The 1,153,433-nt window shown below is 38.3% G+C and overlaps 2 protein-coding genes, 1 long non-coding RNA gene and 1 pseudogene across 12 annotated transcripts; 2 read left to right on the plus strand and 2 right to left on the minus strand.

The window, feature by feature from the left end:
• Nucleotides 1-13,230: 13,230 nt before the first annotated feature.
• Nucleotides 13,231-16,468, minus strand: LOC121132985. The gene is made up of 2 exons (XR_005869699.1): nt 15,835-16,468; nt 13,231-13,829 (listed from the first exon to the last, which is right to left on the minus strand). It is a non-coding gene; the product is annotated as an uncharacterized LOC121132985 (long non-coding RNA).
• Nucleotides 16,469-16,608: 140 nt separating this feature from the next.
• Znf800 (zinc finger protein 800) lies at nt 16,609-67,603 on the plus strand. 5 transcript variants are annotated; one of them, XM_040728516.1, is made up of 6 exons: nt 16,609-16,745; nt 17,745-17,863; nt 22,695-22,790; nt 32,952-33,095; nt 35,839-37,528; nt 62,741-67,603. In XM_040728516.1, exons 2-6 carry the CDS (start codon nt 17,803-17,805, stop codon nt 62,898-62,900), a joined length of 2,151 nt encoding a protein of 716 aa, XP_040584450.1. In that variant the 5' UTR covers nt 16,609-16,745; nt 17,745-17,802; the 3' UTR covers nt 62,901-67,603. The 5 variants fall into 5 exon arrangements, with proteins under 5 accessions (XP_040584450.1, XP_040584454.1, XP_040584451.1 ...); XM_040728520.1 differs by lacking the exon at nt 62,741-67,603 and adding an exon at nt 38,762-40,479; XM_040728517.1 differs by lacking the exon at nt 16,609-16,745 and adding an exon at nt 16,994-17,122.
• Nucleotides 67,604-94,609: 27,006 nt separating this feature from the next.
• Nucleotides 94,610-960,110, plus strand: Grm8 (glutamate metabotropic receptor 8). Of its 6 annotated transcripts, none has more exons than XM_040728578.1 (11): nt 94,610-95,429; nt 165,580-166,390; nt 323,492-323,708; nt 528,170-528,305; nt 529,129-529,283; nt 530,277-530,414; nt 651,738-651,938; nt 811,628-811,764; nt 873,456-874,391; nt 950,277-950,523; nt 959,547-960,110. In XM_040728578.1, the coding sequence occupies exons 2-11, from the start codon at nt 165,881-165,883 to the stop codon at nt 959,594-959,596; spliced, it is 2,727 nt and encodes a 908-aa protein (XP_040584512.1). In that variant the 5' UTR covers nt 94,610-95,429; nt 165,580-165,880; the 3' UTR covers nt 959,597-960,110. The 6 variants fall into 6 exon arrangements, with proteins under 6 accessions (XP_040584512.1, XP_040584510.1, XP_040584509.1 ...); XM_040728576.1 differs by lacking the exon at nt 94,610-95,429 and adding an exon at nt 155,935-156,351 and having other exon boundaries at nt 950,277-950,578; XM_040728575.1 differs by lacking the exon at nt 94,610-95,429 and adding an exon at nt 155,937-156,351.
• A 180,746-nt stretch (nt 960,111-1,140,856) lies between these two features.
• Nucleotides 1,140,857-1,146,193, minus strand: LOC101844936 (annotated as a pseudogene).
• Nucleotides 1,146,194-1,153,433: the final 7,240 nt, after the last annotated feature.

Genomic DNA, 1,153,433 nt, shown 5'->3' on the forward strand with positions numbered 1-1,153,433 from the left:
CATGCAGCCTACCTTTAAGAGCAGTTTGCTTCTCCAGTGAAATTCCCTTGGAGGAAACTAAATTTTCATTTCTAAGTGGTCATCAACTGGATATAGCTTCTGGGTTAGAAATAGGGGTATGTGCCCTCTTCTCCTTTCATCCTGTGTAGACCTGTGCAGGCCGGTGCATGCTGCCTCTGTCTGTGAGCTCATAAATGCATTGTTCCTGTTGACTTAGAGGTTCTAGTTTCCTTGGTGTCCTCCATCTCCTCTGGCTCTTACACTGTTTCCAACTCTTCCTTGAGCCCTGAGGGAAAGGATTTGATGATGACATCCATGTTAGGGCTGAGTGTTCCAAGGTCTCGGTCTCTCTCTGTCTCTGTCTGTCTGTCTGTCTGTCTGTCTGTCTGTCTGTCTGTCTGTCTGTCTCTCTCTCTCTCTCTCTCTCTCTCTTTCTGTCTATAGGTCTCTGTGTTTGTTCCTATCTACTTGGGGAAGTTTCTCTGGTCATGGCTGCTAAAGGCAGTGCAGAATGTTATTAGGGCTCATTTTGTGACTGTCTCTTTAGCAGAACAGTAGTATTTGGGTTTCCCCTAGATCCCTGACTAACCTTATATCAGATTCCTGGTCACCCAAGCAGTGATGGGTATGGGTTCTGCCTCATGGAGCGGGTCTTAAATCCAATCAGATTTTGGTTGGTTACTCCCACAAGCTTTGTGTCTTCATTGCTGTAGCATATCGTATAGGCAGGACACTATTTTAGATCAAGAGATTTGTAACTGATTGGTGTTTATGTTTCCCTTCTGCAAGTGTGCAGAGTTCCTGTACCAAAGACACTAGAATGTAAGGTGAAGGCTTTATGTAGGTATCAGATTAACTTCTCCATGTTCAATGAGTTGTACATATATGTGTTCAACAATAGGGCTTGGCAATTAGTTTGTGGAGAGTAACCTACAGGCTTGACATCATCCTGGGTTGTTTGGAGGATCCCATGGTACCCATTTGGTGAACAATTTAATTAGATATAACACAATCCCAGTTCTGGAAGCTTCATTTGCTGACAAGAGATGGCCAGTTGAGGCTCTGTCACTCCCACTATTTGCCTCATATATGTATATATTTTGGGCAGTTTCTACTATATTAGGTTACCATACTATCCCAGAATGGCCTTTAATTTTACTTGTCTCTCCATAAGTCTCTCTCTTCCTTCCCACTCCTCAGCTGATCCTCCCATTCCAGTCCCTTCCCCATCCATCCAGAAAAACCTATTATTCTATTTATATTATTTATTCTATTTATCTGTTCCCTAGTTCCTTACTCTATACACAACCTTTGTGGTTTTACATATTGTAGCTTGGTTATCATTAGCAGCTAATATCCACACATAAGTGAATACATAACATATTTTTCCTTCTGGGTCTGAGTTACCTCACTCAGGATGATTTTTTTTAAGTTCTATTAGTTTACTAAAAATTTCATTATTTCATTTTTTAACATCTGAGTAATTTTGCACTGCACACACGTGTCAATTTTTTATTCATTCATCTGTTATGGAACATCTATGTTGTTTTTAATTTCTGGCTATTAGAACAGTGACGAACACAGTTGAACAAGTACATCTGTGGTAGGATGAAGTGCCTTTGGGTATATGACCAACAGTGGTATAGCTGAATCTTTAGGTAGGTCTATTTCTATACAAGTTTGAATGAGTGTTTCACATATTCTACATCCTTGCCAGCATGAGCTGTCATTTGTTTTGTTGATCTTATCCATTGTGATGAGTGTAAGATGAAATCTCAGAGTAGCTTTGATTTGTATTTCCTCAATGGCTAAGGAATTTGAACACTTCTTTAAGTGTTTCTCAGCCACTTGCGTTTCCTCTTCTGAGAATTCCCTGTTTAGATCTATGCCCTTTTAAAATTATTTATTTTCTTAATATGCATTTTTAGTTCTTTATATATTTTGGACATTAGTCCTCTAATGCATGTGCAGTTAGTAAAGAATCTTTTCCCATTCTATAGGTTGCTGCTTTGTCTGATTGATGGTGTCATTTGCCATGCAGAAGTTTTTCAGTTTAATGAAGCCTAATTTATTAATTGTTGATTTAGTGCCTATGCTATCAGTGTTCTGTTCAGAATGTCCTGTCCTGCGCCAGTGAGATCAGAGCTATTCCCCTCTTTCTCTTCTATCAGGTTCACTGTATTGGGCCTTAAATTAAGGTCTTTGGTCTTTGAACCATTTGGAGCTGAGTTTTTTTCAACCTGTTTTTAAAATTTAAATTCGAAACAAGCTTACTTCACATGTCAATCCCAGCTCCCTCTCACTCCCTTCCTCCCCTGCCCCCCCCCCCCGTCTACCCCAACCCCCTACCCAATCCCAACTCCACTCTCCAGGGAGGGTGAGGCCCTTTATGGGGGATCTCCAAAGTCTGTCATATAATCCTGGGGCAGGGGCTAGGCCTTCCCTCATGCGGCCAGGCTGAGAGAGCATCCCTCCATGTGATACCGGCTCCCAAAGTCCATTTGGATGCCAGGGATAAATACTGATCCCCAAAGAATGCGGAGGCCTCCTCACTGACACCCACGTTCAGGGGGTCTGGGTCAGTCCCATGTTGGCCTCTCAGCTATCAGTCTGGGGTCCATGAGCTCCCCCTTGTTCAGGTCAGCTGTTTCTGTGGATTTCACCAGCCCGATCTTGACCCCTTTGCTCATTGCTCTCCTTCTCTGCAACTGGTTTCCAGGAGTTCAATTCAGTGTTTAGCTGTGGGTGTCTGCCTGTTTCCATCAGCCACTGGATGGAGGCTCTAGGATGGCATATAAGGTAGTCATCAGTCACATTATTGGAGAAGGGTATTCAAGGTAGCCTCTTTACTATTGCTTAGATTGCCAGTTAGTGACATACTTGTAGATTTCTGGAAATCTCACTAGTGCCATATCTCTCCTCAGACCTATAGTGGCTCCCTCTATTATGTAATCTCTCATCCTGCTCTTCTCTTTTCTTCCCCTGAATCAATCTTCCTGCTCTCTCATGTCCTCCTCCCGCTCCTCTTTGACCCTTCTCTTTCTCCCAGCTCCCTCTCACCTCCCCCCACCCATGTTCCCATTCCCCTTAGGAGATCCTGTCCCATTCCCCTTCTCTGGGGTACCATGCTTATCTCTCTTAAGGTCCTCCCTGTTTCCCAGACTTTCTGGTGGTGGGATTGTATGCTGGAACTCCCCTATTTCATGTCTAAAATCAATATATGAGTGAGTACACACCATGTTTGTCTTTTTTGTGACTGGGTTACCTCACTTAAGGATGGTTTCTTCTAGTGTTGTTCATTTGCCTGCAAATTTCAGGATTCCATTGTTTTTTTTTTCTGCTGAATAGTACTCCATTGTGTAAATGTACCACATTTTCTCTATCCACTCTTCGGTTGAGGGGCATCTGTTTCATGTCTAAAATCCGCATATGAGTAAGTACATACTGTGTTTGTCTTTTTGTGACTGGGTTACCTCACTCAGGATGGTTTCTTCTAGTACTATCCATTTGCCTGTAAATTTTAGGATTCCATTGTTTTTCCCATTGAGTATTACTCCACTGTGTAGATGTACCACATTTTCTCTATCCACTCTTCAGATGAGGGGGATCGAGGTTGCTTCCAGGTTCTGGCTATTACAAATAATGCTGCTATGAACGTAGTGGAACAGACGTCCTTGTTGTATGAATGGGCATCTTTTGGATATATGCCTAAGAGTGGAGTTGCTGGGTCTTGTGGTAGATTGATTCCCATTTTTCTGAGGAATCTCCATACTGATTTCCAAAGTGGCTGTAAAAGTTGGCACTCCACCAGCAGTGGAGGAGTGTTCCCCTTTCACCACATCCTCTCCAGCATAAATTGTCATTGGTGTTTTTGATTTTAGCCATTCTGACAGGAGTCAGATGGTATCTCAGAGTCATTTTGATTCGCATTTCCCTGATGGCTAAGGATGTTGAACACTTTCTTTAGTGTCTCTCAGCTATTTTAGACTCCTCTATTGAGAATTCTCTATTTAGTTATGTACCCCACTTTTTAATTGGATCATTTGGTGTTTTGGAGACTTGCTTCTTGAGTTCTTTAAAAATTTTGGAGATCAGCCCTCTGTCAGATGTGGGGTTAGTGAATATCTTTTTCCATTCTGTGGGCTGTCTTTTGGTCTTGTTGACTGTGTCCTTTGCCTTACAGAAGCTTCTCAGTTTCAGGAGATCCCATTTAGAAATTGTCATCTCAGTGTCTTTGCTACTGGTGTTATATTCAGAAAATGGTCTCCTGTACCAATTCGTTCACAGGTACCTCCCACTTTCCCTTCTAAGAGGTTCAGTGTGGCTGGGTTGATGTTAAGGTCTTTGATCCATTTGGACTTAAGTTTTGTGCATGCCTATATCCAGTTATGCCAGCACCATTTGTTGAAGATGCTATCATTTTTCCATCGTATAATTTTAGCTTCTTTCTCAAAAATCAAATGTTTGTAGGAGTGTGGGTTTATCTCAGGATTGTCAATTCCATTCCATTGGTCTACCTGTCTATTTTTGTGCCAATCCCAAGCTGTTTTCAGGGTTATAGCTCTATAATAGAGCTTGAAGTCAGGGATGGTGATGCCTCAGGAAGTTCCTTTATGGTACAGGGTTGTTTTGGCTATCCTGGGTCTTTTGTTTTTCCATATAAAGTTCATTATTGTTCTTCCAAGGCCTGTGAAGTGTTGTGCTGTATTTTGATGGGGATTGCGTTGAATTTGTACATTTCTTTTGGCAAGATTGCTAATTTTACTATGTTGATCCCACCTATCCAAGAGCATGGGAGGTCTTTCCATTTTATGGTATCTTCTGCTATACAGGTCTTTCACTTGTTTGGTTAGCATTATCCCCAGATATTTTAGGTTGTTTAGGCTATTGTAAAGGGTGATGTTTCTCTGATTTCTATCTCAGCTCATTTATCATCTGTATATAATAGGGCTACTGATTTTTTGAGTTAATCTTGTATTGTGCCACTTTGCTCAAGGTGTTTATCAGCTGTAGGAGTTCGCTGGTAGTTTTTTTGGGTCACCTATGTAAAGTATCATATCACCTCAAATAGTCAAAGTTTGATTTCTTCCTTTCCAATTTGTATCCCCTTGATGTCCTTTTGTTGTCTTATTGCTGTAGCTAGAGCAATATTGAAGAGATATGGAGATAGTGGAAAGCCTTGTTTTGTTCCTGATTTTAGAGGAAATGTGTTGAGTTTCTCTCCATTTTGTTTGATGTTGGCTGTTACTTTGCTGTATATTGCTTTTGTTATGTTTATGAATGTTCCTGTTATCCCTGATCTCTCTAGGACCTTTATCATGAAGGGGTGCTGGATTTTGTCAAAGGCTTTTTCAGCATCAAGTGAGATGATCATGTGTTTTTTCTTTTTCAGTTTGTTTATATGGTGGATTACATTGGTAGATTTTCGTATGTTGAACCATCCCTGCATCTCTGGGATGAAGCCTACTTGATCATGGTGGATGATTTTTTTCTGATTTGTTCTTGGATTCGATTTGCTAGTATTTTATTGAGTATTTTTGTATCCATGTTCATGAGGGATATTGTTCTGTAGTTCTCTTTCTTAGTTGTGTCTTTGTGTGGCTTGGGTATCAAGATAATTGTAGCCTCATAAAAAGAGTTTGGCAATGAACCTCCTGCTTCTATTGTGTGGAACACTTTGAGGAACATTGAAATTAGCTCTTCCTTGAATTTCTGGTAGAATTTTGCACTGAAGTCATCTGGGTCTGGGTTTTTTTTTTTTTGGTTGGGCGACTTTTGATGACTGTTTCTATTTCATTAACGGTTATAGGTCTGTTTAGATTGCTCATCTGTTCTTGATTTAATTTTGGTAAGTGATATCTATCCAGAAAATTGTCCATTTCCTTTAAATTTTCAAATTTTGTGGAGTACAGGTTTTCAAAATATGACCTGAAGATTTTCTGGATTTCCTCAGTGTCCATTGTTATGTCCCCCTGATTTTGTTAATTTGCATGTTCTCTCTCTCTGCCTTTTTATTAGTTTGGATAAAGGTTTGCATATCTTGTTGATTTTCTTAAAGAATCAACTCTTTGTTACATTGATTCTTTGTATTTTTTCTTTGTTTCAACTTTATTGATTTCAGCCCTCAATTTGATTATTTCTTGGTGTCTACTCCTCCTGGGTGAGTATGCTTCCTTTTATTCTAGAGCTTTCAGTTGTGCTGTTAATTCTCTAGTGTGACTATTTTTCAGTTTCTTTATATGAGCACTTAGTGTTATAAACTTTCCTCTTAGCATTGCCTTCACAAGTTTGGATATGTTTTGTCTTCATTTTCATTGGATTCTAGGAAGTCTTTAATTTCTTTATTTATTTCTTCCTTGACCCAGGAATGGTGCGATTGCACGTTGTTCATTTTGCATGAGTTTGTAGACTTTTTGCAATTTGTGTTGTTGAATTCAAACTTTAAATCATGGTGGTCTGATAAGATACAGGGGTTATTCCAAATTTTTTGTACCTGTTAAGGTTTGCTATGTTGCCAAGTATTTGGTTGATTTTAGTGAAGGTCCCATGTGTCACTGAGAAGAATGTATATTCTTTTGTGTTTGGATGGAATGTTCTATAGATGGCTGTTAAACCCAATTGGGTCATAACTTTTTTTTTTGTTTTTTTCGAGACAGGGTTTCTCTGTGGCTTTGGAGGCTGTCCTGGAACTCGCTTGGGTCATAACTTTTGTTAGTTCCTTTGTTTCTTTGTTAAGTTTCTATCTGGTATTCCTATCTAGTGGTGAGAGTGGGGTGTTGAAGTCTCCCACTATAACTGTGTGAGATATTATGTGTGATTTGAGTTTTCAGTAATGTTTCTTTTACAAATGTGGGTGCCTTTGTATTTGGGGCATAGATGTTTAGAATTGAGACTTCTTCCTGATTTTTTTTTCCTGTGATGAATATGAAATGACCTTCTTCATCTCTTTTGATTGATTTTAATTTGAAGTCTAATTTGTTCGATACTAGGATAGCTACACCAGCTTGTTTCTTGGGAACCTTTATTGGAAAATCTTATCCCAACCTTTTACTCTGAGGTAATGTCTGTCTTTGAAGTTGAGGTGTGTTTCATGTATGCAGCAGAAGTATGGAATCTGTCTTCATATCCATTCTGTTAGCCTGTATCTTTTTATAGGCAAATTAAGACCATTAATATTGATGGAGATTAAGGACCATTGAGTGTTAATTCTTGTTTGTTTTTTATTTGTTGGTGGTGTTATTGTTTGTGGATTTACCAGCTGTTTCTTTTGGCTTTCCATAAGGTTAGCTTATCTATTGCCTGTTTTTGTGACCGTAGTTACCTTCCTTAGGTTGAAGTTTTCCTTCCAGTACTTTCTGTGGGGCTGGATTAGTGGATATTTATTGTTTGAATCTGGTTTTGTCGTGGAATATCTTGTTTTCTCCATTCATAGTGATTGAAAGCTTTGCTGGGTATAGACGTCTGGGCTGGCATCCATGGTCTTTTAGACCTTCTGGCTTTCAGAGTTTCCATGGAGAAGTCAGGTGTGATTCTTATAGATTTGCCTTTATATGTTATTCGGCCCTTTTCCTTTGCTGCTCTTAATATTCTTTATTCTGTATTTTTGGAGTTTTGACTATTATGTGATGAGGGGACTTTCATGGTCTATTTGGCATTCTGTAGGCTTCTTGTACTTTCATTGACATGTCTTTCTTCATATTGGGAATGTTTTCTTCTATTATTTTGTTGAATATGTTTTGTGCACTTTTGAGTTGGGTTTCTTCACCTTTTTCTATCCCTATTATTCTTAGGTTTAACTTTTTCATGGTGTCCCATATTTCCTGAATATTTTGTGTTATGCATTTTTTGGACTTAAATTTTCTTTGGTCGATGAATCTATTTTTCCTAGTGTATCTTCAACGCCTGAATTTCTCTCCTACAACTCTTGTATTCTGTTGGTTATACTTGCATATGTAGTTCCTGATCATTTACCTGTCTTTTCTAATTCCAGCATGCCCTCAGACTGCATTTATTATTTATTTATTTATTTATTTTCCCTATTTCAGGTTTCAAACCTTGCACTGTTTGAATTGTTTCTTGCAATTTTTGGTTTGTCTTTTCGTCCATTTCTTTAAAGGATTTTCTCATTTCCTCTTTTAGGATCTCTTTCATCTTCATGGAGTTGTTTTTAAGGTGGTTTCCTTTTGCTTCATCTGTGTTGCGATGTAGAGTCCCTAGACTCTGGTGGCATCATATTGGTTTTTCTGTTGTTTTATGTGTCATATTGTCCTCTTCCCATCCCTTCTGTCAGTGGGTGCAGTTGGGGTCTCTTCCTCTCCTTGTGGGTATGGGTCCAAGGTTCTCTTCTAGGGTGTTAAAGCAGGTCTAATACTCTAATGGGTCTCATGGTGGGTTCAGGCAGGGTTGAGGCATTCCCTCCCCTGGAGTTGCACAGCAATGTCAGGGGACTTGAGGTTGCTTGGTCCACTGGGGGCTAGTCAAGCTGCCTGCAGTCCCCAGGCCAGGAGATCCCAGCTTCATTTTTTTCATCTATGCTTTAAAGTCATTTGCCTCTTTTGCCAGATTTTTCTAAGATATTTCTTCTCTGGAGGCTATTGTACATGGGATTGTTTCTCTGATTTCTTCCTTGGTATGTTCATTGTTTGTATATAGAATGTCTACTGATTTTTGTTTGCTATTTTTATACTTTGCTGGATGTGTGTATCAACTGTAGGAGTTTTCTGGTAGAGTCTTTAATGTATAGAATAATATCAGCAAATAAAAATGTTTGACCTCTTTCTTTCCTATTTGTATTGCCTTTATCTCTCCTTTCATTTGGCTTATTGCTTTAGCTAAAACTTCAAACGCTATATTGAACTGGAGTGGAGAGACTAAGCATCTCTGTCTTGTTCTTGATTTTAGTGGAAATTCTTTTTCTCCATTTAGCATGATGTTAGCTGTATATTGCTTTTATTATGTTGTCTTTCCTATTTCTCTAAATTCTCTAGAATTCTTATCATGAAAGAATGCAGGATTTTGTTTTAGGCTTTTTCTCTATCTAATAAGATAATCATGTGGTTTGTGTCCTTCATCTGTGTTAAACTAAAATCAATTTTATGTGATGAATTACATTTATTGTTTACGTATTTTGAACCCTGCATCTCTGTGATGAAGCTGAGTTGTGGTAGATGCTATTTTTTATGTATTTTATTGAGAATTTGTTACTATGATCATTAAAGATAATTGGTTTATAATTATTTTTGGGGGGAGTCTTTTCTGGTGTGTTTCTATTAGGAAAATACTTCATGAAGAGAATTTGGAGTTGTTTCTTCCTTTGTTATTGTATGGAATAATTGCTGTATTATTGGTGTGTATTTATCTATGACAATCTGGTAGAACTCTGTGCTGACTCCATCTAGCCTAGGTCTTTCTTTTTAGTTGAGAGATTTGAGAATACTACTTCCATCTTGTTAATTGAATTTTTTATTTAATTAGTTACTTAATCTTTATTTAATTTTGGTAGGTTATATAAATCTATAACCTATCCACTTCTTTTAGATTTTCTAGTTTAGTAGAATATAGGTTTTTAAGTATATCCTTATGAATATTGGTATTTCCTCATTGTTTGTTGTAATTTGTCCCTTTCAGGTAAGATCTCCATAGCACAGCTGTGGGAGAAATGGTTTGTAATCTCTCCTTTTTCTAATGTAATTATTTTGGATCTTTTCTTTCTTTTGATTAATTTGGCTAAAGTTTGGTCAACTTCCTTAATTTTATCAAAGACACAATGTGTTCCATTAATTCTTTTGTATTGTTTTTTAAAATTTCAATAATTTCAGCCCAATATATTATATTTTTCCATCTATAGTTTTTGCTTCTTTTTATTTTAACAAGGCCTCCAAGTGAATCAGTATTAATTTGAGATCTTTCAACTTTTTTGATGTAGGTAGTTGGTTCTATAGAGTTTTCTCTTAGGACTACCTTCATTGTAATCTCACAATTTAGTATAGTGCAATTTCATTTTCATTCGATTTTAGGAACTTAAAAATCTTTTCCTATTGACACATATCTCACTGAATGCAGAGAGTTTGAACTGATGCTTAACTAGAGGCTTTACCTCTCCTGAGTAGTGTTCATGATACTGGAAGTACTTTGCATACTACTGGAGGAGACAGGTAACCATCGACCAAGGTACAAATCTGATGATCTACATCGATGACCTACCTGCAAGACATGCTGTTGCAATAATGACACAAATGGGTGTGGGAGCAACCAACCACTCTCTGGAATTAAGACCCACTTCATGAGATGGACCTCATGTGTGAGATGAACTGAAGCCTGACGCTGTGTGGCCTAGAACCTGAGACTGGACAGCACATGGGCTTAGGGGAAAACCAAATACTGTTCTTCTAAAGGAACATAGTGATAAAGTGCCATTTTGCTATATCCACATATCAGAGCCTCACTTGGCCACCCTTACAAAGTTTCCTCTTGCAGTAGATGGAAGCACAGACACCCACAACTGAATAAAATGCAGAGTAAGGGACTTTGGAATGCTCAGTTCTGAATGGGAGGTTTTCATCAATCTTCTCCCCTCAGGGCTCAGGGAGCTATACAGAAGAGGAGGCAGAATGATTATAAGAGCTGGAGGGGATAGATAATTCCAGGAAATGGTGTCTTCCAGACACAACAGGAAAGAAGCACATATGAACTCACAGAGTCTGTGGCAGCACGTATAGTGTCTTCACAGGTTCTAGCCAGATGAGGTCCCAGCTCTGAGATGGGGAAGGGGACATGGACCACCACCCATAACCAAGAAGTTCTCTTCAACTGACATCTGATGAAAAAATCTAGTTTTCTCCACTGGAGACTCACTGGGTGTACTGCCCACAATGAAGGGTAGACCCATGTTCAGCAGTAGTGGCCAACACAAAATGAATTCAATGCTGTTCTTCTAATAATTTTCATCTCATATTGCTTTTGTGGGCATTTCTTGTATGTTGCTTATATATTATAGTTTCCAATTTTTTATGGGTTTTGTGTGTGCATCTGTCTGCATGTCTATGTGTTTTTTTCTTTTCTTTTGTTGTTTTATTTTTGAGAGAGAGAGGAGGAAGAAAGGGAGTGGAGTTGTATGGATGTGTAGGTGGAATGATGTGGGAAGAGTTTGTGAGGGGAAACTGTGATCAAATACATATTATCTGAATTTTTTTTCGGTTAAGAGTTAGTTGACCCAGTTTTCATTCAGTAGACTATTGTTTCATTTCCATAAGTTTGGGTGCTTTCTATTGCTGTTGGGATCAGATAGGATGCAAGTTATTTCAACTTTCCTATGTTTGTTGAGACTTGTTTTGTATCCTAATACTTTGTCCATTTTGAGGAAGTTCTGTAGGTTGCTGAAAATAACATGTATTCTTTAGCATTTGTGTGAAATATTCTGCTGATGCCTGTTAGATCCACTTGATTTATGTCATTTTACTTCAACATTTCTTAATTTTCTCTCAGATGACATATCTATGGGTTGTTGAAATCACTTTGCTATAATCTATGATTTTTTTTTGGTTTTTCAAGACAGGGTTTCTCTGTATTGTTTTGGAGTCTATCCTGGTACTAGCTCTATAGACCAGGCTGACCTCGAACTCACCGAGATCTTCCTGCCTCTGCCTTCCGAGTGCTGGCATTAAAGGTGTGCGCCACCAACACCCGGCCTAATCTATGATTTTTAGATCTAATATTTCTTTTATAAAACTAGTTACTTGTGTTTGGCTCATCTGTGTTTTTAATTTTAATATCCTCTTGTTTTCCTTTAATCAGTATGAAGTGACCCTCCTTATTTGTTCTGAGTAGTTTTGGCTTGAATCTATACTGTCAGATATTATAGAGAAGCTATACATGCTTATTTTTTAGTTCCATTTGCCCCCTTTACTTTACCTTAAAGTGGTGTCTATCATTAACAGTGAGATGTGTTCCTTGGGAGCAAAATCACCATTTACCATATTCTCTACGAGTTCCTTGAACATATTTATAATTGAAATCATTGTGAGTCATCTAATTTGCTTTGCTTAGGGACATTACTATGGTAGTATTATTTTTTAAAGAGCATATATAATGTCTTAGTTATTCATATTGTGTTTTGTGATAAGACTTAGGTTTCTAGAGTTAGGTCACTCACTGACTGGTAGTGTTTCTTGGTTTATCTGTCCTTGGTTGAGTTGCTATTTTTCACATTATGACAGCTTGTCTGGTTATGAGTGTTGGGGGTTCAGTCTTGGGACCACTGTATGTTGATGTGAAAACAGGGTATCAGAAGTGGTCCTTGCTCAGCTAGGGCTAGGTGCACCTTGTGAACACAGAGCAAACCTTCTGTAGGGGTAGATTTTTGTTGCAGATCTTCAGAAGTCTGTAGAAGCTCACAATGTTTTATAGGTGGTCCTTAGGTGTTAGGGGCTAAAGTCCAAAAGTGGGAGTGAGTAGTATTACCTGAGGGAGGTATGCAGGGGTGGATTTGCAGCAGAGGTGGGGGGTGACCTAAGGGTGCTCAGAATCAGTGTTCCTCAGGTGGCAGATCAGGATCACAGTGGCGTGAGAGTCATTACCCGGAGGATGCGCATTTAGTCTTCTATTAACTATTTAAGTTATCATAGAAAATAATGTTTTCAACATGGCATTTTCATAAAGATGCACTATTAAACTCTATCCTTGTTCATCCCTATTGCCTACCCCGTTCTCTTTCCCTCTTCTGCTAACACCTGTTGAGGATGTGGGAAACAGGAACCCTTACACATTGCTATGGGAATGTAGCATAGTATGCTGGGCTTTTGACCTGTTTTGACTAAAAGTACCTGGTGGATGTGATGTTACGTAACTCCTGAGGTCCTATAGCTCTCACCAGACTGGCTTGGCATGCTACTACTGCATGAGGAAGTCCAAGCTACTCATTTTGAAGAGGAAAGGCTACACTGAGGGGATCCCAGTCGTCAGCAAGCATCCTGAGCAGCAGCAACTTGGTGACTCAGACAAGGCTAACCCAAATTACTGATCTACAAACTGAGAGCATACACAATGGCTTGATGCTCTGGTGGTGGCTTGGTATGCGATAATTACGTTTGTGAATGTGCCTTAGTCTCTAACACTGCGGATAAGACAGAGTGACTTTAAACCATAAAACAGATTTGGGTTCCTCAATAGGCTGTAATTTTGGACTTTTAAGAAGGAATGCCAGTTTGAGCCAGTGAGATTCTGTCTCAAAAATTAAGGCTGTAATAATTTATTAGCCAGACCAGTCATCACTGTGAACCAATATCTGAAATAGCCAGTAGGGGGCCATGGTTATGTTTTCAGGGGCCCCAGTTTCTACTTCTTGGCTTTGTTGGTTCTGGGATCCAAAGTGAAGCAGAACATCACAGTAGCAAAACCACGTGGCAGGCAGGCAGGGCAAACAGAGAAAGTGACCTGAAGCCAGATAGAACCTTCACTGTCACCTCCCCAGTGCTTTTCCTTCAGACAGGCCTTGTACTGACCAGTTTTTTTTTTTTTGTTTTTTTTTTTTTTTGTGACGAGGTCTCATGTACCTCAGGCTGGCATCAGCTTGCTATGTAGATAAGAATGGCCTTGTACTCCTCCTGGGATCACTATGGCCACTGTATAGATAGTTTCTTGACACATTGTACCTTTCAAAATTGGCAGGATCTGTTGGTTCATCCTTCACACACCATGTGATTGACCCCACACAGTTACGATATGGTGAGTCAACTCAGCATTAGTGGCTAAATTCATGAGTTCCCATGTCAAATTGTTTCAGATGTCGGCTCAACTGCCCGTCAGCTGCAGTTTTTTTTTTTAAACATTCACTACAGAATGGAAGAAGAGGGAATTAAAAGGGTTAGTACTTGAAAACATGTTAAGGGGTAAATGCATCTTAGATATTAGACTGCCAATATAGTAACGAACTACCTAGGTCTGGAAAGCAGCCATTACTGGTCACTTAGGATTTTTAGGTCTCTGTTTTCTCAGGTATAAATTAAGGTTTACTAGGAAATTCCTATGGTTTATTTTCATCTTTAAAATTCTATGACCTAGTGTTTAGTATCTGTTTTACTAACTAAAGTCTGAACTTTTCAGATTTTTTAAGAAATTTACTCTTAGCAATTCTGAGGACCTTCTAGTAATGTTATTTGTAACACTGCTCTTCCAGTCGACATTAAAAATTTAAAACCATTTATACATGTATGAGTGTTTTGCTTGCACGCATGTATGTATGTATGTATGTATGTATGTATGTATGTATGTATGTGCATCACATTTTCTGTGCCACTGCAGTCAGAAGAATGGGGCTGATCCTCTGGAACTGGAGCTACAGTTGTGCGTCACTGGGTGGGTGCTGGGAACTGAATCTAGGTCCTCTACAAGAGCAACCAGTACTCTTTATTACTGAGCCATCTCTCCAGCCTGCATAAAACAAGCTGTAAAACTAACACCTGGCAAGCAAACACTGGAATTCCCACTGAAATACATAATAAAGACTTTCCTGGCTTATAAAATGCAGAATTTATTTTTAAACATGGGATAAGTACACTTATTGCATAAAATCAAGAAAAAATATCATTTGAAACAAAATAGTTTACTTCAAATTTTGCCACTCAACTTTCTCCAACGTTGAGAGTCTTTCAGTGTTTTCATTGTAGTTTTGAGTTGTGTGTATATCTTTGTGCTTTACTTTATTTATATCACTTTACACAATTATAGCCATTTAAAAGAGTGGAATCTTAACTATTTACAGAACACTGGAAGATGAATTATAGCTTCCCTATTGCCTACTCTTATTAAAGTGTTACATGCTTCATTCAGACAAAAGCATCTATAATTACAGCATCCATTACATTTCAAAACTTATTTTGGTTTAAGCATGTTCCATACAACTAATAGCATCCGGACAATTTTTGTGCATCTATGGATATACGGTCCATGCTGTATATCTTCAATTGCTCTTGGGTCTCTTACTGAACTTGGACCTCATCCGTTTGCTGATGCCAGCTAGCCGGTAAGCCCGGGGATTCTTCTGCATTGGTCTCCTTTGCACAGGATTGCATTGGTATTTTTTCTTTTTCCCATATTTTTTTATTGATTCTTAGACTTTCATATCACGCACTCCAATCCCACTCATTTCCCAGCCCTTCCAGATCTGCCCTCCACCCTTGTAGTTATTTTGTCTAACATGGGTTCTGGGACCAAATTCAGGTTTTCTTGCTTGCTTGCAAGCACTTTACTGACAATATCTTCCCAAGCCCCAAATATGATTTTTAGCGGTTGCAGAATACCATCACATAGAAGGAGCACTTTATAGTATATTGACCTATAATCTCCATTTGTTTCTTGACAATGGGACAGAAAACAAGACCATAGGATATACTATGAAGCAGCAGATCACTTTTCTATCCCATTCGGTTCCAAGAGGACAGGGTCAATGAAGCATTCCATTAACAGCCCTGCTATTTACAAACTTCGTTTACAAACTTTGTTTGGGATTTTCAAAATCGATTTTGCTTATTTTCTTCTCAAACACAGAGCTGAGTGTGGTGGCCAGCCTGTAACCCCAGCTTTGATAAGGGCAGAGCACAGGGGAACCCTGAGATGAAAGTCAACCTGGACTAGTCAGTGAGTTGCAGGCCAGCCGGAGCTACTTGGCAAGACCATCTCAAAAAACAAAATACCAAACACCTTGAGCCAACCTTCCTAAACTTTACTGTTTCGGAAGTTCGAAAACAGTAAGCCAGATAAATGTGTTTTTCATCAATGTTAAGATAAATAAGGGCAAATTGGCACTCTAAAATATCTTGACCAAGAGCTGACACATACTTGAAGTTAGCAAGGGCAAGAATTCCAATCTCAGAGTTGGGAAGAAGGTGGGGACTGCAGCTACTCGCCATGGGAAGCAGCCCGAGGTCTGCAGATTTGACAGAAGATGGTCATCTTCGATCTTTGGGGATTTTCCAAGCAGGAGGCTGGGGCCAAAGAAGGAAAGTGCGTGCTTGCCATGTGATCCAACTTCACTTTTAGGTTTGCACTATCAGAGCGCAGCAGGAGTCCCGATCCTCAAGCCTCTTGCATCCCAAGTTCCAGAAGGCACAAGTGCATAAATGCTGCCTAGCCAACACCTGCCAGCCTTTGCGGATCGAGTCCACTTGGGGCTCACACTCCCTTCTTCTCCGTCGTCTTCCCAACCCGTGGCAGGTTCGGGTCGGCCGAAGCGCAGCGTGAGCAACAGTTTGGAGCCGGAGCGAGCCTGCGGCGCGTGCCCGGAGGACGTGCCAGCGGCTCTCACACCTCGGGACGCACGCCTCCTCGGCCCGGGGCCCCGCAGCCGCCGACCGCCGGCCGCCGGGAGGACGCAGGGGCGCGCGCCGGCGAGGCCCTCCGTGCACCTCGTCGCCCTCGGCGCCGCCAGCCCCGCGCAGTCGCCCCCCGAGGCCGGCCCCGCGCGTCGCCTCCCCACCGGGGCTGCCCGCCCGGCGCATGCGCGCCGCGCTGCCGGGCGTGCCGGCCACCCTCCCCCCACTCACTCCGTGAGCTTGTCACTTCCTGCCCTCGCCCCATCTCCGTCCGGGGTCAGTCAGTCGCTCCCTGTCGCAGCCGGAGACTTCTCTGCTTCCCCCTTCCTACCCTCTCCACGGCGGTCTCTCGGGCTGTCCGGGGAGGGGGCGGCCGAGAGAGAAAGCGACTGACTTCCATAAAGTTTCCCGAAGCATCTGCTACCCGAAAGGCCCCAGGTGGGGGACCCGGCGCAGCTCCCCGCCCCTCTCCAAAGCCCGGGGGACCGTTGCAGGTGGAGCGGCGCTGAGGGGAGCCGGGCTCGGCGCGGCCGGCCGTTGCCCTGGAGAGGAGAGGGGCGCCTCCTTCCCGGCCGCTCCGGTTCCAGCTCCTTCGGCTGCTGCGCCGGGCGGTTCCTCCTGTCAACCGCCTGCGCCCGCGCGCCGCCAGCTCGCCGGCCCGGAGCGCCCGAGGGCCGCCTTGAGCCGCCACCGCGGCCCGAGGACGTGGTGAAGCCGTGGCGCTTCCGCGTCCGCGCCGCCAGCCGGGGGACTCTTTGGGAGCGCGCCGGGCCTCAGCCGTCTCGGCTTCGCGCGGTGCGCCCGGGCTGCGCCAGGTGGGGCCCTCCGCCGCGTCCGTGCGCCCGGCCGGTGCCGCGGCCCGCTCGCCTCCCGGCTCGCCCGCTCGCTTGCTCGCCCGCCTCCCCGCCCGCCCGCTCGCTCCGGGAGTTGAGTAAGTTGGGCGCACTTGGCGGCGCGTACCCGACCTACTCCAGGGAGACCACCCCGGGCGCACGTGCGTGGCGGGAGGGCGCGGGCTTCTCCTCGGCCGCACAGGGCTCCCCCTCCCTCTCCCCGTCGCTCCCTGCGCCCCCCGCTCTCCGCGCGCCAGTCCGCCCGCCCGCCAGCCCCGGACGGCGAGGCCGCAGCCGCCTGCGCAGCCCGCCAGGCCTCGGCCGTGCGCTGCGTTGCGCTGCGCTGAGCTGCGCGCCGGACGCTGCGTTTCCGGGTAAGGGCGATGAACCTGTGCGGGGAACTGGGTGCGAGGCTGCAGGCCCGGCGGGAGGGCGAGCGGGCTGGCGGGCGGGAGGGCGTCCGTTTCTTTGCCCGGCGGCGGAAGGTGCGGGCCTTGGCGTGGGAGAGCAGAGAGCGCACGGTGGGGATGGTCTGTGGAGATTGCAGCTGCAGCCTCCCCGGGGAAGTTCGGGGACAGTGACGGGTTTGTGCTTCTGTTCACAGCCGAGCCTCAATGAAGAGCTTCTCCCAGTGAAAAGGAAATAGGTCGCACCCATTAAAAATGCCTTTGAGGGACAAATACTGTCAGACTGACCACCACCATCACGGATGCTGCGAACCAGGTAAGTCCTTTCCTTGCCCAGGGTCTCTGCTCTCCTCCCTCAGAACCACTGGGCCTTCAGTGTTGTCTCTGAGAAGTCTTCCCTAACTAACAGTGCGTCTGTTTCCACAGCGGCCTTCTAAGAGCCTGGACAAACCCGAGATCTCTCTAGCTTGATCCCCTAGAGAAAGTGCTGCAAGTGTCACCGTCAATCATTTCCACAAGATCAGTCAGCTTCTTTCCCTTTTTGCAAGGCTTTCGGTTAGTGGTTTACTCCACGCTCTGAGTGTTTCAAACGGAAGGAAAAGGCAAAGATAGATTCGTGGTGGAATACTAGAGTCCATCCTCATGAGAGTTGTTTATCACTGAAATAAGTTTCTCGTGCTGTATTTCTTTAAACCATAGGATAATGTTTACCCCCCCCAACCCACCCCCAAACCCTCAAAAGTTTAGTTTGGGTCAAGTTTAAAAACATCTTAACTGTTTTGGATAGAGTTTATTGTATTGCAGATTATTTAGAATACTTAAGTATACCTAAGGTATTTAAGTTGAAATGATTCAGCTACATTTATGATATTAAAGCTTTTGACTCTCATGAAAAATATCAGTGAATTCTAATTGGATAGACATTGTATTGATGGTTCTTAGAACTTTGACCTTAAAAGGGACATCATGGAAAACGTACAGTTGTTACAAATAAAGGCCATTCTACTCTAGTTCAAAGACAAGTGTTTATCACTTTTTATTTGAAAGTTACCAGGGATGGTATTTTTTCTACTTTGGCTTTTTTTTATTAAAAAATTTTATTTTTAAATTTAAATTCAAATTAGAAACAAGGTTTCTTCACTTGTCAATCTCAAGTCCCTCTCCCTTTCCCTCCCCTCCTCCCACGCCCTCCCAACACCCACCCAATAGCCCCTCCTTTGCCCAGGGAGGGTGAGTTCTTCCATGGGGGTGTCCATAGTCTGTCATTTCATCCAGGACAGGGCCTAGACCCTTCCCCAAGAGTCCAGGGTAAGACTGTATCTCTCATTGTGGGATGGGCACCCAAAGTCCATTTGTATGCCAGGGATAAATACTGGTCAACTACCAAAGGCCCCATAGATTGCCTAGGCCTCCTCACTGACACCCCCGTTAAGGGGGTCTTGATCAGCCCCATGCTGGATTCCCAGGCATCAGCCTGGGAGTCAAGAGTTAACCCTTGTCAGGTCAGCTGTTTCTGGGGGTTAAACCACTTTGGCTTGTTTTTAATTGAAATATTTTAATTACACTGATGTATTTAAATTTTTATCATACCAGTTTATTTTAAGTGTTTTGTTTTGAGAAGGGAAAGTGGTAGTAGTAAAGGGGAAGAAACTTTTTTTAAGAAAACATTGATGAGCATGACAGTACCCATTTGGTTCCAGCCTCATTTCTCTTGTATTTTGTTGGGTCATTAATATCCTAATAGAACAGGTGCCTCTAGGATGGGACCTCGTGTTTTAAATTCAGCTCCAGACCCGTCTAACTTCAGTGCTTCTCTGTGCTGCATGTCTTGTGTATCTGAGGTGAAGATGTAATATGGCACTGAATAGCGTTTACTAGTTCGCACATTCATTTCTTTAACAAGTCATTATTGAGCATCCCTTAGGTGCCAGGTGTTACCCAAGGCAATGAGATATAAATGGTGAAAAAGACAGTGCTTTATTCATATAACTTTTGAATGGGAAGAGATAGATTGAAACAAATAAACAAGGTAACGTTTGAACATGATTTACAGTACACGCTGGTAATTAAGTATTTAAAGGACTTAATGCCTTTAAAAATGCTTTCTGGAATTTAATTTTTTAGTGTGGATTGTATTTTTTCCAATTAACAAATCAGCAAGTATTATTAATTAAAAATTAAAAGTTACTGCTTATTAATATTTGCTTCCTTAGGTAGAACTAAATACTTTGGAATGTTTATTTCAATGGAAAGCTAGACATTTGCTGACTTTTAGCTTAGTTCATTGTCGTTGTTATTTCAGGGAAGGTGTGTGCTGAGTGAGGACATTTCCAGGTCTGAAAGAAGTATGGTGTGATAGTTATAAGATGTCCTCAGATGGCGAGATGGGGATGTGATGCTGGAGAAATTCTTTAATGGGCTTTCATGAGTCCTCTGTCTTCACTTTGATTATGAACAGAGGGTGAGACCTCAGATGAGAATGTTCCTGAAGAGACCATTATTTTTTGATGAAATGAGTCAGTTTACAGTGAGAGGTGGCATTAGAAGTTTATCAGTATTATGTACGTTCTTGTTTTAGCAATTCTTTTTTAGATAGAAGTTTTCAGAAGTTAAACGTACAATGGTGTAAGGAATCTGATGTAACCATCTTGCAGTTAATCATTTGTCAGTAAGTGAAAACCTCTTTTCCATTATCTTTTCACCTTCCCCAACATTTCCCTTTCTGCTCCCCAACTACTCTCCCAACTTCTATTTGTGATAAGAAATTCCTAGATATCATAATTAGAAAGATCTTTAAGGAACTTGTTTTAAGACATGTGAGAACTACATAAATAGATATGTGCTCTTTGAACAGCATAAAGTAAAATGTTCTGAGGGCTTGAGTGCTTTTTGTTGGGGGAGATAATTTTTTTTTAATGTTTGTAACCTGGATCTGTCTGATCTTGCAACAGATGACAGGATATGTAAGAAGATTTTAGAAAATTACATATATGTGTGTTTATGTGTGTGTATATATATATATTTTTTTTTGCAAATAAATTTTAATTGAAAAAGTATATTTTAATAGTGGGAGCTACACAGGTATGTCTACTAAGTAATGCATCCATGCAGAGCCAAGACAACAGGTTTTATTGTCTTAGGGTGTATCTGTTCTAGTGGAAGTGTTCTGAGGTTGGAAGTGGTGTGTTACAGAAAGTTTTCTGGAGTGTGAGGAACTCTGACAAAGTCTGTTTCTCTCTAGAGTTCTCTTACCATTTTGGTTATTTTTCTTATTTCTATTCTCTAATTTTCTGCTTCTAGCTCCTTATAAAACCAGACCTTGGTTGTCTACTGTTGGTAGATTTCTACTCTCTTTGTAGCTAATTATGCTTTATACTTATCAAATGCTATCATACACAAGTACTGGAAAGTGATCCCTCTAACTCAACACTAACAGACTGCTAATGAACCTCTGCTGATTCTCTTAAAGGTTGGTTTGACTTAAATTTGTGAAAAGATGTTTTTGGTGCAAGAAAAGCAGTTGTGTGCACATGATATTGCTGATGCTGCTGGAATGTTTACTGAGCACTTGTTATATATCCCAGGCTGTCTTTTGATTAGTTTCATCATATCTTATTAATAATTGCAAAGTTCCATTTTTGGTAATTTTGTTAGTTCCATGTTAGAGAAGAGGAAAAGAGATCTGAGCATTTAGTTGTCTTAGTTATACCTCAAGAAATCGCCATACAATTGACACTCAGGGAGTGTGCATCTGGATTCTTAAATTCTTTATTATTGCCAGTGTTCTCAAACTGAGTTAGTTGTCTGTGTGTATTTTTATTACTTAAGTGTTTGTTAAGATTTTACGTGATGATATGGTCCTGCGATGAGGTTCCTCTTAGTTGAGTATTTGAAGTATGAAGGGGAGTCTGAGGCTCCATTGGTATGCACAGCTCTGCTTCGGCTACTCTGTATCAAAAATGGAATTGCTCTCCAGATCTAAGATGCAAAGCAGTAGAAGCACATGCAGTGGAAGGGAACATGCTGCCTCAACCCCCAAACTGAGAGAGTGGTCCCTGGGTGACAGTGGCCTTAGTTGGGTAGGACCTTATGTTCTTGAAAAAAAATTAAATGGCCAGTTTTCCTTCACTACAGCCTTTCTGTCTATTTGACAGCTGATAGAATCACAGGTGTCCTGTTCAGCTACCTTGTGCTTCATCTGAGAATTTTGCGAAGGGGAGGGGGCAATAATGACTAGATGTGAAAGTGAAGTTTTTATTTTTAAAATGGAGAAGTTATTTTTACTTTACTTGTAAAATGCCTAACTTCTGTGCTCTGAAATAATAGACACGTGAGGCATGTGAACGGCACCCTCGAGATCACCTACCCTGACAGAACCGTTGCTAAATTCTGTCGGTACCCTTCCTAGATAACTTTCTATCTATGCAATACCCATGTCAACTAAATTTATGTATTTCTCTATCTGCGTAAATATGCATTGATGTGAATAGGCCACAGTCTATACCCTGTTTTTATTATTTAACCATACTGACACCCTTCCTGGTCAGTACAGTGTAGCTGGCTGGTGCTTTTCAGCTGTTATGTGATTATTTCATAGCTTTTAGTTTGGTTCCTATGAAGAGATTTTGGAATTGGAAGTTTCTCTCAGTTGAATACAGTGCTATAGAGTACTTCAATGAAAGTCTCGTATGTCTATAATTGTGGACTTGTCTAATTTTTTCTTAGGCAGTTGGTTTGAGTTTTGTTCTCATGATTGTCCAGGATGCTTGATCAGGTGATTTTTAAGGCTTTTGGAAGAGCTTACTAGGTATGGCTAGGCTACCATAACCTTACGGGTTTTTGTTAAATATAGTTCTTCTTTAAGAAGACTAAAAAGGCAAACAGTGTATACTGAATGATTTCAAAGCAGTAAGCATTTGCTGTTAGAACTAATGACTAACCTTGATTGAGTCTTTAATATTGAGAATGATTGAGGTTTTCTCTCCATTGGTTCATTTGTCTTACGAAGATGATGGTGAATTTTACATATATGATTATATGGAGGTATTCTCATTATTAACATAATTGTGGCAGACTATTGTTTGATTGAATAGTAAGTAATTTAAATAACCCTTTTTTGTGGGTTGGGGTGTTTGTTTCCCATATAGTTTATACCCTGGAGCCTGGAGATCCTCCTCTGTTACAGCAACCACTACAGACATCCAAATCTGGTATTCAGCAAATAATTGAGTGCTTTCGATCAGGTATGAACATTTTAGTTATATTTTTCAAATATCACACAGTAATTAAAAACTGCCCAGAAGGCCTATGTATTGGTTTTCTTTATAGTATACTTTGATTTGTCATATTTTTACGACAAATGAATAAACATTGACCTTGTCTGGAAATTCTTTTTCAGCACTGCCTACTAAATATTAATTAAAAATTTTTACTATGGTTTAGAGGAATTTGGTATAGTTTAAGATAAAATGCTATTACTTCTTAAGGCAATCAATTATTCTGATTCTTTATAAACTTGGATGTAAATTATATTAAGATATATGAGGATATCGTTCTATATTAATTTCTTGTCATTTCTGTTTTGGGGGCTCACCTCCTGCCAGACTTTGGAGTTTTCACTATCTTCACTAGAGCACAGGATAGAAAAAAAAGAAATGTTCTAGCCCTGGTATCTTCAGAGACATTTATTAAGCTTTTGTTTCTCTTTCCTTTAAATTTTATTTTATGTGTATGACTGGACTACTTGTATGTCTGTGTACTACATGCATGCCTGGTACCCACAGAAGCCAAAAGATGGTATTGGATTCCTTGAAGTGTAGTTATAAAGAGCTGAGAGCTGCCTTGTGGGTGCTTGAGAATTGAACCTGGGATCTCTGGAAGAGCATTCTATCTAAGTGCTCTTTGCCTCTGAGCCACCTGTCCAAACCGAGGCTTCCGTTTCTGGTAGATTATTATAGGAATTGGCTATGTTATGCTTGTGCAGTCACAGTTCAGTGCTTTAAAATAGGTGAAGCAATTGAGAAGTGAGGGCTCCTATGTTATCAGTGAGATCATAGATTCCTATGATTCTTGCAACTCTCTTATGTATTTTTCATGCATTTATGTTCTGACATCACTGTTCAGTCAGACATCAATAAACAGATGAATACAATGAATTGGCACCTAACTCGTGGACAGTAGGATCTCATCATTATTTAAAATAAAAGATAATATAATAAATTTTTTGAAGTACAGGGGAGGGACTGGAGAGTTGGTTCAGTGACTAAGAGTGCTTATTATTCTTGCAGAAGACCCAAAATCAGTTTTCTGCATCCATATAATATGGCAGCTTATATCTGCCTATAACTTGAGTTCCAGGGGACCCAATATCCTCTTCTCATGTCCGGAGGTGAATGCATGCATGTGATATGTATATATTTAAACACACAATCACACTCAGGCACACACAAATGAAATACATTAATAAAATGTTTTTAAAGAAAAAAGTATAGAGGACAAAGTAAACATTTGCTTTACTTCACGATTCAAAGAAGTAGGTTATCCTTAGATTAATTTTTTTCTCTGATCTCCACGAGTCATTTTGTAGACTTAGATATGGCGTTTATGTCTTGTCTTTACCACAGTGTTTCAGTGTCTGTCATATGTCTATCTTTATGCTAGATGCCTACCTGATTTTGGATATTTCTTGTTTTACTTTTGATACCCATTTTTGATTAACAGGATAATCTGTAATCAAAGTTACTTATGATGCATATAAACTTTCATTAGTTAGGAGTGGTTTATATTTCTTGTGTAAGAGGATAATAGTTCATTTCTGTTTGCTTTAGCAACTTTAAAACAGATAAACATTATTTTTTGTTCTTTGTAATGAAAATGAGAATAATAGTTTTTCCCTTTTAGTAGTATAACTTGAGTTTTAAAGAAAATTCATAATTTAGAGTTAAGGTTATTTCTTATTGTCTTAGTTTATTACAGTATTATTTTATTAAGTTATTTATTACTTCATAAATGATTTATTTTATAAAATGCTTTTCAGAGGTTATGTATATAAAGTTTGTGTGTGTGTGTGTTGTTGTTGTTTTTTTTAATTTTGGGAGGTGTTCTATTGCTGTAAAGAGACACCATGACCGTGGCAACTCTTACAAAAGAAATACTTTATCAGGACTTGCTTACAGTTTCAGAAGCTCAGAAGTTCAGTTCATTATATTATGGCAGGGAGCATTGAGCCATTGAGGAGAGAGGTGGGGGGAGAAGACTGACTGGGATGGGCATTTGAAACCTCAACTCCTACCCCTATTGACAGTTTTTTTTTTTTTTCAACAAGGTCATACCTTTTCCAACAAGATTACACCTCCTAATCCTTCTAATCCTTTCAGATAGTACCATTCCCTGGTGACTAAGTATCCAAGTATATGAGCCTATAGGGGCTGTTCTCATTCAATTCACTACAGAAGAAAACCATTTAAAGATGAAGTAGTGTTTTCTTACTGCACTGTAGTCTTTGATTCTCTGTGTTTGCCAGTTCTTCACTATGTAAGCTAAAGGATGGTGTCATTCCATAGCTTTTTGTTTATCTTTTGAAATGTGTTTGTTGTAGTTAGGGATTTTATTGCCTTGATAAAACACAATGACCAAAAGCAACTTGGTCAGGAAAGTGTTTATTTCATCTTGTGCTTTAACGTTGAAAGAAGTCAGGGTGGGGACCTGGGGACAGGAGCTGATGCAGAGGACATGGAGGAGTGCTGCTTACTGGCTTGCTCCTCATGGCTTACTCTTTCTTCTAGCACCCAGGACCACCTGCCCAAGGATGGTGCCATCCACAATAGGCTGGGCCCTTTCACATCAGGCATCAATCAGGAAAATGCCCCACAGACAGGCTTATAGACCGTCTAGTAGGGCATTTTTTTTTCAGTTGAGGGTCTCTTTTCCCAAATGACTCTAACTTGATAAAAAAAGTTGATAAAAAACTAGCAAGAAGTGTTTCCTTTAAAAAAATTTCCCTAACACATTAGCCTTGGGTTATTTTTTACTATAGAAAATTCTGAAAATACTATAATTTAAATTAAGAGGTGATTTAGAAATGTTCAGAGTTATGCAGAGAAATTAATTTTGAATTAAAAGAATTAATTCATTATTGTGTTCCATAAAACAGAAATTTTTATTTCCTCAAGACAATAATCTCTTGCATATTTAGCTAATCCGAAGCCTCCTGAAGTAGCTCTCTGTAGTACAAAGGTGTTTCGGCTTAAGGTAAACCTTAGGAGAATGGGCCATGTGACTTAGGCATCTAATGTCCATTCTATCCTGAGACTCAGTTCCTCCCTGACCCAGTCTTCTCTAAGTACACCCTCAGTGACTCATCTCTTCCCAGCCTCTTTCCACTGTATCTAGGTCACACACTTTGCATTGAAAACACTATCTTGGTAGTGCTGTATATCTGGTAGGTACTTGTCAGTACAACTGTGAAGTCCATGAGGCTGCTTAGTAAGCGACAAGCTAAGTCAGGCTGAATAGTAGTGCTGTAGGATCTGTCTTCTTCAAACTCAGATACTTGTCTTCAACTACTCTGCCATCTTTGAGTTTCTCACTTTCTTCCTCCTCCACTGGGCTGTCTGTGAGCTGATACTAATTCCTGCCCAAGCTGGAAACTCATGAAGGTCTCTGTGGCTGGAGAAGATGTTGACTCATTTTCACCATGTGCTTCATTGGCTGCTGGGCAATTTTAACCCATTCTTGTTGTCTTAGGTTTCAGTGTTTGTGTTTGCTTTGCACTATTTTCTTGGCTTTAAATTAAAAATTCTTTCTGACCTCTGCTACCTTATTTATTTGTAAACAATTTAAGTAGATTTTAGGGGGTAGCGAGAAATGATATTGTGGATAAAACAAGTTTATAAGGCAAAAAGTAAGCTTTCCTTTACCCGTTTGCACAAGTGACGCTGCTGCACAGTTGTGTGCTCTTCCTTCTGCCCATGAATAAACATATTCTTGGTTCCCTCCCAGGAGAAATGGTAGCAGACATACATTCTTGTGTAGCTTTGCTCTGTGGATAGATTTGGTTGTTGAAATTACTGTAGAGTTAGATGTGGCTATAGATTTTCTACTCTGAACCATGATGGATGGATGACTCGAAACCTGCTGTTGTTTCAAATGTCCTGTGCGTTCCTGGAGCTTTTTCATGCCTGAGTAAATAAATAGTTGTAGGATCACACCTGTGATGTGATATCCTCAGGCTTCCCTTTTTCTTGACACATTTGGTTGGTCTTCCTCTCTCCCTTCCTTCAAAACACAATTGTGAAGAAAAATACGCAATCCCTTTAGATATTTACTGAACATCTCTTAGACATTTATTACATTGATTTAGTTGAGATTAATATTCTTTGTTAGTCTCTTAGTCATCTTACAGAAGCAAATAAGGTATAGAATGCCCTAAAGTTAGGAACAGGAAAATGGGGGAAGGTGTCCAGCATTCAAAACTAGTTTTTAATATGAAATTGACATGTTAAAATGTAAATATATTAAATTATAAAAATATATAAAATTATAGAGTAAAGTTTCTGTACATATAGAATATACTATACTACTATATGTAAGGAACTTCATGCCCCTATCCCCCAGGAAAGAATAAGTTGTTAATTTCTGGTATGCTAGTGAAAAATAAGTATTTTGTGTAATGGTTCTTGTTGTGACTGTCTTCCTAGATTTTTTCATCTCAAAGTTACTTTTTTATGATTGAAGTAACTTTAATTGAAGTTCATGTAAGCCATGACTGAATTTTCTTTAATTACTGTGTGTGTGTGTGTGTGTGTGTGTGTGTGTGTGTGTGTGTGTGTGTGTATGTGTATACCTGTATACATGAATGCAGTATTTGAGGAGGCCAGAAGAGGACATCAGGTCCCCTGGAGCTGGAGTTATAGGCAGTTGTAAGCCGTCTGACATGGATTCTGGGAGCTGAAAGCAGTCATTTGGAAGAGCAGCAAGGGTTCTCAATCCTGAAACTGTCTCCAGCCTCTGATGGAATTTTTCTGATTGTTAGCAATTATAGGAAATTTAAATGGGACTGGGTATCTTTTGGGATTATTATTTTTAGCATTCATCTTCCAATTGTGGCTTCTAGGATCATGTCCCTGAGAAAGCAGGTAGCCATACTAGTGAGTCTGAAGTTCTTAGTGCCACCGAACCACATTCTTACATATTTCCACTGAGTTGAGTAATATTGTATGGGGTATTTTATTAAATACTCCATTAAGTGTTTGTTAGGATTAAGTGAAAGATTCATCAAGTAATTTTACCCTACTTATAAATTTATGCTATATTGTATGTGCCAACATTCCATTATCAAAACTCTTACCCTTTGGTGGAGATGAGGGGTGATGATCTGTGAAGCAGTTAGCAGGGACTTCTAAGGCAATTCTTGAAAAAAGGAATAGTTTGGAGAAAATCAGCATGGCTGTGTTTCTCAGGATTCAGAGTGTAGACAGACTTTATGTTGCTATCTAAATGACCACCTATGTCTCAGGTAAGGAGGGCTTTGTATGACAGAGGTTGTGTCTGTTGTGACAAAGCCCTCAGATAAATGGTAGCTGATTTTGAACAACTCCATTCTCCTTTTCTGATGGGAAACATATGACATCTTAAATGGTGGCTGAAATTAGAGGAAATCTTTTAATATCTGTTTATGCATCCAGATACATGTTACTTTTCTCATTTATAGAATGTTTTGTATATGAAATTACAAGTCAACTACACATAGATTAAAAGCAATGCTATTTGTAAATATATAGAAAGTTGTTAATAAAAGTCATTCAGGTATTGTCCTGAGGACAGGAATACAGTGGGGAGCATCAAAGATAACTTTTCTCTTCGGTATCTCAGCATCATAGTTACGTAGGACCGTAACTAAGTACAGGGTAGTGGGGGAAGCTGGTAGATGGTGATGGGCACTGAGAGTATGGGTGGTAGAGTCTTATTAGGAGGGTCAGAGAAGGTAAACTGGCAGAGGTGACCTCTTACTGTCAGACTAGGGAAGGGGATGCTATAGTAGGACTAACATGGGTGATGCCATACAAAAGGACAGAGGAGCAAGAGAACACCTGCATTTCTGACCCAGAGGAAATTGGTGTGCCTGAGTCAGCAGTAACTGGTGTGTGTGTGTGTGTGTGTGTGTGTGTGTGTGTGTGTGTGTGTGTGTGTTTGCAGTTTAAGGAAAGTGTTTATAACTGATAGGTTAGAAGAGACACTCTTTTGATGCCTATTGGAAATAAGAAATATGTTCACTACTGAATAAAACTGTAACCAAGATTAAGAAATTCCTGTCTTTTTTTTCTATGATGGAACAATCCTGGTAAACAAAGTGGTTACCTAATTTAAGGATACAGTCTTTTACTTTGATACTTCCCATTTTTATTAATTATAATCATGTTTATATAAGGTTGGTAATGCTTTAAACATGCTATTTGCTTATTTAAATTTAAGATTGAATTTAAAAAGTCTTAATTTTTTATTATTTTTAATTATGCCTATATGTGTGTGGAGATATACATGTGTGTGTAGGTACCTGCATGGACGAAAGATGTTTGATCCTTCTGGAACTGGAGTTGTAGGCAGTTGTGAGCTGGCAGATGATGGTGCTGAGACCCAAGCTTGGGTTGTCTATAGGGTCACAGCATTCTTTTAGCTACTAAGCCACATTTCTAACCCCACTTAGTTGCATTTCTTAGTTAAATAGATTGCTTTGTCTTTCTTCAATATTTTTTCCTTCAGTGTTTGACTATTTTTTAAAAAAGATTTATTTATTTTTATGTGTGCAAGTGTTTTGTTTGCATGCATGTTTGTATACCGCTTGCATGCCTGGTACCCATAAAAGCCATGGAGGTTGTTGGATCCCCTGGAACTGGATTTATGAATGGTTGTGTGTGGGAACCGAACCCAGGTCTTCTGGAAGTGCAGTAGGTGGTTTTAACTGCAGAGCCACATCTGGAGCCCCAGCTCAGACTGGCCTTGCTCATGACCCTCTTGCCTCTGCCTCTGTGGTGTATCCTGCTGCTAGTGTATTCGCCACAATAGTTCTGTTGACTGTTTTTAAAGGCAGGATTCAATCTCTATTTTGGGTATAGTAGATATATATATATTATATATATACATACATATATATACACATATATATATATATATTTAATTTAAATTTAAATTAGAAACAAGGTTGCTTCACATGTCAATTCCTGGTCCCTCTCCGTTTCCTTCCCCTCCTCCCGTGCCCTCCCACCAACCTCCCCATTATCTCCTCATTTCCCCAGGGAGGCTGAGGCCCTCCATGGGGGTGTCCATAGTCTGTCATTTCATCCAGGGCAGGCCTAGACCCTCCCCCAAGAGTTCAGGGTGAGAGTGCATCTCTCATTGTTGGATGGGAGTCCAAAGTCCATTTGTATACCTGGGATAAATACTGATCTACTACCCAAGGCCCCATAGATTACCTAGGCCTCCTCACTGATACCCACATTCAGGGGATCTTGATCAGTCCCATGCTGGATTCCCAGCCATCAGTCTGGAATTCAAGAGCTAAACCTTGTCAGGTCAGTTGTTTCTGGGGGTTAAACCAGCCCAGTCTTAATATAGTAGATCTTTTAATTTAGAATCAGTATGTAAAATTTTTATTTTTTTCTTCCCACTATTCCTATATGCAGCTACATTTTGTGAAACTAAATGTGAATCTGTTATAGAGGCTTAATCCAAGTATGTATTTTTTTATAATTTATATATTTTTTAAATTTCATTTTACATTCCAGCCTCAGTTCTCCCTTCCACCCCTCCTTCCACCCTTCCCTTATCTCCCCATCCATTCCTGCTCACAGGTAAGGACTCCCATAAGGAGTCAGCTAAGTGTGGCACATTAAGTTGGGGGCAGGACCAAGCCTCTCTCCCATGCATTAAGGCTGAGCGTGACACCCACCATAGGGAATGGTCTCCAACAAACTAGCTCTTTTAACCCAAGTATTTCTTTTTTTTCCATGTGTTTTTTCCCATTTCCTTTTTTTTTAAATTTAGAAACAATCATTTTACATATCCCCCCCCACGTTTCCTCTCCCTCCCATCCTTCCATGCCCCCTATGAAACCCCAACCCACCCCCCACCCAATCCCCAAGGATGGTGAGGCCTTCTATGGGGGATCAGAAAAGTCTGTTACAACATTTGGGGGAGGACCTACACCCTCCTCCATGTATCTGGGCTGAAATAGTCTCCCTCCATAAGGAGTGGGCTCCCAAAGTCCATTTGTGCACTAGGGATAAATACTGGTTCCACTGTTAGAGGTCCCATAGCCTGTTCAGGCCTCCTAACTGGCACCCACCTTCAGAGGGTTTGCTAACCCAAGTCTTTCAATTCTTGGTCTACCTCACATAGTTTGTTAATCATATTGGGGCTAGCTATGAATCAAATACAGTTGTCTATCATGACATTCTTTTATAATGTGAAATGACTAGTTTTAGTTTCTTTTGCTCTATGATGCAAGGTGGATAAACCAAAAATGCAAATATTATATAGCTCTTTAGGATGACTAGATAGTATCATATTTGTTATCTCTAAATGCTTAGTAATATTCTAATAACCAGTTAAAGAATATTTTGCAATAGACTTTTGAGGGATGACCTGTTTTTAAAATGATGGTAAAATACACTCTTGAAAGTTAAATGTAAATAAAAATAGATTGCTAAAGATTGGGTTAGAAACATTGAACCTTTATAACCCTTACAGATTTTTTCTTTTTATTTATTCTTCTGTCATACATCTTGACTGTAGTCTCCTTTTTCTCCCCTCCTCCCATTTCCCCCCTTCCACCTCCCCTCTCCTCCAGATCCACTGCTCCTCTGTTTCCCTTCAGTAAAAAGCAGGCTTCCCAGTGATATCAACTGAATACAATATAACAAAATGCAGTAAAACTAGGTGCCAAAACCCTCACATCAAGACTTGATGAGGCACCGCAGGCAGAGGAAAAGGGTCCCAAGCAAAAGAGTCAGAAACACCCTACTCCCATTTGTTAGAAATCCCACAAACACCCACAACTAAACAATCACAGCATGTATACAGAGGACCTATCAAAGACCCACGCAGACTCCACGACTGTGGCTTCAGTCACTGTGAGCCCCTATGAGCCCTGCTTAGTTGATTGTATAGGCTGTGCTCTCCTGGTGTCCTCCACTCCTTGGGTTCCTATAATCCTTCCTCCTCCTTTTCCAAGGGGTTCTCCCAGCTCTGCCTAATGTTAGACCCTACAATGTTAGTTTCCCTGTGTTCAGATAGTTTATATTCATCAGTAGTACCAGAGTAACATACACAGTCAAATATGTTTTAGATGACAGGACATTCAGTACTTAAGCTTTCCTACAGGTATTATTCTGATTCCTTGTCAATGAAGGTAACAAAATGAAGGTATTTATATTAATTAGTAAGTTACTATAGCAAAGACCTATAGGAAGTAACAACAAAAAGTCTTGTTTGTGCTTCAGCCCTTGTGGATGCTATAAAGATTTTATGATTTTTGCCAATTATTGTATGTCTTTTGATCTTCCACCATAATGTTTAGATTCCCTGGATCACTAGCATTACTCTGTTGTTAGAAATGAACACCTTGTGATTATAGGTATGCTAGGTTTGTTTTTGGCTACTTTGAGGATTTGTAATCAATGGATAAAACAGATATTGGACTATAGTAATTATATTGATAAGTAATTGGAGTTAGGATAATAGTTCTCATGGATAAAGGCTTGAGATATATAAATTGATAGTGCTATCAAGAAGCCTGAAAAAATTCAAAATTCTCTCAGTAGGGAAAGAGATTCTCTGTTTTATCATGAAATAACAACTCCACATTGGCCCAGAGCTTGAATTAATATAAACTGAAGTTTAAAAGGATGACTATAAATAATCCTGTGGTACGAATTTGGACCTTTAATGAATTGGGAAATGTGTTCAGAACCAAAATCAAAACCTTATTTTTCACTTCCAGATTTAGAAAGGAGCTGGCAGAACCAGCAGAAAATTCGCAGGAGTGATGGGAAACAGCTCCTCACTCTATTCTAGACCTACCTACCCACAGAGTCTCTAGGCTCATGTACATCTTTATTCTCAACGTACTTGCTTGTATCAGATGTCAAAATCTGCCACGCTATGTCCAGTGAATTGATCAGCTACTAAAGTGGAAAAAGGACGTGATTTTTGGCTGTCTAAATTGCCAAATAATATAGTATTTGCTTAGAACTTATTTTATCACTTAGTTAATAAATATTCTGTGATAGAAATTGCCATTGTGTGTATTTTGATTTCAAAGTAACTGTTTTCAGACTATCAACAGTTAATGCCTTTTTTAATAGTGCAGGTCAGAGTTAACTTTTATTTATTTCTTTTCCCTCCAGGAACCAAACAACTTAAACATATTTTATTAAAAGATGTGGACACTATTTTTGAATGTAAATTATGCCGTAGTCTATTTAGAGGATTACCAAATTTAATTACCCATAAGAAATTTTACTGCCCACCAAGTCTCCAAATGGACGACAGTAAGTTTTATTCATATATTCAGTTATACATTTTAGAGTTAAGTAATTAAGTAATTTTTACTGCTTCTATGTATTTTGCATTAAAGTATTAATATCTAGCTATAGATAATTCAGTAATGAAAAATAAAATGAAACACTCGACATTGTTATATCCAGTTTCTTGGATAGTACTTTGTATCAATGTTTTCCACTTGGATTTTCCTAAAATATGAGTTTAAATCTGAGTATATTTATTTGTATTGAAATATTGAGGATTGCTTTTTAATGTTTATGTGGTTCATATAGTTTAGTTAGCATTTGAAAGTTACAATATTAATGCTGTCTTTAAGGGAGCAATTTCATGATATATTTCTTTTAATTTAACAACTTGTTGGTAAATATGATTGATCACTTAAATGAGAATATGTCCAATGAATGGCAAAGAATAAGGAGATACTTGATAATTTGGGAATGACAGAGAGCATTAAAAATACTTACTAATTTTCTAATGTTTTATGCATCTTAATTTGAAGATCAGATTTGATATTGATGGAAATGATTTAGATGTCAAATAATCAGTATTGGAATGTATCTAGACTAACAGGATTAGTCTTTAGGGAACCAAATGTCTGAACTAAATGTACTTTTCCTGTATGAATAAATAAGTAATATGTATACTGACATTATTTTCTGCTTTAAAGAATTAATGTAAATTCTTTAAAACATATTAATATTAGGTAACTCCATTATTTCTTGTTCAGGATTTAAACTTTGTGGACTTAAAAAATGAGATGCTTATTTTATTAGCTTGCTACCATAGATACTTTGTGGATCTTTGCATTTTTCAGCTCACCTTTTATAAGTTAGGGGGATATAATGCAAAACCTCAATAGCAAACTATTTCTTTAAGTATTATCAAACTGTGTTAATTATATTATGGGATATAGATAAAATAAATATTTCATATTTGTCTAGAAATTTTTACATGAAGAATATGGTTATATTTTATGGATTATGATTATATTTTATGGAACTTATTTGTAAGATAATTCTTCATGGTGTTTTATCCATCCTTGGGTCCTAGGTTATGGGAACTTTAGGTTGGTTTTACCAGTTTAAAACTTTGAGACTAAAAACAAAAAATTTTTTTGGCTTTCTTGGAACTTTCTCTGTAGACCAGGCTGGCCACAAACCCAGAGATCTACCTGCTTCTGCCTCCTAAGTTCTGTAATTAAAGAATGGGCCACCACTGCCTGGCCATTTTTATTGCTTAAGACAGTCCATGTGCTTGTATTTGAGCTTATTGAACTTTTTATTATTTAGCTATAAATTAAAAGGTAGTATAGAGGAATCAGTTTAAAATCTAACATTTTAATTAAAGTAGTATTTTATTTCTTGGTGTTCTTCATTATATTTAGGTTGTAGAGGTAATTTACATAGTGCAAATGATAAATGGATTTGCCAGATTATTGTGCATTCTTCTTGACAATACTTTCATGAAAGTATTACCACACTGCTTTACTATTAATAAAACAAGGAAGGGTTGAGGAGATGGTTTTTGTCACACAAGCTTGAGGATCAGAGTTTGTGACTCTAGAACCTACATACATACAAGGTGGACATGGTGGCCTGCCTGTGACTCCAGCATCAGAAAGTGGAAACAGGGAAATCCCTAAAGCCAGCAGACTAGCAAGACACATTAGGGAGTTGTAGATTGAGAGGCTGCCTCAGTGATGAAGGGTGATTCGCAGTATCAGCTTGGGGTCTCCATATGCATACATATACCCATCTACTCACAAGCACCCACATATGTAAGCATACTTACATCCTAGCACACCCATGAAAAATGAGGAAAAAGTAAAAGAGGACTAGAAGGACAGTTATGAGGTTTAATATTGTATTGTAACTAGATTTTAGAATTGTATGTGGAAACATAAATGATGCCAGCCAGCCTGGTTGCAGCAGACCATTTGGTTGCCTATATAGGGGGTTGCTATTGTACAAGTAAGTAAACTAATGCTAATTTTAGGCTAATAGTTTTTAACTAGTTGTTTCAGTTAAATTTTGTCATGTTGAGAAAATTGCATTAAGACTGGGTTTTTATACCTCATGCCATTTATTTTGGCTTGCAAACATTGTTTTATTTCTGTGAGATGTTCAACTGTCCCAGTAGAATTAAGCGATACTGTTTATTAGACTTACATTAACTAGAATACTACTATTTTTTTTTTTTGCTTGGTTGTACGAGACAGGGTTTCTCTGTATTATTTTGGAGGCTGTCGGTCCAGCCTAGCCTCGAACACACAGAGATCCGCCTGCCTCTGCCTCCCGAGTGCTGGGATTAAAGGCGTGCGCCACCACCGCCCGGCTACTGTATTGTTTAAAAATTTATTTATATATAGTAGCATCCTTCCTGATGTTTTATCCATCCTGGGTTGTAAGAACTTGAGTTGACTTTGGTACTCTAAAATTTTCAGACTAAAAATAAGTAATAGTACTTTTACTCTTTAGTACTATCCATGTGTTTATGTATTTTATAATATGGGAACTTAGAAGAAGGAGCTCTTCAGATTTTACCTTTCTCACCTAATGATAAATTAAAGTTTTAATTTATTTAATAACTAGGTTCTTATTCATAAAATGCTGAAAAGTAGATAATGCTATAAAAAGAAACATGTACTTCATTATATGTTTTAAAATATTAAGGAAGTTGGAACAGGCTAATTATTTCAGATTAAAAACAATTGTTTCTTTTCCTTAACAGACCTTCCTGATGTAAATGATAAGCAAAGCCAAGCCATAAGTGATCTCCTAGAAGCCATATACCCAAGAGTAGACAAGAGAGAGTATATTATTAAGCTAGAGCCCATAGAAACCAATCAGAACGCAGTGTTTCAGTATATTTCAAGGACTGATAACCCTGCTGAGGTCACAGAGTCAAGCAGTACGCCTGAACAAACTGAAGTGCAAATACAGGAGACAAGCGCAGAACAGCCAAAAGCAGCCCCGGACACAGACACAGATGTGGAAGTCGTGGGGCCGCCTCCTGTAGAGACTGTGGTAGATGAAGCCGCACCCCCCACCGAGGAGCAACCTCGGGAACCACCCGTTGATTTGGAGACGTCTGATAGCTCTGACCTTGGTCACCAGTTGATATGTTGTCTCTGTAGAAAAGAATTCAATTCTAGACGAGGTGTCCGTCGTCACATTCGAAAAGTACACAAGAAAAAGATGGAAGAACTAAAAAAGTACATTGAAACACAAAAGACTCCAAACCAGACTTCGAAAGGACGCAGTAAGAGTGTTGTAGTTTCATTAAGTAGGAGTTGTCCAGTTTGCTGTAAATCATTTGCTACAAAAGCGAATGTAAGGAGGCATTTTGATGAAGTTCATAGAGGACTGAGGAGGGATTCAATTACTCCTGATAAAGCAACAAAGCCCGGGCAGCCTTTGTTCCTGGATCCCGCTTCTCCTAAAAAATCCTTTAAGACTCGAAAACAAAAGTCTTCAAAGGCTGAATACAATTTAACTGCATGCAAATGCCTCCTTTGCAAGAGGAAATATAGTTCACAAATAATGCTTAAGAGACATATGCAAATTGTCCACAAGATAACTCTTTCTGGAGCAAACTCTAAACGAGAGAAAGGCCCAAATAATACTGCCAGCAGTTCAGAAATAAAAGTTAAAGTTGAACCCGCAGATTCTGTAGAATCTTCACCCCCTTCTACTACCCATTCTCCACAGAATGAATTGAAGGGAACAAATCATTCAAATGAGAAAAAGAGCACACCGGCAACACAGAAAAATAAAGTTAAACAAGACTCTGAAAGCCCTAAATCAGCTAGTCCTTCGGCTGCAGGTGGCCAACAAAAAGCCAGGAAACCAAAACTTTCAGCTGGCTTTGACTTTAAGCAACTTTACTGTAAACTCTGTAAACGCCAGTTTACTTCCAAGCAGAACTTGACTAAACACATTGAGTTGCACACAGATGGGAATAACATTTATGTTAAATTCTACAAATGTCCTCTCTGCACTTATGAAACTCGTCGGAAACGTGATGTGATAAGGCACATAACTGTGGTTCATAAAAAGTCATCTCGCTACCTTGGGAAAATCACAGCCAGTTTAGAGATCAGAGCTATAAAAAAGCCCATTGATTTTGTTCTAAACAAAGTGACAAAAAGAGGCCCTTCAAGGGATGAAGCAAAACATAACGACTCAAACCCTGATGGCACTTCCAATTCTCCTAATAAAAAGTATGAAGTAGCTGACGTCGGCATTGAAGTGAAAGTCACAAAAAACTTCTCTCTTCACAGATGCAATAAGTGTGGAAAGGCATTTGCTAAAAAGACTTACCTAGAACATCATAAGAAAACTCACAAGGCAAATGCTACCAATTCACCTGAAGGAAACAAAACCAAAGGCCGAAGTACAAGATCTAAGGCTCTTGTCTGGTGAGGAACAGTTAGAGTTTTGTTCCCCCTCTCCCCCTCATCGAACCAAAAAACCAAAATCATTTGGCCATAATTTGTAGCTGGTTCCATTTTAACATACATTTTCTTTCATAAATCGTATAGCAGTAAGAACTGCAAGAGGGATGGTTATTGTTTTTACGTTTTGGTGACCTTTATTCCAGTAGCTTGGCAACAAAAGTTAATTTCAGAACTTGCCTTCCACAGGACAATGCAATGTAGTTGTAGGTGGGATGACACAGGCTCAGTGCTTTTGTTTTAATATTGTAAAATTCATTCATTTATTTTGGTCTATGTTTACATGGAAATCTCATATTTAACTAACTTGCACAGGTTAAATTTGATTCAGTCTACTAATTTTATTTAGTCTACTAATCCTAATGCATTGTAGGAAATGAATTTATGAAGGAGATATTTGTAGGAAAAACATTTTAAGTTACTGTGATTATTGTAAAAATTTGTAGGTTAAATAAAGTTAGCATATAGGAAAAGAAAACTCCCGGATGGAATTTAGAAGAATTAACATTTTTTATTTACTTTTAGTGCATTGCTTCCAGAGGAAGGGGAAAAGTTAGTAAACAAAAGTTTGAATTTTTCCCTTCCCTTTGGGAGTATCTTAGTGAGTTTTTAGGTTTGATCTATAGGGGAAAGATTTTTTTAGGTACACATACTTTTGTTTCCCTTTGTGTTTAATAAACTTACAAGAGATCATTTCAATGTAGTTAGTATTATTCAGTAGTGATCTATGTGTGTGTGTGTGTGTGAGAGAGAGAGAGACAGAGACAGAGACAGAGACAGAGACAGAGACAGAGAGACAGATAGGTAGATAGATAGATTGTGGCCAAAAGGAAAGCAAAGTCCTTTTTGGAAGGAAGAATATTCTACTTTTTAAAATGCATAAATAAGGAGGCGATTCCTAATGCTTGTTTTCATAAGTCTATATGTTTTTTAAAGTTTTCTGGCCGCACCTTTGCCCCTTGCAATTAGACATTTAATGTACTTAGTATTAAAGAAGCTTGGGATACAGGCTCTAAAGCAAAGGTCTTAGTTTGAGTGTTTAGTATGTTAATGTGGTTTGATTGTCACATTGTTTTTACTTGTGTGGAAGACTTGGGGTGAAACCATTCTTTAGAAGTCATTTACTGTTGTGTAATTTTAAGGCCAAGGTTTTATTGGTAAACTCAAAAGTGTTCATTTATTCCCATTTCTCCTCAGATAACTTCAAGTGATGTACGAAAAGGTTTGGAGTTCATTTTTGTGGAAAGACTTTAAGTTGTTAGAACCACTAAACGTCTTCACATGGTACTATGAGGAAAAAAAAAAGAACGTTTTCATAAATTTTCAACTGTAACTGCTGATTTCTGACTAAAACAGTAACCATCTAACCAGTTTCTAAGGCAATGCCCATTCCAGCACTTTTGAGTAGCTGTGATATTATATAGTGTCTTCATAGACCTTGTACATATGGTCTACAGTTTCTACAAAAATGTTGGGAATTTTGCTTTCCAAATAATTTGTTGATTAAAATGATCAACAACCTGAAGAAAATAATAGTTTTTAATTGATAGAACTTTGTATTCTTAGTGGTTTAAGTTTATTTCACTTTACATGCAAAATTTTATCTAGATTGTATTAGTAAATATGATTTTTGTAGAAAGTATGTCAGGATTAAAAGACATTACTATCAATATATTTAGTAGCCTACTGAATATTTATAATTATTTTGCATTCATTTCTATTTGAGTTTTCTTTAGCACTTAAATGTTTGAAAGTTTTATTCTAAAATATTTACTACAAAGAAAGTTCCAGTTCATTTTATGCATAGACCATTATTACATTTATCATTTGTAAACATCAGAAGTTTTTATGAAGATTAAACATTCCCCTATTTTTCTTTAAATTTTATATAAAGCACTTTAATGATAGATGCGATCTTATTTCTCAGTTCCTATTTTTTTAAAGAACACACATTTACTAATGTTTATATGAAGGTAATAAATAGTTTACTAATATCTTATAGATGCAGACAATCCATATGCAACCACTTATGTTTCTAGCTTATTTCTTTAAATGTTGCTGAAAAAGGAAGATAGGGGTGTCCATCCTAATTTTTTTCTCCCAAGAAAAAATTTTAAATAACCACCTTAGATAATATTTGATTCCTACTGTAAAATTGAAAATAATGAATTCTTGTCCATCTTTTGTAATCACGATTTTAGGAAAAAATGAAATACATCTATCTTTATGAAATTTTGGGCAGGTTTTTGTGTATCAATATTTTGTACTTTTAGGGAATATTTTATTTTTTAGTAACTTGTGTCAAATTATTTTAAAAGGTACTTACTGCAGGAAATATACCATGTTTTTATGTAGGTTCACAGCTGTACTTAGAATGGACCCTGTCCATCTGTATACTTTTTGTATAAATTTTTAAATGTCGAGATCTAGAAGGTCATAATAAAATGCTTCTATAGTTAGAAATACATTCACCTTCTCAGTGCTTTGCACTACAATATACTGTGAAAGGAAATTAGAAAGACTGTAATTGTTGCTGGAAATGTTCTATATTGAATGTACATGTTTTTGTTGGAAAAATGTACTATATGTGATGAAAATAAACCAGACTAAAATTTATTTCAGCTAAATGTGCTTCAACACAGGTACATTGGTTGAAACTTAATGTTTTATTATCACATTTACTCAGTGACTATGAGAAGCTACACTTGAATTTTATCCCAATAGTTTTAAGAAGTAATGATTTCTCTTTAATTTAAAAACGTAACTTTTCCACAGATGGAAAATTTGTACTTAAAGGTCTAACTTTAATGACTAATAGCATAATATATTTAGGGACCAAATGTGTAGTAGGTGGCATTTAATTTATAAACCATCTTCATTAGTTGCACATTATTAAACCTGTATTTTTGACATTTGCAAGGTGTTATTTTTTTTGTGCATTCCTACACACAATACATTCTCTGTTGACCTTTTCCAGTCTGCTTTACTTGCTAATTGTTGTAGAAAAGAAAGAAAAAGTAGCTTTAAGTTGGAGGAGGGAAGGTAATACTCGAAGTTCTTTACTGCCCTCACAGGGCTATGTTCAGTGTGTTTCCCCTTAATAATTCTTGTGCCACAGAACAGGACCTTGTGAGAACAAAATGCATGTGTCTTCCAAAGACTTCTTCTAGGCCACTGTGGTGAAAGCAGTGCTGTGCCAGAACTTGCCTAAAGCAGAAGCACCTCGGTGAGGGCATCGTGTTACAGACTGGGACCAGTTTAGATAAATAAGGGCATTTGAAAGCATTTGTTTTTCCTGTTCCGTTCTGACCTGTGTTTCTAACTTTTGGATTTATTGTGCCCAAAGCTTTTCTGCACATAGTTTATAGGAACAAATGTTCATATGACTTTCTGTTAGTGTACTGGGAAGTGAGTTAGTTGCCATCCAAAACTGGTCATATATATTTAGACCTGTCTCTGGTTATAAAATTATATCCACTTAAACTGTTATTTGATCAAGAGTTTTTTCTAAGCCAGGTATGATGGTGCATGTCTGTAACCCAGCAATCAGGAAGCAGAGATGGGAATTTTAAATGGCTGCTTTAGAATACTTGATTCCTATTGTAAAATTGAAAATAATGAATTTGGTCCATCTTTTGTGATCAAGATTTTAGGAAAAAAGAAATATGTCTCTCTTTATGAAATTTTAAAAGAATTTTTCTCAAGAGTTTATATTCCTCCCAAAAGACACCTCTTCCTTAGGGTGGGCAAGAACAGAAATAGTAACAGATACAGTTTATACTTGAACTTGTTTGGATTGGATAGTGCGGGTAAGAACTGAATGAGGTCTGCCTGACAATAGGCAAGTGTTCATCAGACACCTGATAGTGAATACACAGGTGGACTTGTTTCATTTCTAAGAAGAACCCCCTGGAAAAACAAATTGTCTATTAATTTTTAACAGTTTTGTTTGTATGAACTGAGATTTTGCACAGGCTGCTTTACTGGTGAAAAGTACTTTTACATTTTTAAATTGATTTGTAGGCAATAGCTTTGAAACTATGGATGCAGCAGTGGAGAGCTGTGTGGTTTGCTGTGACTGCATGTTGTGAGAACAAGGAGTTATCCTATAGGCATATGGCAGATATGTATGGAAACAGGCATAGTATCATTTCCTGTGTGGCATGGCAAAAGATCTTCAAATAGCATGACTGCTGAAAGCGACATAGAAATAAATGTCTCTATGATTTGGATATTAGGTTCCTAGGTTTCCTGCAGTGGCCCACAGGAATATTTTAGATCCTTATTTTGGGGTTGTAGAAGCTATTTCTCTAATGGAATCTGTAGTCTATGAAGATTATGATCTAACCGTGGTTCCGAGAGTTGATCCAAAGCCAGACTGTCGGATACATAGTATGTTGGCTCTGCTCTTAGGCAAAGGCCCTGTGCTCTGTGCTTTTCTTTATACTCTGGTTTTATGAGCTAAATATCTAAGGATAGGCAGTCTTAGAAGCTGCCAACTGATTGGTTATCAAGGCAGTAGGCACATGGTAAAATGCACAGTAAAAATGTTTCCTTAAACTTACTGACCAGTATTTTCCCTTCCTAAATCACCCATCCCTCTCTCTAATTTGCATCTTTATCTCTTTCTTCTGAGCTTCTAGCTTCTGGCTTGCCTTTTCTCTTCTGTTTGATTAAAAGAGACCATTAGTCCCAGACAGCTAAACCATGTGGGGCGGTAAGAATAAGAGCATGCAGTTCATTTTCTTCTGCATCTTCAGGGTTTCACACTGAATTGGGAGGAGGAGTATTTTCAGGCTTCTTCGCCTATTTTTGATACCACACTTTCAGAAGCAAAGGAAAACTTAAAAAGTAGGTGCATCTAGTTAGGAAAAAAGCCCGAAGACAGAGTTTTTGGTATTTGTGTCTATTCTGCAGCTAATTGATTTGATTGTTTATTTTGGGGGTCAGGGAACTGATGGTATGTAAGTTCCTACACATTCTTGGGTTTTGCCTTGTAGCTCGTGGGGGCCTCACAGTCACAATCCTTCTACCTTAGCCTCCCCAGTGCTGGGGGTTCAGGCATAGTGTTCCCATGTCTGGTTCTGGCTCTCTTTTTATTATTTCAGTATTGGTGAGGTTTGCTTTAGAAAATACTGCCTTTAAGAAGAGTAGTATTGCAAATGAAGACAAGTCTTAGTGATAGCTAATGATATGTATGGAGTACTTGTATACGATGTACTCTGCTAACACTTTCCTTGTGATTGTCTCTAAACCCTGCTGATAGACCAAAAAGTAAGACCAGTTTCTTCATCGTTCCCATTTTACAGAAAGAAAACTGAAGCTTGGAAAAGTTTAATAACATGTTTATTCCACATAGCTACTAGGAAACAATGTATACACCCTTAGTGGGCACAGTCTTAACATTTGCACATTTTATCAAATGCAAAGTGATTCACTACATAGTTGACTTATTCGCAGCTTATAGCAATGAGCTGGAGCTAGACTAGTTGGTAAACTTTTGGATCCACAAATTATTTACTTGTGACCTTTGCAAATCTACTCTAATCTTCTCTGTCTTAGTTATTTCACCTGTAAAATAGGACTGGTGTATTAATGGGTTTTTCAGAAGAGAAGATGAAAACTACATGCAAAATTCTGAGAACAGTGCCTGGCATGTTACCAAAAATGTTAGGTGTTATTTCTGGAAAAGACTTGAATGGCACAATCAGTTGGGAACTTTATCATTACTACTAAATTAAGTTTTGATGGAAACTTGTGCATTGGAAGAGAACTTTGTTATGCACAAAATCTGTTGTTTTTGTACTTAATAATCAGATGTTAGTAGCTTATCTTTCTTACAGTTTTTTTTCCCGTTTATCTTGAAAAGATACCAGGGAATCTCAAAAAAGTATGTTCATTGAAAATGAAGCTTTGTTTTTATGGCCTTCACCCATAACCATCCATCAGTTTCAAAAATCTCATTGGCATCTGTTCTGTCACACAAATATTTTTGGTCATGTGCAAAATACTCACTTGGAGCAAATATTAAGTAAATAACATTGCTGGGTTTTAAAAAATAAAACAAGCCTTATAGATATGTAGTGCTGTTTGAAAGAAGTCATTCCCTTAGGGAAAGAGTAGATTTTTCAGGGGCACACTATCTGAGTTGTGAATGTCTGGTGAATGTGTTATGAAGAGATAAAGAAGCAAGTCCACCGAGTGGCAGTCATTAATGGCAGCCCTCCCATTTTCAGCCAGGTCCTGCTGTTAAAATTACCTGCTGAAAGAGTTTCCTCACAAGCTTGACCATTCTTGATCTTGTTTTTGACCTTGGAGTTTTAGTTGTTCAAATTTGCAACCCTGTGTACCCAGGGTAAATCTTTGATCTTAAACTAAAGAAATGTGACTGCTTTTGTTATTTTTGTAGTGGTGCTGAGAATTGAGTCCAGGGCCTTACTAAAGTTACATGGGTGCTCTGCCACTGGACTGCCTTTTTAGCCCTTTGCTTTTTGAGATAGTCTCACCATGTACTGAAACTTGCTGTGTAGTTCATGATGGGTTCAAGATTATCCCCCTCAGCCTCCTTCCTGAGTGCTGAGATTACAGGCTCTTGCCCTTCATGATGATGCTGGTACTACCAAATTCTGGTACACAAAACTTGTGTCTAGTATCTGAGGCATATTTCTGGCAAATGAAATAATGTTTAAGTGATAGATTGATATGGTTAAATTAGCTGCCTCTCAAAAACAAAAGCCCTTTTCTGGGTGCCTTCTGCCTTAGTGCCCCATATAGTCTGGCACTGCCTTCAGATCATCTAATAATGTTTTATGCAGATGAGGTATTGTGATGTAAGAATGAACTTTAAGTGCAGGTAGTTTTCATTATAATTTGGGGCTTTGATATCTTCTGTCTGGGAATGTACTGAAAATAAATTAGCCATGAGAAATGGAACTGTGTTGTTTAGTTCAGACATTCTCAGCTCTGCAAATGTTTTTAAGAAATAGTTGAGATTCTTGTCCACTAGTAAGGCGCCTTAGCAGCCCTGTACTCAAAGTATGTGCTAGTCGTGACTGCTGCTTTGCTTTTGGATGGTAATAAGGAAGGAAGGAATACCTCTAAGAGAAGAAGAAATGAAGCACTAGGCATAATGTGGACAGGTAATTGGATTGCAGGGTGAGGTGGTGGTGGTTAGGGGAAGGAGTGTCCTCTAATTCTTTAAGTAGAGGTAGTTAGGGAAATCGTTTCTGTTTGAGAGTTGTTTTCATAGTTTTTGCTTATTAGATATATTGAATTCCATGATGTACTGCCCAGTGGACTTGTGCAGGCATCAAGTTGAGACTGTCTGAGCATTACCCTTTGTGTGGACAGGGTTCAGGGGGTAAGGTAGGCCAGTGGGTCTCACTTTTCCAGAAGGTATCTTCATATTTTCCGTTTCTCACTTCAGTGCTTGACTACCTTCACTAATCAACATTTATTCAATATGTTTCTAAGAAAACCAGTTCACTACCACAAAATCTTAACACCCGCATTGACGTGTTAAGATTTAAAAGCAAGGAGCTTTTAAAGGAGATAGTTTTGTTTCTTGTAATTTCTCTGGAGTTCTTGTTAATACTGAAGTATAGAATTTATAAAGAAGAATTTTTAATTTTTTGTGTGTGCACCTGTGTGTCTGCTGGTGTGTGTGTGTGTGTGTGTGTGTGTGTGTGTGTGTGTGTGTGTGTACATATACAGGCAAGAGGTTGACATCGTTATCTTCCATTGTTTCTTCCCACTTTTATGTTTTGAGACAGTCTCTCACTGAATCTGGCTCTCATTGCTTGGTTTGACTGAAGTAGGCTTAGGGGAATTCCATCTGTTTTCCTATAAATGCCTCCCGCTCCCCTGCAGTAGAATTGCCATGCCTAACTTTTTATGGTGCTGAGGATCTGAACTCAGGTCCTATGCTTGCACAGTAGGCACTTTACCTATCTCCTCAGCCCCAAACTGTTAATTTTTAAGGGTTAGCATTTTTTGAGCTTCTCTCTAGACGAGGTAACTAGTGATCAGTAACATAGTATCTAAACCACAGATGCTGCAAAATAGATGTGGGCTTGGATCACCAGCTACCACCCAGTTTGTCTAGTATCTAAAAGCTCTTGTGTGATTGCACTCATTTAAAAGGCTGTCAGGACCTTTCATTCCTCTTCTGGTTGCAAGCACATAATTTTGTTTGGCTTGTATCTGGTAAAGGAAGGAGGTTTTTCTGAAAGTTATGTGGGGAACGTAAGGGAGAAGAAAGTGGCGAGACCTTGTGGAAATCCAGTCAAATTGGCTTCACTAGGTTTCCATTTGGTAGGTGATACGAAAGCTGGGGGCAAATCGATGCAATTATAGTGATTGGGTGTTGCTGTCTTGGCAGCAAGCAGTGTAGCCCTTCTAAGAGTCACTTAAAAAGGATATCTCATTCTGTGTCTTCTTAGTATAGTTGTAGCTGCCCCATTATTTCTGCCTCCTGTCTTTTCTGAACCTTTTAGCTGCTTTCCTTCTTCATGTAGGTTGCCAGGCTCTCAAGAGAAAGTGATTGGTTGAGTTAGGTATATTTGAGCAAATTTCTCTGTCATGTTAGGTTTCTTCATAAGTTGCTGGCTAGTGTATAGTGTAGTGGTCTTTGGACATTTTTTTGTTTTTTTTGCTGCTGGTCCTGCCATGTGATCATTTTGGGAAAGTCGGCAGCATAAAACATGGTCCTGAGCCCAACAGAAGGAATTTTTTTTGATGAGAATATTTAAAGGATAATGCTAGAATATAATAAGGTCTGGAATATACATGAAAACTTTAGTTTAAAGGCAGCCCATGTCCTTGAATGTTACATTAATAGCCTTTTCCTAAGAAACTATGGGAGCTATTATCAACGCTTGCAGTTCCTACTAATGGGTCTGATGCATTTCCATCTTTGGCTTTGTAGAGTCATAGAAATCCTGATAGTTTAACGGAAAAAGAGCCCTTGTGTTTCCTATAGCAGCACTTAGGTCATTCTGTAACAAGTTGTTACTATTTGCCAGACACTTTGTTACACTGTACAGTTTGACCTGGCAGTTTGGTTAGCCCTAAATATTTAAGGCATTGTTCTTGCTTTTCTGTTTGTGCTTTTGGAATTTGACTTACTATGATAGCTGCTTTATATTCTGTTAGTCATTTTTTCCACAAAAGATAGTATAATAGTGTCCGTGATGTACCTGGCACTATTCTGCTCTTTTGGCGAAGAGAATAATGTCATTGTTAAAGCATGAACTTTGCAAACTCAGGTACAAGTGTTGGCTCATTTATTTAAAGTTTTGTTCTTTGGGCAAGCTACTTATTAACCTCAGTTTTTTGTCTATAAAACAATAATAATAGAGACTATCGTCTACTTAGGTTTGTTGTGGGAATTTTAAAAATGATACAGTATATATAAAGAGTTCACATATATTGCATTTGATACACTTTGCTTCCTTGATTAGTCAGAAATAATTGTGACTCTTGTAGTGATCACTGAAACTGCTGTCAAGTTACTGCTGAAATACTTTCTAGCACCTAGCTCCTGTGGTTATCTTTCTTGGCCATTTGTCGTTCGTTGCATTTTGAGGGGGTATTACTCTTGACTGTTGAGTGAAAAGTCAGATGTAACATCAGTGATAAAGCCAAGATACATAGCAGTTCATTAAGTTAGAGCAAACCATTGTTTTCTGGACTGGGGTGTGGTGGAATGCTGGAGTTTGATGCTGTTTTTGCAGAACTACTTGATAGTTTGCTTCTTGACTGTTAGCATCCTATTCAACAATATGTTGTTCTAAGTCATGAACTCAGGGACGCCTTCCCTCATTCCATCCCTTTGTCCCTCCTTTCCTTTCCCTATCCCTCCCTTTCTCCACTAGACATTCCATTTCTTTTTTCTTGGTACACATTATGTGGGTGTATGAACATATTTACAGACAAGTGTTGCCTTGTCTTTGTGTGACCAGTGCTTTGTGCTATATACATGGTACATGACAGGTGGTAAGAGGTGGTTAAAGGAAGGGAAGAAAAGAACTGTACGTCATTAATTTCTGGTTTACCAGTAGTCTACAGTCCACTGGCTTTACTTCATCATCTAATTCATATAGCCTCAACCATGAGTTGCTATTCAGGTCTGCTATTGTGGCTTCTGCCTACATTCTTTGTCTGACTCTCCCAGTTTATGTCATTGCTATTAAGTAATGGTTACAAGTTCAAACTTAGAGAAGTGCTATATTGACTGCTGATCTGTAATCAATTACTATTTTGACTGCTAATCTATAATTAATTGCATACTGTATGAGTATGCTTTTGATAATTTTTTGATAATTAAGATTTACCTTTATTTTATACCTGTTGAATTTTATTAAATACAACCCCCCTTTGCAATAAGTCAAACTTATTGTCCTTTCACACTCATTCCTCCTTATGTATTAATGGTTAGTAGTTTATGTGTTAATAGTTTTCTTATTTGCCCTTCCAGTTACCTGGCTAATCAGAATCCTGAAAAGAACTTTGACATTTTCGCCTTGCACTTTTGCTGTCCTTACTCCTACTGTCTCTCCCATTAGTAGCTTAGTGTAGATTGCGTTTCTTACATTCTCTTTTGTAATAGTCTTTTAACCAACCTTTTTTTCTTACCTCTCCTTTGTGCTGTTGCCAGAGCTGATTTCCTAAAACACAGGTTGTGCTGTTTGTCCATTGCTTGACTAATACACATCCTTTAAGTATCACCTTCAGTGTTGCTTCTCAATAAAATGTTTCTCCTTGTAGTTCAGTATCCTCCTCTTTTGCTTGTGTCACCTAATCAAGTTCGTAGCCGTGCTTATATTGTGAATTGATTTCTTTAATGTGTGCCTTTCCACTGAAAAGGTTTATGTAAGGTAGATGTTACTTCCATGTTTAGCACAGTAGGTGGGACAGCGGTGGCTAAACGCTGTAGCAAAAGTGAATGGGTGAGAACATAAGGTGAGAATGCTATGGGACCCTAAGCTCCTTACACTCTCATAGACCCTGGTTGTGTGCTCACCTTTTGATATAATCATGGCCTTCTTCCTTTTGTTTTACACTTATTCCCCCCAGAGATGGGAGTCAGTACTTACATTGCCCCACACTACAATGCAGTGATGGAAATGTCATCTTTTCCTAACCATAGATAGCATCATGATTCAGTTAAGGCAGTTTAGAGTTACTCTTGTCTCATTCAGGTAATTCGCATTTCTGAGGAAACTCAGACAGGTAGCAGGTTATTAGATACTCTTCCTGTGCATTTTCTCCAGAAATCTTTTTGGGATAGATGGCTTTGAAGGCGGAGCTTGGAATGATTGTCTGTGTAGTAAGTCTGTACACTTTGAGATCAGAGAATTCAGGGTTTGGGAAAGACCCTTCTACTTCTATTGCATGGAATACTTTGAGAAGAATTGGTATAAGCTGTTCTTTGAATTTTTGGTAGAATTCTGCACTGAGGCCATCTGGACCTGGACTTTTTTTGGTTGGGAGACTTTTGATGACTGCTTCTATTTCCATAGGTCTATTTACATTGCTTATCTTTTATTGATTTAATTTTGGCAGGTGATAGCTATCCATTAAATTGTACATTTCTTTTAAATTTTCGAATTTTGTGGAGTACAGGTTTTCAAAGTATGACCCAATGATTCTCTGGATTTCCTCAGAGTCTGTTGTTATGTCCCCCTTTTCATTTCTGATTTTGTTAATTTGCATGTTCACTCTCTGCTGTTTGGTAAGTTTGGACAAAGGTTTGTCTATCTTGTTGATTTTCTCAAAGAACCAACTCTTCGTTGCGTTGATTCTTGGTATTGTTTTCCTAGTTTCTACTTTATTGATTTCAGCCCTCAATTTGATTATTTCCTGGCGTCCACTCCTCCTGGGGGAGTTTGCTTCTTTGTGTTCTAGAGCTTTCAGCTGTGCTGTTAATTCTCTAATATAACTGTTCTCCAGTTTCTTCATGTGGGCACTTAGTGCTATGAACTTCCCCCGTAGCACTGCTTTCAAAGTGTCTCATAGGTTTGGGTATGTTGTGTCTTCTGAGATTACTGCAGTGCTTCGTAATTACCTCCATAATTATGCTGAAAAGGCCATTTAAAGGGCTGTATCCATTTCTGTGTCTTAGGTGCCCAGTACAGCATCTGCTACACATATTGTAGTGTATACAATACGTAGTATTTGTGCAGGAAATGGGCCTTAGATGGAGACTGTCAGTTTAGTGATCTCTAAAACTGCTCCAGAAATATCCCATGACCATTTCTTTGTTATTGAGAGAAGCATTCCTAATTTGTATCTTTATTTATAACTTAATTTAGATTCTAAACACATTTGCATACTTGGATTATATGGCTCCAGTGACAGTCTGTAAAATTGTTTTTTCATATTTTGGTTGAGTAGTATGACTAATATTTCTCTCTTGGATAATTATTACCATGTTGTTAAAAAATTCCACAAATTTGTGCTAGTGGTACCTCGTGATGTAATATATATATATCAACAAAGAGTCAGTGTGAATGGATCCTTTTAGAGGAGTGATTCTCAACCTTCCTAATCCTATAACCTTTTAATACAATTCCTCACATTATGCTGATCCCCACCCATAAAATTATTTTTATTGCTGCTTCATAACTAATTTGCTACTGTTGTGCATCATAATGTAGTATCTGTGATTTCCAATAGTCTTAGGTGACCCCTGTATAGGGTCTCTTGGTATCAAAGGGGTCACAACCCACAGGTTGAGAACAGTTGCTTTAGAGACAGGCATCCTTTCGGTTGACCTCAGCTTTTCTGTAGAGGGGGGTTATTCATCTCATGTAACAGAGTTTTTGAAAAGACACACGTCACCATTTACCATATCTTACACTATAGAATGCCTGCAATACTGTGAATGTATATCGTACTTTCAAAGTACAAGAAAGGTTTGATATTTAAAGGAATTCTATAAAGCCAGTTTCTTGGGGTATGTTAGTGGGTGGTTAGTTAATCAGGATATGACCTGGATTGCTTATGAAAAGCTGAAACTAGAAACAACAGGTACCTGGGCTTTCTACTTGTCTATATACTGTAGTTTCTGGTGGTGGAGCTCATGCTATGCACAAGTTATGTCAGTCTCAAATGCTTGAGACTAGAAGTATCTCAGATTTGGGATGCTGTTCGATTTTGGCATATTAGACAATAGGATACCTTAAGAATGGGTTCTAACATCAAAAGTGAAGTTCATTTGGGTTTTAGAGACAGCGTACATAGAATCTGAAGATATTAAAAATTATTATTTTAATGTGGTTGCATTTTGATTGTGATCCATCATATGAAGTCAGGTTGGAATTTTCAACTTGTTTTGTCATTGGCACTTAAAAAGTTTCTGACTTTGGATTTTGGATCAATATGCCTGTTGTGTGTTGTAAAAATGTAGCCAGGTGGTGGTAGCGCATGTCTTTAATCCCAGCACTCATTGAGGCAGAGACAGAGTTCCAGGACAGCCAGAGCTATATAGAGAAACCCTGTCTCAAAAAACAAAAACAAAACAAAAAATATTGTAAACTTCCTGTAATTAATCATAGGCCCAAATCCTTTCAGTTTCCTGTCATCAGCTCCAGGGAAATTGGGTTCTTTTAAATTCCTTTTTTTTGTTTGTTTCTTTGTTTTGTTTTTTGTAACTGGGTTTCTTTGTGTAGCCTGGCTGTCCTGAGACTCACTCTGTAGACCAGACTGACTTGAACTCAGAGAGATTCACCTGCCTCTGCCCTGAAGTGAGTACTGAGGTTAGAGGTGTGTGCCACTACCGTCTGTCTGGGTTCTTTTAAATTCTTATCAGCAAAGGTAATTTAGTTATTTAAAGACTATAAAACTATGTCTACCTTTATACTGGACACATCAAAAGAACCCGGAAGCAAAACAGAAAACTAGTTTTGTTTGTGGGCTGTGATAGATGACAAGAATTTTACCACTGTGACTGCAGTGTCGTGGGGTTTGCAGGGTGGTGCAGAAAGGTGTTTACCAGCTACTGATGCACAGGCATGTAGTCAAACAGGTGTGTGTTAGGTCTCATTAACCCAGATTCCTAGCTGAGGCACACTTTGGATCATGCTACCGAAAGAGGTTATTACTTGTCAGACAAGTTGTGTCTGAAGTTTGGAATTATTTCCCATTTGGAGGTTAAAATTTTGTTAAAACTTTAATGAGTAGAAGATGAGAGAAAATTTAAAATATCAACAGTGAAGTTAGTATTATAGTAATACATGAATTACATTTCTTTAGACAGGATCTTGTTATATAGCTTAGACTGGTATGAAACACACTATGCAGTTTAGGCAGGACTTGAACTCAAATCCTCCTGCCTCATCTTTCACTTGCTGGTATATGTCACCGTCAGCTATCAAAAGGCAAAGACTTTCACAGAATATGTATTCTACAGCTTTTGCTGTTTTGTATCGTTCCTTCTGTAGACATCTTGAGCTCAGCTTTCGGTGTGGTAGACTCGGATGCTAGGGATACGGAGGTTTGCTATTGCTCCTTTCAGGTATTGTAAGAAAGGAGTGCACTGTGAGGACACAAAGGTGTAATCTTATGACATGCTGGGGTTGAGAAAGTCACTTTCAGTTCCTAAATTCATCCTTGAGGTTTGAAAGAGGTAGGCACAAAAAGTTTGATTAAGAGACTAGAAACTATATTTAGATTAAGTGAAGGAATATGAGACTAGACAATGGCCAAGTTAAGATGCTATAGACCAGTAAGTACTTTGAATTACATTTTCAAGATTAGGAGTAGCTATTTAAATTGGGTCTTCTATAGCGCTGTGGAGACAAACGTGGGGTGAAAAGATGTATGTGGTGGGAAAATTAATTATGAACCAGTTTCATGTAAGTGGCAGAAATTTAGGTAATGGCAATGAGACGAGAGAGAAGACTTTCAACACAGTTTCAGGAGTGGAATTATGTGGACAAGGGAGATAAGAAACGAACCCTGACGATTCAGGCATTCTGGTTGGGCAGCATTCTCCAAGGTAGGGAATTCTGGAGGAGGAGAATGAATTAACTTTTGGTGTGTTGAGTTTGAGGTTCTTCTCCAGAACATTCAGGTTAGTGGTCAGGAGAGACTGCCCAGGGGCAGATATTTAGGACCCATTAGTGTTGATGTAGATGTGGAAGCCACAAAGTCCGGAAGACATTACCATATAGAATAATAAGAGTCAATGTATCTGCTACCTCTTGCATTCTTTTGATTTATTTGGTAACTAGGATAACCTGTAGCTTCTATGTTTCTATTTCAGTGGTTCATTTGAGAGATAGTGTCTGACAAGAGTTGGTTATCTCTGTGTCTACCTTGCCATATATAACCGTGTATTTGATATTACCTTAGAAGTGGTACATAAATTGTAGTAGCACGAGGAATGTGAGCTAATTATTCAGAGGGCTTTTGAGGTAAATCTCAGGTACTTACTTTGAAAGACAACCCCTTTAAAGAGAAATATTTTACTTTTAAAGTAAAACAATATGTTAGTGTTCTTGGAATGATTAACTAATTAGTATCTGTAGCCAGAGTATAAGAAGAAAAGATGATATTAAAGGACGACAAGTGATTGAAATATGCTACTCTTGATTTTCAGAACTGCATGCTTTGGGCTTGTGAATTCTTCGATGTTAGAATGTAGGTCATGCATTGTTATATACCTTCCTCTGGGATTCACTGTTCTTTCCTTCTCTCACCTTTCTGAAGGAAGAGCCCAGCAATGAGATTTGCCTTGATCTTGAATCTGAACTCGAATCTGAACTGGATCTGAACAGTACAACAGTTCAGATGGGTGTTCTTGTCCCGATACATGAAGGAGCTTGTTTACTCTAGACCGAGGTCTTCAGGAAGGTACAATGAATAGCTTCTCAGAAGCCAGCAACTCATTGTCATGAACTCTACATTTAATACAGGAAGTGTAAGCCCACATACCTTTTGAGCTATCCACTTTTGGGGACTGACTTGAAAAATCTGATTTTAAAGGAAAAAATTCTCAGAAGACTATATGTTTGTGAAGTTTCAGTAGAGTAAGTTTTATGGATGAGTTGTGACTAAGACTTAAGCTCAACAATAGAATACTAACAGACACGAATTAAAACAAGACAGTAAAACTCCATGATCTATAGAAAATGGGGCTGGAGGTTCCAGTTTTATGTTCTAATGACTTGAACATATCTTTGTTTCTTTTATGTTTTAACTTTGAGTTAATCACTAAGATCACAAAGGCCTGATATCCCCATAATACAACACAAAGCAGACTGCTGTATCACTGAACTGTATTATAACTACATCTTTTATTATAGTTTTAAACATTTAATTTTGTGAACATTGTTCCTTTCCCTCCAAATAGGATTGCCTATATCAACCCATACTCCATCAAAGCACTAGGATATGATTATAAATGTAATAGTACTCTTAGGTGTTTAAAGTATAACAACAAAAACAACAAAACAAAGCCATAGAGTCTAGTTTAGAGTATATTTTCTGACTTGGAGTCCTCACTTGTTTCATGGCATTTTTATATGTGTTGTTCTTTCTTGCCTATATACCAACATTCTAAACAGAAATTTTGTTTGGAAGTTTTTGGAAATTTCTTGCAAGGTTTATCAGTGCAATCAATAGTAGCACACCCACTCTTTGTCCCTCTAACAGTAAGCACCACCAGTGTGTATGGTGTATTTTGTCTATACTTGTTTATACATTGTTTCTTTCTTTACTTTTTTAAGATCAGTACATTACAAAGATAGAAGGGTTTGTTGTTGTTGTTTTATTTTAATTTAGATGACTTTCTTTTTTTATGTAGTAAAACCTAGAGTTTATTTCATTCAGCAGGCCCAGTGCATAATTTTAATGGAAAACTGGCACCTCTTCATTTCCTGGTTTTGTGCTTTGGGTGGAGCTGATTTCTGAGTATGATGGTTACGACAGGAAATAATATGAGGTACCTGCAAGAAAACACTGGGAAAGGTTGCCAAACATTTTGTGTAAGTACATGCCCAGGGTTCTGCCCTACTACAGACTTGGATCTAAGTGCATGCTGATCTTGTAGTTGAGCCTACTCAGTTTCTTTAAATAAGGTCATTTATTTGTATTTATGTGTATGTGCTTATATGTACAGATACATGTATGCACCTGCAGAGGCTGGATGATGGGTGTTGAATTGCCTTGAGCTGGGATTACAGGTGGTTGTTAACTGCTCAATGTGTGCAGCACTGGGACTCTTAAGAGCAGCAAGTGCTCTTAGCCACTGAGCCATTTCTTCAGCCCCTAGTCAGTCAGGTGTGATATATTACTAGCATGCCATAGTTCTCTAAAGAAAATTAAAAAAATAATTTTGAACATTCTTAATGAACTTACTACTTAGAAGCAAACCATGACAACTGAATCATCATAACTACTGCTTACATCACCACCATCATATTAGAAGAGATTCCTGTCTCCACTTTGTCCATGGGGTCACCATCCTTTGCTGATCATGCAGATTTCAAAGCATGCCTTCTGCAACTCTGTTCCTGATGGTTCTAGCCTGCAGAGACTTCTTCCTCCACTGAACTTCCAGCGTCTGCTTTTCTGTTTTCACTTTTACTCTTTGTGATATTTCATTCATATTCATTTTGTTGTGCTTGTGAATCAGATCTAGCCCTTGGAGAGCAAGATTATCCATCAGTTTAAAGCATTGGCTATAAATGAATGAACCACGGGGCCTGACCCCATTTTCCTTGCCTTGCAAGGAAGCTGCTGTGCTTTGGTCTCTTTATAGTGCCTTCTTCATATTCTGTTACTCCTAGTACTAGCTTTATACTTCTACGCCTCCTGTTTTAGAAGATTGTAAATGGTTTTAGGAGATGCTTGGGGTTTGAAAATAAAAGGATGAGTTTCCATATTTTCCTATTTCAGGATCTATTTTTTTAACTATCATAAATACCTCTTTGTGTGTCCATCTAATATTTGTTCATTTTTTGGAATGTGTGTTGGAGGCAATTAGTGTGGATGTGGACTTTTACCTGGTACAGAATAGAAACACTGTCAAGTTTGCAAACCTGAATTCATCCAGACTCTTGATTATTCTGATGTTTCTACAGCCTTCATGGAAACTTCAGGCAGAAATGTAAATAATTACATGATGTAAGCTGCTGCAGAGTAAGGCTTATGATTTTCTTTTGCCAACTAGCATCTCATGTACACCTGTTGAGCCATTATTCTGTTGAAATAAATGTAGATAGAGATATAGAGTCTTACTGCAACCTCATTTTCAGATGGGGAAAATTGGTTGCCCAGGTCTTATGTAGCTACTAAAGAACAGAAAGAAGCTGTCTTGTAAGGGTTGTTTTGTTAGGTAATGACAAGTATATCTGAGAAAGCACATTGCAGAAAGGGTGCCGTGGAAGAGAAGTCTTCCCTCTGCCACATCCATGCTCTTGTTTTCCTTCCCCAGAGGCAGGTGGTTATACCAGTGTTGTGGGCTTTTAAGAGCTGTTTTATGCCTATGCAACCATACACATGTATACAATATCCTAATGCAAGTGGCACCATAACATTCAGATTTGGCATCTTTTTTTAAAAGGCATTTTCAAAAGTATATTTGAAATGGTAGAATCCAGGTATTTTTATTTTTTAGCTGTGAACTTTGCACTTATATACCTCTTAGGGAACTGGATTTTGCTAACCCAAGTGAATATATTTTAAAATAATGACTCATTTCCAGGGTATCATATCGAATCATCTTCTGTTTAATATAATGTACTGTTCATATATTTTAGAGAGAAGAAGTATATCTGTCAGAAAGAAGTCGTGGTTATTGATTTATAATGAATCATGCTAAGTTAAAATTATATTTAGAGAAATTTATATATCAGCTATTACTGCTCATTACCAAAAACAAATCAGAATATTTACTTTTCTGTTTAAAAAAGGGGGGAAATGGCAGAAAGCTGGGCATATAGCTTAGTGGTAGAGCTCTTGCTTAGTGTAAGTGAAGCTCTTGGTTCAGTCCCTAGTACAAAGCAAAATAACAGCAAAGACCTAAGAAAGAAATAGTAGGAATTTTTTGGGAAATTTGTTTTTAGACTTATATAAAAGTCTGTATGGTACCAGGCGGAGATGGCGCACGCCTTTAATCCCAGCACTCGGGAGGCAGAGACAGGTGGATCTTTGTGAGTTCGAGGCTGGGCTGGACTGACAGCCTCCAAAACAATACAGAGAAACCCTGTCTCGTAAAACTAAAAAAAAAAAAAAAAAGTCTGTATGGTAATGTGCAAATAGTCAGTCTTAGGACCAGTTTGCGTGTGTGGATGGTATAGATATGTATTTGTGTGGAGATGTTCATGTGGATGTAGGCATATGGATGTAGGCATGTGGATGTAGGCATGTGGATGTAGGCATGTGGATGTAGGCATGTGGATGTAGGCATATGAACGTGTGGATGTGGAGGTTGGAGGTTGATCCTGGCTGTTTTTCCAAATTGCTTTGCACTTTTTTTTTTCCCGGATGGCTTTTCCCTGAATGAACTCCCTGGAGTTCATCATTGACTGAGCTGGCTGGCTGCTGAGCTCCAGGGATCGTTCTGTTTCCAACCTTCCATGGGTGGTATTCTAGATGCCCTGACTTTTACATAGGTGCTAGATATCCATATTCAGTCTCTAAGAACCACCTGTTCCTAGATCATCTAAAGAATTGCAGTTATGAAACCAGCCTCTCAAATACTGGTGTGTGAATATCACAGTGCCAGTTTTTAATTTACACCAGAAAGTATAAGGTGCAGTGGCATCTAATATTCATAGTCAGTACATTTTCCTTCAGTAGGCAAATTTGGGAAAGCAAATTATAATCAGTTCCTTTTTAAAATTTTCCTTTATTGAAAACATTTTTCCATACAATGTATCCTGATTATGGTTTCTCCTCCTTCTGTTCCTGCCAGTTCTTCCCCAACCCCTCTCCCATCCAGATCTGTTTCTCACTGGAAAATAAATAGGCTTATAAGGGATAATAATCAAACAAGATAAAATAAAAACAAACACATTGGAATAGGCCAGAAGAAATAGAAGGAAAAGAGATCCAAAAAAGGCACAAGAAATAGATTCAGACACAGAGACCCAGTATTTGCATACTCATTCCCATAAAAACATAAATCTGGAAGCCATAAACATATGTGCAGAAGACCTGTAGAGTAAAAAAGGAGAAAAAAATAAAAATAAAAAGATAAATTAGAAAAGAATTTGTTGACTGTTAGCTGTCTACTGCTGGGTATGCAGCCTACCCTTAAGAGTGCTTTGTTTCCTCGGTACACCTGGGTATCAGTTGGAGATAGCCTCTGGGTTATGGATGGGGGTGTGTGCTCACTGCTCCTTTTAGCTCTAGGACCTCATCTGGTGGAGTCCAAACCGTGCACACCCTGTGCATGTTGCCTCAGTCTCTGGAACTCATGTTGATTCAGAGGGCCTTGTTTCCTTGGTGTGCTCCATCTCTTCTGGCTCTTACACTGTTTTCAACTCTTCTGCAGGGTCCCCTGAGTCTGAGGGGAGGGATTTGATAGCGACACCTCATTTATGGCTGAGGGCTCCAAGGTCTCTCATTCTTTGCACAGTGTCTGGCTGTGAGTCTCTGCATTTGCTCCCATCTGCTGCAGGAGGAAGCATCTCTGATGATGACCGAGCAAGGCACTGATCTATGAGTACAGCAGAATGTCATTAGGAGTCATTTTATGACTACAGGTTTTTGCTTTGTTTTATTTTAGTACAGAAGCATTTAATTTCACCCTGGGTCCCTGGGCTGTCTAGTCTCAGGGTCTTAGTCACACAAGCAGTGTTGGGTATGGGTTCCTTACATCACATCAGGGGTTGGCTGGCCACTCCCGTAAGCTTTGTGCCACCGCCACACTTAGCACATCTTGCAGGATACTACTGTAGATGGAAAGGCTTGAGGCTGGGTACTTGGGTGCCTTCCTTTGATCAGTTTTCTCAGTACGTGAGGGTTGGGGCAAATAGGGCAGACTAAGTTTCCCAGCTTGTGCAAGGGGGAGCAGGGGTTCCACTTGAACAATTCTGAATAGTTTTCAATCTTCCAATTCTTCCTTTTCATTTCCTTCCTCAATTTGTCTTTAATGTGGGCTCTCTGAACTAATTAGGGTAATATCACTTCACTCTGAGTTATTTTACAACTTTTTTGTATTTAAGATATTTATTACTTTTGAATTTTAGTTTCTTGTACCCAAATACTATGTTCCCCATGTTTCTTCCATCTATGATATTAATTTGTTGGGATGTGATCTTAATATTACTGCTTGGCTTCATAGTATATATGAGTTTGTGTTTTATTTGAGTGAATGGTGGTTGTGACTTCTTCCGTCTAACCATGTCATTTGCATTGTAAACTCTGATTCATTTCTCTCTTACATAGTAGATAATTATTTTTAAAATGGAGGCAGTGTTGGGAGTTGGCCATAGTGTTGGGAGGTAATGACTGGAAATCTAGGAGTAGAGATAGAATGTTGATTAATTCAGCAGGCAACAATGACATTGCTGATCTGGCAATCACTCTATAGGCAAATCAAAATTTTCTGTGTGGATGTGAATACAGAAAGATGATTCAGACGAGTCACCCTCATAACAATAAATGCTGTCAATGTTCGTCTACACCCATCTGGAGGATGGAATTGGTTTTTGTTTTTTGTTTGGTTTTTGAGAAGCAAGATAGAATGGAAATGGTAGAGAAATCACTATAGACTGCCCTAGTGGTTGTGAAAATATAGATTATTGTGCTAATGGTCTCAGAGCAAGAATTAAGGAACAGCCAGAGACCATAAGAGGAACAGATCATTTCAGACTATAGTGATCAGAAAACTGGCAGGAGAGAGAAAATGAGAACTTAAATAGTAGGAGGAGACTCCCCATCCCTTTAAAGAGTTAAGTGACAAGAAGAGCACACAGGTGGGAAACTTTTTTAAAGGGAATAAGAACAAAAATATTTTGGCTCAAATTTTCTAAAATAATGGTCGGTAAGAGAGAACTGATGTATGTTTTTCAGATACCTTGGAAAAGCAGGCAGCAGTGCCGGTTTTCTTTAGCATGTAATGGGATGAAACTTGATGCCTCTCAGTGCACGCATTTTGTTTCCATGTCTGTTTTCGTATCAGCAAATAAGTTCATTTCAGAAAGCTGGACGACTGTCAGTATCCTCTAGGTGCGTTTAAGTAAATAATCCAGTGGAAGGGAAAAAGGCATAGACTAAGAAGGGTCGGTTAGATGCTGCACCTGCAATGCCAGGCACCGTGGCTTCTGGTTTGTGAGCACTAAGAACTGGAACATACGAATGTACCTCATTCCTTAGCGTGTCAGCAGCAGCCACTGTCTTTCCAGGAGGTCTTGCCAAGAAACAGGAACAGGATGTATTTTCTCTGTACTACACAGAGATTTTCTGACTTAGCTGGGCACTTACTTGAACTTGATGGGAGAGGATATAATGTGTGTTGGTTCTAACATGAGTCTGGGGGAATTTGGTTGTCCCATTATACGGGCTAACTTAACCTTGCAAGACACTATAAAATTCTGTGTTTGAGCTTTACATACCTTGGTGAGTCAAGGTTTTTAGTACTTGTTCCCCGGGGAATGGCTCAGTTGATACAAAGATGAAGGACATTTTGCTGTGATACAGGCCAGATCACAGATTTAACTAGTAAATCAAATCTCATCAAGACTTACTACTGAGCAGTTAAAACCTTTTAAATTACAGGACCCCCCACCACTACCACCCAGGAAGCATCAATTTTCCACTCTTATGAAAGTAGCAGTGTGAGGGAAGCAGCTGCTTGTTCTCACGTTTGTATTCAGGAAGTCAGTTTCTATCATTCTTTTTTTTTTTTTTTTTTTTTTTTTTTTGGGGGTTTTCGAGGCAGGGTTTCTCAGTATTGTTTTGGAGCCTGTCCTGGAACTCACTCGGTAGACTAGGCTGGTCTCGAACTCACAGAGATCCGCCTGCCTCTGCCTCCCTTGTGCTGGGATTAAAGGCGTGCGCCACCAACACCCGGCTAGGAAGTCAGTTTCTAAGAGCGGTTGTGTGCAGGCTTCTGGAAGATGACATTTTTAGGCAGAGCCTTGGACTGGTCTTTGGCTCTCCTGAAAGGTTAACAGCTATTGATTCATCTAGTGTGGAGACAGTGGTATGCTTTTATGAATCTGACAGGAAATGAAATGGTTCATCTGAAGAATATGAGAAGAAAACCTGGCAGATCTGCAGAGCAGTTTAGGGATTCACGTTAGCCTTGGGGTCTGACTATCCTAATAATGGGAAACTAATTTTCTAGATAATCCTTATCAGAAATAGAAACTTGACTATCTATCTGTCTGTCCACCTACCTATTATCTACCTATTTATTTGCTGTTATTGTTTGAGCAAAGCCCCTAAGACATAATACACATTCCAAAATGATAAATTGAAATCAGGGCCAGTGAGATAGCTCAGTGGAGAAAGATGCTTGCTACCAAGCCTGACAACCTGACTTCAAACTTTGGAACCCAATGGTGGTGGCAGAGAGCCAGCTCCCACAAGTTGCTATTGGACCTCCACATGCCCTGGAATACATATACAAAATAAATAATTTTTAAAAATTAAGAACAACTAATTTGAAATCATTTGGCAATTGTTAGATTTTTAAGAGCTAATGCATTCTTTAAAAAAAAGGCTCTTACAGCTTTCATTTTGTTCAGGAAGTTAACTCAAATGTTTGGCTTTTTAGCTTTGTTCTTTTTGTAAGTTTTATTTCTGCTATTGATATTATATATATGTGTATATATATATCTGCTATGTGATTATATATATATATATACTCCTAAAGCTGTGTCTTTGGGCATGATAATTCTATCCAAACCCTTCAGAGTGTAGGAAATTTGGAGGTGGTGTGGTTAATTATGGAGCAGATGCCCTTAAACACCTAACCTTTGATGAGCTTATCACCGAATAAAATCCATCTGACAACCCTGAAGTTGTTTTAACTTAAAATAATTTTGAAGTTTATGTTACAATGGATTTTTCTACTTATTAACAAAGTGCTGGCACACATCCCTTTTGTAGATCCCTGGGATAATTTAGCTGAACAGATTCCCTCAATGACCAATAGTTAGTTAATAGTTCATGTAATATTTTACTTTTCTTTAGGTTGAATGCTTTCAGATACAGGGAACATTACTGAAACTGAAACACTGGTATTACCTAAAATGTTTGTTCCAAAAGCATGGTAGGTTTTTCTGTTTTTGGCATACCATGTTCCGAAGTCTAAGGAAATTACAAGTTGAAATTAACTCATCAAAAGCACAGAAAACTTTTTTTCCTCAAGTAGAAATGACTAGAATGAAATATGGTATAAGTTTGGGAAAGACAGTGGTTTTGATTAACTGTTGAACGTTTAAGGGATAAACTACTCTAATACTGTGACTGACACAGAGCTTAGAGTGAAGATAAGTGATCTCAGTGAACCCATTTTTTAAAATCTCTTTATGCCTATCGCTTTGCTACCCTGTATAACTTCATAAATTCATAAGCAGAATAAAATTTAAAAACCATTAAGTTTTTATTTTAACAGTGAAATATACTTAGTGTATAATTTTGGAAGTCATAAATAAAATGAAAATAAAAACTATCTGCAGCCTACTACCTGATGCTAACAGCATATTGTTTTCTCAATCATTTTATAAATTTGTGTTGCCTGAATACACAAGTGTATACGATCACACTCTACAAATTGCGATTAAATTGATTTTTTCATTGACTACTTTCCCGTACTGTTAGGTAATATCTGACAGTATTATTTTATTAGCAAGTTAGTTCGCATTATAAGATTGTAATACTTTATTGTCAGATATGAACAATTTCCAATTTTCTATTTCCCCATTTTCTATTACGGATATTGCACAGAACACACTTTGAAATTTTGTTTGCATTCATAGCTTTTCTTTAAGGAAACATTTTTTGTAAAGAGTTTGTGGGTCAAGCTCAGGCGGGGTTTGCTGACTGCAGCCACCCTGCCCGTCGCGGGGTGCCCGGCTCCTGCACGCAGCTTTACCTGGTGGGTGCGGGGACGCGGCGCCTCAGCCCCGGGCTGCGCGGTTCCCGCTCGTTGCTAACCGGCGTGTCTTTGTCTTTCCTCCTTGGGGTCCGCCGCGCCCGTGGGGGCCGAAGCCTGGCGAAGCCGTCGCCCCGCAGCGCCGCCATCTTGCGTCCGCCCTCGGGCGCCGTCACCACGCGCCAGGCCGCCTCCAGCTGCCGCGCCAAGCTCCGCGGCGCCGCCAGGGAGCGCCAGCACCCGGCGCGCGCCCTGGGCAAGTCCGCCGCCCCGTGACGCCGCCGCGCGCTCCCGCGGCCGCGCGCCCCGCCGTCCCCCGGCCGTCCCGGGTCGTCTCTGCAGACGCCGCGTCCTGGGCCGCCTGGGCGTCGTCGTCGCCGGCCCGAGCTCCTCCGCCGGCCCCTGCTGCCGCCGCCTGCCCTGCCCCTCGGGACGCCCGGCCACCCCACTCTCTGCTACGTGCCACGCGTTTCTTCAGGTCGCCTGCAAAACTCCGGCTTCTTTGAAAAGCTCTCCGCACACAATTCCTTTTTCCGTATCTCTTGTAACGACTCCCTGTTCCCATGCAGATGCTTTTCATTATCAGTTCTTCGACGCCAACTCCGTTTTCTTCACCTTAAAGCCTCAGCAAGCTCCACTTCCCACTCCCATCTGCCCGAAGATTCCTGTTGTCTAAATTCTTGAGTTGTATCATGCACAACCGTAACTGAGCTCGAACTTTAGGCTTTCTCCTCCCTGTGACTAATTACCCTTTCTTTCTTTGGAATCAATGCTTGTTTCCAAGGACCTAGCTCGTCATCTTTAGAAGCTGCATCCTCTCTAGAGTATTGTCCCATGGTGATCACAGGAACGCGCCTCTCAAAGCTGCTCCGGGAAGGCTTGTTGGCTGAGTCCCCCAGCCCCCCTTGTTCTTCCAGGGACTCCGTCCCTGGGCTTACTTTACTTCGAGGCCGTGCTTCTCCTGGGCTGTTCCCAGTGACTGGTCACAGCCAAGGTAGCCGTGATGTTCATGTGACATACATGATCCCTCAATGAGCTATTTTTGGGTGGGAGCCCCTCAACACTTGGCTGAAACGTTCTTAGGACTGCTGGCTTCAGTCTGTGGCCCCTCTTGCTCTTGCCTTTCATAGGTGAGTCAGACCAGCCTATGGCACGAAGGTTCTTTTCTCTCCCCTTGTGTCCCCTCACCACATCTGCTGCACAGTGACTTTTGTCTTGGTGTCTGCTGCTAGGACCTGACACTCCAGACATTCCATTCTTTGATAACCATTTTCCTATCTTGAGTTCTTTGTTAAGTGATCTCATTTTTCTACTGTTGAGCCGGCTATGTCTTGGAACTATTTCCTTGACTAGCCCAGATTCTGTAGTCCATTATAATCATGCCTTGAAAAGCAATGCTCTCAGCACTCTCAAACCTCAGTTTCTCCCAAGTTATTTTCCTAGCAAAAAGTAATCCAACCCTGGCTGTATGTACCTCCTGTCTTGCACTGACCTGACTGGAACAACTGACCATTTCCATTAAGAAAATCACAAAACCCAACCGACCTGTTCTACTTTCAACACATTATTGCAAATCTTAAATCGGTGTTTTTCCTATGGTTGTCTCAGACCCCCACATCTAGACCTACTGTTTCTATCCTTAGAGTGTCCCTTTGGTTTCTTATTTCTCTGAGAAACAAGAGTTGTACACAGACCTCCTCATCTTCCAGCAGGAAGTGCATGGAAGTGATGTTCCATTTTGTGACTGTGAAGAAAGCTTGAAGGCCAGCCCCTTCTCTCGGCTGTGGGTCTTGTTCTCTTACCTTTTGAATAACTTTAGGTCCTCCTCTTTTTCTCTTCTGCTACCATCATTCCCCTCCTCCTAACCAGTTGTTCAACTATGGCACTGCATTTCAGCCAGTTTTCTAGTCAGAAACCCAGCGGTCACCTCTGTTTCTCTTATGACTAGTTCCTTACAAAGCAGACCATCTAATCAATCAGTTTGATTACTCAAATATGCTTTTTTTTTTTTTTTTTTTTTTTACTTTTGGAGAAAGGGTCTCTATATAGTTCTGGTTGCCTGGGAACTCACTGTGTAGATCAGGTTAGCTTTGAATTTGTAGTGATCTCCCTGCTTCTGTCTCCTGAGGTCTGGAATTAGAGGTGTGCGCAAACACGCCCGACTCGAATCTGTCTTTAATCCGCCTCCTTCCAGATTCAATGCTAGTCTCTCAGTCACCGCTCTTGGCCTACGTTAGTACAGTATTGATAACCTGGTGGGAGCTGCCTTTCTCATCCATTAAATCAAGTAAGTTATTGGCTATAGAATAAAAATGAAGCTCCTTTCCATGGCTCGAAAAGTCTTGCACCATCCGACCCATTTTATTTCTCCAACATCTCCTGTTCTCTTCTCTTACTGTTTACTATTTTTGTGGCCATGCTAGTTCCACCAGCAGGCCAAGCAAGATCTTTCCCATACCTCAGGGCTGGGCTCAGTAAAGGCTCCTGTTTCTAAGAGGCCCTTCAGGGCCGCCCTCTCCTCCATCGCAGAGCGCCCTCTAGAGGGCTGCAAAGGTTGGAGAGAGGCCTGCATGGAGCATCCCACTGCAAGTAGTCATGGCCTCCCAGTCATTTCCTGTCCCCATTCTGTGTCTGTGATCTTATTTATTTGTTTATCCTGTTTCATTTCCTTCTCCCCACACCAGAATGTATGAAGGAAGAGACTGTGTGTGGATGTCTGGATTATTCAACACTGCATTCTCTGCCCATAGCAATTTGGTGCATATTAGATGCACAACAAATGTCTGTTGAAGGGATAAATGGATATATATGCTAATTTTTCTGTTGTGGATTCGCTTTCTATTGACTTAGTAAGAGGTATTTATATATTAAAACCACTCATCATTTGTTTATTCTGTTCGTTGCAGACATTCTGCCCCTTTTCCAGTATGTGCCATTTAAATTCTTGATGTCGGATATATAGAAGAAGCACTGTGTTTTTCATAACAATAAATTTCTCTTATGCACTCCGCATTTGGTGATATGTTTAAAAATATCTTCTCCGTGTCAGTGTTACATGTATATTTGTTTCCTTTTATTTTCATTGTTTAGATTTAAATATTTTTCTCTAAATGGAATTTATTTTTGCTATAGGTATGATTAAGGGCCTAAATATTTATTTAGTTATCACATCATCACTTACTGAAAATTCTTTTTTACTGTTTTGAATAGTTCACGTTTATAATATAGTAAGTTCTTATCCCTAGAGTGGTTTCTGGAGTTGTCACTTGTTTGTGTCCCTGAAGTCTGTTTACTGCTGCCATGGTTTCAATTGCTTTACTCTGTGTTTACCATGAAGTAATTAATACTCCTACTTTTAAAAGATATTTTTGGGTTTTGGCCATGTTTTTTTTTTCATTTATTCTCCTCAATTAAGCTTTAGTCATATTTTGGTAAAGTCCAGAAGAAAGTCTACTGTCATTTTGTTTAGGATTGCTTTAAGATTGTGGGTTATTTGAGAAAGATTGTAAAGTTTACACTCTGAAGTCTCCTGTTGAGGAACTTGTCATGTGTGCAGGTTGCTGAAGAATCTCATATGTCTTTCAGCACTTTTGTTAATGTGCTGTAAACTTATTTGTTATATTTCAGCTGTTTTACATTTTGTTGCTATTTGACTGTGATCATTTCCCCCCTATTTTTAAGAGCTTCTATGGAAGCTATTCCTTGTAGGGTCAATTGATTTGTATTTGATAACTTTTCAGACCTCTCACTAATCCGTACTGATTCTCTTCTACATAGCTGATCATTTTAAGCATAATTAATGACAATTTTGTGTTTCTTTTGCTATGCTTATACCTCATCGAATAAGTGATGGTAATAGATTTGCTCTTATCCTGACTTTTTAAGGAATGCCATCAGTATTTTACCAGATTTTAATGTTAACTACTGGACTAAAATGCAGGCCTTTAGCCAAAGGAAATGATCTTCTGGTTCAAATATACCAAACTTTTTCTGGACGTTCTTGTTGAACTATATTAAACATTCTCAGCAACTAGAGGTTATCGTATGGTTTTATTTTGTGGCCTATTACCACAGTACACCATTATTAAAGAATTTCTTGATGCTGAGCTATTTCTGCATAAGATAAAATCTTTAATCACGGTGAACTTTCCCGCATTTGGAGTATAACAATGCTAAATTCAACTCCCTACATTCTAATTGGGGTTATTACATTTATATTCATGAAAAAGATTAGATTGCAATCTTATATTTTTATAGTCTTCTTTCTTAGCTTCAGAAGGGGAATTTCTGGACTGCTTTAGGTATAAATTAGTAGTAGTGTAGGAGCTGTCTATTCCTTGATGTCTTGGAGGAACCCCCTCATAGCACTGTTTATAAGATAAAAGAGAATTCTCTGAAAATTTTTGAAAACTTCTATGGTTTTGTCCTATACAGGCAGCCATACTTCTTGAATAGCAACTTTAAAATTATATTTTTAAAAGAAAATCATGCATTTTCATAGAATTAAAAATATGTTAGATTTCTGCATATATTTATCTTATAATTAAAAGTATTTTTCTCTGTATCTGTGGCTGTAGTGTTTTTCTTATTTCCTAACATTTTAGTCTTCACCTGTATTTTTTCTTTTATTAGACTTGCCAGTCTTTTTAAGGAACCAACATTTAAATATTTTATAATTCTAGTTTTTGTGTTTATATCAATATAATTATTTATCTCTAATTTCTTTCTTATTTTCATAAGAAAGTTTAGTTGTTTTGTGAATGTTTCTTTGTAACTGATGACTTAGCTGATTTTTAATTTCTTATTTAATAATAGGACATAAGACTATAAACTTACCTCTGGGCACAGCTTTATTATATAGCTTCTTACTGTTATAGTAACTGTCTCTATTTCATTTTTAACTGGTGTAATTTACAATAGTGTTCTGAGTTTTTTCCCTGTTAATTCTGCTTTCCTTAATAAAACTAAGTTTATTAGTATTTATGTTGCTATTTTAATAAAGAGCCATTTTTTTGTTAAGAAGTGAGCTTTAACTGTGAAATGATTTTATCTGAAGCAGCACCATAGAGATCTCCTTTGGAAGATGCCGCCAGCAGTGCTGCCCAGTGTCAACTCTAATTACAGACGGCAGAGCGTAGAGGCATCGCTACTGCTAGTAACTTACAGAAACAGCAATTCCTTCACTGTCCTAGTTGCTCATGTAGAAGTCAAGAAAGATCTAGAAAATGTTTATGGTATCAGGAAACATCAAGTAATATGAAATTTAAAACATAATTAGCAAATTTCCATTCAAATTTATGAAGTCAGGAAGGATTGCATATTTTTCATATGGATGTAGTCTCAAATTTTCTCTTTAGAAAAGCTTTCTTTTAGATTTAGAAAAAGTAGTTTTAAAATGTTTATTTTTCAAATTATATTTCATGTACACAAAGTAAATAAAAACTGTCCATAATGCCATTATCTACTGAAAAGCACTGCTAAAATTTTATTTCTTTCTAAGACACTTTAGTGCACATCTTGTCTCTTTCGCTGAGACAGAGCTAGGTTCAGAGTCTTCTGCAGCAGCTTCTGTTTATCCCCATTACGTTTCCTGTTTCCTTAAGGAAGTGGGGATGGTGGGGAGCAGTCATCTCAGTAGCAGTAGAGGAGGGAGGGGCTCACTGCTCTGGATGCTGTCTATCTGTCTGTCTGCCAGGTGTGCTCCTGTGCCGTCTGTCTGTCCGTCCGTCCGTCCCTCAGGTGTGCTCCTGTGCCGTCTGTCTGTCTGTCTGTCTGTCTGTCTGTCTGTCTGTCCCTCAGGTGTGCTCCTGTGCCGTCTGTCTGTCTGTCTGTCCCTCAGGTGTGCTCCTGTGCTGTCTGTCTGTCTGTCTGTCCCTCAGGTGTGCTCCTGTGCTGTCTGTCTGTCTGTCTGTCCCTCAGGTGTGCTCCTGTGCCATCTGTCTGTCTGTCTGTCCCTCAGGTGTGCTCCTGTGCCATCTGTCTGTCTGTCTGTCCCTCAGGTGTGCTCCTGTGCCGTCTGTCTGTCTGTCCCTCAGGTGTGCTCTTGTGCTGTCTGTCTGTCTGTCCCTCAGGTGTGCTCCTGTGCCATCTGTCTGTCTGTCTGTCTGTTCTTCAGGTGTGCTCCTGTGCCATCTCTTCTTGTAGAGTGGTCCTTGAAGATTCTTCCTTTTGCTCCTTTTTTAAAAATTTCTCTGCTACTTAAACTTATCAGAAGCACTTTCTGTTCTATTCCAGAACTCTCTCACGGAAAACAGTGATTTTGTTTGATTTCATTGATAATATTCTCAGAAGTCTAGGCCCAATGGACATATAGGTATGCACACATACCATCTAGAGTTGGAAATTTTCTACTTACATGCAGACTGGAGTGTCACAGTAGAAGTTCTGCAATACAAGAGGAAAGTTTGTTTTAAAATATGTATTTCAAACTTTTCCTTATGCAGCACTTTCTTTTAATATGACTTGCTAGTAGTTTTAAATTTTTATTTTTATCTGTGAGTATGAGTGTGTGTCTGTGTGTCATGTGTGTCTGTGAGTGTGTCATTTGTGTGTCTGTGTCGGTGTGAGTGTGTCATATGTGTGTCTGTGTGAGTATATGTGTGTCTGTGTGTCATGTGTGTCTGTGAGTGTGTCGTGTGTGTGTGTGTCGGTGTGAGTGTGTCATGTGTGTCTGTGTGAGTATATGTGTGTCTGTGTGTCATGTGTGTCTGTGAGTGTGTCATTTGTGTGTCTGTGTGAGTGTGTGTCAATGTGTCATGTGTCTGTATGTGTGTGTCTGTGTGTGTCGTGTGTCTGTGCGAGTGTGTCAGAGTGTGTCATGTGTGTGAGTGTGTCATGTGTCTGTGAGTATGTCATGTGTGTGTGTGTCATGTGTGTGTCTGTGTGTGCATGTCATGTGTGTGTCTGTGAGTGTGTCGTGTGTGTGTGTGTCATGTGTGTGTCTGTGTGAGTGTGTTGTGTGTGTGTCATGTGTGTGCGTGTCATGTGTGTGTCTGTCTGTGTGAGTGTCATGTGTGTGTGTGAGTGTCATGTGTGTGTCTGTGTGAGTGTGTCGTGTGTGAGTGTGTCATGTGTGTGTGCGTGTCATGTGTGTGTCTGTGTGAGTGTTATGTGTGTGTCATGTGTGTGTCTGTGTGAGTGTTGTGTGTGTGTCATGTGTGTGTCTGTGAGTGTGTGTCTGTGTGAGTGTCATGTGTGTGTCTGTGTGAGTGTGTCATGTGTGTGTCATGTGTGTGAGTGTGTCATGTGTGTGTGAGTGTCATGTGTGTGTGAGTGTGTCGTGTGTGTCTGTGTGAGTGTCATGTGTGTGTGTCTGTGTGAGTGTGTCCTGTGTGTGTCATGTGTGTGTGTGTCGTGTCGTGTGTGTCTGTGTGAGTGTGTGTCTGTGTGAGTATGTGCGTGTCATGTGTGTGACTGTGAGTGTGTCTGTGTGAGTGTCATGTGTGTGTGCGCGTGTCATGTGTGTGTCTGAGTATGTGTCTGTGTGAGTATCATGTGTGTGTGCGTGTCATGTGTGTGAGTGTGTCGTGTGTGTGAGTGTCATGTGTGTGTGTCATGTGTGTGTGAGTGTGTCGTGTGTGTGTCTATGTGAGTGTCTGTGTGAGTGTCATGTGTGTGTGTGAGTGTCATGTGTGTGTGAGTGTCATGTGTGTGTGAGTGTGTCGTGTGTGTAGCTGCCTGCAAAGGCTGGAAGAGGGGGGAGTACAGGTGACTGAGCGGCCTGTTGGGAGCTGAGCTTAGGTCCTCTGGAAGAGCAGAAGCACTTTTAAGCTGCTGACCCACTGTCTCTCTCGTCCCATTTGTAGTGTTTGTGGAGTTTTGAAAAAGCACGGTTTGCTTTATCAGCTAAGTGGATTTTAAGGTAGTTAACTCTAGGTGATTTAAAATATATGTAGAAAAAGTACACAGTAGGTGCCTTCTGTGCACCAAGGAGTTACTTCCTGGATTGCCTCCAGACTACGACAAGGGAGGGAGGTCCCCACGTTGGACCCCATGCTTATAGGGCTGTATTCAGGCCCTTTGGTGACATGACAGTGTGGAGACACTGTTGGTTGGAGGAATTTGTCCACCTGGAACCTGAGCTCTCTTTAGACTACATTTTGTACTCCTGACACCCAGGGAAGTCTTGCCCAACAGCACCACCATCCACTGTGTCCTGATGAACTCACCAGCCCAAAGCAGGGCTGAAGAGAGCTATCCATTGGGATTGAAGAGGCATCTCAGTGGTTAAGAGCATTGGCTGTCATCCAGAGGAGCTTGGTTCATTCTGGGCACCTGCATTGTCTTAGAATTAACTCAGGTCTTCTGGTTTCTGCAGGCACTAGATCCCAGGCATACATGTGGTGCACAGATGTATATGTACACACACACACACACACACACATACACACACACACACACACACACACACACACGAGCTATCTGCTGAGCTTGGCCACCTTTTGATTTTGCAGGTTGGAGCCTTGTTTTGCCTCTCAAGGAGAGGGAATATGCATATGAAGCCATGAGTTGGGGACCAGGCCACTGTGTTCCACCATAAGACTCTGAGAAGTCCAAGAATTCTAAGTTTAAGTGTGGCTTCCTAGTAAATAGATCTAGACGTTTTTTTTTTTACTTTTGAGACAGGGTCTCTCTACATAGTCCTGGCTGTCCTGGCTTGCTATATAAACCAGGCTTGCTTTGAATTCACATAGATCTGCCTGCCTCTGCTGGGTGGGATTAAAGGAGTACACCACCACACCTGGCTGTTAGGACATGTTTTATGTATTCATACGGTATTTATGCTTGTGTATCTGTAGTGTATGCATGTGTATGGGTGCAGCTGCCCATGCAGGTGTGTTTGGAAGCCAGGGGTTGTGATAAAGATGTCTTCCTTAATATCTTTTCTTACGTACTTGTGTGTTGTGTGTGTGTGTGTGTGTGTAAATAACTCATTTGAAAATGTCATGCATGATAAAGTGTCTTGATCATACCCATCTCATACTCTACCGTTGGTTGGTTTGTAACGTGAAAGGATTTGGACATGTGGCATATAAGTCTGCACTTTACTCTAGCGCCAGACTCTGTAGATGTTTGCAGTGAGGTTGATGTTTGAAGCCTAGAAGCAAACTGCACTTGAAGAATACTAGGAAGTCGGGAAGTTTCAGAGGAAGATGGCCATAGAGTGTTACTTGAGAGAGAATCCTGTGTATCACGACACTGCCTGAGGGGAGGGGAAGCTTGGAGTGACGCTCGTGAGCCTTTGGTCTTGGGCTAGCACATAAACTGGACAATAAGTACCGCAATGAATTGGACATCAGAGGCCCTTACTCCCAATTATTGGACCTCAGAAGCTTCCAGAATTTTTCTGTATTCTAATAGGCTTCTCATAACATGACTGGTTTTGGTTTTGCTTCTAATCCAGTAAGTAGAAAGTTCAGAATTAGGCTTTGTTTAGAAAATTAAGCTAATAATTCACCTCTTATACCTGTGTAAGGCAGTATAAGGCCTTAAGCAACAAAATTGTGAAGCATCCAAAATGATACAAAAAGGAGTGCATGATGCTTTGGAAAAGTAAGAGGGAGGGACCTCTCTGTGTCTACATGTTCAGGGAGTGTTCCAGAATATTAATGTGTGTGTATGCACACAGTTTAAATGAAGTTATACCACCTGGTGTGATAACATTCTCTCAGAGCCTCAGACTGTCTAATGAAAACCTTAGCACTAACCCCTTTAAGTTGTTGGTCATACTGCCAAACAATATAGACTATTGTCATTACCCCTGGTTGCCTCCCGGAACTTGAAGGTAAGACCTGATTGCTGAAGACAATGTATACTCCAGACATAGGAGGTGGAGGAATTGAGCCGGGACTGACCTGATGCTTCCTCCCTGAAGAGCAGCTCTCACAGCATCTGAAGGGGCTTTGCAAGCTTCCTAGGGAGAGAAGCAGTCAATAGTCTTACCCATGTGTAAAGCCTAAGAACCACAACAATGACCAGAAGGGCAAGATACTCCCAAGGGTACAATAGTGGCACTTGTATCTTGGGATTTACCAACAGTTGTTTAAGGCTAGATCAATAGGAGAGAATTCATTCTTGATACTGTAAGTCTGTCCAACTGCCTGTGTCTGGTGAACTCGTGAATCCTGGAGGAGACTGTAGTACTGCCATGTTCCTAAATCAGTATAATTTGTAATTGCATTCTAAATGTTCATCCTTATACCCACAGATAGGTGTGTCTCTCACTTCTCATCAAAGAAACGTCTCTTTTTTGCAGCAGATGGGACATCATTACAGAAAAACACAACTGGTCAAAATGCAGAGAACAATTGATCATGGGGTGCCAAACCCCAGTTGATAAATCTACAATAAAACCCCTACAACGAAGGCCCAGGGAACATTGTAGAAGAGGGCGTGGAAGATTGTAAGATTCAGGGGACGAGGACATCTCCTGCAAGATATATATGACAGGGTAGCTGCACTTAAGAATTCTCAGTAAGTGTCTAAATCTCAAGAAGCCTAAATAAGACCTGCAAAATGACAACACCAAGTACTTGCCAACATGGATAGAGAAAATCTCACAAGGTCCTGCCTCTAGATGAAGACTAAAGGTAATTAATAGTTACAGAGAAGGAAGAATCAGTCTTCTCCAGGAATAAGATCCCTAATAGGTTATCCAATCCCAAGTGTTCAGCCCTAAACACATATACATTAGACTCAGTAGTTTGTATTTTTATGTGCATGTATACATATATATTTCTAAACCAATAACACACACACACAGCAATTAAAGAAGTCATAAACTTGAAAGGGAGTTGGGGCCGTTGAGGGGGAAGAGAGGAAGTGATGTAAATATAGGTACTTACATTATGAAATTCTCAAAAATTTAAATAAATATGACAAAAGTATCCTTTATTTGAAAGAGAAAATGAACAGAATTGCCAGAGGCAGAGTTCTAGAAGGAAAAATGGAAAAGCATTACAAACATCAGAGGGGAGCTCACAAGGATGTTGGAAGAGGAAGATAACAGGATGGGCATCTGTGTGGCCAGGGGCTGAGAGCAAACTGGAGTGTGGCTGGATAAGACAGGGAGGAATGCAAGAGCTGTAAGAGTCCTAAGCTTTTCAGGAAAGCAACCAGACATCATCATCAGCTTCTGTGGGCTCGTGGCCTCATGGATACAAAAACACCGTAGGAAAATAATACCCCCCCCCAACCTAGAGAAATCAGAGGCAAGTTCTACTGTAAGGATATGTTCGGCTGTCTGCAACATAGAAAGAGAATGCCAGCATTGCTGAGTGACCCACAGAGGGGTTTTCAAGGACTGGTGTGTTTGAGTTTTGACTGCCAGTTGAATGGGATTTACTGTAGATGAAAGGGTGAGACTAAGGGAAAGGGACAGGCAGGGCAGAGTCTGGGCGCAGAAATAACTCAGAAGGGATGGAGTGTCAGGTGTAAGTCTAGTAAATAACTTGGTTATTTTATTTTTAGTGATCGTAGATCTTACAAGACTTTAGGAAAAGACAATTCTAAAACAATGTGGAGCTGGGCGGTGGTGGCACATGCCTTTAATCCCAGCACTCGGGAGGCAGAGGCAGGCGGATCTCTGTGAGTTCGAGGCCGGGCTGGACCGACAGCCTCCAAAACAATACAGAGAAACCCTGTCTTGAAAAAACAAATAAACAAAAAACAAAAACAAACAAAAAAACAATGTGGAGGCATGGGATGACATTGGAAAGTTTATTGCCACACGTGGGTGAGGGTTGGAATCACAGAAAGAGAATTGATGTTGATGCCTCAAGGGAAGGTGGACTCAAAGGATGTTTTGGTAATGAAGGAACCAATAGGCTTTCCCAAGATCTTTGTTCCTCTCGTGACCTTTGGCCTCTAATGATCAATTAATTAATAACTGGAAGACTGTAAGAGACAGACATCTGGTGAACCTGTGAGCTTATTCTTGTTGATGCTAAAGTATCAATGACTAGTGATGGCCTGATTTTTTTTCCCTCAGAGGACTTTTAATTTAAAGAGTATAGGATGAGCAGCGAATGTACTGAAAGGTGGAGTTTCTGATGCTTTGGATCTTGACAGGGAGGTATCCAGATTAGGTGAGTGATATCAGGAAGAGGTGTGCTTACCTTTTAACAATGGTTCTCAACTGGAAGCATGCATGTTTAGCAGTGTCTAGAGATCGTTTGGGATGAATGCCACGATGGAGTAGGAGCTGGGTGGGTTGAAGGTGAGGGGCTGTTGAGCATCCTATGCCATCACAACAGTTCCACACAGAGAAGGCCCATCTAGTCCAATGCCCCAATGGCATAAGGTTGGGAAGGTCTGCCTCAAATCATGTGGTGTCTTTTCTAAGAAGCCTTGCTTGATCTCTAAGAGTTACATAGTGTGATCATAACTTGAGGTATGAAACCATAAACTAATTTCTGTGGAGGTTTGTTCCTTCCTGGTTATTGTATGAATACTTGGACAGAACAAACTGCAAGGTGTAAAATATTATGCAAAGGCCACTCTTTCCACCTCCTCTTCCACGGGGTTCCCCGAGCCCTGAGGGGAGAGATTTGATGGAGACATCCCATTTAGGGCTGAGTGTTCCAAGGTCCCTCAGTCATTCTCTGCAGTGTCTGGCTGTGAGTCTCTGCATTTGCTCCCATCTGCTGCAGGAGGAAGCTTCTCTGACAATGGCTGAGCAAGGCACTGATCTATGAGTACAGTAGAATGCCATTAGGAGTCAGAAATGTTCTTAGAATGGAAGATTACACCGGATAGTCATGGTGGACCCAGTGTAATAGTAAGTGTACTTGTAAGTGAACGAGGGGCCAGGAGAATCGGAACAGGAGACATGACAACAGAATGGGAGGTTCAAGGCTGCGGTCTTTGGTGCTAACAGCCTGTGGAAACAGGGAAATAAGGAAGCCTCTGGAGAGACTCCCAGAGGAACAAGCCCACTCACACCTTGAGTTTTTCCTAATGGAACTTCAGATTTTCTGATTGTACTATAGGAATTCGTGTTGTTTTGAGTCACCAGCTTTGTGGTAATTAGTTATAGCAACAGTAGGAAACAAATGCAAACGAAAGTCAGCCCCAAATACTGCAACCCCAGAATTGAAGCCCCAAACAATCACAGTTAGTCTGGGTGGTCTCTGTAAAGGCATGAAGTCAGACCCCAGTTTTATTCAGCATGGCGCTTACTTCCTCGTTAGCACAGCCCTTCTCTAAGCAGCTTCATTGCTTGTAAGTGAGTGGAAAATTTAAAGCTCAGACTTTAATTGTCAGTGCCTAATGACCAGTTTACTAATTTTGAGCTGAGTTACAAAGATTCCTCAGATTAGAAACCTAAAATTTGCAGTTTACTTTGATGCCATTCCTGAACCTCAATTGTTTCAAACCAAAAGGAATGAACAGTTTCACACCTATGATGGTCTCCTAATTTTTCTCTGTAGAAATTACGTTTTAGGCTAATGATATGATGAATGCTCCATGCAGGTTTTTTGTTGTATTATTAGCAGGGGTCCAAAGATAATATATTCACATCCAAGTTTGAGATGAAACAACACTGAAACTTTGGTAGTGTTTTACATATCTGCTTTTCCTGGGTCTATGATTATTTTCACTGCTATGAGAAAGCAGATATGATGATCTAATACTGATCGTCTGAACACACTTTGGCTATTACCTATGAATATGATACTTGCTCTAAATATCTGTATCCATAGAGACAGGCTTTGAAAAAAATAGCCATGAGAACAAGTCATAAAAGTTCCCAGTGCTCAGAAATGTTCCATTACATACTACACAATGTAGCTGTTTGATGACTGTTTGAAAGAATGACAGTGCATTCGATTCAATACAATGTCAGAAATTATTTCTCTTGATAAATTGTCCAGGAAACATCTAGAAGTAATTGGATGAACATCCTCTTGAATGCCACTGTCTCCTGTAGTTGCCCACATCAGCACTATAGCATAGGCATAAAAATCAAAGAACCTGATAAGGAACTGGACTATATGACCTGAAAAAAACCATTATAAAATAATTGCTTTTTTTCTGACTGAAACAAGTGCTTTAGAATTCTAACCTAACCATAACTCTAACCCTAACCCAGTTCATCCCTAGTAGCCTTCAAGCCTGCTACTGTCTGTATAGCCACCTAACACCGGTATAAAGCCTCAGGAGACGGTGTATATAGCAAGTGGCTAAGACCAGGGACTTTGAAGGAGTCAGTCAAGGACATGTGGTCCCACAGACTCTACAGCCTCAATGAAGTTACTACCTAAGTCTCAGTAGCTTCATTTGTAAAATAATATTAACAAATCAGTTCCTAGTCAAGGCATTGTGTGTTTAGCATAGTATCTAGTATCTAATAAGTACCTGGTGAATGTTGTCATTAGCTTCAAAGATAGAAGGAAATCTTGTTTTTTTCTTTCACAATTCTAGGAGAGGAAAGGAGATAGGGAATTATGTGACTGAGTTTTAGCAGTCAAGTTGGGTACAGCTATAAAAACTAGAATCATAGTGGATGGAGGGTTTTCTTAGTAGTTAAGAGTAACAAATTACTTCTTGCTGTAGAGTTAATCTTACTGTGATGAAATATCATGACCAAAACAACTCGGGAGGACTTAATTCTGCTTACAGATTCAGATAACAATTCATCACCGAGGGATGTCAGGACATGAACTGCAGAAGTGCAGTGACCTGGAGGCAGAAATTGATGCAAAGGCCATGGAGGGGTGCTATTTGTTGGCTTGCTCCTCATGGTTTGCTCCTCATGGCTTGCTCAGCCTGCTTCCTTATAGCCTTAAGGACCACCAGCCCAGGGATGGCACCGTACACGATGGGCTGGGTTCTCCCCCATCAATCACTATTAAGAAAATGCCCTACAGGCCTGCCTATAGTTTGATGTTATGAAGGCATTTTTCTCTCAGTTGAGGCTCCTTCCACTCTGATGGCTGTATCTTTTTTCAAGACGACATAAAACTATCCAACACACTGCGCTTCCAGAGGATTTTGATCATTCAGTTACCAGCACTCACGTCAGGTGGTCACAACTGCCTGTGACTCCAACTCTGTGGGCACTTTCACACACACACACACACACACACACACACACACACACACACACACACACACGAGCATAAATAAAAATACAGTTAAAACCCCCTTAAACTAGAAATACTAAATGTTGATGAGCTTATAGCATAATCAGAAGTGTTTACATTTATTGTCCATGGGAGTATAGAGTCGTTAAGAATTATAATTTGAAAACTTTTTTTTGTGGGGGCTGGAATAATGTAAGGCTAGTAAGATAGGAGCCAGCCACCAGGCAGGTCTGGCGTGAGCCCTGCTTAAGGCAGCCTTTGCTGTGCTGGAGAAGAAACCCCAGGTGGCACTGTTATGTCAGTGAACCAGCCCTAGGCTGTGAACTCCAGTAGCACAGCACAAAGCTAATGCCCGCAGGAGTGACACAGAAGCTAGAACTTCAGAGGTGGCCCTTGGTATCACAGCGTCGCGCAGCAAGGCATCTGCGCTGAAACCTATTGGCACAAGGACTTTGCGACTGGCCATGGCATGACTCTGACTTCAGTGGGCCTTGAGTGTCTGACACTGTTGCCGAGCTCACACATACCTCCCATCAGCACTAACGACTGTTGCGTGCTCTCAAGGACCTTCTGGGACCTCCAGCAGTGGCGTCCTTCAGGCCTGCCACACACAGCTAAAGGACCTCGTAGGGAATGCAGATCGAGCTTGGAGAAGATTCCTCATTGTAACCCTGCAGCAGTCTCTGCCTGGTCAATCATTCCTGTTTGGCAGGATATCTGCTCACATGCGTTATAAGGCACGTTTTGGTAGATCAACTGTGCATCTTCAAAAGGCAAATCTTGTGTGGATATCCTAATTGCCCAGTGCCTTACAGCCCACTGGCTGTGCTCTCTGCGAAAGTATAGTTGGGATTTTGAAATTTTTTTGTGTGTTCTCAGGAGATGTACATTTAATACATCTATTAAATCTCATTTTTCACAATGCACTCTTGAGTGTTACATAAAGCATCACTTACATTATACATACCTCAAAGATAATCCACATACATTATACATACCTCAAAGGTAACCCCGTGCTGCTCATGCCATGTTATGAAAGAGATCAATGATGTAAGAAGACACATATTAGCAGTTACAATAGCAAGTGTCCTGTGAATATTTACAATACCAAACAACCAATCAATGAAAATATTTACAAGTTTGATTATATACGTTTTCTGCAAAACTGTAGGAAGTATGTTTTTCTATCACTCTTAAAAAATAACATATGAATTAGACAATCTGAATATTTCACATAGATAATAGAAGATCAGATGAAAATTGGAGCATAACTCTTATCTTAACTTCGAAATCAGGGTAGAAAAGCAAAACTTAGAGTTTCCATGTGGGTAGACCACCTCATCAGTCACAGATTCACCTGAGCACTCCCTACTATGAAATGGTAAAGCAAGGGATCCATGATTGTCAGTTTTAAAAGTAGGCAAAAAAAAAGCTATTATTTGCATCTTCAAATACCTCTCTGGGTTTATGTGAACCTGTTTCTAAAATTCCTTCTCAGGAGGAAACATTAGCAACATCTTCTACTTCTCCTAAGGAGGTAAACCATTTACTGAGGAAAGGTTCTGCCCAAGTTAACTGTAGGGATCAAATGAGTTTATTGACCTTTCTTACAGAGCAGAGTTTAGCATTGTGGATGATTCTTCCCACCAGCCTGGTCCCACAGCCCCAAATGAACACATAGATGCTATAATAATTATGAAACTGTTGACTGATGACTAGGACTTCTTATTGGATAGCCCTGTCTTAATTATTAGGGATTTTGAAAAATTTTAGAAGTTCCTCATAAAATTAAATATAAATTATCTCCAAGTAAAATTTTAGGTTTTACTTCCAGGTAATTACATAACAGAAATCAAGGCATTTGTCTACTTTAAGACTTAAACAGGTATATTCACATCAGCTTTACCCATGATAGGTAACTAGTGGAAACAACCAGGTATTATTCAAGAGGAGAATGGTCAGTTGTGGTATGTACATATAGTGGAATGTATTCATACATAAAATATACATATTATATATTAACATATACTACTTAAAATAAAAAGGAATCGAATTTAGGAATAGTACCCACAAAACATGAATCAATCTCAAAACACTACATGGAATAAAACCAACCTTACATAAAAATATGTAGTAATGCATGACTCTATTTCAGCAGAATTTTAGATAGGCAAAAATTGATGTATCACGAAAAACCCAGAACAGCAATTTCCTCTCATATGGGGGAAGTAGGAACATAAAAGGAACTCTATGAAATGAGGATAATGTTTCATAACTTGTTAGGGGTTTGAGTTAGACAGGGGTATACATTTGACAACGTATAATGAATGTCTTTGTTTTCCCCTTCACTGTAGATGGAGTTATTATCAAAAAGAGAAATGAGCTAGAAATAAATATTGAACTCTACTTGATGATATGTACACTAATGGTGTGCTCAGAAGTGACATGTACTGATGTCTGAAACTTACTCTGAAAGGCATTAAAAATAAGATCAATAAATCAAGTACAGTGGCTGATTACATGTCTGTATACCTAGCACTTGAGAGGAAGAAGCAGGAAGATTTCTACACATTTCAGGCTAGACTACTCTACATAATGAGTTCTAGACCAACCAGGGCTGCATAATGAGACCATGTCTCAAAAAGAGCAATACCATCATTAGCATCATCATCATTAACAATAACAACAAATAAGATGAATAGAGCATGGTTGTAAAATCAGTATGTCAGTTTAAATACAACAAAATGTTAGGTTATATGGCAGCAGAATTTGAAAAATAGAGGACTTGGGGAGATGGTTCAGTCAGTAAAGGGCCCATAGAGTAAGCATAAGGATATGGATTTGTATCTCTAGTCACCATGCAGTAGCCATTCATGAGGGTGTGTGTCTGTCATCCCAGAGCTGAGAGACTGGCACCTGTAGATACCTAAAGCTCATTGGCCAGATAGCCTTGCCAAATCTATGAGCTCAAAATTCAGCAAGAGATACTTTATCAATAAATGAAGTGCAGACAAAGAAAAAAGGAAGACACTTAATGTTGACTTTGGGCCTCACATGCACGAGCATGTGTGTGCACATGGGCGTGTGCAGACACACACAGCCTAGCACACAAACTCATATGCACACACAAGATGGATAAAAGAATGAACATGTTATGTAAACTGTAAACAATTGCCAAACGAGGAATGAGAGAATCATGAAGAATTCAGTGTATACTGCACTATTTCCCAACTTTTCTGTATAGTTTAAAAGTTCTGTAATGCAATGTTGGAGAATATCATATTGGGCACTTGTATTGCACGTATGTAGGAACCTATTGCTGAAACCTAGTTAATGGGGAAGTCCTGTGTATATGTCAATAGAGCACTGTTGGCCAATAGGGAAGCAAGATAGGTGGGACTAGGAGTCTAGGAGGATTCTGGGAAATGTAGTACCATTGCCATTTGATTCCTGGGAAGAGGGGACACATGTCTGAGTTCTCGGAAAGATAAGTCCTTATAAAAATTTATATTGTTGATTATGGGTCATAATTAAGTCAGAGCTAGCCAATGAGAAACAATAACAAATGGCCAACAGCTTCATAATTAATATAGTGTCTTGTGTGTCGTTTGGGGGTTCTGATAACTCGGCAGGGCCCAGGCTGCTGGTGGGGAAAACTACATGTTACACCTAGTCCTCTGTTTTTCTTCTTCCCATGTATTATATTTCAGTTTTGAGTTTTGATTGTGGTGTTTGTATTCTGGACACTCAACGTGCTTACTTTGCAGCACTTTCAAGTTCTGGATGTCTTCAGTCTCAGCTTGACTGGTCCTTGGGCCGTTAATCCCTACCCTCAGTGGGCCTTAGCCATGATAACTCAATTGGCCTTGGTTTAAATTGCAATTTTTCAGCCTTGTGAAGGCATACAATCTAAATTTGAAGTTTGATCTATCTCTGAGCTAGCAGTATGTGTTGTAATGTGCTCTGGTGGTCCCAGGCAGTGACAGCAAGCTGCTGTGTCCTGTGATTTGCAAAGATAAACATCGGTTCCTCTGCAATGTCCTGTGTGGCTAAGTCCAGATGTTCAGTGGGGGTAGGTAGGCAAGAGTACCTTTTCAACCTAGGCTGTTTTTGGTTTACTACAGGTTACTAGGATACAGCTCCATCACAAGTAGAGAAGCATTGTATCTATCTCTTAAGTTTCTTTAAGGGATAAAGAAAACTGTGGGAAGACCTCAGACATGTCCTGGCCCATGTTGAGAAAGCACCCCCATGTTAACTGCTGCCACCATCATCACTCTTGTTATTTTGTTATGCCATATCCATTGCTGTCCCTCTTGCACTAGGATAAGCTGCAAAGCCATCATGAGTATATTTAGCAGCAAGAGTCCCCCAAGGGTTTCATGTTTCTCTCTCTCGGAAGGACCTTTATATTACTCTTTTTCGATTTAAATAAAGTTAACTTAGATATATTTCTCTATGACTTAGAATTGTTAGATGCATTAGCAGCTACTGTAAGGGGGGTGTGTGCTTTACTTTTTAAACCACATTGATTCTTTTTCAGAAAGGATATCATATTAAAAGTAAGGATCCATATTAATTCCACATACACCTCATAATCTTTCATCTTCTAAAGGCAACAATCTTCATATTCTTCTGTGAATCATAAGGGCTAAACTGAAAAATCAATTCTTCCTGAGGAAGGAGAAAAGGACTGTTATTAAGAAGTAAAGAATAGTCTAAGGATAGTGTGAGCAGAAGATCAATGGAGCCATTGGAGATGCCATTAGTTGCCTACTAAAACTAAACCATCACCCCAGGCTGTGGATGATAAACGTGTCTATCTCCATCTGAACCAATCTGTGCAAATATAGGCACAATCTCATGAGCCTCTGGTCCCACGACCTTAGCCTTTTACTATTCTCTTGAAGCCCACAGCAAACCACTAAGAATATTAATCAAGCTAGATAAATGCATCGTACTTAAAGCATAATTTTAGCATAAGATAGTGAGTATTTTAAGCTACCCAAAAGTCTATACTAATTAGAATCATTCAATTAGACGTTTTAAAAGCCATAAAAACACAACTTTCATTCCAAATATTCACTTATAATATAATAATGGTCAATTTATAGAATGCTTGGGCTTGAGAAACTTAAGTTGAAATATGATAGCAATAGTATTTGATCAGAAGTCACTAAAATATGTAAACATTGTGTTGAAGCAGCTTGCCAGTGCGTCAAGGAACTCATAGAAATGCAGGTACAAAGGGCTGAGGTCTACAGAGGAACACATATGAGACCGTGCCTCCTGCCCTGATATAAAAGCTGAGAACTCCTAGGCCGGTCCTAAGGTCTCCTTGGGTGGGCATTCACGTTTCTTGGCTGGGAGTGTGGCTGTGTTTTAACTTGAGCAATGGTTAGACCTAAGGATCTCTCCAGTACACCATGCTGTACCCGGCTAGACACAGAGGAAACATGGAAGTGGGTGGACAGCAATGGTAGGAAAAGGCGACAGCTCCAGCTGAATTGATGCACCCTGAATGAACCTCCATTCCACACTCCAGCAGTTGAGAACAGTCACTGATAAAGCTGCTATTCATACACTTGCGGTCAATTCCTCTTCCTGTAGGTGAAAGTCATCTGTCATAAGCTGGGGTGGGGCATGAAAACAAAGTTTGTGTTCCTCATTTCCATGGTTTACCCAGGCACTCAAATGATGATGGCTATATTTTGAAAGGGACCCCCTCATAGAAGAAAGTGTACAACATCCCTGACAAATAGTTGGAGGAGGCATTTCCTTTCGATAATGTCTCACAATGTGGCCTTGTCTGCCTGGAACGCAATTTGTAGAGCAGGCTGGCCTTGGATTCAAGGAAATCTGCCTGCATCTGCCTTTCGCATACTGCTGTTAAAGATGCACACCACCAGCGCCCAGCTCAGAGAAAGCATTCTTAAGGTAGCCAAAGGTCTCACTGACTAGCAGATTAGTCAGACTACTTGGAATCCCAGTGTCTTTACTGACTTCCAATGCTCAGTTGACTTCAATGCCTTCGGGGGTTGGGGGGAGATAGAGTGTCTTAGGGTTTCTTTTGCTGTGAAGAGACACCATGACTATGGCAACTCTAATAAAGGACAACATTTAATTATGGTGGCAGCTTACAGTTTTAGAGGTTCAGTCCATTATCATTGCAGGTAGACTTGGTGGTGGAGCTGAGAGTCCTGACATCATCATAGGCAGGCAGCAGGAAATCAAGTGACTGTCACACCGAGGGAACCTTGAGAAAAGAGACCTCAAAGCCTTCCCCCACAGTGACACTCTTCTTCCAACAAAACCACAATGGCTCCAATAAGGCCCCCCCTCCTAATAGTGCCACTCCCTTTGGGGGACCATTTTCTTTCAAACAACTACATAGAAATAGCAAGAATTGAGATTTTGACCTATTTCTGACCTAGCTCTGCTGTGAGGGTCATTTACTGGCTTCCAAGCTATTGTATTCTATTATTCTGGAGAGAATGTGAAGGCAGCCTCTCTACAGATGCCCATAATGGCAACTAAGACACAGTTACCTCTTTCCCTAGATCTTAAACCTACTGAAGCGCTTCAGCTCCTCTCTCTCTCTCTCTCTCTCTCTCTCTCTCTCTCTCTCTCTCTCTCTCTCTCTCTCTCTCTGTCTGTCTGTCTGTCTGTCTACCCATGGGAACAGTCAGGAAGCAGTGTGTGTCCCCCAGGGCCTAATACACAATAATGTATTACATCTAAGAGGGCACTCACTGATTTTTATTGTCATGGTGTCCTTGTATGCTGTAGCTCACCAGAGCCTATTCAAAGTGGGATAGATTTGCACAAAGACTGGAGAAGTGCCGTAATGATCTCCCAAAGTCCACATTTTCTTTAAGTTCATCAAGTCCTACAGTACGAGCATTGTCTTATCAGAAACAGCTCTGTAAGGATGAATATGTCCGGAAGAAACAGGCTGTCTTTACTCACAGGAATGAGTAGTGTGAGGTTCGTGGGGGAATAGGCATCAACAGAAATAGACAGGGCTTATTCCAGTGTTCACAACTCAGGAAGTCACACATTAAGAATACCGAAAGGACTGCACAGGCAGCAGGCTACTTGAGACCTTTGATTTCCTTCTTCCCTCTTAAAACCACTGCCTACTCTTCCTTAGAAAGAAGGACAATGTGGCATAATAGCCTTTTTCTACCACATCCTTGCTGAAGGACCAGTGAGGGCTTCAAAGTTGCCTCACTGTTGGTTCCGGTTCGTGGGAAGTTTGTTCTGCTTCCTTTCCCTCCTTTTGTTCTGTCTCCCCTACCTCTCCACCAACTCACACAGTTAAACTGCATGCACTGGCCATGCCACCTCCACACCAGCCTGGGGGCCTCATTATTACCTATAATTCCAGAGAACTATAGGAAATCCTGCTGTGCTACAGCCAAGGTCTGCTGTGTGTCCATAACAGTCTTTCTAAAAAGATGAAGACTGAAAAGCAAAATAGCAGAAAGCCTACAATATTTTAAGTATGATTTCCACAAGTTTCATTTCTGTTAATCTATTGAAATAAACCACTAAAGTAAAATGCCTTATCACACACACACACACACACACACACACACACACACACACACACACGCAGTAGTTAGCTCAACATTAACCTTTCCTTGCATGTAGGAATGCCAATTGTATAATAAATCTTTTCACATCTTATATAGTGCTAACATCTCAGTTTTTGTAAAGAACCAAGATGTTCACTATTCTGAGACTGCTTTGAAAGCTCTCATCCCAGAATAGAGAAGTGGCCAGGCCACACAGGGGGCTCAGAACTAATTGGGACCATGGCTCTACTACCACTTGGGTTCTTTCGAAGGTTGTTTTGCTTTTATTCAAGACTATAGGAGGGAGATAAAAAAGTGGGATTTGTGAGGGTGAAAAATCTTCCTACTGACCTGTCTGACATGGAGAGGATTTCCAAGTCTATTATCTGGAGATAACTAAGAAACATTGAACTGCGATGAGAGAACAGATACTTCAAGGAGAATCTTGTAAGGGAATGTGGCTTTAAAATATTCTGAAGAAGTATGCTTTGTCTTTTGACCATTCAGAGGTCTCTTGCATTCATTCCATAACTAACTTCTGGATTTTGGAGAAATGGGGAAAACTATGTTTATTCCATATTACCAGAAGCAAAATTTTTAAAATTTAAAAAGAAAAGTAGGATATTCTTAATGTATTAATTGCCCATTAATTAAGCCATGTGCCAGAAATCAAAGAATCCTATTTGATGATAGGAAGGCCAGCGCAGCTTTGCAAAAACCAGTGGGACACCCTAATAAACCATTTCATTAACAAAATACTAGGTGCTTATATTGCCTCCTGCTTGATTTAAATACCCAACATATGGCTGTAGCCAGTCTTGAACACACTGATGGTAACAAATTTTTAACATTGTTATTCATGCACTTTCTTTCCTATAACAGAAGGAAAGAGCTACTGCTCTTGGAGTATATATGTACAGACCTGGAGCAGAGCAGAGTCCCACACATACCGATCTCAATTCTTCACAGTGCACCACACCTGGCTTTACTGAAGCCTCAAGGTACACCTGCCATTGTCAGGAAACAAGAACTTAAAAAGCACCCATTGCCCTTGACCTCCATGTCATTCTACATGGATGCAGATTTATGGAATCTATAGGTCCTGAATTTGCAACCTTCTGGCCATAAATACCATCTATTCCCTTATTTCTTTATGTCTCTGTCTCATTCTCTCTCTTCCCCAAGAAAAGCCTCTCTGAGAACCTGTAAAGAATTTTGAAGGTTTAATTTGAAATATCAGAACTGTGTCCTGCTGTTTCCTCCTCTGTACTAACAAGTAAGCAGCTTGTTATGTTGGTTTGTCAGAATTTACCTCAGATTCTACCTGCATAATTGAAGAAATTCATCCAGTGAACAAGTCTCAAGATTACAAGTTCCTCAAGTCATGTACTTCATTCTATTGCAATGGGACCTATCTAGTGTCTAGAAGGTGTTACAGGATAGAACGGATGAGAAGTGAACAGTGGCCCTTGCCTCTTACAGGGTCATAGTCTGGTAGGCAGGAGAGATGTGCAACTACTAGAAGAATTCCAATTTGAAGAAAACTTCAGTCGCATGCCATACTATAGGTAAAAATTCCAATCCAAAGTTATGTATGGTTCACTGTAAAAAGATGTTTCCAAAGACTTCTGACTTATTCAAGATGCTGTATATATCAGAACTAAAAAACTATAAGGACACTTGGAAGTCATGTACTTACTAAGATGTGGAACTCAAGGTCCAATGATTTTATTTTACAAGAAAGATATTTTCTCTGCAACTGTCACATGTAAAACAAGCGCAGTTGTGTGCTCTGCAGTGCTACTCAATGGACCACTTGGGAGCAACTAGCTTAGTTTAACTTAGGTTAGGATTTTGCTGGGTGCTAGGCAATTACTAAAGACAATTGATATCTATAGATTTCTTGTATGGAATTATTTGGATAAAATATCACCTATTTATAAAATGAAAATAGTGAGGGAATATTTGATATTAGGTAATATTTTTTACATTTAAATGGTAGAGACATTGTAGTAATGTTATAAATAGTTATGAACATATGCCACGAGGATATAGATTATTCTAAAAATAACACAATAGGGATGGGATGATGAAAAAGGTGATCCACAAGTTGTTGGCTCATTTTTGAAAACAGCATATGCCCACCTCTCTGGTCATAGGATGAAATATATTAGGGGAGTGATGGTTAAGGAAGACTCTTAGCTTGGTTGCCCCTTTGCCCTTTGCCCTCTGCTTGAGGTGAGTGTGGGCTCTGTTCAGGCCCTGACTCTTGCCACTACTCCCTCCTTGGATCTTCCTGGGCCTGCCCCTTGAGTTGAGTGGACCCGCCCTCACAGGAAGGACCACCCTGATTCTGGCCACAACTCACTCGTGGCCATCATCTGCCCTCTGCCCTCTGCCTTCCACACCCCACCCTCCATTTGAGTCTTGACCCCCCTATGCCCTCTGCTTGAGGAGAGGCCTGACCATTCAGAGTTGCAGACACTGAAGTCTTGGCTCACGTATGCCACCGGGAGACTAGAGGAGAGGGAGAGACCCCACCTACACCCACTTGAAGAAGGGATGGGAAGAATACAGTATAAGAACACTCTCAACAACAGAAAGACCAATATGACACCAACAGAGTCTAGGGACTCCACACCAGCAAGACATGGATATCCCAGCGCAGATGAAGCAGAAGACAAGGATCTTAAAAACTATTTTATGAAGATGACAGAGACCCTTTCAAAAAGAAATGAGAAAGTCCTTTAAAGAAGTAGAAGAAAAAACAAACAAAAATACATGAAATGGAGGAAAAGACAAACTAAAAAATTCAAGAAATAAACAAATCCCTTAAACAATCTAAAGAAAGCCAAGGAAAAACAGCCAAACAAGTGAAGGAAACAATTAAAACAGTTCAATGTTTGAAAGCTGAAATTAAAAACAATAAAAAACACAGAATGAGGGGATGCTAGAAATAGAAAAGCTGGGTAAACAATAAGGAACAACATGTAAGTATAACCAATAGAATACAAGAGATGGAGGAGAGAATCTCAGGTGTTGAAGACTCACTAGAGGATATACAAAGAAAATCCCAAGTAAACAAATCCCCAACACAAAATATCCAGGAAATATGGGACACCGTGAAAAGGCTAAACCTAAGAATAATAGGTATAGAAGAAGGTGAAGAAATACAGCTCAAAGATACAGAAAACATATTCAACAAAATCATAGAAGAAAACTTTCCTAACATAAAAGAAGGATATGTCTAAGAAAGTACAAGAAGCTTACAGAACACCAAATAGAGTGGACCACAAAAATAAGTCTCCTCTCCACATAATAATCACTTACATAACAAAGAAAAAAATATTACGAGCAGCAAAAGAAAAAGGCCAAGTAACATATAAAGGCAGACCTATCTGAATTACAACCAACTTCTCAATGGAAACTTTGAAAGCCAGAAGGTCCTGGATAGATGTTCTACAAATGCTAAGGGAACATGGATGCCAGCTCAGACTACTGTACCCAGCAAAGCTTTCAATCACTATAGGTGGGAAAAACAAGATATTCCATGACAAAACCAGATTCAAACAATACATATCCACAAATCTAGCCCTACAAAAAGTACTGGAAGGAAAACTCCAACCCAACGAAGATAACTATACTCACAAAACCATGGGCAATAGATAATCCCACCTTACCAAACACCAAAAGAAAAGAGGGGGGAATTCACACACAATAACATCACCAACAAATCCAAAACAAACAAGAATCAACAATCAATGGTCATTAATGTCCCTCAATGTCAATGGCTTTAACTTGCCTATAAAAAGACACAGGCTAACAGAATGGATACAAAGACAGAATCCATCCTTCTGCTGAATACAAGAAACACATCTCAATGTCAAAGTCAGACGTTACCTCAGAGTAAAGAAAAGATTTTCCAATTAAATAGACCCAAGAAACAAGCTGGTATAGCAATCCTATTATCTAGTAAATTAGAATTCAAACTAAAATCAATCAAAAGAGATGAAGAAGGGCATTTCATATTCATCACAGGAAAAGTCCATCAAGATGTAGTCTCAATTCTGAACATCTATGCCAAAAATTTGAAGGCACCCACATTCGTAAAAGAAACATTACTAAGGCTCAAATCACATATTAAAATCCACACACTTGTAGTGGGAGACTTCAAAACCCCACTCTCACCACTAGACAGGACCACCAGACAGAAACTTAACAAAGAAACAAAGGAACTAACAGAACTTATGGCCCAATTGGTAATAACAGACATCTATAGAACATTCCATCCAAACAAAAAAGAATATACCTTCTCAGCGCCACATGGTACCTTCTCTAAATTTAACCACATACTAGGCAACATAGCAAACCTCAACAGATACAAAAAATTGGAATAACTCCCTGTATTCTATTGGATCACCATGGTTTAAAGTTAGAATTCAACAACAACACAAATTACAGAAACCCAACAACTCATGGAAATTGAGCAATGCTCAATTGCACCATTCCTGGGTCAAGAAAGAAATGAAAAAAGAAATTAAAGACTTCCTATAATTCAACGAGAATGTAGACACAACATACCCAAACTTATGGGACACTTTGAAAGCAGTGCTAAGAGGAAAGTTCATAGCACTAAGTGCTCACATGAAGAAACTGGAGAATAGTCATGTTAGAGAATTAACAGCAAAACTGAAAGCTATATTACAAAAAGAAGCAAAGTCACCCTGAAGGAGTAGACACCAGGAAATAAACAAATAGAGAGCTGATATCAGTAAAGTAGAAACCAGGAAAACAATACAAAGAATCAATGAAACTAAAAGTTGGTTCTTTGAGAAAATCAACAAGATAGACAAACCTTTATACAAACTAACCAAAAGGCAGAGAGAGAGTGTGCTAATTAACAAAATCAGAAATGAAAAGGGAGACATAACAATGGACACTAAAGAAATCCAGAGAATGATCGGGTCATACTTTGAAAACCTGAAAATCTAAAGGAAATGAACAATTTTCTGGCTAGATATCACTTACCAAAATTAAATCAAGAACAGACAAGCAATTTAAATATACTTATAACCCCTAATGAAATAGAAGCGGTAATCAAAAGTCTCCCAACCATAAAAAGCTCAGGGTCAGTTGGTGTCAGTGCAGAATTCTACCAGAAATTCAACGAATAGCTAATACCAATACTCTTCAAATTGTTCCACAAAATAGAAGCAGAAGGGACATTGCCAAACTCTTTTTACGAAGCTACAATTATCTTGGTACCCAAGTCACACAAAGACACAACTAAGAAAGCACTTCAGACCAATATCGCTCATGAACATCGATGCAAAAATACTAAAAAAAATTCTGACAAACCGAATCCAAGAACAAATCAGAAATATCATCCACCACGATCAAGTAGGCTTCATCCCAGGGATGCAGGGATGGTTCAACATATGAAAATCCATCAATGTAATCCACCATATAAACAAACTGAAAAAGAAAAAACACATGATCATCTCACTTGATGCTGAAAAAGCCTTTGACAAAATCCAACAGCACTTCCTGATAAAGGTCTTGGAGAGATCAGCAATAACAGGAACATACCTGAACATAATAAAAGCAACATACAGCAAACCAACAGCCAACATCAAACTAAATGGAGAGAAACTCAATGCAATTCTTCTAAAATCAGGAGCAAGACAAGGCTGTCCACTCTCTCCATATCTCTTCAATACTGTACTTGAAATTCTACCTAGAACAATAAGACAACAAAAGGAGATCAAGGGGATGCAAAATGGAAAGGAAGAAGTCAAACTTTCACTATTTGCAGATGAGATGATAGTTTACATAAGTGACCCGAAAACCTCTACATGGGAACACCTACAGCTTTATTAAACACCTTTAGCAAAGGTATCCAGATTAATGCAAAAAAATCAGTAGTCCTACTATATACAGACAATAAACAGGCTGAGAAACAACTCAGAAACATCATTCTTTACAATTGCCACAAACAACATAAAATATCTTGAGGTAACGTTAACCAAACAAGTGAAAGACCTGTATAGTAAGAACTTTGAGTCTTAAGAAATTAAAGAAGATGCCAGAAAATAGATAAATCTGCCATGTTCTTGGATAGGTAGGATCAACATAGTAAACATGGCAATCTTGTCAAAAACAATCTACAGATTCAATGCCATCCCCATCAAAATCCCAGTACAATTCTTCACAGACCTTGAATGAACAATACTTCACTTTATGTGGAAAAACAAAAACCCAGGATAGCCAAAACAACCCTGTACAATAAAACAATTTATGGAGGCATTCAATCCTTGACTTCAAGCTCTATTTTAGGGCCATAGTCCTGAAAACACTTGGTGTTGGCACAAAAGTAGACAGGTAGACCAATGGAATCAATTGAAAACCCTGACATTAAGCTACACACCTATGAACACCTGATTTTTGACAAAGAAGCTAAAGTTATACAATGGAAAAATGTCTTCAACAAATGATGCTGGAATAACTGGATGCTGGCATGTAGAAAATTGCATATAGATCTAGGTCTATCACCATGCCTAAAACTTAAGTCCAAATGGATCAAAGACCTCAACATAAATCCAGCCACACTGAACTTCTTAGAAAGGAAAGTGGGAGGTACCCTTGAATGAATTGGTACAGCAGACTCCTTCCTGAACCTAACACCAGTAGCACAGACACTGAGATTAACAATTAATAAATGGGACCTCCTAAAACTGAGACGCTTCTGTAAGGCAAAGAACACAGTCAACAAGACAAAAAGGCAGCCTAAAGAATGGGAAAAGATATTCACTAATTCCACATCTGACAGAAGGCTGATTTCCAAAATATACATTGAACTCAAGAAGCTAGCCACCTGAACATCAAACAATTCAATTACAAAGTGGGGTACAGAACTAAGTAGAGAATTTTCAATAGAGGAATTTAAAATACACTTAAGAAAGTGCTCAACATCCTTAGCCATCAGGAAAATGCAACTCAAAATAACTCTGAGACACCATTTTACACCAGCCAGAATGGCTAAAATAAAAAACACCAATGACAGTCTATGTTGGGAAGATGTAGAGATAGAGGAACACTCCTCCACTGCTGGTGGGAGTGCAAACTTGTATGACCACTTTAGAAATCAGTATGGCGGTTTCTCAGGAAAATGGGAATCAGTATACCTCAAGATCCAGCAATTCCTCTCTTGGTCATATACCCAAAGAATGCACATTCATACAACAAGGACATACATTCATAACAGCGTTGTTTGTAATAGCCAGAACGTGGAAGCAACCTAGATGCCCCTAAACCGAAGAATGGATGGAGAAAATGTGGTACATTTACGCAGTGGACTCAGTGAGGAAAAGACAAACAAACAAAAAACAATGAAATCTTGAAATTCACAGGCAAATGTATGAAAAGACAAGCAGCGTATGTACTCACTCATATGTGGATATTAGACATAGAGCAAAGGATTACCAGCCTACAATCCACACCACCAGAGAAACTAGGAAACAAGGAGGAACCAAGAGAATAATGCATGATCCCCGGAAGAAGAGGAGGGGGAGAAGAACTCCTGAGCAAATTGGGAGCATGGGGTTTGGGGGGGTAGGGAGAGGAGGGAGGTGGGAAGGGGAGAAGGGAAAAAGGAGGAGGGAGGAGAACTGGAGGACTAAGACAGGGGAGGAATAGGGGAGGGCAAGAAAGGAGATGTCATGATAGAGGGAGCCAGTATAGGTTTGGAGAGAAGTCTGGCACAGGGCAAATGTTAGGGGATCCACAGGGATGACCCCCAACTAAGAATCTAGGCAGTGGTGGAGAGGCTGCCTTTAATGCTCTTCCACTATAATGAGATTTGGAGGGAGAGATCACGTACCTGAAGCACTGACCATGCCCAACGGGATTCCGACCAATGTTTGGAGACCATAGAGCGCTGACCCAGTTTTCAGCTTCTTGTGTAACCTACTTCTCTTTATTTGAATAAATATCCAACTACCTTTTCCCCTTGGTGTGACTCATTTCCATTCACATAGATTGATGACTACCTTGGTTGCCACTCCTAGAGCCTTCATCCAATAGCTGATTGAAGCAGAAACAGGCACCCACAGCTAAACACTGAGCGATACTCCTGGAATCCAGTTGCAGAGAGTGAGGATGGATGACCAAAGGAGCCAAGACTGCGTTGGAGAAACCCACAGAAACAGTTGACCTGACATAGTGAGAGCACAGAGACCCTAGTCGTCAAGCTGGGTTAGCCAGCATTGGACGATCCAAGCCCTCTGAATGTGGGTGCCAGCTAGGAGGCTAGGGTAGTTTATGGGACCACTAACAGTGGAGCCATTGTTTATCTCCAGAGCACAAATGGACTTTGGGAGCCTATTCCCTATGGAGGGGTACTATTGCAGCCAGATAGAGGAAGGAGAGCCTGTCCCTCCCACCCAATGATGTGATGGACTTTGGTGGTCCCCCATTGAGGGCCTCACTATCCCTGGGGAGTGGGTGGGCGGTGGGCTGGGGGTTTGGTGGGGAGTATGGGAGGATGGGAATCCAAGGGAAGGGGGGATTGATATGTAAATAAGTGTGCTTCTAAAATAAAAAAAACAGAAAGAGCTCTTAGCTTGAGTTGCTAGGGATCAAGATTACATATAATAAAGGATTTTCTAGAATAGTGGAATCAGCATGATGGGAATATTTCAAGTTCCTAAGAAGGGACACCTTAAGAGGAAGTCAGTGAGCCGGGCGTTGGTGGCGCACGCCTTTAATCCCAGCACTTGGGAGGCAGAGGCAGGCGGATCTCTGTGAGTTCGAGGCCAGCCTGGTCTACAAGAACTAGTTCCAGGACAGCCTCCAAAGCCACAGAGAAACCCTGTCTCGAAAAACCAAAAAAAAAAAAAAAAAAAAAAAAAAAGGAAGTCAGTGATTTTGTCAACTTGACACAGCTAGAGTCATCAGAGAGGAAAGAGCCTCGGTTGAGGAAATGCCTCCTTGAGATCCAGATGTAAGGCATTTTCTCAATTAGTAATTAATTCGGGAGGGCCCAGCCCATGCTAGGTGGTGCCATCCCTGGCTGCTGGTCCTGGGTTCTATAAGAAGGTGAGCTGAGCAAACCAGGGGAAGCAAGTCAGTAAGTAGCACCCTTCCATGGCTTCTGCATCAGCTCCTGCCTCCAGGGTGTGCTGAAGTATAAGCTCAGTCAGTTCTTTCCTTCCCAAATTGCTTTTTGGTTATTGCTTGTGTTTTCATTGAAGCAATAGAAACCCTAACTAAGACAGAAATTGGTACCAGGAGTGGGTTATTGCTGTGACAGATCTGACCATGTTTTGGGGAGGATTGTGGAAGGACTTTGGAACTTTGGGCTAGAAAAGTCATTGAGTGCTGAAACCCCATTGGGATATTCTGGGGGAACTTGGAAGATAAGAATATTGAGAGGTGTGCAGAGGATGGAGGCCTGGCTTTCAAAGTTTCAGAGGGAAGTTAAAAGACTCTATCAGTATCATTTTTTTAAGTTTTGAATTAAGATTTTGTGGTTCTGGTTAGCTGGGGCTGAAGAATCAGCTGTCATTAACAAGATTCCAGAACTACTGAAGTGAAATCTTCACATTACTGGGACAATTGATGTTGATCAGCTGGAGCTATGAAATTAGTGGGGATTAAGAAGAAACCAGCATTGCTGGTGAAATCTTCTGGGAAGTATATCCTGAGAGCACAGGTGGCCAAGGTTCTACTGCGTGCTGGCAGCTGGACTTGGTAATGTATAAGAGTCATCCAGGTGGTACTCGTTTTAGGCATGAATGGGGTTATGGAAAGCTGCCGAGGCTTGGCACTGTGAGAGGCTGGGAGAGGTCATTGCTGAAGGCGTAGCCTCTGGCACTTGAAGGCCAAGGACTGAAGGGGTCATACAAAGAAGTTGAAGCTTGGCACCATGAAGAGAGTCTATGAGAGATTATTGGTGAAAGTGCTGCTCAGTTGCAGCAAGGGACCCCAGCGTTTTAGAGATGCCAGTACTGTGGGCAGACCACCAAGAACAGCAGCAGCAGTGAAATGGAGCCAGCTGGTGCTTAGACGACAAGCTGTGTGCACTTCAGAGGTCAGAGCTGGAGAAGTGACTCGATCCCTTTGGAGGAGTCCAGAAGACCGTGAGTAGAACCCAGATATTGAATGGCTGGAATTTTGTTTTGCTTTGCTTTGCTTTGATTTGATTGTGACTGTGCCCTGAGTTTTTCCTCTTGGAAGTATTTTACTGGAGCCCACAGTTGAGAGACTTGAATTTTAAAAGACTTTGGATTTTTAAGGAGATTAGTTATTCTATTTTATTTTTGAGACAGGGTTTCTCTTTGTAGATTTGGAGCCTGTCCTAACACTTGCTCTGTAAACCAGGCTGGCCTTGAACTCACAGAGATCCACCTGCCTCTGCCTCCCGAGTATTGGGATTAAAGGCATGTGCCATCACTGCCCGGCTGAGATTGGTTATTTTGAAGGAACTGAAATTTTAATCTGTTTGAATTTATAAAGACTGTGGAACTTTTAAAGTTATTTAAGATCTTGGGGCTGACTAAGAAATGAAGTGTTGTTGCTTAATAATGATGTATTTGTCTGTCCAAGGGGTCAGTTGTACTGGCTGGTTTTATGTGTCAACTTGACACAGGTTAGAGCCATCAGAGGGAAAAGGGGCCTCAGCCTGGAAAATGCCTCCTTGAGATCCAGCTGTAAGGCATTTTCTCATTTATTGAACAATGGGGGCAGACCCAGCCCATGGTGGTTGGTGCCATCTCTGGACTGGTGGTCTTGGGTTCTATAAGAAAGCAGGCTGAGCAAGCCAGTAAGCAGCATCCCTCCATGGCCTCTGTATCAGCTCCTGCCTCCAGCATCCTGCCCTGTTGAAGTTCCTGTCCTAATTTCCTTCAGTGAATGGCAATACTGAAGTGTAAGTACAATAGATCCTTTCCTCCCCAGCTTGCTTTTTGGTCATGATGTTTTGTCACAGAAATAGAAACTCTGACAAGGACAGATATCAGGAGCATTTATGATAGTGACGTGCTGCCCAAAGAGGGGCTATTATCACAAACATTTAATGAGGAAGGGACATTGGACTGACCAACAGTGGCAACAATTCATGTCCCCTCCATATTTTCTTCATTTAGTAAATGTATACAAAGCAAGCTTAAATTTAGAATTGTTTTGAAAGTAAAATTAAATATCTTTATTATTGCAAAAAGCATGATTATGAAAACTGGCATTTTCTAAGATACTATGAGAAAAGGAGGTATTTAAGGACTATAACTATGGAGGTGAATGTACAGTTGTGAAAACTGATAATTTTCTAATTTTCAATGAGAAAATGTATATTTAGGTATTAAAATTAATTCTGAATTTTCTATGATATAACAATAACTATACTTTAAAACTTTTCATTTAAACACAACTATACATTTATTAAAAAGTTTAAAAGATGAAGTCCTTCCAGGTTCTCAACAGTTTATACTTTACCCCTAAGTAATACAATGATTAAAATTAGGAAATTGATATTAAGCTAATCTTATTAAATCATATGATTTCATCAACCCTTCCGCTAATACCTTTCTGGTTTGAGTCTAACCCTGGCTTCCAAATTCTATTTTAATAACATGTCCTGGAAACTTTTAACCTAGGCTAGCTCTTTGTATTTTACTCTTGGTTTCATTGACTTTGGCATGTTTGAAGAGTATTGATCAATTATCATAAAGAACAGTACTTGGTTTGTACTCTGATCTTTTCTCATAGTTCAATTCAGGTTATATAGCATTTTTGGCATGAATACCACAAAATGAAAATCCATGCATCATAGTGACAGGCACATGGTTAAATTCATTCCATTATTGTTGGTGTTAACCTCAGCTATTTGCAAAGGTGATTTCTGATAGTTACTCTTTTCTCTCTCATCATTATTATGCATCTTGTAGAGAGATACTTGGGGACTTTGACATAGAATAGGATTTCTATTGTTTCTATATGGTCTCTCATCAAGCATTCATTTATAATTTGAGACTTTAGCAGAGATTCTTGTCTAAAATGTATTTTGTGCCATTTGCCAAATGAGTCTGTATTCTCATCATTCCTTCACCCCATATATTTATATTTGGAGATCTACTGTAAGGAAGGTTCATTTGTTTAGTTATAAGTCCTGGTTTTTATTTTAGCCCTTGGTTTATGATTCATCCCTTTCCTTTTTTCCTTGTTATTATTTACATTATCTTAGCTATGACCACTGGGAATCCCTCCAAGTTGGCGTCTATGCCCTGTTTATGCATTTGAAGTTGTTTCTCTTTGAAACAAGGACAAACTAAAAGTGTGGGGTGACACCCTGGAGAGATACAGATCTTGGGACTTTTGTAGGCTCATTCCTCCCTTCTGTTGAAGGCTTGGAAATGAGGTTCTCTATGGAGTAGTAGGCTATCCCAGTGACCAAGCTGGGAAGTCTCCCTAACCCCCTTTAATAAGGCCATCTCATATACATGTAAGTCACTGTTGTATCCTTGGGGTCTTGATCTTCCTTGGTCTCTTTCAATGTATTGGCTATGTGGAGTTGCCTTGGCATTTTCTTTACTGTCTGAAAGAGAGAAGGAAGAAGGGGCTCTTCACCCATGCTGTTTCCTGCTTTGCTCACCCTGAAAAACAGCAACAACCTTATTTTGTACATTTTGTAGTATCCTTGACCTGTTTTAACAATATGTGTTGTATCCCATCTTTGTGGGGCCAGTCTGTATTAACCCATGTCCATGCCTAAGAGGGAGAGTGTGGATTAAGAAATGGCAGGTAAAGATGCTGAGGAGAGAGAAACACAGAAAGAATCAGGAGGGTAATCCAGTGAATACTGAACACCCCAAGTTTATTCTTCAACATTCTTAAATATCCCAAACAAAAAGGTGAATGTAGCAAAAGACTTCTTTATCATGTACAAGGAACAAACAGACCTTCTTCCTTTATCCTTCAAACATTTGGTAACTATGCTTTAGACTAAATCTCTGGTTATCTAGCCTTGAGGGTTAAAAGTAACCACACTTTAGACAAAGTCGCTTGTTATTTAGATAAGACATCCAGGACCAAGACCAAACATCCTACAGTAGCCATGCCTTAAACCTTTAGGTCTTATGACTTTAACCTTGGAAGAGTAAGGATAGTTTTAAACTCTCTGACCTTAAGCCTAGATGAAGCAGTCTTCTCTCTGGGCTCTGACAAATATGTCACTTCATGCCACTCTATCAGTTATGTTTTATTAATGTAATCATTTTAATTGATCTATAATTAAATTAATATGTAAGTGAGCTGTGCACAGTTTAGCAATGGCATACATAACATTTCATATAGATTACAGTATTTCTACATTTTAATTGCATAAAAATAAACTACTACAACAGTGCTACAAAACTGAGAACTGCATGAAAATGAAAGCAAGGCAATCCAGTTATAACATATTATAAAAATTAACCACTTCAAATTGAATTTTTAGGGTACTTGACCTAGACATTACCTCAAGCATGGCTTATTAAGAAGAAAACATTAATATAAGCCAGATTTTAGACAAAATATTTTGTTCAGTTTAATTAATTTTTATTTATTGTTTCTATTAATAGCACTTTGTGTTTCACAAATCAAGGCCATTTTGATGTACACTGTTGTAGAATATTATTTTAACATGTGTTACATTTGTTTATGCTGTGGGACATTTGTTTAATGATCCAAAGATGTGTTGCGTTTGTTTAAATTTGTGAAACTGTGTTACTTTGTCTAAAACATCTGATTGGTCTAATAAAGAGCTGAATGACTAACGGCAAGGCTGGAGAAAGGATAGGCAGGGCTGTCAGGCAGAGAGAATAAATAGAAGAAGAAAAAGAGAGAAAAAAAGTGAGATAAGGAGGAGGACTCCGGGGCCAGCCACCCAACTATACAGCTAGCCACAGAGTAGGAAGTAAAGAAGGATTTACAGAAATAGAGAAAGATTAAAGCCCAGAGTCAAAAGGTAGATGGGATAATTTAAGTTAAGAAGAGCTGGATAGAAACAAAGCCAAGCTAAGGTTGGGTATTTATAAGTAAGAATAAGACTCTGTGTTAGATTTATTTGGGAGCTGGGTGGCGGGCCTCCATAGAGCCAAAGAATAAATTATTAAAAAAAAAAAACCAACACTACATAGTCATCTCTAGACTATTGTGGAGTACAGTGTAAGACACTGTCTCACAAAACAAAGGGAAATTCATTCATATTAAGGGTGACTTGCTTTTTCAAGGCCTTAATGGTGGTGTTGTATATTGCAAAGGTGTTCTGTGATGGAGGGGGCTTCCAGGCACTAGGCATTTTAGAGGGACTAGAGTTTTTTTTTTCTTTTTCTTTTTAATGAAATGAGGCAAATGGATATTCTGAAAGGGAAAGAAAAAGCCATAATTCAAGAAGGTAAATAAAACAAAATCATATTTGGTTTCGAATTGAGGGCTGAAAAGTAGGGAGTGCAGCATTTCAACAGCTGTGCAGGGTAGGCAGCGCTATAAACCTGTGGGTCAAGACTTGAGTCTTGGGAACCAGGCAGTCCTGGGCTTAGTTGCTGTTTTAGTTTCCCTTCCAGTTGTTTTGACAAAAGCAGCTTGATAAAAGCAACTTACAGGAGAAAAGGTTGATTCAGCTCATCAATATGGGGGAGTCAAGGTGTCAGAAACTTGAACCGGCCACTCAATTTCTATAAAGGGAAAGCCTTCCCGCCAGCCTGGTTCCAGAGCCGCATCAGTCCCAAATAAACACACAGGAGGTTATATTAATTATGAAACTGTTGGCCTTGCTTGTTTCTTACTGGCTAGCTCTGACTTAAGTATTTATCCCATAATCGCTAATCTAAGTATTTCTCTTACCGGAGAGGTTTCCGGGCTTCCTACCCCATGGCGTTACATCCTGACTCCCTGTGTTTCACCTCCCCAGAGTCCTTCTTGACTCCTAGTCCCACCTATCTTGCTTCCCTATTGGCCAACAGTGCTTTATTGACATATACACAGGGCTTCCCCCCATAAAAGTTCACTGTCAAAAGAGGCAATGAGAGCAAGCATTCTTGTGCTCAGCTCACCTTCCATGTGGTTCAGAATGCCTGGACTAAGGGAACAGTGCCTTCCACAGTGGGCAGGTCTTCCCATCTCAACCAACAAAATCCTGCGTAGGTATACCCACAGGCCAACCTAGTCTATACTAGTCTTCACTGAGTCTCCCTTCAAAGGTGTCAAAACTTCAGAACTAACCACCACAGTCCTGGTGCCTCCAATGAAGAGCTGCATGATCTCAGTCTTTCTGAGGCTCACATAAAAAGTGGTTATTTTTGAATGCCGAATTTGGATAATCCTCATAAATAGCTTAATACACTGAGCAAACCATAACAAACCCTCTATTAAGTGTGAGCCATTATCATTATCTGAGAACAAACAACTGGACAGTGATTTAATTATACATTTAGCATCAGTCTGAGACTGTTAGAATGAAGGTAATGCCGATGAAAATGATCAATACGTTGTGGTTTTACAGAAACACAGAACTGGCTCCATTTACATACCTAAATGAATTTGAGATTTTAAAAGCTCCCTGCCTGGGGCATTCTTAAGGATCATGCCTCTCATATATCATAATTAACTTTGCTGTAACCACTGAGCTGAAGTTGTGGATTTATCTGAAATGCTGACATTTAAAACACGTGCTTGGAGCCGATCAGCAGGTGAAAGGTCTTTGTATTGAGGTAGATCAGAATTGAGAAATTGGTGTTACCGTTTCTTACATGAAGTTTGACTACCTCAAGCGCAAACGAATGTGGGTCGATTTTGAATGGCTGGTGGTATTAAATAGCTGTTTCTTAAAAAGGCTTTTGAAGACTTTAAGCTGTAAAGTTGGAGTTGTGGAGCCAAACATGCTTTTGGGGACTCTGTGAGTAATGTCTTTGCAGAGCGGGAGCCATAACTCACCGGCTCTTGCTTTAATGGCCTGGATGAGTCGATATATCTCTGAGTATGCTTAGAGGATAGACTTGCACCAGAAAATCTGGTTCAGGAATCAAAAGCTTAAAAATACTAACAGAAAATCCACTGTTTAAATAAAATTATCCAACTAGGTGTCTGCTTCCACAGTGTTGATGCCATTACGTTCAGAACAGGACAAAGCTCTTGTGGAAATAGATTTACTGTTACCTTTAACTTCCCAACAACAACATCAGCAGTTTTGCTCTCATGGTAGTAACAGTGGTTGAGTTCTGGTGGTAGCAGTTGTTTTTATGTTGTTGCAAATGGCTGTGTCATGGCTATTTTAGGGCATTTTTTGTGGTTTTCTGTGAGTTGTATCAAGTTAAGTGGGAGATTGCTTTGGCTGGTGTTTAGCTTCTGTTACAAATTCTTAAATTATTGAAGTATGGGACAGGTGTAGCTGGCCTAGTCACTTTGCTTTTCTCATTACAAATGATCAGAGGAGCGGTTTTATGGAGACTGGCTGCTTCCTGAGATCACAGCATCTTGCTTCATGGGATCCTATACCATGGAAGGCAGAATAAAGTCATTGGGGGTATTTTAGTTGGATTTGATTGTCTAATGTAAAAATAAAACATTTGTTGCCCATTGAAAGGGAGAAACAGGTTTTCATTTAATCAACATTATATTGAAAAGAAAAAATGAGGGAAAAACTAATTTACTAACTGGCTTTGAGGGCAGGTACTACTGCGATTCTAGGAGAAGTGGCCCTATCCCCAGCCTTATTGCAGATCAGAAGCAATAATGTTGTGACACTCATCACAGCATTTATTAAACTTTGAATGTAGTTCTATGTGCTTTACATATTTATTCCATTTTGTTTTCAACTACTTTCTGAGATTTAGTTTTTGTTGTAGGAATAAGTGAGACACAAGGAATTCAAGTGTCCAAATCAAAGTGCCACATGCAGTAAGTGACAGAACCAGTGACTACAACCATAATGTCTAACTGGAGTCTTTGTTGAGAGACCAAGCATTGAATGAGAATGAGCAAGAGTCCAGACTGGCTTAGAGCAGTGGTTCTCAACCTTCCTAATGCTATGAAGCTTTAACACAGTTCCTCACGTTATGATGACCCCAAGCATAAATTCATTTTTGTTGTTAGTACATAGCGGCAAATTTGCTACTGCTATGAATCATAATGTAAATGTCTGTGTTTCCCGATTGTCTTAGGCAACCCCTGTGAGAGAGTTGTTCATCCCCCACAAAAGGGGTCATGACCCACAAGTTGAGAACTGCTGATCTGAAGGTTTCCTAGAGCAAAGCTATTTCACTTTGTGGGTGGGATGTGAGAAGATGATAAACTCTGTGAATATATTGCAGCAGTAGCAGTGAGGAGTGGGCAATAGAGAGCATGGCTAGGTGTGGCTAGTCTAAGTCTCCTGTGTGTCAGAAGAAAGCCCACGTGAATCTTCAATGTCCCTGAGAGGATTGCAGGTTTGACTGATTAGTTTTTACAGGGTTAACACTGATGCATACACTGAGCAGGTGTCGTCTTAGACTATGTTCTGTTTGTTGTAACTGATTACCAAGACTAGGTATCTGTAAGGAATAGAGATTTAACTCATGGTACTAGAGGCCAGCAAGTCTAGGGACATGAGGCTGGCTACAGGTGAGGACTTTCCTGTTATACTGCAGCACAATGAAGAGTATCACGTGGTGAGACAGAGTGTGTGTGCTCTTTGGGTCTCCCCTCTTCTTAGAAAGTCATCAACAGAAGCATGGAGCTCCTCCCTGACTGTTTTATACCATTCCCAAAGACCCCTCAAAATACTGTCTATATAGGACTTTAGGGATTAAGTTTCTAATACATGAATTCTGGAGTTCTCACCCAACCCTTGCAGCAATGGACACTGTGGAGATAGAAGCAGATGACTAATGACAAGCAGGTGGACATGCCCTCACCGGATGTAAATAGAGGCTGCCTCACTCTCCACACTGTGAGGTGTGTAAACTTACAGCATTTTGACATCATCTGAAGAGAATGAAGAGAAAACATGAAACTCTGACTTTGTCTAACTTGTCCTTGACATGATTAAAGAAGCATAATTTAAAAATGGTTTATTTCTTTTCTGAGGGCTTAGAGACTTTTGTGGAAGAGGAGACAGAAAGACTGTCAGAGCCAGAGGGGGTGGATGATTCCAAGGAAACAGTGTCTTCTGGATAGAGTGAAACTGATGCACATGGGAACCCACACGAACCACGGCAGCATGCACAGATCTGCACATGCTCATGTCAGACAGGGTCCCAGTGCTGACACAGGGATTGGACCTAGGCTCCCACCACTAACCAAGAAGCTATTTTCAAATGACATTTACTTGCAAAGGAAAAATTAGTTTTGTTACAGTGGAGTCTCACTGGGTATATTAACTACATTTAAGGATAGGCTCCTTGACCAGCAGTAGATAATCAATGCAAAATTAACTCAATGGTATTTTTGTAGACTTTTTGTTTTATATTGCTTTGTTTTCTTGTCTTCCTGGTCTTTTGCTTGTATATTATGGTTTATGATTTTGTGTTTTTATGGTTGCATGTTGGGTTTCTTGTACTGTCTTCCTTTTTTAATGCATTTTTTTCTGTGCCTATTTGTTTTCTAAAGAGATAAAGATAAAAGGGCATATAGTTGTGGTGTTGGATTCCCCCAAAAGTAGAGTTACAAGAAGGTAGTGGTAACCAAACCTGGGTCCGCAGCACCCATTGCTGCAAGGTTTGGGTGTGAATCCTAGAATTCATGTATTAGAAACTTAATTCCTGAAGTCATATGTTTACAGTATCTTGATGAACATTTTGAATTAGTATTATACAAAATCATCAGGGGAGAGCTCCCATGATATTACTGGTGGCATTATAAGAAGAATCCAAAGAGCACACACTTTCCCACCATTTGATACACACCACATGGGTTCTGGGAACCAAATCTGGGTCCTCTGAAAGAACAGAAAGTGTTCTTAGCTGCTGAGCCATTTCTCCAGTCCAAGAACCACTAGCTTAAGATCATTAAAATTGGAGAGAACAACTTTCCTGCTGCAGAGAGCACTAAGACTTGAGGTAGAACTCAAGTTCGGGTATGAGAAAAGTCAAGGTTGAATTTTAAGACCTTGATTATTGACTTGAAATAACAGTATCTAACACATCAGCTACAAAACCAATATAAATTGAGTTCAAGAAGTCATCATAGGAACTTTCTTTTTCTTTTTGAGGCAGGGTTTCTCTACTGCTTTGGAGGTTGTCCTGAAACTTGCTCTTTAGACCAGGCTGTCCTTGAACTCACAGAAATCCGCCTGCCTCTGCCTCCCGAGTGCTGGGATTAAAGGCATGTGCCACCAACGCCCAGCTGGGAACTTTCTATTTTATTTTCAAATAGAAAGCTCTGAGTGTTGGACCCAGGGAGAGGAGATGGATGTTCACTCTCTCTTTCCTTGCATTTTTAGTGCAGACACAGCTCCTTGAAAGCAATTCCCATTCAATTGCATTTACTTTTCCATTGGCCGGAAGCAATTAGGAGAAATGAAGGAAATTTTGGTACTGAGGCTATATTGGTTACTAATGCTGAATTATTCCAGGATTAAGAACACTGTTGTCCATATTGTGGCAGTAAAAGTACTTTGTACCCCATCTATGGACAAGGTTAGTGTATCAGTTTATGGACCTTGCATTCCCCAGAGGCCTCAGTTTATAGGCCTTGCATTCCCCAGAGTATCTTCTAAGTCTGTGGTTTGTTCTCAAGTGCTCTATTTTGCATTTGAATCCCTGAGAGAGCTGGAAAATCAAATGAATAAACACACACAGGCAAAGAAGTACCTGGTTAATTATGCATCACAGGAACTAGAGATGCTCAATTGCTTCTTCCCCCTGTTTCTCTCATGAAGTTTCCACAAAATTTTGTTAAACACTTTATGATGTAAAAAAGTCTTGTATGTCATACACAACCAGATACAATATATCCTAATAATATCTTTTAGCCTTACAAAGAAGTTTAAATGGCCAAAGTGGGCAACAGAGGACAACCTGATTATCGTCACTATAGTCATTATAGTCACTATAGTTCTTGAGAATCAAGACTTCAAAGAAGTCCACATGGGGCTTACCATGTTGGTTCTTAATTTTATTCCTGGCAAATGTGCAGGTTTTTCCATAAAAATTCTTTGAGCTGTGTCTATATGTATGATCTTTTGGTAAGTGATTGCTGGCTGGAGCCAGGGAAGGCTCCAGTTCTGACTCAATGCTTCAACTGCTTTCTATTGCTAAAGCAAAGATAAAACTGACACCACAGGCACCCATCGCAGAGAAGGCAAAAACCTCAAAATGGAGACTGGTCTCATTTTCATATTTTGGCCAAGGAGAGACTTTACCACCTAATGGAACTCAGGAGCATGTTTAGGATGGGAAATGGTGGTTCGCAGACCTCTAACACGTATCTCACAGTTTTCAACATCTCTTCATCTCAGCACACAGAGCCGCAGGACTCAATAGCTGCTGGTCTTTAGCATGACAGTGTAACCTTAACATCTGAGCTCTTCTGGCTTTCATCTCAGAGTTACCATATGGAGCCAGTACCTGGAGCAGTTGCAAAGCCTGCTGCAAATAAAAAGTGCTATGTCTAAATGAAGCATAATACCCAGACACATGCATTTTTTAGTGTAGAGATATGGGTGTCTGTTCAGCCCTTTATTTGCAGGAAGTGAGTTTGCTGGCTGAACTAAAGCTGTCTATAGTTTTTTAGATGACAGCTGTGAGATACTTAGAAACATATGCTGCTTCACATTTTGTCTGCTTGACACCACCAGATTGAAGATTTAAAAATGAGTTTCAAAGAATTTCTATGGCATTGCATATTCTAAACCTTTCTCATAGAAGACACAGTTATTAGCAGTCTTCTATTATGCCAATGGGTGACATGTCTGCTGTGGGAATTCCTATCCAAAGAACAGTATGTCTATCAGGCAACCAGAGTTTCTGTGGACATGAGGACTCTGTTCTACAACAGAGGCCGTTACACTTGGCCTATACAAATAGCATACATTTGAACATTGTTGGTTTGGAAGAACATAGCTTATGTTCTTCTGTGCCATTATATAATCACAGTGCTATTATCCATTATGCTTCCTAAGAATCGGGGGGCACACTTTGTTTGCATTCTGGAATGCTAGTGTATGCATGCATGTTATGGCTGCACAGAAAATCTTAAAGGGCAGGCTACCATTGATCAAGAGCAGAGCCAATCAGTTATTTGTCTCATTTGCATTTTCATCTTTCCCTCGGGTACATGTTAATGCCACTATGAAGATACATTTTGCTTCCCTGATGCATCCAACATGGCTTCAAGGAAAGACCTGACTGGGACACATACAGGAATGCTGGTAACTGGGTGAACTGGGCTCTTGGATACAGAAACTACAGCATCCCAAAAGCTTAGCATGTTTATCATAGAGAGTCGACAGGGAACTGGAATTATTGCATATAGATAAACACGGAGGAAGGCTTAACTAATCTTGGTAGGAGCCGTTTCAGTAGGAGAGTAGTCTTTGAAAACTAGGGTGGACATTTTCTGCACATGCTATCAACATCCACACACGGACTAGAAGGGAAGGCCTTGCCATTTCTCTCCAGGACTGAGGCTGTGCCTATGTCAAAAATACACATTCACTTAGGACTTTTTGAACTTAGGGCTTCTGCTGCTCCCCACATTTCCCTACTTTGAATTTGAGTAGGAAGAAGCTAGTCACCAAAATACCAAATAATCCAATTGAAAAGTGGGGTACAGAAGTAAATAGAGAATTCTTAGTAGAGGAATCTAAAATGGCTGATAGACACTTAAGAAAGTGCTCAACATCCTTAGCCATCAGAAATCAAACAACTCTGAGATACCATCTTACTCCTTTCAGAATGGCTAAAATCAAAAACATCAATGATAGTTTGTGCTGGAGAGGATGCGGAGAAAGGGGAACACTCCTTCATTGCTGGTAGATGTGCAAACTTGTACAGTCACTTTGGAAATCAGTACGGCCGTTTCTCAGGAAAATAAGAATCAGTCTACCTCAAGATCCAGCAATTCCACTCATAGGCATATACCCAAAAGATACACATTTGTACAACAAGGAAATCTGTTCAACTATGTTTATAGCAGCATTATTTGTAAGGGACAGAACCTGGAAACAGCCTGAAGAATGGAAAAAGAATATGTGGTACATTTACACAATGGAGTATTACTCAGCAGAAAAAAAACAATGGAATCTTGAAATTTGCAGGCAAATGGATTACCAGACTACAACCCACACCCCAGAGAAACTAGGAAACAAGGAGGACCCTAAGAGAGACATACATGGTACCCCAGAGAAGGGGAAAGGGACAAGAGCTCATAAACAAATTGGGAGCATGGGGGAAGGGAGGTAGGAAAAAGAGGAGGGGAGAAGAGGGGAGGAATAGGACATGAGGGATCAGGAAGATTGAGTCTGGGGGGATGAATAGAGGAGAGCCAGAAAAGAGATATCTTAATAGAGGGAGCCATGATAGGTTTAAAGAGAAATCTGGCACTAGGGAAATGTCCATAAGGATGACCCTGACGAAGAATCTAAGCAATAGTGGAGAGTCTACCTTAAAGGCCCTTCCCTGATAGATAATGAGATTGATGACTACCTTAAATGTCATCCTAGAGCCTTCATCCAGTAGCTGATGGAAGCAGAAGCAGACATCCACAGCTAAGCACTGAGCCAAACTCTTAGAATTCAGTTGCAGAGAGGGAGGAGTGATGAGCAAAGGGATCAAGACCATGCTGGGGAAACCCACAGAAACAGCTGACCTGAGCAAGTGGGAGCTCAAGGATCCTAGTCTGACACCTGGGAAACCAGCATAGGGTTGAACCAGGTCTCCTGAACATGGGAATCAGTTGGGAGGACTGGGTAGTCTATGGGGCCTCTGGCAGTGGAACCAGTATTTACCCCTAATAAACGAATGGACTTTGGGAGCCCATTCCCCATGGAGGGATACTCTATCAGCCTAGATACATGGGGGAGGGCCTAGACCCTGCCCCAAATGATGTGTCAGACTTTGATGATCCTTCATGGAAGGCCTCACCCTCCTTAGGGAGTGGATGGGGGATGGGATGGGGGATTTGGAAGAATGGGAGGGAGAGGGAACTGGGATTGATATGTAAAATAAGATTGTATCTAATTTAAATAAAAAAGGAAAAACCGCATCATTATCATAGTTCACAAGTATAAGGTTTTGGGTATGTATTACATGGAGCATTCCTGACAGCAGGGCTCTCGGGAGACAAATGCACCTCTGGTAGGCCCAGGATATTCTTGCTAGGTTATCTTATTCTGATGTCTACATCCTTGACCTTAGGCAGAGGTTACTAATCAATTAGTCATGATGATACCAATGCAGCATGGAATAGAATGAGTGAAGACGCAAGGGTCAAATAACTGAAGTGTCAAAGTGGTCGTCATGACCACATGTGAGGAATGGGCAAGCCTCTGTCAACTGGATGCCGAGATAAGGAGAAGGCTTGAAGATAGAGTAAGGGTGGTCCAATTAAAGAAAAAGACATGAATCGTGTTTTAAAATGTGGCCAGTGGAGCAAAAGGGAAATGAAAAGACAGAAAAGGAATGGCAGGTAGAGACGAATTGAAAGGCAGAATAAGAGAAGGGCTTTCCTGGGCCAAGCACAGAAGTCTGCTATAAAGTATGGAGTGCGATCAACCCAGCACCTGCTCTTGTAAAAAGAATGAGGAAAACAAATGGATGCTGGGTCTGGCCAGTGCCTCTGTGGAGATGACTGTTCCCCATAAATGGGACTTTACCATTCTAGAGTCTCCTGGGTGGGTGAGCAGTAACCTCTCTTTTTCCTATTTAGCTATTTGTCTGTATATATATATATATATATATATATATATATATACACATATATATAATTTTATATTCAAATTTAAATTAGAAACAAGGTTGCTTCACATGTTAATCCCAGGTCCCTCTCCATTTCCCTCCCCTCCTCTTGTGCCCTCCCACCAAACCCCCCCCAATATTCCCTCATTTCCCCAGGGAGGGTGAGGCCCTCCATGGGGGTGTCCATAGTCTGTCATTTCATCCAGGGCAGGGCCTAGACCCTCCCCCAAGAGTTCAGAGTGAGAGTGCATTTCTCATTGTTGGATAGGCACCAAAGTCCATTTGTATACCCGGGATAAATACTGATCTACTACCCAAGGCTCAATAGATTACCCAGGCCTCCTCACTGATACCCACATTCAGGGGGTCTTGATCAGTCCCATGCTGGCATCAGTCTGGGATTCAAGAGCTAACCCTTGTCAGGTCAGCTGTTTCTGGGGGTTAAACCAGCCCAGTCTTAATGCCTTTGGTCATCAGTTCTCCCTCTCTGTTACTAGCTTTCTTGAGTTCAGCTCAATGCTGTTGGACTCTGCCTCTTCTTCCATCAGCCACTGAATGAAGGTTCTGTTTCCCAGACTCTCTGGCCATGGGATTGTAGGCTGGCACTCCCCAGATCTATGTCTAAAATCCATAAATGAGAGAGTACATGCCATGTTTCTCTTTTTGTGACTGGGTTACCTCGATCAGGATGGTTTCTTCTAGTGCCATCCATTTGCCTGCAAATCTCAGGATTCCATTGTTTTTTTCTGCTGAATAGTACTCCATGTGTAAATGTATCACATTTTCTCTATCCACTCTTTTTTTCTTTTAATTTTAATTTTGAATAGCTTGTTTTACATGTCAATCCCAGTTCCCTCTCCCTCCCCCTCCTCCCACACCCCTCCACCATCCCCCACATCCTCCCACCCTATTGACATTTCCTTCTGCATAGGGGATATCTAGAGTCTGTCATTTCACTCAGGGTAGGGTCCAGGCACTTCCCTAAGAGTCCAGGCAGAGAGAGCAACCCTCTTTGTGTTATGGACAGACGATGCCTGTTAGTATTCGAGGGATAAACACTGATCCACTGCTCAGGACCCCATAGGTAGCCCAGGTCTCCTTATTGACTCTCACATTCAGGGGGGGTCTGGATTGGTCCCATGCTGGCCTCCCAGCTGTTGGTCTGGGGTCCAAGAGCTCTCCCCTGTTCAGATCAGCTGTCTCTGCTGGTTTTGCCAGCCCATTCTTTGCCAATTTGCTCTTCGCTCCTCTCTTTCTGTCACTAGGTTCCTTGGGTTCTGTTCAGTATTTAACTGTGGGTGTTTGCCTCTGCTTCCATCAGTCACTGGATGAAGGCTCCAGGATGGTTATAGACATCAAGTTCACTATCAGGAATGGGCATTCGAGGTGGTCTCTCCACTATTGCTTAGCTTGCCAATTGGTGTCATCCATTTCAAACTCTAGAGGTCACAATGGTGCCTGATCTGTCTTCTAACCTATGATTCCCTCTTCCCCCCCAGTCAACCTTCCTGTTCCTCCACGTCCTACTCTCTCTTCCACTTCTCCCCCTCTCTATTTCACAGGTCACCCTCCCCCCACCCCTTGCTGTGTTCCCCTTCTGTTCAGAGGATCTTGCCTCATTTCTCTTCTCTTGGGTACCATGCATATCTTTCAGGTTCTTTCCTGTTTCCCAGACTCTCTGTCAGTGGAAGTGCAGACTGGCACTCTCTTGATCCATGTCTAAAATCCATATATGAGTGAGTACATACCATGTTTGTCTTTTTGCGACTGGGTTACCTCACTCAGGATGGTTTCTTACAGTGCTATCCATTTACCTGCGAATTTCAAGATTCCATTGTTTTTTTCTGCTGAGTAATACTCCATTGTATAAATGTACCACATTTTCTCTATCCACTGTTCAGTTGAGGGGCATCTAGGTTGCTTCCAGGTTCTGGCTATTACAAATAATGCTGCTATGAACATAGTGTAGCAGATGCCCTTGTTGTATGAATTTGCCTCCTTTGGATATATGCCTAAGAGTGGAATTGCTGGGTCTTATGGTAGATTGATTCCCATTTTCCTGAGGAATCTCCATACTGCTTTCCAAAGTGGCTGTACGAGTTGGCACTCCTACCAGCAGTGGAGGAGTGTTCCCCTCTCTCCACATCCTCTCCAGCATAAATTGTTTTCGGTGTTTTTGATTTTAGCCATTCTGACAGGAGTGAGATGGGATCTCAGAATTGTTTTGATTTGCATTTCCCTACTGGCTAATGATGTTGAGTACTTTAAGTGTCTCTCAGCCATTTTACACTCCTCTATTAAAAATTCTCTATTTAGTTCTGCAGCCCATTTTTTAATTGGATCATTTGGTGTTTTGGAAACTTGCTTCTTGAGTTCTTTTTAAATTTTGGAGATCAGCCTTCTGTCAGATGTGGGATTAGTGAGTATCTTTTCCCATTCTGTGGGCTGCCTTTTTGTCTTGCTGACTGTGTCCTTTGCCTTACAGAAGCTTCTCAATTTCAGGAGGTCCCATTTATTAATTGTTGATTTCACTGTCTGTGCTACTGGTGTTATGTTCAGGAAGCTGTCTCGTTCAAGGGTACCACCCACTTTCTCTTCTAAAATGTTCAGTGTGGCTGGATTTATGTTGAGGTCTTTGATCCATTTGGACTTAAGTTTTGTGCATGGCGATAGACATGGATTGATCCGCATTCTTCTACATGCCAGCCTCCAGTTATGCCAGCACCATTTGTTGAAGATGCTTTCTTTTTTTCCATTGTATATTTTTAGCTTCTTTGTCAAAGATCAGATGTTCATACATGTGTGGGTTAATATCAGGGTTTTCAATTCGATTCTATTGGTCTACTTGTCTATTTTTGTGCCAATACCAAACTGTTTTCAGGACTATAGCTCTATAATAGAGCTTGAAGTCAGGGATGGTGATGTCTCCAGACATTGCCTTGTTGAACAGGGTTGTTTTGGCTGTCCTGGGTCTTTTGTTTTTCCATACAAAATTGATTATTGTTCTTTCAAGGTCTGTGAAGAATTGTGCTGGTATTTTAATGGGGATTGCATTGAATCTATAGATTGCTTTTGTCAGGATTGCCATTTTTACTACATTGATCCTACCTATCCAAGAGCATGGGAGATCTTTCCATTTTCTGAAGGCTTCTTTAATTTCTTTCTTTAAAGATTCAAAGTTTTGCGATACAGGTCTTTCACTTGTTTGGTTAGCATTACCCCAAGGTATTTTATGTTGTTTGTGGTAATTGTAAAGGGTAACCTCTCTTACAGAGTCTTCTAAAACAAGGTGTCCAGAAACACTCACTTTTATCCACTAAATGCTTGAAATTTAACATCAACTGAAGCATTAGGACTGCTCTCCTAGGGGCAGTTCTGTGAGAGAGCCAAATGGACACGCAGAATTTACAATGTCTGTCTAATCAGACTAATCATTCTATTATTTCGAGGTTTTACATGGTGCCCTTTATGGAACCACCTTAGACTTGGGAATAGAGGTGTAGACCAATTAAAAGGCTGGCAAGACAGCTCAGTGGGCAAAGGTGCTTGCTTCTATCCTGGCAGAGCTCAATTCTTGGGATCCACACAGTGAAAGGAGAGAACTGACTCCCACAAGTTGTCTTCTAACCTCCACATGTATGCTATGACACATGTGTATACCTCATGCACAAATAAATGCAAATTTAAGAAAATAAAATACATGCATATAAAAATCAAGAAAACAAAACCACCGGTAAAAGGATTCAAAATGGTAGATGGAGGGCTGCTAATCCACACCATATGTCCATGTAACTGTTGTGGTTTGAATGAAAATGATCCCCAAAGGGAGGGGCACTACTAAGAGTGTGTGGTCTTGTTGAAGAAAGTGTGTCTCTATAGATACGGGCTTTGAGGTCTCATGCATGCTCAAATGATGCCCAGTGAGACAGATTACTTCCTGTTAACTGTAAGCCAAGATGTAGAACTCTCAGCTCTTTCTCCAGCACCATGTCTGCCTGCAGGCTGCCATGTCCCACCATGATGATAATGGACTAAACCTCTGAAACTGTAAGCCACCTGATTAAATGCTTTCCTTTACAAGAGTCATGGTGTCTCTTCACAGCAGTGGGAACTAAGGCAGCAACCGAAAGATAGAATCCATGCTTAATTTTGGCAGGATATGGAATCGCTTCATTTCAGATCTTCCAAGATTCTTGGAAAGTCAATTTGATCCACCTTCAACTCTTTCTCTTTTTCTGTTTTCCTATGATTCCTTAGAATAGTTTGCATTTTACTCAGGACTGGGTCAGAATCTGGAGCTAGATAAGATAGAGGTTTTCCCTACCCCTTAATTAAGCCTGCTTTTTCATTTTCTCCCACTTTTTATAAACATTTATGAAATCCATGTAGATGGTACACGGACAATATTATCATTACTTACTGTCTTAGTTAGTGTTCTATTGCAGTGAAGAGACAATATGTCCATGGCAACTATTATAAAAGAAAGAATTCAACTGGGGATTTTAGTTTTAGAGGTTTAGCGTGTTATCATCTCAGTGGGGAGCCTGGTAACATACAGGCAGACATGGTGCTGGAGAAGCAGCTTAAGAGTTTTACATCCAGATCTGAAGGCAGCAGAAGGAGAGAACTGATGGACTTGGGTTGGGCTTTTGAAACCACAAAGTCTATCTCCAGTGACATGCTTCCTGCAACAAAGCCACACCTAATCTTTTCAAGTGATGCTACTCCCCGATAACCAAGCTTCAAATATATAAGCTCAGGGGAATCATTCCTATTCAGACTACTGCACTTACTGTGCCTTAGGCGGGATGCAGCAGGATGGATTCAACCTGCTTCTTGGGACACAATTTTAAATTGTGAAGTGTAGATTTCAGAAATCTCTTATCTAGCATTTTCAGACTAGTTGAATGTGGGCAAATGAAATGACAGACCAAACCATGAATGGGGGAGGCTATTATGGTGCCTTGCCCAGGGCTGTCTTTCTTTGGAGAATTAAACAAAGGTATGCTATATGTAACTAAGAGTGCTTGTTTTAAAATCCTTTCTGGGTGTTAGATGAGTCTGACTTTGTGCCCATTCTCTGTTATGAGTTCCTAGTGCTTTACTGGCCATATTTATTCTGTAATGTTTAATACATTGTTATTATAAGTGTTGTTTTCCTGCTGTTAACAAATGTTCCAGTTTTTTAAAAATTGTTCAAATTTTAATTGTCCTCTTTTTCTTAAAAGTAAAATGGCTCAGATTCTGTAGAAATGTATAGCTGGCAAAGCACATTCTAATACAAAGTCTCATTTCATCTCTACATGAGCCCTGTGTGATGATGAAGAGCAGGGCCATGGAGGCCCAGGGTCAGGCAATCAGGGGTGGGGTGGGGTGGGGTAGAGCAGGATTACTGACTTTTAAATCTCATTTCATGGTTCTTCAGTGTATCTTAAACTCAGTGAACTTGAGCAAGGCGACTGTAAGTGCTTAGCACTTCAAGTCTCCAGAAGCTGTCACACCTGCACACTGCCACTGTTTCAGCTACTGCACAGGGCTTTGCCTTTTAGCCTCTGTTTTCTACCTGTCTCTCCCTCTAATTCTTACTCAGATGGACAGTTTTTTCCCCCATGGTGATTTTCATTAGTATGTAGTAACTGAACAAAAAAAATGGTTTTGTTGTGACATTTACATACCCGTACATCACATACTTTGATCATGCTCATCTTTGTTATCTTCTCTTGTTTCCCTTTCCTCCTCCCCTGGGTTTCCTTTTTTCCTAAGTAATTTTCCCACTTTCATGTATTCTTTTTTATTTTACTTGATTATTGAACTAGGTTATCCCTTGACAATTTAATACACATGTATAATGTATCTAATCACTCCCCCCATCTTTCTTACTCCCTCTGACATCATTCTTGACAGATACTTGCTTATTTTCACGTATTTTTTAAATCTATGATCCACTGAGTTTAATTAGCGTTACTTGCATGCATGAGTGTGGGGCTATTTACTGGAGCACAGGCAACGTACCAGTGGTTACTATCCTGAGGAAAAAGGAGCCCCTCTTCCTCAGAAGTTGTTAACTGCCAAGATGCTCAGCTAAGGGTAGGGCCTCATGAGCCCCTCCACCTTCCCTTCTGGAATGCAGACAGGCTTGGTTTTGTGTAGGTCTTGGGTAGGTCGGTACAACTGTTATGAGTGCAATGGCCTTGTTGTTTCCAGAAGACAGAATTGCACAACACTCTTTCCTATTCTCCACCTCTAATGCTATCTCTGCCCCCTTTTCTATATGTTCCCTGGGCCTTGTGATGGTGTGTTTATCTGTGTTTGTGTGTGTGTGTGTGTGTGTGTGTGTTATATAATGTCCCACACAGAGCTGAGCACTCAGTAGTCAGTGCTTTGAGAAGTTAGGAGTTTGTAAACCAACTGCAGCCCATTTTAAAAAGCAGCTTCTCTGTTCTTATTTTTAATTTAGATTATGTATACAAGGGAAAACATGTAATATTTGTCTTTTTGAGCCTGGCTTTTTTGCTTAACATGATCTTAATTTTCCAAGATTAAAATTTTTTGAGTTATTTGGCTGTAAACATTCATTCTATTTAAATGTTGGCTATGATATTTTAGCAAGCAGAGTGAATACTTGGGAATTCTTTCAAAAGAGAAAAATTTACCCTAGAAGTTGTTTTCATTTAAAGTAAATGTTTTAATATATTAGAATAAATAACCTATGTAATGCTCTATATGGTGATTTTTCTGAAGTGTTTCTTTTGATCTTGATCTTGCAGCTTGCTTTTCCTATCCTTTTACGGATCACACATTTTCCAAGATCTTTTTTGAAATCACATTTTCATATTAGTTATCTCTTAATTTCCATAATGGCAGTGCTTGTTTGCACTCTCACCAACACTGAAGACCTTTGAAAAAGCCATATGCAAACCTATTCTTGTAGAAGCTTCCTAAAACACAAGCTTATGTAAGAAGTATTGAAGCAGAGTGACTCGTGACTCTTTATGGAAGGATAATGCCTCAACCAGATGCATTGGCTGTCAAACAAAAAGTGTCAAATGTGGATTATCTCACTTTGAATTGTTGGCCAGTGGGGTCCCATGACTCTCAAGCAACACTACTGCTCATGGTTACCTCTCAGGGCTTGATGTTAAGACTCCATTGCTGAAGACACTGCATGTTTGACAGAGAAATCAAGGTGATGCCGATCCTGAAATTCATCCCTTCTAGCCAGCCTTCACAATGCCAGGAGGGGCTACACAAGCTACTAGGGGAGAAAAATTGCAAATAGTTTTACCCAGCTGTGCTGTGAACCCTGCAAGCCACAACAGTCATCCTGACAAGGCATGCTCATTGGTACATTAGTGGCACAAATGGTTTGGGGGTAATCAACCACTCTCTGATTGGATTTCAGGGCTGATCCACAAGCTGGAAGTCATGCTTTGACACAGTTATCTGCGCCTACTTCTGGCTAGGTTATAGTCCTTAGGGAAAAACTAATTACCAGTATTTGGCTAAATGGATATCATATTAAATTGCCTTCTAAATGTGTATATTTCTTTTACTCATAGAATAGCTCAGCTCTCAGCCTCTATCAGAGAAACTTTCTGCAATAGATGATGAATAAAACAGAAACTTATAGCTGGGTTACCTGAAGAAGATAAGCCTGGGGAGTACTCAGCTCTAGATAGGATGTCACAACTCCTCACCCAAGGCCCAGAGATCTTCATGGAAGAGAAAATCAGAAGTAGAGGACTACTGTGAGCAGTCTTTTCTGGGGAGGACAGGGACATTGTGTATATGAACTCACAGTGAGATTGCTTACACAAGACCTTTACAATATTTAGCCATCTGAAATTCTAGCACAGATGGGGATGGATACATGAAATCTTAACCCTAGCTGAGAGGTGTTTCCCTTGTCTTGCAGTCTGCCGTTCCTATCTTTTTTGGGATTACATATTTTCCAAGATCTTTTTTTTTCAAAGCACATTTTTATATTAGTTGCCTCTCAATTTCCATAGTGGCTATGCCAGTTTGTACTCTCACCAGCACCAAAGACATTTGAAAAAAAAGCTGTTGGCTTCTGGAGGAGGGAGAATCAGTTGACTTTGAATGTGGCCCTTGATATGCTGCCCATGTACCCGTGAATGGCCCTATGCCCATGTGTACAAAGTGGGCTCAGCAGGTTTTTAAAAGAGTTCATGACATTTGGAGTGAAAAGTGATGTGGGATATAGGAGAAATTGGGGGATAGAAAGTGTGAGTGGATTTAACCGAAACATTATATTCAGTTATAAAACTCAATTTTTTAAAAAAGCAAATTTGTGGGTTTTCTCCAGTGTACATTGGCTGTAATAATCACATCTAGTTTGTAGGTTTCTATTATTGTTATGAATATTAGAGCAGCTTCAATCAATGAGTTTTACTGTGTGGTAAAGGTGCACACCTTTAATCCCAGTACTTGGGAGGCAGAGGCAGGTGGATTCTGTGAGTTCAAGGCCAGCTTGGTCTATAGAGAGAGTTCCAGGACAGCCAGGGCTACACACAGAGAAACTCTCTCTTGAAAAATCGACAACCATAAATAAATAAATAAATAAATAAATAAATAAATAAATAAATGAGTGAATAAATAAATAAGGAGCTTAAAATTGTCAGAATAATACCTAAAAATGATGCTCAATCATACTTAGCAACTGTTATTTTTCTTATATGATGGGAGCATTTTAATTATATATGTCACTGCAAAGCAACCATGTAGAGATACAGAAATTTCATTATTTGAACCCCAGTCCAAGACTAATAGTCTATGTTAAATATTAAAATAATTTTGGAGTATAGCTCCTCAGAAATGATATGGATTAAGGAAATAGAACATGTAATTGCTGTCAACAATTGCAAGAATATTAGTGAGACTATTTTAGTGAGGCAAAAATCAGCTCATTCCATTATATTATGGCACAGCACAGTGCAGCAGTTTTTAAATCTTCAAGCTTGCTATCAGTGTGATCTTAGATAAGCTATTTGTTTTTTTATTTTAAAAATTTAAACCCATTTTGAGAATTTCACACATGAGTACTATATTTACAACGTTTCCACCTCTTCTCCCCCACTTACAATTTCCCCTGTGTACCCCCTCAAAATAATGACCTATTCTGTAATTATTATTATGACATATGTGTATACACAGGTACATATATGTGTAGATAAATACAACCTACTGAGTCCTTTTAGTGTTGATCCTGTGCATATGTATTTAGGGTTGATTCTTGGGATTAGATCACCTATCAGGGGCTTTTCCCTGGGAAAGACTGACTCTCCATCTCTTAGTAACCATTGATTACCTATGGCTCTTCAACTAAGACCTTGGGAGATTTATTCCTTCTGTGTTGACAAGCTAGCTAGTGTTGCCATTGTGCAGGTCCTGCCTAGGTGATGGTGTTGTTGAGATGCCATGTACTCAGAGCTCTCAAAGCATCAATTTCTTCTTAAATGGAGATATTAATAGTGTGGACAGCCAAAGTTTGGAAAATGTTAAAATGAGATGTCCTGGCACAAAGTTTTTATTATTAAAAACTATTAACTTAGGCCCAGAACCCAGACAATGACTGGCCCTTCTCTAGCTCAAAAAGCCCTTGATAATTCACGTATCAGTCACATAGAAAACTCTGGAAACCCTTTGAATTACTTTTCTCATGATTAAAAAGTATTAATGTCTTTTCTTTCTGAGTTTCCAGTCCCTATTCCTTCTGGGTGACTCTGCTTTGGAGAATCACTTTCTGTTTGTATGTTTCTTCCAGCCAAGAAAACGCCACTCTCTGTAGTTTTATGAAAATTCCAGCAGTGTACATACACACATATATGTACATATACACATGTTTAAATGTGTTTCTAATATTTTCTTAAGTATTTATTAGCACATTGTTGCCAAAGGTAATTTATTTATCTTATAAAAGAAATATTCCTAAGTAGCCTTCTATTAAGTTTATTTCTTTTTTCCTTGTATAATAATTTCCCATTTCAATTGCAAGTTCTTTTACTTAAATGTGAAATTTGTGAGTCAAATATGGCTAATTCCCTAAAATGTAAAATTATCTTTAATTCATTACTCTGCAGTTTTATTCATTTCTGTAACAGACCCCATGATGAGAAAGTATTGACTTGAAGTCAGTCACTTCAGATTCTTACTTCTAAGACACAAGGCTGGTCTTAACCTGTTCTATGGCTCACACTACTTAAGCATGTGTGAGCCGCAAAGCAGTTTGGTAAGTACTGAAAGTCTAGGATGAAAGAAGCAGGAAGAGATCTGACTGGATACACATTCATCTGTCATCCCGGAGGGGAGAGGAGAAAGGACAGTTACTGGGGAAGAAGGTGGGATTATGGCTTTGTGATGCTGAATGGGCAAAGAATAAAGCAATGTTAGCACCAGAGCAGCATAATTCCATACATCATACAAGACACTGAGATTTTTTAAAAAGCCATGTAAATAGTTCCAAAAAAACTATTGCAGTTTGAATGAGAAAAGACCCCCATAGATCCATGTATTTGATCATTTGGACACCAGCTGGCTGCACTGTTTATAGTGTCTGTGGAACTTCTGGTAGGTAGAGCCTTGCAGAGGGAAATACATTCCTGGGGGCTGGATTTGTCTGCCCCTACTTGCTGTCTTCCTCCTGTTTATATTCTGCCCATGCAACGTGACAAGTTGACCTCACATTCCCACTGTCATGCCATCTCCTCCATGATGAGCTATATCCTCTCTGGAACTATAAGCCCAAATTAACCCTTTTCTCCTTTTGCATGGTATTTCATAATAGCAACAGGACAGGAAACCAAGACATACTCTTGAAGGATGAACATGGTTAATTGGTTGTAAGAAGACCTATGTGCTTACAAATTACTTTCATGTTCATGAGTCTTTAATATATCCCAGACCATAGAAAGGTTATTTGCTCATGTACTCTTCTATAGATTTTACATTTGCTTATAGAATAAATATTTCTATGACAAAATGAATTGCAGTTTTTTCTTTGGTTTTTTGAGACAGGGTTTCTCTGTAGTTTTGGAGGCTGTCCTGGAACTCACTCTGTAGAACAGGCTGGCCTTAAACTCACAGAAATCAGCCTGCCTCTGCTTCCCAAGTGCTGGGATTAAAGGTGTGCACCACCACCACCTGACCATCAAATATTTTTATAGACAAAGTATTTGTTAAAAATTATAGATGCTGTCAATTTGAAGGATCTCAAATAAATGTAAATGTTCTTTGACTTTTTAATCTTGTAAGTGCAAGTATCGTAGGCTTTAGAAATAGACAAAACACAAAGCAAAGGCACAAGAGTCTTATTCTGCTTCACAAATATAATGCATCCCTGGAGGATAAGCAAGAAACTGATAGCAGTTCCTTCTGGAAGAAGACAAAGGTAAGGAGGTTTTTTTCTTCATGTATGTAGATTTTAGAATCATCATTTGATTTTTAGCCTTTTTAATATTAGCAAGCATAATCTATGTGTCTTGATCTTCCTTCCAAGATTTTCTTTCCCATTTTATATCACACTTACACCCTCCTATCCCCAGTAATTCTCTTTTTGCATTCAAGTCATATGTCAGTGGTTTTATGAGCTATATCCCCATTCACACCCACATCTATACTCATGTATAAACATTAGAACATTAAACATGTCTTGCCAGTGAACTTGTAGTAGTGGCCACACCTTTTGGGCGTGGTTTCAGGTGCAGACGTGACCTGTAAGGTAGAGGAGGAAGGGGTGCTTGCTCTTTTGGGTTGTGGAGAGAATCGGGAGAGCAGAGACTACCTCTTCTGGAGCAGGAGGACCTTGCAGTTATTTACTCTTATCTGTGTAAGTCTTTCCTTAATAAACACTTATTTATCATTTATCTTAGGTCTGGTGAACTCATTTAAACCCCTGCCTTCAGTATTAGACTTTCTGAGTCTGCTCTTTCTTACTTGGTATAATTTCTAGTTTAATCATTTTCCTGAAATTTTCATTGTTTTAGAGCTGAATAAAATTGCATTGCATACAGGTATATGTTTGTTTTCCTTATCTACTAATTCATTGATGAGTATCTAGCCTGATTCCATTTCCTTGATATTGTGAAAGAGCAGCAACCAACACGATGTGAAAGGGTCTCTGTGGTAGGATATAAACCTCATCAGATCAGGATGTGGCGTATCTGGGTCATATCGTAGTTCTAGTTTTAGTTTTCAAAGAAGTTTCCATGTGTATTTCTATAGAGGCTTATTGAACTTACCTTCCTACTAGCACTGAATGAGTATTCTTTCCCTGTAAAGTGAAGCTTTTTCTTTGAGAGAAGCCTTCCCACCAGCTTGGTTCCAGAGCCGCATCAGTCCCAAATAAACACACAGGAGGCTATATTAATTATGAAGCTGTTGGCCTTGCTTGTTTCTTACTGGCTAGCTCTGACTTAAGTAATTACCCCATAATTGTTAATCTAAGTATGTCTCTTACCGGAGAATAGTTCCGGGCTCCTACCCCATGGCGTTACATCTCGAACTCCTGTGTTTCTCCTTCCCAGAGTCCTCCTGGACTCCTAGTCCCTCCTATCTAGGTTTCCTATTGGCTCAACAGTACTTTATTGACAAATGCACAGGACTTCCCCCAACATTTCCCTACATCTTTGCCAGCATTATTTCCTTTTATGATACCCATTCTTACTTGGGTGAAATGTAAATCTCAAAGTAGGTTTAATTTTTAGTGTGTGTGTTTTGTGGCCTTTGTGTTTGGCTTTGTGAAGAAGCATCATTTATCTGTAACTATTTGTTAGGAGTTCATCGTATGTTAGTTACTCTTTAGGAATTAGGTTCATCAGAGAAGGCTTTTCTGTGGAGGAAATAGACATTCCAGGCAGCAGGAGAAAATGCAGAAGTCTGGAGATGGGGGAGGGGGGATGGGCCATCTGAGTGACTACTGTATGGGTGGTCCAGGTATGTTGCACATTCCCTGGACTCTCATCCACAGTTGTACTGCTCCACATCCCTTCAGGATGACAGGATCAGCGTCTCACTGAGTTTCCAGAGAGCTACTGACCTATGAACTCATATTTGCATTCCATTCTCCACATTTTTAGGATTTGTAGCTCTCTACAGATGAGGGAAAGTGTGTACTAAGTCTCCCCTCAGAGATAAGCCAAGGCTTCCTTCTGCAATAATTAGAATGCTGGAAAAGAAAGTGAAGCAACGAGAGTTGCTTGTTTGGGATCACTTGCATGGTTGCTGCTTTTCTAAAGGAAGAGGCATATGCCAGTATCTTGAAAATTTAGGGAATTAACATGACTGAGGGCAATAAAAGTAGCTAGCAAAATAATACTAGAAACAGTGAGTTTTCTTGCTCCTCTATATTCCTCTATTAATTTGGAGGTTGCTATAAAAGGGATAATTTAAGATTTTTTTCATTTATGTGGCAGCCCATCACTTATAAGGCACTGTGCTAAATGCTTTGTCTTAATTCCTTTTATTCCATTCAACATCTTTATTGCGATTTCCATGTCTGATAATGAAACTGAATCACAGGAATCTAGATAACTTCTCCTGTTTGCAAAACCGTGCATGAATAGAGCTGAGTTTCATGTCCAGGCAGGAGCACGTAAGGTCTGTGTTCTCATCAACCAAATCAGCAAAGGGATATGTTTAATTTCCCATATTTTTCATCTCAGAGGGCATTAGTTCACTTCATGTACTGATGTCAGCACCTTTGGATAAATAATTTCACAACAGGGATGTATCTGTGTTTTGGTTACATGGCATTAGGAACGAGATAAAGGAGGAAGCTTATTAGCTTGTATGTTCAATAAGAAGATTTGACTAGGCTTAATTCAATTTTCCAGATGAATAGAAAAAGAAATTAATACAAGGTAATATTTTATTGCACTTGACTCTTATTAGATAAACATGTTAATATCTTAGCTAAACATGGTAAGTAGTTATTTTTCTCATTTTTGAATTTTAAAGTTTAGTAGTTAAAGGATCAAATAGGCAGAAGTGAACAGCAGAGGGTGGGAAACTCAAAGCCCATATTCTACAGCATGGAATTTGCCCATTCTATAGGACAAACTTTACTTTACCGCATCATTACATTTTTATTCAGACAATATTACCAAGTGCCAGAGACTGTAAAGAAAAACTAACTTTCAATAAAGATACCAGGAATGCAGTAAAATGTGAGGAGTAAGTGTCTTTGCTGTTAGGATCCCTGAAATGTACCACAAAGATCTGGTAGTAAAATGTCTTTAAAGCACGTTGTACTCTGTGGTAAGGTTCCTGTGCAAAAATAAATGTGAAACAATGTTCTTTTGCCCTTGCCAGCTGCTTCCCAAACAACTAGGGGTGATGCCATGCCTCCTGAATGCTGGCCCCTTTCCTTCATGCACAAGATCTAACATTGTTTCATTTCTCATTTAACTGCATGAATTGAGAGAATACATAATTAATAACCTCTTTCATTAGAATGACAAGCGTCCTGCGCGATTCTCAACTGGCATTGAGGTTTAATTCTTGCACAACGTTTCTTGCTCAGACCCTGCTCCATATTCTAGCAGAGTGGTCTAAGAGATCCGTGTAGGGTGGCAGCTGCATCAATGTATTAGCTTGAGTGTATGTGTGCATGCTGTGTACATACTCTGTACTTGTACTTGCATGTACATACTTAGACACATTCACACAATCATGCATACCAAACACACAAAAAGACACACTCAAGTCCTCAACACACCCACACACACACTCATTTTCTCTCACACAGACACAGACAGACAGACACGACACACACACACACACACACACACACACTCCACAATATCAAAATAACAGGAATCAACAAACCTTGTTCACCGATTTCTTTCAATACCAGTGACATCAATTCTGTGTCAATAAAAAGACACAGGCCAACAGAATAGATGTAAGAACAGGATCCACCTTCTTCCTGCATTCAAGAAGCACCTTAACATCAAGGACATACATCACCTTGGTATGAAAGCATGGGAAAGGTAATCCAAACAAATGAACCTAAGAAGCAAGCTTCACAGCAATTTTAATATCTGTCAAAATAAACTATACCAAAATTAAATCAAAAGAGATAGATAGGGAAGGACACTACATACTCATCAAAGGAAAAATCCACTAAGAGGACATTACAATTCTTAACATCTATGCACCAAACACAAGGGCACTCACTTTTGTAAAAGAAACACCACTTCAGCTTATATCACATATTGACCTTCACACACTGATAGTGGGAGACTCCAGTACTCCACTCTTACCAATGGACAGGTAATCCAGACAAAAACTAAACAAAGAAATGCTGGGGCTAACAGACTTATGAACCAAATGGACCTAACATTTCACCCAAACACAAAAGAATAAACATTTTTCTCTGCACCTCATGAAACTCTCTTACAAACTCACCACATACTCATACAAAATAGGTCTCAAAAGATACAAGAAAATTGAAGTAGCAACCTGTACTTTATCTCGCTACCGAGCATTAAAGCTTGATATCAATAACAACAGAAATCTTACAAACTCAAAGAAGCTGAAGTTATCACTGACTGAAAAATGTGTCAAGACAGAAATAAGAAAGAAATGAAAAACATTCTAGAATTGAATGAAAATGTATACAAAGCATACCCAAACTTATGGAACACAATGAAGGCAAATTCATAGCACTAAGTGCCTATATGAAAAATTGGAGAGATTTCATACTAGAAATTTAGCAGCATACCTGGAAACTTTAGAACAAAAAGAAGACATCACACTTAAAAGGAGTAGAAAACAAGAAATAATCAAAATCAGGAATGAAATCAATAAAGATTGACAAACCCTTATCCAAATTAACTAAAATGCAGAGAGAGAAAGAGAGAGAGAGAGAGAGAGAGAGAGAGAGAGATACAGAGAGAGATACAGAGAGAGATACAGAGAGGAGAGACAGAGAGACAGGGGGACAGAGAGACAGAGAGAGAGGACACAAATTAACAAAATTAGAAAATAAAAAGGAGGCATAATAACAGACGCTGAGGAAATTAAGAGAATCTTTTAAGGACGTACTTTAAAAACTTGTACTCCACCAAATTGGAAAAAAATCTAAAAGAAATGGATATCTCAATACATGCTACTTAACCAAAGTTAATTCAAGATCAGATAAACTATTTCAGTAGACCTATAACTTCTAGTGAAATAGAAGCAGTCGTTAAAAGTCTCCCAACAAAAGACAGCTCAGGGCCAGATGGCTTTAGTAGAGAATTCAACCAGATATCCAAAGAAGGGTTAATACCAATACTCCTCAAATTATTCCACAAAACAAAAACAAAGAACAGTTACCCTGATACCCAAACCACATAAAGACTCAAAAATGAAAGAGAATTACAGACCAATTTCCATTATAAACATAGATGAAAAATTCTCAATAGCATACTTGCAAACCAAATCTAAAAATATACAAAAATGATTATCCACCATGATCACGTAGGCTTCATTTCAGAAAGGCAGGGATGGTTCAGGATATGAAAATCAATAAATGTAATACATCATATAAACCAAATGAAAGAAGGAAAACCCACATAATCATCTTATTAGATGCAGTAAAGGCCTTTGACAAAATCCAACACTGCTTTAAAATGAAAGTCCTGAAGAGGTTAGTGAGACAAGGGACATACCGTAGCATAACGAAGACAGTTTATAGGAAGCCCATAGCCAACATCAACTCAAATTGAAAGAAATTCAAGGCAATTCTGCTAAAGTCAGGAACTAGAGCAATAAGACAACTGAGGGAGATCAAGGGGATACACACTGGAAAGGAAGAAGTCCAAGTATCTTTATTTGCAGATGATAAATGCTTTCAATAAAGTAGTTGGATACAAAATTCACTCACAAAAATTAGTAACCCTTTGGCCAGGTGGTGGTGGTGCATGCCTTTAATTCCAGCACTTGGGAAGCAATGGCAGGTGAATCTCTGTGAGTTATGGGCAATCCTGGTCTACAAACCAAGTTCAAGGACAGCTAGGACTGCTACACATAGAAACTCTGTCTTGGAAAACCAAACCCCCTCCAAAAAATTAGTAACCCTTTTATGTAGTAGTGATAAACAGACTGAGAAAGAAATCAGGGAAATAACACCCTTCACAATACCCTCAAATAATATAAATATCTTAGGTTAGCTGTAAACAAGTGAGTAAAAGACTTGTGTTACTAAAAATTTCAAGTGTTTGAAGGGAGAAATTGAAGATGATATCAGAAGACAGAAAGATCTTCCATCCTCATGGATTCATAGGATTAATATAATAAAAGTTGGTCATTCTACAAAAAGCAATCTACTGATTCAGTGCAATTTTCACCTTAATTCTAACACAATTTTTCACAGATCTTGAAAGGTCAATTTTCAGCTTCGTATGGAAACACACACACACACACACACACACACACACACACACACACACACAACCCCCGAACCCCCAAAACTGAAGCTAGCTAATATAATCCAGAATAATAAAAGGAAATCTGAATAGTATTCCTTATTTCAAGTTGTAGCACAGAGTTATAGCATTTAGAACAGCAGCATAATGTTGGCACACAAACAGACATGCTGATCAATGGGATCAAATTAAAGACCTAGACATTATGGACACTTCAGTTTTTGATAAAGATGTCAGAAATATACCCTGGAAATAAGGCAAAGTCTTCAACAAATGGTGCTGGTCAAAGTGCACAATTGCAAGTAGAAGAATTCAAATGGGTCCATACTTAGCACTCTGCACAAAACTGATCTCCAAGTGATTAAAGACCTCAGCATAAAACTAGATACACTGAACCTAATAGAAGATAAAGTAGGGGTACAGTCTTGAACTCATTGGCTCAGGAAAAGACTTTCTGAAAAGAAGACTGTTAGCGCAGGCTCTAAGATCAACAATTAATAAATTGGACCTCATGAAACCAAAAAGCTTCTGCATGACAAAAACACCATTACTCTCGACAAAGTGACAGCCTACAGAGTGAGAAAAGACTTTCACCAACTATACATCTGATGGAGGCCTAATATACAAAAAACACAGATAACACAACTCAAAAAAACGATATCAAGAAAACAATCCAATTTGAAAATAGGGTACATATCTACACCAAGAATTTTCAAAAGATGAAACTCAACTGGCCTAGACATACTTAAATGTTCAACATCCTTAAACTTCAGGGACATGCAAATCAAAACAATTTTGAGATATTTTTCACCTGTCAGAATAACTAAAATCATTAATAGAAGTGACAGTTCATGCTGGTGAGGATGTGGAGTAAGAAGAATACTCATCCATTGTTGGTGGATGGCGATTGTACTGCCACTATGGAAATCAGTTTAGCACTTCCTTAGGAAGGTGGAAATCCATCTAAGTAAAGATCTAGCTATACCACCCTTGGGCATATACCCAAACACTTCACCCTATTACAGAGGCATTTGCTCAACTGTATTCATTTCCAGAAACTGAAAAAAACCCAGATGACTCTCAACAGAGGAATGAATAAGGAAAATGTAGTATATTTACACAGTGGAATATTACTCAGTTGTTAAAAAGTATGACACAATGAACTTCACAGGTAAATGGACTGAACTGGAAAGAAGTCATGCTGAGTGATGTATTCAGACTCAGAAAGACAAATGTGGTATATATTTCCTTATTTGTGCATCTCAGCTGTTAAGTAAATTATAACTAAGTTACAGTCCATAAAACCCTAGAGTTCAGGTGTAGACTAAGGGCATGAGTAGGCAAATAATTCTCCTTAGGAACTGGAAATAGAATAGTTATGGATGGGAATCTGGAATGGGAGAATCAAGTGGAGAAGGGGAGGAGACAAAGGCATGAGGGAGGGAATATGGGGAGAGACAGTTAAAATCAAAGGCCATTTGAGGGGTAGTATGGAAAACTAACACAGTAGAAACTTCATAAAATATATACATATATGAAAGTTATATAAAGTTGACAAATAATGGGAAAGACAGAGGCCTAAATGGCCATCATTTGTCACCAAATGAAGCTTCCATCCAGTCCCAGGATATGGTACATCTAATTTAGTTGTTAGACAAAGGGATCCCAAGGGAATCCCCAAACAACCCAAGCTGTCGTGAAGACTCCAGGTTGCTCTTGACAAACTGATGGCAAGGTCTCATTGCTGAAGACACTGCCTACACAACTCGTTGAACATGGAGAAGTTGAGCTGGTGCCTACAGAGAGCTTTCACCCCTGTGTTCTAGTGTCTTTGGTACAGGACGGTACTCGGCATGCTAGCAAAAGAGATTTAAACACAAAGCCAGCCGCAATCCCTTTGATCTACAGTGCTGTCCTGCCTGCGTGATAGGCTAGGGCAATGGTGCCACAAGGCTTGTGGGAGTAAACATCCACTATCTGATTTGACTTAAGTCCCACTCCATAAGATGGAACTGACACTGCTTGGATGACTGAGAGCCTGAGACTAGATAGCCCAGGGACCCAGGGTAAAACCAAATGATAGTTTTCTAAGAAATCCAGCAATGAAATGACCTCCAATGACATTCTATTCTGCTGTATTCATAGATCATGCCTTGCTCAGCAACCATCAGAGAAGCGTCCTCATTGAGCAGATGGGAACACATACAGAGACTCACAGCCAGATGTTATGGAAAGAGTAAGAGACCTTGGAACACTCAGTCCTAAATGTGATATCTCTAACAAGTCCCTCCCTTCAGGGCTTAGGGAACCTGTTAAAGACAAAGCTGAAAGGGTGTAAGCACCATAGGGGATTGAGGAGAGCAAGAAAACAAGGCCCTCTAAATCAATCTGATCAAAGGTCATATGAGCTCACAGAGACTGGAGCCGCATGCATAGGGCCTGCATGTGTGTGTGCCAGGTCCCCTGTGTATCTATTATAGCTTCCAGTTTAGTGTTTTATGCATTTCTGAACGTGATAACTAGTGGATCTCTGATTCTTATGTCTTCCCTTGGGCTCTTTCCTTCTGTTTGTCTTGTCTGGTTCTAATGTGTTAGTTTTTGTTCTATATCATTTATATTAGATTAGATTATTATGTCTTATAATCCTGTTTGTTTTCTAATTAGAGACAGAAAGGGTGTGAATTCAAATGGGAGAGGCAATAGAGAGGAACTGGGAAGGGTAGAGACAGGAGAAACTATAGTCAGAATATATTATGTGAGAAAAAGAAATTTATTTCCCAATAAAAAGGAAAAAGAAACTAAAATATATTTTACTGGGAAAATGAGAAAGTAAAATGTACCACTTTTACACATGGGCGTGTGTGTGTGTGTGTGTGTGTGTGTGTGTGTGTGTGTGTGTATACAATGCTCCTAGGGAGCAGAAGGGAGAGATAGCTAGAGCAAAATTTAGAAGGAGATAATGTCAAAACAAGCAATATCTTCAAAGACAATGAAGTAGATATTCAATGGTTTTATGAAAAAAATGACTTTCAGGACATACTGTATTTTGTGCTTGTGTATTTATAAAGACAGAGTCGAGTTTTATTTTTCATTACTATGTTCCTCAAGCATCATATCCTATCTGCAGTGTGTCCTGGTGCATATCTAATCATAGATTAGCAAACTCTAATCCCTTTCCTATCCTATGTACTATTCTATTTACCACCATTGACTAGGAATAGCACCTCCTGGAAGAAAAGAGGCAGCAAATGACTAAATGAAACAAATTGAATACACTTACAAGTCACAAATTACAATTCTTTATTGTTGCAAAGAGCAGCCTTGGGCAATTGTTTCTGGATTCTCAAATTCTTTCAAGGAGTTATTATCTGTTTTGATTTGTCCCCCCTTTTCTTTCTTTCCCTTTACTCATTTCAATATTTAGTTTTCTTCTTTTATTGAAGGTATTCTTTTCTCATGTCGTGTGTCCTGATTATAGTTTCCCCTTGCTCTACTCCCCTCAGTTACTCCCTACCTCTCCTCCTATCCCCTCCCCTCCAGAACACTCCATGTCTGCCTATTATTAGATAAGAACAGGCTTCTAAGAGATAACAACAAACATGACACAATAAAGTAAAATAAGATGAAGCAAATCTTTCATATTGAAGTTGGACACTGCAACCCAACAGGAGGAAAAGAACCCCGAGAGCAGAGCCAGAGACCCATTCATTCTCACAGTCAGGAGTCCCATAAAAAGACTAAGCTAGAAGCTATAATATATCCACAGAAAGCCTGGTACAGACCTGTGTAGGCCCGGTGCTTGCTGCCTTAGTATCTGTAAACTCATATACAACCTGCTTAGTTGATTCAAAGGACCTTGTTCTCCTGGAGTCCTCCATTCCCTGTGGCTCTTACAGTCTTTCTGCTTCCTTTTCCCAAGGACTTCCTGAGCTTTAAGGGCAGGAATTTGATGGAGACCTCCAATTTCCACACTCTCTTTGCATAATGCCTCGCGGTGGGTCTCTGCATCTGTTCCTGTCTGCTGCCGAGGAGCCTCTGTGATGATGACTGGATAAGGCACTGAACTATGTGTAAAGCAGAATATCATTAGGGATCGTTTCATTGATCTTTTTTATAGACCAGTAGTATTTGTTTTTACTCTAGCTCTCTGGGCTATCTAATCTTTGGTTCCTGGTTTCCCAGCAGGGTTGGGTATGGGTTCCTTCTCACGGAGCGGGACTTGGATCAAATCAGACATTAGCGGTTACTCCCACAGGTTCTGTGCCACAATGCTCTAGCGTATTTTTCAGGGAGGGCAGATTGTAGGTCAAAGGTTTGGTGGTTGGAGTCCACATGTCTATTTTGGTACCCTACTGAGTGCCTTCCCATGCCAACGAAACTAGAACATAGGGATGAGGGCTCCATGTAGGCACTGACTTGGTTTCCCCCTGTTAAGTAAGTTGTATGTGTGTTGTCGTTGGCAATGTCAGTTTGTGGAGAATAGCCTTTTGTCTTAGTAACAGCCTTGTTTGTTTAGTGATTTCCATGGTACCCTGTGGCTATCAACTCAGTTAAATGCACCGTAGTCCCATCACTGGAAGCCTTGCCTGACTACAAGAGATGGCTACTTGAGGCTCCGTATGTCCCTTTACTAGGAGTCCTCGTTAGGCTCCTATTCATAGAATCCAGAAGTTTCCACTGCACTGGGTTTTGACACCACCCCTAAATGCCTCCCCCCATTTCTAGCCATCTTTCCCTGTACTTTTCCCCTTTACCTTATCCCTTCCTTTCTATCCCCTCTCACCCCCAATCTGCTCACAAAATGTATTCTATTTCTCCCTCCCCGGGAGATCCTAGGAGGAGTCCCTCCTAGACTCCTCTTCTTTGTCTAACCTCCCTGGGTCTATGGATAGCTAACAGTTAATATCTACTTATAAGTAAATATATACTATAATTGTCCTCCTGGTTCTAGGTTACCTCAGGATGATTTCCTTTCCAGTTCCATCATTTTACCTGAAAATTTCATGATGTTATTATTTTCAACAACTGAGTAATACTACATTGTGTAAACGTACCACATTTTCTTTATCTTTTCTTCTGTTGAGCGATATCTAGGTTGTTTCTAGTTTCTGGTGATTATGAATAAGACCACAACGAACATGGTTGAGTAAGTGTCCTGTGGTAGGATGGAGCATCCTTTGGGTATATGCCCAAGAGTGGTATAGTTACTTTTGGAGGTAGATCGATTCTCAAGTTTCTGACGAACTACCATATTGATTTCCAAAGTGGCTGTACAAGTTTGCACTCCTACCAGCAATGGAGGAGTATTCCCCTTGCTCCACATCCTTGCCAGCAGGTGACACTGATCTTAGCTATTTGAGATGTTCAGATCTGTACACAAATTTTAATTAGATTATTTGGTTTTTGATATCTAGTTTCTTGAGTTCTTTATGTATTTTGGATATTCATCTTCCATTGAAAGTATAGTTGATAAAAATCTTTTCCCATTCTGTGGCCTGCCACTTTGTGATTGTCCTTTATCTTACATAAGCTTTTCAGTTTCATGAGGTCCCATTTATTAATTGTTGATCTTAGTGCCTGAGCTATGGAAGTTCTGTCATTCAAAGAGTTGACTCTTGTGCCAATGTGTTCAAGGTTATGCTTTTCTCTTAGGCTTGGTGTATCTGGTTTTATGTTTGTCTTTGATGCACTTGCCCTTGACATTTTGGAGAGTGATAAATATGGATCTATTTGCATTCTTCTACATGTTGACATCCAGTTTGCCCAGCACCATTTGTTGAAGATGCTGTCTTTTCTCCAGTGTGTATTTCTGGCTTCTTTATTAAGAATGAGGTGTTCATATGTGTAGGGATTTATGTCTGGGACATCCATTTCATTCTATGATTAACATGTCTGTTTTTATGCCAATACCATGATTTTTAAATTACCACTAGCTCTGTAGTACAGCTTAAAATTAGTAGCAATGGGACACCCTGTAGTTCTTTTAGTATTCAGGATTGTTTTAGCTATTCTGAATTTTTTTCTATATGAAGTTGAGAATTGACCTTGCAAGTTCTGTGAAGAATTATGTTGGAATTTTGATGGCAATTTCAGTGAATCTGTAGATTGCTTTTGGTATGATGACTATCTTTACTATGTTAATTTTACTGATGAATATGGGAGATCTTTCCTTCTTCTGATATCTTCATTAATTTCTTTCTTCAAACACTTGAAGTATTCATCATTCAAGTCTTCTACTTGGTTGGTTAGAGTTAACCCAAGATATTTTATATTATTTGAGGCTATTGTAAAAGGTGTTATTTCCCTGATTTCTTTCTCAGTCTGTTTGTCACTAGTATATAGAAGGAATACTGATTTGTGTGTGTGTGTGTGTGTGTGTGTGTGTGTGTGTGTGAATCTTGTATCCAGCCACTTACTTGAAACTGTTTATCATGTGTTACTTATGTATACTACTATATCATCTGCAAATAAGGATACTTTAACTTCTTCTTTTTCAATTTATATCTCCTTTATCTCCTTCAATTGTTTTATTGATCTAATTAAAGTTCAAGTACTATATTGAATAGAGAGGGGAAGAGTGGAAAATATTATTTTGTTCTTGACTTTAACAGAATTGCTTTTATTTTCTCTCAATTTAATTTGATGTTAGCTATGAACTTCCTGTAAGCTGTCTTTATTATGTCAAGGTATGTTTTTTGTCTCCCTAATCTCTCTATGACTTTTATCATGTTGTTTTGTCTTTCCGTTTGTTTATATGGTAGATTACTTTGACTGATTTCATGTATTGAACTACCCTTGTCTTTCTGGGATGAAGACTACTTGATGATGGTGAATGATCTTTCTTGATGTATTCCTGAATTTGTCTTCAAGTATAAGGGAAGTTGGTCTATAATTTTGTTTCTTTGTTGAGTCTTTATGTGGCTTGGGTATCAGGCTAACTGTGGTTTCATAAAATGAATTTGGCATTGTTTCTTCTGTTTCTATTTTGTGGAATAATATGAGGAGTATTGATATTAAATCTTCTTTGAAAGTCTGGAAGAATTCTGTACTAAAACCATCTGACCTTGGGTTGTTTGGTTGAGAGATTTTTAATGACTTCTTATATCTCACCAGGAGGTTATAGGTATATTTAAATTGTTTATCTGATCTTAGTCTAACTTTGGTAAGTGGTATGTATTGAGAAAATTATCCATTTCTTTTAGATTTTTCCAATTTGGTAAAGGTTATGATCCTCTGGATTTCTTCTGTATCTGTTGTTACATTCCCCTTCAGTTCATGATTTTGTTGCTTTAGATATTCTCTCTGCTTTTTTGTTTGTTTGGATAAGGGTTTGTCTATCTTGTTGATTTTCTCAAAGAATAAACTCTTTGCTTTATTGATCCTTTGTACTGTTTTCTTTGATTCTTTTTTATTGATTTCAGTTCTCAATTTGATCATTTATTGCCATTTACTCCTCTTGGGTATGATTACTTCTTTTTGCTCTAGAGCTTTCAGCTGTGCTGTTAAGTTGCTCATGTCATGATAAAGTCTGGGGGGATCTTTGGTGAATTTCATGGTGCATGAGGTTGACAAACATGGGGGACAAAATGTCAGGCAGACCGAGCTTAAGTGAGAAGTTTTATTAGAAAGAGGAAGGGGAAAGGAAAGAGAAAAGAGGTAGACACAGAGACATAGAGGACAGAAGAGAAGAGGGAGACAGGAAAAGTTCTGTCTGCCCCAGGGGAAGAGCAGAAAGAGAGAGGGAGAGAGAGCTTAAGTGGTGGGGGTCTTTCTTTTAAAGTGGTCCTTTGTACCTGAATGCAGAGTATACAACCCTGGAACCCTGTGATAACCCAGGTACTGCCTGCGTGCATTCTGACAGGTGACAGAGGCAGACCAGCATGATGTCTGAATCCTTACAAGTATGCTATCTTCCTAATTTTTTATGTAGGCACCTAAAAATTCTCCAGTTCTTTATAAATATGCTATGAACTTTCATTGTGTTCCATAAGTTTGGTTATGCAGTTTGTTCATTTTCATGGAATTCTAGAAGGTCTTTAATTTTTTCTAGACCCATTTTTCACTCTATAGTGAGTTGCTTCATTTCTATGAGTTTGTAAGCTTTCTGATGTTTCTCTTATTGTTTATATCCAGCTTTAATCAGTGGTGGTCTGATAGAATGTAGCAAGTTATTTTAATGTTTGTATCTGTTAAGATTTATTTTGTGTTTGAGTGCATGGTCTATTTTGAAGAAACTTCAATGAAGTTCAGAAAAAAAGGTATATGCTTTTGTGTTTGGGTGAAATGTTCTGTAAACATATGTTATATTCTTTTGGTTTATAACATCTATTAGCTCCAGTATTTCTCTGTTTAGTTTTTCTTTGAATAGCCTGTCTATTGGTGAGAGTAGGGTCTTGAAGTCTCCCATGATCAGTGTGTGAGGGTCAATATATGATTTAATCTGTAACAGTGTTTCTTTTTTAAAAAGTGGGTGCCTTTTTGGGGAACATAAATGTTAATAACTAAAATGTCATGTTGGTGGATTTTTCCTTTTATGAGCTTGTGTATCCTTCCCTATTTCTTTTAATTATCTCGAAGTCTATTTGTTAGATATAAAATGGCTACACTAGCTTGCTTCTTATGTTCATTTGCTTGAAATATCTTTTTCCAAACATTTACCCTGAGATAATATTTATCCTTGACATCGAGGTATGTTTTTTGAATGCAACAACAGGATGGATCCTGTTTCCACATCCATTCTGTAAGTCTGTGTGTTTTTATTGGGTAATTGAGACCACTGATATTGAGAGATATCAATGACTAATGATTGTCAAATCCTGTTATTTTTGTCATTGTTGTTATTGGTGGTGGTGGTGTGGATGGGTGCTTTCCTTATTTTTATTTTGCTGGTGTGAAATTATTTATTCCTTTTGTTTTCATGTGTGTGTAGTTAAACTCCTTGGGTTGGAGTTTTTGTTCTAGAACTTTCTGTGGGGGCTGGATCTGTAGCTAGATATTGTTTAAATTTGATTTTACCATGGAATATTTTATTTTTTCCATCTATGGTGATTGAAAGTTTTGCTGGGTATAGTAGTCTAGGCTAACATCTGTGATCTCTTAGAGTCTGCAGCATCCTTTCAGTATTTAGCTACACATACACCTATATTAAAAATGCCATTTAAATGTGAAGATGTGAAAACAGATAGTGATTATCTTCATGTGAAATTTTCACTAAGCTCCAAAATTATATCTAAAGGAGGAACCCCTGAAGGAAATATTTTTTAAAAGTAGACAGAGCATAATTGAGTAATTCAAGTATTGAAACAATTTCAAATTGTTTTATGTTCTTCCCCAAAACATATCCAAGTGTTCATGTATGCATATGTATGTGCATGTGTGTATGTGTTGTGTTTCTAGGGAGCTGGAGTGAGGGTTGGTCGAAATGAAACCAAGAAGGAGAGAATATCATCATAAGAGAAGTTATTAAATTGACCATCTGTATCTGATATGGTCAATCTTTAGAAAATCCCAGAGCTCTCAGTTTAAAGCATGAAAGAAAATAGTTGTTTTCAAAGACTTTAAAACATCTGAATCTTGCAAGTAGTGACTGAAAGGCATTCATGTTTCTGTACTTTTGAGTTATGTTTGTAGGAGTGCAAGAAGATCATGCATGTTTTCTATGCCACCTGGGTAAAAAAGATGCTATGAAGGAAGTTGGGGGAGAAGTATCAAGGGCTGTGGATTAACAATTGTTAATGACAGCAGCTCTCACAGAATTTGTTATCATGGCTGAAGCTGAACGTGGAGCCAGGAGACCTTGAGACACAAATCACTGCATCTGCAATCATGCAAAACTGTCAGAATTTCATCACTGTAGTCACATAATGAACTCATGCTAGGAGGAAAGCATCTCCTAGATGTGGACCTTAGAAGTTGGACCTCTTAAGAAAGATCCAAAATAAACCTCTTTTCATGAAACTTTAAAAAATCGTATTAATCGCTTTATATCTGTGGAATAACCAGTCTATTGTTTAGTGTTTAGCTTGCTTTTCTTAAATTGCAAGCTCCATTGGGATAGGAATATTTGTTTCTCTCACTAATGTGAGCCACTGAATACTAATGCCATTACAATATCTTTTGAATGCATGGTCGGTACATTGAAAAAAAAAAACTCACCCCAGAAATGATCTTTCATCATTTGAAAACTACTAAGCACCATGATTGCTATTTTCTAAGCACGAAAACTGGGGCTTAATGAGATTAGATATCTTTTTCAGTTAAAAGGAGTCACTAAGAATGAGTGACACGGCATATTCTGGTCTTTCTGTTTCTAGAGTCTGTGTGCTCTCCTCAGCACTAGCCTCCCACCCCCTGGGACAGAATTATGGTTCATAAAACACAGAATGAATCACAGCATGTTGGAAGTAAGCCACACAAATCAAGGGAGCTTATAGGCTTTGTGATTCCAGGCTTGAGCATGAACTGCCATTTAGTCTTGAGGTTTTAGAGGGGGACTTAAGGACCAGCTAGAAGGTGTTATAATGACTTTAATGCTTATCCCTCCAAAAATTTGTGTTGAAATTCTAAACCCCTGAGTTGATAATTATTAGCAACTATATTTTTGGGAGGTGGTTTCGTCACTAGGATGGAATACTTAAGAATGGGTTAGCTGGGCGTTGGTGGCGTATGCCTTTAATCCCAGCACTCAGGAGGCAGAGGCAGGCAGATCTCTGTGAATTCAAGACCAGCCTGGTCTACCAAGGAAGTTCCAGGACAAGCTCCAAAACAATACAGAGAAACCCTGTCTCGAAAAAACAAAAAAACAAAACAAACAAACAAACAAAAAATAACAAAAAGAAAAAGAAAAAAAAAGAATGGGTTTTGTAGAGTTTGAAAAGGCAGGAACTCTTCATGAGTAGACAATGCAGATCCTAGAAGCAGTAAGTTATTAAAAGAAACCCAAATGCTAAGTAAACATGGAGCACCTCTTTAGGAGTCTTTAGTCAGAGAAGCTTAGAGGCACCCAAAAACAATAGAAGCTCTTGTAATTCTTCTTGGCTACACACTAGAACAATTGGTGAGATCCTAATGGGGGATGTCCTTTTGTATATGTTTCTCTTATTGGTTGTTGAATAAAACATGGTTGGGCCAATGGCCAATAAGGCAGTAAGATAGGTGGGACTAGGAGAGGAAGAGAAGTCTAGAAAAGGTAGGCAAGAGAGCCCACCTGAACAGTTGTGACATAGCAGGCAAAAAGTTGCAGGTCTGGCATTCTCTGGTTATCCAAGACCATGTGGAAAAACATAGAATAGTAGTTATGGGTTAATAATTAAGACAGAACTAACCAATAGAAGCCCTAGTCACTGACCAACAGTTTCATAATTAATATAAGTCTTGTGTGTTTATTTGGGGCTCTCAAGAGTGGCGGGACAAAGGACCTTTCATAATAAGATCTTCATGGTGTAACACCACACAAGCTGAAACTGGTCTAGAGGATTCCTCCCTGCTTGCTGGTTCTTATGATTCTGGATGATTCTATGCAGGTTGCTGTGTGATGAAGGCACTCGTAGTCCAGCCCAGCTGTGAACTCTACAAAGTGTAATACAAACACTCCAGGAAAGAAGTGTTCATTGGTGTAGTTAGAGGCATTGCTGTTATGGGAGTAAACAACCACTCTATAATTGAATTTGAGGTTTATCATAAAAAATCTCTTAAATATCTATGTATATATTCACAAAGACTCTCCCCTGAGACTCAGAAAATATTGTGGAAGAGGAGATGGAAAGAATGAAAGCACCAGTGCATGGGGAGGGGGGCTGCAAAAGAAACATTGTTAAGTAGGACACAGCCATGGCTACCATGAAACTGGGGACACACACACAGACACACACATACATACAGACACACACACACAGACACATACACGGAGACACATACAGACACACAGACAGAGACACACACAGACACATACACAGACACACACACAGAGACAAAGACACACAGACACACACACAGACGCACACGCAGAGACACACACAAACACACACACAGACACACACGCACAGACACACACACACAAAGACACACACAAACACACACACAGACACACACACAGACACACACGCACAGACACACACACACAAAGACACACAGACACACACACAGGCACATACACAGACACATACAGACACACACACAGGCACATACACAGACACACACACACACACACACACACACACAGACACACATACAGACACACACACACACACATACACACACAGAATGTATTCTGATGCTTTGCTTCCGCATCTTTTCACATTTCCTTTATATCCCTACATGTCATGCTATTTTGCTTGTATTCTGACAAACAAAGCTTGCCTGGAGATCAGAGAAGCAGAGCAGCAAGCCATTAGAGTTCTTACCTCTATGAAATCTCAGACCAAAAAGGCAGAGATTCTGTCTCCAGAATTATTATCACTTCCTCTCTCCTGTCTATACAGACTTCCAGACCTCTATGGTTAACTAGTGGATATCTCTGCCCTCTGATCTCATTGGCAAGCTTTATTTGTCAGAATACAAACAAAATATCACAACACCTACAAGCCTATACATTTCTTTCTTCTACTAGTTTAGTAAGGACAGTTGTTTCTTTTCCCTTATGAAAAGGCTGATTTTCCTGCCACAATGTGAGGCTCCAGCTAGAAGGCACTATCTATAAGCTAGAAAGGCCTTATCAGATATTCTATCTTTGGTTACCTTTGATATGAATTTCATTGCCTTCGCACCCATAGAAGATAAATTTCTATCATTTATAAGTGATACATTTTGTTATAACAGCTTGAAATGACTAGGAAATGATTCCAGAGAGATGAGCTACACGTTATGGAATCTGCACATAAAGTAAACTAATCTAGAGGAAATGGGAGAAGAATTACATAGATATGGATGGTTAGAATGTATTAATAGAAAGAGGAAAATAATTGATTGTAAGTAATGTAATACTCAGCTTGATTTTTATTTTTGGGTCCTTGTTCATCCAACATCTCTTAAGATACATCTCTCAGACTTGCATGTGTTTAGATGGTTCCTAAGCAGTATATTAAAAATTAATATCTGCTCAACTGCAGAGATGTCCAGTAAGTAAGTTTGGGAACCTCAAAATCTATGTTTTTCAACAAGCTTTTCAGTGATGGTTTTGTCAAGGAGGTGACCCAGAGATGACAGCCTGAAACCTGGCCCCAAGGCTTATAAATGTAAAAAAAAAAAAAAAAAAAGTAACTTCAGGGATGTATCAAACCTCTGAAATGTTGAATATTTAAATTTTATTCCTTTCTCTAAAAATGTGAAGAATTATGTCATATTAAGACATTTAAATTGGCTTAACAGCTCTCTCTCTAGGGAGCCTTTGCCATTTGGCTGGTTAGTGATTGGAACTTACTGACGGGTAGAGATGGAAATATGCAGTCCTTGGGTGCAACATGCCTTCTGGAAATATTTCTTGAATCAAAATGCAAATGAAAGCTAATAATTATTCTCCCAACATCACCAAGCTTATGCGTTAATGTCTTAAGCATCCATATTGCTAAGCCACTCTCCCAAGCCCTGTTTGTGGATAGTCTAGCGAGGTGAAAGCACTAGAGAAAAGCTTTTTAACAGAAAATACCCTTCATCCTGAATTCTCTTGGTTACCAGCATGTGGTGGAGAGATATATCTCAACAAAGATGTGATTAAGGGGTGGTCTAATCATCTACTTTTCTAATATGAATATCACTTTCTTTTGTTTCTAACAGGCAAATAAAAGCCTTACTGTGCACACACTCCAGTTGCGGGTAAGGGTTTGGCTGGCCGCCTTTTTCAAGGGCAGTCTCATACATTGCAGTTTGGGACTGGTAACTCTAGTTTTTAAAGTCATGAGATTGAACTTGCTATTTTATGAAGCGTAACCTGTCTTGGGGTTGATTATATAAAGATGAGTTCATAGGAGGCTTTGCTGACAAACTAGAAGCCCAGGGTACCCAGTTGCTATGATAAGTTTTCCCCCCTGGGATGGTCTGACAGGATTGCTGGGAATATCACCAAGGATGTGCAGACAGAGGAATGAGGAGATAAGGGGTCACGAGGACAGTACTTAGCTTGAGGTAATATTGCTTTCTGGGTTATTTTTTTCTCCAATTTAGGATTTTGTTTTTTAATATGACGTGATTATCTATTTGCAAAGAACTCTCTATTTACTTCTGAACTGGAGTTTCATGTATTTATTTAGATGAACCTGTTGTTTTTTCCATTTTTCATCAACTACCACAAGCTTTTATTATAATATCACTTCATAATTTCATTTTTATTGAGAAACTATATTATTATTATTTACATCCTGAGTGCAGTTTCCCCTTCCTCCTCTCTTCCAAGCCCTTTCTCCACCTCCTCTCTGTACCCCCATCTGAAACCCTCCTGGGTTTCTCCTCAGAAAATGGTAGGTCTGTCATGGATATAAACCAAATGTAGCATATCAAGTTGCAGTACGACTAAAGACCTCCCCATGTATTAAGGCTGGGCAAGGCAACCCAGTATGAGGGAAAAGGTCACAAAAGCTGGCAGAAAAGTCAGAGACAGCCCCTGCTCCCACTGTTAGGAGTCCCACAAGAAGACGAAGCTACACAATTGTAACATATATGCTTAGTCATTCCCATGCAGGCTCCCTGATTTTTGGTTCAGTCTCTGTGAGCCACTATGAGCCTACGTTAGTTGATTCTGTGGGTTTTCTTGTGGTGTCCTTGACTACCTCTGGCTCATACCATCCTTTCTCCCACTCTTTTTCAGGGTTCCTTAAACTCTGTCTAATGTTTGGCTGTGGGTCTGCATCTCTTTCCATAAGTTGCTGGACGAAGCCTTTCTGATGACAATTGGGCTAGGCACCAATATATGAGTATAGCAAATACCATTAGGAAATAATTTTATATTGTTACAATTTTTATAGTTATTTTCTGATCCTCAGTTTTATTAGCAAACTATCTGAATCAACTGTAGTAAGAAAGGTAACAGCTAGTTTCACTAAAGACTTAATCTTGAGGATGACCTTGAGGACCAGAGTGGTTTATGACATATCCAACCAAGTCCACTTAGTTTGTTAGTGGCAGAAATCCTAAGTCCTTCTGCCTCCTAAGTATGGTCTCTTTCCTTTGGCTTATATTGTCTTCCACTCCTATGGAAATTGGAAGCAAGGAGAACAGTTTTTGTGGTAGAACTAATCATCTAGGTTCCCTTAGAAGAGAATCTATGGTTACAGTCTTCTTCATGCATTCTAAGGAGGCCATGTGGGTTCCTTCAGATCTCCAGTCATCTCATTGCTGTTACAGAGGGTGTGATGGAACGTGCTTGTTTCCTACAGAACCCAATCTAATTGCTGCATTTTGAGGGACTTGTGTAAGAATTGCCTAAAGTTTTTATTATCCTTATTTTCTTGAAAGTTTCAAGTATCAGAATTTGGATCTTGTATATTCCTTACTGAGTTAAAGCCTTGTTTTACACAGGCATAGAATTTCAGAGTTTAATAGCTTTTCAATAAAATAGGAACTATTATATTTCTTTTATTTAATGAGTTAAGAAAGCCTGTTTGATGGTTTTGTGCAGCCCTGTAATTGTAATTTCTCAAAAGTTCATTTTCTGCATTTATTAGTACATAAATATGTACATTCTCAATAAATACAAAATGAATGAAAATATTTTTACCTTTAAAAGATATAATAATTGTCTTGTTTACCAAGACTGAAATGTCTGTATTTGTATCACTCACAAGTCCTTTGATGGCATTGGATGAAGAGAACAAGGCTGTTATAGAAGAGAAGCCGGAATCCTAGGCACTGGCTGATGTCTGGATGCTTTACAAAGCTTGAGAACAGGGTAGAACAGCAGTTGCCAGATGTTTCCCTACTGGTATGTTTCAAAATACCTGATAATTTCTGTAAAGAGAAAAATCTTTATTATTACAAATAGAAAACAAATATTTGCCAACATTTTATTCTGTTCACTATGAATAAGGGACCAATGATATGTTGCAGCTGAGTCAGAGAACTCTTCAGGCATCAGACATTTGTAGGTGGCACTAAAATATGATGGAAATATTGAATGCCAAAGTGGTTAACAACTAACAGAGTCATAAACCATAACCTCTGGTTATCTTTTCTACCAAAAGAAAGTTTACAAGTTAACATCTGTCCCTAAAAACTTATTAACTGGCCAGACAATAAAAAGCCAAATCTAACACAGTGCTATAAGTGTTCTTGACAATCTCTCCATCTTGTTTTAGCATTTCCTCCTCCCAAATCCTGAGAATACCTTCATGCAGCAGTATGTTCAGCATCCCTTCCCTCCCTCCCTCCCTCCCTCCCTCCCTCCCTCCCTCCCTATCTCCCTTTCTCCCTTTCTCTTTTTTTGGAGAGGATATTTTGAGTAGAAAAAAGAGTACAAGGGCACTCGAATATTTAGGATGTTTCCTCTTAAGCAGTTGAGTGAAGAAACTCAATGACAGGTGTATTAGCTAGTTCTTTATTATCGGAAGAGAAATATCCAAGGTATTTCACGGAGCGAAGATGTATTTGGTTCACAGTTTTGTAAGTTGACTTTCTTGCTTTGGATTGCAATGAGGAGATACAGAATGGCAGCAGTATGTAGTAGAACAAAGGTGCTCATTTCAAAGCTTGGGAACAAAGAGAGAAAATGGAATAGGTTCCCACAGCACACTTCAAGGGTATACCTGATGACTTAATGAGTTAAAGACTCTGTTAGTTTTCACATTCTTAAAGACTGCACTCCAGTAGCTTTGCCCAGTGTACTAAGCATTAATGGTGGACCACTGAGGTCCAAACTACAGCACAGGAATTTCAGTCACTTAAAGAATGTATTTGCTGCAGAATTATTGCTTTTATTTTTGGTTTGTGCTCTGGAGGACAGAGGATTCATTGGTTGTTTAAAGAAAGAGAGAAAGAATAGAAGAAGAAATGGACATCATAGAACTTCTACCATGATCTACCCTAGACAATGGAGTCCTGTTGAGAAGCCGGAATAGGGCAGGCAGAGAAAACGAGCTCTACAAATGCAGAGGGCTCCACAGACTGGCTATTAATAGACACTGTCTCAGCCTGTTACAGACCTTGCACAGTAAACTACTTGGAACCCACCCCCATGAATCCAGGTGCCTTAGCCTTAGATGAGGGCAAAGTCTAAGGAATGGCATTTCCTTGTCTATACAATTTGCATGGGTATGGATGCTTCCAGTATTTTATAATTTAGTATGATCCAATTTAGTTGTCTGAGCTGTCTTCATTAAAGAAGAAATGCTCTGCATGTTTTAAGAACAAAGAGTTTCCATTATTATCCTAGTGTTAAAATGTTCACAGTTTCCTTTCTCAGTGATAAGGTGGCCGGAGACCTAGATGAGATTAACTTGGTATGGGAAGCTTGACAATGTTTGCCACTTTGTCAGCATAGCAGAGAATTAATCCTGCTCTCACTGAGAAGTACAGGACCCATCCTTTCTTATTAATGTATCTTGAAAATAAGATTAAATGTATAAATTTACAGCTAGGACAATGCCATGCTCAGGCATTGGTGATGCATATGTGCTTTGGGAAACAAATAAGTTTCAGTGTTCACGTTCTTATCTGTCTCCTTCTTAGTGCTTCTGGTTAAGACTTTTGGTCAGGTAAATTAAAAAACTCATTAAACTTCAAAGCATGATTTAGTAGAGAGAGTATTATTGCTATAATTTGTAAAGTACATTACATAGATCACTCTATGAACACAGATAAAGTACCTATAATGCTACTACAACAACTTATACTATACCTAATAATATAACACACACAAGCACACACACACACACACACACACACATACACACAGAGTGTGTGAGTATGTTGTGTCTGTACAAGAAAGAAAGAGAGAGGGAGAGAAACATGCATGCACACACACACACACACACACACACACACACAGATTGATTAAGGTGGGGTATACTTTTGTTTCTCATCTGCTTAGTTCCAGAAGTATTTTGGAGCTAGGCTATTTTTCTTGGACATGGTAATGTTTTCATATACATAATGAGATCATATGAGGATGGGACCCAGCTCTAACTTTATATGCTATTTCAAATAATTTTGTGCATGAAACAAAGTGTCATGGTATGGAATTTCTACTTGAGGCATTATGCTTCACTCAAAGTTTCAGATTTTGGAGAATTTGTCATTTCAGATTTCAGGGTAGTGGATTCTCTACCTGAATATTCATTTGAGTTGTTTTCTAATGTAACTGGAAAAAAAGTCCAGTATACCCATGGTTAATGCCAAGTTTAATAACTGCCCCCTCCTAAGAGTTCGTTAGCAGCAGGCCTGAGAGTTCTCTGGACATATGTCCCTCATAAGGTCAGTCTTTTACTTACATCATTTTTTCAAGTTACTGGGGGACATTGGACAAGCAATTTTCTTGCTCTGGGCATCAGTTTCCATTATGATGGATATAAGGGTATGGATAAGATTATATCAATAGCCTTGTCTAGTTTGACGATTCTAGATATAACCAAAATTTGAATTGTGAAAAAAATCTGTGTTTTTGTGACTTTAATTCTGTTCTTGGTTCTGTGGCAACTTTCTGGAACTTCTCCCTGTCTTGTCTCATTTTCTCGCTTCCCTCTTTGTCTTATCCTCTGTCTTTCTTCAGAGCCCAGGTAGGAGTGCCAGTTCTCTTCAGTGGAAGAAAGATACAAATTTCTCCCCCTGGATGCTTTGAACTTTTTATAGAAGAAAATCTCAGAGCTTATTGGCTTAATTTTTGCTTCAGAGCTGCATGTGAGAGAATGTGTTTGTCTCAAAGCAATTCTTTAGAGGAAGCTGGTCTTTCCAGACGGAAAATGTCTCGCTAGCCAGTCTCATTGTAGCCTCTGAAGAGAGGATAGCATTGTCTGTTTATTATGCAGTTTACAAGGTCCCTGTCTGATTTAGGCTTGAGCAGAATGACGTATATAAATGTCTTTGTGGCAGGGCACTGGGTTTGCCAGCAGTGATTCTGATGTTGACAACGCTCTGGTCTTGTCTGGCGGTAGCAAGGGTGAAGTCCCTCCTTGACTATAGCAGCCAGGCAGGGGCTGATCCAGTGACACCCAGGTGTCTCTGGGATTTTCCCTAGTCAATGCATTGCTGTCACACTGCTTTCATTAAACTGCGGCAGTGACAGGATTACACCTCAAAGTGCAGCAGCTGGAGGCCCTGCACACGCTGCTAAAATAGTCTCAGAATTGAAGTGAAAGGTTTAGCTTTAGGTAGGCCTTTAAAAAATGTAGGCTCCCTCCTCTCAGTCTGAGATTAAACGGTTGAGTAGACCTTTTTGCTACATGCTGACTGTAAAGTTCTCTGTTGTCATTTGTCACAATGTGGTAGTATGTTTGCAACAGAAAATTCTCTCTTCCTAACTGACTTGGCATTTATTATAAGAAGTCTTCCATCATCCAGTTAACTAATTTTAAAGTTAACTCAGATTTGATAGTTGATTCTGCTTTCCACTTGGAAACCTTGAGGCTTATCTTGGGAAGCAACCCAAGGAGACCTTACTGATAAGGATTCTGTTGCAGCTTGACAGCTAACTATTCTACAGAAGGGCTCAGCTCACGTTAGAATTCAGTGAGTTTTCAATCCTTTGTTTTTCACGGAGGGCAAATGAATTGACATTCCACACACTACAAATAATATAATGAAGCTAAAACAAGTATCCATCTATCTAGGTTATTCTCTTCAAATAGGGAACAAGACACTATTCTGAAAGTAAAACACATAAAAAATCCTCTTTTTTTTTTTTTAAATAATGGTCACTTAAGGAGAGAGGGCCAGAATGGATGTACAAAAAAGCTGAAAGGAAGAAATATGGGAAGATAAAGTTAGGGGACTAAGGTAAGGAAGCCGAGTAGAGAATTGAGCCAGAACAAGATACAGAGAGCGAATTTGCATGGACCAATCTGAACCCTCCTCAGTTCCCTGCTTCCCCCACCCCCGAGAGAGTCCTCAGAAAAGGTTTCTTCTCTGTCTCTCTTCCAAGTCCTCTCAGTTTTCATAAACCGTTATCTGGACTTAGGTCTTCCCTAGCTTCTGTGCTGTGTAGCTCCCCGTCGACCGCTTCTGGGTCTCCTGCCCTGTGCTTTCAGTGTTTCCATAGCTACTGCACATCGTATTTCAACACTACCTATAGCCCCCAGGGTTCCCTGCAGCACCCTGTGACCCTACAGCTTCCATGTTGGCCCCCATCTTCACCCCCCCAAAGCAAACTTATATATATATAAAAAGAACGACACCCAGAACTTGCCTGGGTTTTCTGGGAATTCTGGTTTCTTCTCCTGAGAGAAGACAGAGATCTTTGACCTTCTCACTCCCGATTTTAGGCAATAAAGCACAGTAGGGAAGCAGGCTCACCACCCTTGCCCCACAGGGTGGTGGTGGTGGTGGGTCACAACTACCTGTGACTTCCTCTCCTCTGACTGAAACCCTCTAAGCAGCTGTTTCATGGAAAGTGTATACACCATCTACAAAGCATTTTCATTAACAAAGAGCCAGCTACTCTGCAAAGGTACTCCACACAGCAACCTCAGGTGGCAGCAGACTTCTGGTGTAGGCCCCACAATCCCTGTATTCCTGTATCCACCTCCTAAGTAATCTCCTTTTTCCCTTTAGTGTGGGCTGGCCATAGAGTGTCGCTTTGAATGAACAGAACATGACAAATATGATGTGATGCCACTTCTGATATAAGGTTACAAAGGGCTGTGACTGCCATCTTCCCGACAGTCATTATTTTCTTTCTTGCTTACTAATTTGATGAAACCTGATGTGTTGCAAGCTGCCTTATTGGGAGGCTCATGTAGCAAGGAGCTAGCGGTGACTACCAGACAACAACCAGCAAGGATTCCAGAAACGTCAAGGCATAAAAACTGTTAAAGCCATTTGTTTGGAGGCAATTTGCTACACAGCAGTAGGTAATATGAGATGAACTCTTCTTTAACAGGCACGCTCTCTCTGATTCTGAATATAAAAATGAGCTCATGATTTGATTGTCTTTAGTTGCAGTGTACGACTAGAAATTCATGTTTTAGTAAGATTCGTTTGAATTCTTTTGGAAGGATTATTTCTTTTCTCCCCATCCTCTCTGAACCAGCTTTGTCTTTTCCCACAGCCTCTCCAAACTCCCAACATACCCCAATCTGACCTACATGATTTAACGGCGGGTTGTTAATTTTCCTGCATTATTGCACATCTGTCAGGGAGAATTGGAATGCCTATGCTGTAGTGCCTATGGCTTCATTTGGGTCCCTGAGCCAAACAGTAATCACAAGTCATTTGATTATTAACATTGGAAAGATTCAAATAGCTTAAGTGGACTTCCCATTGACTTCTTGAACATTTGTATACTTTATTTGGCATCAATACCTAGCCAGCTGATAGACAATGACAAAAAGTCCAATTATTCTGACATTGGAAGTCTCACTTCTGAATTTCACAATTATCACAAAAAGTTTTTGTTATAAGCTTAAACTTTCTGGGAATGCAGATTGTTTTCTAGATAATATGAACTATAACTCCCACTTACGTCCTCTTTGCCACCATCCTAAGTGGTTTGTAACTAAAATCTCAGAGATTCATGTTTGAAATCCAATGAATAATTTAAAAATAATATGAAGTTTAAATAAACTTTAAAGTCAAAGAGCTGAAATGGAAGTCGCATGGAGGCTGGAGTTACATGCAATGGTTTGTACAAAGCGATTTAAAAACATGGTGTGTGCTAAGCTTTCTTTAGTGCCACCTACTAGCCCTAGTGGGGATGACGATTTGTCTGGCTGATGGTGGCAGTGCCAGTGGTGTTGTTGATAGTGGTTGTGTGGTGGATGTGGTAGAAGTCATAGTAATGATGCTGTCTATTTGATTCTTTTCACCACCAACAGTCAAGTAATTTCTGATTATCTATTATATGCTCAGGGACCCAAAAGTAGCCACAACCATTAGACCAAAGGACAGTCTAGTTCAGCATGACAGACATAAGACAAGAGACAAAAGGAAGGAAAATAATCAAATAACATCTGAATTCTGTGGATCACATTTGTTACAGGAATTGGAGAGGCGTCTGAGGAGATGATAATACAAATTGGTCTGCTCAGAAGGGATCTAGAAGGAATAACATGCTCCAGATTTCTCAGATGTTACAAGAAACATACTTTTGGATGTCTGGAGGAAGCCAGATGAAAGCTGAAAGGCAATTCTTCTCTTTGTTACAAAGACATCCCTGAAGCCAGTGATTCAGGCAAGAGGCAAACACCATATTGTTGCACAGAGCTGTGTTATCCCTTATGTCTTCTCCTAGGTTAGGCCAGGCCAGTGGGAAGGACCATACTGAGGGAGGACCAGAAGGTGGCCCTGTGCCTTTAAGTACATAAGCATTTGCTGAGGAAGGACATGTAACCAGCATGTCACGGGACCACACATTACCATGCTCACTTTATTAGTATGAATACTGCTTGGTGGTGTCACTATTTCATTGACTTACCACAAGTTTCTTACTTTCTTAAGAATGTGCAGTCAGTGTGGATATTTCTGGTGGGTAGGCAGCATTCTTCAGCATGGAGACACAGAACCCAGGACCCCATCACCTTCAGTTGATATGTTAACTTTGTCACTATAACAGATATTCAAAGCTTTTTAATTACTGGAATTTGTTATTTGACAGTTTCGTACCTGTGTATAATGCATTCTGGTCGCTCTGAACCTCTTATCTCCCTTTCTTTCCCGCCTACATCCCCCTACTCACCAGTCTCTTTCCCACATATATGTCTTTTTTGCTTCTTTGTGTCCCTCTGGGTTTGACTAGTGTCTTCTGTGCAATCTTAGTATTGGAGCTTTCCATTGGAGTCTGAGGTATATCATTCAATACATAGCTGAGGACAGTGGCTTCTGCTTTGCAGAGTCCATCAATAGCCTACAGATCAGCAGGGAAAGGTAGGGGGTCATAAGCCACTCTTGTAGATGAAAGTTCTTGTCCTACCCAGCCCTGAAGCCTATAGTCCCAAATAAACACACAGAGGCTTATGTTAATTATAAACTGTTTGGTCAATGACTAAGGCTTCTTATAGGCTAGCTCTCTCTTAATTATTAGCCCATTTCTATTAATTTGTGTATTTCCATGTGGTCTTGGCTTACCAGTGATTCCTGGACCTCTTTTTTTTTTCCTCAGCAGCTACATGGTGTCTCCTCCTAGCTTACTCTCTGAGTTCCTTCTCCTAGCTTTCTCCTAATCTGGTAGCCCAACCTATACTTCCTACCTGGCTACATCCTGCCTCTCCTTTGGCTGAAACAGTTTTATTGATCAACCAATAAGAGAAAGATATAATCACAGCTTACAGAAGGACATCCCCCATCACCCTCTCTCATCCATAACAGATTGTTGAGAGACTCTGTCTCGCATAGGCCCTGCACAAGTAATTGCAGTCGCTGTGAGTTTGTAATTACATCACTTATGCTGTATCTAGCGGATGGGCGTTTGCTGCCTTTCTTACTACTTTTTGATTACCATTTGGTTACCTTTTGGTTACCATTCTTCTGGTCATCGTCTTTCTACCTTCCTCTATATTTTTTAATTCCCTTGTTATCAGTGTTTGCTAAAGCACTGAAAGAATGGTATAGATGATGTGCTTAAGGCTAAACCCTCATCTGTTACTTATTCACAGCATCTTGGGGCAGACATGAGTCTCTCTACATTTAGCATTTCTCATTGAAGATAGAAGTTTCTCCCTGTGGGTTGAGAGAAGTCTTTATGTAAAGTTGTAAACGTAGAAATTAGAAGGCACATCGATTTCATGTCTATTTGGTGAAACATCAATAGTAATTTCCCTCAAAGGGACTATGACCTTCCAAGACATGGATTTTTGACCAGGCTTAGAGAACAAGGTATGAGATCAAATCCAATCAGGGAGCAGTTGGTTGACCCTGTAACAGTCATGCCACTATTATACAAGTGGGCCTATCTTGCAAGCATGTTAGAGTTCATTGAGTTCATTTCTGGGTAAGACCACTGATGCCTCTCTTCCCTTGCAGCCTGCACAATACCTCCTAACACTTTGAAAGCTAGCCAGTGGAGAGTTCAGTGCCAGATGGGTTCCTCTATATCTTGAAACTATGTTGTTCATAAATAGGGTGTCTTCGTCTAATTTTAGTGGGAAACCAAGCAGAAAGGCAAGAGTCTGTGTTGTTTTAGAGGCTTCTGAGATCTCCCTGACAAGTAACCCCTATGGAGATGCCACATGCCTGGCACTGGGGTTCTTGCTTAGGGCCTTGCTGCCTTTAGGAACAGAATTATCTAGCCAGACTGGGAATCCTCTTTCAAACTTTTTAATATTTTTAGATTAGGTTAGAAGATAATAGGTTCCCATGTGGTATTTTCCCCCTTTTCTGCACCCCTCTTCTTCCCCATTCCCATCACTCTCTCTATGTTTAGCCCCAGTACTCAGCCTTTATACTTCCATTTTACCTATGTTTACTGACAGCCAGTCCTTAAAACTCCTACCCCTGCTTGCCCCTCTCTAGTTACATGGCTTCTAAGGTACTATAAGTTAAACACACAGAAGAATTGAAACTATGATCTACGTATGAGAGAGGACATTGGTATCTCGGTTTCCAAAATCAGACTAATGTTTTGTAGTTTTATCCATTTTCTTGCAAATTTCATTTTTCTTCATTGCTAATAAAATTTTATTGGGTGTATGTACCACATTTTCATTATTCATTCGTCAATTGTTGAACGTCTAGGCTGATTCCATTTCCTAGCTGTTGTGAATAGAGCAGCGATTAACATGGATGTGCACTTATCTCTGCAGTAGTGTGTAGAGCTCTTTGTGTATCTGTCCAGGAATGGTATAGCTGGGTCATATCATAGTTTTATTTCTAGCCTTAAAATACTTACATTTATTTATTTGTGTGTGTGTGTGTGTGTGTGTGTGTGTGTGTGTGTGTGCTTGCACATGCACGGTGGTGTCTGCAGAGGCCTGAAGAGGACATTGGATCCCTTAGAGCTGGAGTTATAGGTGGCTTTGAGCTTCCCAACAAAGGTGTTAAGAACTGAACTTGAGAAGGAAGTGCTCTTAACCACTGAGCCATCTTTCTAGCACCTATTTTCAGTTTTTTTTTTGAGAACCCTCCAGATTGATTTTCAAAGTGGTTTCACTAGTGGACACTCCACCAACAATGTAAAATACCCACAAGCCTAGGGCCACACCAGAATTTGTGGCCATGAACAGGAATGGGTAGTCTGGACAGCCGTTCTTGGGACACCCAGTTCCTGAGACCTGTCTCCTTGGGCAATGCACTGACTGCTGACTGTATGCAGGAGAATGATTTCTCAAATGCCCTGGATTTCAAATTTTAATGAGCATCATCAGACTCACCGTGTATTTGAAAAACTTGCAGATTCCCAAGACTTATATGAGCAAATTTCATTCAGACAACTTTACAGCGTAGCCCATGAACCTGTGTTTTAAACTGCAATCCCAGTACCCTGAAGGCAAGTGGGTAGTTGGATCACTCATGAAGAGACAGCACCTTGATAACAGTGTGTTTTATGAAGTTTGTCTGAGACAACTGTACGGATTGGTCAGTACTTAAATACCACCACTGACTTCCAACACATGTTCCCTCCCCTACAAAGAGTTTACCTGACCTTTGGCGTCTACTTTGCCACACGTGAAACACACTGAGTACTGGAGAATTAGCGTCATCCTAATCAATAACTCATAAGCGCCGGGCAGTGGATCCCCTACTTCCTTCAGGTGCCCATTGAAGCAGCTCTGGTGTATACGTTTTACACTGGTTTGAGGAATTCTCCACCGGGAGAAGACCGAGAACAAGTTCCGGGTGCCTCCAGTGGGTCCTGGCTTCATACCTGTCTCCCTCTCGATTCGCTTCTCTTCCCGACAACTGGGAGGGATCTCCTCCTCCCCCTCGATGAACTGTCTGCCCTGAAATCTATGTCTTAGGTTGTGTTTCTGGGAACAAATGAGGATGGCAGAGATGCACATCTACTTCACTGCAGGCTCCTCTGGGAATTTTCCATGTGGTTTTGTGGGGCGGTTGGAGTGAGAATGGGCTCATATGTTTGGTTCCTAGCTGAGGGAACTACTTTGGGAAGGAGTAGGAGGCGTGACTTGCCGGAGGAGGTGTGTCACTTGAGGTGGGTTTTGAGGTCTCACAAGTCCATACCAGGCCCAGTCTCTCTCTACCTCCAACTCGTGGATAAGAATGTAAGCGCTTTTCCAGTTCTGTGCCTGTCTGTCTGTCTGTCTGTCTGTCTGTCTGTCTGTCTGTCTGTCTGTCGCCATGCTTCCTGGTGGTAGCCGTGATGACCACGGACTAACCCTCCGAAACTGTAGGCAAGCCATGGGCTAAATGCTTTCTTTTATAAGTTTTTTAGCCGTGGTGTCTCTTGATACTCCACTCTGCCGGTATGCACTAACAGTGGGAGCGAGGAGCACGTTGCTCTCATGAACCTCATTGGCTCTGTGTGATTGACAGTCTACCATGTCTGATCTTGATTCCAGCAGCCAGAGCTTTAATAAACTGAGCAACACCCTCATGATACACTCACTGACACTTTCAGAAGTCTAATAGAGAATGCACTGTCATGGTTTCCAAAATCTGGGTGGCAATTCCTCTTGGGTAAGTGGCCCTCCTGATTTAATGACTTCCCCAAACCAGAAACTGCAGCACAAATCTCCACATGTGGACTACATCTCACAGCTTGCGCTAAATGGCCCCCAAACATATGGTATTGTTTTTTGCATTTTCCAACACATGGACAGTTTCTCACATTTTAAATCAACTGAAAATGAGAAGATTATATTCAAATCTTCTTGGAGGATTAACTACCAGGAAATGTGTTTGATTTGCATAAATATTTGTGGTGGATAGATGATGAGGTCAGACACTTTGTAAAGACACATTTCATACTGAAGGAAATGGGATTCCAAGAAGACTCAAGGTGGCTGCTTCTGGAACCACGGGCTTGTTGGGGCTGGACTGCCTGAGCTTCAGTCATAGTCTCTTTGTAGCAAAGGCAAAGCAGAGGGTGGGATGGGTCTAGGTATGAGGTGTCTTTCCCAACAGACAGCCTGTCTCCTTTTGTGATATTACTCTGTGTGGATTACAGTCTATGTCTGAGCCCAAGCCAGTTGTTCAGGGGCTTCATGGAAAAACTTATATGTAGAAAGGTCCTATTCCTTATTGACCAGATTTCATGTGGGGTTTGAGGAAGGATGATTGCATACTGTGTGTCAGGGAAAGGATGTTGCAGGGTGGAGTACCAAGCATACCGGCCCTAAGAGAGATCAGGTCCACTTATTTCTCAGAGGGCTGCACCAGAAAGGGCAGCCGCATGCCTGGAAGACAGTAGTTCTCTGCAGGTGATGATCAATGGAAAAAGGAGGAAAGCAGCTCATTAGCTGCCTCTCTCCCTAGCAGCTCACTGGGCCTTGTCAAACTTCCACAGCCACAGCCAGCTGTGTTGTCCTCATTATGGAAATGCCCACTAGAGCAGTGCCCTCTTGGCTAACACTAGGCATTAACACTGCGGGGAGTCTGGGTCACAGACCCTGAAGACCAGAATGTGGCCAGCAGCTCTGTTTCTCAGAGTATTTTCAGCTTTGACCTGTCTTCGGGTTCCTTTATCTTGTACATAAATGTGCTAAGACATGCAGCAAAGAGCCTAGGGAGGTGCTTACTCAAATCCACACACTTCCTGGGATAGCTCTGCTCAGACAGCACCCATCTAGGTGACCTCAGACACCAGATGGGTGACATGTGTGAGCTGGGCAGCCTGCATAGAAAGAAGACTGCCACAATTGTCTCCCTACCTCCAGAGGGAGGAGGGAGCAATTCAAGTTCCTAAGGAAACTCCTCAACTCCACAAAGGAGTTGCAATCTTTGAGCCTACTCAGTTCCATTTCTGCATTGTTTCCGATTTCTCTTCACCTTAAAAGCATGTGCTTATCCCTCCAAATTCTCCTCCTCCCCTCCAGTTACCTGTGGCCACGAAAGAATGATTTTACAACTAAGGAGTTGAAAACCCTCATCGGGGATGTAATTATCTATGGGGGTTTTCAACTCCGACTTCCAGGGCTAGCACTTTCCAAGCATAGCTATAAATCCAGATTGCTTTCTTCCTCTGTAGAGTGGGATCAATAATTTTGATCATTTTAGAGTTGATTAGAAAGTTAAAGAAGCCTGAACAGGGTAAAGTTCATAACCTGTACACTGGAACTCAGGCAGGCGACCTGTGATGAGGCCTAAAAGGTTCACGATGCTTATGAAGTTGAAAAATCTCTGGAGCGTACTGGGTCTGCCCTCCTCCCTCCCCTCTCTTCTCTTCTCATTGATTATACCCCCTCCCCCCAGCTCCCAACTCCCTCAGTACACCTCTCTCCTGGGCTCTGGTCTTGGGCTGCAGTTGCGCGCTGCCACCTCTAGATGGAACTTTCTCACCAAGCCAAAGCCAGGCAGGCCCGAGCACCCCCGGTGCAGGGTGGTGCAGCGAGGGGGTTCCCGCCTTGTCTCCGAGGGGCCGGCAGCCAGTAGAAGTACCTGGGCGCAAGTCAGCAAGAAGGGTCAAGGGGCTGTGCATTCGGAACCCAGTGGGTTCCGGCCGCCGAATGGGAGGGAATCCTGAGGTTTCCCGGTGAGCCAGCTCCTCATGAGTTTCATGTCTTGATCTGGGTTCCTCTAATCCTCTCCACAAAACGACAGCCGTCTTGGCTGCCTGGTCTCGTACAGTGCCCGCAGCGGGACTGTGCTGTGTCTCTTCTCCAACTTCTGGGGCGCGATAGAAGGTGTCCCCTGGCACCCTCCGGTGCCCGAGCCACAGGGCAGCATCGAAGGCCAAACAGCCGCTAGCGGGAGGCAAACTTTGCTTGCAAGTGTGTGGCTTGCGGGTGCTACTTTGAACATCACTGAAAAGAAAGCAAGTGCCAGGACACTTGTCATCTGTCAACCTCCTCGGAGCTATGCTCATTGGGAGGGAAGGGGTCCCGGCTTCTCCAGAGCCATTCCGTTCCCCTTGCTTCAGGTCGGCGTCTAGCGGCGCTTTCCCCGCGTGGGTCCCGGGCTCACTGAGCCGCAGTCGCTGCTCTGGTACCTCTCCCAGCCACCCCCTTCGCTCCCTATCTTGGAAACCTCCCTTCTTTCTCCGGGGCGGGGCAGGTGGGGATGATATTTAAACAACAACTAAAGCCAGAACTCTTCTTATATCTGGTCCCCGAGTTGATTCGGACTTGAGCTCTGGAAGGGGGTCCTGCCACTGGGGTGTCCCCGTCCCTACCCACGCCCGGGGCTTCTGCCCCCAGGGATCCTCCTCCCTCTTCCCGGGGTGACTGCTTGGCGCGAAGCGATTGGCGATCCCGGGCGCGATCCCGGGCGCGGATCCACGCGCCGCGTGGGGTGAATGGCCGCGGGAGGAGGATCGGGAGGCGCAGGGCGCAGACCAATAGCGGCCGCCGGTGGGAGTATTTGTTATTCACATGGAAGAGACTAGCCGGTGGCTCGGCCAGCTCACCAACCTCAGCCCCGAGATCAGCCACAAGTGCGGCCGGCCGTGGTGCTCGCCTAGCGCGGTGGCAGCGGAGGCGCTGACATGGAGCTGCGAGCCCCCCGCGGGCTTCCTCACCTCGCCCTCTGCGGGGAGCAGGGTAAGACTCCCCGCTGAGCAGCAGCCACAGAAGAGGACAGCAAGTGCTGAAGCTTAGAAAAACAGCCCCCCTACCTTTCAACTCTCCCCCCCAACCCCGAGCTGGCTGCAAAAGTACTATCCTCCCTCCCCCCCCCGCGCCGCCGATTTTATTGCCGTTTTCATTTCCTCCCCCCAAACCGTGCAGCTGAGAGCCAGGTGTATGCTTTCTTCTCAGATTACTTTAATGATCTGCTGTTTCTGGTCACAAGTAGATGGCTTTGCACACCGGAGTCTGGGAAAGAACTGGCGGGCGGAGAAACGCGGATGGGGAGAGAGGGAGAGTGGGCACCAGGGGGCGAGGGGCTGGCCGGGCATTGGAGCTTGATTGGGTGTCTGTTGATTTTACGTTGCAAATAACAAGGCGGCCACCCCTCTTGTCTTTCCGTGATTACATTCCAGTGAAGAGGTGCGGAATAGAGGGAGCTTAGCTTGGAATTCCCAAGTCTTGGAGATGTGATTCCCCTAAAAGTTTAGACGGTGAATGGGAGATTGAAGGGTAACAGGAGTGGACAGGCACTCCTAGGATGCCCTAAGCCGGCGCGCGGCAGCAGGGTTTTAAATCGCTCTGCCTGGGATTGCTTGGCCTGAGTGACCTCCTGGACCTGCCCTGGTGGAATCTGGACTTGCCCGGCCGAGATGCCCAGGTACAGTGGTTATGCGAATCTAAAGCGAGGGATTTCCGAAGTTAGAGGCTTCCGGGATGAGTTGGGGTAACCCCCGCCTTCCTGAGCTCCGGCTAGATGGATATCTAAACAAGGATCTGGGGAAGAGTTGGGGGTGGGGATGTCGCAGGAAAAGCCTGATAGTTTAGGGGGTCCTCGAGACTCGCATCCCCTGTGCAGCGCTCACACTCTGCCTTGAGTTTGTGATCCCCGAGTTAGCTCCGCGAGGTTGGGATTTCCTTGCCTCCCTCCCCCCAGCTCTGGAGAAAAACGCTGGAGTTCTGAGTGCTGTTGGGGGTGGGGGCAATCTAGATTCAAGGATCTAGAGTTTCCGAAGCCAAGGCAGACGCTCCCTGCAGCTTCTCCGCGGCACCCACGGTCAGAGTGGCCCCTGTGTCAGGAGGACCAGAAAGGGGTGTGGGCGTCTGTAGCCAGCAGGTGTGGTGGGGGCGGAGGCGCTCTCGGACGGGTGCGCTCAGGAGACTGGAGCCTAGGGCGTGCGGGGGTGTAGGTGGCGAGGACTGGGGCGGTGCCGGGGTGCCTGGGAAAAGCTAGAGTAACCAGGTCCTTCCCGCGGCCCTACACTCGACTCTGCTTTGAGCTTATACGGTCTAAGGAACTGGGAGGGAAAAGGGAGATGTGGCGGGGAGGAGGGGGACCCCGGGTGGGGTGAGCGGCTACTGCCTGAGATTTAGAGGGAGACCTCTCAGCCACGAGGCTGGAGTGAGCCCGTTTACTCAAAGGGCTTAGAGGAACCTTGAGGTTCATATAGTTGGTGAAAAATAAAACAGAATCATATCCCCACCAGCACCCCGCCCCCCCATCCGTCTGACAAGCTTCTTTGGTGCAAATGACATGCAGAGGCGCGTGCGAGTCACCCATTGCGCAAGAAGGCACCTCGGAGCTTCCCTGAGGAATTGCTTCTTTCCTAAATTGGGGAGCCTACTTTAAAGGATGTTTGTGTGCCCAGGATAGTGGTGGTGGTGTGTGAATAGGAGAGGACCAGGCCCCCTTCCGCCCCCCCAAGGAGTTCCACCCCTGGAGGGAATACCTTATTTGTCAATTGGGGGTGATCTTTTACCATAGACCGGACAGTGTAGGAATCTCGTGTACACCCGAGAATACACTAGGATCTTGGTCATTCATCCCACCACTGGAAGAACTGAAGACAGGGTTTGCGGTGGAGGTATTTGCAAGAAAAATTACTATCAGGATAAATGCATTCCGACGATAGCTTGTGTTTTGCTTGAAAGAAAAATGAAAAGAGAGAAAGAGCCACCAGCAGGTAGATCTTGGATAAACAGCTTATTGCACTTGACTGTAATTTCCATTTTCCGTTATGAAACTGTTTGTCAATAATTGCAAATGGCTACAGGAACCGCTCGAGTTTATCTTGGTCACTTGCTTGTGAATAGTATCTTGAAAGATCTCGATAGGAGACAATCAGCTGTATGAAATGCACTCTCCCAATCTTGCAAATATATGGCTTGATAATTCTGAAAAGAGCCCAATTCACCAGGGAAATGGTTTTCTAATACAATTTTCCTATCTCAGAGTCAACTACAGGTTGTACTACACCCGAGATAAAGAGAATTTAGGAGGGGAAGCTTTCTAGGAGACATTTTCTCAGAAGGAAGATGCTGAGCACACAGCTGCAAACTGTCTTGTAGGCTCAATTCATTCTATTTGGTTTGTGCTGGCTAGCTTTGCGTGCTCCCACCTCCCCCATGCAAGCTATGGCTGATTGAACAGTTCTAACCATTCGGATCCATAAGGAAGATGGAAAAGGATGAGCCCAGCTGAGCTAAACTGGAGGAGTGCAGAAGAAAGTTAGGGGTCTGGAGTGATGTGCTCTTTTCAGACTTGACTGGGCAGGTTGAAGCTGCTTCCGGGCTTGTTTAATTGGTGTTTATGCAGCAAACAGCCCAGCTGACATTCATGTTGGCAGTATCAAGCACCAATCTTTGTGTAAGAATGTTCCATTGTCTTTAGGGCATGGCGCACTGAATACTGCACGTGCATGCTTGTGCAATGTTGTTTTTCCTTCTAAGTTTCTGCCCCACTGTCTTCTCCCAGTGGGGAACATCAAGGGGACCCTGCTCTACTCTGTGTCACTGCTCTGTCTCAGTATCTTAGAGGATGCTACATAGATATATTTTTTGCTTGGATCCTCAGCAAAACTCTGACCACATCTCAGTGCCTGTTGAATAGGTTGGCTTTCAAAGGTCCAGGAAATTGTTTCTGTTTTCAGGACAGAACCTTGGGTGTTATCAGACTCTCATACTGGGTTTGCCTAGTAGGAGTGGTCATTCCATGTTGTTCTAGGAGGGATTGTGAGCCTGGTAGTCAGCTGTATCTTATCTTTACTTCCATTTCAGGGAAGCTTTTCTTTACTGTTAGAGATTAAGGTTTCAGTTCCTTCCTTTCTTCCTTCCTTTTTACCTTCTCCTCCCTCCCTCCCTTCTTCCCTCCCTCCTGCCTTCTCTTTCCCCCCTTCACTTCCATGTATGTTTTCTTTGATTTAAAGTTCTTGGTGCTTTGGCAAGTTGAAGCAGACTCATCCACTGACTGGCAGGGTCTTGAGCATAGTTTTATCTCACCTGGGTCCCATCACTGCTGGGATGATTTGAGGGGCACTATAGAAAGAGGGTGGCCAATACAGCTCCTTTCTCTATTTGGTTGTACCCCCCCCCCCGTCTACTAATGGTGGTAAGATATTATGACTTTTCCTAGGAACCATTTTAAAAACACAGATGTTCCAGCTGGAGGGAGATCATCAGGTCTTGACACCAGGGGTATTAACCCGTAGTGCTAAAAGTGCTCTACTTTGCTCACTACTTATACGTTTTCCTGTTTTCACGACAGAAGAATGTCTTGTATTTTAAGAATGACCCATAGGGCTCTTTGAATATCTGTGGCCTTCAGGTCAGACACTGTAGTTCCAAGAACTTCCCGTCATGCCTTCCAGTTTTCCTTTGAGCTCTCCCTTTTGGTACAGACTTTCTAAAGTTGATTCTTGGCTACATGCCTGTTGCTAAGGTCTGAGCTTCTATGCTGGTCATGGTAAAGTGTTTTCCTCAGATCTAAGCATGACGTGCAAGTAAAATATTTTTGTTCTGGGACTGGTTATTAAGCCAATACTATCCCCGTGCATTTTTATATCACTTGGCAGTTTAACAAGTCCTTTAATGTACATTATGACATTTGATGTCACACCCAGCAGGAAGGCAGAAATCAGTTAACACTTTAAGAAAAAAAACAGGTTAATTAAATTACCCAAAGACTAGACTCAGACTCCCCTAGGACCCCAGGTATCCTACTAACACCTTACACAGTCACATCAGAGTCTCATTCCCAGAGGCTTTGAGGTTGGGAACAGAATGTAAGGACAATTACAGTCCTGCATGTGAACTCTCACCTGAGACTTCAGACAAGAGTCACAAAACCTGTCTCAGGTTCTCATGTCCACGTGGGGCTGTGATGCCAACCTTATAGGTGGATTTTAGGAGAAAATGAGACCATGTGTGTGAGGTGCCACTGTCAGTATTCAGTAAGCTGGCTTCACCCTCTTCTAATCTGACACATACTATAAATGTGGTCTGTTTATGCTATGACTTTTATTTACTGTTGTCAGGGAAGGACTCCAGTCTGTCCCCCACTAAGGAAGCACACAGGCAGCAGTCTAGGACATAGACAAAATGTGACATATTTCCAAACAATCTAGACAGCTGCAAGTATGGGAAATGCCTGGGTTTGCAGTCATAGGAGCTGATGGTGATGCTTCCCCTGGATAGCTCTTTGTGTTAAAGAGATGAATTCGTTTAAATCCGATTTTTTTAAATGCATGGGGTTTAGGTATTAAAAGAAACGTGTGGTGAATTCCTTTGTTATGCAAATAATCAGAGTCTAATTTATCTGTTTAGTAGTTAAGAATCTTCTAGATCTGCTCTGCTCTGCTTGTATAAAGGAACATTTAGAACCTTCTCTCACCGACTGGGGGTGGTGTGGGGGTTACTTGCTTGCAAGCAGAACCAGTTATTGTGCTCAGCTGACAAAGCCTTGGTCTCCTGTTTGAGTAACTCCCATAGTCTCTCATTATTGAGTAACATAGTCTTAGAAGAGGAAGCTGGAAGGCACCTTAGAGCTGGTAGGGTCACAGCACCATTCCACAGATTAGCAAGTAGAAGCACACTGAGATGAAGTGCCCTGTTCAGTGTTCCCAGCTAGTGACTGACTGTCAGACAGAAGTCTAATTCCAGGCCTCTGTTGCCAGGGGAGGACTCACTTTGTCCCCACTAAGGGTCTACATAGGCAGCAGTCTGGGACATAGACAAAATATGATGTATTTCCAAGCAATCTAGAGAGCTGGGAAATGCCCTTTGGTGTTAAAGAGCTGAACAGATACAGTGCTTCCCCAGGATAGCCCTTTGTGTTAGAGAGCCAGACAGATATAGGATGGGAATGCTGCTTTTTGTGAGAAAAGCGTTTTATTTCTTGGCTAATGATATGTTTTGCACAAGAATCTTACTCTGTCAGTGCTACACATTGGAGGAAGGCATGAGGGGTGGTCCTTAGGGCTGGTTGTCTTGTTCCACATTTGACGTTTGAAAGTCTGAATATTTTCCAGCTCTTTGAGGGCTTCAGAAATATCCCTCTGGAAATGTCCCACAATTGTCCTTTTCTAATTTGCACATTACTGTTTCTTGAACTAACCTCTGGGAAATACATATAATCACAGAAGACTTCCATGGGGTGGTGGAGCCCTCAGGCTCACTGAACTGCCATGGCCAGTCTCTGCACTACTGGGGCTGTCTCAAAGGACAGGGCCCACCTTAGGGATCTGGTGATTTTCAGGTGTTGCTGTTTACTAATCTGGGTTTAGGACTGAACTTGTTCTATCTGTGCTTTTTTTCACCCTTCGCCTAAACAGAGTTAATGAAAAGCAGCATTTGAAAATCCTTTGAGATGCAGTTATGTGCTTGGAGACTTTCATACAGGGAGCACATAGAGAAAATAAAACGTGAGCCCATGGCACAGGCCTGTAATTCAGCCAGGTCTGTAGGACAGTCAGTAACGGTGGTATAGAGCTTAGAAGGGACAGAGAAGGGTGAGATGGAAGCCTGCACAGCTAAGCTTCCTGAGTGGTAGCCACCACCTCGTGACCCAGCAGCAGTGACAGCAGCTTGCTGTCTTCAGAATTTCCAGAGAGCAGGACTCTCACCTTCTTGAAATGTCTATCAGAGCAGGGAAGGTTTCAACCAAGCCCAGAGCATGGTCAGTTTGGGAGGAGAGCTATTTTACTTCAGATCAAACACAGCACAGGAAGAAAAGCTGTTTGGAGCTGTAGCTCAGAAAGGCCATTATTTCTTTGAAAATATTGATTCCAACAATGAATTTGGATTAAAGTCCAGAAGAATTCTAAGAGAGCTGGATTAAGCAATATAAGATTATATTGCCACGAAACATAAAGTTTGTAGTTATTTAGTTTTCCATGGACTTTCACATGTTATCTTTGCTTAGAGTTTAAAAGGGAAACTGAACCTTCCAGGTCTGCTATTTTTATGGTAGTGTATCAGGCTCTGAAACAACTGTAATATTTAAATAATTTATACATAGGTCACGTATTACTTTTCAAGTGATGAACGGAATTCAGAGTTCAGTAAACACTTCACCAACTGGGCGAATAGTCAGAGTTGCTCTGTTTTCGGTAGAAAAAGAATGACAGACCAGATTGATGCCTGCTTACTGAGCTTGTACCCTGGGCCAGATACAGTTTTGTAGTATGGACCTGTTAGCAAGTTCTGTCTCCCCTTACAGATAAGAAAACTGAGGACTAGAGAGCTTGTATGCAACTAATTCCATGCTGCAGAGGAGGAGGCTCCAGGAAACATCCATCCAACAAGTTGTCCACTAAGCGATTGCCCAAGGGAATCCCCCATCTGCCTCCCACCCCCCATGCCCATGCTCCAGAAGATCACAGATGGGGTGGATACTGGGTTGGCCCAACACATAGTCCTGGTTCTGGGCTTGGCTGGCTGCTCACCAGGGTGAGCTCTCCAGCATTGCCCTGGCTAGTTCAACCCTCGCAGTGATTGATGAGCAAGGGACAGGATCAATTCTCCTGCTTTCACATCCTCAGGGTGGGCTCTCCCACACCTACACCTTCAGGGCCAGCTCTCCTGTGTTGTCCAGGCAAGGTGTAGGGGCCACACTCACTCCCGAGTGGGGCAGCTGATGAGGGGCAGGGACAGCTCTCCCACTCTTATGACCTTAGGGCCAGCTCTTCCACCTCCTGAGTCCTTGATGGGCTGTAGCGGGGCGATGATCTCTCTCTTACCCATTCTGCCACGTGGCAGATGAGTAATTGGGGCAGCTCTCCCATGCTCACAACAAAGGGATTGGGTCACCCACACCTCCGCCAACAGGGTCGGCTCTATTGTGCTGTCAGGCAAGGTGCAGGGTCCATTTTCCCTAGTGTTGCAGCTGATAAGGGGAGAGTTAGCTCCCTTGGCCACCACAGGTGGCAGGGTGGGGAACATCTTTCCCTTGCTCTCACCACCACATGGCAGATGAGGGGGCTGTGGCCAGCTAGTCCACTCTCATAACCTCAGGGCTATCTTACTGGAACCTCGGCCAACAGGGTCAGCTCTACTGCCGAGGCAAGGAGCAGGGCCTGCTTTCCTGAGTGTTGCAGCTGACTGCGGGGGCAGGTGTAGGGCAGGGTCATTGAAATTTCTTCTTCATTTACCCAATTTATTCTAGGTTCAGCCGGTGTGGACTTGGTCTCAAGCTCTTAGTTTTATCACATTTTATCACGCTGTAACTAGTCTTCCTTGTGAGACTGTAAAACACAGTCCTAACTGTACTCACCGGGAATTAATCGCAAGCCCAGTTTCACCCAGAAACTCAGGTGGGCTTCCTCAGTGTTTCCTTTTGCGGAATGCTTGGGTTCAGGCTGTTGTGGACTCTGCGAGGGAAACAGTTGCCAGGTGAAGTGAGTGGGGGAGATAATCGGAAAAAGGACTACATATCTGGGGCAGTGCAGAGGGAATCAAGGTACAGCACGTGGCAGGAGGCAAGGGACATTTTGTGCAGGCAGCCTGGAGACATCTTAGCAGAAGGGCCAGCACTTGGCTGGGGCTCTCAGTGCACACTCAGGAAGTCAGCACAGTAGTTGGCTAAGAGCCTCTCTTCAAACCTGGAAATGAAAAACAGTGCAACTATCTCTGAAGGCACTTGGGCATATGTTCAGTTGTCCTCCAGGGAAGCACCGTCCCTTTTTAATTTTTTTTCCAGGACAAAGAAGATGGAAAGAGAATTTTATGAACTGGAACTTGAACAAGTGAATGGGAAACGCAAGCAGATGTGGGTTGGCTGGGGTGGAGGGAAACGGTCCAGATTTCAGATTCAAGTGTAAATAGGTTAGAAATGAACATTGGATTAAGCATCCTGCAAGAGTATACTGTTGCTGCTCATTCTCGTCATTACACGTACATTTCAAATCTCCCTTTCCTTTTGCTAAGTCTGTTCTCATTTCCAGTTAAACTTTCAATGGTTCTGTAAGGATCTTGTGGAATCCTTTAAGCACAAAGGCCCCAGAATAAGGTTTCCCTTGGTTTGCCCATAGATGCTTTCACTCTAGGTTACTTCTAGTCTTGTTGAAATGACTGCTTTCCCCCCACCGAGTCAGACAAAATTAAGAAGCTTCCCAATTGATCTCTGATGTGTTTCCTAGTGATGCTCGCATCAAGGCATGTTTACTTCAGAACTGCAAGCATGCCCACTGCTTCCACCCTGACAAATTAATTGGGAACTCTGACAATGGCAACAGGAAGATCTTCACATGTAACCCTCCCTATGTGTTTGATTTTCAAGTCTTTGTTTTATTACCAGAGGACAATAGGATTGTTGATATGAGGTAGAGGATGTACTATGCTAAATGTCTCTTCAAGCTACAAGATATTTTCAGACTTTCTTGTAGCTTGTCCCTCCTTTCCTCTCTTTTCTCCTTCTTCCTCCCTCCTTCCCTTTCTGTGATTGAATAGTCACTGTTTCCCACTGGGGAATCTGGGCTACTGAAAAAAAAAAGTCATTAACAGATGACTGGCTTGTTGAACAAGTCACAGAAAATAACCTTTCATTATCTTCTGGACAAGATTTAAATGCGACATTTATATAGCTGTAAAAGGTAAGGGAGGTTTGACAAGACATAATGCCATCAATCACAGGAATTTTACCTTTCTGGAAATAAGACTTATTGAACTAAAATGATAAATAAAAATATGTTCTGGTTTGAAAGAAGTGATCTGGCTGCTGAGGCTTTTCTGTTTCTCTTGCTCTAAACATGTCATCAATCTCCCTGCTTAGATGCAGTGCAGCCAGGTGTTCAGAATCACAGGGGACCGGAAAGAGTTAGTTCTTTGTGGATAGGGGAAATAAAAAAGTTGGAACCGATGGGGCTTAAGTATATAAAAAAATACAGCCTTACTGAATTGAATCCCCCCTTTTCTTCCTCTTCTTCCCAGGAACGATTCTGCTACAGGGCTGAATTCAAGAACATGAATTGTTGACCTCATGCCAACATCAGGACCTCAGATGTCATTCTAATTTATTTGAAAACTGGCTTTATGTGGAAATAAACTTGAACCAAGTGTCTGTTGGAAGTTCACTGTGAAGTCCGGACCAAGAAAACCTGCTGAACTTCCCAGAGCCTTCCCCCATGGGCCCTGATGGTAGACTCCAAAAGGTGCAGCCCCAGGTGGTCCCCCTTCTTCTGTGGCAAGAGTAAACTTCGGGTCACAGATTGCAATACCACCTGTGGAGAAAATGGTATGCGAGGGAAAGCGAGCAGCCTCTTGCCCTTGTTTCTTTCTCTTGACTGCCAAGTTCTATTGGATCCTCACAATGATGCAAAGAACTCACAGCCAGGAGTATGCCCATTCCATCCGGGTGGATGGGGACATCATTCTGGGGGGTCTTTTCCCTGTTCATGCAAAGGGAGAGAGAGGGGTACCTTGTGGGGAGCTAAAGAAGGAAAAGGGGATCCACAGACTAGAGGCCATGCTTTATGCAATCGACCAGATTAACAAGGACCCTGATCTCCTCTCCAATATCACTCTGGGTGTCCGGATCCTTGACACATGCTCCAGGGACACCTATGCTTTGGAGCAGTCGCTAACTTTTGTGCAGGCATTGATAGAGAAAGATGCGTCTGATGTGAAGTGTGCTAATGGAGATCCACCCATATTTACTAAGCCCGACAAGATTTCTGGTGTCATAGGTGCTGCAGCAAGCTCCGTGTCCATCATGGTGGCTAACATTTTAAGACTTTTTAAGGTAGGTAAAGACATTGCCTTTTCACCCGGTGTGAAGAATCAGGAATCTTTATGATTCCAAATGTGGGCTTAAAGACGAAAGGGGAGATGAAGATGCCAATAGACACTGTGTCACTGGGTTCCTCAAATGGGGCATTCTGTGCTACGTGCCTACCCATATCACTTCAGTTCCTTTTGTTATGGTTAAATGGATTAATCCTGACCGTGTTTTCCCAAAGAGAATGTTGGTAAGCTCTGTGAAGTGTTTGGTCCTTGCTGTCTGGGGCTAACCTCCCCAGGGAGGCTCACTTTAAGTCAAAGCAAGAATCTTTAGAGAATCATAAGCCCTTAGTGTATTTATCATACAGAACACTCCCTCTCTACTTGAGGTATGTGTGAGATAATTTACTTGGTATAACTTCTTCAAGGTGGGATGCTCTGTTATGACAAAAACTCCTATGTGAAGAAACAGTATTTATTACTAATGTGTAGATGGCAGCGACATTCTAGGAGATGAGATGGCCATAAAGTTGTCAGGCTTATTATAACTTGAATAGAGCAGAACCTCATTAATTCAGAATACTCTGATGCAGACTGGAAATAATTACATATAATTCTTATTGAGTTAATAGTTCAAATTTGGTAGGAAGCAATCAAGACATTTTGATTTGGGTTTGATGATCTATTATCTATATACTTTCTTTATAATATTGACTAAAATTGCCAATATAAAATAATATATGTGAAAACACTTTGCAGGTACAAAGCACCATAAAAATAAAGTCATTGTAACTCACCATTTTATTAACTTTCTCATTTTATTTATTAATATCTTTATGTAGTCTTTTGAAATAGACACGATTTTAAAATTGGAAATAGTTTTCACTCTGATTTCTTACTCATTGGGATTTGACTTTTCCAACTGAACCTGAATTAATGAGGCTTTATTTTATATATAAAAAACTATTCCTATGCATATCAGATTTAAAGTTGGACTGATGACAGATAGAGTGACAAAAATGAACAAAGTAATGGAAAACTTCACAAAAATGGATGAAAGGGATTGAATCAAAGGCTTTCTCTTGGGCAGATATCTTGGGGGCCAGTTTAGTTTGGTCTGTGTTTCATATTGTAATCCTCTCTGTAACATTCCCAAAGAGGCTGCCCAACCTCTGTGTGAATCTCCTTTATTCAAAATGAGAATGTGAAGAGGTTAGTTTAATGGCTGTTTTCAGATGGATGATGTTGCCTCAAAGGAGGAGGCTGCTCTCTATGTCTCACAGAAGCTGTGTCTAAGGCATTCTAAAGGGGGAATCAAAAGGCCTTGGGGAGCATGGGAGACACTTTAGCAAGACATTAGAAGAGTTGCCTGCCAGTGAAAGGTCTTGAAATGAGAACTGGCAGCCAGAGGTCTCTCATTCTGCATCCCTGGGAGCCTTGAAGAGAAGCCAGGCAGTTGTAAGTAGGGACCCTAGGGATGGCTACCTCCTTGCCCAGAGGTGAGACAGAGTGAGGACTCCCACCTACTGGATCTAGGGTTCTTCTCAGGACTTCTGATCTGTGCCTCATGGTGTTTCCTGCTCTTGGCTAGGGTCCAGACCAGCTATTTCCACAGCGCATCTCCTCTCTCCCATTCAGCCTCCCTCCTCACTTGTTCTTGACAAATCTACCATTAGAGATGAGGGAAACCTTCATGATGATTTTCTCCTTTTGGGGATCTTCCTTGTATATATTAATTACTGTTCTAGCCACCCCATAGTTATCTTTTTTACATTGCTTTTTCTGTGGTCTGGTTACCACCCCAAAACACAAGAATTTGAAGAGTGAAAGAGATAAGGTACTAACCGGAGATATCCAAAGCTTATTTATGTTACTTTTTGGTCATAGAATGAACTCACCTATAAGACAATGATAATATTTCTATATTAGATTGTTGGGTTTCTTTAGTGAGAAAATGCAGGTGACATGTACCTTTAGTACCTGGATTTGCCCTTTGTTTCCTAGGCTGCTGAAGGAAATTTCAAGCCATTTGAAGACAAGAGGAGAGCTTTTGTTTTGTAAAATTGGGTCTAGCTTGTCTCAGCTTGGTTCTTCCCTCATTAGGCAACTCTTTTGCTATTTCTGGGTACTTGTAGAGGGAGTCTATCTGATGGAGTGAACTATATTTGGTCCTTTGAACACAGTCAATGTTCCAGGCCAACTCCAGAGAGACACTGGCCTGCATACCTAGGGGGTCCCTGGCTACCCCTTGAAGGAACATGTAGTGGGGAGCTCACTTTTAGCCAGAAGAGGGCAGTGACTGTGATAAATGACATTACTACCATCAGCACACTGGCATAGAGAAACATTTAACTTATGTCTTAACCATGTTACTAGATTTGAGAAACTCATCTCATTCAAAAGTCAGTCAGCAAAGTGTAGCTCCTCCCATTTTCCAGCTGAACCTGAAGCACAAGAATGCCAACCAGATAATCTCACCTTATCATGGTCTTGCCTCCATTTACTTGCATGATTTATGTGCAACCTTCAGCTTGAACTTCAACTGTGATTGTAATTAGCAGATGATGGTGGCTGTTCATGGGAAACAAAATGGCTCTCTTTAATGTGGATGACTTCTGTTTATACCCATATGCTAGGGCTGACTTGAAATATTACAATGGTTATCAAAGGAATGTTTGACAAATTATTACATTAGAGATTGAGATATAGTTTCATTTTGAAAAATATTAATTTTCCTAATGCAATGCCATGATGAGATGAATGATGAATGAAAGTAAGTTTTAGGCATGAACCTTAGGACTGTTCAAAGTCCCTGAAGGAAGCATATGACCCATAGAATCCAAAAGGAAATCCAAGCATCAAACTTATCTCCTCTTGGTTCTTGAGGGAGACAGTGCTGTTGCATCTTTGTTTCTCTTATCAAAACTCTTAGGCAAATGAGAAAAAACAGCCCCTTCACTTAGAGGAAGCTAGACAGGGAGTTGGAGCAGTGACTTCCTGGAAACAGGGAATGCCTGTGCATCACTGAAACTCCCCCAGAGGAGTGGTCCTCAGTCTGAGGGCAGGTAAGTATAGCTTAGGCCGCTTTCCTCCTTGTCTCCAAGGAAGCTTTTCACACTGTAGGACCTGAGAATGAACATAATTTCTTGCTCTCCTCCGGGGACTGTTTTCACCAAGAGGAATGGATGTGATTTAACATCCCGTAGAAATGTTGGAGTAGAGCTGGACTTGAAAGCCACAGAATCAGGTTTTAATGTTTTGAACTTTATAGAAGCAGAAGCATTACTATGCACTCACACACACACACACACACACACACACATACACACGTGTGCATGCACACACACACACACACACACACACTGATATCAGGCACAGTGGTTGTCTAGGTGATCTCTATAGCAAGTTAATAGCTTCAGGTAACGGTACTATCAATTGGGATAATGTGTAATTGTGAAATAGCAGAGTTCCTTTGATTTCAAAGGTAAAAATGAAGTGTCTGAGATTCTGAACTTTAGAAAACTCAGTGAAATCAGGGGATTAAAAAGAGTATCAAAATCAGGTGTCTTTTGGAAACTTTGACTGATATGCCCAGAGATACAATTTGTTTATAAAGAGCTCAAACAGTTCTTTCTCTTGAATGTTCCCCATCTTCCTCTTTGAATGAGAGGAAATCAGTTTCTCAAAACACTAAACATTTGCCTTACTTCCAGTAAAGACTGAGTTTTCTAGGTTAAAGGTGACACATTGGCACTGGAGTAACTCACATCAATGTCCACAAAGACACATGGGTTATAAGAGGACAGTGTCCGGTGCAATTTCTCTCTCCTGTTTGGCTGGTTAATTTTACGTGGATTGTTAATTTTCCATTCTTGAAGAATAGGCTTTAGACAGCCTGTGGTGTGTCCTCCAAAAGCAATCAGATGAAATGTCAGGAGAAATCATTTGTGTGAGAGCTAGATGAGCTTTCTCCATGTGGATTTGTGCTTTTTAATCATGTAGTTATAAATGACTAACAATGATCTTTATGTTAAGTCAATGAAATACAGAGAATTCTCTCATTCTCCTGCAAGTTTTGTCTACTTCACAGTGTTTATGAAGACATATTTTTCTCCAAAAGACTCAATTGTACCAACTGCTAAAGCCATGTGTTTTGTAAGTTATTTATTGCCACAATGAGTTTTATTAACTGTTAGACAATGAAAGGCAAATCTGTCATGTTTGGGCTCATCTGGTTAGGATGGATGGGTAAGTGAGCATACTGAATAAACTCTGCAACAGGTAACATTTCATGTAAATCCTGTTTGATAACAAATAGACAATGGGAAGTGGAAAGTGAGACACCTTCATACAGTCGTTTAGTTTTAAGCATCTTTGTAAAAAGAGCACCCCCTCTTTTGACTCGGCAGGTGGGCACTCTCTTACAAAGGCACTAGCAATGGTTTCAGATGAGAAAGAGCACTTCAGATGTGCAGCGGGAGATATCTATAACACAGCTATATCACTGTTAATGTCCCTCCCCCAGCCCTCTGAGAGCTATCATTCCCTGAACCCTAGGACAAAGGCCTACCTCTGCTAAGCAAAATCATCCTGCTTTGCTTGGCGAGGTTATCAGAGAGGCAGCCATCACATCCCCTTCTTGGCATCCATCCTACGCTATTGTACTTGCTTGCCTGTCTTTGCCCTCCACTAGACAAGTACCAAGTGGGCAGGTTCCATTTCTTTGTTATTGGCTATTTCATTTCTAGCCCCTAGTCTTACCCTGTCTGGGAACCTAATAAACATGTGAATAGATGAATGAATGAATGAATGGAAGAATCAACCATATCTTCTACTCACTTATCTCGATACCAAATACTGGAAATAATATTTAGTTAGACAGGAAAACAAAATCAAATTTTACTTTCTGTGTACACCTCCAGGAGAGGAGACAGACGGAGCAAGGGGAGAAAGAGAGAAAGAAAGCAGTGAGTGTATTTTGGGTGTTCCTATTTTCACGTACTCCCTCACACTCCTGTGCATTTGCATCTCCTTCAGGTAGACCCCTAAAATTGAAAATTAAACAAGCACCATACGCGAGTGCATTCTCATTTGGGAAGATTTGAGCGACAAATAATAGTCTGAAATGGGAAGAGTCCACTCCCCAGCACATCTATTAATAAAATGACACATGCAGACATTATTTTATTTATAGATATGCCTTATGACTTTCTTTTCTACTTAATATATGCAGGAGAGACTTGTATGTTGGTTAATGCAGGTCTGCCTCAGTAATTCTCAATTCTGTAAGTCAAGAATTACCTGGATAGATGGATGCTCAGATTCTTACCGGTACCAAAGAAACTGGGCAAAGCTCTATCTACCTTCATATCTCTTGGAATATTTCCAGGTGATTCCGTGTTGGTCTAGGATTGGGAACTTTCAAGATTCCTCTTTCATTTTTAGTGGCTGGTGTGTTTTAATTATGGGTAGACCATAATTTACTTTTACAAATCCCTAATAGGGAAGTAATCAGAGATTGTTCCTTTTGATTTAAATTTAAAAAACTGTCGTAACAATGCCAAGACCTCACCCAAACACTGTTAGCCCTAGTGGGAACTCAATTCTTGTGTCATAGAACCCTTTCTTGGACCAACACAGAGGCTGCCTTATGAATAGTCAAGCCCATCTCCCCATCAGGCTGTCTCACACAATTCAGGCCTGTAGCATAGACCAAGGCTTTTCTCAACATGCAGTAATTTAGAACCAGTGTCCTAGTCTTGCACCCAGGCTATGAAAGGAACATCATGTTTCCTGTTTTGTGGAGTAGATTTTTAAGCTTGGTGAATTTAAATCTTTCTCACTTTCCTTGTCTGAATCCTCCAAGAGCCTGAAATCCTACAGCGAATACTGAAGACACCTTAAGAGCTTACTAGGTGATTAATGCCTATCTTTTGGGCTCTTTGAGCAATGAGGATGCTTTAAAAGTAGCCAAAAGGCTTTCTAATAGACTGGCTTATGATTAGATAAAATACTCCTTTTTGTTGTTGTTGTTTACGAAGTGGCCTGTAAACCTTTCTGGAAAAAGTTAGAGTGGAGGTAAATAAATAAATAAATCTGCATAAGGAAAGTGCTTTCCTATTCATTTTTCCCTAAAGATAGCAATTAAAATATAAAATAAAATAAACGTTTATTTTACAACCTTTATTTATTTATTTTTAGCCACTTTTGGGTTTACAGAAAAGCTAAAGATTGCAGTGAGTTTATTTGGCTTTCAGCTCAGGTATCTTTGATAGATTTTGTTTTTATTTTATTTATTTTTTTATTAACAACCAAAGGCTACCTCTTCCTAAGGAGGCTTAAACCCTGGAGGCTGTCTGTGGCTATGGTTCAGTGGCTCACAAACTCAGCTTGCATCAAAATCACCCTGGGGCCTTGTTGAAGTTCAGATTGCTGAGCCCACCTTTGGAGTTTCTGATTCAGTAGGTACAGGAAGGGTCTGAAAACTGGCATTTCGAAAGGTTCCCAAGTGTTGCTGACGTTGCTGTTTCGCAGCCCATGCTCTGAGAACCAATGCTCCACATAAATTGCTTGCTGGCTGACTTAGCAAGTGAAAGGGTGCAAAACGGGAATGAGATTTAACCATGTTCTGACTGACAGCCGCCTCTTGTCTTTTGACTTGGACCTGGTTAAGTCTTCTGTTGCTACAGGTCGCATCACAGCACCTGCTGGAGGAATCTCATTTTTAATTGTGTGCTCCTTCGGGAGTAGTGTTACTTACTAAATAATGCATAGCTCAGAAGTCACAATCAGTGTCATGGTCACTTAAACAGGATCTTAAAAGCAGGGCCATCCAGATTGCCATGTTTTACTAATGAGACCTAGAGAAAACTGATTTTTCAAAACTCAGACTGTAAGATACACATTAACTGAGAATTGAGAACAGTAAAAAGAGGCTATGATTTGTCTCAGCTACCAGCAATTTGTCTTCAGAAACCATGACAGCTACCTCCTGATTTCCATTATGCAATGGGATTCCAAATGACACTCTACAGCAGTCTTAATCAATAGAGGGTCACCAGAAGCTCTACTTCTCCCACGCGGGGGAAAGGGCCTATTTATCCACTTAATTGATATAACACATAAACCGGCAAAAGAAGGAAACATCTCTGTCTCCCTCTTGATGCAAGCATTCTTAAAAATATAAGGGCGTGTAACAAACCCTTAGTCAGATGAAGGGATCTGGGCACAGCTTTGTCCACAGACTCCTTGATCTGTTTCCAGACTGAGGCCAGCCTCTGCAGTTTTCCTGCGTGAGATCCAGAAAACCAGTAGGCATGTGTATTCAGTGATGGCCATTTGTGTCCGCAAGTCTCTTCAAGGTTCCTGGTAAGCTCTGGCAGGGTGATTTTCCTCATATACTAGCTTATTAGCTGGTCAAAGTCTTAGTGAAGCCATATTTATTTCTACACATCTCCTGCCACTCAAGGCTCTTTGGGTGGTGTGCATGGTAACATTCTTACACTTGCAGCTCCCTCCTGTTTCTCCTTATCTAGATTAAGAGGAAAATCCAGTTTTGATTAATGTTTGCATAATTTCTTACCTTTTAAGTCCCAATGTTTATACTATGACAATTCCATTTATTAGCATCCTCAGAATGTTTGTGCTTACGTTGCTTATGGAATAAATGCCACATCCTGCTTATGCTGTTTTTTAATATTCTAACTTATAGATATGATCATTCTTATAATAAGATGTCTATTGAAATGGTAGATTATTGTAATGATTCTTCTAGTGATGCTCATATTCTTTTGAATAAAACAGATAAATATGAATTTTGTGAAACAGGTGAGGCTCTATAGTCAGACTTGCTGACTTCAAAATCTGACATAACATTTATTAGTTCTGTGATCATAAGGCAGAGGATTAATCTCTCTACATAAAGTTTGTGTATGTAGAGAAAGTTGACAGGAACTCTACTTCTTCAGGAGGTTTTGAATGAACGCTAACAGGACATACTGCAGAGACCTAAGGGAAAGTCTGATTTCCAGTGAGCACTGTAAATATTTGTTGTGATGATGTCAAAAAGGAAATTATCTACCACTCTTAGACATTTTGAGTTGTACCTCTCATCCAGTTTCTCAACAATTTGTACTAACCCTATATTGTGAGAATGGTAGACTAACGTAAAATCATTGGTCAAGAAATAGAACAAAGCAGAATTTTGGTCAACTGAATTTTGGGATATGGTATGGCTATCCTGTGGTCAAGCTTTTCATTGGGACCTCATCGGGACCTATATCCAGCCAGGTGAGTTAAGAAAGTAGCAAATTGAACTCTATGTGGTAGGTCTTAAGAATCACTTTATTTAAAAAAAAATTAGCAAGCTAGGGAATGGCTAGGTGACCCAAAGATAAGCTTGGCTAAATTTTAACAGCGTTTATGTACATGTACAAAATGTCTTCTTAGGACTGAGTTTAAAAAATAAAAATGATAGCATTTTGGCTGACCTAGACCTTCTTAGAACCTCAGGATTTCCGGTGGAATTGTGGGTGAGGATGAGCAGCTGACTAACTCTTGGAATGAGTACTAGAAGTAAGCTCATTTTGGATGTGAAGTACTCTTTTTAATTTTAATTTTATTTTTTTTCTGTTTGGTACAGTGACCCAAAGATTCAAATAGTAGGCTCATGCTGGACCATGATTGCTATTCTTTGTCAAGGGAAAAACTCTTTTCTCCTAGAGATGCTTCTCTAGAGATACTCATTCTTGCCACCGGGTACAAGTATCATACATGACAGCACTTGCTCTAGAAGTCATATTCCTCCCAAGACAATCAGAAGAAGACTGAAACTGAGTATATTAAATTTTGATTCATACTGTCACTATCTTCTTCTATTTAAATGGGAATAACTAAGTTAAACATTTATTATGTTCTACTAAGTTGTCATTTGGTGAAATATGGATAATTTAGTCCATTCATAGAGAAAGAGAATGTGTTTATTCATTGCAGACTTACCTGGACTGATTGTAATGGGCCTGTAAGACAGAATGAATGCTGTGATAGGAATGGTCAGATAATGGTAAACAGTTCTTGGTGTAAGTGATAAAGTTCCACTCCACAAGTAGAAGTAGAATAGTGTGGATAGACGTGAGCATTTTATCCATTCATTGTCCTTCTTTTTCTTAATGGGCAAAACAGTCAATCAGTGTGCCAATCAGGATTCATTCAGAAGCATACATCCTACAGATGCATGCATCATGTTTGACATCGATTCAGACAGCATGAAGGGAGTACACCAACCTAAGCTATCCTGCTACTTAAAATCCTGCTGAGGAGACCTCACTAACATGTAAAGTAACAATGACGCGCATGAGATGACATAATAAAAACTACATCACTGGGCAACATACTGGGGTTCAGAAGAAAGTTCAACTTCATCTGAGGAAGCCAAAGTTATTAGGCAAACTGTTTTAGTTAGCTTGGTCTGCTCAATAGAATGACACAAACCTAGTCATCTTAAATGCCTCCCCCCACTTAATGACCCTTTGTTGTCTGAGAAGTTTTTATGTAACCACAGGAATATATGTACATAAAGTAGGTATACACATCAATCATCTACTGTTAATATTCATAAAGTAATTTATTTTAAAATAATTCTTTCACATTTTATAGAATATGAAAGCAAATGCAAATATGTAAATAGTAGGGAGGTGGTTGTGTTGCTTATTTCAACATAAATATTTAAGTCTTAGGCGAATATTTAATACTGAAGGATACAGTGTATCTTCAGTGTTTTCGGAGTTGATCAGTATTTTGTAGCTGTTGATGATGAGCAATATGATTCCCAGAAATATTTGCTACAAAACATACAGAGGTATGTTTACAGTTACTTCAGAAATTGTTGGAAAATATGTCCTAATCCCAAACCAAAATTCATTTAATATTTTTTTTAAAGTTAAACTCAAGTCAGCTACTGAAATAATAGTTGGGTATGTATGTGTTCAGTGTATGCATGTGTAGATGCATGTGTAGTTGCGTGTGTGTGTGTGTGTGTGTGTGTGTGTGTGTGTGTGTGTGTGTGTGCATGCAGGGGAGGCCAGAGATCAATGCTGCACATCTTTCTTTCTTGTTCTCTACCTTAATGTTTGATATGGGGCCTTTTATTCAACATCAAACTGGACGTTGGACCTCTGGGATTCTCTTGTCTCCACCCCTGGCAGCTGTCATTGCTGGCATTGCTGACATGTGTTTCCACACCCAACACTTTAAAATTTGCTAAGAAAACTTCTTACACAATAAAATTTTGGTCATATTCCTTCCCCTTCCACAACTCCTCCCAGTGGTCCCACTTCCTTACCCAAGTTCATGCTCTCGCTCTTAAAAAACAAAATAAAACCAACACAAAACCAAAACAAATACAAAAAAACAGACACCTCCCAAAATGAATCAGAAAACAACAAAAACCATGGAGTCTGTTTTGTGTTGGCCAAGTATTCCTGAACATGTGGCCTGATTAGGGATGTGGTTTGTATATTCAGGGCCACTCCATTTACCAACAGCTACCAACTGCAAACAACTTCTCGCTTAGGGGTGGGATTTTATACCCACTTCCCCTTTTTCACGCTGTGTATCCAATTGTTTATGTGGGTGCTGGGATATGAACTGAGTTCTTCATGTTTGCATTATAAGCACTCTTGTGTTAGACCCACCTCTTCAGTCTCTCAGGCAGCAATTGAAACAAACAAAAAAACAAACACCTAAAGACCAAACCCCACAAACATCCTAACACAATGAATATAATCAAAAGTGTGTTAATTTGGTACTTAATGCTCAAGAAAGACAGCAGGGAAATAGTAAAAGCCCATTTTTTCATAATTTACAAGAGCGGGTAAGTATACATATGGTAAAAATACCGCAGTTTATACCATATGGTCGTCTAGAATCTGACCTGAGGTGTTTGAGGCTGAATGGTGGCAATAGATCCGATAGCATGTGCAGTACTGAGTACACATGTGTGTTCACAACCCAGTTTTCAATGAAAGCTGCAATGGAACAAGGAGTGCTTCCAGGAATACCTTGGGCTTTATTATGTTTGATTTTGAACTCGTTTTTGATCCCTGCATGTTTAGAAACCTCTGAACTGTTGCCGTATTTTTCACCCCCCCACACATTCAGTTATATGGTCCCACGTAGGGTTTCGACCCATGGTTTAAGCAGCTATGCCAGCCGGGCAGTGGTGGAGCACACCTTTAATCCCAGCACTCAGGAGGCAGAGGCAGGCAGATATCTGTGAGTTCGAGGCCAGGCTGGACCGACAGCCTCCAAAACAATACAGAGAAACCCTGTCTCATAAAACCAATAAATAAATAAATAAATAAATAAAAAAGAAGCTATGCCATAGAGTTGATAGTATATACGGTGCTTATTTCTTAGAGTGGGATGTTTGAGACCAGAGTACCTCACGTGAGGTTCTTGGTGACTTGTTGAAGTTCCTTGCTGATTTATAGATTATTGCCTTCTCATTTTGTTTTACCTGGAGGGCAAGAATAAGTGCAGGAGAGGCGGGGGGAGGGGAGAGGAGACCAAACAACAATAAAAATCCCTCAAATCAAAACCCTCACCCCTCTTTCTTTAAAAATAGGATGCTTTATTAATTCTACAAGAATTTCATAATTACTTTGATTGTATTCACTTCATATACCCCAGACCCTCCCAGACCCCCTCCCATTTACCCTTACACTTGCCCCCACCCCCTCAAAGACACTGTCTTACATCAGATGCCATGGTCCTTTGGCTTTTGCAATCTTTGTCCCCATCTGTGACCTAACACTTCTAAAGGCCTCGCCTTCTGCTCATATTACACTGAGGGTTAGAATTTCCAGCTGTGAATTTGGGAGCACACAATTTTCAATTCATAGCGCAAGGTTTTGTACAGTGGTGTGAAACTGGGTTGGGCTTAGAGGCGTAAGCCGGAGTGTTTGGAGTGTATAAACCTGAGATACCCATAAACCTTTGGCCTGATGTCAGCTCATGCAGTCCCAAAAAGAAGCAGAAGGAAATGGAAATGTCTTTTCTTCTTCAGGCCATCTCTTTGCTGCGACAAGGCTTCAAAGCTTACTTTAAGAGTCTCCTAGGAAGATTAGTGATGAAGCAGTTGGGAGTATTATACCCTTTGCTTCCACTGAGCATGGAACTGGGAATTCCAGTTAAAATCCAAGCCAGTGGGCATGTGGCATAGAAAGGCCAGAATGCAGCACCTTGGGGGGCGTGAACTGCTGTTGGGTTTAAGGGAGGAGCTACCAAACCCAGGAGACCTGCTGGCCTTTATTCTATGGAAATCTATATAATGTAAAATCAAAGCTTTGTCTTTTTTCATTTACCCTTTGACTACCATTTGTATTAATCACAGATACACAGATAAGATTCAAAGAGAAACTAATGACACTGACTGAAGTCAGTGACTTGACTTTACTCCTGCCTGTTTCAGAGGAGAGCCAGCCCTGCAGGGCTGCTCTTCCTGCCTCCTCCCCTCCCCCACTTGAGACTCATCACAGCTACACTCTCTCATTTAATCAGGTGGCCATAGATCTTGGTAAGGGAAAGTTTGTGGGAATAGGCAATGTTTTGATCGGGAAGCATTTAAAGTGTTTGGAAATAGGATCTGAACCGAACATGGCATAAATGATTATTTCTCTTGTTAGTGTTGCCGGTTTTTCCTGGTAATTTCCACCCTCCTAACCTATTGAAATGGGAAGTATTTTGTTGTCTTAGAAACCACAGGATGAAATTTTAAATTCTTGGAGTTTTCCCCTTTTGCCTGAGGAAAGAAGATACTGTAAATTCAAGTTTTAAACAAGTTTGCATTCCTTTATTTCATTGATATTCATGCAGCTGAAGCATCTAGCGAGTTTGGCTGGTGTATAAATTAATATTTACAGGTAAAACCTTGCTGAAAATAAAATAGATTAAGTGGAGAATATTTTTCCCATAGCTTCCTTCTCCAAAGAAAATGAAATAACCCTGCACCATTTCTCCGTTGAATGCCCCATCTGTCAGCTGTACACAGATCTGAGCCCGCACCATCTCAGGAGTGTTTGGGGCCTGGGGCTTCATGGGAAGCAGGGTGGTGGTGTGTATGAGTTAGCGCCTACTGGGAGAACTGGGAGCTAGGGATTTAGACTTACCTTGAAATTTTTCTCTGATTATAGAGTTCCAAATTGAAAACCTGTATCATTGGATTCTAATTACAATTACATCCAGCCTCTGCTGATCAATATTATACATAGCATACAATAATTTTTAAAAAAGATATTAATCAAGGATTCTAAAATACATGCTATAGGAACAATGAACAAATATTATTTTAGCATATTTAAAATTTTCATGATGCTTAAATTAAGCATTAATATTTTTAGTTCACTAAAATAGTATGAGTCTAAGTTTGCACATAAAATTAAATATAAGGCCTATAAATAGTAAGTACAATGTGCACAATGGGATTTGAATACTGTGTCCAGTGACATATGGATATTTTAAAGATGTTTTAAGAAGCTTGACACATAATAGAGATTGTTTTCCAAGTACTTAGAGTCATAAAATCTTGTCACTGTAATGTTAGAAGACACATTAAAAGTCTTCCTCTGTAATCTGACACACAAATCAAAATATATTCTGTGGGACCAGGCATGGCAGCACATTCCTGTAAGGCCAGCATGTAAAAGGCAGAACAACCCAACAAAACAGTCAATAGTAGGAAAACCTCACAGCTAGTCCATGAAGACCCTCCACAGGGGTAGATTTGTGTCTCTTGGGTCAAGTGTAACTCCACCCAAGCCTGTCTTCTGATGACCTGTCCATCATGGAGCAGCCCTTCTGAGGACCCCTCTGGTTCCTGAGCCCTGAGTTCTCCAGCATCTCTGCTGCCACCTTATCTGCTTCTTAGATCAGCAGCACAAGTGCTAACATTTATTGACAGCTTCCTAGATGACAGTTTAGATGCTAAAAACTTGATATACATAATCTTGTTTGCTTCTCACACAGCTGTCAGGGAACACATCGCTTTTGGATGAGGGAAAGATGTTTGTCTAAGGTCACTCAGAAGGCATATGGTCACTCCATATAAAACCTGGCTCTGATGGACCCATACATCTTAAGCTGTTGCTCTGTATCACCTTTCTGTGGTATATTTTCAGATTCCTGATGGTTTCCTTTATTTAACTATACTCCTGCTGTTACTTTAATCTAATTCTGAGTTAAATCCATTTTCCTTGCCATTTTCTAAAAGCTTGCCTTCGAGTAGAGAAGTTAAACCCTTCAGATGGGAGGTGTTGACTTTGCAAGTGTTACATTCTCAGTAGAATGTTTACGTGGGCTGCTCAGCATATGCACAGAGGACAGTGGCCTCCACACAAGGATGGGAATTTATTGCTCATGACCCTGTGTGCCTGCCTGCCTTCCTGCTAAGTTGGTCCTATGGCTCTCCATCAATGTTGGGAAGCTTGTATTTCTTTAGCAACACTAATGGGGAGCTTTCCATTGTCCCAGGTGTTTTCTGAGGACATTGGATGGGAAGAGTTTGTATTATTGCAGATGGCCAGAGCAGTTTATGCAGCAGGAAGTATTCCACGGAAGGGCTAATCCATCCAGGATTCTTTTCTGAAGTTGGTAGCAGGACGTGGTGAAATTACTTGGGCTTCAGGAAAACAGGGAAAACATCAAAATAAATACATGTGTTTGCGCCTACTCCTTTCCCAAACTAAGCCATTCCCTGGGATTGCATTTCCTGAACATATGGCGTCAAGTTCTAGATCAAATGGAGAGATGGTAAAATGAGACTCTTCATGTGACGGTTCTTCCATTTGCTTCTTATTTCAGTGGAGTCTGGACTCAAGTAGCTGGGTTCCTCCTATGCTGGGACAGGGAATGTATGACATTCACAGTGTGTGAAATACAAATCATTTATATTCACATTTGTGAGGAGAGGCCAGAATTCAGTCCTCATTCTTGTGCCTTGGCAGAAGAGGAGAATTGGGTTCTTTCTTTTCTGCCTTTGTTTGGGGAGTAGACTTGGCTAGCAGCCCCACCTGTCTGTGTTACCCCAGCCCAAGAGCTCCCACTCGGTGCTGCTGCATGACCCACTGTTATTCCCTGCCCCATCCCTCCTCTCTTAACCCATCTTGATCCTCCATTCCAAGGCTTCTTAAAACCACAATATGTTTGGTTATGCCTTTACTCTGAAAACACTTTTGATCTTTTTAAGAGTTCCATTAGATAAAAACACCTTTTTATACCTTTTGTTTCCATGGTAATGGGTTCCAGGGTGGCTGTAGAAAACCACTAGCTTCATGTGCCCGTGGAAAGGCAGCAGTTATGGATTAATACGGTAAACACCTAAGTACCTGGACAAGGAGCACGAGGCTGAGAGGAAGCACTTAGAAGACCTGTGAAGTGTTGATGCTGTCCATGTGAACACGCGTGTGTGCTCCCCTCTCTCTCTCTCTGCATGTGTGTGTATGCATTTAAGAAAAACTGCACCCAGTGAAATTTGGAAACAGAGACCTACATCGCAGGCAAATAGCTTGTGAACTTTAGTATGAACTGTAGTGTTCACTTAGTCAGCTCAAGGCAGAAAGAGCAAAATTAACTTGAGACGTTAGCTTCAAGTTTAATAATACATAAGAAACCATGGGAGTTTGTACAGCCTTCTTTCATTTTTACAAGCAGCATCCCCGTTTCTAAGAATTTAAATGCAGAAGGTGAAGCTTTCTTTAGCAGTTTGTCTTTTGCCAGAAGAAAGACTATTTCCCTAAACCCAGGGATGTCTTTCTGGTAGTGTCTGTAAACGAATCCTTTAAAAGTCTTGGGGCACAGATCAGAGTATAGCAGGGGATTCTGTTAAGATAGAATAAAATAAATACAAAACAGAGCTTTCCTAGGAAATCCAGAACGACCTTGCAAGGCATTTTAGAGAAGGGAAAGACATATTCAGACATCCTCCTTCCCCTTTATCTTGTCATCCCTGACTTTGTCCCCTGCCGACATGTTCTTTATCATGGATCAGGGCAAGGTGGAGGAGTGGAGGGGGTGAAAATCAGACAGGAGAGAAAAGGATGGGAGGTTGGAAGGAAGAGGCAGGAGTATGCTAACTTGATTGTGCTTATTTGGAAAGAGGCAATGAATCAAAACCCAGATTTTAATATTTTAAATTGCCAGTGCCATTATTAATAGTATTAAGATGATTTTATGTTGAAATGGCTAAAGTTACTTTCAGAATAGAGAATGACATTGGAAGTCTAAGTATCCTTCCCCAAGACTGCTTTTTATTTAAATTGTTTTACACTTATTTACCCTCCCCCCATGTGCGTTCGTGTATGTAGGAGCACGTGGGGGCCAAAGGACCACTTGTAGGAGATTCTCTCATTTCACCTTGTGGGTTCTGGGGATTGAACTCAAGAGGTCCGGCTTGGCAGCAAGCACCTTTATCTGTTGAGCCATCTCTCTGGCCCTGCCTTTCCTTTCTATGCCTTAAGTGTAAAAATGATCAACAACTGTAATGCAATGTTTTCAAAAGTGTTCTTTCTAGGAGACACAAAGTTGAGGGGCCAGAAACACAAGGCCAGCACACTCTATAAATTGATTTATTGCAAGACTTGGGGAAATCCCACCTGCCCAGAAAGATTCAGTAGTACTGCTCCTAATAAAATTAAAAGGAAGGCCGTTCATTTCAGTACTCATTTTCATCCTCATATTCTCTGGTTTTAAAGTACCTGATAGAATACATTTTCTCTCTGCTTGCTGAAATTGAACATGACACTGGAGCACAGGGTACACTGCTTCAAATAGTTGATTCTTCTTGCTCCATCTAGATCTTTATGGAAATCTCTGCAGCTCTGTTTCCTCACCAGTACTGGTACACACCAAGAAGGATTTTGGGCTTTTGTAACCAGGATGTAAACAAAGCCCCTCCCTGCTGAGAGAGCATCCTCCAAGAAGAAGATTAACTAAGACTCAAGTTATGGCAAAGAGTCCTTTGGGTGTAATGGCAGGTCAGTCGATAACCTTTGAAAAGTGCTCTTTGGGGACATCAATACAAACCTTTACACCCAAACCAGAACTCAGGGGCAGAGACTGCTGGGGTCTTCCCCTGTGGCACCCCAGTTAACCCCTCAGAGCAGCAGAGGGACTGCCCTTTCTGGAGAAGTAGGTCCAGTTTGCAGTAGAGTGGCCCTGAAGGAAATAGAGATGCCTCTACCTCCCTTCATTATCTCTCTCATCCTCTGCTTGTTTTTGTCTAGGTGATTTGAGCTTTTTATGGAATCCATTTTGAGTTACCTATAATGTTTTCAAGTGTATTCCTTTATATAGCTTTTTACACACATATAAATAATTTATCATGGTCTACCAGTGGTGCCATTTTGTTAGTTCCAACCAAGTTTAGAAACTTAACTCTTGCCATCTGTTCTCTTTTGCAATATACTTGGTCTAAATATTTCCTTTGTGTACTCTGAGAAGCATGTGAGGTGGTGCTATGCTTTTTGTTTTAATCATTAACTAAATTTAGAAAACTCAAGAAAAACAAATTCTGTCACATTTACCCATATTTTACTCCTTTTTTCCTCCCTCCTCCCTTCTCCTCTCTCCACCCCTCATTCCTGGTATCTTTACTTTATTTTCTTTTCCTTTTTTCTCAGAGAACGTTTTTAACCACTCTTTTAGGAGGATGTCTGTTAATGACAATTTGCCTTCATTCTCCTTCACTTGCAGATGGCATCCTTGAGGAATATTTTCTCTGGATATAGGTCTGATTGACAGTTGACAGGTCTATCCTGTCAGTATTTGAAAAACATTGCACCAATTCCTTTGAGCATCCTTGACTCCTTTTGAGAAATACATTGCTGTGGGATTTTTTGTTTGTTTTTATTTTTGCTCCCTGTAAGCAATGAGCTGTTTCTCTCTGACTTGTTTCTTCATCGTCACTGTGCCCATATTGTGTCATGATGTAAAGTTCTTTCAGCTTGTCTGTTAGGGTTTATTCTGATTCTCTTCTCTACTTTTTGCCAGCTTTGGGAAGTTTTTAGCCATTATCCCTTTTCTTTTTCTAAATTCATTTTTTAAATTTCATTTTACATTCCAACCAAAGTTCTTTCTCTCACCCCTCCTCCTTCCTCCTTCTTCCCCTATCCCACTCCCCATCCACTTCTCCCAATAGGTAAGGGCTCCCATGGGGAGTCAACAAAGTCTGGCACATTAAGTTGGGGCAAGACCAAACCACTCCCTCATCATTAAGGTTGAACATGGCATCCTGTCATAAGCAATAGGCTCCAACAAGCTAACTCATGCACCAGAGATAGATCGTGGTCCCACTGCCAGGGGTCCCTCTGATAGTCCAAGTTTCACAACTGTCTCCCACATACACAGGGCCTAGTTTGGTCCCTTGGAGGCTCCACAGTTGTTGGTTCAGATTTCAAGAGTTTCCACGAGCTTGGTTCAATTGTCTCTGTAGATTTTTCCATCATGATCTTGACCTCCCTTGCTCATGTATTCCCTACTCCCTCTCTTCGACTGGATTCCTGGAGCTCGGTTTGGTGCTTGGTTGTGGATCTCCGCATCTGGTTCCATCAGTTACTGAATGAAGACTCTATGATGATAGTTGGGGTACTCACCAATCTGGTTACAAGGGAAGGCCATTTTGGGCACCCTTTCCAATATGACTATGGGTCTTAGCTGGGGTCATCTAATGATTCCTAGGAGATTCCCTGGCACCAGGTTTCTCCCTAACCCTGTAATGGCCTCCTTTATCAAGGTATCTCTTTCCTTGCTTTCTGTCCCTCCCTCCAACGTCCCTTTCCATCATATTCTCATCCTCCATCCCTTCCCCTTTATATCTTTAGCTACTTCAGCTGAACATTTATTTTTCTGGTCCTCATAGAAGTCAGCTGACTTAAATTTTAGTTCTTTTGTCCCACAGGTCTTTGAAGTGCTGTTAATTTTTCCCTAGTGTGATTAATCATTATCGTTTAGCTTAGGATTTTTTTTATTATATCTTGGCAGTCATGGACTTTTCCCACTGCTTTACTCATTTTTTTTTGTGGAGTCCATCTAGTGAGTCCCAAAATTTTGACTTGGTTCTTCTATATTCATTTTTTTTGTTTTGCTGACTTCCTATTGCTTTGCTAGGTGTATGAAGACATCCTTCTCCCCACCAAGACTGTTGGCTGTTAATCTTTGAAACTGATAATGCTCTTATTGTGAGGTACAGAAGGGTCTTATGACCTCCATGTGACTTCGACTGATGTCACCTGGACTGAGGACTACCTCCCCACTGCAGAGTAAAGAGTCCTTACTCTCCCCTATACCCTGACGCCACCTAAGTGAAGCATTGTTCCAAGCAGAAGTAAAAGTCCGGTCTCCCCACTTAGCCCTCTCTGAAAGAATATTGTGGTGGGGGTGTTGTTCACCTGTGTACAGTCTAGGCTACCCACTGTGCCCTGTGTGCGTGTGCATGCGTGCATAAGTGTGTGCGTGTTAAGTGACTGCAGTTCTTCTGTGGTGTTTGGCTCCAGTAGAGGGGTTTATTATCCAAATGTTTCCGATCTAAAAGGGTCATTTTCCAGCTCTTTTGATAAACTAAGAAGGCTTCTTTGCTTCTGTGTTTTTGATGTATGCCTGTTGGCATTTTCAGGTTGCTGGATTCTTTAGGATGAATGAGGACCTATGTGGGGGTCTTGTTAAAGTTTCTCTTGCTGTGTTAAAACACCATGGCCAAAAAGAATTTGGGGAGAAAAGGATTTATTTCAGCTTACCATTCTCAGGTCACATTGTCACTGTCAAGAAAGGAACTTAAAGCAGGAATCAGGATCAGGAACTGAAGCAGAGATTCATAGAGGAATGCTGCTTACTGGTTCGATCAACATGCTTCCTTATACTATCCAGGACTAATGGTTCAGAGGTGGCACCACCCCCAGTGGTTTGGGCCCTCCCACATCAATCATTAATCAGAAAAATGCCCCTGTAGACTTCCCTACAGGCAATCTGATAGATACATTTTCTCAGTTAAGGTTTCTTTTCCTAGATAACTCTAACATGTGTCAAACTGACAAAAAAGTAGCCAGAATAATGGGAAAACAGCAACAGCAATAACACTTAGAAGGAATATGGAGAAACAAGAAAACCCAAGGACTTTAGTACTCTATCATTCCCTGGGTCCAGAGGTCGTTGACCTGCTTAACTTACCTGTCCACCTCTCAGCTTCAATGTTTGATATAGTGTCCAGCCGTTAATTGGAGCCATGAGATTGACAGGGAAGAGTGCACCTCTTCTAACATCCCGTCAAAGCCTTTTTGCATTTTTGATGCTATCCATATTTCTCCCCCTTTCAGTGTCAGAGGATTTGATGTGCTTTCAAGAACACTCAATTACTCTTAGGAATCTTAGTTTGGAATATAACTAGCTGTAGTGTAGAACCATTTCTCACACTAGACCAGTAGCAACGATGAAATGGTACATTTGCATGCTTTGTTGTTAGACAATCTTGGGTTCAAGTCCTATTTTTACTGTGTATTTGTTATTTAATCTTGATCAAGGCATTCGGCTGTCTATTCCTTTCTTTTCCCAGGTGATGTGTCAGGAATGGCATACTTCTTGTGCTTGGCACATATTATGTTCCATAAAAATATGGTTTCTATAATGCAGATTGTCAATTTCCCAGACACTTTGTTAAGAATCTGATCTCTACTAGGAGAGAAAACAGTCCAGCTGTTTTCTAGGATGCTGTTTTATGCGAACAAGATCATTAGACAGCAATCCAATGAACCTACTCCCCATTCTATATTCTGCATCCAGAGAGGAGCACCTGTTAGAACATGGTGCAAGAACAGTTATTTCTCTGAGCAAGGATGATACATTAGTTTGATGGAGCCCACAGATTTATTTAAATGGTTTCATAGTATAAGAATCCAGTTAAAGGATGCTTGAGGATGTTTCTTTGTTTCCCCAGAAAGAGAGAAAAAGTGAATATTTTAGAGAATATTCTGGTACTGGTAAACTCAGCTTGATCAATTTCAGACTTCAAAATACCTTTGAGGTCCTCCCTGCAGATCAGATGAGAGTGGAAGGGTCAAGAAACAGGACATCAGTACTTTTGAGGAAGATTAGAGTTCTAAGTTGGAAGGGAGATGAGGTTATTCTTGACTGGACTTCTAGATGCATAGTAATAGAGGTCATTTGGTCATTCTGGGCTTGAGCCAATGTGTCAGCTTGAAATACCCATAGAGAACCTGTCAGGTCAAGACCCCTAGAAGCAAAGCTGAGGAGAGGGGAACCAATATAAGTTATTTGTTAAAGAGCATTCTCAGGAGAAGGGATGTGGTCTCAGGCAAAATCTAGCCTCACTCAGCATGATCCTGGTGGGATGCCCTGGAGTATTAATCACATTAGCGCCTACCCTGCATTGAGTAGGCAATTTGTATCTTTGCATCCTGAGCTACAGACAGCCTAGTATTAAGTGAGGGAATCTTCCTAGGTGCCCCTGGGCAATGAGACTCTGTAATTCAATGGAAATTCTCTGGATAAGTTGTAAAAGTAGCCATAAGGCTCAGCTTCTACAAGCTTCATTGTGATCAAGTGAAAACAAGTGGTTTATGTAACAGGAGACCTGGCTTGTAGTCATCAATTGCTGTGTGACCTTGAGTAAGTCTTTGAGCCTCTGGTTTAGGGGAGTAAAGGATTACCATAGCTAGATGCTTAAAGCCTGTTTGACTCACTGAGCTTGGTTGATTGAAAGTATTTGATTTAGTAAGACTTGGTGATTGAGGGATACTCAGAGAGTTCACATCCAAACTGAGTCTTGGAAGTGGATTCTACAAAGAACTAAGTCTTCCTGTCCCTTTTCTGTGTGTTATGGTGGAACTCTGCTCTGCTTAGGCATTTGATAAAATATTTTCAGTATCTGAGCTTCAGTTTCTGTATTCTGTTACTTTCCCCCTTTATTTTCATTTCATCCATCTAAAAGAGATCCATCCGTTCTTTTTACAAATTAATGACATTACTAGTAATATTTTGTAATCATTCTTTGGTTTATTAGTGCAGTTTATTCCTTATTGGGATTGAGCATATTTTCCATGTTTTTGTATATGTCCTTGTGTTGAGACTCGAGTTCTAGGGAATAGTGTGAGCAGGTGAGGCTCAGTAGATGGATTAATAGCAATGTCAGTCCTGGGACACTCTGAGGACATTGCCCATATCAAGGGTAGGAGTTACTAATGGTAATATGTCACTGTTATCCAACACAAGTGGTTGGTGGTACACCATTACTCTTGTTAAAACAGTGGCAGATTCACTGCTGGTATCTTAGACTCATTTGATGTTTCATGAGTGCAGAAGTCAATATTAATCAAACTAGACTCCTGGAGAGATTCTCCCATTCATGCAAGGCTTTGGCTAGTAGGGCCATCACCATTCTGGTACTTCAGCTCCTCCTGTGTGTACCCTTTTAGGCCAAATCAGGCTTTGTAGTAGACTATGGGAAAAATGTTGAGCAGGCTTTTTTTCTCTAGGCGTGGTTACCTTTCGTCAGAAGCCAAGTATTTCTTGCTTGAAAAACAGATGTTCCTAAGGAGTTTTCATCTTGATTAATTCATTATCAAAATTGCTGAGTTCTTATAAGACCCTTTGCTGTAAGTTTTTACAGGCTTTAGAATATTTGAAAGGGAAAATGCTCCAGACTGGTAGAGCCAATGGGAAGTCCTGTCAAGCAGGGAGCTGCTTTTCTGGGTGTCTCTTGCTTAAGTTTGTCTGGATCCTGCTGAGTTTGGGTTTTGCTCACCGTGTTGACTTTTCAAAAAGAAAGCTACCTAGAGTGGTTGGCTGATCTGTGGTCTGCTAGGACTTAGAGTTTATATACCTGTCGCTCATTCCCACGTCAGCCTGGTCCCCACACCCCTTCTCTGTCTCCTAGGTGGATTTTTTTTTTTTGGATGAAATGCTTGTTTGTACTAAAGGATTTCAGAAAGGCTAGGGTGGTGATGCCAGGTTTTTTTTTCTGGCTCTCCTCTCCCATCCCCCACACCCTTGAATTGTCTATGGTTGTAAATAATGACTTGTTTAAAATTTTATGTTCAACTCTAAAAGTAGTTTTATTAGGAGAGAGAAAATTAGTAATTTTAGTGCATCCTTAAGATTTAGTAGAAATCTGACTTTATAGAGTAATTTCTTGTCAGAAAGGCAAAAAGTTCTTTGCTGTGTCTCTGTTTCAATCTTGAAGTCTCAGCTGACATTCTTAGGATGTGGCTGCCTTCCTCGGCAGACGTGTCATCTGGACAGATCTCGCCATTTGCTGCTAATGATGATTGATGTTAGTTCAAAAAGTTCTTCTGTATCAAGAGGGCACTTGGGAAGCTGGCTGTAAAGAGCGCTTCCCAGCGTGGGGAAGCATTTGTTATCACTCTTGCTTTGATGCAGCAACACATTGCGGTTCTTGGCATAATGAGAGGCAGGCTTCAGGAGTTACTGCGGCACCCAATCGTACCTGCCAAACTATAAAGACAAACTATATCGAGGATTAAAGGATGGAATCCCTTTGTGTCTCGGAGTAGCAGAACTGAAAGGTTCATAATGACAGACAGGACCATTAGGAGGCATGAAAGGAAAAGCACAAGCCAGGCTGAAAATGTTCTGGGCTAGAAAGGAGTTGATGCCCTTTGAACATTTAAGTTCAAATAACGTGCCATCCTTTATCTCCAAAGACAACGGCTGACCTGGTGGGTGTGGAACACGTGCTGTGGAGTTGTTTTCCAGCAGAGAAGGTGGCCTTTCTGCAGCTCCATCTTGTGCTAGCCAGATTTCTTACATGGGACCAGTGACAGGCATGGAAGTGCCTGGAGGAGGGGAGGTGAGAGGTGATGGCTAGCACATGATGAGCACTTTACACTGACTAAGTCTCTTCTTCAGCACCTTGCCTGAGTCACCTCCATTATTCTTCACGCATAACCCTATTGGGTACGGATGTGTCTAATTCGCACCTAACAAACGGGGCCACTGAGACCTGGGGAGGCAAAAGAACATTGCTAAGGCTGTACAGATAGTGAATGGTGCAGTGGTGTTTGACTTCACTGAGTTTGGCACCTAGGCCCAAGTTCTGACATATGAAAGTACTCTGTCCTGTTTCAGTGACAACTGGAAACATCTGGGAGACAGAGGAACATGAACTGGACTCCTGGCTTCTCACAGTGGACTTCTGTGCGAACTTGGCGAAGTTCCTTTAAACAGTTGAGGAAAGAATGGAGGGAGGCCATTGCTACCTTCAGTGTTTTGTTTAACATTTTGCTTTTGCCCCAGGTCAGAGCAAAGCTAAAGGCTGACGTTTCTCCCCTCGAGGAGTCAGAAGAAGGAATTAATTGGGTAATGTTAGTGTTAGTAAGGCAGGTTTCTGGACCCTACTCAAGAGGGCTTCTCATTTCATTACTCTGGGGAGTAGTAGTTGGGAACCCGAGTTTTAAACAAGGGCTTTAAGTGATACGGAATGAGTGGTCATCCCACTCCACACTGAGGAGCCCTGCAATGTGGGAATCACAGACCTAAGGCAGGTGTCCCTGCTCTGGTCCACCCTGGCAAGGCCAGTTCTTCAACAGGTGTCATAAACAGGCTGTACAAACAACCCGGTTTAAAACTATTTTGTAACTGACTTACTTATTTTGTCATAACTGAATGATGGCGTGGAGCACAGCAACCTGTAGATTCTTTTTCATAATCACTAACAAATACAAGCCAGTAAAACATGTAGTTACTGTAAGCAGCCAGTGAAACTCAGGGTTATCAGTGTCAAGGGGATTGATTCCTTAAGGGGCTTCAGGTTTGGCAGGACTTTTAAATATCTGCTTTGAGTCCTGATTTTATAGAGGCTGAGTCTGAGGGCCAAAGGATTGACAGGATCTGCTGAAATGTGACACACTCAGTCCATGTTTGGACCTATGGCTGCCTCTGGACAAGGGGCCCAACCCATCTGGGAAGCTCCACATTCTTCCAGTTCAGGCCGATAGCATAAGGAAGAAGAGACCACACATCTGCTGGGGATCCACAAACTCATTTTCCGTGTGAAAACCTTGTCCCACCATGACCATATTACAAGTGCAGCCCCCATCAGGACCTTTTGCATGAACATGCTTGGTCACAATGGAGTTCATTTTTTTCCCCTCTGGCCATGAAAGGACCTAGTGGTACTCTCTTCTCTCTCTCTCTCTCTCTCTCTCTCTCTCTCTCTCTCTCTCTCTCTCTCTCTCTCTCTCTCTCTGTCTCTGTCTCTCTGTCTCTCTCTGTCTCTGTCTCTCTCTCTCTTTTAAGATGCAGTCAGGGGATACATGCAGAGCTCTTCTGTCTTATGCTCACAGATAGTACCGACTATTAATTTGCATACAGGAACATAGCACTTGTGGGTATGGCAAGGGCATCTGGAGAACACAGAGAAATGTAACCACCATAAATCAGAAAATGCATAAATGAGTAAGTGATTTCGATACTGATATGGACACTGAAGAAAGTAAAACATGGATGATGTCATAAATGATATGGTTGGCGGAAGTCATTTTGACCAAGTTGTCATGCAAGGGCTCCTCCTCTCAAATCGTCTTATGTAAGCTGAGACCCAAGTGGTAAAACGTGGAATCTGTGTAAGTAGCCGAGAAAAGAGAATTCTAGATACAGGGCAAAGCATATGCAAAAGAGCTTAAATGAGCATTAACAGAAAGAGGAGGATGGAGAGAGCAGAGAGATGTGGTGAAAAGACACGCCTATTGTAAGCCAAGGAGGGGTTTGCCTGCAGTGTAGACAAGGTGGTAGGGAACTCTTATGGAAACTTGAGCAGGGAAATGGCATGGTATAATTCACCTCTTACAGATCAGTGTTATTCACTGAGCCAGGATTTGTCTCAGATGCTCAACACATGCTCCAGGCAATCTCTACTTGTCAGTCAATTTGCATTTCTTGAAGAAAACATTTTAAAGACTCTTGCTACTGTTTTAGGCTTTGCATTTTGTCCCTGATAAAGAATAAGTGCTTGGTTATTCTGTCTAGAGCCAAATGGTTTCTGCATTATTGTTCCTTTGGAACAAAAGAGGGACAATCTTCTTTCTGTTGAGTGACTTTTTGGCAAGTGATGCATGCTAGTATATTATGAAAGAGGGTTAGTTGACATCCAGGTAAGTTGGCTCCTAATTTTTTTGGAGGGAGTGTTGTTCTTGAAAGTTAGCAATATTTCAGCTAATAGGTGACAGAGTATACAGGTGGAGCAACATTGTCTTAGCAACTTTTAAGAAGCAGGCAGATCCTGGCAAGTGTCTGCCTCTGGCACACTGACAAATTGCATACCAAGACCCTCTCTCTCTCTTTTTTTTTGGACCAAAAGCACATACATTTTTATTAATATACAAACATACACTGTTTAATACTATACATTTTCTAAATGCTCTTTGCTTTCCACTATCATAATACCTTTCATCAAATCAATTTAATTTTCTGTACTAAATTATACATAAAAATACAAGATAGATCTACACTATTATTGTAAATGATCTGAAAATGACCAGTGTTTTGATCCATCTAATTTGCAATCTATCTTTACTTAGGATATTATAAAGAAGAGCTATTTGTGCCTCCTGTTGCCAAGACCCTCTCTTTCAGAGAGGTGTTGATATGTTAGACATTATACAGAAAGCAACCTTTTAAATGCCTAAATGAACTTAAAAATTACAAATTAAATTCATAGGTACTAAAAATGGACAGAGAGTTGACATCAGGGAGATAAGCAAGCAACTAAGCTATGGGTTGTTTTGTAGGATGAGGGTGTGTGTCGTTCATAGAAACCCGGAGCCCCAGATTTTAAATGTTATACAGTAGCAGATAGGTAAGTGTGTTGGGGTGAGAAAACAAGGCGTTGGATACTACAAGGTTGGTAGAGTTGATAAGGAGCATCAAAACCAAGATGCCTTGAAGATGTGTGTTCTTCATGAAAAAAAAAATGTGTTCCTAGTGAAAAAAATCAATCTAGCAAAGAAAGTTGTTATGAAAATTGCCTGTCTCAGCCTTTGCTGGGAGTTGGGAATAAAAAGAAAAAGAGACTCACTTAAGAGTTCAGACCTCATGAGGGTTTAGGGCTTACATTTACATTCTCTGTGTATGCCATCCAGGAACTCTCAAGGCATCAATTCATTAAGTTGACTCTGGTGCAAGAAGACTAAGCAGGGCTGGCAGATTCAGAAGCAAATTCTCTCTAGAGGCACCGTACAAAGCTGGGGCTCTTCAGGAGTTTCACAGATTATAACCAGCCCTGTGTGAGCTCATGACAAACTGCTACCTGTTGAATGTGATCAGCAAGCATCAGTGGAAACAGGGAGCAGTAGAACTAGGCTACAGAACTCTAGTGTGAGAATGATCATGTGTCAGGATAGAAATGAAGTACCCTTCAAGAGGGCACTAAAATCAAAGGTGGAGTTGAAAGCATGAGAAAGAAACAAAAACAATTTAAAATGACTAGGCAGGGTTTGAAAACAGAACCAGAATAAAATTACAAAAATAGGGACTATTATATTTGAAATTAAAAAAATGAAAGAAGAAAAATGGGTTTTAACCTTCAAATATTTGGAAAAATAACTGACAGGAATTTGGGCATACAATGCCTTCAAAAGTGATATGCACAGAAAAGCATAAACTAATAAATATGCTATGATGTATTCCCAAAAGTTAATGTGTCAGAGAACCAGTGCCCAATTTAAAAGTAGAAAATTGAAGCATATCTGGAGCTTTCTTCCTGTTCCTTTCTAAGTAATATTCCTCCAAGATTAACTACTAATTTGAATGCTAATACCATGTTTGTTTTACCTGTTTAAAAACATCTTATGAATGAATTTATTTATATAGTATATACTCTTTTATTCATGACACTTGGCTCTCAATACTAAACAATAAATAAAATAATTCATATTTTAAGAATAAATGTAGTTTTCTTATTTAAAGTAGTATTCTATTATATGAACACACAATGATTTAGTCAATTCTACAGCCTAGGAGCACTGGGTAGTTACTTATATGGTGTTTTCAGTTGTCTATTTTCACTCATTAGGCTTTTTCCTGGGGATGAGATTTCTGGTTGTAGAGTAGGCATATGTTTATTTGATACTAGTAGAAAATACATTAAAAACTCCAAAAATTTTCCAACTCAGTTGAAATTTTCATGGGAACTCACATTAAAATGTGAAAATAGCCAAGCATGGAGGCATAAGCCTTTAATCCTAGCACTTGTAAGGCAGAGGCAGGCAGATCCCTGTGAGTTCAAGGCTGGCCAGTGAGAATCTCAACCAACAAACAAGTAAACAAACAAACAGCCCTGAATGTCAAGACAAACATAAAAAGCAGATGGGATGGATAGATGGACAATAGAGTCTCAGTGAAGAAAGCATCAGTGAACTTGGTAAGTACGAGAAGGAGGTAGAACACACCCCACAAAGACAGCAGAATGAACAGTGCTGAATTTAGGAACAGAGTCACATGCTAAGACTCAACTGCTTGAAGAAGACCTAGTAGAACTGAAGAGATCTCAAATTTATCCAATTCAACATTACCTAACAGAAGTATAAGTGAATCATGCATGTGATTTAAAAATTCCAGTATTTAGATTTTCATTTAATTCTATATATTCAACATATATAATAATCTTTAGATAGTTTGCACTCTGAAGACATGCTTTCATCCATACTAACTCATTAAATTCTAGGATTTATGCTTACTATGCATTTAATTCTAGACATGCTGTATTTTAAGAGCTCAATAGCCATGTGTGACTAGTGGCTATCAGATTAATACAGGGCTAACCAGGGAAGCTCTATGAAGGTAGAGAAATGGAGACCATTATGTAGTGGGAGAAATGAGCCAGTTGCAATAGAGGGCTATGTCATGGAGATGGAAGGAATGTATGTGAGTGAATTGCCATTGTGGCAGTGTTTAGCTTTGGGTTTACCACTCATTCATATCCTCTCTACACTTGTTATATCCTTCGAGGTCCAGTGCATGGTAAAATACAGCTGTTGAGTAGTTCAGAGCAGCAGTAAATGATAGCTGAGTACAAGAAGAGAAATATATCATATCTTCTGAATTACAGAGGGACTTGGGAACTTAAAATTTAATTATCCCCATGGAAATTTGACCAGAAGCCTAAAGTGACCATTTCTGACATTTACATCAAAGTTCACCGTGTGCATTAATACAAGCAGGCAGATTGGAAGTGGTTTTCATTTCTCTGGCTGTAATAATATGAAAACTTGACAATGAATACAAGTAGGTCATTACTTTGGTTTTCACGTCTCAGTTAAAAGATAGTGCCATATCCTAGTGTGCTCACACAATACAAAAGGTATATTATTGGGCTCTGGATCAGCTGCCATAGAAACTTGACCTGAATAACCTCAGGCTTCCTGGAAAATTCTGAGTAAAATACGTGACTATAGGCAGTTGGCTTGGTTTTGTAACAGCTTCAGAAGCAGTGAAGCAAGGCACTTGAGTCTCTGTCTAGCGTCTGCTGTTTGAAAGGTAGTAATAAAACTGAAAATGTATTTTTGTCCTTAGAAAAACCTCCAAATGCTGTATTTATTCCTGCAAAGATAACCCTTTTTAAACGTCTTTTCTGTCTTTCTACAAGTCGGCATGTGATTACTATACAAAAGAGTCTGTTACAGAAGCGTGTGATCTTGGTGAGGGGCTTTCTCCTCTTTTCCTCAGACCTAAGAGTGGACCTAACTCAAATGTGTGCCACTATTATGTCTGATTACGGGGTCAACTGTGAAAATATTAGTTTAGTCCAGCTAGCATTAATCCAGTGCTACAACATTCCAGTCTTGATGCAATAACAAAATACTTTTGAATACTGAGTGACTTAGAAACAACAGAACCTCATTTCTCAAAGTTCTGGAGGTGGGGGTGTCTAAGATCAAGTCATCAGCACATTTTACATTGGGACAGACTTTATTTTGATGGTAAAGAGGGATGACTTGATGTCTCAAGCTGTTATAAAGTGGATTTAAACCCACACAAGTGTCTTACATCCTAATAAATCACCTTGGGGGCTAAGTTCCAACATACTTGTTTTAGATTTGGTTTTTATTTTTAGTTATGTTTATATATGTGTGTCTGAGTGTGCATTAGTGCACATGATTACAGTGCCTAAAGAAGCCAGAAGAGGGTGTCATATCTATGGAGCTGGAGTTACAGGCAATTGTGAGCCACTAGATGTGGGTACTAGGACAAAACTTGGTCCTCTTTAACAGTTCATAATCTTAAGCTTTGAACCATCTCTTCAACACTTCTGCACATTCCAAAGAGACTCTAACATTTATATCATGCAAATGTTCTGGAATGTTCTATCATAACAACTCTCAATACATTTTAAGATGGCTTTTATAAGTTTTGGAAACAGTCTCAGATAAATGTTACCTATGCTCAGTTGACATCTTACAAAACATGTGATAGCATATCCATCTGACCTTGTGCCTTTTATTTGAGCTCCTTGTCTGTGAAACCAAGAGGAACTTCTTACAGCCAATGTTCATATGCCCTGGTGTCTTGAGACTGTGTGTACCATTGGTGGTGGGAGATTGTTCAGTGGAAGGAGTAGTAGGTAGGAGTTGGGGGCCTGATTATGTAACCTGGTGCAAACTCACTCATCACTTTACATGTGGGTGCCTTTGCTTTACAGAGTCATCATGAGTGTTAGGATTGGATCGAATTGTGGGGGTTGCCTATTCTCACCTCACATCAAAATAACTAGAACTCTCTAAAACACTTGTGTCAAATTTTGGTCTAAATGAACCCTCACAACACTACATGTTCCATTGCTTAACATTTTACAGTTAGAGAACTCTCCTTGGCATTAGAATGGTCAGCTTTGTGGATCTAGGAAGACAGCTCGGTGGTTAAGAACACTGGCTGCTCTTCCAGATGACCAGGGTTCAAATCCCCGCGCCCACATGGTAACTGGCAGGTGTCTGTAATTACAGTTCCAGAGAACCCTCCACCCTTTGTGGCCTCTGTGAGAAATGTGTGCATGTGGTATACGGATATACATGCAGCTAAAGCATCCATACACACAAAATAAAATAATAATAAAAGTACAAAAAGTGTGGTCTGTTTTGCATTGGACCAATACCTTTTAGCATGTGTTCAATTTATATTAGGTTTGTGAACTAAAATACCACAAGTGAACCATTTAAAAAAAAACAAATAAAAGAGCAAAAGGACAGTATGGAAATTTCTACTGCTATGCTTTCTAGCATGGATCTGCACAGATATATTCTTTACTAAATACCCAAATTATTGCTTTTATTTTGTCACCCATGCAAATAGAGGATATAATCATATTTGTGGTATTACTTTACAATCCAGGCACTAACCTCTAGATTGTGTTGAAAGGAGGGAAGAGAATTCTGCCTCTAGGCTGAATATGAACACACACACATACACTCTCTCTGTCTCTGTCTCTGTCTCTGTCTATCTCTCTCTCTCACATGCATGCATATACCCATGCAAGCTGGTTTTATGCTTACCTTTAGAATTTATTATTAAAACTCTTCGTGTGGTTAGAAATTCTCCAACTTCCACTAAAGGCTTGCTTGGCAGCAGCTAGAACCTTCTAATTTCCTGTAGTGGTGAGTGTTGGAAAAACTGTGTTGTGGGGATGCCACTGTATAATGGACCATCCTAGAACTACAGTGTGCCTTGATTTGTTCTGTGGCCATATGGCATTTGCTTGTTCATTTATTCAGATACTATTTCCTGAGAGTTATGGTTATTTCTCATCACTGCCTTGATTCAGGAAGCTATAAACATTCTCTCGAACCCCATGTGTCATTGTCAGAGGGTCTTAAATGAAGATGGTGCTGTTTCACCTGGCTGTGGAGGTCAAGGGCACCTGCGGCTACATCTCTAGAATTTCCTCTGAGCTGTGTTAGTATCTCCATACCAGTTTTCGTCTCTCTGCAAGCCTATGTGGAGAATGTTGAGATCCTCTGGGTTTATCCTTTGCCTGATACTCTGCATTCTCTGGGCTATGGCTGAAGATCAGGATGTGGATGTGGGCGGGCACAAAGGAAGGCGAAATCTCAGCCACCAGTCAGGCAGAGGCTGCTGAATTTGCAGGGGTGTGAGTGCCCCTTGCTCACCTCACTGTTCTCCCATTGGACAGCAAACAGCTGAAGTCTTGGCTGAGCTTCTTCTTGGACAGTGGATTCTTGGCTTTGTCAAAGATGGCAGGGAGTTAATGAGCTTCCTTTCTGATTTAGCACTTGGGTGATTTCTTTCCAACAGCTGCTGTGTCCCCTTGCTCCTCATCAAATGAGGTTTCTAGGTGAATTTACTTCCTCAAAAATTTCAGGATGCAAGCTGAAGGCACAGTGTTCATTTCTTGGTGCTAAATCTTGTTGAGGTAGAAAGAGAAGAAACCTAAGCTATATTTAACCAAACATGGTGAGTCCCTCGGCTCACAATTGGGCTGCCCTTGGTTTCCCACAGCAGCAGGGCATCAGCAAATGAAATGTCTATTTTAGGAATTTATATTCCCCAGATATTGAACTAAACCATGCCATTCAGCATTCCAGAATAAAACTTTTGTGGAAAATGGAAGTGGGGGCCACATGTACCAAAAGAACCACCAGGGATTCGTTGGGGGTGGGGATTGACAGGCAAACAACTGGGTTTCTTGCAAACTGGAAAACTCAACACTACTGATGTGCTGAAATGACCAAAAACTAATGACTGTTGGGATCCCAGGATTGGGAGCTGGGTGTCACAGCACATCAGGTGAGCAATCAAGTGCACTGCCAATACCTTGGTGATCTAGGAGATCTGAGGTGAACAAGCTGGGTGATACTCAGGGAAGCTTTGGTACAATTTCCTCACAAGTCTGCCAATCCAAGGGAGCTGGAGTTCCCTGAGATGCTACTGCAGGATCTGGCTCTGCACTCCCCCGACCCACACACAGATCTTAGCTCTTGACTTCTTATCCAAGTCACTCAATATGCTTTATTGCCTGTGAAGCAGCAGTTGTAATATCTACCCGTGCTTTTCATGGTGGTTGCAGCTCCTTACTGGCTGTATGTCGGTATTGTATTCTATAGTCTGGATGAGAACTTGGATAATGACTAATGCACAGGGAACGTTTGTTGAATAAAAGTGAGTGTTTCTTAGTGCTTTGAAAAACATCTCATTTTCAATGAATCATCTCCCTTATTTGCTGGCTAATACATAGCTTGCTGTACCATTAAGACAGAAGTCTTTGGAGCTAGGGTTCTGAAAAATAACGATCAAATGCATGGATAATACATGTAAATATTTTCTCTTAGGAACGTAATAGAAATTTTACAAAAATTAGGAATTTGTTTCCCATTACCTGTTTCATCATTTTTCAAATATAAGTCACTATGCAGTTACTCATGTTTCTTTCCAGGTCTGCCCCTCCCATGTTTCCTCAACAGTTGGCTGTAACTTCTCCACTTTGTAGGAAATCTTAGTTACTGCTTACTAATTGCTTTCTCTCCTTTATCACCACATGTATTCATGTTTATGGGCATACAACCAATGTCCATTTCATCCCCTGGTTAGCTTCCAAATCTGCTTTGTGTACCTTTCCCCACTATTATTGGCTTAGTTCAGCTACTGTCGACTCTTGTCTGCCTTAATACCAGAGTGCCCTGACTGAGAATTAAAGGAAGGGCTTCTAAGAATGTCTGAGGTAACCGATGATTGAACCTCCTGCTGGCAAGCTCTCTGGTGCCCATGCACATAGGACTTATGAATGATTTAAGCAGCTTGGATTTCCATGGGCTTGCAGAATGTTGGAGGTGCTTGCTACAGAATTATGCATGAGCAGACTGCTGCTGAGGCTAGTTGGATGTGCATTTGAAGTGCACAGAACTTTAGGTTGTTCTGAAGTTTTCTGCTGTCATGGAGGGGGGCATGTTAATTCTGAGGAAATAAAAGTCGTCATTGCAGAAGAAGTAGCCCCACAGCAACCCAACACAGAAAGATGAGAAGACTTTTATACAAACATAATGTATTTAATCCAGATTTCTCCAGCAAAGTATGCATGGATAATTATAGTGCAAGGAAAGCCATACAAGGTTGTGGAATCAATAACTCAGAATTTAGAGACTGGTCATTGCTGTGTTGATTGCAAAACATCAAGATAAACGGATGAAGAGAATTAAATCAGTACTCCTCAAATTGGTATTACCACATTTGGGAAAACGTACTGATGGCTTGTACCAGGATGGGTATGGAAGCTGACTTGGCAAGGATCATAAAGGATGCTGGTGAAATGGAATGACTGAATCTCACCCACAAGGCCCGATTCTCAGTGTAGGAGGATGGTGAGGAAAGTGCTCAGATGTAGTGGCTGGATGGAGAATGCATTTGTCAGAAAATAGAATTGTGTGGTTCAAAATCTGGCTCTGATGCTGGTGCTTTTGGTGCCAATGGTTTTCAGTTTTCTCATCTGTCTCTAGCCCCAGGGCCTCCTAAGGGAGTCCAAGGTGGACCATGGCTTTTAGAACATTGGATTCATCAGTCCCATGGAGATGAGGTTGCATGAGATAATTTCCATGATTACTCCTGTTTCTGAAAGAAAAAGAAGGGATCTGGTTTTGTGTGTATATGCTCAAAGAGAGGGGGAAGAGTAAAGAATAAAGGGAAATGTGTGGAATCTAGTTGAAGAGAGAGAATGAAGTTGGGCCTACATGAGACTGTGGGATTCAGATGGCCAAATGTGATTTTGGCAAGTGGATGAGTCTACAGTTTTCTCATTTTGCCACAGAGCTCCCAGATGAGGTGTGACACATCGCACGCTCACAGTGAGTGTAGCAGAGTACAGATGACAGCATCACAAGTCAGTGGCTTCATGGGAGCTTGGGAGGTGCGGCAGCGAGTATGTCTTTTCTCTGACTCATGCAGAGGTGATGGGTAAGATTGTCCCAGTGTCAGCGTGGAGCATTGTGACTGTTGATTTTGTGTTTATTGGATAAAGCACCTGCTAGTATTCTCAAATGGGGAGAGCTTAAGAAAGTCTGGGCCCTGGTCATCCAAGCAGTAGTAGGAAGATGATTGGATTTGTATCCATGGGCTGGTGACATCTGGAGTACTTGGAATTGTATATAGTCCCTTGCCATGATTATGCTATATTTAATAGTATTCACACATGGTGAGACAAAAAACTACTTAGCACTGATTTGCAAGTGAATCACAGAATTTTTAGCCCAGGAAGAAACTTTAGGAATCATGTACTTCAACCCCCACAGTTTAGAAATTAGAATCAGAGAGCAAAGGATGGGAAGTGACTAAGCCCTGGGGTGTCAGGCATGTTAGAAGTAGAATTAAGACTGTATCTAGATCTCTAGGGCTCTAGATTTGGTCAATTTAAGACTGAAAAGAGGAAGGAGTTTTTTTTTAAATATCAAATACAGCTTGGCTTCAATCAAATTAGAGATTTAAAAAATCATATTGTCCCCATAGTTTTATATCAAATCCCCCAGCGACTCACTAAATAATGGTGTCTATTTAGAGAGAAGGATGTAAAACTTCGCTGTGCGATTGGATTAGGTTTCAGCACAAATTGTGTCTTTGGTCACCGCATCTTGGCTTTCTGTCCGGGGTGGATTTCTATTAGGTTTCATGGCAGGCTTGCTGCCCAGGCCTCATATGCACTGCTTTCTCACGTCCCAGAGCCTTGCTCTTCTCTTTCTCCCCCCTTAGGCATCCTTCCCAGGAACCATCCCCAGACTCTCTCCTCTTCTACGTGCAGCTAAAGGACTGCTCAGTGCCCCCACTCCCCAGGTCCCTGTCTGTTTCAGTGGCTGTCAACACAAGTTGTCCCCCGGAGAGCATTGCCATCATCACCCCTGGGGTGCTAGTACGTGGGGGCCAGGGATGGTGCGAAAAAGACTGTACTCCATACACAGCTCCCTGAGACTAAAGCTCGGCTAGTTAAATGTGTCAACAGCACTGAGATGGAGAAACTTCTAACCTATTCCCTTAGCTTTGCTTTTCCTCTAGGCTTCACTGAAGGCTTATTTGTTTACATACTTTCTGGTCTATTTCCTTCCATTCTTTCCTCTCCCCCCCCAGTGAAGGCTCAGTGAGTCCAGGAAATTTGTTTTGTTCATCGTTGCATAAGCTTCCGGAACAGTACTTTGCTAGGGACTCCATAAATATGGATGCAACTGGTTGAATGAACGGCTCCATCACCAGTGCTAGGAAAACAACTTGCGGGGTCAGCTGCACAGATGGTGCATCATTTCATAGAGGGGAAAACCACAGGTAGGCCCAGGCAACACAGAACACACAGATTTGTTTGTCAGTCCTGGTGCTGGTCAGTGTCACTACAATTTTTTTTTCCAGAAGCTTACTGAAGACAGGTGGCTACTGCTTGTCTGATCAGAGCAATCCTGTAGCTCCACTGACTGTGGTCATCTCTGCTCCTATTGAACAGGCATGGAAATGAAGCCATTTGTGCAGAAGCTACAATTGGCAAAGAGTAACAACTTATTGATTCTGCCTGTCCAGAAAGGCCATGTTTCTTCTCCATGTCTTTTCATTGCTTGTCTGTGTTGAACTGAGAGCACAAATTCTACTCAAATGTATTAAGAGCTTTCTAATGTAAGCTATCAGTTGTGAAGAACGAAAAGAATGATTTGAAGCACCAGAAAAGGCCTGAGTTTCCAGCTGGTTTATTTTTACCTTGTTTTATATCGAATAAAAAAGAAAAGAAAGAGCAGCCATGCACCAATGTCAAGTTGGAGATTGCCTCTGCACCACTTTCTCAATAGAACAGAATGATATATTAATAAGGGCACCTCAGTAGCAAATGCGATTAGAAGCTTTGTGGAAATAACGACAGAAAAGTACCTTAATAGCTTTAAAATCCACAGATGGCAAATCAAGGAAAAGACGCGTTTATCACCCTCTGAACACTCTGTAAAATGCACAGCACAGGGCTAAGACACTTTTAATGGCAACTCCTTCACTTCTAGAGACCTCAGTAGGATCGTTCTCTCTCTGATATTCAGCTTTTCCAGTGCCTGTGGCAGTCTGGGGAAGCCACTCTTCTGACCACACAGCGTTGGTTAAATGCAGCTGGGCAGCCATTGCTTTGCCTGAAGCAGCTGCAGGGATAAACCAAGGAGACACCCATGTATAATCATGCATCTGAGATGGGTATGCCATGCGCTGTGTTTCATTAAGTACCGCACAAACAGTTTGCTATAGAACAATGTACGGTATTAACAGCTGCTTTCAAGTGTTTGAGTTCTTTCTCTCTCTAGTTTTATTGCATGTAGTGTACATTAGCAACATGACTCAGAGGACACGTTTCTGCAACATCACAAAAACATGAGTCAATGAATTCCATGCTCATCTAGAACTCAGTACATTTTGACTACAACTCTTAGATTCAGCCCACTTTATGTATCAAACACATTTCAACCTTATCTACCTTTATTTGCATGATATGTATTTGAATATTTTGTAAAAGTAAAACCATAGAAATTTTAAAATCAGGATAGACTGTCTATCTAGTTATGAAATCCCTTATGTTTCTCTCTCTCCCTCTTCTACCTATCTTACTCTCATTTTCATCTTCCTTAAAATAATTATGTTGGGCTTGGCTATTCAAAAACCCCAATCCAATCACCTTTAAAAAGGTTTTTGTTGGGGCAGGAGAGATGGGGGAGTGGTTAAGAGCAGGTATTGATCTTACAGAGGACCTGAGTTTGGTTTCCAGTACCCATATAGGGTGGGTGACTTACAACTACCTGAAACTCCATGTGCAGGAGATCCTATGCTTTTAGCATCCATGGGCACTGCATTCACACACACACACACACAGAGGGAGAGAGAGAGAGAGAGACAGACAGACAGACAGAAAGACAGAGACTTGAAAAGAACTTTGAAAAATGTTTGCAATTAAATACAGCAATTTGTTCATACATTTGTTATTGGTGATCAATGCATAAAATAGCTTAATTTGTTTTTTATGTCAGGAATCTCTATGGTATGGATTAAGCTATGATCTTCTGAAACCTAAGCCATGATGAAAACCTGATATGTAGCATAGACCTTTAAGATAGTTTTAATTCTGTCTTCTAATTGATAACTAGTAGAGGCTCAAGAGCTTTGACTTCATTGAGTCAAAATGATGAATTTATGCTGAAGCTGAGGGTTCATCATTAAATAAAAATATCCAAAGATGAGATTGGCTGATTAAGTTCTCCTTGGGGCTAGGATGAAACAGCATATTTGAGAAGTTCATAATCTTGTAAATGGACCAGTGTATAGTTTTCTTTTGTGGAACTAGGTTTTGGAGTTATGTAGACTGGAGTTTAAATTCTGTCTCATCCATTTACAAAGTCTTGACTAAATGATTAAATTTTTCTAGATGAGTCTGATATCCTTATGCTTTAGAAGGCAATGTGTGTGCATGTGTGTGTGTTTCTTGTCTAAAATAAACAAATGAGGCCAATGAGATGACCTAGTGGGTAAAGATGCTTCCTGGCAAGTTTGATGACCTCAATTTGATGCTTGGGATCCACATGGTGAAAGGAGAGAACTGTCACACACAAGAATACACATAATACATTATCTCTCTCCTCCTCCTCCTCATATATATATATATATATAATATACATGCACACATGTATACATAAAATGCAAGTACATATATAATACATGCACACACACATATATATGTATATATATACATACATACATACATACACTCATACACGATTCTCTAAAACAAACAAACAGGAAATTAGCTTCTCAGAGTCTATGTGGGTAAATAGAGATTAGTAGCAATTATCTTGTAGGATTATTGTAGGAACTAGAAATATACAAAAAAGTATCTAACTATATGGAATCCAAATTGGCAAATAAGCAAAACAATGTGCTAAAATCTGGAAAGTAAGTTCGGGTTCTGTGGCAATGTTTATAACATTTGTAAGACAAAATGTGTGGTACTGAGTATGACATACACACACAAGTGAATGCATACACATGCCTTCTATTCTGGAGTCTGTTCAGGGACTCAAGAAAGTGTCTTTGTCCTGTCCTGGGGACAGCAGCCAGGTCGATTCACTCTCTGAGGACCAAGAAACCAGGAGTCTGCTGAGAATGCTAGTCTACTCCTGCCCCCACTCAGGGCAGAGGTGAGCTCCAGTCCCCCTTGGTACTGACTTCCTTCCTCTTACCCTCTCTGCAATATCCTGGCCTGGGGACTGCAGACAGGTTGACTCCCCCCACCCCCAGGTTATCCAAGCAACCTCCAGTCTGCTGATAACTATGTGCTAATCCAGGTCCCAACCCACTGGGAGAAGGAGTGCCTCAGAACCACCTGCCCCCACCATGAGACCCATCAGAGTATTGGAGCTGCTTGTACACACTTGAAGAGAACTTTGGACCTGTACCCAACAGGAAAGGAAGAGACCCCGCCTGTACCTACTGGAAGAAGGGATTGGAAGACAACAATAAAAGAACACATTCAACAACAGAAAAACCAATAGGATGCCACCAGAGTCTAAGGAATATACACCAGCAAGACCTGAACATCCCAGCACAGATGAAGCAGAAGAGAACAACCTTAAAAACAACTTCATAAAGATGATAGAGACCATAAAAGAGGAAATGAGAAAATCCTTTAAATAAATGGAAGAAAAGACAAACCAAAAATTGCAAGAAACAATTCAAAGACTGCAAGGTTCGAAAGTTGAAATAGAAACAATAAAAAACACAGTCAGAAAGAATACTGGAATTAGAAAAGGTGAGTATATGATCAGGAACTACATATGTAAACATAACCAACAGAAGAAGAGAGAATCTCAGGAGTTGAAGATTCAAGAGGTAGAATAGATACACTGACCAAAGAAAATCTTAAGTCCAACAAATCCCTCACACAAAATATCTAGGAAATATGGAACATAGTGAAAAGGCCAGCTCTAAGAATAATAGAGATAGAAGAAGGTGAAAAAGCCCAACTCAAAGGTGCAGAAAACATTCAACAAAATCATAGAAGAAAATTTCTCTAACCTAAAGAAAGACATGCCAAATGAAAGTACAAGAAGCCTACAGAACACCAAATAGGGTGGACCAAAAAAGGAAATCTCCTTGCCACACAATAGTAAAAACACCGAACATACAGAATAAAGAAAGAATATTAACAGCAGCAAAGGAAAAAGGCCAAGTAACATATAAAGGCAAACTTATCAGAATCACACTTGACTTCTCCATGGAGACTCTGGAAGCTAGAAGGTCCTGGATAGATATTCTACAAACACTAAGAGACCATGGATGCCACCCCAGCTTTCAATCACTATAGATGGAGAAAACCAGATATTCCACAACAAAACCAGATTTAAACAATACATATCCACTAATCCAGCCCTACAGAAAGTACTGAAAGGAAAACTTCAACATAAGGAAGGTAAGTACGCTCACAAAAACATAGGCAATAGATAATCCAACCTTGCCAACCACCACCACCACCAAATAAAAAACAAACAAGAATTAGCAATCTATGATCCTTAATCTCCCTCAGTATCAGTGGTCTTAATTTGCCTATAAAAAGACACAGGCTAACAGAATGGATATGAAGACAGAATCCATCTTTCTGCTGCATACGAGAAACACATCTCAACTTCAAAGACAGTCATTCACTCAGAGTAAAGGGTTGGGATAAGATTTTCCAATCAAATGGGCCCAAGAAATAAGCTGGTGTAGCTATTCCAGTATGGAACAAATTAGACTTCAAACGAAATTCAATCAATAGAGATGAACAAGGTCATTTTATATTCATCACAGGAAAAATCCATCAGGAAGAAGTCTCAATTCTGAACATCTATGTCCCAAATACAAAAGTATCCACATTAGTAAAAGAAACATTACTAAAACTCAAATCACACATAAGATCTCACACAGTTATAGTGGGAGACTTCAACACCCCACTCTCACCACTATTCAGGACCACCAGATAGAGACTTAACAAAGAAACAGAGGACCTAATAGAAGTTACGATTGGGTTTAACAGACATCTATAGAACATTCCATCCAAACACCAAAGACTATATACCTTCTTCTCCGTGCCACATGGGACCTTCTCTAAAATTGACCACATACTTGGAAACATAGAAAACCTCAGCAGGTACAAAAAAATTGGAATAACCCCCTGTATCTTATTAGACCACTATGCTTTAAAGTTAGAATTCAACAACACTAATTGCAGAAACCCTGCAAATTCACAGAAACTGAATAATGTGCAATTGTACCATTCCTGTGTCAAGGAAGAAATAAAGAAAGAAATTAAAGACTTCCTAGAATTCAATGAAAATGAAGACACAGCATACCTAAATTCATGGGGCACTTTGAAAGCAGTACTAAGAGGAAAGTTCATAGCACTAAGTGTGCATATGAAGAAATTGGAGAATAGTCACACTAGAGAATTAACAACACAACTGAAAACTCTATAACAGAAGAAGCAAGCTCACCCCAGAGGAGTTGGCATCAGGAAACATTCAAATTGAGGGCTGAAATCAATAAAGTCAAAACAAAGAAAACAATACAAAGAATCAATGTTAACAAAAAGTTGATTCTTTGAGAAAATCAACAAGATAGACAAACCTTTATCCAAACTAACCAAAAGGCAGAGAGAGAAAGAGAGAGAGAGAGAGAGAGAGAGAGAGAGAGAGAGAGAGAGAGAGAGAGAGAGAGAGAGAGAGAGAGAGAGAGAGAGAACATGCAGATTAACAAAATCAGGAATGAAAAGGGGATACAACAAAGGACACTGAGGGAATCCAGAGAATCTTCAGGTCCTAATTTGAAAAACTTTACTTCCCAAAATTGGAAAATTTAAAGGAAATGGTCAATTTTCTGGATAGGTGTCACTTAACCAAAATTAAATCAAGAACAGACAAGCAATCTAAACAGACCTATTCCTCCTAATGAAATAGAAGCAGTCATCAAAAGTCTCCCAACCAAAAAAAGCCCAGGCCCAGGTTACTTCAGTGCAGAATTCTACCAGAAATTCAAAGAAGAGGTAATTCCAATACTCCTCAAAGTATTCCACATAATAGAAGCAGAAGGTTCGTTACCAAACTCTTTTTTTTAAAGACATTTTTAATATAAATTAGAAACAAGGTTGCTTCACATGTCAATCCCAGCTCCCTCCTCCCCTCTTCCCAGGCCCCCCAACCTAGGGCCTGTTTCCCATGCCAAACTCTTTTTTTAAATTTAAGTTTTTACATGTTACTCTCAGTTTCCTCTCCCTCCCCTCCTCCCCTGGCTCCCAATCCTCCCAACCCCCGACCCCACTCCATCCCCCCTCTGCTCCCCAGGGAGGGTAAGGGCTTACATGAGGGATTTTCAGAGTCTATCATATCATTCCAGGCAGGGCCTAGGTGTTAGAGAAGAGGCCTTGGCAATCTGTGAGACTTTGGAGAGTAGATCAGTATTTATTCCTGGCATACAAATAGACTCTGGGAGCCCTTTCCACATGGAGGGATATTTTCTCAGCCTGGACACATGTAAACTCTTTTTTACAGGGCTACAATTACCTTGGTAACCAACCACGCAAGGACACAACTAAGAAAGAGAACTATAGACTAATATCTCTCATGAACACTGATGCAAAAATACTCAATAAAATACTGGCAAATCAGATCCAAGAACACATCAGAAAAATCATCCACTATGATCAAGTAGGCTTTATCCCAGGGATGCAGGGCTGGTTCAACATACAAAAATCTATCAATGTAATCCACCTTATAAATAAACTGCAAAAGAAAAACCACATGATCATCTCACTTGATGCTGAAAAAGCCTTTGACAAAATCCAACACCTTTTCATGATAAAGGTCTTGGAGAGATCAGCAATAACAGGAACATACCTGAACATACTAAAAGCAATATATAGTAAACCAACAGCCAACATCAAACTAAATGGAGAGAAACTCAGTGTGATTCCTCTAAAATCAGGAACAAGACAAGGCTGTCCACTCTCTCCATATCTCTTCAATATTGTACTTAAAGCTCTCCACTCTCTCCATATCTCTTCAATATTGTACTTAAAGCTCTAGCTAGAGCAATAAGACAACAAAAGGAGATCAAGGGGATTCAAAGTGGAAAGGAAGAAGTCAAACTATCATTATTTTCAGATGATATAATAGTTTACATAAGTGACTCAGTAAACACTGCACAGGGACTCCTACAACTGATAAACACCTTCAGCAAAGTGGCAGGATACAAGATTAACTAAAAAAAATCAGTAGCTGTACTATATACAGATGATAAATGGGATGAGAAGGAAATCAGAGAAACATCACCCTTTACAATAGCCACAAACAACATAAAATATCTTGGCATTATGCCAACTAAGCAAGTGAAAGACCTTTATAGCAAGAACTTTGAGTCTTTAAAGAAAGAAATTAAAGAAGATACTAAAAAATGGAAAGACCTCCTATGCTCTTGGATAGGTAGGATCAACATTAAAAATGGCAATTTTGCCACAAGCATTCTACAGATTCAATGCAATCCCCATCAAAATACCAACACAATTCTTCAGAGACCTTGAAAGAACAATAATCAACTTTTTATGGAAAAACAAAAGTCCCAGGATAGCCAAAACAGCTCTGTATAATAAAGGAACCTTTGGAGTCATCACCATCCCTGACTACAAGCTCTATTATAGAGCTATAGTCCTGAAAACAGCTTGGTATTAGCACACAAATATACAGATAGATCAATGGAATCGAATTGAAAACCCTGAAATTAACCTGAAATTAACCTACAAACACTTGATTTTAGACAAAGAAGCTAAAATTATACAACGGAAAAAAGAAAACATCTTCAACAAACGGTGCTGGCATAACTGGCTTCTGACATGTACAAGACTGCAGAATGATCCAAGTCTATCTCAATGCATAAAACTTAAGTTCAAATGATCAAAGATGTCAACATGAATCCAGTCACACTGAACCTCTTAGAAGGGAAAGTGGGAGGTACCCTTGAACCAATTAGTACAGGAGACCACTTCCTGAACATAACATCAGCAGCACAGACAGTGAGATGATATGACAGACTTTGGAGATCCCCCGTGAAGTGTGTCACCCTCTCTGGAGAGTGGAGTGGGGATTGGGTGGGTGTTGGGGGACTGGTGGGGGGTGGGGTAGGAGGGGAGGAAGAGGGAGCTAGGTTTGACATGTGAAGCAAGGTCAATGTCAATGTCTTTCCTCATCCACACTACTCTTTCTGTTTTTTTTTTTCAGACAGAATCTCTTGTTGAACCTGAAGTCATAGATTCAGCTAGTCTGTCTGTCTGGTCATGAGCTTCAGAAATCTGGTTGTTTCTGCATTGCCACCCCAACCCCCTAGTTGTAGGGTTACAAGAGCATGTGACTACCTGTGGCTTTTACATGGTTCTGGGGATCTTATTCCAGGTCCCTATGCTTTTGTGGCAAGTACATTACTTATTTTCTAGTGTCATCTCTGTATTCCATCATGTTTCTATAAGAAAAGATGCAGGTGGTTTTATGTGGTGAATAAAGCCCCGTGAATCAGAGCACAGATAAGAGTGATATACACAAGAGTCAGGGAAAGCTGGAGATTGTCTGCAAACTCTAGAAGCTGCAATAAGCAAAGAAAGATCCTCCCCAAGATTATTCATAATAAAAAAACAAAAATGATAATCTTGCCGATCTTTGAGGCTAGGAACAGAACCTCCAAAACTCAGAGAGAAAATATTTGTTGCTTTGAGTCCCTCAGATTTGTGGCATTTTGTTGCAGGAGTGTTCACCCTACACAAGATCATTGACTGAAGATGGTTTGGCATTTTTAAACTTTGTGATGGTACAAAATTATACCCATACAACCGTCTTGGATTTCCCTTTCAGTGTGGTGGTGTCCCATAAGGTCCATTAGGTAGCCAGCAGGTTGCTATACAATACATGTTGTGTTAGATGGTTTTGTCCACATGTAGGCTAATGCGTGTTCCATCTAGGTAGGCCTAGGCCAAGCTATAATGCTTAGTAATTTCAGTGTATTAAATGCATCTCTTTCTTCCTTCCTTTCTTTCTTTCTTTCTTTCTTTCTTTCTTTCTTTCTTTCTTTCTTTCTTTCTTTCTTTCTTTCTTTTTCTTTCTTTCTTTCTGTTTTATTTGTATGGGTGTTTTACCCATGCACCGTGTGTATGCTTCATGCTTGCAGAGTTCAGAATAAGGTATCAGATCCTGCAGAACTGGAGTTGTAGACAATTGTGAGCCATCATGTGGGTGCTGGGAATTTCAACCCTAGTCCACTGCAAGAGTAACAAATGTTCTTACCTGCTGAGCTGTCTCTCTAGTCCACATATTAAATACATTTTTGATTTACAGTATTTTCAACTTATAAGGTTGTAACTCAAAATAAGTTAAGGAGCAACAACACCTGCTATCCTTTTATTGAAAGAGAAGCAGGAGAAATGACATAATTAGGTTTTAATTAAAATAAAAAATGTATTAAAAGTGATTTGCATGTTTTAAAATGATGCAAGAATGTCGGTTTAACTTGCAAACAAAGCTTATTATTGAGGCATAAGCAGTCTACTGAAATCCTGATGTAAGTGGAAGTCAAGTCTGCAATTACTCATATATAAAAGAAGCTGGAATTAGCTCAGAGTTGGTTCCCCATCTTCCAGTTGGCCAGTCCCATCCACTGGATCATCAAGTAGAGAAGAAAGGAAGTGGTTGTTTTGTGCATGTGTGTGCACATGCATGCGTTAACTTGGTAGAGATTTGTAATGGATGTGAAAAAGAGCGAAAGTCATGTTGGATGTCTTGATGTCTTATCAGGTTTCCATTGCTGTGAAAAAACACCATGACAAAAAGCAACCTGGGTGGGGGGAGCTTTTATTTCATCTTCTACTTCCAGGTAATGATCCATCAATGAGGGAAGTCAGGGCAGGCACTGATACAGAGCACATAGAGGGGTGCTGCTCACTGGCTTTCTCCTCATGACTTGCTCAGTGTTCTCTGTTATAGCACTCAGGAACACCAGCCCAGGGGTGTGACCACCCACAGTGGACTGACCCCTCCCACGTGTCAATCATTAAGAAAATGCTCTATGCACTTACTTATAGCCTGGTCCCATGGAAGCCTTTCCTTAATTGAGGTTTCCTCCTCTCAGATGACTGTAGCTTGTGTCAAGTTGACAAGAACACTGGCTAGCACAACCATGATCACATCACTATTTTACCTAACAAACAGTTTTAGGCTATTGCGTAAACTGCAGAAGGCAGGAAAATGGAGCAAATTTGGCAGCACTTGTATTAGTTCTTGCAGGGAGTTTGCTTTCTTTTTGGTACCTTGGCCTGAAAACCACGTGCAGACCTTCCCTCACGCCTCTGGCAGCCATTCTTTGCTCCAACATGAAGCTTAATAAAGATGGATGACAACAGGAATGAATCGCTATTTCCTTAGAAACCACACACTGAGAACATCTCAGTTGCTGTTCAGTTTTAACTTGTGTAGATCAAAGAAATGCAGAGTTTTAGGAGATTTCATCTTCTCACCTCTCCCCAAGATCCGACTCACAGCTCTGTAGCTGTTCCATGTTTGGTTCTGTTCTTCGGGGAAAGTGCATGCATGAGAGCAGTTGACATGTGACTTAAAGTATTCCTGGTTATTGGACACACATGCACACCTGAGAGCGAGACAAGTTAAATATTCCAAAGAGCGCTAGAACAATTAACTGAATTTTGGGTTTTCCTTTAAAAGATCTTTCTGCCTAAAATAGGCCCTGCCATCGTCGTCGTGTTCCTCTGGTTAATTAGGATCTTGTGCAGTGCTTGGGTTGGGGAAAAACAGGCCTGGTTTGAGCATTTCTAAAGGAGGCACCGTTTGCACCATTTCAAACAACAGACTGTATGGATTCAGACAGGGCTGCTGAGAGGTGAAGGGAAGAGAAACCTGTCCTCATATGCCCCTGTTCTCACACTAAACCATAACTGGTACTTGGAATGGAGTGTGGTGTCATCTGAAAGGGGACTTGGCACGCAGACAAGCAGAACCCAATCAACCGCACATATCTCCACAAAGACCTGAAACGGCCTTGCTTTTTACTTTATCCAGACATGTGTGTCTGCAAGAAAGAAAATTCTAACTAGTTCAGTGTCTTAAATATATCTTGTCTTTCCATGTACGCTTGTGTTCTGACTGACTCCTTTAATCTGTTGTATAACTTCTTGTTTTATTTGAAAACAATTTAAATTCCTTTTTACTAAGCATTTCTGAGCTGAGTTAAAATCTGTTGTAGAATATGCAATGAAACATATCCTATGTTGTTAGTACTGGACAATATAAGCCAGTGATCAGGTCCTAGATAAACATAATAGACCCAAACAAACAAACAAACAAACAAACAAACAAACAAAAACAACACAAACCAAGCAATGTAGACAAAAGCGTCACATAGTATTATAATGAGGGCAATAACAATAGGCATTTTCTAGGGGCTGTAACTCACTAGAATGCTACATAAGTTAACACACTTGGCCTTTCCAGTATTTATCTGGGGACAAGCATCACGACTGCTATCAGTTAAACTGCTATTCCAGTTGGTTCAGTAACATGTGCCTAAGGCTATTGAGTATTGTGACATAAGGATTTTTGTCTGGCTTCTGCACATCATGAGAACATGATCTGTGCCTGTAATACTATAAATATTGGTTAGAATTAAGCAGTTGGTATTCAAAAATCAAGGGAAACCTCAGCAGGCCTGCATAAATAATAAACTCTCCTTCAGTTAGTTCCTATCTAGAAGGCATAAGACAGAGCAGTGTGCCATGATTTGGAATTTGGATTTTGAGTACTTTCTGATAAAGAAATAGCAGTCTCCATACACTAGTGCCTAAAGGAAGTCAGTTTATAAAGTATAAGTTCTGACCACATTTTGTGCCCTGAATCTTTAATACAGATGCAACTGAAGTTAGAACAGTAGAGAACAGTGCTGTTTCCTACTTGCCTATGACAAAGTCACATTCAGTTTCTCTAAGTGTTAGATGTTTGTATACTTTCTTATTCCCAATAAATGAGCAGTTTCAAAGAATTTTCTGGCATACACTTCAGCTTGGGTCCCTATTTTCACCCTTTGTTCTGAGGGATGTTTCCCCTTTGTATCAGCCCCCTTTTCTTTCTCTAACAGACATGTTTCTTTTTTCTTCATAGAAAGAGATGATATTCTTTTTTTTTGTTTAGTGATGCCAAAACACACAAAAAATAAAAATGTCCATATCAATCAATGACTTTCGAGTTATTGTTGTGTCACTCTTTATAGGAAGATACAAATAAATGTCAACTTAACCCAGGCTGGAAATGCCAAGCTTCAGCAACTAATACAGTTATTGAAGTTAGTTACAAGTGTACATGTGAGGGTTCACTTACAGGAACATCTTTGACTCAAACGCAGATGCATCACTAAAAAGCTCAACCTACCATGGGTGATAACACATGGAATCTGAAATTCCAAAGTTCCCTGTATAACTTGCAGACTGCTTGACTGGAGGGAATGTCTCTCCCTGGCACTTTACTGCTTCTATATTGGGTGGAATCTCTGTGAATCTGGTTAGTTTTAGAAACTTCCAGAAATTTGTGAGTTGTTTATTTCTTGAGTCTTATGAACCTTCTTCTACCTTCCAGGTGGGAGAGTTTCAGTTAAGATGATGTTGCTAAACAACAGGTGTGAAGTACAATACCTTAAAGTAACTCCCCACCTTTTCATGGTTAATCAGTAACTTGTATGAGATGAAAAGTATCTAGAGTGAAAGACCAGGCTTTGACGTTTATTTGTTTGTTTGTTTTTTGTTTGTTTAATAACACCTTATCTATATAGGTTGCTAAGATTTTGTGAAAATATCTTCTTCAAATGCTGTGGTAGTTTGAATGAGAATGTGTCTATAGGCTCATGCAACACTTGTTTCCCAGTTGGTGAAGCTGCTTGGGGAGGTAGTGTACCCTTGCTTAAGGAAAGACACCACTGCAGGAGTCTTTGAGAACTCACAGGTCTACACCACTTCTAATTCATTTTCTCATTGCTTGGTGCTTGTGATGGAAGATGAGACTCCTAGCTTTCTGCTAGAGCCCTCTGCTGCCATGCTGACCCCATCGTCTGGTCTCTCCCTCTGGGACGCCATCTCCCACCAATTGCCTTTGTCTTGGTATTTTATCACAGTTACAGAAAAGTCACTAATGCAGAAGTAGTTTATAAGTAGACATAGAAAATTAGGTAATTTTGCATGTGAGTTAAATTGTGACTTTGAAATAGGGAGATTAGCCTGGGTTATCCTATATGACAAATCTACTCAAGTCCTTAAAAGCAGAGAATTTCTCCTGACTGTGGTATAAGATTGAAAATTGAAGGCAGTAGAAGGAATGGAATGTTGTTGGCTTTAAAAATTGGAGAAGGAGGCCTGTAGTCCCAGAATGTGGCTGGCTTGCAGAAGTCAGCAAAGGTGAGAAGATGATTTTTATTGTAGAGCTCCCAGAAAAGAACACAGCTCTGTCACACACTGATTTGAATACTATGAGAATCACTTTGATTTCTTAGCTCAGTGATTTTTTTTTATTCTACTAAATTTTGGTCATCTGTTATGACAAGACTGGACAACTAATAGGTATGCTGAAAAAGAATACTATTGTAAGGTTGTTTTTGTAGCCTCTATATTAAGGTTTGAAAATTTAAACATCCCCAGTGAGCTAATGTATTGAGCGCATCATCCACTTGTTGTGATGGATACTTCAGGAAGTGTAGCATATTTGGAGGAAGAAGGTCATTAAGAGTGTATATTGGACCGGGCGGTGGTGGCGCACACCTTTAATCCCAGCACTCAGGAGGCAGAGGCAGGCGGATCTCTGTGAGTTCGAGGCTGGGCTGGACCGACAACCAAAAAAAAAAAGAGTATATATTGGAAAGATATGCTCTGTCCAAGGTCCTGTCATGTCTGTTTCAATAAGCTTAGGGTTTAGCTATGTTACAGCGATAGAAAAGTGACTAGCACTCTGCTCAACACAAATATGGCACTAACTATGTATATTAAGAAGTCTCCCACCATTTACAATTAACTTTGACAATGAAGCATGTAAAACCCTGTTCTTGCTCTTGCGCCCGAAGACTTAATAGAAAGCTGGCATTTTGTTTCTCTTTAAAATTAGTAAAAAAGCTTTTTATGTGTATGTTTGTTTTGCTTGAATGCATGCATATATCTACATGTGCCAGAAGAGAGCTTTGGATACCCTGGACCTGGAGTTAGAGGGCTGGAACAGAACCCAGGTCTTCTGCAAGAGCGACACATGCTTTTAACCACTGATCCATCTTTCTAGCCTCTCACAATTTGTCTCTTAAATCCTCCACAGAGTTAAAAACATAAACTTCATGTTACTTATGGACTATTAATAGTACAATCTGATAGCTTCCTGACAAGGAGATAACATACCACCAATCTGAATGAAGTAAAATATAATTAAAAATTAGTCATCAATTTAACCCATTTATGAATGAACACAGGATTAGTCTTTCTTTAAAAATTTATCGGCTCTCTTTTCCCTTTGATTTTGCTAGTTGAGAAGTTACATTTTCTCCCATTTAAGCAGGGCATTGATGATTTTCTGGTTTTGGGGGTGGTTGCTATGGACTCGAGTCACCACATTCATTTCTTTTACCTTTTTGTTGATCCTTTGAGTATATCACATCATGCATCCAAGTCCCACTCACCTCAACATCCTCTTGCTTCTGACCTCTGCCCTTGGAACAACCCCCCAAACAAAACAAAATTTAAAAGTAAGACCCAACCCCCAAAATAAATAAAACAACACCCCTCACCCAAAAAACAGAAATTTCAGTGTAGTGTAGCCTGTGAGTCACTCAGTATACCCTTTAGTCCATGCATCTTTACCTGTAAGTGCTCATTGCAATGAGTCATTAGTCCATACATCTTTACTTGGTCTGGTTTCAAGCCTCTGGCTCCTGCTACACTGTTGATACTGGGTCCCCATTGGAACTAATCTTGGATATCCTGTTGTTGCCTTTCATTATGGAGATCCTGCAGCTTTGGATCTGCAGGTCTGGTCCCTTCACATGCTCCAGCAGTTTATAAATAGGGTGGATGTTGGGATGGGCTAACTCATAGCCCTGGTTCTGGGCTTGGGTGGTGGCTGGGTTAGTCAGCTTGCCCGCTTTCCCTCATTGTTCCCACCCCAGAGAGCTCTCCAGCACTGCGAGCTCACCCAGTGCAGCAGGCAGCAAGGAGAGGGGCCAGTTCTCCTGCTCTCATGCCCACACTCATACCACCAGCGCCAGCTCTACCCGAGCCACCACACCCATCTAAAAGGCAATCTGTCTTTGTGTGTCAGGCACCTTGGTTACTATATAATTTGGGGTGTTGGTTTTAAGACTCATGCTTCCAGGAGCACTACGTGCTTTCTTTGTAGGGTTTGTCGTTGGGCAGTGAAGGCTTAAGCCAATACTGGGAAATGAGACATGGTAGGTTTATTTTGGAGAGTCATTCAGTTAAACATGCTCATAAGATGCCCTTGATGACCATTGAGACTGTTGGCGTGACTCACTGTTACATGGAGCTTGATCCCACATGTCAGAGTGCGCTTTCCCTCAAAGTAACTACACATGGTAGCACTGCTAAGGGTTCTTGTTTATTCTCTTTTCCAGGCAGAAATAATTTACTGAAACTTGCCACAGTTATTTTAGCTCTTAACATTTTTTTGTCATTGTAACATGTAGAGAAAAATGCTGTTTATAAGAGTTTGAAATGCAAAATAAGTATAATGTGAATTACAGAATTGATCTTAGGGAGAATTGTGTCTTTGTCAACATAATAACAGCCTATTATTGCTAAGAACGATCTCTCTCATTTATTCCTAGCTTTGTTAATTAATTGCTTTATTCAGGAAGAACTCAAAAGTGTCTAAAACACTGTAGAGGTTTCAAGGAAATAGAAAACAGTATTTTAAAAATGGAAAGGGTAAATATATTTATTTTATCACATTTCAATAAGTGAGAAAAAAGCTAGGAAAGATTTAGTCCCATTTAACCTTTCAATGTTGTGACATGGCATTGTTATCTGCAATGCTCATGCTTGAAAACTGTGATAAAGTTACAAAAAATTGGAAAAAAAGCCGTTGAAATGTTTTAAGTTTGTGATTTTGTCTTGGGCCACATTCATAACTCATTTTGAGTGTATGCATCCTAGCATATGTTGTACATTTTTTACTCAGTAGAAGGTAAAATTCTTCTTGTGGAATGAAGTCTCAGGCAAGATAAATGAAAGGACAGATGACTAAAATTACTGATGAGAAATCTTATGCTTATGGGACTACAATCTGGAGAAAAGCATAGGGAGGTAAAGAGCAGGGTGGGCAGAGTCAGAAAGGAAAGGTTTTTTTGTTGTCATGGGGAAATACTTGAATTGGAGTGTAAACAAATAATGATGAACAAGGGAAAGGATGGCTGAGAGATGCAGGGAAGGATGAAGGCTTATGGGGGTTCTCTGCAGCAGGATCTCCACCCAATTCTAGTAAAAAGAAGATGTGTTGAAATATTGGAAGTCAAAATTGAGCTTTACTTCGTATGTTCCATTCACTCCTTCAAATGGAATCTAATGTGGGTAAGGGGGAGGGTACAAATGCCTGTTACCTGGAAGCCCTTGAAAATTATGCTTTAGCTTATACTCATTATGTCCTATAACATATTTTAAAATGGTTTTCATTATATAAGTGTGACTCAGGAACAATTTATGCTGATTTCAAAGGATGTCTTGCCAAAATAAGTCTCATTACTTGGTATTCACATTTTGCAACCCCTATATAATTAGTCTATCAGGAAATCTAGTCAAATGAGGGAGTTAGGATCACTTTTTATGGATTAACTATCAAGAGTTTTGTTGACATGGGACAATTTTACAAGAGTTATGTTCTTAATTTAAAAAATAAAATGAATTTTATGGTTAAATGAAAAAACTCAGAATCAACAGTGTGCCTAACGTTTTCACAGTGCTATAGGAGGAGCAAATTAAACCCAGCAATAAATAAAGTCAGAGGGTAAATAATAGAGCAGAATGGATGTTTAGAAGATAACTAACTCAGGTCCACCATAAGAACAGTACTGATGATGACAGTAGATTTTATTGATATCTCTATATTAGTTCACTCAACTCACATCATTCCATGAACATCATTCACAGATGAATAAACCAAACCTTAGATTAATACTCAACTTCATATAACAATTCATTGTCAGAGGTGCTGTTTGAACCTGGATTTGTTAGACTCCAACTTTAAAGGTCACAGTTTTTGTTAGTCTTTATTGACATATAAGTGTGGACAACAAAGAAAAGAAAAGCTAAGTTAATGGAAACATAGGAGCTATTCCTTACAGAGCTGGGGTGGAAGCTATGCTTTTGAGTCAAAGCCATTAGAGGAATGCAGTATCTGCGGATCCAGTAGTAAAGCCAGTTTTACTCCCTCCTTGGGTGTCCTCTGTCACCAGAGCTTATAGCTGCTTGTCTAGATAGAATCCCCTGTGGCTTGTTCATTATTTAATAATTATTTGTATTATGTTTGGGATTAAATATTAAAGTTCTTGAGATCTTAAGTTGGAATATGCACACATGTGCATCCGTGTGTGTGTGTGTGTGTGTGTGTGTGTGTGTTTCCCAATGCTTGTAGAAATGAGGAAAATGTTTCTTGAAAGCAGATATTGAAGAACAGACTCATATGGGCTGGATTTTAAATTTTTGGGACTTTCAAGCTTACAAGGCAGCTTCCTGAACTATGATAGACTTTTCTCTCATTTTTTTTTCTTTGAAAGTTTCAAGACTTTAATATCTGAGAAAGTGATTCGGAGGATGTGTTGTATAACTGCTGTTCTTGGCCCAAAGTATTAACAATTGCTCAAGAGAAGCTACTACCTCATTCTTCATGCCCCAGGAACACCTGGAGCCTCTTGAAACGCCCCAGGAGTGTTGCTTTAAATTAGAATTGGGAATTAATCCATCTCACATTCACTTTGAAGTTTTGTGCTGTGGAGTTGACCCACACAGGGATCTACTCTGATAAGGAAAGTAGGTTTTGACTGAATTGGGTCTTCCAAAAGAATAATATAGAAATTTCCACACCATAGCCTGAAATATCTGCCTGGGCCAATGATGTGAACTCTTCTACCAATGAATAGTACTTTGATTACAAGTTGAAGGGAGTTCTGACTTTATATTATCACTCATGGTTGAGGGTCATATGATGTTATTGGATTCTATTTAAGAAGAAAAAATTTAAAATAACAGTACAAAAATTACACAAAGAATAAAAATAAATTTATCTTTTCTATTACTCTAAGTAATGCTCTATGCTTAGTGTTTTGTGTCATAATTGTGTGTTCTAACATGATTTTAACCTCACAAATTGACTTAATAGGGAAACAGAACACTGATTTAAGGCATATGAATGACAGAGAAAATGAATAATGTGATCTATGAAGATAGCATAGACTTTGTCTTGGAATACTGCAGGAGGGTAAGAAGGGGAGAAATGGATGACCCTTTCAAAATGGAAACGGTGTAAGCATGGAGAGTCTTGAAGGTGATAAGCATGAGGTCTGTTTGGAGAGATGGAGAGCAATCTGGCCAGGTGGGATGAGAGTGTGGAATGTCCCTAGGAGAAATAGGGTAAACCAGCAGTATGGGTTGGTTGTACTCCAGCCTGGTGCCTCTCCTCCAGCATAGAATTTGGGGACCTTTCAAAAGCGATGAGCCACTTTGTTTCAATATGGCAGAATGAAAAGATGTCAGGTCACTTCACTTCATGTTCTCGTTCAGGACTCAGCCTTCATCCTCAGCAGTTCCAGAGGCTGCTGTGCAATCTGCTGTATGAAATGCTCCCTGGCTGAGAGACAAATATTGTTCATGTCTCTCACGCATCCTTTCCATTGTAAGCCCTGATGGACTCCCTGAGACTCATGATAAAGCAAGACCTAATGGGAGGAAGCAAAGAAGCCATAAATTAGTGTTTATTAGCTCACACAGCCTTCTCTGGAACAGTCTGGAATTCGAGACCACAATCTGAAATATTGCCCAGAAACAAATTTTTAGAGTTCAGCTCCCTAGAGAGAAGCCATTTCTTCTACCTACACCCCTGTGTTTGGAGTTAGAATAAAGAAAAACTTCAAGTGGGATAAAATTTAAACAAAACCTTGGCATCTGTGATACACTTTGATGTACACATTGACAGCATAAAGCATATATTTCTCTTTTATGCATTAGTTCTATTTACTTCCTCCAAGTTTTTATTTGAAAAAGGAACCTCACATGTATTTTTTACCCACGTAGTGTTTCCTAATCAGAATGTGTCGCAGACATTTCTCTGTTGGGTATATTTAGGATAGGGCAAGACCTTAATATCAATAACAATTTTTAAACACCATTTAAAAAGAAAGAGGTTGATCATTTTCATCAACACCCATTAGCGGTGTGTACATGCAAAATCATGGAATTTAACTAATGTGACATAAGTTAACAGAGCATGGATCATGAAGTATGGACAATGGTGTCCCTAAATCAATTAATGTGGCAAGAACTCCAAATAAACAACAGATTTGACCTCATCAGCATAATACACCAGAAAAAAGGAGGGCTGTCAGATATTATTCATAGTATATTCTTCATCAAATGGTGGTGGAGAATGTCTGCCAGAATTAAGTACAGTCATTTATGAGAGATTTGTCCTCTAGGTAGCTAATGCTGAGAAAACTATTTATATTAACAGGTAAAATAGGCTGGCAGTACACAAGCAATTATCTAAATTTTATGGATGTGGCTCCGTCCATAAATCTGGGTAATGATGACATATCTTTTATGAGACTACATTAGCTCATGGCCTACCATAGTCATATTAAACCAATGGAACAGCTACGTAAAGATTAAGGCATCAGAATGACAACTGACAATCACAAGCCCATAGATAGGCAAGAAGGTCCTGGCCTCAGCAACAGCAGCAACAGTAACAGCAGCATTGACAGCAGCAGCAAAAGAAACAACAACAACGACAACAACAGACAACTTTCCAATTAAATGTAAATAAATATAATTTGAATACCATTCTCTTCTATTCAGTATATCCCCAGAACTGTCAAAGTTAAGGGATGTGAAACTAAAGTTCTCTGCCTTTTCATGGATAAAAACAATGCAGGTAGTTAAGCTCTCAGATGCACTGAACCCAGAAAAGGAGCTTCTGATGTCATTTCACTTCAACATCAGCTGCTTCTGATATTGCTCAGTGACTGACTCTTGGCCCTGATGTGACTGAGTTGGTATTTCCAAAATATAAGCTTACCTAGTCGAATCATGTGAGAAACGTAGGCATTGGTATGTAACTCCATGTTGCTTTTGTCAAAAACAGTTAAATGGAAGTAGTCATTAACTATGAAACACTAAAAGAAATTTAATTTTTTCATAATATTTGTCTTATCATATAAGATATTTTACTTCTCCAGTTTTCTAAAAGGTACTAAAATTGGTTGTCATCGTGGATTTGCAAAAATGTTCAACCTCTTATTACCTTGGGAAACTATTTATTGCACTAGGCAACTTGACTGAAGTACTCCAAGAGAAGAGAGATGTCAATTCATACTTAGTACCAATGCTGTTTAGCTCAAGGTAATGCTTATGTAGTTATAATAAAAATAAGACCTGGTGCTCAAAGACATTGTCTGAGCAAGATGGTATTCATTAGAAAGATAAGGGTCCTCTTTCAATTTAGCCAACAAATTTAGCATTGCACTTATGTATATTTTCCATGTTGGCAATTAAAATCACGGTGGTTTTATGTCCTTACTATTTATTTTATGTTTTTCAGATAGGGTTCCTTGATGAGGTCTATCTGTACTGTCCTTTCTTTCACTTGAAATCTACTTACTCCAGTCTTCCAAATGCTATTTTTACAGAGGTTCACACCATGCCTGGCTTTACGGTGTTTTATTTTTATGGACACATTTTTTCATAGAATACATCATTGACCTCAATTGTACACCCTTCTCTTGGTCATTTAGCTTTACTATCCATTTCCCCTGAGGGTAGGGCAAAATTCTTGTCCTCAGGTTTGGTCATTTGGCTCACTTTGGGTGATAGAATACTGTAGATGGGACAGGATGGCAGATTTGCACTTATGCCTCAAGAGCCCTTGTGTATGTCTAGTGTCAGGATCTCCTTTCGTTGCCATGGCAATGTATCAGGGCAGTCTGTTGCAGAGATGGAGACACATGGAACAGACATGAGTCACTTTAGATGCCCTAGCCAAAGCCAGATGATATCAGCTAACAGCTATCTTACTGTAGGCCTGTGAGCAAGTTTTCCCAAGATGAGTAGAGCCATTGAACCAACTCCAAGCTGACACAGACATGAAATATACTTATTACTGAGTGTTACTGGGCTTTATTTCTGGCTGTTTGTTATGCTGTGCTATGATGAGAGTAGCTAGCTGATACACTACTTCTGTTGCTATACCATCAGAACCTAACATATTTGGACCTAGCATTTCCGGTATTGAGAATGGGTTGCAATAAATGGGGGAGCTCTTTTTCAGAAATTCTAGTTGTATAAGTTCAAAATAGACTGATTGGCTCTTGGGCTCCCACAACATTGTTTAGCCTGTAAAGGCTCAAGTGGGTCACGAACCAGAGAGAGATGCAGTCTAACTTTGACGTCCTTACACCTACAACTACTAATTTTTGCTTCCCCTCCCATTTCTTGCTTTTATTTTTCCTTTTCCTTTGTTGTTCAGCATACATTAACTCAATATTTATTTGGTGCCTTCTCTGTCCATCACTGTGGGGCTCCACAGAATAAGGGGTGGCTGGCAAAATGAACTTTTTTGAGTTAATCAATAAATTACTATTTAGGTCAACCACTAGTCTGGGCACATTTGCTGAAATGTGTGTGACTCCTGAGAGAGAGAAGTGGGAAGAAAAGAGACCTGCAATGCTGGGAGAGTCAGACAATTTCCGCAGATGCTCTATCAAATTGAATACACTGCGGCCCATCCCCCTCCAGCCCGTTCTATATAAAGCCTCTTCTCTCTCTGCACTGGAGATGAATCATTGCATTTGAGATAAGGCACTGGAGAATTACTGCTGTTTACAGAGAGCACCTACAGCAGTAGGGTTAAGAATACCCTACAGTTAAAACCCAGACACATTTGCAATGATGAGTGATGGAAAATAGTTTGAACCACCTTATGTCTGTAGGTCTTCCTAAGCCACCGAATTCACTCCTCTTCGTAGTGGGGGAAGACATGCTACATGGAAGGAGAATGCTGAGGGGAGTTGTTTGACCCACATCCAAGTTCTGATAAAGACACTTTCAAAGCTTCTAACTATTACGGCAGTTTTGGATTTACAATATAATATAAAAGTCTGGGTGATTGAAACCAGGAGGCAGTAAAAGTCCCTTTCAGTACTTCTGAGGCTTAGTGTTTGTAACACCTTTTAATACAAGATAAAAGTCACGGGGATGGGAGTGTGGAAACTTGACTAGAGGATATTTGCTCTCAGCTCAGCCTGTATGGATCGGCAGGGGAGGTTCTGCAAGGTCAAGGTGAGTGAGTGTCTTCACACAGGTCTGGATTGTATGGATCCGATGAGTTCAAAATGAGTTCCTTGATTTATTAGCAAGTTGTGCTTACTATCTGATAAACACTAGTCTTGGCTGTAGGTGTCCTTCATAGATGAGCCGGGGAGCTGAAATGTGACACCAGGTCGAGTTAGAATAAAAATGTCAGATGTGGAGTTACATCCAGTGTAGTGGTCTTCACAGGTATAAAATTGTAAAGCCCAGTCTTCAAGTAATTCATTAAAGGTGCTTCTCCAAGATGTTCATTGTTTTCCTAGTGCTTGAGATAGAGAGGATTTGGCAGAGGTGATCGAATGGATGTCTGACACCAGTAGAGGAAATGTGGGAGGATCTTGGAGCTGAAGCAGCCCATGGCATCTTAGCCAAGCTAAGATTTTCCTTTGCAGCATTCTATGAAGACCTTTTAATATGTTGTCACTAATATTTAAGAGGTATTTTCACTTAGAACTCCTCACTCTTGGCTTACCACTCCTTTAATTGTCTAAGTTGGTCCATGTTGGTGGCATCAGTTTTCTCATTTGTGAAGAGGAGTCCTCAGAAGTGCCTGTCACGGGGTTGGTGCAACGGTGCAGTAAGCTTTGTTTAAATCTTCACAAAGAAGTGTTCGGATGTGCCAACTGCTGTTGTGTTGTCCCATGTAGCTTCAGCTGTCAACTTGACATAGCACAAAATCATCTAATCACAGGTCAGACAGACCTGTGGCTATGTCTGTGATGAATTATCTTGATTGTTGATTGACGTGGGAAGACCCAGACCACTGGGAGCAGTGCTGTATTAGTAAGGTAGACCAGGGTACAAGACAGCTGGCCAAGCAGGAGCCAGTGAGCAAGCTAGTGAGTAGCATTCTTCCACGGTTTCTGCTTGAGTCCCTGCCCTCAGTGATGGACTGTGAACTAGAAGTATACACGGAAATAGACCCTTTCTTCCCCTAAGCTGTTTTTGGTCACGGTGTTTATCATAGAAATAGAAAGCAAATTAGAACACGTCTGCCAAGGGCAGGGCTGTGTTCTGCATTCTGGAGTCTGGTCCTGCGCTCTTCCCTGGCAGCTTCCAGCAAGTATGGCTGGACATGAGAAGAATGGCAGATGTCGAGGGGCAGACTCCGCAAAGATTATTACACGAGATCGGGAGAATTCCACAGAGGCACGATAAAATCAAAGCTAAAAGAAGCCTTTAATATCACTTAGTGCCCTTCTGTTATCACTTTTACAGATGGAAAACCAGTCCTGAGTGTGTTCGCGTTAAATCTGAGCCATTTGAACAGTGAACAGGAGCGCGGTATGAGAATATTGCACTGGGGAAAAGTGAGTGTGGGCGGCAAGATGAAAGGGACGAAGGGGTGAGGCCAGGAGCCCTGTGACACAGAGCTGTAACAGGACGGACTGTGAGGGAGGGAAGTGGTCAACTTTGACCCGGAAGAAAGGCCAGGAGTTCACGGCTTGGAGACGATGTGAGAACACCAGAGGAAGGCGCCCAGCAAAGGAGCTTGTGCCTGCTCCCATCTGCTACATGGTGTTTGGGGCTCTTCTGGCTGTGTGGAAGCTCCCAACCATATGTTCTGACCTCAGGAGTTGCAGGTTCACTTTGATTACGTACACATACATACATAATAGTTTCTATATGAAAATACATGCTAAAAACTCACCGTCACTTGCTTTGTCATGGACGCTTAAAAAAATCGTCTCTCAGAAATAGTTTAGTGCTGGTGATGGAAAGAAAAAGATGAGTGAGTTTGTGTGTGTATGTGTGTATACATATATGTGTATGTTGTGTGTGCTTGTATTTGTGTGTGTGTGTGTGTGAGAGAGAGAGACAGACAGACAGACAGAGAGAGAGGCGGAGAGAGAAAGAGAGAAACATCTCATGCTACACAGTGTTTAGGCTATTCTGTCTTGGATGTATTGATGTTATATGATGTTCTTTCAAATAGTTTCTGCTTCTCCCTCTAACACTTGTACAGTAACTGCATTTGATAGAAGACATGAATTAAGGTTTGTGTATTCTGAAGTTGGAGGTCAGGCAGTGGTCTAGAGACAGGAATAAAAAGAACTCAAAGCTCCCCAATTGATATTACCAGTTGAAGAGACAGATTTATTGAGGGGAAAAGGACCTCTCCGGATTGTGTCACTCTGGAGGTCTCTTGGTTGTCTTCAGGTGGAAAGCCTCAGTGGACATTGCTCCAACCATGAGAACTGTAGATGTTCCTGTTTCTAATAGCGCTTGCTTCATGCTGCTCCAAGTTTGGCCTCTATTCTCAGTTCCTCCATGTGCAGCATAGTCTCTTGAAGATTATATGCTACATATAAGGAAGAGAACAAAGGGGAAGGCCTAGACATCTCTTAGGCCTCAGATAAAGCATATACGACAGTTGATGGAAGATCTAGTTCATTACAGCCATCCTCTCCCGCAGACTGTGTAGGGCACGGAAGGTGCTTTTGCCATGGTGTTGATGACTAGACTCACAGTTGAGAAAGGGGGACATAGAAGGCCTATATGACAACCTCTACTCCCAAGCCCTCAAGAAATAACATCCTAGACAGAAAGCAGTTGAAGAGAACTGTGTGATAAGGATGCTGAGGTGCAGCTCTTTGCAGTTGATGAATTACGGCTGGAGTGTGGTTGGGGAAGGACTCAGTTTTCTTTAAGGGGCTGGTCACAGGGAGTTTGAACATGCTTCAGTGAATCACTTATGGACAATACAAATTGAACTTGTTTTTTTCTTTCCTTCTTTCTTTCTGTTCTGGGGGGAGGAGTCACAAGGGTGGGGGTAGACCCTGGAGGCCTGAGAAGTAAGGGTGATTGGGTTTCATGATATGAAATTCCCAAATACTCAATAAAATATTATAAAAAAAACCTGCCAGATTCATATGATTTTTCTCTTTCTGTGGATGCATCTTATACTGGCATCAGTCAGTTAAAGACAGCAAGAGCTGCGGAGAAACACAGATTATTCCAGAGCTGTGAGCAGGGTCCATGGAAGCCAGCAAGAGATAGTGTAAACATGGGGGAGATACTGCTCTAGCTGATGGTACATGGGAGGGGCAGATGGTTGTCTTCCAGGAGCTCTGGCCTTTAGAGGTGAACTTGGCCACTGTGTATCCACAGGCAACAGGGAAGGAGCTAAGGAATATTCACTGTTGCCTCTGTCTCCCACACCTTTAATCTCTCACGGTTTAGTTTCCACTGAAGCTAGAGTGAAGGGTTCACTTAATGAGGGTCCCAAAGGTCAGGCCTGGAGGCCCCTGGTGGGGAAGGTGAAGCACTGCTTTTAGAAGAGTTAACAGAGAGCATCCAGAACAATACCTGCTTTATTTCTTGGCTTGACCCTTCATATGTGGCCCTGTCTAATGAAGACAGATCATTTCTTTTCCTCCCCAATATGGGCATATTTAATCACAAATCGTAATGACTTATAGCTGATTGTTGCTTCTCTGTGCCGATTGTTGTCTTATGCATGGTTTATAAATTTTTTTTGTCTCCCTCTGCCCATCTCCTGCCTCATTTGCCTGGAAAAACCTTTTTGTTTTCTCTTTTAATAGCCTCTTTATCATAATGCAATATTGTGTGTGTGTGTGTGTGTGATTTTCTTTGCCTTCTTTGCCCCTTTATGGCTCAAATCAGTGCACAATATTAATTAAGCCTCAAAACAGGAAGTCTGGATTCCCTCCTCTTGGGTCTCAGGAATTCAGAAAATCCATGAGCAATGTTGCCACCTGGATGGATGAGTTTGACTGAGTCCAAAGCATGAGTGTTCATCCCTTTACTTAGGTCAGGGAGTAGAATGGGGAAGGAAAGCTGTTTTAATAAGGTCCAGCTTATTATTACTTTTTATGGAATTTAATGAACTGTTATCTTGATGTTGAACCTAAAGATTAATTGTCAAACCCAGGCCACAAGGCCATTTTCATAGAGATTTATAATTTTGCATTTAGATCTCTGGTCCATTTGAGTTAATTTTGTTAAACATGTGAAGACTATGTCTATCTTATTTTTCTTTTATTTTAAATAAACAAAAAATGCAGTGCAATATTTACAAAAGCTTATGTTTCTCCACTCAACCACCTTTTTTGCTTTGTCAAAACCAGTTAATTATGTTTGTAAACTCTCCACACTATCTGTGGATTACTAGGTCTGTCCTTTGCCAGTAACACTGTCTTGATCACTTTGGCTTTAAGTGAAGGGTTGGAATTGGCTAATATGGGTCCTGTATGATGGATGTTCCTCAGTAGTACACTGATTATTCTAGGTCTTTTGCTTTTCCATATATGCGTAAGCATACCTGTACCCATAAAACAGATTGCAGGACTTTTGATTAATATTGACTAAAACCTACAAACCAACCTGGGGAAATGGATATTTTTTTATTTAAATTAGCAACAAGCTTGCTTCACATGCCAATCCCAGCTCCCTCTCCCTCTCCTCCCCGGCCCCCACAAAGTCCACCTAATCCCTACTCCATTCCCCAGGGAGGGTGAGGACCTCCATGGGGGATATCCAGAGTCTGTCAGGTTCAGGGCAGGACCTAGGTCCATCCCCAAGAGTCCAGGCTGAGAGAGCATCCTTCATTGTGGGAGGGGCACCCGAAGTCCATTTGTATGCCAGGGATAAATACTAATCTGCTGCCCAAGGCCCCATAGATTGTCCTTGCCAACTTGCTGACAACCGCATTCAGGGTGTCTAGATCAGTCCCATGCTGGCCTCCCAGCCATCAACTGGGGGGCCAAGAGCTCCCCCTTATGCATGGTACCCTAGAGTAGGAGAATGAGCCAAGATCTCCTGAGCAGATTGGGAGCATGGGGGGAGGAGAGAGGGAGCTGGGAAAAAGAGAGGGTGAGGAGAGGAGGGGAGAGGATGACATGGGGGGAGCAGGAAGACTAAGTCGGGGGAGGAATAGAGGAGAGCAGGATGAGAGATACCATAATAGAGGGAGCCATTATAGGTTTGAGGAGAGATCTGGCACTAGTGAGATTTCCAGAGATATACAAGGATGACACCAACTGGTAAACTAAGCAATAGTGGAGAGACTACCTTAAATGCCCCTTCCTGATAATGAGTTAGATGGCTATATGCCATCCTAGAACCTTCAAACAATGACTGATGGAAGTAGACGCAGACACCCACAGCTAAACATTGAACTGAACTCCTGGAACCCAGTGACAGAGAGGGGATGAGCAAAGGGATCAAGACCAGGCTGGTGAAACCCACAGAAAATGGATATTTTAATAGATAGTCTCTTTACTTACTATGAACACAGCATGTCTCTGCATTTCCTTTGTTCTCTCATAATCGAGTTTGTAGTTTCTTCTGATAGCTCTCGTACTCATTGTGTCAGATTTATACTGAAGCATTTCATTTTTTATGTGATAACTCAAATTTGTTATTTAATTTTAGATTCTAATTGTCTTCCATAGATGAACTTTGCATCTTTGTGTCATGATTCTGCTGTAGTCATATAGCATCCCCATGTTCTTTGAAATTTTTCTACATAGAGCATCATGTGTGAACAAACGTTTTTACTTCCCCTCTCCCAATCTGTATGCTATTTTTTCTTTTTTTTATAATTGTATTCATTTGTAAAATAGGACTGTAGTTTATGCAGAAGATATTCTTGGTTTGTTCACTATTTAGGAAAAAAATGACCAGGTTCTCATCATAAAATATATGTTTAACTTGATTAAAAAAGATATTCTTTATCAACTTGGATAGGTTTTTCTGTCTTCCTATTTGAATTAGAGTTTTTAAAATGTGATAGTGTTGGATTTTACCAGGTGAATTGTTTTTCTTTATTATTTTTGTTTGTGACTTGTGTGCTTGTGTATGGGTATTTGCACACATGTGCATGTACTTGTGTATATGTGCACCTGGAGGTCCAAAGTTGACATTCAGTGTCTTCCTTGACTGTCTTCTACCCTACCTACATATCGAGGAAGCTGGCCTGTTTGTTCTGGGGTTCCAGTTTTCTTCAGTACCTATGCTGGTGGGATTAAAGGCAGGTTGCCATGCCAACCTGGCATTTCTGTGAGTACTGGGGATCTGAACTCTGGACCTTCCTGTTGAGCCATCTCCTCAATCCCAGATACCCTTTCTGCACGAATTAATGTAATTCTATTTTCTTCTTCTGATTCCTGTGTAACAGATCACATTAATTGATTAAATATTAGAGCAAGGTTGTGTAGCTAGAAGAAATTCTATCTAATTGTTACTATGGTCCGAATAGTAGTAGTCCCTGCTGAATAATTTTCAGTCTTTATATGAATTTTGTTTTTCAAAAAAACTGATTCATTTCTTATTACTTACCAGATTTGTGGGCAGAGTTGCTGACAGTCCTTATCTTTTCAGTGTGCACATGAGTGATAGCCATGACCTTTTATCTCTGGTGTTGGTCACTTGGGTCTTCTGTTTTCTTGGCTAGTCTGGCTAGAAGTTGTATTATTGATATTCTCAAAGAATCAGCTTCTGATTTCATTGACTTTCTGTGCCTTATCCCCAATTTCAAATTCATTGCTTTGTATTCTGATTTTTCTTCTTTTACTTTAGAGTTTTACCCTTTTTTATTTAAATTAGAAACAAGCTTGTTTTACATGTCAATCCCCCTCCCTTCCCTCCTCCCTATCCCCCTACCAACCCCCTATCTCATTTCCTTTCTGCTCCCCAGGGAGGACTAGGCCTTCCATGGGGGAATCTTCAAAGTCTGTCATATCATTTGGAGCAAGGCCTAGGCCCTCCTCTGTGTGTCTGGCCTGAGAGAGTATCCCTCTATGTGGAATGGACTCCCAAAGTCCATTAGTACACTAGGGATAAATACTGATTCACTACTAGAGGCCCCATAGATTTCCCAGGCCTCCTAACTGACACCCACATTCAGGGGGCCTGGTTCAGTCCTGCACTGATTTTAAGGCTGTCAGTATGGGGACCATGTTCAGGTCAGCTCTTACTGTGGGTTTCCCCAGCCTGGTCTTGACCTCTTTGCTCATCACTCCTCCCTCTCTGCAACTGAACTCCAAGAGTTCAGCTCAGTGTTTAGGTGTCTGCCTCTGCTTCCATCAGCTACTGGACGAAGGCTCTAGGATGACAATTAATGTAGTCATCAATTTCATTATAGGGGAAGGGAATTTAAGGCAGTGTCTCCACTATTGCTTAGATTGTTGGTTGGTGTCATCCTTGTAGATCTCTGGATATTTCCCTAGTGCCAGATCTCTCTTTAAACCTATAATGGCTCCCTCTATTATGGTATCTCTTTCCTTGCTCTCCTCTATTCTTCCCCTGACTCAATCTTTAGAGTTTAAATTATCCTTTTCCCTCTAACTTCCCTTGGCACAATTTAAACTACGTATTTAAACTTCCTCTCTTACATTTTACTTCTTTTTTCATGACATAAATTATCCTCTAGACCTGGTTTATTTACCCCTACCTTTTAATAAGTTGAATCTTTATTTCCATTTAGTTAAAAATGCATTTAATTTCCTTTGAGACTTCCACTTCAAGCCCTGTGTTACTTAGAACTGTATTTATTTGATCTCTAAGTAATTCTGAACATTCCAAATCTGTTCCTGTTATTGATCTCTAACTCTACTGTGATCATATGCATATTATTTAGGTTTTAATTTTGTTAAAATTTTTCTTTTAAGGTATAGAATATGGCTTATCATGGAGAATAGTCCATGTGAACTTAAGAAGGCATGTGTAAGAATAATTATGTACTTTTGGCTCATAGACCCTTTTATCATTGTATAAGAACTCTATCCCTGTTCACCCTTATTTTTCTGAAGTCTGACTTGTCTGAATCTGGCATGGCTTATCCAGGTTTCTTCAGTTTGAATTAAAATGACTTATACATTATCTACATTCCTTTGCTTTGAACTTACTTGTGTTCTATATTTAAGGTAGATTTCTTGTAGGAATAATGGGCCTTGTTTTTAGTACACTGAAAAAACCTTATCTTTACTATATGTATTTCATACTGAAAGTGGTTATGAATGTAGTTGACATACATGTACTGTTTGTGACTATGTTTTGATAACTGTACTTAATTCTTTTCCCTGCATTCCAGTATTTTCTGTCTTCCATGCTTTTCTCAGTCTGTGTGTATGTATGTGTGCACGTGTGCATAAGCATATACATGTGTGCACGCCTATGTGAGTGCATGCATATGGGTATGTGTGCATGCATAATGAATGTGTGTACATGCATATGAATGTTTATGCACATGTGTGCATGCATGCAGATGTGTGTGCATGCATATATGAATGTGTGTGCATGCATATGAATGATTGTGCATATGCACATGAATGTGTGTGCATGTGTGTATGTATGTGTGCATGCATGTGAATGTTTGCATGCATGCATACAGATGTGTGGGCATGCGTATGAATATGTGTGTGTACATATGCATGTATGTTCTTGTGTGTGAGTGTGGTAGCTCACATGTCACAGCACCCAGACAACCGTGAGTGTGGGTTCTGACCTTGTACCTTGTTTGGGACAAGATCTTTTGTTCACCACTGTATGCTAGGCTAGATAGCCTACGTACTCTGGGGATTCTCCTGTCTCTGTCCCCACTTCATAACAGGAGTTCTGGGATTGGACATATGCTACCATGCCCAACTTCACATATTTTCTGGGTATCTGAAGTCACCTCCTCACTTTTATGACACAAGCACTTTATCCATTAAGCTTTCTTTCCAGCCCTTCTCTGATTTTTGTTCGTGTGTGTGTGTGTGTGTGTGTGTGTATTTGTGGAGGCCAGAGGTTGATATCAGATGTCATCCTTAATTTCTCTGTTGTACTTTTTAAATAATGTCTAACTGAACCTGGACTTCACCAATTTGGCTAGATTAGCTGGCCAGCAAGCCCCAGGGACACTTTTGTCTTTGTCTCACTAGGGCTATAGGCACATAATGTTGTGTTTAAATTTTTGTGTGATACTGAGAATCTAAACACATGCTGGCAAGGCAAGCATTTTACCTACTGAACCATCTCCTCAGATCCCATTTGTGACTCTTTTCTCTTGCATTTCCTTTCTTATCTCATTAACATGTTTTACAGTGGTACCCAGAGTCTGTAATATGCATTTTAAAATATCTATATTCACTTTCTAATAACACCATCTTATGTGCATATCAGGTTCTTATAAAACTACTATTTTATTATTTTTTATTTAGTGTGTCAGATAATGGGCTTCATTATGACATTTTCATATGTGTGTATCATTTGTTCATATTCTCCTATTATTTCTTGCCTCCTTCTTCTGCCTGCTAGTCTCATTTTCCCCCTCAAATACTCCCCTTTCCAGTTTCCTGTTATCCATATGGTATGCTTGTAGACCCACATATAATTTATGTGTTCTGCATATGAAATCAAACGTGGTATTAGTCTTTCCTCTTTGATAACAACACTATCAATTCTTCTTGCCTATCTCTTAGTATATTACTACAACTCATTTCACTTACCCACATGCTGCGATTGGGTGATGGGTGGCTCACTGGGTAGGCTTCTCACTTGCCATATACTATAACTCTACACATTGTTCTTACTTCAAACAAATACTATTTAAAAGTTTATTTTATTTCTTCCTATTGCTTTTCACTTAAATATGATTTATTTTTAAAATCTTGTGTGTGTGGGGGGGCGTGTGTGCATGTGCGCTCCTGCCCCAACCGGCGGGACATTCAACATGGTCTGCAGAACACCTAGGAGAAAGATGGGGGCAGGAGATACGAAGAAGGACGACAAGTCAGGATTCTGATCAAGTCGACAGCCTTAATTCTTTCCAAGGTATATTTAAGGGGCTTGGAGGAGGAATCGAGGAGGGGCAGCTTCAAGGAAGCTGTCAGGGCAAAATGTCAGGGATAGAAACCTCCTGTGTTGCTTGGTAACCTGACTGTAGATCCTTACTTTATCTATCTCAATCCTTCCCTATTGTCCAAGCCTATCTCCTGACTGACTTGGGGCTTTCTGTTGAGCTAATCTTTAACTGACAATTAAGCTTCAGGCCTGTTTCTGGAATTTGGCAGAGGTAGCAGGGTGGTCTGTAGTCAAGTACTCTCTATGAGGATGGAGTCACGTCTTCTCTATGAGTATGTGATGCAGCCACAGCTGGCTGATGGCCGGAGACCCCGACGTGCTCCTATGAGTTCAGGTGCCATGGAGGCACCTGAGCCCATGGAGTTGGAGTTACAGGTGTTTGTAAGCTGCTTGATGTGGGTGATGGGAACAAGCAGGTCTTCTGCAAGAGCAGTGTGTGCTCTTAACTGAGGTGCTACATCTGTAGCACAGCTTTTAATTTCCTATGTTCATCTCAGTCTCTGATATGTGACTTTTCCCTTCACTTTGAAGAACCTTTATTGTTGTTTTGAATAGAGTCCATGATGTAAACTTAGAAGTCTCTTGCTTCAGCCTCTCAAGTGATGGGATCACACATAAGTGCCATCACTCTTGGCTTGAAAACTTCTGTAGTGAAGATAACCAAATACATTAACTTTTTTCTTTAGTAAGAAAATAATTTTTTTAATTTTAAGGGATTTTTTTAAAAAAATTGGCAATTCTAGTTATTTTTGCCCTTTCATACTTTTGATATTTCATTCTATCCTTCTTGCTTATGTGGTTTTTAACAAGATGTCTGCCATCTTTGTGCTGTCTTAAAGATATCACCAAACCAGTGTTTAGATGGGAGGACTTTGTGAGTGAGGTAGTCAAGATCATTTTAAATGCATTCCATGCTGAATAGGGAATTAATTGTCTTATACTGGCTGCCAGGGTGGAAGCTGTCACATAAAAAAAAGAAGTAAAGAAAAAAGAAAAGAGAAAGGGAGATCTGTTACACTCAGCACAAAGCTGCCTGTGTGCCCACAGCTGATTGTTCAAAAGGAAAAGGTGTAATCTAAGCATTTAGATGTGGGCTTGAAGAGTACGGGGTGACAAAATTACCGGCTCAGATCTGTGAGCACTGGCAAAATACTTGGTGTTAGAAAACATCAGAGGAAACTTTTAAGCAGCTTTCTCTTAAGAAATAGTCATTCTTTTATTTGTTCAGTTCTAGCCTTCAGTCCAACCTTCAGTGGGAAGTGTGGGTAAAACTTGGCATTCGCCTTGATGCATTTCATCCGTCTTTTGGTAACGTTTTCCTCTTGGAGAAGAGTTTAAAAAATAAGAAGTTAAAAGATTTCCTTTGTGATAAAGACATTTTATTGAAAAAGTCTAGGGGGGAATGAATGTAATAATCATAAAAAATGAATTCAAGGACCAGGATGTCTAATTGGGCTGTCAGGAGACATCCTTTGGTCTGGTCTCCAGGGAGGGAATCAGCAGGAAGAGCAGGACCTCGGAAGACATGTTTCCCTTTCCTCCAAAAGCAACTGAGGAAGTCTGATGTGGGTTTTGGATCTAGTTCAAACTTGGAGCCACTAAGCCTCTCCCCAGGGGTCCCTTAGCCTCATCATGCAGGTATCAGACACATTTCCTAGGATGGCATTTCCTTTTATTATTTTTTCCCAATAATCCCTTCCAAGCACTGGCATGGAAATGAGAAAACGGGAAGGAAACACTGCAGGACATCATGTTATCTTGTGGATGAGTTTGGTGTCTATCAACATTATAGTCAATTGTGGCTTAGAATATCTAGGAATGATGAATATCTAAATATTGAGTCTGTGTGTGTGTGTGTGTGTGTGTGTGTGTGTGTGTGTTTGCATGTTTGGGTCCTATTCCAGCTGAATTGCCAGTTGGCTGAATGATGAATATCTAAATATTGAGTCTGTGTGTGTGTGTGTGTGTGTGTGTGTGTGTGTGTGTGTGTGTTGTTTGCATGTTTGGGTCCTATTCCAGCTGAATTGCCAGTTGGCTGGTTACTTACCAGCTACAGAGATGAATTAGCTCACACCAAAAGGTAATTTTCACAGTTAAAAACATTCCGGTGTAATGTATCAGCGTAATGTATAGTCTTAGAGAAAATTCTTGAGGATATTCAAGACAAAACAATTGATCTCAAGTGTTACAATTTCAGCCTTCAGCAGTACCTGTAAACCCCAGCCTGAGGAACTTCTACATGCAGGACTTCTAGGGTGGTTACTTCACTTTACAACAGATACTCTTTCAGCAGTCATAACCATTCCTCTGTTTAAAATCCCGCAACGGTTCCATTTTGCCCCTAATAAAAGACAAAGCCTTTAAAGGGCTCAATGAGATGGTGACTCCTGGGCCTCCCGACCTCTCTGCTCTCCTCTACCTCCACTTTCTCATCAATTCTGCCTCCCTGCAAGGTTTTCCTGGGAGCAATCCTGGTCTGCCTCCTCACCCAGGCTTTGTACTGTTTTCTCTGCCAAGAATGCTTTTATTTCTGGAATGTCTACAAGGCTAATTCTTACCTTTTGCAAGTTTTGCTCAAAAATCATCTTCCTCAGGACCCATAACCACCCTATTTAAAGCTTCAACCGCCTGGCACTCCTTTACCACACCAGATTGATTGTTTTCCCCACAGCAGTTATTGCATTCGAACACGCTATGCAATCTAGTTGTTTATCATGTTTAGTAGCTGTTGTCTGTCTTTTTTTCCTCACTATAATGGAAGCTCCAGAGGGCATGAAACGTCCTGTAGTCAGCTGCCTAGTACGTGACTACGGCTTAGTATAATGTTGCCTACTTCAGTTATTTGCTGGCTGGATCAGTAGTGAAGGCAGAAATGCTGGTCATGGCTGTCCTTTATTTGTTCCATCCCTGTCAAGAAGGTGTTTGTAACTGCCCTAGAATCATGCATACTAGGCCAGCTCATAACTTTGATGCAAACTTGTATTAGACTTGAGATGCAGACAGTTAGGAAGTCAGAAAGAGCCCAAGGAAACTCCAGAAAGCCAGTGTTGTGTGCGGCACATTTACACTCTGAGGACATGATTATTGTTAACGTTCCCTACTAGGTGACAAGGCTATTTTCAAAATGATTTCCTGTGAAATAAATGTATGGCAACAGCAGCCATAAAAAAGGCATGATGTGGAAACATTTTATTGAACTTCACACACACACACAGTAGAAGTAAAAAAAATTATAGGTAAAAACATATTACACAATTTTAAAAATTCTCCTATAATTTACAGTATGGTGAATGTAGGAACCTCTAAGATTTGAGTGGGGTCATGGAGCACTCCTTTAATCCAAGGACTTGGGATGCAGAGGCAGGTGGATCTCTGAGTTTGAGGCTACCCTGGTCTACAGAGCAATTTTCAGGACATCCAAGGCTATATAGAGAAACTCTTGTCTTTTTAAATTATAGATTCCTAATTGTCAAAAACAACAACAAGAGGACCTTCTTTAATGTTGAAGAGGAGGGGAGAGGAAGACATGAGGGACAAGGAAGATTGAATAGAGAAAAGAAAAGAGGAGAGCAAGAAAAGAGATACCTTAATAGAGGGAGCCATTATAGGTTTAAAGAAAGATCTGGCACTAGGGAAATCTTCTGAGATATACAAGGATGACCCCAATTAAGATTCTAAGCAATAGTGAAGAGGCTTTCCTAAATGCCCTTCCCCTGTAATGAGATTGATGACTACCTTATATGCCATCCTAAAGCCTTCATCCAGTAGCTGATGGAAACAGTAGAAGACACCCACAGATAAACACTGAACTGAATTCCTGGAATCCAGTAGTAGAGAGGGAGGAGGGATGAGCAAAGAGGTGAGGACCAGGCTGATGAAACCCACAGAAACAGCTGACCTGAACAAGGTGGAGCTCATGGACCCCAGACTGACAGCTTAGAAACCAGCATAGGACAGAACCAGGCCCCTGGAATGTGGGTGTCAGTTAGGGGACGTGGGCAGTCTATGAGGTCTCTGGTAGTGGAACAGTATTTATTTCTAGTGTACGAATGGACACTGGGAGCCTATTCCCCATAGAGGGATACCCTCTCAGCCTAGGCACACACACTGGGGAAGGGCCTATGCCCTGCTCCGAATGATGTGACAGACTTTGATGATTCCCCATGGAAGGCCTCACTCTTTCTATAGAGCAGAAGAAGGATGAGATGGGAGTCAGTGGGGGGCATGGGAAGATGGGAGGGAGAGGGAACTAGGATTGATATATAAAATAAGATTGTTTCTAATTTAAATAAAAGTATAAAAATAAAAATAGGACCTTCTTTTTCTTACCACATAAGAAGGAATTAAGAGCATCTTTATTAATATTTCTTCTGTTTTTCTATCCTATGCATTGTTATGCTGACACTGTCTATAGTATTAGGTCAATACTTCAATATTGTTAATGTAAATTTTTGAAGAAAGAGAAAAACCTTTGTTTATTGGTCCATAATAATAATGAATGACATTGCAGTTTGAGATCAGCTAAGCAGCAATTCTAGAATTTAAAATAGAAGGACCACAATTAAAACATGTTATCTAAATCCAGAAAAAGAGTTCATTTGCAAATTAAAAATTGCACTTACTAATAGGAAAACTGCGTCTTGCGTTCTATACTTGGGATGATTAATTTTCATTGTCACCTGTCTGTGAGAGTGTTCCCAGAGAGGCCTAGGTGAGAAGAAAGACCTTCCTTGAACGTAAGCAGCACTGTCCCATGAGAAGGCATCCTGGACCAAGCAAAAAGGATAACGTGGGCAGGGCATCAGCATGTGTCTCCCTCTGCTCCCTGACTGTGCACTCAGTGTGACCAGATGCCTCATGCTATTATTGACACAGCTGCAACTGCCAGACCATGCTTCCCAGCCATAATGGACTGCACCCTTAAACTTTAAGTCAAGATAAATCCTTATTTTAAGTTTCTTTTGTAAAAGCAATGAAAAAATAACTATACAATATTCTGTCTTATTATCTTATATTTTTAAACACAAATAAACACTTCAGTGGTTATGAGAAATGACATGAAATAATGAGACAGCTAAAAGTTGTTGCTGGCAATTAACATCTTAGCACTGGTTATTCTTAATCTTTCATGGGTTTTTGATCCAAGCAAAGTATAATTAAAATTTTAGGTACACATAACTTTATAGCGCTTCTTAGAAATGCAAGTATAGAACAGTCATAGAAAATTCTAAAACAAAACACCAGTCTTGTTATGGATTAGAACATCTTATCTTTCCATATCTGATTTTGAATTATGTGATAACTGAAAAGTATAACACAAAGAAACACACATACCAACAAGGCATTTAATTGAATATACTGCAAGGATATGGAATAAGACAAGATTTTTTTTCAGTCTGGAATGTGTAAACTCACTTATGGAGTGTGTGGGTCTGGGCCCATGTATGTATGAACTCAACTGTGTTGCTGGGACTTGTGTGAATTGATGTGTTGCCTCAGGATGAGCAGCAAAATGGATGCTAATTTACATGTCTAGTATTAGACCCAGCTGCCACCCAGCAGTAGTAGTATCACTTATCACTATGCAGAGTTGTTGGTGCGCGGTGACAGTAATAAGCAGTCTGGTTTTTAGTTAGCTTAACTATTAAAAATATTATTCTTAAAATAGAATGCTTAATGATGCTTTAAATTCTTTTCAGAAAGGGTATCTTTTGGCCTCCATTCTAGCCAGACTGTATTTTGGCAGGTCACTGGAAATAGCAGACTCTTTCTAAGCCTTTAGTCCTTAGATTCATTAAAAATTAATTGTTTTTGATTGGTATATTTTTCTACATATTTTTGAGGTACAGTTTGGCTTTCTGATTCATACATGTGTTGGGTAGTGATCAACTAGAGTAATTAGAAGATCCATCACCTGAAGCCTTTGTCCTTTGCTTATCATGAGTATATTCAAATTTCTCCCCATTAGCTGTTTTGCAGTATGTAATGCCAGTCCTCACATGATAAAGGATATTTTTAAGTTAATGATTGACTTTCTTAGTGAAGAAACTTTCAGTGTTGTTCAACTCCGGCTCAGCGCTTATAATTTTTAATCCGAACACAATAGGAGGGAGAAAAATATCCTCCCTTTGATCTGAATAAAGCATTGTCTGGAAGATTAAAATAAGTTTCACCAAAGGCCACCAGAAGGTGAAACAACAGTAGCTTAAACATGCTATCTAAATTGAAAAATAAAAATCCTTAAAAATTAAAACTAGGACAATTCATGGCTTTTCTTTTTTAATGAGGCAAATCTCACTAAAAGGATGTAAGAGAGTGAATGGCTTGAGATCCTGGATGCCTGCACTTTCCGTGATGTATTGCTGCAGACACTGGACATTGATTTTGTCATTTAGAAATGAGCAGCATTTTCCCATTGGTTCTTTTATCTGGAAGCTTCTGTGGTTCCATGCTGCCTTTCATAGTGCCTACGATATCAAATCCCGGCTAGTCAGTCTCCCAGTGGTGCCTCCATCCTGGCTCCAGCATGGGACACATAGCAAATGGGAACCTCACCAGTGTCACGTGGCCCTTATTCATCAACATGTTAGGAATCAATTTTATTTATCTCAGTTGTTGAGATCCTGAATAAGAATTTATGAGGTCTTTTTTTTTTTTTTTTTTTTTTTTTTTTTTTGGTTTTACGAGACAGGGTTTCTCTGTATTGTTTTGGAGGCTGTCGGTCCAGCCTAGCCTCGAACTCACGGAGATCCACCTGCCTCTGCCTCCCGAGTGCTGGGATTAAAGGCGTGCGCCACCACCGCCCGGCTTGAATTTATGAGGTCTTAGTCAAATTTCTGAGGTGTTAATGACAGTTTAATTTCTAGACCTTTTCCAGCTTCTAATCTTGAATGAGTGCCTCTGAGCTGTATGAAAAAGAAGGCAAAGAAACACACACATTCCCCCTGAGTGTAGCCAGGTACAGTGTCTCATGTCTATCATGCTAGCACTTGAGAGGCTCGGGCAGGAAGATTGCCATCAGTAGACCTGCTGGGCTACACAGATAGATCGTGCCTTAACCAAAACCAGCATGCAAACAAATAAATGAGTGAATGAATAACAAAAACCAACAAATAAGACATAACCAGAGCAAAGGAGTAGGACTCAAAGAGGAAGGTTCATCTGGCTGAGACATCAGTCGCATGTTTTCAGGGTTAAGCTATCATTGCTAGACAGCTAGGAATGTGCATGCCTGTGTTTTAAATGCCTCCCCTGAAGCCATCTACACAGGACTCATCAGAGGAACAATTTTATTAGGAGAATGTTTTATTTTTTTCTTGGTGGAAATAAGCATTGTATTTATATTTCTGAATCTCTTGGCACTTTCTAGCATAAATCCTTATTTGATTACTTTTTTTATTCTAAATTTGTCAGAGAAATGATGGCAAGGCTCTCATCGCTTCCTCTCTCCCATGTTCCATTCCTCTGTTCCCCCACTCCCATCCACATTGCCTCATTTCTCACCTGCCTCTCCTTCCAAACACACACCTCCCCCAGGACTGGCCGCAGCTTTTGGAATCTCCTCTCACCCTGGCTATGCACAGAAGTAAAGAGAGAGGCAAGGAGGACAGAAGATTGTAAGGACAGTCACTCTACTACAAAAGGGAAACAGGTGAACAGTAGCCTAAGAGCAGTTTGCAAATGTAATTCTGACACCGGGTGACTTCTTAGCAAACAGAGGTGAGGGAGAAATTAAAAGGCTGCGTCTGTGAAATGGCAGAAGAACCCATTTATAGTGTGAAAAAGTTCTGAAGACGGAGCGCTTCCTCTCAGCAACTAGGTCAACATTTTAAAAGGTGAAGAAGCATAGCTTCAGCCAGACAGTGAAGGTTTTAATTTAACTGCCTATTGTCATGGCTACTAAGGTGGAAAACATATGGTTCCCAAATATTTGAAAGCTTTTCATAGCTAGGAATTTTCTTAGGCAGTAAAACCTGCTACTGGTTTTAAAACTAACTTCAATATATTCCTAGTCATCAAAGTGTCACCTACTTAGGGAAACTATCGAAAACCATTTTTTAAAAAATTGCTTTTATCATTTTTACTTTGTTTTAGCTTCTTTGTAGCATTAGTGTGACTCAAATATATCTATTTCTATATCTATATAAATGTATGCCTGTATCTGCTGTTATATTTACATATGTGTATTGAATATCTGCCTCTCCTGCTAGAGAAGGGATAGATATTTTTATTTACTGTTGCAGCTTCAAGACTTAGCAAAATCCACACACACGTTGAAAGCACAATGAATACTTGCTAAGTAAATGAAAACAATAATAGAAGTAACACTGATTGAATGCTTAGTATTGGGCAATCTTAAATAGTCTCAGTACTCACATGAATTTCAATAAACAATATAGTTATTAACCTTATTTCAAGGTGATAAACCTGAAGCCTTAAGGATTCAATAACATCTTAAAGTCACACAGTAGTTGGTGAAGCTCAGATATTAGCTGATTTTTAGAGTTCATTTTGGGGCGTGATGTTTAAGACACAGTTTAAATAAGAGGTAAAACAAGCAGAGTTCTGAGATGCAGAAGCTTTGGCGTGGGGATGAGAGGACCAGATAGGCTTCGTGACAGGATGAGGAAAGCTCACCCAGGAGAGCTGTAGGGCAAGTCTCCAGAATGTTTTACAAAGAGGAATGGTGGTCATAACGAGATTGGAGAGTGTGTAAGGCCAGTTGGAGACTGAAAGTGAATGAATTAAGATTTCAAAGAATGAAAACCTATATAGATCTTTCTTGAGTCAGATTGACTTGTTCTCCTCCTCACTAGGGTGAATTATAAAATTTTAGTCTAGTCAACCACAGATTCATTATTTATAGCCTTGCATTTAAAAGTATACTTTAGAAGCAAAACACCTTAATTGAACATATTTAAAGGGCATGTAGTGATATTTCTATACATGCAGGTAATGTGGAAGGATTCGATTGTGGAAGTTGGGATATTTATTATCTCAAACATCTATCACATCTTTGTATTAAAACACTTTGTTGTGTTTAAAATTCTGTGTAGCTATTTTGAAATATGTGAACAATTTGTGTTAGCATGCGTTAGTGATCGTCATGTACTCTGCTGTGGGACCTAAGACATTAATCTTGCTGTCTAATAGTACCTTTGTAAACTCTTGACATTTAGGTTAGGGCTACTTCAAGACAAAATATAGAGTACAGATATTTTTCACTCATTGTTCTTCTATTCTGGAATAAGTCCAGCTTCCCAATGAAAGTCACTAGTACCCCAGAGGAGGTGCTTAAGAAGAGTCCCCCTACCCAAATAAATCTCCTTATGTGGGCATGAGAGATGGCTCAGCAGGTAAAGTACTTGGCTTGCAAGTGTGAGGACCAGGGAGTTTAGATGCCCAGACTCTACCTATAGGCTGGATAGGTGAGGTGGCCTGGCTTTGATCCCTCCTTATAGCAGGCAGAGACAGGGAAGCCCTTGAGCAAGATAGACAATGAGACTAGCTGAAACAGCAAGATCTGGGTTCAAAGGCAGAGTCTGCCTCAGTAAACAAAGTGAGTAGTGGCAGATGAGACAGCAGATGTGAACGCTTTGGATCTCTGCACACAAATGCATGAACATGCATCTGAACACAGACAAGTGAACATGCATGCAAACGCTACACATATGTATGTTAAACAATCTCTAGGGAGTGGAGATGTGGTTCAGTGACTGAGATCATATATTGCTCGTACAGAGAGAGGGTGGCTCACAACTTCAGGGGCTCCATTGTGTACCTCTGAACTTCATGGGCACCTGAAATCACATGTGTGCACATGTGCAAATAACACAATTAAAAATGAAATAAATCACCTGTATTCACATGTGTGCACATGTGCAAATAATACAAGTAAAAATGAAATAAATCTTTATGAAAATTATATATAAACAATTTAAAATTGTGCAAAAGTAGAATATTGCAAAGATTCTATACTCACTTATTGATCTCTTCATTTTATAATTACCAGTTCATAGTCAAACATTTCATCTAAATAACATTTAATCCCTAAATATTTTAGGTTGTATCTCTAGAAGATCAATACCAGTAGAAAAATGACTAGTGGTAATTCTAAGAACATTACTACTGGAGGGTATATCCTTCTAGAGTTAAAGCTGTATTCTACTTGATTTCTCCTTTTCATTCATTCAGGAACCCCAGCATATTGGATGATGCTGTCCACATTCTGGATGAATCTTCCCTCTTCAGTTTAATTTCAATGTAAACACCATCAACAGGCAGAGAGAGATATGTATCCTAGATAATCCTACCCTAGTTTAATTGACTGTGAATACTATCATAGAATCAAAGGTTTAGCCCAAGAGGAAGCCCTTCTTATTTCTAACTAAGCTTGAAGCTGTTGTAGTTACTAAAATTCATGGAGCTCTGTAGTTTCTGTAACATGGCTGTGGGCAAGAAGCCACCATCACTGCCAACCCCACAGGAATAGAGCAAATGCTATAAGAATGATGGCTGTTGTGTCCTGCCTTCCCATGCCTGGCACCACCTTAGCATCGGATTGGACTCAGAAAGAAGTCAAAGGGAAGGTCAGGGTGCTGTGTTCACAGCTGCCAGTCTCTGAGTAGTAAGATGAGGGAGGGTGCAGAGTTGATTCAGGGTGGCAACTCATTCCCACCTCGCTTCATGCAGGTCCTTCCATCTCCTCCTCCTCTTCCTCCTCCTCCTCCTCCTCTTCCTCTTTCTTTTTCATTATGGATTCCTTTTGAAGCATGTTCTTACTCACAGTACCTGAAGCCTTTCACTATTACTTCGAGGGGCACACATTCTCCATGTAACAGAAGAAAATTAATTACTCTCTCAATGGTCTTGAGCTGGTGGAGTTAGGTATTTTCTCCCTTCCAGTGGTATTACTTTTTCTTTGTGCTACAAGAAGAGCTGTATTTTGATATACTAGCTCCCAACACTGACAAACCAAGGTGTACGGAAGCTCCACTAACTGCCTTTCGAAGATGCTTTGCTTTGCTGTGTTCCAATTAGGTTTAAGATATTTAGATGAGGAAATGTAGTTCTGGTTCATTTAAGATAAGCCTCCAGTAAGAGGCAGTTTGGAAGCCGGCAGGGGTTATAAAATTCAGAGTCTAGTTAAATAAATCCTTTAACTATTAAGTCTGTAGTGAGATGAGGAGGAAGAGCCAGAAGACTGCCTAGTCTAGCAAGAAGGGAGAACAGGTGTTGTTTACAGTTTCTTACCCATCACAGAGACTTGACTAGATGAAGGAAAAGAGAAAGACCCATGGTCTTGCTGCCCGTGTCTTAGGAGAAAAAGAAAAGAGTCATATCAGATCAAGGAGTGGGGAAATCCATGAGTGGAGGTGTTGGTGAGCGAGGGCAGATACTGGGGAGGAAGACTCACTGTTACTGGAACTCTCTGCTTGAAGCTGAAGAAAGGGTCAGAACAGCCCAGTATCCCCTAGAATTTCTGAAGAACAGACTCCACCACAGCTTCCACTTCTTATGAACCAGAAGGCCAGATTATTGCAATTTTGGAAGAAAACCATACATAGGCAGCCATAGCCTTTTTAGAACATAGAAGGAGATTACCTGATACTTACAACCAAGAGATGTTAACACTTCTTACAAATATAACGAAGAGAGTTAAGGAATCTGTCAGGGATAGCACATATAATGGTTGTTGACAAGATTTAACATCTTGATCTAGAAACAATCCAAAATATGAAATGATCCAAAATCTCAAACCTTGAATGCCAATATAACAGAATAAGTGGAAAATTAGTATCCCTGACCTCATGTGATAATATGTAGTCAATACACATACAATCAAAAATATTGTGTAAAATCACCTTCAAGTTGTATGGATAAGGCATATATGAAACATAAAACAACATGTAACATGAAAAATAAAAGACCCAGAGACTGATTCAAGCTTCAAGCTGAAGATCAAAAAACAAAAGCAGCCAGCCACTAGCTCTTAACCTCTAGCTCAGACATGAAAGGCAATCCTGGCTCCACCAAACCTCAGACTGCTGTCTCTCCTCAGTGTGGCTGGAGGATTCTGAGACTCAATGTATTACTGTCCTCAATGTGGCTGGAGAATAAATGCCAGCTCTGAGACGCTGTTCCTGTCTTAAATATCTCTCATGAGTCCTTGGGTTAAAGGCATGTGATCCCTAGTGCTAAGATCATCTTTGTGTGAGCTGTTTGTCTTTAGAATCGGCTCAATTTTGTGTAGTCAGTGTGGCCTTGAACTAACAGAGATCCATCTACCTCTTAATCCTGAGTCCTGGGATTAAGGTGTGTGCCTGGCTTCTATGGCTTGTGACTGACTTTGCTTTCTGAATCCTTAGGCAAGCTTTAATAAATCAAAAATACTATATCATCACACAATTTCATGTTGGCCTTGATTATCATTCCCCAGATATCTCATTCTGTATGTGCACCTTCAAATATCTGAAAACATTTGATATCTACACAAGAATGGTACCAACATTTTGGATAAGGGATGCTCAACATCACTTGAGGTTTTTTTTTCTCTGACATCCCCATGGTCAGAAGATCCTACAACTCATCTGTTTAGATGGTACAGAGTTATGGTTCACAAGGAAACAGTCTTTTCTTTTACAGTGATATATACAATAGTGATACATTGAAGGGTCACAACTACCACTTGTTACTCACATGTGGGAGGTGAAAAATTAATCTTCTAGAGATACATAGTAGCATAGCAGTTACTACAGGTTGAGATGGGTGGCAAAATGGGACAGAGGACTATTGGGATGGAGTATTAAAGATTAAACAGATTAAGTTCTAGTATTCCATAGGGACACTATAGTCAATAATATTCACTGTATATTTTAAAATATATATGAGGAAAGATTTTTTGAATGTTTCAAACACTAAGAAATAATAAATGTTTGAAATGATGGACATGCTAATTACACTGGTTTGATCATTGCCCATAATATACAGGGATTCCAGTTCTTTATATCCCATGATTATGTACAATTACTATGTTTCAATTATGAATAAAAATGAAATTAGCTATCAAAAAGATAATGGTGCATTGTTTAATCAAGTGATCCTTATGTGTGTTGATATAGAATGAGCAGTGAAAGACAGGGAATCTTTCTACTGGTACAATGTTGCTTACTACAATCTTGTTGATTCATCTCTCATAGAGATTATTAAATTATTAATGGACTTTTCATTTCAAAAACAGTACTCAAGAAAAGAATTGTGTTTTCTTTCAGTTAAAGTGGATCTTGTTTGGAAAAATATCTGTCTGCTTTGTTTGTCCAGGACTAACACACACACACACACACACACACACACACACACACACACACACACACACACGCATGCTCAAGGAGGGGGAGTCAGAGAGAGAGAAAATGAGAGTAGTTAGATCAGCATTAACCTTTGCTTACATATAGGAATGCCAATTGTATAATGAATCTTTAAACTTTTAACACATTTTCCATGGAGTGTTAACATCTAATTATTTTGTGAAGAACCAAAGTGGTGTTCATTGTCACACACACACGCTTCCTACAAATAGGGACACATGAAGAAAACGTGTTTTGTAACCCAATTCTCACTTTAGGCATCTTCAGTTGCTTCCCTGGTTCCCTGGTCACAGTTGATGGAGAACTGGTTTTGAGGAATTGTCTTGCTCAATGTGGAGCAAGACAGATTCTTCTCCCCAGCTGATCAAATTTATAGACCTCTATGTCCCAGGCAGGGGGTTTCTTTCTTTGCCTTTCTTGCTTTCTCTTAATATTGGTATTTCCTTCCTTTTCTATTTCCTTTTATTTTCCCCTCATTGGTTCAAGAACCAAACACTTATTTAATGAAGACAAGAAACTTACATGGTTTGTTATATCCTTCTGCTTTAGGTTCAAGAGTACTAATAATCAGAGTAGTCATATTTATTTCTTTCAATAAATTAAATTATTTTTATAAAACATTATTTACTATAATGACTATTGAAACAAATAAGAAAAATATAAGGATCAAAGGAAAGAAATGATCTCCAATTCCATTGAGATAACAAATAACTACTTTACTTTTTCTTAACAAACATCTTCCATTTCAACTTTGAAACTGCTTATATTGTCATAGAAAAGACAACTCCATTAATACCTCACTTACATACTTAGGAAAAGTTTCACTGTTTGATCTACTATTCTGTTTACTTTGAACACAGACAGGAGGGGTAAGAGGGCTCAGCTGAGGTGGGCACAATGGTTAGTCTGGACATGTCTCTGAGAAAGAAGCTACCACATGCTCATCCAATGATGGGGTGTAGCTACTCTTCTATGAAGGCTTCACACAGGCTGCCAAATACCCCTTCCCCAATCCATCTTGTGGCTTAGAGGCACCACTCTCACCAGAGAATGGTTTTATCTCCTCAACAGTCTTTCTATAACTCCCTAGGGGAGAAAAAAAGTGACTAACACACTAAGTTGCCTCTCTCTATATTTATTTATTGATGTGAGGGCTTAGGATTTTGTAGCTCTCTGGGGTAACTTGTGAGGGTTGTGCGGGAATATGTGGGCAAGCCTGTGTGATGGTCAGCACAGCTCTGTTGTAGTCTAGTCTTTTTCTTGCTCTAGGCATTATTTCCTGAAATGGTGGTCTTAGACTGTGGCTTTGGGTGATGATTTTAGTTACTTTTTCATTGCTATTCACAAATTTTTGTTTAAACTTTTAAACCAGTTTTTCTTTATTTCATTATGTTTAGTTAGAAGAAGAGGAGTGTGTAGGGAAAAGGAGAGGCAGCAGGAGAGGGTCCGGGGGAGGAAGGATACTGTCATTTTATCCTGGAAATCATGTTGGCAGATTTGCATGCTAAACTTGGTTGAATGTAGAATTCTCACTAGACAATTGCAGGTCTTCCTGCATGGACAAGCTCTGTGTGTCTGAGGATAAACACTGTTGGTTGAGGTTTTGTCTAGTAGGACGCATGTCTTCTTTCCTTTGCTATGCAGAATTAGTTATCTAAGTGTTTTCTTGAAAGAGATGCACATTAATAGTTTTTAAAGTACCATTTCCTGCTTTTCTCATGTTTAGGCAATGCTTTTGATAAACCTCTCCATTAAGTGCCTTTACATTCACTGACATATTTATTCTTTAGCTGAGTTTCGATTTCTAATGCTGGAAGTAAAGGCAATTTTCAAAATTATCTTTTATTTGTGAAAATAATAAAAAAGTAGGCTTTAGTCTTTTGAGTATGCTTTATTGCACTTTATATCTGAACTTCCGTGGGAAATCCAGCATTTCATTATTTTCTTTAAGTTTTAGAATGTCTTAACCTAATAAAAAGACATGTTTTCAGCTGTGGTCTATTTGCATTTACACAACATTAACTCTCATGGAAAACAGTATAGTACTCAGTGGTTCCCGGCACACGTACTGATTTTTAAAGAAGCCTGGAATCTGATTTACTGAATGAAGAATATATTAAAGAGATACACTTGATTTTACTTCATCACAGTTGCTTCTAGGATCACTTTTCCATCTTATCTGTTTTCTTCTCCTGTAGATTTAGGTGCATTCATTCTGTCTTGTTTGACAATTATACTCAATTCACATGATCAACTTTGCAGTGCTATACATCTTAAGTTACTAGTGGGTTTCTCTAAGAGCTTTCCCTGCATGTCTTTGTTCCCATGCTATGTGTGACAATTAATTAGGTCATCTTTAAAAATAGAAGCTAATGGCTAAACTCAGCATATGCTTAGACTGTTTCCTGTCTATTAATTTTCTGTTTTCACAAGTACTTTAGGCTTGCATCTAATTATCAAACAATGACTAAAAGGCTTAACACAGATAAGTAATTTTAGATGAGAAAGACCTGTTTGCAGATCATATCTGCTATTATTAGCTCACAAAAATAACCTGAAGAATTTCCAAGAGAATCAAAGGCAAAGCCTTCATCGTCCTACATGCAGGAAAGTAAGCATCAGCATTATTTTATCAAATGGAGAGCATACTCTTGGGCATGCTTGGGCACCTGGATAACTTGCTTGGAGAGCTTTCTAACTTTTGGACTAGTTAGGTGAGAGTTTGTTAGGAGGCGAAGACAGAGTGGGAACAGTTAGTTATTTATTGCCCCATCCTACAGATACAGGACAGTGAAAGGGTCAGGAGAGCACACTCAGTTTCTTTTTCTTTTGGATCAGTGTTGTTATGGTTGGGTTGTCTGTCACAAGTTGGAACCCAATACCCAATGTGACTGTATTAAGAAGTGAGACTTTTGGGAGAATGATTAAGGCATGAGGGTAGCCATCAGGAATTGAATTAATAATGTTATAAATGAGACTCAAGCAAGTTGTCCCTTTTCATCATGGAAGGTCATAGCATCTGGGTACAATCATTGCAGCAGGACAAGAGCTCTGAGTCAATGCTGCCTCCGCTGTTTTGAAGGATTCTCTAAGAGCAGTGACAGCTAAGATGTGTGCAATGCTTTATTTCCAGTTAAGGGTCTGGACAATCACTGGATTCCTAAGTTCATGCTGGCGCCACTAACAAGACAGTGTCCTCTGTTTAAACCAGGAATGATAAATTGTGACAAAGTTTCATGGTGAGGCAGTTCCGGGTGTGGTCCCCATCTGTAACATGTCAGCAAAGGTGCACACCAGTGAAATGGACTGGCAGCATGTCCTCAATACCAGTTTCAGGTCTGATACATCTGACCAAATTTGGGTCCATTTGTCTAAACTCTTTAGTTGCTATGACAATTCTTTTTTCCCTTGTATATTTCAATCCATGCCAATAAAATTCCTATTTTCAGCTTCCAATAATATGTCATCCTGCTGTTTGCTTCTTTTAATTAGGCACTGAGAGTCAAGCAAATGCCTCTTCATCCAGAGCACATCGCCATCATTGTTGGTCAGACAACCCTATGTTAATATTCTTTTTCTTTCATCTTTTCTGATCATGATTCTAACTCCTTCTCCTTAACATTCACTCTGGTGTCTTTGATGTGTTGTTTTAAATATGTGTGTATGCATCCTCATGAAGTCTGTGCTAATTTTTCTATGTGAATGTATCTTTAATTTACATCAATAGTATTGTGTCACAAATTGTGCTTTCTTCCCTACTTGTATTCCTTAAATCTGTCTAAGTAGCTGGATGCGTCGTAAATGCTTGTTTGGGCCACAGTAAATGACAGCATCCTTTTACTCCCTCATGCTGCAAGCTTCTTATAGGTTGGCTGTGGCTTTTCCAAACTTACAAGTTACTAAACCTACCATTACCATGAATCTTGTTGTGGAACATATTAATAAAGGAAAATGTGTGTTATTATATTACAGCTTTGTTTATACTTACATTCTAGTAACTATATTTCAATATAAACTTTTCTATTTATAATCCTATGCTCTGTTGCTCTGGTGTGTGTGTGTGTGTGTGTGTGTGTGTGTGTGTGTGTGTGTGTGTGTGTGTGTGTGTATGTGAACTGTTTTGAGACAGGGTTTTTTATGTAGACCAAGATGGCCCCAAACTTACAATCCTCTGGCTTACTGCCTAAGAGCTGAGGTTAATGCATCAACCGGATTTTGTTTTATTTTTTTACATTCTATTTATTATGTGCATATATGTGTACATTAACATGTATATGAATGCATCCATTTACATATATGTCTCTCTCTCTCTCTGCATATGCATGTGTATGGCACATGTTTGTAGGTTCATACAGAGGGCAGAAGAGGACACTGAATCCCAAGGCAGTGAAGTTACAGGCAACTGTGAGCTGACTAATGGGACTGGGAACTGGATTCAGGTCCTCTCTGGAGGAGCAGCAATGGTTCTTAGCCTCTATGCCATCTCTATAGCCCATCATTTGACTTTTAATCCTTTGTATCTGTGTAAATACTAAAATGGTATTTTAGATGAGTTCACAGGATTCACCAGACTTCCAAAGTGGGCCATTGCCCCAAGAAGAACCTTGGTTACAATTGTTCTTAACAATATTTACCATTAATTTATATATATGTATATATATCTTACCTGCTTTATCTTTCTCTCCTTCTTTTTCCTGTGTCTCCTCCTCTCATTTTCTTTTCTCCTTTCATTATATTTTCTTTCTCTTCTCACCCTCCCCTCATTTTTCTCCTTCTAAAAGTCCTTTTATCCATGACAATTTATCTCTCTTTAGTTCTTAGAAATGTCCTGTAATTGTTCCTCTCACTGTAGTCTTCTTTTTCTTCATTGATTCCCTTGTCAAAAGGACATGGACACATAAACACTACCCATTTTTTTAACTCTTATGCTTTACCTCTCTCTCAGTGTTTTATGGGAGCATGCCTGCATTTGAGTTTCCGTTGACTACATTTTTCTTCAGCTGTCCACACCTTGTTTGTCATTCTGTCTGTGGATTAGCTCCAACTGTTTTCTCATGTCTGGAGTTTCTGTTAGTTCTTAAGAACTACTTCTTCTTTCTTTAAGGGCTGATTTCCTATCCTCTCTCTCTCTCTCTCTCTGATGACATTTTGCCCATTTTTACTAGTGTACTTTTATTTTACATTAGTTCTTATTTATTGGGTATAGGCTTTCAATGTATTGTATCCCACAATGTCAAGTCCCTGCTATCTTGAATCTGACTGCAACTCTGTTGTTTAGGATATCAGTCATATAGAGAGCATGGCCAAGTCAGTGTTAACCTGTGCCACTATGGTATAAGAGGAGGGTGAAGATGTTCTCCAGGATACAGAGTTCACTGCCCTGAGAGCAAGACTAAGCTTTATACTTACTGCCTATTTTACTATAAATTACTTGTGAACAAAACTCTCTTCATCCCTACTTCATACCATTCTGTTTCTACTTGTCTCTTCTTGGCTGCTAGATTTTGAGCTTGTGCTTTGGATGAGGCTGGGAGCTGGAAAAAACCATATAGGGCAGGACAGTCAGGATAAACCTTTCTTATATAGGTCCTGCTTCAGCTCTAAGCCATTACCTCCATTATAGAGGCACACTTATGGTACCAGTCTACTAAGGGCTAAGAGGGCAAGTGGATTCCACAGAGAGAGAAGAGCTCAACTCAAGAACACACCCAGTCCAGATGCCCTTGTATGACTGACTCCTCATGCCTTCACTCTGAGCCCATTTTCCTCCCGTACTTGATCACTAGTCATCCCTTTCTGCTTAGTGTTTCTGCACAGTCCAAATGTAGGTTTTCAGAGCCACATACTTCCCCCTTCCTTATGGCTTCTTGAGAGTTGGACTAAAGAAGAATTTTGAGTTTTTTCCCAGTAGAAGAGCTACCTTTTGAGTGCATACATAATAATCATTATATCTGAACAAATATTTTATCAATCACTTGCATATATGGGCTGATATAAGATTTTGTCAATGGGAGAGGGAAAGGATATCAGTCAATGGTTTCTTTATCTCTCAGAAATCCCTCTTAGGAAAACCCTATACATACAAGCAGCCTTTGTTAGAGTTAAGCTCACTTTATAACACTGGGCACCTGAGCCAGGGAATACCAGTCAGTGAGGAGGGTCTCAGTGCCCAGTTTTTTGCCATTGTTCTTTGTGCTGAGACAGGAGTTCAGTGTTCTGTTTTCCATGGTATCATAGGAAGAGAGTCTTTGATTTTTTTCTTTCAAGTGTACAGAATCAGAATTAAGTTGAAATGAACCTAAGAAGGTAAAGCTAGTTTCATTCTCTCCTTTTTCTTAAATAATGCCAATAAGGGATTTCAGGTTGCTTGCATGCACACGTTAGTTAATTGATTGATTGAGACAATCTCATGAAACCCAGTCAAGTCTTGAGCTTGCTATGAAGTCAATGATTTTCTTGTCCTAGTACCTTTACTTCTCAAGTGCTAGGATTAGAGTTGTGTGTGCCACCACAACTATTTTTGGATATGATGCTGGGCATTGTACCTGGGGATTTGTGCATGCTAAGCAAGCATTGTATCAACGGAACTATATTCCTAGCCCTCTTTACACTTTAAAAATATATATTAAGTGCAGTTTTGAGGTCTTCACTCAGAAAAACTTGTGAATAACACTGTTTTGACTCAAACTTGCTAGTTTCAGCTAAGCTCTTTTTGCTTCCCCCTTTTATTTCCACAATGGTTCCAAAGTGCTGGTCATTATCAAACATCTATTTCAGTCTGACTGGTATACATAATGTAGAAAAGTATTCTGGTCACATATGTCCACCCCCTTGACCTTCTTCATTTACCCTTCCAATTATGTCATCAGTTCAGAAGATGTTTCATTTTAAATGGTTGACAACAGGTGACACAGGACGTATTGAAGGAAGAAGGGGATTTGGTGTCAAGAAAATACATTTCCCCAGACAAAGGGAGCGGTGACATTTAGAGGACAGAGAAGCATCAGACGTACCACACTGAAGGGAACACACCTTGCTTCTGCCACCACTATTTGAAGGAAGCAGGAGGTGCTTTCATGGTAACTGTGGAGTGGGGTTCCCTGCTGACAAGGCAAATTACTCTAATTTGTACTCAATGGCATTCCGGAACCAGCATTCTAGATTATAGCCAAGTCTTTCTTGTTGGATCAAGTTGGTATCAAGCCTCTGAGTAAGAGTCCCATGTTTGACTCCTGCTGTGGAAAGTAACACACTCATTTATTTTTCCTAAAGCTATCACCCTTTTCAGGCCTCAAATTCCAATACTTTCACCTTTGGTGGATCATAGTCTCATTTCCATATCCAGCCAGGCATTTTGTAATATTTTACAGTCATGGAAATAATATGAATGCTAAATGCATCTAGACCGTTTCATTTAACTGATAGGACAAATAATCAGGACTCATTTAAATTATTTTCTTTCAGGGGTTTTATTCAAATTCAAGTAGTGCATACATAGTGTGTACCCTAACAATAATTTTAAAAAAGTATTTGGCCCATGATAGAAAAAATACAAAATAGTAAAATGGACTGATCCCCAAGAGTCATTTTTTTGCAAGGTTGAGAAAATTCAATTTCATAAACATACCTTGAATATTTAGGTATGGATACTGGTTGTTCTGAAGTCACAAGGAGGCAGGCTTGAAATACACTTGTCTTCTTTTATGTCTAAAGATGCATTAAGTACACAATAGGGGCGGCCTCCCTTGCTTGGAAGGGTAGGCTCAAGCTCTACAGAAATGGAGCCACCTCAGGAGATGTGTGCACATGGAGCTGGGGGGTGTTTATAATTGGTGAGATGAGCAGAGAAAGGCCTCATAGTAAGAGGGAAAGTCCCCCACAGCGCTCAGAATTAAAGGCAATGCATAGTGTTCTAAACTAGGATGGGATTTGTAATAGCTGTAGCATAAGGTGTTAGCATGGAAGAGGAAAACGAAGCTGGAGGAGAGGCAGGAGGGAGACAACAGCTGGGTTCTGAGGAAACCTAGTTGCAGCTGTCCTGTGTCATATGCAGAGCTGGGGCCTCAGGGTTTCCTTTGAGTATATGTTGGACACCATTCTTATTCATTTTGCAACTTAAAGCTTCTAACTTACCTTTAGCATCTGCATATGCTCAGACAATTCAGGAGTTTGCTATTTTTAAATGAGTTCCTGACACTCCCGTTTCCCATTGACTTACTGTATCGCTAAGCCTCTCTTTCAGATCACCACTCATCCCTGACAGTTTCCTCTGTTGATTCTTTCTACCATTTCATAGAGAAGATAGAAGACACATGGCCCAAACTACCTCAGCATCTGCCAAACACTACTCCAGCCTACAGCCAAACTCACCAGGTGTCCATCCTATGAGTGCCTGGTTGTTGTTTGGATTTATTCTTCTCGCCCATCCTCATAGTTTCTCTACTATGAGTTTTTGCTTGCTTGTATCCTTAGAGTATAAGTTCCTTTCTTCTTCATATTTCTGGCTTCCAGAGATGACTGCATGATCAGTGTTTTTTCCTAGCACTTGGGTTAGCTGTAACTTCTTGCCTGCAGAAGTGCCTCTAATAGCCGTGAAATACATCTTTCCTATGGACTATAAATAAAATGAGCCTCACACTTCATTAATGAATCCTTCCTCTTCACATCCCAAGTGAGCCAGATGCTAAAGATACAGTATTTCACAGCAGGTTGTGTGACCTTTTATGTAATATACCCTGTAAGTGGGTTATGGTCTTGTGATTAATGTAGCCTGATGTTCACATTGAGAAAATGGGAGGGTGCTAACTAGCTTAAGAAACCCAAGAGCTTCAAGGATGCATGCAAATCAGATTGACTAATTATTTTATTCTACAAATGGGATGTTTGTGATTTAATTTTGACTGACAAATGGTTCCAAACTGTGGAGACCATAAGCAGCACACATGGTTAATGTTAACTTCTATGACACATGTCTGAAAAACACATTTATTCATGACTTTCCTTTTTGGCAGATTTCCTTGGAGATCTTTGACTTGTTTTCTCCAAATGTCATCTGATGTGCTTCCAATTTAAACGAAGGATTTCTCCCTTAAAAATATCTGGAGTCATCGATGAAAAGGGCTCAAAGTAAATCTGTAAAGGAAACAACCACCCATGGGTACGTTAGGATAGATTTCCCCAGGATCAGTAATTGATTACCCTGGAGTTTGATTCTTAGGATGGAATGAGGTGAGACCGTAGTTAATTGGCATATTCATGGAATCTACAGTGTAGGCCACATGTGTTTCCAGACAGGATGAAGTTATGAATGGGTAGAGTATTCCCTTCACTCATCATATTTAGATTTGTAGACTAAACTTTGTCCAGATCCTTCGTGTCATTTACTTTCTCTGTTCTGTTTTATCACTTTCACCTGTCATCTCTCACCATCATCCTCTGCTATGTTTTGGATCTCTATACTGTACCCAGGGACGTTATTGGAATTGTTGCTTACCCAGAGGCCGGGCCCTGCAAAGTGTGTATTACTTTACAATTACTTCATTTCCTATTCAGCAAGTGATAAAACCAGCATGGCAACTCCTCTGCTAACATCTGCTCTGTCCTCATTGGTCCCCTCCCCCAGTCCTGCCAGTTGTCCCTATACCATCACTTTTCTGTAAGGTGAGAGGAAGTGGAGATAGCAGTTTCCTGTTCTCAAGCTTAAAATTAAACATGAAAATTCAACCATTAGCAAGCGAGAAAATGTAAGCATAATTTTAAATTGGCCTAGGTATGTACATGCTGTATTAAAATAGTCTCTGAGCTGCAAAATTAAAGAGAAACATATGAAACAGAATATATACTATAGCTTATACTTAATACATTCAAGAGGAGGAAAGTATAACATCTGGCTTTCTGAAAAGGAATGGTACATACCATCTCTTCTTTAGACTTTAATATGCAGACTAAATGGAAGCATCTGTTTTTTCTCTTTGTTTCCCTGACATTGTGTCACGCTGAAAAGCCTTTGCTCTCTAATTCTCTGCAAACACACAGGCTCAATATTTGATGAGTCTCAATGCACATTTTCTTAAAAGGCCAATAGAGAGCCATAAACTGAGAGACATACGGTCTATGCAGTGATGATGAGAGGGATGGTGGGGGTACGCAATGGACCAGCCCCCAGAAGATCACCTGATGTATTTACTACTGGAAATCTTCATGCTCCCCTCAGTCTGATGTGACTTTCACAACTTCCCATAGCTAGGTTTGGGGGTCATTTTCTTTTATAATGCAAACAGATAACTGAAAGAAGAGAAATCCTCAGATAGGAAACGGAGGTTCTGGGCAGACCCGTGGAAGAGGTAAGTAAGGAACTCTCTTGTAGGTGGGAGGTTTATGGAGGTGGTTTTTCTACATACTCAGGGGAAAAGCAGAGTCCTCGGGTGGCTGAGTTTATCAAAGATGAGATTTCCTCTGGGAAGGCTGAGGTTGGAGCAGGACATGAGGTAGCATATCCCCCAGGACTGAAGTGGAGCCTGCAGGCCAGGTTGGAGAATGTGGAGCTTCAGAGCTTTCCCAAGGAGACCTAACCTCCGACAATGTCCTTGTGCTCCAGTGAGCCAGGTGGCTGTGCGCTTTGCCATGCAAGCATATGCTACTCCCCAAGGAAGGAAAAACACTTCATTTTTGCTAACCCTTGATGTTAATTCTAATGTATAGCACATACCAACTGGGCAAATCACAATGTTAAGACAGCATTTTTCAGCTCTAGCCTTCTTAAACTCATAGCAAGGGCAATCTTGATTTTGAAACTGTGTTTGCCTATGTCAGACACAGATATGTAATAGCACCCTGAGAGTATGAACCCTGGACTTTGTGAAAGATCTGGGAATGGCTGAGTCCACAATGTGACGAGACAGACATGCACAGTCCCAGATCAGCAGAACATGGCATAAAAGAGGGCTGAGATGGGTTCAGATCATGGCATAACTTTCAGTGGCATGGTTTGCTATGAGCTTCCGTATTGTTCTTCTATTTTCAGTTACTTAATGTCTGTTATTGCCATAGCATGAACAACACAGGTAGCATATCCAGCCCTACCTCAGCATCACCTGGTGTGAGAGAGCCTAGAGGGCTGTGACTCGTGTTCTGATTTCCTATTCAGATGGCAGCCATCCCGTCACTATTGGTTTCTGGTCCATCTCGGTCGGACAGCCCTTGTCCTATACTTTTTCTTCTCACGTCTGAGGACAGTCCCAATTTTAGGGACCGTTTTAGGCTACTGCAATGTGTCCTTAGTCCAGGACCAGAACTTTAGCTTTTTCTTTTCTTTTTCCTTCTGGTAAATAGGTTGTTTTTTTATTTCTTCTAAGCCTTCTATGTTGTCTCCACTCCTTTTCTTGTTCACTGAGAGAATTTTCATGTATTCCTTTAAAGAGATTTTATTGTTTGTATTTAAAGTGTGCGACATAGACACATAGTATAAGAGTTACTGTGGTGAAGCAAATTAGTGTTTTCACTGTCACAAAGTTACCGTGTCTTGTGGTAAGAGCTCCTTAAATGTACTCATTACCTCCAAGCCACGAGTCTTCCTCTATTTTGTCTCAGGCTTATGCACCAGGTTGAAATCATGAGTCTTTCCAAGCTATCCTTATGGAAATGGTGTCGTTCCCAGGAAGTTTGCTGCAAGAGGCCACAGAGCCACAAGCCTGCTCTGGACTGTCTTGAGGGAAATAGTATCACCCTTGCACTCTGTGTTAGGATTCCTCTCAAGGACCTGCATGTCTGTTCTTTATCATTCCAGAATATAAAATGTAACTGAGAGGCTTGCTATCCTTTGAGACCCATCTACTGCAATTAAAGCATAATTAAATAAGAGCAGATCGAGCAATGGATCAATAACTTTTTAAGCTAAAGATAAGGCTTACTAAGTAAGCAGGATGACTGATGCTCAGAAACATTTTCGTATTTTTTCATTTCTTTTTAAAAGACTTTTTAAAAAATTTTATGTGTGTGTTCCTGAATACCACATGTATGTGGATGCCCTCAGAGCCCAGAAGAGGGCGTCGGGTCCCCTGGATCTGTAGTTACAGGCAGTGTGATCTTACACATGTGGGTGCTGGGAATTGACCCCAGGCTCTCTAGAAGAGCAGCAAGTGCTCTCAACTGCTGAGTCTCTCCAGTTTCTGGATAATTTTCTTGATGCTCCTGTGGCCTGCTCCGAATACCTTCTCCCAGTTCTGGCAAGACCCAGATCAGCTCTTGGTACCAGATTTTTTGCTAAATAGTTTACTCTGTGTAGGGAGAGGTCTCACAGACCTGTTTCACTCACCATGCCCAAATGTGGGAGAAACCAGGGATAAAAGAGAGGACAGGATGGGACCCCACTCTCTTGGATTCCAGTTCAAGATTCAGAGACCATAGAGCTCTGACCCCGGTTCTCAGCTTCTCCTGTAAGTGACTTCTCCCTCTCAAATAAAGTATCTAGACATACTTCCCCAACATCAGTAATGTGGCTCATATTTCATCGTCAACTCTGCATCAGAGTCCAAGAGAATGGAGTGAATGGAGAGGCCAATGTCCCCTTTTACCAAGAGACTTCTGTTTTTTATTTTTACTTTCTAAAGGAGGGTTTCCATGTAAGATATGGAGGACCATTTATATTTGAATGTCTGACAGACATCGAGCAGACTTTTAGTATAAATGTGTTCTGTTCAACATGGGGGAAATGAAAACACTTTTTTTTTTGTTTTGCTAAATCTGGCAACCCTCAGAGCACAGCTTGTTCTGCTTTCTTGACACCACAGCAACTGTTAATATCTTAGACATCATTTTTCATCCTTTCATAGCACTTGTCTTCAAATATTGAGTAGAAATATTTACTTTAAGAAATAAAGTGGATTATGCTTAATTTTATTTTGAAATATTAATAATTCCTCTTGACAAGATCCAGCACCCCTGCTGTGTTGCAAGGCTAGAGACAGGTGTTCCCAAGATTTGGTGACATGAAAATGGGGTACCTAAGCTTGGTAAACTATTTGTGCAGATCTAATGACAAAGCACTTGCCTTTAATTGTAGTGCCAAATCTGTACAAATTTTAGTGCTGTGGTTTTGTACAAGAACACACAAATGCCTGAAACATGAATATCATGCAGCTACACTATTGTTTGCATGCTATATGAAGATAAAAATGTTCATAACATTGAGAAATGGATCTTGTAACACTTATTTATAGACATGACATCATAACCAGGAAAGTACATGAAGGGGAAATGTTTCTGAGCATGGGTAGTTTGAGGTCACTGTTTTTGCAAGGAGGAATATTTAACTAGAATCCAATTTAGCAATAATTTCCATCAGGCCATTTACAGTTGGGAAAATTAATGAAAATGTCATCTGTTTAATTACTGTTTGTTACCCTTAATTAAAATGTTAATTGAGTACATTTGTGTATACAACATACTTAATGTGTTTACTTTTTGACAAAGGAAGTGACAGTGCAGTTTGCCTTCTGTAGACAACTGTTCAGTTGTTCACTTCAATATTTTGGAGAAAAGATGAATATATTTAGGGGTTTTAAGATCAGGGTTGGAAAAGTCATTTTCCTGCTAGGGCTGAAGGTAGCAGATATGAAGAAAATCAGGTCTTTAATCAGCAAAGAGCAAATCTACCAGAAGTGTGCATTTTAGATTTGTATTTGCATATGAGAAAAAAAGGACAAAAATTAATCAGCTGTAAAATGTCCATTTAGGATGACATTTGTAAGTAAAGAAATTGATTATGGAGAGATGTGCTTTAAACACAGGCTGGCTACTCAGAGAAACGACTGGAGGGTAATGAGAACCTTTGTGCTCTTTATAGCAATGTGATTTTGACCTTTTCATTTGACCAACATTTGACATAGTTGTTTAAAACAACATGGAGACCTATGCTTCAAAAGTGGTCTAAATTCTTTTATGACAATGGCCATGATTTCTCTTTCCACACAGACTGATCCATGTTCAGTAAGTAAGTGTATGCTGGTTTTATTCAGAAAGGCAAAAATATACCACATATCAGCATAAAAACAAAAAGGTTCCTTTAGAAATAATTTATGAGGTGTAATGCTTTCCAAAAACAGCACCAGCCAGGCTCCAGCTTCCACTGTGCAAGAACCACCAGCAAGCCCAGCAGCTGAGGAACATGTAGAGAGATTATGGAATACACACACTTCTCCACCGTTCTAGAGCTTCAAGCTTAAAGCTTTCTTCTCTCACGGAAATCACTCTTGTTTTTCTTATTGATACAGTCCCAGACTAAAGATTGTTAGAAGATGCACTAGTGCATGCGAGGAGGCAATGATCATGAGAATAATAAAGTAACTTTTCTTATAAGATCTCATTTAGTCGTCAGGTGAGCCTGTGGGTAAATACTAGCATTATTCCCACTGTACAGATGAGGAAGCTGAGACAGTTTTTGCCAGGCTACATAGCTAGTAAGCAGTGGGGCTAGAAGTCAAGACAAGATATTCTGGACTCAGAGTCTATCCTGTTTTTCTCCCACTCTCTCTGTGGCTATTGAAAAGATGCACCTCAAGGCAAAAAAAAAAAAAGTGTTGAGCAGTCACATCTCAACCTCTGAGGCAACTGTAGAAGGTGTTTGTGTGAACACATCAGCTTTAAACTTAACGACTTGCTTATCGTCTTTTAATGACCATTAACATATTAAAGGAAGATTAAGAACAGGCAGGGAGAACATATGCTTGCAAAACAAGTTTTTTTTAAGAATAGTTGATCGTTGTCTCATTCGTCATAAGCCTGCCTTTAATGGGAAATGCATTTGTGGAGCTAAGTGGCCATCTTAGTTCTGCCACTTGCTTGCTGGATGATCATAAGCAACTTATTTAAGCCTGATAAACTTTTTCTGTCTTCTTTTATAAAGTAAAGATGATATTTTGTCCCTCATAGGGTTGTCCGTCTTAAGGACACAGGAAAATGTTAAATACAACCTGAGGAGTGCAGCCTCAGGTCACACTGCTAATTTTTCTTCTAATTTTTACCCTAAGACTGGTCTCCTGGGGATAAGCATCCCTTCCGTAGACTACACAGGAGGGATGGCTAAGACAGCTTGGTATCCAGCCACAACCATCTGCTTGCTGGTATGCACAACTGCATTCCCAGCCAAACACCTTCAGATGACTTGACTGTGGCCACTTTGCTGGCTGGTCTCAAAGAGACTTCTCTGTTCAGTAGTTTTCCAAACCCTTTCCTTCTCTTGACCATCCCCACTAACTTTCTAACACAGTTGGTACCTTCTGTTCAGGTTGCCTTGCCACTGGGATGGTCTTCTGTGTTCATACTTCCTATGTAGGTGACCTACCTCCATAGGTAATACAGGAAACTGAGAGAATTGGTGTTTTTGCTTTATGTTTAATCTCATGCTTGTATATTACAGTAGAGATTACAGTCTTGATAACTACTGTAACAACAATGCTGGGCACATCCTGGGGGCTTTACTACATATGAGCTATAAGCAGTACACATTATATAAGCAAATCTTTATGCTGAAAATTATCAAGTTGGATATTAGTTAGTGCCAGTTGGCTTATCTCTGAAGAAATTTAGGGACAATAAATGTGGTTATGTACTTTAACTTGCCTAAGAGAATAGTTGATCACAATTTAGATGGTTTGCCTATAACTACCAGTGGGTATTTATTTTAAATTACATTAGAAGTATTCACTAAGAGCTGTTCCACTTTGCAAATTTCTATTCCAGCAGCCTTACCATCTATCGGTATTGTAGAAAACAGATCATTAGAGAGGAAGATGCAGGAGAGCATGGCTTCAAGAAGTTTATTCTTGAAGATGGGTTTAGAAAAGGAGAGGGGAGAATGACTTCGACTGTTTTACCACATCACCTCTGCCCAGGGTTTTCTTTAATGAGAGGGCAATTATTGGTAAAAATCACCTCACAATGGGTGTTGGAGAGAATATATGGGCATTGTTTTTAAACTGTTAAATTCTAGGAAGTATATTTTACATTGTTATGTATACTGTATTAGGCATTATAAGTTTTTGGATTTTGATCTATTGTCACATGATGTATCAAAGTGTCTAAAGACCCGGACATGTGATAGGTATTGAGTATACTTGTTTGTATCTATGTATACACATATGTGTGTGTGTGTTGTGTATCTAATCTATATGGAAAAGTTTCATCATACATTCTTTAACTTACAATACATGCTGAATTTTTTGTTCCATTCCATAAAAAAAAAAAGATTACAGTTAAGGCTTGCTACATTAATTTTAGTATGCTCACTCGGGGATAGAACCTTAACCAGAATGACTTCAAGTTCTTCAAATTGTGATCTGCATTTTAAAAAGTGCTTCTTGTTTCTGGAAACATTTGGCTTTATGTGTAAAGTGGTTTGTGTTATGGGACTTCGGTGCTTAGTTCAGCTTTGGTGTTGCCCAGTCCATGCTACACTTTGGTACCCACAGTACTTTAGTCATGCTGGTGAGGTAAGTCAATTTATATGGGGTATTTGTTAAACTAAATGAAAGTTCTAAACACACAAGCTGTACTTTAATGTTTGCTTTCTTTTGTGGATCCCAAGTGCAATAATTGTTTGTTGGATAGTGCTTGATTCTAACCAGGTGTAGTATGGTGCTGTCTTCCAAGCATAACAGCACCATCTTCATCAGAACAGCTTTGACTACGTTCAAAAGAACCTCAAGATTAGGCCTGTTAACTCTTGATGTTTCTTGATAGAGTAGAAGGCATGGGGAGGGTCATTTGACTTTCACCTGCTCTCAATCACTCCATTTTCTGCTGTACAGATAGCTGAATATAGTTCTATCCCAATTGCACATGGCTTTGTAACCTTGGGAGGTACTAGGGTGTGTGTGTGTGTGTGTGTGTGTGTGTGTGTGTGTGTGTGTGTGTGTGTGTGTATAGCTCCTAGAATGTTAGCTGAAGAAGGAGCTCCACCTATGCAGTTGTAGGAGAGTCATAATCTGTGTAGGGTGAGATTTTCTGAAGGTTTCTTGGCACTAGAGTCACCCACACTCCTCTAAGTAACTCTTCATCTGTTGTGTGTAAGTAAGCTGAGTAAGATCATTGTCTTACCATGTCTCATGTGGGTGGGGTCAGGTTTGATGGTAGTGCTCTGTAAGCTAGGTGTACACATTTGTATATGTTTTCCTGAGACAAGAATTCCTGAAACACCATGGTCTATGCTGGGCTATAATGGTGTAGATACTGCTCTCCATCGAAGGCAGAGGATTAAAAAAGAGTATGCCGTGTTAAACCACTTTCTGTAATGAAGTTTTTAGTCATAGAGATGCTAATATGAAAATTAACTACAGTGAATCTTGAGACCCAGTCTTTCTGTTTCTAATTTCCATCTGAGTTATCTGTACTTAAGTTTTATATTAAGTATAGCTTGGAAGAAAAAAGAGGATGAAGTAGAGAAATTGATGCAATAAAGCCCTTTGGTAGGTGTGAGAATTGCAATACTCAGTCATTGACTGAGAAAATACTTGGGAGTAGAAAGAATGATGGAGTCAATATTACATCCACTGTGCAGGGGACTGGAGACCCTGTTCCTGTTCACTTTCTAATCTTCATCCCTACTTGGACCATATAACTGAAAAGATGACAATGTTCACTGATAATATTTGAGTAAAACAACTAGAAGAGCACATTCAATATTAAGTATAGTGTCCAGGGTAGATCTAAGGGTGACAGCTTACTTAAGATTACATAGGAGGAGACCTGGAAACCCTGTAAATTGTAGGTGTGAGATAGGTGACTAGGAGGAGGCATAGTTACAGAGGGAAGCTGGCTGGTGTATGCTAGCAGCCTGTATGCTGGTGAAAAGTCAGGTGATAGCACCCACCTAATATAGCCATTGGCATCATACAGATGTAATGGGGTCTAATGAGCATGTGTCATGGAAACTCAGTGAAAGCCAACTCTGAAGCAGGTGTTTAGCCTTCCAAGGGTCATAACAACAGTGGTCATTCAATTCCATCAGCATGTAGACAGTCACACATTGTGAATTAGTATTCACAATGAAATTCAGAGTCCTGGTCCTGGAGGACCATGATATCATGAGACCAATTACAAAAATGTGGGGATAAGAAATAAATTATCATCAGTGGGTGACAAGTGTAGACTTTGTCTCCACTTCAGTGCTCACACCTGTTTTTCAAACCCAGGTCACAAGGATATGATTTAATAACAAATAGCAGGAATAACTTGACTGTAGGTGTCAGGATATGCAACTAGAAAGGACCAGATCAACCACAGGGAAAAGATGGTTTATGGAGTGTGTCTAAAGATGGATAGAGTTTGGAACCTCAGGTGCTCACAGGGGGAAGCAAAGAGATGGGAAACTATTTGGAGGCTGACAGTGAGAGACTCCATACCTTCATCAAGATCATTACGTGTCTTAATACTAGACTATAGAAGGCAGGATCCTTGAAGTCAGAGTACATTGTAATTGGATCTTACATAAATATAAAAATAATTTCTGTGTAGTATAGAAGTATTAAATTTTTGTTTTCTTTCTGATTATTGCTTTTGTGGCTATGTTATTCAATGTAGCAGCACACAGATATTACTATAGTATTTCAAGTCACACCAACTCCTAAGTTTGCCCAGAGGATTTGATATATCCAGGCTACACTTTGACATCTTTTTCCTATGGAAGGAAGGTCAAATGATCCTTAATAGAAATTCAAAGTGTTCAAGATTCTGAGTAGCTTGGAATCTAAACTGTAATGTCCTGGTCCATAGGACAGGCTTCTAGATAACTCATAAATCAAGACATTGGGAGAGAACATTACTTTTACCACTGTTCACCTAATTTGGGTGAGTGATCCAGAAGTCAGCTCAGTGAAATAATTAAAATTTGTGGGCCCAGAGGTCAGCTACTGAAGTCAGAGCCCATTTATTATCATGTAAGACTTTGGACATGTGCCTTAATATCATAGTGCCCCCTCTTCTTCTTTTTTCAAACTGCTGTGAGAATTACACAATACAAGTTGATCATCTGAAAGAATACTAGTGTCAATACTGTCATAACAAATATTGATTGCTTTAGTTGTTGTCACTGCTATTGTTAATCATATTTGAGTCATCCATACTATCCTCCAGGTTTTCTTGTTAAACACTAATGGAGATGATTTCTGAGTTTCAGAGAAGGGAGGTGTGCTGGCTAGTTTAAGGTCAACTTGACACAAACTAGAGCCAACTGAGAGGAGGGAGCCTCCGCTGAGAAAATGCCTCTGTAAAATAAGACTGTAGGCAAGGCTGAGGGCATTTTCTTAATTAGTGGTTTATGGGTAGGGCCCAGACCATTGTGAGTGGTGTCATGCCTGGGCTGGCGGTCCTGTGTTCTATAAGAAAGCAGGCTGAGCAAGTCATGGGTAGCAAGCCAGTAAGGAGAACCCCTCCATTGCCTCTGCATCAGCTCCTACCTCTATGTTCCTGCCCTGCTTGACTTCCTGTCTTGATTTCCTTCAATGATGAATAGTAACGAGGGAGCATAAACCAAATAAACCCTTTCCTCCCCAAGTTGCTTTTGTCATGGTGTTTCATCACAACAACTGTAGTCCTGTCTAAGACAGAAGAGTGCTAGTTACTCCTCAGTGTCTTTCGTCTTAAAGAAAATTTTTCTTGCCTTGGTGTATGACTGCCGAAAATAAAAATTTTAGAATCTATATTTGATGTCCATCAAATTCCAAGAGGAAAGTGCTTTATTCACTCAAACATTATTATAAAACATAAATGAGTTATTCCAGTGCTGGGTCTAAATGCTGGCATTTAAATTCTGACCCTAGAGTCAGTCAGATGTCTGTGGGGCCTTCCTCATATTTGTGAAAATGAAAAGATGTGAAGAGAATCTGCCTGTTTGGACTGTATACTAAATGTTTGGAGAGGTGTTTCTTGTGTGAGGGCAACATGAGTTCTGGAGAATACCCAAGACTTCAAGACCTGAGGGTATATAAAATCTATGCAGGTTGCTAACTGATTTGACTCCTAATAGATATGTGCAAGAAATAGTCTGGCCCCTGGGTATACCAGCCAAATTATATAAAAGTCAGAAAATCAACATAAAGTAAGAGAAGATATTTCAGAAAGAGAATGGAATGAGTAGGAAAAACATCAGACAATTATTTGTTTGGGAAAAGGTAGATAGAAGGAAGGGTTTTGTCACCTGTGTTTGGAAAGCATCATAAAAAGCTAAAATTGAGGATTTCATGATCATATCTGTGCATCTTGTTTGCGTCACACTTCAGGGAGGGAAGAGGTTCCTGAAGGCACTGGGTAGGCAGGTTGAATGTTCCTTTTACAAAAGTGTTTTGAATTTTAGGTTTCAGGTTATTTTTTAGATTTTTAAATACTTGCATTTATGCAATGATCAGGACCCAGTGTTAACTATAAAATTCATTTATGTTTCATAAATACCTGACTCTATAACCTGTAGGCTAATTGACACAACACTTGCAGTATTCCTGTATTCTGACTGGCACTTAAGGTATGAAGTCAAGTGTGGAACTTTTTACTAGTGCCATTTAGTGCTCAGAATATTATATTTTGAGCGTTTGGGAATTAGGAGTTCTGGATTAAAGATTTTTCAGCCTGAACTCTGGCTTGGCTTTGTTTTGGTGCAGGTGGAAGAAACCTGATTGTGTGAAGCAGTGTTGTTGGCCTCTTGGTGAGACTGAAAATTAGGGTCTCTATTTTCAAAAAGAAACAAGTTTGAATACAAAGCACAAATTCTAACTTGAAGCATCTCCATGGATTTTTAACCTGGAAAAAATGTTTTTTTTTCTTTTGTTGCCTTTCCTTTTAAACAAGACTTATAAATGGAGAAGATTGCCCAAAGGCAAAACACAATTTTTTTTTCATTTTTTTTAAATCCAGAAAATGATTGCATTTTGCATCAAAAAAAAAGCAACTCACCTGCTATTCAGGGCCTACAGTTCTGTCATTTACAAAAATCTTAAAACAAGTTAAATTTTGCAAAGGGGTCTAGACAAACTCAACCATGATTAAACAACGTGGGAGTTATAAACTTTAAGTAGAAAAACAACAGCTGACTGCCATAGCTAAGCAAGTTTCTGCCCACATATAGTTAAAGTGGTAGGAGAAAACTTAATAGCTTGTGAAATATCTTGGAGCTATGACCCAAGTATAAATAAGAGGTCTACCACATACACAGGATTTCTCTGTAGTATAGTAGCATTGCATCTAATATTATCAAAATGTTATAGAAGCAAAAATCAAAGTTTAGATTATCCAGCTTTATCCAAATAGTTATTTTATTAGTGACTTTACTTTTTATTTGAAAAATTTTATCCTGTGTGTGTGTGTGTGTGTGATATGCATGTGTGCATGCATGTTCATGTGTGTGAGAGTTCACATATCCCATGGTTCTTGTGTGTGCAGGTCACTGGACAACCTATGGTTTTTTGTCTTCATATCCAACTTTGTTTGTGTCAGAGCCTCTTTGTTGTTTTCAGCTACTACTTATACCAGGACACAAACTTGGATTGAGTCATATGATCTTCATATCATAACTTTGTGACATTTACTCTCTAACCTAAGCCTTTTAAACACCATTAGGATAGTGTGCAATTATTCTATTTCCAAGAAGATGTGGAAACCTCTCCAATCTGAAAATGGCTTTAGAAATTGCTATATATGGTAGAGATCTTTCCCAGGAATAGAATATTTTGGAAAATCAGCTATATCTTATGAGAGTATTAATCTGAGCCACACTTGTGTACATTACTCTGGGAGAAAGGCTCTTGAATGCCTGATACTTCTCAACAGTTTGCCAACCCACCCTGTTAAATGAACTGTGCTCTTAGTGAAACAGTGAATTGAGTCTTAAAACACACCCAAGAGTTTGACATATTTTTCTAAACTGACTCAGGTAGGAATAGTGGAAAGATTTGAATCAAATAATATTTCCACTCAGTGGAAAGAGGGGTGTCTCAGGTTTACCACAATCTATGTTTAAAATAGCTTCACATTTTATGCTACAAGAGTTCTGCTGGTTCATGCTTTATAACACACAATTGAATGGTACTATTATGGATGTCAGCTTCCTTCCTGGAGGTAGAATGAATATAACGTAATCCATTCTGCCATAAGATGAGATGAGCTATAAGAAGTGATGCTTCTGGCTTTTAGAGGTAAATCATATCTGTGGAATGAATTAAAGGTTGGGCTGTTTGCAGTGTATTGAATTTGCTTGTTTCATATGGCATTCATTGAATTCAAATTTGATGAAAGCTATTCATATTAAATTGGATAACCTATATTACACATATTATAAAACTTCTTAGAAAATTATATGGCATTTGTGGATTTTTTTGTCCTTTAATAACCAAACCATTTTAAAATTAGGTACCCTTACTTAACCATCTATTAGCAGAAGTCTTTGATAATTTATGACTTTTATTGAATTCATTCAGAATTCAGTGGTCTTGTCTGATTTTATTTTAGTGACTTGACATTGAAGAAGCTAAAACTAGAGAATAATTTTAGTCTTTCGATAGAGTTTGATGAACTTTCAAAGAATGTCTACAATGTAATCATCACTGTGCAAAATGTAGTTGGTATGAAAGAGAAGAAAATTCTCAGCTCTTTAGAAAGCATTCTTACCTGTTCTGATGATGACAGGTAAGATCTGTCTCAGGTACTTCCCATGTGATTTTCTGGAGAAGGACATTCTCTTTGGGTTGAGCCAGAAGGATCAAATAATCTATCTTATCATACTTTCGAGAATTACATTTCTTTCTTCCCTCTTTCAAGGAAGGGTGGTGGGGAGGGGTCGCTTAGAATTAATGAAGACTTTTTATTATGAATAGTTAGAATTGTAGCATCATTATTTTCAAATATTTGTAACTACAAAGAATATCTAATAGTATTTCTTGGAACGTCTTCAATTAGAAGTTTCTGTGGGCTTGTCTGAATGAATAACTAAAACATAAATTGTAATTAGCTTTACATAATGTGCACATTTATTGATATGGAAATGGGTAGTCTTAGGTTTGTCAGAATTGCTGTTTTCCTCATTTGGATAGGTTCAGTATGGCTTTACTTTTTTTGAATATGCTTTCATCTTGCTAGTTTACTGAGTCAAATTCTCTTTGAAAATCGACAGTAAAGGAGGGCCATGGTGGTATGTGCCTTTAACTGCAACATTTGGAGGTAAAGGCAGATGGATCTCTATGAATTTTGGTCCAGTCTGTTTTACAAAGTAGTTTCAGGCCAGTCACAGTTACGTAGTAAGACCCTGCCTGTCTCAAAAATAAAACAAAACAGAAACAACAAAAAAAAAACAAGCAAAAAGGCAAAAGTAAGCAAACAAACAAAAAAAGCAAAAAATAAAAAAAGAGAATGATAAATAACACAAATCAAAGCTCAACTAAAAAATATCTAATTCCAAATTAGGGAGGTCCATGCGGTAATTTTTAAGAATACAACACAATTATACCAGAGCTATATTAAGTATAAAAATCCTGTCAAAGGCTCTCTGGGATCTCCTGGCTTGGGGACTGCAGACATGTCAACTTGCCTGTACTCACCAGGAAAGGAAGCGATACAACCTGTATCCACTGGAAGAAGGGATGGGAAGAAGACAATATAAGAACACATTCAACAACAGAAAAACCAATATGGTGCAACCAGAGTCTAGGGACTGTATACTAGCAAGACCTGAACATCCCAGCACAGATGAAGCAGAAGAGAACAACCTTAAAAACAACTTCATGAAGATGATAGAAACCCTGAAGGAGGACATAAGAAAATCCTTTAAAGAAATGGAAGAAGAGACAAACCAAAATTGCAAGAAAAATTCAAACAGTGCAAGGTTTGAAAGCTGAAATAGAGACAATAAAAAAAAACATAGTCTGAAGGAATGCTGGAATAAGAAAAGAAGAGTAAACAATCAGGAACTACAGATGCAAGCATAGCAAATAGAATACAAGAGATGGAAGAGAAAATCTCAGGCGTTTAAGATTCACTAGGAGAAATAGAGTCATCAAACAAAGAAAATCGTAAGTCCAACAAATCCCTCACAAAATATCCAGGAACTATGGGACACCGTGAAAAGGCCAAATCTAAGAATAATAGAAATAGAAGAAGGAAAGAAACCCAACTCAAAGGTGCAGAAAATATTAAACAAAATAATAGAAGAAAACTTTCCCAACCTAAAGAAAAACATGCCAATGAAAGTACAAGAAGCCTACAAGACACCAAATAGAGCAGATCACAAAGAAGTCCCCTTGCCACATAATAAGCAAAACCCCAAACATACAGAATAAAGAAAGAATATTAAGAGCAGCAAAGGAAAAAGTCCAAGTAACATATAGGATCAAACCTATCAGAATCACACCTGACTTCTTCATGGAAACTCTGAAAGCCTGAAGGTCCTGGATAGATACTCTACAAACACTAAGAGGCCATGGATGCCAGCACCGACTACTATACCCAGCAAAGATTTCAATCACTGTAGATGAAGAAAACAGGATAGTCCATGACAAAACAAGATATTCTATGACAAAAACCATATTTAAACAATACATATCCACTAATCCAGCCCTACAGAAAGTGCAGGAAGGAAAACTTCAACATAAGGAAGGTAAGTACATTCACAAAAACATAGGCAATAGATAATTCAATTTTACCAAAAGAAAAAGTGTGGTAAATCCATAAACAATAACACCAACAACAAATAAAAAACAAGCAAGAATTAACTCTCAATGGTCCTTAATCTCCTTCAATATTAATCATCTTAATTTGCCTATAAAAAACACAGGCTAACAGGATGGATAAGAAGAAAGAATCCATTCTTCTGTTGCAAAAGAAACACACCTCAACTTCAAAGACAGATGTTACCTCAGAGTAAAGGGTTGGGATAAGATTTTCCAATCAAATAGACCCAAGAAACAAGCTGGTGTAACTATCCTAGTATCGAACAAACTAGATTTCAAACTAAAATCAATCAAAAGTGATGAAGAAGGTAATTTCATATTCATCACAGGAAAAAATCCATCAGGAAGAAGTCTCAATTCTGAACATCTATGCCCCCAATACAAAGGCACCAACGTTCCTAAGAGAAACATTACTAAAACTTAAATCACACAGAAGACCTCATACAGTTACAGCGGGAGACTTCAACACCCCACTTTCACCACCAGCCAGGAATTTAACAAAGAAACAAAGGAACTAAGAGAAGTTATGACCCAATTAGGCTTAACAGACATCTGTAGAACATTCCATCCAAACACAAAAGAATATACCTTCTTCTGTGTGCCAAATGGGACCTTCTCTAAAATCGACCACATATTTGGCAACACAGCAAACCTCAACAGGTACAAAAAATTAGAATAACCCTCTGTATCTTATCAGACCACATGCTTTAAAGTTAGAATTCAACAACACAAATTGCAGAATCCCTACAAACTCATGGAAATTGAACAATGCACAGTTGCACCATTCCTGGGTCAAGGAAGAAATAAAGAAAGAAAGTAAAACTTTCCTAGAATTCAATGAAAAAGAAGACACAACATACCCAGACTTATGGGACACTTTGAAAGCAGTACGAAGAGGAAAGTTTATAGCTCTAGTTGCTCATATGAAGAAACTGGGGAATAGTCACACTAGGGCACACCCGAAAGCTCTAGAACAAGAAGAAGCAAACTCACACCAAAAGAGTAGATGCCAATTAAATAATCAATTTGAGGGCTGAAATCAATAAAGTAGAAACAAAAAAAACAATATAAAGAATCAATGTCATGAAGAGTTGGTTCTACAAAAAATCAAAAAGATATACAGAACTTTATCCAAACTAACCAAAAGGCAGAGAGAGAACATGCAAATTAATAAAATCAGGAAAGAAAATGGGGACGTAACAAAGGCTGCTGAGGAAATCCAGAGACTCTTCAGATCATATTTTTAACTCCACAAAATTTAAAGGAAATGGACAATTTTCTGGATAGGTATCACTTACCAAAGTTAAATGAAAAACAGAAGCAATTTAAAAAGACCTATATCCCCAAATGAAATAGGAGCAGTCATTAAAAGTCTCCCAACCCCCCCCCAAAAAGCCCAAGGCCAGACGGCTTCAGTGAAGAATTCTACCAGAAATTCAATGAAGAGCTAATTTCAATACTCCTCAAAGTGTTCCACACAAACACATTGCCAAACTCATTTTACAAGATTACATCATAGGATCGAAGACAGATCAGGCACCAGAGTGACCTCGAGTGATCTAAAGGTATAACATCAATTGGCAAGCTAAGCAATAGTGGAAGGACCACCTCGAATGCCCATTCCTGATAATGAACTTGATGTCTATAACTATCCGGGAGCCTTCATCCTGGGACTGATGGAAGCAGAGGCAAACACACAACTAAGCACTGAACTGAACCCAAGGAACCCAGTGACAGAGAGAGAGGAATGATGAGCAAATTGGCAAAGAATGGGCTGGCAAAACCAGCAGAGACAGCTGATCTGAACAGGGGAGTGCTCTTGGACCCCAGACCGACAGTGGGGAGGCCAGAATGGGACTGATCTGGACCCCCCAAATGTGAGTGTCAGTGAGAAGGCCTGGACAACCTATGGGGCTCTGAGCTGTGGATCAGTGTCTATCCCTGGTATACAATCTGTCTTCATGTGCCTATAGCACAAAGAGAGATGCTCTCTCAGCCTGGACTCTTAGGGGAGTGCCTTGACCCTACCAAGAGTAAAATGATAGACTCTAGACATCCCCTATGTGGAAGGATTTGGCAATAGGGTGGGAGGGAGGGTGGAAGGGGAGTGCGGGAGGAGGGGAGGGAGAGGGAACTGGGATTGACATGTAAAACAAGCTATTTAAAATAAAAAAAAAGATTACAATTACCCTGGCACCCAAGCCACATAAAGACACAACTAAGAAAGAGAACTACAGACCAATATCCCTCATGAACATTGATGCAAAAATACTCAATAAAATACTAGCAAATCAAATCCAGGAGCACATCAGAAAAATCATCCACCATTATCAAGTAGGCTTCATCCCAGGGATGCAGAGATGGTTCAACATATGAAAATCTTTTTTTGTTATAAAGGAAAATATTTAACTGAGATGGCAACTTAGAGTTCAGAGTTTCAGTCCACTATCATCATAGTGGGACATGGCAGCATCAACATATGAAAATCTATCAATGTAATACACCATATAGACCAACTGCAAAAGAAAAACCACATGATCATCTCACTTGATGCTGAAAAGGCCTTTGGCAGAATCCAGCACCCCTTCATGATAAAGATCCTGGAGAGATCAGGGATAACAGGAACTTACCTGAACATAATAAAAGCAATATACAGTAAACCAACAGCCAACATCAAACCAAATGGAGAGAAACTTAACGCAATTCCTCTAAAATCAGGAACAAGACAAAGCTCTCCACTGTCTCCATATATCTTCAATATTGTACTTGAAGTTCTAGGTAGAGCAATAAGACAACAAAAGGAGATCAAGGGGATACAAATTGGAAAGGAAGAAGTCAAACTTTCACTATTTGCAATTGATATGATAGTTTAAGTGACCCGAAAAACTCTACCAGGGAACTCCTACAGCTGATAAACACTTCAGCAAAGTGGCAGGATACAAGATTACCTCAAAAAATCAGTAGCCATATTATATACAGTAGATTAATGGGCTGAGAAAGAAATCAGAGAAACATCACCCTTTACAATAGCCACAAACAACATAAAATATCTTGGGATAACACTAATCAAACAAGTGAAAGACCTGTATAGTAAGGACTTTGAGTCATTACAGAAAGAAATTAAAGAAGATACCAGAAAATGGAAAGATCTCCCATGCTCTTGGATAGGTAAGCTCAACATAGTAAAAATGCCAATTTTGCTAAAAAGCAATCTACAGATTCAATGCAATCCCCATTAAAATCCCAGCACAATTCTTCACAGACCTTGAAAGAACAATAATCGACTTTATATGGAAAAACAAATGACTCAGGATAGCCAAAACAACCCTGTACAATAAAGGAACTTCCAGAGGCATCACCATCCCTGACTTCAAGCTCTATTGTGGAGCTATAGTCTTGACAACAGCTTGGTATTAGAACAAAAATAGACAGGTAGACCAGTGGAATTATATTGAAAACCCTGATATTAACCCACACACCTACGAACATTTGATTTTTGACAAAGAATCTAAAAACCTACAATGAAAAGAAGAAAGCATCTTCAACAAATTGTGCTGGTATAACTGGATGCTGGCATGTAGAAGACTGCAGATAAATCCATGTCTATCACCATGCACAAAATTTAAGTCCAAATGTATTAAAGACCTCAGCATAAATCCAACCATACTGAACCTCTTAGAAGAGAAAATGGGAGGTACCCTTGAACTAATTGGTACAGGAGACCACTTCTTGAACATAACACCAGTAGCACAGACACTAAGATGGACAATTAATAAATGGGACTTCCTCAAACTGAGAAGTTTCTGTAAGGGGCCAAGGACACAGTCAACAAGATAAAAAGGCAGTCCACAGAATGGGAAAAGATATTCACTAACCCCATATCTGACAGAGGGCTGATTTCCAAAATTTACAAAGAACTCAATAAGCAAGATTTCAAGACACCAAAGGATCCAATTAAAAAAATGGGGTATAGAACTAAATAGAGAATTCTCAATAGAAGAGTCTAAAATGGCTTGAGAAACACTTAAGAAAGTGCTCAACATCCTTAGCCATTAGGGAAATGCAAATCAAAACAACTTTGCGATACCATCTCACTCCTTTATGAATGGCTAAAATTAAAAACACCAATCACAGTTTATGCTGCAGAGCATGTGGAGAAAGGGGAACACTCCTCCACTGCTGGTGGGAGCGCCAACTTGTACAGTCATTTTGGAAATCAGTTTGGAGTTTCCTCAGGAAAATGGGACTCAGTTTACCACAAGACCCAGCAATTCCACTCTTGGGCACATACCCAAACGTTGCACATTCATACCAGGACATCTGTTCAACTATGTTCATAGCAGCATTATTTGTAATACCCAGAACCTGGAAGTAACCTAGATGTTCCTCAACTGTAGAATGGATACAGAAAATATGGTATATTTACACAATGGAGTACTATTCAGTGGAAATAAAAACAATGGAATCTTGAAATTTGCAGGTAAATGGATGGCACTAGAAGAAACCATCCTCAGTGAGGTAACCCAGTCACAAAAAGACAAATATGGTATGTACTCACTCATATATAGATTTTAGAGATGAAGCAGGGGAGTTCCAGCCTACAATCCCACCACCAGAGAGTCTGGGAAATAGGGGGACCCTAAGAAAGATATTCATGGTACCCCAGAGAAGGGGAATGGAACAGGATCTCCTGAGTGAACGGGGAGCATGGGGGGAGGGAGAGAGAAAATTGAGGGGCAGAAGAAAAGGGGAGAGTAGGACATGGGGGACCAGGCAGGTTCAGCTGGGGGAGTAATAGGGGAGAGCAGGATGAGAGATGCTGTAACAGAGGGAGTCATTATAGGTTTGAGGAGACATCTGGCACTAGTGAGATTTCCAGAGATCTACAAAGATGACACCAACAGGCAGTCTAAGCAATAGTGGAGAGGCTACCTTAAATGCCCATCCCAGATAATGAGATTTACAACTACCTTGTATGCCATCCTAGAGCCTTCATCCAGTTGCTGATGGAAGCAGAGGCAGACACCCACAGCTAAACACTGAGCTGAACTCCTGGAATCCAGTTGTAGAGAGGGAGGAGGGATGAGCAAAGGGGTGAAGACCAGGCTGATGAAACCCACAGAAACTGCTGACATGAACAAGGGGGGAGCTCATGGATCCCTGACAGATGACTGAGAGGCCAGCATGGAACTGATTCAGACCCCCCTGAACATGGGTGTCCATGGGGAGAACTCGGCAATCTTGGAGCATTGGGTACTAGATTAGTTGTTTATTCCTGGCACCCGAATTGACTTTGGGAGCCCATTGCATATGGAGGGACACTTTCTCAACCTTAACACATGGAGGAGGGCCTAGGCCCTGCCCCAGATAATACAACAGACTTTGGGGATACCCCTCAAAGAACCTCACCCTCCCTGGAGAGTAGAGTGGGAATTGGGTGGCTTGTTAGGGGGGTTGGTTGGGAGTGGGGTTGGAGGGGAGTAAGAGGGGGCTGGGATTGACATGGGAAGCAAGCTCGTTTCTAATTTAAATAAAACAATGAAAAAATTTGTACCTTTTCTGGTATTTTAATGAGCTCATTTCTCAATTTTCTTTCTCTATGAAGTGCTCATATCTTTTTTAAGTGCATAATTTTGATCTTTTGAAATTCTGTCCATTAAATGAATTTGATTAATTAATAAAAATAAACAAACAAAACCCTGTCAAAGTTTCATCACAGTAAACCACCATTGGGCATGCATCTGTGTATTTTTTAAAAATTAGGGTGGATTAAGGCTTACAAAACATTAGCCTGTTAGGTCTTTATGACAATCAGTCTGTCTTTTACAACTCAAAGGAAGCTTCCTGAAATCTGGGCAGAGTCTCCACGTAGCTGAAGTGTTTTATATGTTCACCAGTGATATTTTATCTATATTTATAGTTAAAGGCTAAATGCTTTTCTTATATGTAAGACTTTTCTATTAAGCAACAGATCAGGATTTTCTCTGATCTTTAAAAAGGTTTTACGTTATTACCGTAGAAAGATGGATAGGATTGAATTTTAGTGTAAGTCTACTTTTGTCTTACAGGAGTTTTGATTTCCTGCAGTTCACAAAGCATCTTAGTCATGTTTGCCTTTGGTGACAAAATGCTTTAGTTCATGCTAGGAAGAATCCCACTTGGCTCTCACACTTTCTTCATTGTATCATAACAGATTTGAGGGGTAAATGAGGCTCGGTGGAATTTATGAATGTGACTTAACACGTAGAGGTGATATTTAAGGGGGTGAGATCATAGCAAGGATGTAACTGTTTTAAATTGATCTGTGAAGTGCTGGGGAACGTAAGCCATTGCAGCATTGTAGGTATTTTCTCACCTTTGTGTCATTCTTATTCTTCCCTCAAAGAAGAAAACTTTCTAACCTTGCATAAATATATTCACCAACAAGTTCTTGATTTGCTCATGCTAATAGTTTTGCTTTATGGTAACAAAACTATAAATGTCTTAGCTGACGTTTAATCAGCATTTTCACATACCTGCCCCTCTGTTGAATTTATTACTTGAATTACTTTGTTGCACCTTCATCCTTCATCCTACTCTGCGGCTTGAAAAGCTGAGCGATAACCCTGTGAGGTAGACAGAGATAATATCCAAGCCTTGCCAAGTGTGTGAGGCATAAGTTAGAATTTGCCAGATGCCGAGTTCATGTGCCTCATAACTGTAGCCACCTCAATTACGTTCATTGTCTTGGAAGTTTGCCTGCCTTAGCTTGCTAGAACTTTTTCAGCCAGCCCTATGTCTTACTACATTTCCTGGTACAGATTGAAAATGACTTTCTTTGAAGCATTAGAAGATAATCCAAAGTTTTTAACAACTTTGTTGTTCACCAGCACACACATTCACGAGGATAAGGAAACAAGAAACATAAAAAAGAAATGGCCAAATTTTCTTGTTCTTGTCCACTTACCCCACCCTACCTTTTGGCAAAAATTATGAAATTCATTCTTTTTCAAATTGCAATTGCTCCAACAAGTGCTTTCCCTAAGGAACATAGGTCTGCAGATACGATGTGCTGTGTCCCACTTTTCCCAGTGAGTATGCAGTACACCCCTCTTGTCACCACAGTCTTCTAGAGGACATAGTTGTGTCTTGCACTCACAATCTTCTGCTAGTTGCAAAAATTCCTTCCTGCCTTTCTCAAGTGAAATGCTGCCTCTTCAGAATCCTTCTCTGATGCCACACCTATGGAAAGACTCTTCACTGGTATCTCTGAAGTACACATTTCTTATTGCCAGCATCATGCTCCTACTGTTGTTGGTTTGTCCTCTCTACCACCCACCAGCTCCTGAGCTTTCTGAATCATGACTGTCTTACCCAGTGCCTAGCAGTGGCCAGATACCATGCAGGTGCTCAGCTGACACTTGACAAGTGAATGGAAGGAAGTGTGACTAGGAGAGTTTTTATGAAGGAGAGAAAATAGTTGCAAGGCACAAGATGTGGCAAAAACATCTTTTAAATAAACAGATGAGCAGAGCTAATGTGATGAGTAGCAGCCAGAGGCAGATAAAGAGATTTTCCTTGAGTTCATGAATCCCAATCTTGAGTACCACTTTGAAACTAAGTAAGGTCCTCCCAGCTTCATCCTCAGGAAAATAGCTGGACTGGCAGCCACATATATTACTATGTGAAGACCCAGATCCAAACTCCAGACCTCAGCTTTGCTGTAAGCCAGGCAAACAGCTTACACCCTGCCAGAGATAATGAAGACTGGTCAGTGGTGCATAATGGCTTCTTCATTGTCTCATTTGTTCTTTTCAAGACTCCAGAATTCAAAATAAATGACATGCTGTAATGTACTGTTCTTTATTTTGAAAAATGTGATTATTAGAGTTAAAGATTAAGTTCACACTCTTGAGCTTACTCTTTTGCATTGAGGGAGAAAGATACAATTAAACACAAATAACTGTTTCCTGGAAACAAAGGATCAAGGGAAGAAATGTTAAGTTACAAGAAGAGACTGGTCAGAAAGACTAGACCTGCAACAAATCTCCTTCCGCTGCAAACTCATGGAAGGGGTCAGTCAATCCTGTCTTTCAAGCCTGGATTGGAGAAACACAGAAATGAGAATGATAGAAAATTACTTGCCCACAATATGCAAGTGATTTATTATTTCGAGGAAATTGGTACCTGAGGTAATGAGCTACCTTAAACTATTGCCCTTATAAGCAGGTGAGACCTAAGAAAGGATACCTGCCATTTTCTATCTCTAGATTATTGCCTTATATGTGTGGCTGCTTAAAATGGGAATGAAGTGTACACAGTAAAAACAACCAAGAAAGCAAAACAATGATTGAAGCTTTATCTTAAAAATCAAATAGTTAAGAAACCTTTTCTATAGTTACTCTGGTCAAACTGCCCCAATGCTGATATGTCTGTGGCTTTGCATATATTTCTGGAAGGTCTCTGATGCTGATTTCACTGAGTTTATACAATCTTGAACCCTTCCTCCCCACCCCACACCCAAAGACAACCAGTTTCATTTTGCAACTGACTTTCATTGCCCTGTTGGCTGTTGTAAGTAATCAACAACAGGTTGATTACAAAGATTTTGACTGGAACAAAGCTGATGTTTGGGAAGGGACTAATTTTCAGAGGTCAGTGAATTTGTGAATATTTTGCTATGACAATTTGCTTCTTCATGCAGCCCCTTTACCAAGGGGAGTTGACTGAAACATGCTCAAACAATTACAAAATCTTGTAATTCTGCTTCCAAACAAAAGCCTTCTTCATCAGTGCCGCAGATCCTCCTCCTACAGAGAAATGATTGGGAGACTGGGAACTTCTAAATTATCTTGATTGACTACCACAGTGGTTCAAATACGGAAAATTATTGTTTGATCTATGCATAAGTTTGCTAGAGCAGACTAAACTCACACAAACACCACCTCTTACAACTCCATCAGAGGGGAAATGACTACATTTACAATGTGTCTGCCAAGGACAGCCTTCCAGATGGGCTCGCAGCAGTTTAGTTTCCTATGCCCTGGGAATAAAATCCTTCACTATGTGCAATTTAGACATATTGAGAAGGTTAGTTTTCTTGCAAGCTACTCCATGCTTTGTCTTGATGAAATTTTAGTCCTTTAATGCAAGTGTTTGGGAATTTGTTTCTTGATAATTATGAATGTTTAAGTTGCAAGAGTATTTATATTTTTTGAAGTTTAAGAAGCAATGCTTAAAATACATTACAGAACAAGGAGTTTGTTTTTCATATCCAAGTTCACTTTCTGAAAGATACAGAATCCTTGCTTTGATGTGGGGAAAGTGTTTCAAAGGAAACAAATATCTTTTCAGAAATTCAAGCTATTAGCTAATAGCCACAGCAGGAAGTAGTAAAGAGAAGTGTTAAGTCGTTTATTCCTCCACTGAGGAGATAATAGCTTTTTTTTGCTTATACCTTTGATTCTATAGATTTATTGAAAATGTCAGGATGTGAAAATGTTGACCTAACTGGGTTCCTGCAATGAAATCCATGATGCATGAAAGTCTGACACACTTACAGGCCTTCACACTCATTATTTATTTTTAAGAAGAAGTGATTTCAATTTTCCAGTGAAGAAGATAGTCTTTTGAAGTCAGAGGGCTAGTATTGATAAGACTATTATTCATGGCCTTAATTTGTATGTGGATTTTTCTCCTGTCAATTTTCTCCCTGTGTGCTAAGATATTAGCTATTGCTCATTGTTTTGCTGGGTCCTCTGTGGTGTGAGCTGCTATGCTTATTGGGAAAGAACAAATTCTGAATATCAATGAGTGTGGTAGGAAAAACTTCCTGCTTCTTCCAAGAGAAGCTATACAGTATCAGTATGGTAAAAAAGACATGGCTATTATAATGTGACCCATTCTGGCCTAAGTCTGTTTAATTTTTCATTATGAGCTATATATCATCAATGGATTTGCTTAACTTGCCAAGTCTAATTTTTTCTTATCCATAGAAGGCAGATATTGATGCAGACAGAGATTGAAGTGCTTTGTAAGAGTTACCTGAAATGGTAGTTATTGCTACTGCTTGACCAAACTGAAAGGAATATTTAAGATACACACAAGAGTGAGGGACATATCCCGTGTCCGGTGAAAACCTGCACAGGTATTGTAAATAAAAGGGCTCTACTTAAAAGTGGGACTCACTTTCACTGACTTCAGGCAGGAAGATTTTCATATCTGGATGGTTATTAGGATCCTGGGAGGCAGCATCATACAGCTAGACTGAAATCCCCAAGTATAGGGTTGTAGATGAACATAGGGAATCCATATCTTACATAGTTTTCATGGTTTCTTCTCATCGGTCATCCTTGGGAACTGCTTCTTATGACTGAGACCCAGATCTTTGGGAGCCATTGAGTTGGTACATTCACATCATTCTCAGGACTTCCTTATGTATTTTTTAATATTGTTTATTGTGAACAGTAATAATAAAATGCCTTAATTGAAAACTCAATTCAAAATTCATATTAGCTCTACCTAAATTGTATCAATGTTTTCTTCTTGTGGTTGGCTTGATTGAATCAGTGCCTGAGCAAGGAAGGCCCACAGATTGCATTTGGTTGACATGTCCGTTCATATTGTGTTTTTGTACCATTGATTCCTTAATGACACTGTGCCATTTACACTGCAGAGAGTTCCACATTTGGTTTTGATTGCCCTCTCATAGTGTCAATTAGCGTGGTACTTTATTCTTGTGCTTTATGTAAACCAGTAATTCAATATAGATGAATGACTACATTCAGGTTCAATTAATTAATTTTAGGTTGTTGCACTTTTAGTGAGCTCCCATTCATTGTGTTGATTATTTCTTATAATGAAAAGTTTTCTGTCTAAGGAAGTAGAGACTCTAAATTGGCTCTGGTGCCTTTGGACACAATCTAATGTCCTGGATAACCAGTTTTCTTCCTTTCCAATACAACAAGATATCCCAGATTCATCTTGTTTATATTTAGAAGAAGTGGAAAGAGCCTTGCTTTAGTGGGGCATGGTATTTTGATATTATAAATCAAGTACCAGGTGAGTTCTTTGTGTTTGTGTGTCATGACAGATAGCTTTTCTCAGAAGGTATGTGTAGACACTAACACAAGGTAAGCCGTCTTTGCTGGGCACACTGCAAATTTAATTGCAGGTGATAAGGAAATAAATTTCAAACCGACCAGGAAACTTGATTCCTGCTGGCTAGCTTTCATTGTGCTGGAGGGTGCTCTGCAGACTCTTGGGGAGGAAAAGACATCAGTGGTCTTATGTAGTCCTGGACAACGCCTGCTTCAATGCCAATCTGCCAAGAAAGATGTACCCATGGGTGCACTAGAGCTAGGGTTGATACAGGATAACTAATTGTATTGTGATTGGATTTGAGGCTAATGTCACAGGAAGGAATTTTATGCCAGGTACTGGAATCCTGGTCAAAAACCCATATTAAGGGAGGCTATATAGCCTAGCTCATATTATTCTAATTTTACTAAGTGATCATGTTGTTCAATTGCTATATGGATATTGTATTTAAATCCATAGACCTAGGCAGATTTCGGTCTTGGTCAGGCAACTTTTATTAGTCACTTATTTTGCACTAAACAGCAGTCAATGGAGAGAAGTATGATGAGTAAAAGTGCTAAGAATAGGACACCGAGTGTTTAGTCCTGAACAGGACATCAACCTTCAATCTCTACCAAGGCTCAGGGAACATCTTTGAAGAGGAGGCGGAATGAATGAAAGAGCTGAAGAATGTAGGAGTGCTATGAAGTGCAGTCTTCTGGATATGACATAATGATTGCAGTGGGGAACTCACAGTGGCTGTGGTTACCAGTACAAGACCCATGCAAGATCAAACCAGCTGAAACCTTAAGTGGGAAGATGATCTACAGAGCCCATCTCAAAAGATATTGGTGATGTATAGTATGATACCCAAGCACTAAATCTAGTTGCTAATTGAACTTTATTAAAAAAACAGACATGAAGTTGTAAGGGGGCCACATTGGGAAGGAAATAGGAGAGTTGGAGGACATAAATGGTGATGCATGTATGAAATTCTCAACAATAAAAAGTTTAAAAGCCTAAATAGCATCAAAGTTACCACATAAAAAGTTAGCTTGAGGTTGTGCATCTAAGATCCATGGGAAGACAATTGGATGAAACTGGGTAAATGAATGAGGAGCTCAGTGGGATGATCTGGGCTGGTGATTAAAGAGCCACATCGTGAGAGGTTGTCCTGCATGGTTGAAAGAAGCCATGTACGGTGTTTCTGATGTGTACCTCCATTCCTTAACACCTTTATGCACCTCAGCTTTCTCATCACATTTTCTGTCTGGGGTGATGTGAATAATGAACACTCGTGCACCCAGGAACTACTTCAAGACCCTCAGCAGCGCCATCTCATTCCTCGGCAATCGTGCATTCATCTGTCAGGGTGAATGTGTGTCAAGTTTAGTCTCTGAATACCTGTGTGTTGTAAAACCCTTTTCTGTTCCATGGCAGATGTAGACCACAACAAAGGAACAAACGTTTATGTGTTAAATCATGAAAATTCTGGGATTAGTTGTTCTTATCCTGTGACACGTCTCAAAAACCCCATTCAGCTGTGTGGGAAGCTGAGGCAAAAAGATCAAGATCTGCCTGGGCATTCCTGTCTTTCCCATAGAGGATGTGCTCTTTAAAGTGTCTTGTTCACAGACAAAAGTCAAGCCAGGGTTAGAGACAATGAGAAAATATGAGTTTTGCCTTCATAGAAATGTCTACAGTTACTGGAGGAATTCTATGAAGAACATTTTTGCGTTCAGTATTTGATTATCCCAAAATACCAAAAATGTTGAATATTTGATTTTTTAAAGTTTTGATTATTAATGTTCAGAGCAATGAATTCATTGGTAGTTCACACAACTTCTAATGTTGACAAAAGAATACTTACTGTAAGTCAGCACATTATTACACTTTTAATTTGCTAGTCTTTGCTATGAACATTGTTCCATCCCAGGTAATGAATCCATCTCTTTGGAGTTTAAAAAAGGGATTACATTGACTTGGTCCTTGCTGATAAAATGACATTCACAGTTTATAGGCTTGTTTGTTCTATTCTGAGTCCCGTGTCCCTCTGGACTCATTTTAAAAGCAAAATGTCAGTGATTAAAGAAGACACTTGCTCTTAGAGAAGGTCATTGTTGACACTTTATTTTATCAGCATCATGGGCCCACTTGGATCTTTGTTGTAGGTTATATTAATTCTTTTGTTCATGCTTGTTGAACCTTTCAATAGTAGGTACAGGGGATATGCTGATGAATCTGATAGACGGGGGTTGTTCTTGTGAAGCTTAAGTCTACCAGAAGACATAGATACTAAACAAACAATGATATAACTCTAATGGAAATGAGTACTATGGAAACATCCAAGAGTGCTGTGATAGCCTGTGTCAGGGGCTATGACTTGCAGGGGAGTGGGGCAGGGAAACTTTTTCTGATGAAGTGATGTTCAAACAGAAACTTGAAGGATGAACAAAGACTTAGGTGATGTGGCTGTTTGAGCAGGGAATAAGGCAAGCAGGAAGACAAAGAACAAAGTAAGTGATAGTCACTTTGAGGCCTTAACAAAGGCCACTGTGGAAGGCATGTGAGACCAAGAAGACTACTGAAGGGGAGAGGCATGTAGGGAGAAGGCCACCCCAGACTTTCTTGCTGATGATAACGATGACTAGGAGTTCCGAGAGATGTCAGAATCTTTTATACATGTGTCTGGTGTATGAGGAATGCACTGGAGGGAAGCAAGAGTCCCTGCAGAGATGTCAAAGGAGATGGAGTGAGAGACAATGGGATTCAGGACAGGAGATGAGAGTATGGCAAGGTTTGGAGATATTTTGAAGGGAGACACAACACAGCAATTGCATGTATACGAATGTTGAGGGATATAAAAATGAGTTGGCATGGTCTCAAATAACTTGAAGGATTTGATTTTGAAGGTACAGACTGGGGGGAGGGAATGAGAGGTGTTGATTCTTGTGTGTGTTACAGTGAAAGAAGAAAAGGCTGTCAATTTGAGAATGAGGGGCCAGAGGAGATGTGTAAGTAGTCATGGGAGGGGTTGGAGACAGGATATTTGGGAAGGGCAGGAGGGAGGAAAATGATATAATCCTATTAAAATTTATTAAAAATAAAACCCAAAGAGATAAAAATTAACTTTATTCAAGATTCTCTCTTACTTGCTCCACGTATGTGTGCCTCTGTGTGTATGTGTGTATGTGTGTGTGTGTATCTTTATCAAATGGAATGCTTTTGTTGTTAGTTGTTGCTTGAAGACCCAATCGAAATCTATAAATAATCTTTGTGTCTCTAGACTTTAACTTTGTATAAATTTGTGAAAAATTTCTTTTACCTTCTTGTGTATGTAAAGTTTACCATTTATTTTGGTTTACTCTTTATTCACTTTGAACTATATTTTTATGAATTGTGTGATAGTCAAAGTACATGGTTTGCCTCATATGAATATTTAATTATTCTAAAACTATTATTGAGGTAACTATTCTTTCCTTTAAAAAAGTGAACTACAAAACAATTATGTTTATTTTCTCTTTCATAGCTTATTTGTCTTTTATCTGCATTCCTGACTTTTCCATTAGCTAATATTCCTATTTACCATTCTATTTTCTGTATGATATACATGTACATATTTGCTTACAAATATACATGAATACAATTTAGGCAAGGACACACATATGAGGAAGAACCTGTGGTTTTTCTTTTCTTTTCTTTTTGGAGACAGCCTTGACTGTCCTGGGACTTGTTTTATAGACCAGACTGGGCTCAAACTCACAGAGATTCTCCTGCCTCTGCCTCCTGGGTGCTTCGATTAAAGGTGTATACCTAGCTAGTGATTTTTATTTTATAGAGTGGGTGGCCTTGCTTAATATTACACATAATAAGCATTTCCATGGGGTGCAAATATCTCTGTGGTAGGATATGTTTGTCTGAGTGTATGCCCAGGAATGAAATAGCTGTGTCATATGATAGTTACATTTTTAACTTTTGAGGAGCTTCCAAGCTAATTTCCATACAGACAGTGTTAATTTGCACTCCCACCAGCAGTGAGTATGAGTTCCCCCTCCTCTACATCCTTTCCAACATTTGCTGTTAGATTTCATTTTTTAAAATTAAATTTGTTTATTTTACATCCTGAGTGAAGTTTCCCCTCTCCTGTCTGCCATTCACCCTCTCTCCTCAATCCATTCTTCCTGTTTCTGTTCTGAAAAAAGTAGTCTTGCCATGGGTATCAACAAAACATTGCATATCAGGTTGCAGTAAGACTAAGTACCCACCTTTGCATTAAGTCTCCTTGGTTGTTGGTTTAGACTCATCTGACTGCAGTGAGGTGCTTTCTCAAAGTACTTTTAACTCAGATTTCCCTGATGACTAGAGATTTTAATGCCTTAGAAACAGTTATTGGCCATTTGCATTTATTTTTAAAACTGTCTATTTAGTTCATTAGATTGTTAATTGACAGTTCTATTTTCTTGGTGTTCAATTTCAGCGGTGCTTTGTAAATTCTAGATATTCACCACTTGTCATACAGCTGACATGATCTTTTTCCATTCTGTGATTTACTTGTGTGCTCTGCTGATAGTTTCTTTTGCTTTATGGGAACCTTTAATTTTAGTGTAATCCCATCTGTTGATACTTATGGCTAGTTCCTCTGCTATGGAAGTTCCGTTCAGAAAGTTCTTTCCTACTCCAGTATCTTGAAGAATATTTTCTATGTTTTGGACTAGAAGTTTCAGTGCCTCAGGTTTTAAATTAATGTCTTTGATCTATTTTGAATGGTGTTTTGTGTAAGGTAAAAGATAGGAACCTAATTTGACTTTTTTTCTGCAAGGGGACATTCAGTTTTGCCAGAACCATTTGTTGAATAGGCTTTCATTTCCTCAAATATATGCTTTTTGCTTCATCTGTAAAAGTTTAAGTGGACTTAGCTTTGCTGGTTTATTTTCAGGTCCTCTCCGGTTTATGTCAGTACCAGATTGTCTTTAACACTATATCTCTTCAGTATAAGAAATAGGGAAAATACTCATTCAATATAGCTTAAGCAATTTCAGTGCCAAGGAATATTCTCAGCCAAAGATAAGAGAGGCTTTTATAATGAAAATTCTGAGATATTGAAAAAGCATATAGGAGAAGATACAAGAGGAAAGAATGATCTTGAATGTTTTTGGGCTGGGAGAATTAAAACTGTGAAAGGAATCAACTACTAAAATTAATCTACATATTTAAAGTAACACAAATAAACATTTGGTTATCATATTTCACATTTGTATAAAAGAACTAGAATTCATATAGACTCACAAAAGACCATATGTAGCCAAAGCAATCCTAAAGAATAAGAACACAACTAGGGGAGTCATAATACTTGACCTCAAATTGTATGACAGAGCTATAGTGACAGCCTACTATTTTTCCTTCTGCCTTGTCTCAGCACATTTTTTAGCCTATTCTTTCTGGACTGTGTATTTCATTCATTTCTATTTATAGAATAATGACAATACTTCAATTTCCTGATTTTCACCTCACTGTAGGGTTTCTAGTGAGTGTTAAAATAAGATAATGAGTTATTCAAGTTTCTTCTTAGTTTTCAAAATTATTTTAGCTATTGTTAATTTGTTGTATTTGCATCTAAACATGAAGTTCAGGATGCTAACTTCTTTTTTCACTTAATATATGTTTTTCTTTAAATTAGAGACATGAATGCTTCACATGTCAATCCCAGCTCCCTCTCCCACCTCTCCTTCCCTGTCCCTCCACCACCCGCCCCAGTCCCCCACCCCAGCCCCACATCATTCCCCAGGGAGGGTGAGGCCCTCCTTGAGGGGACTCCAAAGTCTGTCATTTCATGCAGGACAGGACCTAGGCCCTTCCCCATGTGTCCAGGCTGAGAGAGCATCCCTCTACTTGGAATGGGCTCCCAAAGATCATTCATACACCATGGTAAACACTGATCTACTATCCAAGGCTCCAGTGATTTCTGTGGCCTCCTCACTGGCACTACATTCATGGCACTACATTCTGGATCAGTCCCCTGTTGGCCTCTTAGCCATCAGTCTGGGATTCAAGAGCTCCCCCTTATCTGGTCAGCTGTCTTTGTGGGTTTCACCAGCATGGTCTTGACCCCTTTGCTCATTACTCCTCCATCTCTGTCACTAGGTTTCAGGAGTTCAGTTCAGTGTTTAGCTGTGGGTATCTCTCTGCTTCCATCAGTCCTTGGATGAAGGTTCTAGGATGGCATATAAGGTTGTCATCAACCCTATCATCAAGGAGGGGCTATTAGTGTAGTCTCTCCACTATTGTTGAGTTTGCCAGTTGGTGTTATCCTTGTAGATCTCTGGAAATCTCACTAGTGTCAGCTCTCTCCTCAAGCCTATAATGACTCCATCTATTATATCTCTCATCCTGCACTCCTATATTCTTACCTCGACTCAACCTTCCTGCTCCTCCATGCATTCTTCTTCCCTCCTCTTATCCCCCTCTCCTTTTCCTGGTTCCCTCTCCCCTCCCCCGATGTTCCCAATCTGCTCAGGAGATCTTGTCTCATTCCACTTCTCTGCTGTATCATGCATCTCTCTTGGTAACCTCCCTGTTTCCTAGACTCACTGGCATTGGGATTGTAGTCTGACAATCCCCTGATCCATACCTAAAATCCACATATGAATGAGTACATACCATGTTTGCCTTTTTGTGTCTGGGTTATTTCACTCAGGATGGTTTCCTCTAGTGCCTTCCATTTGCCTGCAAATTTCAAGATTGCATTGTTTTTTCCCAATGAGTAGTACTCCATTGTGTAAATGTACCACATTTTCTCTATCCACTCTTCAGTTGTGGGGCATCTAGGTTGTTTCCAGGATCTAGCTATTACATGTAATGCTACTATGAACACAATGGAACAGACATTCTTGTTGTGTGAATGGGTATCTTTTGGGTATATGCCTAAGAGTGGAATTGCTGGGTCTTGTGGTAGACTGAGTCCCATTTTCCTGAGGAATCTCCATACTGATTTCCAAAGTGTCTTCACGAGTTGGCACTCCCATCAGCAATGGAGGAGTGTTCCCTTTTCTCCACATCCTCTCCAGCAAAAACTATCATTGGTGTTTTTGATTTTAGCCATTTTGACAGGAGTAAGATGATATCTCAGAGTTGCTTTGATTTGCATTTTCCTACTGGCTAATGATGTTGAGCACTTTCTTAAGTGTCTCTCAGCCATTTTACACTCCTCTATTGGGAATTCTCTATTTAGTTCAGTCCCCTACTTTTTAATTGGATCCTTTGGTGTTTTGGAGACTTGCTTCTTGAGTTCTTTGTAAATTTTGGACATCAGCCCTCTGTCAGATGTGGGGTTAGTGAATATCTTTTCCCAATCTGTGGGGTGCCTTTTTGTCTTGCTGACTGTGTCCTTTGCCTTACAGAAGCTTCTTAGTTTCAGGAGCTCCCATTTATTAATTGTTGATCTCAGTGTTTGTGCTACTGGTGTTATGTTCAGGAAGCAGTCTCCTGTACCAATTCGTTCAAGGGTACTTCCCACTTTCTCTTCTAACAGGTTCAGTGTGGCTGGATTTATGTTGAGGTCTTTGATCCATTTGGACTTAAGTTTTGTGCATGGCGATAGACATGGATCTATCTGCAGTCTTCTACATGCCAATATCCAGTTATGCCAGCACCATTTGTTAAAGATGCCATCTCTTTTCCATTGTATAATTTTAGCTTCTTTGTTGAAAATCAGGTGTGTGTTCATAGGTTTGTGGATTAATCTCAGGGTTTTCAATTTGATTCCATTGGTCTGCCTGTCTATTTTTGTGCCAATACCAAGCTGTTTTCAGGACTATAGCTCTGTAATAGAGCTTGAAGTCAGGGATGGAGATGTCTCTACATGCTGCTTTATTGAGCAGGGTTGTCTTGGCTGTCCCATGTTTTTAGTTTTTCCATATAAAGTTGAGAATTTTTCTTTCAAGTTCTGTGAAGAATTGTGCTGGGATTTTGATGTGGATTGCATTGATTCTGTAGATTGCTTTTGGCAGGATTGCCATTTTTACTACATTGATCCTACTTATCCAAGAGAGTGGGAGATCTTTCCATTTCCTGGTGTCTTCTTTAATTTCTTTCTTTAAAGACTCAAAGTTCTTTCGATACAGGTCTTTCAACTTGTTTGGTTAGCGTTACCCCCAAGTATTTTATGTTGTTTGTGGCAATTGTAAAGGGTGATATTTCACTGATTTATTTCTCAACCTTTTTATTGTCTGTATATAGTAGAGCTACTGATTTTCTTGAGTTGATCTTGTAGCTTGGCACATTGCTGAAGGTGTTTATCAGCTGTAAGTGTTCGCTGGTAGAGTTTTTTGCGTCACTTAAGTAAACTATCACATCATCTGCAAATAGTGAAAGTTTTACCTCTTCCTTTCCAATTTGTGTCCTCTTGATCTCCTTTTATTGTCTTATTTTTCTAGCTAGAGCTTCCAGTACAATATTGAAGTGATATGGGGAGAGGGGACACCCTTGCCTTGTTCCTGATCTTAAAGGAATTGCCTTGAGTTTCTGTCCATTCAGTTTGATGTTGGCTGTTGGTTTGTTGTATATAGCTTTTATTATGTTTAGGTATATTCCTGTTATCCTGGATCTCTCCAAGACCTTTATCATGAAGAGATGTTGGATTTTTATCAAAGGCTTTTTTAGCATCTAGTGAGATGATCATGTGATTTTTGTTTCTCAGTTTGTTTATATGGTGGATTACATTGATGGATTTTCATATGTTGAACCATCCCTGCATCCCTGGGATGAAACCTACTTGATCATGGTGGATGATTTTTCTGATGTGTTCTTGGATTAGATTTGCCAGTATTTTATTGAGTATTTTTGCATCAATGTTCATGAGGGATATTGGTCTGAAGTTCTCTTTCTTAGTTGTGTCTTTGTGTGGCTTGGGTATCAATATTATTTAAACCTTGTAAAAAGAGTTTGGTAAAGACCCTTCTGCTTCCATTTCATGGAATAATTTGAGGAGAATTGGTATAAGCTGTTCTTTGAACTTCTGGTAAAATTCTGCACTAAAGCCTTCTGGCCCTGGGCTTATTTTTGGTTGGGAGATTTTGATGACTGCTTCTATTTCCTTAGGTGTTATAGGACTATTTAAATTGCTTATCTGTTCTTAATTTAATTTTGGCAAGTGATATTTATCCATAAAATTGTCCATTTCCTTTAAATTTTCAAATTTTATGGAGTACAGCTTTTCAAAATATGACCTCTTGATTTCCTCACTGTCCGTTGTTAAGTCTCCCTTTTCATTTCTGATTTTGTTAATATGCATGTTAACATTCTGCTGTTTGGTAAGTTTGGATAAAGGTTTGTCTATCTTGTTGATTTTCTCAAAAAACCAACTCTTTGTTACATTGATTCTTTGTATCATTTTCCTAGTTTCTACTTTATTGATTTCAGCCCTCATTTTAAGTATTTCTTGGCATCTGCTCCTCTGAGTGAGTTTGCTTCCTTTTGTTCTAAAGCTTTTAGGTGTGCTGTTAATTCTCTCGTATGAGTATCCTTCATGTGCTTCATGTGGGCACTTAGTGCTATGAACTTTCCTCTTAGCACTGCTTTCAAAGTGTCCCATAAGTTTGGGTATGTTGTGTCTTCATTCTCATCGAATTCTAGGAAGTCTTCAATTTTATTTTTTATTTGACCCAGAAGTGGTGCAATTGTGTATTATTCAATTTCCATGCGCTTGCAGGGTTTCTGCGATTTGTGTAAATGTTGAATTCTAACTTTAAGGCATGATGATCTGAGAAGTTACGTGGAGTTATTCCAATTTTTGTACCTGTTGTGGTTTGCTATGTTGCCAAGTATGTGGTTCATTTTTGAGAAGGTTCCATGTGGCGCTGAGAAGAATGTGTTTGTGTTTGGATGGAGTTTTCTATAGATGTCTGTTAAACCCAATTAGGTTGTAACTTCTATTAGGTCCTTTAAATCCTTGTTAAGTTTCTGTCTTGTGGTCCTGTCTAGTGGTGAGAGTGGGGTGTTGAAGTCTCCCACGACAAGTGTGTGAAGTCTTATATGTGCTTTGAGTTTTAGTAATGTTTCATTTACGAATGTGGATGGCTTTGTATTTGGGGCATAGATGTTCAGAACTGAGACTTCATCTTGGTTGATTTCTCCTGTGATGAGTATGAAGTGACCTCCTTTATCTCTTTTTATTGATTTTAGTTTAAAGCCTAATGTGTTAGATATTAGGATTGTTATCCCTGCTTGTTTCTTGGGTCCATTTGATTGTAAATCTTTACCCAACCATTAACTCTGAAATAATGTCTGTCGTTGAAGCTCAGGTGTGTTTCTTGTATGCAGCAGAAGGATGGAAATCTGTCTTTGAATCCTTTCTGTTAACCTATGTCTTTTTATGGTCGAGTTAAGACAATTAATATTGAGGGAAATTAATGACCATTGATAGCTCATTCTTGTTTGTTTTGGAATGGTTTTTGTTGTTGGAATTGTATGTGGATTTCTACCACTTTTTTCTTTTGCTTGTCGGTAAAGCAGGGTTATCTATTGCCAACTTCCTTGGGTTGGAATTTTCCTTACAGAATTTTCTGTAGGGCTGGGTTAGTGGATATGCATTGTTTAAATCTGGTTTTGTCAAAAAATATCTTGTTATCTCCATCTATATTGATTGAAAGCTTTGCTTGGTATAGCAGTCTTGGCTGGCATCCGTGTACTCTTTTTTTTTGTTTTTTTTCTTTTATCATTTTTTATTTTAATTTTAAATAGCTTGTTTTACATGTCAATCCCAGTTCCCTCTCCCTCCCCTCCTCCTGCACTCCCCTCCCCTCCCCCTCCTACCCTATTACCACATAGGGGATATCTAGAGTCTGCCATTTCACTCTGGGTAGGGTCCAGGCACTCCCCTAAGAGTCCAGGCTGAGAGAGCATCCCTCTTTGTGCTATGGGCACACGATGACTGTTTGTATTCCAGGGATAGACACTGATCCACAGCTCAGGGCCCCATAGGTTGCCCAGGCCTTCTCGCTGACACTCACATTTGGGGAGTCCAGATCAGTCCCATGCTGGCCTCCCCACTGTCAGTCTGGGGTCCAAGAGCTCTCCCCTGTTCAGATCAGCTGTCTCTGCTGGTTTTGCCAGCCCATTCTTTGCCAATTTGCTCATCACTCCTCTCTCTCTGTCACTGGGTTCCTTGGGTTCAGTTCAGTGCTTAATTGTGTGTTTGCCTCTGCTTCCATTAATCACTGGATGAAGGCTTCTGGATGGTTACAGACATCAAGTTCATTATCAGGAATGGGCATTCGAGGTGGTCTCTCCACTGTTGCTTAGCTTGCCAATTGGTGTTATCCCTTTAGATCACTCAAGGTCACTCTGGTGCCTGATCTGTCTTCTAACCTATGATTCCCTCTTCCCCCTATTCTACCCCCACCCACTCAACTTCCTGTTCCCCCATGACCTACTCTCTCTTCCTCTTTTCCCCCTCTCTTTTACGAGACAGGGTTTCTCTGTATTGTTTTGGAGGCTGTTGGTCCAGCCCAGCCTCAAACTTACAGAGATCGGCCTGCCTCTGCCTCCCGAGTGCTGGGATTAAAGGCATGTGCCACCACTGCCCAGCCATTGGTAGAATATCTATTTAGGACCTTCTGGCTTTCATAATTTCCATGGAGAAGTCAGGTGTAATTCTGACAGGTTTGCCTTTATATGTAATTTGGCCTTTTCCCTTGCTGTTCTTAATATTATTTCTTTATTTTTTATGTTTGGGGTTTTGATTATTATGTGTCGAGGGGATTTTTTGGGGAGTCCACTCTATTTGGTGTTCTGTAAGCTTCTTGCACCTTCATTGGCATGTCTTTCTTCAGGTTGGGAAAGTTTTCTTCTATTATTTTGTTGAATATGTTTTCTGGCCCTTTGAGGTGGGTTTTTTCACCTGCTTCTATACCTATTATTCTTAAGTTTGGTCTTTTCACGGTGTCCCATATTTCCTGGATATTTTGTGTTAGGGATTTGTTGGACTTAAATGTTTCTTTGGTTGATGAATCTAATTCTTCTAGTGTATCTTCACCACCTGAGATTCTCTCTTCCATCTCTTGTATTCTGTTGGTTATGCTTGCATCTGTAGTACCTGACCATTTCCCCAGCTTTTCTATTTCCAGCATTCCTTCAGACTGTGTTTTTTTATTGTTTCTATTTCATATCTCAGCCCTTGCACTTTTTGAATTGTTTCTTGCAATTTTGGTTTTATCTTTTGTTCCATTTCTTGCATGTTTTGATTGTTTTTATTGCCATCTCTTTAAGGGATTTTCTCATATCCTCTTTGAGGGCCTCTATCATTTCCATGAAGTTGTTTTTTATGTCATTCTCTTCTAGTTCATTCATGTTGGGGTATTCCAGTCTTGTTGGAGTAGGGTCTCTGGATTCTGGTAGTGTCATATTGGGTTTTCTATTGCTCCTTGTGGTTTTATATTGTCTTCTTTCCATCCGTTCTTGCAGTAGGTTCCAGAGGGTGCCTCTTGCTCTCCTGATGAGTGTGGGACCAGAGTTCCCTTCTGGTGGGTGTAGGCAAGTCCAGTGTTCTGGTAGCTCTCTACTTCCTGGTCTTGTTGGTGGAGAAATGGACTAGGATGCTGGGGTGCTTTGGATCCCACTAGGATGGATGGGAGCCCCAGTGTTATACCCCAGGCACAGGAGTGTGGCCTGGAGACAGGCCCTGATAGTCTTAGTCACAAGGGTGGAACAGGAGACTAGGATGCTGGGGTGAGTTTGCTCCTGCTTCTTTGATGGAAGCCACCATGGCAGTCCCTAAGCACTGGCAGCTGGTCTAGTCCTAGTTCCATGGGTGGAGCAGGATACTACAGTACCTTGGCTCCTGCTGCCTCTGCTGTGATGGAAGCCTCAGTGGCAGAGTCCAGGCCCAGGCAGGCAGTCTGGAAATGGGCCCTGGTTTACCTGGATCCGTAGGTGGGGCAGGAGACCAGGGAGTGTTCGCTCCTGCCACTGGGATGGAAGATGCAGCAGTAGACCCCAAGCACAGGCAGCCAGTCTAATCCTAGTTCCATGGGTGGAGAAAGAAACTATGGTACCTTGGTTCCTGCCGCCTTTGCTGGGATGGAAGCCTCAGTGGTAGATCAAGAAGCTAACTTCTGTAGAAAAGGTTGCTGGAATTTTGGTGGGATCACATTGAACCACTAGATGAATTTGGGGGTAATTGATACCACAACAAATTTGAGTTTTCTGATTAATGAATATTTTGCATCTCATTAACTTATATGTACATTTAATTATCTGAACCATGTTTTGTAGCTTTTAGTGTACATTTGCTTTAGTTACTGTTCTATTGCTGTGAAGAGACAGCATGGCCAAGGCAACTATTACAAAAGAAAGCATTTAATTGAGGGCTTCCTTAAAGTTTCAGAGAATTAGTCCATGACCATCAAGGTGGCAGGCAGCCAGGCATGGTTCTTGAGAATAGAAAAGAGCTTTACAACCTAATGCACAACAAAAGGCAGAGATGAGAGAAACACTGGGCCTGGTGTGGGCTTTTGAAATCTCAATCTTATCCTCAGTGACACACCTCCAATAAGGCCATGACTAATCTTTCTAATCCTTCTCAAACAATTCTACTTTCTGATGACTAAGCATTCACATTTATGATATGGACCCATGGAGGCCATTCTTACACAAACCACCACAACATGTTTTGCATGTATTTTGGCTAAGTCTACCTGTTATTGATGATATTAGCATTGGTGATTTTTAAGGATATTATTGAAATGATTAGTATGTTCATAGTATGTAGGAAATAAATTTGTTTTTTTATAATAAACTTATCCTGAAATTTAAGTTTACCTGTTTGTTTTAGTAGATCCATTGTAAATTCTTTAGGATTTTAATGTAGATAATTGTGCCATTCACAAGCTTTCTTTTTAAATCTTTGTGCCATTCAGTTATCAGTTTTTCTATGTGTCCTCCATCCATTCATTTACATGCCTATCATTCTACTTGTTTGTATATTTATTGTGTGCTTGCTCTAATTACACTGGTTAGGCACTCTAGCACATTGATGAGCAGAAGCAATGAGACTGATATCCTTGTCTTATACAGACTCTTAACAGAAAAGCTTTGGGCTATTTAGCACCTGGCATGATCTTGGATGTATTTGTTTTTAAATTTATTTTTCAGTTTAAATTTAGATAAGAAACAAGGTTGCTACACAAGTCAGTTCAAGGTCCCTCTCCCTTTCCCTCCCCTCTTCCCGTGCCCTCCCCCCACCCCACCCCCATTATCCCCTCATTTCCCCAGGGAGGGTGAGGCCCTCCATGGGGTGTCCATAGTCTGTCATTTCATCCAGGGCAGGGCCTAGACCCTTCCCCAAGAGTTCAGGGTGAGAGTGCACCTCACATTGTTGGATGGGAGTCCAAAGTCCATGTGTATACTTGGGATGAGTACTGATCTACTGCCCAAGGCTCAATAGATTACCTAGGCCTCCTCACTGACACCCCCATTCAGGGGGTCTTCATCAGTCCCATGCTGGATTCCCAGGCTGATGCCTGGGATTCAAGAGTTAACCTTTGTCAGGTCAGCTGTTTCTGGGGGTTAAACCAGCCCAGTCTTAATCCCTTTGGTCATCAGTCCTCCCTCTCTGTTACTGGCTTTCTTGAGTTCAGTTCAGTACTTAACCGAGGGAGTCTGCCTCTTCTTCGATCAGCCACTGAATGAAGTTTCTGTTTCCCAGACTCTCTGGCCATGGGATTGTAGGCTGGCACTCCCCAGATCTAAATCTAACATCCATATATGAGAGAGTACATGCCATGTTTCTCTTTTTGTGACTGGGTTACCTCACTCAGGATGGTTTCTTCTAGTGTCATCTATTTGCCTGCAAATCTCAGGATGCCATTGTTTTTTTCTGCTGAATAGTACTCCATTGTGTAAATGTACCACATTTTCTCTATCCACTCTTCGGTTGAGGGACATCAAGGTTGCTTCCAAGTTCTGGCTATTACAAATAATGCTGCTATGAACATAGTGGAACAGACATCTTTGTTGTATGAATGGGCATCTTTTGGATATATGCATAAGAGTGGAGTTGCTGGGTCTTGTGGTGGGTTTATTCCCATTTTTCTGAGGAATCTCCATACTGATTTCCAAAGTGGCTGAACCAGTTGGCACTCCCACCAGCAATGGAGGAGTGTTCCCCTTTCACTACATCCTCTCCAGCATAAATTGTCCTTGGTGTTTTTGATTTTAGCCATTCTGACAGGAGTAAGATGGTATCTCAGAGTTGCTTTGATTTGCATTTCCCAGATGGCTAAGGATGTTGAGCACTTTCTCAAGTGCCTCTCAGCCATTTTAGACTCCTCTATTGAAAATTGTCTATTTAGTTCTGCAGCCCACTTTTTGGTGTTTTGGAGACTTGCTTCTTGAGTTCTTTGTAAGTTTTGGAGATTAACCCTCTGTCAGATGTGGGATTAGTGAATATTTTTTCCCATTCTGTCGGTTGCCTTTTTGTCTTGCTGATTGTGTCCTTTGCCTTACAGAAGCTTCTCAGTTTCAGGAGGTCCCATTTATTAATTGTTGATCTCACTGTCTGTGCTAGTGGTGTTATATTCAGGAAGCTGACTCCTGTACCAATTCGTTCAAGGGTACCACCCACTTTCTCTTCTAAGAGGTTCAGTGTGGCTGGATTTATGTTGAAGTCTTTGATCCATTTGGACTTAAGTTTTGTGCATGGCGATGGACATGGATCTATCGGCATTCTTCTACACGCCAGCCTCCAGTTATGCCAGCACCATTTGTTGAAGATGCTTTCTTTATTCCATTGTATATTTTTAGCTTCTTTGTCAAAGATCAGATGTTCATACATGTGTGGGTTAATATCCGGGTTTTCAATTTGATTCCATTGGTCTGCCTGTCTATTTTTGTGCCAATACCAAGCTGTTTTCAGGACTATAGCTCTGTAATAGTGCTTGAGGTCAGGGATGGTGATGCCTCTGGACGTTGCCTTGTTGATCAGGGTTGTTTTGGCTATCCTGAGTCTTTTGTTTTTCCATACAAAATTGATTATTGTTCTTTAAAGTTCTGTGAAGAATTGAGCTGGGCTTTAAATGGGGATTGCATTGAATCTGTGGATTGCTTTTGGCAGGATTGCCATTTTTACTACATTGATCCTACCTATCCAAGAGCATGGGAGATCTTTCCATTTTCTGAGGGCTTCTTTAATTTCTTTCTTTAAAGATTCAATGTTCTTGCAATACAGGTCTTTCACTTGTTTGGTTAGCGTTACCCCAAGGTATTTTATGTTGTTTGTGGCAATTGTAAAGGGTGATGTTTCTTTGATTTCTTTCTCAGCCCTTTCATCATCTGTATATAGTAGGGCTACTGATTTTCTTGAGTTGATCTTGTTGCCTGCCACTTTGCTGAAGGTGTTTATCAGCTATAAGAATTCCCTGGTAGAGTTCTTTGGGTCATTGATGTAAACTATCATATCATCTGCAAACAGTGAAAGTTTGACCTCTTCCTTTCCAATTTGTATCCCCTTGATCCCCCTTTGTTGTCATATGGCAATGGCTAGAACTTCAAGTACCATGTTGAAAAGGTATGGAGAGAGTGGACAGCCTTGTTTTGTTCCTGATTTTAGAGGAATTGTGTTGAGGAAAACAATACAAAGAATCAATGCAACGAAGAGTTGGTTCTTTGAGAAAATAAACAAGATAGACAAACCTTTGTCCAAACTTACCAAACAGCAGAGAGTGAACATGCAAATTAACAAAATCAGAAATGAAAAGGGAGACATAACAACAGACTCTGAGGAAATCCAGAGAATCATCAGGTCATACTTTGAAAACCTGTACTCCACAAAATTCGAAAATTTAAAGGAATTGGATGACTTCCTGGATAGGTATCACTTGCCAAAACTAAATCAAGAACAGATACGCAACTTAAATAGACCTATAACCCCTATGGAAATAGAAGCAGTCATCAAAAGTCTCCCAGCCAAAAAAAGTCCATGTCCAGATGGCCTCAGTGCAGAATTCTACCAGAAATTCAAAGAACAGCTCATACCAATTCTTCTCAAAGTATTCCACACAATAGAAGCAGAAGGGTCTTTGCCAAACTCTTTCTATGAGGCTTCAATAACCTTGATCCCCAAGCCACACAAAGACACAACTAAGAAAGAGAACTTCAGACCAATATCCCTCATGAACATTGATGCAAAAATACTCAATAAAATACTGGCAAATCGGATCCAAGAACAAATCAAAACAATCATTCACCACGATCAAGTAGGTTTCATCCCAGGGATGCAGGGAAGGTTCAACATACGAAAATCCATCAATGTAATCCACCATATAAACAAGGTGAAAAACAAAAATCACATGATCATCTCACTAGATGCTGAAAAAGCCTTTGACAAAATCCAACACCCCTTCATGATAAAGGTCTCAGAGAGATCTGGATAACAGGGACATACTTAAACATAATAAAAGCTATATACAGTAAACCAACAGCCAACATCAAACTAATTGGATATATTTTTTAATGAGTATTGTTTACTATGTTGAGGAAATTTTTATATGGTCTTACTATGGCAGTAATGTATTTACTTAATCACTAAATATATCTTTTCAAGAAAACTAAAATGATTATACAGTTTTATATGAGTTTTGTTATGTGGTGAATGGATAGCATTCTTATAATTGATCTTGGACTTTGATCCTTGTTACGAGCATTTTGTCCCTCCAGCCTGATCTCACAGCCATGTAAGTCCCAAATGAACACACAGTCACTGTATTAGTTATAAAGCCATGGGCTGTTGGCTGTGGTTTCTTATTGGCTAGGTCTGATTTAATTATTTTTTTTAATTTTTAATTTTTATTTTTTCCATATATTTTTATTTAACTTTTTACACATGTCACTTTCAGTTCCCTCTCACTCCCCTCCTCCTCCACCCAATCCTCTCAACCAATCACCCCCAATCCAATCCCCTCTGCTCCCCAGGGAGGGCATGGGCCTCCATGGGGGATTTTCAGGGTCTGTCACATCATTCTGGGAAGGGCTCAGGTTCTTCCTCACGTGTCCAGGCTGAGAGAGCATCCCTCCACGTGGCATGCATTCCCAGAGTCCTTCTGTATGCTAGGAATAAATACTGCTCCACTCTCCCAGTTCCCACAGATTGCCAAGTCCTCCTCTCTGTCATTCATGTTCGGTGAGAGGGTGTCTGGATCAGTCCCATGCTGGCCCCTCAGTCATCAGTATGGGGTCCATGTGTTCTCCCTTGTTTAGGTCAGCTGCCTCTGTGGGTTTGCCAGCCTGATCTTGATTCCTTTGGTCATCATCCTTCTTTGCAACTGGGTTCAAGGAGTTCAAGTTGGTTCACAGCTGTGGGTGTTTGCCTCTGCCTCCATCATCCATTGGATGAGAGTTCTAGGATGGTGTATAGGTAGTCATCATTCTCATTATCATGGGAGGGCATTTAAGGTAGCCTTAATGCCAGTTGGTGTCATTCTTGTAGATCTGTGAAGATCTCACTAGTGCCAGATCTCTCCTCTAGTTTATACTGGCTCCCTCTTTTCTGGTATCTCCCATCCTTTTCTCCTCTATTCTTACCCTGGCTCAACCTTCTTGCTCTCCCATGTCCTCCTCTCCCCTCCTCTTTCTCTCTCTCTTTCTCCCATCTCCTTTTATCCTCCCTTTCTCCCCTCCCCAATCCAATTAGGAGATCACATTCCCTAACCCTTATCCGGGTCACCATGCACCCCAGACTCTCTGCCGGTGGGGTTGTAGGCTGGCAATGCCCTGCTCCATGTCTAAAATCCATATATGAGTGAGTACATAGCATGCTTCTCTTTTTGTGACTGGGTTACCTCACTCAGGATGGTTTCTTCCAGTGCCATCCATTTACCTGTAAATTTCAAGATTCCATTTTTTTTTCTGCTGAGTAGTACTCCATTGTGTAAATGTACCACATTTTCTCTATCCAATCTTCATTTGAGGGGCATCTAGGTTCTTTCCATGTTCTGGCAATTACAAATAATGCTGCTATTAACATAGTTGAGCAAATGTCCTTATTGTATGAGGGTACATCTTTTGGGTATATGACTAAGAGTAGAATTGCTGGGTCTTATGTTAGACTGATTTCCATTTTTCTGAGGAATCTCCATACTGATCTCCAAAGTGGCTGCACTAGTTGGCATTCCCACCAGCAGTGTAGGATTGTTCCCCTTTTTCCACATCGTCTCCAGCATAAACTGTCATTAGTGTTTTTGATTTTAGCCTTTCAGACAGGAGTGAGATGGTATCTCAGAGTTGTTTTGATTTGCATTTCCCTAATGGCTAAAGATGTTGAGCACTTTCTCAAGTGTCTCTTGGCCATTTTGGACTCCTCTATTGAGAATTCTCCATATAGTTCTGTACTCCATTTTTAGTTGTATCCTTTGGTGTTCTGGAGTCTTGCTTCTTGAGTTCTTTGTAAATTTTGGAGATCAGCCCTCTGTCAGATGTGGGGTATGTGAATATCTTTTCCCATTCTGTGGACCGTCGTTTTGTCTTGTTGACTGTGTCCTTGGTCTTGCAGAAGCTCCTCAGTTTCAGGAGCTCCCATTTATTAGTTGTCAATCTCAGAGTCTATCCTGGGTCTTTTGTTTTTCCATATAAAGTTAAGGATTATTCTTTCAAGGTCAGTGAAAATTTGTGCTGGTATTTTGATAGGGATTGCATTGAATCTGTTGATTGCTTTTGGTAAGATTGCCATTTTTACTATATTGATCCTACCTATCCAAGAGCATGGAAGATCTTTCCATTTTCTGGTATCTTCTTTAATTTCTTTCTGTAATGACTCAAAGTTCTTGTTTACAAGTCTTTCACTTGCTTGGTTAGAGTTACCCCAATATATTTTATGATGTTTTTGGCTATTGTAAAGGGTGATGTTTCTCTGATTTATTTCTCATCCCCTGTATTGGCTATATACAGTAGGGCTACTGATTTTTTGAGTTAATTTTGTATCCTACCACTTTGCTGAAGGTGTTTATCAGCTGTAGGAGTTTCCTGGTAGAATTCTTTGGGTCGCTTATGTAGACTATCATATCGTCTGCAAATAGTGAAAGTTTGACTTCTTCCTTTCAATTAGTATCCCCTTGATCTCCTTTTGTTGTCTTATTGCTCTAGCTAGAACTTCAGGTACAATATTAAAGACATATGGAGAGAGTGGACATCCTTGTCTTTTTCCTGATTTTAGAGGAATTGCCTTTAGTTTCTCTCCATTTAGCTTGATACTGGCTGTTGGTTTGCTGTGTATAGCTTTTATTATGTTTAGGTATGTACCTGTTTTCCCTCCAAGACCTTTATCATGAAGGGGTGTTGGAACCTGCCAAAGGCTTTTTCATCACCTAGTGAGATGATCATGTGGTTTTTCTTTTTCAGTTTGTTTATATGTTGGGTTACATTGGTGGGTTTTTGTATGTTGAACCATCCCTGCATCCCGGGGATGAAGCCTACTTGATCATGGCGGATGATTTTTCCGATGTGTTCTTGGATCCAATTTGCCAGTATTTTATTGAGTATTTTTGCATCAATGTTCATGAGGGAGATTGGTCTGTAATTCCCTATCTTGGTTGTGTCTTTGTGTGGTTTGGCTGCTAATGTAATTGTAGCCTCGTAAAAAGAATTTGGCAGTGATCCTTCTGCTTCTCTTGTGTGGAACAATTTAATTATTAACTCATTTCTATCAATTGAAATATTTCCATGTGGTCTTGGCTTACTGGGAATGCCAGATCCACAACTCCTTTGCCTGCTACATCACATCAGAGAAGAGAATAGAGCAATTTCCTATTTGTCCTCACTTATACACAGATTCTGCGTAGCTACATCACTTCCTGCTTGACTGTACAGACCTCCAGACCTCTATGGTTAGCTAGTCGCAGTTTCTGCCCAGGTATGTTACTTCCTGGAATCACATGACAACTCCTCTCTGCCTAAACTTCCCCAGAATCCTCCTTGTCTCCTAGTCCTATCTGTTATCCTGCCCGGCCAATCAGTGTTTTATTCATTAACCAATAAAACAAACATATGCACAGAAGAACATTCCCTACCAGTTCATTTTCCTTTTGTGTTTTTCTGAATATTCTTGTTAATATTAAGGGGGAGGAATGCTGTTCTGTTCTCATTTATCCCCCCATGGACAGTAGCACAGTGTTTGCATCAGTTTGACTCATTTTACATTTTAAAATAATATTGTAAAATCCAACTGGAGGTTGATTATCCACTTAGTGCTCAGATTTGAATTTCATTCTCAGATACTAGGCAGAGAGAGATGAAACAGAAGTGACAAAGGAAAGAACGTTGAGAGATATAGGAAGAAGCCAAGGGAATGTGCTGTAGAAGTCAGGGAATTTAATCTCAAGCTTTTAATGTTGCCAGGTCAGGTGAAATGAAATTTGAAAATTGGCCATTGCATTTTGGGACATGATAAGGTTTGGTGACCTTGCCCAGAGCAGTTTAAGTAGATATTGAAACAGATGCCATCTTTAATGTGATGGAATAAATGAGAAACAAGAGAGTGAAGAAAGTACATTTTGATAATTTATTTAAAAAATTGGCTGCAAAGGAGAGATGAAGCTAGTTTGAGAGCTGGAACTGGCAAGGGTTTGAATACTGGTTTCTTATTCTTTGAAACAAGTTTCTTTTTAAGTGAGGTGATGAATGGATTTGTAGATACCCCGGTGGAAGACCCGGTTTAGAGGAAGAGGTTAATGAGTTGAGAAAGGAGACAATAATCAACAGCACCCAGCTTAGAAGGTCGGCTGTGTATGCAGTTCAGAGTCCAAGTTGGGACCTGACATCAGACACTCAAAGTGACATTTCTTCTCACAACTGAAGCAAGGAAAAGAGAAAATGTGCCCAGGAAGTTAGGTTTGCAAGTATAATGGTGGGACATTGAGAGTAGCATTTAACTGACACTTGTTTCTTCTGGAAAAATGTTTGAAAAACAGTTGGCCTACATTAAAAAAAGATCAGAAGTTTTCAGACTATTTGTTCGTATTTAACTTGAAGCTACCTACCACATTAGTCAGGTAGGATTGCTTAAGCTCAGCTACATTGGACTGTAACCTGGCCAGTTGGTTGTGAAGGGACTCAATAGTCGTGCAGGGAGGTTGGTGATCACTTTGGCACAAGGCTACTCTCATCTAGCAAGGCTTCAGACAAGTAATTCCTAAACTTGTGGCCCTGAAGCAAGGCTGGAGGCCTAGGGTGGTGATGGGGAGCAGTGGTTCCTTCTACTGCCCAGTTTCCTGCCAATGGGATTGGGAAGCATTGGCCTTCTCCCCATTTCTGGTCAACTTCTGACTCATTTACATTGCTTTCTCTGGTTTCAGAGTTTTTCTAATCGCCTGTGTTTAGCTTTTCACTCTTCTTGGTCCCTCACCTGGAGTCTTTACATTGCTTTCTGTTGTCATGCCTGGAAATCAAACCCAACGTCATGCCCAGGCCAGTAAATGCTCTACCACTGAGTGACCTTCACCCCAGTCCTTATATGCTTATTGAAAATGATTTTACCAAATCTTTCAGTTTTCCAGTTTCCTCAAGTATTTTTCCTCCTGAAGTTTTAAAGCCACTTCAAATTCCGCTAATGGTCTTACTCTTTATTTACAAAAGGAAATCCCCCCCCACAAAAACCCAATTAAAAAAACTGCATTTAGAATTGTCAACCTTAACTTAAAAGCAGACTAGACTATTATTGCCTTTGCGTGTTTGTGTGGTGACTGGGGTATATGTAGTGGAGTGTGCTCACCACAGTGTGTGTGGAGGTTAGAGACCGGCTCCAGGCATTGGTCTTCCTACCACATTTGAGGCAGAATTTCTTTTATTTACTCCTGTACACTAGGATAGCTGTTTTGTGAGCTTCCAGCAAGCCTTTTGTCTCTGGTTTCCATTTCCGTAGGAGTGTTCTAGAATTATCAAGACCTGTGTTACTGTTTCAGCTTAAATGGGTTCTGGGGGTCAAAACTCAGAGTATTGGGTTGGCACAACAAGCACTTTACCCTTTGAACTGTCTCCCTAGCCCTAGGTTAGCCTCTTAAATACTATCTTGAGCTGCTTTTATTTTTCCCAATTTTATTCCTTAGAATTAAAAAAAAAGACTTCCAAAGCACTCATGTTGTCAGGGGCAGGGGTTACTATTGATTCTAATTATTCCATAACTTAAAATTTGAGACTGGAATGGTTTCAGGATATAAATGCCCAAAATGTTTTTTTTTTTGCTTAATTTTGGTTTTCTTTACACAATGATATTTACATATAGTCTCTGGCAAAGCATTATGAAGATATTTACATATTTAGATTATTTAGAGAATTAGAGAGAATTGGAAAGACAATAAATGTCTTCATATATCTAAGTTATAGTCTATGAAAGTGGAGTTAGTTTCTCATAAAAGAGAAAAGTGTATTTTTCATTTACACACCAAAATTATGGGGTGCTTTTGAGAAGCAGTTTTGCTAGGTAAATCCTGGATGTTAAAATCAGGAACCCTATGTTGTTTTTCTCCCATTAGCAGGCAAAATCAACAATATATATACATATATATACATATATATATATATATACCTACTGTAGATGACATACAAAATCAACAATATATATACATACAGTAGGTGTAGATGACATACAAAGCCTTTCTAAAATCTTCTAATGTATCATGGTATATCCAAGAATATTAGCTCTGCCCCTCTCAGGGGAACATAAGGAATTGATTTGAAAGTGCTATGAGCTCTTTTTCATATCAAATGACTGACATTGAGCCACCCTGAGGAGAGTATCAAGAAATAGGTGATCCTACTTTGGGAGCCCAGTGTTTAGTAGTCAAGGTGTAGGAGTATTTACTACAGAGATGCAGCTTTGGTGGTCTGTTAAAATGAGTGGGATGCCATGCTGTCTGTGGGCTTCTTTGGTGAGGTTTCCGGGTTTTAGGCATGTTGATGGGGTTGACTGAAGCACCCTATCATTTCCTGGTCTGTGATGCAGCACAGTCCCATTTCTAACTCCTCCTCCTCAACTCTGAGGTTCAGATTTATGGCCTCTTTAGGTTTCTGGATAAACCTGCATATCCTATAGGTACATTGACTTGACTCCTTGTTAGGGAGGGCCCAGAAAAAGGGACATCTTTTATGGCTCATCTAAAGCAGCAAGAGCCAGGCAGAAATGAATAGCTCATTCTTACTGATGACAAGGTGTATTGCAACATGTTGCTGGCACTCAATCACTTGGGCTTTGTCAAATTTTTATTTTTCAAAAACTCATCTGATATTTTCAAATAAGTATGACATATATTTAAAACCCTCTTACTGTCTAAACACTTTGTATGATATTCACTAGTTTATAGATTTGCCATGAGACTAAAAATAATCTCAGTGGTGGCATCTGATTTAAAAGTTGAACATGATGGTCTTAAAAATATAATTTTTGAAACATGATATTTCTATAAGAAATTTCTAGTTATCAGGACATGCTTACCTTAGGGAAAGTGATAAAGTTGAGTAGCGGGGATTTTTTTCTTTTATATTCTTATAATGACTCCAGTTAGATTGACCAAAATAATCCTTGCAATGAATGCATTTAAACTCCTTTGAGCACGATATGTATAATTATTTTTAAAGAAAACAGGGGTCTTGAGTGCACTTTCAGGTTATTATTATTATTATTATTATTATTATTATTATTATTATTATATAGCAGTGGCTTTTTAACTTGCTGGTGCCTTAGAGGAACCACCTGGAGACCTCATGAAAGTGCAAATTTTCATTCACTGGGTCTGGGGTGGGGCCTGAGGTTCTCCATTTGTAACCAGCTCCCAGATGATGCTGGTCCTGATGCCGTTAACACTGAGTTAGCTACAGTGGAAATGAAGTCAATTCTACACTACCGCTTTCTTCAAATTAGAAAACTGACCTTATGTGATGTAACTATATCTGTTATACCAAAACATGAGTTTAATTTTTATGGGGTTATTATTTCCGGTGGCTAGCTCCAAGTCATGCTGTGAACGGCAGAGGGGAAAACATTCAGCACAGATGCATAGTTGGAAATTGTCACATATTTCAAAGTAAGACAAGTGGCACACCCGTGAATGTGGAAATCAATGACTTGGTCCCCAGTGCTTCAGTTGACTACTGTTTCACATGGGGACAGGTGTGACATGTTTTGGATGTGTGACATGTTCTGAGACTTTTGTTAGACATTCAAGATACGCTGTCGTGTGAGTAGGACATGGGACTGAAATTCAGTTAGAGATTTAGACTGGGTATAACAGAGTGTGTGTGAAGTGGAAAGAGAAGCATGACATTGTGTGAAAGGAGAACAACCAGCCAAGGAGTCAGACTTAAGAGGAAATTTGGAAAGTGAGTTCCTACACAAGAAAGTCGGAGAGTGGTGGTGTAGCGAATGGTTAGCGGACACTTGCCGAACTGAAAACCAAAATCAAACATAGAGAACAGACTGAGTTTCTCATGATCACTGAACTGCTGAAGAGCTCTCGCTGAGTGCCTGCATCATTTGTTTTACAAAGGCAGTCCATATTCTTCTCTGTTTGTTTCTGTCAAAAGCTGCCCATGTTTCTTGTAACGCTCTTCTGTCTTCTATCTTTTCCTGTTTTGGTTTTGGTTTTTGCCTGTGTTCCCTATATCTCTCGTGTGTTTGGCCATGCTTTATGGCCTTCATATATCACACGAAGTATTGTCAGCACGAGGGTTTAAAACAGTTTTCTTATTTGAGAATAACGACCGAGTGTTTGAACAGTACAAATTTGACATGTTGATCTGGATAATTGCTACCCCATCTGCCCAACCTATCTTTAGTCATTTTACTAGTACCCTTCTTGCACAGGAAGATTCTCTGCCACATGAGGAACTGTAGCTACTTCAATGGATGAATATTAGCATATGCCTTTCATTCTGGTGCTGTCTTAATACTTTTCTCATCACTGGCAAAACATCCGACAAATCATTTCAGGGAGGAAAAGATTATTTTGGTTTGCAATTTCAGGAGAAACAGTCTGTCGTGTGACAGAGGCATGGTGTGGCAGGGGCAGGGCCGTACAGTGGCAGGGGCCTGCAGTGTCTGGGCCAAGCTGCAGCAGTGGCATGTATTGGCAGAGACACATGCTGGAAGAGGCATGCAGTGGTAAATGCATACAATGGCATGCAGTGGTAAATGCATACAGTGGCAGCCTTTTCTCATTACCACAGGACAAGAAGCAGAGAGTGCCAGATTCACCCCTGCTAATGTGTCTTCCAGCTAGACCCCACATCCTGAAGTTGCCAGTCTCCCAAAAGAGTCCCACCATCTGGGCAGCAAGTGCTCCAAAGATGGACCTGTGTCATTCATTTCAGAGTCAACCACAGTGGTTTATGATGTGGAAGCTGCAGATAAGCCATGGCCTATGCTGTTGAGGCAGCTGTGTAAGCAGAACAGAGAAGTCTGGGTGCTTCCTCAGGATCTTAAGCACTCAGAGAATACAGAATACAGTCTTTATTCTGGGAGCGAGGAATTATTGGAGAGTCGATTGTTTCCAGGAATGACTCTTGAGCCATTTTGCCTAGGTTTAAATGCTACTTTGTAATTTGCAAATTAGTCTTAGAAAATTATTTCTTCATATCTCATTTTTTCATGCACAATTGTGAATTGAGCATTTAGCATAGTTCATTCTCCAAATGTTATTAAATGAATGTTGGCAACAACAGCATATATCCATGTGCTTACATACACAGGCACCATAGACATTTCATTGGTTAGGTATAATAGAACACATGAAGGAGGCTTATAAAGAGCAGTAAGCCAGGCTTCTCACAGAAGAGACTTAGATGTGCATAGAGGGCAAATAAGTTCACTTTGGGGACATTAATGCACTGCTCTTTAGGTACTATTGATATTTGTCAGGAGAACAGGAGCACTCTACAGCATGTAGTAGAATAATGGAATCTGGGTCATTTGAGTTCTTTTATCTTCTTTCCCTCTCATGCCATGATTGCCATTTATGAAACCCACTATTCATTCTTTGGAGATGGAGCTAAGATTTTTTTCCTTATGTAAACGGAGCTCTAATTAAGACCTTTAACCCCATGAGGTCCTCCTAACAGCCACGTTCACCAACTTGGATATCATTAAAGAAATCAAAATTCCCTCTGGCATTAGGTGTTTAGAATCAGGACCTAAATGACAGCTAGAAGACGGATAATGATTTGAAGACTGGGATATTGGTGAATGTGGAAAATCACTGAAAATCATAGAGGCTGTCAATCAGGAAACTGATTTACATAGACAAATGTCCTTATCACCATTTCCCTTGTACTTGCAGGATTCCAATCATGGATTATTGAATGGCAAAATGCCAGTCTAAATGGAATATTTGCCAGCTTAAGGTTTATTGACTTCAATTTGTTGGTTATAATTACTAAGTTTTTATGTTTAAGTGTTCTAGTGCTGACATGCTTGGGGGGAAAAATTGAACCACAGTGGTGATTGCACAGCAAGGAAATCAGCAGCAGAAGAAAATTAAATGCTAGGTGATCGTTTGAAGTCAGCAGTGATGGGAGTGAGTGGGTGGGTGAGTTAAAATTTTAAGTGATTTAGCAAATGATGCTAAGAAAGTGCTACAACATCATTTTGGATCTTCTATTATAACAAATTGTAATTGATCATCTTTTGGTCTCATGTAAGAAAAGCCACTTTACAGAAACATTTTCACTGCCCTAAGCAACTCATACCACCCAAAATTCCCCTACCTTTTGTTGAAAAGACTATCCTGAAATAGATTTCATTTTTACATCCCAAGTTGCTTGAAAACTTTGTCAAGAGGTATCAAAGAAGTGCCTTTTACTCCAGAATGCACTGGAATCAGCAGTAATAGTTAGAAATAATGAAATCAGGAATGACATTTTCTGTGTCTCCCTGGGATGGTAGGTCATGGTGTGAAGTTTTCAGAGGAGGACAGATCCATTTATTTCCCTTTCTGTCTTCTGAGCAAATGTATATTATCTTGTTAAAAAAGATGACAGATTATCTTCCTGGGTTAGTTTTAACCTGTTTCTCATGTATATTAAAATTCTACTCCAAGCTTCCCCTGCCTGAGGAGAATGAAGATGGAGCTTCCTTAAGTTTCTCTAAGGAAGCAAATATTAGAATTTGTAAGTAGCAAAAGTACACGTTTCTTTCAGGCGGTGGTGGGCTACAGTCTTGTCTTAGAGGTTTTCTCTTTTATGATTAGTTTCAATTGTATCTTTTCATTGACTCTTACTGCCTTTCTCATCCATTCATTCATTCCTTACCCATACCCTAGAACTTAGAGTTATGTACTTATTCCTACTGATAATTTCATACTTACTCTCTTAGTAGCTATGAGATAAGAATCCAAATTAGGTATAGTTCTTGAAAATATATTAGTAGGGTAATTATAGTTCACATTCCTGTATTATTTATTTCATAGTCCTAGAAGAGCAAAATTTGTAATGTTTTCCTGCAAGAAATAATGATGTTCAAGGTGATGGATATGCCAATTATCAGGACTTTACTATCATGTAATGTACATACTTATATAATGTGTATAAAACCACACTATAGCCATAAATAAGAAGCAGGGAGTTTGGTGACTTTGTAAAATATGATTTAGCCTCAGGCACGTTTTCTAAAATTAAGTAACTGTCATTTGACCGGCCCTTCTCTTTACTTCTACAATTTGGGTATTTACGCATTTGAAAGATAGCTGAATATGAAGCCAACCTGATGGGGTATGGTATATGCTCCCTTTTCTCCTCTTTGTCTCATGTATTAGCCTAATGCCACTTCATCAAGGAAATGCACCTTGTATCCAGATCAGGGGACTCTTAACAACACTCATTATGACTGAGTACTTAGTTGGGTTGTTGTTTTCATAATGCTTGTCTTTGGAGATGGAAGAACCATGTCCATGTGCTCCTTCAGATGACAGGACTGCTTGTTTCTTACAGCCTCATCTCTAAGGCTTGTCTCAGTGCCTGACATCTAGTGTGAGCAGATTTGTTGGATAAATCATTAAAACACCAAGAGTAGCCATTCAGAAGGCATGAAATTTACTTTAACCACTGATCAAAAGAAGGGCTTGGCTGGCTGCTATGGGCAAGGAAGTTTCTTTTTCAGTGGTGTCAATGAGTGCAGACTCATAACTGAGAATGAGAGACACTGAAGACTGCCATGATAACCTCTTCTCGCAACCCCTGCCCCAAAGAGTCCAGACAGGAAGCTATTTGAAGAGAATACTCAAAAACTGTGATAAAGATGTAGAAGTGTAACTCTACACAGTTGATGGTTTCTGGTGGGGGTAGGGTGGAGGTAGGAAAGGACTGAGTTTCTTTCAAGGGGTGGGCCACTGCGAGTTTAACCATGCTCCAATTAGAATACGGGCAACACAAATTAGACTTATTTTTTGAGGGGAGGCAAGGGAGGGCACATGGTTTGGAGGGTGGACTTGGGAGGAATGAGAAGTGAGTGTGATCGAGGTGTAAATCCCCACATAATTAATAAAAATATTATGTTGGGTAGAGGGAGAAGGGTTTGTGCTGAATTAGCCTTTCAAACTTGTGTGTAATATTGAATTTGCACTGGTGATAATTTTCTAGAAGTCACAGGATAGTGAATTGTTAAGAAATCAGAAAAGAAGGAAATTGATGACCAGGGAAAGATTTAAATGAGACAGAGCATAAAGTTTTTTTATAACAGTGAAGTCCCTATATTAAGTAAAATTTAACCCTACTCGTTAAAACATTGAGATGAACATGTATGTAGAATAGATAGGTTAAAAAATCTTCACACTGCTAGAGACTTGATAGACTATAGTTGCTCCTTCCCTTAGGAGCTGTTATGCTTTCTCATTGTAAAATGTAATTAGTAGATGTACAAAAAAGCATTATTAATCATGCAGGACATAATTGTGGTTGTTTACATGTATATTCTTTCATGTTCATGGATTGCTTCTTTTTCCATTTTAGATAGGCAGAAGTCAAATGCTCTCTAGTTGTTGGTGGGTTCTATGTGGGACCCTGTAGGAGGTTTCTATGGGAGGGCTCAGGATATACTTTCTTCATGAATTTGTCAGTTGCTGGCAATGTGACTCCCAAGGAGTCATTGCTTTTCTCAAGGTAGCTTCTGTTCTTATGGCTGCCCAGTCTGTGACTGGTCCCTCCTTTGGCCTGTCGAGCTCGTGTATGGCAGTCACCAATCCCTAGGTCCTACGGCATTATGACTCACTCTACCCTTTCTATACTGCTACTGCCTTGAAAATCCCGATATTTAGAAGAGTTGCTTGAATTTCAGTGTGCTTTGTTGCCTTCTTTCCTTCAGCAACTCAGACAATATCCTTGAAAAAGAGAATAGAAAATGGGATCTTCTTACATTTCAACAGACGAGTCAAAAGGATTATTAGAATCCAACAAATGACGAGAAGTGTAATCTTACTTACAGTTGCAGAGGCATGTGGAGACACAACCATGCTCTTTGGGTTTTGAGGAAGGTATGCTGCCTTTGGTATGATGCTTTTTCATGTTTACTGTTGAAGTTTCAAGATCACCCTCAGCCACAAGCCATGTTTGAATGATTCATCGAGGAGCAGATTGGTCTTGCCTTTCCCCTCGCTGGTTGGCTTTGTTAGCAGTGCTCTGCTAGCAAAGAGGATGTAGTAGTGGCTGAGTGAGGGGGCATGTAGGCTGCATTTTAGTCCATGATGAATGAAACTGATGACCTTGAAATTCCTAAGAGAAGATTGCATTTGCTGATAAATATAGGCCCTTTCAGTGTGGGTGAGGATATGAAGCTTTACTTAGTTGGAGTGAGCTGAGGAGGGGAGAGAATAAAAATGCAGTACAATGCAATGTGAAATCTCTCTTGCTGTCCCTGACCCCCACACAATTCCCCATTTCAATGGGCTTCCTAGATTTATTTAGCTAATCTCTATCATGTATCAAAACCCAATGATCAGTCTTCCTTGAGAGACAAGTATGGGAACTCAATTGAGCAGAAAGACAGGGATGCATATTTCACACTTGATATTGACTTGTGATCTGGAAGCTGAAGAACTGGATGGACTTGTGTTGACTATGTCTTGATTTGGGAAGGGAATCATAATTTTGAATGTGAAATTGGGGCACTCATCATCCTTCCTTATTTTGTTACCACTTGGCTTTCCTTTTTGTCCTCCCCCTCATCTCTTTATGTGATTTTCATGAAGCTGAGAGGAGCATGAAAGCTTAAGGCAATGTTGGGAGAGCGGGACCAGTGCTGGGCATGGACTCCTAGCCCTGATTCCTCACTCTGATCTAATTTCTGATTATATACTCATGTCTTGCCACAAGCACAAGTAGATTTAATACTTGAGAGCAATGAAGTCTGAACAAAGTTAATGGCTACAACAGTCATTATGCTTTTTCTGGTCTCAAGCTTTGTAGCCACAACAAATCCATCCTAAGAATGGGTAGTGGAAAGCAATCGTTTTGATGGTCACTGTTGCTAAGGCTACCATCACTGGAGAAATGCTCAGGCAGGCGCTACCTCTAGGGGAAGAGTGGGATTTCAAGCTGGTCTCTCACTAGGGAAAACCAATGGTGTTATTGAACACCACTAAGAACCCCTCACTTACCTGCCCCACCAAATACAGCAATCAATAAATGAACAAAGTTGTCTTCAGGCAGATTTCTTTTCTCCTGAGACTCAACAGTAAAGATGCACATGACTCAGGTTTTCTGTCTGTCCATGCTTGTATTCAGATATGTGTGAGTTTCTTTGTAGGAAGACAGACTTTCTGTGAACCCTATGGCTTCACTTGAACTGCTCTTTTGTTACCTTATTGTTAGCTTGTCAGAGTTAGGACTTGGCTCCCATGAGATTGTGGGCAAATCAGAAAGTATGGAAAGCAGGCAGGACTCATGCCATTTGGACAGATAAGGAAAGAGTCAAGATTTCAGCAATGTTTTGATGTACAAACAATGAGGAACCTTTACAGGCAACTGAAATTATGCTCATTTGGCACCAGCAAGATTAGAAGTCTTAGTTACTCCAAGTCTCACCCCTCAGTGATGTAAATAGACTTAGTAAAGGCAATGGGGACACAGTTTGTAGGAGACCCAAAAAGCTTTACATCTGTTTCAAATAATCAGTTTACAGGAAACAGTAAACTAGAAGGGACTTTTGATTATAAATATCATTTTTATTCAATGTCACATTGAAGTTCATTGGCTTCCAAAGTGTTCCCCAAGATGTTTCTGAAGTTACTGTGGCCATTTCTAGCACTCTAAAGAGTTGATTGACAAGTCTATAACTCCCTGTAGTGAGCGTGCTCAGAACAAAACTGAAATGCACTTAGTTGGTTTGAATTGGAATTCTATCACTTCCTCTTGGTAAAACAAATGATCTCATGCTGATCAATAGCTGTAGCATCTGCTAATATATAATATGAAAATTGGTAACTTTCCACTGAAATAAGTAGTATTGTAGAAAAATCCTTCAATGTTGGTATACATGGAGGAAAGTTATGAGTGATCCTTGAGGTTTTCTTTTTCCACAAATGTTTGTTGACCTTCTACTATGTGTTAGGAACCTATATAACACCTATAAACAGCACAGAAAATAACTATTTAGAGTCTATCTTTCAGTAAAAGAAACAGAATATATAGATACTAGTTGTGGTAACAGCATGGAAGGAAATGTATATTGTGATGAGGTAGTACCTGGAGGTGGGATGATACAGAAAATGGTGTGCTCAGAGGATTCTGTCTCAGGAAGAAACAACTGAGCAGAAGCTCAAAGATGACAAAATCCAGTGAGGAAAAGGAAGACACGTGGAGTGCTATTATGAATGAGAAAAAGGGGATTTCCAGGTCCATGAGTTGAAAGAAAGACTTTATGGTTGGGTTAGGTGAGCAAAGGAGAAAGAGGAACAGATGCCAGCTCAAAGGACCCCACAGCAAGGAGCTTAGGCTTTATTCTAAGATCAAAGGGGAAGGAAAATGATTGAAAGGCTGTGAGTGAGATTCTTATATTACTTTTCTATTTTAAAGGATAGCTTTGGTTGCTGGTGTAGTATGGATTTGAAGAGGGCAAGAATGGAAACAGCAATCAGCTAGAGTTGTAGAAATCTAGGCATCACAGTGATTTGGCTTAGAGAATGACTTTTATTGCATCTGTGCTTGGATATCACCTGGGATAACCCATGTAGTTGTAGCCTGTAAGTTTGAATTCCAGGAATAAAAGATGGGGAAAGAGTATCTTGTCCCTCCAGGGACATTTTAAGAAGTTCTGTACCTCACTGCAAAGAAGGCTGGAATGTGTAGTTCAGTTTTGAGTGGTCAAGCGCCTAGAGAGATTCTATCTAGAAAAAGTATGAAAGAGCTCGGGGTCTAATCTAAACACACACACACACACACACACACACACACACACACACACACACACACAGAGACACACCTATTGAAATAAAACTTCAGCCCTTCTTCAGAGGTTGTTAGCCAGATGTGGAATCCCTTTTTAGGATGTGTAAGTCCAAGGGTCGCAGAATAGTGAGTTAAATGTAGACCAAGTAACTAGTTTTTATTAACAGCTAGCAAATCACTCCCAACACACATGGCTGTCTCTTAAGAACTATATTGCAGAGAAGCCAGCTTAGGCTGGGGGCAAAAATAGTGCCTCCTGCTCCTGTATCACATCTGAACCTTGGGACCACTTTTGGCCTCCTAGCAGATTTGAAGTCATGTAAATTCAGTCAGCAGTCTGGGCTTCTGTATCTCCCCCTCCACACACATGGTATGGGAGAGGCATGTAGCATGAGGAAGATGAGCATTTCGCACCTGGAAGAGAGGTTCTGCCCACACGTAGAAAGGGAGCCCGGGCATGAGAAAGTCCATGAACAAAAAGCTTGTTATATACTCTTGTTCAGCAAGTGTAGACCCCTGTCCTCAGGCTTAGTTTCCTTTCTGTCGGGGAGAGGAAGAAGAAGCAGGCAACCAGGTAGGGAACTTTTGTTCTGTAACACCCCAAAAACATGGGCTTGGGGGTGGGAACAGCAGTTAATAGAAAAGTGGAAGTTGAAGATTTTTTTTAAAGGGAGGGCCTTGTGATGAGTCTTGTGTTGTATAATTAATTGCCTCAAATACACTTTATTTGGGTAATGGAAAAGGCCTCATTTTAAGCATACGTGGCAGTCATATGAAACCTCAGCACAAAGAAAGTGATAAATGAAGGAAAGCAAGATGATAGGCATTATCAAATATGCAATTTGATGCCTTTAGCAGTTGAAAGAGAAAAATAAAAGGGAAAAGTTGGATGAGGGCACCAGTAGAGAGGGCAAGTGGACAGAGGACCAAGCAGTTAGGACAGGACAAAGATTGGGGGTGCATCAGCCAAACAGGCAAGCTTCTGGAGTGCTGGAGAAATGACGGGAGAGAGGTTAATAAAAAGGCTATTTATAAGGTGGGGGCAGAGATACAGGAACTACCATTGGATGAAGACATATTCCGGGATAGATAATAGTAAGTAGAACTGCCAGGGTCAAAGTTGGAGATGTCCATTAGAGCCTGTAGGAGCTATGGCTGAGGCTCGGGTGGAGACCACCTTGTTACTGGGGGAAGGAGCTGAAGGAATATATCTTGACCTCTGGCTGCTCTTGCTCCCTGTTCTTGCTCCTGTGCCTTTTTTGGCCCAAGCACAGTTGGAAGCTAGAAACAGAAAACCAAGGTGATAGAAATAAAGAGCAGCCCGTTAGACACAGGAGACATAGAAGGGTGGGAGGGTTGACGGGCAAGTGGAGAAGATCCTTGCTGTACTGTAGCCGAATGAGCAAGAGGCAATGCCACGTTTCCTGTCATGGGTTAGTTACTGAACTAACCTCTAAACATGAATACTTGCTCCATCAAGTGTTGTAGATACCAAATAAATAAAGAGCTAACTTCGGGGAGAATCATAAACCAGCTACTAGTCAGGATTCTAATTTCAGATGAGAGGTGCTGAGGGAGTGGGGAGCACTGCTTGGCAGAGCCGGGGGAGGGCTCCTGTGGAGGGGTGACATGGGAGGTGTGCACAACACCAACTGGAATCACAGCACACTCTCCCTGCACCGTGGTGGCCCTGTGGGCAGGAGTGCCAGTGTCAACCACCTGTGCTTTCTGTTTCTAACTCCAGTTGAGTCTGGCCCAAAGGAGGCAGAGCAGCAGGAAAGGGGAGCAAGACCAGATTGAAGTCTGGTTCTATGCCTGCATCTCCTTCTGTTATGGATGGGATGTACCAAGAAGGGGTGGGGAGGGGTGAGCAGAACTGAATGGTATCCTGAACCAGATGAAAGTGTAGATTTTATCCTTAAAATTGTCAAGTGGAGCTTGACACTGTAAACGACATTACTTCTTTAGAAGGATAAGTGAGGAATGAGGGACAGGCTCCTTAATGCCTCCTCTTGTTGACAATGTTTTCTTGGGTTTTCCTTGCTTCCCTCTCCTCTGCTCTCCCTCACCCAGCAACTTTATATTGTCGTTTTTATTAGATAAATCCCCAAGGGTTAAGGGGCTAGTTAGGATGGATCTGGTGCCGAGAAAAGAAAAAGGAAGAGTATAGGTAGTTAATAAAATTTCACTTGAGTTGCTCGTAGGGGTTTAATTTGAGAGTAGTGGAAATATTGGAGATGCTGACATAGAAATTAAAATGCTTAATGAGCCAATGCTTAGTGGCTTATGGCAAATAAAGTAAAAATAGGATGTGACTTCATGACGGTTTGAAAAGTTGGCTTGAAATACTATCACTATACCATGATGTCATTGTAGACTGCAACACAGAGGGACCGAATAAATGAAATTGCAAACACGTACTTGCACATTGCTTTTTCACACATCGATCTCCAAAGAGAAAACTCTTCAAGACATTGGGGAGAAAGCCCATTACTGGATTAATCAAACAACCATCTCCTATCTGCACTTTTATTTTATATACCCTTTACACCTGTTTAATTAATCCTAAACATGATGCTGACTGCTAATTAAACAGCCCTGGGAGTGACTGACTGAAGGTAGTAATTTGAGATAATTAGTTTTGGTTTCAAACACTCAATTTTCACACTTTGTGCTCATTTTTAGAAAGAGGTGGCTCATTATTACAAGCGGGGTGGGGGTTGTGGAAGACATTTTGCTGCTGGACTCTGAGGATCTGAGGAAGTGGGAGGGCTATGTTTTCAAATAGGACAAGAACATGGGATAGTGCTCTAGAAGTCTTTACTGAATTCTCTTCCACACACTCCCCCCAACATAACTCACCCACCCACCCATGCCTATACCCACAACAGCACAGCACGTCCTGGGTCAGATGATGAATCTTTTTTTCTAATATAGCTTTTTATTTATTCTTTGTGCATTTCACACCATGCATCTTGATCTCACTCATCTCCCCATCCCTTTGAATTCACTCTCTGCCATTGCAACCCAAGCCCCCGCCCAAGATAAGACAAAACACAATTTAAAAGAAAAGAAAGAAGAAGAAACACCTTGCTACAAAAGCTACAGTGTGTCACACAGTACACCCTTTAGTTCATATATCTTTACTTGAAAGTGTTCACTGTAATGAGTCATTAGATTGGTTTGAGGCCTCTGGTTTTTGCTACACTATCATTACTGGGCCCTCACTGGGACTCCTCTTGGATGGCCTGTTATTGTCATGCATCATGGAGATCCTGCATCAATGGGTCTGAAGAGCCAGGCCTTTCACATGGTCCAACTGGCCATAGATAGGGTGGATGCTGGGATGGGCCCACTCATGGCCATGGGTCTGGGTGGTTGCTGGGTTGGTCAGCCCCAAGCTTGTCCCTATCCTCACCACCAGGATGAGTTCTCCAGCACTGCTCAGGCTAGCTCACCCTTGTCAGTAAACAGCAAGAGGTGGGGCTAGTTCTCCCAGTCTCATGCCCTCGGGGCTCACTCACCCACACCTACACTACCAGGGCCAACTCTACTGTGTCGCCCATGACCAGCTTTCCAATGCCACCATATGGCAGATGAGGGACAGGGCCAGATCTCTCCTATTCATATTCTTGGATGGCTCACCCATGCCCCATCAACAGGGTCAGCTCTGCTGTGCTCCCCAGGTAAGGTGCAGGGTCTGTGCTCAGTAACAACAGTATTGGGCATGCTTCTGTTTTCTCCTTCCTGCCCAGCATGGAGACCCTAGGAAGGAGGAGGTGTGGGTTTTCTCCTCCTCCTCAGTATTAATCTTCAGAATCATTTTTATTAGAATATAGAGATGCATATGGGGTTGGTTTTGGAGGAAATTTTTATCTAGTACATGAAATAGGGATTGCTCACTGAGTGTCCAGGATCTCTTCTCCAGATTTTCTAGAAGCAAGAAGAAGAGGTGGAGATGGCCAAGATTGTTGTTGTTTTAAGATTTAGGGAAGTGTCTTTCTGAGTAGTCACATACTACAAAGACATCTGTCTGTCAAGACAGGGCTAGTATGTCTAGAAGGCAAAGCAAAGGGCAGCAGGAGGAGGCTCAGACAGTTTTTATGGTCACACCATGTAAAGTAAGTTAACATGATCCCCACCAGGAAAAGAAACCAGGGAGAATTTAGTCAACGGCTAAGCTGAGCAGTCACCGCCATTCCTGAAATAGGTAGGAAGTTGGAGCTAGGTTGAGCAGAGACTGAGCAGCTTTCAGAAGCTGGACAGCTCCAGGCACATGGTTTTGCTTCTGAGCCTGAGTAAAGCTTCTTTCTCCTCTCTTATATTTATTTTTATTATTTTTAAAACCACATACCAGTCTCAGTTCCCTCTCCTTCCCACTTACCCTACCCTCTCCCCACACCATCCTCATCCACTCCTCAGAGAGGGCAAGGCTTCCCATGGAGAATCATCAAAGTCTTTCACATCATTTGTAGTAGGACCAGGGCCCTCCCACCTGCATCCAGGCTGAGCAAGGTATCCCTCCATAAGGAACTGGCTCCAAACAGTCTTCATGCACTAGGGATAAATACTGGTTCCACTGCCAGCGGGCCCATAAACTGTCTAAACACCCCAACTGTCACCCACATTCAGAGGGCCCAGTTCTGTCCCATGCAGATTCTCCAGCTGTTAGTCTGGAGGAAGTGAGCTGCCACTTGCTCAGGTCATCTGTGAATAAAGCTTTTACTTGTATCTTGGAGTCACTTCACTGGGCACTAATATGGAGCAGGATTCTATAAACTTAGAGCGGTTATCCAGATGTTGAGTGACCTTCAAAAAATGTTAAGAATGACTTGAAAGCCAACTAGTTAGAGACTGGTGAGTGACCATTAGATCCTGGTATCTACAACCTTTTGTGGTAAGCCAGAATAAATATTTGCCATCCACCTTGAGCCTAAGACTTCAGTAAACTCTCACTTCAGTTGCACTAGGGATTTAATTTGAGGATATGAAGTATTGGGGTTGCTGGCGTAGACATTTGTTATCTGCAGAGTCTCATGGTCAATAAAGTTGTTCTTTGTATGAGTTAAGCTGTATTTTTAAGGGAACTTAGTTCACACCTTATGATGGTGACTGAAGAGTGATGAGATATTGCACACTCTAAGATTTTTTGGGAAATGACATAAGATTCTCAATTTTAAGAACTTTGAGGCCATTTATCCTGTTGCCATCAGAAAACAATCTCTTTTCCTAAGGAATTTGTGATCCAGATGCTTTTTCTAGGTGATGGTTTCTAATGATCTGGAAATATGTTTTTTATTAGAAGATACACTAGTTACAAATATTCTTGTGTTACTCAATGACTATACTAATAATTAGTGAGGAGAATAGAAAAAGTATGCACTTAAAATAATTTACAGCTAGGTATGGTGGTGCAAGCCTTTAATCCCAGCACTTCTGAGGCAGAGACAGGCAGATCTCTACAGGTTCAAGGCTAGCCTAAGCTACATAAGTGGGTGTAAGATAGCCTGGACTACATAGTGAGACCCTACATCAAGAAAACAAAAACAAAATAAAATTATCAAAATTACAATTTTAAAATGTAAATGGTATCAAGTGTCAAAACATAAACAAACAAAACAAAAAGCAAGACAATAACAACAAAAACCCCTCATGTTAAATTACAACCTACCTTTTATGTGTGAAAATCAAAGAGCATTTCTGAGGTGACCTTCTCAGATGTATGTTTGTACTATGGTTTCATTTCTTTCATTTCCATACCAGAACAATCACATACAGAATAAAAAAGCATTAACAAAAAGAACGAAATGTTCTCCTTTGTCCTTCAACACAAAGGAACTTGAAGCAAAGCTAAGTTGTTTCTCAGTGTATATGCATCTGCGCTTCAGAAAGAAGTGAAGTCCGTGGAGTGTTAGGAAATTATTTCTAATTAATTTCGCTGTCCTAAAATGTTATTTTCCCTTCAGGCTGACACATCTATGTCTCTGTTACAGCTTTGACTGTTTAGTCTGGCATTAATCTAGCATTGTACAAGACACACCATGGATTGTAATGCCCTCCCTTTTGTTTTGCAGATACCTCAAATTAGCTATGCATCCACAGCCCCAGAGCTGAGTGACAACACCAGGTATGACTTTTTTTCTCGTGTAGTCCCGCCAGACTCCTACCAAGCCCAAGCCATGGTGGACATTGTGACGGCCCTGGGATGGAATTATGTGTCAACATTGGCTTCCGAAGGGAACTATGGAGAGAGTGGTGTTGAGGCCTTCACCCAAATCTCAAGGGAGATTGGTGAGCATGTATTTACCAGTTGATTACATTTGGACATGACAGGTTGCTAAAATCTGGATACCTCCAAAAATTGTCTGATGCCTATTAATGCTCTCATAAATGTGTGGCTCAGGCTGTCTTCTGTATGGGGAAGCAAGATTATAGATTGGTTTATTGTTCTTATTTCTAGAAAGGTGACTCTTTGTTGCTAATTTAAGCAGTAGAAATGCCAACTTCAGTGAACATCTTTTGAGTTGTCTGTTTTGATGAGGGAGTTTGCAGGCACCTTAGGGCCACAGTGAATTTGAATAAATGACAGACTATTTGATTATTCTAGATAGAAGTTTACATTAGCAAGTCATCAAATTAAAAAAAGTCAGTGGAATTTAACATGGAGCACTAAAGGGATTAGTGCTTATAATCGTCTTAAAGCAATATTAGATCAGTCCCCAGAGGTAGTCCTAAATCATACTCTCATTGTCATATTTGACTTTTCCATCATTCATTTGTATATAAAAGTCTAGAGATGAAGGGAAAATTGTGAAAACTTAGCTAGGACAAAATGCTGGCAAGTTATATCCTGGGATTTCTTCAAAGGACTTTTCAAACCTATGTAGATATTTTACCAACATGTATATTTCCTGTGAGACTGTAAATCCATTCTGCTTCTCAGGAGAAAACAGAACAGAATGACAACAGAAAGCAGCATACAGAATAAATCTTACTGGCAATTAGTCATTGACAGCCCTTAGTAGATGGAAGGAGACATATCATTGGCATTTAAATACTATTTTATTAAAGAGAATCAGTATTTTTTGTGTGTATTGGTGATCATGGTGTTATAGAAGCACTAAGGTGACTCCTGACCACTTTTAAGCCATTTTGAACTTCAGGAAGGAAATTATATTAATCAGTTAATGGTTGGAAGTCTCATTTCAAGAGATGAGCATGGGAATGACAGAGATTTAGCTGTAATTACCTGGAACAATTTTCACTTGAGTGTCATAGATGCCAGAAGCCTTCTTCTGGATTTAGTAGGACAGGAATATTTATTATGCTCAGTACTTTTTATATTTAACATGTGTTCTATGGCTGCATTGTGGCAGAAACTGTAGAGAGAGACTAGTCTAGTCAGCAGATGGGGTTAATTGATTTAATTGGACAAGTGCTCATACCAACTGAATCTGTGACTCTGTAATCATTGCGTTTTGGAATTTTAAGTTATATCATTATAGCTATAAAAAAGATTCAGAGGCTTCCATTAAACTTTAAATTACATTATTTTCTTGGAAAAGAGTCCCATGTTTATCCTTAAAGGAAATGCCCACTCAGATGAAAACAATAGCTTCTGGAAGCGGGGTTAATACATTATTCAAGCAGCTGATGCCGGTTCTTACCAGAGTGATAATTCAACATGCTGAAGAAAATAATAGAGTATGTATTTAAATAAGTTTTCTGCAGTGACTCTGGGCATTCTTCAATGTTGGGACACATTTTGTGTGCATGGAGCAAATTACTATGAAAAATTCAATAAGGACATAATTTGCCTATTGTAGAATCTGATGTAATATATTGTTCTAAAAGTTAAGTGAGACTACAATTTTAGTTTATTTTATTGACTAAAATAAGAAATACTTGATTTTCTTTTTAGGGTACATGGCTATGCTTTGGTAATACTGTCCCATAAGAACACTTGTTACTGCTGTTTCTATCTTAGTCATTAGTATTGGCGAATATAATTTTAGCACCTCATGTGTGCTCCTGATTAGAGCAGCACGTTTTTTCCTGTGTTGATCCTTTCAGTATTCTGTGACTTGATTGGCTGTCCATTCTATTTCAGTTCTCACTTATGTGGTGGGATGCAGGAGGGATGGATTGTCACTTAATATGCAGAATGCTGAAAAGGCCAAATTAGTATCACACCAGAGTATGCCATGGAATATATTAAATATCAGAATCATCCTTCATTTTAATGACAAAGATTTTATCTAGAACAAAAATAGCTGAAAACTCAACCTTTCACATGACAATGATATTAATGGGAATGGCAAATAGTAGTAACTTAACCCATTCTGGTATTATCTGATGACTCTTCTGAAAATTCATTAGCTCTGTAACATTTGCCTCTCTTACTGAATCACTGATGGAATTTCCGTCACCGTGTTAGTAGTGTGTATTAGGAATCTGAATGTCTTCAATTAGAGAGGGATGTATACATTCACTTTTTGGAGTATTTGCCCATAAATAAAATTACATTCTCACTCAACTCAATGTTTATATTCACTCAGTTTTTAAAAGGAAACTTCCATGCTCTGTTCTGGGTTTCTTTCTTCAGCAACAGTGATTGGTGAGAAATTTCAGAGTAAGTTGAGGCATCCTATGTTTTTAGCTCTGATTAATTCAGGTAGATCATAATGGAATTATAGCAAAATGAAAATTCATTCAGTGATGCTTTGCACATCCAGTTTAATTAGAGTGTTTTGTATTTTAACAGGATCTGAGTTTCTGGAAGTAGTCTTTGTGCATATGGGAGAATGAAGATTATGCGTAAATGGTAGTCATGAACACACACTAAAGATGGCCTATCTTTGGGCACTATTCTTATGAATGAGATGTAGGAGATATTTGATAAAGCAAATATTTGATATTCTAGTTGTCGTAGTGTCAGCCTAGAAATATCTTGTCTATCTCTTGTACAGGAGAAACTATCAAATGAATGATGAATGAGACCCTAAAACAATATAGGTTCACAAAGCACAGTTTGACTAGAGTATAGTATATGATGAGATATGGGAAATAAAACTGAAAGCCAGACATTGACACATATCTGAGTACTTTAAGTCAGAAGATACTTATTTATTCTTGGTGTTCTAGATAATGTCCAAAACTTTTGAGTACTGAGGAAATCTATCAGAATCTATCCATAAGTGAAGGATGGAAGATTACATAAGGGGTACAGTATCAATCTTGGTTTAAAATGAAGCTGTGATAGTAGAAACATAAAAGTAAACAGACACAAGAGACATTACTGAGTCTATGGAACTCAGTAACTGATTAAATGTAGATCTTGAAGTTCATAAAAAAAGTTATAGTTGACCACAAAATTCTGTAGCTAGGTGGTTCAAAGAAGGCAACTTCAGTCACAGAAGCATTGTGGGAAACTGGTGTGGAGTGGAGAGCATGAGTTTGGTCAAGACACACTGTGCTTCAGATACCAATACAGATCTTTCGTGTGAAAGAGCAGCAGGAACCTTGGCCTAGCTATAAGGAAGCAAAATGCCAACCCTCAAGGTCATTCTCACAAAGTCATAGATAAGGAGGAACTGTGGGTTTTGAGGCAGAACATGGAGAGAGTGAGAAATAAAGGAAGTGGAGGTTTCATGGGAGTAATGGCTCGTATAGTAACAGGAAGCCAAGACTGGGGCAGTCTTCTCTCTTCTTGGTGTGTTGGAGGCCAGGGAAGGCTTAGTCACTTTTGAATAAAGTTTCATTATAGAAAACTATCAGATATTTTCTTTGGGTATGTTTTTAATTCAAAGATTATGAATAGTTTTTCATAAGAAAATAGGAACTTTTCCTGGTTGGCATAAGGGAAAGTGTGTTGTGTAATTACAGAGACCCATGATGTGTGATTTACAGAGATGAATTATCTTCTCAAAATTGTCATAGCAAAGAACAGTCTGGGTGATTTATGATGGTGATCATTGCTTCTCATCTCTGATATCCAGAAACTTGAAACCTAGATGGCTTCAGGTCTGTGCTGTTTCTGATATCTAAGAGGAGGATCTTGCCTCCCTTGCGTCTTCTGAGTTGTGCCAGCATTCCTTCTTCCTTAGCTTGAAGACGCATCACCTCAGTGTCTATCTATAAAACCACATAGCCACTTTCTATGTTTTTGGAGGCGTCTTTGTTTTCTTTTGTCAAAGAGATGCAGCCATACTGAATAGAACCAACTTACTCTAGCATGATCTCATCATGACTATTATGTTTGCATTCTCTCCGTTTCCAAATGGTTACATTTTGAGTTACCAAGGAGAGGATTTTAGGATGCCCTTGTAGAAATGATTTAATGTGTCCCAGGGTATAATTGTGACTATCTCAGAGGGTTAGTCCAGAACAGGTTAGCAAGAAGCATGTAAAGGGTACTGGCTAGACAAAATTTAGTTACTAGAGATGCGTATAATACTAATTCAGAAGTTTCTTTGGCATTTTATGTAATTCTTCTCTTCTGGTCTTGATACCTGATTATAAAGATAGGATGGCTTGGTATATAATCTGGTGTTGCAGAATGGAGCAGGTGTGTGTGGGATCCCAGTGTCTAGATGTCCCAGGCTCAGGTTGCCAAGAGCTTTGAGAAGATTGGCAGGGACACTATAAATATGATTGCACACAGGCTGTTCCACTACTTTGCTTTGTGTAATTTCAAAATGTCTTTTTAAATATATAACACCAGAAAATTATAAACACCCAGAGTGTGTCTTCTAGCCTAATTTATTTTTATTTCCCCCTTTGGTCTCTTTTGTTTTGAGGAAAGGTAATGGCTTAGTTGGTCCTGGGTTAAGTCTTATTCATCATCCATGTTATATGCCCCCTATTGCCAGAACCACACTCCTCTATTTGTCTTGTTTTAATTATTAAATGCAAGGTTTCACTGATACTGTAATAAAGGGGCTGAGATGATATTTGCTCATGCTTTTCCATCACAAGCTGTAGGGCTTGTAGCTTCCGACTCAATAAATGGCTTCCTTGAGTCTTCAGACAATTTCTTTCACTTCTTTGTCTTACCTTATTATACCATTTTTAAAGGAAGACAGGATAATAAATGTTAATGCTACTACTATCATTATAAAGGGCAAGGACGCTAAGGCTTTATCTTTGGAGATAAAAGGAATCTGTGAAAGCATGATATCTTTCATTGTGGATTTGCACAGTGAGGCGGCATGCACACCTCCTTTAATCAGTCATCATGTTTATGAATGACATATCGGGGATGACAAGGCTTCAAGTCGTCACTGTGTATATTACAAGAGGCAGGATAGACCCAAATCTGTCAAGTCTTCTACTGTATGTGACTTTTCTTCTAATTTGCTGTTGTTGGACATTCCTGACTATTGCCTGACATGTGTTCAGAATCTTAAAATCTCAGTGTTAGAAAGAACCGTGAAGAGACTTGGCAATTTCTATTTGAGTATATACCAATTTATTTAATTAATTTTGGTATGCAAAATGACTGATACTTGCCCTCCACCAAAGTTGGGTGTGGTTTATTTTTGGTGAGGATCAAGCATTAATGGAAATATTTATTCCTAGTAGAAAACTGACAAATGCCCACTGATCATATTCCTTAGCTTAGTATATTGTTTTAGAAGAAAGCACCTCCCCCCTTAGCTTATGAACAAGAGCAAAATTCCTATGAATGAAAATGGATTCAGTTTTAAGATTAAAATAAAATATTTTCAGTGACAGAAAGAAAAGCATACATAAAGTTCATTTTCCCCCCTCAGATGTTCATTGCTTTGGAAAAATGACTTCCAGCAGGCAAAAATCAATTTAACAAAAGTATTAATGTTCTAAAATACTATGAATGAAAGGAAACATTTTAATTCAATTGAAATTTTTACTTTATATTCATACAGCTGAGTTCCATTGATAACACTACATTTCAAGTTGCAAATCACATTTAATTAATATTAACACCAGGTAATTGGCAAAAATAACTTCAAAGGAGGGCTGAGGAAATCGCAAATTGGAACTGCAGGTGCCGCAATACTGCAGCGGCTTTGGCGGGATTCAAAGGGAGTACAAGTGATTTTAACAATTACTGCAGAACCTGATCAAATAGAGTATCATGTCAACGCTGCTCTTCTTTCTGGCCTTTCCTAAGATTTAGGGCTTAGTAGCTGCCAAGTATCAATAAGAGCTATTAATGTGAACTGGCAAATAGCGCGCAAACAAATGCTTTAAGACCTATAATTCAGATGATGTAGTTAAGTTTTCAGTAAACAACAGCAGGAAGATCAGAAAGATGGCAGGCGTCATTGTCAGGATGCAGGATTTGAGGAGAGAGGTCTCTGCTAGACATGCTATTGCATCCAAACTAACTGCATGGGGGCAGTCTTGCCTCAAAGTCCAGGGAGAGTGATTCCGGGTTGCTCCTGACCACATGTGACCTCCTGTCCCTTTCCTAGTTCTCCAGGTACATCCCAGCAAGTATTCTGCCCCAAGTTTTTTTTTTATCACCCTCAGATACTCAGTGCTACGTATCATTTCCATCTGATAATTGTCATTCCTTGTGTGAGCTCTGTTGCCACTTCAACAACTCTAAAATTCTTTACAGGTCTGGGGTACACTGCTTCTGTAAGTCCCCGTGCATCATGGAGAGGTACTGCTGCTCACCACCCTGGTTAGGACACTGGCTCAAGTCTCTGTGTTTCCTTCACCCAAGTGTATTTTTCTCAGTAGAAGACTACACAGTACCCAGCAGGCTGCCTGTTTGACAACATGTGCTTTATGAATTTCTATCTAATGACCATTGTCTCCAGATTCATGGTTGGGCTCTTCATATTAGCCCAGAGGTTAGACTTGTTCAGGCTCTGATAATTGAAAGCCAAAGGTGGCTCCAATAATAGCTTATGCATATTATTAGCCCATGTCTAACTATCAGAAAACCTTGAAAGGGCTTCTGCACAATTAGGTCACTTTTTTCTTTGTGCTAAAACCCACTAAAGCCTAAGGCTTGAGCTCATCCTGACTCTCATCCATTAGCTAGGTAGTGCTGGGCAGTGGTTCAACACATCTGCTGGCTATGCTTGAGTTTCTATTCTGTCAATGGGACCTTTGCTAACTTATCTATAGAATGAAGATAACTGAGAATTGAATGAGATCATATATAAGTGGAAGGGTAAGCAGTAGACAAGCATCTATTTTTATCATTTTATTGAGACAGAGTGTTGTTACATGGTCCATGCTGGATTCAAACTCACAACCCCAGTCTCAAAATTCTGAGTGTATGCCATCTTACCAGGTCTCAGTCTGCATTCTGTTAAAATCCTGTGGCTTGGCAGTGGACTTATTTCTCTGAGTCTGTATCCAGTTTGCTCAGTGTGCACGAGGCTGTGTTCCTAGTACTGACTTAGCATGACAAATACATTACCTAAGATAGAGCTAGCATATAGTTGATATAGTTGAATATATGAATTAATTATGTAATCATTGGCACACAAAATATTTGTGCTCATCTTTCCTCTTTACCCTTCTAAATATTGTCAGCCAACATTGCTAGTGTACCCAGCATGTATGTAGCTATATTTATCTCAGTTGTGAGGACAAAGAGATGAATCACACAGTTTCCTAGCAGGTCACTGTTGTTGTGAGTCAGAGAACACACACATGCAAACAAGCAAACAAAAATCCAGATTAGGAGCAGTGCCTTGGCGGAGGCATCATTTAGAAGTCATGTCCAAGAGCAACAGGTCTGCAAGAAGGGCCTTTTCAGTCGACACTTGTCCGGAGACCTTGGAGAAGTCGCTGGTAGGTCTCAAACTCAAAGGCTGGTGCACAGTATCATGGGAATTACTCTAAATAACTCAGCAGAGGGAGGTCTTTGACATAAAGCCTCAGAAAAATATAGAATGTTGACTATGCCAGCTTTGTAATGTGGTACATGTATGGAGTGTTTAATATATCTAAAATACTACTAGCATCTGATGATAGTACCATGTTTGTTTAATCTACTGGCAATTACTCAGAAACGTTGTCTCCTTGGCCAGCAGCATAGACTTGTTCTGATGTGCAAGTCATGGTCATTTTTATGCTAGCATCACCCATGCCCTTGGCAGCAATTTCAGTTTTGCTCAGTTTCTGAAAGTGAGCTGGGGATGATGGTTGAAATTAAGCCCCAACCCTTAAGCTGTCAGGTTTGAAACTGCATCACTGAATGTGCACCCTGCCATCAGGACTGAGCCGTGGGCCCTTCTCTGTCATTGCAAACTCACAGTGTCCTGCCCTTGACTTGACTGATGGATCTCTTCCTACACTTTGGTTTTCCAGGCTTGGACCACAGTGCACCATTTACTCTTTGCCAGCTTTCACCTGGGTGGCAGCATCCAATCATCTGCTGTACTGTAACCCAGGGGATAAGGGGATGACATAAAATCACCAAGCAGGACCTCTACTGTTCCTGACCTCTTGTAACTGCAAGGGTTCTGATCTTTTTAGCACCATATTCATAGTTATGACAGTATGAATGAATAGGCATGAATTCTACAGAATACAAGAATTTGCTTTTAGACTTTAGTTTGATTTTCTTAGAGACTCCTTTCTAACTAGTTATAAAAGGTCAGGCTCTGTCACATTAGGAGTGTGGTTTCTGAGGTTACCTTTTCCTGTTAACCAATTGCCATTGCCGACTACATTAGGTATCTTGGGATACTGTAACCAAATCAGGTATATTTAAAGAACACAATTACATCGTTTAGTTCAGAGGCTGGATGCTCCAGACAAAAAAAAGTATTAGTAAGACTCTCAACTCTTACATACCTCTCCTTTTGTATTATACTAACAACAATCTGCCGTTTCTTGCCATTTTATAGTGTCACTGTGACCTCTGTGATATTGAATGAGGGACTCATTTTACTTCAGTATGACTTCATTTTAATTTGATTAATTAAATCTAAAATAGCCCTTTTACAAATCCAGTCACATTCAGAAATACCAAGCCTTAGGAGATTTTTCTTGGAGGGCGGGGGCGGAGAGGGGGAGGCACAATTTAATTGATGACACTAAATGTAGTTACTGATTGAACTCTGATTGATGGAGTCCTGTTTGAACTGACCCCATATTTGCATCTGTCCTTTGACTGGGTTTCTGACCACCCATGCTCCTTTGAGAGGCCGGTCAGATGAGCTATTTGTAGTCAGCTGGGTTATTCCATTATCCTTTATACTTGCTATATTGTTGCCACACACCTTAGAATCAAATGTCCAAGTCACGGCAAGAAGTGTGCTTTCCTCTTTGCTTAGCCCCAAAGAAATCACAGTCTTTTAATTTCCTTTGTGAGGACATTTCTATGTTAAAGGCATTTTTCTTGGAAACTCTAGCCGTAGCCGAGAGCTTTAAGGTGCAATCTGTACTTTATAGTGTTGATAGAAGCACATAATATAAACACCCTTCTGCAGAAATGAAGCAGCATCAGACCCCATTTATGTCATTTTTATAGACCTTAAAAGAGTTGGCCCGAGAATTAGCCGTGTGTTTTCCCGGTTTCCGTCATAACTTCTCAACTAAGTAACAATTACAATTTCCTTAAAAGTAAATGGCTCAAGAATAATAAAACCAGAGGCTGTAAGATGAATAGTTGATTGAAGCAGGTGCCAGTTTTTTCAAGGGTCGTGTCCCTTGGCAGGACTGTGTTGTTTGAACTCTAATTCAGCGTCTGCAAGTCTGAGAGATCAAGTCTCCTTTCCGTGCTCCTTTCAAGGCTGCCTATCCAAAGCTGTTTCATTACACACCGGGGGCTACAGCAGGGGAAAGAAAGGGAGAGTGAGAACATCAACCTCAAGTCAGCACATTTGGTTTCTTGTTAAGAGCTCTGGGAAGAGGCTTGGTCAGGAAAGGAATTTTAACTAATGATTTAAACGTGTCTTCTGTCAGTTGTAACAGTGAGGGAAAAACCCTGCCTCTTATAGCAGCTTAAACCACTTTCCAGGCAGTGGCATACATAGCCATGTAACTCTGGAGTCACATTTGAATCATGTATCATGGCTGGCATGCATGTAATGGGCTATTAAGGGAAAGAGGGATGTTTGGAGTACACTGCCAGTCTTTTGTATTGGATATTATGGAGAGCAATCACGCTGTGTTCTCCTTGAAATTGTTGCTTGGTGTTATTGCCTGCGGAAACTCTGTGTCACATGGAACTATTTACGAAAGCTGATGTGACATGTCTTTTCACAAATATTCCAGTACCTGCTATGTATTGGGGCATTGTGCTGGATGGTAAGGATGCGTTGTTAATGAAATGAACCAGGCTCCTGACCCGGTAGGGTTCTCAGTCAAACTTTCTTATAAAATGTGTAAGGATTGTGTTCCTCTTAATCTTATATCTTTCTGGAGTGTGGGAACTTAGTCTAAGCCAGAGTGAGATGTGACTGAAGCCACGGAAACCCTGAGAGTGGGTTTGTATCTATCATGTACACAGCTGGATCCCTTGGGTGTTCTGGAGACGCTGAAGTTTGGTTAGGGCGTATGTGGCTTACTGGTGGTGGTGAGAGTCACACACTGGAAAGAAGTAGCTGGTGTGCACATAGAAGATTAGGTCTGGAGCAGGCCATGGAACACAGGGATGGCAGATTTGGGAAATGCCATGTGTATGAATGGCACAGAATTCCACACAGACATGGAGGTGTAGATCAGAGGTTGTATGTGGTTCTGGTGATGTTCTCAGTCTACCACAGCGTGGCAGGAGGTTCACACACATCACCTTTCTGCCCTGGCCTGGCCTGGTTAACAACCTCTTGTTCTTCCATTCTTGGTTACTTTCTGGAAGCCTTTATTGATATTTACCCCCTCCTCTTTCTGGCTGCATTAAATGTCTCTTCTAGGTGTTCATGTGTGTGTGCATACATGCATGTGTGTACCTGTGTATGTGTGGGTTGATGGGTGTGGGTGAGTGCACATGTGTGTGAGGGTGTATGTATCTGTATTTGTGTAAGTGAAGGTCAAAGAACAGTCTTAGATATCATTCTTCAGGCGACAGTGTCCTTTTTGAAACAGGGTCTCTTCCTGGTTTAGAGCTTACCAAGTAAATTAGGATGCTGGCTAGGAAGCCTGAGGGATTATGAGACCCCACCTCCCTAGAGCTGAGATTTCAAGTGCATGCAAGCACACCTTATCTTTATTATTATTTTTTTCTCATCATGAATTCTTGGCCTTGAACTCAGGTCCTTTTGTTTATAATCAAGGTACTTCTCAAACTTAACTGTCTCCCAGCCTATCTTCTAGGTATCCTGCCAAACAAAAATTAGCCCAGGCTTAGATAAAGAGAAACTTCATTTAGAAGAAATATCACAAAGTAAAAACAAAATAGCCTTTTCTTTTATGCAGTAGAGAGGAATAAAGAAATATTCTTTGCTCATGAATTTATTCACACAGTTAATTGCCTTTGAGTTCCTACTCTTGGTAACAGGTATTTACAATTTGCCCCCAGGTTTGACTCAGGATGATCTTACTATTAGTTCCCACTCTCCATCTTCCCGGCAGATACCAGTTTGACCACATGTTCCCAATGACCGATTACTTAACAGAGTGGCTAAAGGAAAGTTGTAGCATTAAAAAAATGGGATCTGACAGGACAGCTTCCTGCTGTGATCAGCTGATTTTCCAGGGTAAACAAATATGGGGGGGTCCACTCTAGGTCTTGCTCTTCATGTAGGTTTGGGGAAAACCTACACAGGGGCCTCTAGGCAGAAGAGTTCTTCCTAGACCATATGGAGCATAAGAAGTAGGCCATTATAAATACTTTTATGGTTCCATGCATTTATTTTACTATTTCCTCTTTGAATTTTCTTTCTTTCTACAAAGATTGAGCACACACTGTGTTTACCTTTGCATAGTTGGAGGATCTTGAAGGATGCTTAAGTATGTGAAGAAGTGGACACCTGACAGATGAGTCTGTCCTGGAGATAGGATATTGGAAGCAGGTGGCTTGGGAAAGGCAGATGAACAGCCTAGGAGTCCAGATTAAACATTCTGTAGAATTTGCAAGACTCTGACTCCAAGGTCAGAATCATATTTGTCCTGGTGGCACTTGAGAGATTGATTTCAGGGTCTGTGTCTGCAAAAGGAAGGTCCATAAGAAGAAAGGAGGCCCAGAAAACAAGCTTTAGGGCCAGGTTTAGGTTGAGAAATAGAATAATCAGTTTAAGCAGATAAGAGTAAGTCCATCCCCAGGTTGTCACCCTGGATCCTGACAACAAGAACCATATGGAGAATGTATAGTTCCAGCAGGAAAAAGTTAAGTTGAGGACCAGTGCTTTGCTGCATTTGACAAATAGGGTCGGATGCAAAATTCAAGAAGTGGATGAAATTGCTGAGTGCATTACTTCTCTTTCAGCTGATTTTGGGTTTCCAGGTGTATTCAGAGCCCTACTCTGAATTCTGGAGTCCTTCTTGTTTATCATTCGCTCTATACATGCATGATGCTTACATGAAGTTCAGTGCTTGTGCAACATGCTGGGAATTCAGGATTGTGCTTTGTATCCTCCCCGGCCCTGGATTCTGGGTGAGCTGACTAATTTTAAAAGACAGAAAGGAAACAAGAGAATGATTACAGATTTCACTTTACCAAGAAAGAAACAGATGCATGTTTATGGTTTATTTGAGAAGCAGCTGGGAAGCTGGTGGCTTCAGTGCAGCAGGAGTGGAAGCAGTGGGATGGTAGGCAAGGGTTTAATCCACTACAGCTGGGAAGGCCATGAAGGGAATGTGTGGGTGTGAGTCTAACACAATGGGAATCCTTTCAGGGGAACTTTGGTAATGCTATGCTTAAAGATAATGTATACATACTGGATTCAGGGACAAACGGGGCAGTTGATGAGTTGGAGATCTATTGCTGAGCTCCAGGCAAGGTCTGGGGGCATGACAGAAAAGGAGAAGTTGGCAATAGCAGAAGAGGAGAAAAGATCCCATGTCTGGGAGACTGAGAACTGATTCTGTGAAGGTCACACCCTTGAAACAGAACTTATGTAGGATACCCCAGACAGCGTTAAGGTGTATCCTAAAACCCATAGATTGGTATGATGGTGTCAAGCATGGCCAGGAAGCTCCCATGAAATGATGGCTGAAGAGCAGAACATAGGGTAAGTCATTTCCAGGCAAAATTTTACTCTAATTGGTGCTTTAGAGAGAAATTTCTGAAAAGGTAAATGACCCCCATGTTGGTGTTACTTTTTAAAAAGTGAAATACTTGTGGAGATTATTATTGTTTTTTCTCTTGGTAGCAGGTAGCCCTGGAATTTAGAGTGTTCTCAGTAGTTGCAAATTGTTTCGCTTGAGCTCATATTTCTTGTTTCTTTTTCTTGCTTTATGAGTTAATTATTCATCTTAAAATTCACTATTTATTATGCAACCTCTGGGCATTTTTGTGCTCTCATAATACAATTGTAGTTATGGCATGTCACTCCTGGATCCATATAATGAAAGGTCATGGGAATGGGCTATCTCATACTCTTGCCTCTAGAAATTAGATTTGGTGTGCTTTCCATTTTACATAAAATTTTAAGTTGACTTAACTTCTTCAATTTATAAGTTGTAACATGGACCATATTCGATTAGATATAGTTCTACTAGATATGACCTATTTACTTATCTAACTACCCAAAAGCCTGATTGGAAGATTGGGACCTTCCTGGTACCCTCTCCTTTAATCTGCTTGTGTCAAAATATGAACTTCTCTTTAGATCTTAAGGGAAACAGAAGGGAAGTAATGTGGAAGTGCTACTTGACATATACCTCCTAGTATACTCCTGTGCCATTAGGCAGACATTCTCCTTGTTTCACATACAATAAAACAAAGCCTTCAATAATATGTATAGCTCAAGCTCGTCTAGTAAGTAAATAGTAGTGTTGAATACATATCCAGTGTTTCTTGACTCCAGTGTACACATATTTTCACTGCCTCTTCTCTTTTGAGGTTGTCTGTTTTGCTTTCTGCATGTGTGGCTGCCATCATTGCCTTGTAAGGCTGCTGCAGAACAAAGAAAGGGTCCTTTGCACATAGCCTCATTTCTCTCTTTTCTTGTCACCTTAGCCTAAACATTTTCTGATTTCCTCTATGGATCCCGTCTGCCTGTTGGGAAGAATGCATTCACAGTGTTTTCTGGGAATGAATTTTGTGCCTTAGTCCTGAGTGTAAGCAATGACTCCCTGTGCAACATTCTGGAATTCTCAGAAGTAGCTCTCGTTCAGGTTGCCTCTGTGGTTGCTGTACTCAGTGCATATGTTATGACAGAGAACATTTTGTCAGCAACAAGGACACAGAGGTTTTAGAAGACAAAGGAAATCTTGAGGTTGATTTGACTTCAGATGGGCTTAGTAAGTTCTACATTTTAAGTTGAAGTTTACAGGATTGTGTCTGGCTATAGCCTCAGTCTGTTTTCTGTCACATTGGCTCCATTCTTTTTTTTTTTAATCATGTGCTAAGATGATGACTATCAGTATCTGCAGGCTTTCATACCACCACTTACCAACTGTTTTTGTTTTTTGGAGCTTCCTTAACAGGTTGTTGCATGATGGGTGGTAGTAGATTTAGTCTACCACATTGTGAATTCAAAAGTTCAAAGTCAGTCGGGTGGCAGTGGCACATGCCTTTAACACCAACTTAGGAGGCAAAGGCAGGCAGATCTCTGAGTTTGAGGCCAGCCTAGTCTAGTGAGAGAGTTCCAGGACAGCCAGGGGCTATACAGACAAACCCTGTCTTGAAGAACCAGCTGTCCCCTGGAAAAAAACAAACCAAAACAAAACATTCTAAAGTCAAGATATTGGCAGGGCTGACTTGTGAAGGTGCTGAGAGTGACTCTGTTCCAGATCCTGTCATAGTCTTGATGCTTGTCAACAATCCTTGGCTTGTAACTGTCCAGCATGGTTTCTCTCTTCATTATTACATGGCCGTCCTCTCTGCTTTTGTGTCTTCTCTTTTTAAGTCTCTTATAAGGACAGTTGTCACTGGATTTAAGGTTTCCTTTCATCCAGGATGATCTCAGCTTGAGTCAGCTTTCTTAATGATTTCTGTAGACTCCCATGTTTAAAATTAGGTCCTTTTTAGGGTTTCCAGGTGTGTGTATCTTCTGGGTGGGGGAGGGGATGCCGTTAGGCATATTGTTAGATCCTAATGGAAAGAGCGTATTTCTCTCCTTTGCATTCCTATAGAAATTCCAGCATGATCATGCTGTGATCTACCACTCCATAATCACTGTATCCTGTAGAAGGTCCTATTCACTTGTTTATATGTCTATCTCTGGTCTAGGGAAGGAAGCAAAGGGTTAACTTTGCCTGAAGCATATAGAATCCAAGCCAAAGTTCAATAGGTTGCTCATCTAGAATGAGCAGAAAAGATTGCCTGGCCTGAGAACCACGAAGATGTCTGCTGTGCACACTGTAGAGTCAGTCTGTTGACATCTCTGCCTTCCACATAAACTGTGACCTTCTCAGGGGTATGAGCAACCTGGTTTTACTCATCAGTGCCTAGGGCATGATAAAAACTCTATCAACATATGTTAAATTAAGTTACAGAGACCAAAATTTCCCCAAAATAAATCTTAGGATCCAAATGTAACCGTGAATCATAATATTTGTTAAAAATAGTCTTGGCATCTATCTAAATGACAACAAAAATGCAGTTTTAAAAATAAGAAAAGATTTATGTTGAGGTATTTGTCTCTACCCGCACTAGCCCTTGTGTACTGGGAGCCAAAGGGATATTGTGGTCATCAATAGTGATATGTTTCCCTATCTAGTAGTTACCTGTGGCAAAACATGGAATATCTCTTTTTTTATCCACCACATTTCATTGAATTTTATTGATGAAAGTATCAAATACCACACTGTATCCAAAGAGTTTTCCTCAAGGGATTTCGCAGCCATTGGCCAGTTCTGCTTCCTAACTGGATGGCGTCTAGAGGAACCTATCTCAAGAGGAAGGAACTAGGTAGACATTTTGTTTGTCTGTTATAAACATGGCTGAATCTTTTATTTTTGAAGGTTTTTTTATAACTTCTACATCAATTTAAGAACTTCCCAACAAGTATGGAATTCTATCTGTCAGGAAGCACAGGGTCCTATGCATCTTGTGAACTTGTGGCTCTGGACAAGAAAAGGTGCTGTGTACCAAGCTTTCTTGTCAAACTATGTTTGGATTACTAGGCCTAAATAATGACATAGAGACTTCTTATTAATTATGAACTCTTGGCATTTAGCTTAGGCTTGTCCCCAACTAGCTCTTATAACTTAAATTAGCCTGTTTCTATTGATCTGTGTTATGCCTTGTATCATTTTCACTTTTCTGCTATTCTGCATGTCCAATCTGGTCCTTGTCTTGATGGCATTTCTGCTCCCCTAGATTTATCTCCTCTTACTCTCTGTCTCAAAAATTCTGTCTATCCTCTCCCTCTTAGCTATTGGCCATTCAGCTCTTTATTAAACCAACCAGAAGGCTCCTTGGCAAAGACAGATCTTCACAGTGTACAAAAGATTATCCCACAACAGGGCTATGAAAAGTCCTATTATTAAAAGTTGTTAAAAATGCAAAAGTAACTTAAAAGAAATCCTACTGTTAAAATGGAAAAGTAGTGGACATGTCGACTAGGGGTGACTCCATTGTATAGCCTCATTGTTCTAAAATAGAAACTTCTGTGTGTCCTGTTCTCTCTTCTTCTTCTTTGTTCCCCATGTCCTCCTTCTCCCCCCTCATCCTCCTCCTCCTTCTCCATTTGTTTTATTTTTGTGGTGAAAATCTAAACTGAGAACTACCCTCAACAGCATCTTGACTAGACAAAACATTATTGTTGACTATGGATGGGTACGGTGTTGCTCAGCAGATCTCCAGAACTTATCTGGTTTCAATGAAAAGTTGTACTTTGTACCTGTTGATTCATAATTCCCCACTTACTCCCACTTCTTTTCACTACCAACAACCTTTCTATGTGTTTTTAAAACAGAGATTGGTTTATTTTTGTGTGAGTGTTTTGCCGTTGTGGTCAGAAGAGGGCATCAGATCACCTGGAACTGGAGCTGCAGGTGCCAGTGAGCGCAATGTGGGTTCTGGAACTGGAGCTGGGTCATATCCAAGTGTTGCCAGTGCTCTTAACAACGGAGTCGTCTTTCTAGCCCCAATTCTTCGTTTTGATGCTATGATTTTTAACTTTCGATATTCTATTTCAGTGCCATCCTGCCGTGTTTGCCTTTTTGTATGCATCGTATTTCATCACAATAGCCTGTGTAAGCATGAGTTTTCTGGCCCACCTTGTCCCACAGCTGCCCCAGCCCCAGTGAACACTCAGATGCTACATTAGTTATGAAACTGTTGGCCAGTGGCTTCTTATTGTCTAGCTCTGTCTTAATTATTAACTCATAATAGTTAATAGTTAATAGTTAATAGAAGAATCTTGTAGATTCTTCACATGTCTAGGTTTCTCTTACTCTACCTGGTGGGTACCTTGGTCTCATATTCTTGGTCCCCTACTCACTACTGAAAATATAAGGAACATCATTTCTTTTCAAAAATCAAAAAAATCCTGTATTTTTATGTTATACTCATAATTTTATGTATTTGGAGGGGCTCTTTTTTAAAGATTTATTTATTATGTATATAGCATTTTGCCTACATGTATGCCTCCATGCCTAAAGAGAGTACCAGATCTCATTACAGATGGTTGTGAGTCACCATGGGTTTACTGGGAATTGAACTCAGGACCTCTGGAAGAGCAGCCAGTGCTCTTAACCTCTGAGCCATCTCTCCAGCCTGACAACACCATTTCAGTTATTAAGATATTTAGACCTATATAATAAAACTTTGGAATTCAATTGGGGTGAAGTTTTTCTTCTTCTACAGTTGGGGCTATAACTGTGGGTGTGGAATACCACTTATGTGCTGCTTATTTATATCAATTTTCCTGCCTAGTTGCCTATGCTGTGCAAGTATTTTGTTATAGTTAAGCTAGCACCCAATGGTAGAAGTATTTCTGGAATAAGGTGGCTCCAGGACCTATCCTTCTCTGGAGGTATTTTGTCCTCTCCACACAGGTGTAGTCTTCCTTGGAGAAACTCTGACTTCTACTTGGGTTTTAGCACCGGACCTTCCAAGAAATCCAACAGATGCTTTGGGTCTTGATCTTGAATGAACTTGTGCATTCAGCTTTTCTCTTCCTTGCCTGTAAATTACAAGCTAGAGGTAGGGCTTGATTAATGAATGAGCAAATGCACAGCAAGAACACAATCTGATTTCTTTTATTTATGTTACAACACACAATGTCCCTTGGTCATACTCAAGAAGATATATCGCACACCAGCTGCAGGCAAGACACAGTGATAGGCACTGGAGAGTGACACAAAGATGGATGTGATATGACTGTTACCCTTAAAAAGCTGAAAGCTAAGATAAGAAATTAATTACTGAATCTAGATGCAGGCCATGAGCTGTGTAAGTACAGACAATAAGGCACTTAGCTTTAAGAGACATTTTGGGAGGGTTTTGTGGAGAGGAAGTATACAGTTGGAGATGGGTGGGACAGGGCATAAAGAACTTTAAGCAATGTGTGTTTTGTAAAAGCTAAAGACAGTCATTGATCAACAGTGCAGAATTGCTTTGGCATTTGGACACTTGTCTCTCTCAATTATAAAAATAAAAGTTAGTTTGCTTCCTGTGACACAATGCCTTTGCTTTTTTCCTCCTTCCCATTTTATGATCCCAGAGGGACCTGATTCATCAAGAGAATTTATGTTTGTCGAACCCCATCATTCCTCAGGATGCACTGTACCATCCCACACCTCTTTCCTGTTCATGGTAGTGAACATTTGTTTCTTTCTTCTTATCCTTTTAGCAGTGACTTCTGAACAATGGGGGTGGGGCCAGTAAGTGATGGAAACGAAGTACTCCCCTGTATCCTCAGAGCAGCCTCCACCTTTGTTGCGGTGAGTGAGGCATGAACCTTACCTGCTTCCTATTCCTCTTCTTTTCTCTGGTGACAAAATTGTGCTGTAAATTAACTTTATTGGATTCCAGAATTTGAAGTTTATTGCAGCTTACATCCTCAGATTGAGCAATGATCTTATATTTTCAGAGAAGGGTAGGACTTATCTCTATGATAAAGATGACTTGTGGTTTCATATAACAAAGATGGTCTGTGGGCCACTGGGAGTCTTCTGGTTCACTGCTGTAGTTCAAGTACACAAATGTTTAGATGTTGGAGGCAGTAGGACTTCATTTTAGCATCATTGCCTTAAAGACGTACACCATCTATTCTGTTTGGTGTCTCAAAAGCCTAGTGCCTCTAGCCATCTTGAAGAGGCAGTCTGGTCTGGCCACACCTTTTCTCAGTGTTCCCACAATTTTACTTTGGTAATTGCCTTTTGATGGAAGTTTAGAAAACTGATCATTTTATACTCCCCAACACAAATGTTATCATATACAATTATCTATATAATAATATACATTTCTAGGTAGTGCCAGATTATTTTTAAATATTTCTGTGACATTCTGAGATACTGAGTACATTGTTTTTTCTAAAGGAGCATGAGAGACAACAAACTCAGTGTGTAAAGTCCAAATCTCTGCCAAGGTCTCCAATACACGTACAGAGTGTTTGCCTGATCTTAGATGTTCAAGTTCTATTTTGTTAGGGGTTCAAATTACCAAAAGAAGCAGACACTGTACTGTCTTCTGAAGAATGCATAGCAAAGAGGATAATTATTTTCAGTGGCTGAAAATTCTGTGTTGAGGCCCCAGGAGGAAAGCATGGGTGTATTCTATTTTCCCAGAGATATCAGTTAACAAAAAATAATTATGTTTGAGCTGATTTGGGGAGAATGAAGCTGACATTTGAGGTAGAGGGAGTGAACATATGCAAAACTTTAGAACCAAGAAAGAAGATGACAATTTCAAGGGAGTATAGAATTTTTTATAAGGTGGGATGCAAGGAAGGTAAGATTTATGGGCCAATGACATTAAGATGAGCCTGTAAAATAAATGGAGACAGAGCTGTACAGGAGTTTCTCACAAGACTAAAGTGATAGGGCTATCAAAGGATTTAAAATAGGGTGGCAGCATGGCCAGATTTGTGTTTTAGGAAGGTCCTTCTGACAATAGGTTGAAAGATGCATGGAGAGACTCCATACATCTGTAGGTAGTAGGTTGAGTTAGAATGTTATTGAAATATTTCAGGCAACAAATGACAAGACCTTAAATAAAGGCTGTGGTAGTGAGTCTGGAGGGGAAGTGACAAATAGGGGACAGAGTCAATAGGTCATTACAAGAACTTGGGTGGACAGCAGGAGAGAGGGAGCAAAGTCAGGGCAAGCCTCAAATATTTGGGTTGGGCATCTATGGGGATGAATCCATTGTTAACAAAAATGAGGAATCTGAAAAGAACTGTTTTGAGATGAGCTAATATTTTTATAGATACTCTTGGGCACTCATTTTTAAGCACAAGTATATGGTTAAATTTTATGTGTAAATGTGACAGGGTCTTGTTGCACGGATGTGTTCAAGCATTGTTCTGGATGTTATTTTTTGTTAGTGTTTTAGATGATGAGATTGATACTTGGATACTTGGACTTCTGAGTACAGTACAGTGTCCTCTGTTGTGTGTGGGCTCCATTATGCTAGCTGATGTTCTTAATAAAACAAAAAATAGTTAGCTTCCCTTGATATAGAATTTGCAGTCTCTTTCTCTCTGGGGCTGTGAGGTATGCTGCCTGATTTGGATCTTGCTCTTGCCACTTGACCACCAAGTCACTGTGATAATACTGGGCATACAAGTTCTCTAAGCCATGCCTGCCTCATCTATACACCAAGCTTAACAATTTTCTAGCACACCGGTTTTTGTTTTTGCTTTATTTTTGGTAACTAGAAGAGAAAACCAGGGCTGACAAGATGACTCAGTGAGTGAAAGCATTTGCTGTTGAGACTAGGGATATGTATTCAGTAGTGTAACATGTGATCTCACAAGGGGAAGGAGAGGACAGTTTTTTTTTTCTTTACAAGCTGTCCTCTAATCTTCACATATGTGCTGTGGCATGTGTATCCCATAACTAAAATAAATAAGCTAACATGTGAAAATATCAAAAGAGAAAACCTATGTGATTAAACACCTCACAGGTGACCTCCCAGCTTCCAAGTCAATTCTAGTAATATGGCTGTCCTACTAGATTAAATACTTGAAGCTCTGGTTCCCGAATAGGCAAATCTCCAAGGCTTTTGTTTTATTAAGTACAACTGCTTTCATGACTCTCAGTCCATATGATATGTAACTAAAGAAGCAAAGAACCATGTGCTATGCTTGCCTCCTCCTAGGAGGAGAACCTGACCATGGATGTGTTCTCACCCTGCACTCAGGAACTCTGATGGTCTCCATAAACCCCCACATTTCTGCCTTTTCTGTTCCTTCTCCTGAAGTTTCTTTCTTAGCTGTTATCTCTGAGACCAAATCAGCCTTTTCACCAGCCTGCTTCCTTCTTTACCCCTCTGCTTTCTGTAGCACTGTTGATACAATTGTCTTCTAGAAACTGTCTCTTTTAACAGCAGACAGTATTACATCCCCTTGTTCCTTCTAGGCACCTTTCTGTCCTCTCCTCCATGATGGTAAATTATATTGAAGGGCCATGCGTGGCAGTCACTTCAAATGTTTGTCTTCAATTGTGATCTATGTGTGATGGCTGCCCACATGTTATCTTCACTCCCCACATCTCATCTGTGTTCTTGATAGGAACTCTCATTCATATTTATCTTTCCTTATTTCTACTTCCATTCTCCTGTTCTGGGATAGGCACTGTCATGGTACAGGGTATAACCTGTGAAGTTTTAACACTTGAGGGCAGGTCTCAGGGAGAGAGGAAGATTTTGGCTCATATTGTCATAGAAATTCTAGTAGTTCAAAAATGTTTATATGTTATGATGAAAATGAATCTAAGTTTCTGTGAGAACACAAGAAAAGTAAGGTTATTAATGCTTAATGCCCATTGGATAGGGAGAATGGCAAGATGGTCCTTGAAGTCAATATCTGAATTACATTGTGAAAAATGAGAATGTGTTATCCAGGAAAGGAGTGTGTGGTGTATGTGTGTGTGTGTGTGTGTGTGTGTGTGTGTGTGTGAGTGTGTATGCATGTATGTGTGTGTGAACCTTTAGGAACCATCCTGTTCAATAGTACCAGGGATGGAGGAAATGAGAAGATTTCACATTGACAATCTGGGTACTTTGGATTGGGAAGGAACAATATGTTGGTTCAGTTGGCAAAGGCAAGGTCAAGAGATATTACCAGAGCTATTATGGGATTTTTAATTGTTAGCCAACCATCTTTAATTAGAATCTGATTCTTATAATCTCTCAGAGTGAGACTATCTTTTACTTCAAAAACTCTGTTCATGTTCTTACAATCCAATAGAGAAGGAATGCTTAGTCTTTTGTTTATGAAATTAATTAATTTCTGGAGAAGGAGAGGCTACCTCTGATGGCCAGCCACAGAAGATCTACTCATACATTGGTGAGGTCAGGGCTGCATTCTTCTCCCACATTCCCAGAAGTATGGAGGTGTGGTGGTTCGGTTCGAGGGATACCTGTTCTTCTGCCTGTAATGCCTAGAGATACAAGCAGGACTTAGCTTCTCTCACGTTTCTGCTTTTCTAAGCACACAAACATTGTGTCCATCCACTTACCCTCATGATCTCTTGGAAGTCTGTCAAGGGACCACATGCAGATGGTTCCATCTATAGAATATAAGAGCAGTTTTCTATTTGTGAATCTCATATTTTTATTTAAGATCAAAACACCCACCCCCAGTAGCTTCCAGAGGACATTATTATGCCACGCAGGCCAGAATTGTACCATATGACTATTTATAAATCATTACTTGGGAAAGTTAATGGGATTACAATGTCTGGGTTAGACCATGTACTCAACAGTGACAGTCATCCTAGCAGTGATAGAAATGACTCCTTGGGTTAAGGGAATATCAGTGTTCTATGCTGCTACTATAGACCACTAAAAATTGCGTGGGTTTGAATATCTCAAGTTTATTATCTCATAGTTTTCAATGTCAGAAGTTCAAAATGAATCTCATTGACTTGTAATTCAGAAGTAATCACATAGCAGAACTGGGTTACTTTCTGAATACGTTTCCCTGCCCCCTTCTATTGTCGATGCCAGCAATGACCAATTTTGTCATTTTCATCATGGCCTCTTTGCATTTCTCACTCTTTTGACTCCATCTGTACCACATAAGCACTCTGTGGTTACATCCAGGACAATTTTTTCATTCTCTAAGTTAGTGTATTAACAGCCTTCACTTTATCTGTAACTTCCCCACTTTTTATCTAAAGCAGCCCACTGCATACACAGGTTCTAGAGATTAGAAGGTACAGGTCTTTAGGGGCCATTATTCTACATGGTAGAGGGACACAAATAAGTATCTTAGAGGTTGCAATAATCTGTATTCCTTCAAAGTGCAGTATATCTGGGTGTTCAGATTTATTGGGATGAGAATGAAATCTGGAGGGAAAAAAGCTACCAAGGTGCTATGGGAAGGTGGCTATTTTTGGTTGGGAATTATAGATGATGCTTTATGTCTCTGAGTTCCCTATTAATGGTATTTAATGAACTGTGGTTTGAAGTATTTTTAAAATGTTGCATCTTAATATATACAGAATTTTTGTTATTCGTTTACACAGTATAAATGTTACATCTATTTACACACCATCTGTATTGTTTTAGTTATTTAAGTAACTTGGAGATAATTGAAAGTACATAGGGAATCCACTTAAGTTTACTGCAAATATTGCCACTTAAGAGAAAAGGCTTGAGTTTACACAAATGCTGGTGTGGGTCTGGAGTCAGTCTCTGAATACTTAGTGATGACTAATGCTGAGTGATACTGGCTACTAGACGACTATTTACTTGAAACTCCTGAGTTTAATCAACGTACCTGGAAGCAAATGAATAAATGATGCTGCTTTCTGAACAATCTTGTAACAAAGAATAAGGAAGAATGGCCTTTGAATAACTTGTCAGTGGAATCTGTTCCAGGGGAGTCATGTGAAGTCAAGACAGGTAGAATTGTAGTAAGAGAAACACGTACAGAAGGACATCCCCCATTACAACTTAGGTGAGGTTTGGCAAGGACCAAGTCATATGAAAACTAAATGGTTTCTGTGACCATTTTATTTTCCCTTTTGTTATTTTTGATTTGCTTTAACTTTTTCTTTACATGAGAAAAATGAAGTATCTATTTTTGAAAAGCATCAAATTCTGATTGTCATTAGTTTAAAATATATATGTCTAAAGGAATTGTACTTTTATAGATGCCATGGTTGGGTGGCTTGATGAAACAGTATCTAGAAAATAAGATTACAATAGTTGATTAGAAATGTCATATAAAATTTCATTTCCTTATATGTGGGCAATAATTTTTTTCCTTTTCATGAACTGATTGTTTATCCAGAAGTTACCATTTGAAATTCTATTACTTCATGAACTGCTCACAAAGCTTTAGAAAATTACTGCTAATTCTAAAATAATTGTACCACTTATCATTACTCAGTCAAGAAAAATGGGCATTTATGTGTGCTTTAGCAATATTTAGATAGGCTGTTACACCTCTTCTTTTAAAATAGTCCTGATTGCGATGCAAATTGCAAGCTGTGATGGCATTGCTGAAAATTGGAATAGTAACAATCTCAGCTGGTTGATATCCTCTGTTGACAATGGGAGCCTCTGAAAGCTGTGCTCAGGCATCTTTGGATCCCTTCACTAAGAGGGCTAGTGTGTGGTCTTTCAACTCAGGCCATACCTCCCATCATTATGCAGTCACACCATGGCAATGCATGGCTTCCTTCTAACAGGAATTACGATTATCCACAGCTGCCAATACAACCCCTTCTATTATTTCAGGCTTCATACTAAGACCAGAGGAGTTTCTGTATGAGCATTCAATTCAATTACACAAGCACTATTAAATACTGTTTCTGTGCCAGGGGAGCTGAAAGAGAATGGTCTATGCTGCTAAGCAACTAGGCTGTCTACCAGGTGGGTGGATGACAGAACTGTGGTGTATAATAATACCATGGAAATACAAATAAAGGGGTTACTTGCAACAGTTAAATTATTCTGCATCAATTATCTAATGCCCAGCCCTGGCCTTCTTATCACCATGGAATTTTGGGCCAGGTAATCCATTGTTGTGGGATTCTGTTTGGTGTGTTTGCGATGTTTAACATACTTCTAGTCTCTACTTCATAGATGCCAGTGGCTGTCACCTCTTTATTTATGACAACCATGAATATTTTGCTACAATTGTGAAATGTCCTTTAGGGGGGCAAACCTACCTGTTATTGAAAGTAAATCCTAAGTAGTATGATAAGAACACAGATTTACCAACTATGCTGAAGAGATATGTAAAGGGGACAAGGGCACAAGAAGCAAGAATAGTAAGGAATTAGGAAATGGTAAAAAGTTAGCTTTACAATGAGTTACACAAGTGAGGTTAACTTGCAAATAAATTTCCTTGGAAGAGGTCATTTTTAAAACCAGAATAACTTCTGGCCAGTTTGAGTGGTTCACAGTGCTTTAATGTAAAACCCCTTTCATATGCACAAGGTTTATGTGGATGGGCTTTGTTTTGGGTGGACGTTTTGGAAGGGATTTGACAACCACATATGGTAGAGAATAGAGAATGTCACATTCATTGCAGTGGCTAATCCATAACTGGAACTATGTTTCAGAAAATGAATGGAAGCTGTCTGCATGGGCAGACAATGCTATTCCCAAAAGCCAAATGTTATTAAATGAATACACCAGTTCAATGTGATATTGTTGGTCAGAGAGGTCCCAGAGACATACTGCCTCATCAAGTAATATAAACTATTGCTTTCGGTTTTGATTACACACTGAAACTACTTGTTAAGACCTTACTGTTGAGGACAACACATACTTTGTAGGAAACAGAGAAATCAAGCAGCACTTGAAGTGGGTACTTCCTTTATGTTGGCTAGTATTCATACCATCACAGGCTGCTATGCAAGGGAGTGGAAAAGAAAGGTAATCAATCATCATACGTTGGACTAAACTTAGACCTTAAATGCGAAAATAGCAACCTGCCAGACAAGATGCTCCCACTGATGTAACAGCGGCACGATTGTTATGGGGACAACTACTTCCCAGGGGGAAATTCATTCCTTACACTTTAAATATGGCCCCAAGTCCATGGATGGGAAGTCACAGCCCCAGGAAGGAGAACTTTATGATAATTGTAATCAAAATGGGCATATTGTTGAAATGACTTCTAAATATTTGTGTTTTTTAAAGATTTATTTGTTTATTACATATAAGCTGTTCTGCACCCGATTGAATTGTAGATGGCTGTTAGCCACCAAATGGTTGTTGGAAATTGAACTCAGGACCCTGGGAGAGCAGTCAGTGCTCTTAACCTCTGATCCATCTCTCCAGCCCCCAATATTTGTGTTTTTAATACACCCACAGATAAGTGGTGCTTTTTTCATTGGTCAGAGAAGCTTCTTTTGGCAGTGGGCTGCGGTTAATGCAAAGACACATAACTTGTCCAAAGTACTAAGTGCCCATACTAAAACAGTGTATCTACATTACTTCCTACAAGGCCCAAGGAACAGTGTGGGAGAGGGGAGTGGAAAGGATGCAAAAGCCAGAGGACAGAGAAGAGTACCATGTCACATTGTGAGATGACATGACCATTGCAAGAATGATTCCTTAGCAACTGCCACTACATTCACAAAACCTAATATGATTAGGTACGCCAACGTTCTGTCATGGATGAAGGAGGGCTTGCCTGGTTTCCATTCATTGTTGAGGAGCTTTTAGCAGCTGACTGGCTGCTGGGAGATGGGGAGTTATTTTTCTCAATGGTGTAGCCACTGTTAAGTTGCCCAGATTCCAAGGAATAGGACTCCATGCATGCTCATGAAAATTTCTTCAAACTGAATGGTCACAAAAACAAAAAGAGAGAAAAAAAAACCCACACACATGTGATGTGGGAAGTCCTTCTGTATGTGTGTTTGATTGGTATAAATAAAGCACTGTTGGCCAATAGGGAAGCAAGATAGGTGGGACTAGGAGTCTAGGAGGATTCTGGGAAATGTAGTGAAGGGCCAACAGCTTCATAATTAATATAGTGTCTTGTGCGTTATTTGGGGGCTAAAGCAGCAACGGGACTCAGACCAGACTCCCGCAACACACATGAAAGTGTGTGTGTGTGTGTGTGTGGTTACTAGTGCAAAAGAAGAAATGGTTCTATAAAAGAGAAAAGAGGATGAAAAGATAATGGGTGTATGAGTCTTATGAGAATTCTTTGGATACATGGAATGAAATTGTAAACATATATCATGTATATGTATATATATATACATATATACACACGTATATATATGCACATACGTATGTGTGTATATACTATATACACATATACATCTATATATAGATGTATATATAAATATGTGTATATACATATACATATACACATACATACATATATGCATATATACATGCATACATACATATTTAAGAAAATGAGCTAGAATCATGGGAATACACCAGGCTGGGACATGTTCTGAAAATCACAGCAGTTGGGGGAAGTCACTCTTTGAACATAAGAAGTTTTGGGAGATTTAAGCTAGCAAGTCCATATCCGAAGGAGGGAATAGTACTTCAGGATGAAATGTGAATTATATTGGGAGCGGTACATAGGGTTCACCGGTATTTTTATGGCCTAATATCAGAAGGTCAGTGCAACAACTGGGATGAATAAAACTTATTTAATCTCTCATTCCATTGCCCTGTTCAGCACAGTTGAACTGATGCAGAAACACATGCACATATGTGTGTACAACAACATTTCTGGACTTCAGAAAACATGATGGGGAGAGAAAAAAATAATGCTTTCAAGACAGAGAGCAACTTGTGCACATGATTACAGACAGTGGCGAGAACAGTGGACAGGGGTAGGCAGATGGGACTTCTGACCTGCTTCCTCCTCACACCCACGTGTGACCTTAAGGGGTCGTTTCACCCTTCTGGGTTTGGTTTCTTCCTCATGAAGACCCATTGCTGAGATAGATTGTCAGCTGCTCAATGAGGAGCTTTCTATATCTGGAATTCTCTGTATTCACAAGAAGTGAGGCCTCACTGACACGGTTCCCATTTTCCACTTGGGTGGGCCTGCTTCTAAATGGTCTTTGGATTATAGAGCCTGGCTAGTCCGGCTGTGTGGAAAGGTTTGAGACAGATATGATGGGCAGGCAATGGAGCAAAGGGTCAGCAGTCTGAGCCTGCAGTCAGCCAATAGATCTTGGAACATTTCAACCAGACACTGCTTGTTAGAACTCCTTAGGCGGCGTTCTGTTCTGTCTGTTGTCCTTGGAGAAAGCAGGACGAACAGAAGAGAAGCTCAGGAGCCACTTCCCCAGCAGGCACCAAGCTTCTGGCAGGGTGATTCAGGAGCTTTTTGTCTCATCCAAGCCGTGCACTCTGTGTTCCTGGACCCAAAGCCTGGACCCAGCGATTATTTACTGTTGATAATGATAGCAGCCATCCTTCTGCAGATCCCCGGTTCTCTGTCTTCTGGGCTCTCAAGGTAGACTGAACATCAAGGAGAAACACAGGACTTTGTTGTGTACAGCATTAGAAGTCTGTCTGCTTCTTGTTACTGCTTTTGTTTCTTTCTCAGCAGCTCTGTCCCTGTTTGGGACTGGGAGGGGGGAGCTTCAATGAATCTTTGGCTGTATTATGGCAAGTTGTTTACTGCTTTCTGCTTCTAAAGCAGCTGTCATATACTCAAGCTGTCTATTAGCCAAACAGACATGCAACCAACCACCACTTCTAAGCATCTGCCTCTTAAACACAGTGTTTTTGACTAAACCAAGCATTTCAGTTGTAGTGCCTTTAAAGTGTGGTGTATTCCACCATGCAGTTGAATTCAATATGCATCCTAGCATTTTCTCTGTGTAAGGCCATTTGCTGGTAACTGTTGGGTTGTATGAAGATGAGTACATTATGCTGTTTTTATTCAGTTTTAGCTCCAGTGAGAAACTGGGAGGCAGGGATGGGTAAGTGGAGGGATTTGCCTTCTGTATCCCACACTGCACTCACCCCGCCAGTTGGTTCATGGTGGTTATTTATATGCCCCTCCCATTCAATAATATCCCCTTTGACAACTGACTAAAAAAGCAGGACAGTAAAAGCACTTCTAAATCAAAATCAACAAATTCTTGGCAGATCACCCCTACTCTTTCTGAATTGTCCAGTATTAAAAATATGGCTTTGTTGTATATCTGAGACAAATCCCCTTGTTTACTTCTGATTCCTCTGCTTTTAATTAAACTTCTCACTTTAGCATCCCACTCATCAATGTTTGAAATTCCTGCTAAAACAATTAAGTATTTATCAAGTAAGTTCTGTGCCAGTGAGATTACTGCTTCCACACATTTTATTTAATCAATTATCAGTTTCATTTTCCTAACTACCAATACAGTCACATTTTCTGCTGTATAATCTGCTACCTGAGCCATTTTTGGTGAAGTATCTACTTATAGTAGACTTAAGGCTTAAGTTTAATTAAGGGCATAAATCCTATTACCTGAGCATCCTGTAACATAGGGTCCTACTTGGTGAAACTGCAAGGTGTTACCTGCCAGCATCATGCCTTCCACACTATCACTGAGGTCTTTACTAGGAATTTGACAGTGAGCAGTGAATATATGCCAAAACCTTTGTGGAAATAACATAACCCTTTATATAAAATGGTTAGAGACTGACTTATTAGGCTATTGCATGGGGGAGAAAGCATATTGACACTGCTGAGCATGACATGAATTTCCAGAGTGACCTGGCTTTCAGGTGGGGCTCCCTGATGGGGAGAGCACTTACAGTTGGGACACTGATGAGTCCCTGAACAGTGTCTTACCTACCAAGAGAAGAACTAACGTAACTCTAGACAGACATTTAGAGTGGCAGGAAAGAAGGTACCAACAGAAGATGGGATAAACATGACTTTGGAGGTAGATAGCAGAGATCACATATGCCCATGTGTTCAGATAGGGGTCCAGTAGAAAGGATCAAATATTGGGGCTCTGGGGATGGGCAAGCCAACATGTATGCATTACAGTATTGCTAGAAGTAAGTCTAAATGATTTCTCTTATTTCTAATGATAGAGAAGTATTGTGTGCATTCATTAATGTAAGCTGGTCCCCAGGTGTCTAACAAAATCATGCTGTTGGATAACTGAGCTGAGAATCAGCATGCAGAAGAGGGCAAGTGGGGACATCTCAGACGCTCTGTCCCCAAGGAAGAGCATCACCCTGCCTCATTCTCTTCCTGCACACACATCTGTGACCCTCTGCTGTCCTTGTCGGTTGCCTATATTGCACAATTTCATGCTCAAATGTGACGGGTGAATGGAAATTGGAACTATAAAAATGGACTATGTAAAATTAAATTTTCATAAGTAGCAAAAAGGCTGAATTTTAACTTGAAGTCCTTCAACTCTTCCTCTACCCCACTAATGGCAACTGTACTTGAAATTATAATTATTCATGGCATTATTTTACTGTTACCTTTAATTTTTTTACAAGTTCAATATCGTCTAGAATATCCTATTAATTCAACACACTATTATATTACCATCTGGGCTTATCAGTGGAACTATTTCTATTTCCCAGTCTTATTAAACCAAACACATTACAGCATTTTGTATGTGAAACACTCCACCATCGCCAAAACTTGTATAGTGCTGAAAACACTAAAATAAAGTATAATATTTTGGCTGCCTAAGCTTTCAATGCTGTTGAAGTCTTATCTGTAAAAAAAATTCTCTTCAAGGATAAAATGTGCCTTATGGAAACCTGAAAATATGAAGTCAATGACACACACTAGACAAGATTTTCTGTATAGTTAGAACACAGCCTTTTCACAGGCAGAGAAAAACCTGATCATAGAAATAACTGTGCCCTACAGGTTTATCTAGGGGTGGGTCTTCCTTCTCATTCCTGATCGGGGAGCCCATCCTTTGTTTATGACCCTGGAGGTCCCAGTAGCTCCTAATGCTTGGACTTACATGTTCTCATTCCATCTACTAAAACCCATCCTCTGTTGGCCAGGCTTTGTTCATGACTTAAGGAAAAACAAGCCATCTCTCCCATGCAATTAAGTAAACACTATTGTTGGATCGTACTTTTATGCTCTTTTTTTTATCATTTTTATTTTAATTTTAAATAGCTTGTTTTACATGTCAATCCCAGTTCCCTCTCCCTCCCCTCCTCCTATGCTCTTTAAAGAGTCCTCGGGAAGTGAAAGTGTTCGTGATCGCAAGGCCTGTATCATTTGTAAACACCTCAAGTGGGCATCTTTGGATTTTCACTGATGATACATAGACAGTGTTTATCTGCATTTTTTAATTTGTTCCCTTTGCAGTGATAGTTCATTTTTATGCTCTTTCTACTCATATGGTCAGACTAACCCAGAGGATTTGGGTTTCTGTTTCTTAGGTTTTTTGTGTGCCTAACCCTCTTCAGTTAAGTGGCTATTTTCACTAATAGGTCCCTCCTGCCCCTGGAAGTTTTATACCTTGCTCAGGTTTGCTCAGTGGCCTGGAATAGAGTAATGTTTTCTCCTGCCTTCTGGCAGAGGAAGGCTGCCGTCCTCCAGCTGTGCCTGTGATGAATGACTGGCCTTCTCTCCTTATTCCCCCTTCACCTTCTTTGCCCTCCTCCAGGACTTGTCTCTGTAGAATAACAATTTTTGAAGCAAGAGGAAAAATGAGAAGGAAAAGAAGGATGGCTTGTTTGCAAGCAACCAGTGAGCTAGCTCCGCCTTCCCTGATCCCTTGCCAGAATAAAGTAACCAGAACAGTAGCTGCCCTCACCCTGCCCTTCTTCAAACTGCTTATATACAAGGTCATGAGTTTATCTTGTGGACTGGCGAAAAATCAAGACTAGTCTCTCTCCATGTCACAATTTTCGCTTCTGTGTGATCATCCATTGCCTATATATATGCCTTAAGGCATATATAAATCTACCCATTCATTCATTCAGGCATCATTCTTGTGCAATGAATTATCAGTTTGGGTGAGGTTCTGATGGAGAAGCCACATATCTATGTTATTATAGTTCAGCGTTTAGCAGTTGCCAGGACAAGCAAGAAACATGTGAAAATCTATGGAATGACAGAAGGAAGAATATGACTTAGTTTGAGAATGACTGATACAGATATAAATTCTATAATGAGAGGAGGAAATAAATGCAATCTGGAGTGACTGGAGGAAAAATTCATTTACATGGTAAAGCCTGAGCATTAAATTCCAGGTTCCTTGGATTGAACTTTATAGATAATAGTAAACTTCTAGGAAATATGTAAGCCTCCAAGTGTCTTGTTGGAAGAGGTGAGCACACAGGACTCTATGAGGAGAAAATGAATCTGCAAAACATGAGTGATGTTTATCCAGCCCATGAGAGCTTTCTTTCTTTTAAAAAGAATTATGTGCATGTGTGTGTGTGTGTGTGCGTGTGTGTGTGTTTGTGTGTGTGATTGTATACTAGAGAATAACCTCAGTTGTCAACCCTGTTCTTTGTGACAGGGTTCTTTCTGTTAATGCTTATTACTGCATATGTCAGGCTAGCTAGCTGGTCCACAGTCTTGCACATACTCTTGTATGTCTACCTTCCATCTTTCTGTAGGAGCTCCAGGATTGCAGACACTCACCTATTATAGCACCCAGATACTCACGTGAGTACTTTGATTTTGAACTCAGATCATCATATTTGTATACCAAGCTCTTTACCTGCTGAGCTCTCTCCCTAACCCCTTTCTTATCTCTCAAATGCAACTGTGAAGCTAACATATAACAAATCAAGACACAAGGTTGAAAAAACGTAAAGTCTGGGTGAATCAGACGTTAAGCAGGTAGGCAACAGGTAGAGAAGCATTTCTGTATAAGGATGAAGGAAGTGATTTGAAAGTCCTGGAAATGGCATAGGCCTTCCTAAGTATCACTGCAGAGCCTTACAGCCCCTAGTACAGCTTGAATAAGGATTGAACAATTGGAAGAAACTGGGAGAAAACCGTGAGTGTAGGAGCTAATGTCATCCAGGATCAGCAGCATTCCACACAGCAGTGACGTGGATAGACATAGAAAAAACCCTGTAAAATGGTTATTTATTATCTCACCACCCCTAATTTCAGTTGGGGCCTGATATTTCATTTGAAATATCTTAGAGAGAAAAGAGTCCACTTTGATTTATTTCTGCCTCCCCCAAAATATAGAAAACGTCAATCATGAACTTCAACTCTGCCACCATATTTTAATCTATTAATATGATTTATACTCTAAGATGTTCTTTTCAGTTACACTGTCTCTACTGACCTCTCAACTGACCCCTACAAATGGAAAGAGAAAAGGGAAAATGTCTCTGGCTTTGCAGGTTGATTTCCACCCAGCTTTTGATCTGGCCCAACTAATAGAAGCCTTGTCGAGGGCTAACACAGGAGGTTCATTGTGGCTGATGTAGAGAACAGAGCTCCAAATGGTCTTAAATTAATGTCTGTTCACCTTCATGTCTGACTTTGAACTTAATGGCATCAATGTGCAAAGTAGGCAGGATGAGGTGGTCTCAAATCATTATCTGAAACCCCAGCCTATAGAAAAATGTCCAATTTTAAGCTCATTAAGGGATACCGCTGAATACTCTAGAATATAAAATTAACCATTAAAAACCTTGAAAGTTGAGTTGAAAAACTGAAACATTTTCCCAAACCTTTAGAGATTTCATTTTTGAAGTGAATAAAACTCAAGGCCTTTTAGTTTTTCCCTCCACCACGATGAAGAGAACATTAAAGGACATTAGCTTAAACTACTTACAGCAAGTCCAAGAAACACTTTGGAGAAGAATTTCTGCAGCAGTGACATTGTTTTCTATAGAATAAGAGTGAACCAAGTCTGAGATTCATAAAATGCATTCTGTAGCCATTAGCAGGTAAAATCAAACTGCCTATTCTGACACATCATTTGACTATGTTAAAAGTTTTAAGTGGATTCCTGGGGTTCTTTGGCCTTCTAGTCTAGCTTAATTGGTGAGCTTGATCTTAAATGAGAGGCCCTGTCTCAAAAGTAAGTGGAGGTCATGGGGGAGCAAGAAGGTTGAGTTGGGGGGAAGAATAAGGGAGAACAGGATGAGAAATACCATAGTAGAGGGAGTCATTATAGGTTTGAAGAGAGATCTGGTACCAGTGAAATCTCTAATGATCTACAAGATGACACCAACTGGCAAACTAAGCAATAGTGGAGAGACTAACTTAAATGCCCATCCCTGATAGTGAGTTTGACGACTACCTTATATGCTGTCCTAAAACCCTCATCCAGTGACTGATGGAAGCAGAGGCAATCACCCACAGCCAAACACTGAACTGAACCCATGGAAACCCAGTGACAGAGAGGGAGGAGTGATGAGCAAAGGGGTAAAGAATGGGCTGGTGAGACCAACAGAAACTGCTGACTAGAACAAGGGGGAGCTCTTGAACCCCAGACCAACAGCTGGGAGGCTAGCATGTGATTGATCCAGACCCCCTGGTTGTGGGTGTCAGTGAAGAGGCCTGGACAACCTGTGGGGCCTTGGGCAGTAGATCAGTATTTATCCCTGGTATACAAAGAGGGATGCTTTCTCAGCCTGAACTCTTGGGGGGAGGGCTTAGACTCTGCCCTGAACGAAATGACAGACTCTGGATATCGCCTATGTGGAAGGGAGTGGGGGGACAGGGTGGGAGGCTTGGGGATTGGTGGAGGAGTGCAGGAGGAGGGGAGGGAGAGGGAGCTGGTATTGATATGTGAAGCAAGTTTTTTTCTAAAACAATGTAATAAAATATGATGAAAAGAATAAGTAGAGAAGCAATTGAGGATGACACCCCAGCACATACACACACACATGCATGCACATCAATATATGTGTGTGTGTGTGCGTGTGTGTGTGTGTGTTTAACTAAGGCAGCATAAACTGTTCTGTAATTGAATTAGAATATTACTAAATGGAAGAACAATTCACCTTCTTCTCTGACATAACTCAATGGCAGGAGAATGGGTTTTGAAGCCTTCACGTTCAAGTGTTACTTTGGTTTTCACCAGTTCTGGTACCTTGAAGAATCTTCCAAGTTGTAGTTTAATTATCTGAAAAATGGGGATAACAGTATTATCTTTAGCACAGAATTATTGTGGGAGATGAATCATTTTCTCTACTTCATATCATATGCTTCAGACAATCCTTGACATGGTAATGGAAGTGCTGATTCTTTTACCTAGATTTCACACTGAAGATAACCAAATACATGGTGTGGCATTATTTTATATAACTGTCCTTTTCCAGAAGTTGGCGAACTTTTAGAGAGAAACAGGAAAAGTGGATAGGTTGACTGCCAAGGTTGCATTTTTAACTTTTTTAGGTACAAATATCAGGTTGTGACTATTAGACACTCATTTATTCTAATGGATGGTGTTTTTAGGAGACATTTGTGATTTGGAAGGGTAAAATAAATATAAAAGACAAAGAAAATGAATTGAGTTAGTTTTCATCTTGTAATGATTGAGACTGGTAATAAACAATAAGAATGAACAATTTTCTAAACTTGAGAGTGACCTATTTGTTCATCTGCAGACAAGATCTTGTCATAGAAAAGGGAAAAGAGTTAACATTTGGTGAACATCATCCAGCATCACTCATACCATTCAACATGTGCTGTCTTACGTTGTTGTCACAGAATCCTGGACATTGTGAGTTTTGCACCTTAATTTTCATGGGGGGGTAGCTGGCTTCTAGAAGTTAGAGAATTAGCTAAGACTATAATGTCTGTCAATGGCATAAGCCGATGCTCTAATCATGATGCCCTGTTGTGTCTCTGTGATACAGTGTCACCACTATGAGTAAAACAACCAACTGAGTATCACTGATTAATTGTGAGATAGAACGTGAGTGGTGGGACAGGGTGTACATCAACAGTTCTGTTTTACAGATGCCCTCTCATCCACTTCCATAGACTGCATAACCCCTACATCACAGCCAGTTACATTCCCAAATATCCATCTTTATAAGAATAGAATTTTCTAAGCTGAAAAGGAAGATTTTGCATTTTCCTTCTGAAACAGTGGCTACTATCTACTATCTACTCCCTCAACTCATGAAAAGGATGGGAAGGGGCTTTGCTAGTCTCTCTGTGTAAAGATTTCAGTCCATCAGAAACAGAACTGAGTATTGTATGCACCCTGTTTTTAACAGGAAGACTGGGGGAGCCTGATAGCTCTGGTGATGCACTTATCTCCTTATTTTGGCATTGAAATGGGAGCTTTTCTGTGCCCAAACATGACTAAGGATGAAGCAGTTCAACCTAGCTTGAACAAAGAGATCAGGGAGCAAGGAGGACCCTAAAAGAGGCATACATGGAACCCCTCACCGAAGAAGGGGAAATAGACGATATTTCCAGAGTAAATTGGGAGTGTGGGGGGATAGGGAGGGAGCAGAGAGTGAGAGAGAGAGAGAGAGAGAGAGAGAGAGAGAGAGAGAGAGAGAGAGAGAGAGAGCATGGAGGAGAACATGAGGGATCAGGAAGATCGAGTTGGTGGAAGGACAGATAAGGAGAGCAAAGAAAGACATACCTTGATAGAGGGAGCCATTATGGGGATAATAAGAAACCTGGTATTAGGAAAATTCCCAGGAATCCACAAGGATGACCCCAAAGAAGAATATAAGCAATATTGGAGAGGCTACCTTAACTGCCGTTCCCCTATAATGAGATTGATGACTACCTTAAATGTCAGCATAGAGCCTTCATTCACTAACTGATGGAAGCAGAAGCAGAGATTCACAGCTAGGCACTGAGCTGAACTCCTATAGTCTAGTTGTAGAAAGATTGGATTGACAATATGAGCAAAGGTATCAAGACCGTGTTGGGGAAATGCCCAGAAACAGCTGACTTGAGCAAGTGGGAGCTCATTGACTCCAGACTGACAGCTGGGGAACCTGCCTAAGACCAAACTAGGTCTTCTGAATGTGGGTGACAGTTGTGGGATTTGGGCAGTTCTATGGAGTTACTGGCAGTGGAACCAGTAATTATTACTGGTGCATGAACTGGCTTTTTGGAGCCCATTCCCTATAGAGGGATATCTTGCTCAGCCTAAACACAGGAAGAAGGGCCTTGGTTCTGCCCCAAATGATGAAACAGACTTTGATGATCCCCCATGGGAGGCCTCACTCTTTCTGAGGTTTGGACGGGGTATAGGGTAGGGAAATGTTGGGGGGAGTGGGAAGACAGGAAGGAGAGGGAACTGGGATTGATATATAAAATAAGATTGCTAAAAAAATCAGAACAGGAGACAGAGGAGATGACATGAAGAAAACACATGAATTTTTAACAATAATGAATTCTCCAAAATTTACTCTCACATTGCTCATTGCTCTATCCTACTATCATATGTAACACAGATAAGGACCCAGTCTATGTGCTCTGGGCCCACCTTGTCTTCAACTGGGTCTCAGTGACAGGCTTTGACTGGATACCCATTACATATATGAGGTAGCATTTGGGCCCCTAGCACAATTTCCACAGTGTTTTCTGCTTCTGAAAATGCAGCTTTGGCTTCCTTCCCAAGGACAAGTTTTCTGTTTTTCACAAGAATTGAAGAGACTTTCCTACCTGAGTGTAAAGTGGAACCTGTTTGTCTAGGTCTGTCCTAGTTTCTACACTGAAAATCCCAGATCTCAGAAAATCCCACTGTCCCAGGCATCCCAGAACAGTCACTCACCCTACAAACTCCATTGTAATGGCTGGAACCCCAATAGTTCCATTCCTGGTACTGGAAATTCTGATTGTTTCTTGCTGAGTTTGAATCCTCGAGCTAAATTACTACAATTCCCTGTTTATTGCTGGGTGTGTTAATAAATTAAATTTAGGATAGCAGCTGCAAGTTGTCCTAAATGACATGTTTTTGATGAGCAAACAACCTAATCCTTTGAGTATAAATTGTAATGATTAAAATTTCAGTCCATTAGATGATTCTGTTAATAACAGACATTTAGAGAGGTTGTTTTTGACTGATACAATGAGATGGAAGAAATAGAGAAGACTTGATCCTCACCATACAAGTGTAAACATTTAAATTTGTGGAAAAGAATATCCTGCTGCTGTTGGTTTTCATTGGTCTGAAGGCACAAAGTACTGACAATTATCAATATGGTAGTTATAAGCCACACATTTTCCTGTTCATGCTTAATCACAAGCCTTTTGCAAGAGCTTTGTCTAAGGATGTTTTATATGGTCATTATATTATTATCATATATGTCTTAAGATGTAAATAACATTAGAAATTGGGAAGAAAATATTGTTACAAAATTATTTGTGGAACCAATGGAAGACTGTATTTAACATACTATTCTAAATTGGTAAATTTACTTTTACTATAAAAGAAATGGCAGTTTTATCTAATGGTTATCTTAATAGTTTGCCTCCAAAGCCAGAGAGAAACCCTGTCTTGAAAAAAATATAGTTTGCATCAAATGCAAAGAGGAGACATTTGAGTTCAATAAGAACTTGAGAGCAGAATGGAGAGGGGAGGGAGACAGAGACTAATAAAGAATATTCTAGAGTTTCTGAAATGAGCAAAAGAAACTTCCACACAATTAGCTTATATCAAGGTAAGTCTATTTTAAGAATATGATCATAATACAGTATAAAAATTCTCCAAGAACTAATAAAAATGTATAAATAAGAATTTGAAATAAAGATGGAAATGCAATTGGATATAATTCTAAGCACTGTTTACACAGGCTGTCTCATATAACAGGAAGCCTTTAAAGAATTCAACACTTGTTACTCCCAGATATATGTCTTCCTTTGCTGCAGCATGCTAAGTATATGTTATAGAAGTGCTCACATGTGATTTAGTTCTTGAGAAAGTATTTTTGTTTTAGAAATGTTAGCTTGTGATACTTCATTGCCTAAGTCTGTCATGAGAGTTCCTGGTCACCAGAGAGAGGTGGCCAATAAAATCACAGGAACAAACTCATTGTACAAACTGGTTGTTGTCTTAGTGGGGTAGAGCCTGCCTAAAAGTCCTTTGACATTAGTTTTAACCGTGCCGTACTGGAGACAGCCTGAAAATCTAGCACTAGACTCCTGACTTTATAGGTAGCAAGCTTTAGGCAGATCACTTAAACTCCTCTCATTCTCAGGTGTGAAATAAAGCCTTCTTCTCAGGGTTGAGCTGAGCATTCGATGAGATAATGTCTGAGAAAGTGCTTTGCAAACTCTTAAATGCTACACAAAGGTTAACTGTTTTCCCATACTGTGGTTTATAATTGCATGTGCTTAGGTATTCTATGAGTCACAGTGTTCTCTCCAAAACCCAAGGCTAAGAAAAGTTGTTATGTGACACAGATATTAGTTCTCTCTCCAGGTACAGGCATTATAAAAGGTTAGCACTATATTAAGTAATAGATCTATTGCCCCACTAAATTATTCATGATGATGTGTCCAGTGAATGATTGGTTTGATTGAAATCATCATCAGATATTCTTAGGGATCTAGGGATGAAGCTGGTACATGACACATGCTACCTTCAATGAGATGACTTCGCTACCATTAAACATTCAGAAAAGCCAATTTATCAATTTACTGTGAAAAAAATACCATCAAGTTCCCATCTGGGCTTTTAAAGAAATCATCCCTTCTTTGATATAATTGTGCTTCCAAAGTATCAAAGCATTTCAGAGAAAGTTTTTGAACACTAAATTATTTCAACTATTTTCTGGATGTGTTTTTGAAAAGGGGAAAATTCATTTCTTTTCACAAAACAAGGTATGTGCAGTTTTTGTTGTGATATGGTTGGACTTGGTTAAGCTGGATCCCAGATTCCAGTAGCTGCTGTAAAGGTTTGTACAGAACCTCTTATTGATAAATGGGTGTCTTCATTTCTAACTGTGACTTCTATATGGCTACCATAGTCATGATAATTATGTTTAAGCACACTGTCATTTTCTCAAACTGCTCATGCTGAAATTAAGCCAGTTTCTTCCTCCTGGTCCTCCTCTTCCTTCTCTTCCTCCTACATCACAACTCCAACCATAATTCTTCCTGAAGTCCTTGTTGTTATATTTCTCCTTTCATCAAATAGATAAAATTGCACACACACACACGCATTCACACACACACACACACACACACACACAAACACACACACACAGAGTCTTTATTTTACTTAAAATCTCTCTTGTTGGACCCTTGCTTTCAGCATGTCTGCTTGTTACTATCTTTCATGTGTTAAGTGTCATGTCTCTGTAGTTGTCTGCATCTTCAGTCCTTCCCTTGTCTTTTTATAATGCTACTTTCATCATAACATTCTTCTATAAACACTGAAGGCTCACTATTGCATGATTCATCAATTCTAGCTATTCTCAGTGTAGCCCTTTTGCTATGTATGTTCTCGTGCAACTAGTGGGGTTATGTGTTTCTGCTGACCTGGGCTTTATCTGCTTAGCCACGGTCTGCTCTTTCTTGTAGCTGTATTGTCTAAATCCTGTGGGGTAGTGCATTCTCTTACAAGGAATTTGGAAGACCCAGAATCAAGGCAGGTGAGATGCTGCTTCAAAGTTTGAAGCCTGCTGACTCCAACTTCAATTTGGGGTCCTTTACTCTATCAGAGCCCTACTTTTGTATTGTGGAAAAAGCAGGTTCCTCCAGCATGAAAATGAAGTAGACTATTTCTGTTGTGATGGGAAAAGCATGGTCCTCCACTTCTGCATCTGAAACACTGAGTTTGAGGGGGTGAAGAAGAGGATGTTGGTGTGGCACTAGCTTTATCCTCAAGGACATGAGAATTATGATATATACCTAGGATATTCTAAACAGAAGAACTTGTGTGCTCATGAATGTTAATAGATGAGGGTGGATGAAGGAGAAGGTGGAGTTAGGACTAAAATCTACATCAGAGCTGGAGGCTATTGATCAAGTTGGTAACTTAAATTGTGCCCACCTACCTATCAATATCATAAAAAGATGAGTTCAATTAATTTTGAAATAATCATGAGTAGCTTATAGATGTGTTTAAGAAGTTAGTATACACACACACACACACACACACACACATATGCATTCCAAATTGATGGGCTAACAGATTAATTCAAGCAACAGTTTTTTTTTTAGGTTGGGTTGGGTAATAATTGTGCTCTTCGTTGGGTATTGCGGTGCATGCCTATAATCCCACTTCCTGAGAGGCATACACAGGATGATAAGGAGTTCAAGTCCAGCATGAATATATATTGAGTCCCTGTCCTCCCACAATAAAACAACTCTTTTTTACTCAAGATTGTTGTGATTGACTGAACTGAATGATATAGCATATATATGAAACACCAAGCACATTTTTGGTAGCTAGAAGAACCTTACACATGAGGGTGCTATCATTCCTGGATTCAGTAATTTAAATATAATTACCAGCATAGTTAAAAGTTAAAGAATCTCTGTGTGCTGTCTTGCTTTAGTTAATGACAACTTAGAAAAATACTCAGAAGGTAGAAGAAAAAAATCTTGAGTAGCTTTCATAGTTTTAGAAGATGCTATGTATACTCTCAGGGCAGAAAAGTGATTAACATTTTACCCAGCTGTGAACCCTGCCAGCTATAATAACAGCTGGCCTAGCAAAAATATGTCCACTGGTTCCATGGTGACAAGTATAAGAGTGTGAGATGCACTCTCACCCTGAACTCTTGGGGGAGGGTCTAGGCGCTGCCCTGGATGAAATGACAGACTATGGACACCCCCATGGAGGGCCTCACCCTCCTTGGGGAAATGAGGGGATAATGGGGGGGTGTTGGGGGAGACCATGGGAGGAGGGGAGGGAAAGGGAGAGGGACCTGGAACTGACTTGTGAAGCAACCTTGTTTCTAATCTAAATTTAAACTTAAAAATAAATAATAAAAAATAAAAAAGAGTTATCAACTATTTTCTGAATGGATTTAGGGCCTGCTTCAAAAGAGGGAACTCATGTCTGGTCCTATTAACTAGGCCTAAAACCAGTAGTTGTATATGTCATAGGCTTCAGAGGAAAAATGAAAACTTATTCTACTAAATGGGTATGATAATTAACTTACCCCTAAGTTCCTATCTTTAAACCCAGAGAATAATACAACTCTCCACCCTCATCAGAGAGGCTTTTTTTCCCCCAGAAGATGGCAATTAGTACAAAAACAGATGACCAGTCTATGTGCAGAAAATAAGAGACTGGAGTGCTCTGCTTTGCATGATCAATTTATATTACAGCCCTTCATCCATGGAACAGAAGAGGGAGCACAAAGATTGGAGGAGCAGAGAGAGACAGTATTTTCCAGACATTTCAGGATCATTGCACATACAAACTCACAATGGCTATTATTGCCAATATAAGATCTGTGCAAGATCAACTCAACCAAAATCTCAGTATAGATGAAAGACTCATGAAGTCAAACCTCTATTTTAGGAGCTATTGGAAATGATGGATGCCTAAAGAGAGAGAGTTGGGTTTCTTCAGTGAAATAGCTACCCAGTCTTCAATATTGGTCTTACATCCATGCACAAAGCTCAGTAGATTTAAAAAGATATCAGGTTAAATTGAGAGAAAAAAGTTGTTGGGGGAAGAGGGCAAGAATTGGAGGGGAAGTAATGAAGTTGGATTTGACAAAGCACATTATATGAATGCACAAAATTTTCAATTAATTAAAAAGGGCAAGTGGGGGCATTTGATATACTTGTCTCGGGTATATAAATTAGGTGTAGGGTATGGAAGAAGACAATTCACACATGAATGTTACCAGCCCCCACTAATAAACTCATTCAATCACTAGTATATAAAGACACAGTTAAACAAATTGGTCTCTGTTTAAGAGTGGACTCATGTAGAACTCTAGAATCATAAAGCAGGCAAATTTCTTTGCAATCATTCTGCCACAAAAATTATTTGCTCTCAAAGATACAAATTTAGTTTGAAAAATTTGCAACATGCATCTGTTGCACAAACTAAATTATAGAGAATGAGAACACTAATATAGAGCTGAATAAATCTGCAGAACTTGGAAACTCTGCTGTTGCTATTCTAGCTCCATTTTTGGGCTTGAAATTTTTTTAAAGATATAATTCTGTTTGGTTATTTTGTGTAGCTTTGGAGCCTATCCTGGAAATTGCTCTGTAGACCAGGCTGGCCTCGAACTCACAGAGATCTGCCTGCCTCTGCCTCCTGAGTTGGGATTAAAGGCGTGTGCCACCGTTGCTTGGACTTAAAGATATAAATCTTAAGGAAACAAATCTTGAGAACACCTTTCACTTCTGTTGCATCCCATTGGAGTCCCATTTTCTGCAGATTGTTTTCCTATCTTCTATATAGGTGGTCTCTCACTTAAAGTGATTTGATTTACAGTGTCTTCCCTGGCTAGCCACAGAGTGTGATGCTGTCCTGTGATGCTTGATGGCTAAGGAAGCCATGGCCCAGCTTGAGATGTGTTTATAACATTTTCAATCTAAGCTTGATATTGAAGATATTCAATTGAAGAACATCTGTATTTTGTTTGCTAAAATATATCACTAATTCAAGTAAATTTCCTACTACGTATTTAATCCTGTTTTGTATTTTGTATATGAAAAAGATTTAGTTTTGGGAGTATCTCACCAAATGTTGCTTATTAATATCTTTGTAACTCTTGGTATGAGTAGCCTTTATAAATTTTTATTAGTTGTTTGAGAATTTTGTGTTAATAGTCTTTTTACTCACTTTATAAATTGACATATTAATGAATATATAATTTCTGTACATTACAGAATTATCTCATTTTAATTAAATAATTTATCACTTAAATTCCCGAAAGAGTGTGTGTACATGGCTTAGAAATTCATCTTTGAACATTATTTAGAAACTTTCCGTAAACATGAAACAACTCTTAAAATGATGAAGGCAAATTTTCGGAAGTTGAAATTCCCTGAGGTTTTCATTCTCTCATTGCTTCTTCTAGGTTTGAAACATCCCATGGGGATATCATAACAGTATAACTATCTTCATGTGGGACCAAATGTCAGACACTCTTATTCTTACCCCTGACTGGGCAGAGGTGGTCTGCTAAAATATTAAAATACAAATACTCCTTAATGCTCATTTTAAAGAGGCAAAACATCAGCAAGGATTTTCCCGATCCACCTTTATACACTCTCTAGAATAGAAGTTGCCAATACGTTTGTGGCTACTCAACTGCTTTCACAAGAGGCTGTGATTTTCATTGTGTATCTGGTTATAAAGAATGAAAGGATGTGTGTAACTTTGTGGATAGAATATTCTGCTAAAGATAACTGTGCTAAGTGATGGAGTAGTTTAAGCATCATCAGGAGTCTGTAATTATGATAAAGGATTATGAGCGTGTGAGTCAGTATCCCTCCAACTGCACTGGTTTTAACAAATCCTTCTGGAGAAAATACCTTCAATCAGATAAATTTAGTATGATATTTTGGGGTCTCCCTTATGAATATTTTTTTTAACATTTGAGTTTACATTTTCCTCTCCTTTTGTGTTTATTTTGAAGAAAGAGCAAGACAACGAAAGATGCTATCTCTTTGGAGGATCGTCTTGGTACCCTTCCCTTTACCGAATCCCCAGAAACACCATGTCCCATCATCATTAGAGCCCTTACCAGATTGTCTTTAAATCTGTCCGACTGTCTCCCTTACCGCTACATGAGCTGTGCAAGGTGACTCTGTTTCTTCTGCTTGACTTGTGCCTTTGAACCAGAATAGAACCTGGCATCTAGCAATTGTATTCATGAAGGAAAGGTCACTCCCCGAGACTATGCATAAACTGCTTCCTTTGTTTCACTAACTGGGAACTCCATATTTTTGGAATAATTCAAAAGAAAAGTCAGATAACCTTTGGGGTAGATGTCTCATTTGGACACTGAGGTTGACAGTGGGTGTGAACTTGGAGAAGCTGCTTGCCACCCAGGCTGTGATAGTGAGAGGCTTCTCACAGATTTCCACACCTCTCCCACCTAACGTAACTGTTTCTAGTCAAAACCATTTGCTAAGCTTATTTCTTACTCTCTCACCCTTGAGTTTTCAGTACACCCTGCAGAGGAATGCCAGATAGGGAAGAGGATTGGGAGACAGTGGATGAGAAGGACAAGAAATGAAGACTCAACAAATTAATTTTATTTTCAGACCAGTCCAGTGCTATTATAAGCCTTGGGGGGGAAAAACAAGGGTAGACATTTGTAAATGTTTATCTTTAAAATAGAGTTCAAGTGTTATTAGTTATGGGGCTAAAGCAAGTAACAACCCATGAACACTATCCCCATGACAACCGACCCTTAAACTCTTCCTTGTCACTTTCAAACACTTATAATTGGAGATCAAAGAAGTTCTAGGAGGCCAGGAAATTATTTCTCCAGTTGCTGTTTTCTTCTGTCAACCAAGACTCTTGACGAGAGCAAAGAAAAACTGTCAATTGCTCCTGCCCTTCCCCGGGGCCAGGCTGTGGGAATGCTGATGCAATTGATTTGATGATATTATGCCATGACATTGTGTCAATATGCGATGATGTGTTGTGATGGCACAGCGTCATCACGTGGTGACGCAACATCATGACGTAAGACGTCACATCGCCAATTAAAGAGGTGATTCCACGAGGCTTTTTTAAAACTGAGCAACTAATGTTTAATTAAGGCTGGGCTCTAGATCTGAGGCAGTGTGGCATCTGAACTGTAAGATACAGGTTGGAAAAATGTTTCTTTGTGTGTTTGTAAATTACCCCTAAGAAATTATAATCCCTATTCTTACAAATCAAGTTTAGAAATGAAAATATAATTCATTTAGTAGACTGTAACTCTCACAGGTCACTGTATTCATTGTTTTCTGTGGAATACAGGCTGGTGCCAAATTTAAACATGACTTCACAATGAGATTTTCGAAAATATAATCTATTCTTAATTTACATATTTGTTAAAATTATTTAGTGCCTTATAGAGCTCCATGTAAAATGATTTATAATTGAAATTTACTCTGTAACTAATAATTTTATATACACATATTTCATAATAATAGTAACAATAATCTTGCACTAAGAGTCTAATAATATGAAAATGTTAAAAAGGAGAAATGATTTGTGATTATAGTTTCTGTATGTGTTTATGTGTTGTGATCCTGATTTTACTTTTTATCTTGGTTTTACTATTTTGAAAATGAGGATAATGCATTTTTCCCTGGCTTCCATAGGGATATTGCAATGGCAAATTATTGGATGTAAATGTAATTTGCTATTTAGAACAAATGATATGTAAATTTAGGATAATACTTGGTATTTTCTCCAGAGCTTTCATAGATGCTACTTATGAACTTGACATCAAATGAAGAAAATGTAGTTAAATTAGAAAAGAGGTGGCTTTCATATTTGATGTTTCATCTTTACTTTTTTCTCCCTGACTGCTTCAGCTTTAGATCTGTTTTCAGAAACAAAGCAAATGCTGAAGTGAAGTTAGTGACATACACAAGAAATTCTATTTGTGACATTTCTAGGCTTGTTAGCTCCCCTGTCCTGAAAATGAGGGAAAGTGTTTGTGTGTAAGTGAGGAGAGAAAGTTTGCACTTACATTAGAGAGGAGAGTTTGCACAAATGTTCAAAGCTCCCCTAATCAACAACACAGGTTGCTTCGGCAGTTTGTAGTCGGGAGAATAAGAGACAAGTGTCCTTTGCTATTTCTGATTTTCTGTGGTGAAATGAAGAGATTGCTCTGTTGTCTTAAAACTCACATATGCTTCATCATCCTTCTATAACTCCAGTACATTTCATGCCTTCTGAAAGCGATACATGACTTTTTGATGGAGTTTGAAATGGTGGCTGATTACTTTTGAATTCGGAAGCTCAACTGGCTGCTAGCAGCTCACATCTGCGGCAGAGAAAAACAATTAGCAAATTTGTGAATTTGCTTTGGTTTATAGATTAAACAAGTGAAGTGATTCTTTATCACTCTAACCAGCAGGCTGTATCTTGATTACAGGATATTGCTGCTCATTAATAAATATAACTATTTTTAGATGCTACCAGTTCCTCTCTAGCTTGCTAGCTTGTCTTCTGTATTTAGTGATTACTTGTCTGTCTCCAGGAACCACCTACATCATGTTCAGGGTCCAGAGCCCAAAATCATTACAGTTTTTAAGGCAGACAGAGCATTAAGCTGAGTACAGTGAGCTTCTAGACACAGAACCCATGCAGACACGCAGGTTGTACACCCTGCACCGCCACCAAGCTCTGTCAATCACACATCTGGAAGCACTTAAGTCTCTGTGCTGACTTAGAGTAGAGTTTCTAGTATTAAAGAGCAGCTCCCGTGTACTCTAGCTTACCTATAAGGTATATTTCAGCACTGGTGTGCAGAGACTGAGGACCCTATTGCAGATGTTTCCCTGCTTATGCACCAAGTGGAACCCTATCAGTAGTCCTTTCTGTGTCCAAGGACAGAAGCAAGAGACCCAATCCTCACCCTAAAGGAGAAGAGCAGAGGGAGTCACCCAAGGGGTACTTAACCCCAAATAAAGCCTTTGTAGTCAGCTCCGGGACCCGTTTTCTACTCCAGACGTTGTAATAATTGTCAATAGACTTTACTTTCACTTTGCTCTGAGCTATTTTCATGTCTTTGAATTCTTTAATTGAAAAAGAGAAAAAGAACCCTCCACCTAGCTGGTATCAAAAAGAAAACAGGAGGAAAGAAGGGAGGAAAGGGGCATTTAAAATGTATGAATTCTTTTACATCTAAACTTAGGAAGACCTCCTGACTGATGTAAAACATACAGGTAATAAGAAGAAAAGATTGAAAATTTGGCTATGTAACAAGCCTTCAAAGAAGGAGAATTAGCTTCTCCTGAGGATGAGCCTCCTACTTAGTTGCCCAATTTAAGGTGGTCAGCCCAGAAATCATATACACACAGACAACAAAAACAGGCTCAACAGGATGAATTTACCTGGTATATATTTGACACACACACACACACACACACACAAACATACACACACACACACACACACACACACAGAGAGACACACATGAGAGAGAGACAGAAAGACAGCACAGAGAGAGAAGAGAGAAAACAGAGAGAGAGAGAGAGAGAGGAAGAGAGAGAGAGGGAGAGAGAAAGGGAGAGAGAGAAGGAGAGGGAGAGAAAGAGAGAGAATCAAAATATAAAATTTAAAATAACTGGAGTGAAAAAAAACTTCAAACAATTCTATGTAACAGCAGAGAAAGCCACATTTTTTCATTTAATTTACTATAATCATGAAAATAGAATGGCAGCATTATAACATTTCCTTGGGTTGATGAACAATAAAACCTGTATCTTTAAAAAAAAAAGAATGAATGGTGCTAATAAGATCTTACAAATGTTAGTCCTACCTGACCTAGTAGAGGAGATTGGAGATTGGGAATATTTGTTCTTATGGAAATCATAACATAGTTAATGTTTTGTTTTTTAGATAAATTAACACACACTATTAGACCTAATTATTCTTAATTGGTGTTTTCTTGACTTCTGTACACTAACAGTTTACTTTGCAAACATTCCTTTTTTTTCCCTGAGAGAAAGTAGACTTCAATTCTATTTCCTTATTTTTTTATTCCAGATAATTAAAAAATTAAATGGTGAGAGCTGTACAAATTAGACTTTTGCATTCATTCTACATTGAGAAGAAGCATATGTGTTTCACTCATATTTGAGTATGGATGGGTTGCAGATTGAACTTCAAACCATTTGTTGTTGAGCGTTAGTAATATGGATAGGCCTTTTTACTTTGGACTGGCAAAGGAACTCAACATTCACTCAAGCAAAGTCTTGCTGATTCTCCCGAGTAACATCCCAGCAATAGTATGGATATTTTTCTGTAGTCAATATGGAGAAATTCAGTTTCATAGGCTCTTGGCATACGTTTCTATTTTGTGTCGTTAATTTCTTTAGGTCTTTCAGAATAAGACTGTTTTCATTCTCTGGACAATTAAAAATATTTGAAGATGCCTGTTGTGTTTTCCTTCCATCTTCTTTCTTTCAGATTAAATTCTCCTTTTCAAATGTCTCTATATTTGACATGGTGAACATTGATTTTTATTTTATTTTTTTACCATTTTGATATGAGAAATTGAAATTGAATGTATAGAATGTTTAACCTTTTTTGTCTGTTTTTTGGTTTTTTGAGACAGGGTTTCTCTGTATTGCTTTGGAGGCTGTCCTAGAACTCGCTCTGTAGAGCAGGCTGGCCTTGAACTCACAGAGATCCACCTGCCTTTGCATCCTGTGTGCTGGGATTAAAGGCATGCCCCACCATGCCCAACTAGAATGTTTAACTTTTAAGATTTATTATCAACTGATTTTTAAATTTCAAACTCCAAAGATCTCCATTGTGGAATTCAGTTGCCTATGCTGACAAGAGTTGGTTTCGGCCTCACTTCTACACTACACTTTTCTTATTACTATTACTGTACCAAAATGGAGTGCAAGTTTGCAGGATATCCACATCTGTTAATTCAAATGGAACTGGTATTACCCAACTTTCAATGTCTCTTTCAAAGTAGGCTTGGGATATTTTTTTAAAACATTATATACCTGAGAAGTGTGTTTTTTGAATCTTAAAATTACCTCTGTTGAATTTCAATTTGTTAAGCTTGATCTATCTCTTCACTCTGTCACATCTATTTTGGTTTATGTAACATATTTATTATCCTTCTCAGCTCCTTGTCATCTTTCCATTTTTTTTGTTTTTACGAGACAGGGTTTCTCTGTATTGTTTCGGAGGCTATCGGTCCAGCCCGGCCTCGAACTCACAGAGATCCACCTGCCTCTGCCTCCCGAGTGCTGGGATTAAAGGCGTGCGCCACCACCGCCCAGCCCATCTTTCCATTTTAAGACCTTGTTGACTATGGTACCAAAAGTGTTTAGGAACACAAGACAAAGGGTAAAGTCCTGTGGCATAATTCTTTGTGCAGGCCAAGATCATTTTCTTTGTTACTAGCCTTTTTGTCAAGCAGTCAGCTTGTTTCTGGTTATCCTACCATCCAGTAACGATTCTTCCATTCTTTACGTTCACATGTGAAAAGTCCCATTACATGCTTTGCTATAATCCAATGCAAATCACTGCTTTTTTTACTATGCAAACAGCATATCCAAGTAAGTTATGAAGTTCATATTTATAACTTGCTATGTTAAGAAGTTTAGTGACAATAAAATACATGCATAGATGAGTCACAGTGTCAGTAGTCCACAATTAATAAAAGTCCCTTGTACTTATCTAAATAAGAATTAGTTCTGGACAGATTCCACTGAGAAGTTTTCTCATTTGGTGCCCTCATTATTTTAGCCTGGAGTCAGTTTTCTAATTATTAGGATAAAGCGCCATCATAGGAGACCATTCCAGGGGAGTAGTTCAGTAGGAAGAATGAAGGTATAGGCAAATGTTGAATGGGGTTAGAAGTTGGTGAAGTGAGCCCTATGAGAGAAAAAGTGTAAAGCTCTTTTCAAAGCACTGCCTTTTAGGTATCAACACTGTCATAAAAATGGGTCAGGACAGACTCAGACAATGATTTGGTTTTAATATGCTGTGACGCTATGCTAGGTAGGAAATATCCACTTTTCACAATAAATAACCTTAACTCTTAAGGGGAAAGTATCCATATGCTCATATTATGGCATAGTATAAACTTACTAATTAGTCTTATTAATTAATTAACTACATTCTGCCATGTAACAAATATGGGATATTTTGTGTAATTGAGAAAAATGTGTATTTCTCCTTCTGCTAAAAATAATAAACATAGTTTATATAATAATAACTATAAGTAAACATAAATACACATACTGCATTGACTCTAGAACAGAAATATACTATGTTTTAATGTTTCTCATTTTACAACAAAAAAGTTGAAAGTTTAAACTCAAAATGTCTCCACAGGGGAGAGCAATTGGCTTCTTTGGTTATTACGCAGAATTGAAAGATTTCAGATACTGAAGCATGCTTATAAACAGCAAAGTCCACTTCATACTTCATAGGAGCATGGTACTATGAGGAACTGAATGACTTCAGAACCCACTTAGTCCATCTTGGAGCTAGAGCTAGATTTCTTGACTTTTTAACTGTCTGTATCTAGTTTCATTCTTTCATACATGTTTGTTGACATTTTATGTTTGTATTATATCTATGTCCCACTCCTCCATGCAAACTGTTCTATATACCTCAACCCTTGCTCTATTTAGACTCATATGTCTAGACACACAGAATGACACATATTCTTACACACTACATTGGCCAAAGGCCAAAAATGTGCCTGGGACCCTGTAACTTGTGATACAGTGTCACAAACCACAACTTGAAAAACGCCCTTTAACTTAGTCTTCTGTTTTTGAATATGCAAATCAGTTGAAATAATAATAAATATTAATATTATACATATTTTTGAACGTTTGAAATACCTTGTAATAAATTTGTCCAAATTCATCGTCTTTTATCCTCATGCTACTGAGATAATGGATAACTTTTAAAGAGGGTCTACAAATCAACCTATTTGGTAAGGAAATTTTCCATGATAGGGTATAACCTAGGGACGATGGAAACAACCATTTTCTGAGAGTGAGAAACCAAGTGTTCATTCACGGTCAGCTAGATACCTGGGTAGAACCATTTCTGATGCTGGGAAGGGGGCAAGGATGCCACTAGGCATAAAGAAACATCATGGTAGTGTTGAATATGATGTGCTTGATGAGATGCATTGCCAAGGAAAAAGGACTCTTCTTCAGTGGTAGGGGCTTATAAATTCAAGGTCAGCAGCTGTCTTCATCCCCCACCACTTGTCCTTGCGCCAAACAGTTTTTTTGTTTTATTTTTATTCCTTTTGCCTTAAAATACATTTTAGAGCACAAGTTCTGTGATTCCTGTTTTGCGACATGCTATTAGTCCCGTCTCATTTTCCTGGGCCATTGTAAACAAGGGCTGTTAGGGCGGACAGCTGGACAAGGAGCAAAATGAAGCCCATGCATAGACAGGGTAAGAAAAGGGACTGGAATTTTTTTTATTTGAACACAAAAATAGACCAAAGAGAGAAAGAGAGTACAAGAGACAGGACTGTGGAGGCCTCAGAACTCAGCTTCCTTTGTTTTCCAAGTTAGGAAAGTGAGTCTCAGAGAGAAGACACTGTATAACCATAAAGAGCTACTAACTCCAGACTTGCCTGTAAGCTCAGGCAATTTCACAGGTTCCAACTAAGGCTTTCCCTTATCAACATTTAATGAGAGATGCCAGCAGTTTGAAAAGAACAGCAAACAATGGAAGAAACCTGTGTATCTGTCTCTGTCCTCCCTGGGTCACATCTTAACCGCTGTATTTTCTTCTGACTTTTAAACAAACAACTCTGATTAAGTCCTGTTGATATGCTTTCTGCCCCCTCCCTTTTCATTAAGTGCTAACTACTTATGACTGCTTTTCTACCTTATTCTTGTCTTTTTAATTTTATTACATGAAGGCATAATAGAACCTGATATTCTAGCACACTATAAATACTGTGTAAACATTATAAAACTATGCATTCTGACCCTTTTGTTCAACCTTATACTTCTGAGACTTTTCTCTGCAGAGCATATGTAGCATCAGTCATTCATTTTCAATCGAGTGTGATTTCAGTGCACAAATATACCACAGACTGTGTGATCTTTTGCACTGATAGGCATTCACATTATTTTCTTTGTTAGAAATAATGCCATGGTAAATATTCATATGTATTCATTTCACTTTACTCAGTGTGGTTTCTCTGCTGCTTGGCTGGGGAAAGGTTAAGTCAGCAGGACTGGGGCCAGCTGAGCCCCTGGGCTTGAAGTTTGTAGGCTCTGGCAGCCTCATGTTCTTAGCAGAGTTATTATCTATAGGCCAGTTGTGCAAACACCATCCTCACCTTGCCTTTTTGCTAAGTGTGGGAAGTCGCAGAGGCACTGTTTCTGGAGCAGCAGCTTTTAAAACTAGCACACACTGAATTGCATAGAGGCTGTGTTAGAGGTCCCATCTCAGAATTTCTGACTCTGTGTGTCAACAGTGAGTCCAAAATATTTCAATCATAAATGATGGTAATGCTCCTGGTCTAGAGGTGACTTTTGAGAGTTATTAGGGTGCACGTGTGTGTGTGCGCGCATGTGTATGGTATGGGGGGGTAGTGAGAGAAAGAAGTTGCATTGTCAGTTCCAAATAATTATTCAGGTATTTTAAAGATATCTTATTACAGTTAGTTTATCATATAATCTAGAATGTAATTAAAATTTTTAAATAATATGATTCTTTAACAGCTTAGAATTTATAAGCTTTGTGCAAAAGATAGCCTTTATTTCATGCCATCCTGGGAATCAGCTTCCCTATAATAGTAAATTTGCATTCATCTTTGAGTAAATAAGCCAGAGGAGAAATTTAGAGAGACAATTAAAGAGGAAAGCTGTCCTTCTTTCCTTTCTTCCTTCTCCATTATCTTTATGGAGTAATCAATAAGTCCACTGCCCTCTTGCTAAGGAAGGAAAGGCTAGAAGGAAAATGCTACAACCAAATTTGTGTCAACTCTCTGCAGAATCATAAAGTCACTGGAATGTGCTGTGATTGGCACCTTTTTGATGTGAGCTGTCTCTATTGAGGTCCCTTCCAATTTCTACCCACTATGTTTGAACATAGCTTGGATGTGTCCCTTGAAGACTCATTTATGTGGCTATGCACAGCATGTGTGTACACACATACATGCACACAGAGATTAAAGATGTAAGGCATTGAGATATGGTGTATCTTCAATAGACAACACTAGAATGTAAGTAGGTCAGGAAGAAGCTATCATTGGAAGGGCTTAACTCTGCTTTTACAGAGATATTTGGATCTTACAGGGGGTGGATTAGTTCTTACAACATCAGATTATTGTAAGAGAACCGAACTCCCCAGTCCTCTGATTGGTCTTGTTTCCTCTTACCATGGTGTCATAGCTGCTATGTTGCAGGTCAGCCGGGGGCCATCAGATATGATGACAGCCCAGTCTTCTGCAGTGCGAACCCAGAACCTCTGTTGATTATAAAAACAGGCACCGGGTGTGCCGTACTGCTCACTTCATTCCACCCCATCTGAGACTTGGCCTTTTCTGGATAGCACAGCCTTCATTACTTTCCTCTCCTTCCTTCTGCTATCCTTAAAAGGTACCTATTTATTTCCCTTTATAAAAATAGCACCCTTCTTTTGTCTTCCATGAGATGAACACGCAGAAATAAAATCTTGTGCAAATAAGAATTCAGGCAGGTGGGATGAAGCGACACTGAAATGGACCTCACTCCATCCTCCCTGCCTACAATGCAGCTGGAGGGAAGTTGTCTCTTTCACCTTCTCCATCTAGAGGCTTTCACATCCTCTAGAAAGTGGGGGCTCCTCCTTAGCTGCTACCTCCACTCATACCCATCTGGGCACACCCCTGAAATGAGGTTTTTGACCTTCACCCGTTCCTACCACACCTCTGTGCACATCACCTCTCCTCTCCCTTCTCTTTCCCTTATAAGTCACTTTCTCTCAGTGGCAGACAAATCTTTAAAGGAGCTCCATTTCATCACTGATAATCCCCTCCCTGAAGAGGCTTCTCTTTTCTTTTAGTGTAAAATCCAAATCTCTTATCTGCCTCCAGCATAACCTTGCATGGTAAATGCCTTGACCTGCTGTATGCGTACTGTATCACAGACTCTGTCCTTCTTATTTCTAAGACTCTGACTTGCTCTTGTGTAAATCCCTGGGTACAGGTTCTCCTATTACTTGAGAGAGAAGAGAGGCAGAGGACAAATTTGTAAAGGAACTTGGTGGACCCCAATGAACAGGTACCAAGTGCAAAAAAGACTTGAAGAAGGATGAAGAAACCCATAGCAAGAGGGCTTCTGTTATATTGTGTATATAGGGGGCAGCAAGGGGGCTGGATGGCTGGGTCACATGAAGCCAAAAGAATAGCTGAGCTCTGGAGGCCAGGAGGGCTAGAGTATGGAAACCCCAGAGGGCTCTCCATAACTAAGAGTTATGGAACGTTTTGGAGAAATGGAATAGGATGGATTTTACAGAACCACTCCACGTGTTGTAGGAAACAGTCTGAAGAAGTCACAAGGTCACTGAGGCCACAGTTCTACTGAGGGAACGATTACAATTTGATCTTCAAAGACTTTACATTTTACATTTATTTGTGAGGGGAGGGAGGAATGAAAATGAACATGATGTTGTGCAAATGCTGAGGTCAAAGTCTGATTTTCAGGAGTTGGCTCTTTCCTTCCACCACAAGGGTTCTGGGGACTGAACCCAAAGTGTCAGGCTTGATAATGTGTGGCCCTTTCCTTCTAAACTACAGCACTGATACCCTGGCACTTTTTAAAGTTGTTTGTTTTTCCCCAACTTGCAAACTTCCCAAGAGCAAGAATTATTGCTTGATTAATTTCATGAACCCACAGTCGTAGTTAGTAAATGGTGTTTAGTTTTCTGAGAGAATTAATTTCAATGAAGTATTCTAAAGAATGGTATGGACTAGATGGTGAAAAGTTCTGGTCAGCTGTGTTATATAGTCAGAGGATTAGTTTTTGCATGTTTTTTTAACACTTTAGAGTGGGTAAGAAAGAAAAAGACGACGAGAAAATGTAAAAAAAGGAGAGATGAAAGCAAAGGGGGAAGCAAGAGCCACAGATAGAGAGGAAATAGAAGGAACAGAAATTGGGGAAGATTGAAAATAAATTAAGAAAGACTCAAAACTAAATAGTTTTGAGCTATTTCCCCTGATGCAAGTATTTATTAAGCTTTTGAAGATCAGAGTGAGAATTTTTTCAATAATGAGAAGGAGATCCTGAATTTTTTTTTGGATTTGTGGTCTGTATTATCTCTGGGTCAGCTATCTAACTGATCTCAGAGTATGAAACTAGCCATGGAAAAACCTAACCCAATGGTGGTGGTGGCTGTTTCACAATAATTTCCCTACTCTCCTCCTCCCCATCTTATTTTTGTTTGTTTTGATTTATTTATTTAAACACAAATTTGTGGTATAGGCTGCAGCTTGCTGACCCCTGGTCCAATCCAGTCCAGTGTAGCCTACAGTGTAGGGGTTAAATTAAGGAAGTTGCAGCACTTATCATGGCTTATTTGTGAAAAAATATTATAACAAACTAGAAATGCAATGGGCACAAGTTAACCTAATAAAGGATATTTATCCAAAACTACAGAAACACAAATAGAGGTGAAATTGTATTATGTACTTTGAAAGGAGATTAATGCAAGAATGTTGGAATCTAAGAGGGTAAGAAAGAAATATAAGTAGGAAGTAGGAAGAAACTAAATTTATTCTTATTTGTAGAATGTGTCATTATTAAAAGGAAAATAAAAAATCCATCAACTATTTGAACTAACAAGAGAGTTTATAAGGTTCTTAGTCAATTATGCAAATTAATATCATTCTTATGATAAAAGCCAATATTTAATTTGATTAATATGTGCCAGGAACTTTGCATATATTATCTTACTCCCACAAGCACTTTATGAGGTGTTGCGTGTATTATTTGGAAAGTGAGAAAATAAATTTTGGTAAGATTAGTGATTTTCTACAGTAGCAGGAAAGTAAATAATGAAATTGGAATGGACTAACTGAGAAATGGTGGCATTACTTCTCCCTCTTTTATGTTAGATCTAGTCCATTGAAATATTTTGGAAGAAAATGTTTTCCTTAATATCAGGTAAAATATATATGGTCCTAGAAATAATTGTGAGAAAACTATATTAAAGCCAATATATCAAAGCAAAAAATCCATAAATATTGAGAGACAGAGAAGTTCTAAATAATTAGTGAGGTAATAGGTTTTTAATGTGAGTATTTAATGTATTTCAATATTACAAATTTGTGTAGTTTTTCAGTAAATTTATAAACAGTGAATTTTATTTAAATGGTGACTAGTTATTGAGCATAGATGAAGAGTTGACATGATTTGAAGCTTATATGGAAACCAAATTGTAAGAGTAGGAAACTCTAAAGTCATTAAGAAAGTAGAAAATAAACAATTGTTGGTATACAGATTTTAAAAAGGCTTAAATTCACAATGTGAGTTTGGTGTTTGACTTTAGCCTGGAGAAAAACAAACAGGTGCCTTGAGAGGTTCCTCACCTGTGGACTTTGGAAGATGGTCAGTCATTTTCATGATTGACCATCATTTATGTTTATTTAAAAATAAAATGTATTCACAACTTTGCAATGTTTGTAGAAATACATTTAAGATGCATTAGGGATAAAATGTAGAAAAGTAAACTACATCTATGTGAATAAAAAGTGTAAGAAAGATAGATAAATGATAGATAATATAGAGACATATGATAGATGACAGATAATAGATATATGATAGATAAATGGTAGATAGATAAATACATACATGATATATCTTTATGGCATTAGAATAGGGAAAGACTACCATATTAGACTACATGAGGTTAGAAATTTCGTAAGTGCCTTAAGACCAATCACAAATATAAAGTAGACTACATTTTGTGAGAAGATACTGGCATATATAAAGATGCTGCCTATAAATTACCATGAAAAAAGCATGAGGAACCCAGACAAAGAGAAGTAAACTTAAGAGAATTAGGTCATACATAAAGATGGCTTAGTCCACTAGTGGGTGACTAGAAAGTATACATTAATAAACCATCAAGATGATATTTTTGCTTTTCTTTAACTGGAAAGAGAAACATTCTAGTTATGTTAAGTATCAGTGAGTCCTAGGAAAGGAAGACCAGAGTGAGAGGTGATAAGTACTAGGACAATTTGGTTCTATCAAGTACAGTTTGAAGTATTAGCATGTACATCCATGGACTGAGTTACTCTAGGTAAATGGCTCTGGAGAAAGTTTGTTAGGGTATATAAACATTTCTCAAAAATTACTTACAATATTAAAAAATAAGAATTATTTAAATAGCTTAGTACTAACATTGACGGATTCTGAGTCATCCATGAAATAGGATAGGCTGGCAGTTAGAGAAGCTAAAAGTTTATTACTCAAAGAATACTTTCTGAATGTTTATGTGTGAGGCACTGTTAATGTGGTCAGAGAAAAAAATCCTGTAAGCAAAGAAAGCATAAATAAACAACGGATTTTTCAAAGTTGCTATGTACAATGAAACAGATTAATCAGTAATGACAGATTTTGAATTCATACATTTGAGTTGAGAAAATTTCAGGAAATTAAATTAAAATAATGAAATTATATTTACATTAAATATTAGGTTGATGTAATACATATGTTTGAAGCGATGAACTTACTGATCTTTGCTCATTACACATTATATATATGCATATATATATATTGAATCACCTAACCACGTTCCAATAATATTTAATGATATTATGTGTCAAATAGCAATGAAATAAGGACAAACAAGAATGAAAATGTACCACACTAATGACATAGCCACTATCTCTGAGGAGAAAGAGAGATCTAGAATCTGGACAATGTGAGTTATCATTTCTAAGTTTTCGATAATATCTGGAACTCAAGATATAGACTAGGCTGGTTTTGAGATTATGCCATTCCTCCTGCCTCATTGCTGGGATTATAGAATTAACTAACAATCTGCCTTTTATTTTTTTTAGTAAAGATATGAAACCAATATAACAAAGTGTTATTTGTTAACTTTGGGTGCCAGATACGCAATATCACAATATTTTTATTTGCATTTTAAAAATAAAAGACTGAGGGAGAACTTTTCTCTAAGCCCTTAGCATGGTGTGGATCATAGGCCATCGTTAGTAAACTATGACTTTAAGATTTTTACTCTTTAATTCTCTTCTTGCAGCATCCTTATTTAACTTTCAACACTCTTAACTTCATCTGTGGCTAGACTTTAACTCTGATAAACTTTTTTACTTGAATTCCATGCTGAGGTGTTTTTTCCCTTTTTATTCTTTATTCTTTATTTCATATTCCTCTCTGGTTTCTCCACAGAAAAACATCCCCAATAGGTATCATTTTTTCAAGCATTTCACTCCCACACACCAGAGTTCTTGAGTTTTAACGCAGCTATGGTTGTGAGGAGTACCTACTAAGAGAGTCTATATAATTTATGTAAATTAGTAACAAAATATATTTATTTTAATTACTTTAATATATAAGTTGTATTGTATTTAGGTAGACGGTGAGTTCTAAATGGAAAAATAAGTGATCTTTCCAAACTTGATGACTGTGGGGCAAAATGTGTGAGCCACACATTTGCTCTTCAGTTCCACAGGCTTGTGGAGAAGGCAAGCTGGGCTGCCCAATACAATGATGACTGATAGGTCTCCAACTTTTGAACTGGCTTCTAGTCTACAGTCAGTGATTTGTGCATATGCATGTGTGTGGGAGAAGCTAGGGCACCACTCTTGAGGTGATTTTACATACAGTGGATGATTTCCTCTCAGGTTAATTCATGTCAAATGATATTGGAGTGCAGAGAGTTCTGAGTTACCCCTTCCTACAGGTGCTCCCATAGTCACTCCCTCAAAGAACCAGCTAGGGAGATGTCCCAGTACATAAAAGTACACACTGTATAAACATGGGGACTGAATTCATATCTCAGCATTCATGTAGAAAGCCAGGTGTGGCCGTGTCCCTGTAACTCAGTGCTGTGGAGGATGGAAATAGGAATGCTGTCTGCTGGTAAAGCTCTAGGTTCAGCAAGAGACCCTTTGTCAAAGAAATAGGAAGTAGAGAGTGATGGAGCAGGGCACTGGACATCCCTCTCTATAGCACACATGCACAAAAGATAGATGACAGATAGATAGATAGATAGATAGATAGATAGATAGATAGATAGGTATGAGTGTACCTGCACATGCACACACTCTCCAAACACACACACACACACACACACACACACACACACACACACAAATATAGAGAGGGAGAGAAAGATATAAGTATACCTGCACATGCACACCCCAACACTGTACACATAAATACATACACACACACCATACACATACAGGCACACATCATACATACCAACACACACATAAATATATACACCCACTTTTTGAAAAGATTCCCAAGAAGAGTTCATGTGAAAAGTTGAAGAAAAATATTCGTACTTTCTTTGATATTCTTCAGAACCTATTCCCTCACCCCTATACAGTATATCTCTTGGTCATTGTTCTAGAAGCTTGTGTCTTACCATGTCTATAACTGCACAGAATCTTTCCTAGGTGACCCCAAAGTCACCCATATGCAAAGGATTTTATCTTTGATATTCATCTTCTTTCCTTCCTACAACCCAATCACCCATTTCACGTCAACCAGAGCCATCAGTCACCTCTTTGTACCTTTGCATCAGCTGTTTCTCACTCTCCTCTCTAGAAAAAATCTACCTCTCTTCTCAGTGCCACTTGGCTCAGTTCAAATGACAGCCTGTAGCAATCCTAGCACTTACCCTGTAGCCATTCACACTTCCTTGTCTTTGCTCTGGAGGCCCTCTGTGCATAACCTTTTTAATAGAGCTTATCGTTGTACTGTAATTGCTTGTTGATCCATTTGTCTCCCTCTTTAGTGGCAGAGGCACCAAATTAATTCCAATAATTTGTGTTTCCTTGGCTTTGAGTTTCATCAAGGGTAATAAATGAATGAATGAGTAGAACTTCAATTTTGTCAGTATCAGGAAGATATTGGTCAGTTTTGCAGTGCAGAGATGCTGTTTGGAGGGCACTGGCCACAGATTTCAGTTCCCTCTATGTTTTTTTCCCTATACTGGCCTGATATAGGGGAGGTAAGATTAAAAAATCAACCTCTCCTCTTTTACCTTATAGCTCTGTCCATAAAGTTTCTTGAGTCTGGTCCATGGTTTATGGCCCATTTTGCTCTCAGTTTTTCAGGGTTGAGTCAGGATTCAGGGGACTTCAGGAGAGTCCTGTTGCAACTTTCTGCTCTGGATAATGTACTCCTTCCTCACCTGACCACAGATATGCTAATTATGGTCATTTACGGGAACTATTTCCATTTATTACTACCACAAAAACTCAGTGATTCAATATGTGTCTCATAACTTATTCTTCAAATATGAATTGGACACCTGCTATCAATCACTGAGTTAAGCATTTAATGGAGATACAGGTATTTAACTTGCATGACAGATGAAATTAGTTGTGTTTTCTTTTTTACTTGATTCTGGCAAATTTTCCATTCATGCATCCTTATTTCTCATGTTCTCCATCTTTACATGGCTTGTTGGCTAGCCCATGTTTTTGAAAACCAGCCTTTAAAGGAGGACCACAGGTTTAAGACCAGCCTGATCTGCACTGCAAGGATGTCAAAACAAAACAATACCACAGAATAAAAACATAAATACCAAACAAAATCAACCTAAAAAACCCTACCTGATTGGGGAAGTCCTTCCCCTGTGTATGTTTGTCTTATTGGTTTATAAATAAAGCATTGTTGGCTAATAGAGAAGCAAGAAAAGTGGGACTAGAAGTTGAGGAGGATTCTGGGAATTGTAGTCAAGAGTGAAGAGTTGCATGAGACTGGCATCCTTGATAAGATAAGACCTTATAGAAATATATACATATATATGTATGTATATATGTAGTTATCATTAATGTTTAAGACAGAACTATCCAGTGAGAAGCCCTGGACATTGGCTGACAGCATTGTAACTAATAGAATCTCTGTGTGTTATTTAAGGTTGATGCGGCTCTAGGGCCAGGCTGGCAGGAAGAATGCTCATTACAACTACCCAACAATTTTGATTCTGCATTCAGTAGAAAGAAAACAGCTTAAAGATAGAAAGGTTGAGAAGGTTTGCAGAACTCTCAATGACAAACACCTGGCACCCTTACATCCTTCTATGTCATAGTAAGCAAGTTGAATTTTACCATGGTCTTAGTTTACCTTCAATCACTGTTATAAAACACCATGACCAAAAGCAAGAGGAGAGTGTTTATTTCATCATGCAAATCCTGACAACAGTCTACCATTGAGGGAAGTCAGGGCAGGAACTCAAGCAAGGCAGAAAGAACCTGGAGGCAGGAACTGAACTAGGGTGCAGAGACGAATTCTTCATACTGACTTCTTCCCTTGGCATGTTCAGTCTGCTTTCTCATACAACCCAAACCTGAGAGTGACACCTCCCATATCAATAATGAATCAAAAAATTCCACAGGCTTGCCTAATAGCCAGTCTTTCAGAAGAATTTTCTAAGTCAAGATTCCGTCTTCCAAGATACGTCTAGGTTTATGTCAAATTGACAAAATACAACCGACACCAACACCCATAGACACACAGTTGGCAAGCTCTTCAGCAGGGTCACCCCTGTCCTATATTTATATTTTCTACTTGGACAACTTATTCTTCTGAGAAGGAATAAATAAATAATTTGTAGGACAGGACTTATCTGCACAGCTAGATTTCTTTAGTTATTCTTTTCTTTTATAATGCAGTGTTAAACAATTACAGAACATAGAACAATATTTGCATTTGAGCAAAATTAGAATACCCTCTATGACACTGTCCACTACATAGAAATGGAGGTTATTGGTGGAAGCCTAACAGGCATTTGTAATGTCTGAATGGAGTGCCATCTAGAGTGTGGAGGACTTCTGGTATGTCAGTCATGAGAATTAGCCTCTCAGATTTCTGGGATTAGGGAGTATAATAACTTGACAATCTAAATGCCTTACTCCAGAGAATACAGCATTTTGATGCCCATGAACTCCCCTCAATTAGTGCTTAACGTGGTTTGAAGAGGAAACCATTCCAGGCCCGGGAGGTAGAGGTTTCCCTGTGGTTTTGCTAAGCTTGCTTTATCTGTGCATGGTGGTCTCAGATACTCTCATCCTCTCTCTCTCTCTCTCACCTATGCTACCTTTCTTCCTTTTCTCCACCCAGAGCCAGCCTAGCACCATCGACACAAACAGCCCCAACCCCTTTCTCATTTCCTCCTAAAGGAGTTTCTGCTGGAAACTTAATGTCTTCCAGAATTGCCACCCCAAATATTAAAGCCTGGGTGGCTTAGTATGAGAAATGTATTTCTTATAATCTGCAGACATGAAATCTGGGATCAAGATGTTGTGAAGGCTGCTTTAGTCTGAGGTCCCTCTCTTTCTAGGTGGCCATATTCTTTTGTGTCTCTGCTTGGTCTTTACCCTGTGTCTCTCTATATCCTCTTCTTTCTATGAGGATACTAGTCTTACCTATTCCTACCTGTTGCCATTCCTACCTGTTGGATTAAGTAAAAGACCTTATGGTTTCATTTGACTAAGACTGTATGAAGACTCCCATCTCCAAATATAGTCAGCATTTGAGGTTTCATCATATAATGAGGGGTGGTGGTTATATAATATATTCCATGACATCTAATATAATAATAATAATAATAATAATAACATTTATCTATTTAATCCTGTATCTATCTTTGCTTTTAAGAAGATGGGGTCTAACACACTAAGCTAAGAACTTATGGCTTGCCTGACTGAGGCCGGATTGGCACAGTGATTTTGTTAAGTCTTTGGGAAAGCAGAGTATATGTTGGCCTTTCCCTTTTATCTGTTTTAATGAGTTTTCCAAGCTTTTGGCTGTAATTCAGACATGCAGACACTTCATTGCTTTCAACATATACAATGTAATAAGTTTTGCTTTGCTTATCATGAATTTATTAGCCAGTGTCATTAATTTTAGTTGTTATTTAGTCAAGCATTGTCATTACTTTATTAGGCTCAAAACAGGAAGATGAATAAATATTTCCTCTTAATCTACTACCTCATTTATGTAGATAATATAAATTTTGGAGTGTCATCCATTATTGGTGATCTTATTATTTAATTTCAGATTAATATTTAATTGTTTAAGATCACATCCTGACTTCTGAAATTTTATTTCTGTTTTTAAACAACATTCCAATACATGAATATATGAATATATTTCTATGGATAAGTAAATTAAAATGATGTTTTAAACACCTTGTCAGTTCACTCAAAGCTTATGTCATGCCATGTCATTATTCTATAATGGGTACATTAAGATGAGCTAAAGAGTTGTTTTAAAGTCTTAAATGTCTTCTTTATAAATGAGAATAATATGTCTGTTTGAGTTTGAATACCCTTCTTTCAGATTCATAGCTTCAATTTTTTTTAATGGCTAAGATTAAAACTGTCTTTCCTGCAGGGATAGAGTGGTAGTAATAGATGGAGGATATTATTGTACTTCAAGATAATATCTTCCCTATGTGTCAGAGAACTGTGCCTATGAAGTTGTGACAATATGGCCATCTAAACAAGACCTGTATAATGACAGCTGATATTGTGATGAGAATGGGGAAAATCTCACAAGGCTCTCACCCTAGGTGAACAATTACAGGCAATTAATGTCTGCAGAGAGAGAGAGAGAGAGAGAGAGAGAGAGAGAGAGAGAGAGAGAGAGAGAGAGAGAGAATCAGTGTTCTCCAAGAAAAAGGCCCAGATAAGTTTTTCAATCCCATGTAGTTAGTTATAAACACACATATACATTTAAGCAGCACTGCATGACTAAGCATGTTACACACACACACACATACACACACACACACACATACACGTGTGTGTGCATAATGAATTTGAGTGGAGGCTCTTGGGAAGAGACGGAGGAGTATTAAGTGGGGGTGGAAATTCTTAAAAAAGTGTGAAAAAACCCTGTCTTTCCTTATGTAGGCTTTTTATTTTGGCCTATTAAAATTTTTCTTCTTCCTCCTTTTTTCTGTAAGTCATATATTATAGCAGTAGATGGAAATTTCTGTTCTGTCTGGGCCCACAGCCATTTAGTCCCAAATAAACACACAGAGGCTTATATTAATGATAAACTGACCAAAAGCTCAGGCTCCTTATTGGCTAGTTATCTCTGAATTATTAACCCATTTCTATTAATCTAAGTATCGTGGCTTACTGGAGAATACCTGGCCCTCTTTCTTCCTTGGCAGCTACATGGCATCTCTTTGTCGACTCACTCTCTGAGTTCTTCTTCCCAGCAGTATTCTTGTCTGGTAGCCCTTCCTATACTTCATGTCTAACTATATCCTGCCTGTCCATTGACAGAAACAGCTTTATTCATCAACTAACAATAGAAATATAACTCAAAGCACACAGTAGAACATCCCCCATAATCTCCTGCTTCCTTTCTAAATAAAAAGAAAGGTTTTAACTTTGACATAATAAAATTATACATAACAAAACAGTTATGAAGCAATAACTATAGTTATCAATATTTAGGCCATTAACACTTGGCAAAATTTAAAGAAAATATTCTATCTCCTATCCTATCATTGTGAGTCAAAAGTTTAATATGAACTTGTCTTTTATCATAACTAATAAAAACAATAACCATAACTTTCTGTCTTCAACCCCATCAAAGACCACAGAAGGAAATATATAAACTCTAGAATTGACAAAGACATCTTACTGCCTGGACAGTCCCCCAAATTTTATCTGTAACATTGGAGCATCCATCTTCTGTAGCCTATAGTGTCTTGCAGAGTTTCTAATGAAGTAGGAAATTTGAAGATCTCTTATGTCTTGTATTGGTAAATTCAATCAGTTGCTTTCCTCTACAAAGCAGGAACCCTTAAGGACCATCCTGTTTCTTGACAAGTTCAGCAGCCACTTTCCTTTCTAACCTGCTTGTCCAGTTTGGACAGTGTGTTTACTTTCATCATTTGTGGCAATGACAGTTCTTTGCCTAATAGGTCAGTTTTGTCACATTGAAGAAAAACTCCATAATGAGTTTCTTCAATGCTAATCTTTCTCTCTGATGCAATTGGTGTTGCAGGAGCAGTTGGGTCTCATTGTCAGTAAAAACCCTAATAAACAATTTTAAATATCATATTCTGTAGGTTTTAAAAGGTTTTGAAGAATACTATCTAGTTGAAATATATCTCTGTATATGTAGAAAATCTAATTAGCATAACTATGAATTTTGACTATTATAGTTGATTATTTATCAATTTGTATTTTTAAAGTGTATATTGCATTTTAAATTGTGATGTATAAATACAACATCTAAAGAAGAGTAGCAATATACACATAGCAAAATTGACCTTTAATTTGTATCAATAAACCAAAATCCATATCAATGTATTCATTTCTATCTCCTATTCCCATATTTTCATTAGAAAGAGATTGCCCATGATCATTAACAATTGGTAACCAAACTCATTTAAATAAAAACAAACATTTACAAACAATATTTGAGAATGTGGACATAGTTCACTACAAACTGCTTCCTGTTGTTTGGGGGCACTGCAAATCCCAAGGGGATCCTGAGAAAACCCAAAACCATGGTCAAATCCTGGGTGTAGCACTCTGTGAGGCTGCCTCATCCCAGCAGCCTTGGATGTTGGATCCCCTGGACCCCTTCTTCAGGGTGTCTTGCTTGATCAAGCCATATTAGACTGGAAGGAATCCACAAATTTTCATCTGCTGTGGAAACAAAAGTTGAACCGCTTTTCCAAAGTAACATGCCCTTGAAGTGAAGGCATTTTCAAAATATATATGTTGGATTAATTCAGCAGCATTTGTAATCAAATATCTTTTAGCAGATGTTGCTCCTTCCTCAGCAATCAAACAATTTAAAGGCAACACAATAACATATAGTATCTAGGCTCTCTGTGTATTTTTCATCTTTATGTGGCTTTTTACTACTCTGTTTCTTATTATTTTTATTTTTTGTTTCTTTTGAGACAGGGTATTTCTGTCTATCTTTGGCTATCCTGAAATTCACTTTGTAGATCATGCTGTCTGCGATCACTGAGATCCTTCTGTATCTGCCTCCCAAGTGGTAATATTAAAGGCATGTTTGACCCCCCACCCAGCTTGGATTCAGTCTTCTTTTTGGAAATTTCATATTGCATTAGGTCAGTTTATTTCTTTTCTTGGTAATTTTTTTCCTGGGTAGTTATCACTTCTTTTTGGATGTTTACTTGTCCAGAGGTCTTAAATTCTTCAAGATGGTTGTTTTTATTTTCAGGGAAAGGCAAAAACAAAACCCTTCCCCAATCCTAACTTTGGGGAGGTTCCTAATCTAATCTTTATCAATTTTGATCTATGACTTCTAAATTTATTTGAGGAACTCTGAGAATGAGTCAACAGAGATATGCCATGTAGCTGCCAAAGGAGTAAGAGGTCAGGGAATTCTCTGGTAAGCCAAGACTACCTGGAGACACTCACATGAATAGAAATGGGTTAATAATTAAGAGAGAACTAGCCAATAAGAAATCTAAGCCATTGTAGAAACAGCTTATTCATTAACTAATAAGAGAAACATATATTCAGAGCATACAGAAGGACATCCCCCATCATATAACCTTTTAATTTATTGCCTCATATTATTCTTTGCTGGTTTCATATATATACATATATGTAAACTCTAGTTTCTATAGCTAGATTATTGATTTCCAGGTATCGCTTTTGTTATTTATATGTGAAGGAAAATATCAAAATGAATGCGAGATGTGATTCCTGCCAATGTCTCCCTCAACCTCAGTAATTGTGAGCAGCAATCATGAGCCTCTGCTGACAGAAAATCACTGTGAACATGTGTAGCAAATGCTACTTGGATTAGCATTAGTCATTTACAAGTGTAATCTTTTACTAGTGCTACATTGTATTGGTTATAAAATACATTGCTTACATGATTATAGATGGTATTTATTTTATAAAGATAAACTATAACTTCATATTTTCTCCTTATTAACTAATTACCAAGCATGAAAAATCACCAGTTTTAAGGGTTTTGTTTATACTGTATATAGGGTTATTTACACACACATACACACACACACACACACAGAATACAGCTACTCCAGTATCTGGCTAATTATGGTTCATTGTCATCTATGTGCTCTACAGACCTGAGGCATCTTCTGCATTGATGCATGGTTTTTCATCTCTCCTATAATTTACAAAGTTCTGGTAGTTCCTGTCTCTTTTTTACTCTGTCTACCTCTGAGGAAGGGGGCAATACTCTGTGACCAGAGACCTGAACTGACATCACAGAGGATCATCATATTTTAAGATACAGTAGGCAGGTGCAGTATAGTCTTGCCAGTTAAGGTTATGGAATAAAATGAATCAATGACATAACAAGACAGATTATAATTTCATACTGCTTGGGTGAATAAAGAACAGGAGAGGGAGGGACTCAAACTGGGAGAAGTAGGGAGTCCCAAGCTCTGCCTTGGGTGGCAGTGGCTTAGAAATTTCTCCAAGCCTTTATTCTGTTCTATATTCAGAAATTTCTGGGATGGAGTCTTGACATCTTTGGTTCCCTGAAGAAAGTATTTGTTCATTATAACCCACATGCCATGCTCCAGAATCAGAGTGTGAGCTCCTGGGCATGTATTTGATGGTTTTGGAAAAAGTTGTTTTTTATAGTGAGAAGTTTAGCAACTTTATCATAGATTTGTGCCTTTTTAGAACATATAATCCAATATTGATTAAAATTTCTAACAGTATCATGTAAAATAATTTTATGTTCAGTTTTGTCACCATTTTTATATAGTAGGTGAGAAGCGTGGGCACATAGGTAATGGGAATAGCTGATGGATAGGCAGTGTCCAAATTTCTACTCTCCTTACCCTGTTGCTTGTCTACTTTAAATTAAAGGCAGGGAAAACTAAAAGGAAATGTAAGTGTTGTGTCATTAAGTAGAATCAGGAACAAGATGAAGATCACTATAAAACCTACCTACTTGTTTGAGATAGAGCACAAATTCAGCTATAACATAAAAGAGAAACCTAGTTAGTTAAAAGCCCCACAGGGTTCAAAAGAAAGAGTATTTGCTTTCAGTAAGGTTTGTCCTTGGTACAAGGACCAAGCCAGGATTCTGTTCCAAGAATCTTAATGAAAGTGGCTCTGCAACGAAACAAATGGTGTCCTTACACTTTCTTAACCATGGATCTATGTTCAAATCCCAGAGAGTTAGCTCTATTTGTTAAGTAAAAAATAAACAGTGGTTTTTCAAATAGAAATTTAATAAGCATTTCTATAAGAGTTGGTACTGTGAGGGTCCAACTGTCCAGTTGCCTGCTGTACTGGTTTGCATGGTAGGTAGTATTTTGAATCTATGGCATTGTAGTTTTAGTCAGGGCAGGATATAAAATGGAGATCTCTCCCATGCAGTTGACACAGATTGAAGAGCATTGAGGAGCTTGCATTAAAATTCCGAATTTTATGTTAAGACTCCTATGACTTAATGGTGATGGTAGAAAAAAAGGGTAGAAATCTTAGAAGACAGTCTTTGTTAGAATATATTCCTTAATAGACAGATACTCTACTTTCCCTAGAAAGAGATATAAGAGAATTCTACTATTGTGTCATATGCTAGCTCCCTAACGTTTACATGTATCTGTTTGCTAATACATATGTCAGGTGTGGGCATTACAACTTTCCTCACATCAGCTTTAAATAAGGCGTGAAACACAGGACAACTGATTAGTGATTTACTATTTAATATTAGTACATTACAAAGATCAAACTAGCATAGTTTAACAGATCTACTCATCCAAATTTCAAGGAGTTTAATAACTTTTGTGATTGCTAAATATGTACTGATAAATACAGAACAAGCTAGCACTTTGTAATTAATTGTTCAAGCAACAGAGGCAAGCAATAGAAGAAATCAGAATAAATATCTGCCATGCTATGATGTAATTCTTTGTCAAAGATGTAAGAGAGAGCAGTGTGGAAAGAGTCATCTGACAAGGGTAGCAGTATGGAGATGGGAACCTGTGCTGCATGCTCATGGAAGGACTCAGGGCTCTGGCAACCTTTGTTTATAATATATGATGCAGTAATGTATAGGAATTAAAAAAACATGATCAGTTTGAATCACACCACAGGTTGTGAATAGTTGTAGCTGTAATTTCCTGCAGGACAGGGCTCTAAGGAGTAGGGTGCTGACCATGGTACTGACGTAGGAGTTGGCTATGAGCCTGATCTGCCCTTGTTCAGTGTTCAGCAAGGTAGACCAGCTTAGAAACAAGCGGTGCATGTTGTACTGTGAAGAAATGGGCAGTGAATGCGGTGGGGGATGGCTAAAATTATACTAATGGCAGTCAGTGGGAGAGCAGTCAGAAGCCAACCAAATGTCTCACCCATCAAGTAAACAGTCAATCACTTTAATTTAGGTAAACGACATGGGCTTGAGCAAATGTTTCACTAAATTGACTGGTTGCTTGAGTGAATCAACCTAATCAAGTATGTGCTGGCATCTCATAGACACAGCCCTAACAATGCAAATATCATTATAGCCCTTTGCCTTTAAAACAGTTTTGCGGAACTTTCCTGAGGATATAGGCAGAATACAGCGAAGCCACCTGGGTTTTGACCTTCTGCTATATGGTAGGAAGAGGATTATTTTTAATAGGACATGGTTCATTTCCCACAAGTATTTGCAAACATTTCTAGTACTGATACTATCCCTATCATTTTAAAAGATCCATTGGAAGCCGTCCTTTGAAGTTTCGTATACTGTCTCTTGATCTTCATTGGTAACTGCTCTAAGCTGAGTTGGCTTGGTTTATGACTATAACTACTTTCCTAGTTTTTAGTAATACCCCCTTTTAAAGTCCTGTAGATACAGTTTTTCCACACCAACCAGGAACTTTTAAAATGACTTGAGTGAAAGTTCAGAGTTTTATGGTCTTTTCTGGAGTAATACTATTTTTAGGAAGGTAGACAGGATATTTAGTTCTTTTCTTTTTCTAAAAAATAGCTACTTCAATTTTGTCAATGCAGTCTGTATCAGTGTTCAAGGTTATTCGACGAAGGCAGTCAGTACAATTTTGCTTTTATCCCCAGGAGCTTGTACCAGTACAAATACTGATTCTGTGGAAGGTCAGGTGTATGCTTCTGTCTGTGATGTGGACTGTGTAGTCAATTTCGTATTTTGACTCAAGCCTCTGTCTGAGCTTGTGTCAACAGTAAGAATGGCCATAAACCTTGGTACTTAGAGCTGGGTCCGTGGGAGAAAGTGGACTTTGCTGAGAGTACAAGAGTTGGGATTTCAGAGACACCATTGGTCATAGAGTGGGAGAGCTATTTGCCTTCTTAAGCCTGATTTGGGGGAACTGTATCTTTAGAGACTTGGTTTATAAGACCTGCTAATATTGGCTCCTGCCTTACCATCTCAGAAACCTTATAATCTACTCAATGGTTTTAAGTGAAAACCTACGCCTGTAGCGATTGGTCCATGCTATAAAATAAATCCTACCCAGGCTAGCTATGATGCAACAGGAAAAAGTACTGTCCTCAAACACACGTGAAATGTACAACTGAAGTTTTTGTCTTTGTAGACTAGGTCTCAAACTCACTAAGACCTGCCTGCCTCTGCTTCCCAAGTGCTGGGACTAAAGGTGAGTGCCATCACTGCCCGGCGGGTTTTTTGTTTTGTTTTGTTTTGTCTTACTTTGTTTTTTTTTAATAGGCTAAATTTTGCCACTGAACTTACCAATTTGCAACTCCTGAATAAAAGTGCATGGGAAGAAAATACATTTATATATAGCTAATGGAGAGATGCAGAAATTAATTACACAGCAGTGTCTCTATGTTGGTTTTCTTCTGTGCCCATTTCCAATTTGATTAGCAAGATGAAGAAACAGTGAATTAGTGACATTCCATCTTGGAGATTCAGAATTTTCATTCTTACAGAAAACAATTCCATTATACCACGGCAATGAATCTTCTGAGCTTTAGGTTTTGTTGTATGTCTTTCAGACAGTATAATTTGTGATGCACTGTTAGTGCTTATTGAAAAATAATTGAATGAATTAAAACACATGTGATTTTAGCTTTTGTTATTAATGGACTCTATTATTTTTATTATATATGTCCAGAATTTATATTAGGGTAGATTATTCTGTGGGTCACCAGGATTTTTACCTCCTAAAACTGAGGGCTGTATCGTAGTGATAAGGACAATTCCTTCAATGATTCCTGGAGATTTGTAAGTGTAATATATGTAGGGATTTCCATAGTCAATATAGAGCTATGGTTTTGTTTATGGACATAGGAGATACCTAAATATTCTCATGTTTGCATTCTAGTTATAACCTTTATGATTTTTTAAAATTTGAGGGAAATTCTTAGTCTTTTGAATCTTGAAATTTTTACATTGATTTTATAAGGCTTTTCTATGTAATGTTTTTAGAAAACTTAAGTGAAATGGCAAAGATAAGATAGACAGATAATGCCCTACAGTCTAATCAAGGCATATGCTATTCAGGCCCACAAAATTAAAGAATTAGAGGATGAGCTAGAAAAAATATTTGTTATAATTTTGGATGGGCAATACTTTAAAAATAAAGACAAAATATAAAGAATAGAATGGACAACAAAAATCATAATACAGACACCACCCAGAGGATTACTACATAAAAACAAATACCTCCATATTTGGAAAAGAGCATCCAAATCATTAATGTACAACAATAAGGAAAGACAATTTAAGAGTAAAAATATTTTAACTCATTATGATCAAAAATATAATTAAAGCAAGATACTATATTGTCAAAAATAAAATAAAAATAAACTTGTAGGGAAAAGAAAGGCCTGCAGGTAATTTCCAGACATCTACTGACTAAGGGAATATTGAATTGCCTTGGAGAGAAATTTTAGATAAAAGTTCTTCTATCCTTCAGAGATCATTCCCATTGTAACTGTTAGCAGAAATAACAACAACCTAAAGGAAAATAAAAATTTAAAAATAGAAAACTATTATCTTCCTTACATTATGGGGGAAAAACCACACCACAAGTTCTTTCACTATCCCCTTTCATATCCAGATTTGGAGGGTATCCAGTTTAGGAAAAGTGGAGTTCTGAGAAGGAATGCATAATTTGAAGGCTAAATGTCCATTTTATATTTTCTTAAATTTCCTATGTTCATACATAGTTAAAGATTTGGACTATTTGTCTCTACTGGGAACTAATATTGCTATTGATTTTTTAAGTACCCCAAATTGAGGCTGTAAATGAACCTTTATAAAGTACAGGGCTTCAATTTCCCTTCAGGAGCTTTGCTAGGAAGATAGTCCAGGCCATCCTCTCAGCTGGGAAACTGTATGGTGTGGGTATCCCAGAGAGCATCCTAGAAGGTACAAGCCTCTGAAATGCCTGTGTTGGCCATTAAACCACCAAGAAAAGTGAGTTGAATGTCAGAGGCTTCAGGAAAGGAGTTCTGGGAAATTGGTGATGCACAGAGAAGGGATGTCAGTGGAGAGTGTGAGCGGCATCTGAGCATGCCTGTAAGGCTCAAGTCCCTAGGATGGGCATGTTTCTGTCCATAAGGCTTACACAGAGAAACTATGGCTCTCAAAAATGCTGAACCATGAAATGTTTGAAATTGTGAAATAATAGGCTTGCTTCTTAGAGGTGATGGTGCACCTGGATTGATTATTGAGCAAAGGAAGAACAATGTTAATCTTAAAGTTTTTTTCTATTTTATCATCTCCAGAAGAAAATAAGTACCATAAATATGTAAAAAGGTGCATAATATGGGTGAGGAGCTAATAGAAGATTTAGCTGTAACCTGAGATGGAGGTTCCTAGTTGCCAAAAGAATGTGAAGATGAGGCCTTGGGATTGGCAAGGTACTGTGGATAAGTACATTTATGGAACTTAAAAGAAATCTACATATGGGCAGATATCCAACAAATCAGCAATGACTGATGAAGTTCAGGTAGTATATCAGGATAGTATGTGGTTATTTGTGGATATTTAATAATGTTATGAAGATAATAAGCTAAATATACATACATTATACAGAGACATGATTTTAAGATTTAGGTGATTTTATTGATGTAACTGTTGTTGATTAACCCACTGTTTTATTTCTTCAAATTATTTCTCAAAATTTTGTAACTTAGTAGCTTTTAAAGGGGGGAGATAACTAATGGATATGCAGGTATTGTGCACAGGAGGAGACTAGGTGCATTTAGGTAGATTTAGCACTGAATGAGCATCCCTGTTTAAAAATCACCAGTCCACGCGGTGATCTTTGTAACATTCTAGGCTCTGTCTTGGTTCTGTTATCTGCATATCATCAAAAATGCCTCAAATGAGGGTATAAGATGCTTACAAATTCATAGATAATGACAAATTATATATCAAAGTATAATATAAAATTCAGATAGCCTCTAAATACTAGAATAATAAGAAAAATAAGGGTGTAGTGAAACTAAGCTTACAACTCAACTTTTATACTTCAAAGAAGTTCCTGGAACCTATATGTGCAAGTTAGGTTTCTGGCTTGACATACAGAAGGGAACCTGGGATATGAGTTGGCCAATTAGACATATCAGTGTGTGGTTGAGCCGCCATGTGGCCTCTATGCTAATAAAATTCACTTCACACAGCAAATTCCTGTAATGTTATGCCACTATAAATGACACTAACAAAAAAGTTTATTCATCTCTTAGGACGTGATAACTGGGCTGCCTCTAATTGGTAGACAACATCTTAAAGTCATATTAACACTTTAAAAGCAGTGGTTTCTCAACTTTCCTAAGGCTGCAACCCTTTAATATAGTTACTTCTGTTGCAGTGACCCACAACCATAAAATTATTTTTGTTGCTATTTCATATCAATAATTTTGTTACTGTTAAGAATCATAATGTAAATATCTAGATTTTCCAATGGTCTCAGATGTCCCTTGTGAAAGAGTCATTTTACCCCAAAGGAGTTGAAATCCACAGGCTGAGAGCCACCATTCTATAGGGTCAGCAAAGGTGAAATCGTGTGATATGAGAAGCCTGAAGAAGAGTTAGGAACTTTAGCTCTTCTGGTAGATGTTTCAAAAGGATGCCATTAAGGAAAAAATAATTATTCTCTTGTATTAGGCAGAAACAGAGTAGAGTGGACACATATTTCAACTATACAATCATGTGCTTCTTTTGAGTTGTATTACTAGGGCCATTCAGCAGAGTATGATGTACTTGAATGTCTACTTTAGAGGCATGCAAACAATGTTCACTTTGCAGTATTTTGGTGAACATCAATTTTGTGTCCAACACTGTTTTAGGTACTAAGGATAGATGGTTATGAAGGAGATTATGTAAGGGGTGTGATCAGAGAGTATAATCTAATACAGGGAGATGGTATTTTCCCTTGTATCTGGGAACTGGGGATTTGGCACACAGCAGAACAACCAAAGACTTAAGTTTATGCCTTATTTCATAGTGCTGCTGGGTCCTGTACTTTTCCATGCCCTGATCATCTCCAAATAGAAAAAATGTAGGTATCTGATCTGGGCTCATTTAAAGTAGGGGAATTATACATAAAATTAGGCCTTGGAAATTGCAGACCAGAGTCTAGGACAAAGGCATGTAGTCCAATGGTATGGCCATGAGGAGCAAGTGGCATTTTCCCCTCATCCAGATTCACTTTAGTCTTCAGGAGTGTGCAAGTGATCCTCGTTTGTTAACCTGACTGAAGTTGCAGCCATTTGGAAAGAAGGTAGGGTACAGGAGCTGGAACAAGCTTTGAAACATTCCACTTGGGGAAGACATGGCTGTTCTCGTGAAAGGGTAAGAGACAGAGTGCTGTCTTCTGTAAGTCCACTATTTTCCTCCACAAATTGCATGACCACAGCCAGCTGGGTGAACAAGAATGAAAATCTGGAAGCCTTTTGCCATCAGACACATAGTAAGAGTCTCCTGAGAGGTGATAGTGCGGGAGGTTGTAGGTGTCAGGAGGGGTGTGTAGAGGCTCTGTATGAACTCTCTGTACTTTCTGCTCAATTTTCTTTGAACCTAAAGCTTCTCTTAAAAATAAATTCTATTAACATGATATGTTATCTGACAAGGAAGATCTCTATCTCTTAGAGTCACCTAGAGTTGATATGATTTTAATTGTTAATTATAGCAGCACAAGCCATTTCTATTGAGAACAGGCCTCGCTCCTCTATTCTGAAGAAAGATAAAGATTTTGCTAAATACAGATAATAGAGGTTGCTTTTGGCCAACTCTCTTGTGGTCTATCTTTGGATAGGATATCGACTGCCAAGGAATTGTACAGAGCTTGCAAGAAAAATAAAAGAAGTAAATATTGAAGATATCAGAGACTCCAGGAAATGTTTGCATATGTACCTGTTATAAAACGGTGTGTGTTTGCTCAGATGAAGGAGGGAATTAATGTACTGAAAAGAAGATGGCTTTAGATCCCCAAACTACTACATGCTGGTGCAAAAAGAAATTGTATGCTTTGACAAGAACAGGAAACACTGTGTCTTAGTAGTCAAACAAAATAGAAAAAACAGAAATAATCTTTCTTGATAGAGCTTGTCTCTGAGGTGTGGTGGGTGAGTTGACTGTCCCAGGAGGTCAAGTGTCTGCAGGGGAAAGAGTAAACACATTTAATGAGATAACAAATAGGGAAACTGTCATAGAACATGGGTTAGCTGTGCTTGGAAAAGGGGTACAGAACAGCTGTGAATCAACCTTGAGACAGATGTTTTGAAAATGAATAGAGTCAAGTCTCGGATGCCAAATTGCAGTTGCTTTTATAAAGACAAAAGCTATGGGGCTTAGCAAAAATTCTAGGAGAGACATGTTTTCTTAAATTTTAAGATTGCCTTGGCAGTACAAAGGGCATTGGTTTAATGTTTATGTCCTGCCGAGCAAAGACTTCTCTGTAAATCTATCACATAAGCAAATAAGCAAGTGAAAGAAAGCATGAAAAGAAATGTGGGAGAGAATGGTGAAGGTCATTCTGGAGTGAGAAGAGATGTTTTTCTTGGTAGGGAACCCCAGAGTCACCAGGAGAGTAAGTAGCCTTTGAGAAAAATCTATATAAAAGGAGCACCCAACTATACAGAGCAGTGAGCTTGGTAGGCAATGTTAACAGCAGTTGCAAAGACTCTGAGTGGGAAAATTGTGGTCAAGATTAGAAATATAATAACTGCCAGGCCCCTGGATTCTATGCTCTATGTGAAGTTAAGTCTTACCAGGGTCCCATGAGATGGATGTAGTTTACTCTGTGTATGGAAAGGCTGACTTAGAGTACTATGTACATAATGGAAGCAATGAAGCCAAGAGTGGAGGGAGGGAAAACATTTAAGTATCAAGCAGTTCTATTTTCTTACTGATATGTTAAAATACCAGCTGCTGCTTATCATCATTAGTTGTGAATACAGAGAAGCAATAAAAATGTAGAATATCTCTGATGGTGGGTTCTTGTCAAGTCACTCTCTTTACTCCTCAGTCGTAAGATAACTGCTGGTAAGATATTAGCAACTGCCATGGATTGGGTGCTTATGAACTGCCATGTGCTGAGAGCCAGGCATGCAAATGAATCTTACCTTATTTAATCCTCACAAGAATATGCCCTAGTAATGCTGTAGAAGAGGTGGCAGCTGTTAATAGCCAAATACAAGACTTGACAAGCTATCAATTTAGTCAAGCAAATGATTAGCAGTGCTGTGATTTAAAACCAATTCTATATTTGACTAAATTCCATCTTTAAAAAATGACTTTATTTACAGTACTAGCTTTGGAAAAAAGACTTTAATATCAGAATGAACACATGAAATGTTCTCTAGATGCAGAGATAGTTTGAAATAACAGCCATTGCCAGGGATATATCGCACGGAAATTACTATATGATTTTCTGAAATGCCCTTCATTTGTCATGGTTTTTAATATTCTGAAATTTTATGTAACATAGAAAACCATATTGAAACCCACTATTTATGGAGAGTCTCACTCAAATGATTAAACAGGGGTCTGTGGAGCTGAGTAAATACCCAATGAAGGGTGACCACAGATTTAAAATTGGATTTTTTTTGTCAGCTGAAGAGATTTTTTTGGTCTGTCTCTATGAATTTAATTTTACAGTTTTTGCTTGATGAAATGATCAAAGCCTTGTGCTTCTAAGCTACATCCCTTTGAAATGTAAAATTAATAGTTCAAACCTTAAAGGAGAAATAAATGGGATTTTTAGGTTTCTGGATATGAGTAGTTGTTGTGAATATTTGTAAAGAGAAAGAATTCTTCAAAAGTGAGTGTCCAGATTTGGAGAGTAATCAGATTCTTCTCTTTACAGGTGGAAGATTTCCTCAGTTCGTCCCTTGGGCACAGTAATGTGTGGTTTTGTGATCAGCATGAGGGTTGTGTGTACCATGGAATAATGGAAACTTCCAAATAGGCTTTGCTACAATCATAAACTTTGTATAAAGTATGACATCTAAATTTTATGAACTCTTTAAATATCATGGGTGCCAAGGAAAACACCCATGATAAAAACAGAGAAAGACTGTTACATAGAAAATAGCTTTGGAAGTCAAGATGTTGATGAAAACACAAGAGAAACAGTACCAGAGAATTGGAGATGTGCAGTGATTTCACACACTGTTGCTCATGCAAGAACATGAGCATGGTGGGCTTGCAGAGAGCCGGGTGAGATTTTGATATCTATATGCTATATCATCATAATATTGGGTATTTTATAAACATCCAAATATTATAACATAGATATTATATCCATTTTATTTGTTTATTCACTTTGGAATAAAGTCTCATGTAGCCCAGCCTGGCATTGAATTCACTATGTAGCAAAGATGACCTTAAACTCCTGATCCTGCATCTTAGGTACTGGAATCTCAGGCATGTGTCCTCATTTTCATCTTCAGGTGTTGAGAAACTTGAGGGTGATTTATCTTTGAACTTAGGTCGCTATAGTATACTATTTTCAGTGTTGGGAAAACAATAACAATAACATTTAAGTTAGTGGTATGATTAAATGTGTAGAAAGATGTATTATCTTTACATTAAAATTAGTGGGATTTCATTGCTTAGTAAAACATTCTTTGTCAATCACTGTTACCTTGCTTCCTCATCCACAGGCTTCTTTTTTGAAGGCATGATTGGGACACTGTTCTTAATGTTTGTTCATGATTATGAGCTGCTTTCAGGTGGACAGAACTGATGGAGTGTTTTCCCTGATAAATTTTCCATTTATGGCAGATGACTGCTCCCTTTAAAAATGCTTCTTTACTTTCCAGTGAAATAATTTTTGGACAAATCACTAAGCACTCAGATCATCCTTATAGGCCATAGTAAAAACAACTGCTTACAAGATTGGTTAGGATTCAGATACTCACCAGGCAATGACGTTTGCTTCTATAATACCATTTAGATTGAAAAAATTAAAGAATAAGGAAATATGATCAATTCAGGGGAGCAGAGCAAGTGGTGTTATTCACAAGAAGTCCAAACACCATTTCATCATGAACTAATATCATGTGTGGTCTGCGAGCCAGGTCATTCCTTGGCAGACAGAAACGATAAGTGCAATTTTAGTACTGTTGCCAAGTATTAATTGCCTAAGACACAGGACTAGAGTTTGATAATATATTGTTTTGTCAGCATTCAACTCAACTCTAAAGCTGGAATGGGGGAAACAATAATAAAATCTTCCAAACCCTGGTTTAGAAATTGCTCACAAATTTTCATTGCATTTTACAACAAATTCTAATCTTATGATGGTCTTGCTGCCTTAAAACACAATGAAATTTAGTCCAACAATGTAGTATCTTGGAGTTCTCAATCCCTGACTGATCTTTCTCTCTCACTCTCTCTCTCTTTTTACTAAAATGCTTTTTTGGTGTGTCAATAATTGAGGCCTTTTCTTTAAAATATTATGAGAATTAGTAGATTTTCTAATGGTACCATAGACATATATTGTCTTTCACTATGGAAAGTCTACCCTGAGGTATTTGGTATAACTGTATAAACTTAGATGGTCTCACCATTGAACAGTGCAAACTATGGAACAGCCTAACCTTCTCTTTTATGTCACATAAAGATGCTTGGTTCCCCTACTTTGATATGTTGACACATAGCACATGTTTAAATTTCTGGAAATCAGTGACAGTTGTAGTATTTGTTATCAAAAGTGGTAACTACCAGGAAGAGAATGTAATTTCATTTTATGTGAGACCTATTTTTTCTTTGTTCGTCCTTTCTTTCTTTCTTTCTTTCTTCCTTCTTTCCTTCCTTCCTTCCTTCCTTCCTTCCTTCCTTCCTTCCTTATTTATCCCTCCCTCCCTTCCTTTCTTCCTCCTTCCCACTTCCCTCAATTTGCTTTCTGAGAGTAGGTCTTTGAATATAGCCCAAGTTTCCCCACATCTTGTGATTCCTGCACCTCAGTCTGAGTGGGGAGGATACAAATATGTACTATCATGCCTTACTCAAATTTTATTTCTTCAAAATATTCTGCTTCTCTAGCTTTTGGATCAGTGTTCCTTCAACAAGCCATAAGATCATGCATGCGCACAGGCACACACACACACACACACACACACACACACACACACACACAGCCTGGTGGTGTGGAAGCCAAGTCTTCACCCTTTCTCTTTATCCATCTTAGTCTCTTTCTTTAAATAATAACTGATGCATTTGCAGTATCTGCAAATGTGGGTATGTGTAAGTGGCTTTCACCCGTAGCAGTGTTTTGAAAAACGGGGAGATGTTATTCTTTGTAAGCATTAAGACCTGAAGTCGAAACACTAGAAAGTATTGGCAATTGTACATGGCACAATCACTTATCTAGGTTTCTGTAATGTGCTCTCCAGCACAGCACACATTCCCCTAGGAAGCTCAGTTGAATCATCCTTTCTTCTACGTAGAAAGAGAGCTTTAATTTACTTCCTGTGTCTATTCTGAATGGTAATTGTACATTGAAATTCTCGTTTCCTGATTTATGATGATGATTAGGGCAACAGAGGAGTAATACAAATTTGGCTACTCCCACATAAAATGAAATGAGACGTTGTCTGAATAATTACAAGGATCGATAATGAGGATTCTCTGTCCTCCACCACTTTCCTTGGAGGGAATCAACAAGGCAACATATTTGTATCAACAGACAAATGAACTGACATTTTTAAAAACTGGCCAGGAAAACTTCCCATTCATAGTTCCTTCAGGAAAAACATGAATTCTATGTGTTCATAAATATTATAAAACTTTATCATTATGGCCCTACTTATAAATGTATTGCTCTTACTATCTATTGTCTGACACCCTGCTCTAAAAGAAGTGACAGAGACAACGCATCAGGGGGTGATGCTTAATGAGGGGCTGCCTTATGGTCTTGGGAAGATGTTTGGTTTCTGTTGTTCTAGGATGAGAGGGCAGATATCTGTGAATGTAAGATATGAGGTAAGAGCAGCACAACTCATCAAACCATGGCTCCATCCTTAACCCTTCTCTGCTCAACACTGTTCCCAGCATAGCCTCTACTCCGTGCCTATAGTACCAAGAGCAAGTTTTCAAAGTTCTCTTCTGCTGCAGCACTGTGATTATGTAATGCCTTAGCCTTTTGTAAATGGAAACAATCCTTCAAACATTCATTTTAGGGCCCACGTTACTCTTTAAAAATGGGGGCAATTGCTTTTTACCACCTTTCCCTCAGGTTCTGTAAGGTTATGATCCTTGTTTCAAAATTTAAGTAGAACCTCTTTTTATGTTGCACTTAATTAGATTGGTATATGCTCTATAAGAACAGATTTTACTGGCTTTCACTTCTGCTTCCTCTAATGAAATTCCTCAAATACAGTTCAGTGTAGAGAAAGGGCAAGTGAGAAAGAAGATATTGTTTGCAGAGAGCTTACTATCGTGGTGTTGGCATGACTTGATGCTCCCTCGTTTGTTTATAGAGGCTCTGATTTAATACTCATAAAAGGCAGGCATTCAGCACCAAAGCTCAGGCAGATTGGGTAGCTGATTTTTGGTAACCCAACTAGCATCTGATAGAGAACTCCAATATTCAAGTTTGAGGACTGCAAAGCTCTACCAGCTAGACATGTTCTAGTAGAGAGTTATACAATTCCCAAGGTAACGATTCTTTGGGTTTACAATACTTTGCTAAGCTGGCCAGAGTCAATTTTACATACCCTGTAAAATGGCAATGACATGACAGATCAATGTGTATAATTAGAAAAAGGAAAATGTTGGAAATCTATTTATGCCTTAGTAATGAAAAGAAACTGGTCTCCTGCCAAATTGACATACATTTTTGTAGGCAGAGACTCCAAGACACTTGTATTGTATTTATGATAAATAACACTATTTAAATGTCCAGTCAGATACTGTAGCACATAGCTCAGCTCTCAGAAGAATACTCTTGTCGCTGGTGGTGGTATGGTAGTATGGACTGATGGTGGTGACATGGTGATATGGTGGTATGGACTGATGTAGAATACTGGAGAAAACCTCTCTTTTTCTAAGAAAATATTGAGATGTGACAGTTAAATGTTTTACCACTTTTCTCTAGTTTGGAAGCTAAAGAGCTTCCAAGGGATGCCATTAATATTTGTAGGACATCTTCATGAACACATTGTATGTAATCTTGATTATTCCATGTTTGTGTGGTGACAGCATCTATGTTGGGAAATAGACTCTGAGATAGTTTTCTGTCCATATCTCTACTGTATCAACACCATTTGATCATACCTATTATAACCCCTGCCATATCACCATGATCTTGTGTCAATGAGGGTTTACTTTTGTCTATAAGTAACAGATACAAGTTTACACTGACTACCCAGATGGAAGTGTGTGCTTTATCTTGTAACAGAAAACCCACAGATAGGAAGCACAGGTGGAGTGCAGTATCTCTGGGATGCTATCCAGTTGTCTTCTATGTTCCAGGTGTGTCTTCTCTCATTGGTGTCTGTTAATCCTATGGTTGCCTTGCATGACAAGATGACTGTTCAGCTTTCAGCCTTGCAGTGACTTTCAGATAGGTACAGAAAACAAGGTGTCAAACAGAAAGGAGCTGTGCTCTTCTCAGGGCAGCAAAGGTGTTGAGAAATCCTCCTAGACTCCTGCATGTCTCATTAGTGAGACTCATTGAGAGTGACGCCAAGTAGGCTGATGAAATGACTTAACTAAGTTTGTCGCTGTTCCACCCCCCATTATAGAGTCTGTTAGTATAAAAGAGGAGTAGGAGTTGGCTAAATAGTTAACTTTGTTCACCCTGAGCCTAACCCTAACACTGGAGTGCTTACTCTTGGTATTGAGCTAGCATGAATAGTGCTAGAGGAGAAGCAAACCTCTTCTAGGTTTCCAGTGGCCTCTTCTTTTTAATTGAAAATAGACTCTTCTCTAATTCCAACATATCTCGACCACAGTTTCCCCCTCCTTCCATTCTTTCCAGAGCCTCCCACCTCCCCTCTTCCCTAGATCCATTTCTCTTGTGTTTCCTTTTCAGAAAAGGGCTGCCCAATGGGACAAAACAAGATGCAGTAAATCAAGGCCAAAGCCTCATCACAGCTCTGAACTATATGCTCTCCTTTGCCTTGGAACTGTGATGTCTCTGCTCCCCCTGACTTTTGTGACCCATTTTATTACCATTGTTATTGTTTTGTATTTACTGCTTATTGCCAAGGACGCTTCGCTAACACTTTCAGCAAAATTGGGCTGTCCCCTTTTATGTATGTCTTTGCTCTTGTGCTTTATTTTTCTTTTTGGATGTGTTTATCACCACGAAACTTAATTTTGTACATGTGTGTATGCACATGTGCACACATGAGTATGCGTGTGTGTGTGTGTGTGTGTGTATTTGCCAAAAGGCTTGCTCTCTTCTCTAAGCATCAGAGAATAAATTCCATGAGAGCAGAGGCCATGTTGATCTCACACATGGCTATTCCTCCCTGCTTATTGTTTAACACAGGGCTTAGGACACAGGCTCTCCTCAGGACATATTTGTTGTGGTGGTGTAAAATGTCCCCCATAAGCTCTATTTGATACTTGTTCCACAGTTGTTGACACTGTTTGGGAAGTTAACAGAACCTTTAGGAGGTTGTCTGCTGGGGAAGTATGTCATTGGGTGAAATCTGTTAGAGGTAGTATGTCATTAGCTTCCATCTGCTAGAGGAAGTACATCATTGGATGAAGTCTAAAAGAAGAAGGGTGTCACTGGGGATCTGCCTTGAGGTTTGTAGCATGGCTTCATTTCCATTTCTCTCTCTGCTTCTGGGTTGTTGATGCAATGCAATAGGCTGGTCTCACGCTCCTGCCATCATTCCTTACTTGCTATGATGGACCATAACTGCTCTGTTACTATAAACTAAAATAAATCTGTTCTCCTTTATTTGCTTTTATCAAGGAAGAGGAAAGAAACCAAGATGTTTGTTACATGAGTTAATACTAAATTCATATATTTTATTGGTACTTCTCACTTTCCTTCTTACAGATTTCTTTTTGCCATCTTCCTTTTCACATTAGGCATTATTTAAGTGCTGTCATTCATATGCATCTACTCATTTGTGTTCATTTTCTCTGTCCTTGCCTCTCTGTATTATTCATCTTCATTTCAAGCAGGTATTATTTTTGTTCACAGTGAAAGTTAACATTTTTGTTCCAGTTCTCTCCCTTGGATTTCAGTGTCACAGGTCTAACTGCCTGCAGCTTTTTAACTGGAATACCTTTTTATCACCCCACATGCAACAAGTTACAAATGACACTTCATCAGATCCCCATTTCAATTTTCTGGTCATTGAAAATAATGACACCTTCAGTTACTTACACTTTAAAGTTGGTATTATTTGTAGCATCATGTATTTACATCATTAGGTGCTGTTTCTTTAACGTGGCAAATAACTCTATCTGTTCTCCTTTGTGACTGCTGTCACTCTGGTGCACAGTGTGTGGGTTGCAGGTGCTGTTACATGGGAAATGGCCAGATCAAGGGGCATTAGTCAACTGATAGTGGTTCTCCATCAAGCATGGGGCAGAGGCTTTGCTGGTTCACCACTCTGGAAAATTAACTTTAACATCCTATTCTATTGCTTATGACTTGTGCAACAATTAACTCAGATAATGTGGGATTACTCTACTGTGAAATTTATGAGTGTTTGGCTACTTAAAGTTAGCAATACATTTTTAATGGCAGTAATCATAACATTGATAATCACAAAATTGATGAAAAGATCACAAAATTCGATTAAAAGTATAGTTGTAGTAATAGTGGGCTATGTAAAGACAGATTAGATGTTCCCACTCAATCAACTCTTTAATACAGAAGTTAGTATAAAATTATTGAAATTGATAGGTATGAAATTTTAAAAAGTTGGCACAGCAGTTTCTCAGATTATCTCATTAATCAATATGTATATTTCTTTTTTCAGAAAAATGGTAAATCATAAATATTTTGGTTTGATAAGTGACTAGGAAAGTCTCTCTGATACATATTGACTGGCCAAAAGGTGAAAAATTTCAATCAACTTGTATAGAAATTGAAGCTTAAAATAAAAAAATATCCTGAAAAGTTGTTGGGGGACTCATGTTTGAAAAAAGTCTCTGTACAAACAATAACATTTGCACATGAAACCTTTATAATCATTGTGTGAATGGGTAACATTTACATGGCTTTAGTTATATGTCTATATAGTATTAGGATAAATATTCACATTTCATTCTTATCCTACAGAGAAGTCACATTTCTTCAGGATCTGTCTTGTTTATATTACAAGAAACTAATGGTTTATAACAGTTCATTTTCAGTTTACTATATGTCATGCTGAAATTCATCTCTGTCATCATCACATTCCTTTGGGATAAGTTTTTGGGTAAATAGAAATATAGAGCATAGAGACAAGGTATCATAGCTGGTGTTAAAATATGGGCATATATTTGCCCTGATTTTGGACATTTTCCTTGCTTTGTTATTTAAGCACTCCTTGGGAATCTATCTGTCATCTTTACTATCTATCTACTATCTATCTATCTATCTATCTATCTATCTATCTATCTGTCTGTCTGTCTGTGATCTATATCTATATCTATATATATGTATGTATATATATATCACAGGACTCCATGAAGTATTTGTTTCCTTTTAAATATACATTGATCTTCTTAAATATAGCTTGTGTTTGAATCTAGGAATTAGAGCCACATGCTTATGTTTCTGCCACATCATGACCCTATGGGAATACTGATGCCCTGGAAAGAATAGCAGAGATCCAAGCGCTGTTCCTCTGTTCCATTTATTATGTCTAAAGCTTCTCTTCCCTGGACATGTTCATATTTTCCAATAAGGTAAAATAAATATTGTTTGGGTTTTCATCCATCATAATATCAAAAGTTACTGTCATGAGAAGAAATTGGAGAGTTGGGAACTAGGGCAATTAAGATAACTTTGCCTAGTCATATGGCAGAATGGCAAGTGAAAGGCATAAAAAGAGACACAAGAAGAACCATAATTTCATCATTTCTTTCTAATCTTATCATCATGAATGTCTCAGATGGGTGTAGTCCATGAGAGACAAGCCAACTAAAGTCATTTCAATTGGTTGTTGTTATTCAGCATTAAAACTGACAACATTTTCCCTTTTGGCGTTTGGGTTGGTACTTTTAATTATGTCTAAGCAGTATTATTTACCTTGATATGTGTCACTCTTGTGAGAAGAAAAATCATCTATGCCAAAAATATAAATATAACTGCAGCTGATATGGACCTGGTATCCTGTGTACAGAAACTTGACCTCTACAAGAGTTAAAAATTCAAGACTGGGGGCATGGGAAAATGAGAGGACCAGGGAATGGGGAACTGATATGTAAAATAAGATTATTTCTAAAAAATGAGTACATAAAAAATTCAAGACTGGGCTAGGGAGATAGCTTCGTCTGTAACATGTTTGCTGCATGCGCATAAGAACTTGAACTCGATCCTCCAAACCCACATAAACATGCCATGTGCAATGGAACACACTTGTAGTCTTACACTGGTAAGGCAGAAGCAGAGAGAGCCCTAGGAAGCTAAAGGCCAATGACATACCCTGTCTTTAAAAAGGAACCAGAAAGACTGGGAGTTTGCTGTGAGACAGTGTCTCCTAATAACATCAGAAACTACACAAATAAATTACTATCAGTGTGACTCTCTAAACATGAGCTGAACAAGCACAACAGCAATAGACATGGCAAAGTGGATAGAGGAAAGTTTAGGATTAAGGGATGCTGGGAGTAGGTTAAATAGCCTTCCCCAGGAAAGAGCACTTGAATTGGTTATCTAAAAAATGGTTATTCCTGTAAACATATATAAAAATAACATACAGACTGAGCAGGTTATATTTTGGAATGAACACACACACACACACACACACACACACGAGTGCGCGCATGTGCACACATGCATGTTCATAGGTACAAATGCAATTCAAAAGCAAAAATAGCTTACACCCACCTTTGTTTTTTTCTTTTCTAAATTTTAAATTAGAAACAAGCTTCTTTTTACATGCCAATCCCAGTTCCCTCTTCCTCTCCCTCCCCTCTTCCTCTGCCCCCCACCAACTCCCTTATCCCATCCCGTTTCTGCTCCACTTTATGTTTTAACGTGCTAGAACAGTGAGAAGGATTGTAAGCAGAGAAAATCCATGTCAAGCATGCTATTTAGTGTACCGTACTTTAAGTTTTAAGTTCAACAGGTGATTAGAGAAAAGATTTTGCAGCTATAGCTGACTACCTGCAAAGTACCCATCCCGACCATTGTTCTATCCACCTACAGCTTAATTTCCTACATATTCCAGCTCTATCCTTTGCCTCCCAGTTATCTGGACTCAGGGACTGGTCTTATGATGATCATATAACCTACTACTAATACCATGCATTGGAAAGTCGGAGGATTCTTCTTCTTCTTCTTCTTCTTCTTCTTCTTCTTCTTCTTCTTCTTCTTCTTCTTCTTCTTCTTCTTCTTCTTCTTCTCTCTCTCTCTCTCTCTCTCTCTCTCTCTCTCTCTGTGTGTGTGTGTGTGTGTGTGTGTGTGTGTGCACATGGGTGTGCTCTTCTCCCATGTTAGGGGTGAATGAAATATATGGTTTTATTGGTTCAAGTTGACTGGTTTTCATTCATGAGGCCAGAAAAATGGTGAAACTAATGCTCAATGTGGCATGAAGAAAGCATCCTAACTGATTTAGAACAGTTCCATTTAAAGGCCAGTGACAAAACAAATTTAATGGCCTGTAGTTAATTTAACACTTATTTAAGAACTTTAATGTAGTGTGATGTTTTACTCTTTGGGCTTTTTGAAGGGCCTAACACCCAGCTCCCAAATAAATCACACACTGTAGGCTTATTCTTATTTATTGAATGCCCAGCCTTAGCTTGGATTGTTTTTTGCCAGCTTTTCTTAAACTATCCTGTCTGACTTTGGCCTCCGGGCTTTTATGTTTCTGTATTCCTGTATGCCTTTTCTTTTCTTTTCTTTTCTTCTTACTCTGTGTTTGGCTGCCTAGCTGGGTGGCTGGGTGGTCAGGTGGCTGGGTGACTGGCACCTGAAGTCTGCCTCCTTCTTTCTCATTCCCAGATCTTCTTTTGTCTCAGATTTCTCCTGATATTTATTCTGTCTGCCTGCCAACCCTGCCTATTCCTCTCTTCTGCCTAGCTATTGGTTTTCAGCTCTTTATTAGACCATCATGTGTTGTAGATATGCACAGTAACACAGCTTCACAGAGTTAAATTGTAATGCAAACTTTTAATGTGATACTTTAGAAGTCGAGAATCAGTTTTCTCCAGGGATGAGAACTTTTATTGGTTTATCCACTAAACATATACCTATGTACATATTAGCGACACTAAGTGGACACTGTAGATGTGTATATGTGTGCATATGTAACAGTAATAATTAAAAGGGAAGAAGTCTTACATTTGAGAGGAAATTTGGGGACAGATGGGAGTAATTGGGGAAGAAGGAGGGGTAAAAATGATTATATAGAGAACTTATGTATGAAATGTTTAAATGAGGTTTTGCTGTTCTGGTCATTGTACTGGACAGTTTGTATGTCTTTGATTATTTAATCTGAAAAACTGTGGTGTGAGATAGAGACTATTCTGCAGTCACAGATGAAGAAGACAAAGCTCTGAACATTTCAGTTATTTGCTTAAGATACCACTCATAAGTAGAGTGAGAATTCGGGGTTTTTGTTTGTTTGCTTTTAGTTATTGTTTCTGAGACAGGATTTCTCTATATAGCTATGGTTGTCCTGGATCTCACTCTGTAGACCAGCCTGGCCTCAAACTCCCAGAGATCTGCCTGCCTCTGCCTCTGGAGTGCTTGGTTTAAAGGTTTGGGCCTCCATGCCTGTCTGAGAATTAAGTTTCAAAGGTACTGATTCAGTTATTAAATTTGAAGAAGACCTGTCTGATTGTCACTCTGAGGATACTTCTGCAGATGGTTGCAGCTTTGAGTACTCGCTACATTGAATTCTTGGTCATGATTGTATAACATTGTGATGAAAGAGAGTAGCAGTGCGATGATGTTAGGAGATCATCAGGGTCTGTGAGTACAGCACACTGAGCTCTGGGGTCAATGGGCTTTGTTTGTTGCTCTTTCTTCCAAGTATCCCCAGGCACCCATCTTTGACCTTGTCATCATCAATTACCATGCTGTGGGAATCTGGATGCTGCCTTGTCAGATTAGCCTCCCCATCCCTCCCCAGCTTCCCACCCTATTGCCAATTCCTTCCACATAGGGATTATCTAGAGTCTGACATTTCCTTCAGGGTAGGGTCCAGGCACTCCCCTAAGAGTCCAGGCTGAGAGAGCATCCCTCTTTGTGCTATGGACACACGATGTCTGTTTGTATTCCAGGGATAGACACTGATCCACTGCTCAGGGCCCCATAGGTTGCCCAGGCTTCCTCACTGACACATTCAGGGAGGTCCGGATCAGTCCCATGCTGGCCTCCCTGCTGTCGGTCTGGGGTCCAAGAGCTCTCCCCTGTTCAGATCAGCTGTCTTTGCTGGTTTTACCAGCCCATTCTTTGCCAATTTGCTCATCGCTCCTCTCTCTCTCTGTCACTGGGTTCCTAGGGTTCAGTTCAGTGTTTAACTGTGGGTGTTTGCCTCTGCTTCCATCAGTCACAGGATGAAGGCTCCCGGATGGTTATAGTCATCAAGTTCATTATCAGGAATGGGCATTCGAGGTAGTCTCTCCACTATTGCTTAGCTTGCTAATTGGTGTCATCCCTTTAGATCACTAGAGGTCACACTGGTGCTTGATCTGTCTTCTAACCTATGATTCCCTCTTCCCCCTATCCTACCCTTCCAGTCACCCTTCCTGTTCCCCCATGACCTACTCTCTCTTCCTCTTCTCCCCCTCTCTTCTTCCCAACTCCCACTCCCCCCCCACCCCTCGCCGTGTTCCCCATCTGTTCAGAGGATCTTGCCTCATTCCTATTCTCTTGGGTACTATGCATATCTTTTAGGTTCTTTCCTGCTTCCCAGAATCTCTATCAGTGGAAGTGCAGACTGGCACTATCCTGATCCATGTCTAAAATCCATATATGAGTGAGTACATACCATGTTTGTCTTTTTGCGACTGCATTATTTTATACTTAAATAGAGTACATGGAATAGAAGGCAATGACAGTTCTTATGGGTTATTAGAGATAGCTTTATGATAAAAATAATTTAAGTTATTCACTTCTAATTATTAGGAAACTGTGGTGATTCTATGAGATGAGAAATTAATTAAGGAAGCTAGCAACCACAGACTAACATACAATCTGCAGAATGAACTTATAGAAAAAAATTGCATGAAGAATAAGCAAACATTTTCATTATAACATTCAAGGCACTAAAGTGCTATTTAAGTGGAATTGAAGGCCCAAATGACTACAATTATGGAGTATTGAAAATTCTTCACTTTAAGAAAAAATATTTTTTCTTTTATGGGAAGAAAAATTAGATGAAATTACCACAGGAGGCAAGCTATCTGAAATCATAGGAATTTGTGTCCTGTGTGGTCTCCCCTCCACAAGTGACTTCAATTTCTGTGCTTTCTACTGCTGACATACTACCTGGAACACCTTGTCTCTTGTGCTCAACAAGAAGAAAGGACAATAGAGTAGGCATAAAGAGAACTGTGGTTCAGCATAGAATGATCAGAGCAGACAGGCCCAGGCCTAAGGGATTGGACTTGTGTCCAATCCAGCTCCTTCTTTGTTTCTCAGGAAGTGGTGTTGGCTTCAGAGTCTGACTTGGTGACTTTGAATGCCATTTAGCTGCAGAGTTAGGAATACTCAAAGTCCTTCAGGGAATCTGTTTTTCTGGTTAAGTCTTTCTGACACCTGATATTGCCTTTTTTCCATACAGTTGAGTACAATAGTTGACTAATAAGTGGCAGATATTTGTATTTAGGAGTTCAATTATCCACTCTATATTTTTTCATGGAGGAGTAGTTGGTTGATCCATATGTGAACTCCAGTCAGAGGCTATCTATTATAGTCAAGTAAGGTTTTCATCAGCATAAAATGTATAGTAAAACAGTTCATGTCTAAGGCACACAGAAGTACTGAATATGGAGGGAGTCTTACAATTTTTCTTCAGGACTTTTATATTTCAAAATAGTCCTGTGTAAGTACATGTGCTACAAAACTTGTTGCAGATTCATCTTCAATAAATGAGAAATTAAAATTCCTTCAAGTAGGAAACATTGACATTAATTTTTGCATTTAAGAAGTCACCAAACCATTCTTAGACTACAAAAGCTTTTGTCTTTTCCTGTAGAAGTCCTCATTAGGCATCAGACACATAGAAAAGAGGAAGATCATTATACATGCAAGACATTTAATTAATGTGGTATTAAAGCATCACAGCTCCAAGCAGGATGGGTAAATCCTATAAAAACAGCCACAGCTATTACTCTGAAAGCTAGCATTTTTCCTTCAAACAAATTTAATCTGTGTTACTAAACCCCAAGTTGTACTCTGGTGAGTGTTTGGTAGCAAATGCATTGACTTGTTGGCTTCAAGCAAACACTGTGATTTTATTTCCCTGAATTTGCAGTCCTCCTCCTTCTGGGATAGCATCATGCACTTCCCAAAGAGTATGTCAGAGACCAAGGCTGTAGAGTTTCATAAACCATGCTGTGTAGAGTTAAGGTTGTTGTGTTTTGTATTCAATGAATCTTGTTGAGTTTTGGAGAATGACACTCAAAGGAAACATCTCTCAAGTATTACCTCTGACTGAATAATACTTTGACTTCTTTAGAAAGACAGTATGCAAGAAAATGGAATAATATCTCAGATTATAAGTAAGATTCTGGGACAATAATAACTAATAATGAACTATATGGTAATCTCAGAGCTCTGGATCCTTTCAGCAATAATGCTTTCTTCTTTCTCTGCCTTCTCTTCGTCATCCCTCTTTAATTAAATCCTGCATAGTACCTTTGAATCTCATGGCTACTCAAAATATAGCTTTAGGGTGAATGAGTAATACATAATTTTTTTATTCTCCTCATAATGAGACTCAATATGTTGTCTGTACCAAATGACTTATTGATAAGTATTCATCAAAAGAATTTCTGAACTACTGACTTTTGTCCTGGGAGATGGATATGGTTACTTTTGAGGTTTAATTGTACTGAACAAGAAACTACCCAATGGTTGTTGAATAGAGGTTTTAATGGTTCGCTTTAATAAGAAAAAAGGTCATATATGTAATTAAAAATAATAGTATGGGGCTGGGAGAAGCCTGGGACCATACCCTTTCTGATAATCTACTGGATACTTACATATTCTCAGGGAGGGGAAGATGATGTCTTCAGTTGTATTCCACTGAGAAGCCCATCAGGCTCCAGAAGACAGTTTCAAACTCATGGTCATACAAATGATCCTGGTGTGACTCAGTGACTCTCAAAATTCAATCAATCAATCAATCAACCAAACAACCAAACAAACAATGGAAAACAACAATGACAAGGTCATGAATATGGTATGGAGACTTGTAGGTTGGAGAGGTGGTAAAAGAGGTGGGAGTGAGATAGTGTATAATAATCAGAATTACATTCCATGTGTATGAAATTGTCAAAGACCAAACTATGTTTATCTTTTAAATCAACAACAACAATAGATACATGCACTATCTTTGGATGAATACCAAAGACTTTATGTGGGTTGGAAATAGTCAATCTCTAATGTTTACATAGTTTGCAACTTGCTTTGATTTATTCATTTTAGCTTTATAAAAACTATGGTGATGAAGTGGGAGATTATTACTAAAGGCAGACAAATATAAGTTTTGGGGACAGGGCAATTTTGGAATAGTAATAAAAAGAGTCATATTTTTCCACATCCTAAATATAAATATATAGAAATAAAACAGTGTCAGATAAGGACGTAGTAGGTATCTGTAATCCCAGCACTGGGAGACAGTGACAGGAGATCCCTGTGGCTGCCTGGGAAGCTCGTATAGCCAAATTGGTGAGTACTAGCCTCATTGAGAGAACCTGTCTCAAAAAATAAGGTGGAGAGTAATTGATGAAGATACTTGATGTCTACCTTTGGCCTCCACATGTATGTATATAGACACACAAACATGCGTATACATATACAAATTTATACACTGCAACACACAATAACACAGCCATATACACCTGCAGCAACATGATGATAAGAAAATAAACACTGTGCAATAGCAAAAATGGTTATCCAAATAGATGATTTTCCTCTTACAGTGCTGTGAATATTTTTTTCTTTGAATGGCTATATGTTTAGTTATTGTATTGGCTACGTTTCTGTTGTTGTAACAAAAGACCATGAGCAGAAGCAACTTATAAAGTAAGAGTTAATTATTGCTTATGGTTCAGTGGTATAGGAGTCCATCTTGAAGGGAAGGCACAGCAACAGGTGACACCTATGGCAGCAGGAACAACAGGCTAAGAGCTCTTGAACTGCAGCATAAAGGATAGAGAGAGAGAGAGAGAGAGAGAGAGAGAGAGAATGCGAGAGAGAGAGAGAGAGAGAGAGAATGCGAGAGAGAGAGAGAGAGAGAGAGAGAATGCGAGAGAGAGCACTTTAATGAGCAATGGGAATGGTATAAGTCTTTGGAAGTCTTGAAACCCCTTCTCCAGAAACGCTAACTTCCCTCAGCAACATTTAACTTCCTAAATCACACCGAACAGTGTTGCTAACTTGGAGAAAGTGCTCAAATGCTTGAGACTATGGGGAACATTTCCCACCCAAAATCTCCAGTTATTTCCTACCATCTCAATACTTTTGCCACTTTAATGAATTTTATATGTTCACTTACCACCCATATAGTTATTACTCAATATTATCTTTAAATTTATTTACTTTTATTTGTAAAACAAATCTATTTTGCCATAAACTTCATATTAGTGCTTTGACCGGAAAACCAATGCCTTTTGATGCAAACACAACACGAATCCAGAAATAAAAGTATGAGCATGATGTGATTACAGTTTGGCTAAGATATGTTGTCTTGAGGAATCTGGAGACAGAGCTAAGTGTTCTGGAGGAGTTTGGCACACATTAGACAAGTCTAAAGACATACAGATGCTAAACCAAGCTTCAGGCTGAGGACATTACCATAGCTGAAAGAAAATTCACAGAATAACACAGTCTCTACATTAAGTATATCAATTTCTAGAAAGAAAAAGAAGTAGCATTTTCTCTACTCCAAATTCTCTCAGTGACTTCAGTTTCTAATCAAGAAGTCAGTTAGGTGATGTTGGGGTCTTCTATGACAGCACCGTATACTGGCCAGTGACATCAGTGCCTCACCCAGAATGTAACTCTTTGAAGTTTTATCTGTGTGAGTAAAGCTAGTTTATAGTGTAGTGTTTTGTGTAATTAACCAGGCAGAAAATAGGCTTAAATTATAAAATTTTCTGATTTATAAAGAGTATTAATATATCAATTTTGAAATATTTTTAACTCATTAGAGATTTCTTTGGGAAGGTAACTCAATATTGGAAAGATTACTTTTGTTTTTATTTGAAGCATAATGAGTTTGATCCTCTTGATTGGAAGAATTTATTTCTTAAAAATAGGACAATAATCCATCCCGTCAATGCGGTCATACCTCCATCAGTCACTTTAATCAAAGCCAAACGGATTGTGAACAAAGATGGAAAATTTGTAAATTTGACACTGTCAGTCTCTCTGTCATCTCACGAAAATTGCCTGATCCATAACTCAGTTTGGCAAGTTTAAATAAGCAGACAAAGCAAATGAGATATGTGATTTGGAAGTTTCAGAAATAATGTGGCTTATATTGTATAAGGCTTTTTGTGAGAATTTCATGAATGATTTATTAGATTGAAGCAAGCAGAAAATATGGTTGAAAGACTGGAAGTCAAAAGAGTTGGCATTCTCAAGGAGCAACCGATACGTACTTACATCGTCAATGAGGCAACCCGCAAATATATAGAAGATGCCAGCTTGACCAGTAATTGAGGTCACGTTTTAAATGGCTATGGGAGGTTAAGTTGGTACAGTGCTTGAGAGCAAGCACGAGGACCCCAGTTCAGATAGCTACAACTCACCTGAAAACCTTGGCGAGATGGCACATATTTGCACTCCCATTGCCTGGGAGACTGAGGTCGGAGTATCCCTGGCTTGATGATTTGCTAACCTATTCAGTGAGTCCCACATTAGATGAGAAACCCTGGTGAACAATAAGGAGGGTTTAGGGCATGTCTCATGGGCAGGAATAGCTTAGCAAAGAAAGATTCCATGTTTTGTGTTATAAATAATTTAAATTGAAATAAAGGTAGATGGAGAAGAACTAAGGAAGAAAACTGACCTCCACATTCATATAACCCACCACATGTGTGTGCCCACACAGACAAGTACTTACACAGATGCACACATAACGACACACACAAATTAAAAGAAACAAAACTGTGATATATTTTTCTAATATTGTCTTTGTTCCTCTAATTGTCTTTTTTGTTTGTTTGTTTTGTTTTTACAAGACAGGGTTTCTCTGTATTGTTTTGGAGGCTGTGGGTCCAGCTCAGCCTCGAACTCACAGAGATCTGCCTGCCTCTGCCTCCCGAGTGCTGGGATTAAAGGCGTGGGCCACCACCGCCTGGCCTAATTGTCTTTAAATAATTATAGTAATAACCCTAAATTAAGTAAAACAAAGCAGATGTGCTATTAGAAAAGAAAATAAATTTCAAGGAAATATTTAACTTTTAATAGTTTATCGGAACAAACACTGACAGATTAAATTCCAACATAAAATTGTAAGTAGTTTGAAATAATTTAGAAATTTAGAGAAGGGCACATCCTCTTCACAAAAGACTGAAAATAGTTTAGTACCCAGGTGTTCAGGCATGGAGGATTATTTCACGAGTATTGGGATCTTGAAGGGCTGTTCTGGAAAGGGCAGAAAGGCTGCTCCTCCCTGGTGGGGGAAGGGACTTCCCTTGGGAACCTGTCCAAGGTGGGTGGGGTATCCTGCATAGGACCAATAGGGGAGTGGATGTCCGGAGTGGGCGGGACCCCAGAGGCTTAAAAAGTCTGAGCCAAGCCCTCAGTGACTCCTCCCATTTCTTTTTTTTATCATTTTTATTTTAATTTTAAATAGCTTGTTTTACATGTCAATCCCAGTTCCCTCTCCCTCCCCTCTTCCCACACCCCCCTTCCCCCTCTCCCTCCCACCCTATTGCCAAATCCTTCCACATAGGGGATATCTAGAGTCTGTCATTTTACTCTTGGTAGGGTCAAGGCACTCCCCTAAGAGTCCAGGCTGAGAGAGCATCTCTCTTTGTGCTATAGGCACATGAAGACAGTTTGTATACCAGGGATAGACACTGATCCACATCTCAGGGCCCCATAGGTTGCCCAGGCCTTCTCACTGACACTCACATTTGGGGGGTCCAGATCAGTCCCATGCTGGCCTCCCCACTGTGGGTCTGGGGTCCAAGAGCACTCCCCTGTTCAGATCAGCTGTCTCTGCTGGTTTTGCCAGCCCATTCTTTGCCAATTTGCTCATCACTCCTCTCTGTCACTGGGTTCCTTGGGTTCAGTTCAGTGATTAGTTGTGTGTTTGCCTCTGCATCCATCAGTCACACGATGAAGGCTCCCGGATGGTTATAGACATCAAGTTCATTATCAGGAATGGGCATTCGAGGTGGTCTCTCCACTATTGCTTAGCTTGCCAATTGATGTTATACCTTTAGATCACTCGAGGTCACTCTGGTGCCTGATCTGTCTTCGATCCTATGATTCCCTCTTCCCCCTATTCTACCCCCACCCCTCAACTTCCTGTTCCCCCATGACCAACTCCCTTCCTCTTTACCCCCTCTATTCTTCCCCGGTCCCACTCCCCCCCACCCCTCGCCGTGTTCCCCATCCATTCAGAGGATCTTGTCTCCATCCTCTTCTCTTGGGTACTATGCATATATGCATATCTTTTAGGTTCTTTCCTCCTCCTCCCATTTCTTGAGGGGAGACGTTTGTTCTAGTAAAGCTTATATTTTCTCTTGTTTACAGTCTGTCTATGGCTGGAGCTTCTCTTACTCCATGAATCTGTAACTTTGTGTTCCCCTCAGGGTCTCCACTTTCATACTCTCTGCAGTGGCACCAGCTGTTTTGGTGTTCTTGCTTCAGATCTGTGTCACTTTGTGTCAGGGACCTTCTGCTGGCTTCTGCTTTCATGTCCCTGCCTCAGATCTCTAGCTGTCACAGTCTCAGTGGCCCCTTCCTCTCCAACTGTCACTTCGCTTTCCTGTCTGGAAGCTCTTCTTTTCCGGACGTTTGATTCTTTTTCCAGGAGTGGACTTGGTAGTACCCTTAGCTGCTCACCTCTCACCCAAGACCCTTGGAATATGTAACATGTTTATCTGCATGGATATGCCTTAATTGTAGATGATGATTGGATTTAGGCCTATTTCCTGAGTCTGAGATTTTTCTGAGGGAGTCTCCTTAGTTGGATTCGATGCAAATAGGAACCACATGAGGCTTATGGTTATAGGACTTCTTAGCATCCTTCCAGCGTTGAAAAGCATATGTTCAAACCTTGCTGATATGTGGGACTACATCAGAAATTTCAGTGAAAAACTGTTACTCTTTGAGTGATGCAATCAAATACCGCTTCAAACCTGTAACAGAAAGATAATGATGGGAATGACTGTGGGAACCACACCTCTGAGCTCATTCGCATTGTTTGTCTGTCCTTCCCTTGCTTCATTCTCTTCAATGTTCAGATCAGAGCCAAAGTTATAATTAGTCCTGGCAAGCAATGTGGTTAACATCGCTAAGAATTTGTTGCCTGTTTTAATTCTAAGAGAATTCAATAAAACTAATTCTTTAAGGAATAAACAAATGTTTCACAGTGTAGAAGCCTATAAATGCTCTGAATATACTTGGTTAAAATTCCAGATGCTTCTGCAAATGAAGTGGTTTCATGGTAGCTCCTGTTATAACAAATTCTGAATTGGAGCACCTTTGACTGGCAAATTCCAGAATGTTATTGCAGATACTGGTAGCCACAGGTGTGGGTTTAAGTCAATGAGACACTTGATACCACATTTTAGGATAGGGTTTCACTGGGTGTCTTTATGAAATCTAAGAGCAAGCTCTTTTAAAATCTATGATTACAAGAAAATTGTCTTGGCCTTGAACTTTCTAAGAATGCAAAAACTGTTCTCCTTTATTAAGATGTTAATTTTTTCTATATTACCCTATGGAAGTCTTAGAGAATTCACTAGTGATAAAACATTGCTAAGAGTCAAAAGTTAATAGTAAAATTAATGAAAAAGTTATTAATATAAAGTAAAGTAGAGTGATAGGAAGAATCAATGATCCTTCCCTTAGGGATAAAATGTTTTCTTATTGAAAGATTAACATTTTTCAAGAGAAAGAGTACAAAATGGCATTATAAATCCTTACACTTTTACTATATATATTAAGGAAAATACCTTTTCTAGTAATAGATGATCAATGAAATATTTATCTTTTAAAAATAGTAAAGCATAAATAAAATAATTACTGTATCTCTTATGTAACCCATTTTTGTATTAAAATATATTCAAATAATTTTGAGAACACTGTAAAACAATGATGGCCCTAATGAGAAGAGAGTTAAGGATTTTCAGCTATCTCTGCTGTAAGAATGAGGAGACAGGATCTTCTAGAAGAGTAGTTCTAAATCATATGAATTCTTCCTATTTGAAGTAGGATAGACATAGGATTTTTTTTAACGGTATGATGGTTAAAAGTGTCATGTATTCTGTAGAAATGATTCTTAACCTTCTGAATTTGGTGTTTTTCCCAGGTAGTGATATGTGGCAGGACACTCTCTACTGATGCTGGGCAGCAGCTCCAGGCTTCAGAGGGAAGTCACAAGCACTCTGCATATTCCATGCCACTAAGTCATGATACTTAGCCTGATGAGTGTATGAAGCAAATTTTTTACTTCACTATATTTTAAGCTTTCAGTGGATTTATCAGGAAATAATCTCATGATTAAGTAGAGAATTACCCAAGCCAAGGATCCCAGTTTCAACCCCATAATTTAGTTGTAGACTAGTTGATTAAAATTAAGGTTATTAATGTTATATAAAATGATATTAATGAAGAGGGAAACAGATATTGGCTGGGTGTCCCTCACACTGAGAATTGATTCCAAGACTCCTTAGAAATCAAAGAATAAAGGTCACTATATCCATCTGGATTCTATAGAGAGATGGAACAAATAAGATATATTAATGTGTTTATATTTCTTCATATATACAGTATTGCTAGGAATTGACTTTTGTGATTATGAAGACGAGAAGGCTGAATATGTAAAGTTTGAAAGTAAGAAAAGTATAACAATGTAAATGGACTCTTTAAATTCCAATCTGGATCTCAAGACAGGAGATTGCAGATGATATACTAGCTCAAGATGTTCAGAGAAAGAATTCTCTGTGTTCATTCAGTCTTAATGGAGTGATGCCTATGAACACTGGGAAAGTAACCTGTTTTATTCAGTTTCCCCATTCAATCGTTACCAAGAAATTCCTTCACAGATACACCCAGATTACTGTTAGCCAAATATTTGGTCACTATATGGTTGGCTTCAATTGGCACATAAAATTTATTTCTCATTTATGCCTCAGTGTTCACTGAAAATCATAATTTTTATCAAAGGTAAGTTACTGGAATTCTCCTTCAAAGGAAGAATTTGGGCAGGGGTCAGTGGAGGGAGAATGACTGAAGTGATATACAGAGCAAGCAAATATTATGCCTTGTGTTAACAAGTCACCACAGTGCACCTTATTTTATGCAGAAGATACTTGGCCGGGGCTACAGGTGGGGGACTCAACACAGACTCCAAAAAGGCCCATGTGTATCTGTGGACAGATGTAAGACAGCATGAACAAGTTAGATACTGATTGGGAGGGAGGCACCAGAGAAAGCTAAGGTGTTCCAAAAACTACTAAGCTGAACACGATTTGTGTTGAAATCTTAACTGGTTTACCATATGCTCATATAGAAGACAGTATCAAGCAACAAAAGCCCATGGTATCCATGGCAACTGCGAGGGAGGTTGGTTTGGTAGGTAAATGGTATTTATTTATTCATGGATGAAATATTTCTCGAGCACTTTCTGTGATGCTAATAGGAGTTTCTGACGGGAGATATAGCAGTACAATTTTTTTTCTCCTAAGGTTTATAATTTAGTGATTTAAAACAGCCAAGGAACAGCTAAACACAGAAATCTAAGTATGTAGATTTTAATAGTGTAAAGCATTAAGGAAAGAAAGCAGAGTAAATAAAGAAAGTGGGGTAAAGTGTTAGGAAGATAATGGAATGCTGCATGTCAGTCTGCGGAAAAGCAACCATACAGGTGTAAATATCTCCAAGAAATGACAATTGAACGTCTTTTGAGGAGTCAAGTGGGCCTGTGTGGTTCAAATTGTGTGAGTAGGAGATGTGTAATTGAAGGGATAGGTAACAGCCAGATTATGTGTAGCCTGGCTGAAGAGGAGGTAATGTTCACTCAAGAACTGATCAATACCTAGTTTTCACCATCAAAGAGATTATATAACTTCTTGCAAAATTAAAAAAGTTGTTTAGTAGACAATAGGAAAAAGAATAAGTAGTTATTAGGTGACTACAGTTGCCTGAGAGGTGGGATAGCCTGGACTAAGGATAGCATTGGAGCTGTTAGGAAGTGTTGGATTTAGTGTCATTTGAAGGCAAACATGGGAAGATTTGCTGATTGTTTCTATCAAGATTGGAAGAAAGGGCATAATAGTAGACTAACTGCCATGTTACTTACTTACTTTTGTTTTATTTTAACTTCAATACAAGACAGGAAGAACTTAAGGACTGATGGATTCATTTTATCACAATGGTTCAGAGGGCTTCAGTCCATCCTGATGTGGGAAAGTATTGCCAAATCCTCAGTTTATAGTGGAGGAGGAAATGTGTAGTTGTTCTCAACACCGTGGGTCAGGAACCATCATGAGACAAGAAGAGGGCTGGGATCACATACCTCCCGGTAACTACTCTAACTGACCTACTTCTCCCAGTTAGGGGTACCTCCTAAAAGTTTCATAGCGTCCCAAAACAGAACCATTTCCTTTTTTAGGAATCAAGCATTCCAAACACACACTTGTTGGGGATATTCCAGATTCAAACCATAGCATCTGCTACAAAGACTACAATTAGATACTTGGTTTGAGAAACAGCGTTTAATGGTGCTAGTAGCTGAGACAGGAATAATCAGAGGATTCTTAAATGTTTGAAGATAGAAAACAGAAGGTTGCCTTTTGATTGCTTAAAAGGCTTTTAGACATCTAAGTGGAGATGTTAAATGGGCACTTGCAGAGTGCTGAGAGTTTTGAGCTTAGAATAGGATATGAAGCATATAGGCTGAGACTGTAGATTATCTACATGATTCAAAAACCATTAACATATTGGTCATTATTGATGTGGAACCCAACAAGATTATTTATGGAGAAATAAACAGAAACAAGAAAAACAGCCAAGGATTGAGCTCTGGAGAATGCAAAACAAATGAAACAAGAAAGAGCCAGCAACAGAAAATGAGGGAAAAAAAAGAACCGAATAATTAAGAGGAAAACCAGGAAAATGTTCTTCACTGAATGCCAAGTGAAGCACTTAATTTGAGAACAAAGCTATTGTTCATTAGCTTAGCACTTTTGGGGAGCTGAGTAATTTAGAGACAGATGTAACAAGATGGAGGATCGTAATGACCTTGATTTTTAGCAGTTCCTATGGAGCGGTGGTGACAGAAGACTGATTATGCTCAATTAAAGAAGGAACTGGAGAGAGGAGCTGCGCTATCTCTCAAGAAAACAGTGGGGACAGGGGTGGAAGTTGAATCTGGGTACAAGTAAGATCTAGAAGGCTTACATGTTGGATTTTCAAGGTGAGAGATGTTTTACATGCTATAGGAAATGATTCAGTTGAGAGCAATTTTAAAAAGGAACCCAGAAGGAATGAATGCAGTGCACTTTGAATTGTTAACTTAGATGGGCTACAGAGATTTCCTCCATCACTCATCAGTAAGAAAGACAAAGCGGGCTCATCAGATGCAAGTAAGTTAGACAATTTGATGATGGTGGGAGTAGTAATTTTTTCAATTGGATTTTAGGAGCTTTTGAAAATTATGAAATAGAAGTCAAAGTTATTAACTTCAAGTGAGGGACAGAAGGAGGAGGGGATATCAGGATTTGAGAAGCAAATACGTGTAAAATAAATTTTAGTGGGATAGAGATGATCTTACTGTGGAAATATAAAATTATAATTAAGATACCTGAGGCAATGTATTTATGAAGAGAGAATTTCATTTACTTTTGTGGTTCTGGAGAGTCCAGTCTCATATCAGGCTGCCCCATTGTGCTGGGCTTCTGTTGAGAGCAGCACAATATAGAGGGAACAGTTTGGCACAGTTAATACTTCACAGTGTGAGCCAGGAATCACAGAGATAGGAAGAGAGTAGGGTCCCATGAATCCCTTTGAGCACACCAAATCAACAATTGAGGGATATATCACTGTATTCCAAGGTCTTAGCACTACCTAGAAGCACCATGTTGGGATCAACCTTATAATTCATGGACTTTCAAGGTGATCATCAAAATACAGAAGTGGTCATAATTTTATAAACTATAAAAGATTTGCCTATGTTTTTTTACAAAGTTTGAATGTTATCAGTGAATTCAATCCGGTGTTTCTGTGTTTTGAGATAGGCTGATTGGGACCATGGCATACATTTTCTGCCCTTCAAGTAAATGTTTTTCTTCAATACTGGAGAGGCGATTGGAAGTTAGACTTAAAGAGAGTTTGAATTGTAGAAGTAATCATGCAGGGAATAAGGAGAACAAAGCTTTTGGAATTAAGGAACGTTGTGTATACAATAGTGGCAAAGAGACAGACAGTGGACTTTTTACGCACCTCACATGAAAGACAGCAGATAACTGCCACTGTGAAAGACTTCTCAAAGATAGAACCATGCTTTCTAGGGCCACTTTGATCTGTAAATTATGTCTGGTTATGACAGCTTGCATCTCAGCCTTAGGAGAACTACAGCAGTATAATCAAACCATCAATTAGCTTAAAATTTTAATTTTTGTCATCAGTACTTCCAACATACAAAGCCAGACGTCATCTGGAACAGAGAAAAGTGCAGCCTGTGTCTCTAGGGAATTGATATTCTACCATGAGGCTCTCTAGGAAAGATAATTAGCTGTAGAAAAAGATCCACAGTTGTTTCCTTGAGTAGAGTCTGTTGAAGTGGGAAAGCAACAGGCACATCAAGTTGTTTCTCCACTCTTGTAGAGAAGAATGTAAATATTTATGGAATACAGACCTCTTTTAATCAGGAGCACAGTTGGATCACCACAAAAATAGTGTTCTCTATCAGATACTTCAAATTAGAGAGAAATATCAGGCAAAATTACACTGCAAAATTCTAACATATAAAATATGAGCAGAAATTTCCAGGAAATCTCAAAGATGGTTTCTCATCAATACAAAATAAACACCAATCTTTTCTTCCTTTCCCTTCATCCTTTTTAATAAATAGTTAAGTAGGGAGGCTGTAGTCTATTGTCAACACATTAGTTTCTTTCCCCTTCATCTTTTCACTTTATAAAACATTAGAAATAACTATATTACTATGTTGGTTAGTATTAATTGCCAACTTGTCAGGACCTAGAATTATACAGGAGACAAATGTCCGGGCACATCTGTGAAGAGTTATCTAGGTTACGTTAGTACTTTGGCAAGCCTGATGGAAATTAATTTAATTACATTGATTGTTATAAAAAATCTTCATTATAGGCAGGACCATTCCCTGGGCAGAGGATCCTGGACAGCATGAAACAGAGGAAGATAGCTGAGCACTAGCAAGTATTCATTGCACTCTGTCCCTGATTGTGGATGTAATGTAGCCAGCAGCTTCAAGTCCCTAACACCTTGACCTGTGAGCCAGAATAAATCCTGTCTTTCACTTGCTGCCTTTGTCAAGATATTTTATTAAATCAGCAGAGAAAAATTACTAAGACAATTACTATTATAAAAGTAGCACCCGTTAATTCTACAAATGTACTTAAAAGAGAGTGTGGTGAGGTATCCAGTCCTTTACCATCCAGAAGTAAGTGCATTTTTGAGATGCTGTTTGCAACACCTCTCTCTCTCTCTCTCTCTCTCTCTCTCTCTCTCTCTCTCTCTCTCTCTCTCTCTCTCTCTCTCTCTCTCTCTCTCTCTCTCTCTCTCTCTCACCATATGTATTACTGGTCCTTCAAATAGACAATAAGGTTTTCATTCATTTCAAAGCTTTTGACTTTACCAAATGTCCTGGGTGATGACTACATAGAATAAAATAAATAAAATGGTTTAAAAATACAAACAGTAAAGTAAAATACAATGAAGGATATTAATTCTCCCCCAAATCCCACCTCCCACAAATAATAATTATAAATGTGGTGGTTGTTATTTCTTTTTTATTTTTTAAAGCAATCAATTTTATTTGTATTTTGCATACCAATTCCAGTTCCTCCTACTTTCCCTCCTCCTGCTTGTCCCACCTTCCCCCCACCCCATCCCTCATCCAGTAGTAAGAGAGAATGAGGCCTCCCATGGGGAGTCAACAAAGTGTGTCACATCAAATTGAGGCAGGCTCAGCTTACCCCTCCCCCCTTTCTTCTACTGAACTCCTGGTGCTTAGCTGTGGATCTCTGGAGCTACTTCCATCAGTTACTTTCTTGATAGTTTTGTTAAAAGAATGGATAGCAGTACTGTGGACTGAGTTATATAGGCTCATACTTGAAACTGGGTGTCAGTAACTGTACCAAAATACTCATTGTGCTTAACAACAAGACACAAAGTTATTTTTTATTGGAATTTTAGAGCTTACATTCCATGATCTAGAGGAACCATTTCTTGTAGTACTTTGGTGGTGTTTCTGGATGGCAGTGGTAGGGAGTATGTGGTACAACAAAGTTATTGCCTCATGGCCAGGAAGCAAAAGAGAAAAGGGAAGAAACCACATGTCTACAATCTACAGGAAAGCCACATCGGCAATGAGCTACGGGTCACTTTTCAGTGCCCAACTCCTGCAGGTTTATTGCCTCCCAACAGTACTACCCTGGATCCTGAGCTTTACCACACAGGCCATTGAGGGTTAAACCATGGTGTTGGGCCAAAAAGCTCAAGCAAGCCACCTTTCTACAGGCAGTCGTTTTGTAATTCTCATGCTTGTGTGTTCAGCAGTTTATCTGCTTAACAGTGTCTCTAATTCCCTAGTATATCCTACTGTAGTCAACGTTTTTCAAATGTTTTTTCATTAATTTAATCTTCAACCTTGTGTAGTCATTTCTTTTGCTATACTAATTTATTTTTTGATTTTACTAATGGTATTATTTTTGCTCTTTGTGTTCTCCAACCATGTTTTTCTTTTATGTTTTTATTTTTCTCACATATATTATATTCTGACCACAGTTTCCCCTTCCTTTCCTTCCCTAGTCTCTCATCTTTCCCAGATCCATCCCCCTCTTCCATCTCCTCTCATCAAGGAGCAGGCCACCAGGGACATCAATCAAACATGGCATAATATTCTACAATGGTACCAGGCACATATCAGGGTATCAAAACTGCATGTGGTTAACCCTGTAGGAGGAACAGGATCCCAAAAGCAGGCAAAAGAGTCAGAAATATTATCTATTCCTTCTCTTATGATTCCCACAACAATACCAAGCTACTCAACCACAACATTTATATTGAAAATCTAGGTCCAACCCTTTGAGGTTCTCTTAACTCTCTGAGCCCCCATAAGTCCCAGTCAATTGATTTTGTGGGCCATGTTTTTGGTGTCCCTGATCTCTGACCCATCTGGTTCCTCTGATCCGTCTCTCTTCCTCTCCAGGATACTGTGAGATCTGCCTAATGTTTGGTGTGGAAGTGCATCTGCTCTCTATGAAAAGCAACCTACAGATTCAACACAATCCCCATCAAAATTCTAACACAATTCTTTACAGACCTTAAAAAAAAACAATACTCAACTTCAAATGTGTTTTTATTTAAGTATTACTTAACTATCTCTTGTTTATTTTTAATTTAGTTCATGCACATATAACTTATTTTATTACTATAGAACATTCATAGTGAGATTTCTTAACATCTTTTTTAGTAGAGCCCTCAATCCGTGGTGTGGGAGCTTATGCCTGAAATCCTAGCACTTGGGAGGCTGGGGCAGAAGGATCAAGAGTTCAAGGTCAATCAAAGTTTGAGGGAAGCATGAACTACAGGAAACCCTAACTCAAAATAAAAAGTAAAATAAAAAGAGAAAAACACAAGGAAAATTGCTACTCACATCTGATCATAATCAAATTGTTGATTAGACTAGCTAAACACATTATAAGATCATATATCATTATTAATTATTGATTTCCTGAGAATGGCTATAGTTGAATTCTGTTTTTCACAGTTGTCTTTTATTTCTCTATCCTTGTCTGTATACCATGCTGAATCGTGCTGGCTCAAGTTGGATTGCTCATTTTAAAGATCAAAAGTAGATATAATGATGGGATATTTTCAATCTGTCAACCATTGTTCAAAGTGTAGACTCTCACATATCACTTCTGTATCAACTCAATTTTTGTACTTTAGTTATTTTTTCTATTTTACAGGACACAGTTACCCATAATGTAGAGTGCTCCAGACATTACAGTACTTTTCCAATGTACAAATTGCAAAATTTCTTAGCACAAAGGATCTTCCCTTTATTCTGCTGTTGTGGAAGCCATTTTAGAGTCAAGTCCTGTGCGCAGAAGGGAGCAATGTTCCATCTGGATGCCACCTGTAAGAATTCTCACCTTTCTCAAAAGGAATTGTATGTATCTAAGCAAATCAGTTCATGTTTTTTAAGTAATCCTTGTCACCATTCTCTACGACATAAGCATAAAGCCTATACAAGCCATTTTCATAAGATGCTGCTGTTTATAGATTCATGTCACTTACATTTACACATGCTTAACCAAAGCAAAGGTCAGTCATGACTTATATATTGCCTATGCAAAAAGTACTTATGCTGTGTCTTCATAAGGGTCACTTTGTGGAATGTGTGTGGTTACTCATGTGATTTGGTTATGTATCATAGCCTGTCAACTCACTTCAACTTAAATGGATAGCTAAGGCATTAAGTGTTTCTGGCATAGCAATGAAACACCAGAATGGTATTTCTCAAACAGATTTTGAAGGCCATCTGTAGCACACAAGGGAAGTGTTATAATGCAAACAGCAGACCCTAACTCCAGCCACCTACACATTCTGGTGACTTGACTAATAGTGGCAGCATTACTGATAGCCTCTATAGTCATCAGAGAGAAATTAACTGTATTAAGCCATTTATAAAAGCTGTAGGAGTCTGGATCTGCACCACTTTAGTTATGATTTCCATATTATATTTTTGACTATTTGTTTTAATTTTTGAGATTATTATATCTAATCTCCCTTTCCCTTCCTCACTCCAGATTTTCCTAGTTTACTTAAAATTTCATGGCTTCTTTTTATATGTTGCTATATGCCTTTCTGTGTATGTATGTGCATGCATGTATGTATTCATATATATATCATATATATTTCAAAATATAACCTGCTCAGGCTGTATGTTGTTTTTAGGGATGATCATTTGTTATTAGATAATCAACTGGTGTGCTATGTTATTCTATCTATGTTTGTAGGGATGATCATTTGTTATTAGATAATCAACTGGTGTGTTATGTTATTCTATCTATGTTTTTAGGGATGATCATTTGTTATTAGATAATCAACTGGTGTGCTCTTCCCTGGGGAAGACTATTTCTCTCCCTTCCAGCATGGTGTAGTTTCTTGGAGCTCTTTGCTTAGGATTTATGCCTCATGTGCTTTCTCCCATCCACTTAGCCATATTTCTTGTTGTTGACCTTGTTCATCTCATGTTTAGGCAGTCCTGTTGGTGAGACTTTATGGATATAGCTTCTGAAATTACTAGCAGACATAGTCTCACACCAAATTCTCTTATTTTCTGACTCTTACAATCTTTCTGTCCCCTCTTCCAACCTCTGCGGGTAACCAAAAGCAACAGCCATAGTCCTTAGTGTTTTGGGAGTCTCCTGAACAATCATGACTGATTCCTCAAAAGAAGGATTCAAACCAGCAGAGACAGCTGATCTGAACAGGGGAGAGCTCTTGGACCCCAGACCGACAGTGGGGAGGCCAGCATGGGACTGATCTGGACCCCCCAAATGTGAGTGTCAGCGAGAAGGCCTGGGCAACCTATGGGGCCCTGAGCTGTGGATCAGTGTCTATCCCTGGAATACAAACAGTCTTCATGTGCCTATAGCACAAAGAGGGATGCTCTCTCAGCCTGGACTCTTAGGGGAGTGCCTGGACCCTACCCAGAGTGAAATGACAGACTCTAGATATCCCCTATGTGGAAGGATTTGGCAATAGGGTGGGAGGGTGGGGGGGAAGGGAAGTTTGGGAGGAGGGGAGGGAGAGGGAACTGGGATTGACATGTAAAACAAGCTATTTAAAATTAAAATAAAAAATGATTAAAAAAAAGGATTCTCGTGCTCGGTGTTGGGACTTTTGTTGGATGGTCTTTCGCACTTGGAAGGAGCATTGTCAGCCTAGATGAGAAAAATTTTAACTGTATTTGTATTATATATATAGACCTGTCTTATATGTAACACAGGTGTTTTTATATCCTTTTTGGTTGGGTCTTTCTGGACAATTGCTAAGGCAGTAGCTAAGAGCTGAGAGTTGAGGTTTCAGGTCTAGTGGGTTGTTTTAGTTAGGGTGGCTTCAGAAAAATGTGACTGCATGGATATCTTCTAAAAGGGAGTATCTTGCATGACAGCTGGCCATGCTAGAAGTTTCCACAAGGCCTATCTTTGGAACCCATTGTCAAGTAGTGGATGTCTTTAAAAGAAAGGTGCCACAGAGCCATGGACCTTACCTATACTGTCTTGTTGGATCATATTTTTTATCATTACCTCATATAGATTACATGGTATGTAGTCATCAGGACAGTGTTTCTCGAACAATGCTGAAGGCTGTGTGGATCAGGATCTCCATGAAGGGATTGCTTGGCAGACCTCAGATCTCAGTCTTCCTATAGATCCTAGGGTTTGGCTTAAAGTGCCACGAAATGAGTGTGAATATCTATCTCTACTTTCATACCTTTGTCATGCATAACTTAAACTCAACAACATACACTTGTTCTAAATTACAGAGTTTGATGACTTTGGTAAATGTGTTAATTTCTGTAACCATCACCACCACCAAGATACACAACATTTCCAGTGATGAAAAACAAACAAACAAACAGCCTCCTGTCATGTCATTTTAGCAACTTCTCTTCTATTAACAACAACTCAGGCAACCACTGGTCTGTGTCTTGTCAATCCATCCTAGCCTTGCGTTCTTTAGAATTTCAGATAAGTGCAATGACACATTGTGCATTTTCCTTTTACTCAGGTTGGGACATTTAGGATATGTGGCAGACATGCTAATTCTGACTTTATAAGAATATGCCAGACTACAAAGAACTTGTAGCATTTTTCTTTCCTAGAGCATTATATAGTCTTCTCACTTGTCTAGTCTTTTTTTATTTTTAGACATGTAATGTGTTTATAATAGTATTGAAATGTGATTTAGATTTGAATTTTCTGATGCATTGTGGAGCTGTGCATCTTTGATGCCCTTAGTGGACCTTTGCACTTCTTTTATGAAATGTCTTCTAAAATCTGTTGTCAATTTTATTAAAATGAGCTTTTGTCTCCTCATTACTAAGCTGTAAGTTATTAAGTTCTGGATGCAAGTCATTTGTCATGTGCATGATAGTCTCAACTTTTCCTTTCATCAGTTAGTATAATTTATTAAATTTGGGGTTTTGAAAAACTTACTCCTTTAGGAAATTTATAGTTTCAGTTTCTATGTTTCAGTCTATGATATATTTTCGGTGAATTTTGTATGTGATCTCAAAAAAAAAACACAGTTCCCTTATTCATTTGCATTTCCAGATTCCTATACCATTTGCTGGAAAGTCTATTTTTACTATTGATTATTTTGGCAACTGGTAAAAATTTAATAGGTCACATATGTGAACACCTTGTTCTCTTCTATTTATTGATCAATATATTATTTTTTTTGGTTTAATGAGAAAGGGTTTCTCTGTAAAGCCCTGGCTGTCCTGTAACTCACTCTGTAGACCAGGCTGGCCTCAAACTCACAGAGATCTTCTTGCCTCTGCCCCCAAGTACTGAGATTAAAGACATGTGCTGCCACTGCCCAGCCTATATGTCAACTATTTTCATAAATACTGTATTACAACATAATCATTAATAGTTGGAGCAGGTAAAATAAGTCATCCTACCTATCTATAAAAATAATTCAGGCTATTATTGGTCCTATATATTTTTATATATATTTTATAGTCAATTTGTTGATTTTTTGTGAGAGAGCCTACTAGAATTTTGCTTCATAATGTGTTTTTTATATAAAGTTGCATTTTAACAATTTTTAAAATTAAAATTTAGTGTTATTAGTTACATTTTAGTATTATGCAACCATAATCAGCTACAATTGTTCATCTGAATTCTATTAATTTATAAATTTACCATTTTAGATGTGTCATGTAAGCAGAATAGTGTAATATTTTCTTTGTGTGTCTAGCTTATTTCATGTTGTGTAATGATTTCAAGATTCATCAGTATCATGGCATAAACCTTAACTCTTTATTTGGGCAAATGATATTGTATTTAACATATAGACTAGAATTTGTTTCTCAATTCATCTTATCAACACTTGGATTGCTTTATAGTTTTTGGCTATTGTGAATAATGATGCAATGATATAAGCATCTATTAGGGTTTCTGTTTTCAGTTATCTTTTACTATATTCCTCTCAGTGACATTTTTGGGATGCTGTGATCTTTATAGGGATTATTCTGGGCTTGTATAACAAATTGAATGGATTTTTACCTTAAATCTGAACAGTCTTGCGTCTTAGTCTTTAAAAGTTTCCCTGTCAGCCAGGCGGTGGTGGCGCACGCCTTTAATCCCAGCACTCGGGAGGCAGAGGCAGGCGGATCTCTGTGAGTTCGAGGCCAGGCTGGACCGACAGCCTCCAAAACAATACAGAGAAACCCTGTCTCATTAAAAAAAGAGAGAGAGAAAGTTTCCCTGTCTACTGTGCTACTGCGTGCTTTTCTTCCTGTGTGACTTAACACCCGGCAAGAAGCAATTTAGAAGATGAAATTCTTATTTTCCTTACAGTTCCATAAGCATACATTCTGTCATGTTTGAGAAAGCATGGTAGAATGAGGAGGAGGAGGCTTGCAGGAAACAGAGTCATAAGAAGCAGACAACACAATGACAAAGCCTAGAGAATTCCCAGACCTCCTATAACCCATGATCTACAGATTCTACAACCTTCTTAAATGGTACCACCAGCTGGGGCCCAAGTGTTCGAATACATCATACATTTCATATTCAAACCACATCTGTTAATCTGACATCCTTCAAATGTAATCAATTAACAAACTAACTCTAGTAATGAATTTTGTGATTTGTAAGACTTTCTACATGTTACCTGTGAATGTGGCTCACATATTCCTTTCATCAAGACATGCTTTTTCCTTTCCCCACTCTCTTTGTTGTCCGGACTGGAATCTCTGTACAGTGTGTCATAGAAGCAGTGAGAGAAGAAGCATTTGCATTGTTCTCAATTCTTTGAAATTTTTAAATATTTATTTTTCTGTGTGTGTTTGTGTGTGTGTGTGTGTGTGTGTGTGTGTGTGTGTGTGTGTGTTGTGGTTGTGCCTGTGCCACTAACATGTATTTCAAGGTAAGCAGAATGTTTGACGATGTGGGTTCTGGGATTTGAACTCAGATCATCAGTCTTGGCAGCCAGTACCTTTACCTGTTTTGCTCCATCAGCCATGCTTCTGCAGAAGGCAAAAGAGCTGTAAGAAGTCTATTTTTGTTTCTATATTTCCAACCAAATGAGATAAAATAATCAGTTTCTTGGGTATATTGATTTCCCCCCTTACTAGGTTCTATAATTAGTGATTATGGAAGCTTCAGGCTTTTCAACCTTGTTTTGATTAGACAATTTCTCACTTATCTATATCACATTTTGAACTGCTGCATAAAATTTCCCCTGGTTCCACAGCTAAAATAGTTTTAGAATTATTGGTCTAATCTCATTGACTTTTATTCAAGTTGAAAATACACACTGATCCTTACTGCAGGGCAATTTGTGTGGGAAAACTACTGTGTTTTAAAACCCAGAAGGATGACCTCCTCTTGAAAAAGCCCTACTGGAATTTAGTCTAAAAATATTGATAAAAATGAAATAAGAATTTCTTTGTAAAATTTTAATTTGTTCTTTAGTCTAATAGATACTCAATGTTTTTTGCATAATAACAACCATGATGATCTTTATATATTTCTATCTTTTTCAATTATTTTCTTTATTGTGACTTATTTAACAATGCTAATTTAGCTGTGTCTTTTATTGTAATTCAACTCAAATCCTTTTACAAAGGATTTAGAGGCATAAATTATAATTTCCTTTTGAATTAATAAAAAACTATTTCATAAAGAGCCTATCTCTTAAATATTTAATTGGTATAAATACTTACCTTTAAGAGGCTTAATGGAAAGCTAAAAATGGGATGTCTTTAGACTTGGGAACAATGTTTTACTGGCTTCCTAAGATAAGCTTCCAAAGAAAAGCCATGGGAATAATGATCTTGTTGAAGGAAGCTAAAAAGCTTTTGACTAAAACAAACGAAACAAAGCAAAACAAAACAAAATTTGGACATCTCCTATTTCCTTCAGAAATTCATGAGAAATGATGGCAAGGTGTCCTAAAATTTTCCTAGTAAATGAAGCCCTAAAGATTCAGTCTCTCAGGTTTTTGGGTGAAGTTGTGGCATGTCCATGTGAACCCACTGTCAGAAAGTTCCAAATCACAGAGTTAGTTAAGTACAGAGTGGTTCAAACTGCTACCATCTTAACCACCATACCAGATGTGAGGTATTCTCTGTAATTATTTTAAATAAGAGAAAAAGTCTCTTTTTACCCTGTATGTTAAGCTAGCTGCAGATGGGGCCTGCTCATATTGGTGGGATTACTTAAAGATCCCGCTTGGTTCCACACTCTGCAGTGAGCTAGCTAGCTTTTCCTTTTCATGCAAAATTCATAATGCAAGCCCATCTAGCCACAGAGCAAAGAGCAAAATTGGCAACACTAGTCAGATTCTCCTTTGTGAAAATCTAGGAACCAAATTCTTCTCAAAAAGCCCTCTGTTGGATTTTGCTTCTGTCTCATCTGCCAGCTTTTTGTCAGTGCCTCTTCCAATGCACAAGGAAGAGCAAAGAGTTCAGTGGTCCTGGCTAATGAAGAAGGGGCTGGGCCAGACAGTGAACCTTTCGGTGACAAAATGGGTATCTGATTTGGATATAATGTAGAGATTTGTGCGTTAACCTTACATATGATTGAGATGGGGAGAGTGGATAAAAATAACATTTTGTTTCTCTTTAGATGTTCCAGAAGAAGACTTTGGGGCCCCCTTCTCCATCTTCCTAGGTCTTATTTTTGTGTAAATAAGTTGTATGTGTTGGTCATGTCCCTGGAATAGGTGTATTGTCAAGCATCTTGGTCCAGTCTATAGATGCCATAAAGAGACAACGCCCTGACCGTCTCTGTGGTACAGTGTTTAGTTTAGAGACAAGACAAACAGTGTAATAACGGGTACAGGGGTGTATGATTGACAGTACAATTTTCATCTTATTAACATTATAGGAAAGAGCTATGCCTGAATAATCATGCATTATTAATACAATTTAAGCTGGTAACCCTTGAAGCAGAGTTATAATTTATTACATTGTTGATTTCTGCCTTAATATTCAGAAAATCTTGAAGGTTAACAAAAGAGAAAAGAAATTAAAAATGAAACACTGAAGTCAGTAATGAAAGGGTAGGAACTAATGAAGTCAAACTGATGTTAATAGGTGTTAGTGAATGTAGACAAGTTTTTATTCATCAACCCATAAGAGTAACATATATACAGAACATTCCCCCATCAAGTGAGTTACAACTTTATTGGTTAACTAAGCTAGTTACATTTAAATTGTTGTGCCTCAAGAATTCAGTATGTGTTCTGTATTTATGAAGGGTTAACACAAGTAGAGTATAGATGTGATATTATTTATGTATAGGAGAAAGGTTAAGTGGGGTCACTCATTCATTCAAACAATTGAATATTGATTGCAAGGTCTGTGCTGGGGAAACATGAATCCCTGGGGCTACAAATGTCATGTTTCTTATTCTCAGGAGCTGTGGTCTAGGAGGGATCTAGCCTTCCAATGATCATTTACTTCCTCTCATTATGAATCCACCATCCCTAACATCAAATGCCAAAGCTAGATTTGATTATTTGAGTTAACTGACATCCAAAACCTGTGAAAATGTAAAGAGAATAGTAATAGCACTACAAACACCACACACACACACACACACACACACACACACACACACACAGCCATCTAAGGTAAAATATAGAATTATTTATGTCAAATGAAAGTGTGTTCTTCCTTACTGTCAGTACTGTAAGAACTGGGTGTCAATGCTATTGGGTCTGACAAAAATCTTGGAATTACTAACCTGACTTAAAAGTATGGTTTTGCTGGCAGAAAAATGATTTATACAAGTAGCCCCAATAGAGCACCTAGCATGTAATGGGCACATAATTAACAACTTGATAAGTGAATGTTGCTGAATGAAGGCAAATAAATCACGATTTCCCACTTAGTTTCCAAGAATTAATAGGACTTCTATAACTAAAATTTCTTGCTTTTGAAAATAGCAGGCATTTTGAAAAGTTATAGTTTGTGTTGACTAATAAGTCTCGTTAGGTTCAAATTATTTTGCCTGAAACACTTCTGTAGGAATTCTGCTGGAAACGCTTAATGTCTTAAACAATGGGCTTCTCATGGCATATCTATGCCTATTGCTAAGTTGACAAGTTGTTTTGATGTCCTTTGCACACAATGACATGGTGTCATTTCTTGTAGAGAGCGATGTGCTAGCTGGCAATTGCTTGCTTGCTTTTAGTTTTTTCTTTCTGGAAGTGTATAGTCATAGGCGCTTGCTGTGTGTTCCATGGTTTATAGTACTCAGTGTACCTATATTGAATTTTCCTTAAATTGGGGCCTTTGCCGTCTTTGAGATCAAAATTCCCAAATTTAGCCCTTTTGCCAGGATGGCATTGGACCACTTAATAATGTATTTTTTTCAATATTTTTTATGTCACACGTTTACTTATAGACATGTGCTAAGCTTAAAACTGGAATGAGTGTATATTCCTATAGGTTAAGAGAAGAAATGATTTATGATGGAAATTGAATTTGATAAGAGGTCATTGTCACTCTGGCTGTTTGTAATTTATAGCCAAGTCTTATCTATTTTGGTATACATGTTGGAGACACAACTGTGAAAAAGATGTGCTCCCTGCCCTGAAACAACTTAATATTTAATGTACAAAAAATCTTGCTAGCTATGAGTACCCGTATTTTTCTGTCTACTCTACATTTATTGTTCCACTGTTAGTCTCCTTAACCCTCTATACCACTGAGTTTTATCTCCCTTACCTTGAAAGCCCCTACTTTGTCAGCCCTTACTAATTTCCTGGCATTTGTATATATTCCAAATGAAACACACATATATGAAGATTAAATGATAACATCCAAGAATGAGAGAAAAAAATTCATTTTGGGTCACCTCCAACACAATGATTGTTTGTAGTTCTACCCATCCCATCTACCCATGAGTTTCATAATTTAACAGCTGAGTAATATTCAATTGCATAAATATACTATATTTTCATTATCCATTTATCATTGGTTGATGGTCATCTAGGCTGCTTACAGTTCTTGGTTTTTATGAATAGGGCAAAGATGGAATTGGACCAACAACCATCTCTAAAGTCGGATATGGAATCCTTTGGTTACTTGCCAAGAGTGACGTAGCTGGGTCCCGTGGTAAATCTATTTCAAGCAATTTGAGGACCCTCCATATAGATACCCAAGTTGTTGCCGTAGTTTGCTCTCTCAGCAGCAGTGACTAAATGTCCCCTTCCTCCATATCCATGACAGCATTTGTCATTATTTGTTCATCTTTGCCAAAGAGAATACATAGCTATATTTCAATGCTAGAGAATGGATTTGGGGCCTAATGACTACTATCCAAGCATTTTACCATAGAACTATACGTTGGACCTCTTAGGGAAATTTTTTGTATGATTAATAATAGTAGGCTATTAGAGGGCTTAAAATCCCCTACTGTGGAGCCAAACTTGTAGGCCCATGTTCTGACTTTGCCATCATTACTTCTAAGGACTTGGAAAAGATGCCTGTTTCCAGGTTCTCACATTCCTATTGGTAAGATGGGATATGACACCATCTCACTCATAATGTTGTTATGAAAATCAAATAAATTAATATTTATAAAAGTCTTAGAATAATGCGTGGGATAGCAAGTGCTGTATTCGTCTTTGCTAAATAAATATTGTCATGCAAATATAGGACTATTTCAACACAAATATTTATCTATTACCTGTGATGTGGATTTGTCCCTTCTCAGCTAATGGGGATAATTCTAGTGCTGCAAATTTCAGGAAAATGGAATATTGATGAGGTTCTAATCTGATCATATTAGGGGAGTGAAATTTTCTATGTATATTAATATTCATGGATATACATATAGTTTTAATTTTGAAGATTCTATGAACACTCTCATATACTACTATATTTATAATACCAGAGACAGCAATTATCATGAAGAAAATTAACAATAATATGTATTTAGTACAATTATTAGGTAACTTCTACAGTTCTGTATAAGACATAGTATGCTTATAAAATTAATATAGCTATGTTAAAATTGAACAGATAGCTGAAAATCATTTCTTTCCCTTTATTAATTACTAGAATAACAATGAAAGGAAATTTAATTTTTTGTATATTTATCCTTCAAAGACAAAGAAATATTTTTTAAAAGGTAGTTAGAATATCACAATGAAAATTCTTTTAAGAATATTGCGTTAGTGACTAATACATTCAACTAAGCTTTGGTTTTGGGGCCTCAAGCTTCATAGAAGTCATAAATATAGTTTTGGTTAAAAAGTTTTCTTTTAACCAGTGGAAAAATTCTTCCAGATTATTGAGTCAAAAGCTGAGCTGATTTTAGCTTGAGGATGTCAATGTAATAGTTGCCAGCTGGAAGCCATTCTGTGACTAATCCGAACTGCTGAGCTTGGGGCCCTGTGGAAAAGGACATAAGGCTGGCTTCATGTGGGTGACAGGGAAATGGGAGATGTGTGTAAACTTGGCCACAAGGTGCTAAAAGAGCTTTCTGATGCTTCTCCAAACTCCCCTTTGTGTCAGACACTGCAGTAAATCACCTCCAAAATTAAAAAAATACTTTTGTGTGACTGCATGTTGAGTAAGTGGACAACTATTAACATATATTTAACTAGATAAAATGGGAATACATACATAGGTATATAATGCTAAATATATGTTAGTAAAACATCTTTTCCAGAGACTAACCCTGTTACAATTCTAACTTGTAAATGAAATGGTCATTTTAATAGCAGACAAGTCAATTTTAGGCTTATCTTTTTAAATGAAAAGAAACTTGAGTCACAGGTGATACAAAGACTATAGTGTGTTCTTGACTAGAGCAATGCTGTGACTTTTTTCTTATTAGCATATTTCTATATCTTCTTTCTGTTATTTATCTTCCTTCTGTCCTTCTGAGCCAACTGCTTTCCTAGACTCATCAGAGGGTCAAGGAAAAGAAAAATCAGAGGCTGAGGAGACATGAGGAGAAGGACTGTGAGGTGAGATTACTCTTGCACATGATAACAAGACAGACCACTACCATAGAGTCTTACAGAGGATGAAGTCTAGAATATAGAAGTGTTGATTCAGAGAATGGGCTCCTAGAATGACCAATGCATTACCAAACTCAGTCATAATTCTATTCCCAAAGCCAACTGGCCTCACTGTAGCAGTCCCAGCCCCCAAGAAGGTTACTTTCTGTGTCTACCTGAAAATAGTGTTGGTTTTCAAGCTGTAAACAGGGTAAAGGAGGCTGGAAGAAATGGAGTGATGAGATTTCCATTCAGCACCACTGTAGATAGTGTAGGTCAGCACTAGAGAATTGCCCTTGACCATGGTGAGAGTATGGAGATGAGCTTGGCAAAGGAGCACATGTTCAGGAAATAAAGGACTGTGTGGCAGAGGAGATATTCCAGGGAAGATAGGGCAACAGGCAACTTTAAGATTAATCATGAACTATGCAGATTACCAATTGCAAGAAAAAAAACAGGTGACACAGAACTTTCTGAGAAGTTTGTTTCAGTAATCCAGGAATGAGAAATGACAGCCTAGCTAATGTAGTCCAGTGTGTGAATGCAATGCAGACAATACTTCAACAGAGATTTGAATAAGAGAGTGAATAAGAGATTGAGTAGCTGGTGGTGAGAATTTCCAATAGGGTATTTCTGTAAGTTTGCTATATTATTTCAAAATATAAATATCTTATATTACAATTTTTATAAGTATTTACAGACATAAATGTATAAATAAATTGATAATGCATAATAAAATATATAAAATAAATAGAAATATTTATAAGATAAATATTTAATTAAGACATATTTAAAACAAAAAAACAAGAAAGCATGGAGAGTTACGAGGCAAGCAAGTACAGGCAAGAATTATGTCTGGACAAAATGCTAAAAAAAACATTAGATTAAGTAAAACCTCTAATTCTCAGTGGCTTTTTGATGCAGGGATTCAAGATACAGGCCAACTATAGTGAGAATGGCTTCTTTATATTAAAAAATAAAAACAACCCACATCTTGCTACTATATGGCTAACAAGAACATATACTAGCTTGAAGTTCATGGCTAAAAGCATAGTTTCCACTAGTCTTTAACTACTTATTGCTGGTTTTGATTTCCTCCCTGGGCAATGAAACTAGGTGAAGGTTTATTTTACTATGAATATAGGTTCAATGGCTAGACAGTAATCAAAACCCACACTGTAGTTGTATAATGGATAATTGAGTAAACACTATCATAACCTGCAATTCAATGGCAGATAATGTCTGGCAAACCCCAAAGACCATGTTTATCAGGTCATGAATAATATAGAATCCTATAGCAGCATGGTTCCATGCCACATGACAGAAATGTTGTGTGCACACCCTGGGCCATGTGACTTTTGAATACTGAAATGTGGCTAGTAGAACAGAAGAGTCAGCATTTTTATCATACTAAATTTAATTAACAAATTCAAGTAGACTCATGTGGCCATTATCTAATATACTAGACAATCAGTTGTACAGGTTGGTTTCACCAGTCAGGAAAACCTATCTCCTCTGGGCAGATGTAACCTATGTCAGGGCAGTGGCTGTATTCAGAATATGATTTGCAAAAGTCATGAAGAATTCGCTGTTGGTGCTTTTTAATTAATCCTGAGCCCAAGGGACAAGAGCCGTTTTCCAAACTCACACGAGGTCCAAGTCATTTCACTATGGGAGGAGACCTAGGATGTGTTTGGATCTAAAGTCTCAATTAGCAAAGAATTAAATTAACTTGAGAGTCTTGGTGAACTTACATGGTAGGGATCTACAAATGCAGGGTAGAGCCATCTGTGGATAACTAGGAAGAATTCAACACATAGAAAGCCTGTTTACTCTCGTTGGGCTACAGTTAACAATAACTTTATTCAGTTATTAGGAATTCAGCTTGGGAAAGCATCAGCCTTGAATATTATAAATATATCAGGCATTCAAAATACTTGTATATTCAAGAATATTTATTAAATCAGACAAATATTTATTCTGTGTATCTACTCCTGATAGACTTGGAATGTTTCACTACTACTGTGTTTTCTGTTTTAGCAGGTCCTTCTCTTCAGTTTAGCTTCTTCAGCAAATAATAGCATCATTATGATTGTCTTCAGTTTCCTGTAGCTGGGATCTGGGGGTGGGGAGACTTGTTGAAGAACATGTTCAATTGGCTTTGTATTCTGAATTCACCCAGCAATAATACACATTAGTATCATATATTGAACTGTCTGTAGGAGCAGATATTTGGCATGTTTCAAGCTACTTTGGGGAACAGTGCCTATTGAAGAAAGGAAAGAATGCTTCAGATCCATTCACGTAATTATGAGACTGAATAGGGATTTCTCACAAAGGAGGAATGCTGGACAGACTATTATATTTAGCAAGATAAAAGGAGCTGTGTGTCAATTCCCAAAATAAGCTAGTATAGCAGGGGACAGAGGGTTATGAATTCATTCCCCTGGAAAGAGATTAATTCTCTACAGAGCAAACAAGAAAGAAAGTAGAGGAGCCCCGTAGGATTTCTTGATGACTAGGTTCACTAACCTGAGCTTAACTATTTGTTTTCATTGAAAAAAAGTCTTTTGTAAGAATCTAATTTGCATTGAAGGAAAATGAGATTAAGAGAGACCTTTAAACATTATTTAATCCTATTAACTATTTAATGCATGAGTTCATTTTACAAAATTTTTGCCTCAGGACTTCATCCTGGAGAGAATATTAGTAGCTCTGAAGCTGGTCCATTTTGTTCTATGAGAGCCTTAACACCAAAGCTGGGCTACTTTCCATTTATCCGTCCACCTTGTACCACTGGGGTCAAACACATGCCTCTATCTTTTGCATCTTAAAGTTCTAGGGATATTTGAATATGATGATCTTGTCTCCAGACAAAACATGTGTGATAACTTTGAGCAATTCTCGGATATTACCTATTTGATGTTTGTATTCCTGTGGTTGTTGGAACGTGCTCCTTATTCAGACTGGTACGGTAGTATGTCATGGTTGTCTGAACTGCAGATGTAAAGTGGGACATTTGCTTCTTTGTTTATAGATTTTTCTTTTCTTCTTCTTCTTCTTCTTCTTCTTCTTCTTCTTCTTCTTCTTCTTCTTCTTCTTCTTCTTCTTCCACTTCTTCTTCCTCATTTCCTCTCTGCTTTTTTTCCAATGACTCCCTTACTTGCTTTCTTCTCTCCTCTCACCCTGCCCCCTCTCCTCTGCCCTCCCTGTAGATATTACATTGCATTCACTGCGCATGCATTCCACCTACAGTAGATTGCTTTTACATTTCTATAAGCTGCTAAAATCTACAGTTGTCTTAGTTGCCTGTAGTTTTATGCAGCCACATCTATTCCAACAGTGCAGAAGAATGACCCTTTGAGCCTGTTCTTCTCATCTTGAACAATTTTTGTCTTTTTAATATTTAGTTCTTGTTTTTATGCTGTTAGCTTCTTTTTCAAACCTGATCCAGTCATCCAATATAACTGTTTCTCCATCTGCATATTTTTAAATGCCCCCTGTATATTTTCATGTGGGACATTGAGTAAAATGTTGGAACAGACAGAACCCAGGGGAACATCCTTATGATACTGAAATATAATCTGGGTTATCATTGAGCATTAATTAGGACCCTATGAGCACAAATATTGGGATGTTTGTTCCTCATCTGTCACTGTCCACATATCAACCACCAACATACTGCATTTTTTTCTCATGAGATTAAAGTTGAAAAAACTAAACATCTTATTAAATGTAACATGTACCATATCATCCTTAATTCCAGTTCTCCTATGTATTATATTAAAGGAAGCATAGGGTTTTAGAATATTTTTATTTCCTCAAAAACTGCTCATTACTTCTTTGATGTGTTTTGTCTGAGATAAATAACACCTTTTGATAAACAGGAGATTATTGACAACAAGCTTAAAATTCAGATATTATTAGAAATAGTGACACTTAAATGGAAGGGGGAACATAGTAAATATTTGATTTTTAAAAACTTTTAACTGAAAACAGATTCTTCTCACATACAATACATTCCCACCACAGTTTTGCCCTCCCCAACTCCTCCCAGCTTCCTCCTCTACCTCTCTTCTCCCCCAAACCCACTCCGCCTCCATTTCCTGGTTAGAAAAGAGCAAGCCTCCAAGGGACAACAGCCAAACAGGACAAAACAAGAATAATAAGAGAAGGCAAAAGCCCTCATATGGAGAATATATTGCTGTTATGTATAAAGCAAGTGCAACTACAGTCTCATCAGCAGAGGGCCTGAGATAATTGATGTTGTGGCTAACACCAGTCTGAACTTCTGAAGTGCTGCTAATGCTTGTTTGTTAAAGATAGCCCTATGGTTTCAAAGAACAGTATTCAAAATCATTATCTACATCAATGTCATTAAATGTCAGGAAGCAAATGTACATTTTGATTTAATTAAAAATGTGCAAAGAACTAGAACTTGAGGAAGTCATGAGGTAATGAGTCAGTTAGATAATACAAAGATGGGAAAGAGTAGAGAATTTCAATGCAAAGTATTGTATTCTATGTGGTAAAGAGGGTTTAAATTCATTCTGTACCTAAACTTTGCAAGACATAATTAATAAACAGAACAAGGCATACAATATTCACAATAGAAACCAAGAGGACCCTGTCATATCTAACATAAAAGGAGCAACTGGTTACCTGTAAGAAACAAACAAACAAACTGCATTCTCTATGATCACTATCTGTTTCTAAGTCATAGGTCTTACACTAAATAATTTTCTATATATAAAGATGTTTGAGTTATATTACATTTTATTTAAAATCAGTGTATATTTTCTTTTGGAATACATTAGACAATTGCTAAAAGTTTCATAAATTTTGCATTTTCTATTCTATAATTAAAAACAGGAATTCAAGAACATCATAGCTTTTAAAAAGTAAAAAAAAAAATGGCCTTAATGAATCTTTAATGTGTAGTTATTGGAGGGAGTTTAATATGATCCATGACTGAAAGAAATTTCCAAGCTCTCAAAATGTATTTTTGGAGGTATAGATTTCCTTGATAGTGTGTAACTCTTTCCAATACAGTGAGCAAATATAAGAATCATCCATGGGCCGGGTGTTGGTGGCGCACGCCTTTAATCCCAGCATTTGGGAGGCAGAGGCAGGCAGATCTCTGTGAGTTCGAGGCAGCCTGATCTACAAGAGCTAGTTCCAGGACAGCCTCCAAAGCCACAGAGAAACCCTGTCTCGAAAAACCAAAAAAAAAAAAAAAAAAAAAAAAAAAAAAGAATCATCCATGTTCATGTGTGCTTTAACTGGAGGACTGCTGCTTACAGAAATGGCCCACACTGCCTAAATTCAACACCTCATGTTGTTTTGTACATCTGGATAGACTTCTTGTCAGAACCTGGGTGAGTAACACCCTCATTAAGTCAGTGCTGGTGATCCTAAGATGAACAGAGTTAAAAGTTGGCAAGTGTTAATGTTATTATTTCAACATTTCATCAGAGATTCATATGTTTAGATTTTTAAAAGTTAAAATGAATATTTAATTATTTTCTTTATAGATTTAACTCACATGAATGTCAACTGTGGGAGATTTGTTGTAATTATCAGAAATTTCAAACTCCCATATGAAAATGTTCAAAGATACCTCCTGGTTTTGTGTTGACTTACAGAGTGGGCACAACTTGCTGGGGTGAGGATGTGAAGGTCAAACTGTGGGTAGACGCTTTGGCTAACTCAAAGCAAAGGGAAATTGCAGGTGGTCTGATTTGGTAGAAAAATGATATTATCCTCACACTCTCACTTTAAATGTCTAGCTGGAGAAAAAGAAATTTCAAGGGACTAGTCTTAATAATGTGGGCAATCTTTGTAGTCCTGACAGTCTCCATGGGATGTTAAATCACATTGCCCCCTCTACAAAGTGGGAAACCTTGTAATCATATTATAATCTCAAAAATTAAAGAAAACAAAGTTAAAATAGCTCCCCCAAGAATCCTAAAATCTCAGGAATGTAATTCATGGTTGTGAAAAACAAGCAAACAAAAGAGAAAAAAACAATCCCCCCAAAAAACTACCTGGGGTGGCACTCTATGGCTTCCCAGGGTTACACTGTTTGCTTTGATCTGATGAGCTAGATCCCAGCTTCTCCTCATCAGGAAGGCAAGTGATCATGATGGCTAATACTGATCCTCAACCTGACATGGTCTAGAGCCCCCTAGAACACAAATCTCTGGGTATTTCTATGAAGGAGTATCTACATCCTGCTAATAGGGATGGCAAGACTCGCCCTAATTACAGCTGATGCCATTCTATCAGCTAGGGCTTCAGGCTGGATAAAAATGTGAAAGCAAGGTGAGCACCAGCACCTGTCCACTTCTGCTTCCTGACTCCTAATTCGATGTGTCCAACGGCCTTGTGCTCTTGTCACTTATGCATTTCTTACCATAATGGGTTACAGCCTCTGAAGCATCTCTAGCTAGCCTGAACATGGCAAGCATAGCTCTGGTGGGCCTCACCCTTCTCCCCAATTTACTTTCCTTTACTAAGAACCATTAGATTACATTTTTAAAGCTAGCCACCAAGTCTATACCAAAGTCCACCTATGAATGCTCCCTTTCATTCATGTAATTAACATGTTCAATTAAAATTAAACACCTCAATCTAACATGGGGTTTCCTCTTTTACCTTTTATAAACCACCATTTGCCTACAAGCTACGTCTGTCTCCTCTCTATCCAGAGGCAGTATTTTGTCCCTCTCCCTTGTTCTCTTCCTCTTCTCCCATGTCCTCTGTCTCTTGTCTTTGTCTCTTATTCACTGCCCTCTGTACCTCTGGGAAAAATCAATCTCCTTTGTGCTGAGAACCGGGTCTTGGGGTGTACTAAGGTGATACCATGCCTTTCACCCTCAATCAAGAATCTAAAATGAACCTGTCCTTCACTGAGTTGTGTCATCATGAATTTTGCCCAGGTAAGGAGAAATAGAACAAAGTTGCTACTGCTCTGTGACAAAGTTCTCCTGCAAGTTTAGATGGTGAATGCTGCTAAAACATTCCCTTGACAGCCTACAGAACAATGTGGCAGCTTATGGCATTTGGCTACATTACAGCCTAAGAAGGGGGTTTCCAATTGTGGCCTCTTTCGAATTCAAGGCATTGAGACTTCCAGGCCTCTTTTCAACTTTCTTACTGACAGGGTTAGCGGTTTGGAACCAGCACTGCCCAATCGCATCACCTGGGAAATAAGCCCCATTTCACATCTGTCCATAACACATCTCAGAAATCCTAGAATGTGCATTCTGCTTTTATACTTCATTATTTTGAAAATTATGGTGTTTAAAAAATAAATGTATTGCATTTAGTGGATACTTGCAACATGATGCTGTGAGATACAAATAAGTAAGTGGTCAGTATTATAAAATGAAATAAATATATCTGTCCTCTGTCATATGTGTTTTTCTGATTATAGCACCTGAAATATACATATTTAGAAAAAATCCTTATTAACTGTAGTACCCATGGTGAACATCAGATCTGTATTCTTATTTATCTTGAGCAGATGTTTTTTCTTATGTCTTTTGTTATAGTTTTCCTATTTTTTGTCTCTCTCTGCCCATGACAACGCAGTTTTTACTACTGTATTCTTTTACTTATCATCCCAGAAATTCAGCACATGAAATCATGCAATACTTTTCTTCCTGTTTCTTGCTAATTGCACCCAGCTTAACTGTGGTTTCATGGTGGCATTTTCTTTCTTACTGCACAAAAGAGAGTGACAAGTCTTAACATCTTATACTCAGTGAAATATGGAACATGACAGAAATTCAGGTGTAAGAGAGTGTTTCCAAAAGATGTTCAGGTGAGTCTGATGCCCACTACAGCCTAGAAATATGGGCTATCCCTGGGACATGTTTCTTAATTAACCATAATTGCAAACTGATTGTTTCATTTCGTTTATTTTTCCTCCTGACAAGAGATACTATAAGTACCCTTTATCCCTTTCTCTCATTTTATTGCCACAGTAAACTTATTTTATATGTGTTTTCTACCTACTGTGAGGATTAAGGAACTGAAACTTAGCAGGATAAACTTATGCACTCAAAGACGTGGGCAGTCTGAAAATGCAAACTCAGATGGGTTTGATGCCCAAGCTCTAACCACTATGTAATAGAGCCATGACTCTTAAAATGTAGTCTCTTCCAGCATCATCAGCATCGTCAGCAGTAGCATAATCATCAACGTTAGCATCAGCAGCAGCAGCAGCAACAACAACATCATCACCTGAGGAGAATACCAGAAATGAAAATGTTACGGTTCAACCCTGTACCTAAGGAATAAACAGCTCTGAGGAATTCGAAAGAAGGACCCAATATAATTTTTCCTTGTTTGTTTGTTTGCTTTGTTTTGCATTTTAAAACAATATTCCTAGTTAACCTCAGTGAACACTGAAGTTTGAAGACTGCTGTATGCTGGTTGCAAATCTCTTACAATAAGGAAGAGCAGGTATGGTTAATAAAGATAGGACCTCATAAAGTTTATTGGATAGTTGGCTGGCCTATATTATAATCTTAAGATAATTCCATATTTGCAAGGTTGACTAAGCTTTTAGTTGCTTAATAACAAATAAAATTGCATTTGCTCAAATGTGCTTTAATTATAGTTCCCAGTAGGCAGAACTATGGTAACAAAATATACTAGGCACTAATGTTTCTTGCACAATGAGCATAGTTAAAGCATTTAGCAGGAATGTATTACAATTCCCCTCACTAGATGGGAAAGCTTCAGATGCACCGCATGCCTTTCTGCTGTCCAACACTTGTCCTCTGTTTCAGTCTAGTTCTACCATTTCCTTTCTACAAAAGCACAAAGTACAGCATCTTTGTTCTTAAGAGTAAAGGACAAACTGACAAGATACCTCCTAATATTATCTTGAGCTGATTGGCTAAATCTAGCATTTGTCATGCGGACAGAAATAAACAGTTTCTGAACTAAAGCTGATTTAAGATTTAGTTGGAAGAAACAAAACAAAACAAAATAAAACACAACACTGAACCTCCTTACCTAGTGAAAAATTGATTGACAACCAAGGAATTACGTATCCAAAAAAGACAAATAAGTTTGATTCCAAGAATAAAAGGCAGTTAAAAAATAATACACCAAACTGACAAAGTGTAGAGATGCCTCGTGAATATAATTATATCTACCTAACATCAGGGCAAGTATTTGAAAAGCACAGCATTCAAACTGTAATTTTTTTTGCTCTGCATGATGCTAAATAAGCAATTTAGTTTTTCTTTTCCCAGTAAATTGACTGGCTCTTGAATGCATTATTTGACCCATAGTTCTGTATTTTCCCCAGCATTTCCCAGATGACTGAACTAAGTCGATGTTGTATTGTTGTTTTTTTCTCTCTGATAGGCATGTATGGGGGCTGAAGATAGTAATAATTAGAAAAAAAGAAGGAGGAAGGCATAGCATTTAGAACTTGGGAGTGATTTTAGAAGTTTGAGAGCTTTTCAGCCTGGAGACGGGTATTGCTGCACGTTGAACTGCAGACCCTGTATGTAGCTCCAAGGACTTGTGCATGCTTAGAAATGCAGACTGTTGCCTTACAAGTAGGGCAAATGTGCTCATGGCTTACTGCAGATTCTGAACTGGTTCTTTTCTTATATGTAATTTTAACCTTTCTCTCATGTATGTACAAAACCTTGAGGTGTCACTTGATTCATACCCAAGTATGGTTTCATCCCAGGTCTGTCTCGAATGAGTCCTGATCATATTGCTCTCCATGCCCTTACTCATGTCCACTTGATTTCATGGAAGAACTGGGAGCTCCTGCTACATGTTTAGACCTCAACTTCTACTTCTAAGTTCGACGTGGCCAGAGCCTTAGAAATGAAGTTAGCTTTCCTCAAAAACTGTTTAAGTTGGGAGGGTCTTATAGTGAAGTAGGTAAACAAATTCCTGAAAGCTTGGGCATATAATTGGGATCTCTGTTAGCAATTAGTAATTGTGAGGGATGGAGAGACTTTTGGCTATAGTTTCCCCACATACTTTATATCTAGTGAATGAGAAAAAGATCCACAAAAATAAAATATCATAAAGGAGATGCCATTCTGTACATCTGTTTCTTATTGATTATTGAATAAAGCACTGTTGTCCAATAGGAAAGCAAGATAGGTGCAACTAGGAGTCAAAGAGGACTCTGGGAAAGAGAAACACAAGGAGTCATCATGTAGCTGCCATAGGGGTAAGAACTCCGGACTATTTTCTCTGGTAAGAGAAATACTTAGATTAACAATTAGGGAGTAAATACTTAAGTCAGAGCTATCCAGTAAGAAACAAGCAAGGCCAACAGCTTCATAATTAATACAGCGTCTTGTGTGTTATTTGGGGACTACAACGTGGCAGAGCCCAGGTGACTTGTGGGGAAAAACCAAAGTGGCTGGCAAGGAAAAGGCTTCACTCAACAGACCTGTACCTACAATGAGAGGAAGGAAGGGATGGGAAGACAATATAAAAACATATTCAAAAACAGAAAAACCAATATGGTACCACCGGAGTCTAGGGACTCCACACCAGCAAGACCTGAACATATCAACACAGATGAAGCAGAATAGAACAACCATAAAAACAACTACATGAATATCATAGAGACCCTAGAAGATGAAATGAGAAAATCCTTTAAAGAAGTGGAAGACGCCGAGCGTTGGTGGAACATGCCCCTAGCACTTGGGAGGCAGAAGCAGGTGGATTTCTATGAGTTCCAGGCCAGCCTGATCTACAGTGCAAGTTCCAGGACAGCCTCCAAAACAATACAGAGAAACCCTGTCTTGAAAAACCAAAAAAAAAAAAAGAAATGGAAGAAAAGACAAACTAAAAATTACAAGAAATAATTCAAAAAAACAATGCAAGGTTTGAAAGCTGAAACAGAGACAACAAAACAAAACCACAGTCTGAGAGAACGCTGGAATTCCAAAATATGGGTAAATGATCAGGAACTACAGATGCAAGCATAACCAACAGAATACAAGAGATGGAAGAGAGAATCTCAGGCACTGAAGATATGCTAGGAAAAATAGATTTATCAAACAAAGAAAATTTCAAGTACAACAAATCCCTAACACAAAATATCCAAGATACATGGACACCATGAAAATTCAAACCTAGGAATGATAGGTATAAAAGAAGGTGAAGAAACCCAATTCAAAGGTGTAGAAAGCATATTCAACAAAAATCATAGAAGATAACTTTCCCAGCCTAAAGAAAGACATGCCAATGAAAGTACAAGAAGCCTACAGAACACCAAAATAGAGTGGATCACAAAAAAGTCCCCTTGCCACATAATAATCAAAACAGCAAACATACAGAATGAAGAAAAAATATTAAGAACAGCAAAGGAAAACGGCCAAGTACTTTTTACGAGGCTACAATTACCTCGGTGCCCAAGCCACAGAAAGACATAACTAAGAGAACTACAGACCTATATCCCACATGAACATTGATGCAAAAATACTTGATAAAATCCTGGCAAATCAAATCCAAGAGCACATCAGAGAAGTCATCCACCATAATCCTAGGGATTCAGGAATGGTTCTATATATGAAAATCTATCAATGTAATCCAGCAAAAAATCAAACTGCAAAAGAATCATGATCATCTCACTAAAGCTGTGTAAAATATACATAATAAGTAACCAAATTATGGGGTTTCAGAGGCGATTCAGTTGTTAACTGAGTTCAACCCACCTGGTGTTCATATCTACTTTACTTTTTAAAAGACTAGTTTTTATTTTATGTTCATGAATGTTGCTTGCATATACACATGTGTGTCATATATGTTTGTGGTACCTGTGAAGACCAGAGGAGGGCATTGGTTCCCCAGAACTAGAAGCTCAAACTGCTGTGAGAAATCATATGAGTTTTGGGGATCAAGCACTGGCCCTTTGCAAGTACAACAAGTGCTCTTAACAACTGAATCGTCTCTGGAGCCCTATAATGTGGTTACTTATTATGTGTAGGTTACACAGCTTTAAATGGTTTTCTGCTGTAAAATGGAAACAATAAAATAAAATGATGTTATTTAATTGAAATTTAAAAAGAAACATATACAATTATTTGAATCCTGTGCTGGTGTTGTAGTAAGCACTTAATGAAAGTTAGCTGGAAAAAAATACCATAAAGTGTTTAAGGTACATAACAAAAGCTACATGTGAGTTTTGTGTTCTGTATTTTCTTGCCATGTTATTGTGTCTCCCTCTGCCATACTCATTGGCTATTTTGTTTTAAATTGGTACTATACAGTCTTGGAGTCCGTGAAGTGGTTCCTGGCCATGATCTCTATCTTTTGATTAACAGTGTGTGTGTGTGTGTGTGTGTGTGTGTGTGTGTGTGTGTGTGTGCTGTTTGTTCACATGTATATCTAAGTGGTGAACCCATGTGTATTTGTAGACAGAGGGGCATCAGGAATCAGTCTCCATCTCATTGCCTTGAGACAGGGTCTTTCTCTGAACCAAGAGCTTGGCTGGCAGTGATCCTCCTGTCACCCCTACTGATAGTGGTAAGGTTATAGGTGTGTACAGCCACATATACTTTTATGCCTGGGTTCTGGGGACTTAGACTTCTTATGTTTAGGCAAGCAAGTTTCTTTTCCACTGGACAATGTACTCAACTCAAGATCTCTATCTTGTTTCCTACTTTTGTTTGTTTTTCTTTTTATAAGTAGAAATCTTATATTTTTATTTTTGGCACACAGCCTGGTGTCTTATTCATTTGTGTTTGATAGCATAGTTTCACCAAAAAATGTAATCCTCCTGCTTCAGTCTCCTAAGTCCTGAAATTAGAGATATATAACTTCCCAACCGGCCCATGGTGTTTTGATATATGTGCACATTGCAAATGGCATAACAAAGCCGTTTGGCATATACATTATCTCTCAGCTAAGGTAAATAAATTGCTGTTCCTTCAATAAAATGACCAAAGGAAGAAGACTTAAAAGTGGTAAATGTGTTTAAAATCATTACAACTAAAACTTGATAAAGTTGGACACTTACGACTGACATGGGAAGGCCAGATTGGCCAGGATTTAATAGCCTCATATGTTTAATTTCCAAAACATTTACAAATTTCTGAGTGATACAGTAGGTAAATCTTCTGTGGTATTGTACAGTGATGGAGATACAAAGGTAAGCTCATGCATCACATCCAGTGGGTACCAAAGTGTATGCGTCTCCAATACTAATGTGTGTTCAGAAAACCATTTTCATTCGTTGAAGTCATAATGTACATTTATATCCACACATGTGTCCAATCCATTTCAAGGCGCACCTTTAAAGTGAATGAATGTTTATATGATTTGGGATTTATTATGAATGCTGAATACAGAATGTAAAATCACGGTGGCTTAAGCCTCTTTCTTGAAGACTTACTTTTTCTTAATTATGATTTATTAGTTTAAGCTTGACAGTTGCATATTAATAGTGCTATTCTCTTTGAAGAGGGAACTATTAGTTTCAAGGTGTATTAGACTTTATATGAATTTTGGAGCTATATAAGACTTGACAAATTGGATAAAGAAAGAGCCTAAACAATATACTTGAGTTTCTAAACACAAAGGCTCTTCTTGGTTTGTGTTATTGAACATTTTAGACACTTTCGCATAAGTAGTTGAATTTGGGGAGCAAAGGAAGAAAATATTTTAAAGCAAGATTCATGCGATGCATGGGATTCCTGCAGTGCTGCTTTTCACCATTGCAAGTAGATTTTTCAGATGACCTTAACTTAGGGGGCTCCTAATCTAACACAGATTACTGCTCTACATTGCACTTCACAGAACTGTTTGTATTATTTTTCTTTGATATGAGCCCCAGGAAGAAGGCTTGATATTTCAAAGATATCTCTGAATTGATAGGAACACTGTAAGAAGTAGGAAAATCTGCTGCTAGAATTCTAAGTTATTTTAGGTAGAGTTTGTAAGTTTATATAAATTTTCTCTGGTCTAATCATGTTTGTTTAAGTTCAATAGTATCAACATAGTATATAATGGAAGGATCCTGAAGTAGGGAAAGATGTGAACCATACAGTGAGTTTGTCTTACATGAACATATTGCTTAGTAACATCATAGCCACATGCTTGTATAATTAATTGTTCATACAATGATGAAATCATATCAGGTAGAATTTCTTTGAGTATATCCCTGTCTTTAAGCAAAGCACTTGTCTGTGTAGATGCAAGCATGCATGTGTATGTGTGTGTAAACTAATAAGCCAAAGGTGAAGATCAAATCATTGTAAAAGAACGAGGCAATGTTAACAACTGCTAACTACCCACCGATCACATACTGATCAGTGTGACCGTCCAGGCATTGTGATGTCTCTACGATGGATGAATTCAAACAAAAATGAATTAGAGCTCTACTGTGTAAGTCCTGACTTGTTTTCTGTCCTAAGGAAATTGGAGGATGTAGTGAGGGATTAAGGGTGATACTCAAACAATATGCAATGCAACGCCACACCACAGCACACCACAGTTCCAGCCACTTCAAATGCTTTTTCTATTCGCATTTCTGTCCCTTCCTCATGATTTTTATCCATCAGACAAGAACTAGGCTGTCCCATCACTTCTAAAGCAATTATGCTTTTCATTGACTTAATTTTCTTTATTTAAAACCCAGAGAAAGACTTGGGTATCATAATATTATTTTTATTGACCTAATTACAGTCTTTTATTAAGATGACCAATTTAGTAAATCAAAGTTTTCTGACTGGGCATGCTGATCAATATAACAGTTTCTCTAGTAATTTTTATTAAAAATACAAAACCCACAAAAACATGTACAGTTTAAAAAATACGTAGAGACATCATAACACATGTCGCTTTAATGATGAGGTAATCATAACATAAGCTTTCTGGTGCATTAGTTGATACCTTGTATCTCATTCCCTTCCTTTTAGGGATAAATAATTACAAACATTCTTTTAAAAACATCTCTGTGCATTCTTAATTATCACACATATTCTTCCTTGGTTCTTGTGGAAATACATTTTTCCACTTAAGCTGGATGTACAGGGCACAGTTTCTCTATTATGTTTCCTGCTAATTAAAATGAACTTTTTAAGTACTTAAGATGTACCATACATTGAGTTGAAGTCTGGAGACAGAAAAGATGAAAAGGCACGATTTTGTCTATGCTACAGTCTTAAAAGTAACATTTGGGCTTCTGGTTATTTATTTGTTGATGTAATTATAATGAGATACTTATCCATCATGAATCTTAAATAAAATGACAGAGGCACTGGAGGAGGTAACTGGGAAGACTTCATGGAAGTGAAGCACTTTTATCTCCCTTTGTTGTTTATTTTTTTAACAAATTTTATTTTATTACTATTTTATCTGCATTGGTGTTTTGCCTTCATGTATGAGAATGTCTGAATCGGAGTTACAGAGGGCTGTGAGCTAACATGTAAGTGCTGGGAATTGAACCCAGCTAAACCAGGCTCCTTTGTGAGGATAGACCACTGAGCCATTTCTCCATTCCCTTGTTAATTTTTGAGATTTGTAACTTAATTATATTAATCCAGTTGCTTTCTTCCTTCCAGCCCTTACCCCTCCATGCTTTCCTTCAAATTCACATCTTTTTAATAAATTATATGCATATATATTTGTATGCCCATATGTATTCCTAAGTATGACCTATTGCATCCACATAATGTTTATTGTATTATGATTTTAGGGCTTGACATTTGAGACTAGACACTGTTGCTCCTAAGGCTCAGCGAACATGGAACTACTTCTTAAAGAAAAACTAAGTCAATAATACAAATTAGATTTATAAATTCATAAGGAAGTATGTTGGCTAATCTCCATTTTCAACTTGATTGGATTGAAGATAGCAGGAATTGACAGAGCTCAGTTCTATGTGTCTGTGTCAGAATTTCTGGAGACTATTAGCATGTGGGTCAGCAAATGAATGGAGAAAACCCACCCTAAATACGGGCAATACATTGCTGCAAGGCTAGGATAAAATAAAAACAGAAGGAGGAAGGTGTTCAGCAGGGCAGACATGTCTCTCTGCTTCCTAGCTTCTGTTGTGGTAACCATCTATGCTCTGGCAGGATGATCTGCCTTTCCTCAGGAAAAAGCAATGGCTCTGGTCAACCTTTGCATGAAAGCATGGTACAGTGACTCTCATTTTAGATTGTTGGCCTCAGTTGTTTGTCTTAGCAACAAAAACCTGGGGAGAAAGGAATATATATTCTTTGACAATTCAACAATCACTTCATATTACATATCAAAATGATAAAATTTCATATATAGTGGGACAAACAAAATACTTTGCATATATTAGACTTTAAATTGTAATATTTAAAATTAATAATGAACTTAATCTTTTTCCTTTACTTTTTAGAGTGTGACTACTAGAAAATGGTTAAAAAGTCTATTAAAATTGAAAAATAAATATGGTTTGCATTTTATGTCTATTAAGAAGCATAGATCCAGATGAGTTTTTCAACAGAAGGGCCAAAGGTATTCCGTTAACAAAACAAGAGCTTACTATGTGCCTTTAGACAAGCTAATTGAGTGTCCATGCTTTATTCAGTTTGTTACAAATGGTGTCTCCCTTTAGCTATCTCTATATATTTAAATAATTCAGATTCAATTAATATTTATTGATTGCCTATGTTGTAGAAATACTGCTTATAAAACAGTCATAAATACAGTATAGATTACACTGTATTAGATGTATAAAATGAAATAGATAGTACTACCTAAAGGAGCAACTTGAAAGTGACTCAGACAATGAACAATTAAGAATGTATAAATTGTTATTTTTTCCTCACAGATACATGCCCTGGCAAGTAAAACTATTCGTAAACTAGCATCATCTTAAAAACAACAAAATGCAAATCCTGTGAGTTTTTTTGCTTCTCACACAAGAGACTAATGTATCCCTACAAGCACATGTAAACAGATATGCATGCTCATGATGCTTGGACAGTGACACATAGGAAGATCAATGGAGACATGGAGACACAGAATAAAAGACTTCAGAGAACAGGGTTATCTTGAGTGATGGGCAGAGAAGTTCGTTTTAATGTACATTCCATGGTAATAATCTGACCTAAACAATAAAATGCTGGGCAAATCAAATATGTTGTTAGTGGCAGTGAAGAATGTGCTGTGAGCTCCGCTGATCTGGTTATCAAAGTGGGCAACACTTGCTCTAACCCCAGGTATTCAAAGAAAACCATGTTAAATGTTTTGAGCAAGCCCTTATAGAAGGGGATTGGTTAACATTGGAAATTGCTAACTGTGAGTTATTAAGAGACACAGTATCCATAAATCAATTAAGGTGCATTACAGTCTACTCCGTCCCCAGCTTTCATTTAGAAACACAGGGCTGTTTGCTTTACTGTGGCAATATAAACCAAACATCTAGGCTACTTCAATTTATTCTATAGTGTGTGTCTTTTGTTAAAAGAAAATGAAATAGTCTTTTCAGATAAGCTTGAAGGGCAACACATTTGTCTTCAACAAATTCCTGGTGTTCTCACTTTATTTTTGCTTTGGTTCTTATATCCTGGCCTATGAAGTGGTATGGGGGAAATGTGAAAAGCTGGGCTTTGGTGCCTGTACAGACAAGATTCGAATACTGTCTCTATTGTTCACCAGGTTTACCATGACCCAGTCACTTTATCTCCCTAAACTTCAATTTTCTTGGGTCTGATGCCTACCTTTCAGGACTAGCAGGAAGGCAGACAGAAAGCGTTGCTTAGTATATACTTTTAGAAAACACCATCATCATCAAAGCCATTGTCATCATCATCATCACCCTCACAGGGTTTTCATATTGTGGATGGGAAATTTAGTTCTTATGCTACTACAATTCAAATGAGTATTGTAGGTATGAAAAATATTTTTACTGTTGTTATCCTCAGGGTTGAGATAAAGGGAGGACTTGCAGGTATAAAGTCCACGAAAAGAAAAGGAAGACACCTAGCATCAGCAGGTACAGCAGGAGTGTTGCCCTATGTCTATCTAGGCAGAGGTTCTCAAAGTGTGGGTCATGATCCCTTTTAAGCCTTGAGGGATCCTTTCACATGGGTTGCCTGAGACCATTGGAAAACACAAATATTAACATAATTATTCATAACAGTAGCAAAATTATAGTTATGAAGTAGCAACAAAAGTAATGTTTTGGTTGGAGTCACCACAACATGAGAAACTGTATTAAAGCCTCACGGCATTAGGAAGGTTGAGAACCACTAATGTAGAGCTTCGGGGTCACGATAGTGGTGATGGTGATTGTGCATCTTTTTTATGACGCCCGGAGAGAAATACTCAGAACTGGAGTAGGTGAGGAAGGAGGGGTTGCAGGGTTAGATGAACTTCTGGACTGCGGTGCGGACTCAGTCTCACGTGATCAGTGAATGTCTGTCCAAAGATGGCTGTTGAAACACTTAGTTCTTTCCTCTCCTAAGCCTTGCGCTGGGACAAATGCTTTACCCGGTGACTCCATTCCTATGCTGCCTGGTCCTCTTTAAGTAGAACCTGTAGGAAGCATCCATCCCTAAGCTTTTCTGAGATTGAGCTATGTCGGCAGACTGGAGTGTAGCAAGCACCAGCCCGGCACAGGGTAAAGATGTATAGCACTTGTAGGTTCTCATAAATGCATGCATCTGGTGGATCCCAGGCCCTGTAAGTATCTGGAGCATTCAGAATTTGAATTGTCCCAGGATCACGAGAATCTTGCTGTATTTCCTTAAATGCAGTGATGATATAAGAAAACAGAATGGAGATCAGTGATAAACTGAGGAAAAGGTATTAATTTCTGAAGTTAAGCACTTGAAATGCCTCTCAGAATCCCGAATTTGCATGCTTTGCAAAATGTTTTCATTAACGAAGGGAAGTAGGTAAGGAGATTCACACTTCTTGATACACTTGCCAAAGCTTGTTTAGAAAGAACCAGAAAATCACATTTGCCCCCTCTAAACTTAGTTTTTTTTTAATAGAGAAAGGAATTCTGTTATCTACAATTCAAGGAATATTTCAATAGCTAAGATCAATTGAGATTAAGAGCCACACACTTTGTCCTGTAGCTCTGATAATATAGCCAGTACTGTCATCATGAAAATGATGAAGGAGGAACGTGTGATGTATGGTCATTTGCTAGTGTAGAACAGGCTCCATTCTGGCCATATCATTTGTTTATATGTCAGTCATCCATAATGCTAAAACAGTGGCAGCTCCTGGGGGTGGGAGTGCATTTTGCTGAATTTTAAATGTTACTAAACCATTTAGCAGGGGGATTTGGGATACCATTCAATTTATAGAGGAAGAGGGAATAACAAGGAAAGAACAAATGAAATGGCACCATTTTTAGCATGAGCATAGTCTGGATTTTAAAATTTACCTGTTTTGAAATAGTGAAATCTAACGCATTCACATATTTTAATCCAGTGCTTTCTCTCTGTGGATCTGGAAAAGAACATGCAAAAACACATTTTATTTTCTGGGCCTAGAACAGAGTCAAGCTAAGTCTAATTTTAAATATCCAATATTGTTTTCTGGGTTATACACAAAACAGATTAAGGTACTTACTTTTCATCCTCTGATTAACTTCTCTGTAGATAACTTCATGAACTATAAAATAATTTATCCATATTCTAAGAATAGTTTGCTCATCCATTTATTGTTTTTGTTCTACTAAAATCTTACTTTTTTTGTCTTTTTTATTTTTAAATTTAAATTAGAATCAAGGTTACTTCACATGTCAATCCCAGCTCCCTCTATATCTCCCTTCCCTCCTCCCACACCCTCCCACCAAACCCCCCAAGTCCCCCTCCCCTAACCCCAACTCCTATCCCCAGGGAGGATGAGGCCCTCCATGGGGGATGTCCACAGTCTGTCATTTCATCCAGGGCAGGGTCTAGGCCATCCCCCAAGAGTCCAGGCTGAGAGAGCATCTGTCATTGTGGGATGGGCACCCAAAATCCATTTGTATGCTAGGAATAAATACTGATCTACTACCCAAGGCCCCATAGATTGCCTAGGCCTCCTCACTGACACCCACGTTCAGGGGGTCTGGATCAGTCCCATGCTGGATTCCAGCCATCACTCTGGGGTTCAAGAACTCCTCCCTGTTCAGGTCAGCTGTTTCTATGGGTTAAAAAAAAGCCCAGTCTTGACCCCTATCCTCATTAGTCCTTCCTCTCTGTCACTGGGTTCCTTGAATTCAGCTCAATGTTTAGCTGTGGCTGTCTGCCTCTGCTTCCATCAGTCATTGGCTGAAGGTTCTGTTTCCAAGACTCTCTGTCAGTGGAATTGTATTCTGGCATTCCCCTGATCCATGTCTAAAATCCATATATATGTGAGTACATACCATGTTTGTCTTTTTGTGACTGAATTACCAGACTTAGGATGGTTTCTTCTAATGCTGCCCATTTACCTGCAAATTTCAAGATTCCATTGTTTTTTTCCTCTGACTAGTACTCCATTGTGTACATGTACCACATTTTCTCTATCCACTCTTCAGTAGAGGAGTATTGGGTATTATTTATCCCTGGCTTAGAAATAGACTTTGAGTGCCCATGCCACAATATGGGAGGCTCTCTCAGCCTGGACTCTTGGGTGATGGCCTAGGCCCTGCCCTGGACGAAATGACAGTTGCTGGAGATCCACCATTGAGTACCTCACCCTCCTTGGGGATCAGAGTGGAGATTGGGTGGGGGACTAGGGGACCTGGTGGGGAAGGCACGGAGAGGGAGCTGAGATAGGCATGTGAAACAAGCTTGTTTCTAACCTAATTGAAAATAATTAAAAAACAAAAATAAAAAAATAATAAATGTGTACACCTGCAAGTAAACACACACACACACACACACACACACACACACACACACACACACAAAAGAAAAAAAATTGCCACAAACAACGTAAAGTATCTTGGGGTAATGCTAACCAAACAAGTGAAAGACCTGTATCGCAAGAACTTTGAGTCTTTAAATAGAGAATTTAAAGAAGACACCAGAAAATGGAAAAATTTCCCATGCTCTTGGATAGGTAGGATCAAGTTATTAAAAATGACCATCTTGCCAAAAGCAATCTACAGATTCAATGCAAATTCCCATTAAAATCCCAGCACAATTTTTTACAGAACTTTAAAGAAAAATAATCAACTTTATATAGAAAAACAAAATACCCAGGATAACCAAAACCACCCCATTCAACAAAGTAACTTCTGGAGGTATCACCATCCCTGATGTCAAGCTATAGCCCTAAAAACAGCTTGTATTGGCACAAAAATAGACAGGTAGACCAATGGAATCGAATTGAACACCCCGATATTAACCCATACATGTATGAACATACAATCTTTGACAAAGAAGCTAAAAATATACAATGGAAAAAAGAAAGCATCTTCAACAAGTGGTGCTGGCATAATTGGATGCTGACATGTAGAACTATGTGTATAGATCCATGTCTACCATCATGCACAAAACAAGTCCAAATGGATCAAAGACCTCAACATAAATCCAGCCATACTGAACCTCTTAGAAGAGAAAGTGGGAGGTACCCTTCAACGAATTGATACAGGAGACTGCTTCTTGAACATAACACCTGTAGCACAGACACTGAGGTCAACAATTAATACATGGGACCTCCTACAACTGAGAAGCTTCTGTAAGTCAAAGGATACAATCAATAAGATAAAATCTTACTTTGTGTTAATGAAGCTGGTTCTTTTTTTGTTTTATAAACAAAATTTTTGGATTGCTTTTCAAATTTTTCTAATATTGTTGTATGCATGTGTGTATTCCTGTAAGTGTATGTCGTGCTGCTAATGTGTGAACTCTAGAGGGAGACCCTAGTGTTATCCTTGGGAATACCATCTATCTCATAGCCAGAAGTTCACCGCTGGGCTAGTCAGGCCAACATGCTCCAGAAATTCTCATGTCTCTACTTCCTCAGTTCTGGGATGACAAATGCATGGCTGGGTGAATTCTGGGCTCAAATGAAAGTTTGCATAATTGTAGAGCAAGAGCTTTACCTACTGAGCCACCCCCACCATCCTGGATTCTTTGTGATGTACAATGTTTCCCCCTTGTGTTTTGAAGTGTGTGAAGAAAGTTGTCTGAGCATCATAGCACTGTATTAAAATTTTTTCTTCATTTATAAAGACATACAAATTCTGAAATGGCCATGATCTAAGTATTTTGTTGACAAAGCTCATGTGCCTTGACACCAGTTTTCTTGTTTTTTTCTGCTTGTCCATTGTATAGTTTTTCTTGCTGTTCTTTACCAGTCATTCCCTGGACTGTCAAAGTGGAAAAATTGGAAGACTGATTGGTATCCTCTCTTTTTTATTGATTTACCTGAGTTTACGGCTGACTGATGAATGTGTAGCATCAAGTAACATCAGATATGGGTTATGTGTGTGAGAAGAAAAATAAAGAACTCAGTGACAAAACTAGTAAAGATTATTATTTCTTGAGGCTTTCAACTTTTTAGGTCTTGTGATAATAGCTTCAGACATTTTAATTGAATCTCTCTCTCTTTGTATGTTCACATTGCACATATGATAATATAAATGCCTATAGAGCACAAAGGTGGATGGTAACTGTCCTCTCCCTGACTCCTTATATTATTAAAATTATTTTGTGTCTATTGTGTGTATGTGTTTATGGGGCATGTGTGTGTTCATAAGTAGCCAGAGGTCAATGTTGAGTGTCTTACTTGTGTAGAGTATAGCCTTTTCCTTGCCAGTCACTTTGTTTTTTCAGCTGCCTGGGCTCTGCCACAGTTGCAGTCCCCAAATAACACACAGTTCGTATAACACACAAGACACTATATTAATTATGAAGCTGTTGGCCATTTGCTTGTTTCTTACTGGCTAGCTCGGACTTAAGTATTTAACCCATAATTGTTAATCTAAGTATTTCTCTTACCGGAGAAAAGGGTCTGGACCTCTTACTCCTCTGGAGGCTACATCGTGACTCTCTGTCTCTCTTTTCCAAAATCCTCCTCAACTTCTAGTCCCACCTATGTTGATTCCCTATTGGCCAACAGTGCTTTATTGACATATACACAGGACTTCTCCACTATACTTGATCACTCTGAGACAATGTCTCTCAGTGAACCTAACATTCAGTGGCTGATTAAGCTGACTCCGAGATTCACTTTACTCTGTCTTCCCATTCCTGGGATTACAGGCACATCATCACACCATACTCTTATATGAGTGCTGTAGATCTGAACCTAGATCCTTATGCTTTCATAAAAAACCCCTTAACTGCCGAACCATTCTTCAGCTCCATTTCCTTTAGACTTTTTGACAATAGGATCTAAAGCAAGAAGGTTGACTACTGAAAGTATAATTTATTCAATGCTACCCAACTAATAATGAATCTGATTTCACTCTTTGTTTATATAAATTAAGAGCCCACGCCAGATGGTTTGTAATTAGTCAAGATATTTGAGCCAGTCATTTTAGAGACATTGAGAATACAGCAATCACAAGGTGTTGAGACACTGAGGGAGGAAAAGAGAATGGCATTCACACATGACTGAGAAGGGACTGTAACAGATTTCACAGGTAAAATTTAAGTTTCTACCTTGGAAGTGCCTGCATTTGGCCGAAATCTCTTTATCCTTCATGCTAGGCAATAGGACGTTGTTCTGCAAAACCTGGGTCCCATAACCTGTCTCCAGTTAATGCTGAATATAACAGAGGTACAGATTCCCATCAATTTTTCTCAATCCTAGTACAAAACTTTCATCTTTCAAATAATCAAAAATAGCCTTTACTGAATGATATATATTCATTAACTTTACTTTTACTAAATTTTCCCTTCACACACATCCTTTTTTCCCAAACCTTAAGCATTCCTTCTACTCAAGGATTTTCCATCTCTGGTCTGGTTGACTATGGGTACATTTTCCCCTGCCAGCATTTTCCAGGTCTCTCTGTACCCTGCTTCTCATCTTTGTGGTATTTTTAAACTCTATATTAAACATTACATTAAGCCAGTGCTTAAAATGCTGTGAATTCAAGTTAACAGTATCTACTCTCTGCTTCTAAGTTACTTTTTCCCTGGGCTTACTCCTAGAGGCTCCTGAGTCTCAACTTCTTTCATCCAGCTCTCCCTTCCATGTGAGCACATAAAACTTTAGACTGTTTCTGAAACTTGTTAGGGACTTGATAGAGGGAATCGTAAGTTTAAGTGTGTCTCCCATGTTGGTTGTTGGTTATTCCTTTAGTTCGGAGGACATTTAACAACTTTCCAAATGTGCTTTATGAAATAAATTGGGCCAAAGGTGGATTATTTAATACTGAGCAGATAGAGTTGAGGAAACAGATAGAAACCACCCCTAATGAAATACACATGGTTCTGTCAATGTAGATGCCTCTTTTATGAAGAGACTCCATACATAGTTCATGTTCCTGTTAGATTAATGATAGTAATATTAATCAAGTCATGGCTTTTCCAGTTATATTTTCTTTTATTTTTTAATTTAGAAGCACTCCTATTTACATATCAATACCCCCATTCCCTCACCCTCCCATCCCCCGATGTTCCCCAGTGACCCCCCCAATCCACCCCCACCCCCCAAGGATAGTGAGGACCTCCAAGAGGGACCATTAAAGTCCATCATATCATTTGGGGGAGGGCCTAGGCCCTCTTTCCTGTATCTGGGCAGCAATACTATCCTTCCATAGGAATGGGCTTCCAAAGTTCATCTGTGGGCTAGGGATAAACACTGGCTCCAGGGTTAGAGGTCCTATAGACTGCCTTGGCCTCCTAGCTGGCACCATCATTCAGAGGGCTTGGTTCGGTCCAATACTTGTTCCACAGCTTTATTACTAGGGTCTCGATGCTCTCATTAGGAAAGGTCTACTGTTTCTGCAGGTTTCTCCAGCACAGTTTTGACTCCTTTCCTAATCCCTCCTCCTTCTCTGCAACTGGATTGCAGGAGTATGGCTCATTGTTTAGCTGTGGGTGCCTGCTTCTGCTTCGATCAGCTACTGGATGAAGGCTCTAAAACGGAGTAAAAAACATGTTGAATATTAGCACTTAATGAATACTGTCACATGTTGCTCTTTGTGTGTTGTATGTGTGTGTACAGATATGTGTGTTTGTAATTTGACTGTGTTCTTCCGCTGTGAGATGTGTGTGTGTGTGTGTGTGTACAGCTATATGTAGAGGCCAGAGATCATTGCTGAATGCACTTCTTAGTTGCCCTTCAACTTAGTTTTTGAGACAGGACCTCTGACTAAACTCGGAGGTCACAGATTATTCAACCCCAGGATCTTTTTTTCTCCAGTTCCATAATAATGATATGATAGGTATGCACCACTGTGTCTGGCTTTTTCCCTGGGGGTCACACGCATGTCATTGTGCTTGTGTAGCAAGCATTGACTGAGGGAGCCATCTCCTCAGCCCCTGGAATCACTTTTATAAAATTAAAAGTGAGAATTTGATTTGAACAGGACTCCCATTAATAGTGGAAAAATATTCTCCTTCAAGAAAAATTAGTGTGTGTTTGTGAGGCTGACAAAGTTGTCAGACTACTTCTTATTAAGGAAATTAGAAGGAAGTAGAAAGCCCTATAGAGACTGCACATTTAACTAGCAATGTAAAACAGAACAAAATATTATTAAAATGTTGGAATCTGTACTCTTTTTGATTGTGTAAGAAAAAAGGGTCTATTGGGATGTGTTAGCAGGAAGGCAGACTCGAACTAGCAGGAATAATTAATCTCCTGAGAACTGACGAAGAAAGAGAACTCATTTGACTCTATAGAAATTTCCCAAATACCCATGAATACTAGTTACAAAGAATATGAAACTTTTAGGTAAATTCCAGCTCCTTGAACTTTGGGAACAGGAACAATGTTTGGAATGTGCTGGCTGTGACTTCTACACTTGGAGCCCTCATTTATTTATCTATTCATTTATTTGCTTATTTATTTATTTCTTCAGTTATTTTTCTACCTTGGTAGCCAACAGAAAGTGTGAGCTGATAGTGATTCAAGCAATCAGTGTTGAGAACCTTCCTGCACTTCTGGTTTTTGCATTCAGCCAAGAGGAAAATGCTTTTTTAAAGCCTTTGTATTGGTATTGATGGGTTCTGAAGAGCCTTCTGGAGGAAGAGAAGGTGGAGGAGGCAGATAGGATGCTTCTGAGAGAGAGGTTTAAATGCTGGCTCTTATCCAGACCCAGACAATCTTGGGCAGGGACTGAAAAGCAGCCTCTCCACACAAATATCTTGCTAGAGGTCACCGTCAATTCTTTTTCTTCAAGGACTGGTAATAAGTGTGTTTTTAATTTCCATATATACCTTTACTTCATTTTTTTTGTTTCGACTTATCACAGTTGTTTCACTCCAATTCTTTTGCCATTTATTCTGAAATAAAATGTGTAAAACACTGCAAGAAACGTCTGTAAGCTTTCCTTATTCTAAAGCCTGACAGTAATTATTATTAAGGGATTACAGGAAAATCTTACAGTATAATTTAGGGACTCTCAATTTATTCACAGGCTCTCTTCTATCTCTCTCTTGCTTAGCAAAGACATTTTCTGGCTCTCTGAAAAATATCTAAGCACTGTTTATTAAGTTGTTTGCACTTGTAACAAATATAGTTTAGTGCAAATAGTAATGTTGAAATAATTGTAACAAATCAAACTTTTATTGAATATATAGTGTATACCAAGAGTTGTCTTATATGCTATCCAGGTAATTTGATATGCCTCTCACAACAAACCTATGAAGAAATCAGTGACACAATTATACCATTTGATAGTTTCTGAAATGGAGAATTGAGGGGCATGACAAATTACACAAATGGTATATATTGAAAGTAATAGGGCCTGTTAAAAAATCTGGGTCTGGAAGTTAAAATTTTTTCCATGGGGAATCATAATTTTTATTAGCATTTACTCCTAAACTTTTGATTCATACAGGACAACACTGCTAGATATTCTAGAAGCTGGAAGTTAAATTTTTACTTACCCATTTGTGAGAGGAGGGAGGGGACTGACCAGATAAAATATAGGGTAACTACTTGAATATGAATTTCAAAAAACTCAGATAATTTCTAGTGTCTATATGTCATACATACTACCTGGAATGTAGAGTACACCCTACACCATTAGCTCTGTGTGTCCTTGGAATGCTTAATAATTTGCAGGATCAGTTTTGACCCAGAAAGATCTGTAGAAGCTATCTAGTTTCATTGTCTTAGGATACAACAGAGGAAAGGTTTGGGCATCTTGGATTCTTATGTTCTCATGACTGGCAATCTAATAAAGAGCAAGGCCTTGCTGTAGAGCTTCCTTGGATTTCTCAGTAGTTTTTCATTTGCCTACCAAGTGAGTTTTCCCCTGATATTTCGAATTCTATTTATCTGTTGCCTGTTTTTAAAATTGCCAACCAGAAAGCCAGTGTTGCCAATGAAGTGAGTTACTGTGAATGCAGGGAAGCAGGAGCAACAAGTTAAAGACCCTGGCTGCTGCTGCATGCTTATAATGCCTGGTATTCTTTCCACACAGCATCTCATTTGGTGGAACAAGAGGCATGAGGATAATGGTTTATATTTAATATCTACTCGTCCCAGTCAAGTTTCTTTTATACTGTAGCTGGGAGGGCCAATTTGAATGACTAGAACTGTTATCAGAAAACAAACAAACAGGAATGCATTTTGTAAAGTAGCCATTCTTTTAGCAGATAGTAAATTAAAATGTTGTATAATCCACTGGAGTTCAATACTGGGTCATTTTCTTCAAGGAAGAGAGAAGTATTAATTAGTCTGTTGCTTGGAGGCTTCATTATATATGCTCTCTTCCCTTTGCTGTTGTAACAAACAGTTCCTGGACACTTGGGCACTGACTGATTAACTTGCGAGCTCCCTCTTGGTAGCTCTCCTGACAGACACTGGTAAATTGGAGAGGATGTGGTTCCATGGTAGGAAGAGCAGAAAACAAAACCAAGCTCCTCTTCTAATGTCAGAGAGAAAATCCATGAGGCACCATGGCAGACCTCCTGAGATGAGTTGTGTGCCTCAGTGATGATGTTCCTTCAGGCCTGAAATCAAATGTACTTGGAGCTTTGAATTGGAGTTAAAATCAACTATGGTGAGATCATCTGGGTGCAGTTCTTGTCTTTTGGAAGAATAGTTTACCTTTGTAACCTAAAAACTAGGCAAGATTGCAGTTGAATAGAAGCCCCATGTGTAGAGTTCTTGAGGCAGGTGGTTGATAAGAGTTTGTCTATGTCCCTGCCATAGTCTCTGTAAGTACTAAAATCTTACTTAAGCAGAATGCAATGATTTTGAGTCAAGAAATTAGTGTGGTGCAACACCAACAAGTAAACCTACAGATTGTACTCAGATTTCATCTGTGTTGCAATGTTCTCTTCCTAGAATCCCATTGAGAATTTCTGCATTGCATTTTGTTGTTATTTCTGGCTAGTCTCCTGAAGTCTATAGCCATTCTTCTTCTAACTTTAACTTTTGTGACCTTGACATTTTTTATTACTATGGATCAGTTATTTTTGCACATGTTTCCCAGTTTGGGTTTCTCTGCTGTTTACTCATAATTGGACAGAGGTTATGCATTTTTGTAGGAATTCCACAGAAATGATGCTGTGTCCTTCTCTGTGCATCACATAATAGGGGCCAGGATGTCAGTATGTGTTATTACTGGCAGGACTGACCGGTGTCATTTGGTTAGCTTACATCTGTTTTATTTTACAGTTACTATTGTGAAACTTACTGCCAGAAAATATTTTGTGAGAAATATTTTGAGATTATGCAAATCATAGTTGTCCTCAACATTTCATCCCATGACTTTTGCCTACAACATTGGATCTCAACTCATTAATGATTACTATGGCATTTACTGCACCACACCATGTGGAACTATACTAAAAGGGTCACAGCATAGAAAGGTTGAGAAATGATGCTCTAGATAATTTATGGTGATTATGTGTAACATGTATATATTTTAAGAAGAGATGTGTAAGTTGTGGGCATCCACAGTATTATGATTTCTGCAGGGAAGCCTGGCAAAATCAGACTGAATTCAGATCAATGTAATGTGAACTAAAATTGAACAGACACTAAAACTGACAAAGAAAAGTCAGTAAACCTGAATATTTGAGCACTTTGACTCTTTACTATAAGTTATCTATTTTTCTATAAATGCAGCACTTCCCAGGACTTGCATAGGAAAGATAGAGTTAAGTCTAACAAATCAATGTTTGCCTTTGAACTTTTGTTTGTGATGTTCATTTTAGTGGTATTGCAAAGTGAGGGAATTAACCTCAACTTCAAGCCCACATCTTTGATCAAAGATACTCTCTAGAAGCCCGCAGGCATCCTCAGAGGCTTTGGTTCTTAAGGAGGTACTTTCCACCGTGACTATGGATTTTCAAAATCATAAGTACAGTTTTATAGTTTTAAAGACGATTAATTAGGCAAAAGTCTCCCACAGGTCTTCTTTCCCACTTCCTCCTTCCCACCAGTTCTCTTTGCTCCAGCTCCATGATGCAAGAAGTGTAGCTGGGGTTTTCATATTGCCAATGTTTTAGATGGTGTTAAATCATGAAAAGTCTTTTTTGTAAATATTGTACTTAATTATCAACTGTAACTCATGAGGGTGATAAGTGAGTGTGAGTTTAACTAAGTTACACTAAAGTAGGTATCTTTATTCCTAACATTTATATATAAAACTATCACCTAGTTAAGCTTGTTGTCTTTTCTATGTGAAACATAAGCCTGTCCTATGTTCCATTCTTATAGTCGATGAATCTTTTTAAAGAGGGTCTTCTTGGAGGGAGAAGAAGAAAAATAACTAAAAATTCTTAGTTACTCGATAGTCTATCTAATTCCTCTTTTTTCTGGACTTGGTCTAAATCTGTATCATTGCAATGTCACACAGCTCTGGAGCAGGGGTGAGACCCCTTAATTGGAATTTATCTATTTGAGATCTTTAGGGGGAAAAGTGGCACTTGAGATGTTGAGGCTAGTGCTTCTAGGGTCATAGAACTACTTCTCAAGATCTACACTACTTTGAATGTGTAAGATGTTTGAATGAACAATAGTAACTGTTAAAAACCATGCTTACACATTATTTGCTACAATCTATGCAAATATATCTCATAAATTATATACTTATGATACTAGGTAGATGTCATCATTATGTCCATTTTATTGTGATGATTTCGGGTCTTAAAAAGCAAAATTTCCTTTATGCCATTAATATTTTGCTTGTTTTTGTTTAATTTCTATTAGTTACTCAGGAGTTTCCTATGACGTATTTTGATTATATCCAACTCCATCCTCCAATTCCTAAGAACCCCCTTCCCTACCTACCCAACTTTGTGTCTTCTTTTAATCTCATAAAGTCAAATTTGTGCTGCTCATAAACTCTTAAACTCTTTGCTTGTTGGTCCCCTGCTGATGTATAGTTGATCTGGCAGGAGCCACACTCTTAAAGAAAATTGACTCCCCTCTCCCAGCAGCTATCAAAAGCCAATAGGGCCTCAGCCAGAGGCGGGACTTTGTCTACCTCCCTCTCCATGCTAGAAGTTTTGTCTGACTTTTGCTTGTGCAGGTTTGTGTATATTGTCACAACTGTTGTGAGCTCACATGTGTAACTTCCCTGCTGTGTCGGGAAAACACTAAACACTGTTTCCTTGTAGTTACCAATCACCTCAGACTCTTAAAGTCATTTCTCTTCCTCTTCCTCTTCTACAATGATCCCTGAACCTTGGGAGAAGGGGGTGTTATGTAGATGTCCCATTTAGGGCTGAGCATTCTGTAGCCTTTAGCATACACTTATATTAAGCGACCATCTGCTGAGATTTAACCCAGGCCTGTGGTGTTCTTTTTTCTTTCATTGTCAGCTGTAGTTGAGACTCGTGAGTCTGGTATCCTCCAAAAGTCCTGTTTTCTTTAGAGCCAGCACAGCCTTTACACGATGAGCCACCTATGACAGCAACAGGTTCTTGTAGGCTTGAGCCCTCTAAGACTGATTGTCTCTCATACTTGCCTCATGAGCCTGGGTCCTTGCTATTAAATGGAACTTAGAGGCAGCTGGCAATGGAATGGAGCAGAGACTCCTGGAAGGAGCAGCACAGACGGACCTGACTCCTACAGCTTCCATTTCTTTTCTAACCGTATTTCGTTTCTGAATTATTTATTGAGTTGTCTGGTCTCTTCTTTAAATGTGTGCTCCTAATTGAGAACAAGGGTAACTATGTTCCTTATGTCTCATGGTTCCTGCTCATTTCTTTAGACGAAAGTCAAAACTTCTTTCTTTCCGTTTTATACGTGCTTGCCCATGTCCTCCTTTCTGTCGTCTCCTGTCATTCTGTCATTTGCAACTTGCGTTAGGCTCAGGTTTATCCATCTGTTCACACTCTCATGTGTGTGTGTGTGTGTGTGTGTGTGTGTGTGTGTGTGTGTAAATTCTAGACACACTAAGTTCTAGTGCTGGGTTTCCTGTGTTCTCATCATGTCCTGTCTATCTTCCAAATTTCTCATTCTTCAGAAAGCATCTCTTCTTCTCTGTGAAGATTTCTCTGTATCTCAGAAGAAGGAGGAATCCCTTTTTCTGGGCTTTTGAAGTGTCCCAGAAATGCCTTGCCGAAACATGTTTCACAGAATTTGACACTCGCTCATTCACTGTTCATTCCCCCAGCAGTGAGCTTTGGGAGAATGATGAATTTGTTTCAGAACTCTTTGTGTCTCTGATGCCTAGCACAGTATCTGCTGTGCGTTTGACAAAGTTTTCTTGAATGTATTAATAGGCAGACCAGGAATCAGACAAGGTAAAAGTGTAACGTACCCTGCTAACATGAAGTATGATTAGTGACTGACAGGATCTCCAAGGACCTTAATTTTCTCATCCCTGAGATGAAGACCTTGACTGTAATTTCTCATATCTGTGAATCGAGGACATTTAGCCAGTTAAACAAGTGAGGAATTAAGTTGCATTTGGCAACTCCTTTTCAGCTTGCTTTTTGTCAAAAGCATCATTTCAGTGTGAGTCTTTCAAGTGAGTGATCGGCCTGAGAGGAAGGCTATCAACATCTCTGGAGACTGAGGTGCAATGGAAAGGTTGCTTTTATAATATGTAGCCCTGGGGGCTTGTTTCAGAGTCACAGCCTGTTGGTGTGCCTGATCAGGAGGGACCACAGAAAGTAGTCATGGAGCTTCTTTATTAAAATAGAGGATATACATAGTTTAAGTAATGCCTTCAAAGTCATAGAACCAGGCTGTCACATGTAGTCTCTGACCAGGTAGCATGGTACACACCTGTAACCCTAACATAAGAAGGCTAAGGGATCCTGAGTTCAAGGCCACCCTGGGGTAAACAGTAAGACCCTGCTAAATAAAGCAAAAACAAGCAAACAGAAACAACAAAAACCCAAAAAAACTGGAAAATTTTCATCTATATTTTTAGATTTTTTTCATTCTGCTTCCTTAAGCACATAATCAATATTTTGTATAAATTGTTTGCTGAGATGTATGGGGAATGGAAGTGTTGGTGTTACTCTCTGAGCTTCTGTGTCACCGCTGGTTCAGCTTTGTAAGCCCAATGACTTGTTAGACGCTGGTGGTTTGTCTCCGGATTCATATTGGCTTGGTCTCCATCTCCCAATGTAGTGAACGCATGCAAACAATTTGTTCTTCATTTGTTGTTGTTCCTCTTTGTTCTGTTTATCAGAGAAGTGAAAAAAGGGTAAAAAAAAAGATGGACGAACTTTACCAAGGGTAGTTGCAATGGTGTATGCTGAAAGATTCAAAAAAGTTATACTCAAGGGGCCACAGTAAATGGAGAGTCAAATGTTCTGTAAGATAAAATAACCACACACCGGATAGGCTACTGAAAGACCTGATGCAAACACAAGACAATGTGAACCATGGAAACTTGGAGTTGCTACATGGTTTGTTTGTCTATGAGTGGACAAATCACCCTTGTTATAATGAATGAGCTTTTGTCGAGTATTAAAATTTTCATACATGAGGAACATTATTGTTTTTGCTCAATTGCTGTGGTAAACACTCAGATTAAAAAATAGCTTAGGGGAGGAAAGGGTTAACTTGGCTTATGCTTCCAAGTCACAGGCCCTTACTGAGGAAAGTCAGAGCAGCAACTTGAAGCAAAACCATGGAGAAACCATGCTATCTGTTGGCTTACTTATGGGTGTATGCTTAGCTAGGTTTCTTATATATCCCAAAACTGCTTGCTGTGGCAGCTACCATAAACACTTGGTGCTTTCTTCTCTCTGAGTTTTTGCTTATGTCAATACTTCAGATTGGATCAGGAAATACTTACATCAAATAATTTCTGTTTGTTTTTAAAATATTATTATTAATTGTTTAAAAATATTATTATTAATTCAATGAGAATATCATACAATGTATTTACCCCCTCAACTCCTACTATTACCATTCTCTCAACTTTCTCATCTATTCCTACCTAATTTTGAGATCATTTCCTTTTTTCCCATTTCCCTACAAAGTTTAGATTGTGTTGACCAATACACCAGTTGGGTGAACAGTCAGTCTATTAGAGGTCACACCATTACAGAAAACTAGCTATCTTTTTCTCAGTAGCTAAGAAAAGGCAATATTTCGTCAATCAGTGGTGGGACTATGCCCACCATCCTGGGATTTTGTCTTACTAGACCCTGTAATGGTCTTGTGCATGCTGTCTCAATTGCTATGAGTTCATATGTGTATATCTTCCCTGTTGTGTCTGGAGAAAGCAGTTTCCTTGGTGTTATCAACTGCTTCTGGCTCTTAGAATCTCCCCAACCCTTCTTCCTCAAAGACCCATGAGCCTTGGTAGAATGTTGTAATGTTATTGTCCAATCCAGAGCCAAGCACTCCACACTCTTTTGTTTTCTGTTGATCACAATTTACTACAAACACAAAATCTTAAGTAAGGGTTGAGAGATGCATTGGTCTTTGAGTAAAATGATAATTTGTTGCTATGAGCATGTATATTTAGAATAACAATAATCTGTGTTATAGCTTTTATAATCACTGAGATAGAATATCTGACAGAAGTAACATAAGGGTGGAAGGGTTTCATTCAGTTTCCAGTTGCAGCAGTGCATCATAGCAGGGAAGACATGGCAGCTGGAGATACTTCTTCCTGGTGGTAGGGTCTTGTTACACAGCTTATTTATATCTTGCACAAAGTAGAACAAGTTAGACAAGAATCATGACTGGGCTTTATCTCAAAGCTCCTCCCCCAGGATCTACACCCATCACCTAGAATTTATGTTCAAAAGCTTCTACTAACCTGGCTTAACAGCATCAGCATGTCAGGACTAAGTATTCAAATAATTGAGCCTGTGGGAGACATCTCAAACTCAGATCATGATAGCCTGTATCCTTGTGCACATGGTTGTTTTGGGCATATTTATTTAACTAGATATTGCCAATTTGTTCCCAAAAAATTGACATCTATTTTTCCCAGTTGTAGAGTATAAAATTTACCTTTATTTTAACTCATGATTATTATCAAACTTCTTAAACAGCACTTTTAAACCTGATGTATATGAAATAATATATTAGGTATTTTTTCATTTTTATAATTGTTATTGAAGCTAAGAATTTTCCCACACATGTTTTAGACTGTATTATTATCATTGTTTTTTTACAATCAAATACTAACATGACACCTTTTCATACATTTGCTCATATTTTCCTATGGGACTGTTTGGTTTTTCTAAATTGAGTTTAGAATTTCCTTATATATTTGGTAATAATTCCCTATCTTAGGTCAGAGTTAGAGTCACAGTTTCAAAGGCCTCTTGAATATCTTGGAATATCCCTTCAGGATTCTGCACAAAACTCTAGTTCACACACTTGACTTTTACTTCTCTGTTTACTGTCTCTGACTATGCCCATCTTTCTTTTAAACTTGAATTGCATTGACATATTTATTTTGGTTATTTTATGGTTGTTAGTGGTCTGATCTATGTTTGTGCCAGCCAGCTGTCATATTACTGGGAGACCTGGTTAATGTTCGTGTACACATTCATAGTGATTTTCAGTGTACACATTCACAGTGATGAATCCTGCTGGCTACTTGGGTTCTGTTCTAAGATTTGGCACCCTTTTTATTGCATGCTGATAGATTTGGCCCAGGAAAGGAATTACCTGAGATATCAGCAAGATACAGTAAGTATTATTTATGTACATTTGTACATTTTATCTCAGGCATTTTATAATTAAACTTTCATGAAATTGATGGATGAAAAGACTCCTTTAGAAAAAAAGTATTCGGAATTTGTCTGTCTTAGACAAATGTAAAATTCTTTGGTAACTATTTGAAAATGTCTAAACTGATCTATATAGAAATATAAATCCATCTATCTATTTCTTGTTCAGTTCTTTACCATTCCACACCCATTTACATTGCTTGTTCTGTGAACCCAATTCTGTTAGCCTAATTTTAGTTGCCTCACCACGTTAGTGATCAATTCTCATCTTGAATTATCTCAAAAGTTTTCTCCACCTCTGAGTCAAATGGAAGTCTGAGGCAATGGCAATGTGTCTGAAATCCGTAAGACTTCCTGGAAAGTCCCAAGCATGAACCAATTTTGTAGAGGTGATGGGCAAGCCTGCAGCAGCTTTGCATTTCTCCGTATAACAGGGGCCTGGATTTTCAGTGTCTTTTATTTCTTTGATCCTGTAAGGGCCCACCACACCTATATCTTGATTGTCATCATGGCTTCTTCTGTCAGCTTATGGTTACAAAGCACTGGTTCAGGCTGAAGTCTAGTTCATCTGGTTCATTGAGATTCTAGATTCTTAAAATTTAGATGATGCTGACCAACTGATATCAGTTTTTTTTCCAACCCTCCTGAACTCAGGAGACTTGGGAACATCAGAAACTCTAGAATCTCACTAAGTAAGTGAGGTCCAAGTACCCAGCTGATGTGGCAGCATTTGTTGTTTGCTATGAATGAAGCATTAACAGTAGAGCTATTTGAGTGGATGAAGTGTCTACAGCATGGGTATGAGGACCTGGGTTGGGATTAGCTATGTAAAAGGGTAGGCTTATCAGTGCCTGTCTGTAGTGTCAGCATCCATCCATGGAGCTTTTGGGCCAGACAGCCTTGCTGAAACAATATGCTCTAGATTTAAAGAATAAAAGAATACAGTGAATAGTGATAGAAGACGCTTTCAGCTATTGACTCCGTCCTTCAAATATTTATGTAAATAAATGTATATACACATACATATATGTATACTCCCACACAAATGCATACTTATAACCTCTGCTTTCTAGATGTAGAATTTCAACCCCCAATCAAGACCTGCTACTATAATTTTAAGAATTATTTAATTTCATGTATTTTTAGAAGGCCCCAGTGTGATCTACATGCACTGTTCCATTTTATTGAATCTCAATTTAATCTTGGTTATCAGAATAAATTAGGGTTCTTTTCATTTTTAAATACAAACTCCACAAAATGATGAGAGTAGCTTCATTTACTTGCCACACAAGAATGTACCCTATGTTTATGAACCAGGGCTCACAAGTCTTTGTTATGGATGTAAAAGTGACTGTCACTCAGATGTGTCAGAGTGAAAATCATAGATAAGAATCAGTGAGCCTTGAATTTCCAGTTCTTGCTTCTGTGCCCAGCCATTGCCCAGTTCCACACATTTGCTCTCGTCTTGTCAATTCTGGTTGTGTTCAGGACTTGAAACAGAACATTCATATCCTTCTCAGGACCGGGTTTGACCACCACGCACTGGGTTAGTAGCTACATATGCCCTGGCATTTGGCTTGTTGTCACAGAACAGAGCAAATGTCCATCCTTGACAGGTTCAGGACCTTGGCCTTATTAGCACTGACCTCCAAACTGGGCTTGTTACTGTGATACTCGTAGTTAGGTAATAAGTGCTTAAGCACCCACTGCTTCCAATTATAATGAGTTATTGGCAATATGGTCTCAGCCCTCAAGCAACTTTTGCCGTCTGAAATGGGGTAATGATCTAAAGAAGTGAGCACAAAAGGCGTACAGAACGGGGACAAACTGCACCATATAGGCCAGCAGGATGGTTGTTTTGGGCCACATGCTGACAACATCATTGCTGGTTGTGCTGGGATTTTAAAAATAGACACATTTTCAACAAAGTAATGGTGGACTTCCATGTTGTTAGTTTGTTGGGAATAGGGATGTTTGGAGATACGTTTGCGTGTATAGTCAAACCATTAGAACAGTTTTCTTTCATGAGGCTCTTAGAAGGTCCTCAGTAATCCCATCCTCAGGGTCAATACCTAGAAAACAACTCATGAGGTTAATAGTCTTCATTGATTTTTCTCTAAATTTTACTATATCCCACATGTGGTTAAAGTGTTGTATAAAACTATGCTAAAATACATTTCAATTATGAACAACATCTACTCTTTACTTTTTAAATTATTTACTTATTTAGAATTTAGTATTTCATGTAAACAATTATTATTCCATTGAACTAGACTCCAGACATCAAACTTCATTATTTTTTAAAGAGAGGGAAGCTTGTTTATGCTACATACTTGAAAGAAAATATTCCTACCCTGTTTGATGGAAAAGTGGAGGGACTTGCCGCTAGATTGCATATTTAAAGAAATGCTTTTAAAGCTAACCATGCTTTTTATTTCCAACTGGTTATTTGTAGCACTATCATACCTCTGAGGTTATAACTTCATCAACATGTTGCACATAATCTTGTTTGGCAGGTTTTCTTTTTGACTTAGATGAGCAAGCATATGAATTTACCATGATAGTGGTACATTTTCAAACATGATTTATTATAGTTCTCAGAAGTATTTTGACTTTCTTTCTTTGATTGTTGCAATGATCCTTTTCAAAAAGTAAAGAATATGGTTTGTTCCTACTTGGACTGAGGAATTCCCTAAAATATACAGTGTGCCCAGAACATCCAATGCGTATAGTAAGGGTCGTTCTGCTACACCGTGAATCCTAGATACAAAGGGTAATCAAATTTGGAAGGACCACCTCGAATGCCCATTCCTGATAATGAACTTGATGTCTATAACTATCCGGGAGCCTTCATCCTGGGACTGATGGAAGCAGAGGCAAACACACAACTAAGCACTGAACTGAACCCAAGGAACCCAGTGACAGAGAGAGAGGAGTGATGAGCAAATTGGCAAGGAATGGGCTGGCAAAACCAGCAGAGACGGCTGATCTGAACAGGGGAGTGCTCTTGGACCCCAGACCGACAGTGGGGAGGCCAGAATGGGACTGATCTGGACCCCCCAAATGTGAGTGTCAGTGAGAAGGCCTGGGCAACCTATGGGGCTCTGAGCTGTGGATCAGTGTCTATCCCTGGTATACAATCTGTCTTCATGTGCCTATGGCACAAAGAGAGATGCTCTCTCAGCCTGGACTCTTAGGGGAGTGCCTTGACCCTACCAAGAGTGAAATGATAGACTCTAGACATCCCCTATGTGGAGGGATTTGGCAATAGGGTGGGAGGGAGGGTGGAAGGGGAGTGCGGGAGGAGGGGAGGGAGAGGGAACTGGGATTGACATGTGAAACAAGCTATTTAAAATTAAAATAAAAAATGATTAAAAAAAAAAAAGATGGTGTGAAGCATTTTGACATGTGGCTGGAAATTCTTATAAAGGGATATTTTAGAAGAGGTTCTGTAACTGTTCAGAGAAAGACTCAGTGGAACAGGGAACAAATGAACACAAACTGGGTGAGAAAGAATGTTTTGAACATAGATCCCAATCCTGTATAAACCCTGCATAGAAGATGATGAATATAAACATGTAAAACTCTGAGCCCAATTCTCATTTTCTTTGTCTCAAGGCAATGCAAACAAATAGCCTGAAGACTGGCTAAACAAAGAAATAATGGTATATAAACTCCCCCCTCCCTTTCTACAATGCCATCTGCAGTGATTACAAAGAGGGCTCCACTCTGGATTAAACACTTCTCTGGGACATCCAGTCAAGCAGCAAGCAGTTGAAGAGACAAAATAAAGGAACACAACTTCACACACACACACACACACACACACACACACACACACACACACACACAGAGAGAGAGAGAGAGAGAGAGAGAGAGAGAGAGATGACAGTCATCATAAACAGAATGTCTGAGGGAATGCTGTAGTCCTAGAATAATGGTGTATAGAAAGTCACCTAGCAGAACACTTCATTTCTCCTTTAATCTTGGTTTTGGTTTGTGGGGAATCAAGGACCTTTCTGTTTAGGGACAACACAGATAGTGGATTTGATGTTAGCTCTGGCATCACTGTGCTCTGTGACCAGGGCCCACAATCCCCCATGGCCTCAGTGAAAAAGGGTAGCAATATTGACTTTCTCATCAAGTGCCCAGTGGTGCCTACCAGATGCAGCCAAGATGGCTCCAGGGCCTGTGGCACCAGGGAGTAAAAGCAGATGAACTGTGAAGCCACCCAGCAGGCAGTTCCACAGCTAAGAGAAAGTACCTTAGAAAATTGGGTCGGGCTCTGGTGGTGACTATAATCAGAAACTCATGAGAAGAAGTGCTGCAAATGCATTAGCCATAGCAAAGCCAATTGTTTTAAAAATAACAATGACATGCTGCATCAAAAGCAGCAGACTTGTTTTTCTCTTCAGTTTCAAGCATCATTTTCAGTTTCATGCTTCTCTCCATGTTATGAGTGGAAGATGTAACCGGATGTTGTGTTAGCTCAAGCTACTAGCTGCTCAATTCAGATCCCTGAAGGTTAGAATAGGATTTTCTTTACAAACTTAATTTTAGTTGTGTGAAATCATTAGTACCTAGAAGATGCTGGGTGACCAACATTGCTGGCATTATTTAGCCAAGCCTGGGGAGGTCATTTGGGTAAACTATAAGGTATTAATAAGTAGCAACACAGTGGATACATTTTCATGAAAGTCATTTAGCTTCACCCAGAAGAAACATCTGTATTTTGTGAAGATATTCTACAAATAGATAACAGATACCCAAAAATAATGTCACAGTACTCATGGAAAATGAGAAAGCATGCTTGCATGAGCAGTAGGGTACGTTAGCATGATACAGAAAATAGCATAAATAGAGAAGTTTTGCAGTATCTCTAAATCTCATGTCTGATGATACTATTTTATTGAACAATTGCTACAACAATGGTAAAATGGTTATCCATTATCTGAATGTTTGCTATGGTATCCAGGCATAGCTGTAAGCATCTTACATGAATTATCTTCCTTAAAGCTTATAGCAATCTACATTGTAGATATTGTTGTTTCAACATTATATACTAAAACCCTCTAAGTATTCCCCCTGCTCCAATGTGGAGTAATAGTTCTCAAATCATTGTGCTTCTATGTGGAGTAGGTATGAGGAAATGGGAGCTAATCTCTCAAACGTACAAGTGGTACTTTGAAACAACTATGAATTCGAGTTTTAAAATAGGTGTATTTATTTGTTGGTTGTTTATTTCATGCTAAGGAACTGATGTATGTGCTAATCAAATAAATTCCTGACTGAACTGCTCTTCCTTTAAAGTCCAGGCAGTAGCCATTCCATGGATTGTCACAGGTAAAGAAGATTTCTCCTGAGGTCACTGTGCTGGTTTTCAGAAAGAGATTTTTTCACTACTACCTGGTGATTATTTTAGATGGATTTGACATAATCTCATAAAGTAGGGTACCGCCCAAGTGAATTGTGTGTTGTCTCATTGAATCCACAAGAAATGCGTGGAGTGTAGGTCCTTGAGGCTTAAAGAGCCTACACAAGTAGTTCAAGGTCAGATAGCTGACAACTGGAGAGTTGGAATGGATACATAGTCCTTCTGTCTTGAGGATCAGGCCCATAACTCACAGTGTCAATTGCCTATCTGTGAGCAGGTTTCCTTTTCTGATGTTTGTATTGAATATTTTTGATTATATGTCTATTCATTTCTCAGATGAGCTATTTAAATTTTTCTTTATGGATATTCTTGAATGAATAAATAGATGAAGCAACTTGCTATTACCTTTATACAATTAAAACAGAAGAAAAAAGCATTCAGTTCACAATTCTTTTATAATTTTTGATACAGTTTTCAAGATGAAGGTGATTTCAGTTATTCCTGTGGATTTTTCAGTCATGCTTTGATGAGGGTTAATGGATTTTAATGCATTCATTTTAGTGCTCCTGTGTCTGTTAAAATGACAGTTTCTCTATCTTGCTTTTAACATATGTATATATACATATATATACTTGCATATATTAATATATACTTTGTATTCAGGCCACTCTGATCTTCAGTTTTCCCCTGGATATGTGATGAATTAGGGCACATGTTTACAGGAACAAGGCACCAAAACAGGTATCTTCTCAACTATTTGGGAAAGCAGAAGGCTGTAAGACAATCAGAGCCCCTCCCTAACTAATTTATGCTTTTTTCCTCTGTGCCCTATGGTACTCTCCCTACTTGTAAGCTCAGTGGTTAGTGGTGTCAGCTGCCATCATATCTGCATTTTAGCCCCTTGCAGGAGACCAAGGGCAAAAATGAGATCAGGTAATTTCTTTTAAAATATGTACCCCATTGTCCACTATCTACACTCTTTTGGTTGAAGTTAGGTTATATGGTTATACCTATTCAGTTACAAGAAATTCTGGAAATACAGGATCTGTCTCAGGGCTTTTTCCAGTATCAGGGAGCTGCTTTCTGAAAGGGACAGGATGAGGAAGAATGCTGAAGTTAATTAGCAATTTCTGGCATAGTTTGGCCCTCTAGGATTCAAGTATTTCTTCCCACCTGTCATTTCACATAGAGAGTATACTCACTGTTCTCCCAATGGAAACAGGCAAAAGTTTTTCCTACTTGCTTCCCATGGCTGAGAGTCCAGGATGTCTAGTGTATGCCATCGCCTCTCTACGAATTCACACATGGCCCCAGTAACCCCTGCACTCAATATAACCATGCATTACTTGGTGCAAAATTCCCATTTGGAAAGAGAAAGGATAGGGCAGCTCAGAGTGGAGGATAGGTAGGAGCTACTTGGGACCTGTTGTTACACTTTTTTGGCCAAGCTGAACTTGCTCTCTGGACGTGTTCATTAGCTGTTAGCTCCATTGTTCATTGTTCTTGGTAACTCTTTATGTTTTCTAGTCACATGTGTGGTAGAAATTGTAAAGTGTGGCCCCCTTGCAAGCCATCTATTTTATAGCCTGCTTTTTGCTATTGCAAGTTTGGGAACTTGGGACTTGGTGTAATGACTGTGTACACAGTAGCTCTGTCAGCCAGGCTTCTGCTTTCTTTGTGATTTAATTTTTCTATTTGCTGCCAATAAGTTTCATACGAAACAAATCTTGGGTACAGTTGAGTCTGTAGATGAAAACTTTTGGTATGTTTGCTTCAGAGCATAGCCCACATGAAGCAGTGTTCCTTAACTTAAAGGCTTCTACTTTGAGGTCTTTGGATGAAAGTTTGCATGGGACAGATATGCCTGTTCCAGCTGAGTACTTGTGATTGGACTAGCTCCCCTTGTGTGACCTAAGAAGACATTGCATAGCAAGTTCATGAAGCAGGCTCTGCATAACAGCCTTCCTTGGAGCAGCTTTGCAGCAGTCACTTGGATAGAGAACAGATAAGACATGCTGTGGTTCTACATTGTGTAGTATCTGTTTTCTGAGCATCTATGACCTGGTCTCCTAGCCACTACTAGATATGTTTGGCTTTGTTACAGTGATACCCTACTCTACAGAGCAGCTCTGTATAAGACATAGGGATACTGATGCTTATAAATGATGGGGATTAAACCAGAGAGAAGTTTATTTTTTTCTCCTAATGGCCCCCCACTGAGCGATTACACAGCAGGGGGATCAGTATTTCTGCTCAACAACATCTATTAGCGAACTGGTTCCTTTTGCTTGTTGCTCTCTTGATTTCCAAACATCCTGGCTCCTGCCATTGTGCCCATTTTCCAGTTGGCAGAGCTCAGAGAGTTGGAGAAGAGTTGGAGAGTAAGTGATACCTTTAGGAAAACACAAAATGGTTTACACACATCCCTCCTAAATGTAATTCACTGAGCAAAATAAACCCTGGATGATTGACTGCAGAAGCAAGGAGGAGGCTCTGGTGAGATAGTCCTGTGCCTAAACACAATAAAAAGAGAATTTTGTCTCTGGGGGACCACAGAGGCTCTACCATAATATTGCTGATTATATGTAGACAGAGTTTTTGTTCTGCCTGGTACCATAGCCCTTTAGTCCCAAATAAGCACACAGAGACTTACGTTAATTATAAACTATTTGGCCAATGGTTCAGTCTTCTAATTGGCTATCTCTCTCTTAATTATTAACCCATGTTTATTAATCTAAGTATTTCCATATGGTCTTATCTTATCAGAGAATGCTCCAGAATGTTAGTATTTCAGTGGCTACATGGCATCTCCCTGGCAGCTTCTTTCTGTCCTCTCCCCAGAATTCTCCTCATCTGGTAGCCCCACCTGTACTTCTTGCCTGGCTACTGATCAATCAGTGTCTTTTTTATCAGTCAATAAGAGAAACATATGTACAGAAGACCATCCCCCTCAATTATAGAATAAGGTTAAAGCATGATTGAATTCCTTTAAGATCTTTAGCACCGTCTCCTTCATAAGGAGCCTATCCATATGGAAAGTGGTAAGAAAGAAAAATGTCCTGTTATCCTGTGTTACTTGTTCAGCTTCTTTCCCTCTCTGTTCATCTGTCTGTCTCTATATCTTTCTTCTTCTCTGTCTATCTCTGTCTCTCTGTCTTTCTTTCTCCCCCTCTCCCCCTCTCTCTCCCTCTCTCCCTCTCTCTCTCTGTCCCTCTCTCACTCTTTCTCGTGTATGGGTTCTTGCAAGTATACCGTGAATTGAGTTTTAAGAAAAACTATCATAGGACAAGTGACAAAGTGTTTTAGGTGTGGATATACATTTTTGAGTTCCTTTCAGCCAAAACAACATTGTAATTTCATTTCTCTCTCTATCTCATTGTCTCCTCCCACCACCACCTCCTTGTGTGAGTGTGTGTGATTGTGTTCTTGCAAGTATACTGTGAATTGAGCTTCAAGAAAAACTATCATGGGACAAGTGACCAACTGTTTTAAGTGTGAATATACATTTTTTAGTTCCTTTCAGCCAATCTGCATTGTAATTCCATCACAGGAATTCCATCACTGCCTCTCTGGAAATGCGTTGCTATCACTAATTTCAAACAGCATGATTTAGACACTATTCATTTTTTTCTTGACACTGACCTTGCTGGCAGCCCTGAATAGAATACAGCTTGGGAAGGCTACGTGTGAAAGCAAGCATTTTATCCCAGTGAGTGAAGATGAGAGCGCAGTGAGCTATCAGCCAGTTCACGCAGCCTAAATTTCCGTTACCTTCAAACAACACTGAATCTATGAGCAGAACTGCGTTTCAGGTTTATCCTGGGGAATAGGCTCATTTAGATTGGCAAGAGAAGGAAACACCAAAGAGCCACAGCACCAAGAAGAGCAGATTGGATGAGAAATGGTGTTTGAAATTATGCATATGTATTGTTTCCTGACATTTCATAGCCATCTGGACCACCGACTAGTGATTTTTATTTGACCCTGGCTGCTTTGTTATCAGCTCTCTCACACATACATGTCAAAAGGGCTGAGCACCTGTGCCTCTGGCTCACCTTTCATCCATGGAGGCAGCAGAGAGCTGAAGTTGGAGGCTCTGGCATAGGTCCTGCCCAACCTTGACATTGTTGTTTTCCTCTCCATTTCCAGGAATATTTTGTCAGTTCTGTGCTGCTTCCTGCTGGTGGGTGGAGGGTTGCTGGTTTTGTTGTGCTAGAATTTCCCTGGCATTGCTGCAGCCTTGGCTTCTTGTACTCCTCTGCTTCTGAGTAAGGCTGCATCTCAGCTGGATTGTGAGTCTGGCTTTCTGGATCTTCTCTTTCTTCCCTTCTTCTGTGTGAATGTTTACAAGTGAAATGTCTCTCTTCAGTCCAAATCGCTAGGTGGCTTAAAGTAATCTACAAAAAGTGCCACACTGCTTTGTAGCTTCAAGTTTTTTTTCTAAAAGTGAATCTGAAACTTGTATTCTACAGTACAATTTAGCCACTTGTTTAAGTAAATAACCTAATTAGCTTCAGTTACAGCAGTCATCTTTATCTCCTTCCACTCTTCTAAGAAAGCCTCGACCTGTAGGAAAATGCGTCATGGTTTATCTTGTGGCTTTTAACAGTCTCTTGCTGCATGCTTCGAACCTCAGGGGAGATAGAGTGTCCTACCTGCTTTCTTAGCTAAAGAAATTGGTCCCTAACTGTAAAGTTTGTGCTAATTTATGTTGTTTCTGTAGTGCAAGTTTTTCTCAAAAATCTAAAAATCATATTACAAATAAGGTTATCCCTTAGGAGTTTAGTCAAACATATGGTTCCTGTTTCTGTCCAGTTCTTATTTGACTCACATCCATGAATATCACTTTTCTTCTGACCTTGGAGCAATAAAGGCCTGAAACTTTATCCCTGGCACTACCAATAACATACTATTTAGTGCTCTTTCAACTTGAATGCTTTAACCCATTTGAAGACACATTTTTATTCATTCGCCGTTTTTTGTAGTGATGCTTTTTATGACCTACAAATTACTGGCATGTTCATTTTTAACTTTGTGGTTTAAGCTCTGTATACCATTATGGAAATCAATCTTTAGAAGTCATAAGTATGCTGCGGAGACCCATCACCAAATGTTTATATGAATGACTTAGAATGGGGCTAAATAATTACATTTTGTGGCCAAAAGACAGCTTAGAAGTTAGGTGAACGTGATTGTCATAACCACTACACTGCATTAATTACCATCCTAGATTCTTCATCCAGTAGCTGATGGAAGTAGAAGCAGACACATATATACAGTTAAGCACTGAGTTGAACTCCTGTAATGTAGTTGTTGAGAGGGAGGGGGTTGGGCAAAGCAGTCAAGAACATGCTGGAGAAACCCACTGAGAGCACATAAATCCCATTGGAAGGCTAGGGAACCAGCATTGGACTGAAACAGGCAGGCTATGGGAACTCTAATACTGGAACCAGTATTTATCTTTAGTGCACATCTGGACTTTGGGAGCCCATTCCTTATGGAGGGATGCCATTTTAGCCCAGCTACACAGAGGAGGGCCTAAGCCGTCCCCCAAATGATGTGAAAGACTTTGATGATCCCCCATGGAAGGCCTCACTATCCGTGGGGAGAGGGTGGGAGATGGGTTGGGGGAGTCGGTGGAGGCTATGGAAGGATGGGAGGGAGAGGGACCAGGGGATTGATATATAAAATAAGATTGTTTCTAAACAAAAATTTACAAAAAAGAAATTAGAATAATAAATCATTTTGGCATTTCTTAAATATATATTAGAATTATGCATTTTAATATAAATGTATCAATATAAAGTAATTTTGAAAGCATAGTTGAAGACTGAGAGAATCTGCCTACACCTACCTTTAACTAAATTTGGCTCCTTAGCTATGAGGAAACTAGCTGGTTAAATATAAGTATGATTATCTGAGCCATTAATTGTATAGGACATAGGGAAGGAATTAGTTATTGCCCCTAATACCTTGAATATACTCTCCCAAGGTCTCCTGCCTTCCAAACACTGCCCTACTTCTCTGAGGAGTGGTGGGGGATGACATGGACAGGATGCCTGCTCCCATGGACCCAGGTTTTTTGTACTGTTATTTATTGAACACTGTTTACACACCAAACATTCTCACTCCATAGCACAGAGTTTTAATTTCACACTCTACTGTGACAAGATCAGTCAGAATGTATGTCCTTATCAACCTCTAAACTGAAAGTGCTGATATGTTAGTGTGACTAACATGAGACACAGGTTCAAGGAAGGCAAAATGGAGTCGGCTGTGGGAGTGAAGAGAAACAAGGCAAAGGGAAACGCAGTGCTCAGCTTTATTAGATATGGCAAATTTCCTGATGATCTCTATCAAGTCACCAGTTTCTGTGTGTTAACTCCATGGTGCACTGTCTTCTGCATTGCTCTAAGTACTTGTATGACTGTGGCAGTCTAAAGGAGTCTTCCTCTTTCTTTACCAAGCACTGGAGTCTACCCCTATTGAAATATTTTCTTGATAGAAGATAGGAAAATACCTTTTAAATATACTGTATCCTTTTAGAACCAATTCATTTTGAAGTTAAGTATCCAGGAAGGATTCTGAGGACCTTGTCTTTCCAAATGTGTGAAGGTTGATCTTTCTAGGAGGCTATAAACACCGGCTCTTAGGGAACTGTCTTGAGTTTTTTTGGCATTACATTCATCCCCATTCTCTCTCTCTCTCTTGCTTTTTCTGAGTAGGAAAAGGGAATCAGGGCCCAGAACTCTGACAGACCTTTTAGCTGATTTTGTCATGATATTATACAACTCTATAACCCTAAGTTTCTGTCTTTGGTATATCTTATAGACAATCTGATTTTAGTCCTGTATTTACAAGGGTCCCCTCTTCCCACTCCCCCAGCATTGACTGTGAAGATTAGTTTCTGATTGTGCTGTTGACTGCCTCTGCTGAGTGACTTGTCAGTTTCCAATTTTGCCTGCCTATGGGATGCTATGAGATGCTATGCTGTGGAATGTAATCCTATGGGATGCTGTCATCCTTTGTTACATATTTTAATATGAAAGATTTGTATCTAGTCAAGAAAATCTTTATTACTAAATTCATTAAAATGCATTGCAAATCTTCCAGTATATTTATATGTTATTTGCATGGCATTGTTTGAACTCAATTATATCCTTGTTTATTTTCCTCAGTTAGATAGCACCTTCCTGTTGGAGGGTGAGAACTGTGCTTTTTCTTTGCATTCTTCCACAAAGACCTCCATGTTGACCAGCGGCTGAATAATCAACAACATTTATGAAATAATTAATACCATGTGGATTATGTATTCAGTTGATGTCAACTTCAGCTGTAGGATGCCAGTTAAAATATGTTCTTTGTCTGAAATTAACTAAGGATAAACAGTATGCCCATTTATTGATTTTTCATACTTTCTTTCAAGACTGAGGACATTATCCTCTTTATGATAATTCTCTACTCTTAATAAATGTCAAAGCCTTTGGTAGATATACAGACATGGTTATTCAGCACTTAGAAGAGGCCAAGTCAGAAGGATTACATGAGCCCAGGAGTTCCTCAACCAGCTTAGGCAACACAGTAAGGATATCTCAAAAGTCAAAAAGAAAAGATGCATATGTTGGAAAGAACATATCAATACTTAAGGAAAGACAGTTGATCTAAACAAAGAGGTCTACTCACCAATGAACAAACAATGCTGCAGAGAATAGAAAACTAACTTACAGCTACCTGTCAGACAGAAAGATCCAATATGAGAAGCTTTGACCCTTGATCTTTTGATAACACTTTTCTAGGGTTTTTTTAAAAGTAGGCATGAAATTAAATTTTTTAAAAAGAAATGTTAGCAAAATGAGTATAAAAATGAGGTCTTTGAATTTGTTGTTCTGTTCAATACTTATTTTCTGTTGAGTTAGATGCAAAGTGCTGTGTGGTGCTTTCAAAGCAACCATGGTAAATTATTAAGTATTTGTAATTTATTACACACACTAGAGAATAATATATTGCAGTGTGAGCTAATGTCACTAAACAGTGCTGGTTTGGAGTACTGTCTAGATATTGTGTGAGATTATCTGAGGAAGCAGTGAGCTCATTAGTAACTCACATTACAGCAGGAGACTGTTTTCTTCCTTATGAGGGTCTGTTTTTCAGTTCCAGATAGGAAAATGAATAATTTTGAACATGTGCTTCCATTATTCAAGTTCATAGTGAGAGCTCTCTTTTTGATAGTATTAGGACTATTATCAGTGTTTTCAAAGAATTTGACTTATTAAGTTTATTAAGTAAATAAATGACAGAATTTCTTCCTTCTATTTAAACTAAATGTTTTCTGAAGTCTTGCTAAATATATGTTTGGACTTTGGCTTTATCTATGGCTTGCATGAAATAGTAATGATTGTATTTATTTGTTAACCTAGTTACATGCTATAATTTCTGTTATGTATAGTATGATTTTATGAAGAATAATTCAAATGAAACATGCAGCAGCATGCCCTCTGTAAGGATTAATTCAGAGAGCCTGCAGACATTACCATTTTTCATCATATCATTATAACCTGAGTGTTTTCTTCTACTGATTCAAAGCACATCTTTTGATCTTCAGTTGTAGGAGAATGAAAATATTCTTACCTTTTCTTTCTTGTGATTATAAGATGCCAAACCCTATGTGTGGTATGTTAGTTCTATTGTCACTTACAAATCTTTAATTTATTTTATTTTACTCCTAAAATAATTTTTTATTATTATGTATTTTAACTAATACTTTCTTTTTGGATATTCTCTATGTTGGGTATTCAAAATCATCTTTGATTATAGACAAACTATTTAACTGTATTGGAGAACTTTCTCTAAGAGATTTTAAAGCTTGTATGTATCCTTAGAAAGAATTGAATCTATGGGGAGGAAGGAGGAAGGCATGGAAGGGGAAGGAAGAGAAGGATGAAGGATAGGAGGAGAGTGGAGGGAGAGAGAAGGGGAAAGGGATGATTGAGTGCTAGATAGATGTTATAGAAAGAGTGAGGGTATGCACAGGTGCAGGTCAGGGTTAAACAAAGATTCTGAATGCAAAGAGCATCTGAGTAGAAAGCCAAAGAGTGGGAGGCTGACAAGAATTCCATGACTACCATTACTAGCACTGTGTTTACATGAAAACATTTAGCAATGAACAGCTTGACTAAGATTTCTAACCCATTAAAATTAGGAAGGAAGAGTGGTCACACAATACGAAATCATAGTCTGCTTACATGATGGAAAAGGCAATTATCAGGAAAAAGTGAAAATTTGGATGAACGCTCTTTATTATCATTTATTTAATATTATTTTTTCTTTTCCTGGGCACTTGTCTTATAACTTGATAGACATATATGAGGAAAAAGGACATATTACAGTCAGAGGAGGACTGATCCATATCAAAGCAAGTGTCTTCCCCAAAGAAGCTTCCTCTAAGATCCATGACCTCAATAGCTATGTGTAGCTGGCTAGGTTTGCAGTAGCAGGCATGATTTAGTGGGCCTTGTGTTCTATTAGACAGCGGTTGGTTGCCCCCAACATGTAAGCGCTACTATTGCAGCTTTAGGGGATATCTGCCCATGCTAATTATTGTTGTGGTTCTTGGGCATTACTAATGGTATGACTATTTATTGTTTCCCTCCCTTGGTAACTTGCATAGTGCCTTCTAGTACTATAAAATTAGTACTAGGGTAGATGTCTCTGTGCCCATTTCAGCTTAAATTCTCAGAGTTATATGTCTAAAATGTGTGGTGTCTTCAGCAAGAGAAACCTACCTTCATTTATTGGGAGGCAGCCAAAAGCATTATCAATAGATGAGTCTCTTGGAGTCCCCTGACCAACAACTTGAAAGATTTCTCATGTCTGGTACTGTATTGTTATTAAACAGTTTATGACTTTTAGGAAGGTTTTAGCACTCAAAGTGGTATAATATCACTTAACCCATTACTAAATCTGTGACTGTCATCTATCTATCCATATGCAATTATTTGTATTATATATAATTTTATGTAAATACAGAATGACTCCTTATCCTTTTCAAGCATCCCTCATCCCTCCCTCTCCTTCTGTATTGATCTCATGCATCGTAGACTGATACTCCCATATTAAGTTTATTAAAAATACTGGGTAAGGTGCTATGCTCATCAGACACTCAATTTTTTTTCATTTTTATTACTTTAATTTTAAATAGCTTGCATCACATGACAATCCCAGTTCCTTTTCTCTCCCCTCCTCTGGCACTCCCCCCACCTTAGCCCCCAGCCTCCTACCCTATTCCCCGATTCCTTCCACATAGGGGATATCCAGAGTCTGTCATTTCACTCAGGGCAGGGTCCAGGCCCTCCCCTAAGAGTCCAGGCTGAGAGAGCATTCCTCTTTGTGTTATGGACACACAAAGTTCATTTGTATGCCAGGGATAAATCACTGGAGTTCATAATGTCACAGCCAAATAATTATTGCATCGTGTCCAGTTGTGCTTGCTTCTTTTTAAATGGTATCTACTTTGCTATCGAAAGGAAGCCACTTTGATAAGGGGGGAATTTACTCATCTGTAGAATAAGAATAAGTTTTAGTGCAGATTCCTACCCTGAGAGGGAGCTCACCCACTGAGTTGCTAGGACCCAGAGATGGAATAATCCAGAGACCTAGAGTTGAATTAAACCTGAGTGGAAAAAATGTCAATGAAATGATTCCTAATCATATTTTTGCTGTACTTATAGATTGTTGTCTAGCTCAATTGTCATCAGAGGCTCCATCAGCAACTGATAGAAACAGATGCAGAGACCCACAGCCAAACCTTAGGCAGAGCTGGGGGAATCCTGCAGAAGAGAGGAAGGATGGATTATAGGAGCCAATCTGGGTAAAGGGCACTACAAGAAAACCCACAGAATAACTAATCTGGGCGCATGGGGGCTCACACAGACTGATCTGACAACAAGGGAGCCTGAGTGGGACTGATCTAGGCCCTCTGCATATATGTGACAATTGTGTAACTTGTGGTCTTGTGGAGCTCCTAACAGTGAGAGCAGGGGCTGTCTCTGACTGTTTTGCCAGCTTTTGGGACCCATTCCTACTTACAGGATTGATTCATCCATCCTCAATAGAAGAGGAGGTGCCTAGTTTCATTGCGACTGGCTGATATCCATGGGAGGCCTGCCTGTATCTGAAGATGGGAGTAGGGGAGGTGGGAGTAGGAACTGGGAAGAAGAGGGAGGAGAAACTTTGGCTGGGATGTGAAACTGAAGCAAAAATAAGCAAACATAAACAAAACAAACAAAGAATAAGATTTAGAATGTAGTTAAGAAATTATGCTGAACCTCACTAGCCCTAGAAATTGACTAGGTTACTAGTACCTGACATGATTTGCCTTCTGTTAATTTGGTCTTAAGTAGAATTAGATAACTCTTGGTGGCACTCACATTTATGGGCATCTTGCCATATAGGTAATGGCTGTGGTTAGTAGGTGTTACAGGTGGGCAGGACTATTGGTTGTTCCCTTCCTTTGGCAGCTCACACAGTATTTTCTTGGATCATGGAAGCTAGATTGTAGGAAGGAGGCTGTCAAGTTAGATCTAGCTTGAATAATCTGGGTCCTGTGTTCTACGTGTGTGGTACCTTTAGCATTAGGACTTATTTTCAGCCTCTCAGTAGCCTATATTATTTGGGGGAGTCATTAGGATTATCCTGACCAACCATTTAAAGGAAGGTTTCTTATGCTTGGTACTGACTGAGGTTTTTGTTAGCCTATGGGGAGAACTGTCAACCTAAGTAGTATGTCTTTGTATACATATACACTCACAGGCATTGTGTATAATTTGAGGTCAATGTAACATAGCATTCCTTGAGGCTTTATCAAGCAATGTGGTTATTATATATCCCTCCTTTCTCCTTCTCCTTCTGTATTATTCTTCCTCCCCACTCCCAAGTTGCAGCTCCTTCTCCATTTTTCCATTTAGTGCTTCTCATCTCCGTATCTGGCTGTTGCACTCTCAACCTTCTGCTATCATCCCTCAATGCTTTCCTGGTTTCTTCAGTTACCCTGTGCTACATACTCACATCTAAACATCTGGAAGTAGGATGAGATAGGACATTCATCATTTATCATTTGTCTTTCTGGCCTGGGTTACCTTGCTCAATGTCATTTTAGACCTATCCGTTTACCTGAAAATTTCATGGATTCATTTTTTTATAGCTGAATAATATTCCATAGAGTATATGTACCACATGTATTATCCATTCAGCAGTGGAAGGACACTGGGCTGTTTCCATCTTCTAACTATTGTGGGCAGAACAACAATGATCATGACTGAGCAAGTATCTGTGGAATAGGATGTTGAGTCCTTTGGACATATGCCATACGTGTGCTATACGATATATTTAGTTTAGTTTTTTTTTAGAATTCTCCATACTGATCTCCAGAGTGACTAAATTACATTCCTATCAACATTAGTGTCACTTGTTTTGTTGATCTTGGCCATTCTGACTGTGGCAAAATGAAATCTGAGTTGCTTTTACTTATAGTTTCATTATTGCTAAGGATGACGAACACTCTGGGGTAGTCTTGATAACTGTTTAGATTCCTAGTCTCTTTTTAAAATTGTATATTGTTTTCTTGACTTAGTTTTTTGAGCTGTTTGTATATTCAGAATATAATTCAGTTATATAGTGGGAACAGATTCCCTTCCACTCTGTGTGGTTCTCCTTCACTCAATTGATAATAGCCAGTCCGATTGGCATGAAATGAGATCTGAGTTGCTTTCATTTGTAATTCACTCAATTGTTTCCTTACATGCACAGAAGTTTCATAGTGTATGATATCCAACTTGTCAGTTGTTGGCCTTAATTCTTGGGCAAATGGAATTCCACTTAGAAAGTCACTTCCACTAGCTGTGTCACATAGGGTACTGCCTATGTTTTCTCCTAGCAGCTTTCCCATTTTGGGGTTTCAAATTGAAGTGTTGATTTTAAAAATCTCATCCAAGTTTGAAATTCTGTTGTGCTCCTGGGGCTCTGTTGATTAACTGCTAGTCTTACACTCACCAGGTCAATGCTTTGACTTTTAGAGAGGTTCTCACTGACTTGCTTATAAAGCAGATAGATCTTGAACCTATGATCTTCCTACCTGGTTCTTTAAAGCAATTAAGATTGCTGGACAGTTTGCTATTTAAATTGAGATAAAATAAAATTAAGAGCTCAATTTTTTAGGTAATAGGGCAACCTTCCAAATGTGTAATAGTCATATGTTGCTCCTGGATACTGTATTGGTTGAGGCTGTTGGGTATTGATCACTGTTATCTGCACAGACAGCTCTGTTGGACAGTGCCCAACAGATGGCAAATCACACCATTCCTTTCCAAATGAGGCAAAATGTTAACTCGCTCACCTTTCTTGTGAACTATCTTAGTTTTTAATTTCATTCATGTTTATAGAACCAATATGTCATCTCTTTCTCTGTTTCCTTACTTAGGAATTACTTAAATTTAAATAAATATACCTTCCCCCCATTTTCTTCCTTTCTCTTGATTCAACCTGACCTTCTCTGCTGAATATATGTGAAAGCTACTGCCAGAGCTCTTTAAATGTACCAACGCCTTCACCTTTAAGAAGCCTGCTTCTTGACTTGCAGCCGCACACAGTCTTTTCTGTGTCATTCATGGGTTTTCTGAGGCGGTCATACTACACCAAGGTATAGCATCACTCTGTATACAAGACATTCTGAGAAGTCTCTCTTCCCTTCTGATCCCCTCCCTCCTCCTCTCCCCCTGTCTTTTCTTCTTCCTGCCTCCCTCACTCACTTCCTCACTCCCTCCATCCCTCCTTTCTTCCTTCCTTCTTATTTGTGTAGTACTTTATAATAGAGTTGTCTATTTGTATACATCACACTTCCTACAGAGTGTTGTGCAATATTCTATCTACCAAGCCATACAACGGTATTGATTTTGTATATCTTCTACACCATTTTAACAGTGTTATTCACATTTTGCCAGAAGATGTGCCCTGTCAAAGGTGGGGGTAATTTAAAAGTAAGTCCCCAGTTTTAAAAGAATTTACTTTTCTTACTTTTTGATTCTGTTTATGTATGTGTCTGTGCACGTGCATGCAGGTGCTTGCAGAGGTCAGAGATAATGGATCCCCTGGAATTGGGGTTGCAGCCTTTGTGAGTTACCCAACACAAGTAGAAGAGACTGAATTCAAGCCCTCTAGAATTATTGCTGAGGTGTATCTCCATCTTAAAGTTCCAGATTTTAAATGTCAGAAAAAAACTGGATGGGAGTTTTAGTGAAAGAATTTTACTAGGAGACATTAGGTAGAGACTGTCACACTCATTCCTATATTTATTAATTCAACAACCGTGGATTTACATCCCTTAGAGCATGGCTTTGCAGATCCTTGGAGACACAGACTTAGAGGCACATCTTTAACCTTGTAGAGACAAAAGTCTGGGTAGGAAAATCAGCAATTAAAAGGGCAGCCACAAGGCAGTGAGATAAATGGTCTGGTGAAAGGATTTTAATCTTTGATTGTGACACAAATAAATAAAAGACCCAGAAACATATATTGGGGTTCAAGTTGAAGATCAGGGAAGCAAAGCACCCAAGCTACCAGAGGAGTCCTACTTCAAACAGGGTTGACACATTCCTATTCTCTATGTCACTGGAGAATGGATGACTTACTTATACTTAGACCATGCTCCTATCTTATATACTTCCCTAATGCTGGGAGCTATAATTCTCTTTTAGACTGATTCACTATAATATATCCTTGGGTGGCCTTGAACTAACAGAGATCTATCTATCTCTTAATCCTGAGTCCTAGGATTAAAAGTGTGTACCACACCTTCTGGCTTCTGGCTGCTGGTATTAATGTGTATGCCTGGCTGGCTTCTATGGCTTGTGACTTTGCTTTCTGAATCCTCAGGCAAGCTTTAGTAAATCGTAAATAATATATCACCATAATTGATGGTGGCACATCATATGCCCATTTAACAGTGGGAAGGTATAGATTCAGAATAGCCTATGAGGAGTCTAGTCTATGATAAGTCAGGCAGAGCATGTTTAGATGAAGGCTCATATACACACACCTGTGTGTTGCTGAGCAGGTGTGGATTAAGGGGCTAAATTGGACACAAGTCTGAGCTAGATGATATGATGTTCCACTGAGAGAAGATTTTGTTTTGAAGTAAATAAAAGACATTTCATAAATACTTGAGTGGAGACATAGCATCCTGTTTCAGACCAATATTTTAGACCACTTATAATACCAACCACTGAAATAGAGGTAAAAATTCAGCAGAAGAATTTATTGTGGTAATCCAAGTGAGAGGTAAGGGCATAGCAGGGAAGGGGAGATATGTTTGCAAAGATTTGGGCTTTGAAACACCAGTGCCCTGTGACATACTAAACAAGGGTAATTAAGCACAGTGACCAGGCTAAAATAATTGGATAGGCTTCTGTTAAAGTTATTGTTGCAAAAATCTCTCCATGGGTGAAAGACTAGGTTAAATGATACAGTCCTTTTACAGGTCTATGAGTCATAACTTAAAATTTTATTAACTTTCAGGTCAACTAATTATCATAAAATGCAATAAATCTAAAATTTAGCATCTACACAGTGCAATAGGACACTATTTTCAGTGATCCCACTAGGAAAACATTAAGCTTATGCCATTCCCTATCAGCATGGCTCATAGACAACAATATGTTGTTGATATACATTTTTTCAAAAATTATTTTAATGAAGTGTAGTTGTCCATGTCTGTGTGAGCATGTGCCTATGAGGTCAGAGGTTTCAGGTCCCTGAATGTAGAGTTACAGACAGGTGTGAGTTGCTCCTCATGTGGGCAGGAAACCCAACTTGGGTCCTTTGGAAGAACGGCAGTGCTTGTAACCATTGATGAATCTCTCCAGCCTCTTGTAAAATTCTTTGAACAACAGTTTAGTTTTATATACTAAAAGCTATAAATGAACTCACCCGGCCATGAACTATGTTATACAGAGTGTATAGAAAACAGGATATGAGAAAGTAACTACAACAATGAAGTGTGTATCACAGTGACATTTAGCTCTGTGACATATTGGTTATCATCTAAAGGACCAAGAACAAGGATGAGCAGCTAAGTTTCCTTCCATTAATTCCACAGAAGATAGTATAGCTAGAAATTGATGATTCTGTCAACAGTACAGTGTGTGCAGACACACAACAATTTGCTTAGGACACAGTATTACTTTTGTTTCTCTTTCAAACAGATTGAAGGAATGCTCAGTGGCAACCCCAATGAAAGAAAGCATATTTACATTGAGGATCGCAGACAATGGTAGTTTTCTATGGAGAAAGCCATAATGCTTTTAATGCTAAGGATGGTGACTGTATAGACCATATCTTTCCCCTGTTATTTTCTTTAGCATTCATTCTTTACATTTTCATGCTGTGATACCATGGCGATGTTTTAACATTTATAAAAGAAAATAAAAACAAAGTCTTATTTTTGTTTCAAGATTGTATTGTTTAGCCCTTCAGCTTTCCTTCAAATGGCATGTTATTATCCTTCCCAATTTAGAAGCATTAGATATTTAATAATAGAGCCCATGTGCAGAGGTTCTAGCACTGCATTCTGCTGTCTAAAAATTCATGCAGCACCAATTTCACAGAAGCCCACCTACACTCTTTGAGCTATTTAAGTTTTCAGAGCTTTGCGCTCATATTGTGCTATGGCACCCGTGCAAAAAGGTATAGAATCCTAATCAATCTGAAGAAAAAGAGAGGAAACACGTATTATGAGTCTAGTGTTATTTTAGATAGCTTTTTAAGCTTAATAACACAGAGGACTAGAGAAAAGGCCCCTGTTCTTGAGGTCTTCCTCTGCAGATGGCGTCAACCCTAAATTACTAAGACATTTCCTCACCTATAGGTGTTACAGCCTTTTACCTTCTTTCTATTCCCTCCCATTTTGCAGAATTTTCTCTTTTTCTCATTCATATCCAGGTCTTTCCGGCCAAGTTCAACAGACATTCATTAGAAACATCCCATCTGGAGGTAGGGTTCATTTCCTTATAGGTTAGGTACACATAAAAATCTGTTCTGAGCTGGAAGGTGGTGGTACATGCCTTTAACCCCAGCACTCAGGAGCCAGAGGCTAGGTGAGCTCTGTGTGTTCAAGGCCAGCCTGGTCTACAGAGGGAGTTCCAGGACAAGCTCCGAGGCTGCAGAGAAACCCTGCCTCAAGAAAAAAAATTCTAATTGTGCTGAAGACAATGTGTCTTGTGGAATATTGTGACATGGAATTTAATGTAGTTAGTTCCATGGAAAGAATTTTGTATATTAGGCAGAGAGTGTCCATTTTGGGACAATAAGCTGGAACATTGGTAGCACATGCCTTTAATCCCAGTAAGGCAGAGGCAGAGGCAGGCAGATCTCAGTGAGTTCGAAGCCAGCCTTGTCTAAAAACTGAGTTCCAAGACAGCCGGGACTTTTACACAGAGAAACCCTGTCCCAGAAACAATAACAACAACCCAACACAACAACAACAACAAACAAAACTCAAAACAAAAAGCAAACAAAAACAAAGGCTTTTCTGTCTCTCTGGTTCCTCACTAAAGTCCCACATATATTTTAAACCCCAGGAGCTGTGTCCATTAATTTGCTGTATACAATGCCATGAACAACTAGGACAAGATAACAACTTGATTCTTATTTTAATTTTAATTAATACATGATCACTCATCTCCCCTTTTTTTCTCCCTTAATCCCTCCCATGTACTCCCAATCCTTTCTCCCTTTCAAATTCATGGCTTCTTTTTCTATAATTGATGTATATCAATTATATATGCATGAGCAAATATATATACACATATAATCATTACAATGTACACACACTATATATATGTATATATATGTATGTATATATATGTATGTATATATGCTTAAATATATAAATACGACCCATTCAGTCCATTTAGTGTTGCTTGTATGTACATGATTTCAGGATGACCCCTTGATATTGGTCAACTAATTATGAGGCTCTTCCTTGGGGAAGACCATACCCCTGGCTCTCCAGAGTCTTTAGTCTCTGCTGAGACCATTAATAGTCACAAAGATGAGTAACCCTTCTTTTCTCAAAAAGGAAGGCAGGGAGATCAGAGAGGCAGGGGGAGTAAGAGAAGGAAAGCAGGAAGAAAGGAAGAGGAGAAACAATATCACTCTTGTGAGGAATATGGACATGAGTTGATGGAAGGTGAAAAACCATTGTTCTTAGTACACAATGTGAGTACTAGTTTTCCTACAGTCACTGTAGGAACATCTGTTGTTGGGCAGTGGTGGTACCTGGGGAGACCAAGAGGGATTACTTGCTTTAAGCCCTGTCTAGAATGACAAGAAACAGGGAAAGAACTTAATGCATTTTGAGCTGTGCGATTTTCTCCAATTTTATGCTCAAATACTGTTATAAAATCCTTGAGACTTCAGATTAATATTTATTATTTGATATTAAAATGAAGGAATGCCTTATGAATCTAATTCCTTCTTTTTTCCCATCAGTCTGATACCATGTTTTCTCAGGATCAAGATCTGGCTGTGAGTCCCCTGCTTGTTCAGTGCTCTGCCTGAGATCACTCTTTCTCGGCCTGGTGTTTGATTCCTTTTCTCCTTGGTCAGTGCTGAGGGGATAAAGAGTCTCTTTATCCTCCATGTGGATTGGAAATAGGTGGAGTCCATTTGGTCTTGGAAAATAAATCATTTCAAACTCTTTCTGGAACACTGAGAGGTAATTAAGTCTACATTCCCTCAATGTATCCCATATATTTAAAGGTTCATGTGGATGCTTCTAATCACAGGTTAATGAAATCTGTGATTTATTTCTCACAGAGGATTTGTCAAGTTTCAGTCTGAATGAGGTAGCTAGAATTTGCAAATTCCTCACGCCTCTTGGAGTAACGTTATCAAGGATTCTACCTGGAGGGCTGTGGATGACAGCCATTGGCGTGTTTCCTCATCTCCTACAACACTACTGAATACCTACCAACTTAGAGCATTGTTTACAAACCACTAGAATACTGGAGAACTGACATCAGTGTTCTGCCTACCAATACCCCCGGTGCTTCCTCCTGTGTTCCCTGCTACCCTGCTCCCATTCTGCCAGGGTGCTTCAGTTTCTTTGTGTTCCTTGAAATGCTTATGGAAAATTGCTTGGGCTGCAATTGCCCATATGTGTGAGAGCTCCTATTTATTTATTTTTTGGTCCTAACATTGACGTAATACTGAGTGACAAATAGTACCATTTAGAGTGCAAGTTATTTAATTCCAATGATAGGATTCTATGTCATTAAAACCAGTTATTATTTTTGTCTATCATATGATAGCCTCTATTTTGATCTCCAGTACCACTAACTAGGAAAAAAACCAAAATGCAAACAAAAAACAAAAATCAAAATACTGCTACATCTGAAAGGCATCTTTGGAGTTTAAGCACGAAACAACTTACAGATAGGTCAGCAGTGGGCACCTGAAAAGCTAGTTCTTTAACCATGAAAAGGTGACTGTCATGTATTCTTATTTCAATAAATATATACTATCATCGGGCTTGTGTTCATAAGCAGATGGAATGTGCATCTGCTATGCCACTAACCAAAACAAACAAACAAATTATACATGATAACATAGGCACAAGTGTTAATAGGCAGGTTTTAATGAGGAAGTCAGGGAATATGCTTGCCTAACATAGGATCCGAATCATATTGCCGTCCTGGAATTCTTTTTTTATATATAAAATTTTATTTAAGTTAGAAACAATATTATTTTACATATCAATCCCAGTTCCCTCCCTCCTATCCTCCCATGTCCCCCAGAAACCCCCATCTCATCCCCCATCCACTCCCAGGGAGAGTGAGGCCTTCCATGGGGGGATCATCAAAGACTGACTCATTGTTTGGTGCAGGGTTTAGGGCCTCCCTTGGGTATCTATACTGAGAGAGTATCCCTTCATGGTAAATGGGCTCTCAGAGTCCATTTGTATACTAAGGATTAATACTGTTCCATTGCCAGAGGCCCCAATAGACTGCCCAGGCCTCCTGTCTGATACCCATGTTCAAGGGGCCTGTTTCGGTCCTATGCTGGTTCCCTAGTTATCAGCTTGGGGTCGTGAGCTCCCACTTGCTCAGGTCAGCTGTTTCTGTGGGTTTCCCCAGCATGGTCTTGACCTCTTTCCTCATCACTCCTCCCTCTCTACAACTGGATTCCAGGAGTTAAGCTCAGTGCTTAACTGTGGGTCTCTGATTCTGCCTCCATCAGCTACTGGATGAAGGCCCTAGGATGGTATTTAAGTAGTCATCAATCTCAGTGTACGGGAAGGCCATTTGAGGTAGCCTCTCTACTATTGCTTAGATTCTTAGTTGGAATCATTTTTTTGGATCTCTGAACATTTCCCTAGTGTCATATTTCTCTTTCATTCTTATGACTTTACAAATCAAGGTGATTTTTTAAAACCCAAGTCATGTTATATACAGTAAAATTGTACTTGATAAAGAACTTGGCTGACTCTTCTCACTTGATCTGATCTCAAACAAAAATTGGCTTTAATACCATTAACTATCTCATTGTCTCCACATTTCCACATAACATTTATACTGAATTTTTTGATTTTTAAGTCTTGATACTTATAGCTTTATTATAATATGATGGCATAATTCCCTATAACACACAGGCTTGGAAATAGACATACACATATCTGCATGTAGAAGCAAACGTATATATGATTCTTCTTCTCTGAAAGTTCTAGTGATATTCTGTACAATTTTTCTCTAATTTGTTTTCAGTGGTTATGTCATTATAATTGTGCACATAATGCTAGAGTTGGTCTAAATACTATGCTAAAAATAACTTTTACCTTATGCAACATTTGAACGTTTTTTTTTTTGGAATTAATCATTATTCTTTGTCATATGCTTGATTTTTATGTATCTCTTACCCCTTCATTCCCAACTTCTGATAGAATTAGACGTATTCTTGTGGTACATCAAAACACCCCAAACACCCACAGTTAAATACTGAACAGAACCCAAGGAACCCAGCGACAGAGAGAGAGGAGCGAAGAGCAAATTGGCAAAGAATGGGCTGGCAAAACCAGCAGAGACAGCTGATCTGAACAGGGGAGAGCTCTTGGACCTCAGATCGACAGCTGGGAGGCCAGCATGGGACTGATCCAGACCCCCTGAATGTGAGAGTCAATGAGGAGGCCTGGGCTACCTATGGGATCCTGAGCAGTGGATCAGTGTTTATCCCTCAAATACTAACAGACATCATGTGTCCACAACACAAAGAGGGTTGCTCTCTCTGCCTGGACTCTTAGGGAAGTGCCTGGACCCTACCTTGAATGAAATGATAGACTCTAGATATCCCTCATGCGGAAGGAATTGGCAATAGGGTGGGAGGATGGGGGGGGGATGAGGGGTGCGGGAGGAGGGGAGAGGGAACTGGGATTGACATGTAAAACAAGCTATTTAAAATTTAAAAAAAAAAGAAAAAAAAACACCCCAAACAATCAAACAAAACCCAGCAACAAGTTTGCTTATGTTTTACTTGGATCGGCTTCTACAGTCTTCTACCTTCCTGGATTTGATGCCTGATAAAGTTAGCACTGACCTCCCTTGTCATCACTTTGAGAAAACCCTGTACCTGTTATGTAGACTTTGGGTTTTCTTTCTTATTTCCTTTTTGTTTGAATGACATATATTTCCCAGAAGCGCTCTAGTAATTATGTATACTTACTAGAGATTTCTGCATGTCTAAACTTGCATTTATTCTATTTACATAGCACTTGATTGTAGTTTTACTGCCTAATCATAAAGGTGTTGAGCCACTTGTTCTTTGAAGTAAGTAGAGTATCTTAGCTCAGAGTGCTGAAACAAAATACCCTAAAGAGTGTGCCTTAAACTAAAAATACTGATTCGTCCTAGTTTTTGAAACTAAAAGTGTAAGGTCAGGGTCCCAGGAAGGTCAGGTTTTGGTGACAGTTACTTCCTAGACTACAGATGCCTGTGATTTCACTGTGTCTTCATGTGTTTGAGAGAGAGAAATCTGGACCCTTTTTCTCATAAAAACCCTGAAACCCATCTTTCTGCTCTCACCACTGTGACTTAATTTGAACTTGGTAACCTGCCAAAACCTCCACTTGTGTATACCAGCAATCGTGTCAAAGGGAAGGGCTTCATTGTAGGGATTTTTTCAATTTATTCATTTTTATTTATTTAAATTAGAAACAAGGTTGCTTCACATGTCAATTACAGCTCCCTCTCCCTTCCTCCCCCCCACCCCCTCTGCCGCCATCCCCCAATCCCCCCATCCAATCACCTCTCGACTCCAGGGAGGGTGTGGCCCTTCATAGGGGTTCTCCAAAGTCTGTCTAGGCCCTTCCCCATGCGTCCAGACTGACAGAGCATCTCTCCATGTGGAATGGGTTAAAGTTCATTCGGATGCCAGTGATAAATGCTGGTCTATTGCAGGAGGCCCCAAAGTTTGCCGAGGCCTCCTCACTGACACCCACATTTAGGGGGTCTGGATCAGTCCCATGCTGACCTCTCAGCCATCAGTCTGGTGTCAATATGCTCCCCCTTGCTCAGGTCCGCTGTTTCTGTGGGTTTTACTAGCATGGTCTTGACCCCATTGTTCATTACTCCCCCAGCTCTGCAACTGGTTTCCAGGAATTCAGTTCAGTGTTTAGCTGTGGGTGACTGCCTCTGCTTCCTTCAGTCACTGGATGAAAGCTCTAGGATAGCATATAAAGTAGTCGTCAACCTCATCGGGCATGGGCATTTAAGGTAGCCTCTCCACTGTTACTTCGATTGCCAGTTGATGTCATCCTTGTAGATCTCTGGAAATATCATTAGTGCCAGATCTCTCCTCAAACCTACAATGACTCCCTCTATTTTAGTATCTCTCATCCTGCTCTCCTCTATTCTTCCCTCGACTCAACTTTCCTGATCCCCCATGTCCTCCTCTCCTCTTCTTTTCTTCCCCTCGCTTTACTCCAGCTCCCTTTCCCCTCCCCCATGCTCCCAGTCCACTCAGGAGATCCTGTCCCATTCTCTTTCTTTGGGGTACCAATGTCTTAGGGTCCTCCCTGTTTCCCAGACTCTCTGGTGGTGGGATTGTAGGCTGGCACACCCCTGTTTCATGTCTAAAATACATATATGAGTAAGTACATACCATGTTTGCTTTTTTGTGATTGGGTTACCTCACTCAGGATGGCTTGTTCTAAGTGCCATCCATTTGTCTGGAAATTTCAAGATTACATTGTTTTTTTTTCTGCTGAGTAGTACTCCATTGTGTAAATGTACCACATTTTGTCTGTCCACTCTTCTAGGCATCTGGGTTGCTTCCAGGTTCTGGCTAATAGAAATAATGCTGCTATGAACATAGTTGCACAGATGTCCTTGTTGTATGCATGTGCATATTTTGGGTATATGCCTGAGTGGTAGACTTATTCCCATTTTTCTGAGGAATTTCCATACTGATTTCCAAAGTGGCTGTATGAGTTGTCAGCAATGGAGGAGTATTTCCCTTTCTCCACATCCTCTCCAGCATAAACTGTCATTGGTGTTTTTTATTTTAGCCATTCTTATAGGAGTGGAATGGTATCTCAAAGTTGTTTTGATTTGCATTTTCCTAATGACTAAGATGTTGAGCACTTTCTCAAGTGTTTCTCAGGCATTTTAGATTCCTCTATTGAGAATTCTCTATTTAGTTCTGTACCCCACTTTTTAACTGGATCCTTTGGTGTTTTGGAGACTAGCTTCTTGAGTTGTTTGTAAATTTTGGAAATCAGTCCTCTGTCAGATGTGGGGTTAGTGAATATCTTTTCCCATTCTGTGGATTGCCTTTTTGTCTTATTGACTGTGTCCTTTGCCTTACAGAAGCTTCTCAGTTTCAGGAGGTCCCATTTATTAATTGTTGATCTCAGTGTCTGTGCTACTGTTGTTACATCCAGGAAGCAGTTTCCTGTACCAATTCGTTCAAGGGTACTTCCCACTTTCTCTTCTAAGAGGTTCAATGTGGCTGGAATTACGGTGAAGTCTTAGATTCATTTGGACTTAAGTTTTGTGCATGGTGATTGACATGGATCTATTTTAACAGGACACAAATAAGTAATATATTACTTGGAGATTAGCGAACATATTCTATTTCCAACGCTTAGTCAGAGCTCACAACATGAAATTATTCTTTCTTGGAATACTGTAAATTTAATTAGATATTTTTCATTTTTAATTTTGTGTGTCTATATCTGTTATATGGATATGTGCCTATGAGTGTGTCAGATTCACTGCAAATGGACTGAAGGCAGTTGTGTGACATGTGAAATGGATTCTGTAAACCAAACTCTAGTCCTCTGCAAGAGTACTAAGATCTCTTAACTGCTGAGTCACCTCTCTAGCACTTAAAAATAGTCACATATATTTTTAATTGATTTATTTATTTTACATCCAGGTCACAGTTCCGCTCCACATCTCCCAGTTCAACCTCTCCTCACTACCTTCTATTCCCATGCACCAATCCACTTTTCTTCAGTTTCTGTTTAGGAAAGATCAGGTCTCTTATGAGTATCATCAAAACATGGCATATCAAATTGTAGCACCCCATGTATTAAGGCTGGGCAAGGCCAAGATTACCCAATATGAGGATTAGGGTAATAAAAGACAGTAAAAAGCATTGGAGATAGCTCCTCTTTTCACTGTTGGGAGCCCCGTATGAGGACCAAGCTACACAACTGTAACATATATACCTAGGTCAGTCCCATGCAGGCTCCCTGGTTGTTAATTCAGTCTCTATGAGTACTGATTAGTTGATTCTGTGAGTTTTCTTATGGTTTCCTTGACCCCTCTGCCTCCTACAATCCCTCCCCAGTCCTTCTGTAGGATTACCTGAGTTCTGTCTAATTTTTGACTGAGGGTCTGCATCTGTTTCCATCAGTCACTGGCTGAAGCCTCTCTAAGGACAATTGGGCTAGGCATCAATCTATGAGTATAGCAGGATATCATTAGGTATCAATACATTGACATGTTTTTCCTTCAGTCATATTTGGTTCTATCCTAGGTCTCTGGGTCATCCAGCCTGTGGGTTCTGGTGCTCCAGGCAGTCTCAGGGGTGGTCTTATTCTCCTAGCATAGAATTTAGTTAGACAAGTCAATGGTCAGCCACTCCCTTAATCTCTAGGCCAACTTTACCCCAGCATATCCCATAGGCAGGACAGACTGTGGGTCAAATGTTATATGGCTCGGTTGGTTTCCCACTCACTCCACTTGAAGTCTTGTCTTGTCACAGGAGATAGCCAGTTCAGACTACATATCTTCTATTGCTAGGAGTCTTAGTTGCGGTTATCCCTGTAGATTCCTGGGAGTTTCTCTTGACCAGGTTTTTAACCTGACCCTGAAATGGCTCCTAACTAGTTCCAGTAGTCTCTTTCAATACTCTTACCCTCGCCCCCCAACATGATTGGTAATGTTCCTATCCTCACCCACACACAGTCCACTCATAAAGTTTCTTCTATTTCTTCTTCCCAGGGAAATCTAGGTGTTGCCCCAAGAACCCTCCATGTTATCTAGCCTCCCCCAGTCTGTAGATTATCACATAACTATCCTCTTATTTCACAGCTAATGTACACTTATGAGTGAGTACATCATGTTTGTCTGTCTCCATCTGGATTGCCTCACTCAGGATGATTATTTTTCTAGTTCTATCCATTTGTCTTCAAATTTCCCACTGTCCTTGTTTTTAACAGCTGAGTAATACTTCATTGTATAATTGTACCACATTTTCATTATCCATTCCTAATTGAGGGACATCTAGGTTGTTTCCATGTTCTAGTTATTACAAAAAGAGCTGCTATGACTATATTTTGAGCAAGAGTCCTGATATGATTGAGCATCATTTGGGTATATGACCAAGAGTTCTATAGCTGAGTCTTGCAATAGAGAGATTCATCATTTTCTGAGAAACTACCACACTGATTTCCAAAGTGGTTATGCAAATTTGCACTCCCACCAGCAATGGAGGAGTGTTCTCCTTACTCTGTATCCTCTTCAGGATAAGCTGTCACTTGTGTTTTTGGTCATAGCTATTCTGAGTGGTGTAAGATGGAATATAAGTGTTATTTTAATCTATATTTCTCTGATAGTTAAGGGTGTTGAACCTCCTTAGATGTTTTTAATTGTTGTTGTTTTTTTATTTTTTGCCATTCAAATTCTTCTGTTGAGAATTCTCTTTTTATATCTATTTTCAAATTGGATTATTTAGTTTGTTGATGTCTAGTTTCTTGAGTTCTTTATATATTTTGGAAATCAGTTCTCTGTCAGATGTGGGGTTGGTTAAGCTGTTTTCCTTTTCTGTAGTATGACATTTTGTCCTATTCATGGTATGTATCCTTTCTGTTACAGAAACTTTTAGGTTTATGAAGTCCCATTTATTATGTTGATCTCACTGCCCGCCCTATTATTTTCCTGTTCAGGTGATTGTCTCCCGTGACAATGTACTCAATGTTATTTTCCACTTTCTCTCTGACAGTTTCTCCAATTTCTTTCTTCAAAAACTTAAAGTTCTTGTCATACAAGTCTTTTACTTGTCCAATTAGAGTTACTTCAAGATATTATATATTTTTTGAGATTATTGCAAAGGGTTTTCATTCTCTGACTTATTTCTCAGTCAGTTTATCATTTGTATATAATAGAGCTACTTATTTTTTTGAGTTAATCTTGTATTCAGCCACTTGACTAAATGTGTTAATCAGCTGTAGGATTTCCATAGTAGAGTTTTTTTGTGTTACTTGTGTATGCTATCATATCTTCTGCTAATAATGATACTTTGGCTTCTTCCTTTCAGGGTTGTATCCTGTTGATTTCCTTTTGCTGTCTTATTGCTATAGTTAGAACTTCAAGTATTATATTGAATATGTATGGAGAGAATGGACAACCCTGTCTTGTTACTGATTTTAGGGGAATTGCTTTGGGTTTCTCTTCATTTAATTTGATGTTGGCAACTTGCTTACTGTATATTGCTTTTAGTATGTTTAGGTATGTTCCTTGTATCCATGTTCTCTTTAAGATTTTTTTTACCATGAAGTGGTGTTGGATCTTGTCAAAGGCTTTTTCAGTATCTAATGAGATGATAATGTGTTTGGCTTTTGTATATGCTAGTATAGTTTATATGTAAAAGCCAGAGCAGGGCATCTGATCTCCTGCATCTGGATTCGCAGGCAGTGAGCAGTGGGTGGGTATTGGAAACAGAATTGGAGTCCACTGGAAGAGCAACCAGTGGTCTTACCTGGTGGGCCATCTTTGGAGCTTCTAATTATCCCTTTTTGTTGCTATTGTCCCATTAATGAGTCACAGACTTAACAGAAATAAAATAATCTGAATCTGCTTGCTCCATTTTCAGGTTTGTTATTTTATTTTTTTATCGGTTAGGTTTTTATTTATTTCATTATTTTTATTTCACATACAGACAGACTAAAGTTTCTCCTCTTTCCTCCCCAACCATACATCCATCACCTTCCTCCATCTCCATTCTGTCCTCCCCATCCCTCCGTGCTCCGGCCACCCCATCCACTCCTCCATTCAGAAAGGGACAAGTCAACAAAGCATGGAATATCTAGTTGAGACAAGACTAAGATCCCACCACTGCATCAAGGGTGGGTGAGGCCTCCAAGAATGGGGAATTGGTTCCCCAAAGCCAGTTCAAGCTCCAGGTACATGTCCTGATACCACTACTAGTAGCCTCACAAACAGACTCAGTTACACAACTGTCATACACATGCAGGGGGCTTAGGTTGGTCCCATGCAGGCTCCCTAACTGTCAGACAAGAGTCAGGTCCAGAGTGGGTGAGCTTGCAATAGCCCAGATCAGCTGTCTCTGTGGGTTCCCTGGTCATGACCTGGACCCCCTCTCCCCTGGCTCATAAAATCCTCCTCCTTCTATTCCATATAGTCTCCCCCCATCTAAACATCTCTTTCTTTACTCTCAGTTCTGTCCTGCCCTTAAACCACCCAACCTGATCCCTCATGCTCTTATCTCCCTCTGCCCAAAGGGTGTGGGAAGATCAAACAGGATACAGAACTTTGAAATGGGGATGTAAAGATGAGATGAGAAGGAAGCCATTGCTGACTGGGAAATGAAAGCCAGTAATGGACAGACCTCCATCATGGTGTCCTCAAGCTTGTCCCTCGTGTTCACTTCATTTTTAATGAACTGTAAAGGGACTATAGTTACTGATGCCTAGTGCCTAGTAGAGGTTCTAAACCTCTTGCAAAAAATGCCTTTTAAGTTACCCATTTATACTCTGACTCAGGAAGCCACGATTTAGACTTTATAGTTGGACACGTTTTCTGTTTCCTCTACTTGTTTTCCTGTAGGCTTTTCAGAAAGTAATTTATTGTATTTTACATGATGTTCTATTCCCATATTAGAACTTACATAATTCACAGTACGCATGGGAGGTAGAGTATGTGGTATTCATAGAAACACAAATGTTGAAATTCAAGAGAATTTGGAGTTCATCTTGCTAAGAACTCTTCTTTTTACCCAAGAACCAGTCTCTGGTCTGAGAGGTTGTGTGTCCTCCTCAAGGCCAGGAAAGGGGCAGGGCCATGCTCCAATATGGGGAAAAGAACATGATTCCATGGCACTCATGAATTTGTTACAATGATAGAACTCAGGCTTCTGTTATGACATTTATATTCCCAGATTTGTTTCTCAAAGCTGAACTGCCTTTCATTTACAGATATTTACGAGCCATATATACGACTAAGCCATAATGTATTTGCAAGGAAAATGAATTTGATTTAGGAATAACTTCATGAGAAGAAATTGTAGAGATTATCTTACAGAAATGTACAAGGCAGCAAATTATTATCCCTTTGTCATTTACAGTTTTGAGGAGTTTTCACTTTTAAGCTTGGATGATGAAAGTGTTAAAAGTTTCACATGTTTTCTAAGAACCCACTGAGTAAGCAATATAATTAATATAGTAAAATCTAATTAATGTGATATCCAATATAGCAATCAATACAATATTACAAAATATTATAACACTTGAGCTATAGTTTTATAACAATAAGTGGTACAATTATTTTTCTTTCTGTGAAAGTATATTTGATCGTCCATAAATTATGCAATTGTGAACCGGTGTGCTCATTTACAAAATTTATAATAACAGGAATAGATTTTTTAAAACATAGAGGTTTTGCTATGTTACAACATTAAAATTAAGGCCATTTGAGATAGAGATAGCCACTTGGTGTGTAGTGATTAGTATTTATTAAAAGCAGCTGGAGTCCTTGGTGTTGAGGACTCACACTTTGCTATTTCCTCTTCAAGGAATCATTTTAATGGCTAATAATATGCTCAGTATTCCTCCCACCTCCAGGTGAATTGTCTATTCCTTATCATGGAAAAGTGAAAGTGAATAAATACCCTTTAATAAATAAACACAGAGTATTTATTATAGTATATCAAAATTACAAACGATAATTGTATTTTAATAATCAATGCCATGTACTTGTGTTAGAAACAGATGATTTTCATATTTCTGGAGGCTAAATTATATTTTCCTTTGAAGTATTTTCTGACATGTGAGTCTGGCTCATGCTAAGGTAACATACACATCGATTCTGATCATGTATTCCCAAAGTCACTAGCAAGGAGGCAGTAAATCTTTTTGCCAGGTCCCAGTCTCATGATTCCATGTCCCTAAGATGTAACGTAATGTAGTGAAGGTGGGTTTAAAGGTGTCCACAAATACCCAGATGGTTCACAAACACCCACAAGTACACAGTGATGGTAAATAACTGCCATGGTCTTCCTGCTCATGAAGACGCAGTCTCTGCCCTTCAGGATGCTCCAACCACAACCCATGAGAGCACAAACCAGCGCTCTTCCTTATAGTGGTCACGTCTGCACACACCTGAAGCCATGCCCTAGGGTGTGGCCAACTGGGAACAAGATGACACTTCAGTGTACTGTAGTAAGTACTTTTCACATCAAGTTGTCAAACTTCATGTTGTATTGTTCATTAAGAGCTCCTGAAGATCAGAGAATGCATCCTATTCACCTTTTAAATGTGAGATTCCAACACAGCGCTCAGAGTGTATGAAGAGCTCAGTTAATGTTCTATGAGTAATGACAAGTATGCTTGAGCTTGTAGGGAGGGGACCAGAAGAATATTCTTTGCTGAGAATATTGGTAAATGGGAATTCTTCTCAAACTGAACTAGACCTACAGTATTTCATTAAACTTACAAAACATTGACATTCACATTTTAACTGTATTCTCTTACCGATTGATACCGTGTTTAATTATATGAATCAAACAGGCATAGTGGCCACAGAGGCAATTATTGAGAGGTAATAGCAGAGTGCAGTGCCTATAGTTGTCTATTAGGAAGAAATTTTTGAGGTATGTATTTGACAAAACTAGCTGTGTGGTCTTGAGCAGTTTCTTGTAAATAAAAGTTTTAAAGTCTACCCACTTCTTCAAAGCACTGGGATATTATAAAAACAAAGTGAGATGTTAAAATGTGGTGAACTAGCATTTTCTATTCAAATACATTTTTTCCATTTGTTCGGAAGTGAATCTTTTAAGGAGAAAATAACAGAGTTAATATGTTTAGGGTGGGATGTCTTACATCTCAAGCTGCTAATTATTGTCTATTTTAGATACAATCTGGTCCATACCTGATTTTTTTACAAGGATCCTTTAAAGAATGACATTGCCACCCATTTGTTATCTAAAACATTCCATTAACTCTTCTCTTGGAAACCAAGACATTTTCTAGACAATTATGTATTTAACCCTTTTGTACTGCACTATGTTAATACAGACCAATTCCTACTGTGGGAAATGATGTTTGCATTACCAAGCGTAAATCTTCTATCTGCTTGAAAGTTGGTTGAAAGATAAATTTTACAAGTCATGTGCCATGTTTGTTTCATTTTCTTTGTCACTGCTGTACACTGCACAGTAGGAGCCCTGCTGTTAAAGCTGCTTAGATAAAATGATAATGTCCTCTCTATTGTCATCCCTTCTTCCTTAAATTGAGAATGTCACCCCTACTTTGAGACTCTATTGAAATACTTCCTTGAACAAGCCTCTATGGAGCTGTACTGAGAACTAGAACTAAAATAAAATGCAACCTGATATTTAATGGAAGTTGCTCATGGTTTGTAATCCATCATCCTTCTTGCCTATTTGGTATTTGGGGAAAAGCTTTAGTGATGCAAAAATGTGTGTGTGTGTGCACGTGTGCGTGCATGCACATGGACATGTGTGTGCGCATGTGACTTTGTCTTTTCTTGATTGAAATGACTGTAAGACATGGGCATTCTTATTTTTGGATAGATCAGTCCATGGTATCACGAAGTGGGGGGCCTTGCTTATTTATTTGAATTTCACATATCCAATGGATGCCTACAAGCATCAGGCTTTATTAGCTCCTAGTAATTCTCTTCTGGGTATTCTGTGATGTCAAAAGCCTTTTGTATAGTGTTTACAATATTATTCCTTGTCTAAAAGGATATCTGATGCATATCATGCAGAAAGTATTTGTCAAATCACAGAGGAAGAACAGAGATGATTAATGTTTTCCTTCCCCTTTACTAACCCACCTGATGGAATTATGTGATAAATTTGTTAGCTAAGTCACTAATTCTGAAATGGGCCTAATACAAAGTCTAATGTTTTTTTTCTTTAAATCCAGAATGGGCAAGAAATATAAGCAATGCTCATTTTGATTCAGTACTGTCTTTGGAATAATGATTTTCCTGTGCAATGGGCTGGAAAATGTGAACTTTTTATGCCCGGGATCTGTTCATACTGGGCACTTGAGCATGCAGGGAGTTTGAAGCCTTCCTGTCATATTGTTGGCCTCATCGTCTGAAACCTGACTTGACAATGGAAAAAAGAACCGTGCAAAACCAAAATTTGAAAATACTCTTTTAAAGCACATTAATAGAACTCATTTTAACCCAGTTAAATGCTTTTGGCTCTTTTGACCTCACAGAGAAAGTGTACTTCTATAAGAACATTAGGTCTAGATGTCTGTTCCTGTCTCATCTTCTCATCATTTCCTCCACATAGTAACTTACTCAGCATCATGGGGTTTGACCATAGGGAAGAGACTTGTAGACACTGCATCGCTTTATATCTTGAGATGATGATTTGCCTGGTACAAATGCTGACTTTGGGAGCCTGATTCATTCTGGTCTGCCTCCAGACTGGACTCTCACTGAGGGTAGACATGGAGACTGGCAGTATAAGGGCCCCTTGGGCTTGTTCTTTTTTATAATGGTGTTCCCACTGCTATCGTGCAGTGCTCTTCTGGGGATGGTCATTCTGAATTCATGCCCTGTCTATACAGAGAGTTTCTTCTCCTATAGCACCATTTCTCAGGGTCCATTTAAGAGTCCAGGATGGAATTTCATGGAGAAAGGGGGAGTAGGACTGAGAAATGAAGGAGGAGAGGGAGAATCAGAGTCGATTTGGGTGCAGTTTTACTCTTTTAATCCCTGTTAATAAAGATAACACTTTTCTTTCACAGTGATGTGCCAGATAAATCTCCTCTCTCACCAAGCACATTTTGAGCTGACAAACCTCCAGTTTCTTCATGCTGTGCACTTTCCTGCTAAGTCCCAGTTGTACATCACATGAGGTGGTGAAAATATTGTTACAAGAGGTGCGATTACACTTATTTGAACCCTAGAAGGAATTTTACACAATTCCCACTAACGGACCTAATATAGAATGTCAAATTGTTATTTTATTTACCTTTACAAAAAGATAGAATGAAATGATGCTTTGGGAATTTAGGGTAGAATTCATGTGCTTATACTGTTTTTAAAAATGGAAAAAAGTAATCTGGGTACCATGATTTCATCATTCATGCAAATAAATAATAGTTGATTAACAATCATATTTTGCAGATTACTAGAACATACTTTGTAACAACGTATAATTTCTTATTGCTATGCATACAAACCAATAATTTAAACTGATAGTCTTTTTAACAACTGATAAAGTGATAGTTTTTTTGCATGTTTGTTTGTGCACTCCAACCGTTTTGCAGTACAGATTCATCAAGTTATACAATCAGGCTGGATGGTAGTGCAGATGTAGAAGGATCACAAGTTGATGATCATTATTGGTTATATAGTGGGCTTAAGGCTAGCATGGGCTATAAGAAACACCGTCTTAAACTGTGGTACAATCAGAAACTTGATAATAGTTATAGAATTTAATTTGATAGAAATTATGTGTTAACTTGCTATGTTAAAATGAAACATGATGGTAGATGTGTTGTTTTTATTTTAAAAATTGCATTTGGTATTCTTTACATGGCTTAGCAAGTAATTTCATCTTAATAAGTTAATCCTCAATTCCCATCACAGTTGGAACTTGGTTTTGTGGTGTTGTTTTTCCCCCATGTACTATACAGTTAATAGAGATTTGTGTCTTTATTAAAAATAAGCAATATCTAAAACCACATCTTTATCCCTTCAAATTGTTTTTTTAAAGAAAACTTCTCTACAAAAATACTTGGGAGTTTTATGGTCTCTTATCTATGCTGGTTACAATTCCAGCTTGTGATGTTTGTAGAGATTGCCTTTCTTTGTACAGTACCTCATGTTTGAGAAGATTTTCAACATTAAACATTAAAATTTGTAATAGCTTGATATATACTACAATTTAAAACCCTACCACACCTTCATTTGTGTTTACATTTTAATTTGTATATGTCATGAATTATCATTTAGGATTACCAATCAACAAAGGACCTCTTGTTACTTCTGATATTTCTTTAATCAAGGAACTGCTCTTTCAGTCCCTTGAGGGATTTCCTTGGCTTCCAAGTGCTGGCTTGTGTAAAGCTACCTTCACCCATTCTAGAATGTTCTATATGCAATTGTATTGACCACTGTCCTTCAGACAAGTAGAACAACCTACATTTGCACATATATTTGAATGGATTTATGATCAGGCTTTGCTTATAGAGGCATGTAAACTGGGAAGTCTCTCTATCTGCAAGCTAGAGAGGCAGCAAAACCTATAATGCAGCTGTAAGTCCTGAGAACCAGTACTCCTCAGGGCAGAAGGCCAATGTTCCAGTTCAAGCTGCCAACTCAAATCAATTCCATCTTAGTCCACATTTTTATTGCATCCTGGCCCTCAATGGATTGGATGATGGCAGCTCACACTGGGGAAGACCACCTGCTTTACATAAATCCCATAGGAACACTCACAAATAATGGCTAACTAGGCATCCAATGGCTTAGTCAAGTTGATCTATAAAATTAATTGCCTTAATTTACATGGAGATTTAATAGCCTGGCTTGCATGCCTTGTTTCCAAGTTCACTCTTGCCTCATAATTCCTTGTGGTATTAGGAACCTATCACTGGGGCTCTGCAAGTTTGACTTTTTCACTGACCATTCCTGAGTATTCTGTAAGGCAAGGACAGATTACAAATCTTTCCAACTCATTTTGAAGGTTTGAATTCTGTGACTCCTAATCTGAAGGAGTATTATCTCAATACTCCAGATTCCTGTTCTTAATGAGATACAGCAAGCATTTATTTAATTTTACAAATGTCATGAAATTATTTCAATCCTTTCCTGCATGAATGGATATTTAAAAAAAAAAACAATAAACGAACTGTTGTTTAATCCTCCCCACAGATGGGTAGAATGTGTCACTTTCCACTCCCTGGGTAGTCTTTAATTTGTCCTCTAGGAAAACAATGTGATGAGAAGCCAGAAATGATTCTACAGGAACATTTTTGTGGAAGGACCTAGCATAAAAGCAAGTGTGGTTAGATGGCAATACTGGGTATTACACATCTTCATTCGTTACTTGACTTAATCCCTAGACATTGTCTTGAGAAAAATCATATATCATACAGATCCTTAGCAAGGGCTACTTCTTTTTTTTAGATATTTTTTATTTTTATTTTTTTAAATTTTATTTTCCAGTTTAAATTTAGATAAGAATCAAGGTTGCTTCACAAGTCAGTTCCAGGTCCCTCTCCCATTCCCTCCCTTCCTCCCGTGCCCTCCCCCCCCCCCCGTTATCCCCTCATTTCTCCAGGGAGGGTGAGGCCCTCCATGGGGGTGTCCATAGTGTGTCATTTCATATAGGGCAGGGCCTAGACCCTTTCCCAAGAGTTCAGGGTTCTTTTTATTTTTAAATTTAAATTTAAATTAGAAACAAGGTTGCTTCACGTGTTAATTCCAATTCCCTCTCCGTCTCCCTCCCCTCGTCCTTGTGCCCTCCCACCAACCCTCCCAATATCCCCTTGTTTTCCCAGGGAGGGTGAGGCCCTCCCTGGAGATGTCCATAGTCTGTCATTTCATCCAGGACAGGGCCTGGACCTTCCCTCAAGAGTTCAGGGTGAGAGTGCATCTCTCATTGTTGGATGGGAGTCCAAAAGTCCATTTGTATACCCAGGATAAATATTGATCTACTACCCAAGGCTCAATAGATTACCTAGGCCTCCTCACTGACACCCACATTCAGGGTGCCTGGGATTCAAGACCTAACCCTTCTCAGGTCAGCTGTTTCTGGGTGTTAAACCAGGCCAGTCTTCATGCCTTTGGTCATATATCCTCCCTCTCTGTCACTGGATTTCTTGAGTTCAGCTCAGTGCTTAGCCGTGGGAGTCTGCCTGTGCTTCCATCAGCCACTGAAGGAAGGTTGTGTTTCCCAGACTCTCTGGCCATGGGATTGTAGGCTTTCACTCCCCAGATCTATGTCTAAAATCCATATATGAGAGAGTACATGCCATGCTTCTCTTTTTGTGACTGGGTTACCTTGCTCAGGATGGTTTCTTCAAGTCCCATCCATTTGCCTGCAAATCTAAGGATTCCATTGTTTTTTCTGGTGAATAGTACTCCATTGTGTAAATGTACCACATTTTCTCTATCCACTCTTTGATTGAGGGGCATCTAGGTTGCTTCCAAGTTCTGGCTGTTACAAATGCTGCTACGAACATAGTGGAAGACACATCATTGTTGTATGAATGGGCATCTTTTGGATATATGCCTAAGAGTGGAGTTGCTGGGTCTTTTGGTAGATTTATTCCCATTTTCTGAGGAATCTCCATACTGATTTCCAAAGTGGCTGAACAAGTTGGCACTCCCACCAGCAATGGAGGAGTGTCCCCCTTTCACCATATCCTCTCCAGCATAAATTTTCATTGGTATTTTTTTTATTTTAGCCATTCTGACAGGAGTGAGATGGTATCTCAGAGTCGTTTTGACTTGCATTTCCTGGATGGCTAAGGATGTTGAGCACTTTCTCAAGTGCCTCTCAGCCATTTTAGACTCCTCTATTGAAAATTCTCTATTTATTTCTGTAGCCCACTTTTTAATTGGATCCTTTGGTGTTTTGGAGACTTGCTTCTTGAGTTCTTTGTAAATTTTGGAGATCAGCCCTCTGTCAGATGTGGGGTTAATAAATATTTTTTTCTATTCTGTGGGCTGCCGTTTTGTCTTGCTGACTGTATCCTTTGCCTTACAGATGCTTCTCAGTTTCAGGAGGTCCCATTTATTAATTGTTGATCTCACTGTCTGTGCTACTGGTGTTATGTTCAGGAAGCTGTCTCCTGTACCAATCGTTCAAGGATACCACCCACTTTCTCTTCTAATAGGTTCAGTGTGGCTGGATTTATGTTGAGGTCTTTGATCCATTTGGACTTAAGTTTTGTGCATGGCAATAGACATGGATAGATCTGTATTCTTCTACATGCCAGCCTCCAGTTATGTCAGCTCCATTTGTTGAAGATGCTTTCTTTTTTTCATTGTATATGTTTAGCTTCTTTGTCAAAGATCAGATGTTTATACGTGTGTGGGTTAATATCAACGTTTTCAATTCCATTACATTGATCCACCTGTCTATGTTTGTGCCAACACCAAGCTGTTTTCAGGACTATCGCTCTATAATACAGCTTTAAGTCAGGAATGGTGATACCTCCAGACATTGCCTTGTTGAACAGGCTTGTTTTGCCTTCCCTGGTTCTTGTGTTTTTCCATACAAAATTGATTATTGTTCTTTCAAGATCTATGAAGAATTGTGCTGGTATTTTAATGGGGATTGCATTGAATCTGTAGATTGCTTCTGGCAGGATTGTCATTTTTACTACATTGTCCCTACCTATCCAAGAGCATGGGAGATGTTTCAATTTTCTGAGGGCTTCTTTAATTTCTTTCTTTAAAGATTCAAAGTTCTTGCGATACAGGTCTTTCACTTGTTTGGTTAGTGTTACCCCAAGGTATTTTATATTGTTTGTGGCAATTGTAAAGGGTGATGTTTCTCTGATTTCTTTCTCAGCCCTTTTATCATCTGTATATATTAGGGCTACTGATTTTCTTGAGTTGTTCTTGGAGCCTGCCACTTTGCTGAAGGTGTTAATCAGCTGTAAAAGTTGCCTGGTACAATTCTTTGGTCATTTATGTAAACTATCATATCATCTGCAAACAGTGAAAGTTTGTCCTCTTCCTTTCCAATATGTATCCCCTTGATCTCCTTTTGTTGTCGTATGGTTCTGGCTATGACTTCACGTATAATATTGGAAAGGTATGGAGAGAGTGGACAGCCTTGACTTGTTCCTGATTTTTAGAAGAATTGCATTGTTTCTGTCCATTTAGTTTTATGTTGGCTGTTGGTTTGCTGTATATAGATTTTATTATGTTGAGGTATGTTCCTGTTATCCCAGATCTCTCCAAGACCTTTATCATGAAGGGGTGTTGGATTTTGTCAAAGGCTTTTTCAGCATCTAGTGAGATGATCATGTGATTTTTGTTTTTCAGCTAGTTTATATGGTGGATTACATTGATGGATTTTCATATGTTGAACCATCCCTGGGATGAAACCTACTTGATCGTGGTGAATGATTGTTTTGATGTGTTCTTGGATCCGATTTGCCAGTATTTTATTGAGTATTTTTGCATCAATGTTCATGAGGGATATTGGTCTGAAGTTCTTTTTCTTAGTTGTGTCTTTGTGTGGCTTGGGGATCAAGATTATTGAAGCCTCATAGAAAGAGTTTGGCAAAGACCCTTCTGCTTCTATTGCGTGGAATACTTTGAGAAGAATTGGTATAAGCTGTTCTTTAATTTTTGCACTGAGGCCATCTGGACCTGGGCTTTTTTTTTTGTATGGGAGACTTTTGATGACTGCTCATATTTCCATATGGGTTATAGGTCTATTTAAATTGCCTATCTGTTCTTGATGTAATTTTGGCAAGTGATAGCTATCCAGGAAGTTGTCCATTTCCTTTAAATTTTTCGAATTTTGTGGTGTACAGGTTTTCAAAGTATGATCTGATGATTCTCTGGATTTCCTCAAAACAGGACCACTTCTTTTCTGCTTTCGTTGTAGGGCATGGCTATCAAGTAACTGAGGAAGCCTTTGCTATTGCACCTTGGTGAATGGTCTGTATGATATTTTACACCCACAATTGCTGGTATTAAATAAACAAATAAAGGAGTCCTGCACAAATTCTAATATTCTGAAAATTATTTTTTACTTTCTCATTCAAAGTATTTTCTCTCCCATCAATAAATTTCATTAATCACCTTTTTGTCAATTTATATATTTTCAAAAATTTTAAATCAGAAAATTCTTTTTGAGAATATCTTACATGAATACTTAGTTCATCTAATTTACACTCTTCCCTCTTTTTTTTGCAACTCCTCCCATGACCCCCACTTCCTGTAAAATTCACGACTTCTTCTTTAATTATTATGCACACATACACATACACACACACACACACACACACACACACCACTGAGTCCATTTATCATTGCTCATATGTATATGTGTTTAAGGCTGATTATTTGGGAATAGATAACCTCCCAGGTGCTAGTCCTTGGAAAATACTGATTTGCTTCTCTCAGGAGTCATTAATTTCCTATAGTTCTTATTATAGAGTTGGGGCCAATTAAGATTTCTCTGAAATTTTATATGAGAGTATAAGTAACCTGAAATAACCCATTTCTATCTTGTGACAGTAAATGACAGTATATTCTCATCTACTTCTACTTTGGTTGAGTCTTGGGGAACATTTTCCTCCATCTTTACTGTAGCTTAATGAAGTCAAGACAGGAACCAAAAAGGGAGCTTTTCTCTCTGGTGCTCAGCTCCTACTTAGTTTAATGATCATTGGCTGATGTGGTGGATTTTCACACTATGTTCACAACAGGTTGATTGTTTTCTCAGAATCTGAGTCCTTAATCTGAGCCAGTGTACATTGGAGGGCCTCAGTGGACAAATAGTGTTGTCTCATCCTTTTCACAGCTCCAGGGTTGGATCTGACTGGGCTTTGTAGGTCTAGGCTTTCAGATGGAGAAGCCTCAGCTCAACCTCCACAAACACACCTGAAGCTCAGCTTGTTTATTACATAAAACTAAACAGAGAGGCGAAGTTAGTGCATACAGCAGAACAAGCAGGGTTTGTATGCTGTTGCCTAATTTTAGGTCAATTTGGCATAACCTTGAGTCATCTTGAAGAAGGGAATCTTGGTTGAGAAAACGCCTTCATAAAATAGGGCTGTAGGGCCGGGCGGTGGTGGCACACGCCTTTAATCCCAGCACTCGGGAGGCAGAGGCAGGCGGATTTCTGTGAGTTTGAGCCCGGGCTGGACCGATAGCATCCGAAACAATACCGAGAAACCCTGTCTCATAAACCAAAAAAAAAAAAAAAAAAAAGATAGGGCTGTAGGACATTTTCTTCTTAGTTGGTGATTGATGGGGGAGTGCGGCCTATTGTGTATAGTACTGTCCCTAGGCTGATGGTCCTGGGTTCTATAACAAAGGAGGCTGAAAGTCATGGGAAGCAAGCCAATAAGCTGCACTCCTCCATGGCCTCTGTACAAGATTCTGCCCTTCTGCCCTCCTCTCTGTTCCCCTCCTCTTCTCTCTCCTTGTCTCTCCTCTGTTTTCCTCCCTTACCCTCTCCCCTTGAAATATACGAATTCTCTTCCTTGGTATAGGCAGGTGAGAAAATTCCACTTTTCTCAGAATGTGGGATATTTGATGGTGCTAAACAAAGAATAATGGGGGTAGGAAAATCAGATTTGCTAAAATCTGTGTGTTTGAGATCTGAACACAGACATCCTGTCAGTGTGGATGATGTTGCTTTACTCTTTGATGAAGAGGAGTATTTAGTATTGAAAGTGATAATGTTCCATTTTTGGGAACTCTAACCTTCTTATTGGGTTTCTCCAATGTCCTTGGGTGATGTTATGATCTCCTCCTTAAGGTTTCACAAGACACTTTCAGGTTTACAGACAGCAGGTTTGTTTTCTTTCACATACCACTTTGTCTCTGTACTACTAAATCAATGCATACTGAACTTTCATCTCCCAGGCCTGAGAGATAGCTGACCACTTACCCACAAGTCTCAGCTTCTTTGAGAGGTAATTACCATGGTATTGCTTACAAATCTGTTCTTGTAACAATGCAACAAATTGTAGTGCCTCCCTACAGATGACTGAACCACAGTCTAGGTAGCTTTCTAATCCACAAGATCCCATTACAAACAACTTGGGGGAGGCAGAGTCTATTTCAGTGGTAAGGTGGTCTGATTTACTACAGTCCCTATTTTAATTTTGCTTCTTTTATTGAGACATATTTTTGACCATATATTTACATGTTATCCAATCATTTCTCTACTTGGATGATAGGCCTATGAAAGCAGAACTCTATCTATTTCCCTATCACAAAACTGTCAATCACAGACCTTAGATTTATTCATCCAATGCATGTCCATTGAAATGTCTATGTACTAATCAAGGTATAGGTATTGGGGTTATTGTGCTGAGAAGAAGGGGCAGAATTCAGTGGCTGTAGTATTCTAGTGGAAGGAGGGAGAAGTAAAAACATAAACACTGCAGTCATTTTAGTGGCTGCAATACAAAAATGAGATAGGAGACTAGGGACCTAGGAAAACCTTCCAAGGATGCACATTTACAGAAATGATTGGGAAGCGCTGAGGATAGTATCATGATGACGTTTAAGTCAGCTCTCTAAGCTTACAGAGTTATAAGTATCTTAATTAAAGTATTAATACTCAGTAGAAGTGCTGTGTGTGCAGCTGTCAGTCAGATTTACCAGGAATAACCTGCTGGGCTTTTTAAAAGAGTCTTTAAATTTGCTTTATAATATTTATCAGTGATCTGCAGCCCCCAAACCATTATGCTATAGGTATAGTCAATAAAGGATGGACATGGTGAGGGGAAAGTCTACACTTTAGTTGTTCTGACTATGAACTGGCATTTCAGTTTCTGGCAGCCTATGGATGCCCCTGTTTCTGCTTCACTGTCAGGAAAGTACAGATTGTAACAACCTCAGGGTGCAGCTGTTGGGTGTGGCGATGGAATCACAGAATGGATGAGAGTAGGTAAGAGTGATGACTAATGGTGTGCTTACATAGCAGACAATCTTTAATGAAACAGGGAAAGAATACACAAGTGGAAAGGAACCAGTCAAGGGACACTGGAAAAATAGTTACAAATTCCTGTATAATGCTGTTTTCTTATGGGGGCAGGAGCTGTATGCCACACTTTAAAATTGTTTCTTGAGGCTCTGGGTGCTGTAGGAAAGGAACGTTAGTGCCCTTGAAACCATATTATCTCAGTAATTTCTGAGAGTGAGGTGTCAGAGCAAAGATGCCATGGACAAATTCCCTGAGGAGAGTCACCATCTCTTCCTCCTAGATGCTTAAACAGAGGCAGTTTATTTTGGAAGTAAAAGCGCATCATTGAAAGGTATGTGGGGAATGTCTCTTTCATTTTAGGACTGAATATCTGGCTGAATTTCATCTTAGTTTTAAATAAATTCATTACTTTTGAAATGATTGGTTTTAATATGAAATCAGTGGATCGTCTGGGACCGTGGCTTGTTTGCCATTCGTTCCTGTGTTTTGATAGCTCTCCTGTGCTAGCTCTCATTGTTCTCCAGTGTTACACTCTTGTCTGCTCTCATATGCACATCTTGGCTCTCAGCTAACTGATGAAAATGCTGAGCGCAGGCAGTCTTTGAATGCCTATGTGTCGTCTCCTGCAACATACCAGGCCATGAGTGCTTATGAATGGATTAACTGTCTATCTTTCTGAATGATATAGAAATAGAAAGTGAGAATGAGTTTCAAGGCTAAGGAAGATTCTAATCTTCTAATGCAAATCACTGGAGAAGCAGTCACTGTATAACTTAATAAAATATCAACATTCCATGTCCAGTGAATTTTCTCCAAAGGTATTGGCTAAACTGAAATAGATTAAATATGTAGCCTCCACAGAACAAATTGGCCAGACTGACAAGTGTAAGGGGAAGGGCAGTGATTTGGAAAAAAGTGAAGTTGTTATATTCTTTGTTAAAATCCACCTCACTGACATCAGAAGTTTGTAAATAAAAATATCGACCAGGTCTTTGGTGAAAAAGTCAGAGACTAAGCTATATGTGAAGAATGATTCACCTGAAATAATTATAATAAGAAATTCCAGCTTCCATTTCTTCTGGCTCTGGAATTAGTTTCAGAATCCTGCCCAGGATACGGCAGGGTTAATGCTTGACTGGTACTTAACCCATCATGGTAATTTAATTTAAAAGGCAACCGTAATCTTAAACATCCATTGTTCCTTGAAGAGTTCTCACAGTTTCATGTTGCCCTTTGACAGTTACCTCATATTATCACTCATCCATTATTGATTTTTTTAAAACAATGATGGTTCTCAGCATTCCTCCAGTCTTGGTTCCAAAGTTTTTCTCCAAGATGTGATCTTTGTTTCCAGCCTTTTACTGGATCCCTATCCAGAGCATGTGATTGGGTCAGATTTCCCTTAGATTCCTTCTTTCTGCTAATCTAAATATCAGTCCTCACTGTAAACACCTGCAGAGTGGGAGCTCTATTTCCCTTTTTGTCTCCATAGGTCCAGAAACACACTTTAGCCTGATAAATATTTCCCGGGTATTTTGAAGACACCTGCCTCTAGTCACCACCCCTACATAACTGCTAGTCCTCTTGTATAATCTGTTTAATCATGTCTTCACAAAGCTGGTCACCATGACCAAATCTATGCATATACACTTTGGTGGCTGCCTGTTGCTTCAATATTTATGTCAAATCAATATGAAGCGTCATTGATTCTAGCTGAGAACTTCCAACAGCGCTCTGTCTGTTCTTCCTACCTCGGATGTCATTGTCTTACTCACTGTTCCCCACCATGCATACTGATAGATAACCTCCTAAGTGGGATTTCTTCTTCAGTTTTTTATACTTTGGGTCTCCCTTGACATCAGCAGTCCTCATGCATTTTCATTCATGAAATGGCAGCTGATGTTTTCTAGGAATCATTGAGGATTTCTCTACCCCTTACATGGCTCTACCAGCTCTTTCCTGACATTTCCTATACTATTCTCCACATTCTCTACATGTGTTTTAACAGAGTAGCTTTTCCTGACCTCTGACTGTACCACCCAACTTAAATCCCTTTGTTCTTCTTTATAGGACTTTCAATAATTCATACTTATATACTTACTGTTTACATGAAGCCTGATTTACTTATATTTCTAAATTCTCTGAAGGCAGAGGCCATGTTCATTTTATTGACCATTGTATCCTCATTGCTTACACATGTTTTGTAAATACAGGATAAATATTTGCTATGTAATGAATTAATCACTGTAACTTTTACTGGTGTAGTAGCAGGTAAGTATAGGAAGCAGCGTGCCTATGAACAGTTTTCTCTCTGGAGACTATAATGTAAGGTTACAAAGTACATTTATACTACAGGGGTGATTTTTTAATATTTTCAAACATATAAGAAGAATAATAATTCTTTACTCATCTATTCCTGCTGTACACATTAGGTCTGACTACACATATTCAACCAATTGTCTGTTGCTAGTTCAGTTTTCTTCCTAAAAGAAAGCTTATCTCTCTTTGTATTGTTAACTTTAAATGGATTTTTTATTTTTTAGGGGGATAAAGTCTAAATTGTGTAATGTCTTAGTTCAATCAAGCTTCTTGTGGCTTATAGACAATGAAATTTATTCCTCATGTTTCTGGAGGCTAGAAGTCTGAGATCAGAGTGCCTGAATGGATGGATTCTTCTGATGGCTCATTTCTTGGTTCAAAGACAATGACATTTTTTACTATGCTCTCAGATGGCCTGTAGTGTAAGTGTAAGTATCTCATCTCTCCTCTCCAGCCCCTTTTCTTTCTCTGTTTCATTCCTTCCTTTCTTCCTTCTTTCCTTTCTTCCTTCTTTCCTTTCTTCCTCTCTCTCTTCTTCCCTCCCTCCCTCCCTCTCTCTCTGTCTCTCTCTCTGTCTCTCTCTCTCTCTCTGTCTTTTTCTCTCTTTCTCTACCATCTCATCTTTTTTATTTCTTCTTTAAGAAAGGATACTAATTCAATTCTTGAGGGCTCAATCCTTATTACTCAGTTTCTTCCCAACAACCTTGTCTGAATAGCATTGCACTAGAGATTAAGTTTCAGTGCATGGATATTTTATATGCAGTCCTTCACAATCCTGACAAATGTGTTCTTGAACCTGGCCATTCTTTCCAACTTCAACTTTAATCCATTTATACTCTAGGCTTACGTTAAGCTAGGCTCTTTCACATCTTGTACTCTATTATGAATCTCTCACTTTCACTCACATGGGGGTGTGTGACTGTGCAAGCATGTTCTTTGAAACCTGGCTTTTTCAAGCTCTCATTTTCTTTCCTCTTTGTTCCTATTACATCGCTTACTTTTGTAATTCACTGCAATATCTGTCTCCAGATTATATGGTATCTTCTAGATTAGACAGACTTTGCAGGATCTTTTGCATAATATATAATGGCAGTCAATAATTGTTGGGTAACTGGTTATTGTCAGTTTTGGGGAGTAAACATATCTTTGCCTACTGAAGCAGTGTCACAAATATCAACTTCATTCTCAGCTGACTCAAAAAAGTTCATTCAAGATACAATGCAATAAAACCTATAGCTAATTCTATTTTCTCTTCCAGTGTTAGAATATTTTTGTCTTTGCTCCATTGCAATTAGGAAAACAAAAAAAAAAAACCTTTCTTCTACCCCTATCCAGTCTCAGAGGCAGAGTCTAAACTTTTCTTTGGCTTCTCATTGTTTTAGAAAAAGTTGAAGGAAGAGTCCTGGATCCTTCTTCTTTCTCTTTCTATCCTTTCCCCTCCCTTTGTCCCTTTATTTTTGTTTGGCTTAAATAGCTATTTGGATTTGTATGATGGAAGCCTATGTCAAGCAAGGGCTTGAATCTTTGAGACTTGTTGGATAGCCTTGAAGACTATTTGTCCCACAATATAGTCTGCTGAAGTGTGAAGCAAAAGAAAATTAAGTTTAAATTAGATCCACTAGTAAAGAAAATCAGGCAAAGGTTTTGCCTATTCCCTAGCAGCCTCACATACAATATATAGTCAGACATATTTTATCACCCACATTTAGTTTTATAATAAATAAATGCAAAGTATCCCTTCTATCCCCAGGACTGCCTCACAGAGGGTAGACAGGTTACAGTACTTTTCTAAACCTTCCAAATCAACACCATGAAAAACAACAAAATGTTTAAATTTGGGAAAGGAAACTAAACCCATATTGGCGTTATTTACTTACTGCATATATTAATAAAAAAACAGACATAATTACTTTCAATAGACCAGAGTTGCAACTGTTTTGAAAGACAATATTTTGCAGTAAATCATGTGCTTTTACAGTGCAATTAACCTCATTAAGTTTTAATTCAATAAGTACTTTCTCTGAAACAAATTCTTCCCCCTCAAACAGGTGGTGTTTGCATTGCTCAATCACAGAAAATCCCACGTGAACCAAGACCTGGAGAATTTGAAAAAATTATCAAACGCCTGCTGGAAACACCTAATGCTCGTGCAGTGATTATGTTTGCCAATGAGGATGACATCAGGTGAGTTACTTTTTTGCATGATATAGGATAAGATTTGTGCCCTGCATCCTTTCCACACATCTCTTATGAACTGTGTAAAGGGCTTGTGAGATTCAGCAGAATTGCTGGGTTCCTTTGCACCCACAGACTGCCTTCTGCTTCTGGCCCAGCAGCCTTGTCATTTCTGTGTCAGCAGTGCCTACAGAGGAAATCCTGCAACCCAGTGAGATAAGTTAAATCAGAATGGGAGACACAGTGATGAGCACAGGTTAAGGATTAGCCCAATTATCGCATGCTGGAGTTTCAACTGCATTTCCTTTAGGAGATGTTAAGACTCAAGCAATTAGAATGATAAACTAATTGTTTAACAGCGATCTATTGAGTGCTTTTAACTTTATGAAAATGGTTGTATTGGTTTCACTCTTTTTCGGGTATCACTGAATACCTCGAACTTGGAAATTTATAAGGAAAAAAGCATGTTTGGCTCTTAGCTCTGGAGACACAAGAGTATTGTTCTAGCTGCTTCTTGGCAGCTTTTAAGGACCTGTCTTCTGGGTGAAGACATGGAGGGCATCATACAGCAATTCAGAGAAACGTCTTCCTCTAGCTTTGCTTCTCTCCTCAGAAGGACATTTATGTCATCCTGGATCCCACACTTCTGACTTACTCAACCCTGATTACCCCCCAAGAATCCCACCAGCAAACTATTAACATATGAGTTGGAAAACTAAGTGTCCATGATACATGGAATTTGGAAGACACACTCACTCCTCAGCACTGATGTTATGAGCTTCAAAATCATGGTGCTCCTCAATAAATGACTTATTTCATTTTGTTCCTATAGGAGGATATTGGAAGCCGCAAAAAAATTAAACCAAAGTGGGCATTTTCTATGGATTGGCTCAGATAGTTGGGGATCCAAAATAGCACCTGTCTATCAGCAAGAGGAGATCGCGGAAGGGGCCGTGACAATTTTGCCCAAAAGAACATCAATTGATGGTAAGGATGCAATAAGGATATTTTGTTTTATTTCAGTCAAATGAAAGTTCAGATGCAGGCTGAGGACATAGCTCAGTGGCCAGGAATTTAGTTAGGGTCCTTATAGCTCTGGGATTAATCTGCAACACTGAAGGAAAATAAAAGAATGAAACATTCAATGTTAACAATTGATGATTCTGAATGGAGCATGCACTTCTTTCTGCGCAGTCGTCGTTTCTACTAAGCAACCATTGCATGCTTAAAAGTATACTTTAAAGATTTTTTTCCTTGTGCAAGAACACTATTACTAAAATTAGGCATGCTTGTTACTGCAGTTAACTTTTGTGGACATTTATGAGGGTTATATATTGTTGGAGAGAAAGAGTTTGATTAAAACACTAAATATAGCATATTAATTGACCCTATAGAAAAACAAATGAAACAGAAAATTTGGAGGAAACTTTAAATATGGACAGTTTGTTTCCCAAATATCCTCCCAATATTCCTAACAATAGCCTAAATTCCTATCTTTAACCTTATCCTCTGGGGTAAAGCATTGTTTCTGGATACCTTCCCCTAAATGAAGTGGTTACCTGAGAAAACTAATAATTTAGACTACTTAGGCATGACTCTTATGATTGTATCAGTTCTTATTGCCCTATTGAATAGAGGAAAATAGGATATACAAGAGGCATACAGATTGAAGTGACAGTCTGGAGTGTCAATTCATGTTAGGAATTATTCATTTGTTACATATATATATATATATATATATACATATATATGTATGTATATGTGTATTTGTGTGTGTGACTGTATACATATACATATGCAGATATGTACACATGTGTTACACATATACTATATATTATATATATCATGTATAATATATATACACATACATATATAATATATTATAAATATTCTTCAATGAAACTTTTCTTAAAAGTTATGGTGGTATTTAGTTTTGGTTTTGAATGAATACTTAAATCATACCTTTTTCCTCTAATATAGGGTTTGATCGATACTTTAGAAGCCGAACTCTTGCCAATAATCGAAGAAATGTGTGGTTCGCAGAATTTTGGGAGGAGAATTTTGGATGCAAATTGGGGTCACATGGGAAGAGAAACAGTCACATAAAGAAATGCACAGGTAGACACTTGAGTCTCCTTTGTTATAATTGTTTTCACATTACCAAGAGAAGAAGTTTCTCTGTTTCTTGATAGGGAATCCTCTGTTTTCTCCTGTCTCATATTTCCTTGGCAAGTTTGAACATGAGCACATCATTCAATAAACTTTAGCTTGTTCATTGGTATTTATACTCTATCAACAACCATTCATAAAATATATACCATGTGGGCAGCATTGGGGTATTTCAGTTGTGTTTGAGTAATGTGGTTTAAGTGTCTTCTTTTGGGAAAGTACCTTAATGTATTTTGTATTTTATAGACAGATATCCAAGATATGGTACTATTTTCCAGGAATTCAAACACAGTGAAGTAATTGATCATAAGTTGCTGTAAGACAAGTGTTTTTAAACTATTACTATGTGTTCCTCTATTATACTATTATTCTCCATCTAGCATCACAGCTATCCCCCTGGCAGCTGTGATTTCTGATGCTTTTAGTTTCTATAGCTTGTACTTAAAATAATAATCATTGAGTGTCCCTCTTTAAATGCAAGAATAAAACTATTTTATTTGCAGATAGCATGATTGTTTACATAGAAGTGGGAACTTTAGCAGTTACTAAATAGTGAATTTAACAAGCTCACAATATAAGGTTAATGTAAATATCTGTGATATAATTAGAAACCAACATATTGAAATTGATATTTAAGGAGTATATATTATTCTTAGCATTGTTTTAAAAAAATCCCAAAATCTTCAGGGTTAATGACACTGAAAACTATATATCTTTGGATATGATTTTCCTTCTTCACCTATGTTTTGAGATGCCTTACTTTCTGTCTGCCTCACATCTTATTCAAATGAAGTGGTAATATGCTAAATGTTATCACAGACATATAATCAGAAAGCATATGAAGATGCAAAAATTAATGCAAAGAAATCTACTTCATGTTTCCTGTGCCAAGCATGGAGGGAAGCGAGAGAAGATGCATGTTCATAAATTTACACATTGCATCTGAGGTGACAGGAATGAATTAAGTAAGTATGAAAGGAACCAATATTTCCAGATGCTGAGATAAATTTAGGAGAAATGAAAGAAAAGCCAATGTGAAAGTGAGACATGATGGAACTTGGGAGAGAGGATAGCAGTTTGTGTGGTTCAAGGGTGATTGACAAAGGGGTGACACTTGAGAGGAGTAGACCTTGCTACCATGTGAAGATGTCATCCGTGTGAATACAGGAAGACAGCAAGGGCTAAAGCTAGAAGGAGCTTCTTTCCATTGCAGGGAAAACAAACACCTCTTGGAAGCTAGAGTCTGAGAGTACAATAAAAGAGATGGATCACAGTGCGTGTGTGAACGAGGAAGGAGTGGTCTTCAGAGTTTCCGGGGTTGAAGGCTTTGGGCTAGGTATTCTTAGTACATGGTGATTAGCACTGAGACAGGGTAAGAGATGAGGTTCTGCATGGTGAATTTCTGATGGGGAAGTCTGGGGAAATTAGCTGATGTAATTAACTGACTGAGAAAACAACAGGAAAAAAATAGATACTTGGGAACTTGCTCGGGTTTAATTCTGATACAGTGTATGCAATTTCCCACTGAGTGGTAACATAAGGTCTGAGGCCCTATATGGATTCCCTAAAAGTTCAAATAAAGTCAGAAATAGAGATTTTGAAATTAGACAAAGGGGCAGAAATGCATTTTTCATAGGTGAAAGGATACAGAATGATAGGAAACTCAAGGGTGGTGTCTGAGTTTGTTTTTTCCTCCCAAAACCAACTTTGGGAGGAAAGTGTTTTGTGGTGATATATTGTTTATGATCTAATAAAGCCACTGAAGATCAGAATGCAAAGCCAACTACACTAGTTAGGTATAAAAGCTGGGCAATGTGTCTTTAATCCCAGAACTCAGAAGATAGAGGCAGATGTATCTCTGGGAGTTTAAGACGATCCAGGGCTACATGAGATTCAATCAGTCCAAAAGAGAAACAGAGTTTATGTGCCTATAATCCCAGCACTAGAGAGACTACAGGGAGCTCAGTGCAGTCTCAGAGGGCAGCCTAGGATTCTCAGACTTGGTGGGGAGCAGTGAAGTACAGAGATTCAGTTTCCAGTCAGAAAGACAGGACCTCCATTGCAGCCTTGGTAGAGGTAGCTACTGGCTGGCTGCTTTGCTTCTCTGATCTTCAGGATTTTGCTAGATCATAAACAATGTATCACCACAGGGATTGTTTCCGCTTACACTTCCCTATCATAGGCCACCACTGAAGGAAGCCAGGGATGAAAACCCTATCAGGAAGAAACATGACAGCAGGAACTGAAGGAGAGACCATGAAGACATGTGCTTATTGGCTTCTCTCTGTTATAGTTGTTTCTCATAAACAAAACAGGACCAACTGCCATGGCGTAACACCACATCAGTCACTCCCGGTCTCCCACTGTAGTCATTAATCAGGACAACACCTCATAGACTTGCCTACAGGACCATCTGATGGAAGCATCTTCTTCATTGAGGTTCCCTCTTCCCTGACCCTAGATTATGTCAAATTGACAAACAAGAACAACAACCATAACTAGCACTGGCAGGGGTGGGTCAGAAAAGGCAACCGAAGAGTGAGCTTGCAGGAGGGAAGTGAACTGAGCACTGAGATTATCTTTAGTCTGCAGAGGTGAAGACACAGCATTCAAAGCTGCAGAGGTGTGTGTGGACCAGGGAGAAGAAGCATGAGAGAGATACAGAAACTCTGGGGGGGGGTATATAGAACAGAATAGAGGAAGAAAAGATGCCTTTAAGAGACATTTAGCAAAAAAGTAAAATATGCTAAGAAAACTGGAGGGAAAAAATGACTGAAGGTTTGAAAAGGCTCCACCACATTAGCACATTTTCATGTAAAATTGGAAAGTAGCTTCCTAGAGAAACTCCAGGGCAGGCAGTAAGAGGCTAGTATTACTCCTAAATAATGGTGTTTAATTGGGGGAAGTAGTATACATTGGCGCATATATATATATATATATATATATATATATATATATATATATATATAAAACCAGAGGGGATAATTTAATGATTAATAAATGCTAGTTTTTAACTTAGCTATGAATAAAGTTCAGAAAACAGCATGCCTCCACGTACAATGTATAATTGGCCACCAGAAGAATTTGGAAGTATGCATCCAAGATGAAGGCAAAGGTGGGTCCTCAGGTGAAATATACAGAGTAGAGTGTGACAGGCTGTATGCCCAGCAAAGGCCAGCTAATACAATTTTATAAGGAGAGGGCATCTATTACATTTCTCATCTCAGTGAAAAACAACAACCACAACCTAATCAAAACAATACAAGCCAGGTTGGATGTGCTTTGGTTCACAGTTTTCAGAGATGCCATTCCAATGGAGTCTGTGGCTCTGCTCCATTGATCCTGCTCCCAGCGTGAAGCAGATAATATGGAAAGATCATGTGGATAAGGAGGTTGGTTGTTCACCTCATAGCAGCTACACAGGAAGTGGAGATTGAGGAAGGGATCAGGAACTGGTTGTGGCCTGTAAGGACACACCTCTACTGATATAATTCCTTCTATTAGTCCCTACCATCTAAAGTTTTCAGGGCCTTCCACACTAGCAGAGCCAGCTGAGAACCAACTGTTGGAAAGATGTGGGTCTATATGGACAGCCCAGATTCAAGCCACAGCAAGAACTTCTACATAGTGACACGTGTTTCTCACTGATATGTATTCTCACCCCACACTACTGCATTTGCAACATTACCATTTGGTTATGTACAAATTCAGACCCCACTGGTTAAACTGTGCCTTGTGAAACTATACCAGAGAAACTTATGTTTTCTTGTGGTGTGTGTGTGTGTGTGTGTGTGTGTGTGTGTGTGTGCATGTGCATGATAAGAAATTAGTTACTAACCTATCACACATGTTATTACTGGGTTGTTTGATGAATCACCAGGTTTTCCTAACTTCTGTTACCCAAGTAAACTGAGGTGTGCACTTCTACTATTGGCATCTTTAGAGAACGTATACTTAGTGCTTCTTTCAGATATCAATTCTGAGCTGTTCTGTTGTTGATTGAAGCTCTGGTCGCAGGTCTGCTTCATACTTCCCCAGATTATTTGAATATTGTTATAAATGTGGTAATTTGTTCAATTAGAACTACTTTTAGTGCAATGAAAGTGGTGTCTAACTGCTATGGATGTATAGCTTAGGGAACTGGGTCAGTAAAATTTTCATTCAAATCCCACTTGGGGAACACTGAAGTAGCTTGTCTGTGTTTTCTAATGAGCAATTTTAGGGAAGTAACCTGTGAACATTTGCAAACTCTAAGAAAAGGTTTTTGTGCCTTAAATTATTGCCATAATCCATTTTCTTCTCTATTTTGGGGAAGGAGGGAAAATGATAAAACATGTTAGTGGTTAAGTACTTGAGAGGAAAAACTACTGTATTTTCATGAGCAAAGGTTTCTGGGTCTGCAAATTACTTTCAAAATTTTGTTTTTAAAAAGACTATGTTTAGGGCCACAGATATGGATCGGTGGGAAAAGGCACCGAGTGTGGTGACCTGAGTTGGACCCCTGAGATCTACGAGGTAGGATGAGAGAACTGATCACTGAACGTTGTCCCCTGAATGCCAGCCCCCAAATAAGTTTAATTTTTAAGTTCTTGTTTAGCCACTCACAATGAGAAAAGGAAGTCTAAGAATGAAATATTCCCAAGGATTCCCTCTCTCATTTAGACCATGACTTGTGGGTTGTATGTGTTGAGCAAAATTTTATATTAGTCTATGGTAATTGGTGACTGTAGCAATTTGCTTCCATTGGGGGTGATGCTGGCAATATATTTACATGGATAAGAGTATGCTTCCCAGCAGCATCGGCGTCTGCCTTACTAAATTACGGGAGACAGAATATCTTCCAGCAGTGAGGCGCATCCCCTTCCTAATGTTAGTGTGCTTCAGACAGTTTGAGACGATTTCCCCCCTAGTGTCTCAGGAAAGCTTTGATATGCTGGCCAAACTGCAAGTGAGGTAATTCCTATCATCCACTTAGCTATTTATGTAGTTGTTATTGCTTCTGAGAGCTGCTGATTTTAGAAAGTCACCACTACTTAATCCTACTTACAATTCCCTTTGTCTTCCTCAAGAAGAGAAAAAGGACTCTCCTATACTTGTTAGCAGTGGTGATGGCTGTTATTTAACAGACATTTATCTGACCTTTCCCTCCCTCCTTCCCCATTCACCTCTCAGCATTAGTGTCTTCCTCCTCTCCCAAACCCAGGCATCCAGACTGGCTTGAGCAGTGTGTCTTCTTTGTCTCCTGGACTCCACACGTTTTCCACATACAGTTCTCACTCCAGCCCTTGCCTCGATTTCTTCCCCATTGTTCTCAATTTTATATCCTTTTAATTTCTGTGTCTTTCCTCTCATCAGTCTCTTCTATGATTTTACTTTGTTTAACAACATTGCTACTGGCAGAAAAGAACGTTTTCTTGAGAGTTGTCATCTGCCTCATTAATGGCTGTCTTTTCCACTTAGTGTTTTCTCTTGTGAGGACCAACAGTGAATGTCATAGGGACATGTACATATGTTTGAGCTCTCATCTCACAGGTGTGCTGCTTTTTAGCTCACACTGTGTCTCTGCATTTATTTCTGCGCCAGGAATTATAAATGCCCTTGCTGTTGTCAAAGCATCATCCCAAGAAGACCAATGAACTCCACTTACCTCCGTAGAACCTTCTGGTGATTTATTCATTTGTCCGCCCATCATTCACTCACTCGATGATTCATTTGAATAGATCACTGTGTGTCTGGCATTGTGCTCCATCTCCATAGACAAACAGTGCCCCTCTACAAGTGTCCATGGATGCATATTATCATTTTAAATATCAAGTTCTTCCCTTGTCTGCTCTGTTTTTATCCTCCGCCAGCCCACTGGGGCACACAGCTTAGCCTGTATATAGCTGACACTGAGGTTATAAATGGTGGTGAACATATGCTACATGAAATGGCCTATTGATTCTTATTTATGATGATGGAAATAGTGGTAATGGAAAAAGCAATACACAAATATGTTTCTTCCTACAAACAAGCAATTTTGTCAGTGAACCAAATAGCAAGCACAATAATTAGCTTCTGGAAAGGCCTGTCAGTTTATTTTCTAGTGCCAGAGTGACTAGGTAAGTTTTCCAGGATAGCTACCTCTCAGCAGTCATTTATTTTCTACGGAAGGCTCTGAGGATGCGGCTCCATTCACTCTGGTTCATGACTCTTTGTATGCACCCAGTAGTTAGCAGGGGGATCAGATTTCCAAAATCTGATTTGGTGATTCGGGATGAAAAAATAGCTAAATAATAATAATAAAAAACTCTGAATTACAGTGTGCTCTGGTAGTCTCATTTGTCCCTGGACCAGACTAAGATTCTGTCGGGAAGAGTGTCAGCGTATTAGCACTCTGAGGTGGCCATTGGCCGATTTGCTTCTGCTCTTGGCAAGTGAAACAGCCAAAATCCCAGAATGACTTATTTATTCTGTTTCTCAAATTCTGTATTGAATTCCAATAGGTGCATCTGAGATGGCAAAACAGGCATTGATTTCAGAAATACGAGATTCAGAACTCAGAGAGAGAATGTAAAATCAAAATCATTCTCCAATCTTCTAGATAAAGAAACTGGAAACCAGGGAAGTGAATTATTAAAAACACTCCAAGTGTTAAGACTCAGAGCTGTAACTGGAATCCTGCAGTCTTATTTGAATTTGTCCTTGTCATTTTATCCTCGAGTGGTTTTCTTACTTGTTTCATAATTTTCACCACACAGAAATATTCTTGTTTGCTCCTCTGTGATGCTTTATGTAGCTTTTAGCAAATTTTCTCATTGCCATAACCAAACACTCAAGAGAAACCATTTCAGAAAGGAAAGATTTACTTTGGCTCATGGTTCTGAGGGTACAGACCATCAGGACATAGAGCCTGGGATAGCTGTCTGTGGCGACTGGAGTTTTGACAAGTGTGACTTGTTAGACCTCACCGGTTGTGAGAGAAGAGCTGTGACTACTTCTACTTCCATCAGCAACTGGATGAAGAATCTAGGATGGCATATAAGGTAGTGATAAAGATACCCACATAAACACTGAGCCGAACTCCTGGAATGCAGTTGCAGAGAGGGAGGAGTGATGAGCAAAGGGGTCAAGACCAGGCTGGAGAAACCCACAGAAACAGCTGACCTGACCAAGAGGGACCTCATGGACCCCAGACTGATAGCTGGGAAACCAGCACAGAACTGATCCAGACCCCTTGAACGTGGGTGTCAGTTAGGAGACCTGGGCAATATATGGAGGCTTTGGTAGTGGATCGGTATTTTTCCCTAGTATATGAATGGACTTCCAGAACCCATTCCACAGAGAGGGATACTCTCTCAGACTAGACCCACAGGGGAGGGTCTAGGCCCTGCTCCAAATGATATGACAGACTTGGAAAATCCCCCATGGAAGGACTCACCCTCCTTGGGGAGCAAAAAGGGAATAGGACAGGAGGTTGGTGGGGGAAAGGGGAGGAGGGGATGGAGAGGGAACTGGGATTGACATGTAAAACAAGCTTGTTTTTAATTGAAATAAATAAAAAAGAGGTAACTATATTCCAAAGGTTGGGGGAAGAAGAACTGTGTCTGAAATGGTGCTGGGCTATATTTCCCTAAGCCTGCTTCTACCTCACCTCAGTCACCCACATCCTTCATCAAGACCTTGCTTGCTTCTAAAAGTTTCCAAAGTTTTCCAACCTAGCATCTCCAACCGGGAACCCAGTATTCAAATACATGAGCCTGCAGGGTATATCCCCTATAACAACAATACATTCCTGGATTTTAAAATCACTAGCTAGAAAGTGGAGGAAAGAAAAGTAAAAGAATACAGTTGGTTGTTATCCAATCACACAGAAAATGGTAAATATTTTAATAGTCTTCATATGGCCTTTCAATTATATATGTGGTTTTTGCTAGTGAGTCTAGAATACCTCAAAGCTTTTTGTGTAGTTTTCAGTTTCCCAGCCATTTATAAGAGAAGAGCTAAGACTAAGATTTTATAGTTCCAATTCCAGTGACATTGAAATAAGGAGATTACTTTGCTAAATTATAGTTAGTTTGCCTACTTATTCATTAACTTTGAGCAAAATGCAAACAAAACAAAACTCACAAATCACCTACTTTAAATATCAGCTTTGGAAGAGCCATTATATATAACAGGACCTTTAGAAAGGCATTTACCCACAAATTACCCCCACACATTTTTAGAATGCACATTTAATTTTGTACATCTGGTATGGATTATTCTGTATTTCTGAACAGTTTCCAGGTGGTTTAAATGCCAGTGAGCTCTGGAGACATGATAGTTAGCTTACATTGATACCAATGCCACCTGAAACTTACTGAGCAGAATATTCAGTTGTGCTAAGGATTACAGATAAACTCAAGATGCTGCCTGCACAGAATAATATAAATAAAAATTTTAATATTCATCAGCAAATGTGAAATTATTCAATCAGTAACCTATGCTTTATACATTATCCTCAGTAAGTATGTAGAACAGTAAAATATGCAGGTGTGTGTGTGTGTGTGTGTGTGTGTGTGTGTTCTCATAAGGAAATTTGAAGGTAGAAAGCTTTAATTTAACAAAATACACGCAGATGCACCTGTGTTTTTAAAATCTGTAAAGAAGATTAAAAAGTTTGCTATATCAAGGACAAAAGACACTCTGAGAATGTCAGAAAATGTACTTTCAGTCATAAGTGCACATAAGTACAGGAGTTAGAGGTGCACAGCTATCAGCTCAATTCTTTCATGTTGGAGAACAACAAACTGGGTTCCATGTGGCCTCGGTGAACTATCCAAAGCCCTTTAACTGTCTGAAAGCCTGAAATCTGATTGATGCTTGCTTCTTTCTTTGTTCCTGTCTCTACTCTGAAGGCCTTTCTCAGAATGGGGCTGAGTTACTTTGACCAACTCCAATGATTTTCTTGGTTTAGTGGCCAGGTCTCCCAATGGCTATCCTATGTTGTTTATTCCATCTGTATTACTCTCCTTGACAGCGAAGGGTGGCATTGAAAATCTCAGTCTGGAAATAATTCTGCTACCAAGTGAGGACGCCTGAATGGTCTGTAAATGTTAATGTTTCCCAGACATGAACAAAACATAAAATGCCCACTTTAATGCTAATTAATGCGATATAAGTTGGTGGAACTCTCCTCCTGTAAAGACAAGAAGACGCTCTAGTTAGTAGGGACAAGTGGTGGCTGAACATGTCCAAGTGATGTCTTGGATACTCCACTGAAACACTCAGATGAGGAGAAAATATAGGCAAATAAGTAACCTTTAAACAGTTTTAAGTCCAGTCTCAGAATTCTATCAAACTGGTGAGAGTTAAGGAACTGCCGTAGATATAATCACTCGATGAACTAAAAGAGAATTAACCCAAACATTTAGGAATACATCTATACAGAACTATCCAGCTGAACAAAAATAACAACCACTATCACCATCAACAACAAATTAGATATTTAAAGGCAAAGGAGGTCTAAAATAAACTGACCTGAGCTTCCTGGGGGTACCGGAAAAAACTGGAGAGTTTGGGTAATGTTTCAGTTGCTTAGGACATATGTTGAATTCTATAGTTTGCAAAATGTCTCCATTAATAAAGAATGTGCTTTATGAAGAAAGTGAGGAAGATCAAGGCATCAGTCTAGAGTAGTGATTCTCAACCTGGGGGTTGCAACTCCTTAAGGGTTGAATGATCCTTTCACAGCACATACCAGATATCTTGCATATCAGATATTTACATTACAATTCCTAACAGCAAAATTACAGTAATGAAGTAGTAACAAAACAATTTTTATGGTTGGGGGGTCACCACAACTTAAAGAACTGTATGAAAGCATCACAGCATTAGGAAGGTTGAGGACCACTGGTGTAGAGGTTGCTACTAGGAAGAGCTTACATTTTACGAACTTAAAGTATGCTAACAATCCTTTAACTTTTAGATAAAGTGGTCAGTAATGATGGCCTGCTCTATATTTTGTTTTAAAATAATTACACTTATTCTATTTAAAGAGACCTCACTATTGCTGACAAGATAACAGAGTTAATGAAAAGACACCTTGGAAAAAAACGAATTAAGTATGTATACACAATTCAAACTACATATGTTTATTTCCTTATTGGAGGTTTTTTAAATTCCCCAGCCCTAGAAGAACAAAAGCTTCATGAGTGTAGGAGCTTTGTATCATCTCCTATTGTATCCAGTCCTTCCATGGCATTTGGCACTAATGGGCTTTGTTAAAACGTAAATGAATGAGTCCATGTCATATTTTATTTATAATCTACATTCTGTCAAACACCTCCTATAAGATACTAAGGATGTGTTAACGGACAACAAAGAAACATTCCTTGTCCTCACTGTGCTTAGAGGCTATTTGGAAAGATGAATTATTAAACCACATACCTACACCAAAACATAGTAGTAATGAGAATAGGAACACACAGAAGAGAGAAGCAATGTATGGAATGGAAAAGAGTTATAAACTTTATATTGAGATTAAAACATGAGCGGAATTCAGGCAAAATTAAGAGATTATGTTTCCAGGAGAAACATGCATCATGTCATGGAAGAATATAATTGACATGCTGAAATAATGAAGATGCCAGTTGGAAATAGATTTAAGTATGATCAAGACCTTAACTATCCCTTACTTTGTATGTCTTTGCATATGTGGCTAGTAACCCCAAGTCTAGATGAATGCATAACAATATTTACCTTACAAGGCTCCTGGAAAAATTAAAAGATATACTGTACACAAAGCCTATTGATTGTAACACAGAAAATGTTGTAGACATTGCTGCTTGCTGATTGGCAAAATTTCCCCTTACTTTTGGTCAGAACTGCCCAATAAAACCTTCTTTGGTGAGTAAAGTTGCTTTATGCTTCTGTTGTCCAATAGAGTAGCCACCTGTGTGACTATTGAGTACTTAAAACATGTCTAGTGCAAACAGAGCTAAGCATTTTATTTACTTAAATTGTTGCGATACAGGTAGTATAAGTGGCCTCCTATGGCTAGTGGGTCTCCTAGTAGACAACAATAGAGCAACTTTGTTTTAGCACACCCCTAATGCAAGTCATTTCATCCTGTCTTCTGTCTTCCTATCATAGTACTAATACCCTTCTGGCCAGTATGTGGTGAAAGGGTGGTTGATAGAGCATCTAGCCAGTGGTATAGAAGGGAAAGTCTTCTAGGATCCCTAGGAAGGGAGTGTCTTTGTTTTTTTTTTCTTTGGTTACATTTATGTCTGTAGCTGTCAGGATGTACAGTTGAGAGCCCTGGTGAGTGCAGCAAAATAGGACAGGAGGAGAGAATTCAGTCTGCTACAACTTTGAGTTAACCAGCTCTGCATCTAAACATTATCACCCAGTAAGTTAAGACAAGATGTAACCTAGTAAAATAAAAAAAAATGATATACAGCTCCCCAACAATATTCTATTTTGATGTATTTCAACATAAATTGAAAAATTATGATACGCTAGCTGTATGGTCTCCCACAGGTAACTTCATCTTGTTAAATTCTTTCCACACCTCATTTATTCTAGTTTCTAGAGTTTAGTTGTGATAATGGCTTAGTGCTCACAAATGTCATGCAAATTTATGTTTCCTCCTTGTGGTACCAACATGTTGTATTACTAAACCATTGGGTTTTAAGTAGTTTCCTTTGTTTTCGGAAAGGTTGTCTAACTTACTATACATCTCTCCATTGTACCCAACTGTTGGTAGATATGGGATATGTCTAGCAGTTCTGGAAGAAGACGGTATTCTGACAAGTGGGGAGTATCTTTCTGCCCATGTGTTACTTCCCATTAAAGCCACTGACCCACCCATGACCTTTCAGCGTCAAGTGTATTTGTTTATGTCACCATACTCACATGGTTAGAATTGCAGATTTTCACTTGGGAAGATGATTCATACTATTCGTTAAGGAGAGCAATGCTGGTTTCAACTCTCCCTGTGCTGTGGCCCACAAGCAGCACAGCTCTCTCCTTGCCATGAAAGACACAGGTAGAGGCAGGCTCTGTTTGTATTTCTAGCCACACATCTTTTAGAAAGACCAGGTTGTGTTAGCAAAGATGTGGGATGGAAGTAATACTCATTTCTTTGCCAAGAAAGAGTCTCATATCTCCAAGTATGCTGATTCAGCAGACCACAGGGAGATTACCTAAAACGATGAACGGCTCAGGATTCCATCAGACTATGAGATAAATTAAATAAATTTCAAATCCCCCAGCCAGCAGAGCTAGAGGACGTCAGAGAAAGATGGAAATGTAGAGGTCATAGTGTCTGGAGTTTTGCTCAGCTTGGCCTCCCAGGCTGACATGAAATGAGGGCAGCCAGCACACAGAAACATTTTGGTTTTACTGATTCAGTAGAACTCTTGAAGGCTCTTATTGGTACAAAATGAGGCTTTCTCGTTGACTCTAAATAGGCTTATTAGCAGCACACAGAGGATTTCCACTGTGATCTTTCCTTTGTCCCTCCTCAGAGGGAAGGCATAGGTCTGAAACAGGCTGATAGCTGTGGAAGTGAAAAGTACCCAGAGATGGAGGGCAGAGAGCAGGCTGACTGCCAGTGTAGGGCTGACACCCTGAGGAGTGTCATTTGTCTGAGCCACTTTGATGAAACAGAGCCCTCTTTTGTGCATTTGTACCTGTGAGAGGGAGCTGCGGTGCAGCAGACCCAAAGTCCCAGAAAACAAATAATTCATATTGATTTAGGATGCCCACCTACCCCTGATATTTCTTGAGTGTTAGTTTACATTTCAATACACAGCTGACATCCTGGAATTATGACTTGTTTCCCATAGGGGTTTCATTAATTGGTGTGAAAGGTTTAATTTAGTAGACTCCCAGGAACTCTTTGGCTTTTTCTCTCATGTCTAGTGACAGAAAGAGTTCCTACTGTTGATTTCTGTGTGCAATCGGTTTGCATCCTCCTTAGGACTGACACAAAACCCAGCTTTAGTGCACTGTGTAAGCTGGACGACTCCCACGCTTGCCCTAAGGGCCAAGGGTTTGATTAAATGTTTAAATGACCTTTTAGGAGATAAGATTATGAGAATAGGCAAACAGTTTGTTCTCATTATTAATAACTGCAGTGTGTATTTGGGATATGTGTCTACAGAACTGGAAAGACTGGATAAGGGAATCATTAGGGTTTTTTTTTATTTTTTGGAAATTTAAGTGCATCATTTTCTCCACTTTTGGAGGATACACCCAGAAAGTCTCACCAATATGACTGCTTAAGCATGAGCTGAACAAGGAAAAGAATGAGTTTTAATATAAACAAACAGAGAGTATGACCTCCCAAAGATGAGGCAAACTCAACACAGATCCTAATCATCTCACTCTACCTCTCATAAACAGATACACATAGAACAAGCTGTGTTGCTAGAACCTTTCTAGCCATATGTGGTTGCCAGTATTTCTCAAGGACAATGCCCTGTGGCTAGGGTGCTTTTCCATTTGACCACACTCTGGGCAATTCGTCAGCAACTTCAGTATGATGACTAAAGAGCAGATCCCCTTAAAGGGAATTTCCAGGAAAAATCCTGAATTCACTTGTAAACTATGCACCATCTCTGCACAATGTCATCATCCAACCTATGAATACTAGCAGCTGACTACAGGTTTGACTTCACAGGCCCCACGTAGCCCTTTCCAGTTGTTTCTTTCCAACTCTAGCTCTTGCATTTGCGGTTTTTCTTGACTTATTTGAGGGTGTACCTACCCTCTTCTCAGATTCTATTTTGATAGCTTCTATCTTAGAGTTTTTGTTTCTATAATGAAACACAATGGTCCAAAATCAAGTTAGGGCCAAAAGAGTTCATTTGGTTTACATTTCCTCATTTCAGTCCATAATTGAAAGGAGCCATAACATGAACTCAAACAGTACAAAAACAGTGAGGCTGGAGCTGATGCAGAGGCCATTAAGTGGTGGGGATGCTTACTGGCTTCTCCTCGTGACTTACTCAGCCTGGCTTCTCTCTTTTTTCATTCTTTTTATATATTTTTTAATTTTAAAATTTAAATTTAAATTAGAAACGAGGTTGCTTCACATGTCAATCCCAGGTCCCTCTCCCTTTCCCCCCACTCCTCTCACGCCCTGCCACCAACCTCCCTCAGTACCCCCTCATTTCCCAAGGAGGGTGAGGCCCTTCATGGGGTGTCCATAGTCTGTCATTTCATCCAGGGCAAGGCCTAGACCCGCTGGTTTCTTATAGAAGCCAGGACCAGCAGCCCAGGGATAGCATCACCCACAATGGACTGGGACCTTGCCTATCAACCACTAAGTAACAAAATTCCCTACAGGTTTTCCTATGGCCCAGTCTTGTGGAGACATTTTCCTAATTGAGATTCCTTTCTCTCATATGGTTTTGACCTGTGTAAACTTTACATGAAACTATCCAGCGTGGCCTCTTTACTGAAATACCTGCAGGGACCACGCCTTTTTCTACCTAGATCTTATCGTGTTCCTTTTGCGTAAGCCTTCTCTGTATGGATATATTTCTAGAATATTTATGTTTTTGCTTTTTTGTCCCTTTACTTTGCTCTCGTGCATTAATTGATTGTTAATCACAATAAACACTAGTCAAAAATCTATGTTTTTACTTTACACTATACAAAGTTTACTATAAGAAAGTGACAACATTCAAACCATGGTACTTAGTCATAGAGCTATTATTCAATAACATCTAACCATATGTATTTATGATAATGGAATTTTGATTGTATGAGATGAATTAGCTATCATTTTCCTAGAAAATATGTTTATTGACTTTCATTTTTGTTTCAGCATGTAATTAATTTGTAGGCTTTAATGAATTTATTCAGCTTACTCAGAAATTAATGAAGCCTTTTTATCCAATGGATTTTGTCATTAGCTCCTTTCCTTTTCTCTTGTCTTCTTGGCATCATTGTTGACAACATAAAAGCTCTTGTGAATCCCCTACTGAGCCTTTGCAAGTACTTGGGTGGTAATTTAACATTCACAAATCCGTAGTGTACTGGATCTTTTATGAAATTATTTTAAAAATTCACTACAAAGTTCACAGAAGTCAACAGTGTCATCTTTAGTACACATTATCCAAATACAGCAAGGTGTATAATGTGTATCAAAAGTTTTCCTGACTCACTTTATTCATTTGTGGGTTTATGTACTTGAGTGGTTGGTTGGTTTCAAGGTATGTAAATGGGTATAACATTAAGCATATGTAATTGTGAGAAACTTACACAATTTTGCAGTGCATTTTAATATGGAAAGTGATCCTATCATCAAGCTCTCTGCTTTGGCGTCATAATAACATATCATGTGCAAGAAGACAACTTGAATCAAATAAGATATTATTGTACCTGCCCAGGGTTATAAGGGTTTCCTGTGGCTACAAAGACCAGGAGGAACATTCTAGTTCTATAAACACCTCAGGCTGCCTGTAAGGCATTTAGTAGAAATTATGCTAGGCCAAGAACACAGACAAATAATATGGAGATGCTTCCCCTGCCCTGTGAGGGGCTTATGTCTCTAAGGAGCAACCAGGTTTGCCTTTGAATTCAGATAAGATCCTTTATTGGAAATTCAAATTGTATTTCCTCACCTCATATTAGGAAAGTTACAGGTAAAGATAGAAGATACCTAGAATTTTCTTCTCTTCCATACTCTGAAATTCTGAAAGCACTTGTAATTTAGTAAATGTATTCAAAAATTAAAATTTAATTCATATTTGTTGCATGAGAGTAGTTAAACTTAATTTCTTGATTAAAATTATTTTAGGCTCACTATATGTCTTCTGATTTAACTCTGCTATGGTTTCCTACTATAAGAAACAATAGAATTCCTTTCTGCCATGGAAAATGAGGATTCTTTTTCCATTTTCTAAGTTGAGCGATGACTTTTGCAAAGTGAGTTAGATTTGACTAGAGAATTCTCCCAGCTGTCCAAAGGATACAGATGATGGTGCAAAGAAGGCTGGACTGAGGGATAATCTTGTATCTAATTTTTACTCATTTTTGATGGGTTCAAAGCAGATACAGATTTGGATATATTTTTGTATATAGTCAATGAATGACCACAAAACAGGATTTTGTGGTAATGAAAATAGCATGTTCTTTGAAATAGGTCTTTTACCTGTTTGCTGATGAGCACAACTCCAGGAATAGATCAAGTCTCCAACCCATGATTTCTCTAGTAAGTCTGGATCCTTTTGCCATGTGTCTGTTGAGCACTATTCTCATGCTTAGCTTCTATTATGGTTGCACACTGACTTGTTTGATTGTTTGACTGCTTATCAACTATGAAATGCAAACTCTGTGAGGAAAAGAAGCATGAATGCTCCCTCATCTTTTTTCACTGTGCCTGACATATAGGATGTACAACATAAGTATTTATTGAATGAATAAATAAATGGAAAAATACTGTGAGGCATATGGTGCATCCATTCAGTTTATCTACAATAAAAGATGCTTCTCCCAAAAAAACCTATTCTTGTTTCTTATGTCACACATATTTGCTAAGTTGACTATGAGGTTGAGCAATTGGGCTATGATTCATTGTGCACATAAACTCTTCAACAAATAATAGACTTCTTGTAAATTAAGTATGAGGATGAAGAAGTAAAATGACAAAGTATAAAGTAGACATATTTAAATCTAGTGATATATAATTTGTTAACCATGTTTTGGGGTTGTTTATATTTGGAATAACCATGAAATTTTCACATAAGCAGTTTAGTCTTTGAGAAGTGTGTATGATCTGAATCTGCTCAATCTCACCCCTTAATTTACTTTATTTTACCCTCACATAAACAGCATTCAGAGAGCACATAAACTGCTCTCCTGTCTTCATATTTAAGGAAATAGTTCCATGGCTTAGTCATTACTGATATGTTTTCATTTTGTTGCTGCTTTTAATTCATAATACCTTACATTACTAGCCAGTGCTTATGGGATGCCAATTCAAAATAAATTCTAGATAACTAAAATAAACAATAATAGGTTACTTTAGTACTGTGTAGAGTTTCAAATGATATACATACTATTATTCACTTGATGTTTTGTTATTAAACTGCATTTACTCTAGTCTAATATTTTACTTATAGTTTAACTATTTACATTTAAAAAATATATCTACCATTTTGGAAAATGTGATTGATTTCTCTATTGATTATCTACTTGTCACCTCTCCATCCATCTATATAATTTGTTATCTTACCCATTTTTATATTATACATGCCAGCATAAGGGTATGAAATATAGCAATGATATAATTTCAGGCCTCGTGGTCTTGGTTGAAGCCTTTGGTCTGTCTTTGTGAACTGGCCTCTTACTTTTGCCTGACTCTAGCTAAATCTTCTTTAATCTTGTGTTCAATTTAGTATATTTTAAATTTTCATTGTGTATATTCATTATACATGGTACTATGTCTCATAAGGACATTTTTGTTCAAGTACAAATTTTACTTTGAGCATATCCCCCATATATTTGTCTTCTTTTTTACTTCCATCCTTCCATTATTCCCTTTGTACTCCTAAGAGTGTCATATGTACATACATGATTTTATGTATCAGTATAAATTCTGATACAGATTAGAGAAAACTAATGATATTTGCCTGAAATTGGCCTAATTTTCTTAATATGCTTGTCCCTTGGCCCAGCATGGTGGTACCTGCCTTTAATTACAGCACTGAGAAGGTAAAGACAGGCAGATCTCTATGTGTTCAAGGACAAATGCTCTACATAACAACTTTCAGGCTAGCTTAGACTACATAGTGAAACTCTGTCTCAAAGACAAAACATGCTTACTCCAGTCACAACTATTTTGCTACAAACAATGTATCTTCATACTTCCTTGAGGATGAGAAAAATTCCCTTACATTTATGTAATCCTTTTTCTTTAGAGAGTTTTTGAATACACACGTGGCTGCTACAATTTACCTGTGTAAATAGAATTCTTAATTGGTCTAAGTAATAACAACCTGGAGTCAGATATAGGGGAAATTGCTGAGAGATCAGAGAGAAGGAGCAAACTACAACCACACTTTACCTCCTGAATATCTCAGCAGACAAGAGAGCAAATTCCTGTTTCTCCCTGCTTATATCCTGTTTCTGCCCAGCTACCTCACTTCCTGTCTGTCTGTACAGACCTCTAGATCTCTATGGTTAACTGGTGGCAAGCTTCATTCTCTGACCTTCAGATAGGCTTTACTTGTACAAGCAAGATATTACCACACACCTGAAAGGAAGCCTTATGGGAACACAGACCTCGTATACACATGCAAAATTGTATTTTGATACTTTTTGGAACGTGTGTGTGTGTGTGTGTGTGTGTGTGTGTGTGTGTATGTGTGTGTATCTTTTTATTGTAGAGTTGGAATAAATTTTACATATTATTTACTTTATGTCTTTATCATATGCTGGACCTGGAATCAATTAGAGTAATTTGTTCAGGACCTAGGGGAATGATCTAGGGCTAGACATCCCTCTACCTCCCTGTATTTCAGGGACTTGAGGCTGATTTAACCTACTAGTCTTAGTGATTTATATACACCATCCTGTTTGTCTCTCTGGCATCAACACAAAGGAAGACATAATTTGTTTTGTGTTTTACTAATTGCAAAGTTCAAGGGATGTTCAACATTCTCTAGAAAAGTCCAAATGTTTATCTAGTTTAGAAAAATTGGACCAAAGCAGACAAGGGAGCCTGTAGATGATTGATCTAAACGTCTAAATTGTTACTTGCTTGCTTGCCTGTGAAGTTTCTTTTTTGTTGTGTTGTGGTTCTCTGGCTTGAGGCCAATCAGAAATGACCCAAGAGTTCTGACTCAATCTTGTCAGTCTCCCCTTGACCAAGGAGAACATTTAGGCATGAATTGTAGTTTTCATTGTCCTGTGACTGACTCACATTGGAAATAGCTACCTGAGGCCAGCCTTCAGTTCTATTTTGATCTAATTATCTTAAAGAAACAGCCTTTAGTGTTTTCTTTGACCTTTGAGGACGGCTCCAAGGCACAGGGAGATTACAAATACTATGGAGGCTGATAGTGTTTCTTTAATGAGGATGCTATTTTATATGCTTAAGGGAGAGATGCTTTTTTTTTCTCTGTGGGATGCCTGAACAAGACATTTTGATGTCCTCAAATGTGGACTCAACAAACATCAGCAGTGTCTTCTCTTACAAAAATCCCTCTGATACTGAAACCTACAGGATGAAATTGTCTCTAGTGCAAACCTTGAATAGTCAAAGAAAAAATTTAAGTTATGACTGTGTATACCTATGTAAGGGTGTAGTCATATTTACTTGCAAATCAGAGGTCACTCTAGAATCTCATTCCTGGCCAGAGAGTGCAGCAGAGTTCTCCACCTTTTAAATTCCTTTTCCTAGTTGAATCAAATCATTCACAGAAACTTGTAGATCCCTAGAGTTCTTGTTTTGTGGCATTTAAACTATTTAAATGTTAACATATTAAAATATTAGAGACCTGTAAAAATAACAAATGACTTCCTCCTTACTCCTTCACTGATACAGAAAAAATCAGTCAAAATATTGAAAGGTATTTTCTCCTTAGTTCTTTCTTTATCAAAGAGGTTGAATTACAGACACAGCGAAACAGCCAAAAACCTAAAGCTATATATTTCTGGGTCAAAACAAATACATAAAGCATTAAAAAATGTCAGTGATGAAGCTAGATACAAACTGACAGGAAGAAAAAAGTCTGTTTGTATATTTACAGCCCCAAACCAAAAGCAAAATTAAAATTTGTGCTGACCCTTCTCCCTTGGGGCTGCAGATGTCACTGCTGTCCAGGGCAGCGTCTGTTACTGACTAGAAGAAAGAGCAATGGCATGCAAGTCCCCAGTGTGAATAAAATAGTCTGCCTGCCAATTCCTCAAGCTGTCCTGCCACATGTCTCGAGGTCAGGGAATGGGGGCTAAAGGTGAGTGACAAAGGTGACCACAAACATTCACTTCTTTTCTTTGATGCTTCATTCTTCATTATGTTAAGAGATTGAATATACACAGGTATACACATAGACTGCAGTCTTCATTTAATATGCAACAGCAGTAATGAACATTTAGTGCTAATGGGACTGGACATTTTGCAAATATATTAAATAATTATTTTATTGGTTCTTTGAGAATTTCACACAATGCATTTTGATCATACTCATCCCCAACAATTCCTCTGAACTCCTAGCAGATCTACCTATACCTCATATCCCCGTTTTTTCTCCTTAAATTAATCGAGTAACCTATCAACTCCAATTTGTGTTGTTGATATGCTTCTCAGTATGGGACCCTCCACTGGGGAGAGCTTGACCTAACAGCAGTTACAGTGTAGGGATCACAGACTGTCACTCCCCTAGAAGCTATAGTAATTCCTCAGTTAGGAATGGAGCCCTTATCACTCTTGCTAGATTGTTTGCTGGTTTGTTCTTCTGCAGGCATTTCTACCTGCCAAGAGATCAGGAATTCAGTGGTCCAGAAGGCACTAGTTTGTTCTGGTCCTCCCTGATGCCTGACTCTTAAAATTTTTCTGCTTTCTCTTCTGTAATTGTTCTTTCCTGGACTTTGGAGGTGTCATACAGATGTGCCACAAGTTGCTGAGTACTCTATGGCCACTTGTTTTCTGCACAGTGATGTGTGTGAACTTCTGCATTAAAGAGACTTCTCAGATTTGGTCTTAGAACTGCTCTAATCTACAGACAAGGGGATAGTGAATTCAGAGAGTAGTTTGATACTATGTCTGTTTATCAAAATAATTGTAGTGTGTGTACCCTGATGGAGTAGCCTGTGAGGTCTCCAGTCATGGGTCTTTTGCCAGATCTGTGTACCATGCATGGGTTTTCTCCTGTAGACAAGGCTTTAAAAACAATCAAAAAGAGTTGTTATTCCTATAACCTTCAAGTCACAATCAAAACCATGGGCATATCTTGTCATGCTGTTCATTGTTTCAGTTCACAGGGTTCACACCTGGATAGGACTATTGATGACACCACTGCCACCACCACCACAGTACACTTAATAGCACGTTCCAGTAGCATGAGAGCTAGCCAACAGGGGGAAGTTTCCTGGTCAGTACCTACATGGGTTTTCATGCTTCATGACCATGGTATGTGGTATCATCAGTAAAAGGATCTTACTGTAAAGTTCTAAGTGCAATAGCAATGATCTATATTATTTTGTGAGGTCTCTGGGATACTTCTGACCAATAGCTTAATGGGAGGCATCCCATACCCATCACTGCCCTTTTTATTTGACATCCTGTGGATTCTGTGATAAACATAACCCCCTGTACATGATACATGAATGTATAATACACACACACACAACTCACATTTATGAAGCTTATAAAATAGTAGGTTTCTACAAGAGTTTTTCACACAGCCTTAGAGTTAGTTATCCATATAGTTTCATTTACTGTTCAAGATAATTTTACAAATTGATTATATTATAGGTAAGGAAACTGAACTTCTAAGTAAACTTAAAGTGTGTGTGTGTGTGTGTGTGTGTGTGTGTGTGTGTGTGTAAATATCCAGTTATTGTTTCACTCCAAATATGGGCAGCCAGCAATCACCTTCTTCCAGAAGGCTACAACAAGGCTTTGAAATAATCCACACTCCCTCGTGTCTGGTTCCTACTATTTCTCTTGGTTCAGGACTCTCTTCCTCTTTGTATTTATCTCAGTTTGGTTTAGTGGAGAGTTATCTAAAAGGATATCACTGAAAGGCAAGAGGAAAAGGTAGGGTTATTTCTCCATGCTGCCTGTTTTGAGCCCAAGCCCTGACCTTGGCAGTTTCTTATCAGTTTTTGGCTTTCTGTAAGTGCTTTCCTTCATGCCTGCATGTATACTAAGCTCCCAAGACACCCTATTTTTCCTCCCTTTCATGATCCCTAAGAACAGTGCTGTATTCTCACCATTGCTAGTCTTTACATATCTCAGCATCTAATTTGATATCGTTTTATTTCAACCATCCACAGCCTATAGGGACCCTGAATGATATAGAGACCGGAGATACATCTTTAGGAAAGTATGTCAAAGATAATTTGCCCATCTCATTTTAATGTTCTAATTTAGGATCCCTCAAATGACAGAAGATGCAGACAAAAACAAAAACAACAAAAGAGAGAGGGATAAAATAAAATATAAGACCCAATAGAAGATTGCTTCTTCTTATGGCAAATCTGCCTTAGGAAGGAGCTATAATAGTGAGAGGGGCAAAGTTTTTTGAGTCTGTTGTAGAGAACTGTGATAGGTTTTTGATCTTGTGATAAAAGCTGTCATCAGAGAATATCATTCTAGCATTTGTAGGAAGAGTGAAGGTAAGGGAAGGTTGATGTAGAGAGAATAGGTGAAAGACTTTCAAAATAAGACAGTTGTCATGAACTGGAAACAAAGCTACACAGTAGAAATAAGGAGCACAACAGACATTGCTCTTTATGAGTTTGCATTCTTCCCCATGTGATGTGTTTGCTTTAAATTAGTATAAGCTCCTCACATGTGGAGGGCCCATATGCTTTGATGTAGCAACATTAGATCACATGGCAGAAGTTCAATTAGGAATTAAGGCAATATTTGGCTGTAGGGAACGGCTTTCTTGTTTCTGGCTCTTGGACTTTATGTGGTAGCTCTTAAAGTCCTAAGAGGCTAATTTCATTTCAACCTATTTATTTAACAATATTTTAGATCCTTCAATTTCTCTTTCCAAATGATCAAACTCCCTAGCTTGAAATCCAATGGCATTATACCAAATTGCATTGACATTAAGACTATTGAACTTGGGTGAAGTAATCCCATAAAATCCCCATCACTGCTGAAACATTTTCTTAATCATTTATGCCTCCTAAATGTATGAAAATGTTCTCCTTTTCGTGAGATGGTAAACAAACTAAGGTATGTTGAGCTGCATCTACCAATTTTCTTATCTATATATATTTATTCATTTGATAAGTATTTTAGTGAACAGGTACTGGGTACATTTATTTTTTGCTCACAAGGCATTTTACTTACTATTAAGCTATTCTCCCATTTGTTTATTAATAGTGAAAAGGTCATAAGCTTTGAAATGAAACAAGCCTGGGTTTGAAACAGAACTGTAATTGCATTGGAAAAAGTATTTTGCAGACACCTTTTCAGGTTAGATGGAAAATTCATTGTTTCAAGAATGTGCATTATGGCTGAGATAAGACTCTCAAAACAGATGAGTTGAATACTCACCCATGAATAACTGTTATTTGTTTATTTATTTTGGTTTTTTGAGACAGGGTTTCTCTGTATTGCTTTGGAGGTTGTCTGGAACTCGCTCTGTAGACCAGGCTGGCCTCGAACTCACAGAGATCCCGCTGCCTCTGCCTCCTGAGTGCTGGGATTAAAGGCGTGAGCCACCACTGCCCGGCCTGACTCACTGTTATTATACATAAAAAAAAATCATACCAGGTTCTAAGTTTAAGGGGAAAGAACATGTGACATCCACGCTTAAATCTACCACAGATACAAGGCTGTTGTGTAACTTTGGGTGTGTGTAAATAAATGTCTGTCTGTTCTTCCCAGAAAGGACATTTCTGACACCAAAGAAACAATTGCACCAATGCATGTATTGGGAATACTTAAAGCTGTATGGGGGTGGGGAACTTATAGACTCCAACATAGCTGTATTTGCAGAAAGTCAGAAAAGGGCTGACTCAAAAGTTGCTACGCCAGAGTTCCCGGCACTATTTTCAATCAGGCCAGTTGGAGAGTTTCCTTTCGCCAGAAATTGTTACTGCTTCTATTATCTTGGTGTGGGCTTTGTGAATTGTGGAACTTTCTGGGCTCTCTGAATCTTTCAAGTTGCATGCGATTCTCTCCCCATTCCAGGACTTATTTTAATTTGTAGCAAATGGCTATATAACATTTTACTATTTTCTCTGACTGTTATATTCTTTCTATTGTCTGGTCTGTGATGTTCTCCGAGCATATCTTTCCTGGCCAGTTGGTCATGTGGCATACAGAATCGATAACGGACAAGGACTGTTGATACTTTTCTTCCAGAAACCTGCATAGGACTCTCCAAGCACCTTCCAGTACTTTGAATCTTACATGGCTGGGAGAAAACTTCCAGCTTCACCTCAGACTTATTTCTTCATGCCTTCTATCTAGAATGCGCATTGTCTCCAACCGCTGGGCTTCATGATCTAGTTTTGCCATTTAACTGGCCTGGCAATACTCACACGATTTGTGGGGCCTCTGAGGCCTCCCTGGCCAACAATTCTCGGGAGGTAGCTTATTCCTGCTACTCAGTCAACAGCTGAATGGCTCCAGAGAGTGTCCTTTTGCACTAATGCAGGTGTGTGTGTGCCCTAAATTACACTCTATAATGGCTTTCTTTCTTGTTCATCCAAATGCTTTTCCAAATTCATAAGACATCAAGGGTTATCACTATCTACTCAAACCTTTTTTTTAGAAGGCAGGCAGGATCTCTGAAGGTATACTGTCAGTGATTTCAAAGAATGACAATTGATCTTGAGTAGCAAGGGACTATGAATAAAGATACATTAGAAAAGTCCAACGCAGCGTGAAACCATCTAATTAATTGTACCAATTGTTTTGAAATAGTCTATTCTTCTGCCTCCAACTGGGCTCTTGTCTTGCATCTCCTCTAAGAATGAAGCAGGCAGACAGCTAAGGGTGAACAAGTCAGAAGGACTTCTGTTTGCCACACAGGAGAGGTTCCTTAGTGCTACAGTGCTAAATCTTCTAGTGTGACTAGCTAAGAGCTTACAAATATTATAGCCCCGTGCTCCCTGCAGGCTTTCAAATGCCAGTGGAAAGGACTGTCTACAACTTTTATAGCTGGAAAGGTCTCAGAGGGCTTCCGGGTGCAGCTAAGAGCAGTCCCTGGCAGAACAATTCTGCAGACAATGGGTCACTGATGAGAGTAGTGGAGGTTACAGGTCTCAAAGGCCACCGTGAGTCTTCCTCCACTAGGAAGCATCAGGCTTTGAAGGCTCAGGCCTGAATGGTGCATCTTGAAGCAGGAAGAGGGTCTCACAGAGGAGGAACTCAAGATTGCCTGCTGATGGCCAGAGTCTGGTGTGTCTGCCTCCAGGGGGAGCCTCAGCAAGAATCCTTCTCCAGGGAACATGAAGCAGCCAAGTCTCTAACCAGAGCTGCGAGCTGGCTGATAGCCAGAGTCTGGCCAGGGACCAGAAGCTAAAATCTTCAGGCTTCTTTCTCTGAAGAAAGCTGGGCAGACCCAGCCAGAGTCTGGAACAGGCTGAGTTGGGCTGGCAGAAATGAGGGGTTGCACCCTCTTTAAATACAGTCCAGTGGGCAATGTCTGTCTGAGTATGTATATCCAAATGAGGTATAAAATAGAGCCAATCAGAAGGGAAGAGAGGAAGAACACCCACATAATGGGAAGTATTCTCAGGGCTACTAGCTATACAGCCCCTCTCCCCTTTCCTCTTTGTTACAAGGGAAGCAGGAAGAGGAGGAAATCTCCTCTGTGGCTTTTCACTATGCTTTTCTTGTAAACCAGGAATTAGAGTTCACCAAGACGTTTGCTAGCCTTCACAAAAGCTCCAATCCTTGTTTAGAGCCACACAGTACTCACCGTGGGCTGTCAAATGCAGCCTGCTGTGTTTCAGGGAGGGAGCTCTTGTTTGGGCTACTAAAAAGCTGTGGTTTAATGTTTTCCAATCCCCCTTTCTGTCCTGGAAGCTATGGAGAAGTAGATGCCTGGTTCTCAGAAGAGTGGGGCTTCCATCTGTCACTGGGTTCCGTGTGGTTGCTCATGGTAGCAGGCTGCCGGCATTGGAAGCTGGGAATATTTCAGTTCTGCTATGAAGGCGTGACTGCCTTTGAACCCACGGTTCTTGGGCCTAGGCTGCTGCTGTAGAGTTCAGATTCTTTTGTCAGGCACCCTGCTGCTGTCACAAGTAATGATCACCACTGGGCAATCCTGCCTTTTATCAACCTTAGGTACAGAGGCATGGATGGAAGCTGCAAACCTAATTTAACCTTCCCTAATCCAGTCCTTTTCCTTGAGCTATCTCGGTGCTGCTACAGTAGGCTGATGCTCATCTCCTCTATCCTAACTTGTTATGTCCAGACATGGGATACTGCTTAACCTGACTCCCGGGGAAGTAGGGACACACTGTTAACTGCCCCACCTGCCTCTGGGGTCAGCTCCTGGTTCAGATCACATTCAGGCTAGCAACTACAGGCTGGGAAAGCTCTTGCCTTTCAGTCTGCCATACCTGGTTATTGGTAAGGTCTTGGGCTGGGTGAATAACATTTACCCCTGGCATACTTTCTTATAGGAGAGAAATACATATTGCATGTTCTGGGGGAAATAATTGTCCACCCCTAAGGCAAACTTGATTTTGTTTTATCCACACTGTTTTACAATTGATGTCTTTTGTGGACTGCCGTTCTGGCTTTAAAGCCCCCCAGAAGTTCAACATTTAGCTTTTGAATAATTTTTTCTCTGGGAACTTCAACTTGACACAAATCTTTTCACATTCACTTTTGAGCAACCAGGATAGGAATCCTTTGTCTGCTTTGGTCTTTCATCCCCTCTGGATGTGTATAGCAACACAACTATGCACAGCTGTAAATGATCACGATCCACTGACTAGATAGACCATCTTAACTCCTAGAGATCTTGCCTTCTGTGAGCTCAGCAAACCCACTGACCGCCACATTAGTCCTCGAGTCTCTGGTGAATCAACCTCATTCTTAACTCCTCAGTGGAACAGTTTTACTGGACTCACTCAGTAATGCCTGTCCTTCCTCTAGTCTCCATGATCTTACAGTAACTTCAGCTGGTGATGTCCAGGTCTTCTTAATGGTTTCTATGATCCTGTCCATCAGAGACTGGTTTCCCTCATAATGCCTCATGTTATATAGTTTTTGTTTTTAGGAAAGAATGCTTCACTTAAAAGGGAATGGCTATACAATGAAGAAAAAAATGCAATATTATTTAACATATGAAAAAATGTAAATAACAAAGAATAAAATAAAGTATGACCTTTTCTTCTATTCTTAAAATCAACTTGTTGAGTCTTAAATTTTTCTCAAATATGGTAACATATATGGTAATGTATTATTTGAACTTGACAAAGAACAATAAATATAGCTATAAAAAACTGAAGAACAGTGGTGGCTTAATACTTTAATCCCAGCACTCATGCGACAGAAGCAAGGGGATCTCTGTAAGTTCAAGGTCAGCCTGGTCTACAAAGCTACACAGAGAAACCCTGTCTCAAAAAATCCCAAGAAATTGAACAATATTCTTGGAAATGATGCTACTAAAATTACTTTTTCAAACTTTTCTCAAATATTTTGACAACTTTCCTGAATGAGTGAAGGAAAAAGTAAAAGGAACTTTCAGAAAAAATTAGAGGCAACAATCAATATATAATATATGGACTTTAAAAATAACCAGGCACATTTAAAGGTGAACTGCCAACTAAGACTCCTAGAATTTTTTAGTGTTAACAGGTTATCTCAATAGATATAGAGTGATTCAATATGGTAAATATCTGCATATGAGGATATTTCACCAGAACTCTTGAAGCTTCCTTTTTCCCCCTCCCAAAGAGGTAAGCAGTGAAACCTTCATCATCACAGTTTTAAAACAGTACAGAGCACAATAGAAACCCCTATATTTAGATATACCTTGGTTGATTGTTGATGAACTACAAATGCTCAGGGGCTGATGAAACTTGAAGACAGTAGATGGAGGCAAAACCCTAGTCATGTCCCTAAATACCAATGTGAACTTCTCAGCATCTGGGAAACAGAGATAACATTTCCCGTGGAGCTGTCTCCAAGTTGCAGTGGAAATAAATTGTGCTGTCAACAGAAACCTTTATGTCCTGTAAATTATCCTCACATAAAAGACACTAGTCCTTATTCACTCATTCACTAATAAGGGTACTTGGTGCTATGAGTCAGGTGTCATAAGTGTCAATAGCTGATAAAGAAGGGCATGGGCTTCAGAGTTCCACCCACCTGGAGTGGCTCAGGCCTCAAAACTGTGCATCACTCAGACAGTCTTGTCTTGAGGTTTTCAGTTGATCTTCTTAAATCCCAGCGTCTTTAAGATCAAGGTGACAAAATAGCTTAGTTTTGACAAGGAGTTAAAAAGATATGGAAATTGTCATTAGGCCTTTGACCTGCCACATTGAGAGCACTCAGTGAAGATTGTCAGCTAGGAAGTCTTCAGACTCTTTTGTAGGCATAGTAGGCATTCACACCAGCAAGGACAGAGCAGAGCAACATGGACAAGAGCAATAGAGAGAGCTGTACGATTTGGTTGTAGAACTGCCACCCTTCTAATTAGAATGACTGGTAATAATCATAAGAGAGGTACATACTTTGGATGAATATTGCAGGAAGAATCAGATTTCAATAGGATTTTATGTGGTTGGTGGAGATCATTCCATGAAAGATAAAATATAACGAGCTAAATGGAATTGTGCAAGTTGAGTGAGCCAGCTGTTCAGACTGGTGTTACACATCAGAAACTTTTCACATGATAAAAATATTCTGTAAATCTCTTGAATATCTTAATGTGTCTATAGAGCACTTGACATACGGGCAGAGAGAGGTGGCAATTGAATTTTTAATTTAGCTTAATTTTAAAAGGAAAATCAAGTCTGCATATGACTAGTAATGATCTGGTTAAGAGGATACATGGGGCATTTAACATGATGAGATGAAAACATTTGGCCCAAGAGGGAAAAAAATTAATCTCTCATCATGTGGAAGAAGTTTGTTACATTTGGTAGTCGAGAGATTATTAGAGATCTTTAACAGCAAAGTTTCCTTGAGCTGTGTGTTAAAAAAAAGATGCTGTATGGATTAAAGGTAGAGGTTTGTTGAGGAGGAGCAACATGGAGCACAATAATCTTCTTGAATATGTTTCTGTTGCTAGGGCTAGAGAACAAACCATTACACGTTAAGTTAGTTTTAGCAAATACTGTATAATCGCCAAGTAAGTGGTGTTCTTTCAGGCAAACTAGGTAGTTTCAATGCCAGGTGTGAAATTATAGTGGTTAGATAAGAATTTGAAGCAATTCTAGAAATAACCACTCTGAGTCATGACATTTTTAGGCCACATTGAAAACATGAGCAGGGAGACTACAAACAACGTCAAATGATCACCAAGCTCCTTGCTGAGTTTATATTCTTAGCTGCTCAGGATATCATACCCTCATGTCTTTGCTTTTATGAGGTGAAAGACTAAGTTTCCTTGTACACAGTAGGTAGTTAGCATAGCAGGCAAAGAAGAGCAGCCCTATAGATATGTCCACGAGTGCTAATCCATACACAGGGCTACTTTATACAAAGATTTGTCTGTCTTTTATGATGAAATGGCTATACTAATTATTTCAGTGTTTCCATGAAAATCACTTTTGGTACTTGATACAGATACAAAATATTTTGTGTCCTGCCCAGGCGATAGTAAAAATAATATATTCTAAGTGTTCCTCCAGCTTCTCCCATATCCCTTCTTTCAAAGTCCTTTCAAGCACCCATCCTAAAAGTGACATAGAGGCAGATATTGGGGGGGGCAGGGTAGAGCTGGCTGAAAGATTAGAGAAGCAGAGCAGCCAGCCACTAGAGAGATCTTACCTCTACCAAGACTCAGACAAAAAGGGGTGATCCTGTCCTCAGTGTGACTGCAGACTGAATACACTGCACTATTGTCTCCACCCGCCTTATAGTCCTCTCAAGTGCTGGGATTAAAGATGTGTGCCACATTTTCTCTATCCACTCTTCGGTTGAGGGGCATCTAGGTTGCTTCCAAGTTCTGGCTATTACAAATAATGCTGCTATGAAAATAGTGGAACAGACATCCTTGTTGTATGAATGGGCATCTTTTGGATATACGCCTAAGAGTGGAGTTGCTGGGTCTTGTGGTAGGTTTATTACCATTTTTCTGAGAAACCTATTGAGCCTTGGGTAGTAGATCAGTATTTATCCCGGGTATACAAATGGACTTTGGGCACCCATCCAACAATGAGAGATGCACTTTCATCCTGGACACTTGGGGGAGGGTCTAGGCCCTGCCCTGGATGAAATGACAGACAAAGGACACCCCTGTGCAGGGCCTCACCCTCCCTGGGAAAATGAGGGGATATTGGAGGGGTTGGTGGGAGGGTATGGGAGTAGGGGAGGGAAAGGGAGAGGGACCTTGCATTGACATGTGAAGCAACCTTGTTTCTAATTTAAATTTAAAAATAAAAATAAATAAAAAATTTTAAAATAAAATACAAAAAAACATGTGTGCCACCACTGCCTGGCCCCTATGGCTGACTAGTGTGGCTAGCTTTGCACTCTGTTCTTCAGGCAAGCTTTATTTGTTAGAACATAAAAAAATATCACCACAGTGATGGCCTCATTTTTATTATTATTGTTTAATATATACATATGTAAACACAAAGATGAAAATAAAACCTACTTAGCCTGCTTTCATCGTGTGTCTATGGCTTCAAGGATGATCGCTTTGTATTGAATATTCAATAAGGGGGTTCATTCCTGAGATAACCCATTTCTCTCTCTCTCAGCAGACACTAGTTGCCTGTAGTTCTTTTTTGGGTTGGATCCTCATGGGATTTCTGCTTTCTGATTTAGCATGTATATTAACAATGCCGTTGTTTATGTCTTGTTTGTGCAGTTTTCTGACTATTGTGAGTAGAGTAGCAATGAACACAGCTGAGCAAGTATCTGTGAAGTAAGTTGTTGACCCTTTTGAGAACATGTCAAGGAATGGCATAGCTTGACTATATGGCATATTTATTTTTAATTTTTTAAAGTTCTCCATACTGATTTACAGAATGGTTAGACCAATTTAGGAATAGATGGTTACTCTTATACTCACAGATAACTATCACCTCTAATCAAAGAGCAATGGCTCAAAATGTGTCACTTAGGGAAAAGTATTGATTAAGGTTATTTATTCATATTTTCTGTAAATATCACCTAAGAATTCTTCTTGTGTTTTGGGGGAAAATGGTGACTAATATAATTTCTGATCTGTAGTCATTGCTCGGGTTGTGGAAAATAGTTAACACAATTGTGAGATACATGACTTGGATGAAGCTATAAAGGAACCCTAGAGGAGTACTTTGGGAAATCATGGGAAGTTTTATTGGAGTGCATAGGCTTGGGTAAGCCAACCAAATACTAGTGGCAAGCAAAATCATTCTCCTCCAGGAAAACAAGTATAGGAATGGGAGAGAAATTATATTAAGTCTGGGAATAACATTTAATTCAATCCAGCTGGAAAATATGTTTCCTGAGAGAATGTCTAATGTGGGTGAGAAAGAGACTGGTCATAAAAATAAGCTCCTATTTATTTAAAAGGTAATTGAAGTCATTAAGGGTAATGTGGGGTTAGTGAGATTGTATGTAGGTAGACCTCTGAAGCATAATTTGATAATTGAGGTGAGAGGTGTTGGTGTTTGACTCAAGATAATAGCTTTTTAGGCAGAACAGAAAGGGCGTTTTTGAAAAATAGTTGATGATTTATGATGCATCATATAATCACATGATGTTTCCCTTGATTCTTTTATTAAGGTTGTCAAAATAGGATGTATTGAATTGCTGAATAATTGATTGTATAGATGGCACATACTGTACATTTTGACCACAAGAAGTACATAATAATTGTTTTCTTATGCATTGCTACAGACACTGTTTAAATTGCCTTGCTTTTGGACATAGTTTCCACAATTTCCTGCTGATTAGAGATGGAATAGTGAAGGATGGTAGAAGTTCCATGGGTGCTTCTGTGTGAATCCCAAACTTTTTGTGTTATATTGTTTAATGTGAAGTATACATAGCTCTTTTAAAAATCTTCTGGGGTTCTGATTGACAGTAAACTGTCCCTGCTATGCTGCTCCCTCTTTCTGGTTACATAGAATCTACAGATTTCCAAAATGTAAGTGAACAAAATATTTTTTCGAGATTTGTTGACATTTTCTAAAAGACTTGAGATATCTTGAAACTAAATCTGAAAGATAGTGACTTATATTAGTGACACTTGAAATCATGTAGGAAAAGGTACACAGGAAATTTCCATAGTGTTTAATAGACCTCTAATTACCAACAGGTACAGCGCAATACATTATAAAATGTTTGGTTACCTTATAATGTACAGGCACGTTTTATAAGTTGAAACAACTAGAATGTTTACAGCCCATGGTAAAATAGGTAGTTTGTTGTTAACATATTTTAATTCACAGATTCTATTGTGGAAATACCTTTCTCATTAAGTGTCTAAGAATTAAAATGGTAAAGAATATTTCTATTATTTATGCGGTTTGAATTTATAAGGAAGAAGGAAGCAGGTGATGCAGAAGGAGCCTAGAGTAGCCGGCTGAAGCCAGGACTTTAGTGTAAGGGAGATAGCGAAGGGTTTTAACTCCTCCAATGCACTGGCCTGGATGTATGGTTCATCTAGCAGAAGCTCACTTTCCTCTGTTGGTGATAATTCTTACTTTATGATACTTATTGAGGGTGGAATGAGATAATGCAAAGCGGATACTCACTATGGTGAGTGACTCACAGCATACCCAGTACAAACCTAATATAAACCACAAAAAAACTCCCCACAAGTCAAGCTCCTGTTGGAATCTAAGGCATAGATTTATGATAATCTACAGAGAGTCACTGTTTCAGGGTTGGAGCTTTCTTATCTGAGAAGTGAAGCAGGAGGATTAGGTGAGCTCCAAATTTGATGACTGGGATTAGGATTCAGCAATGCATATGAGTCATATCTGAATTTTGTCATTTTTGACAGGTTTTATTTTACTCCCAGTCATGCATTCCATCTGAGAACAGAAAGTACATTCAATATGAGCAGAGTTAGAGGGTTTAGAAATGATTTCAGAGGCGTGATGGATATCTAGGTGATGAAGAATTCCATCAAGTGGTTAGAAATGAAATTCAGCAAGGGGGTAAGAAATTATAAAATTAGACTATTTATATTTTTTTATCTTGAGACATAGAGTTGTTCATAATTCAGGAAGACTTTGAACTCACTATCCCTCACCAACTTCCCAAGTGCTGGAGTTATAGGCATGTGCTACATAGCTATAAACACAGCTAAAATACCACAAGACCTTAATTATACATGTGCTACCTAAAGAATGAAAGTCTCCCAAGTGACTATATTGGGAGCTTGAATAGAGATTGCTGATGAAGACAGAAACCTCCAGGTAAAGGTGGATCTGGGGACCGAAAGCTTTTCACTTCTGTAATTACATGCCATTTCTTAGACTGAATTGTGCTTCTCTGTCTGTCCACCTTTGCATGTCCTCACCCTTGGGGAAGATGTGGAGCATGGTGATTTGGCATCTAAACAACTTTGGAGCTCAACTTTTTACATAAAAGTATCTTAGGCGCTCTATAACTCTGGGTGTGTTTGTTTGTTTTCTGAATGTTGGTTTCAATATTCAGAACAACATGAACAATAGTATCAACCTTATAAAGGATTTTACAGTTAAATTAGAAAATGTATATGATGCTAGCCTGAAACAGATAGACAGGTATTAAGGATCAACTGTTTTCTTCCTCAGTTATTAAAATAGGTTTTTATTTATCAGGAAAACTAGAAAGATTCTTTATTTTAAAAGAAATGAATGTGTTCACTGAATTTGCCCATGAACAGAATAAAAAGAAGTTCAGCAAACATGGTTGTTTTTTAATTGACCTGTCAATTTCTTCAGAAAAGGAAATTGAGTATACTGAACAGATAACATTCAGACTGAACAAAAGTGAGGCAATAGAGACACATGCCAGAAGAGGAAGAACGTGCGTGAGTGTGTGTGTGTGTGTGTGTTTGTGTGTGTGTTAACACGTGCATGAGCACACATTTCAAAGTATAGTATAGGGTCTAAATATCTACTAGAATACTGAGAAATCAGTAATTAGGAAAACCTGTTTCTTTAATATAAGATAAATTTTAAATTCTTTGTTTTCTGGGTATCTTGTAATCATATTCAAAGGGAAAATGGAAATTTACAAAATGTGTCTTTGTTTTCTCCTTCTAAAACTATGACATACGCCTGATGGATATAGATTTTTCGCTTTAAAAATTAAAGAGGGGTTCAAATGAGTTTAGTTATTCTCTGCGGTGATGAAATGCTCCCCGAGGTGGACTGAGAGTGGTGATAAACCTTTGACGCACCTGTGTAATATATGCAGTACACTGCTGAGAATGTCTGGGTTTTGAGGTTTCAGTGGCAGAAAACCAACTGCAGGGAATCTGGACATTCTAATACAGTTCTGACCCTAAATGTTTCATCCACTGTAAAGAATAGCACATCACTCTGCCAACCATAGGGGTTGTTTCTCCTTCTTCCATGACTGTAACCACACTGTCCTGAGCAACTTAAAAAAGTACAATGGTGACTTCCAATCAGAGATCCCTGTTGGTTTACTTACACAGCTAGAGAGCTCTAAAACTTTCTCAGAAGTTAGGATTGGTTCTATTGGTTCTACGGAACCATATGAGACGGAGAAGGCATGAGCTATAGAAGCAACTTGGTGGGAACAGTGGGTATTTTCCCCCAACATCTTTGTCATGTAAGAATGAAATGGGAACAGGAAAGAAGAGATGTATGTAGTCAAACATCCATTAGAAGAATTCCCCTTTCAGAAGTAAGAGTCGAGTTCCTGCAAAAGGGCATAGCTGTATCCTTCCTTCTGCTCCATGCAGCACAAAGGTCAGGGCAGAAACAGGGTTTCATGCTATGGCATAGCATATACAAGTTTGCTCTACATTTGTGGGTATATGAGAGCAATGTTGAAATCTACTTTTTGTAAAGAGTAAAAGTCTTAGTGGATGAGTCAAAACGTTGGCCTTAGGCTGTCTTATGAGTCCTAAACATTATTTAATATTGATCAGCTCAGAAAGAATAGTTGGATTTGGTATTTCTTTCTTCAACACTCCTTTTGTTTACTCTGTGCACAAGGTTAAGAACATATGATACTTAGAGATATGTTGTTAATTTGCTTCCACGATACTTGGAGTGATCTGTGATAACAGGAACATACCTAAACACCCCTCCTTATATTCCCATCACTGCCCTATAGTTTACCTCCTTTTTATTTCCTCCTCTCATTTGTGTTCACATTCTTATGATTCTGTTTCCCCTGACCCTTTGATAGAATCTGTCCCACACTTCCTATTTAACCTCTTATTTTTTCTGATATTGCAATTAAAAGATAAATGCAGACAAGAATTACTTACTTGGGTTTTTACCGTATTATACAGAATTCCTATTCTTACTTCTTTACTTTCTTTACTTGAAAATATTGGCATCGATTTCCAGACACTTATAAAAGTCTCTAGTCAATATGTCTACATTTCAAACAAACCTCCAGTGATTTGGCTAAGAAAGGGCCCAATCTATTATTTTCCTTCATTTCTCATAAATCACAACAGTGAATGTTTGTAACAAGGTTACAGCAGGACACCAGAAGAAACCATCTTATGTAAATGATTCTTTCTGTTTTCTTTCCATCATCCTGGGACTGTTTTTGGTTAGGTTCCCTGGATTTTTTTTAATTGCTGGAGCTTCAGTACTGCCCCTCCATTGTGTAGCAGAAGAATGACAATAGTGTCTCCTTTTTAGCTTTGTTAAAACAAACCTGGAAATGTGTAAGTAATTGGAGAGAAACTAAAGGCAATTCCTCTAAAATCAGGAACAAGACAAGGATGTCCACTTTTTACATATCTCTTCAATATTGTACTTGAAGTTCTAACTAGAGTAATAAGACAAAAAAAGGAGATCAAAGGGATACAAATTAGTAAGGAAGAAGTCAAACTTTCACTATTTGCAGATGATATGATAGTCTATATAAGTGGCTGAAAGAATTCTACCAGGAAACTTCTACAGCTGATTAACACTTTCAGCAAAGTGGCAGGATACAAATTAACTAAAAAAATCAGTAGTCCTAGTATATATAGACAATAAAGGGGATAAAAAAGAAATCAGAGAAACATCACCCTTTACAATAGCCACAAACACCATAAAATATCTTGTGGTAACTCTAACGAAACAGGTGAAAGGCCTGTATAACAAGAACTTTGAGTCTTTAAAGAAATAAATCAAAGAAGATACCAGAAAAATGGAAAAATCTCCCATGCTCTTGGATAGGTAGGATCAACATAGAAAAAAATGGCAATCTTACCAAAAGCAATCTACAGATTCAATGCAATCCCTTCAAAATACCAACACAATTTTTCACTTACCTCGAAAGGACAATCCTCAACTTTATATGGAAAACAAAAGACCCAGGGTATCAAAGGGAAACCCTGTACAATAAAGGAACTTCCGGAGGCATCGCCATCCCTGACTTCAAACTCTATTTTAGAGCTATAGTCCTGAAAACAGCTTGGTATTGGCACAAAAACAGACAGGTAGACCAATGGAATTGAATTGAAGACCCTGATATTATGTTTCTGAACTAGCTATTTGTAACTTCACGCTTCTTAGAGAAATTAAAGTATAGAAGGCTGATGCCTCATGGACTCTATCATTGCTTTGATAACAACTATGCATAGTGTATCCCAAATCACATCATTTTCTTGTCATATCTTTAGGGTCTAAAGACCTTTACAGATGGTAACCTCTTTAAAAATGACCATCATAATAATTTCATAGAAAAAATGATGTTAAATAAGTCAAAAAATTAAATGTGGTCTCTAAAACTATGAAAACCTTAGAAAAATATGAGTAAGTTTTGTGGCTTTGGGTTAAGCCACAGTTTCTCAGCAATGGCATCAGAAATAATGAAGATAGGGGAAAAATAGGTAATTGGCCATCCTCAATATTAAAAATTGTGAGCTTCTGAGAATATCATCAAGAAAGTGAAAAATTACTCAGAGATATGGAAAATGTGGTTATATGTTACATTTATTACAAGGGATTTGCAAATAACACACATAAAGAACTATTGCAATTCAATAACAAAAGACAACCCAATTAAAAATAGAGGGTGTAGCTAGTTATTTCTTTAAAGATGTAAAAATGAAGGAGCCTCGTTAGCGCAGTAGGTAGCGCTTCAGTCTCATAAAGATGTAAAAATGACCAAAGGAAAAATGTTCAATATGCATAGCACCAGAGAAATGCAAGTAATTAGATACCACTTTATACACAGTAGGATGACCACAAGAAGACAAATAGGAAGTACTAGCAGGGATGTAGCAAAATTAGATCCCTGTGCACTGTGCCGATGGTACTTTAAGAGGTCATGGCTACTTGAAAACCATCTGACAATCACTGAAGCAATTAAGTTAAGTTACCATATGTTTTACTAGATCTATTTTAACTCTCTATCCAGAAGCCAGAGTTTCACAGAAAACTTGTTTGTGGTAGCCTTTTTCATTTTATCTAAAAGCAACCAAGAACCAGTGAATGAAGTAGTAATTAAATGTGTCATGTTATATCTGCACAAAGAAATATCATTTAGTAGCATTAAAAAATATTAGTAGATGCTACAATGCCCATTAATCTTTAAAGCATTATTCCAAAAGAAAGAAGGTAGTCAAAAACCCATCAGATTTTTTTATAAGTCCATGTATATTAGTAGCCCAGAATTGGAAAATTCATAGAGATAGAAAGTAAAGCAGCAGCTGCATGGACTATGGATTGGAGGTAGATGAATAAGATGACTGGAGAAAGATGGGCATGAGCAGTAGATAGGTCTTTGGAATACTGAAATGTTTCAAAATTGATGAACAACACTGTGAATAAATTAAAAGGAATTTAATGTGGGTAAACTGTACAATTTGTGAGTGTTTTTCAATAAAACAAAAAAACAGTGTTTTCAGATAGTTATTTGTTAAGGAGAGGGCTAGTGCTCTAAAGAGGATCTTTATCAGGAAAGGGGTCAAGAAGTAACTTTGAAAATATCTGGAAGGAGAAGAAGCTGACTGAAGGATTTTTGCTCTTACGTGCCAAAACCACGTAAGCACTGGAAAAAGTATCATAAAAATACACTGGAAGTTTCTAAAGCTAAATTTTCAGGTAGCATAAACAAAAAGAAAGTCAGTAAAGAGAGCTCAGGGAGTGTCAAAACTCGGTAGAGGAAATCAATACTGGATGCTGACACAGGCACTGAGATTGGAACCAAACTCATGAACAAAATCCTGGAGCCAGGAGTCTGCTTAGCCATAAGCAGTGATATAAAACCAGTCTGCATAAGTCCTGGGAAGCAGGAAGAAAATTGCCTATTTGTTCAGGGCTCTGAGTGGGAAAGACCACATCTGTGCTATGTTTGTGCTATGGTTTGGAGTAATAGTATTCTCAGGGAAGTCCTAATCTTATAAAGAAAAAAGTCAAAACTTTATTTATGACTGACTAAAAGTTTGTAAGAGTCCCAAGCAGAATAGAAATTTGCCTGATAGCAATCTGTAGGGAGATCTTCAGGTAAAATAACTGCCATAAAAATTTTAAAAGTCAATTAATAGTAGAAAAAAATCAAATAAGAAAATAGATCGCCCTAAGGTAGAACCAGTAAACTGTTGAAATTTAGAATTGTATAACATTTTAGTAATAGATGTATGTGGTTGTGGCTCTAGTGTGGAGCACTTGTCATAGCATGGAACTCTTAGATTTGATCCCTAGAACCACAAATATATCAATCACATTATTGCCCTATCAATAAATGCTTTAAAAGTTAAATTTAAAAATACTAAAGGGTATAAGTTTATGATACAAAACTGAAAAACAGTTATGAAAATCATGTAAAATAGAGTTTCCAGAAACAAGAGTTTATGAACAATGGACTAGAGAAGTCTAATGGAACTCTCATTTTGAAGGAAAAATAGAATGATACCACCCATTACGTAATACACTGATGTAGAAATATAAATATTTTATTTTACTGTAGCAAACAGAATCAGAAAACTTAAACAGTATTTACAGTATAAGTAAATAAGATATGTTAGATTAACCTAATAGATGACAGTAGAGAGCATTCTAGATTTGCAGGAAGCACAGTCCCTAGACTAAAGGATGCATAGCGCTCATTCAAAGAACTGTCACTGAAACAGAGATATCTAGGTATGTTCATATGTGTTTCAGCTACATGGTTAGGCTGCAGTGGGAGGATCACCTGAAGGCAGAAATTTGAACTGTGTGTTTGTGTGTGTGTGTTTGTGTGTGTGTAGTGGGGTATGTTTATGTGAGATTTTTGTTTTGTTTTGATATTTTTGCCTTAGCATTTTTTGCTATTTGTTTTAATTTTAGTCTTTTGTTTATGCTGGAGACAGAGACAGAGAGAGAGAGAGAGATGAGGCAACGAGAAAGACACACACACACACACACACAGAGAGAGAGAGAGAGAGAGAGTGAGAGAGAGAGAGAGAGAGAGAGAGAGAGAGAACATATAACATATATTTCCATCATCTTGGAGCAGCTGTATCACTAGAAACAAAAAAGAATGAGCCATCTTGTAAGATTAATCCATCAGGTGGGAGAAAAGAATAAAAATATCAGTTAAAGGATGGCAACTATATCAGCTAACCTAAGTTTGTACAATGGTGACACTTAATGGTTATTGTTGGATGTAGAGTTATAGGTTTGGAGCATGTACTGAAGGCATTCTCAGCTGATAATAACACTGAAATCTGCCTTCATCAAAAGATCAGTCTGTTAGTTGATCATCTGTTGAGGGCATTTTGGGAAATTTTAGCAGCCTCTTCCTGTCTCTGTCTCTCTGACCCTTGGCTGCTGTGGACTCCATTCCACTATGGTTTTTACCGGACAATGTTCTGCCTCAACACCACCTACCGGCTATGGAATTAGCTGTCTGTGGACTGAAACATTCAAATCCTGAACCAAAATAAACGTATCTTCCTTTATTTTTTTATTTCATAGAATTGTTACAGTGAGAAAATTCTGAGTTACATATCTAATTTTATTTTATTTCATTTTCAATGTTGGGGATTAAACATGAGGGCTGTGCATGTTCAGGGTAATTACTCTGAGCAATGTTTCTAGCACTGAATCCAAGTATTAAAATGCAGAATTTCTCCAACTGTGTAAAACCCCAAATCCAATTTAAAAGTTGTTTATAACATATAAATGTGAACATCTGTATATACTGCATATTATATATAGTATTAGTTTAAAAAGAAAATGATATTCAGGCTAATCTGAACAAAAAGCAGATAGTAAAGCAAATATATATCAGGAACAATGGAATTTATTGTACTGCATAGTAGAGATAAGAACACCGCCATAAAACTCACTGATCAAAATATATTTGTGAACTGAAATTAACTTTGTTATGAAACATTAACAATGATTTTAGTAAATTAACAGAATTATGATCCAAATAGGAAATGTTAATATATTTGTCATAAATTAGTAAGTAAACAAGACAAAATAGTTTGAAATGATAAGCAAGATTTCAAGAACTCAGTTAATTACGTTGATCTGACATATGCACATATAACAATTGACTCAACAAACGTATATCTGGCCTCTTCAGATACAGTTCAGGAGGTTAAATTTAGAAGTTGACCAACTCCAATTTTCTGTACTGCAGTTTACTAGTTGTGCTATATTACCTTATTATGTCTAATAATTGTAGATATTTGTAAATTACAGGTAGTAATATTACCAAGGGGTTTTATGATTCCTAGCAAATTAAAATATACAAACCACTTAGAATAGTGCCTAATGCCAGTCAATGCTTAACAAGTAGGCGCTGTTATAATTAACATATAAGTATATAAAATAAGTCACATGAAGTTCTTTGAAGTAAATTCAATAAAATAAGATACCAACTCTAGAAAACAAGCCCTGTTCTTCAATGTAGCTATAAAATTGAGAAATACACTTTTCAATAATTCATAAGTTAATGAAGAAATAAAATAGATATCATACAATATTTATAATTGAATCAGCAAGTATAGTACATATAAAACCTCACACACAGTATCCTAATCACTTAAAATAGAAGTTTATAATTATAAATGTATTTATTAGAAAATAAGACATTTAGCTCTTCCCATTCTATTACTTCCCCTTCATACACTATTTTCTTCTTCTTGCTTTCAAAGTCCCCAGCAATGAACCTTGACTAATTTCTTTGGGTACTTAAATTTAAACACACACAACTAAGGATTTAGTCAGCATTCACATATGAGAGAGAAAATGTGGTGTACGAGAAATTGTGATGTTTGTCTTTCTTTCATCAAGCAGAAGGATTATTTCCAGCTCCATCTAATTACTTGCAAATTTCAAGTCAGGGTAGATAAAAGACTGAATTTTGAGGCGATAACTAAAGCTAAAAACCTTTGAAAAAGTCAGATGGAAACTACTTCTGTAGAAGTTTCCTAAAATACATCCATAAGTTAAAGGAATTTATATTATGTTACCTTATAAGGAGGAAACCCCTCTCAGATATTATAGGCTATCAAATAAAAAGTCCAGTACCAGAATTGGTGTTAAGAATTACATAGTCTAAACATCAGAGGTAGAGAAATCAAGCTGGAAGTGACTTGGGAGTTTCATCCCCTCTAGCTAGCTGTCATAGGGCTGAAATTTTCTATTTAGGACGCAAGTGGGAGAAGTCATCAACATTCTTACCCAGCTGTGAATGGCTATCTTGGCAACACTGGTTTACTGGTGCAATAGTGGCATGAATATATAGAACTTATGCCCGGTACCATTACTTTGGCCAAAGACCCATGACTGAGTCTTTTTTGTTTTGTTTTGTTTTTGTTTTTCGAGACAGGGTTTCTCTGTATTGTTTTGGAGGCTGTCCTGGAACTCACTCTGTAGACCAGGCTGGCCTCAAACTCACAGAGATCCGCCTGCCTCTGCCTCCCGAGTGCTGGGATTAAAGGCGTGCGCCACCAACGCCCAACTCATGACTGAGTCTTTAAGAGAAGTCATAACAATCTTTGGGTATCTGTATAAGCAAGTTACATAAATTAAAAAAAGTTAATCATTTCCTAACAAGTAGTCACAGCTGTTCATGTCTGGGTAGGGATCACTGAGTCAGAGTAACTGGGAATTTATCTTCCAAAGATCATAAGCCTTTGGGAAGAAACTAATACTATTTATTATAGCAGTAAATGGACATAGTATAAAACTACCCCCTTATCTTTATAGCCATAGACTAGTGAATCTCTTTACCCTCACCATCATAGCTCATTTTAGCTTAGCAGTAAATGATAATGAACACTGAGACCCACCACTGGATCATTGCAAAGCATAAGAGACATTGGTGTGTTCATATCTAATTGTGATATCTACATCAAATATTTCCCTTCCAATCTCAGGGATCAGCATGGAAGAGGGAGTGAAAGGACTGTAAGAGCCAGAGGTTGTAGACAACTGCACTGAAAGTCTTTGTTGGACATAACAGGGTTGTCATACTCAGGAGCTCAGTGAAGTTAGGATTTTGAAGACTTGCACAAGCTGAAGCCGGCCAATGTACCAGTATAGATGGAGGAAGGGTTGATTATGTCCCATTCCTTGTTAGGATGCTTTCAGTGGCAGGGTAATCAGTTTCCCACAGGAATGTGATGCTACCCAAGCTTCAGTAGATGGTCTTATATTCTTGCACTAGGAGGCAACATTAAGAGGATTTATTGTGCTATAAAACAGCACACGATGTTGGGAGAGGAAATAAGTTGAGAGGATAGGGAGAGGTTAGAGGAGAGGGAATGGGGTTTAGATCTTATCAACATGAATGAAATTTTATTTTCAATATTTTTATTGAGCTATACATTTTCCCACTCTCTTTACCTCCACCCCTTTCCCCTTTCCCCTTTCCCCTTGACACTCATACTCCTAATTCCCTCAGGAGGTCTTGTCTTTTTCCCCTTCCTAGGCAGATTCATGTATATCTCTCTTAGGGTCCTCTTTGTTACCTAGATTCTCTGGGTTTGTGGCCTGTATGCTGGTTGTCTAATATTCACTTATGAGTGAATATATATTGTATTTGTCTTTCTGGGTCTGAGTTATTTCACTCAGGATGGCATTCTCTTGTTCCATCCACTGGCCTCACAATCCCAAGATGTCATTTTTTTTACTACTTAGTAATATTCTGTTGTGTATATGTACCACATTTTCCTTACCCATTCTTCGGTTGAGGAAAATCTAGTTTACTTCCAGGTTCTGGCTGTTATAAACACAGTTGAGCAAATGTCCTTGTGGTTTGAGTGTGTATTCTTTGAGTGAATGTCAAAAGTGGTAATGCTGGGTCTTGTGGTAGATTGATTCCCAAGTTCCTGACAAGCTGCCATACTGATTTTCAAAGTAGATGTACAAGTTTGCACTTATACCAGCAGTAGAGGAGTGTTTTCCTTGTTCCACATCCTCTCCAGCATAAGCTGTCACCAGAGGTTTTGATCTTTGTCATTCTGACCTATGTAAGATGGTATCTCAAGGTTGTTTTGACTTGCATTTCTCAGATGACTAAGAGTGATGACAATTTCCTTAAATATCTTTTGGCCATTTGAAATTCCTCTGTTGAGAGATCTCTGTTTAGATCTGTACCCTGTTATTTTTATTGGGTTATTTGGTCATCTTTTGATGTCTAGTTTCTTGAGTTCTTTGTATATTTTGGAGATCAGTCTTCTGTCAGATGTGGGGTTGGCAAAGGTCTTTACCAAATCTGTAGGCTGTCATTTTGTCTTGTTGACCATATCCTTTGCTTTACAGAGCTTCTCAGGTTCAGGGGGTCCCATTTATTCAGTTTGGTCTTAGTGCCTGTCCACTGCTGTTATATTTAGGAAGTGGTCTCCTGTGCCAATGCATTCAAGACTACTTTCCACTTTCTCTTCTATGAGGTTCAGTGTGGTTGGTTTTACACTGAGATCTTTGATTCATTTAGACTTGAGTTTTGTGCTTGATGGTAGATATGGATCTATTTGCATTCTTCTACATGTTTACATCCAGTTATGCCAGCATCATTGCTTTAAGATACTTTCTTCTTCCATTTTATAATTTTAGTATCTTTGTCCAAAATCAGGTGTTCATAGGTGTGTGGGCTGATATCAGGGTCTTTGATTCAATTCCATTGGTCTACCTGTCTGTTTTCATGCAAGTCCCAAGCTACTTTCATTACTGTACTTCTATAGCAGAGTTTGAAGTCAGGTATGGTATTGCCTCCAGAGGTTCCTTTATTGTACAGGATTGTTTTGGCTATCCTGAGGGTTTTTTGTTTGTTTGTTTGTGTTCCATATGAAGTTGAGTATTGTCCTTTCAAGGTCTGTGAAGAATTCTGCTAGGGATTGCATCAACTCCACAGGTTTTGTTTTTATATGATTGCCATTTTTACTATGTTATTTGTTTTGTTTTGTTTGTTTGTTTTTTTACGAGACAGGGTTTCTCTGTATTGCTTTGGAGGCTGTCGGTCCAGCCTGACCTCGAACTCACAGAGATCTGCCTGCCTCTGCCTCCCGAGTGCTGGGATTAAAGGCGTGCGCCACCACTGCCCGGCTCATTTTTACTATGTTAATCCTGTCTATCCAAGAGCATGAGAGATCTTTCCATATCTTCATCAATTTCTTTCTTCAGAGACTTATCATACAGATCTTTCACTTGTTTGGTTAGAGTTACTCCAAGGTATTTTATGTTATTTGTGCCTATTGTAAGTGATGAGAAAAAAATTAGTAGCCCTCCTATATACTAAAGGTAAATGGGATGAGAAATCAAAGAAACATCACCCTTTACATGTATGAAATTTGTAAACCAAACAAGGAAAAGAAAATGACTCATTTGAAAGTTGATGTACAAGGGTTCAAAATAGTAGGTAGAAAATGGACAGCAGAAAGCCTGAAGGGAAGGTGGGAGAGGAAAGCATGTGAAAAAAGAACCAAGTAGAAGTAACAATATAAAGAACAGAAAAGGGTACTAAGGAAATACAAAGCATGCTGCCCACGCTCCAGCAGATCACCCTGCACTCATGTGCGTGCCGGCAGCATTAAGTGGACTCAGTGGGTTTAAAAAGAGAGTACATGAAGTTATGAGAGAAAATTGGTAGTGGGGGATTTGGGAAAAGTTGGGGGAGAAAAGGTGGGTGTAATTTGATCAAAGTATATTGTGTGCACGTATGAAATTCTCAATAAATTAAAAAATGGATTTTGAGGGGGGAAAAACATTAATACAAGTCCTTAGCAAGATTTATCAGTTTATAAAAGTACAGGTTGACATATATAAGGAATAAAATGAATGGAATTTTAGGATTACTGAAGAGTTTTAAATCTTCAGAGTATAAAATGGATATGTTATACAGGATAATCTGGATTCTTAAATTAACTGTATCTTTTATAAATATTAATTTCTAATATAAACATGGGGAATAAGGAAAAAGTAAATGCAAAATGCTGCCTTGTTTCTCATGTGCATGCTGTGAGTTTGTATTTATTGTATCTAAGATCAAGGCCCATGAAATAAGAATACATGTACTGTAGTTATTGATTGTAAAAGATAAGTGTATAAAACAAAAACTCAGAAGCATCTACTTACAGGGTTTGTATGCCATGGTTTCACTGTATATAAGTATTATTTAATAATATTTCATATTAATTAATTAATAGAAACAGATATGCTATTATCCTTAAAAAGTGAAAAATATCAATAACAGTAATAAGATGCCTATGAGATATCTAATTGTTAAGATATTCTGTCTCTCTTTCTCTCTCTCTGTCTCTGTCTCTCTGTCTCTCTGTCTCTGTGTGTGTGTGTGTGTGTCTGTCTCTCTCTCTCTCTCCCCTATCAAACACACACACACACACACACCCCACACTGTTCTTTTCCAATAGCCTCAAATTAGGTAAGTGATTCTGCCAGTAAATGAACTCAGATGCTTATAATCTCTAAGTAAATTTGCTAATTTTTTAGCTATTTATACAAACTGAGCATATATACACTACATACAAACTGAGCATAATTTTAGCATATTTTAAATTTGGCTTTGTTTATACTTTAATTATAAATTGATTTGTTTTTAAATCATTTTAATTAGTAATTATTTCTTCATAAAAGTTAATTTAATTTCACAAATATATCTATATTCTAATAATATTAGTTAATAATTTTAAATAATATTCTTACCAAACTGTATTTCTTCCAAAGCATATACTTTTACTTATGCATATGAATATAATTTTACAGTAATACTTACAAGTCTGTTCATCGCTTCCATAGTCCATTTTTCATTAAGAATTTTAGTCTAAGAGCTAGTGGGGAGGAGGACGTGGTGGCTTAGATAAAGTAAGAGTGTCAGGAAATGAAGTCAAAACAATACATTGAGTGTCAATTGATTACATGAAAGAATTAGTGGCTCACTTAAATCATGATTTAAATGTTTCATAAAGAACATGGATTTATAATGTAGATGTGAGAGTTCAGGATCCACTGGGGGACCTCTTATAAGAAACTTGCATGTGCTATTCTTTCAGTCTGCAAAAATGAGGCTCATAGACTCACAGGATTGCCTTAACAGTTATATGTGAGAATTCAATTTTATGATGAATCAATTTGAGAAATATTTAAGACAGTTGTATTATACAGTAAGGTTACATTCTTTTCATTTCTTCCCCTACCTTACAGATTATTTATCACCATGTGGTAAAGGACATGAACAAGCTCTAATTGCTTTGAGGAAGAGTTAGATGCAAAACCAACCTCCCAGAGGTGGGCTAGTCTGGTGTATATATTTAGAAGTGATACAGCTTAAACAGGATCTGGGCAGACTGAGTATCAGGGTCTCCCAGAAAGATCCACTAGCAGAGAAGACAGGACTTCTGTAGATAGCATGTCTTACTTGGTGAATTTGCTCAGAAGGGAAGCACAGAAATTTCTCTGCAAGTAGATGTGACTGTTGGGCAAGACCTGGGAGGGTCTCTGCCTTTCCTTCTCTATTTAAATTCATTTGCTTCAAAAAAAGATTTGTATATGGATAAAAATGACCCAGTTTTTGGGAGTAAAGGATGATGCCAACATGGCATAGTGATATAGTGAGGGTTGAGGACAAAGCCATTTCTTCTATCATAGCATAGCTATCCAATAACCTTTGAGTAATTCAGTAGAAAATGGTTGTTTATGTATGCAACTTCTATACCTGTCTACAGATTTGTAGGCAATCACAAAATGTGTTCCAGGGGTTTTTATAAAGTTAAGAATTCTCTCTAGGCCCCTATAAAAGCAAAGATACCATTTTGTACAGTTGTAAGAAACAAATATTTCCCCATTATTTGCATTTTCCCTTGTCCCTTCCATAGAACAGGTATAGTTTCTCCTTGGTTAATAATTATATCAAATTTAGGACCCTTTGATTAATAATCTTCCTATTCACAGAAAGTTTATTATGCTTTTGCTATCCAACAAATGTACCATGCAATGACAAAAACTATCTATCATTAAGTCCTTTGTATTATGAATCTAGATAGAGAGAGTACTCTCAAAGACTAGGAGAAATGCATTGCACTCCTTAATATTTCAGAACAAGAAAAATTTGACTCACTGAGAAGATTTTTCTACAGACACAATGAAATAATGCACAGATCTTATAGTGGGTAGCATACCTCCATTATTTTTATATTTTATATTTATCTTTTGAGTTTTTTAATTATTGAAAATAGGTGTATCCTCAGAGAATATATATTGATGACAGTTTCCCCTCCCTCTACAGAGTATCTCAAGGCACCAAGGATTCTAGAATATATGAAGGCTCCATGTAGGCACCAGGTTGATTTCTCCATGTTCAGCATGTTGCGTGAGTGTTGCCTTTGACCATGGTGTCCCACAGTTGGTTTGTGGAGAGCAACTCATTTTCTTAGCATCATCCTGGGTTGTTTGAGAATTTTCCTGGGACCCCCTTAGCAAACAACCCATTTCCTGTACTCATTTGATGAAAAGACATTGCCAGTGGTCTCTCCCCTCATTCCCTCCCTAAACTGTATGTTTCCCCTTCCCATTCCCCACTTTATCCTCTGATTCTTATTTGGTCTGGTTCCCACTCCACCTATAAAATTCATTTTATTTGTCCCGCAAGGGAGAGCCCTGTGTCCCCCTAGTTCCTTCCTGTAGAACTAGCTTCTCTGGGATTACAGGTTATAGGTTAGTTATCATTTATTTAATGACTAATATCCATAAGTAAGTGAATACATATCACATGTATTCTTCTGTCCCTGAGTTATCTTACACAGGATGATTTTTTCCTGGTTGCATCCATTTGCCTTCAAATTTCATGATTTTATTTTTGAGATAGGGTTTTTTTTCGCTTATTCTTGCCTGAGATACCTGACTTGCTCTGCCTGCCAAATGCTGGATAAAAGGCATGTCCCACCACCACTCAACATTGATGTCAGATTTTAATAGATGGGTGACACTCCATTGTATTATGTTTTCTTAATCTATCCTTCTGTTAGGGGCTTTTTTGCCCTATCTAAGACTTCAAGTACTATGTTGAATAAGTATGGAGAGAGTGGACAACCTTGGCTTGTTCCTAATTTTAGTGGAATTCTAGGCTTTCTTGGGCTTGCTCAGGTTTTGTGCATGCTGTTATACTGCTATGAGCTCATATTTGAAGCTACCATGTTTTATCCAGTCATCCATTCACTATGACTCATGTTTCTTCTACTCACTCTTCCACAATAATTCCTGAACCTTTGGGGAAAGAGATGCAGTACATGGTTTATTTGGAGCTGAACATTCTGCAGTATTTTATTCTCTGCACTTTTGCCAATTGTTGCAGCTTATTTAGTAAGGGTTGAGAGATGCATTAATCTATGAATATAATAATAAGTCATTAGGGATTGGTTTAGTACTTTATCCATTTAGCACAATAATATTGATAGGTTCTCTCTGTGATCTATAGTCTGCCTAGCCACAGGTTCTTGATCAAATAATAATGCCAAGAATGGGTTTCATTCTGTAGAACTGGTCATAAATCCAATATGAAAGTGGTTGGTTACTCCCATGATGTTTGTTCCACTATTTCAACAATGGCATGGGTAATCATTAGTGTAGCTCACAAGGTTCACAGTTGAGTACAAATGATAACTACTTTTCTCCCATGGTAGAGTGCATAGTATCTCAAGCACTATGAAAGCTAGCCAGTAGGGATGAAACTTCCTAAGGTTTCTGAGTATTTCAAGAAGAGTAATGAAAGAACAGAGTGAAACTTGGTAATAATTTCTTAATATACTCAAAACAGTTCAAAATTGACCATGTGTTAGTAGAATAATGACTTAAGTATATCTGTATATACATATATACACACATGTATATATACTTATATGTATTATATGCTTATTGCATATACATTATTATATATTTATATTCATGTAAGGGTTTGATTAGAAAATGGTTTTAAAGATTATATACATGTGTGTAACACATATATAATATATATGTATATATGTATGTGTGTTATATATAATATGTAATATATACACATACGTATAATGTGGATATAAATACATATCGCACATACACATTGTATGTGTATGTGCATATATCACATACTCACATACATCTGCGCGGTCTTGGCACACAACCGCAGGTGGCTGATGTTCTTTTGTCTGGCCCTGGCGTGGTGGGCACTTGGGCGTGCAGGTGATGCTGGGGAGGGTAGCACTCACCTCCGGGGCTTGAGCCAGGCGGCCACTGGACACAGAGGCGTGGGCTTCCAATTCACTGAGCTGACACCAGATAATGATGATAGTGCTGTTATAGGGGATACAATGTATTTATTTACCAGAGAGAGAGAGTCACACAAGCTGGGAGTTAGAAGCTTGGCCGGCTTCCAAAAGAGGAGGTCCTTTTTCCTTTTGCTTCATTTTATCTCTGGCTGTGCTAATTTACTTGTCCCTGCCCTCATGGGCGGATAGCTTTGTGGGGTTCACTCCTACACACATATATGTCATACATGTGTTAGACGCACACATAATGTGTAACACCTTTTTCCAATCAAACGCTTATATCAAATGAGTTAAAATATTCCCAGATATATCCATATTGTGGAACTAGAGAGCATAAATTGATTCGGTTGCCTGATTAGACTCTAAACTCAGATTCCAGCAGAAGGTATCTCTATATTTATCCCTGAGGATACCACACTTAAACTTAGGGAAATACAAATATATGTAAATGAAAGACACAGTACCTTTTCTACTGTAATTTTTAATCACTCAAGCTCAAGACCATGTTTCAACTATATCTATATATTCTACTTATTCTTCAGTATAAATTGTAGAGCATATAGTAGCAATGGTGTTTTTGTTGATTTTTTTAATTGCAATCATTCTCTGCAGATATCATAGTGACAGGACAATTAGATAGTGCTAATAAAAGATGCTCTGGCTGGAAATATTTTAAGATATATTTCTAAAAGTAATTACTCGAATCATGAGGTTCATAGCTGTAGAACTCTGACTATAAGGCTGATCTTTCATGAATTAATTTTAGATCAGAAAAAAATGATACAGGCAAGCAAACATCCTCAGGGATAATTTTTCTTTCAATAAACATATCAAATTTTTAGCAATACACTTTAGCAAATGAAAAAATCTGGTGAATCTTCGTTTTCTTTGGTCAAACATACGTGATTCTTAGAGATGACTCTTCACTTAGCATGTGTTTATTAGGCACCTGATGATTTAGAACACATGGTCCAGTATGTGCTGGATAAACGCCGTTGTCCAGCTATACATGGATCATGTAAGGATGAGCATGGCTATAGTGGCGGAGACAAAGAAACTTCTCAGAGCAGTGTAAGGATCAGATGGAACAAAATAAAAAGCAGACTGAGACAGAGAGGAAGACAGGGTCACTATCACTCATTTGCTTCTGGAAGTTTTCAGACTCCCTATTTATAGTATACTGTGGCAGAGCTTTCCTCCAGGGGTTCATCTGAAAATGAGCTTCTAGAGTTTTGGTGTCTAGTACAAAATCAGATGCCTACTCAGCACTTCCTCAGTGGTTCACTGATAGGGGGTGTGAAACATAAAACATATGCATTTTGTTTTGGAAGTTTAGGGCAGCAATGTAAAGTATCTGACTAATTCTTATATTACTTCTTGAAATGATAACACTTCAGATATATTGGCTTACCTAAAGCATATTAAAATAATTTTACATTGTATTTTTACTTTTGCAAAATGGGCACTAGAAATACAAATATGATAATTGCTTATCCCTTTATAATTCTATTAGGAAGTTGATCTACTATTTCATCCAAAAAATGGTAACTTGAAGTACTATGTTAGGAACATTTAATCTAGTACCTTACTATACTTGAAAGCATAGGATTGGATGAGATCTCAAAGGATGAATTTAGAGAAAGCAAAGAGATGAAAACACATCCATAGGGAATGTTTTAATTAGAGATAAGAGTAACAACTTGAGAGGCAGGGTTCATATGTTTACCTCTTACACTTACTATTATGGTACCTTCTATTTATATAAATACTTCCTGAGAGAATAAGTATATTGGAAATAATGAATGGATTAACATATGCTTACTTCAATTGAACACTTCATTCTTCTCTGCAATCATGGTTTATTTCCCTAGACTCCACTTTCTTTACTTCTCTTATCCATGTGCTACAGTTTTATCCTAACCACTCACATCGCTCTTTGGTCTATCTCCAATCTGACAACACATCTTCCCATCTCTTCCTTTGACATATATCATTACAAAAGGAGGCCCCCTTCCAGTTCTTTCCCACATCTCTTTTGACAGGTACACATGCATAACCATTGTGTTTTTATCAAGTTCCTGCTTAGCAACCTATTAGACTCACATACCACACCCTGACCCCACTCGCAGAGGAACATGGCTCCACCATCTTTTCCCTGCAGCATCACGATTTCCCTCTCTTGACTGGGCTTCTCTAATCAGTATAGGAAATTGCTCTGTCTTTCATCTTAATGAAACAGTCTTTTGATCCCACTTTGCTCACCAGTGATTGCTTTTTCTCTTCTCTTCACATCAAAATATCTTGAAAAGGTTGTCTGTACATGCAGCCTTCAATTTCGTTTCCTTATCCCCTTATGAACCTTCATCAATCATAATTTTCACCATTTTGCTGCCCTTTATCAAGGTCACTAATAACTTCCAAGTTTTCAGATCTGTTATTGGTCCTCATCTTACTTGACTTCTCAAAAGCACTTGATCCAGATGATCTTATTTGCCTTTGACTTCCAGAACGCTATATGTTCTTAATTTATAGTTTGTGTCCCTGACTGTTCTTTCAGTATCTGTGATCACACACTCTGTGCTTTTAAATCTCTCAGCCTATAGTATTCCTTTATTGTTTATATGAATTCACACCATGACTGTCCATTTCACCTAGAACACAGTTGTCTGAAACAAGTTAGTTTTATTACCCACTGTGGCAGGAAGAGCATGTCTCATGTAATGGTAGGTATTTTATTAACATTGTGTTTGAATTTATTACTATAGGTTTGGGGGTATGGATGGGTGTTTATGAATAGAGCCTAAAATGTGAAAGGTACTCCTGATTGACTACTGTTGGACAATTCTCTAACATCTTTAGTAAGTAATATCTATAGGGAAATAAAGATGTTATCAAGGCTAAAGCTACATTTTGAAAAATACAATAGTTATTAATTATTGGATGGAGAATAATTGGTCTGTTTGCACATTTGTGCCTGTGCTCTAAACATTGTCATAAATTCCATCGGTGTGTGAAGAGTATCACACTCCTGTCTACAGGCTTTAGGGTATGGGTTAAAATGAAAGTTGGCAAGCCTTTCCTCGTAGGGCTTTCAATATTGAACATATCTGGGTCTAGGATCCTGATATCACCCTCCATATTAATTTATCTATTTTAGTTAGATAATTCTATTTTTTACTTGTTCATACCTCAGAAGATTCCTTGTTTGACTTTTATATTTGATATCCAGAAAAATCCCATAGAATGAACTTATGAAACAAACTCAGTATTGACTACTTGTAGCATTTCCTGGGTTTTCACTCTGATCCAAGTCATCCGCACCCCCCTCCAGGATTTTTAAAAAGCACCTACCTGTTTTGCCCACATCTGTTCTTCCTCTACTTTAATCAATTATCAGCTTGGCAGCCAGTATTATCATTTAGAAATATGATCTTTCCACCCACTTTCAGGAAGCCTTTTAATAGCTTCCTGTGGATGGTCTCCATCTCATAGCAAAGTCTAGTATCTTTTCTCAGACATGTCTGGTCTGATACATTGATCTCATCTTCTACTTCTACCATTCCCAAACTGCTTCAGCTACAATGGCCTCCTTGCTGGCCTGCGAACACCTAGAATGTTACCCATTTACTATTTATGACTTTTGCTATTGTCTTCCCTCCAGAATGTTATTTCTCCAGACACATCCTTATATTATTCCCTGCTCTTCTCAGGTTTCTACTCCAATGTCAGGTGTTCTTCTTAACTTTATGTCTGCAATTATAAAATCCCACACTAACATTATCTCACCATATTTCTTAGCTTATTTTGTTCTTCTGAACCTGGCACTCTGTTATGCACTTTAAGTGCAATATAAAAAGTATTTGTCCAAAAGTACTGCATTGTCATTTCAGGGACAATAGACAATGGGGAAATTAGGGAGTCAGAGGAAAGTGATTTGGGTGAGCACAGAGTAGCTAGAGTTGTCCATGTAAATACCCACCAGTTTTCTGCTATAGGTAGTGTCAAGCCCTATTTCTTTCTGGTTTCATCTCACACTTTGCGTGAGAATGTACTTTAGGCATATGCTTAAGCTAGAGAGTAGTGTCTCCTAAGTCACTTTTTTCTTTCCTTGGGGGTACGATGGCCAGCCATTCTGTGTACTTGTTTCCAAGCATCACAGACACTAGACAGCATAGCCTACCCTAATCCATATGCCTTATTAAGATAGATTAGTGAGTGTCTTTACACAGTTTTAGGTATCGTTTCAATAGCATTTAGGTAGAGAGATTTCAGAATACAGTACTGACAAAATAAACTGTGGTGACTATTTGCTTATCAGTAGTTTGAAGAGCTGCCATGGCCAGGGGCAGCCTGACATTGAATAAATATTGCTTGTTTATCTTTTATCTCCAATTAAATTATGCTAGACTTTTCTAACAAAAGGGATAAAATTAAATGAGTGGTTGAATATTTCTCTTCAGAAATGAGTTAGAAAGTTCAGTACTGGTTTTTATACTAAATTGCAATATTAAATTTTCTGAGAGATCATAAAGCATATTAAGAAAATGTTCCTTAAAAGTCTTTTTCTTTCCTTCTTTTTCATCTTTCGAGATATAAGTTGTGTTCTGTAATCAAGGGCTGGATTAGAACACACTGTATCACTATGTAGTTCAGGCTAGCTTCAATTTTGAAAAAAATCCTCCTTCCTTATCCTCCCAAGAGCTGGAATAACAGATATGTGACAGTCCATCTAGCTTTAAATGAATTTGTAAAAACTATATTTACACAATCTAGAAATTTGTGACTTAACACCAAACATAGCCCACTCCAAATCACTAATCTTTGAACCAGGATATGTGTATGCTATGACATTAACCTAAATATGTTTATGTTTACATATTTGATTATTTGCATTTATACAAAAAACATAATGCCATCAAAGACAGCTATCACTTTAGGGTTAATAATAAAAGAAAAGGAAGAAAGAGCAGTGCCTTGCTCAACCCTCACTAGAGAAACTTCTTTTTGCAGTAAATAGGAATTAACACAGAGACCAAAACTGAACAATGTGCAAAGTGTGAGAGACTTTGGAACACTTAATCCTAAACGGAATGTCTTTATCAAACTCCTTCCATCAGGGTTCAGGGATCTGTTCAGAAGAGGAGGCAAAAGATTGTAAGAGTCAGATGGGTGAATAACTCCATGGACTTAGTATCTCCCAGACATAAAAGGACTGATGCCCAAAAGAAATCACAGAGAGTATGGTAGCATGCACACACCTTCATAGGTTAAAGACAGGTGAGATCCTAGCATTAAGACATGGAAACTAGGCATGGTGGTCTCTCCCCTTACCAAGAAGCTGTTTGCAGTTCATACCTGCATGAAAATCAGTTTTCTTCAATAGAAAATCAGTGGGTATGTCAACTACAAACCAGGGCAGGCCCCATGACCAGAAGTTGTTGGTCAACACAAAAAGTGTCTCATTTTGTGTGTATGTTGGGGGTATTTTTTGTATTGGAATTTTTGTCTTATTGGGGATTTTGTTGGTTTTGATTTTGTATTTTTTAAGAGAGAGAAAGTGAGATAGGTCATATAAAATTGAGTGGGTAAGGAAATAGTATCTAGGAGGATTTGGGGAAAACATTCTTAAAAATATTGTATACATTCTTAAAATTAAAATAAAAAATATTATTCTTTGATAGTTTCATACATATATACAATGAACTATGGTCATGTCCACTCCCCAGTTTGCCCTCCAACTTCATGTATATCATTTCCCACATTTTCTCTTTTTAATTTCATATCTTCAATTGTTAAAAAAAGGCAACCCAGTAAGTCCAGTTAGTGTTGCCTATACATGATCAACATTTTTAATTTAGTTTTGTTTGAATGGCCTAACTTTGCTCTCCACAATTTAGAAGTAGTTAAGTAATTGATTCTGCTAGCAGTTGTATTTTTCAACACTCAGGATCCCACAAAAATGATTTTCTGATAGATGGAACATTTTGAAAATATAGGCCTCAAGCTGTAGTGTTTTGTTTGGTTTCGTTTTTTGACAGCACATAGGAATTTCAGGATTACTCACACCCGTACTTCTTGAACTATTTCACATGAACACTGATGTGCATGACTGGGTTTCCAGGCAGAATGAATCAGTTCACAGGAGGCCATGCATGCCTCTTCATCATCAGTTACTGCTGTTTTGGTTTGTTTGATCTTAATATGTAGTAACAGATATTGGAGGTATTCTCTTAATCTTTGTCCTTTGTTCAATTTATGTCTACCTGATTTGTACTTATTTGAAGTGGCATTACATCATAGAAATAAAAGGTTGAGAATCTGGTGAGTGAGACTTGAAAAGACTCCTTATAGACACAGAAAGCTGTGGATTTCCTGGGGCTTTTTATGAACCAAGACAAATTAAAGGTAACCTTTCATCCATTTCCCATACTATACAGTCAATATTTGATGGGAAATTGCGCACACACACACACACACACACACACACACATTAAATTTGATATCATTATGTTTTGTGTAAATAGCTTACACAAAAGGGATATTTGTATTAGGACTTGGAGATCTGAATATACTGTATGAAAAATCTCCTTTCAATAAAAGAATAATTCAGTGATGCTTTAAACTAATTGTGGAATGATACTGCAGGTAGCTGTCGTGTGCTGCCTCACCCCCTTCTCATCACCTACTCTTAGTTCCTCTGTTATTTGCCCTTTCATGTATCCTTCAGTCACCTTCTTTCAATTATAAAAACTTTTGCATTTCCTATTGCAGTAAAAGGAAGCCCCTGTCTAGTTGACTCTCCAGTCTAATCCCTGTGTTCACCAATGGTTGAGGTTGCATCCAGCTTAGTAAATAGCTGGCTGAAGGATCAAAGCTATGAAAATGAGGATGGTGTGGGGACTGGAGGTGGGGAATGAATGCTGTCCAGAGAAAGGAACTGGGAAACCAATTTATCATGCCTACTACTAGGTATTTTCTGGTTTGGTAAGATATTGGGAAGACACAAAACGAGATGTTTACAATTTTGAAAATCTTCCACAGTGTTTAGATTCCTGTTCGTAAGGTGTGCTGAAAGCATATATGTATAGAGTGTGGTCTTCAGAGATGGGCCTCACTTTAATCACATGCACTAATCATACCACATGTGATTGACAATTCTCTATGGAGATCTGAGATCCTGTTTCTCTTCCTGTGTCTTGAGAGGCTTAAAAATCCAATCAGAACTTAGGATGCATAACTTCTAAGGTGGGTCATGAAAAGCACCATAGATTCTACCTGACCTTCTTAAGCACATGTTCAGATTCCTTAGTCAAAATATAAAGTAGCTATCTTAACATAATGATGTAGAAAAGATCACATGGAGAGGCCACAGAAAGATAAAATGGTCTCTAACCATTTTAGGTCTAGGGGATGGATCCTTCAGGAAACCTCTGTTCCTCACTCTTGAAGATAACCATAGTTGACTCCAAGTGAAACAGTGATGTGGTATTCCATTTATACCATAATTATAGATTCAAACAGAATATATTATACTGTTACTTGTAGCTGTTTTCTTTGGGGGCATTAAATAATCACTAAGGTTGTCAACATTCAGAGTCTCAATCAATTTTTAAATGTTAGCTCTTCTAAGATCACAAAGATCTACACTTACAAAGAAGCTCATGGAAATAAATCTTTATTTATTTGGAATAAAATAGACCTCTGGGTCTAGGGAGCTGGATCAGTATTAAAGTGTTAGGAATACCAAACTGAGCATGTGATGTTAGGAATATGATTCATATCTCCAATGACCACATAAAAGATGATCATGGAGGCCAACCTCCATGTAGTACCAGCTACCTGGTACTGCCAGTTACCTGGATGCTGCAACACAGATTCTTGCAGCAAGATGGATAGTGAGGCTGGGTTAATGGTGAGCTCTGGGTTCAACATGAGACCATGACTTAGTAAACAAAGTAGAAAGAAACAGAGGAAGACCAGGTGCCACTCTTGCCATTCCACACCCTCACACATCTGCATACATACTCACACATGCACCCCACTCCTCCCCTAGGCACCACACAAGCAAAGAAAATGTTAAATAAATTAAATATATAGCCTGTTGGCTTCCTTTTAGTTACCAAATTTTCTCTTCTGTATTATTTCACGGACACAGCTTTAAATGAATAAGGTACTATTGCACTTAAATGCATACTACATGAATATTTTGGGAGGAACTGATTTCACTATCCCAAGTGACAATTTGTAATGGACAAGAGGATCACTTTCTTTTTCTATATTCACAATAAATGACTTCCTTTCCAAATAACTTTAGTTCCTGTTTTTCTAAATGAAAGAAGTTCATTTTGAATTTGAGTTTTAGTGGTGATTTTCTATATTCCTAAACTTAAAACATCACACTCTGATTTTCCAGAGTGTACAGTACACCCTGGCTCTACATTCAATATCTGTGTTTCTTGGGCAGCTTTACCAATCTTCCTGAGTCCTAATTAAATATGAGTTAGTCAAGATTTTTATAAGTATGTACATACAACATGTGCCATGTGCATCTACTTATCCATATATAGCATGTTACCATATTATATATAATATTTATAATTTATATTTGGGGAATATAACAGGAAATAAAATTAATATTTTCATTTTTCTTTCAGAGGGGGCATAGAATGAGTGATGAGGATTTGTTGTACTATGCACTTATCTCTCATATGCTTGACTTCCTTCCATTCTTCCTCCATGCATTACTTTAAGAGTCCCACACTCATTATTGTCCACCCTCCAACACATGACACCAAGAATCCAATACATGAATAGGATATTATAATTCATTCTTAGAAGGCATTTTCTTAATCTCTACTCTTAAATGAATAATACAGTTTCATATGCATGTTTAATATATTTGGCAGTAGAAGTTCTGACCCAAATACTAATATTCATGAATTCACAAGAATTGTTTCTTCAAATGATTCTTGACTTTACTTAGGCATTGGACCATTTTTACAAATATGTTTTTATAGTTGTAAGTCTTGTTTCTTCATCAGAAGTGATTGGTAGAAGAAGATTATTTTATATACACATTATAAATAGAAAAAATGCTGGATTGTTATACTTTATTTTCACTGCATTTTAGGAGGAGAGTAAGGATAAGACAAACTCTTTTTAAATGAAGCTAAGGATTCTTGCTTTGAAAGAAAAGATGGATGTGCACCATTTGCAGAGACAAATACAACCACTTCAACTTTTTCCAATATCCTCTCTGGAAAAAAATCTTTCTTTTTTATTAGTTCTTTGAGAGATTCATAAAACATGGTGGATCAGGTTAACCCCCTCCCAGTTTCTTGCCATTTCACTACCAACTCAGTTTTGTGTCTATTCCTTAAAATTAATCCTTCAAAACAAAATCGTGCTGCCCAAATATTCTTGAATGTGAGGTCTTCTACTAGAGAGTAGTCAACTTACAATGGGCTACATCTTTAGAGAAAACTTCCCCTCCCTCTCCCAGCAGCTACCAATGACCAATAGTTCTACCACTTGAGTATGCCCAACTCCCATCTCCATGGCGGAATTCTGATTGTCTTTGGCTCTTTCTACATGCTGTCACAACTGCTGTGAGATTGTATGTGCAGCCATCATGTTGCATCTGGAAAACAGTGTTTCTTTGAAGTCATCCACAGCCTCAGGTTCTTATGCTCTATCCTGCCTTCCTTTCTTCTATAGAGATCTCTGAGCATTGGGAAGTGGGTCATAGTATATATGTTTGCTTTAGGACTCAGTATTCTGTAGTTTCCTATTCTCTGAAACTTGGCTAGCTATGTGTCATTGTGTTAAGCATCATCCACTGCAAATAGACGTTTTCCAGATAGGGCTTGAGAGATTCTTTGCCTGTGAATATCCACAGTCATTAGAAGTGTAATACTATCATATATTTATCAGTATAACAGTAATATATGGCCCACAACTCTCTAGACACATATTCTTAGCCTGATAGTATGGGAAGAATGGGACTTATACTCTGGTTGTTTTCAGACCTTTAGCTTGATGGGAACTCTTGGACTATGGTTCTTTATGAACAAACGCATTACTACCAAAAAAGATACAGTGAGAAAGTATGCATAGTCAACAGATTACAGTTCTCATAGTTTAGCAAAGAAATCTGAGTTGTATTAAAGTCATTCTTTAGGTACCTGGTGGCCAGTCTCTATTTTTTCTCAATGGTCAGATGGATGGTAAGTGTGACGATGCTGATGGAAAATGGTACAGGTTGTCACATTGGATTGATTTGAGGGCAAAATATGGATAGAACTAATGACCTAATAGTTTTAATAGGCAAATAATCTGGACTGAATTGTGTTCCCCTTCCCCAAATACTCATAGTTCTTTCTTCAGCATTAACCTCCAAGGTGGTTGTACTGGAAAATGAAGCCTTTAGGAGCTAATGAAGATTAAATGGTGGCCTAGAACTCAGAGACAACTCTGGTGGTTTGATGGTCTTATAAGAAGGACAGAGATAGAGGTCTGTTTCCATGAACAAATTCCAGGTGAGCACAGGGGAAGAAGGAAGCCACACATACCAGGGAGGCAGGTTTCACCGGAACCTCACCATCTTGGCGTCTGTATATCTGCCTCCAGAACTGTAAGAAGCAAATGTCTGTTGTTTATATCACCCACCCTAGAGTATTTTAGTCTGAGATGACTAAGAGAGTTAATTACTTAACCCTTTGTCTCCATTCAATGGAGGTGATAATAATCCCCACCACCCAAGATGATAAGTGAACTAAACAGGTCACACCATGAAGCTCAGGGCCTTAAAAGAATAAAAGATTGTGAGGAAAATTATTCAATAGATTTATATATTATTTCAAAACCTCTCTTGTTACATATCCCTGACTCCATGGATCGGAGTCCCCAGAATTTTTGTTGAAAATGGAGATATCCACCCTTACATAGACCCAAAGAATCAGACATCCTGGTAATGCCAAGGAATCTTGACTGTAAAAGTTTCAGATGCTTTGTCTATTAAACTTTAGTAACATTGCATCAAAGGAATATTGTATGAATCAATGTCTCAAAATGTTGATTTACAGATGCGTGAATGCCAAGCATTCAGATGAAAGCAGTTTATGTCAGTAGATGTTAATCAGCATGAGTAAGATTAGCAGAAGTCCCTGTCTGAAAGCTGCTTCTAGCCTCTGCCTTGGCAATTGTTGATTTGCATGGAAATAATTTAGATAGAACACAAAGGACGGTGGTTGAGTGTTGGCTGGAAAATTAATTAAGATAGTATAACGAGATTACTGTACCATTTCATAACTCGTGCCCCATTTAAACACCATTTTCTGATCAATAATATACAAGAACACAGTGTGTTCAGGGAAAAAAATGAGCTGGAGGAAGTTACTGTTTCTAGTGTTTTATCTGTGCTGTCTTGAATAACTAGCAGGTGAAGCCTCCTTGCTGTCGGCACACGTAACAGCTGAACAGAAGGCAAACATCAGCATTGTTCCATCTCTGGATCCCAGAAATATTGACTTCTTTTTTTAGTGATACTGAGTCTCATCTAAATGATTAAATCTTTAAAAAGAATGCCAAAGACCCAGCAAATGGTAATTACAATGCCTAATCCACCTCCTCACATCTTTCTGCAAGACAATATTTACTCTGGGTTATGGGTTTGCCAGAACAATCATAGCTCGGCTTCAGCTGGTGGGTATTCAGCTGTATCTCAGCCATGCATTTTTGCAAGATGTTATGAAGATTCAACTGAAACTCAGAAGCTTTGTCAATGGCTAAAAATGTCTCACTAGAAATATATTAGCATTTGCACTTGGATCTCAGTTTGATTTCTTTTTTTATTCCAAGTAATTTTAGCTCTCTTCTCTCTCTTCCCTCTGCTAATGTACCTAATCTAACAAGCCATATGTGATCATGAGCTTTGCGATTTTTTACAGACCTATTTAGATCCTAGAATGAATTTATTCCTTTTTGGGGTTCTACTATGAATCAGATGAGTGGCTGGTTACCAATAGCTAGATCTACCAAACCTGATAGTAAATAAAATATTTACTTACTCTACATGGAGCACCTTCATTGTGTACCTGATGTGGTTATATTAAGAACTATGCTGTAGCATTTTCTTCCTTTAGCACAGTCATCTTCTTTGAGAATACATTTGCAAGTCTCAGCATCATTGCCTAAAATCATTCTGAATGTCTTCAAATGGTTTTGGCTTTCCTTTTCAATTCTCCCATAAAATTTTCTTGATCTGTGTTAATTTTTCATTTTTTCTGTAACAAATCACGAAAACTATGGTGCCTTAAAACAACACATATTACCTTACAGTTCTGAAAGTAAGGAAACATGACACAGGTCTCACTGGACTGAAGTTGTCTGTAGATGCACTCCTCCTTACAGGCCCTAGGAGATGATCTGGGAGCAGGCAGGTGGCTCCTACTTTGCTTCTTCCTTTACTAGGCTTTTAGGGGCTACTTGTACTCCTTGTCTTTGCATGGTCAACACTTATCTTCAAAATCAGAAGAAAAAAGATACTTTCCATCATTTTTTTTCATGCCACCTCTCCAAGTCTGTCTCATCTGCCTACCATACCTCCTTAGGAACCCTTATTATTATGTTAGGTTCAGGCAAATGATGTAAACCTTAAATTTAGCTGACTAACAACTTTCATTCCACTTATATATGTATATAGCAGTACACTTGAATGTTTCATGAGACAGCATATGGAAATTTTATGCTACATATAAGTAGTTACTATCTGTCTGTCTGTCTGTCTGTCTCTCTCTCTCTCTCTCTCTCTGTTTTTCTGTTTCTGACTCTGTTTCTCCCTCTCCTCTCTTTTGCTCCTTCTGTCAGTGTTAAATATTATTTACTAAGTCTTGACCTATAATCACATTATTTGCTTCCCTCCCTCCAGGAAACAAATGTAAAAATCACCTGCTTACAGGACTAAATACAAAGATCAGACGAGACCATTCCAGTATCATATAGCTTCTTCAACTTCTTTTTGCTAACCCTTCTCTTCATTTCTTCTGGCATCCATCTGAACAAGGCTGCATTTTTCGCCATGTCTGTGATGCCTGGTAGGCCGTTGGTTTCCCCTTTCAATCTAGAGCCTGTGTTATCTTCAGAACTAGGCTCAATTTTATTTCTTTATAGGCAGACGGATACATTTAAAGGTTAAAGTTTTCCTCCAAAATACTTTGTTCTTTTTTTGCCATGAATACCAGAATACTAAATAGTTAAAGAAGGATCATAGGTAATTCTGCCCATGCAGGTATGTAAGCTTTATTTCTGATACACATTAGTTACCTTATCCATATCAATTGCCCTATCATTTACATATATGAACACAAATACACACATATAAACATGCTTCTATGAACAAAAAATGACAGTACATGCAAACTTCTTTTGTGTGACTAGTACATTTGTGTTCTAGACTCTACATTCCTTTTAGGAAGTGAATGCAGTGAAATGATACTGAGAGACACCTGATGGTAACTCAAGTGACACCTTCTGCCAGGTGTCTCAGAACATATTGTCAAGGAAATCTAAGCAGCCAAGTGGGGCAATCAGTGAACCGCAATCACACGAGACTTTGCACACTCCATTCCAGCTTCCCAAGTTTTTCTTTCACTTCTTTTAAATTGTGACTTCTTTTTTGATTCTTTGGGAGTTTCACACTGTGCACCCTGATTCCACTCACCTCCCAGTCCCCTCTCATCCTCCCCTCACCCCTGCAGCACTCCCACCAAAAACAAAACAAACAAGCAAGCAAACAAGAACAACAGCAAAAGCAACAGAAAACCTCTTTGCTTCTCCTTCTTTCCTGCCTCTCCAGCACCTCTTCATTCATCCTTGTGGCACTGGGAGCCTTTATGTGTGATAGAGTAAGTCTGTCCTTTCGTTCTTTCAGTTTTACTAGCAAATGTCTGTGGCAAGGAGTCAATGGTCTGGTTGAAGGCCCCTGATTTCTGGTACAACATCATCAATAGATCCTCACTGAAACTGGCTCTGGAAACAAATAGAGCTGGTATAGACTACCCCCAACAGCCTAGATGACCAGTTCCTATAGAAGACCACCAAGTGGTGTTAGACTTTGCCAAGTTCTGTAGAAGAGTTTCTCAGTCAGGCATTTCCCGACTTTTTGACCCACACAATTGTAACAAATGGTCAAGTGACGGCTGTTCTAAACCAAATAATTTGGAGACATGTTGTTGTGTGCTAAGGGATGACATGAATATTACACAGTAGCTTTCAGGGCCCGAAAGGGAACTTTTCAATACATGGTAAGCCTCATTTCATGAGATTTTAAAGCTGTCACAATGCTAATTCATGCATTTTTGTCACACACAGAAAATAAAGGGCTTCAGTTTTAGACACTACCAGAGCCTTTAATCTTCACATACACCATTGTTTACATAAAATGAAATATATCTTCTTTACTGGATTTTCAGACCTTCCTCAGATAGGATCCATAGTAAACTAACAAATATTGACTATAAAAAGAGAAACATCAATATCATTTATAGCATAAATTAATATATACTTTATACTAATAAAATGAAAATCTGATGGAACACTGACATCTTCCTTTCCCAAGAAAACAGCTCTTATTCTTTCATTTGTAATATATCCAGGCACAAGGATCACTTTTTCTTCTGGGTGTAAGGACTCTCCCTAGTAGGTTATTCTGTGAATAAAATTTAAATAATGAAAAGTACTGGTCAAATTTTATTTTGAAATAAAAATGAAGCCTACCGAAATATGCATTAATGCAACAGAAATGTGTACTTGGGACCCGTGATTATATTTGTGTCTTGGCCCCACTTAAATGGAAAAATTGTGGATTTAGCCCAATTTCCTTTTCAAATGGTGCTCTTTTCTTTCCCTACTGGGTTTGGATTTCTAATTCCAGTAAGATCTGCAGGTCACCCCTTGTCTAAATTGTGTAATTCTCAGCTTTCTGATTTTGCCAGCTAAGGAAGATACAATTGTGTTACAGTCCAAATGTGCTTGATGCTCTCCATTGTGCCACACAGAAGAGCTAGTTTAATATCTGAATCATTGGGATGCAGCGTTAAACCTAACTCATTTCTAACCAGAGTTTGATTCCTACATACATTGCCTCTTCCATCCTCTGGAAGTTGGGCCTGAGTTTCTGCTTGTCTCAGAAGCTCCAAGGTCCTACCAGCCTATGAATCATGCTTAGTGAAAGAAAAATGTAGAACATGCTTATTCTTCTTTGTTTTCTCGTGTGTTGATTATGAATATATGGCCTACCTCACAGTGACATTTATGAATGATACTCTCTGCCTAGCACTGACATTGTAGGGATTGTTACAAGTGGGCAATGAATTTCTACATAGAATTTCCAGTTACAGTAACCAAGTACTATTTTGGGGGATTGGTGATGGTGATAGTAGCTTGATGACCAAAAGCACGGTTGTTCTGAAATTTCAGAGAATTTCAAGTGAATGGCCTCAATGTCCCCTTCAGAGGATGACCACTCAGCCACCCATCTCTTTGGTTTTCCCTGGCTGGGTAATCACACTTTTGGATAGTCCATCAGTTATTCTCTCCTAACTCAGTTGCACAGAGGATGTTGAGAGTACAAGATAAAATTGTAGTGTGTGGAGAAAGTTGTTACAAAACATTAGTTGTTTCAAGACGTGTGTGCTGGAGGAGGAGGTGTTCTGGAGAGTCTTGCTTATCTTTTCCTTTGATGTTGGTTATTTCCAGACCTAGAGGACCCTTCATCAAGTGTTTCAATGATGAAATCCCAAGAGAGCTTAGACTACTCTTTAGAAATAATAAAATAGTATATGAAAGACAAAAGTAGATCCCAGGTAATTTTAAGAAAGCAGATGGCATATCATGCCCATCTCACTTTAGCTCCAGGCTTCTTAAAGAACATAAATGAGATAGTTTCTTCCCCATTAGTAATGGATAGGAGCCAAAGGAGGGTAGGAGATATGTGTTTAGTGTTTTTAGTTGCTTTCATTACATTGTAATTCCAGGAGACTGTATATAAATGCAGAAAGCCTGGAATTTCAGTCCTTCAATGCTGACCAAGCAGAGCAGAGAAACAAAAGAAGCAAGCTGATATTGCCAGTACTTGGCTATCATTGGACTTTTGCAGCACACATTTTCTTAGGAAAATGCATTTTCTTTTTTCCCTAAAGATTAATTTTCTAAAAGGTCAGTTGTCATCCTGCTATTACTGCACATTAAAATGTGAAGCTCATAAAATTAGATTAAGTTAAATACTGAAGCAATTCACATTATCTTGAGATGTTATTTTAAGGTTAGCATGTTTAAAGCATAAGTAGTATTTACAACTGGATACCTATCAAAATGCTCACTCTTGCAGCCATGGTTATCTTTCATAATCCATTTGAAACATCCTTCACGGTCCCGTTAACTTTAAGAGGATATGGATTCCTCCTCGGGATTTTTAAGAGAAGTACAACAAGTCTTTGATTTTCTCCAGCCCTGCTTGAAAGATGAAGATGTCAAGATGGATGACAGCTAATGAACTGAATGTTCAATAGTTCATCACCTTGGTTTTTCCTGAAACCATTCCTTGTCCTTGCCTGGTAAATTGAAATCACTTGACTTTGTTGCAATACCCGACAGGAGTCAAATCTCTAGAATATCCAGGCAGAGTAACTTCTTTTAGCATCACAAATCTTTTGCTGCCTGTGACTGTTAGGCCAGTGGGTTAAGGTGAGAAAAGATGAGGCCACAGTTGTGTTCCATCTGGCCCTTGTTGCCTCTGGTCATACAGATGAAACATGCTCTGGATGTAGATTCTTTCACTGTGACACTGTAAAAAGGACTAAAGAGAGGTTTGTGCACAGAGCAGTATAAATGATTTACAGTCTTGGAGAAATAGGTCCACTCATGACTGGCCATTTGTGTCTTATCTTTCTGTAAAATGTATTTATGATATTCCTGTTCATTGAAGTGAACAAGTTCATTCTTGTTCGTTGAATGCCAAGGTATAGCTGAATTATAAAGTTCCTGAACCCTGCATTTTTGTATAAAATGTTGAAATAGTCCCCATAAATAAAATTCAAATAATACCAATTGATTCATTTTATGTGACATCCTAGTATAGATTGTATTATGGAAATGGCCTAAATAAGGAATTTAGGATACCTGATACAGCATGTACTTGGACTGTAATTTATAAATAATCATTATTTGTCATTCAAAGTCTTTAATAGTCCCCAAATAGTCTTTAAAATAAACCTTGTTGCTAATAACTGTGAGACCTTTCTGGTTATGTTTACACAGCTATACATAACAAGCACATTCATTAATTACATAGTGGTTAAGTACACATTTATTTGGTTTTTATTACTTTAGTTTACTTATTTTCTGAGACAAATTTTAGTATGCAATCCAGGCTAGCCTTAACCCAACTATCATTCTGCCATGGTCTTTTGTGTGCTGAGATTATAGATATGTGCTATCATGCCTGACTTGGTTTATATACTCAATGACAAAGATGATAATACTTGACTTTGTAGATATAAACTTACTACCTGAAATATATAGAATTTTTTGTTACTTTGCATAATAATAGATAAAAACAAGATATCAGAGAAGCTACATAACTTTTTTGTAACATGAGAAGTATAAATCTTGAGTTTTATCAACCAAACACCATTTGATTATTTTTTAATAATTGCTAATTACCGTATATGCTCCCACAAAAAAACCTTGCATTCAAATATAAGAGAAATTAAGTGATTACACAAATTTACAATGGTTAATATTGGTAAATGTTTCAAAGGCAAAACAGAGTATCCTTTGAAACAGAATAGGGCACCTGATTGAGAATATGAGTTAAATGGGGGCTAAATTTCGAAAACCTGTAGTCTGAGGCCTGACATGAGTATAACATAAGTGAGAGACATGAGTCAGGGTGGAACTTGAAGACTGCATAAGCAGAAGGAAGCTTATGTACTTAGAGAAAAGAAAGGAACCCAATCTCACATAGGAAGAGACCACACATGTGGAGGCTGTGGAGGAGACCATGCATTCTGAGGCTGTGGAGGAGACCATGCATGTGGAGACTGTCGAGTGACCACTCAGAGCAGTGTAGACTTTGGATTACTCTTAAGTAGTGGAATAACATTCATTATTAAACAAGTATAGCACAGGAAGGAGACAATGACATGATACACATGGAATTTTGATGAACTTAATTCCATGGAATTCTTATTTTCATTTTGTTAGCCCAATGTTTAAAATTTATTCATATATAGTGAGTATAGGAGTGTCTTATCTGTAAGATGCTATAACTGGCATTTCTTTCTTTTACACTTTGAGAAGACAGAATTCTGGACAAAAAAAATTTGATAGGTGCTTCCAGGCAATGTGTATTTCATTGTCCATGAATTTAAGTGATAGACAATTCGGCTTAGATGACTTTTGACATAATTTTAAATTATGCTAACAAGTGGTTGCATAAAACTTTTGGTAAAAATGAAATGAGCTGAAACTTCTTAAAGTTAGCAGGTGATGCCCCTGTCAATTATTTCCCTTGCCTGTGCTCTTACTCATCAGTCTTAGCAGCCTCCATTGAGATGTTAAACCAGCACTCTGCCCTTAAACATAAACTGTCCCTTTTAGAGGTGAGCGCGTGTATGTGCTTCCAAGCCAATAAATATTTACTTGGCAGTTTGCTTTAAAAGATCTTATACTTCTGTCTTTTGAATTAATGCCCAGAAGTTATACAGAGGCAATTGTGACACTTAAATGTCATTTTCTACTTTATTTTTGTTTGTTTTTTTCTGAAAGTATTTCTGTGCCAACTGGTATTGTGAGACTGGAGAACAAAATCTATCAATAAACTTTCATCTTTGGAAAAATTGTACTTTCAAAGAAATTAAATGGAATTTAAAGTTACAAATATTGAATATAATTGGAATATCATTGGAAAGTAATTCATTATAGACTGATTTTGATGCTTATGCAGCTGCTTCACAGTGTGCCAGCAGTAAGCTCCTATGTACTTGGAATAGGAAACTTCTCCAGATGCAGTACTGCTTCAAGTTGGAGTTAAAGATGTCCTTTACCTTTAAAGAAGAGCGTCCTTTAGTAATTAACTTCATTTTTCATTTGTTTGTATCATTCCAGTACACACATGATTTAATGATAAATAGCTCTATGATGACATCAAGTTTGCTTTCTTTCGAAGCATCAGTAATGTTTTGCATGTGTATATAATGGACACCTCGAACTGTTATTAAAAAACTCAGAGTGTACTAAAAGAAATTATAACTTACTCAGTGTTCTTGGTCTCCTTTTTAAACTTCCCCTTATACTCAAGAACAGTAATGATTTAAAAATCATCATTACATGCGTTGAAAAGTACTTTGAAGCTATTAAAGCTTATTTAAATTGTGACAAAAATTAACCGTCAGCAGTTAATTTTATTAAAGCCTACCCATTCTGGGCTTTCAACCTGGCTACAATGCACTATCTTCAGGATAATTAAATCTCTCACTCTTGTGATCTTTTTTCTGAATTCCATTGTTGTTTGAACTGCTTATGATTATAGCTTCCCTTTCATGTTTACTACATTAAAAATGTATCAAGAAATACATTGAAAGTATTTTACATAATTAAACAGTTCTCATAGGTTCTTTAGTTTTTGCTTTATGAGATTTTTCCTTGATGTCATATTGTAAGGGAGGTGCCTTCTTACCTTGACAAGACTGCACTCTCCTTGACCAGTCCTTGCCACATTGGACTACAGCTGCATATATCCTCAAGGGTCAATCAATTCCCATCTACTAGCCTCATAAATCAATCGTAAGAATTCCTATTCAGAGGCTGGGTATGCTGATGCATGACTTTAATCCCTGCATTTGGAAATCAAAGACAGGTAGATCTCCATGAGTTTCAGGCAAGCCTAGTCCTACATAGTGAATTCAAGGGTAGCCAAAGCTACATGATTGAAGCCCTGTTTCAAAAACAAACAAACACAAACAAACCCTATTTATGTTGGATAGGATATGTCACAGTATGTTTTCTTTTCTTACTATCATATTTATCCCTAAATACCACAAGAGTGTTAAGGGTGAGGATTAGCTAGTGTGTGCAGCTACATTACACAAAGCAAGCACTGTTTGGCTGAAATTTGTATAGGTTGGTATATTCTAATTATCGATATTATTGTAATCTGTGGATTCATAGATTCCTCTTAGTCCAGAAACATCCTAGGGACTTCTGATCCATTCATTCTTCCCAAAGTTAACCCTAGTTTAGGACAAGGTCTCCCACAATCTGGGTATGTAAGCAATGATTATTTGGATTTCTTGCGCAAGTATTTCTTGTCTACTTACCATATGGAATGAGCTAAATCAAAAGTATCGCAGCACTGGTTATATGCATTTTTCCTATATCTCCCCACATGACTAAATGCTTGTTTTCCTTCAAATGCATATATTGAATCCCTAATCTCCAATATGATTGTGTCCCACAATGCTGTCTCAGCTGGACTCTTGGGACGGTTGGTGGGGGGCGTGGGAGGATGGGAGGGAGAGGGAGCTGAAATTGACATGTCAAGCAACCTTGCTTCTAATTTAAATAAAAATTCTAAAAATAAATAAAAGATATGCCTTTTAGGAAACAATTAGCGTTGGGTAGATAATGAGAATGCAGGACCCATGATCTGATTAATTATTTTATATAAAGGGAAAGAAGTACTTGAGCTTCTCTTTGAGTACTATGATATAGCAAGAAGGAAGCCATCTGTGATGGCCCTTACCAGAACATGTGCAAGCTATGCACCAAATTTAGGCTTTTAGCTTCCAGAACTTTAAGAAACAAATCACTGTGGTTTAAAGAACCACTCCTGTAATAACTTCTTTTAGCAGTTCAAAGAAACCAGACCATCTACTGTCCTGAGGGAAATTTACCATGCCTGAACCTACAGGTAAGTTATCCTTCAGTTTGGAATTGAAGGCCAAGGAATGGCAAGAATGAAGATGAATGAATGAAAAGAATGATTGCTAATAGTTTACCAGTTCAAACATCTACTCTCAGCTTTCTAATGCCATAGCTGTTGCCTACTCCCATGTTTCTATATACTTCTTTCTTGTTCCTTGGTAAGTTCTTTCCAGCAGCTGCATTTAGTGCAGAAAAGCACAATTTGGGTATTTAAATTGGTATCCTGATACCTAATCTGCTCTTGGCTAGCCAAAAAACTGATTGTGTGAGACGCCTTAAGTTTCTGCAGACTTAACTGAATTTTGCCTCAGCATTAAATTTAAGAGTATCATGTGACCTCCCAGTACACATTAAAATTGACAATATCCCTTTAGTCTTCTACATAAAATCATGCTATTTTTGAGATGCTGCAATATTCATAAACTGTCATTGAGCTTTCTGAAATTCAAACAGCACATTAAGAAATGGCAGTAAATATGATTTATGTGGTAATACATCTTTTTGGCATGTGCTGTAGCTTTTAATTCTTGGTTATTATTATCTAGGAGATCATTGCAAAGTGCTTGAAAATGTGCTAATGGAAAATATTTATATAAAATAAAAGTGAAACATTGTTTCTTTTTAAATTTTGCGGGGAGTCTAATGTAGGATTCCAAAAATTAAAAGTCAGCCACAATTCATTGGCTTCTTTATAATAGAAGCTTCATTTGAGTGTCTTCTTAGTTGTCAAGCTATGCTTGATTGTATAAGTCCAGATTAAAAGTGAAAGTATTAGATAAGTAGGTTATTATTTAAATATGAGTTAAAATGCATAAATTGTTAGTCCAATTCAACTGTATACCGTTTAGTTGGAACAATATTTATTTTGGATTTTGTTGACCAGAGATTGACTACAAACAGGTTTAAGTCTAATTTTAAATTACTGAATTAAAGTATATTCATTATGGATTGATAATTGTAAGATATGTATTATACATACCTAGCTTTATGAAATTGGTGTAATAAGGCATCCATTGCCCTCAATATATGTGATTATCACAACAGAACATACGATTTTCAGCACTTTGAAGGCAGAGGCAGGTGGCTCTCTATCAGTCTGAGGCTTGCCTGGTCTCTATAGAGAAATTGGACCTTCTAGGACTATGTAGTGAGACCCTGATCTCAAAAATTTAACGTTTATGTTTCTTTATAAGTGTCAAATAAGGTTAAAAATTTGAAGTGATTTTTGATAGATATAATGATGGTAATAAACCAAAATGTGTCTCACTCAATTTTTGTACTTCTAAAGAAGCTCACATTTGGAGAACGGCTTCACGAAGGAAGCTGATGTTTCCACAGCATTTCCTGAGGAACAGGGCCTTGGCCAGTGGTCTGTGGTCAATGATTTTCCATGGGTAACACTCATCTGTCCAACTTGGCTATTATTTTAGTTTTACTAATGTTCAGAAGAAAGAAACTCATTGGCTTAAGAATTCGTGAGAGCTGAAAGATTTAAAAAACATTTCTTAATTATTAATCATAAGAGTAAATAATAACACATCTTCTCTTATTGGAATTTTGTATATTAAAACATTCCCATTGATGTCTCAAATGATATTTCATGAAGGCTTATCTGAATATGGGATAACAATTTCTTGATAAGTACACAATGGAGACTGTCAGAGTTTAAGCCACAACCTAAGGCCTGAATGCCACTTTATATTGGACATGATATATAATACTGTTTACATGACATATTCTGGTCTCTACTCCAAGGCTTCTACTTGACAATTGATGAAAAGGGATAGAGAAGGAGATGCCATAATTAGATAACTATGACTTCCTAAAATATATTTCAGCAAACCTTTAGAGTGGAGAGTTTAATTTTATTTTATTCATCGTTGACTATGACTCCTTTTTTTCCTCATGTGCACTCTTGACACACATGTAATAATTTTTAACCTGTGATACTGTGTTAAAGTATCATTGAAACACATGTAGAACCATATCCTTGTCCCAAGGCAGACAGAAAAAAAAGAGGTGAGTAAATGAAAGATGAGCAATGGCTATTCAACTTAATAAACAATATTGATAGTAACAAAGAAAATATTTTTTATAAATAATGATTTATTTCATTTTATATAAAAACAAATAAAGACATTTTAGATGTCCTGATTTGGGTGATTATAAGCATACATTCTAAATAAAGAGAGGTGTTCTTTTGTACAAATATATATTTTTAAGACACATAATCTTCTGTCTGTCTAGTTCTCTCTCTCCCTCTCCCTCTTTCTCTCCCTCTGTCTCTCTCTGTCTCTCTCTGTCTCTCTCTCTCTCTCTGTGTCTCTCTCACACACACATACACACACACTCACACACACAGAGACACACAGAGAGAGAAAGAGAGAGAGAGTGAGTGAGTGAGAGAGAGACAGACAGAGAGAGAGAGAGAGAGAGAGATATGAACAAATGTGTCCTGTGTAGAAATCCATCATATATTGGTGATGGTGGTTTTGGAAAGTCTTGGTTGATTTTGAACCAACTGTCTTTTTTTGTGGCAACTCCTGTTTATCTCATGTCCTTAGAGGACTGGATTGGTAAAGAATGATATAGGAGACACTTCTGAGGAATTTCTGTGAATTGAGTCCTTCACAGGTGGTACAGTTTGCCTGGAACTGTAGGGAGACATGTAGGAAGGTGTTCAAGGACAAAGAACTAAATCTTCTAATTCCTAAAGCACATCACAGGACAGTGTGTAGAACTATGAGTTGGATGCAAAGACAGTAAAAATTACCTTATAACTGTATAAATGTATCAGAAGACTTTAATTAATGAATAACCACACAAAACTGTTCCACACTGCTTTAGATGAAAAGAAAGAAGAGATGCTTGCCAAAATTTCAGATGAGTGGGAAGACAGATTCAGCATGGTAGCTTACTCCTGTCTTATGTTCTTTAAGTTAATAGTTTAGTCATTACACTAGAGACAGCAAATATAAGAAGCTTTTTCTATGCAAATGAGGTGTAGGTTGATGTGTAAGTTCCACTCATGATGCCATTGTTAGGAACATCTGTCTGGAAAGCACTGTATCTAATATATACCATGCCAGACAGGAGCTACTGACAACAAAAGACTTCAGCTCCTTGGCATTGTGTCTAGTATTTGAAATGTGCTCAGTGTGTAATAGGCATTTGCATCAAAGACTTACAGTAGAAAGCAATGTGTAGAGTCTCATTAAGTTTATGGTGACTATGTTATGAAATGATATTTTTGGATTTATGGATTTAAAATTAATTTTACCTCTTCTTCATCTAAAAAACTGAAATGTGAACTCCATCATATATGTTGTAGGATAACATTGCAGTAAGACTTGTCCAGGAGCCCAGATAAAATGGCATTATTAGGTGAAAAGGAGAAAAATTAATTAGAAAGACAACTTTCCCCACTATTATATCTTTAAGACTATGCAACACTATATGTATCAAATGCTTACTTAGCGTATATTGACTTAGTAACCAATTGTATCACTGCATTTAGGTCTAAAAAATAGATCAGATTGGGTGATGGGTCAAATTTAACAGTTATGTACTATATCCTAAGTTTTTCCTCTACCACTACAGCACTGTGAAATGAGCTACATCAGTATGTTTATACTAAAAAATAGGTTGATGAGATGGCTCAGAAATTTGAGAACTTGTCACATAGGTGTGATGACATGAGTTCAGTTCCTGGAACCCACATAAAAGGGGAAGGAGAGAACTGACTCCTAAGAGTTGTATAGGCAGAGTTTCTTTCCCACGTTGTGCTGTTACCCTTCAGTCCCCAATAAACACACAGAGGCTTATATTAACTAAAGTCTTTTTGGCTGATGGCTTAGGCTTCTTACTAGTCAGCCCTCTCTTAATTATTAAACCCATAACTATTAATCTTTGTATTTCTACATGACCTTATCTTACCAGGGAATTACCAGTGTCCTATCTTCCATGTAGTTACATGCACTTCCTCAGGAGGCTTCTCTTTGTGTCCTCTCTCCAGAATTCTACTTGTCTGGAAGCCTTGTCACACTACCTGCCTGGCTACTGGCCAATAAGTGTTTTATTAATAAATCAATAAGAGAAACATATGTATGGAAGGACATTCCCCATCAGAGTTTTTTTTCTGGGTTTATTTAGTTTTAGTTGTGGCATCTTATAATATTAACCGCAGAATGAAATGTGAAAACATAAAGTGACTTTTGTCAATTTTTATGAAATTTTGGAGTTTTAAAAATTTTACAGGGAACCCATCATAAGAGCATGTGTAACTGAGGTGGCCTTTTTCTTTTTTTTAATTTATTTTTCAGTTTAAATTTAGACAAGAAACAAGATTGCTTCACAAGTCAGTTCCAGGTCCCTCTCCCTTTCCATCCCCTCCTCCTGTGCCCTCCCCCCAACCTCCCATTATCCCCTCATTTCCCCAGGGAGGGGTGAGGCTCTCCATGGGGGTGTCCATAATCTATCATTTCATATAGGGCAGGGCCTAGACCCTCCCCCAAGAGTTCAGGGTGAGAGTGCACCTCACATTGTTGGATTATAACCTCCACATGCATGCCTACACTTGTACAACACATACATACACATAATACACACACATACACAGAAATATTAAATTTACATATATTTTGAAGTAGAGTGCCTGAAGAGCATGTCTACATAACCAGTTATTGGCCAGCAAGGGCTATAAAGTAAGATTTTTTTTCTTCTATGTTTTAAAACACTTACTTAAAAAATAAGGATATTTAGTTATTTGTTTAATTTATGACAATTGCATAATGAATCCACAACAAAATTCCACATAATCTTTGAATTTGTTGATAAAAATATATTTCAGAGCAGAGGCATTGACTTAGTATATGTGTAAATCAAGCAATTTTTAGGTATTTGCATTGTTATTTTGGGGGGAAGTGATTCCCATAAGATGGCTATATTCAGATGTTTTAAATACAGTTGTGTGTATAAACTGAAGACTAAGAAAAAATGTGATAACAACATTGATGGAAATATATCTGCGTAAGATATGGGTAGCCAGTAAGCCAGATATGTAGATGACTTTGCCCAGGAAGAATATATTTTTGGAAGCAATCAGTAATATATGTAGAGAATGTGATGAAAAATGAGGCCAGGCCATGAGCACTAAGGCAAGCACTCAGAAAAGTTAGAGCTCACCCAAGTGCAGGTGTGAACAGTATGAGATTTCTTAGCAGTCCTCTGGCTACATGTAATCAAAAAATAAAAGGATAAGATTTTCCTTTTACACTGAATAACTATAGGGTTAATGGTGTCCTTAACAAGAGCGGCTTTAATGGACTAATGGACAATGAAGCCAGAGAACAGTGGATTAAAAGCTAGGAGAGGAGATATAGTGGAGATGGTGAGAGGAGATAATTCTTATTGAAAGTCTTGTCTGACATGTTGATATCATGAATCTCTTGACAAGTTGCCCTTGGAAGAACACAATATCATTTCTGTGTGATTTCTGTTAAAACTCAAGACATTTTCAAATTTCAGTCATAAAAAATATATGTGACAAGCCCAAACTGAAGGTCATTCAAAAAGTAACGAATGAAGTCTCTTGAAAAGTGCTAAGATTATACATAGGAAAGCCAATGAAGGTTGGAAACAGTGGTGCCTGTAATCCTAGTAACTCTGAAAATTGAGGAGTATTGGAGCTTGAAAGTTCAGGGCCAGTCTCCTGGGTTTCAGGAAAAACAATGGATCTGATTCAGAGCACAGGGAACATCAGAGAAATTGGAACCAATTGCTATACTGGATCCTGGACTTGAAAACAGAAAAAAAAAGTGCAAGCTGGTGAAATTAGAAATTTTCTTCATTTAATATTGTTGCACCAATTATATCTTGATTCTACAATGTTTTATCTTTAGGGCACATTGGAAAGGGATATATGGAGAGTTCACTAACTTCCTTTTTCTGTAGGTCTAAAATTAGTTCAGAAATACATTTTTCTCTGAAAGGAACAGAAGAGATGGAAAAGAGATGAAATAATTGGTAATATTTCTAGATTATCATATGCTGTGTACTAACTGGTCTACTTTTAAACATACAGAAGGAAAGGCATGAATAAGGTTAAATGTAGCCACACAATAGTGCGTGGCAGAGGTGGCATTAGGAAGCTGACTTGAAAATTTGTTGTCTTTTCTTTACAAGATGGTACCCAGTTAGGCATGTTTAATAGTTTATTTTGTGTATGTATGCATGTATGTTTGTATGTGTGCCTACATCTATGTATGTATACCACATACATTCCTGGTGCTCGTGGAGGCTTGACGAGGGCATTAGATTCCCTACAGCTTGAGTTATAGGACCTTGTAAGCTGCCATAGTGATGCCTGGAACCGAAAAAAGATCTTCTTCAAGAGCACCAAGTGCTTTTAACCACTTAGCCAACTTTCCAGTCCCCAAATAGGTTATCTTCGAATGATTAAAATACACATCATGCTAGATGGAGAAAAAGAAAACATGAGCCGGGTGTTGGTGGCACACGCCTTTAATCCCAGCACTCAGGAGGCAGAGGCAGGAGGATCTCTGTGAGTTCGAGGCCAGGCTGGACCGACAGTCTCCAAAACAAAGAAACCCTGTCTCGTAAAACCAAAAAAAAAAAAAAAAAAAAAAAAAAAAAAAGAAAAGAAAACATGAGACAAGGACAGAATAAAACAGTAGAGTGCTAAATTCAGCAAATGAGTAAAGTAAATGGAGTTGGCTCTTAGTGGGGACACTGCATCCATGATAAAAGTGATAGAAGCCCAAGGGATAGACAGGTAGCTGTTGCGTAAGCTGTAGTAGGTGGAGACAGAGAGATGGCAGGTGGTCTCTAGTGTCTCTGTGAAGTAGGAGTTTGTGGTTCAAATAGATAACAGTAGAGCTGGACGTTGGAGGGAGTGGAGAGATCATCAATAGCCAATGGGGAGGAAAGGAAATCGAACTGGTAAAGAACACGGAGAAGGCGACCTGGATGAACTGAGGGCAAGATGGCAAGCTCACACCTGCCAGCATGTGTTCCATCTTTAAAGAGCTATACTTCTGCAGTGTGTTCTGTGGCCCATGCTATATACTGTTGAGTTAATTCAAAGTTATAGTTTTGCTGGGTCCTTGGTAGCAAAGTATTTGATTAAGAAATGGAACAATATTGATAAGAAAGTAATAGACTAAGTGGGATAAGTAAACTCAGATCTAGTAGAAATGGTTGCTAGTAGGAGAGGAAAGCTGAGGAGAATTCAGAACAGTCAGTGTATTATTTCAACTTTCTTATTGCTAATGCTTTACATCTAATTACTAAATACTTCCTCCAGGGATTATGATAATACTATGTGTTTCCTGTGGCTATATTTTCTAAAAGAGATCTTTTATTTTATTGTTTAATAATAATAATTCATGTTTAAGGATATGGTGTGTTAATTAAAATATATCTCAAATATTTTCTCAGCATTGTGATTTATATTTTTACTTTTTTGTATAATATTTTATTTTAATCTCTAGATTTATCTATCAAAGTGTAAAGGGTTACAAAATTTGACTAATATTTGAATCTCATTTAAATTCAATAAAATTAAGAATCCATTCTGAGATCTTAATAACTAAGTCTTAAGTGCCCAATGGCTATGTGTTGCTAGTAGCTACTATATTATACTGTGCAGATATTGAAATTTTAATTATGTTTGAAAGTTATATTGGAAGGCACTGCTATAGAATTTTATTTTTAATTTGGAAAGCCAATGTTACTTTTCTAATTAATTTTGGTGGATTCTTGAAGAAGATTTTTCTATCCCAAAGTGCTAAAATGTTACATTGAAAAATTTTTACTTGACATTTCTATAGATTTTCTAGACATTTATTTAAATTATAAATGTATCTGAAATGTTTTGTCATATGGGATGATCAAAGATCATGTATATTTATTAATTTTCTGTTCAATAAAGTTTAATGAAGTTGAAACTATTATCTTCAACATTTAAAGTTCAGTATTAAATATTTAAGTTTTATTTATTGAATATTCATTATTCCACATTGAATTGTTAGTTACAATTAAGTTCATTTTTATGAAATGGTTTCAACAGTTATGAAATGTCTTCTGTCTTAGGGAAGTTGTAGAGTAAATAAGGTGGTGTGTGTGTGTGTGTGTGTGTGTGTGTGTGTGTGTGTGTGTGTGTAAAAGAGAGGGCAGGAGGAGGGAAGGGACAATGCCTGATAATATATAATAAAACTGTTGTGAATGTGTTTGAATGCACTCTAGTTTGTTCTCCTGAGAAATCACCTAAGGATCAGTTACTGAGTAGGGTCAGACAGAATGTCCTAGAAGTCCACTCATTACAGTTCATGTAAAAGGACTCATTCTGAGGTATTAGCAACTGCAGGAAAGAGACTGGTGGTCAGGAGCAGAACTGACCAGTTAAGTAGTGGTTGAATTAGGAGGGATCAGTGGGTGTCATTCCAAAGGATAACTGTAGAAGTGTTAGATTTTCCTTGAGGTTTGACAAGAAAGAGTAGCTTGATAATATAGGGAAACAAAGTGTTGAACCATATGCCATTAACTGATGGTCACAACTGTCAGATTCTAAATAACTAGATGAGATTTATTTATTTAAAATGAGTTGAAATTAAACTTATAATGTATATTAACTTTGGAGAAAGGTTTACTTCCCTAAGTCATTGGAATGCTAAGATGAAGTCTAAGAAAAGTGCTATGATAGAAATATGGCACTATGTATTAAGATGGAATGGGATGAGGTTCAATAGCAGAGATAATAGATATGTCCATTTTATTGATAACAATTGAGTAGGTTCCTGATTATCATTGAGTATGATTATATGATTTTAATTCTTTTTTGAAACAATTTGCAGTATATATATTATCATCTAAACAGCAAGGTTTTTTCCTTTTACAGAACTTATTTGTGACTGATGAAATCATCGAAAAATGGAATTGTTATATTGAAAGATTTGACATTTGATATTTTTCATTGCTACTAAGAGTATACAATCTAGTTTAGTGGCATTCAGCAATAATAAATTATTTTTTCATTCTGAAATTACATCTTTAGTTACTTCTTCCTGGAGAAGGATTTAATAGAACAGTTGATGCTTTTCACTTAAAGAATATAATCAAGCCCTAAGCCAATGTACAGAAAAATTAATTTAGATTTCATTGTGTGTAGGAATTACTTCCATGAATAAATTCAATTTATATTCTATACAATTTGTTGAAAGCAAATGCATCACCTGAAATCACATTTTATTGTTTGGCATATGAAAATGAGACTTATCTGGATATTACAATTTACTAAAATATTTCTAATAAAAATGTTACACTAATAGGTGGTTATGATTTTCTTGCATATTCCTTTCTGTTTACCATTCTTGTATATTCTGCATGGGGAAGAAAACCAATCTCTTAAAGATTTAAAATTTTGTTTAGTTGTTTTTATTCCCTACAAAGAGCTATATTAAAGATGATGGTGTTTAAAACTTTTGTGTAGTAAGTCACCTTTGAGTGCCAATTCCAGTTTGTTTATAAGACTTTGAAAATTTTGTAATAGTTATTACAGTTGGAAAATAAAATGTGTCAAGAGAAAGGAAAAGAAAAGAGCATTTAATTATGTAGTGATATATAGCAAATATAAGAAGTTTCGCTTTGCCCTTTTAAAAGTAAAGTTTGCTCACCTCCATGAAACTAATTTCTTTCATTGAGATGAACTATTGACCCATAAAAACAGACATGTTTAAACAACCTCCTTTATCCACTCTCCTCAAGTGTCTGCTCCTAAAATCAATTGCTTAGAGTTGATGATGGTGAAAGTGGTCAGCATGTGTTTGGAGGATGATGAATGATGGAAGGAGTTGTCATAAATATACAACCTCCAGAATATCTCATAAGTGTACTCGTAACTGCCCATCAAATAATTCTCAGTAAATAAACAGAGCTTTATAAACAAACAAGGTAGGAAAGACCTCTTAATGTTTTCTTAGAGAAAATTAGCATCTTAAGGATATTTATGACAGTGAGTAAATGAAGTCTCATTGGTATTGCTCATGATAGCATTTTTCTGTAATTTTCCTTGCTGTACAAATGAACTATATGGTAAATATTAAATAGTTCATATGTTTGGCATTAAAATTACAAAAATTGTAATGAAAACTCAAAAAAAGTTAAGGAAGATGTGTATTTTTAAATTAAATTTGCTTTTTATAATTTTGGGTATTCATATGATGAATTCTCATTTTGTCCTTCCAACTCTGCCCAAACACCTCCTCCCTACAAATTCCTTTCTTATGTTAAAGATGTTTTATTTTGTTTTGTAAGGATTTGTGTTTCACAAGCAACATCTGTGTGACTATGGGCTTAAAACTATCCAGTGGACCATAGTAGGCTTACTCTTGGGTATTCAACCAAAGACAATGACTTTCCTTCTCCTAGAATATGTCAACAGCCAAGAGTACATTGGAGAGTAATAGGGCCCCATGAGCTCCTCTCTTATCCATGCCTGATTATTGATAGTACCAATCTTGTATAGGGCTGGTGTAAGTAACCCACAGTTCTGTGAATTTATGACTGTAATGGCTATTTATGTGCCCAGACACAGCATTTTGTAGATGTCCCCACTCCCCCATCTTCTGTCTCTTATGTTCTTTATACTCCTCCTCTACAATGTTACCCAGAACATGAGGCATTGGGAGGTGGTGTATAAATGTGTTGTTTAGGTCTGAGCCCCCAATCATCACTTCTCAGGACCTTGAGCAGCCATAAGTTTCTATTTTCACTAAAATTCCCTGGAAAGAGAGGATTCTCTAATTAGAGCTGAAAGCGACACTTGTCTATGAGTATAAACAAATATTTAATAGGCCGTTAGGCACTATGTCAATTTAATTAAACAATAATATTCACCACCCCTAGTACTTATGACTATGTGTCCCCGGCTATATGGTTTTCATCATGTTTAGAGTGTGAGACATAGACTCCCTCCTGTGGAGTGAGTCTCAAGAACAATCCGTGAGGGGTTGGTTATCCTTCTACCAATTGTGCCCCGATTTTACCCTTGGCTAACATTTTGATTGGCAGATCAATATCATTCATTGTGTTCATAGCTGAGTGAGCTTGTTGATGCCTTTTCCCCCAGCAGCCAAGTATAGCACCTTCCGGTGCTAAGAAAGCTATTCTCGAGGAAGAAATTTTCAACTATAATTCCAAATTGATTCCTCTGTATCTTGTAATCAAGATGGGTGGTATCTTTCTTCATCAATAGTCTAATCCTTTAGTTCAGTGGGTAACCAAGTGTGCTGACAACATGCAGTATTGGCAAATACTGACAACTACTGCATCATTTTGTGGGCCATTGGTGGCTGTTTCACCAAAACCTCATGTGTAAATATCCCTATCAGGCACTAGGGATTTTGTTTTAGGAACAACATTGTTCAAAGACAAAATATGCTTCTGTTCCAGATTCTTTTGCTTGAAAAAAATATACAGTCAATTAATAATCATTAGTTTTGATAAGCACCATTTCCAGGAAAAGTAAAAACAAAAAGTTCGTAAATGAGTAGGAACAATTAAAGTGTGTAAAATTCAATGTTGAATTTCTGCTCACATAGTAGATCCGTAGCACAGAAGACTGTATGGATAATACTAAGAAATTTTTAGTGAGATATTTTGAATAAGCCATTTAAAATGGACAAGATAAAATTTTGCCAATGGAATAATTGATAGGACATTTGGTTTTTTAATAGAAGGGAATGAAAGATAAAATTTTGGAATTATATATGAGGAATTTCCAATAGGATTATGATAGCAATGAAGTTCCTTATAGTATCTATGTACTTCCCTATAGGAATTTTAGAGACATATGTAATTTATACCATTGCGATACATGAAGTTGTCTTTCCATCACTGTGAGCATTTGATGTAGAAAGGAGAAAGACGCAATGATTATCCAAACTGTAAAACATAGAAAATATGAGAAAACACCACCACCACCACCACCATTGCTGCTTATGGGTCACTTATGTGCCAGACAATAGAACAAGTATCCTCATATATTATCACACTTAATGATTATACGACATCAATGTAAGCAACTGTATTACCATCATTTCTCAGAGGAGAACTGAAAATGAGAGGTATTAACTTTCCAAGATTAAATATACACTGTGTTGCAGCTCTAGTAATTACCAGGTTGTACATTTACTGCATTACTCCCAAACTCGATAGGATTTAGCTTGTCTAGTTGCCTGTAGACAGCAAGTAACTATGTAAAAATGAATTAATTCCACTTGCATTGATACAATTCAGAGCTTGCTATGGCTACCACCAGGAGCATTTTTTTCAGAGATTTGAAGACAGGCAAAAACTGAGAAAACTGAAGCAAAAGGAAAGACAAACACAAACACTCACAGCCTGCTTCCCAAGGGTGGGACTGCAAAGTTCCTAACTGCAAAACTTAAACAAGAAAATTTCTCAGAGACTTGCCTACAGATAATTTGGAGGGAGGCATTTCCTCAATTGGAGAAATTACAGCATGGGAACATAACAGACCATTACAGAATAAGGAAAGTCCCTTGAATAGAAAACTTATTATCATAGAATGGAGTTCATGTTTGTTTCTGGCTCCAAAAGATTTTGGGAGAATTTTGGAAAAGTATTTGTTAGAGTCTCCCTGAATTAACAGATTCTCTTCTAGGTACTTACTCTGCATCAGTGGAAATTTTAGTCCCTAGAAGTTTGATATAATAGGATAGTAGTAACCATTTAAAATTATGACATCCTACTTTCCAGAGCTATGAATATGTTGTAATCTTCACAAGGGGAACTCCAATTTGTGGGCTGATTATCAGAGGAAGATAATTATTCATGATTTTCAGTGGTAATGTTGGTGAGGAGTCAATGTAATCACAATGGTCCTTAGGAGTAGAAGAAAGTCAGAGTTAAGCATTTCAAGATACTTCACTGTTCATTTTGAATGTTGAGTAAGTGGTTGCGATACAAGAATAGGACTGACCAGGCATAACTAGAAAATGCAGGCTGTGTATGCCCTACAACTGTTGAATCTGTGGAACTATTGCTCCAATGGCTCTTTCATTTCAGTCCAGTGAGATGTGCATTGACTGTTGAATGACCAATGTATGTCCTGTTAAGCCATTGCATCTAGGACAATTTGTTCCAGCACCTGCTGGAGAATAGCCCATGCATCTGGATGTTTGCTTGAGGTATATGGAATATAAAGGGATTTCAGGTACCAGAAGAGACTCATCATGACCTGGCATAGATGAGTCCTCTCCTCCGGAAACTCAAGGAATAGCTGCTTTGAATGAAATGTCATAATTTCATATGGCAAGTAAGTCTACTTTTTAAATATACAGGCTGCAATCTGAGAGTAGAGAGGTTTTGCAAGGATTATAGTTCAAGTTCACCACTGATATGGTTTGTTCACTTTCAGGAAGAGATGGGGCAAAGGTGGGAGAGGTTAATAAAGAGAGAATGGCTGTTTCCCTGCCGGGAGACTGGCCATCTAGATTGCTGTGTATTCATCTTGAGTGTTTAAGGCAGGATGCTGAATGCTTTCTCCTTCCTCAGAGCACTCTCAAAGGTCAAACTGAGAGAGTTCCCTTGGACTTGGCATTTCTTTTTTAAGATGGGATAATCGTTTTGTTTCCACTGTCTCTTCTGTTACTGTGAACAAGTGTCCTTGTCAGAAAGTAATCATTTGGAAAGGTGTCTGTTTGAGCTGCAGTAGTATAAGTTTATTTGGGTCTTTGCCTTATTTTTGTTCAAAAGTCTTTTCTAAATGCTACATTGGAATCATTTAATTCCCCTTCCCCATTCGAGTTCTTGTTTCAAAATATCCCTTGAATTTCTTAACCACTGAGCCAGCCCTGTGGCCATGTCTCTTGAATCTCATGTGTAACTTTGTTGGCAAAACTTGAAAGGTGGCTATTACCTTCTTTAATTCCCAAATGTTACAAAAAAAATGAATTTTCCAAACTCTTGTTAAATTGCCCTGTAGTTTTTATTCCTGTTTGCATGACAACAATGTCCTGTTGATGTATTGATGTGCAGAGCGACTTCATTTTAACTGTTATTAGGCCCTGCCCTGTGTGAAATGACAGACTATGGACAACCTCATGGAGGGCCTCACCCTCCCTGGGGAAATGAGGGGATAGTGGGGGGGTTGGGGGGAGGGCACAGGAGGAGGGGAGGGAAAGGGAGAGGGACCTGGAACTGACTTGTGAAGCAACCTTGTTTCTTATCTAAATTTAAACTGAAAAATAAATAAAAAAATAAGTCATTCCTTTGACTTCTTTGATCCTTTGACCAAAGCTAAGGGGCAGTTTGGTGAATGTAGCAAACACAATGCAGCTTACCAGATGTCCCTTGTCCTCTTTATGCTTAATGGACCTCCTAAGACTTATTTCTTCCTTTTTTATTTTATTACTCCAACCATGTGATTGCCTTACTATCTTTCTTATTGTCTAGACTTTTCCCAGATAATTTGAGGAGTGAAATTCTAAGATGACAATTGCCTTTAAAGACCCATTTCTCCAGACTAAGTGATACAGCCAGCTCTAGAATCACACCTCAGATATGAACCAAACTAGAAACAGTAGTTAGAGATTTTTCTGAATACAGAAAAGATCATCAGGCAGGCACACATACAAAATTTTGAAATTACTCTGTCTCTACATGGAAAAATGTTAATTCGACCACAAACCCCAAGTCCTAGATGGCAAATATTGATTAGTCTGATCCCATAAAATCCTTTCAATTTTCTCTTTTAACAATAACGATGATGGTGAACACAGTCTAAAAATTAGGGCAAAATTGTACTTGTCAGTAAAGTTGAACAGAACAGCTGGGGATCTGCATTGTTTGGTAATTAATTTGTCCATATTAGCTTTGAGAAATCTTACTGTATCTTTCATCAGGCTCTTCAGAAGAACATTTTCACTGAACCAAATTTTCTCATAGTAACTGTTTAAGACTCACAATTTCTTTTTGGGACAGTGAGATGGGATCCTACTGTTTAGAATGCTATCCTGGAGAACTAAAATTGAAATAGATGTACAAAGAAACAGAAGTGGTTTTTCTTAAAGAACTCATGAAACCAAATGATGATTGGCCAAATGGGATACTTGTGTATGCATTCCATGAATCAGACCTCCAAATAGTCAGCTACCTACAAATGTAATATACATTGCCTAGTGTGCAGAAACAAAGAAAACCTTTCTTTGGATCAAGGTGAGCTACATAGACAATCTCTGAAATAGACATAAGCAATTATTGAGTTTTATTGGTGAGACACAATAATGCTTGTACAAATGAATACAGGGCTGGTGAGAACTGAGAAATAATTAGTCTTGAGGCCAGATAGAACAACAGATTTATAGGACCTGAATTCTGACCTGTGGTTGTACTTCTATTACTTAGAAGACTTTTAGACAGCAAAACACAAATATGAGCACAAAAGAAAGCAAAGGATTAATAGAATCAATTGACGAGGAATGTCAAACTAATGGACCCTAAAAAACGATACTTAATCACCAAAGTGAAAATAAATAGCCAAAGGACTTCACGAAGAGAGCAGGGTTCATCACTTGTGTTGACTTACCACATTGTTATGGACTCAGGAAGTCAAAGGAAACAAAGCATGGGACTTTCCTTGTGGAAACTTACAGGAAACAATGAAGAGAAATGTAGAGAGCACCCTGAAGAGTCCTCCATAATAATTGTGGAGATAACAAGGAGAGCAGAGGTATTTATTCAGAGTTGGTCACTGAAAAAAATTAGCCACCATCACTTTCTCTTATCAGAGACTAAAGACTGCAGATGAATGTGACTTAATACAATTCATAAATGGGATGGATGGATGGTTAGATACATGATAGACGCACATATGCTCTAACTAGACATGGCTGACTCAGAGATTCTGGAGATAAGCTATTAAAGGTGAGACATCTCATGTGCCTGGTTTGGGAACATAATTGTTTTTATCTGTTTGGTCCAGAGATGGAGACAGAGCAGGGACAACAAATAAGGAAGCTGAAACTTATTCTTCTCGGTCAAGTTTTTACCTATCTTGGGTGATTCTTTCAGAAATTATGGTTTGACTTCCTAGGCTGATTATTGTGGGGGTTATGGGCAATAATTCTGTTGTCAGTTATATGAAGTCTTTATGAAGTTATATGAAGTCTGATCATATGTGACTATTTAGAAATTAATAAAAGTTCTCAGGTGAAAGTGGCGGACTTGAGTTGATTCTGATAGAATATGAAACTGTGAGAGATGACAGTTTGGACAAGGAATTCCCCCTGTCACTTAACTTGTTTATTTATGGTGAAGACAGCACTCCTGCTATAATAATTTATAGCAGAAAAGACTAAAGAGAAGCAAGGCTCAAGAACATCTTCAGATTGTTAACAAACCTTAGTACGGCCAGGGTAGACATTAATGAAAACTAGACCCGTTTAGTGCTGTATCATCTTTCTTTTAAATATATAGAGGCAATTTAGCTGCCGCAGCAGACATGTGTACTGCAGCCCCAATGAGGGGTCATGATTTCTAGTTGGGTTGCAAAGGTTAGGCTTATAAAACACAATAGCTTATCCACAGTCGGGATACAATGCATATGTCTTTGTTCAACGGGCTCTGATGAGGAGTTATAACTTGCTCCTCTTCAGGTTGTAACTTTGAGGTAATGGAAGGGGCTGGGAGAGAAAAGAGGAGAAGATAGAGGAGGGAGGGAGCATACAACCTAGGTCTTTCACCTAAAACATTCTGAGATCAATAGGTTAAAGACATAATGTTTACTTCACATGGCTGACTAATCCAAGGACTCTAACAAGATACTAAACTTAGAGAAAAGGCTGTGAAGTGGAAAAGAGTTGGAAGGGAGAAAATGATGATCACCAGTTGTTTTAATAACTCTTTGCTATGCTCAGAAAGTTAACTACAAGTGGTGACCTTGTGAAATAAGATGTTTGTTTAAAATAGTAGCTGTCTAAGGGGAGGATCACTCCCTCTCCCCCATATAAACTAATCTTCTGAAGAACAAGTGGGTCAGTGGGTTCCTAAGGTAATGAGAGACATACCTGCAAAGACACAGCCCACAGACGGTTTGGAGAGGAGATTGAAGTCAGTTGTAAAGAGAAATCCAGTCTCTTTCCTGAACCATTTCTGATTAGGACAGAAAGTTGTAATGAGTCAAGACTTGGTTTAAAACACTTTCACCATTCCATCAGAGGAGATTGATGTTCAGTCAAGTATGTATCATATAGTTAGTGATGATGATGAACGTCAGGGAGGGCTTGCTTTGGGCCAGGCAAATTATGATGTTTGACACTTAGCACTTTGGACATTTGCTCTTTCATTTGATTCTAAGGCAGGTGTTAACATTCTCTTACTGATGAAGACACTTAAATTTAACAAGATTAAATAATTTGCCTAAGTAAATGATGAATAACTTAACATCATCATTCTTTGACACTGGGGCCAGAGCTCTTGACCACTGTGGTCAACACCTCTACTTAGAGATAATTAGGGACATCAGTTCACTTGCTTGTAAAGATCATGGAACAATACTTAAAGATGCACAGTATTTTGAGTAGGCAGAACTGGAAGAAATGAGACTACTGCAATGTCTGGTGATATAGAGAGATATAACTGTAAAATAACCGTAGGAGAATTCATTGATATTAGGTAACTATGAGACTGTCAAAAAATCTATAGATATTTTACCGACTTAATTTGTATTTGGAAATGAGTATTTGGTTCTTATAACTTTCTTATATGCTTTTATACATTCTTCTCTTCTTCTGAATCTAAGTTATTGAAGCTTCATCATTTTATACTTAAATAGAAATGGACTCCACATGCAGGGAGCACATTGATGGTGTGTCCACTATTTAATGACCAGTGACAGGTTCCAAAGACATTGCTCAACAAGACAATGTTGCCATCTGCTGGGAGCTTCTTCAAATTGTAGATACAAGGTTCCAGAGTCCTTACTATTTAAACAAGAGGTGGTGGCTTAGGGATGGATTCTTAAACAGAGAATGGCGGTTCAAACATTTACAATGAAAACCCAAGATGAATTTTAGTCTTAGAGGGACAAAAAAGTATCACCAATTTATTCAGGGGGATTTCATTCAATTTACATTTTGAAATCTGTCTGCTTGACCTGCCTTTGTGAAATCTGCCTGGGTTGTTGCTTCAAGGTCAATAAAATTTGCTAAGAGTGATCTGGCTATTTATGACTGCCCATCAGATTCTGCCTCATTGTCTATCAGTTGAACTCACATGAGACTATTGCTCTGGGAATGAACATCTTGTTTGCAGCAGACAGTCGTGATCGTCACTATAGTCTGCATTTGCTTTTGCCTTTATCTTCTTTAAAGTTTATTTTACATACCAAGCACAGTTTCCCCTTCCTCCTCTCCTCCTGCTCCCTCCCCACACTCAGCACCTACAACTCTGGCCCACACACATCCATTCCATCTAGATGGAGTAAGACTTCACATGAGAATCAACAAAACAGGGGACATCAAGCTGTGGCAGGGTCAAGCTCCTCCTCACTGCATCAAGACTGAACAAGGCATCCCACCAAAGGCAGTGTAGGGAGTGGGTTCCAAAAAGCCAGCTCATGCATCAGGAACAGATCATGGTCCCACTGCTAGGGCCGACACAAAAGACCAAGCTACACAATCGTCATTCAGATGTGAGGGCCTAGGTCGGTCCCTAGCTGTCCATCCTGAGCACATGAGCTCCCACAAGCTCAGGTTAGCTGTCTTTGCAGGGTTTCCCCATCATGATCCTGATCCTACTCTACCTCGCTCATACAACCCCTCCACCCTCTCTTCAACTGGACACCTGGAGCTTGGCCTAGTGCTTGGCAGTATATTTGTCCTCACTCTCCTTCTTCCCTTGCAAGTTATAATCATTTATTTTTAATTATATCAGAAAGTATTTTAGTAATGGACATACATGCTGCAGGAAACTATATAGTACTTGTGAAATTTAAGTAAAAACCTATAAAATTCACCCAGATAAGAGGTGCTGAGTATCTTATTGTCCCCCATGAATAAATGAATATCATTGCTTCCATTTTACACAGGGCAAATGATAAAACTTTCACATATTCAACTTTCTTTAGAATGAAACATGATAATATCATGAATATTCATTAAGTTAATTACAAATCTATATTATTACTTTTTACGGTTGAAGAGTATGCCACATGTTTTCTACTTATGGTTGTTTTAATAAAGGGTAACTTTACATTTAATTAAAATACTTTTTTTTTTAAATGTGGCGTTGCTGGGTAAAGCTTATATGCATTTTAAAGCTTGTGTAAATGCTGATAAATATTTATGCAGAAAATACAGGATTCATTTACTGCCACCATTTGCAAATGTAATACTAATAGATGAGAAATTATAAAGCCAGGCTTTAATTTGTCTTTGCTGGATATTAAAGCATTTGATCACTCCAAATCTCCATTGGTTGATAGTTGTTCTCTTTAATACCCTTTTATAACCTATTAATTTTTAAAATTTATTCCAAATTTATCTTTTTTTTATTTTGGACAGCTTTGTCTTATATAATATAGTTTTTATTATTAATCTCACAGTTTGTATTTTCACCTTCAGATGCTAATTCTGCTTTTATATTATTCACCATGTGATTTTATTTTTTCACTTCCTGTTTTGTAATCTTATTCAGTTAAATGTGTCAATCATCCTCCTTAAGGTTTCTAACTTCGGCAATATGTTCTAAAACATTTCCCATTAGAATGATATCTGCGCTGTATTTCTTTTAAGTACTTTACGTTTTTTAAAATAAAGATTGGTATTTCATTTAAAATTTGCTTTGATGAATATATAATGAAAAGTATTTAACCGCCCTTCCCCAAAACCATTGGCTGGGACACCGCAAAAAAAGCTCATAGAGAACTGGATTTTCCCCATCTTCTATGCGTTTACTCTGCTCATAGCAGGGTTGAAGTGAGCATCAGGTTCGCAAGCACACCAAATGAAGTCAGCACCTGGCAAGGAGACAGAGCATCACCTCATTGTGGAGTGCTTCTTGTCTCTCTGTGTTAAATACAAGAAAAATCACTATTGATGCACCAGAATAAGGATGCACCACGATTGCACATTTTTAAATGAGAAAAATAAGGACAAAGCTCTTAAAAGGCAGGACGCTTGTAGCAGGAAAGTGAATAAAAACCCTGACTGGTGTGCCGATGAGGGACTTTGATAGGGAATCCAGACTGTCTTCAAATAGACACTGATGAATGATACAGGCTGGTCGCCTTCCTGGTTTGGTACAAAACAATGCATTAAGCTATGATGAGATTCGTAGAGCTTATGGTTTTTTTAAAGTACTACAAAGTAATTTGCCAAGGTGGGATACTTTTAGCAGCATTAGTCATCATTATCATCATTGTTCTCATCAATCCAAGGGCAGGGGGGAATGCTATAAAAGCTGGAGCCTTTGTTGAGGGAAACTATATCATTGAACTTGGAAAATAGGATGTCTATATTGTCTTTAAAAACTGAGAAGAGTTTTCCAAATCCATTCCTTTTTTTTTAATAGAAACAAGCTTGCTTCACATGTCAATACCAGCTCAGTCACCTTCCCCTCCTCCCCTTTCCCACCATAGGCACAGCTTTAAATCTATTTAAAAGGAATGGATCTGGCATACAAATCCAATCCTTTTAAACAGGCTATGTCACAAACTTGTAATCTGAGCACTTGGGAAGCAGAGGTAGCTAGATCAGGAACTCCAGTAACCCTTAGCAACATAGGGAGTCTGTGGCCAGCAGTATGCCTCCCCATTCATTTACCTGCTTCTCTTTGGAATGGAGGGAGGACATGTCCAGGTTCTATAAGTTGAGGTTGTTTCACTATAAGCTCAGACAGTCCATATTCTCAAAAGTCCTAAAAAGGCTATAAAAGACCATCCTAGAGAGATCAGAGTGGGAAGCAGCGGGGACACAGACACCAATGTGTTATTATTAGTAACAATTTTTTCTATCAATAGCCACATATACGGAACAACTGTACAGTCCCATGTAGTGTTACTTCACAAAAGCAATGCTCCAGGAATGAGTAGCTGAGTACCTCCTCAGGAAACCTGTTTCTTGCATTTAGAAACGGAGAAAGTGGTGGAGATATTTCTGTACGAAACTCCTTAGAATAATCATGCAGGGTTTAATGGTGGGAATAAGCTCTGAGAAGTGTGTCACCAGGCAATTTTTGTCACTGTGTCAACATGGCAGGGTGTACATACTTCCATAAACTTAAAAGGACAAGATAATGAAGAATCACTCAAAATGACTCTTGATATGATTGAGAGACATGGGTATGAAACATGAGACTGTTGGTTGTATAAATTGGTTTCATGAGCAATGTCAGGGTCAAGTATTAAGCTCAGTATGTAGTTGAATGTAGTAGATTTCTTTATGACCTGCAGTTTGACAGGTTTCTCTGCACCAGAAACACCAGGTATACATGAACCGTGCATCCTGTTGTGGGGTTTCATTGTGCCACTGGTCATAATGACACTGGAACTTGGACAATTTTCGGCTCCAGTATAGTTTTGAGGGACTACTCTCATGTGTGTTGTCAGTTGTTGACTGAAATAGCATTGTGTTCTATGAATGTACAAGACAGAGTACTTAATAGTAAGTCGCTTCCGTGTTTCTGTGACACACTGTGAATCAAAAGGGTGGTTTCCACTGGGTGTGGCCAACTGTCCTTCTCCCACTTGATCATGTCAGCATTTCGCTTATGTCTTTCAACTGATTGCAGCTTGCATCTTCATTGTCTTAATGTTTGGAAACAGCTGTGTGGTGCTTTCCATCCCTGTGCCTTACTTGACTCAACTTCAAAAGGATTCAATTAGATACAGGAGCAGTACCTCTACAAAACCTGTATGTAGGGACCTGATGAAAGCTGTGTGGATGCAGACTGCAGTTCAGGAGGTCTGGGTTGCTTGTGGCTACCTGCATTTCTGCAAGTTCCTAGATATTGTTGGGGCTGCTGGCTTATGGGTAACATTTAGCCAGTGAGCTCAAGTGCCTCCTCTTATTGTTGGAGCATTCTAGTCCTCTTGTTCTTTAGGACTCTTTTCAACTCTCCAAATGTTTATGAAGTAGTCAGATGATCTCTGGAGTGTTCCTTGGTATGCTGTTGGAACTCTGTCCTTATCACCATTCTTATCTTTCTGATCCTGGGAGATCTGCTTTGGTTACTTCACAGACAAGGCTTTCCTAACAGATCAATTGCTAAAGTTCCTGCTCTCTGACCTGCTATATGACTTCCATTGCCCACCTATGGTGATGCTGTATGGCAGAAACCTCTCTAAGTTCACCCCTGTAGTAGGAGTAGACCAGTGGAATAGTCATAGTAAACATTCTCAGTCTCTTCTTGTATTTTCTTTACAAGTACTTTATTAGGTAGGAACTAAGGCCAGCTTGCAGTGAATACAGCCCCATTCCAAAGCCAGAACTGTTTTCTCCCATATCTGTTGATGTATTTTTGGAGACTATCTCTTCCCAACCTTATAATTATTGGCAAGCTGCACTCAACATTGAAAATAATCCTAAGTGTAGCCCGGGGGAGCATTCTCAAATCAGCATAATCATGCCTTCTCCCAGTTTCCACTAATATAAAAAATGTTCTTATATTTATTTGTCTCTCTTTTGCTTTGACTTCCAGACAGACTTACCTGTTCTGAATCATCCACAGCAGGACAATGTTTTTGTTCTTCCTGGTAAAATGCAAATACTGAAGCCCTTTCCTTCATCTGTAGTTATCCACTTTGATCTGGCCTTGGTCAATATCCTTGTGGTTATGAAGGTGATGTGTACTATATGATGGAAGAAATGATCCCAAATATCAATCCCAATATAATGCATGACACCTAGAAAAGAGTGTACATAGTAGTGCATATATTTAGAAAGTAATTCTGAAAAACTCAGGGTGTCATGACATCATTCAGTTTCTTGTCAAATAAGCATTCTCTCCTACTGTTTCTGAGCATATAAACTTATTTCCAAGGAGACAACCCCAAATCTTTCTCAAATGTTGTTAGCTAGTTACATCTCAAACAACAGATTTTTCATATATTTTTTGCTCTTCTTCACCTTAATTTTAATAGGATATAAAACTGTATCTTTGGGCAGTATCAGGGTTGAGCCAGAAAATAAGTTCATGTTACTATTTAAGGGAGAAGAGGCAAGGCAGGAAAATTTCAGTTCTTTTGTTGTTTGACACTGCCTTCATGCTATTTATGGATTTTCCAATAATATTTCATGTTCTAGGAGTAGATTTTATTCAATGATTAGACCTTTCAATGTTTCAACCTTTTCTCTTAAATCTCTTAAGGTCAAAAATCATGAATAAATATGTGCTGAATAGACCGAAAGGCTTTTACTCCTGAGAGTTGTCAGTGGACTTCAAATTGGCGCATTCTCAGTTCTGTTTCTTGCTAGTTATTGATAAATCTGCAGACTTCTGGCTGCAGTCCTGATGAATATATTCATGGGCTGTGGGCCATAGTTTGATATTTAGAGAAATCCAAAGTGTAGTTTTCATAAAAGCTTAAATAGAGTTGGAAATACTGTTTGTGATTAAATGTTTTTAAATAAAAACAACTTAAGTATATGTACTGTTGGGTACTTTTAATTTCAGATTAAATGTAAATAGTGTAAAGAATAGATGATAAACTACAAATCATGTTCTTAGCCCATGCAATCTAAACCACCTTCACTAATGCTAATCACAACACAGATGAAGTATTTATAAAAAATTAAGAGCTTTAGCTGATTAAATTCTAACCTTTATCCTGGCAGAGAAGGTAAGAGAGTTATAAACTGTGGATATCCCAAGAATTAATGAACTGAAGATCTGATGATAGCATAGGTAGGTGGTAGGGAAATTTCATATTTAGTGGTCATTTAATAGCCTGGAGTTCACTTAGAACTTTTTGCTTTCAATGAAAACACTGCAATTTTACAATGTCCAATTAGGCTCTGCAGATTAAGGGGAGAACACAGAGCACCTGGGATTTAAATTTAACCAAGAAACCTGATTTTATTTGTTGAATCTGGGAACTGGAATTTAGTTGTCCTGAAGATAGACATGATGAATTTTATAGTGAATATTTAAAATTGAGAAAAACACCAATGTATCCTCCAACACATTTGTTGGAATATAATAGTTATTTCTAAGAAACTATTTTCATTAAAGAATGCTGTAACAGGAGAGTCTTAGTTTGCTCATACAAAGCAAGAGCCACACCCATAAAAGGTTAAAAAGGTATGTTGTGAGATTCAAATGAGGTAGTAATATTTACACATTTTAAGCTTGTCATAATTTGCATATCTTATTTGTACAAAAGCCTTGACTTTTATTTGATAGGTTCTTATTACTGGAGTTCAAGACTTCTGTAATTCATTCAGTCACCACATTACCATCTCTGCTCCTTCTTGTCCTCTTCCTCTTTGAAAATAATTCACATATTTTCATGTCTTCTTTAAATTATAAAATCTTGATTCCATACATAGTATTTGTTTTCTAGGTCTGGCAACACACACACACACACATACATACATACATATGTATATGTATATATATATATATTATGCAAAACTTAAAAATATGCAAATGTTAGCTATAAATTTAAAACATTTTACTGTACAAGCCAGTAATATTATATGCCTCATATTGAGCGTTTTAATTTATTATATACTTTAGTTAAAACCTACCAAATCCTATGAATTTTTTGAGGAAACAAAATATATGAAATCATTAAAGTGCACTAGGTACTTTTCGAGTTCCCTGTTTTGAGTTGAAGAGTCTCATCTCAGCCACCACTAGCTGCGTGTTTCCCTGAAGTGATACATTATATGCCCACACCTTTGGATGCCAGATTTAATAAATAAAACTATACTTTGTACAGTTAAATTTTAATTTCAGACAAATAAGAAATTTTAGTTTTAGCAAGTCAAGGTATTGCTTTATCAGATAACTTTGGTCGTGACCCAGATTCTGACTTAATTGATTTGATGTGAAGTCTGGCCATTAGTGCTTGTAGGTGTTTGAGGTGAATGTCGTGTGCAGTGGCTTTGGGAACCACTAGTTAAAAGAATAGTGTTTGCAAATTATGTTATGAAAAGAATTCCCGACCAATATCTGAAAAGGCACAAATTCCCCAGCTCTTTACCCATTTCATTTACTGGGACAGTGAAGAGAATTCACAAGTATCCTGCTTAAATCTGGCTGTAGGGAGTTTGTGGGCTACACTCTTGACAAACACTGTTTAAGGCGTAATAGCAATCACTGCTACTTGCTCTCCTTTCAAACTGGCATTATGCTGCTCATATTATTGCAGAAAAGACAACAAAACTCAGAATCCCAAGGAGCAGCATGGTACACTGGTTGAAAATGAGCATCATTTATTTTTATACAATAGAATGAATGATATGGGTTGGGGAGATATTTTTCAAGGGAATATTAACAATCTGTGAGGATTACTTTGTGTGGTTTGCTATCATTTCTTGTGTAATAAATGAAAGGCATGTATCTTCTGAACTGGAAGATGGGGCCTTTCCAATGACAATAAGTTAACTTGAAGGGCTTTGATTCTCTATGGACTCTGACCCTCAGTAACTGGAAGAATTATCCTTTGAAGACACCAGTTCTGTAGAGTTGAAATAATTTGGGGTTGCATGTAAACTCATGCTGTGCAAATGCCTATGAGAATGCACTCCACAAGGTTAATGGGCTGATTGTTTTCAATATCATATACCAGGAAAAATAATGTAGATAATTAGCACTATTGGTGCCAACGGCTGTTTTTTCACTCTTATGTGGTTTCAGTAGTAAATAGTGAAGGCATTTTCTTATTTTAGCCTCTTGGCTTTGATTTCTGAGTTCCAAATCAATATTTTTTCCTAAGACTTGAAGAAAAGCCAAGGAAGTAAATATTGTGCTTTATTTTCAAGGGTCATTTAAATTGATGGAAATCTATACTGCTGTTAATGATCCAAAGTGATTTCTTATGGGTGTGATTATTTCTCATGATCCATTACAGCATTGTGGATTTGCCTCAAAGCCTGTTTTATTTTAGTAAACATTTCTTATGCTATCATTGACCCAAAATACATTTTAGGTGGTGTGGTCTTTGGTATATTTATTCTTTTTGCTTCTATTTGGAAATAATTTGAGCTATATTTTCTAAGAGTTTCTGCTTACAACTATTTGAGTGAAACAGCAGTTGCTATTTTCTTTTTATTACCCACATTTACTAGCTAGTCAATCGGATCAACCTGTCTAAATTGTAGCATTGTGACTGTATATATACTAAATGGCTACCAACACTATGAGACCTACACAGTCTTTCCAGCCCTGGATTAAATTGTTTTGTAGCCTTGTCTAGTAAACCCTTACAGTGAAACCAACTCTGGTTTGTACAACTCTTTACAATGATTTCACACACAATTCTAATTTGGACTTCCCGAGCATATCGTGGAGTATGCCAGACGGGGTAATGGCTCATTCCAATTTTTTCAATTCTGGAGGTCAGACTCAAAGTTCTAAGTGACATGTGCTGGTAAGTTTGTGTATGGCATTGAGCCACGAATGGGGACCCTCTCAGCCAGTACCCTTTTTTTCTAAATTATAAATGTTTCTTATCAGAATAGACCAAGGCAGACATTATTTTTTTAAATATTGATCAGAAAAGAAATTGGGTAAAGGGAACTTTTTTGTTTAAACCAAAAGTAGAAAAAACAAGACTAGCAATCTAATAAAAAGCTGAAGAGAATCTGATAGCAAAGCTGTCTTGAACAAAGTTAATATAGCAGCACAAGCACGTTGAACATCAGGCTTTCAGCTTCCTTCTTCACAGAGATGGAGATGGTCCAATGGGCTCAACACTAACATGTCAGATGTCTCGTGAAGTTCAAATCATATTCAAGGGGTGATGATGATGCAAATTCCTTACTGTGAACTTCAGCTAGGTTAAAAGGTAATTTGTACCATCTTCAGCTCTGGGAGATGCAGAAGAGCTGGAATGAAGACGGGTGACCCTATATCCAATCTTCTTTGATGGGCATCCCAGTTGTTAGATAGTCTGCCTCATTTTATTCCCCACAGTCACTAAAACAACTAATATTCAGTGCCTGGACAGGATGGAAAAACATGACCAAGAACCTACTTGAGAAATTGTTTCTTTGGATTGGGAAGCCAACTTTCTCTGCTGGAAATCTAGATGTATGAGAGTTTGAAAAACACTGTGATAGCAAAAGTCAGGAAGAACAGGTCTTTCAAGTACTTTATGAGCCACAAATCTTTAAATTCACACCATTGGCTAGGCCTGATGATGGAGCCCTCAAAGCTACTGAGAAGGTTGCATCAGGAGGCTTCTAAGCTCTAGGCCAACTTTGGCTATGTGGCAAGGTTCTGCTTCAAAAAAGTAACAAGCTGGCAGTGATAACACAGCCCTAGTTTAAACTCTAGTCCTGAAATCATTTAGATCTTTGGAAATTTTCACTCATAGTCACTGGGTTTTTCTTGAAATATTTGCAAAGCCTAGCACTGGCAATTGCCATAAATGAATATTATAGAGTAGTATACCACATTACTGACTTCAGAAGCAAGGTCACATTCTCCATGAAGCAAGGAGTTCAGACAGTACATAAATGTGTCTATTCCGCATCTCTTTCCATTTCTTCATCTAAAAAAAACAACTATTTCTTAGCAATTACATGTTACTTTATGTATAGTGATTAATTGATTGTTTAAAATTGAGATTTATCTGTTTAATAGCTGTACTTTATTTTTATAGAACTGAATTAACCATTTCTTTGGTTCTTTACCCAGAAGCTGTGCCCAGGTGGCCATGTCTTACTTGATGGGAACCAATGATAATTATGAACCTTATATATGGGCCTATCATTTAAGTCCATGCTTTTCAAATCAATCCTATGTCTTGGTACAATTTAGGGAAGTCAGTTTCTCCTTCAGAGTGCCTGATCAAGGAGAAGAGCACATGTTTCTTCATTCTGTCCTTAAATGAATTCAGAACTCAAGGGTGAGTCACCACCTCATTTTGGCAGCCTCTCTGGTTACAGCAGGACTTCAAAAAAAAACCAATCTGGGAAAGTTGCCTCATGTGAAACAATACAGACAACGCTCTGCATTTAAAGTGTGAATCCAGTACAGAAGGAGAAGGATAAGAATGCCTGGAACAGGGTCTGTGTTGGGAAATACAAGTCATAAAGTGAATGTAGGCAGAGAAAGGAAGCTGGTAGAGAGTGGAAAGACCCAATTATTTAAGGGGGCATTTCAACTTTGGCCTGTTCTTACAAGAACATAGTTACATAATGTCTGCATGTCCCCCAAAGCACCTTACTCTCTTTCTCTATGCCTGGTGCATTGTCTATCATATAAGAGGCACAAGCCGTTATTTAACATAGTTTGGGTGGGAGTCAGACTCTGAACTAAGCATCTGGGCACTTTAGGGTGGACATTTATTCTGACAGATGCTCACTCTCCACTTTGAATCCTGACACTCCCAGGTATCCAGCTTTTCGCCTTTCCTTCTGACTTCCCAGATGTAAGCATTTCTAGCCCAAGGAAGCAGCTGCAATCCCTGATAGTCACGGAAAGTTGTTCTAGGTTGACCCTCAAGTTCTCACCTACTGAGCCACCAGGTGTCCTTGCCTGTAGCCACACTTTATGAAGCATTACAGGGAATATTTTTCATTCACCTTCACCTGTTTGGACCCTGGACCATTGTCACCATATGTTCCTTCCACCATTACTACTGCGATGGCACCGGGGGTGGTCTCTGATTTGGCAAATACCTGTTTACTTTCTGACTGTCTTGGCACACCTATTTAGAAACAGCTGGTTCACCTCTAGGACTTAAACCTAAATGAGAAAAGAAAGCTGAAAAAATGCTAATATGATAGTGTAATACAATGGTTCATTCAACAATATGAATAATTACTAAGACAAAATTAAATGTCTAGCAGTTAATTAAAAATATTGATGTAAGTTGTTATATTCCCCATGGTATCTTTATGAAGCTGTACAAAGCTATGTTTCTATGAAGAAAAACTAATTTTAATGCACACTTGTCCCACCAATTTCCTTTTTTTTTTAATTTATTTTCTTAAAAAAGTAGAGATTATCCATACAGTGTTTTCAGGTATGTGCTCTTGCACTGATAGGTTTTGGAACTGAACAAAGAAAATAGTTGTGTCAGTATTCTAAACTGCTAATCAATTAACAAAAAGTCAAGCATACTTGTTTGACCTGTGATTGTAGCACTGTGGCATGGACATAGATGGGACTTGCTGCCCACCAAGCTAGCTCTAGTTTTTGTGAGAGAGACTGTCTTAAAGGAATATAGTGGAGTGATGGAGCAGGACACACACACAAATAAATAATTAAATACATAAAGATTTTTTAAAAGAAAAATAAATGGCTGCAGTAGCAGCAGCAGCTCACTCACTGTTCACTGGAATGACATGATTTTCACAAGTCATATCAGACAGGATCCATCTGTTCTAGGGAGAGTGTGTTTCATACTTCCTCAAGCTTGCTATCTGTCACTGACAAACAAGAAGCCACTTTCTCCTGAGGCTGAGTTGTAATTATTTATATATTTAAACCAGGGTTATTTGTCATGCTCTGCAGGGCTTTAACAGTTTTAAAAAATAAATTAACTTCTGAGGAACATTAACCTGAACATTTGGATGTTGGTCCTGAGGAGAGGTACAGCCATCTGAGAACTGCAGTGTCCTCACAGTCTGTCAGGAAACCCATGATAAAAAGCCCAAAGTCATCATAAGTGTAAAACACTGAAGTTCACTAGGTGTTTCTTGCTGTTTCTTTGTATGCTGCCTTGTTTGCAGGTCCATGATTATAAACTGATTATAGCTAGAGAAAAAAATCCTCCCATTGTTCTCCCCCACTGAATAGTAATTGCTCTGCTATAATATTTCATTTTTTGTTAGTCTTTTGAACATTATTAAGATATCTAGATTTCAGTATGGCTTCTGACAAGTGACAAATGCAATATATATATATATATGTGTGTGTGTGATTTTTTATAACAATTATCTCACTATCTGTCATAAATCGTGTTTCACACAAACTAAGTATAGCCTGGTCACAGAGCATCATATTTTCTTATGTGCAGTCATTATGAAGTTGGACCCATGTTATGATTCTCCTTGACAGAGCATAATTATCTCAGAAAAGCTGACTCCATCTTTGATAGCCCTATGGCATGGATCTTCAGACATATTCTTGGCACTATAGAAAGTCTGATTCAGTGTAAAGAACAGCTTATCTTTCATTAAATTGCATTTACACCAGCCAAAAGCATCAGAGAGTGTGTGAGTAGGTTCTTTTCCTTCTCTGTGTTTATATACTGATAATTTTTGGATTTGAACTAACCCGGCTGGCCTGGTTGCTGTCTCACACGCAACGCTTGTGGATTTTCCTGTAGTCTAGGTCCAGTTAGTCTGAATTCATTCTTGGTTTGCTACTAATAATGGGCTTGATTATACAGCTGTGATGAAGCCCTCTGCAGGGAAAAACAGGATTCATTCTTTATATCCTTGCTTCAGTATGATTTTTTTTCAACAATCATTGCTAGTTCAACTTGACTTCTTAATGTAGCATAATACATATAAATCTACAATCATCATATTACTCCTAATTAATGTAATTTAAATAAAATTTCATGAATATCCAAGGCAAATCTAGTGTAGTCACAACATTCTTTTTTTTTTTTTTTTGTCTTTCACATTTTTTTCCAGCTTAAATTTAGATAAGAAACAAGGTTGTTTCACAAGTCAGTTCCAGGTCCCTCTCCCTTTCCCTCCCCTCCTCCCGTGCCCTCTCCCCAATCCCCCCCCTGTTATCCCCTCATTTCCCCAGGGAGGGTGAGGCCCTCCATGGGGGTGTCCATAGTCTGTCATTTTATATAGGGCAGGGCCTAGACCCTTCCCCAAGAGTTCAGGGTGAGAGTGCACCTCACATTGTTCTATGGGAGTCCAAAATCCGTGTGTATACTTGGGATGGGTACTGATCCGCTTCAGTATGATTTTATTTTACTTTATTGTAATGGGCTGGCAAAGGATGGAAATAAGATAGAAATGGTTAATCAATAAGAGAATTATCAGAAAGATGCATGTAACTCTGATGAAAAATGTTTTTAAAAGCACTCACAAATACAACTGACAAGCTGTAAAATAAATGAAAAGGATATCTGAGAAATATTTTAATTGGTTAGTTTATTTTAAATTTCTCCCTCATTACTGATAGACATTTTTAAATGATAGGATACCTGTAGCATGTTTTGGTGTCTTGCTGTTATGTTAGACCTGGATGAATGTTTAGGGAAGAAAACACAGTACAAGTGTGTTTCTAATCGATAGTTTTAGATAGAAACAGTTATGTGGAGGTGTATCCTTCCTCAGGCATTTGTGATGTATTTGAAGACAAATAATCACAAATTGAAAGTTGTAGCGATTTCTCTGAACACTAGTGTAACACACTAAACATTGAATTCTAGTAGAATTTTCCTGGAAGGAGTTGTATAATTGTGACTTAATCACCTACATATATTGACAAAGGTATTAAAAGTGGAAGTAGGCCGGGCATTGGTGGCACATGCCTTCAATCCTAGCACTCGGGAGGCAGACTCAGATGGATCACTGTGAGTTTGAGGCCAGCCTGGTCTACAGAGTGAGTTTTAAGACAGCCTCCAAAACAATACAGAGAAACCCTGTCTTGAAAAACCAAAAAGCAAGCAAGAAAGCAAGCAAGCAAACAAACAAACAAAAAACTGGAAATAAAATGTCTATACCAAGTTAGTGAACAGCACAAATAGAAGTCATAGCAAGTGAAAGCAGAAAGGAGTATGAAGCCAGGTGGAGTGGTCCATGATATAGCACCAGTACTCAGCGGAATTAAGCAGGAGGATAACCTGGGCTACTTAACAAAACTCCTCTTTTTTTATAAATTTTTTTCACTCATTTTACATACCAACCACAGTTTCCCCTCTCTGTTCTCCTTCTGTTCCCTCCCATTACCTTCCATCTACCTTTCCCATCCACTTCTCCTCTGCCCCTGTTCAGAAAGCGGCAGGCTTCCCAAGGGGAGTCAACAAAGCTGGCATATCAAATTGAGGCAGGACCAAACTCCTTCCCTTGTATCAAGCTGGGTTAGGCAAAGTAGCATGGGGAATAGGCTCCCCAAAGCCAGCTAATGATCAGAGACAGGGTCTCACCAAAAGGCTAGGATCCTTACAAACAGACCAAACTATACAACTGTCACCCACATTTGGAGGGCCTAAGTTGGTCCCATGTAGACTCCCTTGCTGTTGGTGGAGAGTCTGTGAGCTCTCACAAGCACTCAGTTCAGCTGTCTCTGTGGGTTTTCCCATCATGACCTTGACCCCACCCACCCCCACCCCCACCCCCTGGCTGGTACAATCCCTCTTCCCTCTCTTCAGCTGGACTCCTGGTGATTTCCCTGGGAAAGGGAAATAGATAAGATCTCCTGGGTAAACTGGGGGGGTGGGTGGAGAATGGGATCATGAGGGATCAGATTGGGTAGGTTGGGGGCAGGATGGAGAGGAAGATTAATGAAAGAGATATCTTGATGGGGGGCATTTGGGGGTTAGGGAGAAACCTGGCACCAGGGAAACTCCCATTAATCCACAAGGATAACACAAGCTAAGATTCCAAGAAATAGTGGAGAGGATGCCTGAACTGGCCTTCTCCTATAATTAGATTGGTGACTATTCTAATTGTCTTCAGAGAGACTTCATCCAGTAACAGATGGAAATAGATGCAGAATCACTTCCCTTTTTCCTTCCTTCCCCCTCTCTCCCTCCCACCTTCCCTCCTTCCTTCCTTCGTTTTTTCCTTCCTTCCTTCCTTCGTTTTTTCCTTCCTTCCTTCCTTCCTTCCTTCCTTCCTTCCTTCCTTTCCATTCACTTGGCCATTCATATTTACAGAGCTTGGAATTGAACTTGGGGATTGTACATGCCAGCGAAGGGATCTACATTCGAATTACATTTCCAGGCTGTGGAATCCTGTTTCACAGAAATGTGAAAGTTTATAGAGAAATCATAAAGTGGCAAAACCAAATAAACAGCAATTTAGTAAAAGAGTGGAAAATCCTTTGAAAATTTCTTCAAAAGGTATAGAAACTACTCTTTTCTAAATAGAATGCCTAAAGAGAATACAGAAAGACATTTTTTCATAATTTGAAATGTTTATCAATTTCATGAAGTTTTTCATTGGAATTTTATTTATTCATTTTTTTTTTTTTTGGTTTTTACAAGACAGGGTTTCTCTGTATTGTTTAGGAGGCTATCAGTCCAGCCCGGCCTCGAACTCACAGAGATCCGCCTGCCTCTGCCTCCCGAGTGCTGGGATTAAAGGCGTGCGCCACCATTGCCCGGCGGAATTTTACTTTTGATCATGAAAATGTGCACAATGAGATAATAAGAGTTAACTGCAGCTGGCTTGTGATGGTGCATGCATTTAATCCCAGCATTTGGGAGGTAGAAGTACGTGGATCTCAGTGAGTTTGAGCCCAGCCTAATCTACAGAGTACATTCCAAGACAACCAGGGCTAGAGAGAGAGAGAGAGAGAGAGAGAGAGAGAGAGAGAGAGAGAGAGAGAGAGAGAGAGAGAGAGAGAGAGAGAGAGAGAGAGAGAGAGAGAGAGAGAGAGAGAGAGAGAGAGAGAGAGAGAGAGAGAGAGAGAGAGAGAGAGAGAGAGAGAGAGAGAGAGAGAGAGAGAGAGAGGAGAGAGAGAGAGAGGAGAGAGAGAGACCCTGTCTCAAAACAAAACAAAACAAAACCCCAAAAAACAAAAACAAAAAAAGTGTTAACTCCAATTTGTGCTATGGCATTTCCACCTTCCTCAGCATGGCTATTGGGATCCCTTTTAGTCTACATGAAAAAAGAGTTCTTTACATCTGTAAACTTAGTCCATGTTAGCTAAATTCTTCCTTTATCATATACATTCTATTTTCTCTACTTGTCCTTAGTGCCAGTGACATAATTTGGGTAGCAAAAATAAATCACTGGGAAAAACAGATTTGTTAGAAATAAATATAATGTGCAGCTCAGGCTATGAGTCTCACATTAGTCCTAAATTTATCAGACTTCTATTTATAGTCCTTCTCACAAAATGTGTTTTGATATTCAAAGCTTGTGATGAACATTCCAAGATGAAAATATTTTCAAATTTTTATTGCATTTGCATGCAATGAAAGTTTAGAGATGAAAATATTTTCCATTTTCTGCCTGCATCTGCATACACGGTAGCAAGGAGAGATACTAAGGCACCTTCCTCCTTTTCCCAAGCTGAACCCAGGTTTTTTGTCAGACTGGTTTCTGGGTGGTTAATTTAGTACTAACTGGACTAGAATTCATTTTGTTTTGAAATGTTTTCTATGTCCTAGTAGAAATATTGCAAACAATGAACTGTAGTATAGCATATTTAGCTATCAGTAATGGTGAAGAACACTGTTTTATATTAGTGAGATTCTCCTAGGAAAAACCTTGTCAAAGTAATTCACTTTCTCCCTTGTAAGTTGAATTCTTTGTAAAAAGGCACAATTTTGATCTCGGGCAATGCTATTTATGAGTTCTGCTTAATGAGTACTGATGTTTTATTGATTGTTTAGGAAGTGTTAAAATACAACCACAGGCTTTTGATTCATGAGAAGCTTGAAATGAGCTGTCATGTGAGAATTTACCTCACCTTGGATCTGTTGTTTCAACACTGTCTAATGTGGTTAGTCTCAGAAGATCTATCTCCTCTTCTACGGAGCATATCTTCCTAGTCCTTCTGGATGGAAATAAAAAGCAAACATCCCTACTAACTACAACATTTCAGAATGTTGGGCATATATGTTTATCCAGCTTCCCTTTAATATATAATAGTTTTCCTAGAGTGGGACATAACAGAATGTTCAAGTGAAAGAACAGAGCACTAATTAGGATTGCTTTATTTATATCCCTTTCTTTAGCATGGACCCCAGATTAGTTGGTTTCAAAACATTGCCTTTAACTTAAGATGTTATACCAGGTCTAATATGAACTTAGATTATTCAAGTACAGCTTCTGTTTTAAAACTTGTTTTTATTGATTGTGGTGGCAAAGATATGTAAAAAAAAATTAACCGAAAAAGATGACTGAAAGATGATTTTCACTTCTCCAGTAAGTACAGGCAGAAACCTCTGTGTTTGCTGAGTCCTGTTGAGGACTTGATTACAGTGGGCATTCCTGAAGGTGTCTGACAGAAACAGAGAATGGTTAGATTAATTGGAAGACAACATCAGAGGTCATCTTGTCTAGTCCCTGTTCTCATGAAGGATGGCCCTGAAACTCTCCCAGACAGATTGTGACCTGCTTTAATCAGCCATTGGTATTACACCTACACCTGCTCTGTGACCCCTAAAATTGGGTAGAAAAGTCAAAGACCAAGTCAGTCATGCAGAGGGCTAGCAGCCTTATACAGAGCTGGTCATCCTTTCTGCTTTGACCTGGCAATGAGCACTACACACAGATTCTGTGACGTCATCTTTCAAGTGTTAGCAACTTACACTTGAGCTACTTTCTGGAAAGTGTTTACTTTCTGTTATAAAAGTGTTTGCCTCTGTAATTTCCAAAAAAATGCCATTCTTTGTTGTTGATTTCCACTGATTTAGTCCCCTGAGGATAGAGACAACTTTCTTACCCTCTTGTTATTGATTTCAACCCATAATTCCTTTGGCTTTCTTATGGATAAACATGAGCTTTACTTGTCTTCTGTGGAACACGTTGGAAAAAAAAATAAGGATGGTCATGCGATTTGATACTGGACTCAATGCCTGGCTTATCTTTTGTGAGCTACTAGACCTGGAAAGAAATCACCCAGCTTTTAGGTTTTTTTTCTTTTTAATTTTCTTTTTATTTATTCTTTGTATCTTTCAGACCACACACATGATTCCATTCATTTCCCTGTCCCTTTTATCTACCCTCTGTGTTTGCAACCTCCCACCAAAAATAAAATAAAATTTAAGAGAATAAAAAAGAAAAAAAAAGAGAAGGAAAAATGAATCTCATCATGGAAGTTGTAGTGTGACACAGTGAGTCATGAAGTAAACCCTTTTATCCATGTATCTTTACTTCCAAGTGTTCATTGCAGAGAGCCATTGGTCTGGTTTGAGGCCTCTGGTATCTGCTACACTGCTGATTCAGGGCCCTCACTGGAGCTGCTCTTGGTTATCATACTGTCATCCTGCATTGTGGAGATCCTGCAGGTTTGGGTTTGCAGGACTGGTCCCTTCACTTGCTCTAGCAGATCACAGATGGATTGGGTGTTGAGGGTGGAGCATCGCATTACCCTCGTTCTGCAACAATTGGAAGCGCAGGCAGCACAATAAAGCAAACCCCATTGGCAGAGGTGTAGGTGAGCCAGCCTGATTTTGTGAGCATGGGAGAGCTGCCCCCTTTACTCATCTGTTATGTGGCAGCATGGGCAAGGGATAGATATAGATACTCTCCTACCCCAGTCAATGACTGAGGCAGATGGCAGAACTGGCCTTGAGGTCATAAGAGCAGGGGAGTTGTCCCTGCCCCTAACCAGCAGCAGCACTCAGAGAGTGGCCTCTGCACCTCTCCTGGGCAACACAATACAGTTATGGGAAAACTACTGAAGATATGAAAGCATATCCCTTTCTCATTATAGCAGTGGGTGAACTAGTCAGAGAAATGCAGGAGGGCTTACCCCGATGGTGAGACAGGGGAGAGCTGCCAGCCTGACCAATCCTGCAACTAACCAGGCCCAGAAACAGTTTCTAGTTTTAACTGAAAACTAAGAATTGCAATGGGTTTGTGAGCTTTGAACTTCGTTGACTGTACTCTAGATTACTAAGTTATCATGCGTGGAAGTAAATACCACAGCACACACACCTCTCAACTGCAACTTTCAGGAAAATTTCTTTGTGTTAAGACTACAGTTTTGAAACAATATTATGATGTCAAGAACAATTCATGCCATAAAGTTTAGTAAAGAAAATAGGCTTAGTGTGTCTATGTGGTGTGTGATGCATGTATGTGTATACACAAGTAGTCATTCCTGCATATGCATACATGAGCTACATAAAGTGTCAATGGTCCTACTTTATGTTCTCTACTTTATTGCCATGAGACACATTTTTTTCACTTATCCTGGAGCTTGTTCTTTGTATGTGTGTGTGTTTAGTTATTAGGCTGACATTCAGCAAGGCCCAGCTATCCCCCTCTTTCATCTCTCCCCAGCACTGGGATACAGGTACGTGCAGCGATGTCTAGCTTTATATATGGCAAAACCAGATATAGTTGCCTTCATGCTTGAGCAGCAAGAGCTCTTGCCCACTGAGCCATCTCCAATTCCTATTCTATGATGGGTTTAAATGCCTTTATCACATGGAAAGTTCTTATCTTATTATTTATAGATAATAGGGTCTCATAGCATATATTCTTCAGTATATTTACCTATGTTAGCACCATTTATATACTCTCAAGCAGATTGAGAGTATAGACAATTAGGGAGGTTGACCTGGAAAGTAGAAAGAAGAAATGTTTCCCTTTCTTTTGTTTACATTAAAGGTAAACAGTCATATTTGCTGGCGTGTTGCTGCTGGAAACTTGCAAACAGAACTACTGATCAAGTCAATGCTGAGTGGACATTTTGTGTTAGATGCAACTCCTATGCCATCTCCTTCTTTATCTCCTATGTTGTACTCCATCTCCTGGGAAATTTGTCAGTAACAAAAATAATCATATTCAACTGTTGAAACTTGACCCTGAAAATGAAATTGTTATTAATCAGAGAGAATACAGTTCCATTGTGCCAAGTGAGCTGACAAAGTTTGCAGGAGGTGAGGGCTAGTCGTAGTCTCATGTTAATGGAACAGAGATACTATGTTGATTGCCCAACAGGCAATTATGTAGTTATTGGTGGAAAATTATATTTCTATCCTGGAGAGTGTTGCCTGTTACACTGGGCAGCATTTGGATCTTTACAGACAAAATGCTGGGGAGCTAGGCACCACTCTTCAGACAACCCTCTGCTCCAGCAACAATAGAAATCTAAGAGATTTTGATGTTAAGCATGTCTCAAACACATACACATCTTTTCATATTTATCGTCACCTTATTCTGTGCTTCTGTCTGACCTGTGAAATCACCTCTTAATGGCCCACTCTATCCATATATTATTTTAAGTACATTGGTACTTCCTTTATTACAGGGGGAAATTTTCTTCTGTTGTAGAGACGTGTGGTTTTCTTTTTTCTTTTTGGAGTAAAAGTTATTTTTAGCACAATGAAATGTAACAAGATTAAACAAAAGGCATAACACTGAAGTTGGACAAGGCAAACCAACTGAAGGAAAAGAGCTCCAAGAGAGGTCAGAAGAATCAGAGACCCACTCATTCATAAATGCAGGAGTCCCATAAAAATACTAAACTGAAAGCCAAGACCTGATACCCACACAAGCAGCCCTTGGGCATGCTGCTTCAGTCTCATATGAGCATGCTTAGTTGATTGTGAGGCCTAGTACTCCTGTATCCTCAAACCCCTTTGACTCTTACACCTATCTACCTCCTCTTCCACAGGGTTTCCGGAGCTCTAAAGGGAGAAATTTGTTGGAGATATTCCATTTAGAGCTGAGTGTTCCACGGTCTCTCGTTGTCTGCATGATGTTTGGCTCTAGGTCTCTATATTTGTTCCCATTTACTGTAGGAAGCAACTTCTCTGAAGCTGATGTTGGCTGAGTAAGGCACTGATCTATGTGCATAGAAGATCACTAAGGGTCATTTATTGAGACTTTTTCTTTTAAACCAATAATATTTGGATTTACTTTAGGTCTTTGGGCTACTTACTCTCTGATTCATGGTCACCCAAGTGATATCAGTTATGGGTTTGATCTTACGAAGTAGACTTTATGTCAAATCAGACATTAGTTGCCTATTCCCATAAGTTTTGTTCTTCTATTGCCCTAGCATGTCTTATGGGGAGGCCATATTTTAGGTCAAAGGTTTTGTGAATGAATTGGTGTTTATGTTTCTTTTTTGGTAGCTTGCAGAGTATCTCCCCACGTAAACCGCACTAGAACATAGGGGTTAATATTCTATGTAGGCACAGGCATGCCCTCTCTATGTTCAATAAGTTGTGTCAGATAATGAGGGAGATGGAGTCACTACTAGCTATCACATGTCATCAGACACAGCTTCCAGTACTGGGACTGGTCAAAGGGGTTCCATGGAAATCCCAAGCAATCCAGGCTGCTGCCACGACAGAAAGTAGTATGGTTTTCAATACTGTATGTCATCTATAAGATTCTGTACATTGTCTATCATTGAATACATTTACATTCTTGCAGTACTTCTTTTCTTGGATATCAATGTGATAGTTGTGACAAGGTCAGGGTTCCAACTTTGTTTCCAAAAAATGAGTTAGTTCAGCCAGTGTAGAACTGAACCAGGACTCTTTCTGAACTGGAACTCTGGTCATTCTGTTATTCCACTGCTCTTAAGTAGGTTAATTTAATCTAGTGAACCAACAAGTGTTCCTATCTGTTCCATCTTCCTCTTATGCCCCACCAGACAGTCTTGCTTACCCTACCCAGCATCATAGGCTTTATTCCACCACTCATGCATTTCTGCATTCCCATTACCAAGGCTTTGCCATTGCTGATACCTCTCTCCTGTGCTCTCCTCATATGCTCTGCCCAGCATATGTAATTTCCATGTGTTGCACAGATCTAAGTCTTTGTGTTTCCCTATAACATCAGGAAATATTTCTTATTATCATATTCCACAGCTTGACAAATCACAAAATTGAGTAAAGATGATAATAATAACATTTATTGGTATGATAGCTTACACATATATTCCCAGAACTTGGGAGAAAAAGGAATATCTCAAGTTCTAGAATAGTATGGATTAGAGGTAAGATATTAGGAGAGAGATAGACAGACAGACACACAGACAAGGGGAGAAAGAGGGACACAAAGAGAAACAGAAAGAAAGAAAGGAAGAAAGAAAGAAAAAAGAAAGAAAGAGAGAGAAAGTAAAGAAAGAAAGAGACAGAGATAGATGATACAGAGAGAGGCATAAAACGTTGGGTAAGGACATCCTCTTATGTAGAACATAGTATTTTCAGCATATTTTTCAAGCTAACACACACACATATACATACATACATACACACACTCATTCTCACACACACACACACACATATATATGTATATATATGTATTTATTTAATTATGTTATCAACCCTATGGAGACTATGTTGGTACTCTCATTTTATAGATAGGAAAACTGAAAAAGCAGGTTAAGGGAATAACTCAAAACCTTATACCCAATAAATAGCAGTTCTAATATTTGAACCATAGATAATGGGATGCAGGATAGGTGCCAGTTCTTGTTTGTTGAATAAATGCTTGAATCTCTACCATGGGTTTGACTTCTGTTGTGATTTATTACATTCATGTGATTTGGACAGTGTTGGGCACTATATAAGGTTAAACATTTTATGGTCCCACATATCAAATCATGATGCGCCACTACCTAGGATATCAGATGGCCTACGTTATTTTATTGAGTCCTCAAAAGCACCATGTAACATAGGTAGTAAATTCCAATTTTACAAATGAAGGGTAAGAGCTTCTGAGGTAGTGTCCAAATCTTGATCTATCAGCTCCAGGAGCCCTGTGTTTCTTGCATTTTTCATGTTTGGAAGAGATAGGACTTAAATCTATGGCCTTCTAGGCTGTACAGACTTAAGCAGGAGGAAAAATGGCACAGAACATTAAAAATGAACTAAATTAATGAATTATGCCCAGAACTGCAAATTAAAAGTCAAATGGAAAGCTCTTATTTCATAAAACTACATGATATAACAAGAAATTAACTTAAAACCAAGTATATGCATGCCATTTATTTACTGAAGATTCTGAACAAATGTTTTAGTAAACAGAAATCCCATGTTTTTATATGGGAAATTAATGTGACTTCTATGTCAAATCTTCTGTAATTAGTGGCTACAAATTGACTCAACTCTAATAAAAGCTTCACTTTTTAAATTAGTGAATCTAGTCAACATATTTAAATGGAAGCATGTGATACAACCAATGAACCAACAACCTAACAGGATGAAATCACAATACCATTAAAGATGGGGCACTGGCAAAAAATAAATAAATAAAGATATAAATGACCCCAGGCAGAAGGCAGAAACTTTGACTAGATATACAAAATATATGTTTTTCATATGTATTAAATCTAGCTTCATATAAATAATGGAAGAAATACCAGGCATTCAACAAATACTATTGGCAGAACTGGCTCAAAATTTCAAAACCCGAACTGGGACCTTGCCGAAAAAAAAAATCACATGCAAAAATTCAAATCTGTTCAATGATGGAAGATTATAGAAGAATCTTAATTAAAGATTAAAGACAGTATTAAAAGTCACACTTTCCTGCAATAAAGGGAAATTCTCCCTGTAAGTGGAGTGAATACAGAATATTAAAAAGAATAGATCACTTTAATGTTTTTAAAAAAATGAGGCAAAGAAATGCTGTAAGCCTGCAGACCAATATACAAATGTTGTCAAGGAGAGCATGCTGAGTCCTGCTCTTTATGCCCTTCTTCATCCACTGTGTGCCGAATTCCACCCATTCAACATGTTACTTTCTTATTAGGAAAAACATAATAAACTCCAAAGCCAACTCATAGGGTCTGAAGACTATAACATGCTGGGTCAGAGTGGCATTTAGGTTCCCCTTATCAGCTGAAATGGGAATTAGGAAAAAGAATTTGAATTTGTCTATCTAGGAGGTAGGTATCTTTAGCATGCTTTCAAGAAAGATAACTTCATGAACTATTCATCAACATTTTCATACAAACTTTAAAATCAGAATTTGTCTCCTATGTGCAAGATCCAAGACAGATAATTATGTAGAAAAATGCAAATGATTCAATTTAATCAAGCAGCCATTTCTTTGTTTGGGGACTTAGGGATCTAGGTATGAAATAACTTAGCCTTCTCAATGTATCTTTTAAGCTGGCTGTTTTGCCTGAAGATACACTCTTAATCATATTTGCCACTTACCTGAGGGTTTTCAGTGCCTTAGACACCCTGGGGCATTGCTGGAAACTTCAGCACCTGAAGGGGACACCTGGCACCTGCCTGAAGCACTTTCCATTTCCTGCCGGACACAAAGGATAGAGTTACTGTAGACTGGAGAGCTCTTCAGTGGCTGATTTACAAGGGTCTCCTGGTGAGTCTATCCACAGGCAGCTAAGGAGCCTTCCCAGCGACTGCAGCTGAATTGCAGAGGGTGTAGGGGATTGGAGAGTCTCAGTAAGGAGCCCTCATCTTCTCTTTTCCTCTGCCTCTTGTAAATGGATACAGCAGAGGTTTAAACTACTTCATTAGTCCAAAGCATTTGTTTTACAGGTCCCCAACAAAATCTTAGGTGGAAATTCCTTTATGAGTCGGATATTATTTACCTACAGAAATCCCATAGAGACACTTATAGTATGCATACTTGCTAGGCTTCAATTTTACATCTTTATAAATAATCAGTTTACAGTCTGGTTGTCTTTGAGTCTTCTCACAAATATTTAGTAATCCTTTTATTTGTGAATTTCACCCTTTTACATCTTGTATAGTTGAAATTCACAAGCAAGATTCTGTTAAGTTCAAGAAAAAGCTTAAAATAATATAGAGATCTTTTTCACCTGTGTAGTTTATTTCAAAGTAAGTTTTATGCCTTTAATATTTGATGTTCATTAGTATTTCTGTAAAAGTTCACATTTTTAAACTCTTATTCCGGTGTTTCCTTTAAAAATATGTATCCACCCAGTATTTAAGTACAGCTTAGGATGTGTTAAACAGTAATTCAGAACCCAAAATCAAAACCAGAGCCTGCACCAGAAGAATCAAAGAAAATCTCCTGAGGAAGAGGATACAGTTTGGCAGATATTGGGCAAGGTTTTGAATTATATACATCTAACCTTAGATTATCATGTATTGCTTACCTTTCTGGTCTTGGGTAAATTGCTCAGCAGTTTGAGCCTCATCTTTTTTCTTTGTAAAAGAGGAATTATAATAGTTTAATATTTTCTGTAAGCAAATGTTTTTTGGGGAGCATGCTGACTTTTCATTATGCATACTTTCCCTTCATTTACACTTCTCTGACTTCATTTTCCATAACAATAATTGAAGTAAACATTATATTTCCTTGCCAAGAACCTGATTTGGTATGCAGTGGCTCCACTGTAATAATAAAAATGTATTCAAACATGGGCCAAGACAGAATGCAGGTATTACAACTCAGGCTTTCCCCTAGTGCTTTAGTTGGTAGAGAATTTCTAGGACTCAGCAGTAACTCAGTTATAAGACATCCCATTGTGCAGAAGTGGAGTTAGTACATTAGGTGACACCCTTATACAACCTTCAAATGACTGTAAAGAGTTCAGGGAAGAAGAAATCAGACAGGAGTAGGCCCTGGAATCTATAACTAAACAATATCATTTATCTTAAGAAGGGAGCCACAATCAATATTTAACGGAATTGCTGGGAATGATGTATACAATAAATTGAAACAAAAAGAGGTTGAAGATCGAATACAAATTGGAAGTTGGGTCATATAAAAATTATAGGATGCAGCAGTAGAAATGAGATTGGTGACCCACCAGGCTCCAGGGAATAGTTCTGATTCAGTGGGTACACAGATGATCCTTGTTAAGTTTAAAAGGTCACAAAATAAAAGAAAAGTCATGGAAAAATGGAAATCATGTTCATAGGGATGGGAAGGAGTTAAGAAAGGTTAGGAAACAGTGTTGTCAAAACATTTCATATACATGTATGAAATTACCAAAGAGCAAAATTAATCAATGAAACAATAAAGTATACAATAGTAAATAGTTAAGTCAAGCATTTAAGATGCTCCATGATATAATCTAAGCTGTAAAATTGAAAAAGACAGCTCACTAAATATGAAGTAATTTGAGGTGGGATGTAGTTTGGCTTAAGACCCTGGCTTAAGGAAATTCTAGAATGTGTTCAAGGCATGACTGACTGTTGGGTGACAGTGGTGTTTTGAAAGAAAATGGCCCCTAAAGGGAGTGACACTATTAGGAGGTGTGGTTTTGTTGAAATGGGTATGGCCTTTTTAGAGGAGGTTTATCACTGTAGGGGTGGGCTTTGAGGTTTCCTGTGCTCAGAATACCACTCAGTGTCTCAGTCAACTTCCTATTGCCTGCAAGATGTAGGACTATCAGCTAATCTTCAAGCACTGTGCTGCCAAGCTTTCTGCCATAATAATAATGGATAAACCTCTGAAACTGTAAACAATCCACCCCAATTAAATGATTTCCTTAAAACAATTGCCATGGTCATGGTGTCTCTTCACAGCAATAGAAAACCCTAACTAAGACAATGACAAGTATGCTGACGTTAGGGTGACTGACTGTTGGGGTCTCTCCTGTAACTGGTTATTCTTTTCATCAACTTGATTTTCTGCCTGAGCTCAGGGATCCAATTTTCATCCCTTTGTGGTTGTGGTCTCACAGTTCTTGTTTGCATCTTAGTGCCCAACAGATATCCCTTTGTCTCATGTTTCCCACTCATGTTCCCGTTGTTGTAACTCTGAACTAAGTGAACACTCGATAAAAGATGACCTATGCTGGTAAACGCAACAACAGTCAGTTGCTCCAGAGAATAGTGTTTCTTGCTGAGGGTTCTACTGGTTTAAAAGTCATGTGCACTGCAATCACAGTCTCCATGTGCCATGATAGGGAAGGTACATGGGAAGAACTAAGGTCATGGCTGTGGTGACCATGAGAAAGGACCTTGGAACTCTTGGGCTATTCAAAACAACTTTGAAATCCTCTTCCTGATGGCGTTTATTCATGGAAGGCTCACAAATTCTCTTTCCTCTCACCAGTCTCTCAGCAGCAACTTCGAGGAAATGGTTTAATTGTTTAAAACACTTGCTGCATACTTAAGAAAACACCAGGGAGGAATGCTATAAAAGAAATACTTTCAATGTATGAATTTAGAGTCTGAGAGGATTACCAGCCCAATGAAGACAGTAAGAATAAAAAAAATGCAAACAATTGGAATGTTTGGTTTCCTGTGAATAAAGCAACTGATAAGCTTTATTTCTTCTGTTCACTCTCTTTTACCTCTTTACCTTGAATTGAACACTGTTTACTCTGTTATATATTGAAGCACATTTACTCTGTTATATATTGAAGTACCGCATGGTTAATTTCAAGAAAATGAACACAACTCTCTGAAATTCCAGTTTTACTAAAATGAACTCTATCCAGAAAAGTGGCAAATGAATAGAAAGCAAAACTGTGCAGTAGTAAATGTCTTTCTCCAAACTGTAAATTCCTGGCCTGATTGACTCAGGGACTCCTATTTTAACCTACACAGCTTTTTGTAAACTTGAGCTGATTTTGCCTTTTTCTAAGAAGCAATAAACAGTGACACTCTATTGGAGAAAAAACCCAATTTTTCCTTTATAAGAGAATGTCAGTTGTGTTTTACTACTTTTTCTTTTAATTCTTTTTGTTTGTTTGTTTCTTTGTCTGATTGCTTTCTAAAGAGAGCAGAATAAGAAAGGGCATGGAATTGGGTGGGCATGGAGGCAAGCAATATCTGGGAGGAGTTGGGGCGAGGAATCCATGATGAGAATTATATTTTTCAATAAAATAAATATACCACCAATAAAACAAAATACTTTATTGAAAAAAATTTTAAATAAAATTCTTAAAAAGAAGTGATAAACACCAAGATGATATGCAAGAGTTTGAAATACCTGAACTAATGTCCACATGGTATCTTTTGGACCCATACACATTCTGTGTTTTCCAGAAACATAAGGTGCACTCAGAAGTTTGAGATTTCACTAATGAAATCATCAACTTTGCCATAGAACTTGTGAGGCTGACTTCATCTCCCAACATACAAAAGAGCTTTGTTGCTGTAAGCAGTTAATTTTAAGCCATGCACTAAAACACTTCACAACTTTATGGTGACATCTTAAAGGAGTAGCTGACAGCCTTTGACAATATTTAGCGCTTTACAGTAACACATTAATGCTAACTTTAGAAACTATACCATAATGAAATTTTATAGCCAATTAAGTTCACGAGTCATTGTCAGCTTTCAAAACTGTAGATGAATGAGAGAATCACATATAGAAATGGAAGAGCCCTCTCTTGCTGCTATAAAATCCTAAGTATTACCATGAGAGTCATACCATTGCAGAGAGAAAAATGCAACATCTAAACAGCCTGAGGAAAAACACAAGCAACATCTTTGCAAATTTTGAAACGTGTTTCAGTCTATTTGTTGACGCATGCTTTTGCTGCCTATGGGAGAATGCTTTGTAGTCTCTGCCAACTCATAAGAGGCTATCAGTCAGTGGGCAGCCTTCTCAACTTTTACTTTAAAGGGTAGCATGGTCCTGAAGAAGTTGTGTCCAACTGTAACCCCAGGATTCTGGAGACTGAGACAGAATACTAATGACTTCAAAACCAGTGTGGCCTACAAAGGATACCCTGTTTCAAACCCTTACCCCTAAAAAATACTGTTAAAAAGAAAACCTGTTCAAGCTGGAATATTATTACTCTTCACACATGATAATTGAGTATTACTTCTAGCTAAGGAGGTAAACAGTTGGAAAAATGATGTTGGTAAGTCTCTTTCCTAAGATGCTCTGACACATATGAACATATAAAGCATGCGAAGCTGACTCACACTGAAAGAACAATCAAGAAAAAGCACATCTACTTTGTCTCTCTGTGCCTCTATATCTGTTTGTCAATAGTATGTGTATAAATCTGTTCCAGTTATTAAACAGGGAATGGGGAATATCTTTATGGACTAACAGAACTTCAACTGGCTTTAAAACAAAATCATTATTTATTGTTTATAGAAAATATGGGAATATTATAACACTGCATTTATTCATGTCTGTATGTATGTGCATATGTTTGTGCCTGTATGTGAGTTTTCATGCACACATGTATGTGTTAGGTCATAAGAAACCCCACTTCTCCAAATTCCAGTGGTTAGACAAAAAGCCAACATTTCTTAGGAACTTGTGAAGCTGTTTTCCTCTACCAAAGGAGCTATTGCCACTAGCTATTACCACAGGAATAAGGGACAAATAGCTATCTGCGGTACCTACTAGCACACCAAAGCATAGCCGGCCTTCAGGCCCCCTCAGTATCACAAATACTTGTCACACATTTTAGAGTCCATGCTGGCATCCTGGCTGTTGTTTTGGCTACCTGCTCTTTTCTTGGGCCTCTCTCTGTCTTCATCTCTCCATCTCCCTGCCTTCCCCCAACCCTACATCTTTACTCTACCCTTACCTCTGTGACCAGGCCCAGTCTGCTGGCCACGTTCAGTCTGCAACTTTCTCTTTGTCCTGGACACTTCCGGACACCTCTGCCTCTTTTCTCCCTCATATCAACAATAGGAATCTTCTGCTTAATCATACCTTGGAGCTGTCACACTGTCAGTGTATGTATACACCATCGATGTATAGATATGTGTGCATGGGTATTTTTGCGTGTCTGGAGGCCAGGGACTGACTTTGGATCTCCTCCACAACCACTTTCCACCGTATATTTTGACACAGCTTCTTTCGTTGAATGTGGCTTCACTGGTTCATGTAGGCTGGCCCACTAGTGAGCTCCAGGGTTCCACAGCACTGGTATTGCAGGTGTGTAATTTAGTCTCTCAATTCACACAGCAGTCTCTTTACCAACTATCCCATTTCCTCAGGCCCTGGCTCCAGGGCCTCACTATGTATCTCATGCTTTTCTTGAACTTATAATCTTACTTTCACATCCCACATGATGCAATTATAGGTATACACTACCACAATTGGTAGCCAATAAAAAAATTAAAAAATCATGTAGGTATAACATTTAAATGTATTCCTTTAGTGACAGGAAATTTCAAAATGCCTGGAATTCTTTTTCATGGCCAGTAATTGCTTTGAAGTAATTTGGTTAAGGTGTTGTCTGCCAGTTGTATGACTGCTACCATCAGCATGCAGTTTTGGGACAAAGAAATCCCCCCTTTACCCCTTTTATTAAAGTTAATAACAACAAAGGAAAACAAAATCAGACAAATTGCAATATTACAGAGGAGGATGAAGAAGAGGATGAGGAGGAAAATGTGCAACAGGGAAATTTTCCGAGCCTTTATACAGAAGATGCACATTCCTGTTTAAAATGTTCCCTCTGTTGCTTTTGCATCTTGGGGCTTCACCCTTTCCCCCTGTGACCATGGTCTCTATTTCTGCTTTCTCTATGCCTCTCATACCTTCTGTTTCCACACTCTCAAGAGGAAAATACTTAATCCTTCACACTTTCTTATTAATGGATCATTTACATCTTTCTGACTTCTACTTGAAATCAGCTCCAGGCCTGTCTATATATCTAAAAACATGGTGGAAGGTTTGGAACTTATATAATAGGGAATTATACAGTTAGCCCTCTTCATCCACACATTTCACAAATGAAGATCGAGCCAAAAATAAACCAAAAGTGTTTTTAAATGCATCTGTATAGAGCATGCCTGATATATTATTCTCAGCTTTATTCCTGAAACAATGAAGTATAACAACTGTCCATGCAGGTTTTGCCTTGTGTGAGGTATGAAAAGCAATCTAGATATTTTTTAAAATGCATGTGAAGCTTAACGTTGACACAGAGACGTGGAGAGGAGATGGTTCCTGTATTCCATGTTTTGTTATTTAGATCACTCTGCTGAGGGGCTTCTGTAGCCTTGGAGCCTTGCAGGTACTCTTTGTGAAAACTGTCTGTTTCCTACTTTTCTAAACCTGCAATACCCTCAAAAGGAGCCTTTAGGAAAAATACCACTTTCAGATCTTACAATGAGAACCCGATTCTAGACTTAGGTGCATGTTATTTCTAGAGACAAAGCAATTGCAAATATGAGTGCTGCAATCAAATGACAATAACGGTGTACAATTCTTATTTCCAAGACATTATTCTTTCCAAATGACGTTAATTGACTTCTAACATGATTTAGTATTTTAGTCTCTGTTTGGGATTATACTATGTTGGGAGAAAAGACAGTTTTGGAGAATGGACAATGGAGATAGAAAAATTAAAGAAAATCAATGTATGAAATAGAGGATCAGAATTTAGCATCAGGACAGGATTTGAGGTCCAGAAAGCCAGTCAATAGGATCTAGAAGAACAGAGTGCTATAAATGACTTACAACAGAGGAAAACAATGTCTAATGATCAAATGAAGAAAACTGAATACACAGTTAACTGACTTTACTGCAGTATAAATACCATAATATTAACAATTTCAATTTAACACTTTAAATTTAGAAGATGTACACATCAGTGTTAGGAAAGTAAATATTTACTTCATTTAAAGATTATTTATTGTGCATTTTTGAGATCCATAAGCAAGTCTGAAGTATATGCTTCTTTTTCTGACGAATAAATTTTGGCTAGGTTGGGGTGATAGATGGCATTTTCTAACATGTTCTTTTTGTTTTCATTTTCATAATACGTTAAGTCCTGGGCATTCAGAATCTTTTCTTCCAGAACAAAGAGAAACTATTAAGTATTTAGTCTGACACTTGGGAAGTATCTAGAATCTGTTCTATATTCCTTGTGACTGCCATTCTCAAAAGTCCCAGCTTCCTCGTCCTTAAAATCAGACAGATTATAGCTAATGTCTAATTTATTTTCATGTTTTAACATCATGCTGCTATTGCCCTTTAAGTGATAAACATTAACCCACATGCTGCAAAGTTATCAGTCCTAGATATGCCTAAATATGGGTACAATTATTCCCACTGACATTCATTTTCAGAGACCTACATATTTTTAATAGAAAGTTAAAAGAGAAAATTGAGTTCAAAGGGAAAATTAATTAATGATTCTTTTAAAAGATATTCAAAGTCACTTAAGCAAACATTCTCATTTAATACTTACAAAATTACTTATAAATACAGGACTTTTAAAACAAGAATTTATATGAAGTGGAGAGGAACCTTGTATTAAACTGCTGATACCATGGTCCTCTGGAAACAAAACTAGATAAAAAGAATTACATTTTACACATTTTCCTTAAAAGAGCATAGCATTACCAAAATGTTATATACATTTTGTAATGTAACATAATGTTACAATAAAGTAGAATAAAATGGCACACGAGAAGAAGGACATGGGGATGTTGGATTGGCCATATATTATTTCTATTATGATTTATATGTACTCATACTTAGTTAAATCATTTTTGCCCTTTCCAAATTAAAAAAAGTCAAAACCAAGCAAACAAACCTCACTTTGTAAGTACTAGACCAACATAAGAAAAGAGTTCTATCTCTTTACGTTTAAAGGAAGGAAATCACCATGCTGGTCTCTTTAAAATCTGATACTGTCCATTGATGGTTTTCCTTTTTCTCTGCAGGGCTGGAGAGAATTGCACGGGATTCATCTTATGAACAAGAGGGAAAGGTTCAGTTTGTAATCGATGCAGTGTATTCCATGGCTTATGCCCTGCACAATATGCACAAAGAACTCTGCCCAGGATACATAGGCCTTTGCCCAAGAATGGGCACCATCGATGGGAAAGAGCTACTGGGTTACATCAGGGCTGTGAATTTTAATGGTAAGTCACAACTTTTTTTCTATCTCAACATTAAGTGACAGGGAGTTTCACACCCCCTATCTATAGAAGATGTTGGGATGAAGTAAAAATCCAAAGATGAGAGGCAATACATTTTGCTCAGAAGTGTGAATTTTTCCACCTGCTTTTCAATCTCAAACATATTTTTGTACTGCCCTTAATCTGTTCTTGAAAGAAACAAAAGTAAAAATAACTCTCTATCAATCAAAACATCCTACTTAAATATCACTGTTTCAGAAATCTCTTATAAGGCTTATTCAGGACCACTGGCAAATGATCAGGTTTATTTAAAAATATATTGCTCATGCCATTATCAGTGAAGACCTTATAGAAATCTGTTTTTTATCTGGTATTAAGCTTCTTAAACACTGATCTGATGAGGAAAAATGGATGGAGTCACTTTAATAATCTAAGACTGTTGCATTTTTATTTTTATGTCTATTATTCCTTGTATTTTCTTCAATGATTTAGACATGTGATAGCAAGGAAATGATTGATGTAGTTTATCTGGTATTTTGTTTTTACCATAGAAGCAGAACTATTGCTTTTGTGACTGTCACAAGAACCCAACACAAGACACGTTGGATTCACAGTATTTGGTTGTGAATTGCTGAACTGTCTGTTTGAAAGGACAGAGTTAGTGAATGCTGCTGTCCTTTTATGAAAGTGGTAATGGTTACTGCCCATGACTTTGACCATCATTTTCAAATAAAATGATAGAATGATCTGAGCTGACTAAATCTTCAGCTTGACTGTGATCCACACAATGGACATACCTCCCAGCCATGCACAGTGCCACACTGTCTATCACAATACACTCCTGTGACCTCAGCTGCCAGCCTTTCTCAAAACAGCACAAGGTCATCTTCAGTTAGGAATTCAAGCAGAAACTCCATCTCTTGCTTTGTACAGGCAATGTAAGGAATAATTTGGCTTGCATTCAATACCGGACACTCTCTTCAATAGCAAAATTTGCTAGAATCTTTATATAGCATTAATTCTTTCGTTAATATAAACACTAACGGGAATTTGAAAATAATTTTCATGCAGCTATAAAACTGAACAAAAGAGGATTGTTACATTGTAAAGTTATTTACTCTAATGTGAGGTTAGGGAACACTTCATTTCTCCAACAGTATTAGGAAGTAGAAAGAAGAATGCAAATGAGCAGATTTTTCTCAATAAGTGAAGCTCGCCTTTGAAAAGGAAATATTTTAAAGAAACACTCAATGAATGTAATTTAAAGGTGAATTACTAATTTTACTTTTATCTTTACCATGCATCAAGAGCTAACCCTTCCTGATGGCTTCAATTATTATACTAACCTCTAATGTAATGATGCAATTATGGACTATTAGAGAGTGTCTTAATGTCTAATGGCTGTTAAGACAATTTGCCTCTGGACTCCAATGATCCCTGAGTTCTTTGGTTCACTTTTTATAGGTTAACTCAGGTCTATATAGTCTGTCACTCTTTCTGTGCTTGCCTTTCATACTGATTTTTCCATAATCTTCTATCATTTAATTTACTATAGACAGAAAAATAAACATAACTAACTCAATTAAGGGGTATTTATTGAGCACAGAATATGGTCTGCCTTATAATAAGTGTTTAAGGTACATTACAAGTAACATAGACAAAACATAGAGGAATATGGGTTTCTTAGAAGAGATATGAGCTTGATCAAAACAAGAAACTAATGACATAAAGTACAGTGGGTGCTGAAAGAAAAGAGAATGTTATTATAAATAGGAGAGATTTAGTCCAGAGAAGGGAGAAGTTTGAGGTAAGGATCAAGCAGAGACATGCCCATATAGACCAGGTGTTGTTTTGCAGGCTCTTCTAAGGTTTATTTATTTACTGTGTGGAAACATACTGAATCAGTGCAGGGCTATGCCAGATAGAACAGTCCACAAGCTCTCAACTTGGGTCTCAAGAAATACATGACTTTAAGTGTATGTACTTGAAGGGAAATTTCTCCATGGTCCTCGAAGGTGTGTTTTATGAAGGTTGGGAACTGTTTGTTGTTGATACAGGGCAAGAATCTGGAACATGAGCTTAAATAAAGCTTAGATAATTATTTTCATTTTCTGTCCATTTTTTAAAATCTCAGTGTTGAACTACCTACTAATTTTCATTCATTATTCATACATTTGCTCTTCATACTTTTTAGAAAGGTGTGTAAGTCTACTCAAAGAGAAGTACAACATCAGAGTAAGTAAGAAAACACTGATTTAGGAACTAAAATCAAATATTTAATTTAAATACAATCAAAACTTAAAAGAGACCCGCCATAAAGTCTGTGTGATGGGGAAAATTCTAAATAAACTTGAGAGACTACTCTTTGAAATTTTTTCTAAAAAGAAGTATGCCATAGGACTCTGGCAACCAAGTGAGCAATTTTATTTAACAGATTTTGTAGCCACAAATGAAGCCATCTCTTTGACTGTTTTGCATAGTCAAAGCTACAAAAAGACAATTGGGATTTTCATGAGAGAGGTTTCCAAGGAATAATTCTCCTCTTGCCTTCTACTGATATGGGATGTGCTCTGTGATGAATGAATGGAGAAAGTTTGTACAATTCTGTTGAGTATATCATCATACTCACAAGTATAATGTTTCAGTCACTTAGTGTAAGAATTTCAGCATTAAAGGGATTGGCATAATCAAGGCTTCCTTTAGATAACTGACTTGCCTTAGAGGCTCCTTAAAGGATTATAGTATATATACAGTGCTCATTTTTTTAGCTGCATACTTAAGAATCGGTACTTTTTGCAGGGCTTTCAAAAGTTGTATATAGATGTTTGGAATTTATATTCTCTTGTATTGATCCCAGAAATATACTGCTATGTATCATTAATTGGAATCTCTTTGAGTGGATTGTATTGGTGATGGCCAGTGTTCTCACTTAACTGAACAGTCAAGGGCTGGATGTGTGATAGGTGCCATGGGCCATACCAAATATTCTCCAGGAACATTTTTTACTTTCCTAAGAGGCCAGGTGTGCTCATTTAGAACCAGAGCTGTCTATATTATATGGCAACAAATCCAGAGCTTCCTGTATTACAAATACATTTCAGGATTATTCTAGCAATGCTCTTAAAGATTGTTTTAAAAAGGCAAGTTATACAGCGATAATTTTGCACATTTTTTTCTGTTAGAATCAGTGCAATATAAAATGTTCTTCCAAGTAACTAAAGAAGTGAAACCGCAGAATTGACCATTGGATAGAAGTACTTAATAATGATCATTTAAATACTGAATTGTGGTTGTGTCAAAGAGAAATTACTTGTTTGTAATAACTTTACTAAGCTGTTTCTTTTTTACATTAGTACCAGGAAATACTGTTTTATTTTGTCTATAGTACTCGTAAATTTGAATTAGTAAACCAATGCAGCTGTTTGGAGAAAGACTCTTTTACTATGTAAAGAGGAGGCAATAAAATAACCAAAGCATCCTGGTGCTGTATAGACTGTGGTTTTAACAGACTTGTGCCGTATAGACTGTTGGTCCAGCAGGGTCATACTTAAAGTTGTTCTTGCTGAGATTATAACAAAGCATAGCCACTTAATCAACAGTTTGGAGACACATGCTTAGTTAAAAGATCATATACCTTATAGTGCGTTTTAAAATAGAGAATGCTAGAATTTAGGATGACAAACCATTAAATTTTAGACCTGCATTTTTCTATGACAAATAACTGATAAAAGATGAAGTATGTAGTCAAAGTACTAAACTAAAAATTACCATTTGACAACAAAAGCATAAGCCAGCATAGTAGTTTTAATTGATCTTAATGTGACTGATTTCTCTCATTGCTGGAACATTCATTCCTGATTCTGTATTGTCGGCATGTTCTGAATCCTGGCATCTGTAAAACTGCTCATGTTTTCCATTCATGTTTTGTCACCTCTCCTCTATACCTGGCAAAGATTTGCCTTTTAGGTTACTTTTATTGCAACTATTTGAACAAAACGTTCTTTTTATAAATTTTTAAAACTCAAAGATCTATCACAAGAAGAACATAAAGAGAGACGTGTTCATTTTTTGAAATTTAAGCAACCATGTCAATTCCTTACTCCAAAATGATAAAATATTAATACTCTACATCTTGTATAGAATCAAAGATTTTCCAGAACAAAAGAACCATACTTAGCATAAAAAGTGTTAGATAGAATTTCAGAGATACCTTGCCTTTCCTATTACTTTTTCTTGAGCTCAGTTTAGGAGAAAGTCGAGCTTAATAGCATGTATTAATCAGGATTATTTGTTTGTTTGGTAACAAAAACAACCTAAACTTGCATAACTAAGGTAACACAAAGAACTTTTGAGAACATGTCAAGAGAACTCAAAGGAGAATGTGAAATGTTAAAGATGGTAGATGCTTCTAGCAGAATAAAAACCAGCTCTCTGTCTTTGTCTCTATCTCTGTCTCTGTGTCTGTGTCTGTCTCTGTCTCTTCTTATTGGGCTCACTTTTCTTGCATTGGATCTGCAGAGCAACACGAGTACACCCTACCAGCCGAGATGCAGCTCTTTTGTTTCAGAAGAACAATTGCTGAGACTTATGATGTCATATTTATTGTATATTCCATTATACATATATTATACCAATATACGTCACATATCAATCATTAATGGCTATAAAGTCTCAATTCCAACTTTGAGGCACTGAATCTTCTTATTAGACATCCAATGCTTTTCAAAGCAAGTGAAACAGGCCTGAACATCATGGCTGCTGCTTGGGTGTGAGGGGAAGTTTATTACTTTTTATTATGTGATGTAGTCTAAACTGGGATGCATAAAAAAAAGGAGGGTAATATCTAGGTTTCTGAGTTTGGTTGCTTCATTGGGTGACAAGCTTTTCTTAGGCTAAGGAAGACAGTTAGGACTAGATTTGCAACTGTGAGAAGCAATGCAGGTACCAACTTTTTAGTTATATAGTGCTAGCCTTCAAATTGTGGCTAAATTACAACTCAAGTATGAGGTGCCCCTTGACTGAACTGAGAGGTAGTGGTTACATCATCACTACACTCAACTTTCTAGGATAAAACAGGACCATTTGTAAGAGACAAGCATTAGGGTGAAATTTACCAATATTTTCTTTAGAAACTTTATTCGTTTTAAGAATTCAATTCAATAATTCTAAAATAAAATTATGAGTCTCTGAACACTGTAGTCCTAATACGAAATAAATTTCATCTACATAATATATGTTTAACTATCTAAAATATGTATAACTCAATATTAAGAAATGCTATGCAGCCATGCTAATAGGTCAAATAAGATTAATATTTTATGATGTTGTATAAAGCAATCTCATTAAAATATAAATCATATTGTTGTACTAAGTACAAAATAAACCATGTAGAAAGAGAATGAATTTTAAACATGATAAAATACACTTCTTTCAACATCTAGCCAGTAGGTTTGTAGTTATTTTTGTTAAGTAGAGGTGTCAGACATATTGACACTGACATTAATGTCCTATAAATTAAAAATATCATTACAAAATATGAAACAAAATACCAAAGGTTGTTATTAGAAGAGAATGATTACCATTTTCATGTCTCCACTAGATTAAATCATTTGATCAGGAGACAATATATTTTAAAATTAAAATAATTATTTTAGAAAAATAATAAGAAAAAATTAGCATGAACTATTAAGAGACTTCTTACATAATCATTACTTTATATAAAGTGAATCTCTTATTTTTTTTGAAAAAAATATTAGAATGCCTGGCACAAACTGAACACAAAATATTAGAGAACATTTTTAAAAATTATTTTTGAATCTCTAAGGGTTTCACATCATGAACCCCAATTCTATTCACCTCCCAGTCCCTCTCTATTCTCCTTTCATCCCCACCCCACCCAGGAAAGAAAACAAAACAAAGTAAGCAAGCAAAAACAGACAAACAAACAAACACCCATAATCTAAAACAGAACAAAACCGCACCAAACCAGAAAAATCTCTGCTTCTTCTTTCCTGAATCTATGTCACCTCTTCACCGGTTCTGATGGCAATGGAGGCTTCAGTGTGTCATATAGGATACCCCCTTGTCCCCTCACTTTGACTGGCAGATGTCCCTTGCAATGAGTCACTGGTCTAGTTCAACGTCTCTGGTTTTTGGTATACCATCCTCACTGGATCCTCACCAGAGGTCTTCTGGGGCATCCTGTGCCTTAGGGTATCATTCCACAGGACTACATACTTCCTGAGCTCCAGCAGGACCTGTATGGGGTAGATGCTAGGGTACGATAACCCAAGGCCCAGTTGTGGGCCTGGGTGTTAGCCAAGCAGATAAGATAGAGTCACTGGGGCCACCTGCCTCGGGTGTATTGGTGGATTCAGTTCTCCAAACATGCATATTCTCAAGGTAGGCTCATCCTTGTCTCTGGTGAGGAGTAGGGGCTCACTCTCCTGGCTCTGGATGGAAGGAATGACCGCATAGGTGGGAATGGTTCTGGTAGCTGAGTGGTCTGAGGGGAGGGGGCAGAAGGGTACACCACCAAGGCCTCAGGTTGCAGCCCCAACCCTGGGCCTCTATGAGACCATTAGTGGCAATGAAGGACCCAGCCTTCAGGTCAGACCCCTAGTCACGGTAGGACAATGGACCCAACATTGTCTTTAGTAGCAGATAGGCCTTGATGTCCCCATTGCCCCCAGCTACAGTATGACCCGAGACACTAACTTGGCCCTTGATCGTACCTGTTTGCATGGCCTTCGATGGTAGCAGGAGCATCGAACATCAGCATTGGTTCTGGCCACGGTGGGGCCATGGACCCTGGCATGGACCTCGGCTGCAGCTCATTCCCAGATCTCGTCATTTCATTAAGTGGCAGAATTGACCACTCAAATATATATGCATCTTGGTCCACGGATACAAACTCTTACTCAGGTGGCTGGTTTGACCCCGGGCTTCTTCATGGTGCTCGGTAGTAACCTGAGTCAATCGGTACCCTGGCTACTACAGGGCCACGGACACAGACATGGCCCTCAGGATGGTAGCCCAAACCAACATGTCTGTATGGCCACAGCAGTTATGGCCTCTGCTGTGGCGTGACTCCCCCTGACTCCACCCAAGCCCCAGGCTCTGTCCCAGATCCCAGACCTCTGTATGGGTCCTACTGGCAACCTGTGCCACAGAATTCAACAGAGACCCTCAATTGCAGCTGGGCCACAGATCCAGATATGGCCTCAGGCAGCAGCTCAGCCTGGTGGAATCCTTGTTCTAAGTAGTTGCTCTGGTTGCTCTGGGCACTCAGATCAGAATGGCTCTGACGGCATCCTGACCACCGGACACTAACAAGGTCACAGGATACGGCCCAGACCCCCAGGCTTCATGTGGCCTTTGGTGACACTGTAGGAACATGGGTATCAATATAGACTATAGTTGTAGTAGAACCACAGGCACAGACATGGTTCTCAGCAGCTGCCTAGGCCTGGCTGTCACCATGGCTCCAGGTGGCAGCAAAGGCCAACCAGATCAGAATGGCCCCAGTGCTGGCATGGCTAGTGGACCCAAACTTGGCCCTAGGAGGCATCCCTGGTCTCTGGAATCAGGATGGCATTCAGCTGCAACAGGAGTCATGGCTATCAGTGCAGACCCTTGACTACAGTAGGATCAGAGACACACACACACATGACCATTGGTAGTAGCCTGATCCAGATATTGCCATGGTCCCTGGTGACAACCAGACCTCCCGCCTCAGTCTATTCCTCACCACCATCACCATGGACACAGGAGGCAATTTGGACTCCAACATCTACCCAATCCTCTCCATATAACTTTATTCCTTTATTTGACTTTCCATGGCATGTGAACCATTCTGCTTCTCTAACAACTCTCCACCCCTTGTTTCCTTAAAAGGAAGGGGCCCTCATGGCCATTAGGGAAGGTCCCAGCAGGCTATGACCCCTCTGAGTGCCCCTGCTTTAGGTGGCTGTCCTCTTGCTGGCTAGGACCCAAAGACCCCTGCTGGCTTTCTTCTTGTCTGTTGGGAAGGTCCCAGGAGGCTAGGCCCCATTTTGAGAGAAAATTTTTTAATATTACATTTTGTTATCCCTGATAATTTAAAAATTAAATTATTTCCTTTAATTTTTGAAGTTATACTATAATTGCAACATTTCTCTTTTCCCTTACTTTTGTCCAAACTCTCCATTATATCCCTTTTTGCTCCCCTTCTAATTCATGTTCTCCTTTTCATTATTTGTTGTTACATTCATATGTAAGTATATACACATATATATTCGTAAGTACATAAATTCTTTAAGAAGGTAACTTTGACTGATATGTAATGCATTTGAAAATATAGAGGGAAATTTCTTGTGAATGAACAGAGGACAAAGTTATCAGAAAATGTTCATGATTTTGTAATAAATCTACATTGGGGCTTAGTATAACCACAAAAGAAAAAGGATGTTTTCTGGATTTTTAGGTAAATTATATTTTAAAAAGTCAGAGTAAATGAGCAATAGTAACTGAGGTTATTTTGAGAATATTTTTCTTGCCAAGCATTGAATATGAAAGAAAATATTAAGCTATAAGATGATAATGATCTATCTAGTGTGTAACAAGTAATAAATATATAGGTTATGGTAAATGGAACTTGATAGAAATAGCCAGGAACAGGTGATTATTATAATGAAACAAATTTATACATTTCTATTATCACAATGGAAGAATTTATTTATAGTGTGATAAAAGTAGACTTAGCCTTCTTTCATGAAGGTTAACTTTATTATTACAGTAATAATCTAATGTAATAATATTATTATAAATTTAATTGAAACAATAAGTGAGACTATCTGTACAAAATTGAACTTGATTTTACATTTAGCTGGAAAAGTGATGATACTATATATGTACCTGTGTGTGTGTGTGTGTGTGTGTGTGTGTGTGTGTTGATGGAGAGACAGAGACAAAGACAGGGATAGAAATGATCATATTTAAATGGATACATTTAAAATCTACAAAGAAATTAGGAGAATAGGATATCTTTGACTTCATAGAAATCTTAAAGTGTTATATCAAACATTTAAAGTTATAAAGCCATTCTGAACAACTGAAATAGGCTTAGGTGTCGCACCTGCTGTGCGGCCTGCATCCAAGAATGTAGCGAGGTGGTCGGGATAGATGACACAGAGACCGGTCGGTTGCTTTAAGAAAACTTTATCTTCCCAAGTCAGCTTAAGAGAGAGCTCTCAGAAGAAATCTCAGGAGAAGTCTCCCCAAGAAAAAGGGCTTCCCTTTTTAAGGACTTTTGCCATCCATTTACATACCATTCTTTCCACTTCTCACCCTCCTGGCTGGTGGTTTAATCTCCGGCCCCAGAATCGGGGAGACAACACAGGGGGCAGGAAGAGGCATCTAGCCATAGGAGGTGTGGAAGGCATGGTATTTCAGTGAGCCAGCCCTATCTGAGCCCTATCAAGCTTTAAAGCACTGAATTGTTTTCAGTAAACATTACATAGATGCCTGCTCCCAGGCCGAAGGGGAAGTGGGTTTCTGCTCAAGGTCTGGTGTCCCCACAATTCACCCCTTTTTATTTTTAAATGAGGCACTCCTGTCTTAGGTCAAGTAGGGTCACCCTCCCTGGCCCGTCTTTGGGGGACCTTGAACCCCTGTTAGGTGGGAGTGGGTCTTCCCCACAAGTTGCCCGTCATTGAAGTAGCCCCACCCTTAAAATCATTTGTAATAAGGCTTTATGGCTATCGGGATTGCCATGGGCTAAGGCACTTTGAACTCAGCATGAAGCCAGAATGCCTACTGCCACTGTTACCATTCCTAGGACCCCCACTGACATAGCGCCTCTCTGTCACCTGCCCATCCCCCGATCTGGGCCTTAGCATTCTACCACCAGCCTTTCTTTGCTACAAGGGTGATTTATAGTTACAATTTGACAGTCAAAACAGTGATAAAGTTTACAATTATTTTAAGATCTACTTAGGAAAGCATTAGAGAGTGCGCTTGCACAGATACATTAGGTACAATCATTGATGTTACACATGTAGCATTATAAAAAATATGAACAAGAGGCTTGTTGCACTATTTACAGGGTACCAATTTGTTCCTGTGGTGATGTAGTCTGTTGATTTAATGTCAGTAGTATCAGCCGAACATGCAACCCAAGTCAAAGTCTTTTGTCGCACCAGGACAAACCACATTTCTCCAGAAAAACACACTGTGATTCCAGAAACAGGAACTACCGAGTCTGATATTTCAAGTGACCATGTCCTGTTGAAATACGGAAAAAAGGCTTTTGCCATTCATCACAGTCCATACCAATGTCTAAATGTTAAATGGGTCCTTTTTCCCCCAAAGGGAAAAGCTGGCAAAATGAATTCTGTTGTTTTAAGGTGTATCAAAGGCTAGCTGCTAATCTTCCAGTTTTGTTGGCTTTGGGATGAAAACTCACGGGTCCAGGAGGTTGATGTAGCAAGCCTGATGAGAAACTGGAAATCTCGAACTGACTGTTTTATTTCTTTCTCGGGCTGTAGATTTGATGACATCAAGGGTCAGGAACACTGATTTAGGAGATCTCGAACTGGCTTGAGCAGGCTCCCACGGTCTCAGGTCCAGTTTTTTCTGCTCCATGCATCTCACCAGATGTTGTGACCGCTACTGAAGCTTTATTCTTTTCCTGTAAGAAAACACAAACATGCCCTCGACCCCAAATTAGGGTCTTCTCTACTGTTTAGTGTATGGATGTTTCCATTTGGCCTGAGTAATAGTTATTTAACTTTCATTATGTCAGAATCTGTCTGAAGCAGATTCCTCACTGGCATTTATATTTTATAAATATTTAAATGAGGAGTGGATTATTTAATGAATCATGTGGAGACTGGGGACATTACTCCCTTTATTTTTAAATTTTGTTTGAACTGTTGAAGTTGGACCATAACAGTAGAAGGATTTGTCTACCCTCCTTAGTCAACTATCTAGGTGAATTGGGATCACTATTTAAAGTATTAGTAGATGTCCTTTAAAAGGGACATAACCATTAAGTACCTTTGAGAATCATTTAAGGATTGTAAACTATACTATGTCCCAAATAGTCCTTTTTTTTTTTTTTCTAACCTGTAGCTCTCACTAGCTGACAAGGCCTCATTTGCATCTGAGCTGACAAGGCCTAATTTGCATCTACACAGACACCTTTGGGGGTGGGGGCCTGCCAAAGCGGCAGGACAGTTCCCTGAAAAAACCTCTCTTTCTCTCTCTCTCTCTCTCTCTCTGACTGGCTCTGAGGGCTTAACTTGAATTTTTTTGTTAAAATATTAACCGACTGACTGGATGTTTCTTTTGGCTATATCTAAATCGATTTAGGTAGTTTTTAACTGTTTGAAGGGATTTAAGTATCCCTTTAATCATATCCAAGGCAATTAGAACAGTTGCTTTTGTCAACATTCACGCATTTACATTTCACACTTCATACATACTGACGTGGCCACGTCCATACACACAGACCATGCATACATATCTCTCCTTGCCTAGGTTATGATTAGTTTGTTGAACTGAAACTTCTTTAACAGAACAACTCCAGTCAATCTTTTAATTAAAACTAAAGGTTGAAAAAGTCCTGTATGTCCCTCGTCATTTCTTCATTAGAGAAGTTTTGAGCTACACTCAGGGGCTACAGCCATACCCACTCCTTGTAATTCTGTAGATGCAAAGTGGAAAGGCCAGGCTTTTGCCAAAAGTTTTTAGAGATGACTCACAAAATTCAATAACCTACCCCATATAAATGTAACCAAACATTTTTATTTTATATACCTTTGTCTTTATCTTTACTGAATACTAATACCTCATTTATTAACTTTACCATTTTTTTAACCCATCTTTAATCTATCCTCCCATTGAGGATGATCCTCCAATCCACCCTCCAACTGAGGGCAACTTTTTATCTTAGGTTCCCCTTTCTTTTTTGACCTTTGTTAGGTGAGGGCCTAGACATTTAATCCAATCCACCCTTCAACTGAGGGTTTAATCATGGAGATATCAAATATTTTTAATAAAGCAGAGATTCCCCTTTTAGGAGGGGGAAACTCAGACTCTCGTGTTGGCAGCAGCCACTCCCAATGTATTTATTAGAGTTATAAAGGCGATGAATGGGGAGCTGCAGTGACTAACTGGCATCAAAACGGTGGGAGGGGTTTTCTTCACCAGTGTCCATACTTCCCTTACCTGGGTTTGGCAATGTTTGGATCATTTTTATCATGGCGAGCATTCCTAGTGTCGGGAGCAGAGTCGGGGTCAACATGCCTGATGCACCGTTCGGGGACCCAAATAGGCTTCTCACTTCCTGGAGGGAAAACACAAACAGCCCCTCGGACCCTAGCTAGTAGGGGAGTGGGTGGCTGCCATTTTCCTGTAATCAAATCCTTCCATCTGACCCATCCCAAAGACTGGGAGGGTTTGTTCCAATGTCTCTCCATGGCAGACAAATTATTACTGTCTATGGTCAAAAAATTTAAAATATAAAGTATGGTGGATAACTGAATATTGGGGAGGTAACATACTCCCCCTTTTTATTTTCTTAAAATACTGTTTGAGAGTGGCATGGGTGCGCTCCACAATGGCCTGTCCGGTGGGGTTGTGAGGAATACCAAAAGAATGGACAATGTGATGTTCCCTGCAAAAGGCAGCAAAGCGATTGCTGGCATAGGCAGGGCCATTGTCCGTTTTTAGGGCATCTGGAACACCCATGTAGGCAAAGGCCTGCAGGCAATGAGAAATAACATCTTTAATCTTCTCTCCTGAGTGGAGAGAGGCAAAAATCAGTTTAGAATACGTATCCACCGAGACATGCATGTATTTTAATTTCCCTGCCTGTGGCAGGTGAGTGACATCCATTTGCCAGAGATGGTTGGCCCTGAGGCCCCGGGGATTTACCCCTCATTGGGAGAATTATGATAAGGGGCACAATCAGGGCACTGAGAGGTAATCTGTGTAGCTATGGATAAGGGGCACCCAGTGTGAAATTTAATGGAACGGGCATTTAGATGATACCGCTCATGGAGCTGGTGGGCCAGCTGCTCCTGAGTAAATAAGACCCTAGGGCGGGTCAAGGAGTCAGCAATTTCATTGCCCTGGTCAAGGGGTCCTGGAAGGTTAGTATGTGCACGAATAAATCCCACATAAGCAGGGTGGATGCGCTGCCAAATAAGATGTTGGAGCTGAACTAATAAGGAACGAACCTGGGAGGTTGGAAGAACATATGGAGAAGTTTCTAAAGGTCTAACAATGTTGGCAACATAAACACTATCAGTATATAAATTAAAGGGCTCTCCCTCAAACATTTGGAAAGCCATCAAGCATGCAAACAACTCAGCAGCTTGTGCTGACATCTGCCCTATGGGTACCCTCTTCTGCACCTGAGAAGAAACCACCACCGCGAAACCCTTGGAGGAGCCGTCTGTAAAGACTGAGCGAGCTCCAACTAGAGGGTTCTCCTTTAAAATCTTGGGAAAGATCACAGGGTGTTGTTTGAAAAAAGACATCAAGGGGCTGTTGGGATATTTGTTATCAAACTGTGCGCCTGTAGATGTAATAAACAGGGTCCACCCATCATGGAAGATCTGTAGATGTTCCACCTCCTCCTTACCATAAGGAAGGATAATTTTATCAGGACTCTTTCCAAAGGTTTGAATGCTAAACTTGTGCGCCTTCCACAACAATTGTAAAATGAGATCATAGTACGGGGTCACTACCTTCTTAGGGGAGGCTGACAAATGTACCCAATAAATAGGACCAGTCTGCCAAAACACGGCAGTGGGCGAAAAGCTAGATGAAAGTACAACCAGAACAAGGGGCTGCCCATAATCTATACGACGAAGGTGGGCTTGCTCTATACTTCTTAACAACAATTGTAGGGCTTCCCTGGCCTCTGGGGTAATCTGTCTAGGGGAAGTTGGAGCAGGATCCCCAGGAAGAATATCATAAAGCGCTTTAAGAGCCCCTGTTTTAATAGAAAGAGAAGGACGAAACCATTGCACCTCTCCCAAAAATCTTTGCCAATCATGAAGTGTTTTTAAATTTCAACAATCGATCTGGAGTCTTTGTGGCCGGAGGCCAGTTTGTTGAATTTGATGACCCAAATAAGTATAAGGGGGTCTCTTTTGGATCTTTTCAGGAGCCAAAATAAATCCTCGGGCCTCCAGAAGCTCCTGTAGCTCTGCAAAGGCTATGTAACATTGTCTTTCTTCGGCCGCGGCCAAAAGAATATCATCCATGTAGTGGATAAAGTAAAGGTCAGGGAACTTACGTCTGAGGGGATCTAAACAGGCAGCTATATAAATCTGGCATATAGTTGGACTATTAGCCATCCCTTGGGGGAGCACCACCCATTGGAAGCGAAGGGCAGGCTCCCTAAAGTTAGTCGAAGGAAGGCTAAACGCAAACCGAGGACTATCTTGAGAATGCAAGGGAATAGAAAAGAAGCAATCCTTCAAATCAATGACAATCAAATGCCAGTCTTTAGGAATGGCCACAGGCACGGGCAAGCCAGGCTGCAGAGCCCCCATAGGCTGCATGGTCGCATTCACAGCCCTCAAGTCTTGTAGTAACCTCCATTTCCCTGAAGATTTTTTTATTACAAATATAGGGGTATTCCAAGGGAACGTGGAAGGAACCAAATGACCTGCCTCCAATTGTTCTTGAACTAGCTGGTGAGCCGCCCTTAGTTTCTCCGCTGGTAAGGGCCACTGTTCCACCCATACCGGATCATCTGATAGCCATGTGATGGGTATGGGGGCTGGCGGCGCAACAGTGACCCTCATCAAAAATGGCCAAAACCCTTCCTATCCCCTGGGGCCCTGGTCTCCAAAGGGAGGGATGCCACAGGGCAAACCTCTCCCTGTTCTAGTTTACCTAGTTCCCTCCCCGGGCTCCAGCCCCTCCCTTGCATCATCTGGGGGCCCCTGCTTTTGGACTTGGGTGCCTGGGTGGTGAGGACCACTCCCATTTCTTGCATGAGGTCCCGTCCCCAGAGGTTAATAGGGAGGCCAGGCAAAACATATGACTGGAAAAGCCCTGTGTGGCCCTCAGAGTCTTGCCACTTTAGGATTCTGAGGCTTTTTTGGGGCACAGCCTGTCCTATTCCCTGGAGGGTCACTGTCCCTTCCTCTTTCGGCCAAGCGGGGGGCCAGAATTTATCTGAGAGGACAGAGAAATCTGCCCCAGAATCTAAAACGCCCCTAAAGAACTTGCCTTCTATCTTTAATGTAAGCTGGGGGCGGTTCTCCATAGTGGCTACCCAAAATGCTGCTGGGCCGGTACTTCCAAAACCTTGGTTGCCCCTTTTCTCTTTAATTTTTCTAGCCTCACAAGGAGCTGTAGGGAGAAGGAGTAACTGAGCAATCCGTTCTCCTGCAGGGATGGCAACAACCCCACTGCCCACTGATGTCATTATTTTAATCTCCCCCTCACTATCCTGGTCTATAACACCAGGGTGTACCTGGATGCCTCGAGGAATAGTACTGGACCATCCCAAGAGTAGTCCGACCGTGCCTGGGGGCAATGGCCCATGCACCCCAGTAGGGAGGGCCTGGATCCCCATTTCCGGTGTTAGGATTGCCCGGGCGGAGGGAGCGAGGTCCAATCCTGCACTCCCTGAGGTGGCTCTAAGGAGGTCTGAGATATGAAGGGGTTGCTCTGGGGGAGAAAATAAGTCCTGCCACTGCCCAGAGCAGGGGTCATTGCCCCGTACACATTGGTTTTGGGGCCCTGGGGCGGGGCCCTCCTCCCGTTTCCCTGATTATTATTAGCAGAAAGGAAATTTCCCTCCCTGTCAGTTTTAGAGTAGCAGTTATTGGCCCAATGATATCCCCTTCGACAACGGGGGGCATAAACCAGGTCTCTTGAGACCCGTAGTAGTATTTTGAGGGCACTCTCTACGGAAGTGTCCCTCCCTACCGCAGCTGAAACATGTTTTTCTCCCTCCCAGAGTAGGTCTTTCTTTCCCCACTTGGGGCCGAATGGCAGCAGCTAACACTTGGCCCTGGATGAAGTTTCCATCAATGTCCCTACAAATCCGGATATAGTCATTTAGACTTTTATTGGGATATGGGCGAAGGGCTTCCCTTTTTTAAGGACTTTTGCCATCCATTTACATACCATTCTTTCCACTTCTCACCCTCCTGGCTGGTGGTTTAATCTCAGGCCCCAGAATCGGGGAGACACCACAGGGGGCAGGAAGAGGCATCTAGCCATAGGAGGTGTGGAAGGCATGGTATTTCAGTGAGCCAGCCCTATCTGAGCCCTATCAAGCTTTAAAGCACTGAATTGTTTTCAGTAAACATTACATAGATGCCTGCTCCCAGGCCGAAGGGGAAGTGGGTTTCTGCTCAAGGTCTGGTGTCCCCACACTTAGGGATATATTAAATTTGTGTGTAAAGTATTAATATTTAATATGCCTGCTCCAAATGATATGGTAGACTTTGAAGATTCCCCATGGGAGGCCTCACCCTCACTGAGGAGCAGAAAGGGGATGGAATAGGGGCCTGGTGGGGGGCAGGGAAGGAAGGGAGGGAGAAGGAAGTGGACTGACATGTAAAACAAGCTTGTTTCTAATTTAAATAAAGAATGCAAACAGTCAAAAAAGTTGCATAGATTGATATCATTCCAGGGGTTAACTGGTAAAATTTGTGAATATTAATAAGTATTTGAAGTGGTAAAATTTTATAAAGAAGTTTGATCCCCAACAATAGGCTGTTTTTTTTTTCTTTTTTCAATTTACAACTTTATATAATCTTTAATGTAAGAAAATGCAACTCTTTTATAAAACTTCTTTTGTCAAGTTTGTGAAACAAGGTATTGACTAAAGAAATAATAAATAAGACATTTAACTGAAACAATCTCTGTTTGTGAATAGGCTGTTTTCAATAACCCAAATCTACCAAAATTAAAATGACAGAAGTAATTATGGATAAATAATTATGTCAAGTGTTTCAAATATGTGACAATAGATGTAGATGTGATTTCTTTGAAAGGAAAATTAATCAGTACACTTCAGGAACTTTCATAAAAGATAAGGTCTCAGTGTGGATTCCAGGCTTACTTGAACTTGCTATGTGGCTTAGTGGTTATCATAACTTAGCTTCCCCTGTGTTCAGGGTATAGTTGTCCTACCACAATTGGCTTATTAGTATATATTAAATCCTTATTTTCTTATCTTGGGGACATATCTCTTAAGGACTTTTGAAATATTTTTATTTGCAGACGTTTATTGAAAAAGGAAGCAAAATGATTTTTATTCTGGTTTTACTTTAAAAAATGCCAACAGTGTGCAGGATGTGGCATGACGTCATGACTGGGCAGTGGATCTGCCTCTGACACCATGTTGCTCTGTTGAGTCCACCCCAACCCTCAGCACATGTCTCCCCACAAATGATTACAGAGAAATGTTCACATAACAAAAGAGGCACAGGAAGTGTTGCACCTGCTGTGCGGCCTGCATCCGAGAATGTAGCCAGGTGGTCGGGATAGATGACACAGAGACGGGTCGGTTGCGTTAAGAAAAACTTTATGCTTCCCCAGTCAGTTTAGGAGGAGAACTCAAGTCCGCTTAGGAGAGAGAAGTCTCTCCAAGAAAAAGAGCTTCCCTTTTTAAGGATTTCTGTCATCCATCTACATACAATTCTTTCCAGATTTCTCACTCTCCTGGCTGGTGGTTTAATCTCAGGCCCCAGAATCAGGGAGACACAGCAGGGGAACAGGAAGAGGCCTCTAGCCATAGGGGGTGTGAAAGTCATGGTATCTCAGTGAGCAAGCCCTTATCTGAGCCCTATCAAGAGCTTTATAGCACTGAATTGTTTTCAGTAAACATTACACAGCTGCCTGCTCCCAGGCCTAAGGGGAAGTGGGTTTCTGCTCAAGGTCTGGTGTCCCCACAAGTAAGTTGCTATGAACAATGCCATTCGATAAGTGATGTGTTAAAAGCATAGGCATGTAAAAATTCCAACAAGTAGAAATTTAGAAGTAGCACAATTGAAGCTTTAAGACTACAAAGCAATCAGGTTACATCTGACTTAAGTTGTGAGCCAAATGTGACATTTCTACATTTAGACGAGATGTGGATACAATGTTAGATGGAGAGGATCACAATAAGAACTTGGAACATTCACAGAGAAGAGCACTCAGGGGACCACTTGAGACATCAGGATGGTGGGATGAGGTTGGATTCATTTGACATTACTGCCAAGCTCTACTGTTCACACGTGGAATACCAGGCAAAGGGGAACTGAATACTATGTTTCGAATAAGATTTAAAATTCTAGGAAAAGTGTGGCAGAAAAATATCATATCAGGAATCTGAAGACTAATTGAGTGAGGATGAAAACAAAGATGCAGAGTCAAAAGATAGCAGTCTAGGTGTAAGAAGAGCATCTGAAACCAGAGAGTAGATGTGCACAGTAAATGGAGATGGGGCTACCCTCTTGCAGGCTTCCACAAGAGAGCTTCCTCTGCATTTTTGTGACAGACCCACAGTTGTAGTGATATCAGTAATTTTTATCTTTATGCTATTGATCCAATTGATTATACCTGCTACTTCACTAACTTCTATGAGTAAAAAAATGAAATGCAGAAGTCAGTAAATGGGCAAATTGAAATAAAATGTCATTGTTTTATGTGAGGATATATGCATTCTTTATGGTTAATGTTATCTCATCTACTAAACAGAGATAAGGCAAAGCTGAGCATTTTGAAGTGATTTTTAATCTTGAAACTACTATCCTTTTGGATATCTCTCAAATTTGAAATTAATCAAGAAAGCATTATTTATAATTTGCTGGTATGTTACATATTAGTGTATGTGGTATTGTATACATACATAAGTGGTGCGCTTAGTGTATATGTGGTGTTTCTGTATGTGTGTGGGATGTTTAGTGCATATGTGGTATGTATGTATGTGTGGTGTTTGTGTGTGTGTGTTGACTTGTTCATGCTGTGAATACTTAAAGGCTGCAGGTTGATGGCAAATGTCTTTCTCCATTGCTCTCCACCATAGTTTCTCAAGTAAGTTCCGGCATTTAGCCTAGATCCCATCTATTCAGCTAGACTGTCAGACCAGAAAACTCAAGGAAACTGCTTTTTCTCCTGTGATGGGGTTTCAAGCACAGGCTGCTGTGCCCAGGACTCACATGAGGGCTTAGATATGGACAAAAGCCCTTATACTTGCAAAGCAAATGCTTGGCCAGCACCAATATCTCCCAGCCCACCTAATAATGTAGAAAGAGTTTGTAGGTTATTCCTAGAAATACTTATAAATTTAAAAAAGTGAACATCAAACACAGAAACACTGGATATATGAAGATAAATGAACAGGGTTATTTGAAATTAAGTATTTTTTGCTTCTAGTTAAGAAGACTTAAATTGGCTACAGAGTATTAATCTAAGAAATTAAAGCATGGAGAAATTCAGCAGCAAAATCATGCCTGCCTGTTTTTTGAGAAATGTGATTAACTGTGGATTTTAAAAGTCAAATTTCTTGTATAGTCATGAACAATAAAGTTATCAATGTTTTATGTGTTTCTTAAAATAAGGTATAGCTTGAGGGACGTAATTGGAAATACTCTGTTTTTAGATCTTGCTCAGCTTCATGGACTTTATAGGCTCCTTTTACGTATTGCAATTTTTAAAATCACATTAATTTTTAAGTTTTATTTATTTATTTAGTATGTGTTCTCCCATTTTGTGTCATACATATTTTGGTGCAGAAGTAAATTCTCTCCTTCCATGTTGTAGGTACTGGGGGTTGAAATCAGGTCATAGGAATGGGGGGGGGCATGTTGAGCCAGCTTACTGGCCCTTACTCATTATTTGTTTTCTGATTCCTGTTACTCTCCATCATTCTCTGTAAACGAAGGATGGGTGATGAGCAAATCCCAGAGACAGATGAGCTTAGTCTCTGGGGGTTGAGACATGACCTGAATTTAACTAGGATACAAAGGTAACCCTTGAATGAAGAAGGAGGAAATAGGTAGATGAGGTCTGGCAATGATGAACATCTCAGAAAGTGTTTAAAGTTAACAGCTTGCATTTTTGATTGCGATCAGAAACTCAAGATTTAGACTCAGAAGTAGAATCCAGCCTTACCATTTGTCTCTTTGTGAAACCCATCAAATATTAAATGATTTCCTTGTCTTTAAAACACTGATGGTAACAGCATAGGTATATATGTCCCTGGAGTTCCTGTGAATTATAAGCAGACAGTGACAATCAGAAAGAATGTAATAAAGGAATTATAGACTGGACAATAAGTACATAAACAGAGACTGTTTTATCAATAGTACTATCATGAAGGAAGCAAATGGCCCCTCCCTGCAATTATTATGAAATCAGTGGCTAGAGAAGGATGATTTAGAAGTATTTCAGGGCAGTCAACTGAAAAATGCAGAATGAGAATCAATAGTGGAAGTCCAAGTCAGACACTGGAGAAGATGCTTGTGATTTACATGATCAACAGGATTTTGCCAGCAGTGTTAGTATCTTGGATATAGGAACAGAAATATGAATGCTTTTGCTTTCCCAACTGAAATGGAAAAGTACATCACTGCCAATATGAATGTGTGACTTGTATAGAGCAGACAGAATGGAGCTCATTCTCTCTTTACTTCCTCTGTTTCTTTCAAATTTGCATACATTCCTTCTTTAATGAAAGAAGATATTTAATGGAATAGGTCCCCTGTTATAAGGGGCAATTATTTTCTGATATTTTCTTTCAGTTAGAATCAGCTTGAAAATGAAAATGGGGCCTTGATTATTTTTCTCTTTAAGTTATTAACTCTTATAATTGCATTAAGTTTTAATCACAAATTTAGTTGAAAATGAAGAATGTGAATGAAAAAAGTTCTTTTAAATTCTGTTGGATAATCATTAACTAGGGGATTTGGTTTTCTTAGTCCTTTGGATACATTAAAAAACCATGACTATAAAATAAATCATATAAATACTTTTGAAACAGTTAACTTTATCTCCTTCCTTCCTTCCCTTTTTCTTTTTTCTTCCCTCCCTCCCTCCCTGCCTTTCTCCTTCCCTCTCCTTTTTTCTCTTACTGGTTCAGATTTTGCTGTCTTTCTGACCTAGACTCTATTGTCCTCCAGTGTTTTTATGTATCATCATATCTAAATCACAAATTGTAACTCTCTTGAAGTGTTTTTCTGTGGATTTTGTATAGACATGTAGCACTCACTAACATAACACACAATTGGAAAGTGTCTATTGTCTACTTAAAATGTCATTTTCATTTTTCCTCTTTTTCATCTCACACTTTTCTCTCCATTGTTACATTTTAAGCCTCTTTTCTTCCCTTCTGAGTTCTCGATGGACAGACACGAGCACAAGTCCCTTGCTCTCCCACACAGGCTTTGAAATTTTAAGTCGGTTAAATCTTATAAACCTCTATAGTTTCATCATTCAATATGAATAGTAAGCATGCACATTTTATAAACATTTGATGAGACACTTCTTGCTTAAGGGCTTAGTGTGACACCTGCATGCTGAGAATAGTCAACATATGCTGCTACTTTTCTTTCCGCCTCCTGAAAATAACAGACCCTCTGAATATGTCTACTGAGCATCAAACAGACACAGAAACCACACAGTTACACAGATATCCTTACAAACTTCCTCTGTAGACCTTAGATATCAAATATCTTCTATAATTAGAGACGTGCTCTCTGAATGCAGTTTATCATTTCCTCAAGGTTTTATTAATCCTCTATCAAGATGGCTTAGGATTTTTTTCCATTTTTCTTGTAGTCACCTTCTGAGCTTTTCATTTACTGTTAGAAGCTTAGGGTGAGATATGGGAATAAGAGTGCAGAACACCCATACTAATCTCTTTTGCCTGGGATGAAATGAAAAGACAGGTATGGGGTAGGATATGACGTACCTTCTGTAGTAATACTAGCGGTGGAATCTCTTTTACTTACAAGCTAAAGGGGAAACATCAAACATGTGAAAGGAAGTTAACCAAAAACTTGTTGGTCACAACCAGCTCAAGCAAAGAACCATACACACCCACAACTGTGTTTACAGATCAGAGTAAGCCCCACACTATAGAAGTAGTTGAAGATCAACATTTGTGTTTTCTTTTGTTCTTTTTTTTCTATTAGTGTATGGTGTGAGTTTGTCTCCCTCTGTGCGTGAAGATTGGTGTATGTGTGCATCCAGACTGTAGGTATCTTCTGGGTATCTTTTTTCATCTCCATATTATATTTTCGTTCATTATCTTTTGGTGATCCTAGAGCCCACCGATTCAACAAGACTGGATGGCCAGAGAACTCCAGGGATAATCCTGACCTTGAATCTCCAATGCTTGAATTGCTGACTTAAGCAGACATGCCTGACATTTTATATGGGTAGCAGTAGAGATCTGAACTCAGGTCCTATACTTGCAAAGTGAACACTTTGTAGATTATGTTGACTCTCTAGCCCTGTATTCATTTTTTAAAAGAGAAATGAAAATTCATATTTTGGTAAATTAATGGGATAAGGTACAATTCTCATAAAAGGTAATAATTTCTAAATTACTCTTAATGCTGTTTAAAAAAAAACTCTAATGTGCTCCAGATCCTGTACTTTTCTTTGCTTATTAAGTTTTTATAGGAGGCTGTATAGCTTATAGTAGCTTCTGGGAAACTCTCTCCTATGAATGAAGATCCCCCATGGAAGGCCTCACCCTCACTGGGGAGCAGAAAGGAGATGGGATAGGGGGTTATTTGGGGACAGGAGAGGAGAGGAGGGAGAAGGAACTGGAATTGACATGTAATACAAGCTTGTTCCTAATTTAAATAAAAAATAGAAAAAATAGAGGAAAAACAATAATTCTAAGTGAACATGCTTTTCAGTTTCTTGAAGCATCCTTAATTTCTCTTCTGTTTTTTGCTGTTCTTATGTAAACATTATACATGTGTTAATTTAATTTTTTTTGAGGCACTGCCTCATTATATAGCTGCAGCTGACCAGGAACTCACTACATAGGCCAGGGTGATAACAAATTCACAGAAATCCATCTGTCTTTGCCTCCTGATTGCTGGTATTAAAGACTTGCTACATGCCCTGCTGTCTTGAGTTAAATTTTATACTCCTTTTCTTTACTCTTTTTGCTTTCTTTAAAACCAGAGGACATGAAAAACCATATTTGCTACCATTTTCTTATTATTATTATAAAAAATATAAAGTGCATATAGGCAAGCTGCAAGAGTAACTGAAAACTCCTGGCATCCACAAAGAGAATGCAGAACACTGGCCCAAAGCCATGATCCTCAAAATAACATTCATGTTTTAACTTAGTGCTTTATTTAAAAAAATTATTCTATTCTGACATTTTACTCATTTTCCCTCCAGAAAATCTAAATCTATTTGATCTTCTAAGATCAACAATGAATAGATAGCACAGAATATGGCAAAACAATATTTCTTTACAAGGATATTAATGTGAAATGAGAAAATGCATACAATAATAATAAAAATAAATTATATATAATCATATGTCCCATAGTTATTAATATTCTGATCCCATGTTTTTTCTCTATAAAAATAAGCTTAGAGTCATAAGATAAAATGAAAATATGTGCAATACTGTTACCTATTACACATTATTTTTAACATTTAAAAGAGAAAAAAATTAATATGAATGGAGTAGATCTTGGAGAGATGGGGAAGACATGGGGATGAATAGGGTTCAAAATAAAATGTATACGTATATGAAGTTCCCCCCAAATGAGAAACACATCTATTTAAAAATAAAACAAAGCAAAAACAAGCTTGTTCCGCACTAGTCACCACTCATAACTCTCTTCACAGAGCAGACTGGGTTTCTTGCCTCTGTATTATGTAAGTGAAATTGCTTTAATGTCTGGCTTCATTTCACTTCAGTTTTCAATACAGAGCAAGCAATGGACATCTCCAGTAGCAATGTTAGATCCAATTATTTAAATGTATTCTGGTAGATATTCACTATTTAATTTTGAAGCCCAACGAACTCTTTTATAGAATAATAACATTTAATGTGTATTAATGAGGTTTAAATATATGAAGAATTAAGTTTTTATTACAATACCTATAATTTCTTTGAGAGTAGTAAGGAGAATATTAGTTAAATACCCTCATCTTGAACAAGTTGCTATCATATCAAGAAGAATAATAGACTTTACTTTTTAGAAAGGTTTTAGTTTCGCTGAAATATGGAGTGGCTAATACTGGAATGTCTACAGTTAACACCAGAGTTCGTTATGTGTTTCATGGGCTTTCACAATTATAATGATCTATAGCCAGTGCTGTAGTATCATGTAAAATTCCCCTGTCTTCCATGTATTAATAGAGATCACCCCCCCCCAATGTCTGGAAATCCTTTATTTCATTTTAGTATCTCTATCCATGTAGTTGGAATTATAAGATGCCATTTGTTGATTTGTTTCTTCTACTTAGGAATATGTATTTAGGTTTTTGTTTTCATGTCTTTGAAGTGAAGGTTTTGGAAGCATATAGTAATATTTTATTATATAGACACATATAGCACCTTTTATCAAAGTTTACACTGAAAGGCATTTTTGTTGCTTCCAAGTTTGGGCAGATCCACAGGCAAGTTTGTATACAGACTTAAATTTTCAGCCTTTTGGATAAATATCAAGGAATTTGTTCCTTAAGAAAGTTCATCATGGTCAATTGTCAAAATGCCATTATAAGTGAAGGGAACCATCCTTTGAAGCCAGAATTTAATGTATACGTTTGTTTATCAATCATCATCATGCATTTTGTTAATCATTAGGATTGAAAGCACACAAATATATTATATATAAAAATTAGATATATAAAAATTAAATTTGAGTTTAAAACATCTAATAATTTGCTACATAGACATGTATTTCAGAAATATTGAATACTTGTTTTATACATGTTGACATCTGGTGTGGATTCTCACATACATTTCATCCTTCTTCCAGAGAATAGCAATTCTCATGACTTTCAGTTTTAATTCGCATCCCTGAGAAGTACTTCCAATAGCTTAATTTCATCAATCTTTGTTCTAGACATTGAAGAGAAGGAAATTGCACTGTTGCATACAATTCTCCAGGATAAAATTTCCAAACAACTAAAAACATCAGTGTGCGTTTGCCAACATGTTCTTTTCTCCTCAGCACGGAATCCTTTCCCTTTCCAAGGGAGCAAGGCACATTTGCTTTCTCCATTTCAGCTGTTAATGACAATATGTCAGAGTTGTCACAAACTGTGGAGTCAACAATCCTAGAGTACTAAGGATACATTTGAGAAAACTGCTGTGTTCTTCAGCATGGACTACTCCCATTTCCACATACTTCCAGAAATAACTTTCTATCCATACCTATATATCCTAAAATCATTCAGAAGTCACTGGCTAGTCCTCATAAGACTTCAATCCCCAAGCTGTGGAGAGAGAAGATGTGATATAGATTTCACATTTAGAACAGGTTACCTCACGGGATCTTAATCTCTATGCATTGAAGAGTTGTGGAGTTCTGTATTAATCACATCAAACACATAAATAAGCTTCTCTGATGATGTTTGAGAAACATATTAATCTGTGGGTAAGAAACAATAACTTAGGGGGGAGTTTATTACTATTTCCAGCTGGTAGAATAATAGTATGAAGTCTTTCCCTAGGGCTTATGACCTGGTGAGTCACAGGATATTGGTTACAGTATCAGGTCAAGCATGAGTTATTGCTTACATTCATAACATACATGCCAGTGTTTCACCAGTGAGTATATCTTGCCAAGCCTGCTGTTCTTGTAATTGGCAGGATTCACAGCTAGATAAGACTGCTGACTACTTTCCTCACTCAGTAATATGCACAGAACCTTCTACCACTATGGATGCTAACTCATAGGGAAGGCACTTCTAGGCCAATGACGGCCTGATGTCTCAATGTCTTATTACTCAAATATACAGTGTCTCTAGTGCTGGGGTTTTTACCATCAAGATATATATTGAAATCAAGACAAAACGCTATAGCCTCTGTTGTTTGTTGGAGGTCTGTGGGACCCACTGACCAATAACTCAAAAAGAAGTAACCTTCACCTGGCAATGAGCATTTCATTTGATATATTATGCTTTCTAGTTGAGGCTTTGTTTCCTTGGTATAGGATTACTTCATTTAAACTTCCTTTTCATATATGTGTGCATATTTTAGTAAGTGTATTTTAGTAAGCGTCTGCATAAGAAGTGGAGGAAAGATAGTAAGAGCCAGAGGTCATGGGCATATGCAACAAAACAGTATTTGCCAGACATGATTGGGTCCTTACACACAGGAACTCATAGTGACTTGTTAAATTAAAAAATCCCCAGTTACTAAAAACCCACCGATGCTGTAATCAGTCAATCAAACCAAATTAATAAATCCAGGTTTAATCTGAACAAAGCTTTCCCGAGTAGCAGCAGACCACCAGATAAATCCAGAGGTGGTGGGTTTTAGTGCCCGGGAGGTGGAGCAACCAAAAGGTGGACTTTTTAGGGGCGGGGTTTCAACTGCAGCATCTCCATGGGAGGGGCCTGACAATTGGCACCTTGAGGACAGGGCTTGGAATGGGCAAACTGGGGATTCTAAACAAATTGACTACATGCACAAGATTTACACAAGATCAATCCAGCCCAAAGCCTATCATGGGAAAGGCTTGTGAAGTCTCACTCTTAGCTGAGGAGCTGTTGGCATTGATGGCTGCTGGAGAGAGACAGTAAACTTTCCTCAATGATGTGGCTTCTAAGGGACTGCCCATGTTTCAGGAGATAGTTCTGTTCCTATGCACATACAGACAGCTTGTAAATGAATTAAAACAAAACAAAACATGAATTTCAGAGGGTAGAGTTATGAGTGGGTGTGAGAAAAATTGAAAGGTAGACAATGCAAAGTAGACTGTACAAAAGCCTTAGATGATAGTTCAGAGGAGTTTTACAGAACCTATGTAAATAATTCGTTGTTCATAGCTTTTTGGTCTCTCTAAAAACTCTCTAAAGCACTTCCATTAAAACTACAAGGACAACTGATATGTCTATCTTATATACAGACACTGGCACCAGGTAAGGAAGAGAAATGATTCTTCTTTGATGACACTTTTAATTAACTAGAATATCTGAATGAGAAGCTTTTCTTAAACATGGTCTATCTGTATAGGAATGGACTGCCAGTCACTATCAAAATGAATATTTTTATAGCAGTAATTTTATCATGCTCAATTTTTTTCACCTTCATAGGTCAAGTACTTTTTCAGTTTGTACCATCTGAGCCTTTCAATGGAACTTCAGATACAAAATTTAAATGATACTTTTCTGGAGGAAAGTTTGCTATTATGTGAATAAACAAATAGTATGTCATGTTGGAGCCTTTTTAGCATTTCTTTAAAAAAACTCTTTTAAAAAACATGTTAGGATAGCAATGTGCCTCACTGTTATTGAGGCAGGAAATTACTGGTCTATAAATGTTCTAGGAGCCCCTATACACAAACTGTTTATGAAGATAAAAGGACACTTTAAGAAACTCAAGAGAGTTTCAGATCAGTGGCTTTTAGTCTTGAGAGAAATCAAAACAGAAAGTAAAATGTGACAATCTTGAGTTCTTAAGTTTGTGTTCAGGAGTATGTCCAAACACTTCTCTTTACTTACAAACAGAAGAATTTTAAGAAGTATAGAAATGTATGCAGAAAGCAAGGTTATTGACTATATCTCCTTGCCAATATCAAGATTAATTTTTCTACCTTCACAGGGTATCAAAAACTTGTTTAATACTTTATATATTTGAATAGCAACATTGAAGGCAAGGGGCTCCTGAGCTTGCTAATTTTTGACTGGAACTTATAGAAAATGTTTCTAGATCTACTAATTATGTTATTATATTGTATTAATTTATTTTAATTAAATAATTAATACTTTTCCAGTCCTATTACACTTTCCCCTCTCTCCTCTCCTCCCAGTCCCTTGCTCCAAACTCATCCACCTCCATCCTCTTCTCCTCCTTTCTCTTCAGTAAAGGTAAGATCATCCCACGTATACCAGTCAGCTATGGCATACTAAGGTGCAATAAGACTATGCACCACCTCTCCTATTGTGCTACACAGGGCAACCTAATATGAGGACAGGGTCCAAAAAGCAGGTAACAGAATCAGAGACAGTCCCTGCTCCCACTGTTAGGAGTCCCACAAGAATAACAAGCTACACAACTGTAGCACATGTGTGGGGTGCCTATGTCAGTCCCTTGTAAGCTCTCTGACTGTTGGTTCAGTCTCTGCGAACACCTATGAGCCCAGGTGAATTGATTCTGTGTTTTTTCTTGTGATGTCCTTAGCCCCTCTGGCTCCCACAATACTTCCTTTCTCTTTTCCACATGGTTTCCTGAGGTTCACCTAATATTTGGCTGAGTCTCTGCATCTATTCCCATCAGTTGCAGGATGAAGCCTCTCTGATGACAATTGGGCTAGACACCAATCTACGAATACAGTAGAATATCATTATGAATCATTGCATTGACCTTTTTCTGTCAGTCATATTTGGTTCTATCCTGGGTCTCTGAGTGGTCCAGGCTCTGGGTCCTGGCCTTCCAGGATTTAGGAACAGAGTCTGGAGATACCCACAAGAATCTTCTCTCTTATTGACAAATACCAGATTGTGTGATTCAATTTGATAGCATAAGTGAATCAACTTGGAGATTTGCCAAAGCGTAAACATATTTCAAGGTTCCTTAAGATGCTAACCTCTGATTAGCTTACCAATCTCTGACGTTTGGTGGGAATTGGGAATAAACTGTTAAATGCTATGCTGTTAACCAGCAATAGTTCTCTAAGACTTTGAACACTTTTCTTCATGGATAAGTGAATATGATTACTTAACCACTGTGATTGCAAGGAATTTTCATAGTTTCTTGACAAGGATAACAATATCATAAATACATAAAATTAATGGGTTTGAATCATTCGAAATGTACATTTGAAAGGATCAAATACAGTGAACTCTGCAGCCTTTAGGGAATACACTAAATTGTTTCAAGCTTCATATTGTTTCCCTTCCTTCACGATATTTAAGTTCTAAGCCTCTTACTAGCATTTTAAGTAAAAGCAGTATTTTTATTTGGCATTCTCATTCAAACAAATTATTTATATGAACATGGGAGACATCAGAAAAAACTACCCTAGGCAGTTGTTTAAATTTTTTTAACCTCACTGCAGGTTTTTATATGGTAAATTTGAATTCGTCCATACTTAATATTTTTGGTTTCTAATTGAGTCAAGGAATTGGTACAAGACTTATATAAAATTTTCAGTTCAATGTTCATTCAATGGCTCAAATATAAAAGGGCCCAAAGCAGAACAATGTCCTGAAGGTAGCCAATTAAAATTGCTGGGAATGCATCCATTCAATAGATTTTTCATGCAACAGATCACTAATAAGTGGTTTCTATGCCTTTGTTAGACATTGGACAAGTAAAACAATCTTTCCCTTTGTGAGCAAGCAGCTAAGAAGCAGCCTACTAGACCCTCCCATGTATCACCATGATAAAGCATGGATGATGGAAGGAGAGGGTAGTTGATCTGATTCTGTAGGAATCAAAGAATGGGCTGTGTGTGGGGGACAGTGTTTGAATTTAGGTTGTGATTATGAAGAGCTTAGGAAACACTTGTGCTTTTTGCTTTAAGTTAGAAAAGAGATTTGCTCTATTACCATACAAAATTCATTTATCCTAAGATCTAGACCCTATTTACTAATAAGTATATTTTTATACTGAAGGTGATTTTATTATTTCTGGCTTAAGGCATCCATTCACATAGTTCCCAAGGTGTGGACACCCAAAATGGTCCATGAATGGATCTCCATTGGAGCCTTCACAGCACACTGCTGCTGTTGAAAGGTACCACTTTGAAAATCTAAATGTTTTCTTTGAAGTTCACATGATAGTGCTGAACACTGTGTGTTATGGGTTGCTGCCTGGTTCCTGTTGCCACTTTAGCCCCCAAATAACACATATTTAATTATGAAGTTTTTGGTCATTTGCTATTGTTTTTCATTGGCTAGCTCTGACTTAATTATTGACTGATAATTACAAATATGTATATTTTATAAGGACTTATCTTTCCAAGGATGCCCTCCTGTTGTGTCCTTTCCTCCTGGGAGATCACATGGCAACGACTCTCTTCACTACATTTCCCAGAATCCTCCTAGACGCTTAGTCCCACATATCTTGTTTCCCTATTGGTCAACAGAGCTTTATTTACATATACAGAGGACTTCCCCAATCAACTGTGGGACTATTCCATCATACAGCTGTGTCCTCAATTGTGACAGCAGCTGTTGAAAAGCAGATAGCAGAAATCAACATGTTATATGATAGGCATACTTTTCATCATTTCTTTAATTTATGAGATTGTAATAATTATATAATTTCCACCGTCCCTATCTTCTGTTCAATTTTCCCCAAATTGTCCTCCTTGCTCTCTTTTAAATTCATTGCATATTTTGTCAATATTCAGGCTAGTCACACTTTTAGCTGCCCCTGTCAGTAAGCCTTTAGCCTATTGTGGGCTTTTATAGAGTGCACCCTTTCTGCATGTATTCATTCTCTTCCTCCCCTGACCACAAGGAGGAGGCAGTTGGTTTATAGAAGTAAGACACAATTTTGATCTTTGTACAGTCTGTAATTCTGCCTGATTGTGTGGGATGAAGGTTTGTATTATTAGAATCCTCAAAGGGAAGCAGTAATAAGTACTGAGACATCTGAAGCGAGTTGGGCTTTTCTGCTTTTTTTTTTTTGGTGGAAGCGTTTTTTCATATATGGCTACTGATCAAAGATGGCTGTCTTCACCTGAGAAACCTGGCCACAAGCTAGTCTAGCTCTGCTGAAAATTAGGCCCTGATGTATACTTCTTCCTAACGAAGCTAGGGACATGGAGACTTCTGCAGTATCTCCTCCAGTTAGGAAGTCTCACTGTGAAGTTTGAAGCCAAAGCTACCACAAATACAAGCATAATTGTGCCTTCCTTTGGCTATTTGAGGTTTTTGTTTCCTTGGAGATCTTCATAAAAAAAGAAGTGCGGGCTAAGGCCAGGGGGCCATGAGTATCCTAACTTTCATATGTAAACAAGTCCTTTACAGAGCATGAGAGTAAAGGAAATCCTTTAAAGAGAATGAAATGAAAGTTAGGCTTAACAATGCAAGCATGAGCATATACACAAATGATGGAGAAGTTGGGACAGTTATAAAAGGTATCCCCCAACATATGATTTTTTTTCTCCTTTCCATTGTAATACAAATGGGAAACTTAAGAAAAAAAGTAACAACAACACATAGAAGATGCACAACACTGCGAAACAGAGAATCTGTATCTGCTTGCTACCAATGCTGTGATGATGTGCAGTTCCTGACTTGAAAACTGTTCTTTTAGTGTCTTGTTGAGCCACAGTGGTATATTTAGTGGTATTTTATCATTTATTTCTCCACGAAGTTCCAACAGAAAATATGAGGTTGATAAAAATGTCAGCGTTTATTTAGTCCCTGTGATATGCCAGGTAGACTTCTGAGAGTTATTCATATATGATCTCATTTAACTCTCAAAATAACATAACAGTAAACACAGGGATAACCATCACACCATTTCTGCAGGTGAGGAAGGTGAGGCATTGATCCACTCCCTTTGCCTGAGTAAGTGGTGGAGTCATGATCTGAGCCTTTGAAAAATTACTTAGTTCATAGCTGCATCTCTAATTACAGTGGTAATTATGGTAATTACCCTGGTAATTAAGGTATATCACCTCTAATGATAACACTATTGGAGAAGTAGGGGGATTTGTTAGTGAATGAAAACTTGTCTAAAAGAGAAAACAAAGTCGTTTACAAGTCAAGACCCTGAGACCCTGAGACCCTGAGAAAGCAATGAATCAAACATATATGAAGTCAACCTTGTTGCAACCATAGAGGAGCCATAGATGTAAAAGTCCATGCCTCCCTGTCTCCTTGTCTCCCTGTCTCCCTGTCTCCCTGTCTCCCTGTCTCCCTGTCTCCCTGCCTCCCTGCCTCCCTGCCTCCCTTCTGTCCTTCCTCCTTTTTTCTTTTCTTCCTTCCTTCCTCCCTCTCATTCCTTTGGAGACATGATTTCTGCGTAACATCTCTGGCTATCCTGGAACCCAAGCTGGCCTCAAACTCACTGAGATCCTCCTGCCTCTGTCATCTGAGTGCTGAGATTAAAGGTGTGCACCACTATTACCGGCTCCATTAGTTTCTTAAGGCAGGGGAAGATAGATTTAAAGTTTCTTCCAGAGTAATAGCTCAAAAACTATTTCCAATGAAAAAAGTATAGTTACATGAGAAAACATACACATCCACACCCATTAGTCACACAAACACTCATACACAGAAACTCATACATGCTCACACAGTCACACACACACTCTCACACACTCTTACGTACATACTTACACACACACTCATATTATCATATACACACTCACACCCTCACACTTACACATACTCACTGTCTCACACATACTCATATACACATACATTCACCCCCCCCACACTAAACGTCTTCCATTCTAAGTTTATAATTTGATGTTTTATAAAAAGGTAACCATGGTTTAGAACAGTTTCATCACCCCAAATATAACCTTCAATCTGCTTGCACTCAGTCATTCTTGCATACCATTATGGGAACCAGTGATTTGTTTTCTGTAATTAGATTTATGTTTCTCAAAAAGATAACAGGGGTAGCTTCTGTGTCCAGTTTAGTCCAAAAATCAAAAATATCAATGACAGTTTATCCTGGATAGGATGTGGAGAAAGAGGAATGCTCCTCCATTGCTGTTGGGAGTGAAACTTGTACAGCCACTTTGGAAATCAGTATGGCAGTTTCTCAGGAAAGTGGGACACAGTCTACCTCAAGATCCAGAAATCCCACTCTTAGATGTATACCCAAAGGACGCACGTTCATACAAGGACAACTGCTCAAAAAGTTTGTAATTCACATGTGTTTTAGTACCTTCAAAATGCATTGCCTTTTATTATTTTTATATGAGCTTACCAAAATTTGCATATCCATTCAGGAGCTGATGGAACCTTTCATTGGATCCATTTTTCTTCAAATTAGGAATAAGAGCCATGTTCAAGAATATTCTATGAGCATTCAAGGACAGCTTTTTGGATAGGTGTAGAAAGAATCCTTTCCTTTGCCAGCCGCTTTGGTTTTTCTCCACCAATCACCTGGGCTCTGTAGTGTTGTAGTCCCCAAATAACACAAAAGACAATGTATTAATTATGAAGCTGTTGGCCTTGTTTGTTTCTTACTGGCTAGCTCTGACTTAAGTACTTACGCCATAATTGTTAATCTAAGTATTTCTCTTACCAGAGAAAAGGGTCCGGGCTTCTTACCCCTAAGGCAGTTACATCTTGACTCCCTGTGTTTCTCCTACCCAGAGTCCTCCTGGACTCCTAGTCCTACCTATCTTGCTTCCTTATTGGCCAACAGTGCTTTATTGACATATACACAGGACTTCCCCATCATCTCCTCTTTTCTGTCTAAATAAAAAGAAAGGTCTTAACTTTAACATAGTCAAATTATATATAACAGAACAGCTATCAAGCAAGAACACAGTTACAACATTTTGTCTATCAACATTCAGCAAGATTTAAAGAAAATACCATCCATCCCATCCTTGTGAGTCCAAAGTTCTATATGTAGCTTATCTTTTATCATAACTAAGGAAAACTATAATTATAACTATCTGCCTTCAACTCTATCAAAGACCACAGAAGGATAATATATAAACACTAGGATTGAAAGAGACATTTTACTACCTGGATAGTCACCCGAAGTTCCCCTGTAATGTCAGGGCATCCATCTTCAGCCCATAGGCCACAGTGTGTCTGGAAGACTTCTCAGCAAAGTAGGAAATTTCAAACTGTCCATCTGCATCATCAGTCTGTCAGTCATTTTTCTGTGTCCTGCAGAAAGTTTTGTAGACTCTTCATGAAGCATGAACCCTGAAGGACTGTTTGAGTTCAGCAGTCACTTTCCTGTGGGTCCTGCATGTCCAGCTTATACAGCAACAGTCAAACAGTCCAGGCAAGAGCAGTTTCTTGCCCAAATGGCAAATCTTGCCATGTTGAAAGCAAACTCCATAATGAGTTTCTTCGATGCCCATCTCAGACATAATTGGTGCTGCCAGGAGCAGACATTTCTCATTGTCAAGAAAACCCTAAAACAATTAAATGCCATTTTCTGAAGGTCTTTGAAAGGTTTGAAGACTATCTATATCAAATATATATCTGTATATCTAGAAAACCTAACTTACCTAACTATAAGTTCTGACAACTATAAGTAACTATCTATAATTTGCATTTAATTATTCATTACATTTTAGAAGATCATTAAAAGCACAATACTTAATCAAGAGGAGAAATATACACATCACAAAATTGACCTTGATTTTTATCAGTAAATGAGAAACCATACCAATACAAAGTACTCATTTCCATACCATAATCCCCTTTCTCTTTTAAAAAGATATTGATTGGGATCATTAACCAATTATAAACAACCCTATTCAAATGAAAACAAAGATATATAAACAATATGGGGATTTGGACGTCGCTCATTCCAAACTGCTTCGTGCTGGAAGGGGGTATTGTTCATACCATGGGGATCATGACAAAACTCAGAAACATGCATAAGTCCTTATTTCATGGTCTGTAAGGCTGTCTCATCTTAGTTGTCTTAATTCTTGGAACACCTGACCTACATCTTCCGGGGGTCTTGGTTCATCAAACCACAGGAGACTGGAAGGAATTCTCAGCTTTTCATTTTCTGTGGAAACATAAGCAAAAACTCTTTTCCAAAGTAACGTATCCTTATACTTAAATTTTGAAATCAAGGCAATTTCAAAAGTTGAATTAATTCAGCAGCATTTATAATCAAGTGTACTTTAGTAGTTGTTCCTTCCTTAGCAATCAAAAAACTGAAAAACACAATAGCGTACAGTATCCAGACTTTCTGTATGTTTTCAAACTTTACGTGGCTTATTTATTTACCTATTATTACTCTATTTCTTTTACTTTTATTTATTTTTCTCTGAGACAGGGTTTCTCTTTGGAAATCCTCCTGCCTCTGCCTCTGGAGCAAATCCTACCAGCATGTGCCACCACAGCCGGCTTCTCTATTTATTTACCAGTATATGCCGTTTCTTTTTCTCTCTCAATCCTACATATATTTTTAAAAATACTGTAAACCTTTAGAGGTTTTTCTTTATCCAAATCTGACTTTAGTTTAAATCTTTATGTTTTTCTGGCCATGTGTCTTATCTTTTAAAACCACGCTGTTTAAACTGCAGTTTTTCCAAGATGGAGGGCATAAGCGTGATTCCAGCTCACTGTCTCAGTCTATGCTGACAGAGAAAAAGTGTCGGCTTGGAGATGTGGTCACTGCCACTTCCAGCTGTACATACACACCTTTCAATCCTTAGCAGAGCCTCTTAAAAGAACCTTGCTTTTTTTTTTTTTTTTTTTTTTTTGCTTATGCTGTGTCAGGAAGACTCCCTTAAGTGACCTGCGTTAGAGCCCACCTGAGAAAATGCTGCCACCAAGAGCTCATGCTTTTCTCCATTCTTTTGTTTCTAAAATTCCTTTAAAGCTTTTGTTGTTCTATCTGGAAATTCAATGATCCCACTCCTGCACACCATTTGTAGAGAGAATCCTTTTCCTTGCCAGCCGCTTTGGTTTTTCTCCACTAGTCGCCTGGGCTCTGCCATGTTGTAGCCACCAAATAATACACATGACGCTATATTAATTATGAAGCTGTTGGCCTTATTTGTTTCTTACTGGGAAGCTCTGACTTAAGTATTTACCCCATAATTTTTAATCTAAGTATTTCTCTTACTGGAGAAAAGGGTCCGGGCTTCTTACCCCTAAGGCAGTTACATATTGACTCCCTGTGTTTCTCCTACCCAGAGTCCTCCTGGACTCCTAGTCCTACTTATCTTGCTTCCCTATTGGCCAACAGTGCTTTATTGACATATACACAGGACTTCCCCATCAGATAGGCTTATCCTCTTGTCTCCTTTGTGAAAGTACTTGAAAATAGAGTTCTGGATTGTCTGTTAAGAACACATTTAACCTTATGAGAACTTGTCAATCTTAGTTGGGGAGTATTTGCACCATGTGGTATGCCAGTAGAGCACATCTGATGATCAAGTTTTCCCTGCTCTTCCCCAGCACGTGGTAGCATCAACCATTGAAGTTTCAACTGTCTATGTAGGTAGTGATTTATCACTATGACCCTAGTTTGCATTCTGTGATTGTGTGTAATCTTACTTCCATATATTTATTTTTCACTTCTTGATCTTTAATTATAACTTCAAATATTGTGCTCATTCAAAAAGAAGGGTCTGTGGCTGGAGAATTGGATCAGTGGCTAAGAGCACTTTGGCTCTTTCAGGGGGCCTCAGTGGGATTCCTAACACACATATGGAAGATCACAACAATCTGTAACTTCAGTTCCAGGGGATCCAGCGCCTCTTCTGACCTCCACAGGGACCAGACATTCATGTGGTTTACATATATGTATGCAGGCAAAAATTCATAAAAATAAAACAATAAATCTAAAAAAATATATAGAATCAAGTCAGGCACAGTAATAGCAAATACACATATTCCAGCATTTGAGAGGCAGAGGCTAGAGGCTCTCTGTCAGTTTGAGGCCAGTCTGGTGAACATATGGAGACCCTTTCTCAAAAATGAAATCACTTACCTTATTATTGAGTTGTAGAAATCTTTATTTAATCCATAAACTTTCTATCAATTGTGTTTGTAATTACATATAATAATTATTTTACATATAAATATATAATAGCATTGTATTTTTTCACTTTTATAACTATACCATTGACAATTTTACTGGAGGTCAATTCATTCAAATTTTTCTTTACTGTCTTATTTTGTTCAATCATAAGAAATGTGTATCTCACTCAAGATTACAAACAAACATCTCCAGTGTTTTCCTTTGAAATACTTAAAGGTTTAGATCTAATGTTTAAAACTATGATCCTTGAAAAAGTCACATTTGAATATGGCATGAGGTGAAGATTGAGGTTTAGTTTTGAAATATGCATGTCCAGGTGTGTACCACCATATGGAGAAGAGATTGTCAGTCCTTACTGGATAGTCTGTGCATTTCCTGAGAATTACCTGCATGTATTGCTGTACCTTCATTTCTTGACTTATAAATTTCCTCAATGATCTATTTGTCTATGCTTATTTTACTTTCATTGTAAGCATTTTTTTACTAAGAACTGAAAAAAGTAAATAACCTTAATTTAAAATGTTAGTTGAGAGACTAAATACCATCCTAGTGTCTTCATCCAGTAGCTGATGGAAGCAGAAGCAGAGATCCACAGCCAAGCACTGAACCAAATTCCTGGAATCCACTTTCAGAGAGGGAGGAGTGACAAACAAAGGGGTCAAGACCACGCTGGGAAAACCCATAGAAACACCTGAACTGGGCAAGTGGGAGTTCATGGATCCCAGTCTGACAGCTGGGAAACAAAGATGGGACCAAACTAGGCCCCCTGAATGTGGGTGTCAATTAGGAGCACTGGGCAGTCTATGGGGCCTCTGGCAGTGGAACCAGGATGTACCCCTAGTGCACTAATGAACTTCAAGAGCACATTTCCCATGGAGGGATACTCTCTTAGCCTAGATACAAAGGGGAGGGCCTAGGCCTGGCCACAAATGACCTAACAGATTTTAATGATCCCTCATGGAAGGCCTCACCCTCCCTGGGGAGTGGATGGGGGATTGGATGAGAGGTCATTGGGGGTATGGGAGGATAGGAGAGTGAACTGGTATTGAAATGTAAAATTATATATATATATATATACATACATACATACATACATACATACATACATATATGTTAGTTGAGGGAGGTGGTAACACATGACTTTTATCCCATCACTTGGGAGGCAGAAGCAGGCTTATCTCTTTGAGTTCCCAGGTAGCCTGGTCTACAAAGCAAGCTCCAGGAAAGCCAGAGCTGCTAGAGAAACCTTGTCTAAAAATACATAAATAAATAAAGTAAAAATAAAAATTGTTGTTTGCAATTTTTTCCAGATATGTGTCATTATTTAAACATTTTGATCAGTTTATAGGTTTTAAGATGTTCTCTTGAGGCCAATTATTTTTAAATTTCTAACTTTACTTATATTTTGTTAGTAGAAAAATATTTTCTATGTTCCCCTTCTAGTAAACAATAGTAGAATAGTAAAAAATAATTTACTATTCTTTATAGATTCTTCAGGCTTTTCTGCAAAAACAAACATGGTATTAACAAATAAAAGCAATGTGACTCCATCTTCCCTTGTACACACAGTATTCACATCTTCCCTTTGGCTTATAGCACAGGCTAAGTTGAATGTTGAATAAAAAATGATTAAGGAGGAGACAGGACAGGGTAAACATATTTGTGACATGAAACTGAGGATGTGACTTTTATGCCTAAACATACTGTGGGAAGTGAACCTATCTATATGCTCATTCTCTTAAACACACACACACACACACACACACACACAAGAAAACAATAGTATCTGCATGTATGACTATCCTTTGGGATTAGAGTCTTCCATAGGACAGCCTCATACTTCATCCATTTGAAAACAAACTACGTGGAAAACAGTGAATAAGGGCTGGGGAAGACACTGGAGACACATCTGACTGATGCACTGACTAAAACCAATAAAATGCATTCCAATTGTGAGCTAACACATCTATTTAAAACAATGTGTCACACAAATTGGATGGACATGTTTACAGCACAGTGACTACTTGAAGGTTTATTTTGTTCTAAGTTCTTTATATTCTGTCACCAAAAAAATACATATGGACTTGAAAATAAATGCCTCATATGAGAGATAATTATCAAGATATTTAATGCTTATTACCTAACGTTAGGTATTAGAATTTTAAATTCAGCCTTTTACCACCAATTGCAAAATTTTTAATTTAGGATACATTTCTCATGGTGAACTCAATGATATAAAAGCAGTATCTTATTTAGTTATTTCAGACACCTGTGGATGAATTTCTTCTTATTCCTAAACAACTGGTCCTCCATTATTAATGATTTACAATATTAAAAATATTCAGAAAACCTCATGATTTATTAATATAATTTCAGTAAAATGATTATTATGATATAGATATATTTCCATGGGCATGGGTGTATATTGAAGTTTTGCAATGATGTTTTTACAATTTATAAGAAATGTGGTACATAATAGTACATACTAGCTCTCTTAATATTAGGTGCAGTGAATTTGAAATATTGTATTTCTGGCTGGTGTGATGACTTATTGAGTGAAGCCATTTCATTCCAAAGCTGACACCCTAAGTTCAGTCTCTGGGTCCAACATATTGGACAGAGAGTACCAACTTCTGCAAGTTTTCCTCTGGAAAGAAAATACCAACTTCTGAAACTTGTCCTCTGGACGGAGAGTACCAACTCCTACAAGTTGTCTTCTGATCCCACGTATGTGCCATGAAAGTTTCGTGCATACACACAAATATATAATTTTAAAAAGTTATTTTTAAATTATTACATTGAAATACTGATTACACTGTTTTATAAAAAAGTCTTTCCACTGTAATAAGCCACATTTCCTTCACTATTTTGGGCAAATGAGTAGTCCAAATCAATAGAGAATTCCTAGAAAATGTAAAATTGTAATATATCTGTGTCAGATCTGTTTTTGAGTTAGGAAAAGAAATATTAAGTGGAGTGCACAATACTCCTTCACTCCCAATTCTGAGTTATTTTTATCTTGAGAAAAAGAAAAACACAGCATATGATAAGCAATCTTGAAAAACAATCCAGTATACAAGAGAAATTCGATACTCACGATTTAAAGAGATTACGTTTACAAACGTAGGCTGCAGTATTATTAAATACAATGAGAAAGAATAAAGATTCACAGTTATGATTAACCATAACAAAAGAAAAAAAGGTTTTCATAACTTGTGTGCACTGTTGATATTAGGAAAAATCCACCTAAAGCATAAGGGTAGCTATTACTTTTAATATAACATGTGAAATTGAGTGACTGTTTTCAATTCTGGATTCTTTAGAGTTCTCTGAGAATCATTCAGATGAAAATATTTAGAAGGTACCCAGACACACAGTATGAAATGGGAATAAATATGTAGATATTACTGAATGGTATAAGGATCTCTGTGGCAGGACCTATGAATTATAATTTTGGGTCCCTTACAGAAATGGCCTATAACCAGGGATAAGAAATCATGGTTGAATGAATAATACAAGAGAACATTTCATCTCTGTACACAAGGAGCCAAACTGGTAGGAAATCTTTGCTGAATAAGTGACACGTGGCTCATTGCATCTGTGTATATTACAAATCACACTGTTAAGAGATTGTGTCTGAATGAACGACACACAGAGCAGTGCATCTGAGCACACAATGAATCACATCCAGCAAAAGAAACCATCAGAAAATTTGTCTTCTTCCTATCGAACTATGAAAAATTGGTCATGGACCTTCTAAACCATCTCTCATTTTGTCTCCAGGACCCTTCACACTTACAAATGGTTAAATAAAGGCCAGAGCGATGGCTCAGTGGTTAGAATACATAGCATTCTAAGAGAGCACCCAGATCCAGTTTCTGGCATCTGAGAGTCAGCTCAGAACCACCTGCAACTCCAATTCCAAGGGATCCAGTGTACCTTCTGGCCTCCAGGTACACATGGGGTGCACATAAATATGTGTAGGCAAACGCTCATATGCATAAAGTAAAAACAATAAAGTTTTAAAAATGATTAAACAATTAGAAGGCTTTAAGGCCTTTTTAAGGATGAGTTAAATATTAAGATCTAAAAATGAAGAAAAGTTAAGGTATTAATTCATTAAAATGATTATATGTTTGATAAATAGTATCATAATGGAAATGCTATTAAAGAAGAATCATATTTAGAGAAAAAAGGAATTGGTTCATACTTTTATGTTTCTTTAATAACTGAAGTAATAGAAGGTGTAGTCAATCTCAATTATTTTGTATGTCAACTCTAAAATACACTCATTTGCTACAATTTTCTTAAGGATACAAAGACAGAGAAAATGATATTCAGCTGTGACTGCGTTTCCACTTCATTTGCCCAAATTTTCCTTTTTATCCTTAGGATCATGATGCTGCTTAACATTGCAGTTTTAGTAACTTGCCAAGAGGATCAATGTAAAGTATCATATAAAGTGGACCTTTCTAGTAACACATATATCAATAATTGGTTTCTGATACTGAGACATTAGGATTTATATGTTCAAGTGTTTAAAAATAAGATAATAAAAATTTTTTGGCTCTGTACTGTAACACAACTATAATCTCTATGTTGAAAAATGATATATTTATGTATGAATTAGTTGTATCCCTTCAGTGGCATCTAGTAATGTAACCACATATTCCAGGCTATGTTTTGTATTAGTCTGCTTTTTAAAGATGAAGGACTTTATTTATCAGAGACCCTGCTCATCAGGTATGCATCACACATGAAGTTCAAGTCCTCTTGGCATGTACCAAGTGAATGAGTTTTTCCTTGGGCTGCATCCACAGCATTGACATCCTCAAAGACAAATAGAGCTGTATAGCTATATCAAATACCTATTATATGCAATATGTTAGATCAGTTTCTATGGAAAAATCAAAGACATGTTAGGTTCTGTTTTCTGAAGAAGCTCTAGTCTGGTGGAGACATAGCCAAATAAAAGGTAGTTGTGAAAACACATCAGATTCAGTTAGTGACTAGGGTTATAGAAGTACATACAATTATTCTTTGGGAATGTAGTCATTAGAGTGATGTGTTCTGCCTAAGAAACTTAGAGAATGACAGCACTTGGTCAGATATATGAGAGTAAGGTAGATTCTCCTGGGCTGGGATGAACTCTGGGAGGTGCATTCCCGAAGGTGGTGAGAATCTAGGTGCTGATCTGTTGGGCTCAGTGAGTTGTGAAGCCTGGATTTGTAGGTAATTACAAGTGCCGTTAGGGTAGGATGGGATAATTAACATTGATTAGCCATTGAAGTGCTCTCAAGTCCATGGAAACAGATCTCCATTTGGGGGAGCTTTTTTATTATAAAATTTAACTTCAAGCTGCTTTCTCTTCCTACCGATTTAATTTCTCTGGTCTTGGATGTGCCTTGATGGAGAATGACCAGTGTGGATCATTTTCCTTCAGTGTCACCTGAAAGTGAACTTATGAAGAGAATGGAGACAACAAGATTTAAAAATCCTTCACTGGCCAAGTTCGGTTTTCAAAGCTTGATTTAATTACTGCACTAGTCCCCTAGTAATAATGCATGTATTGTCTTTCTTAATCCACCACTCTCTCAGAAGGTTGTACTCTCTGAAGCCTTGTTTTATGGATTACAAATTTAATTGCAGCGAAGTAGGTGGCAGGGTTTTGATTCGGAGCCACTGTTAAACATCCCACTCTTTTTCTCCTGCAACTTTGTGCCTATGTCTCCTATTACTACCGTTTTATTATTAAGGATGCTTGGGAAATCAAATCATTTGCCCGTCGTTTTACATTTTCACAGATGCGCAGCTAAGATCTTAATGTTTGTTTGTTGTGGCCCTCAAAATCTTTGTTCTTATGACATCATACGACAAATTACCTTGAGGTGGTTTTTCTGAGATTTCAGTTCTCCTGCATTCAAGAATAAAGTTGAAAGGGAAAAACGTGTTCTGTTCTGAGGGTAAATAAGGATAGAAATCGGCATTTACGTAATTTAATACCCTTGCAGACATGTGTGTGCATCTTCAAATTAAGTAAAGCTATTATTGTGTGATGTCTGCCAAGCAGAAGACTAAATGCTTGGCCATGTGACTTTTCTTTTCTATCATTGAAAATAGTGTTTATTTTTACTTTTAGTAGGTGGCCAAGGTTCGTGATGTCCAAGCATTTGAAACAACCTGTTTAGGAACCGTGTGGGTGTATTGAGCATGCATATACACACAGTACACATATACATGAACAATTTTGTAATTTTGATTTAAGAACTTAGATGCTATCCAAGCATGGTGGTGTGTACCAGTCATACTAGTTCTTGAGCTCCAGGCCAGCTTAGATATAATGCATGACCCTGTCTTAAAAACTTGCAAAGTAGAGTGAATAACAAGGTGGTTTAGTTGGAAAAGTTCCTTGCTGTCAAGTCTGACAATCTGAGTCAGATCTCTGGGGCCTGCATGGTTAACAACTAAGCCCCACAAGTTTTCTTCTGATGTTCCCATACATGCTTTGGCATTTGTATCCTACTTCCAAATAAATGACTTAGAACAACACAAAGCAAACAATGCAGAATATCACACACATACACACAAACAAAATATCCCTAAAACAATCAAGAAAGCAAACAAAAGCAATGGAAGCTGCTCAAAGAACTCAAGTAGAGATCATGTACCAGTAGTGATAATATGATACCATAGTCTGTTTCCTGCCCTCTTGGTTGAGGGAGTATCCTGCAATTTTGGAAATCTTGATCACTATAAAGGAAGTTCTCATGGATTTCTTTTCCAGATACATAACTATGACAGAGTAGATAGACTTGCTGTTCTTCAAATTCCCATCTATCTATATATTAATTACACATATTGTAATATTATTATAGATAGTATGACTTGTAGCAAATAGAGATATCAAGCAATGAGAAAAAAGTATGAAGCTGGAGAATCATTAGGAGTTAGGTGAAAATTAACTATATGTGGGTGGGACCATGGCAATGAAGGAATGGATTCTGTTGATATTCAGTGCATTCTCCCAAAATTATAGTAGAATTACAATCATTTTAAACTCACTAAATGAAATTTGGATGATTTGGGTATGAACTAAACAAAGTTCAATCTTTAACCACATACAGCATTAGTTTTTCCTGAACATATTAATTTTGAAATCCAACCATCCAAGGGCCATTTGACCTAATTAAAAAAGAAACAAAAACAAGTTATACTAGTTTCATGTAGTATGTACTTACATAAAATTACATACTCAAAATTTTCCAGAAGTGAATCTGTTTAGAAAGGCTTTTGCAGAATCATATGACTTTGAAGCATTAAAACTTAACAAATTATTCATCTTCATAGATTGAGAAACTGAAAGTCAGGAAAGTTAGGAGAACTGTCTGGAACGTCATAATTGGCTGAGATCCAGATATTTTATTGTTTGCTTATACTCTTCAAAACTCTGCTTTACTAAAGTTGCACCAAGGCTTTGGAACACTGCAGAGATCAAATAGGCTGGGAGAAATTGCACTGTAAAATAAGGAAATCAGGCTTTTGAAGTGTCCAATCTAAGTGGACTGTCTCCTTTAGACGCTCATTTAGTGGATACAAGCTTAGGTAGTGTATACCACCTTACCAAACTTCAGTCTCCTTTGTTTATAAACATAGATTCATTAAAACTAACCACTTTACATTTATGGTTCCAGCATTTACAATTTAGTCTATTTTAAAAACTATCAAAGTTCATCCAGATGTAACAAAATATAGTTAAGAACTGCTGAATCTGTAGATTTCTCCATCATGATCTTGACCCCATTGCTCATATAGTCCCTCTTCCCTCTCTTCTACTAGAGTCCCTGAGCTTAGTCTGGTGTTTGGCTTTGTATCTCTGCATCTGGTTCTATCTTTTACTGGATAAAGTCTCTATGATGGTAGTTGAGATATTCACCAGTCTGATTATAGGGATAAGTCAGTTCAGGCATCCTCTCAACTGTTGCTAGGATTCTTAGTTGGGGTCATTCTTGTGGATTCTAGGGAATTTCCCTAGCATCAGGTTTCTCCCTAACCTTATAGTGGCTCTCTCCACTTGGGAAATATACAGAGACAGCTGAGCCAAGCTCATGGAAACTCATAAATTCTAGACTGACAGCTGTGGAGACCCCAGGGAACTGAACTAGGCCCTCTGAATGTGGGAAACAGTTGTGAACCTTGAACTATCAGAGTGGCCCCTGGTAGTAGGACCATGATGCAAACCTGGTACATGAGCTATCTTGTTGGAGCCCATTCCCTGTGGTCAGATGCCGTACTCAACTTTAATGCATGGGAAAGGGACTTGGCCCAACCTATTTTGCCAGACTATGCTGACTTCTTATGGGAGCCCTTTGCTGTGAAGAGGAGTAGACTGAGGGTAGGCTGGTGGGAGAAGCCGATGAGGATTGAGAGGAGGGGTAGAAGAGAGAACTGTGGTTGGATGTAAAATGAAATTGAAAATAACAAATAAATCACATAAAAAGAACAGCTGAGTCCATAAACTAGTGAGGAAGCATAATCATCCAGACAGACTTGCTATTTAATGTGCTTGTAAATTGTAAACATCTATGTTCCTCTTTATCTGTTTCTCTGTCTCTGTCTGTCTGTCATTCCCATGTCTGTCTGTCTGTCTGCCTCTGTATTCTGATAGTGATGGAGAAGTAGGGAGTGGAGAGATCTTAATATAGTGTTAGTCTTTAACACACAAGTTTTAGTAAGAAAAGACTAGACTCTTCACATTGCATAGGGGTTCAGCTCTAAGATACGACTAGTTCTGTTCCAAGATGTATACACAGAAACAGAGGGAGTAGTGTCTAAAATTATTCTAGTAAATGCTGTAGTCTTTGCAAAAGGGCCTGGTCAATTCAAAAATTTAATGCAAGTTGTAAATGTAAATTATGTTTAAGATAAGTAAAGGAAATAATTTAAACATGAATATGGCTTTGCTTTTGTTGCTTTTATATCTGTTTATTTATTCAGCTATTTTGTTACAGCAATTTATTATGTAGCCAAGGATAACTAGAAACTTGTCCAGAGCCTCCAAAATGCAGAACTATGGATGGGTAAACATCTGGCTCATCTGACAAACTAAACTAGAAACTTCCATTGAAATTTCCATATTTGTAAGAATGTGGGGATATACTCCATAAATAATGACTATAATAACAACTCACCACTTATTATTATATTCTTTTTTTAGGTAATTTTGAAATTTATTTTAATTGCACCATCAATGCACCATTTAAAGCCAATGGTGTTCTGGATTATCTACCCCTCCTGTTTGCCTGAGGCTAGGCTTCTCTGTCTCCCGTTTCACTCATCTTTGCTTTTTTAGAATTCTCTTCTAACATCTGCTCTTCAGTTTAAACTAGTTTTCATTCAGCCTCATATTCAAGGAAAACATAGGTTTTCTTTTAATTTAAATTAGAAACAAGCTTGCTTCACACAATCATAGCTCCCTTTCCCTCAACTCCTCACGGTCCCCCCAACACCCTCAGGACCCACTCAATTCCCACTCTTATGGGGGATCTCCAGAGGCTGTCTTTCCATCCAGGGCAGGTCCTAGGCCCTTCCTCATGTGTCTAGGATGAGAGAGCATCCCACCAGGGGAATGGGGTCCAAAAGTTCATTCTTATGCCATGGTAAACACTGATCGACTACCCAAGGCCCCATAGATTGCCTAGGCCTCCTCACTGACTGAGGGGGTCTACATCAGTCCCATGCTGACCTGTCAGCTATCAGTCTGGGGTTCAAGAGCCCCCCACCTTGTTCAGGTCACCTGTCTCTGTAGGTTTCACCAGCCCAGTCTTGATTCCTTTGCTCATCACTCCTCTCTCTCTACAACTGGGTACCAGGAGTTCAATTTTGTGTTTAACTGTGGGTATCTGCCTCCGCTTCTACTGGCATCTGAATGAAGGCTCTAGGATGGCATATAAGGTAGTCGTCAAACTCATTATCAGGAAAGGGCATTTAAGGGCTTAGTTTGTCAGTTGGTGTCATCCTTGTAGGTCTCTGGAAATCTCCCTAGTGTCAGATCTCTCCTCTAACCTATAATGACTCCCTCTATCTGGGTATCTCTCCTCCTGCTCTCCTCTATTCTTCCCCTGACTCAACCTTCCTGCTCCCCTATGTCCTCCTCTCTCCTCCTCTTCTCCCCCATCTTTATCCCAGCTCCCTCACCCCTCCCCACATGCTCCCAATCCCCTCAAGAGATCCTGTCCCATTCCCCTTCTCTGCGGTACCATGCATATCTCTTTTAGGGTCCTCCATGATTCCCAGGCTCTCTGGCAGTGGGATTGTAGCCTGGCACTCTCCTGATCCATGGCTAAAATCCATATATGAGTGAGTATATACCATGTTTGTCTTTTTGTGACTAGGTTACCTCACTCAATATGTTTTTTTCTAGTGCCATCTATTTGCCTGCAAATTTCAAGATTCCATTGTTTTTTTTCCACTGAGTAGTACTCCATTGTGTAAATGTACATTTTTTCTATCCACTCCTCAGCTGAGGGGCTTTATAAATTAAGAATTAAGTATGCTTACTGTTTTTAGTCAATAAGTCCTAAATTTCTTCACTCTTAATTCATTTTTAGCAAAGAGTCAATTTTGGACATAAGAATATATACTTTTGGAAATTATGGAATTAACATTTTATGCACTTTATTAACAGAAGGCTTTGATGTGTGTGTATATGTGTGTGAGTGTGTGTGTGAGTGTGTGTGTGTGATTTTGCTGTTTATTTTTTTAGATGCTAGCCACTAAATAAGGATTACACTGAGGCTGAGCCAAGCCTCTATGCCTGATACCATTAAGGTCCTTTCTAGTCACTGAAGGAAGCTATTAATCAGAGTTGCTCTGCTGCCTACTATTCAGTATTTTCTTTTTTAATTTCTAAGTCACTATCAAATAGAAATGTGAAGCTTCAGGACAGGACTCCAGTGGGAATACAAAAGAAAACAAACCATGTATGCTAGAGGAATCTCTGAGCAGACTTTGATAACTTTTGAATCAAGAATTGTTCAGTTCAAGTAAAAAACAATAGAATTTCCCCACCAAGCCTATGAAGAACACAGACAGTGATTTATTCAGGGGTAGGGAGAAGGGCAGGTGTGAGTATTAGTTTTTTACTTCAGAAGCACCTTTTGGGCCAGGGATGAGCACAGGGATCTGTTTAGCAGTAAATGCTGAGTACAAGAAGACAGTTGCCTTTATATTTCAGGTCTACATAAAGTACCTGCCTTTTATTGAATATTTCTTAAGATAACCATTGATCTGTGGGGAAAGCTAATTCAACCTGACTGCGTAGCAGTTATATCCTGGTGAATAAAAGCTGGTCCTGTGTTAATAACTGGAGGTGGTATTAGCTTATGGCATGTTGTTCAGTGGAGCATCTCATCTCCTGTGATAGATAATAACTCCCACCTTTTGAAGCATGTATTTTTTTACAAGCTAGATAAGCAGTGTGTGCATTGGCTGCTTTCAGAATCTTGCGACTGCATGGCATTCATTTATGTAAGAAGGGTACAGACTCCAATGATGTTTTATGGGCCCTTCGCATGAGGAAGGCTATATTTGTGGTCATCACAATAATTAATGTATGGCTTATACTAAATTAGATTTTTAATTAACAAGGAAAAGTAATTTTTATAGGGTTGGGCTAGGATAACACATTTCATGAAGGTATAGTGAAAGAAGATTTTATTAGAGGAATTGAGAGCAATGATTGAAATCTTCAGGGAAAAATTAATCTAGAACACTCGTATTATTCGAATATTGTGTGATTAAACATACACCATGCTTTTAAGATGTATGTGAGATTCAATGAAAAGAAGATAGCATATTTATTTATACTTACAGTGTAAATTATATCTGGGAAAATTTTATCTATTGCTTTAAAGCCATTCCCCAAACGGCTTCTTTCTATTTGTGAATGTTACAAAAAAGTGTATCATGGAAGAATTAGATATGCCAATCATCCATATAAAATGATGGTTAATAAAGAATATATATTTTGTCTTTTATTTCTTTAATAAATATTTAGGAATACTGGTTTATGCTACACCTCAACCACCCATGCTTCCTGCTAGAATCGAGTTCCTCTCTTTCTCCCTCCCTTACTGCCATTTCCTTCGGATCTGACTTGTGCATTGCTGTTTGATCTGCACATTGGTAAGGACTGTGCTTCCTTGTTTTACAGGTGATCTGACTGAAGTATCTGAGACACTTCAGTTTGTCTGAGCTCATCGTGGACTTCTTTAGATGATGGTGGCATTGACCCATTTCTGTCGCCTCCAGCAATTAAATTTTTGTTAGAGTTTCCCAGGGTCCTCAGCCCCGTGTACTTCCTTCTTCATATTTGCCCCATTGAGCTCGATCACTTTCATGTTTTTAGCCTTCTTTAATTTGTTTTCTGTTACTATGATGAATACCATCAGCAAAAAGCAAGTTCGGACATGGTGTTTTATCATACACTTCCAGGTCATAAACTATCACTGAGAGAAATTAGGGCAGGGACACAAGACAAGACTCTGAAGGCAGGAACCCGGAGCAGAAATCATGGAGAATGCTGGTTACTGAATCACTCAGTGGTCCCCACTCAGTTACCTTCCTATACAGCTGAGGCCCACTTGTGTCAACCACAATGGGATGGAACCTCACAGGACAGTCTTCAGTGATGACAATCTCTTATGGTCTTTCTGAGCTGGGCAATACCTCAGTTGAGACTCCATTTTCCTAGGTGACACTAGTTTGTGTCATGTTGACAAAAACTATCAGGAAACTCTCCTACAACAGGTGATCACCATATGTCTGAACTAGTTGGTTAATTTTTTTAACTGCATCCTACTAGTGGTTAACACAAGTGTCAAAACTAAATTTAAAAATTCTCTCCTTGCCCATTCATTTTCTTGAAATTCTCATCTCATTAAGTGACACCAATTACCATGTCTTCTGATTCAGAACTCAGAGCCCTTTGATTTCTATCCCACTGATAGCATTTCACTGATACCGAAATACAGTCTACATCTCTACTTGGGAATACTCGTACTTGAACTGAAGCTATTAATATTTTTTACTTGTATTATGGAAGTCACATTCTACTTCCCATCTCTAATTGTCTTCCTCCATGTACTCCATTTAGACCATCAATGTTTATTCTCATCATAGTTTCCTCCTACTTAAAGTCACAGATTTGTTTGGTACAGCTTTCTGCCTGTTAGACAGACATCTTAGCTAGTTGCCTCACTTATCCCAAAGATTCTTCTTTTCTTTTCTTCCGCCTTACTGCAGTTGCGTCAGTTTCTAATGGACTGGTCATCCTATAAATTGACTATGCTATATCATACCTTTGCTGTAACTTATGTTATTCCTTCTCCTGGAGAGACACCTGTCCTGTCTGAAATGCTGCCTTTTCTGCATCATGTTAAAAACCCAGTTCAAGGGTCACTTCTAGCAAGCTTTCACTGACATTAGATCATCCTCATTAGTGCTAATCTGATTTCTATGCTCCACTTGCATGGCCTCTAATCAGTTGGTAGCACACATTGTACTGCAATTAAATTGCTAATTTTCTTGTCTGCTCGCACCCTAGACTGTAATTTTCTTGAGGGCAGGAGTCATGACTTATTTGACTTTATATTCTCAGGGCTTCATGCAGGGCTTAACTAAATAGTGTTCAATAAATGTTTCTTGATGAGTGAAAAAATTAATTAGTGGGCTTTTGAAATAAAAGACTCTTTCCATTTCAATTTTCCCATTGTTCAGTCACAGAAAGGAAAAACTACGTACTATTTAATATTTGGCCTAGTGTTACTAGTGTTAAGTTTAGTATCATGTTAAGAGTTATCATTAGAGGGAAATGATAATGATTATCTAAAAATAATTGTCATTTGGGGTCTCATTTTGAATCTCTACAAAATTTGGCATTGCTGTAACATCAACAATATTGACTAAGATATTTTCAAATGAGATGAATCTTTGAGTGCTTAGAAGCCTAAGCACATTTGGCTTTGTATAGAAGAGTTGTTCAGTGGAATGATTGGCTGCACTTTTCTGTTTCTATTAAGATATTCTGGCATCATGTACATGCGGAGGATAAATACTAGCAAAGGTTAGAAATATTTAAAGCACCCCCAATATATAATGAGAGGGATGCACAAACATCCAGATTGCAATTATAGACTCATAACATTGACACACATAATTAATGAATGACCTTGCCCAAATTACAGGATAGCCTGAATATATCAAGCATAAGAAGTGGAAATGCTTTTGCTTGGTTCAGCAGGTTATGTTTATAAATTCCATGATGTTTTTGATCCTTGTTTTTGAGGGTTATGTTTACACATAGCTTAAGAAACTTAAAATAAGCTAGAATTTCAATAAGTGCACAGTTACAAAGATGTTGCCCTTTCCCTATTAATGGTAAGACACACATGCACACTTGTCCTAAGAGAAGAGATAGTTCTGATTTAAAATGCAGCATATTTTGTGAAAAGATATCTAGACTCTGGTTTAAGAAAAGATCAGAGCCTTAGTGGTTATGTTGCTTGAACCAAGTAGAGTGATGCTTGGTTTGAGAAATTCTCAATTTGTGCTGAGCCATGGAACCTTTTATAGCCGTAGCATGCATTAGACTTCCGGGTGAGCTTAGCATTAACCTCTTCACTTATGTATACACATATTGGGCACTTTGGTCCTTGAGTGGAGCTTAGCATTTGCAAGGTTTCATTCATTTCACTCATGGAAATGAAATGGGTTAGTACCCAGGTGTCCTTGTTTCTGCTTACAGCTCTTTAGTGTTCTAGAGAATCCACTTCTGCAGGTGCGCAAATGGGACTCACTTTGTCCCTGTCTGCCTCTTTTATTCTGTTTCTTGCTTTGTTCTCATGAATAGAGGTTTTGAATCATGGGTGCCTTTTGAGAAACCCACTGTTTAGTGGGTTTTAGTGTACTGTAAGGACAGGGTCTTTATGATACTAAATAGCTTTTAATTCTGGAAAACCAATAATTCATCAGAATCTTGACAATAACATGTCTTCCTTTGTATACAAAGAAGATAACAATAACCATTCAATTACTTCCTTAGAAAAATTCTTAGATGTGTGATTTCTGCTATTAAGTTTCTTAATAGGTATTGTCAAATTACTCTTCAGAGTTACTTAGCTTCTCATAATTCTGCAAAGTGGGTTATATTATTTTTCATCTTTATCACTGTCAGTGATAAAGTTTGTTTTTTGAGTTTTCTCATTTTTTTTACTTAAAATGAGCTTGCAAGAATTTATATATTAATGAGGCAATTGAATTCATTATTTGTAAGTAGCATACATATGCCTAATTTTCTTTTGGGGTATTCCTCTTTTCTTCTGGTTGTGTATGAATCAGTTTTAGACTGGGTATATCAACAATTTTTTCCTAGCAAGTATTACAAACATCGACTTCTCTAATTCATATTTTCATATTCAATATTATCTGTCTTTCACCAGATTAAACAAATTAGGAGGGAACACACTGCACTCTTTTCCTCTCTATTTTTTCCTGATGTGTAAGCACTACGAACAGGTGTCGACAGCTTCCTGGGAAAATCTGTGATTAAAAGGACTGAATTTTCCCTAAACATTACCTTCCAGTAGGGCTTTTTTTAGTTCTTGAACCCTGGAATCTCCTCTAAATGAGTTTGGAGTCTGAATGCCTCAATTTGAAAGTTATATGCTGCAAATTTATTATAGTCTAATGAGTTAAGTTGAGGTGACTACTATATTTCAATTACAAGATTCTACTTTTGCACCTATTAGAATTATTTGCATAATAAAATCTGATCAACTCACACACCTGCACACTGACACACACATAAACAGATATGCACATAAGAACACAGATGCATGCACTAGGATAGTCAAATTTTGGTAAAGAAGCAGTATCATCTAATATCACTTGTGCATGGTAGGCTAGTGCTAGGTTCTCCTATGATATGTGGCTACTGTTAAGCTCACTCCAAGAAGTAGGGTGGGAAGTCTTCTGTATTTCTTAGTTGTAGACAGAAATTCAAGTAAGTGTAAATACACTTGTGCACTATAACTGTTCAGAGAGAGTCATGCAGTTTTTCTGTGGCCCAGTGAGGTGGCTGAAACTTCATCTTACCTGCAGCACTACATACTTTCACCCAACTCCTATTTACCACTGTCCAGCTGACACATAACATTTCCTTCTTTAAGAACTGAATATACTTGAATTCCTGGTAGTAAGGAAGCTTTCCTCTGACTGCCATTGTGGCTAGGGCCACAGGTCAATGAACAATTTTAGGACACACCTGATGGGTTTATCAGCATTGAGCACTGCTTTCACTTTGATGTGTGAACTCTAAAATCAGTTTTAAACTAGAATAAAATGATTAAACGCTTTTAGGATTATTGTGTGTTTTTATTACAACTTTATTATGAGTCAACTGTTTTAAAAGGTTAATTCATTTTCACTTTATATTGTGTGAACTAAGATGACATCTTGCCTTTTAAATTTCTAAATAAACAGTGCCTAAAGTTACTTATAGAAGAAAATCATCAATTTTATTTTTCTTTCTTAAAATGTCACTTTAATTGTCTACTACCTTAGTACATTTTCTGAACAGGCTTTTAAATTCTTGCTAATAAGACTTTTTGTACTGCATTATCTCAACTACACAATGTATTTCACTATCTATCAGGAAAAGTGCTGACCGACAGTGGGGAGGCCAGCATGGGACTGATCTGGACCCCCTAAATGTGAGTGTCAGTGAGAAGGCCTGGGCAACCTATGGGGCCCTGAGCTGTGGATCAGTGTCTATCCCTGGTATACAAACTGTCTTCATGTGCCTATAGCACAAAGAGAGATGCTCTCTCAGCCTGGACTCTTAGGGGAGTGCCTTGACCCTACCAAGAGTAAAATGACAGACTCTAGATATCCCCTATGTGGAAGGATTTGGCAATAGGGTGGGAGGGGTGGGGGAAGGGGAGTGCGGGAAGAGGGGAGGGAGAGGGAACTGGGATTGACATGTAAAACAAGCTATTTAAAATTAAAATAAAAAATGATAAAACAAACAAACAAAAAAAAGTGCTGATACTAACGTATATTACACTTTTTCCTTGCCTTTTTACCTGTAGTTGGTTGCATTTGGTAAAATCCCACACCCAAATGAATTAATGCTTTCTTTAGTTACAGACTGGCTCTTCATATCAAGTGGAGACACTATTATGTCTCTAAGGAACATGATATAGGAATACATGTTATTTATTCAAATTATGTGATTCTCAACAGTTTATCATTTTAATATAATTATATAAACTTTTTAATTCATGTACATATTATATTGACTGTTACTGTTAATGAGATATTTCCCTATAATATTTTAAGGTAATTATTGCAAGTATGGCTCAGAATAATTGCTTTTAAAGTGAGAGTTTTCAACAGCATTTTTATTTTTTAAGTGCTTCAGGAGGAATTTAAATGAATCAATTAGTTTTTCATGAAACTAGTTGTGCACAATAATATAATTTAGTCCCTTTCTTCACATATTTGCATCTGTTTTGGTTAGCAAACCAGACAAAGACTTAATTGCAACACTGGACATCTTTGTTTTGCCCTAATATCAAAGTGATTCTTTTGCATGATACACATAATCACTAATAGTTCTTGTTCATTATGCTAGAAGTTACTTCCAATTCACAGTTTTTCTTAAAACATGATAGTATATGTTCTTTTCCAATGACTCTTTTAGTCACCTAATGGTGTGTGTGTGTGTGTGTGTGTGTGTGTGTGTGTGTGTGTGTGTGTGTGTGTGTATTTGTCCATGCTAGGAACTGAACTTTAAACTTCACACATGCCAGGAAATGTTTCTTTCACTGAGTTATACTCTCAGTCACAACATTGTATATTGTGTTGTTTATTTGTATTTATTGTATATTTTCCTCAAAATTCTTTGATGTGGTATATTTTCAATATAATGCTACATTTAAAGTTACTGTTCAAGTGTACTCCCTATTTTATCCTCTATCAACTCTTAGCACCAGGTCTTATACTGATGTCCTTGATCTGTTTGGAGTTGGTTTTGTGCAGCATGTCAGCTCAGGATCTCACATTTATATGCACTATTTCATATTTATTCTTTTACATATATCTATCCAGTTTGAACAGCACCATTTGATGAAGATTCTGTCATTTTCTTAAATATGAGTTGTTGGCTTCTTTGACAAAAAACATCATGTGATTTTATATGTGAGTCTTCCATTCTATTAATTTTTCAATGGGTTCATTTTTATGCCAGTACCATACTTGTTTTTAATACTGTAACTCTGTAGTATATTTTAAAATGGGAAACTTCCAGGGGGTTATCTAAGTATTTATTAGCTATTATCAATCAATATGCTTTTGGATACTTTGGGTATTTTGTGCTTCCATATGAAATTTAAGATTATTTTTAATTCTCTGAAGAATCCTGTTGGAAAACTGATATAGATTTCACTGGTTTTGTAGATTTCCTTTGGTAGGATGGACATTTTCACAATATTAATTCTGACAATTCATGAGCATTGGATTTTTCTGTTGTGCTCGATAATTTCCTTTACTGGTGTCTTAAAGTTTTCATTCTTCAAGGTTTTCACCTCCTTGGTTATGTTTATCCCAAGATATTACATTTTTTGAGGCTGTTTAAATGTAACTGTTTCTCCAGTTTCTTTCTCAGCATGCATCTCCTCTGTGTATAGGAAGGCTACAGATTTTTGTGTGTTAATAGCTGTAGAAGATTTCAGGCAGAGTTTTTTTATGTCTTTTCTGTATAGATTCCGATCATCTACAAATGAGTTACTTCTTCCTCTCCTAGTTGTATCTGCTTTATTATTTCCTTGGCACTGACTAGGATTCAACTACTATCTTAAAGAGGAGAATGTGGATATCCTTGTTCTGTCCCTAATTTTAGTGGATGGTTTAAGAATTTTTATTTTATATTTTTTTAGGCTTGCTATACATTTTGAATTTAGCATGTTAAGTCCCCTCCATCTCTAGATTCTCTAAGAATTTTAACATGAAGGGATACTGAATTTTATAAAATGCTTTTTATATTTTGCATATAAGGAGATGATCATATGGATTCTGTCCTTCGGTCATTTTTATGGTGGATAACATATATGGATTTTCATATGTTGAACCATTCCTGCATCCTAGCACAAAGCCAAATTAATGTTGTTAGTGATAATTTTGGTTGCTTCTTCTATTTTGTTTGCAAGTATTAATTTTTACTTTAATGTCTATCTGATATATTGGCCCACAACTTTGCTTTATTGATGAATCTTTTTTCTAGTTATGTCTCCAGGGTAATACTTGCTGTGTAAAAATTATTTGAGGATGGGGAACTTAGCTCACTGGTAGAGTACTTGCCTAGGAAGTGCAATGCCCTGGGTTTGGTACTCAGCTCCGAAAAATTAAAAGACAAAATAACAAAAAATTATTTGGAAATGTTCATTTAGTTTCTGGAATAAATTGAGGAGTATTGATGTTAGTTCTTCTTTGAAAATATTGTAGAATTATGTACTGAATTCATCTGCTCTAGTTTTTTTCCAGTGAGATTTTATTTACTGCCTCTATCTTCCTGGATATTATGGGTCAATTAAATCATTTATTTAATCTTGATTTAGGTTTAATAGAACATATATATCTAGAAATTCATTAATTTATTTTAGATTTTCCAGATGAGTAGGATATAGACATTTTTCTTTTTAAAATGTTGTTAATTTTTACATATATGGGTGTTTTGCCCATGTATATTCTCTGTGTCACACGTGACTTGGCTCCCTTAGAGGCTGGAATAGGGTACTGGAGTCCCTGGAAATGAAATTACGGACATTTTTGAGCCCCATGTGTTTCCTGGGAATTGAACTTCATTATTCTGGAAAAGCAATAGTGCTCTTAACCCAAGTCATCTTTCCATCTTCAGAATATAGGTTGTTAAAATATGTTTTGTATGATTCTATGATATTCCTTGGTATCTGTTAATTTGTCTCCATTTTCATCTCTAATTTAAGTTAGATGCTCTTTCCTTTGATTAATTTTGCTGAAGATTTGACAATCTTGTTAATATTTTCAAAGAAACAACTCTTTACACTAATTCTCTGTATTTTTTACATTTATGTTTCGTTAATTTTGTCCCTGATTTTATTATCTTTCTCAACCATCTCTCTTTGGATATGATTTGTTCATTTTCTTTAAGTACATTATTAAACTATTAATGAGATTTCTCCAGTTTTAAGTTTAGGTCCTTAGTGCAGTAAATCTTCCATTTAATACTGACTTTATTGTGTCCCATAGATTTTGGTATATGTTGTTTTCATTTGCTTTTAGTCCCAGAACTAAAAGAACTAAAAAGTAACATTTTAAGTTACAGGTACACACAGACATTCCTGGGTTTTTAAGTGAATTGTGGGGATACAAACTCTCACCTTCATGATTGCAGAGGAAGCACCATTCCCATTAAGACATCTCATTGAATTATTATTTTTAAATGAGTATTTTTCATTAACTTTATTAATTAGAAGGTGACAATTATGTGGAAAATGTTGTCTTACTAATTAACAATCCCAAAGTTAAATATACCATCTCTTAGGTTCCTGTTTCTTGTATCTAAATGTACAACAGCAGATTTGGTTAGGTTTGAACCTGAGGGACGGAAACTCTCCAAATGAGGGTAGGCTTTACCTATACGATCTATAAAGCTCTCCGATTGTTATATTTGTAGTTTAAATGAAATTGGCAGAGAGAATTTTTCTCCCTAGCTTTAGGTGATTATAGGTAAGCAGGGTGAATTTACTACGGCATATTATAAAAACTAGATTAATAATATATTTTATCCATAATTCTCAATGGGAGGCTCACAAAATACAAAATTCAAAATGTAGTCAATTGAAGACTAAGTTTTTACAATGTTTTAGCTTTTGCTCTGAGTGGATGTCTGGGACAGTTACATAATTTCTTAATTTTCATAATGGAGCTTAACAGTTTTTACAACAGATGCCCTTTTGCAACTGGTCTTTAATCATCCTTAATAACCTGTCTGTGGTTTCCTATAATCATAGCCCGAATAGTTTACTTTAAATTATATTAAACACATAATATGGAGAAAGAACATATGATCTTTTATTGCTGTAAACTAAATTTGTTTAGTAACTGCAGACAAAACATCACAGCGGGCACATTTAACCAATAATGCCTTGTGTGGAGTTTACGCTCTGAGGAATCTTCACTATGGGAGTTTGCTCCATGTCTCATAGCCCATGGCAGTTCTTCATGCATTTGCATCTCCCTAACAGGAACTGCAAATTATGTGAAATTTAGTGGAAATATTTATGACACTCTACCATGAGAATCCCAAAGTCCTTATTTGTACAAAAGAAAATAAACAAACAAAACAACCAAAAACCATTAATATACATATTTAATTACTTGACTTAGATATCTTCTATTGGTAGGTATTTACTAGATATCACAAAAATCAGAAAAAGACAACAATGTATTCCTGTTGTCTTGGGCTGATATTATGTTTATAATTTATATGAATGAATATGCGTTTGTCTACAGTTCTCATATTATTGTGATCACAGTTTATCATTAAAATATTAAATATTGTGATCTCAGTTTAAGCATTGATATGAGTAACTTATTTTTGATAATATTCTTGAAACACATTAGATGAAAGAATCTTGAGTAGGAGATTAAAGATGTCCACCAATGATCTGTATTTGGAATAAAATCTCAGAGGCTGCCCAATTTAGAAAGGGGCTTCACTTTTTCCCTTTATTGCCATTGGAAATAGCCATCCAAAGTTCCTGTAATATATTCCTGTAGAAAGTTTGGAAATTAAGTATGAAAAAGCAATATAAAAATGAGTGAGTATAATACAAATAGAAATTGAGAATCCCACCAATGTTTCTTTCCATTTCTAAGGTGATTCTGATCCCAAAGAAATGTTAACTTTGAATTTGGGTCCAGAATTGACTTAGTTATACAAATTCTTAGTCTCCAGCAGTTCTTTTACTTTTTCCTGAGAGCAGACAGGTAATAAGACTTAATAAATCGGAGCCAGGCATTGATGGCACATGGCTTTAATCCCAGCACTTGGGAGGCAGTGGCAGGCAGATCTCTGTGAGTTTGAGGCCAGACTGGACTACAGAACGAGTTCCAGGACAACCTCCGAAGCAATAGAGAGAAATCCTGTCTGGACAAACAAAAAAAAATGTTTTATCTATGTGATTCAATTCTAGCTAACTCAAGTTAAGCCATCTCATTGGGATATGAGTAGAAGACGGTTAAACAATGGAAAACATGTTTTAGTTTTTACAAGTTTCCTTTCAGTTAATGAATATTGTTTAATATGACAAATGAAGCAGGGGCTAGAGAGATGGATTATTTGGTAAAATACTTTATATGCAAATGAGTATAAGAGTATATTGAAGCTTATAAGAGATATGCATGAGTGTAAGAACTTGACATTCAGAATCCCAGAATCTATGTAAAAGGTAGATGTAGTAGTACAGGCCTGTAATTTCAGCACTGGGAAGGAAGAGATAAGAGGATCTCTGGAATTCTCTGGTACTGGTCTTGAAGAGTCTGCCAGCTCCATGTTCAAATAAGAGACCATGTATCAAAAACTAACCAGGAGAATACTAGGGAAAATCACCTTACAGGATCCCATGAACATCATTCACACATGTGTGCATTCTCAATGCACAAACACATATGATAATCAATAAAAAGTAACTTAGAAGTGCTCTTCTCTAACATCACTTTAAACATAGACAGAACCATAACCCAAAAGTAAAAAGAATTCTATAAAAGAAGATGAGTGATTTCTCTCTCTTTTGTGTTTTGTAGTTAAAAGTTCTCAGTAGAAGATGGTTTTCTGGACTCATACATTGAAGACAATATGTCTATTCCTTTAGTTTGTCTGGGAAATGGATCTCTACTGTAAAATTCTTTAGATTATTATATTGTCTTCTCACATTCCATGCAGTAGTTATTTTAGGAGAGACTTATAGTCATTCTTCTGTGTTGAATCTTTTACTGTTGTTTGAAAGCTTGAGAGTTATTTGCTTTTTAATTTTTGTTATTTCAGACAAAAATTTCCAAGGTGAATAGGTAATTGTGATTTGTTATGAGTTACTGGATTTCAAGAGATTGAGTTTTTATTTCTCAGATCTTACAAGATGAAAATAACCCATAAGTAAGATGAGGAAAATCTTCATTTTAGATAGAAACTGTCTCTAAAAATGCTCCTGTAGGAGAGGCTTGATTTCTAGCTACTGACACTATCCAAAGGTGACTTGGTAATGAGGGTGCTGGATTAATTAAAGGATGAACCTAATGAATGAGCTATATGGAACTTGATCTACTTTGAGGAAGCAGGTTCCCAGCTTTGAGAAGTGTATCTTTCCTCTGGACCTTTATCTCTCTCTTTCTCTGCTTCCTGGCTGCTGTGAGAGGCAAGTAGCATAGTGTGCCATATTCTCCCTGGCATGGTGTTCTCACTTACCACACACAAGGTGTTACAGAGCACCGTTACCGTACATTGAATCCTCCGAATTAATGGAGCAAAATGAGCAAATGAGTGCTTCCTGCTTTACTTTAATAAATATATTTTCTGTCATTGCCTAAGTGATGGACATTAACACAATAATTATCCCTCTCGTTGAGGATAATCTAGCATGTGCTACCCACCTAATTCTGGCCTTTGGACTTGGTAAGCAATTTGTGGGGGGTTCAGCAAAGCTGCCCCTTTGCCCTTCCTTGGGCTACAGGCAGTAGCCCACATGCAAGACAATAATAACTGTTGCCTCAGACCTTCACTGTCTGAGTTTGTTTTATTCCGCAGAGCAGCAGGATGAAAACTTGGGACATTTTCTTCTAAGGTACAAACTCCTTTATGTACCTAGAGAAATATGGCCAGAGAATGCTGTGCACTCAAAGACATGAGGTAGTGTTTGAGTTTTTGTGTGTTCATTCATTGGTAGGAGAGAATTATGAGAAAGATGAGGAAAGTAGAATCAAACCCTTAACAGAGTTTTGCATTGTTGCTTTGTTGTAGATAACTAGAACTACAGATGTGCACATGCAGCTGCAACTGTTACTTTTTACAATTAAGCCCCAGTTTCCTTGGGCTATATCACAATTTCTGTGGATAATTAGTCTATTTCTTCCTTACATTCTAAAATTCTTGTTTGATTCTTTTCCTTTGTCTGCATTTATCATACCCATTCAAGGAACTTTTACCTTTTTTTTTTTCTCCTTTCTTTATATTCTGGAATGGACTTGACTCTGTCTTTATGTTCTCAATATACTTTTTATAAATGGGATGTCTGCCAGAGCCTTATCACCATCCCATGACTTGAATTCTAATAGCGTTACCACACTTCCCCAGGTTGTTCTGGTTTACAACTGTCTTCTTTTCCCCTCATACTAGTGCCTTTCATTTATATCCCCACTCCAAAAAAGTCACTGATATGAGCCTCTGACCACACATCGTCCCAGGCACCAAGGTATGTATGTATGTATGTATGTAGGTATATTTATTTATATATAAAATAAAACTGATGTTTTCGGGGTTTTTATTGGTTTCTATTGTTTTACTGAACTATTTTACACACTTGCTTCTGTTGTTGCTTGCAATCACGTATTGACTTTAACCTAGATGCTTCCCCGGTTGGGTTTATTTCCAGGCAATCCTAAAGATCAGCTTTGGAGTGTGTAACTCACTACTTTGGCCATTGCTGTATGAAGATAGCTTTCAAACTGAAGGTCAGGAGTATTTACATAAGAGGCTGATTTCAGTGTATGTGAGTCCATCATGTTGTGAAAAGCATTATGAGCCTGGTTCATATGGCTGTGGCTTTGGACGTCTTGCCCCACCAGTTAGGATAGATTTGGGCATAATTTCTGCCCCCAGGGACAGAATTCCTCCAGCTATACTCCTTGCCCCAAAGGATACACAAGCTTCCAAACAGCAGCAGTTGGGAGCTAAATGTTCGAACACATGAATCTATAGGGAACATTTCATATTCAGACCATGACAGCAGATTACAATCAGTTCAAGTCAGAAGGTATCCTGTGATGTAATGGTAAGGTCGTGGAGAGATAAATGATGAACAAATAGAAATGAAAGCCTTTGCAAGGCGTTTGGACTGTGTCTTAGATCAGCTGCATTCCTCTGGTTTGGCAGGATAAGGCAATGAAAGGTGCATGAAGCCGTGGCTTACAGGTGGCCAAGGAAGCACCTCCTAAATGACTGGTGGGAACATGACCCTGACTGACAGAAGTTAAAACTAGCAATTTACTCAAGAAAGAAGTCTGACATCCTTATGGCACAGGGTAGTGCCCAGACTACAGGAGCAGGGTGACACAATGGAGCAAGCTCAGGCAGATAAGGTCACAAGGCATCCTCTTTTGCATGTTTTTCCATCATTGAAGCTCTTCCCCCTCAGATGTGGAGTTGAACCATCAACAAGATGCTCTACTGAGATGTTTTCAAGGATCACTTTTTAAGGCTTTGGAAAACTGACTTCTCCCCTGCTTAGCAGTGGTTTATAAGGGCACTAACTGTTTGTATATATTTGTTTGTTCACTTGATAAAAGATGCATCTGTTTTACAGACAGTGTGCATTCATTGCTTTTCTTCTCCTCCTTCTCCTCTTCCTCCTTGTCATCTTTTTTTGTTTGCAACAATCGCTTTCCACAATAAGAGTCATTTTTCCTGTTCCCACTGCAAGCCAAGCAGCTGAGTTCTCTGTTTTGATTTTCTAAAGGACAGGAAAAGGAGTGTTCATCCACAGATGCAAACAGGGGCTGCCGAGTTGGCAAGGGCACAGATTGGAGGAGCTCTGTGTGGAACAGCATCTGAGAATAGGCTTATTCATAGACACCTTTCCTCCTTCATTTGCTCCTAAGGGCTTTAGTCCCTTTGGCATCTGACAAGAAGTACACTAAAGGCAGAGAGCTTTGGGATTGCTGTCTAGAGATTGCCAAGTTTATACATGCAGCTTCAAATAGCAGTGACTGTGAAATTCAGTTTCTCAACATTCTCTACTCCTGATATTTGTTAAAACGTTCATATGCACATGCAACACATTTCCTTTGTGTCTACAGAGCTTTGTGCAATACCTGGCAATGCTCAAAGAACACTGCTCTCCATCCTTTCTTTTCCAGTGAGAAACTCTTACCATGAAGCAGGTACTAATAATGTGTTCTTTGGTAGAATGTTGCACCAGTGTGTGGACATAACAGTGTTAAAAAATCTACACAGTGTATGTGCTTCATAGATGGTCTCCGTGCCCAGCAGGTAGGCTGTCAGAAATCCATCCTGTGTTAGAAGTAGTCGGGGGCAGAGACAGGATGTAGCAAGGCAAATGGCCAGCATGAAGGAGGAGGCCTGTGGTCCTTTGCTCTTATTCCTTATTTCATTGTTGCCTCAGGTGAACAGGTGTTCTCTTTCTGGGAACTCCACCAGGAATGTTTTTAAATCCACTTTGAATTATTTCCCGATTTTTTCTATATCCTAGAATGCAGTGGATATTTGGTTTGGTTGATGCACTTTCTGCTGGGTTTGCTTAGTGTTTACAATTATGTCAGTAAGAAATTGGAAAAGTCCATGTGAAAGAAACCTACCTAATGATTTATTTCTTTGAGGGTTTCAAATACATTGGGCCAATTCTGTGGTATATCTGATGTAAAAATTTAAATATATATAGTGTACTTAATACAAATTATATATTTAAATTTATACTTTTCTCTGATCAAATATTTTTCTGTATGAAGATCTCATACAAATTTATGGCTATCCCTATAGTTTTATCCCAAATATTTTCTTCTTAATGCACTCATGTCTCATGCCCATACCTGTGTTAAAAACACTTGACTATTCAGTTTACATGCTAGCACATGCGAATATATGAAAATATAAATTCATTATTATATATTTTATTCTTTGCACATTTTCCTTCACTTGGTTTCTAATCAAGGTCATTTTTATGATCCAATGATAATGTATAAACACACACAAATATATATATGTATGTATTTATATAAATTTCATAGTTTTATGGGAGAGTTTGTATTGCACTTTAATTGCAACATAGCTAATGAAACACTGGGATACCTATGGGTGAATGTTTTTGTTAGACGAAAATAATCATATTTGTGTTTATAACTTTAAGTGTTTTCTAATACATTTCAGAAGTGGTAAAGTATATCTTGTACCAGAGTATATTGTTTCTAGCTCTCTTATCGTCAATGTTGGGTGGCCGGTCTCAGATTCAACATAATTTTACTGGTTTATTTGTAGGATATATTTTGTCTGTGTATAGCTGTGCAGTGATACATACCAACCTACAGGCTGAGTTTTCTAGCAGGTTAGGGAGACTTTTCCAACTTGTCTTCTGTGTGCTGAATTAGAATGGACTTGAGCTTAGTAGGAAGAAAAGGCTATTAACCCTGAAGGGATTCAGGGAAATCAGCCCAACAGGGGGTAGCCCCAACTCCTGGTCCTGAGCCAGAAGGGAAGAAATAAAACAAGTTGTCCATGAGGGTGATTGAGTCCAACCTGCATAAAGGAGCCCTAATACATAGAGCAGAAATCAGAGAAGAGGAACAATTACCCACACTGGTAAAGATAGCTCTTTAAAACTGAACCTATAACCCTGTGAAAAGACACCACATACACACACACACACACACACACACACACACACACACACACTCACATATACGTACATTAATACATATACACACATACACTCATATGTACATTTTCATACATAATAAATAAATAGGCCTATTGTGTATTATTGTGTTGCTTTCACAAAAATACTATGAGAAAATAGTATTTCAATGTAATACAAAGGAAAGTGAACAGATATTCTGCTTGTATATTCCGCCTGTGAATTGAGAATGCTTCATTAGCTGACATCCTTAACTTCTAGATCATCCCCCTTCTCGTTTGGAGTTTTTGATGCAATCAGTACATTACACAATAATACAGCAGACTGGATTCTTGTCTATCCGCAATTACCTCCCACTTTTCTATTAGCAGCAGGGGATTTAGGATCTGTCTCTAGGGTGGGGTACATCATGGAAGGACACAGAAAACCTCATGATGCTGTTTATAAGTCTCTGAACAGAATCTTCTGGAGTCTGAGTATCACAATGTGAGGTATGTATTTTGCACCACCCACTGAAGATAGCATGGAAGAAAATACATGCGTCCCATGCAGTCGTGCATGTGTTTATGGGAATCTAAATTAAAGGTGATATGACAAATAACTTCTTCATGGTTATAATGAGATTACACCTGTCAATTTTGTCTGTAGGTTCAGAAGTGATGGCTGGTCACAACCTCCTGTCAGGGTTTGTGTGGATTGGTGCTTTCACACACTCTCCAGTCAGCTTCAGCAAACACTCACTTGCTCATTCTCTGTGGAATTCTCTTTCATGGCAGGTACCTAATCTGGAAGAATCCACAAATTGTAAGACTGACATGAAACCCTATCCATTTCTAGCTACATGTGAAAATATGCACCACTGCAAACAATTTGTATAGTTTATTTCATTCCTCCATCTTCCTTAAACCAGCAAGTTCTCACTTGTTGGAAATTGCTTAGAATAATTCTTGAAGACATTTCAGGAAGTGTCTATTAAAGGTATCAAATTTTTCTAATCATTATTTTGTCTTAAACATTTATTACATGTGTGCAGTATTTCTAACTATCCCTTTTTAGGCACTTTGATTTTTTAATGCTTAAAAATTATTTTTATGTGTTCTGAGGTTTTTTTCCCCACATGTATATCTGTGTACTACAAGTATGCAGTGCCTGCAGAGGTCAACAAAGGGACATGGGATCCCTTGGAACTGGAATTACATATTCTATGGAGCCTTCATGTTAACAGCTGAGTCATCTGTCTAGGTCTCAATCATGTTAGGTAAAACATATTTTGTAAGTAAAACATTTGCATTGGTGGTTCACCATAAGTTATCAGTGAAACACCCACACATGGTTTTCAGAATAGCCAATGATGGTAATAATAGATACTGGGATTTAATGATTTCCTTATTAATGGGCAGAGTCCAGGGCATATTAATGAAGTGGAAGGAAGTAACTTGTTACATTCAGTCTCTGAGGGACTCACATTCTTCCTACATAGTGATATGCCACATCTGTGACCTCAAGTGTTACTACTGGTAATAAATAAGTGAGAAGAAAGGCATGGAAATACTACAGAATAGGTCTTGAAGTATTCACACTTCCCTCCCTATTTCATTGACCAACCAGGACTAAGTGAGGGCTACACCTAACTGCAGTGGATTCTGGGAAAGGGAAACTAACAGCTCAGAAAAAAAGAATAGAAATAAAACATTGGATGAATTATATATATATATATATATATATTTCCAGTATAATGAAAATGTATATAGATGATGTAAATGTGAACCCCTGAGGGCTAGGAGTGGAATTTTATTAGGAGTGGTATTTTATGTATAAGCTCTGCCTTTTTATAAAAATAGCCCCATCTTTGCTTTTTTTGTTATTTCTGTTCAATTCTTTTCTCACCCACACCTCAATTGCTTAATGCTTTGACTTTTTACCTCTTACCAGAGTGGCCAAATTTAGCTAGATGTTATCAGAGTAATAATTTACTTAATTGATTCCCATTATGATATAATTAATTGTAAAACCTCTTTTAAGGACCAACATGTGATATAACCCTGACATTTACACTCCCACTGCTCATTTAGGTATGCTTAGGGTGCCTGTAGATTCTGGAGGTACAGAGTGTATGTTTTCAGCATAGCTGCTGTTCTACTTGCCTATGCCTAGGTCCAAACTGTGCAGAGTTGTTCTTCATGTGACCACTCATTTCCATGATATATTTCATCTATTGTTTTGATCCTGTCTAAAGTAATGATGCTTTTTGGCTTTTGTGCATTGATAACTTCAGGAACTTGACTCACTCACTTGTTAACCTCCATTTCTCAAAACTTTCCTGACTACATTTCAAAACCAAATGAAGCCAATAATTAATGGCAGAAGGGAATCATCTATTTTCAGAAACCTCTCATTTTGATGATTCCCTTCTGCTGACCCCAGAGAGAGACAGTGCAAAAAGAAGCCATACCTCATGCTTCCCTCTTTCCTCTTCTGTCTGCCTGAAGCCATGCCTAAAGGGGTGTGACCACTACTACAGCTTCACCTGCAAGACTGCTACAACTTGTCAACTGTGTTACAATTTTGTGCTGATTTGTGTTCAAGTGTACAATAGAACTGAAATAAGTCACTGAGAGGAAATGTCAGTACAAATTCTATGTCACTCCTCATTCTCACCTTGTTTTGTATATTTTTTGACCATGCCATATAGCACGCTACTTGCAGCTATAAAGTAGATATCAAGCATTTCTAATAGGGAATTGTACATCTGTGCATGCTAAGTTTTGCATCCCTACATGTCATCTATTATATTTTACATGTCTTTTCTATAATCTGAAGTTTATAATATTACCAGTGTCACTGGGGTTGTGTGTGTCTATGTGTGTGTAAAGCTCTATGCTCTTTCTGAATCAACAGACTTGTCAAGTGCACACAGTGTTTCCTTTTCCTCCTGAAGCACATGTTGTAATCACATCCTCCTTCTGGCAAGAAGATTTAAGGTATCTCTTTCTAGGCTAAAATCTAAGTGTTGTGTTACTTTTGTAGTCTCTAGGACAAATACTGTTTCCTCTGAATTTTCCAGATCTTCCACATTGTGTAGCTTAGAGCTCTCTTACTTCATCTTCAAAATCACCTTTAGTAAGTTCTCTCCCCTACTGAGTCTTCCAGATATCATCCCTTCCACATACCAAAGCACCACGATGCCATTGTTCCTATCCAGAAAGTCAATATAATTTCTTTATTTTAATTGTTGCATGCTACTATAATATTCTGTTGCCACACAAGATAATATATTTCAACATTACAGAGATTAGAACATCTTTGGTAAAACACTTTGCTGTTTAACTATAGCTTAGTACTCACAACCAAATGTTCATTCCTATTCTTATGGAAGCCTATTTCAGATGGCAGCTTATGCAGTGATAGATGATAAATAAGTCAAGATGAACCAAAAGCAGTTATTGTCATATATGAGAAGACCACTCAAACTAAAGTGTAGACTGAAAGAAAGAATATGGTGTCAGGGATGCATTGAAAATGATTGCTTCACTGAAGAGCTGGTAAAATTAGCTGTGATTAAAAACACAATCATTATCAAAAAGTTTAAAATTATTTTGAAATTTATAAAAAGAAGGAAGAGTTTTCAAACAACATAGCGAAATGAATAATCTCTGTGGAATGTTCATCCTAATAGTCACACTAGAGAATGACTGGAGAGGTATTATTCTGGAAACAGGAAAATTTAAATATCTATGACAAACACCACTGTTAGATGGTTGTTGTCAGAGTTGAGAATAAATGTAAAGCTGATTCCAAAATAATGCACAAAACAAATTCTATCTACTTATTAATACTTGATTAGAGATAGCATCAATTCTATAAGAACTCAGATTCTCTTAGGCACTGGAAATGTAGTTTGCAGCAGTTAATTAAAGATCATTTTATTACTTTATGCAAATGGATGTTTCACTGCATGTATGTTTATTCCCCACATAAGTATAGCACCTGCATTGGCCAGAAGGGGGGGGGGTTAGGACCCCTGGCTAGGACTACAATAAAAGTGAGTGCCATGTGGGTTCTGAGAAGGGAAATTAGAAGGTTATTTTTTCACTGCTGAGCCATGTCTTTAGGCCAGTAAATGCTATTATTCATTATAATAAATATACAGGGAGGAACAGATCCCTAGAGGTAAAGGACCTTTCTTTTGACATGTTTGGTTGATATGTAGGTAGAGGTTCAGTTGGAAATATGAGAAAGGAGCATGGAGTACAGCAACAGAGTGAAGGAAATGTCATTAAGTTTTGACACTTAGATGCCTTCTGACAGTCATGGTACCAACTTGAGTCGTAATTATATCAGAAACACAGATATCATTTAGCATTTCTAATGTGGACCTCTGAGGTACTCATTGATACAAACAACCACTAAGTTTCAGGTTCCATGTTTAGGAGGTCTGCTCTTAGTCGAGTTGTCAAAAAACCAAATAGCAACATCATCAGAACAGCAATAAAATCAACAAAACAAAGTAAGCATTAGAGCTATAAGGATAAAGAGGCTCCATTACCAACATTTCCCCTTTTAGAAGACAATCATGGAAAAGAGGGAGGTAAAGGAAGAATTTTACAGTGTCATAAGTTCAGTGCACTGAGAGAGCTGGGCTCTCTGTGAATGTCTGCTAAATGAAATTGAAACAACAGTCACAGGGGAGCAAGAGAGGTCACATGAAGAAAGAGAGAGAGGGTGAAATAGGCAACTTGAATATCTTCTGAAAATGAATCAATAATGACTTTTTTTGACATACCTGGGAACCTATTTTTGAGGTTTCCTCCAAAAGGAATTTAGAGCTAATTATTATGGGCATTAGCAATGACAATAGTACTAAGAAGAGATTTAATCTTTCAAGGGGTCACAGAAGAACAAATTTCTTTAACTATATGCATTATAGTAAATTGGTAAAAGACATGTGTTTCATGTGTTTATAACCTCATTATGTTTCTTTTCCAAAAAGCTTAGATGAGGAAGCAGGGGATTAGTGGTCTTATCTTTACTATTATGGTTGAATTTGAATTGAAAAGGAGTTTTGATTGCATGGATTCAGGACCAGACTCAAAATTTTGTGCCATTGAGTTTGATCACCATTCAAGTCAGGCTTCTAGGCTTTTGACATTGTGAAGAAATGGTGACTGATCAAAGGACAAAAAGAAAAATCATTGCAGATAAAATTCAGTTCACACATTTAAAAGACAGGTGTGCACTCCAGCCCATCGGGGTGCAGGGTCAAGCTGTTAGTGCTGATGAGATGGCAGCTCAGGAGAGCAGAAAACATTTTATGTTGTGATGACAGTGAGTGACCAAGACATTGATCTTTAATCCCTGTTTGCCAGAGGGAAAAAGCGAACAGGGCAGCAAAATAAACACTCTTGAAGCAGTCTCCTCAAATGTTACCTGTAAACCCCATCTCCCCAAGTCCTTCTTAGGGATACCAATGTGAATCCAAGCCTGTCTACTGAAAGTTATCTTTTCTTGTCTTCTCCTTGATCTTAATAATCAGAGAATTGCAAGGGATGGATCAAGTGATTTTTCCTGTGTTACATTAATTCATTTTTAGTGTGAGCTTCATGACATACTTTTCTTAATTTATTTACAACTAATATATTTCATTTTATTAGTGTTATGTTAGAGTTATGAAATCTCAGAATTTTAAAGTCTGTGTGGCCAAAAGTGAAAATTACTCTCTCATATATGGATTTTAGACATAGATCAGGAGAGTGCCAGCCTACAATCCCATGGCCAGAGAGTTGGGAAACAGAACCTTCATTCAGTGGCTAATGGAAGAGAGGCAGTCTCCCATGGCTAAGCACTGAGCTGAATTCAAGAAATCCAGTGACAGAGAGGGAGGACTGATGACCAAAGGCATTAAGACTGGGCTGGTTTAACCCCCAGAAACAGCTGACCCGACAAGGGTTAGCTCTTGAATCCCAGACTGATGCCTGGGAATCCAGCATGGGACTGATCAAGACCCCCTGAATGTGGGTGTCAGGGAGGAGGCCTACGTAATCTATTGAGCCTTGGGTAGTAGATCAGTATTTATCCCGGGTACAAAAATGGACTTTGGACTCCCATCCAACAATGAGAGATGCACTCTCACCCTGAACTCTTGGGGGAGGTTCGAGACCCTGCCCTGGATGAAATGATAGACTATGAACACCCCCATGGAGGGACTCACCCTCCCTGGGGAAATAAGGGGATGTTGGGGGGGTTGGTGAGAGGGTATGGGAGGAGGGGAGGGAAATGGAGAGGGACCTAGAATTGACATGTGAAGCAACCTTGTTTCTAATTTAAATTTAAAAATAAAAAATAGCTAAATAAATGATTACTGCTTTAAAAACTGTCTATTCATTTTTATATAACTTAAATGGTTAAGATGAGTTAAATACACACAAGAAGCAAATAGAGAAAAGGTAAAGGGGGAAGGAGAAGGCAGGAGAAAGTGTGAAAAGTAGAGTTACAACACACACATATAAAATCACTTTATCTAGGTTATTATAAATTAAAGATTCTGGTAGAACTTATGACCATTGACTTAAAGGCTATAATATTAGAATTAGAAAAGAGAAAGATAAAATGTGGAGTTTGCTATAGAAATCAGGAAATGCCTTAGATTTCTCGATTTTTTAATTTTATTTTTTAAGTTCCTTTTATCCCATTGCTACAGCTTCAAAGGAAAAAAATCCACCCACTCCTCAAATTTCTGTCTATATGTAATTTCTGAGCTCCCAGGAGGCTTGGTGAATTGTGTAGCATTTTTCCAGAAAAGAAGATTGCCTGGCTAAGAACTGTAGCGGATTGCAGGCTCAGCTCTCAGCATTATTCCCAATAATGCACTTCTGAAGTCTGTCGGTGGTTCCAGGCACCCCGTTACCACTCTTCGCATGAGCTGACTGCAACAGCAAGCCCTCATGGAAACAGAATGAAGGCTTGACAGAACCCTAGTCTATATTCCCCAGTGGATGACTATAGTAGTTAACAGTAAAATACCAATGGGGTTAAAATATTTATACGAGTATTGCTTAAATATTTCCATTTGACCATTTAATGTAGTTTAGAAAATGAACTCTGTTTATGTAAAAAAAATTACTTTCAAAAGTTCTAACTCTACCTTGCAAGGACTCAGTAATCTAAAAGTCAGCCATCTATTCTTTGACATTTTTTATTTTTCCCTAAATTTGGCAAGGTTCTTTAAGGTATTATTTATGGATGTGTTATTCACAATTACTTTTCTAAATGTGTGCTTGCATAAAGTTTGGTCTATTATTGTATGTACGTGTGTAGTGTGTGTGTGTGTGTGTGTGTGTGTGTGTGTGTGTGTGTGTGTGTCTAGCTGCCTGCATGCCACAGTGTGCATGGGTTGGAAGGACCAAGTATAATGACAAATTATCTTTTTCATTGTGGGTTCCATGAATATGGCTAGACCTCATATTTCAGGCTTGTGCAGCAAACACTTTCTTTTTTTTTTTTTTTTTTTTTTTTTTGGTTTTTCGAGACAGGGTCTCTCTGTGGCTTTGGAGGCTGTCCTGGAACTAGCTCTTGTAGACCAGGCTGGCCTCGAACTGATCCGCCTGCCTCTGCCTCCTGAGTTCTGGGATTAAAGGCGTGCGCCACCAACGCCCGGCTACAGCAAACACATTCACACACAGAGTTTCCTTGCCAGCCCAAATGTACATTCCTATAATGGCTGTACTATAGGTGAAGGAGCACAGAGTTTAAATACCTTCTGAAGTTTCCTACTTTATAAGGAGTTAACCAGGGATTGTATTCATATCTCATTTGGCTTAAAAATTCACATAATGCTAGCAGCTTAACTGGAGATGTTCCATGACAAAGACCCACAGCCACATTCATGAGAGGTGTGAGAACTGTGGAACTACAGGGCGAGCCTAGGTGAGAGGGTCTGTCACAGATACACAGCGCTGCAGTCACAGTGACTCTGCAATGATACTCAGGCTGAAGTCGGAGAGTTCTTCTCTGACATGGCCAACTGTCCCTTCCTTGACTGTGATGCTCTCAAAAAGAGGCAGAGGTAATAATAACCAGACAAACTCTTCCTTCCTCCCATTTTATCAAAGCAGAGTGGAGACTAAGCCCATCCCTGTGCATTCTGGTACTCCTGACTCACCCCAGGCTAGAGACTATTCAAACCCCAAAACCAACTCACTGTGAGACAAACATCTTCTAAGATGCCAGAACCTAAGCTTAATTAGGCAGTTGCAGATACATGTCATCCTGAAGACCATTTATAAATATTGCTCAGTGTGTAGAAAGCATAACCTTCCCTCTGGAAATCTGAGGAAAAAGGAAATTAAGAATGACAACATAAGAGTTATAAAGGATAGTGCAATTCAAACTGAGAGATACACATGCCTGTGTAGTTAAGAAGGAAATTACTTCTAGGAAAAAATGGGTAAAAGTTTAATGTTGAATTTTTTTCATAAAATCATTAATCAAGTAAGCTAGTTTCAGTCTATTGCAATTTTAACTGAAACTGGTTGTTTCTTAAGTTTTAGTTTGTTTCTTAAAGTAAGTAAACTGCTGATAGATAATTGGGAGTAATTTGTATTTTTTATTTTCATGTTTTATTATTATATATTAATTATACATAACAATGTGTTTTATCATTACATTTTACCCATGTACATAATATATTTCAATTGTCTTAACCCCTATGTTACACTCTCTTGTCCCCCTCCCACCTTTTCTCTTGCTCTCCCTCTTCCCACCCAGTACTCCCTCCACATTCAAGTTTCTTTTGCTATGACACAATGACCACTTAGGGTGGTTTACAGGTGTTTGGTGGGGGTTTGTATAGAGTGGGATGTACACTTTACTAGTGGGTACACTTTGAAGGAAATGTCTCTTCTCCATGAGTTGTTTCCTGGACTTAAATACTTGTGGAGGTGTAGGGCCCCATGAGCTTTCTCCCCTCCCATGACAAGCTACTGACATATCTAATCCTGATAATCACAGTTCAAGAGTTGGGGTGCAATATCCATGCTGTGCCGATAAGTTAGGTTCTACACACCTCTCCTAGTTCTCTCTCAGCATTTTCATTCTTGCTGCAGCTTCTTGTGTAATGCTCTTTAAGTTTTGTGGGTAAATGTGATTAGCTGAGCTTTTTATCAAGAGATGAATGGACAAAGAAAATATTGTGTATTTATATATATATACTATGAAATATTATTTACCTACAAAGAAAAATAAAATTGTAAGTTGCAGAGGAATTAGAAAACATGTTAAGGTAGGCAACGAGCTCATAAAACCCCATACCGTGTGTTCTCTTTCATAAGTAGACCAGATGTTTCTATGTTTTAAATATGTGCATTTATGTCTGAATGAGTGTGTGGGGATCCCAATGAAGTAAATTCAGCTCATATGAGGGGAAGAAAAGATCCTTAAAGGAGGGAGATAGGTAGTTATGAAAGTGGAAGAGAATGAAGTGGGAATACAAACGTTTAAGGGATGAGTGGGTCATGGACATGAAGGACATGAGGAGATGTTGAAAGACCAACCAGTATTCAGGAAAATTAAGCCTTCAGGAAATTGTATGCTTGGTAAGCTAATAAGAATAAATGAATAAACAAACAAATAAAGAAATGTTTGATTGGGGATAACCTGTGTGTGTATACAAAATTGCTGGTTCCTAGACAAAAATCCTGGTACCTTCTTACAAGTTGGGCCTTTGAAAGTAGTACACATCTCACAAAACAGTACAGGCAATTTCTGTTATTGTTAGTTGCTCGAGAGAATTAATTAGTGAGAGCCTATAACTAATGAAGCCACACACCTGGTTTGCAGGACATAGAAAAATATGCTGGAATTGACCAGGAAGCTTCCCTCTTTTGGCTAGATCTCACAGTGCTGGACATTGATATGCAGGATGCAAGAGGAAAATTTTCATTGTCTTATTCATATCTGAGCCCTGTATGCAATGAAATTAACTAGCCAATTGAAATATGTCCACTGGTATTATAATGCAAGTCTTTAATAGCAGTAATCAACCACACTCTTACCTCACTTGAGAACCGCTCCACAGGAGGCAATCAAGACCTGACACTGTAAACCCAGTCAAAAGCCCATGATGGAGAAGGTCATAGGCCCTAGTTGGGAAGTCATTGCTATAACTTTGCTAAATAGGCATGATGTGCCATCAAACAGCTTTCTAAATCAGTGTGTTTAGGCATGTCAGTTACTCTGTTGTGAAGAAGGATGCTTCTTTCTTCAGTGTGTGTGGAGGGGTGGGGGAAGCAGCAGGATTATTGTTGGTTTAGAATAAATGGGTATTAAATGTTCAGTTTTCAATGGAGCACCTATAAGAGCCCTCCAATGTTTAGTGAACATGGAGGAAGAATGTGTTTTCAAAGACTAGTTTCCACAGTCCTTTGAAGAAGACATCCAGGTTATGCTAAGAGATGAAAGCCCATATGTGGAGTTTCTCTCATTGGAGCTCCTTCCTGTTTTCCTTCATTCCTCTTGTCTTTCCTTTCTATATCTAATCTCCCTCTACCCCGAAGCTTCACTGCAAACATCCTCAAAAGTTCTCTGCATGCTTAAGAGTGCAGAGATGCTCAAGAACATCCTCCAGAAGACTGGATGTTCTTGGCCCTTATAGTTTCTATGCATAGACACAGATGGATTAGATGATGTTGCAAAGGTTCAGATGAATTAAAGTTTGGGACAGGAAACCTCACGTAGGAACCTGCATTCCAGCAGGGAATTTCAGAAAAAAATTATAGGACATTAGGCTTGTTTCAACATGAAGTCATATTTTAACACAGCACCTACCTGTGGGACCATGGTGGATAGCATAGATTTCCTATGGGACTGGAGGCTATTATAGAAAAAAAGTAGAAATTACAAGACTAACAGGTACTTTTCTAAAATACAAGACATTTTTGGGGAAAAATAACTTAACTGTCAGATATACTTCTCTGGCTAACTATCTCATAATGGTAGATAGTTTTAAAAATTGTTGCTGCCAACATGATTTTTAAATGAGACCAATTAGACTGCAAAGTCAGAAGTCTAAACCCCTGAATGCATATAAAGAATGGTAAATCTGCTTTGAGAAAGAAAATAGGGTAATTTTTAGGGAAAATACAAAAAGGGCACTGGAAAGTTGGCTCAGCAGGCAAAGTACCTGTGGGACAAAAACAATGTTGTGCATATGAGAGCCAGAACCACAGTAAAAGTGGCAGGTATGTTGATGCAAATTTGTAATTTTAGCAGAGATAGGAGGATCTCTGTCTAGCCACTGTGCTTTATGATCCAGAGCAATTACAGACCCAGTTGCATAAACAAATTGGACCCTTCCAAGGAATGACACCTGAAGTTGTCCTCTGTCCTCCACACATACACACCTACACATGCATGCATAATTTCTTATATAGTGCAACTGAACATAGGTCAGCAAGCCTACACACAGAGTACACAAACATAGCCACATGATGAAAAAGTGGAAGAAGAGTGTTCACTTGGTTTACATGCCTACCTTTAAATGCTTCGCAATCCTATCAGTTGCTTTGAATAAATTGTTGAGCCTGGTAGATATCTCGCTATTCTACAGGATACAAATATATTATGACACCTATATGAAATCTGTTTTAGGCGAAAGATTGTATACATGTGTGAAAATTAGAAAACGTTGAATTTTAAGCAACTGAAAATATGTGCTCAGTGAATAGTCTATAAGGGTGTTCCCAATGGAAACTAAGCATAGACTGGAAATACCTACAGAGAAAGTAGAAAAGAATTATCAAGATAATAGACAGAAAGAATGTGAGAAGAGAGGGGATAGGTGTGTTAGCCTGGGATTCTGCAATTTTAGCTGTAGGTATGTGAATAGGATCCTGGCCTACTTAATGCAAAATTTCAATTTGGCAATAGACAGATAAGGGTAGAGACAAATATATACATAAAAAGAGTAAAGTTATTTTCTCTGTCTAATCACTTCCAGGGACATCCTTCATTTGTCCTCTCCTAGGTTTCTAGATAAGATTTCTACAGTTCATGTCACCAAAGAATGGGCTCTGAAGCCAGCTTGTCTCTGGATTCCTTCTATTTCCTTATCTCCTACCACAAGGCCAGGAACTGTCTTTGCATAAGCATGACTTGGCATCTGTAAATGTTAGCACAAGTGTGCTGTTGCAGTAAGGTGAGGAAATGAATGGATAGCCACAGCCTATCTACAGTTGTTCTGTCACAAACTCACTTAGAGGGTACTCATCAGTCTCTGGTAGGAGCCTCTTATGTTTATGATGACCACATAGCTTATTACCCAAGCAGAAGCAGTCAAGAGATAAATGGATGACAAAATCAATATACTAAGATATCAGGCATGAAATAAGAATGTTCAAAAGGAACTGTCCTTCCTAGCTTTCCTCACAGGAATACTCAGGCCTCTCCCTAGTGTGTCCTGTTTTTTTTCTACTGACATGAGAAGTGATTTCACTTAGGGAAACTATTTTTATGGATTCTTCTTTAACTAAAGGAATTCTTACAAAACATTGATATCTTGACTATTTGTGCTTGATTCTAGACACTGTCTTAGTAAAATCAAAAGCAGGGGTCTACTCAAACATTTTCCAGTATCATTTTTACAACATACAACTCAGAAATCACTGTGAATGTTAGTAAGAAACAGATTCAAAAAGCGAATGTCTTCTTTTCAGGACATGTTAAACTTTCTAGGAGAATCCAGGAATGCATTCCTTATGAAAACTCCTAGTGATTCTAGGATATAATTAGATTCAGGAGTATGAGAAGAGACATCTGTGTGATTCACTCTGCACTGGATTCAGGAATAAATGTTTTGCATTGACCAAGGTATATAGAAGATGTATATATATATATACATCTTCTATAAGAGATATAGAAGGATCAGTACTATGAATTTATAGGTCTTAGGACATCACCCCACCCCCCAAAGGCCCCATTTGTTTCTATTCACATGCAAGATGTCTGTCTCCAATATTCTGAGCCTGAAGCTAGGTTCCAAACCAGCTGACTCATTTTCATTCTTCTCCTTTTTTTTTTTTTTTCTTTAAAATGTTTACAGGAGAATACTAACAGTCTGTACTATTTGATCTTGTTGCTTGATTCCCAGGGCACATGACTGCTTTTCACTAGTCACTACCCTTAAAATGTTCTGTCACCTCCTGATATGACAGTAGTGACTAAGGTCATGAACCTTCGTAGTCATAACTAAAGCCCCATGTAAATGATAATAACACAGATACTATTACACTCTGTTGAGCCAATATTTCCTATGTTCTGCACTGAGGCATACAGTTCAATGATGTATAAACCCTTTGGGCATATCTTTGTCACTTTGGCACCTTGTCTGGAGCCTAGAAATAATTGCTTAAAAGATACAAAAGGAAGAACCTCATAAGATATGAAAATGGAACCTTGGGGCCAGAAAACAACTTCCAATTGCTTTAGGAGTAGAAAAAGGCAAAAGTGCAGAATCGTAAAAGTGAAATCCAATATGTAATAGAAAAATGAAAGAGGAAATAAAGGAAGAAGGTGATGAAATAAAATGTATAAAATGCTTTTTTAGGTGGAAGTCTTAATAAAATCATGCTGTATGTCTTTTGTCTCTCCCAGACCACACACTCTATGGGCATCTAATGGAAACATTAGGTTTTATAGTATAGGTTTTTTGAAAGGAGGGGATAATTATACATTTGGTATCAATCCAACAGATACAAACTAGCGCAAGAGAGCTCACATGAGCTTTTTTTGATTGAATTCACTCCCCATGAAAGCAGTATAGTTACAGTTCTGAGAAATAATGGGAAACGACTTTACAAGCATTTTGATAGATTTGATCAATCTTTAAATCCACCTGGCATTCCATCATTAGTCTTTTCCTTTTGACTCCACTGACATAATGCCGTTAATGCTGGTTTACAAATGAGTCCATCATTTCCCTTGGAGGTTAAGCGATGAGCTTTGCCTGACAGTCAGGTGCAGGGTCAAGATTAGATAGCAGTCTGTCTTCTTGCTTGCTTGCTAGACTTACAAAGACAGGCTTATTATGCAACTCGATATTCAGAGAGAATCTACTGACTTTTTTCTACCACATTCAAAAGATGTTTTATATCTTTGCAGATAGAGTATACGTGAAGATTTCAAGGGTCAAAATTCCCAGACCATAATTCTTTCTCTTCAGAAGCTAGCACAAACCAGGAATAATTGCTGGAGAAAATATATTTCAATTTACACAATAAATATATCTATAGTTAACAATCCAATAGGTATTTATTTGGCCTACTCAGTTTCCAGTCACCAATACAAATTATGTATGGGTTACAATAAAGATTACAAATACAAGGTAGATTGATGACTAGACTACCTTGTATGCCATCCTAGGGCCTTAATCCAGTGGTTGATGGAAGCAGAGACAAACACCCACAGCTAAATACTGAACTGAACTCGAAATCAGTTGCAGAGAGGGAGGAGTGATGAACAAAGTGGTCAAGACCAGGCAGGTGAAACAAACAGAAAAAGCTGACCTGAGCAAGGGGGAGCTCTTAGACCCCAGACTGATGGCTGAGAGGCCAGCATGGGACTGACGCAGACACCCTGAGTGTCAGTGAGGAGTTGGCAATCTTTGGGGCCTCAAGTACTAGGTTAGTATTTATCTTGGGTATCTGAATGGACTTTGGGAGTCCATTCCACATGGAGGGGATGCTCTGTCAGCCTGGACACTTGAGGGAGGGGCTAGGCCCTGCCCTGGATGATATGACAGACTTTGCAGATTCTCCATGAAGGACATCGCCCTCTCTGGAGAGTGGAGTGGGGATTGGATGGGGGTTGGTGGGAGGCCGGGGCGGGGTAGTTAGAGGAGGGAGAGGGAGCTGGGATTGAGGGATTTACATGTGAAGCAAGCTTGTTTCTAATCTAAATAAAAAAATGAATAAATAATAAAAAATATACAAAAAGATTACAAATACATGTAGCACAGAGAATTGGTTTGTGATTAACTCCTTATGTCTCCAGTTCAATCATTTATGACTATTAAATTAATAAAAAGTGACCTTGACCTGGAAAGGATTGGTGGCATCAGGTGAATAAAGTGTTATTCTAGGTATAGGACATAAGCTCACATTTTATCTTTCAAATAAACCCCAGAGCAAAAAGGAAAAGAGATATTTTGTGAACAGTGTATGTGCTGATAGACCTGGAATCTTCTTGACATGAGTGTGATTGAAAATGATTTCAATAGAGATTGAATATTTTTACAACACTCTGCTTATCAAATACAAACCTTCCTTTTCTTCCTTTTTCTTATTTTTAATACATTTTCGTGATTTAGCTATCCCGTTTTTCTTTCAGTGGGGAAAATGAACAATTTGATTATATCCCACGCCCTTTACAACCCTCTCAGTGAAAGCATCACAAAGAACAGGCTCCTACAAACACTTACAAAATTCCCCTTCCACTTAACTGTGGGAGAAAAACAGCCCTTAAGATTAATTGTAAGGCTTTCAGCTGAGTGTTGCCTAATTAAGGATGACCAAAGAAGAGGGAGCCTCTGAGACTCCTTTAATTTGACAGGCAGGGTACTTAGCATGTTTGAGAGGAGGTTCTCAGGGGCAGATCTGCAATCTATTCCATTAGTATAGACCTCTGGAACAGTGCTCAGACAATAGCGGTGCACAGAGGAATAACTTGCTTCCACGAATAACAAACATTTGCTGCATTTGCTTGCCCTGTTTCTCACCTTTTTAGTAGAGATTTCATTGCTGAAATGAAAGAACTGTGTTATGGAACAATTGCTGCAGGGTAGAGGCTTTCCTGAAGTTGTGGATCCATCCACAGCAGCCTTGAGTGTAGTCCCTACCTGCGGGTCAGGTCAGACAGCAGCCTTGAGTGTAGTCCCTACCTGCGGGTCGGGTCAGAACATTTTTGAAGAGATGTGAGTTGCACTTAAGCACCACTTCTATTGTTTTCAGCAAATGGTGTTTTTAATGCTTCTTTGTTAAAGCCTCACGTTAGTAAATGCTGATTGATGCTCAAAAGACAGAGCCTTACAGGACGATCAGCATCACATGCTAATTGTTCTAAATAAGGGGACAGGGAGCGATGCAAAAAGAAATGAGTCAATGTTACAAACATTTTAGAAGAGTAGAGAATGACACACAGGGGAGAGATGTGCTAATATGGTATTCAGGCAGCAAAGCAGGCACTTGAGGTCTCTAGTGTTCTCTCTCCCTCCCTCCCCCCCTCTCCCTCTCTCTTTAACTTTCAATCCCCCCCTTTCCTCCCTCCTTCCTTGTCTCTACTCATCTCCCTGATGTAAAGGCTTATAACATAGTTTGGGCACACACATGTATAGTTGTCAAGAAAATGAATATATATTTTACATCACATAATTGACTATACATGTGGTACTTGTGAGTATATGTATATACATACATGTATATATGTGCACTTGTATACATGTGTGTGCCAGTACATGTTCACCTGTATGGGAGCAACAGGTCAATGTAGCATGTGTTCCTCAAACACTCTCTACCTAATTTTTGAGATATGATCTCTCACTGAAACTGAAGTAATTTGGCTAGACTAGCTGGTCAGCAGTTCCCAGGAAGCTCTCTGTCTCTGACTTCCTAGCACTGATATTATAGAGAAAAACTAAAATTCTAGGCTTTTTACATGTGTATTGGGCATCTGCACAACAACCAGTTCACTGATGAGTCATCTCCTTAATTCCTGGAAAAATTAATAATTTTAATGATAGGAGCACCTAATACTATTATCAGCAAAACCTCTATGCATATGCATGATGCAGCATTACTACTTTTTTTGCTGCCTAGTAGATTTTCTCTAATATAAATGCAACTTTGATAGTGTCTCATTAGCACAGTAGGTAGAACATCTGTCTCATAAATGCAACTTTGAATGCACATTTCTCCAATCAATGTTCAGCTTGATTCCCAATAACACTTGCTATACTCTGTTTTGATGAGTTATACATTTAAAAGAATGATTCAATATATAAATGAAAAAATATGTCTTTCCCCCTATTTGGTCTTATTTTACTTGGACTCTTTGGAAGCATTCCTTTTGTAGCACGTGACAGGACCTCCTTTGGAATAGTCCAATAACGTTCATGTGTGTAACATGATATATATATATATATACATATATATGTATATATATCACATTTTCATTATGCATTCCTCATAGAACATGTGGATCTTCTCCATAATCTGGGCATCTGTAAGAGTGCGACAGTGAAGAAGGAAGACATCTTGTACGATGCTAGTTTCATACCCTTTTCCGGGGAAGGGAAAGGCAGTGAGACTTGTTTTCACATCCTAGATGACTTTAGATGGAATGACCTTTACTCTGCTCTTTTCTACATCTTCTCATTTCCTAACCGCTTTTTGATTGGCCAGTACTTGGAGTGTCAATAGTTTTAGACTTCTCACCCTTCTCCTCCTTTGTCTTCAGCCCTGTCAGATTTTAGCAAACAAACGTGCCCACTTTTCTTGTTACATGCATGATGAGTTAGAAGGAATAAATACATGTTTTTCTTCCATCTCATTGGCCCTAGATCCTTTATAGAGAGTTTTTTTTCCAGTTATCCTCTTGAATTATGTGCCAAGATCCCTGTTGCTGGTTTTCATTTTATTTCTGTGTGGTTTTACTATGGTGTTGGGGGTGATCTTGACTATATTTGAAAGTTGGATCTTTTGCTCATTTTTTTGCCTTACATTTGTTTTTTTCAAAATAATAATGTCTAGTTTTTTCTATTGCTTTAACAAAACACCATGACCAAAGATAATGTATTTTTTTCCTTTTAAAACAATCTTACATTACATACCAATCCAGTTCCCTCTCTCTCCTGTCCTCCCACTAGCCTCACCTTCTTCCTACCCCTGTTCACTCCTCAGGAGAGAGAGAGAGAGACAGAGACAGAGACAGAGACAGAGACTTTCCATGGGGAGTCATCAAAATTTGTCACAAAACTTGAGGCAGGACCAAGGTCCTTGTCATTGTATCTAGGCTGAGCAAGGTATCTCTCCATAGGGAATGGGCTCCAAAAAGCCAGTTTATGCACTAGGTATAAATACTAGTTCCCCTGCTAGGAGCCCCACAGACTTCCACGAGCTACCCAACTGTCAGCCTGGGGCCTTATTCAGGTTCCCCAGCTGCCAGTCTGGGGTCAGTGAGCTCCCACTTGCTCTCACTGTTTCTGTGGGTTTCTTGAATCCTTTGCTCATATTATGGCTCCTCCCTCTCTATGACTGGTCTCCAGGAGTTCACCCAGTGCTTAGCTGTGGATCTTTTCATATACTCAAAGATTGCATACTCATACTATACGAACATTTGTTCAACTATGGAAGAGCCAGAACCTGGAAACAACCTACATACCACTCAACAAAGAATAGATAAAGAAAACGTGGTACATTTTCATAATGGAGTAATACTCAGTGGTAAAACAAAACAAACAAACAAACAAACAATGACATCTTGAAAACTGCAAGCAAATGGATGGGACCAGAAAAAAAAATCCTTAGTGAAGTAAACCAAACATGGTATGTACTAACTCATAAGGGGATATAAGACATAAAACAAGGGATAATCAGCCTATAGACCACAACCCAAGAGAAGCCAGGACACTGTGAAGTACCCTAAGCGAGACATACATCTGAAATAGACAAGGTCTCCTGAGAAAATAGGGGGAGAGGAGGGAGAGGAGAAGGTGGTAGGGTAGGGGGGAGGGAGGAGGGAGGGGAAGGATAGCATGAGGGATCTAGCAGGACCAATTGGGGAAATGACAGAGAGGTAGAACAAGGAAAGAGATACCTTTTATTTTCCTTACATGCCAGAATCATAGTTCATCTGAACGGGAGGTCAGGGCAGGAACTGAAGCAGAGGCCACAAAAAAAGCAAAGGAACACTACTTACTGACTTGTTCCTAATTGTTTCCTTAGTTTACTTTGCTATACTATTCAGGAACCCCTGCCCAGAGGGTGGCAGCTTCCGTAGTGGGCTGGGCCCCTCCCACATCAAACATTAATCAAGAAAATGTCCTAAAGACATACCCAGATGTCAATCTGGTGGAGGCAATTCTTCATTTGTGGTTCCCTATTTCCAATGACTCTAGCTTTTGCCAAATAACAGAAAAAAAACTAGCACAACTGAAGTATTTGTTAATAAACTATTTATCTTGCTACTGAAATTTGTATCATGCTTGGTATTTTGGCCCTTAAAGTAAGCACGCAATTCAATGCCCTATTCTCCTCATCCAGTGTACTCTTATTTGTATACTCATTTCTTCACAGTAACTCAGCCAATTGTAGGCAATCAATCCCATCTTTTTCTCCACGTTGCTTCTAGTCTCTGCATTTTACCTTATTGCCAAAGCTATAAACCTGGGCCATATAACCATTGCTTCCCCATTTCCTCTGTTCCTTTTTCACTGACCACATAATCAACTCTCACATTTTACATCCTTTCCTCCTTATATAAGTTCCTTCAGGAATATTGTCTCTATTTGAAACCCTCATCAATATTTCATGAATTGTTTCAATATGACTTTTCTCTAGTGTGTCCCCTAGATTTCTGCAAGCTATTCATCACACATTTGCAGTCAGTGATATATTTCTAATGTGCAAATCTGGTATCCAGACTATGTAAAAATCCCTCAACCCCCTTTAGAATGGCATCTGTAGTCCTTCAATAAACACTTAAAAATTGTCATCAATTGCTACTTGAAACAATTATGTATGGCATTTGTTGAAATACTTACAGGATAGTGAATAGACTATTTTTGTATAATATTCTTATTTATTTCATTCCATTAAAACACAATTCCTTGTTTGCATCATCTACGAATTCTTCCTGGTGTTTTCAGTCTGAACTAGCATCTATATGATCTGCCTGGTATCATTTCAAATCGCCTTCTCGTGTGTCAACACCATTTTCTAGAAAGCCTGCTCAGCACACTGTAAGATTGTTGAGAGCAGATACTGTATCTTCTACCCCTGTGTTTCTAGCACATAACATACTTCTGAACAGAAATTAGATTCCTCTGAAATTTATAGAAGAGATTTTCTGTGAACCATTTTCTAGCCAGCAGACATCCAGCCAGTAGGTCAGAACCAGCTTAATGTCTCCCTGTTCTAACTCAAGTGTGTAATGCCTTCAGAAATAGTCTTACCTTCAATTTCTGGAAGGTAACCAATAATGTTGTCAGTAGCATAGAATGATTTTTCACTTGTTAGGGTTTGTTGTTGTTGTTTGTTTGTTTGTTTGTAAGTATCTTGATGTAGAAGTCCTGGGATTCCAGAAAGGGAGCATATATGGGCTTGGGGGATTCAAACAAAGGTTTTCATTTTTGCAAAGCAAGTTGTTTATATCCACTGAGCTATGTCTCCAGTTCAAACCCTTTAAATTTATTTGTTTGTTTATTTTTATTTATTTATTGCATGAGTGTTTTGCCACATGTGTGTCTCTTCAGAGCCAAGAAGACAGTTATCATGTCTCTAAGACCCCGAGTTACAGATTGTTGTGAACTTCCCTATGGGTGCTGAGCTCAGAATCCTGTTCTCTATAGCAGCAGTCATTGTTGTTAACCATTGAATATTCTTTCCTGTCCTGCTTTTCTTTACTAGAGAACTCCAGATATAAGGCATTACCAAACCAACAAACCATTATTGACTTGAGAAAATGTCGATGGATGGACTGTTGCACAGGGAAGGAGCTGCTAGGACAACTTTTCTAGGCAAGGAACCTAAAGGGACAAACATATATCAAGGCTGTTACTGACCAAGACTTACATAATCTAGTAGCAAATGCATTAAATCTAACAAGTTTTCCTAAGCCAAATCTTGACAAGAAACAGAGATCTAAAATAAGAGTTAGTATATTTCAACACTAGAGAGCTTTCTTGATCACATTAAGGCATGCTAACAATTTCCCATAAATATGACAGATATGAGGCAATTAATGGAATACTTTGCAAATCAGTTGCAAAAAATGAAGGAAAAACTGGATAAGTAATAGCTGAAGTAAAAAAATGAAACTGCTATAAATATAGATAATAGCTTCCATTAAAAGTGTCTTCCAACATTGGAAAGTTTAATCACAGTAGCACTGAAATCATTGGTTACACTCTATTTCACAGTTACCCAGCATGGGAAAATTTACCCATCATTAAGTATGATAGGATCCATGTTTTTTTTTTATAATATCTGGTAAGCAGTGAAAAATTTTGTTAGATGATTTCATTAGCAAGTTTTAGTTTCATATAATTCTGAGAGTAATAATTTTAAAAGCAAGTGTTATATTTTTTAGATTGTAGCTACTTGTTGTATTGGTATTTATATGTATAAGTTTAGTGACAGCCTGTAGAATGGGAGGAAATTTTCTGAATTCACATGAATTGTGAAAACTATAGAGAGAAACAAATAAATTTAACTAAGTACAAAACTTATATACCTTGAACAAAGTTATAGAAAAAGTGAGTGGGAAGGGTATTTGTTTCAGATAGAAGAGAATTATTTAATATGTTGGATAATTAAAATGGTCGCATGCATCCCGAACAACCTTCTTTTAAAAGCTTAAAATATTAATTTAGAATGGTCTGCTTCAACAGTCCACAAGATGCTACTTTTCAGTAATGCATTTAAACACATTTATTCTTAGGAGCATAATTTGCCATTTATCTTATTACTCTTTAAATCCAGATGGTAATTACTTCCTAGAATTTTATTCTTAGAAGTAATATAGAACTTATTTGCACATAAGGATTTTAAATCTCTTCTATTAAAAACGATGCATAATAATAAATAGAATAGAATATCATACAGGTATTACTATTTATATTTATGATAATTTAAAGAAATAAATCATCAGGAGTAGAAATTACAAAGCAAGTGCTTACTGATATATATGCTATTTATATATCAATTACTGATAGCAGATCAAAAATTGTCTAATCTGTGACAGAATTATTGTATTTTTAGTTTCTGAATTGTTTTAGCTCTGAATTTTGAAAGAAGGAGGCATTTACTAGTTTTGTAATGAGAAAGGAAATATTGTTAATGAAAGAACTCTAGTTGGAAATAATTACATTAGGGGAATAATGTTAATATAATACTTCATTTGATTCCAGCACTTCTAGTAAGTTAGAGGTTTTGTACCCTCATTGACTATTTTGTTTTCTGCCTTCTCAGACCCAACTTTACTAAATGTTGTTCTAACAAATGGCTACTGTGACCTTTCAGGTGATGATAATGTTATTTCCTTTTTCATTCAGCTCTACCCTGTTGCTTTGAGTAATGGGATAGGCAGAAAGAACACTGTTCTTTGTGCTAAAGTAATTTAATAAGGATATTTAAACAAAAAGATAGGTTATGAAAAGAAATTAGCCATAAAGCGTTGCCTACTAATTGACTGACTTCATTTGTCTCAGAAAATGATACTTGGAAGGTGATATTCTTATTTTTCCTTGTTTGAAATTTTGATGAAAATCAAATCTGCTAGGGATAATTAAAGTAACCTTTATAGAACTCAAGGTCAGCAAAGACCTTCCATGATTGAAAAGTGAGACTTATCTTTTCACTAAGAACAGGATAAATTCTGTATTCTATAGTTAGAAGTGATAGTAGGTGTCTTTGGGACTCTGATATATTCTGGGTGTATTGCTTAGTGGCACAGTATGTTTTCTCGTTGTGCTACAAGAAGAGCTCAATCTTCCCAGGCTGGCATATTGAACACACTTTCCCAGTGCAGAATGCCTTATTCTGCAGATAGATTCCTCTTTTATCACAACACTTAACACATATCACCTAATGTTGGCATGAAGGACATGGAGCCTGGTGTCAGCCATCACTGTTCTGGATCAGAAAATGACCAGAAACTTTTAGAGTACATGGGAACCTCTCTGTTCTTTTCTCATTAGCATGACTTCACTTTTGTTAGTGTCTTGGAGTTTGACTCAAACTTCGTTTACCTTCAAAGTTCAAGATTCTCGTCCTCATTGGTGATTTGCTGGGAGACACTTAGAAATGCTTGTGGTTCGGAGAGTGATTGATGGTCCTATTGCACCTATATCAGTTAAACTCCCCATCATAGGGAAAGTTCTGATCTCCAGATACTAAGCAACCTTGATTCTTTCAGTCCTGAACTCATTCCCAGTTTTCTTTTGATATAGCCTGTTTATATCTTCATCAGAACTCTAGTCCTTCTCATTATCCTCATTATCTGCCATCCTTTTCCTTAAATGTCTTTGGGGAAACACACCCTACAGTGCTATATATCCAAAATCAAATTATTTACCATATTTTCATCACTCTCGGCTTTTGCTACATTTAAAATATCCAAAGATCCCTAAGTGACTAAATTGTTAGTAGAATCCCTTGGCTTATCAACTGTGAAGAACATACTTAGTTGTTTCCTCTTCTTCATCCTCAGCCAGTTTAGGTCTTCATAGAGGATTGTACATCAAGTACTTAATTACCTCTCTCCTACTTGGTGCTGACTTTTTTTTCCTTTTGGAGTCATTTTCCTTTTGGGTGTTACACTCATAATCTCATTTTTCCATATAGTCCATGTTTCAGTTTTTCTGATGGGCTCTAGAAGCCTTAATGATAAAATCTTAGGTAAGCTTTATCTCTAACACAAGAAGGTCAGGTCTACAATTGTCTTTGCACTTACTGCTTTGCTTACACAATTTGGAATTGTGTTTTATATTGCCATTATAACCTGCTCTACAGAAATTCTCATTCCTCACAGGAGGCCCAAGAAAGAAAAACATCACCCAACTAATACTTACTCAATTTGACAGATACTATAGACACATAATATCTTCTCATACCAATCACATAAACATTTATGTAACTCCAACCCCTAACAGATTTCTGCTAATGTGGTTGGTCTGTAAACAGATTATAAATGTATAATGTTATTAGGGTACATTTGCAGAATAATTCTTTTTCTGTCTGTGTTCAAAAAGTGCCGTGGTCTTATCATTTAGTTAAAAAACTGTGGATTTTGACTTTAATTAGTTTAGTCATAACTACGTTTTCTTCTACTAGCACTGTTGAATGTGCCAAGTGCAGGTCATTCTATGCACCTTATCTTGTTCAGTCTTCACAATTGCTTACTGAAGTCAGAATAATTCCAGCTTTGTACACCAGGATACCAAGACTGAGAGTAGTGGTAACTTGCTGCAGCTGTTGTTGGTCAACATGGAATAAGACAAGTTTAATAGAAACACATGGTAAGAGATGTGATTAATCAGAGAAAGCACTGAAATGAAGTCGGCTTGGGAGGTTACATCTCCTGGACTCCTTCCCTCACCTTCCCATAGGGGGTGCGAGAGGCCAAGCCATTGCAGCTGGCATAGAGAATTTATGTCTATGTTCCATTCAATGTCCAACGTTCATAGTTGATCTCATTTCTTCTAGAAAAAAGAAGAGAGAAGTCTATGACAACAATGCAGGTCATTTGACTGACAGGCATGGTTGTCACCTGTTTTCTGTAGTTCTCTGAGAAAGCCAGCTTCTCTGAACCTGGGTGCCTTGGAGCCCAATGGAAGGATGCCAGATTTTCTGTGAGATAGTTTAGTATGATGCCTTGGCTATGTGAAATCTCTCCTGGCCAGATAAATTATTAGTTAGAGGACTAAAAGGAAGCATTCCAGTGATGCTTTAAAATTTTAAATAGTTGTGTGTATGTGAGGGGGAGGGTTGGGAGAAGGAGGAGAAAGTAGAATTTGCAGAATTTTAAAGATTCACGTTTCTATTCCCAAAACCTGATGCGTTATCCATTGCCTACAAACATGCCAAGCTGTTGTTTACACCCTCAGCTCCTCCAAATCCATCTCACTGCCATGCAGCTGAGCTCTAACACCCTCAAGCAAGTCATACATTTTCTTTGTTCATTCCCTTTCATTTTAAAAAGTAATGTGTTTGGTATTCTTGAGAATCTTATACAATGTATGTTGATCACTTTAATTTACCTCCCCTAACTTCTCCCAGCTTCTTTACTGTTCCAACCTACCTAACTCCATGTTGCTTTACTTTCTTAAAAACAAAACAATGGCATCCAGATAGTGTTGACAGACTTCTGAGCATGAGCCCTGCCCTGGGTTGTGGTTACCATACCTCGTGTCACTCCACGGAAGGAAACTGGTATTCCCTCTCCCCGAAGCTATATATTGTAAATATCTCACTGGGTAGGTGTGGGACTCCATGTCCAGTTTCCCTCCTCTGTGCTAGGATTTTATCTGGCTTAAGTTCATATAGGGTTCATATTCATATCTGTCCTGTTGTGACAGGAAAATACTGTTTCTTTGAAGTCACCTACCACCTCTGGTTCTTAAGATCTTTCTAGCCCCTCTTTCACACAGATTTCTAAGTCTTGAAGAGGAGTATGGCATTGGCCCATTTACCGTGGAATATTTCAAAATCTCTTCTCTGAATGTTGACCAGTGGTGGGTTTTTTTTTTAATGTTAGTTACCTACCATTATGTCGAATCAGAAACTTCTTTGATGAAGGTTGTGTGATGCACTGACAGATGAATAGAGTAATATGACATTAGGTATTGTTTTATTGCTGCATTCATTTAGCAGTATAATTGTAGGAGATTTTCCTGTATCCATCCTATTTAACTTAAGTTCTTGACATAATTATTGAGTATCAGCTAGGGGTTCTAACTCATAGAGTGGGCTTTAAATCCAATAGAGTGGTTGATTTAAATGGTTCTTAGTACAATATCATCTGTGTGACTATTACATCAGTGGGAACACAGTTGTAGGCACTTTATTTTTGTAGCTCAAAGGACTCATGGCTGGTATGTTTGTGGGTTTTATTTTTCACCAGTGCTAGCACCTTCCACCTGAAGGAGAAGGCCATAGAGACAACTCACATATTCTGTTTGTACGGAGAACCTGTGCTCTTATTTTCCTGGAAAGCATGAAACCATGCTTTCAGGAATCACCTTACTTCTCTGTGACATTTTTTGAGTTCCTATCCCTTGATTTTAATTGATTATTCCTTATATATATTTCACACTACTCCAAACATATAAAAATTTCCACAAGAATTTTGTTTAAAATATGTCCCCTTCTATTGATTATGAGAAAGTTCAAGGAGTATAGAGTGTGAAAATGCATGTTGTAGAACGGGACAGAATATAAATGTGCATATAGTTATTAGAGTTTTCATATGAGTTAGAATATCAGTTAAAAAACCCACACCTACATATTATTAAGAAAATATAGATGGTCCAAAATTAAAAATCATGTTTTGAACATGTATTCCCCCAAAAACAAAGAAAATTTAAATTGTTTCCAAGTTACATTAATATCAAAATAATACAATTTAAGAATACAAAGAAATAGCAATATATAGCTTAACAAATGGTTAAATTAGAAAAGAGGATCCCACCAAGGGTCTGCAGCTATAAGCATCCTCATGCGTGGATGTGAGGGGTCTGATTGATTGAGCATGGTCTATGTTTGAAGATGGATACCAGCTGATCTTTTATTTCCATTTTTTTTGTATATACTTGCTGGAAGTACTCATCCATTTTCAACAGTCATACATTCAATACCCCAAACTAGAAACAAGCCATGTTTATCATTACTCAACTAGATACATAAAAATAAAGTGCTATTCTACAATGAAAATTAATAAATTCTAAATAAATAATACTGAAGATGATTCTTTCACATAAACTCAAAATTATTCAAATGGATAAATTAATTTGATAATATTATGCTATAAAAAGTTCCAAGCAGGTAAGACAATGTTGGATTTCTAAGTAAAATAACAAAGCCAAAACAAAACAAAAAAGAAACAAACAGGTGACACTAAACTGAGAGACAGAGAGAAGCACAGCTTGGTAGAAATGACAAAAATAAAAACAAGACACCAACTACCTTAAAAGTCAGTGTGCTCCTACATTACACAGAAAGAGATGTCTAGATGAGATGTCTCCATTAAATCCTTCCCCTCAGAACTCAGAAATCCTATTGGAAGATGAGTAGGGAAGACAGAGGGGACAGATGACAATAGGAGAGCAAGGCCCTCTGGAACAACTGAGCAAAGCTTATGCACTTGAAGATGCAGAAGCAGCAAGCACAGGGGATGCATGGGTCTGCACAATGTCCTCTGAATATTGTTGTATATCAAGCATTTTGTAGGTAAAGGGTGCAATGATATACATATTCCTGAGCTAAGAAATCATATAGTACTGGGAAAATATTAACATATGAACAAATGATTATACAGCTAGAATGACATGAAAATAAAGATTCTGGCCTCTAAAAATGCATATTTTAGTTTTGGAGTTTCCTTAGTCCTGGGAATACAAACATGTACTACAATATACAGTTTTATTTTGGATTTTTAGGATCAAACTTAGTTCTTTGTGCCTAAATGGCACACACTTTATTAATTGGACCAGCTCTCCCGCCCTGGGTTAGCTGACAGTCCAAGTAAAGTACAGTTGTGAAATGAGTGGTCTTATTACCCTTGAGAATTAACCAAGAATAACTAAAACAGCAAAATAAATGGAAAGTTAAAAATAGCATCTAAAATAAAATAAAACTTGTTTATGAATATCTGTTTAGATACATAAGTAAATGAATTGAAAATAGGGATTTAAAGAAGTGGAAATCAGGCATGGTTTGAATGAGAGTTGTCCTCCACAGCCTCTAGAATTTGAACACTTAGTTCCCAGTAGGTGGAGCTGTGTTAGGAAATTTAGGAGGAAGTATGTGTGTTGGGGGAGCTAAGTGTTAGAGGAAAAAGTCACTAGAGGCAGGTTCTTGGAGTTTAAAGACCAGTGTTACCCTAACATTACTGTTTCCTCCTTGCCACTCGAGATACAGCTGTTTCTGAAACAATGCCTAGTATCTGTATTGTGATTCTCTACCATCATAGATTCCTATATCCCTGGAGTGGTGATCACAATATTTTATTACAGCAATAAAAAAAGTAACTACTACATCACTTAAGTTACTGGGCCATTAAACTTGATAATCAAGAGACATCTGCTGTAATGTGGATCTTTAATATCCATGTGTAAAACCAGGGGTCCAGCGAGTTGCTAATGGGAAGGGATAGAAACCTGAGAAAATGAAACTAAGCAGAAAGTTTTGAGTCTTTGGAGGCATGGATGCAACAGTATGTGGGGTAGAATTCTGATCCCTTTCCCCTCTTCTGTCTTCAACATGAATTGAGGGATTTTTGCAGCACAGGGTTTTCTTGCCGTGGTGTAATGCTAAGACTCAAAGCAATGGAAATAACTACTCTTGACTGAAACTACCAAAATTATGAGCCAACATAGCATGTTTTGAATTATCTCAGATACTTAAAAACAGTTATGTTTACTCAATATATTCATCTCTAAAAATTAGTATCTAATAATTATGTTAATTCATGTCAATGCTATGCTTGGTGTTTTGTATAACTGTCAATGAAAATAGGTTCCTGTTTTCTCACAGATGATTGGTTCAGTTTGGAGGAAAACCCCTATATATTATGTTTCAAATTAACTTCTCTTTTGCATGGTAAAGAAGAGGATCTGGGGCACAATGTACTTTCTGGCTGATTTTAAATGTTATGTTAACATGACAATGTTGACTGAGGCATCTGTAGGTCTTAGATCTTTGGGTTGAGTTCTCATGCAGTGCATCTGTGACTATGCTCCAGATGTGGAAACTATGGTAAGATGGAGCTTTCTGAAGGTACCCATAACTGGAAAGAAGATAATGTGCCACCTCTTAGAAATACAGACCAATTTTTGTTAAGTGGTGGGATATCAGTTGGGAATGCTAAGTAGTGATGTGTCTGTAGGAAATGTTGTTTCTCCACGTTACTGTAAGAAGCAAGAATGCACAGATGAGTAACTATAAAAATAGGAATTCGAAGTCAAATAGCTGACTTCAGAAACACATATTTTCTGAATATACATCCCATTCCTAAATATTTCTAAAATGCTTAGGGTCCAGAAAATTCAATTCTGATATTTTGTTGTTATGCAGCTATATTATATAGTTAAAAATGATAATGTAACTTAGCTTTCTCTCTCTCTCTTTTTCTCTGTGTGTGTGTGACAGAGAGAGGCAGTGAGTGAGTGGGAGAGAGACAGAGAGAGAGACAGAGACAGAGACAGAGAGTTTACTAAAACCAAGAGGGGTATTACCTGTTATCAGGAATGTGCCTTGCTACCCAATGTGCCAAAAAGCTAGTCAATAAATATTTCTGAGAAAACAACATAAAATTAGCTATTCTGAATTTTCCTAAGTGAGGCACACTACTAACAAAGTCAACAGGGCAGACAGGCTCTAATAAAGTATGTATGTTTATGATAAATAGGTGAAATATAAAAGTTATAAATCTGTAATTTTCCTTCCTTTCTTTGCAACTACATTATATGGCAATGAGAGACAAAATAAAAATATTGCAAAAATGTACATGTGTTTAATATATGACAATATACTGTATTGTGTTAATTTTGTATTATCAGTTGTTAAACACAATGAATTAACAATTTGAGATATAGAAAGCATTAAAGATCTAAAACAATTAAAAAGAAATTCCTAGTTATTCAGAAATTACAACGTGTGATAACCAATACCTCTTAATGAAAGGGCATAGAAGTATAAATTCAGAATTATCCACTAGCTGACTTTAAAACCACATCAGAGGCAAGCTTATAAATGGAGTAGATAGTTTTCTGCTGACAGTCTCCTTTTCAGTCAGTACTCTGTGACAAAAACACTCATTGGGAGCTTGTCATCACAAAGCATATACCAGTTGTGGCTTAACAAACCTTACTCTATTCCACTTGTGTCTCTCAGTAGTTATGCCATTGTGGCAACTCTACTATTCACCAAGTCCTGTCTTTAATGATACCCTGGGAGAGATATAGCCTTTGGATGTACAGATTAGATTTCATAACCCTACTTTATACTCTCTAAACATCTTCTATTTCTATGTCCTCAATTACTGTAATTATAATTTAATTATTTGTTAATTACAGCAGAGCAATGTGGGTGCTATTAATCACTGTAATTCCAGCTTCTGCCTTACTGCCTGGCATATGGTGATGTACCAGTCATGCTTGTTGAGAATAGTACCTTCCCTTTCTTGATATCAGTCCTTCCATTAGTAAGAGAATATTTCACTATGAGATCTCTGTAGAGTTTCTATGTCCTAAAAATCTGTATTAATTTTCTTGTAATGTATTCTCATTTAAAACATTTTATCAAAGGAAAATCTAGCTTTTGCTCTTGAGTTGTCTGTAGCTTCAACTATAATAATATATAGAATATTCTTTTGGGATGGATTTCCTGCTGCAGGTACATTTTATGTGATCATGTAGTTGTATAAAAATGAAATGCTGCAGTCATTACACATGTGCTGGCAGACTATAAGCCCCCTGTGGGGAGGAAGCATGCTTACTTATCTAATTCTAGCACAGATGTTGGAAGAAAGCACAAATATTTGTTGAATTAGATAGGAAGATTTAGTGAATAAAAAGTTAGAGAAACAGGAAGAAGCTCTGCACTGGGAAACTTTGGCAGCACCACCATCAAACTTTGGATTTCCCTGCCTCTGCCCTCCATGACGACCATGCTAGGATTACAGGTATGTGCAAACTTGCCAGTGGAAGTTTTAGTTTCTAATAATGATTTTCAGAGGTTTGTAAAAGTCTATCTTTAAGACAAAATAATAATGATAATAATATTTCTTATCTGAGTTTGGAGTGAAGTGATGGCTTAATAACTAAGTTCCATCCATGTGCATACTCATGTACATACTGAACTCTGTTGAGTCTTACCTCCACTCTCTCCTAACTTTTCACCTTCTCTTCTTCCACACAGGTTCATCCACACATTCATGCTTTTTTTTCAAAGGATCAACTGATTTTAACTATTACTGCTAGAACTATCCATTTTCACACAGCGAAAGGCCCTAATTTCCCCTCAACAAAATCCAACAGTGACCTTTGGCCGCTAGTTTATCAGGGAGGGTTGGGCCCTATAAAAACCCTGAGATCCATAATTGTGTATTGAGAAGCCTTGTCTTACACAGGTCCAGTGAAAGCAACCAGCCACTGCCTCTGGGAGATCTCTGATGGCTGTGTCAACCCCTGAAGAAGGCATTTTATAATTCTTTCCCCCGTCTTCTAGATCTGAGGCTTTGTTTTTACTTTTTTATTTTAATTTTCTGCACATCTTGCCCTGCAGTGTTCCTTGTGCCTTGGAGAAGATGATGTAACTGTCCTGTTTAGGATAGGTCACTTAGTATTGTTTGTTCTAAGTATCTATTTATTTGTGTTTACTTATTCATATTTTTATTTTTTATTTCATTTTACATTCCAACCACAGTTCTCCCTCCCACACCTCCTCCTACACCCCACCTCCCCCCTAGTTAACTTCAGTCCATTGCTCCTCATGGGTAAGAGCTCCTGTGAGGAGTCAGCAAAGTTTGTCACAGTAGGTTGGGGCAGGGCCAGGCCCTTCTTCCATACATTAAGACTGAGCATGGAATCCTGCCATAGGGACTAGGCTCCAACAAGCTAGCTCATGTATCGGGATTATATATTGTGGTTCTACTGCCATGGAGCATATGGCATCCCACCCTAAGATTGGTGACTATCCCAGGTATCGTCATAGAGACCCCCATGCAGTAATTGGTGGAGCCACAACTAAGAACAAGGCTGAACTCAGGGAAGCCAGTTGAAGAGATGGAGGAGGAAATAAATGAGCAAGGCAGGTCAAGATTATGATGGATCAGTCTACAGAGACAGCTGAACCAAGCTCGTGGAAACTCATGAACTCTAGACTTACAACTATGGAGCCTCCAGGGAACTGAACTTGGCCTTCTATATGTGTGAGCCAGTTGTGAAACTTGGGCTACTAGAGGGCCTCTGGGCAGTAGGACCATGATACAAACCTGGTACATGAACTAGCTTGTCAGAGCCCATTCTTTACTATGGTCTAAGTATCTTGAGCAGCCATGATTCTCTCCATTCTGCCATTCATTTACAAAGAGAAGGTCCTCCATGGATATGAGTAGTGTTTCTCTATGGATGTAAACAAATATTTAGGCTGTAGTTTGTGGCGTGTCATTTTAGCTATACAATTATAGTAAGTATCCCCTTAGGGTCTCTGTCCTCAGCCAAAGGTTTTTGAAGTAGCTAAAATTTGACTGGTTTTAAAGAGGTATGAATCTCCTCTTATGGAGTGAGCATTAAATTCGACCAAAGAAGAGGTGAATACCCTATAGCAATTATGCCACTATTGCAATAGTTGGCCTAACTTGTCTGGCAAGTTGGCAGTGTACTTTGGAAGATTAACAGCTGGTACTTGATATCCCCAGCAGCCTACATAGCTACTTCTAGCACTATGAGCTAGCAAGGAAGGAAGAGTTCATCTAAGTTCCAGCTTGCTTTCACTATATCTTACTAACAAGGTGTGTGTTATGTTCAGCACTAATTTTTTTTATTATCTATTTCTGATGGGGAAACCAAAATAACAAAAAGAATGGCTGTAGCCTAAATTGTTTATAGGCCTCTGGGACTTCCCAGACCAATAACTCCTATGGAGATATTCCACACCTGACACTGAGATTCTTATTGATTAATTATTAATCAATTTGATAAAATAGTGTCACAAAGTACCAGCCTTATACAGTTATTCAGGATATTTCTTTTATAACTATTTTTACATTTTATTTATTTTTAGTTGAATTGTAAATAGTATGTTTCCATATTACCTTTTGTTCACTTTGGTAAACATGTCCTTCCCCCAGTCTCCCTCATCCTCCATTCTTCTCTCCACAGTACTCCTACTGTTTTTTTTTCTATATCGTATATCTTACCTTATATGAGATACATCATTATCAGATACATCTTCTATCACATATATCTTTTTCTTGTTCTTGTGATTAAAAAAAAAAAGGGAGACAAGCAACTTTAAGGGAAAAGGGTTAATTCAGCTCACATTTCCAAGTTGCAGTTCAATGTAGTGGCAGGAACTTGAAGCAGCTGGTTTTATCTGTAGTCAAGAGCATAGAAAATAGATGCATGGATGTTTACTCGGGCTCAGCTCATGTTTCCATTGTTTTGCTTTGTTTTGTTTTTTAAGAAAAAGCCCACGTTTAATGGGTAAAATACTCCCGTATGATTTTCCACGCCCCGGAAAAGAAAGATTGAAAAAGAGAGACCCAAAAACCATGGTCTGTTTTAGGTGGGGCAATTTAAATATCTTGTGGGAGTGGTCTTGAGCATCTCTGGGGGAGGAGTCCTGTTTGGCAGACTTTCTGGGATCCAGCTGGGTTTAGAGGGGTGGGGGAGGGGAGGAGAGGAGAGAGATGGGGGAGGGGTACTGAGGTGGAGCTCCCAGAACTTTCCAGACTCTCTGGGTATGTGGATGCCAGGGGCTGAGGTGGAGCTTCCAGCAGAGCACAAACTTCCCAATTTTAAAGAGAAAGGTGAAATTATATCACTTTAGTTTCCTTGTGGTTTCTTCTCTTTTTGGGGGGGGGTTGTCAAATTACGAATAAATAAATTTATTTATTTATTTATTTATTACCAATTTTTCTTTCCTACTTTTTTATTATTTATTTTTAAGTTTAAATTTATTAGAAACAAGGTTGCTTCACAAGTCAGTTCCACGTCCCTCTCCCTTTCCCTCCCCTCCTCCCATGCCCTCCCACCAACCCCCCATATCCCCTCATTTCCCCAGGGAGGGTGAGGCCCTCCATGGGGGTGTCCATAGTCTGTCATTTCATCCAGGGCAGGGCCTAGACCCTCCTCCAAGAGTACAGGGTGAGAGTGCATCTCACATTGTTGGATGGGAGTCCAAAGTCCATGTGTATACTTGGGATGAGTACTGATTTACTGCCCAAGGCTCAGTAAATTACCTAGGCCTCCTCACTGACACCCACATTCAGGGGGTCTTGATCAGCCCCATGCTGGATTCCCAGGCTAATGCCTGGGATTCAAAAGTTAACCTTTGTCAGGTTAGCTGTTTCTGGGGGTTAAACCAGCCCAGTCTTAACTCCTTTGGTCATCAGTCCTCCCTCTCTGTTTCCATTGTTAAGCAAGTTGCAAACCCAGGGATTGGTGCCACCCACTTGTAAATTGAGACACATCTATTCACAAAATCCTGCCAATTCCTCACTGACATGATTGGAGGCCAACCTAAACAAAATAATTCTTGCTTGCAGCTCTCTTCTTCAGCAGATGATTACAGATCAATTGAAATTGACAAAAGTACACATTGCTGCTTCACCTTTTGCCACTTTGTCCATAAACATGTTATTTTACACCTTATGATTCCATTCCTTGTTCCTAATGTCTCATTTACCTCATAATAAAAATAAAGTCTATCATTAAGTATCTAAAGTCTTTAAAAGTTCTAATGCATTAAAATCCCAGTCTCTTTAACTGTGACCTTCTGCAAAAAGAAAAATATTGACTTCCAAAATATAACGGCACATATTGTGCATCCTTATTCTGAAAGAGAAGAACCTGGGACTAGAACAGCCACACCAACACAACACAGAGAAATACCAAGCCTGTAACTGCATATCCAGCATCTACAGCTTCACCTTCGCACCATTCTGCCATGGCCTCTTGGTGCCTTTTTGCAGGGCTCCAGTTCTGTGGCTCAGTGCCTCATCTCAGCTGTTCTTCCTGGTTCACCCAGCCTTGTAACCTTTATGTTTTTAAAACAAGTGCTATGTGGATAATGCTTACAGCATTACCAAGTTCTGCTCCCAGCTGAGATGTGGCCCAGCCCTCTTGGGGCAGAGATATATTTCCCTAATGGCAAAGAATTCTAAACACTTTAAAAGTTGCTAGCCATTAACATCTAATTTCAAAGGCTGCAGTTATGGCTTAGTACTTAGAGTACTTGTTGATTTTCCAGAGGATCTGAGTTAACCATTCAGATGTAAGTTCACAGCTGCCTATAAATCCAACTCAATGGATCTGATAATTCTGGTTCTCACAGGCACCTGCTCACATGTGCATATACCCCCACACGTATGTAGACACACACACACACACAGACAGACACAAACACCTACACATGATTAAAAATGAGTCTTAAAATATTTCTAATTTTGGAATTTGGGGAGCTATTCAATTTCTGGTCCTATTTTTTATTTTTTACATTTTTTAATTCATTTTGGAATATTCTAGATATTATTCCTCTGTCAGATGTATACAGGTTGCTCTATTGACAATTTCTATTGCTGTACAGAAACTTAACTTAATGAAGTCCTGCTTGTCAGTTATTGGCCTTAATCCTTGAGTAACATGAATCTATCTTGTTCCCCATGTCTATATCTTCTGGTGTACCCCCATTTTCCTTCTAGCAGTTGAGAGTCTTAGGTTTTATGTTGAAATTCTAAATCTGGTTGGAGTTGATTCTTCTTGGCACCATTTGTTGAAGAGGCTGTCTTTCCCCCTTTTCCCTAGTGTGCAGTTTGGGTCTTTATCTCAAATAGCAGGTGCTTATAGTTGCACTAGGCTTATACCTGGGTCCTCTGTTTGATTCAATTCAATTATATTTGATTAGATTTAATTGTTCTGTTGTATATATTATTTGTGACAAAAGTTGTTGTGTTATTAATGTGTTTTCTGTGGTACAACTTGAAATTAGGCACAATGACAAGTCCAGAAATATTCTTTTTTAAATATTGTATTAATTCTTTGAGAATTTCATATAATTTATATTTGTTATCTTTATCCCAATTCCTCACATGAATTAACTAGCCCTAGATCTTCTCCCACCTCCCTACTACACACAATTTCATGCCTTCCTGTTTTGAAAATTTAATGACCCATTGACTCTGATTCGTGTGCTCACATAGTTACAGGTGTGGCCACCCACTAGAGTGTGCTTAGCGTACTTAGAGTCACACCTTTAAAGAAAACCAACTCCTTCTATTCTGGAATCTATCGAGTCTAAGTAGCACCTTCATTTCCTGTACTGTTCCTGTTACTCAGGATTGCTTTATGTGGATTTGTTGTGTTTCCATGTAAATGTGAATCCTTTTATTTTCTAGTTCTGTGAAAGACTGAGTTGCTGTTTTGACTGAGATTATGTTGAATCTGCAGATTGCTTTTGGTAGGATAATGAATTTTACAGTAATAATATTTGCAAATCTACAAACATGGGAAGTTTTACAATCTCTCTTCAAAATTTCTTTATTCACTGTTTTGAAATTTTCATTGTATGGTTCTTTTACCTTGCTTATGTTTATTCCACCGGACTCTGAGGCAACTCTGAGTAAGATTGTGTTCCTGGTTCTTCTGTTTGTCATTGGTGTATAGGAGGGTCACAGATTTCTGTGTTTTAATATACATACTGCCAACTTATGAAAGTGTTCATAAGTTGTACCAGTTGTCTGGTGGGGTCTTCCGCATCTCTTGTCTACAGAGTTATCATTTACAAGTAAATATTATTTGTCTTCCTTGTCTACTTTGTAGACATCCAATCTTTTACCAGACTTCAGTGAAAAATGATTTGATTATTCTGTTCAGTACAATTTCAGCTAAAAGCTCATTGTATATAACCTTTAATATAATGAAATATGTTTCCATATCCTTAGTCTATCTAGGACTTTAAAAAATCTATCTCTCATCAGTCTACCTGTCTATCTACTTATCTATCATATTTTTAGTACCCAGCTGCAGATTCCCCTCCATCCTCTCTTCCCAGTCCTTCTTCTACCTCTCCTAATACCCCCTCTATCCAGTCCTCCTCATTTTCTCTTCGTAAAAGGATAGGCATCCTTTGGTTATCAACCAGCCATGGCATATCACATTGCAACAAAACTGGGAACCTCCTCTCCTATTAAGACTAGATAAGGCAACTTGGTAGACATCACTAGTGGACAAGAGGAGTGAATGAATAGGGAAGTGGGAATGGGAACAGGAAGGATGAGGTAGGGGGAGGATAGAGGAAAAGAGTACTGAGAGAGCGAATCTCTAATACTAGCTAGAAACGTAGTGCGATGGAAACTCCCAGGAATCTAAGGTAAGACTCCTAGCAATGGCTAATAGAGAGCCTGAACTGACCATCTCCTGCAGCCAGGCAAGATATCCAGTGGAGGGATTGGGTCACACACTCAGGCACAAGCCCTCTGACCTATAATTTGTCCTGCCTACAAGATATGCTAGGGAAACGGCAGCAAAGAAATTGTATCATGCTTGGTCTTTCGTCATAAAGGACATTGAGAGCTTCTTTGGAGGTTCTAGCAGGGGAGCACAGCTACTCGTATACCCTTGCCCGAAGACTGGTCCTCCTCTATTCAGGAAAGGTCACCTCCTCTTTGACCTAGCGTGCAGCTTCGGGAGGGACACACATGGAGTGGTGAGGGAGGAAGGGGACACCCGTCTAGTCAGCCAGATCATCTGAATCAACCCTGGCGATCAATAGGGTGACAGAAGTTGCAGCCAGATCACCCTCACATCCCTTTTGTCATAAAGGGGAATGCTGGATTTTGTTAAAGGCGTTTTCTGTCTCTACTAGGATAATCATATGATTTATATCCTTGATTCCATTCATGTGGTAGACTACCATTACTGCTTTACATATGTTGGATATCCCTGTATCTCTGGAATAAATTGGATGATAGTTGTAATGGTTTTTGAGTTCAGGTTACAAAAGTTTTACTGAGAAGATTTCTGTCAATGCTTATCAGAGCAACTGATCTATAATTGTCTCTTTTGGTGTATGACCTTTTCTAGCTGCCAGTGTGGTTTCTGGCTTCATAAGGAGAATTTGGACACATTATCTCTTTCTCCATTTTTATAGAGTTATTTTTGGTAAATTCGTTTGGTTGTTGTTGTTATTGTTGTATTCTTATTTTTAATTTTATGCTTCAATTTCTTTGCTTATTATGTATCTCTTTAATTTTTCCTTTGTTCTCATTTTACCTTTCATAGACCATATGCATTCATAGATTTATCTATTTCTTTCAGGTTTTCCAAATTAGAAGAATATTAGTTTTTCAAGTGTGTCTTTGTTTCTTCTGGATTACATTGATACCTGTTGTAATATCTTCTTTTTTAATTTCTAACCTTATCAATTGGGCCTTCTCTCCTTTTTCTTTAGGTTGATTTGGCTAAAGATTTGTCAAACGTGTTTATGTTTTTCAAAGAACCAACTCTTTTTTCATTAGTCTTTTAAAATTCTGTATTGTTTGTTTAAATTTCATCTAAACTACCAACATTGATGGCAATTGCTATGGAATTAGTAATTTTGGTAGAGACATGGTGCCTTGACTTTCAGATTATTAGTGCTTGTACACTGGTATTTACCCATATGGAGTTGATGTGTTAGACATTCTAATACACATGAGTTGAATGTGCGTTTGTTTCTATGCTCAGAATTCCCACTGCTTTGTGAAATGTGGCTGGGTTCAGTGTTAGTAAAAAACCAACAGTAGAAATATATGCTGTAAACATGCATGCGGGGTAGTTGACAGGGATCTCCCCTCTCTTGGGAGAATCAGTCCAATGTGACAGGGGCGTGCAGCAGGGGTGGCAGGTTAGTGTGCCCTCTGAGCAGGGCCAGGATTTGCCAGGTATAGTGAGAGCATACTTTAAAGCTTGGGATCTAAGTCACAAGCTTGTGTGTGTGTGTGTGTGTGTGTGTGTGTGTGTGTGTGTGTGTGTGTGTGTGATAGGATGTATGCAGCAGGTATGAATGAATCACTTTATCTTGCTTACCTGGTTACCTGGTCACGGAGCACAGCCATCATCAGAACTTTGTTCTGGTTGTGGTGATGGGACACACTCCCCTGGCTTTGCCGGCAGGTATTAGGAATTTGACTCATGGCTTAGGGGTTCAGAGACCTATTGCCTACTTTGTTGAAGTGAACATTTTGAATGGTGAGAGTATGCCCTAGAATTAGAGGGTGCAGACACCCTTTCCCTGCCTACACTATGTCTTGACAGGGTGAGGGAGGTGAGTGATGGATTGGAGACTCCTTAAGTTCTGGACGGAGTGCTGGACTGAGTGCTGGAAGGACAGGGGAAGTATGAAAGGGAGAAACAGGGTCTTACTCCTCAGGGCCAGGTAATGGGTGGGGTGGCAAAAGTGTAGAGGCAGAGGTTTCAGGGATGCCTTCTGAATCCACACCCACACATTGTGGAGAGAAAAAGGAAACTGTGAGCACTAATGGCAGTTGTGAGGCAGCTTTCACCTGGGAATCTGACTAGAGGTTTAACAGACTTTCTTGTTGCATAGCAGCTTACGGTAAGCAAATTCCAATTTCCCTCAAGTCTAAGACTGTCTTTGTTGGGGGAAGTCCTGTACATTTGTCAATAAAGCACTGTTGGGCCAATAGGGAACCAAGATAGGTGGGACTAGGAGTCCAGGAGAACTCTGGGAAGGAGAAACACAGAGGGTCGAGATGTAACGCCATGGGGTAGGAAGCCCGGAAACTTCTCCAGTAAGAGACATACTTAGATTAACAATTATGGGGTAATTACTTAAGTCAGAGCTAGCCAGTAAGAAACAAGCAAGGCCAACAGCTTCATAATTAATACAGTGTCTTGTGTGTTATTTGGGGACTACAACGCGGCAGAGCCCAGGCGACTGGTGGGTGATAAACCAAAGCGGCAGACAAGAAAAAGGCTTCTCTTTACAAAATAGTGATCAGAAGCGGGATTCAATTTCCACACAAAATAACAAAAGCTTTAAAGGAATTTTAGAAACAGAAGAACAGAGAGAAGCACAGATTTTGGTAGCAGCACTTTTCTCAGGTAGGCTCTGTTTTGCTAGCGACAAGCCTTGCTTATGGGAGTCTTCCTGACTCTACATTAAAAAAAAAAAACCAGCAAGGTTCTTTTAAGAGACTCTGCTAATAATTGAAAAGTTATACGTACACCTGGAAGTGGCAGTGACCACATCTCTGAGCAGGCAGCTTTTGCTGGATGTCAGACTGAGACAGTAAGCTGGAATCAAGTTTACGGCCGCCATCTTGAAAAAAAACCGTCAGTTTAAAACAGCTGTGGTTTTACAGATGAACAAAACCTCTAAAGGTTTACAGTGTGTTTAAAAATATATGTGAGATTGAAAGAGAAAATGAAACGGCAATGTGGTAAATAAATACAAAAGCCGGCGTTGTGGTGGCCCACGCTGGTAGGATTTACTCCAGAGGCAGAGGCAGGCAGATTTCCAAAGAGAAACCCTGTCTCAGAGGAAAATAAATAAAAATTAAAATAAATAAATAATAATAGATAAATAAATAAGCCACTTAAAGATGGAAAATACACAGAGAGTCTGGATACTGTATACTATTGTGCTTTTCAGTTTTTTGATTGCTCAGGAAGGAACAACTGCTAAAGTACACTTGATTATAAATGCTGCTAAATTAATTCAACCTATATCTTTTGAAAATGCCTTGACTTCAAAATTTAAGTATAAGGATATGTTACTTGGGAAAGCAGTTTTTATTTATGTTTCTACAGAAAATGAAAAGCTGAGGATTCCTTCCAGGCTTCTATGGTTTGATGAACCAAGACCCCCGGAAGCAGTGGATCAGATGTTCCAACAATTGAAACAGCTAAGATGATGCAGCCTTACAGACCCTGAAAATAAGGACTTATACAGGTTTCTGAGTTTTGTCATGATCCCCATGGTATGAACAGCGCCCCCTTCCAGCACGAAGCAGTTTGGAATGAGCGAAGTCCTAATTCCTATCTTGTTTATAAATCTTTGTTTTCATTTAAATGGGATTGTTTATAATTGGCTAATGTTCACAGCCAATCTCTTTTTAATGGTAAAAAGGGGAATTATGGTATGGGTATTGCTTTTCATTTATTGATACAAATTCAAGGTCAATTTTGTGATGTGTATATTTCTCCTCTTGATTAAGTATTGTGCTTATACTGATCTTTTAAAACGTAATGCATAATTGAATACAGACTATAGATAGTTACTTATAATAGAATTTATAGTTAGGTAAGTTAGATTTTCTAGATATACAGAAATATATTTGAGATAGATAAACAGTCTTCAAACCTCTCAAAGACCTTCAGAAAATGGCATTTAAAATGGTTTAGGGTTTTTCTTGACAATGAGAAATGTCTGCTCCTGGCAGCACTAATTACGTCTGAGAGGAAGATGGGCATCGAAGAAACTTGTTATGGAGTTTGCTTTCAACATGGCAAGATTAGCCATTTGGGCAAGAAACTGCTCTTACCTAGACTGTTTGACTGCTGTTATATAATATGGACATGCAGAACCCACAGGAAGGTGACTGCTGAACTCAGTCTTACAGGGTTCCTGCTTCATGGAAAAGTCTACGACACTTTCTTGCAGGACACAGAAAAATGACGGACAGACTACTGATGCAGGTGGACAGTTTGAAATTTCCTGCTTTGCTGAGAAGTGTTCCAGACAAACTGTGGCCTATGGGCTGAAGATGGATGCCCCAACGTTACAGAGGAACTTTTGGTGACTGTCCAGGTGGCAAGATGTCTCTGTTTTCTAGTGTTTATGTATTATCCTTCTGTGGTCTTTGATGGAGTTGAGGGCAGATAGTTATAATTATAGTTTTCCTTAGTTATGATAAGAGATAAGCTACATATAGGACTTTGGACTCACAAGAATGAGATAGATGATATTTTCTTTAAATCTTGCTAAATGTTGATAGACAAAATATTGTAACTATATTCTTACTTGATAACTGTTCTGTTATATAATTTGATTATGTTAAAGTTAAAACTTTCCTTTATGTTTAAACAGAAAAGAGGAGATGTTACTTAAGTCAGAGCTAGCCAGTAAGAAACAAGCAAGGCCAACAGCTTCATATAGCCTCCTGTGTGTTTATTTTGGACTGATGCGGCTCTGGAACCAGGCTGGTGGGAAGGTGCTCTCAAAGAATAGGTTTGCTTTATATGTCTTGATTTAGCCAATTGCTGATTCTTTCATTTTTATATTAAATCACATTCCTCTTTTAAACTTGTGAATTCTTAGAGACCAGAAAGTTGTTTTTCCTGTATCTGACACAGTTGGTAGTGAATGCAAAGTGTCTTAAAACTGGTTTGATCCGTTGACTGGTATAACTGAACATAAAAATGAACATGAACCTGGATTTACTTTAATGTCTAGAGTTTAGATAAGACATAGTGAGAAGTTCTATATACATGAACGTAGGGATAAAAAAACCATTTCAGGAAGACAATGTGCCATCGTATCTATAGAAAAACAAGCCTCAAAGAACCACAGGCACTGTAATCACCTGCGTTTAAAAATTATAACTAGGGAAAACATAATTCTCTTTTTTATAAATGAGCCCTCCTGATTCTGACAGTTATAAATCTACTGTTTTTACTTGAAGATTTTGAGTTCTCTGGCAAGCAGCAAAAGAGAGGGAGAGTATGGATTTTTCTGAATTAGCAGCATGACTACAGGAAGAAAATAAATGAGAAGGTGGACACAGGGTTGAGAGCAAGAGTAAGAATAGGAAGTGACTGAATTGTGGTCTTTCTGTTAGGTGGAAATGATGTTCAACTCCATCGCAGTTTATATCTCACTGAATCCTTTAATAGAGTGAAGGACAAAGGTCTATATTGATACATTTAAGTTCTGAGTTCACATTGCAGCATCAGTGAATAAGGCTAATAGAATGCCAGCTAAGATTAGGGCAAATATTAATAACAGGTCATACTTTCCCAGAGTGTGTCATAAAACCACAGATCCTTAGTTGGAAAGTCCCTTAGAGGTCACATTCTCTTCCTTCTAGGCATTGTCTACTCAAAGTTTTGTGTCAAGACATACTTCTGAGGTTTAGAATTTGCAACAGCTGATTTAGAGGGATGGGATTAAAATATACAACTTATCAACTAAGTGTTCACAGTTATTAAAACTCAGGATCAATTATGACAAATTTTCAAGCATGAAATTGTCCATTGAAAAGATAGCAACACAGGTATCCCAGATTCTCTCACCTCTTAATGAAGTCAGTAGGAACATAGCTATTCATGTATTTTCTTGTCACACTTGTCTTCATAATTTCTCCTATCTACAGTATATACAAATTTCTAAAATCATGATCATAACATATAATTTAAAGGGTCACACTTTTTTGACATCTCTAAATACCCTCTGAGTCCCTTTGAACCTTTTCTCTTCATTGTATCAGTATATTTGTGGTGTATATGTACTTGGTGTGTCTATGGTATGACTTTGCTTCCAGCACTAGGTGAAGAATGCAATAGTCTGACAGTGTGCACTGGCTGCTTTTCAAGGCTACCTGTTGCTGTCATTGGCCTTTGCCGTGATGAATTCTTTTCTTGTCTTGGTGCTGACTTGACAGTGTGCCTTTGGTTCACACAAGACAGACCCTGCTGTTTTGCTACAAACTGTTACTGCAGGATCTAGTATCTCTATCTATAGCATTAGTCAGAGGCTGTATCAAATATCCATGCCTACAGATTTGTACTTGGGGTCTTAAAAGTGAACTTATATTACTGATTTCTGTTTTATTAAGTAGGTAGTATGTATATATTTAATTCCCCATTTTTATCACCATACCTTGGACTCTTGGAGTCTAGGTATCATACTCTTAATCTCTGTACTAGAAGTCATGGTTTTGCATTGTAGCACCTTATGGAATCATGGTTTGATCCAGTTCAAAATCATGTATTTTCTGCTTTTCCTCTTCCTTAACAATTGACACAGATAACTTTTGTCTTCTAAGATTACAGAGGAAAAACACATGAACATACATACATATGTATGTACACACACACACACACACACACACAAATACACACAATGTACTTCATATTTTTAGGTAAACTACTAAAATTTTTAAAACAATCTGTATTGCCACCACAGTTAAGCTCTGTTTTGACTATGCCCTACTAATTAATTACTATTTCTAACTGATGACAGCTATCAACATTCTGACCACATTCCAGCAAGGTGATGATTTGTTCTTACTGTCATGTGAATTTGAATAAATCTCTCTGACTCAGTTAACTCTAAAGTGTAAATAACAGTATTAATACAAAAATATTTCAGGTTTTGAGAATTAAATGGAGTAAAATATGGAAATTACTCAGAAAAGAAAGTGCTTTCCATCTAGTGATTGGTCTTGTGCGAGTCATTATTATTAATTATAGCTTATTATTATTGCTTAGGTCATAGGAAGACTTGGGAGTAGATGTATTTTGACCTTATTATTGAAGTTTTCCTTAAAAGGCAGTATGGACACACATTGGTAATATTAATTTTCTCAAAGAAGCATAAGTAGAATCCGATGAAATTACTTTAGCATTTCTGCAAATAGCCACATGAGTAATTGGGCAGATAAACTGCATGTCTCTTCTTATTCCAAGTTGAGATTTGACAAAAATTGAGGTGAATATACTCTAATTTTCCACAATATTATTATAACTTTTTAACTTTATTAAAAATAACTATCATTATTCATTTCCCTGGTTATTTTGTATTGTATTTCCAGTTTACTACTATCCTGTTTACATTGAGACTAATAGAATGGGACATGTGATATAGGGTGTGTCAAGTTGGGTGACATAGAACTGACATGTTGGCATGCTGACTTCTTATAGTTGACATGAATGCTTCTGTGTGACAATTTCAATCAACAAGGCTTGTATTTCTGTTTCACATGTGTTTTCATATAAGCTCAGACACCTTGTTTTACAACTGTTATCTAGAAAATAAACTGATATCTACGACATTAGTTTCTCTCCATGATATTAGTTTCCATGCCAAACTTTAAAAATGTAATATTTTTCAAATCTAATGAGATAACTTTGGATCTTGACTGTGTCATCTCGGTGTCTGCCATTGTCAAGCATCAGCTGCAACATTGGCCTTAATTAAATTTGCTGAGAAAACCATTGAAAAGGGAAGCACCAAGGACACAATTGATGCTGCACATTAGAGACCATTAGTTAGCATTGTTTGAAATACTCAGGGAACTTACTAGAATACACCACACCACAGGGCAATTTATGCTTCCATTTTGTTCAAACATTTTTGATATTTTTTTTGAGATACCATTGAAATTCACTCATAATCTACTTACAGAAATCCCATGGCATGGACTGCAGTAACCCTCATGAAAAAGGGGTTAAGGAGTGTTCACCCCAATTTTTAAAAATAGGTGGTTAGTGGCTTCCTCCCCTCTCAAAGCAATAAAATTTTGTGTTGTAGTATTTTACATAGAATTATGAAATTAGTTTTTTTGGTTTTTTTTAATTTTTATTTTTAAATTTTAATTTAAATTAGAAACAAGGTTGCTTCACATACCAATTCCAGGTCCCTCTCCCTTTCCCTCCCCTCCTCCCATGCTCTCCCCCCCAACCCCCCCAATATCCCCTCATTTCCCCAGAGAGTGTGAGGTCCTCAATGGGGGCGTCCATAGTCTGTCGTTTCATCCAGGGCAGGGCCTAGACCCTCCCCCCAAGAGTCCAGAGTGTGAGTGCATCTCTCATTGTTGGATGGGAGCCCAAAGTCCATTTGTATACCTGGGATAAATACTGATCTACTACCCAAGGCTCAAGATTACCTAGGCCTCCTCCCTGACACCCACATTCAGGGGGTCTTGATCAGTCCCATTCTGGATTCCCAGGCATCAGTCTGGGATTCAAGAGCTAACCCTTGTCAGGTCAGCTGTTTCTGGGGGTTAAACCAGCCCGGTCTTAATCCCTTTGGTTATCACTCTTCCCTCTCTGCCACTGGATTTCTTGAGTTCAGCTCAGTGTTTAACCGTGGGAGTCTGCCTCTGCTTCCACCAGCCACTGAATGAAGGTTCTGTTTCCCAGACTCTCTGGCCCCTGGGATTGTAGGCTGCCAGCCTAGTCTTAACCCCTTTGCTCATCAGTCCTCCCTTAGTTTTTATTCTAGATCTTGCACCATGTTTTCTTCCCATTTTTGAGAATGAGAGAACATATACTCATCTTCACATTTGAAGCATCGCTTATGTTATTCATGGATTACTCAAAACTGTTCAGCACTCTTGGTGTGCTGATGTATGGTAAAGATGTCCATATTGCTCAGTATCCCAATGAAGGTAAATTTAAAATGAAAATGTACTGATCAATAATTACAGCAAAAAGCAAAGCCAAGCCAGACTTATGTGGGGCACATGGGATGCATGGTCATCTATAAGTGACCCAAGATGAGAATCTTTCAGTCATTCATTGAGAAAATGCCCTTTTGAATATTCTCACCTAACTTCTACATGTCACTAGTTTTATGAATGAACTGATTATTGCCCTTTACCACAGATAAGAATAAAAATCCAGACCCTACTTCTTGACTGACTCCCTAATTTATTTATACCCATGACGATAAAAAAGATGATTGTGTCTGTGGCTTTTCTTGTATTCTCCATTAAAGAGAGACTATTAGCCTGTCATGTATATTAATCAAACCATAGCTTCCTATGACTTTAAATTTCCTATATTTAGCAAACATTCTCTTTTTACTATATTTTCTTGTACCATTTGTATAAATCCCTGAATCATTTGTGGTCATCAGGAGTTCCTATTGATCTATTTCCAGTTGGCCTCCTGTGATTTTCTTTGTTTACTGAATTATTTGTGGAAGAAAACAGGAAATTGCTTTGATCATGCAATCATCCTCCCCACACTCTAGAAAATCTGTTATGGTTTAACCCTTCATTTTATTTGGACTTTGAAAATTTGCCATCCTGGCTATTACACATCTTACTAAACAAGAGTTCAATCATTAGATCCCATGAGGCTTTTTCCTGTTTCTGTTGTATTCCTGCTTCTTACTTACTCCCTAGCCAACAGAAACTTTTAACAAGTCTGCTTTCATTATGTATTCTGTTCAGACTAATTTTCATACTTCCTTTTTCTTAACTTAAGAATTTTATTGATTATTAGGGAATTTCATGCAATACGCGCTAATCGCATTTCCTTCCCATTCCTCCCCAAGTCCACCCTCCCACTCTTGTGCCTTCTTTAGAAAAGCAAAACAAAAACACATATCAATTCCGTTTTGTGTTTTCCATGTATTCCCTGGAGCATGGGTAAACTCCCAATGGGCAGCCCCTTACAGAAAACCGAAATCTTTCCCCATCCCCCTGCCGGAAGTAATTAGTTGTGAAGAGCTACACTTCAACATCTTTATCACAATTTTTTTTTTTTTTTTGGTTTTTCGAGACAGGGTTTCTCTGTATTGTTTTGGAGCCTGTCCTGGAACTCGCTCTGTGGACCAGGCTGGTCTCGAACTCACAATTTTTAAGGACTCTTCAATAGCTTCACGTCTGGAATGTTTCTCTTTTTGCGGGAGCAGGGTAGGGAGGAGAGAGTTTGGCACAGAAATCTTCAAAATCTCTCAATTATGAGTCTCCTGTCATTGACATCACTGCAAAAGAAGCCTCCCTGTCCACAGTAACTGATTAATGGCGGCAAGGATCGTGGGCATCAATATGTACTCTAGCCGCAGCTTGGGCCATGGACATTAACCTGGTCTCCTGTGCTGGCACAGATCACAGATATCAACTTGGTTTCTCATGGTAGCATAAATCATGGCAAATCATGGGCATCAACCTGGTCTCTGGAGGCAACACAGATCGTGGTCATCCACATGGTTTGTGTGAACCACAGAAGTCCTTCTAGGATAGAAAATGAACCACTCTTCATCTCGGAGATGTTGCTCAGTCAGGGTGTTTAATCAGTAGGACAGTGTGTCGTGGGGACAGAGGGCGCAACCTACAGGAGCTCCAGGCTGCTATGCACACCTTTGCCCTCAGCACCGGTCACCCCCTACACACACCAAAAAAAAAAAAAAAATCCAGGGTGGACAGACAACACAAGCTGTAGCAACAGCACAGGCTCTGGTCCACGGGCTGGGTCTGAGGAATGAGCGCTGGCACCATGTGGCGATGAGGGAAGTGGCCAGCGTCTCCTGGTGGTAGTTGCTCATCCAGAGCCTCTACTTGGCAACGATTTGGCCCCTTATCCGTGGAGGCTGCATCTCTTGTTCTGCTTCTCTCCACCATATCTGCCATTCCGTTTGGCCATTTTTCAGAACTTTTTTTTCTGAGCACCTTCCTCTTCCTTTTCTTGTCTTCCTGCTTTTCCTTTATTTTTCTTCCATGTCACGTTTTTCTTCTCGTGTTTCGTTATTCTTTTACCCTGCCTTGGCTCTTGGGGCTCTGGCCCAGCAGGCTTGGCAGTGTTAAGGTTTTTCACACATGTATTGAGTCTTTTTCAGTTTTGTTTTCGTTAAAGTCCCCCAATCCTCGGTGAAAGTGAAAACAATGCCCAAAGAATCTCAAATAAACAAAAAAAAATGAATTTAGAAATTGCTGAAGTTGTTTATTATAAAGTAAAAAACTGAATAGAACAGAAAGGCAAGCTGGCATTTTAAGAGTTAATTATACTGTCCCCTCAAAAAAAATCCCAAAGTTATCTTAACTTCTTTTATATTAAAGCAACAACAACAAACAAACAAACAAAAAACACTGGAATCACTGGATACGAGATAGGGCAGAAATCAGGTCACATGAAGATGAAGCATCATTAAAACTGTGTATTTGAGAAGATTTAATTTCATTTACTTTAAATTTTTGAGAATAGGTCTCACTAAGTAGTTTTGGCTGTCTTGGAATTCCCTATGCACACCAGGCTGGCTTCCACATCACACAGACTTGTCTGCCTCTGCCTCCCAAGGGCTTGGATTAGAGGTGTGAGTCACCATACCTGGTTCTAGGAGTGATATGGAGTACTGTCTTCTGACAGTGGTGTGGTTCTCACAGTCACAAACTCATAGCCACTGTGGTTTTCCTTTTCTTGTTTTTACATGGGAAGGAAGTTTTATTGGGAAGGGAAGGGAGTAATGGAAGAAAGAGATGGAGGAAAGGGGAGAGAGATGGGGGCGAAGAGGCGAGGGGGGAGACAGAGACAGAGAAGAGAGAGAGAGAGACATCTCTCTGCTTCAACTGTATTTTTCTTAACAAAAGCTGCACAACATAAAAGAGAGTCAAAATTCTGACATGAATGTGGCAGGTGATCTCCATGTCTCTGGATGTGGCTCCCAGAAGGTTTCCCATGATCCAGTGAACAAATGCATAATGGGCAGCAGTAAATGGCTTCAGTGACTTATCTGGGGCAGGTATGGTAGAGGAATATCTGGAGAATTTGGTGGTGGAAATGGGGGCGGATATGATTGGGTTTCATTCTACAGAGGCATGAGAGTCTCAAAATTAAAGATTTAAGGAAGAAAGCAGAGATCTGAAAATGAAAATTCAGTCTTTAATTATTATATTGATGAGATTGGTTGAAAGTGGATAATTGAAAGAGAATTTTACAAAACATCAGCAATTGAATTTGACATATGTAAAAGTGTACTAATCTAATTTAACTTCTCTGAACCTGACTTATAGCATATTTTTACTTTTTGTAATTTAGCCTTTTCCATATAAATGTTTACAAAGATTATATTTTTAAAAATAAAATGATGAATTTTCTTATAAAATCTGTATTTTGATAAAAGACAATTTGCTAAGGAGTTCTGATTTTCTTCCTTCTATTTGTTACTACACAATAAAAGGAGGGGTGCCTGATTAACTGAGGTGCAGAGTAAAAGTCCCATGCAAATGACTGTATCTACATGGGTTGACATCTCAGATGTCTTTAATGGCCTTGGTCTGCGAATTTCATTTTGAGGCAGCACCCTGAAGTTGGAGGTTTCTGTCCTGTCTTCCCACAGCCGCTTTGTCCCAAAGCACATAGACACTATATTAATTATAACACTGTTTACAGATGGACAGAGCTTCTTATTGGCTAACTCTGTTGTAATTATTAACCCATAACTACTAATCTATACGACCTTATCTTACCAGAAATGCCTGGCACATCCTATCTTCCTGGTCTCTACACAGATTCTCCCTCTGCCTTCCTCTCCCCAGCCTTCTCCTAGACTGCTTGCCACGCCTATGCTTCCTGCCTGCCTGGCTATTGGCCAATAAGTGTTTTATTCAGCAACCAATTAGAGAAACATATATACAAAAGGACATCCCCCATCAGCACCCAATGCTGCTTTCTTTTGTTTTGTTATATTTTGTGTAGTTCAATTGAAATAACAAATTATGATACCCCAGCACTGCTGTTAACTTGCTCAGAATTGCTTTGTATATTTAGGGTCTGTTTTACGAAAGTCCATACTGAGTTACATAGTGAGGATGGAACCAGCCTTACTACCAATCAATATTTAAGGGTAAGGAGGGTAAGGAAGAGTATAAGGAAAAACTAAGCCTAATAGAAAACCTTATACTCATTCCTTGCTGGACAGATAGTCTATGAAGGACTGTCATGGGGGTGATATTTCTTAGAATGCAGATGTTTGGTTTCTTCCTTGTGGTGAGTAATAAAGCAGGATTTGCTTGGGTTTTGGGGCCAGTATTTTGTGGCTGATGTTATCTATTGCTGGGGTTATGGAGTTAGGAGACTGAGAATATTCTCTGATATAGTCTTTCAGGGCTTGATACAGATGTGTTTAAACCCTGATTCTTTTGTTAAGTTGTACTGACATTTATATTCTTCATGATAATTTTATAATTCACTTATCCAAACCTAGGAAATGATTAGGGGTAAAGTTGATTCTGGCAAAAATTCACCTTGGAATTTTCCTTAAAATAACACTTGGCATGTTCTTTAGAGAAATGACATTTTCGTATGCTTTTGTTAATTCCCTCTTGGAACTTTAACCATGAATTTTGGCAGCCTGATTAGTCAAGGGTATTTTCTGCAAAAAAAGAATAATTATGGGGAGATAATTGCACTAAAAGTAATTAAAATATTATTCAGCTATACTGATTTTAATACAGTACCAATGTTACATTAAACCAAACTGATCAATAGGTTTCAATAAAAGGCAAGAAATCTATCCAAACACCTGTAAGCATTTAGTATGTAATGGTGGTATTGCTAATTAAAGGGATACAATGTATGTTATTCAAAATGTGATGTTGGCACAACTTGAAAAAGCTAAGTTTAGATTATTTTTGTCATAGTCTCCAAAATAATGCTCACATGTACTAGGGACTTTAAAAAGCCTAGGATTTACTAAGTATTTATGTGATATGGCAGGTATTATGTTGTGCATTTTAAATGGATTTTTTGACTTACTTATAACTGGTCTGAGAAGCAGATATTAATAATAATCATACTTTATAGTGAAGAAACTAAGATAGGAGTCAGATTAAATACCAGAAGAGTGAAGGTAAATTAGAACACCCTTTCAAAGTGAACATTAGAAGGTTCTAATTCCTGGACTCTTAACATTAATACCTTTAAAGAACTTTCTGTGTATACTGGTTTGTGGTAAGAGCAGAGATGCTGCCTTTCAAAGCCTAGCACCAATAATAAAAGTCATGAAAAAGTATTCAGCTGCATAATAAAGCTTAAATCTTCTCATGTTAAACAACAAAATCATAAGGAAAACAAATCAACAATATTTCAAAAACATATGACAGAGGACAGATTAATACATTAACTGTGTAGGCAGCTCTTAGAAACAGATTAAGGCACTAGGAGGAAAATGAACATCAACATTAAGGCTATTCAGAAAAGAAGAATAAATGGCTAAAACTAGCAAAACACATCAGTCTTATTTGTAACCAAATTAATGCAAGTAGAACCAAGGACATTAGCTCAGTTTTCTGTAAGAAAGTGCAAATCTGGAGATAGCAAAGTTTTTAACCTTAGGAAACAAGCAAAAAAACATGGGATCATGTAGTATTCAAAAGAATGTCTTATACAAAATCACAAAGTTCACAATGCATTGTCAAGTAAAAACAAAGGATTGGAGCTCTAATTCTATTTGTATAAAGGCACAGGTGTGCAAATGACTCAAAATTGCCTTATGAGTGACTACATACCATGTTTGTGTTTTTGTGACTGGATTGCCTCACTCAGGATGCGTTTTTTTTCTAGTACCATCCATTTGCCTGCAAATTTCAAGATTCCATTGTTTTTTTCTGCTGAGTAGTACTCCATTGTGTAAATGTACCACATTTTCTCTATCCACTCTTCAGTTGAGGGGCATCTAGGTTGCTTCTAGATTCTGACTATGAATATAGTTGAGCAGATGTCCTTATTGTATGAGTGTACATCTTTTAGGTATATGCCTAAGAGTGGAATTGCTGAATCTTGTGGTAGACTGATTTCCATTTTGATCCAGAACCCCCCACCACAACTTGGGTGTCAGAGAACAGCCCTCAGCCATATATAGGGCCTTGGAGAGTAGATCAGTATTTATTCATGGCATAGAAATAGACTTTGGGAGTCCATTCCGCATGAAGGGACACTCTCTCAGCCTGGACACATGGGGGAGGACCTAGGCCCTGCCCGGGATGATATGACAGACTGAAAATCCTTCATGGAATCACTTACCCTCCCTGGGGAGCTGAAGGGGGATGGAGTGTTGTGGGGACTTGGGAGGACTGAGAGTCAGGGAGGAGGGAAGGGAGAGGGAACTGAGAATAACATGTGTAAAACGTTAAATTAAAAAAAGATTGCATTATGATATAAGATCTTTACAGCAGTCATTTCTAAAAGCAAAGTGTAAGGTTAAATGTACCTCTTTGCTCTGTTTCTTTCCCCTCTATTTTTTAAGTAGTCTATAATGCATGTGTTGGATATATATTAACAAAAAGTACAATGGAAAGTCAACTCCAAAGCCATTTCACAACATTATCTCCACTTTCTAGCTATTTATAGTTTTGATAATCCAATTGCACATGCAGGTTCTCTGTGTAGTTTAAGATATCTTAATTTTTAAAAATTTATTTAAACAAAAATTGCACCTATCTATGGGACACAGTGTAAAGATTTGTTACATTAACTTTCTTAGATTTCTGTTGTACTAATCTGGAGATTTATGAAGTCTTTTCAAAAAGCCTATTACAGGGCATTGTTGCCACTGCTTCCAAGTTCCTTTGAACATGTTTTCCATTGTTCTTGGGTAAACCAGGGCATTAACCCCAGTTGACTTACAAAGTAGCTTTCAGGCACAGTAGTGTGGATACTGGTTTAGGTCAGAAAACTCAGGTAGACCGTGAGATCAGGCAAGCAGTGCCCTGTGTGTCTCTGGCATCACCTTCAAAGGCCTTGGGTTAGGTGGTCTCTTAAGTCCATTAGCAGACTGACATTTGGGGATTCTTTTTTCCTGTTCATCCAGTCGACTCAGTGGTTGTAGCATCTGCTTCACCTCATTTGTAATTCATATTTCTTCCACTCTCAAGACCAAGGTCAGATCGTTTTCTTTGGTCCCAGGACTAGCATGCCCTTATCATTCGTAGATTCTGAGTTGTCTACATTTAGCTTCCACTGGAAAATGCCTTTTGCAGCTTTGTAAGACATAACTCAGCCTGTGGTTCCTGGACTGCCCTAAGAAATTGTGTTCTCAGCACACATTATGCTGTCAACTTCACTCAGCAGAATCTACTTTTTTCTGCCTGCTTTTCTCTGCTTATTTATTTTTTTCACATTTTCTCCGTGCAATCTCACATGCTTTAGCGGCACTAAGTCCTTTCTCAGTAGTCCAGTGAATTTTGGCCTCCAGTTGTTAATCTTTTGAAAACACGATAGCATTAGCTTCTCTTCACATAATTGCATTTACTTTCTGGCTTCAGGGAGAAGAGTTCAAAAATGAAGAGCATAGAGGAGACTCCCTGTGCGTTGAAACCTTGCTTTTGTGAACCCCACACAGCATTTGAGGGAGGCACAGTCTCTGCAGCCTCTTCCTTCCATTGCTCCCCAAGGACGATCCACTAATTAAATGACTGAATTTAGGGGGCCCTCTGCATTCCCAGATTATGCAGCATGGAAATACATTTACACACTCATATAAATTTTAGAGAATTTTTACTTTTTAACTCTTCAGCTTAGGCAAAAATTTCCTCCCTTTGGCCAATGCTCCTTCGGCTTCTAAAATTCAAAGTTTCTGGCATTCACAAATACTGAAAATAACATAAGTCTAGAACTATTGCCCATGCTCCCTGATTTAAAATTTAGCAGTCATAAGCATATTGTTTGCCATGATAACTATTAAATTAGAAATTTATATTTACAAATTGTAACAACCCAATGTACATATCTTCTTTATAAAGTGAAACTGAAACTATTAAGAGGGATGAAGATTTTGTATATCAGACATTTTCCAGTGTCGCTGGCTATTTGGTCAAGAGGTCTCTCAAGCTCCTTTTGTTCTGTTTCAAAAGGTTGTTTTTTAGTGTACAGATGCAATCTGACTCACTCTGTGTGACTCCATATAAGCCACTCTGTGTCTTATTTTCTCCCCTAAGAAAGTGAAACAGAAGTAATATCGCATGCATTTGTCTCCAAGAATAAATGATAGAAGCCGTAGTAGCACTCAGTAAATATAAGTTGCTGCATGCACATTACTAAATCACAGCTATTGTGTTGTGTGCATAAGCAATTTTCATTTGGGTTCCTGGTCAACACATTAATCTGCTGCCAGAGGTTAAACTCTGAAGCCGATAACAGAAACATACAAATTCCTTCCTCTGGGTACTTCTAGCCTTCAAAGACAATCTTTATACCATAGAGGTAAGGAATTTTTTTTATTCTGAATAACACACAGCTTGTCTGTAAAAGAAAACATTATAATATCCAGAGACACCCCCACTCTGCTTAATAATCCTTTTCTAGTGTCTGCTTTTTAGCTAGCAATGTTTTGCTTCCAAAATGATGGCATAAAGAAAGGCTCACAGGACCCTTTTCAGGTAGTCAAATCTGGCCTTTGATGACATTCTGCTTTGTATTCCACAGGATTTTTAATGGATATCATATTTATTTGTGAAGATGTAAACTGGGGACTCTTCATAGAGTTAAATGGAGTCCATCAACATTTGCCTGTTGGCCTCTATTGCAAATGCTTCCCATTAGTGAAAATACACACCCTCTCATTTTTTCCCTCAATGTATGTTTTTATTTAAATTAGAAACATGAATGATTCACATGTCAATCCCAGCTCCCTCTTTCACTCCTCCTCCCTTGTTCCTCCACCAGTCCCCCTCCTAGCCCCACACCCAATCCCCACATCCTTCCCCAGGGAGGGTGAGGACCATCTTGGGGGAAATCTAAGAAGTCTGTCATTTCATCCAGGGCAGGATCTAGGCCTTTCCCCATGTATTCAGGCTGAGAGACCATCCCTCCATGTGGAATGGGCTCTCAAAGTTCATTTGTACACCATAATAAACACTGATCTACTAACAGAGGCCCCAGAGATTTCTGAGGCCTCCTCACTGATACTACATTCATGGAGTCTGGATCAGTCCCCTGTTGGCCTTTAGCCATCAGTCTGGGGTTCAACAGTTCCCCCTTGTCTGGTCAGCTGTCTTTGTGGGTTTCAGCAGAGCTTTCTTGGCCCCTTTTCACATCATTCCTCCCTCTCTGTCAGTGGGTTCCAGGAGTTCAGTTCAGTGTTTAGTTGTGGGTATCTGTCTCTGCTTCCATCAATCTCTGCATGAAAGTTCTAGGATGACATATAAGGTAGTCATCAACCTTAGACACCAGAAAATGGAAAGATCTCCCATGGTCTTGGAGAGGTAGTAAAAATGGCAATTCTGTCAATGCAATCCCCATCACAATCCCAGCACAATTCTCCACAGACCTGAAAAGAACAATTCTCAACTGTATATGGAAAAACATAAAACCCAGGATAGCCAAGACAACCCTGCTCAACAAAGCAACATTTGGGGATATCACCATCCCTGACTTCAAGCTCTATTATAGAGCTATAGTCCTGAAAACAGCTTGGTATTGGCACAAAAGTAGACAGGTAGACCAGTAGAATCAAATTGAACACCCCATTAATCTACAAACCTATGAACACCTGATTTTCAACAAAGAAGCTAAAATTACACAATGGAAAAAAGATAGCATCTTCAACAAATTTTGCCAGCATAACTGGATATTGGCATGTAGAAGTCTGAAGATCTATCCATATCTATCACCATGCACCGAAACCTAAGTCCAAATGGATAAAAGACCTCAACATAAATCCAGTCATGCTGAGCCTGTTAGAAGAGAAAGTGGGAAGTACCCTTGAACGAATTGGTACAGGAGACCACTTCCTGAACATAACACCAGTAGCACCAACACTGAGATCGACAATAAATGGGACCTCCTGAAACTGAGAAACTTCATAAAGCAAAGGACACAGTCAGCAAGACAGAAAGGCAGCCCACAGAATGTGGAAAGATATTCACTAACCCCACATCTGACAGAGGGTTGATCTCCAAAATTTACAAAGAACTGAAGAAACAAGTCTCCAAAACACCAAAGGATCCAATTAAAAAGTGGGGGAATGAACTAAATAGAGAATTCTCAATAGAGTGGTCTAAAATGGCTGAGATATACTTAAGAAAGTATCTTAAGAAACCAAAACAACTCTGATATATCATTTTACTCATGTCAGAATGGCTAAAATAAAAAAAAACACAATGACAGTTTATGCTGGAGAGGATGTGGAGAAAGGAGAACACTCATCCATTGCTGGTGGGAGTGCAAACTTGTACAGCCACTTTGGAAATCAGTATGGAGATTCCTCAGGAAAATGGGACTCAGTCTACCACAAGACCCAGAAATTCCACTCTTAGGCATATATCCAAAAGATGCATATTCATAAAAGGATGTCTGTTCCATTATGTTCATAGCAGCATTATTTGTAATAGCCTGGTTCTGGAAGCAAACTAGATTCCCCACAACTGAAGAGTGGATAGAGAAAATGTGGTACTTTTACACAATGGAGTACTACTCAGAGGAAAAAAAATCAATGGAATCTTGAAATTTGCAGACAAATGGATGGCACTAGAAGAAACCATCCTGAGTGAGGTAAGCCAGTCACAAAAAGACAAGCATGATATGTACTAACTCATATATGGATTTTAGACATGGATGAGAGGAGTGTCAGCCTACAATCCCAGGGCCAGTGAGTCTGGGAAACAGGGAGGTTCCCAAGAGATATGCATGATACCCCAGAGAAGTGGAATGAGGCAAGATCACCTGAGTAGAATGGGAACATCGGGGGAGGGGAGAGAGAACCAGGAAAAATAGAGGGGGATAAGAGGAGGTGAGAAGAAGACATGGGGGACCAGGAAGGTTCAGTTGAGGTAAGAATAGAGTACATCAGGTTGAGAGATATCATAATAGATTGAGTCATTATTGGTTGAGGAGAGAGCTGACACTAGTGAGATTTCCAGAGATCTACAAGGATAACACTAACTGGTATTTCACTGTTTTATTCTTCAGGGAAGACACAGGTACCACAGTCCCTCAGCAACTCCCTGTGATGAAAATGGTGCCATTAGTTTATATCTTACTCTCCATATTTCCAAAGCTCTAGCTTTTAATGACTTATGATATTTTTATCTATTTTTATTTTCCTTTATAATTTGTAAGCCCCTTTCAATAGAAAAGTATGCCAATGCTTTCAATAGAAAAGAATGCCAATGTGTGTTTCCACACACACATTTTGAAGCTGAGGGTTGATAGGTTATCTAGAATACTTTTTGTAATTTGCATTTCATTACCAACTGTAAATTGACTATGTAAAGTATCTATAACCTAGAGAAGAGAATGCCAAGGCTAACTAATTTGTTTTCGGCTAACTTGTTTTCCTAGAACATGATTTCAAAGTTCTATGTTCCAATATGGCATGTTTGGAAATGTGACTATCCCAAGAATTGTTTAAATCATATGAGATGATGTAATGTATTCTTTTTTGTTTAAATGGCTGTTGTCTTTTTGTAGTAGCACTTTTACATTTTAGATGTCATCCAATAAATTAAGACAATAAAATGTCCAATATATGTTCCTATGAGATATCTGAGAAAATGTCATTTATGTGTTCAGTTACATATTGTTTTTCTTGTATAAGATCTAGCCTGCACCAAAATGAATATGAAATTGTAAAGGATGAGATGTTTTAAGCTTTCCCACTTTATTTCATAAGATTATGGTATGTACTTAGATCTCTTCTAACTGGGCTTGAGGATAGGGCTACTTGTGTTATAGATTTAAGCATGTTGATGTCATGGCCTGAACTCTGAATACAATGCTGAATGCATGATTGGTAGGATAGTGCATGAGTGTGAAGAGCTAAGAGTGATATGGTCACCACTGTGATCCTACCAATTTTATGAACCAAACATGCATGGAGGACTAATACTCTTCTTGTGTGTAAAGTCAAGTGTGTCCTCATATATCTCTTTTAGCGGTATTTCTCTAGCATATTGCCTTTATGCCACTCCTTGCTTTTTCCAGAGTCAATTCCAAATCAAAGATAATTGGCATCAATTCCCTGTGGCTATTCTTTGCTTTGCTTTTGTTTCTTTTTTCTCCATCAAAATAGTAAATTTTTAAAGCACTTCCTACTACTCTAATTTTCACTCCTCTCTAAATTCTTCATTAAATTTAATTAAGCTTTCCCAAGCCTTGAATGCCTATAAAACTTTCCTGAAGTTAATCATTTTATTTACCAGCTCAGCTTTCCCAGTCTCACCTGGTTTTAAGATTTCTAAACCCCAAATTATTCCTTAGAGATGTGAGTGCAGAGGAGAAAATAAATGGTGGCATTATTATGAAATGAGTGATGTCTTTTGCTTGAAAAAAACTCCACATTTCATTGTTCTTTGTGTTTCAAGCTAATAATTTAAAAGCCTTCATTTTATATTTCAAAATAAGAGTTGTCAATTCCACATAAATATTGGCCACACATGTCTTCAGTTTGGAGGAAAATGTACCTTACATTGTTCTTTGTAAACGTTGTTGCTTACCTTTACAAGTCTTTCTTATTTCAATTCTGTAAGGCATTAATAATCTTCTTAAAACTGACATATATTTTTGGCTAAGAACTTGGAACTAGTAATTAATTTTAAAGTACTGTATTTTAACTTATTTTAGAGATGAGTACTCAAGCAGAAGGGTTGGCTTGTGGTTCATCGACACTAGAAATGCTAACCACACCGTTATGCGGTTTGTCTGGAAAATCATTATTGTCATCCTAGCCCAAGTCCAGAGGTAGAGGAAGCATGTGAACACACATGCACCTGGCCAGAGTTGTCTCAGAAATATGCATAGGCAGTATTTGCTCTAATGCTAATGCTTGTCATTTTCTTTTCACTCTCAGGAAAGTTCTAACCTTCTTGTGATCCTTGGTTCTGAACTCCTTTTGGGATTTTAAACTAAGCCATTATTTACTCTATGAGTTATAGGATTTATCAAAAATTATCAAATGATACAGTTTGCATTTATCTCAGGATGTCCCAAGTCCACTTATTTCCCCTTCTTTCCTATAACACATATTACCAATATAGGTTCTTTTACTACATCTAAGGAAGATAAATACAAATATTGATTGCTCTTTGGGAAAAAAATGATGTATTGAACTGAAGTTTATTAAAACACATACCCAGAGTATTGTTACATATTAACTGCCCTGACCAATTCTTCTCATGTGGACTTAATTGTCTTTTGAGATTTCTGTAGATAATGTAATCTTTTATTTAATTTGTAAACACTTGGGGTATAAAAAATGAGTCCCTTCAATATAATAGGGTTTAAGTGCTTTTTTGTGTCAGTTCTTAGGAACTCCAGAGAAGGTTCAGTGGTTAAGCATCTTTGCTGTTCTTGCAAAGGAGCCTCATTTGTTTCATAGCCCACATATTTAGCAGTTTGCAGCCATCGGAAACTCCAGTTCCAGAGGATCCTACACCTTCTTCTGGCCTCCATGAGCACCAGGCAGGCATATGCCATACATACAAACCTACATTCACTTGTTCACATATAAAATATAATAGAAATAATTAAATATTTAAATAAGAAATTGAATATCTTCTGTAGAATCTATATACTGCTGTCGAGGTATCACTGGGAAGACATACACATACTTAGTATAATTTGAGAAAAAATGGCTATCTTGAGACCATTGGAAGAGGTTATTTATTCTTAGTAACGCCTTAAGGATGAAGTTAGTGTTCCTATGACAAAGCAGGAATGACACTCTATATGTCACTTAGGAAAAATGTCCTCTGAAAATGAAAAGATTATTGATGTTGAGATGGTAGAGTTTCTTAGGGTTAATCTTACAGAAGTAGAAACAACAAGAACACAGTATCTCTTTGTCTGAGTCATTCACATTTGAAGTTTGTATTTTGGACATTGTTGGACATAACACAGCTGAATAGAAAAGTTAGTACAGCTTGAAGTGGTCTTTCCCTAGACACATCCTAAGAAATTGCAAGTGTAGCCCTCAGATTGCCTTGTTTTTGCAGTAATGACATTGAAGTAAAGATAACTGTTCCAGCAAAGCAAATGATGTTTTCTGTTGCCCTCCTTATGACTGCATTGTTCTGGTAATCAGATCTTAAACAACAAAGTCATTGTTCTTCATGCATTACTCTGAAAGTACCTTTTGTATCAGAGAACATTATCTGTTTGGTGATTAGATGTGTGTTTGAGATGCTTGAATTTCTAAGTTTCTAACTTAGTATCTACCACAAAAGTCATTCTGAATTTAAAATAATAATTATCTCTAGTTAACTGGGAAAGCATTCAGGGTTGGCTATTGGTGCAGGGAATTTGACTACTGAATCTGTCCTTTCACACAATCCTATCATTTTCACCCTTTTATTTAAAACTGTGACAAGAATCAAACAAAGGAAATATTTCAACTGCAGAACTATTGAGAATGTTAGCATTGGAAATGCTTAATTCAGCCAGGCAGTGGTGGCATATAGCCTTTCATCCCAGCACTTAGGAGGCAGAAGCAGGCAGATCTCTGTGAGTTTTAGGCCAGCCTTGTCTACAGAACTAGTTCCAGGACAGCTAGGCCTATTACACAGAGAAACCCCACCTCAAAAAACAACAGCAACATCAAAAAAGATTTATTTCAAGGTGATCCATTTTGACTACAACTCAGATGCCTGGCATCATGTTAGGAATTAAGTGTCAGAGATGAACAAGGCAGATAGTTTGTTGCCCTTACAAAATCACATGGAGCGGTTAAGTAATAAAATATCACACCAAGAAGTAGTCAGTGTGCAGCTATGATCAGTATGTTAATAGGATGGCAGAGAGTACTACAACACTGTTGGCATCAGCATGATAAAAAGCTTGCTTTGCACCTTGTAATGGTCAGATTCCTTGGAAAGAGCTTTCCCAGCAGAGAAAACAGTTGAAATAGGAGAAGCCTACCTGATTTTAGGAGACAGCATGAAGCAGGGTTCTGTTGAAGTCACATAGTTATGTAGGGCAGTTAAAATGGCTCCCAGAAGTCAAATTATTCATTGCTTTGGAAATGAGAGTAAAGGCTTTGTGTTCTCACCCCACTGTTAGAGAAGGCACATTTGACAAAATTGGAGGAAAGGGATAGCACAATTCCTGTTTTAGAAGTTATGTGACTGTGAAAATATGTTGAAGAGAGTTAGGTTGGCTGCTCAGTTTGGGAAAGCACTTCACTGTCATGCACAAAACTCTGTTCTGTATTTGACCCTAGCACTGCATAAAATGGGTGTGGTGGGACATGCTTCTGACCCCAGCACTTGTGAGGTAGGAGCATCCTCAGCTGCATAGCATGTTTGACCCACCCTGGGCTACAGGAGACTCTGCTATAAATAAATAAATAAATAAATAAATAAATAAATAAATAAATGAATAAATGAATGAATAAATAAATAAATAAATATAGTTAACAAATACATTGAAAGAGACCAAAGTGGAAAAAGAAAGAGGAATACTTAGATATTCTAGTCACTTATGAGATAACTATTATTTAAGTTGTTGGGGTAAAAGCAGAGATTTTAAAATGAAAAGTAGGCAAATTTAAGTTGCATCTGACAGCCCAAAGTATCCACTTGGAAAACATGAAGAGTAAAGAAAACATTAAACGAAGACACTGCATTCACTTTGTGGGCAATTGTAGATGGTGCTGTGAGGTGCTAAGTTACATGTGGTGTGTGATGGGGTGAGGAGAGCAATTGTTTAGACCTTATACTTGAATTTGATAGAAAATATCTGAATAGGGTGCTTTATCATTTAGAATCTTTATTCCACTTTCTTGTTTTCCTGTCTAATGATTATGCTAATACTCACATGCATACGTATTTGTGTTTGTGTGTGTGTGTGTGTGTGTGTGTGTGTGTGTGTGTGTGTGTTTAACTAGGACTTGTATCTTAGGCTAGGAACCACATATGTTGGAGAATATGCTGCTTTTCTCTCTCTGAGAATTACTGACTTCACTTAATATTGCATGTTCCAAATGCACTCATTTTCTGTAAGTTTCATAATTTCATGATTCTGTTTGAATATTATTTTCTTTTATATATGCAAGGAAGGAGAGAATGCAGGCAAAAGAAACATGAATTGAGAAAGATGATATAGAGTGAATTTCTCTTGTTTTAACTGTCATTCTTTTCCTTTTCTGTTGTGGATTAGTGCATAAAATACAATTGATAATGAATGTGTAAAAAACCAAGCAAAGATCCAAATCTTCATTATGGCCATTCTAACAGTTTGGGTCATCAAAATGTATAGATTTTGGGAATGAGGCAAGTGTATACTAATTTAAGTGTATGGTGTTTTTATTTGTAAGTTCATTACAATAAAGTAATTTAAGCATCATAAAAATAAATTTTAATTGTAGGTAATAAAAACCAAAGAAGGCAAATCCAACCCCAAAAGAGATTTACTGGAGAATATTGGGAGGTACATAAACTTTCCCATGAGCACTTCTGTGAGAGTAACAAAGCCCTGTGTTCTTCCCACAGACATCTCCAGGGACGCACCATAGTGTCCTGCAGTTAGAATTGCAATAGACTGTCTGCAGCATGTAAGGAAATGAACAGCCATCTCTCTCCCTTTGGGAGATGTTTTACCATGAAATACAAGGTCTGGGGACAATTAAAGAAAAAACACTAGCAATCATACTGCCAATTTTAGAAACTAAACTGCAGACTCCTCAATAAGGTGCCAACATCAGCTACTTTGTATGGATTATCTCATTCAATCACCACCCAAATCCCATAGAAGGAAATAGCTGCTGCCTTTACTTCATCAATGAGGAAGTTAAGTTGATAGGTGAATTCAATATGTGGTAGACCTTGGATTTGTTTAACCCTGTACGTAGCATAATAAAGGTGAAAGCAATGAAAATAAGGATTTATATGTCTCTCCTGGTTTTGAAAGTGTGTTAAGCAGTTTGATTCCTTAGAACAAATACCTATGATAATAAAATTAAAAAGGGAGCCAGGTGTTGGTAGCACACGCCTTTAATCCCATCACTTGGGAGGCAGAGGCAGGCAAATCTCTGTGAATTCGAGGCCAGCCTGGTCTACATAGTGAGTTCCAGCACAGCCTCCAAAACAATACAGAGAAACCTGTTTCAAAAAACCAAAAAAGAAAAAAAGAAAAAAAACCTGAAAAGGGAAAGGGTTTTGTGGGCTCATGGTTTTGGGATTTTATACCAGAGCTTTTTGATCCCTACTTTGGGGTTTACCAGAAGGCTGTACAGTTGAAGAAGGTGGTGCAGGAGGCTGCTTTTCTCATAACAGAAGGGAAGATAAGCAAGGAAGAAAGTGGTTCAGATAATAACATTATGTTCAAAGGCAAGCCCCAGTGATATAGCTTCCTCTCCCTGGATTCTACCCCTAAGATTGCATTACCTTTCAATACAAGAGCCCTTAGAAGACTGCCAAAACTCAAACTAAAGCAAACACGAATCTTCAGTTATGAGGGATAGAGGCTACAAAACTTAGTAATGAAAGAGAGTGGCTTAAATGCAACCCCTGTAAGATTCTGGCCCAGAGAACATGCAGACAAAAGTGGCAATTTAATAGGCATTGATCTGCATAGGAAGGGTCTCCACTTTTCCTTCTCTTTTCTCTTCCATCCATCCTCTTATCGGTTCCCTCAGGTCTAAGACAACCCTGTATACCTGTTCAGTGCAGATAAGTGAGCTTTCTTCCTTCCAGGTCTTCTTCGGATCTTCCTTAATATACCTAATTATTTATACACTCAGAAGCCAACCACCAGCAACTTTAAGCATTTAATTTATGTTGAATGAATGCAGGTATATTTCAAAGAGACATAGGATGCTTGGTGTAATGTAAACTTTGTTATTGAATGGTGTCTGCTATTACTTGTAGAAGAGGAAGGAGAAAATTGAAAATAAACATTTACATGATTCTGTTTATTTTCCTATATATTTCTTTGATTTACCACCAGAAAAATAGGTATAAAATATCTCTGAAACTGAAAGGTTTGTGGAATCTGTCTACACATTTTATTTGTTGGGAATTGGTAGTATTTTGTGAGGCTTGTCTTCAGAAATGATCTTCTTGTCTTAAGAAATTGATATTAAATTACAATTCACTAGGTTGCCCATTGTTCTATTCCCACAGTCAGTGGGCATTAGAGAGAATTTGGAAATTGGCCACAACTTATAATATTTGCATGGTAGATCAGCCTTTCGGGGTAAAGACAATTCAGGTGAAATTCTACTTTAAGAGAGGTGTGAGCTATTCACAGAAAAGGAAGCAACGCTTCCATGAGGTCTTGATTGAATAGATCAATTTTTCAAAGTAGGAAAATCATCTTTTGCTGCATGACTTGCGGGCTTAGGGAGATATTTCTGCCTGTGGAAAACATTGCCATATGGCTGTGATATCAGACATTTTTAATCCTTGAAAATTGGATCTCAAAATCAAAAGCCAGGAGATGATGTGGGTTCTCATACTTTGTCTACATCCCTTTTGAAAACTCCAACAAATTACAACAAGAAAGGGAATACTTATTAGCCAAATATCAAGCTGCTGCTATGAGAGATTTATGTTTAAAAGTTTAAATTCAACCATAAAATATAATGATATGGAATGTCACTTGTGGATAAAGTTCAACATGATTCATTTGTCAGGAGTCCTCAAGGACAAATTTTGGAATTCAAGCACTGTTCAGGATTGGTTCAAATATAGAATTCACCTTTGACTTCATAAACAGTTCTGGAAACACTGAAACAGTTGCGTTAGATATAAAATTTTTAACCACTACAGTTTCTCTATACCCAAATTCAAATCCCATGGTTTAATGTGCATCATCTGGACCACAGTCAAAAGCTGAGGGTGAGTCTCACTTATGGCACATCCTTGCATTCCACGTGGTCTTTGGCCTTCAGTAGTGTACTGCTATTATTTCCCCAGGACCTCTGCTGATGCTCTTGACCTCTTGACTTACGTTAGGATGGACAGAATAATTTAGAAGTACTATGAAGAACATCCATGTTTGTCTGTATTTCTTATATGACTGGATTTACAAGTTCAATTTTTCCATAATAGAAATATATATTTCTGGATATTAAATAGTTTCTTTTGAATACCTCCTAGAATATTTTGACAGTGACTGAATTTTAGTCCTAATGAAACCCTATATGTCTCAGGAATCTCTCTTAGCTTCCTGAAAATCCTATGATTAATTCTAAGATATTTGGAGATTTCTATTACCTTTCCTTATCCATTCACTTTTGATTCAATTGTTTTATAACTATATACAGACATAAATTTAATATATGTGTATATATAGAGATACATATTTATGAACAGTTGTATACCTTCTTTCTTAGGAATTGTAAAGCATTTTACTTGGGGATTAAAAGATAATATTAATGTGCATTTATTTTCCTACCATGAAACATCACATAAAGTGATATCAATAATAATGTTAGCTAACGCTTATTTATTGTTCTCTGGATGCCAGATGCAATTCTTTGTGCTCTATTAACTCACATAATCCTCATCCTGACTTTGTTGTCACACTCATTTTGCAGAGGAGCCACAAGAGACAAAATGAATTCCACAAGGTCACAGAGATCCCCTATTGAGGAAGCAGAACAGGCTTCTCTTTCCAGCCACCAGATTCATAACCCCTGGTAATACTTCCCCTTACAGACTTATAGTTTTCTGCTTCACCTTCGTCTTGTGCAACAGACCTTTATCTTCAAGCTGCATCATGGGTTTGTCTCTTCCAATGCCGTTTCCTATAAAGCTTAGAAAGAAAATGAAAAGCACAATCATGTGTGGTACCCTCTGTGAAAATAATGGCACCATGGTGATGCAGAGATGAGCATCAACTACTTTCAAAGCAAAACCAGGTCTCCGTGTTTTCACTGGCATCTACTGTGTACTACATATGTAGTTTAAATATTTGAGTGTAGACAACATGTTGTCTTGGCTAGTTTTATGTCAACAGGACACAAGCTAGAATTAACAGAAAGTAAGGAAACTCAACTGAGAACATATCTCTATAAAATCTGTGTGTAGGTGTCCTCTTAATTAGTGACTGAAAAAGGATTGGCAAATCAATTGTAGGTGGTGCCATCCTCGGCATTGTGGTCCTGAGTTCGATAAAATACAGGCTGAGCAAGTTATGGAAAGCAAGCCCATAAGCAGCACTCTTTATGGCTTCTGTGTCAGCTCCTGCCTGCAGGTTTATGACCTGTTTGAGGTTCTGTCCTGGTTTCCTTCAACGATAAACCGTGATATGCAATTGTAAACCAAATACACCCTTTCCTACCCAAGCTGCTTTTCTCTCATGGTGTTTCATCACAGAAATAGTAACTAAAACTTTGGCACATGTGTTTCTAAGGATTAATGATATTCAATAGTAATGATTAAAAACATTAAAACTTACATTTTCCCCAAGACAAATGTGAAAGGCAATCCAATATCCACTCATCATTCTTGGTTTAGTGTGATTTTCATCTTTGGGCTTACAATGTGCCCACCCTAGACAACCAGAGGCGGCCTATAATTAGTTGGTCAATGAAATGTAACTGAAAGGCAGGTCTTTGGATCATTGATCTTCTCTAGAAAAAAAGGACCATTTTGCTATAAGATAGACATACCTCAGCTGTACTACAGCACTTGGATGTCATTGTCCTTTTTGCCTCAACTCATGCCCTGTCACCTGCGCATCTGACTTCCTCACATCCTGTCCACCTCCCTGACAGGCTGCAGTAACTTCTCATGCAATAGTGGGAAGAAATTGTGTTGAAAACTACTTCGGATGTTTTTCTTTTTTGCTGAGTTAATTATTTTTTTCTCACTGAAAACACTATGTGCTTGTTAGGGGTGTGGGGATTAAATTGGCAAAAGACAGGAGGTCCCCAAAGATGATTTCCATGTGCTCCCCAGAAGGAATCTTGCTCTTTCTCCCCTGTCAACTGCGCTGTTCACCGTAGGCATCACACATTATTTTTATTTTTCTTCATTTTTAATAACCATGTTCTCCTTACTAAGTAAGGAGAAACATCATGAGACCAAATGAGCCTTGCTTATTTTCAGTATTTGTTTTTGTTGGACTAAAATACATGTTGCTGCAGAGGCCCAGTCAACTTGAATTCATCTTACAGATTACAGACTTTTTCTTAGCTTTGGATTCAGAGCAATAGACAGTTCAAAAGGTTTTATTGAATAGTCACAGATCATTGCACAAGGGACAGAAAGAGCAAGGAAATCATCTGTTGAGAGAAACCCAGAAAAGTCAAGCATTTTCCACTACCATCAAAACAGAAAGTATTATTCAAAATTCAAGTTGATGTCAATGATGTCCGGTTTCAGAAATAAACAAAGAAAAAGGATGTAGAGGATAATGGAAATTTAAGGCATTTTATGTGCATTTTTGGAAACACTGCTAATGAAATTAGAATAAATTAAGCCACATTATGGAAAAAATCTGGCTTTATTAGAAGGATTTATATTCTCAATATGTATTACCAGTCAGTGTATGCTTTTATTTTAAGATTAGTGGGATTTCTTAATGCAGCGTTTGTTGATACCATGGCTTGTGGTCCTGAATGCTTTAAGTTCAAAGCTGATTGCATCTGGAGAAGTCTTTGTCATGGGCTCTCTGAAGAATGGCAAAAACAGGAGTATGTGTAAAAAGAAAAATAGAGGGGATCTTTCTTTGTTGCAGCTTATTCTCACATTAGCCAATACAATCCTAGGACAGCTGCAACTCTCTAAGAATCAGCACAGTTCAGTCCTGGGACAAAGGTATCATTTTCTCTTATTACATAGCACCTCTTGAAGAATCCACTTGTCAACATGACCACCACAATGCTAGTCAGATTTACCCATGAGTCTTTGGGCAAAAATTCTATTTAAGCCATACCGTTTGGCAAGAAACACCTAAAGTAGAAGTTAATTGGGCACTCTCTCCTTAGAAGCATTACAAACTGTTTACAAATGAAAGAAGAAGCATAGGACCAGAAAAGAAGGGAAAGCAAAACAGAGATAGGAAATATTCATCGGCACTTTATCTGAGAAAACAGATTTTCTCTTTGCCAGCAGGTATCGATTGCAAATGGGTTTCTGTGTCACATTTTCTCTCTCAGTGCTGGGACCTTGTCTCACTTGAACCTATGCAGATTTTGTCTCACCACAGTCTTTGTGAATTCATAAGTGCATCACTCTTCATGTGCCTGGAAGACTTTGTTTTCTCTCTCTCCTTTATATTTCCCCTAAGCCTTGAGGTGAGGGGTATGATGGAGACATCTACAAAATTAACTCAACGTTTTGGTGGTTGTAGGAGTTTTGCTTTGGCTTTTTTTCTTGTCTTATTGTTTTTTGGTTGTTCTCATTTTTGGTTTTGAAATTTTATTTTTAGGTAGAGGGAGATAGAGAGAGTAAAGGAGAGAAGATGAAGTTGGGTGGGTAAGTAGATGTGTAGTATCTGGAAGGAGTTAAGTGAGGGGAAATATGATGAATATATTGCATAAAAATTAAATAAAATAGTAAAGAGACACGTATTGAGCAAATGCATCAAAGAATTTTATTTCTCCATTCTTTTAGGAACAAAGACTACAGAAAACATACATTTACACACTGTAATGTGTTGGGGAATATTATTTTAAGATGTGTTACTTTTGTTTATGTTGCATTTGTTTAACTCTGTGAAGCTGTGTTACTGTGCCTGTCTAAAAACCTGATGGTGTCATAAAGAGGTGAATGACCAATATCAAGGCAGGAGAGAGGACCAGGTGGGTCTGACAGGCAGAGCGGATAAATATGAGAAGAAATATGGGAGAAAAAATATCAGAGAGAACAAGAGAGAAAGGAGGAAGCCTTCAAGGGCTAACCAACTAGTCACCCAGTCAGCAACAGAGTAAGAGTGAAAATAAGATTTATAGAAGTAAGAGAAAGAGTAATGCATGTTATTATAGAGAGAGGGAGGAAAAAGGGAGAAAGGCGGAAGCAGGAGAGAATGTAGGAACACATGAATATACATAAATAGGTACTTGAATAGATCATTTTTCCTTCAACGCCAATAGAGCTCATTTCACAGAAAACATACAAGCTTATTTCATTTTTTTTCTGTTTTGAAATAGTACTTCTACCCTGACTATTTTCACAAAAACTCTCCCTCCCACGGCAGAAGAAATGCAGTGTGTATAACCATAAACTCCTTAACCTCTGCTCTTTACCATTCTGTAAGTGAGATCTCTGGCCACTAATGGTGTAACAAGCTACCAGATTCCCAATAAATTTACGAGTGTGCTTGAAACATTTAGAAAGCTCTTTTGTTTTACTTTATTATTTTGTTTTTCTGTCTTATAAAATGTATTCTTTTGATGAACTAGGTCCTAAGTGGAGCTGTTGAAAAGATTTCCTATCCCACATTCTTCAACTGCTCTATTATGGTTCGTGTGCTCTGGTTATGTGTTAATAGTTTTCTGACATCTGAAATAACAGCCCCATTTGAGCCACATGGAGTGCTTTTATCTCAAAGGGATTCAGCCTTAAATACAGATGGGCTTGTCGGTATGGTCTAGATGACATTTTTATAACCTGTAATGTTCTTCAGCAAGATGTGGTTAATGATCCTTCACATCACACAGTCAGCGAGCACTTAGTTCCTGGTGGAAGGTCTCATTCACACCAGAATTTCGGAGCCCACTGAACACCAAGTGATTACTGTGGGAAACAGCTAATGACACACTAGACATTGCTACATTGTTCATTCTTTCATGATTAGAATGGATCCCAAGATCACAACCTCTCATTTGTACCCTCATCTTACTATATCAGCATATTTTACTTCAAGCTTTTTTCTTTTCAACAACAAACTTCCCATTCTTGGAGGAAAATGAATATGTGCCTGACTGTGCCTCCTCTTGTTTGGCTATAACACCAAAATGAACTGCTGTGTTTGAGCCTAGCTTCTAGAGGTTTTATGGATGCCCCTACTAATGTGGTAATATTCTCTAAAAGCCATGGTGGAGAGCACAATGTAGCTGAGAAATAAGTTGAGGGAATACCCAATATGTTTTCTCTCCGTGTCCCTTCTTCTTATCCCTTTACACTCATGGGGTGCTTCCCTCTTGACTTTTGGAGTTACAAGACTGCAAATAAATTCAGCAGATGGTGGCTAAACATGTGTTTGGCATGGTACTATACTATAGAATGAGAGGATACACAGCTTATATATTTCATAGTGTAGGAAAAGAGATAACATAAGTTTGCACACTCTTTCCCATGCAAAACAAAAGAAGCGCCATAACAAGAGATGTAGATAAAGTGGTAACTCTCTCATTAAATATCAGGAAACGAGAAAGTACCAAGGAGTGAGCATCTGGATGGAAAACTTAAAATGGGATTTAACAGTTATTAGTAGGAAAAAAAACACATGTACACTGTTGAGGGTTTCGAAGTGCTTGAAAAAAACGCTTGTGTGTGTGTGTGTTTGTGTGTTTGTGCTGTAATCTTTGGAATCCAGTAGAAAGCTATAGTAGACCATGGAGCTAGAATATGTACAGTGAGATTCAATTTTATAATTATACTTATTTAATATAACACATACATTTTTATTTGGTGGAAAATGATTGGAAAGGACATTTGGCATTGACCTTTGACCTCTGTCCTTCACACAGGTATTTGCACCTCATATATATTTATAACCCAAATATACACATGCACACCAAAACATTCATATATAAAACACACATGCATGCAAATATCATATACATATTCATATTAAAGGTAACTGTTATTTATACTACTTCTATTTTCTGTTTCAGAGTATATTTCTGAGATGAAAAGTGTTACTGAAAATAAACTCTAGCACCAAGGAAAATAGGAGATAAAAATCACTTGTGACTATGGTCCTTTCCATATACTTTGATGTAGATTTGCATCAGCAAACTTCAAAACTGTAATTGTTCATGTTGAATATCTCTGTAATATGGGAATCTTGTTCCCTCCTGCTGAAAAACAGTCACCTCAGGGGCAGATGGTAATGACCACTCGAAAGAGCAAAGACTGCTATAAACAGATTATGTGTAGAAGTGACACAGATCATGAAAGACTTCCAGGGACTTGGAGGCAGCTAGAACATAATTACACAAATTCAATTTGGCCTAAACAAGAGGCTAATGCTTCTTTTCTCACCACATGTTCAGGGAGACATGAGCGCTCAATTTTCTAATTTTCTCTGCAAGGAGAAACAGACAGTATAAAGCAAAATAGCCCATTTCAAAATCATTTTTGTTTGCCTTTTGGTTATTAGATATTAGAAGATTCTTGGAGTCTTTCCTCTATATATTCATTTTTAGTTAATTGATTTTCTTGTAATTTTTTGGTGTTGAGCTGGATAATGACAAAAACTGCCATTTTAATCACGTTTAAACATCTAGTGGCACCTTGTATAGCCATCGGTATCATATATTGCCACACTAAGAGACCTTATTTTTTGTTTCCTAGCCCATTTTGTTTATATAATTTTACAAGCATAAAGAACCATGTTTTAGTTGACTTTGTTTCTTTTGATTGCTTGTTATCACCTTGCTTTACCCTTACTGATTATATGACAATTTTAGAAATACATTTACCATTTAAAGTATGTCTGAACATCCAAAAAAATTAACTAAATATTCCACAAATTAGGAAGTGCATGCCACAGTGTAAGATACACAAAGGGTGGGGTATGGCTAGTCTGTCCAGGCTGCCTTCCTAGTACTTTGCCTATGAACCTTCTAGAACTGTGGTAATTCCTATCCAACAGTGAAGAGTTGACATTGTATGCCTATAAGCAATATTAGGGGACTGGTTATAAGAGGATTAATATTCTCCATCCTCTGAGAGGTAAAAACTAAACTTCTAGTTTTGATTCTTTCAAATGGTATTAGATTCCATTTGTTTATTAAGATGATGAACACTCATCTGGCTCTGTGTGCATGCCACACACATACACTGAGAGAGAAGCATGCTGCGTGAGCATGACCCTGGGCAATGGGTGAACAAGAAAAAGAGCTCAAACTGATCGTTTTTATATGAGTTGATTCACAGCTGAAAATCATCCTTGTGGCTTTTTTGAATCACTATCTCTTTGAGTTTTGAAATAATATAATTGTTGTCTCCAGAATAATATAGCTTTTTATTTTAATTAAATTACATCATTCCCACTTCCCTTTTCTTCATCCAACATCTCCCATGCACCCCGTTTTAATTTGTCATACACACACATATTACACACAGAGACACACATATGTACCTAAATATATAAATAAAAGTTTCTCAGCCTATATAATGTTACTTGTATGTGTATGATTTCAGGTCTGAAAACACACCATTGTATAATATATTCTTGCATGTTTGTTATCTACTAATTATTACAGGCATGCATACATACTTTATTAAGCTTCTTCCTAAAGTTTTGGGGGTACTATGAATTAGCTATCAGTGGTGTGCAGATGAATAAGTGAGAACATTATTCATAGTTACAGAATTGACCCAGCAGTCTGTGCAGCTCAGACCATATCTGACAAATAAACATCATTTGTATTGCCTGGGACAGTATAAGTAACACATAGTTGCACTAAATTCTAGTCTAACTTTGTTAGACTTTCCATTTTAAAGAATTTCTGGGTATGGGTGTCTCATTTAACAATGGTATTTACATATAAATTACTTCAAGAAAAATGTAATCTGTATCATGATTTAAAACATATACTCCATTTGACTCAGGAAATAAAGCTGGAGAGTTAAAAGAAAACAACAGTGGTCTGTACAAAGAAATCATTGAGATCCTAAGTAAAATATTCTTGCATCATATCTTAGGATTTCTCAACAGGAATGTGATAAAACGCCATGGCCAAATACAACTTGGAAAGGAAAGGGTTTATTTCATTTAAATGTCCAGGTAACCTTGCAACACTAAAAAAAAGCAGGGCAGAACTCAAGAAAGGTAGGAACCTAGAGTCAAGGACTGAAGTAGATTGTAGACTGGTTAACCTTTGCTCTATGTCTAACATGCATTTATGAATGAGTACATAGCATGTTTGTCTTTCTGTGTCTGGGTTACTCCACAGAAACAAGGAGGACCACGTACATGGTCCCCTGGAGTAGGGCAAAGGGGTAAGAAGCTCTTGAGCAATTTGGGAGCACAGGGGAAGTGGAGAAGGAGGTAGGAGAAAGAGGAGGGGAGAAGGTGGGGAAAGGAGAACATGAGGGAGAATGGAGTTGGGGAAAGAGTAGAAAAGGAGAGCAAGAAAAGAGATACCGTAATAGAGAGAGCCATTATAGGTTTAGAGAAAAATCTGGCACTAGGGAAATATCCAGGAATCCACAAGGATGGCCCCAACTAAGAATCTAAGCAATAATGGAGAGGCTACCTTAAATGCCCTTCCCCTGCAATGAGATTGATCACTACCCTATATGCCATCCTAGAATCTTCATCCAGTAGCTGATGGAAGCTGAAGCAGAGGTCCACATCCAAGCACTGAGCCAAAATCCTAGAATCCAAATGTAGAAAATAAAGACAGATGAGCAAAGGGGTCAAGACTATGCTGGAGAAACCCACGGAAACAGCTGACCCGAGCAAGTGGAAGTTCAAGGACCCCAGTCTGACAGCTGGGTAACCAGCATAGGACAGAACCAGCCCCCCCTGAAAGTGGGTGTCAGTTGGGAGACCTGGGCACTCTATGGAGCTTCTAACAGTGGAACCAGTATTTAACCCTAGTGCATGAATGGGCTTTGGGAGCCCATTCCCTATGGAGGGATACTCTCTCAGCCTACATACACAGGGGGAGAGTCTGGGTCCTGCCCCAAATAATGTGTCAGACTTTCATGATTCCTCATGGGAGGCCTCATCATCTCTGGGCAGTAGATGGGGAGTAGGACAATCTACTCGGAGTGTCACTCTCCACCTTGACGTGAGTTCTCCCTCTACCAATTTTCATTCAAGAAAATGCACCATGGGTTGTCCCACATAGCATTCTAGTGGGAGGATTTTCTCAGTGGGGCTCTCCCTTCTCCAAGATGCGAGCTTGTGTCAAATCATCAAAAACTAACCAGGAAAATAATTAAGTTGGCAGTGGCATGAATCCTCCCACACACTATAGGATTAGTGTCCTAAATTGTGATATACACATTAAAAGGGAAGAGTACATAGGCAGTTAATATTTCAGTGATGTTTGTACATTAATATACAGAATTTCATTTATATTATTAGCTGAAAAGGGAATTAATTAATACCTCATAAGTATGTATCCCTAAAAAAACTGTATAGCAGTCTAGTCAATGAGGATAAATGCAGGTAAAAAATAACAATAATTGACATTAAATAGCAATAGGGTTGTAGAAATGTGTTTTTACTTAGTCTCCTCTATTAACTCTACATTTTCCTTCATTAAAATTTTAATTTCTTGTCTATTTCTATGATGTATCTATCATCTATATAGATCTATACATATATGTATGTGTGTATCTGTTTTTCTACCTACCTATCTTTGTCAACTATGTGTGTATACACATGGAAGTTAGAGGACACCTTGTGTGTGTTTACTGTCCCAGGGATTAGACTCAGGTTGTCAGGCTTAAAGCCAAGTGTCTTCCGACTGAGTCATCTTACCAGAAATACCCTTTATTAATAATAAATTTGAACATATCTATTGCAAATACTTTAAGTCGAAATAGAAACTCAGCACTCCCTTCTCAATATAATAAATCAAAGTCCTTTCTCTTCATCTTTAATGACAGTCTGCTTTCTTAAATTTCCAGTGATGAACAACAACAATTAAATGAGTTTAGCATTAAAGAGCAATAGATTAATTGAACATATCTAATTGAATGCTGTTTCTAGATATAGTTCTCTGATGCAAAATAGACTGGAATGTGGATCAATAAAGGGTGAAAATACTTTTTTTTCCTTTTGATAGCCTTATTTATTGGAAGGTAATATAGCAAATTATCCTTTATACATGATATGACTACTTAAATAAAACTCTGCTACTCAAATAGGGACAGACTTTAGAAACTAGTACAATCAAAGCCAAATACATTAAAAATTTAACAAATATAAAGTTATAAAAGTTACCATAGCTAAAGCTTAAACAATGAAAGGCATACAGTTCATGAAAATATACTTCTAATTATTATGCATTTGTTTGTTATTGCTTTTCAGATTTTTCCATCTTGATTTAAACTTAGTTTATGTTTAAAGTTAGAGTACAAGAACAAAATACTAAACATGCAGTAGCAAAAAGATTCAAATAGAAGATCTATAAGCTATCAGATGACAAAAATGATGAACATAATAGTGGCCTTTGACATATATCCTTCAGATAAAAACCCAACAGAAGTCCATTTTTAGGGTGGGGTGCCATACTCAGTAACAGCAGGACTGGTACATGAGCTAGCTTGTTGGAGCTCATTCTCTATGGTGGGATGCCCTGCTCAGTCTTAATGAACAGGAGAGAAGCCTGGCCCTGCCCTGACCTCTTTTGTCAGACTATGTTAACTCCTCATGGGAGCCCTTATCCATGAGGAGGTGTGGACTGGTGGTAACCTAGGGGGTAGAGAAGTGGGAGGAGGCAAGGGATGATAGGAGAAGGATTGGAAGGGATAATAGTGGTTGTAATATAAAGTGAAATCTAATATATTTTGTATACTCTATTTTCCAGGTTATTGTCATGATTTAAAAACAAAACAAATAGTTTGCATGAATCTGTTTTCATTATGAACTTTCTCTATCAACTTGAGAACTCAATTTTAGAAGGCATTAAATCAGAGAGCATAAACCATTTAGCGATATCAAAGGAAGAAAGTAGATGTTCATAAACATTCGAAGGAATAACTTTGTTTTTATTTCAGGCATTTGTTTCAGAGTAAATAGGCTACTACTGTGTTAATAAAGCAAAGAAAAAAAGTGTTACCTTCATCAACTAAATTTATAAACTTCCTAAAAGAGAAATTATTCTGCTTTCATTATTGAATTTGTGATAAGTAGATGCTGATATGTATTAAGAAAAAAATCTAATATTGCTTCAGTATAGCAGTAAATGTATTATTTCCCTTACTATTGTGTTACTGAGTGACTGATGGATGGTTGAATTGAGCTATAAGAGACTGGTACTCAACAGTTGTATCTGTAAGTCAAGTGACACCCAGATCAAGACTAGGGACCAGGTTTCTTTCTGCCTACATGTTATAAAAAGGTTAACCACCTGAATTGTGTCTTTGGATATGCTACTCTTTGAATTAGTGCTAAGTCTAACGGTGTGCCAAGTTCTTGGAGAGAGGTAGACAAAAGTGAGATATTCATAAAAGAAAATTATTTTTCTCCAGAGGGTCTTGTTCAAATTTATTTCTATTTATGAAACATAATTTTTATTTTTACCCAAATATTAGTTTTATTCAGAAGAACAAATAATTGCAGCAGAGCTGCAGTAAGTATGACCCCAGATAGAAGGCAATGAAGCTCAATGTAAAGAGTCATGTAGGTTTAATGCTTACAATTATTGTGTTTTCTTATATTTTGTTGGACTCAGCAGATCAATTTCTCAATTAGCCAAATATGAAGCTAAAGTCTAATGCTAATCAATAATATGAACATAAATAGCTATAGGGTATTAATTATTTTCAAATGGGAATTCCTGTTGACAAAAAAAATGTCAACTTGGTTAATTTGTTTTAAAGCCTTAATCAAATCAATGAACAAAATGTTATATTTCTGAGCTAATTAGTTATCTAGGTGAGCAACATTATTGATTTAAGATTATTGATTTAATATTCCTTTCATAGACACAGCTCAAAGGGATGAAAAATATAGCAATTGTTGACAATTTGCCATTTGTTTGAAATGCTTCAACTCTGAATCCTCTAGCTATCTCATCCTGTGGTTCTACTCTTCCAAGTGAGATAGGGGAGTAAGCACAGCCAAGGTTTCTCAGAGCAAACACAGATCCTGCAGGTTTAATACCCCAAATGTTACTCTTTCTACAGTCATCCTTTTCCTTCCGGTGGCTGTGTGTGCACCATTATGAACATAAACAATAGCCAGTAGAAGTCAACATTTGCATCATTAATTCAATGAGAAAATCATTAAAATCTAATGAATCATCTTTTTTTTAATTTGATACTGGAGCAGATCAAACATGGGGATCACTTACATGCTTGGCACATGCTCTACCATTGTGCTACACGCCAACTAACAGTATGTAGCAAATAATGGCTCAATCATGGTTTGTTAGCAGTGGTGATGGTATCAGTCAAGATGATTACACGAAGCTCTCTGAAAGGGCAAACAATCTGGTGAGGGATGGCAGGGAGGAGAGAAGCTGATCTGGGGTCTGGTTCTAGATGGCTTGGTCAAGACATACTCTAGAGACAGAAAAATGAGATTCTTGTAGAGGTTTCAGGCAACTTTAAGAATAAACAGACTCGAGCTAAGTCTCTAAATGCAAAGGGAACAAGGACAATGAGAAGTCAGGATTCACAGTCTGGGGAATCAGGGAACTTATTCAATTGGTGAATGAGAAGGTAAGATACCTAGGGCTGGAGAACTTTCTAAAGTATAGTCAGATGTTCCTCAGATAAAACTTATTTTGTGTGATTTCTTGACATGGTGATGAGATTGTTTAGAACAATTGAAGATGTGGAGAGCATACAGCAAATATATTTATAAATGACATTTAACCACTTTAAATGTTTCAGTTTTAAACTCCAATGGATTTTATAAAATGAAACTTAAAACTGAAACAGGTTTTTTGTTCCAGGAAGCACTAGTAATATTCTCTTTTTAAATGAAGGTAATAAGTTTATTCCTAATTGGAGGTAATTTCTATGTAGCATCCCACTGTGGATTGTAGTAAATAATATACTGAAAGTATCTTGAGCATAGAATTGAAGTGTAGAACTCTATAATAACAGCAAACTGGCATTTTATTGTATTTGTGCTAAGTCTACTTGAAATATAAGACTTAAAAATGTATGATTACATCTATCATTTACCATTTATCTATCATCCATCTATCAATAATCTATCTATGTCTATATGCATCAGTTTTAAAGTAAAGACATTCTTATTGATATTCAAAGTAAAAAGATATCACAGGAATGTGCCCTTATTAATAATACATTTATATGAAAAAATCAATGGCTATATCACATTTCCTTGAGTGGATATTTCTTTATCCATGTTTGATTAATAAGTTCATACTGTTTTATTTTCATATTGTTAGTTTTTATATTAGTATACATTTTGATCATCTTATTTCTCCACTGAAATGGTTGAAAAAGTATTTTTGTACATGTCTTTACAATAGTGTCTGCATGTTGTCATACTTACACATCTATCATTTAAGCATATGCAAGTAAACAAACAATGCCAAAGATTTAGCACCTGTATGTCATAGAAATTGCCTCTAGGGAAAAGAGGTACCAATGTGGTCCCAACTTTCCCTGTAGGAAAGAATCCCAGATAAAATATGAATGTTTCTTCTCACCAATATCTTCTGTTAGCACTTAAATTTAGTGCTGTCTAGTTTCTTACTATGGCTGAAATTTTTTCGTTTTTGAATTTTCTATTATTTTCTTCCCATTGTGCTAAAGGTTAAAAATTTTAATTTCAAGATTTTTCTCATTAGTATTTTCTTATAGATTATTTCTTCTTGAAGTTTATTAGATACAATTTAACAATCTTAATTTTTTCATTAAAATGATCATTTATTTATCTCTGTGTTATTTTTAAAACTTGAAATCTTCCTTGAAAATCTTTGTCACCCTGAGATTATATGCTATATACACATGTATTCACGTACATGATTATAACAAGTTAAAATATAAACATGTTTTACTTATTGATTAAATTTTGTTCTTTGACAATATTTTTCTTAAGATAGACTTGTCCAGATACTTCAGCTTTTAAAATATGTTGCTATTTGTTAAACAGTGCTCTATAATTATATATATTTAACTTTAATTTAAATTTTAATTGTGTGTTTGCATGTGTCTCTGTATGTGTGACTGTATGTGAAATCCTACCCATACAAAAGAGAATATGGCACCACTACCCCCAAAGCTGGTGAGCAGTTTGACATAAGTGCTGAGAATCAGACTTGGGTCCTTGGAAGATCATTAAGTGATCTTCATGTTTGACCATCTTCTAGACCCACCTATAATTATATATTTTTTGTTTTTTTCTGAATAAAGAACTAGTCTTAAAAAAGTTCTTAATTGCTTTACTAAATCTTTGACAGTAACAATTATTTTTAATTTTATGTCTTAACTTTTCAAAATTTTGAAAGTGCCAAGTATCATGCGAGAGTGGTCTGATGATATAACTTAAGGTTTATGATGAATAACTACCCGCATTTTAATTTTTGCAGTAAACAGTCACAATAAGTGATTATTTTAAATGATGAAAGGGATTTTATTCAGATTTGAAAATACAATATTTTATTAATTAGACATTATTTTCATATGGTGTCTGGTCCTGAATGAGTATGCTAAAGTGAGATTTTATTGTTAGGATTTCATTTATGTTATTTTTTGCACATGTTTCAGTGTTTCCTTTAGTTGTCTTCTATATTATTGTGCATGCAGTAAAGAATCCCAAATCACCATAGAAATGCAGACAGTTTATATTTATCATAGTGGTTTAATATACATTGACAGTTCTTGTAATTACAGAAAATCAGCTCTATTATACATAAATGATTTATATCCTTTTTAAATTACACCTATAAATTATTGTCAGAAATGAGCAGACAGTCAGAACTCCTCTTGCATTTCAGACCTCTACTATTTGATATTTTATTAATTTCTTTAGACATTTAGCATCTGTTCCTATAAGGCTGTCTGTATTTGATTAGCACAGGGTGATTCTGTAAATACTGACAAAATATTGATTCTGAAATGTGTTAGAAGACATATTTCAATAATTTAATAAAATTTACAACAATGAATTATTACAAAATCGTCCATAATTCAGACAGTTATTTCCACACACACATTTCCTTCAGCATTCCATTCCCATTGCTCCTTAAAATTGATTTTTCTTGTGTCTATGTCTACTTGTTTCTGTTATTGTTTTGATTGGTTGCCATGCTGGATTTTTAATTGAAACAATTTTTGTTTATTTTATTTTGGATATGCTAGGCATTGAAATCATTGCCTTACACAAATTAAACAAGTGTTCTACCACTGAGCTATACAAATAACCTTATGATATTTTTGTACAAATCCTTACAAAATTAAAAACTCACTTTTGTTAATTTTGTAAATATCATTTAATAAAATTGCATTTTCAATTAGTGTCACTAAAATTCATCCTATAAGAGTGACTACATGTGTAGTTCGTTCTTCTGAATGAAATGTGATATTCTATTACATGAATTTTCTATATAGCCTGATGGATTAATTTATTCTCTTTTAAATTATTTTAAATGAATTTAAGTATGTTTTCCATAAAAACTTTTAAGAAGATAATACAATAATATATTATTTTTCTAGTAATAGAAAACTGTTTATCACATGTTTTTTGGTCATGTACAATACTAAAACCCAAACAAAAATATTATTAGAAAAATTACAGACCAACTTCATGCATTAATATGAATGAAAACTTTCTAAACAAAACATTCTAAGTCACATTTTATAACATTACAAAATGCAGCCAGGCAGTGGTGGCACACACCTTTAATCCCAGCACTAGGGAGGCAGAAACAGGCAGATCTCTGTGAGTTTGAGGCTAGCCTGGTCTATAAAACAAGTTCCAGGACAGGCTCCAAGGCTACAGAGAAACCCTGTCTCAAACAAACAAAACAGAAAACATTAGAAAATGCATAAATATAACTCACTAGAGTACTTAAGTAGAAAAATATCTCAATGGATGTAAGAGAAATCACTTATAACAACAATAAAATTATTCAAGAAAAACGTATTTACAATAAAAATATTATTACTTGTAGAATGGAAGATGCTTTCTTAAACTGATAAAAATTACTAAAGACAATAAGGTGAAAATTATAGTGAGTAAAAGCAATGATAATATTCACTACTCTTCTTGGTAAACCTATATGACAATAAAGATTGTAGTGGTGAAGTCTGGTGAGAGCGCTCGGAATAGAAAGGCTACGAAGGCTTCTGCTGCCAAGACTGTACATGCAAGTTTAATTCACAAACCCTACATGGTCGAAGCAGAGAATCCACTCTATTATCTCGTCACCTGATCTACTTATATGCCTTGTGGCATACAGCCCTCTGTCACATACAGAAAGTACGGGAGGCCAGCAGAGTCCAGCTCTGCTGATTCCCTGCCAAGTTTCACATCAGTTGCCTCAACGTAGCGAAGGACGTAGAAAATTATAGTCTAAGAAGGGCAGAAGGAGTTCACACACGTGATTTTCAGATCATGTTCTTTATTCTTCTTCTGTCATTCCGCGATGTTACATGCACACATAAAACAAAGGCAGTTTTCTAGTAATCGCAATTATAGATCTAGAATTTCTCTCAGAGTCATAAAGCAGAAAGGAGCTTTCCCCAGTGATGGTGTCAGCATCTTTGTGACCCCAGGGAGGAATTACTAGAAGGATGCCTGGGCAGCACTAAGAGACCAAAAGGCTGGTTTAGGAGCCTTTGAATACTAACAAGGGAGAAGGGGAGTTCATGAAAGATATTACATTCCTAGGAAAAACCCTGTATTGATAAACCACGGCAAAGATAGGTGTAGGGAAATAATAGCTTTCTTAGGATTAGTGTAGAGTTTAACTGAGGTTAGCACTTTCTCAAGTCATCTGTGGGTGAATTTGGGACATCCAGCCTCCTTATCAGGAAGGGTTATGAATCAAACAAGCTCGGACATGCCATACCCCTATCTTTGAACGTCCCACATGTGATCTATTAGAAAGACTCCTCTCCTGACTAAATGTCCAGCCAAATGACAGGTAATTGTTGGGAGTTGTAATCTAATTTTTATCTTAGGGAATGGAGTGGAGATTTGATTGTGGGAACCAAGATTATTGACTGCCTGACTAAATTTCTCACCGGAGGTCCCACAGATTGGGGGGAAGTGATCCAATACACCAATACATGGGAAATTGTGCCCAATAATTTACACACTGCTGAATCTTGCAACAAAAGAGAGTGCTATGTTTTCTCAAGAGATTTAGTCTTTATATGAAATGTGGTGGGCCCAGCGTGTTACCACTGAGTTTGTCTCCATCAGATCATGTTAGTTCTGGTGGGTCAATGTTCTGATGTTCTGATGTATCAGCTGAAATCTCAATTCATAATTCTTGAAGACCACAGTAACAAAGTAAATTCTTTAAATATAATAATTGTAGAAGAGTACAATAAGATAAATAAAAAGCCTGTCCATTACCAGAAAAAATGTAGAAAATTAAAGATTAACTACTAAGAGTTTTAAAGGGAGAAACAAAAGCATAAGTATTTGTACATATTATGATTATTTATGTAGAAATAAAGATCTAGAGATAATTTATTAGGTATAGTGGAGAGTCTTTCAAAGGAATCTTGACTTTGAAAGTAATTCTTCCTTGTAAGACATGTCCTGATCATGTTTGGATACTTAGCAGCACCTATGGCCTCTTTCAATATGTCAGTGCCACCATTTTCCATTAGGTAAAAATATCCCAAGGCTTTCCCAAATGTCCCCTGGGAAGTAAGTTAACCTTTAGCTTAGAACAATTCTCCTACATATAGAAGTCAGCTGTATTTTATATACTAGTAGCCAAGTCATAAGTAATGTTAATTTTACAGTCAACAAGGGTGATAGATAATATGAGCATCATATATGATATTATCTACAAAATTGGAAAATTACTATGGAAAGAGAAGGTTTAAATGTGGCTGTAGAAGTAGCTATGTGATAGAGTACATTATTAATGTGTAAGGTTTTGAACATTCAATATTTAATGCTTATCAAAAAAACTGGAGAAAGAAAAAACTAGAGAAGAGAAAATATATATTATAAAAGGTTTTAAGACTTGCTGAATAACTAAATATGAAACAGGAGACAGGGACGTATACTTAAGAAGATAGTAGAAAATATTTTTCCTTAGATAATTTGTATATTCTATCACTTTTTAATCTTAAGCCTCTTAGATGGTTCTAAGTTTTACACTGAAAAAGCACAGGGCAAAAAGAAGGCAGAAAAATTCTTAGATGAATAGATGACTCACCTTACCAATTTAAGACTTGTATGAATCTATTTAATTTGTGTAATACTGGATGGAAACTGGATAAATGGACCAATGGATTAATAAAACAAAATACAGGGTTATTTCTTTATAAATCTCAGGTATAAAATAAATGTAGCTGTCCAGACAGTGAGAATAAAGGAATTGAACAGAAAGAGTTGAAAATTTATTATCCTTAAGTAAAAATTGATATTTTATCCCTCTATCCCCTCGTGCATCAATTCCAATTAGATCAGAATGCATGAGGAAATTGTAAATTTGAAAAGTCTCAATAAAAAATAAACTAATAACTTTTAGACTTTTATAAAAAATTATTTGTTACATGAGAATAAAATCATTCACAGAGAAACTTGATAAATTCAGTTAGTTGTTAGTCTGTGGTGGTTTGAATGAGAATGAATTTCATAGGCCCTTGTGGTTGAATGCTTAGTTGCCTGTTAGTGGAACTGTTTGGGAAGGATAAGGAAGTGTGGCCTTGTAACAGATGTGTCACTGTGGCTAGGGTTTGATGTTTCAAAAACCCACACCAGGTCCAGTATGTCTTTAATTGACTGCTGCTTTCTATTCATGCAAAAGATAACGGTAGCCTTTTTGATTAAAGTCCTCTTCTAAGTTCATGCTTATCTTTTCCCTTCTGTCTCCTTCCCTCCTTCTTCACTTGTTCCTCTCATGCATGGATCTATCATTGTCAGAGGTAGAATTGTTTAAAAGATACAATTACTCTTTCATTGAAGTGTCCATATGCAAATTACTTGGGAATAGATATTTAGTGCAGTGAAAAAGATATCATAAGGAAATTCAATGGCATAAGATTCAGAGAAAATTTCTCATACATAATGAGAATGTATTGAGTATTGTCGAGTAGTAGAATATTTTGCTTTATCCTGAGATTTCTCTTAAGATGTATTACTTAATCTCACTTAATTGTAATGTTCTTTTTCCCCATTCCTTTGCTTTAACCACACATTTTGTATTTTAATAGTCTTTTTGGTCACTTTTCTTACAAGAGATTTCATTTAAGTCTCCTAATACATCTGCTTCCCTGAGATGTGTATCACTAAGTAATGGGTCTTTTCTTACGTTAAAAGTTCAATCAGCTTATTTGAGTACTGTAAATGCAATTATAGCTTGCCTTTCTATTTCTCAAATGGGGCTATTCATTAACAATGATGACATTTTGCAATCATAATGCACCTTTGCTCCAAGGAGCATAAAGACATCTACACAAGAGAGAGGGCTATTATAAGTTCAGTTTCTTAATGGAAAAATCAAGGAGGAGGTTTGGCTCAGAGAATTAGAAATGACATTCAGTTGTATTCTTTATCCTATCTTATTTTTCACACAATAGAACAGAGAAGCTGTCATTTCAGCCTAAAATGAACAAATATTTTTAAGACCTTAATATTTCCTTTTTCTGGGCACATGAATACCTTTACACTCATTTAGAAAAAAGAACTCAGTGCAGATAGCTACTCAACAGAATTCTAGAGAATGAATTTGCATTATATAACTTATATTTTGTAAAATACACACACATTGCATACTTTTTGTGTGTATACATTATTGTAATTTGCATTAATACTTAGAACTCTAAAAACAGTTACCAATTCAATCCAGTGCCTTTGATTCTAAAGTTTTCTTGTTTTTGTTTCTTGAGATATGGTTTTCTGTGTAGCTTTGGAGGCTGTCCTGGAACTCACCCTGTAGACCAGGCTGGTCTTGAACTCACAGAGATCTGCCTGCCTCTGCCTCCCGAGTGCTGGGACTTAAAGGCGTGTGCAATCACTGTATAATTTAGCATGAAGTGAAGTATTTAATTTCAAAAAATTGAATATGGATTCTAACACTAAACAATTAGTCTGATGCTACTTACATAAGAGTAAACATGATATGAAAAATCTCTTATAACATAACCATATAATCCAGTATTGTGTATCAAGTCATTTGAGAACCTTGTATATTTTAGATACATATAAATGTCATGAGGAAAGCAAACACTGTTATATTATAGTGAGTTGTAGGGATAGGATAGTGAATCTGTGCTATTTGAAATAGGATATAGAGGCTTTGCTGAAGCTTCAAGAGAAGAATGCTAGGACAAAGAAAAGATGATAAAATTTCTGTGATAGAGAAAGCTTCATGATCTTGGCAACAGAAGTAAGACTAGGATGGAGAAATACAGAACATGAGTTAAGTAAGGGAAACGAGGAACCTTAAAAACCATGACATGCCTTTTTACATTTTGATATAAGTTGCATGAGGAGTCAGTGAATGTTTTTAAGGAGAGGAGTTGGAGTTGGACTTGTTTTTCACAGTATCATTTTGGCTAATGATCAAGAATGTACAAACGTGTTCAATATGACTACATTGTACTTTCTCAGGATTCATAGAGATGTCATAGTGGTCTGGAACAGTTTAGTAGAAAAGAGGAAGAATGTGCAAACTAGGGGTAATTTGGTGATAGGATCTGTTAATGGACAGAAGTGAATAATTGTTTGCTTATATTTTCCCTCATGGAACAGTGTAGCCATTATTTTAGGATCTCATTTCCAGATCTGGCATTTCCTGATCTCATGGTCAGACTTGGGTGAATGGATGGATATACATCAACAGGAGAAACAACTGAAAGATATTAAGTCAATTTTAAATAAATTTCAGGAGAGAGGCTTTGTCTGTGAATCTAACTATGCTGTTTTAAAATGGTTACCACCAAACAGAATTAGTGAATTATGAAGCCGTAGTTACTACACAGCACAAACGTAAGACAGAAATGTTTATAGTAGATTATCATATGCAAAAAAATTAGAAGGAAAGTGAAAGTTGAAAGCATACTGAGGTAATCCAGAAGCTAATATGTGAATGTAAAACTCAAGCAAAAGTGTGCATGGAGAAGGATATGCTAAATCCAGTGCAAAAGTCTTCCAAAAATGAGACTAATTAAGGCATATGGGGCATATTCTGATTCTTAAACACTTATATTTTAATTTGAATAGTTGATTCTGATAACTGGTTGTAATGCATACTTGATAAATTGTATAAAAGAAAGGAAGGCATAAATCCCCATAATTTTGTTGTGTTACTATTTTCTATTTGATTTGAGTCAAAGATTAACATCTCATTAAGGGCACAAAAGCTAATAAATTACATTATTAATCTCTTCTGCTTGCCTAATGTTCTAGGTGATGATGAAATTACTAATCAGTATCATTTGCCACTAAGTGGGAAAGAAAGAAAGATTTGAAAAGACAACCTTGAGTGACAATTAAAAGTACATTTATCTCTTTTACATTTAAAAGTAAACAAATTATTACTGAATTGTCTTCCCTCCCTCACGGAGGACACACTGCAATATGAAACAAGTCATCAAAAGAGTAGATAAATATAGTTTGGAGGAGATTATATTATTATGATCATCTCAGAAGTGAGAGTTATATGTAAATAGGGTCACTTGCACAGATTCCACAGCTAATTTGAAGACAAGGAAATAAAACTTCAGTCCCTAGGTTCCAAGACTAGACTTTCCCCCATATCACACTCAAAGGAACCAGCATTTTGCTGTAAAACTTCCTCTACAGAACCATATTAGAAGTACATGATATGTCGAGTAATAAAAAATATAATTTGTCTACACATTTCCTGTTGAACAAAAACTACTCCAGGAGATGTGTAGATCCTGAAGGCAGTTCCTGACTAGTAAAAATGTCACGTCACAAATCTATGTGTTTTCTCCCCTTTTTTCACAGGTCCACATAGATGGAAATCATTTGAAAAATGTAATGTATTATAAAATGTATAAAATAACTACAGTGAAAGACAAAAATGAAAGACAACCACAAAATTTGAGGGGTGTAATTTATAGAATGTAAATAAACACCCAAATAGTCTCAATTAAATATATTCATTATATTTCTTACCATAGCTCTTGTAAAACTACAATAAATTAATAAATATTTGAGTAGTTCACAGGCAGAATTTATTCAGTTTTGCTTTTCAGAATGGCCAATTTCAGAACAAAAGATGATTTTTTTAAACAGATGGCAAACATCTGGAAAGGAATGAACCACTAATGAGCCCTGCCTGGCTATTCAAGGATGCTCTTTGTTTCATAGTCCAGGATTCTAGGGAACTTGTCTAAAATGAGTCAACATTCAATTGTGCTACCGCCTGATGTGAGAAGGTTGATGTAATTCAAAAGCATGCTTAGCCTTGACCAGAAAGCAGATTAGGAAAACAAGATGCAAGCCCGATGAGTAATACAATATGCTTTAGCTGTGAGTAATTAACTCAAAGACCACTCAAACAAACACCACACTTTGGGGTTGTTTTGCATCGAGACACTGATGACAATGGGAAAGATGGGAGGTATTGTAGATTAAGTTCACACTGTTATGAAGAAGATGGGCAAAAGTTTGCTTGAGAGTGTAAGAGGGTAATTCTTTTTTGTTTGTCTGTAATTTATGGGATGTTTGCTCTGTATTGATTGATAATAGATCTGCTTCTGTTTATACTAAGGAGACAAATGGCTCATGAAAAATAAAGCACATAGTAGACTCTCAATAAATATCTCACCAACAAGATCATATGGCAGATATATATGCAGAAGAAAGTGGAGAATTTGGTTGATCCAGGTTGGAGAGAAAGAGGTAGTTAGGTCTATGACCAGTTTTTATATTTTGTTAATAGTTAAGTTGAATTTTTATTCTTTAATGTAATTTAAATTAGAAACAAGCTTTTTTCACATATCAATCCCAGTACCCTCACCATGCCCTCATCCCTGTACCCCCCAATCCTCCCAACCCTTCAACTGTTCTCCTTTCCACTCCCCAGGGAGGGTGAGGCCTTCCATGAGGGGATCTCCCAGAGCCTGTCCTTTCATCTGGGGCAGGGCCAAGGCCCTCCCCTATGTGTCCATGCTGAGATGTGTGATGGGATCCCAAAGACCATTTGTATGCCAGGGATAAATACTGATCTACTACCCAAGGCCACATATATTGCTCAGACCTCCTCACTGACACACAAATTTAGGGGGTCTGGATCAGCCCCATGTTGGCCTTTCATTCATCAGTCTGGGGTCCAAGATATCCCCTTTGTTCATGTCACTTGTCTTCTTGGGTTTCACCAGTATAGTCTTGACCCCTTTGCTCATCACTGCTCCCTCTCTGCAACTGTGTTCCAAGAGTTCAGTTAAGTATTTAACTGTGGGTGTTTGCCTCTGCTTCCATCAGCCACTGGATGAAGGCTCTAGGATGGCCTATAGGGTAGACCTCCAGCTCATTATCAGGAAAGGGCATTTAAGGTAGCCTCTCCACTATATCTTAGATTGCCAGTTGGTGTCATCCTTGTAGATCACTGGAAATCTCAATAGTGCAATATCTCTCCTCAAAACTATAATGACTCCCTCTACTATGGTATCTCCCATCCTGCTCTCCTCTATTCTTCCCCCTACTTACCCTTCCTGCTCCCCCCTTCTCTTCCTCTCCCCCCTCTCCTCTCCCTCTCTTTTTCTCAGCTTCGTTTCCCCTCTCCCCTTGCTTCCAATGCACTCAGGAGATCCTGTCCCATTTCCATTCTCTGGAGTACCATGCATATATCTCTTGGGGTTCTCCCTGTTTCCCAGACTCTCTGGCACTGGGATTGTAGGGTGGCACTCCCCTGATCCATGTCTAGAATCCATATATGAGTGAGTACATATCATGCTTGTCTTTTTGTGACTGTGTTATCTCACTCTTCTAGTGCCATCACCCATTTGCCTGCAAATTTCAAGAGTCCATTGTTTTTTTTTCCGCTGAGTAGTACTCCATTGTGTAAATGTATCAAATTTTGTCTATCAATACTCCAGTGGAGGGGCATCTAGGTTCTGGCTTTTACATGTAATACTGTTATGAAAATAGTGGAACAGATGTCCTTCCTTATTGTATGAATATGCATCTTTTGGGTAAATGCCTAAGAGTGGAATTGCTAGGTCTTCTGGTAGACTGATTACCATTTTCCTGAGGAATCTCCATACTGATTTCTGAAGTGGCTGTATAAGCTGGCACTCCCACCAGCAGCCCTCCCCCCACTTCTCCACATCTTTTCCAACATAAACTGTCATTGGTGTTTTTGATTTTAGTCATTTTGACAGGAGTATCTGGTATCTCAGAGTTGTTTTGTGTTGCATTTCCCTAATGGCTAAGGATGTTGAGCACTTTCTTAAGTGTCTCTCAGTCATTTTAGACTCCTGTATTGATAATTCTCTATTTAGTTCTGTACCCACTTTTTAATTGTATCCTTTGGTATTCTAGAGCCTTACTTCTTGAGTTCCTTGTAAATTTTGGAGCTCATCCCTCTGTCAGATGTAGGGTTAGTGAATATCTTTTCCCATTCTGTTGACTGCCTTTTTGTCTTGCCTACAGTGTCCTTTGCCTTACAGAAGCTTCTCAGTTTCAGGAGGTCCTATTTATTAATTGTCGATCTCAGTGTCTGTGGTAATGGTCTTATTTTCAGGAAGAAGTCTCCTGTACCAATTCATTTAAAGGTATCTCCCACTTTCTCTCCTAAGAGGTCCAATATGCCTGGATTTATGTTGAGGTCTTTGATCCATTTGGATTTAAGTTTTGTGCATAGCAATAGACATGGATCTATCTGCAGTCTTCTACATGCCAGCATCCAGTTAGACCGGCACCATTTATTGAAGATGCTTTCTTTTTTCCATTGTATAGTTTTAGCTTCTTTGTCAAAAATCAGGTATTCATACTGTATGGATTAATATCAGGGTGTTAAATTCGTTTCCATTGGTCTACCTGTCTATTTTTATGCTAATACCAAGGTGTTTTCAGGACTATAGCTCTATAATAGAGCTTGAAGTCAAGGATGGTGATGCCTCCGGACATTCCTTTGTTTAACAGGGTTGTTTTGGCTATCCTGGGTCTTTTTTTCATATAAAGTTGATTATTGTTCTTTCAAGTTCTGTGAAGAATTGTGTGTGGATTTTGATGGGGATTTCATTGAATGTGCAGGTTGCTTTTGTCAAGGTTACCATTTTTACTAAATTGATTCTAACTATTCAAGAGAATAGGATATCTTTCCATTTTATGATACCTCCTTTAATTTCCTTCTTTAAAGATTCAAATTTCTTGTGGTACAGGTCTTTCACTTGTTTGGTTTACATTATTCCAAGTCTTATGTTTTTGTGGCAATTGTAAAGAGCGATGTTTCTCTGATTTATTTCTCAATCCTTTTATCTTCTGTATATAATAGAGCTGCTGATTTGAGTTGATCTTGTGTACTGTTACTTTGCTGAACATGTTTAGCAACTGTAGGGGTTCCCTGGTAGAGTTTTTCAGGTTACTTATGTAAACTATCATATCATCTGCAAATAGTGAAAGTTTGACTTCTTCTTTTCCAATTTGTAACCCATTGATCTCCTTTTGTGGTCTTATTGCTCTAGCAAGAACTTTAAGTACAATATTTAAGAGGTATGGAAAGAATAGACAGCCTTATTTTGTTACTGATTTTATAGGAATCCCATTGAGTTTCTCTCGATTTAGTTTGATGTTGGCCATTGGTTGGCTATATAGCTTTTATTAGGTTTAGGTGTGTTCCTATTATCTCTATTTCCTGGATATTTTATGTTAGGAATTTGTTGGACTTAATATTTTCTTTGGTTTATGAATCTATTTCTCCTAGTATATCTTCAATGCCTGAGATTCTGTTTTCCATCTCTTGTATTCTGTTTGTTATGCTTGCATCTGTAGTACCTGACCATTTGTCCAGCTTTTGTTTATTCCAGCATTCCCTCAGACTGTGTTTTTTTTTAATGTCTCTATTTCAGCTTTCAACACTTGCACTGCTTTAATTGTTTCTTGCAATTTTTGTTTTGTCTTTTCCTCCATTTCTTGCAGTTTTTGTTTGTTTTGTCTTCAATATCACTTTAAGGGGTTTTTTCATATCCTCTTTGAGGACCTCCATCATTTTCATGAAGTTGTTTTTAAGGTCATTCTCTTCTGCTTCATCTGCATTGGGGTGTTCAGGTCTTCCTGGTGTAGAGTCTCTAGACTCTAGTGGTGTCACATTGGTTTTTCTGTTGCTGAGTGTGTTTTTATATTGTCTCCTTCCCATTCTTTTTCTAGTGGGTACAGAAGAACTCTTCCTCTCCTGGTGGGTACAGGACCAGAGTTCCCTTCCTGTGTGTGCAAGCAGGTCCAATACTCTGGTGACTCTCCTCTACCTGTGGATGGACTCAGTCCTAGTAGCAGGGCCTTGGCAGCCTCAGGGTAGGCTGGCCCTCATTGGGACTGGATCTGCAGTGCACAGTCCCCAGGTCCCAGCTTGTTGTACACAGGGCCTGGAAGGCAGGCTGGAAGCAGGCCCAGGCTTACCTAGTCCCATGAGCAGAGAAAGGGATTGGATGCTGGCAGTCTCTTTTGGATTGGCTCCTGCCTGGTTAGAAAAATAGTGGCAGTTCCCAGGCACAGGAAGGTGGTACAGAAACAATCCTTTGACCAGTTTCAGATGGTCAAGTTCCTACAAGATGCTTGGCTTGAGCTGCAAATTATCGGAAGGTGTTAGAAGAAAGAACAAGGAATTTTCTTTTATTTTTTAAATTTAAATTTAAATTTGAAACAAGTTTGCTTCACATTTAATTCCACGTCCCCCTCCCTTTCCCTCTCCTCCTCCCGTGCCCTCCCCCAACCCCCCCAATGTCCCCTCATTTCCCCAAGGAGGGTGAGGCCCTCCATGGGGGTGTCCATAGTCTGTCATTTCATCCATGGCAGGGTTGAGATCCTACCCCGAGAGTCCAGGGTGAGAGGGCATCTCTCATTGTTGGATGGGTGCCCAAAGTCCATTTGTATACCTAAGACTCAATAGATTACCTAGGCCTCCTAACTGATACCCACATTCAGGGGGTCTTGATCAGTGGAACAAGGAATTTTATGTGAAAAACCGAATGGCAAATCAAATTGTGAGGCAATCAGGGAACTGGATTTTCAGTTTATTTGGCATTCCATTGAAAAGTCATGTGGATCAGTAATAAAAATACCATGTAAATCATATTTTCTTACAGATTTCCAAAAACAAGAGTGATAGTAATTTAAACTTATGTAATATTCACTGTGTTTTTACACAGATTGGTTTATTTAATCATGTAACTCTTTGTGTAAGGGTTGCTGTCATTTTAGTTTACAGGTAACAAAAGTGGGATATAGTGAAGCTGAGAATATATCCAAAACAGTAACATCCACTAAGTGGTAGAACAGGGGTTTGAACCTGTGCAGATCTAAGAATTCATTTTCTTGATCACTTTCAAGTTTTCCCCCTTAATACACTGTCAAATCTGAAATGATATTGAAGTATCTAAGTTAGAAATTATTATACTAGGGATAGTGATTCTCTCATGAATAAACTACCAACAGGTATTCTTTTAACTGGAGAAAAAAGACACCAAAACAGCTAGCCATAAGTTTATACATAACCCAGCCTGCTGTCATCATACACAGATTACAGAAGTGTCATTAAAGATTTTTTAAAAGCAGTTATTTTATGGACAAGATGACAACAATGGGCATTTTAGGTAGAGCAAACTAAATATAGTCTTATTTTTAATGACATTTAAATATCAGAAACATGTTATTATGATGACTACAAAGTATGTTTTTCAATCAGAATCCTGTTACTAAATCTTAGTAACTGTTTAGGCATTACTTACAGAACTTTTCATATTCCTTTTGCCAGTATATATAGATATTTACTAAAAATGAGTATGGGGTAGATCATATTATTTAATTACCTTACTTATTGTTCCAAGTGCTTCACAAGAATTGACTAATTTAAATTTCATAAGATCTCGATGAAGAAAAATATCATTACCCATACTTCACAGAAGTCCACAGGAAATACATAAGAGGCTAAATAGTCTGAGAAATGTTTTGTTCATGAATAGAAAATAGGTTTCTTCTCGAGCAGCTATGGAGTAGTAACATAATACTGGCTGATTAAACAAATTGTCTTTTTATTCTTCAATTCCTTCCTTTGTTGATTTATAAAATAATTTTTACATGAATGACTGAAAATATTAATTAGTAACAAAGCACATATGTACTGTTCTTCATGACCTCAAGGTACATTCATGTTCTTTACTCGGTCTTTACTGCACATGAAAAGAGTCATACAAATGAATGAGGAATTCAACATGAGCATGTAGCCTTCTGTCTTATGTCAGTGATTCTTCCTTCCAGTGCCGTCTCCTGTAGACTCATCAGTCTTTGGTAGTATTAGGATCTGTGTTCTTAGAGATTTCATGTCGTGTTCAAATTTTAGAATAAAGTCAAGAAAATGGGGCTATAATAAGCACATCTCAGTTAAGTCCCATGAAAGCATTCTGATTGCAACACTGCTACTCTCATTCTAACTAATTCTAATTCTTACTCTACTCTCATTATAACTATATGCAAGTTGATAAACTACATTTAACATTTTTACAAATATTAAGATTAACCTTTAAAATCAATTAAGAAAACATTGAAGGCTGGAAATACATAACATTGACCCATTTAAATGTTAATAATTTGGAAACTATGATGTAGAAAGAGACTGTGAGAAGAGAAATGACATCTAAATACCCTTTGAGGAAAGGGGGCCGGCGAGGAGAAGATAGGCATCAAGGAAAGGAATTGCTGTCAACAGAGTGCTTATAGTTAAGAAAGAATAATCCATGAAGATGAAGGGAGGTCTAAAAACTGGTATAGCAAAAATGTCTGTGTAGATAGTGCTGTGAGATGGAATGAGAAAACATTGTGTTCTCTCATTCCTTTCTACTCTTAGACCTGCGATTATATAGAAGTTAATAAGAGGGAAAGTGAAAGTGAGGAGAAGTTATCAATAGAAAAGATGAAAGCTTCCAAGAGCAATGGAGTTTAGAAGAGACTAAATTCCTCGCATCCTGCTGCTCTGTCACCATTACACTCATCACAGGGAATCACGAGGCTTTGATGATTTCAGAAGAGCTGGGCTTCTCCACTGTTCACTCTGCATTGCCCAGAGGAGGTTTCCAAGAGCAGCTTGCAGTGATGTGCTCAGAAGCAGTAGCGCTAAAAAGTGCACCATCTTCATATTGGAGCGGAACTCGCCATGAAGTCAAGCACTTAGGTTTCTGGCTTGGTTGTTCTGTCAATTTTGTGGTGATATTTGTAGATCGTATTGTACAGTGTCTGTCAAATTTCATTGTGTGTACATTTTCCACATTAAGACAGTATTGAATATTCAGACTATCAATTTTATTTATTTAGCATATATGTATATATATACATATATTACTTAGCTTGGCTACTCATCATTTACTTTCTAATGTATATAATATAGTCCATTTTATCCTTATATGTGCATCTAGGCTGATTTTTATGTGAAAGTTATTTTACTCTCAATAATAACCTCGTATGGATTACAATCTTCGTGTCCCTTACTACACACAATATATTTTTATCTGCCATACTTCATTAGAGGAAAATAAGCCCACTGGGCTATGTTCTATACTTTATTAACACTTTTTCCTAATCTTTATAGGCAGTGCTGGTACACCTGTCACTTTTAATGAAAATGGAGATGCTCCTGGACGCTATGATATCTTCCAGTATCAGATAAACAACAAAAGTACAGAATATAAAATCATTGGGCATTGGACCAATCAACTTCACCTAAAAGCAAGTATCATTATCCTTATGCATTATTGTAACTAGCTCTTAAGGGGGAATGATATTTTAAAGCATTAAACTTGAACATCTGCAGAAAAATCCCACAATTCATAAGAATAAAGGAAGTCTAATCTTCTTTTGAACTTAAATACTTAGAGTCCAGTCTGATGTGGGGTCCCAGTGTCTAAGGCAGCTGCCATTTATTTGTCTGGGTTTTGCCATTTAGTTGGCCTCACAATGGGAGACTGACAGACCCAAGGAATCTTTCATCACTTGGAGCCCAGAGAATCTCCTAATAAGCAATGAATCCCCCAAGATTTTGAGGTGATATACTCCATGATGACACCTGACAATAGTGTAGGGGGCTTTGGACTATGAAGCCATCCTGAGCTTGAAGGTAAAGAGATTCCTAGGAAAACCCACAGTAAAGGGTCAGGTTTGGAGTTGGGAAAGAGGGATTGGAGCATCTTTTATTCCAGGCCGAAGACTTATTCACATTTCAGCAATTCCAACTCTATTTTAAACACACATTGACTTCAGGTATAGAGCGTGTCCTGTTGACTCAACCACGAATAGGAGATTCTCTTACACTGTACCATTCTTCCAAGGCTGAAAAATGCTTACATCCAGCACGTAATGTCTGAGGAATCACTAAGATAGACAGTGCTTTCTCTGCGGGCCTTAGGATGCCTATAAAAGTGTTTCTGCAAACCTAGAAACATTCTCCACTGATGTGTATTTGCAATGTGCAATTAATTTAAAAGACTTTTGTAATGTTAGTACCTTTCTCAAAGTCACATAATCACAAGGGCATGATGACAAGCTTTCTTGTGTTTGAGGCTATTCAAAAACATGGGGTGATATATATATATATACATATATATATTATTTTTTTACAAGACAGGGTTTCTCTGTATTGTTTTGGAGGCTGTCGGTCCAGCCCAGCCTCGAACTCACAGAGATCCGTCTGCCTCTGCCTCCCGAGTGCTGGGATTAAAGGCGTGCGCCACCACTGCCCAGCCGATGGGGTGATATATTAACACAGTTTTCTCCTCCTGTTTGTTCAAACGTCTTTTGAAGTAATATAGTTTCATAGTATCTGTCATACAAGTTCATAGCCAAGAAGTGGATGATAATAAATTACAGAACTGTAGTTTGTTTCTTTCAAGTAGCTTCCTGATGGTTGCCTCAGTTCTCTTTCACCATGCAAAGGCAGCTTTGGTTCTAGCCACTGTAAAAGGCAGTCCTGAATTTCCACAGTTATGACTTTAGCTTCTTTGTGAAACTCTTATATTGTTCTGAAACCCAATATGATTTATTTAAACTTAACTTTGAAAAAATGCCACAGAATATTTATTTATACTCTGAAAATATCTTTTAGACTGTCATCCTTTGGAAGTATAGTTCTGTGAAGTAAACTTAATATGACACAGAAAAATTTGAGAATGGTTTAAATAGGGAAGATACTTTTATCTGACTTTTGTCAGCACCAAAATGCTTATCATATTGTTTTGGTTAAGAATTTACATAGTAAAAAGAATTTTGTGGGACTGCCATATGCTATGTATAATATCAAAGTCCCTATAATGTACTAAGGGCCCCAAATAATTACACACACAAATGAACACACAGCTATCTCTTTTTTGTATGCATAATCTGTTTATTGTAAAACTTAATGTTGAAGCTTAAGCTGTGCTTTTATGTACATTTAATGATGCATGAATACTTTATGCTTTGAACTGTAATCTCCCATAAATATATCAAATCAATCTCTACAATTTCTCATGCAGGCTATCAACGTTTATACTATGCTATAGGGCTAGGCTTATTGAAAGAATGAAGTTGCCACTCTAAGGAATAATAGGGAATGAGGCCCTGGAGGGGAGATATAAAGCAAGGACTGGATTCTGCAGACTGTCAGGATAAATTACATAACTCTCCTGAAAAACTATAACAGACCATTGTTTGAAGGAGCAGTAGTGGGAAGCTACTGATCAATATGCATTCTGCTTAGATATCCGTGTAATGTTAAGCATTGTTTTACCCTAGTTTCATAAACTCCAAGGTGAAAATAGTCGCAACAACTTCATATGTGTGTAATAAAAATTAAATGAAATAAAGTATGAAATTCTTTAGCCCATTTACTGATGCATATTATGCCCATAAACATGGTCTCATGTATTACTCCCTATCCATGAATTCTAAGCTGTAGAATTCTGATAGATCCCTGTAAGTGGAGAGTTGAAATCCTTTTAGAAGAGGCACTTGAGTTTTCTTTAGAAAGTTCTGAATGCGGGGAAGGGAAGTAAGAGAGGAAGAAATGACAATATGGAGAAATCTTAAAGAGAATTCCTGCATTTAAAATGTTAACATAATCAATACGTCTCCCTTTAATGATAGTTGCAAAGTTTTCTCTGCACTTGCATTGTAAACTTCACATAAGATAAATGTATAGCTCTTTTTTCCCACTAGTAGTATTTGGATAGATATTGATATCTGGATGACTATGTGGGGATGAGTGGTTTTTAAGATCTTATTTTAAAACCATAAAAAGCTTTCTTTCCAAACTGAATTTAAAACTTCATTTTTAATGACTTTATACATGTATACATGTATGCATACATACAAGAACATAAAATACAGTGTTTTGATAGATGATCACAATGTGGAATAGTTATGATAGGCTAATGAACAAAATTACCACCTTTCTGTTATGCTATTTTTTTGTAATAGAAACATTTACATTAAAACTTTTAGAAAACCTGAAGTCAGCTGTGGTGGTGCATGCTAGTATGATTTGCTAAAGGAGGCAGAGGCAGGAGCATCATGAGTTCAAGGCCAGCCTGGGCTACACCTTTTGGCATGTGCTGACCACACAGTTCCTATAGTAGACCATTCAGAGAACCCTTCAGTGCCAGGGTTCTCAGAGGTCTGGGGCAGAACAGATGCCTGATCAAGCTGGTCAAGTCCTGACAGCATTACAGTCCTTGGGCTGGAATAAGTCAAGTCTGAGGCAGTGTGAGCCACAGTAAGATGTGCTGGTTTGCTTGAGAAAGGGAAGAAAATTTGAAATTTGCAGAGCAGCATTGTTGTTTGTTTGTTTGTGATCACTGTTCTGTTTTCAACGGGTACAGAGTTTCAGGTCAGTTGGAGGAATAAGAACTGCCACTGAATTGCCTTGGTAAGCTCACTTGTGCTGCTCAGAGGTTGTAGAGATGTAGACATTGATATGTGATGCCTGCCTTAAGGCACTCCATGCTAGGAGGGAAGGCAGATTCAGACCAGAACTGCTCCTGTAAAGACTCAGGGATCCTGATTATATGGTTTGACCTAGTAGCCTGGTGAGAGGGGTCTACCTGTCTCAGCCACTGTTTGGAATCACTGTCAGAGAGCACAGTGAGGATGATTTATTTTCCATATCTGCAGTTTCTCCTTATTATAATAGACCAGATTTACAACTGGTTTCAGGCTCTCAATGGTGAGCATTTATCAGCCTTTTATTGGACTGCATTCTTGTTTTGTTTTGTTTTCCTATGGATGAATTCAAGCACATGATGATTTTCCACATACACAGTAGATGGTCAGGCACATTTGAGTGCAGCAAATCTTTCCCAAATATCTCTTAGTGAAGTGAATGGATGTTTGAGATAAACGAACCATTCTTGAGCCTGGAAAATGTTTCAGATATATGCGATCCTCAAAAGTATCATCCTTATAGTTGGAAATATTACTGTCTCTTTTCCTTTTAGTGGAATGAATGTATGATTTTAATTCAGCAGTTACTGTAATTTGCTTATTTTGATGTAGGATTTCTACCCAGTTATCTTGGTTCACATGTGAAATGTGTATCTGTCTACCTGGGAGTGAAGTTGTGTAATTAGGTCTCTATTTTGCTAGGAATGCATGTCTCAAGAGACAAGTGGTCCTTAAGGAGATGACAAAACAGATTGTAACCAGAGGTTCTGGCTAAACAAGGAATTGGAACTGCAAGACAAACAGCCATCTGCTAGTTTAAGTCCACAGGGGAAAGAAGCAGTAAGGTTACTGGGTGGACTAAAGATAACCCAGGCATAACAAGTTTGTGCTTCCAACCAGAGATGCTTTTTTTTAAATTAATGTAGGAACCACACAGATTTTTTTAACTGCTTTGTTTTTCTTGTCACTTTATTCAGCAAAATGAAATAAACTAAAAATAGTAGCAGATGTTTTATCTCAATAATGACTCAATCAGGATTAGTCATAACACAGAATCCATTGGAAGGGTATGGCAGAAGAAAAAGATGTCTTTGAGCCTGACTTAATTGCTCAGTGGAACCTTCTCTAGAGGAGTAACTTCTGATGAAGCTATGAGTGTTGAGCCTTGAAATTCTCAACTGTGAGTGCAGTAAAAATTTCCATGACTACTAAATACATTGTCATATCATTACACAGATTAAAATTTGGAATGACAAAGGTGTTTGAATTCTGATCTCTAATATAGTTTTTACCTCTTATATCTCATTTAAAATCTGCAGAGAAATTATAATATCAACTTCATGGAGTCATTGAGATACTTTGGGAAAACTGTACATATATATTTAGAACTATAAGTAAACATGATGATGATATTGTTTTGACAGTACAATTAGCCTATTCACATGGAGTTATATATTTTTCAACATGAAATTAGATAGAAATAGTATACAAAACCTGCAATTTTTACCCCATGCCTTGATATTTTGAGAACTGAATGATTGTTAAAAGAAGATGATATATCATGACAACGTGTGTCTATTAATTAAGAACAAAGTATCGAAGTATACTTTCTGTAAAAATAACATGTCCTCCATCATTCAAATTCTATTTCATAAAAATAAATTGAAGAAAATTTCTAGTGTCAATGAACCCCATTAAGTTCCTTTATTATAGCTTGTGTTGTAGTCACTATAACAGGTATTTTAATTGCACATATAACTTTGCTTCAAGGGTTCCTTGCTCTAGATAAACGTCATCAGGTTTAATCAAAATCATTTAATTCCTTGGTTTAATTTGGTTGAAAACTGTTGCAATGAAGGAGATTAAAGTAGTCTTGCAGTAGTGATGAACTGAATGGAACTTGAAGTGTCTGAAGATGAGAGTGCAGATGTAGCCATACCAGTCAGTCATAGAGGCCAGAAGTAGTGGCACATGCCTTTAATTCCAGCAGCCACACTAGTTAGTCATGGAAGGTGGGCGGTGGTGGTGCATGTCTTTAATACCAGCACTAGAGAGGAATATAGATAGGGTGGGTAGAGACAGTAGTGCAGTGTATTCAGTCTGTAGTCATGCTGAGGATAGGTTCTCCTCTTTAGGTCTGAGCCTTGGTAGAAAGAGGTAAGAACTCACTAGTGGCTTGGCTGTCTTGCTTCTCTGATCATTCATCTTTCCCCCCTAATATTTGTCTATGGGTTTTTATTATTTGTACTATGTGGTGATGATATCTTGCTTGTACAAATAAAATCTGTCTAAGGTTCAGAGAATAGAGCTTGCCACTAGTTAACCATAGAGGTCTAGAGGTCTGTAAAGACAGACAGGAAGTGAGCTAACTGAGCAGAAACAGGATATAAGCAGGGAGAAGCTAGCTCTCTTGTCTGTGGAGACACTAAGCAAGTTAGCGGTGGTGATGGCTTACTCCTTCTTCTTTCTGGCTTCTCTTCCTTTTTCTTCCTAGTCTTCTAATCTGGTAGCCCTGCCTATACTTCCTGCCTGACTACATCCTGCCTGTCCATTGGCAATACAACTTTATTTATCAGCCAATGAGAGAAACATATATCCACAGCATACAGAGGGACATCTTCCAAAAGGAAGAGTCACATGTTGTCGAGAAGCCAAGGGCAAACTATAGAATAGAGGCAAAGTTATGTATGCAATTAAAATACCTGTTATAAGAACTACAGCACAGGATATAATAAAGAGATTTAATTGGGTTCATAGTCAATAGAATTTTCTTATGCTTTTGTTTATGAAATAGAATTTGAATGGTGGAGGCCATGTTTTTATGGAAAGTATATTTTGATAATTTGTTCTTAAAGAAGAGATACAATGTCTGTGTACTCAACCCAGACAAAACTTAGTAAGTTCAAAGTTCAATTTAGTAATCAAGAGAAATTATAAAGGTATTTTTTTACTATTCCAACTGGCATTTCTTCCTTCACATCCCTTGTGTACAACTTTCTGCATTTTGAAGGGCCTTGGAGTCTCTGAGTAGCTTCCCATATTATCTTTGAGGAGCAGTAACCATCAACTGGCAGTCTTAGTCCTATAACACAAGGATTCCATGTTGCTTTATAAAGATGAGAACTCTTGCAAAGACAATCACAGATGCTGGTTTCCTTAACAAGCAGAGTGACCCAAAACTCCTAGAATAGAGGCCAATCTTATGGGAGAACATTGTAGGAAATGAGTAAAGATGGCTGGAAGCTAAATTTTGTAATATCTCTACTACTATGGGGACAGTTCTAAGCATAGTATAAGATATATCATGAGTTTTGCAAGAGATATCATCAGCTTTGAATCTAGGACTAAAGAAAAAGTTGTTTACTGTATTGGGTAAAGACTTTACATAATTTTTGATAGATTCTCATCACCTTGACTCATTTACTATTTGACCTTCTCCCAGAAAAAAAAATTAAAGTGACTCACTAAATAACTTTTGTCTTTGGACAATACACAAATGAAGACACATGAAAAACAGGTTAAAGAGATTTGCTACATGTCATCTAAGATGTTCAGTAAAATAAATGAATGAACTGTGCTGTTATTTTATAAAGCAAAGCACTTTGTGGCATTGTCTGCAGAGACATTCATGCCTTTTCAATCCAGGGTACTGATGACAAATCAAAGAAAGGGTTCCACCTCCCCATGACATGGCAAACCAATGTATGTATTGGAAATTTTTAAAGGGATATAGGTGAAGAGTTGACTTAAAAGAACACAAGAGACTCAATGGTAACTATGTTGCTGAAAAGTCCATCATCTTGGTGAGACTCTCAAAGGGTATGTACTTAGAGATCAATGCTCAACTTTTCGGCGCTCCTCGGAATAGTCTCCCTTTCCTCATCAAATGTCCACTTCATAACCTTGGTGAGGGATCCTGTAAGTCATATACATTTCTAGAGATCTAGGACCTCTTGAATTTCATGATTTTTAAATTTCATGCGTGTCTAGGTTCCTAAGTACCCCTTTCCTCCGTCCAGGGGAGGATGTGTTATTTTGGATGTCATAACTAAGTCTACAATGCTATGTGTTTGAATCTGATTATGAGTTAGAAGCTACCTTCAGTCTGGGAATTCAGTTTGAGGCAGATCCCTGGAGCAATCTAATAATACTAAGGGTATTTACTAGTTTATTTTGTAAAAATGGATCATTAAAATACCGTTTGGTACAAAAACAGGGGAATTTACAAGGGCTTACTGAAGATCTATGTAACAGGGGACTACCAAATTCTTTAAATAATAATGAAAACAAAACAGAAAATGGTAAATAAAGCTAAAATAATGATGGAGTCAATTGGAAAAAGTCTAAGTAGGAACATGATATGAAGAATGGTATGGAAAATTAGAAAATGCTTTCTTACTTCAGCGCCAGGGAAGGATAAATGAAGATGGTTATTCCAGACTGTTACGGGAACTATCAACTAGTAAAGATAAGAAAAAATGGTTTTCAATCCTGATTCTAACCTTGGGAAGAGTAAAGTAAGCTAGATTTCAACACAATGCATAGAATAAGTAAGGTTAAAATAAGGTTATAAACATAAAATGATACTCTGCAGTAGAAGAATTGCTGGCACAAATCATTTCATATGTTAGAGCTACTAAAATGTATGTGGACTCTGCAGCTTGCGGTACTTTTAAAAGCTCAAAGGACTCATCAGTGTTATGTGAAATCTACAATGTACAAGAGAATTACAAGAAAGAACTCAGAAGTATGATGTGCGAATCAAATATGTAGTCCCCAGCTGTTGATAAAGGTCACTGGCTGGCAAGAACATAAAACCTTAACAGATGGAGTTATTATGCCCGTTGACTGCATCAGAAGTCTAGCTTGACCATTTCCCTTAAAGTTGCCAATGTTTAAGGAGGAATAGAATGGGAAAGATGTGTTGTCCACAAGTCTCTGACCCACCTGCCTAAGATTACAAACTATGTGAACTTGCAAACATCCTATCCAACACTTTTAAAAATGTGTTTTATACTAAAGGGTTAAATAAATCTTCTGAAAATAGTCATAGATGGAATTTTGTTCAGTTCTGGGGCAAGATGTCACCCTTAATAGACCCCACTGACTTTTACAGTGATTTGGACAACATAAATAGCAGTTAATGGGCTAACTCTCATCTGGATTTGTCACTTACTAACTCAATATGTAGATCTTCAATTCCCATACTTATGAAGTTAAGAATTTCTTGTATTCAGTAAAACTTCTTTAAATATCTGACTTTCAATATGAATTTTCAGATACTTAGGGTGGAGATGGAATTTACATTCTGTTTCCTTACATGGTGATGTGTAAAAGTGTAAGTCCCAACCATTCATCCACACAGAAGGGATGCTGGTGTCTGATCATAGTGTGAGGTTGCATGTCTCATTTTCATCTCAGAGTCTCTAAAGAAGACTGTTTACCATCTGTGGAAACCAAACCTGAAATGTAATAAGATAACGCTACAGCAATTGTGTCGGCTTTCACTGGAATAAAAAGGTGAAATTGATTAACATGACATGGATCTTACTTTTATTATCAGAGTTTTATAATCTGTTTAAAAACAGGCTGTGCTGTAGATAGGGGTGAGGTTTCTTTTATTGGACAAACTGAATTTGAAGAATGACAAGTAAATAAGATTAATGTGACTTGTGAAATTCTAATTTATTCGAAAAACATTTTTTTCCATTAAGATAAAAGAGTAGTTGAGGCTGTGTTCCTGAGTCGTTTTAGTGATGCCCTGGTTGAGAGAAAATTAGGCCATGAGTGAGCAATAAAGATGAATACAACTTTATTTTTGTTCTCATAAAAAGAAAAAGTAAAATGATTTTGGAATTCCCATTATGCCATCTAAAATGTGTTGTGCTCAGCTTGTAACATCAAGGCATTCACTCACCGGTGGCTTTTGCCCCTTTACTTGTGCATAGCAAACAGCTCTCTGTTGGGAAGTGAGTGCTCAGAACTCAGAACTCAGGTAGCTATGTGTCCATATGGCCTTCTCCACTTCCAGGGACAACTAGGAGCTTGACTCACAATTTATACAGTTTCCCATACTGTGTTAAAAGGTATGATAAACCTTTCTACTGAGATGAAGTTTTGTATATTCTCTGGGCTGCGTAAGCAATTACTGGGTACTGCATGAAAAACAAAATGTCTTCACAGTCTTGAAGTTGTTGTGAAGAAATAATTGGCCTTGAAGGGTTAATGCAGTTCTATTGTTCTTGGGTCAAAACTACCAGCTGGATAGAACATATTTTAGAATTTGGGGTGCCTCTGAATATTAAAAGATGGTTTCTTTTATATTGATTATTTGCTAAATCCTGGGTCTAAAATTATTTCCAAGATAATTGTATTTCTTTTTTCCATTATATTTTTATTTAAATTAGAAACATACTTACTTCACATGTCAGGTCCAGCTCCCTCTCCCACCTCTCTTCCCGTATCCCTCCACTAGCCCCCCAAGGGCCCCACCTAATCCCCATACCATTCCCTAGGGAGGGTGAGGCCCTCCATAGGGGACCTCCAGAATCTTTCATTTCATCTGGGGCAGGGCCTAGGCCCTCCCCCATGTGTCCAGGCTGAGAGAGCATCCCTTCATGTGGAATGGGCTCCCAAAGTTCATTCTTAAGCCATAGTGAACACTGATCTACTACCCAAGGCCTCCTCACTGACACCACATTCAGGGTGTCTGTATGAGTCGCTTGCTGGTCTCAGTCTGGGATCCAAGAGCTCCCCTTTGTCAGGTCAGCTGTCTTTGTGGGTTTCACCAGCATGGTCTTGACCCCTTTGTCAAGGAGTTCAGTTCAGTGTTTAGTTGTGAATGTCTGCCTCTGCTTCCATCAGTCATTGGATCAAGGTTTTAGGATAGCATAAAGGTAGTCCTCAATCTCATTATCAGACAGAGACTAGTAAGGTAGTCTCTCCACTATTGCTTAGTTTGCCAGTCGGTGTCATCCTTGTAGAACTCTGGAAATCTCACTAGTGTCAGCTCTCTCCTCAAACCTGTAATGACTCCCTCTATTATAGTATCTCTCATCCTGTTCTCCTCTATTTTTCCCCCGACTCAACCTTCCTGCCCACCCCCATGTCTTCCTCTCTCCTCCTTTTCTCCCCCTCTCTTTTGCCTGGTTTCCTCTCCCCTCCCCCATGCTCTCAATCTGCTCAGGATATCTTGCCTCATTAGCCTTCTCTGGGGTATCATGCATATCCCTCTAGAGAATTTCCCTGTTTTCCAGACTCTCTAGCAGAGGGATTGTAAACCGGCAATCCCCTGATCCATGTCTAAAATCCTTATATGAGTGAATAATACATTATTTGCCTTTTTGTGACTGGGTTACCTCACTCAGAATGGTTTCTTCTAGTGCCGTCCATTTGCTTGCAATATACTTCATTGTGTAAATATACCACATTTTCCCTATCCACTCTTCAGTTGAGGGGCATCTAGGTTGCTTCCAGGTTCTGGCTATTACAAATAATGCTTCTATGAACATAGTGGAACATGTTTGTTGTATGAATGTGCATCTTTTGGGTATATGCCTAAGAGTAGAATTGCTGGGTCTTGTTATAGACTGAGACCCAGTATCAGCACACACACACACACACACACACACACACACACACACACACACACACACACATTTGAAGTATCAGAGAAGTAACATAGGATAGAAGTTGGTGATTGGATGTGGCAAACAATGAGAAAGTGGACCATAATATGATTTTTTTTAGTAGATCACAATGCAGAAAGAAAAGGGAGAGAGCTTCTAGGAAGCTACATATAAACTCAGTGGACCTAGATTCTAGGTCCTAGAAGTGACAAAAAGGCAGGGCACAGGTTAGGAATGGAGTGAACTTCACCAAAGCAGAGAGAGGAAGTTGGAGAATATTCATGAAGAACTAATGGTTTTGGAAGCAAGTTGAAGCTTCATATAGGAAGCAATGCTGAATGTGGATTTCTTCCTGTATCTAGAATCAGACACTGAAAATCAATTTCCTGATCACAACTGGGATCCATGTACTCGATATTAAACTGATAGTTCTTAGAGACAGTCATCACTTATTAGTGCTACTAGACCAGTCAAACTCTCAATAAAAATGAAAGTCTTTAATTTAAAGTTTACTTATTGGAAAAATATTTTGTACCTTAATTACAATATATTCTTAGTGAAAATTAAAGCCAGGGCCTTTTACATGCTATATGAGTACTCTGTCACACATCTGTAGCCTCTGCCATCTGGAGCATTTATTTGAACTTAATACGAATCTGCTAACATTTTAGGAAGGTTGGGGAAATCTGAGACAGTGATAGAAATATTAGAATCCTTTGATAGTTTTTTCCATTATTGAATCGGTGTATCACATAAATATCTTATTGTTAAACTAGTCAACTTTTGATATTCCCTTAAACATTACATTTTGGCATATGAAAATGAATCATTTAGTGGATAAAAGCAAGAGAAATCTAGGCTTAGCTTCAGTTCACTGGAAAAATGAAGGACATTCTTAATGGCAGGCAAGTACTTTGATATCTTTCATCATCCATTGACTGACAACTCCTAGTATATAGGGGTTCCTTTGTAAAAAAACATTTTCTTATGAATAAAAAATGTTTTGAGGTTAAAGCCAGTTTATAAACTTCAACATGTTACAAAATTATAATAATTTGTTATTTGTGGAGGATATGATATTTTTGAATAGAAAATACCAGTCACACAAAAACACTGAAAAATTCCAAACTCTACTTTTTCCTTTTGTTCCTTAGGAGAACTTGGACATAATTGAAGCAAATATAAATGAAGTCAAACTTGAAATAGAATCTGTTTTGTTTCTTATTTCTCTTTATGAGAAATGGAAAAAGGAATTTCTACAGCTATCTTACAGAAGGTCATGTCTGTGAACCAATTCTTATATTGTACTTGAAAATAAAATAGTTCACAGTCTGTGTTAGAGGAATTTGATATATTTCATCTCAGATTTGTCAATTAAATAAGGCATGTTTAAAATAGATAAAGCCACAAGGAAAAGACAAAATTATCCTTTTATTCTCTCTATTTTTTGGGAGCCAAATTGCTATTCTTTGACTGATACGTTGTTTAAATGCTACTGGAAACAAATAACTGAATTAAAAACCCAAATTAAAGAATGCTAATTTCTTCATAAATGTATTTTTCTCGAGATTCCTAATAGATCATATTTAAAGCACATAAATATAGCTGCTTTTAGTAAAAGAAGATCTCTCCATTCAAGAGTATACCTCCACAGCATGGCAGCCATCTGCTAGTGCTCCCTCGTGGCTGCCTCCAAACTGCCCAGATTCTCAAATATTAAGTGGAAGGAGAGAAAGGAGCAGCTGTTCTGGAGCTCAGTGGCTGCCTCTGCCCTCCTCACCACCTGGCAAGTACACGGTTCAGCTGGAGTTGCAGACACAGTAAGCCAAGTTGGGTCCCTCTCCACAGCACTAGCTCCTGTTCGCTGGAACCCCTAGCCCCTTTCCTGCGATGCCTAATCCTTTATCTTATTGACATTCTGACTTTTGGGTCCTCTGTGGGAATGCAAGAGGGAGAAGAGAGACTGCTGCAATTGGGCACATAATTCTTACCAAAGTGTCTTCTTTATTATCTCATTATTATTTCTCTGACCAATAAGTCTCTGTCAGATTGTATATATAACATATGTATAATATTAAATAGATATTTTCTGACATAGACAACATTAAATGCATAATATTCTATAAATATAAAGTGTATTATATAATATAGACATGACATTTTATATTCTGACATAGACAATATTTTATATATATTACATATACATTGTATACCATATACCTAATCTTAATTTCTTTCCAATCATCTAGGGTAAGTATTGCTGTCCATAAAGAACATGTAAAATATGATTACATTCTACTGTGAAGTTTCTACTCTGTCTTTGAAAACAGCAGCATTGCAGCTACCTGCAAGTGGGGTGATGGATGGTAAGAGGACCATAATCATTCAATCAGCCTAGATGATTCATGCTGACAAGATTAGAAAAAGAAGGAATGCATCTAGGAGATGAAACAGAAGATGAGAAAGAACATCAATTGGGTTTGGTGGGACAGGATGTTAGGAGGCAAGCTATAGAATGAGAAACATGCATGTCTGAACAAAAGGTGATAAAGAGAGGGAATGACAAAATGGTGAGTTGGAAGCATGTTTTGTTTCATTTTTGAGACAGAGTTTCTATGAGTAATAGTCCTGGCTGTGCTGAAACTCACTTTATAAACCAGGCTGGCCTTGAACTCACAGAGCCTTGCCTTTCTCCTGAGTGCTGGGATTAAAGGTCTCTACCATCACTGCAGACTATGTGGGAACATTTAGGATCTTTTCTATGGAATAAAATATGTTTAAGATGTGGGGGAAACCAAGAGTTTAAGATACTATATTGGTATATTTGTGTTTCATTGAGATTCTTATTTTGTCACACCTGAGACATTTCAATGAATACTTAAGTTGCCTCCAAATTTTGCTGTGGATATTTTGGATTTATGCCATAGTTTTGTGAGGCTACAAGTACCTCATGTTTTACCACTGGAGTGGAAAATGTCAGATTTGTGTAATTTTTGGAGTGCAGCATCATATAGGACAAAAATATCACTTCAAAGCAGTTCAAGATGACTATGTTCTTGTCAGTGATTGCTTCTGGAATAGTATACCAATATTGGAGGGAAACTTTGCTGTGGAGATGAGAATAATGCCATGGGGGCTGGTGATACGGCTTAGTGTGTAAAAGCAGTTGCTGATCAACTGGTTTGAGTCTCCAGAACTCACATAAAAGCTTGACATGTATCAAGAGTGTCTGCAATGACAATTCCTTAGGGACATGGGAGTAAACAGAGAGGCTTCAGAAACTTCCAGGCCAGTTGATATAGCATGTAATGCAGAAACACAAGAGAAACTCTGTCTTGAGCAAGGAGGAATATGAGGATCCAAAGCCAATGTTACCATCTCGCCTATACTTGTACCATGTAATACATATGCCTGTATTTACAAATAGTAATTATACATGGGAACCAACATAGACATCACACACACACACACACACACACACACACACACACACACACATTTCTTAAAATAGCAATTATTAGAGTTAATATACTATCTTGCTTTTAGTTACTTTGAAAATAAATAATTTTAAGTGAATACACTAAATCAATACATTCTAGAAAGTTCTTTGGCTAGACAAAGGCTATGATGTAGCCATCTATAAGTATTTAATTGAATTTAGTGTATTAAAAATAAGTGACCATCTTATAGCCTGCCACTTTGCTGAAAGTATTTATCAGCTGTAGGAGTTCTCTGGTAGAGTTTTTTTGGATCACTTATGTAAACTATCATATTATCTGTAAATAGTGAAAGTTTGACCCCTTCATTTCCAATTTGTATCCCCTTGATCTCCTTTTGTTGTCATCTTGCTCTAGCTAGAACTTCAAGTACAATATTGAAAAGGTATGGGGAGAGTGGACAGCCTTGTCTTTTGTTCCTGATTTTAGCAGAATCGCATTGAGTTTCTTTCCATTTAGTTTGATGTTGACTGTTGGTTTGTTATGTATAGCTGTTATTACGTTTAGGTGTGTTCCTGTTATCCCAGATCTCTCATGATTTGTCAAAGTCTTTTTCTGCATCTAGTGAGATGATCATGTGTTTTTTTTTCTCAGCTTGTTTATAGGGTGGATTACATTGATGGATTTTCATATGTTGAACCATCCCTGCATCCCTGGGATGAAACATACTTGATCGTGGTGAATGATTGTTTTGATGTGTTCTTGGATCCTATTTGTTAGTATATTATTGAGTATTTTTGCATCAATGTTCATGTGGGATATTGGTCTAAAGTTCACTTTCTTAGTTGTGTCTTTGTATGGCTTGGGTATAAAGGTTATTGAAGCCTCATAGAAAGAGTTTGGCAAAGACCCTTCTGCTTCTATTGCATGGAATATATTGAGAAGAATTTGTTTTAGCTAATCTTTGAATTTCTGGTAGAATTCTGCACTGAGGCCATCAGGACGTGGGCTTTTTTTGGTTGGGAGACTTTTGATGACTGCTTCTATTTCCATAGAGGTTATATATGTATTTAAATTGCTTATATGTTCTTGATTTAATTTTGGCAACTGATAGCTATCCAGAAATTTGTCGTTTCCTTTAAATTTTCAAATTTTATGTAGTACATGATTTCAAAGTATGATCTCGTGATTATCTGGATTTCCTCACTGTCTGTTGTTATGTCCCCCTTTTCATTTCTGATTTTGTTCATTTGCACACTCACACTCTGCTGTTTGGTAAGTTTGGAAAAAGGTTTGTCTATTTTGTTGATTTCCTCAAAGAAGCCCAACTATATACAGACAATAAAAGGGCTGAGAAAGAAATCAGAGAAACATCACCCTTTACAATTGCCACAAACAACATAAAATACCTTGGGGTAACACTAACCAAACAAGTGAAAGATCTGTATCACAAGAACTTTGAGTCTTTAAAGAAAGAAATGAAAGAAGTCATCAGAAAATGGAAAGATCTCCCATGCTCTTGGATAAGTAGGATCAACGTAGTAAAATGGCAATCCTGCCACAAGCAATCTACAGATTCAATGCAATCCCCCTTAAAATACCAGCACAATCTTCACAGACCTTGAAAAAAACAATCATCAACTTAATATAAAAAAATGAAAGCTAGCCAAAACAACCTTATTCATCATAGCAACATGTGACTTCAAGCTCTATTACAGACTTGTAGTCCTGAAAACAGCTTGGTATTGGCACAAAAATAGACAGGTAGAACAATGGAATCCAATTGAACACCCTGATATTAACCCATACAAGTATGAAAATCCGATCTTCAACAAAGAATCTAAAAATATACAATGGAAAAAACAAAGCATCTTCAACAAATGGTGCTGGCATAACTGGATGATGGCATGTAGAAGACTGTGGATAGAACCATGTCTATTACCATGCACAAAACTTAAGTCCAAATGGATCAAAGTCCTCAACATAAATCCAGCCACACTGAACATCTTAGAAGAGAAAATGGGTGGTACCCTTGAAAGAATTGGTACAGGAGACTGCTTCCTGAACATAACACCAGTAGCACAGACTCTGAGGTCAACAATTAATACATGGGACCTCCTGAAACCGAGAAGATTCTATAAGGAAAAGGACATAGTCAATAAGACAAAAAGGCAGCCCACAGAATGGGAAAAGATATTCACTAACCCCACATGTCAGAGGGCTGATTTCTAAAATTTTCAAAGAACTCAAGTAGCCAGTCTCCAAAACACCAAGGGATCCAATTAAATAGTGGGCTACAGAACTAAATAGAGAATTCTCAATAGTGGAGATTAAAATGACTGAGAGATTCTTGAGAAAGTGATAAACATCCCTAGCCATCAGGGAAATGCAAGTCAAAACAACTTTGAGATACCATTTTACTCTTCTCAGAATGACTAAAGTCAAATACACCAAGACAGTTTATGCTGGAGAGGATGTGGAGGAAGGGGAAAACTCCTCCACTGCTGTTGGGAGTGCCAACTTAGAAAGACACTTTGGAAATCAGTGTGGAGTTTCCTCAGAAAAATAGGAATCAGCCTACCACAAGATCCAGCAATTCCACTCTTAAGCATGTATCCAACAGATGCACATTCATACAAGGACATGTGTTCTACTATGTTTATAGCAGCATTATTTGTAATGGCCAAACTTGGAAGCCACCTAGATGCCCCTCAACTGAAGAGTGGATAGAGAAAATGTGGTACATTTACACAATGGAGTACTATTCAGCAAAAACAAACAAACAAACAAACAATGGAATCCTGAAATTTGCAGGCAAATGGATGGCACTAGAAGAAACCATCCTGAGTGAGGTAACCCAGTCACAAAAAGACAAACATAGTATGTACTCTCTCGTATATGGATTTTAGACATAGATCTGGGGAGTGCCAGCCTACAATAGCATGACCAGAGAGTCTGGGAAACAGAACCTTCATCCAATGACTGATGGAAGCAGAGGCAGACTCCCACAGCTAAACACTGAGCTGAACTCAAGTAACCCAGTGACAGAGAGGGAGAACAGTTGAGCAAAGGAGTTAAGACTGAGATGGTTTAAGCCCCATAAGCTGCTGACCTGACAAGGGTTAGCTCTTGAATTACTAACTGATGGTTGGGAATCCAGCATGGGACTGATCAAGACCCGCTGAATGTGGGTGTCAGTGAGGAGGCCTATGCAATCTCTGGGGCCTTGGGCATTAGATCAGTATTTATCCCTGGCATACGAATGGACTTCGGGTGCCCATCCCACAATGAGAGATGTACTCTCACCCTGCACTCTTGGGAGATGGCCTAGTCCCAGCCCTGGACACCCCCATGGAGGGCCTCTCCCTCCCTCATGAAAGGAGGAGGTATGCGGGGGTGGGGGGCATGGGAGCAGGGGAGGGAAAGAGAAAGGAATCTGTGATTGACATTTGAAGAAACCTTGTTTTTAATTTAAATTTAAATTCAAAAACTAAAATAAAAATAAGTTACCATTATTCAATTCAGAGTAGACAAAGAAATTCCTTGAATTGCTTATGTCAATATTCCATTCATAGGGGTTTCATCTAAAACACTCAAATGATATTAGGAATTTAAAGAAATGATGAACAAAGACAGAAAATATGCTCTGAATTATGGATATAGTTACTTACTATAATAATACAACTGGGGTAAACATTGAAGGCCACACACTGAGGGATTGCAGTTTTGATGTGGATGTTTCCCCAGAGTCAAAGACTGTTTTTACTTTGTAATTTTAAAGAAGACTGCCTCACTGACCTAGAAGAAGATCAGCAGGGGCAGTAGAGATTGAGAGTATAGTATATTATTTTATCTATATTGAAGCTTTGATAATAAAGTTTGACTTCCATCTATGCATTTCCACTGTGGGGAATACATACTCTGGGCCCCTGAAGGTAGACTTTCATTGAAATTTTAAAGGGTTAGTAAAGGTACCTACCCATATTATAAGAGCACATGAAAAAAACAAGCAAATTCTGGTTTGCTATTGGAGAAATTATTTGTGTTGTAAAGGAAAGAAAAGACATGAGAATAGCTGAATGCATTAGAGATAGTAAGGGGTAGGATGAAGGGAGAAACTGGAAAATGTTCAGGGGAAAGAAGAGGAAAATGAGGGATAGAATACTGGAATCACAGCTAAAATTAATTGCCATTTGAGTTGTATGGGTAATTAATGGAATAGAAGTATCCTCCAATATATACACAATATAAAAGTGATATAGATGAAATCACCAATTAACAGGGGAGGTAGATTCCAGCTGGATATGTCTCGTTACCAAGAAAGCCTCCAGTATGGGGAGTGGGTTACAATAATATAATTCAGTAGTAAGCCAAAGAGGTCCTATGAGAATCCAAAACAACCGAAGCTGTTGCTCAGACAGTAGATTGCTCTCTATAAACTGACTGATGGGAAGTCCCCATTGCTGAAGACAACATCTACACAATTCATTGAACATGGAGAAGTTGAGCTGGTGCCTACACAGAATCTTTACCTCTGGTGTAACCATTGGTGTAAGAAAGGTACTCTGTACAATACCAAAGGAGAAAGAACCAACCCAGTCAAAAACCCTTTTATCTACAATGGTGTCCTGCTGGCAATATATGCTAGGGCAATGTTTGCACAAAACTTGTGGAAGGAACCAACCAGTATCTGACTTGGCATAAGGCACACTCCACAAGATGGGACCCATACCTCACCCTTCCTCGGTAATCAAAAACCTGAGACTAGACAGCCCAGGAACCTAGGGAAAAACAAATGCTACTGTTCTACTAAAGGAAAATAGTGAGAAACAATGCCTAATGACACTCTGCTATACGCATATCAGTGACTTGCTCAGTCATCAGGAAAGCTTTCTCCTGCAGCAGAAGGAAACAAAGGGACCTACAGTCAGACATTATGCAGAGAATTAGAGACCTCAGAACATACATCCCTAAACAGGATGTTACCATGAAATCCTTCCCCTCTGGCCTCAGGGAACCCCGTAGAAAAGGAGGCAGACAGGGTTTGCAAGCAAAAGGGCATGGAGGAAACCAAGTAATCAAGGCCCTCTAGACACAACAGGGCTGGCATGCATATGAACCCACAGAGCCTGAAACAGCATGCACAGGGCCTGCAAGGGTCTGTACCAGGTGGAGTCCTGAGCTGGAAGGACAAGTAGATGCATGGCCCGTGTGTTTACTGGACATAAACCAGAAGTTATGTCCAACAGATAACCACTTGCAAAGGAAAATTCAGCTTTCTCCAAGGGAATATCACTGAGGAAACTACCATTAAGGGGAGGTTGCGTGGGCAGCAGTTGATGATCAACAAAAACGTTCAAATCAACTGCATCTATGGATATTCCTTGTCTCATAATGTTGTCAAGACTTTTTCTTTTTCTTTTTTCATATATTATTTTAACTTTTTATGCATGTCACTTTCAGTTCCCTGTCCCTCCCCTCCTCCTCACCCCCCAATCTTCCCAACCCATCACTCCCACTCCACCCGCCCCTGCTCCCCAGGGAGGGCAAGGGCCTCCATGAGGGATGTTCAGGGTCTGTCACATCATCCCGGGAAAGGCCCAGGTTCTTCCTCATGTGTCCAGGCTGAGAGAGCATCCCTCCATGTGGCATGGGTTCCCAGAGTGCTTCTGTATGCCAGGAATAAACACTGCTCCACTCTCCCAGGTCCCACAGATTGCCAAGGCCTCCTCTCTGTCACCCAGGTTCTGTGGGAGGGTATCTGGATCAAGACTTTTTCTATTTTTCCATTTATTTTCATTTTTCTTTAACCTCCATCTTTCTCAACTCACATCCTTCTTTTCTTCCTTTTTACTTTATATTTTTTTATTTTAGCCTTGTATATATATTATGACTTTTGGTTTTATGTATTAGTGGGATTCCTGAGTGTGAACATGTGTGTTTCTGAGTCTATATCTTTTCCAGTCCTTTTTCCTTCAGTTTGTTTGTTTTTTCCTATCCCAGTGTGTTTGTTTTTGTTTTATCATATTATATTCTATTGATTATATTCTATCAAATTATTTTTATTGTACCTTAGAAACCTGTTTGTTTTCTAATGAGAGACAGAAAGAGGGAGGATCTGGATGGAAAGGATATGGGAAGGAACTGGAAGGAATAAAGGGAGGAGAATCTGTAACCAAAATATATTACATTTTAAAAAATCTATTTTTAATAAAAAGGAAAAGAGAGTCCTGTACTGAAAATAAAACTTCTCCACTTACTGCATATAATATCAAGGAAAACCTGGAACTCCTAAGACCAGGGAATTTTCATTTGTCTTTGGAATGTATGCATGGCAAGTAAGTGGTTGTTTTTCTGCCTTGATTACATTAACTCTATCTTTGTTTCCTACACAATGTGGTCTGTTTCTACACCATGCAGTGTTCACAATGACTGGGCCACTTTCTGTCCTTCAGTGAGGGAAGATAAAATCTCTAGGTTCAACTATTGAAAGTGTGTACCCCAACTGAAAGCAGTATATTTGCTTATGTTTGCTATTGGCATGGGTTCAACATTCTCCTAGTAAGTATAGTCATGTGTTTAAAGTGGATTTTTAATTATTTGTCTTACTTTGAAGCAGAGGCTCACATATCCTCTTCTGCTTTGAACATGGTATATAGCTAACAGGAAACTTGAACTTCTGAATTCCCTGCTGCTGCCTCATCCCAAGTGCTGTGATACAGGTGTACACCACTAATAATGGCTTATAAAGTGCTGGGGATTCAACCTAGAGCTTTGTTCATGCCATGCATGCACTGATGCTCTGTGCCTACAGAGCTGCATGCCCAGTGCGTTGCAATGGTTTACTAAGACAATAACTGACAAATTGCATGGGTAACATTTTCTGAAGGTAGAAATATATAATATATATTAATATATATAAATATATAATATATATCCACACATGCACATATATATTATATATAATGCACATCAGTTGATGATGAAGGCAGTATCTCTTAAAATGCTACATTTTTGGTTTTTAATTATCTTTTTGTTTGGTTTGATATTAGAAAAACATATTTGAGTAGAAACTAAGAATTTTAATTATACTACTGCAGATCATAGGTTCCTCATAGAAAAACAGCATCCTTTATGAGAATTTGTGATAGTAACTTTAGATATTATTTTTATGTTTTAAAACTTTGATTTTATATTTTTAAATTATTTTTATTCAAATTAAAACAATCTTATTTTACACAGAAATCCCAGTTTTATGAGTTAATGAAAAGAAAAATAAACATTGTTAGATATTGCTTTCCATTTCATTTTCATCATTTCCTAATATCTGCATTTATGATATAATTTTGGAATTTAAATTTTCTACCATCATGAATTTTTGTCCCATACCCAAATGTGCACATCTCAATTTCTGGTTCCTACTTTATGACATATATCTTTTGGCAGGTATTATTACTCCATTGCTATAAAATAATCACAATACATATGTATGATACATAATGCATATACACACATACACACACACACACACACACACACACATTTTCTGTTCTTTCTTTTGTGGCTTCAATATTGAAGAAAATACATCCATCACCAAGCACCCATTCACTGCCAATGGTTTCTGGAAGGAAGAGGTGATACTTTGTGAGTCTTTCCATAGTAGTAATTATTTATAAACCAACAGGAAGGAATGGGAATTATGAGAGTCAACTCCATGCAGAATTCTATTGGGCAGAATTCTTTGTGGTACAGGTAATCACAACTGATGTGAATATTCATGAGTGCTAAGGCAATATCCTGTCCAGAAAACAGTATGTCACAATCCTCCCCTTTCTCTGGCATTCTTTCTTTTCTCTCCCTTTGTTCCAAAAGCCTTATAAGCAGTCGTGCGGATATCCAGTTAGTGATGATTGCTAAATGGTCACTTTCCTTCAGCACTTTATGTAGTCTCTGCAGAAATAGCTTCCCCACTCATAAAGAAGCTTCTTGACTAAGGCTGAGAGCAATACTAATCTATAAGAATAAACACAAATATTTTGAAGGCACTTTTATGCACACATTTAATAAAATATCTGTAGTATCTTCTCTGTTTGAACCCATGAATTTCTTAGCCATGGGCTTTTTAATCATGTTTACAATGTGAAGTATGAATTTCTTCCTTTGGGGGGAAATGCCTCAAATCCAACAGTAATGTAGTTGGTTACAATCGTAGCAGGCATGCCACTATTGCACCATTACACACATCTTGCCTGACAAGTTGGCATGGTACCTAACAAGGCTCACAACTGTGTTAGACTGTTGATCACTCCCTTTTCTCACCTCTAGAGACTTGAATAGCACCATCCAGAATTTTGAAGCTTGTTCGTGGGGAAGAAGCATACAATTTGGTTCCACATTAAAGTTTGTACTATCCGTAAGCAGTTTGGTGTTTTCCCGAAACAGAGTCTTACACTCTAGTTCTGATGGGAAGCCCAGTATAGAGGCTGAGTATTATACTACTTTTTGGATGGCAGGGAAAACTTCCTGACCAAAAACATAAAGGGAAATTGCTAAAGTGGAATGTTTTTATCTTGGAGATTACCTCATTTCTATAATACCTACAAAGTTTGCCTTTATTGATTTTTTTAGCTGTTGTGGATACTAGTTCAAGTAGGTTCTTTGTGATTAGGCTAGATTTCCTCTGATGCTGTGAAAGTAAATGGATATTTATATCTCCAGAACTCCGATCAAAAATGTAAATCATCCCTGTAACTTCTTTAGGTCACAGAAAGTTAGGGCATACTTTTAGCAGGTGAAGAGACAACACACATAGTAGAAACCAGTTTTCCATATTTTCTTCTCAGTTTCCGTCTGAGATGCCCCAAGGTTTCCTTCTTATGAGTAAGTGTTAATCAAGAGATATGGTTAATTCTTCCTGGTCTTGTATGGAGATGCTCTATCATCCTTTTTATTGACTTTATTTTCAGATATGTCTCTAGTTTCAATTGACTCTCAAAATTCAAATTAATTTCTGACTTGTGGTATGTTTTCATGGAGTTCCCTTTAGGAAAATTCCTCCCATTGAACCATTTTTGGATTTAGATTCTTGCATCAGGGTCATGTTATGAATTTTTGACTTATTTTATCTACAAGACTGTGAGCCTAGAGTATTGTTACAATTTCCATTTGTAATTGTGTATCTAAATAATATTATAGTGATTTTATTCTGTATTGTACATCTGAACTCTTAATGTTTGGGAGTTTAGGAGAGATGTGTATTAAATTTATGCTTCGTGTTTTGAAAGCAACTTCACAAAGTGCTTCTTGTTGAAAGGTAGCAGCAGATCTACTGCAAATGACTAGATTTAGAAAAAAAAGTGATAAGCATCTTAGAAATGACACTTTAGGATCCCCAAATGTGGGATGAATATATGTTAATTTGTCATCAATTTTCCAAAAAGAGTTATAAATTGTGTGCTGTTTTCCACTGTATCTGATTCCCCTAAGGTGGACTAGCTAGGAGAAGTATTGTCATGGTAACCCTTACAGATGAGCATTTTGGGAAGAAATGACAGACTGCTTCTTCAATTTTTAAAAGTTTTAGAATATATAAAGAAAGGTGTTTTTAAGAGCCTTCAACTTTGCAACAGTGGATAATAGAAATATTATTAAAGTAAATTATTCAGTGTTCCTAGTTATAAAAATATATTTAAATACTTATAGTCTTTATCGGTTGGTTGAGTTGCTACTTAAGAATGGGACATATTTCTAATTTGTAGTTTATTTTATATTCTTGATATGAACATGGCTATTACTGTTGGTGTAGGTTGATGTTTAGAATGTCAGTGTTTTTAAAGAAATATCTTGCTTGACAGGCGCCTAAATTTTATACCTCTTTTCATACTCGTGATAAAAGGATCATCCAATCAATGCTACTTTATACTGTTTCTTATTAGGAGAACACAAGCTATCTGAAATAAAAATAGTAGCCAATGGCAAATGGCAAAAATACACATTTATGATGTGGAGAATGGACATGAAAAAGTACTGGCCAATAGAAATTAAATGAAAAAGAAGAGACTAAGGAAGAAAATTATAACAGAAAGCATTATTAGCTTTGCAGATCAAGCAAACTGGAACAGAGGGATGTACTCTGGAGCCAAATAAGGTTAAAAAGAAGCATGCCAGGTGGTGGTGGTGCAGGCTTTTAATCCCAGCACTGGAGAGGCAGAGGCAGATAGACCTCTGAGTTCGAGGGCAGGCTGGAATGCAGAGTGTGTTCCATGTCAGCCAGGGCTACACAGAGAAACCCTGTCCTGGGAGGAAAGAGAAAAAAGAGAGAGAGAGAGAGAGAGAGAGAGAGAGAGAGAGAGAGAGAGAGAGAGAGAGAGAGAGAGAGAGAGAGAGAGAGAGAGAGAGAGAGAGAAAAAGAGAAATACAAATTGTCCAGGTCATAATACATAATACCCAAGAGAATAGGCAATAAAATCCCATTCCAGGTGAATTTGAAGAGGAAATTTAATTCCGGGGAGGTAGGCTGCTTTTCAGGGCATGATAGATAGCTACAAGTAATTTTAAGGACTAGACTTTTAAAAAAGATCATGTATAAAAGGGTATTGTTTAAATCTAAAAATACAAAAACAAACAAAAACTGGTAGATCTTTGGTGGACTTTAGAGCCTATAATTCACTTTTTTGTTGGGCTTCTACTCTGACAGTTTTGAGTTGATGACAGAGTTTTGTTTTTAAGTAGATTAGATCATATTTTTGGATAATATATGTTGTCAGATGGGTATGACTGATGTGCCCTCCTGTAATATCATAGCTAACAGAGAGCTACTGTCTGAGGAAACGTCCCTCCTCCCTGTGGTTCTAATTCTAGTGACAGCATGCCTACTTCACTGGAAAAGTACTGGTTTGTCAGCATATTGATGACTGGCAGCTCAGATCTGAATACAAAGTGTCCCTTCCTTCTCATAATAGAATAACTTAAAAATAAAATTCACTTTCAGCAGTTTTGTTCCTTTTTGAAGAATTTTGGTATATCTTAGGGGAACAAAAGTTCAGTTACATAGAGCCTGTCATACTTGTTAAACACCCAAGTTGAAAAGTACCTCTTTGCAAACAATGGCTACTCAGCCAGTTCGCCAGCTTCATTGTACGCAGCAAATTAGAGAATAACCACGGGCTTGTGACTAAATTATAGGAAATGAAAAGCAAAACTACCCAGTTTTCACAAGGCCCACTGTTCTCAGTAGAGACCTCTTGTGAACCTCTTGTGTGTCCCTTTGGAAGGGATACTGTGAGGGCAAAAATTAAAAAAAATAATAATAAGGGCTTATGGAATGGAAATTTGAAAAAGTAGGGCTTTTGGATTATCATAGTGGGAGGATTAGTTTCCAAAGACATTGTTCCCTGTTCTGATTTTCAGAGAGTACTTGTCTTATAGCTAATTTCTTCTTCCTTCTAGATTTCCCTTGGAGTATTTAAAACTTTGGTAGTGATTTTCTGTTTGCTTAGTACATTTCTTCCTGGCCAGAAAACAATCACAATCCTGTATAAATGATTTCTTTCTTTCTTTCTTTCTTTCTTTCTTTCTTTCTTTCTTTCTTTCTTTCTTTCTTTCTTTCTTCTCTCTCTCTCTCTCTCTCTCTCTCTCTCTCCTTCCTTCCTTCTTTCACATTGTCGATGTGCATTTCCTTAATAAATTTTATTTAAATTAAAAACAATCTTATTTTACATATCAACCCCAGTTCCCTCAACCTCCTATTCTCCCATGTCCCCCACTGACCCCCATCCACTTCTCAGGGAGAGTGAGACCTTCCATGAGGGATCATCAAACTCTGTCAAGTCATTTTGGGGAGGGCTAGGCCCTCCCCTGTGTATCTAGGCTAAGAGAGTATCCCTCCATGGGGAATGGGCCCCCAAAGTCCATTTGTGCACTACAGATAAATACTGGTTCCACTTCCAGGGGCTCTGTAGACTGCCCAGGCCTCCTAGCTGACAGCCACATTCAGAGGGCCTGGTTCAGTCCTAAGCTTGTTCCCCAGCTGTCACACTGGGGTCTGTGAGCTCCCACTTGTTCAGATCAGCTGTGTCTGTGGGTTTCTTCAGCAATTCTTGACCCTTTTGTTTATCACTCCTCCCTCTCTAAATGTCCAGAGATCCACAAGGATGATCCGAACTAAGAATCTAAGCAATAGTGGAGAGGCTGCCTTAAATGCCCTTCCCCTCTAATGAGAATGATGACTACTTTAAATCCTAGAGACTTCATTCAGTAGCTGATGGAAGCAGAAGCAGAGATTCACAGCTAAGCACTGAGCCGAACTCCTGGAATCCAGTTGTATAGTGATTTCTAATCCATCAATGCACTGCAAACAATTCCTACAAAGCTGTAGACACCAAACAGATCTAGCAGCATCATCCTAGGTTTCTACTTGCTTTTAATGTTATAAAAACTTTATGGAAGGGCGGTTCTTATTATTTTTTTTGTTAAACTGGTATGTTTTTAGCTTAAGTATAACTGTTTATAACATAAAATAAAAGAAAGCATTGTAAAGCCTTATAATACATTTCAACAGAGAGCAAATAACATATATACAAATTGAAGAGGATAACAGTTTATCCTAGCTGATTATTTTTTTAAATATTAATATTTGGAACTGAATAAGCTAATATAATATGCCATTGAAAATATTTAGGGGGCAATATATATCATAAAGATGAATATGTATATTAGAGACAGGGGAGAGACAATTTGGTTTCAAAAGTGCAACCCACAGTGGTAGATTTTTTTTTTGTAGGCTACTCAGGTAACCTTAAATTGTGTAAAGATTTGCATCCACTGTGAAATAGCAATGTTGCTTAACAGGAGTTTCAAAAGAAAAAGAAATAGTATATTATTAGGTATATATTTTGGAAACCTTTCATCCTGTTCACATAAATGTATTAATTCCATGCCTTTTAAATTCTCTGTGTTCAGGGCAATGGATCCATGTTGGAAAGGTGTGATCAAGAGACACAATTTGGAAGCTTTCATCTTATTTTGCCTTCTTCCACTGCTGGTCTGTTCTAATCTCCAAACTTGGAAGCCTCAAACTGACATTAAATAGCAACTGTGCTTCTTATTTTCTATTATAACAACTTTAATAAATTTTGATTTATTAGAATTTTTCAGAGGCTGACTAAATTCACTTCATGAGATGATTTCTACTTGAATTCCTTTTTGGAATTGACATAATTTCAGGTTTTGTTATGTCCAGTGAATTTTCTCATGTTTATGTGCTTCATTTTCTTCACTATTATTGTGTTAATAGACACAAACTCATTTCCATCAGCATTTCCTGTGAAAACAGTTGGAACAAAAGTCAATGTGCAAACATCTCTTTGATCCATTTACTAAGAGGGTTTTTTTTTTTTTTTAGTAATTTCCAGGTGTAGTAGAGATGAGTGATGTGATGGATGTGTTTTTTAAAATTAATCTCTATAGTGGTTTTTAGAGTGGATGGATCAATACCATTCTCACCAACAGTGTAAAGAGTTGCTGTTTCCTCACCCTAACCGGATGTTCTCATTTTTCTTTTCTCTAATGATTGCCCTTCTATTGTGATGAAATGGAATCTCAAAGTAGTTCCATTTTCAGGTTCCAATAGATAATGAATATTATTGTGTGTTTGTACTTCATCTTTTGGGAATTGTCCATTTCTTTCCTTAACATGTTTGCTATTGGTGTGTTCAATCTGTATATTAGTTTCTTTAGATCTGTGCATATTTTGAGTAGTCATTCTCTGTCGTAGTTTTAATTTGGAAAGCTTTTCTTCCATTCTTTAGGTTGTTTGTTTTCTTTTTGACTCCTTTTCTGTGTAGAATCTTTTTATTTCCATGCAACCCATTTTTAGTTATTGGGTATATTTGTTCAGTAATTGTGATTTTTTTTAGCAAGCTATGCCAGATGTTTACAAGCTCAAGAGCGTTTCTTACTTCCTACTCTAACAAGTTTCTTAATTTTAGTTCTTTAATCCATTCAGAATTGATTATTTTTATTTTATCTTTTTTTGTATGACTTTCATATTTTTTATCTGTTTTGCATACCAACCACAGTTCCCCCTCCTTTGCCTCCCTCTCAACCATATATCTGGAAAGTTCAGTAACTTGTATGGAAAATGTGACTCTTACAGTCTTACATAATGTAGGTGATCATGAAATAGATAATTTTTAAGTATCAAACAATTTTACAACAAATTGAAACTAAGCAAAAAAATTAGGAAAACTTAACTCATTTTAGGCTACTAAAATTAAACTAACAACAAAATTATTATTTATGGATTCATTTTATTGACCTTCCCGTAGTACATCCTGATAAATACATATGTATTTTTGCTAAATAGTAATACTATCCTGATCACATTTCTAAATATTATCCATCCCAGAACTGTTTAATCCTGGCTGGGTGCAAGTGCTTCACAGTGGAGCCCACAGCTGGAGTGCAGCAATGCCTTAAAATGTCTTTGGTCTTTGAGAAGCATGTTACCCAAGGGGACCTATTTATTCTTTGGGCATACCTACTTAACACTCCATGTTCTTGCTGAAGATGTGCATATTTTGATCAGTAACCCTATAAGTGCTATTACTTTGGTATTGCATGCTGTTCTCCTTGCTATTTTCCTGGTTCATTTCATCTCTAGGCAGAAGTTTCTATTTATTTATTGGCTTATTCAAAAGCAACAATAGAAGGCTGACTGCAAGCACTTTCCCCAGCTGTTTGAAATCTCACAGTGTAATGAAAAAAATGTCTAGAATTTCCTACTTCAGAAATACAGTAATTTTATATAATTTTCTCTGTTCCTTTCTTTCCATTAAATAGAATAATGATATTTTTCACACAATGAATCAGATGAAACATTAGCAATTAGTTATAATTAGAAGAAACCTTGATGCTAACATGCCTTTCAGTGAAAAATCAGATTTAACACAACAGCTAACACAGACAAAATTAGGTTTGGAAAACATTATCATTTTCTTTATGTCAGCTCAGCCATGCCTTTAATAATGGGTAAGGGCAGCACTGGATACAGGTGCGGCTGCTGAAGCCTGGAGCAGTCTCTTCTCTGACAACACAGCTCTCCATTCTAGGCTCACACGCACTTGTTGCTCCAACTTTCTCAGATGGCAAACTGATCATGTCTGTTGACACACTTACAGATGCTTCTTTCCAGTCTGGAGAGGGATTGAAGAGAATTTTAAAGAGAGAACGCAACTTGTGCAGTTGGAAATAGAGATGTGTACTGTTCAAAGAGGCTGTAAAGTTACCCTGAGGTCACACAGCAGAAAAATAAGATTGAAAATTTCAGTTCCAATTTAAAACAATGGTTTATATTCCTATGGTGTGGGCTTCTGGAAATTCCATTTACACTCAAATGTGTTTACACTGATGGGACAACTTGCAGAATCAATTGAGAAATCTTTAGTCCTGATTTGAAGGTCACCCCAACCCCCAGTTTAGCTTGCTAAGTCATTTCTATGGTAGTTTAGAAAAAACTGTGGCACTGCAAAACTGTGTGATCTAATCAGGAATTATCTAGCATGACAGTAATTGTGACCGTGTGTAAGACTAGTTAAAGGTGAAGAGTTCCTGTTGGTCTTGCCTTGGTGTGGAAACTATTGGCAGCTGATATAATTTCGAGATCAGTATTTAACTTTTTTATCCAGATTTTCATCTAATTACCATGTACTCCCTTGTACACATGAATCATGTGATTTAGATGTTCTAGCAAAATGAATGGAAGATTACCTTACACAGATCTCCATCTTGTTACTAGTTTTTACTCTAGCTCTACATTTTAATTATTGGTTCTTTACCTATCCCTGGTTTTGAATTACGGTACATGACTGCTGTTCTACATAGGGATCAAGTCAATTTTAACAATACTTACATGAAATATGATGTTTGTAATACAGCATACAGGGATTCAGCCAGTAGCTTTCTAGAGCTTTTCTAGCTCCAAATTCCCCAAACTTCCACATTCTTCCTGAAGTAATCCCAAAGTATACTAACCACATCTCCAGAGTTTTCATAGCAACAGCCCCTTTCCTGGTACTGAATTTCTCATTTAATTACTCCACAGTTTGCTGAGATAAGATATTTATAAAAAGCAATTAAAGGGTGGAAGGGTTTTTACTTTGATTCCGGACCTGTGAGTATCATAGCAAGGTTGTCAGGGCATTGTCAGGAGCTTGTCACTCTTGGACACATTGTGGTCACAGTAATGAAGAAGAGAACAATGGGCACTCCTGCTTGTCTAGTTTTCTGTCTAATTCAGTCCAGAATACAAGACTTGAGAATAGTGCATCCCACTTTTAGTGTGCAAGTCATTTGCTTCAGTTAAAAGAAAAGCTCTTCAGAGTATGTCTAAAGACTAACATAATCAAAACAATCCTCAGGCATGTCTAGAAGATTGTCCTTAGGTGACTCTAGATGTTTTCAAGTTGAAAGCCAACATCACATCATGCATGTAATAAAGGATAGAGAAAAAAATCAAGAATACCACTGAGAAAACGTGAAACTATCTTTAGAGATGAAGCCATTATGTTACGGTTAGCTCTTCCTATATTTACTTCTTCATTGTGAATTTTACAGTACATAGAGTTATGAGGCCACAGACATGATTTTCTAGATATTATCATAGTTGCCACTTACGGTTCTATTAAAACTGGAAAGAACGATATGTTTCTAAGCCTGAAGATGCGTTTTGACGAGATGGAAACTGGAGGAACAATGAAAGCCTCCAAAATGGTGCAAGAGAAAAGAATATAAGAGAGTAAGTGACATCACAGAATGAGCCCATGGGCCGAGAAGATGGCTAAGAAGGTAAAGATGCTTGCTATGCAAACCTGGTAGCCTGAGTTTGTTCCCCTAAACCTGCAAGGAGAGAAATGACGCCATAAAGTTGTCTTCTGACCTCAATGTGTCCACTGTGATATGCATGCCCTCTCACATACAATGCATGTGCACAGATACACACAAAGTAATATTGTTGATTATTGCATTAATATTTGTTACATATTTGTATATGATTATATAAATGTATAAGTAATATAATTTATTTTTATTATTATTGCAAACTCAACATTTCAAAAAAAGAGTTCATAGTGACATGTACGTTCTATTTTCCATATTATTCACTATCATTCTTGTGCTGAGATTTTACTTTACTTCATCTCATCCTAATAGAGCTACATCTGTCTCTGTCCTAGTATTTCAAAGCTCTCTTTCTAAAAATGACTTCACTCGGAGGAAGTGACCTACCTAGCCTAGTTGAGACCCTCTGTGTTTGCCAGTGTCTTCTGTGTAGAACATTCCCGTGAATGCTATAGGAAAGGAGAAGCTGTTTGTCTTTGACTGATCTTTTCCAGGGAAAGATCTGGGGTTTTCTCTGTAGGTCTTTCTTACTTGCTTCATTTTTGAACTATCCACTTACAGCAATGCAATACACATTTTGCTAAATCTGCAGTTTCCCCATCAGTCCATCGTTTTTAAATAAAACTGAAGATAGCAATAAGGAGATCTTGACATTTATGTTTTATTAGAAAATAAAGACAAAGGAATAGAGCTAGCATTTGCTTGAGAGGCAAATATATTTCTCCCCCTTGTCTTCCAGCAAAACTGTATTTAGAGTCTTTCGTTTACAGCCTTGTTTTGTTGCTTTTGCTCTGTTTAATTTTGTCTCAATCACGACTGATGTGCCCCCTATAAGAGGGGAAAGTTTTCTAACTAATACTACATTCTATAAGTATGGGCACTCTTTTTCTTGATTTTCTCTGTAAGAGAAATGCCTCCTGTAACTCTGACTTCACTGGCATCCCTGTATTGTTCAAACCCGCCACGGTTTGAACTTTTATGATGTCGTTGTCCATTTGAGACACACAAAACAAAAAGTAGTTTAAATTGCCTGCCTCCTTTGGAAATAGCTATTATTCAAACCTGCATCTATTCTCAAGAGTCCTTTCACTTCATAGATACAAAGTGCTTTGTCTCAATAGCTTCATTCAATAACTTTAAACAAAGAGGTATAATTTTCTAACTTTGTGTGCCTGTCACCAGAAGAATTTATTTCAGGGACAAAGGAAGAGAAAAATCCCAAAGCTTGATTTTTGGGATTTTCGTGGTGCAGCTATGCTTGATTTCCAGCTCCGTGTGTCTGTGCTTCACTGTCGAGACTAGATTTCTTTATTTGGTATTCCAAAGTGTGAGGGTTTTCATAGGTGTTTCCAAATTTTACATGATGATTTTGAAAAAGGATACTCAATGTATAATTCACTGCTTCCTTGGAGAGAATTCATAACAATACTTATTCTGGGAAGAATAAAATATTTGGGCATTTGCATTTATACAAGCAAACAATTCACCAAGTATAAGAATAAAACAAAACTATGAAAGTTAAACATCAGTAACAAAATTCAAGTGGTATTTTCATTTAATAATCGGAATTGTCAAAAATCATTTTGAGTAAATTAGTATTTAAATTAATGAAATAATTGATGACAATTATAACAATTTAAGAACAATTATAATTATATATTATATGTTGGTACTTTGAACAATTAAGAATATGGGATAATATAAGAAGTACAGTTGATTAAAATGCTTATGTTAATTGATAATTTCTAATAACTAATGAATTGTTAAACAGAATTATTTGTGTAACAAAACGGGAAATGTAGTTCATAGTTGTTTCGTGGATAGTATAATTTTTAGAGCTATATAACTTCAGACAGGTTCTGTTGTATTCTACCTAGCTCTTAACTAAGGCTACAAAGATAATCTCTTGGTCTGAGCTCCTAATTCACTTCTTTGGATCCATCTGGGGACACTCTACTAGCAGCCTAGCTTGGCATGGGATCAGGCTATAATTGTGCCTTGCTCTCCTCTATTCACATGGATTAGATTAACCATCCCATGACTCCATCAAAAAGATAAATTGCAAGTGTTTTGCTCCAGTGGTGTGTCTGTTCCTAATGCTGTCATTAATGTTCCTTGTGTTTGTTTTGTTTTAAAGTGTTTTCCTAATTTAGAGATCATAATTTTTACTCTCACCATTTTCACTCCTTTCATTTTGAGTTGAGACAACACATTAATCATCCCCAAAGTGGTTTTGTCTGGAAATAAGAGGGCTCTTTGCCTCACTAATAGTTCAATATCAGAATTTTTGTGTCTTTTTGCATCCATTCTATTATTTGCCAAAAAGGCAGATATTAGCTGTGTGATATTCCCAAGGTATTTTAAACAGAGTTTTAATCTGTAGTGTCCTGGAAAATAACATGAATGAAAATAAAGAAGACTAAAAGCAAAAGTCAGAAAAAAAAACAAAGTACTTCTAAAATCGTGTGTTAAATAACATAATCATCTGCCTATTCAGTTTTCCCCTTAAAATTTAATAACTTTCTAAGTGTTGTTACTCTATGCACATATATTTCCTGGCCTATATTATTATACCTTTCTTTCTCATGATTGTTTATCTGTTCTCTAGCACCTTCTTTGTGTGTGATTTTGTCTATAAATTTCTAGCTATTGTGTCTGTCTTCACACAGTTACTGATACAGATAAGGAACTTTCTGTTTCTTCATACTGAATCAAAAAATGCTTCTAGAAAGTTCTGTTTAATACAACCTGCCCTAAGTCTCTGTTTATCTGAACACTTTTCTTTTTGTTTATACTTGGTTGATGTTGTACTTTTAATTCTTTTAAAGTTTAATACATGTATTCCATGATAATTTTTGTCACTTTTGGCACCCTGTAATATATTGAGTAGTTATTGCATATGCATAGGCAAACAATAGAATTTAAAATAAAAAATAACAAAATACCGACAAATGAATAAATTCTGACTGTGATGGTTCCCTATAATCCTAGCCCCCAGGAGCCCCAAAGAAAGAGGAACTTGAGTTTGGAGACAACCTTAGCTATAAGAAAAATACCAAATTCAAAAGATTATTATAATGTTTGAGAGAGGCAAAAATGCTGTAACCTCTCCTGAGTATTGGAGAAAAGTCAAGAAAACTGCTCCTCCACTAGCCATTCAAAGGGCATCTAATTTTATCTTAAATCTACATGGACTTCTAGTTTAATTGATAAGGATATTATCTTCATTTTTTACTAAATGCATAGTTATGTGTGCTCCTGACACAATCATCATCACCTAGTTAATCTCTGGGGACCTTAGGACAAAGAACTCATGACTTAAATGTAATATAGTCACTTGTTTCACAAGTGATCCATGTGGTTGGCTTAACCTCCTGGAATTCAATGAATGAGTTTAAATTACTTGACTAGACTAGATGTGTTAGAATTCATGACAAGCTTTGGAGACAAAGCCATATTACAGCCCAGGCAAAACAAAACATCCCATTCATTCATAGGACAAATTCATTTTTTAGAACACCTAGGTCAAACACAATAAAATGTCTTAGAGAACTTATGTTAAAAGAGATATTTTAACAACCTATTGTCATACTTAAAATAAAACAGATTTTTTTGTACAGAAGTATTTTTTATTTAATTGGCATAATAAAAAAGAATACAGCACAAAGAACTCAACAAGCACAGAATTCTAAGGAAATGGTACTGATGTTGGCTTTACAGTTACTTATTTTCTAGAAAATTTGAATAAATGAATTGAAGTTTGAGATTTTTTCAAATAAATCATATGTTTTTATCATAGGAAATCTTTATTCTACTTATACAAGAACCCAAGTTTGTGCTTATTTTGGATTTTTGGAGCTAGATGTGTTGGTATACACCTATAACTTGAACACAGAGGAGATGGATGCAAGAGGATGAAGGGCCCAAAGCCAGCCTACAATACGCAGACAGACCCTGTTTCAAACACAAAAAAACGTAATTTGGGAAAGAAAAGCAGAAACCTCAGGGTTTGATTGAATCAGTGTGTGAGGATAGGGGACTGGTAATAACTGTGATCAGTAGGCTGATAATGATTGCTCTTGTCTTGATCACTTATATGTAGTTAGCATTCAACGTCAAGAAACTCATTTGAAGGTTTTATTGACATCTTTTCATAAATGGAGTAATGGAAGCTCAGTGATATACATTTAGCAAGTTGCATATCACGGATGGAAAGCTGTATCTCATTTGAACTCCAAATGTTAATTTGAAGACAGAGATTTTCAAGGTGCTCAAGTCAAAGTTGGTTTTAGGTTACATACGGTGATAATCTTATTGGAATGTACAAAATTACAATGACATAAAAAGCAAGATGAATTTTCATTAAAGATAAACCTTAACTGAAGCATATGTAATCTTTTTCAATATATGAAACAAGGAAAGTGTTTTGAGAAACACCTAATATACCATAAGTACTAGGAGATCCTGTCATTACATATTATATTTTACATTTGGAATGAGGTTAACTAGGGATTCAAGCTTGGAAATCATTGTAATGCAGGGAAAGTGCACAGAAATTAATTTTAGAGTATCATTGTGACTTATACAACTCTGCAAATGAACAGAAGGTGAAAGTGCATATTTACTAATTTGAGTTTTGCTATCATTTCCCACTGTTGAGAATCAGATTACATTACCTCGTGAATGTATTTTAAAAATATCATTAGTACCTGCATCCTGTAATGCTAGGTTAAGTAGTACAATATGTATCTAATGTATGAGGTATATTTAAGGCACATATTAGACATTATCTGTAACATAAAGGAGATTAGAAAGCTAATAAAGTAGTTAATTATAACATTAGAACATAATGAAATCTCACACAAATGATTCAACAAAAAATACATAAGGTGAGGAGAAAAAGACTACTTAGGGTTTATGTGATCAGGGAATAGATTTACCAGGGAGACATGTACAAATCATTTTAAAAAAATAGTATTTTGGCAATTATTGAAATAATCTTCTATATAGAAATAAATAAAATGAAAAGTCACAGGAAAAAAAGCAAAAATATCTGCAGGAAAAAAAGATTGAAATATTAAGTAAATAAGCAAATCCTGAAGGAGGCATTCATTTTTTTATAATGCTACTAAGATAGTTGAGGCAGAAATTTCAAGAGTTCAAAGTCATATTTTTCCATAACCAATTAGAACTTTGAGCAACTTTTCAAGAGGGAAATATATAAGCAAAATAATATCTGAGTATTTTGTTCTTGTCTTAAGACAGGATCTTTTGCTGTATCCTATGTTAATCTCAATCTCGATGTTCTATTGCCTCTGCCTCCTAGTTTCTGGCATTCCAGATATGCATTTTACAATGTGACTGGAATGTTCTTCATATCTTGCATAATTTCTGCATGCAAGATGGAAAATAAGAGAAAAATAGAAAATTGCAAGCTTTTCATAGTTTTCAAGGAATGGCTGTTTGATGATTGAATTCAGAGAACTGCACAGAACTGTGGATGTCTTATAGGGAAAATATGGGTTATGAAATTATTTTCAAATTTAGAAAGGCCAAGAAGAAATTGTTGTAATCCCAGTGATGAATATATTTCATGTATTAATTTTATTAGGCAGTTTCAAATTATATGTGTGTTAATTTTAGTGAGATTTTTTCCCCTTTGCCTTTTCTTATTCCTTTTCCACTGAAAAGCTTTTACTTTCCAGAATGGACTCCTCCTACTTTCATGATCTTTTATTTTATCACCCACTATCTTTTTTTTTAAATGAGAAACTGAGATGTTTAATGCCAATAAAAATTGAAGGTTTAGTCAAACCAACAAAAATATCACCCACTATCTTTATTAGGGTTTCTTTACATAGGTGTGGGTGGCGGGCTATTGGCTGGAGCTTAGGCCAAATACGTAGTTAAATATTTTTATTTGAAATACACTTGCATTGCTTTCTCCCCCCATTTCCTTTCTCTTGCCCCTAGCAGCACTTCCTATGCCACTGCTGCACTCTCAAGTTGGTATCCTTTTATTCATTGATTATTGCTGTTGCATTTGCTTTTGTTGTTGGTGGTGGTGGTGGAGGTGGTGGTGGTGGTATGTGTGTGTGGTGTGTGTGTGTGAGTGTGTGTGTTTTGGGGGGTGTGGGTGTGTGTGTGTATGAATAGAGAACCTACTGAGTCCAACCAACAACATGCATGGGATAGGTTAGTTCTCTTCTCCTTTTGTCCAAATGTGGGAACTTCTGTATATTTTTCCCTTTTGTGTTAAAATGTCTGCTGATATTGCCATTGTTCCAGTCCTGTATATGCAGCCATTACTGTGAAGACATTTTTTTAAATTTATTTTTTTAATTTAAATTAGAAACAAGCTTGCTTCACATGTCAATTCCTGCTCCCTCTCCTTCCTCTCTTCCCCTGTCCCCTTCAACCCTCCCAGAACCCCCACCAAATCCCCACTCCACTCTCCAATTAGGGTGAGGCCCTTCATGGGGGGTTGCCAAAGTCTGTCATATCATCCAGGGCAGGGCTTAGGCACTCCCCCATGTGTCCAGACTGAGACAGTATCCCTCCACGTGGAATGGGCTCCCAAAGTCCATCTGGATGCCAGGGATAAATGCTGATCTATTGCCCAAGGCCCCAAAAAATGCCGAGACCTCCACACTTACACCCATGTTCAGAGGGGTCTGGATCTGTCCAATGCTGACCTCTCAACTCTCAGCCAGGGGTTCATGAGCTCCCCCTTGTTCAGGTCAGCTGTTTCTGTGGGTTTCACACACCAAGTCTTAACCCCTTTGCTCATCACTCCTCCCTCTCTGCAACTGGGTTCCAGGAGTTCAGTTCAGTGTTTAGGTGTGGGTGTCTGCCACTGCTTCATTCAGCTACTAGATGAAGGCTCTAGGATGACAAACAAGGAAGTGCTCAATGAAAATATCACATTAAAGGTAGCCTCTAAACTATTGGTTAGATTGCCAGTTGGTGTTATCCTTACCCTCAGGTGAGAGCACTGTACCTGAGATCTTCCTTTTAGACCATTCAGGAGAATCCTATGAATCTTGCCTGTTTCTTATAAAATCGCATTTATCAATGGTTTTGTGTTACTGAAAAGTGAAAATTTTTTGAGAGTGTGAATACATAAAAATGTCTTCTATTATCCTTGAAGTTTTATTATAATGCTTAACAATAAGTTTCTAAGAGCTAGGCTAAAATAATTTTACTTCAAGATGAATAGGTACTACATTATGTTCTTTATCTCAAGTTTAAAATAATCTACAATGTGCAAACTTTTTGATGGGGGGAAGCTCAGAGTGGCAGTCTCCAGAATCATTTAAGAAATGTTCACTCCCAGGGTTTTGGATTTGCAACATGATAAATCCTAATATTTGATATAGTTACATATTTTCTGGTAATCTCAACAAAACCATTAGACCTAAAATTTCATTTAATTTTACTTTGCCCAATCTTCTTAGATATTTTTGTCTAATATTCTCTGCTCCTTTTTCTTAGATGTTTATAATATAGATGTTGGGACTCTTAGATTCTCTTTTAGCTCTATTATTGCTTTACTTCTCACTCCTTGCCCTTTTATCATTCTAACTTTGAGTAAGGTACTTCATGTTTTTGGATTTATCTCATTTATGAAATTTATCTCATTTATGAAATTATAATTTATAATTCTATGTATATTATATAATTAATCATATAATTCATCATAAATTAAAATAATAATAGCCAGTCCAACTATAATTGATGTACTATTAACCTCAGAAGTTCTTTAATACCCCTCTCATATTCTTTCACTAAAGCAACATTTTATCATTTCATTCATTCATCCACTTTAAGAAATCTCTGGGGCCAGCAAGGTGGTTCAGCAAAATGGTAATCAGAAGAAAACTGACTTCTGCAATTTTTTCTCTGAATGTAGAAACACAAATGTGCACACACATACTAATTATAAAAAAGGATGTTTCTAAGGTCATTTAAAATCTTTTATGCTTTCTTTTCTATGCACTGCCTGTACTTTTCCAAGTTACTCCTATTTGCTTAAGATATCTTTCTGTCAGGAAATTTCTTCCAGTGCCTGATGATCTTTCAACTCCCAGTACAGAACAATAAAGACTCATTTAAAATTTTTGATACATGTTTTTTCTGCTGCTTTATTGGAAAACACCTGATATCAAATCTAAACATATCCAAATTTGATGTAATTCTGCTGGTTTGGAATGCTCTGGGATAGTAGCATTAATATTCCCATTTCAACAGTGTTAAGAAACTGGGATCATGCTAACCTTTATTTGCTATTAGGAACTGTACCAATTAGAACTATTTTCAATAAAACAGGGCAAGTGGATATTGTAATCTCCGTGATGCTGTTAGATAAAAGGACACAGCTAGATCTCTTCCAAGTTCCACTGCAGTGACTGGGAGGGGAGTGGAGTCACAGGGCTGTAGGGATTCTGAGTCAGGACACACTTTTCGTTTTCGTTTTCTGTCTCGGGTGTGCTGTGTTAACTCCCCACCACTGTAGCAGAGGCACGAGGCACTCAGCTTACAAAGAAAAAAGGGTTTTGCCCATGATGAAATGAACATGTTGCTATTTTCCATAGAGGAGTTGCACACGGCAATGGTAGAGCATGCATATGAGAACAAAACTGTTCACATTCAGTCAGGAAGTGAGAAAGGCAGAGATTCATGATTGCTAAGGAAGACATAACCCTCAGTGAGGAAATTTATTCTGATAAACCTTGTCTCTAAATTCTACGTACCTTCCCAAAGAAGCCATGATGGGAATTAAACTCTTACTATACTGAGCTTGGAGAGACACTACAGATCCAATTATAGCTTCTCATGTGTATAAAAAACAAAAACAAAATTTTCAATAGAAAAAATAAGATAATTATTGATCACTCTTCTCCTTCTCTTCCTTTTTCATTCTCAGTGAACTGGGTCTGTTGACACTCCCTTACCCCAGGTTATTATCTTAAAACTGTGCCTACTTCTATGTCTCCTGTCTCCTCTACTTCCTACTCTGTATGTGCTTGATGTAGCCAATTTTCATGAGCGGTTTAGCTGTCTGCTATTGTCCTTCACTACCCTGGGAACTATGCAGAGAGGCGAAAGAACATTATTGACGGTGTGGCTGGGCTTGAATCTCCTCACCCTCATTAAATAGCAGCGTGACACAAGTGATGTTATTTACAGTCTTGTCCTCCTTAAAGAAGTTGGTGAAGAAATGTTTGACTCAGGATTGTTTCAGCTGTCATTGTTCAGTCTTAGAACACATTGGTTTATAATAGGCCCTCAGTAAGTGTTATCTGCTATTACACGTTAAAGTGTTCTTGCTGTCTTTATGCCTTACATGTTTTGTGGTACAAAATGGCATGCTACTGAATGTGTTAATTCCAAACCCACCCATGCATGTTTGTATTTATTTTTAAGGTTATTTTTCATTCTGTGTGTGTTTGTGTATTATGTGTTTTTCCATTTGCATGTGTGTATATGTATGTGTGTTTGTGTGTCTGTGTACCTGTGTTGTGCACCTGAGTGCAAGTGCCTTCAGTGGCTTGAGGCACTGGATTCTTTGGAGTTGTAGTTACACATGGATTCTCTGCTGTGTAGAAGCTAAGTCCTCTGAACTGAACCTGGGCCTTCTGCAAGAGCAGCAAGTGCTTTTAACCACTGAACTTCCTCTCCAGCCTCTACATGTGTATCTTAATATTTTGAAAGCATCTTTTCCACTAATATCCATAGGAGATAAGACTGAATGGAAAAGTACTTTAATGAGCAAATTTTTGAGTATGTTGTTTAAGCAAACACATAATATTTTGCAATGGACATTAGTATATAAATGGATTGAAAATTCATGTTATGTCAGAAAAAGTAAGAAATATTCATAATTAAATGGAATGTTCTGCAAGTTTCAAGAATTGTCAGCAGTGAGTTTTAGTCCTGGTTTGAATTTCACTTTATTGACTTTTGCTTCTAATTAGTAATGAAAGATCCATTTAAATGAATTTAGCTCCCATAAAAGACTGACACTAAGTTTTTAATGCAATTGGTTATGTGACATTTAAATTGTATTTTAATATTAGGCTGAATTAAGTTCAAAATATAAATGCTGTAAATACTTTTTAAGTAATAATCAAATGTACTAAACTAATCTGAGAAATTAACTATTAATTTTCTTAGAAAATATCTAGGTAAATTATTCCTATATAGAAACATTATTAAAAGAAGTAGTCATCTAGAGTATGGACTAGTGCACATAGCAAAACAATCATACCTCAATGGCTTATGACTGAGAATTATCACTCCATGGTATTCAAATTAGAATGACCATGGATTTAGAACTGAGATTCTGTCTTGATATCATTGAGCAAATATTTCATGGGGCTGGGGAATTTGCACATGCATGGGTTTGGGAAGAGTGTTTTTTTCAGGCTTGCTATGTACTTCAATATATAATATTGAAAAGCTGTTTTTCTGGACTCTTCATTAGTCTATACATTCTGCTATATATAATTCAATACTTATAATCCAGTCATGAATCTCCAAGTTCACGGTCAAGAGCTAGGTGATTTTTTTTCTTCTGTATAGAATTACAAGTAAATACACTTGACCCATATGCTAATTGTCAGAAAACAGCAGGCAGAAAATAAGTTATGGAAAGATAAAAACAAAACATATCAGACCTTGATGAAATGCAGAGACAGCAATGTTTGACCTGTCACTGTTCATCTTTTTTAGATGAAAACCAAGCAAAACAAATAAAAAAACTAAGTATACCTAGAATGTGGGTTCTTCTCAATGTTGTAGAACCAAGGAATTTGCAGCTTTTTTGATTCACAAAATATTTTGGAGATCTTGTAAGATTTTTCTAATATCGCTTCAACACACAAGGCCATAGATGGCTAGTCTCCCCAAAATTAGTTGCTTTCAAACTATGGATAAAATATTCTAGTCACTAAATCAACATGAGCTAAGCTCATGTAAGCTCACAGAAACAGAAGCAGCATGCACAGGGTCTGTACTAGGACCTCTGTGTTTATGTTGCGGTTTTAGTTTAGTGTATTCATGGGATTCCCAAGTGTGCGAAAGAGTAGGTCTGATTCTTGTGCTTTCTCTTGTCTCTTTTCCTTCTGTTGGTTTTTCCAGTCCAGCTTCAATGAGATAGCTTTTGTTTTGTTAGATTTCATTTTGTTATAATTTTTAAATGAATGAATGAATGAGTGAATGTATGAATGAATGAAAACCTAGTCACTAAAGTAATGTTTAATGACTGAACTATCATTCTTATCTCCTGGTAGAGGAAAAATTATAGCTTTCTTATGGAATGACACTGAGTATATCATGTTCAAGTGCTTTTATTTGGAGAGTTTGGTGTGGGGTTTTTTGTTTGTTTGTCTTTTGGGTTAGTGCTTTATTTTGTTGTTTTCAGGGTTTTTGTTGTTATATTGCTTTGTTTGTTTGTTTTGTTTTTTCTTTGTTTCCTCAAGACAGAATTTCTCAGATGTCTCTGGCTGTCCTGGAACTCAGTTGTTTCCTTCTTGAGAAAGAATTTAAAATTGAGTGGATAGGGAGGAATGGAGAGCATTTGGAAGGATGTGGGAAAGGGAAAGAATTTGGTCAAAATGTACACAAATAAAAATGATTTTATATAATAAAACATAAAAAATTTTAAAAAGAAACATTCTAGTGTAAGAAGGAATGTGTCCCTTGCTCAAAGCCATAAGACTCAAAACACCAAAGAGAACAGTTACAGAGATATGGTTACAGGCCAGGGTACTGCATGTTCTGTTTATTTATCAGTGTACATCGAGAATGAATTTATACTGAACCTACAGAAACTCATACACAGCAGAATTGGTGTCTTGTCACTAGATCAATTTACTTTCCCTTTGATACAAACAAACACAGTATAAAGCTGATGAATTGTGAAAGATGTATGGGCTGGATATTAGTGACATACAGGGTCATTTCTAATTCTGTGGTGTAGAGTAGATGATAGAAAATTTCACAGAAAAACTAAGTTTGGTGTCATGAAGAAAGCAAGGGATGCTTTTCAAATTCTTTCCTCATAATACCTTTGGGTATCACTGGTCACTTCTTCCCTAAGATCACTAGTCTACTTGGCTGCTTGGGTATTAGACTGGATTATTCCCTACTTTCCATCCGACTACACCTTTTCCCCTTCGCTAATCTTCTTGAATCTATTGTGTTCTACTACGTTCAGTGTTTCCCTTCTTGGGGGTTAGAAATTCATCATAAATATTTATTGCCCCAATTGGCTAGCGCATGACTGAGCCTTTGTAATCTTATCTCTAGGCAATTTTGACTCAGAAATTCATGAGCCAAATCAAGATTTGAATTTCAAAATAAATTATCCTTCCATACTACCTCTTACATTGAAGATCACCACTGCTAATTCCTTTTTTTCTTGGTTTTTATTTAACATTTACATGTTACTCTCAGTTCCCTCTCCCTCCCCTCGTCCCCCAATCACTCAATACTTCCAACCTCCACCCCACTCCATCTCCCCTCCACTCCCCAGGGAGGATAAGGACTTCCATGAGGGATTTTCAGAGTCTGTAATATCATCCCAGGAAGGGGCTAGGTCCTCCCCCATGTGTCCAGGCTGAGAGACCATCCCTTCATATAGAATGGGATCCCAGAGTCTACTGGTATGCTAGGAATAAATACTGCTCTACTCTCGAAGTTCCCACAGATTGCTGAGGCCAAGGCCTCTTCTCTGACACCCAGGTTCAGGGCAGGCAGCAGGGGAGGCGAGGTGTCTGGAGCAGTATAATGCTGGCCTCTCAGTTATCAGTCTGGGGTGCATTAGTTTCTCCTTTGTTTATTTCAGCTGCCTCTGTGTGTTTCTCCAGCCTGATCTTCATTATTTTGCCCATCACTGCTCTTTGCAACTGGGTTCCAAGAGTTCAATTCGGTTTTTAGCTGTGAGTGTCTGCCTCTGCTTACTTCAGCCACTGGATGAGGGTTCTAGGATGGCATATTAGGTAGTCATCAATCTCATTGTCATGGGAGGGCATTTAAGGTAGCCTTAATGCCAGTTGGTGTCAATCTTGTAGATCGGTGAATGTAGAGTGAAGCCTTTTCCTTGTCAGCCACTTTGGTTTTTCCCCACCAGTCGCCTGGGCTCTGTTGCATTGTAGTCCCCAAATAACAAACAAGATGCTGTATTAATTATGAAGCTGTTGGCCTTGCTTGTTTCTTACTGGCTAGCTCTGACTTAAGTATTTACCCCATAATTGTCAATCTGAGTATTTCTCTTACTGGAGAAAAGTTCTGAACTTCTTATCCCTATGGCAGCTACATCTTGACTCTCTGTGTTTCTCCTACCCAGAGTCCTCCTGGACTCCTAGGCCCACCTCTATTGCTTCCCTATTGGCCAACAGTGCTTTATTGACATATAAACAGGACTTCCCCATCATGTGAAGATCTCACTAGTGCAAGATTTCTCCTCCAATTTATAATGACTCCCTCTATTAAGGTATCTCTCATTCTTCTCTCCTATATTCTTACCCTGGATCAATGTTCCTGCTATCCTTTTTGTTCCTCTTCCCTCCTCTTTTCACCCTCTCTTTCTCCCATCTTCTTCTGTCCTTCCTCCCCCCAGGACCTCCTCATCCCTGCTCCCAAAACAATTTGAAGAACTCCTCCCATAACCCTTCTCTGGGTTCACAAGCATAACTTCCTTAGGTCCTCCCTGCTTCCCCAACTCTCTGGCAGTGGGATTGCAGGCTGGCAATGCCCTGCTTCATGTCTAAAATCCATATATGAGTGCATATATAACATGTTTTCATTTTTGTGACTGGGTTACCTCACAGGATGGTTTCTTCTAGTGCCATCCATTTACTGTAAATTTCAAGATTCCATTTATTTTCTGCTGAGTAGTACTCCATTGTGCAAATATAACACATTTTCTCTATCCACTCCAGTTCAGGGGCATCTAGGTTTCTTCCAGGTTCTGACTATTACAAATAATGCTGCTATGAACATAGGTGAGCAGATGTCCTTATTGTCTGAGTGTACATCTTTTGGGTATATACCTAAGAGTGGAATTGCTGGATCTTGGAGAAGACTGATTCCCATTTTCCTGAGTAATCTCCATACCGATCTCCAAAGTGGCTGCATAAGTTGGCATTCCCACCAGCAGTGGAGGAGTATTCCCCTTTCTCCACATCCTCTCCATCATAAACTGTTGTTAGCGATTTTTATTTTAGCCGTTCTGACAGGAGTGAGAGAGTTGTTTTGATTTGCATTTTCCTGATGGCTAAGGATGCTGAATACTTTCTCAACTGTCTCTTAGCCATTTCAGACTCCTCTATTGAGAATTTTCCTTGGGATCAGTTCAGTGTTTAACTGTGGAACCTAGCGACAGAGAGAGAGGAGCGAAGAGCAAATTGGAAAAGAATGGGCTGGCAAAACCAGCAGAGACAGCTGATCTGAATAGGGGAGAGCTCTTGGACCCCAGACCGACAGCTGGGAGGCCAGCATGGGACTGATCCAGACCCCCTGAATGTGAGAGTCAGTGAGGAGGCCTGGGCAACCTATGGGGCCCTGAGCAGTGGATCAGTGTTTATCCCTCGAATACTAACAGACATCGTGTATCCATAACACAAAGAGGGATGCTCTCTCAGCCTGGACTCTTAGGGGAGTGCCTGGCCCCTACCCTGAGTGAAATGACAGACTCTAGATATCCCCTATGTGGAATGAATTGGCAATAGGGTGGGAGGTTGGGGGGAATGGTGGGGGGTGGGGAAGGAGGGAAGGGAGAGGGAACTGGGATTGGCATGTAAAACAAGCTATTTAAAATTAAAATAATAAAAAATGAAAGTAAAAAAAATAATAACAGGGTTTTCAATTTGATTCCATTGCTCTACCGGTCTGTATTTGTGCCAATACCAAAGTGTTTTCAGGACTATAATTTTATAATAGAGCTTGAAGTAAGGGATGGTGATGCCTCCTGTAGTTCCTTTATTGTACAGGGTTGTTTTGGCTATCCTGGGTCTTTTGTTTTTCCATATAAAATTGAGGATTGTCCTTTCGAGGTCTGTGAAAAATTGTGCTGATATTTTGATAGGGATTGCATCCAATCTGTAGATTGCTTTTGGTAAGATTGCCATTTTTACTATGTTGCTCCTACCTATCCAAAAGCATGGCAGATCTTTCCAATTTAGGTTCTTTCTTTAAAGAGTTAAAGTTCTTGTTATATAGGTCTTTCACCTGTTTGGTTAGAGTTACCCCAAGATATTTTATGGTGTTTGTGGCTATTGTAAAGGGTGATGTTTCTCTGATTTCTTTCTCATCCCCTTTATTGTCTATATATATATATATATTAGGGCTACTGATTGTTTTAGTTAATTTTGTATCCTGCCACTTTGCTGAAGGTGTTTATCAGCTCTAAGAGTTCCCCGGTAGAATTCTTTACATTGCTTACACAGACTATTATATCATCAGCAAATAGTGAAAATTTGACTTCTTCCTTTCCAGTTTGTATTCCCTTGATCTCCTTTTGTTGTCTTATTGCTCTAGCAAGAACTTCAAGTACAATATTTAATAGATATGGAGATAGTGGACATCCTTGTCTTGTTCCTGATTTTAGGGGTATTGCCTTGAGTTTATCTCCATTAAGTTTGATGTTGGATGGTGGTTTCCTGTATATAGCTTTTATTATGTTTAGGTATGCTCCTGTTATTCCTGATCTCTCCAAGACCTTTATCATGGATTTTGCCATAGACTTTTTCAGCGTCGAGTGAGATAATCTTGTGGTTTTTCTTTCTCAGATTGTTTATATGGTGGATTACATTGATGGATTTTCTTATGTGGAACCATCCCTGCAACAGTGGGATGAAGCCTACTTGATCATGGTGTATAATTTTTCTGATGTGTTCTTGGATTCTATTTGCCAGTATTTTATTGAGTATTTTTGCATCAATGTTTATGAGGGAGACAGGTCTGTATTTCCATATCTTGGTAGTGTCTTTGTGTAACTTGGGTACTAAGGTAATTTTAGCCTCATAAAAAAAGTTTGGCAGTGATCCTTCTACTTCTATTTTGTGGAACAATTTGAAGAGTATTGGTATTATCTCTTCCTTGAATTTTTGTACAATTCTGCCCTGAAGCCATCTGGCCCTCGACTATTTTTGGTTAGAATTTTATGGCTGCTTCTATTTTGTAGGGGTTATAGATCTGTTTACATTGTTTATCTGTTCTTGATTTAATTTTGGTAATTTATATCTCTCTAGAAAATTATCCATCTCTTTTATATTTTTCAATTTTAGTGGAGTACAGGTTTTCCAAGTATGACCTGATGATTCTTTGGATTTTCCCATTTTCCCAGTGTCTGTTGTTCTTGTTGTTTCATTCCTTTTTTATTCATTGAACAAATACTTACCAATGAGTTTTAGGAATTAGTCATCACATTTAGAATGCACTGGTAGGTAAGTGAATGACTGATGGTATCCTGAGGAAGACACAATTTAAATGAATGTTAAGCAAGGTATGCTCTTAATTGCTGTGTAAAACCCACTAGGAATAAAGAGGACATTTTAAAAGGAGAACTTAGTCTCCCTTCCCAGACCTTTTGAACCATGATCTCTAGCAAGGAAAAATGTGTAATTTAAGTAAACCTTTTTAATGGTTCCCAGGCTATAACCTATAATCTTAAAAACACACTACTTCATATAAATTAGAACCAATCAAATAAGTACATATTTACATGCCATTAAAATACTATGTAAGAATGTTATAAGTGCTAAGGTAGTCTGACCCATAATGAGTATTCATCACCTTGGTGCTTCACAGGATCGTTACACATGGCAATGGAGGGTAGGAATAGATCAAATGTAAGAAGTGCTATGCCTGAATTTCACTTGAGAAATCTATAAGTCATTTTGATTCCTTTCTTTCCTTTACTCTCTTCCTATTTTTGTTGTCTTTGGTACATTTCAAGTCTCTACTACCATCTTTATTACTATACTGATGTGAAATGCAACTCTTCTTACCACAAAGGAAAAAATTACGTTAAAACTAAGCTGAATATGGGTGATAATTTTACTTAATATGGGCACGGGTCTTAGTTTGCTCTTTTACTTGTAAAAGCCCAGTAATCTTAACATCTTCAAAAAAAATCAATTGACCATACCATGCATCAATTTATTTCTAAATTATTGTTTCCATTGTGATATTTTGTTTATTTTTTGCCAGTATCATAATTCTTCATTCTTCACCTTGTTTCTCTGTTTTGGTTTTTCAAGCCAGGGTTTTTTTCTGTGTAGCCCTAGCTGTCCTGAAACTGTCTCTGTAAACCAGGATGCCCTCCAACTCACAGAGATCTTGCTGCCTCTGCCTCCTGAGGGCTGGAATTAAAGGTCTATACCAGCATTGCCTGGCTTTAAAAATCAGTTTTAGTGGGATAAAAAGTTAACTCAGAGATTAAGAACACTTGGTGCCCTTCCAGACCAAACAGATTCTGCATGCAGTGGTCACATGGCAGTTCACAACCATCTGTTACTTCAGATAAAAGAATATAGAGCCCTCACATGGCCTCTGCTTGCAGTAGGTATGAACATGTTACACACACAAATAGGCAGAAAAACACTAATACTCAGTATTTTTTAAAAAACTGTGAATTCCAAATTTGTTATTCATTTTCAAAATTATTTTGCATTTTCTAGATGCCTTAACATGAAATTTGGATCAACTGGTAAATTTCTACAAAGGATCCACCTTTTTTTATCTGTAGATAAATTTGAGGGGTTATCATCTTATCAATAGTAGGAGTTATTGCCTAAAATAATGGGATGTCTTTTAATTGATTAAGCTTTATTTTCATTTATTTTTAATGTTTTATAATTTTAAGGAAAAATTATCATACTGCTGTAGCCAAACTTATTTATGAGCCTTTTAATTTTAATGCTACAACAAATGAAATAATTTTCTGTTGGGGAAGTCCTATTATTTGCCTGTTATTTGTCAATAAAGTACTGTTGAGCCAATAGGAATCTAGATGGGTGGGACTAGGAGTCCAGGAGGATTCTGGGAAGGAGAAACACAGAGAGTTTGAGATGTAACGCCATTCGGGTAGGAATCCCGGAAACCTCTCCGGTAAGAGACATACTTAGATTAACAATTATGGGGTAATTACTTAAGTCAGAGCTAGCCAGTAAGAAACAAGCAAGGCCAACAGCTTCATAATTAATACAGCGTCTTGTGTGTTTATTTGGGGACTACAATGTGGCAGAGCCCAGGCGGCTGGCAGGAGGATAAACCAAAGCGGCTAGCAAAGAAAAAGCTTCTCTTAACAATTTTCACTCTTGAGTTTTATTTTTTGTGGTCTTTAAAACACATTATTCATTTTTATTTTAAGTGGATGAGAGTTTGCCTGCATGTATATCCATGTACCATGTGTGTGACATACCCAGAGAGTCCAGGAGAGTATGTCAGATCCTCTGGAACTGGAGTTACAGTTATTTATTAACTGCAAGAAGAGAGTTGGAAACTAACCTCAGGTTCTCTGTAAGAGCAGCAAGTGTGCTTAACTGCTGACCCATATTTTTATAGCCTTCCTCTGATTTTTTGTTTTGTTCTGTTGCATTTTTTAAGGTTATTTATGTAAAAATGAGGATTTAATCTTTTAGTATCTTCCTCAATTTCTTTCCTCAGAGATTTAAATTTTTCCTAAATATATGTTTTTATTTAAATTAGAAACATGAATGTTTCATATGTCAATTCCAGTTCCCTCTCCCACCCCTCCTCCCTTGTGCCTCCACCAGCTCACCCAGGCCCCACCCAATCCCCACATCATTCCCTAGGGAGGGTGAGGGCCTCATTGGGGGGGATCTCTAAAGTCTGTCATTTCATCCAGGGCAGGACCTAGGCCCTTCCCCATGTGTCCAGGCTGAGAGAGCATCCTTTTATTTGGAATGGGCTCCCAAGGATCATTCATACACTATGGTAAACACTGATCTACTACCTAAGAAACCTGTGATTTCTGTGACCTCCTCACTGACACTACTTTAAAATTTTTATTGTAACTTATTTTGACCTCTTTGTTTGTTTCTATATATTTTTGCAGCTATTGTGAAGGGGCATTTGTATATGATCTCCTCAGCAGGCTTGCTATTGATATCCAAAAGGATGATTTAGTGTCTTGACACTTTGTCTGTATGTATTGATCATCTCTAGATGTTTTCTGGTGTAATTATTATGACCTCTTATATATAATAGCTTAACATCTGCAAATAATAATTTAATTTATTTTCCTATTGTATTACTTTAAGGTTTTTCTCTTATATTAATGATCTAGCAAGTGTTTATGAGCTCTAAAGAAAAAAAACAAAAGAATGGTCACAGTAGATAAGCCTTTCTTAATTTTGATTTTAATAGAATTACTTTGAGTTTTTATCAATTTAAGATGGTGTTGGCTATGGTTGTAATATATTATTTAGTATTTTAATCATGATGGCACGTTAGATTTTTGTCAAAGAGTTGAAAGATAGCTTAAGCTATGAGATTTGGTTTAACACTCTATCCATTTACCAGCATGATTTTATTAGATTTTCTATTAGTGCCAATAACCCATCAAGTCATAGGCCAACAATGATGACAATAATGGGTTTCATTATTATATGGGACTTAAATCCAAGCAGAAAGTGGTTGGTTTTTCCCAAGATGTTCATGCCACTATTGCAGAGTGGCGGTGTTTTTCCAGGCAAGTTGTTACTCTTTGTTGTTCATTTGAAAGCAAGTTTCACTCTAAACTGCTGGCTAGCCTGATTAGGGCTCACTATGTATGCAGGCTGGCTGGATGTTCATGGAAATTTCTCCGCTTCAGACTCTCAAATTTTGAGATTGTAAATATGAGTCACTATGCCTTACTATATTCAATAATCTTATAATTTTATTGATCATTTACAGAAAAGATTTTTCACTGATGTAGTTCACATAAAACTTAGAAAATGACAGTGTAGTGACTACTGCAATCATAATTTTAATTAATTTTTATTTAAGTTGAAAGCAATCTTATTTTACATACCAATCCCAGGTTCCTCCCACCAGACCACCCATTACCCACACCATCTGTCCATCCTACCCCTATCCACTCCTCAGGGAGGGCAAGGCTTCTCGTGGGGGATCATCAAAGTCTGTCACATCATTTGTGGCAAGTCCTAGGTCCTCCTCCATTCATCCAGGCTGAGAGCGTATCTCTCCATAAGGAATGGGCTCTCAAAGACCATTCCTATACTAGGGATAAATACTGGTTCCACTGCCAGCAGCTCAAGAGACTGCCCAAACCCACCAACTGACACCCACTTTCAGGAGGTCAGATTTAGTCTTATGCTGATTTCCCAGCTCTTAGTTTGGGGTCCATGAGCTCCCACTTACTCAGGTCAGCTGTTTCTGTGGGTTTCCCCAGCCTTATCTTGACCCCTTTGTTCATCAATCCCCCCTCGATACAACTGGATTCCAGGAGTTCAGATCAGTGCTTAGCTTCAAATATCTGTTTCTACATCCATCAGATACTAGATGAAGGATCGATGATGGCATTTAAGGTAGTCATCAATCTCATTACAGGGGCAGCGCATTTAAGGTAGCCTCTTTACTAACTACTGAATTCTTAGTTGGGGTCATCCTTGTGGATATTTGGAATTTTCCCTAGTTCAAGGTTTCTTGTTAAGTCCATAATGGCTCCCTCCATTAAGGTGTTTCCTTCCTTGGTCTCCTTCTCTTTTCTTTCCCAACTAGATCTTCCTGATGCCTCATGTTCTCCACCTCCCTCCCTCCCTGATTCCCCTGTGCTCCACATTTATTGAGGAGATGTTGCCCCTTTCTGCTTCTGGGGGTCTATGTATGTCTCTCTTATGTTCCTACTTAATCCTAGCTTCTCTGGGGTTGTGGATTATAGGCTTGATATCCTTTGCTCTATGTCTAATACCCACTTATGAGTGAATACAACTCATGTTTGCTTTCTGTGTCTTGCTTACCTCACTCAGGATGGTTTCTTCTAGTTCTATCCATTTTGTGCAAATTTCAAGATGTATCTGTTTTTTTCTTCTGACTAGTATGTAAATGAACCACATTTTCCTTATCCATTCTTCAACTGAGTGGCATCTAGGTTGCTTACAGGTCTGGCTATTAAAAATAATACTGCCATGAACATAACTGAACAGATGTCCTTGTGGTATGAATGTGAATCTTTTGGGTATATGCCTAAGAGTGGAATTTATGGGTCTTGAGGGAGATTGATTCTCATTTTCCTAAGCATCTGCCATATTGATTTCCTAAGTGACTGTAGAAGTTTGCATTCCCACCAGTACTAGAGGAGTGTTCCCCTTTCTCCAGCATAAAATGACATGGGTACTTTTGATTTTAGCTATTCTGACAGATGTAAGATCATATTTCAGAGTTGTTTTGATTTGCATTTCTCTGATATCTAAGGATGTTGAGCAATTTAAGTGATTTTCCGACACTTGAGATTCCTCCATTGAGAATTCTCTGTTTTGATATGTACCCCATTTTTAAATTGGATTATTTGGTGTTTTGGTGACTACCTTCTTGATTCTTTTTTTTTTACATTTTATTTTCCAGTTTAAATTTAGATAAGAAACAAGGTTGCTTCACAATTCAGTTCCAGGTCCCTCTCCCTTTCCCTCCCCTCGCCCCATGCCCTCCCCCCATTCCCCCCCCCCGTTATCCCCTCATTCCCCCAGGGAGGGTGAGGCCCTCCATGGGGGTGTCCATAGTCTGTCATTTCATATAGGGCAGGGCCTAGACCCTTCCCCAAGAGTTCAGGGTGAGAGTGCACCTCACATTGTTCTATGGGAGTCCAAAGTCCATGTGTATACTTGGGATGGGTACTGATCTGCTGCCCAAGGCTCAATAGATTACCTAGGCCTCCTCACTGACACCCAGATTCAGGGGGTCTTGATCAGTCCCATGCTGGATTCCCAGGCTGATGCCTGGGATTCAAGAGATAACCTTTGTCTGGTCAGCTGTTTCTGGGGGGTTAAACCAGCCCAGTCTTAATCTCTTTGATCATCAGTCCTCCCTCTCTGTTACTGGCTTTCTTGAGTTCAGCTCAGTACTTAACCAAGGGAGTCTGCCTCTTCTTCGATCAGCCACTAAATGAAGTTTCTGTTTCCCAGACTCTCTGGCCATAGGATTGTAGGCTGGCACTCCCCAGATCTATGCCTAAAATCCATATATGAGAGAGTACATGCCATGTTTCTCTTTTTGTGACTGGGTTACCTCACTCAGGATGTTTTTTTCTAGTGTCATCCATTTGCCTGCGAATCTCATGATTCCATTATTTTTTCTGCTGAATAGTACTCCATTGTGTAGATGTACCACACTTTCTCTATCCACTCTTCGGTTGCGGGACATCTAGGTTGCTTCCAAGTTCTGGCTATTACAAATAAAGCTGCTATGAACATAGTGGAACAGACATCTTTGTTGTATGAATGGGCATCTTTTGGATATATGCCTAAGAGTGGAGTTGCTGGGTCTTGTGGTAGGTTTATTCCCATTTTTCTGAGGAATCTCCATACTGATTTCCAAAGTGGATGAACCAGTTGGCACTCCCACCAGCAATGGAGGAGTGTCCCCCTTTCACCACATCCTCCTCAGCAGAAATTGTCATTGGTGTTTTTTATTTTAGCCATTCTGACAGGAGTGATATGGTATCTCAGAGTTGTTTTTATTTGCATTTCCCAGATGGCTAAGGATGTTGAGCACTTTCTCAAGTGCCTCTCAGCCATTTTAGACTCCTCTATTGAAAACTCTCTATTTAGTTCTGCAGCCCACTTTTTAATTGGGTCCTTTGATGTTTTGGAGACTTGCTGCTTGAGGTCTTTGTAAATTTTGGAGATCAACCCTCTGTCAGATGTGGGATTAGTGAATATTTTTTCCCATTCTGTGGGCTGCCTTTTTGTCTTGCTGACTGTGTCCTTTGCCTTACAGAAGCTTCTCAGTTTCAGTAGGTCCCATTTGTTAATTGTTGACCTCACTGTCTGTGCTACTGGTGTTATGTTCAGGAAGCTGTCTCCTGTACCAATTCGTTCAAGGGTACCACCCACTTTCTCTTCTAAGAGGTTCAGTGTGGCTGGATTTATGTTGAGGTCTTTGATCCATTTGGACTTAAGTTTTGTGCATGGTGATAAACATGGATCGATCCGCATTCTTCTACATGCCAGTCTCCTGTTATGCCAGCACCATTTGTTGAAGATGCTTTCTTTATTCCATTGTATATTTTTAGCTTCTTTGTCAAAGATCAGATGTTTGTACATGTCTGGGTTAATACCCGGGTTTTCAATTCGATTCCATTGGTCTACCTGTCTATTTTTGTGCCAATACCAAGCTGTTTTCAGGACTATAGCTCTATAATAGAGCTTGAGGTCAGGGATGGTGATGCCTCCGGACGTTGCCTTGTTGAACAGGGTTGTTTTGGCTATCCTGGGTCTTAGCTTCTTGATTCTTTGTCCATTTTGGAGATCAGACCTCTATCAGTGTGGGGTTGGTAAAGATCTTCTCCCATTCTGTCTCATTGACTATGTCCTTTGCCGTACAGAAGCTTCTCAGTTTCAGGAGCTCCCATTTATTAATTATCGATCTCAGTGACTGTGCTACTGGTATTATGTTCAGGAAATGGTCTCTTTTGCCAATGTGGTCAAAGGTACTTTCCACTTTCTCTTTTAGGAGGTTCAGTGGAGCTGGGTATATGTTGGGGTCTTTGATCTGTTTGGACTTGTAAATGCATATAGATAAGGTTCTATCTGCAGTCTTCTACACACTAGCATCCAGTTATGCCAGCACCATTTGTTGTAAATGTTTTCTTTTTTCCATTATATAATTTTAGCTTCCTTGTCAAGACTCAGGTTTTAATAGATGTGTGAATTAATATAAGGGTCGTCAATTAGATTCCACTAGTCCACTTGGCTGTTTTTGTGCCAATATCCAGCAGTTTTCACTGCTATAGCTCTATAGTAAAGCTAAAGTCAGGGATGGTGATGCCTCCAGGATTTCTTTTAATGTACATGATTGTTTTGGCTATTCTAGGTTTTTGTTTTGGCAAATAAAGTTCAGTATTGTTTTTTCAAGGTCTCTGAAGAATTGTGCTTGGATTTTGATGGGGATTGCATTGAATCTGTAGATTGCTTTTGGTAAGATTGCCATTTTTTACTATTTTGACCCTACTTATCCAAGAGCAGAGGAAATCTTTCCATTTTCTGGTATTTTCTTTAATTTCTTTCTTTAATGATGTAAAGTTCTTGTCATACAGGTAATTTCACTTATTTGGTTAGAATTACCCGAAGATATTTTATGTTGTTTGGGGCTACTCTGAAGGGAAATATTTCTCTAATTCCTTTCTCAGCCCATTTATTGTCTGTATATAGGAGGGCTACTGATATTTTTTGAGTTAATTTTTCACTGTCCACTTACTGAAGGTATTTATCATTTGTAGAGTTCCCTGGCAGACGTTTTCAGGTCAGTTATGTAAACTATCACATCATCTGCAAATAGTGAAAATTTGACTTCTTTTCCAATTTGTATTCTTTGATCTCCTTTTGTTGTCTTATTGCTCTAGCAAGAACTTCAAGGACAATATTGAAAAGATATGGAGAGAACAAACAGCCTTGTCTTTTTCCTGATTTTAGAGGAATCCCGTTGAGTTTCTCTCCATTTAGTTTGATGTTGGCTGTTGGCTTGCTGTATATTGCCTTTACTATGTTTAGGTATGTTCCTGTTATTCCTGATCTCTCCAGGAACTTTACTGTGAAGTGATGTTGGATTTTGTCAAAGGTTTTTTTCAGCACCTAGTGAGTGATCATGTGATTTTTCATTTTATAATTTGTTTATAAGGTGTATTACATTGACAGATTTTTATACATTGAACCTTCCCTGCATCTCTGGGATGAAGCCTACTGATCATGGTGGATGATTTTTCTGATTTCTTTTTGGAATTGATATGTCAGCATTTTATTGAGTATTTTTGAATCAATGTTCATGAGGGAGATTGGTCTGTAGTTCTTTGCTGAATCTTTGTGTGGTTTGGGTATCAGTGTAATCATAACCTTGTAAAAAGAGTTTGGCAATCACTCTTTTGCTTCTATTGTATGGAACAATTTGAGGAGTATTGGTATCAGCTCTTCTTTGACTTTCTGGTTGAATTCTGCACTGAAACCATCTGGTCCTGGATTTTATTGCTTCCATTTAATTAGGGGTTGTAGGCCTATTTAATTTACTTATTTGTTCTTCATTTGACTTGGTAAAATTATCAATTTCCTTTAAATTTTCCAATTTTATGGAGTACAGGCTTTCAAAGCATTACTTGATGATTTTGTAGATTTCCTCAGTGTCTATTTTTATGTTCCCTTTTTCATTTCTGATTTTGTTAATTTGCATGTTGTCTCTCCACCTTTTGGTTATGTTGGATAAAAGTTCGTCTATCTTGTTGAATTTTTCAAAGAACCAACTCTTTGTTTCATTGATTCTTTATTTCTACCTTATTGATTTCAGAGCCCAATTTGATTATTTTCTGCTGTCTACTCTTTCTTTTTGTTCTAGAGATTTCAGGTGTGCTGTTAAAGCTTTAATGAGACTATTCTCCAGTTTCTTTATGTGGGCACAGTACGATAAAATTTCCTTTTTAGCACTTCTTTCAATGTGTTCCATAAGTTTAACTATGTTGTATCTTCATTTTTTTGAATTCTAGGAAGTTTTTAATTTCTTTATTTCTGCCTTGACCCAAGAGAGATGCAACTGAACATTGTTCTATTTCCATGAGTGTGCTGACTTTCTGCAATTTGTGTTTTGTTGAATTCTAACTTTAAACCATGGTAATTGATAAGATACATGGGGTTATTTCAATTTTTTGTATCTGTTGAGGTTTGCTTTGTTGCATAGTATGTGTTTGATTTTAGATAAAGTTCCATGTGGTGCTATGAAGAAAACTCTTTAGTGTTCGGATGTCTTTTAAACCCAATTGAATCATAAGTTTTCTTAGTTCCTTTTATCTTCATTAATTTTCTGTCTGGTAGACCTGTCCAGTTACGAAAGTGGGGTGTTGAAGTCTTCCATTATAAGTATGTGGGGTTTTTCTTTTACGAGACAGGGTTTCTCTGTATTGTTTCCGAGGTTGTCGGTCCAGCCCAGCCTCGAACTCACAGCAATATGCCTGCCTCTGCCTCCAGAGTGCTGGGATTAAAGGCATGCGCCACCACCGCCCAGCGTATGTGGGGTTTTATGTATGTGTGATTTAAGTATTAGTAATGTTTGTTTTGCAAAAGTTGGTGCCTTTGTATTCAGGTATAGATATTCAGAATTGATACTTAATCTTGATGAATTTTTCCTATGACAAATATGAAATGACCTTCTTTATCTCTTTTGATTAGTTTTACTTTGAAGTCTACTTTGGTAGATATTAGGATAGCTACACAAACTTGTTTCTTTTGTGCATTTGATTGGAAAATATTTTCCTAACCATTTACTCTGAGGTAAGGTGTGCCTTTGAAGTTGAGGTTTGTTTCTTGTATACAGCAGAAGGATGAATTCTGTCTTTGTTTCCATTCCTATTTGTTTGTGTCTTTTTCTAGGTGAATTAAGACCATTGATATTAAGGGATCGTTATGATCACTGATTGCTGATTTTTGTTATTTTTGGATTGTTTATAATTGGTGGTATTTTGTGTGTTTTCCCTTTTTCTGCTTTTGGTAATGTGGGTCTATCTATTGCCTATCTTTTTGTGAGTGTATGTAACTTCCGTGGGTTGGAGTTTTCCTTCCAGTACTTTCTGTAGTAAATGTGGCTATGTGTTGTTTAAAACTGGTTTAGTCGTGGAATATCTTGTTTTCTCTGTCTATAGTGATTGAAAGCTTTGGTGGATATGGTAGTCTGCCCTGGCATCCCTAGTCTCTTAGTGTTTGTAGAACATCCATCCAGGACCTTCTGGCTTTCAGAATTACCATTGAGAAGTGAGGTATGATTCTGAGAGGTCTGCATTTATATGTTACTAGGTCTTCTTCCTTTGCAGTTCTTAATATTCTTTCTTTATTCTGTATGTTTGGGGTTTTGATTATTATGTGGCGAGGGGGACATCTTTTTATGGTCCAATCTATTCAGTGTTCTGTAAGCTTGTACTATCATAGGCATGTTCTTCTTTGGCTTAGAAAACTTCTGTGATTTTGTTGAATATGTTTTCTGTGCCTTTGACCTGGGCTTTTTAGCCTCCTTTTACATCTATTATTAGTTTTGGTCTTTTCATGGTGTGCCATATTTCCTGTATAATTATTGTTAGGATGTTTTGGAATTAACATCTTCTTTTGTCAATGAATTTATTTCCTCTAGTGTATCTTCAACACCTGAGATTTCCTCTTCCATCTCTTGTATTCTGTTGGTTGTGTTTGCATCTGTGGTTCCTGATCATTTACTCAGATTTTCTATTTCCAGCATTTCGTCAGTTTGTGTTTTCTTTATTGCCTCTATTAAAATTTTGCTGGTATACAACCCCTAGTCTAATAATGGTAGCATATTACTCTTTAGTTGTTGAATGTGTTCTTATACTGTTGCCTTCCTCCAGTGGCTGGGCCCTGTGATTCACGGGATTTCTTTTCCTCCAAATGGTGTAGGTTGGGTCTATGGCTTAATTGGTTGATTTTCCTCTTCCAGTGGGGGCAGGGCCAAGGCTCCAATGGTGAGAGCTGGTTTGGAGTGTTAGGAGTGTGCCCCCAGGTCTCTGGGCTTTCTCTCCTGGTACAGGCAGGGCTAAGGTTCTAATCAGAACAAATGCAGTTCTTGATGGTTTGGAGCTGCCCCTAGGTCTCTTGCAATTCAGTGGACAGGACAAGGCTATGTACCCAGGTCAAGTTCCTCCAACAAGGGGTGGGACAAAAGTCCTGGCATCAGCCCTTCTGGTGGGGGCAGGGCCAAGCCAGCAACCATATTTTTTGTGAATATGTTCTAAATCCTTTGGAATAAATGAAAGTGTGTTGAGAGTTAAAGTAGCAAATATGTAGTTATAGACAACAATTACCTTTCTTTTATTTGTGAAGTTTAATGTTTCTGAAACTTTCTGCTAACTTTAATTTCTGTTTTGGATTAGACTATGATAAATGTATAGAAGTCTTAGACAAATTGATATTTAGAACTATAATAATTACCTTTAAAATATAACTTTCAAGTATCCTTTCTTATGAGTCTCTTGTGCTCTAAAATCATTATTTCAGCCACTAAATAGAATATTTTAGATTTTAATATTTTTAGAAGGTCTGACTACATGCTTTTAGTTCAAGATTTCCTTCTATCTCACCGAGACTTCAAGTAAATAAATATCCCTTTGTAGTCATTAAAACTTCATGGAAAATTAATGAAGTTGTAAAAAAGTTAGCTTTACTTAATGGAAAGCCAGGCAGGATGACTCTGGTCATTCTCTGTGACACATGAATTAGCATCACCTTTCTCAAAGAAGGGTTAATTAAAGACATTTAAATTATTTACTCCAACATAGGCAGATTCAGATCTTCCAAGAAAGTGCAGAGCATAGGGACTAGGGACCACAAATCCTGATCTCAACAGGCATGGAAATTCAAGTAAGGAAAGCATTCTTGCAATTTTCCATAAAAATAGCCCCTTGGCTTTAGGAACTCATTCCCTATGGAGAAATACTCTCTCAGCCTAGACAAACAATGTGATAGACTTTGATGATCCCCTGTGGGAAGCCTCATCCTCCCTGAGGAGTGGATAGGGATGGGTTAGGAAGATGGTGGGGGAAATGGGAGAAGGGAAGGGAGAGGGAACTGGGATTGATATGTAAAATAAGATTGTTTTTTATTTAAATACAAATTATGTAAAAATAATAAAAGAAAAGTTTTTTTCTGTAACAGTCGAGAAAAATGGCCCCAATCAGTCAGTCCTCAAAGGGATGCCACCTTAAATGCAATAGGGGAATACAGCTGACACTTGGTGACTTTAAGATACATGACTCCTGTTATCTGGATTTACTTCTCTGTGGATTATCTAGTCAATGTTAGAGTTATGGTGACCGCAGACTTAATTTGAACCGCATTACCTTTTTAATGTGGTGTAAAAATAACTACAAAATGTATAGGCTTATAACTAAGTGACTATAATATAATTTAATGAGTGTACCAATCAAACAAAAGATATGATAGAGCAGTTGGGGAGAGGAAGATCAATGGAAGAGGAACAAGAGAGGGTAGTGCAGGTAAATCATGCTCAACATATATTCTATACATGTATGAAACTTTTCAAAAAATATAGAAATAATAAACACCCTGTATACCTTTTTAGCTTGAGAATTCAGGGATAGCTTAGCTGGCCTGTTCAAGTTCAGTGATTTCCACAAGTCAAAATGAAAGCAAGAGCTGAGTTCATCTGAGTGTATGATTAACCCAAGCAGTTACTTTTTGGTGTCTCTGAACAAGGCAAACTGCTTGCTGTTGCTGACAAGAGACCTCCAGTCTTCACCTTGAGCCTGCTTGAGAATTTTCAGGACACTGTAGTGGTGCTCAGTGAGCCTGAGTGACATAAGGAAAAACAAAGCTGAGGCCAAAAGTGACTTCATGACCCAGCTTCACAAGTCATGACTACCATGCCGTGAATGCAGCATTGTTTAAATAGGTTGCTGTTTTCCGGGTGAGAATGGACCACAGAGGTGCACACATTCAAGGGAGAAAGGGCATTGGGGACTACTTGGGAAGATGGCTAACAGGGGGTGCAGTGATTCTTCTTGTAGACTGTTAATGAAGTTGGCCTTGGCAAATTAATTATTATTTTTTTATGTTTGGTATATATGTGTGCCTCTAAGAGTTATTTCAAGTTTGCTCTCCACTTGGCTCATCTGCGTGGTACTTATTTTTTTCTTCTCCCTATTGTATCCTCATTGGAAATAATTTCATTGCTTTCAGTCACCTTTAAGATTACAAGTGTTTAATAGTAAGCATTGTCTTTAAGTCTTTTATTCACAAGTTTTTCAGTGTATGCATAACATAGAATATGAGAGTCAGAGATTAGCTTCTCGCATCACTTTCTTTCAAAACCAACACATTGTCCTCTAAATTTCCCCAGCTATTTTAGAAAGACGCCAGTTTATATACTTGTTTCCTAATTTAGTGTTTGAAAGATTTTGACTTTTATCTCTGTGATAAGCTCCAAATTACCTTTCTATGGGGAGTTTTGTTTTTGCTTTGTTCTGTTTTTCTCATCTTATTTATTTTTTAAAGCTTTCATATTAAAGCTGTTTGGGCCAATAAATCTTTCTTTGATATCATAGTGGTCAGCCATGAAGAGGTAAGTGGAAAGTAATGACACTCATCTAGTTGATGATCCAAGTGATTGACTGGATCAAATCATTTAACAGTTTTATAAAGTCAATATCAGGGAAAGAAATGAGGCTCTTATTATGGTAAACTGTATTTGTACTGTCAGCATTCAGTGATTTATTACAAACCTGTGGCTAGGATTAGGATATTATAAATGGGGAAAAAATGAAAGGCTCATTAATTTTTTATGCCCACAGGTGGAAGACATGCAGTGGGCTAAGAGAGAACACACACACCCAGCGTCTGTCTGCAGCCTGCCGTGCAAGCCTGGAGAGAGGAAGAAAACTGTGAAAGGGGTCCCTTGCTGCTGGCACTGTGAACGCTGTGAGGGTTATAACTACCAGGTGGATGAACTCTCCTGTGAACTCTGCCCTTTGGATCAGAGACCAAACATCAACCGCACGGGCTGCCAGAGGATCCCCATCATCAAGTTGGAGTGGCATTCTCCCTGGGCCGTGGTACCTGTGTTCATAGCAATATTGGGAATCATTGCCACCACCTTTGTGATTGTGACATTTGTCCGCTATAATGACACACCTATTGTGAGAGCTTCTGGGCGGGAACTTAGTTACGTGCTCCTTACGGGGATTTTCCTCTGTTACTCGATCACCTTTTTGATGATTGCCGCACCTGATACAATCATATGCTCCTTCCGACGGATTTTCCTGGGACTGGGTATGTGTTTCAGCTATGCAGCACTTTTGACCAAAACAAACCGTATCCACCGAATATTCGAGCAGGGGAAGAAATCTGTCACAGCACCTAAGTTTATCAGTCCAGCCTCCCAGCTGGTTATCACCTTCAGCCTCATCTCCGTACAGCTCCTTGGAGTGTTTGTGTGGTTTGTTGTGGATCCCCCACATACCATCATTGACTATGGAGAGCAGCGGACACTAGATCCAGAAAATGCCAGGGGAGTGCTCAAGTGTGACATTTCTGATCTGTCACTCATTTGCTCACTGGGATACAGTATCCTCCTGATGGTCACCTGTACTGTTTATGCCATTAAAACCAGAGGGGTCCCAGAGACGTTCAATGAAGCCAAACCTATTGGATTTACCATGTACACCACCTGCATCATTTGGTTAGCTTTCATCCCCATCTTTTTTGGTACAGCTCAGTCTGCAGAAAAGGTAAGCAGCAGGAAATCCTTTAGACAGCGCTTTGCCTGGATTTATTTAAATTTAACCTCATTTAGAATTATTTTCCTATTTTAGTTCATTTGTATTCATTCCAGATACTTCTGTCTGTGATATGTGTAAGGTGAGTGAGTGCGTGTGTGTGTGTATATGTGTGTGTGTGTGTGTGTGAAAGTTACATTGCTTTGAGTATTATGGCCTATGAATGACTCCCCCACCCCCTAGTGCCACTATTGCATGCTCTTTAGCAGTGTTGAAGATTGACAGACTCTGTATCATTTTCTGGGTCTCTTTTCCCAGCCCTGTTATCTACAATGTCACTGTTCTTTTCCAAATGTTAATTAAAAGACAGAGGCAGAAAGGGCAGATGGGCTCACAGGGGTGAGCAGTCCCTGAGAGATCCTACTGCATAGCAAATGACATCTTTTCCTTTCTGTGTAAACTCTGGGAAAAAGCCATTTCTTCACAGTCATGGTTCTAATCACACACAGTGGCAGAATTTATAGTAACACAACCAAAACCAAAACATATCAAAATGTGCTAATACACTCCTAACCACTGACCACATCTCCCCAGCCCCTAGTCTTGTTAATTTTATAGATGATCGTGGTGGTGAATAATTAAGATGGCAGTAGACAATTGTATAAATTGTTTATATTTGTAGGTGAAGATCATTTGACCCTCTTGAAGTAATTTCTTTCCTCATTAATCTTCAGTTCGCATTTTCCACATAAAACACTGGATAGTAGAGAAAGGCTTCCTATAAGATGTGATGATTGTTGATGTAGGTGCATGGGTGCATGCAGTTGTACACACGAGGAGGCTGAGAACCAAGGTTAACCCTGAGTTTTCAGATTTGGGCGTTGGAGTGAGGATGCTCATAGCACACAAGGAGATGTTAGATTTCTGTAGTGATAACCCTTTAGCCTTAATATGTTTGTAAGTAAGCTCTGTTAAAGAGAGAACTTAAACATCTGCCCAGCATCCATCATTAGAAAGACATCAACTATCTCATGGGAAATTATATTCCTGGGATTGTAAAGATGCAGTGCAGTTCTTGCATAACTTAAAATCTCAGCCAAGCCAGATAGAAAGTTCTCTACAAGGGGACAGAAAGCTTATTAGGAAGACCACTCAGCACTTAGTGGATCAGTGTGGCCTGTAACTATGAGACAAGCATGAACTTGCCATGGATTCATGATCCCTAGCATTGTCCAGATGGCCTGGCTTTGTGGGAGCCACAGACATTTTATGTGGTATCAGTCATGAAGAGGGGAGTTAAAAGTAAGACATTCAGGACTAGACCCTTATTTAAAAAATGATGTATTTCAATATATAAGGATGGGAATGTATTATAACCTATAAATCTAATGTGTGAAAGAATATATGAGCTGGGAAATAACTGTCTCAAAGTTCAGTGTTGAATTTGATTTGTTGGTTTAGTCATAGAAAATAGTATTTTTTTCAGAATTTGAAAATGCCCATGTGTATCCATAACTAATAACAACTATGTAAGCAGCTGTTATGTTCACTGCTGAAACCTCTTCTTAACTAATGCATTACCTACAGAGGACCATCACATGTTGACTGTGCTTCAGGTGACTAATAATTACATGAAGTAGAGGATATTATCTGTCTAATATAACTTGGTATTCTTCCTCGTCTCTTTTTAATTTTTTATTTTATTATTTTAATTTTAAATAGCTTACTTCATGCTTCACATGGCAATCCCAGTTCCCTCTCCCTCCCCTCCTCCTGCACACCGCCACCATCCCCCCCAACCTCTCACCCTATTGCCACTTCCTTCCACATAGGGGATATCTAAAGTCTGTCAGTTCACTCAGGGCAGGGTCCAGGCACTCCCTCTTCTCTTACATTTTAAACAATAGAACGGTTATTTTTAATATAATGACTTCTACAGGTGGACAGGTTAGAAAACAATTGAGAATAAGTTTGAGTCTTTTTTTCTTTTGAAAATTAAATGTTTCAGTATTTAAATAAAATCATCATCTTATATCAAGGTATTGGATAAAACAGTAATTCAAGGGAATTTAAGGTTATTAAAGTGTTTTGACCCAGCAGGAGCTAATGATGTCCTACCGTAAGTGAGGAGCTACTGTCAGTGACAGCAGCTGGGGGATGAGAAGTCATTCTTCTTCACAGATATGGCACAGACACAGGCTAGCCATGCTCCTGTAGGCAGCCCCAACAACCATTTACATAAGGGTAGCATTAATTGAACTTAATATTTGGTTTTGTTTTTTAAAGAAGGGATGTTTATTGGATGGTGGACCTGGGCAAGAACTGGAGGGAGAAATGACAGCATGAATATTAATATATTTCACTGTACACATCCACAAAATTCTTAACAATTAAATTTTTCTAAAGAAAATATTTTCTCCCCAAAGAATAATGTTATTGATTTGTAGCTGTTTCCTAAAAAAAACAGCACTTGAGATGAAGATCTGAACATGAAATAAACACAGAAACATACCAGGAAATTGAAGCTGCCCACTATGATGTTGAGCCTATGAGGGGTGTATATCTATTTTAAATTCTGAAATTTATATTTACTTTTATGAGTATGGGCCTATCCATGCCTTTAGAGACATGGTTGAATGTGGTTAACCAATTTGTTTTTTCTTTCTTAGCTTTGTGGAATATAACTATGAGATAAATTGTAAAACAAAAATATTCTAACGAATTTATTTTGTATTTATGATGTGATTAAATGTGAGAAAGTCTGAAGAACTCAATAATAGGTAATAACCGTTTGGATTTTCTGAATGTTATAGAGATGTATCATTTAGTCTGCAGGTTGTGTAGAATTTAGACCATCACTACAGCAAGAGCTATTGGATCGTAAATAGTCTTTGCCACTGAAGTACTTTATACAATTGAATTATGTGTTATCCTAAAACTCACCTTAAAATTTACTGTCTGCTTTTCTTTCAAAGTATCTTTGTTATTCAAGATGATAGATAAAATGCTTCAGAGTATTTTTAACATTGTTAAAGATATTGGCATGGATATTAAAAATGAACTAGACATTTCTATCTCTAAAAAAGCCTTTTAAAAAGTTTATTGACTTTACACGAGAGGAAAGCTGATCACTCCTCCATTTTCATTTATAATGCTCAGCCAATTAGCCCAGGTTATCAACTTGAAGCATTTACAACAACCAGGCGACACACACATCCATTAATTCAGCAGATCCTTATTGAGCATTGTGTCTGGCATTGGGCTAATTATTGAACCCATGTCAGTCTACATCTCTGAGTGTCCTTGTAAGGATCAGCTTGGCTCTCAGCCCATGCCTTCTTGATGTCTGCCAGCACCAGCAAGATACCAGGCTCAAGGGCAGGGAAGATGGTGAGAGGTCAGATTTGAGATGAGAAAGCAAATAACTATTCAGCATATAACTGTACATTAGTGACAAAGAATTTGTAACATGGGAAACAGCAGCAGGAGCAGTTTCTACCAGTGTGCATATTGTCATGTCTGAGAGTAATGTCTACTGTAGGAAAGTTATTGAACCATGCAGCTCTCTCTGAAATTACAATAAGCAAGAAACCAAAGAAAAGGTTGTCAAATAATCTGTATAGGTGGTTTAGAAAACATTTCTATACAACCAAGTTTTCAGTTATACAAAGAACAGACAGTGTGGAGCCACAATGACTGATAGCTCTTTGAAGTGTGGCATGCCTACTTTAAATAGCAAATACCATTTAACTTCATCTGTTTTTCTTTAGATTTATAATTATGTAATTTGCTCATACTTCTGACTCTGCTAAATATTGGAAGAAATTTACTTTCTCCTTGCTTATAGAGAAACAATATAAAGGAACTATAGAATTACTGAGACATCCCATAGGTATAGCCAAATTCATGTAATTGTGCTGAAAAGACAGAAATGTATTTAAAATCATTAACTTAACAGTCAGGAAAATAATCATTAATGGTAGTCACAGGCTGATAGGGTGGCAGAAATCTTTCCTAATTTGGCACATAAGAGTCAGATAACCAGACAATGATTATGACACTGCCAGACTCTAAGGAGTACAATGTTTCAACAAGAGCACAGGATATGTAAACATAAACAATCAATTAAGCAAATGAAAGGCAATATCATGATAGAAAATATAAAGCTGAAATATGTCTTAGTGTTTCTATTGTTATGAGAAAGCACCATGACCAAAAGCAAGTTGGGAAAGAATGGGGGGTTTATTTAACCTAACTTTTCCACATCACAGTTCATCATCAAGGGAAATCAGGACAAGAACTCAAACAGGACAGGAGGCAGGAGCTGATGTAGAGTCCATGGAGGGATGCTGCTTACTGATTTGCTCATTATGGACTGCTCAGCTTGCTTTCTTATGGAACCCAAGACATCTAACCCAGGCATGGGACCACCCACAGTTGGCTGAGCACTCCCCATCAATCACTAACTATGAAAATGCCCCAGGGGCTTGCTTACCGTGCAATCTTATGGAGGCATTTTCTTGATTGAGGTTCCCTCCTTTCAAATGACCTTAGCTGAAAATGGATGTCATACTTCATTAAAAAGTCTGTCAAACATTCTGGGCCTATGGGCTGAAGAATAGTGCCCCAACATTACAGAGGAACTATGCTTGACTGTCTAGGCGGTGAAATGTCTCTGTCGATTCTAGAGTTTATATATTATCCTTCTGAGGTCTCTGATAGAGTTGAAGACAGATAGTTATGATTATTGTTTTCCTTAGTTACTGTAAAAGATAAGTTACATATTAAACTTTAAGATAGGATAGATGATAAAATATTTTCTTTAAATTTTTCCAAATGTTAGTGGACTAGATAATGTTAGTTATACTTCTTGTTTGATAACTATTTTGTTATTTTTAATTTTACTACATTAAACTAAAATTTTATACAGAAAAGAGGAGATGATTGGGAATGTCCTTCTGTGTGCTGGGAATACATGTTTCTCTTATTGCCTGTTGAATAAATGCTGATTGGCCAGTAGCCAAGCAGGAAGTAAAAGCAGGGCTACCTGACTAGGAGAATTCTGGGAAGAGGAAGGCAGAGGGAGACACCATGTAACTGCCATAGTTGTAACATACCAGAGCTTTATGTTAAGCCACAGTTTCATGGTAATACATAGTTTAATAAAAACAGGTTAATAATTAAGAGACAACTAGCCAATAAGAAGCCTGAGACATCAGTCAAACAGTTTATATTTAATATAAGCCTCTATGTGTTTATTTGGGAGTGAAGGGTGGTGGGAGCTGGTGGAAGAGACACTCCATCTTCACTTAGCTTATGTCAAGTTGACATTAAATTATGTAGTAAAGTTAGTAAGACAAACAACCCCTCCACAACTCTCCCAACAAAATGCCCTAAGAGTGACATCAGTAAACCTGAACCAACTTTGCCACCCTTGCCATGTAGAACATCTACCCCACAACTCAAGCCAGAGACCTAGTCATCTTCAACCCCACTTTTCTAGTAGTTCTAATGTATTGTTTTCTCACCTTTAAATGCCAACCCATATAAACTTGCAAATCATACAGCTTGTCACTTAGATACGTATCTGAATGAATACATTCCTAGATAGAGCCCTTTATTAAAAATCTTCTCAGTAAGTGCCTGTTAAGTAAGTGGATGTCTTAACTTATGCATTAGGTGCAATATAATAATATACATGTTTGCTTAGGATTTGTTAGCTTAGTGCATAATTCGAGTCCGTTAAATACTTTTTCCTGTGAACATATTATACCTGTTGTTGGAATTTTTGCTATTTAAATCACTGATCACATATATCCCTCAAAATCATTTGTTACTTTCGCTTACTCTGAAGTAGGGTTATAAAAGACTTAAACCAAAAGGCAAAAAATAATTATGATTGTGCTTTTATTCCTATGTAAAACTCACAAGCAAAGAAGCACTGTAGCACTGTGCTACTTTGGGCATTTTATTCTTCCTTTTGCTTTCCATGTGTCTGCCTGTGTAGAGAAGAAAGAATACAGGGGTAAGGGAAGGTGGAGATGCACTGACCATAAGGAGGAGCACAACTCTGGAAAATCAGTACTGGAAATTAATTTCTGAATCTGCCCAGTAAGCTTAGACTATGTAAGCAAGAGAGCTTACTCCCAGTAATGGGAGGAAATTCCCCAAGACTACAAATCCAAATGTAGAGATGTAAAAAACACTAGCCTCTGTCTTTGCTCATTCTTATTCTCAACCCAGAGTATACTTGATTTTATATATTCTGGGAAATAAGAGGAAGATGGTTTATTTTTTAAAAACTGATTTCATCTCATTATTAATTTTTAAACTAATAGAAACCTTATCCTGGTTTTGCAGTTACACAGTTTGTGAGGCATAAAAAGTATTCAGTACACAGTAGGCAGTGAATCAGTGTTGGGCATCATCACCCTTAAGGTTTCATCCATGAAGATGCTGGGGGGAGGCGTTTCTATTTGACTTCATTCACCATTGTATTCTAAAATACATGCATGATGACAAGTCTGAAACAGTCTTAAAGGTATTTGTTTAATGACTAAAGTATCAAAATAAATGGAAGTCATGGATCTCATTTGATTTAAGTGGACACTTAATCTCAGTTTCTCTAGCCATTTGTACGTACATCGTAAGTGATTTTATCAAACATAGGCATACTCTTGTGACCATAGGTATGTAAAGGTGTCAGTGAAATAGCAATGTCAGTGAGGGAGACATTAATCTGTAGCAGAAGAAAGGAGATCTTCCTGAGGCAATGGATAGCTTGCTTCAAATATCTAGCAGTAAAAAATGTGGAGGTAAGTCCAGGAAGCAGTTGTCAAAATCTTTATGCTTCAATTGGAACTGTGAACAGCTTTAAGAGGGGTTGTGAGAGAGTTCTCTCTGACTAGTAATAAAATACCTGCTTTAAAGAATAGTCCAAGAGTTAAGAGCTTTCAGAACGTGGAGTGCCAATGCCTACAAAGCCTGGATATGCATGGAGATAGATGCAGGATAGACAGCTCAGACCTGAGATCCTTACAGTCGCATGTGGAAATAATGAGCAGTATCTTCTTTGCTTGTCTACACCTGTATGTTGTCCTGGCTGCTGAAGAACTGTATATATACTGCATTTTGGTTTTGTTTTTCTTGCCGCCTTGTAATCATTTGAAGTGGTTCCCTTTGGAGGCTTCAGTTACCTTAGTAGTACTATTTCAGGTGGTAGGGTAGTTTATTTTCCTAGATAATATCAGTTCCACCAAGATGATTTAATACTACTTTAGAAGGGGAGAAACAAATGAGAACAGAAAACTGAAAAGAAAATTTTTATCTGATACTACTTTTCCAGGTAAATAAATTGATACACATATGTGAACATTTAGAAGAAAAAATGAATTTCTTATAAACACACAGGCATGCCTGGGGAGGGGTGCCTTGTCTGAGTTTTTTGTTTGCTAATGACTATGTACATATTGTAGCTACAGAAAACTTCAACTTTACAGATTTTGTACAATTCTTTTGGACCTTATTACTTGACACTACAAAGGTATATGTATTCAATGAGCCTTGTTTAGGTTTCATAGTGTCATATTTAGGACACTCAGGGAAACAATAGTCCTAAAGATATTAATTATACACATTTGGCTATTATGGGGTTGTGGCATTTTCTTAACTTTCCTTTTAACCTGAACTGAGTTTTAGAACTTTGTAATTGTCTTTGCCGAAATTCCAGTGACTTCATGAACTAGATCAGTACTGAGTCAGCTGGGAAGTTGGTGATATAGCTAATACACCTTGTCAAAATCATAACTGTTAATATGATTCAAAGTTCTATGATACTCAATTTAATTAATATTATTTTTCAGAATATATAGATTATGGCTTTACTTTAAACTATTTAGAGATTTGTTATATAAAAAGACATTTGTTTTCTGTATTGATAGAGTGTTAGTGACAGCCAGACACTTGATAATAGAGAACATGGTGACTAATTTACTTTCTGTAGATTCAAGTTGCATTTTCCATGATTCAGTAGAAATTTGTGTCTGAGGGAATCACACAGAATACCAGAAAGACAATATTGTGACAAGTAAATAGATCTTTTTGGGCTAAAATTATAATACAATTTTATGTGGAGAAATTAAAAATATATATCTAAATAGTGTGTCACATAAAGGCCAATATCATTCACCTTAAATTATGAAAAATATTTAATCAAGTGATAATGTTAAAGACACCTATATAAAGCATAAGCAAACAAAATATACTCAAATATTTATATGAATGATTGAAAATAAAAACTCAAAGTTCTTCTCATTCTATGCTTTATATAAATCAAAGGGCATAAGTGATTGTCATCAAGCAAGTCCTAAACAACATCCCAATGAAAGATCAACAAGTAACCTGAAGATGCTATGGTGGCCATCAGTTAAACATGCAAAAGAATGCATTTCAGAACAAGACTCCCACATTTATGCCTTCTCTTCCAACCTCAGTATAAGGAGAGGGAATGTTAAAATTATAAGGCTTTGAAGAATAAGGAGTATCTGGCAGATGTGATCTTCTGTGGGTATAAGGCACAGAAAGAGAAGGATGCAAGTGCTTTTATGTTAGACCTAGGTGGGGTGGAGTAATAGGAAACGTGTCTTTTCTAGAGCTGATCTAGTCTAGCACATTCCTCCTGTCATAAGCACCCAGTTCTTACCTGTTAGTGTCCTTATCTTTAAAAGAGAAATCAGTCAGGAGAAACAATCGTTACCTCACAAGTCCAAATCCATTCATCCTAAGCAAAGGACAAGACCTCCACTGGCAATCTTTCTCAATTAGCCTGTCCTGAAATCATAATTATACATCAATAATCATGGCTTATTGAGAATGAAAAAGCCAATGGCACAAATTATAAAAGACTACAACACAAATGGGAAAAAAACTAATTCCAAAGGAGAAAAATCACTGAAGCAACTCAGAAGATATTTGAATCATAACATTCAGCATTCTCAGATAGAATCAAGGGGATAATGGATATTCATACATATGCCTAGGTATAGGATCCCCAACACAGGTGAAGAAAAATCTGAGTCATGGAAAATAGATGAAAATGTGATTCAATGATAAAAATGTATCTGAGAAATCATATACTGGTGACAATCACAGAGGATCCAGTAGAAGTAAATCAGTTTATGAAGCAATTGTAAACGTAAAAGCATTTAAGATTGCTTTTTTCATGCTTTTTTCTTTTCTTTTTTCTCTCCTCCTTTCTTCCACTCTTCCCTCCCTCTCTCCATTTATCCTTTCCTTCTTTTCTTCTGTTTATCTTTTTTCTGTTAAATTGTGTGTGTGTGTGTGTGTGTGTGTGTGTGTGTGTGTGTGTGTGTGTGTGTAGCTGACAATTGACTCTAGGGAGTCTTACATGCTAGAAAATCCTACTAACACCTAACTACAAACCTAGTATTATCTTTACATTGTATTATGAAAACATTATAAGCCTTCAGTCTGACCCTGAAATAATCTGGTATCCCAGACAGGTCTTGAAATCCCTTGGTAGCTCAGGGCATTCTTGAACATGCAGTGTAGTTGTTGTGCCTCTTCTTAGTAAAGGTACCAGTAGTCCTGCCTAAAATGCTTACCCTTTTCTCTGCAAATCTAACTATGCTTCCTAGACAAGTCTCAAGTAAATAATTCTTAGCAGATATTAAAAGCAATCACATTAGGTAATGTTCTTACATTGTTAAAAGAATCCTGGAGACAATATATACATTAGGAATTCATTTACTTGAATGAAGGTAGATATCTTTAGCTCTGTATTTCAATCTTTTAAACTAAAAATGTTTACTTGTAATTTCTTTTATTCAAATTGAAAAATGTTTATTTATTTATAATTTCTTTTTATTTTAGAAATAATCTTATTTTACATATCAATCCCTTGATTTCCTTGCCCTCCCATACTCCCATACTCTCCACCGACTCCACAAGGAGAGTGAGACCTTCCAGTGGGGATCATAAAAGTCTGTCACATCATTTGGGGGATGTATTTTTACTGCAATGGTATCCCTCCATAGGAAATGGGCTCCAAAAATTCATTTATGCACTAGGGGTAAAAACTGGCTCCACTGTCAGAGGTCTTATAGACTACCCAGACCTCTTACCTAGCATCCACATTCAGAGAGCTGGGTTCAGTCTAATGCTGGTTCCCTAGCATTATTACTAGGGTCTCTGCACTCTCACTAATCCAGATCATCTGTTTCTGTTGCTTTCTCCGGCACGATCTTGTCTCCTTTGCTCATCCTTCTTCCTTCTGTACATCTGGATTCCAGGAGTATTGCTCAGTGTTTAGCTGTGCCTGCTTCTGCTTAGATCAGCTACTAGATGAAGACTGTAAGATAGCAATCAAGACAGTCATCAATCTCGTTAGAGGGGAAGGGCATCAAAGGCAGTCTCTCCACTACTGCCTAAATTCTTAGTTGTCATCATTCCTGTAGATTCCTGAACATTTTGTCAGTGCCAGACCTCTCTCTACACCTATACTGACTCCCTCAATCAAGGTGTTTCCTTTCTTTATCTCCTCTATTCCTCCCCTGTCTCAGTCATTCTTATTCCTCTTGTTCTCCTCCCCTTTTCTCATCTCCCCTTTTCTTTTTCCTACCACATGCCTCTCTCCCCTCAGTGCTCCCAATTTGCTCAGGGGGTTTGTCCCTTTCCCCTTCTTCAGAGGACCATGTGTTTTTCTCCTGGGATCCATTGTGTAAGCGTACCACATTTTCTCCATCCTTTCTTCAGTTGAGGGCCATCTAGGTTGTTTCCAGGTTCTGGATATCACAAACAACGCTGGTATGAACATAGCTGAACACATGTCCTTGTGATGTGAATGTGCATTCTTTGAGTATATGCCCAAGAGAAGAATTCCTGGATCTTGAGGTAGATCGATTCCCATTTTCCTGAGAAATAGCCATATTGATTTCCAAAGTGGTCATACAAATTTGCACTCCCACCAGCAATGGAGGAATGTTCCTCTTTCTCTACATCTTCTCCAGCATAGACTGTTATTGGTATTTTTTTTTATTTTAGCCATTCTGGCTGGTATAAGATGGTATCTCAGAGTTGCATTTCTCTGCTGACTAAGGATGGTAAGCACTTTCTCTAGTGTCTTTCAGCCATTTTATATTCCTCTATTGAGAATTCTCTATTTAGTTCTGTACCCCACTTTCGAAGTGAATTGTTAGGTATTTTGGTGGCTAGCTTGTTGGTTCTTTTTAAATTTTGGAAGTTAGCCCTCTGTCAGATGTGATGTTGCTGAAGATCTTTTCCCATTTTGTGGGCTGCTGTTTTGTCTTGTTGGCTATGTCCTTTTCCTTACAGAAGCTTCTAAATTTCAGGAGGTCCCATTTATTAAGTGTTGATTTAGTATCTGTGCTACTGGCTGTATGTTCAGTAAGTGGTCTTCTGTACCAATTTTTTCAAGGGTACCAACCTATTATGTGTAGATGATAAATGGGCTGAAAAATTGTTAAATGACTTAAAAATTACCAAGTCTAGTTAGGTGTGGTGGTGTGTACCTTTTAATTTCAGTGCTCAGAAAGCAGAGATCAGGCAAGCTCAGTAGGTTTTACATCAGTCTGACTTACACAGTGAGTTCCAAGCCAGCCAGAGCTACATAGTGAAATCCTGCTTCAAGAAACAATTCAAAAAGAACAAAGAATCAGAAAAGGAAGTCTGTAAGGGAAATCCAAGAGAGCAAAATATGCCTGTTCATCATGTTATCCATCTTTTCCTTTAAATGGCTAAACAGTAGTATTTAAAACTAAGACTTCAGACACATAATTGTACTTTCTATAAAAAGGAAATGAAAAATGAAAGCTTAGTTAAGCTTACCAGTTTCATAGAATGATACCAGAAGATGGGTAGATGAAAAATGGAGAGCTTCATTTTGTTGATTAAATTCTTAGATTTAATCTAATTACTCATGTGATATAACAATAACTGTATAAGTAGGAACTAAATGGAGATGCCAATACTCTTTCCAAAGCAACATGAACATATATGCTTATATTAGGAATTTTTAATGTTTACTATATTTTAGAAATCTTATAAACACATGTATATGCAAAGACACATTGGTTTAATTCACTTTAAGCCTCATGAGTACATTCTGTCACAAGTATCTGTTGATGTGCACGTACCTTTGCTGTGCTGCTTGGTATTCAGTAAAATGAAGAAATTAATAATAAGCTGTTATCAAATTGCTTACCATCAAGCAGTGGTGAATGTGAAACACACGGTTACCTTGATAGGGAAGTCCTCCTGTGTATATGTTTGTCTTATTATTTGATAAATAGAGCACTGTTGGCAAATAGGGATGCAAGATAGGTGGGAATAGGAGTCAAGGAGGATTCTGGGAAGTATAGTAAAGAGTAGGAGTCGCCATGTGATCCTGGTAAGAGAGTACACATGAGGCTGACGTCCTCTGTATGATAAGACCAAATATATGTAGTTATGGGTAATACTTAAGACAGAACTAGCCAATGAGAAGCCCCAGACAATGGCCCACAGCAATGTGACTAATAGAGTCTCTGTGTGTTATTTGGGACTGTTGAGGCTCCGGGATTAGGATGGCAGGGAAGAATGCTCATTACAGTACCTTATACAAAGCAGAAAGAATAACAAAATCTTGAGGCCCTAAATGGTGGATGGAAGAAAAGAGCAGTACTTTAGGGAAATTAAGCAAGTTTCACAAAAGAGGTGGATGTGGTGGGAGCAACAGATGGAAAATAGCCTCTCATGGACTGTCATGACACTGGTTTTAAATACTCCAGAAAGGGAAAGTCAGATATCACTTCCAAACCTGTGAGAAATTATCATAAGATTGGAATAGATACAAGAGGGCTGGAAGACCATATGCCTCTATTTACCCTGCAATTGGTACAACATTTACTTTGAGAAGGTATTTCCCAGTATGGGCAATAAATTGCATGATTACTTGCAAGATTAGGGTAACCAATAATTGGGAGCCATTCTGTGGAAGAACTTCTGCCAAGTGTGTATGTTATTTACTATGGATTTTAGTATATTTGAATCTCTCAAAGCCTGAAGATACTCTCAGTATAGCTATATGTCAAATTGCTCTACCCTTGGTGAATTGTATGGATTATAATGTACAAAGATAAGAAGTAAAGTAAGTGTATTGAAGAAATTCAGGCAAGAAATGTTTGCATGCATTTCAGATTGAATTGGAAACGGAAGACGAAGCAAAGCCTGGCTTCCTGTGTACAGGCTGTCTGTGCACATGCAATAGCAAAGCTTGTCTGGGGCAAATGTGAGGCTTCCACCCGTTTCTGCTTCAGAAGGAGCTGAGGTTTTCTTCTGGTGTTGGCTAGAACAAAGAAAAGAATTCTTTTGCAGGGAGCTAGGACCCAAAGCCTCGCTTATGCTAGACAAATGCTACCTTTGAGCCCTTTAAGGCTTTTTTTCTAATTTTTTATACTAGGAGGTTGTTCTTTTCAATTTCTGATTACTGTTTCTAGCAAAGAATGGAGAGACTTACTTGAGGTTACAGCACAGAAAACAGGTAAAAATCGTTTTCGCTAATAGAAGTCAGGATACACTTAATGGAGAATACATTCTGGATTACAATTTTGAATAAATACAATATAATAAATAACTGAATGATGAGATAAATGTTAAACTATCTATAAATTTACTTATTATATGTTGTGGGGTCATGTGAAGGTTAGAGGCTAACTCGTATGAACTGATTGTCTCCTTCCACCATGGAGGTTTCAGGGATTGAACACAGATCTATCGTCTTGACAGCAATTGCCCTTACTACAGAGCCATCTCGCTGGTACCTGAAAGAAATCTTAATAGTTGAAATATAGGGCCTTTGCAAGTTCAAGACATGCTGAGTCTCAGTGCTGAGAGGGGGAATGACCATGAGTTCACATCCATAACCAAAAAGCTATCACCATTTGACAATCACTTGCAAAGGAAAACTTATTTTTTTTCCCAGTGGAACCTCACTTTGTATACAACCACACTTAAGTGTAGACTTCTAGGCTCCAGACCTAAAAGTTGATAGCCTACACAAAATGTACTCAATGGAATTTTTTTGTAGATTTCTTCTTCCTTCAGATTGCTTCGTTTGGTCATTTTTTTTTCATCTTATTGCTCTTTTGTTGTATATTATGGTTACTGATTTTGTGTTTTTATGTGTTTCAATTGTGCATCTGTCTGTATGTGTGTGTGTGTGTGTGTGTGTGTGTGTGTGTGTATGTGTCTTGTGCTTTTTCTTAATGATTTTAGTTTATTCCTTCTGTTTTTTGAAAACAAGAAGACATGGAGTTGCATAGGTGGGGAGGATCTGGGAGGAGATGGTAGAGGGGCAACTGTGGTCACAATACTTTTTATGAGAAAAACTGCTTTTCAATAAAAGACACCAAGATTATTTTTAAATGATAAATCACATCTAAATAAATAATCTTTTTTCATTAAGAAATGAGTTTTAAGTAAACTTGGGAAAATTTTAGGGCAATCTTGATTTCCTCTATTTGCCTTTGTAAAATTATATTCAATATCTATTTCACTTCCTAACATTTTTATGTAACTTAAGTATCTTGCATATAAATCTAGTTTATTGTCTCTTTAATATTGCTTTTTAAGATTCTTGTAAATGAGTCCTTAGAGGTAACCTGAAGATTTTGCCTTTTAATAGGGTCCTGAGCCCTGTATATAGATTAGTTTTAAACCAATGAATAACAGCAATACTAATTGTGGGTTTGAGTTCTTATTGGCTTTGAAGATGAATAGGGTTACTCTCTTTTTTATTTAATTAAAATATAATTATATATTTATTCCTTCCCCCTCAAAACCTTACATTGCCCTTCCTACTCCTTTTCAAATTCATGGCCCCTTATTATTTAACTATCATTGTTACATTATACATGTGTATATAAAATATAAATACAACCTACTGAATCTATTTAGTATTATTTATGTGTATATCTAACCACTTGGGATTAGATAATCATTTTGTAGAAGGCTAATTCTCCTTCTCTCAGCAGTTTTTAATTGTCTGTAGCTCTTCATTTAGGAATGAGTCCCAGTGCAATTTCCTCCATTACTAGTGTTTACCAAACAATGCTATAATTTAAAAATTTCAATGAGTTCTTGCTGCACACTCATATATAAATGTGTACAACCACATAGCCACACTCCCATACCTCCCTACACACATATATACATAGAAGGTATGTATATACATACTAAAGAGTAGAAGATTTCAAATTCTCAAGGAGTTTTAAGTGTTACTCGTCTTGACAGCTGTTTTCTCTTTTAAGTTCTCATCTCTAATCTACTTTGAATTGAAAATAGTATTGAACACAGTAAGGTTATTAACAAAACTCTTGAAATATTTACTACATCATCAAGCAAGCTGTCACCATAGCTCCTCCCTTTCTTCAAATAAGCACTCTCCTGGGGCCAAAATGACCAATCAAATTCCTCTTTATTGAACATTTGGTTATGTTGGATACTTATTCTAAAGAACTGACAACGACAAAGCAGGAAATAAGCTACAATCAGAATACAAAAGTGTCTTTTAGATATCGGCACGTGATGAAGCCATGAGCAGAGATAAGCAGAGGCAGCTAGCATCACAGAGTTATAAGACACCTCTGAAAAACATAGCCTTATGGCAGGGTTTTCTATTCTGATTATTATTTATAGTATTTTACATAGAGCAACACTTATATTTGCCCCATGCTCTTAGTTTTATCTTTTCCTTGTATACATTCTGAGAAACCACACTGCTTTAAGTCTCCTTACTTCTTTGTCTTATCATCTTCCTTCTGCTCAACTTGTCCCTGATCTTGGCCTTCCTCCCAGCACCATTCCCTTCAAATGCTCATCATTAGATAGCTTCTTCTATGCAAACTTGCCCAAGCCCACTGCTCTGTGTTCCTGAGCTCTGCCCTTTTCCATGTTCAAAGAAAGGGTCTGGAACAAAACAACACTGAATTCTGAAAGCAACACTAAACCCAAATTGTGAAATTGAGCTATGTTAAAAATTATAATGAAAATAGCCACTACTTACCAGATTTATTTTATATGACCAAAATATGGTTAAATCTTTCATATTTAAAGCCCTTCCCTTTCATCTCAAACACTCTAAGTCACTGAAGTGAATTTGTAGAAAAGTTACTAATGTTTGCATTTGTATTGAAGGTGGACCTGTGGTTAAACTAACTCTGTCCATGAGTTTGGGGTGTTTTAGCTTTTACTTCACTTTTCTCCACTGTGTTTAGTTTATTTATCTTATTCCTTCTTTTGCAGGAAAATGAAAGGGCTGTTCAGAGTCTTACACTTGGCAATTGTCTCTGATTTTTCCTTTACTCCTTTTTTAAAATTTCTGTTAATGAATTACATAATTATGTTTTTTTCTTGAAATGTTTTCTGCACCCACACTCTCTCTTATTTCAAAGGTAAAATCCCTAGCTTATTCCTACACTACTATTGAGCCTTAAGTGTTAATCTGCTTGGTTTGCTATTTGTCTTAGTTACTTTTCTAATGCTGTGATGTGTCATTATGCCCAAGGCAACTTAGAGAAGAAAGAGTTTATTACGGCTTACAGTTTCAGATGGTGAGTCCATGATCATCATGGCAAAGACCATGTCAGCAGGCAGGCAGACAGGCATGGCTCTGGAGCAATAGTCTAGAGGTTACATCTGACCCATTGTTGTGCCCAAATTCTGAACCCCAAAATCACCAAGAGACCTGTTCCCATACAAAAGCAAAGAAGCAAAGCAATGCATCTTTAATAATTTTATGAGTTAACTGCATTAACTCAGTTCCTCTGTTCTTCTGACATGGTGGATGACTCGAGAATGACCAGGAGGGACAATGTAGCAGGGAATTTATTGGGTAGAACAAGGGGAGTGTCTAGGGGTCTGCAACAGTCTCAGGATTAGTACACTTCCAGGACTGGGTTACCCATCCTTTTTTGATTGGTCAACTGGTTACTATGACCTATAGTCCTTCCAAAGGAAGTTGCTCTGCTCTATATGCCATTGCTACAGTAAAGCACATACAGAGCCCACCAGCTACCTTGGGATTGGTTCCTTACCATGTCAACAGTATCTGGCTTCCTAGTGACTGGGGCAGGTTGGGCAAGGTCAGAAGCACAGAAACTCAGCAATATATGCTGAATCAGAGGCCTACATCTTGCTGGGTCTCTTCTGTAGTCTCTTATGGCTGCCAAAGCAGGGGTCTGGGTGAGGGCATGGTCACTTCATCATAAGCATGAGTCAGAGAGACATAGAAGTAAATATGATTTAAGTATTGGAAACCTCAAAGCCTAAACCCAATGACACATGTTCTCCAGCAATACCAAACCTCCTAAGCCTTCTCAAACAGTTTCATCTAGTGACTATCAAACATTGAATATATGAATTTATGGGGAGCATTCTTATTCAGATTATTTGGTAGTTTTTCTCTGATGTATGTCATGAATCTTTGTCATTCTATAGCTCTTCTCATTTAGCCATATTTTACTTACCACCTCCCCCTGGTTGAATATAGATAGTATTATTTGAACCAGAGATGGGTTACATTCCTGAAGTTCAGTATCACTATTAGAGCATCTAGATTAAAATACATAATTGCAGAATTAATTACTCACTAAATATTCTTATCTGTTTCATCAGTGATGCTACAAAGGGTTTTAAACTAAAATTATTTTCTATACTCCATTAGTTGAAGCTTAAAGATTTTAAACATTGTCTTCCTAACATTACTTTTAGTATTATTGAAATCATTTTTTTAGCCAATCCATACATTTTCTTGCAAACATTACAAATTCTACATATAAGCCTATTTAACATATCACAGCTGAATGTGGCATCCAGGTTCTCCCAGCATCCCTCAGTACCTATCTGTTACAGGGTATGTCTTGAACATCCTTCCCCCTACCCTGAGCACTCCACCCCAGGGACTTGGTTGCCCTTCCCCCAGAGGCTCTTCCATATATAATGGACACATTTTGTTTACACTTTCCCTCTTGTTGTTGCACCTGGTTCTCCTCTCTCTCTTTTGTTCCCACCCCCACATACACACACACACACACACACACACACACACACACACACACACACACACACACACGGCCCAGCTCAGTCTGTATTCTCATGTACACTCTGTATTCTCCCAGATGTCCCTGTCTCGGACTGTGCTCTCCCTTCTATTTACATACCTAGGTTCAGTCGAGGTATTTATTTCCTTTCCTTTTTATTTCTTTTCTTCATTCAGTATCTTTTCTAGATTTCTGCTAGGTTACATTTCTAAAATTGTGTTGTGCTATCCATCTGTACCAACCCAGGACTCCCTGAGACCAGCCCTGTCAGTGGCCTGAGCCTGTTAAGACAATGCCATAATACCAGGAATTCTGGGAATGCAAAAGACCTGGATAGCCTCTCACACCTGCAGAAATGCACACCCCCAGGAACAGACTATGACTTTTTGCTTTTAGAAAACTGCCTTTCCTTTTAGCTGGGCTGAAGTCTCACTGAACCAAGGAGACTGCAGCTGCAGCCTAAATCAAATCTGACTGATTGAAATCGAAATAGATTTTGGGTTGTCATTCCTGGTGGTCTTGAACTCTGCAAAATGTCTATGGTTCTAACAATCCTTAGTAATTCTCTAGGAAGAGATGGTAATCTCAGTTCTTTTGTTTTCCACAGTTCTCACTCCCTCCAAGCTGGAAAAGCCTGTCAAAGTGCTTTGCAGCTAGGTTCAGGTAAATGTATATATTAAACTGGATAAAAAGGAAAGTGGTAAAAATATTCAAACCAAGTATGTGTCAATGTTATTTGAAAGCTGATTTAAAGACAAAAGCGGAGAAAGTATTTACATTGAAGGTTCTTGTCTCTTTACTTTGGCTTTGATCACTCAAGTTATCTTCTCTGAATTTTATTGTCTCTATCTCAAATAAAAATGAGGCCATTTTGTCTGAAATTATAAAATGTTCCTATTGCAGATAAAGTTGACAGTTGCATAAGAAATGGTCAACCACTTAGAGGCATGGCCTAATTTTTAACCAAATGCACAGGAAGATTATTGTGCATATGCAGTAAAGGATGCAAATTAATACATAAAGCATTTTAGAAGATAAATGTACTTAAGGCAGATTATTGGTCTCATAAATATCAGTCAAGTTCATTCATATCAACATAGCATAATACAAATATATGATCCAGAATCTGAATTGCTTTTCCAAAGAGCCCTATGGGGCTTCCACTCTCACCATATGTTTCTTTCAGTTTTATGAGATATCCTAGACAGGAAAATGGGAAATATACTAAGCACATTGATTTCTCAATATCTTTGCTCTCCACTTTCAAAGAAAAGAAAAAAAAAGAAGGATGAAAGAAAAGGGGAGAAAAGTCTGACTGACAGCAGATATACATTGCCTGGGTCATCAGATTTTGATTGCTGCCACATTGTACTCATTCCTCTTTATTTTCCATTCAAATCACTTTTCTTTTGCTGGAAAAACTTGAGCCACTGACTGTGAGACTTGGATGTGACTCCAGAAATGTTATCTTATGCAGTAATCTCTTGCTGGAGACTGCCTTTGATTTTACCTTACATTAGTGAGCTCCTTATCCCCTTCTACCACATTTTCCTTGTACTTCCAGGTAATGTGGTGTCATAAATCACTCTCCCACAATGTCTAAGGAGGAGAGGGAAAGTATATCTGCAGAACAGACCCCTCATGATAAGTAGTGAGTCTTGGTAACGAGAATCTTCTAAATACTCTTGTGTATCTTTGAATTTTTCCCATTTGATTTCTTGTTTTCTTTTTCTAATATCACTCAATCTGTGGGCCCTAGGAGAAAGCCAATATTTTAAAATCTTTTGGTAGTTGGAACATGAAAGACTTGATAAAAAACAGTTTTGAGAATTTAAGGCTTAATTCAAACAAAAAAGCCAGGTATCAAATTTCTCTTTCTTAGTTGAAGATTGTTATTAGGAAAATTTGTATATATATTATCCATATTATACACATACACAAACACACACATATATATAGCCTTAAAAACATTCGAAAGTAACTGCTTTTGCCAGACTCTTCATTTCTCAACCTTTTATAGGATTGCACAAATCTTCCTTGGAGATACTAGTGGAAGCTTTATATGGGTTTCCATTCACTTTTTAAATAATAAAAGTAACACATTATTTTTAGGCCAGTCCCAACAACTAACTGATCACATCTGTTGTAGTTACCAACTCTGCATTATTTTAATATCCGGATAAAGTAAATTGCTTTCAATTTTTAGCATGGAGGCTGAGGCATGGTATTATAGTCACAACCATGGCTTCGGAGCCTGCATATGTCAGAAAAAAATCCTCTTGTGGACATTCCCCAAATGATGCCCCAGTTGTCACTTCGCTATGCTTCAGCTCTTCCTTGTGAAAAGAGATACAGCTTTTAGCTCACAAGGCAAATTTGGGCATCCAGCAAGGTTACAAGCTTTCCTTGTCCCATTGTTGGTGTTATGCCAAGATCAAAAGAGCCCCCCCCAAAACCAACAAGGACAGCAAGTCCCATATGTAAAAGCAAAGATCCTTTATTCAATTTCAAACTTGGAGCCTCTGTGTGTCTAATGCATTGGCATGATTGGAGAGTCTCAAGCTCGGCCTGGGTGGTGTGTTTATCATTGTAGGGGTTGGGGTTAGAGGATTTCCGAGGATTAGGATCCCTGATTGGCTGACATTTTCTAGTACTGTCTTGGGGAAAGGGCATGGGTGTGTTCTGTGCTAAGGGATATCTGGTGACTCTATGTAAGATGGCTGAAATATTAGTTATTTCCTTTGGAACATTAGATATTTTCCCCTTGAATGCTGATAGGTCTGTTCCTGGGTGGCACCTGGGTGGTTCCAGTTTGTGGTATTTCCTGCAGTCAGGTGTTACCATAGGGTAAACTGGAACATATGCCTATTTTCTGGTTGGTCTCTATTGTGTTAGTCATGGCAACTGTGTAGCCAAGAGGCAGGTGTGTAACAGGCTGCCCAGGTCCTAACAGTTGGTAATGGTGATGAGTAGCTTGCCAGCCATCATGTTTCCTGACCAGTGATATTAACCTCTTTGATATTCTCTATCCCTGCTTTCCCTGCTTTCCCTACTTTCATGCTGAAGATCTTGGTTTGGATTCATTTTAAGTTTATCTAATATTATGTAAATCTCCAAAAGTTACAGCAAGCTCTTTCTTTAATCTAAAGGCTAGCCCCCAAAACACTGAATTTTTTCACATTCTTGTGTGGTATGTTAAAAAAAAACCTAGTTTTCAATATTAATTATTTCATGGCTTCATACTTATAGTGAGGCTTTTGTCACTCCATATAGAACCATGTTATAATACAGTTTGCTTATAATTTTTAAATGCTTTCTTAAACGTTTTTTTCAAATGATTCACCTGCTTTGTTTGCTGAATATTATCATACTGTAAGGCTGACTCATATGATTAAGTGCTGTACCAAAAGGATCCCTGTTCTTGTCACTCCATCATCATACTGTGAAGAACTATGCTGTCTCCAATTTAGGCTTAAAAGTCATCTTGTACTAAATACTAACAAGGTTCATTCCCGATTATTATTGAACCTTTGTTTCTCAAGAGTGGTCTATGCCTCACCTGTACAAATGGATCTGTACAGCCTGTTCCAGGAATGACAATCATGTCTTTAATTGAAAACTTGTTTATAGCCATCTTGCATCCCTCTTTTATTTTGAAGTTTATATGACCACCTGTAACTAACTACTTTGTTGCGACTACCGCTTTTGACTACTGTGTTGTGTCCACCTTGCCAGCGTGCCTTTGTGTCAATGGGTCATTAGGGCTAACATACATGCTTAGGACTAACATGCATGCTTAGGATTAGCATGTATCCTTAGGACTAACATGCATGCTTAGGACTAACATGTATCCCTAGGACTAACATGCATCCTTAGGACTAACATTTATCCTTAGGATCAACATGTATCCTTAGGACTAACATGCATCTTTAGGTTTTACCTCTACACTTCCATCTATTTTGCCTGCCAAACCCTATATTTAGAATTCCCCTAATATTGAGTTCTAAAATCCTTGTTTTTCTTCCATCCAAGGCTGACTCCTCAATCCCCACCTTAATGAAAGGCAGATTCTGTATTTAAAACAAAAAACAAAAAATCCCAAACCCTTATTTTAATTAATTTCAGCATGATGATTTAAGTCAGTGGTCTTTCTCCTTCCATCTTTGGGATTAACCACTGTGTATCAGGAAGGTGTGAAAGCCTGGTCGATTTAATCTCACATGGCACAACTCTTAACTGAACATTTATTTTCAATTATCTATCATTCTGGATAACCTTGTCCTTCCATTTGGAACCACCTCTTGTAACTGGAGTTTCTTTCCCACCAGGTCCTACCTATCTTCAGCCCCAAAGAAGCACACAGAGACATATATTAACTTATAAACTATTGGCTGTTGGCTAGGGCTTCTTATTGCATAGCTCTGTCTTAACTAGTAACCATTTCTATAAATCTATGTATTTCCATATGGTCTTGGCTTACCAGAGAATGGCCGGAACTGTTACACCTTTGGTGGCTACATGGCATCTCTCCGAGTTCTCCCTCTGCCTACCTTTCCCATAATTTTCCTCATCTCCTAGTATTGCCCATCTTCCTGCCTCTATTAGACAAACTGTGTTTTATTCATTAACCAATAAGAGAAACACATATACATTAATGTCTATATCAGCTGCATCTGTGTATACATTTCATTTGCATATAAATGTTCTTACAAGCTGATGCTGTGTGTTCAGGTCCATAAGAGCAGTATTTGTGTTCTTTGTGCTTAGGAGACACTTAGTGAAGAATAGTTCGCAACAGATACTGATCCTGTATTTTTCTTAATCATTGAAGTTCTCTTTTCATATCCAGTGTTTATCTCCAACTGACTTGTATTGAACTGAAATCCTATATATATATATATATATATATATATATATATATATATTTTTTGGTTTTTATGAGACAGGGTTTCTCTGTATTGTTTTGGAGACTGTCAGTCCAGCCTGGCCTCGAACTCACAGAGATCCACCTGTCCCTGCCTCCTGAGTGCTGGGATTAAAGTCATGCGCCACCACCGCCTGGCGAAATCCTATATTTCCTAATAACAAAGAACTATATTATTCTTCTAAAGTAAAATTTCATAAAAATATTCTGAAATCTCCATGACCTCAAATATTAAAGCCAATGAATAAATTTTAATGTGTATACATATGTATAAAAAGACAATTATTAATACTTTTAATAATAGAATATTCTATTTTTGTATGAAATGCTGTTAAAATGTATCATTCAACTTCACATCTCAACTCAGTATATATTAAATCAATATTTTCAACTTTTTAAAAAGGGTGTTGTGTCAGAGTTGCAAGATTTAGGACATAAAAATATAGATGTTCAATTAATTTTGAATTTAAGAAGAACAGATATTTATTTTGAGCATGTTTTGCATATTTATAACATATAAAATATTTGCTCATCTTAAATTAAAACATAATTGAATGCTCTGTATTTTGTCAGGTAGGTTTATACTAGGTTGATGATCACTCACTGATGAAATGAATGCAAGTAATAAAACAAGGTTAAAATCCTCAAATTATAAGCTATGAAAATTGAATAAAGCTTTATGAATAGGTTCAATCTACTGAATATTTTTTCTTTTCTTTTTTATTGTTATTTTTTTAAGTTTAAATTTAGATTAGAAACAAGGTTGCTTCACAAGTCAGTTCCAGGTCCCTCTCCCTTTCCCTCCCCTCCTCCCGTGCCCTCCCCCAAACCCCACCCATTATCCCCTCATTTCCCCAGGGAGGGTGAGGCCCTCCATGGGGGTGTCCATAGTCTGTCATTTCATCCAGGGCAGGGCCTAGACCCTCCCCCAAGAGTTCAGGGTGAGAGTGCATCTCACATTGTTGGATGGGAGTCCAAAGTCCGTGTGTTACTTGGGATGATCTACTGCCCAAGGCTCAATAGATTACCTAGGCCTCCTCACTGACACCCCCATTCAGGGGGTCTTGATCAGTCCCATGCTGGATTCCCAGGCTGATGCCTGGGATTCAAAAGTTAACCTTTGTCAGGTCAGCTGATTCTGGGGGTTAAACCAGCCCAGTCTTAATCCCTTTGATCATCAGTCCTCCCTCTCTGTTACTGGCTTTCTTGAGTTCAGCTCAGTGCTTAGCCATGGGAGTGTGCCTCTTCTTCCATCAGCCACTGAATGAAGTTTCTGTTTCCCAGGATCTCTGGCCATGGGATTGTAGGCTGGCACTCCCCAGATCTATGTCTAAAATCCATATATGAGAGAGTACATGCCATGTTTCTCTTTTTGTGACTGGGTTACCTCACTCAGGATGGTTTCTTCTAGTGTCATCCATTTGCCTGCAAATCTCAGGATTCCATTGACTTTTTTCTGCTGAATAGTACTCCATTGTGTAAATATACCACATTTTCTCTATCCACTCTTCTGTTGAGGGGCATCTAGGTTGTTTCCAAGTTCTGGCTATTACAAATAAAGCTGCTATGAACATAGTGGAACAGACATCTTTGTTGTATGAATGGGCATCTTTTGGATATATGCCTAAGAGTGGAGTTGCTGGGTCTTGTGGTAGGTTTATTCCCATTTTTCTGAGGAATCTCCATACTGATTTCCAAAGTGACTGAACAAGTTGGCACTCCCACCAGCAATCGAGGAGTGTTCCCCTTTCACCACATCCACTCCAGCATAAATTGTTGTTAGCGTTTTTGATTTTAGCCATTCTGACAGGAGTGAGATGGTATCTCAGAGTTGCTTTGATTTGCATTTCCCGGATGGCTAAGGATGTTGAGCACTTTCTCAAGTGCCTCTCAGCCATTTTAGACTCCTCTATTGAAAATTCTCTATTTAGTTCTGCAGCCCACTTTTTAATTGGATCCTTTGGTGTTTTGGAGACTTGCTTCTTGAGTTCTTTGTAAATTTTGGAGATCAACCCTCTGTCAGATGTGGATTAGTGAATATTTTTTCCCATTCTGTGGGCTGCCTTTTTGTCTTGCTGACTGTGTCCTTTGCCTTATAGAAGCTTCTCAGTTTCAGGAGGTCCCATTTATTAATTTTTGATCTCACTGTCTGTGCTAATGGTATTATGTTCAGGAAGCTCTCTCCTGTACCAATTCGTTCAAGGGTACCACTCACTTTCTTTTCTAAGAGGTTCAGTGTGGCTGGATTTATGTTGAGGTCTTTGATCCATTTGGACTTAAGTTTTGTACATGACGATAAACATGGATCAATCCGTATTCTTCTACATGCCAGACACCAGTTATGCCAGCACCATTTGTTGAAGATGCTTTCTTTATTCCATTGTATATTTTTAGCTTCTTTGTCAAAGATCAGATGTTCATATGTGTGTGGGTTAATAACCGGGTTTTCAATTCGATTCCATTGCTTCTACCTGTCTATTTTTGTGCCAATACTAAGCTGTTTTCAGGACTATAGCTCTATAATAGAGCTTGAGGTCAGGGATGGTGATGCCTCCGGACATTGCCTTGTTGAACAGCGTTGCTTTGGCTATCCTTGGTCTTTTGTTTTTCCATACAAAACTGATTATTTTTCTTTCAAGGTCTGTGAAGAATTGTGCTGGGATTTTAATGGGGATTGCATTGAATCTGTAGAAGAATATTTTATGCAAATATAATTTTAAATAATGATAAATAGAACACTTTTCCATCTCTAAGTGGCATTAAATATAATGATGAGTAGTCATAGCAAGAGGAATCAAGGTCTCTCAAACATAGGAACATTTTTGTCACTTGAATCTGTGAATGGGTTATGCTATCTAGTAAAGGAAAATTGAGCTAAGGGATGGAATTAATGTTATTTCTTACCTCCTGATGAGAAAACAAGGAAGTTTTGCTGGACTGTCTAGGTGGATCCAATGGAGCTATAAGAAAATTGAAATGTAGAAGAGGCAAACAAGTCAGTACCACAGAGATAATCCCAAGAACATGGCTGTAGGACACTTGATATCTTTTGAAGCTGGAGTTTAAACTCTTACTACTTGGACTGAACTCTCCAAAATTCAAGCTGTTTAAACAGTATTATGTTGCTTTGCTTTAAATATCCACTATAGCATTATTGAGTTTGGTTAATATAAAACCCATAACATTGAAATGCACCTTCTTCTAAATTCAGTGACACCAAATTGCTTATTGGTATCCCATTTGCCAGTCTGCAGAGAAGCAAAAACAGATGGATCATGACTGAGACATCTGCTGCATTGGCTGAAGATGTTTAAGTCACTAGACACTAAGGTTTAGAAGGCTTGAGTCATAGCTCTGTCTCTGTATCTCCTGTACTGAGCACAGTGCTTGATACAAAGTGTGTAATAAACTTTCAGAGGAACCAAGTAAGTGAATATAATGAAGAATGTTGACTTTTTTCTCCACATGTTGAGGGGTTTTGTTTTGGACCTAAAAAATGAAATTATATACTTGAAAAGTCAAAGCAAACTTTATGAAAAAATAGACATGCTTTGTCAGCAAAGCAACTGAATATTTTATGGCCTATGTGCTAAGCATTTCCATTTTGTCATCGGTATTAATATTTAGTTAGATGGAAAATTAATGAGGATAGGCAGATCTATCTCCCTCCTGTTATTACCTACAATCTCAATGCTTCTACTTTTGAGCTTTGCTTCATAACCAGAAGATAAATAGGTTGTACCTGAGTTTCTCTCCAGTTAAAGGAGAGGAGATAATGAACGTGGAAGCAAGTAAACTGTGCCAGCATGATAAAAGCAGAAAGCAGAGTAAGAGAGTAGAGAAGCAGCAGACATCATGCTGACGGTGTGAGTCTAGCCTGGGACGGGACCATAGGAACACACTGCTCTGTGATGCACCATCAGGCTGTGACCATCCTTAACAGAGTTCCTATGGACACTTAGTGTAAGCAATGCAAGCACAGACACAAGGCAGGAGGGGATAGTTGTGGAAGGAGAGCTATTGCGTTTAGTGTTTATTTGTTTCATCAGCCTACGAAACACACATGTGGTATATGCTCCTGTGGCTGCAGATTGCCCTTTGGTCTTGTTAGCATAGGCAATGGCTCAATGCTTCTAGTAAGTGACCATTCATTCAAACAATATGATCATACTGTGGTAAGCACAGGGTTTAATCCCCATGAGCTCCACAAATAGTTCAATGTCTCCTGTTTTAGTATGAGAGACTTCTCTCTTTCCTGGAAGACTTGGATATATCAAATAACACTCGTGTTTACATAGGCAATGGCTCAATGCTTCTATTCATTCAAACAATATGATCATATTGTGGTAAGCACAGGATTTAATCCCCATGAGTTCCACAAATAGTTCAATGTCTTCTGTTTTAGTATGAGAGACTTCTTTCTTTCCTGGAAGGCTTAGATATATCAAATAACACTAGTGTTTACAAGCTAATGACACTGACAGAAAGAATAATTTTGTTGAATGAGTCACACAAGAATCTTGAGAACTGGTCATTACAGAATAACTCAAGGCATCTTGTGACTGACATTTTGAAACAGAATGTCAAAATAGAACTACCATTAGATTCCTTAGGGATCTTGGTCAGTAAGACTAATTGGCCCATCTTAAAATCTCCAATTTAAAGAAATTGAGGTAAATTTGGGGTTTGATTAGACACTATGTATTTTTCTTGGCTAACACATAGCAGCAACATCAGCATCTGCCCCTGCCTCCTGAGCAACAACATCAGCATCTGCCCCTGCCTCCTGAGTCTTTTTTTCTTTTTACTTTTTAAAAAAATTTAAATTAGAAACAAGCTTCCTTTACCTGTCAATTCCAGGCCCCATCCCCTTTCAGCTCCCCAGGGAAGGGGAGGCCTTCCATGAGGGATCTTCAAAGTCTGTCACATCATTTAGAGCAGGGCCTAGACCCTCACCTGTGTGTCTAGGTTGAGAGAGTTTCCCTCTGTATGGAATGGGCTCCCAGAGTCCATTTGTGTACTAGGGATAAATACTTATCCACTACCAGAAGCCCCATAGATTGCTCAGATCTCCAAACTGACATCCATACATCTACGTTCAGGGAGTCTGGAACAGTCCTGATTCTGTGTGTGATGAGATAATCTTAGTGTGGAAGGAACTACGGCATGTGTCTTGCAGAGTTGTGTATATCATTTTTACTACATTTTCCAATCAAGTTCTAATGAAGTTTTGACGATCAGGGTTCAATGTTTGTCTTTAAGTTTGCTCTTAATCAGTACTAGAAGAATCAAGGAAAGTTTGAGGGGCTGTTATCCCACGTGTGAACTATGGTGTTTGTAAAGTTTGTCTATTAAGATTTGGGCATCAGACAGAGCCATAACCCAAGATTTGGAATAGATGACACATGCTTAATTTCTATTTGTGGAAACATACATTTGCACATGGAGTTTACTAGAGGCCACAGTACAGTGAGAACAGGCATTAAGGGTGTGGTCCACAATGACATAGTATTTCATTAGTTGTGTTCTATATTATTGCCACTGAATGTGAGGTTCCCTTTGAGCCTCACTGTGTGATGAGTAAGAATACCTAGACAAAACTGGCATCCATACAGTCTAGTTAAATGGGTGTCAGGTTCATATACCAGCAGACTAGCATAGTTTCTTTGTTTGTTTTGCTTTATTAGAAGAATGTTTTTATTTTCATTGATTTTTAATGTGTGTATATGTGTGGCTGATTAGTTATACACTCTACATTCATGTTATGCCTATGGAGGCCAGAAGGAGTTGTATCTTTGAAGTGAGTGATGAGAAGTGACTCCAGGTTCTCTGTAAGAACAGCAATTGCCCTTTGCCACAGAGTCATTCCTCCAGCCACACATATTCAACTTAAAAAATGAATTTGTATTAAAATACAAAAAGATACATGTTAGTGGGATACCTAATACATATATATTTTTCTGGCTCAGCATACCAGTCTCTCCAAACACTTGTTATAACCTCATGTTGAAGGCACTCCAAACTTTCCTTGTAGCATTTTGAGATGCACAGTACATAATCACTGAAGCATCCCTATTATGTTATATCACCTTGGAACTTCTTTGTGATGTGTCATGGCAATCTAGTTCCCCTTTATGAACTTCCTGCTCCTCTCCTATTGGCCTCTAGTTCTCAGTTTCTATGAAACCAACATTTTGTGTTTTATAGAAGAAAGAGCTCATGAGCTACCTGTTTTACAGTGCTCATCAGATTAATATCTAACTTATTCTGGGTAGAAATATAGAGGCTTTGGGAACAAAATCTCCCATTTCATGTGTATTGTTATGTTTCTAATCCTGCAATACTTATTACCAGTTCATAGGGAGAAAAATCTCTTCTATACATTTTTATTTCCAGTGAAATTTGTATTCTGTAACTTTGGCCTTCTGTATTGGCTAAGTCAATTTCTTTTCAGAATATCAAACTTTTGTCTTAATTTAACTCAGTCTTCTATATGTTAAAACTTTCTCTTACATCTAGCAGCAGATATAATTTTGACACTTTTTTAACACCTACTTTTTTTTTGGCTTGGCCTTTTTTTACATGCTTATATGTTGCAGCTCATAGATATAGTAGAGATCCCTGTGGGGTAGAAAATCACTTCAGTACTTAAAGTTTTATCAGGCTGATTGAGGTCTTCTCTCTAGCACTAATCACACACAATTTTGCTGCAGTTTTAGGTTTTTAAACTTATATTAGTAGTATGTTTCTTGTCCTTTGCCCGACATTTGATTTTTCTCTCTTCAAAGAATTTGGTTCCATTAATAGTCAGTTCGTAGCCACATCTCGTTTATCTTCTGGATGGTTTCTGTGGTGACTTTCTAGACAGCCTCCTTTCAACAGGATGAAAGACAGAATCCAAAGTGCCATTCTCATTACAATCCTCCTGGAGGGAAGAATTACTTAATAATCACAAGAAGCACTAAAAACTATCAGTTCGTTCATAGATTTATCCAAGATGAGTTCAACCTAAAACCCTCAAGGAGAGGGTTATGTCAGAGTTCATCACACCATATGCTCAGCCGCAGCAGCTACTAGAATTTTTCAAAAATGGAAACCAGGGAATAATGTTTTATCTTGTCTTAGAAAGATGTGAGCAGGAAGCACAGCTTTGAATTTCTGAGTATTTTCCTGGAATTACTCATGGGGACACAAGTCTTCTGTATACATGGAGACCCTGAAAAGTCTGATAATGTTATCCCTATTCCCACACCCTCCACAGTGAATCAAATGCATTTACACATCTTCTTTGTAAATGATCTTTGGCCAGGGTTATATAATAGCAGGTTGCAAGGATGTATTACTGATGAGGGCAAGGAAACAAGTTAAATCCTCAAGTAGACAGTAATGCAAGTCCTTAGGATTCATTATTTCACTGTATGTAAAGGGAGATATCTAATTTTAGTCAAATATTTCACAAATATGCACCATTGTGGAAAGGGGCTGTGAAGAAATCTGTGCATATCACAGTATCAATATCAATAATTATCTTTAATAGAGGTGTGGCAATGACTTATTCTGATCCCTAGTACTCATGTAAAAATCCAGGCACAGTTGTGTGCATCTATAATCTCAGTGCTAGAGATGTAGAGGCAGGCAGACGACTGGGACTTGCTAGTCAGCCAATCTAGATCAATCAGGGAGATCGAGGGTCTCTGAGAAACTCTGCCTCAAATCATGAGGTGGAGAGTAGTGGAAGGAGACATCATTATGCCAGCATCTGGACTACACATGGACAAACAATTCAGCCTATGCATGTGCATAAAGGCAAACAATCAGGCTACATATATACTCACATAAAAAAGAAATCTTCAGAAATTCTGAGTCCAATTTCCCGTGAAGAACTGATGGTAAACCTTGTATGTCTAGATGATGCCTAGAGGAGCTCTTTAGTGCCTTAAGACTCTAGGTAATTACCCTGGTTAAGACTTCTCTTTGAAACATATACTGATGGGGCCATAAAAGAATAAAACAACAATAAGACAAGACTAATCCCCTTCCATTTGAGAGTAGTAGGTCTTTTCTAGATATGCAGAAAGCCACTCTGCTTCATTTGCACTTTGTTTTCATCCTAAATATGCTTATTTTCTTTAAAAGATTAATTATTTCATTCTGTTTCTCATTTCAAACATTTGATGGATTTATCTTGAAGTCTTTATTAATAGCCCACATCAGTTCTGAGGAAAAATTTGGTAGATATTTTTTGTTAGTCATGCCCATTCTTGAATAATGTTGATAGTTTTTTAACTGTGTTTTAAATAATATTTTAGCTGATCCAGGGATGTCACTGAATGTCCCTTGATGGCTCAGTACAATTTATAAAGGCAATAGAGTTTATCAAAGGAAATGAGACTTGCAGCAATACTAACTAGATGAACAACTAAATCCTAGCTTCTAAGTCCATTTTGTGCTACTATTAGAAATATTTTAATAATTTATAGGTGTCATTTGGCTCAGGTATAATTTTGTATTTCTATAGAGTACCTCAAGAAGATTTCACCTGTCCTTCTATGTCTAGATGGTGTGTGTGTGTGTGTGTGTGTGTGTGTTTTAAAGATTCTTATGCTATTATTACCAGAATGAGAATGGTTATTCAATTTTCTCATGTTTGGTAGCTTAAAAGTTCTATTCTTCACATATATTATCATCATATTTTCATTGCTTATGCCATGTATATAGAGATGAGTGACACCATTTAGGATACTTTTATTTAATGTGTTTAGATATAAAATCAGATGATTCTGGTTTTGAATTTTACTACCTCTGAGGTTTTATTAAAATTAAACCAATAAAATTGCAACTTAAAAATCTGTGTATTGGGTATACCAATTATTATCAAAGGGATTTTAGAACCTTGAATCGGGTTTCTTTTACCTGACAAATTGTATATCTTCAGTGGATGCTAACAATACTTGTTTTTGTTATTACTCTGCTATATTAGGGTTTCTATACTATATTCATCTTCTTAATATTCCCAGCTTGTAATTGATTTCACAACTTAATTTGACTTTTATTCATCTCCATCCATGTTTAATTTAAATTAATTGCATGTCCATCAGCAATTCTCTAAACAAATACATATTCTCTGAGATTCATAAAATAATGTACTTAGTCTCCTCATGGATCATGCTTTCTGGTATCATAATACACAGTTCAGAAATCATAATCCTATCATATGACATCACCTATGTGGCCAATCATTATCCACCAGAATATTGAAACATTATTTAGAAGAAAAAGCTTTAAAGCCTGTTTAATATGAAAATATTAGCTTCCCCACTCCTATTTTCAGAGTCCTAAGATGATTTTCATTATTGTTTTTTGTAGCCAACATTTGTTCCTTTGCCCTATAAAATAATTAGGAGGCAGTTACAATGAGGAAATATAAATTTTAGCTTCCTATGTATAATTATACTTGGTAGGAACTGGTTCTTGCAAACATAGCTACTACCTCGCATACCTCATATAGGCTAACAGTGCTTATATGTTCATATATTTATGCCATCTTAGGGTTGTAAGATATCATTAAATGATTTTTATATCTTCCATTTATTCCTCAGCTGTTAGATAATTTGAGAGGCAGTCCATATGACTTACTCAATATACATTTTCTCTAGAGAGGTATGAAAAACTCTTAGTAAAAAAAATCTGTACTTATTAATTTTGAATCACACAAGTCCTGGCAGGTTGATAATAGTTACTGTAACAGTTGAAGCGAAATTCTATCTACTTCAAAAGTTACTAAAATATATAGCTAAAATAATCATATGATTTTATTAATTTAAAATGGGTATGCTTTGAATATTTTCTACTCAAATACTCATGATGCCTACTCAAATACTCATGTTGATATTTATTTGTGAATTTAATAGTCTTGAAAGGTGGGACTAATGAGAGACTTTAGATTATGATGGCTCTGTATTCATGATGAATGCCATTTTGTATAGGGCTTTTTTGATGAAAGTCTCTATTTTTGGCTTTTGCCATTTGAAGTTGCAAAATGGGGCCCTTGCAATACATCACACTTGGTTCTTGACTATTCAGCCTTTGGAATGCGAAAGTGCTTGTGTCCATTATACATTACCCGGTATATATGACTATGGATTAGGGAGTTACATAGATTTTAAACATAAATTTTATCCCGAAACTTCAACTTGAAATGTGATTTTCTTCCTCAGTCCTATTTAATACATGTGCTAATGAGCTCATTATGTTACCATCCTGTCCTTCCAGTGTTCAGACAGCTTTCAGCATAAATAAAAAATGGAAGCCTGGTTCTCTTAAAGACAAGGATGGAAGCTCAGAAAAGTGAGAGTCCAGACCTAGGGAAGACATTTCAATTGATAGAAATGGGGTTCTGTCAGAACAAACTGAGATTGTGGAAAACACTGGGGAGACATAAAAGCTGTGCTGCTGGGGATTAAAGGGTGTGGTTTGTATTCATTTACATTTCCTGAAAGGAAAACAAAATTCCAAGCAGAAGAAACTCCTCGTAAATGCAGAAACTTTCCTCTGCTCACACATGATTTTGATCTTGTTTCAGGAGCATAGTAACAATAAAAATTGACTAAAAAGAGAGGAACCCGGGGATCCGTACAAACAAGCCTCCATCTGGAAAAAGTGTTGAGCATCTATTGTCTGCATTTAGTCAAATTGAAGAACTTTCTGAATTGAAACTAGCTTGATTAAAGGTTTTAGTTTTATAAATAAATTTCTGATTGCTGAAGAGGAACTGATATGTCAAAGTCCATATTTATTAGTTATTTAGGGGTACACATTCCTATAGTAGAGCTCTAAATGTATTAAATCAATTAATCTTCATTCAACACCATGAAACATGAGCTATGGTTTTTCAATTTGATAGATGAAATGGTAGAAAAATTTATCTATAGATGGGGACCTCACATGGATGAGAACACAGACATAGGAGACTGGCAGGTCTAGAGTTTGAAGCTATGCCCAATAGCTGCAGAATTAATGTCTTTATCATAGAGAACACTGCCGGTAGGCAAAGTATGTGGGGTAAGACATGAAGGGACACTTATTTGGCTGTACACATTTTTAAAAGCTCCTTAAGATTAGACTAGCTTTCTCTCCTTGTACTTCTGTGACATCCTTGTTTGCCATACCTATGTAATTTAATGCATTATTATATTTTACATGTAAATTTCTATCAATGCCATCACTACTAGATTATATTTTCCTTAAAGTGAAAAGTTATGTCCTTTATATATTGTCTTGTCTAGCAGAAGCCACACTGCTTCACATTTGAGAAAATTATTGACTGAATGCATGCCTGTAATCCTATCACTTGCAAGGCAGGAGCAGGAAAATTACAATTCTTAGTCAGCCTGTCTGAGTAAAGCAAACAAAACAAAATTACTAAACAATTCTTACATTTTAAATATCAAGTATGAATTTTACAAAAGTAAAATGGTTTTCTAGAAAGTTGGTTCCTTATGAAAGTATATACAGAACATAGTAGAGGTGACACATTTCTAATTATTCTTCAATGAACACACTTGAGAGAAGCATCATGAGGAGGTGTAGAGACACTTTCAATACCTAGTGTTCAATGGAATAAGAACACATGGTATGTATATGCAGTGGAGTGTTATGTAGACTTACAAAATGAGGAGATCCTGCCATTTGTGTCAATAATGATGAAGCTAGAGAGTAAGTAAAATAGTGTTGATATAAAAATAGCAAATACTATATGATTTCACTTACACATATAATATGTTAGGCAAAATCATAGAAACAGTGTTGACCAATGGTTCTCAACCTGTGGGTTGCAACCCCTTTGGGATTTAAATAACCCTTTCACAGGGGTGACATATCAAATATCCTGCATATTAGATAATTATAATTCATAAAACTAGAAAATTTATAATTATGAAGTAACAATGAAAATAATATTCTGTTTGGGGGTCACCATAACATGAGGAACTGCATCAAAAGGACACAGCCTTAGGAAGGCTGAGAACCATGTGTGAAGACTGATGCTTGGCATAAATTGGAGGCAGGGAAAACTAGTCAAAAGGTACAAAGCTGCATTAATACATGATAGCTAATGAATAGCGTGGTGAATGCACTTAACTGATGTGCTGTAATCTTGAAATTTACTGTACCCCCACCATGAAGTAAAAAAGAAAACAGTTATTGTGCCATAGATATAGTCATTAGCTTAGTCTTAGTGATCATTTCGTAATGTATATGTATATTAATACCCGACCTCACACTATTATACTTAAGAATAGATGATGTAGCATAATAAATAAAAGACCCAGAGACAGATATTGGGGTTCAAGCTTCAAGCTGAAGATCAGATAAACAAACAGCTGGCCACTAGCTTTTACTATATCTCAGACTGAAAAGTGATCCTGGCTCCACTAAACCACAGACTGCTGCTTCTCCTCAGTGTGCCTGGAGAATCCTGAAACTTCAAAGTCTTCTTATCCTCAGTGTGGCTGGAGAATGAATACCAGCTTTAAGACCTTGCTCCTGTCTTATGTACCTCCCTAATGCTGGAATTAAAGGTGTGTGATCCCAGGTGCTGGTATCAAAGGCATGAATTCTGTTAGTCTTCATTCTTGTGTTGGCCATGGTGGCCTTGAATTAACAGAGATTTGTCTACTTCTTAATTCTGAGTCCTGGGATTAAGGGTGTGTACCATCAGTTCCTGATCTCTATAGCTTGAGGATGAATTTGCTTTCTGAACCCTCAGGCTGGCTTTAATAAACAATAGATAATATATTATAACAAGATGGTGTTTGTTTTTCAACTATACATAAATATTTTTAAAGTGAATTAAAACCTACAAAAATTAGGAGGGTCAGTTTCTATATATTCTCTATTACCTTTTCTTTGTAGTCTTTATTTGCAATCATCTTTGTAAAATAAACAGCAGCAGAAGAAAGTAATCACACTTTTGTTCTATGGGATGAACAGTACTGATTTTTGCCCCGGACTTTGGAGAGGTTTCCCATTCATCACTGATCTCAACTGACTCCATGGAATAAGTACCATCTTTAAATGTAGGGTACATGAGAAAACATTCAATCTACATTCTATACCAAACTCCTTGGAAAGATGTGATATGATGGCCTATTCATGACCACCCTAGAGGTGTTAAACTCTGTTTTATGATTCTGTTAATTATTGGTTGGAAGAATTAGCCTACACAGTAAGTAAGTTATCACTGGAATGTTGGCTGATGATCAAAGGCAAAATGCATTGTTGTAGGTTTTATATGACTATGAGTCTTCTTTTACAACAGATCAATTTTAGTCCTAGTAAAAATTTGCTTGCATCTATCAACATGCAACCTAATTGGTGACAAGAGCTGCTTCTATGTTCATCACTCCAAGGAGCCTAGAAACTGATAAATGACTCCAGCTGCATAATTGAAGGCATTCATCTTTCCTTCTTGCTATGAAGGTCTCTATAATTTGGCTTCCCTACCAGTTATCATCATTTGCAAGCTTTTGAATTTGATGTTTTACAGAAGAGTTAGTGACAAAACCTTAGTTATTTGGAAATTAGTGGTTACAAAATTATTTTCTACAATACTTTCATAACATTTCTGGCACATAGTCACTTCTCGTGTATAAACACTAGCTAAATATCTGAGCAAAATTCAAGCATAGCTAGAATCAACTGACAAGACAGAATTTTTATTTTTATCATGTATGACTTTGGCAGAATAATTTAAAAATACTTTATTAATATATTGAATGTATTTGATATATAAATTCATTTTAAAATATATATTAATATATGATGTTCCATATGTGAGTCACCTACACAATCATTATATATTATATATATGTTTATATGTATATCTATCTATATATATATTATTGCAAATGTAGTGATCAGAGAAAAAGTTAGCAAGGAAAAGTCAGTATTTTTTATTTAAATTAGAAGCAATCTTATTTTATATATCAACCCCAGTTCCCTCTCCCTCCCATCCTCCCATGCCCCCACCAACTTCCATCCCATCCCTCTGCTGCTCCAAATAAAGGGTGAGATCTTCCATGAGGGATCATCAAAGTAAGCCACATCATTTGGGGCAGGGCCTAGGCCCTCCTCCATGTGTCTAGGCTGAGAGAGCATCTATCTATGGGCAATGCGCTCCCAATGCCCATTCATTCACTAGGCATAGACACTGTTCCACTACCAGAGGCCCCATAGATTGCCCAGGCCTCCTAACTGACATCCATGTTCAGGGAGCCTGATTCTGTGTTTCTGTCCATTGCTGGTTTCCCAACTATCAGTCTGGGGTTCATGAACTCCCCCTTGTTCAGGTCATCAGTTTCTGTGGGTTTTCCCAGCCTGGTGTATATATATTCCAAAATTTATAAGGTTGTCTCTTTTTAAAATACTACATGTGCAAGTGAAAGTTAGTCGCAAATTATGCAGCATTTCACAATTATAATGACTTAGAATTTTCACAAAACCTTCTCACATTTCCAAAGTAGTACTTGCATGGAAAAATTGGGGATCTTTTTCTGAAAATCCTTATTCACATTATATCAGACTAAATCTCATGAATAAAATGAAATTGGAAAGATAGATAATAGGTTACACTGTGTTAACATAATTCTCAAGGCTCAGCACTCCATAAGGACAGAGGTTTCTTCTTCAGTCATGAAAAGCTTGAAGTGGCTTAGGCGACTTTCTAAGGACACAGTCCTCTAATGGGGTGACAAATTAGAGACAGGGACCCACCTAGGCAGAGGGTATGGAGGTGGAGCACACAGTCTGCAATCCGTGAGATCAGTGCTACTTCTGCTCATGGTGCATTGGACTTAACTGGTCATGTGTCTCTCTTCTTAGGTGAGTATGGATAAAGAATCCTGTCACACTGGTATGGGTGAATGGTAACTCTCTGATAGGTTGGTTGACTTTTCAACAATTTCTTTTTTTATCCATATTAGAAAAATAGAACCTAATAGTAATATAAAGTAAGGGAATTTTTATACTTGGGTATATTGACCTTTTACATATTCACTCTCTATTATGATTTTAAATCCTTCTATCTATTTTATCCTTCAACATCTCCCTTTTAATTTAAAATCTTTGTATTGTATTTTCCCCTATATCACACATCTGTAAAAAAGGATGCCACACTGGTCTTTGTGAGTCTGACTGGTATCACTTAATATGAATATTCATCTATTTTCCTGTAAATGATTTATTCATATTTTTTGGATGAAGAAAGTCCCATTATATGTACAGCAATATCTTAAAAATTGGATTAGGTTAGTTTTTCAGTATACTCTATACTTATCTTTTAAGTATACATTAAAATAAATTGTCTTAAAATGCGGTTTGTAAATATGCCATAACTCAAATATTTATCAACAAATTGTCACCATATCTGCTTGCTAAATAAAATGTTTTCAGCAAAAATGCTAGGTGTAATGGTTTTTGAAGTCTTCCTTTATAATTCCCTTTCTATTTAATGTTTTGCTCACATTACTATTTTAGATACCCAAAGTGCCTCTTAGTACATAAGTAACTTGGTCATCATATTTTGCTTGCTTAAACTTTTATTCATGAAGAGGACACTAGGCTAATGGTGTGAAATTTTTGCCTCCTGTGAGATTTCTTTTTTCCAGAGTCACTCCTGTTCATCTTACCACTGTGTGCTCTGACCCACTTTCTCCATCCTGTTACCCCTCTGCTGTGTCGTTGTTTTCTTTGTCTGCTTTCTTGCAGCTGCAGATGTGTTTCTTCGTGATGGGAGAACATCAAGATTAGCAGTCCCACATCATTTCCTCCGGGATCAGCAACTCCATCAGAAAGAGAAATGAAATGTGCTTTGGTTCTTGTGAATGACTCAGATGGAGCCTCCTTGAATCTAATTCCCTATCTTCTACCTAATCTTGGTTGCTAAAGGAATGTAGTCCTTTCCTATATGAATTCCTGGATACAAAAGCTCAACATTGAGGGTGGTCCATGACAATGAGGGCCTTTCCATGGAACGTGAAGTTTGGGACTGTTTTCCAAAGACCAGATAGGCCTCAGTCTGTCTGTTCTATAGTCTTTAGTCATTATATTCAGTCTTTATGCCTCTTCTCCTAACTATACCTATTGAATAGCCAAAATTACCCGATATAAAGTGTGCATTCAGTCAGCAACATTTTTATGCCTGTAATTTTTAAACTGTATTAACTAAGCAATAAGCTGGAGATAAGAGCATTATCTAATAATTCACCAGAACAACTCATGAGAAATAAAGAATGAAGCTCTATTTTAGAATATAAAATCAGGATATGAGAGTCTGCAGAAATTTTAGTATAACAGTCTCAGCACATGAACTAGAGGTTTATTTTTCCATCAATATTTTGCCAAACCTTCTTTACAAGTCAAGTACAAATATTCATGTTTACTCTTTAAAATTAGTATTGTTTTACATATGGTAATTTAGAAATATTTGCATATTAAAAGAGACTATCTACAGTCTAGCTTTTCTCTTGCACTTTAATCAGATAGTTTTGGAAATTTTCTCTCTCCTGTAAACACATCCTGAAGGAAGGCTCATTTGCATTTTGTTTAAGAGTACTGCTCTTACAGACTGTCTAAGAGCCTATCCTACTATGTCGTTACTTAGCTTGTCACAGACTTGGCATTTTACTGCTGTAGCATTCATTCAAGGGTAAGTAGCTGCTTTCCATCTTTTCTCCATCTTGAAATAATCAAATTGGAAACCTTTTTTCATTCTTTTAATAATCATTCCTAGTCCCTGAAGCTGAAATATTTATAGGTACTCTTGGACTCTTATAATTGCACATTCTTCTCCATTAAGAAAAGGAGTTTATAGCTAACCCCAACAGGTCGCATGGTAACTGAAATCAATCCAACCTTGCTTCTGGTCCTGCTCTAAGAAGTAAATCAAATCTAGCCAGCAACCCTTGTAAACACGTTACAGCACTGTATCATCTAGACATTGATCTCCCCGTAACACGTTCCCTGCTACTGCACCTGAGTTCTAACTGATTAAAATCCAAAGTACCCACAGGTGGCTTGCACAGGCCTGCTGTCAGTCTTCTTGGACCCATCAACATGCTCTTCTTCGATGAAGCAGCTGTCATTGATGTCATGTTCTGAGATACCAACTACCTGCCTGCCTGGACCTGCTCTCTGACACAGACTTTGAGTCTCCCAAAGAATTTGCTACATTTCTAGAACTGATCCAACCTCTTCTTGCCTTACCCCAAATTATCCAGACCCCATAATGACAGCCTTTGTAAAGAATTCTCTGGCTCCAGCTGCTTATCCAATCTTAATACAAGAAATGTCACCTTGGGAGTCTTGATTCCTTCCAGCACGATCAAATGAGGCATCAGATATATGATGAATACTTCTGTTGTACCCAAAACTTTAGAGTCCCAATATTTTACAAAAGTGATCTATCACTCTATAATACTGGTTCATGGACAATCAATGTTTCATGTGTGTACCTCTGCATAAAGTCAAGTTCTTTCAACTACTATATGAGTTTTTAAAAATCAATTTCTAGATCCATGCTCATTTGAAATTGTATTTTTAAAAACTATTTTTGTAGTGCTTAGAATTGAACACAGTCACTTGAGCATGCTAGATATATATTCTACCCACTGAGATAGCACCCCCAACTGCTTACTCATTTCTGAAAGGTTTGAAAAACCAAAATGCTTGTATTTACTTGTATGACTCTCCCTGCAGTTAAAAATAAGTAATCCATGCAGAACGTTTAGAGATTCATTCACAAATTGCTTGATTTTTGTACAGTCTTACCATTATTCAAATAAATATCTTAATAATTGTTCTTTGCAATTCTAATAAAAGGCAATTATAGAGGAATTACAAAAATAAAGTATAGAATTAAAATTATTTATTTTTAAATTTTAGAAAAATTAAATACTGTGGTTTTATAAACCAACACTGATTGAGCATATAAAAGAAAACAGATAGGTTAATGGTTAACAAATTATACAAATATTCTTGAATGCTAATTTGACCCAATGTAATTAAAATTAAGTTGAATGCCTTTTGGGTTAATAACTTGACTCATAATTTATATTTATAATGCATTAAAAGCTACATAAGGGAGTCTGACTTATATTACCAGCAAAGAATGAGTGTCTGCTATATAATAATTGGTCATGCTTTTTACATTTATTACTCGGTGCCAAGCACTATTTCATTTTTTTTGTGAATTAAATTGCAGAGTCTGTTTCACACAGTATCCTTTTTCATGTTATTTCTCTGACTTATTATTTTTATTTCTGGCCTCTCCTTTCAGTGCCAGTCCTGCCTTTCTAGGCATTGCTGAACAAAATGGCTCTTGCATCTGGGATATATTCCAAAGAGCACAAACCAAGAATGGGAATGAGGGGTTTTCCTAGGGTCTCATCTCTGGCATTGGTACAATACTTGGCCCATGATCATTGGCTCCTCTGTCTCTTACATTCCCCATATGCCTTTTGTCACCAAAATCTCTCAGTTCTAAAATTCTCCAGAAGTCTCTTAAATCTTCCATTAAATCTTCATTACTGCTACCTTTAAGAAGGTTCAAGGCTCTGAAATTTATCACCTATGTTAACAGATGTGCCCTTACTCATCTCCTAATTGCTGATAACCTCTGCCATCTAAACTCTGTCCTTCACCAAATCCATTAATGGTTTCTTACAAAGAATTGTAGGAGTAGAAGGAATTGAAAATCATCATAGATTTGTGTTGGTTTCAGCTTCACAGCTCATATTGTCTCTCTTCAACCCACAACTCTAATTAGGCTGTAGCCATCACAAGATTTACTGCTATCAGACATGTTTTCTGTTAAGACATGTTCTTCATCATTGTGTGTGGAAAATGAAGGATCTCCTGGGACACCAGAATCCCCTGTTCCTTTCCCTCTTAAACCCATCAAACTTAAATTGTATCACAGTTTGTATGGCTGTAGTTGCTGAATGAGTCACATTAGACTCATCAAAGAAGGAATTTCTGACAATTTTCCTAAGTAAATGCATATATGTATGGTAATTCAGAATTTTAGATTATATAAATAGGTTAGAAAATATCAACATTTATTTTACTTCCAGAATGGAGATAAAAGTCTATAATTTTAATTTATATTTAATGAAGTTGAACTATTTATTATCCATGCATTGAAACCACCAATTTCAAGTGCTCTTTCTTGGACAGGAACATTGTTCTTCCTCTATGATGCCTTAGAAAGAACCATGTACCTTGGAGTCTTCTCACATGATATGTATGTTCTGGCACTTATACTGTAACAAATTTATGGAAAATTAACAATGAAAGACAGGAAGTTGAAGACCCAAGAGCTTGTAGATATAATCAAGCCAGTTGATAAAGATGGCCACTAGGGCTGTGGCCTGTTCCATTTGAAGTAACATCAAGAAATTGTTAAATATTTAATAATCAATGTTAAATTAAACAAATCAAAGTTAATATATCATTTATCTGAATGCAGAACTTTTGATATATGCATCAAATTTGAGTTCACAGACAAAAAATAAGCAACAACAACTAGTATTAGAGAAAAAGCTTATAGAGGAATTTGAAAAGATACTGTAACAGTAAAATATCAGAGAAAATGCTAATTTAGTTCATAGTAAGTTTAATAATTGAGATATACTGGCTAGTTCTAAGAAGGTAAAAGGGAAATATTGGAACACAATAGCCTTGAAAATAGTAGAAGAATAAACCTGTGATTAACTATGAGATGTAGGGTAAGAAGGCATGCTGAAATAAAGGAGTATTTTAGAGGCAGGGATTGGCTTTTAGAGATGCCTCTGGTGCCCCCAGAAGCTTGCAGAAGGACCTCCTGGACTTGACTCAGTCTTTGGAAAAAAGAGTGATACTAACTGGGCTAGTTCTCAATGGAGACAAACAAGGCTCCTCTAGGAGTAGTGATGGGGCCTAAATGCTGCAGCTGGGACGCTGATCATTGCTGGGTGTCCCTCAGAAAGAAGAATCTGCTTCTCTTCCTCGTCTCTGTCTCACTCAATTACCTTCTGTTCCCAAACAAATCAAAAATTGAACCAGCCAGAAAAACTGTGTGCTTTGCATCTAGAAAAGTAGAAATACAGTGTAGTGGTGTTTGCTAATGACTGGAGGCAGAAGGGAAATAAACAAAGGCAAATGTCAGTCAAACTGCACATGTTCATTCGGAACATCGGCTTTTGTGTTTTGTTGCCCAGTAAGACTAAAATAATGCAGTTAATAACTCTATTTCAACTAGCTTTAAAAAGTAGATTTTCATTAGTATCACAAAGACATGAGAAGGAAAAGGAAAGGGAGAAAGGAAACATATAAGAAGCCTGTTCCATCAGCAAAAGCTGAACATGCTGAGTTTAGAGAGATCCAAACTCAGAGACATTGTAACCTCATAACCTGAAAAAATAGATAATCTGAACTCTAATAACTCTCAAATGGATTTTTCCAAGGAAGAGAAGTTTACATTTGTTTTAGTGGGAACTTTAAAAATTGTACATGCCTAAAAACAACGAATATGCATTTGTACTCCTGTCATGATGTTCCTCTTTGTGCCAGCACTAAATGCAGAAGACGCTCACTATAGGTCAGTACCTTTGATTTCTTCTAATTAACAAGTTACTTTCATCAGTTAATGCAAGAGGAATACATAATTTATGACCCATAATCAGATTTCACATAATAAAAGGCCTCATTTGACACCATGGCTACATTATGTCCATTAGAGCTCACCGTCTTGCAGGCGCTGCCAGGAAAGCTTGTGCAGCTTGTGCATATCGCTGTAGAGCAGGGAAGAAGTCAGGTGGAAAAGTCAACTAAATTATGCTATGAAATATTTAATATCAATTGTCAGCTCATTAATCAGACAAACAGTGGCTGCAGCCAGCAGTGCCATGGCTGCCTTTCTTGGAGACACAATGTCTCCTGTGCTGGTGAGTGTGTTCTGTTGTGAACTTTTCAGTTGTCCGGGGTTGCGTGCCAGAAACACGTGCCAGAAACATCTTCCTGTGCTGTTACAATGGAGTCCTGGAAACCAGTGCTGTTGCCTCAAGCTTCCTCTCCTGAGGAGCCTGCCAGTGATCAGCGGTCAAAGGACTGATGGCCCTGCTTGGTAGTGATGTAGAAGCAGAAATCTTTATGCCTTAGAGCTTACATCTCATCACAGAACCTTCCAACACTTGAATAAATGGGCTGGGCTTCTTTTAATTTCCGGCATGCTTCCTGTCTTCTCTAGGAAACAAGTCAGATGAAGGCGTTTCATTGCCTGAGCCTTGACTTCCTACTTCTCATCTACGGATCTGCTGCTTTTCACTTTAAGTTTTGCTTAAACTTTCACATTCTCTTTAAGAATTGGAGGTCCTTCCTATACTCTACAGACACATGCTATTCTTTGTTCTTTTTTCATGTCAGATACACTGATTTCCCTAGTTCCCTCATGCTTTGCAACATGGACCTTCAACAGGACACTTCTTCTGGTTGTCTACCCTTTAGGACTCACATTGTTATTCCAGTTTCAACAGCATTATCCCAAACTGCCAAGGAAAGGCGGTTTCTCCTCTACCAAATGCAGGTAGATTGTAGGCCTTTCAGAGAACATAATGCTCTATTCAGAATAAAATGAACAAAGTTGTAAAATGATTTCTGAGCAGTTATAATGATAGACAGGAGACAACAGGTCAAACAAAATGCTTATGGTGGGCAACTCCAACTGTGATAATTAATGTTATGACACATAAACACACACACACACACACAAAATGGGGGGCGGATCAGGGAGAAAGAGAACAGGAGCCACAAACACTGGTCATTTTATGGGAATATCTGTTCAGTCCATCTTTCCAAATGAGGAAATTTAGGCAAATTCAGCTTGAATTACTAAGGCAGGTAAGTGTCATTGTGCTGACTGAAGGAGTCTGAAGTTTGGAGGCAGAAACAAGTATGTTGGAATGTCATCCTCTTTGCACACCATTTTGCTCTAAGTCACTAACTTAAACTTGCTACAGCTAAGTTTCCTTGCACTTAGAGTTTATAAGGTGCTTATGGAAATACACAAAGCAGCAAATGTAAAGTTAAAGCAGAGAGTGCTATTTTGTGATAATTGGCAACAGTTCCCCGATGCACCTATGTTGTCTGTGTACATTGCTGCTTCTATTTCAGGCCATCAACTCTATGCTCATTTGGTCTGTAAAGATGCTGAAATTCTTGAATGCCATGATGTGTGACATTTCATAAATTCTTTCTGCATACACAGTATTTAACACTGCCCTAATTCATGCTTTCTCCATGGAGACAGTATTGCCCCAACTAGGCTGAAAATTGAGTTTGGAGCAGCAGAAACACATCTCATTCTATGAATAACATATAGATATATATTCAGTATTCAATACAATTTCTTTGTGATATCAAAGTTTAATTTGTTGGAGATTAAGGAAACATGACTATAAAGACTCTTGGTGGTAATACTATGAAAAGCAGGCGTGTACTACTGCTCAGTTTAGTTGGGGTGTCCCCCCAAAAATTGATTAGTCCTGTTGTGATGTGAGAGGGCCCAGTCTACTGATAACCATACCACTCCTGGGCAGGCTGTCATGGGAGATATTAGAAAGTGACCAAGAACCAGAAGAGCAACACAGTAAGAAGCACTCTTCTTTGGTTTTACTTAAATTCCTGACTCAAAGTTGTTGCCCTTGGTACTGTCCTGGCTTCTGTAAGTGATAGACTGTGAAAACCAAACCCTTGCTTCCCCAAGTCACTTTTGGTCATAGACTTTATCATAGCAATAGAAAGCAAAGTAGGGCAGAACAACTTCTTGTGCCACTGCCCCTAAGTACACAACATTATGTTTTGGGCTACAGTGACTTATCCAAGGCCAGAGAGACAATAATAGTCACATGATGTAAGTGTAACAGAGCTCCTAGAGACTTGCACTCAGAAAAATAAATGGACAGATTATAGATGCAGTGAAAAATATACAAGAAAATGGGCCCCACCAGAACTTTGTCATGTACCTTGGGTCACAACACCTGAGAAATCTCCTGAAAGCACAAATGGAGTTGCTGACATATTCCTTACAGAAAAATGGAGGAAATGAGGACCAAGGCTTGAGTCTGTCTGTGCAATGGATGTGGGAAGCATCGCTGAGCATCCTTACAACTCATGTGTCTCCTCTAAGAAGTCTGTGTGTGCTTTCTCACACCCTTTTCTCAGGAAGAGAAAAAATCTTATTCAAGATGGTATTTCTTGTACGATTATAACATAAAAATAGAAGAGGCAGGGCCTGGGTCTCCCTGCACTGAATTCTACTACAAGTCATTGACTTTGCAATTGGTGGGAGCAGACTTTAGCTTGCTCAGCTGGCTGTAACACCATTTTGTGTTTGAAGCCTCTGCAGACTGACCTTAGTTTTAGAGCAAACAGGTTTCTGATGCCTCACTGAGTCCTTTATTTGGAGTCGTCAAAGTCATATTTCTCTCTAGGATTCTTTCTTGGCCTTGGACCACAGACTGTCTCAGTGCTGTAGCACAGTTTATGAGTACTTTTTTATTATAATGAGCCATATCCACTTGAAAACACAGCTACATAATATTTAAATACAGTGTTTTTGTTTACTTAGCAGATTTTTAAATTGTTTGTTATTATAAAAAGAAGCCATTGGTAAATGCTCACATAAAATTATTTATGCTGTAAACTTAGTGGAGCATATTTTTTATTAGCAGTCATTTACTTAACCAGATATATAGCACTTCCAAGTATTAAGTTTTATTCAAAGGGAAAACATAGTACACATATTCAGATGTTGCATTTTGTGTGATTATAATGACCTGGGCCAGCACAGTATCAATATTTTTTTCAAGAAAAGTACAATTTAATGTCTCTATTGTGAAACACTACTGGAGACATTGAAATGTATGAAAATTCTCTTTTTGAATAGTTGAAATATATATTTTTCTTTAATTTTATGACAGTTGAAGAAATACACATACACATATGTGTGTTAGTGTGTCTATATTTATATATGATTCCTTGAAATTCAAAGTTCAGAATATTGCCTGCTTTATCTTCCCTAGGAGGGAAGGGCTCATCCAAGTACTTTCCAAAATCACTCTATTACACCATGGTTTTATTTTTGTTTGTTTGGTTGTTTGATCCAGGATCTCACTATGTAACCCTGATTATCTGGGAACTTGCCTTTGCCTCATAGACCAGGTTGGCCTTGAACTAACAGAAATCTCTCTGCCCCAGCCTCCTGAGTACTAGGATTAAATTAAAAATGCCCCCATGCCAGACTATTGTATGATTTTTTTCAATTGGACTGATTTTGTTTAAAGAGACAAATGTGTGAATTTGACTGATTTTCTGTTCGTTTGTTTTTTGTTTCAAGAGATAAAAATATAGGTCATGAGCAAAAAGCTTGAGAGTTAATGGTGTGGTAGTAGTTAGGGCCTCTGAAAACCAGCACACTTGGGAGGTGTGACATTGTAAATTATGCTGAAGCTGGTAACCTGAGGGTCTCTAATATTGAAATAATTTTCATTTCACACAGTTTTAAGTTGTGTGTCCACCTGTTTGAATGAGGTAATCTTGGCTGTAAAAATGCTGAGAACTTACTCTATTGACCACAGAATCTGTATGCCTCCCAGATTTACACTTCCTTGATAATACCAACTTTCCTTGAGAGTCCATTAAGCCTGATTTCTTGAAACTCATTATGGAAGAGGAAAACTCAGAGCTTAGACTTCACTTGTCAATCACACCAGAGGAAGCTGTTCCTCAAGACACTGGTAGCAGAGAGCCAGGTAAGACTCTTAAAGCAGCTGATTCCAAAAGAAGAGAATCTGGGAGGAGCTCAAGGTCACATTCTTGAAGTCTTTGCCTTGCATTAGTGATCAAGTGAGGAACACACAGGAGATGGCTGGGCTGGAGATAAACCTCCAGATAGAATTCCTGATGGAATGGCTATTATTTCAACTTAGGAATGAGCAAGCCACCTGGCAGAGGTGAGAGACTTGGTCAAGGTGACAGAGTTAGTAACTGATGGACCTATGTGTCTGGTGTTCTATTCAGCCAGGCTCCCATAGTCAAAGAAGCACAGCTGTAAGCCTGTGTGATTGTCCATCTGCTCACTCTCTTCTCACAGAGAGACTGCCACGGGGACTTTTCAAAAGCCCAGCCCCTTCTTGTGTTAATTTGTTCTTCAGGGAAAGATGCTAATTGCTCTCTTAGCACATTCCTTTGTATCTTTGGCACAGGCTTCTCTCCTTTGTCTAGGAGACTCTGTACCAATACTCTGAGGGAGGATCTCCTTTGGCTCAAGGTCACTCTCCTTCCCTCATCTTCTCCTCTCTGCTCTGTTCTCAATCTGGAATGTTCTGCCTCTCCTGCTGAGAGTCTTACATAAGCTTCTTATAACAGAGCCCCTGTTTTATTTTTTTAAGTTAGATGCCTTTAACCTCCATTTTCTACATTAGAGATATTAATAGTTCCTAAGATACTTAAGCAGAAAGGGGACAGGAAACTTTATAATGTAACAGTTTTATTAGGAGAAGACACATTTGACACTCCATTTTGTAGCAGAAACAAACACATGGGTAGGTGAGATGGCTTGGTGAGTTAAGGCACCCAGCACCAGGTTGAACAAGTCGAATTCAACCGCCAAGACTCACATTGTGGAAGAAGAGATCAGACACCTGCAACTTGTCTTCTCAACTCCACATGTTTATTTGGGACTTCTGCTCATGTTACTTGTAGACTATTTATTAATTTTTCCAGGAAAAAAGTAAGAGAGTTCACTTAATAGCATTACTTAATCTTGAAATCTACTTTGAAAGTGTAGGTAAAGTATAGTTCTATTTCTAGAATCACCATTAACAATCTATTAAGTATACCTCAATTCAAACTGTGGGCTAATTCAAAATGTAGAAGAGAAATTGTGCTTGGTGACATATCATCACATGGTTGATGCAAACCTATCCTTATTAATAGAAAACTGGCATGAGGCAAAGAAGTAGGAACGAGGATGCAGGCAAGAAGCAAGCTGAGTTAGTAACCAGCTTCAGCAGCATGGTAATGCTGCAAGCCAGGGATCCCTCACCTTTGTAGTAAAGGTTTGCCATGTGTAGACTGTGTGAAGAATATTACCCAACTCATGGGCTGTAATGTAGATTATGTTATAATACAATAATGAATGTAATGTTTTGAGTACAATGCCTGAATCATAAAAATTCTTTATAATTGTTAGTTGTGGAATTACTTGGTTTATCAGCCTTACAAAATTCACCATGATTAATATTTTTCAAAGAAAGAAAACAAATGTTTTGATTTGCTTTTTTCTCTCTGAGGTCAACATATCTGTTTAGATATGGAAGCAGAAAGAAAAACAAATGAGTAATGAGGATTGTATATTATGGAAATGTAAAATCTGTGTGAATGACTAAAGTATTCTGAAGTGTATTGAAGGATAGATTTGTGTAATGAAACACTTTTCTTCATTCACAGACATTAATTTTTATTGCTAAATTTATTTCTAACTGATATTTTATTTTTGAAAGCAGGTCTATCATTAACCCAATTTTAAATACAAGATTCCTGTGGGTAGAAAATGTAAAAAAAATTGGTCAGGGTTTATAGACAGGATAAGAAAAGAGAATGAAGCAAAATATATGAGGTTTTTGTTTCCAGTACTTTGCTGTTTCTATGACCTCATTCTTTCTAGCAGTATGAAACTTTGCAAAAAAGTTTTACATACTTTTAAAATGCAAGAACTCTAAATTTGTGAGTAGTCTTTTTCCTTAAGTTCCTTGAAGAGGCACATAAAAGTTATATGAAAACACAAATGACAAACAACAATAGCCATTTCACTTTAAATGACTGTAAAACAGAGAACACAGATCTACAGTATTGTAGGACTCATTTAGTTTTCAAACATTTATACAAGTGTTGGATCAAATTTCATTATAATAAAAGCAGAAGATGGGCTACATTGAGAAACATTTCTAGGGTGTATAGAGAAAGAAGTACAGTTTCTCTGTAAAAGCATATTGGGTTGTGTAACTCAACACAAAATGTGTGTTTGAAGGACGCTGCTTACTGCTCAAATCTTAAAATTAATCAGTTTGATCAGAAACTTTCAAACTCAGATTATAATAGAATTGGCAAACATAGATTAAGGAAATCTCTCTAATTGTTTTAAATATTCTTTCTAAGGATAAGACATATAGGAGGGATTAATTAATTGTTGATGAAAGTACCATAGCAGGATCGATAAATAGTTTAAGTTAGAGTGGAGTAGTTCTATTGATTTCTCATATTCTGAATGATATGATTTATCTTCTTGGCTTTTAAGATATAACCAAACTACTTTTTAAAATAAAACTATCTGGAATGTTCCAGAACTAGCCAGAGATCATCTACTTGAAGAGACTTTAATATATCATTCAGGTTCCATAAAAAGTGATGGCTGTCTGAGTTTGAATTTCATTGAAAGTAGAAGCCTAAGGCAAAGCAGCAAGAGAAACTAGGAAGGAAGTACTAGAAGCAAGTGTGTGGGAGGAGCAGTGAAACAGGCAGGGAGCAAAGGAACCTCAACATAGGACGTATTGAATCAGCAAGCTCTTTTCTGAGACCTCTTTACATACAGACACTACGTCCCCTATCTTCTGTGTGAGTAACAGGAGACCAGAGCAATTGTCTACAGCATAGTTACTTCTGTGTAGGTTTTTTTCCTTTGAATTTTAAGAAGTAGGTCACGTGATTAGATAGAGCCAATTTATGGTACAGAGGTTTGAATATCAAAAGTTTCCAAGTCTGGTGTTTCCATGGTGGTAGTTTCCTGCTGAAAGAGTGAGTTAAGCACTATGTTGCTATTGTATTCAAGAGAATTCTTGTCAGCATGGGAGAAAGTGTCTTTAGCAAAGAGCTAACTGAAGTGAAGATGATGGGCACCTGTGGGAACTTGGATATGAGGAGAGAGGAATTAACAGGGACAGAGTACATAGGTAAAAATTCAATGATACTCATACAAACTGGAACAATAAGATACAGATTTAATAACATAAAGAAGGTGTGTGTGTAAGGATTGGCTTATCTGCCATCTGCAAAATGGAGACATAGAAAAGACAATGCCCAAGAATTACAGGGAGTGTGATTCATTGGTGTAATTCCTGAATCTAAAGTTTCAGAACCAGGAACTCCAATGTATGAGTGCAGGGGATGTCCACAGTTATTGTTCAGGGAATGGAAGATAATTCCCCTTTGCTCTGTTCCTACCTTTGAACAACTATATGATCCACCACATTGCTAAGGGTGGACCTACTTTAGCTCTCTAGAGATCAAATGCTTCTCTGTTGTAGAAACACCATCAAAACACACACAGTAACACTATTTGCCAGCCATCCGGGCATCAGACACACAAAGAACCCACCAACAGTGGATTTTCAAAGCAAGAGACAGAAGCAGTGGATGGGGATAAAGAAACAAGTCTCCAAAGCACCAAAAGATCCAATTAAAAAGTGGGCACAGAACTAAATAGAGAATTCTCAATAGAGGAGTCTGAAATGGGTAATAGACACTTAAAAATGTACTCAACATCATTAGCCATTAGGGAAATGCAAATCAAAACAACTCTGAGATACCATCTTACTCCTGTTAGAATTGTTAAATCAAAAACACCAATGACAGTCTATGCTGGAGAGGATGTGGAGTAAGGGGGACACTCCTTCACTGCTGGTGGGAGTGTCAACTAATACAGTTACTTTGGAAATCAGTATGGAGATAATTCAGGAAAATGGGAATCAGTCTATCTCACGACCCAGCAATTCCACTCTTAGGCATATAACCAAGAAATGCACAGTCATACAACAAGGACATCTGATCCACTATGTTCATAACAGGATTATTTGTAATAACCAGAAACTGGAAGCAACCTAGATGCCCCTCAACTGAAGAGTGGATAGAGAAAATGTGGTACATTTATGGAATGGAGTACGATCAATGGAATAAAAACAGTGGAATCCTAATCTGCAGGCAAATGGATGGCACTAGAAGAAACCATTCTGGGTGAGGTTACCCAGTCACAAAATGACAAACATTGTATGTCCTTACTCATATATGGACTTTAGACATGGAGCATGGGAATGCCAGCCTACAATCCCACTCCCAGAGAGTCTGGGAAATAGGAAGGACCCTAAGAGAGACATGCATGGTAACTCAAAGAAGGGAAATGGTACAGGATCTCCTAAGCAGATTGGGAGCATGAGGAGAGGGGAGCAGGAGCTGGGAAAAAGAGAGGGGGGAGGAAAAGGATGCGAGAGGAGGAAATGGGCGAGTAGGAAGGTTAAGGGGGATGTTGGGGAAGTCCTGTGCATTTGTCAATAAAGCACTGTCTGGCCAATAGGGAATCTAGATAGGAGGGACTAGGAGTCCAGAAGGACTCTGTGTAGGAGAAACATAAGAGGGCAAGATGTAACCGCCATGGGGTAGGAAGCCCGGAACTATTCTCTGGTAAGAGAAGTACTTAGATTAACAATTATGGGGTAATTACTTAAGTCAGAGCTAGCCAGTAAGAAACAAACAAGGCCAACAGCTTCATAATTAATATAGCCACCTGTGTGTTTATTTGGGACTGATGCGGCTCTAGAACCAGGCTGGCGGGAAGGCTCCTCTCAAGGGGGGAGGGGTGAGGGGGGGAGTATAGAAGAGAGCAGGATGAGAGATTACCATAATAAAGGCAGTCATTATAGGCTTGAGGAGAGATCTGGCAATAGTGAGATTTCCAGAGATCTACAAGGATGACACCAACTGGCAATTTAAGCAATAGTGGAGAGGCTGCCTTAAATACCCTTCCCTGATATTGAGTTTGACAACTACCTTATATGCTATACTAGAGCCTTCATCTAGTGACTAATGGAAGCAGAGGCAGATACCCACAGCTAAACACTGAATTGAACTCCTGGAACCCAGTTGCAGAGAGGGAGGAGTGATGAGCAAAGGGGTCAAGACCAGAGTGGTGAAATCCACAGAAACAGCTGACCTGATCAAGGGGGAGCTCTAGGACCCCAGACTGATGGCTGAGAGGCCAGCACGGGACTGATCCAGACCCCCTAAATTGGATGTCAGTGAGGCCTTGGCAATCTATGGAGCCTTGGGTAATAGATAAGTATTTATTTCTAGCATTCAATGGACTTTTGGAGCCCATCCCACATCGAGGGATGCTCTCTCAGCCTAGACATATGGGGGAGGGCCTAAGCCAAGCTTGTTTCTAATTTTAGTTAAAAAAAAAGATAAAAAAAACAGCAAAAATTTTTAAAAGGAGAAAAAGAAGTGTTTAGAATTTTGGATTTTTTTTTGGTGGTGATATATACCACTTTATTAGCAGTGATATGTACCATCGGATTTGTCATTCTTCTATCTTGGTGTTTTTTAAGACTTTCTATGATGTACCTACTAATACTGGACTACATGGCCCTTTCTTTATATGTGTTACACACAAAATATATGCACACATAAAACATTACCAAGTAAGTGGAATGTTAGGTACCTCAAGCTACTTGGAATTAATTTTCCAGTATGTCTCAACTATGTCTCAAGTTCTTCTTGGTTCTTGAATATTCATTTAGTCATCCTAAAATTGATAGTGGTTTACAATCTGTGTGGGAGTCTAGGGCAATTGTTGTATCAACATATCCCAGGTGATGATTATGATTTCTTTTCATACATAAATTCTTCATTTAAATGTTTCTGCAGGGAAAGCCTTTTACTGTTATCAGTACGGAGGCTCAGATTAGTTTTGTGACTATGAGATCACTTGGATCTTTATGTCTCCAGTGTGTAGACACTATAGTCTTACTTTCTATCTTGTTTTCTAGTCTGATTTCTACTGACTGCATAAACTTGCAGTAACATAATGTTTACATGTCTTAAAACGGTGCTTATATATTGATATTCTATAGTAAATAGAGTATGTATTTACTATATGTCTAAAATAACTAATATAAAGTTTTACTATGTAATTATACTCATAGTATCATATGCATATTTGTGACCTTGCTAGAACTATTGAAATAAATTTTAAAATTTTATTAGCATCACCATTATCATAAAAATATTTCTAGACAAATGCAGTAAAAGTAGAAATATTCTAAGTGGGTTCTCATTATGATGAACTAGTAATCTAAGGGTGGAGACACCCAATTCCCAAATAAAAATACAGACAATATAGAATTGAGTTCAATGATGATGATAATGAGGCCTGTTTTGATTCACACTTGGAACAGTACTCCTGCCTCAGTCTCCTGATTACTGGGCTGATAGGCACGAGCCACTATTCTCTACAGTAGGTCTTTAAACAACCCCATTTCAGGTAAGTGCTATAAAAAAACAGCCGAAATTATAAAGTTTTTAAAGACTGCTTTTACCAGGTTTCTACATCATGAAGAAGAAATAATTCTTATGCCAAATTATGGTTGTTTCAAGCTCTTATAAGGCTAAGATGCAGCTGAACTAGTAACTTTTTTTCACTGACATTTTTACTTGATGGGATGACTGACACATAAATTATGGTGATTCAAACTTGGGTATAAGGCACATATTTCTTTGAAAAATGAATAGACTAAGCTTGTCACTTTGAGGAAAATAACTAGCAGTATTTGTTTCCAATGGCTAAATTGGAGTTTTCATGGGAAAATCCCAGGTTTTTGGAAGACTGATGCCATCACCATGAGTGATAACTTTCTATTTGTTAAATATTTTTCTGATTAGATTAATAGTTATATTAACAGATATAATATTAGGGGCATGGTGTAATGAAATCTTTCAATAAGAAAGCTTATGTTACCTAGTGGAGTGAGAGTGAATATTTATAAATGTATGATGCTATGAAATTATTGTGAATACATAGATGTCAAATTGAAAAATACATTCTAGGTGCAAAGTGGACCAATAGCTGTTGATACAGTAGTATATGTAAAGGTCACCTGTATTGTTTTGAATTCTTCATTACATCTAACCTTTAAGAACTACAACAGTCAAATAACTTGGTAACATAACAATATAATTATCGGGAAAGGTTATTAAAATACTTTTTCATTTCTCAAACTTATTATTTGTATGAGGCTTAGCTTTCATAATAGCTTTAACTAAAAAAACTTACACATTAACTCTAGAAGAAAATAAAAAAGACCAATTATCTTTTATTAAACTAGAAATGAAAGAGCATTACAAAAATGAACCAAAATGACCACAATAATCCTTTGTTTTTAAAGATAGTTTTATAATATGTGCCTTTTGAAAATGCAGCGTTTTTCTGCTTCTAAATGAATGTTTTATGCAAATATCAGGAGGAGTAGCCCTTGTAAATAAAAACATTCATGTATACACAAGCATCTGTAAGCAGGCAAAGGACTTGAAAACCTAGACGTTGTTGCCTGATAATTCAGCACCTTTACTCTGATTTTCCTATAAAAGAGAGTTCTAGTTTAAATTGATTTGAGGGTTTGTTTTGATTTGAGGGTTTGTTCCTAGTCTTGTTGTAGCTTGTTATGCTGGGTTTGGTTGATAAAGTAGATCTGGAGCTGAGGTGACTTGCAGGAGTGGATGGAGAGGAAGCTGCTGTCAGGATGTAATGTATGAGAGAAGCATAAAATAATTAAAAAACACGCTAGAGAAAAATTGATGCCTTATTTCATTATTCTTTATCAGTAAAGAATCCAGAGTCAGATATTAGTGTCAGAACCGATAGATCAGAGAAGTTGGAGTAGCTACTAGCGACTTCCCATGCCTGCTGTTCTTGCCTCCAAAAGTGTCGAGATCCTCTCTCAGCCTGACCTTACTACCTCCTCTATCCTATCTGTCTACAATCCTGCAAACCTCTATGGTTAATGTTAGTCAACTAGTAGTTAGCTCTTCTCTCTGACTCCAAGCAACCTTGATTCCTCAGATACTACTATTCAATTCACCAACCACAGTTACTGATATGGAGATAAAGTACACACACCGCAGCCTGTTATGCCAGTCACACGTTAGACTTGTGCTGTTTACCTTTTTGCCAAAACCCTCTTGGTTGCTCAATAAATAATGTAATGCAATAAAACATTAGTTCAAAGAATGAGCGAGATAACCACTTCAGAGTGATTTCAAGTCCCAAAGAAAAAACAGTATGATTTAAGAACAATTTGATGTGCCAACAAAAGATGAAGGTACCAGGCAAATTCATTTTTTTCCTTCCTTATAGTTGAAATCAAGTAATAGCAAAACGTTTGACATAACGGTTCTAGAGAGGTGTTTAAGTGGTTACAAAGACTAACTGAAAACCAAGGTTCAGTTCCTAGGATTATTATGGACACTCATAACTCTCTGATTCTTGTTCCAGGGGATCCAACGTGTTTCTCAGGTCTCTGTGTGTGCCTTCATTCATGTGCATAGACACAAATACAATTAATTAATTAAATCTTAAAAGTTTGTTTGATAAAAGCATCTAGCAGTAATTCCATGCAAATTCAATTTTACTTAGTTTTCAAAAATGCGTTATTTAATATTTTTAATGCCACTTACATTTTACAAAGACTGACTTTAATGCCTTAACCTTTCAATAACTTTAATGGTTATTGAAATATCTAATTCTTGAAAAATATATTGCCAAAAGTTTTAAGGAAACAAAAACCAGGTGGTTTTGAAATAAGATTTTAGCATCAATTTAAAAGTTCATTATGAAAATATTAAAATAAAGAGTAAATTCAATAAGATTTTTAAAATTCTGTTTGAGTAGACCCATACTAGATACTTAAGGTCCATTGCTTCAAATAGCTAGAGTGTCTGTGCAGAAGTTGATTGGACTGTATAGGTTTGGAGGACTGGAGAAGTATTTTAGTGATTGCTTTAAAGTAGCAGTGTAATGTTTACTTGTGAGTTAATTAGAATAAACAATTTTTATTTCATATAAAAAGAATGAATGCAACTTCATGCAAATGTGCTCACTGACCTAGAGTGACTGACTCACCAGCACAGAAGAAACATTTTGACCACAGAATAGAAAGCATTGATTTTTAGTACTAATGCTTAAGGATGGTGAAAGCATGTTAAGAATTGCAAACTTGTTGGATTGCTTGCATCCCTGAATATCACTCCATCCCAGCTATTTTCTTTACCCATGATGGAAGTCTATTAGCATACTGTGTGGGTTCAGTTTGCACAGCTGTCCTTGCCAAGGGCTTCCCTGCAGTTGCTCCATCATTGGGGTAACCAGCTGTTACTTATTTAAAGCTTCCATCATTTTGTATGACAGAGTAACTTAATTATGCCCTGCTTTAGAGATGTTAAATGAAATTATCTTCAAAACAATGCACTTCATTTAATATTTCTCTCCATCAAGTACTTGAACTGTGACATTTACGTCATGAGCACTAAGTAACTGAATGTTTTATAAATTGAGGCTTTTTGATGGGGTAATTATTGTTGAGGCAGAGCACTATCCTCAAATACCTGTGATAAACACTATGGTAGCCGATCCTCTTGTCTTGGCTCTAGGGATTATGGAAAAAATGAAAATTTGATAAAAATATTTAATAAGTTGTAATTTTTAACACCTCTCCAATGTATTAGTATTATTTTCCAGAAATGGATTCTAGATATTTTAGTTGCTTTGATGAGTACTTCAGTAAATCATAAAATATGTTTAATAGAATTTGACAAGCAATGAAATAGACAGGAAGAAGTAAAGTAAAGAGGGATAGAAGAGAAGAGAAAAGGAAGGGAAGGGAAGGCAGGTATTAGCAAAGAAAGAAACAAAACAATTATAAAGTGATAATAGGAGAAAAGTTTGTGTTATGACAACTTAGTTTTACACACACACACACACACACACACACACACACACACACACACACACCCTGGATTGCATATTGATTGATATCTCACAATGAATGTTGTGTCAGAAAAGTTTGAAAACCAAAGATAACCCTGGATACACATAAACATTTTAGGGTGGTTAACATTTTTGTCACTGAATACGATGTTACATGTGGACATGTTATGTGTGACGTTTAGTAAACTGAGGAACTTTCTAGCCAAAATGTGTTGTGAGTTTGCCCTGAAAACTTGTTGCATGTTTAAAAAAAAACCACTTTGTGTCTTTTGGGAGGTTCACAGAATTTACACCCTTCATCCTATTATTTTAACTTGGGACATTTATTGATTGGTTTATGTGGAACTATCCTTGCATCAGATGTAATTCCTACTTGATAGTGCATGATCCTCTTAATGTGTTATTGCATTCCTCTCCAGCAGCTTTATGACAGGTGATCAGCATACATCTACAGGGCTACAGGGAAAAGGCTCTAGCTGTGCTCCAGGTGTCTCTAAGAAAATTTGCATCCAACTTTAGCAAGTCTCTAGCCTGCTGTAAACTATTTTTCAGCATCGAAACAGGGTCACTTAAGGCAAGATATAAATGTGTGTATGTAATATATATGAATATATGAATGTATATTAATATACATGTCCATATATTTGTCTGTATTTTATCTATATAGATATACCTGTAGATAGATATACCTGTAGATAGATATACATCTAGCTAGCTAACAGATAGATGATACATGGATAAATAGATAGATAATAGATGGATAGATAGATGGATAGATGAGAGATATATAACTAATGAGTTCAATAAGGAATAGGAAAGAATTGAATGTATTATCATGTGTGGACAAAAATCTCACTGAATTTTGTAAAATGATGAAAATTATTTTAAAGGCTTATTATGCCTTATAAGGTCATGATAGGTTTTTGATAAATTGGCATATGGAAGTTTACTTGTTTTATGACCACAATAATTTGAGGAAAGTGGAACAGCTGAGAAAATTAGTGAGAGAAGTAAACATATCTAAGATGTTGTCCTTTAATAAGTGAAGGTTATGGGGTATTTTGTACATGTGGGTGTTGGCCTGAGATTTTTAACAAAGCTCAAATAACTATCACAGACAACAGGCTCTAACTCACAGCGATCAGCCTGCCTCTGCCTCCCAAGTGCTGGGATTAAAGGCATATGCCACCACCGCCCGGCACTGTGTTTTAAGGAAAGAGATGCCAATGACTCATATATACTTGAAGAGTAGGAGAATGAATTGTCAGGTCAATGTTACAATATAGTAGACCTCCTGAAGCCAAATGGAACTTATCATTAACAGTTAAAAATTGTTTTAGAACAAAGTAGACTTTTTGTTTCTGGCATCTACAGCCACAGAGGTGGCAGTGAGTTCCATGTAAATGAAGTTGGCATTCTATGCTCTAGACATAGACAATGACAAGACAGAAAGAAAAACATGTGGAGTCATCTCAAAGCCAAGCTTTGAATGACTGATGGTGAAGTATAAGAGCGATGAAGAAGGATTAGAGTATTTGGGGGAGGACTCAGGTACTGATTTATTGGAAAACATTGCATAGCTCAAACATAACAGAAAAACAGGAGAAATCAGAGGTAAGGATGTTTGAAGTTGAGATTTGTACTTATTCACTTGTAATTAAGAAATAATAATATGAGTGGTCTGATTTGTGAAAATGGGAAATTGTATAATCAGGCCCAGGGATTAGGTGGACCATTAGATGTTGATGCTATCACGAATAATGGAGAGAGTTTTAACCACCTGCTGAAAGTTCCAATATTATTATATAATATAACACTGTAGGCTCTCTTGGGTTTTTTGTTGTAGGTAATTAAATCAATTTCTTTTTTAGCATTGGTTTGTATCTCTTAGACTTTATATAAGTGAAAAAGAATGGAGTACAACCTACACTACTCAGTTCTCTCTGTCAAACATATGTGCCCCTGGGAGTGTACTCACGTCATCAGGCTTGGTGGCAAGTGTCTTTACCCAGTTAGCCATCTTCAAGGCTATGTTTATATTCTTCCTTTGAGTAGGAATATGGAGTACCTGCCTTGTTTTGCTTGGTTTATTCAACTCAACACTCTCTGCTATTTATCATTGCAATCAATAGGGTTTCCTTCTTTTTGTAACAATGGTACTCCTTTGAATACAGGACATTTTATTCAGCCATTTATCCATTGATGAATGCATTCATTCCTTATTGTGCCTCTTGTGAATAAACTACAATAAATATTATAGTTTCAAATCTATTGATTGATTCAGAGGAAGTTTATATACTGTGGTGCTACAACAGGTACCTTTGTAGTTCAAGTTGGACCCTTTTCTGTTCCTGGACAAGTGGACCTAGCATTGGTATACATGCTTATTCTTCTGAAAAGTTGGGGCAAATACATTCCTCCCTCAAAGTGTTGTATGTGAATTTATCAGAAGTGTGGCTACATATAAAGTGGTTAAAGGGTCAGTTACATAACAAGCAATGATAAAATTGTTGATTATAATTGTAGTTTTATCAATTCTTCCTCTGGAATGCTGTATCTTAGTTTTGTTCTCAACTGTAAATCAGAATAGTCTCTTTTGCTACCCTGGTGGGGCTTTAGGATCTCTACTTGGAACATGTCCCAGGCCAGATGAAGTGGTCATTACCTTTAATTACTCTGTTGGCCTGGCTATGTATGTAACAGTCTATTTGCCTCTGGTCAACATTTAGTGAAAGCAGGAAGTTGCAGAAAGCTAATATTTGACAGGAAAGCTAAAAACAGAACTACTTGAGGGAACGTATTGATACTGAATAATATTAGCACCCAACAGTTGTGTGCTATTTCAGTACTTCCAAAACACTATTTTATTCAATATTCACAACTAATCCTGCGAGTTTATCAGGTCACGAAAAATCTTCCCTGTTTTACATATGGAGACCAAGAATCACGTTAGGTAATTTTATGGCCTAGAGTTGCCATAGCCAAGGGGTGAGGGTAAAGTTAGGTGTTTAATGTTGGTTTTCTGGTTTTTTATGTAGAATGGCTCAAAATAAACTAAATTTTAGTCTTCAGAACATCTCTGGACTACATATATATATATGTATATATATATATTTCTAATAACTATCCCTCAAGTCAAGTCAGTGGCTTACAAGACTCACCAGCATTGCCTGTTGCTGCTGAAGGATAGCTCACATCTAGAATAAACCATAGCCTGCCAAAAGTAACCAGCAAAGACTATCTAGCCATAGCCAAAACTTCTGGTCATATGCAGTGAAGCTACCTTTCCAGACATTCATTTTCTGAAACATATCACAATTAATTCTGTCATGAAGGGAGAGGAGAAACAAGTTCTTTCCAATGGGAGAAGCAGAAAATGTAGTGGTCTGACGGATGACGATGTTATAGAGAAAGGGAGTATGCAGTTGAGCGTAGTGACATGATGTAAGCAGGATTAACTTCAACAACAGGATGGGGGAGGCCTTTAAAGTAAACATGCAAAGAAAAAAATCAGCACCAAAATACGAAACATGAGAGTTTAGACTTCGGAGAAAGTTAACCAGGCAGAGGGATGTTTACCAGGGATAACTTTATTTTTTAGATATTCAGAGGCTGGGAATCTTCATTTCTAGTAGCAAAGAAGTTTCTTAGCAAGCACTGCCTCAGGTGACCAATTTGTGGGGATGAGCTTAGAGAGAAAGATGCAAAGCAGGTGTTTGATTTTTTACAAAACTGCTTCCTTCTGTAAGTTCCTGGTGATATTCACTTGTTTTTCCTATAAACTCTGCCGGTCCTGTAGCCAACCTAACACGTGTGAAACAGCCTTCCTTGAAAATTTCATGGGAAATATAGTTTAGTACCCTCTATATCCAACACCCGAGGTCACTGAACCTAGAAATGGATTTAATGCCTTGTGGTTATATTTGATAGACAAGACACATTGTTAGAACATGGGAATGGTGTAAGCCAGGTCAATAACCATAGTTCATCTGAGGGTGTTGTAACTTCATTCTTTCTGTCACAGTATTGGAAACCATTCCTCATCCTGAACAGTCACCCCCCATTAGTCAGAGGGGCCGATTAACTATTTGTCTGATAAATATAGAGAAGCAATGTAAGATGCATGCTCTGAACATATAATATATCCTCTCTTACTGAATAATCTTACTTTCTGGGTAAGTGGTCACTAAGGAACTTCTGTTGCTTCTATCTAATAGGACTGACATTCTCAGCTGCCTGACTATCATAAACAGAGAGGCAGCAAAATTGTGAAAATGTATACAGAAAGTTCATATATACTTGGTTTCTTATAAAAAAGTTTAAACTGTATGACATTCATAATTTTTCCATTATTTTAGCTGAGAAATTAGTCTGCATTGGCACAACCACTCAGAACATTCCCTGAGTAACAACCAAGCATTCATCAGAATCATTTCTATACAATGGAAGGAAAAGCATCCACTGTGTGCATGTTGCGATTTCTTTGGCAAAAAATCTTCTTCCCTGTTAACAACGCCTATCTTTCCTTTTTATTTTTTCCCTCATAAGTTACTATACTTTAAAGATTTCTTGGCAAATATAACAAAATGAGGAAAAGCGTAAGGTTTAAAACAACTCAATCCATAATATTAGATCAAGAACTCCCAATATTTTCTCTGTGGCAAGTCAAAGCTTCATTTGCTCTCAATTTGCCTGAAAACCAAAACATTAGTATTTCATACATCTAAAACCTATTGCATCATTTTTACCAATGCTCTTCTTTATCCTACACCTGAGAGCTCAGTTACGTTGGTGCCATATAGATGCCACTTCAGTCTCCAATCAGCTTACTTCTACAATTCGGCTTGTGAATTAAAATGTGGAATTAGAGGTATTTTATGCATAACATCAAATATGGTAAGGATCTTTATACCGACTACAAATTTTAAATTATTTAGGTGAAATACAGAACGTTCACTGAAAATGCCTTCAGTGAAAACTAAATATTCTTGTGATGTTGGTAATTACCATAAAACTCCACAAAAAGGATATTCTAAACATAAATTAATCAAAATGTTGGCAGTATCATATATAAAATAGTTATAATGGTGGAATATGTCTTACTTGGTAATAGCTGGTTTTATTTACTTATTATCTAGGAAAACGCGAGTGGTATTCAATATTTGCATTTTCACTATTAGAAAAGTACACATCCTTCCACAGTGAAAAGTAGACACAATTAACCTCAACTTTCGAATACTTGTAAGACATCACAAAGAATTTATTAGAAAAGATCTGTGTCTGAATTTCCATTAATTCCTTCATAGTGATGGACTTTTTGTCAATCATTTTGATGAGAAATAAACAATGCCCACCCCTTTTGTGTATTAACTTCTCACCCCTTGCAACAATATTCATATCACTGAAGCCCATGAGTATAATAGTTTGTTTTGTGAGTAGAGAAATGTAATAAAGGTAGTTAGAAATAGATGTAATCTTGTAGGTTAAGAGAAAGATAGGTACTCAAAAGAAAGTAAGACACACTCAATGATACAAGTGTGAACTTTTAAAGTCCAAGAAAATAAGACACATACAAATGTGGGTATGGACTCATCACAGAAGAACCATCTACAAAATTTTATGTTTATTTTACGGGAAAAATGGAATGGCTTAAAGGAAAATATGATACAGTATTAATACTGCATCATCTCAAACATCATACTAAAGTAAGCATGATGTACAGAATTTATTATATGAAAATGCACAGTATTGAAGATGTAGACTATGGTGAGACCAATGCTTAAGATGAGCTAAAGAACATCACTGGAAATGAGAAACTTTGTTAATAACAACCTATGGCTCTTATGCACTCAGATGAAGAATTAATACATCTTTTGGAGTTGAAAGCAGATGTTGACCAGAATCTTAACCTGAACCACAAAAGAAAACCAAAACAAAACAAAACAAAAGATAACATGTACAGGGACAATAATTAAAGAACATTTATAATTAAGATTATTATGATTTAAATGTCAGGGTGTTTGGGCCAATTTCAATAGAAGGGAGCAAAAAGGGCCCCAATTGTATCTCCTTCCTTGATGGACACTAAGAAGTAGTAAAACAGCCACTTTGAAAGGCTCTAGAGACAATATTCCTGAGCACAAGATTTCTACAAATCCACTAGGTGGGGACAGAGAGAAGATGCTGGAGATATCAGCGGGTTCTTTGAGGAATATCCAAGATAGATTTATAAGTGAGCAAAGAAGAAAGAGCCACATGAGGTTTGAGGAAAATCTAGTATATTCTGGGCAATGTCTCCACAGATATCAAATGCCATTTGGTGATTGTAGTAGTAAACTACAGTGTTATTATAAACCCAACATGAATTCACAGGAGGGGAAGACTTAGTAGGATTGCCAGTAGGTCGTGCCATTTAAGCCCTGAACATCATATTGAGAAGCCTGTGTGGAATTAAAAGAATCACATGCAGCCAGAATATAGATGAGCCAATTACATGCTATGAAAAGGAAGGAAACTGGAGAAGGTAGCAGAGCTCACTTTCCCATATTTAAAGGCTTAAGAGTTGGATTACCTCATAGCCCTTAGAATAGTCTTTGTAAATGTCTTGGATCATAGGTCACAACCCTTGAAATTGGAATGTCGTTCAGAATCATTTGGAGGAAATGGTTCTGATGATTGGCTGACCTCTTGTGGGAAGGCGTGTGGGAGAGTTTCCTACTGAAAACTCTAGAGAAAGCTCCTCTATCCTCTTGTATGCTACTACCTTGTGTTCCTAATGATTATCTTGAAGTCTTTCTAGGTGTTTCAGGTATACCCTTGACTGCCAAAGTCAGACAAGGCGTTTCAGTCTTTAGATTGTTGAATGACTAGACCTTCTTTCACAGCATAGAGCACATAGTATATTGCACAAGAATATGACATTTAGGTGTTCCCTGTAACCTGAGCAGTATTCTGTACCTTTGACTAGTTGGAATATGGGACCCACAACATTTTAGTTTGTGTTCCCTGGGTGTTCATGACTTCTTAACCATTTGAAATAGTTTGACTTGTCTTGAAACTAGATGGCAATGCCTTAATGATTGCAACCCCAGCATGAGAACCCTAGTGACATTTTTTGGTAGTGAGCAAACAATATGGCATCTCCTCTGATGTGAGTGTTGTGGCTTCCATGACTCAAGGAGGTCACCATGTATTAGGATAAATTCTCTGAAAATCTTCCCCAGAACTACTTTCCATGCAGTGTCTGGTGTTGGCATCCAGCCCAATATCGGACTGTTACATAAAGTCTAAAGTTGTAGGTCTGAGGGTTTCCTCTTTAGAAGCCTGGATAATTTTACCTTCAGACATTCATCTGTATATTCTGGAATCTCTGTTCTTTGAAATAGTACTTCATACAGTGAGAGATAGTTCTATATAGAATGAACTAGAAATGGTCACATTATTAGTCCTCAGATGCCAGGATCCAGACATCTAAGAAAAGAGAAGGTGCCATAGAATAGTAACTGAGTTATAGGAGATGTAATCCATCACAGTTCAAAACACAAATGGAATTATGAATTTTGGGGCTGAGTTGGATGTGGATAGCTATTTTATTATCACTGCCTTTTCTGACAGAGCTTCACTTAAATCTTCTCACCTCACACAACCTCAGGATTAATCAAAGTTAATAGACCAAACAATAAATATTTAGGCACTCCAGAGAGGGTTTAGGAAAAGGGGGTCAGTGGAAGCTCTGCATTGTAAGAGTAATTAGTGCTTTCAGTACTCAGGAGAAGGACACACTTCACGGTTTTCTTCCTTTCAAAGAGTAGTAAGGCACTAGAGAGTATTAGAGGAAGGAGCCAGGAAAAGTCCTGCTGCTAGTCTGTTCAGAGCACTTGGAGTTTGAATTCCAAAAGGGACTTTGCACATTTGAAACTCTCATACCCTACAGATATAAGGACAAAACGCTGGTGCAAGTTTCTCAAAGGGCAAGAAGTAAAAATGCAGCATATCATTTCTGTGAATTCACTCCACGGTCTAAGAACAATGTATGTATACTTTCTCTCTGATTTCCACCCTGGACTACTTCAGATCCACCCCTTATCACTGCAATTCCTAAGCAATTATGCATTTTTTCCTAGATGCATATAGTTAATGCATGAAGTTATGCACAATTTGCACATTTAATTTCAAAATCTAATTTTGTACCTGTATTTATAACTTCTTTCTCATTTCTATGTTGATTAGTCATATATTACTACTTTTTCTTTTATTCAAAATAGATTTTTGTATAATATATCCTGATTAGGTTTTCCCCACTTCTATTCCTCCTAATTACTCCCCACCTCTCCTCCTATCCAGATCGACTCCTGTTCTATAGCTCATTAAAAACAAACATGATTCTAAAAGATAATAATAAAATGAAATAAGATAAAATAAAGCAATGAAAAACATATCATAATACTACAAAACAAACAAAAAGAGCTCAAGAAAAGGCAAAGGAAACAGATACAGACACAGAGACCCACTCATTTGCACAACCAAGAATTCCATAAAAACATAAAACTGGAAGTTATCACATGTATACAAAGGGCCTATAGGATAAACCAATAAAACAAAAATAAAAAAGATAATATAAAATGTTCAACACCACAATGTAAGCCAAGAAAACTCCAATGATGCCATTGAGTTCATTTTCTGTTGGCCATGTACTGCTGGGCAAGCAAACCACCAGTAAGAGTAGTTTGTTTCCCCAGTGAGACTCCCTTGGATAAAATTAAAATGTAATTTCAAATAGTTATTAATTAAAATGGCATGTGGTTAGGGATGGAAGCTTGTGTCCACTTCTTTCCACTCTAGGATCTCATCGGTGCCAACCGTTGCGTATTGACTGTACTGTGCCTGCTGCCTTGGTTTCTCTGATTTCTTATGTACTAGCATCCTGTGTATTAGAGAAGTCTTATTTGCTGGGTATCCTCTAGCCCTTCTGGCCTCTATACTCTTTCTGCATCCTCTTATACAGAGAGCTCCCACTTGCTTGGGTCAGCTGCTTCTGTGGGTTTCCCCAATACTGTCTTGACCCCTCTGCTCATAATAGTACTCCTCCCTCTCTACAACTCAACTTCAGGAGTTCAGCCCAGTGCTTAGCTGGGCATCTATGCATCTGCTTCCTTTAGTTACTGGATGAAGACTCTATGATGGTAATTAAGGTAGTTTTCAATCTGATTGTAAGGGAAGGGGAGTTAAGGTTCCTTTTCCTTGTAGATTCCTGGGAATTTCCCTAGTGCCAGGTTTATCCTTAACCCCATAATGGCTCCGTCTATCAAAGTAGGTAATTTCTTGTTCTCCCTCTTTGTCCTACTAGACCTTCCCAATACCTCATGATCTCCTCCCTCATCTCCTTGTTCCCTCCCCACTCTCCTACCACCCACCCCCTTTCCCCAAGCAGGAGATCTTGTGTGTTTCCCCTTCCCAGGCATGGGTGGGGTGGGATCCATGTTTGTCTCTTTTAGAGTTTCATAGCTTCTTATTTCATAGCTTTTCGGAAGTTGAGGACTGTAGGCTAGTTGTCCCTTGCTTTAGTTCAATATCCACTTATGAGTGAATACTTACCATGTTTGTCTTTCTGGATATGTGTTACCTTATTCAGGATGGTTTCTTCTAGCCTGCCAACTTCAAGATGTCAATGTTTTTTTTCAGTTGAGTTGAGTAGTACTCCACTGTGCAAATGTAACACATTTTCTTTATCCATTCTTCAGTTGAGGGGCATCTAAGTTGCTTCAAGGTTCTGGCTATTATAAATAATGTTGCTATGAACATTTTGAACAGATGTACTTGTGGTATGATTGTGTATCCTTTGGGTATATACCCAAGAGTGGTGTTTCTCTGTCTTGAGGTAGATTGATTCCCAATTTTCTGAGAAACTGACATACTGATTTCCAAAGCTGGTATACAAGTTTGTATTCTCATCAAACCTCACACACAAATAATGAGAGACATCAACGCTCCACTCTCCAACTGGGCAGAACTACCAGACAGAAACTTAACAGAGAAATAAAGGAATTAACAGAAGTTATGACTCCATTGGGTTTAGTAAACATCTATAGAACATTCCACCCAAACACGAAAGAAATCTACTTTCTTCTCAGCCACTCATGGAATCTTTTCTAAAATTGACCATATACTCGACAACAAAGCAAACATCAGGAGATCCAAAAAATGGAATGACTGCATGTATCTTATCAGGTAACCATGGTTTAAAGTTAGAATTCAACAACAACACAAATTGCAAAAAGCCTACAAACAAAGGAAATTTAAGCATGGAAGAAAAATAAAGAAATTAAAGACTTCTATAATTCAGTGAAAATGAATGTGAATGCACTGCATACCAAAACCTATGGAACACTTTGAATGCAGTGCTAAGAGGAGAGTTCATACCACAAAGTGCCTAAGTAAAGAAGATGAAGAACTCTCACACTGGGACTTAACAGCACACCTGAAAGCTGTGATTTCTTTATAATTCATGTTTTGGCCCATTTTTCATTAAATAGTGAATTATCTGTTCCCATTAATTTGTAACCTTTTTGTTGTAAATGTTGTTGATATCCAGCTTTAATCTGTCGTGTTAAGATAGGATGCCGAGTATTATTTCATTTTTGGTGTGTCTGTTGAGACTTGTTTTTTGTCTTTGTATGTGATTAGTTTTGGAGAACGATCCTTGAGGTGCTGAGAAGGTGTATTCTTTTGTGTTTGGGTGAGATGTTCTGTATTTATCTGTAGGTTCATTTGGCTTATGATGTCAGTTAGCTCCATTTCCCTGTTTTGTTTTATGTCTGAATGATCTGTCTGTTGGTGAGAGTAGGGTATTGAAGACCCTTAGCATCAGTGTGTGAGTGTCAATATGGGGTTTAAGCTATAATATTGTTTGTTTTATCAGCTTTGTTTCTCTTGTGTTTGGTGCATAGATGTTAAGAATTGCAATGCCCTCTCTGTGAATGTTTCCTTTCCTGAGTTTGTAATTTCCTTCCCTTCCTCTTTTGATTAGCTTTGTTTTTAAGTCTATTTTTGTCAGATTTTAAAATTGCTACAACAGGTTGCTTCTTCAGTCCATTTGCTTGGAGTATGTTTTTCAATCCTTTTACCCTGAGGTGATATCTATCTTGATGTGAAGATGTGTTCCTCAGATGCAGCAGAAGGAAGATCCTATTTTCAAATACATTCTTTTAGTCTGTATCTTTTTATTGGTGAATTGAGACAATTAATGTTGAGAGATGCCCAATAAAAATTGTTGATTACTGTTATTTTGTTTTTATGCTGCTGCCATTGCTGGTGGTGATCAGTGTATGTTTCTCCTCTTTTGATTTGTTCATCTGTGATTATTTATTTATTGTGTGTTTGGGGGTGTGAGTATCCTATTTTGGTTGAAATTTTCCTTTTATTGCTTTCTGTAAGACTGGATTTGTACCTGGAGGTATTTATTTATTTATCTATTTGTCTGCTTATTTATCTATTTATTGTGAAATAATAGTTTCTGTCTTACAATTTTTGTTTCTGCTTTTGTAGTCCATGCTCAGTTTTTGTGATGAGCCCACTGCCATTATAAAATGATTCATTGGTGTTTGGGGGACACTGGCAAGATGACTTAACAGTTATAAACACTTCTTACTTCTGCAGACCACCTGCATTCAGCCCTCAGCACCCACATGGCGGGTCACAAACATCTGTAAAGCCAGTTCCAGGGGATCCAGTGTTCTCTTCTGACTGCTATACACACCTCACACATACACACATACATATAAACACACATACACATGTCGCACCTGCTGTGCGGCCTGCATCCGAGAATGTAGCGAGGTGGTCAGATAGATGACACAGAGACCGGTCGGTTGCTTTAAGAAAACTTTATGCTTCCCAAGTCAGCTTAGGAGGAGATTCCAATTCCACTTAGGAGAGAGAAGTCTCAGGAGAAGTCTCCCCAAGAAAAAGGAGCTTCCCTTTTTAAGGACTTTTGCCATTCATCTACATACCATTCTTTCCAGACTTCTCACCCTCCTGGTTGGTGGTTTAATCTCCGGCCCCAGAATCGGGGAGACACTACAGGGGGGACAGGAAGAGGCATCTAGCCGTAGGGGGTGTGAAAGGCATGGTATTTCAGTGAGCAAGCCCTTATCTGAGCCCCATCAAGAGCTTTAGCACTGAATTGTTTTCAGTAAACATTACACAGCTGCCTGCTCCCAGGCCAAAGGGGAAGTGGGTTTCTGCTCAAGGTCTGGTGTCCCCACATACACACATGCACACACACACACGCACACACACACACACACACACCCATACATATACAAAAAAACTTAACGATGTAAAAATTTTAAAATAATGTATTGGAGATGGCAGATTTATTATTTGAATTGTCTTAATGATTTGTGCTTTTAGTTACACTTTTTATACTTTAAAAATGATTCATTTAGTTTTATTTTTGTGTGTATATTTTTGTTTTCATGTATGTCTGTGAAACATGAATGTGTATGCCACTGACAGAAGATATTAGTTCCCTTAGAACTAGAGCTATAGACAACTGTAAGTCAACACATGGGTGCTAGAAATCAAACCCACATCCCCTGGAAGAACAGCCAGTACTTTTAACTGCAGAGCCATCTCCCCTGACTCCTGTTTGTAGATTTTTTTTGGTGTTTTTCGAGATAGGATTTCCCTGTATTGTTTTAGAGGCTGTCCTGGAACTTGCTCTGTAAACCAGGCTGGCCTAGAACTCACAGAGATCTGCATTCTTCTGCCTCCTGAGTGCTGGCATTAAAGGCATGTGCCACCAACGCCCTGGTGTTTGTAGATTTTTAAATATCTAAAATTAATTATAATCTCATAGTTACATGCACTCATTCACAGGATCTGCCTAAATCTCATAATAACAGAGAATGCCTATATCTCTCCCATGGATCTTTTATTTTCTTGGAACATGGTATGTAGAATCTTGGTGGCCTTGGGTTTTTTTGATGCCTACAGTCAGTTTTCAGCAACAAAAACAAAGATGCTGTATAAGTCCTTTGTTACTGTTCTTATCCCTAAGATTGGCTCCCTCCATGCTTATTTGAAGTTTTCTATAAACTTTCCTTTCAAAACTTGTAGCTTTTGTGTGTGTGTGTGTGTGTGTGTGTGTGTGATGTCCTCTTGATTTTGTCATTTTCTGTCTTTTTAATTTTTCTATTTATAGACATTGATACTGTGTTTCATAATATGAAAATAATTTTTGTTTCACAATTCTCAAAGTATTTCCTAGCCATTAGTTGTATATGTATCTGAGTTTGTGAATTCCACTTTATTTTTCCTACTATGTTGTCTGCATCCTGTGTCTGATGACTTCAGGGATGCTGGATACCCATGCAGGATGATGACCTGGCAATTTGTCTTCTAGATATTAAGAAGTCTCATTCTTAACATTTGTCAGTGGCAGCATGGTCTCTCTATGTAACTAGCCTCTCCTGGAATTGACTTCCTGCTGCTCATTGTCATGTCCAGAAATACACAATCTTTTTGCTTCAGCTTCTGATTGTTGGATTTAGAAGTGTGTACCTGCACACACACACCTAAAGGATCCTTAACCTCTTCAAAAAACATCATTTCAACTCTTAACGAAACTGATTTGATCATGCATTTTTCTATAGCTTCTAATCTCATAACCAATAGTTCAAAAGTAAGGACTCAGAGCTTCTTCATGAACCAATCCAACAGTAAGCTGATAGTCTTTATTCACAGTGCTGCACTGTTAGCCTTTGATTTGACACTCCATTTCACAAACATGCATCCTAATCCCAAAGAGAGTGTAATGAGAATCAGCAAATAATTCAGATCAAAGACATCTGTGTCTTCTCTAGTGAATTCACAGTGACATCTCTAGCCTACTGATGGGTTCACAACACCCAGGGCAGTGATTTCTCCTAGAGTGAAACTTTAATATGATTCTTTGTATGTGCAGAACCCAGAATTTTACTCACACATAAAGAATATTTGTTTTTCCTTTGCACCTATTTAGTAATTTCTAGGAGAGACTGTTCTGCAGCATATAGGTACGTGTACATATGCATGTATGTATACACTCCCATACACATGTTTATAAATGTGTTTATAACAAAAATTATAAAAATAAAGAAGCTATCAATTCAAGAGTTGGACTATGAGCCAGCTTTAAGAGAGGGTGGTTGGAACAGGTTGGAGGGGAGAAAAGTAATTAGGGGAAGGCACATAATTCTATTTCAATGTAAAGCTTAAAATAATTTTAAAAGACAATATTTATTTCTTCACTTTGTCTTAGGCAAAAGGCTAAAATAAATAGGAAGAATATTTTTGTAACAATCATATACTTTAATTTGCATTTTTGCTTCTATTAATATGAAAAGGGGATAAAAATGTGAATTAATTTGAGAGGGGCATTGCCCACTGTTTATGGTGTGAGAAACGAAGGAAGGTTATCATAAAGTTGCTTTGTTTCTTATTTCTCACAAAAGATTACCTTAGTTGCTAAGAGATTGAAAAATTACCAGGTGAGATGTTGGTATCTGTGGAAGTCTGTATTCAGGTAGCTCTAGCAAGAAAAATAAGAACATTATTACAGATAATTAAAATACCCTCCTGATTGGGGGTGTCCTTCCATATGCTGTGAATATATGTTTCTCTTATTGGTTGATGAATAAATGTTAATTGGTAAGTAGCCAGGCAGGAAGTAAAAGTGAGGCTACCAGGCTAGGAAACTTCTGGGAAGAGAAAAGGCTGGGAGCAGTCACCAGGGAGAGATGCCATGTAGCTGCAGGGAAGGTAGGATGCCTGGGCATTTTCTGGTAAGCCAAGACCATGTGGAGATACTTAGATTAATGGAAAAGTGTTTATAATAAGGAGAGAGCTGGCCAATAAGAAGCCTGAGCTATTGTACAAACAGTTTATAATTAATATATGCCTCTGTGTATTTATTTTGGGACAGAAGGACAGTTGGACTGAGCTGAAGAAAAACTTGTGTCAACACCCTCCCATCTTTCTTTAGGATTCTAGGCCTTGACCTATTTTAGGAGATCTTGGATGTTATGCAAGGTGCTAGGAAAAGATATCACCATTCTGTGCCCCATTTTGGTTTCTCCTCTGAGATTTTTTCAGAGTCTGCTTGTATCCACTTCAGTGCATCTCACTGTTTCAGGTTCAAATACTGAAGGGATGTGGAAGCTGAGGAAACAGCAGTCCAGTAGAGAACATGAAGAAACAGCAACCTTTCCTTGGACATGGGAGTCTGGGGGGAGGAGGGAGGATGAAATGCTATGAATAGAAAGAAAAAAATCATTAATACCATATTACTGTCAGTATCTCTTGATGAATTTTCATAGTTTAGTGTGAGCTAATATAATCCCTTCCTTTATCCAGTGACCTATCACACTAAGAAGTAGATGTTATTCTAGGAATGTAGCTCTCAATATCAACAAACAAGTTGAGTTTGAAAAAAATAGTTTTTCCTGCTTCAAAGTGATCTTTTCTAGCATCTGTTCATCACTCCTCAAACCCCAGGGCTTACACAGCTGTCTATGGATATTTCTCTTGTCACATATACCTGGAAGGCGGCTTTCTGAGGTCCTTTGTAAATTCAAAATCTATGTTAACACTTTTGTTAGGATTTTGGGTCTGTATTTTAAACAAAGATATATCATTTTGTTAAATAACACCCTGTCTTAGGCAGGGTTTCTGTTGGGGTGAAGAGACACCATGACCATGGCAATTCTTATACAGGAAAACATTTGAGTGGGGCTGGCTTGTGTTTTCATAGGTTAGTCCATTATTGTCATGGCATGAAGCATGGATACATGCAGGCAGACATTGTGCTGGAGAAGGAGTTGGGAGTCCTACAACCTTGTCTGCAGGCAGCGGAAGGAAAGTCCACATGTACTGGGTGTAGCTTGAGCACCAGTCACACAATTTCTTCAATAAGGTCACACCTACTCTAACGAGGCTGCACTTTCTAATACTGCCACTCCCTATGAGCCAAGCATTTTCTAGATAATAAATTAAAAGCCAGAGAGGAAAACCAGATCATACATTTGTCCAATTATCGTGCATGGATGAGGCTTTTCTCATGCAAGTAAACTACACACACACACACACACACACACACAATTTGTAATGATGCTAGAATTGAAACTTAAGCTTGATGAGACATGTTCCTTTAGAGATTGTAGTTAACCATTGTGTGAAAGTCAATGCATGGACTTGAAACATCTAGTTATAGCCACAATCAATATTCAAGAGAAAATGCATGCAAGTACTCTGCTTGTATGCAGTCCTGTTTCTACACTTATGTGGTCCAGGATCCCCTGTCCAGGAAACGGTGCTATCTGTAGTTTGCTAGTTTTACCCACATCAATTATCAACATAGACAATCCTCTCTAGATATGTCAACAGGGCACTCTGATATAGATGATTCCCCCAGTGAGACTCCGATTCAGTGTTTCTAGAATGTTCCATCTTGACAAACAAAACCATCAAGCACTATTTGTATTAATAATGTATGTATTAGGAAGGCTAACTGATTAAGACACATTTAAAAATCCAACCAATAATTTTGTGAGTTTCTATCATGTGAGCGTTATTTGATTCTCTTTGCTTGTTTTGAGTTTGAATGAACTTATCAGAGTCTGACTGGGGTAATCCTGATGATCATCAATTGATGTAGTTTTAAAGTATATGTGGATATAGTTTGAATTTTGTCACATTCTTTGTATGCTTTCCCCTTCATTCTGATAATTTTATTTATTCTTCGAAAATTTCAAACAAGAACACAATGTATTTGATGATATCCACCACCTACTTCTGCCTTAAGTTTCTACAGACTCCCTCTCATACACATTTCCTTCCCAATTTCATGATCCTTCACTTTTCTAAATTTCTCACAAGAACAAAGAGGTTATAATAGTGACATGTGAAGAGGAGTCAACACAGGGAAGTGCGTTTCAGAGTATGCTGCAGATACTCCACTGCCAGAACAGATATCTGACATCTGATAGGAGGAAATAGTTTTTGTCTCAATTACATATTTATTATATTTTATGTGCATGTGTGTTTTGTGTACATGTATTTCTGTGTACCATATGGGTTCATTTTGCCCATGAAAGTCAGTGAAGCGTGTTATATTTCCTGGAAGTGGAGTTATAGACAGTTGTAGGTACTGGGTCCTCTTCATGAAATACAAGTGTTCTTTTCTCTCTCTCAATTAAGAAAGGTCTCTTTATTGTGTAGAAAGTGAAATACAAGTGTTCTTAACCACTAAGTCATCTCTCTATCCCCAGGAGGATATCTTTCACATTTTGTTGACTCTCCTATATTTATTTTTATGTGATATGAACACTGAGAAATTCCAAAATGTGTTCTTTAGACAGGCTATTATAAAACAAAACAAAACAAACATAAAGAAGCCACAAGGAAAAAAAACCAAAAACTTTTATCACGTTTGTGATTTTTATCTGGTTGGGTTATTGGGACGATACAGTGATGTGAGAGCCATCATGCTCCATGAGCAATGTGTATCACGATAACCTAGATTGCTGTGCCGTCTCTGCGTTCACCACATGTACTTTGCTCTTTGCTTAAGTATTGAGATGGTCATTTGGTCCACTAACCCACTTTTAGTCTGTGTCAGAGTGTATTTTATCCTCTGATTTATGCAGTTTGTTGCATGAAAAGTAACAGCAGCTCCAGCCTTTTCCAATTTGTTTTAAGGAATGAGGATTTTAAAATATAAAATCACTCATTTTTACTTGGAGTTTGTCAGAATGAAAGCTTGACTGCATTCAAAGGGCAATTTCAGTAAATATTCTCAAATATAGATATAGATGAAAAACTGGAATAATTTTAGAAAATGGTGTGTTATTTGCGTTATCTCCTACTAGTGAGACTTAATAACCATGATTCTTTTCCTTTTTTCCTCTTCTCAGATGTACATCCAGACAACAACACTTACTGTCTCCATGAGTTTAAGTGCTTCAGTGTCTCTGGGAATGCTCTATATGCCCAAAGTTTATATTATAATTTTTCATCCAGAGCAGAATGTTCAAAAACGCAAAAGAAGCTTCAAGGCTGTGGTGACAGCTGCTACCATGCAAAGCAAACTGATCCAAAAAGGCAATGACAGACCAAATGGCGAGGTGAAAAGCGAACTCTGTGAGAGTCTTGAAACCAACAGTAAGTCATCTGTAGACTTTCAGATGGTCAAGAGCGGGAGCACTTCCTAATAGATGTACGTTGAACATTCTTCTACTAGTCTTGGGAACTCTACTACCTGGTTCTATGGGCACGATGGTACACACAACCTCAGACTGTCACAACAGTCAAAACCATTGAATGATGCCTAAATATTCATAGGATGAGCAGTGGTTCCCAGCATACAAACTGTCACTTTGAAGTCTTTAACAAAATATGGTAGTTAGCTCTGGTGTTGAGGTATCATAGAGCTTGGCATGTGGAATGCAATTTCATTTTCAAATTTTAGGAACTGTTCTAGAAGATTTGCTTCTTCATAATTGACTACTCTTTGTTGTTTTAATTTATCAGGGATATTTGTGGAATGAGGTACCCCAGATTTTGTACAAATAAATGACATGTTTTTTGGATCTTTGGGAAAATGAGAAAAGAGATAGTTAATGTGTATAATGGAGTCATTGTAAGTACTTGGTTCCCCCAAGTGCTTTCTTCTTTTGACTTTCTTCAATTTCTTTCTTGAATATGTTAATTTCAAGTAATCCTTGAAAGCCTCTTGGCCCTGCAGACAGAATCCATTCTACCACATTCCTCACCTTTCTTTGCTCTGCAGTTGACCCAGAAACACCATATGATAATAGTGCACTGATACCCAGGATAATCCAGTTCAATTTACCTTATCAAAGTTAAGGCTTTCTTGGTATCCATAGAAAAGCATTAGACAGGTTAGACATTTGTATTGTAAAGGTTCAGAAGGCAGAATATAATACAAGTTTAATTTATGTTATATGGTTGCATAAACAAATTAAAGTGAAATAAATTGAAGCTGGAGACCTTACTCCAGAATGACCCATAATCTTTTGGGAATGCCATAGTATAAGTCTGTAATAATTAAGAATAGGAGTTTGTATTAGTGTTATATATCTGTAATCCAAACAACTGGGTCATGATGATTGAGACAAGAGGATTGTGAATTTTTGGCTTGGGTTATGTAACAAGACACCATCTCAGAAAAATAAGAATATCCAATCACAAAAATCATTACTTCTCCCCCCAGAATCCTTTATCAGGCTCTATACCCTGCTTGCTATCCTTTTGACACTGTCTTAGTTAGGGTTTCTCCTGTTGTGAAGAGACACAATGACCATAGGAACTCCTATAAGAAAGTATTTCATTAGGGCTGGCATGCAGTTCAGAGACCTAGTCCATTGTCATCATGGCAGGAATTATGGTAGCACACAGGCAGACATGGTGCTGGAGAGGAAGCCGAGAGTTCTATATTCTGACCTGTAGGCAACTGGCAGACAGAATGAGCCACTGGGCCTGGCCTGAGCATCTGAAATCTCAAAGCCTGTCCCTAAGGGCACACTTCTTCCAACAAAGCCACACCTCCTAATAATGGCACTCCCAGTGAGTCTGTGGGGACCATTTTCACTCAAAACACCATAGACATTTAAATACAAAAGAAGAGTAGGGCTCAGTCTTATTTGGCTTAATTACTAAAGAAATTTATAATTTCTACTGGATTGACCAAACTTCCTCTGAGTTGAACTCTCAAGCTGTCTATGTGAACATTGAATATTGTAACGTTCTACCAACATAGATAAACTCTGTTACATAAGCATAAACTCATCATTTTAAGGACTAATGACTTGGCAGAGTTGGCAGAGTTGAAATTGTACCAGCTCCCACAATTTGTCCCTGACTTCTACACATACTCTGAGATACACACACACACACACACACACACACACACACACACACACACACACACAGTACAAACAAGCAAGCAAGCAAACAAACTAATGGCTTAAGCTATCCTCTGAAGCCATCTTGACTCTGGGAAGGTTAGCTAATAAAATCTCAGTCAGTCATCAGTACAGAAAGAGACCTTGTAGCAACTCTGCAAACACTTTCCACACAGACACCATTCAAAGACCAGCGGTAGAGCAAACTGTGGGATGGATGTTAGTAACAAATGCCTATAATCAGCTCTAGTGATAGATAAATGATTTACTAACCACAGGGACATTAAAAAAATGCTGGTGATTTGGGGGCAGAATTTTTCTGTTTTCCAACTAGAAAGCATGAGTATAGGGATTTACAACCCAGGCAGATGCCAGTAAGCTGCTGTTGGCACTCTGTACTTTCAACATTGGCACTGGGAATATGAAATGCCAGAGTCTGCTGCTCTACCTGCATTTTTGTAACAATCCAGGAAAGAACATAATGGGGTTTCGAATGGGAACACCTAACATTTTGGTGGAATAAACAGCAATTGTCCCAGGCCCAGTTAAGGAACATGATGGGAGGAAAAATCAATAGCTTTATCCAACCCCTTGAAGAACAAATAGCTTCCCTTAAAAGCAAAGTAGCAGTCTTGTATTGCTAAATATGTCTCAAACATACAGGCTGTTTTCCTTGTTCTTTTCTGTGGATGTTGAAGTGGAAATTTTATCACCTATATACAGTTTTCAGATTTCTTTAAAATAAGAAAGGAAGATTACAAACATGAAGGCTGTTGTGATGGTGAGCTTATTGAATTCTGGAAGAGTTAAAAGTCACATTTTCAAGGTAAAGGAAAGCAGAAAATATGGATCAGGATAATTCAAATTTTATTCTGAATTGAAGTTTGGAGTGTGGTTAATAAAGCTATTTGAAATGAAAATAAAGATCAACATTCATTTAGCACCCCCCTTATTTTATGGGTACTATCTTGATAACTGTGGCTACTAGTCTGTTGCTGACCTTTTTGATTCTGGCTAGTGTTACATTCATATAAACATAACACATATATACACACATACTGGTATATATATTCATACATAATACATATAATTCAGTATAGCTTCTTACATCTAGAAGGCTCATTTTAAAGTTTATTTTTAATATATATGCATATTTGTATATATGGGTGTATGTGTGTGTATTTGTATATATACAATGTACATATATGAATGTGTGAGCGAGTGCTATATGTGGGTCAGGGTGCCTATAGAACCCAAAAGAGGGCCTTAGATTCCCTGGAGAGGAAGTTACAGATGGTTGTGAACTGCATGGTGTGGGTACTGGGAGCCAATCTCAGGTTCACTAGAAGTAAGCTTTCTTCTTCATTTTTTAAAATCCAACTTTATTGGCTGCTCATTTTGAGCAAATGAATAATAAAATTACCACACAGAACAATCTAACAAAATGAAAAAGAAATATTTCTGTTGTTTTCTTATTCTGTTTGTGTTAATAAATACCAAGGAGAAGTAAATATGTAAATAAATAATTCAGTGATTTGCAAATACAGGATTGATGGAAGGATTGCAGACCTCAGTGGTCAGGTCTTAACTGGTCTGCTTTGTAGGTGGCCAGGCACTGTTCTGTCCATGCAGAGCCCCCAAAGATCTTCTGTCCTCTCCCCTGTCCTCTCCCTGACTCCTGTGGGGACAGAATTGTGCCCCTCAAAGACCTTCCATGGTTGCATCATTCCAGCTGGCCTGGATCAAGACAAGTACTCACTGTTAGAAAGTGCGCTTTTCCTGTGGACATTTTCTGCTGGCATTTACAAGCTGGAGGGTTGCTGGGATTGTAAACAATGACTCTCATATCCTCATTTTCTGCCAGACACTCAACACTGACTATGTTAGAGACTAAGGGCTTATGCTACAAAACAAATGTCAACAGGGCACATGAGTATATTTGTTCAAAGCCACACCTAGTGGTTCCTGGGATGGGAGCATACCCTCCATGCCAATAGCCAAGTTCTTGACTATACTCGGTCAGCAGGGCTTAACTTACATGTAGGTATGACTTCAGGAAGGTGTCCCCTTCCATAGCTGGGCTGCTGACTGAGAGGAGAGCAAGATAAGACATACCATAAATAGAGTGAATCATTATAGGTTTGAAGAGAAATATGGCACTAGGGAAATGTATAGAGATCTACAAGAATGAAACCAACTAACTAAGCAATAGTGGAGAGGCTACCTTAAATGCCCTTCCCCAATAATGAGATTGATGACTACCTTAAATGCCATCCTATAGCCTTCATCTAGTAGCTGATGGAAGCAGAGGCAGACATCCAAAACTAAACACTGAACTGAAGTCCTAGAATGCAATTGCAGAGAGGGAGGAGTGATGAGCAAATGGTGTGAAGACCAGGCTGGTGAGACCCACAAAAACAGCTGAGTTGAATAAGAGGGAGCAAATTGGCACCAGAATGATATCTGGGAAACCAGAATAGGACCAACTCAGACCCCCTGAATGTAGGTTTCAGTTAGGAGGCCTTGGCAATCTATGGGGCCTCTGGGAGTGGATCAATATTTATCCCTAGCATAAAAATGGATTTTGGGAGCCCATTCCACATGGAGGGATACTCTCTCAGCCCAGACACACAGGGGAGGGCCTAGGCTCTGCTCCAAATGATATGGCAGACTTTGAAGATTCCCCATGGAAGGCTTTTTAAGTAATGAATATCTCTTTGGCCTCAGAAGTCACATTTTCAAAGTGAATTGTGGTCCTATCCCAGACTGCCATGTTGTATGATTGAAATTTCACAACTCCACATAGTAATTTTAAGGAGTATGAAGTTAGAAAGCAAACTAATTTCCTGAAATTCCATAGCACTGCATTTTCTATAACAAGAGATCCTGTTGTTTCAGGACAGACAGGGGAGTGGCAACAAAGTTTATATATACAAGATTTCCACCATTATGTTGTTTGTCAAACCTCTCTCTACCTATGTTCCTCATAACATACTCAGTAATAAGTAATGACAGCACTTGCCTACAACCCCCGTGTAGCACACCCAAGGAAGTTTATTATTATCCTCTTCAAAAGCTTGTTTTCAAGAGAAAACTGTCAAAACAGTTCCCCTGTAAGTTCATCAGAATATCTTTAATCTTTTTTATCCATAATATTTCTAAATAATGATTCATGAAAGTTATCTGACATTTAGAGTCATCCCTTATTGTTGCTTTCTTTTTATTTCCTTTTATGGAAAATAATTTATTTCTCTAATAATATAACCTAATTATTTTCTCTACTCCTATAGTTCCTCCCCACCTCCTTCTCCGTCTGGATCCACATCCCCTTTCTGTGTCTTATTAGAAAACACATGGGCTTCTGAAGGATAATGAAATAAAAATAAGATAAAATAAAATAAACCCTAACAATATAAAGCAAAACTAAGATATTGGAATTGAACAAAACAAACAGAAGGAAAAGAGTCTAATAAAAGTCACTAGAAACAGGTATCAAGGCACAGACCCACTCATTTCCACATTCAGAAATCCTACAAAAATACTGAACTGGAAGCCATAATATATATGCAAAAGACCTATGGCATAAAAGGAGACACAGAAGATAGACACATGCATGTGCGCGAGCACACACACACACACACACACACACACAGGGACTTAGGGCAAAACTAAATAAAACTGTTCAAAAAAAAGTATTAATAAAATGACTCCTAAGGACATGCTGCTACACTCATAGATCAATACTTGCTCAACCACCACCAGAGATGCTTCCTGCAGCGGTTGGGAACAAACACAAAGTCCCACAGTCAGACATCTTACAGAAATTTAGAGACCCTGGAATCCTCAGCCCTAAATGGGATGTCTCCACCAGAGCTTGGGGAATCCCAAGAAAGAGATGTAGGAAGAGTGAAAGAGCCAGAAGGGATGGGAGACTCCAAGAAAGCAAGGCCCTCTAAATCACCATCATCAATGCACATATGAACTCACAGAGACTGAGGTAGCATACACAGAGCATGCTCAGATCTGCACCCAATGGGGCCCTAGAGCTGAAAAGAGATGTGAACGAATGCCACCATCCTTATCCTGGAAGCTCTCTCCAATTTATAACCACTTGTAAATGAAAAGGGAGTCTCACTGGGGAAACATTATCCTTAAGGCTTGGTCACATGCCCAACAGTAGATGGCCAAGAGAAAGCAAACTCAAAGACATTTTTGGTGGTTCCTTGTCTCACAAGACCATGTCAGGACTTTTCCTTAAAAAAAACAGTTTCTACACTAATTTTTATTTTTATTGTTGCTTTCATAATGACTAAAGCATCTGTTTCTAGAACTTTATTTTGGCCAGTGGAAATTAACATTGTTTTTCTGTGAATCACAGTCTCAAAATGAGATTTCACATGGTTGTACAATTTCCCCTAGAAATTGCTTTTAATGCTTTAGTTCCAAATCTTGTTGAAAAACACTTAAAAGAATAAAGTATGGATCCTTGCTTTGTGATAAACCCTCTAGGTTACAATGACCCATAACGGCAGCCTAATCCCCAGTCACTACTTTTTGAAGAACATCTTTAGAAAGCTGTATCGCTTAAGGTGATTTTTCCCTATTACAGATGTGATTTCCCTCCCCTTTAACTTTCAATTAAACTGTAATTACATAGTTTTCTGCCCTCCTTCCTTCAAATCTCCCCAGAATTCTCCTTGCTTTCTTCCATCCCATGGCCTTACTTTTAAATCTTTATGTTACTTGTTTGTATATATTTTCAGGACTGGTCATTTCATGCTGTTTCACCAACAGGTGTGCTCTCCCTGGGATGGCAATTTCTCCTGTTTACAACATCCCTTAGTTGCCTGCAGTTCTTAGACTTAGGTTTGGGGTCTGGTGAGATTCACCCCTTCCACATTAGCATGTCTGATGGTGTCTTTTCCTTTTTACAGTCTATATATTTAGCAAAGATTTCCTGTACTTCCAGATATTTCTGACAATCCTGTCACAGAAAGCTCAGTGGTTCTTTTACTGTAACTTTTCTAAATTATGGCATGTTTTATTCACCTCAGCTACAAGTAATTAATGAAATATCTATGAAAAACTCATAAATTATATACAATTTATTCAGAGAAATTTAGAAGCACAAAGTGTAATGCACGAATTAAAACATGAGAATTGTAAGTAAACCAGTACAGAAATCATTTTACCTCATTTTTCATGAAAAAATAAAAATAAATGCAGTAGCCAGATTACCTTTTGGAAAGAGAGCTATCCAATAGGATCACAGAAAGACAGGGAATTATTGGCTCAGTCACTAAATGCTTGACACAGAGGCATGAGGACCTAAACCAGATCCATAGCACTCACATGAATACCTGGGCATGGACACCATTTCATAATCCAAGTGCTGGAAAAGCAGAGAACTTACTGGCTGTCCAAGACTAACTTAATCAGTAGTCCCCACTTTTGAGGAAGAGCCTCTGTCACAAGGAACAAGATGAATGACTTCAAGGGATGGTATCTGAGATTGGGCTCTGGCGTTCACATGCATGCCTATATGTTCCCACAGACACTGAGAGACATTCACACACACAGTGATCTATACAGAGACAAACCTGCAGGGACACTTACAGAGACACACTCAGAGGAAGACATACAGGGACACACACACACATACAGGGACACATAGACACATACACATACACACACACACACGTAAGGCAGAGGAAGGAGACAATAGTGTTTTTTTCAAAGTAAAAATTATTCTCCCTGCAATATTCTCTCATTCTATTCTTACAACATGCTATAGTTGCTTTTGCTACAGCTTTTAATTAGTAGTGAGAGTGATGCACATGGATGTGATTGATTGTTACTCATTTTGTAGAAATAGAACGCAATATATACCATATACCTGGAGTCAAGTCCGCTTTTTTCTTCTATTCCATGATAATACTCAAGTGTAATAAGTGAAGATAACATAAATTCATGAAGGACATATTTTGATTATTTACTTAATATTATTCAATTTACTAAAAGTTGTTAAAGTAATATATGACTAGTACTTCATGGACTGTGTTAATTTTAGTGATAGACTCAGCATGCCTTTGCCTGTAAACAGAAAGGGTCCATCACAAGTGTTTAAAATTGCAGAGGGATAAGTCTAATTATCAAGTATGTCCAAAGAACAGCTTTATGATTTCTAGTAGTGCTCAGTGTACACAACTATAATAAATTATTTAAAGATATTATCATTCTGAGTTAAATCAGTGCATTAAAATACATGTCCATGTTTTAAAATGCAATTATTCTAGTATTTAGCTTAAAGTAGGTAACTATAATTATATATTTGAATTGTGAAATTATTTTTATTTAGTTTTGTATTCTCTGCAAGTATCAGCATGAGTGTAAATTTGACAGAATATTTTGTTATTTGCATCATTCTAATAGTCTTACAACAATGAGTATTGTTTCAAAGTCAGTTAGTAAAAGAGGTATCAAATATTAATTTCATCATTTGGAACTTTATTTCCATGTATACTTTAGTTAAAATGTTTCAAAGCCACACATATCTGTTGACTCTGTCATTATTTAGTTAATTTGTGTGTACTTGAGATTTTTGTTTGTTAATTTCTAAGTTCAAGATTATTGTTAATTTTCAAATGGAATATATACATTGCCAAGGTACAAATAATTATAACTATTGGGTTATAGGAGTGGCTGAAGTGATTAAAATTTTTGATTTAGTCTGGAAGATTTTTTTTTTGGTTTTTCGAGACAGGGTTTCTCTGTGGCTTTTGGAGGCTGTCCTGGAACTCGCTCAGTAGACCAGGCTGGTCTCGAACTCGCAGAGATCCGCCTGCCTCTGCCTCCCGAGTGCTGGGATTAAAGGCGTGCGCCACCAACGCCCGGCAGTCTGGAAGATTTTTAAATATATATTTTGTAGGCCATCAGTATCTTCTTTCTTTTTATGTATATAAAAATTTAGTTTGTTAAGGTAATTTATAAATAAGAATTCACCTACGTTTTCTAATGATTAGCATTTTTTGCATTCATTCTTCTGTGTACTATCCATGTACTGTACACCAGACTGGGGGCTTTTGTGGATTAACAATTTGGCTGAATTTCTCATTGGATTTCTACTGCACGGTTTAGAATACCAAGTAACATGTTTCAAAACTTTATCATCAGACAGTCCAAGCAGGATTTGAATTTTGAAATTGTATCAGCAAGGTAGTTATTATGCACTATTAATATACCCTATTCTGTTTTTAACAGCTTCCTCTACCAAGACGACATATATCAGCTACAGCAATCACTCAATCTGAACAGGGAGATGTTACCATCTGAAGAATGGTGGTATATGTTCTTAATGTGGATCATGAGACTGCAAAAAAATCACTCCTGGAGAACTCCGTAGACTACAATCATTCAGATCAATAGTCTTGTAAGGAACAAAATTAGCCATGAACCAAAAGTATCAATACTGAGGAGCAAAGAACCAATTGTATACAATACGACCAATGAGTGTCAAGCTAAAGTATTGCTTACCTGTGAGCATTTAAAAAAATTCAAAAGGAAAACTAATGTTAGCTTGTGAAAAAAAAATGCCGTTGAAATAAACCATGTCTGATGTTATTCTTGTAAGTATATTTCTGTGATTGTGAGAACTCCTGTTCCTGTCCCACACTGTTCAACTTGTATAAGACTCAGTCTGTTTCTTGTAATGGCTGACCGGATTGAAGCCCTGGGTTGTGCTATAAAATAAATGCAATGATTGACGCATGCAATTTTTATACAAATAATTTATTTCTAATAATAAAGGAATGTTTTGCAAATGTTGAGCATTGTTTCGTTCCAGTTTTAAAACTAGGGTCTCTCCATTCCATCTGACCCTTCCACTGTTTTTAGGTTCTTGTCTTACCTTGTGTTGATATTACTTCTTCCAGGGACATAGTTTTAGATGGTTGGTGTTTATGAGGAAACTTTTATTGCTCTATGAAAAAGTATCACTTGTATAAAATGTTGCAAATATTTTCTTGATTCCTGTTATATATTTTCATAACAACTATCCTATGAAGAATACAGTTCTAGCTTGGTATAAATTTACGTTGTTATAATAGACAGCTAGTAAGTTAAACTTTAGTTTGGAGAATACGTCATGAAATTTGTCACAGAAAAATATATCACCACATGACCAAATTGCTCCATAGTATTTTTAATTCAAAACTTTTGCATAGGGAAATATTCCCTGATATTAACCTTCTCTTACCAAAATCAGTAGAGTAATGGGCCTTACCCAGGTCATTCTTCAAAACTCTGAATTAGCATGTTTATTCCCCTGGCATCATTAAAGAAACCACAGTTTAGAAAATATGTCAATGAATTCTTATTTTCCAAATGAAAACATTCATTGCTTCATAAAACAGTATCATTAAAGATAGAAAAAATAACAGGAAGTCTGTCTGGTGCCAATAAACCATACTAGGGCAGATAGGAGCAGCCTGTTAACTGCTTTTGAATCTGTGACCATTTTTGTCCTGGGTTCTTCTATTACACACAATCCCAGACATCCATCAAATCAATGGGTCCCTACAATGATTGTGTTAGTAAATGTTCTCTATGCTGAGTTAGCTTAGACGGCTCATTGCTTTCCTTATAGATATAAAGAGCTATCTCTGTAGCTTCAACCAAGACATTAGCATTCACTTTATTCAACTCATAAGGTTCATGTAGCACACTGCAGGCTCTTTTCATACAGAATGTCATTTTCTAGATCTCCAAGAAGACAGATGGCAGTGGACAGAAGGAAAAGCATATCGGCTGGGTTTATGTCATTTCTCCAAATAATATTGTTTCTTTTCAGGTAATGTTTTAAACAAAGAATAAAAGATTAATTCTTAAGTATCTGAGCTGGGGAAAGTACAGTTTGATAATCAAAATACTAAATCCATTTCTGGGTGTGCTTTCTAGATGAAACCTGAACTGAGAAGCAAAACATGCACTGTATTTCATTTTATTGTACTGTCTGGCTCAGAACTGTTAGAGATACCAAATAATTTTCATTTTGAATTGCTCGGTTTCTTCATATTGAAGATTTTGATGACTCATTAGATTTTTAACTTGATTTTAGCTAAATATTCATGTCTAATTCAGATAAATTGTTGAATTTAATAATTCTTTCCTTTCATTCACAGGGAAAAGCCAAGTACATTTAATGTATGATTAACAGGATCACCAAAAGCGAAGCTGGCTCACAGGGCAACTGGAAGGGTTTATCATTATTACTTTAAAATCTTCAATAGTTGGGAAAATATGAAGCATGACACATGGCATTTCAAAATTGTTATTATTATAAATTTACCAGTGAAACGTTTTACTTAAGTATATTTTTATAAATAGTTGAGACATGTTTGGTTTTATACACTGTCTGATTTAGATCATAGTAGCATGCATAATGGTTCTATGAATTTGTAGACCCCTGTCTACATCTGTAAGGTTGCACCATTAGAAAATGGCCTCCTGTAAAACACTCTCATTCTCCCTGACTGAGGAGACAGGAAATTCCAGCAACTTCTTACAGTAGACAGTGGAGTATTCTACCCTCTGCTCTGGCTATTTTCTTAAGGATTTTTCTGTGGGTTTAGATGGTGTTATAGGCTGGGACAACTGGAGCATCTTGTGAGCAGGATTTAGCATGTATTTGGTAGTGGTCCATGAGGCCTGTGATTTAAAATGAACTGCCTGTGTCCCATAGATAAGCAAATGCAAAGTTGCACAAAAAATACAGTATTATATTCTTTGGAATTGACCTTGTGTTTTATTCTGGAAACAAATGTCACATCTAATCTCAGCATGCCAGAGGGAATGCTAAAAATGTAGCTTCAAGTAATATTCAGCAAATGTCACTTGCAGACAATGAAAGATGTATTAGTGTGACCTTGGGCCAAGTCTGACCTGAGTTTAAGAAAAATTAGCTTATACTGGAGATTTAAATCAATGATAGTATGACACAGACTACTTCTAGTTTTTAAGTAACTTAAACTTGAGGATAACCATTATGATATGAATAGTGACTGATGACTAACTTAATTTGTTATAATTTTTAAATGTTTACAAAAATTAACATTTAAAAGTAACAAGATTTTATGTTATTTCTGTCAATTACCATAGTACAAAAAAACCTCACCAGGAACAGAAGTTTTGTTAGATATTTTTTCTGACTTTAAATCAGAACTCTGCGTACATTTTTTTATTTTAAAAGCACTCTTAATTACATATCCATCCCCCCATTTCCTGGCCCTCCCATCTTCCCATGCTTCTTACCAACCCCCCAACTCCCACCCCAACCCACTCCCCAGGGATAGTGAGGCCCTCCATGGAGAATCATCAAAGTCTGTCACATCATTTGGGGGAGGGCCCAGGCCCTCCTTCCTGTATCTGGACTGCAATAGTACCCCTCCATAGGGAATGGACTCCTAAAGTCCAATTGTGATCTAGCGATAAACACTGGCTCTCCTGTTACAGGTCATATGGACTGCCTTAGCCTCTTAGCTGGCACCCTCATTCGGAGGGCTTGGCTTGGTCCAGTGCTGGTTCGCCAGCTTTACGACTAGGGTCTACATGCTCTCATTAGGTCAGGTCAACTGTTTCTGGGGCTTTCTCCATTACAGTCTTTTTGCCTTTCCTCATCCTTCTTCCTTCTCTACAACTGGATTCCAAGAGTATGACTCAGTGTTTAGCTGTGGGTGCCTGTTTCTGCTTCCATCAGCTACTGGGTGAAGGCTCTAGGAATGGTAACCAAGGTAGTCATCTATCTCATTATAGGGGAAGGGCATTAAAGGCAGCCTCTCCACCACTGCCTAGACTCTTAGTTGGGGTCATCCTGTGAATCACCTACATTTCCTCTGTGCCAGATCTCTCTCCAAACCTGTTCCCAATGTCAAGACATCTCCTTTCTTGCCCTCCTCTATTCCCCCGTGTCTCAGTTTTCTGTTTACCTCATCCCTCCCCTTCACCCCCTCTCTCTATCCCACCTCCCTTCTCTCTCCCCCAATGCTCGCAATTGTCTCAGTGATTGTTGTTCTCCTCTCTTTCTTCAGGGGACCATGTGTTCTTCTATCGGGTTCTTCCTTATTTCCTGGCTCCTCTGGCGGTGTAAATTGTGGTATTCTGCATAGTTAACAAAACTTTTTGAAACCAGAAATAATAACAATTTTCTGAAATATGTTATCTAGCATTTATGCTTTATTCAGACTGTGGGTAGAAGTGATGTCTTAAACTTCTGTTATATAATCATCATTTTTCTCATTTCATCTATTGAATTGTATTTAATATCAGTATTTTCATCCATTTTCTAGAATGAGAGGAACAAAGGGAACAATAAGGTTGCAAAAGAGGATGAATAAGCAGTAATTCCAAATGATGTCATACTCTAATCCTGAGAAACGATCATCAGAAGTGCTTCTAGTTGCCTCTATGGTTGTCATTTAATGACAATAAGGGTAATAAAGTAAAATGGCGCTTATTAAGAAGAAATGATACCATCAAAAGAGACTCACATCCAGTAATGTTCAAAGACTTGCTGATTGGCACTTTGAAGTGTCCTAATACTGAGATAAATGAAAATGCAGCATATAATTTGATTTTAAAATGTATCCAATTTTATATTACTGTATGTTTCCTTCTGCAGCATAATCCTCAAGGTTGGTGTAATTTTACTATTGCATCATTTTCCACCTCTTTAGTATTCTATAAGTCATTCAGAATGTTTCTTCATTTTAAATTCAGTCTATTAATAATACAGAATCTTGCACCATATTTGACTTCCATTTCTGCTTTCAAAACAATAAAGATAAAAACACCATTTGCCAACTAAATATACTTTTGTGCTTGTCTACTAAGTTGTAAAGAAAACTGACTTTACTGATACTACTATAAATAAAATCAGTAAAGTCAGTTTGATTTTGAGATGATAATATAATTTTATCATTTTCTCCTTCCCTTTCCTACTTCCAAACTTTCCCATGTACCCCTCCTTTCTCTTTTCAAAATTCATGACTTTTTAACATTAATTTTGTCACATAAATATATATAAATGTATGTATATACATCTTTCTATATGTCTATATCTGTATAATACTAAAAATGTTTTTAAAATCCTTACAAAAACTAAATTAATAAATCAAGTACTTTATTCATTTAATTACCTGGTAAGGGAACTGATAAGATGGCAAAACCTACATAAATGTATTTGAAACAGCAAGAATGTACATTTGTTATATAAACACTTCAATAAATGAGAGACACTTAGAAATGGAGTAACATCCAGTAATATGATAAGCTATAGTCACTGAGGTCATTTACTCCACTGGACAGATATAGTTTGGATTTGTACTGGATGAAATCTCCTAATGAATTTCTCTACCTGAAAAAGCAACTGTGCCGACACGAGTTCTGGCACAGGTAGAGGAACACCCATCTCTACTCTGCCCATTGCTAGGCCTTGGCTAATGTCTCTGGTAAACATGGTTCTTCAGTCTGGCAGTGGTGACACATGCCTTTAATCCCAGCACTTGGAGGCAGAGGCAGGAGGATCTCTGTGAGTTTGAGACCAGCCTGGTCTACAAGAGCTAGTTCCAGGACAGCCTCCAATCCAAAGCCACAGAGAAACCTTGTCCTGAAAAACCAAAATAAAAACCAAAAAACAAACAAAAAAATCAGCCAACCAAACAAGCAAATAACATGGTTCTTAAATGTATTACTTCTAACCAAGTAAGTAATGGAGGGGCTCGTAACACAACTCTGCTTTGTCTGTTCTTACTCACTCTATCTCCATGTCAGAGTCAGGACTATATGACATGGTGAGAAGAAAAACTGAATAAATAAATATACATTGGCATGTGTTTTCCACAAATAATCTGTGAAATGCTTCTTTTGTCCCCTAGAAATTCTTCTTTTTAATAGGCATTTTCTTTCTAAATTTGTAGTATATTACTTTGAGGAAGGATATCAATTTTCCCAAAGCAACCTTGAAGATGACAAATATAAGACAATTTGCTCTATGTCCATGGATTATTGCCTATCATTAATGATTAAGGAACTTCCTAAATACAGCCTTTCTTAGGCTGTTAGAAAAAACAAGAATGTAGAATGTTTCCTAGTCAAAAATGAAGAGTGAGAACTGTGTTTACTATCTACCTTTCCTCCTCACTTTGACTCTGCAGGGCAGAATGAAATGGTGAGTACAGATGCCCAAAGCTCCATTTTCAAATGAAGTTCTTTCCTGAAGGAGCATTAGTACCTCTGAAAGTCAAAGTCCCATTGAGGTTCTTTACTAATGTCCTCAGAGGATGAAGAGGAAACAACTAGAGCGTACAGAATTATTGAAGTAGATGAAATGCGGGTTATTGATTTTTGTTTCCCCCTTATGTTCTCCAACTTTCTTACCTGACTTGCTAATATTTCCCAAGTGCCTAATGCCTTCTGTGTATGTTCTAGGTTCTGAGAGATCCATGTTTTTCCTATATTCATCTTCTGACTCACTAGTAGTTTACTGGGTGCCAACAATTCATTGCCAAATGACTGTTTTATACACAACATTTCTTCACCCAGTGTACACATAAATATAAGGAGTCATTCCAGAGGCTCCTAGGGAGACAACTGAGGCTGGATTTTAACTAATATACTTTATTATTATTAAAATAATCCGTATATTTTACTCAGACATGATGTTGTAGAAATTGTATGGATGCTGTGAATACAGCAATGGACCAAAAATCTGTCTGTGCTCTCATGACTACTATATTTTGGCAGAAGAGAAGGGAAAATATGGTGTATATGTAAGATTTAGACAGTGGTAACCACTGACAAAACAATAAAGAGAAAATGGATAAGAATAAGTTAAGAAGTATCCCAGTGAAGTAGAGGGTTAGATTAGCACTTTAATTTGGCTGACATTTGAGAGAATAAGTGTTTGATATGTACAGTGCCTTAGCAAAGAGATATGACCTGAGGCAGAAGACCCATCCAGAATGATGACTGTAAGAGCAAGAATAGATTATGTGATTTAAGATTATATATGTCATTGAAAACACTGTACCTTTGGCCTCTGAGGGTTTGAGCAAAGAGATGACTTGAGACTTAATTTTATGTAAATTCTGCTGACTTTTTGATGAGGTGTGGTAAGCTTCAGGAATACAATGGCAGAGACAGACTCCTATCAGCAGACTCTGAGGTGATAGGTTAGAAATGACCATCTCTAGCTGGCAGAAGCACTGTTGGTAATGTAAAGTGGTTTAGATTGGATACATTTTGGCAGGAAATCCTACTGACTTGTTAATGAATTATAATACTGAGAGGAAAAAGGATGATAAATGGACATTTTATAAGTCAGTGAGAAGACTGAATTGCAATTAATAAAGATGCGTTACACTATGAGGAGCGTGAGCTCCAGGCAACAGAGGAACCAGTACAGTCTGAATGTCCATGGCCTCTTCTCACTTAGGCTTCCCCATTTGCATTTTAAAGATGTGTAAATTATTAACTTGAGTAACTGTAGAAACCCTGGGCCAAATTTTGGGACATGAAAGACAATGAGGAAAATAATTTGTTTTGTGTGAGTCCTGTGTCAATTCTTTTGTGGTTATTTTAAAATTGCTTTAATTGTTCTAGATATTTTGTTTTGTTATTTTCTCTATTGTGAAGGAGAATATTCTGGTCAGCTTTGATCCTTACATTTCTGTTTTGTCTTTATCATCTCAACAAGGTTAAGTGGCTTTTCAATAAGTTTATTATCCTGAAACAGAATGGATGAAAGGTATACTGCCTGGTCTCTCAGGTGTTCAGAGCCTGTAGGCATGTATTGCTTTAGTTTGCTATATGATTTGCTGTCAACAGTTCCTTATCTCTCAAGGGCTTGCCTAAAGTTTCTTCCATCATTTTACCCATTTCATCATTTACTTTGCTCATTCTAACAACATAGGTAATAAAAAAAATTATGTATTTAGTTCTGTCATTGACTTCTAGACTCTTTGAATACAGCGCAAGAACAGAGTCCGGGGAAGGGACTTCTGAGTTTTTGTGAGAAAACTAAAACAAAACAAAATAAAACACCAAAAAACACAAGAGTTGTGTGACTTCACTTTCATCAAAACACAGAGCTGTTCTTAAAATGTGTTTCCACATTTCAAGAATTGTCTGATGCTCTGAATGAAATTGGCTGTTGGATGGGTCTGCTGTATTTTTAGGCTCTGGTTTCCCAGACTCATGCTGACAACTAGAGTGGTAAACAGTATGTAAAGAGTGTAAAGTACCTACTACATCCAGAGGATAACAGGGAACTAATAATAGAATTTACATAAATGATCTTAACACTAATTATATAGGTCAAGTTATTACCACTGACATCAAAACCTGATTCCAGAATATCTTTATAGATTTTCCTTTCTTTGAGAAGTACATTTAGTCTGAGGGATATATTTTGGATGAATTAAAGCTAGCTGCAAATTTCTATTTGATGACCATTTTTTGTTTTCATTGATTTTCCCCCCGATATATAGTTTTTAGGATTACATGCACATTGAAAGAAAAGATCATAAGTATGCCATTTTATAGTGTTTTTATGTCACATTTAAAACATTCTTAAATACAATGAAAGAATTTAGGAAACATAACAAGTCCATTTGAGGGACTTCCTTCAGCTTAGTGTGTTAGTTACATAAGTTTATATTTTTAAGATAATGTTTTTCAGACATTTATCTAATATATTTATAACGGTGATTTTATTACACTCCTGAGATGGCAAGCTGTGGTTGTTTTTTATGCACAAGTAGTTTCTTAGTTAACTAGTGCATAAATTTATTGATAAGATACAGTGCATTATTATTATAATGTCATCCATATGGGAAGATTGGCCCTAACAACTAGTAAAACTCAACGTCAAATCATGTATCAGTAAATGGGCCAAGAATAGAACCTCATGATACATAAGTCTGGGTTAACACCCTCTACTAGAGCAAACTGTGCCCAGTAATTATCATTTTGTCTCAAGCATGATTACTACCTAGTAATTATTTCCTGGATCTAAAACCTTCTTTCTGTTTTTTCAATAGAAGCTGTGTGCATTCTCAAAGTCTATCATAAGGTAAAATCTTGGCAGAAAAGGATAATAAAAAGAATTGCCAGTGATCTTTCTACATTATTCTGACAAGCCTAAATCTTTAGAAGAAAGGTGTTTAGACACTCAGTTCTGTAAGACTGGATTCAGCAATCAATTTTAAAAAGCAGATTTTCAAAACTGTTTTAAAGTTTTGAATGTCTAGGTCCTAACCTGTTATCTCCACTCCTCATGAGTTCCCACACAAGAACAAACTCTCTCTCTCTCTCTCTCTCTTTCTCTCTCTCTCTCTCTCTCTCTCTCTCTCTCTCTCTCTCTCTCTCTCTCTCTCTCTCTCCTCCCTCACATAAATGATAATTTATAAGAAATAAAGAAATAAAACTAGACTCCATTTACAAAGGTATATAAAATGATATAAAATGAAAATTTAAAATTTCTAATTCTTACCTACATCCATTTTGTATCTTGGATTTTTAAATATGACCCTCCATCAGTAGAAATCTGAAATCCAAAATAGATATGTAATGTGTCCTTGGGGCTGCTGTATAGGTACAAAATTCTAGTTTTATAGACTGGATGAGTAAACCAGAACACATAAGAGTTTGTAGGCTCATGTGTTAGTCCTTAACTATTATGAAGAAGCTGAAAAGCCTATTGTAGAAAAACAAAAGCAAAATCCTCAGTTTTTAGAAAGGTGCCTAAATACAAAAATACTAAAAAGGAGTTGTTAGCTCACAGTGGCAACTATCTCCTATTGACTAGGAAATTCTTCTTTCTTTCTTTCTCTCTCTCTTTTTCTCTCCTCTTTTTCTCCCTCCCTGCCCCCCTCTCTTTCTCTCTCTCTGTACTAATAACCAAAAAGGGAAGAATTTGGGTGCTTTTACTTAATTTCTAAGTATTTTGACTGTATATATTCAAATACAATTACCATATTATGGATCTCATTCTGCTTACAGAAAAGTGGAACTTTTAATATGAATAATAATAAGAAAATGTCATTTTTGTACCTTCATTATTGCTGTCAGCATTAGAAACACAGGAGTGTGTTAAAATGTGTTTTAACTTAATTTTAACCACTTATACATGATAATAATTTCTTTTTTCCATCATTTTATGTTGTGAGGCTAGCATTAAAACCCAGAACAAAATGATTCATGGTGAATTAAGCCAAATAAATGCTTCAAATTGCTGTGGACAGGCAGTAATCACAAGGTTCAACTATGCTATGAAATTGAAATATTTAATGGGGGCATTTTATTTAATGGAACCATTTTGTGTAAAGGCTGTACAAAGGTCACTTGCATGAGCACATGTTAATTTTTAAAAAAATTTTCATTATTGGAAAAAATTACAAAGATTACAGATGCTTTATTTTATTTTAATTTTTTATGGAATTAATGAATGATACTAATAACAGGTCCAAAAACTCGTGACTAGCTATTTTACTGGTGTCAAGGGAAAACTAAAATGCTATAGTTCAACTGCATTCTACGTTCTTATCTGTATTATACCCATAAATGAGCATACCAGTCAAGCATTATCAGAGAACCTTCTGTTTGCAGTAAATGGTGATTAACCCAAAGACCTACAGCTGTTGCGCATTCAGAGCTTAAGAATGCATAAGGCTACCAGGCTATGGTGGTGTATGCTTTTAATTCCAGTTTGTAGGAGGAAGAGGCAGGCATATCTCTATGTTCAAGGACAGCCTGGTCTATAAAGTGAATTCCCAGACAGCCAGGACTAACACTGTTCCAGAAAAAAATAAACTACAGGGTGTACATCTCTAAATGGTACATCTTCATCAGAACTACTCCCCCGGTAGGCTCTGGGCTCATTGTGGAAGATCCGGCCAAGAGATTATAAGAGGGAGTGGTTCTGACCTCATACTGCAAAATAGTTCTTTCTGGACATGAAGTGTCCTTGCACACATGGACTCACAGTGACTGAAACTGAATGCACAATATATGCACAAGATCAGGCCAACCAAATCCAAGCTGAGGAGGTATTGGTAATGCATGGCTACTGTGAAGGAGGGATCTGTTTTCTTTGGGATGCTGTTTCTAAGAGGCTAAATAGCTCCATTAGATAGTTCTACATCCATGTACAAACAGGTGGCATCAAATGAACTCAGTGGGGTTAGAGAGAGAAGTGTGTGTGTGTGTGTACATATATATTGAGAGAGAAAGAGAGAGAGCACATGAAATTGGGAGGGAAAGTAGTTGGAGATATGAGAGAGGAATTGTGGAGAAGAGGATGGGGTGGATTTGATCAAAATACATTATATGCATGCCTTCCTGAGAGATTAGAGAGGAGGAACAACCACAGCACACCTTACCTCCAAAGCATCTAAGCAGACAAAAGAGTGACTTCCTATTTCTTCTTGCTTACAAGCTATTTTTGCCCAGCTACCCCACTTCCTGTCTCTCTGTGGGATGCTAGTGGCAAGCTCCATTCTCTGACCTCCAGACAGACTTTATTTTTTCAAGTAAGATTTCACCACATATCCCCCTTTTTTGTCTAAAAATTTAAAAAGGTTATTGGTAACATAAGACTCACACTCACACAGGCTTTATTTGTTCAAGTAATACATCACCAAAATAATAAGAATTTTATTGTTAAAAATTCAAATACTTCATTTTAATTGAAATGTTTACATAATATCCATGTTGTCTTTTCCAGTTATACAGATTTTTAGGGAGTACTATAATTATTTAAAGTATGGAATGTCTTCTAATATAAGATAACTAACACAATTGGCAATATATTTTAAGTTCAAAATAAATACATAAAGTATACTATGTATATCAATATGTGGTGATGGTTATCTAAGACAATACTTTAAACATTTATAGACCTATATGTGAACAAGTGATTTTATAAGTTAAAAGGCAGCTAGAGAAATATATTCCTATATTACAACCATGCATATGTCAATTAAACTAACTTTTTCACTATTAAAACAGAAGTAGAAAAACTAGGTTATGGGAATTAAAATATTTAAATTTCTAAGTCCAAAATTAGCTTAAGGGACAGGTGTGCTAATGCATGCTTTTACTCCCTGCATTCAGGAGGCAGAAGCAGACAGATCTTGTGATTTTGAGGCCAGCTTTGTCTATATAGAGAATTCTAGGACAACCAGGTTTAAATAGTGAATCTGTGTCTAAAACAAATTTGCTCAAAATTTGGATGCTCTGGTTGGCAAGTTTATTTTGAGGTCAAATAGGTGACAAATATTTCAGAAACCACATAAAATGACAGCATTTCAAAAATGACTATAGCCCATTGTTTCTCCAACAGTAGTCTGAGCAACGTCTTTACCAGCATCAATATATATGTGGTTTTAGAATATACATTACAATATTCCAACCTACCAAACTAGAATTTCTTTCTAACACCCACAATGTGTAAATCACAACCACCTGCTGTTCCAGTTCCAAGACCTCTGATGTCCTCTTTCACCCTTCTTGAAACCTGCACCCCCCTATACACACCTACAAATTCTCTTCTTGAAGACAGTAGAATTTGTGCAGCCTTTAAATAAGTATAATGTTCACACACAAATTGAAGAGTGATCACATCCAAGAGTACTCTAACCTACCAATAGCTTCTTACATCTGGTCATAGATGAAGCAAGATGGTAGCAGCTAAGAGTATAATGAGATGGACATAAACTAAAATCAATATAAAACAGGAAGTGCATAAAATGTGTTTTAAGTTTGAAGACTGCAGTAGTGTACAAAAGCAGGTAAGTAATTTCATATGTGGAACAGATAGATTAGTTGTCCTCAGAGGGACTGATTTGGTCCATCCATAAGAGATATGAGAAGCCGGCACAGACAGTGGAAGGAGGCAGGAAGCTCTGGAGACTGGCAGTATTTATATACAAAACCAGGAACTAGAATGCCGGATAGAAGAAAAGTACACAGTAGGACCAAGTTCCAAGGTATAATTGTGCTCTACCAAAGCTGAGGCAGGGAGGCTTTTTGAGTATTCTTGATTATTTAGAATAAAAGTACAAATTGAACATTGTAAAAGTTGGTGTTCATCTTGGTATTGTGGCACACATCTTTAATTCTAGCACTAGGGAAGTACAGATAGATGGATTTCTGAGTTTGAGGCCAGCCTGCTCTACCAAGAGACTTACAGGACAGCCAGAGCTGTTACACAGAGAAACCCTGTCTCAATAAACAAAACAAAATGAAACCAACCAACCAAACACACAGAAAACCCAACATCAACAACAGAATTAAATACAATTAAAATGGGTAAAGAGACATATTTTGTTGCTTCATAAGCCAAAAAGAAATGTTATGACTAATTTTTCAGATAGAAAACTTTACTTCCTTTCATGTTAGTAGATGAAAAGCCAGATATTTCATACAGCAGGGCTTCATTGTTTTTATTTAAGGTCTTACACCCTTGAGCTGTGAAACACAAAGGACTTAGATTCTTTGAGGCTACAAAACAATCATTTAGCCTTTGGGCCTTGATTACTTTATCTGTAAAATGGAAGTAATAAGACTTTCTATTTCCTGCAGAAGACCTCAATGTTTGATAACTAATAAGAAACTAATAATAACATGTCTACAGCTCCCTGGAGGTCAGCCACTAGCTGGATAAAGTGGATTATTGCAGCAGTACCTCTTGAGCTATTGGTACTTACAGCAACTTCAAAACAAAATATATCATATCCTGTTCAAACTGCCCTTGGATAGAAAGAATGCAATTATCCCAGGTGGAAATTGATTGCAGGGTGTCTGTGAACATCTGGACTTTGATAAAATGTGTCTTTGAGCCTGAAGATATGTGCCATATTTGCAGACGTGACTGCTGTCACAAAAGAGCTAAGTAAGTGCCAGAACTCTTCCTATTTGGGAACTTTAAGGAGTGTGGGAATGTAGAAACAGAGAGAGAATCCTTATTTTCCTTTTACAGTATTAGTCACAAGAAATTTTGTCACTTTAAAAAGGGTAGAGAAACAAAGAGTTTTCTCTCTACTGAAAGAATTATTTGTATGACTGTTGAAAAGACACAGATGTATAAATAACACAGACAATAGAATTTCAAACCCAGTGATGCACTGTGCATGATATTGAGTAAGTCTTTACAGGTCTCTTATTATGAAATGAGACCTACTGAAACAGATCCTACAGGAGTGCATTGCAGGCTAGTTTGCCTTGAGCAATTCACTCAAGAACTTCAACTAAGCAGGGGAAGTAGATAATGCAAATCTGTTTATGAGGTGGTGTCAGGCAGCCTCATGTTCTTTTTTCTGTAAGATCCTTTAATTAATTAGTTAACTAATCATTATTATTATTATGCATGCATTCATATGAAGTATATTAGTCACATTAACTTTATAGAGTCAATCTCCCCTTCCAGCTTTACACGGATTCTGGGAATCAAGTGCAGGTCACCAGGCTTATTTTTTTATATCATTTTTTATTTTAATTTTAAATACCTTGTTTTGCATGTCAATCCCAGTTCCCTCTCCCTCCCCTTCTCCCGCACTCCCCTTCCCCCCCCAGCCTCCCACCCTATTGCCAATTCCTTCCACATACGGGATATCTAGAGTCTGTCATTTCACTCAGGGTAGGGTCCGGGCATTTCCCTAAGAGTCCAGGCAGAGAGAGCATCCCTCTTTGTGCTATGGGCACACGATGACTGTTTGTATTCCAGGGATAGACACTGATCCACTGCTCAGGGCCCCATAGGTTTCCCAGGCCTTCTCACTGACACTCACATTTGGGTGGTCCAGATCAGTCCCATGTTAGCCTCCCCGCTGTCAGTCTGGGGTCCAAGAGCTCTCCCCTGTTCAGATCAGCTGTCCCTGCTGGTTTTGCCAGCCCATTCTTTGCCAATTTGCTCATCACTCCCTCTCTCTCTGCCACTGGGTTCCTTGGGTTCAGTTCAGTGCTTAATTGTGTGTTTGCCTCTGCTTCCATCAGTCACTGGATTAAGGCTCTCAGATGGTTATAGACATCAAGTTCATTATCAGGAATGGGCATTCGAGGTGTTCTCTCCACTATTGCTTAGCTTGCCAATTGGTCACCAGGCTTATTAGGTGAGCACTATTATCCACTGAGCCATGTAAACAGAACCTCTCCATAAGCTCTCAATACCTGTAACTCAGGCCCAACTTCTCTCTGCAACAAGGGAAGTTTAGCTGTAAGGACCTGTCAGGACCCACAAGTACCATCTCACACTCCATCTTTCCTACAGTGAAAGAGATAATAGTGGTGTCTGGGGGATAGCTTTATTTTGTTATCCCTTAAGGATGCATTAAATCTAAAGCCAGTGCTAAACTAGTTTTTATTTCGGCCATTTCTCTTGACCTTGAAATACAAATCAGAACATGAAACGTCACAGGTTTACCAAGTAGAGAAGGACTGGTAAAAAAAAAAGTGGCAAAAAAGAAAGGCAAAGGGAGAGGAAGAAATTAAAAGATATATTTATGACTAAAAAAAGAAAGACAAAGGGAGAGGAAGATATTAAAAGATATATTTATGACCAATTCTTGGGAAACATTAAAATATTAATTTGATAATTCCAGACCAGCAAATAAAAAAAGAGGAAAGCCAAAATGCATGGACCCGCAGGAACGCATGTGCACGTGTGCGCGCGTGTGCTCACACGCGCGCGCACACACACACACACACACACACACACACACACACACACACACACACACATCCTATGGTAGAGGCTACAAAGAAAACAAAACATCCTAGCACCAGAATAAACTTCAAAGCACGATTAAAATACAATGTAACTTAATCAGAGCATTATTGTGTCACCTGGACAATTGCTGGAAGTATACATTGTCAAGGTTCAGCCCAGCTTTACTAAGTTAGATGTTCTAGAATGGTTCCTGGACGTTTCTTTTTAACTGGCCCTTTAGAGGAGCATACTTTACTACTCAAGCTTGGAAACCACTGACAGCAATGTAGACTATGGCTACAGAATGTTCCCCTCTCCTCCCATCCCCTCCTCTTCCCTCCCCTCTCCTTTCCTGTTCTTGTTCTTTTTACTTCAGGCAATAGCTGTTGTACTGCTGGCCTGACAAAACATTGTGGATAAAGTCACTAAGTGTTTATGACCCACAAACTGAACTGCCATTGTAATGAGGGAAATACTGTTTTTAGAGTGTGTGTGTGTGTGTGTGTGTGTGTGTGTGTGAAAAATTACTATTTAATCTATCAAATGTTTCCTTTTATAGTGGTACATACTATACCATGCCATCATCTTTCAATTGTTTCTAAGTGATTTAAGATTGTTCTAGAATACAGGCGAGAGTATATAGATCATACACTCAAGAAACTGTGAGAGCTAGTCTACCACTCTTCTCACTTGGAAGCACGGGGTATCAGTTGTCCTCTTTCCCTTAGGGTCATGGGGGTCACTAAATCTCTATACTGTTGCTGTCTACCTTTTGATGCCCATCCACTGGTTATTGCTTTGAGTTTGTATGTTTATATTCTCAACAGGAAGTAACAAACACTGGATCTTTTCTCTGGATGGGAGGGACTCACTTGTTATTTGTGCTACCTTTGGAGGAAGACAACAGATAGAGACATGAATGTGTAAATTCATGGACCACATTCCTTCCTATCACCATTACACAAAAAAGGTTCTCTTTGTGCCCCAATAAAATATTTTAAGTAAGCATATTTTTAAATAAATCCTATTTCCCACACATCATTTTGTTCTTCAATCACAAAGAAAACAACTGGTTTTAACTTCTCATCTTTCCTTACTCCTCTGGTATTCTCCCAGATGTATACATATGCTCAATCTAAATCCACACACTGAAGAATTCAAAAGCATATATACTACTGATAAATTCCTTGAAATTCATATTTGCACCTGCCATATAGTATTTATGGCATTCTCTCTTTTCTCATCATTGTACCAATTTGATCTATTCCCAGCAAACCTTGCCTGATAGATGTTAAGAGCTGATGTAATTTCTAAGTTGTTTTCCATGGTTATAGAGACTAGAACTCAGTGTAGTGTTCAGCAGGGCCCTGGAATGTCATCAGCACACACTTCTAACTTTTCTACAAGACAAATGTTTATCATATAAAACAACCACATTTTAAAATTTCTTGTTCTCTTTCAAATTTATTCCCTGCCTCATTCATTAATTATTGTTACATAAATTAACACATGCACATATACATACGTATTCTTTAATACATAAATACAACCTGCTCAATCTGTACAATGTTATTTACATGTATGCATTCAGGGCTAATTGGAATTGTATTTCAAGTGTAAAGACTGAGGTTTCTCAATTACTTCTGGCCTTTGTATTTTTCTGTGGCTAGGAGAGATGGTGATTTGTTTTCTCCACCAGGGAAAAAAAGAAAGGGGCAAAGTTTTTGTATTAAATGCAGGTGAAAGTATTTAGTAAATCCATATGCTTCCCCTGGTGTATATGTGTTCTGTGTTTTTATTTGATTTTTTTATCTTGTTGCTATATCTTTGTCTTTGCTGATATGGCCTGAAGAAATGTCTCAGATCTATTCAACAAGTACAAATTACAGGTATCTCTCTTAGAACTGAATGATTTGTAAGTGTTAAGCAGTGGAATATCTTAAGTTTAATAACTCTGCATCTGGAAGAAGTAAAGGACATTTTTACTCATTAATACTCAGTTTCAGGGCAGAGATAAATATTATGAAGGATAGTTATGAGATTATTATAAAACTGAGTTTTTACATCATAAATATAAGACATCTCACTGAGAATTATGTTTTGTAAATAACATTTTGTATGCTAGATTTGTTACTTGTTACTTCACATAGATTATAGCATACTCTAATACCATGATAGAAATAGATAAGTTAAAATTTTATAAACTCATCATTCATAAAAGTTATACTACCATAGGTTTAAAAAAGTATAGATAAAATACTGCAATGATAACTTGTATAAGTTAGAGTCTAACTCTGAATCTAAAATTAAATAAGCAATGGCATATCCATAGTAATATTTCTCCAAATTATACTAATTCCTAGATGGGATAATCATACTTGGAAAGAAAATTTTAAAATATAGTTATAATTTGATCTTACAATATCAAGAGAAATGATGACAGCATAATTGCTCAAAAGACAGGTACTGGTCTTTCATCTTCATATTTTAAAATAGAGTGTGTAAACCAATATTTTATTCCATGAGAGGACGCTTAAGCAGATAAACTTGTAAGATCTTTCCAGAGTAAAGCATGTAAGTACACATTCCTGAGCAATAGTGAGAAGTTTATGACTCTGTGGAATTGGGCTCCCCTTTAGGGATTGACAGTCTCATTAATAAAAGAATTTAAGAATGGACTCAAGTGGAGGTCAAGGACAATTTCATAGAATTTAAAAGAAAAACCACCAGGCTGAAATGGTAAACTTCAGTGGCTTCTGCACAAAGCCAAAATGCTCTACTCAGGAGCTCACAGCAAGCATCATTGTCCATGAAAAACCCACACATGATCAAGCCATCAGCATTGTCACACAGGAAGGAAGAAGTTCATAAGTCTCCACTCTTAGCTGAGGAGTTATGAAGACTTCTGGGTTATGATGGCAATCAGTGTTCTTTAAGGCGTGGCTCCTGGTTGATAAACCATGACCCAGCAGATGCACCCACAGCTCATTATATATGAAGAGTACAAATGATGGATTGATAAATAAGAAAACAAAGAAGGCACAAACTAGTTGGATTTTGAAGGAATTTAGAGGAGGAACTGAGATTGGATACAATTAAACTACATTTTATGGAATTCAGAAAGAACTAACAGAATATTTTTGAACAAAAGAAGCACAAACAAAAGTTGTGCCTAGCTTACTCAGTAAATCCTGCTGAACCTCAGGATAGGTACTAGGGCAGAGGTGGGGAGCAGGAATTGGAGGAAGGAAAAATGTAGTGTTTCATTAAAGAAAACAATTATTCCGCTGATCTCTTTAACATTCTCTGAGATGCATCTGCCTTCCTAGGGGTGGTTCCTTGGTCAGGTGACTGACCTGGCACAACTGGAAGGTTAGGTCTCCACCAGATCACAGGAAGTATTCTCTTGACTAGAAGGACTTTTCCTTAATGGCCTCTATTGCTACTTTAATAACAGTAATCCACTAATTGATACAAGGATAGTATTAAACTAGTTTTTCTGTTTGTTTCTTTTTTGCAAACAGTTTAAACGTTTTTTTTTGTACTGTTCCTTATGGTTTTATTGTTAAGAGATAACATTAAAACTGAACTATATAAAATGCAAGTAAATAATAATTTTTTTTTCATTATCAAAATTTTGCACAATAGCTTTCTCATGTGGTAAATACTTGCTTTTAGGTATCTGAGCACAAAAGGCTAAGACCTCACCCTACTTTGGTGACTGCATCACAGACTCTCTAAGCAACAGGAAAGACTTCAAAGCCAAAGGCCCCTCTGGTCTCTGTGTCCAACTTCTGCTGCTTAATGTACAGTTTTAGTTTTCTTATAATGTCTAGACATCACATGACTTTAAGCCCTAGGAATTTAGATACTAAAGATCTTTTTTCCCCAGTAAATTGAGTTGCTCTTTCTTTAAAATCAAAAGAGAACAAACTCATTCAAAAGTTTCATTTTGCTTTTATCACTAAAATGACTGAAAAGCTCTCTGATGATCCTTTTATAGTTAATCAGAAGAAATGAATTCATAATTTGGTTTTTTGCTTTTATACATGAAAGAAACAGTATACAGTTTGAGATATGCTGAATTATAATTATCTTGCTAGATACAGCTGACTAGGTAAAGTTTTGTCAAGAACAAGACAAGTAACCAGAGACTACATATAGTACTGTGTTGGTGAGGTTGAACAGCTATTCTTCAACACACATCTCAGAAAATGTGGTGACCAATGATCACTGCAATTGTAATGTTTGTCATGAAGACAACAATTTTTACATCAGTGGGAGGTTCTGCTAGTCCAATCTGGCTGCTGTAATGAAATACCACAAACTGGGGACTTACATAGCACACAATTTTATATCTCACAGCTCTGGAGACCAGGAGCAACATGTACTTTGGCTCCTCCTAAGGTGGATTCACATAGTTCCAAGAGTAAGAGAGCAAGCAAGCACTTTTTTTTTCTATGCAGGCACTAACTCCACCATTATGGCTCCATCCTCATGACTACAACTCAACTTATATGCCCACAATAGCCCATCTTCAAATAACGTGGCAGCAACAGATGAGGATTGAATATGTGAATTATGAGTTAACATAATTATATCCATAGCATAGGTAGAATTGGGGGAACAGTTAAGAGGAGGAAGTTTGCAGAAGCAAGAGTCTGGGAGAAAAACCTAATTCCTTAATCCACTTGACTTTTGTAAGGTATAAAATAAATTTTTATTTAATTATTTTGTTCTATGTCATGAAACAAAATTAAAAAATAAATCTCAAGAACTACACGATGAACATTAAGTTTAGAAAAGTTGCATATTCTATGTGTATTCTCAAAGTTGGGTTATTGTTTAATTTTTGTGAACAATGACACCGTAAACAGAGATAATAAATTCACTTAAGCTTAAACTGAAATTGTAATAGTTGAGTGTCCCTCAGCTGCTAACTTTGAAAAACATTGGATTCATTTCACTAAGAGCAACTCCTTCATTTGAATTGTCTTTATATCAGCTAGTCAGTCCCGACAGATCAATAACAATGTACTTCAATTTATATCCTTATATCCAAACTACATTCTTTAAAATATAAAATATCCTTTTCCATTATCTTATTAACCATTTTCTAGCATGAATTATGAAAGAACACTTGGGTACACTTTGTTAACAAAAACTGCAAAAACTTGAGAATCTTGACCTAATGACAATGACATTAGCTAATCAATAGTTAAACTTGAACAATATTTTTTTCATTAATATGTCCCCTTGCTAATTATTGTATTAGGTTTTGACCCACAACTTTGTCAACATTTACCCCTAACTGAATCAATAAAGGGAATGCCTCATAGAGAAACATGGAAAAGAAAACAAACAATACTGGTAGGGCTTTGAGGACGATTACATGTCCTATTGAAATTCTGAAACAGCTCCTGAAAATGCTCACTGGATGTCTGGAAATTGTATTTCTAAATGTTATGGGCTTCGATTCTTTCAAGCATATAATGAATGTATATTTTTCTCCATTTATTTATTATTGGTAGAAACTGAGTGATGGACTTTTCCACTGACACTCCTGTCCATGTGTGTTTTCATTGCTCTCATCAGCCCTGTTATCTGACAACACAAAACAAGTTGCGTTTGGGCTGATAGACAGAGGCAATCCTTCTTTCAAAGAGTTTTCATATGTCACCATCATCGCCACTAAGATGCAGAACAGGGGATGACAGAATGATTGGTTTTATCTGTATTTTGGTATATTTTTTTCTCTGAATGGCAGCCCCAGAGAACACAATTTTTGAGATAAAATAACAAAACTGTGATTACTTCAAATGGCAGGGTCTGATGGAGGATTATAAATTATTGCCTGAAAGTGCCAAATATTTCAGACCCAGAGCTGAAATTGTGTTCTGGAGATTGTTTGGAGTAACTGCTTCTCTGAATCTCTTTCTTCATTTAAGAAAATGAACTGTGTCTTGAAAATGGCAGGATGCCAAAGGAGAAACAAAGAAAACCCCTAAACACATACACGCACACTGGCAAGTTCAAAAGAAATTCAAGTAAAAGTGGCCATGCATTTCTCTTAACATTACATGAATTTGCCAGTGTGTTAAAAATGCTGTACCCCATTGTTTTCAAATGGAGAAGAGATTTTTCTAGACCCTTTTCTGCTTCAGTCTTCAAGTGTTGCACACTTAAACACACCTGGCTAAACCTGATACTCCAGGTAGAGTGTTTATCATCCACTCTAACAGCAAGCTCATTACAATATTAAGTACATTAGGTCAAAAAGAGGAGCTTTGTAGAGACGAACATAACACATAAGTTTTGACTTCTCATTTAAAATGAGCCCTCAAAAAGGCTTCTGGGGCTTGTGGGTGAGCAAAATGGTGAACACCAGGGGAAATGATGGTCATCATGACACAGTAATCCAAGTTCTCTGGTTCTTACAGCAGAACAGTAACCAAATCTACAAACTTAGATGAAAATGTTCCTGTGCTGAATCCCTTTGATTTCAAAATGTAACAGTATGTGATTTGACCATGTTCCTAAGTGGGTTCCTTAATTCCAAAAGAGCAGGGAAGACTGTAAATAATTCTGTCTTCATAACACACCCCGTGTGTCCATTTATTAATTATGAATTCATAATGAGTTCATAAGAACAGTATCCAGGGAGACTATGGTGGCAGATTTAAGAATAAAGTATCTGATTCCAAGGAAGAAACTTGTTAAATCTGAAAGCTATCTAATTATAGACTCCACTGATTCCCCCAGGAATATTCTCCAGCATAAAAACAAAATAGGGATACCAGCAATGATAATACTTGGTCAAGATTTACTTTATGTAAAAATATCTATCCACTCAAGTGGCTGAGGTAGGATTACCTTAAGTTAGAAGGTAGCTTGAACAATTTGAGGTTGTCCCAAAATAAAACTTAAAATGGAATTTTATTCATCCTGTGTTGCTTAATTTTGGAATCTCAAATGAGAAAATGCTCCCAGCATATTGGTCTTGAGGTGAGTCTTTGGCCCCTTTTATTGATTAATGACTGATACAGGAAAGCCCAACACAATCCTAGGCATGTAGTCCTGAATAGTAAAAGAAAGCAAACTGAGGAAGGTATGGAGAGGAGGCTGTTTTCCCTGTCCTCTGTGTTCTTTGTTTTGCGTCTCTGCCTCAGTTTCCCTAGCCCCCAGGTTCCTGTCTTACTCCCTTTGCTAACAGACTATAACTTGTAAGCCACATTAATTTTTGTCAGTGTTTATTAGGGCAACAGAGAAGTAAACTAAGACAGAAATTGGTACCAGAAATGCTGTTGCTGTTGTGATGGACCTGGCCAAGTCTGTTGTTTTGGAGAGGATTGTAGAAATGCAGGGAACATTGGTATGGAATAGCCATGAAATGCTCAAAGCTCATGAGCTGCTTTTGTGGTGCTTGGAAGATAAGAATCTTGAGAAAAAGCAGACAAGGAAGGCCTGGCTGGTGAGGCGTCAAGGAATATTCTGTGATATATTTGAATTGAGTGTGTATGCTTTTGGACAGTTGGGGCTGAAGTTCTAGCTGTGATTAACAGGAGAACAGTACAATTTAAAGAAATCTCTTCTTTACTGGGCTAACTGATGCTGGTTAGTGGAAGCTAAGAAATCAGCTGTAATTAATAAGGGACTAGGACCACAAAGATGGAGTCTTCTGGGGTGTACTTCCTTAGGGTTATCACACAGAAGCTCTGGTTTAAGCAGAACAAGGCTGGCCTCAAGCTCACAACAAAACTTGGTTATGTGTAACAGTCCCACACATAATATGGGTTTTGAAGGAATGAAGAGTTTGTGGAGAGCAGATAAGGCTTGGCACTACAGACGGCCAGTGGAGGGCATTGATGAAAGTGTAGCCTCACTTGCAATGGGGCCATCAGGATTGTACGGGTCAGGGACAGAAGCTGGGGCTTGGCACTCTGAGTCAGAGCCAGAGGCCTTGAAGAGCCCAGGATAAACTATTTTGAAGGTTCAGCCTTAGTTGCTAGTGCTGTAGAATGGCCACCAAGGACACTGGCAGGTGTAGTCTGGAGCTAAGCTGAGCCTACTAGAATCTATTGTGCAAAGGAGGACAAAGCCTCAGAAGTGGAACTGTCAAAGCCCTTAGGGGCCCAGAAGATCGTGACTGAGTTCCTGACATCAGGCATTTAGCTGTTTACTCTGTTAGATGATTTATTCATTTAGAGACAGGGTCTTGCTGCGTAATCATAGTTGGCCTGTATGGTAATTTTAAGCAAATTACAAATAATAATTCCTTGTGGCATTTTCAAATATTCTTAGTAGATTTTTTGTCCTTTGTCCTTCACTGTCCTTTTCTATTTCCTCCCTGTCTCTCAGTTAAATCCTTAGACCCCACATTTTCTCCGTTTTTCATAATAACTGTATTTCTCTCTCCTCCAGTCTTCCTCCTTTCCCACATGATTTCTTGTACTTACCTGGGTTCTTTGGTTATTCCATGTTACAGACTCACATGTGAAGAGTTGGAGCTGAGAACCTCAGATGACAAACAACAAGTAGTGTTTGTCTTTCTGAGCCTTGGTTACCTCATTCAATAAATTGTTTTCTAGTTGCATCTATTTGCTTCCAAAGTTCATGACTCCATTTTTCTTCAAAGTGGTATAGTATTTAATTACTTCAGATTCATTGTTAACAAAATTTTAAAAAATACATGTGTGGTTTCTATATAGTAGGAATAAATTATTTGAATAAAAAATCTACATGTAGTTAATGGTCCAGAGCTTCTGATCTTATAAATAAAGTTTGTTCTCAGAATATTTATTAAAGTAGGAGGTTTATTTTATTTCCCATAGAATGAGATAAGTAATACCGAGAACTGTAGCAAATGGGTGGTGGTGGTGCAAGCCTTTAATCCCAGCACTTAGGAGGTAGAGGTCGTAAGACCTCTGTGAATTTGAGGCCAGCCTGGTCTACAGAGTGAGTTCCAGGACAGCCAGGACTACACAGAGAAACCCTGTCTTGGAAAAACAGAACTGTAGCAAGTGACATATTGTCTTATTCTCTTTAAAAGCATATTGAAGGAAGAAAGGCATTTTGTAGAATCAAAGGCCAAGAAATAAAATTCAGTGTTGTTGCTAATGTCTCCCCAAACCCATAGTTACACAAACCTATCTATTTCCTTTTCTTTGTGAAATTAACAGTAGTATTTAGATGAATATGTATTTACTATATTACAATTTTAAATTACATGTATATACTGTGTATGATATTATGTTCTGCCATTTGAAGAATAGCCAGATCAAGCTGGTTAATATATGCATTACCTCATGTATATTTCTTGTTCCAAGTTTAAAACATTTAAAATCTATCTGTGGTAATTTCCAAATATAAACTTAATAAGATATTTGTGTTCTATTTAATCAAAACAGTTTTAGAGTTGTGTCTAAGTTCTTTGAACAATCAATGGAAAGAAAAATGTAATGACTAAAATGAATGATAATGTTCAAAGTAATATTAGAGGGATTAGATGGAATAAAATGAGTAACTCAATATGTGGATTATTTTGTAGTATGACATGAAAATAAAAGTGAATCTGTCTACAGGGAGGAGGAAAAGGGAAGGGAGAGGGTACTAAATGACACAACTATGTCATCCTTAGGAACTTACCAAAAATACTTCAAGTCCACACATCCCAGAGGTACTTGAACATCAATGTTGACTGCATCTCTATTAACAATGCCTAAACGTGGGGGAAATACTTCATGAAAAGGATCCCTTACAAAAGTGTCCTTATGTAGCAGCAGCTTGTATGATCATGTACACAATGAAAACATTTTAAAGTTGAATGAGTCACTTTAAAACACATATTAATGAAGCAAAATATTTGAAGGTGTCCTTAAATCCTAATATGTATTGTAAATATGTATCTCAAGTGCCAGTGTTGTTTATTTGCTACTAAATTCTGAACTACTAGCCGAATGTAACTATATTAAGTACTTATGAATGAGTAAATAAATGAATAAATACTTAGGAAATATTTTATTACATTATCCGAATGAAAAATTCAACAATCATAACTTGAATGGATTAATGCCTCTATTATGTATAGTTTCTATCAATGTCCTAATTTACTTGTGATAAACAAATGCAGAGGTTAATCAGTCTTTCACCTGAGAGCACTATTTATTAGTGTTGGAAGCATTCGAACTTGTCCATTTGGCCTGAAATGCCCATCTCTTAAGTTCATTTTACCAAACATGCAACAGGTTTTGTTGCTTCTTTTTCCTAATACACTCCAAATTGTGAAGTGTAAGTAAAAGTTGATTGCTGAACATACCCTTGTATATGTGTCAAAACTCACTGATAAATGTGTCAAAATGCACCTGCCATTAATGATCAACTTGCATATGTAATTCTAGAAGTACGTGATGAGTTTGACATATTCATATAAATCAGCATTATAATGAAAATTGTTGTCACTAGCTGATCAAAATTCTCAGTTTTCTCCTGTTTTAAAATTATTTGGAATCTCAAATATAATATTTGTAATGCTAAAAAAGAGGTATAATCATCTCCTAAGGCACCCTTGAGAATTCTGTATGTTTCTCCCCCTCTCTGTCAGTCATGAGAAAGCCTAGTTCACATTGACAAGATTTAACAGTTTTAAGAAGAAAATGAAGTAACAGGAATGTCAGTTTCTCCCCCAGTGGGTCACAGGCAGTCTGATTCATCTTTTAATGACTTTCATTGCCTGTTCCAGCCAAGCTTCCCTTCCAGCTGCAACCTGATGCCAAAGCTCCTGGATGCAGACCAGCCTGATCCTCCCCTGGATCCAGAAATGGCTCAGAATGCACATTTTTAAATGATATTTAGTTCCTCATCTGAGTAAAGAGAAAAAATGTCAGAGAACCCTTGGGCACCATTTAGAATATCAAGTGATACCAACTGCCACCAATCTAATGAGATACAGTCAACTCTGCTCCCCTAATTGTCCCAAGTAACTTTGGCCTGAGGTTCCTTGGTGTAAATGTGTCTTTTCCCCAAACATTTAATTCAACACCATTTTTCTAAGTCCATCACTCATTTCTCCCTGGTAACACTAATTACTATGGAAAAACAAACCTTTACCATGAATACATGAATCAGTAGCTATTATATCACCTAGAATTTACTTGGGTTGAGTCAGAGATCATAAACTGTATGTGAAGCACAGCCAAGAAAAATAATTCAAGGGTGATTTACCAAGCTCAAGGCTGTGTTACTACAGTTAGGATCAGATTATGAGGGAATGAAGACAAAGGGATGGCATTCAGTATTATAGCTTAAACAGTGAGGCAGGGAGAATGAGTTGGAGAACTTCAGCCCTCAGAGATATTAGCTATGCCAATTCTCTGCCAGATCTTGATGGGAAGAAAAGCTGCCAAACTGCTGAATCATGGCTTTGGCTTTGTTTTTAAGACAAACTGAAGACTTCTAATTGTCCCTGAATATTCATTATTCTTTTCTTATACAGCAGACATCCAGTATTTAGTGGAACACATGCTTCCATGTAAAAAAAAAAACCCTATTTTCTTGAAGACACATCTGAACTCTTCCTCTGATTACAGTGCCACTTAAGAAAGGCAAGTATTTGAAATGTTTAAATTCTGTTACTTAGGAGACACTGAATGGATTTGGATGTCATCCTACTTATTGAAATAGACCAGCCACACAACAGCAAGTATATAACTATGAAACATAAAACTATAAAACTTAGGAAATCAGACAAGATCGGGCATGTTCAGGGTGCTATGGCCATAGACTATAATCCCGCTGCTAGGGAGTCTGGGAAACAGAACCTTCATTCAGAGACTGAGTGAAGCAGAGGCAAACACCCATAGCTAAACACTGAACTGAACTCCTGTAATCCATTGACAGAAAGGGAGAAATGATGAGCAAAGGGGTTAAGACTGGGCTGGTTTAACCCACAGAAACCATTGACCTGAACAAGGGGGAGCTCTGGACCTCAGATTGATGGCTGTGTAGAAAGCATGGGACTGACCCAGACCCCATGAATGTGGGTGTCATTTAGGAGGCCTAGGTAATCTATGGGGCCTTGGGTAGTATTTATACCTGGCGTACAAATAGACTTCGATTGACCATCCCACAATGAGGAATGCTCTCTTAGCCTGGACTCTTGGGGTAGGGCCTAGGCCCTGCCCTGGATGAAATGACAGACTCTGAAGATCCACCATGGAGGGCTTCTCCTTACCTGAGAATGGGAGTGGAGATTGGGTGGGGGACTGGGGTCCTGGTGGGGTGGGTGGGAGAGGAGGAGAGGGAGAGGGAGCTGGAATTGGCATGTGAAACAAGCTTGTTTCTAACTGAAATAAATAAATAAATAAATAAACTTAAGAAATCAATCTCCATTACCATTCTGCAGTAGGTTCCTAGGTATAACATGAGTGTCAAATTTCTATATTTGTTAGTCACTTGAATTTCCATTTTTTTTTGTATGACTGGAGATTGAACTCAGGGCCCCATGTTCACAAGGCAAGCATTCTACATGTCCTAACCCTTAAAGTTAAGATGTATCAAAGAAAATATTATTGTCCTCTGTGATAACTTCGTCTTGATTGTCAGCTTGGTTTGATCAATACACTTCTAGTGAAAAGTATGCCAATGTTTGTGTCTGGTAAGGAGTTTTTTTTATAGACAATTAGAACATGAAGCTCTGGTCTAACCAACCAATAAAGTACTTGATAGATTACTGGTCTGCAGAGCAAGTTCAAGGACAGCCAGGGCTGTTACACCATATCTAGAAAAACCAAAAACCCAAAACAAACAAACAAACAAACACCTTTTGATAGATTTATAATATTTATTATTGAGAGGTGTTTAAAAAGCAGGCAGAGAAGTCATTGGAGGACGTGTCTGGGGACATATCAATTTAGCATGTTTCTGCTCACAACTTCCTGTGTTCTTTCTCTCTCTTTGCTGTCTGTCACTTTGTAAGAGTCTTGTTTGGTTATGTCTTTTCTATCATGATGGATAAAACATTCTGAAAACATTAGCTAAAATAAATCTGCATTTCCTTAAGTTTCTTCCTTAAGTAATTTGGTTTCAATAGTTTTAATAATGAATGACTAGGAGTACAATTTCCATTAAAATTAAATACATTCTGTGGAAGATGAGGTTAAGCAAATGACAAGACAAGTAATTAATTTAGAGATAATACTTATAAATAAAATAGAAAGGGATCATATATAGAGTACAGTGACCACTCTCACTCCCTCCCAACCTATAGCTCAATTTGTCTTCTTCCTTCTCACCAGTTTCTCTCTTGCATTATGATTGTTCATTTTATTTTGTGACCCCCTGAGGGTCACACAGAGCTGCCTGTATGACCTTAGGTTTGGAGCTATCTATTGGAGCCTCGTGGGCCCAGCCGTAGGCACACAACTAATTTCCCCTTCCCTGAGTCCATGAAAACACAGAAGCTGAGAAACAAATAGTAGGGTCTCTCAACCTTAGGCTGGATAGTATACATGCTTTGTTCAGGACTGAGCCCACAATTGCTTTATTCTCCCCATTTAGAACATCCAAGAGTTTGCAATCACCACATTCTTGGTATTGGGGAGCCACTAAGACAATAATTATCTTTGGTCTGTGGCTATAAGCACAGATACTTAGAGGCCAGTTTACAGTGTGAATGAAAAATATACTCCCCTATGTCATCAGAGAATGTGTGCAGAGAATGTGTGTAGCTGATAATCTCAGGAAGGGATGTTCAACAACATTAGTCATTACAAAATGCAAATTAAAGTGGCACTGTCACATCTCTGATGTGCTTGTTTTCATGAAAATGTACTCCACTGGCTCAGGTATTTGAACACTTGGTGGCACTGATTGGGGAGGTAGTACAGCCATACTTGAGGGTGCACATTGTTAGGCACTGGTTTGGAGACTTGATAATCTCGCTACTCCTGTAGTTCTCTCTCTCTCTCTCTCTCTCTCTCTCTCTCTCTCTCTCTCTCTCTCTCTCTCTCTGCTCTCTCTCTGTCTCTCTCCGTGTATGTGTGTGTGTGTGTGTGTGTGTCTGTTTTATGCTTACAGTTGAAATAAATTCTCATTTTTTTCAGTTCCTACTCTGCACCTTGCTGTCATGCTTCTGGCTATTATGGGGTTTCAAGTAAACTCTTTCTTCTGTAAGTTGCTTTGACCACAGCACTTTATCACAACAACAAAAATTAGTTAATTCACCTGGGTAAAAAAAAAGGGAAACATATATATTCAATTCCTGGTGAGGTTGTACACTAACAGGATTTCTCATACAATTCTGGTTAATGTGTACACTGAAAAATTTACACTGTCTTCCTTTCTATTTCTATACCTATATTTACCATATGACTCAACACAGAATCCTGGGCAATTATCTTGAGGAAATGAACATCTGTATATGCAAGTCTGTACATGAATATTTATATCAGATTATTTGTTATAATTCACATTGAAATGAATCAAACATCCTTCTGTGAGAATGGCTGAATAAAAATAGTGATAGATACAGAAAACATAATACTATTGGGTGATAAATAGGAAAAGAATCCTGATATGTTTGATGAATTGACTTTATATGAGGATATTATTCTTAGAGAAATATAAAACCCTACTCTCAAGTGTTAGTTACTGTGTGATGCTATTTATCTTGCAATCATGAGGTATACAAATGTAGAGAATTAGTGATTACGAGGGTTTATGGAAGAAAACCTAAGTGGTGAATATAAAAAGGATAGCCTGGTTGAGACTGACTGGAGTGGTGTGGCAGTCCTGGATTTTCTTTATGATGAGTCTATGAATCTATTCATGTGACAACTGTCATAGGAATAGTCAGTCACCTTTACCCATAACAGAGAGGGAATGGAAGCACACTGAGACCCAAGCAAAGTCAGCAGTCCAGGGAACATGCTATTCTAACCAGTCTTTTGAGTTTAAAGTGCTCCAGAGTTTTGTGAGACATTCCGTTTGGTACAGTTGGGTGACAGGTTCACAGGACCTCTTTGTGACATTTTGGTAACTCCTCATTAGCATTTGTTTATAATTGTTTCAAAATAAAGGCTTATATAGACCAGAGGTATTAAGATGGTAAGAAACAATTAAATATGATGCGCCCCTCTGTATGCAATACCTTCAATTGCATGTGGATGATATCGGTGATAAAACAAAAGTTAATTTCAAAGGCAAAAGAAGCAAAATATAAGTGTAACAGTCAGAGTTAAAGCTGCTTTCAGGGTTCTGATTTTGAGAGAGAGTGACATGCATAACAGATAACTGAAGCCCTGGAGTACCTGTTATAACTGGTCTTGCTGATTTATGCCTTGCTTATGTCAAAATTATTTCAGATTTCCATGCCCCACTGATCATCATAGTCGTACTATTCCAACTATGTAGTTGTATTTTATTATGATATATTCAAACAAATCACAGATAGTTGTATTTGACATTTAACTAAATATAAACAGGTTCATATAAAAAATAAGCAAATGTAATTAGCATTTTTGTGAATGCTAAGGTCAATCAAATACCAAGAATTGGGATATGCATTTTTGTTAAGATATTTCAAAGCTCTTATGTGTAAATCTATGTGAGAGTGTTCCATGTTGAGTTTGTATGCATGGGGTTGGGTGGTTATGTGTGCACACATGTGCAAGTGTTAGTGCAGGCCAAAAAAGAGCACATCCCTTCCCCTGGAGATGGAGTAATAGGGGTTCTGAAGCCTCATGATGTGAATGCTGGCAACTGAGCTCAGGTTCTCTGAAAGAACAAGGAGAAATATTAACCACTGAGCCATCTCTTCATTCTCAGGACCCAGCTATACAGTTTTCCTTACTTGTTTATTGGATTCCACATGATTTCCCTGGCTTCTTATAATCATGGTCTCATCATTGAAGACTGCATGACAATAAAAACTGTATTAAATCCAATGAATAGTTTGCCTACTTAGAGTATAATTTGAATTGGGGGGTACTACTTTCTAGGGCTCATAGGTTCTTACCCTTACTGTGTAGTACAAATTGTCCCTTGAGACTGAATTTCTATCCTTGCTGCTGTTTTTTTTTTTAAGTTGGTAAGAGCTCAGTTGGGATGAGAGAATCTCAGTTGAGAAAATGTCTCCATAAAATTAGCTTGTAGGCCTTTAATCCCAGCACTCGGGAGGCAGAGGCAGGCGGATCTCTGTGAGTTCGAGTCTGGGCTGGACCGATAGCCTGCAAAACAATACAGAAAATCCCTGTCTCGAAAAACCAAAAAAAAAAATTAGCTTGTAGTCAAGTCTGTGAGCATTTTCTTGATTAATTATTGATAGTGGAGATTACAGCTCACTATGGACAGATCCATCCCTAGGAGGTGGTCCAGGGATGTATAGGAAAGCAGGATAAGCAAATCAAAGAGCAAGCAGAAAGCGTCACTTCTCCATGGCCTGTATTGCAATTTATGCCTCCAAGTTCCGGACTCCAGCTCAATCCTTGATTCACTTGGTTGATGGATTGTGATCTGAGACTCGTAAGATGATGTGAACCCTTTCCCCAACTAAATTGGATTTGGTCAGTGTTTTATCACAGTAGAAAGCCATTGAGAACACTTAGTCTAAACAAAGACAAAGTTTTTGTTGGCTGCTTGATTTTGTACAATGTTGTGCCCAGATTGCAGCGCATTCTCTTTCACACATTTTTAATAAACATGCTTAATGTTTTATCAGTTTTAAGTGACTCCTTTTTTCTTTATGGAAGTTTGTCTCAATTGAGATCCAAATCTCAGTGCCAACCTTTCAGTAAAAAATGACTGACAGTGCACCAGGGAGAGCCACTGGTCACCAGAAATTTGTCCATAACACTATTGCACACTCATAGTTGCCTTAATTTAAACATGGTTTATGATTTTGAGAATTTTACATCAAGTAAATTTCCAGGTCTTATTTCATATTTTATTTTTCTCACCAGAATGAGATATGACTCTAAAGTATGTTTTTAGATTATTATCTTAAAATCTTTTAGCTGTATATCACGTAGTTCAGAGTACTAAATATTACTCCATATTAATTTGAACACAGTTTGGGTATACTAGATACATTTCATTCAAAAGCATGAGAAAAATCATAGATGTAAGCAGTCCAATTAGTGAGCTAACATGTCTTCTATCAAAGGATGGTTTAAATATCCTATTAAGTACTGGATTCTTCTCTCAATATTTATAAAATATCATAGCTGTCCACTAATTACACCTACCTGTTTTTCAGTCATTTTAGTTATGGTCGAATATGAGAGGATCATAGTAGTTTATGGACATATTCAAAACAGGAGATTTTTGTTTGTATCAATTTACAAATCATTGCTTCTAATGGTAGTGTGCCTAGTAGTGAATAAAATGTACGCCAGTAATCAGCTCTCAGTAAGTGATCACCCGTATCTAGTAGATATGGGCTGGTTATTTCCATGTTTGTTTTATGAGTGCAGAAAGTAAGCCCAACATCATTCTTTACATTTATTAAACATATGTTAAGTGAATAATTAAATGCATATGCAAAGAAAATGAATGGTGGAGGGAGAAACTTGCTTCCTATCAACAAGATAACTACAATCTTAGCATGTCTTTTCTATTGTAGTAAGTTGTTTATCATGGCATAAGGGGTGAAAAATTGCTTTCTTGGGAAATATGGATTTAAGGATGAGAAAGGATTAACCATTAAGATAAAATTTACGAGTCCATCATTAATTCATGATGCATTGCTGCAATAGAAATATTCATGCTGAGCTATCTTTCTTTTCTTACAAATTCTTATTTCACTTTATTTAAATTAATGAATTTACTTAATTCTGTTTTTATTGCCATATATTCAAGTACATAGAACTGCATTTAATAAAATCATGTATTTTTCATTTGTTAATGTTGAAATAGAATTATTTAACTTTCATCCTTCCTTTATTTAGTCCCTCCTAAAATATTTTCCATGTTTCTTTACCAATCTCAAGTTGGTAGCCTGTTTTTTAATAATTGCTACATATATACATATGATTTATGTTTGTTTTTGCACGTACACAACATGCTGCATTTACTTTTTGCTGACTCTGTAAATGGTGTCAAGGTTGTCCACTTTGCATTGGACAACCATATAAAGGGATTTATCCCTGGAAGAGGCTAATTCTCCTCTAAGCAGTTATCAGTTGCCTTTAGTTCTTTGTTTAGGAATGAGAACCTAGGAAATGTGCTCTTTTCAAATTGCCATGTTCATTGACAAATTGCAGTTTTGTTTGTGAGGTCATTTCTGTAAGAGAGTCAATGGTTACGAGCACTTCATAGGCAAGCATGAGTACCCATGTTCAAAGCAAATTCATGCTAGTGTTGTGGTCTTACAATTTCCACCTCTTCTTCCACAATTTTTCCTGATAAATGTACGTGTTATGCTGTTGATATGTCCATGGGGACTGAGCTTCCCATGATCTATTGATCTCTTTATTGTTTTTAGCTGTGCTTTTTCTGTGATAGTTTCCATATGATGAGTGTTGGTAGCTACACTTATGTGTGTGTGTAACTAACAGATATTAATGTAATAAGGAATTATGTTGGTCTAGCAAAATGGCAGTAGTCATTTCTTTTCTAAGGTCCATGACATCCCTAGTCCTGGGAAGCATGGTAGGTTTCTGCTACCAGGCATAAATTCTCTTGTGTTGAGTGTTAATTCCAATTAGATAGCTGTTGGTTGATACTGCCATGAAAGTGACTCCTATACCTTTATGCTTATATTGCCACTCTGGCAATTGTCATCGTTTATAAGGTAGATAGAACTGTGCAATTGCTCCCCTCCCTTTGAAATATGCACTGAATTAAGCCAAGTTGCCTGACTGATCCCCATAAATACCATAAACTAACAAAAAGCCTAATACTAGTCCAGAGAAACTACCTTTCAAGTGGTTCTTCAGGCTAGTCCAAGTGACTCCCTCATGGGGAGGTCCTTATGTATGCTATGAATATATTTTTCTCTTATTGATTGATGAATGAAGCTGTTTTGGCCAATGAAAAGGCAAAACATAGCCAGCTAGGGAGTATAGGCAGGGCTACCACACTAGGAGAATGCTGAGAAGAGGAACACAAAGAGGAACTTCCAGGGAGATGCCATGTAGCTACTAGGAAGATAAGATGCCTGGTATTCTCTGGTAAGCCAAGACCATGTAGAGATACATAGATTAGTAGTAGTGGATTAATAAGTAAGAGAAAGCTAGCCAATAGGAAGTTTTAGCCATCAGCCAAACAATTTATAATTAATATAAGCCTCTGTGTGTTTATTTGGGACTAAATGGCTGCAGTACTAGTTGGGCTAGGTGGGACACAGAAACTTCCATTTATGTTATGGTATTCCTGCCTGAGTCCCATCGCCTCTTTAGAGTCCCCAAATTACACACTGAGATTATTAATTACAATGCTGCTGGCCAATGTCTAGGGATTCGTGTAGGCTAGCTCTGTCTTAAGTATTAACCCATAACTACTAATATATATATATATATATATATTTTTTTTTTAACAAGGTCTTATTTTACGGAGAATGCCAGACTCATGCGTTCTTTCCTCCCAGGATCAAATGGTGACACCTACTACATTTCCCAGAATCCTCCTTCTCTCCTAGTCACGCCTATCTTACTTCCCTCTGTAAAAGTCCCACATGGTGGATTACTGGATAGATAATAGATGATATGTAAGAAACATTCAGATAAAGCTAATGAGAGAAATGTATACTTTTCAGATTTTCAACAACTGGAACTGGAAAATACATTATCAATATTCATAACTGAGTTGAGGAGATGGCTTGGTGGGTAAGCTCATGTGATATTCAAGCATGAGGACCTGATAGTTCAAATCTCCAGAGCCCAGACAAAGAGCCTGGTGTGGTTGCTCATGCCTATAATTCTGTCATTAAGGGAGGAGGTGGGGATAGGTAGATCCTAAGTGTTTGCTGCATGACCAGATTTACAGTAGAGGATGAATAACTTCAATGACTGTACTTTTAAAAAGAAGTTGAACAGCCACAGAAAACATACCTGTGTCCTCTTTTGGCCTCTAAATACTCATATATGATTGCACATACCTGAACACACATAGGTGTTTTTCTAATATAAAGACAAAATTCTACTCTGGAAGGGAATATTAGGAGGTAATAAGGAAACCAGTATTTGATAATTAACAATGAAAGATAATTTTTCTCTTAAATAACATTAGATCTTTGAGTGGCTTGCATTCAAAGAGAAAAAATAATTGAAACAATGTACAACATAGGAGGCAATGACATTTCTTTTTCTTTTCCCTTCTTTTTCCACTATGAATTTCACAAGTGAGAGAGGGTCTGAACTTCAGACATAGTGAGAGTCAAGTTCGCTCTCATATGTTTGGGGAACTAGCCCTTTGAGATAAAAATATAGAGAGGTTAATAAAACTCTTCCTTCAAGTGAAACCTGTGATGGCATGTTACTGACACTATCTTTTGCCATCTTAGTTTGTCTTTCTTTAAAACCATCACAATTTAATTTATTTATTAATGTGTGGGTGTTTCATGGCACAAGCGTTGATGTCAAAGGACAATTGTCAATCATAAATTCATGCTCATTCTGGGTGATCAAACTCAGGTCTTCAGGCTTAGCTGCAGGGAAGCAAGCCATCTTACCATCTTTTTGGGCTTACTATTCGTTTCTCTATCCTTAAGCTATCCTCAAGATTTTGATGATGACTATTATGTTTTTTATTTTTTATTTTTAGCTAGAATAATAGCTCGATATAAGAAGTGCTGGCATACTAAGAAAATGTTCGCGTTGTCTGATAAGATGAATCAGTATGGGAAAAGCATTATCCAAATGGGAGCTGACAGGAGATCAGAACAGTGCAAGTGGTCAACATGTGACCACGAGGCTGCACAGAGCACAGATGAATGTATTAATGGCTCTCAAAAATGAGGAGTAAAAAACCCAGCATGCTCGGAGCAGTTATGACAGTGGAAGCTTGGTAATGAAAGGATGAGACAGAAAGGCTAGTCAGGGATGTTCAAAGTATTTCCGGTTCAATGGATAGATTGCTTAAATAAAATTCTACAACTTGTTTTGATAAAAAGCTATCATTCAAGTAAAAGTTTGTAGGGAGGTTGATGCTTCGGAAACTTGTCATTATTTGTTGAGGTTAAATCTTGAAAAATACTCCTATTGAGTTTGGCTTTGTTGTTGATTTCTGCCAATATATGTCTTAAATACAAATGGCATTATTTGTGAAACACAGCTCTTTGATGCACAATAATTAGCCTAGGACTAATTGATTCAAAGTTTCAATTTGAAAAGGAAGAGAGCAAAGTACACCCCCACAAGGCTTAAGGCTTTAGGACACCTAGGCAATGATGATAAAACAATGCTAAGAGATTAATCAATCTAATAAATTAGATTGAGGCAGCCAAGCAACTTGAATAATAGTGTAGAAGTATTTTCATTTTCTTCAGTAGCAAGTATTTTCACCTGTAATTGTTCTTGATTACCCGAATAAATGAATTAACTGTTTTTATCTTCCTATATGTGAATTTTCTTGACTTACCTTAGTTTCTCCCTGAATGTTAAGGACTTCATTTCTAAAAAGGTTCTACCAAATGCACTGCTTTTGTGGGTGTTCATCTAACAATTTGTCCCTATGTCATATTTTTCTCTATAAAATATGTATTGTTTAAATTATCTCATTTTTCTTCTTTCTTCCTCTTAACAGTATAAATGTATTTGATGATAACCACACATAGATTGTGACCTTGATGTTCCTGCTTAAATCTCACTTTATCTCTTTCATAAATTTTTCACTTAGTTTGTCTATACATTTATCTTAATTCGCTTGCATTTCCTTCCCTTAAGTATATCTCTATCAATGTTTGCTGTGACCAGGACAAGTGGTGGATAACAGTGCTATTTTAAGCAAGTATGAGTCAGATAACTGCAGCCCAGGAAAGCTGTGTCTTTCCTCCTTTAGAGTCCAAGGCCAGGGAAGGACAAAGGAAGTTATCACAGTGAGACATTCCTTCCTAGGAGGGAAGGGAGGCAAGCATTATAGTTACTCCTGAAGTTTGCTTTACTATCCAAATATCATTCTTTTATTATGAAGATGCTAAATCAAATGTTTGTATAATTTTCAGTAGCAGTCACATATTTGGGGGGAATCCTATTAATTTTGAGAAACTGGCACTTATTTTTTGCAGATCAAGAAGTACAGTTATGATAATTCAGTCTGAAGAGTAAAAGTCATGACACATAAAAGTGGTTGGTTTTCCTATTGCTCTGTTGTCATGAAAATAGTGATATCAAGGAGAAAGAGGAGCCACTTTACCCCATGATACTGAAAGCTTTTGTAAAGGTAGTTTTGTGCCATGTGAAAAGATGCACATAGATACAAGGACTTTCTGTTCCACTATGTTCATAGTAGAATTATTTGTAATAGCCAGAACCTGGAAGCAACCTAGATGCCCCTCAACTGAAGAGTGGATAGAGAAATTGTGGTACATTTACACAAGGGAGTACTATTCAGCAGAAAAAACAATGGAATTCTGCAGGCAAATGGATGGCACTAGAAGAAACCATCCTGAGTGAGGTAACCCAGTCACAAAAAGAAAACATGGTATGTACTCACTCATATATGGATTTTAGACATGGATCAGGGGAGTGCCAACCTACAACCCCATGGCCAGATAGAAACAGAACCTTCAATGAATGACTGATGGAAGCAGAGGCAGACACCCACTGCTAAACACTGAGCTGATTTCAAGGAACCCAGTGACAGAGAGGGAGAACTGATGAGCAAAGGGGTTAAGACTGGGCTGTTTTAACTCCCCAAAAAGGCTGACCTGAACAACGGTTAGTTCTTGAATCCCAGACTGCTGTCTGGGAATCCAGCATGGGACTGATCAAGATCCCATGAAAGTGGGTGTCATTGAGGAGGCCTAGGCAATCTATGGGGCCTTGGATAGTAGATCAGTATTTATCCCTGGCATACAAATGGACTTTGGGTGCCCATCCCACAGTGAGAGATGCACTCTTACCCTGGATTCTTGGAGGAGGGTCTAGGCCCTGCCTGGATGAAATGAAAGACTATGGCCACCTCCATGGAGGGCCTCACCCTCCCTGGGGAAAAGAGACGGTATTGGGGGGTTGGTGCAAAGGTGTGGGAGGAGGGGAGGGAAAGCAAGATGGACCTGGGATTGACATGTGAGGCAACCTTGTTTCTAATTTAAATTGAAAAAAATAATAAAAGATGTGCTGAGAGAGAGGCGAAAGTATGTTAAACATGCACATTTAAAATACCTTTCTTAATCTATATAATTTTTGCTTAAACCCTATTTTATTTCTCTGCAGCCTCCTATGTGATTTGGTCACCATCTCTACTCTCATGCTTGCTTTGTAAGGTTCTAAAAGACTTGCTACTTGCTTTACTACTGTAAGTTGTGAGTGTGTAGCTTCCATAAATCTTTCCTTACTAGAAAAATGAAACTGTAGTTGACCATATCCAGTTAATCCTATTGTTGGTTAAAAGGTAAGTGTATATGACAATACAAAAGACACAAATCTATAGGTTTATCAGAAATATCCTTTTAAATAAATATCAAACTAAGGCCCCATAAGGTTTTGTAAAATCACCTAATTTTAAATGTCCATAGAATAGCAAAAGGATTTTTACCCAAATTCTTTTGTTTCATTATACATTTTTAATTGCTTGTTGAGAATTCCTCAGTCAAAGGCAATATATCTTGAACACATTCTAACCATACTACACCACTCTAATTTCTCAAAGACCTGCCCCACCAAATTGAGTCTTCTCAACTTCATATATTCTGTCTTTAACCCAAGTAGTCAAATTATTGCTGCCAATACGTGGATGGATATAGGACCATCCACTGGAGCACGAGAAATGCATAATGTATACACCCCTGAAGAAAACTGACATTTGCTTAAGTGCCATTCATCAACCACCAATTGCTCCCAAGCTAAGGGTAAGACTCCTCCATCTGTGTGAACCTTTGAGTGAATTACCTTTACTGGTAACCATGGGGACTTTGTTATTTCAGAAGACTCTATTTTGCTATAGTCCTCTCAAGCATCTTGCTTTTATAATTTTCTGACCCCTCACCCTTGAAGCTGCTTGAACACTAGGCGAAGGGAGTAGGTGTATAGATGCCTCATTTAGAACTATAAACTCCCAAGGCATTAATTCTTAACACTTTGATCAGTTATGACTCTCAATATGAAATACTGTTGATTCTGAAAAGAAGCTTCTCCAATGAAGTTTGATAGCTGAACTCATCTAAGGATATAAAGACGGGTATCTAGAAGACATTTTTGTTCTATGCCCACTTAGCAAAAAAATAGTAGAGTTCCCACCAGGTCCTATGACCTTCGTTTTCTAGTCCAGTTTAAACCAGGCCTGAATTTTTTCCTGTTGAGTAGAAAGAAGTTGTTTTTTATCCCTTACAACAGCAATGATGCTATTACACCATGTGCATACCTAACCAGGGTAATCATTATACTTCACAGGTTCCACAGGCAGGTAAGACTCTCTATGACTTCCTCCAGATTGTTTGTATAGGAGTTCATGTTGAAAGATAGCCAGTAGGGTGGAAACAAGGAAACCAGCAAAGTACCACAATATAGTATATGGTGTTTTAAAAATTAGGATTTTGCCATCAGTTTAGATCGCAATACAGAAGATAATAGCCAGTATTGTTTGTGGATCTATGGGACCCCCTTAATGAACAACATGAGAAGTATGCCACATCCGGCACTGGACTTTTTGTTTAATAATCTATGGCATTTGGGAGGAGCAGACTTAATCACTACACCTGCTGTGAGGAGTAATTTTATCAATTTAAATGTGTGTGTGGGGGTATATGTTCAAAATCTCCAAATATACATGCATATTACATTTTCTTTACTTTTCTAATTTAGAAATCAAGACTCAGAAATCTCAAAGTATTTGTCCTGAGGTGTTGCATTAGAGTGAAATTAACTGTAGGTTGTTAGACCTGTGTCTTTGTGTGTGTGTGTGTGTGTGTGTGTATTTCTTGTAGTTTTTCTTTGACACTTTTTTCTGTTTGTTTTGTCTTATTCTGATTTGTTTGCTTTTTTATTTTATCATTTTTTTAAATTTTAAATAGCTTGTTTTACATGTCAATCCCAGTTCCCTTTCCCTCCCCTCCTCCCGCACTCCCCTTCTCCCCCATCCTCCCACCCTATTGCCAAATCCTTCCACATAGGGGATATCAGAGTCTGTCATTTTACTCTGGGTAGGGTCCAGGCACTCCCCTAAGAGTCCAGGCCAAGAGAGCATCCCTCTTTGTGCTATAGGCACACGAAGACTGTTTGTATATCAGGGATAGACACTGATCCACAGCTCAGGGCCCCATAGGTTGCCCAGGCCTTCTCGCTGACACTCACATTTGGGGGGTCCAGATCAGTCCCATGCTGGCCTCCCCACTGTCAGTCTGGGGTCCAGGGATAGCTCAGCCGTTAAAGGCTAGGCTCACAACCAAAAATATAAGGGTTTGTTTGCTTTTATATCATTATATCATCTTATTTTTATTTTTAGATGTTTCTTTGAGAGACACAAAGGGTGTTGATTCAATTAGGAAGGGGTGGGAAGGATCTTTAGAGGTTGGAGGGGAGCTGTAATCAATGTATTGTATAAATTATCTGTTTTCAATTATAGAAAAAAATAGACAAAAAATTCCCTCATGATCATAACGTTTTTATGAGGTAAGTTTTCACTAAATGTAAAGAAGACATACTGAGGGCTCATTCCTAAAGAAATTAAGAAATCTGTTTAGACATACATTAATAAAATTTTCTACATTATACTTATTCAACTCCTATTGCTAGGTGTGTGGAGTACGCCTGCTTTCTCATCCCTGCCTCCTTAATACCCTTTGAACTACCCCTGAGGACTAAAGGAATGATGACTGTTTTATCCTAGATTCCTCTCTCTTTTACTAGCTAACAGTTAATGCCGTAATTTGATAAATGACTTTGTGATATTTGTTCTAGCTCACTAATTTACTACTAAGCATTCTGTGAATTTAGTCCTCCATATTGCCCTGAAATGCACTGAATACAACAAAATTAACTGAAAATTTTACAAAGAAATTGATGTGCTTGTCTTACTGGACAAATCCTGTTTTGAGTGCCCAAGGCAAAATAAGACTTTTTAAATGTAAGTTTTCTTAGAAAACCCTAAGGAATCCCAATAAAGAATTAATCTCAAAGATAAATCTAGAAAGGCAAGGGTACTAAAAGACCTTATGCTCACTTTTATTAAATAAACAAATGCTGTGCAAAGATACCACTATGGAGTGATCTCTACCTCATGTGATTCTGCTCATGCACTCTGCGGATGCACTTGCTATGCATCAGGATCTGTGGCTATGAGTTATTAGAACTGTATATTCTACTACACTAGAAACACAGGTTGGATATTTGGGAGCACAGTTTTCTTCTCCTGTGTTGTACAGTCAGCACAACCTGAGATCCCGCACCAACAAAACCTACCACATAGGTCTGTGACTCAGTTGGTGTTGAATTCTTCCTAGCTCTGCAATCTGTGCGCTGCCCATGTACAGTGGGTGCAGACAAATTGTGAGAGAAAGTTCACTTAAAGTCAAGAGACAACGCTCCAGCTGCTTACAGAAGGGCAGTCTTCACTATTTGTTGGCCTCGTGCCTTTAAGTACAAGAAGCCAACTTCAGACTTCTTGTGTATGCTAATAATTTTCCTATATTAGGTATTCTCCACTATAGAAAGCAAAATTTATCCACCTTATATGTGGACTGACACCAGAGCCTATATCTAAATATAAGGGAACCTTTGGATGAGTATGGAAAGTCTTAATATACAAGGGTCTTCTTTCACTTGTAGAGTCTCTTTCCCCTCAGGGTATCATCAACCATAATTGTTTTTTAATGGCTCCAGTGATCTTAACAACATTGTATTGTGGGTTTGTTTTGATTTTCCTGTTTGTTTAAAGCTTTTATGACAAGATAATCTCTGACATTTTCTATTTCTTTTTTCATGTAATTTTCATTTATGTCCCAGAGTCTTTGTTTCTAGAAGTGGGAAATTGAAAGTTTGACTATGCTTAAGGCTGTTAATGAATGTAACTATTTCAGTTTCAATCTGGCAATATTATGTTTTTGGGTCTAAGCTTCAATGTGGGAAATAAAGGAAAGATGTTAATGCTTACTGGTGTATTTTGTTCTTTATTTTTATTTGATATTAAGAACCAAGGAATAGTAACTATAATCCTGATGTCCCCAGGATAGGAAAGTTCATACTCATCTATAGGTTTTAGATGTAATTTGTCAAGACTTTAATGATGTTTAGTTGCACTCTGTCCCATGCGTGTGTTCACCAGGATTCCAGCTATAATTTTCAAAGCTTTAAGTCTGGACCCATGGAGCCATAGTTGATGTAGAACAACTAAATCAGTAAGTGAGATGATTGAGTCTTTCAACATAGTAATCAAATGGTGATATAATAAAGTCATCTGAAAATTTGTATGGAAGTAACAACTATGGATTCATAAATAAGTTATTGTGAAGATTTAAAATTACAGGACTAACATAATGAATCTTGCAAAAAATGTTTTCCCCCAGTTTCTATATTCTTTTACAGAGCATATTTTTAAATGAAAAATTAGGAGATATGAAAATCTTTAAAATTAGAAGTTGATTAACTCAACACTGAGAATTTTGCTATACGCTAGTGTCAGTGCCACCCACTACAGACACAGGTAGAAATAACAGTTGTGAATAAGTATTGACTGAGAGCCTCGTGTGTATCTCCAACATCAGAACCATGCTCTTGAAAAGGAAAGAGAATCAAACAAACAAACAAAGCATCCTAAACCCAGATACTAACTGCAGGTATAGTATTAAGTCCTGCCCAGAAATAAAGTATCACCTTTAAATTTTATGATAGAATTATCCTAAGATCACTGTATTGAAATAGGGAAAATTAATAAAAGTCTAAAAAGTTAAGACTACAAAGCCCACATAGGAAAAAGAGAATTTTTCAGCCCTCTAAGACAGCACAAAAGAAAGGCCTGAGGATGTGACCAGAGGCCTAAGTTCAGTTAGCATACCACCAGCTGTGTCAACATTCCTTTGTTCTAAAGAACCAGATAGCTACCAATTTGCAGTTGTAGAAATCCCTGGCCCAGGAGATAAGTAACAAGCCCATAACACAATATCCCCTACAATATCCTGCTCAATTGTATCCTGCTTAAATACACAGTTAGTGTTTTATCCTACATAACCATGGAAGCTTCGTAATCTCAAGGCTTTCAGTCTTATGGTCTTTCCCTTAAAAAAAAAACCCTTAGAGCTTGTTTGGAGGCTATACACTTGACCAAAGACAGTGCTCCTCTATTCAGGGAAGGTTACCCTCTTTGACCAAGAGGTTACCTTAATTGCCCTCCTCCAATAATGAGATTTATGACTACCTTATATGTCATCCTAGAAACTTCATTCAGTAGCTGTTGGAAGTAGAAGCAGACACACATAGCTAAACACTGAACTGAACTCCTGGAATGCAGTTGCAGAGAGGGAGGAGTGATGAGCAATGGATTCAAGACCATGCTAGTGAAACCCACAGAAACAGCTGAGCTGAACAAGGGGGAACTCCTGGAACCTGAACTGACAGATGGGAAACCAGTATAGGACTGACTGATCCAGACCCCCTGAATGTGGGTGTCAGTGAGGAGGCCTTGGCAGTCTATGGGGCCTCTGGTAGTAGTAGATCAGTATTTATCCCCAGCATAAAATGGACTTTGGGAGCCCATTCTACATAGAGGGATACTCTCTTAGTCTAAACACAGAGGGGAGGGCCTAGGTCCTGCTCCAAGTGATATAACAGACTTTGAAGATCCCCCAAGGAAAGCCTCACCCTCCCTGGGGAGCATAAAGGGGATGGAATAGGAGGTTAGTGGGGTCAAAGGAGGAGAGGAGGGAGTGGGAACAGGGATTGACATGTAAAACAAGCTTGATTCTAATTTAAATAAAAACAATAGAAAAAATAAAATAAAAAACCGACTTAGCTGAGAGCTGCATTCCACTTGATCCTGAGCAGGTGGAATCCCTGCTGCAGCTTGATGATAAAGAAACCTTTGTCTTTACAGTCAGTGAGTCGCCTCCTTGGTGGTGGTCTTTTTGTGGTCCCACGAGCTTGACATAACAGTATAAGACAAGGATATTCATCCAGGACCTGTGGTTGCTGCACACTGTCAGAACCTCATCCTTCCTCTATGAGTAACCACTGCTTTTACTTAGAAAGATCAGCCTTCTGCATTCTTTATCATTGTATTACCTAAATATTAGAGTAGATCAAAGCCTCAGAAGTAGCACATACTTCCTTACCTCCTAGGCAAGTTGCCATTGACTATTCATTGTTAAAGTAAGGACACCTAGTCCCTATGCTTAGTTTTGTCCATTTTAATTAAAATATTTACAGAGTATTTACACATTAAAAAGTAGGTGTTTGTGCGTGTGTTTGTGCGTGTGTGTTTGTGCGTGTGTGTTTGTGCGTGTGTATGTGTGTGTGTGTGTGTACGTATGTGTGTGTTTTGGTGTGTGTGTCTATGAAGACTCCGGAGCATGTGTGCAGGTCAAAAGATTGCTTGCATGAGTTGGTGCTCTTCTTCTATCACATGGATTCTGGGGCCTGAAGTTAGGTTGTCAGTCTGGGTGGTACCTACCTCTACCTGCTGAGCCATCTTGTTGGCCCTGCCTATACTTTTGATTCAATATTTTTGTGAATTTTTGATATGTCTCTAACATCACTATGATGGGAAATCTCCATTGTCAAGTATTTTGGATTGGGAACAGCCTGTTTTAGAGACATACCTCTGTTTGAGTCTCTGAAGTTCTTTTTACTGACTTTTAATTGAAGACTGAGAATCCAACCTGAATGTGGTTGGGACTATGCCAGGGGGCGTTCATGGCCTGAAAAAGCAAACAGGGAGAAAGGGAGCTGAGCACTGATTTTCTTCTATCTGCTTCCTGATCCACCTAAATGTGAGCAATCCAGTCACCATCAGACCTTTGATGAATGCTATGTTGGAATGTGTCACTTATATTGTGAGTCAAAATAAATCTTGTCAACTTAAAAAGGTTTTTTTGATACTATAACTTCATAATTTATTCCTTTCCTTTCAAACACTCCCATATTGCCATTCTTCTTCAAATTCATGGTCTCCTTTTTTAAAATTGTTATTGTATGCTTATAACTATGTTTGCCTATGTTCCAAAATCTAATCTTCTTACTTTGTATAAGGTTACTTGCATGTACATTATTAGGACTGATGAGGAAAGATTTGATTTGTTATTTATTTATCTGTATGTACGTGTGTGATTGTGTCTGTATACACTAAGTGCAGTGGAAGGTGTTGAGTCCCTTGGTGTTTGAGTTACATGGGTGCTCCGTCTGAACTGTGGTTTGCCCATCATTACTGAGCCATCTTCCCAGCCCTGGAGCTTTCTTTCTTTAAGTTGCTTTCTGTCATGTGTTTGGTCACAACAGTTAGAGAAGTAGCTAGTAAGTCACTAATGCCTTCTCCCACTTTCTAACTTTCACTGCTATTTGTTTGTGAGATAATTAGACCTCCTTGACATGTAATGCTGATTGTTATTGTCCTCTTTTTCTTATCATTTGACAGACGAGGTAGGTATTTTGGCAATGATGCAATTTGTATCCTGTTCTTTGCTAGGGGCATGTGTTTGGTTGTCTTTTTAATGCTACTAACCACTGTGGGTACTGTGACTAAGCTCACTAATGAGATGGTGTTTGTAAAACAGTATTACTTTACTGCTGGAATTTCCTGCCTACCAATTGGCTGCAATAACCACATTAAAAGAAGATATTCAACTAGAATTTGGGTATGTGATAACATTGATGAGTCATGATATGCTTCTTCATTCTTTCCTTCTATGTCCTGTACTTTTAATAACCCAGTTGTTCTCAATTGCATCCTCTAAGTGACTTGTTACTTTTTTCTCTCTTACTTTTTTCTCAGCTTCAGGAACTCACATATTAATACATTTCATAGATTTCAACCCATCACCTTGATAAAACTTCTTGAAACCCAAACCACTTTATCCTTAGCCACTAGGAATGTCTCTCCTGTGCCTGGCTACCGATGTTGCAACTATGGTGGTGTAGATGACTGACCATGCACATCTGTCATCTCTATCACATGGACATTTACTTCCTCACAGGGGTTCCAAGCTTCCAGGAGGAGCAGGAGAGGACAAGCATTGCTAGAAAGGAAGTCATGAACTCTCTTCTTGATTTTAATTTTTGCTTGTCTCACTAGTCAAAGCAAGTCAGAGGGCTACTCAGCCTACGCCCAGTGCTAGGGAGGATTATTGCAGAGTGGACACTAGAAATTCCTGTGATTCGCTGCTTATTCTGATTTTCTTTAAAATCTTGCTCTTTTGTCTAGATTCTTAAAACATTTCTTTCTTGTCCTGTCTCTTAAATCCAGTAATTTTCATAGGTCTCTTAAATCCATTAATTTGCATAGATTTTTCTTTAGATTTTACTGATTCCGGAATAATATCTTGGGGTATACAAAAAATGTGGCATTTTGGAATCTGCGTTACGAGTTTGGGGCTATTTCCTTCACATTTTTTATAATTCATCTCCTTGTTGTATTGCTTTGATTTTCTCTAAGTACTTTCTTTATCTACATTCTTTTTATTTAGCCTTGATTTTTATTAGTTAATCTTGAAAACACATTGTTTTCTCTTAAATTTACAATATTTTCTTTCTACTTTAAGACTTTGTATGCTTCATGGTCTTGTTTCTTGGAATTTGTTTATTTTCCGTTTCCGAGAACTTTCTCCAATGTGTTACTCTTTGAAATTACATTATCCCAGTCCTTGGTTTCCTAATTTTAATTTATGTTATTTTTATGTTCTAAATATTTTAGTTCATTCGGAAAGAGGATATCAGCTCATAGGATGGGAGGGAAAGGCCGATGTTCAAAGGAAAAGAGCTAGAGTAGAAGGGTTAATATGATGGAAACTATTTTAATTAAAACCTATTAAAATAGCACACAAGAAAGAAATATAACTTATTCAACAATGCACCGTTTCATGATTTTCTTCTACTTAAATTTCTACTCTCATACAACATGAAAAAATGTACTGCATAGCATGAAGAAAAATTTATCAGGGTTAGGAACTTAAAATGAGCTTCTACAGGGGATTTTAATTTTCCAGTAGTTATTTCCAAATTCTCTTTGGAATTAATGACAACAATTTATAATATGCCAGGGTAAAAGTAACTACACCTGACTCTCAACAACATCCTTTAAGTATATGAACTTGTAGAGCATATACAGTTTTAAAGAATATTCAGTATGTTTTCCATTAATGCAATCTCTGTGTTGCCAAAGTCATGTTTATTCATATAAAAGTAAGTGACACATTTCTGTATGCACCAGGAGAGAGTGGCCCATGCTGAATTCAAATTACATATTACAAGTCTTATGTTTATAGATATTTCCTTAATTATAGAAATTGCCAGGAACCAGCCTTTAATCTAAAGCAAGTCAGACTGCATTGCATTATAATGTTATTTGTGTCTCCTTCCACCAAATGACAAGTTTGAGCTAAAATATAATCTAATAATGTGATGTAGAGTGCCAGATCAAATAAAATAGGACTTGTCTGACAAGTGGATATAAAAATAGTACTGCAACACTCTTATCTTGACAGGACATGTAAAATGTCTTCTAGCCAACCAAGTTGTCTTTGTTATACCTATATTTACATTTCTGAATGAAATCAGTTGCTGGAACTGAAAGACAAAGTCTCATTGAAATATTATTGAATATGATGACAATTTTGCAAGAAGCAAATTCCAAAGCAAATTCAGTATATACTTTTGGGTCATTTGAAGCATGATCAACTATTTTAAAATCAGTGTTTGTCATCTCAATTTAGTTATGACACTAAGGATTTTCTTGCTAATATCAGAGGTAGGTACATGCATATTTGGGAGAGGAAAGACATATAAATGGCAAGTCACATTGCTATTGTAAACAGCTGGCTCTTTCCATCATGTCACTATCACTTTGGATACTAAGGATAACAGGTATTTATGAAGCTGATATCTCTTCTCTCAGTAGCAACAAAGGTTTTGGAACTTATCCATAATGGGTGGAGCTGCAGAATTATGAAAATGCTCCAAAGGCTCAATTTGCTTGACAGCAAGTGAGGCTCACAACTCATTGTAAAGTCAAATGTATTGGCAAGACAAGAATTTAAAACAGTTTGGTATAAGTTAGGATATATTAATTCACTTTAGCCTGGTTATACACTCTTGGTAATATGTGCTTTCCCTTATTCATATTCATATTAATTTTGTGTTCAGCTGAAGTCACTAAATTCTTGAGACATTAAAGATTCTCTTATATAACACAAATGATTGCTTACTGTAAATCAGAACAGTAAGATAGATATTCCAAGTCTCTGGTAGGATGTTTGCCAGACTAGAGTGCTTTCAGCTTTATATCTTCGGTCATTGTCAATTTAGAAAAGTTTTAGCCTGAAGATAGGCTTTTCATTGTAAAATAAATGGATCTAGATGAGAAACATTCAATATTTTTTAACCTTACCATTAATATATTGCTGTTATAAGATTCAATTCAGAGAAGAAACCAGTTAGTTATAGCATTAGGTAAAGTACTAAATTCTGTTTTCACAAATTATGTTTTATTCTATCAATAGTTCATTTTTTGCATCTTTGGCACTGCAATCTCCTCTTCAGGCTCTAGCTCTTCTGTTGTATCACAATACCAAAGTAGTTCCTAGAGCTCCCTCCATTATCAATTAAGCAAAGTGACCTGTTTCTATCGCATTCTTTGTATCAATTCACACTAATAATAATATTTTCTGGTTTATCCCCTGCCTCGAAAATGATGTTTGTAGAAAGAACAATTCTGGTAATGAGTGACAAAGTGGGGACCAAACCAAGAAATCATCTGCTACCATGGCGAGTATGTTCAAAAGAGGCAAAATTAATCTAAAATAAATGTCAGTTATTATTAAGTGTAGCACAAATAATAAAAACCAGAGACAGATATTGAGGTTCAAGCTGAAGAAAAGAAAAGCAAAGAAGCCAAGTCACTAGAATGAGTTCTTGCCTCTACCAAGACTAAGATCAAAGAAGGAAGATCCTTCCCTCAGGTTGACTGCAGACTGTAATATTCCCTACCAACACCTCAGACTGACTGCCCTGAGACTGCATTGAGCTCCTGTCTTATATTTCTCTGTAGTGCTGGGATTAAAGGCATGTCATCCCAAATGCTGGGATTAAAGGTATGAGCTCTGTTTCTCTTTTAGTCGGATTCGCTCTCCTGAAGCACAGGGTGGCCTTGTACTCACAGACATCCATCTGCCTCTGTCCCTGGAGTACTGGACTAAAAGGTGTGGCCATTGCAGCTTGTCCCTTTTGGCTAACTAGTGGATTAGATGTATGGCTAACTAGTGGTTTAGCTCTTAACTAGGTGTGCTGTTACCTAGTGGTTTAGCTCTACATTCAGATCTTCAGGCAAGGTTTATTTGTTAGATTACAAACAATGTATCAGCATAATTAAGTGCTCTAGAGACAAGAAAACAGAATAGGGGAGGTGTAGAGAAATAACATTCTAGAGAGACGTTCTGTATAATTTTAATCTAGGACATGAATTCAGTTTGGAAGCGAACAAGATGAACTCCTGAAGAAAGTTGTCTGTCACTTAAAACATTCCTAGACAAAGGGCAGAGGGACATCAGTTGAGGAGTTGTGTCCTCAGATTTTCCTGTGGGAAACATCTGCTGTGCATTTTAAAAAGACTAGTATTCGATGCAGGTGGGCTTGCCCATTGTGGGTGGAACCATACCAGGACAAGTGAGTCAGGACCTTAGGGGAAAGATACATGACCTAGACAGGGGAAGAAAGTCAGTTAGGAGCATTCTTTTTCTATTGGTCTCTGCTTTGGTTCCTGCATCCATTTTCCTACCTTGAGTTCTTGCCTCCTGCACTGGCTTCCTGCACTTACATATTTTGCCTGGAAGTGTGAGCTGAATTAAATCATTTATTCCCTGGGTTGCTTTTGGAGAGTATCTTGTCCCAGTAACAGAACACAAAGTAAAGCAGAAATTGGTACCAAAGAAGATGATAGTGTTGTGGTGGTATACCTGCTCATGTATTTGCTTGGGTGAGTGCGTGTGAGGGAACACAAGCATTTATTTGTCTGTCTGTTTTGCTGTTGTTGCTTGAGGATTGTGGAAGTGTTTGAAACTTTGAACTGGAAAAGTCATTGAGTGTTCAGAGTTTAATGAGTGTTTGGTTGGATATAGGAAGATAGTGCTGAGAGGAGCAAACACTCTGTCAAAGATGTTCAGGTAATAATCTGGGTTATGAATCTGTTAACCTTTTGTTTTATTGTGACCATTGATGCTGGCTAACTAGGGCTGAATAATCAGCTTGCTTAATAAAGAACAAGCATCATTGAGTGAAATCTTCTAGAAAGTTTTCCTTGGGGTTAATACACAGAATCTATTGTGATCTTGACGGGGTGAAGCTTGTTTCTCACCCTAATAGCTGAACTCAAGCGATATGCAGGAGTCTTCTATATTGTATTGGTTTTGGTGCCATGGAAGCTAAAGGACTAAAGAACATGAAAGGTCATGGAAACAGTTGATACTTGGTAGTATAACAAGCCGGCTGAGCCCATTAGGAAGGTACAGGCTGAGTTGCAATACAGAACTCTGGATATCAATGATGCCAGGACCAAGGGATGTCTGCCATGAACAGGGAAAATGTGTAGTGCAGTCTGACTGAGCCTAGCCAGGAAGGAAAATTTTTAATTTAAACAACTTTTCGTGTTTTGAGACAGACTCTCCATTTGTAGACCTGGCTGTCTTGGAACTCATTATGAGACCAGGCTGATCATGAACTTGTAGAGATCCACCTGCGAGGCTGGTAGAATTAATTTGGAGGATGGTAAATACTTAAGAGGGTGCTAGATGGATGACGTGTGCCTCTGGATGTGTTTTTACGTTACTCCTCACCTGTCTTTTCTGTATCTTGCTTTTCGGTGGCTGTTGGCAAGAGAGAAACTTTCATGGTCCTATGATGTTCTCCTCCGTTGTCTGCAAACAGACCAAAACATCTGAAACTAAGAACAAAAATGCCCTCTCCCTCCTTTAAACTATTCTTCACAGTCACTTGCAGCAGCTTAAAGAGCCTGTTTAACAGGGTGAATGAGTGGAACTGAATTTAGATAGAGAACTGAGAGGGAGAGTGGCCTTACCTAAACTGAGAACTGGTTGTGAGTAAAGAATACTCTTATCAAGATACTGAAAAGGGAGGCCAGTGAGGCAAGAGGAAAACAATAATGAATCCTTCAGAGACTAAGCATAGAAAGTTAGCGAGCATGAAGCGCATCGAGTGCTGCAGGAAGAAAAGGGTGATGATTTCATAGACTCTGGCTTTGAATTTGGCAGTGTGCAGTCATTGGTGACCTTGACAAGATTAGTTTTGATTAAATAATGGAAACAAAAATTTACTTTGTACAAGCTTCAGAGGAAATGATTAGGTCCGGAATGATGCAATGTGAAAGGACAGGAATGTGCTGTTAAATGTAGCATTGAGAAAGAAGCTGCTGTCAGGCAAAGTCTGAGCTAAATCCTGGAAGGAAATCAGGGAGGCATGCCACGTTGCAGTTTCAGAGCTGGAAGCCCCCAGGGAAAGCTTATGGTTGATGTATGGACCCACTAGCTTAGATTCACACAGTAGAAAAGAAAAGTAGGAAAGGGCCAACCAAAATAGCATTTAGTAATTTTGGTTGGAGCATTTCAATGTTTCTGTGCTCTGTTTTCATTACTTAAACTTACAAGATATTCTTGTATGAAGGTGCTTTAGAAATAGTAAAAAATGAACATTAGTGTTTCTGTTTCCTTATTAATTGTTATTGACCTAAATGCTGCTTTTATACTGCTGTGTTTCAAATGGAGAGCTTGTTAATATTATTTGAGTCACAGCCCCAGTGTATTAGTCAAGGTGTTTTAGAGGATATGAACAAGTAACATGCTTACATAATTATAATAGGAGATTTCTTATCTTGGATTACACAGTCAGGGGTTTGATACCTTCACAATGGCTATGGACAAGGTGCAGAGAAAGAGAAAATAGCAGCTACAAAGACCATGATGCTTGTTGCCCCAGAAAAAGAAGTAGCTACGATGCAGCCACAGTCAAAGGTTAAAGGTCTGTGCAAATCCATGTTCAATGCTGAAGAATTTGGAGTCTGATATCTATGTGCAACGACAGAGGAGAAAACTTTACGCTGGCTGGGGGTTTGTTCAGTGTTAGAGTGTTTGTTTAGCATGCACAAGGTCGTAAGTTCAACTCTCAATGTTTCAAAACAAAACCAAGAAATCTAGTGAACAGCAACAACAGCAAGAACTCAGCAGCAGCAACCAATACACATGCTCACTGAAGAACTGATCTTGTAGGGACAACTGCTGTTCTCCTCTTCTGTCTCCATTTGTCCTATCAGGTCTCCTGACTATTTAAGCCACCTTGGCTTTCATCTGGTTCATTTCACTGATCACTATAATGACTATTCCTGTAAACATCCTTAATGATGCCCCCAGAGAATATTTTAGCAAGGTTCTAAGCATCCCTCATCCACTGAATCTGACAACCAAAGTTAGTCATCACACTCCTTGAAATCTTCTTGCTGAATATCTACAAATTGATATCTCAAACTGAGCATGCTTAGACAAAATTATCAAGATCCTGTACTCTGTGTTCATTTCTGATGTCTGTCTCCCAGAAATAGTCTTAACCATTCCTGCAACATACTGATTGGTAGATAAACTTGGCTTCTTTACCTATGTTATCTCCATTTACAGAGCTACGTTAACAGTGTCTTCTGCCTTATTTTGAGTTTGTGTAGCTAGTTTCTTAATACATCTATTTGTTGATACCTTAATTAACCTTGCTATAGACCACAATCTCTTCCTTGTATTGTTTTATAATCTGATCTTTCAAATTGTTAAACTATTCTTACCATATGGAGAATGATATTACTTCTAGCCTCTGCTGTCTTTTTGAATGTTAGTATGTAAGATTACTAACCCCTTGGGGTTTCCACTGAGGTGTCTAGTCATTTCATTTTATTCTAATTATGAAGATGGGCAATTTCCTGGAAAGTGGGACCTGGGTAGTGAGAAAAGAAACAAGTGATGACAGGCCAAGTCTGATTTTTTTCCCCTGGGAGGGAGAGAATAGTTATGTAATGTCAAGATTGAGGAAAGAAAATCCAGCTGGAATTGAGATTTTTCTCTTATTGATTGAAAGTAGAATTTAATGTATTTCTCATAAGAACTAATGAAAATCCCAGTTATCAAAATCAAAATAGGAACAAAAATAAATAAACAAACTTATCTAATCTCAAATCAGTCTAGTTTTCCCAGGCAAAATCATTAGCAGCTGACTGCTACTCCTACCTGAAACCTCAGAGATAATATTAAAACCTATAAGGAAAGTAGAGTAATGGTTAATGTATACTGTAATTTTTGTTTAACAAAAATGATAGTAATAATAATGAACTATCTAAACTATTATTTGAATTAATTGTTTCAAAAATACATTGTTCAACAGGAAGGTGTATTGGCATTCAAATAGTCTGAGGCAGCATAACTGTGAACTCAGAAATGCCCTAGCGACACAGTAAGACCAGACTGGGCTATACCAGGGAATTCTGCTCCAGGAGAACAACATTGTACGTTCTGAGGAGCAACACTCACCCTGCATCATCTCAATATGTACCTTTTATATCATATCCCTTAGTGCCAATTTGTCATTGCTATATCTGTGCTCATACCATCTGGTCTACTTTCCATACCTTATTTTTCTTAATTATGATCAACATTTCTCCTACATTTTAAGGTGCTTTAAACACTGTTTCAAAGACTGTTTCTGTCACACTTTGATTTTTTTTTAGATTTTTGCATTTATTTTAGGCCCTTTTTTTCTTTCTGAGGGGTTAACTGATTAGGTTTCTGGCGTTAACCACATCTTAATTTTCTTTATCCTCACAGCAGCTGTTATAGGTTATCTCTAAGTAGTTGATTGATTTTATTTGAAATGTTGGGGCTTAACATCCAGCACATCTAGGGGAATTTTTAATATCAGTGGCATACTTCTAGAAAAGGTATGTCTTTCCAAACAAACTATAAACCTATTTCTTCATTTCAGTTGTTTTATTGGTGTAACAGGCAGTATTTTTAAATTAACTATGCAATTAAGAATTTTTATATATTTTCAGCTTTGTGTAGCCATCAGGGTATCTAATTCCAGACACTGTCTAAGACCTCACTAATACAATGAGTTAAAGTCAATCTCTTAAATCAATTCTCACAATCCTTATCTATAGAGATATCTATTGTGGACATTTATGCAAATCTTTGGGCCATGTGACTGTGAATCATTTCATTTACTTACTGTAATCTCTTGGGGTTAATTCACACCATAGTAGATATCACCATTTCCTCTGTCCCATTTGGATGAGTGATATCCTTCTTTATATATGCAATATTTTACCTAACCATTTGGCCACTTTTGATAACATATTTATCATGGCCTAGTAAAACTATGAAAGGTTGTAAGCATAGTAAATGAAAGAACCAGAGACAGATATTGGGGTTCAAGCTTCAAGCTGAAGTTCAGAAAAGCAAAGCAGCCAAGCCACTAGCTCTTACCCCTGCCTCAAGCTAAAAGAGCTGATCCTATCTCCACAAACTCTTACCAAGGCTCAAACTGGGGCCTCTCCTCAGTATGGCTGGAGAATAATCCTCAGACTGACTACTGAACACCCTGCTTCTATCTTTTATGCCTCTCTAGTGCTGGAATTAAAGGTGTAATCCTTGTTACTCTTTTAGACTGACTCAATTTTGTGTAACATTGTCATTGAACTCAAAGAGATTCATGTGCTTTTGTCTCCTGTATCCTGGGATTAAATGTGTGTGCCTGTCTTCTATGAATAGCTATCATGGCTGCTTTGCTATTTTGATCTTCAGTGGCTTTAATAAATCATAAACAATACATCAACATAAATGATCAATTTCATTTTGTAAGTGTTTTATCATTGCAGAGCTTGTATTTGCATTTTATTTTTATTTAAATTAGAAACAAACTTGTTTTACATGTCAATCCCAGTTCCCTCTCCCTCCCCTCCTCCCCTATCTCCCACTAACCCCCTAACCTAACCCCTTTCTGCTTCTCAGGGAGGGTGAGGCCTTTCATGGGGGATCTTCAAAGTCTGTCATATCATTTGGAGCAAGGCCTACATTCTGCCCCATGTGTCTAGGCTAAGAAAGTATCCCTCTATGTAGAATGGGCTCCCAATGTCCATTTGTAAACTAGGGATAAATGCTGATCTACTACCAGAGGCCCCATAGATTGCCAAGGCCTCCACATGGACACCCACATTCAGGGGGTCTGGATCAGTCCTATGCTGGTTTCTCAGCTATCAGTCTGGGGTCCATGAGCTCCCCTTGTTCAGGTCAGCTGTTTCTGTGGTTTTCACCACTTTGCTCATCATTATTGTATGAGTCTTTTGCTTGCTTGATTAAATTTGTTCTATATTTTTAAATCTACCCAGTGCAATTTAAATCCAATATCTTATGTTCTAATTTTATATACATTTGATGGGGGATGTTCTTATATATATATATACATATATATATATATGTGTGTGTGTGTGTGTGTGTGTGTGTGTGTGTGTGTGTGTGTATGTGTGTCCCTTATTAGTTAATGAATAAAACACTGATTGGCTAGTAGTCAGGCAGAAAGGATATATTGGACTTCCAGAGAAGGGTGGTTTGGGGAAAGGAAGGCAGACAGAGAGAGTTGCAAAGAGACAGCATGATGCCCAAGGAGTAACAGGCTGGAATACAGGTAGGCCACAGCCTTGTGGAAATACATTAATTAGTAGAATGGCTTAATAATTAACACAGTGGTAGCCAATAAGAAGGACAAGCCATCGACCAACAGATTTATAATTAATATAGGGTCTGTGTGTTTATTTGGGACAAAGCAGCTATGCAATCAGGTGGTAAATAAACCTCCATATACATACACTAATTTGTTTCATGATGACCCACAGTTTTTTGTAGTTTTTGTTCACTTTCTTCATTAATTTTAAATTTCTCATCTTACACTAGAATATTATCTATTGGCTTTTACTTATGCTCATACATTTTCTTTCCACCGGTTCAATTAATGGTTGGGAAACTTTCCTGAATATTTGGTTTTTGTTATTAGATTTCAGTTCCAGAATTATGATTGTATCACTTCTCATAATTTATTGTTGAATAATGTTCTCTTTATGTTTGAGATATGATTTCCTTTAAGTTTTTATTTATCCTGTCCTTTTTTTACATATTTTTTATTTTTAAATTTAAATTAGAAACAAAGTTGCTTCACATGTCAATTCCAGGTCCCTCTCCGTTTCCCTCCCCTCCTCCTATGCCCTCCCACCAACGCTCCCAATATCCCATTTCCCCAGGGAGGGTGAGGCCCTCCATGGGGTGTCCATAGTCTGTCATTTCATCCAGTTCATGGCCTAGACCCTCCCCCAAGAGTTCAGGGTGAGAGTGCATCTCTCATTTTTATCTTGAAATAAATCAAAAATGACTAATTTACAATTTATACCTCTGCTTTGTCTTCATTTCCTGCTCTTACAAAAACTTGATCTGAATCACAGAAGGGGCTAGAGTACACATCACATCTATTTCTTGCACACACGTAAGTTATGTCATTTCACTTTTTAATTACGGGTGGTATAGCAAAGCATTTTAGTTTCCTGACCCTGAGGCCTGGTTTTCCCAAGGATATGTTCAAGTGTTTTGGTTTGATTATTGTTTATTGCAGCTGCTATTCACTGGCTTTACATATTTGTGACTAATACTGACAGGGCAGTGACTTAAGTGTTTAATGAATTCATTTTTAATATAATTTTTATTGAAATTAGAAAAAAGTTTGCTTCCCATGTCAATCTCAGCTCCCTCTCCCTCTCCTCTCCCTTTCCCCTCCATCAGACCCTCATCCCCCGACCTAAACCCCACACCGGTCCCCTCCATGGGAAATCTCCAGAGTCTGTCATTTCTTTCAGGGTAGGGCCTAGGCCCTTCCCCATGTGTCCAGGCTGAGAGAGCATCCCTCCATGTGGAATGAACTCCCAAAGTTCATTCGTAAGCCATGGTAAATATTGATCTCCCACACAAGGGCCCAAAGATTGCCCCGAGTCCTCCTCATTGACACCACATTCTGGGAGTCTGGATCAGTCCCATGCTGGTGTCTCAGCCATCAGTCTTCGGTCTAAGAGCTCCCCATTGTCAGGTCAGCTGTCTCTGTGGATTTCACCAGTGTGGTCTTGACTCTTTTGCTCATCACTCCTCCCCCTCTGTCATTGGTTTCCAGGAGATCAGTTCAGTGTTTAGCTGAGGGTTATCAACCTCTGCTACCATCAGTCACTGGATGAATGTTTGGCTGAGAGTTAGTAGGCTGGCACTCCCATGATCCATGTCTAAAATTCCTATATGAGTGAGTACATACCATGTTTGTCTTTATGTGACTGGGCTACCTCACTCATGGTGGTTTCTTCTAGTGCCATCCATTTACCAGCAAATTTCATGATTCCATTGTTTTTTTTCTGCTGATTAGTACTCCATTGTGTAAATGTATCTCATTTTCTCTATCCACTCTTCCACTGTGGGGCATCTAAGTTGCTTCCAAGATCTAGCTATTACTTATAATGCTGCTATGAACATAGTGGAACAGACGTCCTTATGGTGTGAACGGGCATCTTTTGGGTATATGCCTAAGAGTGGAACTGCTGAGTCTTGTGGTAGACTGAGTCTCTTTTTCCTGGGGAATCTCCAAACTGATTTCCAAAGTGGCTGCACAAGTTGGCATTCCCACCAGTATTGGAGGAGTGTTCCCCTTTCTCCATATCCTCTCCAGCATAAACTGTCACTGGTTTTATGTTGTTGTTGTTTTGTTTTGATTTGATTTTAGTCATTCTGACAAGAGTAAGGTGATGTCTCAGAGTTGTTTTGATTTGCATTTCTCTAATAGCTAAGGGTGTCTCTCAGTCATTTTAGAGTCCTCTATTGAGAATTCTCTATTTAGTTCTGTACCCCCACCTTATAATTGGATTCTTTGGTGTTATGGAGACTTGCTCCTTGAGTTCTTTGTAATTTTTGGAGATCAGCCCTCTGTGAGATGTGGGATTAGTGAATAACTTTTCCCAGTCTGTGGGCTGTCTTTTTGTCTTCTTGACTGTGTTTTTGCATTACAGAAGCTTCTCAGTTTCAGGAGGTCCCATTTATTAATTTTGGATCTCAGTGTCTATGCTTCTGGTGTTATATTCAGGAAGCTGTCTCATGTACCAATTCGTTCAAGGGTAACCCCCACTGTCACTTCTAACTGGCTCAGTGCGGCTCGATTTATGTTGAGGTCTTTGATCCATTTGGACATGAGTTTTGTGCATGGCTGCAGACATGGATCTGTTGGCAGTCTTGTACATGCCAGCATCCAGTTGTACCAGCACCATTTGTTGAATATGCTTTCTTTTTCCCAGTGTATAATTTTAGATTCTTTGTCAAAGATTAGGTGTTTGTAAGTGTATGGGTTAATATCGGGGTGTTCAATTCTATTTCATTGGTCTCCTGTCATTTTTGGGCCAATACCTAGTTGTTTTCAGGATTATACCTCTATAATGGAGCTTGAAGTCAGGGATGGTAATTCCTCTGGATTTTGCTTTGTTGAACAGTGTTGTTTTGGCTATCCTGGGTCTTCTGTTTATGCATATAAAGTTGAGAAGTGTGCTTTTTAGGCCCATGAAATAATGTGCTGGGATTGCGATGGGGATTGCATTGAGTCTGTGGATTGTTTTTGGTAAGATTGCCATTTTTTGGTTGTTTTTGAGACTAGATTTCTCTGTATTGTTTTGGAGGCTGTCCTGGAACTTGCTCTGTAGACCAGACTTGCCTCAAACTCACAGAGATCCGCCTGCCTCTGCCTCCCGAGTGCTGGGAAGGGTTGCCATTTTTACTACATTGATTGACCTATCCAAGAGCATGTGAGATCCTTCCATTTTCTGTTGTCTTTTTTTTTACTATGTAAAAAGTAATTTATTAAATGGATGACATAGGGAAGATTTCAGGTTGTGGGGACAAAGGCAACCATATGCAATAAGAAGCCATGCTTTTTGTTGACGCTAAAGAGAGGTGAACCTACGAGATTTGATGGCCAGGAGAGAAAAAACAGAGCACAGAGACTATGGACTCTGTTAGCAGTGTCAGGAGTTTGGATCAGTGGGAAGGAGGTAGTGCTGCAGTCAGATTCTTGAGTTAGAAAGATTACACCTGAAGGCTACTTCACTAGGTGTGAATCTACAACCAGGTGAGAGGAACTGAAGGAGGTTGGGTGGTGGCTTTTGGGTAACAGCACAGAATGGGGAGGCCTCTGGGTTTCGTATCCTGCTAGTTTTGTTGTGTGAGATGAAGAGAAAGGGAGATAAAGAGCAATGATTCTGGGAGGCAGAGAGGGTGTGTGTGTGTGTGTGTGTGTGAGAGAGAGAGAGAGAGAGAGAGAGAGAGAGAGAGAGAGAGAGAGAGGGAGGGAGGGAGAGAGAGAAAGAGAGACAGAGACAGAGACAGAGAGAGACAGAGAGAGAGGCAGTATTGCGAATTAGCTTTCCACCAGACATCTGGAGATTACTCTTTAGTATTTGAACATAGACTTGAAACAGCATCAGCAAGGTGAAAAGGCAGTGTAGCCATCAAATGTTAATTATAATCACGAATTGGCATGTGTGCTCCAAGATGCATACAGAGAACAGGGACCATGGGGCAAGGGTTGGTGTCACTAACTTCAGTGTGTTGCCTTCATTCATCTGTATAATTATGGGGAAAGTGACGTAAAGGAAAGCGAATCTGCCTGCAAGCTGGGCATTTGTCCTAAGCACTGCTGCTCAGATATGTCTGAAAGAATGGTGCTGAGTATTGCTTTAGTTTGCATTCAGGAGATTAAGAATGTGATGCTGACCAGGCACCAGGCTCTGCAGCAGAAGGATAGGAGAAAACTGTGGTGTGCACTCTACCATAGCAACAAGGTTGGGGGTGGCTCCGTCCACAATGCACTAATGATCTTTTTATTTATTTTTCTAAATATATGTTTTTATTTAAATTAGAAACATGCATGCTTCACATGTCAATCCCAGCTCTCTCTCTCACCCCTCCTCCTTTGTCCCTCTACCAGCCTGTGTCTAGTCCCCAGCATAATCCCCACATCCTTCTGCAGGGAGGATGAGGCCCTACTTGGGTGATCTCCAGAGTCTGTCATTTCATCCAGGCCAGGACCTAGGCCCTTATCCATGTGTCTAGGCTGAGAGCATTCCTCCATGTGAAATGGGATCCCAAAGTTCATTTGTAGCCCATGGTGAACACTTTCCCAAGGTCCCAGAGATTTCTGAGGACCTCCTTACTGACACTGCATTCATAGAATCTGGATCATTCCCATGTTGGCCTCTCAGCCATCAGTCTGGGTTCAAGAGCTCCCCCTTGTCTGGTCAGGTGTCTTTGTGGGTTTCACCAGCACGGTCTTAACCCCTTTGCTCATCACTCCTCCACCTCTGTCACTGGGATCCAGGGGTTCAGTTAAGTGTTTAGCTGTGGGTATCTGTCTCTGCTTCCATCAGTCCCTGGATGAAGGTTTTAGGATGGTATATACTGTAGACATCAACCCTATCATCAAGGAGTGGCTATTACTGTAGTCTCTCCACTATTGCTTAGATTGCCAGTTGGAGTTATCTTTGAAGATCTCTGGAAATCTCACTAGTGTCAGCTCTCTCCTCAAAGCTATAATAACTCCAACTATATGGTATCTCTCACATCATGCTCTCCTCTATTCTTACCTCAACTCAACCTTCCTGCTCCCCCATACCTTCTTCTCCCCTCCTCTTATCCTCCTTTTTCTTTGGCTGGTTCCCTCTCCCTTCCCCCCATGTTCCCAATCTGCTCAGAAGAGCTTTCCTTATTCCACTTACCTCGGGTATCATGCATATCTCTTGGGAACCTCCCTATAACTAGATTCACTGGCCATGGGAATGTAGGCTGACACTCCCCTGATCCATGTCTAAAATCCATATATGAGTGCATACATACCATGCTAGTCATTTGTGACTGGGCTAACTTACTCAGAATGGCTTCTTCTAGTGCCATCCATATGCCTGCACATTTCAAGATTCCATTGTGTTTTTTTCTGCTGAGTAGTACTCCATTGTGTAAATGTACCACATTTTCTCTATCCACTATTCAGTTGTGGGGTATCTAGGTTGCTTCCAAGATCTAGCTATTACTTATAATGCTGCTATGAATATAGTGGAACAGATATCTTTGTTGTGTGAATGGGCATCTTTTGGGTATATGCCTAAGAGTGGAACTGCTGGGTCTTGTGGTAGACTGAGTCCCATTTTCCTGAAGAATCTCGATACTAATTTCCCTAGTGGCTGTACAAGTTTGCATTCCCACCAGCAATGGACATGTATTCTCCTTTCTCCACATCCTCTCCAGCATAAACTGTCATTGGTGTTTTAGATTTTAGCCATTCTGACAGGAGCAAGATGATATCTCAGAGTTGCTTTGATTTGTATTTTGCTAATGGCTAATGATGTTGAGCACTTTCTCAAGTGTCTCTCAGCCATTTTAGACTCCTCTATTGAGAGTTCTCTATTTCAGTTCCCCACTTTTTAATTGTATCCTTTGGTGTTTTGGAGACTTGCTTCTTCAGTTCTTTGTAAATTTTGGAGATCAGCCCTCTGTTAGATATGAGGTTAGTGAATATCTTTTCCCAATCTGTGGGGTTCCTTTTTGTCTTGCTGACAGTGTCCTTGGCCTTACAGAAGCTTCTCAGTTTCAGGAGGTCCCATTTATTAATTGTCAATCTCAGTGTCTGTGCTACTGGTGTTATGTTCAGGAAGTGGTTTCCTGTACCAATTCGTTCAAGGGTACCTCCCACTTTCTCTTCTGATAGGTTTAGTGTGGCTGGATTATTTTGAGGTCTTTGATCCATTTGGTTTAAGTTTTGTGCATGGAGATAGACATGGATCTATCTGCAGTCTTCTACATGCCAATATCCAGTTATGCCAGCACCATTTGTTGAAGAGTCTGTCTTTTTTCTATTGTATGATTTTAGCGTCTTTGTTGAAAATCAGGTGTTTATAGGTTTGTGGATTATTCTCAGGATTTTCAGTTCGATTCCATTGGTCTACCTGTCTAGTTTTGGGCCAATGCAAAGCTCTTTTCAGTACTATATAGCTCTATAATAGAGCTTGAAGTCAGGAATAGTGATGTCTCCATACTTTGCTTTGTTGAGCAGGGTTGTCTTGACTATCCTGTTTTTTTGTTGTTGTTTTTTCATATAAAGTTGTAAATTTTTCTTTCAAGGTCTGTGTAGAATTGTGCTGGGATTTTGATGTGTATCTCATTGAGTCTGAAGAATGCTATTGGCAGGATTGCATCTTTTACTACATTGATCTTACCTATCCAAGAGCATGGGAGATCTTTCCATTTTCTGGTGTCTCCTTTAATTTCTTTCTTTAAAGTCTCAAAGTTCTTTTGCTACAGGTCTTTCACTTGTTTGGTTAGTGTTATCCCAAGGTATTTTATGTTGTCTTTGGCAATTTTAAAGGGGGATGTTTCTCTGATTTCTTTCTCATCCCTCTTATCATCTGTATATAATAGGGCTACTGATATTCTTGAGTTGATCTTGTATACTGCCACTTTGATGAATGTATTTACCAGCTGTAAGAGTTCCCTGGTAGAGTTTTTTGGGTCACTTATGTAAAATATTATATCATCTACAATAGTGAAAGTTTTGCCTCTCTTTCCAATTTGTATTCCCTTGATCTCCTTATGTTGTCTTATTGGTCTAGCTAGAACATCAAGTACAATATTGAAGTGGTATGGGGACAGGGCACAGCGTTGTCTTGTTCCTGATTTTAAAGGAATTGCCTTGAGTTTCTATTAAGTTTGATGTTGGTTGTTGGTTTGCTCTATATAGCTCTTATTATGTTTAGGTATGTCCCTGTTATCACAGATTTCTCTAAGACCTTTATCATGAATAGGTGTTGGATATTTGTCAAAGGGTTTTTCAGCATCTTGTGAAATGATCATGTGCTTTTTGTTTTTCAGCTTGTTTATATGGTGGATTACATCGATATTTTTGTATGTTGAACCACCCCTGCATCCCTTGAATGAAGCCTACTGGATCATGGTGGGTGAGTTTTCTGATGTGTTCTTGGATCCCATTTGAAACTTTTTCACTGAGTAATTTTGCATCAATATTCATGAGGGAAATTGGTCTGAAGTTACCTTTCTTAGTTGTGTCTTTTTGTGGCATGTGTATAAAGGTTATTGAAGCCTTGTAAAAAGAATTTGGCATTGACACTTCTGCTTCTATTATGTGGAATACTTTGAGAAGAATTGGTATTAGTTGTTCTTTGAATTTCTGGTAGAATTCTGTACTGAGGCCCACTGGACCCAGGTATTTTTTAGGAGAATGTTGATGACTGCTTCTATATCCTTAGATGTTATAGGATTATTTAAACTGCTTATTTGTCCTTGAGTGAATTTTGGCAAGTGATATCTATCTAGAAAATTGTTCATTTTCTTTAAATTTTCAAATTTTGTAGAGTATATGTTTTCAAAATATGATGTGATGATTCTCTGAATTTCCTCATTGTCCATTGTTATGTCCCCCTTTTCATTTCTTATTTTTTTAATTTGCATGTTCACACTCTGCCCCTTGGTAAGTTTGGATGAATATTTGTCTATTTTTTATGATGTATGTTAGACCTAATTGGGTCATAATTTCAATCACTTCGTTTGTTTCTTTGTTAAGTTTCTGTCTGGTAGTCTTTTCTAGTGGTGAGAGTATGATGCTGAAGTCTACCATTATAAGTGTTTGAGGTTTTATTTGTGATTTGAGTTTTATTAATGCTTCTTTTATAAACGTTGTTGCCTTTTTATTTGGGGCATAAATGTTCAGAATTGAGACTTCATCTCCGTTTATTTTTCCCGTGATGTGTACCAAATGATCTCCTTCATCTCTTTTGATTGATTTTAGTTAAAAGTCTATTTCGTTAGGTATTAGGTTTGCTACTCCCATTTGTTTCTTGAGTCTATTTGATTGGAAAATCTTTTCCCAACCCTTAACTCTCAGGTAATATCTGTCTTTGAAGCTGAGGTGTGCTTCTTGTATGCAATTGAAGTATGGATTCTGTCTTCGAATCCATTATGTTTGTCTGTGTCTTTTTATGGGCAAGTTAAGACCATTAATATTGAGGGATATTAATGATCACTGATTTCTCATTCTTAATTGTTTTAGAATGGTTGTTGGTGGTGAAATTGTTTTCTGGATTTCCACCCATTTTTCTTTTTGCTGTTGGTAAAGTGAGATTATCTATTGCCTATGTTTTTCTGGTTGTAGTTAATTTCCTTGTGTTTGGAGTTTTCCTTCCAGAACTTTCTGTAGGACTGGATTAGTGGATATGTATTGTTTAAATCAAGATTTGTCATGATATATCATGTTTTTTCTGTCTATAGTGATTGAAAGTTTTGCTAGGTATTGTATTCTGGGCTGGCATCCGTGGTCTCTTCGTGTTGGTAGAATATCTATCCAGGACCTTCTGGCTTTCAGAGTTTCCATGGAGAAACATGTATAATTCTGATAGGTTTGCCTTTATATGTTACTTGGCCTTTTTCCTTCCATGCTCTTAATATTCTTCCCTTATTCTGTATGTTTGAGGTCTTGATTATAAAGTATCTATGGAATTTTTTTTGGTCCACTCTATTTGGTGTTCTGTAAGCTTCTTGTACCTTCATTGTCATGTCTTTCTTTAGGTTGGGAAAGATTTTTTCTATGATTTTGTTGAATATGTTTTCTGCCCCTTTGCAGTGGGTTTTTCACCTTCTTCTATATTATTTTTACGTTTGGTCTTTCATGGTATCCCATATTTCTTAGATATTTCTTGTTAGGCTTAATATTTTTTGGTTGATGAATCTCTTTTTCCCAGTGCACACTCAAGACCTGATATTCTCTCTTCCATCTCTTGTATTCTGTTGTGTATGTACCTGATCATTTTCCCAGCTTTTCTATTTCCAGTATCTGTGTTTTTTGTAGTTTCTGTTTGAATTAGTTCTTGTAACTTATGCTTTGTCTTTTCCTGCATTTCTTGCATTTTTTGGTTTGTTTTTCCTTCTAACACTTTCAGGGATTTTCACATATTATCTTTGAGGACATCTATCATTTTCTTGAAGTTGTTTTTAAGGTAATTCTCTTCTGCTTCATTTCCATTGGCATGTTCCAGTCTTACTGGTATAGAGTCTCTAGACTCAGGCAGTGACATATTTTTTCTGTTGCTGAGTGTGTTTTTATATTATTTCCTTCCCATCCCTTCTTCCAGTGGGTGCAGAAGGAGCCTCTTCCTCTCCTGGTGGGTACAGGAACAGGTCTCACTTACAGTGCATGCAGGCCAGTCCAATGCTCTGGTAGTTCTCCTCTTCCTGGTTCTGTGGGTGAAGAAATGCACTTGGATGCTGGAATGTTTTTGCTCCTACCTGTGATGGAAGCCACAGTGGCAACCCCATGCACAGGACTTGATGAATTCTTTCAAAAGTTAAAACAAATTATTTGAGCAGGTCTTAAATGATATCTTACAATGATTAGAATAATTGATTTATAATCATTAACATTATTTACAAACATTAGGGTTTGAACTGTAAAGGTTCCAACAGAGTTTGTTTGGTATCCTTATTCTCAAGATATCAACACTATTTTGGAAGGTTATAAAAACCTTATGAGATTGGACAGAGCTATGAGAAGTAGATCAACAGGGGTGACCTTTTAAATATTATGTTCTCTCTTCTTGGTATACTAGATTGTTGCTACCACAGACTAAGTTTTTACACTATACATTCGTTGACAGGTTGATCATAACAATTAAAATAATATTTAAAAATTAATAATAAGAGTGAGGTAGTTTGCAACTACATCCCACTATGACAATATTCTTAGACATTTGGAATTTGTCTACAGAAAGAGTTTGGGTAAATTTGGAGATGGAGGCAAGAGAAATGCTTGTATGCTCTAAGGTTCACATAGCAAAAGATTCTGTTGAAATTTAAGAGAACAGAATGCTAACAGAAAGATGGACAGTGAAGATGGTATGCTTGAGGTTTAAGATGGAAACTTAGACACCATTGAGCATTGGATAAGATAATTCTTGCTACCTTCTATAAAATAATTTGTTTATATTCTACACTAAATTTGAAAGTTCAGCTGAAACTTTGTCAAAAAATAATGGACAAATTAGTTTCAGGTAGTAAAGTTCGAGACAGCACAGTCTTTAGATTGTGGTACAGTTGTTGATGCTGAATTTTAGCAACATTTTTAGTAAGAACTGGGAATAGAAAATGAAGATATGAAAATATGGATTTTAGTTAGGAAAAGAGTGCATTTAAAGTTGTAGACAATATATGTATATATAGGCTTCAGTTGTTAAAAAGATTAACACCATTAAAAATAAGGCACACATTTCAAATTGGTAAAAAAAGACAGCTTTATTATGGGTATTTCTGGAAGTTATCAAGTCTCTGCCTCACAGAGGTTTCAAGAGATAAAACTCAGACATCATTTAAAGGGCCTGTTTTTAAAAGAATGTGTCACATTTTCATTTTTAATTAAAATATAGCACTCCCCTTTACTTTTCCTCCCAAACCCCTCTCTCCCAAACCTCTCATGGCCCCCTCTCTAAAATTAATAGTCTCTTCTTCTTTAGTTATTATTGGTTTACACACACACACACACACACACACACACACACACACACACAGGAATACAATCTGCTCTAACCACTTCTGAAACTATATACACATATTATTGAAGACTCTTGATGTTGCAGTAAATGCATTATAAGATTACAATGTATCTTTGGAGGCAGAGGTGGAATATTATTCTTTGAATTTGAATTTGAAATGCTTCTCAGAATCTCCTATTTTGAGTTAATGTTTGCTGGCTAAGGGCACTATTTCGAAAGACATTAGGTGAGGACTAAGTGTCAGAGTTCGTTATCAGAGGTGGGCCTTTGAAGACTAGGACACAATCCCGGGTTCAGTGAGGCTCTCTGCAGCATGATGTGGAAAACTTCAGGTGCTCTGACTGACATGCACTTAGCCACTCCACCTTGTGTTCCTTGCCCAAGTAGACTGAAATCCACTGCCACCCTGAGCTATTATAAATCTTTTCTTCTATAAAAGATTTCTCTTAGGAATTTTGGTCACAATAATGTAAATGCAACTTGTTTCTCTTCCTTCCTTTTTCCCTCTTCTTGACTCTTATTGTATCATTATTTAGACAACTTTTATACAATAAAAATAAAAAAGCACTGCACAAAAGGATTTACCTCACCTCTATAATCACCTTTGAAAATAAAAAAATCATATCACAGTATTGAAAACAATTTTGTTACAAGTTCTGTGACATAAATCCCATGTATTACTTAAAAGTGGTTTAGATAATTCTGTGTGCACTGGAACTAAACTTGGATAAAATCTATATACTTTGCATTTTGGAAAATAAGTATTGCATAATTTCTAAAATGATTACATGGACTTATTAAAGAAAACTATGTTCTTCAATTTTAAGTAGCATTTACAACATAATTAGGGAGGTTATCTTACATCTGGAAGAAGCATATCATAATTGAGTGAGAATTTTTTATTGTTTTAATTTATTTAATTTAGAAATAATCTTATTTTAATACCATTTACATTTTAATATGCCTCCCATCCTCACATGTCCCCCACCGAACCTCACATCTCAACTCCCATCCACTCCCCATGGAGGGTGAGGCCTTCCCTAGATCACCAACTTCTGTCACACCATTTGTGGAGAGGGCCTAGGCCCTCCTCCATGTGTCTGGGCTGAGAGAGTATCCCTCCATGAGGAATAGGCTTCCAAAGTCCATTTGTGCTATGGATAAATAGTGATTCCACTGTCAGAGGTCCCAAGACTGCCCAGGCCTCCTAACTGGCACCCACATTCACAGGGATTGATTTGGTCCAGTGCTAGTTCCCCAGCTTTACAACTGAGTCCCTGTGCTCTCATTTGTCAGGTCAGATGTGTGTGGGTTTCTCCAGCATTGTCTTGACAAATTTGCTCATCCCTCCTCCCTATCTACAACTGGATTCCAGGAGTTTGGCTCAGTGCTTAGCTCTGTGTATGTTCTGCTTCCATCAGCTACTGGATGAAGGCTGTAGGATGGCATTTATGGTAGTCATGAATCTCATTATGGGGGAATGGCATTTAAGGTAGCTTCTCCACTGTTGCTTAGATTCTTAGTTGTGGTCATTCTTGTGGATCTCTGGATATTTCTCTAATGACAGATTTCTTTTTAAACCTAAAATGGCTCCCTCTATTAAAGTATCTCTTTTATTGTTTTCCTCTATGTGTTCTTTCCCCAACTCAGTCTTCCTGATGCTTCATATTCTCCTCCACTCTCCTCTTCTCAACTTCTCTGTTTTCTACCTCTCTCCACCCTCTGACTACGCTCCCAAATTTCTCAGGAGATCTTGTCACTTTCCCCTTCTTCAAGGGACCAATTAAGTCTTTTTAGGGTCCACCTAGTTTCCTAGCTTCCCTGGATGTGTGGATTGCAGTCTGGTAGTCCTTTGCTCTATGTCTAATATCCATATATGAGTACATACCACACTTGTCTTTCTCTGACTGTGTTACCTCAATCAGGATGGTTTCTTCTAGTTCCATCTATTTACCTGTGGGTTTCAAGATTTCATTTTCTTTTCCACTAAGTAATACTCCACTGTGTAAATGTACCACATTTACCTAATCTATTCTTTGTTTGAAGGGCAACAAGGTTGCTTCCAGGTTCTGGCTATTACAAACAACACTGCTATAAACACAACTGAACAGATGTCCTTGTATGAACATACATCCTTTGGATATATACCCCAGAGTGGAATTTCTGGATGTTGAGTTACACTGATTCCTGAGAAACTGACATACTTATTTCCAAAGTGGACACACAAGTTTGTACTCCCACTAGCAATGGAGGAGTGTTCCCCTTTACATCTTCTCCAGCATAAATTTTCCTTGGTGTTTTTTATTTTAGCCATTCTGTCTAGTATAAGATGATATCTTAGAATAGTTTTGATTTACATTTCCCTGATACCTAAGGATGTTGAACAATTTCTTATGTATCTTACAGCCATTTTACACTCCTCTAATGAGAATTCTCTATTTAGTTCTGTACCCCACTTTTTGATTAGATTATTTGGTGTTTTGGTGACTACCTTCTAGAGTTGTTTTATATTTTGGAAATCAGCTCTCTGTCAGATGTGGGGTTGGTGAAGATAATTTCCTATTGTGTTGGCTGCCATTTTATTTTATTGACTGTGACTTTGCCTTAAAGAAACTTCTCAGTTTCAGGTCTCACTTATTAATTGTTGATCTCAGAGTCTGTGCTACTGGTGTTATGTTCAGGAAGTGGTTTACTGTACCCATTCATTCAAGGGTACCTCTCACTTTCTCTTCTAAGAGGTTCAGTGTGGCTGGATTTATGTTAAGGTCTTTGCTCCATTTGGACTTAAGTTTTGTGCATGATAATAGATAAGGATCTATCTGCAATATTCTACATGTCAGCATCCAATTATGGCAGCACCATTTGTTGAAGATGCTTTCATTTTTCCATTGTATAATTTTAATTTCTTTGTAAAAATTCAGGTGTTCAGGGGGTCTGGGTGTCAATGAGGAGGCCTCAGCTTTCTTTGTGGTCTTGGGCAATAGATCAGCATTTATCCCTGGCAGTCAGATGAACTTTGGGAGCCCATTCCACATGGAGGGATGCTTTCTTCACCTGGACACATGGGGAAGGGCCTAGGCCCTGCCCCGGAATACATGACAGACTTTTGAGATCCCCCATGAAGGGCCTTACCCTCCTTGTGTAGTAGAGTGGGGATTGGGTGAGGGATTGGAGGAAGGGTTGAAAGAGAGCAGGAAAGGGGGGAAGGGTGAGGGAGCTGGGATTGACATGTGAAGCAGGCTTATTTGTAATTTGAATTTTAAAAAATGCTGGTGAAATAAAAAATAAGGTATTCCTAGGTATGTGGCTTAATATCAGGATTATAGAAACTTAACAAAGAAACAAAGGAACTAGCAGAAATTAGGACCCCACGTGGTTTAATAAACATCTTTAGAACATTCCACAAAAATACAAAATAATATATCTTCTTTTAACTCTACATGGAAACTTCTCTAAAATCCACCACATACTCAGCAATATAGCAAACCTCAAAAGGTACAAAAATTTGGGATAAACCTCTGTATCTTATTGAATCACCATGGTTTAAAGTTAGAATTCAACAGCAACACAAACTGCAAGAAACTTACAAACTCATGGAAATTGAGCAATGCTCAATTGTATCACTCCTGGGTCAGGAAGAAATAAGGAAAGAAATTAAAGACTTCCTAGAATTCGATGAAAATAAAGACACAACATACCCAAGCATATTGGACACCTTGAAAACAGTGTTAAGAAGAAAGTTCATACACTTAGTGTCCACATGAAGGAACTGAAGAATAGTAACTCTAGAGAATTAGCAGCACACCTGAAAGTTCTAGAACAAAACAAAGATAAGTCACCCAAGAGTAATAGACACCATGAAATAATCAAATTGAGGGCTAAAGTCCATATAGTAGAAACAAAGGAAACAATACAAAAAATCAATGAAACAAGGAGCTGGTTCTTCGCTAAAATCAACAAGATAGACATAACTAACCAAAAGACAGACAGACAGAGAAGAGAGGGTGAGAGAGAGAGAGAGAGAGAGAGAGAGAGAGAGAGAGAGACAGAGACAGACAGAGAGAGAGAGAGAGAGAGAGAGAGAGAGAGAGAGAGAGAACATGCAAATTAACAAAATAAAAAAATGAAAAGGGGGACAGAACAATGGACACTGAGGAAATCCAGAGAACCATCTGGTGATACTTTGAAAATTGTATTCCACAAAACTGGAAAACTTAAAGGAATTGGACAATTTTCTGGATAAACATCACTTACCAAAACTAAATCAAGAACAGAAAAGCAATGTAAGTATATGTATAACCACTAATGAAATAGTCTCCCAACCAGAAAAATCCCAGGGCCAGATGGTTTCAGTGCAGAATTCTACCAGAAATTCAAACTAGAACTAATACCAATACTCCTCAAAATGTTCCACACAACAGAAGCAGAAGGGTCATTGTCAAACTCTTCTTATGAGGCTACAATTACCTTGGTTCCTAAACCACACTAAAACACAAATAAGAAACAGAACTATAGACCAATTACCCTCATGGACATTGATGCAAAATACCCAATAAAATACTGGTAAATCAAATCCAAGAACACATCAGAAAAATCATCCAATATGAACAAATAGGCTTCATTCCAGGGAGGCAGGCATGGTTCAACATAAGAAAATCCATCAGTGTAATCCACCATATAAACAAACTGAAGAAAATAAAACCTTATGATCTTCTTACTAGATGATAATAAAGCCTTCAATAAAATCCAACACCCCTTTATGATAAAAGTCTTGGAGAGATAAGGGATAACAGGAACATAACTAAATATGATAAAGGTAATAAACAGTAAGCCAACAGCCAACATTAAACTAAATGGACAGAAACTCAATGCAATTTCTCTAAAATCAAAACAAGACAATGTTGTTCACTCTCTCCGTATCTTTTCAATATTGTACTTGAAGTTCTAGCTAGAGCACTAAGACAACAAAATGAGGTCAAGGGGATACAAATTGGAAATGAAGAAGTCAAACTTGTACTATTTGCAGATAGTATGATAGTTTACATAAGTGACCTAAAAAACTCTACTAGGGAACTCCTACAGCTGATAAACACCTTCGGCACAGTGGCAGGATGCAAGATTAACTAAAATCCTGTAGCCCTACTATATATAGATGATAATAGGGCTGAGAAAGAAATCAGAGAAACATCACCGTTCTCAATAGCCACAAAAACATAAAATATCTTGAGGTAATGATTACCTAATAAGTAAAAAGAGCTGTATAACAAGAATTTTGAGTCTTTAAAGAAGGAATTCAAAGACGATACCAAGAAATGCAAAGAACTTCCATGCTCATAGATAGGTAGGATCAACATAGTAAAAAATGGCAATCTTTCCAAAGGCCATCTACAGATACAATGCATTCCAAATCAAAATCCCAGCACAATTCTTTGCAAAGCTTGAAAGAACAAGACTCTATATGGATAAACAAATAATTCAGGATTGCTAAAACAACCGGGTACAATAAAGGAATTTCTGAATGCATCACCATCCCTGACTTCAAGCTCTACTGTATAGCTATAGTCCTCAAAACAGCATGGTATTGGCACAAAATACAGACAGGTTAGATCAATGGCATCAAATTGAGTGAGAATTTTAATAGATCATGTTCAAATAAATTTAGTTCATGTTTGATTACTGAAAATATTATGTCATTTGTAAAATTACTCATTTTCAAACATAGAAGCCAAGTTTTCCAACATAATCAATAATCATTCTTGTGAATGCTTCAGTATTTGTTCAACCTATTATCAAAAGTACAAGAGACAGCCTCTTGACTAATTTAAAATGAGGAACCAGCAGTGGAAAAAAAAATTGATCAGGTTGATTCAATGAAAGCAAAGCAAACTTGGAAGTGAGGTTTAAATATCAGTATAATTATCTAATAAGTATAGTTGGTCAGATTTAATATTATTTGGACACAATATTATAAGATGTATTTTCCAATTAAGAAAATTATTATAGACAATTATTTAACTAAAATGAACTCATAAATAAAACTTTAACTTTTGGAAGTCATGTGGTTTCATTACATATTCAAAATCTGCAAAGAATTCTTACTACAGGATATATAAGGAAAATGTCTTTTAATCATCAGTAAGCACTAAACTTTATTAAATATTTTATTTATTTTTTACCTTTTTAATTTAAATTAGAAACAAGCTTGCATCACATGTCAATCCCAGTTCTCTCTCCCTCCCCTGCACCCAGTCCTCCATCAACCTCTCCAAACCCCAACCAAATACCCACTGCTCTCCACAGGGAGGGTAAGGCCCTCCATGAGGGATCTCCAGTCTGTCATTTTATCCAGTGCAGGGCCTAGGCCCTCCCCCCATGTGTTCAGGCTAAGAGAACATCTCTTCACGTGGAATGAGCTCCCAAAGTCCATTTGTATGCCAGGGATAAATACTTGTCTACTACCCAAGGCCCCATAGATTGCCAAGGCTTCCTGGCTAACACCCAAATTTAGGGGATCTGGATCAGTACCATGCTGACCTCTCAGACATAAGTCTGTGGTCCACAAGTTCCCTCTTGCTTAGGTCACCCATCTCTGTGGGTTTCACCAGCCCAGTCTTGACTCCTTTGCTCATCACTCCTCCCTCTCTGCAACTGGGTTCCAGGAGTTCAGTTCAGTGTTTAACTGTGTGTGTCTGGCTCTGCTTCCATCAGCCACTGGATGATGGCTCTAGGCTGGCCTATAAGCTAGTCATCAAACTCTTCATCAGGGAAGGGCACTTAAGGGAGCCTCTCCACTCTTCCTTAGATTGCCAGTTGGTGTCATCTTTGCAGATCTCTGGAAATCTCACTAGTGTCAGATCTCTCCTAAAGCCTATAATGATTTGCTCTATTATGGTGTCTCTCATGCTGCTTTCCTCTATTCTTCCCCCAACTCAACCTTCCTGCTCCCCCATCTCCTCCTCTCCCATGTTCTCTTATTCTCTTATTCTCCCCTCTCTCTATGCTCCCAATCTGCTCAGGGGATGCTGTCCCATTCTCCTTCTCTGGGATACCATGCATATCACTCCTAGGGTCCTCCCTGTTTCACAGACTTCTGGGCAGTGGAATTGTAGTCTAGCACTCCCCTAATCCATTAACAGTATGGAGATTCCTCAGGAAAATGGGAATCAGTCTATCACAAGATCCAGCAACTCCACTCTTAGGCATATACCCAAAAGATGCACATTCATACATCAAGGACATCTGCTCCACTATGTTCATAACAGCATTATTTATAATAGCCAGAACCTAGATGCCCCTCACATGAATAGTGGGTAGAGAATATGTGGTACATTTACACAATGGACTACTGCTCAGTGGAAAAGAACAATGGAATCTTGAAATATGCAGGCAAATGGAAGGCACTAGGAGAAACATTCCTGAGTGAGGTAACCCAGTCACAAAAAGACACTCATATGTGTATTTTAAATATTTTACTGTGATTTAAATTTTTGTTCTTGTATATGCCTAAATAATTTTCATTTTAACTATATAAACTTGTTCTTCTTGATTGGAGTTGGTCTTTAGAGCATGTTGGAACTGGATATAGAGTTTGGAATCAGTTCTCTGTGTACCAATGAAGACTTAAATGTGTCACAAGTGGATCACTTAATTTGAGTGGTAATTTTTTCTCATCATGCACCATTGTTTTCCTTTAAAGAGTCAGTTGCAAATTATTCTGTAAATGAAATTTGGTATCAGTGTGGAGAATTCAGTTAACATATTCATTAATTTCAACAAACATGACAGTTATTATTTCCCAAAATTTTATTCAGGAAATGATAATAGTGCAAGTAATGGTGATGGTGGTTACAATTGCCATACTGTATTCAGTAGAGACAGTGGTGATGGTGATTGTAGTAAATAATAATAATAATATTGGTAACTAACAAGGCATAATTCTAAATATCTTACATGTGGTCTTTGAAAAACTGTTATTGGCATTTTAATTACAGTCATTATATTGCTAAAGAATACTTGTGGATCCCAGTCTCAATGGATACATATAAAAAACACTGGCACCTAAGGCTCAGGGAAGAAGGGACAGAGAGATTGTAAGAGACAGAAAATCAGGGTGTTTTGTTTGAGATTGTACCTCCTAGTAACATCAGAAGCTATACGCATAGACTCTCAAAAGCATGACTGTGCAAACTGAAGCTAAATAAGGACTAAACCAATGGACATGTCAAAGTGGACAGGGTAAAGCCTATGACGATTCAACCCTAGAGAACCTATATATAAAAGCATAACAGGAGACAGAAAGTACAACCTCCATTTAGAGATATGAAAACTCCTGTGTCCTACAGGTCCATTCATCTCTGGGTTATGATCTATCTAGACACTCATGAGTCAGTCTCCTAGGAGTCTAAACAAAAATTTACTTTGGAGTCATATGCTGTATTCACCAAGTAACTAATGCTAGGTGGCATAATGGATTAAACCAAGGCAAAAAAAAAATCCTCAAACCTCAAAAAGCCTTTGATGATGAGCATAGAGGCATTTTAGAATATGAATGGCAAGCTGTAATTTACTTATTAGTATACATCATTCTCATCACAGGGCCATTACCAGGCATACATGTAACCCAGATAGAATCCTAGTGTAGCTACATGATAAATCACTCTTACCCACTCAAGTTCTTCCTAGCTTTTGACTCTATGAAAATTTGAACCTTAGTCAAGTTATTTTTTTCCTCTGTAACTTTTATGGTTAGTGCCTTCTGTTTGTATTGTTATTATTTCTGTTTACTCTACAAGGAAAGTAGTGTCATTCTGTAAAGATATTCTTTGATGTTATCTTCAATTTGTCTTTCTGGAAGCATATTTTAGTATTGGTAATAAGGTTAATTTACTACATAGAATTAACATTTGGTATTAAATGAAGTCATAGACAAAATTCATATTTTCCATTCCAAATATATTACAATAAGTTTTTATTTATGGGACATCTTTGAGGAAATTCAGTTGATAGTGCAAATGTGAGTCTATTTCTAAATATTTGATTTTATTACTTGTTTATCTTCACAATAATATCCTGTAATCTTGGCTTTGCAGAATAGATCTTGAAATAAACTATTCTAATTCTGTCAACTTTTTTCTTTATTAGTTATATAACTATTATAAACCTTTGTATTTTTATGTAACTAAAACATCAGGCTTTCATTTTCGACATGTCAAAAATGTACTGTTGAGATCACAATGAAAACAAAGAGTTTTGGAAGAAGGAATATCTTTTTCTTTTTTCTTTTTTTTTTTTTTTTTTTTTTTGGTTTTTACGAGACAGGATTTCTCTGTATTGTTTTGGAGGTTTTCGGTCAAGCCTGGCCTCAAAGGAAGGAATATCTTAACAACACTGAATCTCCCTGTCTATACAAGTGCAGTACTCATGTAGCTTTTAGGGGTTTGCTTTTATATTTACTTCAACATTATTTTTGGAATATATACCATGAATGTTTCTTACATAATTGTTCACAATAATTTTATGCTTCTGACATTACTGTAAATGATATAGTTATACTTCCATTTAAAATTTTTTCTTGTTAGCTTCAGAATACATCTTCAAGCATAGAAGAACAGAATTGTGGTTGTATAATCATGAGGCCTTAGGGCAAAGGATAAGTACTGTAAAATTATGAAATTTAACTCTTGATGCTTAGATTATTTCTTGGGACTAAAAATAAAATATAATCCTTAGGTTTAGCAAAGCTGGGGTAAACACTTAAAATTTTGTTGTAAGAGGGAATTCCATAAGTGTTTTTAGCACCAAATTAAAATAACACAAAATGGATGCAAGGTCTCATTGAAGGAGGAGATGTGTTGTTTTGACTTGGAGCCAGTAGCACTGGTATACAATCTCCATAGTCATTTATTGTATTAAATATAAGCAGTCCATTTACGTCAGTGAGCTATTGAAGAAAAAGAAAGTAATGCAATTGATTGCTGTATGTTGAGTTTACATTTTGAAAACCTGTCAAGTCACTTATAATTTCTAGTAGTTTAGTGGTAGGATGCTTAAAGTTTTTAATTGTGCAACATAATTACCTATAAATTAAAACATTTTATTTCTCTTATTTTTATTTATATGCTAACCATATAATCTGTATAGATCAGGTATATAATTCTCTTACAAACATAAATGCTACAGTGCTTTTGTGATTTTGAAAACTCAGAACAAGTCACTTTTCTAAACATCAATTTTTGTTCACTATTATTAATACTAGATATGCACAGTATATTTCTACAGTATAATAAATGACACAAGTGGCATGGAGTCACATCTCTTTCACCCATTAAATTTTTGTGAAGTATTATTAATATATGTATATTAATAAATGTTAGCATATCCTGATGTGCAAAATGACTAATATATGTTTATTGTTGATATATCTCCTTGTAGGAGATCCTGCCCTATTTTCACTTAGGATTATAAGGTGGATTTGACCTCAGTCATCTCCATTCTTTGTTCTTTCTGTATCCTTTATTCTGATTACACCAAATGCTTCAGTCACAAGCAGGTGATTCAGTAGAGCAAAGCAATATCTTCTTAGGTATTTTTGGGTGTTTAGTCAATGCTTGCCTTATTCCCATTCTACAAAACTAGAGATGCTTCTCCATAGATTGTTACCATGCCATACTAAATAGAGATTGCTTATTTAGTTAGAATTCAGAGGATATACATATTAATGTACACCTGTGTTAGGCGAGGAGATAGTGAGTGTAGGAGGTAAGAATTGAGCTAAAATAATTTTGAGCTTGATAATGTTGGTATTTATTATGTAACCATTTTGGACTCATGTATGATTTATTCCTATGTAAGAAACAGACTCAGTGTAATCTGAACAAAAATATAATTAATTGAACATCACCAATGTTAATTGCCATCTGAATGGTCCAGGATGCCATTTTTTACATTTAATTTCTTTTAAATACTTTAAGAAGGTACACATGGTGTTCAGTTAGTTTTAAGTCTTCCCCTAAGCATTATCTTTTCACCGTGAACAGGTATAAAATGATGTGCTTGACATAAATAAAAAAATCATCATTATACCTTACAGTTAATGAAAATGATGACTGCCTTATATGCTATCCTAGAACTCTCATCCAGTGGCTGATGGAGGCAGAAGCAGACACCCACAGCTGTGACCCGAATTGAACTCCTGGAACCCAGTTGCAAAGAAGAGTGATAACCAAAGGAATCAAGATCAGGCTGGTGAAACCCACAGAGGCAGCTGACCTAAACAAGGGGGAACACATGGACCTCAGACTGATGACTGAGGGGCCATCATGGGACAGATCCAGACACCCTCTCACTGGGTGACAGAGAGGAGGCCTTGGAAATCTGTGGGTCCTTGGAGAGTGGAGCAGTGTTTATTCCTGGCATACAGAATGACTCTGGGAATCCATACCACGTGGAGGGGTGCTCTCTCTGCCGGGACACATGGGGAAGAACCTGGGCCCTTCCCTGGATTCTGTGACAGACTCTGAAAATCCCTCATGGAGGCCCTTGCCCTCCCTGGGGAGCAGAGATGGGATGGAGTGGGGATAAGGGATGGGAGGGTTGGAGGGGGGGTGGGGGAGGAGGGCAGGGAGAGGGAACTGAAAGTGACATGCATAAAAAGTTAAATTAAAACATATTTTTTAAATAAATTTTTAAAATAAAAGAAATTTAAAATGGCAAGAGCTTCTTAAAAGTGTCAAAAAAACCATGGACTCACAACTAAGAGTTCAGCGATAGACACTAGCATAATAGGCGGTCTGTTTTCTGTTTGCTTGTTTTGATTTCAGCACATCTCTTATCTTCTAGTTCTATTTAAGTAACTAGGGTTCTTCATTTTAGAAAACTTTGAGTATCTACACCACTCAAAGCAAACACAGTGAATAGAAAATATGCCTAGAGACATGTTGCTCATTGTTTTAACTTTATTTCTCAGAAGTAAAAAATCTTTGGAAATTTCTTCAATGAGCATGAAGATCAAACACAGATAAACAGTTACCATATACACTATTTTAACTTGATTTTTCTGTATTTAAAAATGAAGTTGATTTTTCCCTTGCCTTCATGAGAATCAAAGGGAGTTCTAATTTGTATTTGTCATTTTTCACTATGACAAAAAAGCTCAGGTACCATAAATGTTATTTTAGAGCAAAGTTCTGGTGGTTCCAGATCATAATTGCTTTGTTCCAATATTTTAGGTCTGTGGTGAGGCCAAGAGTCATGGCAGGGCATGCATGGTACATCAGATAATTGCTTCTCAGTAGGTAAGCAGGCAGGTGTGAAGAAAATAGGAATGGAGGAAAAGCAATAGTAAGAGGGAGATTGAAGGAGGAGGAGACTAGAAAGAAGAGGGGTGGGGGAGGCAAGCTAGAGTTGCAATGCCTCCTTGAAGCAACCCTCTTTTGTAGCACCTATGAACTTGTGTATGTTCTTATCTGCAGCGGACTTTATATGAATATAAGATACAATGATGTCTAAAATGCTCAGCACAATAGATTTAAGTGTTATAAAGTTGAACATATCTAATACAATTCAAACTAACTAAACCTAAATTTGAAAGAATTACAATAATTGCAAAATCAATTGCCTTACTCTTGGGAAGAATCTTTGAAACAATAGTACAAATTAGTTAATAAGTTGAATTCTAGACAGAAAACACAATTAGGTTAATTCAATGGGAATGTGAAAAGCTCTGTAGGTAACATCTGAAGGATCTATATTCAGAATCATGCAAGAAACACTTGTAAACAGTGAGCCGGTACATGACCATGGAGCAAAGTCAAGAAATTTCAAAGATGAGCATCATGGAAATGCCACGCCCACCGAGACAGCAAGAAGAACAGGGCAAACATTCTTCTACTGCTTAATAAATACACAGGATTTGTCCCACACTTTAGAAATGAGCAAGAACAACATATAAAAAACATAAAATAAATAAATAAAATGCAGTAATAAGGTGAATACCTTAGCAAAATGTAAAAACAAGCTAATAATTTATCAATCAAATGTCATGACTTAAGCAGGCATAGTCAAAGAATGTAAAATTGCTTTTTTTAAATTTAACACTGCAAATCATGAAAATACAGAGATGAAAAAGTAATAATTGGATACTACAAAAGGTAGAGACAAATATTTGGTAAATTTCAATACCGGCTCATGATGAAAATGTCTAGCAATATATCAAGATAAAGATCTGCTTAATTTAAATTATGTGCCAGTATTTTTCAGCAAAAATATTTTCTTCTATCAAAGAACAATAAATTTTGCCACTGTCATAACATACTCATTTTATTGGAGACATTGGTAATAGCAGTAATATAAGAAAAGTAGAAAAAGTATTGTTAGTTAAGTGATAAATATTTGTCAGAACTGTAATTATAGCATTTGATTAAATAGTTTTTATTTAAGAAAAAGTATTAAATATAGAACATAATCAGTTTAGCCTGTTCGACAAGGTTATCAACTATATCTACAGTAAAAACATTAAACATATTTGCACTCATTAAACCGCTGGCCATCCTTATATTCTCAAGGAACCATTTCAATTTCTGCCCAGTATTTGATGATGGAAGCTGGCTGTCTTTTAATCTTATTAGGGCTTACTTTTTATGAATGGCTCCACAGGCTCACTTATTTGAATGTTTGTTTTCCAGTTGGTGGGCTGTTTAGGGAGAAATCAGAGATGTGGGTTTGTTGGAGGAGGTGTGTCACTAGGAGTGGGCTTTGAAGCTTAAAACTCCCGTGTAACGCTATCATAGAGCCTTCATCCAGTATCTGATGGAAGCAGAAGCAGAGATTCACAGTTAAGCACTGTGCCAACCTCCTGGAATTCAGTTGTAAAGAGGGAGGAGTGATGAGCAAAGGGATCAAGACAGTGCTGGGAAAATCCACAGAAACAGCTGACCTGAACAAGAGGAAGCTCATGGACCCTATATTGACAGCTGGGGAACCAGCATAAGACAGAACCAGGCCCACTGAATGCTGGTATCAGTTGGGGGTCTTGGGCAGTCTGTAGGGATGCTGGCAGTGGATCTAGTATTTGTCCCTAGTGCACGATTGGGTTTTTGGAGACCAGTCCCTATGGAGGGATTCTCTCTCACCCTAGATACATGGGGGAGGGGGAGGGCCTAAGTCCTGATGAAACACTTTGATGATCCCCCATGGGAGGCCTTATCCTCCCTGAGGAGTAGATGGGGCTTGGGATGGGAGTTGAGGGGGAAGTGGGAGTATGGGAGGGAGAGGAAACTTGGATTGGTATGTAAAATAAGATTACTTTTAATATAAATGAAACTAATTTTTAAAATCCTGTGAAAGACCCAGTCTCTTTTGCCCTAACTCTAATTTGAGAAAGATGTATAATCTCTCAACCACTGCTCTGCACCATGCCTTCCTGCTACCATCATTCCCATGGTGTTCATGGACTAACCTGCTGAGACAGTAAGCAAATCCTCAATTAAATGCCTCTCCTTATAAGTTGCCGGATTTAGATGTCTGTTATGAATCTACCTTAGGACCTACAAAGTAAGATTCTGAAGGTGAGAAGTTTGTCCCCATTAAGGACTTTCAGGACTGAACAGGAAAGACTGAAAACAATTGCCAGTGACTTTGGGATACTTGCTATAAAACCTGATTTTATAAATCTGCCTATAGTTTGTCTTTAAAGGAAGTTTCTTCTTACCTGTTCGCAAATGTAAACCTATCACATAAAAAAGAATGTACCTTGATTAAGTTTCACTTCAACCTAAAACTTTAGACAAAAACAGATAAATTACTGTAGAAACAACACACACTTAGGATTTGTGCTGTTGAGATTGGTAAATGTAGTTGTCCTCTGTCTCCCATCTCCTTCCCTCTGTCTTATCATCTAGAGAACGTCAGTCTACTTCAGAGCTTTTGTCATCTTTAAGCAGCTCAGTGTCTGCTCCGCTTGCTTTTTCTATCTACTTATTTTTGGTCCCCATTTATCATTATTTTTAACCGATATCAGCATTAAACATGATTTGCCACATCAGTTAACTTCCACAGTAAATGCGAATCTTTCTGACTTTCACTGGCAATGTCTGGGCTTCTAGTCCTTTCAGATCTGGTTTGTCAGCACCATTTAGTTTTTTTCCATTAAGGGCAGGCCTCCTGGAGATTTCTATTGTTTGAAAGATGGCAGAACTGCAGAGAAGAGAACAAGTATGTTTAGTTGCACACCATTCTTCAGCTACATCAGCTGGAGCACTTATTTCAACAGTTACAATCCACAGACTGTGCCATCCTGGGATAGCTTTACACAGTTAGAATTGGGGTACCAGCACATTAGACTGCACATGCAACCTCTAGGTTTTCATTCAACGACTTCGTTAAAACCTATAATTTTGGATTTTCTTTTCATTTTATAATTACTAACACTTTTTCCATTTTTATTTCATTTTACATTAAAGGCACAGTTCTCCCTCCCACCCCTCCTGTCACTCCCCTCACCTCCTCCCACCCCTCCTACCTCCCCCCCAGTCCACCCCCAGTCCACTTTTCCTCAGGGGTAAGGGCTCCCATGAGAAGTCAACATACTCTGGCAACATAAGTTGGGGCAGAGTCAGGCTACTTCCCCATGTGCTAAGACTGAACATGGCATAGGTACCATTCCAACAAGCTAGGGCACCATTCCAGAAAGCTAGCACATGTACCAGGATTATATTATTTTTGAATTAACGATTAAGGTAATGCTTCATTGTGGGTATCTAGGCATATCATTATCGAGAAATTCAGCTTACACATTAGATCGATTTTGTCGTCATATTTAGATTTTTGATGGGAAATATGAATTACTTTTCTAACACCACTTTGAGTGTTGGAACAATATTGCTTTTCAGGTGCCATAGATCACAGTTACATGTGTTTCTATAGACATACTTTGAACTGTATCACAGGATCAGTCAAATACTCATACCTCTACATGAGAAAGAAGGACAATGACTTTTTTACAGTTTGCTTAATCAAATTATGACTGACTGGCAACAAATGAATTGTTTCTAAAACCTAAGCGATTGTTTTCAAAAGGTGTAAAGAAAATGGTGACATGTTTACATACTAGGTATGACCTTTTTATCCACAGTCATTGTGTTTTGTTATAAAAGAGAAGATGGGAGTTGGTGCGTTGACTCAACAGGAAAGATGTCTGCTACTAAGTCTGGGAGCCTAGTTCAGTAAAACACGGAGGAAAGAAAGAACCCACTCCTGAAAGTTGTCTGCTAAAACAATGAAAGGGAAAGAGGACTATGGTATCATTGTCCATTCCTACTTCATACTAGAGAAAATGAGCACTGAGGAGCAAAATGTGAAACTAGTGAGATAAATAAGATTGTATCCTATGAACTGACGGCATATATGTCACATGAATTTGGTAGAATAAACAGTATATTTGTCATCCCTGAAAGAAGATATCAAGATCGTAGGAACTCTCTAACATCACATGAAAAAAAATAAGATGTGTTGCATTTGTGTTACACATCTTTGATGTGGGAGGCCCTGTAATTATGTCAATAAAGCACTGTTGAGCCAATAGGGAACCAAGATAGGAGGGACTAGGAGTCCAGAAGGACTATGGGTAGGAGAAACACAGGGAGTCGAGATGTAACGCCATGAGGTAGGAAGCCCGAAAACTTCTCCGGTAAGAGACATACTTAGATTAACAATCATGGGGTAATTACTTAAGTCAGAGCTAGCCAGTAAGAAACAAGCAAGGCCAACAGCTTCATAATTAATATAGCCTCCTGTGTGTTTATTTGGGACTGATGCGGCTCTAGAACCAGGCTGGCGGGAAGGCTTTTCTCAAGGAAAAAAGTTTTCCCTTTACACATCTTGAGATTGGAATATTTTTGTGTGTTCTCCAGGAGAGCAATATGTGCAACCACATGTATTTTTAAGTAAACTAAGCAGGACTACCTCTCCAGAGAGAGGTAGACTTGAAAATGGAGACAGACAATGACAGAGAGGTGAAAACAGAGGTGAAGAAAGATGAAGACAATGAGGAAAGGAGAGAGAATTCTGAAGAACTAGAGGCGGAACGACAAGCTGGCTCCTGAAGTCACTTCCTCAACTCCAGAATCTCTGAGACCATGTTTTCCCTGTATCCTGAAGCCCTTTTCACAGGCAAATCATGTCTGGTAATAAACTTCAAAAGCATCTATAGTGTGAGTATTTACCTTTGCTGAATGCTATGTCTTTTCTGTCTGCCACGATTTTAGTGTAGTTCCTTGACCTTTATTTGGAACTCTTTTAATTTCCCTTGTATCCCTGGTAAATGGTTAAGATTCCAATACTCTCTTCTTAATCTGTATTTTATTATTCTTATGTTTATGCCAGTTTTTTCTTGTTTTATAATTATTCTATATCTTCTCCCCACATCCACAGAAGGAACATGAAAGATGTTAGCAATATAGAAATTGTGCTTTACTAATAAAACAATAGTCAGTACTTTTATCATTTCTTTACATTCTTTCCCATAACAAGAAATTAATTTTAATTTTATTGAGGCTACTCCAAGTTTTTATGATTCATAGTTATTTATATAAATACATATATTCATAAATAAGTAGATAATGAATACAAGAAAAAACTTTTATGATATATAAAAACTGTACTTGGCATGAAATAATTTTTCTAGGTAGTATCAGAAAGCATTTTATGCTAAATGTTGAAATATTGAGTTTAGAGTCTCATAAACAGAGAGTAGACTATTTCAGTATTTTCTTTCTGATTCTGTCACCAAGTCTCATAAAACTCAAACTTCTAACAGTTCGGTACGTTAAAGTGGAAGTTAATGTGTTGACTGGCATTAGTGTGTCAAGATCATTTAAAACTTGCCTACCTATAGTTTCTGAAGCAAGACATGTGTGCTTCTGTGGATTGTAAAGGCACCAAAAATGTGCACGTGTAATAAAAGAATAAGAGAAGAAACGAATAAAGACTGGAAAGTATGATGAGAATTAAATGGACTTTGAACAGATACATTTAAAAGGAATCTTCAACTCCTTCAACAGTAGGTTTTAATAGCCTGTGTTGATGAATATCTGTAAGTACTGTATAAAGAAACCACTTGCAAATAAATTTCATTCAGCAGTGAAATTATGTACTGTGGTCTTCAAAGTGGTTTCAAAACAAATAATAAGTTTTATAGTTTGTATTCTTTCCCAAAATAAATTTGTTCATTTTATGTTTTCTCTTGCCTTATCAGTTCATTTACCTGCAATAAACATGTAGGGAAAGAGTAACTATTTAAAATATTGTGGTTCTTTGGAGTTAAAAAATTGACCTGAGTATTTAGAGAGCCATCCAATGAAGTGTTGAAGTGTTTTGCTTAAAGGTTTTCCTTATTGATATACATACATGAAGTAAACACATTATTTTTCTTTTTTCTCTCAAGACATGGTTACCTTTTGTATCCCTGGTTGTCCTGGAACACACTCTGTAGATCAGGCCAGTCTGTAACTTGGATATCTATCTGTATTTTCCTCCTGAGTGTTGGGATTATAGGTGTGTGCCACCATCATCTGCTCATGATTTTTCTACAATATAGAGATTTCATCAAATTTTCAGAGAAGTAGCTTAAATAGCCTAAGTTATTGCTCCTTAGGCATCTGTCCTGAAAATCTGTTCAGACAAACCCTTTCCTGACTAGAAGTCAAAAAGCTTCAAAATGAACACTGCGGAAATGGCTAAGTTGGAATGGGTTCGTGTGATGATCTTGCCACAAAACATCATGGAAGATACCTTTCAACCTTCCTTCTTGAGAATGAAGCCCATGAGGAGCAGAAGTTACTGACAGTGAGTGAATGTGGGGAAATAACTGTGTTCAGGATTTGTACAGTACGAGGAGCATTATTGCATCTACTATAAGAAGATTCGCCTTATGGTTACCTGAATATTAGAGGTTAGTTTAAGATAAACATTGATAAATTCGATCATTTGAGAGAAATTGAATTAGAAGAAAGAAAAAAAGATAAGAAAAATGGAGAAAGAAGGCACGATCTCTCCTTTATTCCCCTTGAAGCTTGGGATTTGCATATGCTTGGTAAATACTCTACTATGAGTTAAAGCCCAACCCAAAATAGTGATTTGATAGGAGTGATACAGTTATCTAATCAATTGCATCAGGAGAGGAAGAAATTAAAATAAATCAAATCATATAAATTGATAAGCAATATTAATAAAATGTCACATGAGAAACAAGTAAAATTAACACCAGTAATACATTCATCATGCTTGAAAACTAAGTCAAAAACTGGCATGGATAACAAACAGGTGGAGAATATAAATGCTATGTAATTGTGTTGAGCATTGGAGCTAGTAATGTTGGCTTCTTAGCTGCTTTTGATATATTTTCAACAAATGTGAGAGGCCTTGTGTTTTTTCAGAATGAAAATGTATATCAAATATGAGAAATTATAGTGTTCGTTATTATTAATGGTCTGGTGTTAGGAATATAGTTCTTTTGAATATCCCTTTTTTCTACAGAGTGAGAAAGACAATCTATTTAAAACTGTATGATGATTGAGTGGTTATAGTTGAGAGAGCCTATTAGGAACTACTTCAACATAGAGAATGAAAAACTCATTATCTTAATTTCCTGCCAACAGGTCTTTGGAGCTGTTTGAGCCTGCACTAAGTTGTCATGGTGATGGCAAAAGCTAATGGAGCATGAGGTGAGAATTCTGACCTGCCTCTCTCATGCATTGAACAAGGTTGTTCTGCCACAAAATGGAATTGACACATTTGTTGGACTTCGTAAGAGCAAGAATAATTTTTGATAATATAGGTTTATGATCAGAAGTATACCCTGGGCCTCTTTAAAAGCTCAATTGTCTTTCAGTGATCATCAGTGAATATTTTCTTATGTTTCTTTGGAGAAGATTTTGATGTGGCTAAACCTTTGGGAAAAAAATCTATTTTGATGTTTCCTTATGTCATTATGAAAACCACCGTAAGTAGTAGTTCCTTTCTTCTTTCTAGCTCGTATTTTATTCAGTATTTTGCATGCAAATGACATAAACACAATTATTTTTCTTTCATGTAGTCATCCTATGCTCTCTCTTGCAGTATAATATGGGACTATATCATAGAATAATACTTAAATTTGAATTATGTGAGAGTGAACACTCATACTTATATGACTAGAATCCATGGTTTCCGATTCATTAGCTGGCAGGATAATATGGAGAAGAGAGATATTAAGATGTGCCTTTAGGATGATTCACAAAGCCTGGATGCAATCCTGTGCTGTGAATATTATTTCTATAACTCACTGGGAATGCTTCAAAGAGAGTGATTTTTCCTTACAAGATGACTAAAGTTAAGGGGATCAAGAGGGCTAAAGTAAAACCTCAAAGGATTTTCCTTGGAAGATAGACATTAGTGTTTACTTACAGACAATCAGAAAGATACATCCTAATGTAAGCAATCTCTGTCACCCCGGGATTTGGCTTAAGCTGCAGGGTATTACACACACTTGTGTATACAAAACATCTATTTTGGTGGGTGGTGGGAAACTTATCATTGCATTTATGATCTTTGACCTGTATTACCAGCACAAATGAAGGGGTTTACTGCAAGTAAAAATATATATATTTCACTCTGGCTTGTTGTATTTTAAGTGTATGGATCTATATTTTGGCCAGAAATGTCATGGGGATATAAAAACGCAGATAACTCAGATCTGAAGGATGTTCCCAAGCCATACTAAATTCAAGGAGTCCAACTATCACAACTCTAAAAACTGTCTTGCCCTTCTCGGGCTCTGGAGGTTTTACAGGATTTTATTTGGATCCCATCATGTTCCTTGTGCCACATCACTGAGTGATACTTCAAGTCTTTGTAGACTGTTTTTATTTGGCTTGCCTTCACTATTCTTTCTCTGCGTTGTCAGACAGCCGTCGTTAATGTCCTTTACTTTTGGCTCATCTTCGTCTCTTGTAATCTTCAACAATGTTCTCAGTACTTTGAATGTATTTTCCCTTTTATTTTCCACTAAAAAATTATATTGATATTTTATTTGTCAGAAAATGGAGCAATAATGGCCAACAATAGCTAAAATGGGCCATTAAAAAATCTATTCAAGTCTTACAAAACTTAAATTTGCTTAAGGTTGAATTCATGGCATCTTGGAATTCTCCTGATTTAGAACCTTATATTTTTAAGTTTAATTTATTTTTATATATCACACTATCACATCATTATTTTGAAGAAATTCCTCTGTATTTCATTAAATAGGCCTGCCCGCAATTGATTTAACAAATTGTGTTCAACCATGTTTGAATTTTATCCATGAGTCAGTGGATAAAGGACTTGGTTGGTGAGTATGAGGAGCAGAGTTCGGAAATTCACATCCCTAGAACTCACAAATATCAAGTGAGGCAGGCGTGTTGTAACTGCAGCCCACCCACTAATGAGTCAGAGGCGAGAGCCTTTGTAGTGAGTGAGCTGGCTGGATTAGTTCAAACCGGTAAACTCCAGGTTGAGAAAGGGTCTATGACTCAATCAATAGAGAGGAAATAGTGGATACGTTTACAAAAATTCATGTGTATCCTCACAGTCCCTGTACCCTCACATATTCAAACACACACACACACACACACACACACACACACACACACACATTCATGAAATAAGTTACTTTCAAATAAAATTAATTGCTGAGTGGGGTTGAGGTCTGCTGATCTCAAAAAATAAAAGAAATAACTAAAATAAACTGTGAGCATTAATATTGATGGCACTTATTAATATTCACCCTTAAAAGCAGAAAAGCTTTTAAACTTTGATCCCTCATTTTGAAACATGTACAGTATAACATTTGGTTTTAAGTTTTTGTTCCAACTTTATCTCAATTTTTAGTGAACATGATATACCAGAAAAAAACAGACATTATTTTTTCTTCAATGTCGGAATTTATTAAATAACGATAAATTCAAAAGCTGCAATGACAGCTATTTTTTTCAGATAATCCCACCTGCAAATCAGATTGACGCAAACCAAACTTTTGTTCTTAATTACTAATACTATCAGACCATACAGCAAATGTGTCCATATATGTATATATTGTGGTTATAGAATGAATGAATCTTAAGGCTACAGAAGAGGTGAGGAGGATTTGGAAGTGAGCTGAATGTTATGGAAGTAAAGTCTATATTCATAAGAAAATTAACCTTAATCAGTAGCAGAAGGCCTTGCCGGGTCAGGTTTGAGAGAGAAGATATATTAACTAGAGAGGACAGAGCTGGATTGGAACAGGAAACTGGGTTCAGGCCCTTCAGGGTGAGCAGGTGGAGAGGCAAACGGAAGTTGAGTGACCCTAGTTGAAAACTGGGGATAAGGCAGAGCTGAAGCCCCTATGGAAATAAAGATGTCTATTACTTAAGAAAATGGATAGAAATTGGGCTAAATAAGTGTTTCAGTGAAATTATTCGTATGCAGTTTTTATATACTGTACTGTAACATATGTATAGACTATTTGGTAATCAAATTTTCCAACACAAAAATTCATTAATATTAGAAAAATTGACACATGAGCATTTATAATTCAATGACATTTCACTGCTTAAAATACTATGTGTAATTGGCTGTAATTGAGGTACGTTTAGTTTTATTCTATTTTAATTTAGAACATGCATGGTCCTAGTTTTGTGATATTTATTTTCATATGATACAATATATACCTAAAATTATTTAATTGAGGAAGATAATATTTCAGTGTTTTGACATATATTCCAAAACATCTTTCCAAAGTGGTATAATATGTAGTCCCAGAAGAAATACAACAGTATTCATATTTCACACGTATAATGACATATCTTCATAGGCTATTAAAATGTTTAAAATCTGTTGTAGACATTTTCATTTCCACATGTAGTCAATACACAAACATTCCAAAGTCTATTATTTGTATTAACTGTGAGACATGATATGTATATGTTTTAATAGTTTCACAACATCTCAATTCAGTCTGAATTTATATTCAGTATGCTTAATTCACATGGAAATTAGATTAAATTGTAACTGAAAACTCATAATTGCCTGCCCACATTGTCTGAAATATACATAGCAAAAGTTTCCTAATAATGAATCAAATATCTTTTTTAAAAATTTAAATCTGAGTGATTTCAACGTAAGTATAATTAAAGTTTAATCACTGTAGTTAATCTAAATGGCTCCCCAGCTATGTCTGTCTTGGGACCACAGTCTTCCAATGTAGACATAGAGAATCTTTGGTCTGAGAAGTTTCCTATGTGAACCAGTTCACTGTGAATTCTAGGATCTCATTTCCTACCATTTCCTGCTCATCCCTCCCTCCAGTCAGTTTTTCTGTAACCCAGTAGCTTCCCAGGGTCTTATTCCCAGGGTCTTAGCAGCTTTTCTCTCTGCCTACAATGCTATTTACTCAAAAATTCCTCCTGGGCTGTTATTACTACTTTATATCTTTGCTTTATATGTGCCCTTGTCAATGACAGCTTGTCTAGCACAATTATTTCTCACTTGTTTCCCTTCTCTGTCTGTGGTTTTTTTTTTGTCTCACTACTGGAGAATGTAAATGCTATCTAGGCAGGGTATATGCTAGTTGTCCTGACAAACAGCAAATTCTCAAATATTTGCTCAGCAGGAAAGGTTACATGTACATTCTAATTACTATAGGCCCTGTACATGTGTGTACACATGTCTGGAACTGCTCTCCAATTCATTCTTTTGATTTACTTACACTATGATCATTCATCTATGGATCATTTTCCCTTCTTTAATTGTGCCTCCATAGCTACCTAAAAATTAATTTTCACTAGGCGTAGAGTGGGTAAAAGCATTTCATTTTTAAATTTGTACTCATGGTATGTGAGTAGAGATAGAAATTTAAAACTCTTGAAAAGAACTATTTAGAATTAAGGCTGAACAGTGATATGGATCATAATTAAATTTTACCATATAAGTGAAAACATATAATGTAAACAGTGAATTATCTCTCATAACTTCTGTTTAAAAAGATCAGTTTTTCCAAAAATCTATGACTCATTGTATGTATTTTTGAACTGTTTCCATGATGAATATTTGTTTTGGAATATAACATAAACTCAGAAAATTGCATCAACATTATTAAAATAGGAACCAAATCAATAGCTCTACCAGCCATTTTCCGGTAAAATCTTGGATCACATTTGTAAACATTTATTGTGAACACTACATACAAGACACATTATAGTTGTAATAAAGTACCCAAAATTATGAAGCAAGTGATAATCATCTGCAGGTGGCTCACCTCTGCTTAAGAATTTATTCTATAACCTTGTTTCTGATGTGTTTTATGCAGGTACACAATCCAGAAACTAATAGACGTAATGGTTTAATGAAAATACCAATTTCACAAATATTATCATTCCGTAAAAGCTTCCACGATCCAATCCTTGTTGTGATGTAGAAAATAAATGCCCCCAGGGGTAACTTTCTCATTTGCCCATTTGCTTAACAGCACCTGCTGTGAATCCTCCACTTCTCAACAGGGGAATGCCTGCCCATCGCTTACCACTGTCTTTGTTATTTCAGGACGGGCTTTCCTAATGCTTTCTAATTAAATCTCTATTTGAAGACTCTCAGGGGAGCTAGGTTGTAAAGCTGCTCATTTGTAGTGAAATTGAGCATATGGAACACGTAATGTTGGACTAGCATCCCAGCAACAGCTCACTATTGAATTCAAGCTAGCTATACCTTGTTTTACCAAAGCTCAGAGACAACCAGAATAAATAGAAAACACAGAGGGAACAGATAGCTTGTTTTGTGGGTCTTGGTGTCAGTCAATTTTCCTTGCACTCTTCCCACAATTCTCTGTGTGAAAGGCTTTTGGCAGCCTTTCAAGCAAGACTTGTGTAAATGCCTATCTCTTCTAGAAAAGTTCTCCAAGGTTTACGGGCAGCTGTTTCTTAACCCAGTGTAGCACAGCCTCTTGCCCATAGACAAATGTGCAGTACTTTGGCTACAGATAACAGACCATTTATGGGCAAAAGTTATATGCCTAGACAACCACCCATAAGTCTTTCTCTCTCTTTCCTCACCTCAGTCATCAGAGTCTTTACATTTTGTTCTTACTATATGTAGGAGGTAAATTACTGTTTTCTAACATGAATAAGTTGTAATTGTTAACACTGAACTTGGACAGAATCTGTAGTACTTTACACTCCACTTTTTTCATGAGTACGTGGTGATTATAGAAGCCACACCTCCTTTTAAAATTGTGTGTATTAATTAGATGTATCAGTTGGCATGGGACTCTGCAACTCTGCATTTCCATTGTGGTTTTCTGTAGCAGTCTCCATCTATTGCAAATAGAAGTTTCCTTGATGAGATATCAGGACTATGCTTGTTTGTGGGTATAAGGACAAATATTTAGAATACAGTTAGGGATTATGCTACAATGGTAAAGTGATTGGTTATATGTATAATATCCATGACTTCATTAGCCCTGAGTAATTGGCTAGTTTTCCAGTAATGACCAGTCATGGAGTTAAAGAAAAAATAGGACATGAATTTTAAAGAGAGCAAGAGGAGTGTTTGCAGAGAGGAAAGAGAATGTGAAATTATGTAATTATAATCTCAAAAATAAAAAATGAAAAATTACAAAATCTTCAATGTGATATTAATTAAGTAAAATTTTAAAATAAATAAATGAATAAAGGTTCAAGATGCTTTATACTTCTTTTAAATGAAGCGTGATTTGTGCTTTCTAGGTAAGAAAGGCATATTGAAGTTAAATTATTAAAAGAAAAATAGAAAGTGGCCTAAGTAGACCTTTTGGGTTTGTTGTCAATTAGCACATTTTGTTCTATTATTTAGAACTTTAATTTGAATACATTTTCAGAAAACATTATAAAGTATACTTCATGGATTAACACTAATGTTGGAGCTATCAGTTCAAGACCTGTAAACTATATAATATTCCCACTATCCTTACTATTTGTTTATTTATTTGTTGCACAAATTCTTGCAACAGAAAAATATCTGTATTAGGATTTAAATATAAACAAAAATAAGATGCATGGAAAACTACCATTATTGTCTTACTAAGTGGACATGACATAAACTACATATCAAGTATGAGTCTGTATACAGAGATTATTGCTCTATTCTTCCTTGATCAGAGAAGCTTCTATTTGTAGTGGACACCAATTAATGCAGAGACTCACAACTACTCAAAGTGTTGAAAGCAAAAAATGCAATTTCTGTATTTTTCCTTCAAGGTTCACAGAACATTTTTTGTGGTTTTATTTTTTTTTTAATTTTAAAGAGCTTGTTTTACATGTCACTTTGAGGAATAAGAGGCAGGGTGATCTGCGTCTGTGTGTGCGTGCGTGCGTGTGTGTGTGTGTTGTGAAATGATATCCTTCATTTATGACATGGCTGATGAACAGCAGTTGTGGTTAACTCCATAAAACCTATACAATCTGGAACCATCCACATTTTATCATAAGTTGGATAGGAGCTGATGACCCCAGTCACTTAAGGTAATTAATTATTAACTGAAGGGTAAAGTGAAAAAAACAGAAAAATCCCACGGAATAAAATAGCACCAAATATATATGCATATATTCTATATTGTAAAGAAAAAGATTTCAGATTCCAGAGAACATAAGCATCAAGAAAGTAAGGAAACACATTTCCACATAATATTGCTTGCATGAATCTGCAATACATGACAGCCAAGCCAATACAGACAAGTGAATTGTTACTTGAAAATAACTTTGGCTAAGAATTCTGACATTTTCTTTTGGTTTATCTGTGTACTGTACTTGTTTAATCAAATTTGAGCAAAGTTTTTGGTAAGTCAGAATAGGAAAGAATCGTCATCTCCAGTCTATGCATCTGATGGTCCTTCACTTCTGAGCAGGTACTTCATCCTTTGCCATTACTATGTGATTGCTCATGGGTATCTGCTAGCTTTTTGCCTGAAATGCCCCCTTTCATGAAATTTCTTCCCAGTGGTTTTCAACTCACACACTCCTCACTCTCACTTTGGCTATAAATTTCTATTTCTGCAAGCTGTTCTCAGAGTTGAATATGTTCTTTGCTATTTACCCTACTGCCCTTCTGTGGGGTCTCTGCATTGAGTGTAATGATTTCTTTTTTTTTTCTCTCTCCCTTTTTTAAAAATTTAAGTTAGAAACAATCTTGTTTCACATGTAAATCCCAGCTCCCTCTCCCTCCCCACCACCCCCACCATCCCCACCAGGACCCCCAGTCCCCCACCCAATCTCCACTCCAATCAACAGAGAGGGTAAGGCCATCCATTGTGATCTCCAGAGTCTGTCATGTCATCCAGGGCAGGGCCTAGGCCCTCCAAGAATCCAGGCTGAGAGAACAGCTCTCATTGTGGGTACTCAAAGTCTATTTGCACCCCAGGGATAAATACTACCCAAGGCTGTTGGGGAAGTCCTGTGTATATGTCAATAAAGCACTGTTGGCCAATAGGAAACAAAGATAGGTGGGACTAGGAGTCCAGGAGTACTCTGGGAAGGAGAAACACAGGAAGTCAAGATGTAACTGCCATAGGGTAGGAAGCCTGGAAATTTCTCCGGTAAGAGTAATACTTAGATTAACAATTATGGGGTAATTACTTAAGTCAGAGCTAGCCAGTAAGAAACAAGTAAGGCCAACAGCTTCATAATTAATATAGCCTCCTATGTGTTATTTGGGACTCATGCGGCTCTGGAATCAGGCTCTTGGGAAGGCTTCTCTTAGGGAAGGCTTCCCTTTACACAAGGCCCCACAGATTACCTAGGCCTCCTCACTGACACCCACATTCAGGAGGTCTGAGTCAGTCCCATGTTTTCCACACAGCCATCAGTCTGGGGTCCACACAGCTCCTGCTTAAAAGTACAGAACTTATATAAAAGATGAACTGCAAATATTTTCATATGTAAACATAATGATTAAAATGCAATGCCAGGTTTGTGACAAACATAATTTCCTACTGAGATGCTATCGTCTTTTTCTACATAAAGAATGTAAAAACAGCATTAATTCCAGTGTGAACACATAAACTGATGTTTGTGTAGATATGATGCATTTTGATGGCCAGAAGAATTTAGGGTCAATTCAAATTCCACAATAAGTAGATCTGTACAATAACTGACTACGCCAAACTAAGGCTTAATAGATGGTTTTGGTGTAGATGGGAGACTCATACTTTTCCCATCCTAGTGAACAGGGGTCTCATAATTGGGATTTATTGTCATTATTGATGAGCATGGATTGCAGAAGGGGAGCTAACTGCTAATACAGGAATGATTCCATCAATTATGGTATCTCTCATCCTGCTCTCCTCTATTCTTACCTCGACTCAACCTTCCTTCTTCTAACCTCCTATTCCCCCTCTCTTTTTCCTGGTTTCCTCTCCCCTCCCACAATATTGCCAATCAGTTCAGGAGATCTTGCCTCATTCCACTTCTCTGGGGTATCATCTCTCTGGGGAACCTCCCTGTTTCCCAGACTCACTGACATGGGATTGTAGGCTGACACTCCCCTGATTCATATCTAAAATCCATATATGCCATATTTGAGTGAGTACACACCATGTTTGTCTTTTTGTGACTGGGTTACCTCACTCAGGATGTTTTGTGGGTTTTTATTTAAGATAGGGTTTCTCTGAATTGTTTTGGAGGCTGTCCTGGAACTCACTCTGTAGACCAGGCTGGCCTTGAACTCACAGAGATCTACATGGCTCTGCCTCCTGACTGCTGATTAAAGGTATGTGCCACCATCACCAGGCTCAGGATCGTTTCTTCTAGTGCCATCCATTTGCCTGCAAATTTCAAGATTGCATTGGTTTCTTTTTCTGCTGAGTAGTACTCCATTGTGCAAATGCACCACATTTTCTCTATCCACTCTTCCGTTGTGGGGCATCTAGGTTGCTTCCAGGAACTAGCTATTACATATAATGCTGCTATGAGCGTAGTGGAACAGACATCCTTGTTGTGTGAATGGGCATCTTTTGGTATATGCCTAAGAATGGAATTGCTGGGTCTTGTGGTAGACTGAGTCCCAGTTTTTTGAGGAACCTCCATACTGATTTCCAAAGTAGCTGTACAAGTCAGCACTCCCAGCAGCAATGGACGATTGTTCCCCTTTATCCACATCCTCTCCAGCAAAAACCGTCATTGGTGTTTTTGATTTTAGCCATTCTGACAGGAGGAAGATGATATCTCAGAGTTGTTTTGATTTGCATTTCCCTAATGGCTAGGGATGTTGAACACTTTCTTAAGTGTCTCTCAGCCATTTTAGATTCCTCTATTGAGAATTTAGTTCAGCCCCCACTTTTTAGTTGGCTTCTTGGTGTTTTGGAGACTTGCTTTCTTTAGTTCTTTGTAAATTTTGGAGATCAGCCCTCTATCAGATGTGGGGTTAGTAAGTATCTTTTTCCAATCTGTGGGGCACCTTTTTGTTTTTCTGACTGTGTTCTTTGCCTTGCAGAAGCTTCTCAGTTTCAGGAGGTCCCATTTATTAATAGTCAATCTCAGTATATGTGCTACTGGTGTTATGTTCAGGAAGTGGTCTCCTGTACCAATTTGTTCAAGGGTACCTCCCACTTTCTCTTATAGCAGGTTCAGTGTGGCTGGATTTATGTTGAGGTCTTTGATCCCTTTGGTTTAAGTTTTGTGCCTGGTGATAGACATGGATCTATCTGCAATCTTCTACATGCCAGCCTCCAGTTATGCCAGCACCATTTGGTGAACATGCTTTCTTTGTTCCCTTGTATAATTTTAGCTTCTTTTTCAAAGATCAGGTGTTCATACATGTATGGGTTAATGCCAGGGTGTTCAATTTGATTCCATTCATCTATCTGTCTATTTTGTACCAATACCAAGCTGTTTTCTGGACTATAGCTCTATCATTCAGGTTGAAGTCAGTGATGGTAATGCCTTTGGATGTTGCCTTGTTGAGCAGTTTTGTTTTGGCTATCCTGGGTGGTTTGTTTTTCCATATGAGAATTGTTCTTTCAAGGTCTGTGAAGAATAGTGCAGGTATTTTAATGGGGATTGTGTTAAATATGTGTATTGCTTTCAGTAAGATTGTTATTTTTACTAGCATGGGATGCCTTTCCATTTTCTGGTGTCTTCTTTAATTTCCTTCTTTAAAGATTCAAAGTTGTTGTGATACGTGTTTTTCACCTGTTTGGTTAGAGTTACCCCAAGGTATGTTATGTTGTTTGCCGCTATTGCAAAGTGTGATGCTTCTCTGATTTCTTTCTCAGCATTTTTATCATCTGTATATAGATTTTCTTGAGTTGATCTTGTATCCTGCCACTTTGCTGAAGGTATTTATCAGCTGTAGGAGTTCCCTTGTAAACTGTTTTGGGTCACTAAGGTAAAGTATCATGTCATCTGCAAATAGTTAAAGTTTGACCTCTTCCTTTCCAATTTGTATCCCATTTATCTCCTTTTGTTGTTTTATTGCTCTAGCTAGAACTTCAATTACAATATTGAAAAGGTATGGAGGGAGTGGACAGCCTTGTCTTGTTCCTGATTTTAGAGGAATCATGTTGAGTTTGATATTGAATACTGGTTTGCTGCATATAGCTTTTATTATGATAAGTTAAGTTACTGTTATCCCAGATCTCTCTAAGACCTTTACCATGAAGGGGTGTTGATTTTTTCAAAGGCTTTTTCAGCATCTAGTTAGATGATCATGTGATTTTTGTTTCTCAGCTTGTTTATATGGTGGATTATATTTATGGTTATTCGTATGCTGAACCATTCTTGCATCTCTGGAATGAAGCCTACTTTATCATCGTGGATGAGTTTTCTGATGTGTTCTTGGATTTGGTTTTCCAGTATTTTACTAAGTATTTTTGCATCAATGTTCATGAGGGATATTTGTCTGAAGTTCTCTTTCTTAGTTGTGATTTGTTTGGCTTGTGTATCAGGATTATTGAAGCCTTGTAGAAAGAGTTTGGCAAAGACCCTTCTGCTTCTATTGCATGGAATACTTTGAGCAGAATTGGTATAATCTGTTCTTTGAATTTCTGGTAGAATTCTGCACTGAGGCCATCTGTCCCTGGGCCTTTTTTGGTTCGGAGTCTTTTGATGACTGCTTCTATTTCCTTAGGAGTTATAGGTCTATTTAAATATGCTTATTTGTTATTTATTTAATTTTGGCAGGTGATATCTATCAAGAAAAGTGTCTGTTTACTTTAGATTTTCAATTTTGTGGAGTACAGGTTTTCAAAGTATGACCTGATGAATCGCTGGATTTCCTCAGTGTCTGATGTTATGTCCCCTTTTCATTTCTGATTTTGTTTATTTGTATGGTCACACTCTGCCATTTTGTAAGTTTGATAAAGGTTTGTGTATATTGCTGATTTTCTCAAAGACCCAACTCCTTGTTACATTGATTCTTTTTATTGTTTTCCTAGTTTCTACTTTATTGATTTCAGCCCTCATTTTGATTATTTCCTGGCATCTACTCCTCCTGTGTGAGTTTGCTTCTTTGTGTTCTATAGCTTTCAGTTGTGCTGTTAATTGATTTCTTGCTGTACATTAAAAATTATCATCAAATCATCCTCTCCAACCACATTCTCATAAGTTTATTATTACATTTACATCATTGGTGCTTGCTAAATTGGCTTTTTACCAATGAGACATGTGCCTGCTTTGCCCTTCATTGGCAATATGTGTGGGTTTTAATAACTAACTACTTTATGATTTGTATTTTGTGCAATTATAATTTCAGAAAATAATTTTGGTAGGTATTTTTGTCTTTTTGTGGGAGAAACAAAGAAACTTATTTATTAAACAATAGCCTCAAACCTCAAATTTATACAAGTAGTTGTGGAGAAAACTAGTTAAAGTTTTAGTTGTTTATAATAATATGCAAGATATTCTATTTTTTAAAATTGTATTATCATATGAAGCTGGCTATTATACTATTAAGTAATATTCACTTTATCAGTATCTGTAACATGGAGTTCAAATTCACTTTTCTAGCATGACGCATATCCTAATCATGTGCATAGTCTACCCTTCTGAGACAATAACAATTTTAGGAGTCATATAAATTCACATAAACTGGTTGAAAAGAAAAGATTTCCAAATGGCTGTTTGAAAACCAATATTAATAAAGAAAATATCAAATATCAACTGACATTAAGACAAGTGCCTACAAAGGTAATATATTAAGTGTAAATTATGAAGTTCTATGAATAAAAGCAATCTGTGGTCAACCTATTTTCTACCTAACTACCCAGAATAGAGCAAAGACATTCTATTTCATTCCATGTTCTGTCCTGTAATTCAGATTAGTGGTTATACATTCACAAATGAGAAATCTGATTTGTTAGTGTAGTGGTTTCAATGAAAATGGTTCCCCAGGCTCATAGGAGTGGCATTATTTGAGAGGATTTTGACACATGACTTTGTTGGAGGAGGTGTGGCTTGTTGGAGGAAGTGTGTCATTAGAATGGGCTTTGAAGTTTCAGAAGCTCAAGCCAGACCCAGTGACATTTTTTCCTGCTACTAGGTGATCAAAATATACGACTCTTGGCTCCTTCTCCTGCACCATGTATGCCTTTGTGTCACCATATTTCTTGCCAGATTGATAAGGGACTAAATCTCTGGACCTGTAGGCCAACCCCAATTAACGGTTTTCTTCACAGCAATGGAAACCTTAACTAAGGCAGATTATCTTCTGTTAAGTGGAAAATATTCATATGTTGGCATCAAGTGTACTTGCATGAAAAATCTTCTAAATATTGTGATGTTGAACAAATTTCTTCCAACAGTTGATGGAGAGCTATATCTCCCATAGAGGTTGCAATAAAGTCGAGTGTAACTGCAGGAAATGAATCTGTACAGTTACCAGAACTCTTGTGGACTTGGTAGTGAATAGAGGAACAGATTTGATTACTGGAAAGGGAGCAGGGACATAAATGCCCCTTATGTTCTCTTAATTGACCAGTTTTGGGGATGATGAGATAATTTTGTTTAGGAAATAGAATACTGTAAACAACATAATGTGTGATGATATTTAGAAAGGTTACATACAAAACGCTAACAACAGCATTCCATAAATAGCTAATAAACATTTGAAAGAAACTCTAAAACTAGTACCTAAACTAATGAAGGTGAATCCTCCATAACACTGGGTAAAAAATGTCACAGAAAAAGAGCTACATGGATAAAAGTACAATGGGAGAACCATTTAGAAATACACAAAATAGGAACAAATGTAACAAAGGTGAGATAACAAGAAATGATGGGGGAGAAAACCAAAGCAAAGTATTGATGGGGAATTGAGTCTCTGTCAGCATCTACACACAGCAGTAACTTGTGTCACTCTTAGGATTATCTATTTAAGAAATGTTTAACTTGAGGTTTGTGCACAGATTTAGCAAGTTTTTAACCATGCAAAGCTAAGTAAAATCTTGTTCCATTTTTGTGGAGAGGACTTCTTTGCTACGTAGAGGCACACATCTTTCACTGAATTCTTAAGGTCTTTAAAACCAAGAAGGTTCAGAGCTATGGTTCACAATAAATTCAAGATGAAAGATTATGAGCAAAGAATTTTATCTTCTTGAGGATTGCTTCCATGTGAGATGGAAATAGAAGAACATTCTCAACCTAAAGCATCTCAGGAATATATACCTTCAGTGACCTTGGAAAAACTTCCTTCACACTCGAAAAGTTTGTACCAATATTAAAAAGCATACAAATTGGTAAAGTGTAAAATAAAATATAGATAGAGGTTACAGATTAATTTGGGTACATACTTAACAAAATTTTTTGTTGTTTAAAGGAGACTATAAACAATAAAAATATATGAATTCAAACCTTGGGGTAGCTTAAAACATAAAGAAACAAGACAACGGAAGCATCAAAATTTAAAATAAATGAGAGAATTAATAAGCAACGTTGTAACACCACATGCTATAGAAATCTCCTCACAAATGTAATATTTTTCATCTTAAAAATTTAGTTGAAATTTCCCTATATGAAAAAAATCATACTCAACTCCCAGTGCCACATATGAGATATTTTCCTTCAAGTTGTTGATCAGGTGAGGTCCAGAGGTCCACAAAATTTAATAGGCTATTTCCCTTCCTTTTTAGAACTTATCAGAACTTGTCACTTCTGTGACAATTTGGTCACAGAACACGGAGAAATCAAGTTTCTACTGATTCAGGCAAGGTTTCATATTACAGGAAGGATCTATGTGGGATATTGGGGAATAAGAGTCATCAGCACATTTACTGAGCTGTGAAATCTTTGATCTATGATAATGACCACCCTGGCAAAGAGCGCATATTCATGCAATGGTAGCATGAATACATGGAGTAACCAACTACTTTCTGATTGAATTTAAGGTGTTCCGCAGAAAAGAATTCATACTAGGTAGGAATGCATACCATAAACCTGATTAAAAAATTATCAAAAAACATGATTGAGGAGGCCATATATCCTAGAGGACAGCCTACTATTGTTATAAAATGTATACAGCATAAAATACCTTTTTTTTCAAATTTTTACTTAAAATTTAATTTTCATTTTACAAACCAGCCCCAAATCCCCTTCCCCTGTTCTATGCACTGCTTCCCCCACACCATTCTGTCTTCACACCCCCCAATCCACTCCTTGGAGTGGGTAAGACCTTTCTTGAGGAAACAAAAAAGACTGGCACACCAAGTTGAGACAAGACCAAGCCTTTTCCCCTGTATCAAGGATGAGCAAGTTATCTCACCATAGGGAATGGGCTCCAAAAAGCCATTCCATATTCTGCCTGTTGCAACAGATCAAACCCCATAATTGTCACCTGCATTCTGAAGACCTAGTTGGGTCCCTTGCAGGTTCCCCAGCGTCCAGTCCATAGTCCATGAGCTCCCACTAGTTTGGGCCAGCTGTCTCTATGGTTTTCTCTATCATATCCTTGAATCCCTTCACTCTTGTTCATATGGTCCTTCCTGCCACTCTTCAACTAAACTCCAGGAGCTCACCGCAATGCTTGGCTGTGGGTCATTGTATCTGCTTCCATCAGTTACTTGATGTAGGTTCTGTGATGAAAATTAGGCAAGTCACTAATCTTATTAAAGGAGAAGGCCTATTCAGACACCCTCTCCACTATTGCCAGAAGTCTTACCTGGGGATATCCTTGCAGATGTCTGAGATTTTCTCTAGTACCGGGTTTCTGACTAACCCCATAATGACTCCCTCTATCAAGATATCTCTTTCATTGCTCTCCCCCTCTGGCCCTCTCCTGACTCAGATATATATAGTATCAAGAAAATAGACTCCAAAATTCCAAATAAGACAATTTTAAAAAGGAGTATAGTACAAACAGAGTTTTCTCAACAGAAGAAACTCAAATGGCTGAAAGACACTTAAGGAATTATTCAAAACTCTTATCCATCTGGTAAATGCAAATCAAAAGAACTTTAAAGTAACATCTTACACTTAACAAAACAGCCAGGATCAAAAACACTCATACCAGCTTATGCTGGAACAGATGTGGAGTAAGGGAACACTCTTCCATTGCTGGTGGGAGCACAAACTTGTACAGCCACTTTGAAATCTGTGTGGTGGTTTCTCAGAAAATTGGGAATCAATCTACTCAAGACCCAGAAATACCACTCTTGGGCATATACTCAAAGAATGTACAATCATACCATGTGGCAAGTATGTTCATAGCAGCATTGTTTATAATAATGTAGAAACAATCTAGGTGCCCAGCAGCCAAAGAATGGATAAAGAAAACGTGGTACAGTAGTACACTAAGAAAATGAGGTACTACCCAGTGATAAAAAACAATGATATCTTATAATTTGCAGGCATATGGATGGAATGATTAATAAAAAACATCCTGAGTGAGGTAACACAGACCCAGAAAGACAGAGACAAAGTATGTATTCACTCATAAGTGGACATTAGATGTAAAGAAAAGGATAACCAGGCTACAATCCACAACCCCAGAGAAGCTAGGTAAACAGAGGGACCCTAACAGGGACACACAGACACACATAGAGGGTCTCAGCAAGGAAATGAGTTAAAATCTCCTGGGTAAACTCAGAAGGGTCATAGAAGGGATGGGGTGAGAGATAGGATCAGAAAATATTTTTATAAACGTTTATCTTTATGCTCAATAATTAATGAAGCCTTAAATGGCTGTTCTAATTGGACTTAGTGGGTTATAAAGAAAACATTAAATAAAAGGGGAATGTGAAGCTGAAGGTGGACATGGTATAGGGATATGAAAAAAAACTATCAGATAAGTGATCAAAGTATATTCTACACATGCGTGAATTCTCAAAGAATACATAGGTATTACCTTAAAATGTCCTAACACACTTTATAAAAAACACATTTATATAAATCACAGGTTGAATATTAACTACACATAAATATTGCTTTTAAATGTATAAACCAAATGGATATGTAATGATCACATTTATGAGTAGAAGGATATTCTTTTAAAACAGCAATAAACTTGAACTGAGGAGGTTTCTCAGTGGATAAAATCCTTGTCCCATGAACACAAAAACAGGTGTTTGAATCCTCAGAACCTGTAGAAAAGCTTGGTAGTGTAGAGGTTTTGTGCAGTTCCAGCACCAGGAAGGCAGAGAAAAAGGATCTCCAGTGACAGGTGGCTATTTAATTCTGGTGGTTTGAATAGGAATGGCCCCCAAAGAATCATGTGTTTTAATGCTTGGTTCATAGGGAGTGACACTATTAGGAGGCATGATTTGGATGGAGGAAGTGTGTCTCTGTTGAGGTAAGTTCTGATGTCTTTTATGCTCAGACTGTTCCCATTGTGGCTGGCAGTCCCCCACTGCCTGTGGATAAAGATGTAAAGTTCTCAAGTCCTTCTCTGGCACTATGTCTACCTGCTCAATGCCATGCTACCTTATATGATGACAAAGAAACATAGTCTCTGAAAGTGTAAGCCAGTTCAAATTAAATGTTTTCCTTTACATGAGTTTCCATGGTTATGGTGTTTCATCACAGCAACAGAAACACTAACTGAGACACTAGAATAATCAGAATCTGAAAGCTTTAGGTTTAACAGCAGACCCTGCCTTAATATTAAGGGGATCATGATAAAGAGAGCATCCCATGTACTTGTACATCTCATAGAAATGACTCTGAACAGAAGCTTACTTAATTTCTGTGAAATTATTTGTCCTTTTAGTACTAAAGACTCCAACTTTCTCTGTAGGTGGACATGAGATAATGTTTCTGAGCAGTGGATGCACTAGTGCCATTGTATAGTTTCTTCTCTTTTCTTCCTAGTCTTGGATTATACACAGATGTCTTGATTGGCAATAGATTGGTCTTTGGGGATCAAGAAGAGATCTGGCTCTAGAGAGATTTCCAGAGATCTACAAGGATGAGGCCAACTGGCAATCTAGGCAATGGTGGAGAGGCTACCTTAAATACTCTGCCCCAATAAAGAGAACAATGATTACCTTATATGGCATCCTAGAGCCTTCATCCAGTGGCTGATGGAAGCAGAGGCAGACACCCACAGCTAAACACTGAACTGAACTCCTGGAACCCAGTTGCAGAGAGGGAGGAGTGATGAACAAAGGCATCAAGACTTGGTGGGTAAAACCCACAGAAACAGCTGACCTGAACAAGGGGGAGCTCATACAACCCAGACTGATATCTGAGAGACCAGTATGGGACTGATCCAGACCGCTGAAAATGGGTGTCAGTGAGGAGACCTCAGCAATCTATGGAGACTTGTGTAGTAGATCAGTATTTATCCCTGGAATCCAACTTGATTTTGGGAGCCCATTCCACCTAGAGAGATGCTCTCCCAATTTGGACACATGGGTGAGGGCCTAGATTTTGGAGACTCTCATGAAGGGCCTTAGCCTCCCTGGGGAGCAGAAGGGGGATGGGGTGGGAATTGGGGGAATTGATGGAGGGCAGGGGAGGGAGAGAAAGCTGGGATTTAAATGTGAAGCAAGCTTGTTTCTAAGTTAAATAAAAAAAAAAAAGAGGACAACTACAGCAACGAAAAGTGGAAGTAAAACATCTAGGTCAGTAGAAGAAAGGAAAACTGAAACTCTGTCCAAACCAACAGCAAGAAAGAAAAACAAAAGGAACTTGGATATGCAATAACTGATTTATGGTGTTACCAATTTTCTTTTTCTTTTTCTTTTTAGTAATATAAAAGACATAGATTGCTTCCATAGAGCGTGTTAAGGTAGTAGTTTGTTAAGCTGCTATTTGATGATCTGCATTTCAATGTATTTGTCTTGCTTTGATTTTATAGTTCCATAAAAGAATTAGACTCCAGAACATGAGAAAAATGTTTACATGATGGAAGGCTTTATACTTTGAATCACTGGACATATACATTAATAATAATATAACATGACGCCACCAAATTTGAAAACTCGGTATTTCCCATTGCTTCCTTCCCAGCATTCTACCTCATCTTTTACCCACCATGACTTCAATCTAGAAGGGAAATAGCTATCTATACTCATTTGTTATTTCACATTTCCATGTTAATACATTTGCTACAAAGGTTGATGATAATTATTTTCCAGACTTTTAAATTTCAAAAGTATTGCAACTTGCTGTGTGTAGTTTGCCAATTAGATTTTATCTAATTACCACTTTTTCTAGACTAATGCATGGTGATATTTTCCCTTCCAGTTTATTCATTTTAACAGTAATGGAAATCCTTGGATATTGTTACAATTCACCCATTATTAATTTTCTTTTTGGTGGTCTATTTTGCTTCGACTATTTTCATCTAAAAATATATACTGTCATGTTTAGACCTACATGTTTTTTAGTGGGTGCAAAGCGGTATCAGTATTGCTTAGCTGATAATGTAAATTTTATTTCTGTATGCTCGTGCGTGCATGAGAGTGTGTGGTGTGTATGTGTGTGTTTGTGTGTGTGTGTGTGTGTGTGTGTGTGTGTGTAGGGGTGTGTTCACTCATGCTAGTGTTTCGAGAAATAACACTGACAGTTTAACAATCCCCAATCCCAGACTAATGCTTACATGAAAGTCTCCTTTGATCCTATTCAGCAGATGTCCCAGTCAGTTTTATGGGACAGCTTAGAAGGGAGAATAAGTAGAGAAACTAGTAGCCAATAGTTTAACTAGAACATGAGTAAGCAAGAGTAGACTCTAGAACAGTAATGGTCAAGAGCAATAGCTCCAGTCTAGGCAGACTTGAAGCTTATACTTCTCTGTGGGACTCTCCTCTGTGCCTATTCTAAAGTGTATACCTCTAGGAAAAGTGCACAGTATTCTCAGAATCCTCTTTTCCCCAGAATCGAGTTTGTTTAAATAGATAAATAAGATGCAAAAATATCTATAGTGGGTTGTGTTCCCCTAAAGTTGAAAGGCTAACTAGACGAAGGATCAATAGCAAAGTATCCATGTTTCTGTGGCGTGAAAGCTGCTTTATTGTTGTCTAGATAGCACGGGAGTCTATCACCCATTGTCCCTCAGATCTGATTGCTGGCAGTGTGCTGGTACATTTGGTGCTGACCACTCCTATCCTGTTTTTTCTTTATTTTTTCTTTTAATTTTAAATAGCTTGTTTTACTTGTCAATCCCAGTTCCCTCTCCCTTCCTTCCTCCCACAGCTTCGTGCCATCCCCCTCCTCAGCCTCCCACCCTATTGCCAATTCCTTCCACATAGGGGATATCTAGAGTCTGTCATTTCACTCAGGGTAGGGTCCAGGCACTCCCCTAAGAGTCCAGGCTGAGAGAGCATCCCTCTTTGTGTTATGGACACACGATGTCTGTTTTGTATTCCAGGGATAAACACTGGTCCACTGCTCAGGGCCCCATACGTTTCCCAGGCCTCCTCACTGACTCTCATATTCGGGGGGGGTCTGGATCAGTCCCATGCTGGCCTCCCAGCTGTCGGTCTGGGGTCCAAGAGTTCTCCCCCTGTTTAGATCAGCTGTCTCTGCCAGCCCATTTTTGCCAATTTGCTCATCGCTCCTCTCTCTCTGTCACTGGGTCTTTATTTTTAATCATGACCACTGGTCTGCTATTTCCATTTTCTTTCATTCTTGTTTCAAGATTTGGGCTGGCTCTGGTTGTTTACCTTTCATTGTTGGGGGCCTGTTGACTAGTCTCTCCTAGAGGTAAATTCAAGTCCAACACTTAACACTGTCAGTTTTTTAAGTTACCAATGCGTTAAAGTGAAATATTCCTAATTTTCTTTGTGTTTGTTTTCATTAACAGTGCAGATAAGTTTTTCACGTCTTTCTATGAAACTTAGTATTTCATGTCTGTGTCTATCATATTCATATCTTGGTGTGATTATGTATTCAGTTGTTATTTTATGAGTTATTTTTGACTGAGATTGAATATCAATTAAATAAATCTTCACTAAATGGACATTGACTTAGACACAAGGAGTACACTTTGATCTGTGTAGATACTTGTGGTGAATAAATAATAGACATTTATTTCTCATCAGTTTGGTTGTGGGAATCATCAGATGCAGATACCAGGGAGGGGACAGGGACTTCTTAGATATCTACTCTATAGGACTTGGCTATTACTCTTAAGAACTCTATCCTATGACTTCTTAAAGCCCCCATCTAATCTCACCATCATTTTGGGGATTGTTTCAGTGTGTGAGTTTTAGGAAGTCACAAATAATAACAAGTATGACTATGGTTTACAGTTTATAGTTGTGTGTGTGTGTGTGTTAATTTTCTCTCTCTGGTGTCATAATCAACGAACACAAATATAGAAGCTTAAGATAACACAAATATCATTCTCTAGTTTGGTAGATGAGATGAATGACAGAGGTTTCTGAGATAACCATAGAGAGAATTCCCTTCAAGAAGCCTAGGAGGGAGTTGCATTCCTAACCTTGCCCGGGTCCTAAGAAAGACACACTGTTGGTTTATGGTTTTCTTCTGTATCCTTACAGTCGGCAGCAGCATCCTGATCACTGATTGTTGCTCTGGATTCACATGTCTCAGATCAGCTTCTGGTGTTCTGCCCTAACATGTTCAAATGACCAGAACTTTAATCTGTGGGAGTCTCTTTATTCATGCAATGCGCCATTCCTATTGGGTCTGAGAATCAGAGAAGAGTCATTTTGAGAATATCTGTTCTCAACATATGTCCATATGCACAGAATGATCATGGTTCTTTACAAGTTAATATGTTACATTTACAGCATATATAAAATCACCATGATTCCACGAAAACACAGTTAATAGTGGCTAATTAAAACAATGGGTCTAAAGTAAAGGTGTAACTTTATTTTTTCCTTATTTTTAATTTTGAATCATGTAAATATTGTAACTCAGACTCAAGCCACTTTACAAAATATGACATTGGTGTAGATGTAAATCAGTTTCATCCCTCAGGACTGTGTGGCTGAAGAATAACACAAATGACTTAGGAATCCTGTGCAAGAACACTGGTGGTAAGGAAGCAGGAGAGATGTCCAAAGAACTGTCACTAACACCAATTTACTGACCTGCCTACATAGGGATTCTCCTTGTGTTTCCATGTCAGCACTTCTCAGGAGTCAGGCTGGAAACATGCACTGCAAATTGTCACCTACCAAAATTAAAGATAGATGAAATCCAGCTGCTTCTGTTAGCATCACCCATTGAAGAGCCTGAGCTGGTAGTTTCTCCAGTTCTGAGTAAAAGAACACAGGCAAAACTAGGAAAATTTATCTCTTAAAGGCTTTTGAGTTTCTTGTTGTTACATTCTTATTGATTTGTGTCCATGCATATATGGCATTGGGTGCACATGCCCCAGCACACATGTGGAAGTCAAAGGACAGCCTTCAGGCACTGGTTCTCTTCTCCCACCAAGTGGGTCACTAAAGTTAAACTCAGGCATCAGGCTTGGTGACAGGTACCTTTTTTTCCTACCACTAAGCCATATCTGCATCCCCACATTCAAGTTATTACACCTTTACCTGTGACTCAAGGACACAGATATCTACACAGTTGAATGTGTACTCCTGACTTATAAACAGATGTTCATTTTGATGACATTTATTCAACTAAAAGGAAATTCCATCTATCAAATAATTAATAGCACAATGTTAAGAGAAGCTTTTTCCTTGAGAAGGAGCCGTTGCACCAGCCTGGTTCCAGAGCCGCTTTCCTGCCAGCCTGGTTCTAGAGCTGTATCAGTCCCAAATAAACACACAGGAGGCTATATGAATTATAAAGCTGTTGGCCTTGCTTGTTTCTTACTGGCTAGCTCTGACTTAAGTATTTACCCCATAATTGTTAATCTAAGTATGTCTCTTACCGGAGAGGTTTCCGGGCTTCCTACCCCAATGGCGTTACATCTCGACTCTCTGTGTTTCTCCTTCCCAGAATCCTCCTGGACTCCTAGCCCCACCTATCTAGATTCCTATAGGCTCAACAGTACTTTATTGACAAATAACAGGCAAATAACAGGACTTCCCCAACAGCACAATCAGTAACCGAATAATTAATCCATCAAGGATTCTCCTATGCGATTTTTATTTCATATTCTGTGAATTTTACCTCATCTTGCCCTTCCTTCTTTCCTTCCAATGTTTCTATTTATGTTTATTACTGCAGAATTTATAGATATTCTTCTTAATGATCTGCTAATGTTTTTTTTTACTTCCAAAAGAAATACCTCCTTTTCCTTAGCCTTGCCTTCTAAATTTCAGTCAATCAATATTTAAAGAAATTTTAAAATTGTATGTTACCCAGTAGCTGATGTAATCAGAAGTAGGCACCCACAGCTAAACACCGAGCCATACTTCCAGAAGCCAGTTTTAGAGAGGGAGGAGGGATAAGCAAACGAGTCAAGATCATGCTGGAGAAACCCACAGAAACAATTGACCTGACCTGCTAAGAGCACAGAGACCTTGTTGTAAAGCTGGGGAACCAGCATTGGACTGAACCAAGTTCTCTGGGTTTGGGTGCCAACTAGGAGGACTGGGCAGTCTATGTGACCTCTAACACTGGAGCCAGCATTTTTCCCTAGTGTACAAATGGACTTTGGGTGCCTATTCCCTATGGAGGGGGCACTATTGCAGCCCAGATACATGAAAATGGGCCTAGGTCCTACCCCAAATGTTGTGATAAACTTTGATGATCCTTGTAGAAGGATTCACTATCCTTGGGGAGTCGGCAGTGTGTGGGTTGGAGGGTTAGTGGGGGGATGGGAGGATGGGAGAGGGAGGGAATGGAGGGATTGATGTGTAAAATAAGATTGTTTCTAAAATAAAAATTTAAAATATATTTATATAGTTAAAATTAAAATATTTTTGAATTTGGGTTCTATTTAATGTTAAAATCTGTTTAACAATATAACTTCTGTAGGTTGTTAATTCCTATATTTCTTAGTACCAGTGTGAATCCCACTCTTAAGATGCACTTAATAAAACCAAACTTCTACTGGAAACATATGTGATTCATGATTATAAACTGAATTTGCCATTAAATAATCAGAAAGCTAAAAAAAGTTTAAGACACCAGAAATTTGAGACACTGTTAATCCTTTAAGTGTATATAAATTCATCATTACTCCCTTAAAGTTTATATTTCTCCATAGTATATTTCAAGAACTTGGCTCCTGATGCAACTATATTCGTGAGGAGGACAGTGATGATGTGACTAATTCAAGTTATTAGTATGGAGCTCTAGTTGTATATAATGATTCCCCTCATAAGAAGTAACATCAGCTAGGTGTGAGTGGCACAATCAGGGTGCGGGGTGGCAGAGCCAGGCTGAACTCTGTGAGTTTGAGGCCAGCCTGGTATACAGAGCTAGTTCAAAGACAGGCTCCAAAGCAATACAGAGAGACTCTGTAACTCTATCTCAAAAAGAAGAAGAAGAAGAAGAAGAAGAAGAAGAAGAAGAAGGAGAAGGAGAAGGAGAAGGAGAAGGAGAAGGAGAAGGAGAAGGAGAAGGAGAAGGAGAAGGAGAAGGAGAAGGAGAAGGAGAAGGAGGAAGAGGAGAAGAAGGAGGAGGAGAGAAGAAGAAGAAGAAGAAGAAGAAGAAGAAGAAGAACAACAACAAGCAGACGAAGAACAACAACAACAAAATCAAGAACAAGAACAAGAAGAACAAGAACAGGATGAACAACAAGAAGAACAAGAACAAGAAGAAGAAGAAGAACAAGAACAAGAAAAAGTAACATCAACAAGCATGTTTTTTATTTCCCTACTCCATGGGGACACAGGGAGAAGGTGAAGTCTACATAGTAAGGACAAAATAAAAAAAGAAACAAATACACCAGAAAATAAAATAGCACCTTGGTCTAGCTTTTAAAACTGTGAGAAACAGTTAAAGTCTACTGTTTCAGCTTATTTTATAATGATACGTTGAGCATTTTAAGCCAGTTGCATGGAAATCTTCAAGATAATAATAGTACTGTTGTTACATACGCACCAGAGGTATGCATTCCTTCACATTTCTTTACTGATTCTTTTGCCACTCAACTTGACTCTAAGGTATAGGAACAAAACAAAAACAAACAAAACAAAAAATGAAAAACAAAAACAAACCAAAAAACTTCTTTCTTATTATTTTGTTACTTTCTTGTTACTTCTTTTTAAAGCACTTTCACCAGGTGTTCAGAGTAGGCTATGATCAAGATATCATTTCCGCTCCTGTCATCAGATGGCCAATGACTGACTCTGTACCATCATTAAAATGGTCAGTCATTTACAAGCTATCATCTTGACTATCCTATGCTGTCTGGCCACTCATTTATAAAGATCTCACAGTGACTCATCCCTATCTACTGAACCCATATTCTCTTGAATTTTTTTCCTGACTCTGTTTAGTCACAGAGAAGCATTTGAATGTCTAGGATGCAAGTTTCTTAAACTTGCCAGTTCCTTATTGCATGTTATTAGGTAAAGAGAAAGAAAAAAATAGAGAGTATGGGGAGAGAGAATAGAGAAAGGAAGGAAGGGAGAAAATGAAGGAAAAGGAGATGATGAAGATGGTGAGAGACAGAAAATGAGAGAGAGGGTGGAGGAAGGGAAAGAGAGAGTGAGACACAGAGAGAGAGACAGAGAGAGAGAGAGAGAGAGAGAGAGAGAGAGAGAGAGAGAGAGAGAGAGAGAGAGGGAGAGGGAGAGAGAGAGAACACAAGCTCATTTCATTATTTGGCTGCTGCTTCTCTATAAATTGGGCTTGGTGAATCAACCATAGAATTGTAAAGCCCTTAGCCCTTAGAACATAAAACCTTAGTCACCCAGTTCTGAAAAACAGAAAATCAGTCCTCCTGGATGGAAGTGAACATTTTTTTGTTCCTACTATAAATTTCCCATTTTTAAATAACAATCTTAAGAGCTACTCACCCCAACGTATGAATCCTTATACTTTTGAAATTTGGTGAAATCTATACTAACCATCTCTGAAAATCAGTTGTTTAACTACATATTCTAAAACAAGAACAGACAATTAGTAAAAGTTTGTTTAATAAGTGATCAGCACATCCATTCCCAAGTCACAGATTTTTTCCTCTGGGAGAAACTATCAGTGAGTCCTCTATTGTAATCATTTATGCTTTTTCATTGGAATAATTAGGATATCCTTAAGATTTCAAGTATGATGCCCTTGCAATTGATTTAGTCTCTGATCCTCAGGGCATCAACAGCCAGCCTGAACCATGTGATTCAAGTCATTCTGTGTAACATCTGGCAGCTGAGTTCCAGGAAGAAAGTACCATCTATTCAAGAGCAGCTGAACGTGCTGCCTCAAAACATACCATTTTGACATAAACATTATTTTGAGCTAAAGTACTCAAAAAAACCACTCTCAAGATTTTTATAAAAGGAGTAGTGGAATTTTTCTCCTGTAAGATGGCTTTCACATACTAAAGAAAAACAATATTTTCATCATCAAACATAAGAATTGAGGCTAAGATCTTGCTAAACTCATTTCTGTCTTTTGTTAGCATCTCTGCATAATATATTTTCTTATGACTGATTGTGCTGGCTAGTTTATGTCAACTTGACACAGGTGAGAGCCATTTAAGAGATGAGAACCTCAAGCGAGAATTTACTCCATAAGATCTGGCTGCAGGCAATCCTGTAAGGCAAGTTCTTTTCTAAACAATTTTTTTAACATTTTAAAATAATTTTTAAATTTAGATACATGTGGATCATATTCTTGCTATCTTCTAAGATCCCATCCTTCTTCCTATCCACCAACTTCTTCTTTTTCAAAAACCAAACAGAAACCCAATACAACAAAAACTTCCCCTAAAATATCAAAATAAATCAACACCGAAAGATGAAAAACAAAACACCAAACTGTAATCAAATAAAATCATACAGCCGGGCACTGGTGGCACACATCTTTAATCCCAGCACTCGGGAGACAGAGGCAGGCGGATCTCTGTGAGTTCGAGGCCAGCCTGGTCTACAGAGCGAGTTCCAGGACAGCCTCCAAAACAATACAGAGAAGCCCTGTCGGAAAAACCAAAAAATCACACACACAAAAATGTAGAGTTCATTATATGTTGGTCAGCTACTACTGAACATGAGATTGTCCTGGAGTGGTTGGTATACCCAGTGTCATCCCTTTGGAGAAAACTGATTTTCCCACTCCCAGGTGTTATAAATGACAGTCCTGTTGTTAATAATTGCCCTAGTGACTAGGTTTTCATTTATTCATTAATTCATTCAAAAATAAAATAAAAACTATCACATTGAAGTTGTACAGAAAAAAACAACAGAAGGAAAATGGCCCAAGAAAAGACACAGAAATCAGAGACCCAATCAGGATTTTTCTTAAAAACACTGAACTGGAAGCCATAATATAAGTACAGATGACCTGTTGCACACCCATACAGGTCCTGTACATGCTGCTTCAGTCTCTAAATTCATATGAGATTTGCTCGTGTTGGCATAGAGTACATTGTATTCTTGGTGTCCTCCATCCACACTGACTTTTTTTTTTAATGAGACAGGGTTTCTCTGTATTGTTTTGGAGGCTGTCTGTCCAGCACAGCCTCGAATTCACAGAGATACGCCTGCCTCTGCCTCCCGAGTGCTGGGATTAAGGCCCGGCCCATACTGACTTTTACACTCTCTCTGCCTCCTCTTCTACAGATGTCCCTGACTTCCAAGGGGAGGAATTTGATGCAGATATCCCATTTAGGGCGATTGTTCCAAGGTCTCCCTTACTCTTACTTTCTGCATAATGTCTGGCTGTGGCTCACCTTATATATTCCTGTCTGCGGCAGGAAGAAGCTTATCTGTTGATGGTTCAGCAAGGCACTGATCTATGAGTATGATGGGGGATATCCTTCTGTATATATGTTTGTCTTATTGGTTGATGAATAAAATCCTATTTGGTAAATGAGGCAGGAAGATGGGTGGGATTAGGAGACAAGGAGAATTCTGGGAAAGGTAGATGGAAAGACCCCACCAGAAACAGACAACACGTAGCTGCCAAAGGAGAAAATAGGTCCGGGCATTCTCCAGTAAGACAAGACCACTTGGAAATACATAGATTTATAGAAATGGGTTAACAATTAAGACAGAACTAGCCAATAAGAAGCCCTAGCCATCAGCCCACAGTTTAATAATTAATATAGTGTCTGTGTGTTTATTTGAGGCTGAGAAAGGTAGCTGCAGACCCTGGTGGGACAAGAAAGCCACCAGGAAACATGAGTGTATCAGAATATCATTAGGAGCCAATTTATCTCTACTTTTTTTTTCATTATACTAGCATTATTTGGTTTTACCCTACATCCCTGAGATTTCTAATTTCTGCATCTTGTTCGCCCAAGCAGTGTCAGGTATGGGTTCCATCTTTCAGGGTGGGTTGCAGATCAAGTCAGTTATTGGTTGGTTTCTCTTACAAACTCTGTGCCATATTGCCTAAGTATATTTTGTAGGCAGGACAGATTGTAGATCAAAGGTTTTGTGGTTGAATTTGTGTTTACATTTCTCCTTTTGTGGCCTGTAAAGTACTTCCCCATACTGAAGACACTGGAACACATCAGTGAAGGTCCTATGTATGCACAGGCTCAACATCTCCATTTTCAATAACGTTTGTAGATGTTATCTTCAGTAAAAGGGCCTAGATGTTAGTTTGCGGCAAGAATCTTTAGTATTGTCAACAGCCTTATTTGTTTTGGAATTTCCACAGGAGCCACTTTGACCAATAATTCAGTTAGATGCTATCCAATCCTGGTATTGAAATCTTCATCCAGTGACAAGAGATGTACAGCTGGATCACTATCTCCCCAATTATTTGGCAATATCCTTTAGGTCCTGCACATGTGTGTGCATCTGAGGGAGATTTCACTGCATTAGATTTCCAGATGAACCCTCAAATGGCTGTTAATTTTAGCTTTCTCTCCTTATTCTCACTTAATTCTTCTTTCCCCTCTCCCAATTTGATCCTCTTCTTCCAGTGCCCACTTCCATCCATCCATAATTATTTGTCCTTTCTCCATTTCTATTTCCCTATAGAAGATCTGTATGCTCCCTCTAGTCCTGTACTCTAAACTTAATCTCTGCGATTATGTTGATTGTAGTTTGGTTATCATTGACTTAACAGCTAATATCCATATAATATAAGTGAATACATACCGAATTTCTTTTTGTGGGTCTGGAACACCTCACTCAAGATTGTTTTCCTATTTCCACCAACTTGCCTGCTAATTTCATGATATAATTTTCTTTTAATGGTTGCGTGATGATCCATGGTGTATTTTCTTTATCTATTCTTCTGTTAATGGACATGAAGGTTGTTTGCAATTTTTGGCTAATATGAATAGATCAACAATGAGTATGGTTGAGTAAGTGTCTTTGTGGTATTATGAAGCCTCTTTGGAGTGGTATGGCTGGATCTATATTCCTGGAGAACTGACACAATGATATCCATAGTACCTATATGAATTTGCTTTCCCACCAACAATGTATGTTTTCTTCTTATTCCACATCCTAACCAACACGTGCTGTCACATGTTTCATTGATCCTAGGTACCTTGACAGGTGTAACTTGAAATCTAAAAGTAGTTTTGATTTTCATTTCCATGATGGCTAAGGATGTTGAACATTTAAGTACTCCTCAGAAATTTTAGTTTCTTCTATTGAGAATTCTGTGTTTAGATCTATACCTCATTTTAAATTGGATTATTTGTTTTCTTGATATATAGATTCTTGAGTTCTTTATATATTTTGGATAACAGCTATTGGATGTAGAGTTGGTAAAAAATCTATTCCCATTCTGTAGCTGCTACTTTGTAAGAATTGCAGGGTAATTTTCCATACGGACACTTGTAAGTTTCATGAAATCTCATTGATTACTTGTTGATCTTAGTGCCTGTGCTAATGGTTTTCTACTTAGAAAGTATTTTCCAGTGCCAACAAGTTTAAAGCTATCCCCCAGCATCTATTTTGTTATTCAATGAATCTGGTTTTGTGTTGAAGTCTTTGAACCATTTGGAGTTGAGCATTTTGTAGGCTCTGAAGTATGAATATATTTGTACTATTTTATATGCAGCTATCCAATTTGACCAGCACCACTTTCTGGAGATACTGTCTTTATTCTAGTGTGTATTTCTGGCTTCTTTATCAAAAATCAGGTTTCTATATGTATGTGGATTCATTTCTGGGTCTTCAGTTCAATTTCATTGATTAATGTGTCTTTTTGTTTGTCAAAGTAAACTTTTTTATTTCTATTGCTTTGTAGTACAACATCAAATTGAGTAACTTGATACCTCCCGCAATTCTTTTATCATTCTGGATTGATTTAGCTGGCCTGTTTGTGTGTGTGTGTGTGTGTGTGTGTGTGTGTGTGCTGTGTCTGTGTGTCTGTGTGGTTGTATGAATGTGTGTGTTTCCACATGAAGCTGAAAATTGTCCTTTCAATGTATTTAAAGACTTGTGTTGGAGTTTTGATGGGAATTTCATTGAATCTATAGATTGCTTTTGGTAGGATGGCCATTTTTACTATTTTTATCCTACCTACTCATGAGAATGGAAATTCTTTCCATGTACTGATATTTTCTTCAATTTCTTTTGTCTTGAAGTTTTTATTATACAAATCTTTCACTTTCCTAGTTAGAGATTCCCCAAGATATATGTTATGATTTGAGGCTGTTGTGATAGGTATTGTTCCCCTGGTTCCTTTCATAGTCTATTTGACATTTGTACATAGGAGGATTACTGATTTTTGTAAAGCAGTTTCGCATACAGATACTTTGCAGCATTTATTAGAAGTATGACTTTTCTAGTGGAATTTTTTGGGTCATGTGTATACACTGTAATATTATCTACAAATGAAGACACTTTAACTTCTTCCTTTACAATTTGTATTCCATTCATCTACTTCAGTTTTCTTATTGCTGTAGCAAAGGTTTCGAGTACTCTCTTGAATAGGTATGGAGAGAGAGGAAAACATTGTCTTCTTCCTTATTTTAGTGGAATTGTTTTGAGTTTTTGTCCTTGTAAGTAGATGTTGGCTGTACTTCCTCTGTGCAGTTGTCTTTACATGTTGATGTAGGTCACTTGTATCCCTAAGCTCTCCTGGTCTTTTGTCATAAAGGGGTGTTGGATTTTGTCAAAGTCCTTTATTTTGCATCCATGATCTGACCATGTGGCTTTTTTTCTTTAGTCAGTCAATATAATGAATTACACCTATCAATTTATGCTTGTTGATCCACTGACATATGTTACAGAAATTGTACATTTCCTCTTTAAGGACCTTTATCATATTTATGATAACTATTTTAAGGTATTTTCCTTATGCTTCAGCTATGTTGAAATATTCAGGGCCTGTTGTTGTAGGGTTGTTGGGCTCTAGTGGAGACATATTACCCTGACTGTTATTAATTTTATTTTTATGCTGGCATGTCTACAGCTGGGGTTGGGAAAATTGCAATTCTCTGTGCCAATATGTGGTCTTGACTTCATTGGTCCACTGTTTTGTACTTTGGTTTGTGTCCTTTCTGTTTCATTGGAGAGTGTGATGGCTGTCTTTTTCCTATAGGAAAATCTTTCGGGATCCTGATTGGTTGGGGTACTGGGATTATGGGTAAAACATGTTTCTGAATTTTTAGGCGCTGAACTCAGGAATAAAGTTGGGTTGAGAGGGTGGTGGAGAAGGAGGATGGGGGAAGTGAAGTGGGGAGGAGATCATGAGGGATCAGGAAGATTGGATTGGGAGAACAGAGGAGAGCAACATAACAAATACCTTAATAGAGAGAGGCATTATAGGTTTAAAGAGAAATCTGGCAGTAGGGAAATGTCCAGAGATCCACAAGGATGAACCCAACTAATAATCTCAGCAATAGTGGAGAGGCTACCTTATATGCCCTTCCCCTATATGAGATTGGTGACTACATTAAATGTCATCCCAGAGCTTTCTTCCAGTAGCTGATGGGTAGCAGAAGCAGATATCCACAGCTAAGTACTGAGTTAAACTCCAGGAATCTAGTTGTATAGAGGGAGGGGTGATGAGCAAAGGAGACAATACCATGCTGGGAAAACAAACATAAACAACTTACCTGAGCAAGTGGGAGCTTAAGGACCCCAGTGGGATAGCTGGGGAACCAGCATAGGACTGAACCATGCTTCCTGAATGTTGGTGTCAGTTAGGAGGCCTGGGTAGTCTATGGGAACTCTGACAGTAGAACTAGTATTTATTTCTAGTATGTAAATTTACTTTGGGAGCCCATTTCCCATGGAAGGTTAGTCTCTCAGTTTAGATACACAAGGGAGAGCCTAGGCCCGGTCTCAAATGATGTGATAGACTTTGATGATTCCTCATGGATGGCCTCACACTCCCTGGGGAGTGGATGGGGGGTGGCATAGGGGCTGGGATGGAGAGGTCAGAGGGGTACTTGGGAGGATGGGATGGAGAGGGAACTGGTATTGATATGTAAAATAAGATTGTGTCTAAATTAAATAAAAATATAAAAAATTCCATGTTCTATGTAGTTGAACATAGGTTTATATATATTTGTGTGTCTGCTCACATATGTGTTATGTATTTATTTATGTAATAACAATAGTAATTAAAGAAGAATATGTAATGAATTGAGAAAGAGTGTTGTTATGCATAGGTGCAGTTGAAAGGAAATTGTGGAGTGGAAATTGTATAAATACAGTATTCATTTATCAAAGTATCAAAAATATGTAAAATAAATAAATAATCAGGCCACTACCTACATGAAAAAAGAAGGTTGAGCAAGCTGTGGGGAACAAGGAAGGAAGGCAGACTCCTCTAGGGCATCTGCACCAGCTCCTGCCTTCAAGCTCCTACCTTGTTTGAGTTCCTGCCCTGACTCCCTTGGATGGTGAACAGTAACATGGAAGAGCTTTGATCAAGGTTCCTCACTGTAGCATTCATCCTAACAAGGGCACTGACACTCTTTTAACACACTGTATAATAATAAGCAAATGGATTTTGGCATTTCTTTATGGCATAACTTCCTTATTTGCTCACACATGCAAAACTTTCACTTTTTTGCCTTTTCTTGAATCTTACGATTTATAAATTTATTTCCAAGGCTCAACTACATCTCCTAAATGCCAAAGGACCAATTTTATGATCTTGCAGAACTTTGTTCATGAAAATAACCTATTTTTTCCTCAAAAAGATAAAACAAAAATTAAAAATGGAAACCAACTTTTCTAAACCTTGAGATCTCGATTTGTCTTTATGTGTTTCTGTGTCTGGGTTTTTTGTTGTTGTTTGTCTGTTTAGTTGATTTGTTGGTTTGGGTTTTTGTTTTCTCAGAAAAAAATTTTCTTTTGGTTTTTCGAGACAGGGTTTCTCTGTGGCTTTGGAGGAGGTCCTGGAACTCGCTTGGTAGTCCAGGCTGGTCTCGAACTCATAGAAATCTGCCTGCCTCTGCCTCCTGAGTGCTGGGATTAAAGGCCTGTGCCACCAATGCCAGGCTTTCTCAGAAAAATTTAAATAACAATTTGCTCCACCGCTGTAGTCCTGCTGATACTCCAGGGAAAGGGGAATGAGTTCATTCACACTTAGGCATAAACAACTCTAAAACCCTAGAGAGGTTCTAACCTTCTCCCTATATGAAGGTGCTTACCTTAGAGAGGTGCCCTTTGCATTAACTATGAACAGGGCAAGGGACAGATAGGAAGGACCTTAGCATGTTCCCATAGATGTGGGGTTTTTAAGTACCCAAGAAACTATTTCAAACTGCAATTTCCTGGCTCTAAAATAAATCTGTGGTATTTCCTTGGGTATGCATTTTGAAAACTTACATGTGTTTGTGTATATAAATGGGTAAGTCTCAGTTCAAAGTGTTAATTACCAACACTATAACATTTCTGGCTTCATCTATTATCTCTCACATCATTACTTTTTCCTATCCAAAGGCAAGTCCTTTAACCCTTGTGTCGCTCATAACCTGTAGAAAACATTGTCTCCATAAAGTTATAGAAATTTAATGTTATGATGCATCTACAGTACATAGCCTAGATATTCAATGCATATAATTGCATATAATTATTATTATGAGGCAAAATAGTGTTGGTGTGTTCTCAAGTAGCAGATGAAATCTGTTCCTATTCATTATGATAATGAACAGGAATAAACATTCTTAAGAAAAAGGAAGAGTTCATACTACTTTGAAATATTCTGCTCTGGTGAAGCTCATTTGGTCAAAACATGATCTTAGAATAAAATGAAATGAAATGAAATAAATAAATAATATAAGCCAAGGTCATGGGAAGAGCTATCATAGAAACTAAAGATATTCCATTTAATTCTTTTTCTAAGTTTACAAACAAGCTCTGAAATTGCCTGTCTCTACTTAAAGTGCCTTCAGCCAAGACAAGCAGCTCAAATCCCTTTCTCAGTTTATTCCTTAAATGAACATCTTATTGTGACACCTCTGGTGCCACCTGGAGTCTGCCATACATTCTTTGGCTGCTGTTTATTTTCCTGCCATTCTAATGAAATCAGAAACCCATCGAGATCCCCAACTTCTGGCTGTTTTTAAGTGGGGGAATTTACTTCAATACCCATTATATTACAGGAAGTAGACCTCAGCACCTCCATACATGAAAATGATATGAAGCTGGACAGAAAACCTGACTCACTACTTTCAAACTAAAGTTTGAAGAAACAATTACAGAGTCCATACTAGGCACATATTATACAGTCTGGGCTGCCAGACAAGAGGCTACACTTCCCAATATGTCTTAGGTAACACTGTAAGAGCAACTGCTTCCAGGGAATTCACATTAAGCATCCCCAAGTCTCCCAAGTCAGGAGGACTATGATGCTCATCCCATCAACATATTGGGGGACAGAAAAATTTGGAAAAGATTGAGATTCATAAGTGAGCACTATAGTCTATAGACATGGAATTCTTCTAATAGATAAATGTATCAATTTGTTGCTTCCTTTCTGAAAATAGTGTCAATAAAATACTATACCAATCCTTAAACAATGCATCTAGTTGAAGTAATAGTCGGGCTGGAGGGATAGCTCAATCATTAAAGGTTAGGCTCACAACCAAAAGTATAAGATATAATAGTATAGTGACAATTATACAATTCACTAGATCTATAAGCAAACTGTATAAGAAATGCTGATAGATGACACATATGATTCATGGAAAGTTCTAGCTTAGCTAAAATACCTTTTTGCTGAATAAGCTGTGTATTAATAATATAATGACTGGCTAAAGGTGTATATGGTGTCATCTTTTAAAGATTCACTCATTTCTACCAGTGAAAATTTAATAATGTTAGCCAGGCAGTTGTGGACCATCCTGTCAATTCTAGCACTTTGGAGGCAGAGTCAGAAAAATCTCTGAGTTCAAGAGCAGCCTGGTCTACAGAATGAATTCCAGGTGCTAACTTCTTTATTACATTCCATGGTATGGCTTCTGATATTACTAATTAAATGTTGTTGTTGCTTTGGAAAGCTCTTTACCTCTTAGTTCCTTAAATATTATCTATATTTTAATGATGAATGAACTTTTATTTCTTTTTTTATATATATACATTTTATTTTTAAATTTAAATTTAAATTAGATACAAGGTTGCTTCACATGTCAGTTAAAGGTCGCTCTCTGTTTCCCTCCCCTGCTCCCGTGCCCTCCCACCAACCCCCCAATATCCCCTCATTTCCCCAGGGAGGGTGAGGCCCTCCATGGGGGTGATCACAGTCTGTAATTTCATCCAGGGCAGGGCCTAGACCCTCCTCCAAGAGTTCAGGGTGAGAGTGCATCTCTCATTGCTGGATGGGAGTCCAAAGTCCATTTGTATACCCGGGATAAATACTGATCTACTGTCCAAGGCTCAATAGATTACCTAGGCCTCCTCACTGACACCCCATTCAGGGGGTCTTGATCAGTCCCATGCTAGATTCCCAGGCATCAGTCTGGGATTTAAGAGCTAACCCTTGTCAGGTCAGCTGTTTCTGGGGGTTAAACCAAGGGCTACTGATTTTGTGTGGTGATTTTTATGTCTTACAACTTTACTATATTTACAATATTTATCAGAGCTAAGAGTTTTCTGGTGAAATAATCCAAACACAGCCTGGTTTATTTAACTCACCATAACATTCTAGTCCCATCCACATTTCTGCAGATGTAATAGCTTCATTTATTTATTTTTTTTGGTTTTTCGTGAGATAGGGTTTCTTTTTTTTTGCGGGGGGGGATGGGTTACATTTATTCAACTATTGGCCCAAGTGCTTCAATGAGAACATCTAAACAATTAAGGATAATGATAAGTCTATTGGTTGCTTTCTACAAACGGATGATGAGACACTATTACTGAAGACAACACTTACTGACAACTCACTGACCATGGAGAAGTGGTGTGTTCATAGTACTGGAAGGCATTTTTCACATGCATCTACAAATCATGCCATATACAATGGTGACCTTCCAGTCAGATACACTGGTACAACAGTGACATAAAAGTTTCTGGAGTAGCCAACTATACTATCTGATGGAAATTAAAATCTTTTTTTTTTAACAACCTGTACCCTTTTCTTTTTTTCTTTTTTTATCATTTTTATTTTAATTTTAAATAGCTTGTTTTACATGTCAATCCCAGTTCCCTCTCCCTCCCCTCTTCCCGCACTCCCCTTCCCCCCCTCCCTCCCACCCTATTGCCAAATCCTTCCACATAGGGGATATCTAGAGTCTGTCATTTTACTCTTGGTAGGGTCAAGGCACTCCCCTAAGAGTCCAGGCTGAGAGAGCATCTCTCTTTGTGCTATAGGCACATGAAGACAGTTTGTATACCAGGGATAGACACTGATCCACAACTCAGGGCCCCATAGGTTGCCCAGGCCTTCTCACTGACACTCACATTTGGGGGGTCCAGATCAGTCCCATGCTGGCCTCCCCACTGCCGGTCTGAGGTCCAAGAGCACTCCCCTGTTCAAATCAGCTGTCTCTGCTGGTTTTGCCAGCCCATTCTTTGCCTATTTGCTCATCACTCCTCTCTCTCTGTCACTGGGTTCCTTGGGTTCAGTTCAGTGATTAGTTGTGTGTTTGCCTCTGCTTCCATCAGTCACAGGATGAAGGCTCCCGGATGGTTATAGACATCAAGTTCATTATCAGGAATGGGCATTCGAGGTGGTCCCTCCACTATTGCTTAGCTTGCCAATTGATGTTATACCTTTAGATCACTCGAGGTCACTCTGGTGCCTGATCTGTCTTCTAACCTATGATTCCCTCTTCCCCCTATTCTACCCCCACCCCTCAACTTCCTGTTCCCCCATGACCAACTCCCTTCCTCTTTTCCCCCCTCTATTCTTCCCAGGTCCCACTCCCTCCCACCCCTCGCAGTGTTCCCCATCCATTCAGAGGATCTTGTCTCCATCCTCTTCTCTTGGGTACTATGCATATATGCATATCTTTTAGGTTCTTTCCTGTTTCCCAGACTCTCTATCTGTGGAAGTGCAGACTGGCACTATCCTGATCCATATCTAAAATCCATATATGAGTGAGTACATACCATGTTTGTCTTTTTGCGACTGGGTTACCTCACTCAGGATGGTTTCTTCCAGTGCTATCCATTTCCCTGCGAATTTCAAGATTCCATTGTTTTTTTCTGCTGAGTAATACTCCATTGTGTAAATGTACCACATTTTCTCTATCCACTCTTCAGTTGAGGGGCATCTAGGTTGCTTCCAGGTTCTGGCTATTACAAACAATGCTGCTATGAACATAGTGGAGCAGATGCCCTTGTTGTATGAACCTGCCTCATTTGGATAAATGCCTAACAGTGGAATTGCTGGGTCTAGTGGTAGATTAATTCCCATTTTCCTGAGGAATCTCCATACTGATTTCCAAAGAGGCTGTATGAGTCAGCATTCCCACCAGCAGTGGAGGAGTGTTCCTCTCTCTCCACATCCTCTCCAGCATAAATTGTCTTCGGTGTTTTTGATTCGAGCCATTCTGACAGGAGTAAGATGGTATCTCAGAGTTGTTTTGATTTGCATTTCCCTGATGGCTAAGGATGTTGAGCACTTTCTTAAGTGTCTCTTGGCCATTTTAGCCTCCTCTACTGAGAATTCTCTATTTAGCTCTGTACCCCACCTTTCAAGTGGATCCTTTGGTGTTTTGGAGACTTGTTTCTTGAGTTCTTTGTAAATTTTGGAGATTAGCCCTCTGTCAGATGTAGGGTTAGTGAATATCTTTTCCCATTCTGTGGCCTGCCTTTTTGTCTTTTTGACTGTGTCCTTTGCCTTACAGAAGCTTTTTAGTTTCAGAAGGTCCCATTGGTTAATTGTCGATCTCAGTGCCTGTGCCACTGGTGTTATGTTTAGGAAGTGGTCTCCTGTACCAACTCGTTGAAGAGTATCTCCCACTTTCTCTTCTAAAAGTTTCAGTGTGGCTGGATGTATGTTGAGATCTTTGATCCATTTGGACTTAAGTTTTGTACAAGGCGATAAACATGGATCTATCTGCAGTCTTCTGCATACCAGTACCCAGTTATGCCAGCACCATTTGTTGAAGATGCTTTCTTTTTCCATTGTACAGTTTTAGCTTCTTTGTCAAAAATCAGGTGTTCATAGGTGTGTGGGTTAAAATTAGGGCTTTCGATTCGGTTCCATTGGTCTACCTGCCTATTTTTGTGCCAATACCAAGCTGTTTTCAGGACTATAGCTCTATAATAGAGCTTGAAGTCAGGTATGGTGATGCCTCCTGAAGTTCCTTTATTGTATAGGGATGTTTTGGCTATCCTGGGCCTTTTGTTTTTCCATATAAAGTTGATTAATGTTCTTTCCAGGTCCTTGAAGAATTGTGATGGAATTTTGATAGGGATTGCATTGAATCTATAGACTGCTTTTGGCAAGATTGCCATTCTTATTATGTTGATCCTACCAATCCAAGAGCATGGGAGATCTTTCCATTTTCTGGTATCTTCTTTGATTTCTTTCTTCAAAGACACAAAGTTCTTGATATACAGGTCTTTCACTTCCTTGGTTAACATTATCCCCAGATATTTGATGCTGGTTTTGACTATTGTAAAAGGTGATGTTTCTCTGATTTCTTTCTCAGTCACTTCATCATCTGTATATAATAGGGCCACTGATTTTTTTGAGTTTACCTTGTATCCTGCCACATTGCTGAAGGTGTTTATCAGCTGTAGGAGTAACCTTGCGGAGTTTTTTGGGTCACTTATGTAAACTATCATATTATCTGCAAATAGTGAAAGTTTGACTTCTTCTTTTCCTATTTGTATCCCCTTTATCTCCTTTTGTTGTCTTATTGCTGTAGCTAGAACTTCAAGTACAATATTGAAGAGATATGGAGAGAGTGGACAGCCTTGTCTTGTTCCTGATTTTAGAGGAATTGCTTTGAGTTTCTCTCCATTTAGTTTGATGTTAGCTGTTGGTTTACTGTATATTGCTTTTATTATATTCAGATACGTTCCTGTTATCCCTGATCTCTCTAGGACCTTTATCATGAAGGGGTGCTGGATTTTGTCAAAGGCTTTTTCAGCCTCTAGTGAGATGATCATGTGGTTTTTCTTTCGCAGATTGTTAATATGGTGGATTACATTGATAGATTTTCTAATGTTGGACCATCCCTGCATTCCTAGAATGAAGCCTACTTGATCATGGTGGATGATTTTTCTGATGTGTTCTTGAATCCGGTTTGCAAGTATTTTTTTGAGTATTTTTGCATCAATGTTCATGAGGGAAATTGGTCTATAGTTCTCTTTCTTAGTTGTGTCTTTGTGTGGCTTGGGTATCAAGGTAATTGTAGCCTCGTAGAAAGAGTTTGGCAGTGAGCCTCCTGCTTCTATTGTGTGGAATACTTTGACGAGTATTGGAATGAGCTCTTCTTTGAATTTCTGGTAGAATACTGCACTGAAGCCATCTGGGCCTGGGCTTTTTTTGTTTGGGAGACTTTTGATGACTGCTTCTATTTCATTAGGGGTTATAGGTCTGTTTAGATTGTTTATCTGTTCTTGATTTAGTTTTGGCAAGTGATATCTATCCAGGAAATTGTCCATTTCCTTTAAATTTTCAAATTTTGTGGAGTACAGATTTTCAAAGTATGCCCTGGTGATTCTCTTGATTTCCTCAGAGTCCGTTGTTATGTCCCCTTTTTCATCCCTGATTTTGTTAATTAGCATGTTCTCTCTCTGTCTTTTGGTTAGTTTGGACAGAGGTTTGTCTACTTTGCTGATTTTCTCAAAGAACCAACTCTTTGTTTCATTCATTCTTCTCAGTGTTTTCCTGGTTTCTACTTGATTGATTTCAGCCCTCAATTTGATTATTTCCTGGCATCTGCTCCTCCTGGGGGAGTTTGCTTCTTTTTGTTCTAGAACATTCAGCTGTGCTATTAATTCTCTAGTATGACTGTTCTCCTGTTTTTTCATGTGGGCACTTAGTGCTATAAACTTTCCTCTCAGCACTGCTTTCAAAGTGTCCCATAAGTTTGTGTATGTTGTGTCTTCATTTTCATTGAAATCGAGGAAGTCTTTAATTTCTTTTTTTATTTGTTCCTTTACCCAGGGATGGTGCAATTGTGCATTGTTCAATCTCCATGAGTTTGTAGGGTTTCTGCGATTTGTGTTATTGTTGAATTCTAATGTTAATGCATGGTGGTCTGATAAGATGCAGGGGGTTATTCCAATTTTTTTGTATCTGTGGAGATTTGCTATGTTTCCTATTATGTGGTCAATTTTAGAGAAGGTTCCATGTGGTGCCGAGAAGAAGGTATATCCCTTTGTATTTGGGTGGAGTGTTCTATAGATGTCTGTTAAACCCAGTTGGGTCATAACTTCTATTAATTCTTTTGTTTCTTTGTTAAGTTTCTTTCTGGAGGTCCTGTCTAGCGGTGAGAGCAGAGTGTTGAAGTCTCCTACTATTAGTGTGTGAGATTTTATGTGCATTTTGAGCTTTAGTAATGTTTCTTTCACGAATGTAGGTGCCTTTGTATTTGGGGCGTAGATGTTTAAAATTGAGACTTCGTCTTGATGTATTTTTCCTTTGATGAATATGAAGTGCCCTTCTTCATCTCTTTGGATTGATTTTAATTTGAAGTCTAATTTGTTAGATATTAGGATTGCTACGCCTGCTTGTTTCTTGGGGCTGTTTGATTGGAAGATCTTTTCCCAGCCCTTTACTCTGAGATAACGTCTGTCTTTGGTGTTGAGATGTGTTTCTTGTATGCAGCAGAAGGAAGGGTTCTGTCTTCGTATCCATTCTGCTAGTCTGTGTCTTTTTATAGGCAAGTTGAGGCCGTTGACATTGAGGGATATTAATGACCATTGATTGGTGATCCTTGTTTGCGCTTGATTTATTGTTAGTGAAGTTATTTTGTGTAGTTTCTCCTCCCTTTTTCTTTTGGTGTTTTGTAAAGTATGATTATATATTGCCTGTGTCTTTGTGAATGTAGTTATCTTCCTTGGCTCTAGGAAGGTTTTCCTTCTAGCATTTTCTGTAGAGCTGGATTCATGGACAAATTAATTCTGTTCTTACCTTGATCTCCCAAATGTTTTACCTGTTCCAACACAAATTTTATCCCTTAACTTTTTACTTTAAAATTTATCATCTAGGAGAAACTACTAGAACAGGGGACATTTTGGGGGCGAGGTAGAAAACTGGTGCAATGGAATCTACATGTGTGACCCTAGCAAAGACTCATAGAAATGTAGTTTATGGAGACTAAACCAGCCATCTTCTGAAACCAGGCAAGGCCTCAAGTGAAGGGATTGGGACACCAACCCAGCCACAAAATCTTCAATTTATAGTTTGTCAGCATGTTCTGGGATCAGAGCCTAGCAGAATTATCATCAAAGAGACCAGAGAGACTCCATTCAGCAACTTTTGAGAGCAGATGCAGAGGCCACAGCCAAACATTTGGCAGAGTTTGGAGAGACCTGTGGAGGAGAGGGAATAAGGATCTGAGAAACCAGAGGGGTCAGGGACACCAAGAGAACAGGGCCCACAGAATCAATTGGCCTGTTGTCATGGGGGATCACAGAGATCAAGGAGCCTGTAGGCTTTGACCTAGGTCCTCTGCATTTATCTTATGAGTGTTCTTGTGGGATTCCTAACAGTGGGACTAGGGGCTTTCTGTAACACTTTTGGATACCCCTTTCCTCCTATTGGGTTGCCTCCTACAGCCTTGATGTTAGATAGTGTGTATCTGATCTTAGTGTAACTTGTCATTCATGCCATGTTTACTTGATGTCACTTGGAGGTTAGCTCTTTTCTGAGGAGAGGTAGAAGGGATATGGGACAGGGGACATGAGGAGAATTCTGGAGGAGGGGGGAAATTGGGAGGATGTAATACAGGAGAGAAAAAAATAATAAAAGCAAGGAGTAAAGGAAGAAAAAAATTTAACTTTTAAGTCTAAAGATAATTTGTGAACTGTAAATATTAAATTTATTCAATGTCTTGAGTTTATGATTTTACACTAGATCTTTTTCTAGACAGAAGGGACTTAAATAATTGAATAATATTTAAAATTAAACTAGTTAAAATAATATATTAATACTGAAATAATATAATGTTCAGGGATGTCCTTCTTTATATACATTTCTCTTACTGGATGATGAATAAAACACTGTTTGGCCAATAGCTAGTAGAGGCAGCAGAGTAGGTGGGGCTATCAGAATTCTGGGAAAGGTAGGCAGAGGGAGACTGAAAAGAGACGCCATGGGTGGAATGGGGGGAAAAGGACATGCCAAGCATTCTCCAGTAAGACCATATGGAAATATATAGGTTAATATAAATGGGTTAATAATTAAGACAAAACTAGCCAATAAGAAGGCCTAGATATTGGTCAACGTTTTAGTAATTAATATAGCGTCTCTATGTGTTCAGTTGGGGCTGAAGTGGTGGGACCTGGTGGGGCAAGAGAACCATCAGCGACAATATAATTAAATAAATAAATCACCGTAATTAAATAAATTCAATAATCAAATACAGACTTAACTATCAAAATAAAATAATTAAAACAATTATTAACCATTTATAAATAATCACCTAAACACTGTTAATTTACTAATTAAATTAATTAATCCATTACATCATTTAATGATGATACAATTATTTATTAAAAATTAAAATAAATACTTTTATATATGTATGATTTTAATAATTAAAATAAAATATTTAATATTATTAAATTTATATTCTACATGTGATTCAGACACAAATGTTATAAGATCTAAAGTGGAAAATAAAATAAAATGAAGGAAAAATAGATGTGGACATTAGAGCAGAGGGCAAGAGGTTAATAATTTAAACTTTAAGAAAAATGGTCAAGGCTGTCTGACATATGTGTGTTTTCAATAATGTCTATCAACAAGAATAGCTGCATAAGAAGTTTTCTTCTTCTTTTTTTTTTTTTTTTTGGTTTTATGAGACAGGGTTTCTCTGTATTGTTTTGGAGGCTGTCAGTCCAGCCCGGCCTCGAACTCACAGAGATCCGCCTGCCTCTGCCTCCCGAGTGCTGGGATTAAAGGCGTGTGCCACCACTGCCCAGCTCAAGATGTTTTTATTGTTTGTTTAGTAAAATTAGCAAAAATCTGCTCAGGAGAGAGTGCTTCCAGCATGTATTGAGCAAAACAAAAAGGGCAGAGTATGAGAGCTAACAGGGAATTCTAGGAGAGTATCAGCCAGAATACAGACCCTGGGCTCAGGCTGATTATGGGTGAAGAAATGGTCCTCTCTTGCCAAGCTCATCCTATCAAAGACTTCCACTTCACTAGTGTGAATTGTAGAACCATTAGAGGGAACTGAGGAATACAACTGGGGCTCTGGCTTCTCCATTGGGAATAAAAGAGAGAAAAACAAAAAGGGAAATTAGACAGGACGATATTTTAATTATTTAGATGGCATTGTATGCTCATGATGTGTCCTAGAGTAATAACAGAAATAACTAGCAAAATTAAAATAAAATAAAACTTACTTTTACTCAGTCCTTAATTATTCTTCCTGTGAATGGATCCCCTTTCATCTCTTTGATTCTTTCTCCATGGTAATCTATTTCTGGCCCTTCAGAAAACAGAGTTGTACCCTTGTTACCTACCCTTGAACTTCACTGTGTGCTGGGTACCTCTGAGTGTGGGACTCCTGCTTAACTCTTCCAGAAAACAATCCACAACCTGAGTGTCTAGTGCTGTTTAGGAGGGTTGTCGTAGTCAACCAGGTTGTACAAAGTGCCTTCATGATTCAGGTTTCATAAAGTTGGAATTCCTTTTACTATTACTGTGGAAATTTCAGATTGTAACATCTGTAATGGGATTAATCTGTATCTCTTTCTGATTTTCTCTGTTTTCTAGTCACAAATGCTTTGCTAAAGTCTAAACATTTTGTGAACTCACTCTCATTTACATACAAAGTTTTAGGAAGGAAAAGGAGATAAAAAACTGTGATCATTTGTGATAGTTAATTTTAGCTATCCTCTTTGTTGGCTTAAGGCATCAATGTATTCTGTCACATGTTTTACTGAATATTTTTGTATGGTGTTTCCTGAGTGCGATTAACATTTAATGGGCTCAAGTAAAGCAAAATACTTTCTGTAGTGAAATGAACTTATGTAATCAATTCAATGATTTTAATAGACCAAGATGGAATCCTACCATCACTTTCAGTTCTTTCTTGAGTCTTAAGATAACAAGTGTTCTTTACAGACTTTATATTTACCAAACACCTTAAATGTGTTAACTGCTTAAAATAAATCCTCTCTCCTTCTCCCTCTACACCCTCAATATCTCTCTCTCACCTGAAATTTATGATACCCCTGCATCCCAATAAAGCAAGTGTAAGTAGAAGATAAAGAAAGCAAAAACTGCATGTAGAACACACAGTCTATCAAACATCATAGCTTCGAGTTACATTACAGTGTACAGCATCACATATTTCCCCTTGTGATCACTTGGTTGACAGGAAACAGATGGCTGCCTCTGCCCAGAATCATAACAGAGTCTTTTATCACATATTCTCAGATTGAGAAAAAATCAAAATGTATAGTTATTAGGCAAGGCGTGCATATATCCTTTGTAGCATTATAAAATTGATAGGCCCTAAATTATCAGACTGTCGACTTAGAGTAAATAATCCTGTTGATGTGGCTCCTTTTTAGAACCATAACTAACACATTGATCTATAATTTTCAAATACATGACAAAGAGCATTTCTTTTGCCTCCCACTTACTTCCTGTACAGATGCTTGTGTGTTTCTGATATCTTCATATGCATGTCAATGCAGGTGGACTTCAAAGACCAGCTGAAGCAAACTTAATGTTTACAATTGGACAATCAGGGAAGCCATTTCCGCATCCTAATTGTTCTTAATAAGACACATTCCTCACTTTTTTGCCAGATATGACAGCTGCATTTTACACTGAAGGCTCATTACCACATTGAGTAATTTTATGTGAATTATGAGAATTGAGTATTTTATACTTTTCTATTTACTTGACATATAATATCATTTATTATCCAATAATTTAATTATGTCCTTATTGAAAATATCAAATCCACAAATTCACCAGACCTAGAGCTAAATTTGCTTGTAGATTTTCCCACTGACAAACTATCTGTTAATTCTTTGATTTCTAAATAAGGCATTCATAGTACCTGATGAGGAATTAGTAAATGACTTTTAATGAAATGTGACTTATTTGTTGGTAAATCAGGCCACATTCTCTTCTTTTTATTAAACTACTAAAACAATAGGAGAAAATCTTCACGTAGGGTAATGGATTTATTTTATGCCACTCCATCATGCATGCAGACATCTACAGGCATCCACTGAAGATTCCCTGATGTAGCAGAGTAAACATACTGGGTGGGAAGGGAGCCCTGTGTGATCTATAAAAGAGAGAAGAAAACACCCAGTTAATGTAGATATGTGAAAGTGAATTATTAATAAACACAACCATGGGAAGCCATGGCAATTTAAGAAAAGGGGGAAACCTAACCCTGCAATTAAGATTTGTTTTCCAGGCTGAATGTATTTATTAAAACAAAGAATTTGTAAGAGCAAAGAAAGCTGGCTACCAATGGGAAAATGTTTCACCAACTTCAACATTCCCAGGACTGGAGTCCAGTAACTCCTCTTAGCACCTGTCCATTTGTGCTACCTTATTCCCTGAAATGGTACAATTTTAATTACCTTTTTGTTGCTAAGATAAAATATCCCCAGAAAGCCAACTAAAAAGAGAAAGGTCTATATTTCTAATAGAGTTCCAAGGTATGTCTTATCATGGAGGGAAACATGCCTATAAGCTAACTTAACTAAAATTCTTTATAGACATGCTCAGAAGGCTGTCTCCTGGGTGGTACCTGTAAAGCTGAAATTCATCACCAAGCATCAGGCTTGTCAACTAGAAACCTGAATACCTCACTTCTAAGTCACAACTTTCCAACCTTTGTCCTTACAGGCTCATGACCATTTCATAAGGCAAAAATGGATTTACTACAATGTCAAAAGTCCCAGTGGTCTTTAATGATTCCAACACTATTTAAATATCTGAAGCCCAAGTCTCATTTGAGACTCAACACAATCTGTCAAATATGTGCCTCTATACAATGTGAATTGAGTTATATAATTCTAACCTATAATGGCACAAAGTGAACATTTTTTATTCCAAAGGGGAAGAATCATGGCATTTCAAAAAATTAATTGCTGTGGAATAATCCTTATGTATACTCTGGAAATATAGTGCTCTCATTGTTAATAAAAAGTTGATTGGTTGATAGCTAGGCAGGATTTTCGGGCACAGAAAATGCTGGGGAGAAGGTCAGAGTCTGAGGAGTCATTAGAGACGCATAAAGAAGCAAGATGAACATGTCATGGTGAAAGAAGGTACAGCCACGTGGAAGAGTGTAGATAAGAAATATGGGTTAATTTAAAATATACTAGCTAATAACCAACCCGAGTTATTGGCTGAACATTTATAATTAATAATAAGTTGCTGAGTGGTTATTTTGGAGTCGCTGTTGGAACACAGAAAAACTCTACCTACAATGAATTGTTCAAATAAAAGCCAAGCAAAGAAAACACAAAATATTGTAACTTCTTGTGGGGAATCTGGAATCCAAGATGGAATTATGTAAATTCCAATAGAATGATGTAGTACTGACATTGCAATAAGTCCTGATGCCATAGTACACAAATCTTTCCCTAGAATGACTTTTTCATCAGATGTACCATGGTCCTGCCATTTATTGAGGTTTCCTTTAAAACTTTCTAAACATTTTCATTAAAAATAATAAAAAATACTTGCAAATAAAATAAACATCACACACTAAAAGTAACCAACCATATCCGAAGTATATGACTGTTGAGATATCTTTGAAGATCAAGTTCTAACCTGGCACTAGGCATTCCAATAGCAATTGTCCACTACGCTTCCTCATAGTCATGTGCTGGGGGTTTATTTCTAGCACTGAAGATGGTATACAGGCATCCTGTATTACCACAGGTGGCAAGAGCTCCAACTCATCTTTAACCGTGCTAGTGTATAGACAGAAGAGCAGAAAAGGCGTTGCTTGTGTGACATCCTTCGTGTTTTAGAAATCAAAGCACAGCTGCAGTGGTGCATTCATGACGTAAGAATTCTATTGACTCAAGAGGATGAGATTCCACAGCCCTTGACCCTGTTTCTGACTCTCATGCTTTCTGGGAACTCTTCTGATATAGTCTCGGCTTTCAAGAGTGGTTTGCATACATGTCTTGTTTAGGGCTGCATCTTCTATTGCCACTTATTCTCAGAATTGTGGAGAGCCACGAATCTCCACAGTTACCCTTGAACATTTCAAAGAGACTTCTTTGAGTAAGGTCAAAGGTAACTTTGTTTATGGGTGCTAACAGAGATGTGGAAGACAGTTTGATGTTGTGTCAATTAAAAAAAAACAGCAGTAATAAATTTTCCATATGGGCCTACAATATCACCAGGTATGGGTGGTTAACTTGGCTTAGAGTTTGAAACAAGAGTTCCCTTCCATGAGTGGATCTCAAAAACAAATACAATCATAAGTTTCCTAACTATCTTACCACTGTTTCTAAGATGGAAGCATCTTGCCTGGCATGTGGTTCACAGCTAAACAAGACTACTGATATCTGTCCTGTATAGCACTTTCCTACCAGCATTTTCAATGATTCTTTAAATGTAATATATAGGTTTGGGTGTACATGTATATTTGTGAATGCATGATGTGTGTTTATTATGTATTAATTACACATATTAATGGACTCAACAGAATATCCCAGTATATACATACCATGAATGACTTGATCAAAACATAGAATGTGTTTATTTAATTTCTCTCTCAAATCTTTGCAAACTTTAATAATCAGTATTCTATAATAAAATCTAGTAGTATGTGTATATTTATATGTATATGCATATACAATATACTATATATGTGTTTCTACATGTGAAATAATGAAGTACTTGTCTATTATTTCTGAGTTTATTTCACTTAAGTTGATAATAAGTGATAATTTCTGAAAAGCAAGGAAATAAGCAAGCAAAACAAGGAGAAAAATACATAAAATTAAAAATAAATAAGGAAAGAGAGGAAAGAAGAAAGGAAGACAATGAGAGAGAAGAAGGGAGGGAAATTGGAGTAAATAAGGTATAAAGAATTAGAGTAGACTATAATGTGCCTGTTGCTGCTGCAGCTTCTTCCAAAGAATGAACAGTTATCAATGTCAAAGTCTATCTTTTGCTGCTGTAGTAGAAAATCACAGACTTAATAGTTCATAAGGAAAAGAGAGTCCCTGTATTACTTTTATAGATTAGAAAGTGTAAGAAACACCATCTTAGTATCTGGCAGAGGTATTCATGCTATTAGCAGTGAGCATGTGTAAGACAAGGGGAAAGTTGACTTCATTCATACTTTCTTTGTCTTTTGACACAGGATAACATGGGAATGTTCACAATATGAAATATAACGTGAGGTTTTGACATATGTAATCATAATATAATGCTCAAATCAGAATAAATATAACCATTTCACAAACATTTATCATTTTTATGTAGAAAACCATATGTTTTGGATTATATAAACACATGTACCATATTTTATCATTATTACCCAACAGTACAACACTTCAGAATTATCTTCTGTCATAAAATATAAGTTCATACACACTGGACAAACTCTCCCTCCCAAGTATCAATTGCCTGTGTAACCCATTCTTCCCCAGAAAGTATCAGCAATCATTCATGAGAATGGAAGCCTCATGACCCATTCACCCTTTACATGTCCTACCTCTCAGTGTGGTTCAAATTACATTAGTCATTTTATTGGTAGTCATTGTTAAATTTCCATCACTCATTACACATTCTCAGATCTCTATCCTTGAAAATGAGAGCCCTTGGTGTGCTGTTACAGTAATTGACCAGTTATGTTTACCCCCACGATGAAAGCACTAAGCAACTTCATAGTGAATCATCACTCCAGACTTCTACACTCCATGCAGCATCTATTATGCACCAGCAAGTCTGTCTTCCCATAAAAATCAGACTCAATTACTACTGTCAGTAATTCCTGTCTTTCTCTGCTGGATTGTTGGCCTGGTTGCCCAGGGTGTAAATGATGTTTTCTCTTTAATATCAGTCTGATTTGCATATCTCCATGCTTTTATGCTATGTTTTTGTAGTTAGACTGTAAGAGGATAATTTCATTTCACTTCTTTTATTTCCAGTGATTTAAGAAGTGTCCTCCATGTCACCCTCATGTGCAAACTGTGCTTTAATATTGCTGGAGATTAGTGTGCATGAGAAAGGGCTGGCAGGCGTTAATTCTGAAGGATAACTCAAAAGCGATTTGTGAAGGAATTTACAGTTTATGCAGAAGGCAATGGGATGTCCTTGAAGAATTGTTTAGTAATGGAGCTGTGGGCCCAGAAAACTAATTAAAATGGCTAGATGAACTGAAACTAGAGGAAGATGAAGAACTCAGAAGGACTCCAGTGATCCAGCTAGAGACCTGCAGAAGAGCATTAACTATTGGATTAAGAAGGGCAGGACTGATTGAGAAGTACAAGTCTCAGAAGTGGTGCTCAACCCCAGTACCTGAATTGTCTGAGTGGGAAGTGTATTAATGGAACTAGACTTACTCAGGTATCTGAGATTTGATCTCTAGCATATCTTCAGTTGCTATCTCTTCTCATACACCAAGTATTCTCTCTATTCACTCCTCCCCAAATCTTTGTCCCATCCATTAATAGAGACCAGATAAAGAACACTGAGGTTCTTCAGTTGGCCCTTGCTTTTGCAACAGTCTGTATCTGTGGATTTCAAGTCTTTAGATTCAACCAAACAGGTATTAAACATATCTGAAGAAATATTGAAGCTGTACTTAGTATGTTCAGACTTTTTACTTATTGTCATATGTCTTTAAACAATATAGTGTGAAGCCTATTTATAGAGCCTTTACACTGTCATAGGTATTATAAATAAGATAGAGATAAGTTAAAAGCTGTGATATGGTGTGTGAGTTTCTATGCAAAGACTACATTATTTGTGAAGTTTATTTTATTGTATGCGTATGGGTATTTTGCCTGCATATATGTCTGTGTACCATGTTCATTTCTGGTTCTGACAGAAGCCAGAAAAGGGCTGTTCAATGCCATGTAGGTGCTATAGTTCCTGTAGGAGCACAATCAGTGCTTTTAACCGGAGAGCCATCTGTATATAGCCAGCCCTCACTATACTATTGAGAATGTCTACCCTTTGGCACCTAAACAGATCCAGAGTCTATGTTTTGTGAATACCAAGAGATAATTTTACTAATGAAAGCTACAGAACATTGGGGAAGTCTCTAATCCATGAACTGTGTTTATGTTATTTCTCATTTGAACTGTCCTTGGCTTTCAGTTACCAGTGCCACTTTCTTTTTCTCCTGACCTCTGTGATCCTTCAATCTTTGGACTTCTCCTGACTCTGACTACTTTAGGTGATCAGGATCCTCTACTTGAAATGTAAATGTAGGAATGCACCCAGGAGTCAGTCTTGGCTACTTTTCCATTTTTGTCTACTCTTTATCCCTGCATAATTTTTAATCCTAGATGATATCCCCAGATAATACTTTGGTTTTAAGTGATCTTCACATACTGGTGGCTACCAAATTTTTTGTGCATTTATCTCTCTCATTCTTTTCTTTTATAATTTTATTCTTTTTTGGAATTATAGGATTAGACACCATGAAATACACACAAAGTATTTAATTTGAATAAAAAATCCAAACAGTGATCTGACAAGAGACAAGAGGGAAGAGAAATTGCATTTATGCTGAGTAAATCAGCAGCAGAATCCCTAATGGGTTCATTATAGCTAGCCTGTTATCTCAAAACCACAAAACGGCTTGGATTGTCTTACAAAAACTTTGTTGGAAATATGGGTATTATATCACAGAATCTATAATCAAGTTATAGCAAATGTCTGGTAAGACTGAGCCAAGTAAATACAGTTATCACCCTAGGCCACTGTACTCCAGGGCTTTCCAATCCATGTAGCTGTGAAGAAAATATTCTTTTGTTGATTTTTCATCTTGTATCACTTTTAAGATTCATACAGGTCAACTTCCTGGTGGGACTTCGATCACATGACAAGTAGCAGAGAAGTATCTAACTTCCTTTCAGATTGTGTAGGAAATGTGTTTAAATTCTTTCAAATAAGTGATCACCCCAGAGTCAAATATTCAAGAGAGGCAGACTCATTAGAGCTGTGCTTTGAAATACTGGGAGACAAAAGTGTTTTTGTCAGTCTGGACTCTCAGTCACAACTCTGTGTCATTTTGTCAACAGTCCACTCTTCCTCCCCTCTCTCTAAGATGAGGTTATTGTTTCCACATGTTTTCTCACATGTCCCAGTGCTAAGATTCTATGCAACATCTCCCAGCTAAAGAAACAGAGCTGGAATCCAATTCATGCCCAAGTTTGTAGGATTTTATAAGTTATGTCCCATCTTTCAAGCCCATAGAGGTTAGGTCTACCAGTATAGCTTCACTCAGCATTACTGAGGTAGATAAATATAAATGAGAAGTAGCAAAGGATATGTACTCACTGGGCAGATGAACTGAAGCAAAGAGAGACAAGATGCCGACACTGTGGAGATATTTCTCCTGTTAAAGTAAAGGGAAAACTTTGCTCAGGGAACCAGACTTTCTTCTTAGCAAACAGTTAAACAAAAGCAAGGAAAATATCACTGTCAAGTCTTCTCAGAAATCAGCTGGAGGTAGCAGGCTAAATACAATTAAGGTCTCTGTTCCACGGAGACATCTTCAGAGCCAGTGGGCTCCGTGATGACCGGCACCAACTACAAATGATGTGTGCCTGTCTTCTGAAACACCATCACAAGCCTCAGACTAACACATCATGAAGTTTGAAGTTGAAACACAAAGTATGTTTTAATAGTAAATGCTGCAAAAATACAACAACTTAAAAAGTAAAATTTGGTTTCATAGTAAATATACAATGTTTACATTACCTGAGGGTGTTATCACTCATCTGGCTAATGGACAAATGAAGTAAAATTTGGTTGGGTTTATTGGAATATTATTGATACTTTACAGAATAGTAGACACTGAAATACAGAGATGAAATCTTTTTCTCCTGACATCAGTTGGTTAATGTTGTGTTCAGTTTAAGACATACTGAACATCTCGAGAGTAATCTAATTGGTAGTATATCAAAACATGATCTATTACTGACAAACTCAGTTTTCTATAAAGATACTTGTCTTGGGCATTAACTGGACTGATATATATATATGTATATATATCAGTGTGTTTGTGTCTATGAATATATGTGTATGTATGTGTACGTATATGAACATATATATATGCGTGAATATGTATATAGTTTGTTTTTATATGTGTATTTGTATATGTGCTTATTCTTGTATATGCATGCATGTATGTTTGGGTGTATGGTTACATATGTGTATATACATGTACATAAGCATACTTGGTATATGTGCAGTATGTTTTTTGGTATTTGTGTGTTTTTGTATAAGTATTTGCATATATATATATATGCATACGATGTGCTAGCATATGGTGTATGTACAGTATGTGTTTGTATGTGTAGTGTTTGAGTGTGTATATGCATCTGTATATTTATATATGTGTGCACATGCATATGTGTATATGTTTTTATATATGTTTATGTGCAGGCATGTGCGTGCATACACATGTGTATGTGCATATATGTGGTTAATTTGTGTATGTATATATGTATGTATATATATATATATATATATGTGATTGTCTATAACACAAAATTCAAATACCAGGAAATAAATAGATTCTTTTTGTTTGACAAAATGATATTTTATGATTGGGGTAGGCAGTTGCAATTTGGGGGTGGGGGGACACTCAGAAAACCACTTGTGTGAACTTTAATCATGATACTGGGTTGGAAAAGAGCAATGTGTGGAAGTGTGCCAAAGCACCATGAGAAGGTTATGAAGGGGATTTCCCCAATGGAAGGCATCTTGAGCTTATGGTGAGAAAGGAGCTTGCCACAGCAAGCCATCAACATGGCATCTTTCCACAGGTGGTCACTCTGTGAGAAAAAAATGATTTTAACATAACAAGGCTATAAGAGAACAATGCTCATATTTTGCATTTGTATTAACTTTGTAATTTCAGGCACCAGCAACTTTTAAAGTTTTTATCGCTAACTACATTCTCAACCATATATCTTGCCAGGCACAGAATTTGGGTATTCACACATACTGTGGCCATGCATACATTGTCAATAGGTGTTTTGTGGCTGGCGAGATGCTTAAAAATGTGAAAAGGGATTGTAGGAAAATACTCTACTATGTCGGACACATGGCTGAACTTAGAAGTCCCTCTTTCTATCTAGATTATACTGAAAAAATCCTACAGCCTCTCTATTATTTATGCTCATATTTAAGTAGGATTTCTACATAGATTAAGTGGTACAGTACCTACAAGTCTCTTGGACCAGCATCAGATAAATGTCGATTATAAATATTAGAGTCTCATACCTTAGCAAATTGTTGGGCAGGTATTTGCAGCATAATCACTACTACATTTCATGAATTCATAAGTTTTAAGAGGCTTCATAGTCAATGACATACACATTCTAGCCAATAGACTGTATTTCAATAGCTTAAGACCTATATATTAAAACAGGAAAGCTATAGGAGATATTCTAGATGATATTGATCTTATCTAGCAATTGAATTTGGAAGTTATTGTTACTTCATAGGTTTACTGTTTTGACTAATTTGAGATTATCTCGAAGTTAGCCTACAGAAATAAAGGATTGCCCCTTTTATACTGTTGTTAGCTGCTTTTCACTCTTTGGTTTTGGGGAAGTGGGCTGCCATCCAGCTCCCAAATAAATCACACATGGAGTCTTATTCTTTCTTATAAATGCCTGGCCTTAGCTTGGCTTATTTCTAGTCAGTTTTCTTAACTTAAATTATCCCATCTACCTTTTGCCCATGGGCCTTTTCTTTTCTTCTGTATATCTTACTTTCCCTCTTACATTGTGACTGGTTGTGCAGCTGGGTGGCTGTCCACTTCTCTTCCTGTTCCTTGATCCTCCTTTTCTCGTTCCTTGATAACTTTTTGCTCCTTCTCTCCTTCTATTTATTTTCTGTGCTGCCAGCCCCACCTATCCTTTCTCCTGCTTGCTATTGGGCCATTCAGTTGTTTATTAGACCAATCAAGTGTTTCGGATAGGCACAGTAACACAGCTTTCTAGAGTTAAACAAATGCAACATAAGGGAATGCAGCACCTCTTTGCATTTTAAACAAACGTTCCACAGCAGAAACAAATGTAACACATTTAAGTCAATATTTCACAACATTATAAACTTCTTTATGTTCTATAAAAACAAGTAAAAAATGATGAACTAGTAAGAATAGTATGACCAACCAGATCTGGAAGCCTGCTTGGTGGAGAAACACAACTATTAGCAAGGTACTGGCATACTCATTCAGGGACCTTTAGAATCAGAAAGTATTCTGTAAGCTTTTATGTAAAGAGACGCTTTTCTCCTTGAGAGAAGCCTTTTTGTAAAGGGAGGCTTTTTCCTTGTGAGAAGCCTTCCCGCATCAGTCCCAAATAAACACACAGGAGGCTATATTAATTATGAAGCTGTTGGCCTTGCTTGTTTCTTACTGGCTAGCTCTTACCCCATAATTGTTAATCTAAGTATGTCTCTTACCAGAGCAGTTTCCAGGCTTCCTACCCCATGGTGTTACATCTCAACTCTCTTGTGTTTCTCCTACCCAGAGTCTTCCTGGACTCCTAGTCCCACCTATCTAGATTCCTATTGGCTCAACAGTGCCTTATTGACATAAGACTTCCCCAACATCTCCTATTTTCTGTTTAAACAAAAAGAAAGGTCTTAACTTTAACACAGTCAAATTGTATATAACAGAACAGTTATCAAATAAGAACACAGTTACAATATTTTGTCAACATTTAGCAAGATTTAAAGAAAATATCATCCATCCCATCCTTGTGAGTCCAAAGTTCTATATGTAGCTTATCTTTTATCATAACTAAGGAAAACTATAATTACAACTATGTATCTTCAACTCCATCAAAGACCACAGAAGGATAATATATAAACACTAGAAATGACAGAGACATCGTGCTACCTGGACAGTCACTCAAAGTTCCTCTGTAATGTTGGGGCGACCATCTTCAGCCCATAGGCCACAATGTGTCCAGAATATTTCTCAGCAAAGCAGGAAATTTCAAACTGTCCATCTGCATTGACAGTCTTTCAGTCATTTTTCTGTGTCCTGCAGAAAGTCTCATAGACTCTTCCATGAAGCAGGAACCCTGTAAGACTGAGTTCAGCAGTCACTTTCCTGTGGGTCCTGCATGTCCAGATTATACAACAACAGTCACACAGTACAGGCAAGAGCAGTTTCTTGCCCAAATGGCTAATCTTGCCATGTTGAAAGCAAACTCCATAACAAGTTTCTTCGATGCCGATCTTCCTCTCAGATATAATTAGTGCTGCCAGGAGCAGACATTTCTCATTGTCAAGAAAAACCCTAAACCATTTTAAATGCCATTTTCTGAAGGTCTTTGAGAGGTTTGAAGACTGTTTATCTATCTCAAATATATTTCTGTATATCTAGAATACCTAACTTACCTAACTATATGTTTTGACTATTATAAGTAACTATCTATAGTCTGTATTCAATTATGCATTACATTTTAAAAGATCAGTATAAGCACAATACTTAATTAAGAGGAGAAATATACATATCACAAAATTGACTTTGAATTTGTATCAGTAAATGAAAAACAATACCCATACCATAATTCCCCATTTTACCATTAAAAGAGATTGGCTGTGATCATTAGCCAATTATAAACAATCCCATTAAATGAAAACAAATATTTATAAACAAGATGGGAATTAGGATGTCACTCATTCCAACTGCTTCGTGCTGGAAGGGGGCGCTGTTTATACCATGGGAATCATGACAAAACTCAGAAACCTGTACAAGTCCTTATTTTCGTGGTCTGTAAAGCTCCATCATCTTAACTGTTTCAGTTGTTGGAACACCTGGTCCACTGTTTCTGGGGGTCTTGGTTCGTCAAACCACAGAAGCCTGGAAGGAATCCTCAGCTTTTCATTTTCTGTAGAAACATAAGCAAAATCTCCTTTCCCAAGTGACATATCCTTATAGTTAAATTTTGAAGTCAAGGCATTTTCAAAAGATAGAAGTTGAATTAATTCAGCAGCATTTATAATCAAGTGTACTTTAGCAGTTGTTCCTTCCTTAGCAATGAAAAACCTGAAAAACACAATAGCGTACAGTATCCAGACTCTGTGTGTATTTTCCATCTTTACATGGCTTATTTATTTATCTATTATTACTCTATTTCTTTTACTTTTATTTATTTTTCTTTAAGACAGGGTTTCTCTTTGGAAATCTGCCTGCCTCTGCCTCTGCAGCAAATCCTACCGGCGTGCTCCACCACAGCCGGGCCTTTTTTTTTTTTTCCAATCTTATGTATACTTTTAAACACACTGTAAACCTTTAGAGGTTTTTCTTCATCCAAGTCTGACTTTACTGTAAATCTTTATGTTTTTCTGGCCAAGTGTCTTATCTGTTAAAACCAAGGCTGTTTAAACTGTCATTTTTTTCCAAGATGGCGGGTGTAAGCGTGACTCCAGCTGCCGGCTTGGAGATGTGGTCACTACCACTGCCAGCTGTATGTACAACTTTTAAATCGTTAGCAAAGCCTCTTAAAAGAACCTTGTTGCCTTTTTTTTTCTTTTAATGTCGAGTCAGGAAGACTAACTTAAGCCAGCCACGAGTCTCTGCTTGCTGCTAACAAAACAGAGCCCACCTGAGAAAATGCTGCTACCAAAAATCTGTGCTTCTCTCTGTTCTTCTGTTTCTAAAATTCCTTTAAAGCTTTTGTCATTCTACGTGGAAATTCAATCCCGCTCCTGATCACCATTTGTAAAGAGAAGCTTTTTTCCTTGAGAGAAGCCTTTTTGTAAAGGGAGGCTTTTTCCTTGTGAGAAGCCTTCCTGCCAGCCTGGTTCTAGAGCCGCATCAGTCCCAAAAAAACACACAGGAGGCTATATTAGTTATGAAGCTGTTGGCCTTGCTTGTTTCTTACTGGCTAGCTCTGACTTAAGTAATTACCCCATAATTGTTAATCTAAGTATGTCTCCTACCAGAGCAATTTTCCGGGCTTCCTACCCCATGGTGTTACATCTCAACTCTCTTGTGTTTCTCCTACCCAGATTCCTCCTGGACTCCTAGTCCCACCTATCTAGATTCCTATTGGCTCAACAGTGCTTTACTGACATAAGACTTCCCCAACACTTTTAAAATATCCTTGAATGATGAATGAAATGATGCCTTATTTGCTTAGTTTGTGCTTTTCTCTCCTGTGAGAAAAAATAATAATCTTAATTAAATTTTAGTTACTTTAAACTTATGACTAGATTAGATTACAGCTAAATAAGGTGATTGCATTTCTTCAGTGTTTGTATAATCTGAACATTCTCAACTTAATTATTGTAAAAAAAAGTAGAGAAAAATATTCCTAGACTGACAAATACCAGATACAGCAGTATGTTGTACCTTGTCATGTATGGTCTAAAAGAGATAGCAGAAATTGAAACTTTTTATCTCTCTAATGAAGATGATTCTTGGTAATATAAACAGAATGCTCTTTAAAATAGAAGGTAAGAAGTCCAAAACTAAATATTGGAATATCTATATCACCTACATCTGTATTCAACAATTAAGGAAAAAGAAGCCATGGATTTTAAAGAGAACAAGGGGACTGTACTGTGGTAAGTACAGAATTTGTACATGGGATTTGAAACTGCTCCCTTACATGTAACACTCTCAGCCAAGGCAGATAGTCAACATATGTATATCTTTGTCTGTATGTTATTTGAATTTATAATCTTTTTACTCTTTTGGAAATTTTGAGGGGCCCATCACTCAGCTTCTAAGTAAATCATACATCGAGGCTCATTCTTACCTACGAATGCCTGGCCTTAGCTTGGCTTATTTCTGGCCAACTTTTCCTATCTTAAATTAACCTGACTACCTTTCCATCTGGACTTTTATCTTTCTTGCTTCTGTACATCTTTGCTTTTCTTCTTACTCCATGGCTATCTGATTGACTGGGTGGCTGCCCACAGATGTCCTCCTCTCTTTGTTCTCTTGGTCCACATTCTTCCTTATTTTTCCTATTTATACCCTCTGCCTGCCAGCCCTGCCTATTCTTGCTCCTGCCTTGCTATTGACCAAGAGCTCTTTGTTAGACCACCAGGTGTTTTAGACAGGCAAATCATCACAGCTTCGCCGAGCTAAACAAATGCAGCATAAACAAAAGTCACACACCTTAAAATAATATTTCACCACATATGTACATTACAGAAAAGAGAGCATGGGAATCATACCGTTCACCTAAGAAGAGCTGAAGGATGAGCAACAATTCAAAATGGCAGAGTAAACTCTTTATAACCATATCACCAACTCTATTTTCACAGTATTTATTGACTGGCAGTTGAAAAAGTCCTGAGACTATGTTTATTTTATTTATTAAGAATCACACGAGAAAACAGCCAATGTCTTTAGCAGAACATGAGGTATTCCTATAGTGTGTCAAGGTGTATAACACAGTAGCAAGAAGAATTTGGCAACACTGGCAGCTTTCTTAAGATGACTATTAGTGATGCTGAGAAAATCAGCTCATTTTTAACTGAGCTGGATATCATTTGACATAGGCCATGTTGAAAATTGCACCAGCTGGTTCCTTTCAGGGAATAAATCTGTCAATAAAAAAGTCATACAGTCTGTAGTTCCATCACACAGTCCTAGGAGTGACTGAAACTTTTTAAGTGGTGCTAATACTATATTTTTTAGGAAGGGTTAATGATAGCATTTTTAGTAGATAACCCGTTATGAATTTTGTGTAATACACATTTGTTTGAATATGCATTTGATAGAATGTCAGGGTTGAACTGTAGTCAGTATGGTACTAATTGATGCATGGTATCTTAAAATGATTTAAATTTTCTTAATTGATACAATGCTCTAAGTTGCACTGAGGAAACTAGGTGGTTAAAGGAGAGGGGTTAAGACTTTAACCCTTAGCATAAGCCTTTAGTACTAAAGATGCACAGCATTCTGCCCAAGGAAAGGTGCTGGAAACATGGTAGATTCAACACAAGGAATATTTTCATATGTGAAGAATTTTTGAAGTCTTTTCTCTTGCCTCTCATTATGCTGTATCTTCTCAAACTTTTCTTCCCATGACTTCATTTGCTGAACTGATTGGAGAATAACTTTGTCTCAGAAGTAAAGGCAGAAGAAAAAGTCACTTTATCTTATGCATGAATGATTTTCTAGATTACTTTCCTATGATGAATTTGATAGAACTCTGTATTTCATCAGTTACCCAGAAACCTCTGGCGATGAAGCTACTTGCTTCAGGATTGCCTCAATTACTTTTGGAATCAGAGCACTTTTATCACCCCAAGTCAAAATCCTAAATCCTGTTACTTAATACTATTCATTTTACCACTCAGCTTTTAAAGCAAAATAATAATGTAGGTAATGAATTTGGATGAGAGTGTTCTTAAGAATTTATCACAATTTATGACATATTAAAAATGTCAACTTCTTGAGGCTGGAACTTTGGAAAGAATGTGTCACTCGATCTAAGATGTTGTAGACCCCCCATGCTATTTTTATCAGAGGATGAAGTAGGAAATGATATCAATGAACTAATCTGTAAACTGCAGGTTTCCAAAGTGAGAGAAAATACATACAGGTGGCTAAACAAAATGACAATTCTTTGTTCTTACACCTGGATATTATTAATAGGCATCACCTAGCAGTTACTAATACATAATCTTAAAATAGAAATACAAATTGCTGGGTTTTGTTAGGTCCCCTGCACAAGCCAACACGGGATATTAGAGAACAGGGTTTTATTAAATACAAATTCTTAGTGTCGATCCAGTGAAGGGTAAAATTGACATGATTCAATGATTAATTAAGCCATTCTGAAGTTCTTTTTCAGTTTCAAAATATAGAAAAAAATCAACCTAATCATAGACAACCACTTTAAGCAATGAAATTATGGCATACTAAATCACCCATCTCACTTAACACCCAACTACCACCTACCAACTATCAACAGGTTGCTGGAATGATAGCTTCTAGTCTCAGTACAGCATTCTATTTTTATTGAACTAAATTAGGTATCTTTGAGAAATTTTTGAAAATTTCAATCCTTTTATAGAGCTTTCTCATGTTTTGGATTGGACCAGACTTATTAGAGCAATCTAGAGCTTATTCTAAGTTTTGAGAAGGTTTGAATTTGGATGTAATAAATGCATAGTACAGCGTAAAAAATGCACATAGTCTCTTCAGAATAGTAGAGCCAACCTTAAACTAAACTAGGGGAGAAGTTAGGGACTCAGAAAAGTAATGAGAAGTAGTGATTCCAGAATGTAAAACATGAGATTAAAATATCCCTATCTCCAAGAATCTCAATGAGAATGTAATTTGCATATGTAATCATAGGAGTTAATATTTCTTCTGTTCAGGTAATGGTATTGAGTTTTACAAGAATTAAGGAAATTGCCTATATTATTTGGCATTTAAACAGCAGTTTCTAGATTCCTAACCACGTAGCTACTTCGTGAAAGGAAATTTTCAGAGTCAGGCTGAAAGACACATACTGGAAATCTATATGAAGATACTTGTAACAGAGATCACTGCAAGGACACCTACTGTTGAGAAGTATAAATAATAAATGTTCCTTGCTGAAAATAATTGTTCTTGGGAAACCTTCAACATCTATTACAAATCCTCTAATACTGGTGTTCAAGTTGGGTACTTTGGAGCATTTTCATGTTATAAATTTACTGGAATTTAAAGGGTACGACCAAGTTCCATTAATCTGCATTATAGTGGGTTTTCTTAACTTGCACAAAAATATCAAGTAGTTCACAAACAAACTGAATTTCATGGAATGGGCTTCATAGTCAATTAGATAGCAATTTGTTGCCCTTTAACAGTTGTATCATTATTGTACATGTGGCTACATCTTGTCTGGCAGGCTGCTGTTACAGTTTGCAAAATTTATTGCTAGATAAACCTGATGATGTCTTTTCTTTCCTATCAGCCTGAATAGCTACTTACAGCAGTTTGAAAGCTCTCCATCAAGGAAGAGGTTTCCATTAAAATTCTAGCTTGAGTACTCCGTATTTTGTTAACTATGATATGTGATAGCTTCAGAAATAGTTGTATCATATGGCTCTTTTGGACAGCTAAGCAGAAAGACAAAAACCAATATTACTATGGTTGCCTGTAGGGCCTCCACAACCACCAAGTTCAGTGGCAAATTCCCAGACCTGAGACACTAGAGTTCTATATTACTCAGCAGTCATTAATTGCCATATTCTTGATGCTTTCACTATCTAAGTAAATAATTCTGCCAGTATCTCACCTTTATAATCTTGATTTTTATACTTCTTCATCAATTTAAACTGACAAATCCTTTACAGAGTTGCATAAAACAACTTCTGTTATTTAAAGTGTGGGAAACCAAAGTAAAAAGTCATCGGATAAATTATAAATGTACTTGTTAGCAGTGCTTACAGGCAAAGATTAAAAACTTGCAAAATGTGACATACATGTGCCATTTTGAGTTTACATGTCATGAAAAGGTATTTGTCATTTGATTCTTTATTTACTGAAAGACTAGGATCAAATCCAAAATCACAAGTGTTCTATGTAACTTTTTTATTTCTTTTTGTTCCCCACTATACTACATGCTAACCCTTGGTTAGTGTACAATAAATTTGACTCATCGAACATTCATTAACAATGAAAATATATGTTCAATATATGTACAAGATTTTTATTGCAAACTACTGATACTATAATGATATACAATGTATATATTAAGCACATCCTCACAATGCTATAAAATGAAGGTAGGTATTGATTGACTTTTAACTATGAGTTTTTCCTGAGGAAGATATATGTAAATTACATTTCTAAGTGAATATGGGAAGTTGGAAATCTGTACAGCAATCTTTATTACATTAAAATAGCATATTAATGTGGGTGTTTTCATGTACATGTAAAAGAGCTGAAAATGTACCATAAACTAACAGTAGTTAAATTTCATATGGGCAATGTTTATTTTTTAACTTGATTTTATATATGTTTAAAATAAAATATAATCATACCTATCCAAGTTACCTGTTCAATTACCTTCATATTTCCCCACCTTTTCCCCAATTCCACCTTCATTATCTTCATGTCTTTTTTTTGATCACACATTAAGTCCAGTTTTGTTGTTTGTTTTATGGTTTTTCAAGATAGTGTTTCTCTGTGTAGCTTTGGAACCTATACTGGCACATATTCAGTAGACCAGGCTGGCCTAGAACTCACAGAGATCCACCTGACCCTGCCTCCCAAATCCTGGGACTAAAGGCATGCAGCACCACTGCCTAGGTATTTGTTTTTGAGGAACAGTCTCTGTATGTAGCCTCACACTGTCCTAGAACTCAATGTATAGCCCAGTCTAGCCTCAAACTTACAGTTATTCTCCTGCCTCAGTCTGCGAAATACTTGAGCCTCTATACCCAGCTCTTTCTAATAAAGGCTCTTGATGATGTAATTGTGAGTTAAATGCTATAATGCCCTTTAGTACTGAAATTTTGGAATAAAACTAAACACATTTGCTATCCCAGGCATACTATTTCAAAAGATTTTTGAACAGAGCTGGTATGGCTAAGTGAACAGCACAAAAACAGGCATTACTTAAATTCATTCTTTGACAACAGAAGTAGAATTGCCACATGATTCGCTTGTAATGTAAGGTTCAGCTAACTCAGCCATTCACTCTGGGAATGGAAGTAAATCATCAGTATAGCCTTAAATTATACATTTAGTGCAATGTGTTAACACTCTTTGAAACTCTAGCTCTCTTTGCTTAATTACCACGTGAACTGTCCAAGCTGGCTTCCCTAGATCAACTTGTTTTATAAATTAATAAATTGATATTCTCATTTATACTTGATGTTTTGCAAGCTTGATAAATGTGAGTCTAGTCCACAGCAATTGACCCATTCTGAAAATGCTGACAAAATCAAACTGTGAGCATATGAAACTAATCTCAGGCCCTAGGCTTTGGTATTATCATCTCCAAGGCTCATGCTATTTTTAGAAGCTTTCATTCAAATTAATAATTTTTTTTTCTAAAAGCAGTTCTTGTACCCAAAGTGCTCCATTTCTGTCAAAGTGTAACTACTGTTCAAAGTTTGTTCTAAGCCTTCACCTCCTACATGCAAGTCTTCCTTCATAGAAGGTGACTTCTAAATTGCTATAGAAATAATTTTCTTGTATTCTTTGGATACTTGTCAACCATTGATTGTGTTTTTGTCAGTTGATAAAGATCATCTATTGTATAATATTAAGCTTAGTTTTTCTGTTAGGAATGCTATTTATCATAGCTTTCACACTAACTATGGTTTGATTAGAGTCTATATTTGTTGATTTAAGCTTTTTTCATGACTTTCTGCTGCAATCACAACTTCTATGGTGTCCTTCAGTGTCATTTAAGCATTCACTTTCTTATGCTAGTTTAATTTTATTTTATAGTATTTACATTAATAACTGTCTTTTCTTGTTTAAATTTTGTGTTTTGCTAGTATATAAAATGTGAATAACACAGATATGATGGTGTATGCATGGTTACACTGTAAAATATTGAAAGCAGATGGAACATAACTGTGCCCCCAAACACTGGTCATCCCCTTGTAGTGCAAACTACCAGTACATCTTTCTGGCTTTATGAAATATACATTGTAGTTATCACTTATTTATACATTCTCATGATGGAAATTACTAGCACATGTGAGCTATATTCTTAATGAGTAGATCTTCAGATCTACTTTGCACCTCTTTATATTAATAGAAAACTTAGTGTCCCTATTTTGCATAAAATTGACCCTCATATAAAATAAATAAAAATAAATTGAGTGTTCATGAAAATATGGGATTTTTCCTTTATTAAAAATATTTTATGTAATATATGTAATAAATATGATTATGGATTCTCTCCTTCTATTCCTCCCTTCCCCCCCACTACAATGTGGATGATACTCTTTCTGTGTTTCATTAGAAACAAACAGGCTTCTAAGGAATAGTAATAAAATACTTGAAATATAATAAGATAAAATATCTAACATATTTGAATAGAACAAAAGAAACAGAGGAAAATAACCCAAGAAAAGGAACAAGGCACAGAGGCCCACTTATTCACACAATAGGGAAGTCCATAAAACAGTAAACAAAGGACCTGTAAAGTAAGAACAGAGAAGAAAAAATGCAAATAAAATAAAAGAATATGAGATAGAATTATTATTTTCATAAAGGGAAAAGCTCTGACATGACATTATGAGACAATAAACTTCCCAACATTACATTGAAACTCAAAGCAATTCCACTAAAATCAGGAACAAGACAAAATTTCCACTCTTTGTATACCTTTCTATACTACCCAAGACCTTGAAGACTTAGATAGAACAATAATAAAATGGAAGGACAAAAAAATACAAATTGGAAAAAATAAGTCATTTTTTTCTGAAGATATGTTAGTATAAATACTTGACTTCAAAAGTTCCAGCAAAAACTTCCTATAGTTGATAAACACTTTCAGCAAAGTAGCTGGATATAAGATTAACTGAAAAAAATCAATAGCCCTCATATATACAAATAAAAATAGACTGAGAAAGAAATCAGGGAAATTACACCTTGAAAATTATCTCAAAATTAGAAAATATTTTGAGCTAATTCTAATGAAGCAAGAAATACACATGTAAGATAAAAACTTCAAGTAATTGAAGGAAATGATTAAAGAAGACATTAGAAGATGGAAAGATTTCCTACACTCACTACTCACAGATTGTTCAGTTTAATATAGTAAAAGTGACTATTCTACCAAAAGCAATCTACAGATTCAATGAAATACCCATCAAAATTCCAGCATAATTCTTTTCAGATCTTGAAAAGATAATTTTAGTTTCATATGGGAAATGAAAATAGCTAAGTCAACCTAGAATAATAAAATAACTGGAAGAGGTATTGCCATCCCTCATTTGAAGTTGTACTAAGAACTATAGCAGTAAATATAACATGGTGTTGGCATAAAGCCAGACATATTGGTAAATGGAATTGTATTGAAGACCCAGACATAAATCCATACACCCAGATAGATGTCTGATTTTTTATAAAGAAGAAAATGTACCCTGGAAAAAAACAGTAACACAATAAATGGTGCTGGTTAAAATGGATGGCCACATGTAGGATAATCCAAATAGGTCCATGCTTATAACCTTGCATAATACTCGAATCCAAATGGAGTAAAACCCTCGACAGAAGATCAAGTGGGGGAATAACATGAGGCTCTTTAGCAGAGGAAAGTGTTTTTGAAAAGAACACCATTAGCATAAGCAACTAAAATCAACATATTATAAATGAAACCTGATGAAACTAAGAAGCATCTATATGACAAAGAACACCACCATTCAGACAATCTGACAGCCTACAGAATGGGAAAAGATTTTTTACCAACTATATACACAATCAACAGAGGACTAATACCCAAAATGTATAAAGAACTCAAAAACTCAGCATAAAGAAAACAAATAACCCAATCAAAAAATAGAGTACAGATTAAAACAGAGAATTCTCGAAAGGAAGAAACTCAAATGACTGAGAAATACTTAAAGAAATTTTCATCATCATTAGCCATCAGGGAAAAGCAAATCAAAACTAATTTAAGATTTCATCCAACTCCTGTCAACATGGCTAAGATCAACAGAATACGTGACAGCTTATGTAACTGGAATTCTCATCCATTGCTGGTGGCAGTGCAAACTTGTACAATCACATGAAAATCAATATGGCAATTTCTTACAAGGATAGGAATCAATCTAACTCAAGTTCTAGCTCTACCACTCTTGGGCATATATTCAAATGACACTTTTTCTTGAATGGAAACCTTTATTGAAACATGTTCATTGCTGCTCTAGTCGTAACAACCTAATGTCCCTTTAGAGACGAATGGATAAAGGAAATATGACATATTTATACAATAAAATATTACTCATCTATTACAAAGTGAAATCACAAAAATTTGTAGAAAAGTGGATGAAACTTGAAAAAATTATCCCAGGTATGATAACCCAGAACAAAAAGACAAAAATGCTGTGTGGTCATTATATGTGGATATTACCTGTTAATTCAATGATAACCAAGACCCATAGATGTTAAGTATAGAGTTAGGATTGGGGTGGGAGTGGCAGATAGAACCCCGGAGAAAAAGGAAATAGTTATGAATACAACGATGGTGGACTAGAATGTGAGTAGCAAGTAGGGAGGAGGATGGGAGAGGGGGAAGAGGGAGGGAATGCAGGAAGAAACCGCTAAAATTAAGGGACATTTGAGGGGTACCATGAAAACCTAATACAGTAGGATTTTCCTAAAATATATACACATATGAAGGTGATCTAAATAAAATCATCAAATGAGGGAGACAGAATCCCAACTGGACAACACTTGTTTCCAAATGAAGCTTTAATACTGATATCTTTTCATATCAATTTGGGTTGTCAACCCAAGGGGTCTCATTGAAATCCCCAAACAATCAAATCTGTTGCCAAGACTATAGTTTGTTCTCCAGAAATGGACAATGGGGCTCCATTGCTGAAGAATACATCTACAGGAATCATTGAACATGGAGAAGACAAGCTAGATCCTATATTATCCTTGGTGAAGGAAGGTCCTCTGCATGCTACCTAAGGAGAAATGTAAACAACAACCCAGCTTTTATCCTTTGGTATAAAATGGTATCCTGCTTACAAGATATTATAGTGCAACACAAACTCTGTGGTAGCAAAAGACTAATATTTGACTTGAATTAGTCCCACTATGCAAGATGTAACCCATCCTCAATACTACCTGAGTGTCCAAGAATTTGATACTAGATAGTTCAGGTGCGTTAGGTTAAACAAACGCTAGTGTTCTAAAAATTTTAGGGATGAAATGGCATCTGCTATAGTCATAGATCAATATCATGCTCAACTGCCATCAGAGAACTTCCCCCTTGCAGCATATGGGAACAAATAGAGACTGAGAAACAGAAATTATTTAGAACATGAGAGACCTTGGTCCAGTCAGCTGTAAATGGGTTGTCTCCATCAAATCCATCTGCCCAGAGTTCAGAAACTTTGCAGAAGAGGAGGTAGAAAGAATATAAGAGTATAGAGGACAAATAATAAGGCTGTCTAAAAAATAATCATTAATTCATATATGATTTCATAGACACTATGGAAGCATACATAGGTCCTACATCTGAAAGCAAAAGAGGACATATGCTCTTATCCCTAACTCCAATTGATAACCACATGCAAATGAAAATTTAGTTTCCTCCAAGGATATCTCACTGGGGAATCAAACTACTATTTACTTATTTATTTAAGATTTAATGTTAATATTTTTAAGTTTTATATTTAAATTAGAAACAAGCTTGCTTCACATATCAATCCCAGCTCCCTATCCCTTCCATCCTCCCCAGCCGCCTACCAGTCACCTCCCCAACCCCCCACCCAATCCCTACTCTGTTCCCTAGCGAGGGTGAGGCCCTCCATGGGGGATCTCCAGAGTCTGTCATTTCATTCAGGACAGGGCTTAGGCCCTCTCCCAAGAGTCCATGCTGAGAGAGCATCCCTCATTGTGGGTATTGGTTGCATTCCCAGAGGAGATGGCCAAAAGAAAAATGAACTCAATATAGGAACTGTAAATAGAGTAATTGTGAAGTGACCCTTGAAGTATATCAACTAATGATCCTTAGACTTGCTAAAAAGATGAAGAGAGAAATCCAAGTATGATTTGGAGACAACATTTAATTATTATGGAAGTAAGGAGGTGATACACAATGTCAGCCCTGTGTAACAGTTGTTTTATTGTATGTGCCATGTCTACTTTCAGAGCAAAGGAATGTTCTATAGGCTGATACAGTCTTCATATATAATTGAAACACCACATTAATTATTAATTAACTTCCAATAGTTGTAAATGTTGCTTGAAATATTGACAACATTTAAAATAGAGAAGAGGATACCTTATGTGAGCAAACTTGTGCAGTGTTGGCTTAGATTGATTGCATGGAAACCATTGCTGCTTGACAAAGTTGCAGCATTTTAACATTACAGACTACACTTCTCCAGGAGTTTTTACTTTCATTCTCAATGATTCTTACTATAAATGTCTTTATCTTTGGGAAATTTTGTGTGGGCTCTGGTAAAGAATGAAAATGTATACATTGTAGTCTCTCTAAACAAAATAATTGGGGAAAAGTCCCCTTCTGCCTAGGGAGCAGGAATCTCATTCTATTCCCCAAATTATATCAAGAACAGAAAAGGCCTTTCTGGTCCCCAATTCCTTCTGCTTGCCATGTCCAGGATCTCCTGGACTGGTAACTGCATCAAGCTCAACTTGCCCCCCAGAGGACCAAGGGACTGGAAGCCTGCTGAGAGAGCCGCCTACTCTTGCCCCCGCTCAGGGCAAAGGGCAAAGAACAGAGGTGAGCTACAGGTCCCCTTCCTAGTCCCCATTTCCTTCTGCTTGCCTTCTCTGGGGCCTCCTGGATTGGGACCTGCAGCAAGCTCAAGTCACCCCTGGAGGACCTCCAACCTACCAGAAGCCTGCTCAGAGAGCCTGCCTATTCCTGCACCCAGACAGGGCAGAGGACAGAGAGCAGATGGTAGAGGGTAGAGGGAAGATGGCAGAGTGAAGAATGCAGAGTACAGAGGGCTGAGCTCCCACCCACTGGGAGTGGGAGTGCCTAAGACCCATCTACACATATCCTGAGAACCAACAGAGTATTGGACTCACTTGCACCCACCAAAAGAGAACCTTGGACCCGTACTCACCAGGAAAGGAAGAGAGCCCACCTGTACCCACTGAAAGAAGGGATAGGAAGGCGACAATAGAAGAACAAATCCAGTGACAGAAAAAACAATACGATGCAATCATAGTCTAGGGACTCTACACCATCAAGATCTGAACATCACAACACAGATGAAACAGAAGAGAATGACCTTAAAACATCTTCATGAAGATGATAGAGATTCCAAAAAAAAAAAGAAATGAGAAAATCTTTTAAAAATGGAAGAAAAGACAAACCAAAAATTACAAGAAACAATTCAAACAGAGCAAGGTTGGAAAGCTGAAATAAAGACAATAAACAAAACACAGTCTGAAGCAATGCTGGAATTAGAAAAATGAGTAAATTATCTGGAACTACAGATGCAAGCATAACAAACAATACAGGAGTTAGAAGAGAGAATTTCAGGAGCTGAAGATTCATTAGGAGAAATAGATTCAGATTCATCGACCAAAGAAAATCTTAAGTTCAACAAATCCCTAACACAAATATCCAGGAAATATGGGACAAAGTGAAAAGACCAAAACTAAGAATAATATAGAAGAAGGTGAAGAAACCCAGCTCAAAGGTGCAGAAAACATATTCAACAAAATAATTCCCAACCTAAAAAAAGAAATGCCAATGAAAGCACAAGAAGCCTACAGAACACCAAATAGAGTGGACCACAAAAGGAAGTCCCCTCGCCACATAAAAATAAAAACCCCAAACATATAGAATAAAGAAATAATATTAAAAGCAGCAAAGGAAAAAGGTCAAATACCATACAAAGGCAAACCTATGAGAATCACACCTGACTTCTCCATGGAAAATCTGAAAGCCAGAAAGTCCTGGATAGATATTCTATCAACACTAAGATACCTCAGATGCCAGCCCAGACTACTATACCCAGCAAAGATTTCAATCACTGTAGATGGAGAAAATAAGAATATTCCATGAAAAAAAACAGATTTAAACAATATGTATCCACAAATTCAGCCCTACAGAAAGTACTGGAAGTAAAACTTCAACTTGGAGGAGGTAACTATTTTCACAAAAATATTCACAATAGATAATCCAACTTTACCAAAAGACAAAAGAAAAAGGGAGGTACATCCACAAACAATAACACCAACAATTCAAAAACAAACAAGAATTAACACTCAATGGTCCTTAATCTCCCTCAATATTAATGGTCTGAAATTGCCTATAAAAAGACACACGTTAACAGAACAGATACAAAGACAGAATCTGTCCTTCTGCTGCATACAAGAAACATGCCTTAACTTCAAAGACAGACATTACCTCAGAGTAAAGGGTTGGGATAAGATTTTCCAATCAAATGGATCCAAGAAACAAACTGGTGTAGCTATCCTAGTATCAAACAAATTAGACTTCAAACTAAAATAAATCAAAAGAGATGAAGGAGGATATTTCATAATCATCACAGGAAAAATCCATTAGGAAGAAGTCTCAATTCTGAACATCTATGCCCCAAATACAAGGATGCCCATGTTTGTAAAAGAAACATTACTAAAACTGGAATCACACTTATAGTGAGAGAATTCAACACCCTACTCTCACCACTAGACAGAACCACCAGACAGAATTCCTGAACTCTGGGAAGGGTCAAGGCCCTGCCCTATATGAAATGACAGACTATGGCCACCCCCATGGAGGGCCTCACCATCCCTGGGGGAATGAGGGGATAAGGGGGGTTGGGGGGAGGGCACAGGAGGAGGGGAGGGAATGGGAGAGGGACCTGGAACTGACTTGTGAAGCAACCTCGTTTCTTATCTAAATTTAAACTGGAAAATAAAATAAAAAAAAGAAACAAAGGAACTAACAGAAGTTATGACCCAATTGGGTTTAACAGACATCTATAGAACATTCCATCCAAACAAAAAAGAAGATACCTTCTTCTCGCCAACACATGCGACCTTCTTTAAAATTGACTGCATACTTGACAACACAACCTCAACAGGTACAAAAAATTGTAATAACCCCCTGTATCTTATTGTACCACCATGCTTTAAAGTTAGAATTTAACAACAACACAAAATGCAGAAACCCTACAAACTCATGGACATTGAACAATGCACAATTACACTATTCCTGGGTAAAGGAAAAATTAAGGAAAGAAATTAAAGACTTACTAAAATTCAATAAAAATGAAGACACAACATATGCAAACTTATGGGACACTTTGAAGGCAGTACTAAAGAGGAATGTTCATAGCACTAAGTGCATGTATGAAGAAGCTGGAGAATAGTCACACTAGAGAAATCACCACAACTGAAAGCTCTAGAACAAAAAGAAGCAAACTCACTCAGGAGGAGTAGACACTAGGAAATAATCAAATAGAGGGCTGAAATCAATAAAGTAGAAACAAAGAAAACAATACAAAGAACCAATGTAACATAGAGTTGGTTCTTCAAGAAAATCAGCAAGATAGACAAACCTCTATCTAAACTAACTATAACGCAGAGAGAGTACATGCAAATAGAAAAAATCAGGAATGAAAAGGGGAACATAACAATGAACAGTGAGGAAATCCAGAGAATCTTCAGTTCATACTTTGAAAACCTGTACTCCTTAAATTAGAAAATTTAAAGGAAATGGTCAATTTTCTGTATAGATATCACTTACGAAAATTAAATCAAGTGCAGATAAGCAATCTAAACAGACCTATATCCCCTAATGAAATAGAAGCAGTCATCATCCAAAAAAAGCCCAGGCCTGCATGACTTAAGTGCAGAACTCTACCAGAAATTTAAAGAAGAGCTAATTCCAATACTCCTCAAAGTGTTCCACACAATAGAAGCAAGAGGTTCATTGTCAATCTCTTTTTATGAAGCTACAATTACCTTTATACCCAAGCCACAAAAAGACACAACTAAGAAAGGGAACTAAAAACCAGTATCCCTCATGAACCTTAATGCAAAAATACTCAATAAAATATTAACAAATCGAATCCAAGAACACATCAGAAGAATCACCCACCCTGATCAAGTAGGCTTCATCCCAGGGATGCAGGGATGGTTCAACATACTATAATTTTATCAATGTAATTCACCATATAAACAAACTACAAAAGAAAAACCACATGATCATCTCACTAGATGCTGAAAAAGCCTTTGACAAAATCGAACACCTCTTCATGATAAAGGTCCTGGAAAGATCAGGGATAACAGAAACATACCAGAACATAATAAAAGCAATATACAGTAAACCAACAGCTAACATGAAATTAAATGGAGAGCAACTCAATGCACTTCCTTTAAAATCAGCAACAAGGAAAGGCTGTACTGTCTCTCCATATCTCTTCAACATTGTACTTGAAGTTCTAGCTAAAGCAATAAGACAAGAAAAGGAGATCACTAGTCGTTCACCATGGCATACAAATGAACTTTAGGAGCTCATGGAGGGATGCTCTCTCAGCCTGGACACATGGGGAAGTGCCTAGGTCCTGTCCTGGATGAAATGACAGACTCTGTAGATTCCCCCAAAGGAGGGCCTCACCCTTCCTGGGAAATGATGTGGAGATTGGGCTGGGGGTGGTGGGTGGGGATGGGGCTGGTGGAGGGAGAAGGAGGAAGCTGGCATTGACATTTGAAGCATGCATGTTTCTAACTTAAATAAAAACATACTTGATCAGGTAAACAGGCCGGCTTCCCGGCCTGAGTTCCAGTGCCTGCAGATCGCCTGGGAACTGCACAGAACTCCCAATCCCGGCGGGAGCCAAGCACCCCAGACTCCAGATCTTCTCTCCCACCAACGAGACCAGGAAACCAGAGGAGGCAGGGAGACCAGGGGAGTAGCTGTTCTGGATCAGGTACAATAGGACCCAGCATAGGGTCCAGGGGACCAGGTAGGAGGCTAAGCGCCCCAGATTCCTGTTCTTCTTCTCCACCCACGGGACCAGCATTTGGACAAGGAAAAGAAGAACCACCAGATTATTGGACTTGCTAGCACCCACCAAAAGGGAACTCTGGTCCCCAGACCAGTAAGGGGCTCTTTCTGCACCCACTAGAAGAAGAGATGGGAAAGAGACAATACAAAAATACACTCAGCAACAGAAAAACAAATATGACACCGCCAGATTCTAGAGACTCCACACCAGCAAGACCCCAACATTTCAATACGAACGAAGCAGAGGAGAACGACCTTAAAAGCACTTTCATGAAAATGATTGAGGCCCTAAAAGAGGATATAGGAAAATCCCTCAAAGAAATGGAAGAAAAAACAAACCAAAAAAGGCAGGAAATGGAAGAAGAAATGAAGCAAAAAATGCAAGAAATGGAAGAAAAAACAAAGCAAAAAATGCAAGAATTGGAAGAAGAAACATACCAAAAAAGGCAGGAAATGGAAGAAGAAACAAAGCAAAAAATGCAAGAATTGGAAGAAGAAACATACCAAAAAGGCAGGAAATGGAAGAAGAAACAAAGCAAAAAATGCAAGAAATGGTAGAAAAAACAAAGCAAAAAATGAAAAAAATGGAAGAAGAAACAAACCAAAAAAGGCAGGAAATGGAAGAAGAAACAAAGCAAAAATGCAAGAAATGGAACAAAAACAAACCAAAAAATGCAAGAAATGGAAGAAAGAACAAACCAAAAAATTCATAAAAGGCAACAAATGGACGAAAAGATAAACAGAAAATTGTAAGAAGCAATGCAAACACTGCAAGGGTAGAAAACTGAAATAGAGACATTAAAAAAAACACAATCTGAAGAAAGGCAGAAAATAGAAAAGCTGGACAAACAGTCAGGCACTACCAATACAAGCATTACCAACAGAATAGAAGAGATGGAAGAGAGAATCTCAAGTGTTGAAGATACAATAGGAGAAATGGATTTATCAACCAAAGAAAACCTTAAATCCAACAAATCCTTAACACAAAATATCCAGGAAATATGGGACACCATGAAAAGACCAAACCTAAGAATAATAGGTATAGAAGAAGGAGAAGAAATCCAGCTCAAAGGGGCAGAAGGCATATTCAACAAAATCATAGAAGAAAACTTTCCCAACCTTAAGAAAGACATGCCAATGAAGGTACAAGAAGCCTACAGAACACCAAATAGAGTGGACCACAAAAAAAGCCCCTTACCACATAATAATCAAGACCCCAAACATACAGAATAAAGAAAGAATATTAAGAGCAGCTAAGGAAAAAGTCAAGTAACATATAAAGGCAGACCTATCAGAATTACACCTGATTTCTCCATGGAAACTCTGAAAGCCAGAAGGTCCTGGATAGATATTCTACCTACACTAAGAGACCATGGATGCCAGCCCAGACTACTATACCCGGCAAAGCTCTCAATCACCATAGACGCAGAAAACAAGATATTCCATGACAAAACTAGATTCAAGCAATATGTGTCCACTAACCCAGCCCTACAGAAAATTTTGGAAGGAAAACTCCAACCCAAGGAAGCTAACTACAACCAGAAAAACATAAGCATTAGAGAATCCCTCTCTACCAACAGCCAAAAGAACAAAGGGGTGAAATTCCACATATAATTCCACCAACAACAACCATTGCAAATCGAAGAAGGATGAGCAATCATTGGTCATTAATATCCCTCAATATTAATGGCCTTAACTCACCCATAAAAAGACACAGACTAGCAGAATGGATTCGAAGACAGAACCCTTCCTTCTGCTGCATACAAGAAACACACCTCACCCTCAAAGACAGACATTACCTGAGAGTTAAAGGTTGGGAAAAATTTTTCAATCAAATGGACCCAAGAAACAAGCAGGGGTAGCAATCCTAATATCTAACAAACTAGACTTTAAAATAAAATCAATCAAAAGAGATGAAGGAGGTCATTACATACTCATCACAGGTGAAACCCACCAAGATGAAGTGTGTTTCCTGAACATTTATGCCCCCAATACAAAGGCATCCACATTCGTTAAAGAAACATTATTAGAACTTAAATCTCATCTAAAGCCCCACACAGTTATAGTGGGAGATTTCAACACACCACTCTCACCACTAGACAGGAATACCAGACAGAAACTCAACAAAGAAGCAAAGGGTCTAATAGAAGTAATGACCCAACTGGGATTAACAGATATCTATAGAACATTCCATCCACATAAAAAAGAATATACCTTCTTCTCACCACCACATGGAACCTTCTCAAAAATCGACCACATACTTGGCAACATATCAAACCTCAGCAGCTACAAAAAAATTGGAATAACTCCATGCATCTTATCAGACCACCATACTTTAAAATTAGAATTCAACAACAACACAAATTGCAGAATACCTACAAACTCATGGAAATTGAATAATGCTCAACTGCAACATCCCTGGGTCAAAGAGGAAATAAAAAAAGAAATTAAAGACTTCCTCGAATTCAATGAGAATGAAGACACAACATACCTAAACCTATGGGACACTTTGAAAGCAGTGCTACGGGGGAAGTTCATAGCACTAAGCGCTCACATGAAGAAACAGGAAAACAGTTATACCAGAGAATTAACATCACAGCTGAAAGCTCTAGAACACAAAGAAGCAAACTCCCCCAGGAGGAGTAGATGCCAGGAAATAATCAAATTGAGGGCTGAAATCAATAAAGTAGAAACCAGGAAAACAATACAAAGAATCAATGCAACGAAGAGTTGGTTCTTTGAGAAAATCAACAAGATAGACAAACCTTTGTCCAAACTTACCAAACAGCAGAGAGTGAACACGCAAATTACCAAAATCAGAAATGAAAAGGGGGACATAACAACAGATTCTGAGGAAATCCAGAGAATCATTAGGTCATACTTTGAAAACCTGTACTCCACAAAATTCGAAAATTTAAAGGAAATGGATGACTTCCTGGACAGCTATCATTTTCCAAAACTAAATCAAGAACAGATAAGCAATTTAAATAGACCTATAACCCCTATGGAAATAGAAGCTGTCATCAAAAGTCTCCCAATCAAAAAAAGTCCAGGTCCAGATGGCCTCAGTGCAGAATTCTAACAGAAATTCAAAGAACAGCTTATACCAATTCTTCTCAAAGTGTTCCACACAATAGAAGCAGAAGGGTCTTTGCCAAACTCTTTCTATGAGGCTTCAATAACCTTGATCCCCAAGCCACACAAAGATACAACTAAGAAAGAGAACCTCAGATCAATATCCCTCATGAACATTGATGCAAAAATACTCAATAAAATACTGGCAAATCGGATCCAAGAACACATCAAAACAATCATTCACCACGATCAAGTAGGTTTCAACCCAGGGATGCAGGGATGGTTCAACATACGAAAATCCATCAACGTAATCCACCATATAAACAAGCTGAAAAACAAAAATCACATGATCATCTCACTAGATGCTGAAAAAGCCTTTGACAAAATCCAATACCCCGTCATGATAAAGGTCTTGGAGAGAGCTGGGATAACAGGGACATACTTAAACATAATAAAAGCTATATACAGTAAACCAACAGCCAACATCAAACTAAATGGACAGAAACTCAACGCAATTCCTCTAAAATCAGGAACAAAACAAGGCTGTCCACTCTCTCCATACCTTTTCAACATGGTACTTGAAGTTCTAGCTGTTGCCATACGACAACAAAGGGGGATCAAGGGGATACAAATTGGGAAGGAAGAGATCAAACTTTCACTGTTTGCAGACGATATGATAGTTTACATCAGTGACCCAAAGAACTCTACCAGGGAACTCTTACAGCTGATTAACACCTTCAGCAAAGTGGCAGGCTACAAGATCAACTCAAGAAAATCAGTAGCCCTACTATATACAGATGATAAAAGGGCTGAAAGAGAAATCAGAGAAACATTACCCTTTACAATTGCCACAAACAACATAAAATACCTTGGGGTAACGCTAACCAAACAAGTGAAAGACCTGTATCATAAGAACTTTGAATCTTTAAAGAAAGAAATTAAAGAAGCCCTCAGAAAATGGAAAGATCTCCCATGCTCTTGGATAGGTAGGATCAATGTAGTAAAAATGGCAATCCTGCCAAAAGCAATCTACAGATTCAATGCAATCCCCATTAAAATCCCAGCACAATTCTTCACAGACCTTGAAAGAACAATAATCAATTTTGTATGGAAAAACAAAAGACCCAGGATAGCCAAAACAACCCTGTTCAACAAGGCAACGTCCAGAGGCATCACCATCCCTGACCTCAGGCTCTATTACAGAGCTATAGTCCTGAAAACAGCTTGGAATTGGCACAAAAATAGACAGGTAGACCAATGGAATCGAATTGAAAACCCGGGTATTAACCCAGACACATACGAACATCTGATCTTTGACAAAGAAGCTAAAAATATACAATGGAATAAAGAAAGCATCTTCAACAAATGGTGCTGGCATAACTGGGGACTGGCATGTAGAAGAATGCGGATCGATCCATGTTTATCGCCATGCACAAAACTTAAGTCCAAATGGATCAAAGACCTCAACATAAATCCAGCCACAGTGAACCTCTTAGAAGAGAAAGTGGGTGGTACCCTTGAACGAATTGGTACAGGAGACAGCTTCCTGAACATAACACCAGTAGCACAGGCAGTGAGATCAACAATTAATAAATGGGACCTACTGAAACTGAGAAGCTTCTGTAAGGCAAAGGACACAGTCAGCAAGGCAAAAAGGCAGCCCACAGAATGGGAAAAAATATTCACTAATCCCACATCTGACAGAGGGCTGATCTCCAAAATTTACAGAGAACTCAAGAAGCAAATCTCCAAAACACCAAAGGACCCTATTAAAAAGTGGGCTGCAGAACTAAATAGAGAGTTTTCAATAGAGGAGTCTAAAATGGCTGAGAGGCACTTGAGAAAGTGCTCAACATCCTTAGCCATCTGGGAAATGCAAATTAAAACAACTCTGAGATACCATCTCACTCCTGTCAGAATAGCTAAAATCAAAAACACCAATGACAATTTATGCTGGAGAGGATGTGGTGAAAGGGGGACACTCCTCCATTGCTGGTGGGAGTGCCAACTGGTTCAGCCACTTTGGAAAGCAGTATGGAGATTCCTCAGAAAAATGGGAATAAACCTACCACAAGACCCAGCAACTGCACTCTTAGGCATATATCCAAAAGATGCCCATTCATACAACAAAGATGTCTGTTCCACTATGTTCATAGCAGCTTTATTTGTAATAGCCAGAACTTGGAAGCAACCTAGATGTCCCTCACCCGAAGAGTGGATAGAGAAAATGTGGTACATCTACACAATGGAGTACTATTCAGCAGAAAAAAATAATGGAATCATGAGATTTGCAGGCAAATGGATGACACTAGAAGAAACCATCCTGAGTGAGGTAACCCAGTCACAAAAAGAGAAACATGGCATGTACTCTCTCATATATGGATTTTAGACATAGATCTGGGGAGTGCCAGCCTACAATCCTATGGCCAGAGAGTCTGGGAAACAGAAACTTCATTTAGTGGCTGATCGAAGAAGAGACAGACTCCCTTGGTTAAGTACTGAGCTGAACTCAAGAAAGCCAGTAACAGAGAGGGAGGACTGATGATCAAAGGGATTAAGACTGGGCTGGTTTAACCACCAGAAACAGCTGACCAGACAAAGGTTAACTCTTGAATCCCAGGCATCAGCCTGGGAATCCAGCATGGGACTGATCAAGACCCCCTGAATCTGGGTGTCAATGAGGAGGCCTAGGGAATCTATTGAGCCTTGGGCAGCAGATCAGTACCCATCCCAAGTATACACACAGACTTTGGACTCCCATAGAACAATGTGAGGTGCACTCTCACCCTGAACTCTTGGGGAAGGGTCTAGGCCCTGCCCTATATGAAATGACAGACTATGGACACCCCCATGGAGGGCCTCACCTAACGGGGGGATTGGGGGTTGGGGGGAGGGCACGGGAAGAGGGGAGGGAATGGGAGAGGGACCTGGAACTGACTTGTGAAGCAACCTTGTTTCTTATCTAAATTTAAACTGGAAAATAAAAGAAAAAAAAAAAAAAGAAAAAAACATACTTAATTAAAAATAAACAAAAGGACATCAAGGAGATACAAATTGGAAAGGAAGAAGTCAATCTTTCACTATTTGCACTATTCACATAAGTGAACTGAAAAAGTCTACAAGGGAACTCCTACATCTGATAAAAAACCTTTAGCAAAGAGGTAGAATACAAGATTAACTAGCCCTATGTAGCCCTATTATATACAGATGATAAATGGGCTGAGAAAGAAATCAGAGAAACATCACTTTTTACAATAACTCCAAACCACATAAAATATTTGGGGATAATGCTAACCAGACAAGTGAAAGACCTGTATCGCAAGAACTTTGAGTCTTTAAAGAAAGAAATTAAAGCAGATGACAGAAAATGGAAAGATCTCCCATGTTCTTGGATTGGTAGGATATACATAGCAAAAATGGATGTCTTGCCAAAAGCAATCTACAGATTCAATGCAATCCCCATCAAAATACTGGCACAATTCTTCACAGACCTTGAAAGAAAAATACTCAACTGTATATGGAAAAACAAAAGACACAGAATATCCAAAGCAACCCTGTACAATAAAGGAGCTTCCGGAGGTATCATCATCTCTGACTTCAAGCTCTATTATAGAGCTATAGTCCTGAAAACAGCTTGGCATTGGCACAAAAATAGACAGGTAGATCAATGGGATTGAATAGAAAATCCTGATACTAACCAACACACCTATGAACACTTGATTTTTGACAAAGAAGCTAAAATTATACATTGGAAAAAAGACAGCACCTTCAACAAATGGTGCTGGTGGCATAACCGGAAATTGGCATGTAGAAGAATGCAGATAGATCCATGCCTATCACCTTACACAAAACTTATGTCCAAATGGATCAAAGAGCTCAAAATCAATCCAGCCACACTGAAAATCTTAGAAGAGAAAGTGGGATATACCTTTGAATGAATTGGTACAAGAGCCCACTTCCTGAACATAACACCAGTAGTAGACACTGAGATCGACAATTAATAAATGGGACCTCCTGAAACTGAGAAACTTCTGTAAGGCAAAGGACATAGTCAACAAGACAAAAAGGGAGCCCACAGAATGGGAAAAGATCTTTACCTACCCGAGATCTGACAGAGGGCTGATCTCTAAAGTATACAAAGAATTCAAGAAGTTAGTAATCAAAACACCAAGTATTCCAATTAAAAATGGGGTACAGATCTAAATAGAGGAATCTCAAATGGCTGAAGGGCCTTTAAGGAGTTGTTCAACATCCTTAGCCATAAGGGAAATGCAAATCAAAACAACTCTGAAATACCATCTTAGTACTCTCAGAATGGCTAAAATCAAAAATACCAATAACAATTTATCCTGCAGAGGATATGGAGAGAGGGGAATACTCCTCCACTTCTGGTGGGAGTTTCAACTTCTACAGCCACTTTGGAAATCAATATGGAGATTGCTCAGAAAAATGTGAATCAGGGAGGACTCTAAGAGAGATATGCATGGTAACCCAGAGAAGGGGAACAGGACAGAATTCTCTGAGGGGACCGAGAACAAGGGGAGGAGAGGGGTGAGAAAGCTGGGAGAAAGAGAGAGGGTGAAGAGGAAGGGACAAGAGGACATGGAGGAGCAGAAGTGTTGAATTGTGTGAAGAATAGAGGAGTGAAGGATGAGAGATACCAAAACTGAAGGAACCTTTATAGGTTTGAAGAGAGATCTGGTACTAGTGAGATGTCCAGAGGCCTAGAAGGATGATACCAACTGGCATTCTAACCAATAGTGGAGATGCTACCTTAAATGCCCTTCCCTGATGGAGTGATTGACTACTTCCTTGTGTGCCATCCTAGAGCCTTCATCCAGTGGCTGAATTAAGCAGAGGCAGACACCCACAGCTAAACAATTAAGTGAACTCCTGAAACCCAGTTGCAGAGAGAGAGGATGAAATGCCTACAATTCAGATCCAGAATGTGAGGCCATTATGGGCAAGAGTTTGGTTAATAAATACAGAGATATCAGAATGATACAGTATTATGGGAAATGAGTAAGACATTTTGGGAATGTATGAGGCAAATAGGCCCATGTGTAAGATTAAGACACAAAGGAACACAATTAGGGAACAGCTCAGTGCTTATATTTCCTAGGGGAAATGAAAATTGTTCTTTTTTCACCAAGCGTTGCTGGCAGCCATCCTGACTGAACCTCAGATTGTTTCTTTGCAACCCCGCTCCCCGCTGGCTCCACACATCGTCTTTCAGATATGAACACACTCTGAAACAGTTGTCTGAAACATTCTGCCTAGTATTCTGACTTACTATTATAGAGTCAACATACATTATGGGTTTTACTATCTTTCTACCACATTTTAAACAGGTTATACAAAGCATGAATAATACATTGAATGTGAGAATCAATAACCATTTTTTACTTTTTAAATCATTTATTTATTCTTTTAAATTTCATTTTACATTCCAACTACAGTTCTCCCTCCCAACCCTCTACCTGCTCCCCATTTCCTCCCCACCAATCCCACCCAAAACATTTTAATTTAAGTATAAGTCACATACTCAATCTCCATTTAGAGAACCCATACACATTGCCATTCATATTGAGGATATAAGCTATCAAATATGAAGCAAATCAGTAGTGCTTACACTTTGTGTTTTGATTTTTGTTCATTTTTCTGTTTTCTCTGGGTTACTATCTTCAATTAGACTAAAAAGCAAACCTATTCCTCAAGATAAGTTCCTTTATTTTTCAAGTTACAAATTGCATTGTGCTAGTCTTATTCTTGGCCATTTCTGCCATTATTGCTTTTCCATAAATTTCAGAATTCCAAACATTTTTCTCACTGTTATTATGAAATTTATTGCCTTGCATGTCAACATGGAAAGGAAGAAAAGGGTAGCTTCATCCATTGAATGTGGGGTACCTCATTCTTGGTTCTCTAATGGTAGATAGCCTACTGCATTGTGGGACACATGGAGATGACAAAATGATTCGACTTTGCTTAACAGAGTGTAAATTATTAAAGCAGAATTAAAAGTAGAATCAATGTTCCCAGTGGGATATCAGAAGCTTTCACTCTTCTCTTACGCCCTTGTACAGTGATTGGCTGAGTGAACACTACTTAAGGTAGGGTGAGGAAGTGAGAGAGAGTGGACAGAAGAGGAAAAGAATGGATGAAAACTTTTCAGCTTTGAAACAAACGATTAATATGGAAATCAAAATTATTCAAAAGAAGAAAAATTCTGTTTGCAATTTGAGTGTCAAATTCATGATACTTTTTAAGACAAAATAGTATCTTCAGAAAAAGTATTTTAGCTCAAGTTATTCTAAAAGACATATGGGGATACGATCCTGGTTCTAAGAGCACAGCCTAACAATGATGAATGTGTACATGGTAGAATGCATCATGTTTAGATGTCTTCCATTCATCACTTAAATAACTACCATGAAAATGAGCCTTTGGGAGAATCCAAACATTAGTAGATTAGAGATGGAGACTATATGCACACTGTATTATTATCTTCCTTAATTGGTACTCTTCCTTATTTGGAGACAACCTTTCACTGAACCTGAAGACTCGGCCAGCTGGCAATCATCCATTGTTCACCTTTCCAACATTGGGATTCTAAGTATGCACCAGGTGTCTTGGCTTTTTAAGTGAATGCTGAAGACATGACCTCAGGTTCTTGTTCAGCAAAGACTTTGGAGATTGAGCCAACTCCCATACCTCAAAGTGATCATTCACTGTTCAATGTATTTTTTCTTCAGATAACTTTGCTATCAGTTTTGTTTTTATTAGTCTTTAACACTTGTAAAACATCTTTTGGGTAAGACAGAAGGAATAAGAGAAAGAAATTGAGGTGGAAGAGAGGAAACAGATGTTTTTTTTTTCTGTTCTTCATTGTACCTCCATTATGTGCTACAAGGATGCATAAAGGGTTATACGTGGTTAGGAAGACCTATCAGGTTTATTTTTCTTCAGGCTATGACAACATGTTGATTATTTTATGAAAGTAAAAATAACATGCTATTCTTAACTTTAAAAATTTTTACTCTGTGACCTCAAATGTTGAGCCTTAGTGATGTATTATCTCAAGCATCATTATGTCAGTTTTCATCATTTTTTACACATACACTGTGTAGCTCATCTCAACCTTTTGCCTTTCTCTGAAAGTAGCACTTAATTTCTGATCCTCACATCTTTAAGATAGTGTTAACTTTTTTACCAAAATTCATGACTAGCACAACTTCTGTAGACATCAATGTCATGAAGGAAGCATGCACTTATTTCAATTATATCTATTGTGAGTTGGTCTCTGTGCTGTTCGAAAACAGAAGTACTTGTATGAGTACTTCTAAGGTAAACTTTCCTTCAGTTAGTTTTGTCAGGGTTACAAAATGGAAGCAAATTAACGAACCTAGACACATATCACACAAATAGTTTACACACTCAGGCCTTATAAAAGATTTGGCTTAGGATAAATATCCATCACTGAATAGAAGGAATTTTTGTTGTTTTGTTTTTCATCTTTTTTCCTATATTTCTTTTATTAGAATGTAGTTGTTTAATTTCAAAGTAAGAAATTTGATAGCTGCCAGGCTACTGCAAGTGGAAAACAGTGTCCCTATTGTTAAGGACTACACCCACACAGCTCATTGAACTTGAGGAAGCTGAGCTAGTACCCACATGGAGCCTCACCCCCGTGTTCTAGTGTTTTTGGTGTAGGAAGGTATCCTGCAGGATACCAAACTAGACATAAGCACCAATATAACTGCAAAACCTTTGATGCACAATTTGTCCTGTCTGCAGAATGTGCTAGTGCATTGGTGGTACAGAATTTGTGGGAATACCCAACTAATATCTGATTTGACTTAAGCTAAGTTCACAAGACTGAACCCATATTTGACACTGTTTGAGTAGCCAAGAGCCAGAAACTAGATATTAAAGAGGACTACGATAAAACCAAATGCTGGTAGTATAGAAAATGAATAATAAAATTATTCCTAATGGTATTTTGCTAACTCATAAATCAGTGTCTTATTCAGTCATCAACAGAGGCTTTCCTCCTACAGCAGAGGGCAACAAATATGGAGTCCTTATCTCCAGACATGATGTAGAAGAAGAGATATTGGAACACATATCTCTAAATGAGATCTCTCCATAAAATCCCTCCATTCAGTCTCGGGGAACTCTGGGGAAGATGGGGTAGATAGAATATAAGAGCCAGAGGGGTTGAAGGACACAAGGAGAGGTTCCTCTGAATCTACAAAGTACTTCTGATGCTTATGAATACCCTTTTTTAAAAGATGTTTTTTATTTAAATTAGAAACTAGCTTGCTTCACATGTCAATCCCAGCTTCCTCCCCTCCTCCTCTGCCCACCCCACCAACACCCTGAACCCCCCACCCAATCCTGACTCTGTTCCCAGGAAGAGTGAAGCCCTCCATGAATACACTTTCTAATTTCAAATTAATAATCTGGTTTTAAATGATATAGAAGATTATTTCAATGGTAGCATTTCTCATTTTATATGTATGGAATCGGAGCAATTAGCTTCTGACAGCCTAATTTCTTTGGCTGCTTACTAGTAACAATGCCTAAGCTAAGGTTCAGGAACCCAGTGGTGATGATATGGGAGTCACATATAATTGCCTTATGTGTCAGTTTCTGTAGTGACTACTTGATGGAACCTATTTCACATCCTCTCTTAGCAGATTATTATCATCCTTTTGTGTATTTTTTAAAAAAAATAATTGCTTAGTTTTTCCTCATGTGCTATATGTGGGATTGTGTGTACACATGTGTCCATACATATTTGGGTTCAAGGTTGATATGAGAACCTTTCTTGATCAATTTCTACTTTATTCTTTGAGGCAGGATCTCTGTACAAGTTCCAACACTCACCCATACAACTAGTTAATCAACCAGAAATCTTGCTTCAGTGATGCCCCTCTCTACTTTTTAGAGCACAGAATTACAGGAGATCTGCCATGCCCTTTGGCATTTATTTAGGTTCTGGGGATCCCAACTCCAAACCTCACACTCCTGGAATATTCTTTAATAACGGAGCCATCTTCCCAGCCTCTTGTCTGTGTTTTCACAGGAAGCAAGTGACAAGAGATTACAAAAATTAAGTAGTTACCTGCTACGTGTTTGCTAAGTCTCCTCTGACAAAATGCTCCATTTATAATATACCTAATTTCTTTTTTTTTGAGAAACTTTATGCGTTATTTATTGACAACTAACGATACAACTCTCTGTGAGAAATTACATGCATAACTTCTTAAAAAGTAACGATACAACAATATGTGAGAATGTATAAGCGAATATACCTAATTTCTAAGTGATTGTACATCTAAGAAGAAAATATTGAAATTTAAGCAAAGGCTCCTTCTGGGAATCTCATAAATATGATTCACTAATGGATTGCATAACTGCTTTCATCTTCTCCTCCATGAAAAGGATTATTATACTTATTTCTTTCTTAATTTACCATAGGGAGTTAATGTTCTATTATGTATTCAGTTCAGGTACCAAAATAATGTAATACTATAAAAAACAAATTGAAGTATTCTGGGTAGCAGGCAAGTAATTAACATGGCTTCATTTGGGTTTTACTGAGTGAAGTAATGTGTTTTGTAAGTAAAAAAAAAACTTGTTTGTTCAAATCTATTCATCTTCTGTAATATAGTTTAAGTATTCACAATTTTCTCTACTTCTACTGCATTTTCTTTTGAACCTTCAAACTGGTTATAATTTCTACTCACAATTTCTACCCACAATAAGGAGAATTGTTACATAATATTACACAGAAAGAAGCTAATACCTCCCTAGGGTCTCTCTGAGGTACACTAAAATTTATGATCTGCAAATTTTGTTCAGTTAGGTATACTATATGAATTTAGTTTATAATGGGTTTCTGTTGTTGTTCTTTTTGAAAAAGGAAGAACTCCAAGGCAGCATTCTACTACAATACAAACCCCTGCGTCAACAATGGACAGAAGTTTCTTTTTGTGAGGTAGACCATGTGCACTCTCAATTTCTCAGAGTCTAGGAGATGTTACCAGAAGAGAAAGTGCTGGACTGATAAAAGTAGAAAATTTGGAAAGAAGAAAAAGGATGAAAAATTCTAAATATTCCAGGAATGCTATTTACGCAGTCACAATTCCTTTTTACTTAACTAACAATAATATAACCCGCCGGGCGGTGGTGGCACACGCCTTTAATCCCAGCACTCGGGAGGCAGAGGCAGGCAGATCTCTGTGAGTTCGAGGCTGGGCTGGACCAATAGCCTCCAAAACAATACAGAGAAACCCTGTCTCGAAAAACCAAAAAAAAAAAAACCCAATAATATAACCCAAATAACCTCATTACTTTTAAAATAGACTGTATCTATCAAATATTTCATTCAGCTGTTTTAGTGAATCAGGGAAGTACAGGCATACAACCCCATTGCCAGAGAGTCTGGGAAACAGAACCTTCATCCAGCGACTGATGAAAATAAAGGCAGATACCCAAAGATAAACACTACACTGAACTCCTGGAGTCCAGTGCCAAAAAGGGGAGACCTGATAGGCAAAGGAGGTAAGACTGGGCTGATTTAACCCAGAGAAACAGTTGACATGAACAAGGGGGTGCTCTTGAACCCCAGATTGATGGCTGTGTGGAACTGGGACTGACCCAGACTCCCCTGAATGTGGGTGTCAGTGAGGAGGCCTAGGCAATCTGTGGGGCCTTGGGTAGTTTTTATCCCTGGTGTACAAATAGACTTTGAGTGCCCATCCCACAATGGCGGATGCTCTCTCATCCTGGACTCTTGAAGGAGGGCCTAGACCCTGCCCTGGGTGACAAGACAGACTCTGGAGATCCACCATGGAGTGACTCACCTTCCCTGGGGATCAGAGTGGAGACTGGGTGGGAGAGTGGGGTCCCTGTGGGGAGGGATGAAGAGGAGGGGAGGGAGAAGGAGCTGAGATTGACATGTCAAACAAACTTGTTCCTAACTTAAATTTAAACAAGGAAGAGAAAAAAATAAATGAGGCCAAACCAAAAAATAAATAAATAAAGGTTTTAAGTAATCAAATATATTTACAGAGAACATTTATGTTCAGAATTTTTCTTGATGTATAAAATGCTGACTTTCTAGTTACCTTTATATAGTTGAGATAAAATACCATGAGCAAAGCAAATTATAAAAGAAAGTGTGTGAGTCGACTAATGTTTCAGAAGATTAAAGTTCACAAAGCCAGAACAAAGACATAAGGGCTTGGAGGCAGAAACCACTGAGAGCTGGCATCTTCATTCACAAGTAGCAGAGTGAGGGAGAAACACTAGTCTTTTTTATTACTAATTTTATTTTTTTTCATTTATTTTACATTCCAACCAGTGGTCTCCCTTCCGTCCCTGCTCCAGGCCCTCCTCTCTCCCCTTCCAGTCCACTCCTATCTCCTTCTACCAATAGGTAAGGGCTCCCATCTAGCCCCCAGTCACACACTTCCTCCAAAAAAGTCACACCTCCTTATTGTTCCAAACAAATCCCCAAAATATGCCAACATTGGAGCCTATGAGAAGCATACTCCTTTAATACACCACACTGATACAGTGCATTAACTCCCTTGTCTCTCAGCAGCTATGTCTAAACATAGCATACCTTTGTATTAGACACAGTAGGCTAGAAAATTAGCTGCCTTACAAGCAGTGTAAGTATCTGCTCTTTCTTGATCCCAAAGACTTGTCTCTTAAACTTTAACTATAAAACCCAAGATCCTTTTCCCATTGAGTTCCCATGTTTAATATCTATTTTCAGTTTGTTTCTATTGAGAAATTCCTAGGGCATTAGTGAGCTACACCTTTGAATATATCTTCCTGTTTCCAGTGAAGACTACTAACGTGAGGAGACCTGCTCTGAAGCAGCAGGTAGTAGGCTGTGGTCCCAACTGCTAAACACGGAGTTGCCTTGTCTCTTTTTCCTCCTCTGATGAATGTGAACAAACATACTCTTGCCACCATAGAGAGGCATCTGTTAACATTGCTTCTCATTGATAGTAGTCTACATCCCCTCAAACTGAGGCAAAATAAACAACTTCTCTTTTGGGTTGCTTTCTTTCAGGGATTTGGTCCCCTGACAGTGAAAGTTTTGCAGTAGAAGTAAAACCTTCTGCTTCTTGCTTGTTTAACTCACTGTCTTCTGTGCTCTCAATTACTTTTAAAAAGTAAACGGTGTGTTGCTTTCCTTATTGTCTCTCACTTCACAAGGGAGTTTTAAAATGATATCAACACAGTTAACTGGTCTTGCAAATAGTTTGGAAATCACCTGATGAGACCTAATACAGTAGGAAATGTCGTGACACAGTTGAGAAGGGAGGTGAAGAGGAAGAGAAGAGAGAGGCCAGAGTTAGCTGTTGCCTTTCACCAAGAGCAGCAGAGTTCATCCATTCCTGCAATAAATATCTAGTGATGCTTGGCCCTGAGTAGTACTAACTGATAAGAACTCCCTGTGAGGGTTAAATTCCAACTGATGTGATGAAGAAGTTGAATTCAATTAAATAATTAAATGGGGAGGAAAAAAGAAAGTTACAGAAAAAGAGAACAGAAGTATCTCAGAATCATGGAGATTTTGAGATTAACATTCTTAATTACATGTTTGACTTAATTTTTTTAAGTTGAGAATGCTATTGTCTTATTTCCAATTGAAAAGTTCTAGCACGCATTGCTTTTCTGCTAAGAATAGGCAGCCCTGTAAGGATTCCACTGCTTCAGATATTTAGTAGCACTGAGTTTTGCTGTTTCTATTTAGGATTGCTAATTTTTATTATTGTCAAGAAGAAAATTCTCACCGTGTAAAAACCATATAAATGATTGATAATCGTTCAGAATAGAGAGTTATACTAGGTAAAAGAAAAGAACAAAACTATATTCAAAGTGTACATATATAGACAACCATAATATACAACTAAACATCTGAATTCTTTAAATGATTTCCAAGTTCTTAACACTAACATTTTAATATAAATGCAATGGGATATTGTATCTTTGTCTTTTAGTTAATTTGGATAAGACTTCGTTAATCTCCATCCAGTAACGGATCGAAGCAGATGCAGTGATCCACAGCCAAACATCGGGCTGAGCTCGCAGATTTTCAGTTAAGAGAGGGAGGGGCGATCATATGAGCAAGTTAGTCAAGATCAGAACTGGGAAAACCACAGAGACTGTTGACTAAGCCAGCAGAAGCTCATGGATTATGGACTGACAGCTAGAGATCCTGCATGGGACCAAATGAGGCCCTCTAGGTGCAAGTGGCAGCTATGTGGCTTGATCTGTTGGAGTCAGCACCCCTGCCAGTGGGACCAGGACTTATCCTGGGTGCATGAACTGGCTTTCTGGAGCCCATTCAATATGGTGGGATACTTTGATCTGTCTAGATACAAAGAGTTGAGACTTAGAACTGCCTCAGCTTAGTATGCCAGATTTTCCCTTCCTTTCTACTTCTGCTTTTTTATTCACTTTTAACTTGACAATGATGTACCCATCCAGTGTAGCAGTTAGTTACAACTCTCCTACCCATGAAAACTGAGCAATCTGGTGAAGGTCTATGAGGTATGCTGGGTTATGTCTCAGAAACCACAGGCAGAGTGTTTGAAGGCTTAGTCTATCCATTGGAGTGAACTTTGTAATCACCATTCAAAGGATGTCCAGGTTTGTTTGCACTAATAACTGTACCAACAATGTGCAGGAGTTTGGGATGAAATTTAAAGGTGACATAGAAAATATATATTCATATTAAAATATTAAAAACTAAATATTTGCATAGAGCAAACAGCAGGAATTGTTGAACAGAATGGAGAATTTTTAAAAAATGTATAATAAAGTACATTGAAAGTGCTCTGAATAAATGAAGACACATCCATCTCATGATTTAATTTTATAAATATGTCAAGTTTCACAAAATTAATTTGAAATATCTCAGTTACACTACTGAAATTTTTAATTTAAAATATGAATGGGTAAATAAGTAGTTGTAAACAGCAAAACAAAAATTAGAGTGTTTATTAGAAATTGATGGAAAACCGGTTCAATAAACATTCCTGCTTTTTACATACCATCATAGCAGAACTGAACTAGAGTTCAGATGAATTAGAAATGGAGATAAAATAGAGGCAGATTCTGAAGCTGTGAGGATAGTGTCAGATAATGGATATGTAGTATTTCTTCCTTTTCTGAAGCTGTGAGAGTAGTGTCAGATAATGGATGTGTATTATTTCTTACTTTTCATTTTGACTCTTCTGTTTGTCTTCCTCATCTCTAGCAATCGATTTACGACTATCTGAAAGAGAATATGTACAATAGTCAATGCACATATATGTACAAATGTTATGTTTCAATGAAAAAATACAAAATGATAGTTATCCAGTTGCATGTTAATTCTGATTCAATTGCTGAAGAGTTGGGTTGGAACATTAAGGTGACCACCAAACCACAGTCTGTATACTATTTCTAAGCACATACATATTCATCTACTCTTAGTGTTTTATGAATTATAATTTTATTTAATTATTGCCTATACTTTATGTTATGCAAATTGATCAATTATTTAAAATGAAGCAAATCAACCTATATATCTCACATAAATTTGGGTATAAAATTAAATAACTCAGAGAAATCGCTTTGTGTTAGTATGCAGATGATTCTTTCTTTGATCTGACAGAGGCCTCCCCTTTCCGGTCGTTTCCTATATTACACAGCTCTACCACCCGTAAGAGAGTCAAGACATTTGCAGTCAGAAACCATAGACAAAATAAAGAAAACATCCTCCCTGGCATAGATCTGTGACTGTGACCTCATGAGTTGAGTATAGTGTTCTGAAATAGCAAGTTGTTGCCCAAATAATTCAGAATTATATTCATAAACTACAAATATGCTAATTTGCACCAGAAATAAAAAGCTCCCTAAGCTTTCATTTGCATCTAACGGTGTGTTTATTGCTCATTCTTTACATCCAGATACCTGCTCTCAAGCTACTTTCAATGAAGTGTCCACTTGAGTCCCCAGTAAATTATCATGTTTCTTGGTCGTAGACAGAGCACACACTATTAACTTCTGAAAGTCTGACTGATAAGTTATTGTCACTGTGCAGCCTGTAGAGACTCTGAGGGAAGACTCTCATGCCAGTGACCATCTAACAAAGGAAATGGCTACCATGTGTAGTTTTCAAACGTTTGCAGCTCTGAATACACAGTTAGAGCCACTTTAGGCACTGTTTAGAGTTTTGTATTTTAACTGTATGTTTTAGCTCTGCTTTTAGGAAAGAACTAGAGTGAGAGGAATTAACAAATGGTCAATTAAGAAGTTTCTTTGCACTGTGTCAGTCATCTAAATTTACTTAGTTTCATGTTCTATAACCCAAATTAAAAAGCTGAGCTAGGTGGGCTTGAAGCTAACTCTGAACCCTAAGATATATGATTCCAAATTCAAAAGAAAACTCTACTAACATCTTTATATTAAAAACTTTTGATTTGAGATCTCTGTCAGAGTTTAGATTTGCTAGGAAGAAAATTGAAAAGAAACACCATGACCTACAGCAGTGGTTGCTAAGGAGACCGGCTGCATAGTGCTTTGGGTTATTAATCAGCAATATCTTCCCAAGGAGTCTGCCATGATGGCAGAAATAGCACTACCAGACAGAAATTTATTTCAATTAAATTGTATATATAATGATGTCAGATTAAAATTCACATCTCTATAGGGTTATAAATCTTTAGTTAGGTATTAAGAATTTACTATGTAGGTTTTCAAGGATTGGGACAAGCCAGATGTGTTTTGAAACAGAGGGAATGAGAAAAAAGGAAAGATAGAAGGTGATGAGACATGTTCTTGGAGAAGGTCAGAGCAGGATGTCAGGATGGAAAACGGATTGAACGAAAGTTCAAGAAATACTTGTGGGTATCCAGGGAAAGTGTCACCATGATGGCAAGGACAGAGGCAGAGCAAAGTTGGAGGGGGAAACTCCTCAGAGTAGCTTCCCCCAGAGTGCTGCCCCTGTTTCATAAGCAAGGGCAGCAGGTGAAAAGAATAGTAAGGTTCATTGTCTAAAAGCACCTGCAAATCTTTCCATCTAATTTTAGGTTTTACAAAGCCTATTCAAGATCAACTCTGAATCTTAAGGTATTAATGTAAAAATCAACAGTTTTTACTATGAGAATGGGGTTGTATGTTCACGGTTATTTCATTAAAGGTTATCATATATTAGCATTATCACACATAAAATAGATATATTTTTAATTTTGAAACATCAAAATTAAACACAAATAAGCTAGTACTGCCAATCAAACATTAAGGTGTGGCTTATTTTATTATGTTTAGACTTAGCAAGTTCTTATGAAATCTCTCATACAAATTCAGGTAATTCAGACAGTTTCATATTTCTTGAAACTAATATAGCATATAGAGTATTTTTTCTTAGAGAAATATTGAACAAGTCCACTGCCTTACTGGAAGTTCTTGAATTTTCTTTCTGAGTGTAAAGAAAACAAGATTCTTAAAATGAAAGTATCTACCTACAAATAAAATGATCCCCAAATATTAATTCTTACATTATACCTGGGCCACCCCAGAGAATAACGGAGTGCTGTACAACCTACTATTTTATAATATATAAATAAATGTGAGCTGAGACACAATTCACTTTCCTCTCTACTGATTTATGTACCAGGGAAACTTGAAATTGATAGTTTTCCCATGAGAAAAATATGCACAGTATCTAACATTGTAAACAAGAAAGAAAAAAAGATAGGAAACTTGGAAAGAAATTTATATAATCTGGTATTGGAAATAATATGGTGTTCCCCCATATTATTAACATTATACCCAGCAGTCATATTTTGGGTATTTTTCCAACAGCACCGAAGTCAGCAACTCAGAATCATATTAACTCTATGCTCACGTTAGCATAATTCATGACAGTTGAAACTTCATATTAAATTAAATGCTCATTGATGGAAAATGTTTTATATTCATAGAGTTAACTGTTATTCCACTTTTTGAAGGGAGGAATCCTTACAACTTATGGGCCACATGAACAAATATTGATGGGTAAATGAAATTCACCAGAGACTTTCAAAAAGGCCAGTGATATAGGACTCCACTAATATGAGGCACATAGAATAGACAGACTCAGAAATAGAACTAAGAAAGCTGGGGGTGGGTCTGGAATCCAGTAGAAATAAAATTTAATTATACAAGGTGATTATGTTCCCAAGAGCTCATGAGTATCTGCTCACACTGCCACAATGTACATTTACAAATTCGTTTAAATCCCTCTATTGCTGCTCTTATAATAATCAGAGTTAATGTATAAAAAGGGAAGAAAGAGAGAAAGTAAGGGAGGGAGAAAGAGGAATCCTATGGATTCATGACCTAGCTTACTCAAAACCTGAAAGGAAATGCTTGTAGAACTTTGGACATAAATGGAAGCTAAGACAAAAAGGTGGATGTGTGTGATTTCACAGTATGAGGCCGACCATGGTGAGTTGACAGTTCCTTTCTGCACAAGATTCACACTCCTTTTTAGGCAGGACATTCTGAGGCACAGGCACAGTGGCAGAGCAGGGTAGCACCTGGTGTGCTTGAGATGACACAGCTGAAGACAGAAGCCTTAATAGTGGTTTTGAAGAAGACATAACTAAAACAAAATTTTCTTTAGTTTTCTTATCAACAAGATGCCTCTTGCAGAATTTCTACAATCAAAATATGCATCATCTACTAATTCTAAGTATCCTGGATGATTCAGTAAACTCTTTCTATTTTAAAAGTGGGATGAGAATTAAGCCCTTATTGTTACTGACAGGATTCATGCTCATCAGACAGAGTCACCATCACACAAAACCCCATCTAGTAAAATGTGAGGTGACCATTAACTTCATCAATTAATTATACTGGTCCGGGGCCACTTCCCAGAGAACCTGATTCAATCTGAGTATGTCCAGCATCTTGGATTAAATTTTCAGTCAGTCCCAACATTTTTGTATGGTTCAGTAATTCAGTGAGGATGTCTTGATCTGGGGCTTTGACCACCACTTTGGACTGGCTACTGTACCCCCACTCTTTGAGCACTTGAGGGGCTCTCTTTTGAGTATGCTTGTAGTCACACACAGCAGCAGGGAGCACTGCGCAGTGACCTTCCATTTCCCATCTTTAAGTCAGTTTGAATCATAGGAATCGTTTTGTACTCTACATTCTCTCCCAAGATGCATGCTTCAGTTCCCATCTCTGTGTTTGTATTTGTCTTACTTGTTGCATTCTAGAGGGAACATCCCAAGGTAGCGCCTTGGATCCCAGCCCAGACACATGCCACAAGCAACTCAATCAAGCTGAGTGTGCCAAGATGAACTAAATACTCCATAAACAAGTATCTGGAGAGCACCTAGAGCACTTTTCCTCACACTGTGTGGTTCTCCACTCCCAAACAAGGAACATGCTTTAAGTGCTGATTTAGTAAACATTTGTTTGGTCAGAAGGGATTTGGGCAGTACCTTTTATTTGTTCACAATCACAAAATCACAGAATCTATTCACTTGGTTTGTTTCTCCTTTTCTTGGTAGGATTTTCCCAGAGGTATTGGTTGTATCTGGCATGACTCCCAAGAGAAGTGAAAGAGACAAGTTCTGTAGTGAAGTCAGTGAATTATCTGATAAACCATGTTGCTTTGTAGAATACAGAAGATTAAAAATGTGTCATGTTTTGTTTGATTTAGAGTTTATCTTGTCATATCACTTTGTTATTATTGACTATCATATGTAAATATTGCTGTGTTTCCATAATCTGTTAAAGACAATGCATAGTGTTCCTCAGTATAAAGCAAGTAAAGCAATTACAATTAGCAGTGGAGTTTGGGAAAAAAGACCACGAAATGTTTTCTGATTTTGCTGTCATTATTTATATAAATGATAGAAGACATATTTCAGTTACAAATTTTCATTTTATCTTGTTTACCATTTCCCCTGGATCCAGGTGATCTCTGCATAAGCTGGTATGAAATGACAAAGTCTCTGTATATCCTGTACCATAAATAAAAATGAAATTTAGCAATAAATCTACTTGTATATTTTAAATGACTCCATGGCTGAAAATATTTAATGGAAACTATATCTTAAGCTTTTATTTGGGATATAATTTGTTATTGAAGCCTCAACAATGTTGTGAAATAATTTTTTTCAGAATTCCACTAGAATTTGTTGTTTTCAGAAGAGTCCAGAATGATTACTACTGTGAACTTAAAAATGACCATGGAAGCAACCTGCATGCCCCTCAACTGAAGAGTGGATAGAGAAAATGTGGTACATTTACACAATGGAGTACTATTCAGCAGAGAAAAACAATGGAATCCTCAGATTCGCAGGCAAATGGATGACACTAGAAGAAACCATCCTGAGTGAGGTAATCCAGTCACAAAAAGAGAATCATGGCATGTATTCTCTCATATATGGATTTTAGACATAGATCTGGGGAGTGCCAGCCTACAATCCCATGGCCTGAGAGTCTGGGAAACAGAACCTTCATTCAGTGGCTGATGGAAGAAGAGGCAGACTCCCATGGCTAAGCACTGAGCTGAACTCAAGAAAGCCAGTAACAGAGAGGGAGGACTGATGACCAAAGGGATTAAGACTGGGCTGGTTTAACCCCCAGAAACAGCTGATCTGACAAGGGTTAACTCTTGAATCCCAGGCATCAGCCTGGGAATCCAGCATGGGACTGATGAAGACCCCCTGAATCTGGGTGTCAGTGAGGAGGCCTAGGGAATCTATTGAGCCTTGGGCAGTAGATCAGCATTTATCCCGAGTATACACATGGACTTTGGACTCCCATCCAACCATGTGAGATGCACTCTCACCCTGAACTCTTGGGGAAGGGTCTAGGCCCTGCCCTGGATGAAATGCAGACTATGGACACCCCCAAGGAGGGCCTCACCCTCCCTGGGGAAATGAGGGCATTTTGGGGGGGGTTAGGGGAAGGCACGGGGGGGGGGAGGGGATGGAAACGAAGAGGAACCTGGAACTGACTTGTGAAGCAACCTTGTTTCTAATCTAAATTTAAATTTAAAAAAAAGAATGACCGTGGAGTTATTTATTTTTTGCTTTCCTTCTGCATGCATAGATGCACATCTTGAGTATGTGTCCATTAAATCCCAAAAGTCTTGACTATTTCATTCTTTGCTCATTCAACTGAGCTATCAAAGGTACTCATCCCTTGTAGATGAATTGTGGGATGGGGGAGGAACCACATGTCAGTCTTAGAGATCCATTCTATTGTGTGGATCTCTCAGGTGAGCCTGAGATTTTCAGAAAGGCAAGTTTGAGTAACCTTGCTGGATATCATGCTTCCTGAGACTTCAGGGAGTTCAAAGACTTCATGAATAATTTTCAATGAGGGAATTTGTTATGGAGTACTGTGCATATAGTTGTTTCCCCTGCATTTCAGAACCCATGACAGTCTAGAAACTCCTTGTGCAGATTTGTTTTCTACCTCACCTGATGAGAAATGAGGCTGAATTTTAGTTCCTACCTCATCTTTCTTGCTGTGGGGAAAGGACAGGATGAAAATCCTCTGATATTTCTTCTTTGGATAGTATTAAATCTTGATTGATTTGAGATTACAAAAGGGTTGAACAGGCAAAAATATTCAAGGTTAAAATTGATGACTGGAGTGTACTCTCTGGGACCCACATGGTTTGGCATAGAACTTATTCCTGCAAATTTTTCTCCACATGTATGTAGATGACAACACACACACACACACACACACACACACACTCACCTGTATAGCTATGCCCACAAAAATGTTTGAAAAGGTTTGCCTTGAAGAAAAGCAAAAATCTAAATTTATGATTTTGAAACTCATAGTCAAGAAACCTGGTACTTAAAAATTCCCCTACTCACAGTAATTTGAATCTCTGTCCCAAGCTCAGCTGACACACATTAGAATGTGTGATACAGAAAGTGGACATGCTTTGCTGCATGAGAAACCTGGGCTCTGTTTCTCATTGGTCTTGCTATTCTCTGTGGTACTTCCTGGACCTTTATAGTTATCCTTTTTTTAAAATCTGAATTAAAGAGTTAGTGAATCCTGAATATAGAAGAGGGAGGGGTAAAGCCTAATATATTGACTTTTCAATAGCTATTTGTTCCTTCCCATTAAACAGGCATGAGCATGATCTTTAATCCTCACGTTCTTCCAACTGACTATTGAATGATAATGTTTATTGAACATTTACTATGTTCCAGGCATTGAGCTAAATGTTTTCATACATTAACTCATTTAATTCTTTTAACAACTTTATAAATTGGGGACTATTATGATCTCCATTTTAAAGTCAAGGAAAATGAGCCATGTAGAGTTGCAGTCATTTGCCCAAGGATCTATAACCAAGGCTTTCTTTTTAATTTTTCTTTTTAATTGTTTTATTTCATTTTGCATTCCAACAACAGTTCTCTCTCCCACCCCCTCACCTCCTTCATATCACACCATCAGTCCACTGCTCCTCAAGGTTGAGGGCTCCCATGAAGAGTTAAAAAAGTCTGGCATAATATGTTGGGGCAGGCCCTTTTCCCATGCATTAAGACTGAGCATGGCATCCCACCATAGGGAACGGTCTCCAGCAAGCTAGCTCATTTACCAGGTTTGTATCAGAATGTTACTGCCAGGGGCCCCTCAGCTAGTCCAGGGTTCACAACTATCTCCCACATACACAGAGTCTACTTCATTCCCCTGGAGTCTTCAAAGTTGTAAGTCTAGAGTTCATGAGTTTCCACGAGCTTGGTTCAGCTGTCTCTGCAGATTTATCCATTATGATCTTGACCTCCCTTGCTCAAATATTCCCTCCTTCCTCTGTTCAAGTGGATTCCCAGAGCTTGGCAGGTTCTTGGTTGTGGATCATTGCTTCTGGTTCTATCAATTACTGGATAAATGCTCTATAGAAGTTGGAGTATTCATCAATTTTATTACAGAGGTAGGTCAATTCAGGCATCCTCTCTGCTATTGTCAGGGGTCATAGCTGGGGTCTTCCTTGTGTATACATGGGAGTTACCATAGCAGCAGACTTCTCCCTAAGACCATAGTGGCTCTCTGTATTAAAATACCTTTTTCATTGCTCTTCTACTGTATCCCTCCCTGCCTATAGCCCAGGCTTTTTTTTTCTCTTAGTTTTGCTATAGTCTACTAGGCTATGAAACTTCACTTAATGCATCTGATCTAGAGATCTCTTTCAAGTCAATATTACATTAAAGATTAAGGAAGTAGCTGTACTAGAATTTTCAAATACGTTATCCTGTTCATTTCTGATGACATATACAAGAACATTAATGAAAAATGCCTACATTAGATGGTGTGGCTGAGTAGTTGGATGGCTAGAATACCAATTGTCATCTAGCCCTCTCCAGCTTCCTCAGAAGTACCCAATAACTATGATTTATCTATCATCAGGCATATTTGATCAGTGAAGTCACTCTGAACATTCCAATATTATTTTTACACGAATAAATAAACTTCATTTAGAAGTGTACTATATAAATTATCTTTCTCATTAAGACCAAAATTTACACATATTGTTTCTAAGAAAAATAGTTTACTGATGAATTTCTTACCCTAATTCAATTCAGTCATATTTTATCTCTTGCATTTATCATCCATTTGCTTTTATGTAGAGAGAAATAAATACCTTAAATCAGAAGAATAAGAACATAGGTTTTATCAACAAGAATTTTAAAATATTAGAGAAAATAACTAAACGAAAGTAATAATACTAATATATCAAGGCTTATCAGAAGAGGACAGGCAATAGTTTACTTTGGATAGCTTAATCACCTATTTTCGTGTGTGTGTGTGTGTGTGTGTGTGTGTGTGTGTGTGTGTGTGTGTGTTTACTGGAGCAGTTGTGAAAATCTTTACCTTCAGATTGGTCTTGTAATTCTTTCAAGCTTTTTTATCCTGTGGTCTAAGGGAATTTCTCTCTGACCCCAGGCCAATGAATCTGTAGACTGATTTCATTTCTATTCAGTTAACTGCTAGACATAAGAGCCATGAGTCTCCCTGAGCCCCTTATCATCTTACCCTGTGTATCTCTCCTTTATTTCTGTCCCCATCATTGTACTTTGACCCTTCAATCATCAGCTCTACTCTCACATTCAAAGTTCCTCCTGAAGGGTTCCAAAATGTCACACAGATAAGATACATGGATGTATGGAGGAAATTGAGAATCCTCAGTTCTATTTGTATTCCCTCTCATCCTGCCAGTAAAAAGACATTGATACACATTGCTTCCTCACTGGCCAAATATAGGAAAAAGGACAGTTTTCCATGGGAATGCATTTTCTCTAGAAAGTAAGTGCTGTACACTCTCGGGAAACTCTCTCTCTCTCACTCTCTCTCTCTCTCTCTCTGTCACTCTGTGTGTGTGTGTGTGTGTGTGTGTGTGTATGTGTGTGTGTGTGTGTTCATGCATACAGGCACATGCATGTTGGCTGATCTGCCAAATGTATCTCCATGTAATCTAATCTAATTACAAAATCTTTTTTTCCAGTGTTTTTTTCACTCTTATAATTCAGAGGTGTATATACCATATTATGGTCATATTACTCTTTCATTTCCCCTCTAACTTCTTCCAAATGTTCCGGACAACATTCGCTTCCAAAGTTCATGCCCTGTTTTCATAGTCCACTGAGACAAATTAGTGCTGTTCTTCTATAAAATGCATATGTATAGTGACATGCATTAAAGCCACAGTCATCCTTAAAGGGATTCTCCCTCGAATAAAATTGATTCTCCCTACCCAGTGGCTTTCAACTTCCAAATCTCCTTAGCTAGGAATGGGATTTCATAATCTCCTCCCCAGCTTATGTTGGAAATTTTGCTGGCTTGATCTCTATAGATCTTCTCTAGGCAATCACAGCCACTATGTGTCTGGAAGTTAAATGACATTGAAGTATGCAGAAGACACTGTTTCATATCAGTCTACCCTAAACTCTGTTTTTTTGTAATATTTCCTTCCTCTGTTCCAAGAGAATCCCTGAACCATGGGAGAGGTTTTTGTTTTGTTTTCACTATAGAGTAGGTATCACAATACAATTTTTGTTTTCTAAGTTCAAATGAGTAGATTTTCAGTAACAATTGTTGTGTATAAAAGACTACTAGCACTAAACAATGTTCAGACTATATTTATAAGTTTCACAAAACTTCATACATTTAAGCAACTGAATTTAGAATAATCAATTGTTCATTTGGGCTTCCTACTGGCTTTCACCACAGTGAAATGTTTCTCCCTTGCCTGTTGTATTCCTTACTTTCTTTAAGTGTCTATGAAGCATCCTTATACCATTTCAATGTCTGCATTTGAGATTGATGTTTCAGTATTTTGATGTATAAGGCTGTAGAAAGCTGTAGGATTAGGAAGATTTCCAAATATTAACATTTCATAAAACCGATGTTGCATAAAATGCTAGCCTTTCATAGTATCTTTCTGTTTTCATGCTCCTTTCTCTGTTGCATATCTTTAACCTTGTAAACAAAAATTTTTGACAGTATGTTGCAGATATGGTACCCCTAAATACTTCAATGTTTTCCTATAAACAGGTACACCCCTTCACTTAAACTCAGTGTAATTATCAATGATATTAAAAAATATCATTGATGGGTCAGGGGAGACATCTCAATAGAATAAAGTGGTTGTTTTCCAATCTTGATGAACTGAGTTGAAATCCCAGAACTCAGGTTAAAGTGAAATGGTAGTATATGTCTGTAATTCCAGTGCTACTGTGGTGGAATAGGATTTAGAATTATCAGAATCTATGGCAGCGTCTTATAGAGAGAGACTCAGCTTCAAAACAAGGTGGAATATGAGAACCAACTCTTAAGATTTGTCTTCAAATCTCTATGAATAGCTGAGGTCATATGCTTGAAAACATACTCTTAGGCATACATGCAAACACACACATACACACACACACACACACACACACACACACACTTATTTGTTTAGAAGTCTTTATTAAGCCCATAGACCATATGCATGGAGTTCAGCAATGTTCATCACAGAGCAGAGATGTACTCCCTGTCCTCTATCTTTGACTCCCTGAGCCTTGTGATGGAGGTGACCTGATGAAAGCACATCCAAGAAAATGAGAGAAATTTCTGGACACTTAGTAATCTAAAGTAGATTTTAAAAATTTTTATTTTTATTTTAAATAGCTTGTTTTACATGTCAATCCCAGTTCCCTCTCTCTCCCCTCCTCCCACGCTCCCCCATCCCCCCCCCAGCCTCCCACTCTATTGCCAATTCCTTCCACATAGGGGATATCTAGAGTCTATCATTTCACTCAGGGTAGGGTCCAGGCACTCCCCTAAGAGTCCGGGCTAAGAGATCATCCCTCTTTGTGCTATGGGCACACGATGTCTGTTTGTATTCCAGGGATAAACACTGACCCCATAGGTTGCCCAGGACTTCTCACTGATACTCACATTCGAGGGGGGGCAGATCAGTCCCATTCTGGCCTCCCCGCTGCTGGTCTGGGGTCCAAGAGCTCTCCCCTGTTCAGATCAGCTGTCTCTGCTGGTTTTGCCAGCCCATTCTTTGCCAATTTTCTCATCACTCCTCTCTCTCTGTCACTGGGTTCCTTGGGTTCAGTTCAGTGCTTAATTGTGGGTGTTTGCCTCTGCCTCCAACAGTCACTGGATGAAAGCTCCCGGATGGTTATAGTCATCAAGTTCATTATCAGGAATGGGCATTCGAGGTGGTCTCTCCACTATTGCTTAGCTTGCTAATTGTTGTCATCCCTTTAGATCACTAGAGGTCACTCTGGTGCCTGATCTGTCTTCTAACCTATGACTCCCTCTTCTCCCTATTCTACGCCCCCCCCAACCTTCCTGTTCCCCATCCATTCAGAGGATCTTGCCTCATTCCTCTTCTCTTGGATACTATGCATATGTTTTAGGTTCTTTCCTGTTTCCCAGACTCTCTATCAGTGGAAGTGCAGACTGGCACTATCCTGATCCATGTCTAAAATCCATATATTAGTGAGAACATACCATGTTTGTCTTTTTATGACTGGGTTACCTCACTCAGGATGGTTTCTTCCAGTGCTATCCATTTACCTGCGAATTTCAAGATTCCATTTTTTTTTCTGCTGAGTAATACTCCATTGTGTAAATGTACCACATTTTCTCTATCCATTCTTCAGTTGAGGGGCATCTAGGTTGCTTCCAGGTTCTGGCTATTACAAATAATGCTGCTATGAACATAGTGGAGCAGATGCCCTTGTTGTATGAATTTGCCTCATTTGGATATATGCCTAAGAGTGGAATTGCTCGGTCTTGTGGTAGATTTATTTATTTATTTATTTTTTATTGTAATCATTTCATTTTTTATTAATATTTTTTTTATTTTCCATTTTAAATTTAGATAAGAAACAAGGTTGCTTCACAAGTCAGTACGAGGTCCCTCTCCCTTTCCCTCCACTCCTCCCGTGCCCTCCCCCATCCCCCCCCGTTATACCCTCATTCCCCCAGGGAGGGTGAGGCCCTCCATGGGGGTGTCCATAGTCTGTCATTTCATATAGGGCAGGGCCTAGACCCTTCCCCAAGAGTTCAGGGTGAGAGTGCACCTCACATTGTTCTATGGGAGTCCAGAGACCGTGTGTATACTTGGGATGGGTACTGATCTGCTGTCCAAGGCTCAATAGATTACCTAGGCCTCCTCACTGACACCCAGATTCAGGGGGTCTTGAACAGTCCCATGCTTGATTCCCAGGCTGATGCCTGGGATTCAAGAGTTAACCCTTGTCAGATCAGCTGTTTCTGGGGGTTAAACCAGCCCAGTCTTAATCCCTTTGGTCATCAGTCCTCCCTCTCTGTTACTGGCTTTCTTGAGTTCAGCTCAGTACTTAACCAGCCACTAAATGAAGTTTCTGTTTCCCAGACTCTCTGGCAATAGGATTGTAGGCTGGCACTCCCCAGATCTATGTCTAAAATCCATATATGAGAGAGTACATGCCATGTTTCTCTTTTTGTGACTGGGTTACCTCACTCAGGATGGTTTCTTCTAGTGTCATCCATTTGCCTGCGAATCTCATGATTCCATTATTTTTTTCTGCTGAATAGTACTCCATTGTGTAGATGTACCACATTTTCTCTATCCATTCTTCGGGTGAGGGACATCTAGGTTGCTTCCAAGTTCTGGCTATTACAAATAAAGCTGCTATGAACATAGTGGAACAGACATCTTTGTTATATGAATGGGCATCTTTTGGATATATGCCTAAGAGTGCAGTTGCTGGGTCTTGTGGTAGGTTTATTCCCATTTTTCTGAGGAATCTCCATACTGCTTTCCAAAGTGGCTGAACCAGTTGGCACTCCCACCAGCAATGGAGGAGTGTCCCCCTTTCACCACATCCTCTCCAGCATAAATTGTCATTGGTGTTTTTGATTTTAGCCATTCTGACAGGAGTGAGATGGTATCTCAGAGTTGCTTTGATTTGCATTTCCCTGATGGCTAAGGATGTTGAGCACTTTCTCAAGTGCCTCTCAGCCATTTTAGACTCCTCTATTGAAAACTCTCTATTTATTTCTGCAGCCCACCTCTTAATTAGGTCCTTTGCTGTTTTGGAGACTTGCTTCTTGAGTTCTTTGTAAATTTTGGAGATCAACCCTCTGTCAGATGTGGGATTAGTGAATATTTTTTCCCATTCTGTGGGCTGCCTTTTTGTCTTGCTGACTGTGTCCTTTGCCTTACAGAAGCTTCTCAGTTTCAGTAGGTCCCATTTATTAATTGTTGATCTCACTGTCTGTGCTACTGGTGTTATGTTCAGGAAGCTGTCTCCTGTACCAATTCGTTCAAGGGTACCACCCACTTTCTCTTCTAAGAGGTTCAGTGTGGCTGGATTTATGTTGAGGTCTTTGATCCATTTGGACTTAAGCTTTGTGCATGGCGATAAACATGGATCGATCCGCATTTTTCTACATGCCAGTCTCCAATTATGCCAGCACCATTTGTTGAAGATGCTTTCTTTATTCCATTGTATATTTTTAGCTTCTTTGTCAAAGATCAGATGTTCGTACGTGTGTGGGTTAATACCCGGATTTTCAATTCGATTCCATTGGTCTGCCTGTCTATTTTTGTGCCAATACCAAGCTGTTTTCAGGACTATAGCTCTATAATAGAGCTTGAGGTCAGGGATGGTGATGCCTCCGGACGTTGCCTTGTTGAACAGGGTTGTTTTGGCTATCCTGGGTCTTTTGTTTTTCCATACAAAATTGATTATTGTTCTTTCAAGGTCTGTGAAGAATTGTGCTGGGATTTTAATGGGGATTGCATTGAATCTGTAGATTGCTTTTGGCAGGATTGCCATTTTTACTACATTGATCCTACCTATCCAAGAGCATGGGAGATCTTTCCATTTTCTGAGGGCTTCTTTAATTTCTTTCTTTAAAGATTCAAAGTTCTTATGATACAGGTCTTTCACTTGTTTGGTTAGCGTTACCCCAAGGTATTTTATGTTGTTTGTGGCAATTGTAAAGGGTGATGTTTCTCTGATTTCTCTTTCAGCCCTTTTATCATCTGTATATAGTAGGGCTACTGACTTTCTTGAGTTGATCTTGTAACCTGCCACTTTGCTGAAGGTGTTAATCAGCTGTAAGAGTTCCCTGGTAGAGTTCTTTGGGTCATTGATGTAAACTATCATATCGTCTGCAAACAGTGAAAGTTTGACTTCTTCCTTCCCAATTTGTATCCCCTTGATCCCCCTTTGTTGTCGTATGGCTATAGCTAGAACTTCAAGTACCATGTTGAAAAGGTATGGAGAGAGTGGACAGCCTTGTTTTGTTCCTGATTTTAGAGGAATTGCGTTGAGTTTCTGTCCATTTAGTTTGATGTTGGCTGTTGGTTTACTGTATATGGCTTTTATTATGTTTAAGTATGTCCCTGTTATCCCAGTTATCTCCAAGACCTTTATCATGAAGGGGTGTTGGATTTTGTCAAAGGCTTTTTCAGCATCTAGTGAGATGATCATGTGATTTTTGTTTTTCAGCTTGTTTATATGGTGGATTACGTTGATGGATTTTCGTATGTTGAACCATCCCTGCATCCCTGGCATGAAACCTACTTGATCGTGGTGAATGATTGTTTTGATGTGTTCTTGGATCCGATTTGCCAGTATTTTATTGAGTATTTTTGCATCAATGTTCATGAGGGATATTGGTCTGAAGTTCTCTTTCTTGGTTGTATCTTTGTGTGGCTTGGGGATCAAGGTTATTGAAGCCTCATAGAAAGAGTTTGGCAAAGACCCTTCTGCTTCTATTGTGTGGAACACTTTGAGAAGAATTGGTATAAGCTGTTCTTTGAATTTGTGGTAGAATTCTGCACTGAGGCCATCTGGACCTGGACTTTTTTTGGTTGGGAGACTTTTGATGACAGCTTCTATTTCCATAGGGGTTATAGGTCTATTTAAATTGCTTATCTGTTCTTGATTTAGTTTTGGCAAATGATAGCTGTCCAGGAAGTCATCCATTTCCTTTAAATTTTCGAATTTTGTGGAGTACAGGTTTTCAAAGTATGACCTAATGATTCTCTGGATTTCCTCAGAGTCTGTTGTTATGTCCCCCTTTTCATTTCTGATTTTGTTAATTTGCGTGTTCACTCTCTGCTGTTTGGTAAGTTTGGACAAAGGTTTGTCTATCTTGTTGATTTTCTCAAAGAACCAACTCTTCGTTGCATTGATTCTTTGTATTGTTTTCCTGGTTTCTACTTTGTTGATTTCAGCCCTCAATTTGATTATTTCCTGGCGTCTACTCCTCCTGGGGGAGTTTGCTTCTTTGTGTTCTAGAGCTTTTAGCTGTGATGTTAATTCTCTGGTATAACTGTTTTCCTGTTTCTTCATGTGAGCACTTAGTGCTATGAACTTCCCCGTAGCACTGCTTTCAAAGTGTCCCATAGGTTTGGGTATGTTGTGTCTTCATTCTCATTGAATTCGAGGAAGTCTTTAATTTCTTTTTTTATTTCCTCTTTGACCCAGGGATGGTGCAGTTGAGCATTATTCAATTTCCATGAGTTTGTAGGTTTTCTGCAATTTGTGTTGTTGTTGAATTCTAATTTTAAGGCATGGTGGTCTGATAAGATGCATGGAGTTTTTCCAATTTTTTTGTAGCTGCTGAGGTTTGATATGTTGCCAAGTATGTGGTCGATTTTTGAGAAGGTTCCATGTGGTGGTGAGAAGAAGGTATATTCTTTTTTATGTGGATGAAATGTTCTATAGGTATCTGTTAATCCCAGTTGGGTCATTACTTCTATTAGACCCTTTGCTTCTTTGTTGAGTTTCTGTCTGGTATTCTTGTCTAGTGGTGAGAGTGGTGTGTTGAAATCTCCCACTATAACTGTGTGGGGCTTTAGATGAGATTTAAGTTCTAATAATGTTTCTTTAAGGAATGT

This window comes from Mesocricetus auratus, unplaced genomic scaffold, assembly GCF_017639785.1.
Source record: "Mesocricetus auratus isolate SY011 unplaced genomic scaffold, BCM_Maur_2.0 Super-Scaffold_100019, whole genome shotgun sequence".
Taxonomy (NCBI): Eukaryota; Metazoa; Chordata; class Mammalia; order Rodentia; family Cricetidae; genus Mesocricetus; species Mesocricetus auratus.

Coding starts and splice junctions, on each gene's coding strand:
- Grm8 (XM_040728578.1), top strand. CDS start 165,881: ATGGTATGCGAGGGAAAGCGAGCAGCCTCTTGCCCTTGTTTCTTTCTC. Junction 811,765..873,455: donor CCAATCAACTTCACCTAAAA/GCAAGTATCATT, acceptor TTATGCCCACAG/GTGGAAGACATGCAGTGGGC. Junction 950,524..959,546: donor TGAGAGTCTTGAAACCAACA/GTAAGTCATCTG, acceptor TGTTTTTAACAG/CTTCCTCTACCAAGACGACA.
- Znf800 (XM_040728516.1), top strand. CDS start 17,803: ATGCCTTTGAGGGACAAATACTGTCAGACTGACCACCACCATCACGGA. Junction 17,864..22,694: donor TCACGGATGCTGCGAACCAG/GTAAGTCCTTTC, acceptor TTTCCCATATAG/TTTATACCCTGGAGCCTGGA. Junction 33,096..35,838: donor AAGTCTCCAAATGGACGACA/GTAAGTTTTATT, acceptor TTTCCTTAACAG/ACCTTCCTGATGTAAATGAT.